General features: G+C 43.4%; 5 protein-coding genes, 1 non-coding gene and 1 pseudogene across 7 annotated transcripts; 5 read left to right on the plus strand and 2 right to left on the minus strand.

Annotated features, from left to right (window-relative positions):
* The first annotated feature begins 94,814 nt into the window (after positions 1-94,814).
* Positions 94,815-194,807, plus strand: LOC126427207 (uncharacterized). The gene is made up of 6 exons (XM_050089439.1): positions 94,815-94,971; positions 132,083-132,244; positions 146,226-146,384; positions 161,302-161,467; positions 174,792-174,818; positions 194,703-194,807. Exons 1-6 carry the CDS (start codon positions 94,894-94,896, stop codon positions 194,723-194,725), a joined length of 615 nt encoding a protein of 204 aa, XP_049945396.1. The 5' UTR covers positions 94,815-94,893; the 3' UTR covers positions 194,726-194,807.
* Positions 194,808-224,550: 29,743 nt separating this feature from the next.
* LOC126426704 (CARD- and ANK-domain containing inflammasome adapter protein-like) lies at positions 224,551-450,945 on the plus strand. Of its 2 annotated transcripts, none has more exons than XM_050088626.1 (2): positions 224,551-224,640; positions 449,969-450,945. In XM_050088626.1, the coding sequence occupies exon 2, from the start codon at positions 449,973-449,975 to the stop codon at positions 450,498-450,500; it is 528 nt and encodes a 175-aa protein (XP_049944583.1). In that variant the 5' UTR covers positions 224,551-224,640; positions 449,969-449,972; the 3' UTR covers positions 450,501-450,945. The 2 variants fall into 2 exon arrangements, with proteins under 2 accessions (XP_049944583.1, XP_049944582.1); XM_050088625.1 differs by lacking the exon at positions 224,551-224,640 and adding an exon at positions 434,627-434,763.
* On the plus strand, positions 240,441-240,628 carry LOC126427458 (U2 spliceosomal RNA). The gene has a single exon (XR_007576700.1). It is a non-coding gene; the product is annotated as a U2 spliceosomal RNA (small nuclear RNA).
* On the plus strand, positions 250,063-751,293 carry LOC126426703 (ankyrin-3-like). Its single transcript, XM_050088624.1, has 4 exons — positions 250,063-250,156; positions 737,108-737,681; positions 741,612-741,758; positions 750,882-751,293. The coding sequence occupies exons 2-4, from the start codon at positions 737,119-737,121 to the stop codon at positions 751,267-751,269; spliced, it is 1,098 nt and encodes a 365-aa protein (XP_049944581.1). The 5' UTR covers positions 250,063-250,156; positions 737,108-737,118; the 3' UTR covers positions 751,270-751,293.
* On the minus strand, positions 513,206-513,323 carry LOC126427483 (5S ribosomal RNA; annotated as a pseudogene).
* Positions 751,294-793,671: 42,378 nt separating the features above from the next.
* On the minus strand, positions 793,672-811,595 carry LOC126426549 (uncharacterized). Its single transcript, XM_050088451.1, has 2 exons — positions 811,468-811,595; positions 793,672-793,918 (listed from the first exon to the last, which is right to left on the minus strand). The coding sequence occupies exons 1-2, from the start codon at positions 811,593-811,595 to the stop codon at positions 793,672-793,674; spliced, it is 375 nt and encodes a 124-aa protein (XP_049944408.1).
* A 74,337-nt stretch (positions 811,596-885,932) lies between these two features.
* On the plus strand, positions 885,933-886,388 carry LOC126426550 (ankyrin repeat domain-containing protein 65-like). Its single transcript, XM_050088452.1, has one exon. The coding sequence runs from the start codon at positions 885,933-885,935 to the stop codon at positions 886,386-886,388; it is 456 nt and encodes a 151-aa protein (XP_049944409.1).
* The last annotated feature ends 37,966 nt before the right edge of the window (positions 886,389-924,354 follow it).

Genomic DNA, 924,354 nt, shown 5'->3' on the forward strand with positions numbered 1-924,354 from the left:
AGAACCACAGGCACATAGACACAGGCAACAGAGCATGCACAATGTCGGCACTAGTACAGTGTATATCCACCTTTCGCAGCAATGCAGGCTGCTGTTCCCCCATGGAGACGATCGTAGAGATGCTGGATGTAGTCCTGTGGAACGGCTTGCCATGCCATTTCCACCTGGCGCCTCAGTTGGACCAGCGTTCGTGCTGGACGTGCAGACCGCGTGAGACGACGCTTCATCCAGTCCCAAACATGCTCAATGGGGGACAGATCCGGAGATCTTGCTGGCCAGGGTAGTTGACTTACACCTTCTAGAGCACGTTGGGTGGCACGGGATACATGCGGACGTGCATTGTCCTGTTGGAACAGCAAGTTCCCTTGCCGGTCTAGGAATGGTAGAACGATGGGTTCGATGACGGTTTGGATGTACCGTGCACTATTCAGTGTCCCCTCGACGATCACCAGTGGTGTACGGCCAGTGTAGGAGATCGCTCCCCACACCATGATGCCGAGTGTTGGCCCTGTGTGCCTCGGTCGTATGCAGTCCTGATTGTGGCGCTCACCTGCACGGCGCCAAACACGCATACGACCATCATTGGCACCAAGGCAGAAGCGACTCTCATCGCTGAAGACGACACGTCTCCATTCGTCCCTCCATTCACGCCTGTCGCGACACCACTGGAGGCGGGCTGCACGATGTTGGGGCGTGAGCGGAAGACGGCCTAACGGTATGCGGGACCGTGGCCCAGCTTCATGGAGACGGTTGCGAATGGTCCTCGCCGATACCCCAGGAGCAACAGTGTCCCTAATTTGCTGGGAAGTGGCGGTGCGGTCCCCTACGGCACTGCGTAGGATCCTACGGTCTTGGCGTGCATCCGTGCGTCGCTGCGGTCCGGTCCCAGGTCGACGGGCACGTGCACCTTCCGCCGACCACTGGCGACAACATCGATGTACTGTGGAGACCTCACGCCCCACGTGTTGAGCAATTCGGCGGTACGTCCACCCGGCCTCCCGCATGCCCACTATACGCCCTCGCTCAAAGTCCGTCAACTGCACATACGGTTCACGTCCACGCTGTCGCGGCATGCTACCAGTGTTAAAGACTGCGATGGAGCTCCGTATGCCACGGCAAACTGGCTGACACTGACGGCGGCGGTGCACAAATGCTGCGCAGCTAGCGCCATTCGACGGCCAACACCGCGGTTCCTGGTGTGTCCGCTGTGCCGTGCGTGTGATCATTGCTTGTACAGCCCTCTCGCAGTGTCCGGAGCAAGTATGGTGGGTCTGACACACCGGTGTCAATGTGTTCTTTTTTCCATTTCCAGGAGTGTATATATATATATATATGTACACTAAACCTCCAGCATTATAACATTGTCTTCCCTTTAATCCATCGTCGTGTTTCTTCTTCCTCATAACAACTTTCTCTTTCTTCTGGTGAGATCGTGTTTCGGGGTATCTTTGGTAATGCGCGCCACCACAAATATTTTTTCGGTATTCACGAGCAGTTCTTCCGGGGTATAACCGATAGTTGTATGCTGTAGGTAATTTACGGTTGAAGTCTTGCAACAGATCAATCCACTTGGATTGCTTCGTTGAGCAGTAGGTTCTCATAAAACGATTGAACACTCTAAATACACATTCGATGGGACTTGCGCCGGGGTTGTAAATGACGTTTTGACATGTATAATATCTGCTTCCTGTAAAGCCTTCTTCCAAGTAAAACACGTGCAAATCGTTGCTTTGTCCCGTTACAATGGTTCTTGGATTCCCAACAGACAGAATAAAATCAGAACACAATTCCTTGATAACGGATTTGGTGGTGTGTGATCGAATTGGGTACAACATTACGTACTTAGAAAAGTATCCAAAAATCCCACTATGTATTTATTACCTCCTCTTGCCCGCAGAACTGGCCCAGAGACGTCCTCAGAGATTAGATCTCAGGGCTTATGTGGAATGATGGAGTGCATTTCATCTTGTGTACCGTTGTTATAAGGCTTAGTCACCTGACAAACTTCGCATTCCTTCCAAACCTGCTGAACTCTTCTCGTAATATTAGGAAAGTAATAACAGCTACCTATCTTGCTTGAACATTTAAGTACACCAAAATGACCGCAAACATAGTGAGTGTGCAGTATGAGCTTTTCCACGTAATCTTCTGGTATACATACCCACCATTTATCTGAAGTATCAGACCTCCTGTAGAACAAAACAGTATCGACTACGGAGCTGCCCTTGGTCTGGCTGGTCAGTTTATTGAAAATTATAGACCAATGACCATCTCGTTGCTGGAGGACAGATAGGTTACTACACATGTATAAATAATACCTCCTGGATTCCAAATCTTGCATCAGCAAGTTCCTATGTTGCTTCTCCTCTTCTTCCTCTGTGCTAATGTTCTCCAAATCTTCAGCTGGTCTAGATAAAGCGTCTACGACCTGGTTACGTTGCCCCTTTATGTATATATCTCTGACATTATATTCTTGTAAAGTCCAGCGTGATAGACGAGCTTGATGTATTTTGGCTTGTTGCAAGAATGTGAGAGCTTGATGATCGCAGTACACGGTAGTGAGTGCTCCAAACAAGTAACAGTGGAATTTTCGAAACACCCACACCGCCGCCAAAGCTTCCAATTCTGTGGTTGTGTAGGAGCGGTCGCAACATGACAACACGCGACTTGCGTAAGCTATGGGACAGAACGTTGGTTGGTTATTGATGTCCTTGATTTGAAACAAACAGCAACCTAAACCTACGCTCTATGAGTCAGTCATCAAACCAAACTCCAAAGTCATATCCTGGTGGTGTAACAATATTGCATCCGCAAGAGCGTCTTTGATAAGCTGGAACTTCAGAGCCATTTTTCCATCCCACGGTATGTTTTTTTCGTAGAAGCTGATGTAAGGGCTCTGCATTCATCACATGTTTATTTAAAAATCGCCTATAGAAGGTCGCCATTCCTATGCAAGGTTTTAACTGATTCTTGTTTTATGGTGTGGGAAAATCCTTGATGGCGCTCACCTTCTGAATCCGGCATTGTTTCCTTATTGTCTGTTATATGCCCGAGGAAACAGATCCGTTCGAGTGCAAAATGAGATATTCGCAGGTTAGCTGTCACGCCTGCTTTACTAAATGCATTTATGACTCTGGCCAAGACGTTAATGTGTTCTTCCCAAGTTGACTTTGCAGTTCAGGTCCTAAAGCGGCATCCAATGCCTGGATAAACACATCAGAGCTAACATTCAGGCGAAATGGAAGAACCTTAAAATGATAGCTTCTCTCTGTATAACCAAATGCTGTGTACTTCCTCGATTCAGGACTTCTCATTATCTGCCAGTAAGAACTTCTAAGATCACCAGTCGAAAATAATTTTTTGCCATGAAACTTCTGTATAAGGCCATCATTATTATCTGGATGAGTGAGGACAGGAACTATAATCTTCCAGAATGAGATTTTCACTCTGGAGCGGGTCGTGAGTCTGCTTGGGTAGGTGAGACGGTAGAGCACTTGCCCATGAAAGACAACAGGTCCCGAGTTCTAGTCTCGGTCCGTCAAACATTTTTAATCTGCCAGGAAGTTTCAACTATAATCTTATCTATGAGTCTTGCGTCCAAAACTAGTCGAACTTTGAATCCTTTGCCGTCTGGTTTAGGGACAACGAATAAATGACTACAGTATGGGCTTGTTGATGGCTCAGTCAACTTCCAATCCAACATTCGTTGCAATTCTTTATCGACGGATGGTCCAAGTCGCCAAGGTATAGGATAAAAACTTTGGCAATATGTACTGTGTGGGTACACTTCTAAATTACACGTTGCCTTTCACTATACCCCGTTTATCACTAAAGACAACGATATTCTTCTGCAATAAGTCTGCCATTTGTCTTCACTGCCGATCGTCAAAATAGATTCAGACTATAACATCCCCCCTGCTTCCCGGCATTTGCGAAATTACGAGTTAACAATGACCGTGAATTGTGAATTTTGACCAGCCTCGGGATAAGGCATCCGAATCCGAAGTAAATAATGATTATTCCGCGGGAAACAGGACACGTTATAACTTGAGCGCTATTGAATGGGTAATTTCATTCAACAACTATCGATAATGAAATAATGGAAATAATTTGGAAATAAATTTAGAAATTTTGCCAGTGGAAATTTTGCCGAAAGAAATGATTAAGTTGTAAAAGCAATTAAAAAATCGGTCGCCAGCTCAACCGATGAGCGACAGTACTGTTTATTACGTGAATAATTGAGTCAAAAGTAAAGTTTACCTGTTTGTAGAGCAGCAGGTGGAACGGGAACACATACGTAAGTGCTGTGTCAGGCTCAGCAGTCATATAAAATAATGTCATAACAATCTAACTACACTTAAACATTAATGGTTAACTTGTAATAGGTATTTTGATAGCTATTTTGTTGATAATTTGTCAGCTAAGTGTAATGCTGACAAGTCAGATAATTATCTATCGAGATTTTGAATAATGGACTGTCATTCTGTCTTTCAAATTAGGTACTTTGCACAGTTTAATCTACTGATAATGGAATATATTGCCAATAATTTATTAACTATGTTTTGAATGATAATAATTCATTAATTGGAGAACTGTCAGGTGGAATAAGCTTTATAGTTTCATGAAATATCCTTGAACAAACTTCAGCTGAATATGCATTGGTATAAATCTTAATAATGAAATTTATTACTTCAGTCTATTATTACTACGGTTGGCGTAAGCTTATTAAGTGCAACAATTAGCTACGATAACCAATCGTTCAAAACAATCTGAAATTTACTCTTCACCGTCTATGCAAATAATTTGATAATTAACATATTTTCTATTGATAATGGCGTAACACACTCGGTTCAATAAGGTAAGGATCGGATGGAAACTACTTGGTGTTATTGTCGGGTGGAATGTAACTGCAACACTTCGATTGTAAAGTGCTTATTATTAATTGTTCAACTTCAGAGAAAAGCTCAGTCACTGGCAAGCCTTCTACAATTTTATCCCACGAAAATTACGTAGATCTTACTTCCCTCGTTGTCGGTGGATCGACAGAAGTCCACGGCGGCGACACAATGTGGCAGAAGGCTTTTACTGTTGCGACTCGGGCCCACAGTGCGCTTCACATTTAAGCCCTCGTTTCTTCAGCACTGTGCCCATTAATCCATAATAACTTGCTTGGCCGTGCTTCCAGATATGCCGACCATTACTTTCCCGTCGTACTTAGACCCACACACCAGCCGTTAGATGTAACACAGCTAGGACCAGCAGCCCTCGGCTGTACTTGTTACTCCGAGCACGGCGTCACTGCTACTACTGCCCGCTGGCGCGCTCCCGCACCCAGCGGCGCGACAAAACAATCTCTCTGACTTCAACGTTAACTAAATACGCCCTGACTTGCCAGTGTTGAATATTACATTATTTAAACATAGTATTTACAATACATCTTAACACTAGACTACACATCGAATACAAACAGTTTCATGTGTTAAGTAAGCGAAAAAATTCATCGGAAGGACTGCGTTGTACCGTCAGAGTTGCACTTGTGTCACGTTGAACAATTCTCTTCAGTCGCCGTTGGTCCCTCTCTTGCAGGATCTTGCTCCAGCCGCAACGATGTTTTATCGGATTCCTGATATTCACGGTACACTCGTGATATGCTCGTACGGGAAAGTCGCCACTTCATGGTTACCTCGGAGAAGCTGCGTCCCATCGCTCGTGCGCTGACTATAAATCCACGATCAAACCCACTTAAATCTTGATAACCCGCCATTGTAGCAATAGCCACCGATCTAACAACTGTTCCACACACTTTTCTCTTATATAGGCGTTGCCGACCGCAGCGTCGTATTCTCCCTGTTTACATAGCTCTGTATTTGAATACACATGCCTGTACCTGCTTCTTTGACGCTTCAGTGTACATAACTACAGTTGCTGAAGATGGATAAAATACTTTGCAAATTTGGTCGTAAAATATTGCATGGATTCTGAGCCTAGCACTTTCGTTTGCGTCGTAAATTACAGAACAATTTTTCGTCACATTTACTTCAATAATCGTGAACTGAGCCTTCCATTTAATTATTATGACTGCGTGACGTAAATACTATAAAAACCAATGATGAAGTTAGAACAATCTCGTTACGATAAGCGTCGGTATTGCAACATGCCATCCATTAAGAGACACAGAAGGTGTTTCAGGTTCCGGTTATTTCCTCAGTGGTGACAGTTTTAGGTCTTGTGTGTCAGACCGAGGCAACAGGAACACGTACGTGGAAGCTGGACGGAGCACCACTGGAGCGTGCAGCGTGTCAGCTGTTCTCCAGGAGTAGCGCCCAGCACCACGCCCCTCCACTGCAGGGCCTCAGTGAAAGGCCTCTGAGAGTGAGCCCTTCTGGGCTGAGCCCGGAGCCCTGCAGGACTTTGTCTCCTGGGCGCGGCCTCGCCGCCTGCCTGTCTCTCACCTGACCCAACCGAATCTATGAAAATCACGCCCAGTGAGATTCGCGTCCAACCGGAAATGTGTGAGATTCGCTCCCTTTGTGTCAGGCTTACCTTCGCCTGGGCCGTCCTAATCACCCTGAACTACCTGCTCCTCGGACACAGGGCCAGCCGAAGTGGCCTAGCGGTTCTAGGCGCTACAGTCTGGAACCGCGCGACCACTACGGTCGCAGGTACGAATCCTGCCTCGGGCATGGACGTGTGTGATGTCGTTAGGTTTAAGTAGTTCTAAGTTCTAGGGGACTGATGACCTCAGAAGTTAAGTCCCATAGTGCTCAGAGCCATTTTTTGAACCTCGGACACAGGGACCTGCCCCCCTCCCCCGGTACCAGGCACAGCCGCCGACTGTCTGATACACAAACACAGCCTTTAGTGCCACGCTGGCTGTAGAAGAGTTCACATCGCGCGATTCGTGTATTTTCGACACAGGAGTTCAGATATGGAATTTTCAACCACTAATCACAGTAAGCAATGTTGCCACTACGAATGTCATTCTTACATAGTAAAGAGAACTAAAGAAGATGGAACAGTAATGTGGCGCTGTTGAAGACAGAGAGCAAACCGCTGCCGCGGAGTGGTGAAAACGGAGGATTCGACAGCGCTTTTTTCATTCGAGCATCAATGTGGACCTCCTGATATCGCTCAGTTGCAAGTAAGGAAGACTTTGAACCACGGAAAGAAGAGGGCAAGAGACGAAGAGATGTCTATTTAAAAAATGTATTCAGAGGAGCTGGGTTGCCTGCATAATCGAGGCTATGATTTTGTCACTGAAATGCCAGAGCAGCAAACAACGGAGAGACCTTTATACTACCAGCGGGCAAAATCACAGGGAAATGAGAGAGATCCACCGACAAGAGAAGAAATTGACCTAAAGGAAGATTTACTAGCTATGAACGATGGCAGCAGTTTTCTGTTAAGCGACGACAAACTAGGAGAGAGGATTGATTGGTTGGTTGGTTTGGGGAAGGAGACCAGACAGCGAGGTCATCGGTCTCATCGGATTAGGGAAGGACGGGGAAGGAAGTCGGCCGTGCCGTTTGAAAGAAACCATCCCGGCATTTGCCTGGAGCGATTTAGGGAAATCACGGAAAACCTAAATCAGGATGGCCGGACGCGAGATTGAACCGTCGTCCTCCCGAATGCGAGTCCAGTGTGTAACCACTGCGCCACCTCGCTCGGTCTAGGAGAGAGGATAATAGTTTTTAGCGGAAGGGCAGGAAGAGAGGCTCTAAGGAGTAAACAAGACTTTTTTAAGGATGGTACGTTCAAGTGCTGTGGCAAACAGTTTTCGCAAATATACACCATTCACGCCCACTTTGGGAGTAAAAATAATGAGACAAACATCTATCCAGTTGACTTTGCACAAATGCCAAACAAAAGAAAAGAGACGTACGTCCGTATTTTCCGAAATTTGACGGAAAAAATTCCAGAATGGAAACCTGCAAACGTGACCGTAGACTTCGAATCAGCTGCGATTTCCGCAATTAAAGTTGTATTTCCGATAGCTGAAGTGCATCGATGTTATTTCCATATGAAAATGTGTCTCTGGAGAAATGTTCAAGAGCTAGGACTTGTTCGTGAATACAAAGAAAGTGAAGAAGTGAGACAAAATCTTCGCATGTGTGCTGCGCTGGCGTTTCTACGGCCTGAAGATGTATGTGATGGTTGGTTGGAGATACATTCACATGCACCGGATATCCCCAAACCTTCTGAATTTTTTGACTACTTCGTAGATAGATGGTTGGAAAATGAAGAAACCGTTATCACCTTTGGAGTTGCTAAAAACGGCGCCACCGAAAAACCAACGCTGTCGAAGGTTGGCTCCACAAAGTTAATAACATGCTTGCTAAACCAAATCCGAAAATTAATGACTTTTTAGGTGTTTGAAAAGAGAAGCAGAAAATTCAGCGAGCGTCTTAATGAGGGCAGAACTGAGTATGGAAGATGAACGGACAAAAACAGTCTACATGAAAGGTGATGAAAGGTTGGGAAAAATACGAAGAGGATGGTGAGATCAAGGATTGTTTGAAAGCCATATCCTACCTACGGAAACTTGACTGAATTTATCAGAAGACGTATATAGATACAATAGTGTTCAAATGTAAATAGCAACTTATATAAAAAATAATAAAATTAAAAAAATATTGACGATGCTTATAAGCTGATTTTAAACACCCCTAAATGACTTTCGATCTTTTAGCCAGTCCAAAGCCTGGATAAAGTGTGATGGAAATCAGATTATTTTTAAAATATAGTATATGTGTTTTACAATACACCGAAACAAAGGCGAACCCTTTTCAAAGTCAACCCTTTACAATTGTACTTTTCATTCAAGAGTCACCACCCCAATTCGTTGCTAGTTTTTATAAATTAAGAGTTAAAATTAAGTGACATTACTAATCGCTAAGTACAGAGTCACTTGATATTTCTGAGTATTCAAGAAGTGTAGTTGTTATAATGAAAATGATATTGGTAATGACTGCTGAATGGTACTGCAAGTGAAGCAAAAGAATGTAATCTCTTGTATTTACTGCAGTTTAAAGTGGTGTGTGGTTGAAATTTAATTCTCTCTCTCTGTCTGTCTCTCTCTCTCTCTCTCTCTGTCTGACGGCTGAAAACTCCAGCTCGGAAACCTCCAGGCAGCGTCCCTCAGCTCTTTTGTCTGCGGGGCAAGGGGATTAGCGGACCCGTCCTGGACGCTTTCTGGGCACGAATCTCACTGGGCGCGTTATTCGCTGGGCGCGTTTTCCAGTACACCGACCCAGCCAGCCAGCTGCAGCGGGCGTTCACAGCCTAGCACGAGCTGCCAGCCATGTCCTAGAACACTGTTCCCTCTAAGAGAGTTACTCGGGAGCACTGGCTGTGGCTCTTGGTTGAAACCACCCAAGGGAGAGAGAAGGAAATAACATTACTTCTGTCATGGTCCAGAGCATTCGAAATCACATACACTGAAGTGCTAAACAAACAGCTACAGGCATGCGTATCCAAATACAGAGATATGTAAACATGCAGAATACGGCGTTGCGTCAGCAACGCCTATATAAAATGACAAGTCTCCGGCGCAGTCGTTAGATCGGTTCCTGCTGCTACAGTGGCACGTCATCACGATTTAAGTGAGTCTGAACGTTGTGTTATAGTCGGCGAACGAGCGATGAGACACAGCATTTACGAGGTAGCGATGAAGTGGGGATTTTCCCATACGAGCATTCCACGAGTGTACCGTGAATATCACGAATCCCGTAAAAAGTCGAATCTCTGACATCCCTGCGGCCGGAAAAAGATTCTGCAAGAACGGGACCAACGATGACTGAACAGAATCGTTCAAAGCGACAGAAGTACAACCCTTCCGCAAATTGCTGCAGATCTGAATGCTGGGCCATCAAAAAGTGTCAGCGTGTGAACCATTCGACGAAACATCATTGGTATGGGCTTTGGGAGTCTAGCGCCCACTCGTGTACTCTCGATGACTGCATGACACTATGCTTTACACCTTGCCACGACCTGTCAACATTGACATTGGACTGTTGATGACTGGGAACATGTTTCCTGGTCGGACCGAGGCTCGTGTCAAATTGTATCGAGCAGATGGAAATGTACAGGTATGGAGACAACCTCATGAATCCGTGGGCCCTGCATGTCAGCAAGGGGCTGTTCAAGCTCGTGGCGGCTCTGTAATGGTGTGGGGCGTGTGCAGTTGGAACGATATGGGACCCCTGACACGTCTAGATACGACTCTGACACCTGACATGTACGGTAGAATGCCATCTGGTCACCTACATCCATTCGTGTCCGCTGAGCATTCCGACGCATTTGGGCAAATACAGCAGGACAATGTGACACCCCACACGCCGAGGATTGCTGCAGAGTACTCCAGGGACACTCTTCTGAGTTTAAACACTTCCGCTGGCCACCAAACACCGGAGACATGAACATTGTTCAACATATCAGGGACGCCTCGCAACGTGCTGTTCAGAGGAGATCTCCAGCCCCTCTTACTCTTCCGGATTTATGGACAGCCGAGTAGGATTCACGGTGTCAGTTCCCCCCAGCACTACTTTAGATGTTCGTCGAGTCCATGCCACGTCGTGTTGCGGCACTTCTGCATCCTCGTGGGGGCCCTACACGATATTAGGCAGGTGAACCAATTTCCTTTGTTCTTCAGTGTAGAACAGAAGGGATTTCGTGGTTGCCTGTGAATCATGTTCCCTATCAATCGTCAGGTGACTTGTGCGATTAGCAAACAAACAAGACAACAGTCAAGAGACGTCCATAACCTTTATCACACCACGCTGCAGATATCTGAAGTACGGACAAGGCGCAATCTTTCTAGAATGTTACGCATGTGATGGATAAACAAATTTCCTGTGGAAAAACTCAAGTGCAGCTGTTGTGCTATTACGGCCTCTTCTTATGTCAAAGAGTATTTGCTCATAAGTTTTTGTATATAGCGACTGTGGCTGAGAAAGGTACACGAACCGCAATATTAAAGCAAATAAAAATTAAATGTAATAGAAGAATCCTTAATCTCAGGAAATAAGAAACATAATTTTGTGTTTGAGGAGCAAGCGTCAGATATTTGATTGTAATATATACACGGAGTTTGTTTTAACTTGAGCCAACTACACATCTCAAAAACGACGTTTTGTAGAGGAAAATGTTCTAGGTATAATTATCTGCTATGTTATAAAAAATAAATTAATTAGTTAGGAAACTTGATCTTTGACCTTGACACAGATAAGAAAGGTACCGCATTTCATCTCTTTTTCATCTTTTTTTTGCCTAGATGCATTCTTTCTAAAAAAATTTATCTGTCTAAGATTAAAATCTGTGAAAAAAATTGATTTTAGATGATTATGTTTTCTTCGTGGCTGCTGTAAGAAGATAACGGGTTAGGTACAGGACGAGTTGGCGGTCGGAGGTTTCCGTTTCTCCGGATCTCAGAGAACGCCGGACAAAGTCGGAGAAAACAGCAACAACTCGCGATGAAGACTCCGTCTCCCTTGGCAGCTAAAGTACTCACAGCCGCCGTGAGATTTTCTGGAAACACTCTCAGAATGAGAAGGTTGAACAACAGTGGCAGTGTGGTATCTTCTGACTAACAAACTGGCCCCTCAGGGAACGTCTTGAACACGCAAGCTGACGGCGAAATACTGCGCGTCGTTCGGACCGTGATAGTAGAAGATTCGCCCAGTATTGTTAAGGGGAATTGGTCAAAAAGTGACATTTTCGGATTATTATCTCTTATTAATATTTGATCTCTCCTGAATAATTTGATGCATTATTTGTCGAAAAATTCCAATTGCAAGTGTAGTTTTTATCATTTCAAAGTTAATAGTGCGTGTGTAAAAGTATCTGGTCTATCTGCACTGACTTGCCGAAGTATCTCTATCTCTTGAACTATTCAATCTAGAAGGCTGTGGTTTTCAGCTATTTATTACTTGAAATCATGTTAATGTTCGTGTTAAGAGGTTGGATGCACTGTGTAAAGAGAAATGGTGGTACAGCACATGCATTTTGTTTATTTACTTTGTGGTTGTTGTGTTTCATAAGTTTTGAACTGAAAACATAGTGGTTTGGTGTGTTGTTATATCTCTTTTCAACATGACGAAACGAAAGGGTTGTTTTAAGAAGCGAAGTTTTCATGGAAATCAGCATATCACAAGATCTGAATCCAGTGTTGATCCTGAAATAGATTTTTCACAGACCCGTGATAAGGACACTCTTACTAGTGCTTCGAAGAGGAAACTTGGAGACCATGAGGATTTATTTATTGGCAAAGATCAAAATAGTTTATGGTATGTTCTTTTAGATTTGAATGTGTTAGGACAACTTTTGGAAGATGCGGTGTCGTGTAAGGTTGGTGGTGGGCAAATTAGCATCTCTGAGGACTCGCCTGCAAGAACTGGACTGGCTAACAAACTTGATATTCAGTGCAAAGTTTGCAGGCTCTCGACATCATTCTGGCCTTCTGAAAAGTGCAAGAATGACTTATTTGAGGGCAATGTTAGATTCCTGTACGGAATGAGGTGCATTGGGAAAGGATTGACTGCAGCTGAAGTATTATGTGCTACGCTGAACTTGCCAAACCCACCAACCAGATCAAGTAAGTACGCAGAAGTAATTGGTGAGTGTGTCAAATCTGTTGCTGTTGGTTCTATGAAAGCTGCTGCTAAAGAAGCAGTAGAATTAAATAACACAACAGACTTATCTGTGGCAGTTGATGGCACATGGCAGAAGAGAGGTCAGACATCAAAAAATGCAGTTGCAACTGTCACTAGTGTTGACACAGGTAAAGTTTTGGACATTGAAGTGCTAACTAAATACTGTCGTCAGTGTAGATCAGTTGATGAAACAAGTGAAGACATAAAACAAATTGTGCTAAGAATTATGAGGGAACTAGTGGGGGTATGGAGGCTGCTGCAGTTGTATCTGTGTTCAGACGTTCACAACAGGAGAGAGGTGTGTGCTACACTGAGTACTTTGGGGATGGTGATTCAAAAGCTTACAAATCAGTAGTGGAAAGCCAACCTTACGGTAATAAGCAGATTGTTAAGATTGAATGTGTGGGCCACGTTCAAAAACGGGTGGGAACACGTCTCCGAAAACTGAAGCAGACAAAAGGAAAAGAGAAGTTATCAGATGGAAAGACTCTAAATGGTAAAAGAAGACTTACAGACAAAAACACTGATGAACTCGAGCATTGTTATGGAATGGCAATAAGAAACAATACACATGACCTACAAGGGATGCAACGAGCAGTGTGGGCTACATTCTGCCACAAATCTTCCACAGATGATACACCTGTACATGGTCTTTGTCCACCTGGTGCTGATTCATGGTGCAAGTACCGCAAAGCTCTGGCAGCGGGTAGCGAGGAACAATTTAGGCACAAAAGTACCACACCATCTGCAGTGACGGAAGCTATTAAATCAATATATAGAGAATTAGCTCATCCTGACCTTCTTTCCAAATGTCTCCATGGTCGAACATAAAACCCTAATGAGTCTTCCAATAATGCAATTTGGACCCGCATACCAAAAAAATGTAGGAAGGAAAACTCTATGCTTGGGTGTTTGTGATGCTGTGATAACGTTTAATGATGGTATAAAGCGGAGAATTGGGGTACTAGAGGAACTTGGTATCACTGCAGGTGCCAACACACTGCAAGCCTTTCAGCGAATGGATCGACTTAGGATCATGAAACCCCATCGTGCTGCAGAAGAAATGACTAAAGAAGCAAGAGGCAGGAAAAGAAGGAAGCTTCCAGGTTTGCAGGATAGTCAAGAACAGGATCCAGATAATGCTGATTATGGGCCTGGCTGTTTCTAGAAACTGGCATGCCTTCATGTATAAGTTAATATCAAATAAAATGTTTGAACTTGATTTGCCAGAAATGATATTTTTAACCCATTATCTCAGGAACTGTTACAGATAAATATCTCTAATTTTACACCATGTTACCACTTAGCACACTGCACTTACTGAACCTCCCGAAACATCTCTACCTCTAACGGTTTTTTACTTACGGAAGAAAAAGTGGACTTTTAAAAGAAAATATGGAAGAACATTTTTTAAAAATCATAACTATCTAATTATTTCTCTGTACTTTTGATTCTGGTTTAGTAATCAGAAAAGGAGTGATACTATATATCACAAAAATTTCAGATCTCTATCTGTTACAGGTTCTGAGATAATGGGTCATTAATACTGCAAATTTAACACTGTGGGTATAGGACGTACGTACTCCCCTTAATTCGCGAAGAAATCACTATGCATCGTATTGTTAAACACACTAATAGTTTTTATGAAGGTCCGGCGATCCAACACCGAATAGAAGCTCGTGTACGACATTTACCTTATTTTTCATAATACAAATTTTTTATTCTTGATAAATGCAATTACAAGTTGACCTCTGCGCACCAAAATACGACTATATGCAAATTTATCTGACATAAAAAAACGCAATGTGCAATCGGCATTCCTTATCTCCAACAATTGCAAAAAAACTACGTACTTTTTTTCACAGCAGAGAACGTTGTTGCAACAGCAAAGTGCGTTATCGTCTCAGTTACGGTAGCGCATCATCGTAATATTACATTCCGTGGAGACATTACATAGGTACACTCTTATTGTCAGTGAGCAGGCCACCTGTCTGTGCTGCAACTAGCCACCTCAAAAACACCCAATCCTGCAGGGGCAGTGTTAACTTTGCATTCCCTAATGTGACCACTTCCCCTAACCCTTCCACCAAATTTCCCCCCCTGCCTAACCCTTCCACCAATTTTCATTGTATATACGGATTCTGCGTCAGAAATACGTAAAGTTCACTCAAACCATTGTTTTCCCTCCGTCGTAGATGGCACTCTAATCAGCAAATATCTACTGAGTCTGTTTTCGCAAATAACGACAAACGCATTTGCTTCTACAGGGTTTTTTAACGATTGAAAACATACTATGGCTGCTCCACGATACATTGCTAACTATGTCCCGTGACGTGGTGTCCGAAGTAAAACCATAGATATCGTGACCTCTTGTGGTGACCTTCTGCATACTCCTTCCACATTTCAGTTATCCCTTCTTTTCTTAGCACTGGTTTTCCATCGGAGCCCTTGATATTCATACAGCTGCTTCTTTTTTCTCCACAGGCCTCTTAAATTTTCCTCCAGGCGGTATCTGTCTTTCTCTAGTGATGTATGGTCCTAAACCCTTACAAGTAGCTTAATTGTCAGAAATATCAATGGATACCCATATTATTTACATTGTATAATCCCATTTGCATCATTCAAGCAAATTTCGAAGATAGATGGCAAACATCAAAACACAAAGGTTTTTATTTACCACGTAAATACACTGAAACGAAAAAAAAAACTGGCATAGGGATGCGTATTCAAATACAGTGATATGTAAACGGGCAGAAAGCGGCGATGCGGTCGGCAACGCCTGTATAAGACAACAAGTGTCTGGCGCAGTTCCTACATCGGTTACTGCAGTCACAATGGCAGGTTATCAAGATTTAAGTCACTTTGAACGCGGTATTATAGACGGCCCACAAGCGATGGGATACAGCATCACCGAGGTAGCGGCGAAGTGGGGATTTTCCCGTACGACCGTTTCACAAGTAAACCGTGAGTATCAGGAGTCCGGTAAAACATCAAATCTCCGACATCGCTGCGGCCGGAAAAAGATCATGCATGAACGAGACCAACGACACTGAAGAGAATTGTTCAGCGTCACAAAAGTACAACTCTTCCACAAATTGTTGCAGATTTCAATGCTGGGCCATCAACAAGTGCCAGTATGCGAACCATTCAACAAAACATCATCGATATGGGCTTTCGGAGCCGAAGGCCCACTCCTGTACCATTCATGACACCACGACACAAAGCCTTATGCCTCGCCTGCGACCGTCAACACCGACAATGCATTGTTGTGACTGGAGACATGTTGGCTGGTTGCACGAGTCTCGTTTCAAATTGTATCGAGCGGATGGACGCGTGTGGGTTTGGACACAACCTCATTAATTCGTGGACCCTGCATGTCAGCTGGGGACTGTTCAAGATGGTGGATGCTGAGTAATGGTGTGGGGCGACGGCAGTTGTATCGCTCAAATGGCTCTGAGCACTATGGAACTTAACATCTGAGGTCATCAGTCCCCTAGAACTTAGAACTACTTAAACCTAACTAACCTAAGGACATCACACACATCCGTGCCCGAGGCAGGATTCGAACCTGCGACCGTAGCGGTCGCGCGGTTCTAGACTGTAGCTCCTAGAACCGCTAGGCCACTCTGGTCGGCTTAGGTGTATGGTTCCCTTAAACGTCTAGATACGACTCTGGCAAGTGACACGTACGTAAGCATCCTCTATGAGCACCTACATCCATTCGTGTCCGCTGTTCATTCCGACGGACTTGGGCAATTCCAGCGGGACAATGTGACACCCCACACGTCCAGAATTGCTGCAGAGTGACTCCAGAAACACTCTGTTCAATTTAAACACTTCCGCTGGCCACCATACTCGCGAGGTATGAACATTGTTCAGGATATTTGGGATTCCTTGCAACGTGTCGTTCAGAAAAGATTTCCAGCCACTCGAACTATTACAGATTTATGGACAGCTCTGCAGGTTTCACAGTGTGAATTCTCTCCAGCACTACTTCAGATGATATTCGAATCCATAACACATCGCGCTGCAGCACTTCTGGGTGCTTGCGGGGGCCCTACACGATATTAGGCAGGTGTACCAGTTCCTTTGGCTCTTCAGTGTAGAACAGAAAGGAATTACGTAGTTGCCTGTGAATCATGTTCCTTACCAGTCGCCAGGTAACTTGCGTGATTAGCAGAACAACAAGCCAACATTCAAGAGATGTCCATAACCTTTATCACACCACGTTGTAGATATCTGAAGTACGGGCAAGGTGCAATCGTAGTAGAATGTTGCGCATGCGTGTAACAAACAGATTTCCTGTGGAAAAACAAAAGTGCACCTTTCGTGCAATTACAGCCCCTTTTTTCCTCAAAGATTATTTGTTCGTAAGTTTTTATCTATAGTAAATGTGGTTGAAAGAGGTAGACTGTCCAGAATATTAAAGTAAATAATGATTAAATGTAACCGAACAATGGTTACTCTCAGGAAATAAAAAAAACTTTATTGTGTGTTTGAAGAGCAAGTGTCAATCATTTGATTTTATTACATACATGGAACTTGTTTCAACTTGAGACAACTATGTATCTCAGAAATGACGTGTTGTATGAGAAAAATGTTCCAGGTGAAAAGCTGGTATTAGTAGAGGGGCCATCTGTCGGTGGCACAAACTAGCCACCTCCCAACCACCCCTCCTGCATGGGGAATGTCAACTTTGCACTCCCAAATGTCACACCTCGCCCTACCACTTCCTCCAATTTTTATTTTATATGCGGATTCTACGTTAAAATATAGGTAAAGTTTACTCAAACGATTGCTTTCCGCCTAACATAGACGGCGCTCTAATCGACAAATACCAACTGAGCCTGTTTTCTCAAATAACGTCCAACGCATTTGCTTCTACAGAGTGTTTCACAATGTTCTGAAAATTTAAAATAAACCACGGTCACTCCAGGATACATTGTTAACTATGTTCCGTCACATGACGTGCCAAAGATAGTAGAACCGTGAATACCGCGAGCTCTTGTAGAGACCTCCTGCATACTCCTCCCACATTTCACCTTCACCTTCTTGTCTTAGGACAGGTTTTCCATCAGAGCTCTTGCTATGTATACAACTGCTTCTTTATTCTCCAAAGGCCTCTTTAGTTTTCCTGTAGGCGGTACCTGTCTTTCCCTAGTGATGTATGCTTCTAAATCCTTATAAGTAGCTTATTTGCTAGAAATATAAATGGTTAACCATATTATTTATACTGTACAATCATACTGGCAACATTAAAACAAATTTCGAATATAGGTATCAGCAGTCAGAACACGAAGGTTTCTATTTACCGCGTAAATAAATCGTAGAATGAAATGCGTCGGTTCTTAATTGCAGGAACAGACACACTTGATATTTTTCGACTACAGCGCCATCGACGACGAATGAGAATCAATGATTTGAGTAAACAGTACGTATATTCTGAAGTAGAATCCGAATACGCAGTTGAGAAGCGGGGTTCCCGTAGTGGGCGCCGATTAGAGTTGGCTTAGACCGGGGAGCGGCAAAGCTAACCCCCACTCTGTCCGCGGCCCGCTTTACACGTCCGTTCTGCGGGTAGCCCAAGATGCAGGCGCTCGCCTTGGACACATCAAGTAATGAGGTCGTAGTGGTCGAAGGAAGTGCGGTCACCACACGGTGTGCAGACGTGTTGCAGACGCTCCTGATCCACACGTTTCGCAGTCGTAGACTTTGATTCCAACAAGACATCGCGACATGCCACACATCTGACGAAATCTTGCGAGTTCCCCGTGAAGCGTTTGGTAACCACATTACTCCCAAACACTCTTGCCTCTAACAGCCGCCTCTTTCGCCTGATTTGACTGTGCCAGACTGTTACCTTCTTTGAAGGCGAGAGCGTACTCCGACGGGCCAAGAAACTCGCAACAGTTAATTGTTCGAATTCACGATGAGAATTCCGGAATTCCTTCAGCAATCTCGTATGAAATATGGGTTAAAAAGCTGAGTGAAATGGGTCGAGTATTGGATAGCTGCGAATGTAGCATTTCATAAGGAAAGTTGCATCATGTGTAGAATGTTAATCTATGTTTCGCGTTGCTGAAATTTGAAATTGTCAAAACATTGTGATTTACCCTGTACATTTCATTTACGGTGTAAGTGTAAACCCTTGCCCTCCAACGGCTGATATTTAGGTTAGACATTTTCGTTAGTGTTGCAGATCTGTTTGTACAGTACAATATACTTGTTGTTGTTGTGGTCTTCAGTCCTGGGACTGGTTTGATGCAGCTCTCCATGCTAATCTATCCTGTGCAAGCTCCTTCATCTCCCAGTACCTACTGCAACCTACATCCTTCTGAATCTATTTAGTGTATTCATCTCTTGGTCTCCCTCTATGATTTTTACAATCCACGCTGCTCTCCAATGCTAAATTTGTGATCCTTTGATGCCTCAGGATATGTCCTACCAACCGATCCCTTCTTCTAGTCAAGTTGTGCCACAAACTTCTCTTCTCCCTAATCCTATTCAATACCTCCTCATTTGTTACGTGATCTACCCACCTAATCTTCAACATTCTTCTGTAGAACCACATTTCGAAAGCTTCTATTCTCTTCTCGTCCAAACTATTTATTGTCCATGTTACACTTCCATACATGGCTACACACCATAAAAATACTTTCAGAAACGACTTCCTGACATTTAAGTCTATACTCGATGTTAACAAATTTCTCTTCTTCAGAAACGCTTTTCTTGCCATTGCCAGTCTACATTATATATACTCTCTACTTCGACCATCATCAGTTATTTTGTTCCCCAAATAGCAAAACTCCTTTACTACTTTAAGTGTCTCATTTCCTAATCTAATTCCCTCAGCATCACCCGACTTAATTCGACTACATTCCATTATCCTCGTTTTGCTTCTGTTGATGTTCATCTTATATCCTCCTTTCAAGACACTGTCCATTCCGTTCAACAGCTCTTCCAAGTCCTTTGCTGTCTCTGACAGAATTACAATGTCATCGGCGAACCTCAAAGTTTTTATTTCTTCTCCATGGATTTTAATACCTACTCCAAATTTTTCTTTTGTTTCCTTTACTGCTTGCTCAATATACAGATTGAATAACATCGGGGACAGGCTACAACCCTATCTCACTCCCTTCCCAACCACTGCTTCCCTTTCATGCCCCTCGACTCTTATAACTGCCATCTGGTTTCTGTACAAATTGTAAATAGCCTTTTGCTCCCTGTATTTTACCCCTGCCACCTTTAGAATTTGAAAGAGAGTATTCCAGTCAACATTGTCAAAAGCTTTCTCTAAGTCTACAAATGCTAGAAACGTAGGTTTGCCTTTCGTTAATCTTTCTTCTAAGATAAGTCGTAAGGTCAGTATTGCCTCACGTATACCAATATTTCAACGGAATCCAAACTGATCTTCCCCGAGGTCTGCTTCTACTAGTTTTTCCATTCGTCTGTAAAGAATTCGCGTTAGTATTTTGCAGCTGTGACTTATTAAACTGATAGTTCGGTAATTTTCACATCTGTCAACACCTGCTTTCTTTGGGATTGGAATTATTATATTCTTCTTGAAGTCTGAGGGTATTTCGCCTGACTCGTACATCTTGCTCACCAGATGGTAGAGTTTTGTCAGGACTGGCTCTCCCAAGGCCGTCAGTAGTTCTAATGGAACGTTGTCTACTCCCGGGGCCTTGTTTCGACTCATGTCTTTCAGTGCTCTGTCAAACTCTTCACGCAGTATCGTATCTCCCATTTCATCTTCATCTACATCCTCTTCCATTTCCATAATATTGTCCTCAAGAACATGGCCCTTGTATAGACCCTCTATATACTCCTTCCACCTTTCTGCTTTCCCCTCTTTGCTTAGAACTGGGTTTCCATCTGTGCTCTTGATATTAATACAAGTGGCTCTCTTTTCTCCAAAGGTCTCTCTAATTTTCCTGTAGGCTGTATCTATCTTATCCCTAGTGAGATAAGCCTCTACATCCTTACATTTGTCCTCTAACCATGCCTCCTTAGGCATTTTGCACTTCCTGTCGGTCTCATTTTTGAGACGTTTGTACTCCTTTTTGCCTGCTTCATTTACTGCATTTTTATATTTTCTCCTTTCATCAATTAAATTCAATATTTCTTCTGTTACCCAAGGATTTCTACTAGCCCTCGACTTTTTATCTACTTGATCCTCTGCTGCCTTCACTACTTCATCCATCAGAGCTACCCATTAGTCTTCTACTGTATTTCTTTCCCCCATTCCTGTCAATTGTTCCCTTATGCTGTTCCTGAAACTCTGTACAACCTTTGGTTTAGTCAGTTTATCCAGGTCCCATCTCCTTAAATTCCCACCTTTTTTCAGTTTCTTCAGTTTTAATCTACAGTTCACAACCAATAGATTGTGGTCAGATTCCACATCTGCCCCTCGAAATGTCCTACAATTTAAAACCTGGTTCCTAAATCTCTGTCTTACCATTATATAATCTATCTGAAAACTGTCAGTATCTCCAGGCTTCTTCCATGTATACAACCGTCTTTTATGATTCTTGAACCAAGTGGTAGCTATGATTAATTTGTGCTCTGTGCAAAATTCTACCTGGCGGCTTCCTCTTGCATTTCTTAGCCCCAATCCATATCCACCTACTATGTTTCCTTCTCTCCCTTTTCCCACTGTCGAATTCCAGTCACCCATGACTGTTAAATTTTCGTCTCCCTTCACTACCCGAATAATTTCTTTTATCTCATCATACATTTCTTCAACATCTGCTTGCACTACTTGTACTACTGTAGTAGGCATGGGCTTCGTGTCTATCTTGGCCACTATAATACGTTCACTATGCTGTTTGTAGTAGCTTACCCGCACTCCTATTTTTTTATTCATTATGAAACCTATTCCTGCATTACCTCTATTTGATTTTGTATTTATAACCCTGTATTCACCTGACCAGAAGTCTTGTTCCTCCTGCCACCGAACTTCACTAATTCCCACTATATCTAACTTTAACCTATCCATTTCCCTTTTTAAATTTTCTAACCTACCTGCCCGATTAAGGGATCTGACATTCCACGCTCCGATCCGTAGAAAGCCAGTTTTCTTTCTCCTGATAACGACGTCCTCTTGAGTAGTCCCCGCCCGGAGATCCGAATGGGGGACTATTTTACCTCCGGAATATTTTACCCAAGAGGACGCCATACAGTAAAGCTGCATGCCCTCGGGAAAAATTAGTCGTTTCAATGTTTGTTTAGAAACACGTTTAGCGTGATCCAGAAAAACGACGTGGATGTGGTAGTTCTCTGTTCCCATGTGGATGCTTGATTTCGGTGAGTCGCCTTCCCTGTGCCCCATGCGGCGCCTGACTTCTGTGAGGATCCGTGCCAGATGCGCCAGCCGCCGTCGCTTCACCCACGTTTCGCCACAACACAGCGGCTGCGGTTTGTATTCCACCAGTAGCCGCGTGGCGGTCAGCGTGCGGGTGACGCCGGTTGGGTGGAAACTCGCACCGGACTCAGTGACTCTGATGGCGGTGTTCGAGGGTGGCCACCGAAGTCGAACATTCTGGTGGTCTCAGTACAGTCAGCCCCGTAGCAACAGAAAGCTGCGTCACCACACAAGTAGCTTGTTGCTGTTGTGGTCTTCGGTGTGAAGACTGGTTTGATACAGCTCCACATGCTACTCGATACTGTGCAAGACTCTGAATAACTACTGCAGCTTACATCCAACTGCCTCTGCTTACTGTATTCACCTCTTGTTTTCCCTCTGCGATGTTTAACCCCAACCTCAAAGCATTTATTTCTTCTCTCTCGACTTTAACTCCCACCCTAAATTTATGTTTCGTATCAATTACTCCTTTCTCAGCCTAGAAATTGAATAACATCGGGGATACGCTACAACCCTGTCTCAAGCCATTCACAACTACAGCTTCCCTTTTCATGCACCTCGATTCGTAAACTACCCTCTGATTTCTGTACAAGTTGTAAACAGCCTTTCAATCGCTATATTTTACCACTGATGCCTTCATAATATCAAAGAAAATATCCCAGTCGACACTGCAATAAACTTACTCTAAGTCTACAAATACCACAAAGGTAAGCGTGCCTTTTCTTAACTTATCTTCTAAGAGAAGTTGTAGGGTCTGTATTGCCGCCAGTGTTCCCATATTTCTCCGGAATCCAGACTGATCTTCCCCAAGATCTGCTTCAGCCAGTTTTTTCCATTCTTCTCTAAAGAATAAGGTATTTGGCAGGTATGACTTTTTGTTATATTGCCTTCAATACACCTTATTTGGTAGGTATGACTTTTTGTTATATTGCCTTCAATACACCTCACTTGTAGAGGCCCTCTATATACTCCTTCAGCTTTCCGTTCGTTCCTTAGGACTGGTTCTCCATCTGAGCTCTTGATATTCATACAGCTGCTTCTTTTCGCTTCAAAGTCGTCGTTAATTTTCCTGTGGGCGGTATCGATCTTTCCGTTGGTGATGTATGCTTCTAAATCCTTACAAGTAGATTATTTGCGCGAAATATAAATGGCTAGACATATTATTTACACTGTACAATCATATTTCAATCATCAAAGCAAATTTCGAACATAAATGTCAACCTTCACAACAGAAAGCTTTTTATTTACTACATAAATAAAATGTATGATCAAATGCGTCAGTCGTTAACTGCAAGAACATGGACACTTCATATTTTGTGACTTTATCACCATCTACGACGAACGAGGAACAGTACATATATTCAGGTGTAGAATCCAAATACGCAGTTGAGAAGCAGAGTTCTCATTTGAAAATACATGCAGGAGGGATGGCTAGCATAGACAGATGTCGCCTTTACTAATATTAACCTTTCAACTACAACATTGTTTTAGTACGATACTCAACTCAGGAGGTAAAGGTGTAGTGCCGGAAATGTAAATGCATAGTAATAAAGGCTTACATGTACTCATAGGCAGTACCGTGAATCGAGGTACAGTCACGGTCATATTTGAACTGCTTCTGTCGTACAGTAAAGTACTTTTTGAATTTGCCACCTGGGAGGGAGGTATGGTACTTTTTGAATTTGCCACCGCCGCTATCTTGGAATTGGGGTGGGAACCCTATCAGTGTGTCTGTGATGTCACAGGCCTAACAGTGCTTGCGTCATCAGCTGACATCATTTCCTACATCTTGGATTACATCACGGGATGGACGACAGAGCCCTCTCGTGGTAGTACTGTGTACTAAGTCAGTTGGGCTCTGGACCTCATGGCAAACACCCACACTGGATGGCGTTAGTGGCTCAAATTGTTTAAATAAAGACTGGTGCACGATTTCAACAGCTGATGATTAACATGCATTTCTGCAGAGTCTGTTAGTGGTTTGCATGTCTGTAGGCCGTGTAGCGCGACCCCAAGCGTGTATAATCGTCCAAGCATGTCAAATCGTGTGCTCTGTATCACTGTGTTAAATATACTCCATACCTAAATAAATTGTTCCAAAATAAATAAAGTACACTCCTTCCTTATTCTCTCCAACAGCCCAGTGCAGGCTGAGTCCTTTTCTCACCAATCTCTAGGAAGAGGTGGCGGTTGGGTGACTTAGGTTAGTGGAGGTAGCCCAAATGACCTTTCTTTCCTGGCATTTTCTTAGGTGTGATGCATTAGCCTGCTGAAATTTGAACTTCCCGCCATTTTTCTGGGGGAGGGGAGGGGGTTAGCTTAGAGGAGGTAGCCCAATTGACCTTCTTCCGGGCAAAATTCAAATTTCCCACTCACGAAAATTCGCCATCTTGGATGATGTCACAGCCGCCATCTTGGATGACGTCATGCGCTGTTGAGAAGTCTACATGACGCCATCTTGGATGACGTTATCACCGACATCTTGGGTATGCCTGGCAACAATGCGAAGTCGGACTGTACAGGTTTTGCCCCAATACTCACGTCACCCACCTGTATTAACGTTAGTTCTTTGCACCAGTCCGCTACATTACGTAATTACTGGAAACAATTTGCTAGCAGCCTCTATGGTGCTGTGTTCAACCAGTGCAAAGTGCACCATACTCAAATTACTGCCACATGAGCTGTTTGTTTAGAATGTACCTTCACTTGCGACCTCAGACTGAATTCACTTCTGTGCCTGCACTGCACAAGTACTTTTCGTGCTTAATTGCAATGTCACATTGGTAGCAGTGCAAACACCACATCATGCTCACACCATCTGCAGCTGTCTTGCCAGCTCACCTTAAAATAAAGAGAATTGGAGAACCACCTAAAATCATTCCTTTCCCACACACCTGCATGCTCCTCTTACAAAACAAACTACCATCTCTCAGAGAGTTATACTCAATCGCATGAGACATGGAGCTAATAGTGGATATATACAGAAATTTTCCAAAGTGCACTTTTGCGTCTCTGTAGGCGTTTTGGAAGCAGACCACATGTAACACACATTCCCCTGTCTGCTGTGATACAGTTAGACTTGGCGTCCCCGTGCTTGCATGTGTGACCAAAGCGGCAGACTGCATTCTGAACAAGCGCTTCTGTGACCCTCATGAGGCGGCGTTACACACGGAAGCTCCTTAACATTCTCTGTGAGGAAGCAGCGACGGCAGAAGGCAGTACCGATTTGCTGAGTGACCTGCAGAGCGTTGGTGAATGCTGCAGGCTCAGTCTGTTGACGGTGAAAGTACATAAATATAATATACTGTACATACACAGGAAAAGAAATCCACTACTGCACAACTACACTGGTGACGACAAATTACTGGAAACTGTAAGTTAGGAGTAACTATCCAGAGCGACTCTATGCCCGATGACCAAATAAACCAATTACTACGAGACTGGGGGACATTTTTTCTCAGCAGTTCTATAATTATGTGTTTTGGGCCACTAAATCCAGATTTCGTGCTCGATGCCTTGTAGGAGATCGGCTTCGTAACGAAAAATCCAGAAAGCCTCAAAATTTTCAGACTATTTCTCAGATTTTCGTTTATTTCACAAAGACTATGCGTTTCTCAAAGTTGAAAACCCTACACAAAATTAAAGTGGACAAACTCTTCTACAAAATGCAGGATTCAGGCGTGATTTTCTGACGACGAGCGGCGACGGCGCTACATCCTGCTGAGAAACGGCGACTCCCCAAAATTCGGAACGCGCCTAACGCCTTTCATCTGTTCCACACTGCTGTTACGGCACTTTGCAGCGGTATGGCAGTCTTCAGCAGAGGGAAAACAGCCCAGAACCCCATCTGCGTTTTTCGCATCATCAAACACTACGGCACACAGCTGGTGTCGAAACGGACGCCATACATTTTGAAACGTATTGTATTTATTTAAACTCGTGCTTTTTGGTGTGTGGTCGGTATCTGAGAAATTGCTAAAACTTATTTCGATATCAAAGTACGTGAATCCCAGTCCAGTGTGACAGAACTGTGTAACAAATTTTGAACGCGAGTATGCGAAGCACACGCTACACGATGCGAAATCCAGGGTAGCCAGTTCATCAACCAATACGCCTGCGAGAGAGCAGGTCGTTTTCAATGTAATTTATACATGCGATGTGTCTGCAAAACAGATACCTCTGTTTAAAATATTGGTCCTGAATATTGTTAATCTTTATCTTTAGACTTGTAAACAATAACTGCACCAGAACTGCTATCGTAATTATCTATGCATGAACATAAAATCGAACGCATCTCACTTTGTGTCAAAACTGCTTGAAAATTCACAAGGTAACGCCTTTCTGAAATAATTTACTGATTTGAAAAAATTGAAATTATATGATAATTTCACAGACGCATTTATGTGTGTGTGGCAGAGGACACGTTCAGTACGACAGCTGTTTCGGGCTTTTACTGTTGCAGACGCGGAGTGAGTCACTGCCAGTAAGCCACCGTGTGACCTCCGTTCTCCATAATTATCTCTGTAGCAGAACTGACCTCCGTTCTCCTTAATTTTCACTTTCACGCTTCTTCTCGCGAGACGTGCGTAGCAGGTAGCGATATACTGGTTGAGTCAGGTGTAGAGAAACTGAAATAGAGCTGAATCTTCTTCATGTCACTGTTGTACTCTCATCAAAATGTTTGAAATCGAGTGCAAAATTTCACGTCCACAAGAATAAACACTTTTGATCTGTCTTTGCTTAATGTACCGGTTCCCGTTAAGATTAGCAGAAGGGCTTGATACGTCTTTCAAACACTGATTGTGAAATTGCATTGTCCTCCTTTTCCTAAAAGCTGCATCACAGCAGTTGCAGACAAGGTCCTTTCGGACACTAGACTTTCTGTAACTCAGACACCAATCAAGAACCGAGGTGAAATTTTGCCATTTGTGTTGACATGCTTCCCAGATATCAGTGATTTCGGAATAAAGCATTGTAGAATATTTGGTAAGTAAAAGCCCATCTCAGGTTAGTCCTCAGTGACGATGCGAGAAATATCTTTGGACTACTCGTCTATTAAGATCACTGTCTGGTTTTTCACCCTATCGCAACAGACTGCCGTGGGACCGCCATTGGTCCCAGAATCCACGAACTCGTGACGCGTCTGCTACCACCGATCCAGCGCCGTCACGCATGCACCACGCTAGAGAACTTGGCCTTCAGTTGTTTCCACTGTGTCCACGTGGTGTTAGTTAAGTGCAGGAGCGTCTACGGAAGGGTGTCAAAAGTAACGTCGACCATATTATTATCCACTTCCGTCTCCACAGCCAGTTCCCTCGTGTTGTAAAGCAGTCAGCACGTGACAGCCACTCAACAACTTGTAGTTTGTGTTTGAGCGTAAACAACAGGTTTACACATGAAATGCACAAGTTACTTTAGGCATAGGGAACAGTGAGTAGGTATACAGTTAATGAAAATTCTCGTAGTCATAAAAAACACAAAAACTAAGAATACAGACAGATAGAAATAGTTCAGTTGAATAGGCAGTTTTAAAATGCAGCCAGAGGCACAAGTTGAGTTGCTTTTCCTTATACATGAAGATAAACCTGCTTGGAGAGTAAGTGGCATCTACAGTAAAAGTCGAGCAGGATCAAAAGAGTCAAAACAAGATGCAAGTAAACTACAGGGTGGTTGCAATTAAGGTTGCTGCTGCTTGGGAGGGCCGCGACGAGAAAGGAAAGCAGCGACCGCAGGACAACGATTCTCTGCGAAAACATTTGTCAGGACAGACGGAAGAAAAATATGAGAAAGTCCAAAGGGATTCCGGTCGCACGTGGAGTACACCAGCTGCAGGACACAGTCCGTACCTCCTCTGTGCAGTGCCAACCGTGGCGTTACCAACGGCGGTGACACTAAAGCGGAGACATTAGAGACAGTTTCCCGAAACCCCTTCAGCAAAGAAGAGCAAGTAAATATTCCTGAATTCGAGTCAACAACACTTGACACCCTGACTAATTCGGAAGTAGATATCCTCGGTGTGGCGAAGCAGCTTAAATCCGTCAATAAAGGCAGGTATTCCGATCCAGACAGCACGTCAGTCTGGAGAGTGTGCTGGTACAACAGCTCCTCACGTAACAGTCACATACAAGCGCTCGCTCGACGGATGATACGCAGCAAAAAATACTTAAATACAAACACTCCGTGCCTCTACACGAGCAGAAATTCTTGTGTGGAGTGGAGGATAGTGTCAAGCAAATGTGATCTGAGTTGGTGTGTGGAGTTCATTCCAGTGTCTACATTTGTTTTTCTTCACTCAAGGTATGTTCGCCTGAGTAGCTCAACCCTTGCAGTGTCACTAGATGACGGACAGTGTAAGTCATTCCACATCCTACTATTACATTCATGAACGTTTCTGTTGCTTCCAGACTGTTGTTAATCGCTGATAACAAACTCCCTAAGGGAATAAGTCTCTGTGAAGGTGTTGACAGATTCATCAACTACGCAGAAAGTTGTCTAAAAGAACGCAAATCCATGTATGTAGCAAATACTGAATACTACTAAATTGGTAATATTTACTAAATATGCTCCTCCAAGCAGAATAACCATTAAGCGAGGTCGTTCTTACAGACGATGTGAGACTCCTGTTTGACGCACCCTTACAATCGTTCTGTTTGACTTTTAATGCTTGCAGAATAGACGCAGAATGCACGCTCCCCTTTCCTTCAAACCCACCCAGAAGAGAGCACACAACGATATAGCCTACTCCTCCGATTTAAATGAGGCATAACTTGTTACATTCGTCTCTGTACCGTGACGTATGCTATTCTGTAGCCGCGTGTGCTTCCGTTTACATTGCTGTCACGGCGTTAATATGTGTAGTACTTTACCAGAGCACTATGCCATATCAAGGCATTTTATTCATTAACTAGCGGACCCGACAGATGTTGTCCTGCATGATATTTCAAGCGATTATGATATTAAACAAAATATAAAATGCGAGACAAATAATATAATAATTTCATTATTCTTTATTTTGAAATAACATCAATTTTCTAAAAACAATTCGTTATAATCAATAATGTTTCTTTAATTTTATCTTAATGCGAGCTGATGAACAATATTTTTAGTCAATTCCTGAGCAGTACAAATGAATAAACTTGACGGTTTTCCAACGCAAGAACACGCTACATACACTCCTGGAAATGGAAAAAAGAACACATTGACACCGGTATGTCAGACCCACCATACTTGCTCCGGACACTGCGAGAGGGCTGTACTAGCAATGATCACACGCACGGCACAGCGGACACACCAGGAACCGCGGTGTTGGCCGTCGAATGGCGCTAGCTGCGCAGCATTTGTGCACCGCCGCCGTCAGTGTCAGCCAGTTTGCCGTGGCATACGGAGCTCCATCGCAGTCTTTAACACTGGTAGCATGCCGCGACAGCGTGGACGTGAACCGTATGTGCAGTTGACGGACTTTGAGCGAGGGCGTATAGTGGGCATGCGGGAGGCCGGGTGGACGTACCGCCGAATTGCTCAACACGTGGGGCGTGAGGTCTCCACAGTACATCGATGTTGTCGCCAGTGGTCGGCGGAAGGTGCACGTGCCCGTCGACCTGGGACCGGACCGCAGCGACGCACGGATGCACGCCAAGACCGTAGGATCCTACGCAGTGCCGTAGGGGACCGCACCGCCACTTCCCAGCAAATTAGGGACACTGTTGCTCCTGGGGTATCGGCGAGGACCATTCGCAACCGTCTCCATGAAGCTGGGCTACAGTCCCGCACACCGTTAGGCCGTCTTCCGCTTACGCCCCAACATCGTGCAGCCCGCCTCCAGTGGTGTCGCGACAGGCGTGAATGGAGGGACGAATGGAGACGTGTCGTCTTCAGCGATGAGAGTCGCTTCTGCCTTGGTGCCAATGATGGTCGTATGCGTGTTTGGCGCCGTGCAGGTGAGCGCCACAATCAGGACTGCATACGACCGAGGCACACAGGGCCAACACCCGGCATCATGGTGTGGGGAGCGATCTCCTACACTGGCCGTACACCACTGGTGATCGTCGAGGGGACACTGAATAGTGCACGGTACATCCAAACCGTCATCGAACCCATCGTTCTACCATTCCTAGACCGGCAAGGGAACTTGCTGTTCCAACAGGACAATGCACGTCCGCATGTATCCCGTGCCATCCAACGTGCTCTAGAAGGTGTAAGTCAACTACCCTGGCCAGCAAGATCTCCGGATCTGTCCCACATTGAGCATGTTTGGGACTGGATGAAGCGTCGTCCCACGCGGTCTGCACGTCCAGCACGAACGCTGGTCCAACTGAGGCGCCAGGTGGAAATGGCATGGCAAGCCGTTCCACAGGACTACATCCAGCATCTCTACGATCGTCTCCATGGGAGAATAGCAGCCTGCATTGCTGCGAAAGGTGGATATACACCGTACTAGTGCCGACATTGTGCATGCTCTGTTGCCTGTGTCTATGTGCCTGTGGTTCTGTCAGTGTGATCATGTGATGTATCTGACCCCACGAATGTGTCAATAAAGTTTCCCCTTCCTGGGAGAATGAATTCACGGTGTTCTTATTTCAATTTCCAGGAGTGTATAATTGGCCATGTTAAACGACCGAATTTTCTAGATCCAACCCACAAATCGACATTGTTTCACCTTGTGACTTATTAATAGTCATGGCATATGGCAAGCAAATTGGAAATTGCAGAAGTCTGAATGGAATGGGTGAGTCTGAAGGGATCATTGGGATTCGTGGCAGGAGAACAACTTCACCTTCAAATTTGCCATTCAAAATTGTAGCTTCAAGAACAATGCCCATAACTTTTTTTGATGACTAATCTTGTACTGTGGCATAGCTTAGGTGCATGTAAATTCCGAAGCAAAATGATAGGTGAGCCAATTTTTAATCGCAGATTATGTGGTGGCATTCCTGGTAAATCCAGCGAATTCAAAAATTCAACAGAATAGTTGACTGCTTCGTCAGGATCGGTAACAGTGTCGATCGATTTGAACAATATCTGTTGTATTTTGAAGTTAATGGCGTCAACATCGATATTTTATGCGGCTAAAATAGCTCGTTCACGAAGCCACGCATGATTAACATAATTAGCTTGTAAATCTGGAAATATGCTTTCAATCAAAGCATCTTTCGTATTTACCATGTTCCAGAAATCGTCTGGCAATTTGATGCATTGTGTGTCTCCATGCAGTGGTATTGTTCAATTTCCAATGTTGTGCAATTCCTGGGAGAATGATAGTGCCAATGGATTGTTTTGCAGTTGAACACGTATCTTTGTGTTAAGACGAAATACACTGACATTTCGCCATAGGTAAGATTGTTTTATACATCCGTTAATTTCATCCGCATATGTAGCGCCTGGAATTATCGGCAATGTCTGTCTAAAATCACCGGACAGCAGCCGTAAGGCACCACCGAAAAGCCTGGTGTTATTATTCAGATCTTTCGTCATTCTATTGAGAGCTTCAAGTGAATGCTTGTGGGCCATAGTGCATTCATCCCAGATAATAATTTTGCATTTTTGCAAAACTTTAGCCATACTGGAATGCTTTTTTAGGTTGCACACTGCGTCTGGATTTGTGTGAATGTTCAACGGCAACTTGAGCGCTGAATGTGCAGTCCTCCGCCATCAAGCAAAGTGGCTGCAATAGCTGATGAAGCAACTGCTAACGCAATGTGATTTTGTGATCGAATGCGCGCAAGTATTAGTGAGATGAGAAACGTTTTTCCAGTGCCACATGGTGCGTCCAAGAAAAAGAATCCACCTTGCTCTGCTGCAATTGACAAATTAATTCGATCGTATACATTCTTTTGTTCATCAGTGAGTAGTTGCTCATTATTTTCAACGAAAGTAGTTCAAGAGACCGTATCGAACTGTTGTTCGCGCTGAATCTCGCTGTTAATGATGTCTGTTGCTGGGCGGTTAGGTGAGGGCATACCAAAACGAATGAGTGGCATATTCGAAATCAGAATGCAAATATCTTCAATCTCTATTAGCGCTTCGTTGTATATTTCCGGAGAAAAATCGATAATGGGATCTCGATCAGCGATCCGAATGCGATGCAGAATGTCGTCGCTCATGGAATCTTTATATTTGTCCCAGAGGACAGGAGCTTGAGATGTAAGACATGGCGTCAATAATACGGCGAATAATTGGCGAATTGGATGAGGAGAGGAAGTCAGTACCGCATCTACAAGTGTAATATCCCAGTGGTTGTCATCTTTCAGCAAACGTAATTCGCCACAAGCATCACGATATGTGTCATACTAAATGCCATTGACTGTTCGCAAGTATTGGAAGGACGTCAGTCCAGAAACATTAACCAACAACAAACGCAAGAACAAATATTCGCATTGCTTTGGATGGACTGTGTGTAATCGGCCGATGTATTTCCCATAAATATGCCGTTGTATCCTTCAACCGGAACACCTCGCTTCCTTGGTTGACTGTTTGTTCCGTGTGAAATATCGTGGCACATCAGTATACATTAATGTCTCTACGAATTGACTGGGAATACCTGGTCGGTTGCATAGTTCGAAAAACTCAGTTAATGTGGTTTTTGGGGCGACTGCTGCACGCTGTAGACCAGTCTCTTTTGTGAAATAAACACGCTGTCCATTTTCGAGGTGCACGGCCAAATGTATAACAGCGGGGTCTCTTTCGTGTATCGGAAGACCCAAAATACGCCAAACTGCTTCATTGCTGCTGATGTATCGGCCCATTTGATACCGCGTTATTTCATCGTTTTCGTTAACATTGTGAACAGCAAATACAGCCGTATCACTGCCCTTATGGACATACTTGCATATATATTTTATGGACTTGACCGAACTGCAGAGCTCAATGTTTATGTGTGCTTTGTAGATTTTACACAGCAATGGTGAATAAGGAACCACCCAGTGATTGTCAAGGTCAACTGTTGTACCGTTTGACATGCGTAATTGATGTGATTGACCACCATGGCCAGTGTCTCTACGACAATACAATGGATAACCATCGATATTAGTGACTGTATCATTAATACAATTTTTTGGAAAACGTTTCGTACATTTTCCACAGTCCATGCACGGCGCCGTCATGTTTATAGCACCGCATGGACCATGGATCATGTCAGCGGTAACAATCTCATACAATTCTTGATCGATATTCCGGTCCTGAATTTCTGCTGAGATAATTTTATCAATTTCTTCAGACTGTATTTTGTCGACCAACCAAATCAAAACATGCGCGTGTGGCAAACCTCGTTTTTGCCATTCAACAGAATACAGCCAGCAATGTGTTTTGCCAAATACAGAGGAATGTGTAATCAAGATTTTAACTTTTGTCTGAAGACATGTGCAGTGATATCGTGCCGATCTATTGCAGTTTGACCTGGCAATAACGCAATTTTAATTTCATCCCATTTTGGATTACCGGTACACGCAAATGTAATGAACAAATCTGGTCGGCCGTACGCGCGCATAAAAGTCATGGCGTCTTGAATATATTCTTGCATATGACGTGGGCTACCAATATATGATGAGGGAAGAATATATGAAGTACCGATGTCGTTGATATTAGTTATTCCATCTACGTTACCAACAATAGCATCACGCAAATAAATGTATTCCTCAGCTCGAAGTTTCGCTTGATTATACCTGATGTATCGTAATCGCTCGCTTTCAATTTTCGCATACATATCAGCGATATATTGTTGAAACAGCTGGTGGCATCGGAGAATATTATTGTCTTCATTGGCACGGACCATCAACCGATATGCGCAGAAGTTCATAGCGCTCACTTTCTTGCTTATTTCTGCACCTCCAAAGTAAAAATGTAATTAAGACAAAAAAAATTAATCGTGCATAAAAATAAAATATTAGGTAATGGCGTGTGTAGATTGTACCTGTTACTGGATTTCTTTGTTTGACATTTAAATGATATCCATCTTCTCCTTCCCAAAATATCTATGGATATTGCAAAGCGTCGTGAGAGCGATGGCAGTCTTCAGTCGTATGCATTGTGTTATCTCTGCGTTGGATTCGTATATCTCGGCGTTCAAATGCGTCGCCAACCGTGACAACTGCAACTTCATTAATGGTCGGTGCATTATGTTGGCCCGCTTGCCGCCCAGATGGTACTTTGTCTGATTTGATGACGATAGTATAGTTGTCGTTTTGCAGTCTGTTTGAAACGCTATTGAACAACTGGACAACTGGCTGTGATTCTGTAAAAACGGTTCTAAAATACCCACAGTTTCTCGCTCCTCCATCTGCTCGATATGGTTGCACTGGCAGCGTGCGGCCCGTCTTTGTCTCAATGCATCAGCTCGAAGGCGTTCGTTGCGTTGCTCTCGACTTTCATTAGCACGTCTGATTGCAGCCTGGTTTCTTAATTTTCATTCTCCGCCAATTGATCTTCTGCCGATGTATTTAACCGACGGTTCTGGACTAATTGTGAATTCCGAGTCCGTCGACCAATATTTCCTCCTCGTCCACGAAGACGTGGCATTGTTTTATGTACGTAACCTATATGTGAATATAGTACACTTAATATTCACTGAAATGCGACTCCTGGAATAGCCAAAGACACCGTACAAAGAAATTAAAATGTCAAAACAACGGAACACACATAATATAATACACTCAAATTAAAATGTCGAAATACAAACGAAATCCTAGGCATGTAACTTATATCTGAATATAATACGCGCAATATTGCACGCAAAAATGCAACGCCACCTACCGTGCTGATTTAAGAATGTAAATTTTCCAGGCCCCCACTTGAATGCATATACAAAAATTCATTCAAGTCGATCCAGCCGTTTAGTTGCAGTATAGATAAATAACCTAGATACCGACTGCAGCGCCATCTGCCGGGCTGATTTGTGAATCTAAACCATCCAGGGCGCCACCCAAACGCATACAGAAAAATTCATTCAGATAGGTCCAGCCGTTTAGGAGGTGACATACGCACGTACAGTAGAATTATACTATATATACTTAACAGCCAGAACATTATGAGCACCAGCCTATCGATATAAACCAGCGTCACCTGGCGAGGAATGACTGCTAGTCAGACACATGCACAGATTATGTAGTGATCAGGGAGCGTGCTGTCTGTGTGAAGAATGGGGAAGACGTGCGGTCTGTCCGAGTTTGACTGGGGGCAGACTGTGGTGGACTAGATGCTCGGCACGAGCATTTCGGAAACTGCACCAACTGTTGGGTGTTTGAGGAGTGTTGTGGTGTCTTCAAGATGGGGCGAAACCGAGGTGAGACGACGTCCAGACATTGCGGAGTTGGGTGGCCACCGCTCATTACAGGTATCGGATGTTGTAGACTAGGCAGACTGGTCAAACAGGACGTACGGCGAACTGCAGTGCAACTAACATCCAGACTTTAACGCTGGACAGAGCGCAAGTGTGTCGGAACACACAGTGCCACACTCCTAATGGCGGGCCTGTGCAGCTGAGAACCCGCGCACGTGCCAGTGTCAACACCACAACATCGGCAACTACGACTGAAATGTGCGCGTGGTCATCGGCGCTGGACATGGCGCAGTGGCAGAGTGTTGCATGGACTGACGAATCCTGATAACTTCCTTATCGTGGCGACTGAAGGACGTGAATCCGCCATCTTCCAGGGGAGCAGCCCTCTGACACCTGTACTGGAGGAGACAAGCTGGCAGCAGCTCCACCGTGCTCTGGGGAACATTCACCCATGCGTCCAGTGCGCTCGTGGAAGACACCATGACGGCCAAGGAGTCTCGTATACCGGTTGTGGGCCACGTACATCCCTATATGACGATCACATTTCCTGACAGCAGTGGCGTTTTTCAGCAAGATAATGCGCTGTTTCACAAGGACTGTGATTGAGTAGTCTGAGGAGCACAATGGCGAGTTCCAGTTGATGTGCTGGCCCGCAGCAGGCCAGGTAAGCACCCGCTGGAACACGTCTGGAGTGTGACTCATGGCCCTCCTCCCTGGAATTCACGGGAAGCAGGTGACTTGTCTGTGGAGATGTGGCGCCACTCCAGCGACCTACGACGGCCTCACTGCTTCCATGCCACGACGCGTCGCCGCTTTTATCCGTGCCAAAGGTGGACATAGTGACTGCTAGGCAGGTGGCCACAATGTTTAGGGTTATGAGTGTATAAACGACTTCCACGGGTATTACTGTAAGCTAGAGGGTCGTAAAAGTAAATTTTTTGAGACATTCCAAAACCTAAGCAAAGATAAGTTTCAACATGAATTTACCTTCTCTTAAGTGGAGACTCCATATTATTTATAAGCAGTCAATAACATGAAAAATCACAAAAAGAATGAGGTTGGTTGCATCGTAACGCATCAATTACGTCCCGAGAAATTGCAAAACGAAGTTGATGCTTGAAATAAACGAAACGTGCCCTATTGCAGACCGTGAGATGCAAGCGCGATCCCTAGATATCAGTGTTTATGGCAGGAAAACTTTTTATTACTTTCAGCCCTCGTGATAACAGGAAACGTAAGATTACGTACGTCAATCACATCGCCATAATGAACAGCGTGGGCATCACGCTTGAGTCTCGGAAAGTGCAACAGCATTAACGTCGTTTGCAGTTTTTTTCGGATGTGTTGCACATATTGTGATGCAACCAACGCCATTATTTTAGTGATTTTTCATGTTATTGATTATGTAAAAAATTATACAGTACTTCCATTTGAAAGAAAAAATTGTCTTGAAACTAATATTTGGTTACGTTGTAGACTGTCTACTGGTACTTACTTTCATTCATACAAGTGAAAGTCGTTTTTCAATATCTAATTTTGTTCTCGAGATACCTCCATTGGAAATTTTAGTAGGCCACGCTGATATTCGGAGAGTAAGGTCCGATCGGTTTCGAAATGAAAAACACAGTGAAATACACGAAACACGCCACTACTGCACACCGTGAGAGGCAAGCGTGAACCCCGCGTTGCTTGCCTGTAATCGCGATGTAATTGCCGTACTGCGATCCAACAGCCGCCGCACTTACTGCTGTTTGCACAGTCATTAAGTGGATTGAAAACAATACAGGTGTCCAGTCACACACAGAGAAAATTAAAGGGTGTACTAGTTCGCGCGTTTTTGATGTTCACTACGGTACGTAAAAACCGAGTATCGCCGGCCAAGGAAACATAATTTACGGCTGACCAAGAATCTAACAGAGTGGTAGATGGCAGTCGTACGTAGTTGTGTGACTCGTCAGCAGCATTACTTGCAGTCCACTTAATAACTTTTTAAACAGCAATAAGTACAGCGACTGTTGCATCATCGTATGTCGAACCTATCACAATTACGAGCAACGTCGGGTTGACACTTGCGTCTCGGGGTATGCAATAGCGACGCGTTTTCTTTATTTCAAGCGTCAACTCTGCACTTTCTCTGGACGTAATTGACCTATTGTGATGCAACCAACGCTATTCTATGTGATTTTTCATGTTTTGATTGCGTAAGAAATAATACGATATGTCCATTCGAAAACAACATAAGTTTGTAATGAAAAAATATTTGCTTATGTTTTAGAATGTCTCATGGTATTTATTCTCATGTGTCCCAGGCTTACATTCATACCCCTGAAAGTCATTTTTCAATATCTATTTTTGTTGCAGGGATATTTGCACTGAAACGTTTAAGTGGACCACCCTGTATAATACAGGGTGAGTCACTAACTATTATAACTCCGAAAGTATGGTAGCAGCTGAACAGTTTGTGGGACAAATGTTGCATGGGACAACGGGGGTCGTAATATGACGTGGGGCTTTTGTTGCTAGGTGGTGTCGCGTCAGAGATATGAAGGTCAACTTTGTTTCTTTTTTTTTTTTTTTTTAATCGGGATGCTATAATTTGGTACTTATTTTCCGAAAACGGCTATCGAGACGAATCCAATTATGTGTAACAGAAAGATCTTTGCAGGTCAACTAAGGTCAAAAAGGTGGCATTAACGTCCATTTACAGAAGGTGTTCGAAGTGATGACCATTGGTATCAATGCAGCGCTGCCATCTTCTTATCATGGACTGAGTCGTATTCCTTATCACTTCGGCACTTTTCGAAGCAAATGCTCTGACAATTCTCTCTCGCATATATCGTGTAAATAGTAAATATTCACCGAATGCGGCGCATCCATCTAACGTGCCACTGGCAAGTAAACACCATTCGACGGTTTCGCAATACAACACTAATGGGAACGGTAAGACTAGTATCGTCGAATCAAGCGAATGTGAATGATGTTTTCCTTCGAAGATCAAGTCGATATGCTTCTCATTTACGGAGAATGCCAACGGAATTCAGCAAGAGGTAGAGACTTATACGCTGAAAGATATCCTCAACGTACTCACCCTACACGTCGTACATTTAAATATGTGTATGATAAACTGAGAACAACTGGTCCTTTAGCGCATTGGAAACATATCTGGCAAAGGAAAGTTACTAACGTGGAAACGGAAACTGGTACTCTTGCCACTGTGGTTCGACATCCTTGTCCTAGTGTCACGTCAGATCGCAAGGGAATCTGGCATGAGCCAGAGTAATATTGTTTGTGTTCTGTATCGCCAGAAATGTCATCCTTACTATATCAGTCGCCACCAAGAATTAACTGGTACGGATTGTATGCGTCGCAATGAATTCTGCCGATGGGCAGAACTTCAGATTCAGAGGGATGACACATTTATTAATTTCATTTTATTTACTGACGAGGCCACATTCGCGAACTTTGGAAATGTTAATTCGCATAACATGCATTAGTGGACAACTGAAAACCCATGTTGGCCATGGCAACTTGCGCACCAGAAACCGTGGTCGGTGAACGTATGGTGTGGGATTCTGGAGGACAGAATTACAGGCCCCTATTTCATGGAAGGAAATCTTAATGGTAGGAACTACACTACATTCCTGTAAGAAACATTAGGTCTGTTATTGGACGAATTACCTTCGGGAGGAAGGAGCGCAACGTGATATCAACACGATGGGTGTCCGGCACATTTTTCGCTGATGGCTAGAAATTAGTTGCAGAGACAAATCACAGATCGTTGCATTGAATGAGGAGGAAGTGTCATGGCCAACTCGTTCGCCAGACTTGACGCCTCTAGATTTTTCCTTGTGTGGATTTGTAAAAGACATTGTTTATAAAGACGCTCCAACTATTCCTGTAGATATGCGAGAGAGAATTGTCAGAGGGTGTGCCTCATAAGCGCCGATGTGATAAGGAATACGGCTCAATCCATGATAAGAAGATTGCAGCACTGCATTGATTCCAATGGTCATCACTTAGAAAACCTTCTGTAAAGGGACGTTCATGCCACGTTTTTGACCTCCATTGACCTTCAAAGACTGTTACACATCATTGGATTTGTCTCGATAGCCGCTATCAGAAAATAAGTACCAAACTACAGTATCGCATTCAAAAAAAGTAAGTTGACCTACATATCTCTGCAGCGACCCAACCCAGCAACAAAAAACGAACGTCACATTATGGCCACCGTTGTCCGATGCAACTTTTGTCCCGCAAACTTTTCAGCTCCTGCCATACTTTCGGAGTTATTACTGGTGGCTTTATTTAGTGACTCACCCTACATATGGGGTGTTTCCGTAAGAACGTGCAGAAATGTAACAGAACGTAAAGAATGCTCCACTGAACAAATTGAGTTAGGTAACCTGAAGTCAGAGAAAAGAGCTTAAGGATGGAAAACAACCTTGTCTACCGCTTTATCTAGCATTACTGTTTCCCGGCGTATTTACAGCTACACGTACAGGTCTACACGTACTATGCTGTGTATTTCTCTTGCGGGAAGTAGAAAAGGTTCTCTATTTCCTGCAAGAGAACAACGAGGCCGAGCCTGGTTACTGGGGTGAAGGTTTTGTTTACGTTACTTCTGCATAAGGTGGCTCTGTTGTATGATATTTAGGTTGTCCCGTGACAGATCGCGCTATGAGTCAATGACAGTCCCATCCATTACTCAGTGCTACTCAGAGACGTACAGTACAGTACTGCTGGTCGCTGGTTGGATAGGGAGGAGGTCACCTGACCTGAATCCCCTCGGTTATTTCCTGTGGGGATATTTAAGTCACTCGCATATGAGACCCCAGTGGATGGAATTAGTTGCCACAATTGTAGCTGCCTGTGATGTGATTCGAAACACACCAGGGATGTTTGTCAGGGTGAGTCATAATCTGGTTCGTCGATGTCATGCTTGTATTGAGGCTGATGGCCGTCAGTTCCAGCACATTTTTTAAGATACGGTATGTTCTTTGTGTTAGTGATGGTATTTGCACCGAACTGTAACTAAAGTGAACAAAAAAGTACACGGTAATGAGATTTCACTCCTATTATCTCCTTTAAGCTGGCTTCTCCAACCCCAGACTCCCTGCCTCAAAATGTTCAGTGGAGTATCCTCGATGTCCTATTAAACTTTTTCAAGCTCTTACGGAAACACCCTGTGTGTGACGTGTGACATATTGTATGATGTGTTGTTTTGATTTTGTAATGATCTGTGTGAAAACCCCTCGAACTCTGTGGTAATGTAATACAAATGTGACACGATAACTAACTGTGTTTTAAAATGTATTACTTTAATACGAAGATTTGATGATTATTGTGGAATGTTGAATCATCACAGCTACGAAAGTAGATTCCAAGTCATGGCCTAATTTAGCTAAGTATTGAAAAACACATGTAGGTAGTAGGCCATTTAGTGTTGTTTCTGTTAATTTCTTTATGTTGTAAATACCAGCTTAGAATTTAGATGTATCTTAGTAGTCAACAGTGAAAATATATGTTCAGCAGAAGCTTGAATATGAGAGAAAATTTGAAACTCATATGCTATCACATACGATGATCTATGTGTTACACAGAGACCTAAAGCTAAGCACTTCTTAGAATTGAAAATCTTCCGTCAGCAACAGAGTATTGTGTGTACACCGAAATGGTGGTGGGATAATGACATGCTCTGCCAGTTCTTAGTTTACGTAGCAAGCGAAAGGAAATGGTTACTTTGATTGTGGATCATTATGTTGTGTTGTCCGTTTCACATTTAAGCAATGACACGACATCTTCTTGTAATATTGTTTTATTTATTTCATTTGTTTTCTTTGTACTTGTGTTATTATCAAAAGGAAAGGTGAGCCATGGTTTGTTTCTGTAAAGACGTGAGAAGGCGAACTGATTAGGGAATTTCTTGTATAGCTAGACCATTTCTATCACTCGAGTGCTTAGTGATTTACTGTTTTATACCTCATTCTGAATGGTTAGGTACCTGAAATTACGTTATCCACAGGCCTAGGAAGCCTGGTGTCCTAACCCTCCCCACTTAGTTCTTTCTTTCGTTTAGAGTAATGGGCCAAGGATTATGAAACACAGCCAAAATGTAACATTACCCACAGTTAAAAATCAGTGTGCATACTACCACTATATTTCGTAAAAGAAAGGATGTATAATGTGAAAGCACTTTGTAAAGGATGATTATCATGATACGAAGACTGGAACAATGAAATACTAGTTTCTGTGAAGAAAACGACGAGTGCACAGATACACGAACAATATGCTTCAGAATAACGCTTTTGGTGAACGAAATGGACATGTGTGCATGAAATAGTCTTACCGATCTAAAAAGAAAACGCTAGTGAAATTGTGAATGTTCACAGTGGAAAGGTACTTACCTCTGCCCAGTTTCAAGTGTTTGAAGACAAGTAATGAATTTGGCAAAGACACAAAATCCTGCGAGTCTGTTCAAATGTGTTTGAATTCCTAAGGGACCAAACTGCTGAGGTCATCTGTCCCTATACTTACACACTGCTTAAACCAACTTATGCTAAGAACAACACACACACGGCAAGCCCGGGGGAGGACTCGAACCTCCGGCGGGAGGGGCCGCGCAGTCCGTGACATGACGCCTCAAACCACACGGCCACTCCGCGCGGCCATTATTGTTGTCGCTAAGCAAGAGTTATACGCAACCACTATGAAACAATGCTGTTGTTGTGCATGTGGAGAAGTATGTAGAGTAAATAAAAGAACACTAAGTTACGGACTCCAATAGGAGCAAAGTAAGCTGATTTACTCTTGGTATTAGTAATGCGTAAGGCCAACAAAACAGGTTCTAGTACCAACACGAAATCAGTGAATAACACAAGCCGCTATCCTTGCGGATCGTGGTCATGTTAAGTAGCTGCACGTTTTGTTTAAGGTTACTTGCTAGTGAATCAGCTTCAAAAATTCGAATTTTTTTCCGTCTTAAATCAATATTTAGAGTAAAACTTTGAACATGGCTGACGTTTTCAGCAACCGTATACACAAATTAGAAAAATATGTAAAAATCTGCCAACCGGTTGCATAGGTTTTCTATATACCTTGAACAGGTTTCGTCACCTCTAAGGGTGACTTCATCAGAAGGTAAGGTAATTACATGAAGAACATATCGTCAAAGATGTACAGTGATTTAAGAGCTGAGTTGCCCGCGAAAGGCAAAGGTCCCGAGTTCGAGTCTCGGTCCGGCACACAGTTTTAATCTGCCAGGAAGTTTTATAAGACATAATGTTCTCCAAAAGTCAAACATTAAAACATAAGTAACACCGGTGTGGTGTGAGGAGACTGATGAAGTCACCCTTAGAGGTGATGAAATCTGGTCAAGGTATATAGAAAACCTATGCAACCGGTTGGCAGATTTTTACATATTTTTCAAAAATATTTAGAGTTTTGTGAACGAAATGGTAGTTGAATAGATCGATTCAGTCATCGGCAACATCTTTAAAAATAAATTTAAATACATGTCTGTATGCACTTCACTTGTGGCAGTAACAGTTCTGAAGAACAAAACTTTCTTAAAAAAAAAAAGAACACGTACGGCAACAGCTATCAGCGACAAAGAAAAGGCGGTGAAATATTGGTTAAACAAAGGGGGCGGAAAACGCTTGAAGTTACGCAGTGTGCAGAGGAGTTTTCGTTTCGTAGAATCGGAGCGTGAACTGTGCAAATGGGAGAATGAATTACATGAAGTAAGAAATAGGAGCCAAATGGAAATAGGAAACTATCTGAATAAAAACTGATTGAAAGATTAAGAACTGCTCGTGGGAGGCTGTGCGCCGTCGCCGACGGGGACCTACGAGACTGGGCCCTCCGAATTACTTCTGACATCAACGTTGCCAATTTCCGGGCTTCGTCGACCTGGCTACGCGGGCTCAAGGAATCGTCCAGAACAGGAAGTCGCAAAATTACCGAGTTTACGTCAGGTGAACGTGTAGAGCAGCTGCCGGTGACAGACAGAGCTGCAGAGAGACTCATGGCTGACGTAGAGGCGGAACTTGCTGTCGCCCCGCAACTGCTGTCTGAAGCGCTCATCAGTTGGGTTTCGTGAAACAACGGCGTGCACACCGCAGTTTATCATTTAGGGGTGAAAAAAAGACGGAGTCGGCCGCCCAGTCAGTGAATGCAGCGACGCATTCGTGTACGATAATGCCATTGACAAGTATGATCGGTTTTACTGTTTCCACAGCTGTGTACCTGTCTTCAAGAATCGGAAGGCAAATTAGGACCAAAAATGAAAAGTAGGCTGTTTAGTTGCAAAATCCTGTAATCGACCTATCAAACTCTGGAAAAATGGGAAAGAATAATTTCCAGCATTTCGTTCGAAACGTATTCCTACCAGCTGCAGAAACTAATTCATTGCTGTTGTTGGATTCCTGGTCTGGACACAACGACGCCTCCGTTTTTGTGGAGGACCACGAGAAATCTACTGGTGCGACTCAACCTCTCGATAAAGAATTTTTTTCACTGTGGAAAGCATTTCTCAGGAGATTGTCAGACAACATAATTTCCGATGCCTCTCTCTTATTTCAGATTTATCAGCGTAAGAGTATTCTTAAGCTCCAGTCATTTGTGCATTACCAGTTTTCTTCGCCATGCTTTAGGAATTTGATCAAGTACGCCTCGTATGCAGCGCAATATGCAGAAGTCTAAATAAAACTCGTGGTAACTGCAGAGTGCCTGACTGCATCAAGTTTTCCTTTGTCCGGTGTGCCCTGCCCGGTGCAAGAAAAATATTTCTTTTCGTCATTCAATACACACTTCGCATTTTTGTGACGGCTACAGGGAATAAGCGAAGAACTGTTTCACTGACAGTCAAATATACAACATTCAAACATCATTATAAGGAATGGTCTACAGAAATTGTAATAAAATGTAGTACCGTAACACACATTTCATTCCAACAAACTGATGGAAGTCCTCTGTGACATCAAACACTGCCATGATTTTACTTCCTCCGCTAGCCACTTTTATCAGAATTACATGGGCAACAACTGAACTGTCAATACGAAGTTAATCAAAAAAATGTTTGTATAGTTTAATCCAGGTTTTGACCGGAGCAGACAAGCTAACAAGCACGAGCAAAAGAGAACTGTGTCTGGTGTAGCCGGCAGGCCTCTTCCATGTCTTTCAACTGGGCGCCACTGCATCTACTTACGTGTCCCCAACCTTCCCCAGTTACCTAATCGAAAAATGGAGACCTGCAGTTTAACGTGTCTTTAACACGTGTCTTTAACATGTCTTTCGTGGCCACTCGAACATCTGTGAGAAGTGAACGCTCCGTTAAAAATCATAGTGGAAACGTTCTGGTCTGAACGGGATTCGATCCAGCGCTCCCTGGATCACGAAGCGCGCGCTTTACCATTAAACCATTTTTGTTTCAGGAAAAAAAAAGAATAGACCATTAGACCTCACACGGGTAGTGGAAACGTCAGTTGTGTCACTTCTTGAGATGATGCTCGACGTCGGAAATTAGGGTTCTGTATATAAATTTCCCCTCAATGGTAATGAGAAGGCAGGGAAAATGGCAGCTGACATACAACTAAAATTTTGGACCAGTGGTGATGGAGATGCAATTCCGTGTAAAGTACACGATCTCCACGCATGTCACCCTCCCATACAGACTGAGACACTTGAATCTTCCTTCCCTGCCCCATTTCGCATACTCCGTCAACAACAGTGCGCTCGCCATGCAAAACACTCCTCACTGAAAAGCAAAGTTTCGTTCTGTGGCTCTAAGAAGATAGAGTTGTATGCTGAATGGCGAATATCAGCTCCAAAAACTAAAAACTAATAACAGTGTTCACAGACAATGTTTGCTACCTCATGTTCTCTCTTCTGTTCCCTCTACTATAAACGATTCTACCCACATACAAGAGAGTGGTATTGAATTTCCTGCAAATGCTCATTCGCACGTGTTCGCTTCCATTCACTCCGTTGTGAACCAGGCTTTAGGTGCTTAAATTTGCTGTCTGTGAACTCCGGATAATTCCGCTACGCGGCGCTGCGCGAGTATTTGGCCGAGTCGGGCTGAAGGAGGGCTGTACAAACCTCTGTTACAAGCTGTTCCTCGCGCGACAAAAATGTGTAACTTCAAAATTTTTTACAAAATACTTGCAGTGCCCCTTAGCAGCTAAAATTGTGAAAGTGCATTTCTTTTGTCGTCTTCTTCCTGCGTAAATAATTTGAGGGTAGGTTTCGACATGTCTTATTGGACGTTTCCCTCGTGAGATGTAAACCTCACTACACATTTCACACCCTTCATGCTTGCCGTGAACACTTCAAACATTACTACGTTCCACTCATTCGTACTACGTTTGGAAGGAATAGTCTGATCGGATCACTATTCAAATGGGAACTGCCTGATTCATCTTTTTTTTCTTCTTCTTCTTTATTGAGTTTCGATTCTCCCCCGAAGGGGGAAGGCTGGCATCAGCTCAGTACGCCGCTCTCCAGCCTACAGAATTTGCTTTAAAAAGATGAAGGTAATAGATAATGAAAGCTGGCGATAAAATCGATGACTTAAATAGTAAAAAGGCGGAAAATTGTGGAACTTAAAACATAAAACAAAGGGTTGATGATGCTAATAAAATACACAGGAAGCAGAAAAATAATAGACAGACAATTAAAAAACACGGCGACATTCTGGTTTCTGTTTGCAAGAGATATAAAATTCACACCCAGCGACAGCACGATTTCTGTTTGCAACACTTTGGAAAGACGCACAACACTGAACACTCACTTGACCACTGCACTAAAAAGTTGGCACAAATATGACATACCACAGCTGAGGGCAGACGGGGGAACCTGGACAGATGATCGGAAAGAAAAGGGGGGGGGGGGAAGGAGAGGAGAAAACGAAGTGGGGAGGAGGGGAGAAGGAACCGATGGAGGACGAAAACCCATAAGAAGAGAAAGGGGGGCGGGGAGGGGCTGGGCACACACGGCAGGGATTGGGGAAACGCAGAGGAGGGGAATCCAAAAGGGCTCAGTGGGGTCGGGGGGGGGGGGGCTGGCTGATTCATCTGCGTGGTGCTGCTTATAAATAGTTGCGGCGCCGTACTAGTAGAGATGATTTTGAACATGCGGAATTCTTGTAGGCTGGTAGACAATTATGGAAAAAATTCAAGATCATGCACAAAGATATTCCAAAAAATCGACACATGCATAGAATAAACGCCTCAGCTCAGAACCATCGCAACAATAGTACCCCAACCATGGGACAAATACAAAGTACGCAAATCAATAGTTCCAGGATAATTACGAATAAAATAATACCAAGACTATCAGCCAGGATAAAAAACTTCAAGAAATCAAGCGCCAAAACTCCTTTAGAAAATAATATATGATAAAACTAAAATTTGGACTCCAACAAGAAAGGACAAAATTACATAATAACGAAGGACCCAAAGGGAGAGCCCAGTTCCTTCTGAATGTTTATTAAATAAAGTTGTGAAAAACTTACCCTTTCCTAACTACACAAAAACAAGTAGAGACCTCCAAATGCGGGTACAGTTGGGACAACACACGACACAAAAAGACAAAAACTGGTAGGAAGTCTGGTATTTTCTCAAACGATGGCGCTAGGCCTACAATGTGCTGGCATCGTCCATACAGGACATTCAACATACAACGCCATCTGTGTGTGAGACATCCTTGTCAACACAAACTTGTTGACATAAATAAAACTGAGGCTGAATTTGCATGTTGTACAAACAGATGGCGTTATTTCAGTACTTGAGCCAAGCTCGTAACGGTATTTTGCAAAATTGGGCAAAACTGGGTCTTGTTGGGATGTCAGAACAACAAGGTCCGTAACAGTGACAGTCCCGATATGTCGGAATGGACAGCAACCCTACCCTCGCTGATGACAATGAGTCTGCTCTTCGCAGTCATAGAGTAACAGATTTCTAAATCCATCTGCCGTCGCTTGTACATCTCGAGACAACATATCTACTTTGATTAACTTCTCATGGTTGGGATTCACAGTCATATAATATTTCTTAAAAGACACCATAGTCGCCGTTGAGTGTATGAAATATTTATTATTACGATTGCAGTTTCAGCCTTAGGGCCATTTTCAAGTCACACTGCAAAAGTTACATTGTGTCAGAATATGAGACTATCTGACCTGAGTACGTGTTGACGTAAAATGGAGGCTTTTGACTGTGAGAGTCCCACAAGACCGATGAGTACGACACTTATTACATCGTGAAATGTTGTTGGATGTGTGCTGTATTGTCAATCTTTTTTTTTTCGCGCCAACAGACTTAGCTCCACATGCTGTCAGTGCACCTGAGCTTTTATTTGTGATAGATTATTAGAACGATGGTAACATTGGCAATACAGCACATATTTAACAACATTTTACGATGTAATAAGTGTCGTACTCATCAGATCTTGTGGGACTCTCGCAGTCAAAAGGGTACATTTTTACGACGACACGTACTCAAAAAGGACGCGCTCCTGCCGTCGTAGCGGAAGGAGCTCTCAGCCGGTGATGGCCGGTGCAACGGTAGCTATTGGGGTTTAGGCCTCGCTGACCGTTCTGTTCTACAGGGAGTTCCTTTCGAGGCGCCAGTAGCGCTCGGTGGATCGGCGGAAGGTTGAGCTTGCTCCCTTTCGTCGAAAAGCCGCGTAGCTCGCGGAGAAGCTCTACTGTCGTCAAGAGTCACTGACTCACAGTAACCCGTAACTTCGGTTACAAACCTAGCGAGACTCTCTCGTTCTGTGTTAGGGTTGATCAGTGCCAGGGGCCCGTTCACGTCGGACCACCCCGCGTACTGTAGGCCACTTCTCTTCCTCCGCCCCTCCTTTAGGTGCCGCGCCACTGCACCAACGGCGCACGCTAGGCGGTAGGGCATTCCCCCTCTTCTGTAGGACCTACTATTAGCCTTTTCTTTCCAGAAAAAGCATAATTGTCGTGCCCACCCATACCAAATAAAGCTCCTGCAAACACACGATGGCAGATTCCGCCGGTGTTTCCCCCGCCCTAACCCGCAGCAAGGCTGCAGCTAAAGAGGCGCGAGAGTCGGCTGTTCCCGTCGACGTCAGCGTCCCGCTTGCCGCCGTTGAGGAGGTGTTGGCCGACAAGGACCGGCAGATCGCTGCGCAAGCGCAGGAACTGCTGAGCCAGCGTCGATTGATAACCGACCTCTGCGGCCCAAGTGAGTCCCCCACGCGGACAAGTACACTGCTCATAACACTACATTCACCTGCATCTGGTGACTCATGCACCACTGTCCCACTGCGGCAGCTGACTCCAACGGCGGAACCGGCAGCCGCAGATGCGGACACAGAACAACACTACACTGGGCCCTGGCAGGTGGAGGGCCCACGACGCAAACAGAGAAACACCACGCAAACAAGCGAGCAACCACACTCGCAAGGTAGCCGAAAGGCGCTGCTACCTACACCAAAACCCGCACTTCCGGTTAGGAACACCAATACAAGAACAAACACGACCCGACCTGCGGTCAGCAACACCACACTAGTACCAACCGCAGCTACGCCCGCACAACAGAAGACTGGTTTTCCCCCAGTCGTAATCCAGAACTACGGGGACCTCAGCGTCCTCAACACAACATTCGCGGAAAGGCACTCACCTTGCACGCTACACACGAAGTACTCTGGAGATAGGGCCTCACTGTACGTATCAACTAACAGTGAATATAAAGATCTCCTTATCTTCCTCAAAGAAAAGGAAATCGAACACTATACGTACAGGACCGCCGAAGAACGGACACAGCAGTACGTGGTAAAGGGGGTGGACCCCAACACCCCAAACAACACAGTACAAGCGGCGCTTAACTTCCTTGGATTCGACTGCAAAAGTGCTTCCAGGATGACAGGCTTCCGCTCCCACCACCGTCTACCACACTACCTGGTCGAGATGGCCGACACGGCCGCCTGCCGCGGCCTTCTGCAGATAAAAAGCCTTCTGCGGATGGACGTAAGGGTAGAAATCTACGAACCGCCACAGGTCCCCCAACAATGTAACAACTGCCAGCGGTTCGGTCATTCGGGCCTCCGCTGCGGCCTGGCACCCCGTTGCCGCGGATGCGCTGGCAAACACGCATCCAACGCATGCACACTAATACACGAAAACATACGCCGTTGCGGCAACTGTGGCCAAGCCCATGCGGCCAACTACAGGGGCTGCAACGTATACAGAGAGGCGCAGAGGCGCAAAAACCAACAGTCGAAGCCACCCAACGTCATAACACGACCAAGGCCCGCACCAAACCCTGTCAGGAACGGAGTGTCGTTCGCCATGGCTACACGCCCTGGAGGAGCAGTGCAGGCCGCGGAACCTCTGCGCCCAGCACACACACCTATCACAACCGCTGCGACAGCAACACAATCGTCTCAGCCAACACACGACACTGCACCCACACCGGTACCAACACCAGCCCCCAGAAACAACACGACCCCACCCCCTGTAGCCACTGCCTGCGAACCTACACATGACACACAAGAAAACACACTAACACAGGGAACCTCAGAACCAAAAACCCAGAGAAGGCGTAGGCGAACACGTGGAAACAGGAGCGGGAACACACGCGCACCACAACAAAATACCCAGCGACAACAAAACAATGCCACACAGACACACAGTCAGCAAGCCAGCGACACCAGCACACACACTACTCCTCCCCCCACCACATCTGACATACAGGCACCTCAAAATGTTCCACATAACAACAACACAAGCGCCAGCCCATCCATAACGCCAACACCCGCACCAGCGGCCGCCAACACCACAACTGAGCCACAGGCCGACACACACAACGCCAACACAACATCTGGGGGTTTATTGGAAACACTATTCCCCCGTCACACGACCACCCAGATCCTTCACAAGATCTGGGCGGCCGTCGCCACACCCTTCACACAGCTCACGACTGCCCAACCCGGGCAGTACTGGGCTGCCATACAAACAGCGTTCGCCACACTGTTTACACCCATACATGGATAACACACCACACCCCGCCCCCATCGCAAACAACCAGACACTGACACAGATCCTGTTCTGGAATGCAGACGGGATCAATAACAAAAGGGCGGAATTCGCCGCGTTCATGGAGCGTAAGGGTATCCTTATCGCACTGCTGAGCGAAACTAAGCTCAAACCACGCAACCAACTAAACTTCACCGGCTACTGCGTCTATCGTACCGACCGACCGGACGGCTCCGGTCACGGCGGAACAGCCATCATCATACACAAAGACATAGAACACACAAACATAGTGCTCCCTGAACTCGAAAAACTAGAGGCAACCGCCGTCAGGGTCATGTTCAACGGAGCCTACACTACACTGGTGTCAGTATACAACAGCCCTAAAAACATCAAAACACGCGACATCAGCACAATACTCAACATATCACCGCGCGTAATAGCCGCTGGAGATCTTAACGCAAAACACCCGGACTGGAACTCACGAATACGAAACTCCAACGGCAAGAAACTATACGAACATGCACTAGGACGAAACTACATCACACTAGCGCCGACCGAACCGACGCACATTCCCTACCGGAGGGGACACAGGCCAGACGTATTACACATGGCCCTCATCAAGGGCATAACAACGACACTCAACGTTGCCGTTGAAAACGATCTGCCCTCAAATCACCAACACGTTATACTGTACATTGAAGAAACACTGCAGAACATGGAACAACGCAGGATGTTAGACTACAGGCGCGCGAATTGGACCCAGTTCAAGGAAACGCTTGACAGTTGCATCCCACCAACCCACGCGATTAACGAGACAGCCCAAATTGACGAGGCAGTCGAAACCCTCACCGGCGCCGTCCAGGACGCAATAGCCAACACCATACCAATCCGCACGCCACAACAACACAGTGCTGCCCTGCCCCAGGAAATCCTGGGCCTAATCTCAATGAGGAACCGCCTCAGGAGACACTGGCAGCGTACCAGGCGCCAGCACTTCAAACCGCATATTAACAGGCTCCAGGGTATAATCCGGGAAAAAATACAAACATTCAAGACACAACAGTGGGACCAGAAACTCGAAGGGCTAGACACCACGCGGCCTGGCGTGTGGCAGCTAGCCCGACACTTCACCAGGGAGAAACTGTACACCCCCACGTTACAAGGGCCCGACGGACCGGCATATTCTGCGGAAGAAAAAGCGGAACTGATGGCCCTCACACTCGCAGCGTCATTCACACCGAACCTGGATCCCTCAGACCCAGCATTCACACTTGCTACGGACCAGGAGGTCACACGCATCTTGGCCCAACCAGCGCGCAACAACATCCGACCAGCTAGTACAGCAGAAATCAAATGGGCCATCATGCATACCACCGCTAGGAAGGCCCCTGGTCACGATGGCATTCAAAACCGTGTCCTCCAGGAGTTCACGGACAAAGCTGTAGACTACCTAGCACACATTACGAATGCCATACTCAAACACCAACACTTCCCCGCCTTTTGGAAGACGGCCAAGGTCCTGATGTTCAGGAAGCCGGGGAAAGACCACTCCCTCCCACAAAATTACCGACCCATCAGTCTGCTGAACGCGCTCAGCAAGATCGTTGAGAAGGTAATATTAAAACGACTCACCAGGCACTGCATCACAAACGATACCCTGAGACCGGAGCAATTCGGTTTCAGGAATCACCACTCAACAACACAACAACTCTTCCGCGTCGTTGAATGCATAACACACGGATACAACACAAGCAAGGCAACTGGGGCGGGGTTCCTGGACATCGAAAAGGCTTTCGATCGTCTACGGCACAACGGCCTAATACGCAAACTCAGTGGCGCAGGGTTCCCCGACGGGCTCGTACGTCTCATACAGTCATATCTCACGGACAGGAGTTTCAACACTGACGTGCAGGGCAAACAATCGACACGACATGGTATCCAGGCAGGAGTACCCCAAGGAAGTATCCTAGGGCCCCTACTGTTTAACCTCTACATCAACGACCTCCCATCTACACATAACACGACGGTAGCAATCTACGCGGATGACACTGCCATCCTTGCGCAAGATTGGAAGCCGTCTAACATTAACTCACGACTACAGACCGCACTCAGAACGGCGGAGCCTTGGCTGGTGAAATGGCGTGTTAGAGTAAACGTCGACAAGTGCGAGGCCGTTCTGTTCACTAGAAGACCGAAGCAACTGCGCAAACATCAGCACTGCAACCCAATAACACTACACACACGCCCAATACGTTTCCGCGAGAAGGTGAAATACCTCGGTGTCTGGCTGGACAGGAAACTACTCTGGGGGGACCACATTCAACACGTGACCAACAAAGCTAACGCGAGGCTCAAACAACTCTACCCTATGCTTAACAGGCGTAGCACACTAAACAGGAGGGTGTCTAGGTCCATGTACATGACACTTATCCGATCCCTGATGACGTACGCAGCCCCTGTCTGGGGATACGCTGCGCCAACTCGCCTGCGCCGTCTGCAGCCCATACAGAACAAAGTACTCAAAATCATAAGCAACGCTCCGCGCTACACACGCATCGCGGACCTTCACCGGGAATACCGGCTAGATACTATCTTGCAGGTATTCCAAAAACTCTCCACACGACTGTACAATAACACGAGACACTCGCGCAACCCGTTTATCCTTTCTCTGGGTAACTACGACCACAACCATAGATGGAAGCATAACAGACCAAAGACATTACTGGCTAGGAACTGAACATCTATGGTCCATAGCACTATAACACGACAGTACTGGCGAGCCCCTGCAACACAGTTATTACTCGAAACCCAGATGTGCGACTAGCCGAAAAACAGGCAACCGCAGGGAAACCGTACTGTACACAGCACGCAAACCAGCCACACACACCCCCTACACCGTCTGTGAGCCGATCTATGACCGATCGCCCACTAATCCACAACGACCTTGAACTGTTGCAGGGACGCAGCAACTGCAGCAAGCGCCGCAACAAGCTCCAACAACGACAAAGGTAACGATGCACGATACCTCGAACTAGCACAACCACACCTTGCATGCACTGTCGCAGATAGCAAGCCGCTACTGCCCTTACTACCTGTCCTACTGTCGCAGAGGTTTTTTTCCCTTGGCTCTTGCCTTGGCACTTTTTTTCCTCTGCCCTTACAACCGCTACCCTTCAATCGTTTTCGACCACTTCTATCTCCTGATGGACCATGTTAATGAGTAGTCTTACCCAGACGCATGGACAACATCACAGCCCGCATCCTGTGACGCCTGATTCAAAAACTAACATGTTTACGGAGGTGACAGTAGAACTTTTGGTTTGGTCACCACGTTGGTGTGGGCGTGGAGGGGCCCCATCCTTTGTGACGACACGTACTCATGTCATACAGTCTCGTATTCTGACGGGATGTAACTTTTGCAGTGTGAGTTGAAAATGGCCCTAAGGCCGAAATTGCAATCGTAGTAATAAATATTTCATACAGACAACGGCGACTATGATGTTTTTTTAACAAATTTCTGCTTTTCTTTGTATTCTGTACAATTTTCTAAATTCATTTGCCGTTGCCCCACTACCTGAACACATCGAGTCTGTTTTCCATTATATTCAGTCAAATTTTTCTCAGTTCAACCACCATTCCCTACATGTCTGAAGGCATCATGGCTGCTCGGTATTACATAAGATGGTCCGCAGCTCATGGTCGTGCGGTAGCGTTCTCGCTTCCCACGCCCGAGTTCCCGGGTTCGATTCCCAGCGCAGTCAGGGATTTTCTCTGCCTCGTGATGTTCTTAGGTTAGTTAGGTTTAAGTAGTTCTAAGTTCTAGGGGCTGATGACCATAGATGTTAAGTCAGCTCAGAGCCATTTCAACCATTTTTTTTTATTATATAAGATCAAAATTTAAACTTAGCGAAAAAAATTTCAAGCTGCTTAATCCCTATAAGAAACTCAAAATAAAAAATGAAAAAAGAACTGTAAGCTAAATCACTAGCCTCATATTTCAAAAAATCACTATCGCTATTGAAAAATACTTTAATATTAACAATTTCTCATTTGTCAGATGCAGTTTATTTCAATAAATAGCTATCTTAAAAGTATGTTGAGATCATAAGCCAGGAAAAGAAGCCCTTCTTCATTAGTTATTAAGCAGTACAATTTACCTATTTGGCATTTCCTAAAAACGGAAACATATGATGTTTTTATTTGGCTACACATAATCTAGCAAGCAAACGAAGTACCTGTGTAAAGAGCATTACCTATGCATTTTCTACCGAGATTTATAGCCATCAAATTATATTCCAACAAAAGCTGATGAAGCTCTCCGAGCCGGCCGTTGTGACCGAGCGGTTCTAGCCGCTTCAGTCAGGAACCGCGCTGCTGCTGCGGTCGCAGGTTCGAATCTTGCCTCGGGCGTGGATGTGTGTGTGTGATGTCCTTAGGTTAGTTAGGTTTAAGTAGTTCTAAGTTCTAGGGGACTGATGGCCTCAGATGTTAAGTCCAAAAGTGCTCAGGGCCATTTGAAGCTCCCCGACTTGTTTTGGTCAAAGCCTTGAAACCTATACTTCTTGTAGAATAGCCTCAGGCCTTCGAAGGAGCGATGAAGTATTACTTAATGCTAAAGCCTCATTTTTCTCGTAACATTCAGTAGGAACCTGTGTCTGGCGCGTATGTGGGCTTCATTTTCTTGGAAGACTTATAAGTTTTTCGAAATGTCTGTAACTCAAGAACTAAATAATCCAAAAGAAATCGTAAAAGAAAGTCAGCGGTATAAAATCAGCCTCTGTCTGAAACAAAACACGTATTTAAAATGGTTTTCACTTGTCCTTTTCTAACAATATATCTATGTCCTCTCCCTCAGCAGACGCATATTGTAAGCGAACAAATGTTTGCTTCTTTTGTTCACTGAATTAAACAAGCCCGTGTTATAATTCTTATCATAAGTTTTCGTAGTGTACGTATTTAACTCCTTGTGTACTAATAAATTCGGTTTGAAATCGCTTTGGCTGAAATAGCCAAGTCGGCAGATGGTTGTGAAGAGACGTAATGCCGGAGAGTGCATTGCGTTCACTCACTGATTTGTTGCTCCTCTCCGCTAATCCTGGCCCTGAGACTAGATGTCGGTCACTTTAACGTGTCTTGCGCTTATTACCGGCAACAAACTATTGTGAATGACCGGGCCATTCGTCTCTGGTCAGTGATTCTGTCCGGCTTCATCTCGTCAGGTACAGATCATAAGTAATATTGACGGATGGTCGTTGATAAAAAAGTATTTCAGGTATTTGTTACTAACATACCTACACCTTTTACGTAACACAGTGGTTGGCGCGTTACTAAGTCCACTTCCCCACCATGTAAATGATGTGTTGTCACTTCTTCTCTCTCTCTCTCTCCGGTGATTATAAATTAAACTGATCGCTACGGTTAGGAACTATACTCATATTATTCACTAATGCACTGAAGAACAAAAGAAACTAGCACGCCTCCCTAATATCGTGAAGGGCCCCCACGAGCACGCAGAAGAGCCACTACACGACGTGGCGTGCACTACACTAATGTCTGAAGCAGTGCTGGGGGGACCTGACACCATGGATCCTGCAGGGCTGTCCATTAATGCGTAGGAGTAGGACGGGGTGGAGATCTCTTCTGAACAGCACGTTGCACGGTATCCCAGTTATGCTCAATAATGTTCATGTCTGGGGAGTTTGGTGGCCAGCGGAATAAACTCGGAAGAGTGTTCCTGGAGCCGCTCTGTGGCAATTCTGGACGTGCGGTGTGTCGCATTGTCCTGCTGGAACTGCCTAACTCCGCTGGGCGCCACAACGTACATGAATGGGTGCAGGTGGTCAGACAGAATGCTTACGTACGTGTGACCTGTCAGAATCGTGTCTAGACGTATCAGGGGTCCCATATCACTCCAACTACACACGCCCCACGCCATTACAGAACTTCCACCAGCTTGAAGAGTTGCCTGCTGACATCTACATTTATACTCCACAAGCCACCAAACGGTGTGTGGTGGAGGGCACTTTACGTGCAACCGTCATTACCTCCTTTTCCTGTTCCACTCGCGTACGGTTCGCGGGAAGAACGACTGCCGGAAAGCCTCCGTGCGCGCTCGAATCTCTCTAATTTTACATTCGTGATCTCCTCGGGAGGTATAAGTAGGGCGAAGCAATATATTAGATACCTCATCCAGAAACGCACCCTCTCGAAACCTGGACAGCAAGCTACACCGCGATGCAGAGCGCCTCTCTTGCAGAGTCTGCTACTCGAGTTTGCTAAACATCTCCGTAACGCTATCACGCTTACCAAATAACCCTGTGACGAAACGCGCCGCTCTTCTTTGGATCTTCTCTATCTCATCTGTCAACCCGACCTGGTACGGATCCCACACTGATGAGCAATACTCGAGTATAGGTCGAACGAGTGTTTTGTAAGCCACCTGCTTTGTTGATGGACTACATTTTTTAAGGACTCTCCCAATGAATCTCAACTTGACACCCACCCCTCCAACAATTAATTTTATATGATCATTCCACTACAAATCGTTCAGCACGCATATTCCCAGATATTTTACAGAAGTAACTGCTACCAGTGTTTGTTCCGCTATCATACAATCATACAATAAAAGATCCATGGATTGATGAGGTTGTCTCCACACCTGTCCACGTCCATCGGCTCCATACAATTTGAAACGAGACCCGTCCGACCAGGCAACACGTTTCCAGCCGTCAGCAGTCCAACGCCGGTGTTGACGGGCCCAGGCGAGGTGTAAAGCTTCGTGTCGTGCAGTCATCGCGGGGTACATGAGTGGGCCATCGGTTCCGAAAGGCCATATCTTTGATGTTTCGTTGAATGGTTCCCACGTTGACATTTGTTGATGCCCCAGCATTGAAATCTGCAGCAAGTTGCGTAAGGGTTGCACTTCTGTCGCTCTGAACGATTCTGTTCAGTCACCGTTGGTCGTGTTCTTGCACGATGTTTTCCCGGCCGCAGCGATGTCGGAGATTTGACGTTTGACCGGGATCCTGATATTCACGGTACACTGATGGAATGATCGTACAGGAAAGTCCCCACTTCGTCGCTATCTCGGAGATGCTGTGTCCCACCGACCTATCATAGTAGCAGCAGTAACTGATCTGACAACTGCGCCACAACTTGTTGCCTTATGTAGGAGCTACCGACCGCAGCGCCGTATTCTGCCTGTTTGCATACATCTGTTCTTGAATATGCACGCCTATGCCAGTTTCTGTGGCGCTTCAGTGTATAGAGAGAAACCCGAGATCATCTTTTCACGGTTTGGTGACTGGTTAGCGACGTCACGTCGCCTCGTTCTAGATCAACTGTCTCGCGAAGAAACACGCGCAGTCCAAAACCTTGTGCTTCTCGGTTAATCATGCATGGAATAAGACGCAGCATAGGATGCAGTTTCATTTCGTATACACACAGAAATTTTCACAGCAGCGCAGCAAATGATTCAGCTTTAGGCTTCTTGCTTTCCTTGAGTGAAACATGGATGTGAACGGTATTTACTGCGTGATGAAGCGAGAAATGTTATTTGTTTGGACACTTTCAAATTATATGGAAAACTGGTAAGGGATTCTCCACTGTCGAGAAAGAGATTTTGGCCTTTTAAAGATCATAGAGACATGGGCACGATCTTCTTGACTGGAATTCGGAAATTTCTTCTGAGAGGATACACAAGGTTTGGAAATACTTCCGTTGACAGTTGAGTGACGCATTTTGAAATATGACCACAATTCCGGACTGCCAGTTGCTGCTTCCCTGAGATTACCATTCCCAATTCGCCCTCTTAATTGACCGAAAATTCTTCAAACAGTGGACAGCGAGTTTCTCAACCTTTTAAGAGTGGTAATAGATCCGACCACTAACGAAAAGCTAACGACTTCATCGTGAGGTTGCGACGTGAGACTTACACTTTGAAACAATCGAATATTTTTAACCAATAGTTGCCCTGCAACCGTTTGAAAAAAAATCCCTAGCGAAAAATCATGCGTATCAGAAATACGTGGTGTTTTAATTTTTTATGCTTCGCTAAAACGTTTTCCAAAAAAGGACTGTGTCAATTTCGCTTTGTTTACAGGCAGTACGTTCTTCCAGCAACGCACCATATAACTTTCAGCTTTCTGCTTCTTTGAATGAGACCTAGATGTCGGCACTATTCTAAAGCGTGGCACGGCGAAGAAGTCTGCCGTAAAGAGTCCGCGACAAGGAATTGCGTCAATGAGTCTCAGCAACGCATCGAAGTGCGTACTGAGCCCCACAAACACCAGCCAAGCATTTACATCGTGCGTGTGTTTCCTTACTTGCCGTTCACAGACACATTCACCCATGTTTCACATACAGTATTCACACTGGCTGTAAACATGTTACTTACGTCAGAACTGGCTCCCACCACTGTCGTGAGACGCCAGTTCAGTACGCAACACACAACATTCGTGTCTCCAGACAACTTTCCTGGCGTGCACTGCTTACATCGCGTAAGTTACATGAACGTGGTCGTATTTACTTAACCAAAGTTGTTCTCTGAACTTTGTTCGTGGCCCCAGACAAAACACACTACGCCAGTTACGCTGCCTGGCCGCGGGCACTTAACGCCACCGTGCGAGGCCTCGCCGGATCGCTAGTACGATATAACGTGCCTTTTCAACGCATACTGTTTTGTGTCAGATGACGAGCATCCGATTTTTCCCAGGATTCTGATAAACTGTGCTTGAATCTTGTTTAGGGCCGGTTTAATTCTAAGGCCACACGGGAGTTTTTAACGCAACGCACATAACGCGAGAAATATGGACCCTGTATTGTGGTATATGTACGGTTGCGATATCTGGGACACTGCTGGCACACTCTGAGATGGAGGTGTACAAATGAAGTAAAAAATTTACTACATATAATTACTTTCTGTTTAGACCACAATTACACGGAACTTGTTGCGACAAAAGTAGATGGTACACCACATTTTTAGGAAGATTTCACCTTTTCCAACAATTCTTTTTTTCCCTTTTATCTGCTCATAAAACGTGTTTATGAAATAAGTCAGCTTGCAGTTACGTTGGCACTGTCAGATTGATTCCACAGTCTCTGGCAGCACTCGATTTTTTTCGTCAGTCCACGGGGCCGCCACCAGCGAAAACGCTCTTCCCACGTGGCGTTGCGTGCGGGAACAGGAAACAAATACTCGCATGACTTTAGCAGTTGGTATTTGCGTTCAGGATTTTTGGTTTCCTTAAGGAAGTAAATCCACCTTTCTTCCAGGGAGTGTTTAGATTTCTATTCTTCCGAGTCGCGCTTACGAGGGGGGATCGAAAAGCCCCTAGCCTAACAACTAAAGAATGGCAGAAATTTCATAATGCCAATTTATTTTTCAATATAATACCCGTGTACACAAAAACACTTGCGGGCACGCTCAAATTGCATCTGCAAATCATTCAAATAAAATGTCTTCGATTTCGAGTGCAACCAAGCGTTCACAGCATCAATCACTCCACCACCATTGCCAAATCGTCCTCCTTTGTGGTCTTTTTTTAGGTCTGGGAAAGGAAAAAATCTGACGGAGCCAAATCTGGAGAATATGGCGGATAATGTAACAATTGGGACCTGCAGTCATGCAGAGTTTCCAGTGTTGTGTGGGCTTTGAGCGCCGGTGGGTTGTCCTGATGCAAAAGAACTCGGCCCGTCAATTTTCCGCGCTTTTTTTTTTACCTTTTCTCTCAAACTGCGAAGGAGGGAGCAATAGTATGATGCATTGATAGTTTCGCCCGTTTTCAAGTAATCTACCATAATTATCCCTTCTGCATCCCAAAAGGCCAATGCGATCACCTTACCGGCAGATTTTTGCACCCGGGGTAGGCGATGAAGGATTTTTCCATTGTTGTGATTGTTGTTTTTTCTCAGGATCAAAGTGGTGAACCCCGTTTCGTCCATTGTCCAATACCTTGCAAGGCAGCCGTGTTGATCCGCTTTAAATTGGCGGGCACTTCCTTCACAACACTGCACACGCTCCCGTCTCTGACCTGCATTCCAGTCTTTGGGGACCCACGGACATGAAACTTCCTGCACTCCCAAACTATCCACAACACTGTCATGAGCACGCCATTGGGAGATACCAAATGCGGTTTCAACGTGCTGCAGTGTTGTTCGACGATCCTGCAAAATCGTATCGTCAACTGCAGGCGCTGTTTCATCAGTGGCAGCGGTGGCCGGCCCTCCGCTCCTTGACGCGTCTTCCACACTCGTTCTTCCACGTTTGAAGTCGGACACGCAGTTTTTCACTGTTGCATAAGACGGAGCACTGTCCTTAAATGTATTCCGCATGTCCTCCGCAATTTGCTTGGGCGTCATTCCCCTCAAATGAAGATATTAAATCACAGCACGGTTCTTGATTCTCTCGAAATTCGCCATTTTGATTACACTACGGTATACAACGCATCCCAGAGGCGAAAATAAGGAAGTTGGAGGCGCGAAGTTTGACTTGCATACCCACAATGGAGGTGGTGGTGTTTGTGCGAGACATTACGGTATCTATCTCGGGCTAAAAACTTTTCGATCGTCCTCGTAGTTCCCAAAATGCTCTTCAGATACATATATACTCAAAACAACTGTCACCTGAAACCATCACATCATTTTTAGTCAGGTATATAATAATGTTTTCAATCGGCACCCAATCTGGGGTTTCAGACAGCTTCATCCAATGAGATGCGTCATTCATATTAATTATAAGAAATAGCCATCCTCTCTAAATAATCAAATGGCATGGTATAGGAGCCCATTGTCTCTTCATCAAATTACTTTCATTCAGACGTCTTTCAGTGTCGATTAATATACTTCTCATTGTAGTTACTCAGACTATTCCCCACCCTTTTAATTTTTTTTTCAAACAGAGCCAAATTTGACTGCAGGAACAGGAAGTAAATTTCGCTGATCAGGCTGCTGAAAATATCTGAAATTACTTTAGGTGGCCTGTCTTCGACGTCAAACAATGTTTTCATGAAATCCAAAGCTTAAGAATTCTCCCAGCTGCGGATATTAACGGAATCCGTCTTGTTTCTGAATGACAGAGTCCGATGATTGACATCGATGTATAAGCAGAGCTCTTACAGCTTCCCCTGTTCTTACCGTGCATATTGAAAAATAATTAAATATTTTCATGACGATTATTTCAATGTCGACAGTTAATACTCCAGCAGCGCTGGATGTAGTGCTCTGCAGGATACGGGCGGGTCATCCAGTTTCTTCAACATTTTTCCCAGTTCTTCTTTAATTTGGCGAATCATATTCCGCTGGCAGCGTCGATGGGGCCCTACGAATTTGCGATTGGCATTGTCTCTACAAAAAGAGATCAGCTTATCTAAGAGAAGTCACAGTTGTCTTAAAGTGTCTGGAGAAAGCTTTGCAATTGTCTCCGATGTTTCATTATTCAGCGTGTCACACTTCAACAGTTGTACTAAAATTAGGACTGACACAGTGTTGAATAAACCATTTATAGAAGAGCCCCCGTGTAGGAAAATCAGCTGCCGATAGTGCCTGCACAGGCTGTAAACGGTATAATGACAGCTGGTCCTCGTGTAGCGCTCGCCAGGGTCAAGCGGTCATCATTCAGTGTTGCAGCTACACGACTTGTACTGATGCTAGCGTCGTTGTCAACCGCGTGAAGAACAGCCGCCTCGCGTTGCGGTGTCCTCGTCCTCCTAGGACGCCTCCCAGTGCCGTGAGTGTCAGGCTTAAATGCCCCATGGTCCCTAAGACGAGGATCAGTGTGGCTTCAAACGTTTATCCGTCGGGGCATCTTCGTCCTGGAAATCTCTGCTGGTATAACCTTGGGAACGAGCGCCATTGCTGTCAGCTAATCCATACATCAAACGGGTATCTGCCCTCTCTTACTCTGTGTACACTGTCATTGCACAAGCCAAGTCTGGTTAACTCAACGTAGTAACCCATCTGCTTACAATGGTCGTACTGATCCCTCGAACAATTGACGTTACCTGTAAACAAGCAATGACGTACGTCGCATGGCAACAGGGACACGCCGGCCGGGGTGGCCGAGCGGTTCTAGGCACTACAGTCTGGAACCGCGCGACCGCTACGGTCGCAGGTTCGAATCCTGCCTCGGGCATGGGTGTGTGTGATGTCCTTAGGTTAGTTAGGTTTAAGTAGTTCTAAGTTCTAGGGGACTGATGACCTCAAATGTTAAGTCCCACAGTGCTCAGAGCCATTTGAACCACTCATCGCGGAATTCTGGAAACTACAAGACTCGGACCTCACAGAACACATACTCAACAACACGAAACAAATATGGGAAACAGAAGAGATACCAAAAGCAAGGCGCACAGCACTGATACAACCTCTACACGAGAAAGGGGATAAGTCGAACCCACTGTTACCTGTCACATATAAGATACTTTGAAAAACACTGCTAAATAGATTACAGAAGCAAACGGCCCACCTGATTGGCGAATACTATGTTGGGTTTCGTAAGCACAGGTCGGCAATGAACAGATATGGAACCTTAAGATGATACTGTAACAGAAACAGAACATAACCATCACCTTCGTCGAATTCAAGAAGGTGTATGACTCAATACACAGAGAAACCCTCTTTAAAATCCTGAAAGAATACAGAGTAGATAGGAAGACACTAACCATAATTAGGCAAACACTAATAAACCCGACATCTAAAGTGAAGTTCTGTGGAGAGCTCTCAGAATAATTCGAAATCAGGTGTCAGGCAGGGCGAGGGCCCCCCGCCATTGCTGTTCAGCGTAGTACTGAACAAAATAGTGAAGGAATGGGAAAAGACACAGAAAGGAGTCCTGTTGGGAAAAGTAAGAGTCGAGTGCCTAGCATTCGCGGACCAGTTAGCCATCGTAACAGTACGACGAACAGTAACAATAAGAGCCATATAGGAACTACATGACATCGCAGCCAAGACCGGACTACAGATATCATACGAGAGAACACAGTTCATGAGCACCCAAAAACACACATCACTACACAGAAAATATGGGACAATACACAGAGCAGAACATTTCAAGTACCTGGGAGAAACAATACAGATTACAGGAAGAAATAAAGTATCTAATGAAGGGAGAAGAGCGAAACTAGAGAAATCCTACAAACTGACTTGGAATCACTACAATAAGAAAGGCATCTCAAGTAAGGCCAAGCTACGACACTATGAGATGGTGGTGCTACCAGAAGCATAAGACGTATCCGAGACGACAGTGGTACAAGGACAGACACGAATCAAACAGATAGAGAAGATGGAATAAAATATACTCAGGGAAATATTCAGGGTGATGCAAGAAGACGGAGTATGGATAAAGAGGCCAGCTGAAGATCTATACGAACAGACAGAGAGAATAACAGACCACATCAAGAAACGAAGACTACAGTTTTATGGACACCTCACCAGAATGGCACCACATAGGATAACGAGGCAGATCTTGCACTGGGTTAGCACAAGGGAAAACAACAAATGGATGAATGGAGTTCAAAAATGTCCATATGCGTATGAAATCCTATAGCACTTAACTGCTAAGATCATCAGTCCCTAAGCTTACACACTACTTAACCTAAATTATCCTGAGGACAAACACACACACCCATGCCTGATGGAGGACTCGAACCTCTGCCCGGGACCAGCCGCACAGTCCATGACCGCAGCGCCCTAGACCGCTCGGCTAATACCGCGCGGTGATGAATGGAGTAAGAAATGACATGGAACAACTCAACATCACACAGGAAACAATACAAAACAAAACAATCCTTAGGAGCCTTATCAGAAGAAACAAACTACGAGAGACACCAGACAACAAACAAATACAATGGACTGATCAGAGGCGACAAGAACACAGCCAGAGGATGAAGGAGCACTGGGCGAACATGGAAAAAGAGAAGCTGAAGAGAACACAGGACCTAAAGTGGAACGAAAAAAGCAAGCAGAAACTCAGCTCACGAAAGCGGGATGTTTGGTCAGAACGTAAAGAGAAAACAATAGGGAAATGGACATGAAGTTTAGTCTACATTCCTTCTTCAAGGGCATAACACAAATAATAATAATAACAATAATAATTATATATATACAGGGTGATTCATCTAACGTTACCGCTGGATATATTTCGTAAACCACATCAAACACTGACGAACCGCTTCCACAGACCGAACGTGAGGAGAGGGGCTAGTGTAACTGTTTAATACAAACCATACAAAAATGCACGGAAGTATGTTTTTTAACACAAACATACGTTTTTTTAAATGAAACCACGTTAGTTTTGTCAGCACATCTGAACATATAAACAAATACATAATCAGTGCCGTTTGTTGCATTGTAAAATGTTAATTACATCCGGAGATATTGTAACATAAAGTTGACGCTTGAAACCTCCGACGTTCAGTTGCGTGTTGTAACAAACACGGGCCACGGTCGCCGAGCAGCATCTGGAGGGACATGTTTACGATGACGACCGTGTTTACGAGTGTGGCTGTAGTGCACTGTTGTGGTTTGGCCTAGCTGTCGCAGTGTCCGCATGTAGCGCTTGCTGCTATTGTTATTCTGCATTCGTCTCCGCACGCAGACCAACTGTAGTACACCGTGTTACCAGACGTCTGTGATAGTGTAGTGTTGTAGGAACTGTGACCATGGTGTATTCGAACTGTGAAAAGGCGGAGATGATACTCATCTATGGCGAGTGTCGACGAAATGCAGCTGAAGCCTGCAGGGTGTATGCAGAACGGTACCCGGACAGAGAGCATCCAACGTGCCGCACATTGCAAAACATCTACCGCCAACTGTATGCAACAGGTATGGTCGTAGCACGCAAACGGGTCCGTAACAGGCCCATCACAGGAGAAGCGGGTGCAGTCGGTGTGTTAGCTGCTGTTGCCATGAGTACACGGGACATTGCGAGAGCCGGTGGACTGAGTCAAAGTAGTGTCATGCGCATACTGCATCGTCACCGCTTTCACCCGTTTCATGTGTCGCTACATCAGCAATTACATGGTGATGACTTTAATCATCGAGTGCAATTCTGTCAGTGGGCATTAACAGAGAATGCGTTGCAGCTCTACCTGTTTACCGATGAATTGGCATTCACAAACCACAGGGCAGTGAATCTACGGAACATGCATTACTGGTCCGTGGACAGTCCTCGCTGGCTCAGACAGGTAGAGCGACAGCGACCGTGGACTGTAAATGTATGATGCGGAATCATTGGCGACCATCTCATTGGTCCTCAATTCATTGCAGGGGCCCAAACAGCTGCAACATACATCGCGTTTCTACAGAATGACCTGCCAACGTTGCTCGAAAATGTACCACTGGAAACGCGTCGACGTATGTGGTGTCAGCATGATGGTGCACCTGCGCCTGCAATTAACACTAGGCTGACCCTTGACAGGATGTTCGATGGGCGTTTCATAGGACGTGGAGGACGCATAAATTGGCCAGCCCGTTCTCCTGATTTTACACCTCTGGACTTCTTTCTGTGGGGTACGTTAAAGGAGAATGTGTACCGTGATGTGCCTACAACCCCAGAGGATACGAAACAACGTATTGTGGCAGCCTGCGGTGACATTACACCAGATGTACTGCGGCGTGTACGACATTCATTACGCCAGAGATTGCAATTGTGTGCAGCAAATGATGGCCACCACATTGAACATCTATTGGCCTGACATGTCGGGACACACTCTATTCCACTCCGTAATTGAAAACGGAGACCACGTGTGTACGTGTACCTCACCCCTCATGGTAATGTACATGTGCGTCAGTGAAAAAGACCAATAAAAAGGTGTTAGCATCTGGACGTAATGTGCTGTTCCAGTCCATCACCGTTCCCTTCGGATCCCTACGTAATTCGGTGCTCTCCGATACACACGATCGAACAGCGGAGGAGTGGTACTGAAGCTTCAACTTTAGGTTACAATATCTCCGGATGTAATTAACATTTTACAATGCAACAAACGGCACTGATTACGTATTTGTTTATACGTTCAGATGTGCTAACAAAACTAACGGGGTTCCATTTAAAAAAACGTAGGTTTGTGTTAAAAAACATACTTCGGTGAATTTTTTTATGGTTTGTATTAACCAATTACACTAGCCCCTCTCCTCACGTTCGGTCCGTGGAATCGATTCCTCAGTATTTGATGTGGTTTACGAAATATATCCAGCGGTAATGTTAGGTGACTCACCCTATATATATATATATATATATATATATATATATATATATATATATATATATATATACAGGCTGTCCCAGCTATCTTGTCCACCCAAAATATATCTGGAACAATAACAGCTATTGGAAAACGACTTTCACCGGTATCAATGTAGGGCTGGGGCCCATGAATGTACATATTTGGAAACATTCTAAAACGAAAGCATATGTGTTTTTTAACACAAACTCATGTTTTTTTAAATAGACCTCCTATATTCTTTCTTCAGCAATCCATAGCATGACAAAGCACATACACAATGGCGTTGATTGCATCGCAATATGCCCATTACATCCCGAGATATTAAGACGCGAAGTTGACGCTTGAAACACCCGACATGCGCTGCTAGCGCACGTCCTGAGGCTCAGGCGTGAACCCCATGCTGCCCGTAATCGCGATGTGATTGACATGCGTAATCACACTTACATACTTATCAAGAGGTCCGAAACGAATAATACGGTCTGCTGCCATCCTGCATTAACGTCGAACATTCCAGCAGGTATTTATCCCATAGGCTAGGGGTGATGCGGTTCTGTAACATATCTGTGTACCGCAACGTTAGTCACAAAGTTAACTTCGCTTATCGTTAATCCGTTACTAAAAAGGTAATGCCGTACAAAGCTAAAACTTTACTTTACTGTAGATCTAGCGCAAGTGACAGTTAATCATTCACTCGTAATAGTAAAATTCATGTTGATGGTTTTAGTGAAACGAGCAAGTGGACTAAAAGTTTTACCGTTGTTTAGGTAAAAATGTTTTGATTTGGGAAGTTCAGGTAGGATATAATTAACCAATTAATTTTATTATCACATAATTATCAGTGTTATGTTTATCTAATGCGTTAAATGACAAATTGTTGCAAACAAATGTTTCTTAAGATCACTGGGTAAAATGGCCCTTTGTAGAAACTTCCACTGTGATACCAGCACTACATACTAAACATAGCGTTCACATCTCATGCTCAAAGTGATGCCCATTGGCTTGCATACATAAGGTCACTCTGCGGATGAAGGATGCCCTACTTCGTGCTACTGTTTCCTCTTTGATGGCTGTACAAGCATCAATAATGCGTTGCTTCATGTCCTCTGGTGTTGTTGGTTCATGTTGGTAAACAGCATCCTTCACTGCTCCCCAAAGAAAATAATCCAGCGGTGTAGGGTCCGGAGATCGAGCAGGCCACCTAACTGAGCCACATCGTCCAATCCACCTACCAGGGAACTTACGGCTCAGAAGTCGTCGTGCTCGTAAGGCGTTATGTGCAGGGCATCCGTCATGCTGATACCACATGACCATTCTCCGGTTCAGAGGTACGGTGTCCAAGAGAACAGGAAGATTGTGTCATATAAATGTGGAGTATTGTCTGCCATTTTGGACGCCATTTGTAAAGAAAGGTCCGATAATGGTATCTCCAATAATCCCACACCAAACATAACTTTCCACGGATGTTGATGCTCTACCTGATGCAGCTATTTTGGATTGTCTGCGGACCAATAATGCATATTCCTCATATTGACAATTCCTTTGTTGGAGAATGATGCCTCGTCGGTAAAGAGAACATCTGCAAAAAAAATTGGATTAGTCAGAAGTTTTTGCTGAGCCCATCGACAAAATGTTACCCTATTGCGGAAGTCATTTCCATGAAGATCCTGGTGTAAATGAACATGGTAAGGATGAAATTTATGACGTTTAAGAATACGCTGTGCACTTGATTTCTACACACCAACTTCACGTTCAATTTGACGTGTGTTGATTTGAGGATTCACAGCTATGGTAGCGAGCACAGCAACTTCAGCACGTTCATCTGTGCGTGTTCTAGGACGATGTCGAGGGCTTGGATTTAAGCTTCCCGTTTCACGTAGACGAGATGTGAGATGACCAAACATCGGGCGCAAAGGCGATGGCTTGTCAGGGAATCGTCTTCTGTACAGTCGTTCTGCCTGAACAGCATTTCGTCCACCTACAACAGGGTACAAAAAAAATGGTTCAAATGGCTCTGAGCACTGTGGTACTCAACATCTTAGGTCATAAGTCCCCTAGAACTTAGAACTACTTAAACCTAACTAACCTAAGGACATCACACACACCCATGCCCGAGGCAGGATTCGAACCTGCGACCTTAGCATTCCCGCGGTTCCGGACTGCAGCGCCAGAACCGCACGCCACCGCGGCCGGCACAACAGGGTACATCACAGGTATGTAGAGTAGGGTAGAAAACAGACATATTAACTTAATAATCATAATGTTCGCTACCAGTACTATCCACAAACAAGCAATCTCATAACGTATTTCCCGTCAACGTACATTCTCTATAGTCCAGCAGCATTTCTACCATATATTCATGTGTGTACATTATACTGTACAGTATAAGTTCCACAACACAACGTTTATTCACAATGTGTACTACCTCCGTGCCTTCACCAGATTATTCTGATGCACGACTACACTGGCAGTCGGTGTACTGCACGCCAAAGCAACAACAAATGGAATGCTCGGAGGGTGGTGGAGTACAGGAGTTTGCATGGGTCGCAAATCATAAACATGGCGAAGTGGTAACTGTGGCAGTAGTGGGAACTACGTTGGACACTTGACTAGGTAGAACCAGGCCCTGCGCGACAGGCACAATGGGTCATATAACGCATTAGATTAACCTTATTTTGGGTGTGTAGGATAAATAAGACAACCTGACGGGTGTACACCGATTGATACTGGTTCATATTGTGTACGTAGATACGTAAAACGTGCAAGAGGGAAACCATTATGTGCTTATGAGAGTTGATGGCAGCAGACCGTATATAGTATATGTACCATGTGGCAGATAACGTGAGCAGTTGAATGAGGCTTTTCTCGGATGATGCCGTGGTACACAGAGAAATCCCGACGTTGGAAAATTCTAATGCAGTGCAGTGTGAGAGTGTATGCTTGGTGCAGGGAGCGGCATGTTGTGAAGGAGCTCGCCCAGACTTACTCTCCTTTCTGGGGGATCGCTCAGGGGTCTGGACTTCTTGGCAGATTCTGAGATGGACTTGTAGAAACCATTCACCATGCTGATGAATTAGTGATTCTGATTCGCTCATCTTGGTTTATCATGCCCACGTTTGATTCCGTAACAGTGCTCAGTTGCCGAAGATAAATGGTGTTATCTCACAGTGTCAAGCAACACGACACTTTGAGTATGAATTTTCATACTGAAACATAGTACAGATGAAACACAATTCGTGACACTTATTTAAGCAAAAGCAAGCAAATTTACCCAAATATTTTATGTGTAGCCATTGATGTGAATTAACTGTTCACATGGAGACTTTCACTTTTAGTATTATTCGGAAACTTTCATGAAGCAGGAACCTAACAAAGGCAGTGATGTAGGTAAATGATGTATGGTTAACATACATTATTTAACTTCTACTGATTCGTACACTGGTACTGTTCCAACAAGTCATCACTTTGCCTGGAGGCGTTGCAGAGACGGACTGGTTTGGCGACGGCACTGGAGAATGTTACACAACCCTGGCTGTTCTTGCCATTGCTCCATAAATTCTCTTTGTGGCGACTTGAAGCATTTTAGTGCATTCCATAAGATGAGACATTGCAGCATATGTACATGATTTCAATCCGATACTGAGTTGATATAAGTAGCAAGTAATTTAACTTCTCTGCCCACTGCAGGCTGTATGCAGATACTCCAGTGCTCGGACGCAGACGAGTCGCTGTCCTGCTGTCGACGTGTTCCCTCCACGCTCATGCACCGTTCCCATCCCCCCCCCCTCCCCTTTTCCGGTGCTTTTCACGAGTTTTCACCACCCATGCGGTGGGGCACTTGCCTCCACATTCCCCACCTACTACAATCCTAAGATCCCCTATGCTTGAACCACTGAGGTAATATAAAATATTTGTGATGTTTAAGATACAAAAGGAAATAATTCCAGTACCAGCATTCAGTAAAATGTTAAGGTTGACCCATAAGCCACGGTATTTTCTTAAAGTGGAAACTGGTGCAGTAGGAGTGGTGAAGGAGTGGTGAGGTGCTGGGATAACATGAATTTAGATATCCTTTAAAACAAATTTATTAGCAACAATCCTTACTTGACAGTTATTAAAAATCTCTGTCTTTGAGTCCAAGGCAATTACAGCACCACTTAAAAGTTTCATCTCAAGCTCGATAACTATTTCTGATGAAAACTTTAAAATGTCCAAGGCTATTTTTAAATGCATGTAGTAACCTTTAAACAAATTTACAATAACAAACTGACAGCAATTCAAACCTAAAACCACTGTTCAGATAACTCCAATTTAACCAAAGCACTTGAAATAGACAACAAATTATAGCGGGACCTCTTAATAACAAATTTTATACACGACTCCACAGTTTTTTCATTTACTGTAAAGAAGTACCACACAATTTCAAACAAGTTTAGGTGCAAACTTCTTCATACACGACTCCACAGTTTTTTTCATTTACTGTAAAGAAGTACCACACAATTTCAAACAAGTTTAGGTGCAAACTTCTTCACACGACTGCCCAATTAAGATGCATCAATTATTCACTTACAAAGGTAATTAACTCAAGAAAAAATCTGCATCATTAGAATTCATCTGCTGCTACGACATTGGGTTTACAGAGCCGCAATCTTCCCATCTTATTTTATTTTACAAGCCAGTCTCGCGCACACTTCCAGCCGATATATTACACACGACGTTAAATTGGCGTGATAAGAATTAAAAGATAAATCGGTTACCACTGGTGCCACACATGCATACGAATAGAGCCACTTCAGGGCAAACTCGATGACAACCTTGCAACACGAACAGTTAAAACAAACAAAAGAGAAGACACTAAATAGTCGAACTAATGGGGCCCCACAAGAGCAGACTCAACTACAGGTTTGCAAGACGAACATCTGAAACACACAGATGGGCAACTACTCAAACACGACGTCACTCAGCTTCACGTGGAGCCTCCCAGCACTCGTGTGTCAGAGCAACCAGGCTGCAGCGACAGTACAGTGGCGGCTGTGTGGACAACACGCCGCTGCTTCAAACGCAGATCTCCTTTGAGCAACGCCACGATTGTGCATGCACAAGGGAAGCTCCTTTCCAAATTACAGTTTCCTCGACAACGGCTCTCAGCTACAACCAGGCCGCGCTATCACGCGGCCAAGCCATTTCCCAACACTTACTCGGACCCCTCCCGGCACAGCTGGCTACACGCCTCGTGCCGCTGCTACCTCGAGACTCCTCCGCTGCTCCAGCCACGCCACCTCGCCGACCACATGACCCCCACAAAGCCCTCGTGTGAAGATATTCTATACAACCAGTGATTCCACGAGAGAGGCACAAACTCGAAAAATACCAAACTTAGCAGAAGGTTTCGACGCATGGCACAAAAACTTTGCGTGGAATTATTCGAAAGAGAATTATGTGTTCTGCAAAACTGTGTGCAGTTCTTTTATGCTGGTACACTTTTTGTTCTTTTGAGGTCATCTAAACGGAGTGACAGACGTACAAGAGGATTTTCGATACAATGTGCTTCTTATGTTTAATGGAGGTGCCAAGTCCATGCAAGCATCTTTTATGAAGAGAGAGAGAGAGAGACAGAGAGAGAGTGTGTGTGTGTGTGTGTGTGTGTGTGTGTGTGTGTGTGTGTGTGTGTGTGTGTGTGGTGAGGAAGCGATACGTCTTAAGTCAGCTCGTAATTGGTTTGAGCGTTTCAGAGAAGGCAATTTCGATCTCAAAGACACGAATCGCGGTGGACATCCCATTCTATTCAATGAGAAGCAACTGAACTCATTCACGAAGATACACGTCAAACGACGACAGAACTGGCAAAAATAATGGCGTGTTCTTACAGTAACGAAAGCGCCACCTTCAGTTGACTAGAAACATTCAAATTTTGGTTCCGTATGGTTTGACTGACAACGACAAAAATCGACGGTTTGTAACACACTCGCAGTCACTTCAGGAAAATGCCGGGCGCGGTCAATTTTTCTTCCTAACCCTCCCTAATCCGAGCTTGCGCTCCGTCTGCAATGACCTCGTTGTCGACGGGACGCCCACCTGTAATCTCCCCCTCCTCAACGGCAGTTTTCATGCCCCTCATTCGTCAACTCGTGGACACAAGCAGCGATTCATCTACCTAATTGTTACCGGCGACGAAAAATGGTGCCTTTACATCAGTATGACAGAGCACAAAGAATGGTTCAGCCCTGGCAAATGGGCGAAACCGTAAGCAAACAAGGTCCTCACCTATGTAAAATGATTTTATGCATGTGGTGACGGTGGGAAGGCACGATCCACTGCAAATCTCTTGATCTGAACCAAACAGTGAATGCGGAACTTTATGTCCATGGAACGGAACTACTATCCAGCGAAAACGATTTCATCGGTGACTTGGGCTTCATCTCCAATACGACAACGCTCGTCCTCAAATCACTGACATGACCAGGGATGCATTTGAGATGCTTGTCTGGGAAGTGCAGCTACATCATATTCTCCTGACTTGACGCCTTCGTATTCCGTATGTTCCGATCCCTCTCGAATACAATGCGAGGTGTTTCGTTCAATAATGTCGTGGAGGTAAAGTTTTGGCTGGACAATTCCTTCAAGTGGAGCCCCAATGATTTCTGCCGTCAAAGGACTGAACGGCTCGTTGAAAGTATGACAACAAAGGAGAATATATATCTGATTGATGTGTAGTTATCATATTGTTATTGTAGTTATGAAATTGTTTATTTTTGTGGAAACCATTACTTTAAAAAAGCCACCCGTACTTATGGGACAACAAGATTAATACACAAATTTGCAAGAATATAAAATTCATAATACAGGGTGATTCAAAAAGAATACCACAACTTTAAAAATGTGTATTTAATGAAAGAAACATAATATAACCTTCTGGTATACATCATTACAAAGAGTATTTAAAAAGGTTTTTTTTCACTCAAAAACAAGTTCAGAGATGTTCAATATGGCCCCCTCCAGACACTCGAGCAATATCAACCCGATACTCCAACTCGTTCCACACTCTCTGTAGCATATCAGGCGTAACAGTTTGGATAGCTGCTGTTATTTCTCGTCTCAAATCATCAATGGTGGCTGGGAGAGACACTGCACACCACACAGTCACCCGTTGAGGGTGTAATGTCTCTTGCAGCGGTCTCTTCGCGATATTTTCAGAAATTTTATAAATTATATAACTCAGTACATATCTCGAAATATCTCTTCTTATCTTACCGATTCCTAAACTTTAATATACGATGATTATCAATACAAAGTAGTTTCAAGCCCTATTATTCCTTGGAGCGTCCATTTACTCCATGGAATAGCTTCTGTGCTATCTATGTTTTCTCTTATGAAAGGAGTGAAGGGGTGCTTGCCGATTAGCCGTGAAAGAACAAAGATGTATATGTATGTACTGTTGAGCGAGTCGCCATCTTGATGAGATTCTGTATGAGAAGGAATTTAATACATGAACTAAACTAAAGTAAGTGTGTTCGCGTATTACTTAACTGATTATTACTTACAGTGTCTGCTTACTACGCTGTGTTGCACGGGATCAGTGGGGAACGTCTGAGTTACACTGGACGAACCTGCCGTTTTGTACGCTCAAGATATCCAGTTTATTATTTCCAATAAATGGGCTCACACGGTCTTACCAGCAGATCTCCGGTCTTCCCCATGTGGTCGCCGAACGTTAATAATTATTACAAATGTTTTTATGAGATCGACTGACAATTTTCGTCGCACCGAGACATCGAAGTTGCTTCACTGCCTTATGGAATTTAAGTTAAGCTCAATTTAATCAGGATAGAACAGTATTGAACTGTGTGAATGTGATAAGCCTGCTTTGTGAATGAAAATTCCCTTAATATACGCATGTTTTTTACTATCCTGGTCAGTGAAGCTAAATCAGGCCGGTGTGAGAGAGGTTTTCAAATTTTAGATGCCACAAAAATATTAAAACGGTGAAGAGACTTCTCGATCGCGAAATGCGGCTTCTCAGTCCCCCAGATGCGACAGTTTCGCCTGCTGACGAAGCCATCCAAATGAGAGTAGGCTTCATAACCAAACGAAACCATACAGCATGCCCCGCGGCCATCGGTGCAGTTTGATTGTCCTGACGCAAACCGTTCAGAAGTTATAACGATTTCATTTCACATCGTTCAATAATTGTGACCCTGTATAATGAAAATTCAACATTTTTACCCCTTAGTTCTACAACTTATATTCGTACTTCAATCAAATTTTATTACTTATATTTCCACTTTACTCACATTTAGTACTGCTAAGGAGTATGTTTTTCAGGCTTTTTACAATTATTGCATGATTAAAAAGTTAAAATAATATCACTATAGCATTTAGTACTACCTGAACAAAATAAAAATTCGTCATTTGATGTAAATACACTCTTTGTCAGTTGCTATAAGCGTTTCATTTATTGCGTCGTACCGATCCAGCCTGACCGTTCTTGAAGTTAATTTTCGCCCGACCGTTCTAAGGTTAAAGGCAGATTTGAGTAACGTCAACTCACCACTTGCTATCTCAAACGTGGCTGCCGCTCACGACCGTTGCAGCCTGTATTTGAACCAAATCCGACCTGCATCCTCAGACTAGCGCCACTCTCATGCGACTGGCGCGAAATTCCAATAGACGTTATCTCCTAGATGTAGAAACACGCCTACTGTGTTTCGTTTGTGTCGCGCAACTCCTTGTTAGTAGTGTGATTTTTTTTCCATCAGTGTACGAACAGCGAACCACGAAGATAAGCGTGAAGAGGTAGTTACTTGCTGACTGATGGGAGAGTAGGACTGGAGAACCTTCAGCAGAGGGTGCTACTTCCGAGACGGAAGACGTAAGCCGCTTCAGATGTAGTGCGGGTAGAGGCAAAATGCAGCAGCAGTGATGTAATTGGCTGTTTCTGACACGACTGTGATGATTTCACTGAGCTTTTCGACAGGCACGGAGGAGCCACCGCATACGCGGTGACGCGGCCGACACAGCTCGTGTGCTCTGGAGCGCTGCAGGCACATTGTTGTCTACTGGTTTAGCGAAGCAATGAAAGCCACGCGTGCGTAGATGACGCTACCGGCTTATTGTGCACCGCGGAAGGACGCCTACCGCACTGAATCAACACGCGAACGCGATGTACGTCGCGTCAGGATGTGTTCTCGTTTACAGGAATGCGTACTACAGGATGTGAATGTGTTATGTGGCATGTAATGTAGATAACTTGCTCCTCATTAGCCTAAACGACAATAGCACGTACGTAGGTAGGGCTGCCGGCCTATTTAGCCCTACGGAAGGTCGTCGGTGGCGCTAAATTGAGGCGCGAACGCGACTCTTGTGAGGTCGAGGCGTGGGGTCAGCGACCTCTCTCTATCGCCCTCGGAATGACCGCTTCCCACCCGAGTGGTTCCTCAGCTGGCATCACGGGGCTGGATGCGTCCCATTCCAGTTCTCCGACCGAGAAAAAAAAATGTAGAACTGAACGCGAGGCCTCCGCATAGCAGTTAGAGAAGCCGACCACCTGGCTACGAAGGCAGACTTACTTCCGACATTGGCACCTGAGGACTGCAAGCGCTTCAATGCGCCATTTGTGTACCTGTGCGTAATAGCGGTGTCTGCTTGGAACACACCTTCAGTTAAAGCTGTCCCCACATGGAACACGTTTCTCATCTCGAAGTTTCCCCCTTCGGCTTACTGGTGTGAAGTTACTTTAGGTGTTCCACAGGGTTCGATCATGGGTCCCCTTCTGTTCTTGATATATGTAAATGACCTTCCCTCTTATGTGAAAAAGAAGCTAAACTGACACTTTCAATCGCTGCAGTTGTATTTTGGTCCTTTATGGCTATACCTCCACAGGTGTCGTGTCGTTAAAGCCACATCTTCAGGTGACATATGATTAAAACATTAGAGCGGAAAAGCTCGGAATCTTTTTCTTCACAACATTCATTATTCCCTCTAGTACCATGGAAGTCATTCCCTCATGTCCTAACACATGTCCTATCTACCTGTCCCTTCTCCTTATCAGTGTTTTCCACATATTCCCTTCCTCTCCGATTCTGAGCAGAACCTCCTCATTACTTACCTTGTCAGCACACCAAATTTTCAACATTCGGCTACAGCGCCACATCTCAAATGCTTCGATTCTCTTCTGTTCCGGTTTTCCCACAGTCCATGTTTCACGACCATACAATGCAGACGTACATCCTCAGAAATTTCTTCCTCAAATTAAGGTCGGTATTTGATATTAGTAGACTTCTCTTGGCCATAAATGCCTTTTTTGCCATAGCTAGGCTGCTTTTGATGTCCTCCTTGCTCCGTCCGTCATTGGTTAGTTTACTGTCTTGGTAGCAGAAGTCCTTAACTTCATCCACTTCGTGACCATCAATCGCGATGTTAAGTTTCTCGCTGTTCTCATTTCTACTACTTCTCATTGCCTTCGTCTTCCTTCGATTTACTCTCAGTCCATACTCTGTATTCATTAGACTGTTCATTCCGTTCAGCAGATCATTTAATTCTTCTTCACATTCACTCAACGAATCGTATCATTGATATCCCTTCAGCTTGAATTTTAATTCCACTCCTGAAGCTTTCATTTATTTCCATAATTGCTTCCACTATGTATAGATTGAACAGTATACTACATCCTTGTCTTACACCCTCTTTAATTCGAGCACTACGTTCTTGGTCGTCCATTCTTATAATTCCTTCTTGGCTGTTGTACACATTGTGTATGACCCGTCTCTCTCAATAGCCTGCCCCTACTTTTTTCAGAATTTCCAACACCTTACACCATTTTACATTGTCAAACGCTTTTCCCAGGTCGACAAATCCTATGAAAGTGTCTTGATTTTTCTTTAGCCTGCTTCCATTATTAACCACATCGTCAGAATTGCTTCTCCCGTGCCTTTAACTTTCCTAAAGCCAAACTGATCGTCATCTAGCGCATCCTCAATTTTCTTTTCCATTCTTCTGTTTATTATTCTTGGATGCATGCGCTCTTAAGCTGATTGTGCGATAATTCTCGCAGTTATCAGCTCTCGCCGTCTTCGGAATTGTGTAGATGATGCTTTTCCGAAAGTCAGATGGTATGTTGCCAGACTCATACATTCTACACACCAGCGTCAATAGTCGTTTTGTGGCCACTTCCCCAATGATTTTACAAATTCTGATGGAATGTTATCTTTCCCTTTTGCCTCATTTGATCTTAAGTCCTCCAAAGCTCTTTTAAATTCTGATTCTACACTGGATCCCCTATCTCTTCTAAATGGACTCCTGTTTCTTCTTCTATCACATCAGACAAATCTTCCTCCTCGTAGAGGCTTTCAATGTCTTCTTTCCACCTATTCACTCTCTCGTCTGCATTTAACGGTGAAATTCCCGTTCCACTCCTAATGTTATCGCCCTTGCCTTTAATGTCACCGAAGGCTGTTTTGACTTTCCTGTATGCTGAGTCTGTCCCTCTGACAATCATTTCTATTTCGATGTCTTCACATTTTTCCTGCAGCCATTCCGTCTTAGCTTCCCAGCACTTCCTATTCATTTCATTCCTCAGCGACTTGTATTTCTATATTCCTGAGTTTCTCGGAACATTTTTGCACTTCCTCGTTTCATCGATCAGTTGAAGTATTTCTTCTGTTACCCATGGTTTCTTCGCAGTTACCTTCTTCGTACCTATGTTTTCCTTCCCAGCTTCCGTGATGGCCCTTTTAGAGATGTCCATTGCTCTTCACTGTGCTGACTACTGAGCTGTTCGCATATTGTGATCTGAGTCTATGTCTGCTCCTGAGTACGCCTTACAATCCAGTATCTGATTTCGGAATCTCTGTCTGACAATGAACTAATCTAACTGAAATCTTCCAGTATCAGCCGGCCTTTTCCAAGTATACTTCTTCCTCTTGCGATTCTTGAACAGAGTATTCGCCATTCCTTGCCCCAAGCCCATATTTCCTGTAACCTTTCCTTCTATTCCTTCCCCTACAGCTGCATTCCAGTCCACCATGACTATTAGATGTTCATCCCCATTTACATACTGTATTATCCTTTCAATATCTTCATACACTTTCTCTATCTCTTCATCTTCAGCCTGCGACGTCGGCATGTACACCTGGACTATCGTTGTCGGTGTTTGTTTGCAGTCGATTCCGATAAGAACAACACTGTCACTGAACTGTTCACAGTAATAGTCTCCCTGCTCTGCCTTCCTATTCATGACGAATTCTACTCCCGTTATACCATTTTCTGCTGCTGTTGATATTATCCTATATTCATCTGACCAGAAATCCTAGTGTTCTTTTCACTTCACTGACGCCTACTACAGCTAGATTGAGCCTTTGCATTTCCCTTTTCAGATGTTATAGTTTCCCTACAACGTTCAAGCTTCTGACATTCCACGCCCCGACTCGTAGAACGTTACCCTTTCGATGATTATTCAATATTTTTCTCACGGTAACCTCCCTATTCGCAGTCTGCTGGAAATGCGACTGGGGGAATATTCCGGAATCTTTTGCTGAAGGAGAGATCACCACGACACTTTTTCAATTACAGGTCACATGTCCTGTGGATACACGTTCCGTTTGTTTAATGCAGTGTTTTCCATTGCCTTCTGCATCCTTATGCCGTTGATCTTTGTTGACTCTTCCGCCTTTAGGGACAGTTTCCCACTCCTAGGACGACAGAGAGCCCTGAACCTTTGTCCCCTCCTCCGCCCTCTTGGTCGCTGGCGGAATGAGGGTGGTGACTTATACCGGAAGTCTTCGGCCGCTAATGCTGATTATTAATCCAAGTTTAAGCAGCGGCGGGATTCGAACCCGGAACCGAAGGCGTTTTAACCATCAATCAAAGACGCTAACCGTAGACCACAGCTCCTGTATCTCTTTCTCATACGCAGTGGTTAAAATTTTCATTTGGGTTTTGGGAATAGCCATGAAGACATTTCGTCAAAGAAAGTATCAATATCAATAATCATTTGTTTCACGTATAGCAGTCTCTGGCACGAATATAAACATTCGAAGTTTACAGAGCGAAATACACTTACGTATGAAGGACGAATGCTGGCGCTGCATCTTGGTACACTTAAGACCAAATAATGTGCCTTATAATGTCTCAAATATATATGTTTCATACATCAAACTATTTAGGAAGATGTTCGCTACAAAAGAAGCATATCTGTGAAAAATCGAATTTTATTTAAATTTTTGACGTCCTACCCCCCTTAAAGCGCCTATGCCTGGGTTTCAAACAGAAATTCCATTTTGTCCAGTACTGAGGTGCTACGCCAATTCAGTTGGAGAGCCGCTACAATGCTGCTGGTAGATGTGAGCCGCTGAGAACCAAACTGGTCTAAGCCAAAAAAAATTTAGTCTCTGAGCTATAACACTCAGTTTACCCACAATGCACGGAAATTTGTTGTGGGGAAAACCGCAACGATAACTCCCAACGGAGCCACTTGAGAGCTCTAAATACACTATGTGATCAAAAGTATCCGGACACCCCCAAAAAACATACGTCTTTCGTATTAGGTGCATTGTGCTGCCACCTACTGCCACGTACTCCATATAGCGACCTCAGTAGTCATCAGACATCGCGAGAGAGCAGGATCGAGTGCTCCGCGGAACTCACGGGCTTTGAACGTCGTCAGGTGATCGGATGTCACTTGTGTCATACGTCTGTACGCGAGATTTCCACACTCCTAAACATCCCTAGGTCCACTGTTTCCGATATGATAGTGAAGTGGGAACGTGAAGGGACACGTACAGCACAAAAGCGTACAGGCCGACCTTGTCTGTTGACTGACAGAGACCGCCGACAGTTGAAGAGGGTCATAATGTGCAATAGGGAGACATCTATCCAGACCATCACACAGGAATTCCAAACTGCATCAGGATCCACTGCAAGTACTATGACAGTTAGGCGGGAGGTGAGAAAACTTGGATTTCATGGTCGACCAGCTGCTCATAAGCCACACATCACGCCGGTAAATGCCAAATGACTCCTCGCTTGGTCTAAGGAGCGTAAACATCGTACGATTGAACACTGGAGAAACGCTCTTTAGAGTGACGAATCACGGTACACAATGTGGCGGTCCGATGGCCGGGTGTTGGTATGGCGAATGCCCAGTGAACATCATCTGCCGGCGTGTGTAGTGCCAACAGTAACATTCGGATGCAGTGGTTTTATGGTGAGGTAGTGTTTTTAATGGAGGGGCTTGCACCCCTTGTTGTTTTGCGTGGCACTATCACAGCACAGGCCTACGCTCTTAATTCCCACTGTTGAAGGGCAATTCGGTGATGGCGATTCGATCTTTCAACTCGATCGAGCACCTGTTCTTAATGTACGGCCTGTGGGGGAGTGGTTACATGGCGATAACATCCCTGTAATGGACTGGCCTGTACAGAGTTCTGACCTGAATCCGACAGAACACCTTTGGGAAGTTGTGGAACGCCGACTTCGTCCAGGCCTCACCGTCTGACATCGATAGCTCCCCTCAGCGCAGCACTCCGTGAAGAATGGGCTGCCATTCCCCAAGAAACCTTCCGGCACCTGATTGAACGTATGCCTGCGAGAGTGGAAGGTGCCATCGAGGCTAAGGGTGGGCCAACACCATGTTGAATTCCAGCATTACCGATGGAGCCGCCACGAACTTAGAAGTCGTGTTCAGCCAGGTGTCCGGATACTTTTGATCACATATTGTACATTCTTCCCCTCACGCCGAATGAAGTGCGTTCGCGGGAATAGTGGTATAAGTCAAGTGGCAAGGCCACATGGTCCTCTTGTTCTGTGTTGTTTTGCGTGTTTATTTCCGCTCTAAAGTAAGGCAGAAATTGTCTTTATAAGGTAAGCTTGCAGTCCGTGTCGAAGGAGAGATGTGACGACACTTCTCCCGTACAACGCGTCGGTGCACCAAGCTTTCGTCAACCAACTGACAAGTGCTAGTTCGGCTCAGGAATCTGCACCTGAACACGGTGAGCCTTTGGCAGAGGAAGGTGATGCGGACGGTGAAACTGAGCAAACAGACATGCTGTACTGTGAAGTCTCCTCAAGTATCTGCATGAGAAGAATCACATTTTTAGAAATTTCGACATTTCGAATCAACAATTTGTTTATAACCCATAGATCAACGCACTAATGAACTATTAGACACACTCTGTAGGTAGCATTCTAATAATTAACAACAATAATGCAATTATTTTAAATCAATTTGTGAGAGAAAAGTGCATAATGTGAGCAACAAGTGCAGACTCGCATTAACTGTATCACTTTGTGTTTACGTTTAATAAATAAATTGAAATTATGGAGATTAAAAGACAGCGTATTCCTTGTCAGGTATTCAACTTCACCAAAACTTTGAAACAAGTGTGCTAAGATTCTTGTCTTATACCGCTTTATCTTGCGCTATGAGTGAATTTCTGGCAGGGAAAGTGGTTCTCCAACTCTTAGGGACTACAAAATTTAAGGACAATAAATAAATAAAACGTCTGTTGCGAACGTAATTATAACACTTCATTTATACATATCATCAGATGTATTACTATAAAGAGTGAATTTACATTAAACGAAACGCTAAACCTTTCATTTCTCAGAAGTGCGAAAATTGAGTTGTACAACTTTGACTCCCAGCGCCTCGTATACACTGAAGTGCCAAAAGAACCGGTATAGGCATGGGCATTCAAGCATACAAGAGTGCAGCGCTTCGGTCGGCAACGCCTATATAAACGACAAGTGCCTGGCACAGATGTTAAATCGGTTACTGCTGCTACAATGGTAGGTTATCAAGATTTGGATCAAATGGCTCTGAGCACTATGGGACTTAACTTCTGAGGCCATCAGTCCCCTAGAACTTAGAACTACTTAAACCGAAGGACATCACACACATCCATGGCCGAGGCAGGATTCGAACCTGCGACCGTAGCGGTCCCGCGGTTCCAGACTGTAGCGCCTAGAACCACTCGGCCACACCTGCCGGCCTATCAAGATTTAAGTGAGTCTGAAGGTGGTGTTATAGTGGCTCACGAGCGATTTGACACAGCACTTCCGAGGTAGCGATGAAGTGGGGCCGGCCGAAGTGGCCGTGCGGTTAAAGGCGCTGCAGTCTGGAACCGCAAGACCGCTACGGTCGCAGGTTCGAATCCTGCCTCGGGCATGGATGTTTGTGATGTCCTTAGGTTAGTTAGGTTTAACTAGTTCTAAGTTCTAGGGGACTAATGACCTCAGCAGTTGAGTCCCATAGTGCTCAGAGCCATTTTGATGAAGTGGGAATTTCCCATACGACTATTTCACGAGTCCACCGTGAATATTAGGAATCGGGTAAAACATTAAATATCCGACAACGCTGCTGCCGGAAAAAGATCGTGCAAGAACGAGACCAACGACAAATGAAGAGAATCGTTCAGCGTGACAGAAGTGCAACCCTACCACAATCTGCTGCAGATTTCAGTGCTGGGTCATCAACAAGCGTGAGCGCGGGAATCATTCAACGAAACATCATCGATATGGGCTTTCGCAGCCGAAGACCAACTCGTGTACCCTTGATGACTTGCACGACACAAAGCTTTACACCTCAGCACCGACATTGGACCGTTGATGACTTGAAACATATTGCTGGTCGGACGAGTCTTGTTTCAAATTGTATTGAGCAGATGGACGTGAGTGGGTATGGAGACAACCTCATGAATCCATGGACCCAGTGGACTGCACGAGCTGGGGGTAGCTCTCTAATGGTGTGGGTAGTGTGCAGTTTGAGTGATACGGGACCCCTCGAAACGTCTAGATACGACTCTGACTGGTGACACGTACGTAAGCATCTTGTCTGATCACGTGTATCCATTCATGTTCATTGTGCATTCCGACAGACTTGGGCAATTCCAACAGGATAATGCGACACCCTACATCTCCAGAATTGCGACACAGTGGCTCCAGGAGCACTCTTCTGAGTTTAAACACTTCTGCTGGCCACCAGACTCCCCAGACGTGAACATTATTGAGCATATCTGGGATGCCTTGCAACGTGCTGTTCAGAAGAGATCTCCATCCCCTCGTACTCTTACGGATTTATGGACAGCCCTGCAGGTTTCATGGAGTCAATTCCCAACCCTACTTGAGACATTAGTCGAGTCCCTGCCTCGTCGTGTTGTGGCACTTCTGCGTGCTCGCGGGGGCCTTACAAGATATTTGGCAGGTGTACCAGTCTCTTTGGCGCTTCAGTGTATTACTCGCTGCTTCACAGAAGTATGTGAGAGAAACGCTGAACTAAACGTAGATGCTATGATGGTGACGCGTCTTTCTCGGCGCTGTGAGATCCGAATCTAAAATCGGAATAGTAATCTGTACGAGCAAGTTGTTGGTGGAGGTGTTTCGTACTCGGCACTGGATCGGCCACTGGAGATCGCACGATTACCTTTAGCCGCTGGCGCAATCCTCCCACTGCAGGCTTCGTCGAGAGTGCCCTGCACTTGACCGCAGACTCTCGGTGTTCTGAAGGATCCGAGCGACGCGCAGTGTTTACCGAGCAACCTGCCGGCGGTCTCGGCCTAACCAAACAAACCCGAGACGATTCACAAACTTCTTCTTCGAACCGTTTCTACTTGTTCCGCTAACCGACTCGGCAAGCGCCGCAGAGGGAAGAGCAGTTTACAGTAACGGATCCAACGAGTGTTCTGTATAAGCAACCTGCTTCGTGGGAGAATGGCACTACCTTAAGTTTCTTTCGTCAAATCTCGGCTCGAAATTTTGGTTCCAACAGTCGGATTTACGTAAGATGGAGCTTAACAGCATCGCCTCTGATCAGCGGCAACTTAGGCACCCCGGACAGTTTACAGCTTCACTGTATATAGTGCAAGCGTTATCCTTTCATACTTCATACAGGGTATAAAATTACAAAGAACTGCCGCAGACTGGCTTTGACCGCGGTTTCTGGGAGGTTTCCCCTGCCGAAAGGCAAATGGTGCTGCTGGAGCTTTCCTGCCGACGCTGTCCCCGCTGGGGTCCCCCCTCGGCGCCATCACCTCAGCTCGCCTGGTGTTCGGCTGAGAGCTCCCTCAACTACGAGTCATTTATTGATTTGTTTGTTTACCGCAATCCGCTTTCGTAATAACAACGACGGACCGTTACATACAAACCTAAATTTATGTGGATTTCCGTGATAATTAATTTATTTTACTTTCTTTCTTCTATCTATTCTGAGTACTGAAATAAGTTTACAATGTCTCTCACAGGTTTTTTTGTTATCTTTAGTTCTCTCCGCTATTGACACTAACGCGTAAGTGACTACCTATATGAACCCCTACACTTAGTTTACCCATTGCATCTTTTTAGAGCGTGCGGCGCTTAAATCCGGACAAATGTCTATTTGGATTTCCCGCCGTATCGCAGTTCCGCCGGAGGTCAGGATTGGCATTCGTGAAAGCCGTGGCTATCTAATAAACGGTCAGGACCTCAAAATGGCAGAGACGTTACGCACAGGTACAGAGTACGCCCTGGGAACTTCATTTAAAAAAATCAGAAAGTAATAGAGACACCAATTTAATTCTTTTTTCTTTACAAAGAGTAACATCTAAAGTTTGGTTCCATTAAGTTTTGAAAATGGTTTCTTGGAGGTGGCCTCCGTTCTGCCCAATGCATTTGGAGAGTAAAACTAGGAGGTTGCGGTCCACTTTTTCCAACATGTCTCTGTCGATGTCGGTGACAGCAACACGAATAATGTTCCGTAGCTCATCCAGCATTTGCGGACGATTGGATTTGAGACAACCCCATAAGAAAGAGTCGCAATGGCGATAAATCTGGCGAACGTGCTGGCTGGCCCCCGAAAGAGATGAGGAGAAGGGGCAAGTGTTCCCTCAACACGGCCATCTAGGTTCGCGCCGTGTCAGCTGTGGCGCCACCTTGTTGGAACCAGACATCACCCACATCCGTTTCTTCAAGTTCTGTAAGAATAAAGTGTTCCAGTATCTGAACACATAGCTCAGAAGTGACCTTCATTGGCTTATCGTTCTCTTCGAAAAACCGTGGGCCAGTAATGCCAGCTTTAGATAGTGCACACCAAACAGTCACACGTTCTGTACGCAGGGGCCGCTCGTGAAGTTCTCGAGGCTCGTGCCTCACCAATACCGCATATTTTGTTTATCCACGCAGCCAGACAAATTAAAATGTGCCTCGTCGCTGAAGAATACTAAGGCGTCATGAGGCAGCTCGTCGATCGAGACTTCAGACTCATCACGTGGATGAAGTGTGTGCACCACTGACAGTTTATACGGGTGAAATTTCAACTCTTCGTGAAGAATTCGTCTGTGCGTTCAGAAATTGCGAGGGCGGCAGCGTCTCTGCGTGCAGATCGCTTGGTGGAATTCAAAATCGATATCCTCGCCCTCTCGATGTTTTCAGGCGTTCTGGTGGTTCTTGAGGTCCTGGGTTCTTTATCTGCACACTTCCAGTATCCGTGAAGGTGTCTACCAACATAACAACTGATTTACCATGGAACTGATGTGGAACTGTTTCCCGCATGCACGCTGAGTCCTGATGACCGAACGTCCATTCGACAAGTAGGCCGCAACGGCCTGCATGATCGCCGCTGCGTTGCCCACTGCGTGATCGCTTCTAAACTAACCTCTAAAAAACCCAAAGTCCCGCACTTTTGACTGCACAGAGTCCCACGCAACAGTGAGTGACAGGCGCTGTGTGCCGCGCCTTTCAAACAAGGGAGTTCCCGCGCCGCAACCGCGCCCTGTACAACCAAACAGCCGCCATTATGGAAACTCTTCGCACTCGGCGTTCGCCCTCCGAAATAGCTCGATTCTTCGGCTACGCGAGACCAACTGCCGTGGCCGAGAATAATGCTTCGGAGAAGTCTGGGGGGAGGTTCCGCTAAACCGGCGAGGAAGCCCCTTCCGAGCAAACGCGTGTCACGAATAGCGGCAGTCATCGAAAAGGCGTAGGCGCCGATTTAGGAGGAAAGTGGATGTCGCTGGGGAAACTGGCGTCAGTACTGAATGTAAACGAGCGAACAGAGCGTCGGATGGCAGAGGAGAACGTCATACGAGCCATTTAGTCCAGAAGCGGCTCTCGGATACTGTCTACGTGTTCCGGTCAAAGGAGTTCGAATTGGAAACCCCTCGGCTAACACGTCTGGAGCGTATTCGAAAGAGTTGCCAGTAAGAAGAGGCATCCGAATGTCGCACCTTTTCGCACCACTATCCAAGCAGCATTCGCTCGTATGTCGCTGTTTCAAGATTGCGTGCGATCACTTCAGGACAAGATTGGAGGCTGTCACTGCGGCTGAAGGGGTAACGTCGAGCAACGTTACTCTTGAAACATACGACTACTTATACGTAAAGGACCTTCATTTTCATTTGTAATTTGTTTTCATCAATTTGCTTTTTTAAGAAAAAAGTTTGATTTGTTCGGATCTAAGCACCTAACCTCCACACTCTCAGTCGGGTCTTCCTTGATTGTGACAGAATTAGAGCAACAGGTTTTCGCTTTTCAACTTACATTCACTAATTTGACTGCTATCGGTACTGTTACCACAGAAAACTACAGTTACAATGAGCACAAGTATCACAAATATAAAAATTCCCTGTTACATCTACCACTACAGCCACATTTCTTCTTCTTACTCCTCGTTTCACACAGTGGACCTGTCGGCCTGTTCTGTCCTCATTTTCATCTTTTAACTGGCCTTCCTACGTCCGCCTTTCCCCTGGCTTAGCACTGTAAGGCCATATTTTCATCCCTTCTTTCTCTCATTCGTTCAGTTATTCCTCCCAGTTTTGAGCGTACTTTTATGCTTTGCTTTTTATTGTAAAATATTTGGGCAACGGCCTCGCCACTGTGGATACACAGGTTGCAGTGAGATCATCGAAGTTAAGCGCTGTTGGACGTGGACGGCATTTGGATGGGTGACCATCCATCCGCCATGCACTGTTGGCATTTTTCGGGGCGTACTCAGCCTCGTGATGTCAATTGAGGAGCTACTCGACCGAATAGTAGCTGCTTCGGTCAAGAATGCCATCGTAACGACCGGGAGAGCGGTCTGCTCACCCCATGCCCCTTGTATCCGCATCCTCCTCTGAGGATGACACGGCGGTCGGATGGTCCCGGTAGGCCACTTGTGGCCTGAAGACGGAGTGCTTTTTTTATTATAAAATATTTAGGAACCATGGCCAACTTAATGCATTCTTTGACTGCTCGTAAGAAATTCACTTCGGCCACTTGAACGTGGTTAGAATCTTTTCTCTGCAGAGCCCAGGATCCGCTGCCATACCGTGGAAGAGATGCACCTGTCCCATTATAGAATTTCATTTTCGAGCTTCCACGCGTGGATTCCAACTTTCTGCTTACAACCTGATACCTCTGAACTTTGCTGCACACATCCTTATCTTCGTTGCAGGTATAGATCCCTAGAAAACTAAACTGCTGAACTTCCTAAGATTTTCTCAGTATTTAACATTCACTATCTTAAAATTATAATTCATTAAAACTAAATTTAAAGGATAGATTGCTTCTTCTACGCATTTTATTAAGGTTAGAAGCTCCTCTTGAAAGTGAGCAGCGGCAATAACATAACACCTCTCATTAAGAATGGAGTCAGAAATTTCTGCTCAGAACACATTTCGCCAATTTTTCTGTAAGTGCAGGTGGAGTGAATTAGTGAACGAAAATTGTTTGAAAAACAGTGCACTGAGTAGCTGCTGATCGAGACACCAACCAGACACGCAACACGACGAACATTACCTCTACCCACGAAATACGCCTTAAATTTCCTTCGTGCCTAGATTGCAGATGACATGCTGTCCAAAAATGATGGAAAAGATCACGAAAACCGGTGTATAACAACGCAGTTGATTTACCGATGTAATTTTAAGGTGTGCGTGTCAACAAAGCAAAGCAAATTGCACATACCGCAATTCTTAGGTCTACAACAGTTAAATTATTATAAATTTCACTTTGTACTTTACAGAAATAAAAAATTTGAACCACAGAAGATGACACATAGGTGTCGAAACATGTCTGGTTAAATACGAAAATAAACTAATTGTGTTTGCATAAGGCTGATTTTCAAAACAACCGAATTTGCTTCTAGCAGTTTGTCTTCAGAATTTAACATTAGTGCCCTGCCGACAGCACGTGCACTGATAACGCAAAACATTATGACCACCGACCACCGTGACGTTGCATCCAGACAAATTCGGACGGGGGATCACCCTAGCGAAGGTGCCGGCTTCGAATGGGGAAATCCATTACCATAACAGATTACGAGTACCTTGAAAATGGCGAAGCTGGTCGAATGTTCACGTGCTACTGCCGTGAGCACGTACGGAAAGAGGCAGAACGACAGTCAAACTGCTACTAGGCGCTAAGTGGTTGGACGTCCACGACTCTTAACAGAATGTGAGGTTCGGAGGCGTGTCTGCTGTGTGAAGTGGGACAAATGATGATCAGTGGCACCTCTGCCGAAACAACACAATGCTGGTGTTTCGGAGCACACCGTTCATCGTCCGCTGTGGAACATGGAGGTCTGCAGCAGACCACCGCTACGTGCGCGCGTGTCGAGACAACGACATCGTCATTTACGACTGCAGTGGGTACCAGACCATCGCTATTCGACCGTCGGTCAATGGGGAAGTGCCGGCTCCTGGGGTGGGTGAGATTTCTGCTACACTAGGTCGACGGCCGTCTCCACAAACGCCGCCAGAGAGGCGAACGGCGCCTCGAGACGTGCAGCGCCCCACAGACGCAGGCTGGTGGCAGCAGTGTTATGCTGTGGCAGGCGTTGTCCTGCGCTCGCATGGGACCTGTGGTAGCAATGGAAGACACGCTGGCAGCTGCTAACCACCTGCATCCCTCCAAGCTCGGCGTCTCCCCTGACGGCGATGTCATCTTTCAGCAGTACAACTGTCAATGCCTCGGAGTCAGACCCGTCCTACAGTGGTTTGATGAGCATTTCAGTGAACTCACGTTGACGTCTCGGCGTCCAGACTAGCCTGACGTAAAAGCTGTGGAACCCATCTGGATAGTTGCCGGGCGCATTCACCGCGTACTCAATTCAGCGACCCCATATTTACGCGAATTACGCAGCCTGCGCGTAGACATCTAATGCCGTACCTCCAAAAACTTACCAACAAACTATCTGATACGCAGAATCAGTGACGTATCTCGTTCCAAAGACGGACAAACAATCTGTTAAGCAGGCAGTCACAATGTTTTAGCTCATCAGTGTACAATACGACAACATTAAATCCTGTTTATTTGGATACCTTTCGGTGCTCTTTCTTTCCATTTTCGAATGACATCGTCTGTATAAACATTAAAAAGAGTAGGCGACGAAATGAATTCTTGTCTTGACCCTTGTTTTATTAAAATCTTTTACCCTCTTTAATTCGCGGCGTCAAGAACAATGTAAGTTCCACTACGCAGACACTTGATGCAGTTTATTAAATGATTTGGGTATCCACGTTCTGCAATAATTTTCCACTTACTCTACACATCAATCTATCAAATGATTTTTCAATATCTATGAAATCTGCGTAAGTTGGTAAATTAAATTACCTTCTTCGTATTATTTCTTGCACTGTAAATAAATTATTGCTACATTACCTTACACTTATGAAGGCTCTATAAACAACAGATCTCTCATATTCTTTAAGCAGTTATTTAATACAGCTAAATATATTTTGTAGGCAGTGTTTAACAATATGAAACTTTCGTAATTTGAAGTTTTCCTGAGATTCCCCCCCCCCCCCCTCTTTTAACACTGGAGACATTTCCTGCTGTATAACTATGTTCTGGAATTCTAGCTTTCAGTTAGCGGGTATCGATCGGATGTATAAATAAAACAAAATCAGTAATCAAACACGTATGATTTGTCCTATCAAGCCCTGGACATTTTTTGCATTTTTGTCTTCTTCTTATTGTGGATTATCTTCGGCTGGCGCCGCATCTTCGCCCTTCTGTCTTCAGCTTCCTCAACGTTCATATTCCGTGTTTCCATTGCCTCCTCCACATCATTTTGCCATTTGCGTTGTGAGCGACCTCTTTCCTTGCACTGGGATTATTTCCACCGCGGTATGCTATTCGGTACAACTACCAAGTTCCACTAAGTTCATCCTATCCTTACGGCCAAACAACATAAGCTGTTTCTGTTCGACATCGTCACAGATATCCCCATCCATTTTCACCATTTGTCGGATAGCGTCATTTCTTATTCTATACATCCTTGTACAGCTTGAGCTTTGCCTTAAGCAATCCATCTCACGGCTGCTACATTCTGCACTGCAGGTTTATACATTCTCTTCTGATCTTTTGCTTTCTCAGAACAAAGGTAATTGCTCTTCTTACAGCTCCTTCATTATTAAACCTATTTGTGATTTCATCATTACTTGCGCTCTGTTCATTAAATAATACCACATTTTGCCTTTTCCATACCGCCAATCACTTTTTCATCTACCTCCAAATTATTTACTTTTCCGTTCCAACGGGCAACTACTCACACTTCTTCATGTTCACCTTCAGGCACTGCGCGAGGTGGTGCAGTGTTTAGCACCCTGGACTCGCATTCGGGAGGATGACGGTTCAATCCCGTGTCCAGCCATCCCGATTTAGGTTTTACTTGATCTCCCTAAATCACTTCAGGTAAATGCTGGGATGGTTCCTGTGAAAGGCCACGGCCGACTTCCTTGACTTTGCTCTATGGTCCCCTCCACTGAATCAACCAACTAACCGTAATCTTCAGGCCAACCCTATTGTATTCCTCTTCAAGCTTGCATATCATATAGCTCATACCATATTCTGCTAGTACAATCCTACTTTATTTCTTTTAGTTTTCCCAACAATTTTCTTTTCCAGTAAAATATTCTGTATCTTCTAGGGTTATTAAATCAGTGTTAACATAATCAGATATATTTTCATAATGATTACTTGCCCATGGATTATACTACAGATTCTTGTAATTTTCTATCCATTATTCCTGACATATTATATTTATTTGTTCTACATCGTATCTGTTTTAGGTTCTTAACATTGTTAAAGCAAAGTGCTATCTGTCATAAACATCACATTCTGTCTCTCCTACAAATGTAACAACCATGATGAGCCTTTCTTGTTAGTGATCCTGCTTTCTTCTCATCGGTCAATATCTTTCGCTTGCTTGATCACTGCAGGAAACACTCATATAGTCTTTTTTCTGTTAAACTATTTCATTAATTTTTTCATTCCAAATTACAATTCTTTTCTCCTTTCGCAATTTAGTTTGCTTACTTATTGCTTCAACTGCTGTCTTATTTATGCAGTATTTGATGTTCCCGATTCCATCATTTTGTGTAGGTGAATTTACTAAATAATAATGCAATCTTTGGTGGTAGAGATCTGAAGCTGAAGGATCTTTTAAAAACTGTAATGTAAAATTGATTGATTTTTCTTTATCTGTAGGGGATGAGCCCACGAGTCTCCTTCACTATATTAGAAATGCTGTTTTGGCCATAACAAAAAATGGTCTCTGAAAATATCACACTGCATGAAAATTTTAATCTGTTACACTAAGGACAGAAACAACTCACGTACTAAAATATATGACTCATTTTTCTCATGTGTTGGGCCAAGTGTTTTTATGAATGGTTTTCTTTCGGAAGAACGTTTTAGTTACTATGAAGTTAGTGTATGTAAAAAAAACTTCTTCTCTCATTACCATTTGAATTTACACGATATCCTCCGTATCTGCCCACCACGCCTTTAATCCTGTTATTACCCACTCAGACATTCCAACCCTCACATTCATAAATCAAGTATGGTTCGTTTATTTCCGCACACACAAGCAGGAGCTTTTCGTAAACAATATCTGAGTCCTATACTCATCTCTTCTCAGACCAATAATCTCCAGTCACAGGTAGGTGACCTCGCTCTGTTTTCGACCTTAAAAGCATTATTCACTCATTATGAAAAGTGCAGGGTGTAGTTCTCTCCTTCCACTCTGAATCTGTTACCATGGCTATGTCCGTCTGCCCATTAATCTGTTTCTCAACGCCTCTGTATAATGATGTAAATCTGTTGTTTCGCTTAATTTACTGGTTATAAACTGCAGATTGAAACTAAAGAAATTGAAAAAGGTAGGAAATTAAGGAGATGTGAGTTTGATAAGTTGAAAGAACCAGAAGTTATTGAGAATTTTAGTGAGAGCAACAGGCATCGATTGACTGAAACAAGGGAAAGGAGTACAGTAGACGACGATTGGGTAGCTCTGAGAGATGAAATAGTGAAGGCAGCAGAGGATCATATAGATAAACAGAAAAGGGTTAGGAGAAATCCATAGATATTACGGGATATAATGAATTTAATTGACGAAAGGAGAAAATATAACAATGGAGCAAATGAGGCATGTGGAAAGGACTACAAACATCTAAAAAATGAGACTGACTGTAAGTGCAAAATGGCTAACCATGGATGGCTAAAGGACAAATGTAAGTACATAGGCCCATATATAACTGGGGGAAAGGTAGACACCGCCTACAGGAAAACTAGAGAGATATTTGGAGAAAAGAAGAGGGGCTGTATGGATATCAAGAGCTCAGATGGAAAACCAGTAACAAGCAAAGAAGAGAAGGCTGAAATTTGGAAGGAGGGTCTTTGCAGGGAAATTAGCTTGAAAGATGTAAATGAAGGTCAGATAGAGGATACGATACCGCGAGAAGAATTTGACGTAGCACTGCAAAACGTGAGGTGAAACTAGGACAATGCTCCGTACGGCATTTCCTCAGAGCTTCTGATACTTCTGGGAAAGCCAGCCATGACAAAAACAAAACTCTTCCATCTGGTGTGCAAGATGCATGAGATAGGCGAAATACCCCCAGACTTCAAGAAGACCACAAACAACATTAATGGCTGCAAATGATCTCCAGGCAGAAGAACATAACTATTTCAAGTCAGTGATCGGTTCAGCTGGACTAAAAGGCCCGGTCTACTCTATGTAAACACAGACCGCACCATTGTGGAGCCGCCGCCAGCTTGTACAGTGTCTTATTGACAAGTTTGCCTATGGCTTTATGGGATCTGCGCCACACTCAGGACTTACCATCAGCTCTTGCCAATTGAAATCCGTACTCATCTGACCAGGATATGGTTTCCCAGTCGTCTAGGCTTCAGCCTGTCTGGTCAGGAAGCCAGGAGAGGCGCTGCAGGCGACGTCGTGCTGTTGGCGAAAGCAGCCTGGCCGGCCGTCTGCTGCCACAGCCCATCAACACCGAATGTCGCCTCGCCGCCCTAACAGATGCGTTCGCCGTACGTGACACACTGATTTCTGTGGTTATTTCACGCACTGCTGCTTGTCTGTCAGCACTGACAACTCTACAAAAACGCGGCTGCTCTCGGTCGTTAAGTGGAGCCCTTCGGCCACTGCGTCCTCCGTGCTGAGAGGTAGTGCCCGAAATTTGGTATTCTCGGGACACTTTTGACGCTGTGGGTGTTGGGATATTGAATTCCCTAATGATTTCGGATGTGGATTGTCACATGCGTCTAGCTGCAACTACCATCTGTGGTCAGGGTCCGGTAATTTCCCGCGTGCGGTTGTAATCACGTCGGAATCCTTTTCACACGAATGAGTACAAATGACAGCTATGGCAGCTGTACCTCGTGTATGCGATCCTATCGACATCTGTTTATGTGCATGCCGCTATACCATCACTTCTGTCACCTCTTAATCAGTAGATTATGACAAAATTTTAAATTTCTATATACGGCGAATAATTGTGCGAAATATTGAAAATGAAATTTTTGTTGCCACTGGAGTCCGCTATGTAGAGAACCTGGAAGTGGTACAGTGTTCTGGGATAGCGGTATAATAATGAATGCAATTGTAATCGTAATGAGAAAAATAAAAATTTTTCCTAAAGTAAATGTCTGATACCACAGTACCAGTTTTACAGGCTTGTGTGTCGATAGTAATGCTTGTGGAGTCAAAGCATTCATCTGACCTGACAAGGAAGAGTAGTAGACAATTCAAACTTCCGAAATTAGAAAAAAAAAGAGAGAAGTTCGTTGGGAAATGAAATGAGGAATTCCATTTCGCTAGCAAACCACGCTAACCTGGCAGCGGCGAATTATACTCCAACAGCTGACACAAGCTGCAAAACAGGAAGAGCAGAAGGACAGGGTCGCACAGATACGATGGACGAGGAGTGGGGGAGAGATGGTATCGGCGGTGGACAAGCACGCAGTTCACAGGGACCGCTTTGTGGCATCTGGCGGCGCAATTAAAAAAGAGCAGGACAGCCGGGGGCGACAGACAGTGCAGGGTCGCAGCACTGCGACCGGGACAGCGCAGAACGGAGGTGGAGGCGGAGCCAGAGGCAGGCGTAGAGAGGTAGAGAGGCGGGCCGGCTCCAAGCATGGGGCCCGGAGCGCTGCTGATGTTGGCGGCGGCGGCGGCGGTGGCGGGCATCACGAGCGCCAACATCGCCCTCGCCGTGAGTACCCGCCCTGCTTCTTCTCTGCGTCAACCGCTCAAACGATGGCATTTTTGACCGTGGAATTTCAGACGACCTCCCCCTCTTACGGCTCATCATTGCAGTTCTACGTGACTACCACTACTGGAGCTTTTCCAAACTGTGATCAGTCCCACATGCAGGTGGGAGGAGGTTGGGGACGCACCCTCCCCCTCCATCCCCCACCCCGAAAAAGTTTGGGCTTAAACTGAGTACAATGGAAAGCCGAAGAAACTGAGACACCTGCCTAATATCGTGCACGGATCCTACCAGCACGCAGCAGTGTTGCAACACGACGTGGCATGGACTGTATTAGCGTCTGAAGTAGTGCTGGAGGGAATTGACACCACGAATCCTGCAGGGCTGTCCATAAATCCGTAACAGTACGAGGGGGTGGAGATCTCTTCCGAACAGCACATTGCAAGATATCCCAGATACGCTCGATAATGATCAAGTCTGGCGAGGAGTTTGGTGGCCAGCGGAAGTGTTTAAATTCAGAAGCGTGTTCCTGGAGATACTCTGTAGCAATTCTGAACGTATTGAGTGTCGCATTGTCCTGCTGGAATTGCTCACGTCGGTCGGAATGCACAATGGACATGAATGGATGCAGGTAATAGGATACTTACGTAATTGTCACGTGTCAGAGTCACATCTAGAAGTATCAGGAGTCCAATATCACTCCAACTGCATACAGCCCACACAATTACAGAGCCTCCACCAGCTTGAACAGTCCCCTGCCGACATGCAAGGCCCACAGATTCTTGAGGTTGTCTGCACTCCTGTGCACGTCCATCCACTCGATACAATTTGAAACGAGACACTTCTAATCTCTCAGCATGTTTCCACTCATCAAAAGTCCAGTCTCGGTGATGATGGGCCCAGGCAAGGTGTAAAGCTTTCTATCGTGCAGCCATCGAGGGTACACGATGTTTTGTTGAATGGTTCGCACGATGATACTCGTTGATGGCCCAGCACTGAAATCTGCAGCATTTTGCGGAAGGGTTATACTTCTGTAACGTTGAACGATTCTCTTCAGTCATCTTTGGTCCCATTCCTGCAGCATCTTTTCCTGGCCACAACAATGGCGGAGTTTAGATGTTTTACTGCAATTCCGATGTTCACTGTACACTCGTCAAATGGTCATACGGGAAAATCCCTACTTCATCGTTATCTCTGAGGCGCTGTGTCCCATCGCTCGTGCGCCGACTACAACGTCACGTTCAAATTCACTTAAATCTTCATAGCCTGCCACTGTAGCAGCAGTAACCCAGCTAACAACCGCGCCAGACACTTGTTTTCGCAGCGACCGCAGCGCCGTATTCTGCCTGTTTACAAATCTCTGTATTCGAATACGCATGCCTACACCAGTTTCTTTGGTGCTCCAGTGTACTTTCTTAATATTATTCAATCTTGATTATGACTGAAAGTGAAAAGAGTTTCAAGGGTAAAGAAGTTGATGAACAACAGCAGAGTCAGATTCACCAACCTATATGAGGCTAAAACTCTTGTGAAGCAGAGTAGATGGTGGACAGTTGCATCACTAAATCTGTATTCACGCAAGGTTTTCCGTGTAGTTGGAAATGAATAAATCATCTGAGGATACGTTTCAGGTAACTATCTTCCTGTCTCGAGACTCAGTGCCATACTTAGACATGCAAGTCTGCATCTGGGCCATTTCCGAACAGGAAATAATAGACTCAAGGTCTTTCGAACTTTTGTTCCAAAACTTGTATAAATTAATTAGATGCCTTTCGTGTAGAAGACAAAATAGTGACTAAATTCAGCAGGAACTGTCAGGTGGAGTGTACCTATACAAGCGAGCATGATCTCAATACTAACCAGCCAGTCCAGGAAAAATTGTATAAAAAGGCACAGCGAAGAGAGTACTATGTGAGATTGATACTTCAGTAACACTGCTGTAAATTAAATATTCATCTAGTTTGTGCTATTAACACGTTCACGGATCATTTAATGCGAATGAAAACAGAGAGTCGATTCTTGTCGACCTGACAGATCTATTGAAAGATTTAATCGAGACTGTATTTATATTATAACGTAAAAAGTCACCGTAGGTAAAATTAGCTTTCCAATTTGGGCCCCTCCCAGGAAGATAGTTTTGCGTGGAGATTGCATGATTTCCAGTCATGTCAAAGTAAGCATCTCCAACCACATAAAAAGTTAAGACATTCTCTCGGAGTCACTTAACTAGCTATTATTCATCGACCAACTTGTAAGACAACTTTCGATCCAATTTGTTTGTTATAGTGTGGGTGTGTTATCAGTGAAGAAGGAAGTGCGGTAAACCAGCGCTTCACTATCTTGTATCCTTACTTCAACTGTACTGCAGATACAAAGAAGGTCACCGTAGCATCTCCAATCACTGGAATTAATGCGAGTGATGCGAATCATTTAGTTCGTAATTTCAATTTTTAAAAACTGAAATGTTATTAAGCATCTCATTCACGCCATAATAATTTCTAAGCAAGACAAATTTATTTAACCAGTTGTAAAGATGCCTCTCTTCCATAGCCGGCAAAAAAGTCGTTTTCAAGTAAATATATCTGAAATTCTAAGTCACAGCGATCGGCGTTTGATCACTCGTTATTCCTAAGCACAACATTGGACAGAATTCGTGTCCATCAATTCGATATAAAAACAAATAAACAAGACTACCCCCCCCCCCCCCCCCTCATGATCTTATTTCGTGTTTCTGCTGTCTAGATAGGCTACATCAAATAATTAAATGACAGTCTTACTAGGGAAAGGTAAGACCTAAATAAGGGATAAGGTTAGATAAATTAATAATAAACGTCGAAGGTGCCGACTCATGTAAGTGGTAACGCGCACTAACCAGCCAGTCCCGGAAAAATTGTATAAAAAGGCACAGCGAAGAGAGTACTATGTGAGATTGATACTTCAGTAACACTGCTGTAAATTAAATATTCATCTAATTTGTGCTATTAACACGTTCATGGATCATTTAATGCGAATGAAAACAGAGAGTCGATTCTTGTCGACCTGACCGATCTATTGAAAGATTTAATCGAGACTGTATTTATATTATAACGTAAAAAGTCACCGTAGGTAAAATTAGCTTTCCAATTTGGGCCCCTCCCCGGAAAAATAGTTTTGCATGGAGACCTCCCTGTGGCCTGCAAAAATGGCGCTAAGCACTATGGGACTTAACATCTGAGGTTATCAGTCCCCTAGACTTAGAACTACGTACACCTATCCAACCTAAGGACATCACACACATCGATGTCCGAGTCAGGATTCGAACCTGTGACCGTAGCAGCCGCGTGGTTCTGTGTTTTGCACTTCAAAAAATGATTGAGGTATGATACAGCTCATGGAATCACTTGTTCACGCGTGTAGGCTGGTCAAAAACAGGTAACTCATAATTGCTGGAATCGGAAGTGTAACCTGTACCCGACACGGCATTAAATAAGAAAGGAGGGGTGGGATCGATTGATAACTGTACTATGGACGCGAGTCGGCGTCGGTCTGAGGGTGTCCCACATCGTGTCTGGCTCCTTAGGGAAGCACCTCTTCTCGTTATAAAGATTTTCATCAGCATTTCGTAACTCCCGAATGTTCCACTGCCATAATGCACGCAACATTTCCAAATCCGAAAGGGAGTCGTTTCGTCAGTGCCTCTCATCGTAGCAGCAACGGAATTCCGTAGAGAAGCTAGAATGAGATATCCGTAAAGACGGCAAATGGTATTCAAGTGTAGTCGAACTGAGCACAGCCATTTCGATTGCACGTGAGCAAATGTTAAGCTGACTGCTACAGAAACGTGGACGGAGTATAATGGGTCGTATGTTTCCGTCGTTCCTCAGATAGGTTCGTTTATTAAAAATTAAGGAGACCGAACCATATTACTCGTAGTTGAAGCTGAACATTTGTCTTTCTTTCAGTTGCTCGAACCTATGTCAAAGAGTCACACAGTAAACAATTACTAAGAAAACTAAACTCCGTCCAAACAGGCCGTGGAACGCCCAACGATACCGACCGGCCGCCGTGTCATCCTCAGCCCACAGGCGTCACTGGATGCGGATATGGAGGGGCATGTGGTCAGCACACCGCTCTCCCGGCCGTTCGTCAGTTTACGAGACCAGAGCCGCTACTTCTCAATCAAGTAGCTCCTCAGTTTGCCGCACAAGGGCTGAATGCACTGCGCTTGCCAATAACGTTAGGCAGATCGGATGGTCACCCATCCTAGTGCTATCCTAGCTCGACAGTGCTTAAATTCGATGATCTGACGGGAACCGGTGTTACCACTGCGGCAATGCGGTTGGCTACAAAATTTCTAGGGCGTAATGAAAAGTATTTCTTCCGAATTTTGTGTTCTGTTCTGAATACCGGTTGTGGTATTACACGTCACGCATTTTACTTGGTCGACTTCGCCTATTCGCTGGCGTAAGTTGCAATCCTCTCTCTGGTGCGAGAGGGCTCCAGACTGCAGCGTACAAGATGGCGGTGCGTAACATAACTATGTCAGTGCGTGAGGAACAGCATTGTCCAGATTGTTCTTCACGTGAATCGCAAATAACTGTTGCCTGGTGACATGGGGTATTGCCATCCATAAAAGTCCCCTTATTGTCAGAGAATAGGAAGTCAAGGAATGCCTGAAAATGGTCTCCAAGTAGCAGAACGCAGCCATTCCCAGTTAATGATCGATTCACTTGGATCATAGGACCAAGTCCATTCCATGTAAAGCCATCCCACACCATTATGGAGCCACTATCAGCCCTGTATGTGTTCCAACAGGTGCAGATCACGCACATTTACTGGCAAAGACGTCAATATGAGTTCACTGTAATGCCCTTCAAACTACTGTACCACAACTCTGACTCTTGAAACACGGACAGTTGTCCTGCTGAAAGATGGCATCGCCGTAGGGGGAGACTTCAAGCATGAAGCGATGCAGGTGGTCCGCAACAGTGTTCACGTAGTTGGCTGCCACCATGACGCCTTCGGTTACCACCACGGAGCCGGCCGGAGCGGCCATGCCGTTCTAGGCGCTGCAGTCTGGAACCGAGCGACCGCTACGGTCGCAGGTTCGAATCCTGCCTCGGGCATGGATGTGTGTGATGTCCTTAGGTTAGTTGGGTTTAAGTAGTTCTAAGTTCTAGGCGACTGATGACCACAGATGTTAAGTCCCATAGTGCTCAGAGCCATTTGAACCATTTGACAACTGTTCATCTACCAGGAACTATTGGTATAACAGTTGTAAACAGTAGTGGATGTGTTGAGAAAGTATCAGAGCTCGAGGTGTTAACAGAAAGCACTGATGCTCAAACGGTAATAGGCACTGAAGTCGGAGATAAGTTCAGCCGAAATCATTGAGCAGGACCTAATCCTGTTCCGAAAGGACAGGATAAATATATTTGGCGACAGCGTATTTTTTGCTGTTAAGAGAGCACTGAAGAGCCAAATAAATTGGTTTACTTGCCGAATGTCGTGTAGGGCCCCCGCAAGCACGCAGAAGTGCTGCAGCAGCTCGATGCAATTTGAAACGAGACTCGTCCAACCAGGCAACACGTTTCCTGTCATCAACAGTCCAATGTCGGTGTTAATGGGCCGAGGCAAGTCGTAAAGCTTGGTGTTGTGCAGTAATCAAGGGTACACAAGGGGGGACTTCTGCTCCGAAAGCCCATATCGATGATGTTTCGTTGAATGGTTCACACGCAGACACTTTTAGATTGCCCAGCATTGAAATCTGCAGCAATCTGCGAAAGAGCTACACATCTGGCACGTTCAACACCTCTTCAGTAGTGTTCGGTCCCGTTCTTGCAGGATCTTTTTCCGGCCGCATCCATGTCGGAGATTTGATATTGTACCGGATTCCTGATATTCACGGTACACTCGTGAAATGGTCGCACGGGGAAATTCCCACTTCGTCGCTATCTCGAGATGCTGTGTCCCATCGCTCGCGCGACGACTAACACCACGTTCAGACTCACTTAAACCTTGATAACCTACCGCGGAAACCGACCTAACAACTGCGCCAGACACTTGTCCAACATAGGAGTTGCCGACCGCAGTGCATATTCTGCTTGTTTACATATCTCTACATTCGAATACACATATCTATACCAGTTTCTTTGACGCGTAAGTGTAGTATGCGTATCAATAAATGTTTCATGCAGAATAACTGCGTCTTGCTGATACCTGGATATCTACCAGGAACCATCGCTATAACAGTTGTAAATTGACGTGGATGTGTTGGGAAAGTACCAGAGATGAAGGCGCTAATAGAAAACACTGATGCTCAAATCGTTATAGGCACTGACAGTTGACTAAAGTCGGAGACAAGTTCATCCGAAATTTTTGAGCAGGACCTAACGGTGTTCAGAAACGATGGGATAAATACCTTTGGTGACGGCGTGTTCGTTACTGTTAGAAGTAGTTTATCTTGTGTAGAAACTGAAATAGATACTTCATGTGAGTTAGTATGGGTAGAGGTCAATTCTGACAAGCGCAATAAAATAACAGTTGGATCCTTTTACCGACCTCCCAGTTCAGATGATTCGATTGCTGAAAGGTTCAAAGAAAACTTGAGTTTAATTCCTAACACGTACCCGGCTCGTACAATTATAGTTGGTGGTGGCTGCAATTTACCCTCGATATGTCGGCGAAAATACATATTTAAATACGGAGGTATGCATAAAACATTATCCGAAATTGTGCTAAACGCATTCTCTGAAAATTATTTCGTGTAATTAGTTCACGTGCCCACTCGAATAGTAAGCTGTTGTAAAGACGCACTTGACCTCTTGGCAACAAATAATCCTGAGTTAATGACGAGCAGCAGAACGGATACAGGGATCAGCGAACGCAGGGTGGTCGTAGTGAAACTGAATACTGTAACGCTCGAATCCTCAAAAATAAAGGAAATATATATTTATTCAAAAAAGCAGATAAAAATTCACTTACGCTTTGCTGAGAGACAATCTCCTCTCCTTCCAAATTAACAACGTAAGTGTAGACCAGATGTGGCTTGCACTCAAAGCAATAATATCGAATGCAATTGAGAGATTTATACCAAATTAATTAACAAACGACTTTATACGCAAGACAGTGCACAATATTGTGGCAGAAACAACGAGAAAAGCGTGTCAAATTTAAAAGAAAGCAAAATCCACAAGGTTGACAATCTATTACAGACACTCGAAATTTAGCGCGCACTTCAATGCGAGATGCGTACAGTAGTTTCCACAATAAAACTTTGTCTCGAAACAAGGCAGAAAATCCAAAGAGATTCTGTTAGTACGTAAAGTATGCAAGCGGAAAAACGCAATAAATGCCTTCTCTGCGCGATACCAACAGAAATACTTCCGATGACAGTGCTGCTAAAGTAGAGTTACTACACACAGCGAGGTAAATATGTCATAATTAGAAACAACAACAGCTGCCAACATGAGCAACTTAGAAGTAGATATCCTCGGAGGTAGTGCAGCAACGTAAATTACTTAATGAAAGCAAGTCCCCCGGTCCAGACTCAACACAAACTACATTCGTTTCAGAGTATGCTGATGCAATAGCTCCATACTGTACAGTCATACACAAGCGCTCACTCGACGAAAGATCCCTACTCAAAGACTGGAAAGTTGCACAGATAACACCAACATTCAAGAAAGAAAATAGGAATAATCCATTAAGTTACTGACCCGTATCACTTACATCGATATGCAGTAGGATTTTCGAACATATTTGTATTCGAACATTATGAATTACTTCGCAGAAAACTGTCCATTGACACACAATGAACATGGATTTAGAAAACATCGCTTTTGTGAAACACAACTAGCTGTTTACTCACTTGAAGTGTTGAGTGCTGTTGACAAGGGATTTGGAATTCATTCCGTATTTCTAAGATTTCCATAAGGCTTTGACACCGTACCTCACAGGCGGCTTGTAATCACATTGCATGCTTATGGAATACCAGGCTATGTGATTTTTTTTTTTTAACTCGACACTTGCAACTTCTCCTTTCCTTTTATTGTCTTTGACGAGTGACTGACTGCAGGCCTGCGACCCATTTGGTGTACATAGGTCGAGAATTTTCTCGAATTCTCGGCAAGATCTTTCGCTAACGTACGACAGCGGAAGAGTTTTACGCTTCACGGTTCGATCTTTTTCAAGATCCATAAATTTCTTTCTAACTTTTGCCGGTCGACATTTGCACCTCCTTTTCTGAACCGAGAGTTCAACAATCTCTGCTTCTTCAGTATTTTCCGAATTTTCTCATAAAACCAGGATTGAGCTGTGTTTCCCGCCCTTGATACATTTACTAGGCACATAATACTCCAGAATGTTATCTACAGTGAGTTTAAAACTTGCAATAATTCGTATGCTTCAATAATATTTGAACTAAATTTGTCTATTCACTATTTAAGTATGGAGCTAATAGCCGCTTACCTGCTCTTTCCAGCATAATTTGTACCCCAGTCTTTCTGTTGAGTTTACGAACTTCGATAACAATCAAAGCTATGTTGACATCATTATCACTAATCTCTGTTTCTAAACTTACACTGTCGTTAAGCTCAGGCCTGTCTGTAACTGCAAGGTCTAAAATAATTTCATTGCGTGTGGGTTGTAGATATGTGTGAATTCCTAAGGGACCAAACTGCTGAGGTCATAGGTCCCTAGACTTACACACTACTTAAACTAACTTATTCTACGAACTAAGAACAAGGGAGAGGACTCGAACCTCCGGCAGGAGGGGCTGCGCAATCCGTGACATGGCGCCTCAAACCGCGCGGCCACTCCACGCGGCTGGATTGTAAAACTAGCTGTTGAAGACCGTCTTCACAAAACGTTCAAAATGGTTCAAATGGCTCTGAGCACTATGGGACTTAACATCTGAGGTCATCAGTCCCCTAGAACTTAGAACTACTTAAACGTAACTAGCCTAAGGACGACACACACATCCACGCCCGAGGCAGGATTCGAACCAGCGACCGTAGCAGTCGCACTGTTCCGGACTGTAGAGGCTAGAACCGTTCGGCCACTCCAGCCGGCTCACAAAACGTATTCAGTCACTATACTGCGCAACAGAATTAAAGGACCGCTTTTACGGAACCCCGTAACGTCTCCGACTGCAACGCAGAAGTTTCAAATGTGGCCCAGAGGTGCCTACAGCCTTCCTCAGTAATGGTGGAGAAGCGTCGACCCCTGCGATATTGCCCTCGACCTGCACGACGCTTTCAACAGCAGGCTGTCAACACAGGCGAAGAAAAAGACAGACCTCATCTACGTCTACAACTACACGGATACTCTGCAAATAACATTTAAGTGCATGGCAGAGGGTTCATCGAACCACCTTCACAATTCTCTATTTTTCCAATCTCGTATAGCGCGCGGAAACAGTGAACACCTTGTAAGTAGGCTGTTTATGTTTTCTTTATGTAAGTAGGCTGTTTGTGTTTTCTTATTGGCAACGTTACGTAGCGCTCTATATGAAAATCACTGGCTGTGCTGTGTGCAGTCTGTGGATAGTTTGAATTGTTGTCTGCCATTGTAGTGTTGGGCAGCGGCAGCTGGATGTGAACAGCACGTAGCTTTGCGCAGTTGGAGGTGAGCCGCCAGCAGTGGTGGATGTGAAAAGAGAGATGGCGGAGTTTTGTAATTTGTCATGAACTGCTATATATATATTATGACTATTAAGGTAAATACATTGTTTGTTCTCTATTAATATCTTTCATTTGCTAACTATCCCTATCAGTGCCTTCCGTGGTTTGAATCTTTTATTTAGCTGGCAGTAGTGGCGCTCGCTGTATTGCAGTAGTTTGAGTAATGAAGATTGTTGTGAGGAAAGTGATTTGTGAAAGGTATAGTTAAATGTTTGTGTGGGCCATTCCTTTGTAGGGATTTTTGATAGATTGCGTTGCGCTAAAAATATTGTGTGTCAGTTTAAACACAGTCTTGTACAATTGTTCAAAGGGGACGTTTCATATGTCGACCGTTAGCCAAGGATACTTCACTGGAATCTTATGATTTTTTCTTGTAGTTTGTGTAATCAGTGCAGCCTTTGTTTATTGCTAGCGCTTAATTGTAGAGAGAATTTCCTTTGTAGTTTTTCATTGTTGTACAGTAAAACAGTTGTGGCATGCACGTAGATTTGCACCAAGTATTTCGCAGCTGCGCTTGCAATTAACTAGATATTATTTTCAGTTCTATGTTAATGTGTTCTCTTATTTTTGCTCTTCAAATTGTGCTTTTCTGTGTTATCGTGTGAAATATTGTCACAATAATGGCGTGTGAAAAACGTAACACTAGGCTCCAAAGTTAACTGAGAAATAATAGTGACAACGAGAGTAGCTTATCAGCACCACTGTGTAATGAATTAACAGACATTCCAAGTAGTAATTTGGTAATTGTGCGTAGGGAAATGGAGCGGGCGGCAAATAATGGTGCAGACAGTGAAACAGGTTGTGAACAGGGAAGCATTATCGATCGATCGGTCGGCAACAGCTCGCCTCAGGAATCCGAAATGACAGGACACAATTTTACAAATACTGTAGATTCAGGTTTTGCGTCCTCACCGTTTTCTCAAATAAGTCAAGACACAATTTCAGCTTGTCATAATGTGAATGTTGCCGGTGCAAATGCACTGCCGAAAAGCGCAGAGGAACAGATTCCAGACACTAATGCATTGTTATTACAACTAATGCAACAAATGGAACAAACTCAGAGACAAACACAGCAAAAGCTTCAAAATTTAGACACAATGGAACAAAATCTTCAAAAGTTAGACACAATGGAACAACACCAGAGACAAACACAGCAACAGTTAGACACAGTGGAACAAAATCTTAAAAAGTTAGACACAGTGGGACAAAATCTTAAAAAGTTAGACACAATGGAACAAAATCTTCAAAAGTTAGACACCACACTTGAACAAACACGTGAAAATTTAACTACTGAATTACATAACATTGAATCGAAATGTCAAAAAGTCTGTAATGACGTAAAACACAAATTTGTGAGCATTTCCAACCTATTTTTTCGCGTCATGAAAATGCATTACAGAATCACGAAGCAGCCATAAAAGAACTGCAAACTATTGTTCATGAAAATCATGAGACCTTGCAAGCTAAAATGGACTCAGTTGCATCTACCGATTCGGTTACGCAACTTCCAAAAACTCAGGAAAACTTAAAGGACACAGTAGATACTCTGAAAATTGGTTCAGAAAGACACATGGAGGAAATTAGTCCATTATCAGAGAAAGTAGTTGAACTTTCGGATCAGCTAAATAATTTATCTGTGAAGGTAGATGATAATCTGAATGACACAAAACCGGTAGTCTTTAATGACACAGAAGAGTATGAACAAATAAGAAAATTCAAACAAAATCAAAATCAAATCAATACACAGTACAAAAGAGAAATCCGGGAAGTACAAGATCAGCTGACGCAGGTAATACAAGAATTACGTATTTCAGAGGACACTCGCGCTCCATTACGGGAAGAGGGACATAGAAATACGGAACAGCCACAAAATAATAACACAGGGCATTTCGGAAGTTATGAAAGAAATTGGCAATGTGCACCGAATTTTGAGATCGAACCGCCGACACGACGTAACAGTGACCGACATGCTACTAGCCGACACGATGATTTTGACTATAAGCTGTTCATTACTACACGTAAATTCAAAACATTTAAGAATTCTGGCAACGACATTCATCCACAAGCGTGGCTCCATCAATTCTCTCATTGTTTTCCTCCCAACTGGCCATTGGAGCACTGGTTAGAATTTATGTGTGGCTACTTAGAGAATGAACCAGCTGTAAGAATGTGATCGGTCATTCACGATTGCCACAGTGAAGGAGAATTTTACCATGCGTTCCTCTCAGCATATTGGTCACAAGCTACACAAAACCGAGTAAAACATAGTATCATGATGATGAAACACTTTGAACAATCTGAATTTTCCAGTCTTGTCAAATATTTTGAAGACATGTTGCACAAGAATCAGTACCTGTCAAACCCATACAGCCCCTCAGAACTCATCCGCATTTGCTTAATCAAACTGCCTGAACATTTACGACATATTATTTTGGCAGGACGTTGCAAAGACGACATTGAAGCTTTTCAGGGACTCTTACAAGAATTAGAAATTGACACAGACAGTCGCGGGATGCGAAAACAGGAAAAACAATCACTACAGGTCACATCCGTCACAATTCCGTGACGACAGAAACAATAAATGGCCACGACAAACCTGTTCTTACAACGTAAATCGTGACCAAAACAGACACCACCCATATGACAACCACTGGCAGAGTAATAGTTACAGGGAAAGATCACCTTTCCGCGTTAATGACTATCACAGAGATAATCAGAGAAACAGAGAATATGGGAACCAAAACAATTATTATCAAGGGAGACAGAATAACTTTAGACGCAACGGTCCAGCGCGCAGTTACGGTTCAGGGAGAAATTCTCCACCACGTGACCGACAAGGAAGAAACTATGGAATCTACCGACATGACGACAGACGATATGATCGTAACGACAGACCTGAACTGCATCGTCACGGTGAATTTGTAGAAGTTAGGTCTCCTAATCCCAATAACGACGCGCGCCAACAAAGAAACAGACAATGACTCGCACCGCAGGCAGCCACTTGCGCCCGCTGGCTCAGGGAAAAATAACATTGACGCTAACCTTGAGCAAAATTCCAGGATTCTAAACGGACGATACCGCATGATAATTTCATTCAAGTTGAAACTCTGTGTACTGAGAAGAGCAAAGGGTTACACCACATCTCACATGTAAAACCATTTATTGACAGATAATCTCTTTTTAACTTTGTCTTTGCCATAAAACGTTTCACCACGTTACTAGTATGCTTAAGAAACTGTTAACATGCAACACTGTTTGAAGTTAAATATCCAGTCAAGAACCAAGAGAACTTATTTAAACAGAAATTACGAATGCATTGTTATTGTGAACAGACGACACAGTGTTATTGTGTGTGTGCATTCTTGCTTGTTAGTTGCACGATTATGTAACGACTATAAGGCTCACATACTTGGAACATATACCGGCACTGCTAATGAAATTTTCATGCAACATTTTGGTTTGCTTGAGAGTGGATTCTGGATTTAAGGTACTTTCAGTGAGATACCAGATGAGACAGTGGTTAGTTTATGTGACAGCTACACGATTTTATCACGACGCTACTAATGAGCATCAATTTACAATGTTGCTTTTGTGGTGTTTCTGTTTTATATTTGCACAGTTTTTCTGTATTATTCTGGAAAGTAAAACATGTTTTAGTAGTAACTTTTGTGGTATAGCTACAAGGAGACAGCCTTTTCTGTAGCACAACAATGCGTTACAGCACAGTACTTTCTTCATCACGGCAATAAGCGTAATAAGTATGATATCTATACGCAAAGCATTTCACTTTTGTTTATCATGAGGTAAGCACATTGACTTCTGCAGAACTTAGCTTTTGGAGGACGATAACTACGACACTTCCACAGAGATTTTCTTACAGCAAGACGCACATTTAGCGCTATGGGACATGTATTTGAGTGATTGATTTTGTACTTAAAACATTTATTTTTAAAGATTTTTGAATTACAAAGAAAGTTTTCCGTGATACATTTCATTCCATTCTCGTAATCTGTAACACCTGAGGGTATAATTACATTAATCCTCAGGGGTGGTACACGCTTACTTTGTGTACCATGTGTGTGGCAACCACAAGGAACCCTAGCTAATATGGTATTTGCTTATACAACTTTACACATCGGTACCATATTTCTCTAATACATAAATTACACAGCTATCTGATCATTTAACTGAGAGAGATAAACTTTTTTTTACATCAGTGACACATGTTTACGCAATTACACCGTTGGATAACTTCACACTTAAGAATTTGTATTTTGTCTGTACTTTGTGAACTTTTCATATTTTTTCGGACCCATTGTGATACTATGAGAGCTTTGAATGATGTATTTGGTATGAGATCATGATTTTTAAAGTATGTTTGAGGGAGATGACACTATTTAAATGAGAAGAGAATTCTTTTTAGGTTTTGAAATTATTGGAGGAAGCTACGACGATTTTGAGATTTGACTGAGGTGTTATGATGTTATTATTACGATGACTATATGTATTATGCTGCTGAGGTAAGTTTATGATCCATAAGCTGATGCTATATGAGTTATTTGATTATGCTATGTATCTGTTATGATGAAATATTGAAGAAGTGTCGACGAATAAGGTAAGGAGTAATGAATAGTGGGTAGGGACTCTTGACTTGTGAAAAAGGATGTTGGAAACCAAGAAACATTCTTTAAGAGTTATGAAATGTATGTAAATGCGTGAATGTAGCACAATGCCGACGAAAATTTTTTGGACACTGTTATATCAATAGCATTTGGTTTCTACAGATTTGTAACGCAAATTCTTGACCTGTGAAATATTTTTATATGAGACTGTCACTGTAGCGGAAACTGCTGTCGTAAATATTTCCGTAAGAAAGTTAAGTGACCACCTGCACGTAATGCGTCGTGGGCACGCAGCTGTGTCAGACGCCTGGAGAACAAGCCTTTTCAGATGCTCAGGTAGAAAAGAAAAAAAAAGGGAGGCCATTATCCTCACCATTGACATTCCTTTAGAGAAAACATTGCAAATTCGACACCCTCATTACTTGGAAGGATACTTACATCTGCCCACCTGATTATGACAAGCGTCTTTCTACGAGAGTTGAGAGAATTTCTACTAACTTATGAAATGTCACATGACTACTGAATGATATTTTTATGCTTTGGTTTGCGTAATTGCTTATTTCATTTGATACCTGTTTTCCAGCTGTGTTGCAGCATTAATTTTATAAAATAAACTTAGATGCATTTGCTAATGTGAACACTTTCTGTCAACAGATCTATTAAATAATTATTCTATGATCCACATTCTTCGAAAAACGAGCTTTTGGAATGGAAAGAACAATAAGAAGGGACTAATAACAGTAACTGCATCTATAATTTTCTTTTCAAGTACTTGGTAATTATTTGTAGAATAATTTGTGGTGCACCACTTTAATTACATAGACATTAAGATGTGAATATACATTTCCCTTATCTGCATTGTTGTTTTTACTGTAATATTTTTTCTGCTTGAGCTATGTCATGTTTAGGTATAAGTTGCTGCTGCTTGCCAGGTATAGTGTTACTGAATTTGACTTTGTATTATTCTGTTAAGCCAGTTTTACTACTTATTTATTTTTATTGTTTGCTGCACATTGCCTTATATTAGTTGTAATATTACAATTACTTTGCTAATTTCTTAATGCTGCTTGCTTCGCAAATCTGTGTTTTTTTTCATTGCTGTTTATATTAATTGTTTTATGTGATGCTGCATTGCCTCGTCCCTTGGTATATATATCTGAGCTCAGCAGATTTAAGTTAGCTTAAGAGGGGGTAGACTATATAAGAAACTAACTATGATGACTTGGAAGAAATGTATTGAGAAGCTATATGAAAATGGTTTGGGCAAAAAAAAAAAAAAAAAGGATACTGTACAGTGGAGAAAAACTATTTTTGACAGAGGATGTGAACAGAATACAGAAAGCAGGCTTACATAGGGCTTTTGGGAATAATGATGAACGAAGGGAGATCTCCATGCAAAATACTGCAGTAAAACAAACCCTGTCCTTTCCTTTTGTGTTATCCCACTATGTTTTTGTGTACACTTGTGTATTCGTTTTCTTCCTGTCTCTGTGTAGTTTCATAGAATTTTTTTCTTTTAATATTAAGCTACATTCACTATGATGAGGAATACTGTTCTCCTCAAATATAATTGACATTAATAATATGTTATTTACCTTGTAAAGATGCTTAGACATTATTTATTCTGTTTTGTTTTAATGCTCATGTGTAAAGTTGATGTTTCAAAAGTTATTCTGATCGTTTATGTATTTACTTATGTCATAATTCCTGTAACACTGATGTATTTGTTTATTTCTATTCTGTTGTAAAGCCTGTACTACAAATGTTATCTGTATTGTTATGTTCTTTAATGATGTATTTAGTACCTTTGTAATTGTATTCTCATGTTATAACATTGTAATTGACACCAGTTCATCAAATTAAGTAACTTGTAAGCATTCATTTCACTGCACACATTTCTGTTGGTCATAGTATATGGACAATATGTGAGAAGTAGGGAGTGATAGTGTTCGCACGTGTGTTAATAATTCATCAAGGGATTGGATAACAGCATTGCTGGTTCTAAGAACAATTCCAAAAACTTTGTGCGTGCACAAGTGGTGGTTTATGGACTTGCTATATTCTCCGCAAGACTCTTCGATGGTGATTGTGCACCTGCACAGTCGCAGCAGATGGCTGCTGGCCATCTCTACAAGGACTACAGTGGGTCTGCATCTCTGATGACCCACCAATACCATACTCTCTACCAGGACTACAGTGGGTCTGCTCTGTGATGACCTACCTACCAATCTTCGTCAAAACGTCGAATGACTCTGCTGTGGGTTTGCTCTGTTGTAGCCCATTACCTGTCAGCATGTCAAGAGTCAGCACTGTCTTTCCGTTGGAAGGACAACACTACTTCTTCAAGACTGCATGAAAATCCACTACTTCCGTGTGCATTGTCTTTTACTGCTCAGACTTTGAGAAAAGAAACGGCAGTTTCACTGTGATGAATGATCAGGACTGTCTTTATGGACTGTGAGAAAATTTTAGCTTTTGACCAACATTGTATCAATAAGTGTGTGCATTTGATTTCTTTGTTATTGTAATTACGATGGTGAAAAATTTTAACAAATATGTATTGGCCACTGCCCAAAAATATTTTGTAAAATTTTTTGTGGGGAGCATGGGGGCTATGTAAGTAGGCTGTTTATGTTTTCTTTATGTAAGTAGGCTGTTTATGTTTTCTTTATGTAAGTAGGCTGTTTATGTTTTCTTATTGGCAACGTTACATAGCACTCTATATGAAAATCACTGGCTGTGCTGTGTGCAGTCTGTGGCTAGTTTGCATTGTTGCCTGCCATTGTAGTGTTGGGCAGCGGCAGCTGGATGTGAACAGCGCGTAGCGTTGCGCAGTTGGAGGTGAGCCGCCAGCAGTGGTGGATGTGGGGAGAGAGATGGCGGAGTTTTGTAATTTGTCATGAACTGCTATATATATATTATGACTATTAAGGTAAATACATTGTTTGTTCTCTATTAATATCTTTCATTTGCTAACTATCCCTATCAGTAGTTAGTGCCTTCGATAGTTTGAATCTTTTATTTAGCTGGTATTAGTGGCGCTCGCTGTATTGCAGTAGTTGGAGTAACGAAGATTGTTGTGAGGTAAGTGATTTGTGAAAGGTATAGTTAAATGTTTGTCTGGGCCATTCCTTCGTAGGGATTTTTGATAGTCAGATTGCGTTGCGCTAAAAATATTGTGTGTCAGTTTAAGCACAGTCGTGTACAAATTGCTCAAAGGGGACGTTTCAACCTATATGCTTGCGTACGAGCTCATTTTCCATGGGGATCGTTCCTCTTTATGTAGGTCGGCGTCAACAAAATATTTTCGCATTCGGAGGAGAAAGTTTGTGATTTAAATTTCGTGACAAGATAGCGCCACAACGTAAAACGCCTGTGCTTTAATTATGTCCAGCCTAAATCCAGTATCATTTCAGTGACACTCTCATATTTCGCGATACTACAGAATTTGCTGCCCTTCTCTGAACTTTTTCAATGTACTCTGTCAAACCTATTTGATAAGGATCCCACACTGCGCAGCAGTATTTTAAAAGAAGACGGACAAGCGTAGTGTAGCCAGTCTCCTTAGTAGATCTGTTACATTTCGTAAGTGTCCTGCCAATAAAACGCAGTCTTTGGTCAGCCTTCCCAACAACATATTCTATGTGTACCTTTCAATTTAAGCTGTACGTAGTTGCAATACCTAGGTATTTACTTGAATTTACGGCCTTTAGATTAGACTGATTTATTGTGTAACCGAAGTTCAAAGGATTTCTTTTAGCTCTCATGTGGATGACCTCACACTTTTCGTCATTTAGGGCAACTGCCAATTCTCGCACCATACATATTTCTTTTCCGAACCGTTTCGCAATTTGTATTGATCTTCTGATGCGTTTACTAGTCGATAAACGACAGCGTCATCTGCAAACAACCTAAGACGGCTGCTGATATTAGCTCCCAAGTGGTTTATATAGATAAGGAACAGCAAATGGCCTGTAACACTACCTTGGGGAACGCAAGAAATCACTTCCGTTTTTCTCGATGACTTTCCGTGAGTCACTACGAACTAGGACATCTCTGACAGGAAATCACGAATCCAGTCACATAACTGAGACAATATTCCATAAGCACGCAATTTCACAACAAACCGCGTGTGCGGTACAGTGTCAAAAGCAGGTTCGAAACCTGCCTCGGGTATGGATGTGTGTGATGTCCTTAGGTTAGTTAGGTTTAATTAGTTCTACGTTCTAGGGGACTGATGACCTCAGCAGTTAAGTCCCATAGTGCTCAGAGCCATTTGAACCATTTTTTTTTAAATCCAGAAGTACGGAATCAGTTTGAAATCCCTTGTCAAAAGCACTCAACACTTCGTGCGACGAAAGAGCTAGTTGTGTTTCAAAAGAACGATGTTTTCTAAATCCGTGTCGACTGTGTGTCAATACACTGTTTACTTCGCGGTAATTCATTGTTCGAACACAATATACATTTCAAAATCCTGCTGCATATCGACGTTAATGATACGGGCCTGTAATTAACTGCATTGCTCCTACCACCTTTCTTGAATATTCGTGTGACCTGTGACGCGTAAAGGGGGCTAATGACGACACACTGGGACACAATTTCGCCACAATTCTGTCCAACGCCACCGCCGAAGCGTCACGCGATAGGAAGGTCGTAACGGCTGGTCTTACCCCGAATTAACCCCTTCTTTTGGTGCGCCTGAGATGGAGGTCAGAGCCGCGGCGTCCAATGTTGAAATCACGCGATTTTCTAAAGAGTGGCCGAGCAAAACGATTCAGACACACCGCCATTCAGAATCGAAAATAAAAGACCTCAAGGAGTGGCACAAAGGAGATCAATGAACCCACCCTTTTCCTCGGGACGTTAATTCCCACACATTTTTCGGTCGAAAACTACAGCTAGATATTCTCGACAAACTTCGACGCTACTGACACACTAGGACGTTTCAGTCCTTCTGTATGGACATTGTGGAGCTGCATCCCCTAAGGCGTGATCGCACCCCTTCGGACTGCAGTAGCACCGTCATTTTCGCTCTTGTGTCCAGGATGGAGCCAATAGGGACTGTTGGAAACGATTCAACCAAACTCGAACGTCATACGAAGAAGCAAAGGGTTGTTATACTTTTTCAACTCTACCCTTTTTTCAGTTCACGCCTTCCTGTGGCGTGATGACGAGGGGTATGAAATTGACACATGTGAGAATAAAATGACGGAGGGTCCCTCCAAGAGCCACCATTTCGGTAAAACACTCAAAGCTGCCCGCCTACATATATTGAATAATCAGAAATAAGCCTTTGGAGAGAAACTCTGTCCAAACAGACCTTGGAGGGCCCAACGGAACCGACCGGCCGCCGTGTCATTCTCAGCCCACAGGCCTCACTGAATGCAGATGCGGAGGGGCATGTGGTCAGCACACCGCTCTCCCGGCCGCATGTCAGTTTACCAGACCGGAGCCGCTACTTGTCATTCAAACAGCTCCTCAGTTTGCCTCAGAAGGGCTGAGTGCACCCTGCTTGCCAAAAGCGCTCGGCAGACCGGATGGTCACCCATCCAAGTGCTAGCCCAGCCCGACAGCGCTTAACTTCGGGGATCGGTGTTACCGCTGAACTCAGAGATGTCTCAAACGGTTGCCTACCTGTAGGCGCCTCACGCTGCTTCACAAGTTTCCTCGATGAAGATGCATTTTTAAAATTTTTGCTAAATGTGCGCAGGTGCCACAACGGTTTTGGAAAACTGCGGGGTCTTGGAGGGATGCTTTACCGTTTTATCTTCAGCTGTATTAATGTCGCACCTCTGTGTGAGCACACCAGAGGAGCATGTCAAACATTAGTATAAAAAGCCCTTGGCTGCTTCGGATCACGTTCGCATATCGTCGAATGTGGGTCCACCCTGTACACAAGAGAGAAAATAGCGGTAGCACTGCACTAAAAAGGGGGTGCGATTGCGTTTAATGGAGCTGCAGCGTTACAGAGTCCATGCAGAAGGCTTGAAACGTCCGAGTGCGTCAGCACTGGTAGTCAAGAATATCTAGCTGTCGTTTTCGACTGCGAAATGTGTAGAAAATAGCGGCCCAGGGAAAGAGGTGGATTCATTGACGCCCTTTGTGCTACCCCCTGAGGCTTTCCCCTTTCCACTCTAAGTGGTAGCGTGTCTGAAATGTTTCCCTGGGTCGGTCGTAAGAAAACCGCGTGATTTCAATGCCGGCCATCGCGTTTCTGACCTACATCGCAGGGGCCCAAAAAGAGGGAGCGAAATGTTTTGCTTTGTGGTTTTATTTTGCTTTAGGGAGTAAAAAACAACTGGAGTCATACGCGCTCAGGTCAGAACTTTAGAATACGAAGAGGAGTTAAAAAACGACTATATGTCAGTCACAATTGACATAAGAGAAGACAGCTAGAAACATCGACGTGGAGAAAGGGCTAAAAAAGGCACCATACAGAAACGGACGTCGAAAAACTAAAAATTAAGTGGCCTTCGCCATATTACTTTGGCAGACAAAAAGTAAAAGGCGGTCGCCAGCCAGCGCGTCATTGGCTAAAACGGCCGATCACTCAGACGGCAAACCCAAGCGGGAACGTAAACGCTTAATAAATGGGCATTCCGTCAGGAAATAGCGTTCAAAACTTGGGCACAATCTGTACAAAGTGGAGGGGTAGCGCCACTTATCAAATGACGATGGCTAAAAAGTCAGTGCTCGATACGCAGCCTAGTTAAAATGACCTCCTCCCAGCGGGAGGGTCGAGAGAAGGCCGTGGAAGCTGCTGGGAGAGGCTTAATAAGCCGGAGCTTATTCCCGTGAAGGGAGGACCATTGGAGATGTCAAGGGGACACCACCTGCTGACAGAGGGCAACACAGCCATCATCGGAGGGAATACAGGAACTAGCTGGCTGAGGTACAGTACGAGGACTGCAGCTTTGGCAGCAGCGTCAGCAGCCTCGTTTGCTGGCAGACCGACGTGACCAGGGACCCACATAGACATCACACTGGTTCCACTAAGAGTGAGCGAGTGACATTATTCCTGGACCTGCTGCGCTAAGGCATGGCCAGTGTACAGTGCACGTAGACTTTGAAGGGCGCTGAGAGAGTCTGAGCAGAGGACACAACTGAAAAGTCTGTGTCGCCGGATGTACTCCGTGGCCCGATACAGGCCGAAGAGCTCTGCTGTAAATACCGAGCAGAGTGCCGGAAGCCGATATCGAAAGGCACGCGTGTCGATGACGAAGGTACACCCGACCCCAGCGTCAGTCCGAGAGCCGTAAGTGTTTAAGGGCTGTGACTTCTCATCTTGTGACACGCCCATGGCTGCGTTGGAAAGCGTTGTGGTGGAGTTTGGCGCCGGTGTGACACCTTTAAACGACTTTACAAGTCACGTGAACTTCTGCTGAGATCTGGCCCTTCTTTCGCCCGTGTCGATACCTCGCTGTTGGAAGCGTCGTCGAGCCAGAAGGAGACTTCGGAGGGCGGCCCACTTCTGCACCACTAAAGAGGATGATTGTAGGCACCTTTGAGCAACATTTCAAGCATATACATTGCAGTCAGAGACCTTTACGGGGTTCCGAAAAAGTTATCTTTTAATCGTGTTGCGCAGTGTACTTCCTAGGACTCTCTGCCCATACCACCTACAATGAATGTGTACATTGTAGAGTAAATACGGTTCCGAATAATATTCTGCGCTACCGTGCATACACTTTGTTTGATGACTCTACTGCAGTTACGGCGGAATCGGATGGCTGGTAAAAAACATCCAATGACTAACTAGAGTGCATTTCAGCCAATTAATTCCGTCCAAATGACTTCGCAGAAAGACTCATCTTCGACCACTATTGAAAAAAAGTTTTTATGCATTGGATCGTACAGGGTGTAACAAAAATGCATAGCACCAATCACAGGACACATTCTGTGTTGTCCTGCCCACTCGTCTCTTATAGGGTGCCGAAAGGATGCTGCTTTCTCGGACTGCTACACAACAATTCGGCAACGGCCTTGCTGCAGTGGATACGCCGGTTCCCGTCAGGTCACCGAAGTTAAGCGCTCTTGGCCGGGCCGCCGTGCGCTGTTGCCATTTTTTTGAGGTGCACTCAGCCTCGTGATGCCAACTGAGGAGCTACTCGACCGAATAGCAGCGGCTCCGGTCTCAGAAAGCCATCGTAACGGCCGGGAGAGCGGTGTGCTGACCACACGCCCTTCCTGTATGCATCCTCAGCTGAGGATGACACGGCGGTCGGATGGTCCCGACGGGCCACTTGTGGCCTGGAGACGGGGTGCTGCTGTGGTTTGTACAACAATTCAAGCAAATCACATTAATAGTTTTTATTACAATAAAGAAGACTGACAATACTTAACTCTGTATTACAATTGCGTGTCGCAGGCGATGGGCTACATGCTTTATACAATGTGCGTGTAAGCTATTGATACGAGGCACTTGTCTCAGTACAACAGTTGGGGTGGCGACTCTGCTGCTGTGCTGGTACTGCGTGGCCAAGGCTGGCAGGAGCGGCGCTTGTATTCTCCTCTTGTAGAGGCCGCTCCTGTCGTGGTGCGGTCCTAGTCAGCGAGCTCGACGTCCTCTCACTGGCTTCTCTGCTCCTGCGTTCTTCATCCTGATGCCGGCGCTTGTGGTTATGCCAGAACACATTCCTCACATGTAGGTGATGAAAATGTTTTTGTCTGAACATGAGTCTGGAAACACTTTGTTTCCATATTACTACTCATTAAGACGGGAAACACAAATGGACAGAACGAACGACCATACTACATGCAATTCACAGGAGGTGTTCAATATGCCCCTGATGCATTGTCATAGTGAATCTCGGACCCGCTGATATACCGATGGAATATTGCATACGGTCCTTCTGCCTTCCATAACATGGGCACGGAGGCTCTTGAACGTCTTCTACTGCGGTTCCATATACAAGAGCTTTCAAATGCGGAATATAAATGTAGATGTAGATGTTCCTCGTGTCAGACTCACCTGGCCATCGTACAGTGCTAGATCTACACGTCCTGTTCTGACGCTAGGGTCGCCGCCGACAGCCGCCTCCCGCTGCGGTGCCCTCGTCTTCCCAGGCCTCCCACGGTCGCGAGTACCAGGCCCAAACGCCCCACGCCCCCTGAGTCGACGATCAGGGGCTTAAAACGTTTACCTGTCGGGGCACATTCGTCCTGGAAATCTCTTCCCGTACAAAAACTGTACGTAGGCTGTTTGTTTTCTTATTGGCAACGTTACGTAGCGCTCTGTATGAAAATCACTGGCTGTGCTGCGTGCAGTCTGTGGCTAGTTTGCATTGTTGTCTGCCATTGTAGTGTTGGGCAGCGGCAGCTGGATGTGAACAGCACATAGCGTTGCGCAGTTGGAGGTGAGCCGCCAGCAGTGGTGGATGTGGGGAGAGAGATGGCGGAGTTCTGAAATTTGTAACACTGGATGTCATGAACTGCTATATATGTTATGACTATTAAGGTAAATACATTGTTTGTTCTCTATTTAAATCTTTCATTTGCTAACTATGCCTATCAGTAGTTATTGCCTTCCGTAGTTTGAATCTTTTATTTAGCTGGCAGTAGTGGCGCTCGCTGTATTGCAGTAGTTCGAGTAACGAAGATTTTTGTGAGGTAAGTGATTTGTGAAAGGTATAGGTTAATGTTAGTCAGGACCATTCTTTTGTAGGGATTACTGAAAGTCAGATTGCGTTGCGCTAAAAAATATTGTGTGTCAGTTTAGGCACAGTCATGTATAATTGTTCATAGGGGACGTTTCATTTGTCGACCCTGCCAGGATACCTCACTGGAATCTTCTGATTTTTTCTTGTAGTTTGTGTAATTAGTGTAGCTTTAGTTTATTGCTAGTGCGTAATTGTAGAGAGAATCTCCTTTGTAGTTGCAGTCTTTCATTGTTGTACAGTAAAACAGTTGTGGCATGCATGTAAATTTGCACCAACTATTTCGCAGCTGCGCTTGCAATTAACGAGATATCATTTTCAATGCTATGTTAATGTGTTTTCTTATTGTGCTCTTCAAATTGTGCTTTTCTGTGTTGTCGTGTGAAATTTTGTGACAATCATGGGGTGTGAAAAACCTAATACTAGGCTCCAAAGTAAACTGAGAAATGACAGTGAAGTTGAAAGCAGTGTGTTAGCGCCACTGTGTAATGAATTAACTAATGTTCAAAGTAGTAATTTGGTAAGTATGCATATGGAAATGGAGCGGGCGGCAAACAATGGTGCAGAGAGTGAAACAATTAGTGAACAGGGAAGTATTATCGATCGATCAGTCGGCAACAGCTCACCTCAGGAATCGGGAATGACAGGACACAATTTTGCAACTACTGCAGATTTAGGTTTTGGGTCCTCACCGTTTTCTCAAATAAGTCAAGACACATTTTCTGCTTGTCAAAATGTGAATGTTGCCGGTGCAACTTCACTGCCGAAAAGCACTGAGGAACATGTTTCAGACACCAGTGCATTGTTATTACAGTTAATGCAACAAATGGGACAAAGTTACAAAAGTTAGACACAATGGAACAAAATCTTCAAAAGTTAGACACAATGGAACAAAATCTTCAAAAGTTAGACTCAACGCTTGAACAAAATCAGAAACAAATGGGACAAAATCTTCAAAAGTTAGACACAATGGAACAAAATCTTCAAAAGTTAGACTCAACGCTTGAACAAATCTTCATCACTCAAACTACTGCAATACAGCGAGCGCCACTACTGCCAGCTAAATAAAAGATTCAAACTATGGAAGGCACTAACTACTGATAGGGATAGTTAGCAAATGAAAGATATTAATAGAGAACAAACAATGTATTTACCTTAATAGTCATAATATATATATAGCAGTTCATGACAAATTACAAAACTCCGCCATCTCTCTTTTCACATCCACCACTGCTGGCGGCTCACCTCCAACTGCGCAAAGCTACGTGCTGTTCACATCCAGCTGCCGCTGCCCAACACTACAATGGCAGACAACAATGCAAACTAACCACAGACTGCACACAGCACAGGCAGTGATTTTCATACAGAGCGCTACGTAACGTTGCCAATAAGAAAACAAACAGCCTACTTACAAAACTGAGCACGGTCGCCATTGCCGTCAGCTGATCCATACATCAAACGGGCATCTGCCATCTCTGAACTTGTGTACACTGCCATTGCACCAGCCACGTCTGTCCTTAACTTTAAAAAATGGTTGAAATGGCTCTAATCACTATGGGACTTAACATCTGACATCATCAGTCCCCTAAACTTAGAACTACTTAAAACTAACTAACCTAAGGACATCCATGCCCGAGGCAGCATTCGAACTTCCGACTGTAGCGGCAGCGCGGTTCCAGACTGAAGCGCCTAGAGCCACTCGTCCACAGCGGCCGACTGTGATTACGTAGTAACCTGTGTGCCGGCAACGGTCGTACTGAACGCAGGAAAAGTTGATGTTAACTGAAAACAAGCAATGACGTACGTCGCGTGGCAACAGGGACGTGTAAACCAAAACACTGGCGGTGCACTACGTAATCAGACGCCGCCAAGAGTGCACGTCCCCCATGATTCTAATGTTCTGCTCTTGTGTGTTTCCCGTCATTAACGAGTTGGTGAAAATCAGATGTAACAAGCAAAGAAAGCGATCCAAGACCCATTTTCATATAACATGATTTCTTCGTCTACATATGAGGAATGTGTGCTGCAATTTTTACTGTAGATTTTTGTTACTGCCCGAATAACTCGTTAAATATTTCGATGTTCTACTTAATTTCCTATCTCAGAATTTTTTCGTTGAATTTTGGTACATCCTCTATTAGGGAAACATTTTGGTGAAATACTGTTACATTAATGACTAGCTAACTCGGCAGTGCTTCGCAGTCGCTAAATATACGTTGGAACTGGATATGCATCCTACTCCGGAAATTTTGTCCAGAGCCAAATTTGCTACTTCGATCTCTGTGGAGGTATGGCGCTCTAAAGTGTAATAACTCATAATACGAAAGTAAGAGACTCATTTGTTTTCTGTTTTGGATTTTGTTTTCAAGTTTGTTGTAAATTCTTCTACGGAAAACAATTACAAAACTGCAGAATACACCAAATTTTTCGTTTGTTTGCACACTGTGTGGTAAGATAACAGTATGAAGTAGTTCTCTTAACTACTAATTCATGAAAGGGCAATATACAACTGATCATGTTAAATACTTGTCTGATTATTTAAAAATGCCTTGCTCTCTTACCCTAAAACCGACCACAATGAGGAGATCAAAAGAGACCATCAATGCAGCACATCTATTCTATTATACAGGGCGAAGTGAAATTCGTGCACCTGGGTTTCGCAGCGTGACTCCTCACATACCAGGGATAAAAAGAGTCTCTCACAAAATTTCGTCCGGCGAGTACATCCGGCGGAAAAAGGTCGTCAAAGAGTGGCAATCTGGCAACACTATAGCCACATATCTAGTAACTACCTCTAACAGCACATGTTACTTGTGCTGAGCACTTCGTGTGGCGGCACAGTAGTTCAGCGTGTTCGGTCAGAGAGCTGGTTTGCCTCTGTAATGAAAAAAACTGAATGAAGGGCCCAACAACGAATTTGAACAACAACGAACAAAATGAAAAAAAGAAAAAAGGTGCAGTGCGTAGAGTGTTGGGTTAGCGTGCAGGAGGTTGGGGATTCAACCCTGGGTTGGGGCGCATTTTTTTTATTTGATAATTTCATTCTGACATTTCGTACTGTAATATATACCGTTTCTTATGTCGCATGTATCTTAAATTTACAACATTTTCTACTGCTGAACTCAACATATACGTGGTTAGACAAATAAGAAATAAACAGTTGAAACAATTAATGAGACCATGGTGATAACACATAGAAACAGTAACCGAGTTTGGACATTATCTGCAAAGCATGTTGCTAGTCCTACTGGTAACGTAAGGCCCTAACGAAATTTTATAGGTTTTCCTTTGTATATATGTTTCGTTTTTCGTGTTTCTCTTATTGTTGTTCCTTGAACCATTTTACATGGCCATTTGTCGTCTTTTTTGTTTGGGTAAAACATTGCAGGACAGGCATAGTAATTTATACGTAGCATCGACACATTGATTTTGAGTTCAAATTTCTGTATGTCATGCACTTGTGATGCCACATTCAGACTGTGTATTCTGGTGTGATCTCTTCCGCTAGTTTGCACTGTTATGTGGGACAGTATGAAGGAAAACATCAGCATGATACATGGAGCAGAAGTAGAAGGAAATTTTTATACATGTGCTACAGACTATATATAAATTGAAGAAGAAAGAAAAAAATTATGTCACGTTATATAAGAGAAGCAGAGAGTAAAGTGTGAGTAAACAATATAAATTTTATAGGGCTCATAGTACAGGAAATCATTCAAAAAAATTATGAGTAGTTGGCACGTTCCACTAAGTAATGCTTGTATCCTAGACAATATAGTGCAAATAATGAGGAAAAGAATCACTGTTAGTACTACTGGGCATACGTTTGACACTCATTTGACTGCGAGCATGACAGATGATTGGTGAGAAGCACTTTTTATCACTGATTTCACTAAGAAGAAAAATTTTATACTACTACACTATTTGAGACGAGAGGAGAAAGCACTATCTTTTCTGTTGCACTCAATCACTCTCAGTGCACGCGTTCTTCTCGTGGTGAGTGTGGTGAGGTGAGGTGGCTGGCTGGTGGTGGTGCTGAGGGCCACAGGCCGGGGAGGACTCTGGCGGTCGCTGTCTGCTGTGGAATCTGCAGCAAGTTTGTAAAGTTCTCGCGGTAGCGCGTGTGCTCCTGGGCCGTCTCGTTCTCCTCCCAGAGGTCCACCAGGGAGGCCAGCTACGACGGCGTGTGCTGTCATGGCGAGGATCCAGAGAGTCGCCAGTCGTTTGGGTCGTGGAAGTGGGTTGCAGCCTGGGGCGGTGGTTCCCTCCACTGTGGTGCTTCCCGGCGCCGTTCTGCCGACGTGGGCCACCGTCTGCTGGCACGCTTCCCGCACGTGAATCGGTGCTCGAGGCTGTCGGTCGTGGTACATTCGTCGCACTTGTCACTTGCGACGAGTTTTATCTCCGTCGTCTTTGGCTGGTTGGTACCGTTCCGTTGACTATTTTGTACCATGTCTCCTTCGCATGTTTAGGCAACACGTTTTCCGAGACGTTTCCCCATATTTGTTTCCAATTGTATTGCGGCAGTTTGTGTTCAATTTTGTTTTTTGCCGGCTTCCCCCTGAGGGCCCAGCGTGTTCTCTTGGCTGTTCTGTGGCTGGGGTTCGCCACTGGGTCCAGAACGTAACTTTTGTTGGCGTAGTGCAGCCTGACGTGTCGCATTCTGCCTCGTGTCGACCGGCGCTTCTCCTGATGCGGTCTTGTATCCTGCAATGATGTTGGCTGTGACGCTGTCAGGGTTATTGTCCTGGATGGCGAGCGTTCGTTTTAGTAGAATGGCTGCACATTTGGTCTTTATATCAACTAGACCTAGCCCCGTTCTTTCGTTGGCAGCGAGCACGTTGCTTGCGCCACTTTGAATATATTTCGACGCCACAACAGGCAGTACACTGCGCTCCTAAGTGCTCGCGCAATTTCGGCCGGGATGCTCAAGATTTGCGCCAGGTACCATGCTATTTTGTACCACTGCCTGTCTGGTTTGAGTCGTTGATTCCCTATCGGCAGTAGCACTGTTTGTTGGTTTGGACGCCTGACGCTTTTTGGAATGTGTTCATGATGGTTTCTACTCTGCCAATATCTTCCTGATCTTCAATAAAGATGCCTAGGTCGTCAACGTAGGCTATACATGCTATTGCTTTGTCTTCTACGGAGAATCCTCTGATGTCATTTGTGAGTTTCCGCAGCAGCGGGTCCAGTGCTGTAGCGAATAGAGCCATTGACAGTGGACAGTCTTGCCTCACGGATCTGTCCAGTTTTATCTGTTTTGTTTTCCAACTATTGATTATTACTGTCGATCTCCCAGTACTTAGTACCTTTGGATGATTGTGATGAATTTTTGCCCAAACCCGAGTCTCTTTAGTGAGTCTACGAGGTATTTGTGATCGATCCTGTCGAAGGCATTGTTGAAGCCCACCGGAATTATGGCACCTGCGCTTCTGGTGGTGGCTGCCTGTGCTATTATGTCCCTGTAGGTGCATGTGGCGTCAAATATATATTTTCCCTGTTACCGCACATGTTTGCCACGGACTCATGACTTTCCTCATCGCCGATTTCAGGTTGTTTGCGATGCATTTCGCTATTACTTTATAGTCGGCGTTGAGGAGCGTAATCGGGCGAAACTCTTCAATTCGGCGGGCGGCTCTCCTCTTAGGGATGGGGGTTACGGTCCCTTCGGCCAGCCCAGGTGGAATTTGCGCCCCATCGAGTATCTCGTTCACCATCTCCGTGAACTGCACTCCCCGTACGTCCCAGTACGAGGGGCAGAACTGGAGCGGGATGCCGTCGGCGGCCGGTGCTGTTGCTCTGGCGCTGGTCTCCATCGTCTCTGTGACGTCGTCCTCGTCGACATTCTCTGTCAGCAGCGGCCTGTCCGCGTCTGTCAGCACGCTCCTCGTCTGCTGCAGAATTCCAGCAGTCGCCGCGTCGTCTGTCGCTTCTCGACGGAACATCTCGGAAATAGCCTTCGATGTGTTTTGTTAATTCCGTTTCCGTCGTGAGCGTCTGCCTCTGCTTGTCCTGCAGCTCACTTGCGCACTTTCCTGCGGCTCTCTCCCTTTCCCTATTTACAGGGTGTCCAGAAAAGGACTCCCTGATTTCAAAATTAAATATCTCGAAAAGAAAGATCGATAGAAAATGGTTTAAATGGCTCTGAGAACTATGGGACTCAACTGCTGAGGTCATTAGTCCCCTAGAACTCAGAACTAGTTAAACCTAACTAACCTACGGACATCACACACATCCATGCCCGAGGCAGGAGTCGAACCTGCGACCGTAGCGGTCTCGCGGTTCCAGCCTGCAGCGCCAGAACCGCGCGGCCACTTCGGCCAGCAGAAAGATCGATAGAGGAATGCAGTAAACGGTATGTTTATTGTGAAAGCTGTAAGAAAGTTTATACAGCAGTTTGATATATTAGTTACAAAAGCTGCTAGCAGATGGCGCTATAATTCGCCATACGTAATACTTAGTATAAATAGTGATCCGAAGCCCAGAGCGATGTTCCACTATTGAAACGTGAAAGGAGGTTAGCGTACCGAAGGAAGAGATTAAAACCATGTACTCCATTGAACAACGCGTTTTTGTGGTGCTAGAGTACCACAGGTTAGAAGAGAGTCCTACGGCAACAAGGCGAAGTTCTCAAGCACGATTTAATGTTCCAAAAGGATCCGATGCGAAAACCATTCGTACACTCTTCGCAAAATTTCAACGAACAGGCAGCGTGACTGATGATCTAGTGGGGCATGTTGGCCGCAAGCAAACCGCAGTTACGCCTGAAAATATCGCCAAAGTTTCTGGAATTATTCAGCGAAATCCAATGTCATCTGTCCGTAGAATTGCATCTGAGACTGGTTTGAAGCGTTCCAGCACACAGAAAATACTGAGAAAGAGCCTACACATGTTTCCATTCAAAATTCAAACGCACCAGGCCATACCCGTACGAGCTGTGCAACAAAGGGTTGCCTTTGCTAATCAGATGATCACAATGATTTTTGGGAACAATGTTAAAGAATGTTTCTCCTTTATATAGGGTGATTTTTACCACCATGTGCAAACTCTAGCGATTGATCGATGAGAGGATACGGAACAAAAGTAGTCTAACGGACTTGTGTATGGAAAGGCATGGTTTCGATGCTAGAGGCCACTTACTGAATCGTTACAGAGAATGCATGGTTTCCTCCTAGAGGGTGGTACTGTTCCTCGTATGTCATGCCCTAGCGCCCTCTCAAGCCACAGTAATTGGTAACGTTGTGTCCGATTCACTTCTCTTGCTGATTCACCCTGTAGTGGACGTGATGGAGCGTCATTCACAATGCTCCTACATTCGAATCGAGAGCTTGCCGACATGGTGTCTACTTACGGAAAGGCAAATAGCAACGGGCTGCTGGAAGTAACGTTGTATCAGATCTGTTCCCGCCAACAACCACAGCTCTCAATGAAACTGGCAGAAGTAAAGCTGTGAGGACGGGGCGTGAGTCGTGCTTGGGTAGCTCCGTTGGTAGAGCACTTGCCCGCGAAAGGCAAAGGTCCCGAGTTCGAGTCTCGGTCCGGCACACAGTTTTAATCTGCCAGGAAGTTTCATATCAGCGCACACTCCGCTGCAGAGTTAAAATCTCATTCTTGCACAGTTCTCAATGTTTGCAACAGTGTTTCGCCGTTTGTCTGAGACGGGGTCGTTTCAGGAAGCTAGAAATCATGAAGGACGTACCCCAAATGTTTGGACACCAGACTTGGAGGAAAATGTGACTAACACTGTGGAAGGCGACTGCCGTGTCAGTACCATAAAGTTGCCCCCACCCCCACCCCCCCACCCCCAGTACAGGGTGCGTCAGACGACCGTGTGGGACATTCTCGATGACAACTGTTGCTACCCTATGACAGCGTGTGCAGGGCTTACTAGCGGCAGCCTTTCCACATCGGGATCAGCTTTTGTCACTGGTTTCTCCGACTGGCAACCACGATTCCGGGATCTGTGTCATCCATCCTATCCACAGATGAGGCTACCGTTACGCGGAGTGGCATCATCAGTTTTCGGGACAGTCATCTGTGCCATATTATGCAGAACCCGCAGCGTATGGTGACAGCGAATGACCAGCGTCGGTGCAGCCGGAATGTGTGGGCCGGAATAACTGGCGACCGTATTTTGGGATCGATCTTCCTTCCAAGACACATAACAGGCCGGAACTTCCTGTGGCTGACTTTATCCCCCCTGCTGGAAGAAGTGCCGTCGATGATTCGGAGAATTGTACGGCTACTACATGCAGATGCTCCAGCTCACATCGCCGCCAACGCCCGGACGCGTCTGAGTCTTGTCCTCCCTTATTGGTGGGTCACATCGAGGCGGGGTGGTTCCAGTCGCATGGCCTGCTCGTTCACCGGACCTCAACCCGTGCGGTTTCTGGTTAGGGGGTCATCTCAGTAGCATCACGCAGGCAGAGCCCACTCCAGATGTGGAGACGCTGGAGCAGTGTATCCGTGCTGCCTGTGACACTGTCCGGGTGCAGCCTGGCCAGTGCGGACGTGTCACACAGAGCACGCTGCAGCGCGTACACGGATGAGATGAGGCACACGGGAAACGTTTCCAACACATATTGTAACTGCGGCTACATGCGACAGCGCGTATTATACCGCAGTCTCTGCAACTATGTACGAGTGTAGTTCAGTAACTAACGTCCCACATTTTTTTAAAATTTTTAAAATACACAGACAAACGTCCTAGTGGGTGCTTCACATTTGATGTTTGTTCCCTGGGCCGGGAGGTTTAGAACCGTTGTGGCAAGTGGCAGAGCCGTAGTACAGCGTCAAAATGGCTTCTACATACAACCCACGTTACAAGCAGCGTGCGTTATTGAATTCTTGTGTGCAGAAACAGAAACCGTGGTGAACATCCATAAACATTTGTTTGCAGTGTTTGGCGATGCTGCAGTTCATAGGAGTACAGTTGGGTGATGAGTTAGAGCCTCAGGAAATGCTGAAACACAGCTCCACGATCAGCCCCGCTCAGGACGTCCTGTAGCAGCCACTGTTCAAGACATGCTGAATCGTGTGGATGCCATTATTCGTGCCGACCGACGCATCACAACTCGACAACTGGCTCTACTGTTGTCGGTCAGCATTGGAAGAGCGTCTGCAATGATGGAGACTCTCAGATAGTCAAAGAGGTGCTCACGAAGGGTTCCACGAATGCTCACAGCGGGCCACAAGATTCAAATAAAGACCATTTCATCTGAATTGTAGGAGCGTTTAGAAGACGACGGAGACACACTTCTGTCATGGATCGTTACAGGGGACGAAAGCTGGATGCACCACTTTGCGCCGGAAACAAAAAGGCAGTCCATGGAGTGCCATCATCCTCATTCGCCACAAAAGAGAAAAATCAAGACAACCATCATTGCTGGAAGAGTCATGGTGACAGTCTTCTTAGATTTTGATGATGTTATTCTCGTGGATGTGATTCCAAGACGGTTAACCATCAATTCAGAGGCGTACGTGAAGACTTCGAATAAATTCCAGAACCGTTTCGGATGTGTTCGATCGGACAAGAATCCAGTATAAAACTTGCTCCAACACGATAATGCACGCCCACACACAAGTGTGAGAACCCGGGAAGACATCGCCCCATTGGGTTGGAAATCATTGCGTCATCCACCCTACAGTACAGACCTTGCATCCTCGGACTTGCATCTCTTTGGGCCGCCTAAAGACTCTGTGTGGGGAACAGACTTGGAAGATGAAGAGAGTGTCAGTCATGCAGTGAAAACATGGCTTCGCCTACAGGACAAGGGCTTTTAATAGCAGGGAATAGATGCTCTTCCACAACGATGGCGTGCAGCCATAGAACGTGATGGAGACTATGTAGAAAAGTAGGACTTGGACAAGACAAGTTCATGTACAGGGTTGTTGTTGTTGTGGTCTTCAGTCCTGAGACTGGTTTGATGCAGCTCTCCATGCTACTCTATCCTGTGCAAGCTTTTTCATCTCCCAGTACCTACTGCAACCTACATCCTTCTGAATCTGCTTAGTGTATTCATCTCTTGGTCTCCCTCTACGATTTTTACCCTCCACGCTGCCCTCCAATACTAAATTGGTGATCCCTTGATGCCTCAGAACATGTCCTACCAACCGATCCCTTCTTCTGGTCAAGTTGTGCCACAAACTTCTCTTCTCCCCAATCCTATTCAATACTTCCTCATTAGTTATGTGATCTACCCATCTAATCTTCAGCATTCTTCTGTAGCACCACATTTCAAAAGCTTCTATTCTCTTCTTGTCCAAACTATTTATTGTCCATGTTTCACTTCCATACATGGCGACACTCCATACAAATACTTTCAGAAATGACTTCCTGACAGTTAAATCAATACTGGATGTTAACAAATTTCTCTTCTTCAGAAACGCTTTCCTTGCCATTGCCAGCCTACATTTTATATCCTCTCTACTTCGACCATCATCAGTTATTTTGCTTCCCAAATAGCAAAACTCCTTTACTACTTTAAGTGCCTCATTTCCTAATCTAATTCCCTCAGCATCACCCGACTTAATTCGACTACATTCCATTATCCTTGTTTTGCTTTTGTTGATGTTCATCTTATATCCTCCTTTCAAGACACTGTCCATTCCATTCAACTGCTCTTCCAAGTCCTTTGCTGTCTCTGACAGAATTACAATGTCATCAGCGAACCTCAAAGTTTTTATTTCTTCTCCATGAATTTTAATACCTACTCCGAATTTTTCTTTTGTTTCCTTTACTGCTTGCTCAATATACAGATTGAACAACATCGGGGAGAGGCTACAACCCTGTCTTACTCCCTTCCCAACCACTGCTTCCCTTTCATGTCCCTCGACTCTTATAACTGCCATCTGGTTTCTGTACAAATTGTAAATAGCCTTTCGCTCCCTGTATTTTACCCCTGCCACCTTTAGAATTTGAAAGAGAGTATTCCAGTCAACATTGTCAAAAGCTTTCTCTAAGTCTACAAATGCTAGAAACGTAGGTTTGCCTTTCCTTAATCTTTCTTCTAATATAAGTCGTAAGGTCAGTATTGCCTCACGTGTTCCAGTGTTTCTACGGAATCCAAACTGATCTTCCCCGAGGTTGGCTTCTACTAGTTTTTCCATTCGTCTGTAAAGAATTCGTGTTAGTATTTTGCAGCTGTGACTTATTAAGCTGATAGTTCGGTAATTTTCACATCTGTCAACACCTGCTTTCTTTGGGATTGGAATTATTATATTATTCTTGAGGGTGACTATAATTAAAGTTAAACTTTCAAACCGCTGCAGAAATAACGCCACTGGTCAGAATAAAATCAAATTGCAACGGAATATTAGCGGAGAAGGGGGAAAATCTATTGTAGAAGAAAAATAAATAGTTACAGAACGTAGCAATAGATGGCGCTGTAAGCGTCCTAGTTTAATAGAGGTCGACTACAAATGAATCATACAACAAAGCCTAAGGTGTACGTTTGACGTCAAACAATCTGTACTGCTCAATGTGCATTGGTGTATAGGTGTCATACTGTTAATTACGTAAGCCCATCCACCATGACAAGGTCATATCACATGGATTGAGAAAAATCAGTTTTCAATCGTCCTGAGGACAATAACCGCATAATCAGCATCAATAATAATGAAATCGGATTATTAATTTCCTTGTGACTGGAGGAAAACGTGTTCAATATGCTGTCCACCGTTTCAGTTGAAATGGAGAAACAGCATGTTCCACACCTCTTCAAAGTGTTTCCGGGATCACGTTCAGAATGTGTTGCGCAGTGCGTGCCTTCAGTGCAGCTAAGTTCGCAGTCTCAACACGGGACGCAACATCTTTCAGACAGCCGCACAGCCAGAAGTCACACGGATCAAGATCAGGTGATAGAGACGGCCAGGCTGTAAAGAAATGGCGGCTGATAATTCTAGCATTTCCGAAATGGCGCTTCAGCAGCTGCTTAATTGGATTTTCACTGTGCGGAGGTGCGCCATCTTGCATAAAAATGATTTCATCCACACATCCACGCTGTTGGAGAGCTGGAATTTAAAGACACTGATAGCACTTAGCAGTGACGGTACAACAGGAGCAGAAGCAGCTGTCTCTTACAAAAATTATGGCCATATGAAAAACGATACCGTAAACCCGCAACACACAGATACCTTTTCAGCATGAAGTGGTACTGGTTGATTTGCCTGTGGATTTTCCGTTGCCGTTATTCGACAATTCTGTGTACTGACATATCCTGTCTGATGAAAGTGGGCTTCATCTGTCCACAAAATCTTGCACGGTCAATCATTGACCACTTCCGTGCGAGCAAGAAATTCTAAAGCAAAGGTCTCTCTTGCTGGCAGGTCAATAGGAAGCAACTCGTCCGCATCCGAAATTCTGAATGGATAGCAAGGAAGAATGTTTCGTAGGATTTTACGCACCGTGCTCACGGGTGTGTCCAACGTTCTGGCAGTTCTCCGTGCACCACACGTTTGCACTCCACCACTCGTCTCCACCCGCATTACTGTGGCTTCTGCAGAGCGACGTGTACACAGCCATCATTCTTGTAATGCAGCTTTACGACTAGAGCGCGATCCTGCACTGACACAGTCACGGCGAACGTTGCAGATGCGGAAGGAGTAAAAGCCGTACACCCGGCGTGTTTATACCAACTTGACTGGGTCGTGCCCATGACAGGTGTTTCCATTTACGTATTCTGACACATACAGCGCCATCTACTGGTCAATCTTCACACAATTTTTCTTCTTCTGCCGTACGTTTTCCTCCTTTTCCGATAATATTCCGTTGCAAATTGACGTAATTGTGACCAGAGGTGTTATTTCTACAGCGTTTTGAAAGTTTAATTATAATCACTCTGTTAGTGTCAACAAATTCTGACTCTTAACAACAAATATGTCGTGAGAAAAGAAATGTACGGCATTACTTACTGAACGACCCTCGTACGGTTGAATAAATGGCCTCTAGCATAGAAACCGTACACTTCCGGGCATAATTAGACCTTTTCTGGTCTGTATCCTCTCTTCGGTCAACCCCTAGAGCTTGTACATGGTGCAGAAATCATCCTATATATTAGTGTAGATGAAGCACCAACGTATTGTTTTGTCAGCTCTTGGTTTCAGAACAACATTCGTTGTGTCGACACGAGTGCTTGAAGACCACTTGCAATGTATTGTTTGCGCCCGGCAGGGCCCGTACGCTATGAAGGCCGTGGACTTTGGAGCCTGCGACGACGGGGAATACCCGGGGATGCTGGTGAACGTGTCGCTGATCTTGGACGAGGCTGCCAACGAGACGGCCTACACGGGGGAGTTCACCACCAGCTACGACTACCTGGCGGACGACTGCGAGGTGAGCGCTCGCCGGCAGCGTCGCTCAGCTCTGGAGCACACGCGTGTTGTCCGATGTAAGGGGCGATTAGGCTAAGCTCTGCACCTCACCTGCTTCCGAAGCCGTTCATGTCGTAATATCGTTTCCACTGGGTGAATTGTGAGGAAGCACTCACTAAGCGGCGCTTAGCGTATTTTCATTGCTAATTACTTACAGAGAAGGCAGTGGCAGCACCGCTTCCCCTCACATCATCGAAGTTAAGCGCTGTCGAGCTGGGCTATCACTTGGATGGGTGACCATCCGGTCTACCGAACGCTGTTGGCAAGCGGAGTCCACTCAGCCCTTTCGAGGCCAATTGAGGGGGTACTTGAATGAGAAGTAGCGGTTCGGGTCTCTTTAATCTGGAGAGCTGCGTGCTGACCACATGGTCCTACATATCCGCATACAGTGAGTCCTGTTGGCCAAGAATGACACGGCGACCGGTCTGTACCGTTGGGGCTTTATGACCAGTTCGGGCAGAGTTTAGTTTAATTACAGAGAAATAGATATCGACATTTTTTTTCCTTTTCTTTTTAATGTAACAGTAGCAATTTATCGAGGTAGAATCACAGTTGCACGACGGTGTTGCACTATTTTCGGAGTAGTTACAACACCTGTCTGGTTTGATCTTGAAGTGGTTTGCCGTCGTAACGCGGAACTCGAATTTCTTAGCCAAATAAGAAATACGTCACGTCTGATAAAGAGGAAACAAAGTTTATAGAAAGACGTACACCATGAGCTGCATTAGAACTATTTTATTTGCCAAAATCGATTTTTCGGGTTAATAACACATCACCAGTGGCATTTGATACACAGGAACAAACGATTGTATGTACATCTATTTCTACAAAATGACAGCTGTACATATATAGCAGTAATATAAGTCTACTTACATTATGCTCTTACATAGCAATGACACATTTGTCATTTAATATGACAGGATCTGAAATATTTCCCATGTCATACACTGAAGCGCCAAAGAAACTGATATAGGCTTCCGTATTCAAATGCAGAGATATGTAAGAAGGCAGAATAGGCGCTGCGGTCGGCAACGCCTGTATAAGACAACAAGTGTCTGGCGCAGTTACCAGGTCGGTTACTGTTGCTTTGGCAGGATATCAAGATTTAAGTGAGTTTGAAGGTCGCGTTATGGTTGGGGCATGGGCGATGGTACACAGCATCTCCGAGGTAGCGATGAAGTGGGGATTTTCCCGGATGACCATTTCACGAGTGTACCGTGTATATCAGGAATCCGGTAAAACATGAAATCTCCGAGATCGGTGAAGCCGGAAAAAGACCCTGCAAGAACAGTACCAACGCCGACTGAAGAGAATCGTTCAACGTGACAGGAGTGCTACCCTTCCGTATCTTGCTGCAGATTTTAATGCTGGCCCATCAACAAGTGTCAGCATGCGAACCATTCAACGAAACGTCATCGATATGGGCTTACGGAGCCGAAGACCCACTCGTGTACCCTTGATCACCACACGACACAAACCTTTACGCCTCGCCTCGCCCGTCAACACCGACAGTGGATCTTCCCTGGCAGCACGATGACAATGATACGGTCACCAAAAGAAGAGCCATGGAACTTTATAAGATAATCCCGAACCGCTACTCAAGTTTAACTCGGCGAGAACACGGACAGCGTCTGACGCAAGAATGCCGTCGCGAGCAACTCCGTTCCCAGCTGTAACGGAATTTTCGGCCCACAGCAGGTTTCGTGGCAATTTATAAACAACGCGTCATTTTAGTTGACCGTTTATCTCATAGCGAAGAGCTATAGAGCGGTGAACGAGAAAGAAATGCGATTACGATGATGAAGTTTAATCGGAAGACCGTAATATTTCTTATCATGTTTTCTATGGGTTAAGGGAGACAACACTATGGTCTTTCAGTGAATTCCCCTAGGCAATGAAAGTAAAAAGATTTACCCAGAGTTGGGAAATCGCTTCATCGCCTCACTAGTAAAGGTGACCTCATTTCATGGCAGATGTGGTTTGGAAACTGAGTTTCAGCTGTGGGCAGCCCGCATCTCGTGGTCGTGCGGTAGCGTTCTCGCTTCCCACGCCCGGGTTCCCGGGTTCGATTCCCGGCGGAGTCAGGCATTTTCTCTGCCTCGTGATGGCTGGGTGTTGTGTGCTGTCCTTAGGTTAGTTAGGTTTAAGTAGTTCTAAGTTCTAGGGGACTGATGACCATAGATGTTAAGTCCCATAGTGCTCAGAGCCATTTGAACCATTTCTCAGCTGTGGGCAATAGTTTGCTACCGAAACCAACTAGAGACGCTCCTTACTTCCCAAATAAAGCATCGCATACGGCGAGAACTGAATAACAGGCACAGAAGTGAAAGAGAGGAACTCATATATAATGATTTCATCCTTATTTCCTTTCTGGTCTCAATATACACCTGCGGCACAACCTGAGCAAAACGCGTGTGACGTTGTGGTCCACGTGTAGGAACGGTCAAGCATAGTCTGTCGGAACAAAGAGGTGCTATCAGTTTCTGAACACCAGAAGACAAAACAGCTTCATTTGTCACCAGTCCTGATTAGACTGAAAGCTGCTACATGTAGCCTCTGGAACCGTACGTGGGTAAACTCCAAAGCAGTTTCGATATTTACGTCGAAGCGTCGGTCGGAACGAAAGAAAAGTAGTATGCGTCATTCACAGAAATATTCAGAGTACGTTACAGTGCTACAACGATGAAAAATAATATTACGACAATGTCAAACCTTATTTTCATAAAATAAAGAATAACTGACTATATTAAAAATGTAATTATAATTTTATTATTTTAATTTTTGTGCTCAGTGAATCAAAGAGTTTCTAATGCACGGAATAAACTAGCATTGTTTGTACTACGAAACTATATATGATTCTTAAGTGAGAACTAATTCCATGTAAGACATTTTGTCTGGGCGGAGTTTGTTCTCGTACTCGTCGGTAGAGAAAGAAAAGTTTCTTAATCGAAGTATGTAATGTGAATGTATAAAGGCTATAAAAAGGAGAGAGAGAGAGAGAGAGATAATCCTTACGGACAGTGGCCGTATTGTATAAGAAAAGGTAAATACAAGTTATTCAAAACAAATATCTCTAAAGCGTATCGTAGTGTGATTTAAAAAGACTGAAAATTGCGGTGTTTAATCTAAACCTGTCCTGAATAACAGCGAAGAACATTTATGTCATCATATATTTTCTTCGTTTGACCACGGTTGTCATTCGCATGTTACTTTTTGTTACGCGACGTGTTAGGAATATTTTCATTATACGCGCAAAAGCGCACACAGCTTTGATCGAACCTGCATCTTTCGGAAACGATAACTCTTAATCAGTACAATTACGCGAATACCGTCTGAATCGCAACCGTGATCACAAAAGTGTTTCCTGGACCTGATTTTTATAAATGTGTAGACTTGAAAGCGAACAATATTGCACCATCGCTGGCTCGCAACTATTGACAGAAAACAAAACAGGGACTGAACAACTTTAAAGTCCGTCAGCGTTACGAAATTTGAACGACGTAATTTAATTAATTAAATATTAACAGGAAGAGAATTATTAAATTTTAAAGATTAAATGGTAGCAAGAATTTAAAGCATTTTATCATCAGTACGTTTCTTTGCATTAGTAGTTGAGTATCAGATACCATCATATCTATGTAAAAGATAGTGCGTAAATAACATTGCCACCTCTTATAATTATTGTTCTAGCAATTCAACGTGAGACGCTTTCCTATGTAAAGTCAGTGTATTGGAGACATATTAAACATTTTATTAGTACACACTAGTTTTAGCTTAGCAACTGTGCTTGCCGTAATTGGGACACGGTTTTTAAAGATTATCAACATACACAATGCGTGCCATTTTGTAGTGCGGTTTCCTGGTATGGACTTTCCGGACACGTCGGAGAGCGGACACCACACTTCGTACGAGCACCTAGTAATGTTAAATTTCTTCTCTATTCTCATTAGGGCAACTTTCATGCTGATTTGATACGTGGATGGAATGTGTAAGAAATCACAGCACTACTTCGCAGAGGAGGAAGCAAACCACAGCGAAAACTCTTTGGCAACAAAGGCTGTGCGATTCGATTGTCGACGCAGAAAATAAAGCGATGGAAATTTGTGCGTTTGGAACATGTAATCCCCGTTTTCCTAAAGATCGATTGGATGTACGCCATTTATATGTTTAGATAACATATTAAAGCAGTAGCAGAACAAACAGTACACCATTTAAACGCTAAAACTTAATAATAGGACAAATCTTTCGCAATACTAAACGCATCGTCTTAGTGAGAAGACTGTAAGGCCGAGCTCTGTCGAAGGCAGGGGCTGCACGTGTGACGCTGCAGAGTCGGCCGAGATAAACAGGGCTAGTGTGTCCGTGTTGTGACGTCACGGTTGTGTACCACGTAACGAGGCCTGCCGCGATGGGTACAGAATGTGCGTACACTTTCCAAAGTAGGTGTCTACATCTGCGTATTGTGCGTTTCCCGGGCTGCGTGGGCGGCAGTGAATTACCAGCACTGCTTACTATGCAAGTGTTTGCAGACCGGCACAAACGCACGTGAAACAAAAGTCGTTACAGTCTGCCCAGTGACGGCGCACTGAGTAATGGTTGGACACTCTTCTTTCAAAAGGGCGAATTTTAACCCAACTGGCTCCACAAGCTACGCACCAAACCTGCTTCAGAATCCTTCCATGGGTTGAAAGCAGGGACGCATGTCGGTCGTCAGGTGTAAAACTCTACGAATGGCGAAGATTTTGAGACGACGGGATGTTGATCTCTAACTCACAAGGGGAGGCCGCCAATTGTGAAATTCAGATTCGATTCATACTGCGCATAATAAAAGCTCATGGCCAGAGGTGTAATGTGGCAAAGCACCAAGATGCACTTCTCAGCCGTTGTCAAGAAAATCGACAGTTAAAAGAAACCGTTGCTGTGAAATACTCTCTACGATTAATAGTTTTCTGCAGCGTCGTGGCGCAGCGGTAGGCGCTCGGGTTCGTAATCCGAAGATCGCCGGTTCGAATCTCGCGCCATGCAATTTTTTTTATTATTAGTTTTTTGTAATTTTCTCTGAGCACTATGGGACTCAACTGCTGAGGTCATTAGTCCCCTAGAACTTAGAACTAGTTAAACCTAACTAACCTAAGGGCATCACAAACATCCATGCCCGAGGCAGGATTAGAACCTGCGACCGTAGCGGTCTTGCGGTTCCAGACTGCAGCGCCTTTAACCGCACGGCCACTTCGGCCGGCTAGTTTTTTGTAATTCAAATATATATATATATATATATATATATATATATATATATATATATATATATATATATATATATATACATACTCACTTATCTCGAATGGACCCAGAAAGGTTTCTGACGTCGTTTCTTCCATACTTCTTTCATTCGTTCTCCATGTTTTCTTTTTCTTTCTTCTGTCCATTTTGTTCCTGGTCTCTTTAGTGCTTCCTTCTCCGACAATACAATCCACTTTTCCACCTTATTTCTAAAAGTTTTTCTATCTTTGACATCTTTAAGTTCAATATTTGCTTTTTGTAAATCTAATTTTACTTGGCTAATCCATGGTGTTGTTGATTTGACTTTTTCTATGTAAGTGAGAATTCTGTTGGTGAGTCGTGTGGGGGGAAGTCTAGTGACATGTCCATAAGATTTTAATCTTCGCCTTCTTATGTCTGCTGCCAGGTTTGATATAGTTTCTGTGGTTCTTCTTGATTGTATCCGGTATCCTTCTTCTGTTAATTTTGGACCTAAAATCTTTCTCATAATTTTGCGTTCTTCTTTTAGTATTTATTCTAAATCACATTTTGTGTGGAGTGTGAGCGTTTCACTAGCATATAGTGCTGCTGGCTTAATTACTGCGCAGTAGTGTCTGATTTTTGTGTTCGAGGAGATGCATTTTTTATTGTATATTTCATGTGTCATACCATATGCTCTCTTCATTTTCTGTTGTCTGATCTTCTGTGCAACTTTCTCTCCTCCGGTTGGCTCCAAAATTTCACCTAGGTATTTAAAATGTTTTACTCTATTTATTTTTCCATATTTTGTGTTCAAACTGTGTATATGGAATTTCGTACAGAAAAATTCTGTCTTTTGACGTACTCCAGTTTTTATGAGAAAAGGTTCAGAGATTTCTCCCCTGAATTTAACTTTAGATACAGTGTCTGTCTGTGATTCTTTGATAAGCCTTAGTGTTTTGGAGTCAAGTCCAAGTTCCTCTAAAATGTTAAACAAAGATTGCCGGTCAATTGAGTCATAGGCTTTCTTAAAATCTACAAATGTACAAATTATGGGGGCATTTCTAATTGCTTTGTGTTTTAATATTGTCTTTAAATTAAATATTTGTTCTATGCATGAGCGACCGGGGCGGAAGCCTGCTTGATAATCACCAATTTGGCGTTCCAGCTGCTCTTGTGTTCTTTTCAGCAGGCATGTTGAGAGAATTTTGTAGGTGACTTGTAAAAGTGAGATTCCCCTCTAGTTATTGACATTTGTTCTGTCTCCTTTTCTATGTAACGGGTGAATAAGAGCACATTTCCAATCCTCTGGTAATTTTTCTGTTTCCCATATTTTTGTTATTATTTTTGTGAGCTCTTGCAACGTCTTTGGTCCTAGGTTTTTTAATAGCTCCGCAACAATGCCATCTTCGCCAGATGTTCTATTATTTTTTAAGTTTTTAATATGACATTTGATTTCTTCCTGTGTTGGTGGTAATGAATCCGGTTGAGCGTTGGCACTGATTTCTTTGGGAAACCTTAAACTAGGTTCTGGGCAATTTAGTAGGTTAGAAAAATATTGAGCCAATACTTGACAGTTTTCCTGGTTTGTTAGGGCTAATTTACCATCTGGTTTTCTGAAACATAAATTTTGAGGGATATATCCTCGTATTTTATCTGCGAAAGTTCTGTAGAAGTCTCTTGTATTATAGTTTTGGAAATTTTCTTCTATGGCATCCAGTTGTGCCTTTGCGTACTTCCTTTTTGCTTGCCTAATAGATTTTGAAACCTGTTTTCTAACCTCGTTAAATAAATGTAGACTTTCTTGTGATTTTTTACTGTTATATTCTTGAAATGCCTTTTTTCTCCTTTCCAGTGCATTTTCCCAGTCTGAATCCCACCAAGGGTGTTTGAATATCTTTTTCAAGGGAATAGTTTCCTTAGCTATTCGCGTGATTTTAGAATGAAATTCTTCCCATGTGTTTGCCTTTTCCTTCTCCCATTCTTCTTTTACTTTAGATTCTTTAATCTTCTTGGTGTCATATTTCTGTATTTCTGTTTTCTTCTGATGACTTCTTCGTGCTGTAAACTTGATTTTAATTCTAGTTAGGTAATGGTCTGAATCAATGTTTGCTCCTCTGCGTACTTGGACGTCGTAAATTTCTTTTTGTACTGGGTATGAAATCGCCACATGATCTATTTGAAACTCGCCAATTTGTTGTATAGGAGATCTCCATGTCTTTTGTTTTCTTGGACATTTTCTTAGAGATGTTGACATTATCTTCAGGTTATTCTGCTTACATAGTTCGACGAGCCTTGTACCATTTTTATTGGTAAATTTATGTGCAGGATATTTGCCTACGGTTTTTTGGTGGATTTTCTCTCTACCAATTTGGGCATTAAAATCGCCGAGTAGAACTTTTGTATCATCTTTTGGAATCTTGGCCATTATATTCTCCAAATTTTCCCAGAACTTTTCTGTTTCTATGGGGTTTTTCTTGTTGTCTCCATTTGTGGGAGCATGAACATTAACCATTGTGTATGTTTTGTTGGCACATTGTAAGCGCATCGTCATTATCCTATTATTTACGGGAGTAACTTCCTTGATGGAGCTGAGCACGCTCTTGTGTATGATAAACGCCATCCCGAGATGGGGGGCTCCTCTTCCGATTCGTTTATCCGTCTTGCTCTTAAAGATGCGATAGTTGCCATAATGTGATGTTTCTTCATCTGTAAAACGTGTCTCCTGTAAAGCTAGTATTACTATCTTTTGCTTTTCAAGTTCTGTTGTAAGGTTTAGAAGTTTTCCTGGTTGGATTAATGTATTTATGTTAAAGGTTCCAATGTATGTAGGTGTTTTAAGTGGAAGTTTGCCACAGAGCTCCGACTTTCTCTGATGTAATCGTGTAAGTCCAAGTTCCCCAGAATCCGAATTCCTGGTTGCCATCTGTTGATGGGTGGATTGGTTACCACCTGGGGTAATGTTGTTATTACTTGCACGAGTCATACTTGCTTGTAATCAAGTTGGTCCAGTGTTTCCACTGGGTGTTTAGAACCAGGGATTGTTAGTTCCTGGCGCATTGTGACCAGCCGCACATTGTGTGAACAGACGCTGACCAGGATGCCGATGGTTCCCACTTCAGACGCGTCCTGGATTTGGGTGTTGACAGTGCTTATTGTACTGGCGGCACTTACTCGCCATGACACAGCAACGTCTTCGGGTTCTGTGGTTTTTGAATGAGTGTGACCCTTGCCAAAAGTCACCCTCCCACACCCTCGTGATGCTATTAATGAATTGCTTATGCATGTTGGTGAAGGCGGATCGCTCTCCAATTGTACCGCCTCCATTTTTCCGTTTTTTTAACAGGGTGTACCAAAGCTCCCCCGTCCGCACTGATTTTCGACGATGTTATAAGTTGCGCTAGGGACCGCATCTACCTTCTTTCGAAGTTAGCAGGCAACTACGCTGTTATGCGGCGGCTCGTTTCGGCCCAATCAACATCTGTCCCTCAAGTGTAACGAGCGAGTAACGGAGTTTATATTTCATACCTGCCACAGTGAATTTGTGTTCGTGGGGTCTCTATTCTAATTCGAACGTTTGACTTACGCTATACGTATTCGTTTCGGAATATCGTATCTACGACTTCCGTTATCTATACGTGGTTAACATTATGAAGACAATGAATAAAATTTTTGAAATACAACTTTGTTTGCGGAAAACATAATGATGTTCGAAGTCGCCAGTTTTTCCACGACAAACGACTTTCAATGTTTAAATATATATAGATATATATATATTTGAATTACAAAAACCAAATACTAAAAAAAAAAAAAAGTGCATGGTGTGAGATTCAATCCGGCGACTTTCGGATTACAAATCCGAGCGATTACCGCTGCGCCACGACGCTGTAGAAAACTAGTAATCGTAGAGAGTACTTCAAGGTAACGGTTTCTATTAACTGTCGATTTTCTCGACAACGGCTGAGAAGTGCATCTTGGTGCTTTGCCACATTACACCTCTGGCCATGAGCTTTTATTATGCGCAGTATGAATCGAATCTGAATTTCACAATTGGCGGCCTCCCCTTGTCAGTATACGGGCGTCCTCCATCAGTAACGTATTCGGTTCTTCACCGTTCATATCTCGATACTCTGTCGGTATCTGTACTGGAGTATGCAGGGACCATAGCCTCTTATTCTGTGTAAATTCGGACATCACAGATGTCAGTTCTTAAAGCATAACAACACACATCACACGTACTCCCGATGAAACGGCCAGAAAACTGTATGCTTCCCGCCAGGCCGATATTTGCTCTTCTGTAGAAGCGGCCAGCTAAATGAGCCACAGTCTAACAAGAACAGGAATTCTGTCGTTCGTGAAAATAAAGACTTGTCAGGACGGTGTGTGAAACGTTTGCTGTCGTCCCACCTGGCCAAACGCAACAAGGATAGATACCGGATTAGCACTGCGAGTCTTGGGGAAATTAGCTTATCTGAATTGCTACGCGTGTGACGCTAATACGACACGGAGATCCGTCGTTGAAATGAGTGCTTAATACTGCAACTGTCTTATCCACCTGGTTTCGAACCTCGACACGGCAAGGATAGAAGCATTTGCCGTCTACATGTGTGTGTCCATGGTCTAAGGTATGAAACGCTGTGTGTGTCCAAAGTTTCACGTGCGCCGTACAACGCAAACAGGCGCCGTAAAATAAAATAAAGCTTTGGTGGCGTTCGTTCTCGCGTTCGGCGCTGCCCAGACACGACAGAATAATATCGCTGACGCAAGACTTTTTTTTTATTTTTATCAACTTTCCAGTAAATTACTTTCTCCTCTTCACATGTGCAGTGTGTTAGTGCCGATGATAGATCTTTTTCCTTATCCGTTACCAGATACGAATGCAGTCTGTAGAAACAGCTGGACACATTGCCACGAAGTAAGACAGGTTCTCACACTGCGATTATATTCCGCCTCGATGCGAAACAGACGACGCTGTCAACTTGTTTATTAAACCTTCACAATCGATGGGTGGTGACAACATATCTGCTAATCCTATGTGCTTGTTTAAGGTTTCGCCTCGACTCGACAGGAATTTTTCTAGCCATCATACGTCTTCAAAGCCGTGGGGTGTAAATAAGTTCCATCCCTTACCGCTACGCATATTCTGCACCACGTGTGTCATTAAAGTGAGCATAATATAAGTAGCACAAGCGTTAACTGGCTTGGATGGAAAGGTTCTGAAGGTATTTTTTGACAACTTCTATAGGTGTTTTCAAGAAGATTTTCTCACAGAATGGTCTCCCTCTTAGGAGTGTAGGATACCATCAGCTGGACGCAGCTGAGACACAAGTCCGTCCATGTAGGTGCGGAGTGCGAAAGAGCACACTTTGAATGCATTACAATGTTACAACTGCCAGCGACTAGGGATGCGATTCACGTGTCGGAATGGACACGCATCTCGCAACTGGACGACTACGCCAGGCTCTGCTGCTCGTAAATATTAAAAATTAAGTCGCTGTGCCAATTATGGATTCACTCTCGATCAGATGATGCATATACATTTTTCTCCCGTTTTCGTATGTTTCAGAAAACCGCCATTACTCAATTTTGAAATCGTTCCGCGTGGTAGCAGCAACAATCAGTCGCTGAGGCAGCGACAAAGCTCTGTCGGTTGCAGGACGCGGAAGACTAACGGAAAAAGAAATTCATCTTACACATTACTGCTATCTACATTTGTGATTAACGTTGAAATATGCACATAATCGGTACAGTGTAATTACGCGGATCTGATACTGGTTTCGTGATTTTATGTGTCGCGTGCTAGCGTTCCAGTGACGTGGCAGAATATGGGTGGCAGCCACCCAGCGTTCGTAAAAATAGAAATATTTAAGCTGTTCTGATTCAGTGAAGTTTGCCATCCGGCGTCGTAATACAGGGTGCATAGAAACAATCTGACCAAAAGTGTATCGCGGAAACGCAGCATGAAACACAAAAATTTGAGTATAGCAACTAGGCTTCGCGACTGAACATTTTCGGCGGCACCGGAACGTAATTAAAATCCCACACACAACCGTCTTGGCTCCAAATGACTGGTAGTTTACAGAAAATGTATACGTAAACACAGGCTATGTGAACTAACCAACCGCCACCATGAGAACAAGATAAATTTAAAGCGCCACTTACACGTGTATCGCACTTAGCTGACTTAGGACACTGCACGTTTTTAGAGATGAAGAGAATCAGATGTCCATGTCTCATGTTTCAATATGTCTTAAAAAGGTGAAAATGAGTAAAAAACGATCCGCCACTTATTGCTATAAGTATGTCATAGCAAATGTTTAGACTGACCACAGTTGCCATGTTGCCATAGCGCCCGAAATATTCAACTGACACTTGCAATACCGAAATTCCTTCATTTGATGCCGCCTTTTTGCTCTGCACTTTCGGTCAAATTGTTTTTCCCCACCCTGTTTCTTCTAGACGTGACGCGACAGTAATGGTCGAATTCTCAGCCATCCAATACACTTCGTATATGGTACGGCAAAATGACGGAATGCGTTACGAGCGATTTATAACTTTGATGTTCAGTACACAGTAACTACGTAAAAGCACATGTGATTCATTTAACCAAACCGTTACGAAGCAAGATTTAAATACGTTTCCTGATTAGAATGGGCAATGATTTCTGAGGAGTATGTAGAGACACAAATCGTGCCAATCTGTGGTACAACTGTGCAATGTCGGTCATTTAAACGCGACGAATAGCACACTTCACAAGAAGAAATACAAATGATAATCTCGTTTTTCGTAGTAAAAAAAAAATGCGGTATTTTTTTTTAACGTATAGCAGAAATGTGAAACAGACTACTGTAGAATTTCGAGGTGGAAGACGTGACGGGAACAATGTCAGCATGTTGTCAACAGAGAACAGGTCATTCGTTGGTCGAGGCGATGACAATGCCTTAAAAAAGTATTTTTGCGCTTATCGCCCAAAGAGTAAAACACAGTCGAACAGATATCCGCCATTTCCACGTTTTCAAACTGTTTTACACTTACAGTGGAACAAAATTGAGACGCTTTGAAATAGCGAAGAATTTACTTTTTTCCAAAAACCATAATGTGTCAGAGCACTTACTGTATTATTTTAGTGAGGAGAATGTGAGGCCAGCCCCACTCCATTACAGAGCTAGCATATGTGGCAGTGCAGAGCCATTCGCAATGAATGAGTCGCGAGTGTGGATCTTATGACGTCACCATAGTGCATCAGCAAGAGACGCCTGCCCTGATCTTTAGATAATAAAGTACTGTCGCAAAGAAACTGCATAGATACTCACTAAGCTCTTGATAGTACGAGACACAATAACAACGACTTTCTCTTTTCCATCATCATTGTCATCAGGACAATCATAACACTCTCTTAATATGTGGCCGGAATATGTATAGGGCCACAGCCCCACTTCGCAATGGAAAATGCTGTGATAAGGAAAGCATGTCACCAGTCAGCTAGTAGAAACACGGGTAAGGCGAGAAAAATAATATTTAAGGTGCAGAGTTGCAAACGGTTACATATACACGACTAAATGTTTTTATGGCGTTTTAAAACTAGAGCCAAACAAAAAGTGCGCCCTTGACATTCTCTGTCTTCCTAAACAGAGGGAATTTTTCGAATGCTAATTTCATTTTCTTAGTGTGGCCAATAACAGAGTAAGCTGTGTAGGTTCCAGAATACATGTAAACTCTCGTAAGTAGCTACCTTTCTAGGTACGCAAATTCGTCTCCGATGCCGGTTTGACGACGATGAGTTTTCTGCGCTGGTAATGACGCATTTGCTTGCCGACGACCACAAGCACATGCGAAAACAGTTAAGGTATTACGAAACCTGAATACATTTAAGATGAGTAATGCGAAAAAGCAGTTACTAGTAACTGTAAATAATGGCTGTGGTGTTGTACGCAAAAATAGTTACGTTACTTGTATTCACGTAAAACCGAGCCCCATTACTTGTGTGAAAAGACAGGCCACAGAGAGGAGAATGTACAGCAGCAACGTGTAGCCGCACGGCGGCTGTTGCCGTAGCATCGACAGATGACAGAGGAGTCTCAAGACTCGTTTACGTTTTAAGCATGGGGGAAGCAGCGTCGCAGACGTCGACACCTTGTTTGGCAGAACGGCTGGTGTCAGCTGGTCCAGGAAGAGACGGTGGAGACATTCATCCGAACCTCGATTTGTTACTCACGTTGAAGCCGGCCAAGAACGCCGGAAGTGTGTGTCAGAAGAATGTCGTTGCGACACACTCCGTCCACAGTCGTAACGGAATTTTCGGCGCAGTGCTGTTTTAGTGGCATTTCATAAATATCTCGTCTTTGAAACTGTAGCTTTATGTATTACTGAAGAACTGAAAACCCTTGAACTAAGAAGAATGCAGTTAACAGTTGACGAAAAATTTAGCTATGGAAAGAGAACGGTTACGGAAATTACTGTCGCTTTTATCAATAAGTACAGTTTTCTAGAGACGAATACGATAGTTAACTCATGTTCGGATGAACGACGGTTTTGGTGATTCGGTTTCCACATGTGCTGTTTGATGACAATAAATCATCATCTCTCTGTGTGAAAATGTTTGCACTTGATCCCATTTAATCTCCTCTAAAATTGTCTGCAAGTGATCTGCACTGAGAAAGTTTTCGTGAACAGTTCTCTGATGATTTTCTGTGGTGTCGTTGCAGATGGAGATCACCGTTTACAAGTGGGGCAGTACTGGTGGATGGCTTAAATTTTACGACCTGACCTTCACCAAGCCATTCGACTACTTGCTGACTAACTTCCCGGCCGTCTTTGAGTACATCTGGTACCCCATGGGCATCAACAAGAAGCCTGTGCCTCCGGCAAGTACCAATCACTACTCTGGACGGAGAGTATCTTCAGAAGCGTGGATGACAAACTGCATGCAAAATATCCATTAAAGTGATACTTAGAAGGCTGCTATTCACACTGGAACATCTAGAACAGCTCCGTATAGTTTTATTTAATGTCATGCTTTGTGAAACTCGTTTACGATGACTTTGAGGAACGGCAATAAGAAAAGGAATATGTTCGAAATTAATCAGTTTGACGCCTTTCTGGTGTTAAGCACCTCTCCTGCAAATTATCAGATCCTAAAACTGAAACTGGAGCAGACGCTAATGTGTAAGGAAAACGTTGTCAGTTTCAACTAGAGAAGAGATATGAACAGAGAAAAACACATTACTCGCACCAGCTGAAGTTTACGGATACTTTCTTGCATGGAATGTAACATAACTCCTTTCGTGAGAGTTTAGTTTAATTACTTTCATGGTCTGTGCACTGTAATTTCGACCTCTCGCTACGATGTGGAGAGAGTCACTTTTGCAGCTGTAATGCATGTTCTCGCCGAGAAACAAGACAACTTGCTGACCTTTTGTGCGGTTGTCTTCTTAACTGTCTCAATACACTTTTTTTGTATTGTCCATCTCCCACCCATCTCTCTAAAACAACACACACGTGCCCACGCACACACACACACACACACACACACACACACACACACACACACACACACAAACACACTCACACACTCAAGGATTATTAACAACTCAAGCAGATACGATTTCAGACAGCGTTTGATGTTAATTTTATTTAGTATAAAATTCTTTACATTACTGGCTATGACGTCAAAGACCTCATTCCTTTCTGTAGTACAGTATGGATTAGTGGTGGGTGGTGTAAGTCATTTCTCCTTCTATAACTGAATTTATGAAGGGTGCTGTTGTTTCTGAACGTGATTTATTACGGAAAAAACTTGATAAAGTAATAAATGTGCTCTGAGTCTTGTGCTGGTGTGCCGAAATCAACCGTAGAAAGACCTGCCTCCGAGATGGCCGCTTTTCCTGAGAATACGTATCACGTATGTCTGGGAAACGCCTTTCTACAATACCACTGGTCGTCTTTTTCTTGACAATTGTGCAAAATCTTGTTCAGCGAGTCTGAAGACTTCTTTTCTTTATCCATACGAATATTTTAGAGACTTTTTTTTACTAGAATGTCAACAGTTTGTTACCTGAAGACAGCACTGTAATGTCATGAAACCAGTCGCGATTAGTAAACCATTTTGACGCATCTGCTGCCGTTTTCATCGTTCGAAATGCATCGTTACAGCTGTTGCTACCCCTCGTACCAAGTGATTTGTAACGTGTTACACTACCTACAGAAAACTGCCCTCCTTAATTTGTCCACTTACAACCAAAAAAGATTTAATTTAACGTTACCTGACGTCATGTCAAGAAGACGCTAATACAGGTCAGACTTACCTTCAGCCCCGGATCTACGATATTTTGGGACCAGAGCCAAGACGTGATAGTGGCGACTTCCCGCTCCCCACCCTCCCCCTCGAGAGTTTGAGATAGACCGCCAGAAATTTAAAAAAAAATCGAATTTTCAAAAATAGCGCACATATTTCTGAAGAGTATGATATACAAGACATATATATTCGGCGAAATGTAAAACACCTTATTTGGTCTAAGGTGTGCCGCAGTGCAGTGCCACAACTTCGTCGCAATAAAGACAAGAGAGAAGCAAGACACCGCACATTTCATCAATCCTTAGGTCCAAGCATTTTTCTCTCTTATCTTGCTACAGCTTTCACGGCGTGCTTTCCTTTCTGCGAAAGAATCTACACATATGTATAAAAAAAATTGCATCACCTCGGTTAGAAGAGTTCCGGAACCTGTACAGAAAATTGGAGCAACGTAAACATCATTTCCGTCGTTTTTATTGCTCATGAAAACCATACATTGCATCACCATACAGCGAGACCTTCAGAGGTGGTGGTCCCGACTGCTGTACACAACGGTACCTCTAATACCCAGTAGCACGTCCTCTTGCATTGATGCATGCCTGTATTCGTCGTGGCATACTATCGACAAGTTTATGAAGGCAATCTTGGTCCAGATTGTCCCACTCCTCAACGGTGATTCGGCGTAAATCCCTCAGAGTGGTTAGTGTGTGACGTCGTTCATAAACAGCACTTTTCAATCCATCCCAGGCATGTTCGATGGGGTTCATGTCGTTATCCTGAAGGAAGTCATTCAGAAGACGTGCACGATGGGGGCGCGAATTGACGTTCATGAAGACGAATGCCTCGCCAATATGCAACGGATCTGGTTGCGCTATCGGTCGGAGAAGGGCATTCAAGTATTGTACAGCCGTTAGGGCGCATTCCATGACCACCAGCGGCGTACGTCGGCCCCACATAATGCCACGCCAAAACAGCAGGGAACATCCACCTTGCTGCACTCGCTCGACAGTGTGTCTAAAGCATTCAGCCTGACCAGGCTGCCTCCAAACACGTCTCTGGCGATTGTCTGGTTGAAGGCATATGCGACACTCATCGGTGAAGAGAACGTGACGCCAGTACTGAGCTGTCCATTCGGCATGTTGTTGGGCCCATCTGTGCCGCACTGCATGGTGTTGTGGTTGCAAAGATGGACCTCGCCATGGACGTCAGGAGTGAAGTTGCGCATCATGCAGCCTGTTGCGCACAGTTTGAGTCGTAACACGACGTCCTGTGGCTGCAGGAAAAGCATTATTCAACATGGTGGCGTTGCCTTCCTCCGAGCCATAATCCGTAGGTAGAAGTCATCCACTGCAGTAGTAGCCCTTGGGCGTCCTGAGCGAGGCATGTCATCGACAGGTCGTCTGTACATCCTCCATGTCCGAACAGGATCGCTTTAGTTCACTCCGAGACGCCTGGACACTTGCCTTCCTGGCACAAAGTAACAATGTGGACGCGATCTAACCGCGGTATTGGCCGTCTAGGCATGGTTGAACTACAGACAACACGAGCCGTTTACCTCCTTCCTGGTGGAATGGCTGTAACTTATCGGCTATCGGACCCCTTCCTTATAATAGGCGTTGCTCATGCATGGTTGTTTACATCTTTGGGAGGGTTTAGTAACATTTGTGAACAGCCAGAGGGACTGTGTCTGTGATACAATAGCCACAGTCAACGTCTATCTTCAGGAGTTCTGGGACCCGGGCTGATGCAAAATGTTTTTTGATATATGTATTACGTCATCAAAGTTCGTGAAAAGTTTTGCTACATGAAAAATTAAAATGGTGTTGCCTAACACTGAAAAAGCTGTTAATACGAGTAGTACCCAAGACTGGCGGGGTTTCTCCATTTGATTACGTCTATTTTGTCACTGTCTGCTAGGTAAAACGAAACACGTCTTTTTAAAATTGCAGCAGTTGTAACACTCGCCAAATAGTCGAGACTGTTTTGTCACAAATGGTTATGTTTATCTACCTTATTTATATAAATAACACGACAGAATATAACTCACAAAGTGCGCATATCAAATGCCTATTAGCCTTACTACAAGCAAAAATTTTATGTTAGGAGTTTCACTTTCCAATTTCTCAAGCGTAATTGGTGTACTGGAATTTTGCCAAAAGCAATGTGCTTTCAGAAAAAAAAGTCTTGCATTACGTACCGAATGACCCTCGTACTTCTGGATGTGGCGCAGGTACTTCCTTACCTTAAAAAAATCATGAAGCAGAAAGTATTGAAGATGTCAGTTTAATTCTCTTTTCTTTACATTTCTTTTTTTATCCTGAAGGTCGCCTCCGCCCTCCTCAGTGCATCTGGAGAGTCGAAATCGAAGTTTCGTTTCAGCATCCAGCAATTCTATATGTTGGCATTAGCAGCACGAATATGGTTCTGCAGTTTACACAGGGTCTGTGGCCGATTGGTGTACACCAAGGGTTTCAGGTAGCCCCATAAGACAGCCCCAAGTCGCAGCGGGCTAATCGTGGCCAGCGTTCTGGCGACTGCAGATCGCACTTCAAAGTCGTGAAATGGTCGGGGAAATGTTCGCGAACGATTGTCACTGACGTCCGTTCTGTGTGACCTGTGGCGCCTTCTTGTTGGAATCAGACATCCCCAACACACATTTCTTTAAGCCCTGCAAGAGTAGCTGTCTGAATCATCTGGTCATAACGCTCAAAAGAGACCGTAACTGCCCTACCATTCTCTTCGAAAAACCATGGGCCAATAATGTCAGTTTTTGATAATGCCCACCAGGCAGTCACACGTTCTGTAGGCATGGGCTCCTCATGAAGTTCTTGGGTTTTCGTGCCACTCCAGCATCGCATGTGTTGTTTATTCACGCATCCAGGGAAATGAAAATGTGCCTCGACGCTGGAGAAGACGAGGCTGTCACGAGGCAAGTTTTAGATCAAGGCTTCACAAGTGGTTTTCTGTGAAGCGAGAATGTGTGTCGTAAGTGTCTACACTAGTCTCAGTGTGTATGCAAGAGTTTTTAAGCCCTCATGGAGATTTCGCCTCGCTGTGCGATCAGGAACAGCAGCAGCAGCTGCACGTTTCCGTGCGCGTAGCCCGGGGGAGTTTAAAATCGCCAGTTCTTGAAGATCCTGGTTTCTTTCCCTGTAACCACAAACACGTACACCCACACAACAATCGATTTTCGATCAGGAACGCAACCTGCAGGCGAGATATTAAACCATTCCCTGAACCCTCACTAGGCTGTGATGACAGAACAGCCATTGGAAAAGAATGATATTGCAGTGCCCGTATAGTTCAGAAGTAGGACGCGATGTTCTTAGGGACGAGCACTCTTTGCGTGACTAAGGAATGTTGCATCGTACTTCTGAACGACACAGGCTTTTCCTTTTTTTCCTTTATTGTTATTTTGAAACCTTACACAAAAGTAGGCCGGCAGCGGCAATACTAGGCCGCTCTTGGGCCATAGATAATACATTTATTACAAGTGGAGACATTGAAAAACGAAACAACACGGTGCATAGACACCAGTAGACACACAAATTTAAAAATACATGAAGTCGGTCACAAGTGCAGCGCTCTGGCACTAACAGAGACGACAGAAACGGCGCACGTGAATGAAGGAGCACAAATGACGAAACACTGAACCACTAACACGATGGTACACACAAAACACTGGCGACGATCTCCGGCGCGCGAATGTTCACTTGACGTGTACGAGTCCAGGGACCTGCCAAAAGGGGAAAAGGTGGGGGAGGAGGGAGAGGCGAGGGTGGAGATGCCAGTGGCAGAGGAGATGGGAGGGGAAGGAAACAAGGTAGGGGGTAGAGGAAGCCCAGGGAGAGGAGGGGGGGCAGGAAGGGAGGAAGGAGAGAAGGGAGATAGGGTGCCCTCAGGAAAATAACACAGGGTGTGGAAGGGGAGGATCCAAGTTGGTTGGAGGGTTAGATGCAGGGGTTGAGGGCATCACCAGGGAGCGGGAGTTGGTGGAAACCACCTTGGGCGAAGGTATGGAGAGTGGAGAGATAGCAGGTGGGATGTGGGCACAGCAGTGGATGGGGGTGGGGAAGGATGGGAGAGACAAGCAGGTGAGGGGGATCAAGTTTACGGGAGGTGTAGAGGATCCGTATCGGTTAGAGGAAAAGGAGGAGGTGCATGAACGGAATAAGCTCATGCAGGATCCACATGGGGGAGGGGAGATGGATGCGATCGGCGAGGCAGAGCGCATGGCGTTCTAGGATTTGAAGCGATTTCTAAAAGGTTGAAGGGGCGTAACAGAGGATAGGGCAGATGAGGGATTTCTAGGTGTGGAAGATGGTGCAGGGGGCCAGACCCCATGTGCGGCCAGAAAGGAGCTCGAGGAGACGGAGGCGGTAGCGTGCCTCGGATTGTCCAGAGATGGGGGATCCATGGGAGGTGACTGTCAAGGGTGATGACAAGGTACTTGAGGGTGGGGGTGAGGGTGATAGGACAGCCAGAAATGGTGATATAGAAGTCGGGGAGACGGAAGGAAGGGGTGGCTTTGCCTACAATGATCTCCTGCGTCTTCGAAGGATTCACCTTGAGCAACCACTGGTTGCACCAAATGGTGAACCAGTCAAGATGGGATTGGAGAAGGTGTTGGGAGCAGTGCAGGGTGGGGGCGTGGGCAAGGAAGGCGGTGTCATTGGCATACTTGAGAAGGTGGACAAGGGGTGGAGGCAGTGGCATGTCTGCCGTATACAGATGGTAGAGAAGAGGGGAGAGGACGGAACCTTGGGGCACACCAGCAGAAGGGTGGAAGGTGCAGGTATCTGTGTTATGGATGCTGACATAGGAAGGACGTTGGGAAGGAAAGGACCCTATCAGACGGACATAGTTGACAGGAAGAGTGGATGTTTGGAACTTGAAGAGGAGACCAGAATGCCATACACGGTCGTAAGCACGCTCAAAGTCGAGGGAGAGGAAGATGGTGGACTGGCGGGAGTTGAGCTGTTCGGAGAGGAGATGAGTGAGGTGAAGGAGAAGGTCATCGGCAGAGAAGGACGGTCGAAAGCCACAATGGGTAGTGGGAAGGAGGCGGTGCTGGCGGAGATGCTGGTGGATGTGTCGGGTAAGGATGGATTCCAGGACCTTGCTGAAGACCGAGGTAACGCTGACGGGACGGTAGGAGACAGCAGATGGCAGTTTGTTGGGTTTCAGGAACATGCTGCTGATATGGTTGCACTAACGGTCGGAGGATGGCATTCACATATCGTACAGCCATTACGGCGCATTCCATGATCACCAGCGGCGTACGTTGGCCCCACATAATGCCGCCCAAAAACAGCAGGGAACCTCCACCCTGCTTCACTCGCTGGCGTGTCTAAGGCATTCAGCCTGACTGGGCTGCCTCCAAACACGTCTCTGGCTATTGTCTGGTTGAAGGCATATGCGACACTCATCAGTGAAGAGAACGTGACGCAGTCCTGAGCGATCCATTCGGCATGTTGTTGGGCCCATCTGTACCACGCTTCATCTACATCTATATCTACATGGATACTCTGCAAATCACATTTAAGTGCATGGCAGAGGTTTCATGGAACCACCTTCACAATTCTCTATTATTACAAGTTGGTGATTGGAATTTTGTGAGAAGATTCCGTCGCAACGAAAAACGCCTTATTTTAATGATGTGCAGCCCGAATCCTGTATCATTTCTGTGACACTCTCTCCCATAATTCGCGACAATACAAAACGTGCTACCCTACTTTGAGCTTTTTCGATGTACTGCGTCAGTCCTATCTGGTACGGGTCCCACACCATGCAGCAGTATTTTATGAGAGGACGGACAAGTGTAGTGTAGGCAGTCTCCTTACTAGGTCTGTTACATTTTCTAAGTGTCCTGCCAATAATATGTAGTCTTTGGTTAGCCTTCCCCACAATATTTTCTATGTGTTCCGTCCAATTTAAGTTGTTCGTAATTGAAATTCCTAGGTACTTAGTTGAATTTACAAATATTAGATTAGTCTGATTTATCGTGTACCAAAGTTTAACGAATTCCTTTTAGCACTCATGTGGATGACCTCACACTTTTCGCTATTTAGGGTCAACTGCCACTTTTCGCACCATTCAGATATCTCTTCTAAGCCGGCCGGTGTGGCCGTGCGGTTCTCGGCACTTCAGTCTGGAACCGCGTGACCGCTACGGTCGCAGGTTCGAATCCTGCCTCGGGCATGGATGTGTGTGATGTCTTTAGGTTAGTTAGGTTTAAGTAGTTCTAAGATGACCACATATGTTAAGTCCCATAGTGCTCAGAGCCATTTGAACCAAATATCTCTTCTAAATCGTTTTGCAGTTTGTTTTGATCTTATTCGATAAACGACAGCGTCATCTGCAAACAACTAAGACGGGTACTTCGATTGTCTCCCAAATCGTTTACATAGATAAGGAACAGCAAAGGGCCTATAACACTACCTTGGGGAACGTCAGAAACCACTTCTGTTTTACTCGATGACTCTCCGTCAGTTACTACGAACTGTGACCTCTCTGACAGGAAATCACAAATCCAATCACATAACTGAGACGATATTCCATAAGCACGCAATTTCACTACAAGCCGCTTGTGTGGTACAGGGTCAAAAGCCTTCCGAAAATCCAAAAATACGGAATCGATCTGAAATCACTTGTCAATAGCACTCAACACTTCATGTGAATAAAGAGCTAGTTGTGTTTGACAGGAACGATGATTTCTAAGCCGGCCGCCCTAGCCGAGCGGTTCTAGGCGCTTCAGTCCGGAACCACGCTGCTGCTGGGGTTGCAGGCTCGAATTCTGCCTCAGGCAAGGATGCGTGTGATGTCCTTAGGTTGGTCAAGTTTAAGCAGTTCTAAGTATAGGGGACTGATGACCTCAGATGTTAAGTCCCACAGTGCTTGGAGCCATTTTTTATGTTTTCTAAACCCATGTTGACTGTGTGTCAATAGATAGTTTTCTTCGATGTAATTCATAATGTTCAAACACAATATATGTTCCAGAAATCCTGCTGCATATAGACGTTAACGATATGGGCCTGAAGTTTAGTGGATTACTTCTACTACCTTCCTTGAATATTGGTGTGACTTGTGCAAGTTTCCAGTCTTTTAGTACGGATCTTTCGTCGAGCGGACAGTTGTATGTGATTGATAAGTATGGAGCTAATCCATCAGCATACTCAGAAACGAACCTAATTGGTTTCCAGTCTGGTGCAGAAGACCTGCTTTCATTTAGTGATTTCAGTTGCTTCACTATTCTGAGGATATTTACTTCTACATTACACATGCTGATAGTTGTTCTTGATTCGAATTCTGGAATATTTACTTCGTCTTCTTTTGTGAAGGGGTTTCTGAAGGCTGTGCTTTGGCAGCACTGTCTTCGATAGTATCTCCATTGTTATCGCGCAGAGAAGGCATTGATTGTTTCTTGCCACTAACATACTTCACATACGACCAGAATCTCTTTGGGTTTTCTCCCAGTTTTCGAGACAAAGTTTCGTTGTGGAAACTGTGAACTGTGGATTTAATTTCAAGGAATATTCTTAAAAATTGACTTTATTTACTAGCGATTCATCAAGAACATTGACACATTTAGTCACACTATGTGAGCGTGGAAGTAGTTGCCAGGGAGTAACTTATGAAATCAAAATCAAATTGCTTTCAACAAATGGGAATTTTATTCCTAAACAGATTTAAAATTATAAGCAGAAAGCACCCTCTAAACACCAAGTTACAATTTATTCAGAGGCAGAAAGAAACAAATTTTTGAGTGTATGAGCTTTCGGGCTGAGAACCTTGCCGCTCCCTTTTGACGTGGCCGTAGTTACGACCGCTCACAACAGCCTCTGAAAGACTACACTGGTGCAAATCTGCAACACACTAGATTACCGTAAAGTAAAAGTTTTAACAATTCACACAAGCACACAAACTATGCACCCCATAGGAGGGGTGAAAGTGGTACAAAAGACTAAAATTGAAAGATAAACGTGCCACTGAAGGTGCAACTTGATTTTAACTTCTGAGAAAGTCTTACGGTTTAAGGGTGGCATACTAAAATGACCATTTAAATAAAAACCCATGAAATGCAATCTAACATAAAATTATACAAGGTTGGCCAAACATGCTCTGTAGTACACATATACCGCCTCTCCAGATGATAGACAAGATAAAAACATATTTCAGGAATTTGGCCGTTACTCTTCAAGCAATAAATTCGTTCACACACCGAATCCGAGAAACATGACAGAGGCAGCTCCGAACGACAGACCGACACTAACTGCCTAACAAATGCGGACGAGAGACAGAGGAGCAAGCAGTGGACGAGAGACTGACCCAGACTGACCCACTGGCGAGTTTTTTTTTTTTTTTTTTTTCCTTTATTGAATTTCAATTCCCCCCGAAGGGGGCGGGCTGGCAGCAGCTTAGGACGCCGCTCTGCAGCCTACAGGTTTTCTGACAAAGAGCAGGAGAATAAATAATAATAAAAAACAGGCGATAAAATCGGGGACTCAGTGAGTAACAAGGTGAAAAGAAAATGGGGAAATGAAAACAAACAACAGAGGGATGATGAAGCGAATAAAAATACATACGGAGCAGACAGGGGAAACAATAGACAATTAAAAAAACACGGCGACAGTCTGGATTCTGTTCGCAAAGTATATAAAACGCACACCCAGCGACAGCATGGTTTCTGTTCGCAACACAACACTGAATAGTCACTAGAACACAGCACGAAAAAGTCGGCAAAGGTGACACCACAGTCGAGAGCAGGTGGGGGGAAACTGAACAGGAGATGGGAAAACAAAAAGGGGGGGAAAGGAGAGTAAAAGCGAAGGGGGGGGGGGGGAACCGGGAAAGGAGCTGATGGAGGATGAGGACCCATAAGAGGGGTGGGGGGCAGACGCGACAGGGAGGGGGGTAGGCAGAGGAGGGGAATACAAAAGGACTGGGGGGGAGAAGGGAGGTAGGGAGAGGTGTAGTGGGGAGGAAACAGGACGGAAGGGGCCACTGGCGAGCTCATAGCGCCCCTTAAATGCACGTGAACAGGCAACCTTTCCCCTTTCCCACCAGAGGGAGACACCAAAGCTGCGACTGCCACAGCGGCGACACCGCCAGAAACGGAGGGCGACTGCTTCACACCACGCGCTGCGGCTCGCTCTTCAAAACAGCAACTTTTACCACGCCTCAAACTGTTATAAGCATCTCGCATTGAAGTCCGCGCAAAATTTCGAGCTTCTGTAAAAGATCGCCAATCTTGGGAATTTTGCGTGTGTTTAAGTTTGGCATGTTTGTTTCGTTGGTTCTGCAAAAGTGTTCTAACTCGTTTTGTGTACCAAGGAGGATCAGCTGCGTCGTTTGTTAATTTATTTGGAATAAATCTCTCAACTGCTGCCAATACTATTTCTTTGATTTCAAGCCACATCTGATCTACTCTTATTTTATTAATTAGGAATGAGTGGAGATTGTCTATCAGGAAGACGTCAAGTGAATTTTTATCTGCCTTTTTGAACAGGTAAATTTTTCGTTTATTTTTTGAGGATTTGGGGATTACAATATTCAGTCTCGTTACGACAACCCTGTGTTCACTAATCCTTGTATCGGTTTTGATGCTCGTTATTAACTCAGGATTATTTGTTGCTGAGAGGTCAAGTGTGTCTTCACAACCGTTTGCTATTCGCATGGGCTCATGAACTAATTGCTCGAAATAATTTTCATAGAATGCGTTTAGAACGATTTCGGATGATATTTTATGCATACCTCCGAAATTAAACATGTATTTTCGCCAACATATCGAGTGTAAATTAAAGTCACCACCAACTATAATCGTGTCGTGGTTGCAAAGATGGACCTCGCCATGGACGTCGGGAGTGAAGTTGCGCACAGTTTGAGTTGTAACACGACGTCCTGTGGCTGCACGAAGAGCATTACTCAACATGGTGGCGTTGCCGTCAGGGTTCCTCCGAGCCATAATCCGTAGGTAGCGGTCATCCACTGCAGTAGTTCAGTTCATAACTAAAAGTGCCATTGTGATTTCTCAGAATTTTTGCAAAATAAATAATAATTTTCGTTAGTTTCATGTTTTTCTTACACTAACTAGCACTACTCCAGTATCCAAGTATCCGACTAGCTACGTAAGAAATTTTCTAAATTTTTGTGTCATTTCCTTACAGCGGAGGACTCCAGAAGATATTTATTGCTAAAAGTTTTTCAGGCATTTCTCTTTAGGAGCGTCTGCTGACTTCTGTAGTGGTGTGGGGGTGTAAATTGCATCTTGCAGTAGCCACAGGGTAAAAGGTACATCTCAGATTAATCCGTTGCGCAGAATAACAGACTAGCGACCCCACGCACACAAGAGCCACAGTGACAAAAAGTCAGATGCCCCTTCCACAACAGATACCACACTGCTACGGCGTCACAAGGCACGCAGTCTTGATGTTGTCCTTGATTTGCAGAGAATGAGAATCCATATTTCATTGGAAATTACGTACAAGTTCTCATTCAAATGAACAAAAAATATGCAAAGTTTCGAAATTTTTTTGAGACAATGAAAAGACATACGTTCAACTATATTTTATATTTTCGATACAAAAAAGAAGAAAATGGAGCCCATAATCGAGGTCTGATCGAGAACCTACGAGTTTGAAGTAGAGTGTAGCCTCTAGAAGTTATCTCAAATCAAAAATGGATAACATCAGTAGATATTACACTAAATTTATGGGAGCTTGTGCCTAACTACAATGAAACAACGTTAAATTTAGCGATATAATGCTAAATCGAACTCTGTGTTGGATTTTTTTTTTACTCTTTATGGCTTTACAAAAAGTAGTTATTGCTTTTCGGGAGTCAAAGTTAGAAGCTAATAGGATGAACCGTTTTTATTTTATGCTGCGTGCAGTTTTGAAAAGTCGTTTCTCGAGGAAAACCATGACTAAAGTTTAGGGCGAACTTTTATATTAATTATTAGCAGAATTTGCGTAAAAACTATATGTCATCATACACTTTTGATGTCGCTGAACACAAATCTGAAGTTAGATTTTCAAAATTCAAAATGGATAATCCATTATGGCTGACCGAATATTATCTTTTGGCCAATTTTAATCAATATTTGATAAAAATAGTGTTTTCGTTACTTATGTTTAGTCTGCAATTCCAAGACCGTATATCAACATTCCTGACGCAAATATCTTTCAAAAATGCAACAAAAATCGATTTTTCGACCATTTTGAATGAGAACCTGGTCTTAAGACTGAATGATTTAACGGACGATGCGCAGTAGTGTTTGTAAGCCTTCGTCACACCAGGAACGAATGCATGCAGTCCTGTGGACACGGATACGTCTTCACGGAAGACTGAAGTATAGCCAGGACCTCCTCGAGAAACAGCCACCTGCTCTTTCTGATAGAACTGTTGATATTTTTTAAGGTATCGAGTACCCGATATATCGATATTTAAATGGCATCAACATATAGATATTCGATAAACAGACTGATAAAATATCAACCCGTCAGCTCATAAAAGTATCTGCTTCACATTGTAAATATACTGCCGGTTTTAGAGCTCCATATTTAAGTATCAATTTACACACACCAAAGAAAAGTTTTGTATCACCCCGGTTCCCAGAACTCCTGAAGACAGTCACTGATTATGGATACTGTACCACAGACACAGTCCCTTTGACTGTTCAGAGATGTCACAAAACCTGCCCAAAAATGTAAACAATCATGCACGAGCAGCGCCTATTAGACGGATGGGGTCCGACAGCCGATCAGTTCCGGTCATTCCACCAGGAAGGAGGTACACGGCTCGTGTTGTCTGTAGTTCAACCGTGCCTACATACCGCAGTTCGATCGCATCCACATTGTCTCTTTGTGCCAGGAAGGGCTCTCAACAAGGGAAGTGTCCAGGAGTCTCTGAGTGAACCAAAGAGATGTTGTTCGGACATGGAGGAGATACTCAACTTGAATAATTATCCTTTAGAATGTTGCTAGGTACGGTCTGGAATGTCGTGTGCGAAATGCAGTGAAGTGTACTGTTGTGGAGGAAATATGGGACTCGCAAGAACTGTAGCACACAATACTGTAAGCTGCGATGACTGCTGTCTGCGGTGCTCGCTGCTGACAAATAAGATAACTCTCGTTCTATCTGGATTGACCTTCGCCAATCAAACTCTCCCTACGCCTTGATGAAGGACTTCTATTCGCCCCTAGTCTAACTATTGGCGTGGTACACCGATCAAATAACCAGTCCACCGCGATGCCACTCAAAATTCGCTCGCAGGCGTTTAACTATAACTCTGTCCATTCACACCGCACAATAAGGGTGTCGGCCAATACAGTGGACAACGCTTAATTGCAAGGACTCAATATAGAGTAGCACTTCGATTCGCTCTCAACAGAGGTGCTCTCCCAGTGAAGTACTGAGGAGAGACTTGTTCCTCACTCTTTGAGTACATGTACGAGCACGCACGCTCTCGTTACGTGTTCTCGCTCCAAGAGCGACAACGGAACGGCGCCTCTCCACGGCAGACATGAAGGGGTATATCTTTCGGTCTCTTCCATTACTCCTTCAGCTCAAGGCGTCAGAAATATCGTCTGCCAATCAGCATTGCTCATCTAAAACGGGAGAATGACGTTTCGTTTACGGCGACCAATCCGGAAATCTGTAGTATCGGTGTTTGGCGTTTGCTGTCTCACTGCGAAAATCTCTGAAACTGCGTGCTATGTGTAAAGAATGCGTAGGCTGGGCGCTCCCATACAGTGTAGCGGAATTTGCTTTTAAGCCGAACACGGGGTCGTCCTTTCACTCGGGCAAACGCTGTCTGCTCTGCAGGCGGTCACCGGCCGACGTAGATGGGTTGGGACCGGCCTCCTGGCGTGCGGTTTCGCCTCTCTCGAACTAAAAGCTCCTGTGGCGTCGTGTCTGGAATCTAAGTGTGTACGCCAGCCTCGAGTATTTCAACCACGGTGAGCACTTGCGACTTATTAGTTATTTGCATATAATTTACATGAATTCATACAAGACTGACTTTATCTTATCGAGTTTGGGTTCGAATGAAGCGTCTTCATGTGCAGAATATGATTGTGAGGGCGGAATATGTGAGCAATGAAGGTCAGGAGACCATGACATCTTGACCTCTGTTTCTTAATTTCACTCGTGTTAGGCGAATGCCTTGAGATTTCGACTTTCCTGTTCCCATCTTTGTCATTCGCCACTGATTCCTGAGAAGTATCAGGATGTTCACTCATTGCTGTGTTAACTATTAGAGTGTGAATTTCAACTTCCTTTGTTATTTCCTTAACTTACATGTGCCAATATATGATGACCAAACTGCAATAAGCGTGTCTAAGTTATGAAAGGAGCAGAAAAAAAACAGGAAGAGACTGCTACATCTGATACTCAGTAAAGACCCTGACAAAGAATAATCCTACAAGTTGAAGTTTTGATTTAGTCACAAAACCTGTATTGTGTAATTACATCGCTACCTCTGTTGGCAGGGCACCTACTACATGCATCGGTACTGGACACGACCGATCACGCTAAAAAAGTTCGTCGCCTTACCTTACGGGAAGTATAAATTGTACATGAAGGGTCTGAAGGATGGAAAAAGACAAGTTTGTGTGCAGATGGTCATCGATATCTACGAAGTCGGATTTTTCCAAGGTAAGGATTTGATCTTTGAGTAACACATGATCACGAGTAATTGTTTCAGTAGAGTTATGAAATTCCACAACCGAGGGCTTCGCGGTCATTGAAGAGGTGGACGTAGCAGATAAAAGTCCTGTGGGTAGAAAAAGTTTCAGTCGTAATCATTTAGCCGAGAAGCGAAAAAGAGCTGGCTGCACACAGTGCCCTCCCGTCACTGCTACCGGCTAAAGCCAAGCCTGCCTCGCCGTTGTCTCCTGGGGAGAGAGAGTTTCCTCCTTGAAGTTCGATGTAATACACAGCAGTCAGCTGCACTTATGTGACTGGTGTACCTGATGATGTAAACAAATTTATGTTCGTACATTCCAAGCACATACAACATAGCGAAAAACTTCACGTAATGGCAATGGGAAACAAGTACAATTCTTCTGGATTGTTATAGAAAAAAGCGTAAAGAGCACGTGCAAATACACTAATTTGTTCTGAAGCGATATTGCAATTTTCTGTTGGTTAAACCATAGTTTCCAATGAAACTGTGAGCCGGACCGAGACTCGAACTCGGACCTTTGCCTCTGGTGGGCAAGAGCTCTACCAACTGAGCTACCCGAGCACAACTCATGCACCGTCCTCACAGCTTCAATTGTGCCAACATCTCGTCTCCTACCATCCAAATTTCACACACGTTCTCCTGCGAGCCGGCCGCTGTGGTCGAGCGGTTCTAGGCCCTTCAGTCCGAAACCACGCGGCTGCTACGGTCGCAGGTTCGAATCCTACCTCGGGCATGGATGTGTATGACGTCCTTAAGTTATTTAGGTTTATGTAGTTCTAAGTCTAGAGGACTGATGACCTCAGATGTTAAGTCCCATAGTGATTAAAGCCATTTGAACCATTTTCCTCCTGCGAACCTCGCAAAACTAGCACTCCTTAAGAAATTATATTGCGGAGACATGGCTTAGTCACAGCCTGGGGGATGTTTTCAGAAGGAAATTTTCACCCTGCAGAGGAGTCTTCTCTGATTAGAAACTTCCTGGCAGGTTATAAATGTGTATCAGGCCGAGACTCGAACTCTGGACTTTGGCCTTTCGTGCGCAAGTGCTCTACTGGCTAAGCTACCCAAGCACAGCTCACACCCCGTCGTCACAGCTTCAGTTTGGCCAGTATCTCGTCTCATACCTTCGAAAGTTCTATTGGAAACCATGCAGGAATAGCACTCCTGGAAGGAAGGTTAGCTGGCAGAGCACTTGCCCACTAAAGGCAAAGATCCCGAGTCTCGGTCTGGCATACAGTTTTAGTCTGCCAGGAAGACTCAGAGGAGCGCATATTCCACTGTAGAGTCAATACTTCATTCTGGAACCATCCACCTGTCTGTGACTAAGCCCTGTCTCTGCAATATCCTTTCTCCCAGGAGTGCTAACTCTGCAAGGTTTGCAGGAGAGCTCCTGTGAAGTTTGGAACCTAGGAGACGAGGTACTGGCAGAATTGAAGCTGTGAGGGCTGGTCGTAAATCGTGCTTGCTAGCTCGGATGGTAGAGGAATTGCCCGCGATAGGCAAAGGTCCCGAGCTCTAATCTCAGTCTGGCAACATAGTTTTAATCTGCCAGAAAGTTTCATACCAAGCGCAGAGCACTTGTTCGCATAAGGCAAAGGTCCTTTGTTCGAATCTCCGTTTGGTACACAGTTTTAATCTGTCAGGAAATTTCCTATCAGCACACACTCCGCTGCAGAGCGAAAATTTCGTTCATAGTTTCCGATGTTTCCCATGAACCACGGACTTGCCGTCGGTTTGGGTGGCTTGTCTGCCTTAGCGATACATAGCTGTACTGTGTGTACAACAACAATGGAGTGATGCCTGTCGAGAAGCCAGACAAACATATGGCTCCTGAAAAGGGGCGGCACCCTTTTCAGTCGTTGCAGGGGCATCAGTCTGGATGATTGACTCATCTGGCTAACCAAGACGGCATTGCTGTCCTGGTACTGCGAGCAGCCTAAAGCAAGTGGAAACTGCAGCTGTAATTTGCCATTTGGCATGTAGCTCTACTCTATGGTTAAATGGTGATAGCTTCTTGTTGGGTAAAAATTTCTGGGGATGAAAGAATCTCCCATTCGGATCTCCATGCAGGAACTACTCAGAAGGACGTCATCACCAAGGAAAACAAATCTGGCGTTCTACGGATAGGATTCTGGAATGTTAAATGCCTTAATTGGGCAGGTAGGTTAGTGGTTTTAAAAACGGATAGGTTGAAGTTCGATATATCGGGACTTAGCGAAGCTCGGTGTCAAGAGAAACAGGACTTCTGTCAGATGAATACAGGGTTATAAATACAAAGTCACAAAGGGATAATGCAGGAGTGGGTGTAATAATGAATAAGAAAATAGGAATGCAGATAACCCACGTGAAACAGCATAGTGAACGCATTAACGTAGCCAAGATATGCTCTAAATCCACACCTACAATAGTTGTACAAGTTTATATGCTAACTAGCTCTGTAGCTAATGGAGAGACGGAAGAAATGTATGATGAGATAAAAGAAATTATTCAGATAGTTAAAGGAAACGATAATTTAACTGTGATGGGAGACTGCAGTTTGTTAGTAGGAAAAGGAAGAAAAGCAAAAATTGAATATCGACTCACGGAAATAAATGAAAGAGCAAGCCGTCCGGTGGAATTTTGCACAGAGGATATCATTGCTAACAATGGAAATTTGTAGTAAGGTCTTATGGGACCATACTGCTGAGTACATCGGTCCCTAGGCCTACACACTTCTTAATCTAACTACAACTAACTTACGCTAAGGACAACACACACCCATGCCCGAGGGAGGACTCGAACCTCCGACGGGGGGAGCCGCGCGGACCGTGACAGGGCGCCCCAGACCGCTCGGCTACCGCGCGCGGCCATCGCTAACACCTTGTTTGAGAATCATAAAAGTAGCGCGTATACATGGAAGACTCCTGGAGACACTGGAAGGTTTCAGATTCATTACATAATGGCAAGAAAGGGATTTCAGAACCAGATTTTGAACTGTAAGACGTTTACAGGGTTAGATTGGACTCTGACCACAATTTATTGGTAGTCAACTGTAAATTAAACCTGAAGAAACTGCAAAAAGGTAGGAATTTAAGGAGACGGAACATGGATAAGTTAAAAAAACTAGAGGTTGCTGATAGTTTTAGAGGAAGCATTACGCAGCGATTGAGTAGAGCAAGGAAAAGGAATATACGAGGTGCATTCAAGTTCTAAGGCCTTCGATTTTTTTTCTAATTAACTACTCACCTGAAATCGATGAAACTGGCGTTACTTCTCGACGTAATCGCCCTGCAGACGTACACATTTTTCACAACGCTGACGCCATGATTCCATGGCAGCGACGAAGGCTTCTTTAGGAGTCTGTTTTGACCACTGGAAAATCGCTGAGGCAATAGCAGCACGGCTGGTGAATGTGCGGCCACGGAGAGTGTCTTTCATTGTTGGAAAAAGCCAAAAGTCACTAGGAGCCAGGTCAGGTGAGTAGGGAGCATGAGGAATCACTTCAAAGTTGTTATCACGAAGAAACTGTTGCGTAACGTTAGCTCGATGTGCGGGTGCGTTGTCTTGGTGAAATAGCACACGTGCAGCCCTTCCCGGACGTTTTTGTTGCAGTGCAGGAAGGAATTTGTTCTTCAAAACATTTTCGTAGGATGCACCTGTTACCATAGGGCCCTTTGGAACGCAATGGGTAAGGATTACGCCCTCGCTGTCCCAGAACATGGACACCATCATTTTTTCAGCACTGGCAGTTACGCGAAATTTTTTTGCTGGCGGTGAATCTGTGTGCTTCCATTGAGCTGACTGGCGCTTTGTTTCTGGATTGAAAAATGGCATCCACGTCTCATCCATTGTCACAACCGACGAAAAGAAAGTCCCATTCGTGCTGTCGTTGCGTGTCAACATTGCTTGGCAACAAGCCACACGGGCAGCCGTGTGGTCGTCCGTCAGCATTCGTGGCACCCACCTGGATGACACTTTTCGCATTGTCAGGTCATCATGCAGGATTGTGTGCACAGAACCCACAGAAATGCCAACTCTGGAGGCGATCTGTTCAACAGTAATTCAGCGATTCCCCAAAACAATTCTCTCCACTTTCTCGATCATGTCGTCAGACCAGCTTGTGCGAGCCCGAGGTTGTTTCGGTTTGTTGTCACACGATGTTCTGCCTTCATTAAACTGTCGCACCCACGAACACACTTTCGACACATCCATAACTCCATCACCACATGTCTCCTTCAACTGTCGATGAATTTCAATTGGTTTCACACCACGCAAATTCAGAAAACGAATGATTGCACGCTGTTCAAGTAAGGAAAACGTCGCCATTTTAAGTATTTAAAACAGTTCTCATTCTCGCCGCTGGCGGTAAAATTCCATCTGCCGTATGGTGCTGCCATCTCTGGGACATATTGACAATGAACACGGCCTCATTTTAAAACAATGCGCATGTTTCTATCTCTTTCCAGTCCGGAGAAAAAAAATCGTAGGCCTTAAGCTATAAGAGATGAAATAGCGAAGGCAGCAGAGTATCAAATAGGTCGAAAGACAAGGCATAGTAGAGATATTGAATTCAATTGATGAAAGAAGAAAATATAAAAATGCAGTAAATAAAGCAAGCGAATGGGAATAAAAACGTCTCTCAAAATGAGTTTGACAGGAATGGCTAGAGGACAAATGTAGGATTGTGTCACTAGGGGAAAAATTGATTCCACCTACAGTAAATTTAAAAATACTTCTTGAGAAAAGGGAAGCAACTGTATGAATATGAAGAGCTCAGATTTAAAACCAGTCCTAAGCAAGGAAGGGAAAGCTGAAAGGTAAATGAAGTATATAGAGGGTCTGTAAAGGGAGATGAACGGAGATATTATAGCCATGAAATTCACAACCCAGGATATAGCAAGGAAAATCGTCGTGTCAGTGTTTTGGGACAGGAAAAGAGTTCTGTGCATTGATTTTTTGCTAATAGGTGGGACAATAAATGCTGGAAGATGTTGTGGGATCTTGAAGAAACTTAGCAGAGCCATACAAAACAGACGTGCTGAGAACGAGAGTTTGTTCCCTCCATGAGAACCCGCGTCCGCACACCGCTCAAAAATGGCTCTGAGCACTATGGGACTTAACATCTGAGGTCATCAGTCCCCTACAACTTAGAACTACTTAAAGCTAACTAACCTAAGGACATCACACACATCCATGCCCGAGGCAGGATTCGAACCTGCGACCGTAGCGGTCGCGCGGTTCCGGACTGAAGTGCCTAGAACCGCTCGGCCACAGTGGACGGCCAATAAATTGAAGAAACACCTTATTGGAAAACACTTTTCCGACAACGACGATGTGAAAATCGAAGTGAAGAACTGACTGAAAAAGGCGTTGGGAGACGTCTATGACACAGGAATCAAAAAACTCGTCCTACGAATGACAAAATGTATAGAGATAAATGGTGATCGCGTGAAAAAATTATGCAACACCTGTACTACAATGCATCTAAATTTTGTTATGACAAATTAAATTTTTTGCACCTCAAAAAATTTTTGTAACATTAGTTTGCGAATTAGCCTCGTACAGATGCTTCACTAACGTAATACTGCCCATAAACTTCTTTCAGTAGGAAATAAAATGATGGATACTACGGAATCATTTCATGACACGCTGTAACATGCCCATGTACGCAAGATAGTACGATTTGTTTGATCTTACAGCAAGTCACGTAAGGGATACTTTTGCTTCCAGGGTCTGTAGTAGGAACACTGAAATTCTTCTGTGATGTGGCCTTTCCACACAGCGTGTGGATTTCGACAACGATCGCCCATTAGCGAGCGACGGAGGTGGTTTGTTGCTGAGGTAGCAGACTGCTTCGGCAGTGCAGAGAGTACGGGGAAGGCACTTATTGTACATGTGATGACGTTACACAATACCAAAGAAATAATTTATTAATGTTTCCAGTGAAAGACCTGTCAGGTAATTATTAAGAGTTTTTCGTGCCAAAGTGGCTTCAGGTCACAGTTATGCTGGTGGTAAAAGGAGGATTCTACATTGACGAGGGGTCCTCACAGATTCGGAATTTGTGCACACATGTAGCAGATGGAGTTCAGTGCACGCACACAAATTTTCTAAGACAGTACGACAAAGAACCCTGAAATATGACCTTTCACAATTAGCAGATCTCCAAGTGCAGTTAAAAACAATTTTCATTATTTCGACGAATTCGTCGGTTTCTCAGCACGTTAGTACGTTCGATGGTCCGAATCTCGCTAGTAATATAAATACAGGGTGACACAGAATAACGGGAAAGTTTGAAATGTGTAGTGGCAGCCATGCGCACGTGGCAGCACTGCGGGTTCGTGACAGACAGCAAGTAAACAGTTCGCCATTTCCCTAATCATGCGTCAGTGGAACGGACAATAGCATGCGGTAGCCATAAAAATGTTTCATAAAAACAATGATTGTTTGCTAGCGGCACAGAGGGAGTTTCGAAGTTTTTGTAATTTAGGATGTCATGATGTCGTTCCGTCGAAAGACGCGATAAAATGTTGGATTAATAACTTTGAAGACACTGGATCTGCCCTCAAAAAGAAACCAACAGGACGACCAAGAAGTGTGCGTTCTCCAGCGAACACTGATGTTGAACGCGAGTCTGTCTTACGGAGACCACGGCGTCAATTCGTAAGCAAGAAGCAGCGATTGGAGTGTCCCGGGAGAGTGTTCGCAGAATCCTTCATCTTGATTTAAAATTTCATCCGTGCAAACTACAGATGGTGCAACAATTTAAGGACCACGATTTCCGATTACACCTAGGATGTCAACAAATGATAACAAAAATAAACAATGACGATGAATTTGTAAAAAAGGTTGTGGACGTCAGATGAGGCACAAGTAATGTGAACAAACGGAACTACCGCTACTGGGAAAACACAAATCCTAATGACGTTCATGAGCGCCCTTCACACGCTACTAAAGTGACAGCATGGCGTGGTGTTTCATCACGTGGGATTATCGGACCGTATTGTCTCGCAAATGAGCAACGAAACACAATAACTGCCAACGCCGATCGGTTCGCGGAGATGTTACGAACTTTCGTTACACCTGCATTAAACAACTTTGCAAACGTTCAAGAAGCCTGGTTTCAACGTGACGGAGCGACATCACACACTACACGGCAATCAGTGGCATACGTGCGAGAATTGTTTGGCTACCGTGTGATCTCACGATTCGTTAACATACCCGGGCCTCCTAGATCGCCAGATCTATCCGTTTGTGACTTTTCTCGTGCAGCAAAGTCTACACGACTCGACCAAGAACCCTGGACGAGATAAAACAGAGAATTTGGGATGCAATCCACAATATGCCAGCTGAGATTTTGCAGGTTTCACGAATGTATTCGAACAGGAGGACGCCATCTAAAGGTCGTAATTTTAGAAAAATGATAAATGCCATCAATGTTTCCTAAATGGCAAAGTTGGGAGGTTTCAGTTACGATGAATGCAATTTATTTCCTTCTCCACTTCTAGTTTTATTGGATTGTGGAAATGTTCCCGTTTTCCTGCGTCACCCTGTATCTTTCAATTTTTAAAATAACTTATATATTTATTAACAAAGTGTAATCTCAATTGACAGATATGGAACTATAGTGTTTAGTAAGAATAACATCTTGGTTATTCGTTGCTGCTGACAGTAAATTGAAATATGGCATACGAAGCCGATACATCAGATAGATAATGAGAAAGTATCATTTTCACAGACTCACTAGTGTTATTGAAATACGTAATTTTTTCATTGAATAAAATACGTTTTGGCATATTCCTAAGAAGTTTAAATTCATTTTCAGACATCTAGTAACCGTCAATAAAAGGATGCTACTTTTATTTTAAAAATATTATTCAAAACTTCTTGCTTAACGTTCGCATTTGTTGATAAATATTACATTTAAAAAAGTATGCTACTAGCTAGATTCCACTCTCGTGTTCATGATTGAAAATCCGACTATGCTACAAGCTGAGTTAGTCAAATGCTGTTTGGGTAACAACACTCGGAAGTCTTGTCACCTTCAAAGCCAATTTTGTGTTGTTTGTTTGACAACTGCGTGGTGGCACCTGAGCAAATTTACGTCCAGACACTGAACTTGAAGCCCTGTGAGTACGAAAGGAGTCGCAGAGGGCAGAGCGCTGTGTAGTGTCGCGTTGTGAGCGTCTCCGTGCAGAGTGAGTGAGTGCTGCAGGCAGCTCGAGGGCTTCAGTGGGAAGAGAGGTGGGCACATGTCGTGCAAACTGCTTATGTCTCTGCGTCAGAATTGGTAACGTGAACATCCAAACGAATAAACCATAGTGCCCTTAGTTGTATTTTTTTCCCGTGTGGCTACACGGAGTATTCAGTGTACATAACTGAAGCAGAGTCGGGGCAGCAACTTTCATGCCTCATAAGGCGTGCACTGAGAAGAGTGGCTGTCATTTTGAACTGTCAATATTAGCCTGGCCTGCTAAAGTAAATAAGACAAAACTAAGTATTCGTTGCTGAGCGTTAGTTCTAGATCGCACAGTGCTAATTTTGGCACTCTCTACCATCTGATGTTTTTGAGCATAAAGGCCTTCAACAACATCTTCAACCTATATGAGTGGTGTCTTTTCTTCCCGACATGTCCGAAAGAAGAGGCACCACTTACACAGATATACAGCGATAAGCCGAAACATTACGACCACTGTCCACCGCGTCGCTGGACGCCGCCTGCTGGCGCTGCGGGCCCGTCACGCAGTGACGAAAGTGCGTGAGTGGAGCAGCCACGGATGGCGGAGATACGGGCTGCACATGGCGAAATCCACCGAGATAAGCGACTTCGACAAATGGCAGATTATTATTACGCAGAACCTGTGAACGAGTATCTCTAAAACGGCGGAGACGGTCGAATGTTCACGTGCTACTGTCGTCAGCATCTGCGGGAAGGGGTTCGACTGTGAAACTACTATTAGGCGCTGAATGGCTAGACGTCCACTATTCTTCACAGGACTTTGGTCTCGGAGGCTTCTCTGCTATGTGAACTGGCACGGATGGTGATCTGTGGCACCTCTGCCGAAAGAGCACAGTGCTGGTGCAGCACGAGTGTTCCGGAGCACACCTCTCATCGTGCATTGCTCAACACGGAGCTCCGCAGCACACCACCCCCACGTGTTCACATGTTGAGGCAACGACATCGTTAGTTACGATTGCAGTGGGCACAGGACCATCGGGATACGACCGTCGATCAATGGAAAAGTGTCGGCTCTTCGGGTGAACCACATTTTTGCTGCACTAGGTCGATGGTCGACATCGAGGTGAACGGCGGTTTCAAACGTGCAGCGACCCACTGACACTGGCTGGTGGGAGCAGTGTTATGGTGTGGGAGACATTCTCCTGCACTTGCGTGGCACCTGTGGTAGTAATCGGAGACACATTGACAGTTGCATACTGCCTGCATCCCTTCATGGTTCAAATGGCTCTGAGCACTATGGGACTTCCGAGGTCATCAGTCCCCTAGAACTTAGAACCACTTAAACCTAACTAACCTAAGGACATCACACACATCCATGCCCGAGGCAGGATTCGAACCTGCGACCGTAGCGGTCAGGCGGTTCACGACTGTAGCGCCTAGAACTGCTCGGCCACACCGGGCGGCCATCCCTTCATGCTCGACGTCTTCTCCGACGGCGATGTCATCTTTCAGCAGTATAATGGTCCGTGTATCGGAGCGAGAACCGTGCTACAGTGGTTTGAGGAGCAATATAGTGAACTCACGGTGATGTCTCGGCGACCAAATGCGTCTGATGTAAATCCTACGGTAGCCATCTGAGTCGCTATCTGGTGCCATCACTGCGTAAGCAAATCAGCGGCCCGTTATTTACGCGAATTACATGAGCTGTGCCGACAAACCGTCGGGGCCACGCGGGGTAGCCGTGCGGTCTCAGGCGCCTTGCCACGGTTCGCATGGCTGCCCGAATCGGAGGTTCGAGTCCTCCCTTGGGCATGGGTGTGTGTGTGTTGTCTTTAGCATAAATTAGTTTTAGATAGATTAAGTAGTGTGTAAGCCTACGGACCGATGACCTCAGCAGTTTGGTCCCATAGCAACTTACCACAAATTTCCAAATTTCCAAAACGTCGGAACCCTGTTACTCGAAATCAGTGCGGTATTTCGTTCAAAAGACGGACAAACAGGCTATGAAGCACGAGGTCATAACCTTTTGGATCAGCAGTGTATATCCGCCGTCAGGGCTAACATCATCATTCAGTGCAGAGCACTCTTCACCCGCCCTTGCAAGGGACTGTGTGCGATGCGGTGAGCGAAAAGAGGGAAGAGGGCTAGGGGACGCAACTTTGGCTGTGTGCGGCGAATGATGGTTCAAATGGCTCTGAGCACCATGGGACTTAACATCTGAGGTCATCAGTCCCCTAGACTTAGAACTACTTAAACCTAACTAACCTAAGGCCATCACACACATCCCTGCCCGAGGCAGGATTCGAAGCTGCGTCCGTAGCAGCAGCGCGGTTCCGGACTGAAGCCCCTAGAACCGCTCGGTCAACATGGCCGGCTGTGCGGCGAACAGGAATATGGATGTAGCACGGGTAGCACACTTGTGTAGCCTGCGCAGTTGAGTCTAACTGCTATATCAAGGTAGCGTACTTAGTTTATGCATCTTCCTGCTTAAACGGAAGACCCGGTTTAGAACCCCAGCGTTGATAGAAATTTTCATTTGTCACCTATGAATTTTTTCGTTGCTCGAATGCGGCAGAGGTCAGGATTTCTTCTTCCTCAACATTTCCTCTGTAACGAATATATAATATGTGTATTGAGTGCCACTGTTTGTATGGGTGCTCAGAAAGTAACTGTGTGGTTACTATGTACACTATGTTGGGAATGACATCCACGAGTGACTATACAAGGCTCAACCCGCCTAATTTTATTGGGAATCCCTTTCTGTCCATCTGATTATGGTATGCTTCTCGTGTATGAAGTTGTTTCAATATTTAAATCTCGAATGAAGCAGTGCCGTTTGCGGTACACTACATGCTATTCCCCAAAGAAAAAAGTCTGTTGGCGAAAACTCCGAGGAGCGAGGCTGCCATAGGTTCTTTGAGATGAAAATTTCGCCAAAAAACTCTTCCATAAGACGCATAGTGTAAGCTGTGTTAGCAGTAGCATCATCTTGTTGAAACACTGAGTAGTTGGTTTCGTCTTCCCTCAGATGGGCGATACAATCCTGGATCATTAAACAAAAACGTTTACTGTTCACGGTTTCGTGAAACAATAAACATCAGACGATAAGCCGTATAATATCGCTAACCAGGTCCTATTATAAAACTGCATCTTCCACAAGAGTAGTGAAACCTTACTTAGCTTCCGAGAGCTAGTATTCAGTATGACAACAGCACTCTATTATCTGATGGCAACTGACAGTAGAAAGGATTCTAAGTCTCGTAGGTTTTAGTCTTCGACACCTGTAGCAGGTGCCTACGAATATCTGCCCCTAAATTTCAACCTCTATATTTTTAAAAGTTATTATTTTTGCTCCTTCTCACAATGGAATTTACAGAACGCAGATTTCTCCAGGCTGCCCATCCAGTGACCACGCAAGGCGTCCCACATCTGTCCCGCGCTGCAGCTGCTTCCCAGTGTGTACCTGGCTGCATTCTGTCCCTTTCAGCGAAAAAAAGTTTTGTGAACCACTTGCTATTCTCGCCGTGCAGTTCTCGACTTCCCACAGCCAGCCAGCAGACCCAGCTTACACAGAAACGTTACACACATCAGTCACAGCATAGACTTGCAATAATGAAGAACTTATTAGATTCCCAATCGCTGACATTTGTTTCAGTTACATGTACACTTTCATTTATCGCTCGAAAATTGAATCGAATTTGTAGTCTAATTTGATGAATGGGTTATTAATTAGATTACAGAGCAGTTATGGGAGACACTGTTCCATAACACTGCCCCTAAATGTATTGGCAATATACATGCCATTTGGGTATACTGAGCGCATCCAAAATAGGGCAGCACACGCTAGTCTGGGCTTTTTGAATTTCTCGCTGTCATAAGTAGGCTTCTTAAATTTCGCATCATTTTAAAATTTGGAGAAGTGAGGTAGTTCCATCATCTTGGATATTTCAGTAGTTGCCCTGTCTTGGATTTTTTAATTTCCTGCCTTGCCATCTTCGATTCCACTATCTTGGAATGCTATGTCATATACAAATAAGGGCAGCAAACACTGTGACAGGTTTTGTCCCAGAGTGCTCGTTGCATCTCTGCTCAAGAATCTATCTTATTCTGAATGCAAAACTTTACTTTATTCGCAGTTAGTGTAAAGTGTACCTTATTTATCTTTACATCATTAAATAGTTAATATCTTTAGTAATTAGCCTTGGCATAATTTCATTTTTTTAATTGTATCTAGGGAAAATTTTCCTAACGTACTTCAAAATATTATTTGTTGAATAAGTAACAACCTTTTGCCTTCCTAAGCCACTGACAGATGACAACTATGCCTCACAAACACAGATAAAATTATTTGTGACTTATGGCTAAATATCATTATAAATGAAACATAAACTTGTTTCTGTGTGTGTTGCTGCAGTCCGAACAGATGAAAATAGAACAGAATTTACAATTTTAGCCTATTATATAAATGAAACTTAATTTAAGAGAGGGGTAAAAGGAAATTAAGTTTGATCGTTTAAAACTAAGGTATCATCTTGTCTCACATATTTTTCTAAATCTCACAGATTTTTTAAATGATATCTTCCAATATTTAGGGTTACTTTGGATGAGTCTGAAGATCTTATATGAATGAAATTCAAGATATGCCTTGTGACAGCTGAACTCAAAAGAAATAAAACTAAGACAGATTTCACTGTAATCTCCTATAAACTTCAAAGGCATTGAAAGTCAATAACTAGTTCCGACTGGGCAAAACAGGCAAAGGAACACGCCAGAGTGCTATAGAAAGCTGTTTTGATTGTTCGCATAGGCACTGCGCTGAGTGTGTTTTATTGATATAATTTTGTTTTCATTTTATTTGTTGCCATGCAGATTCCTAGGACTGATAAATATTACGCAATGAGAACATCGTTAATTGAAATTTGTCTGAAATTAAGTTTTTAAACCATCAGTAGAAAGTTTTCTTCTTTGCTTCATGATTTAGATATGTGTCTATTGTATACAAGCGACTGCCATTGCTGAAGAAACTTAGAACTATACTATTCTCCTGCACTTATCTCATTTACTTTTGTACATTTATATTTATGAAAAACAGACTCTGTTGACTTTATATATTTACTCTACTTTTCTTTCTGCAGCTCTGGGATTCAAGCCACCTGTAGGAGGTATGTATCGTCCACATAACCAAACTTTTTGTTATTGTTGCGAATATGTTCTCAGTTGTGCAACAGTGTCTTTACAGCATTATTTATTATGTGAGATGTTATATCAAAATCCAGTTTCAATGAGCATGCCATGTAATCAACTGGCATCAAATGGTTCAAATGGCTCTGAGCACTATGGGACTTAACGTCTGAGGTCATGAGTCCCCTAGGACTTAGAACTACTTAAACCTAACTAACCTAAGGATATCACACACATCCATGCCTGAGGCAGGATTCGAATCTGCGGCTGTAGCAGTCGCTCGGTTCCGGACTGAAGCGCCTAGAACCGCTCAGCCACCGCGGCCGGCTCAACTGACTTCAAAAGTTTTTATGTATGTCTACTGAATCATTATTTCAGAATGTCTTGGTCCATCGTTTTGTCCTTCTACCTGAGATCTCATTCCAGAACAGTACTCACCCAGTACGCTGGACATGATGATTGTACAAGAATTATGCTGTAATAAATAATACAAAAGAACTGTTAACATCATGACAATTGCTATTCTTATAAAATTCTCGTTACAAAATGGACAGAATTACCATAGACTCTGAAAAGAAGCAAGAGGTTGGCAATTATTAAATTAAATCTTTAATGCTTGTTCTAATTTTTTATTAGAAAATAGTCACAGATGCGACTGTTGGGGTGAATGTTAGTTTGATACTCTTTGAAAGGAGATGAAAAGAGACATTTCTCCCTTCTATGGAAGAGTTGTTGGATTCCTTGATAGAGTAATCCCCCACCCCACTGTGTCCCAGCATTGCCAGCTATTGAACCCAGCAAGGTGGTGCTGTGGTTAGCACACTGGACTCGCATTCGGGAGGACGACGATTCAATCCCGCGCCCGGCCATCCTGATTTAGGTTTGCCGTGATTTCCCTAAATCACTCCAGGCAAATCCCTGGATGGTTTCTTTGAAAGGGTACAGCCGACTTCCTTCCCTAATCCGATGAGACCGATGACTTCGCTGTCTGGTCTCTTCCACCAAACAATCCAACCCAGCTATTGATATTACTTTCTACATAAGACGCAGTTGGGAATTCGCAGGCAACATTTTACGTAAGGCTTTTCTGTGACAGTTGCTAGTCTCTATTGAAACTCCAAGTTTCCAGTACACAGTCACAATATGTTTTACAATATTTCCACTCTGTGTGGGCCGCCCACTTAGAGGTGCCGTGTGCCGAATTATGCAGCCCCTCCCACTGGAGTTTCGAGTCCTCCCTCAGCCATGGGTATGTGTGTTGTTATTAACATAGTTTAAGTAGTGTGTAAGTCTAGGGACCTCACCAGTTTGGTCCCATAGGAATTCACACACATACAGACAGACGCGCACACACACACACACACACACACACACACACACACACACACACACACACACACATAGCGAAAGAGAGAGAGAGAGAGAGGAGAGAGAGAGAGAGAGGAGAGAGAGAGAGAGAGAGCGAGAGAGAGGGAGAAAGAGACACTATGATGTATTAAATCATGATTTGTAAAGCAGTCAACTAAAAGAGGAATGGTACAATGAAAGATTTTAAATGGAGCAGCAGGAACTGCAGCTGACTAAAGGTTGGACTGGTAAGGGATGTGACACCGCTCTGAAACCCCTTCAACCTAACAGCTTAGAGTGTAATCTGGTCAGTTCAACGAATTTCAGAAATGGCTGGAACTTTCTACGGAGAAAACGCCACCCACAAAGAGCAACGTCCAGTACGGTGACAAGTGATAAGCCACTCACCTTCCCATTCACGCCTGACCTTCTGGCTCAACGGTGAGTTCACAGGTTCCAAGGGAATGATGCTTTCCTCAACTGCCACTCCCTACAGGCCTCCTTCACCTCTATATCTACCTGTTGGTTTCCAGCCCAGGTACCTGGCAGAACACCACCACCTATCCACAATGTGGCCGCAAGAGAAATGCAGTTCGTATATTTTACGAAACATTTTCACCTACATGCCTGTAGAGCACTAAGGGTATTGGATCAGTTTAGAAACATGTTTCCTTTGTATCATCTCATACGACACAGAGCCTTCCAAATATCCTATAGCTCAGCATGACGGATTGTGAAAGCATCTGGTAGGCAGACTCTGAGGACACAATCAGAGAAAACCATTGAGCACCCAAGGGATCCTCTCTGTCTAGATACATTTCAATAAACAAACTTAAAATTCATGTGCTCATGTAAGACGTTAGCAAATATACCTAAATAATTACGATCTTTAAAATCAGTCAAATTTAAAATAAGTAATGGCTTCTAAACATAATATGGTGGTGAATTACTCCACCTGTGTTGTAAGGCTTAGTATTCGCCACAACCACTTTTAAAATACAGCTCTTTGTTCGGTTCCCAAATGGTCCCACTGCTCACAGACGATTATCGAAAAGCCACTCTGTGAGTGGGAGAGAATCAGTATGGTATGCTGGCAATTAGATTTTACAAGACATTTTGTAAGCTTGTTGCACAGTGAGTAGCTTCTTTGTTTTATTTTTATTTACAACGTGATCCATTACAATATTTGTAATATTCCATGTATGTATTGTGTGTGTGTGTGTGTGTGTGTGTGTGTGTGTAGTGTGATCTTTGTTTTGTATGATGATGACAGGGGAAAGGAGAGGGTGAAAGCCAGTGCTGGCACATGGCCTGCTCCTCATGAATGACACAAAGGGGGCCACCAGGCTAAACATCCCCATCCAGCAGACAAACCACCATCAACAGTGTTGCATGCCCCCACTTCGTGAGACACTGCAGACAGCTTTGGTATTCAAACGAGAACACTGGCGTAGAGCGTGGTGACCAGGAGCTTTACACCACCACCTCTCCTCCCCTCGCCACCCAAATACTGGCAGTAAAAACTTTTTCCGCCACCAGAATCCAAACTGCCTTACCACCAGGTCAAGCGCCACTGCACAGGATTGCATTAGCGGCCTCAGCCGTGGAGATGGGTTACGGCGAGCAGCTGTCGTCAGATTAGAAGTGGTGGCTGGCGAGCTTCGGTGAAGAGGCTCTAAATGCACCTGTTGCCAGTGTAATGCCCACCCACTGGACTTCCAAATATGATGGTCTAGAAGGTCTGATCATCAATCCACCATGAAGCTGGGACCAGACAAACGCTCTTTAAAACCGGATCAGGCCTGCTCGATCTTCTTCCCAAACTCTGTGTGCTGCACGCTTTAAAATTTCCAGGGCTTTGATGGATCGAGAGCAACAGTTCCTCAGATGTGGCAGGCACTTGAACGCCTGATGAAAATGGATGCCCATATACCTCACCGACGCCTTCAAATTTAAAAAGATGTCCCTCAGTTTCAGTTCTGGAAGACGGAAAGGATGTTAACAAGCAACACATGCAGTTTATTTTCTGACAATTACTTGAATCCAGGTCTGTGTGCCCATCTTAGCAATCATCTGCAGTTGGTGCGTACTTGCTGCAATTGTGAAAGATGTATTGAAAACTGAAAAACTCTCCGCAACTAAAGCGCCCGAACAGTCCGTTGACGTATTGTTAGTTATAGCCATCAGAAACCACGTCACAGTTGAAACATCTCCTTGAGGGATATAGTTTTCTTCCATAAAAGTATTCGATAAATACTAACTAGATACCTAAACTAATGTGGAGAGAAGAAACATGTAAGAACATGAAGACGTTCCTGTACGTGTTTTCTGTATAAACATGGGACAACCTGTAGCACTGTCCGATAGCAGAAGACAACGAAACACAACTTCAGTACAGGTTTTATGATGGACTTTGACTGCAAATGTCAATGGAAATTCAAATATATTCAGTAGTCAACGCTCTCTTTCCTGTCATTTGAATATCAGACACACTTTCTATTGGCAGAAGTAAGCAAGAATGCCAGTTAAAAAGGCCAATTATCTTCTAAATCGCCATTTTTTTCCGTTGATCAATGTCCCTACAGGTTTTACAGTGGCCACAACGGTGTTCCCCCTCCTGTGCCAACTTTTCGCCCCAGAGCAGCAGTTGCGCCCTCCGTCCACAATTGCTCTTTCCGTATATTCCAATCTCTGTCTTGCCCTACGATTTTCATACTCTGTAACTCCTTCAAGCATCATAAAAGTTATTCCTTGATTCTTAACACATGAGCCATCATCACGCCTCTTCTTTTTGTAAATGTTTTCCATATAATCTTCTCCGCTCCCCATTCCGTATCTTATCAGTCCTCCTAATTTTCAACATCCTTCCATAGCACCACGCCCAAAACGCTTTGACTCTCTTCTTTCTGGGATTTCCTCGTCTGACATTGGGTTCCACACAAAGCTGCAGTCCATACACACATTTTCAGAAACATCTTTCCCAAAACAAGGAAAATTTTTTTGATAACAATAGACTTTCTCACAAACCACGTTTCTTCCGCACCTCGCTATTTTCGCCTTTCTTCGATTTACTCTCAGTCGATTTTCTGTGCTCTGTAGACTGTTCATTCTATTCAGTATGTTCTGCAAATACTCATTGCTCTCACTGACATGAACAATGTCATCTGCGAATCTTATCCCTGATAATCTTTCACTCTGTGGTTTAACCCCACTCCTGGACCGACCTGTCACTGCTTCTGCGATGTACACGTTGAACAAAATGTTCAAATGTTTGTGAATTCCCAAGGGACCAAACTGCTGAGGTCTGGGGTCCCTAGACTTACACACTACTTAGACTAACTTATGCTGAGGACAACACACACACCCATGCCCTAGGGAGGACTCGAACCTCCGGCAGGAGGAGCCGCGCAATCCGTGACACAGCGCCTCAAACCACGCGGCCACTCCGCGCGGCCACATTGAACAGTAAGAACGAAAGAGTTGATCTCTGTCTTATACCTTTCTTAATACGAGCACTTCGTCATTTGTCTTCAGTACTAATTGTTACTTCTCGATACTTATACATATGTATATTTCACGTCTTTCCGTAATGCTCACTGTTATTTTCTCAGAATTTCGATAATCCTTCACCATTCCCTAACGTTTCTGCTAGGTCTGCAAATCCCATAAAGGAGCCTTAATTTTTCTTAAGTGTTGCTTCTTCAGAACTGCCTTTACCTTTTCTAAAGCAAAACCATCGGTCACGTCCACAACTATTTTTGCATCCTATACTATTTGTTTCTGAAACTTGCATTCTTGAGCTACTGTACTGATTGTGCAATAAGTCTCGCATTTATTTCCCTTTACTACCTTTGGAATTGTACCGATGATATTTTCAAAAGTCTCCACCACAACATGAAAAGTCGTTTTGTTGCGTTTAATCCCAGCGCATTTAGGAATTGCAAAACTTGAGTATGTATGTCTTTTACCTTATTCAAGCGCAAGTCCTCCATAGCTGTGTCAGACTCTGGCTGTAATAATGAACCCCTTATTGACGTCTGTTTCTTCTTCCAGCTCGTCACTGACAGCTCCTTTCCCTCCTAAAGCCATTAAACACCGTCTTTCCACATATCCTGTCTCTCCTCTGCGTTTAACATCGTAACTCTTTCTGCACTATTAATGTTGACACTTCTGCATTTAATTCAACGCATGTGGTTTTGATTTTTTTGTATGCTGAATTTATCTTTTCCGACGCTCATTTCTTTTTCGATTTATTCACAATTTTGGTGCAGCTTTCTTGTCATGGTTTCCCTGTGCTTAGTTCCTAAGTACATATTGCTTTATTCCTGTCTTTTCCCGAGTATTTTCCTACTTCTTTGATTCGAATATCAGTTTAAATATTTCTTCAGATGGTTCAAATGGCTCTGAGCACTACGGGACTTAACTTCTGAGCTCATCAGTCCCCTAGAACTTAGAACTACTTAAACCTAACTAACCTAAGGACATCACACGCATCAATGCTCGTGGCAGGATTCGAACCTGCGACCGTAGCGGTCGCGCGGTTCCAGACTGTAGCGCCTAGAACCGCTCGGCCACTTCGGCCGACAATATTTGTTCCATTACAGAAAGTTTTTTCTCAGTTATTCTACTCGTACCTACACTGATCAGCCAGAACATAATGGCCTACTATCGATATAAATCCATCCAGGCGATAGCGGCATCAGCCGGCGAGATATGCCTGCTGAACAGACACACGTACGGTGCATGTGGTATCAATGAGTGTGCTGTCTGTGTGTAGAATTGTGAAGGCTCGCGTTCTGTCTGAGTTTGACCGAGGGCAGACTGCGATGGTGCGGAGGTTAGGTACGAGCATTTCAAAAACTGCAAGGAGAGCTGTGGTGAATGTCTTCAACGCCAAGGACAAACCACGTCCAGACGTCGTAGGGTTGGGCGGCCACCTCCCATTACAGATGTCGGATGTAGTAGGCTGGGCGGACTGGCAAAACAGGACAGGCTGCCAACTGTGGTGGAACTAACACGGGACTTTAATGCTGGACAGGGCACAAGTCTGTGTGAACTCACAGTGCACTGAACACTCCTAACGATGGGCCTCCGCAGCCGGCGACCCATGCTTGTGCTAATATGAACAGCACGACACTGACGACTTCGCCTGGAATGTTCAGCACTGGGCAGTGCAACAGTGGCAGAGTCTTGCATGGCTGTATGAATCCCGATACCTTCTTCATCCCAATAGCAGGGCGCGAATCTGTCGCCTTCCAGCGGAACAGCCCCTTGACACCTGTACGGCGGTACGGAGACAAGTTGGCGGCGGCTCCATTATGCTCTGGAAACCATTCACACAGGCATTCGTGGGTTCAATGGAGCTCGTGCAAGGCACCGTGACGGCCAAGGTGTATCGTACACTGGATGGCACAACACATACACTCCTTTAGAACGAACATGTTTCCCGACGGCAGTGGCATTTTTCAATAAGGTAATGCCCCATCTCACAAGGCCAGGACTGTGACGGAGTGGTTCGAGGAACACACTTCCAGCTTCTTTGTGACCCCTTCCCCTTTAACTGAACTACCTACTGTGATATTCATTACAGCACGTCCACCCATTTTCAGATTCTCCTCTTTATTGCCACCTTTAATTTTCTTGACAGTTCTCTTTATATTCATCCTATTGTTTAGCCTCATTTCATTGTGGTCTTAGTCTATATCTGCCCCTGATTAAATCTTACAATCCATTATCTCATTTCGGAATCTCAGCTTATCAGTAACGTCATCGAGCTGACTCCACTCCAGGCCGCGCCTAAGCATACTTCCTGCTTTTATGATTTGTGAGCGGTGTATTCGCTACCACTATCCGATGTTTATCACAAAACTCTAGTATTGTCTCTCCTCTCCCCTTCATACCACCGAGCCCAAATTTTGCGATAACACCGTCTTATGTTCCTTCCCCTACCGCAGCATTCGATCTTCCCCTGTTTACTAGTTTAACATCTCCCTTAGATACTGAGTTGCCTATCCGGTGCCGTCATACATTTTCTCTACCTCTTCATCTTTTGCTTGTGAAATCCACATGTGTAAATGAAATACTGTTGACGGCACTGGTTTGATATTCTTTCATCATCTTCTTTAACTCAGGCAGTAACTTTATAGCCTGTTCTACCTTCGCAGATGCCAGCTTCCCCTTGGTATTCCTGTATCTCTGTCCTACAGCATAAAGTATATTACATGTCGAACTATTCTTTCTGCTTTATTCTTTCAATGTGCTTTTTCATTTTATCGTCGCATTTTCCATTCTTTCATTGGTGCAAAATGTATTTAATTCTGTCCCCATTTGAGAACTGTTTATTTGTTCTCTCAGAGTACATCTGCATCTACGTGATTACTGTGCTATTCACAATTAAGTGCCTGGCAGAGGGTTCAATGAGTACATCCTTTCACTATCTGAAAAATTTCGTTTCAGCTGATTGTATCCTCCTTTGGCGTTTCTTAGTTACTTTCCAAGTCTCACGTCCACATGTGAGGATAGATGTTGCCATTACTTCGTAGAATTTGGTTTTATATCTTTCTTGCTATCATTGGGTAATGTTACCTGTATAGTGCCAAGTATCATTTCAAACTTACTTAGCTTATTGGATATAACGTTACGATAATTGCATCATATCCTAACAGCATAAAGTGAGATTCCCTTTGAAAATGATTTTCCATTTAGCACTATTTTAGTACACTTTGGGTATTTTCCTTAGAAAGTCATAACTTACGTTGTATTTTGTGACATGTTGAAGCTGTGGAGTCCTAGAGATGTAGAGTAAATCGTAAATAATCGTCCATTTTTTGTAAATTACTTGGTTCAAATTGCTCTAAGTACTATGGGACTTAACAAATGGCTCTGAGCACTATGGGACAACATCTGAGGTCATTAGTCCCCAGGATTTAGAACTACTTAAACCTAACTAACCTAAGGACACACATCCATGCCTGAAACAGGATTCGAACCTGCGACCGTAGCAGAAGCGCGGTTCCGGACTGAAGGGCCTAGAACCGCTCAGCCACAACGACCGGCAAATTATTTGGCCATCAGCAAAGATTACAGTATGTAAATGTGTATTTCTAGAAATTAATTTTATTCCTTGACTAATTTATCATTCGACTGTCTAACAGTATTGTCAGAACGACATATATGTTAAATAAAGTGGGTGAGAGACGGCACTCTTGTCGTACATCTCTGTTAATTTCTATCGGTGCTGTTCTCTCTCTGCATGCATAAATTAAAATTCTGTTATTCAGTTAATAAATTTTTGGCACGTGTAATGTTGTCCCCTTGGTATATTTACTGTCTCCATAAGTGGTCCACTGTCCTCGAATCCTAGTGCTAAACCCCTATTACTTCTGTTATATGGGGCAGATGCTATTGACGACATTGTCACATACACAAATGACATCCTAGTAGTAGTTCTTGCAGACTTCAGGGCGAGACTTGAGGAAAAAGTGAATGATGTGCTTGTCCAGATGCAGCATTGGTGCAAGAGCAAGAAACTAACTATAGCCATTCATAAAACCACATACATACTTCCTTAGAGAAGACTTTCTCTTGCCAGAAATCCTTCCCTGGTGCTTGACGTAATATCTGTCATAGATATTTAGCCACTCTTCTAGACGAGAAAAGAAACTTCCCACAACACGTAAGATCTGTTCCTCAGAAAGCAGTCAAAATCATGCATAAGGTTGCCCATGCTGGTACTGCTGACCAAAAATTACCGTTGCACGTAGTGTGGCCATATTACGAAGCTACTGTGGGCTTTGCTGCCAGCGTCTGGGCGCATCGCCTTAGACTAGGCAGCTACAAAACAATACTGTGGCGAATTCAGCGGAGCGTACTTCTGAGGCTCGCCGCTGCCTTTTGCACTACACCTGTAGAGGGTTTAGTTGTGATCTTCGGGCTTCATGACGTGTATATCGTGGTACGTTACAGGGCACCGCTGTAACGGTCGGGACGCTAGCAATATGATCGCGTGTACGAGATCACAAGGACGTATCTTCCTGATAAAAGACATTTAGGACCCTGGAATTGAATGGCAGTCTGACTGGGACCCTAGGAGCACTACGAGACGTGTTTACAGCGTATTCCCAAGCACCTGGAACAGGCTCAAACTGCGCGACGTTACCCCTACTTGAGGTGTGGTGCACCTATTAACAGGTCACGGTCCATATCCCACACATCTGCGTCGAATAGGATGTGGTAACGCACCAATGTGAGGTGAAGGTTCGGCTAAGCATGTCGTTCTGAGATGCCCCTTTTTCAGGTAGAGAGAGAGACAGCAAACAATTAGACTGCGATCTGCAAACAATCGTAGGTGACCAACACTTGTGGACTAAAGTAAAATATGATGGCACATCAGATATTTAAAAGGTAACTGCTTAATTTTCGGTCTATAAGATCAAGTGGACCCTCTGAGTATCAAAATAATGTCAACAGGTCAAAGAAGCGTTACCTTAATTATAGGTAATGATAGGCACATATACATTTAATTAACATATATATATATGAACAAATAAGAAAATATAAAAATAAAATAAAAACGAAACGAAAGAATTCTACGGTCTCTCACATCGGTATGCACAGATTCGAGGATTGCCGAGCCAAATAAGTGCCAGTGTGGGTGATGTAGAATAGTGTAGCAACAATATGTTTGGAAGTACGTGTAGTAGTTACTCGGTAAACCTCGAGTTGTTCTGAGTCTGCCAGTAACATATCTAGTAATGTAAGATGAAAGTTATTCACTTCAGTTAATTCTCTTTATTTTATGTTATTTTTTAAATTGATTCTTATTTTTCAACTGTTCTGTTTTAGTTCTACATTAATACTATCAGTCGTTGCTGTCAACATACATAATATAAAACGTTGTACGTCACCATGATTAATGAATATGTACGACCTGTTTAGAGTTTCCAGATAACAGGTCTGAAATTCGTAGTAAAATATTGAACCGAATAGAACTGAATTTTTCCAGTCTTCTATTAGTCCATCTCCTCCTTGTTCCTCTTTTGTCCATCTCCTCTACCCCTCTCCCCCCTCTGTCTCTCCTTCACCCTCAACCCTCTGTCCGCTCCTGCTACCCCTGTCCCAGTTTATCTGCTCTCCCCCCTCTCTGTTCATTTGCTATTCCTTCCTGTCCATCTGCTCCTTCATGTCCACCTCCCTCCACTTAATTCCATCTCCTCCTTCACTTCTCTTTGTCCATCTCCTCCTGCCCTATTTCTCTGCCAACCATCCCTCACTCTGTCTATCTTCTCCTCCCTTCTCCATGTCGATCTCTTCCAACTCTTCTTTCACTGTTCATCTCCTCTTCCCTCTGTTCTCTCTCCATTTCCTCCTCTTTCCTTATCCTGTCCATCTCCTCATCCCCCCTTTCGCTGTTCTGTTCATTTTCTCCTCCATATACTCTTTCTCCTCCTCTTTCCTTTCTCTATTTCCTCCTCTCCTCTCCTTCTATCCCTCTTCTCTTCTCCATTTCCCCGACCATTGTCTCCCCCCCCCTCTCTCTGTGTGTCTCTTCCTCTCCCCTGTCTAGGTACATCTCTTCCTCTTTTCTTTCTCCATCTTCTCGTCCCCTCCTCTTTGTCCATTCCCTTCTCTTATTATTGTGTGTCGTTTCCCTCGTTTTTGTCCATCTCCTCACACACTCAGTCTACCTGTCTTCTCCTGCCCTTTCTCTCTCCCCACTATCACAGCCACCTCAGCAGGATGCTGCTGGCTCACACCGCCACAGTTTTTATTATGGAGAGAGTAACTAATAAGTGTATCACATTTGATAGCAATAGTTGCAGGGTTTTAAGATAAACTTTCCACCAATGTCTTTGCTCACGTACATGCAAGTCAAATATGTTTCACGTATATTTAAAATTTTCCACATGTATTTGCAGACGTATTTCACCTGTATCTCTAGTGAAATTCGCTCTGCTGTTTCATTTTCCCACAGCTCAATGTTTGTGACGTCGTGTCTTCTGAACTGACGGGAAAAAGTCGCAGCAGCACAAAATAATTAATGTAGAGATATGAAATATTGGGAATAAATTTCTTTAGATGAAATATTTAAATCATTAACTTTGCAGTATCACAGTTTGATGTAGGTGCGAGGAAAGCGATTGGAAATGTGAAATGCTGAAACGCTGGCATACAAATTAACTGGTGTAAGCCCCTAGGATGTCGAACGTAAGCATGCAGACGTGCATGTATTGTATTGCACAGGTTCTGGATGTCAGTTTGTGGGATGGAATTCCATGTCTGTAGCACTTGGTCAGTCAATGCAGGGAGGGTCAATGCTGTTTGTGGATGACGCTGGTGTACTTGCCCAATGATGTCCCATATATGTTCGATTGGAGACAGATCTGGCGATCAAGAAGGCCAAGGAAACATGCTGACACTCTATAGAACATGTACATGGGTGAGCGTTATCTTGTTGGAAAACACCCCCTGGAGAGCTGTTTATGAATGGCCACACAACAGTTCGAATCTCGAGACTGACACGCAGTTTTGCAGTCAACGTACTCGGCATAACCATGCGAGTTCTCCTGCAGTCATAAGAAATCGCACCGCAGACCGTAGCTCCAGGTGTAGATCCAGAATGTCTAGCACACACACAAGTTAGGGTGTTGGTCCTCAACTGGGCTTTTTTTTTTCTGTCAAAGGCATTCTTGACTAACACTACTCACCACGTCCAATATCAAAGGTAACTAACACTCACGACCGTCACGGCGTGTATTTAAAGGAAACTTGATTCGAAGCCTCATAGTGACGCTATTAGTGCCACTCTAATGCGACTGGCTCGAGATCCGATTGGTTGGTTAATTTTGGAGACGGGACGAAACAGCGAGGTCATCGGTCCCATCGGATTAAGGAAGGATGGGAAGGAAGTTGGCCATGCTCTTTCAAGGGAACCATCTCAGCATCTGCCTGACGCGATTGAGGGAAATCATGGGAAACCTGAATCAGGATGGCTGGACGCGGGTTTGAACCGTCGTCCTCCCGAATGCGAGTCCAGTGTGCTAACCAATATGCCATCTCGTTCGGTCCGAAATCCGAATAGACGTCATTGTTCAGATGTCTAAGCACGGCTACCAACTTCCGTTTAGCCGGCCGTTGTGGACGAGCGGTTCTAGGCGCTTCAGTCTGGAACCACGCGACCGCTACGCTCGCAGGTTCGAATCCTGCCTCGGGCATGTATGTGTGTGGTGTCCTTAGGTTAGTTAGCTTTAAGTAGTTCTAAGTCTAGGGGACTCATGATCTGAGATGTTAGGTCCCATAGTGCTCAGAGCCATTTGAACCAACTTTCGTTTATGTCGCACAACTGTTTCTTGGTGGAGCGATTTCTTTTTTTCTTTCGGCGGTGTATTTCTGTACTTATATTCGGTGACATATGTACATACTGTCTGCGAAATGTGTTGCGAGTAGAGTTAATAGGATAAAAATAATAAATTAAAATGTCGTGCATGATGCGACAGTTTGTAACTCATCTTTGTATTTGACGTCATATCTCCTCAACGGCGTGTCCTAAATTATACATTTTTGTAGGTACTTTCAACAGCATGCGTGTTTATTATTTGGGACGTGTGTTGCGAATAGCGGTAGTAGTAAGCAATTACTTAGGTTGAAACGTCATGATTCAGGTGGCACTTTTTCAGCGTGAATAGGAAAAATGTAGTAAGCTACCAACGTTTTACTTTCATCATTACAGCGAGAAAATGTTTGAGAAAGGTTTGAAATTATGTGTCATGTTTCTTCGAAGTCTCATTCTGAAATACTGGTGAATAAAGAATGGATATTCGCGCATAACGAGCTACACTTCTTTTTCACTCGTATCTCTTTGACAGGTAGGTGTTTCTTAGCCCTACAGAGATTATCTCAAGGCAATACCTTGCATGTGTGCAAAGTTTGGTTGGCATCGGTCCACTATTTTTGGTGGGTATGTGGAACATACATATATATGTACGTCCATTTTTGAAGTATGTATGGATTCCTGTCTTTCCATGAACAGCTTTGTACTTCCTCGTTTCGTTTGTCAATCGAATTATTTCTTCTGTTACCCAAGGTTTCACCGTAGTTACCTTCCTTGTACCTTTCTCTGACTGTGCAACATGTGAGATTGCCGTTTTTAAAGATGTCCGCTCCTCTTCAACTGAACTGCGTGCTGTAATGTTCCTTATCGCAGTACCCGCCTCCTTAGCGAACTTCAGACGAGTGTCATCACTCCTGAGTATATCATATCCCGCTCAGACTCTTCTTTACGAGTCTCCTAAACCTCTGTCGACTCTTCACTGTTACTAAATTATGATATAAGTCCATATCTGCTCCTGGGTATGACTCACAATTCAGTTTGATTTTGGAATCTCTGTCCGACCATGATGTAATACAGCTGGAATCTTTTCATGTATCTGGATCTTTTCCAAGTGCACCTCCTCCTCTTGTGAACGTTGAAAAGAGTATTCGCTGTCACCGTCTGAAATTTATTGCAGATCTCAATTAGTCTTTCCCCTCTCTCATTCTTACTGTCTATCCTATATTCGCTAGTAAACCTTTCCTGTACTCCTTCCCCTACAAACATATTCCAATCCCCTATGTTTCTTATACTTTCATCTCCCTTTACATACTGAATTACTCCTTCAATATCCTTATAATTATACAGCCACTGTATACTCATTTTTCGATTGCGACGTAGGTATTTATACATAAACTATCGCTGTCGATATTGATTTGCTGTCAAAACGGATGAGAACAACCCTATCACCGAACAGTTCACAGTAGCTCACTTCCTGCCCTACTTTCTTATTTACGCATAATCCTTCTCCCTTTACACAGTATTCTGCTGTTGTTCTATTATCATGTATTCACCTGACCAGAAATCCTTACCTCATTTCCGTTTCACCCCTGTGACCCATTCAGAGTTCTTACTCGTTCGTTGATTTTATCTTTTTTTTCCCTTGTGGTGACCTACCCCTTGGCAGTCCCCTCCTAGAGGTCCGATCGGTGGACTAGTTCAGAATCATGGCGCCAATGGAGAGGTCATGATGAGACTTTTGCAGTTAAAAGTCACATGTCCTGCAGATATACATCATGCGTCTTTTGCCCAATGGTTTCCATTGCTTTCTGAATCCTCATGCTGTTGATCATCGCCAATGGTTCCGCCTTTTTGGGGGGCATTTTCCCACCCAATGGGCAAGCGAGTGCCCTGAATCTCTGTCCGCTACTCCGTCAGTTTTGACAAGGCCATTGGCTGAGTCAGGGTGACTTGTTATGCCAGAAGTCTTCGGCCAACTTTGCTGATGATTTCTAAGCGAAATTTATATAGCGGCTGGATTTGAACAAGCAATCGAAGACGACTACTAGTCAAAGTTGCTACCCCTAGACGACAGGTTCTAGAGAAGATGGGTTCACGTGTTCCACATCGACTTCCATTTTTTTCTATCACATCATGAGACATGTCCACTTCTGCACAGGAGCCTTTACGTAGTATTTCTACCTGTCCGCTAACTCCTCGGCATTTCACCGTGGAATTCTTCCTGCCGTGTTAGTGTTGACGCCTTTCCTTTTGATTCCATCTGCGTTTGTATTTGTCTTTCAAAATGATGAATCAGTCTTTTCGACGACAAGTTCTTTTTCGACTTCTTTCCATTTCTCATGCATCCACTTCGTCTTGGTATCCATGCATTTCCTGCTTATTTCATTACCAAGTGACTTTCACTGCTGTATTCCTGTCATTTCCTGAGTGTTTATATTCTTTCTTTCATTCCTCGATCTGATGTAGTATTTCTTCTGTCACTCGAGATTTCTTAGTATTACCTTCCTTGTACCTTTATCAGTCTCTAGAAGAACCAATCACTTCTTTGATTGCCCCTTCTAGAGAGGCCAGTTCCTCTTCAACTGAGCGGCTTATTCTGGTATTCATTATCGAAATATTTGCAACCTTAGAGTCCTTCAGTCGTATCTAATCATTAGTCATTGGTTCAGTATTCCACCTTTTTCCTCGTTGGATCTTCTGGACGATTCTCGTAAAGTCAGACTACTCTTCATCCTTACGGATTTGTGTTCTAAGTCTACATCTTCTCCTCGGTACATCTTGCAATCCAGTATCTGATTTCGAAATGCTGTCTCATCTGTGCGTCTGGATATTTTCCAAGAATATCCGCTCGTTATTTTTGAACAGTGTTCCAGGTATTATTATCTGAAATCTATTGCAGAATTCAATTAGTCTTTCTAGTCTTTCATTCCTACTACTGAACCAACATTTTCCCGTCAATCTCTCGTATATTTCTGCGGTTCCTCTTGCTTCTCAGTCGCCCTTAATTATTATATTTTGAGCGCGTTTACACACTGCATTACCTATTCAATATTTTCATTTACTCTTTCTATATCTTCATCTTCTGCATGTGATGTTAGCATGTATACCCTAATAACTGTCGCTGATGTTCTATTAGTATCGAGCCTGTTGTGAAACTCCTACCACTGATAAAGACAGAAGCTGAAGTAATGAATTAAAATTTTTGCTAAAGCCGGGACTTGAATCCAGATCTCCAGCTTACTATGCAGATGTGTTACTCACGTCGATGGTGGCTACTCCAGGTGCACAGTTAACCATAGTTCAATGCCCTCCCTAACACAAACTTCAGTCCATTTTAATTTTCCCTTCCTTAAGTCGTCGGTATTGCTGAGGCTCTCCGATATTGAAATAGCACCCCAGCTTTGTATATAACGGAGAAATACTGCCCGTACCTCATGTGGGAAACCGCGGTTCAAGTCCCAGCCGTGGCATAAATTTTAATTCATTGTCTCGGCTTCTATCCTCGAGACTCAATGTATCTCCACGAAAACGTAATTCCGACAGATCCCAGCATTCAACTGCGTGCAGTAGCTCACTTTCTGCCTACACAATTTTATGCTAGTGTTAATATTAGCCTTCATTCGTCTGACCAGGAGACATCTTCTCTCCATCTCGCTTCATTGACCTCCACTACGTCTAGACTGAGCCTTTGCATTTGTAGTTTTAGACTTTCCAACATCCCTACCACATTCAGACTTTTGACATTCTATACTCAAACTCCTACACTGTTAACATTTCGTCGGTTATTTAATCACATTCTCAAGCTCAACTGCCCCTCTCCAGTTTGGAAAAATATCACTCATTTAATTCAGCAAAATGCAAGAGCTAGCAAATATGAGAATTGTAGCACAATCATTTTGACAGCTCATGCATCCTATGTTGCTGACAAGAATAACATGCAGGAGAATGGAAAAGAAAATTGAGAATGTGTTAGATGACAATCAGTTTGGCTTTAGGAAAGGTAAAGGCACCAGAGAGGCAATTTTGACGTTGCGGTTGATAATGGAAGCAATACTAAAGAAAAATCAACATATTTTCGTAGGATTTGTCGATACGGATGTAAGATGCTCGAAATTCTGAGGAAAATGAGAGAAGTTTCTAACTGCTCTAAGCATTACGGGACTTAACATCGGATGTCATCAGTCGCCTAGACTTAGAACCACTTAAACCTAGCTAACCTAAGGACATCAGACACATCCATGCCCGAGGCAGGATTCTAACCTGCGACCGTAGCAACAGTGCGGTTCCGGACTGAAGCACCTAGAACCGGCGGGAGAGAAGGGTAATATACAACAGTGACAAGTGGCAAGAGGGAATAATAAGAGCCGACGAGCAAGAACGAAGTGCTTGGATTAAAAAGGGTGTAAGGCATGGATGTAGTCTTTCATCCCAACTGTATATCAAAGAAGACATGATGGAAATAAAAGAAAGGTTCAGGATTAGGATTACGGTGAAAAGGTATCAATGATGCGATTCGCTAATGACGTTGCTATCCTGAGTGAAAGTGAAGAAAAATTACAGGATCTGTTGAATGGAATGAGCAGTGTAATGAGTACAGAATATGGAGTGAAAGTAAGTCGAAGAAAGACAAATGTAGCGAAAGTAGCAGAAATGAGAACAGCGAGAAACTTAACACCAGGATTGATGGTCACAAAGTAAATGAAATTAAGGAATTCTGCTACCTAGGCAGAAAACCAACCAATGACGTACGGAGCAAGGAGGACATCAAAAGCAGATTAACACTGGCAGAAAGGGCATTCCTGACCAAGAGAAGTCTACTAGAACCAAACATCGGCCTTAATTCGAGGAAGAAATTTCTGAGAGCACAGCGTTGTATGGTGGTGAATCATGGGCTGTGGGAAAACCGGAACAGAACAGAATCGAAGCATTTGGGACGTGGTGCTACAGGCGAGTGTTGAAAATTAGGTGCAGTGATAAGATAAGGAACGAGAAGGTTGTGCACAGAATCGGAGAGGAAAGGAATATGTGGAAAACACTGAGAAGAAAAAGGGACAGGAGGGCATCTGTTAAGAGATAAGGGAATGACTTCCACGGTCCTAGAGGACAAAAACTGTAGAGGAGAACTGAAATTGAAATACATCCAGGAAATTATTGAGGATGTAGGTTGCAAGCGCTACTCTGAGATGAAGAGGTTAGCACAGGAGAGCAATTCGTGGCGGGCCGCATTAAACCAGTAAGAAGACTGATGAATAAAAAAAAAAGTAGTAAATCGGCTCTGTCCAGTTTCAGGGAAACATGCCCACAGTATGAAATGAAATGATGTTGGTGGCCCTCAACTACGCGCCCTCCGACTCAGAGTTGAAATATTAAAAGTTTTGGCCGGTTTCGTTGTGTAGGGGCTGGGATACGTAGTTGCCGCATTGCTTGCCACATACTGCTGAGTCTACAGTACACTACAAGAATACACACATGAATCGAATGGTCGAAGGTTTCTATCACTCGGCAATTGCGAATTATGAAAGTAACATATAAATTTATAAAAGAATGATTGCAATTAAATAAAAACTGCAGGTACTATCTTAACGACTTTAAATGAGGAGTACGATAGTAGAAGTACTTTTGAGAATGCGATATATTTCTGCAAAAGACTTATTGGTGTCGTTGGTGCAGCAATTAAATAAAATATAAGTTGAATAACAGGGAAACAATAGATTCCTACTGCACGTAATTAGTTACGAACAACGGCATAGCTCGCGAGATATTCACTTCTTAACGCACGCTACGTCTCCACTGTAGAAGCCACGGAAATCTCACAAGTGCACAAGTGGGCACTACGGAGTATTTCCACCCGCCGCGACCACGCGCAGACCGCTCCACGCTCTCCCAGTCTTTGCCACGACTGCGCGCCCGTCGCCGTCCTGTTCCGAACTGCCGTGTCCCGTGCGACCGTCCCTCGCGCCGCACCCTTCACCAGCTGCCCCGTGTCCTCTCCGGAGACGACGCCCCCATCCAGTCTCTCCATCCACGAGCGCAAGCGCCATGTCTGCAAACCAACGCACACACACACACACACATATTAAAGCACATGCGAAATACTGGATTTACATTTAAGAACTTGAAATTAAATAAATATTCCTACGGCTGGACCATAAACACGCTCTAACACACATTATTAGATACATAAACAAATTAAATAAACATATATCAAAGTAATAGCAACAAAAGGTAGGCCAGTAGCCTAATGTCTCTGTGCTTTCTAAACCACAGTAAATATTTAAGCAATTTCTTCATGAATAGTACATATCGGATATAAACAAAGACATAGGTGAATAAATATATTTATAAGCATGCTGATACCGTTTATTTGTGTAACTGTGGAGTACTTATGGCCTGACGCGATCGATAGTAATCGGCCACTTTGACCTCCAATAACTCATGTACTATTCAAGTTACATGCCTGTAAATCAAGCCAATTTAGGTCTACACTCATACCATTCTAAAGACACGGCGATCGACAAATTCGGAAGAAGCATTTGTATTTTGGAAATTCGTTACTGGGTGTTACGTGTATAATTTACGGTCAGTACTAAACTTCAAACTAATAAAGATATTGAAAATCCGATCACACCGTCAGAATCGACGTGCAAATAATAGTAATGTACACGTTTCTTTTTGACGTATCATGATTCATCTGGCTACTATTAATTTCTATACGAACTGTGAGATGTCTGCCATTAAGGTTTCACGAAGTCCGCCATGTTTGGCCCTCCCGTCGCAGAGCGTCACCAAGAAATTCCCAGCCACGCGGCTGGACCGGCCGCTGTGAACCATACGCGGTAGCTAAGCTAACGTTTGGGACCACGTGGCTGCTGCCGGGCCGCGGCTTTGACGAGCATCCTGTGCGGCCGCCCCAACTCCGACCATAGAATATTTCCAGGGCGCCACAACTCGCCCGTTACTTCACAAGTTGAGTCTGGATGCCATGGCGGAGACTCAAATGGATGTGATCGTGGATGCGACCTCAATGTCGCTTAATTCTCTGGTACAGAATTTTTTTGGTAATAACAGCATATGTGCCCGAACTTTACAGTTTTGACTTTTAAAATCCATACCAATATCCGTTGTTTTATTAAGGGAAAAGTTGCTACATATTCGTCATTGTAAATTCTGATGCTTACGTTGTTTACAGGTTCTGCATGGGGCCGAGGGTGATCAGCAGGTACTTCAGCAAAGGTTGTACACGGATAGTGGCCTAGCGTAGCATCTTATGTACAGCTGAAGTAAGGAACTACAGTGTATTCGCTTTATAATAAATAAAAGTTGATAGTCTCGATTGTTTTCAGTGCTGCTCCAATCCCACAAGCCACGATGTTTAAATTCACAGTCCATAAAATGTCCTACGGATTCCAAACACCAGAAAGATTTGTAAAATTTAATATAATTTATATCCCCATCATGCAGTTTACAGTGTGTTTATGAAGGTGTATATACACATTGAAAGAGATTCTGACAGGTTTATAAGATCTCTTTCTTTCCAAACATTGGACGATACACTATGTCATCAAAAGGATCCGGACACCCACAAAAACATACATTTTCCATATTGCATTGTTTTTCACATCTGCATTGTGCTGCAACCTACTGCCAGGTACTCCATATCAGCGATCTCAGTAGTCATTAGACATCGTGAGAGAGCAGAATAGGGCGCTCTGCAGAACTCACGGACTTTGAATGTGGTCTGGTTATTGGGTGCCACTTGTGTCATACGTCTGTACGCGAGATTTCCACACCCCTAAACATCCGTATGTCCACTGTTTCCGATGTTATAGTGAAGTGGAAACGTGAAGGGACACGTACAGCACAAAAGCGTACAGGCTGATCTCGTCTGCTGACTGACAGAGGATCGTGCTGTGTAATAGGCAGACATCCATCCAGACCACCACACAGGACTTCCAAACTGCATCAGGCTGCACTGCAAGTACTATGACAGGCGGGAACTGAGTAAACTTGGATTTCATGGTGGAGCGCCTGCTCATAAGCCACACATTACGCCGGTAAATGCCAAACGACGCCTGACTTGGTGTAAGGAGCGTAAACATTGCACGATTGAACAGTGGAAAAACGTTGTGTGGAGTGACGAATCACGGTACACAATGTGGCGATCCGATGGCAGGGTGAGGGTATGGCGAATGCCGGCTGAACGTCATCTGCCAGCGTGAGTAGTGCCAACAGTAAAATTCAGAGGCTGTGGTGTTATGGTGTGGTCGTGTTTTTCATGGAGGCGGCTTGCATCCCTTGTTGTTTCCTGTGGTACTACCACAGCACAGGCCTACACTGATGTTTTAAGCACCTTCTTGCTTCCCGCTGTTGAAGATAAATTCGGGAATGGTGATTGCATCTTTCGACACGATCGAGCACCTGTTCATAATGTACTGCCTGTGGCGCAGTGGTTCCACGACAATAACATCCCTGTAATGGACTGGCCTGCACAGAGTTCTGACCTGAATCCTACAGAACACCGTTCGTATGTTTTGGAACGCCGACTTCGTACCAGGCCTCACCTACCGACATCGATACCTCTCCTCAGTGCAGCACTCCGCGAAGAATGGGCTGCCATTCGCCAAGAAAAATTCCAGCACCTGATAGAACGTATGCCTGCGAGAGTGGAAGCTGTCATCACGGCTAAGAGTGGGCCAACATCATACTGAATTCCAGCATATTGGCTCTTGTAATTGAGACATTATCTACAACTTGTGTTAGTTCATTGAAGAAAGGGCCCACACTAACACTGGGTGATTAAGACATACGTAAAATAACTGATTTCTTGTTGATGTCAAGTGTTGTTAATTCAGTACCAGATTTTTGAAAGTGTTTCTGTTCACTTACGGTATCAAGTTCGTTCCTTGATATAACTGTGTTCCTTTTCTGATAGAAATGAACCATCCTCCAGCTCTTGAAGCAGATCGACAGGAAGACTGTCATTTCATACAGTGATAATGTTATACAGGGCAGTACACCAACACTAACACATTCTTCACTTGCAGCGTTATAGGACAAAGTAAAATATGAATGAAACAAAACCGTCTGGCAGGCAGGGAAATGCTTCTAACAGCCAACTGATGCTTCCCTTCAGCAACTGCTAAACGATAGATGATCCATAACAACAATAAATGTCTGGAAGTAAAAGAACTACACACAATTCATTCAATAAGTACTTCGTAACAGCTCAGGAAATAATTTTTTATCTTATTCATTTCTTTGTGAATGAGGTCAATGGAACATATGAATAACTGACTGGCTGTCCGTAATACACTGAGCCATAGAAACTGGTATAGGCATGCGTATTCAAATACAGGGATATGTAAACAGGCGCTGCGGTCGGCATAGCCTGTATAAGACAACAAGTGTCTGGCGCTGTCGTTAAATCGGTTACTGCTGCTACAGTGACAGGTTATCAAGATGTGAGTTTGAACGTGGTGCTATAGTCAGCGCACGAGCGGTGGGACACAGCATCTCCGAGGTAGCGATGAAGTGGGGATTTACCCATACGACCATTTCACGAGTGTACCATGAATATCAGGAATCTGGTGAAACATCAAATCTCAGACATCGCTGCAGCCAGAGAAAGATCCTGCAAGTAAGGGATCAACGACGACTGAAGAAAATTGTTCAACGTGTCAGAAGTGCAACACTACCGCCGATTGCTGCATATTTTAAAGCTGGGCCATCACCAAGTGTCAGCGTAGCGTAATCAACATGGCCTTTCGGAGCCAAAGGCTCACTGTGATCCCTTTATGACTGCACGACACAAAGCTTTACGCCTCGCCTGGGCCCGTCAACATCGACATTGGTCGGCTGATGACTGGAAACGTGCTGGCTGGTCGGACGAGTCTCGTTTCAAATTGTATCGAGTTGATGGACGTGTAGTGGAATGGAGACAACCTCACGAACCCATGGACCCTGCATGTCGGCAGGGGACCAGGTTGGTGGAGATTCTGCAGTGGTGTGGGGCGTGTGCATTTGAGGTGATACGGCACCGCTGACACGTGCAAATACGACTCTGACATGTGACACGTATGTCATCATCCTCTCTGATCACCTGCATCCACTCATGTCCATGGTGCATTCCGACGGACTTGGGCAACTCCAGCAGGACAATGCGACACCCTATATGTCCAGAATTGCTATGGAGCGGTTCCAGGAACACTTGCGCTGGCTACCAAACTCCCCACACATGAACTTTACTGAACATATCTGGGATGTCTTGCAACGTGCTGTTCAGAAGAGATCTCCACCTCCTCGTACTCTTACGGATTTGTGGACAGCCTTGCGGGACTCGTGGTGTCGGTTCCCTTCAGACATTAGTCGAGTCCATGCCACGTCGTGTTGCGGCACTTGGGGTTGCTCGAGGGGTCCCTACACCATATTAGGCAGGTGTACTATGTCGATCTTCCAGAGACGTTCGTTCACTCTAATAACACCAGTAATGACTGCTCAGTAAAAAAATGTTGAAGCTGGTAGGCTTTCAAGGGCACTGGACAAAATGTTAGTGACCCCCGTAGACTCGTAGCCAATACTGTGTGGCACCACCTCATTTCGTCAAGGGAGAGATTCCAAGAGTTTCTTCGGGTGTACTAGACCAAGCTAGAGACATTCACTGATGTTTGGGAGCCAAAAGCTGTGAGACTGCGAGAATGATGATTGCACAAACAGCTACAGACGTGTGTTATGGGACAGTTATCGTGTAACGTAGCGGACAATTCGAGGTACGACATACTGCCGAACTTCAAGTAACCAGAAAACCATGAGCCTGCCCTGGGAAAACAGGTTTTGCCGTATTGGAATATGCAAAGGTGAACCATGTGCTCATCATAAGGTGTAGGAAAAAGTGCAAAACTTGGTATCGATAATGTTGAAATAGAGATCAGCGTTCGTGTTCGAGGTAATGTGACTGAATGGCCGCAAAAACATTGGCTCTGAGCACTATGGGACTCAACATCTGTGGTCATAAGTCCCCTAGAACTTAGAACTACTTAAAGCTAACCAGCCTAAGGACATCACACACATCCATGCCCGAGGCAGGATTCGAACCCGCGACCGTAGCGGTCGCGCGGTTCCTGACTGAGCGCCTAGAACCGCTAGACCACAATGGCCGCAATCTATGGTTCGAGAAACACCCATAAAACATCACAAAACCACCTCCGGCCTCAACTATGCTATCCACACGCTGCAGGCTACACGCCTCATAGAGCCGTCGGTCCAATCAACGGCCTGCATTGTTTGAAAAGGGGCAAAGTCGAAACTGGTCGGAACGTGCTACTCCCTACAGTCATGTAACGTCCAGTTGCGCCGTTGTGTGGCAAATCGAAGACGTGCAGCTTTACATGCCGTTGCGAGGGATGGACTTTATGGACTTTAGCGAGGTTTCCTACTCAAGTTTGCCACTGCGTGGAGTTCCCTTCACAATCATGGCTCAGAAACTGACTGGGAAGGACAAGCATTGACTAACAGCTGACATTTCTGTCGGGTTTGTAGCAATTTTGTGCCGTATTACATGTTTGCGAGATGGAAATCATTCGTTGCAGACATGTTGTAAAATACGCCTTGATACGCCAACAAATCAGGCAACTTCATTCACCGTGTAGCTAATGGCAGCTCCAAACACGGCAGCAGCTTTCTGTCACATCTCCACGCAAACAGATCTTTCGGTGTTCATTCAACACAATAGACTGGCACATATCATCGACAGTCGCGTCTGCACACTTTGTATCGCTTCTGTTGTGTGCGCAAATCGGTAGGAGTTGTCGCTATGATACAACGTGACGTCACAGCACTGAAGAATCTCTGACTAGAAGATGTCTCCAAGAGTGGGCTCGAATTTTTGTAACCATTATACAGTGATGGTCCAAGGCGTCACACCCTGCAGTCGTTCACACTGGTGGGCCCTCGTCTGTGAGTGATCGATGAAAAGAATTTCTGAATTTCGTGAGTAGCTCTACTAGAGCTTTGAGTAGATTCGTATCTCGTTACAGACTTAGAATTCTTTTATTTTTTTAATCTTTATTCAAATCACTTTGATCGTTATTTTTACTCAAATAACAGTTTTAAATGTAACATTTTTATGCCTTTGTAACGTCAATTTATTTACACTGTTCATTCTTTCAATTGCTCTCATTTTTTCTTCCTAAAATTTTCTGCCACTTGGGATACTTGTGCATGTGAATTTAATTATTGTGATTTATTGGTTACGATTTAATTTCTTTCCTTTTATCAACTTATATTCTCGTCCATGTTATCGCCTTCATTATTTTTATTCCTGACTTTGCTACATACGGTTTTACTTATAACCCTTCTTTCGTCATCTGCGTTGTTTTGTGCATAGTGCAATAAGAATTTTTTTGTAAATGTCAATGTGGCACTTGCCATCCAAAAAAGCTATGCACCTTGTAACAAAAAATATGTTTTTGACACCATACCACAGTCAATAGGAGTAGGTTTTTTTCGTCTTTTGTTTTTTTGAATGATAAAATGGCATTTTAAAGCGTTTAAATATTATGATAGATAAATTGAAAATAATGAAATTCACATGCACAAAGATTCGAAGTGGAAAAATAATGATGAGAACAAGTAATTACAACTTAAACAATTAATACACTGACTAAAGTAACGTGATACTGGAATAAAAATTTAAAAAATCACTTTCCTTCCAGTTAATTGAATAAAAATAACACTTAAATCAATACTCGATGTTAACAAATTTCTCTTCTTCAGAAATGCTTTCCTTGCCATTGCCAGTCTACATTTTATATCCTCTCTACTTCGACCATCATCAGTTATTTTGTTCCCCAAATAGCAAAACTCATTTACTACTTTAAGTGTCTCATTTCCTAATCTTATTCCCTCAGCATCACCCGACATAATTGGACTACATTCCATTATCCTCGTTTTGCTTTAGTTGATGTTCATCTTATATCGTCCCTTCAAGACACTGTCCCTTCCGTTCAACTGCTCTTCCAAGTCCTTTGCTGTCTCTGATAGAATTACAATGTCATCGGCGAACCTTAAAGTTGTTAATTCTTCTCCATGGATTTTAATACCTACTCCGAATTTTCCTTGTTTCCTTTAATGCTTGCTCAATATACAGATTGAATAACATCGGGGAGGGGCTACAACCCTGTCTCACTCCCTTCCCAACCACTGCTTCCCTTTCATGTCCCTCGACTCTTATAACTGGCTTCTGGTTTCTGTACAAATTGTAAATAGCCTTTCGCTCCCTGTATTTTACCCCTGCCACCTTCAGAACTTGAAAGAGAGTATTCCAGTCAACATTGTCAAAAGCTTTCTCCAAGTCTACAAATGCTAGAAACGTAGGTTTACCTTTTCTTAATCTACCTTCTAAGATAAGTCGTAGGGTCAGTATTGCCTCAGGTGTTCCCATATTTCTACGGAATCCAAACTGATCTTCCGCGAGCTCGGCATCTACCAGCTTTTCCATTCGTCTGCAAAGAATTCGCGTTAGTATTTTGCAGATGTGACTTATTAAGCTGATAGTTCGGTAATTTTCGCATCTGTCAACGCCTGCTTTCTTTTGGATTGGAATTATTATATTATACTTGAAGTTTTAGGGTATCTCGCCTGTCTCATACATTTTGCTCATCATATGGCAAAGTTTTGTGAGGACTGGCTCTCCCAAGGCCGTGAGTAGTTCTAATGGAATGTTGTCTACTCCCAGGGCTTTGTTTCGACTTAGGTCTTTCAGTGCTCTATCAAACTCTTCCTGCAGTATCATATCTCCCATTTCATCTTCATCTACATCGTCTTCCCTTTCTATAAGATTGCCCTCAAGTACATCGCCCTTGTATAGTCCCTCTATATACGCCTTCCACCTTTCTGTTTTCCCTTCTTTGCTTAGAACTGGGTTTCCATCTGAGCTCTTTTCTCCAAAGGTCTCTTTAATTTTCCTGTAGGCAGTATCTATCTTACCCCTAGTGAGATAAGCCTCTAAATCCTTACATTTGTCCTCTAGCCATCCCTGCTTAGCCATTTTGCACTTCCTGTTTATCCAGGTCCCATCTCCTTAAATTCCCACCTTTTTGCAGTTTCTTCAGTTTTAATCTACAGTTCATAACCAATAGATTGTGGTCAGAGTCCACATCTCCCCTGCAAATGTGTTACAATTTAAAACCTGGTTCCTAAATATCTGTCTTACCATTATATAATCTATCTGAAACCTGTCAGTATCTCCAGGCTTCTTCCATGTATACAACCCTCTTTTATGATTCTTGAACCAAGTGTTAGCTATAATTAAGTTGTGCTCTGTGCAAAATTCTACCAGGCAGGTTCCTCTTTCATTTCTTACCCCCAATCCATATTCACCTACTATGTTTCCTTCTCTTCCTTTTCCTACTATCGAATTCCAGTCCCCCATGACTATTAAATTTTCGTCTCCCTTCACTATCTGAATAATTTCTTTTATCTCATCATACATTTCTTCAATTTCTTCGTCATCTGCAGAGCTAGTTGGCATATAGACTTGTACTACTGTCATAGGCATGGGCTTCGTGTCTATCTTGGACACAATAATGCGTTCACTATGTTGTTTGTTGTAGCTTCAAATGGTTCAAATGGCTCTGAGCACTATGGGACTTAACTACTGTGGTCATCAGTCCCCTAGAACTTAGAACTACTTAAACCTAACTAACCTAAGGACATCACACACATCCATGCCCGAGGCAGGATTCGAACCGGCGACCGTAGCAGTCGCGCGGTTCCGGACTCGGCGCCTAGAACCGCTAGACCACCGGGGCCGGCTATGTTGTAGCTTACACGAACTCCTATTTTTTATTCATTATTAAACCTACTCCTGCATTACCCCTATTTGATTTTGTATTTATTCCTCATAGCACTCATGTAAATAATGAAACATGGCAGTTCACCATTGGCAAGTGACAACTTCACTACAGTGTCCCAACAAGACAATATGTTCATTCTGATACTGTTCCGAAAACTCTGTGTTACATCTACATCTATGTACATAAGTCAGCAAGCCACTGTATGTTGTATTGTGGAGGATACCATGTACCACTACCAACGATTTCCTTTTCTATTCCACTCTAAGCGAGGGAAAAAAATATTGCTTACATGCCTCCGCAAGAGCTCTAATTTATCTGGTGTTTGTGATAGTTATGCAAAATATATGTTGGTCGCTGTAGATTTTTCTACAGGCGGCTGTAGCTATTTCATGGGAAGTGTGTCGTCTTCCCTTTAGGGATTCCCATTTGAGTTTATGTAGCGTCTCAGTAGCAGTCTCACGATGGTCAAATCTACTGGTAACAGATCTAGCAGAGTGCTTCTGTATTGCTTCAATGTCTTTCTTTAATATTACTTTCTGAGGATGCCAAATACTCTAAGGGTACTCAAGAATAGGGTTGCCTTAGTGTTGTGTATGTGGTCTCCTTTTGTAGGTGAGCTACACATTCCTAAAACTTTTCCAGTAAACTGTAGCTGAAAATCCACCTTCCTTACTGCTGTTTTAATGTGCTCATTAGATTTCATATCACTTTGCAATGTTATGAGTAGATATTTAACCGATGTGAATTTGTCAAGTAGCACAGCACTGTCACTGTGCTCAAACATTACAGGATTTTTCTTCCTACTTATCTGCATTAATTTACATTTTCCTACGTTTAGATTGGCCGGCCGAAGTGGCCGTGCGGTTAAAGACGCTGCAGTCTGGAACCACAGGACCGCTACGGTCGCAGGTTCGAATCCTGCCTCGGGCATGGATGTTTGTGATGTCCTTATGTTAGTTAGGTTTAACTAGTTCTAAGTTCTAGGGGACTAATGACCTCAGCAGTTGAGTCCCATAGTGCTCAGTGCCATTTGAACCATTTTGAACCTACGTTTAGAGAAACGGCCATTCATCCAGACATAACAGAAACTCTGTCTAAGTCACACTGTATAACTCTACAGTCACACAAGGAGAACATTTCCGCATATACTACGGCTTCATCATACGGTGAGGAGTAAACATTCTGCAAATTCTTTACTAAACAAAGGGAATTAATAACAAACTCCTTTTCTTATTATGGAAAGAAAGATGTTCCAGCTAATAAACCCAATATCCACCAGCCAAACAGTTTCTTTTTCTCTAAATATTATATGCACCTGCAGATATTAATGGCACTGTATCACTTGGAAGCGAGTCTGTACAGCCAAACTAACTTACCGTGTTTCCATACAGCTCGCATACTCAAAGTGTAACTATGTTCTGACAATTACGTCAAATGCATTTTCATCTTTAGTATGGAATGGAGATGTAGACGAAGAGAGTTTTTAACGACTGTGCAGTGGCCAATAGCCAAGTAATGCTTTTCGCAACCACACTTCTTTCATAGGTTTGGCCCTGGTGGAGTCGGTGCAGCTTTGCCCTTATCTGTGGTGTGCACAGGATCACACGGACCCACTGTCCTACCCGGACTTCTAACACTGGTCTTCTTTTCTTTCAGTGTTCAACCCTGAGGTTGGTTTGCAGCGGAGCGCCATTACTCTCTTCTGTCTGCCTTTGTCTTCATTTCCACGTATGTGTTACATCCAACGTCATTCATGATGTGTTGCATGTGTGATATCCTTGGTCACCCCCCGCCGATTGCTTCCCTCGGTAGCTCCTTCTGCTATTGTTCCAATCATTTGTTGTGTCGTAGGACGTGCCCTAAAAGTTTGTCTCTTCTTGTTTAGATGTGCCTCCACAGACATCTGGTTTCCTGTACTCTTCTAAGCACCTCTTCATTTGTTACTTTTTGTCTCTCCAGCTGATCTTCATCGTCCTTCTATAGCACCACGTCTCCAGGGCCTCTAGCCGTCTTCTCTTCCAATTGTCTAAGTTTCTCATCCTTATAGGGACACACTCCAAACGAAAGCTTTCATGATACGTTTCCTCATTTTCAGACTGATGTTGTTGCTGGTGAGTAAGTTCCTTCTCCGATTAAATGCAATTTTGGCCTTTTGTGTTCTGGTCGCAATTTCTTTCCAGCTTCTACCATTCCCTGTGATTTTGCTTCCCAGGTAAGTAAATTCCTCTATCACTTCCAGCTCCTCTCTTCCAATTCTCATTCTCAGACGTTCATATTCTACTCCTGTACTGCGTACCATCACTTTAGTCTTTTCTTGTTTGTTCTCATTCCACACTGATTGCGTAGAATTTTTTCCATTGTTCTGAGGACTTCCCATAGATCTTCTTTTGTCTCCGTGACTATAGCAATACCATTTGCATAACGTACCATGTCTATCTTCAGCCCACTAATTTTGATACCCACCTTAGTAGTTTCTCGAACATGGTCTATAGTTTCCTGGATCCAACCATTGAATATAAGAGAAGCGAGAGCACATCCTTGTCTTACCCCTTTTCTAATATTTGCTTCTTGTTCCTGGTGACAGTCTCTAATCTCTGCCACCTCATTCTTATAGAAACTGAGTATCACACGGATGTCTTTGTACTTTATTCCACTTTTCCTCATTACTCTGAACATCTCTTCCCAGATAACGTTAACAAATGCCTTTTCCAGGTCTACAGAGGCAATACAAGTTGGTTTATTTTTCTGTCATCGCCTTTCGATAACGAGTCTTAGTGCCAGAATCGCCTCTCTTGTTCCCAATCCCCTTCTGAAACCAAACTGATCTTCACTCAGCATATCCTCCACCTTCTCTTCAATTCTCTTCAGAGCTAATTTTATGAGAATTTTTGATGCATGTGATATTAGACTTACAGTTCGGTACTGCTCACATTTTGTAGCTACTGTCTGCTTTGGTATAGTGCAACGTAACCATCCAGTACTGGTGGTGGTAAAAGTCTACCTAAGTAGGTAGGTTAGCGTCGCTTTGACCCGTCCAACCGCTCCTGCAAGCTACCGTCTGTAGTAAACGGTTTCTTAAATTCATGTGGACCACGAAATTACTGGCCCCTGCAAGTTATTGCTGGGTATTAATAATTTCTAGCGGAAGGTTTTAATGAACCGGTAAAAACTGGAAAGCAACGGATGAAGCATTTCTTTAAACAACTACAGAAGGCACCTATACAGGGCTTAATAGGCAGTATACAGCTTTTATTTGCTTTCATGACCTTGAATTCGCCTGGGGTACCCACTGCCACCTATTTTTTATGATGGACGGAGTAAAATCAGTGGGCATTAAAATCCGACACCTTTCCTAGTGGCACGAGTATTTTACTTAACCCACAACATCGCCAACAAATCAGATCGTTATGGGGGTGACAAGAAACATCACTGCAATGCTGTTCAACCCACATGGCGAAGATTCAGCAGCCAACAGAACCCAGAAAAATATGGACACACACGATTATGCCTTCCCTATTTTACACTCGCTCACTATCGTTTGATTATTCATCGTGTACAATATATTTTCAGACCGAAACTACGATTTATCAATGCGGCGGTTGCTCCAACAAACCAAGTGGCGCGATAGCAAATTCACAAAGAAAACATATGGAAAATAAATAAAAATTCCAAAAACATTACTGTAAATGGAAGAGCAGATTAAAATACATTGAATGAGTGAATTTCCGTTAAGCATAGCGCAGTAACGTGACCGTGAGCTTATGGCACATGGTGCGATGCCTGAACAGGGCACTGACGCAAGGTCTACTGAAATTCGAGTAAATTAAGAAAATCAATTCCCTTATGGGGTTCAGTGGTAATCTCGCACCTGGTTTCAACATCTGGACTTCATTACAGAGCAGATTTGAGACAATCTAATGCCTATGTTAACATTACCAAGACGTGAGCTGCGTCTCCATGTCTGTCCAGCACCACGACCCAGGAACAAGTGCTCTTCCAACCGAATTCGCCTAATCGTTCCGCTTACAAACGTGGTGTGGATGGCGTGTCAACCTGACAGAGCCAGTACGCGCGCCTACGTGTCATCTTTGCCCTGCAAACTTGGTCTCTGCTAAACTTGTTCGCACTTGGGGGGTTGGTACTACCCTACCCCAGAACAACCATTCATGCAGTGTTACAATCTGTGCCTAAAGCTTTCTGCTAGTTCACACATTCACTCATTTATACCGTCCAGGCCGCATAAATCAAAGGAAAATGGGAAACGTGGGACACAACATAAAATAATTCAATAAGTAACATTGTTTAGTCCATTCTCTCCCTTTGGACACCAGCTGAGGTATTATCTGCAAGAGAAAAAAAGTCTTGCTGATAATTTCTGCGTGCTAGCAATTTAATAAAACATTGGAACGGTACAACAAGTGTAATGTTGTTATGTGTAATGTTGTTGCTTTAATTTGTTCTGAAAGCGGTGCTGATATTCAAGACCATAAAAGTGGGTTAAAAGTTGTGAGCTATCTGAGGAAGTTAACCTTGCATTACTGCGCAACTGTTTCACCAGGTATCCAGTCTAGCTTACCAAATTCCCAACCAGACTAACATTAATTATAATATTTTAGTACTCATCTTACGATAACAGGTGATATATATATAAAAAGACAATAAAATAAAAAGAAATGAATCAGTTTATATTTGGACATTTATTTTAAATTTTATCATTGTTCCGTTAGAATTTCAACATATCAAACTTGATTCGTAACTAAACTGGTGCCTTATTTAGGATTGTGAAAATGTGAGTTTGTTATCTTACGGAACACATCAAACAGGAAGCCAGGATTGGGAGACTGCATACAACACTGCATTCATAAAATAACACACGAAGAACGTTGAGACATACCCAAGAGGAAATTAACCACAACCAACCGATTCAATTTTCACCCAAAGAAGTTACGTTCGTAGCGCAATCCTGTCTGTCATGTAATTACCACACACTGGTGTACCAAATTCATACTAACTCTCTGCGAAATCTTCCCGAAAAGAATAGCTGAGGGCTACTTTGATGCTTACACCACATGATTCACGTGGTCTACTTGGTTTACACAAAGAATGTAACTCCACAATAATTTTGATAATTAAAATAAATTACATCGAAAAGCAATTTACAAAAGAAAAACCTCAAACTGGTTACCATCGTCTTACTATTAACCTGATGGGTCAAACAATTGTATAAGGACGTGGTGCTGGTCTCACAAAGTACACCCCACGTGGGTTGAACGTAAAGAAAAGTTGCTGTATTGAAAAATATTGTCAAGACGAGACGTTATAACCTCACGCACATTCGCATTTAAGATTGATGATCTTAGAGTTACTGATCAACACGTGGTTCCTCTTTACTCACAAAGTAGTGACAAAGCAACTACCGGAAGATATTCTGAACTTCACACTCGAATTACACTCCGTTGCAATTTAAGATAACATTAGATATTTTAGAGCTAAACCTGAAATAAAGGTGATTAAATTTTCAGCTAGGCTGAACTTAAGAAATCTATTGTCCTACAGACTTAGCAGACACGCGCTTAGCCGGAGATCTTACCACTTCAGACACTCGCCGCGGACAGACTGAGCTGAGCTCCTACCAAGGGGTGCTTCACAGATACAAACGGAAGTGACTAGAGAGGCAGCTTCCTATACCAACATGACAAGGGACGGGCAGGACCATACTAAGAATAGAAACCTCTGTGCTTTTAGAAAGCGTAACTACCTGTTCCGACGTTGGTCCTACTGTTCTCTAGCAGACAAGCTTGTCTGCTATTATCAAGCATGCAACTAGAAATACATTTGCTCACTCATCCTCTCACACAGAAGGGAAGGGGGATGACAGTATCTTATCATATACATTATATAGAAGAAAGCGGATGTAGGTTCCGTATGAGACTGTGTGACATGAATTACATACAAACTGTGTTTTAAAGTGTAGTAGTGTGACAAATCGTTCTTGTTTATGTGTAAAAGTAACACGTTTCACTCCTCAGTCTCCTCCCAGATAGTCAGAAACACCACAGTCAATTTAGAAGAGGAATTTATGCCGTAAATAACAACAGATTTAAGAAATTAACATGAAAGGAATCCAACAGAGACCTTTCACAAGTTCCATTTCATCACACTCTGGTATCTTCGAAGAAAATGGACTTCTGGCTGGCTTTCCGATGGAACGACAGTCCAGAACATTTTTCAATTGACGCCACGGGGAGGAGACCCTAATCTCCACACTGCACCAATCCGTTTTATACATATAAATATATTTTTAACATGCTATGCTAGGCACTGTTCAAAGTACAACATTGGACAGTTAGTCTGCCAAGAGCGCACAAAATACACTCCTGGAAATGGAAAAAAGAACACATTGACACCGGTGTGTCAGACCCACCATACTTGCTCCGGACACTGCGAGAGGGCTGTACAAGCAATGATCACACGCACGGCACAGCGGACACACCAGGAACCGCGGTGTTGGCCGTCGAATGGCGCTAGCTGCGCAGCATTTATGCACCGCCGCCGTCAGTGTCAGCCAGTTTGCCGTGGCATACGGAGCTCCATCGCAGTCTTTAACACTGGTAGCATGCCGCGACAGCGTGGACGTAAACCGTATGTGCAGTTGACGGACTTTGAGCGAGGGCGTATAGTGGGCATGCGGGAGGCCGGGTGGACGTACCGCCGAATTGCTCAACACGTGGGGCGTGAGGTCTCCACAGTACATCGATGTTGTCGCCAGTGGTCGGCGGAAGGTGCACGTGCCCGTCGACCTGGGACCGGACCGCAGCGACGCACGGATGCACGCCAAGACCGTAGGATCCTACGCAGTGCCGTAGGGGACCGCACCGCCACTTCCCAGCAAATTAGGGACACTGTTGCTCTTGGGGTATCGGCGAGGACCATTCACAACCGTCTCCATGAAGCTGGGCTACGGTCCCGCACACCGTTAGGCCGTCTTCCGCTCACGCCCCAACATCGTGCAGCCCGCCTCCAGTGGTGTCGCGACAGGCGTGAATGGAGGGACGAATGGAGACGTGTCGTCTTCAGCGATGAGAGTCGCTTCTGCCTTGGTGCCAATGATGGTCGTATGCGTGTTTGGCGCCGTGCAGGTGAGCGCCACAATCAGGACTGCATACGACCGAGGCACACAGGGCCAACACCCGGCATCATGGTGTGGGGAGCGATCTCCTACACTGGCCGTACACCACTGGTGATCGTCGAGGGGACACTGAATAGTGCACGGTACATCCAAACCGTCATCGAACCCATCGTTCTACCATTCCTAGACCGGCAAGGGAACTTGCTGTTCCAACAGGACAATGCACGTCCGCATGTATCCCGTGCCACCCAACGTGCTCTAGAAGGTGTAAGTCAACTACCCTGGCCAGCAAGATCTCCGGATCTGTCCCCCATTGAGCATGTTTGGGACTGGATGAAGCGTCGTCTCACGCGGTCTGCACGTCCAGCACGAACGCTGGTCCAACTGAGGCTCCAGGTGGAAATGGCATGGCAAGCCGTTCCACAGGACTACATCCAGCATCTCTACGATCGTCTCCATGGGAGAATAGCAGCCTGCATTGCTGCGAAAGGTGGATGTACACTGTACTAGTGCCGACATTGTGCATGCTCTGTTGCCTGTGTCTATGTGCCTGTGGTTCTGTCAGTGTGATCATGTGATGTATCAGACCCCAGGAATGTGTCAATAAAGTTTCCCCTTCCTGGGACAATGAATTCACGATGTTCTTATTTCAATTTCCAGGAGTGTAATATCATTGATACAGTGACAATTGCAACAAATAATCTCAGCATTGTGAATGTTCTATAAGTGACATCATCTCAGGTAATTAATCTCAATTATAAAATACAGATGGGTACACATTATGCAAACACAATGAATTATTGCAACAAATATTCAGAGCATCCTTGAAGATTCTAGAAACGATATCACCTTAAGTAATTAATCACAATTGTACAATAGAGATGGGTACACATTATGGAAACACAATTGTTTTAGCACACTGTGAATTGGAACACTCATAACAAGGGGGGGGGGCAGTTAGTGGTTCTCAGTAGGCATAACAGAAGTACTGTTCGAAATATTGAAATGAGTAAATATTCACGTAATCACGTAGACAAATAAATACACATAATGGAAACACTCTTAGTTATGGCAAAACACTGTGAGATGAAACATTTATAGCAAGGGTGGCAGTTACTGTTTAACAACAGATCAAAAATGAGTAAACAATCACTTAATAAAAATATATCGCCTTCAGGGGCTACAAAACATTTTCTATTATTCGTCTTATCAGAAACTCTAATAAAAACTCTAATTTAAGTTTCATTAGTTATTGAGTCTGCTAGCCTATCACTAAACCCTTAATAAAGCATTCTCATTATTGATTGCAATAAAGCTACGTGGGCCATGAAAGCAATGTTATGAACAATTATATAGGCACAAATAGCTCACAAAACAATTTCCCTTTACACATGTCTTAGGTCCAGTTAAAATCAAGTATCTTATCTCTGCTACACCGAGGCTTATGGCCGCCTTGTCGTGACACACACTTAATTCTGGCCAGACAGGACTGAGAGAAACATTGTCGGCCTAGGTTCTGATTAACTCATTAGGCGTACATCTTGCTTTGGGTCAGAAAATTTACCCCATATTACATCCCCAGTTTCAGGCTGGTAGATGACAGACTAACGACATGCACCTTACTATACTTCTAACTTTAGAGATAATACTTTATGTTAAAGCCAATGGTCCTCTCCTTTTCCTCTCTGCTCAGAATCTGCTACGAAATCATCAAAGAAGGATACACTAATGACACGACTAACCTAGGACAAGTTAACACTTTATACATCTTACTCAACATATTCACATGAATAAGATACAAGATTCTCTCTTGAGTGGCATGATACAGAAACACTTGAAAGAAGGGGCTAGCTCCCTGGTTAGGTCGGTTATCACTGGCACTTCCTACAGTTCAGTAGCCACGCGGCACTGTTAAGTCACACGCACACAATCTAGGGTTATTGTCGGGGAGGGCTTTCTTCCAAAGTAACTTTTGGGGGGTAGCCTATTACACTCTGCCGACTCTCGTTCCTCACATGCTGTCTCCTTAAGTTTTATTGCGCCCAGCGCAATTGTCTTCTGCGAAATTCTGATGGCAAGGTAGTCATCCGTTGGCAGTGAACACACTGTTAAAGTGGTTGCCTTTGTTGTCCTGCAAGCACCATGACTAGTGGAATGGGCTGGACTAAAGGTACAGCAGTTCCCGTAAGCCCACTTAGATCACCTGTCATACAATCGTTCTGAACGTTTGTTTCCCTTTATGGCTTGAAGTTTTCCTACTGTCTTCAACCGGTAAATTATTGCGTGGCAGGTTTACTAGCGTTTATTGTCTTAACTTTCGGTGGCGAACAGTTCGTAGCTCTCTCAAAAAATGGCTCTGAGCACTATGGGACTCAACTGCTGTGGTCATTAGTCCCCTAGAACTTAGAACTAGTTGAACCTAACTAACCTAAGGACATCACAAACATCCATGCCCGAGGCAGGATTCGAACCTGCGACCGTAGCGGTCTTGCGGTTCCAGACTGCAGCGCCTTTAACCGCACGGCCACTTCGGCCGGCGTAGCTCTCTCACCAGGCACTGCTGGCGGTGTCTACACCTCAACGTCGTGGACCACTGAAAATGCAAGCGAAGTTCATCACGACACACTTTTCTTAACTAAATATCGGTGGGTCCATGTCCTCTTTACGTCAAAACCTATCAGGGATCACGAAAAGTGCTAGTGAAGTTCATCGTGATACCATCTACTTAGTCAAATATCGGCGACGTTATGTCCTCTTTGAGTCCGAAACCTATCATGGATCAGGAAAACTGCTAGTGTAGTTCATCATGATCTAATTAAATATCGGCGAGTTTATGCCCTATCTCTAAGTCCGAAATATGCTGTCATTATATTGCCAGTCTTTAACGGGTTCTCCCTCATTTCCGTGTCCATAGTCACTACAGGGGTTACCTATGAGACTAGGAGCCTTCAGTCTGTACCCCATCATCTCTTAGCTCTGGAAACAAACCGAACAGCAACCTACTTCACCTGACAAGTTCGGTCACGCTAATGGCTTGTGCTAAAGTCATTACGACCGCCGCCTCTTGCATCCAGTCGTAACGGCATGCGAGTCGCCCCCTGACAAGATGCGCCGGAGCGATAACATCAGGGCCTTTTTAGTGGTTAAAGGCTTAGCCGCTCCGCCTGCCCGTGAATACCTGCAGGTAGCCGCCCGAGGCCGTCGGCGCGTGCCAGCAGCTGAGAGTGGTGCGTCAGCACAGGGCCGCCGTGGACGGCTAGCCACGCCCCAGCTCTGCCGCGGTGGGTGGGGCGGGGGGGAGGGGTGTGCAAGGCTCCGTTCATACCGCCTGGCCTGTGCGTGCGCGACCTTCCGCGCTCGGCTGCAGCACCGGGGCAGGTTCTCCCGTGTCCTTGCCACCTGGACTCGGTAAGCCGCCCTTTTCTCGCCATCGCCTTGCAACATTCAGACAGAGCAATCGTCATTCTGTTAAATTTTAGTGGTCATCATCTCCTTACTTGAGTACACCAAGTACATTTCTCAATTAACCTACAGTACACAAATCTTAATTATTTACAGGTTTCACCAGGGCTTTACAATGGATGACAAATAGTTACTAATACAAAATAATTCTTAACCTCTACATATTACATTTTGTTTATACACAGGCATCAGAAATCTTACGCTAATCTGTTTGGCAATTTACAGTAACTGAGTTCAAATATAAGTTTCGCGATTCCTGAATAATAATTACAAGAGAGGAAAAAAATGCGTCTCCAAAAGGCGTTACTGTGCGGAAGACGTTTTATAAAAATTGCTAGCCTATTTTTTTGGCTACAGGTCATTTACTTCTCTCTGACAACTGTTAAATTCTTATGGCTGCTTCCTTAGATACCAATCATATTTGAGTGTCCATAAAGGAGCAACCCTTCTGTCTCGATTGTGGAGTAGGGCAGGTATCTTGGGTTTTGGGGATTGTTATGTAAACCACTACACCACCACCACGATCTACCTCTCTATCTTCCTTCCTTCTTGCATGCTCGCATTTCCAAACTACTCGAGTATTACTCCAGACATTTATATGTCACACCACAACGTTTTAGATATTGCTTTCACCATCAAAATTTTCTAATCTACTATTATGAGAGATCGTTAGCAGTACTGACAGATAGCTAGAAGCATTATCCCAACGTTTTTTTTTTTTTTTTTTTGTTTGTTCCTTTAACACACAGGCAAAGCCAACACTGGCGACGTAACTGCTCATCCATTAGGTATGACCAGTTTAGCACACCATGAAACACTGAGTAGCTAGTTACACATCACAAGAAAAAACATAGAATAAAGGTTCATTGGAATGATACCGTCTGGAGTTATTACCTCTCATTACAGTTTCATGCTTTACCCGACTCAGATGTTTCCTCTCTGTTTTGTCAAGTTCAGTCCGCCAAGAACAACTTACGGCTGTTTTTTACTTGGAAAAGACTCACAGAACATTACACCAACAACTTTGGGTCATCACATCAGTCCTCTTTACTCGCAATTTCATCTGAGGCCATTCTAATCAGCATCACGTCCCTTTTAGTGCTGTTTATTCCCTGGGAACAAACATTCAAGCACAGAAACCGCATACCACATGCTAATAGTTATAAATCTAAGGACACACTTTACATCTTGTATCTAGAGTATCATCCTCTTACGTCAAGATGTCATTCGTGACTGCAGTCGGTACTCCCCCTGTTACCTCTCTGGGGCTTCCTCTTCATTCAGTCGTGCCTTCATTCCTCTGGATGGTTTGCCTCCAGGAACCTTAACTTGCCTCCGTCTGATTATCCTTGCTACGGTGTGTCACATACTCCTTACCAAGTTCAGCTCGCTCTCGGGGTCTCTCAAAGTCACCACCGCGTAAGTCAGTAACACTTTATAGCGCTGCGTCTCTGCACAACACTAAAACACAAATACCACAACCACACAAAAAATTCGGTGCCTTTTGCAACCGACAACTGGTCCCGTCGCTACCTTGGCGCGATCCTTTACTACCACATAAGCGCATCTATGGCGCGTTTCCCCATCAATATACTTTGCAAAGGTCTACCTTTGCCAGCGTAACTACTTCTCGTTTCCCTTACGAGTGATCCTCGCTTCTCCAGAGCAAATCACCACCATAACGTACGAATATCTTCCTTCGACACTCGTTTTTTCCACATAGCTTCTAGCTTATGACCAGGCAAAAACAGCAAGAAGAGTACCAAATCCATTGCTTAAGATGTTGTGGAGTACTATGATTACACTACACTAAATGGTTGCCTGTAAACGATGACCCTCCTGTCCCTTGTTCTTACTCTATCCATTTTTTGACGTTGGATATGTGGTGCAAGCCTCTTGGCTTACGAGACCAGACAGTTTCGATTTCACTGGCGTTCTGATGTGCGACACGTCTCACCCTAAAGGGTCCTGAATACACGTTGAAAAACTTACTGCTAATATACCGGTGTCTTTTGGATAATCTATGAGTCCTCACGAGAACCTTATCGCCAATTTCCAGTACTAATTATCTAATGCGTCCCTTTTGTTGCCTTTTTCTACTTAACGCCTCCTTCCTGATATTTGCAATTGCTAACTCTACCACTACCCTGTGTTGTTGCCGCCTTTCTGGTGGCCAATCTACCAGTTCCCTAATTCTGTTGGGAGGTGCCTGATTCTTCAGGACCAGTGCAGGACTGAGCTTCATCGTCCCGTATGGAATTTCGTTCAGGATTCCTTGGAAGTCTGCCAGATATTGATCCCCTGTTTTCGCGTTCCGTATCACCGCGGGAATTACGTGGCTCCTCTGACCTCCCGCCTGCTGCGTGCCACGAATTCTGCTCGTTACGACGGAACCGCTCTTCCCTAGGGCGTCCCCAGCCTCTGCTGCGTTGTCGCGGGCTCCAAGAGGCACGCCCACGCCTGTCATGTCCACGACCGTGATTATTATTACCGGAAAACTGAGGTCTCCAACTCTGGTTGCGCCTTCGCCCGACATTCTCGTCGCGGTTTCCTTCAAACCTAACGGCGTTTTGCTGCTCACTTATATTTCTTTCAGTACCCAACTCTTGCAGCAGGTTCTGAAAGCCACTAACTTCGTCCATGCCTCTTCCCGCAATTGTAATTTCTTTACGCAGTTTGCTCGGGAGTTTAGTAAGACAGATTCTGTTGAGTTCCTTAGGATCATACGGTGCGTCAAGGAAGTGATTGCTCTCGACCGTGTCTTTGTAGTACTCTACCGGGCGTCTGAACGTACTGTAAACGTAGTTCTCTCGCATTAAGTTGCCCAATTGCAGCCGCTATTGCATGCTCCGAGACCAGAACTCGCTGAGGAAATCCGCCTTAAAGTCCTCGTACGTTCGACAGTCCTTAAGCATTATTTGTAATCGGGGTAGCCGCTTCACCTCTCAGGTGGCTGCACGCGAATTTTATTCTTAGCACATCTCCGCAGGAGCGAGGCAGCGAGTTTTCAAACTGATTGAGCCACATCGAGGGCGCTACGTCGTGGATCGGGTCGGGGAAAAGAAAATAAGATTGCACTGAGACAAAGTGTCTCCTGCATTCTTCCTCGTCAGTATCAAAATTCATACCATGATCAGCCGTCCGAGTAGGCGGCTCCGGATTACGCCTTAAATTACCGAGTCTCCCTTCAAAATCACGGTATTCCTCTTCTTCTCTGCGCCTACGTTCACTGCTGGAACGTTCTGCTCCCCTAGCCGCATTACTGACAGAATTACTGCCGTTGGCGCTTTGATTTTCCTGCAGCTTATTATGCAGGTCAGCTATCATGTCCCGATTGCATTTGCTAATATCCGCCTGCACCCTTTTAAACTGCAGAAGTGACTGAATTTCTGCAGATTCCGCGACAGGTACTGGCCGTGTCCTATCCGAGTCCGTTCCATTATTCAGCGCGATTTCCTCTACCGCACTCGTCAGGACGCCTACCTGACTGATGACCCTATCAGTCTCGTCTGCTTGCGCCGTTAGCTGCTCACCCTGAGCGGCCACCTGCTCGCTCACACGAGCAACCACTTCTCTCTGTTCCGTGCAGACGCTCTCCTATACTTCTCTAACTCGCGACTCGGAAGGAAGCACTATTTCTCGCAGGGACAGGTCACTTTCAAGCACTGTGACCCGGTTTTCGAGTCTGTTTGTGGCCTCGCTGACTTCGGTTTGCACAGACTGTATCTCCTTTAACATGGAGTCAGCCAGTGCCTGGTTTCCAGCAGTGGCTGTTTCGACTCGGGTTTCTAACGCTTCTAGGCGTTCCTGTTGGTGCCCTAGCTTGCGTTCTTGTTCGTCGAAACGGCTATTAATTGCACCTATCTGTTCGTCTAATTTTCTTGTTAGTTCCTCGCGTAATGACTTATTTGAGTTATTAAGTTGTAAGGTCAAATTATGTTATAACGCCAACGCCTTGTTTGAGTCCAGTAATGTCTTATTTGAGTCTTCTAACGCCTTATTTACCCTCTTCTGATGATCGGCTTGCTGCTTCATGAATTGCAAAACACTTGCTAGCAGTGGGTTCTCGTGGCCCGTATTTCCCGCGCTAGCCTGTGCTGTGAAAGTTGGCTCGGATGCACATTGCTGAGTCGCACCCTCACTCGTGCTGGTGGCTTCCGAGGCCTCCTCCGCACTGCCTGCCTGGGGCCCGAGTCCCGTTACGAACGCACGAGGCTCCACTGTTTTGTTTGTCCGTGGCCCGTTGTCAGCTCACCCCGGTTTGGTACTCCGCACCAGCCGGCAATCCCTGCGTGCTGCACACACCACCGTTTTCGTCGTGCAACATATCCATCTCTGCTATGCTTTTCGCGCGCACTCTAGTAATAATCTGACTCATTACCTATGTTTACGGTTTTAATCACTGTCCTCTACACACTATACAACGTACAACAAAATAACCCAGAAATATCTAATTAACCGATCTCATGTACCAAAACACCCGTAAATTCAACTATAGGCCAAGACACAACAAAATCAGCAGAACACAACATAGATAGAAGCAACGCTCTATTCAGCACAAGCAGAATTGTGCTCCACTATACAAGAAAAAATTACTATTTCATTCAATTTTGTTAATTTAATGCAACCTAATTACTGATCAAAAGGACCTGTGACTCGATATCCAGGCGGGGTCGCCACGTGCAACGTAACCATCCAGTACTGGTGGTGGTAAAAGTCTACCTACGTAGGTAGATTACCGTCGCTTCGACATGTCCTACCGCTCCTGCAAGCTACCATCTGTAGTAAATGGTTTCTTAAGTTCGTGTGGTCCACGAAATTACTGGCCCCTGCGAGTTATTGCTGGGTATTAATAATTTCTAGCGGAAGGTTTTAATGAACCGGTAAAAATTGGAATGCAACAGATAAAGCATTTTTTATAACCATTACAGAAGGCACCTATACAGGGCTTAATAGGCAGTATATAGCTTTTATTTGCTTTCATGACCCATAATTCGCCTGGGGTACCCACTGCCACCTATTTTTTATGATGGACGTAGTAAAATCAGTGGGCATTAAAATCCGATACTTTTCCTAGTGGCACGTGTATTTTACTTAACGCACAACATCGCCAACAAATCAGATCGTTATGGGGGTGCACAAGAAACATCACTGCAACGCAGTTCAACCCACATGGCCAAGTTTCAGTAGCCAACAGAAACCCAGAAAAATATGGACACACACGATTATCCCTTCCCTATTTTACCCTCGCTCACTATCGTATGATTATTCATCGTGTACAATATATTTTCAGACCGAAACTACAATATATCAATGCGGCGGTTGCTCCAACCGACCAAGTGGCGCGAAACCAATTCACAAAGAAAACATACGGAAAATAAATAAAAATCCCCAAAAATATTACTGTAAATGGAAGAGCAGATTAAAATACATTGAATGAGTGAATTTCCGTTAAGCACAGAGCAGTAACGTGACCGTGAGCTTAAGGCACATGGTGCGTTGCCTGAACAGGGCACTGACGCAAGGTCTACTGAAATTCGAGTAAATTAAGAAAATCAATTCTCTTATGGTGTTCAGTGGTAATCTCGCACTAATCTCGCACCTGATTTCAACATCTGGACTTCATTACACAGCAGATTTGAGACAATCTAATACCTATGTTAACATTACCAAGACGGGAGCTGCGTCTCCATGTCTGTCCCGCACCACGACCCAGGAACAAGTGCTCTTCCAAGCGAATTCGCCTAACAGTTCCGCTTACAAACGTGGTGTGGATGGCGTGTCAACCTGACAGAGCCAGTACGCGCGCCCACGTGTCATCTTTGCCCTGACCTGCAAACTTGGTCTCTGCTAAACTTGTTCGCGCTTGGGGGGTTTGTACTACCCTAAGCCAGGACGACCATTCGTGCAGTGTTACAATCTGTGCCTAAAGCTTTCTGCTAGTTCACACATTCACTCATTTATACCGTCCAGGTCGCACAAATGAAAGCAAACTGGGAAACATGGGACACAACATGAAAAAATTCAATAAATAACACTGTTTAGTCCATTCTCTCGTTTTGGACACCAGCTGAGGTATTACCTGCAAGAGAAGAAACTCTTGCAAATAATTTCTGCGTGCTAGCAATTTAATAAAACATTGGAACGGTACAACAAGTTCCGTTTCAATAGGAACAATGATACATTTGTGGAAGTCTGTCGGTATCTCTCCTGTGTTGTAGATGGACCTAATACGTTTAAGCAGCATCACTTTCGTGCTGTCACCAACGTTCTTTATTAGTTCTGCAGGGATGTCATCAATACCCGTTGCTTTGTTGTCTCGTAGTCCTTTTAGAGCTCTATAAAATTCTTCTTGCAGAATGGCTTCTCCCTTGTCACCTTCATCTTCTTGCTCTTCTCTTCCTATTACTTCCTCGGAAAGAGGTGTTCCGGCGTACAACACCTCTATGTATTCTTTCCATCTCTTCACTAAGTCTTCACCAAACAGCAATTTCCCCTCTTTATTTTCTATTGTGCCTAAGAGTGTTGTTTTACGTTTGTTAAAAAACTGATTTGCCTTTCTGTAGGCTAAATCAGTTTCTTCCGTTTTGCATATTTTCTTCCACTTCCCTGCACATTTCTGCAGAGTGAAAATTTCATTCCAGAAACATCCCCCAGGCTGCGGCTAAGCCATGTCTCCGTAATATCCTTTCTTTCAGGAGTGCTAGTTCTGCAAGGTTCGCAGAAGAGCTTCTGTAACGTTTGGAAGGTAGGAGACGAGGTACTGGCAGAAGTAAAGCTGTGAGGACGGGGCGTGAGTCGTGCTTGGGTAGCTGACTTGGTAGAGCACTTGCCCGCGAAAGGCAAAGGTCCCGAGTTCTAGTCTCGGTCCGGCACACAGTTTTAATCTGCCATGAAGTTTCAAATTTTCTTTTGCTTTCCTAGATTCTCTATTAACTAAATTCCTTAGTCTTCTGTATTCAGCTTTTCTTTGTTCATCAGTTGCATTTTTGTATAATCTCCTGTTTTCTATAAGCTCAATAATAATAGTGGTAATGCTTCATTAAAAAAAAGAAACAGAAAAACAGGGGATACTGGTAGTGGTCAAAATCACATGTACTTGTCTGCAATTGCAAGTCAAACCCTGATACATGAAATCAGCCCCTTGAGTATGGAGCATCCAAACTGACAACGCACAGACATCTGTTTGGATGTCTACCACCAGTGCTGGTGTTATGGTAATGAACTGCTAACTGGTTTTCATCAGTCATTTTTAGCCTACCATGCAGTCTCATTATCATTCTACATTTTGTTTGACCAGTACTTAATTAACAGCTAGTTGTCTCATCGTTTCCAGTGCAAGAAACCGCCTGCTCTAATCAAATAGTTTCTGAGTCGCTGAGTTACTTTTCTGTGATGGACATTTCTATTGGTAATTCGCACCTCTGTGTGATTGGCTGTTAAGAGGCGGTTAACTAGATTATGTGATCAAAAGTATCAAGATACCTGGCTGAAAATGACTTACAAGTTCTTGGCACTAGCCATCGCTAATACTGGAATTCAAAATGGTGTTGGCCCACCCTTAGCCTTGATGACAGCTTCCAGTCTCGCAGGCATACGTTCAATCAGGTGCTGGAAGGTTTCTTGCGGAATGCAGCCCATTCTTCACGGAGTTATGCGTTGAGGAAAGGTAGTGACGTCGATCGGTGAGGCCTGGAACGACGTCAGCGATCCACAACATCCCAGAGGTGTTGTATAGGATTCAGGTCAGGACTCCGTGTAGGCTAGACCATTGCACGAATGTTACCGTCGTGAACCACTCCGCCACAGACCGCGCATTATGAACAGGTGCTCGATGGTGGTGAAAGGTGCAATCGCCATCCCCGAATTGCTCTTCAACAGTGAGAAGCAAAGAGGTGCTTAAATCACCAGTGCAGGCCTTTGCTGTGAGAGTACCACGCAAAACAACAAGGGGTGCAAGCCTCCCCTCCCGCCATGAAAAGCCCGATCACACCATAACACCACCGCCTCCGAATTTTACTGTTGGCACTGCACACTCTGACAGATGACGTTCACCGGGCATTCGCCATACCCACTCCCTGCCATCAGATTGCCAGATTGTGTACTGTGATCCGTTACTCCACACAACGTTTTTCCACTGATCAATCGTCATATGTTTACGCTCCTCACACCAAGCGAGGCGTCGTTTGGCATTTACCGGCGTGATGTGTGGCTTGTGAGTAGCCGCTCGACCATGAACTCCAAGTTTTCCCACCTCTGACCTAACTGTCATAGTACTTGCAGAGGATCCTGGTGCAGTTTGGAATTCCTGTGTGACTGTCTGGACGACCCTCTTCAACTGTCCATGGTCTCTGTCAGTCAACAGACGAGGTCGACCTGTACGCTTTTGTGCTGGACGCGTCCCTTTGCGTTCGAAAACATTGGACTTAGGGATGTTTAGGAGAGTGGAAATCTCGCGTGCAGACGTATGGCACAAAATGTCTTTTTCCAAAGTTGTTTCACAGAGGAAGACTGCACTGTAGTTCCTTCTCTAGATTGTCGCACAGATTACAAAATGGTAGATATCGAAATAGACGACAGAGGGATAGAGAAACACAATTAAAATCACCCAAAAGAGGAAAGGCCGCTGGACCTGATGGGATACCAGTTCGATTTTACACAGAGTACGAGAAGGAACTTGCCCCCCTTCTTGCAGCGGTGTACCGTAGGTCTCCAGAAGAGCGTAGCGTTCCAAAGGACTGGAAAAGGGCACAGGTTATCCCCGTTTCAAGAAGGGACGTCGAACAGATGTGCAGAACTATAGACCTATATCTCTAGAATTTTGGAACACGTATTATGTTCGAGTATAATGACTTTTCTGGAGACTAGAAATCTACTCTGTAGGAATCAGCACGGGTTTCGAAAAAGACGGTCGTGTGAAACCCAGCTCGCGCTATTCGTCCACGAGATTCAGAGGGCCATAGACACGGGTTCCCAGGTAGATGCCGTGTTTCTTGACTTCCGAAAGGCGTTCTATACAGTTCCCCACAGTCGTTTAATGAACAAAGTAAGAGCATATGGACTATCAGACCAATTGTGTGATTGGATTGAGGAGCTCCTAGATAACAGAACGCAGCATGTCATTCTCAATGAAGAGAAGTCTTCCGAAGTAAGAGTGATTTCAGGTGTGCCGCAGGGGAGTGTCATAGGACCGTTGCTATTTGCAATATACATAAATGACCTGGTGGATGACATCGGAAGTTCACTGAGGATTTTTGCGGATGATGCTGTGGTGTATCGAGAGGTTGTAACAATGGAAAATTGTGCTGAAATGCAGGAGGATGTGCAGCGAATTGACGCATGGTGCAGGGAATGGCAATTGAATCTCAATGTAGACAAGTGTAATGTGCTGCGAATACATAGAAAGAAAGATCCCTTATCATTTAGCTATAAAATAGCAGGTCAGCAACTGGAAGCAGTTAATTCCATAAATTATCTGGGAGTACGCATTAGGAGTGATTTAAAATGGAATGAACATATAAAGTTGATCGTCGGTAAAGCAGATGCCAGACTGAGATTCATTGGAAGAATCCTAAGGAAATGCAATCCGAAAACAAAGGAAGTAGGTTACAGTACGCTTGTTCGCCCACTGCTTGAAAACTGCTTAGCAGTGTGGGATCCGTACCAGATAGGGTTGATAGAAGAGATAGAGAAGATCCAACGGAGAGCAGCGCGCTTCGTTACAGGAACATTTAGTAATCGCGGAAGCGTTATGGAGATGATAGATAAACTCAAGTGGAAGACTCTGCAGGAGAGACGCTCAGTAGCTCGGAACGGGCTTTTGTTAAAATTTCGAGAACATACCTTCACCGAAGAGTCAAGCAGTATATTGCTCCCTCCTACGTATATCTCGCGAAGAGACCATGAGGATAAAATCAGAGAGATTAGAGCCCACACAGAAGCATACCGACAATCCTTCTTTCCACGAACAATACGAGACTGGAATAGAAGGGAGAACCGATAGAGATACTCAGGGTACCCTCCGCCACACACCGTCAGGTGGCTTGCGGAGTATGGATGTAGATGTAGATGTAGATGTGACATCTATCACCTGACCATATTCGAAGTTCGTGAGTTCCGCTGATATGGAGTAGCTGGCAGTAGGTAGCAGCACACTGCACCTAATATGAGAAACGTATGTTTTTGGGGGTGTCCGGATACTTTTGGTCACATAGTGTAGCAGCGCTGGCCCGCCGCTGGACCGAGTGACGTCAGCTGGAACGAGGGGCCGGCGCCACGTTTGAAGCTGCCGCTCCCGTCTCTCTAAAAACGTCGAGCGTCCACCGTTGTTTCCTTTCAACATACAATGGCCGCGCCCACGCTCTAATAACTGTGTTCCCCTCGTCTCTTTCAAAACTGTTGCTGATCACTCTAATCTCATTCAAAAAATGGTTCAAATGGCTCTGAGCACTATGGGACTTAACTTCTGAGGTCATCAGTCCCCTATAGCTTAGAACTACTTAAACCCAACTAACCTAAGGACATCACACACATCCATGCCGGAGGCAGTATTCGAACCTGCGACCGTAGCGGTCGCGGGGCTCCAGACTGAAGCGCCTAGAACCGCTCCACCACTCCGGCCAGCTAATCTCATTCATCTCTTTTATAAAGGAATCCCAGTATGTTTGACACGTGAGCTAGGGCTCTCGTGTTTTCGAACTGTAGTTCACGTCCGTTTTCCAAGTAAAGGTCAGTTATGGTCAACTTGACAAGCTCCCCTTGTTTAATATCTTATGCTCAGTACAACGCTCTGCAACTGTGAATTGTCTGACGCATGTAAATGCTGCCACATTTACAAGGAACGCCGCACATACTGGGGGCATGAACAGCTGTGCTGTCTTTAAGGGGGTAGGACGTCAAACGGCCCAACTTGTAGCAGGACAGGCACCACAGGACATTTTATTCAGAAATCACACTCATAGCAGTGGAAGTTCAAAAACATAACAAAATAATTTTCTTTTTACATGTGGAATTTCAACATTTTTCACCCACTATTGGCTGCATTTGTTGCTATAGGTATACTTTTCTTGATAAGTAAGAGAGATTCTATTATGAATTTGGCACAGCATATAAACCATACTTACAGCCGTATGAAGCTCTAGAGTTTACTTAATTTATGAAAAAATGAGTAAGCTGTTACATTTTAAAATTTACGTTTAGATAAAAAATCTAATTTTATTGTCAATTATCTCAGTTTTTACCAGAGTTTTTATAGATTTGGAAAATTCTAGATTTTCATACACCTGTAAGCATGGTTTGTACGCTGCGCCAAATTAACCGAAGAGTCTGTCTTACCTATGAAGAAAAACCAATAGCAAGTGAAAAAATGATGAAATTTAATTACTTTATTTTTCTGAATTTATCAGCAATAACAAAATTAGGACGACGGTCTTCGTATTACATTCGCATGTTCTGCGCGGGTCCCTGGAAGCGCTGCCCCCTGTGTGAGGCCCCGTAGCAGACTGCAGTTGGTACCTGCCGGCCTCGCAGCCGTTGGCAGCACTGACTGCGTGCCACAGCCCTGCCGCTTCAGGCGTCTGTCGCATTTGTAGCGAGTCGTGCACAGTGTGACGTTCTGCGTTGGGATTTCGTGCTGCTGTTTCTGCGCCGAAAATTTCTTCTGCTACACCCACACCCTTAATAAGGTAAGGACGACTGTTTTCATGCGTTCCCACAGTATTGAATTATTTTCTTTGTTTTCTTTTGGTTTGTTTCTGCAAAGTCATGGCAGCTGTAAGGTTTCATTTAGGTTCACTATGGAGACTATCGCGTATAAAACAAACCGCGTTCGTTTATTACGCTCTCAAAATACTAACGAATTTCGTATTACAAATCTTGATATTTTAAAGTCCTACCGACGTTCCTATTAATTCTGCTGTTCTACGGACTTCAGGCATGAGTGAAAAGCATAGGCTCGGACGAGATTTCTACTCGTATTCGCGCCATTTTGTTGAATTTTTTTTCCCGAAATGTAGGTTCGTGTTTGTACACATGTGATCCATAAAAGGATTATTCTGCTTCTTAGGAATAACAGAACAGAATGATGGAACACTGCTCGTGCAAGTAGATAAGGTGCTATGGCAACTTCGACTATAGAGGAATTAAACAATTACTTTCCGTCAGGATAGTGCGTAGACCTTGGGACAGTCTGATCCTACTCCTAATGGCTTGAAATCAAACCAAGCTAGACGCATTTTGACAGTTCCATAGTGGAGCATTGAATCAGATATTTCCCGAAGCCGTCGGCTCCACGAAAACTGCCGAATTTAGTACAACTAATCTGTTCGAGTCTTTCCCCCAGTCCTGCATTAGCAATCGTCAGCACGTTAAGTCACGCAAATGTACTTTAGTACACAACGCTGTTCCATTTAATTTCGATATCTTCACTTTTCTAGAGAAATGTTTTTGGTGACAAGGTAGTCTGTTGGGTAGTCAGTAAGACCAAATGTGTAAGTGCAGAAATGAATGAATTCTTACGTTGACCTAAAATTGATCCTCTTGCTAGAAAAGTTGTCAAAATTCCCGGCGTTAGGGGCTTAGTCTTCACTTCTGTTAATAATCGTGCATCTCCAGGCAGTGACTGTGCCGTACACTTACCAGAAAAGTAGTCGGCTTTCTGCTAAGGGGGTATCTGGACGAGTGAAGCAGTATCCCACGTAAAGGCCCAGTACTGAAACAGTGTGGCAGTAAAACCAGCCAACCTCAGAATCCTTTCTGACAAGCGTTTGTCAGTGCTCAGAACGATATCAAAATACAGAGTATCAGTTACAAATCTCGCTGCAGAACTCAACTGTTACATATATTCTTGATGGAACAGTCCATAGCTGTACTTTCGGTTCATAGCGTGCACGCTGGACACTACGAACAGGCAGTTCACCTGTGGACTGTTCCATCAAAACTAAGCTGGGAGAAACTGAAGATTCACATACATGTTCTTGTCAAACCAAACGGGTGCTGCTGAGTAATACTTTATTACGAGAAATAAGGAATTATTAAACTGTTGCGGCTTTAAGAAGAACGCATTGTTACATCTGTAGTTGCCTACAGTATAAAGTGTGTTGCTGTTGCGTAGAGAAAAATACACAGTTTATATCATAGCAAGCGGATCTCTTGACATTAATACGTTAAGAGTAATTTCATCGTCTTTTGTGGAAGTAAATGAAATATAGCAATGCAGGTGGTTGTAGACAAACTTCCACAAAGAAGGGCTGATACGATAGCCACCTCCTCACCTCCCTGAAATATGGGTTGTGTTGACAAATTGGTCTGCATACATACATACGTACATACATACATACATTGATCCTTGTTGCATAGAGCATTAATACATTTCGTAATGATGTGGGATGTCACTTTAACATAAGTTTTCTTTACACAAAATAGTAAATATTTTTATAGTTAATACTTCATGTCTAAAGATTCATCTATTCAGTAGGCGCTGTCATTCAGGAATACTTTCATTTTCTTTTAAATGTTGCTTGGATATCTGCCGGATTTTAATTCTATTTGGCAAATGACCAAATATTTTTGTGGCAGCATAATTCACACCTTCTTGTGACAAAGTGAGATTTAATCCAGAGTAGTGAAGATCTTCGTTACTTCTAGTGTTGTAGCTATGCACTTTGCTGTTATTTTTGAATTGGGGTGAGTCATTGACAAATGTCATAAATGAATATACGTACTGCGAGGGTACTGTGAATATCTCAAGTTCATTAAATAAATGTCCGCAAGGTCATCTTCGGTGGGCTCCAGCTGTTAGCCTGATGCTATGAATACTTTTCCTCTTAGTGACGAACTGCCCCCAAATACGATACCATGTGAATGAAAATAGGCATAGTAGGCTAATTTAATGATGTTCATCACCAAAATTTTGCAATAACCCCAGTAGCATAAGTAGCTCAACCTAATCATTTCAGCAGATCATTGATGTTTCTTCAAATTCAATGTCTCGTTAGTGTACACATCCAGAAATTTTGAATACTCTGCCTTAGCAATAGACTTGCTTTCATAGCCTATATTTATCAATGGTGTTACGCCATTTACTGCACAGAATTGCATACACTTTTTTCTCAAAATTTAATGAGTCCATTTGCAGAGAACCACTTAATAATTTTGTGAAAGACATTATTTACAATTTCCTTGAGTGTGATTACTGTACTTGTATCATTAGCAAAAAGAACTAGCTTTGCATGCATTAATATATATTGAGAACAGTAAGGGACCCAAGACTGAACTCTGTGGGACACCATTCTTGATACCTCCTCAGTTAAAGGACTCTGCTGATTTTTGCAGACAATCTGTAGTGCTAATTTCAGACTTCTGCATTCTTCCAGTTAAATATGAATTAAACCATTTGTGCACTGTCCCACTCATGCCACAGTACTTAAGCTTGTGTAGAAGAAGTTCATGATTCACACCATCAAAAGCTTTGAGAGGTGACAAAATATCCTAATGGGTGATGTTTGGTTATTCAGTGCATTTAATATTTGATCAGTGAAAGCACATATATAGCATTTTCTCTTGAAAAGCCTTTCTGAAAACCAAATTGACATTTTGTTAGTACTTCATTTTTACAGGTACGTGATGCTACTCCTGAATACATAACTTTTTCAAGACTTTTGAATAAAGCTATCAGAAGTGAGACTGGCTGGTAGTTGTTAGCATCAGACCTATCCCCATTTTGGAAATACGGAAGCGTCCGATCCCGCCCGTCTGCTTTGACGTCACAAATATGGCGGAAACGACCATAAACCACGATTCCAATATAAAGTCGTTACGTACACATTATGAGGACGAAAATACATCGAAAAACACACACACTTTCCACAAAAAGCCTAATGACACTAACGGGACAAGCGCGGGAAATGGGGTGTTTTTGGGTGGGGGCAAACTAAATATAAACTAATTTAGACACCCACCCCAATACAAAACACAAAACTCTCCAAATACCACTAAACACAATATCATCTGGAATCGGACACTTCCCTTGACCTATATAGCTCAACAGCAGCTCCCGATCCCATAAATTAGGATCAAACACTTTCCTTGGCCTATATAGCTCGAAAAAACATCTCCCGATACCAATACCAACATACGCAGCCACACATTGGGATCGAACACTTCCCTTGACCTGTGCACTGTTAATTTTATCCGTCATATCCATTGCTGAACAAAAACAACAACCGATTAATTTTACTAAAATTACCACACGATGTACAGCGAACACTAAATTAACTTTCACACAAAATCAGTTTACTCACTGAAACGAATTCCACCACAAACACAGCCAACACTCGAACAATTCTGGATAATGATCAAAAGCAAACTGAGCCCATTACACCACACAAACGAAAACCCTGAACGTACCACCAGAGCACAACAAACCACAACACGACGACATCTACAAACACGCCACACTCACAAACCAAACTCCGCGACGTCGTGACGTCACACACAACACCCTTACGTCACGGGTCAAAGCCGACGCGTGGGATCGGACGCTTCTGTCGACCCCTCATTTTTACGCAGTTTTTGAACAACAACGTATTTCAGTCTATCAGGAAAAATACATATCTGGCTGAGACTCCTACTTATTCGTTGGGAACAAGCTTTCAGTACTCCGTAGCACAGCGAGAGGTAGGTTGGTGTGGAGTAAGGTGGTATGGCTGTGAGACGGGTAGGACAATGAACGTGAATGCGAAATAAAGGGTGGAGCTACGGGGTTCGTATGTAGCATGTACTTCATCATAAGAGCAAACCAGATGTAAACAAACGCAAGCGCGATGACAGGTCTGCAGCCGTAGCTCTCCTAAACTGGTGGTGCTCCGCTCTCGGAAGTAGGTCCAACTTAAGTGTTCGGTAGGTTACTAGTATGTCAGTGCGGAAGAACCTTTCAGACATTCTGACGTATTAACAGCCATCAACGTCTATCTTAATCGTACTTTACCTACATAACTTTTATCTTAAATTGTGTACAGTCACAGTCTCTGTAACCAGTACTTGTGCTCTGATTGTCTCGCTGTTCATACGTACCGCGAAAATGGACGACACTGCTTCCTGCTTCGTAGTGAAACACGCGCGTGGAACACCGTTAATGGCGAGAAACAAGTAGTTAATGTTCTTCACAAGATTACAGACAAAAATCAGCTTTTGACTTTTTCGAGTAGGACTATGTATCAGAAATAAGGGAGGTGTTAACTACATGCGTGGCGTCATGGACAGGGTCGTAGACTGACCATCGTGTGTGCCGGCGGGCGGTGGTTCTACACTCCACGTGGTGCGCAATTTTCTTTGTTAGGTTTGGATACCTAAAGCATATAAATATGAAACTCATCACATCTACATATACATCTATATGGTTACTCTGCAATTCACACTCAAGTGCTGGGCAGAGGGTTCATTGAACCATTTTCATACTACTTCTCTGCCATTCCACTCTCGAATGGCGCGTGGGAAAAAGGAACACCTATATCTTTCCGTTGGAGCTCTGATTTCTCTTATTTTAATATCATGATCATTTCTTCCTACGTAGTTGGGTGTCGACAAAATATTTACACATTCGGGAGAGAAAGTTGGAGATTGAAATTTCGTAAATAGATCTCTCTTCAATCAAGACTGCCTTTGATTCAGTGACTCTCACCCCAACTCGCGTATCCTGTCAGTTACACTCTCACCCCTATTTCGCGATAACACGAAATGAGCTGCCCTTCCTTGAACTTTTTCGATGTCCTCCGTCAATCCTACCTGGTAAGGATCCCATACCGCGCAGCAATATTCCATCAGAGGATGGACAAGTGTGATGTAGGCTGTCTCTTTAGTGTCCTGCCAACAAAGCGCAGTCTGTCTCGCCTTCCCCACAATATTATCTATGTGGTCTTCCCAATTTAAGTTGCTCGTAATTGGAATTCCTAGGTATTTAGTCGAATTGACAGCCCTAAGATTTGTGCGATTTATCGTATACCCAAAATTACTCGGATTTCTTTTAGTACCCATGTGGATGACCTCGCACTTTTCTTTGCTTAGTGCCAATTGCCACTTTTCTTACCATACAGAAATTCTCTCTAGGTCATTTTGTAGTTGGCATTGATCGTCTGATGACTTTACTAGACTGTAAATTACAGCGTCATTTGCAAACAATCTAAGGGGACTGCTCAGATACCTCCTAGATCATGTATGTAAATCAGGAACAGCAGAGGGCCTATGACACTACCTTGCGAACGCCTTATATCACTTCTGTTCTAGTCGATGATTTACCGTCTATCGCCACGAACTGTGACCTCTCTCGGAGAGGAAATCACGAATCCAATCACACAACTGAGACGATACTCCATATGCACGCAATTTGATTAATAGTCGCTTGTGAGGAACGGTATCGAAAACCTTATGGAAATCTAGGAATATCGAATCGATATGAGATCCCTTGTCGACAGCACTCATTACTTCATGGGAATAAAGAACGATATTTCCTGAATCAGTGTTGGTTATGTATCAATAAGTCATTTTCTTCAAAGTGATTCATAATGTTAAAGTATAGTATGTGCTCCAAAATCCTACTGCAAATTGAGGTCATTGATTTGGGTCTGTAATTAAATGGGTTACTCCTATTTCCTTTCTTGAATATTGATGTGACCTTTGCTACTTTCCAGTCTTCAGGAACAGACCCTTCGTCAAGTGAGCGGTTGTATATGATTCATAAGAAAGGCGGTGTTGTCTGCATACTCTGAAAGGAACCTGATTGCTATATCATCTGGACCTGAAGACTTGCCTTAGTAAAGTGATTTGAGTTGTTTCGCAACACAAATCTACTTTTGTCACTCACGCTAACAACTGTTCTGGTTTCGAATTCTGGAATATGTACGTCGTCTTCTTTCGTGAAGGAATTTCGGAAAACTGTATTTAGTAACTCCGCTTCAGTGGCACCACCATTGGTAACTTCTCCATCGCTATCGCCCAGTGGCGGTGTTGACTGCTTTCTGCCACTGCTGTACTTTACATACGACCAGAATCTCTTCGGGTTTTCTACCATATTTTGAGACAATGTTTCATTGTGGAAACTATTAAAAGCATCTAGCATTGACGTGCACACTATTTCGAGCTTCCGTGAATCTTAGCCAGTCCTCGAGATTTTGCGTTCCTCTGAATTTGGCATGCGTTTTTCGTTGCTTATGCAACAATGATCTAACGTGTTTTGTGTACCATGGTGGATCAGTCCCGTCTCTTAACTTAGGCGGTATGAATCTATTGCTGTCGATACTGTATCTGTGAATTTGAGCCATATCTTCTCTACACTTACTTAGCTTGGAAGGAATGGAGACACTCTTAGGAAAGCATCAAGCAGGATTTTTATCTGCTGTTGTAAATAGTTATATTTTGCGTTTGTTTTTAGTGGTTTTGGTTGATATGGTTTTGCGCCATATATGGCAATTAACTCATGAGTCACCAATTTTAAGAAAAATGCAGATCTTGTAGTTCACAATTACGTATCAACGAAAATTTCTGGTTTTCATTGCAAGTATAAATTCTCAATTACCGATATTTTATAAAAGATTGCAAAAGATGGTTGAAGATAAAACGTTATGTAAATAAGTTTCTTGGAGAAAAATTGTAAAGTCAAGTACGCTCTTCGCATATGCCCATTGTTTTGTAGGACAGATGTGATCTAACATGAGCCAGAGTGATAAATGGCGCAGAAAGATGGAAGACAATTTTGATGGCGTCGAGCACGCTGCACAAATGGACTATTTTTAGAGTTGTGGTCGTAACACTGCAGTCTGAACCCGGCAGAATTGATATGGAGCCAAGTTAAGGGATTTGTCGCGAGGAATAACAAGACACTACGCTGTCAAACGTACTGCAACTAATGCGCGAAGCTTTGTGACACGTCGCTGCCTAAAGGTACGTTGTCCAAGACGCGACGCACACTAGCGACTGCGACGGGTCGCTACGTGACGTCAGAAGTTGTCCGCTGGCGCATGCGCAGTTCGAGTTTGGGATGCGACGCGCGACTGTTGCGGCAGCTGTCGCAGCACTGCACCAGTGAGCAGTGTTGCGACGGAAGTCGCACGACACAAAGACGTACGGCTGCGAGAAAGATGTCGAGCCAGTCAAGGAAAACTGAAATGAGCCACTCACAGGATGTGATGCTCTGTGAGCTGGTCTCGCAACAGCCTTGCCTTTACGATTTGAAGAACCCTAAATATAGAGACACTATGTTCAGAGACAGAATTTGGGAAGAAATTGGTGCACAGTTGAAACTGGCAGGTGAATGAAATATATAATATTTTCCCATTAATGCAAATTTTTCAGGCCTGTTATGAAAATCAGTGTAATCCATGCAGATGTAGAATTAGAATGATGAAAATGAACTTGAAGGTCAATTTTCGCATTACTCTTTTTTGTGACGATAAAAATTGAAAACGGCAAATACATTATAAAATGAACAATCTAAAGTACAACGAGAAAGTTACATTTTACAATACCTTCACTTTGAAAGTAAACGGTAGATTGGTGTCTTGATGATACCTTCTAGTTGTGAAAAACCACCACCAGATTGTTGTACAGCTTTCTGTAATCAATAGATGTTCGTTTTTGAGGAAGGCGTTTCTCAACAGATTGCGCAAACAGTATGCTGCAATAAGTAATTTGCCACATTCACTTCAATTCATTGGTAGAAGATGGTGCTCAAAAAACTTGTGCCAAAAGTGCACTACTGTTTTACAAGGCCCTTCTGGTGTGACACAGTTCACTATTGAAATTCGTCTTTTGTAAATCCTGGAGTCATCTTTTGAGTGCAGCTTGGCAAGATTAAATTTTCATGTCATCCATAACGATGTATGCTGTCAGAATATAAGAATACGGAAGTTTATTTGGATGGGAATAAAGAGTCAGTCGGCTATGAAAGTTGCCTTAGCTTGTTCCAAAAGTTTCTGCATGGGAGAAACTGACAAGTATAATTTGGGGAAATTTTGTGAACAAGCATGGACATTATTTCTTCCACATTTCTGCCAGTGTATACTGTAGACGTTCAGAATCAAAATTCTAGAGATGATTAAGGTGTAACCCTATCTTGTTGTCAAGAACTTGAAACAATGCAATGAAGCTAGCGTGCGCTTATTGTTAATAAACTTATCTTTCATTGGAATTTTAGGTGAAATGTGCAAAAACAGATGGAGGAATATTCGGGACTCGTATCAGAGAAATAAACGAGAAAGAAAGCTTGGAACAGGTTCAGATGCCTCAGCAAAACCAAGAAAATGGGTTCTGCTTGATCACTTGGCTTTAAGAAACCTACGTTTCGTGGCATTTTAAATGAAATTGTCAAGAGCATATGGAGAAATATTAGTAACTCATACCGGAGGAATATGACATAAAATGGTTTCATTAGGTCCAAATGTGTCAGCGAAACAAAACAAATGCATTCTCTATCGTGTGATGACCACACGATTCTCGTCGCGCGTCGACAGAACTGGCGGCTAGTCGCGACGCTCACTGAGATATATGAGCCCAAATCTCGGAAACGGAGATCGATATCAATCTGATCTCAACTTAAAAAATAATTTCGATATGTTAGCTTCTTTTCATCGGCAACGATGTATGACCTAACGCGAACCATACGTAAAGTAGCCAGCGACCACATTTTTCACTGTACACAATTCAAATTTTATGCAGTAGGTTACTTGTAAATTAAGTATCGGGATAACTGTGGCGAATATCGGAAAAATAGACACCTCATTATCAAGCTGTGATGTGAAACTGTAAGATACGCAAACATCAATTTTTTGTGCCTTTTACTTTCCTCACAATTGATTGAGAAGTAATATACAGCGAAAAAAACACGCAAAACCGGAAGAGATACTTTTCAATTTTTTAAAGTAAAAGGAGAATCTGTATCGAAAAACTAACTCTGGGAGCCGATGTAACTTTGTTGCATTAACATACAGTATTTTTTACAGCAAGAAAATCGGAATTCTTATTTTTCTTATGTATTTGAATCCGCCGCCGCCGACCGGAGCTTGGGAAACGGCGACGACTCCAGTCGTGTTGCGGCCGTGTCGCCGTCTGCCGGGGTGGGGAAAGAGGAGGGGGCAGCGTCGCAGTCGCAGCCAACTGTCGCGTCTTGCACAACGTAACTTAACGATGGCGAACTGCAGAACAGCACGTCACGAAAGAGGAGGAGGAAAGGTGGACATTTTTCTGGCTTGGGGTTCTGTCTCTGATAGACTCGTTGTCAACGTAGCTGTACTGAAGTGTGTTCAGCGGTGTCCGATGTGGAAGGAGTTCAGAGATGACCAGACAAGTGACTCCGATACCTTCAGTGGCTTAGTATTTTACTACATTGCGCTTTTACGCCACGCACAGCTCATGTAGAAAAATTACCCTCGTTAGTCACGAATTTTCATCACTCCTGCTTTTAATTAAAATACTATGTTCGCTAATATAGATGGCATGTTATATTTTCCGTCCGGTCACCTGAGTAGAAAATCACCCGAGTTTTGCCATATATTATTTCCTTCTGTTTAAGAATTCACATCCAAAGCTGTATTGTCCTCTGCTCGTCTCTGTTTACGTCTGAACTGCCACTGCTCACACCAGTGCACGTTAGCTGGACCACTTGCCCGGCCAGCGCTGTCAAAGCTAAACGCGCCGGTAAAGCTGTTGCCCCGTATTACAGCACAAGTCGATAGGCACAGCATAAAACGAACCCTCATCATCGTACTTGATTGCACTTGTGACCGCTTGGCATCTGCTCCTCCTGAAACTAAATCCAAAGAGGTTCCAGCAAACGCGGAAGAGTACATAGCGTAATGTTTACATGAAGTTTAATGTGATGAACAGAGTATATTGCGATGTCCAGATTTGCAATACATTCAACGCACTTTTCCGCATATATCATGCCTTCCAAATTAAAATCTTAAACTGCTAGGGCACAACCACGTACCGTAAAACAAGACTCCCCACCGAGTGTCCTAGCGACGCCACACACTGGCTTTGACCTGTGTCGTAGTTTCACTGGACTCTCTACTCTCAGTACAGAGGCAGAACACAACACTGACCTTTGTTTCCCTCCCACATTGTTGCTTGGAAGGCAGGGTGTGCTGACACGTTTCTGCAGCTGAGACTGAAAGGGCAGTTTGTGATTTGGTGAAGTGTATGAATGTGCTGTGATGGGAACAAATTAAATAGTCTTTGTTACTACACGTATTTTACGCATACTGCATTTTCGTGAGTGGTTTATCCGGCGTTTTCTTCGTCGGTCAAAGATGATGGGCAGCGGTAGCAACAGGTGCGGTGTTTTCTTATTCCTAGTGTGGACACATCTCGTAGAGTACTGGTCCGTATTTCCTTTCACCAAATTCGTGCAGCAAGAATCGTCATGTGCTGTTAAATGTGCATTCAGTCTGCGTCGGTAAACAATATCTTTACTATTCACTCTTTAGGTATTTCTGATCACGTGATCTTCTGATGCAAACCTGTAAAGTGTTATACGGAACTCAGAATTCAAATGATGGTTCACTCATCAGTATGCAAATGAATAGACAGTAATAAATTTGTCATCGGGATGGAAATTTCATTTTTAGCTACGTAATGCATACGAAGTTGTACGGAGAATTTTCCCGTCATTTAGAAGTCAGTAACTTTTCTCATGACTTCAGTTGTATCGTTTTATTTGGTGGGAAACAGCAGTCGCAGTTGACGCCAGGTTATATTCAGTTTCCGCGAAGCGTAAGTGGTGCATTTCGGAGTCATTATTTATTAAATTGCACACCACGAAACTCTGTGATCCATTTTAGGGTACATAGGTATTGGAAAACTGAAACGCCCTTCGCAAGTGTGCAGTCCAGGCATGCAGTACGAGCATTGGACAGCGTCTCCAGTACTAGGAGCTGGAACAACGGTTCTGCTCAATTGGTCGGCTGTGTTCCTGTGAAGACAAAAAAAGGAAATGGCGGAAGACAAGACTTTATGTGGGCCGTCAAGAATGGTTAAAAAAAGAAACTTATCACACTGTTACCCCGTGAGTTGAAGACATTTGCACGTGACTGTTATAATTATTTATCCATAAAAAAACGTAATCATTTGTCATGGCTGCTACTGGATAGGAGGTCCTAAATTCCGTATTATGAAACAGCACCGTTTCAGGGCAGCTCTACATGGAAGATTTTTTAAAACACGACACTTTCTTTCTGATGTGTTATCAGACGTCATATAAGGACGTATCGGCTGCTAAAGCCTTCATTACAGTCAGTTTACGGTGCGGGGGCTGATCTTCCAGCGGTTGATTGTGAGGCAGCGGTTGTAAGCGTTGAGTTACAGAGCAGAGGGTAGCTACGGAGGTGACTCGCGTCCTACCATCTCACCTTCACGTTTGTAAAGGTTCTGGGACTTCTTTATTAAGTTAATTGCAGTTAGTTCTTAGATATTAGACATTGTGTACATACAGTAGTTCCCTTTCTCTGGAGGCGTGCGTCTCAGGTCTGGGTTGTCATTGTCAATAATTTACAAATCTACATATTAAGTGTGAAACTCGCAAATGTGAATAAATATTCACACGTTGATCATCTGGAAAAGCAAATTGCCATTCAAAATAAAAAGCATAGAACTGAACGACACATTTGCCACAGAATAAAAAGGTAGCGTAGTCTCAGCTATACATAAAATTTAGCCATATGTGAAGTGTACAAAAGACAATTTACGGGCTAGTTTTTCTAGGCCACTTCTTTCCCAGACAAAAATCTCCCATTAAAGGCTCTCTTCAACCACCTATATTACGCTTTTCTTGATTTTATTACACAAAATGCTACAGATAGTGGCGTGTTTTCGAGAGATGCTAGCTATGTTGAGGTTTCGAAAAGGCTTTACTTACTGGACACAAGGTAAGTGAGCTGATCGTTTACCTCACTTGTTAGAATGACTGCCCCTCCCCTTTTTTTCTGACTACGGACCAACTCCACACATCAGTTTTCAGATGTTTGAAAAATAAGTTTATTTTCTTGAGAAGCTTGAATGAGCAGGTTATTGCAATATGTGCTGGCTGGCTTAAGATTCTTTTTGCTTGTAAATCAGCAAGTGGTCTCACTTTTGGTGTTGATGAAGGTGTATTAGCAAGAGCAGTTGGCACAACTTTTTCAGTAAGTTTCGGAGCTAATTCTTGCCAACATCTCTCCCTTATCCACAGCCCGGTCCACGTGAATGCAATACTTATGGCGTCAAAATAACGTCACGTTTGCAGAAACTCCTGTGAACTGTAGGTTGCCCTTAACACAGCTCCGAGATCACACCACAGCGCTACGGAAGACGAAATACTCTACTGGCCATTAAAATTGCTACACCAAGAAGAAATGCAGATGATAAACGGTTATTCATTGGACACATATATTATACTAGAACTGATATGTGGTTATATTTTCACGCAATTGGGGTGCATAGATTCTGAGAAATCAGTACCCAGAACAACCACCTCTGGCCGTAATAACGGCCTTGATACGCCTGGGCATTGCGTCAAACAGTGTTTGGATGGCGTGTACAGGTACAGCTGCCCATGCAGCTTCAACACGATACCACAGTTCATCAAGAGTAGTGACTGGCGTATTGTGACGAGCCAATTGCTCGGCCACCACTGACCAGACGTTTTGAATTGGTGAGAGATCCGGAGAATGTGTTGACCAGTGCAGCAGTCGAGCATTTTCTGTAAGCAGAAAGGCCCGTACAGGACCTGGAACATGCGGTAGTGCAGTATCATGCTGAAATGTAGGGTTTCACAGGGATCGAATGAAAGGTAGAGCCACGGGTCATAACACATCTGAAATTTAACGTCTACTGTTCAAAGTGCCGTCAATGCGAACACGTGGTGACCGAAACGTGTAACCGATGGCGCACCATACCATCACGCGGTGTGATACGCCAGTATGGTGATGACGAATACACGCTTCCAATGTGCGTTCACCGCGATGTCGCCAAACACGGATGCGACCATCATGATGCTTTAAACAGAACCTGGATTCATCCGAAAAAATGTTTTGCCATTCGTGCACCCAGGTTCGTCGTCGAGTACACCATCGCAAGCGCTCCTGTCTGTGATGCAGCATCAAGGGTATCCGCAGCCATTGTCTTAGAGCTCATAGTCCATGCTGCTGCAAACGTCGTTGAACTGTTCGTGCAGATGGTTGTTGTCTTGCAGACGTCCCCATCTGTTGACTAAGGGATCGAGACGTGGCTACACGATCCGTTACAGCCATGCGGATAAGATGCCTGTCATCTCGACTGCCAGTGATAAGAGGCCGTTGGGATCCAGCACGGCGTTCCGTATTACCCTCCTGAACCCACCGAATCCATATTCTGCTAACAGTCATTGGATCTCGACCAACGCGAGCAGCAATATCGCGATACGATAAACCGCAATCGCGATAGACTACAATCCGACCTTTATCATAGTCGGAAACGTGATGGTACGCATTTCTCTTCCGAACACGAGGCATCAGAACAACATTTCACCAGGCAACGTCGGTCAACTGCTGTTTGTGTATGAGAAATCGGTTGGAAACTTTCCTCATGTCAGCACGTTGTAGGTGTCGCCACCGGCGCCAACCTTGTGTGAATGCTCTGAAAAGCTAATCGTTTGCATATTACAGCATCTTCCTGTCGGTTAAATTTCGCGTCTGTAGCACGTCATCTTCGTGGTGTAGCATTTTTAATGGCCAGTAGTGTATTAATAATAATAGTAACCTCAGAGTTTTTCAGATGATCCAGTTATCTGTAATGTATTGTCTGCAAGAAGCTGCATAAATATTCAGTCAGATCTTGATAGGAATTCAGAGCGGTGAAAAAACGGCAACTTGATTTATATGTTCATAAATGTAAAACTGTGCCTCCAGAAAACTAAAAAGTAATATTCTAAGACTATATCATGGAGTCACTGTTGGAGTTGGCCGACACATAAAAAGTACCTGGTATGAGAAGGAATGAAGACATACGCTTAGTTGTAGGTAAAGCAGGTGAAAGACTTCAGTTTACTGGTGGAGAGCGGTCAGCCTACAAAGGACTTTGCTTACAAACCACTCGTACCACCGGTTCTAGAATATTGCTCAAGTATGTGGGACCCGCACCAGATACGACTAACTAGGGATACTGAACGTATACAGAGAAGGGTAGCACGAATTGTCATGGATTTGTTTGACCCGTAGGAGTGTAACGGAAGTACGCAAGTAACTGAACTTCCAGACTGACAGGCCCAAACTATCCCGAGAAAGTCTATTAAGAAAGTTTCAAGAACTGCCTTTAGATGGTAATGCTAGAAATATACTTACAACCCTCTACGTACCGCTCACATAGGGATCGTGAGGATAAGATTACAGTAAGTACTAAGCGTACAGAGGCATTCAGTCATTCTTCCCGCGCTCCATACGTGAATGTAACAGGAACAAACCCTGACAACTGGTACTGTGGGACCTACTCTCTGCCGCGGTCGTTTGCAGAGGATGTAGATGTAGATGCAAATGTAGAAGATGCTGTTTAGCATCGTATTATCACAGCGTCTTCCGTAGTTTCGGGCAGTTCTCGTTCTCATTTTCTTTTCTTTTTTCATCGCAGTGCATCTTAGTTTTCGTTACATCACAGACGCAGGATTTCTGCTGCAGATTTCTTCTGCACTTTTTCGAGCCGGCCTATTCATCCACAGTTGTGCCTACTTGTACTTCGGTCGATTCCAAGTTGAGCTCCCATTTTCTCTTTCAAAATTACCGAATGCTGTTTCTAATTTCAGCTCGCAAGTACTGTGGATTCCTACAAAATTTTAATGATTCCAGTGTAAGTGGATTGCCTGTAGCTATTTGTTATGATTTGCCTAAGGCTTCTGTGCATGTACTGTATTTGCAACATCGAGCGTTTCCTTAACTGTACTTTCCAGTTCCAAAACTCCTGCTGTTTATTCCCTCCAAAGTGTCTCGATAATGTCCGTACTTGGCTTACATACAGGGTGGCGCACGAAATGTGTTACCATTTTGTTTTTAAATATAAACTTTATTGTCAATACAATCTGAAAGGAACATATACTACAATGAGGAGCCGTCCATGGAGATTTGTTCTAACTGAGCACATGCTCAATATGTCCGCCATTGGGGAGCCAATTTTGTCCGTCATTGAAGCGAGCTGGAAGCCTGAGTGAAATGATCTGTACGTCGAAATGCTCGTGTAAAAACTCATAGTCCAGACCTCAATCCATGTGACTTTCTTCTTTTTGGGGTACCTAAAGGAAAAAATTTCCCCGAAACGACCACTTGATTTAATGAAGCTCAGAAAACTTATTTTTCAAGCTTGCACTGAAATTGCGGAAGACATGTGCCGTAGGTAATCACTAACTTCAGTATTCGTTTGAAGGAAGGTCGGAAACGAACTGGCGGACATATTCAGTATGCGCTGAGTTAGAACAAATCTCCATGGGCGGCTCTTCATCGCTTCTCGGCCTTTTGGCTAAGATCAAAGTGTAGTATCTGTTCTTATCAGCTTAATGTGAGCTCATATGGACTGATTACTGCACCGGGAAGCGGTCGCGCTTATTCTCCTGTTTCAGGTCCGCGACCTGAACAATGGAGCTTGTGGTGACGCTGCCGGCGGAGGTCTTCCGCTGCCGGATCTGCTTCGTCACCAAGGCTGCCGGGAGACCAACTTTTGGGGAGTACAAGGACCATTCGGCCCTTCTCCGCCACCACAGGAGGCTGCACGACCCGGAAACGGTTCCCGTTTTCGAGTGTCAGTTTTGCGGCCGACGCGACCCGCGGCTGAAGACGCTGCGGCTACACCAGCGGCTCTGCAATGCAGACTCCGCAACCCCCGGCGCTGCCAGTCGGGGGAGAGTGAGTATGGGACACGATGCCGTGTCTGGCTCTCTGGGGCACTCAGAGAGGTCGGCCGGCGGGAGGTCACAGGCGAGGGCCCCCGAAGCTAGTAGGACAGGCCCTTCGTCCTTAGTTAGTGCGGGGCGAAAGCCACAGGCGAAAGCGGCCCGGGAAGATAGTACCACAGGCCGCCTAGCCTTAGATAATAGAGAGGGGCTATGGCCACAGCCCAGTCCGGTCCCCGAAGCTAGTAGGACAGACCGGCTGGACTTAGGATTAACATACGCGGCGGTCCTGACCCGCAGCAGCGTGGTGGGCTCGCAGGCTGCCTTGCCCTCACCCTGTGTGAGTGTGCAGGCGTCTGCGACGCCCAGGACGGCGGTGGTTGCTACCCCCGCGTCGTGTGTACTCTGTGTGCGCACGCCGAGGAGGTCTGGCATCCCCCTGCCGACACGCTCCGCGACGTCAACCGCGTCGCCACGAGTGCCGAGCGCAAGTTCGGGAGGTGAAGGCAGCACGCTGCCGACGCCTGCCGCCGAACGCGTCGCTCCGGCCAGAGGCGCAGTGTCCGACAAAGGCCGCGGCTCGCCGCTGCCCGCGCCGGCCATTGCACCCAGTGGCGTACGCTGGCCACGTCGTGCGGCTACCGCAGGCGCCTCCCGCCCGCCATCTGTCGGGAGCGTGGGTACCGGCCTGGGACTGCCGCCCGCATTCGCTACGCCGCCAACAGGTGGCTCTGCGGTGCGGGTAGGCAGTGGCAGGCAGGCTGCCTCGCTCGCCGCGACCGTTGGTGTTGTCATTCACGGCGCAGCCGCGCCGCCGGTTGACGCACCAAAGGCCGCGCGCCCGGCGGATGCACCGGATGGTGTGGTGCTTGTACGGTCGCAGACGTACACGCGCCGCGTTTCCTCTGCCCTGCCGACGGTTACGTCGAGTGACGCCCGTCACTCCGTCTCCGCCCAGGCAGGGAGTGCTATTAACTCAAAAGCTCCTGTTGCAGATCATGAGTGGCACGTAGTCACCCCACGGAGGGACAGACGCCGTGCTGCAGGACGCAGACCACCGCTCCCGGACCGACGGCGCATCATACCGCCCAGTCCGCGTAACAGCGGCCCGGCGCGAGCCAACGCGCCTGGGCGGCCGGCGCGAGCTACACCTCGTGTATCTCGCGCCGGCGGCAGGGCGCGGGCGACCGCTGGGCCATCTGTTGGCGGCGCGGCGAACAACAGCCGCGGTGCGCTGGGCCCGAGCGCCAGGCCGGCGCGAGCTACACCTCGAGACGCCCGGCCGGCGCGGGCTACACCGGCCACCCCTACGTCCACTGCGCCATCTGGTAGCGATCGTCGGGCACCCAGTCCGCGTAACAGCGGTCCGGCGCGAGCCGGCGCGTCCGGTCAGCCGGCGCGAGCTACACCCCGTGTTTCTCGCGCCGGCGGCGGGCCGCCGGCGACCGCCGGGCCATCTGTTGGCGGCGCGGCGAACACCAGCCGCGGTGCGCCCGACCCGAGCGCCAGGCCGGCGCAAGCTACACCGGCCCCTGCTGCTACCGCTGCGCCACCTGTCACCAGCGCGGCGATCGAGAGCAGCACTGAGCGGCCCACGCCAGATGGCAGCACGGCACCACCACCGACGCAGACGACGGAGCGGCGCGACGTGAACGGAGGGACTGCAGCTGCGTCTCCGAGAACTGGCAGCAAGAAGAGGAGACGCCGACGCCGTAACAACCGGCCCAGTCCCAACCTCCCGCCGCAAGGCTCCCGTCCTTCACCAGACCTGACAGGCCCCCCTGTACCCTCCGAACAGGGCGCTACTGAGGCAGCTCCGCCCCCCCCTCCCCCGGCCGACGCTCGGCTAACGGAGAGGCAGCGGCGCTGGCTGGTGGCCCTGGAGAGCGTCCACAACCAACCGTGGGACGCATTCGTCGCGGTCGTCGAGGACTTCATCTCCGAGATAGCCGAGACGAAGCCACAACGCCAGGCAGCCGGAGGTCGACAGGATGGGCCACCAGCAGCAGCGCACCGCGGCCAGGGCCGCGCCGACGCTGCTGCCAATCCCCCTCCCCCTGCCCCTACACGCGGCCGCGGTGGGCGGCGCGGTGGACGTGGCGCACGGCGCGCGGCGGCCGCCGAGCGTCGGTACGACGCGAATGCAGCGTCTGAGACTCAGAAGCTGTACCGCGCGGACCGGCGCAAGGCGATGCAGCGCGTCCTTGGCGAGACGTCGCCGTACTGCCAAATCGATGGCAACGTGCTCACGGAGCACTTTAAGGTAATATATTCTAAATCCGACTTTTCCGTTACAGATGCACCAGCTGCTGTCCCGGACTTTGCCGCCACCACACCTCCTGATGTCAGCGAGGACGTCCTGCTGCCGATCACACCTTCAGAGGTGCAACAGCGGCTCCAGAAGGCGAGCAATACTGCTCCTGGGGCAGACGGAGTCACGTACTCGGACTTGCGACGTGAGGATCCTGGCTGCCACGTGCTAGCTAAGATCTTCTCGCGCTGCTGGAATGAGCGGAAGACTCCGGTGCAGTGGAAAATATCCACTACCGTCCTCATCCACAAGAAAGGGGACGTCTCGGACGTGACAAACTGGCGGCCTTTAGCATTGAGCTCTACCATCTCTAAGCTCTTTGCTGCAATCGTTGCGGACCGCACTTCCCTCTGGGCGGAGCGGTTGAACCTGCTCTCCCCAGAACAGAAGGGCTTCCGCACGTTTGAAGGCTGCTACGAGCACAACTTCATTGTGCAGACGGCAATTGATGATGCAAGGCGCAGGGGAGGCCAAGCATGCTTTGCTTGGCTTGATCTAGCGAATGCTTTCGGTTCAGTGCCTCACGCTCACCTCCTTGGAGTACTGAGCAGGATGGGACTACCAGAGCAATTGCACCAGCTAATTGCCGATATGTACGATGGTTGCTCCACCCGCGTCCGTACATCTGACGGACTAACGGAGGAGATAGAGATCCAGGCGGGCGTCAAGCAGGGCTGTCCACTGTCGCCCATCGTCTTTAACCTCGCGCTCGAGCCGGTACTTCGCGCCGCAACCTCGCTCAGAAATGAGTGTGGTATCCCGCTTAGCGGCGTCAGTGTGAGTGCACTGGCGTATGCGGACGATATCGTGCTTCTGGCGCGGGATTCAGAGGCGATGCAGACGCTCCTCAATGTTGTGGGTGAGGCGGCGACGTGGGCCGGGCTTACCTTCAAGCCGTCGAAGTGTGCCACGCTTCACATCCGCCGTCGGCAGACACTAGGCTCGGTATTCGCCCTGCAAGGGGGAGAACCAGCCGTGCTCGGTGCGGGTGACGCCTACCTCCATCTTGGCGTCCCCACCGGGTACAAAGTCACGCAGACGCCAACGGATGCGATCGCGGCAATTCGACGCGACTTGCAGCACCTGGACGCTTCCCTGCTGGCTCCCTGGCAGAAGATTGACGCTGTGCGTGTCTTCCTCCTCCCCAGGCTTGACTTTGTCATGCGGGGCGGAGCGGTACGCAAGGGGCCGCTATCTGCACTCGACAAGGCAGTGAAAGCGGCTGTCAAATCTTGGCTGTTCCTCCCACAGCGTGCGTCCACTGAACAGCTGTACCTCGCGCTGGGAGAGGGAGGATGCGGCCTGACGCCGCTCGCGGACGCTGCGGACATCTCGACGATCGTCCACGGCTTCCGCATGCTGCACTGCGACGACGCCACCGTCCGAGACATCGCCTGGGCCACACTATCTACGGCCGCGCGCCGCCGACTGGGGAGGGAGCCGAGTCGTTCCGACTTGGCCACCTACCTTAGCGGCAGCACTGAGGGTGACCTCGCACGCGACGGTGGTGACATCCAGTCACTGTGGACGCGCGTCAGGAACGCCACAAGGCGCCTAGCGCCGCGTGGCGTCACCTGGCGCTGGAGTGAGCTGCTCTCTGAGTTGCAGGTGGAGGTCGGCGGCCGGGACGCCATCGCTGGCGACGCGGAACACGGCGGCATCGGAGGGGTGACGCAGCCGGCCACGGAGGGGACGGCGCCTGCGACTACACGACACCTCGATGATGGCGGCGATGGACCGCAACACGATGATGACAGCGTGGGACGCAACGTCAACACTGGCGTCGAGCATGTCCGGGTGGGAGGGGGCGCCAAACGTCTCCTCTCGCGGACGCTCCGCGAGTGTCTGAGGCAGCGCCTGCGCAACCTCCTACTCAGGAAACCTGACCAGGGGAAGGTGTTCGAGTGTACCAGGGAGTCCACAGCGTCCAACCACTTCATAGCGGGAGGCAAATACACCCGCTTCGCAGACTGGCGCTTTATCCATCGCGCCAGGCTCGGAGTCGTGCCTCTGAACGGTTGTCGCCGCTTTGATGGGCGGGCAAACAACAACAAAGCCTGCCGACGCTGTGGCCACAACAACGAGACGCTCCCACACGTGATCAACGCGTGTATGGTGCACTCAGCAGCCCTGCAGTATCGCCACAACGCGGTCCTCAACCGCCTCGCGACAGCAGTCGCTGGGCGGCCAAGAAGAGGAAACGCTGCTGTTCCTGACATCAGGATCAACCAAACCGTCATAGGGGACAGCAGTGGGCTGCGTCCGGACCTCGTAATAACTGACGAGGCCGCGAAGACTGTGACCATCGTCGATGTGACGATCCCCTTCGAGAATAGGCGGATCGCGCTCGACAACGCTCGGCAACTGAAGCAGATAAAGTACGCCGACGTTGCGCGCGGATTAGCCGCTCGCGGCTATTCCGTCACTGTCGACGCCCTGGTTGTTGGCAGTCTGGGGGCGTGGGACCGCCAGAACGATGCAGTGCTTCGGCACCTAGGCATCGCTAGCCGCTACTGCCAACTGATGCGGCGGCTGATGGTGTCTGACACCATCAAGTGGTCCCGCGACATTTACGTGGAACACATTACTGGCCACCGCCAGTATGTGTCCCCCTAGACTGTGGCATGCTCTGACGTCAGGCTGCGAGACCCTCGAGACTGCAGTCGTCGGAGAACTTCGAGTTCGGTGCCTTCGTGACGTCGGCGTCGAGATTCTCCTCCACGACGCGGGACCTGCGGCGCTACACCATCTTCGCGCCGCACTGCAGCAGCGCCGAGTCAGTAGCAGTGCGTGCGGTGCTGCCTGGTGCCCCTCCCTCCGTGGTGTCCGCCGAATATGGCCCCCACCTCGGTTGGCGCGGTGCTAGGCGGCGCCAAACGTGTGCCTACTGCCCGGCAGTCTCCAGCCAGCGTGGGAAGCAACGCCCTCCTGCCACGACACCCTGGTGACGTCTGCCGCAAGGCGGACAGAGGGGAGAAGTCCGGCTGTGTGTGACCCGCCTGCGTGCGTGGCACACCAGCCGCTGGCAGCCGTGCATGTGCAGTGTGCTGTCAGGGCATGGAGATGAATGAAATAAAACAAAATAGTTCCTAAACTAGATCCAAACCTCCCCCGGTCTGAAATATCTAAGGCCGCGCCTACCGCGGGATTAATCTTAAGGTAATATACTTAAGCACCCGCGCCTAACGCGGTCTTCCAATATTTAAGTAGTGGGCTTAACCCACGAATTAGAATTAAATTCAACTATTTAAGTGCGGTTAGAACCGTCTACTATATATTTCAATTTAATTTTCATTAAATTTGTAAAACTCGATTTGTATAGAGTCATGAATATTCTTTCTTAAAATTATACTTCTTAAAACTGTAACTAAGAATTATCTCGGAAAATAAAAATATGTTCCTTTCAGATCGTATTGACAAAGTTCATATTCAAAAACAAAATGGTAACACATTTCGTGCGCCACCCTGTATGTTGCCAGTGAACATGGGCATTCGTTTTAGTAGATTAAAGAATTCCCTATGATCACCATCAGTCACATTCCCCATGCTCCTGTTCTAGCCACCTGACAACCAGCCTTTCCCGCTCACTCTTTTCTGTTCTCCTTCTATCCCACTTAACCTGTTTCCTGCCTCTCCAAGTGCCGCGAGGTTTGAGGCGCCGTGTCACGGATTGCGCGGTCCCTCCCGCCGGAGGTTCGAATCCTCCCACGGGCATGTGTGTGTGTGTGTGTGTTGTTCTTAGCATAAGTTAGTTTACATTAGTTTAAGTAGTGTGTAAGTCTAGAGACCGATGGCCTTAGATTCTTCAAATTGCGCAGTGTCGTCCTTGATTTTAAGTTCTGAACGTTTCTTCCATATCATCATCAATTTCTGAGCTCAGTGATTCTACTGTAGTCGTTAAGGTGCCATATTCGGCAACTAAATCCCAGTTCAGCTCCTCCTTTGACGCCAGCAAGTCTGCAGTCTGCCTTTAACTCTTCGCTGTGTGCTTATTCTTTTTATCAGCGTGGCCAAATTGGCCAATCATGTTCTGCTCAGAGCTACATGCTCTGCTGCCCTCTGTTCACTTATCGTTCCTTCAGCCTCGCCCGCACTCACACTTAGTAAATTGTGCACTCGACCCGAAACACTGCTAGCTGTGAGTGGAACAGGCTGTGCGCATCCTAAATCTAAACATCTCCGCTGCACCACTGAAGTCTGGCTCACTCATTTGCCTCGCATCGGAGGAACCTGCTGTTTCATTTTGCTCATTTTCGTCGCTAAAAGTGGGGAGAATATGTCCCTACACTTCTCTGTACCTTCGAAGTCTCTTTTCTAGGCATTTCGTCTAATCACCACCTTTTTTCTTTTCTCCTCGTACTGCTTTTGGAGCGACTACACGTAATTATTTTCGAATAACGCAAATGAAAATCTTATACAGAAAAAACACTATCTAAAACAGATTCACTTAAATAACATGCTAAATTTTTACCAAGTTCATCACACTGGCTAAACAGGAGCATTCATCACAAGCAACCTAATAGAATGAAAATGAGCTTCACACGCAATTCCCAGCGCAAAATTATCGTCACACGAGCATTAATTACATTTAAAAAACTCCACAATGAAAAGGATTACGACGAAAAGCTCCCGGAGTACCATAAACACACTTCACACAAAATTCAAAACAGACAACAAAGACGACACTTTCATAAAGCAAGCAACAACGCTGATCAACCACAATGAAGTATTTGTGTGAGATCTGTAGAAAATAAAATTTACGTGTTAGTGCACCCTAACAATGTCACAGCATCAACGTAAGATCCCTGGGGTGACCGAAATCCTGTGCAAAAGGGTCTCGCCATTATGAAGGCTACCTGTTCTCCGCAAAATTCAGATTTAATGGCAAAGTCGGTGTTCCGAATGAAACCTGTTCCTGACTTCAAATACCAACAACCACCAGGCAAACAGAGGTTATTTTCGTTTTCGTTTCATTGAGCACGCACCAGACACACAAACTTAGATTGTGGCTGAAATTCGTTCAAGTACTGGAAAAATAGCCGAGAAAACCACCACCTGTCAGGCTGTTGTATGAGCTAAGGAATGAAATATCCTCGTACTGGATACACAAGACAACATATTACAATTTTATTGATAGATCGCTATTAAGGGAAGATAAGAACTGAATGATTTGAGGGAGATTGACTAGGAAGCAGAGTGGCTCTATGAGGTGGTGTGTAAAGAGCCACTAGACATTTATGTCTGAATTAAAACACACGAAAATATTACATGGTGCTTAAACTTCGACATATGGTACGTCTCTGTCGAATGCAGCCTCCAAATGCGGAACCCAATCTGCTAAATATGGGGTAGGATTTACTTGATGCAGACACTGACCATCCATACATTATATAGTTTTGAAGAATGCTTGCTTGTTCTGCTTTTAAGTACACTGGGACAGAGAGCAACTACTTTCGGCAGTCAACTTCTGAGGACAAAGGCCCATTGCAAGAATTCACTATAAATCCAATAATTAGACAGTACAATTACTGAATAAGAGCACCTCTACTCTGTACTTGACAAAGAATTTTATGTTCGTTTTTGGCCTCTAATATGAGACACACAACTCGTGTGGGGGAAATGAAGTGGTTCTAGCACTACACATTCCACCCTCCAAAGGGACTTCACAGTTGAAAATATTCTTTCCACAACAATATTTGTGTATAGTACAGCAGGAGCAAAATTCACAAGCGTGTCTATATTTTTACATGAAGTACCTGTACTTTTAAGTGTGTGGAATATATCACACAGTCTCTTAACTGTTTCCAAATTAGCTTTTTCCAATTCCTCAAATTTCTGGGATACAATGTTCACGCATCGTATCTCGTCTGAAATGTTGCACATTAGTCTACTGCCTTAAGAATTATCAGAAAATTTAAAAGTTCAGCCCAAGAAACAGTATTTTTTTAGTGTTATCCAATGATTTCAGAGGTTGAGGTGGAGAACTCTACTTTTCCGAACAAGTCACAAAAGTGTCATAGAATTGGTAAAAGGCTCGTATTTTGACTGAGTGAAAGTACCTTCTTTTCCAAGTTAATTAAAATGGTATTATTTCTTGAAGCAAGCTGAAACTGTGGTTATTTCCAACTTTTGGATTGAATTTAAAAAAACATTTTCAATGGGCATTGTGTGAAATGAAGCCAAAGAAGTGACTGTCGGTTCTCGAAAATTTGTTTCAGCAACGTGGGACATGTATTCTGAGATAGAAAACAAGATTTCAAAGGTTCATACATGTCAATAACTTTTGTAACTCCTGGCAACAATGACAACCATCTAGTTTTAATACTACCAAGAACTTTCCCGTATCCAGTATCAACGAAATCACAGAAAGATTTCAGTTGGTCCACACGTTGAGGGTAAATGTGTCGTCCTCAGTGTAACTTGAAGTTAAAGTAGTACGTGAGCCCAGGCACCGATGACCTCAGCATTGATATCCCTGTAACGTTCTTTAACGACAACTTGTCACACTCGTCCGTCATTTCTGGAGTAGGAAATGATCGATACGAATCGCGAAGCTCGCGCGTAAGTCACTGGCACTCAGCACGATGACGGAAGATGTTGTGTTCACACCTCTCCTCATCCCGTGACCAAAATGCAGCGTCTTTATTCCATCTTTGCGTTCACCAAAAGCGGTACTGGGAAATCGGTTTACGAAATCCGGTTTTTGGGGCGCCAGGCGAAGGGGGTGTGTGTTGCCAGCTGTATAGCGCGGTTCGAGATAACTGAGTGTGGCGTGGATGGAACGCAGGCGGTCCGGCAGTGCCGACACAGACGTAGACGCCCTGCTGCAGCCGTTCCCTCGCCTGCCGCGCGAGCTGGCAACGCCGCCCCGTGACGTCAGCGCTGGGTGGGGCAGCCGGCTGTCTGTGCGGTCCAGTTGTGACGCAGCAGCCTGGAGGAAGCAGCGTGCCACGTTGTCCAGCCTGCCCAGACAGAGCTCGTGTATCTTGTGTCTCCACGGGAATACCTCAGAAAGGTAAGGCAGGAATTTATGGGAGCGGCGGATGTTCTGCACGCTTTTGTGTGGTTTTTGTCGCGTAACTCACTTACTGCTCTTGTCTAATACTTTGTCTTAATTTGAAAAATTACGACCGCTACGAACAAAGGGGGTGGCTAATAGTGTGTTAAATTACCGTTTTGAGTGTTCAGTACTTTATAGGTCGTTACTTGTGGTATTGCTCCAGTCTATGAAAACTTGAGCGAGAATAACGTGGAACGAATGGAAAATAACGCCACATTCAGTCGGCTAGTGTTTCGGTGTGCCAGTGTAGATTTTCACGGAATTCACGTACAACAGGCATTTAAAATGAAAACCTCGCGTTTTTGATTATGTTCGTAGGACGCAAGTTTACGAAAACCATCAAACGGAGAACTTTGTAGTAAGCGTGTTTTAGTGCGACAAGGCGTGTAGGGCCTTGCAGGCGTGGCAGAAATTTATTTTTTAATGTTTCGCGTAATGTGGCCGAATTCAGGCATCTAAAATGTTGTCAAGATGTACTCATTCAGAGGTATAATCTCAAATTGCAGTTGTCACGCAGTAAGAGAAGTACCGAAGTTGGAAACATTTCGCGTCGCGAGGTAACGTGACTAAGGGCGCCGAAATACGCGGACGTTAGTCAGACAGTATTTCAGAATGAGGGCCGTTACCGACTTCTAAGAAACTGCACGCAAGACTACAAAAACTGGAGAGATTTTTCCGCTACCCCCCTACTCCGGCCACGTTGTCGCTGTTCATGGAGTCAACTTAGGCATCAGACGTATCGTTGTAGTTTATCAGTACCTACCTATTCGCGACGCAGTTTACAGACAGTATCGCCACACCCAGTAGGGTATCTGCAAAAATTACATCGTCGTACGGCCCACACATCAGTAGACATGACGTGTCAAAAATTTAGACGCGCGATAAAAGGGCTTTTCTTTAAAAAGGAGCGCAAATTAGCCAGATTGTATTCACCCAGTATTTCAGAATGAGCACTTGCTTTCGAACACACGTTAAGAAGAATTTAAAACGGTTTGTAAACTTTCTCGCTTAGATGCTTAACGTCACATGTTACTCGTCTGCAAAGTAATCAGACGTAGGAAGCTGTTTCGTGCGTGGGCGTTGCGGATCCTGAAGTCCGTTCGCGAACCACAACTCGTGGCGTGACGCCGACACGCTTGTGGCGATGAGACGCAGCACTCGCCTTCATTTGCGTATTTTCACAATTTTCTGGAATTAAGGTTATGGTCAACGAGCAATCTGTAGCTTTCCCCAACACCCTCATTACAAACAGGCGACCATCTGCGTAGTAGTTGGCGAATTCTTGAGAATTTATCGTAATGTTTGTACTTCACGAAATAAACATTTCGTATTTTTTATCGCTCTGTCACGTCTCCTCGTTTGTGATTTGCAAATGAAATTTTTTAGCGCTCTGCAACGCTGCATCGCTTTGTTGGGCTGTTCTCGTGTTACTATTTGCCTGATGAGAGAGCCCGGTGTGTCGACAAAGCAACGCGTCAGCGATCTGTGAGGCGCACCGTGTTCTGTGCGGCCTGCGCTTCAGTCGTGTATTATGTGAGGGAGGAATGGATGTCGGTGATTCTGACGCCGTCACTTACCAGCTTCTTCATTTCACGTTCAAATTACACGATTAAAGTGCAGTGTAGATTTCTATGTGCAGCCTGTAACGGCGGCAGAACCTAGATTTAATTTGTGCCATTTCCAGTGCGACAGTTGCGAGAATAGAAGTAGATTTGTTCTTAGTTTCCGTCAGAGGGCTGAATCACGTCAAAATTATTTGTGGGGGCATTTGCTAATTATGTTTGACAGAAACCTACAGTAAACATTATTTCGTTTAGCCAGATACTGTTACAGAAGCCTTACCCGTTATTGATGGAAGTCCCAGTTTCGGAATCGTGGGTGGCCACTGAATTCGCATTTACAGACACTTCGGCATGACAAAGTACTGAACACGACCCGTCTTGAACAGTTCAGAAATGCCATGTGTCAGTTAGACTGCACATCGTCGTAAAACGCAAATTTGAATACCAAAACCATAAAATTGACAATTTTATCTTCGGAAACAGGTAGATCAACACGACGACTGTTCAGTGTGCTCCCCTCATCCACTGCCAGCAAAGAACGCGTGACGTCACGGAAAAGTGACTGTCGTCACACGTGAGGGGACAGGATGATTTGATAAAAGTTGCGCGAATTTTATGTATAATAAGTAACCCGGAATCGGTGCTGTAAATGCCCTTCACTTTCGTGACGTGGAACTATGTGTGGTGGTTTTCGTATTTATACTCGCCTATCACAAAATATACAACGCAATTGATGCACGCCGTATTAGAGACCTGTTCAAAACGCGTCGTGTGTAGCGAGATAAGATTTGCTGAATTGTAGAAAACTGTGGCGTTCACGGATGAACAGTAACGGCAGCCAAAACAGTTTCCTAAAAACGCCTCCATTTAATCGCGAGTGTGTGGAATCAGCTCTTTAGGTCACACATAGATATCCAATAATAAGGGAGTAAGGTCACTCGTGACTTGGGAATGTGTACAGTGTTTCCGGGTGCTTTCAATTCATTGGGTGTTCTGTCCACCAGTAAAATGTGATAGCTGCATAAAATTTCTCACTGTGGTGTCTCACATGATACTTGGGCCGGCAGTAAACGTGACTCAGCGTGGAGGCGGTGGCGAGGTGTCGCCCTGACTTGTGGCTGAGGGTAGCCTGCGTGCAGGAGGAACCGTGCTGTACCGGTGTGCGGACATTCGCCACGATTTTAGCTGCTCCGAAGGGTTGGGTCCCTTGTCTCCCCCCCCCCCCCCTCCCCCTCCCCCTCCTCACCCGCGGCGTAGTAAAGCTACTTACTGAGCCTTTCCGCTGGTTTACTTAACACAGGACCAGAATCTCTTTGGATTTTCCGCCACATTTCTAGAGATACTTTCGTTATGGAAACTATTAAATGTATCTCGCATTGAAATTCGCACCAAATTTCGAGCCTCAGTAAATCTTCGCCAATCTCGGAGATTTTGCGTTCTTGCCTTTTTCGGTGCTCCGGCGGCAGCTTTCTGTCGTGTTTTGTGTACCATGGGATATCAGTTCCGTCTCTTATTAATGTATTTGGTACGAATCTCTCGAGTGCTGTTGATAACATTTCTTTGAACTCTAAGCCTCATATGGTCTTAACTTACATAGTTTGCAAGGATTGGGGAGTGTCTCTTAGAAAGAAGTCTACCGAATTTTTAGCAGCTTTTATAAATAGATATATTTCGCCTTTAGTTTTGGTGAATTTTTTTTACGGAATTGATCCTCGCTATGACTGTGTGTTCACTATCCCTCTATCCGTCGTGATGCTCGTGATTATTTGTGGCGAAGAGGTCAAGTGTGTTTTCGTAACCATTTACAATTTGAACGGCCTCGTGGACTAATTGTTAAAAATAATTTTTAAAAAAGCATTAAGAACAATTACGCAAGTTGTTTTCTATCTACAATAGGGTGTGAAAATGTATTTTTCTCAACATACGGAAGGTAGATTGAAGTGATTGCCAACTATAACTGTATGAGTAGGGTACCTATTTGTGATGAGGCTCAAGTTTTCTTTCAACCGTTCAGCAACTGTTTCGTCTGATACCGGGGGTTGGCAAAAGGCGCCAGTTATTAATTTATTCGGGTTGTCGAATATAACCTTTGCCCACACTGACAGGAACTATCTGCTTCAGTGTCACTTGTGAGTTGGAAAAGGCATTACATTATTTTTCCTTACGTTGTGCTTCTTGTTTCTGTTCTAGTGTAGATCATTACAATTACGGTTTTTCCCTCCAAAACCTAGGATGTTTTCTCTGTGACTCTGTAAATACCAGAGGTAAACAATGCAGAACAACGTACGTTACAAGCATAGCATTCTGTATTACTACAGTTCCTTATCTCTAACATTTTAAAAATGTACGTAGACTTTAGATGACATGTCAATCATAGAAGTTCTTTTAGTAGCGTATTTTCAGTCATGTTTTGAACATTGTCCCGCTACACTTTATTAACTAATGTTTCGCCGCAAGAGATATCGGATTTTAGAGAGTAAATTAATATGGAGTATGTCGTTCTTTTCAAACTTTCACATACCTATTTCTTCTTTCCTTATTGTCTTTTGGGCATGCAGTTTTAGTAATTAAAGTAGGCACAAATGCAGCGATCAAAAAGAAATGATTAGCGTACATTCGCACTCTTTTACATCTTTCCGTCCTTGTTGTTCCCTTGGCGATGGACTGTTTCTATCTCACTATCTGACTTAATCGTCGGTATTGCTTTCGTTTGCCAAAAGTTATAAATGTTGCGATTTCGGAGAAGAAGCTCTGTATTTCCCCAAGATGTCGATGAAGGAGGTCCCTTATGTACTGGTTGTAGTAAGATGTGGAGACGGCGGTTCGAAAGCGGACAGAAGTAGTACGAGGAAGGGCGTCCCTAACCTGAGGGATCGCTAGTCAGGCTACCTGGCGAAGGGGCAAGTGTGGCAAATGTCCGGCGTGGCAAATGTCCGTCATTCGCTGTACCACTGTGTGCTTGTAATCTGAAGCTGAGCCACTCACAGAGGTCCATCGTGGGCTGTGACTGCTGTATGGCAGCGAAACTTCGTGTGCTGATGCGCCCTTGCGGAACCGATTTACACTGGAAAGAAATGTTCGCATATCTAATGCATTGGGAACGGAATGTGGACAGGAAGGGACAAACAAGTGAGAAAGGCAGAATGTCGATATTATTATCCGCCACTTGCAGAACTTGTTCAGTATGAGCACCGGAGACTTCCGCGAGGTGTTGCACAGTGACAGATTCGCACCTGGTATTGGAATTGATTTCCTCCGGCGCCAACTGGTTTCGCGTTAACGCTTTAGCATGTCTACAGTGTTTCGCTGCCTTACCATACTCAGACCACAGTGGACTTGGGTCAGTAGCTGCATTTTACTTACAAGCACCCGGTACTTGAATGTCTCAGACGGAGAAAAAAAAAGGTTCGTGAAAATTTCGCTGTCGCCTTGGTGCCCATGTGGTCATAAACCATTTAGTAGTTAATCAGTTTAAAAAATCTGCAGTTTTCTCAGACTTCCGTCGTGTGTTTCACTTTTCTCAAAGCATCAAGGCTCTGCAAGTACCCGTATTTCCAGTACAGGCGGCTGCCTAAACTGGAGCAGCTCGCAGCTGCTGATAGCGGCCGTCGACATTGACCCGTGGCGTAATGTAGTGCTGCGTGACGTCACACACACTCACGGATACAACAGAACGCGTGGCTGTTATATTATTTTCTGTAAAGTGTGTTGTGGAGAAGTGATCTGTTGCTTGGCCAGAGTTCTGGTACAGGTTGTCAGGTTACAGTACGGTTGTCACTCAGCGGAGCCAAAGAAATGAAATGTTACAGTAACAATTTTTGTGTGGCACGTATTTCACGCATGTTAGCTTTCGAAGAGTGTCGTATGTCCGTTTTGGTGATGCACAGTTGGAATCGGCAGGTTCAGTGCTGGGCACCGCTTGTCCCTAGTGTGGGGGCAGGTCAGGTCCACACCTGTGCAGCCTGTCGCCCCGCGGCAGCCCCCACTCTCCGGACGAGTACAGACCGCGTTCTCCCGTCCACGGTGTTTTTTGTCTGTTTTTTGTACTGCGTCTCACTGTTACGTTGCTGTGTTTCGCGCCCTTTCAAATTTTCGCAAGCCCATTGGCCGAGTGGTCTAAAAAGAAACAAAATGGCTCTGAAGATCATCGTGCATACATACCTGTGACGCGAGTTCTCGGTAACATCCATTATGGCCTCTACTTTGTGTAGTCAGTGATCGAGTGGCCTTCTGCTAATATTTCAAGTTCATTTGAGTCAACCACAGTGCAATGAAACCCTATTTTAATCGCTAGATTTTCGAAAATAAACATTAAGAGAAACAGGGCTGTACTAGAATTATAAACATTATGACTTAAATATAGGAGACAACCGCAATTACGACACACACAGTTTAACTACACAAACCCGTGACCAGTTTCAGATTTTCAAACATCCATTGTTAAGTGCTTTTGCAAGCTGGTCAGTACTTGCGTTAACCGCCTACGGCCAATCCAGCGATGCCAAATTTCGTCGTTTAGGTAGCAACAAACATCGATGCTCCCTGAAGGAATGAGTAGTCGAAACAACCACAAGTGCAACATATCGAGGTAAGATGTACCCGCCACAGTTGTCTCACAGTATTAAAACGGCCCATTCAGCTTCGCCAGTCACACTGCACAGGATACATTAACCCTCGGCGAATCTCCTACATGCACCGAAATTTGGTGAGGCTTTTCAGTACGGCACACTCTCACATTGCGGATCTAAACTTTTTCAGAAAAGTGTTAGTTGCTTTGTCGCTGAATATCAGCGTGGGGGCGAAATGTCCATCCTCAATTGATCCCTGCAATGTGGCGCAAATCTGAAGGCGCCGGCCGTAACAGTCCGCTTTTAATTGTTGTAAGGGATCCAGACGGTACGGTTTGAAGTGTAACCGCCGACGCACTGTCTTCCACACACTTTGCTGCGGTGTTCAGAGTTCGTGGCTTTTGCGTGCTGTTGACTTGTGTGGACTGCGTACAGAAATCTTGTTTAGCCCCCCACCCCCTTACACAGTTTTTTGCAGCTGCCACATTTGGTCAAATACCTCGCACGTTCCAACACATGAAAAGTCTTGCCTTGTCGGCATTTTGGCAAGGCGCTGAATTCGTAATGGCATACAATCATATTCGTACACTTAATACTTCGGAAAAATGTGAATTCTGGAAACGAGTGAATCGTTGATGGTAGCCCTCTGTCTCGCCTTTTACCCGTCGTCCTTAGTTTCTGCACCAATACGGTACTGAGCAGCTCAACTCATGATCTCGATCCCCTTGCTCATTTTACACAAGGCCAAGAAGTCTTTAAATTCTTAGTCAGTCTGGTTGACAAGATTGCATTTACGGATTATTTCAATAACGTACATAATATCTGTACACGTAATGTGCCTCCAGGAACACCCGCGAAATGTTAATCATCAAAGTACTTCTGTGCTCCTACAATTAACCACTGCAGCGCCTAATATTTAATTCACAGAATCTGGTACTTTCTGAACACCCGTGGTTACACTTCACGTGCTGACTTTAATCCCAGTACATACACTGTGTACCTTAGTATCGGGAATCTTTCCGTAAGCAGCGAAAGATAATGTACGTAAATTATAAGTATATGCCTACTTCTACTGAACCCATATTACTCCTCTCTGGTACACAAGTTAATTATGTACGTACATGTAACCGATGCAGTTCCACGTGTAACGGACTTATACAAAGACGCGGGTATCGTTGATACGTCGAGTGTAAGTGTTTGAATTCTAAAATTGGATGTAGAAGTTCGTTATGTGGAGAGCCAAGTACGGAAAACCACTGCACCAATGGCTTTATTCTTCTTTCAAAATAATGCTGAGAAATTTATACACAAGTGCTTTCTAACGCGTAAATACCTAGTGTATGGTGAGCTGTCAGTGTTGCTGTTCATTAACTTGTAATTCACGCCCTACCTACCCTTAGTTCACTTACAGTGTCACTGAAGCGTCGTTCCTTTCCGTACGTAAAACTGCGATTACAAGTTACGAAATGCCACAGTAGGTGAAGTAACGTCCTCTATAAAGCACTGCAGGACCTTTGCTTGTCTCTGAGTTACACAGCTGATACAATGAATTTTCGTTACCACTCACGAATAATTCCGTCTCTCGTTTATTTACGATTAAAATGCTTAATACTTGGGAAAATCTGCTGATAGCAAATATCGTTCTCCTTACTGTTTCTCAAAATATGTCCCCGACCTTCATGCCTTCTTTCTTCTGTCGTGTAAATTTTGCCAACTCCAAGGAAACAAGACGACCGGCAAGTCAGGGATTTTTGTCTCCTTATCTAGGAGTTTCAAACAGCTGTTTCTCTTTCTTTTTCTCCTACAGAAATTAGTATTGCGTATTTACTTATACTTACTGCGTGTACAAATTATTCCCTCTTTTTACTTATTTACATAAAAATATGCAAATAATCATTACCACCTAGACGGACGTAAAACATGAAAATTATATCTATGGACGGTTAGTCTCTAATTTGGCTAAAAGATAATTACTACCATCTTGGTAGCCTCTTTATTGTAGGTGCTTCAAAAATATATTAATTACATCATGGACGGTGCAGTTTTTATAAACTCACGCAAAGCTTTATTAACGTGGCTTTTCTCGACCGAAATATTTCAGACAGGACTAAAGAAAACGATGGCGTCAACGCTTACCAGTTTTTGTGTGGTGATCCACAGTGCGGACCTTACTGTAGTTAGTTTCTTACTGTGCTTAGTTTGAAGCGTCAGAAATTAAATTAATTTGAATCTAAAGTAAGTGCAGTTTGCGGGGATGACGTCATATAGCGATATTTTGCGCGATTATATTGTAAGAATTCGTACCTGTAGCTACGAGATTTCGAGGGATTTTTTCCTTGCTCTTTGTTCAATACAAAGCCACTAAATGTGGCACCAGTGCTCCGGTAGTATCAAACCGAATACGGCGACCGGTCAGTCTCCTCTGCATCAACGAATCAGAGCGCAGACAACAGCCACTTACTGGGAACTGTTGAAAGTGACCAGCGCAAATATATAAGGGTTACTGCAAAAAAAACAGCCGCCACAGAATAAGTTCCGGCCAGCGTACTCGGCGCAGCACAAGGGAACACACAGGAAAAATTTAGGTTCCTCTTCCGCCCACGAATGGCGCGTGGGTAGGGTGATCCTCGGTAAGGCGTCTGTATTGGCTGCAGTTTCTCGATTGTTCTCGTCGTCATTTCGCTGCAAGCCTGGAAGCTTCGAGGAGACGCGCTGGCCCGGCGGAACAGCGGTTTGTGGGCAGGAAGCGGGCGCCCGCGCAGTGCAGATAACTGCGGGTCGCCAGTCCAGGGTCAGCGCGTGACGTCACGCGGCGAGGCTGGTGGTGACCGGCTGCTGCGAGCACACTGGCGTGTGGGGCGGGGGGGGGGGGGGGGGCGGCGGCGGCGGCGGCGGCAGCAGCAACAATGACGTCACGGCGCAGCGAAGAACGGCTTCGGTGAACAAAGTACCCACCACCACATTCCGCAGAGTCGTCTCAAGTTTGGATCCGTAGGTGGTTACTTAGTTTTACTGCATGCCCCATCACGATATTAATTTTGTGGTGCTTTAGGTTTAGATTTGATTGATACACGAGAAGTGTGTTGGAAAAGAGCACCGTAACGTATTACGATAATGCCCATGACGGTATAAAGGTACATTCATGACGGTGCATTTTGTGTGCTTCATATCGTTTGAAAGCGATGTTTCACGCTGAGCCGGAAAACATTGGCGCGCAAGAAATGTGTACGCCACAGGAAGTTTTCAGGCAGAAGAACGTTTCCTTCAGCTTGGCCGATCTGCTCGGCGGTGGAGATGACCCGACGTTACGGGGCCGGCGCAAACACCCAGACCCCGAGAGAAGGTAATTAGCGACTCGGCCGGGAATCGAACCTGGGACGCTAAACACAGACTGCGGACACTGCTGCACCGACCGTGAACACGAGTCTGTCTAGGATACACTGTGTGGGGCTCACCACCTCTCTTTCCTGCTAGAAGTAGTCAGTGTTTCGAAATTCTTCCGTTCGTTACCGCCTCAACAACGTCGCGTTTTGTCTGTGTGGGGGGGGGGGGGGGCGAGGGGCTGATGTGAATATGTTCTACAAAACAAAAATCTACTCGCATTTTGACCTAGAACATGCGAATTTCTTCTCAGATGGGTCTCTGATAAGAGCCGTGCTGTCCCTTCAACGGAAACAACCATTGTGTTTTGCGGCATGGAATATCCGCTGACAAACTTTGGGGTCACGTTATTCTGTTTACACTTGTTAATAAATGAAATGACCATGCTAGTACTTACAATTATGTAGGAAAATTATATTACAAATCGCCTACTTTCAAAAAGAAATTCATAGCTCAGATCCTCAATAACAGAATTGTGGTTGTGGAATTGCATACAAAGAAAGATTAATTAAACCAGAAAGCTTATTTGTTGTATCTTGAAATATTGATGCACTATTCGAAGTCTTCCAATTATCAAATAGATGATTTTTGGGCACAGGCCACTGATGTCATTGCCAAACAGAAAGAAGAAACACGCTGCAAGGCATGCGAAAAAACTGTCAAATTTGTCCAAGGGTGTTACCAGAGGTAACCAACAAGGATGTTCCAATAATACAGGTTTCACACCCACGTTCTGTTGAACGTGTTATTAATAAAACTTCTATAATGTTTTCAACAGCTAAGACCCACTTACTGTCCAAAGCGCTGAAATTCAATATCGCACCTGCGATTAAAGAACCACACGTGGTAGACAATTTCATAGCAGGCCTTAAATTAGGTTTGGAGTGTACCAAAACGCCAAAGAATGTTCAAACGCGGTTTGGCTAATCCTGTAAAATCTTAGAAAATGAATGATCTGTCGCTCAATCAAAGCATTACATTATAGACCGGTGAAAAGTATTAATCGTAAACTGGAGAATAATGGCGCCCTCGTTACGAAAGCCGATAAGGGGAACTCGTTAATTATAGCTTCCAAAGCGGAATACATAGAAAAACAGCCATTTTTCGATCAAAATGGCATTACTTCCATCGAATCAGATCCTACTCATGCGTTACAGAAAGAGATAAGAACAAGTTCGCAGAAAACCAATAAATTAATAGGAGTGTTTCTAAAGAAATGACTCCTGAATATGAACCCGAAGCCTCCCATACTAACGAGACAATTCAAAGTTCACAAAAACTTCCATCCGATACGTCCGATCATGGACAGTACAAATAGTACGTACCACAAGCTGGCTGTCTGTTTACATTACAAAATTAAGGACAACTTCGCTTTCCAGAAAAATTACTTTCAGAAACTCTGTCGAATGGTAAATGAACTGAATAACGTAATCTGCCATGCCACATCCGAGCTGGCCCCCTTTGAGGTTTCCAGCCTCCGCACCAACGTACCTGTAGATCGGACTTACACGTCCATAAGAAATTGTCAGATATTGAAATTGATGTGCTCATGAATCTCCCGCGCCTTGTTTTGAAATACAATTACTTTTCTTTTAAAGACAAAATATACTCACAACCGTACGGGTTAGCATTGGGTAGCCCTCTAGCAGGGATTCTTTCCAATATATTCATGGATACGATAGAATCTCAATTTTTTGTTAGTAATATATAGATGGCGGAGAAAATAAAGTTGTATGCCGAGATACATGGATGATATTCTCTTGGTAATTGACTCATCCCAAGAAGACATAGATGAGATACTTGTACTGTTCAACGATCTCCACGAGAAAATTTTTACTCTTGAAAGCGAGTCACCCAGTATGACGCTGTTGATCTTAAGTTATCTGTAGTCCATGATCACATAGAATGTGACGTCTTCATCTCCAGGAAGCATAAGTTTTCTGAGAATGTCATACCTGCCGATTCTGCACACCCGCTGGCGCATAAAATGGCACTTTCTCGTTCTAGTATACATAGAGCGATATCCATTCCCCCATCCGCAGAAGCCTTGGAACACGAACTGGCAACCCTGGAAACAACAGCCCGAAATAACGGTTACGAGCTTGAAATAAAGAGACGGCTCTAAGACAGGAAAGTAGATGATAATAATAAAAGTTCCACGTTAGGTTATCGTGCTGGAAGTCAGTCCCTTCATAGGTAAAGTTTCATATTAAATAGGGCGTCTTCTAAAGAACCAGGGGTTCCAGACAATTTTGCCTACTAATAGTAGGCTGCAGAAGAACCTGATTCACACTTTAAAAAAGCCTAAATTGTCATTATCCGGAGTTTACAAGATTGCATGTGACAATTGTCCGAAATTTTACATCGGCCAAACAGGAAGAGCCTTACTAACGAGATACAAGGAGCCTATCCCTCCTAAAGTTGCGGATGGCAAGCGTGGTTCGACATACGCTTGAACTCTAGGTGCAAACGGCTCACGCACCCAACCCTCCGAATAATACTCAGCTCTTGCATTGCGAAGTTCACGTACTACATGACAAAAAATAACCTTCTTAACGACCAGCTGCAGCTGCGAAGCAAAAACTTTTTTGAAGGTGTTCAACCGTTATTCCATCCGCCATAATCGTAGGGAGTAATCAACATGTTTTAGCACTCCCGTTTTGCCGAATAGCTGGGATTATCCGGTATTTCAAACCCGTAGTTATCCCCATGCGGTCAAGTTCGATGTTTAGCCCAAATATGCTAGGCTGGCTTAAAACAGTAAACGCATTGGTCCCTTCACTTTTGACGTCCAACAAATTATTACAAATGTTAAAGACAGTCGCTTTGTCTGTGCTCCTTACTGGACAACGTGTACGTCAACTTCGTTAGCCGCACCTGGTTGTTCATAAAATTTTAAGTTTAGCAGTACACGTTGGTACGAGTGTTAACACAGTGTGTCGCGCATGCGCTCTCGAGGCTGTGGACAGTACCAGTACAACGTCCGTTGCTGCCGTACAGCGGTCGCGGAGTGGGGCCGTGGCTGTTTCCCGGGTAAGTTATTACAACGTGGCGACGTATTTCTCTATTATAGTTTTTAGTTTCTGACGTTGACCAGTATGGACAAATCGTAGTTCCTTTTATTCTGAAGATGGTTGGGTTGTCCCAACTGAAACCTAGGTAAATTTAGGTAAACATTGCAACTGAGGCTGTTGTCAATTTCAAATTAATATTTATGCAGTTGCTGACAGGGCCGCGAAATGTTGAAAATGTTATAATAACCTCATCTCCTCTTCGTTACTGCTCACACATAAGCAGCTTATTTTCTGGAGTTGGGCTTTAAGAGCGTCGTTGGTGGCTGCTCCACACGCCGGGCAGGGCGGCGTGAGGCGCACACAGATTGTCCCTGCAGCTGAAAGCAGCGTCGTGCCGTATTCGCGGTGCGCACTAAAGGCTGCCGAAGCTGCCGACACCGACTGCCGCATATCGGCGGCCATATTTGTCTGCACGACATGCAGCCCGTCTTGTTCTCTGGAGTGCGTTAGCTTTTTTCACAAAAACGTGATACCTGGTTTTGGTAGTTATATGCTGACATCAGTTTGAAGAGGTACGGACACAGACAAATTTCGAAATTACCGATACCGGCTGTGTTTTACACATAAGGACGACGTCGTTTTGAGATCTCGCGATAACAGAAGACAGGAATGTGCTGCAGGAAACTCTCGTGCCGACGTCACTCGCTATTGCAGTTCGCTGATGAGCTCGGAATAGAAATGAAAGGAAACTACAGGTTCCCTTAGAAACGTCCTTCCGTGCAAGAAATAAAACTGCGTCTTTGCAAAACAAAACGGAAGCTAATCCTACCGCTGATGAAGAAGAGAGCATACTTTTAAAGTGGGCCAAGCCATAGCTCCAGTCTCCTACTTACGCCGTGACAACAGTATTGTGGGAAATCGTAACCCATTAGTCTCCGTCAATGCACGATAATTCCAATTGCATATTCCAGTGTACTCAACGAGATTCTAAATCGAAATACAGTGATACGTAGTTCTGAAATAAATTCAACTCCATGTTTGCAATGTACGTGTTAATTTCATCTCCGGATCACACTTCAGTGCCCTTGACACATGCAGACACACTCTTCTCACGATTACAGCTGTGGTAAACATTACCAAATGGTTTCGCGTTTTACGAACCCGGATTGACGTGAGCTGTAGAAGTTTGTGCGGCATTCGGGTTAGAGTTCAGATCCGGCCCAAATTTTCGTGTTTCGCAAACAGCGGCGGTCAGTCCGGAATCGCGAAATTCGAATACAGTACCCAATAAATGTAAAACTTGTTTCCCATCTACACGAACCTACCTTTATATATAGGGATATGTTTGTCAAGCCCTAACAACTTGTGTATCGGGAAAAAAGCAGAATAAATGGCGATTTCGTAAGTTTTTCATTATTGTGTCAGATGTTACGCTTGCACATGTTCTGTATAAAGGAGATAACGTCAAATGAATCGTTGCCACTGCCGGGTTGCTTATACTATTGTAAAACTTGCTGACACTTTAGTTTTGTGAAGCACGATGGATGAAGCTTGCGTATCTAGACATGTTGAAATTTCTGCCGTAAGGCGTGGGCGGATACCTTAGCTGGCAAGAGTGAAGCTTCCACGTTAGCATCCTCATGTGGGGCGTAAACGTCTCGACAGCCTGAATACGCGGGTGTGGTTGATGCTTTGCTGATAAGCGCGGAGGCAAATACTCCGGCTGCGAGGCTGAAACACTGAGGAGGCGCACAGCCACTGCGAGAGAGAGAGAGAGAGAGAGAGAGAGAGAGAGAGAGAGAGAGCGGTCTGCCACCGGGGAGCGGCCGCCCGCCGCGGCCAGCCCAGGCTCCACAGAGGCCGGGACTTCCCCGGGCAGCTGGCGCAGTGCGGCCACACCCGCGGAAAAAAAGTACCTGTTGCTGTGGGGGAGAGGAGTGTGCGGCAGCAAGGCTGACGTGGCGACGGAGCGCAGAATGGCCTTCCTGCCCCAAGTACCCTCCGCCACACACCGTAAAGTGTCATTGCTTAAAAGAGCTATTTTTGTTTCAATTAAATCTTAAGGTAGCTTTAGTAGCTTGCTAACTGTTGACTCTGCTTTAAAGTGACTTCACATTTTTTCACAAATTACAGAATGGTTCAAATGGCTCTGAGCACTATGAGACTTAACTTCTGAGGTCATCAGTCCCCTAGAACTTAGAACTATTTAAACCTAACAAACTTAAGGACATCACACACATCCATGCCCGAGGCAGGATTCGAACCTGCGACTGTAGCGCTGACGCGGTTCCAGGCTGTAGTGCCTACAACCGCTCGGCTACCACGGCCGGCTATTTCCTATTGTACTTGGATGAAACGTGAATAATTCATAGTCATACCAACAGTGTTTGACGGTATTTTGCGTGATACTTTAAAGTCCTCCAGGAATTATGTTGAATGACGAGCTGCGTTAGCGTAATGGTGAAGGTGCTTGGCTGCTAAGCAAAAGGTTCTGAGTTCAAACATTGTGCGGTGTTTAATATTTCCTTTATTTAAAAACAATATCGAAGTGTCTTCATGAATTTCATTCGTTTGAATGTAATTATTTGAAATTTCTAGTGGCAACTAAAATCGACTATACGGAAAGTATACGGTGTGGACTTTTGCCTCTGCAAACACTTCAAAATTTCGTGCAATGGTTTACTACACTTAATCTGCGCAATAACTGCGTTGAACATCGAAACATAATCGTCAGTTACGGGGGGAAGTTATCAGTGAAGATGATGTGTTAAAATCAAATTTTTGGGCCAGATAGATTATGTGAAATCGAATAAGTGTGTCAAAGCAGTGGGAACACCATGTGTCTGCACAGGCGAGCAGTGCAGTGATGACAAAATGGCGCACATCGCGGAATGCGGGGAGCACGTGTCTGCAGCAGCGAAAGGGTTAATGCGGTCGTGGCGGCTTTACTTCATAAACTGCGCGCTCCCCCCTAAACGTAAGTTTGCGAACTATACTATACTATGGCGCTGCTTCTCTTGGCGCGTACAACTGGCAACGCAGCAATCTCCCGCGTCTGGGCGGGCATGCGCGAACTGCCGAGATAAAAGAATTGAACTATACCACAAGTAGACACAATGAGGTTCTTCGTAAGCTATTGAGCTCTCTGGTCGCCAAATACTTGTTTAATGAGACACTTTCAGAATTCTTTCACAGTAGCTGTTCCAAAAATGAATGTTAAAATTATAGTGTGTTTTGGCAAGAAGTACAATTAAACCGGTCAACAAGACGAATGTGACCGTTACTCACAAAATAGTGATGCTTCTTCGAATTAGGAAAGGTTAGCAATTGACACAAAAATAACCCGCCAATGCTGTTGGAATTGTGATTGAATCCCATAACCCATCGTATTTTTAACACTGAGCGACTGGAATGGAAAGTTTACAAAGTATTTTATTCCTTTTCTTCATCTGACGAGTATTAAAACTAATGACGAGCGTAGCCGTCGGGCAATACGAGACGGACATGCTATATACTGCTTACTGACTTAACGGCTTGCAAACTGACAATGCGATTCGCGAATAAAACGGTTGTTGCTGAGAAAAGTAAACAGTTGATAAGGTGACAACACATTGCTCAGTGAGCTGAGAATAATGCGCGCGACAGGAATACGGCAGCTGGCCGTTTGTGCTTTGTGAGAGGAAGAGATCACGTCGTTCGAAAGACATCGCCATGTAATTAGATCTGCCTTCATTGGCAATACAGTTCAACAAGTTAAATACATCAAATCACCACAGACTTTCACGATACTCGTACTTTCGAAATAATACCGACCACTACTTCATTTGTGAAGACTGTTGTATAATTAGTTTATTAATGCTGTGTGTGTGTGTATGTGTGTGTGTGTGTGTGTGTGTGTGTGAGAGAGAGAGAGAGAGAGAGAGAGAGAGAGAGAGAGAGAGAGAGAGCAGAAGCATAAATGGTCGTGAGTAAGCTATCGTTAAAAGAAATATGTCGTATGTCATAGTCCCGCTTTCCTGTTTGACGATGACAATTACCTTTTATTTGTTTTTCCTAGTTCTTACGCTTGGAATTGTCGTAATGCATGCGATCTAATCCGTAGGATTTGGGTCTAAGAATGTAGTCGCTGTCATGTTGACGCCAGGTACACTCAGCTGTGTAATGTCCCTGAGCTGTGGAAGTCATTTCTAAAGCTGAAGACAGCGTCGTGTTTTATTTCGAGGCTCGTCTAAATCCGCTAGGACCTGCAGCCACAGAACATCGCGTATCCAGTGACATACGTACTGTTCTATGAAGTGAGTAAGCTTTACTTTGCAGTTGTTGCCGGTAGTAATACCTTGAATTCAGTATAAAGAGCGGCAAAGTAGAGACTACTATTACAATTAAATAGCCGCCCAGAACAAGGTTGTAACAGACAAAACTAAATTCCTTTTTCAGGAAGAAGGAAACATTCTGTTGCACACAGGTTTATACAACGAATGACAAAGTTACAATGAAACAAGTGTACTGACCTCGTTATTTGACTAACAAGCACTTGTAAGGGTCACATGTAGATTAAAAAACATGTACTTGAAAAATAATCTTGCTCTACATACCTCATCTGGTGATTTTGCCACTATTAACACCCCTTCTTTGATACCTCTGTACACTACTGGCCATTAAAATTGCTACACCACGAAGATGACGTGCTGCAGACGCGAAATTTAACAGACAGGAAGAAGATGCTGTAATATGCAAACGATTAGCTTTCCAGAGCATTCACACAAGGTTGGCGCCGGTGGAGACACCTACAACGTGCTGACATGAGGGAAGTTTCCAACCGATTTCTCATACACAAACAGCAGTTGACCGGCGTTGCCTGGTGAAACGTTGTGATGCCTCGTGTAAGGAGGAGAAATGCGTACCATCACGTTTCCGACTTTGATAAAGGTCGGATTGTAGCCTGTTACGATTGCGGTTTATCGTATCGCGACATTGCTGCTCGCTTTCGTCGAGATCCAATGACTTTTATCAGAATATGGAATCGGTGGGTTCAGGAGGGTAATACGGAACGCCGTGCCGGATCCCAACGGCCTCGTATCACTAGCAGTCGAGATGACAGTCATCTTATCCGCATGGCTGTAACGGATCGTGTAGCCACGTCTCGATCCCTGAGTCAACAGATGGGGACGTTTGCAAGACAACAACCATCTGCACGAACACTTCGACGACGTTTGCAGCAGCACGGATTATCAGCTCGGAGACCGTGGCTGCGGTTACCCTTGACGCTGCATCCGCAGACAGGAGCGCCTGCGATGGTGTACTCAACGACGAACCTGGGTGCACGAATGGCAAAACGTCATTTGTCGGATGAATCCAGGTTCTGTTTCAGCATCACGATGGTCGCATCCGTGTTTGGCGACATCGCGGTGAACGCACATTGGAAGCGTGTATTGGTCATCGCCGTACTGTCGTATCACCCGGCGTGATGGTATGGGGTGGCATTTGTTACACGTCTCTGTCACCTCTTGTTCGCATTGACGGCACTTTGAACAGTGGACGTCACATTTCATATATGTTACGACCCGTGGCTCTTCCCTTCATTCGATCCATGTGAAACCCTACATTTCAGCAGGATACTGCACGACCCCATGTTCCAGGTCCTGTACGGGCCTTTCTGGATACAGAAAATGTTCGACTGCTGCCCTGGCCAGCACATTCTCCAGATCTGTCACCGATTGAAAATGTCTGGTCAATGGTGTCCGAGCAACTGGCCTGTTACAGTACGCCAGTCACTACTCTTGATGAACTGTGGTATCATGTTGAAGCTGCATGGGCAGCTGTACCTGTACACACCTTCCAAGCTTTGTTTGACTCAATGCGCAAGCGTATCAAGGCCGTTATTACGGCCACAGGCGGTTGTTCTGGGTACTGAATCCTCACGATCTATGCACTCAAATTGCGTGAAAACATAAGCACATGTCAGTTCTAGTATAATATATTTGTCCAATGAATACCCGTTTATCATCTGCATTTCTTCTTTGTGTAGCAATTTTAATGGCCAGTAGTGTATTGTTTTCCAGCAGCCGTGAGTCGTTTACGCTTCACGTAACGCCACCGACTCACACGTTGTTTACACTGTTTGCCTCTGTTCGTGTGTTCCTCACGGTCATCTCTGTACTTCCTCCATGTTGAACTTCAGCTGTCAGGTCGTGCCAGCCGTAGGTGCTCGTATTTCGTTTCTTGCCAAACTGCAACATGGCTGCTAGGAAATGTCAGTAGAACACGAAAAGAAAATACTTCCGGAGTCTGCTTCCACATCAGGCTATTACATCACATGTTGACATCAAGTTCAAAACAAGAAATGGGTCTGCAATTCTTTATCACGTAGGGACCGATGGAAATATGTTTGCCGAACTACAACATGGCGGACGATGCAAAGCACATGAATCGGCAGACACGCTACAGTTCCATACTCAAGAGACCAGACCTCTACAGTCATGTTGTATAGAGGTGACCGGTTTTTGAGTACTGACCGTAATAAGTGTACCGGTACTTGCTGTGTCCGCCATCTTGCGTATGGATACACCCTCGTTCTGTGCAACGCAAACTTGGCAATCTGACGCCAACACAAGAGTTGGTAGACAGTTCCGGTATCCCTACCTTGCGCCAATTACTGTTAACAACCTTTTTCCATGCAAAACCCAACTTCTGTAAAAATGAGGGTTGCAACCTTCTTCTGGGCGACTATTCTATGTGCTCAGTTTAATCTCAGAACGAACGAGTTTTCTCGTTGTTTCGGTGATACCACGAGGCAGCGACATGCAGCTTTGACCTTTATACAGGTCATGTAGGTAGGATAGATTCAGCTTGCTATTAAGTGGCAGAACAGAAACGAGAGAGAAATACGGGTTCCCCCAGGAATGCTTTTTTACGAAACAGATGTTATTGTACGTTAAGAAGTCGAACTATGACAGTGTTGACGATGAAATAGGTAACATAGTTTGGAGTACGTGCTGACTAAAATACCCTCGAATTTCTGGTCCTGCCCTAGAATGCAGCCGATGTAATACTGTAACAATTACCAACGGTGGGGGGACCCTGTCGGTTTCTGATAGTATCACAGCGGACATTAGTGGCAACTAAGATACTGATCTCGACAACATTTCTCTTGATATTATCTTTTCACTCCAGTTACGCTAGCGAATGGCGCGTGGGTAGGGTGATCCTCGGTAAGGCGTCTGTATTGGCCGCAGTTTCTCGATTTTTCTCGTCGTCCTCATTTCGCTGCAAGCCTGTAAGCTTCGAGGATACGCGCTGGCGCTGCGGAACAGCGGTTTGTGGGCGGGAAGCGGGCGTCCGCGCAGTGCGGACAACTGCGGGTCGCCAGTCCAGGGTCAGCGGGTGACGTCACGCGGCGAGGCTGGTGGAAAGCGGCTGCTGCGTGCACAGTGAAGAGGTGTCCGCATCTCGCGGTCTTGCGGTAGCGTTCTCGTTTCCCGCGCACGGGGTCCCGGGTTCGATTCCCAGCGGGAATGTGTTTGTAAGGTGCAGTAGCTGCTGTTAATTTTTTCCAGAGGAAATCTGTTTCTACCATGTAGAACACTCCAGAATGATTGCAGCTTGCCGTACTTCAGACATTTGGTGGGTGATGTGATAAATATAATCGATACCTCTTGACTAGCTTTTTCCACTCAACTGATGTCATTCGACGGCTCTTCGCTGATAAGGGATCTGACTTTGAGCCACGAATAGGTTTTAAGCAGTCCTTTAAGGACTGCATGGTTTTCGGAGGTTGGTGGTTTGAGTGGGGAAGCAGAGCCACTTTGCCGGAGGACAGGAGAATCTTGCGTGTCTCTTTTTCGGCAGGAAGGGCGTCCTGGTTTTTAGCCGGGCGAAGTGTCTCATATGTTACCGACAATGCAATAGTGTTGCACAATCGCAGTTCCCCGACTAAGTGCATAATGAAACTCATCGTATGTGTCAGTATGGGCACTGACTCTGTTGTGAGTAATTCTGCCCATTGATCACTTCACGATGTCTGCATACAGGGAAAAAAAAACAAATGATGAAAACTGACGTTTGGTAGACACACAGCCGTCAATTTATGAAGCCTCACAGTTGCATTTGTGTGCGCTGGTGACGTGATGACGTTCAGAGGGAGCACATGGTCGTAATAAGGACTGAAAAAGCCACACACTATGGGTTTCTTCCAGTATTTAACGACCGTTAAGTTGTAAATGTTCCTTTCAGCTCTGCAGGAAGTTTCAGTACAGTAATGCAAAGTCTATAGTTACCGCGGATGGATGATGTATTGCTCATAATTACGGACTCGTTATGTATCACCCGAGTTGTTTACGTGTGAGAGCAGCAAGGCTCTTATATTTACTGGAGAAACCAATCAGTTACGGTCTTTTAATAGGTAGTGTGATTCTTCCTCCTCCCAAACTGAGTCTCATTTATTTACACCATTGAAACGACTGTGAAGTGCATGGCAGTGGGTACATCCATCGTATCACTTACTAAGAGTTTCTCATGGTCCATTCACGTTCAGGGGTGTGTGAAGAATCATTAAAGTGCCTCTGTGTGTGCAGTAATCAGTCTAAACTTGTCTTCGTGATCTGTGCGAGAGCCATACGAATGGAGTTGTGATGTATTCGCAGAGTCAGGATTTGACGTTGGTTCTACATACTTTCTAAATGTGGTTTTATGGAATATTGTCTCCTCCAGAAATAACCTGTACTCAGTGCAGTCCTTAGCTCCTCGATGAGCATGCAGAATGGCAATGTTCTGGGCTGATTTAAGAATTGCGGCAATCACTCACCCAGACGCAGTATAGAAACATTCCTATAATGCATATAATGTCACGTAATCGGCACGAAACACGCCGCGCAGTGTTTGTGTACGAAATAAAATGTTCACATGCGAATATCTCCTAAAATAAATCACTCACAAATCTCAGGCTTTCACAAAATATTCAGTACTGTAGTCGCTCTTTGTCAACGGCAGCAGAAGCAATAAAACGCGCAAATTTCTTTATTTCGGAATAAATTTGATCAGCGCGATTTAACACAGGCGTTTACCAGAAGATGGTTCCCGAACAACTTAATCGGCTCCTAGATCGGAGGCACAAAGCCATACTCGTACGCACGGGATATGCTTAATTCCTATTGGCTAATATGTTAAACAGCCAATCAGATCATTTCGAGCACTTGTATACTTCAGGTATTTTTAATAACAGCCAGTCAGATTACTGCAGGTAATTTAGACGAGAAATCGCGTAATTCTGAAACAAAATAAAATTTAATGAAGACAAAATTAGATTGCATTCCGCAACATAAATTACTTAAAAGTTTAATACTCAACTCCCCTTCTGGATGCCTTTTACAAAACCAAACTAAGTCGGGCATACGCCACAAATTCCACTATTGTACAAGAAACGTTCTCACACATACATTTACTTAATTTCCATAAAATTTCAACGTATCTCTTCAGACCCTGCGAAACACGTGCGTAGCCGAAACACGTTCAGATAATAATTTTCCAAAGTACTTTTTATTTAGTCAGAAATCTGTGGTAATGAAAGGAAAGAAAATTCCGGACAATTAGATTTTATGGACCTGTACTTCTGGTTGTAGTTTCAATTGATACTATAGATGAATCCATCACAGTCGTCCCTTAGGTAAAAATTTATATCTCCGAAAGTACTGAAGTTATTCACTTGAAATCAGCTGTGCCAGCGTGAGAACCAAAATTCTGCTCTCCTCCCAGCTCCGCTTTCGATGTAAGATGACAATTCGTAATAATTAGCTACATTGAAAACCGAGAGTGTGGTTGAAAAAGTGTTCATATAGCTGACATGGCCAGTTTCATCTGGTTGTTTCATTCAACTGACAAAACTGACCGAGTGAGTAAACAGTTGATTAGCCACTCACGTCTTGCTGCATCAGTGACCTGCCCATCATCCGTGTACTGCTTGCCGTGGAGTGCATCCTTCGTTGGACCAAACAGACGGAAGTCGGAAGGTGCGAGATGCGGGTTGTTCAGCTCTGAGTGATCCACCGGTCACCCTGAATGAGAGCACGTCCCCACATCGCAGGAGTCACAGCCGTCTGCAGCTGACCGACACGCGGAGGTCGGCCAGATGTGCACAACCTTGCTGCGACGATGGCGCTGCTAGGCCAGGCGTGGATCACCAGTAAGCTCTTCTGACGCTGACAGACACCTCCCACTGTGATTCGCGGTGCTTCTGTTCACTGCCAAATCTCCTCAGACATTCTGCAAGCGGGTATGAAGATCTCCGATGCTGTGGTTTTCATCCGAAAGAAACTCAGTGACAGCTCTCTGCTTGGGTCGCACCTCCTTTACGGACGCCATTTTGGAGGCTACATATGGTGCTGTCAGCTGATGGAATTCCATGAAGCTGTAGGGGCTGAAGCAGAAATGTTCCACGATGTCTCACAAAATTTCGCATTTTTCCAACTGAAATTGGCCGAGAAAAAAGTGTAGCGTTGCAGATCGAACGCCCCCGTAATTTTATAAGTAGCTCAGTTGGACGATGATTGTGCTTACGTATTTTAATCTGGGTCCTTGATCTTGATGTGGCTAGATTCTTCACAATGCCTGTCTTCTTCTCAGCATCTGGTAGCAAGAAATCCGTGTGTTTGAGAATAGCTCCACCTTAGATTTCTCCCTGAGGTCACTGGAAATCTAATATCGTTCTCGGCCGAAAACACTAACATCTTACTGCTATCTGAGCAGCACAGTGAAGTCGCTACCACAGCCAGGACAGACACACAGCCAAACCAGTTACAGAAGTACTGGCTTGCACGTCAACTAGTTCCGAAAATGACGAAGAGATTAAGGAAATGCTTTTTGAGAGAGGAGAAATTGCTCAGATCTTTAAGCGAGATGAAAACTTGTGATGCGGCACTCGAAATCGATAGTCGGAATACGAAGTGGAAGGAAAGTTGGAGGAAAATGAATTGAATTAAGGGAATGAAAGGGGAAGCTGCCTGGCAGAATTTTGCACAGAGCACAATTTAACCACTCCTAACAGTTGGTTTGAATCATGAAAGATAATTGTGTACATGTTAGGAGTCATAATGCACCTCACTATTTGAGACATACTATATAGTCCTAATATTTACTATTATTTGGCAAATAAAAATGTGCTCGAATCGAACCTTGTTCTCTCATACTGACTCTGGAAGTTGCTAATGTCCATTCCCATCAGCTGGAAAATTATTTCCTGAACCAGAGATTACGAGTTGCAATTTTCATTTTAATCAACGTGGAAAGAAGTCCCCTCTTAAGAAAAACTAAGAAAGACATTGTTACCTAACAATCTATCCGGACTACGATATATTGTCTTAGAAATATTGGACCATGGTTGGCTGTCTATTCAGAAAATACTGTCTGAAAAACTAGTTTCGTCGATTATTTGACTATTTCTAGACCAGTTGGTTGATAAAGACCAGATGCCATCAGACATGTGGAATTACAGTGGAAGGCCCCATCACATCAAAAACGCCTCTCTGGGGTGGAAGAAAGTGATAATATATCAAAAGCTCAGCCAAATGTTTAGTGAAGTCTGCAATTCATACTGATGAGGCGACTGTAATGATTCCAAATTGATGGCACCGTGAAATCGTTTCTGACTTGTGAGACCCACACACGGAAATTACTCTGTAGAAGAAAACATGACCACCATTGGAAATTATATAATATTGAAAAGTAGTTTAATGCAAGTCGTACTCATTGGAAAGCTTGTAAACAACTTTAATGATTGACGAAATGAGACCACTTCCTCACGGTTTTCCTGGGAAACGACACACCGACAAGTAAATACCTGTTGCAATTTGTGGAACATTCGGTAATGAAGACCGGTAGGGCTGCCTTAAAGGTCATGCCTCTCCCAGGGCACCATCACGGCACTCCTATTGAGAGAGACTCTATGAAGAAAAACCTGTGTGGGTGGACAGCAAACAGAAAGCCCGTGCAGAAGACACAAATGACAAGCAGCCACATCCACTCATTCGCCCTTGGTCTGCAGACCTGCTGCAGACCACTGCACGGTGTGTGGTCGAACCACTGTCCTCCCGAATGTGAGTCCAGAGTGTCTCACCGCCACGGCCTGCATATCCAGTCCACTACTTGCATTTCACGCACGTTTCTCTGCCGGTTACATGGCGCAGACACGCACGAAGATGGTGTCTCCAAAATATGCTGAAGGTGATCGGGACCATGGCTCTCTGTCTACTAATAATTCAGACGCGATCCCGCTCAGTATCTCGACAAAGTTGTGATGACCTAGAAAACCGTTTAAGTGAAAAACTCTGCGGAAGCTCAGTGTAAACTACTGTCGCATTGCGAGTGTCACAATAAAGTAGAATACTACACCACTGATCTCAGGATACATTAAACATTTATAAGACAATGACGTCTGATTCTTAGAAGAGGAACATGTCGATGCTCGAAGACTGTATGGAAATGTAAATGGCTTTACAGCTTTTACCGCTTCGTTTATTTACATGCAGCACCACTTGGATGTAGGAAAATACGGTCACAGTACCTGTAAACAACAGTAAAAAGTCGTTCATTATGCGATTACAACGCCAGTGTCAAGAGTCTTGAGCCTATAACATTGAGTGCATACTTTGTATGGGGAGGCGAAAAAAACCACAAAGCGATATAAAACGCAAGCAAATGTACAACTAACGAGGGATGGGGAAGGAAGACTCGGGTTGGTCGGGTGGCTTCCAGAAGCCTGCAGTGTACGTGTCGGCCTGCGACCCTGTGTTGACGTCCGGCGCTACGCTGTACAGCACTGCCTCGGCGTCTCGATCCACGTCGGGTGGGCGCGACAGAAGCCTTCGGACGAATTCTTAGGCGCTCTCCCGGAACCGTAACGATCCGGTAGACGTCTTACGCTGGTGGAATGGAGATTCGGCACGTTTCGAAAAAAGTGGACGCCGTTCTCGCAAAACCCACTTGTCTGAATTTCGGAAACCAGTTTACACTGTAGGGTGTGGAACTATTTCACTGACACCGTCGTTTGCCCCCTCATACGACCAGGACAGTCAAGAGTGATGTCAGAGCTGTGATGGAGCTTACTTTGGTTTAGCCATGACGTATGTGTCATCTAATAAGTACCCGAACGTTCTGTGGGGCAAAGATGCTATACAAACACGTCCACGCCAAAAGGAGATGCAAATTTATATTTGTGCGAAAGTTCCACAACACATGCTCTGGAAATGGAGGCAACGAGTTTCATTCCTTAACTGCTCAACCTGGAAATGCCTGGGTACACCATAGCTCGCAACAATCGGATAAAATGGCGACATGATTTATGATTGTATTATGCAGCATTCTTTACCACGGAGGTGGGCGCTGCATCATTTTCTGAAGAAAGAAGACGCAGGTATCAATCTGTTCAAGGGAGAGTTAAACATACCAATGAATTTAGACTAGTGGTTCAAAACCGCTCAAATGGCTCTGACCTCTATGGGACTTAACCTAGAACTACTTAAACCTAACTAACCTAACATCACACACACCCATGCCCGAGGCAGGATTTGAACCTGTGACCGTAGCAGGCGCGTGGTTCCGGATTGAAGCGCCTAGAACCACTCGGCCACGGTGGCCGGTCAAGTTTAATCGTGCCTACCCTGAGACATTCACCGAGGAAACTGATTTCTGCATTAGATGTACATTGCTTCTGATCAGGTGTCACGGATCTGAGGAACTTGAGATAAGGAGGAAGAAAATTTTTCCTAGTTAGAGGTGCCACCAACTTGGATTTAAATATAAGTCGTGTAACTTTATGGCTGAAACAAGTTTGTTGCTTTGCCAATTTTTTTGCTATGACATCAATAAACCATCTTTTGACTGAGAACGATAACATTTTTAGAAGGTGGAAGCAGTCTATCGTAGCACCGCGCTGGTAGTCACAAACCTTAGGTGATCACGAAGCAGTACGGACCCTTGTCATTTGAAGGAAACTGGTGACGCTGCAATTGATTTAGGGTGGACAACACTTTCACAGCTGCTGTTTCATACAGGTATGCATGCGCCTCGTACAAGTGTTGAGGGTGCAGTGTGAGGGCTGCTCAGTGGTACTGTGTTTCAGGACCACCCACCATGTCGGCAGTTACGGAGGTTCAGAACAACACAACCGAGGCCCTGGCCGCCCTGCTAGACGGGGGTGACGGCGCCCTGGTGACGCTGGTGGCGGGCGAGACGAGGGTGGCGGCTCACAGGGCCGTGTTGGCGGCCGCGAGCCCCGTGTTCGCAGCGATGTTCGCGCACGACATGCTGGAGGCCAGCTGCGGCCAGGTGAGCATCGACGACGTGGAGGGCCCGGTGCTGAGGCTCCTGGTGGCCTACACGTATACCCTGCAGGCCCCCCAGCTGCCCGACACGGCCCCCCAGCTGCTGGCGGCGGCCGACAAGTACGGCTTGTCGGCCCTGAAGGCTGCCTGCGAGCGGCAGCTGATCTCGCAGTTGGCCGTCAAGACCGCAGCGGCGACGGCCGTCAGGGCAGTGAGGCACTCGTGCCCGGACGCCACCAGGGCTGCCGTCGCCTTCATAAAGGACCACCTGCAGGTGATGGCCACGCGGGGCTGGGCGGACGCTGTGCTCGAGTACCCGCAAGAAGTCATTGAAGTCAGCAGTATGGTCGGAGGGCCACCAGCACAAGACAGGTAAGCACAATTCCCATTTTGGCAGTGCTAGTGTGAATTTGACGTCGTCCCTGCTTTGTTCGTCCCTGCTTTGTTCGTCCCTGCTTTGTTCGTCCCTGCTTTGTTCGTCCCTGCTTTGTTCGTCCCTGCTTTGTTCGTCCCTGCTTTGTTCGTCGTGGGTTTCTTTGCTGCCTACATAGCATAAGACCTTAATGTCATCTACTTACTGATCGTCGGTCACGATGCTAAGTCTCTCGCTGTTTTCTCTTCTTCTGCTTCTTATCAATTTCGCCTTTCTTTGATTTACTCTGATTCCATATTCTGTACTCATTAGCAAACCCTGTAATTCTTCTTCACTGTCACTGAGGGAATCAGTCATCAGCAAATCTTATATCATTTCACCCTGAATTTTAATTCCACTCTTCAATCTTTCCATTATTTCCGTAATCGCTTCTTCGATGTATAGACTGAACAGTAGGGGCGAAGGATTACATCCCTGTCCGACACCCTTTTTAATCCGAGTACTTCATTCTTGGTCTTTCACTCTTATTTTACCTTCTTGCCTCTTGTACATATTGCAAATTACTTGACATCTCCTATAGCGTACATGTATTTTTGTCTGAATTTCTAACATCTTGCACCACTTGATATTGCCGAACGCTTTCTCCAGGACCACAAATCCTATGACTGTCACGGAACTTCAATTTTCTTTTCCATTCTCCTGTGTATTGTCCTTCTTGGCAACTGGGATGCTTGAGCTGTTAAGCTGATTGTGCGATAATTCTCACACTTCTCTGCTCTTGCAGGTTTCCAATTCGTGCAGATGATATTTCTGTCAGATTGTATATTGCCAGACTTATACATTCTACACACCAGTGAGAATAGACCTTTTGCACCTCCCCCAATGATTTTAGAACTTCTGATTGAATGTTGTCTATACCTTATGCCTTCTTCGATTCTAAATTTTCCAAACCGCTTTTAAAATCTGATCCTAATCACCAATGTTTTCCATACCGACTCCTGCTTCTTCTTCTGTCACGCCATCGGACAAGTTGTTCCAATCAGGGAGGCCTTCAGTGTACTCTTTCCAACTATCCGATCTCGCCTCGGTATTTAACACTGGAATTCCCATTGTGCTCTTAATGTTACCACGCTTGCTTCTAATTCTGTGGAAGATTGCTTTGACTTTTCTATATGCTGCGTCAGTCGTCCCAAGAATCATTTCTTCTTTGATTTCTTCACATTTTTCGTGCCATTTCGCCTTAGCTTCTCTGCACTTCCTATTCATTTCATTCCTAAGTGACATATTTCTCTATTACTGAATTTTCCTGAATATTTTTGAACTTATATCTTCGATTGATCAGCGGAAGGATTTCTTATGTTTTCCATGGTTTCTTCGCAGTTAGCTTCTTTGTACCTACGTTTTTCTTTCCAACTTCTGTTACTGTCGTTGTTAAAGATATCCATTCCTCTTCAACTGAACTACCTGTTGAGCTGCTTATTATTGCAGTAACTGTAGCCTCAGAGAACATAAATCTCATCTCTTCTTTCCTTAGTACTACTGTATTCGACTTCTTTGTACATCGATTGCTCCTGACGAGTCTCGTAAAATTGAGCCTACTCTTAATCACTGCTAAATTGTTATGACTCTATATCTACTCCTGGGTATGCTTTACAGTCCAGTATCTGATTTCAAAATGTTTGCCTGACAATAATATGGTGTGACTTTAAACCTCCCATATTTCGGTTCTTTTCCAAGTATACCTCCTCGTCTAGTGATTTTTGAACAGACTATACCAGCTATTACTACGATAAATTTACTGTAGAACTTAACTAGCCTTTGTTCTCTCCTATTCCTATTATCAAGTACGTATTCTCGTGTAACCCTTTCTTCTACTCCTTCCCCTATGATCGCGTTTCAGTCCCTCCATGACTATTACATAGTACTGAATTACCTGTTCAATATCCTCACTTTTTCTCTCTCTCCACCTTCAACTTGCAACGTCATCATGTATACCTGAACTATGCATGTTGTTGTTTTGCTTTTGATTCTTATGAGAACATATCTATACTCACTTTCTGCCCTGCCTTTCTATTGATACTGAATCCTACTGCTGTTGCTACTACCCTATTCTCATGTGACCAGAAATCCGTTTCTTATTTTCTGGCTCCCAACCACATTCGAACTCCTAACTTTCCAGCTCCAGAATCATAGAACGTTATCCTTTCGTTGGTTACTCAACCTTTGATCATTGCCAATTCTTCCTCATTTAGGAGCAGTTTCAGACCTCAAGGGAAAGAGAGTGCCTGAACCTCTGTCGGCCCCTCCGCCCTCTTTGGAAAGGCTTGCATGGGGGCTTAATTAAATATATATGATTGAAAATGATTTTTTTGTTTTTAGTAGCTGTATGTCCGATTACGTAAGTCTCGTAAACGGTTGGCCCTGACTAGTATTATTACGCTATCTGACTGCTAAGAACAATGTAAGAAAATTTTTATAAACACAGTTAATTAATTAAGTCCCCAGCAACTATAAAACCTACAAAATCCAAGCACAAATGTAACTGTTCTGTATGTGGGAGTGTGACTCAACGCCCACATCTGGCACGGTTCTTTTCCAACAAGACAAGAATTTTGATACCAATTATACTGACGTGACAAAAGAAATTTAGAAAAACTATAATTACGCAAGAAAACCAAAATTCACTCTAATACAAGAACACGAGCCAGATGCTTTGTTGACTGAACCTGTAGTGACACATTATTTCAGATACACAACTAATAAAGGAACATTATAAATTTTACCTTCATATATATTGACGAAATGCACTCATTACAATAACATCTGCTATCTCTCCCATCAAATAACTGCATAGGACATGGAACTACACTCTTTACTACAACATCTTGCTCCAACTTCACAACAACCACGAGCTCTGCCCACGCACACACTGTCTCTATGAGTTCTTAACACACACTGTCCTCTCCGATGTCACAACAAGCACTGACTTCTACGATCTCGTAACACGCACTGTGGAGGCGGCTTAATAGTACTCTTTGGCGCACTCTCTGGCGCAGTGGCACAGTGTAGCCACCTTTCATATGCCCCTCCTCCACAGGCCAGAATTTGATGGTATTTTTGCCAGCATTGGTGGTGAAAATACCACCAAATTCGTCCAGAAAAATACAGACAAAAATAAAAGATAATATTAATACCTAACTATCACATAATTAGTTAAAAATTTTGGCTTTGCACTGACTTTTCACTAACCTAATATATGAAATACAGTAAGCAATACAACTTCTTTTCATACATGTGACTTTACATAATAGTTTACACAATATACAAAAAAATCAGTTTATACAAATGTTCACATAAAATGCTTTCAATGATTAGTTTATACAAAAAAGAACACCAACAGGTAACATCTTTTCAGTAAAAACAGTCTATCAGGTGCACCCAGTAAAGTTTAGCAGGTACACCCAGCAACAAGTCACATTATTTCAGTAGAGGCAATCCATCAGAGGCACCCAGCAATGTTGAGTAGGTGCAGACAGCAACAAGTGACTTCATTTCAGTAAAAACAGTTCATCAGTTGCACCCAGCAATGTTGAGCAGGTGCAAACAGCAACAAGTGACTTCATTTCAGTAGAAACAGTTCATCAATTGCACCCAGCAATGTTGAGTGCATGTGCAGACAGCAAAAAGTAACATCATTTCAGTAGGAGTAGTCCATCAGTTGCACCCAGCAATGTTGAGCGCAGGTGCAGACACCAACAAGTGATACCATTTCAGTAGAAGCAGTCCATTAGTGGCATCAGCAATGTTGATCAGGTGCACACAGCAACTAGTGACTTCATTTCAGTAAAAACAGTTCATCAGTTGCACCCAGCAATGTTGCGTGCAGGTGCAGACAGCAAAAAGTAACATCATTTCAGTAGGAGTAGTCCATCAGTTGCACCCAGCAATGTTGAGCAGGTGCAGACAGCAACAAGTGACTTCATCTCAGTAGGAGCAGTCCATCAGTTGCACCCAGCAATGTTGAGCAGGTGCAGACAGCAACAAGTGACATAATTTCAGCAGAAGCAGTTCATCAGTTGCACCCAGCAATGTTGAGCGCAGGTGCAGACACCAACAAGTGATACCATTTCAGTAGAAGCAGTCCATTAGTGGCATCAGCAATGTTGATCAGGTGCACACAGCAACTAGTGACTTCATTTCAGTAAAAACAGTTCATCAGTTGCACCCAGCAATGTTGCGTGCAGGTGCAGACAGCAAAAAGTAACATCATTTCAGTAGGAGTAGTCCATCAGTTGCACCCAGCAATGTTGAGCAGGTGCAGACAGCAACAAGTGACACCATTTCAGTAAAAACAGTCCATTAGTGGCATCAGCAATGTTGATCAGGTGCACACAGCAACAGGGGACATCTTTTCAGTAGAAGCAGTTCATCAGTTGCACCCAGCAATGTTGAGTAGGTGCAGACACCAACAAGTGACACCATTCAGTAGAAGCAGTCCATCAGAGGCACCCAGTAAAGTTGCAGAGGTACACACAGCAACAGGGGACATCCTTTCAGTAGAAGCAGTCCATCAGTGGCACCCAGCAATATTGAGTAGGTGCAGACAGCAAAAAGTCACATCTCTCAGCAGAAGCTGTTCCAAAAAAATCACTAGCACTGATCACACTGTTTATCAGCAGAAATTAAACATGACCAAATGTCACACATCATGTTGAAAAAGTGCAGGTAACAGTTCAGAATATTTGTCTTCACTAATCAGACAGTCCAGGCATGAACAATAGTTTGAATGCACATACAAATGCTTTTACAGTAACATACAAATTATAACAAACACACAAATGATATCAGATAATTGTCCTATTAACTATTACAATACACAAATACCAGTAAACCTATAATATTTATGGGTGTCAGTGCAAGCCACTACCAACAAATAAAATAATACTTAGGAGATAGGTGGGTAGGATTAGGAAAGGAAAACACACAGAACACACTCACTCATCTTTCATTCACATTAAGTACTACTGTGTAATTGAATAGTGTTAACTGTGTAAATGTAATTCTGTTAAAATCTGATGTTCATCATGTGTATCAAGTAGTACTGGCAGCAATGTATAACAGTCAATAATAGTTAAGTCAACGTCATAGTCATCATGTCAAGACCAATGTTTGCCAAACCAGATCAAAATGTACTGTTGTTGAACAACTGTCAGTGAGCCAAGATATGCAATTACTTCCTCTCTCCAAAAAAAGTATATACTGCTTAGTTATTTAACAAAGTGTGTGTATAGACTATCTTCCTTCTATTTTAGTGTTATAGTCTGCTATCTTCATCCTCCTTGTTCCATAAGACCAACAAAAAAATATGCTCCTCACTTACTTTACCTCTTATACACCAAAACTCCAATAATCATCAGCTTCACACAATCTCAATAATACCTCTTCAATACGTCTTATCATCAATATCATTTACCTTACCTCTTGTCCACAAAAACTCCAATAATCAACAACTTAATATACTCTCAATACCTCAATAATACGTCGCTACATATAAACCTCAGCACCAATATCATTTCACTTCCATAACAACTCTTTCCTCTAGTCAGTCTCCTTTAACAAGTACAGATAAAATCCTAATGCAAACCTCATCATCTCATACAATCCGAAGACACATTGTCAACACACAACCTCTGTGTAATCCATCTGACCCAAATTTTCTACTCATTATAAATTATAAGATACATTTTGGTTCCTTGTCCATCATTAAATAAAAGAAATGCATACCTGACCTCTAACAGACTTAGTTCGAATAACTCTCAGTAATTAAGTACGATTACGGAGTGTGAATGATCATAATATTTCACAGTGTGTACACCACTTCAAGAATCATAGCAGAAGCAAACATGTGGAGTATTTTTTGTGTCAAGTGTCACTTCCTATTTCAATTGCTCACAAAAAAATGCAGTGTAATAATTGTCAATGGTCTAAACCTAGTAATGGTATGTCATGTCGTTAGCTTCCTTCCTATTAGCATAAATTTATACAGCTTTCATAAAACCTCAGCTCATGTGACTTCTATGACTCTCTTGTACTAATGTCGTTCGTCGAATTATAGCAGTTAATTTTCTTATCTTAAAAATATAAGGCACTGAGCGTAAGCAAAACTTGCAATAGCGAGTAAATATACCAGTAGAGAACAAAAAGTCAACAAGTGGATGCAGCACAATTCCTACAACGAGGCTCTGCCAAGCGAACAATCTATAATTAATACCACAGTGTAACCTAAACTCTATGTTTATACACAGTATATCAGCATTTCTATACACCAAATTAAAGAGCAGTTATGGCAACAAAACAGAAATGTGTAAATATGTAATCCATACGCATAGCAGTAAACATATATCTTACGTAATAAACAGGTCATTAGCATCATATCAGCATAAGCAAATAAATATTCATATGTCATCTTAATAAGCAAACGTGAAGGCACAAGCAGATAAATCACAAAGTATAACTTACATAACTAAACTCATCAGCACAATAAATCAGGTTACAATTATAATTCAAATAAATAAGCACAGCAGGCACATAATAAAAAAATATGACATCAGTGAAAAAGCATAGCACCCAAGCGATGCATAATCTATACAAGTCACAACCCAGTTCATTAATCAATAATTGTCAAAATCAGTCAGTGAAAAAGCATAGCAGCCAAGCGATGCATAATATATACAAGTCACAACCCAGTTCATTAATAATCATTGTCAAAATCAGTTAACGTACGCAAGCACGTCGCTTCACACGTAAATTCATAGAACATAAAATTAGCACAAAGTATGAATCACGTAATCGCGAGCAGCAAATTACGTCTAAAGTACGTACCTATGTGGAAATATGTTACCTGAAAAATAAACTCAATTAATAGTTACCCTTTTTTAGTTAATTAGTTTCTTCTTCGAAATTACATTCTTCCTGAAAATTTCTCGATAGCAGGTCGTCTTAACGTCGGACACGCACAGAATTTACCTGAAGGTCTTAAATATTTTATACAACCGTATCCTGCAAAATACTGAATGTTAATATCACAATTCAACAAGTCCTTATAGCTTTATACAGAATTTAGTCGGAGAAATTAGACTGAGTATTTGTTTACGGCTGTCAGTGCATTCGCACTGAGCGCTCGATCAGCTGTGGGCGCGTGACGTAGGAAGCTATTGTTCGCGGTCAACGACTGCCTTGTGCGGCGCGCAGACTTGACTGTTGCTTTGAGTATGTGCCGCCGCCAAAACACAGCGCGGTATCTTTGTACTCTCCGCATGTTTACATGTAGCTGTTAGTTTCTCACAAGTATGTCATTCCACAAAAATTTTTACGTTTGATATATGATGTATTCCTTTAGAGCGTCGAGATTTAAGAGTTTCTACTTCGACAGTGTTATCATGTATAATTTTACGAATTCTATATGGACCGTTATAAAGCAGAAAAAATTTGCGACACAAGCCTTTTCTTTTATGAGACAAACGGTGGGACTTAATTAATACCTTTTGACCAACTGACAAGAATTTTGAACGACCAGGACGCTTAGCTGATTTCTCTCTTCTAGCAGCCGCAGATGCAATATTTCGTAGAGCCATGTTCACAACTTCAGAATGCCGTAGTTTCCGTGAAGGCGGAAAAGGAACGATTTCAGAAATGCGATTTGTTGGTACTTTATTTTTTAATGTCAGTATAGGCGGTAAAGAAGTTGAGTCATTAGGGAGATCATTCAGAATGTTTTGAAAAATATGAAGATACTGATCCCAAGTTCTGTGATTCTGATGACAATAAAGACGGCACAATTTATTGATTTCCTTCATCCATCTCTCTGAAGTGTTAGATTGAGGGTGAAAAAGTGAAATGAAAATTGGTTTAATTTTACGACGGTGTAGAGTATGAAGCCAAATTTTAGAACGAAACTGTGATCCATTATCTGATATAACCTTGTCAACATGACCGACTTCTTTAAGAAAATGTTTGATGAAAGCGTTAGATACTGAACGAGCTGTTGCTTTGCGTAAAGGTGTAAAACACACATATTTTGACGTCAACTCCACTGCTGCGAAAATGTACGCAAAACCATTAGTAGATCGAACCACTGGACCGAACAAATCGACTGCAGCCATCTCCTTTAATTTCGCTGGAATGACGGGAAACAACGGTGCTCTGTGAGAAATCGTTGGAGGCTTAGCCATTTGACATAATTTGCATTTGGCCAGAACAGATCGAATACGTTTTTCTATATTACTGAAGTAACAATTTTCTCGTAATTTGTGAAAGCATTTTCGGGGACCAAAGTGTGCATAGCTGAGATGCGTATACCAAATCAATTTATTGACCCACTCATCAGGAATACAAACTAACTAAATGGAGTTGTCGACCGATTTTCGTTTAAAAAGAATGTCATTGCGAACTAAATAATGCTGCCTAATCGCCACGCTCTCCTTTCTCCTCCACTTCTCCTTAATGTCCTTCCAGATTGGATCCTTATTTTGCTCCTTAGCGATATCCTGGAGCGAAGACGAAATAAAGTTCTCAAAAGCAACACCTTGAATATACATCAAACAAAAATTGTTTTCTTTGCAGTCCTCTTCAGCACTTTGTTTCAAACCCATAGGTGCACGTGATAAAGCATCAGCAACAGTATTTGAAGAACCCTGTATGTAAACAATACTAAAGTCAAATTCCTGTAGGTACAACGCCCATCGTGACAATCTGCCGTGAGTTAATTTTGTTGACATAAGAAATTCCAGAGCTCGATGATCGGTGTAAACCTTAGTATGTCTGCCAAACAAAAATGTGCGAAATTTTGTGAAAGCCCAAACAACAGCCAAAGCTTCAAGTTCTGTAATCGAATAATTCTTTTCTGATTTAGAAAGAACACGACTTCCAAATGCAATAGTTTTCTGGACTACAACGCCGTTTTCTTCTATTTCTTGAAATAAATGTGCACCTAGGCCTTTGTATGATGAGTCCGTTGCCAAACAAAATTCTTTAGATAAATCCGGATGTGAAAGAAGTGGAGCAGCAACTAAAGCATCACGAAGCTGTTCAAATTCTGACTGAGCTTCCTCATCCCAACACCAATTAGATTTCTTTCCAGATAGTTCACATAAACGAGGTGTGGCCAAATCGTCCAATTTAACAAAGCGTCTAAGAAAATTACAGACACCAAGGAAACTACGAACATCACGTTTTGTGGTAGGAACAGCATAATTACGAATAGCGTCTAATTTCTCTGGATCAGGAAGAATACCTTCTGTAGAAATAATGTGACCGAGAAATTTCACCTGAGAACGACCAAATTCAGATTTTTCCAAGTTTACTGTAATGCCAACTTTTGCAAAGATACGTAATAATGAATCCAAAATTTTGTTGTGCTCACTCCAAGAACGTTTAACAATAAGAATGTCGTCAACATAAGAAGTAATGTTGTCACGAAGATAAACAGGTAACATTTCGTTTAAGCTAAGAATGAATGCTGCTGAAGGTACAGTAAGTCCAATCGGTAATTTACGAAATCACTTTTAGGTACATTAGTCAAATCCGGTTATTGTCTACTTACTCATTAGATAGCTTGATAGTCGAAGAGCTGTTTTGACAGATGCAAAGAATAGTAAAAGAGTAGGTAGCGGTACAGAAAACTAAAAGAGAAATAGCACCACTACAGCTCGGGGCCCTATGCTCGCTACGGCACATATTCACTTAGAGTAGTGAATCCCCTGAGGACATTAATAAGTTCAAACAGTAATTTTCGAAATCTCATTTGGGTAAAATCGTCATATCAGGTTATTATTTACTTACTCTCTAGATAGATTGATAGTCGAAGAGTTGGTTTGACAGATGCAAAGAATAGTAAAAGAGTAGGCAGCGGTACAGAAAACTAAAAGAGAAATAGCACCACTACAGCTCGGGGCCCTATGCTCGCTACGGCACATATTCACCTAGAGTAGTGAATCCCCTGAGGACATTAATAAGTTCAAACAGTAATTTTCGAAATCTCATTTGGGTAAAATCGTCATATCAGGTTATTATTTACTTACTCTCTAGATAGATTGATAGTCGAAGAGTTGGTTTGACAGATGCAAAGAATAGTAAAAGAGTAGGCAGCGGTACAGAAAACTAAAAGAGAAATAGCACCACTACAGCTCGGGGCCCTATGCTCGCTACGGCACATATTCACTTAGAGTAGTGAATCCCCTGAGGACTTTAATAGCTGCACATAATTTCCAGTTTGTGACTTTGTGGCACATCTGGCGGAAGTGCGTACGTAAATTGATCTAGCCATGAACATGGATGTATGTCATTCTTAGAATTGCGGAAGATCTTAAATTTCCGGACAGTCAAAAAGTGTTTATAATCAAAGTTTTCGCCTCGTGGCGACAAAGACCTACCGCGTCTGTCCCAGTCACAATGACGATTATTGTAAAGTTCGCGCGCCTGGCGCTCTCTTGTTGCATCCCGTAAATGAAACAAATTATTTTCTTCAAACCCCTCTGCTACCTGTGATTCCAAATTTCTTCTGCTATCTTTTCCTACAATTTCCCCTTCGATCTGCTTGACTTGCTTTCGTAATGTCTCAAATTCCCTTTTCACGCGTTCATTAAATTTTCCCGGATTTTCAACATGCTTATTTATGTTCTGGTATTCTTCGGTTTCTGCAAATGGTAATGGAGCTGTATCATCCGAATCTCTGTCCCCATGTAAACTAAGATTTGTCAGTTTATCTGAAATTTCCTCCACTCTTTCCGATAGGTCACCAAATTGTTCTTTCTGTTTATTTACGTCTTCCGTAAGTGTCGCGACTCGGGTTTCAGTATTGTCACATTTGGTAGCTAGCTGTTCATATTGTTGTGTTAGGTTATTTAATCTGTCATTTGGTACGGATCCTTCGATTCTCTCAAATATTTCTTCCTTATCCTTTGCACGTTGTAAATTTAACTCTGAAAAATTCTGTACTATCACGCGATCTCTTTCTTCCTGTTCTCTATCCTGTTCCCTTTGTCTGATTTCTACTGCAATTAATCTATTATTGTGAGAATTCAGAATCGGTTGTACTTCTTCCCTGATTTCTTTCTTTAATTCATCTTTCATATTTTTGAAACATGTCCCTATTCTTGAATCTAACCGTGTTTCCAAAGTTCCCATCTCTGTTTTAATTGTTCCTATCTCTGTTTTTAATTCAGATCCTAACCGAGTTTCCATTGTTCCCATCCGTGTTTCCATTGTTCCCATTTGTGTTTTAATCGTTCCCATCTCAGTTTTAATAGTTCCTATATCAGTTTTAATTGTTCCTATTTGTGTTTCCATATCTGTTTTTAATTCAGATCGTAACTGTGATCCCACATTTAATATAGCACTCATCAACTGTTCCATAGTAACTGTTTCAAAATTCTTTTCACCCCTCACATTTCCCACAAAACCAGCTTCCTTCTGCATGGCTATAAAGCTATCTGTGTTCGATACTATTCCAGAATCTTCTATCGTTGATCTCGTATTCTGTGAATTTTCTGATTGAGAAAAATTTTGAAATGGTTCCGGACTATTTTCCCGACTTATCACATTGTTTTCCACCTCATTATCCACCATACTGTTTTCCTCTGTTGGCGAGTTCGCCATGTGAACAATTTCGTCATTCTCACTATTCATCATTTTTGCCTTTTTCATTGATCGCGTAATCATTTACAAAATATACGAAAGATTCGTCACTGTACGAAAATCACACACAATGACTCCTTATCTCCAACAGTACTATTCACACGAGATGTTTCCCTCAAACACGATTAACGAACAATTGAAATAATTGCACAAAATTGTCAAACGCGTATACAAGGCAATAAAAATTAAATTTTGAAAAATACCATTAGAAGAATGCTAATTACCAAATCTACACACTCAATACAGACTACAATCACTAAACTCAAAATTACTACAACAATACTACAGTCTACAATTTTCACAATCAGAAAAATTCCAAGGGACGATCCGAAGCAGCGGTCGCCACGTGCATGGGGGCTTAATTAAATATATAATTGAAAATATTTTTTAGTTGCTGTATGTCCGATTACGTAAGTCTCGTAAACGGTTGGCCCTGACTAGTATTATTACGCTATCTGACTGCTAAGAACAATGTAAGAAAATTTTTATAAACACAGTTAATTAATTAAGTCCCCAGCAACTATAAAACCTACAAAATCCAAGCACAAATGTAACTGTTCTGTATGTGGGAGTGTGACTCAACGCCCACATCTGGCACGGTTCTTTTCCAACAAGACAAGAATTTTGATACCAATTATACTGACGTGACAAAAGAAATTTAGAAAAACTATAATTACGCAAGAAGACCAAAATTCACTCTAATACAAGAACACGAGCCAGATGCTTTGTTGACTGAACCTGTAGTGACACATTATTTCAGATACACAACTAATAAAGGAACATTATAAATTTTACCTTCATATATATTGACAAAATGCACTCATTACAATAACATCTGCTATCTCTCCCATCAAATAACTGCATAGGACATGGAACTACACTCTTTACTACAACATCTTGCTCCAACTTCACAACAACCACGAGCTCTGCCCACGCACACACTGTCTCTATGAGTTCTTAACACACACTGTCCTCTCCGATGTCACAACAAGCACTGACTTCTACGATCTCGTAACACGCACTGTGGAGGCGGCTTAATAGTACTCTTTGGCGCACTCTCTGGCGCAGTGGCACAGTGTAGCCACCTTTCAGGCTGTTGGCTGAAAGAGGGCGACACCTGATGCTGGAAGTCTTCAGACACCAATGCTGATGATTCGTATTCAAAATTAAAGTGATGGTGAGGTTCAAACCTGGGACTGAAGACTTTCCTGATTACTAAAAAAGACGCTACCCCTGGGTGACTGGCCCCAAAGAGCAGGGTGTGACTCCCTGAGATATCCAGTCAAGCAGGAGCTATGAGCACTGGGGCTACTCGTGCACACTGGGGGCAAACAAGAAGAGAATACTCCAGCCAGTACAGTAACATTGTCACACTCAAGGCTGTGCCTTACAATCACATTTCCTTCTCGTCTCTGTTCAGCTATCGCCCTGAATATTTTCCGTGCATTCCCTTTAACAAAGCAGACAGGAAATCTCTGCCCCCCTGTCTTTTTTGAAGTTCCTTGTGGCGTTACCAGAGGTCGTCCAGGGAATCCTATCAGGTTTCCTGCTACGGACATACAGCAGATTATATTCGCTGTTCATCTACAGGTGTACGACATATCTCCCACAATGTCAGTATTGATGTGACGTTTTCATCCAGCTATCATTTGTTGCCTCTCTCTCTCGGATACATATGCTCCAGACAAGTCTATTTTGTTTCTTTTTAAATTTAAAAAAAAATCCATATTCAGTAGACTACAGGTTACTTCGCAAGTTGTAAACGTTGTCCATCAGATAAAATTGCATACACTGTGTAATCCATCTTTTTCTTTTAATGGTGGCCTCTACTGCAAACTGCTCAACACGAAAATTGTTGTTTATGAAACACATCACCACTGCTGTCTTTTCAAGGAATCGAATTGTGGAGACATTACATGCGTATATACAGTTCTATTTGCTTTACTGAAATGCAAATTTTGAATATACTCTCGATAACTTTTATAGCATAGCTCTTGTAATTCTTGTCCATCTTCTTCATTCCCTCGGGCTTCACATCAGAGTGCCTGCATATCCATGACCATATAGTTTAAACAGTAAGTTGATACCCCAACTTATCAGTTTCTCTCTCTCTCTCTCTCTCTCTCTCTCTCTCTCTCTCTATCTCTCTTTCCTCCAGTGATATAATTCAGCATCCATATATCAGTTTTCAAATCACCTCACAACCAAAAGTAGCAGCCAGATGACTTTAACTGCTTCTAAATTGTGTCTGATAGTTGTTCTGTCAGGGCAGCAAAATTGTTGGCCCTGATGTTTGGGATTTGGTCTGTGCTTCATTGTGAACAATTTGTTGTTTTGCATCTCAAGCTATGCCATTGGGGTATATAGCAGAAGTAGTGCAGAAAAAGACCAGTTAATTGGTGGTACAGTCACCTTAAGTGACAGGCTGGTGTTGTTGGCACTGTGTGTCCTGTTGCCCCGGTGGACAGTCCCTCAGCTGTACCGCCTGCAGTGAGCCCCTGTGTGAACACGCCCACCCACACAGTGTTTCTCTGTGCAGCTCGCCGGCCGCCACAGGGGGCGGGTCCACCCCCAACTCTGACCGTCAACCCCACAGCGGCCACAGCCGGACTCCTGCTGCAGCTGCGCCTCCCACGTCTGCCCGACACATCCCTCCACCTGATGACGCAGCCGTCTCTCGCTTCCGGTGAGTTGTGTTGCCACATGTCCCCAAGTCTTACCCTCAGAGTATTGCTTATTTTGGCATTAATCAGCTGATATAGTAAATAAAATAAAATACAGATTCCTTCAGTTTTTGGATAGAGGTTACAGTTGCCATTAAACATTACTTATTTCTCACTTTTTTGGCTATGATATTTTGAAGATTGAGCACATGTGCAGAAGATTTCTCGCTCTCTGTATTTGCCGTGAGAATTAAGTTCAGTTCAGAGTCGCTCAACTTTAGCTACGTAGGAAGTGTCACATACAAATCATACCCATTTCCAAAGATTCTTTATATATTGATGTGTTGAATCTAGATTTTGTTTTTAGTGATGATTGTGTGTCTTACAAATTGATTCTGAATTAAATGGGTATGCAAACGGGATGTTTCACACAATTCCACTCAACAAAACTTACGTGAATGGTTGTAGATATAAGTTATTGAAGACACTCGGGAAGAAATGACGAAAGAAAGGTAAACAGAAATAAAAGTAATAATTACAAAGTTATTATTTAGTACCGGTATGAGGATGCAGCTTGTTTCGGGTTTGTCTTAAAATGTAATTCGAATATTCCTTAAATGGTTCCCTAGTGAGTTACATCTGTAGTGACTATTGGAAATCTGTGCCGCACTGGAACAGGAACTCAGATTTGCTGCTTATTGCAGGCAGTCTCCGTGACCAGTCGGCTGCCTGAGCACACCTCCACTTCTGACTCAGTGTCTCATCGACACTTGCACTAGAGTTTATCCCGAGGGACTTGTGGGAAGAGTAGCAAAAGGGAAATCGAATCGGTGGATGTTACCCTACTGCAGAGGATGTACATGAGAACCTCTGGCGGTAGTGTTTGCAAACCATGGGTAAAAAACATGATCCACAATGGTAATTCCATCTACGCCAGCAAACGCATCAGCTGGTCTAATGGTTGAGGTATCTGCTCTCGAGAAGTGAGAAATGCAGTGGGTGTGGCTGAGTGGAGATGCGTACAGCACTGTATGGCTCGTCACTCGTAAACAAACTCCTGTATTCGATGGATGATGGAGGTCACCAGGTGTGATGAGTAGTGGATTTGATTCACAGAGGAGAAGTTTTGCATAATTGCATGGTATAGTAAACTTCTAGTTTCAGAAATGAGCAACTGACGTGGGCAAAGATAGTTGGTCGTACTGAAAAATATATTGACATCTCACAGTGAACTGATACATTTGCAAGATGACTTCATAGCCTGTGGATTTCAGTATCAAGTATGGACCATTTTATACTTCAGTTTTATATATACCCAACAGCAGTTTCCTCAGTGATGGTGCCACTAAACCGGAGTTACTAAATACAGTTTTCCTTAATTCCTTCACGAAAAATTATGTATATTAGGTGTTGTGAAACAATTCAAATCACTTAAGAAAGGCAAGTCTTCTCGTCCAGATGGAATACGAATCAGGTTCCTTTCAGAGTATGCAGACACAATAGTGCCTTTCTTAGCAATCATATACAACCGTTCACTTGGCGAAAGGTCTGTTCCTAAAGACTGGAAAGTAGCACAGGTCACACCAATAGTCAAGAAAGGAAATAAGAGTAACCTATTGAATTACAGAGACATATTACTGACCTCAATTTGCTGTAGGATTTTGGAGCATATACTGTATTCGAACATTATGACTCACCTCGAAGAAAATGACTTACTGATAGATAACCAACACGGATTCAGAAAATATCGTTCGTGTGAAACACAGCTAGCTCTTTATTCCCGTGAAGTAATGAGTGCTGTCGACAAGGGATCTCAGATGGATTCCATATTCCTAGATTTCCAGAAGGGTTTTGATACCATTCCTAACAAGAGACTATTACATGGTGTATACGGCCCGGAAGATCCCGGAAAGACCCAGGAATTTTTTCATCCGCAAGAAAACTGGGAAAAACGGGAATTTTCTAGAATCCCGGGAGTTTTTCATTGATGTAGTTTTCAGTTAATTTTTTGTCATTGTGACTGTTAATAACCGATACTCTAACTAAGGACATTACTGTATCCCGCTGCTGGAGAATAATACTGCAGCAACAAAATATGAACGAGGGGATGCTTTATATATAAACGAAACAGTGCTCATACAAGTGTCTGCCAACAGCAAAATGTGTGAAAGGCTGTAGGAAGACAATGCAGTGCTTCGTAACAACAAATTACCTCTGATGAGCGTTAAGTCACAACTGTTTACATTAGATTCATTTAAGCAGTTACGAGCGGAATCACGCGCATGCGCAGTAGAGTCGCTTCTGAGTAGTACCTTCTCCCGCTTCTGGAAACAAATGTCGCTGTTGGTTCTGCACGCAGCAAACCAGAGTATCTGAACCGGGCTCCAATTTCTGTGGCGGGGGGGGGGGGGGGGGGGGGGAATTCATATTGTTTAGGAAAAATAACCTTGTTTCACAAAGCACCTAGATTAGTGAGAAAAGAACGCAAGGATTGAAGAAATATGTACTGTCTTGCTTGTTTCTTGTCTTACCTGGTTTTGTGTATCCTATATTTCATTTTGTCACCCAGAACAGAAAGTTACTAGCTATTAGGCAGTAAAGAATCCAAATTTTCTGAAGAGTTCTTCTTCCGGTTACAAATAATTCCATTCAGTATTAATTGCAAGGTTATTTTGTTTAAAATCAAAGGACATTTTAATTTCCGCTGTCCTGAATGTAGTTCGATGGCATCCGTTACAAAATACACATTTGAGTCCCACAGTGCGAAGTGCAGTGATGTGCAGTGCAGTAAGAGAGTGCTGTGTGAAGAGGCGTGGCACTGCACTTCGGCACACTTAAGACCAAATAACATGTCGTATATTTTCTCGAACACGTATGTTTTTGTTTCAAATTTTTCAGAATGATGTGTTTTACAAGATGCCCTAGGGTACTTTTGAAAATTCGATTTTTTTAGTGTTGACCGGTTTGCAAATATAGTAGATCCGAGGCCGATGCGCAGAGAAGTCTGATTTATAGTGGGCAGTCTCCACATGGCCCGTGTTAACGTTCAGTGACTTTGCTTTTTCTCCTTCCGTTTACTCTCGCGTCAAATGAAAGCAAAACGGATATCTTTGGCCGGGAGGTATCAAGTGAATTAAATTACATTCACATAATTACCGAAGGCTGATATACGTTATTAGTTTCAGACTTTACTTTATTTCCAAGTTTCTGACAGTCAAGCACTAATCGCCTTGCAGAACAATAAGTTATTTTTGTCTGTTTGCTAAAGAAATTTGGCTTTTATTAACCTTTTCTGCAGAGGCATCCAATGTACACTCCTGGAAATGGAAAAAAGAACACATTGACACCGGTGTGTCAGACCCACCATACTTGCTCCGGACACTGCGAGAGGGCTGTACAAGCAATGATCACACGCACGGCACAGCGGACACACCAGGAACCGCGGTGTTGGCCGTCGAATGGCGCTAGCTGCGCAGCATTTGTGCACCGCCGCCGTCAGTGTCGGCCAGTTTGCCGTGGCATACGGAGCTCCATCGCAGTCTTTAACACTGGTAGCATGCCGCGACAGCGTGGACGTGAACCGTATGTGCAGTTGACGGACTTTGAGCGAAGGCGTATAGTGGGCATGCGGGAGGCCGGGTGGACGTACCGCCGAATTGCTCAACACGTGGGGCGTGAGGTCTCCACAGTACATCGATGTTGTCGCCAGTGGTCGGCGGAAGGTGCACGTGCCCGTCGACCTGGGACCGGACCGCAGCGACGCACGGATGCACGCCAAGACCGTAGGATCCTACGCAGTGCCGTAGGGGACCGAACCGCCACTTCCCAGCAAATTAGGGACACTGTTGCTCCTGGGGTATCGGCGAGGACCATTCGCAACCGTCTCCATGAAGCTGGGCTACGGTCCCGCACACCGTTAGGCCGTCTTCCGCTCACGCCCCAACATCGTGCAGCCCGCCTCCAGTGGTGTCACGACAGGCGTGAATGGAGGGACGAATGGAGACGTGTCGTCTTCAGCGATGAAGTCGCTTCTGCATTGGTGCCAATGATGGTCGTATGCGTGTTTGGCGCCGTGCAGGTGAGCGCCACAATCAGGACTGCATACGACCGAGGCACACAGGGCCAACACCCGGCATCATGGTGTGGGGAGCGATCTCCTACACTGGCCGTCCACCACTGGTGATCGTCGAGGGGACACTGAATAGTGCACGGTACATCCAAACCGTCATCGAACCCATCGTTCTACCATTCCTAGACCGGCAAGGGACCTTGCTGTTCCAACAGGACAATGCACGTCCGCATGTATCCCGTGCCACCCAACGTGCTCTAGAAGGTGTAAGTCAACTACCCTGGCCAGCAAGATCTCCGGATCTGTCCCCCATTGAGCATGTTTGGGACTGGATGAAGCGTCGTCTCACGCGGTCTGCACGTCCAGCACGAACGCTGGTCCAACTGAGGCGCCAGGTGGAAATGGCACGGCAAGCCGTTCCACAGGACTACATCCAGCATCTCTACGATCGTCTCCATGGGAGAATAGCAGCCTGCATTACTGCGAAAGGTGGATATACACTGTACTAGTGCCGACATTGTGCATGCTCTGTTGGCTGTGTCTATGTGCCTGTGGTTCTGTCAGTGTGATCATGTGATGTATCTGACGCCAGGAATGTGTCAATAAAGTTTCCCCTTCCTGCGACAATGAATTCACGGTGTTCTTATTTCAATTTCCAGGAGTGTATTTGAAACGAAATTTTTAATTCCACAGTACTGGCTAGTTTCAACTAGTCGCTGTATTTCAAGTGCAAGTTTTCATCTTCTAGCACGTATGGCATTATGCCATAATAAAGAACCAAACATTAGATAATGCAGTACTGGTACTCCAAGAAAATTTACATGTGAATCTGGACATACGAATGTGCGCTTTAAGTACCAGTTTAAATGTGCACATTTTAGTATGGTTCACGAAGTTCTGATCTCTTGGAGTACCCTGGGACGTCTTACTGCTTTTACAACGTAATGTAAGATCTTTCAATGTTTTACACGTACGTACATACGGGCTTCCTACGTCATGTTAGCTGCGCAAGCGCGGGGCGCCTCTTACCTGGCGCTCTCCGGCAGCTGCTGGAACCAACCTGTTTCCAGCAGGTCGTGGAAAAATATTGCTAATGCTGGTTTGAAAAGCGTTACTTTCAAAGTAAATATCCTTTAACGTAAGTTGGACTACGCGCGAGGATGTACCATGGAATTCTTAAATCGCGGAGTGTTTGACTCCATTTAAAAATCAACTCTTTGATGACAAGCCATGTAGAAGAATTTCGAACCCTGGAGATCAGACATTATTGAAAATTTTACTGCCACATTTGTGTGATATATCTTAAAGTGTAACACGCGCAAAATATCAACATTATATCGAAAGATTAGCTTCTCTTGCAGCTTATTAACCTTTGTGACCAATATTATATGTGGAAGCTTTGCTTTTCTTGTAGCAACACTATGTATATTAATGTAAGCCATTAACTCGTGTGTTACCGCTGCTTAGCAGGGATGTTGCTATTGGCTGACTATGTCACGCGCCCTATGCCCTGAATACTCGCTGTCATGAGCTGGCGAGATCACGTGACATGAGCTGTGACTGGCTTACAAAAGCGCATCACAATCTCGATTTCAGTGATTCGGAAAGTAACATGCGGTGTTTGGTGGAATTCCAGTGTGTGCTGTCGTAATACGAAAATACGCAACGTACATGTTGCTGCACATCAAAGATATTTCCAAAATGTATCTTTATCCCTGAGTTTCGTTTTCTAAAGTGCCAGGAAATTCTACGCCCATGTCCAAAACCATAACCATTCAAAGGATTGATAATTTCTTGCACTTCCAAGGGAAAATATACTGTCACTGAAGACGGAAAAAGTGTTTTCACGCGGGAGAAAGTGTATTTTTAAGCGGGAAATCCGGGAAAAATCCGGGAATTTTTTCCTTGTCCACGTATACATCCAGTATTAATCAAATTTGATACGTATGAAGTATCGTCTCTGTTGTGTGACTGGATTCTTGATTTTCTCGCAGAGATGTCATAGTTCATTCTGATAGACGGCAAATCATCGAGTAGAATAGAAGTCATATACGGCGTTCCGCAAGGTAGTGTCGTAAGCCCTCTGCTGTTCCTTATTTACATAAATGATCTAGGTGATAATCTGAGCTGTCCCCTTAGATTGTTTGCAGATGATGCTGTAATTTACCGTCTAGTAAAATCATCAGACGATCAATTGCAATTACAAAATGATCTAGAGAGAATTTCTTTATGATGCGGGAAGTGTCAGTTGGCACCAAACAAAGAAAAGTGCGAGGTCATCGACATGGGTACTAAGAGGAATCCGCTAAATTTTGGGTATACGATAAATCGCACAAATTTAAGGCCTGTCAATTCGACTAAATACCTAGGAATTACAATTACGAGCAACTTAAATTGGAATGACCACATAGATAATATTGTGGGAAAGGCGAAACAAAGACTGCACTTTGTTGGCAGAAACTTGGAAGGTGCGACAAACCTACCAAAGAGAGCCTACATTACACTTGTACGTCCTCTGCTGGAATATTGCTGCACGGTGTGGGATCCTTACCAGGTACGATTGGCGGAGGACAGCTAAAAAGTGCAAAGAAGGGCAGTTCGTTTCGCGTTATCGCGCAATATGGGTGAGTGTGTCACTGATATGATGCGCGAGTTGGTGTGGCAGTCGCTGTAACAAAGGCTGTCTTCTTTCCGGCGAAATCTGTTTACGACATTACAGTTGCCAGCTTTCTCTTCCGATGGAAAATATTTTGTTGACATCCACCTATGTAGGGCGAAATGATCAACATAATAAAATAAGAGAAATCAGAGCTCCAATGGAAAGATTGAGGTGTTCCTTTTTCCTACGCGCCATTTGAGAGTGGAATGGTAGAGAAATGGTATGAAACAGGTTCATCGAACCCTCTGCCAGGCACTTCAGTGTGAATTGCAGAGTAAACATGTAGATGTAGATGTTGATTCCCTCCTGTATAGAGATTCAAGTACTTTCTGCTTTGATTGACCAAGATAATCAGCTGCAGATTTGATCGACTTTGGAATCCAGTGAACATTTAAAACCTTCCTGCACCTCAGGCAGGCAACAGAAGCACACCCATTTCCACTCGCAGTCATGGAAGACACAGAGAATTAGTGTTGAAATTATATCAGGGGCAGGCAACAAACAGAAATTTTTCAATTTTCGTGCATACAAATCATGCGGGTAATAACGCGTAATTTAGTACAGGAAGTACATACCTACAAGTAAAAAATTTTAAAAACGCTCAATATAAGATGACAAACACCTATATGTATTACATGCACACTGAAAACATCATTGATAGTGTCGAATTGTATACTTAGTGTCCAGGATAATAGTATTAATAATGCAGCACATGCTGATATCAAAATCAGTATGCTCCGTAGAGAATGTGAAACAAAGCAGAAAAAAATAGAACGCCAGGATGAGATGCAAGTCTTGGAAAGGTAAGAAGTGGGGAAATGTTTGGGATGCAAACACGCCGGCCGCGGTGGCCGTGCGGTTCTAGGCGCTACAGTCTGGAGCCGAGCGACTGCTACGGTCGCCTCGGGCATGGATGTGTGTGATGTCCTTAGGTTAGTTAGGTATACTTAGTTGGAAGTTCTAGGCGACTGATGACCTCAGAAGTTAAGTCCCATAGTGCTCAGAGCCATTTTGTGATGCAGCGTCAAGGGTAACAGCAGCCATGTCTGCGAGCTGATAGTCCGTGCTGCTGGAAACGTCGTCGAACTGTTCGTGCAGATGGTCGTTGTCTTGCAAACGTCCCCATCTGTTGACGCAGGGATCGAGACGTGGCTGCACGATCCCTTACAGCCATGCGGATAAGATGGCTGTCACCTCGACTGCTAGTGATAAGAGGCCGTTGGGATCCAGCACGGCGTTCCGTATTACCCTCCTGAACCCACCGATTCCATATTCTGTTAACAGTCAATGGATCTCGACCAACGCGAGCAGCAATGTCGCGATACGATAAACCGCAATCGCGATAGGCTGCAATCCGACCTTTATCAAAGTCGGAAACGTGATGGTACGCATTTCTCCTCCTTAGACGAGGCATCACAACAACGTTTCACCAGGCAACGCCAGTCTACTGCTGTTTGTGTATGAGGAATCGGTTGGAAACTTTCCTCATGTCAGCACGTTGTAGGTGTCGCCACCGGCGCCAACCTTGTGTCAATGCTCTGAAAAGCTAATCATTTGCATGTCACAGCATCTTCTTCCTGTCGGTTAAATGTCGCGTCTGTAGCACTTCATCTTTGTGGTTTAGCAATTTTAATGGCCAGTGGTGTATTATTCAGACAACATTCTGCATCACTAGAAATACGTCTTCTCGCCACGGCAACTAAAGACAGCCCTCCTAATTTAGATTTTTTTCACAGTTTTCGGAAAATATTGAAGTTGCTTTTTTGAATTTGTACTGAGGCATAATTTTACTTTCACTGTGTAAAGGAGTGTTGTCGCTTTTTGAACTTTCATCAGGTCCAGTGTTTAATTTTGACTATGTGAGGCAAGTATATGTGACACCCATTGCCCCGGGGGGAGGGGTGGTTTGAATGGAATATCAAATGCGAAGAAACAGGACACCAGTTGCGTTACACAATTTTTATCGAAACTAGTGTGCTCTTTCTTCACATCGACATTCTTCAAAAACAGACGTTGAAAATGAACAAAAATCTAAACGACAAAACTGGTCGCTGCAGTGGACTGAGGGAACTGCTGGCGTAATCGGCGCCCAGCGCTACCAACAGAAACGGCAAACTTTCAGATTCACGACCCAGTTCTGGCGCTACAGCTGCAGGGTCGATGGCGTTTGCAGAAATGAAAAAGCAGGGAAGTCGACGTGAAGTGTTGCGGACAAATCCGATACGTGACGAAACCGAACGATGGACCCACGAGACACCTTTCAGTGTGCCACTTACATGCAGTTATCGCAGCTTGCACGGTGGTTGTCGGGAGGCGTGGACATCCGTCGTTTTCCTTTCAGTTCTTGCTCTGAGGGGGATAGCTTGTTGATGTACAGAGTATCCAATAATAAATCAATACTCCAACGAACAGCTCTAAAACCGGCAGTGTACTTACAACGTGCAGCCCATATTTTTATAGGCAGGCACGTTGATGATTTGGCGCTGATATATCCATACTTTCCTCGATACATGGGGAGCAGATAACGGTATTTTACTAAATATCGATACATTGGATACTGTACATTTTAAACATATCAAGTCATAGGCAAGCTCTATCATTCCGCAATCGACGTCTGTTAAAACCCGTCGTGCGGCCATCAAGACGTCGGTAAGCCTTTGCCAGGAGCCACCTAAGTACAGGTGACAGCGGCGCCAACCCGCCGCCCTTTTATACCTTGTATACGCGATACTGCTGCCATCTGTATGCGTAGATATCGCTATCCCATGACCTTCTGTCAGCTCAGCCTGTCTCTACCTGGAAGCACCCGGGTGGTTCTACAGCGCAAAAGACCTGCTGTCAATTAGAAATCAGAAACTACTCGAAATTGTACGTAGACGGAATAGATTTTAAATAAGCTAAACATTTATTCAAAATAACTGATGCCTTGTCATCCACAAACTAAACTTTCCTTAGTGAAGTGTGTTCTTACATTTTAATTAAGAATATAGTCAAATTGCACACCATCGACTGCTAGGCACATTTGGAATGGCTGTTTGAGAGAGGGAGATGAACTGGACAAGCTACATTGGATGATACGTCGTTGTGTGGTCTGGCGCGCATCATCTGACATACCTGGGGTTCATGACAGACTCTATCTTTCAGTGCTCCCCGTAGAAAGAAATCCATTTGAGTCAGATGAGAGTACCTGGCTGGCCTTTGTACTACAGCATTCCGTCCCATACAACGGCCGGGAAACTTTCCATTCATTGGTCACTTTCGAGCAGGGGAGGGTCTGGGCAGCGGCCGTGTTCAATCCAAATACACTGTCGCTTGTCCACGGAACTACCTCTAGAAGGACAGGCTGGATGTTAGTAAGAATATGTGCATACGTATTTCCATTTAATCACCCTGTAGATGAAGTGAGGTCCCACAATGTAATTTAGTATTATGCCAAATCATACATTGGTTTATTCAAGACCGTTAGTATTCTACCTGATGAGGCGATTTTCAGAATCGTCTGCCATGCACTGCAGCGCAGAAAGACAAAATTTTAAGCCACGTCCAAAATCACGTCGTCAGGAGTTCCCTTTGGAGTGTCGGATGGTAAGGGTGGCATCAATGTAAATGCGAGGTGGGAGTGACTCTAGTCTGCTGACCCCTCATTCCTTGGCTGTACGTCTGGTGCCACTGTGCCAATGGATAGGCGTCGCAGCCAGAGCGGCTTCCTCCAGTGCCCTGTCGGCTGCAGCCTTCGCCCTCGTCCCCTGTGAGACGTCGAAGCTGCCTCTTTGCACTGCTGACCTAATAATGCGTGCAAGGGTCCGGCGGGATGAACGACGACGGAAAGGACAGACATTCCTGTTTCGACAGAATTTCTTTGACACTCGCCATATAAAAGTAGCAGTGTAAATTCGCCTCATTAGTGTACACGTCTGCATGCAACGTAAATTGTACCAGAAATAACACAGTTGCTTGGTAGTTCTGCAGTGCAGACAAGTAAACAGTGGAGGGGTCTGGTACAGTGGCGTAGCCTAGCCTGGCCGTGTTTTGCTTACAGCGGAGTACCGTGTGTCTGAAACCTTGTGAGTGAGCGAGCTAGTGAGTGCCCGCCCATCCTACCCGGCCACGTCACGAGGTTCTTCTACGCAATGTTCCGAAACATGGGGGGGGGGGGGGGGGGGGGCGCACTCAGGCGAAAACGCTTGCTATTGGGTGGAGCGCCGTGACGTCACGAGGACCCTGGCGCGGCGCAGCCGTATGCTTACACGGCAAATGCGCCGCACCACAGACTCGGTGCCATGTTATGTTACTCGTTCATTTTACTTTCGCTTTCGTTCGATACGCATCTGTACAAGCCAAAACAAGGGGCATGACAGGTTTTGTACACATTAACAGTAAATAAATGATAATTAAGTTGGAAAATAACTCGCTCATTTGATGAAGAAGCAAATACGAATGCAGTCTGTTTCTACTGCCGTTTACCAGACGACGATGCAATCCATAACTACTTCCTCTTTGCGGCACGTTTCTTCATCGCTTCCAACTTTGCTTCTTGATTGAGATGCATAATCCTTACAAATGTTCTCGTTTTTACATAAAGAGTAATAACTGGTTCATGAACCTCAGGAAACTTTTGTTTCGTAATAGAGCACAGAGACTTTAAGACATTTTTTTTTTACACACTCCATTCCCATGAAAAGCAGCAAATTCTTCTTCAAACAGCAACACTGTTGTTATCCCATGCTGGCGTTGGAGTGTAAAGACCACCACGAGACGTAATTGATATCCAGTCTGCAGCATGATCTTCACTTTTTGCTGCTGGAAAGCCTAGTGTTCTGGCACTTGAATGCAATATAGCCTGTACTGTATTGTACCACATCTGGAAGAACATCTCACATTACAGAGTCATCCCCCATTGTTACCACATGTCACCAAATTTTCTTCCACATTCACAGTTTCTGGGATTTCTCATAGTGGCGCTTCTTCAACAACATACACACAGAGCTCACTGGTAATGAAACTTAGGGATGCAGGATCCGGGTCGACGTCACACTGGGAAGACTCCGTGTTTAATTCTTTAGTAACTGGCGTGTTCCCAGAGAGAGAGATATCACTTGCATTACCCGTCAGTATAAGGAGACTTGCCCTGTTCCTTCCTTCAAAAGGTCTAGGATTGTTATGAAATATACCTAATCCTCATACCCTAGGAAAAAAACTTTCCACGCAATCTTGATTCAGTCTGTAAGTTAATATACAGCTAACTTACACACTTCTCATACTTTCGAAAAGACCAAAGAGAGAGATTTTATTGTAGTTATAAAACCGTTTTGGAAAGGCAACATTCTTTCTTTGTCACCAACGCGCATTGCTGGATAGATATCTAAGAATCTGTTCAAAGCATTTTCTCAAATTGAGAGATTAATTCCAAACCCACTGCACAAGGATGGGCATTCATATTTTGGAACTCTAGAGTTCAAGGCATCAAAGATGTCGTTAACGAGTTCAATAAAATTACTTTCAACGTCTTTATGAAGAACACACTTCAAAGCCTGAGCTGTTTGTCGTGAAAATAGTCGCGCTGCCATCTGTACATTGTGCCTTGCTGGATGAGTTAAGTTTCAGTAATGTGGTGTGTTATCGTTAAGTCACTCTTCTGATGCTTCAAAAGTTCCTGTGTAGCTGCCTTGGATATTTTGGATTCATCAGGTAGCGTTATGCCTGTATTCAAGAAACGGTTCCGTAATAACTTTAAAAGATGTGGTACATCGAAGAAAACCCATACATTCGTGGTGTCGTCTGCTTGATTTACGAAATAAGTTCTCTCTGTATCGACAGACAGTTCCTTCCAAACTTTTATATTTTTTCCGTCCATATCACACGTCACAGCAACAACACCGATTCCTGATTATTCAACAGCCTTAATGATGCTCTGAAGCAAATTACTGGTAATCACAGTGTCAAAATCATAGTAAACTGGTTGTTTCCACTGCTTACACAAGCCACGTATCGTGCAAACGTGTACATTGGAATGTGGTCCGATTACTACGTCTTCAGACGAATCGTAACATATGCGGCCATCAAAATTGATTTCGTCAAATGTCAGAACAGCTTGTCTCTCTCTCGAGTTGTAAAAGTATGTGACTTGGCTTTCAATAAACACAGGATATCTTCAAGAATACCAAGTCTGCATTTAAATTCCTTTGTCCATTTCTGAAGGGTTGCCCTGCACGGCAAAGGAATTTTTCGCTTTCGCAAATTAGTGTATGCTTTAGGTGACAGAGCTCTTAAAGTTAATGCATGGGATGTGTCCTCTGAATTCCACTTTACCCTTTTATTTTCGTTTAATAGGCATCTTATTTGCGCCAGTGTAAAACAATTTCACAATACACTATTTACACTTTTGTGCAATGTTGCTTTTTCTTTCACGTCAGATGACTTTTCTGCCAGCTTCAGTGAAAGAACACGTTGCAGATCTTTCGTTTTACTTCGTAAGGCTGCATCACATTTTTTTTTGGTGCCGCTTCTTTCTGTGCATTCAGTCTCGGCCCTCAGTTCCTTAATTTCCAAATTCTTATTCGCTAGTTCAGTGGGTGCATGAACGCAATCTGTACATGTGCTTCGGTCGACTTTCTTTTTTTTTCGGTGACACAGTTTCTAAAGCCGTCAAAGCTCGCTTTTGCAAACTTGTTGCTCCACAGCGTTGTGCACGACTTCCGAATCCCTAAGGAATGAATTTAATTTTAATTTTATTATTCCTAAAATTATTTACCGAGTAGGCCTACTATTCCTAAAATTTTTGCCCAAGTACTATGCAATTGCATTAATTTTTCACTAAAAATCTCATCAATTGATAAAAGCGATTAAATATCACCGGCATGAGCGGCTACAATAGCCTATTTTGATAAAATGTAAAAATACAATGTAAGAGGAAATACAGGTATACGAACCCATAACCTCCAACATGGGAGTCAGAAACCACACCACTACGCTGCAAAGTCAACTGGTGAGCATCAGCTATTGTTACAGAAGTAAATGTAAACAAATTACGCGAAATATGCTGATTTTGTCATTTGAACTATATACTAGCTTTAAAATAGTCAACATATCGAGAATACTTAAAAAAACGGCTATTTCTAAGACAAATGTAGCTATTATATCCAGGAGGAAAAGCAAATACACTTGAGCAACATTATTTATTGCCTGTACAATATAGCGAGTCATTCACTCCCGTAAAGCAATATACTAATGCGTCAAAAAGCATTGCATTTATGTGAATTCGTTTGTATTACGGTAATTCTTCAGTTTCAATTATTGAAAGTGTTATGTATGTGCAGACGTCTTACCCTTTCGTTTGCATCACCGCTTTCCACAATTTCTTGTCCACGCCAGTTCGGAATGTTTATGCAGGGGATTGCTGCTGGTAATAACTTCTTTCTTGAAGGTAACCCTAGAAGCTCATTTCTCAGATCCCGTTCACAATCTTCTGGCCGATAGTGTCCTGACTACACACGAGCAGTTTCCGCATTCACTTTGTCCTTGCGTTTGCACCGAACCATCCATTGACGTCGCAAGTGCTCATCCTTGGGAAACACGTGATACGTAACGTCCGTCGTAGTTCGAGCACTGTTAAAGCAATGTTGCCACGGCACACTTACAGCGAGCCTTGCTCGTGGCTGTCTCAAAACTGAATGCTCGGCGCTGCAGCCTCCTCTCCTCTCTGTGACGTCAAGGCGCGCGAGGGCGTCTGCGAGTTTTTTACTCGCTTGGGGCCGGAATGGCCTGCCTGCTTTTCCTATATGCCTCGGTTCCGAAATGCCGTGTCGGCGTTTCCGCGGCGCGCGCCTTAAATCGGTGGCGACGCACTGTGCAGGCCCATCCGGGCAGTGTTCATTTTTAGGTAAATAAGTTGGCACCACTGCGAGACAATAGTCGATAGACCTCACCCGAAACGCAACATTGTGGAGTGAATTACATCCACACAGGAACAGAAATAAAAAACCAGGGTTGCTACATCTATTACAAATATACGTCAGAATGGCTGTTCATCTGAATGCATTTTCGTCTACAATTCCCTCCTAAATGGGTGGATATATTCCGAAGCGATTATAAACGAAATGTGGTGTAATTATACCGGACAACTGAAGACTTGCTCTTCCATTGTGTTTGCTCTAAGAGGTAAAAGTTCGCCTTGATTGGGTGGATTGAAGCGCAACCATTCTTGTGATACGAGTAGTGCTCAGAAGTAACGGGAAACTCTCCATTTCACGCGTTTTATTACTCAGATTCATACGTCCTTTTTGTCGTTGTGTGTACAACGTTATGCGTATCGGTTATTTAGTGTGTTGTGAGGTGTCAGAAAGGTTACTGGTATTTTATGAGTATTACTGTAAAAACGGATTACCGCATTTGTACTAAAATTTGCTATGAGAACGGATTAAAATGCATCGTGGTTTTATAAATATTATATACTGCTTTTGGTGAGTATACTGCGAGTGAAATAGGTGTTTACGACTGGTATAAACCTTTCGAAGAAGATGAAGATGAGGATGACGAGAAGGTCATAATAGAAGACGAACTGAGAGTTAAACCAAACGATGCGTAAACCAACACTCAATCGTTTCGGTGACAGATGGCCAACACCACTGAAATGTGAATGTTACGTGTCTGACGGTAATCTTCGGTTTTAACAGTACAGTGCACCACAACTCCTCGTCCCAAGATGAAACGGCCAGTAGGCAGATCTTCTCACCAGCTCAACCCCGATGGCTTGAAGCAATACGGAAAGGTGTCCGGCTTTGTGGCGGAACAGTTCACCGTCTCTGCACTGCGGTAACGCACCTGCTCACAGTTCGTTGCGTGCTTGTGCATGTTTGGCTAGAAACAGTACTGTAGTGATGTCCTTGGCCCCACGTTCGCTCCATGTGACATTTTGTTCCCAAAAATAAAGACAAACCTTAAAGAGCTGTCTTTTACATAAAAGATGACATTCAAACTGCACATCTGAGAGAACTAAACGCTACCATAAGGATCGTTCCAGAACAGTTTTAAGCATTGGAAGAACCACACGAATAAATGTATAATATGTAATGGGAAATATCTTGGTGAAGACGACATTGATGTAGACTAATAAATAAACCAAGTATTGGTTTCAACATTCACCGCTGTTGCTTGGACTGTCATATTGTCCATTTTGGTGCCAATGTCACGACCCTGTCAACATCTTCTAAGAGGAATGTCGTTGGTTCACCACCCAAGTTTCGTCGATAGAAAAGAGTTCTGTTAATTTCCTGACTTGTATCAAGTATTTGCATCGCCAGTCAGTCATCACTTCTCTCTAGAGGGATGTTCCCTTTACTTAGCAGTCTGTTGCAAGTAAATCGCATTTCATGCAGTGTCTTACGCTAAACAGCTTTCTTCGAAGGAAAATAATTTTTCTTGTTTTTATGGCAACTAACTTGTGTAATGTCAGCACTACTTTTTAGCCATTCAAAAGTCCCTATGATTAATCAAATTACCGATTTTGAGAAGCTGCTTGCAATGATGGATTTATACTCCAAATTTCGTAGTGCACTTTCTTGGCGGCTCTGGCAAACTGTGTGGTTTATTTTCGGTCGCCTTTCTGATGCGTCCAATAGCGGCAAGGCTGACTTGTGTGTAAACTACAATCCTTTCTTTTTGAGACGGGCAACATTAGCCCCCAGTTCTTTCTGTGCCGACTCTTTAATACAATCCGTGATTGCAATAGAGGTGGCTGAGCCATTTTTACCCCAAAGATCGCAATTCTTTGCATTGTGCAGATTTTCCTGTGATGTGGTGCGCTTATCGATCATCTCTGAATAACATATTCGTACATGTCCACAGAGTATTTCACACGGTGGTTTACTGTCGACTGTTGAAGAAGATAGAAACGTGTGGAATAGGTTCCCATGTATGTGAGTGGACCTCAGCTCTTACGTGACAGAACCCAGTATGTTGTCCTCAGTGGCGAGTGTTCGCCAGAGGCAGGAGTTCTCCAGAAAAGGGTGGTGGGGCCGCTGTTGCTGTCTGTATACATAAATGATCTGGTGGACAGGTATCTGCAGCTGTTTGCTGACTGTCCCCTAGTGTACAGTAAGATGTCGTCGTTGAGTGAGTGTAGGACAACACAAGGCGAGTTGGACAAAATTTCCAGTTGGTGTGACGAGTGGCAGCCATCTGTAAATGTAGAGAAACGTAAGTTGATGCAGGTGAGTAGGAAAAACAAAACAACAGTAGAGGTGTTCCGCTAGACACAGAGGCGTCGCTTAAATGTCTGAGCGAGAGTTCTCAAAGTGATACGAAATGGAACGAGGTTGAGAGGACTGCGGTAGGGAAGGCGGGAGGTCGACTTTAGTTTGTTGGGAGAATTTTAGGAAAGTGTGGTTGGCCTGTAGATGAGGCTGCATGTAGGCCGCTGGTGCGACCTATTCTCGAGTACTGCTAGAGTGTTTGGTATTGGCAACAGGTAGAATTAAAGGAAGACAGCTAAAGGATTGACAACTGAGCTGCCAGATTTGCTACTGGTGGTTTAGAGTGACGCAGAGGTATTGCGCAGAAGCTTCAGGAACTCGAATCGGAATCACTGGAGGGGAGGCGAAATTCTTTTCGAGGAACTCTGTTGAGAAAATTTAGAGAACTGTTTTTTGACGCTGACTGCAGAACAATTCTAGTTCTGGCAATGTACACTTGAGACAAGGCGTGTGAAGATAGGGTGAGAGGCATTGTCGCTCGTACAGAGGCACACAGGCAGTCGTTTCTCTGTCGCTCTACTTGGGAGTGGAACGGAAAAAGCAGATGACTGCAGTCAGTTGAGAACTTTTTATATGTACCAGTTACTACTATTGTTTCATATGGTTGCTGCTCCACCTACATTGATTATTTTGTACTGAATGCAGCGGTTTTATTACGTCTGTAGTTTCTAGTTGGTATTTCACTTGTCTTTGGAGCTTCTTACTGGCTCTCTCGCTTGGGATTAGCCTTTAACTTGCATCAGCTGTGGGGAGAGGTTCCCGCGACATTGGTTAAAGTTCAGCAATGCCAGATCTATACAAGTATTTTGATATTTGTAAGTGAACATGCGATAATGAATCAACACTCTGTTTGTATTTCTTACAGGCACCTGATTTCTTTCTGGCATGATCTAATTTATGCATTGCATTAGATACAGGAAATACAGTACTTTTTTGAGACTGGTCTAAAGTTACGGTTTAAGTGTTTGTACTACTACTGAAAGAGAAATTTTACTCGGAAGCAGCGTAGCTGGTGTACACTTGAAGTTTACTTAGACCTTTTTAAGTATAAATGTAAAGTTTTACGCCTTCTGTAGTGGTGTGTAACTTATTTTGTGTCCCGAATTTTCAGAAAATGCAAAAAGTTGCACAAAGTTAACATGACTGAGTATAGTAGTTGTGCAGGATATCGCCTGCCACAGACCATATGGTGGGTTGCAAAGTTTGTAAGTAGATGGAAATGAATGTTCCAGTGGATGTATCTCTTGTTGCATGCATGATTATATGAGCACATGTGACGATTATTATGCAGCGGGTAGTGTGTGTGTGTGTGTGTGTGTGTGTGTGTGTGTGTGTGTGTGTGTGTGTGTGTCAGGGAGAGCCGACCCGGTGCCCTTGTTGTATTTGAAATATGTCGACCATCTTATTGTGTACGAAGCAGTGACTTTTATATTTTTTATCGGTATGTCAGGAAATTTCCATGTTACTGGTCTGAATCACTTAGCTGTCTGGTGAGGAAATTGTATTTCAGTACTTACAGATACGTTTAGTTCCTAGTGTTTTCTTCCTAAGTGACAGAAGGAATTGGTACCCAGAGAAGGTAGTTTTAGGGGTGTGTTTGAATGTAGATGAAGGGTTGGGTGGCAACTGCATGCCGAGGTGAAAGGAGGCGGATCTGTGGAGTGAATTATGAGGAAAACCAAATGAATTTGTTAAGAGATGGAGTGCACCTATTTTTAATGGGAGATGGCTGAAGTTTTTGATTATGGGCTAGTGGTGTGGATCTGTCTGAAATACGCTGGTTAACCCGGATCGCAGAAGCGAGATTTCTAGATTTGTGACTTGTCGCTCGGAAGAAGTGTATTCCGAATTGTTGGCAGTTTTGTGGCCGTTACAGTTTCTTTCATTTGGTGTGTGTGTCTCGATAGTAGAGAGTAAGTGTGTCGATGTTTTGTGCAGGAGCCTTTCTGATGCAGAGCGAGGCAGGAGGCTGAGAGAGGCGGCTGAGGAGGGGGCGGTGGAGGAGGTGCGGGCGTTGCTCGCGGCTGGGGCGGACGTGGGGGCAAGGGGCGGGGTCGGGGAGACCGCCCTGCACTGGGCTGCATGGAGAGGCGACGCGGCTGTGGTGCGGCTGCTGCTCTCTGCAGCGTCCGACCCCAACGCCAGGAGTCATGGGGGGGAGACGCCGCTGCACGTGGCGGCACGGAGTGGCCACGCAGAAGCGGCGGCTGCGTTGCTGCAGGCCGGAGCCGACAGGGGGGTGAGGACTAATAGTGGGAACACCCCCCTGGACTACGCCAGGCTGTGCAACCATCACCAGCTCGTCGAGACGCTAACAGGGCGTTAGTACGCGCCACTAGAGGAAATGACATCCTGTACTTCATTGTACAGGATATTAAAATAAAAAATTGAAAAAAAAAGATCGCTTTCTCTATTCATTTCTATCTTTTGCAGTCTACACAATTACTCCAGTAACACCACAACTACTGCAACAACAGGAGATATCTGTAAACCAACGTGACAAACCTTCCTTTTCAGAATTCACTCTGTAAAACATTTCACAAGCAATTTCTGCAAAAGCTCAGCAACAATTGACAAATACTCCATCATTCATAAACTCCACTTCTCTCTCCCTCTCTGTCTTGTGTTTCTCGTCCCACATACAATATTCTAACAGCTTACAAGAATACAGCCGACCTCTCTCACAACCGCCTGTATTTCGAAATGTAAACACCCAATCTCTTCCAAGACACAAATGCCAGAATACCGGTTGTTGTGCGTTAATGTTAGTTCTTTGCACCAGTCTCCTACATTACGTAATTACTGCAAACCATTTGCTAGCAGTGTCTATGTTGCTACATCACATCACTGCGAACTGCACCATTCTCATATTACTGCCATATAAGCTGTTCACTTAGAATGTATCTTCAGATTTCACACTGAATTCACTTCTGTGCATGTACCGCACAAGTACTTTTCATGTTTAATTGTAATGTCACATTGGTAGCAGTGCTCACACAACATCATGCTCACACCATCTGCAGCCTTCTTGCCAGCTCACCTTCAAATAAAGAGAATTGAAGAACCACCGAAAATCATTAGACTCCTAAACACCTCCCTTGCTGCTCTTACAGAACAAACTACCATCTCTCAAGGAATTATACACAATCACGTGGGACATGCAGCCATCACTGGAAGTATACGGCAGTTTCCCAAAGTACACTTTTGCGTCTCTGTACATGCTTTGGAAGCAGACCACATTTGGAACATTCATTCCCCTCTCTGCTGTGATACAATTAGACTTGGCGTCCCCGTGCGTGCATGTGTGACCAAAGCGGCAGACTGCATTCTGAACAAGAGCTTCTGTGGCCCTCATGTGGCGGCGTTACACACGGAAGCTCCTCAACATTCTCTGTGAGGAAGCAGCGGCGCCAGGAGACAGTATTGACTTGGCGAGTGACCTCCACGGCACTGATGAATACTTCAGGCTCTGCCACGTGATCCTCAACATAAATAAATGTAATATACTGTACATACACAGGAATAGAAATTCACTACTGTACAATTACACTGCTGATCACAAATTGCTGGAAACAGTAAGTCACCTACCGTAAAATATCTAGCAGTAACTATCCAGAGCCACCTTGCGTGCAATGACCAAAATTACCAATTGGTAAGAAACTGCGGCAGATCTTTCCTCACCGATTCCATAATCATATGTTTTGGGCTCCTAAATCCAAATTTCGTGCTTCCTGCCCAGTAGTATGTAGGCTTCACAACGAAAGCCTCAAAATTTTCCGACTTTTCTCAGATTTTCATTTATTTCACAAAGGCTACGTGTTTCTCAAAGTTGACAACCCAACACAAAATTAAATTGGACAAACTCTTCTACAACATGCAGCAATCAGCAGTGATTTTCTGACGGCGAGTGGTGACCGCGCTAGAGCGTCCTAAAAAAACGGTGACTCCCCAAAATTCGGATCGCGCCTAACGCCATTCACCTGTTGCACTCTGCTATTACGGTACTTTGGAACGGTATGGCACGCTTCAGTAGACGGAGAACAGCCCAGAACTCCATCTGTGTTCTTCGCATCGTCAAACACAATAGCACTCACGGCAGACATCCGCTGTCGAAACGGACGTCATATATTTTGAAATGTGTTCGCATTTATTTAAACTAGTGCTTCTAAGTGTGTGGTTGGTATCTGAGAAATGGCTAAAATTTATTTTGATATCGAAATACGTAAATCTCAGTCCAGTGCGACAGAAAAGTCTAAAAATTAAATTTTGTTCCGAAGCACATGCTACACGATGCGAAATCCAGGCTCGCCGGTACATCAAACAATTCGCCTGCGAGAGAGGTCGTTTTCAATGTAATTTATACATACCATTTATCTGCAAAACAGATAACTCAATTTAAAATATTGGTCCTGAATATTGTAAATCTTTATCTTCAGACTTGTAAACAGTAACTGCACCAGATCTGCTACCGTATTTATAGTGCAAATGAAGATAAAATGTAACGCATCCCGCTTTGTGTCAAAACTGCTCCAAAATTCACAAGATAACGCCTCTCTGAAATAATTTAGGGATTCGGAAAGTCTGAAATGATAATTTCACAGATACATTCTGGTGTCTGGCGGAGGGTAGTTTGAGTACAACAGCTGTTTCGGTCTTTTCCTGTTCCAGTCGCGGTGTAAACACTGCTGGTAAGCCACCGTGTGACCTCGGTTCTCCTTAAGTTTTACTTTCACGTTCCCTCCTTAATTTTTACTTTCACGCTCCTTCTACCGAGACGCGCGTAGCAGGTAGCAATATATCGGTTGAGTCAGGTGTAGAGATACTGAAATAGAGCTTCATGTCCCTGTTGTACTCTCATAAAAATGTTTGCAATCGACTGAAAAATTTCACGTCGACAAGAATAAACAGTTTTGATGTGTCTTTGCTCAACTTATCGGTTCCCGTTAAGACTAGCAGAAGGGCCGAGTACGTCTTTCAAACACTGGTTGTGAAATTGCATTGTCCTGCTTTTCCTAAAAGCTGCCTCAGAACAGTAGCAGACAGGGTCCTTTCGCAAACCAGGCTTACTCTAAGTCAGCCACCAATCAAGAACCGAGCTGAAATTTTGCCATTCTTATTGACATGCTTCCCAGATATCAGTGATTTCGGAATGGAGGATTGTTGAATATTAACTAAAAGACCGTCTCAGGTTAGTCCTCACTGACGATGCGAGAATTATCGTCTATGAAGAGCTCTGAATGGAAAGTAAGAAACCCGGAGAACATCTGGCGTGCATTTCCTCGCCATGTTACAGTTTTAGGTGGAACCTTTAACCTTCCATCTCTGCAGTGGGCGACATAGGTGGCTGAGACTGTTGGCAGGGCCAGGGAATCGTGAGAAACTGATCCAAGTGCTTTACTCAAAAACTACCTCGGGCCATTAATCTGAGAAATGAGTCGTGAAGACAGCATCTTAGACTTGCAAGTGACAAATAGACCTGAACTTTTCGAATCTGTTAGGGTAGAACGGGGAATCAGCTATGACAAGAGCGTTACAGGGTTACTGAATACGACCGTAACCATAAATAGAAAATAAATAGGGAATATTATTGTGCTTAGCAAGAGCGACGAGAAACAGGCTTCAGGTTACCTTTCCTTTCCTCTGCAGCACCAACAGCGCGGGTATCAGTGGAAGCAGCTGAAGAGCATTGTGAAATACGCTTCAGACAGGTGTGTACCGACCAAATGCGTTTCAAGCCCGGTTTCACAGCGATGAGTTTACAGCACTTGTTTTCGTTTAAGCGCGCGTCTGCGCACGCCAGATCACGAGATGACAAAGGAATTTCCGAGATCCGAATTTCATCGATGAAAATGACGCCAAAGAAACAGGTGTTTCTGGAAAGAGCACCATATCTGTAACATGTTGCATTACTCTCTACGTAACGAAAGCTGTGTAAACATTCGGTCTTGTCTGTAAGGCAGAAACGCTTACGACACTGTTATTCACGTGCAAACAGCAACAGGTGGCGTCAGACTGCCCGCGCAGACGGCCGGCGCAGTCGCCGATGGGAAACTCGCAGGTGGGGGAGCGACGCAGAATGCGGGCAGCGAATCCGGCAGAGGGTCGCGCATGCGCAGAAGCAGCGGCGGGGCGGGAGCAGGCGGTAGGGGCGGTCCGACCACGACGGCGGAGAAAAGACCGGCCACACGACAGGGGGGCCGAAACTAAATCGGAACGATCACTTTTCGCATAAAATGTGTAATACTGATTAGCGATTACTGCTCCAGTTGTACTCAACAGTTTCAAAGTTGGTGGTGATCGCAGACACCGGTGTCCGGCTGCCATTTACTGCTCCAATATTACTAAGATATCTTCTTCCGCTCTACCAGCAGTTTCGTAGTTATGTCACAGCACGATACATCTGTCTAATGGTAGTCCACTATATACCAACACTAAACATTATTCCGATAACAACCTCTGTTACAATTAGTGCTCTGGATGATTTAATACATGTAATGTATTATTTTTGCAGCAAGTCTCAATGACAGGTGTAGGAACATCCGCTGACTTTCAACCTGTCATTACTATCGATCCAGAAATAAACAGCGCAACGGCAGTTCTTTTAGGGGATGGGTTTACAGCTGAAAACGTGTAACTTTATCCCAGCAGACGTGCAATTGCATGTTCTGTCGCTGAGACATTCCGCTTAAATATTTACGCGCCATGCGGGACTGACGTTACACATGCACGATCGGTTTATTTTTTAATCAGGATGTCCCACGTCTTTTGGCAAATACGTGCATGTGAAGCACACGCTACACGATGCGAATTAGAGGCTAGTCAGTACGTCAAACAATTCGCCTGCGAGAGAGCAGGCCGATTTCAATCTAATTTGTATATGTCATTTGTCTCCAAAACAAATGACTCTGATTAAAATGTTGGCCCTGAAGATTGTTAATCTTTGTGTTTAGAGTTCATTTACCCGTTTGAAACATCTAAAATGATATATTTTCACAGATAGATTGGGACAATCATTGTACCTTACAGTGATGGTAATTAAATTTGTTGGCCTAGCTGTGCGAAGGGAACGCTCCTCTGTTCTGGAACCAGTTACTATTAAAAGAGTGACGGAACCGTCAAAAACGTACGGTACAGGTCCAGCGCGACAGCCGTCTGGAGGCAGAAAGGGTGCCAGCATCACAGAACCAGCAGAGGGATTCGATACGCCCGCGCATGCGCAGAAGTACGCCTTCTGCTTCTCGCTCGGGTTGCCACCGGCCAAGTGCTGAGTTTCGTAATGCAGATTTTGGGCCTTTTGCGGTGAGTGACTCTTCACGAACGCAGTAACTAAAGGATGCAGAAAAAGAGCCGGGAGGACGCATTGTGACAGGCGTTGCGAATGTGGTCACCTCTCTAAACCTCTGCACTCCCTCCGCATCAAACAAGAGAGCTCCAAGGGAAAGATTTTTCAGCCATCGACTCAGAAGGTGCGACACCCTTCTGTGGCGCCCTGCAAAATCTGGCTGCAGGTCTGGACACGGAAGCCGCAGCTGAGCGGCGCGCCGCCACACGTACTCACTGCACGCGCGCCTCGCCAGTGTCGGCTTCGAGGCCTGACAGACTCCACACCACAGCGGGCTGTGAGTAACTGTGCAGGATTACGACGCAGCCCCTGTCAGGTTCTCCGACCGTGACACTGTAATTGAGAAAGTAAAAGGTCTACCTCGTCCCAAAATAATTCGCGGAGGATAATGGAAATTAAATTGTAACCTCCTCCACATAACATCGGTGAACATACATTTCATTGCTCGGTGCAAATCGTGGGTTAATCGCAGACGTTTCTTCCGTAACGCGAGTGAGTGGCGGCTGAATCTTGCAAAATCCGGTGTTCGAAAATTAATTTACAAATGTCACCTACAGGATTGAAATAAAGCGTGAATTTCATTTTGAATTATTTGAAACTTGTAAGAATAATTAGTAATTCTCACTACATCATTCAAAAAAATAATTCGTTCACGTGACATATCAGACTGTAAATAATACAAAACATGTTGGCAAGTCCTACATACGACTTACTTATCTACAGAATTTTCATTTGGGGAATAGTAAACAGTTATGTATAAAATGCTACACAGGCAACCATGTCCTCCAGATAAACTCATGTGGAGAAACACTGGCCACGGTTGCTGGAAAGGAACAAGTAGTGGCGAAGCCTTCGACTGCAGGCGGCAGACTAACTGGGCGACATTTTGGAAGAAAATTTCCTCCAACTGACAGCAAAGCGAGGCCGTGGAGATGGTGTAAAGCGTGTGGTAGCAAAGCTAAGAAAGAAACTGGAGAGTGGAAAAGGGAAGAATCAACACACTGTTGTCCAGTGTGTGATGTTGCGCTGTGCATGTCAGAATGCTTTGAATCGTTTCACAATACCACCACTTGCAAAGTAAGTTAGAAATCAGATTAATAATGTTGCTCACGCAACATATGTTTCCTTTATCGGGCAACATCAAAGTTATTGACTGTGGATGGTATTGTCAGAATGGAAATAATGAGGTCACTGCAAAAAGAGTCATTAATTTGGCACTTACCTTGAATGGATTCCCACGTAGATTTCGTCCAATTCGTTATGGTTCATCTTGTTGATTCTAGGGTGATTCCACTTTGACTGCTAGAAGGTCCAGATCTGTATTTTAGCAATATTTGAAGACCTAACAAATGCGTTTTTGGGGAAGTTCTTAATGATCAAACAATACCAGATCACAATAATGGTATGGCAGAAATAATTTTTAACTTGATGTTCACGATGCACGTTTTTATTAAACTTCTTGTAAATTCACATATACTTCTTCTTAATTGTCAAATCAACAGTTTTGTATCAATCTTCGTATACTTGATTTCCACTTTAACGAAATACAAGACTTGACTGTTCTTTTATAAAGCGAAATAACAACTTCTGCCAAAGCGAAACAAAGACTGCTCTGTGCGCATTCGCGCCAAAATGGTTACAATTAAGTCAAAGATTATGACAGTCTCACAGAAAAGAATACACACAAGAACCATATCACTGTAATATATCGATACATCAGAGTAGCTATACATTAATAAAAAAAATGTGAATATTGTCACAAAAATATGTCTGTTACTTCGCAGAAAAGCAGTACGATATTACTGGTATCGACAACTGGAGTTGGAGTGCCGTAATGGTCAGTTAAATAAAGAACCATTACAACACGAAAGCCATTTACGTATACAAATTATTTATAAAAAATTGTAATTCGTTGTGTATTGCGATATTTTTTAATAAACGCGTTTCAGTTTGTTTTTATAAAACATAAACAAGTCCAATATTTATCAGTAAACTCTTCCGGGCTAAATTGCCGTGGTCGATCTGTAGAACTTCTTCTCCCTGACGTTTCGTTCTCAACTACGGAGAACATCTTTATAAAAGTCGTCGACTCACCTCGGAAGATGTTCTCCGTAGTTGAGAACGAAACGTCAGGGAGAAGAAGTTCTACAGATCGACCACGGCAACTTAGCCCGGAAGAGTTTACTGATAAAGACGCCGGCCGTGAAAGCCTACATGGAATGAAGTCCAATATTCATTCTACCTATAATAAACCCTACTGTAAAAACTTTATTTTCTTTGTTTCAGCTATAAACTTGCGATAACAGTGTAAATTTAAGCGGAGTTTTTTACTATAACGTGTTACTTCATTTTAAAGTTTAATGTACAAGGGTGAAACGGACAAAGTGCAACGATTTATCTGTAACCGTTCGTAAATTGTGATTTTTTTTTAAAAACGACAGAAGACCCCAGTCTGGCGTGCTAGTGTGTCATACTGAGTCCCAGACTTCAAAGTGTTCACTTGTTGTTCCGGTGAGAGGCAACAAGGCCAGGCTCACTCGATTGCGGGGCCAGCGTGTGTGGGCGGTGGTGTTGTGACGTCACCACAGTGTGTCGGCAAGAGGCGCCTGCCGCGGCCTCCACTTGATGACAGACTGAGGCAAAGAAACTGCAGGGACACTCACTGAGGTCTTGGTGACGCGACACAAAATAACAACGTTTTTCTCTTCCATTATCGTCAAGAGAACTGTAACATTTTCAATATGTGGAACGTTATATTGAAAGTCTAAACCGGATGTAATCACTTACCAAATGAAAGAAGAGGCTTCTGTACGTTTCAAAGCGTGCTTTTGGGCAGGGCATCTCCACTTTGCAAATAAAACACAGTTGTTGACAGAGAAAACGGTGGCAGCCAGAACACATTCATAACCTGCTGGAAAAGAACAGTGCTATTACTACAATTCATGTGGGGCTCTGTAGAAAACACCTGAGGCAGCAGAATGTGATGTTTAAAACGTTAACCAGATGTAATTTGTTATAAAAAAGATGTTCTCAAAAAGAGTGTTCGAGTAGGGCATCTTCCATTTGCAGATAAAATGCAGTCATCGGCAGAGTAGACTAAATGCTGATAAAGAACAGCAGAATACCCCCCGTTACCACATTCCAAATAGGAAGGTGTAGACAATAGCCTTTGACGTTGCAGAGAGTAATATCAAAACATGTTAACCACATGTAATTACTTACCCAGTGCTGGAAGGAAGTACTTATTTCTCTTCATTTAAAAGCATCCTTTCGAGCAGGGCAGGGCATCTTTCCTTGGCAAAAAAAAAAAAAAAAAAAAAATAATAAAATGCAGTCGATATCAGAATAAATGGCGGCAGCGACGTGGCGCTCATTAACCTGCTGGTAAGGAACAGGAGACAGCATTTGAGGCAGCAGGGTCCCATATGAACAGTGTCTGACCAGGTCTGTTTACCTACCAAGCGGAAGAAGGGAGGAGCAGCTGCGTCGCTGGAGGGTGTCCACGTGTTTGTCGTCGCTGCCGGGGAGAGAGAGGGGCGCTGGAGTTCCAGCGTCTGGGGGGTAGTTGTGAGTTGAGACGCCGAGCAGGGGACTCTGGGCAGTGCAGGCGTAAAGTTAAGAGCACCTGCGTTTAAGTAAAGTGCTCTGTGTTTGAATGCTGTGAAACAGAGGAGAGAGATACGATTAACGGTTCAGAATGAAATGAGGTGTAAGGATATTAGAAAAGAGTAATTAAGGTAACATTTTTTTATTTAGTGGCACTGCAGTCGCGCTAGTTACATTAGTTTCATTGTTGAATTAGACAGTAATATCAAGCAAATTGAGATTTTTCATTAAAGATTGTTTAATTTTCACTGTGAGGGTTTTTTCATGTCTGTCAATTATTTCACTGACGTTTGTGAGAGGAAGACTTTGGTATCGGTGTCTTCCTTTGACAATGTTAATAAATGTTGTAATATGAAGTGCATACATGTGTTAATATATCTGATAATGTAAAAACATTTTGCTAAAGGCGTATTTCACCACATCCTCGGTCCAAGCCATTTTTATTCAAAGCAGTGTCTCTCTCAGTGGTGTGTGTAAAACAGTTTGCTCGCTGGCTGGAGCATTCCATTAGGCCCTCAGCAACTGGAGTCAGAAATTTGCAACTGGAAGCAGTGTGTTTCCAAGCAATTACATTACGAGGTGAGATATTTTCATTTCAGGATCTGTTTGCTACGAAAATTATCAACTGACAGGCACCATTTCACGAACAGCATTACTTGCAGACCATTAACACACGGGGACCACTTTGTTTTTATTAAAGAGATTAATAGTAAAGTTCAGGATTTAATCAGTTTACAGTTTTTACGGTATCAGTACAGTAAGACAACACATCATCACGTCGGAAGACATAAGAGACACGTTATTTCAGGGAAAAGAACAGCCACAAAAGAATGTGCATCATGCGATTAGAAGCATACCAACTGACTTACATAATTTCACCACACTGACTGTCTATGGATCTCCAGTTACATCGATTAGTGATGCAGCGGGCAATAAACACAATGCGAATAATTCTTGCTCTACAATCCCATTACAAAGGACTAAAGTTAGAGGAGCAGTTTCAGGAAAAAGAGTAGATGTAAAAACCACTCACACACACTTAAAATTTGCTGTTCACAGCCACACAATTTATGCAGATTTTTGGATCGTCCAACTTTTTAAAAACTGAAGCTAAGCTGCGTATGGGTTTTTTAACAGAACATGATGCCATTTCGGACTATGAAGGTGCATTACACTTTCAGCAGAGCATTTCAATACACGAATGGGAAATTAACAGATTAGAGCTTTCTTCATACACAAAAAATAACCAATGGTACACATCATTTTTAACTGACACGTATTTTGCCACAGTCAATGCGGATGAAGGATTAAATTTCGACGTTTCGCAGACAATCAAAGCCAAGGAAGACAGTCGTGAAGCAGCAACAGATCAACCAAACAACACACTCCATTGGACAGATTTTTCAGATCACCACTAATTCTGTCCCTACTGATGCAACTTTGCTCTCGCCACATTTAATTTTGAAGGATAAAAATCAGCCAGACAAAACAAAAGAACTTGTGTCTCTCCCCAAGTCACAGCGTCTACGTCATCGTAAACTGACAGACACTGGAACAGTTAATACAAAAGAGGCAGCTGAGAAGAGGAAAACCTTACAACAGAAGGTAAGTCACACTAAAAAATTTCAAGTTGGACAGTAATTTTTTGGTTAAACACGCCCATTGTCTTAGTAAAGCAAAGAACAGGTGTCACAAATTTGCATTGCCTTATAACGGACCATTTCGGAATCGACGAATCCCACTTCGGAACGTAGGACATCTTGACACACTCAGAACGAAAGCTTCGACAGGTCTTCATCATATCACCAATACAAAACCGTTCACTGTGTAATTGTTTAACTTTGTACTCCTCATGAAGACAACACCATACCGATATACTACACTTCGTTTCCCTATGACGCCAACCGTTTGTACGTAGTTTCATTGACATGTATGTGTGCATGACAATAACATTTTTATCTCATACAGCACAAGCCATTTCGGATGTTTATTTTCTCTATTTCATGATTGTTACAGAGTATATACATCATTCCGTGTTCTAACATCTGACCCCGATCGTTACAGTACATCATTTTAAAAACAAAGGTTACGTAAAAGAAGACAAACATTCTTTCGCCAAAGACAAAGGCATCACAAAAGATAAAAGCAACGTGAGAAACAATAACATCGAATTTTGCGCGTCATATTGCATTTTCTCTTACAGGCTAACGTACAGAAGTATGCGATAACGGATTCCAGATAGTACTGATAAAACAGGTAGAGTATGAATATTTGCACAGGTTCGACACGTACTGTCAACTATCGGAGAAGATATTTAATTTCTTCGTCTTCCACTGGGATACTCTAATCCTGAGCTATAACCAGGGTTTCTTCATTGACTGTAAGAATTTTACTCTGCGTCGTATGTGAAGACTTAAGGATTAATTATAGATGGAGCATGTGCAGCAATGACTTATGGATTTTTACAACAAAGATATGGTGAGACAACAGGAAGTGAGGATAGCGAACTTTTCATGATTATTATGCAGATGTTTATGATTTATAATATGAAGTGTGGCACACTGATGTTTGAGAGTATTAGGTATTGCGTGATGATTTAACCTTTGGAGCATGCTTTGTTGATTGTGTTTTGGTGTGTTTCTCTGATGAATAGAATTTCTAATGAAACTCCCCAGCAGATAACAACTGCGTGCCTGACCGAGACTCGAACTCGGTACCTTTGCCTTTCGCAGGAGAGCTTCTGTGAAGTTTGGAAAGTAGGAGACGAGGTACTGGCAGAAGTAAAGCTGTGAGGACGGGGCGTGAGTCGTGCTTGGGCAGCTCAGATGGTAGAGCACTTGCACGCGAAAGGCAAAGGTCCCGAGTTGGAGTCTCGGTCCGGCACACAGTTTTACTCTGCCAGGAAGTTTGATATCGGCGCACACTCCGCTGCAGAGTGAAACTCTCATTCTGGAATGTCTAATGGTTTGAGATAAGGTGTTACAAAGCGGCAAGACAAAACTGTGAATTTACAGGAAGATAAAAATTTTCTTTCAAACATTTACATGTTTTTCTTTGGGAATAACAACCTGAAGGATTGAAGACGCTTATTACGATTTATTTGCTTTGATGAAATTTGTGACTTTGCTTCCACTAATCGATTTTCTTCTCATTCACAGAATAATATCATTTATCATTACTTTTCACCCACATTTAATCGACTTCATCGGAAAAAGAATTTCTTAATTATTTTCATTCTGCACGTTGACTTTAGTTGTTCATAGATATTAAGTACTCTCCTTGATAACACTTAAATTTTGCATTTGGGGTAATTATAAGTAACTGGCACGTGCATAGGTTAAGGTTTTGTGGACACATCTTCATTTGCTTTATCTTTTTTTTTTTGTGACTGACAGACAACAGAGAATGCAGCAACACATTGTTCCTTTCCTTTAGCCTGTATACTTCGGCGCATTTACTTGAGTACATAGAAACACGCACTCTGCAGAAATCACTATTGTACTCTTGCATAACAACACAATGTTTACCTATTGATATTTTCGTAATGCATTATACATGTAATGATTACTGTATTTTAATGTTTCTTTTCTAGCACAGTAAAACAAATTTCGATTATGATTTTTCTGTTTGACATGTTACTACGGACACATCTGTCTAAATTGCAATGTCGATATTCGTGACAAATGTTTGTTAGTCTTTGTCATTTAATCCGAGAATCTACCATACGTAGTTTTAGATAAACGTCTTGGCTTTATTTTCTTTCACTGTATTGTGACAGAATATACGTACTTTGTCAAAGCAGCACATTGATAGACTTGAGTAGAGTTATTCTCTGCACTGTGAGAAAGTTGAACGTATTATGAAAGTTTTCTTTTTATCACGACATGCCAAATCGATTACCGTGATTTTAGATGACTTAACAGACATTTTGTTAAAGTAACATGGAGGTACCTTCTGTGAGCGGTCTGGCTCTGAGTTGTCACTGGGTTTGTTGCTGACACGTACGGAGTGCACCAAGTCTGCTCTCAGCCGCCTCCCACACAGTCACGATACGACGCTTTCACTTGGAGAGGTGTTACAACGTCACGAGTGCTGGAAGACACTCCAACATGTGCTACATAGCGTGCATCAAAGCAATGAATGTAATTATTTCCCTCAATTGATGACTTTATAGCTAGTTGACAATAATGGAGTAGACCATTTTCTCAACTTGCGCACACTTCTTTCAAACGAAATGTAACGTATTCTGAGTACACCTGAGCACCAATGTAAACAACATTTGTAACTTGACTTGGCGTTCACCTGAGCACGAAATGGACGAAGCTTTCTGCAAAATAATTTATGAGCGAGTAGTCGCCACTACTTGCAAAACAAGTGAGATATTTTCATTTCAGGATCAGTTTGCTACGAAAATCGTCAACGGACAGGGATCATTTCATCAACAGGATTACTTCCAGAGCATTAACACATGAGGACCACTTTGTTTTTGTTAAGTAGATCAGTAGTTAAGTTCAGGATTTAATCAGTTTGCACATTTTTACAATATGAACACAGTAACAGAACGTTTATCAAGTTGGAAGATGTAAGAGACACGTTATTGCAGGGAACAGAACAGCCACAAAAGAATGTGTATCTTGCGATTATAAAGATACCAACTGACACATAATTTCACTGCGGGAATTGACTAAGGATTTCCAGTTACATTGATTACTTATGCAGCATGTAATAAATGCAGTCCGAATAATTCTTGCCCTACAGTCCCATTAGAAAAGAATAAAGATAGAGGAGCAGTTTCAGGAAAAGGAGTAGATGTAACCCTAAAGACACACTTAATATTTGCTGTTCAACTCGACATATTTTATGCACAAGTGCCGCAACACGACGAGGTATGGACTCGCCTAATATCTGAAGTAGTGCTGGAGGGAACTGACACCATGAATCCTGCAGGGCTGTCCACAAATCCGGAAGAATAAGAGGGGCTGGAGATCTCCTCTGAACAGTATGCTGCAAGTTTGACAGCCGGCGGAAGTGTTTAAAATCAGAAGAGTGTTCCTGGAGCCACTCTGTAGCATCTCTGGGCGAGCGGGATGTCGCATTGTCCTGCTGGAATTCCCAAAATCCGTCGTTGTGCACAACGGACGTGAATGGACGCAGGTGATCAGACAGGATGGTTACGTACTTGTCACCTGTCAGGGTCGTATCTAGACGTGTCACGGGTCCCACATCACTCCAGCTACACCATTACAGCGCCTCCACCACCTTGAACAGTCCCCTGCTGAAATTCAGGGTACATAGATTCATGAGGTTGTATCCACACCCGTACACGTCCATCCACTCGATACAATGTGGAAGGAGATTCGTCCGACCAGGCAACGTGTTTCCAATCATCAACAGTCCAGTGATGGTGTTGACGGGCGTAAAGCTTTGTGTCGTGCAGTCATCAAGGGTACACGAGTGGGCCTTCGGATCCGAAACACCTTTTCGATGAGTGGTTGCCACGCCGACACTTGTCGATGGCCCAGCACTGCAATCTGCAGAAATTTGCGGAAGGGTTGCACTTCTGTCACGTCGAACGATTCTCTTCAGTCGTTGATGCTCCTGTTCTTGCAGGATGTTTTTTAGACCGCAGCGACGTTGGAGATTTGATGTTTTCCTGTATCCTGATATTGTAGGTACACCACTGAAATGGTCGTCCAGTAAAATGCCCACTTCATCGCTACCTCGAAGTTGCTGTGTCCCATCGCTGGTGCGCCGACTATAACACCACGTTCAGACTCACTTAAATGTTGATAAGCTGCCATCGTAGCAGCAGTAACCCATCTGTGTAGATGCACTACATTTCGTATAGGAATTTGTATATATCATTTTTATCAAATTAAAGAAAGAAAGACACATCCCTACATCTCAAAGCCAGCTTTCGAGCAGGGCATGTTCTGTTTTCAGATGAAAGGCAGTCGACTGTAGAGTTAATGGTGGCAGGCAGGCGGTACTTGTTATGCTGCTGATGAAGAACAGGAGAATAAGCGTATTACTACATGACGTGTATGAATCTGTAAAAAGTTAATCAGATATAATTACTTACCAAGTAACAGAAAGTGGTTTTCAGTTATCCACATGTTAAAGACAACGTAGGTGTAGTTTATCTTCTCTTCGCAGAATAGTAGTAGCGAGGTCTCTAGAGTTGTGGTACCCGTTGTGGATGTCCTGCAATGTAAGTCGGTGGGTGAACACACGGCATGGGTTATCGACCATCTGAGTGCAGACCTAAGTGAACGAGACACGATGAGTGTGGAATTACTTGTAGAAGCACAGGCTGCTCCTGCAGGGGGACCGGAGGTAGAAATTAAATTTTGACTTTTGGCTCGTAAGTAAAAATTCGAAAGAAAAAATTTGACATAAATTGAGACGAAGTGCTGATGACGTTCGGTCGTATTACCGTATATCGAATCACTCCCGTCTGCGTTAAGTATTCAGTTTCCCCTGAAAGTGTTCCAGCGCTTGCTCTGAACAAGCTACATCCCCTGAATATGTGCAAAAGTAGCGCACTGAACTTCCATAAAAACACCGAGTTGTTTTAAAAGCTTCACGGTTTTAAGGCCAGTGCCATTCAGCTGCACCCGCAGTACAACTGATCGAGGAGAAAGTGTGTGTCTGACTCTAAATTAAGTGGTTTATAGGTCGCTGCTCTGTTTCACTAGGGCAAGAACCTTTTCTCTAGCATTATAGAAGCACAAAATATTTTGAGTACTATTCCACGGGAACGGTGGCTATGGAACGATGCTTCAATACCCTACGACCAGCAAAGACTTGGCTTAGAACCGAATCGAGACAGACCAGGGAGACTGGCTGCGTTGTTCCTGCTGAGCGATCACCGAAACTACGTGAAAGAATACGGCGAGATTTAAAAAAAGAAAGTATCAGAAACATCTGAGTCCAATCCAAGAACTTAAATTATTGTATTCTTTCGGGAGTGCATTCTTATGTTTAAAATGTTTATTGAAAGCAGTTTGTCGCCAGTTTTCTGTTTTCTCTATCGAGAAATGATGCCTGGTTTGCCTACTCCCAGTTCTTTGCGAATAGTATGACCTGCCCCCTCCCGCCACAATTGCTCTAGTTTATGTCGTGGGTACGCCCTTCGATTTCGCATTCGTGGGGAGAAATCGTGAGGATAAAGAGTCGTACACATAAAAAGACATCTTTCTCCGGAGAAGATTATCAGAGCAAAAGAATATTCTCTCAGAAAGTTTTCAGTTTCGCATGAATGAAAAATCGCAAGCGTATTCTGTGGCGAGAGTGTTTCCTTCCCACTGCCTCCCCACCTCCCTGAGAAGGTTCTCTTGTGTGTGTCGTCTGCCGTGTCACGCGTAACGTCAGACTTCATTCAGCTCGCTCAAACAGGCAAACCGTTCAGTGTACGAAGATGGAACTGGCGTCAGTGTGTTGTGGAAGAGTTGCACTACGTTTAGATTTCACTTTCATGTGCGGCAGCAAATAGTTAAGACGATTAAAGACAATTTGGAAAAACGCATTTTCTGCGATCGTATTGAGTATACGACTCGTACGAACCTTTTCTGTTACTGAAGTTAGGTGAACACATTATGTGAATGAAATCTTAAAATTACATCATTTTTCATCAACTCCAAACCGGAACTATGGCCGAGTTTTCTAAGAAGAGATAATTTTGTTCAAATACGACGCAGAATGGTGTGCTCGCCTGTCAAGGACGCAAGCGATCGCCCGTGGGGTTCGTTACGAGAAACCGATCGCTAGGTTTGTAATCAGCCAGCTGTTAATTTTTCTGATTCGTCTATATTCCGAACTTAACGAAGTGTAAGATTTACGGTGTGAGAAGACACGAATATCCGGAAACGTCAGCGGCACAGGTGTTGCGTGTATACCAAAGTCTTCTCGTACATCAGTGTGAAAACTTGAGTCTACTAAATAGCAACAAAAACATTTTAATTTTCACTTCTTTTGAAAGGTTGCTCATCTCTTCTTTCATGATTTTTTGGAAGGAAATTCGCCATGCAAATAATGTTTTTATTGTAACGCTCGTAGAAGTTTCTACTGTTTCTCTCTTCTGTATTTCTTCGGGTACCTATACCTTCTTGCCTTACAGGCAATATAAACTTTGCCTTTACTACCAAAAAGTCTGTAAAAGCTAACGTCAACAGAACTTACTCAGCTCGATGTTATGCTACAGAGCACACTTCACGAAACGGAGAATGTTCTCGGCTCGTGATTCGCCCCTCTAGTTTTATTCATACGAAATCGGAGGATGATGTTTGCTTTTACCGACTCCCCCCACTCATTTACTCAAGCTGAGAAATTTCTCGGGTGAAGCATATTCTCCGACTCGCTTTATTCGTGCGAACCTGGGAATGTTCTATACAATTTCGAGTAAAAAGTACATTCTCCGTTTTATTCATACGACCGAAGGTCGCGATTATGTAAGTTGCACGAAACCATGATGACGCACACTTAGAGAGGTAATTCGGCTCAGAAAGTTTTCACTCTGGTAGGCGGCAAGTACTGGGCGTCCAGCAGGCTGTTTCAGAAACTGTTACATTATTCAATCTGAAGCTGCAAATCGAAATGTACAATTCTGTCCCAAACACAGCAATACTAGTTGTGACGAACGTTTGCCGCACAGGAGGCAATGTACTGTTTTTCTCCGACGTTAATACCACATACCTGTCAATTTCAGCGGGTTTTCGGCAGAATCGGGTCGGGCCAAGAGTTATTTAGGTCCTTTCCAATTAATGGCGTCCAACACTGGGTTGCCAATCGCCAGAAACGTTGTATTAGATAGTGTTTCCGTGTTTATTTCTGTTTCCTTTCTCTTTAATCTTCACTCCTTCCACTTTGGGATTCCGAGATGAACCCCTTTTCCTCTTCCATTTTCCTCATTAGCGACGTCCCTGCAACAGTGCCGCTCTCACTCCAGCCTAGCGACTGGAGAACTGAAGTCGGTGTCTGAACGAGATCTCTGTCACGGCTGGAGTTTAGCGTGGAATACGACTGAGTCAGTGCTGCCAAGCTTAGCCCGAATTATGCACAACTTTTCTCCTGTTTTTTTTTTTAATTTACTATTTCCCAAGACCATTTGAAATTTAATTTTCAAGGTTACTGCGACCCCATGTGGTGATTAAAGTACTTTAAAGAGAAAGCGTGTAATCCATTTGGAGTTGTGGATGATAACAAATCGAACACCACATTGCATTCCAGCATTGCTGATGGGGGGCGCCACGAACTTGTAAGTCATTTTCAGCCAGGTGTCCCGATACTTTTGACCACATAGTGTGTGTGAAAGCATCGTCAAGATCTAAAATGGATGTTTGCGCATCAAGAAAGTGCTTAATGGTCTAAGTCAACGACAGACAGGTAGCAAATATTGTTTCCAGTCATTAAACAATCGAGCCACAGAATGAACATCAGTACAGTAGTTACATGTGTAATGAATCTGATCTGAAATTATACTATGGAAGATACTGGTTGACATGGCCAAAGATGAATAACATGTCTATGTTGGACAATCCAAGTCCACAGGAAGATCATAGGTACATAAAATCAAACAACTTTGGAAGAACTATGTTTTCTGTGAATACATTTATAAATACATCTGTGGAAGGGCAGTGTTATCTGTGAGCACAAGGTGTAAAAAGTATGTTTGTAGCACAAAAATATGACATCATGCCGAAAGAAATACCCACATCTTTACTGGTTTAAATGAGAAAAATGTCCATGTTTCATAGATACCATGGTACAGAAAATTGCGAAAGTTTGCCATAAAAATAGTTTGCGTTGTAATCAATATCTGGCAGATCACTACAGTGTAAAGCCTATGGCCTGAATGCCAAAGTTGACAGCGACATGAGTCAACATACCGGCAGCTCAAATTCGCGCAGTGTGTATAATTCAGTTCTAGGGAGATGAGGAGCCAAGATAACATGGGAGTACTGCACTGGTGTTAAGGATGCGAATTACATTGGCACAAGGATGATAAGGACGCCTCATTTAATGATACATAAACGGAAAAAAACAATGAACATATTCTAGTGCCCGATTCCACCCTCCGCTTTGACCATAGCGTGAGGATTCACATGCACAGAATTTATTTTCTGTTGTCGACACACATTGCCACAGTGGTTGTGTATCCTTGGGTTGGCATAGGTTTGTGCGTAAGATAGATTCCAATCGTATGTGCTGTGTATTAGGGACAGGCGTTTTGCAGACACCATAACAACTTGCATTTTATACTTGGAATAAATTGTTCTCTCAGCACTGACGAGCAAAATGAGCAGACATCACGTCGCAGCACCGCCACGTCAGCGTGTACTCACACCGTCTGTCACGTCATGTAACGTCAATTCGCTTAGTCTGTGTCAGAGTACAGTATTTCAATTGAGGAACTAAGGTTACTAATGGCCAAAGCAGACCTCATAACTTGTGTTCTTGATCAGTCTTGTTTGCTGAAGTGCTGAGGCGTGAAACAACACCTCAAAACATCGACATTTCTATGTTATGGGTGAGTGGGCGTCTCTTCTGTTATTGCCAAACCTAAATAATTTTTCGCTTTCAGATATCTCACATTGCTTGTGTGAGAACATCCAGTGCAAAAAACCTCGAAGTCGGCATCGAACATTTACAATTTGCCACGAAATCAAAGCACAACAAGAAAATGGATATTAAAAAGTTACAAAAGCACAATATCCACTACTATACAACGAGTTAACTTACGCTGATAGCAGATGATGATACCGTCGACACTTCATTCCCTGGGAACCGTGACCTGCCGTGACGTGAGGTGACGTGACGGTCTGTTGACGACTTTGTCTGAATGCCGCCATTTGAAATGCATCGTGGAATGTTTTCACATGACGAGACTTGACGGCATCCCGAGATCATGCGACAATTTCAGCTTAATGTTGACAACATGCACACCACGCAATGCTCACACCAGAGATTTTTCTACTCTATGGCTTTGATCGACGTCATATCTGACTCACAGATGCTACTTAGAGGCGACATCTAAAGGCAATGAGGTTCAATCCTAAACCAAAGAATGTATCACGGAAAAGACAGATAATATACATACATACAATAAAATTTGATTGCAGCTCATGCGATTAATTACATAATTATAAGCTATATTGCAAATAAATTGAGCTAACAAAAAAGAAAGTAACAACATAAAAAATCATACATGCATGAAACAAATTATCACAGTTCACGTGTGCAAGTGAAAGAACCATGCATGTCCTTTAAAGTCCACTACAATATCACTCGTAGTAAACTCGTAATTTACATCTACATGGACAGTTTGCAAATCGCACTTACGTGCTTGGCAAAGTGTTCATCGAACCATTTTTCACAATAATCCTCTATTATTCCAGTCTGAAACAGAATGCGGAAGAAACGAACAGATGTACCTTTCCGAGCGAGACCTGATTTCCTTATTTTATGATGATGATCGTTTCTCCCTGTGGACGTCGGCGAAAAAAAAAATGTTTTCGCATTCAGAGGAGAAAGTTAGTAATTGAAACTTCGTGGTAAGGTTCTGCCGCATCGAAACATGCCTTTATTTTAAATATGGCCGCCCCAAATTCTGTATCATCTCAGTGACACTCCCTCCCCTATTTCTCGACAATACAAAATGTGCTGCTTTTCCCTGAACATTCTCGATGAAGTCCGTTAATTCTACCTGGTAATGATCCCACACTGCACAGCAGTATTCTAGAAGAGGACGGACAACCGTAGTGTAGGCAGTCTCTCTAGTAGATCTCTTGCATCTTCAGCCAATAAAACGCAGTCTTTGGTTCTCCTCCCCCACAATATTTCCTATGTGTTCTTTCCAATTTATGTTGTTCGTAACGGTGATTCCTAGGTATTTAGTTCGATTTCCGGCCTTTAGATTCGACTGATTTATCGTCTAACCGAAGTCTAACCGATTCCGTTTAGCACTCATGTGGATGACCTCACACTTTTCATTATTTAGGATCAATTGCCAATTAATACGAATTGTGAACTCTGTGACAGGAAATCACGAATCAAGTCACTGGCCAGCTTGTGACGATATTCCATAACCACGCAATTTGACTACAAGCCGCTTGTGACATACAGTGTCAGCTGTCTTCTGGAACTCCACAAAGACGAAATCAATCGGAAATCCCTTGTCAATACCACTCAATACTTCGTGTGAATAAAAGCTAGTTGTGTTGACTGTGTGTTAATAGACCGTTCTCTTCGAGATAATTCATAATGTTCGAACACAATATATGTTCCAAAATCCTGGTGCAAATAGACGTTGGTAATATGGCCCTGTAAACTGATGGATTACTCCTACTGCGTTTCTTAAGTATTGGTGTGACCTGTGCAAGTTTCCAGTCTTTGGGTTACGAATCTTTCGTCAGGGAGTTTCAACACTCAGTTTCGCTACGACAATCCTGTGTTCACTGATCTCAGTATATGTTTTGGTGCTCGTTATGGGAAAGTGGGTGTTTCTGGCAGGGACAATTTAAAATCAAACACAACAATGGCAAAATGACATAATTAGGAACATATGGGAAACGTATACATACAGACTCCAGACAGAACAACACAAGGCATTCTAAAAAGTTTTAAAAGCAGTAATAACAGGGTACAAGCAGTTGTACTTCAAAGATTCAAAAGGCAAAATGACTACCAACAACAAACACAACTCTGTATTACTAGCAAAATGCTTCAACAACCTTCTAAACTGCGAGGAACCAACACAAAGACAATCTTTGAGACAGTCTCAAAAGGAAATCCTGCCTTGAGAGCCATAGAACTGCATTACTCTAACAATACAGTGGCCAGCCGAAAAACAACAGGGCGCCAGGAGAAGACGGAGTATTGGCTGAGATGTGAAAACTAGGAGGGAGCGGGCAGCTGAAACCTTTTACGAGGTTACGAAATACTGCTGGGAGAAAGGAGGAGTACCGGACGACTGGAAGCAAGCCACAATCCATCCGCCACGTAAGAAGGGAGACAGGACAGGCACACACATATGTTGTTCAAATGTGTGTGAAATCTTATGGGACTTAACTGCTAAGGTCATCAGTCCCTAAGTTTACATACTACTTAACCTAAATTATCCTAAGGACAAACACACACAGACACTTGTGCCCGAGGGAGGACTCGAACCTCCGCCGCGACCAGCCGCACAGTCCATGACTGTAGCGCCTGAGACCGCTCGGCTAATCCCGCGCGGCACCCACATCTACCGAGCTCCCTACTGAGTAAGACAGAAAACCAAGGAGAACGCACAACTGGCGAGTACCAAGCGGGGTTGAGGAAAAATAGTTTTTCCCCAGTGCAAATTCTTAACTTGAAAACAATTATCAGGATCAGAACAATGAAGAACCTCAATACAGTCGTTAGATTCACTGATTTCAAAAAATCTTACAGTTCTGTAAGCAGAGCAGAGTGTCCTTAACACTGCAAGAAGCAGGTGCTGACAAAATCAGCAGACAGTCAGTCAGACAGACAGACACTTACAGACACAACTTCATAAGTTAAATTCCTAAGGAAATTTCTGAAGCCTTCAGAAGTAGCACAGGAGTTCGGCAGGGCGACGGCGTCTCACAGATCCTCTTCAGTATGATCTCAGACAAGGTCACGAGAGAGAGGAATAAAGAACTACAAGAGAAAAACATCGACCGAATCCATCTAGTAGAAAGGGCAAGAACTGACGTGGAATGTCTTGTTTTTTTCTGACTATATTGCTATGATTTCTAAGGATAAAACAGATGCAAACGTAATGATAGGAACACTGTACAAAATTGCATCTCCAACCCGACTACAAATACCGAAAACGAAAACAGAATGCATTGAACATAAACACAATAGAGAAAAATATATACAAACACAAGATGGAAACGTCCAAATAGTTGATAAGTTTAAGTATCGAAGAGAATGGATACAATCGAATGGGTTAGATAACACTACAAGCAAAGAAAGATCAAGGAAAACGGAATTAACAAACAAAATGACCGAAAACTGATATAATAAGAAATCAATATCATTCCAGGCAAAAATTTAACGCTACGCAACAGTAATTAAACCGGATGCAATATGCACATTTGAATGCCCAACACCGAGTACAAGAGGTGAAGAAGAAGAACTGGAAAAGCAGAAAAACTTCAGAGCCACAAAAGAACAAAGGTAACAGCTTGACGGAGAGGAGAAATGAGAAGCTAGAGAGAAACATAGGAACAATCGCAGACATAATAAGAAAGAGGAGATGAAAGTTTTACGGTCATATTTATAGAATGAATGACAACAGGCTAACGGAGAAAATCTTTAATTTCATTTCGAAATTAAGAAACACCACGAGATGGCTGGAAGAGACAAGAAAGAGCCTGAGAAAACTAAACCTCACAGAAGACACCAGACAGGACAGGGAAAATTTCAGGCTAGTGATCAATACTGTGAAATTTCTTATCCGACAACAAAACTCACAACCTAGGACAGTGATGCCAAATGAACAGAGCCGGCCGGTGTGGCCGAGCGGTTTTTAAGTGCTTGAGTCCGGAATTGCGCGACCGCTACGGTCGCAGGTTCGAATCCTGCCTCGGGCATGGATGTGTGTGATGTCGTTAGGTTAGTTAGGCTGAAGTAGTTCAAAGTTCTAGGGGACCGATGACCTCAGATGTTAAGTCCCAATGTGCACAGAGCCATTTGAACCATTTTTGAACCAAATGGACAGAGGCAGGCCGTCAGCCAATGCATATAGAGATTCTGGGAAGGATACAAATAATGTACCACTGTCTTAGGTTCCAAGCTGTCTATAGTTGACCGAATTCAGTAATAAAAAACTTAGCAAACTTAAGCTGGACACAAGCAGGAAATAAGGAGTAATCAACACAGAATACCTAAAAGAAGCGCTGAAGAGGTAAGGAAAATTCACGAGAAAATGCCAAATGTTGGAACCGATCACGAGAATTGAGCTACATATTTCAGTTCAAGATATCGAGTCCAAGTTTCACTATTTTCAGCGTTTCTGCACTAAGGGAGTGCAGTTCTTTGTTACAGGATTTCTATTCTTGATGTCGCACTCTGTACTACTGCGACAAATAAGAAATTCTGGAATCAACAACTAAACTTGACGTAGATATCTCATGTGCAGAGACAAGAAATAAAAAATCCTAAAAAGTAATAACAATACACACTTAATGAAATGTCAGGGAAAATAACGCACCGTGCAGTAGAGACCTTTAATTTACCTATATGGGCCTAGCTGTCCTCTTAGTCTCCTGCCTAACCTCGCCCTCATAAATCGTGCAGTTTGCGGAAAAATATAGCCGAATATTCGTGGGAATCAAGATTATAAATATGCGAGCTAACCGTTCCATTCGCACCAATTATGCTGTTCTTTCGATTCCTGCCCGACCTCACATTCGGAAATCATATCTTATTGGGAAATAAGTAGCTAAATATTTTATGAAAACCAAGTATGAAAAATACGATTGCTGCTTGATTCACTGGCATCAGTTTAAACTGCGCGCTGAGGTTGCGGTGCTGCCTAACCATACTCTCGGAAACCGCGACATATTTACAACAATCGGCACAGTTTACTTCAGGCACTGAGACAACCACAGATAACATTTAATGGCGGGACGCTTTCATCTTTCGCATCGAAGACCGGTGATGTCACACACGACATCGCTGGTCAACGCTGACGGGTGGGATAGGACACTAGAATTGAACCAAAGTAGTACTTAATGCCTGAAATTCATATCTAGGCTGGTGGAAAATCTTGTAAAAATAAATTATGCCTTACGATAGGTCCATGGAGGACGCGTGTTTCAAGAAACCATGGCGATGTGCTAACGTTGTCGAGCATTATCCAAAAGATGGAATGAAGAAAGCACTTGGCATGGTAGCTTTGTAGGAATATTTATAATCTGCAGACGCCCGATCTTCCTGTAATTAAAAGATACATAAAATTAATCTTTCTCCTACACAGACTGCCTTAGACAGATTCGTATGAATTATCCGCTCGACTGATTTGTAAAATTATAATATTCTTAATATAAGTGCTGTGTCTAAGATCTCCATATTTATTAAACATGCACGAATCGAGAATTAATGTTACGCATGCGCAGGAAGGTGCAGTCCTTTCGGTGGCCGTGCTTTGGCAGCGACCACACTCTGCTCGGTGACTCGGCACAGGCCGCTGCCGCTGCTCCGTGCTGTTGCCGCATTTCTCTGTCTCTGCAGACTCTGCTGGCCACGGGGACAGCAACAGCCGCCTTGCTCGCCTTTAGACTCAAGCCGTTGCTGGGATACGGCGTGGGCCGACGACGAGAGCCGTGTATTGTTGACAACTGCGTCACGTCTTCATTTGTCTTGCTTACTCTAAGAGGGTACAGTTGATTGAACAATCATTTTTGAAAGGGCCTTAGTCCAAATTTTGACAAAATGAGTTAAGAGCGGTAACGGATCCTACACACAAAGATACATTTTTTTTTTTTTTTGTATGAGAAGAGCTTTATTCCAGATATTGTAAATGTGTTACTGTGACTCGTTATAGCGGCATCATTTATGAAAGGGCTTTACTCCTGGAACAGCGCCCTTTCAATGGTGATCATACTAGCATGCCATCTACCGAATACTTAATGCACTATATCTTTACGTTTCTCTTTCCGTAGTTGAACCGTTGCTATTTCTGAAGAAGCGTTGTGAAATGTAAAAATGACTCCAAGTATGGTGTTGGAGAGTAGTGACAGTACCAAGAAAGAAATAAAGAAAGAAACAAAAACGTTGAGAGGCACCCACTTGCCTTTCTCATACTGTGGCATCAAGCAGTCAGGCCTGCAAGATGAGTGGTTTGCCAAGCGAGTGGATTCTTCCTTAATTTATCGAGCAACATGAATTCTCGTATCTTACCATTTAGTTACAAATTATCCTCCTGTATGAATAATACGCAACGGAAACACGCATCTGACTATCAGTGATTTATAGAACTCTGACTGTACACTACGCACTGGCAATACCACATTTACCTTTTGTCTTTGATTTAACGGCTTTTATATAAATTCGGGACATTACGATAACATACAATTTAGTGAAAAAGGCCACCAATCTCTTTCTTTTCACTATTTGATTTATTCCTCAACACACAAATTCTACAACCTACAACAAAATCACATGAGAAATTCCGCCCAGTGGGCATGGCTTTACGTTAGTGAATCTCTATACTATGGTCTCGTAATCTATTTACCGCAACAGTGCACTCCCTGGATCGGATGGTGGATCTTTTATTATACCTCACACTTCGCCTCTCACAATAATCCTCACGAAACTTTCCTCCAGATCGAGCGATACAGAAGGAACAGGCATACCCACAAATCTTTCGAAACTACCTTGCTACTCCCATGCAAAACACACATACCCAAATTACAAGACATACACAACACAACAATATGAAATATTACACAAAGAACGGTTACAACTTCATCACTTTTCCGCTTTCCCACTTCAATCAATATTTATCCCAGTTTCACACGACACTGCCCCACTTTGTAATTCTACTTTCCTACTGTGAACTCTGGAGATAAACGCACGTCTTCCTGTGCAATGCAAGCCATGTGGCGTTGCTGGAAAAACGGCCGACTCACCTTGATTCTCTCTCAGAGTTTAAATTCAGCGTCACACGGAATGATATTTCTTAAATACTTCAACTTATGATACACACGCTATTTCTTAAATATTTCAGCTTATTGTACACACGCTATTAATTCTTAAATATTTCAGCTTAAGCTCACGGAAGTATCTCAACTTATAACTACACGTGGGCTCTTTGTGACCGTTGGTTTACTACAATCCCCTTAAAATTACCTGCCTCACTTTGTAATTTTCCCCACAAAAGGTCCTGTGAAAGAGAAATTATTAATTCTAACTACTCTTAAATATTCCACATCCATACCATGCCTCCACTCTTTCATTCCGGAGCACAACAAAAAAACAGGTCTTTACAGCAGAAGGTTCAGCGGCAGAGTACCTGAAACATGGCCGTATTCCGATTCTCTCGCACCTCTCTCGAAGTGGGAGAAGCACCCTGCTACCTTATTGGTCAGCCACATTTCAGACGCTCAAAGCTCTGGTAACTTCCATCTCTTTGGTCTCACCAAAGGTAGCCAAAGGATCGACTCAAAGATGATCATATATTCCGATTCACTATCTGTGGTTAGCAGACGACCATACATTCATTCCTTTCACAGATCTCACCAAACTGGATGTAGGGATTTATTTTGAGGGAGTGCACATGTGATCAATTAAATAAATAAATTGTTATTCTTTCCCACACTGGTATCCGGCTTCGCTGTATTAGTTGAAATTGAGTTACTTTTACACAAAAAATGTGTTGTTCTGACAAGAATTTCGTACCTATTTTCAATGTTGGGCGGTACTGTACCCTTTCACCACCGGCTACCCATGCAGAAAAAAATGGCACGGTACTATCCTTGCAATGCGAGGGTAGTTCCGAACATTTTTTTTTTAAGAAAATCGTATTAAAACAAACGTAGCAATTCATCAAAATAACCAGGAGGAGACCTTAGCCCCTGGTGACCTCAAATTGACGACCAAATGTTGTTACTTTACCCAATTGGCAGTTGTTGCATTATTGTACTCTCCACAATCCGGAGTAACGTACACTTACAAATTTACAACAATCTACATGACAAATAAAACATCACATCATAGAAATGAAAAAATAATCTTGAGATAGAATTTTGCTTTAGTTACTGGGATCTTCGTTATTTTTATGAGTAATCCAAATTTCAATAATTCTAAAACAAATAAAAAATACTTTCTCTGTTGTCACACATATAGACGACAAGAACTTGCATTTCGACTAGCCTTCGTTACACTTTAATGTGAAATGTCACCATTGTGATAATAAAAATAAGTGGCTTCAGTCAAAACACCAACAAGATTATTACTATGGACGACATCAAAATACATCAGTTAATTCCGATATTTGTTGTGCAATGCAAACTCTTGTCCCCTGTGACAATCTTACTGATCAATGCTACATGAACCGCTACGTTAGTATTACGCCACTGGCTTATAATTAGAGCATCATTGTACCAAATATTCTAATAAACATGCTACGTGAACTTGATAACCCAGAACAGACAAAAAACAAACACTAACTATTCTAAACACAAATGTTGATGAAATACAATTACACTTGCTGTCCCTTCAGGAATGAAACACATAAAAAAACATTTACACAATTACAAATACATTATTCCCTATCTTGCGAGTCACACGGAAACCTTTCATTCTGTGATTTTCTTGTGGTCAAAAAGTTGCTGATAGTTTTCCTAGAACCACTGTCTCGGTGTCAAAGCTCTCCCATGGTTACCCGGACGAAAGTCTTTGAGTCACTCAAATCGGCATTTTGAACACGCACTGGACAGTAAACTGTATCTCACATTAAACACAAATGTCATAGTCACTGTCAGAGTACCATCCACACGAATCTGTTCGTCCAAAAAAATGGCCCTACAACTACTATTACCCACGGTTCTGTCCTTTCAGTTCATGGTGTAATTAAAAGTCGTAAGTTTCAACAAACAGCACTCATTCCCGCACCAGTTCAAGAAATGTCTCCCACTACAGACGCAAATGTCAATGTCCCACTCTAGTTTCTTGCCTTCATACAATAATTGTTCACCAAACGACAACTGTCCTCTTTAAGTATACCAAGTGTCCCACATGCAATTCACAAAGCACACTTAACAAGTCACTGCCAAAAGTTTATGGATCCCACCATTCAGTGGTCAAGACAAAACAAAACGATCGTCCTGTCTGCTAAAGACAAAATCTTTTCCACCACTCACAACGTGGAAACACCAGTCCTTCACTTTCCACATTATGGAAAGTCGCAGTCATCTTGTTTCACGGCTCCACAGTCCAGTACTAGTTATTAGCTGCTGGTAAAAAAAATGCTCGCCGGGCTCTGCCGCGCCTCGTCCATTCTGCAGTAGCGCCGCTGCGCGCGCCGTTGAGCAGAAGAAACCACCCGCTGTTGCCTCCGCGGGATACCTCCCCCAGTCGTAAGGGTGGCGGAACTTATGAATGGCCAGTGGTACGTGCGTGTCGCCCCAGGCCGTTGACCTGCTGTAGCGGGCGCGTGGAGTGTACCCCGTCCGACAGTGGAGTGGGGAGTGCCGCGGCTCTGTCGCCCGTCGCCATGGCATCGTCAGCTAGGCCCGCTAGCGGTATGGGCGTTACGACACCCAATCAGTTAGCCTTCCGTGCATCTCGCAACATTACAGACAAAAGGAAATTCTTACATTAAAATTATACACCCTAGTTTTCTACACATACAACATCAACATTTATCTCTTTTCTATAGACAGCCCATACTCGTGCTATTCATTGTACCTGTCGTCCCTCATACAAAACATGAAAGTGTAAAAAAAAAAAACAAAAGGAATAATAAACAATCTATACAGCTCATAATTACAATATCAAATAGTAGGCTACTCTAACATCCTATCACAGTGAAAGTATTAGAAACTTTATCCTAAAACTACAATATACAATGTACTTTTGTGCTCGTGACACACTGAAATTAGTATCTCTTTATACATTTTACATTTTATTATATATAACAACATTTCTAGGACATGTATGAACCATCCACATGATGTCAGATCCTGACCCGCCATCGAGGTTCATCCAAATCAAACAATACACAATAATGTTTTAGTTACAGATCGGTAGGATCCCCTTTACAGGAGTGGGCGCATTGATCACACTACTCTACGACTCTCACTCACCAAACATCACATTTTCCTTCTCATTCAATCCATTAATACACTAACAGAATAGGTCTAGAAGTCAGTTAACCTTAACACCACCACACTCACGACAACATACCATACCTTTGCTCCCTTATACTTATAACACCACCACACTCACGACAACATACCATACCTTTGCTCCCTTATACTCAACCACATAACACATGAAGCTGTTCCGGAGATAGCTTTCCAGTCTCCGAATTCGTCCTTTCACTCTGGCACCTCTCTCCATCGGCTTACCTCCGCATTCACTTCATGCTAAATATCAACTTAGAATTGCGACATTTCATCTAAGAAACAAAAATACACAAATTATTCAACCTGCAAAATAACTGTACACATTCTTGGTACCGTTTTGATTAGTTATCCTGGTACCAGGCTTCAACAACAACAACAATAAATATTATTTTTGCCAAATCGCAAATGTTATGCTAAGAATTAGATCTTACACTTATATTACATCTTACGTCAGTGTTCCACAACGTTCACCATCTGGATCTCATATTCCCTTTATGTCCTTTCACATTGTGCAGTTGTCCTCATCTCTTCATTCGTATTTCGGCTCTCCGTCCGTCCATTACTCCATCATTTCCTGGTCTTCCTTCGCCATTCGCATCAATCTCTATTGCAGCATACACAGGTCTCTCTGTAACATACATCTAAGACATCTCCACATTATTCAATTCTACTCACCTTTATTTACCACTGTTTCATCACGTCGAATCTCTATTTATTAATCACACTGCTTCACGTCGCTTCTTCCCTTACCTATCACCTTTATCCACTACTATTTATCACGTCGCTTCTCTATCTACCATCTTTATTCCCTCATAAATCATCACGTCGTTTCTGCTTGATCCTTATTCATACGACAAAAAATACGTACATACACCACTCTGTCGACTCCTGTTCATGACTCATTTGACCAGTCTATTCCGTCATACTTCCTGACATCCCGCCTGAAAATTCTTATGTTCGATTTGACCCTGCACAACGTTACACACCACAAATAAATACACTGACTATCTACCATAAATTGCCTACTTTAGATCTATCCTTAACTTTTCCATAATTTGATGTTAGAAATGTGATGAAGCCCACGAGACTGTTTTCCCTTGATCGTCTCAATCAGTACAGCATTTTCATGGACAATCCGCCTCACTCTGAATGGTCCACTATACACAGTAAAGAATTTGCTAGTTAGGAATCTGTGCTTCTTTGATAATCGATGAGTTTTGATTAGAACCTTGTCTCCTACTGCCAATTCGATCTTACGGATCTTTCCTTTCTGCTTCTCCTGCCTATCCTTAGCTGCTTTCTTAATACGCTCTATCGCAACCTTGACAATTTCTGTGTGCCTCTGCTTTCCTGATCGCGGAAAATCTACCAGCTCCCTGACTCGATCTGGTGGTGGTTCATTCTTTAGTACCGTAATTGGTGATAATCCAGTTGCTCCATGTGGTAGCTCATTGAGGATGTCCTGAAAATCTTTGAGAAAAATACTCCAACTTCTGTGTTGCCTATGGCAATAGATCTTACACAATTTTCCCAGTTCTTTTACCACTCTTTCACTGGGGTTACTTGCAGCATGGTATCGGGATATGAACACCGGTTTTATCCTTCTTCTCTTCAGTGTGGTTAGCCATTGTCTGGATCTATATTGCGGTCCATTGTCAGCTATGAACTTTTCTACAGTTCCTACTTCTCGCAAAAAGTTTTTAACGATTGCTGCTGCTACTGTCCTTCCCGTCGCACGTTTCAAGGCGGTAAAAGTCACATACTTTGACACCAATTCCACTGCTACTAAAACATATCTATATCCCTGCACTGACTTAGGTAGCGGGCCAAACAAATCTGTTGCTCCGAATTCCCTCAATCTACCTGGCACTATCGGAAAAAGCGGTGCTTTGCATGAGATAGTTAACGATTTTGCCTTCTGGCACAATTTGCAACTACCAAGCACGTTCTTGATCCTCCTCTCCATACTAATGAAATAAACTGATTCCCTTAACTTCTTACAGCATTTCCTTGCCCCGTAATGCCCGTAACTTAGGTGCGTGTACCAGATCAACTTGTTGACTATTTCATTTTGTATACACAACACCCAGTCCTGTGTGTTCGGATTTCTACGGTAGAAAAGGACTCCGTTCTGAATTGTATAAAAGCGCGCTATATTGGCATCTAAGTTCGCTCTAATCCCTTGTTGTAGCATGCTTTCGATCTCAGCTTCCACTCTTTCTTTGTACACAACAGGTATCGGGTACACTTGGGCCCTAAACTGTTTATGTGGCTTGACCTTGAATCTATACACAAAATTTCTTATTGTACCCGCAGCATGTTTAAATACCTTTCTATTCTCGTATAAAATTTTCTGCAATTCCTCGTAGACCGTGGTCCCTCGTAAATGCCAGATTTTCTCCCTGATCTCCTCCTCCAAACATTTATGAATTTCCTTCTTCTCTTGTTCGAACCCCGTATTCTGTGCCTGTTTACCGGACTTTACCGCCAGACATAATGCTAAGTGTGCGTTATCTTTACCATGTAAGCAATCGTCGAATCTTAATGTAATTTCCTCCGAATCTCGTTTCAACTCCATCGAACCATTTCTCATGTTAACGACTGCTTTATATTGGTTCAAAAAATTAACCCCTAATATCCCTTCAACAGTTAGAGATGACACAATCATGAACACTGTACTAAACCTCTTCGCCTGGCACACGAAGTCTACCTGCGCTTGTAACTTCACCTCAATTCCCTTTCCTGTAATTGCCCCTCTCACTGTTGTCCTTTGCAATGGCAACGTTGGCCATGGTTTTGTAAGACTACAACACTTGAACACATCTTCCCTCAAAACACTCATTACACTGCCTGTGTCGATGACACAAGGTACGATTATATTATTTATTTCTACGCTAATTATTGGGTGGACTTCACTCCCCACATCTCCTACCTCCTCTAACAGATTCTCCCTTAGTTTTCCGTAATCGATATACCTAATATTTACATCATTAATAGTCCTGGTTTGTACCCGTCTATCAAGTAGTCACCTTCTTGTCCCTCCGTCATTGTGACAATGATTGTCCTGTCGTGAACCCAATAATTGCCTATCCTCTCTTCGCCCATCATTTTCATTTTCCCTTCTTCTTCCATCTCTGTCCCATCTTCTATCTTCCCGGTTTGCTGGTCGATATCCCCATGAATTCTGCCCCCTATTTCCTCGCCATCTTCCATTTCCGTCATTCCTCTGATTCCATGCTCTCCTGTCATTCTGATAGTTTCTACCGTTCCTATCCTCAACTCTGTCTGACCTAAGAGTCATGTCGCCGTTCACAATGTTGCTCTCGTTACCCAGTTCCTGTAATAAGTGCTGAAATGACGCAGAATCGTTCAAGCCTCTGCCTGCTATCACTATATCTCTGCGCAATCTCACTGGCAACTTCGTTATACAGATCCTAATGAGCTCCCCAGTTTCGTATGGCACATCCAAATACCTGTTTCGTCTCAGCATTTCCTGATAACACGACACTGGATCTCTTATACCACCTTCGTTACAATTTGGCATCATCAATATGCTTTGCTTAACCTGGTCCTGCTTACTTTTCGACCAGAATTCATTTAAAAATTTGTCACAAAACATCTTGTAGCTACTACAGTCTTTAATAACTTCCTGCATTTTCGCTCTAGCCTCGTCCCTCAAATGGTTACACACAAACTTCATTTTTAGGAGCGGTCCCCACGATGAAGGTAATGAATCTTGAAATTGAGACAGCCACAGGCATGGATGTTGGTAATTATCAGGATCCGGAAAACAAGTGTACGTTTGTACCGACACGAAGTGTCTCCTACATTCTTCTTCCGCATTTATGTTTTCCGACCTTGGGCTATACCCAGTTGGGTTTGCCACCTGTTTTATCCGACACAACCGTTCTTCTAACTCTCTGAGTTCGTCATCCTCTTTCTGCCTATTTTCGATTTTTGAATTTATCTCACTCTCCCTACGCAGTCTACCTGGTGGTGTTTCACCTTCGCTTCTGCACGCTAATTGCAACTGTGCTAGTTCTTCCCTATGTTTCCTATTTGTTTCCAATTGTGCCTCTTTAAACTGTAATAGTGATTGTATCTCCTCCTGGTCGGCATAAACCTTTCGCTGCGTACTGTCAGAGCCTGTTTCGCCTCTTATACTGATCTTTTCTACATCTGCGCTAATCGTATTCATTCTGACCACTACCTCCGCAACTTCATCCCTGTGTTTATTTAGCGCCATTTCCTGCCGTGTGACTTGAGCTTCCACGCTGTCTAATGCCCCTTGTTTATCTGCAAGTAAGTCCTCCACTATCTCTTTGATTCGCTCATCCGGCCACACGCCCCTATGTTCTGTAATATCGCTTTCTATTGCACTTATTCGTACCTCCAAATTATTGGCTTTTTCTTTCACTGCATCACATTCTTGCTGCACCGCATCCAGATTCTTCTCCCCCTCATCTAACCGATTATTAACTGCGGACAGACGCTCATCGATAACTGTGTGTAGCTTCCTCATTGCCTCTTTATTTCCCTTATCAATTGCCTCCAATCTTTCCTTATTTGCTTCCAATCTCTCCTTAGTCTCCCTATCTCTCTCCTTAGCCTCCCTATCTCTCTCCTTATTCTCCCTATCTCTCTCCTTATTATCTCTATTGATTGCTTCTAATCTTTCGTTAGTTGCTTCGAATCTTTCCTTACTCTCCCTATTCATCGCTTTATTATCTCTACTCATCGCTTCTAATCTTTCGTTAGTCTCCCTACTCATCGCTTGTAAAAACTGCAGTATCACATCGTTATTTCCTACTTTCGACGCGCTCACCTCGTTCGCCTGAGAAACCGTAGCTTCACTAAGGGTAGCTGCACTTTCACCGCACACCTGGCCTAGTCTCGGCTCGCCCGCGTCTTCGGGAAAAGCCCGCGTTTGTGGACAAAGCCCGCCGCATAAAGGATCCCCTTGCAGCGGTCCACTGAACAATACAGCCTCTTCGGAGTGTCTGCCGTCCCCGCTCATTAACCCATGGTCAACAGCTACTTCCTGCTGCACTGCTACGTTCACGCCAGAATCGCTATTCTCCATTGCGGCTACGTTTTTCGACTGCGACCTAGTTACTACGGACATTACGCAAAAAAAATTATGAAACGATCTTCCAGCCTTGTGCGATATAGCAATTAATTACATAAAATAAAATAAAAGATCCTCACCAATCCAGAAAGAATTTGCAAACAGAAAAAATTTTACTTCTTAGCGCTATCACAATACATTCCATAAAAAAAATCTTAACAGCAAACCCTAACAACAAAATATCCTAACAAAAACGATCCTGGCAAAGGAATCCTGACAACAAATTAAATATCCTGGTAACAAAATTATCGTGGCAAAAAACGGAATCCTGGCACAATATCCTGGAATAAAACGGAATCCTGGCAGGGTCGAAATTATGAGAGGCACCCACTTGCCTTTCTCATACTGTGGCATCAAGCAGTCAGGCCTGCAAGATGAGTGGTTTGCCAAGCGAGTGGATTCTTCCTTAATTTATCGAGCAACATGAATTCTCGTATCTTACTATTTAGTTACAAATTATCCTCCTGTATGAATAATACGCAACGGAAACACGCATCTGACTATCAGTGATTTATAGAACTCTGACTGTACACTACGCACTGGCAATACCACATTTACCTTTTGTCTTTGATTTAACGGCTTTTATATAAATTCGGGACATTACGATAACATACAATTTAATGAAAAAGGCCACCAATCTCTTTCTTTTCACTATTTGATTTATTCCTAAACACACAAATTCTACAACCTACAACAAAATCACATGAGAAATTCCGCCCAGTGGGCATGGCTTTACGTTAGTGAATCTCTATACTATAGTCTCGTAATCTATTTACCGCAACAGTGCACTCCCTGGATCGGATGGTGGATCTTTTATTGTACCTCACACTTCGCCTCTCACAATAATCCTCACGAAACTTTCCTCCAGATCGAGCGATACAGAAGGAACAGGCATACCCACAAATCTTTCGAAACTACCTTGTTACTCCCATGCAAAACACACATACCCAAATTACAAGACATACACAACACAACAATATGAAATATTACACAAAGAACGGTTACAACTTCATCACTTTCCGCTTTCCCACTTCAATCAATATTTATCCCAGTTTCACACGACACTGCCCCACTTTGTAATTCTACTTTCCTACTGTGAACTCTGGAGATAAACGCACGTCTTCCTGTGCAATGCAAGCCAAGTGGCGTTGCTGGAAAAACGGCCGACTCACCTTCATTCTCTCTCAGAGTTTAAATTCAGCGTCACACGGAATGATATTTCTTAAATACTTCAACTTATGATACACACGCTATTTCTTAAATATTTCAGCTTATTGTACACACGCTATTAATTCTTAAATATTTCAGCTTATTGTACACACGCTATTAATTCTTAAATATTTCAGCTTAAGCTCACGGAAGTATCTCAACTTATAACTACACGTGGGCTCTTTGTGACCGTTGGTTTACTACAATCCCCTTAAAATTACCTGCCTCACTTTGTAATTTTCGCCACAAAAGGTCCTGTGAAAGAGAAATTATTAATTCTAACTACTCTTAAATATTCCACATCCATACCATGCCTCCACTCTTTCATTACGGAGCACAACAAAAAAACAGGTCTTTACAGCAGAAGGTTCAGCGGCAGAGTCCCTGAAACATGGCCGTATTCCGATTCTCTCGCACCTCTCTCGAAGTGGGAGAAGCACCCTGCTACCTTATTGATCAGCCACATTTCAGACGCTCAAAGCTCTGGTAACTTCCATCTCTTTGGTCTCACCAAAGGTAGCCAAAGGATCGACTCAAAGATGATCATATATTCCGATTCACTATCTGTGGTTAGCAGACGACCATACATTCATTCCTTTCACAGATCTCACCAAACTGGATGTAGGGATTTATTTTGAGGGAGTGCACATGTGATCAATTAAATAAATAAATTGTCATTCTTTCCCACACTGGTATCCGGCTTCGCTGTATTAATTGAAACTGAGTTACTTTTACACAAAAAATGTGTTGTTCTGACAAGAATTTCGTACCTATTTTCAATGTTGGGCGGTACTGTACCCTTTCAAAGAAATTGATTAAAAATTAAGGTACATCTTATAGTCCGTTATACAGGGTGAGTCACCTAACATTACCGCTGGATATATTTCGTAAACAACATCAAATACTGACGAACCGATTCCACAGACCGAACGTGAGGAGAGGGGACAGTGTAATTGTTTAATACAAACCATAAAAAAATGCACGGAAGTATGTTTTTTAACACAAACCTACGTTTTTTGTAATGGAACCCCGTTAGTTGTGTTAGCACATCTGAACATATAAACAAATACGTAATCAGTGCCGTTTGTTGCATTGTAAAATGTTAATTACATCCGGATATATTGTAACCTAAAGTTGATGCTTGAAACCTGCCGGCCGCGGTGAGCTAGTGGTTCTAGGCGCTCAGTCCGGAACCGCACGACTGCTAAGGTCGCAGGTTCGAATCCAGCCTCGGGCATGGATGTGTGTGATGTCCTTAGGTTAGTTAGGTTTAAGTAGTTCTAAGTTCTAGGGGACTGATGACCACAGATGTTAAGTCCCATAGTGCTCAGAGCCATTTGAACCATTTTGCTTGAAACCTCCGACGTTCAGTTGCGTGTTGTAACAAACACGGGCCACGGTCGACGAGCAGCATCTGCAGGGACATGTTTACGATGACGACCGTGTTTACGAGTGTGGCTGTAGTGCACTGTTGTGGTTTGGTCTAGCTGTCGCAGTGTCCGCATGTAGCGCTTGCTGCTATTGTTATTCTGCATTCGTCTCCGCACGCAGACCAACTGTAGTACAACGTGTTACCAGACGTCTGTGATAGCGTAGTGTTGTAGGAACTGTGACCATGATGTATTCGAACTCTGGAAAGGCGGAGATGATACTCATATATGGCGAGTGTCGACGAAATGCAGCTGAAGCCTGCAGGGTGTATGCAGAACGGTACCCGGACAGAGAGCATCCAACGTGCCGCACATTGCAAAACATCTACCGCCAACTGTATGCAACAGGTATGGTCGTAGCACGCAAACGGGTCCGTAACAGGCCCGTCACAGGAGAAGCGGGTACAGTTGGTGTGTTAGCTGCTGTTGCCATGAACCCACACATGAGTACACGGGACATTGCGAGAGCCGTTGGACTGAGTCAAAGTAGTGTCATGCGCATACTGCATCGTCACCGCTTTCACCCGTTTCATGTGTCGCTACATCAGCAATTACATAGTGATGACTTTACTCATCGAGTGTAATTCCGTCAGTGGGCATTAACAGAGATTGCGTTGCAGTTCTACCTGTTTACCGATGAAGCGGGTTTCACAAACCACGGGGCAGTGAATCTACGGAACATGCATTACTGGTCCGTGGACAATGCTCGCTGGCTCAGACAGGTAGAGCGACAGCGACCGTGGACTGTAAATGTATGGTGCGGAATCATTGGCGACCACCTCATTGGTCCTCACCTCACTGCAGGGGACCAAACAGCTGCAACATACATCGCGTTTCTACAAAATGATCTGCCAACGTTGCTCGAAAATGTGCCACTGGAAACGCGTCGACGTATGTGGTATCAGCATGATGGTGCACCTGCACATTCCGCAATTAACACTAGGCTGACCCTTGACAGGATGTTCGACGGGCGTTTCATAGGACGTGGAGGACGCATAAATTGGCCAGCCCGTTCTCCTGATCTTACACCTCTGGACTTCTTTCTGTGGGTACGTTAAAGGAGAATGTGTACCATGATGTGCCTACAACCCCAGAGCATATGAAACAACGTATTGTGGCAGCCTGCGGCGACATTACACCAGATGTACTGCGGCGTGGACGACATTCATTACGCCAGAGATTGCAATTGTGTGCAGCAAATGATGGCCACCACATTGAACATCTATTGGCCTGAACACACTCTATTCCACTCCGTAATTGAAAACGGAAACCACGTGTGTACGTGTACCTCACCCCTCATACATGTGCGTCAGTGAAAAAGACCAATAAAAAGGTGTTAGCATGTGGACGTAATGTGCTGTTCCAGTCTCTTCTGTAGCTAAGGTCCATCACCGTTCCCTTTGGATCCCTACGTAATTCGGTGCTCTTCGATACACACGATCGAACAGCGGAGGAGTGGTGCTCAAGCGTCAACTTTAGGTTACGATATCTTCGGATGTAATTAACATTTTACAATGCAACAAACGGCACTGATTACGTATTTGTTTATATGTTCAGATGTGCTAACAAAACTAACGGGGTTCCATTTTAAAAAAACGTAGGTTTTTGTTAAAAAACATTCTTGCGTGCATTTTTTTATGGTTTGTATTACCCATTACACTATCCCCTCTCCTCACGTTCGATCTGTGGAATCGATCCGTCAGTATTTGATGTGGTTTACGAAATATATCCAGCTTTAATGTTAGGTGACTCACCCTGTATAACGGACTATAAGATGTACCTTAATTTATAGTCAATTTCTTAAATGAATAATTTTTTTACCATTTTTATTATTGTATTGCAAAGCAGTGCTGAGAAAGATTCTTAGTGTATAAAACCGAACCGACTTTTAATATACCGGAAAATCGTCATCTGATCTTTCTTCTTCTTCCTCTTCATCGTCATCGTTCTCCTCTTCATATATAAGACGGTCTTCACTGCCAGAGACTGTTTCTTATGTCGCACTTCTTGGAAGATTTAACAATAATGTCTTCTCTCACTCTAGACCATGCCTGTTTTATCCACTGGCACACTTGTTTGATTGTAGGTCGCTTTAAACCTCCCTTGGGCGTGAATTCATGTTGGATTTCATCCAATATCCATTTGTTCCACTCCTCTCTCATATACAGTTTAAATGAATTTGTCGTTCTAGAGGACTGATGAGCTCAGATGTTAAGTCCCATAGTGCTTAGAGCCATTTGAGCCATCTGAACCCTGCCACAGAATCTTTCAAATGACTAGTAAACTGTCCTAGCACAAGAAAAGAACACTTCTTCAAAAAAGCATATTTCCTAGTCTCCCACACTCTGTTAATCCATAAATTCCAGTGATTCCCATATTGGTTCCCGAAGCATGTCCGCAACACTTGCGTGTTGTGCGAACCTAGCAGTAACAAATATAGCTGCCCACGTCTGAAGTGCTTCGATGTCTTCCTTCAGTCCGACCTGGTATCGATCCCAAACACTCGAGCAGTACTCGAGAATAGGTCATACCAGTGTTCTACAAGCGGTCTCCTTCACAGGTGAACCACTCTTTCCGGAAATTCCGCCAGTAAACCGAAGCCGACCATTCGCCTTCCCTACCACAGTTCTCACATGCTCGTTCTACCTCACACGGCTTTGCAACGCTACGCCCAGACATTTAAACGACTTGACTGTGCCAAGCAGGACACTAGTAATGCTGTATCCCAACATTACGGGTTTTCTTCTTCCCACTCATCCGCATTAACTTACATTTAGGGCTAGCTGCCATTGATCACACCAACTGGAAATTTTGTCCAAGTCGTCTTCTACCTTCCTACAGTAACTCAACTTCGACACCTTACCGTACACCACAGCATCATCACTAAACGACCGAGGACTGCTGCCCACCCCGTCCGCCAAGTCATTTACGTATCCAGGGAACGGCAGCGCTCCCGTCACACTCCCCTGGGGCACTCCTGACGATAGCCTCGTCTCTGGCGAACACTCGCCGTCGAGGACGATGCAGAGGACTGTGCTATGTGAGAAGCGCTCAAGCCCCTCACATATCTGTGAACCTGTTCTGTGTGTCTATACCTTTCTTAACCCTGCAATAGGCCACCGTGCCAAACGCATTCCGGAAATCTAGAAACATGGAATCTGCCCAGTGCAGGTCATCCGCAGTTCGCAGCATATCGTGTGAGAAAAGGGCAAGCTCAGTTTCACACGAGCGATGCTACCCAAAACTGTGCTGATTCGTGAACATAAGCTTCTCAGTCGCAAGAAAATTTGTTATATTCGAACTGACAATATGTTCAAGGATTCATTATGTAGCAAACCGATGTTAGGGATATAGGTCTGTAATTTTGCGGATCCGTTCTTTTACCCTTCTTACATACAGCAGTCACCTTGTGACACCATAACTCTACTGCTCTACTGATTTATTTTGCTTTTGTTTCATTTAATGTTACATCATTGAGTATCTGTAAATGTGTTTGAAACGATAACATAAAATTGTATACTCCTTTCTTTCTTAAAACTTTGATGTCGTGATTTGATTCTACGTAATGTAGTATATCTGTCATTTAAATTCTTTGTCCCATTTGCAGGGAATAAAACTTACTCTATATAATTGTACCCCCCCATGAACCATGGACCTTGCCATTGGTGGGGAGGCTTGCGTGCCTCAGCGATACAGATGACCGTACCGTAGGTACAACCACAACGGAGGGGTATCTGTTGAGAGGCCAGACAAATGTGTGGTTCCTGAAGAGGGGCAGCAGCCTTTTCAGTAGTTGCAAGGGCAACAGTCTGGATGATTGACTGATCTGGCCTTGTAACAATAACCAAAACGGCCTTGCTGTGCTGGTACTGCGAACGGCTGAAAGCAAGGGGAAACTACGCCCGTAATTTTTCCCGAGGGCATGCAGCTTTACTGTATGATTAAATGATGATGGCGTCATCTTGGGTAAAATATTCCGGAGGTAAAATAGTCCCCCATTCGGATCTCCGGGCGGGGACTACTCAAGAGGATGTCGTTATCACAAGAAAGAAAACTGGCGTCCTACAGATTGGAGCGTGGAAAGTCAGATCCCTTAATCGGGCCGGTAGGTTAGAAAATTTAAAAAGGGAAATGGATAGGTTAAAGTTAGATATAGTGGGAATTAGTGAAGTTCGGTGGCAGGAGGAACAAGACTTCTGGTCAGGTGACTACAGGGTTATAAACACAAAGTCAAATAGGGGTAATGCAGGAGTAGGTTTAATAATGAATAGGAAAATAGGAATGCTGGTAAGCTACTACAAACAGCATAGTGAACGCATTATTGTGGCCAAGATAGACACGAAGTCCACGCCTACTACAGTAGTACAAGTTTATATGCCAACTAGCTCTGTAGATGACGAAGAAATTGAAGAAATGTATGATTATGTAAAAGAAATTATTCAGATAGTGTGAAACGTCCCCTTAGAACAATTATACACGACTGTGCTTAAACTGACACACAATATTTTTAGCACAACGCAATCTGACTATCAAAGATCCCTGCAAAAGAATGGCCCTGAGTAACATTAAACTATACCTTTCAGAAATCACTTACCTCACAAAAATCTTCATTACTCGAACTACTGCAATGCAGCGAGCGCCACTACTGCCAGCTAAATAAAAGATTCAAACTACTGAAGGCATTAACTACTGATAGGGATAGTTAGCCAATGAAAGATTTTAATAGAGAACAAACAATGTATTTACCTTAATAGTCATAATATATACAGCAGTTCATGACTAATTACAAAACTCCGCCATCTCTCTCCCCACATCCACCACTGCTGGCGGCTCACCTCCCACTGCCCAACGCTATGCGCTGTTAACATCCAGCTGCCCAACAATACAATGGCAGACAACAATGCAAACTAGCCACAGACTGCACACAGCACAGCCAGTGATTTTCATACAGAGCGCTACGTAACGTTGCCAATAAGAAAACATAAACAGCCTACTTACATAAAGAAAACATAAACAGCCTACTTACAAGTGAAGGGAGACAAAAATTTAATAGTCATGGGTGACTGGAATTCGAGTGTAGGCAAAGGGAGAGAAGGAAACGTAGTAGGTGAATATGGATTGGGGCTAAGAAATGAAAGAGGAAGCCGCCTGGTAGAGTTTTGCACGGAGCACAACTTAATTATAGCGAACACTTGGTTTAAGAATCATGATAGAAGGTTGTATACATGGAAGAACCCTGGAGATACTAAAAGGTATCAGATAGATTATATAATGGTAAGACAGAGATTTAGGAACCAGGTTTTAAATTGTAAGACATTTCCAGGGGCAGATGTGGACACTGACCACAATCTATTGGTTATGACCTGTAGATTAAAGCTGAAGAAACTGCAGAAAGCTGGGAATTTAAGGAGATGGGACCTGGATAAACTGAAAGAACCAGAGGTTGTACAGAGTTTTAGGGAGAGCATAAGGGAACAATTGACAGGAATGGGGGAAAGAAATACAGTAGAAGAAGAATGGGTAGCTTTGAGGGATGAAGTAGTGAAGGCAGCAGAGGATCAAGTTGGTAAAAAGACCAGGGCGCTTAGAAATCCTTGGGTAACAGAAGAAATATTGAATTTAATTGATGAAAGGAGAAAATATAAAAATGCAGTTAATGAAGCAGGCAAAAAGGAATACAAACGTCTCAGAAATTAGATCGACAGGAAGTGCAAAATGGCTAAGCAGGGATGGCTAGAGGACGAATGTAAGGATGTAGAGGCTTATCTCACTAGGGGTAAGATAGATACTGCCTACAGGAAAATTAAAGAGACCTTTGGAGATAAGAGAACCACTTGTATGAACATCAAGAGCTCAGATGGAAACCCAGTTCTAAGCAAAGAAGGGAAAGCAGAAAGGTGGAAGGAGTATATAGAGGGTCTATACAAGGGCGATGTACTTGAGGACAATATTATGGAAATGGAAGAGGATGTAGATGAAGATGAAATGGAAGATACGATACTGCGTGAAGAGTTTGACAGAGCACTGAAAGACCTGAGTCGAAACAAGGCCCCCGGAGTAGACAACATTCCAGTAGAACTACTGACGGCCTTGGGAGAGCCAGTACTGACAAAACTCTACCATCTGGTGAGCAAGATGTATGAAACAGGCGAAATACCCTCAGACTTCAAGAAGAATATAATAATTCCAATCCCAAAGAAAGCAGGTGTTGACACATGTGAAAATTACCGAACAATCAGTTTAATAAGCCACAGCTGCAAAATACTAACACGAATTCTTTACAGACGAATGGAAAAACTAGTAGAAGCCGACCTCGGGGAAGATCAGTTTGGATTCCGTAGAAATACTGGAACACGTGAGGCAATGCTGACCTTACGACTTATCTTAGAAGAAAGATTAAGGAAAGGCAAACTTACGTTTCTAGCATTTGTAGACTTAGAGAAAGCTTTTGACAATGTTGACTGGAATACTCTCTTTCAAATTCTAAAGGTGGCAGGGGTAAAACACAGGGAGCGAAAGGCTATTTACAATTTGTACAGAAACCAGATGGCGGTTATAAGAGTCGAGGGGCATGAGAGGGAAGCAGCGGTTGGGAAGGGAGTGAGACAGGGTTGCAACCTCTCCCCAATGTTATTCAATCTGTATATTGAGCAAGCAGTAAAGGAAACAAAAGAAAAATTCGGAGTAGGTATTAAAATCCATGGAGAAGAAATAAAAACTTTGAGGTTCGCCGATGACATTGTAATTCTGTCAGAGACAGCAAAGGACTTGGAAGAGCAGTTAAACGGAATGGATGGTGTCTTGAAGGGAGGGTATAAGATGAACATCAACAAAAGCAAAACGAGGATTGTGGAATGTAGTCGAATTAAGTCGGGTGATATTGAGGGCATTAGATTAGGAAATGAGACACTTAAAGTAGTAAAGGAGTTTTGCTATTTGGGGAGCAAAATCACTGATGATGGTCGAAGTAGAGCGGATATAAAATGTAGACTGCCAATGGCAAGGAAAGTGTTTCTGAAGAAGAGAAATTTGTTAACATCGAGTATAGATTTAAGTGTCAGGAAGTCATTTCTGAAGGTATTTGTATGGAGTGTAGCCATGTATGGAAGTGAAACATGGGCGATAAATAGTTTGGACAAGAAGAGAATAGAAGCTTTCGAAATGTGGTGCTACAGAAGAATGCTGAAGATTAGATGGGTAGATCACATAACTAATGAGGAAGTATTGAATAGAATTGGGGAGAAGAATAGTTTGTGGCACTACTTCAACAGAAGAAGGGATCGGTTGGTAGGACATGTTCTGAGGCATCAAGGGATCACCAGTTTAGTATTGGAGGGCAGCGTGGAGTGTAAAAATCGTAGAGGGAGACCAAGAGATGAGTACACTAAGCAGATTCAGAAGGATGTAGGTTGCAGTAGGTACTGGGAGATGAAGAAGCTTGCACAGGATAAAGTAGCATGGAGAGCTGCATCAAACCAGTCTCGGGACTGAAGACCACAACAACAACAACCTATTGGCGGTTGGCCGCAGCTGTCTACGGCGCGCCACTCTCGAGGCTATTCTCGCTTACAATGCAGAGTTGTCGTCCATGAAGGCATTTACGGTCACACTTTATGTGAACGTTGCATCTTTAAGAGGTTCATCATTTTAAAAGTAGAAAAAGACATTTGCAGATTCAGGTGCAGAGTTAGCTATTTGCTGTATGTGTCATTTTTTCTTGTCTACACTGTTTCATTCATGAAATATTAAATAACTGTTATCAACACAATTTTTAAGAAAGTAAGTAAAGTTGATCTGGTAACTGTTTACCTTGCGATTAAATGACAATAGAGGTGAGAAAAAAATACACTTTTCATTCTAGTACAGCGCGAAATGTTCTTACAATGAAGATAGTTCGCTTCGTAGCCGCGAGGAGGCCAAGTAAATAGACTGAGTTGTTCTCTCCTTTTTTTTAAGCTGGTAGCCGCGATGGATGCTCGACACTGTGCAGTAGTAGCATACGTAGGGTTAAAATACTGAAAAAGAGAAAAATACACCGAAAGTACTGGGTGCATCCAGAGGTGAGTAGTCGTTTGTTGCAAAAAATGGTTCAAATGGCTCTGAGCACTATAGGACTTAACATCTATGGTCATCAGTCCCCTAGAACTTAGAACTACTTAAACCTAACTAACCTAAGGACATCACACAACACTCAGTCATCACGAGGCTGAGAAAATCCCTGACCCCGCCGGGAATCGAACCCGGGCGCGGGAAGTGAGAACGCTACCGTACGACCACGAGATGCGGACGGTTGTTGCAAGGAGCGTTTTACGTTATATTTAACGAGCTACGAGAGGATGAAATGAAAATTTTCAACTATTTCCGAATGTCTTTCTCAAGCTTCGATGAATTACATCACACGCTTTACAGAAGCAAGACACGAACATGAGACTCGCTATACCTTTAATGGAAATGCTGGCTATAACTTTAAGGTAAGTGAATCCTAATGTGTAAGTATCCTGTCTCAGCCAAAAATTATCTCAGCTAAAATTAAAGAAACCCAGTAGTGTGTATCACTAGTTTTAACACTTTCATTTCAATTAACAAAAAAGATAATGATTAGGTCAATAAACGAACAAGTTCAATTCTCTTTTCTTTATTGATATTGAATGAAATGTTACATGTAAATCTGTCTTTTGAGGATAAGAAACATCAATTAACAGTAAATGAAATTAACAGAATGGACATGCAAAAAAGGAAAGTAACTCCTTTTAATTCACTTTTCTGCAAAAACCCTCTACTTAAGAGTCAAAATCAATAAACTCTGGTGAAATAGAAGGCGATTGTTCTCTAGACATCAGAATTCTTTCAGCTCGATACTGTTGGGACTGCATCTGCACTAATTGAGGAGCTGCACGCTGGTTGTACATGTATGTATGTAATGTTTGGAAATGTCCTGGGCTTACTGCCATCGTTGGTTCATGTTGCATAGGTTGCTGACACGCTGCATAACAGCCATGAAATGGTTGCGATTTTGCGTTTCGGACGCGCTGAAGTAGGCGTAACACTTCCATACGGAATTCTAGTTTTTGATCTAAATCAAACTTACGCAGTGTGAGCAACAAGGAATCAAAAAAGATTTGTCTTCGTCCTCAGCGGACGGAGAACGAATTTGAGGACTATCCAGAAATTTGCATAATTTAGCTTCCAGATCTGTTGTCACTCTTCTCACTTTCGTTTTCTTTTATGGAACTGATGAGCCTACTGAAATCTGCTCAGGTGTTGAGGCGTCAGCTGATGTTACCGGATTGCCGGTGTCGTCTTCTGCCATGGAAAATTCCAAAGGATGTTCCAAATGCTGAATTTCATCTTCCTGTAGACTTGAAACTGAATCCCTTGTTTCTAAAGCAGGTGCCAAGAACCCCAGCTGGTCAGCGTACACGTATTTTAATATTCTTACTGCTTCTGAACCAGATTTCTTCACTTTCCTTACATATTTCCGATGTTGTTGTTGTTGTCTTCAGTCCTGAGACTGGTTTGATGCAGCTCTCCATGCTACTCTATCCTGTGCAAGCTTCATCTCCCAGTACCTACTGCAACCTACATCCTTCTGAATCTGCTTAGTGTATTCATCTCTTGGTCTCCCCCTACAATTTTTACCCTCCACACTGCCTTCCAATACTAAATTGGTGATCCCTTGATGCCTCAGAACATGTCCTGCCAACCGATCCCTTCTTCTGGTCAAGTTGTGCCACAAACTCCTCTTCTCCCCAATCCTATTCAATACTTCCTCATTAGTTATGTGATCTACCCATCTAATCTTCAGCATTCTTCTGTAGCACCACATTTCAAAAGCTTCTATTCTCTTCTTGTCCAAACTATTTACCGTCCATGTTTCACTTCCATACATGGCTACACTCCATACAAATACTTTCAGAAATGACTTCCTGACACTTAAATCTATACTCGATGTTAACAAATTTCTCTTCTTCAGAAACACTTTCCTTGCCATTGGCAGTCTACATTTTATATCCGCTCTACTTCGACCATCATCAGTGATTTTGCTCCCCAAATAGCAAAACTCCTTTACTACTTTAAGTGTCTCATTTCCTAATCTAATGCCCTCAATATCACCCGACTTAATTCGACTACATTCCACAATCCTCGTTTTGCTTTTGTTGATGTTCATCTTATACCCTCCCTTCAAGACACCATCCATTCCGTTTAACTGCTCTTCCAAGTCCTTTGCTGTCTCTGACAGAATTACAATGTCATCGGCGAACCTCAAAGTTTTTATTTCTTCTCCATGGATTTTAATACCTACTCCGAATTTTTCTTTTGTTTCCTTTACTGCTTGCTCAATATACAGATTGAATAACATTGGGGAGAGGTTGCAACCCTGTCTCACTCCCTTCCCAACCGCTGCTTCCCTCTCATGCCCCTCGACTCTTATAACCGCCATCTGGTTTCTGTACAAATTGTAAATAGCCTTTCGCTCCCAGTGTTTTACCCCTGCCACCTTTAGAATTTGAAAGAGAGTATTCCAGTCAACATTGTCAAAAGCTTTCTCTAAGTCTACAAATGCTAGAAACGTAAGTTTGCCTTTCCTTAATCTTTCTTCTAAGATAAGTCGTAAGGTCAGTATTGCCTCACGTGTTCCAGTATTTCTACGGAATCCAAACTGATCTTCCCCGAGGTCGGCTTCTACTAGTTTTTCCATTCGTCTGTAAAGAATTCGTGTTAGTATTTTGCAGCTGTGGCTTATTAAACTGATTGTTCGGTAATTTTCACATGTGTCAACACCTGCTTTCTTTGGGATTGGAATTATTATATTCTTCTTGAAGTCAGAGGGTATTTCGCCTGTTTCATACATCTTGCTCACCAGATGGTAGAGTTTTGTCAGTACTGGCTCTCCCAAGGCCGTCAGTAGTTCTACTGGAATGTTGTCTACTCCGGGGGCCTTGTTTCGACTCAGGTCTTTCAGTGCTCTGTCAAACTGTTCACGCAGTATCGTATCTCCCATTTCATCTTCATCTACATCCTCTTCCATTTCCATAATATTGTCCTCAAGTACATCACCGTTATATAGACCCTCTATATACTCGTTCCACCTTTCTGCTTTCCCTTCTTTGCTTAGAACTGGGTTTCCATCTGAGCTCTTGATGTTCATACAAGTGGGTCTCTTATCTCCAAAGGTCTCTTTAATTTTCCTGTAGGCAGTATCTATCTTACCCCTAGTGAGATAAGCCTCTACATCCTTACATTTGTCCTTTAGCCATCCCTGTTTAGCCATTCTGCACTTCCTGTCGATCTCATTTTTGAGACGTTTGTATTCCTTTTTGCCTGCTTCATTTACTGCATTTTTATATTTTCTCCTTTCATCAATTAAATTCAATATTTCTTCTGTTACCCAAGGATTTCTACTAGCCCTCGTCTTTTTACCAACTTGATCCTCTGCTGCCTTCACTACTTCACCCCTCAAAGCTACCCATTCTTCTTCTACTGTATTACTTTCCCCCATTCCTGTCAATTGTTCCCTTATGCTGTCCCTGAAACTCTGTACAACCCCTGGTTCTTTCAGTTTATCCAGGTCCCATCTCCTTAAATTCCCACCTTTTTGCAGTTTCTTCAGTTTTAATCTACAGGTCATAACCAATAGATTGTGGTCAGAGTCCACATCTGCCCCTGGAAATGTCTTACAATTTAAACCTGGTTCCTAAATCTCTGTCTTACCATTATATAATCTATCTGATACCTTTTAGTATCTCCAGGGTTCTTCCATGTATACAACCTTCTACCATGATTCTTAAACCAAGTGTTAGTTATGATTAAGTTGTGCTCTGTGCAAAATTCTACCAGGCGGCTTCCTCTTTCATTTCTTAGCCCCAATCCATATTCACCTACTACGTTTCCTTCTCTCCCTTTTCCTACACTCGAATTCCAGTCACCCATGACTATTAAATTTTCGTCTCCATTCACATATTTTCGATAATAGTCCCTAATGTTACGCCACTTTTGTTGTGCCTTCTGGCCTACAAAGGAGAAAAAAAGAAACGGAAATTTAACGTAACTTTAAAATCTTTAACATAATTAATTAATGACTAAATATTGAACGTAATTTTTGTACATTTATATCTTTGGTTTTAGATATTTGGCTACTGGTTGTCACTTAGTTGATCTGCACTATACATACAGAATAGGCAAGTCAACAGCCAGTGACATAGTGAGGAAAGTGTGCTGTGCGATTTGGGGCTGCCTGCGTGACAAGTGTCTGCCTCAGCCGACAGAGGAGGAGTAGAAGAATATTGCCAATGGATTCCAAATCCGTGCAAATTTCCCAAATTGCATAGGGGCAATCGATGGTAAACACATTCGGTTGGTCAAACCAAAGACGAGTGGTTCACTGTTTTATAAGGACTTCTTTTCCATTGTTCTTTTAGCAGTGGCAGACTCAGATTATAGATTCGTTTTTGTTGACATTGGTTCGTTTGGAAAAGATTCAGACGGCATAATTTAAAAAACAAAAAATCTACCCTGTCGAAACGTCTGAACGGAAATACATTGTGTATACCAGAGCCCCCTGGCTTACCAAATGCCACTGGGATAGTATGTGTTTGTTGGTAACGAAGCATTTGGACTCTCAGAACACGTACTACGACCATATGATGGTAAAATGTTGACATGTGAGAAGAGAATTTTCAACTACCGTTTGTCACGGGCTCGTAGGTACGTTGAATGTTCCTTCGGCATATTGTCGAACAAATGGCGCGTCTTCCAGCGAGCCATGAATGTGAAACTGGATTATGCTCTTGACATAACAAAAGCATGTTGTGTTCTGCATAATTGTGTGTGCGAGAGAGATGGGCACCGAATTGAAGACACATTTATTGTGAATGGATTTGAGACTGCAATGAACTTCGATGAAAGAAGAAGAAGTGTGTCAGCAATAAGAAACAGAGACGTAATGGCAAATTATTTTGTAAGTGAGGCTGGTAAAGTGCCTTGGCAGGACAGCAAAATCTGAGGTGTTACATAGAGCAGAAAATGAACTTTTTCATGCATTTTCCTTAATACCTACAGTTTTATTAATTTTATTGTTCTAGCTTGTTATTATCAGTAATTTCACCTGTAAATTGACCTGAGACTTAATAAAACTAAGTAATCAGCTATTGTTGACTCTTTCATACACTATCCAGAAACTCGTTTGAGAGCAGTGCTTACTGAACCTGGTTTGTTTAATGTTCTGTTTTTAGTGATTTATCACTCTATCCAATATTGTAATTGTCCAAGGCGATCATGTGGGTTAATTCGTGAGATGCAAAACAATCGATACCATTATTCCCAATTCTTACATATTATTGTCCAAATATGCTGTTCTTTTTTATTGTTATATTTGTGCATTTTTGTTACATTATCAATGTGTAACATGTCAACAATAATAGAAATGCAGGACTTTCTCAACACTTATCATTGTTCAGCAATCTCTAAACAAAAATACTTAACGAGTTCCAGAAATCTAATTCGCTAACTATGCCGCAATTCAGATTGATCTTTAAACCAATTGTATTATTCTAATAGTGGACGAAACACTTACCAACGGATTTTTTCTCTGTGCTCGAATGATCTGCGAAATCATCGAATAATGCACAGCAGATTTCATGCCATGCTGCATCCTTCTTATTTCTGTCATTGTATTCCTCGGTCCTTACATCCCAAATACAAGGCCTTTTTCCCACTTCCATTATCAGAATGTCCATATCTATTTTCTCAATGTCTAGTGGGCACATCGTGGAAGTCACTTTGTAGTCACACGGAACGGAGCACGCAACCGCCTGCTGCAGATGGCCCTCTACTCCGCTCCCAGCACTGACTGCTGTCAGCTGGGCCTTCTCCGCACACCTGTCGCACCGCCCGTGTGAAACGCCCAATTGATTCTCGTGACCCACAGCGCTGCGTGTGCCGCAGCGGGTTTTCCGCCTCGCTATGGGCGATGCGGCTGGCAAGCGGCAGAATTCCGCAGCCGCAGACGTTCCGCCCCGTGTGGACTGCTGCGTCTGCGTCTGCCCCATGCGCCATAGCGGTGCGGTCATTTACCGCGCGTCCGACGTTCCGCAGCTATTCCGCTCGTGTGGCCCCGGTCTTAGCTGTTACCCGGGAAACGGCGTCTCGTCCCCACCGCTGAGCCAAACGTCAAAAGTCGCAACTAATTTTAAACGCACTATCGTCTCACCTGTTATTATGATTACTTCCATTTACGTGGGCAGTAAAACGTTGCGCACACGTGGACGGCGCAGTTGTCCCATCGATTATTAATCTCCACCCGTCCAAACCACGCCCGAGCAAAGCCCAGTACTGCACCATAATCTATAAAAACATAAAAGTCAACAAACATCGTTGCAATCGCCCCATCAATCGTTTAAAGAGTGGTTCATAAAACCAATGATGATAGCAAACATAGTTTATTTTACGAGGCTTACATTCACTTTTGAAACATCAGAAAAAGCACGCCGAAATGTGTTCTTTATTTTAAAGAATCCCAGCAGAAGAACGCAAGTTGTGTGTGGTCAGAGATAAACACGAACAACCGGAAATAGATACCTATTTCTTCACAAATCTACCCACATTTCTAACGTTAAGTTACTCTTCGCGCAATGATACCTACCGATGTGACTGATGATCAACTACCTTTACATAAATCAAACAACGAAACTAAATGAAATAAATCTTCCTAAGAAAATGAATTTTTTGTCGTCTAACCTATTTCTTTGTATTTAACCATTTTAGTACGGAATTTAGGAAAAGAAGCTTGAATAATCTAGTCCCTAGCAGTCTGTGTCTTCCCTAATCTCCGACAACAAACAGTACATCTGTGAAGGAGACCACGTATAATACGCTGCTGCGACCTATTCTTCAGTAACGCTGGAGTGTTCGGGATACACAATAGGTCCGTTTAAACGAAGACATCGAAACAATTCAGAGCACGGCTATTAGGTTTGTTGGGGGTAGATTTGAACAACACGTAAGTTTTATGGAGCTGCTTCAGGAACTCAAATGGCAATACCTGGAGGAAGGTGTCGTTCTTTTCGAGAAATACTATTGAAAAATTTAGAGAACTGGGATTTGAAGCTGGCTGCCGAACGGTTTTACTGCCGCCGACATACATTGCAGTGGGAGGGGGGAAGGAGGGGGGGGACGAGATGGAGGCAGGAAGGTGATCCAGGAGAAATTAGGGCTCATACGGGGGCATGTAGACAGTTTTTTTCCCACTCTGTGTTTGCGAGTGGAGCAGGAAAGGAAATGACTAGCAGTGCTACTGGGTACCCTTCGCTAATCGCCCTAAGTGGCTTGCGAAGGATCTATTTCTACGTGATTACTCTGCTGTTCACAAAAAAGTGCTTGGCAGAGGGTTCAATTAACAACCTTCAAGTTGTCTCTCAACCGTTCCACTCTCCAACGGCTCGCGGCAAAAACGAGCACTTACATTTTCTCTGCGAGCATGATTCCTCTTATCTTACCGTGATGATCACTTCTCCCTATGTAGGTAGGTGACAACAACTTGTTTTCGCGATCGGAGTAGAAAACTGGTGACTGAAATTTCACAAGAAGGTCCCGTCGCAACGGAAAACGCCTTTGTTTTAATTATTGCCACTTCAACTCACGTATCGTGTCTGTGGCTCTATCTCCCCTACTTCGCGACAATACAAAACGGGCTGCCCTTCTTTGAACTTTTTCGATGTCATCCGTCAGTCCCACCTGATGCGGATCCCACACCGCACAGCAGTACTCCAGAATAGGGCGGACAAGCGTGGTGTAAGCAGTCTCTTTAGTAGACCTGTTGATGCTTCTAAGTGTTCTGCCAACGAATCACAGTCTTTGGTATGCTCTACACACAAAATTATCTATGTGATCGTCCAGTTTAGGTTATTTGTACTTGTAATCCCTAAGCATTTAGTTGAATTTACTGGCTTCAGATTTGTATGACTTATCGCCTAGTCGAAATTTAGCGGATATCTTTTAGTACTCATGTCAATAACATCGCACTTTTCTTTATTCAGGGTCAATTGCTGCTTTTCCCACTATACAGATATCTAAATCATTTTGCAAGTCGTTTTGATCATCTGATGACTTTACAAGACAGGTAAATTACAGCATCATCTGCAAACAATCTAAGACGGCTACTCAGATTGTCTCCTATGTCGTTAATATAGATCAGGAACAATAGAGGGCCTATTACACTTCCTTGGGGAGCGCCGGATAATTACTTCTGTTTTACTCGATGACTTTCCGTCTGTTACTACGAACTGTGACCTCTCTGACAGAAAATCACGAATCCAGTCGTACAACTGAGGCGATATTCCGTAGGCAGGCAGTTTGGTTAGAAGGCGCTTGTGAGGAACGGTCTATAAAGCCCGCTAGAAATCCACAAATATGGAACCAGTTTGACATCCCCTGTCTATAACACTCATTACTTCGTGAGTACAAGGAGTTAATTGTGTTTCACAAGACCGATATTTTCTGAATTCGTGCTGACTATGTGTCAATAAATCGTTTCCTTCGAGGTAGTCTCGCGTGACTTATAATCATATGAAATATTTTTCTCTTTCTTTTTACCTGAATGTCGTTATTACGCGGTGGGCTTTTCTCAAAATTAATTGCTAATTTGGTTATTAGTTTAATGTTGATTTTTTCTTTGATTTGAATTAAATTGCTTTTTGTAAGACGGTTTGTTCAATGAAAGTTAATCCTTAGCAAAATCATTAATCACGTTAATAATTGTAAGACACACTGATGTTGTAAAACGTTAAATATAAGTTAAAAAATAATATAAACCTTTTTAGGTTCTTGCCTCGGCTTAACGTTTCTACTCAAACATGAGACCTCTAATTATTATTTGCATTTGCCCACACACACGAGAGAGAATAATTTCTTACCATTTTGATTCGTAATGCATTGTAGTCTGAGCCGTGGCTCTGGATCTCGGCTGTTATACTGAAAATAAAAATCTTAAAGCTATGTCGTCCGTTGCAGTGGCTGTCGGCTGTGGAAAAAATTTGTATTGTAATTGAAGCGTGCGAATAATTCGCTTCCGCTGATTTCATTAATTAAAAGTGCCACGTAATGACGGCTGTGGCTGCAATTGTTGCGCTGAAAATAACTTGAATTACTGATATTCAAAGGAAGCGGACATGAGATAGGCCTCACCTCTTACAATTAAAACTGAGTAACAGCGTGAAACCGATATATTATGTGCTTACAAGTACAATAATGCTTACACGCGACAGCACTCGCCACGATGTCCGACTACTCGCATCGAAGACAAAAGAGAGAGTGATAACGGACAAAATATGACAAAACATGGTTCCTTTTCCATCTACGTGGTCCATTATTGTCAGAGTGTATCTTTTTTATTCTTTGCACTCGAAAATGACGCACGGAATTTTATATCGTTATAATAATAATAATACACATGAGGGAACATTACATACTGCTTGAGCGGTTAACGTTCACGTATAATTCAATATTAAACGTTTTTTTGAAATTCCTCTTTCACTTTTTTGTAATATTTCTACTAGGGACAGTACAATGCCCCCCCCCCCCCAAAAGTTTACGACACAAAATGTACGTATTAGTTCTTTTTTCTCATTAACATTTCCTACTTTACGTCCACAGTGTCACACACACAGTTTTTACAGGTTTCATTTCACGTGGGTCGCATTTTATCATAATGGCCACCATGTTGTTTCACATTAGATTGATACAACAAATAACACAAATTGAGTTATTTACACCAAAGGATTTCGTATACAATTGTTTACAATGTAGTCATGAACTAAATGAAAATAATATACAATCAAGTTGCCATTCATCATATAATATTTTAAACATTTTCTAGATTGGGTTTTCATCCCAAGGTCGTACTGTCGTTGTGGCTGCTTGTTTTGGCTGTTGCAGCTTATGCAGCGTTCGTTGGCACACGAGTTAGTCTGATATTTATACAGTCCCAGGAGTGTTAACTGTTCGCTCCCCATTCGGCGCGGCTTGAGGAAAACCCTAGGGAAAACGTCGGCGGAGCGACAGACTAACCTGCTTTGGCTGTTGTCAATTAATTATTTATACGATGTCAGTTCAGAATTTTGAATGAGCATATGTTAATGAGTACCTATTTGTGACAGTATGCAAAAGAAATGACATTATGACGACAATAGATACACCGTAAGAGAATTTTTGTACGAGGTTTGTCCGGAAAATACGTATAAAAGATGAATACTGTCTTTATGTTACAGGTTGCAGTCACGGCCAGGTGGGACGACTGCTGTAATCAATCCCATCAACGCTCAATTCGAGTCAGAGCACTCTGCGTGGAGGTGGGAGTGTGCGGCAGCTTGTTGACAGTTACCCTTTTTCACCTGCCGTCGGCACGGATCTCTCTCTCTGATTGAGGAACAGCGCGTCAACTTCAAGTATCTTGCAAAGCTAGGCTAGAATGGCCGTGAGATTTTTGAAATAGGCTTAGGGAGACAATTCTCTGAAGGAACCGACCGTGAACAAGTGGTTAAAAAGGTTCCGGGATCGCCGAGAAGAAGTGAACGGTGACCCTCGCCCAGGACGCCCGTCGACATCGAGTTCCGATGCAAATGTTGAACGAATTCGGGTTCGTGTTCTTAAAGACCTTAGATTGACAGTCAGAATGATTGCTGACGAGCTGTCAATCTCCAAAACAATCGTTCACGAAATCCCGACACAAAAACTTGAAATGAAGAAATTGTGTGCGAAAATCGTACCGAAGCTCTCGACGCCAGAATAGAAGGCAAAGAGGGTCGAGTGCTGTGAGGATTGGTTGGAAGCAGAGGAACGAGGGGACTTTCTCAACCGAGTCATCACTGGAGACGAGTCCTGGTTTTACCAATTCGATGTGGAGCTCAAATCTCAAAGCAAGGAATGGAAACTAGCAGGAGAACCGAGAACAAAAAAGTCAAGGTCCAATGTGAGGCCAATGTTGTTTGTTTTCTTTGATTCTAGGGGCATTGTTTACAAGTAATTTGTCCCTCCCAGCCAGAGAGTGAACGGAAATTTTTACGTTGAAGTTCTGATACGTCTCAGACTTCGTGTGACCCGAGTTCGACCGGAGTTGGCAAAAGGGGGCAGGTGCATCCTTCATCACGACAATGCGCCCGCTCAGACGTCGCTCGTTGTGCGTGAATTTTTGGCCCGAAGCTCAATCACCGTGACAGACCACCCGCCTTATTCACTAGATTTAGCCCCGTGTGACTTCTTCATGTTCCCGAAATGCAGAATGGTGCTTCGGGGGCGGCACTTGGGAGATGTGGAAGCCATCAAGGCGGAAACGACACGGCAACTGAACAACATCACAACTGAAGACTTTCAGCAATGTTATCAACAGTTGAAACGCCGTTGGCAGAAGTGTATCGCGTCTCAGGGCGAGTATTTTGAAGGAGACCGTGTTGTAATACCTGAATAATTGTAAAGTAAAGTTATTATTTAACTTTTATACGTATTTTCCGGACAAACCTCGTATATGAGACAGTATCACAGTGTCTGCAGCTATTTGTCACGGTGTTGCTGGTGTTCTACTTCACGGCGTTCAGCTCGTGGCAGCGCCGGTAGGTGTGGTCTGCACTGTGGGTCCCTGCGGCGACGGAGAGGTCAGCGCCCGCTGGGCATAGGCGTGGCTCCCGCCGGCGTGCAACGTCACAGTCAGAGTCAGCTGATCGACCGCACAGCTGGCGATGCGCGTCTGTCTGCGGCCGGGCGTGACGGGGTGGGACGAGGACCGCCTCCCCCTCCCACCTCAGCCCCCCCCCCCATTCTTCGTGCTCAGCGACAGGATTCAGCTCAGCTACCCATCACCGGCGTTGTAAATGAAACACACACGCATACAACGTAATATTTCCTTCCCGCTGATGATGTTGGGGCTAGCGGGAGAGGAACGTTTATTAGTGCGGCAGTTGTTGTGAAGCTTTCACGTTTCCGAGCGTCAAGCTAGTAGCATTGTCTTGCAGAACAATATGACATTGATCTTTTTCCTAGAATGCCATTTAGATACGACACAGTTTTCGTTATAGAGGTAAAGGTGGAAAATGGCCCCCACTTTGTTTTTTTTTTCATACAACACCTTTTATTTTTAGTATAATCACCTGAAATTAACATAAAGCATTTCTCTAGTATGTCCTGCAAATACTTACGACATGTTTTGGTTTAACTTTTTAATAGTTAAAACAAAATTTTATTTTTCCTGATAGTCTGCATTTTGTTGCGTCAAGAATTTGTGCTGGTAATATGGGCCCCAAGGTAGTTTGAAATAAAAAGAAACAAAAATTTGAAAAAATAATTTTATTTAATTTTTGTGTATAATGAAAGAAAGATTCACTCTGAACATTGTTAATTAGTCTACTGGTGCGATGATTTTCACAGCCTATGCCTAGTCTACTCACAATAGTCACACATATAAGCATCTTTTTACACGTTACAAGTGATCCTCTTTCAGCTGCAGACAATGCGCTGTTGTGGCGTAGCAAGACAGCCACGCCACGGAAGTAGCCGAAAGGCACGCGCTAAGCTCACGCAGATGGGCGTGAGGTCTGAAACAGGATACGTAATGAATGCTATAAAGAAAAGTACGTAGCTTCTGGAATACTTAACTTTAATCCATACTTGTGGTACATCGCTCTTGACGATACAAGTGAGACTCTGTAGATACATGCAATGTTACTAATGGCGACTTGCTAGGTCGTAGCCATGGATTTAGCTGAAGGCTATTCTAACTATCTGCTCTGCAAATGAGCGAGGCTTCGACAGTGTGCATCGCTAGCTACGTCGTCCGTACAACTGGGGCGAGTGCTCGTCCGTATCTCGAGACCTGCCTTGTGGTGGCGCTCGGTCTGCGATCACAGTGGCGACACGCGGGTCCGACATGTACTAATGGACCGCGGCCGATTTAAAACTACCACCTAGCAAGCGTGGTGTCTGGCGGTGACACCACATTCCTCCCCCGCAAATCGGCGAACGGTCGTGTTATAAGGCTTCCGCCCGCTTTGGGGAGGACCCCATGTTGACGTATGCGATGAGGTGGGGAGCCTAACAACAGGCGAGGCTGTGCCACCCGCACCCGGCCATTCGGTAGCTAGGAAACGCCTGAAAACCTAGTCCAGGGTGCACGTCAACATGCGGTGTATGCGCCAGTAAAGAGACAGGAGGGGCTGAAGGGTCGACCTCCATTGCGTCGGAGCGGGCAAGAGTTCCATGGCGGAGGGCAGCTGGTCACGGGAAGCGATCGGCGGCGCGTGACCCAGGGAGGCGCTTGGCGGTTGCAGGGAAGCGTCCACTGCGGGCGGCGCCGGCGGGAGACCAAGCGGCGGCGGCGGCGGCGGCGGCGGCGGCGGCGGCGGCGACGCGTCGCCATGGGGCAAAATGGAAGGCAGCGTCGGTAACACCTGGGGATGAGGCGAGCCAGTAGATGGGTCCCCAGGGCGCTGACCGGACGGCACCGTCGCTGAAAGCAGACGGGGAGCGGCAGAACCCGTGCGACGACAGAGGCGCAGCTAATTGAGATGCCGACGCACCTCACCAGAGGCCCCCAAAACCAAATACATCGCGCGGCCGAGGCAGCGAAGAATGCGCCCTGCGAGCCAACGCCGTGAACCCCTATAGTTGCGATAGAATACCACGTCGCCTGGAGCAAAAGCAGGAGTCTGCCGCTGCACAGGAACCTGATGCGGCGGATGCAGCAAAGACATCAAGGTTCGATGAGGACGACCGTGGAGCAACTCAGCCGGCGAGCGACCATCTCGGGGCTGCGAGCGATACGATGACAAAAAGAGCACATATTCGTAATCGCAGCATCGATTCCGAACCAAGTACAGTGCTGACGAGCAAGTTGTTTCGTTCGCACCATACCCCAATGTCCTTGGTGGAGAAGCCGTAAAACAGAGGACTGTAACGAACGTGGTACCACGACTCTGGACTGACCATTATCAGAACGCAACAACAAAACACCACGTCGTAGAAAAAGACTCTCCTTGTGAGCAAAAAAATGATTCCTGAGCAAAGTCAAGCGTGTCTTGTCTATCCAAAATGTCTATCACTTGTTGAAGGGAGGGATTGACGAGTTTCAAAATCTGTGCCCGTATGCGAACATCAGAAACGTTCTGTGCTATTGCATCACGTACCATAGTATCTGAATAAGGGAGTCCACATTCACACTCAAAAGCACAATCCCTTGTAAGGCCTTGCAATGTTGCAACCCACTCCCGATTAGGTTGACCGGCCGTACGTTTTGTACGAAAGAACATATACCTTTTAGCCACTACATTAACTGTTTCCTTGAAATAGGCATCTAAAGCAGACAAAATCTCGTCGTAGGACAGAGTTGCTACGTCGCGTCGGGGAAATAATTTCACTGTCACACGGTACGTTTGCACCCCTACACACGACAATAAATGAGGCTGCCGCTCGTTACCTTGAATTCTGTAGGCGGCGAGATGAAATCCAAACTGGCGTGACCACTCCGTCCATGTTTCCTTAGCTGGTTCATAGGGACGAAATGGGGGTGCAACTGCATGCTGTGGCTGCGGTAGCGATGAAGTGGCGGCGGCCGCATCGTTTTGCAGTGCACGTTGACCCTGGACGAGCTGTCCAAGGGCATCCCATAACGCCTGCGTCTGCTGATTCTGCAAGCGATAAAATTCGGACAGTACATCTGGCGAAGCCATGACACAAGTAAATATAAGCAGTTAGAAAGAACAAGACCCTTTTTGGACTCGTCGCCAACTGTTGTGGCGTAGCAAGACAGCCACGCCACGGAAGTAGCCGAAAGGCACGCGCTAAGCTCACGCAGATGGGCGTGACGTCTGAAACAGGATACGTAATGAATGTTATAAAGAAAAGTACGTAGCTTCTGGAATAATTAACTTTAATCCATACTTGTGGTACATCGCTCTTGACGATACAAGTGAGACTCTGTAGATACATGCAATGTTACTAATGGCGCCTTGCTAGGTCGTAGCCATTGACTTAGCTGAAGGCTATTCTAACTATCTGCTCGGCTAATGAGCGAGGCTTCGTCAGTGTGCATCGCTAGCTACGTCGTCCGTACAACTGAGGCGAGTGCTAGTCCGTATCTCGAGACCTGCCTTGTGGTGGTGCTCGGTCTGCGATCACAGTGGCGACGCGCGGGTCTGACATGTACTAAATGGACCGCGGCCGATTTAAAACTACCACCTAGCAAGTGTGGTGTCTGGCGGTGACACCACATGCGCCAACATGCCTTTTTCCCCTCAGACCGATGACACGAGAAATTTTTCTTTGAACGACGCTAAGATCTGACTCGTCTGCCGGCTGGGGTGGTCGAGCGGTTCTAGGCGCTACAGTCTGGAACCGCGCGACAGCTACTGTCGCAGGTTCGAATCCTGCCTCGGGCATGGATGTGTGTTATGTCCTTAGGTTAGTGAGGTTTAAGTAGTTCTAAGTTCTAGGGGACTGATGACCTCAGCAGTTAAGTCCAATACTGCTCAGAGCCATTTTTTGACTCGTCTACATTAAAAACTCTGTCTGCAGGATATTTGTAGTTACTGAACGCAGCTTCAAGTAAACTGAAGAAATTGTCGACAGCTTGTTTATTAGACTCATTAGCACGTGAAATCGAAGTTGAGGATGGCTTCAAAATAGACAGAATATTTTTGTGCCGTGACATAAAATGGTCAAACCAACTTCGACCAGAAACTTCGCCCTTTACAAATGTATTTCTTGGGCAAAGCTGGTAGGCCATGCGCCTGACGTCATTTTTGGTAAGGCTGTAGAATTTGGATTCCATAATGAGAAGATATTTAACCAGTTCGTCCTCAAGTCCCTGTGGTAAAACCGGTGGACGGACCAGTTTAATGTTAACTATTTCTTCGACCGGTTTATCGATTCGTGAAAGCCTTTGGAGCGTAGAACGAGGGACAGAGTACACTTTAACCGCTTTTTTCAGCCCCATTTTTTTCTCTTTAACAGCTACAATAGCATTTGACATATTTGCTTTGTCCCACGATTGCCGTATCGATTTTTTTGGTGGTACAAGATGTCTTCGAGGCATCTGAAACATAAAGAGTAGCAATATTTGTAAATCCATAAAATCTGATTGATTTTACGGGGCCCATATTACCAGCAGCAAAAGGGGCCCATATATCCACCCTCGACATCTTGGGAAAAACGATTTTGCCTACGGTTAGTTTGGTTCGCAACCGACGTCAATTAATGTGAAACGGCATCCCAACAACTAGCCAGATACGTACCTTACCTTAGTTTTAGTAATAACATGTTGGAAATTTGAGTTTTATTCAAATAAACACTAACCTTTCAAAGTTTTGATGACAGCGAAAAAATTTACAGCACGACTACTCACAAACCATGACAGCTACTACGTCTGCGCACTCTACAGTGAAGTTTGGAAACTAATTTTAGTAGTTCACGTGCTCTCCACTAGAATTCGTGGCCTGTACTTCCAAATATGTAGGGGGCCCATAATACCAGCAGGGGCCCTTTTTTCCACCTTTGCCTCTACCTCACTTTTGGTTTTGTTAAGATCATTTAATGTTTCCACTGCACTAGCAGGCACTTTTAGGCGCCCACATACGAGTTCAGCACAAAACATTCGTTACTTCTGCAGTTGTTTTTATATGGATGTTATATGGCAAGCTGGATAGAGGGATTGCAGAGGATCAGTTCGGATTTAGAAGAAGAAAAGGAACAAGAGATGCTATTGGCCTGTTGAGAACTATAGGGGAAAGATATATGGAAAAGGGTAGAGAAATCTTTACTGTTTTTATAGATTTAGAAAAGGCTTGTGACAGAGTTCAGTGGAAGAAGCTGATGGATATTTTGAAGAGGAGAGGAGTAGATTGGAAAGAGAGACGACTGATACAGCTTGCCGATGACCACAAACATATGTGAAAACAGTGAAGGGACGTCAGTTCTGACGAAAGACAGGCCGCAGAGGCGAGACTGTGCAACAGTAACTGGTAGCAGCAAGGCGGTTATTGTCTTAGCGTTAACAATCTACAGAGGATGTCCAGGACTTGTTTACGTTTCAAGCGTGGGGGAAGCAGCGTCGCAGTTCAGCGACGACACCTTCTTCGGTAGCACGTCTGCAGTCGGCCGGTCCAGAAAGAGGCGATGGACAGTTCGCTCCGAATCTTCATTTGTTACTCAAATCTAACGCGGCAAAAACGGTGAAAGCCTTTGTCACAACAATATCGCCAGCTGTAACGGAATGTTTGGCACAGTGCTGTTTTCGTGGTGTTTTATAAATTCACGTTTTTATAATTGTACGTTTATATAATTGAAAACCCTTAAACTAAGGATAAATGTAGTTACGATGAAGAGTTGACCAAATATTTAGCTTTTGGGAGTGAACGATTATGGAAATTATTGTCACTCATATCAGACACTACCATTTTGTAGTGACGAATGCGATTTGGTTTCCATGTCCATATAGTGCATACGAGTTTTAGCCTCTGTTTCACAACAATAAACCATTATCATGGCATGTGAACAAACCGGTTGTCAACGCTCACATAATGCTGACGTGATAATTAAGAAGCCAGAAGATGACAAGTTTTTGTATCTCGTCCATGACAACTGCGAAAATAATGAACTGTTTTTGTTTGCGGACAGACGGTTTAATAGAGCACACAACTGTTTGCTGTAGGAAGGTGGAAGTGTTATACAAACACGACGCCACAAGTGGCTAGTGGAAGTCAGTATCGTTTTTCAATAAAGAAATCGGTGCGTAATGTCAGTTGGGAAGAAGATAACTTTTGCGAGTTAGTCTGTGATGCCGTAACTCTAAATGAGGCTTTATGTAGCCTAATCACAGATACGTGTGCCTCACGGACGTAATTTATCGTTTGCTAAATGAGATTTCACTCTGCAGCGGAGTGTGCGCTGATATGAAACTTCCTGTCATATTAAAACTGTGGGCCGGACCGAGACTCGAAATCGGGATCTTTGCCATTTGCGGGCAAGTGCTCCACCATCTGAGCTACCCAAGCATGACTCACGCCACGTCCTCACAGCTTTACTTCTGTCAGTACCTCGTCTCCTACCTTCCAAAATTCACAGAAGCTCTCCTGCGAACCCTGCAGAAGTAGCACTCCTGAAAGAAAGGATACTGCGGAGACATGGCTTAGCCACAGCCTGGGGGATGTTTCCAGAATGAGATTTTCACTCTGCAGCGGAGTGCGCGCTGATGTGAAACTTCCTGGCGGGATAAAACTGTGTGCCGGACCGAGACTCGAACTCGGGACCTTTGTCTTTCGCGGGAAAGTGCTCTACCAACTGAGCTAAGCCATGTGTCCGCAATAGTTTTTCTTTCAGGAGTGCTAGTTCTGTAAGGTACGCAGGAGAGCTTCTTTGAAGTTTGGAAGGTAGGAGACGAGGTACTAGCAGAATTGAAGCCATGAGGCGAGGTTGTGAATTGTGCTTGGGTAGCTCAGTTGGTAGAGCACTTGCCAACGAAAGGCAAAGGTCCCGAGTTCGAGTCTCAGTCCGGCACATAGTTTTAATCTGCCTGGAAGTTTCATATAGTTTGCAAGTTTACTTGCTTATTATGATGTTAAATGTAAACTCTGAATGCTGTTTGCACATTTATTTTTTCCCGTTTTCATGTACTTTGCTCCCTAGGAATTTAAACTGCCGACATTACGGAGAGCTAGCAGCAACAGTCAGTCGCTGAGACAGCGACAAAGCTCTGTAGGGTCAAGGAGAATGAAGGAAAAAATAACTTCGGTTTCTTCATTATTACGATCTGTTAGTGCAATTAAAGGTGCTGAACGTCAATACAGTGTCATTACGTTTGAAAGTCATTCAGTGACGTGTGTGCAACTTCAGCAGTGTATCCGGCATCGGTAATCGCATTTCGAGAATCGATAAGATAGTGTTTACAGCACGAACCAGAAGCGGTACTGGCAGATCGGTTTATGAAGAGCATGTGTATTAGCCGTATGTAGGACTGTTAAAAGTACTTTGCATATTTTCTTTGGTGCAGTTTCCAGAACGAGAAGACAGACGTAAAATATTTTTACGCTTCACATTTCTTCGGTGTTCAATATTTATAATTTTATACAAAGAGCTATAAGGAGTACTATCGCCATTGTTATGTACCATGTACTTAATCGTTGTGTGTCACAGTGGTGCCCAGCAGACGTATTACGCTTTTTTGCGCTGTTTACTTTTTGAACGACTTATTGTTAAAGAAATTCCAGAGCCAGTACTGCGTGAGCAGACCACGGTCCCCATGTGTAAAGCCCACATGGCGACTGCCGAAACAGACTGCTATTGGTACTTGTCGCCCTCTCAGCTGTTGGCAGCACTGGCAGCGTGGAAGTGCCCTGTGACTTGAGTGGTCTGTCACATTTGTAGTGAGCTGTTTGCAGTGTGAGCGTCTGCGAGGGTATCTAGCGCTACAGTTTCCGAGTCTAAAAGTTCTTGTGCAACACGGATATCGTGAATAAGGTAAGGACGACGATTTTCATTCATTCCTCGTGTGTTCAATTATTTTCTTTTTTGTTTTTGCAAACCCATTGCAGTTGTACAGTATCATTTTGTTCACCACCGAGGCTATTGCGTATAAAGCAAACCCTGAAGGTTACTATGCTCTCAGAATGCTAGCGAATTTCGTATTAAAATTTTTGGTGTTTTAAAACTCTACCGAGATTCCGGTTAAATCTGTTTTACTGACTTAAGGCATAAATGAGAAGACTGTCTCGGACGATATTTTTTCCTCGTCTTCGTGCCATTTTGCTGAATTGTTTTTCTCGAAATATTGGATTGTATTCGTACACATCTGATGCATAAAAGAACTATCCTGCTTGTAGGTAAGGAATAACAGAAGGGAATGGTGGAACACAAATATTGTAATGGAATAAAAAGTATTTCTTCTATTATCAGCAGATGCGAAGCTAAGATAGAATGTAACCCACTCAGGAATAAAAACAACTAGGTTCTGTCTGGTCACAGCGTAGACCTTGGGACTGTCAGATCCTACAATTGAAAGAAAATCAGCCCTCAGTCACTGTTTTTAACAAATTAACCTGGTTTCGACTCTGCTATCATATGACTAAAAACGTATGATAGAGTATAAGCACGGAACTGTCGTGAAAGACTGGCAGTACTTATATTTCATATTATAAAATAATAAAGTAAAATATTAAATATGCCAAAATAGCATTGGCATAAAGGTATTTAAGATAAAGAAAACTGTGATGGCGAGCCACTAAGGGCTGCTCGATACTTGCGTGGTGCAGGTTGCGAAACGGTCCGTTTTGCTCTTTTGGCATATTTATTATTTTATAATATGAAATATAAGTACTGCCAGTCTTTCACGACGATTCCGCACTTATACTCTATCATACGTTTTTAGTCGTAATTCTGTGACCATGTTATAGAATATAGACCATTCTTTGTTTTTAATTCTGAGGAAGAAACTCCTAGCGGTGTCGAAACCAGGTTAATTTGTTAAAAACAGTGACTGAGGGCTGATTTTCTTTCAATTGTAACTATTCACGGTCTCTGAACGTGCAGCCATGTACAACATTTTGTCTGATCCTATATTATTCGCTCGGCATCAAACTGTGTGAGACGATTTTTGACAATTCCGGACTGCGGCATTGAATATTTCGCGAGCACTCGGCTTTACGAAAACTGCAGAATACGGCACTTTATCCTCACAAATATTTAGTCTAACTAATCTATTAGTTTGTTTCTCCCAGTCCTGTATTAGCAAACAGCCCGTTACGTCACGCAAATGTGTTGTAGTACAGAGCGCTTTTCCATGTAACTTCGGTATTACTGCTTTCCTAGAGTAATGTTTGTGATAACAAGTACGACTGTTGGCTAGTCTTACGTTACATAAGGCTGTGCTCCATTTCGTCTTTATTGTTTTTGTGTAAGTGCAGAAATCAATGAATCCTTACATTGACCTAAAATTGATCCTCTTTCTGGAGACTTCTACAAATGTCAAAATGCTCGCCGTTTGTTTGTTTGTGGGTTTGTCTTCACTTCGATCAATAATAGTGTATTTTCAGACTGTGGTTGTGTCTTATACGTATCAAAGAGCACTCGGTTTTCTTACTAAGGAAATATTTGAATGGGGAAACAGTACCGCACATTAAGAATCAATATTGAAATTTTTTTTCATAAAACCGGTCGTCCTCGATGTCCTTAACTCTTCATTATTGGTCAGAAAGATATCGAAATGCAACATGTGACAGTTGCAGATCGTAGTGCAGTAAACTGACTCTCGCAACTGAGCAGTAAAATCATCAAACGTAATGGACTGATTTACTTCCAAGAATATTACTTGAAAATGAAAATATAGTATTAGCCTCGGCGTATTTGTACTGTAAGAGCATGGACTCAAATATTCAAATTACTGTGGAACCACGTAATTACCATCATATTCAGGCTGTCGTAGTCTAATCATAAAAGTAATGTTGCTCTCCTCTGCAGCTCATTGCTGTGAAAAAATGTTTGTTAATTGTTAAAGCGGGCAATCTCTACGCTTCCGCCCTGATTTCGCATTATAGGACGACGCGTAATGGCGTCCGTTGAAGCAGAGGCCGCTAGAATTGTGGAGCTGTAAACGTCGTAAGAAAAATTCAGTGCAGCTAACCCGAGGGCGCACAGTACATCGAAATAACTCACATATAAACTTTAACGTACTATATTAGCAACCTGTAACTTTCGTGGTACAATATGCCTCTCTCTCTTCCGGTTACTAGCAACAAACGAAGAGGGAGGAACAACACTAAAATGTAGGAGCGTTCTTCTCCCGTATTAATTGCATAGAAGTTATTACATTTAACGAGTTTGCTCCTTGATACTAAGATTAAATTTGCTTACAATAAAACAGGAAAATTTTACGGCGCCTTTGCGGTCGGTGAAACACATAAGATTCGTGTAAATTTACTTCATCGTGAGATACACTTCTCGTTCCAAGTTCTTTTTAATGTCTTTACGACTTAGTTGTGGCTTGATAGAAGCTGAGGATTCACATATATATTCTTGTTAAATAAAACCACAGGAGCTGTTGAATAACACTTCGTTAGGATAAATAAAAAATTAATCAACTGCTGCTGCGGTTTTGTTCATCAGGAAAGCGATTCTTACAGCTATATTTACCTACAATATAAACTGTATTGCTACTACGTAGTGCAAGCAATACAGTTTACATCACAGCAAGCGTATCTCTTGATATTAATTCGCTAAGAGTAATTTGAACGTCTTTTGTTGAAGTAAACAAAAAATAGGAATGCGAATGATGGTAGACAAACGTTCAGGATCAAGGGCTGATATAACCACCTTCCTGCGTCCCTGAAACCTTGGTTGTGCAGACTGACTGGTCCGTTGCAGATCACGAGGTGTAGGTTAGGTTGAAGTAAGGCGGTATGATCGAGAGACGGGTAATCCAATGGGTGTGGGTGCGAAATAGAGGGATGGGCAACTGATTGCTATTGTAACATAGTCTGTCGACATTGACACTGCACTTACGTCATACAGGGTGATTCAGGAGGATAGGTACACGCTTTGAGATGCGATAGTGTTAGTGATTCTGAACAAAAAACTTCATGTGGACACATGCCCTATTGCCAATGGTTTCCGAGATAGAATGTTAAATATCACTTTTGTACGGTCTTCCGTAATACATCGAGAACCGCACACTCTAGCGAAAAGGTCACAGTACGCATTTCAACTGAATTAAATTTGCTACAAGGAAAGGTCCTATTTATTTTTTGTTCAGGACTAGCAGTTCGCGCGGAGAGATGGCGAGAATATTGAATATCTCACGCGACGCGAGTGCGCTATAGCTTATGTGCTTTTTCTAGGCGAGTTTGAGGTAGTTTTCCGACTTGACAGACCACAAGCATCCTGTATGAAAATGTTCGTCTCAACTTTCACTATATTACCGTGGTACGTTGTAAACAATGACAATGACAATGAATAATACACAAAATAAATAGAAGTGTACATTGTGTTCTATCTCGGAAACCATTCTGAATTGGGCATATATTCACATAGTCTTTTTAGTTCATAATGACTAATGCTGTCACCCGTCAAAACACATACTTTTCCTCCTGACTCACCCTGTATATCGTACCTCCCAAATTAAAACCTAAAGGTAGCTTCAGCAAACGTTTGTACGATAAGTCTCCCATGAATGCCCTGCCGATGCCACACATTGGTTTTGACCTGTGTCGTAATTTCAGGGGACGCCCTCTATGCAGAGACAACACACATTTGTTTTCCTTCTACATTGTTGCTTGGAAGTGTGTGCTGATATTTTTATGTACCTTAGACTGAGAGGGGAGTGTTACTCGGCGAAGCATATGAATGTCTTCTAAGGGGAATAAATTAAATAGCTCTTTTTGCTTCAGGTATTTCACGCATACTGCATTTTGGTGACTGGTTTACCCGGCTTTTTCGTCATCGGTCAGAGGAGATGTGTAGTACTATTAACAGGTACCATATTTTCGAATCTTAGAAGAAAGATTAAGGAAAGGCAAACCTACGTTTCTAGCATTTGTAGACTTAGAGAAAGCTTTTGACAATGTTGACTGGAATACTCTTTCAAATTCTAAAGGTGGCAGGGGTAAAATACAGGGAGCGAAAAGCTATTTACAATTTGTACAGAAACCAGATGGCAGTTACAAAAGTCGAGGGACATGAAAGGTAAGCAGTGGTTGGGAAGGGAGTAAGACAGGGTTGTAGCCTCTCCCCAATGTTATTCAATCTGTATATTGAGCAAGCAGTAAAGGAAACAAAAGAAAAATTCGGAGTAGGTATTAAAATCCATGGAGAAGAAATAAAAACTTTGAGGTTCGCCGATGACATTGTAATTCTGTCAGAGACAGCAAAGGACTTGGAAGAGCATTTGAACGGAATGGATGGTGTCTTGAAGGGAGGATATAAGATGAACATCAACAAAAGCAAAACGAGGCTAATGGAATGTAGTCGAATTAAGTCGGGTGATGTTGAGGGTATTAGATTAGGAAATGAGACACTTAAAGCAGTAAAGGAGTTTTGCTATTTGGGGAGCAAAATAACTGATGGTCGAAGTAGGGAGGATATAAAATGTAGACTGGCAATGGCAAGGAAAGCGTTTCTGAAGAAGAGAAATTTGTTAACATCGAGTATAGATTTAACTGTCAGGAAGTAATTTCTGAAAGTATTTATATGGAGTGTAGCCATGTATGGAAGTGAAACATGGACGGTAAATAGTTTGGACAAGAAGAGAATAGAAGCTTTCGAAATGTGGTGCTACAGAAGAATGCTGAAGATTAGATGGGTAGATCACATAACTAATGAGGTACTGAATAGGATTGGGGAGAAGAGTTTGTGGCACAACTTGACCAGAAGAAGGCACCGGTTGGTAGGACATGTTCTGAGGCATCAAGGGATCACCAATTTAGTATTGGAGGACAGCGTGGAGGGTAAAAATCGTAGGGGGAGACCAAGAGATGAATACACTAAGCAGATTCAGAAGGATGTAGGTTGCAGTAAGTACTGGGAGATGAAGAAGCTTGCACAGGATAGAGTAGCATGGAGAGCTGCATCAAACCAGTCTCAGGACTGAAGACCACAACAACAACATTTTCGAATTGATAGTGTGACACATCTTGTCGAGTACTAGTCCATTTCCTCTTACGAAATTCGTGCGGCAAGAATCGTCATGTGCAGTAAAATGTACTTTCCGTCTAGATCGGAGAACAAGGTCTCTTTACTGGTCACGCCTTAGATGTTTACGATCGTGTGATAGTTTGATCTTCTGCTGCAAATTTGTAGTGTTGTATGGAGCCCAGATTTCAAATTAGTGTTCACTGATCGGTATGCAAATGAGTGGACATCAGTAAATTTATCGTCGGGATGGAAATTTCACTGTTACCTACATAACGTACACGTACGGAGAATTTTTCGTCATTACGAGTGTGACGTCAGTGCCTTCTCTCATGGCAAGAGTTACCTTGTGTTGTGATTGCCTGAAAACAGCAGTCGGAGCACAGGCCAGATTATATTAAATTTTCGCGAAGTGGCATGTTTCGGAGTCATTGCGCATTAAATTGCTCTCTACGAAACTTCAGTTGCTGGTACATTTTAAACGACATAGATACTGGAAAACGGAAACTACCTTCGCTTCCATGCACTCCAGGCACGCGGTACGAGCATAAGCTAGGGTTTCCAGTACGTGGAGCTGGAACAATGGTTCTGCTTACGTGGTCCGCTGTGTTGTTGTGAAGACAAAGAAATAAAGGAAATCGCGGAAGAGAAGACTCGATGTGACGTCAACACTGGTTAATAGAAAGACTCACTCCGTGGCGTACAAGGGCGAGCAAAGTTTTGAAAATAATTACAAGGGGCAAGCAAACCCATTTGCTGATTTCGCCTTTCAGCAAAACCGTTCTGAATACATACATACCAATAGTGTGGGAAGGTGTGTTAGGTACGCAGCGCTGTTCTACAAAGAGAAACAACTCAATAATATGGACACAATTTTATAGGTGGTCCTCTGTAAAACTGTTTCGTTGCTCCAATTTTTAAACAGATGTTTATCTGGAAATACATTGGTCGTACTTTGTTTTGAGACCATTTACAAAAAGGAATTCCTATTTAATGGTGACTGTGATAACAATCGGCCCGAGAAACCTTTTGTTATTGTTACTGTTTTATATACACTGCGCATCACATCATAATGAAAAAAAGGAAAACGTAATTTGAAATGAGACATTTCTTTTGCTTTTATTGAGACTAAAAAACTCTAGGCCTACAATTTCCAAATGTAGTTTTCGACAGTATGGGAAACAAATTCTTTCATGAGAGCCACTAGATTTAATTTTTCCTGCCCTGTCCTGATGAACATGGAGGAGTAGAAGGGTGAGTTTCGACGGGATCATCGTTGATCTGAGGCAAGTTTTAAGTCGTCTCAAGGCGCTGAATGACCTCTCAGAGGATGCTGACAGTATTAGAACTGCCAGAACCAGAATGATGAGGCGAATAACTTGCTGAATGAACCCTACCAGGATCAGCAGTAAGTTTTCTTCCAGTAGAGGGTACGTTACATTGTTGTATACCGGTCGTAATGGTTCGCAAAATTTCGAGTTGTGCATAAGGGTTAGTCTGTTGGATTTACTCCAAGCAATTCTTCCAAACGCTGTGTAGATGGAATGTAGATGGGATAATCTCTTTAAATCCTCTTGGTTGACCCTTCGATCAATCTCGTTCAGAAGGGGATCAGGAATTTCAAACAAATCCTTTCTGAATTTCAGTGCTTCCAACAATTCTTTGGGAACAGTTGGTGTTTCTGTGTCTTTCAATTTCACTGGAATTTTTCTCGGACGTGGGGTATTTCGGTCTTTAATATTTAGGATTTTAGAATAATCTTTGGATACCTGCAATAGCATATCAAATGGTTCTGTAGTCGTAGGATTTGCAAGAGCTACTTTCAGAACCTCTGTAGAATGTTCCCCTGGGATCTGGGCAGTTTCTCACACAGTCCAAACACTTAAGTTGCTACTGTTGTATAAAAACAGTTTCAAACTTTTCAGGCAGCTTCTCATCGCTCCGCAGGACTGATCTTTTGTATCTAAGTGAGCTCGGTACATTCAGTTCAAAAATGATCAAATGGCTCTGAGCACTATGTGACTTAACTGCTGACGTCATCAGTCCCCTAGAACTTAGAACTAATTAAACCTAACCTAAGGACATCACGCACATCCATGCCCGAGGCAGGATTCGAACCTGCGACCGTAGCGGTCACGCGGCTCCAGACCCCCCAGGGGGTCCACAACTCTTTTGTGGACACGTGCGTAGCGAGCACGGGACCCCGAGCTAATGTGGCCCTCCTTCCTTTCCGGGCTGCATACCTTCCCTTCCCTTTCCGCATCCCTCCCCGTCCCCCATCTTCGCCCCCCCCCTCACCTCTGGCTCTTTCCTTCCCTTTCTCCCCCTCTGGGAGTATGGTTTGTGCCTACGTCCGGAGACGGACGCTCGAAACTGTTCCAAATTCCTTGCTTTTACACTTGCAAGTCCTCGTCCTTCCTCTGTCCTTCTCTTTTCCTTCCCTCTTCTCCTTGCCCTTTTCTCCGCTGCGGCGTTTGAGACCCCCTTTTCTTTCCTTTCCCTTTCTCTTTTTTCCTCCCTGTGCGTGTCTGAAGGCCGACCCACGCACTTCCATGCGTAGCCGGTGACGGGGTAACGCGTAATTCCCCGCCCCGGGTAGACAGGTAGGACACGTACGTACCCCCTGGTAACGGCCAGGCCCAGGGAGGGGTGATTACCCGAGCTGATACCTTCCGAAAGTGCCGATTGGTCCCTCCGTCCGTTTGTCGGGAGGTGTGACCTGGGGTGTGAACAATCCTACGGCGGGTGTGCCCTCGGTGAGGGCCCCCACAAGGGAGGAGCGCGCCATCGGAGACGCCGGTAATCATGGGGATTCTTCCGCAATGGTTTCCTCACCTTCCACTATGTCTGCTCACAAACGTAAGTTCACTGAGTCTCAGCCACAGACGGTTCTTCCACCGTTGCCACAGTTCCTTGTTGTTTCTCGGTCTGACGAAGGTCACGACTTTTCCACGGTCAACCCTTTCATTATTCAGAAAGGTGTCGACGCAATTGCGGGTCCTGTAAAGTCTTGTTCCAGATTACGGAATGGCACCCTGTTGTTAGAAACACACAGTGCCCTCCAGGCTCAAAAATTGCTGCGTACTTCTCTGCTCCACACCTTCCCTGTCCGAGTGGAACCGCACTGTACCTTAAATTCCTCGCGTGGAGTCGTTTATACACGCTCCCTCGATGGATTGTCTGACGAAGAAATTCAGCACTATCTGTCTGACCAAGGGGTCACGGCTGTTCATCGGGTTATGAAAAGGGTTGACTCGAACATCATTCCAACCTGCACTGTCTTCTTGACATTTGACAAAGTTCAACTCCCATCAAAAATCAAAGCAGGCTATGAGATAATTTCCGTTCGCCCTTATGTCCCAAACCCTACGCGTTGCTATCGATGTCAGCGGTTCAATCACACCAGCCAGTCCTGTTCCAATCCGGCCAAATGTGTTACGTGTGGCAGGGATGCCCATGAGGGTGCTTGTCCACCTCCATCCCCTCGCTGCATCAACTGTATGGGTTACCACGCTGCTTCCTCTCGAGATTGCCCTGTTTTTAAGGACGAAAAGCTGATCCAGGAAATAAGAGTGAAGGAAAAGGTGTCGACCTTTGCTGCTCGAAAGTTACTCGCCAGTCGACAGCCCACCGTGCCTCAGAAAGGAAAATACAGCACTGTCCTTGCTTCTCCTCGGCCAACAAAGGAGGCGGCCACGCAGACTTGCGACCTCACATTTAGTACCATGGTCGTCAGATCGGCCAGCGCAAAGATCGCCCGTTCAACCTCACCTCTTTCGCCTGCCCACTCTATGGCTCACCCTTCGTCGGGTTCTGCTAAATCTCGAGCCCAAAAGTCAGACGCCAAGTCTTCAAAAAAAGAGCATTCTCGTGAAGAGTTTTTACGTACTGCAACTTCACAACCATCGGTTCCTCCTTTATCTAAACATACCTCCAAGAAGGCTACGAAGAAACACAGTTCCTCTCCTTCTCCGCCAAGGCGTGTCCCATCTACAGCACCACCTGGCGGAAATCGCCCTCGGCCATCTTCTGTGTCGCCGAGGCGCACTGTTGGTGGCCGGTCAACTGGCCGATCGTTGGTGGCAGGAGCTGCTCCTGACCAACCTATGGATCAGGATCTTCTGCCTTCGACTGAATGCCATTCCATGCTGTCGGTCGCAAGCTCTGAGCAGTCGTTGAGTTGACAGCATCCTTGGTCATGTTCCTCCATTTTCTGTTCACCCTATGTCCATTATCCACTGGAATATCCGCGGAATTCGCGCCAATCGGGAGGAATTGTCGATCCTCTTACGATCCTACTCGCCGGTCATCTTCTGTCTTCAGGAAACAAAGCTGCGTCCCCATGACCGCTTTGTTCTCCCTCATTTTCAGTCCGTCCGATATGACCTCCCCTCTGTTGAAGGCACTCCAGCCCATGGAGGACTCATGATTCTGCTCCATGATACTCTCCATTATCACCCAATCCCCTTCAACACTTCCTTCCAAGCTGTAGCCGTCCGTCTTTCCCTTTCTGGATACACGTTCTCTCTTTGTACGGTATACATTCCATCGTCTACACCAATGGCAGGAGCTGATCTCCTTCATCTTCTTGATCAGCTTCCACCCCCCTATTTGCTGGTTGGGGACTTCAATGCCCACCACCCGCTTTGGGGATCTCCACATCCTTGTCCACGTGGCTCACTATTGCTAGACGTCTTCCACCAAGCGGATCTAGTCTGCCTCAACACTGGGGTCCCCACATTTTTGTCTGCCTCCACGGCAAATTTATCCCATTTGGACCTTGCGGTCGGTACTGTTCCGCTAGCTCGGCGCTTCGAATGGTTCGCCCTTGATGATACACACTCGAGTGACCACTTTCCATGTGTTCTTCGACTGCAGCCTCAACTGCCATATATGCGCTCGCGACGCTGGAAGTTTGCCCAAGCCGATTGGACACTTTTTTCGTCTCTAGCGACATTCGATGACCGTCGCTTTCCCAGCGTCGACGATGAGGTCACACATTTTACCGACGTTATTCTCACAGCTGCGGAACGTTCAATACCACGCACCTCCAAATTGCCCCGGCGCCCTCCAGTTCCTTGGTGGAACGAGGCATGCCGTGACGCAATACGTGAGCGGCGACGTGCTCTTCGCATTTTCCGTCACCATCCAACTTTGTCCAACTGTATCCGATATAAGCAGCTCCGTGCGCGATGCCGTCGCGTCATCCGCGATAACAAGAAGGCAAGCTGGAAATTCTTTACTAGCTCATTTAACAACTTCACTCCCTCCTCGGAAGTTTGGAGTCGGCTTCGACGGTTCTCAGGCGCGCCTAGTTTCTCCCCGGTCTCTGGGCTCACTGTCGCGCATGATACCTTAGTGGACCCCGTCGCAATTTCTAACTCATTGGGTCAGCACTTTGCTGAGATTTCGAGCTCTTCAAATTACCCGCCAGCGTTTCTCCCGAAGAAACGTGCAGCGGAAGTGCGACATCTTGCTTTCTCCTCTCAAAATCGCGAAAGCTACAATACTGTTTTCTCCATGCGCGAACTCCAACATGCACTCTCTTCTTCTCGCTCCTCCGCCCCAGGACCGGATGGTATCCATGTCCAAATGTTGCTGCATTTATCAACCCATAGCCTGCGTTACCTCCTTCGCCTTTATAATCGAATTTGGACCGACAGTACCTTTCCCAGGCGATGGCGGGAAGCTATTGTCGTTCCCGTTCCGAAACCTGGAAAGGACAAACATCTCCCCTCTAGCTATCGCCCCATTTCTCTCACGAGTAGTGTCTGTAAGGTTTTGGAGCGTATGGTGAATTACCGTTTAGCTTGGTGGCTGGAGTCCCGCAGTCTTTTAACACCAGCCCAATGCGGATTCCGAAAGCATCGTTCTGCTGTTGACCATCTTGTTGCTCTCTCCACTTATATCATGAACAATTTTCTCCGGAAACGCCAAACGGTAGCAATATTTTTTGATCTGGAGAGAGCGTACGATACCTGTTGGAGGACAGGCATCCTCCGCACACTGTTCTCTTGGGGCTTTAGAGGCCGGCTGCCCCTTTTTCTTCGCGAATTTATGGCAGAGCGCACATTTAGGGTGCGGGTGAACACTACTCTCTCCCGTACTTTCTCCCAAGAAAACGGGGTACCCCAGGGCTCCGTGCTGAGTGTTGTACTGTTTGCCATCGCCATTAATCCAATTATGGATTGTCTCCTTCCTGATGTCTCGGGCTCCCTCTTTGTGGACGATTTTGCGATCTACTACAGCTCTCAACGGACCAGCCTTCTTGAAAGACGTCTTCAAGGATGTCTCAATCGCCTCCACTCGTGGAGCATCGAAACCGGCTTCCGTTTCTCACCCAGTAAGACCGTTTGTGTTAATTTTTGGCGACGTCAGGAGTTTCTTCCGCCCTCCTTACATCTAGGTCCTGTCAACCTTCCGTTTTCCGACGTCGCTAAATTCTTGGGTCTTATGTTTGACAGAAAACTGTGCTGGTCCTCCCACGTTTCCTACCTTTCGGCTCGCTGTCTGCGTTCCCTTAACACCCTCCGTGTCCTGAATGGTACCTCTTGGGGAGCGGACCGAGTGGTCCTTCTCCGCCTCTATCGCGCCTTAGTGCGCTCGAAATTGGATTATGGAAGCATAGTCTACTCCTCTGCTCGGCCGACTATTCTTCGGCGTCTCGACTGTATCCACCACCGTGGATTACGTTTAGTGTCTGGAACTTTTTACACCAGCCCTGTGGAAAGCCTTTATACTGAGACTGCTGAACCTCCGCTGTCCAATCGGCGGGCAGTCCTTCTGACTCGTTATGCTAGCCATATGTCTTCCATGCCTGCTAATCCAGCCCATAACCTTTTTTTCGACGCCTCCTTTGATGTCGGGTATGCAGGCCGCTCCTCCTCCCTACTACCCCCGGGAGTCCGCTTCCGTCAACTGCTCCATTCTCTTTCCTTCCGCTTTCCTAAAACCTTCTTGACAACTTGGGGTACAGCACCGCCTTGGCTCCGTCCCCGGATCGACTTGCTCAGAGACCTATGTCAATTTCCCAAGGATGGTACCCCTACACTTGTTTACCGTCAGGCATTTGCTGCTCTATGTGCACAAATGACGGAAGCCACATTTATTTACACCGATGGCTCGAAAACATCGTTAGGTGTAGGGAGTGCCTATATTGTTGGCGACACCCCAAATCACTTTCGGCTTCCCGACCAGTGTTCGGTTTATACTGCGGAGCTTTACGCTGTTCTCCAGGCTGTCCACTACATCCGCCGCCATCAGCGGATACAGTACGTAATCTGCTCAGATTCTCTCAGCTCTCTCCTAAGTCTCCAAGCTCTTTACCCTGTGCACCCTCTGGTCCACCGGATTCAGGACTGTCTGCGCTTGCTCCACCTGGGGGGCGTCTCAGTGGCGTTCCTCTGGCTCCCGGGACACGCTGGTATCTGTGGGAATGAGGCGGCCGATATAGCGGCCAAGGCTGCAGTCTCTCTTCCTCGGCCTGCTCTTCAGTCTCTTCCGTTTACCGATCTACGGAGCGGTTTATGTCGCCAAGTTACTCATTTATGGCATGCGCATTGGTCAACACTTCCCCACAATAAATTGCGGGAAGTGAAAGCCCTTCCTTGCGCTTGGACCTCTTCCTCCCGAACGCGTCGTCGGGAGGAGGTAATTTTAGCTCGACTCCGGATAGGGCACTGTCTTTTTAGTCATCGACATCTTTTAAGCGGTGATCCTCCCCCACACTGTCCCCACTGCTCTCAGCTGTGGACGGTCAGACACCTTTTAATTGAATGCCCCTATTTTAATCCGTTACGCTCCCGTCTACAGCTATCGCCTGATCTATCGTCGATTTTAGCAGATGACACGCGCTCAGCTGACCGCGTTCTACAGTTTATTAGTGACAGTGAAATGACGTCAGTCATTTGAAGCTTTTTTTTTTGGGGGACAACCAACCCCTTTCTATAGTGGACTTTTAAGCATTCCTTCTGCCTTTAGTTTCTCAAATTTTCTGACTTTGTTTCCATTGCTGCTGATTTTAAATTTGGTTTTTTTCCTGTTTTCTACGTCACGGGCTGGGCGCTAATGACCATAGAAGTTTTGCGCCCTAAAACCACAAAAAAAAAAAAATAAAAATAAAAAACGCGGCTCCAGACTGTAGCGCCTAGAACCGCTCGGCCAACCCGGCCGGCGGTACGTTCAGTATTTCGGTGACTGTCGTCTGGATTCCGTCATAGTTTTCCTTGAAATGTCAAAAATATCGCTCTTATAGCACATCGGGTGGGAAACTTTGGAATCAGTCGTTGAGCATTTTGGTCTGGATTTGTTTCATTGGCACCAGATTGTAGCACATCATCTGCATACACGTCTTTCCTTTTTGCGGATTCTAGAATTATATTTGAGGCGTCTTTCACTGTTACCAGTACATCGCACGATGGATCACAACTTCCTGAAACTTTTTCGTGCCGCCGGCTGGAGTGGCCGGGCGGTTCTAGGCGCTACAGTCTGGAACCGAGCGACCGCTACGGTCGCCGGTTCGAATCCTGCCTCGGGCATGTACGTGTGTGCTGTCCTTAGGTTAATTAGCTTTAAGTAGTTCTAAGTTGTAGGGGACTGATGACCTCAGCAGTTAAGTCGCATGATGCTCAGAGCCATTTGAACCTTTCTCGTGCCAGTTCCAAACAATAATTGCTGCAGTGGGTGTAAGAACTCTTTGGCCGGTCTTGAAGGGTTTTCTTCACCCCTTGTTCCGCCCAGACATATTAGCCACACAACCGAAATAGTGGGTGCGTAAAAACTCAGTTTTAGTGACAGTCATAGAAGGCAGCGGACTGTATAAACGCAGACTTAATTTTTATTTCGAGCGCCTCGTGGTCAACACTATGTACACAGAGTGCGAGTCACGTTCGTCGTTTAATCTGTTCTAATTCTGTAAGAAGGCGAATTTTTATACGCTGCACAATTTCTCGCTGGATAATGTGAGCCATAATTTCCAGTACTTCGTTTTGCATCGCTGGCGCCAACCAAGGGTCACGCTGTTTGAGACGTGTCTTCAGTTCTGGCACATCATTCTTCCTCATCGGAAAGCGTCGTGAAGTTCCCAGAGACCGTTTCATGACCTCTGTGTGTCTCCTGTTCGACCCAGGAACCTTAGAATTACTAGCAAAGCGGTTCTGGCTTTATCTTAATAAGTCGGGAGATGCGTGACTCGACCAGTCACAGGTGTGCTATTTTCGCTTTGGTGGAATAACTGTGAGAGACCCTCGATGGAAAAGACTCTTCTCGTTTATCTTGAATTTTTCCGTTGCTTTTTTTCCAGTTATAGGAAACTTCTTTAAGGGGGTAGGACTTCAAACGGGCCGACTTGGAGCACGAGAGGCACCACAGGACACTTCCACTGTCTATACTTTTACAAGTAAATTCATAAAACTTTGTCAGCCTGACCAGGAAGGATTCAGGATTCACACTCGTAGCAGCGAAAGTTCAAAAACATAACAAAATAATTTTTTACATCTGAAATTTCATCATTTTTTCACTTAATATTGGCTGCATTTGTTGCTATAGGTACACTTTTCTTCATAAGTAAGACAAACTGCTCGATAAATTTTGCACAGCGTACAAACCATGCTTACAGTGTCCGATACTCTAGAATCTATTTAATTTATGAAAAATGAATGAGCTGTTACGTTTTAAACTTTATGTTTAGAAAAATCTAATTTTTTAGGTAATTATCTAAATTTTTTCCAGTTTTTAATAGATTTGGAAAAATCTACAGTTCCATACATCTGTAAGTATGTTCTGTATGCTGTGCAAAATTCAAAAATGTACCTAAAGCAACAAATGCAGCCAACAGTAAGTGAAAAATGATGAAATTTCATATCTAAAAAAAATTATTTTATTTTTTGCGTTTACACTGTCATGAGTCTGAATCCTGGATCCTTCCTGGTCATGCTGACAAAGTTTTATGAGTTTATTTGTAAAAGTATAGACAGTAGAAAATAAAATGTCCTGCGGTGCCTCTCCTGCTCGAAGTCGGCCCTTAAGGAAAGCCGTCTCTTTCCGAGGTCTTCTATTGTTCACTACGAGGATGAACCGAACGCAGTCATATCAGAAACCACTGCCACTCTCTTCTTTGTATTGTAGCCACGGATAAGCCACAAGCCATTCCGATGTATGAGGTCTTTCAGTCCTTCGTGGAAATTTGCGCTTCTGTGATGAGTGAAATTTTGTTTCAAGAACAGGTAAACTTGAAGTAAGGCCCATTGTGTTTTCATGCGAGGATGGGTGGGTCTGCGTGTTTGACAGTCCTGTGTCACAACTTTTATGTCCATCGCCTCTACCTCATTGTATGTGCCGCAAGTAAGAGGAATCATCGTAAATATTATTAAACATCTTCACTGGTGTCCAAAGTCAAAGCAAGAAACGGAAATTTTTCAAGGTTACCTAACAGGACTAGAATAAAAAATATTGTTGATACTGTTCAGATTATAATGTCTGAAGTTTTGAAAATAATTACAATTGGTAGAATTAATGCAATTTCTACATCAAAGATTAGAAAAAGTACTGCGATTAAGAAGAAATATGATCTTAAAAGGAATCACCATAAAGCCGTTCTAGGTATTAATTATACCCTTGTTAATTAATAATCTTCGCCTACCTAAACGTTCATAAATAATTAGATGATCAAAATAATCCAGAAGAACATAAACCATGACCAACCATTAAAGAAAGTGAACCCATACGTTATTTTGCCAAAAAACAGTAAAAAGAGATAATAAAGTAGAAACAATGCAAAGACTACAGAACGTAATCAATTGCCACATGCATAACAGTAGACAAAAATGTTCGTTTTTCCCGACTTAACGGGAGTGTGACCACCTCTGGCACCAATGTAAGCCTAACGACGACGGGGAATGCTGCGAATGATGTCACCAATGTCATATTGAGGGAATAACGCCCTTACTTCCTGCACAGCTGCTCACGGCTCATAACAGAGAGGGGATGCTAACGTGATGCAACCCGTTTCCCCGTTTCCCCGTTTCCCCGTTTCCCCGTTTCCCCGTTTCCCCGTTTCCCCGTTTCCCCGTTTCCCCGTTTCCCCGTTTCCCCGTTTCCCCGTTTCCCCGTTTCCCCGTTTCCCCGTTTCCCCGTTTCCCCGTTTCCCCGTTTCCCCGTTTCCCCGTTTCCCCGTTTCCCCGTTTCCCCGTTTCCCCGTTTCCCCGTTTCCCCGTTTCCCCGTTTCCCCGTTTCCCCGTTTCCCCGTTTCCCCGTTTCCCCGTTTCCCCGTTTCCCCGTTTCCCCGTTTCCCCGTTTCCCCGTTTCCCCGTTTCCCCGTTTCCCCGTTTCCCCGTTTCCCCGTTTCCCCGTTTCCCCGTTTCCCCGTTTCCCCGTTTCCCCGTTTCCCCGTTTCCCCGTTTCCCCGTTTCCCCGTTTCCCCGTTTCCCCGTTTCCCCGTTTCCCCGTTTCCCCGTTTCCCCGTTTCCCCGTTTCCCCGTTTCCCCGTTTCCCCGTTTCCCCGTTTCCCCGTTTCCCCGTTTCCCCGTTTCCCCGTTTCCCCGTTTCCCCGTTTCCCCGTTTCCCCGTTTCCCCGTTTCCCCGTTTCCCCGTTTCCCCGTTTCCCCGTTTCCCCGTTTCCCCGTTTCCCCGTTTCCCCGTTTCCCCGTTTCCCCGTTTCCCCGTTTCCCCGTTTCCCCGTTTCCCCGTTTCCCCGTTTCCCCGTTTCCCCGTTTCCCCGTTTCCCCGTTTCCCCGTTTCCCCGTTTCCCCGTTTCCCCGTTTCCCCGTTTCCCCGTTTCCCCGTTTCCCCGTTTCCCCGTTTCCCCGTTTCCCCGTTTCCCCGTTTCCCCGTTTCCCCGTTTCCCCGTTTCCCCGTTTCCCCGTTTCCCCGTTTCCCCGTTTCCCCGTTTCCCCGTTTCCCCGTTTCCCCGTTTCCCCGTTTCCCCGCTTCAACCCAGACATGGTCTACAGGATTCAAATCAGGAGAGCGAGCTGGCCACGCCAAGCGTGCAATATCTTTCGTTTCCAAAAGAAACACCAGCCTCCTGTGTTCACTGAGGTCGAGCGTTATCGTTCATCAAAACAGTCCGAGCTCGCAGCAGCCGCGCGTGAGATTCCGTGCTTTCCTCCCGATACCTGACAGCAGTTAAATCGTGCTGATTCACCCGCACAATTTCGTGAAGAGGTGTTCGAATGGTCAGCAAAATGGTTCAAATAGCTCTGAGCACTATGGGACTTAACTTCTGAAGTCATCAGTCCCAAAGAACTCAGAACTACTTGAACCTAACTAACCTAAGGACATCGCACACATCCATGCCCGAGGCAGGATTCGAACCTGCGACCGTAGCGGTTGCGCGATTCCAGACTGTAGCGCCTAGAACCGCTCGGCCACAACGGTCAACACAATCCCAGCCCACACCATTAGGGATCCTGCTCGATGTCGATCTTTTTTCCACAATGTTTGCGTCCCAAAATCGTGTTTAATTTCGTGATTCAATCAGACAATTGAATAAGACAAGCGTTCTAGCACGAACGTCCCATTATCATGCGCGCATGTATGGAGAATCAATAAAAATTCACAATCAACATAACAATGTTAATAGAAAAGAGGAAGTTCTAAAGTTGGACAAAGTATGGATGTGGACGTTGCGGCAACAGAATGACAATCGATTACTCTTAATCGAGAATGATGATGCCTTCCAAAGATAGGCATACCGTCGGCATCACGTGACGAATGGTGGTGTCCTCTATGCGCTCTACAAATGCGAGAGTACCTGGAGCCTCAGTGGCAGTAGCCGGACGACCTCAGAAGATCCACCCCACAGGTAGAGACGAAACGTGAGGTGGACATTTTATACATCGACCATGGCCTCTCAGCCCGGAAGTTGCAACAGAAGACAACCCCGCTTGATAGCTGCTTTGATATCATTGCTGGCGTGGTTTTCCGTTGATCAGAATACAATCTTCCATGCAGAACACAATCGTAACGATATGTTCACGTTTTGTATGATTATATCATATTGAAGTATACACACGACGGGGAAATACCAGTTTGTTGCTTCAATTTTGGACACCAGTGTATACAGTGAATTACAAAAGCGGTGGAAAACCAGATCTTAAAGCAATACTGCAGTGTAAATGGAAGAACATTAACATCCGACATAAAAAACAAGCTTGCACATTTCGTACCAAGTCTATTACGACTGATTATTCATCAGAAGGAAACTCAAGCGGAAAAATAAAATATTTTCAGTTGTGAAGGTAATGTGTACTACGATATTTGTTCAATGATGAACTGCCGTGTAAAGCACTGTTTTTGTATTTGACGTTCAGCGCCGCCCGGGGTGGCCGAGCGGTTCTAGGCGCTACAGTCTGTAACCGCGTGACCGCTACGGACGCAGGTTCGAATCCTGCCTCGGGTATGGATGTGTGTGTGATGTCCTTAGGTTAGTTAGGTTTAAGTAGTTCTGAGTTCTAGGGGACTGATGACCTCAGAAGTCCCATAGTGCTCACAAGGGAACCTCCCCATCGCATCCCCCTCAGATTTAGTCATAAGTTGGCCCAGTGGGTAAGCCTTGAAAAACTGAATACAGATCAATCGAGAAAACAGGAAGAAGTTGGGTGGAACTATGAAAAAAATTAGTAAAATATACAAACTGAGTAGTCCATGAGTAAGATAGGTAACATCAAGGACAGTGTGAACTCAGGAGCGCCGTGGTCCCGTGGTTAGCGTGAGCAGCTGCAGAACGAGAGGTCCCTGGATCAAGTCTTCCATTGATTTAAAAATTAATTTTTTTATTTTCGCAAAGTTATGATCTGTCCGTTCGTTCATTGACGCCTCTGTTCACTGTATTGAGTTTAGTGTCTGTGTTTTGCGACCGCACCGCAAAACCGTGCGATTAGTAGACGAAAGGACGTGCCTCTCCAATGGGAACCGAAAACATTTGATCGCAAAGTCATAGGTCAACAGATTCCTCCACAGGAAAACACATCTGATATATTCTATACGACACTGGTGACGGTATGTGCGTCACATGACAGGAATATGTTGTCGACCCACCTAACTTGTACACTTGGCGAATGGGTAAAATGATTCTTCTACCTTGCCCGATTTAGGTTTTCTTGTGGATATGATAATCACTCCCTAAAGTGATGGAAAACATAAGAATTTGTCACATAAACTGCAACAAATGAATGAATGAAACAGTTTGAGTCACACAGTTTTCCCTGTGCTCTGTCAAAACATATGTTTTTAACGTTTTCAAATTTTTCCGTGTGTAGACCGTCAAATCCTGCATATGTCGAAGCAAATCTGACCATGCCCTGGAATTTTGGAGAGCGAAGTTTATTATGTGTGAGTGCTTGAATTTTGATAATTGTCTGAAAATAAAAAATTAAAATTTTTACTCGAGGGAAGACTTGAACCAAGGAGCTCTCGTTCTGCAGCTGCTCACACTAACCCCGGGACCACGACGCTCCTGGGCTCAGACTGTCCTTGATGTTGCCTATGTTGCGCATGGACTACTCAGTTTGTATATTCTGCTTATTTTTTTCATAGTTTCACACAACTTCTTCCTATTTTCTCGATTGATCTGTGTTCAGTTTTTCAAGGCCTATCCACTGTGCCAACTTATAACTAAATCTGAGGGGGGTGCGATGGGGAGGTTCCCTTGTCAGAGCCATTTGACATTCGACTTTCAATTGTTAAATCAATTTTAGTAAACTGAACAATGTTTGCAGCGTTACATGTAACATTTGTGATGAAACTAGTATGAAGTACACACAACTCAAATCCCGTTTTCTGTGTGTGAATGCTTATCACAGTGGCAGTACAACATGCAGGGACGAAGCCACACTTGCAGTGTATTAAATTCCTGCCAGAAGCGACTGTATATTATTACTGGCTTCTATTTTTGTGACAAGTATACAAGTGAACATTGACTTGCAGTATACCACTGAACAATTACTTTCGTAAGTACTGAATGGCATTAATATACAGGCTGTATCAAATAGAATAATCAGACTTCAAAAAATCATAACTATTATGTTGTTTGAGATGTGTGTGTGGACACCATACTGTTGGAAAGAGAAAAGTCTCAGAGTTTTGGATGGTTCCCGTTATCAGGGTGTATACAAGGACAAGAAATAAAAATTCCCGAATTTTTCCCGGATTTCCCGGTTAAAAACACTCTCCATGGTGAAGTGACAGTATACTATTCCTCGGAACCGTAAAACTTATCAATCCTTTGAATGGTTATGGTTTTATACACTGGCGTAGAATTTCTGAGCCCTTTTGAAAACGAAACTCAGAAAAAGACCATTTACGCTGTATATTTTTGTATTACGAAAGTATAAATTCGAATTCCACGAAACACCTCATGTTACTTTCCGAAGCATTGAAATCGAGATTGCGATACGCTTTTGTAAGCCAGTCACAGCTCATGTCACGTGATTTCGCCAGCCAATACAGAGGATATTCAGAGCTTAGGACACGTGATGTAGTCAGCCAATAGCATTACCACTGTTAAGTAGTGCGTGCACCAAGTAGGAAAAGTTAATGGTGTATATTAATATGCATAGTGTTGCTACAAGAAAAGCAGAGCTTTCACATATAATATTGGTCTGTACGATTAATAAGCTGCAAGAGAAGCTAAACTTTCACATACAATGTTGATCATTCTTCGCGAGTGTTACACTATAAGATACATCACACAAATGTGCCAGTAAAAGTTTTAATACCGATATAAATGTCTGATCTTCTGGGCTCGAAACTTTTTCCATTTGGTCGTCTTCAAATATGTGATTTTTAAATGAGTCAAACGCTCTGTGAGTCAAGAAATTCATCGCACATTGTCGCACTTTGTTCATCATGCGTAAAAGGAAATTTACTTTGAAAGTAACGCTTTTCAATCAATCATTGACAATTATTTTCCTGGGACCTGTTAGAAAGAGGTTAGTTTCAGCAGTTGCCAGCTTGCGCGCGCCAGTAAAAATTTTACGGGTAGCATCTTGCTCCTTGCTTATACAGCTAACGGCCATACTTTTGTAGCCAGAAGCGGGAGAAGGTACATGTGCGACTCAACTGCGCATGCCCATGGGTCCGCTCGCAACTGCTCACACGAATGTAATGTAAACAGTTTTGACGTCATGCTCATCGGAGACAATTCGTTGTTATGAAGCACTGCATAGTCTTTCTAAAGCCTTTGACACATTTTTCTACTGGTAGACGCTTGTATCAGCACTGTGTTATGTAATGTTCATGGCACATATCCTTTGCAACTTAAGTTTTATTTTATTTTTTCCCTCGTTCATGTTTTATTGTTGCAGTATTATTCTTCAGTAGCGGGATGCAGCAATATCCTTTGTTAGAGTATTTATTTCTTACAGTCAAAATTACAAAAAAATTAACTGAAAACTAAAACAAAAGAAAACGATCCCGGAATTCTACAAAATTCCCGGGTTTTTCCTGGTTTTCTCCCGGATGAAAAAATCGCCAGGTTTTTCCCGGATCTCCTGGTTGTCTCGGGTCGTATACGCCCTTGTTATGTAGCGACAGTGTGCGCCCACTTCATTTCTACTAAAAATTGCATTCGGTGTTTTACGTTTTGCGCAGTGCGGGTCAGTAATAAGTGTTCAGCGTGACTTTCGTACTAGCCACGTTGTGGATCCTCCTGCAGCTCAGAGCTTTACACGATGGCGTGAACAATTCCGAGAAACAGGGTCTTTGTGTAAAAGCAAATTTGCTGGCCGTCCCCGAGTGTCTGACACGGACGTCTAACGCATCCGCCACAGTTTCACGAGGAGTCCGCAGAAATCCGTTCGCCGTGCAGCACGACAGCTCAACATGACCCAGATGTCCGTCTGGCGTGTGTTGGCGTCGACGTTTACACGTGAAACCGTAAAAAATTCAGCCACTGCAAGCTCACCGTGATGATAATTTTTGAATGAAAGTATTACTGGACGATGAATTGATGGCGTAGACCAAATGATACAGCCTTACATTACTGGCCTCCGAAGTCACCGGACCTGGTTATTTCTTGTGGGATGGCTTATAAGACTTGTTCGCGTGCCTCCGTTACCAACAACAACGAGTGAACTGAGACGTTGCAGAACAGCAGCTGTGTGAAAGCTGTAACTCGAGAAACGCTCGCTGCACACTCGGAACAATTTGAATATTGCATTGACATATGATGTGCATGTCAAGAAGGCATTTTAAACACCTATGAAAAGGTATGAAAACTTAGTTTCCTGGTTATATAAAAAAAATTATTGCACATGTGCACTAGTTTAAGAAACATGGACGTGGCAAAAGTGATATACTCTATACACTTCGAACCTGTGTACTTCCAAATTATGATAGATAACATCTCAGTATTTATTGTACAGACAAACTACTCACCTCTTTGCATGCATTTGCTGAACTGTTTGTGTAGTAATTTGTCACGCTGAACCCTGCTTGGCGTGCAGAAACTTACGTGCAGTGTATCATCAACCATACAATCGATTTACTCGTCACTGGAAAGGTATCTCTCTCCTCCACGGTAAAAAAATTCCTTCGGTACGTTAGCTTCAGTTGTTCCGTTGCAAGATATGACCTAAAGTCACAAAGCATGAAATACAGTGAGGTCATTCATCACTGTAGATTCCTCAAACTACGTCAAGGAGTTAGGGTACTTCGTTTATAAACGTTCTAAAAACTGACTAATAGCGAAAAGGTAGCCACTTCACTGCCAAGCACGAATGTTCGGCTATAATATACCAATTTTTTTTATGAAATCACATGAGAAACGTCACGTAGTGAAAACCCCATGCAAATCCAAAAGCAGTATTTCCTTGATTTTTGTGTGCAAATAGTGCCGGCCAGAGTGGCCGAGCGGTTATAGGCGCTACAGTCTGGAACCGCGCGACCGCTGCGGCCGCACGTTCCAAACCTGCCTCGGGCATGGCTGTGTGTGATGTCCTTAGGTTTAAGTAGTTCTAAGCTCTAGGGGACTGACGACCTCAGAAGTTAAGCCCCACAGTGCTCTGGGCCATTTGAACCATTTGTGCAAATAGTGAAACGTTTCTCGAACAAATGAATATCGGAAAAGGATGTAGATATACCTCATTTATATACAACAGTGATCCATATGACTGAAAATTCTGTTCCCACTTGGGTTCTTTTGTGTTGAAGGGCGAGAAAGCATTTTCCACGAACAGCCCGGAACAAAATACCGCGACTATGAGCCAGGGATAACCAATTGCGATACGGACTCTGGATAACAAATTAACGCTTACTAAACTTCAGGATAGTTCTCTATAGTGGTTTAATAAATTGAAGGCTGTGTTTTAGCACAAAAAATTGTGTATGCAATAATTGCCACGACTGAGTGAGCGCATCGCTTGACTACTATCGCAGGGTTTACAGAGAGAAATTTGTCCCCTACTGAAAGCAGCCAGTGTCAGATCATCAATGTATTATGTATTCCTATGAGACATAAATGGAGGATATTTCGAACTAGTCAAATTAATAAAATTTTAGTACTGAAATGTGACTGTAGTGCGTGTCGTGAACTATGAACTACATAACAACCTGCAATATAGTAATGTTTCGGAATATACATCTCACTTTCATGATCCTGCAACAGCTGTGGACTTTCTCTTGCTGTGGAATAAAAGGATGATCTGAGTAAGCTGTCAATTTCAGGACAAGCTGCAGTGAGTTATGGAGGGATTTTCATGCAATAATACACCTAGCTCAAACGCGTGTGTCCAGATGCTAATTTTTTTGCAGCTTACAAGAATTATTCTATTCTAGCTTTCGATACAATGTTATATGTATGTAGTCTGCGTGTTTCTGAACGATTTTCTTATATTGTTACATTGTGATTGTCGATATCTTTGTTGATTGAACTTCTATGTGCTTTGTTGTAGTGAAAGGGAATACTTATTCACTGACCTTAAATTATTTCTGGAACATTTATTCGCTTTTTCCTGCTTGAATCCTTGGGGCTGACGTGTTGTCCGCTGATACGGCTAGTCAAGCGCTTACGCGCCCAAAAGTCAGAGTCGCAATTATGTCAATGATCATAGTGACAAAAGAAGGAATGTTGTTGTGGTCTTCAGTCCTGAGACTGGTTTGATGCAGTTCTCCATGCTACCCTGCCCTGTGCAAGCTTCATCTCCCAGTACTTCCTACAACCCACATCCTTCTGAATCTGCTTAGTGTATTCATCTCTTGCTCTCCCTCTACGATTTTTACCCTCCACGCTGCCGTACAATACTAAATTGGTGATCCCTTGATGCCTCAGAATATGCCCTCCCAACCGATCCCTTCTTCTAGTCAAGTTGTGGCACAAACTCCTTCTCCCCAATTCTATGCAATACCTCCTCATTAGCTATGTGTTCTACCCATCTAATCTTCAGCATTCTTCTGTAGCACCACATTTCGAAAGCTTCTATTCTCTTCTTGTCCAAACTATTTATCGTCCATGTTTCACTTCCATACAAATTCTTTCAGAAACGACTTCCTGACACTTAAACCTATACTCGATGTTGACAAATTACTCTTCTTCAAAAATGCTTTCCTTGCCATTGCCAGTCTACATTTTATATCTTCTCTACTTCGACCATCATCAGTTATTTTGCTCCCCAAATAGCAAAATTACTTTACTACTTTAAGTGCCTCATTTCCTAATCTAATTCCCTCAGCATCACCCGACTTAATTCGACTACATTCCATTATCCTCGTTTTGATTTTGTTGATGTTCGTCTTATATCCTCGTTTCAAGACACTGTCCATTCCGTTCAACTGCTCTTCCAAGTCCTTTGCTGTCTCTGACAGAATTACAATGTCATCGGCGAACCTCAAAGTTTTTATTTCTTCTCCATGGATTTTAATACCTACTCCGAATTTTTCTTTTGTTTCCTTTACTGCTTCCTCAATATACAGATTGAATAACATCGGGGAGAGGCTGCAACCCTGTCTCACTCCCTTCCCAACTACTGCTTCCCTTAAAAGAAGGAATAGACATAAGAATAATATCATTGTAATGTATACATATCGATGTATCAAAGTACCCCTACATTAATGAAATCAAATCTGAATGTTGTCACAGAAATATGTTAACTATGTTACAGAAACACAGTAGAGTATTGCTGGTATCGAGAGGTTGATGTGAGGTGCCGTAATGGTTACGTAATTCAAGTACCTTTACAATGTGAGACTATGTCTGTAGTATAAAACAGTGGACATAGTCCAAATAATTTGGTTTTTAATTTTTGTTCTAAAAATAAAATGCTTTCTTAATTTTGCAACCTTTATTAACTATCTTTCATAATATTGACTGTGAAGAACTCATATTTGGAATGAACACAAGAATTTAGTGTGCAGAGTCTACTTAGAAACAAGAAGAGGTGCATTATTCATGAAAATGATGATTAATTTTACATTTACGAGATAGGTATTTCAAATTGAATGTAGGACAACCAAAGCTAGATTTTAACCAGCGAACCATGAGCTGCGCCAAATTAAGTCCTACTACGCTACCGTTTGCACTATAGACTCAATGTGCGTTTGTATCTTAACTGCATCAAAAACTTCGAAGCTAATTTTTTCTGGAAATTTACGTTAAACATTAAGAACAACCTGTTTCTATGAACTTTTTATCCGTGTTTCACTACGGAGCAGGAAGCAACGTCACCCATTTTCGTACTGCTTAGGCCGTGTCCTGCGTGAGCGACAGAAGCGAACGACAGCGAGCGACTTGTGGATCATAGAGTAAATATCTCTGGAGCGAGCATTGCGTTCTGCGCATGTTGTTAACATTAGACTAGAGTTGTCACACTTTTTGTCGGGACTTCGCTGTGCGTGTGTGCTTTCCGCAGCGTTTGTAGTTTATAATATCAAGAGTTTTTGTTGTTTTCACCGTTTGTTGATAGTGTAATAGCGATGGAGCATTACTGTTGTTGCTACGGATGCAAAGAAAAATACGTGAATGGAGGGGTAGTAACTTTTCATGGGTACATACCATGTAGCTCTAATTATAGTTATCATATTAGTAAGAGACACGGTATACGTTAAAAATTTCGAGATCCATTATAATAAAGGCTTGATTCTGTAGACCTATCTTTCAACGATTTTATGACTATATGATAGATATTACGGCTCGTACAAAAGCTTACAAACAATCGCTTCCTCTCGTAAATTTGCTAGTGGAACAGGAAAGGGAGTTGTTAGTTGTTTCAGCAAATAACTATCCTCCATGCATTTATCAGTGACTTGTCGATTATGTATATAGCTTACTCAGCCTACTGTTTATTTAATAAACTGGGAGCAAGTACGTAAGATGCGTTAAATAAGTACTTCAAAGTGTCATAAGTAAGAAAAATTGTGCTTTAGGTCGCAAAAACGAGAAAATAAGCAAAAACAGCAGAAAAAAGGACGAATTAGCAGGGATATAATCGCTAATGTGTGGCAAATTCGGTGTTTTTCGGACACTTGCAAAAGTTCGGGCGTACTGTCAAGTCGTTTTGCAAGACTATCACTGCAAAAATGAACGTCAGGCTCTGTAATACCATAAAGTGCCGTATCAGACCGAAAACTGCCAAAAATCGAGTGCATCTGGGCACTTATCGCAAAGATGCAGGATGTAATATCACTTGCCCTTAAAAGTTACGTAGCTGGTTTATTCCCGGTATCAAATGGATACTGTTAAAATGTCTGCGCAACATATATAAATAATCCACGAAACGTACGAAAAGAATCCGTCTGTACTAGGGATGTCGTGACATTCTCAATATCCAGGACGCTATACGGACAAACACACGTCGCCCCGAGAACGCGTGACCAGGCCGGCAATGTATGTTGACAACACACAATCTGTTCTGCGCATATGAATGCTGACTCCAGAGATATTTACTCTGTTCTGGATACGCGACAAGCAGCAGCATCGGGCGATTAGCTCGGGTGTTCTGCGTGCGAGAGACCCATGTCGCGCTAAAAGATGGCTGCCTAGAGCCAACCAGCTGTTTCTATAATACTGTAGCTGGAGGATAAGGCTAAGGAATTACGTTTACGTAAGACTCAGTTACAATTCTGTACACTAAGTCTTATATATACTGTTTACACTGCATTGCTAAGTGTATTTTAGGACCTTGCCAAAGAACTTGATCTCCGCATCTATTCCAGTATATCACACACATTTACTTCCTAATAAATTACAAAGAACCATTAAATTTTACAGAAATTTAATGTTGCGAACGTTATTCATCAGCAGTCAATATTAAGGCCAAGCATTTCAATTACTCTAAATAGTCTGTAAAAGTATGTTGTTGTTGTGGTCTTCAGTCCTGAGACTGGTTTGATGCAGCTCTCCATGCTACTCTATCCTGTGCAAGCTTCTTCATCTCCCAGTACCTACTGCAACCTACATCCCTCTGAATCTGCTTAGTGTATTCATCTCTTGGTCTCCCTCAACGATTTTTACCCTCCACGCTGCCCTCCAATACTAAATTTGTGATCCCTTGATGCCTCAGAACATGTCCTACCAACCGATTCCGTCTTCTGGTCAAGTTGTGCCACAAACTTCTGTTCTCCCCAATCTTATTCAATACTTCCTCATTAGTTATATGATCTACCCATCTAATCTTCAGCATTCTTCTGTAGAACCACATTCGAAAGCTTCTATTCTCTTCTTGTCCAAACTATTTATCGTCCATGTTTCACTTCCATACATGACTACACTCCATACAAATACTTTCAGAAATGACTTCCTGACACTTAAATCTATACTCGATGTTAACAAAGTTCTCTTCTTCAGAAACGCTTTCCTTGCCATTGCCAGTCTACATTTTATATCCTCTCTACTTCGACCATCATCAGTTATTTTGCTCCCCAAATAGCAAAACTCCTTTACTACTTTGTGTCTCATTTCCTAATCTAATCCCCTCAGCATCACCCAATTTAATTTGACTACGTTCCATTATCCTCGTTTTGCTTTTGTTGATGTTCATCTTATATCCTCCTTTCAAGACACTGTCCATTCCGTTCAACTGCTCTTCCAAATCCTTTGCTGTCTCTGACAGAATTACAATGTCATCGGCGAACCTCAAAGTTTTTATTTCTTCTCCATGGATTTTAATACCTACTCCGAATTTTTCTTTTGTTTCCTTTACTGCTTGCTCAATATACAGATTGAAAAACATCGGGGAGAGGCTACAACCCTGTCTCACTCCCTTCCCAACCATTGCTTCCCTTTCGTGCCCCTCGACTCTTATAACTGCCATCTGCTTTCTATACAAATTGTAAATAGCCTTTCGCTCCCTGTATTTTACCCCTGCCACCTTTAGAATTTGAAAGAGAGTATTCCAGTCAACATTGTCAAAAGCTTTCTCTAAGTCTACAAATGCTAGAAACGTAGGTTTGCCTTTCCTTAATCTTTCTTCTAAGATAAGTCGTAAGGTCAGTATTGCCTCACGAGTTCCAGTGTTTCTACGGAATCCAAACTGATCTTCCCCGAGGTTGGCTTCTACTAGTTTTTCCATTCGTCTGTAAAGAATTCGTGTTAGTATTTTGCAGCTGTGACTTATTAAACTGATAGTTCGGTAATTTTCACATGTGTCAACACCTGCTTTCTTTGGGATTGGGATTATTATATTCTTCTTGAAGTCTGAGGGTATTTCGCCTGTTTCATACATCTTGCTCACCAGATGGTAGAGTTTTGTCAGGACTGGCTCTCTCAAGGCCGTCAATAGTTCCAATGGAATGTTGTCTACTCCGGGGGCCTTGTTTCGACTCAGGTCTTTCAGTGCTCTGTCAAACTCTGCACACAGTATCGTATCTCCCATTTCATCTTCATCTTCATCCTCTTCCTTTTCCATAATTGTGTCCTCAAGTACATCGCCCTTGTATAAACCCTCTATATACTCTTTCCACCTTACTGCTTTCCCTTCTTTGCTTAGAACTGGGTTTCCATCTGAGCTCATGATATTCATACAAGTCGTTCTCTTATCTCCAAAGGTCTCTTTAATTTTCCTGTAGGCAGTATCTATCTTACCCCTAGTGAGATAAGCCTCTACATCCTTACATTTGTCCTCTAGCCATCCCTGCTTAGCCATTTTGCACTTCCTGTGGATCTCATTTTTGAGACGTTTGTATTCCTTTTTGCCTGCTTCATTTACTGCATTTTTATATTTTCTCCTTTCATCAATTAAATTCAATATTTCTTCTGTTACCGAAGGATTTCTACTAGCCCTCGTCTTTTTACCTACTTGATCCTCTGCTGCCTTCACTACTTCATCCCTCAAAGCTACCCATTCTTCTTCTACTGTATTTCTTTCCCCCATTCCTGTCAATTGTTCCCTTATGCTCTCCCGGAAACTCTTTACAACCTCTGGTTCTTTCAGTTTATACAGGTCCCATCTCCTTAAATTCCCACCTTTTTGCAGTTTCTTCATTTTTATTCTACAGGTCATAACCAATAGATTGTGGTCAGTCCACATCTGCCCCTGGAAATGTCTTACAATTTAAAACCTGGTTCCTAAATCTCTGTCTTACCATTATATAATCTATCTGATACCTTTTAGTATCTCCAGGGTTCTTCCATGTATACAATCTTCTTTCATGATTCTTAAACCAAGTGTTAGCTATGATGATGTTGTGCTCTGTGCAAAATTCCACGAGGCGGCCTCCTATTTCATTTCTTAGCCCTAATCCATATTCACCTACTATGTTTCCTTCTCTCCCTTTTCCTACACTCGAATTCCAGTCACCCATTACTATTAAATTTTCATCTCCCTTCACTATCTGAATAATTTATTTCATCATACATTTCTTCAATTTCTTCGTTGCCTGCACAGCTAGTTGGCATACAAACTTGTACTACTGTAGTAGGTGTGGGCTTCGTATCTATCTTGGCCACAATAATGCGTTCACTATGCTGTTTGTAGCAGCTTACCCGCGTTCCTATTTTCCTATTCATTATTAAACCTACTCCTGCATTACCCCTATTTGATTTTGTGTTTATAACCCTGTAGTCACCTGACCAGAAGTCTTGTTCCTCCTGCCACCGAACTTCACTAATTCCCACTATATCTAACTTCAACCTATCCATTTCCCTTCTTAAATTTTCTAATCTACCTTCCCGATTAAGGGATCTGACATTCCATGCTCCGATCCGTAGAACGCCAGTTTTCTTTCTCCTGATAACGACATCCTCTTGAGTAGTCCCCGCCCGGAGATCCGAATGGGGGACTATTTTACCTCCGGAATATTATACCCAAGAGGACGTCATCATCATTTAATCATACAGTAAAGCTGCATGCCCTCGGGAAAAATTATGGCTGTAGTTTCCCCTTGCTTTCAGCCATTCGCAATACCAGCACAGCAAGGCCGTTTTGGTTATTGTTACAAGGCCAGATCAGTCAATCATCCACGCTGTTGCCCTTGCAACTACTGAAAAGGCTGCTGCCCCTCTTCAGGAACCACACGTTTGTCTGGCCTCTCAACAGACGCCCCTCCGTTGTGGTTGCACCTACGGTACGGCTATCTGTATCGCTGAGGCACGCAAGCCTCCCCACCAACGGCAAGGTCCATGGTTCATGGGGGGGAAAAGTAGAGATTCCAAAATTTTTTAAAAAGTCAAATGTTTTGTGTAATGATTTGTCTAAAAGTATGAAATAAAAAATACTTCATTTGAAGGAGTCTTTCTGACATTTAAAAACCGCGCAAATGTATCATTTTATGTGCAAAATAGCTAGGTCTTGAACAGATGATATTTTTGGCACTTCATTTACATAGCTTGGCAGCAGCTTTCCGTTAAATATTTCGATTTTCCCTCAGCTTATTAAGTTTTCGTTAATTACACTGATTAGTTTCAAGCAGTTAAACATTTTCATGCCGAATTAGACCTCATGCTGGTCACTTTGATACCACGTTGACCTGTTCCTCTCCATTTGTTTGGCTTTGAAAATTTAGACAAAACCTCGTTGTGCAAGTTATAGGGAGACTTCTTTTCGGTCTGCCCACGCGTTTACAAAAACGTATCGAGTGTTGATCATATGATAAAATAGTCCTTTCTGCGTGCTGTCATTTCCAAAATTCGTGGTTTCGATATCTTGAACCTTTTATGAGATACGATTTTTACGACCACTTGATTCCCGAAGCGCAGGAAAGGTTCGGACGCGCCGCGAGCGACCCGTCTGCGGATATAACAACCAATATCTCAAGAATGAAAACAGACATCATTCCGGTCTCAACTTTAAATACAGTTTTGATATGTTGGTTACATTTCATACGCAATAATGTATGGCCTTAAATTAACTATACGGAAAGTCTACACACTGTGATTTTACTTCTGCAAATTGTTAAAAATTTCGTTCGTCCATGTACTTAATTTCGTGCAGCACAGTAACTATGACGAATAACGAAAATAAATTCAGATCTTTATCGTTCAAAGATACAGGGTGTATACGCCCCGGGGCAACCGGGAAAAACCTGGCAATTTTTTAGAATTCTGGGAATTTTGCATTGTTGTAGTTTTCAGTTAAATTTTTCTAATTTTGACTGGTAAGAATCGATACTCTAACAAAGGATATTACTGTATCCCGGTATTGCAGAATAATACTTCAACAAAAAACATAAACGAGAGAAAAAAAAACGAAAATAACTTAAACTGCAAAGGACATGCTCCTTGTACGACGACGACTCACAGTGCTCATGCAAGCGTCTGCCGACATCAAAATCTGCCAAAGGCTTTAGGAAGACTATGCAATGCTTCATAACAACAAACTGAACTGCCTCCGATGAGCGTGAAGTCACAACTGTTCACACTAGATCCGTTTTAGAGTTACGAGCGGGCTCGTGCGCATGCGCAGTTGAGTCGTGTTTGAGAAGCAGATTCTCCCGCTTCTGGCTACAGGAATGTGGCTGTTGGCTGTGCAAGCAGTCGCAGCAAGCTACCGGGAAAAGGGGCGCCAAATTCATATTCTGGAGTGGAAAAAAACTTGTTTCACAAAGCGCCTAGCATCCAGCGCACGTTTGTCTTTCGATTATTCATATCATTTTAGAAAGCTTCCCTGTTGGTTTTTGAACATTTGTGAACACATTTTAAGTCGATTTCTGAGTGAATCATAAGTTGATTTTTGATTGCGTGATGTCTCTGTAAGGTGAATCCTCGTCGCATCTAGAAATAAACTGTCCGCAGACAAAAGGGGACGGAGCTATACGAGCTGAGTGGAGTAAAGCCGAACCGATCAATGCCAATCGCTGTCTTATTATGTGGTTGATTGGATTTGCGAATGATCAGCGTTGTTATAATTACTAGCGAAATATATAGATTCAGACTACCAAAATGGAAGTAAACCACTGACAGGAATAACAGGTGAGAAAATGTACGTATTATCGTCTCGGTGTATCAAAGAAAATGAAATTTTGACAGGAAATATTTGCCCAGATCGCTATACTAGTAAGGATCAGTTGTAGCCCCGGCTAGCAGCCGCTTAAGTTCTATTTTGGAAGTAACGCGATAAACGTGTTGTACGACAACGTAATAGCGCCTAACCGGAATATAATCGCGGGATAACTAAACCTGTGATTCTGGCAGGGTTAGTGAAGTTAATTGGCGAACAAATTTTGACAATGGCAGCAATAGCTACAGTATTGGCGATGACAAGCTTGTTTGTTAGAACGAGGAAGGAGAAGAAACGGGAACATCACACAAATTATGGAAGAATAAGATGATTCCAAATTTATATAAAAATTTCGTAATACTACTTTTCGATCTCATGTTTGAGAGACTGGTGCGTATGAATGAAACGTGAAACTATTTCCTAACATAAAGCTTTTTGCTCGTAGTAGGCCTAATAGGCATTTGATATTCGTAATTCGTGAATTATATTCTGTCTTGTTAAAAACATTTCCATTTGTGCCAAAACAATCTCGTTTATTTGGTGTGTGTTACAAAATTGTTGTAATATTAGAGAGGCCTATTTTGTTTTATCTAGCAGACAGTGATAAAATAGACGTAATCAGATCAGAAACCACACCAGTCTTGGGTATTACTTGTGTTGACAGCTTATTCTAACAGATTTTTCTGTATTAGATAACATTTCGATTTTTCATGTAGCAAAACGTTTGACGATTGTTTCGCAGAAAGGAAAGCACGCCATGTAAAGCTGTAGCAAGATTAGAGAGAGAAAATGCTGGGAGCTAAGGACTGAAGAAATGTGTAATGTCTCGCTTATCTCTTGCCTTCATTGGTTTCATGTATCTTATATTTAATTTTATATCACACAAAACAGCAAGTTATTAGCTAATAGGCAATAAAGAGTGCAAATTTTCTGAAAAGTTCTTGTTCTCTCGATTACAAATAATCCCGTCCGCTATTAATGAGTATTCTTTTAAGAGGGGCGGGCTGTCAAACCGACCGACTAGGAGCAGGAGAGGCACCACAGGACATTCCAATTTCCTCTCTCCTGAATATAGTTTGATGGCACGCATTACAAATTATACACGTTTCAATTCCACAGAGCGTATAATACGTCTTAACATTTCCTCGAACACATGTTTTATGTTTCAGACTTTTCAGAAAGATATGCGCTACAAGATGAACATATTTTTGAAAGTTCGATTTTTTTTAGTAGTGACCAGGTTCGCAAATATCGTAGATCCAGGGCTGATGCGCTGAGCAGTCTGAGTTACAGTGGGTAGTCTCCACGTGACCCGTGTTTACATTTAGTGATTCTGCTGTTTCCCCCTCGTTTACTCTCACGTCAAATGAAAACAAAACGGATATCTGTGGCCGGGAGCTATCAAGTGAATTATGATATAATACAGTACTGATGCTCCAAGAAAATTTTAATCCCGAAAACCACACTGAAATGCTTAATATCAAGTCGAGGTCTACTTCATTGGGGATCTGGACATTAAGTATGCACTTTAAATGTGCACAATTTAGTATGGTTCACGAATTCCGATGCTCTTGCAGTATCCTCTCATGTCTTGTTCCTTTTATGACATAATGTGTGATTTTTTAATGTTTTACACGTACGCACATACGGGCTTCCTACGTCATGGTAGCTGAGCAAGCGCGGTGTCGCCTGTTACCTGCGCTCTCTGGCAACTGCAGGAACGAACCTCTTTCTAACAGGTCGCGGGAAAATATTGAGAATGGTGGTTTGAAAAGCGTTACTTTCAAAGTAAATATCCTTTTACGTAACGTGAATTATGTGGAAGAATGTACCATGAATTTATTAAATCACAGAGCGTTTGAGTCACATTTAAAAATAAACCCTTTGATGATGAGCCATTTAGAAGAATTTCGAACCCTGAAGATCAGACTTTTATGTCATTATTAAAAATTTTACTGGCACATTTGTGTGACATCTTAAAGTGTAACACGCGCAAAAAAGATCATTACATGCGAAAGCTTAGCTTCTCTTGCAGCTTATTAACCTTAGAGACAAATATTGTATGTGAAAGCTTTGCTTTTATTAGAGCAACACCATGTATATTAATTTAAACTATTAAATTTCGCTGTTTATGTGTTCGTGCTACTTAACAGTGACTTTGTTGTTGGCTGACTACATCACGTGTCCTATGCTCTGAATATCCGCTGTCGTCTGGAGGCGAGATCACGTGACATGAGCCGTGACTGGCCTACAAAAGCACATCGCAATCTAGATTTCAATGATTCGGAAAGTAGCATGCGGTGTTTGGTGGAATTCCAATGTATACTTCCGTAATACGAAAATACGCTGCGTACATGTTGCTGCACATCAAAGATATTTCCCAAAACGTGTGTTTTACCCCGAGTTTCGTTTTCTAAAGTGCCGGGAAATTCTACGCCCGTGTATAAAACCATAACCATAAAAGGATTGATTAGGGAAAATATACTCACTTAACACGGAAAACGCGTGTTTTCACCAGGGAGAATGGTTCAAATGGCTCTGAGCACTATGGGACTCAACTGCTAAGGTCATTAGTCCCCTAGAACTTAGAACTAGTTAAACCTAACTAACCTAAGGACATCACAAACATCCATGCCCGAGGCAGGATTCGAACCTGCGACCGTAGCGGTCTTCCGGTTCCAGACTGCAGCGCCTTTAACTGCACGGCCACTTCAGCCGGCTCACCAGGGAGAAAGTGTATTTTTAACCGGGAAATCCGGGAAAATTCGGGAATTTTTTTCCTTTATATCAGATTAGTACTTGTTCCATAGATCATGAATACGACACTTCGTAATGGTGTGGATCGTGTTAGGTTAATAAAAGGTGTCTATACAAGATATTACGTTTGACAAAATATTACATGACTGCATACGTTAAGGCAGAGTCGCCTTTCTCTGGGCCCCAACTCATGCGGGCATCCCATGGCATGAGCTGGCTGACCATTTGCCTGGAGAAGCAGATACTCAACACCCTCCCCCCCCCCACCCCACCCCATTTCCTTTCACGATTCCAGCTGCGGATATGGGCATCTACGTCCAATCTCTCTTTGCCCAAAAGTGGAATGCCATTTGGAACACTACTACTCATGGTAATGAACTCCGCACAATCATGGGGTCTACTGCAGTTTGACGCTCTTCTTTCGATTCGTCTTGGACAGAGTCTACTATTTTACGCCGTTAACGCATTGGTCATACCCGGCTCACCCCCCCCAGGGGGTCCACAACTCTTTTGTGGACACGTGCGTAGCGAGCACGGGACCCCGAGCTAATGTGGCCCTCCTTCCTTTCCAGGCTGCATACCTTCCCTTCCCTTTCCGCATCCCTCCCCGTCCCCCATCTTCGCCCCCCCTCTCACCTCTGGCTCTATCCTTCCCTTTCTCCCCCTCTGGGAGTATGGTTTGTGCCTACGTCCGGAGACGGACGCTCGAAACTGTTCCAAATTCCTTGCTTTTACACTTGCAAGTCCTCGTCCTTCCTCTGTCCTTCTCTTTTCCTTCCCTCTTCTCCTTGCCCTTTTCTCCGCTGCGGCGTTTGAGACCCCCTTTTCTTTCCTTTCCTTTCCCTTTCTCTTTCTTCCTCCCTGTGCGTGTCTGAAGGCCGACCCACGCACTTCCATGCGTAGCCGGTGACGGGGTAACGCGTAATTCCCCGCCCCGGGTAGACAGGTAGGACACGTACGTACCCCTGGTAACGGCCAGGCCCAGGGAGGGGTGATTACCCGAGCTGATACCTTCCGAAAGTGCCGATTGGTCCCTCCGTCCGTTTGTCGGGAGGTGTGACCTGAGGTGTGAACAATCACCTAAGGCGGGTGTGCCCTCGGTGAGGGCCCCCACAAGGGAGGAGCGCGCCATCGGAGACGCCGGTAATCATGGGGGATTCTTCCGCAATGGTTTCCTCACCTTCCACTATGTCTGCTCACAAACGTAAGTTCACTGAGTCTCAGCCACAGACGGTTCTTCCATCGTTGCCACAGTTCCTTGTTGTTTCTCGGTCTGACGAAGGTCACGACTTTTCCACGGTCAACCCTTTCATTATTCAGAAAGGTGACGACGCAATTGCGGGTCCTGTAAAGTCTTGTTCCAGATTACGGAATGGCACCCTGTTGTTAGAAACACACAGTGCCCTCCAGGCTCAAAAATTGCTGCGTACTTCTCTGCTCCACACCTTCCCTGTCCGGGTGGAACCGCACCGTACCTTAAATTCCTCGCGTGGAGTCGTTTATACACGCTCCCTCGATGGATTGTCTGACGAAGAAATTCAGCACTATCTGTCTGACCAGGGCGTCACGGCTGTTCATCAGGTTATGAAAAGGGTTGACTCGAACATCATTCCAACCCGCACTGTTTTCTTGACATTTGACAAAGTTCAACTCCCATCAAAAATCAAAGCAGGCTATGAGATAATTTCCGTTCGCCCTTATGTCCCAAACCCTACGCGTTGCTATCGATGTCAGCGGTTCAATCACACCAGCCAGTCCTGTTCAAATCCGTCCAAATGTGTTACGTGTGGCAAGGATGCCCATGAGGGTGCTTGTCCACCTCCATCCCCTCGCTGCATCAACTGTATGGGTGACCACGCTGCTTCCTCTCGAGATTGCCCCGTTTTTAAGGACGAAAAGCTGATCCAGGAAATAAGAGTGAAGGAAAAGGTGTCGACCTTTGCTGCTCGAAAGTTACTCGCCAGTCGACAGCCCACCGTGCCTCAGAAAGGAAAATACAGCACTGTCCTTGCTTCTCCTCGGCCAACAAAGGAGGCGGCCACGCAGACTTGCGACCTCACATTTAGTACCACGGTCGTCAGATCGGCCAGCGCAAAGATCGCCCGTTCAACCTCACCTCTTTCGCCTGCCCACTCTATGGCTCACCCTTCGTCGGGTTCTGCTAAATCTCGAGCCCAAAAGTCAGACGCCAAGTCTTCGAAAAAAGAGCATTCTCGTGAAGAGTTTTTACGTACTGCAACTTCACAACCATCGGTTCCTCCTTCATCTAAACATACCTCCAAGAAGGCTACGAAGAAACACAGTTCCTCTCCTTCTCCGCCAAGGCGTGTCCCATCTACAGCACCACCTGGCGGAAATCGCCCTCAGCCATCTTCTGTGTCGCCGAGGCGCACTGCTGGTGGCCGGTCAACTGGCCGATCGTTGGTGGCAGGAGCTGCTCCTGACCAACCTATGGATCAGGATCTTCTGCCTTCGACTGAATGCCATTCCATGCTGTCGGTCGCAAGCTCTGAGCAGTCGTTGAGTTGACAGCACCCTTGGTCACGTCCCTCCATTTTCTGTTCACCCTATGTCCATTATCCACTGGAATATCCGCGGCATTCGCGCCAATCGGGAGGAATTGTCGATCCTCTTACGATCTTACTCGCCGGTCATCTTCTGTCTTCAGGAAACAAAGCTGCGTCCCCATGACCGCTTTGTTCTCCCTCATTTTCAGTGCATCCGATATGACCTCCCCTCTGTTGAAGGCACTCCAGCCCATGGAGGACTCGTGATTCTGCTCCATGATACTCTCCATTATCACCCAATCCCCTTAAACACTTCCTTCCAAGCTGTCGCCGTCCGTCTTTCCCTTTCTGGATACACGTTCTCTCTTTGTACGGTATACATTCCATCGTCTACACCAATGGCAGGAGCTGATCTCCTTCATCTTCTTGATCAGCTTCCACCCCCCTATTTGCTGGTTGGGGACTTCAATGCCCACCACCCGCTTTGGGGATCTCCACATCCTTGTCCACGTGGCTCACTATTGCTAGACGTCTTCCACCAAGCGGATCTAGTCTGCCTCAACACTGGGGTCCCCACATTTTTGTCTGCCTCCACGGCAAATTTATCCCATTTGGACCTTGCGGTCGGTACTGTTCCGCTAGCTCGGCGCTTCGAATGGTTCGCCCTTGATGATACACACTCGAGTGACCACTTTCCATGTGTTCTTCGACTGCAGCCTCAACTGCCATATATGCGCTCGCGACGCTGGAAGTTTGCCCAAGCCGATTGGACACTTTTTTCGTCTCTAGCGACATTCGATGACCGTCGCTTTCCCAGCGTCGACGATGAGGTCACACATTTTACCGACGTTATTCTCACAGCTGCGGAACGTTCAATACCACGCACCTCCGAATTGCCCTGGCGCCCTCCAGTTCCTTGGTGGAACGAGGCATGCCGTGACGCAATACGTGAGCGGCGACGTGCTCTTCGCATTTTCCGTCACCATCCAACTTTGGCCAACTGTATCCTATATAAGCAGCTCCGTGCGCGATGCCGTCGCGTCATCCGCGATAGCAAGAAGGCAAGCTGGAAATACTTCATTAGCTCATTTAACACCTTCACTCCCTCCTCGGAAGTTTGAAGTCGGCTTCGACGGTTCTCAGGCGCGCCTAGTTTCTCCCCGGTCTCTGGGCTCACTGTCGCGCATGATACCTTAGTGGACCCCGTCGCAATTTCTAACTCATTGGGTCAGCACTTTGCTGAGATTTCGAGCTCTTCAAATTACCCGCCAGCGTTTCTCCCGAAGAAACGTGCAGCGGAAGTGCGACATCTTGCTTTCTCCTCTCAAAATCGCGAAAGCTACAATACTGTTTTCTCCATGCGCGAACTCCAACATGCACTCTCTTCTTCTCGCTCCTCCGCCCCAGGACCGGATGGTATCCATGTCCAAATGTTGCTGCATTTATCAACCCATAGCCTGCGTTACCTCCTTCGCCTTTATAATCGAATTTGGACCGACAGTACCTTTCCCAGGCGATGGCGGGAAGCTATTGTTTTCCTGTTCCGAAACCTGGAAAGGACAAACATCTCCCCTCTAGCTATCGCCCCATTTCTCTCACGAGTAGTGTCTGTAAGGTTTTGGAGCGTATGGTGAATTACCGTTTAGCTTGGTGGCTGGAGTCCCGCAGTCTTTTAACACCAGCCCAATGCGGATTCCGAAAGCATCGTTCTGCCGTTGACCATCTTGTTGCTCTCTCCACTTATATCACGAACAATTTTCTCCGGAAACGCCAAACGGTAGCAATATATTTTGATCTGGAGAGATCATACGATACCTGTTGGAGGACAGGCATCCTTCGCACACTGTTCTCTTGGGGCTTTAGAGGCCGGCTGCCCCTTTTTCTTCGCGAATTTATGGCAGAGCGCACATTTAGGGTGCGGGTGAACACTACTCTCTCCCGTACTTTCTCCCAAGAAAACGGGGTACCCCAGGGCTCTGTGCTGAGTGTTGTACTGTTTGCCATCGCCATTAATCCAATTATGGATTGTCTCCTTCCTGATGTCTCGGGCTCCCTCTTTGTGGACGATTTTGCGATCTACTACAGCTCTCAACGGACCAGCCTTCTTGAAAGACGTCTTCAAGGTTGTCTCGATCGCCTCCACTCGTGGAGCATCGCAACCGGCTTCCGTTTCTCACCCAGTAAGACCGTTTGTGTTAATTTTTGGCGACGTAAGGAGTTTCTTCCGCCCTCCTTACATCTAGGTCCTGTCAACCTTCCGTTTTCCGACGTCGCTAAATTCTTGGGTCTTATGTTTGACAGAAAACTGTGCTGGTCCTCCCACGTTTCCTATCTTTCGGCTCGCTGTCTGCGTTCCCTTAACACCCTCCGTGTCCTGAATGGTACCTCTTGGGGAGCGGACCGAGTGGTCCTTCTCCGCCTCTATCGCGCCTTAGTGCGCTCGAAATTGGATTATGGAAGCATAGTCTACTCCTCTGCTCGGCCGTCTATTCTTCGGCGTCTCGACTCTATCCACCACCGTGGATTACGTTTAGTGTCTGGAGCTTTTTACACCAGCCCTGTGGAAAGCCTTTATGCTGAGACTGCTGAACCTCCGCTGTCCATTCGGCGGGCAGTCCTTCTGAGTCGTTATGCTAGCCATCTGTCTTCCATGCCTGCTAATCCAGCCCATAACCTTTTTTTCGACGCCTCCTTTGATGTCGGGTATGCAGGCCGCTCCTCCTCCCTACTACCCCCAGGAGTCCGCTTCCGTCAACTGCTCCATTCTCTTTCCTTCCGCTTTCCTAAAACCTTCTTGACAACTTGGGGTACAGCACCGCCTTGGCTCCATCCCCGGATCGACTTGCTCAGAGACCTATGTCAATTTCCCAAGGATGGTACCCCTACACTTGTTTACCGTCGGGCATTTGCTGCTCTATGTGCACAAATGACGGAAGCCACATTTATTTACACCGATGGCTCGAAAACATCGTTAGGTGTAGGGAGTGCCTATATTGTTGGCGACACCCCAAATCACTTTCGGCTTCCCGACCAGTGTTCGGTTTATACTGCGGAGCTTTACGCTGTTCTCCAGGCTGTCCACTACATCCGCCGCCATCAGCGGATACAGTACGTAATCTGCTCAGATTCTCTCAGCTCTCTCCTAAGTCTCCAAGCTATTTACCCTGTGCACCCTCTGGTCCACCGGATTCAGGACTGTCTGCGCTTGCTCCACCTGGGGGGCGTCTCAGTGGCGTTCCTCTGGCTCCCGGGACACGCTGGTATCTGTGGAAATGAGGCGGCCGATATAGCGGCCAAGGCTGCAGTCTCTCTTCCTCGGCCAGCTATTCAGTCTCTTCCGTTTACCGATCTACGGAGCGGTTTATGTCGCCAAGTTGCTCATTTATGGCATGCGCATTGGTCAACACTTCCCCACAATAAATTGCGGGAAGTGAAAGCCCTTCCTTGCGCTTGGACCTCTTCCTCCCGAACGCGTCGTCGGGAGGAGGTAATTTTAGCTCGACTCCGGATAGGGCACTGTCTTTTTAGTCATCGACATCTTTTAAGCGGTGATCCTCCCCCACTCTGTCCCCACTGCTCTCAGCTGTGGACGGTCAGACACCTTTTAATTGAATGCCCCTATTTTAATCCGTTACGCTCCCGTCTACAGCTATCGCCTGATCTATCGTCGATTTTAGCAGATGACACGCGCTCAGCTGACAGCGTTCTACAGTTTATTAGTGACAGTGAAATGACGTCAGTCATTTGAAGCTTTTTTTGGGGGACAACCAACCCCTTTCTATAGTGGATTTTTAAGCATTCCTTCTGCCTTTAGTTTCTCAAATTTTATGACTTTGTTCCCATTGCTGCTGATTTTAAATTTCGTTTTTTTCCTGTTTTCTACGTCACGGGCTGGGCGCTAATGACCATAGAAGTTTTGCGCCCTAAAACCACAAACAAAAAAAAAATACCCGGCTCACCCATTGTTCCCTCCATCGCGACCCACCCACGCAATGTGGTTGAGGAGCCAGACTGACGATATCCCACATACTGGTGGAGTGTCCCCTTCTTTCGGCCCTTCGTCTCAAGTAGAGTCTTCCCGATTCCTTAAATTTAATAGTAGCAGTCCTTCCCCTGATGGGTGAACTGGTCCTCAGTTTCCTCCGTGAAAATTGTTTTCATTTCCAGATACAAGGTTCTCTTTTAGTCTTGGAGCAGGGGCAGGTTGGTTGTGGTTGGGGCTTCTTTTCGGTCTGTGACCCCGTGACCGCCCCTTTTTTTCCCAGTTTTTGGGTTTGGGACATGAACCCGTGGTCTAGGGGTAGCGTCTTTGATTCATAATCAAAACGTTTTCGGCCCCGGGTTCGATCCCCGCCACTGCCTAAATTTTGATAAATAATCAGCATTGGCGGCCGAAGACTTCCGGCATAAGAAGTCAGCCTCATTCTGCCAACGGCCTTGTCAAAGAGGGCGGACCCCCCTGTGGGTTCGGGGGTAAGAATAGGCCCGCGGTATTCCTGCCTGTCGTAAGAGGCGACTAAAAGGAGTCTCAAATGTTTTGGCCTTAATGTGATGGTCCCCCTTGGGGTTTGACCTCCATTTTTCAAAATTCTACAGAAGTACGAGCCTTTTGGGGAAGGACACCTTACATGGTGTACCACTGGTCCTAAGTGCACTAAGACCTTGGCACTCAGCATTGCACCGGCGTTGTCACCATACCCATTATTCCTCAAATTGGGCCTAAACGCCTGATGGGTTGTCCAAGTTACGCCCATAGTGCATCTCCATCTGCACCAGCGATCATGATGGACTTTCCATGGCACCAGAAATCCAGCACGGTAGCCAGCCCGTTGTGGTGGGGTCGTCATGTACCCTCTAGGTTGTAGCCCCCTGACAACACAGGGATCGTACTGCCGATACCTGAGCTGCACCCTCCCCGCGTTGGCCAAGGAGTAGATGCCCGTCTCCTTGGGGCATCAGGACTCCCGGCAATGGTCATCCTGCCAGGTGGCCCTTGCTGCGGCTGGGTGGCGCCCGTGGGGAGAGCCCCTGGTCGGAGTGGGTGGTATCGGGGCGGACGTTTCGCACATGAAACGTCAACACGTATCAGGTCGCTCTGCGGCCGAGTCTTCCAAAAGAAAAGGTACCATTTCTAGTTCTGGTTCTCCTGCCCTTTCCCCCTTGGCCACTCCATGGGAGGAGGGACAGGCCCGCCGGCTTGGGGCGAAGTACTTCCCCCACTATTTGGTCTGTTCTCGAACAGATGGGGGGACGTTCGCCACCTCCAAGCCCATGTTCTTTGTTCAGCACATTGAGGACGTCTTCGGGGAAATCGAGGCTCTCAGCAAGATGCGATCAGGGTCCGTTCTTATCAAGACCACCTCTGCCACACAATCGGCGGCACTCCAGGCGTGCGACCGCCTAGGGGACATCCCAGTCTCCATTGTCCCACATCTGGCACTAAATAGGACGCAGGGGGTTATTTTTCATCGTGACCTCGTGCTACAATCTGATGAGGAGCTCAGGGCCAACCTGGAGCGCCGCGGCGTGCATTTCGTCCGGCGAGTCCAGCGCGGCCCCAAAGACCGTCGCATCGACATCGTGGCCTTTATCCTCGCCTTCGAGGGGGACGTTCTCCCGGAGAAGGTCAAGGTGATGTGCTACCGGTGCGACGTGCGACCTTATGTCCCGCCTCCTATGCGCTGTTTTAGGTGTTTGCGCTTTGGGCACATGTCGTCACGGTGTGAGGCTGAGCCCCTTTGTGGCGACTGTGGACGTCCTCTTCGTGAGGAACATACTTGCACCCCACCACCTCGGTGCCCTAATTGTGCTGGCGTCCACTCGCCTAGGTCCCCAGACTGCCCCGCCTATCAGAAGGAGAAAAAGATACAAGAACTCAAAACTTTGGATCGGCTCTCTTATTCTGAGGCCAGGAAGAAGTATGACCGCCTTCATCCCATGTCACTGGCCACTTCGTTTGCCTCAGTTGTGTCCACTCCTTCCGCTGTATCCTCACCTCTATCCTGTCCCCCCTCCGCCTCCTCTGCCCATCAGGGGGCTCTGCCTCCGCCTCCCAAATCCCTCCCTTCCAACTCCTCCTCCCCCGCGGCCCCCACCCCCCCTGCCCCAGGGGCCACCCTTCCTCCTCCTCCTCCCCCCACGCCACCTGAGAAGCGATCCTCTTCTCAGGCGTCCATCGGGGAAACGTTCCGGACCCCAGCTTCCGAGGTCCGGCGTTCCAAAACGGACCCCGCGCGTGAGGACCTTCTTCGGGTCCAGTCCACCATCCCTGTGCCTCCTTGGCCTTCCAAGAAGGCCTCCAAGAAGAAATCTCTATCCCCCTCTCCACCCCGGCGCGTTTCATCTGACGCTTCATCCGTGAGTCGCTGCTCCCGGCCGTCCTCAGTTTTGCCGGGACGCTCTGCTGCCAGGCGTTCCGCCGGCCTTTTGTCGGCAAATGATGCGGCCCCTCCTACACCATCAGGGACAGCGGTCGCAGCTGGCGACGAGTCGATGGAACCGGATCCGCCTGCCGTCAGTTGTAGCGTTGTTGCCTCGCAACCTGGCCCTCCGCGGCCATTGAGGTGACCAGCTCTTCCCCGTCTCGTTCCCCCAACTTTTTGACTAGCAATGGCGTTGTTTCATTGGAACATAAGAGGTATTCGATCTAATCGGGAGGAATTACAACTGCTCCTCCGCCTGCACTGTCCGCTCGTCCTTGGTCTCCAGGAAACCAAGTTGCGCCCGACTGACCGTATTGCCTTTTCCCACTATACCTCGGAGCGGTATGACCTCGCCCCTGTGGACGGTACCCCAGCTCATGGTGGGGTCATGTTGCTCGTTCGGGACGATGTCTATTACCATCCCATCCCATTGACCACCCCACTCCAAGCAATAGCTATCCGCATTACTCTTTCTGCTTTTACTTTTTCAGTTTGTACCGTCTACACTCCGTCATCTGCTGTTAGTCGGGCTGACATGATGCACCTGATCGATCAGCTTCCCCCGCCGTTCTTATTGTTTGGCGACTTCAATGCCCATCATCCCCTTTGGGGCTCTCCTGCATCCTGTCAAAGAGGCTCACTCTTGGCGGATGTCTTCAACCATCTCAATCTTGTCTGCCTCAATACCGGCGCCCCGACTTTCGTCTCGGACTCTACTCATACCTACTCCCACTTGGACCTCTCGATCTGTTCTACCACTCTTGCCCGTCGGTTCGAGTGGTATGTCCTTTCTGACACCTATTCGAGCGACCACTTCCCCTGTGTCGTTCGTCTCCTGCACCACACCCCATCCCCACGTCCTTCGCGCTGGAACATACTGAAAGCTGACTGGGGACTTTACTCCTCCCTGGCGACCTTTCCGGACCACGATTTTCCCAGTTGTGACAGTCAGGTCGAATGCCTCACGGCTGTTATTATCCATGCTGCCGAACGTTCCATACCTCGTACTCCTTCTTCTTCACGTCGCGTTTCCGTCCCCTGGTGGAACGAGGCTTGTAGGGACGCTATCCGTGCTCGACGACGTGCTTTACGCACCTTTCGCCGCCATCCTACGTTGGCGAATTGTATTGAATACAAACGACTCCGAGCGCAATGCCGTAGAGTCATCAAAGACAGCAAAAAAGCTTGCTGGGCCTCTTTCACGAGCTCCTTTACCAGTTTTACTCCCTCTTCCGTTGTTTGGGGTAGCCTGCGCCGGCTGTCGGGCATTAAGGCCCACTCCTCAGTACCTGGCCTGACCTCAGGTAATGAGGTCCTTGTTGATCCTGTGGCTGTCTCCAACGCCTTTGGCCGCTTTTTCGCGGAGGTTTCAAGCTCCGCCCATTACCATCCTGCCTTCCTTCCCAGGAAAGAGGCAGACGAGGCTCGGCGACCTTCCTTCCACTCGCTGAATCTGGAAACTTACAATGCCCCCTTTACTATGCGGGAACTCGAACGTGCGCTTGCACTGTCCCGGTCCTCTGCTCCGGGGCCAGATGCCATTCACGTTCAGATGCTGGCACACCTTTCTCCGGCGGGCAAAAGCTTCCTTCTTCGTACCTACAATCGCGTCTGGCCCGAAGGTCAGGTCCCCATGCGTTGGCGTGACGCCGTTGTTGTTCCTATACCCAAACCCGGGAAGGATAGACACCTTCCTTCTAGTTACCGCCCCATTTCTCTTACAAGCTGTGTCTGTAAGGTGATGGAGCGCATGGTCAATGCTCGGTTAGTTTGGATTCTTGAATCTCGACGACTACTTACTAATGTCCAATGCGGCTTTCGTCGCCGCCGCTCCGCTGTTGACCACCTTGTGACCTTGTCGACATTCATCATGAACAACTTTTTGCGAAGGCGCCAAACGGTAGCCGTGTTCTTCGACTTGGAGAAGGCTTATGATACCTGTTGGAGAGGAGGTATCCTCCGCACTATGCACAAGTGGGGCCTACGCGGTCGTCTGCCCCTTTTTATTGATTCCTTTTTAACGGATCGAAAGTTTAGGGTATGTGTGGGTTCCGTATTGTCCGACGTCTTCCTCCAGGAGAACGGAGTGCCTCAGGGCTCCGTCTTGAGCGTAGCCCTTTTTGCCATCGCGATCAATCCAATTATGGATTGCATTCCACCTAATGTCTCAGGCTCTCTCTTTGTCGATGACTTCGCGATCTACTGCAGTGCCCAGAGAACATGCCTCCTGGAGCGCTGCCTCCAGCGTTGTCTAGACAGCCTCTACTCATGGAGCGTGGCAAATGGCTTCCGGTTCTCTGAAGAGAAGACGGTTTGTATCAACTTTTGGCGATATAAAGCGTTCCTTCCGCCATCCTTACATCTCGGTCCCGTTGTTCTCCCATTCGTGAACACAACTAAGTTTCTAGGGCTCACATTGGACCGGAAACTGTGTTGGTCTCCACATGTCTCTTATTTGGCGGCCCGTTGTACGCGTTCCCTTAATGTCCTCAGAGTTCTTAGCGGTTCATCTTGGGGAGAGGATCGCACTGTCCTGCTTCGCTTGTATCGGTCCATAGTCCGATCGAAGCTGGATTATGGGAGCTTCGTCTACTCGTCCGCTCGGCCATCCCTCTTACGCCGGCTCAACTCCATCCACCATCGGGGGATAAGTCTTGCGACCGGAGCCTTCTACACTAGTCCTGTCGAGAGTCTTTACGCTGACGCTGCCGAGTTACCATTGACCTACCGGCGCGACATACTGCTGTGTCGGTATGCCTGCCGGCTGTTGTCTATGCCTGAACACCCCTCTTACAAGTCCTTCTTCGCCGATTCTCTCGACCGTCAGTACGGGTTGTATGTGTCTGCCCTGCTGCCCCCCGGAGTCCGCTTCCGTCGCCTGCTTCGACAATTGGATTTTGCCCTCCCTACCACCTTCAGAGAGGGTGAGAGCCCGACACCACCTTGGCTCCAGGCTCCGGTTCGTATTTATCTCGACCTCAGCTCACTCCCGAAGGAGGGTACTCCGGCTGCAGTGTATTGCTCACGGTTTGTCGAACTTCGTGCTCGACTTGCTGGTCACACCTTTATTTACACCGATGGCTCCAAAACTGACGATGGTGTCGGCTGTGCCTTTGTCGTCGGGATCGCCACCTTTAAATACCGGCTCCTTGACCAATGTTCCAGCTTTACGGCCGAGCTTTTTGCTCTCCATCAGGCCATTCAGTATGCCCGCCGCCACCGCCATTCATCGTATGTACTCTGCACTGACTCCCTCAGTGCTCTTCAGAGCCTTGGGGCTCCCTATCCGGTCCATCCCTTGATTCAACGAATACAGCAGTCCCTCCATTCTTTCGCTGATAATGGCGGTTCTGTCAGCTTTCTGTGGGTCCCCGGACATGTAGGAGTGCCTGGGAATGAGGCTGCGGATGCTGCAGCCAAGGCTGCAGTCCTCCAGCCTCGGCCAGCCTCCCATTGTGTCCCGTCATCTGACGTTTGTGGGGATGTATGTAAGACGCTTGTGTCCTTGTGGTGGGATGCTTGGTCATCCCTCCAAGGAAACAAGCTCCAGGCAGTAAAACCGCTCCCAACTGCTTGGACAACTTCCTCCCGACCATCTCGGCGCGAGGAGGTCCTTCTGACCAGGTTGCGGATTGGGCATTGCCGGTTTAGCCACCGCTACCTGCTCTCTGGTGACCCAGCCCCGCAGTGCCCTTGTGGTCAGGCATTAACGGTGCGCCATGTTTTATTGTCGTGTCCCCGTTTTAGTCAATTTCGTGTTGTCCTGTCCCTGCCATCTACCTTACCGGATGTTTTAGCTGACGACGCTCGAGTAGCTGCTCGTCTTCTGCGTTTTATAACTTTAACTGGCTTGACCAAAGACATTTAACCTTTTTACTTATTTCATCTGCATCTTTGTCAGGTCCTTTTGATGTCCCCCATCCCCTTGAGTTTTAGCAGGTTCCTTGTGCTCTAACACCAGTGACTGGGCGCTAATGACCTCAGCAGTTGAGCGCCCTTAAACCCTACCAAAAAAAAAAAAGGAGGGCGGAGGAGCGGATAGAGGCTCAGGGCACTCTCTTGTCCTAGGGGTGGGAAATTGCCCCTAAATGCGGAAGAATCAGCAATCATCAACGACATGAGGATGCAGAAGGCAATGGAAACCACTGCATTAAAGACACGTAACGTGTATCCACAGGACATGTGGCCTGTAATTGAAGTGTCATGATGATCTCTCCATTGGCAAAAGACTCCGGAATAGTCCCCCATTCGGATCTCTGGGAGGGGACTGCCAAGGGGGAGGTTACCGTGAGAAAAAGATTGAATAATCAACGAAAGGATAACGTTCTACGAGTCGGGACGTGGAATGTCAGAAGCTTGAACGTGGTAGGGAAACTAGAAAATCTGAAAAGGGAAATGCAAAGGCTCAATCTAGATATAGTAGGCGTCAGTGAAGTGAAGTGGAAGGAAGACAAGGATTTCTGGTCAGATGAGTATCGGGTAATATCAACAGCAGCAGTAAATGGTGTAACAGGTGTAGGATTCGTTATGAATAGGAAGGTAGGGCAGAGGGTGTGTTACTGTGAACAGTTCAGTGACCGGGTTGTTCTAATCAGAATCGACAGCAGACCAACACCGACAACGATAGTTCAGGTATACATGCTGACGTCGCCAGCTGAAGATGAACAGATAGAGAAAGTGTATGAGGATATTGAAAGGGTAATGCAGTATGTAAAAGAGGACGAAAATCTAATAGCCATGGGCGACTGGAATGCTGTTGTAGGTGAAGGAGTAGAAAAAAGGTTACAGGAGAATATGGGCTTCGGACGAGGAATGAAAGAGGAGAAACACTAATTGAGTTCTGTAACAACTTTCAGCTAGTAATAGCGAATACCCTGTTCAAGAATCACAAGAGGAGGTGGTATACGTGGAAAAGGCTGGGAGATACGGGAGGATTTCAATTACATTACATCATGGTCAGACAGAGATTCCGAAATCAGATACTGGATTGTAAGGCGTACCCAGGAGCAGATATAGACTCAGATCACAATATAGTAGTGATGAAGAGTAGGCTGAAATTCAAGACATTAGTCAGGAAGAATCAATACGCAAAGAAGTGGGATACAGAAGTACTAAGGAATGACGAGATACGTTTGAAGTTCTCTAACGCCATAGATACAGCAATAAGGAATAGCGCAGTAGGCAGTACAGTTGAAGAGGAATGGACGTCTCTAAAAAGGGCCATCACAAAAGTTGGGAAGGAAAACATAGGTACAAAGAAGGTAGCTGCGAAGAAACCATGGATAACAGAAGAAATACTTCAGTTGATTGATGAAAGGAGGCAGTACAAACATGTTCCGGGAAAATCAGGAATACAGAAATACAAGTCGCTGAGGAATGAAATAGGAAGTGCAGGGAAGCTAAGACGAAATGGCTGCAGGAAAAATGTGAAGACATCGAAAAAGATAAGATTGTCGGAAGGACAGACTCAGCATACAGGAAAGTCAAAACAACCGTTGGTGACATTAAAAGCAACGGTGGTAACATTAAGAGTGCAACGGCAATTCCACTGTTAAATGCAGAGGAGAGAGCAGATAGGTGGAAAGAATACATTGAAAGCCTCTATGAGGGTGAAGATTTGTCTGATGTGATAGAAGAACAAACAAGAGTCGATTTAGAAGAGATAGGGGATCCAGTATTAGAATCGGAATTCAAAAGAGCTCTGGAGGACTGACGGTCAAATAAGGCTGAAGGGATAGATAACATTCCATCAGAATTTCTAAAATCATTGGGGGAAGAGGCAACAAAACGACTATTCACGTTGGTGTGTAGAATATGAGTCTGGCGACATACCATCTGACTTTCGGAAAAGCATCATCCACACAATTCCGAAGACGGCAAGAGCTGACAAGTGCGAGAATTATCGCACAATCAGCTTAACAGCTCATGCATCGAAGCTGCTTACAAGAATAATATACAGAAGAATGGAAAGTAAAATTGAGAATGCGCTAGGTGACGATAAGTTTGGCTTTAGGAAAAGTAAAGGGACGAGAGAGGCAATTCTGACGTTACGGCTAATAATGGAAGCAAGGCTAAAGAAAAATAAAGACACTTCCATAGGATTTGTCGACCTGGAAAAAGCGTTCGACAATATAAAATGGTGCAAGCTGTTCGAGATTCTGAAAAAAGTAGGAGTAAGCTATAGGGAGAGACGGGTCATATACAATATGTACAACAACCAAGAGGGAATAATAAGAGTGGACGATCAAGAACGAAGTGCTTGTATTAAGAAGGGTGTAAGACAAGGCTGTAGCCTTTCGCCCCTACTCTTCAATCTGTACATCGAGGAAGCAATGATGGAAATAAAAGAAAGGTTCAGGAGTGGAATTAAGATACAAGGTGAAAGGATATCAATGATACGATTCGCTGATGACATTGCTATCCTGAGTGAAAGTGAAGAAGAATTAAATGATCTGCTGAACGGAATGAACAGTCTAATGAGTACACAGTGTGGTTTGAGAGTAAATCGGAGAAAGACGAAGGTAATGAGTAGTAGTAGAAATGAGAACAGCGAGAAACTTAACATCAGGATTGATGGTCACGAAGTCAATGAAGTTAAGGAATTCTGCTACCTAGGCAGTAAAACAACCAATGACGGACGGTGCAAGGAGGACATCAAAAGCAGACTCGCTATGGCAAAAAAGGCATTTCTGGCCAAGAGAAGTCTACTAATATCAAATACCGGCCTTAATTTGAGGAAGAAATTTGAGGATGTACGTCTGGAGTACAGCATTGTATGGTAGTGAAACATGGACTGTGGGAAAAGCGGAACAGAAGATAATTGAAGCATTTGAGATGTGGTGCTATAGACGAATGTTGAGAATTAGGTGGACTGATTAGGTAAGGAATGAGATATTACGCAGAATCGGAGAGGAAAGGAATATGTGGAAAACACTGATAAGGAGAAGGGACAGGATGATAGGACATCTGCTAAGACATGAGGGAATGACTTCCATGGTACTAGAGGGAGCTGTAGAGGGCAAAAACTGTAGAGGAAGACAGAGATTGGAATACGTCAAGCAAATAATTGAGGACGTAGGCTGCAAGTGCTACTCTGAGATGAAGGAAAGGAATTCGTGGCGGGCGGCATCAAACCAGTCAGTAGACTCTTGACCAAAAAAAAGATTTGGTCTCATATTTTATGCAACTACTTTGTGTGCTTAATGTTGATTATTTTATAATTTGACTGTCTGACACGATCCCTCCACTTTTAGCAGACACTGTTTCTTCTGTTACTGACTGTGGAATCGTGGGACTGATGACCTCACAGTATGGTCCCATAACCCCTCTCAATCAATCAGTCAATCAATCAGTGCTACTGTCCGTTAGTACGTGCTTTAATCTTCAACCACAAAATAAACAACTTTCTGTGAACACGTCCTTTCACATACACCATTCGACGTAAAACCTCACAAAAACATTGAAACATGGTTCGCCCTACATCTCGGGGCTATTAAGCAGCAGAAAGCACCATTAACCACAACTAGCATAAAATAATCTCACACTTCAGTAAATCTGAGTTTTTCATGTACCTGGCGAGTCTACGCTCTACCAAAAGCGACGAAATAATAAATTTCTACACCAGCTGATAATGTTCTTCAAAAATCTTTTCAAACAACCAATAACTGCTTGGAACACATTTGAGTCCTGACCACATTGCAGACTAATTAACGTTTCCTACGTGGGAGCCGCCCTCATCACATCTCTCCCGAGGTTTACAACTCGAGTGATGTTCGGATACAACTACTGCTGAAATTCCCGAAGGACAAGCCAAGAACCACTCTCTGCGAACAGATATATCACGCAAATTCTCTCTTTAACAATAAGTGTTTCTTCTATGTAGTCACCAGCAAGCGTTCGTTGCGGCCAGCTGCTTCGTAGTTACCTTTGACGCACGCCGTAGTTCAGCCATCGGCTGGGCGTTGCAAGCTCGCCGACTTGACAGGACACAACTTTCCTCGATCATAAGGTGTCAGACAACTGAAACATTTTAACACAAATATAAGAAACCTATATAAACAACTTAACTCATTTTCCTAGCACATAAACATACACTACTGGCCATTAAAATTGCTACACCACGAAGATGACGTGCTACAGACGCGAAATTTAACCGACAGGCAGAAGATGTTGTGATATGCAAATGATCAGCTTTCCAGAGCATTCACACAATGTTGGCGCCGGTGGCGACACCTACAACGCCCTGACGTGAGGAAAGTTTCCAACCGATTTCTCATACACAAACAGCAATTGACCGGCGTTGCCTGGTGAAATGTTTTTGTAATGCCTCGTGTAAGGGGGAGAAATGCGTACCATCACGTTTCCCACTTTGATAATAGTCGGATTGTAGCCTATCGCTATTGCGGTTTATCGTATCGCGACATTGCTGCTCGCGTTGGTCGAGATCCAATGACTGTTAGCAGAACATGGAATCGGTGGGTTCAGGAGGGTAATACGGAACGCCGTGCTGGATCCCAACGGCCTCGTATCACTAGCAGTCGAGATGACAGACATCTTATCCGCATGGCTGTAACGGATCGTGCAGCCACGTCTCGATCCCTGAGTCAACAGATGAGGACGTTTGCAAGACAACCATCTGCACGAACAGGTCGACGGCGTTTGCAGCAGCATGGACTATCAGCTCGGAGACCGTGGCTGTGGTTGCCCTTGACGCTGGATCACAGACAGGAGCGCCTGCGATGGTGTACTCGACGACGATCCTGGGTGCACGAATGTCAACACGTCATTTTTTCGGATGAATCCAGGTTCTGTTTACAGCATCATGATGGTCGCATCCGTGTTTGGCGACATCACGGTGAACGCACATTGGAAGCGTGTATTCGTCATCGCAATCCTGGCGTATCACCCGGCGTGATGGTGAGGGGTGCCATTGGTTACACGCCTCGGTCACCTCTTGTTCGCATTGACGTTACATTTAAGATGTGTTACGACCCGTGGCTCTACCCTTCATTCAATCCCTGCAAAAGCGTACATTTCTGCAGGATAATGCACGACCGCATGTTGCAGGTCCTGTACGGGCCTTTCTGGATACAGAAAATGTTCGACTGCTGCCCTGGCCAGCACATTCTCCAGATCTCTCACCAACTGAAAACGTCTGGTCAATGGTGGCCGAGCAACTGGCTCGTCACAATACGTCAGTCACTACTTTTTATGAACTGTGGTATCGTGTTGAAGCTGCATGGGCAGCTGTACCTGTACACGCCAACCCAGCTCTGTTTGACTCAATGCCCAGGCGTATGGAGACCGTTATTACGGCCAGAGGTGGTTGTTCTGGGTGCTCATTCCTCAGGATCTATGCACCCAAATTGCGTGAAAATGTAATCACGTGTCAGTTCTAGTATAATATATTTGTCCAATTTATCATCTGCATTTCTTCTTGGTGTAGCAATTTTAATGGCCAGTAGTGTAGATATCAAGTTGAGGTGGTACAATCAAGTGATGCGTTTTTTCCGGCATTAAGACGGTTTGGCGCATTACAACAAGCTGCTCTTTCCCGAAATCAGCACTGATCGGAGCAAAAAACATCTGTTTTCTAAGGCTGAGTGATCGTTTCCAATTACTTTAGATGACAAAACGGGCGGTAACTATGTTGAGATGTGTCTGTTAAGTGCTTTATGAAAACACTGTGCCTGCTGACAGCTGTTACAACAACACACGAAACCAGATCAAGTTTGGCTTGAGGTACAAATACATACTGCGGAACCTGGGTAAGTAAGAGTCAAAGTGACTGGGCAACGTTTTCCTCATTTGTAGATGTTCTGCATCCAATTTGTCACACGGGTTAAGATGGGACTTTCTTCGCTCTAGGGATCTGTTAATGGAAGTCTGCTACCTTCTCTCCATATTTACTTACATTGACTTAAATGTCGGCATACTTTTTCAGCATCGATACTTTGAAAGTTTTTCAAGCCCGTATTGTTTACAAAACCATTGACACAAGTGTCCAAATGTGTGTGAAATCTTACGGGACTTACCTGCTACGGTCATCAGTCCCTAAACTTACACACTATTTAACCTAAATTATCCTGAGGACAAACACACATACTCATGCGCGAGGGAGGACTCCAGTCTCCGCCGAGACCAGCCGCACAGTCCATGACTGCAGCGCCTCAGACCGCTCGGCTGATCCCACGCAGCACATTGACACATCTGAATCTTTCGAAAATATGAAAAAAAAATTTTTTGTGCGTGTATTGACATTCAGCTAATGTGTTTTTATCCTGTTCTATCCTGATATTCAAAAATCAGTTATTTTCGAAGATATGTTTGAATGAACATTGGACCTACCAAAAAATTAAAATAGATATTCAAGATTAAATATAAAATTACACTCCGGTTACTCTTGAGTGCTGTTGGGCATTGTGTGGATGTCACTCGAACCTGCAGGGAATGAGGAACTGGTGCGTTACCTGATACGTATCTGGACATCGAAAAGGGAATCCCTTGGTAGATCTCAACATGCTTACGAATGGAAGTTTTAGGGGCTGAAAATGAGTCTAGTGATTATTCAGAGGTTTGTCATTCATTGTATGAACTATACAGGGTAGTCACATAAGACGTAACACCCCTTTTATTTCGTGAACTGATTACTCACATCGAAACGCAGTTTTCGGCAAATGTTTGAGCGTCGAGGGGCGCACATATTTTTGTTTGGTTAATGTTTTTAGCGCTCGTATCAACGGAGATATTGAAGTGATACGTTTCTTTCAATGGAACTGTATACTTTTTGTTGTGGCCTTCAGTCCTGAGACTGGTTTGATGCAGCTCTCCACGCTACTCTGTCCTGTGCAAGCTGCTTCATCTCCCAGTACCTACTGCAGCCTACATCCTTTTGAATCTGCTTGGTGTATTCATCTCTTGGTCTCCCTCTACGATTTTTACCCTCGACGCTGCCCTCCAGTACTAAATTGGTGATCCCTTGATGCCTGAGAATATGTCCTACCAATCGATCCCTTCTTCTAGTCAAGTTGTGCCACAAACTCCTATTCTCCCCAGTTATGTTCAATACCTCCTCATTTGTTACGTGATCTACCAATCTAATCAACATTCTTCCGTAGCACCACATTTCGAAAGCTCCTATTCTCTTCTTGTCCAAATTATTTATCGTCCACGTTTCACTTCCATACATGGCTATACTCCATACAAATACTTTCAGAAACGACTTCCTGACAAATCTATACTCGATGTTAACAAATTTTTCTTCTTCAGAAACGCTTTCCTTGCCATTGGCAGTCTACATTTTGTATCGTCTCTACTTAGAACATCAGTTCTTTTGCTCGCCAAATAGCAAAACTCCTTTACTACTTTGTGTCTCATTTCCTAATCTAATTCCCTAAGCATCACCCAGCTTAATTCGCCTACATTCCATTATCCTCGTTTTGCTTTTGTTGTTCATCTTATACCCTCCTTTCAAGACACTGTCCATTCCGTTCAACTGCTCTTCCAAGTCCTTTGCTGTCTCTGATAGAATTACAATGTCATCGGCGAATCTCTAAGTTTGTATTTCTTCTCCATGGATTTTAATACCTACTCCGAATTTTTCTTTTGTTTCCTTTATTGCTTGCTCAATATACAGATTGAATAACATTGGGGAGAGGCTACAACCATGTCTCCCTTCCCAACCATTGCTTCCCTTTCATATCCCCCGACTCTTATAACTGCCATCTGGTTTCGGTACAAATTGTAAATAGCCTTTCGCTCCCTGTATTTTACCCCTGCCACCTTTAGAATTTGAATGAGAGTATTCCAGTCAACATTGTCAAAAGCTTTCTCTAAGCCTACTAATGCTATAAACGTAGGTTTGCCTTTCCTTAATCTAGCTTCTAAGATAAGTCGTAGGGTATTGCCTCGCGTGTTCCAATATTTCTACGAAATCGAAACTGATCTTCCCCGAGGTCGGCTTCTACCAGTTTTTCCATTCGTCTGTACAGATTTAGCGTTAGTATTTTGCAGCCGTAACTTATTAAACTGATAGTTCGGTAATTTACACATCTGTCGACACCTGCTTTCTTTGGGATTGGAATTATTATATTCTTCTTGAAGTCTGAGGGTATTTCACCTGTTTCATACATCTTGCTCACCAGGTGGTAGAGTTTTGTCATGACTGGCTCTCCCAAGGCAATCAGTAGTTCTAATGGATTGTTGTCTGCTCCTGGGGCATTGTTTCGACTCAGGTCTTTCAGTGCTCTGTCAAACTCTTCACGCAGTATCTTTCATCTTCATCTACATTCTCTTCCATTTCCATAATATTGACCTCAAGTACATCGCCCTTCTATAAACCCTCTATATACTCCTTCCACCTTTCTGCCTTCCCTTCTTTGCTTAGAACTGGGTTGCCATCTGAGCTCTTGATATTCATACAAGTGCTTCTCTTCTCTCCAAAGGTCTCTTCAATTTTCCTGTAGGCAGTATCTATCTTACCCCTAGTGAGACAAGCCTCTACATCCTTACATTTGTCCTCTAGCCATCCCTGCTTAGCCATTTTGCGCTTCCTGTCGATCTCATTTTTGAGACGTTTGTATTCCTTTTTGCCTGCTTCATTTACTGCATTTTTATATTTTCTCCTTTCATCAATTGAATTCAATATTTCTTCTGTTACCCTAGGATTTCTACTAGCCCTCGTCTTTTTACCTACTTGATCGTCTGCTGCCTTCACTACTTCATCCCTCAGAGCTACCCATTCTTCTTCTACTGTATTTCTTTCCCCCATTCCTGTCAATTGTTCCCTTATGCTCTCCCTGAAACTCTCTACAACCTCTGGTTCTTTCAGTTTATCCAGGTCCCATCTCCTTAAATTCCCACCTTTTTGCAGTTTCTTCAATCTGCAGTTCATAACCAATAGATTGTGGTCAGAATCCACATCTGCCCCTGGAAATGTCTTACAATTTAAAACCTGGTTCCTAAATCTCTGTCTTACCATTATGTAATCTATCTGATACCTTTTAGTATCTCCAGGATTCTTCCAGGTATACAACCTTCTTTTATGATTCTTGAGCTATATGTGTAGGGAAAATGATCACTGATTCTAAGTAATGTCATTAAAAACACTTCTAGTTCTTTTCCTATCAGAATTGCTCAGAAAGTTTACATTGACATCGCCACAGATTAATAAATTATTTTTGTCTGACAGACAGCATAATGAGTCGAAAATTTTTATGAATAGCTCCCAGACTCGTAGTGGGGACCTACACAGATTTGCTATCAACACTACATTATCTAGCTATAGTTCACATGCACAAACGTCAAAGTGCTGACAGACATAAAATTTGATTACTTCTATAATTTTGTATGTATTCGCTTGTTTTGTTTAAATGGCAACTACTCCTTTATCTATGTTAGATCTGCTAGCTTAAGATGCTAAATTATACCCACTTATAGTGACTCTTTCCTTCCTCAAAGTTATATGGTGTTGAGACAAATTATGTCACTCTCTCTTATTTCCGAAATCATTTAAACACACTAACAGCTCATCTACTTTATTTTTGATTCCCCTGACATTTTGGTGAAATAAATTGATACAACCGTTAGCTTTATCCCTATTTTCTGTACATGAAACTTTTTATTTTTTATTGATTATTGTCTGTCTGGACTTTGGCTTTAACCTATAAAACTTGTCTGCCTGATACCATTAACCACAGGGATCATACGTTGTGAGACTGTGGCCTCCTTACGGTATCTGCTAATAGAGAAGCTAACTTACCTTTCCCCTTCCTATTTAGGTGCAGGCCATTGTAGTGTAACCCCACCTACCGATAGCATCAACTGGAACAGCACTCACGTGAGGTTCTGTCCAGTGTCTGGAGCATCCTGTTCAGCTCAGTGTAAACATGCCTTACATCAGTGTTTATCCAGGGCCGATCACAAACCCCTAGATTTGTGTGCCCAGTATCTGCTCCTATTGTAGGCAGGTCACTCGTAATACTGTACCTTGGATTCATAGCCAGGATATTTCCTGCTATTTACCTGATCTTAGCTGCATAGCTGACCTAAGTTTTCTGTGTGTTAGTAGAAGCAAAACAAAATTTATTTCCTCTGCAGTGCGACTGGAAATTCCATAGATGTTCCGTGTGTGTTTCAGGCGTGGTAGTAATGGCAGAATCAAAGTCTGAGAAAGGCAGTTTTGGAAGCGACCTGTGCACACTGCTGGAATCTGGCAAAGGTGCAGATGTGACTCTTGTGGTGGGCGACTCTCACTTGCCGGCCCACAGTGTCATTCTGGCAGCGAGGAGTCCCGTCTTTGATGCCATGTTGCGGAACAACATGCTAGAAGCTACTAGTCGCCTTATCAAAATCACTGACGTGCAGAAGGCTGTGTTGCAGCAGATGCTATTGTTCGTCTATACAGACACAGTTCCAGAACTGGAAAGATTTGCAGCGCAACTGTTGGCAGCCGCTGACAAGTACGACTTGCCCCTACTTAAACGGCGGTGCGAGTCGCGAATGGCGCTGGACTTGAGCGTAAAAAATGCTGCAGCTACTGCATTGGTGGCCACCCTGCACCATTGTCCAAAGTTGAGTACGGCCGCTGTGGAGTTCATAGCGCGACACCCCGAGGTGATGGCCGGCAGCGACTGGGCGCAACTGTTGCGGGAGAATGCAGAGGCTGCAGCAGACATCTCCAGTCTGGTGGCGGCAGCATTGCCACGCCCACCATCCACAGAGACATCGGGATACAGGTGAGTGCGTGTGCGTGTGCGTCCGTGCCCGTGTTTTAAAAAGTTTACCATTTTGAAGGATAGTAGTATGGATCAAAACAACGAACATATGTTCAGGAAGCATGAGCTGAGAAATTGATACCTTAAGAACTGTGGGGATTTGTTCCCCTTCGCTATTGTGGGAAACATCCCTAGTGCAAGCTATTCGCTATTTCGAATGACTTATTGGAACAGAATGCAGTCGACAAATAAGAACACGTTCTCCTACTGTGGAACAGCGGAGTTGCTAATGTAATGTGCTTGTTATTGCATACGACTTGCAACTGTGAGCCATCGCTAAAGCAGGTGCTCACTAAGGCGTCCATTCACATTAGGGTGCTGTTCTTCGTGCCAGACGTCTTCGGGAATTATGCGCTCTCTGAAAAACTCCAGAGTTGGTCTAGCAGTACAGGAAAGTTATTCAATAGGAACTATACATCGCACCTGTTAACTTGTTCTGTAGATCGTATTAGTCCAACTCCGGTCTGTACATTAATGGAAAATCTGCTCTGATATCTTGCCTCCATTATAATTGTAACTGGAAAGATAATGCTACAGTGCAAAAACATTTGGCAAACTTAAGAGATCCATGGATAATAAGAGGAATGTTTCTACTCTTTGTGAAATGCATTTTGTAGGTCGTTTGTAATAACAAAGAACGTGCTGCAGAATAGCTCCTATTTGTAGAATTTGTAGAATAGCTACTATTTTCATAGTAATGATGAAAAAGTGCTCTCAGCTTTTAAAGTACGCATTTCAGAGCTTATGTTTATGGAGAAGGGTATACGTATCAATTTCAGTTAAGAGACTCTACTCCAGAAATAACGAAGTTGAAATATACAAGCCAAAATGTACCTGTGTTCTTCCATGGCCTCGTGTAGCGCTCCGACTAAGAGCCCCCGCTTTCGAACCGTGATGACGACGTAAAAAATTACCACTGACTTCTCACCAGTACCCTGCGATAATTGCCTGTATTGGTGGACATGCAATGGTGCAATTAAATTTGATTCCAGACACCAGAAATCCTTTGGATGGTACAGTAATGAAGAATTCCATTTACCTACATGTTTTACAAGCTGCTACATTTACACCAAGTGTTCAAAATAGTGACCCCCACCATCACTGCAGGCATGGCATTGTTGCACAAAGCTCATGTCATACCACTTCTAATATCCTGTGTGTCGTTTCAACAGCGCTCTAGGCGTAAAGAATTGTCTCCATGACGATAGTCTTCAGGCTCGATAGGTGTCTACTATGAAAGACACTTCACATGGCCCCGCAGGGATAATTAAAGTGGAGTGAGGTCAGGTCAACATGCTTGCTGTGAAACAGTATCTTGTCTGCCTATCTCCTTTTTCCGGGAATGTCTGATCCAGATGTTCGCGGAAATGAGTGTTTGAAGGGCGGTGGGGCTCCGTCGTATTGTAACCACATCCATTGAAGAATAACAGGTGGGATATGTTCTGGGAACTGTGGTAATATGTCTCACAATACTGTGCACACTGGCCCATTAGGTGGGGAAGAAGAAGAAGAAGAAGAAATGGCCCTAGTATGTAATCATAGACTCTACTTGGACACACATAGATACATAACCTGTGTTGATGGCTTTTTACAAATGTAGTGTGGGATTCTCACCGGCACAAACATGATATTGCAACTTCTTCCATGAAAATCACACATACATGAAGTGAGGATTGACTGTGATGAGCTAAAAGAACCATCGGCTGAATACATTAGGTCTGAAGTCGGAAGGAGTTAAAGCGTGCTCATTTTTCTTTAATACTGGAAATATAAAACTTTGAAACATTCGTTTCCCATGCAACTGGTGGTGCTGACTGCAGGCGCCTCATCCACTCAAGAACTGCTTCCTCTAAGTCCGTGTAGCTCATCCTCCTTGGTCGTTTTGTATTGTGGTACCAACTGCCCCGTTTCACTTTCATGTTGAAACAATCTAGGAAACCTGATGCTAGCCTGAAATCGGCTTTTCTAATATTTGGTCCTGTACAACCTTTATTCTTCTTCTTACATTATCGTGAACTCTAGATTTTATCCTGTGGCCATGTTTGACATATTTGTTATATCTCCTAAACCCTTACCTTAGTCTCTCCATGTCCTCGTACTCTCTATTCATCTCCTCCTCACCCACACTTTCTCTACCCACTCCCCATATTCTCCCTTCTGTCTCCCTGTCTGCATCACGTCCTACTTCCTCTTATCTGTATTTATCTTCCTGCACCATCTCCCTATTGATATCCTCCTCCCATGTCTCTCCCCCTTGTCCATTCCCCATTCCTTCCTACCCTCTCTCAGCCCATTATTCAACCTGCCTCCTTTCCTCTGTGCATACCCTCTGTCACACAGCCTTTCAGCAGGTGTGGCCATCTGTACATGGAGCCCCTGCTGAACATAGTTAAAAGGCAGATAACTTTTCAAAACATGCGTATGGTGTCGTGCAGCACACACATCAGGAGCTTGAAAACAGATTTTTTTTTACCCCTCTGACGTGTAAGTTGCCCTACAAAAAATGTCAAGAAGATATGCCGCATTTCCACACAATGAACCTGGCATCCAGAACAGCCTATATACGATGGGCTAAAAAAACATTTTTGCCAATAGCTTCACTCTATAAAGAAGTTATAAGCCCCCCAGTGCTGATATTCATGAGGCCAACTGTTGTTGCGCTACAGTTGGTTGGAATCGATCCAGGCGTTTGGGATTAGATTCCAGACATAAATAAATACACTTCGCAGTAGAATATCCTGCTTCGCCGATGCTAGGTGTAACCTTCTGTCACTATAGGGCTGCAAATTGCAGTGCGTAACATGTAGTGTTTAACATAACTATGACGGTGCATGAGAAACAGCTTGTTGTAGTAGAGTTTCTAACCACAGTAGACATGCCTGTAATGGAAATCCACAGAAGAATGAAGGCTGTGTACAGTGATGATCGTATAGACATCAGCAATTTGACATTGAGTCAAACTGGTAAACCCAGCTTTCATCACTGGTCAGCGTTGTTAAGGAACTCATCGCCTTCCCACTTCAAAGCCAAAGGAAGTTGTTGACAGATTTCATGTCAGGAGTGAGCATTCAAGGGACTCACCATACAATTAGGTTTCTGTGATATACCACGCTTATCTAAGAGCTGTGCCTGTATTATCCAGTAGTTCATCAAGCCAATTCTAAATAGTCTCAGCAGTTACCGTATGCGGTCGTCCACTCTCAGCTCTGCCACACATGCAAAACGCTTTACAGTGTGGGCAACTGCAAGCACAGTCTGTCATGTCAAGAAATAAAACCACTTCAGCTGTAGGATTCTTTTAGTATTATGCACTATCAGTTTCACGGCACTTACAGATGCATCTTCAGGTGCAGCTGCGTCTTCAGGTGCAAACTAGTAAGTTCACGATACATAATAAAAAAAAATTGAGACCCAGCGTTTGTAGCGAGTCCGTAATGCATTAGTGATGTTGATAACCATCAATGTCCACAGCTTCCATTTTTCTATGGATTTCAATTGTAGGTAGGTTTTCTGTGGTTATAAACTAGATTGCAGCATGCTGTTTGTCACGAACAAACATAATTACGTTACACCCAGCAATGTTTAAAGAAATACAATTTCGAACCCTGTAGTGGCAGAGGGTTGCAGCTTGCGTCAGCGAAGCTGGGAATTAGACGAGTAATATGCGTAACATGTAATACCTGAGAACAGCATAAAAGTTCGGAGGCATTTCTGTTCACCACGTACAGTGATAATGTGAACCTTTAGATTCTGAACCTGCTTTGTTCTCAGCTGCATCATAACACTTCTGAATTAGGTAGTCGTAAAAACTTGTTTTAAGTGCTGAAATGTCTATCATTTCCAAGTGAAGGTGTAGTCTGTTGCACAGCTCGATTCCAGTTTGCAGTGGCCCATTTGTTTTAATATTGTATTTGAATTTTGGACATTTATTTCCTAGTTTCTTGTGTTAGGTGAGTGAATGCCCTCTTCTCTAACTACAGGCTGCATATCACCAGAGTTACCAAAAATACATTACTTGGCAAATTTATAAGCAGAGGGATGGAAGGCCATGGTTTTTTATAAATAGAGCTTTCAATGCACTTATACGAACTGCATTCACCACAGCTCCTATAGTTCTCCTTTCGGCTCTGAAACGACACTTGCTAGCATTAGTTTCCCCCAAAAGATTGCAGCATGTTGCAATACAGATTCTGCTGCCACAGTACACAATTATTATTTTCTTTGATGTACAGCTTGAGAGAACTATTATACAGTAACAAATGGTATTAAGTTTATTGCTTACATATTTACAACTGCCAAGATGAGAAACATAGAAGTAGATACTCTCGGTGTAACAAAGCAGCTTAAATCACTTAATAAAGGCAAGGTCTCCAGTCCAGATTGTAAACCAGTCAGGTTCCTCTCACAGTATGCTGATAAAATAACTCCATATTTAGCAGTTATATACAACCACTCGCTCACAGAAAGATCCGTACCTACAGACTAGAAAACTGCTCTGGTCACACCAATACCCAAAAAGGGACGTTGGAGTAAGCCGCTGAATTACAGGCCTATATCACTAACGTCGATTTGCAGTAGGGTTTTAAAACATATACTGTATTCGAACATCATGAAGTACCTCGAAGAAAACGATTTATTGACACATAGTCAGCACGGTTTCGGAAAATATCGTTCTTGTGAAACACAACTAGTTCTTTACACTCATGAAGTAATAAGTGCTATCGACAGGGTATGTCAAATTATCATATTTTTAGATTTGCAGAAGGCTTTCGACACCTTTCCTCACTCTGTGTGCCTACAGAGTGTTGAGGATTTGTGATTTCCTGTCAGAAAGGTCACATGTCGTAGTAATAGACGTAAAATTATCGAGTAAAACAGAAGTAATACCCGGCGTTCCGCGAGGAAGTGTTATAGGCCCTCTATTGTTCCAGATCTATATTAACGACATAGGAGACAATCTGAGTAGCCGTCTCAGACTGTTTCCAAATGATGCTGTCTTTTACCGTCTTGTAAAGTCATCACATGATCAAAAGTCCTGCAAAATGATTTAGATAAGATATCTATATGGTGCGAAAAATGACAATTGACCCTGAATAAGGAAAAGTGTGAATTTATTCACATGAGTACTAAAAGAAATCAGCTAAACTTAGATTACACGAGAAATCACACAAATCTGAAGGCTCTAAATTCAATTAAATACTTCGAGATTACAATTACAAATAACCTAAACTGGAACGATCACATAAATAATATTGTGGGCAGAGCAATCCAAAGACTGCGATTCTTTGGCAGGACACTTAGAAGGTGCAACTGGTCTACTAAAGAGAATGCTTACACTACGCTTGCCCGCCGTATTCTGGAGTATCGCTGTGTGGTGTGGGATCCGCATTGGGTGGGACTGACGGATGACATCGAAAAAGTACAAAGAAGTACAGCTCGTTTTATATTATCGCGAAATAGGGGAGATAGTGTCACAGACGTGATAAGTTAGTGGCAATCATTAAAACAAAGGTATTTCTCGTTGCGACGGGATCTTCTCATGAAATTTCCATCACCACTTTTCTCCTCCGATTGCGAAATATTCTGTTGGCACCCACCTACATAGGGAGAAATGATCATCACGATAAAATGAGAGATCAGGGCTCGCAGAGAATAATTTTAAGTGCTCGTTTTCCCCCGTGCCGCTCGAGAGTGGAATGGTAGAGAGACAGCATGAAGGAGGTTCATTGAACCCTCTGCCAGGCACTTTATTGTGAATAGCAGAGTAATCATGTAGATGTAGATCTCTGTTGGACTCACCTCAATCTATCCTCCTCAATCTATTTCCAAGAAACTTCATTGTACTTCAATTTTCTAGATTTCTGCTGAATAAATCCATAGGTTGGTCAACGGATACTTGCTCCAAATGTGTGCTAATTCGTAGTAACTGTGTCCAGATCCATAGTGACTGTTTTTTGTGTACCTGTTGTCGGATTATTTGTACAGAATTAATCTGTAATGTGTGAAGTGCATATCTTCTTTCTGTAATGCTTCTTTGGTCGCTACTTTTAAGAGCATGTTTGAATAGTCTGCAAAGATGTTGTATTTTTGAGCTGGCTGGTTGCAAGTCATTTACAAAATCCCAAAACAGGACTAGTCCCAGAATGGAGCCTTGTGGTACACCATACTTAATAGATTTTAATATAATTCGATAGATAAGACTACTCACCAAGTGGTGGCAGGAGGAAAAATGTATAAAATTTAAGGAAATTTGCGAACTTCCAGAGCCAGTGGCTACTCCTTCTGGCAGAAGGCTTGAAGAGAAAGGAAGATGAATGACAGATAAGGACTGGCAAAGTTTAGGAAATGGGGAAACTTGAGCAAAGTCGCCCAGAACCTTGTCAGGGGAGACTCACAGGGATGAGAAGGAAAGACTGTTTGGGACAGCACCATCCAAGGTTTGAAAACCTGAGAGCTTAAAGATGGAAGACTGGGTAATGAGGAACAAACTACTGATAAAGCACTGTGCAAGAGTTAATAAGAGTGGAAACCTAAGCACATTACAGGTGGCAGACAGATGGAGGAGGAGGAGGGGAGACAGCCAGGTCAGAAATTAAGTCATTAAGAAAACTAAAAATAAAGAAAAGAAATAGCTGTTGAAAATAAATGCTGAGACCAAAGAAATTTACTTAAATAAAGGACAGATGGATGGCGAGAACCAAGCACATATTCTAACAACAGATCCTACCTACGCAGTTCTGAGAATCTGGTGTCATGAGGGGAAAGGGGGAAAATTCAGATGGCACATGTGGTGAAACAGGCATAGAGGTCACAAGAGTTATATTGAAGAGGACGCTCTGCAGTAGGATATTGTATGCTGCCAGTATACACTCTTTGTTTATGCCCATTCATCGTAGCTGATAATCCTCTACCTTTTTCCGAACCTCCACAAACCCAATCACCCTGGCTGTCTCATCGTTGATGGCTTGAAAGCAACAACTGAACATATCTCTCTTGGTTGATAAGCGACAGCAGCCTCCCTCCTGTGTTAGAGAGACCAACCATTTCCTAGATAATCTGAAATCTGGGTGTCCCATTCTCTCTAACCACCTTGTTTGTCACCACTGGTGCTATGACCCTCGTTACCAGTGTCCCCACTGTATGTGATATGTCTGCTGCCGAATATTACCTCAACTACCTCTCATTTGATTCTGATCCTATGACGTCCTTCCTACTCACATTAATCAACTTTGTACTTACGAAGAACTAATTTATCTTTCAAGGGCAGATGTTCAAGCAGATCATGAGCATGACTGTAGGGTCCGGGATAGCTTCTTTCTAGGATAACTTTTTCATGGTTGATAACAAAACGAGAGAAGGAAAGTTGCTACCCACCATGCAGCAGAGACGCAGTCGCGGCTCAGCACCTCCGCTGTGTGGTGGGTAGAACTTTCCTTCTCTCGTTTTGTTACATTCCATCCTGGATTTTCCATTGTTTGATTTTTCATGGTTTACTTAGAGGAGGCTTTCCTGCAATCAATAACCCTTGAGCCCCTCGTTTGGCTTACATTTGTTGACGACATCTTTGCCATATGGAATCATGGTGAAGCTGGCCTCTTAAAATTTTTTGGAGTCTCCCAGTTAAATTTCATATGATCCTGTTCCGAGTCCTAAGCAACTTTCCTCCATGTTGACCTCATCCTCAGCAAGGGTCAGTACACACTTCTGTTCACAGTAAACCTACAGACAAGTATTTACAATTAGATAGTTGGCATACTTTCTATTTCAAACGTTCGCTTAGAACCAGCCATCAGATTTTTTCAGATGCAGACTCTTAGAGCAACACACCACCATTGTCTCCTCAGCCTTTACTGAACATTAGTACCCCACCAGCCCAGTTGAAAAACAGATTTCCCAGGCTACCACATCCAATGCTGGTCTTGCTGAGACCTCTGTAAAATAACTTATGAGCACACAATTTGCCCACCACTCGTAGAATAACCTTTTGTTGCCCACCCTCTCAATATACACAATATTCTGTGGCCACACCTGAGTGTTGTCGCAGTTTTTTAAATAAATCTATTTGGCACACACATGCTACACCTTCCTCTATTATTGCTTTTGTTCCTTGTGATTAAGGCTATAGATGGCTACCAATACTGCATATATAGGTGCATTTATGTTGAGTCACACAATAAGGCCAAATTATTTCGAGTAAAATATTTTTCTTATTTCAGTATTTGAAAAAAACATTATTTTTTGTTAAACATAAGTCTACAATTTGGAACACCATATGACAGTTTCATTTGCTGTAAAGCAGTGTAAAAAATTAAGTTAAAACTTTTTAACTTGTAGGAGGCCAAATGAAGAAAGTAGCCGCCATGGAAATTCCCTTTGACTTTCATTTGAATCTTTTCAGGAATACCCGTCAGACTGGTGAAAATCCAGTCTGCACATACGTGTGCTCTAGTGTGTCCAGAGATTCGTGTTCACTTCATTTCATTTCTCATAAAGCTCGATTAGAAACACTAGGTGATAAATGTAATGATTTATTTCATTTTTGTTCCAGCTTAAAATGAATGGCTAAATCTCTCGGGATTGATCATATATGGAATACAAGAGCCTGTCCAACTCCTGGGTGAAACAGTGTTAACTTCAAATTCATTACTTCGCATAGTTCTAACCCGTGAACAGGTCGTTACAATGTTAAGGACAATCAGAGCACACAGCAGTAGTCCAATAACCAGCTGATAAACCATAAATTAACTCTTCCTTATGTCCCGTTTTTCTGTTAACTCAGTGCAAGAAAACGAAACCGTAAATTTTTGTTGCATAGCGCAACACTCTTCTTCGCCGTCGGTTTTAACAGGGAACCTGTATATTTCTGCTAAGAGAAATATGTTGCGCATGTCTGTCTGAATGTTTCTTAAAAATAGTGTAAAATTTTGAAGTAAATCTGGCATGAACTTGTAGAGATTTTTGGAGGAAACGTTTCCTCAATATTTGATACAATAGAAGTATGCACATCAAGAAAATAATTATTAGAATGTAACACTTTAGTTAAAACATTAAGTGGTAAGCTCTTCACTGCACTTGCCTGCGTATTTTTAAAGTGTACCTACAGTACACCTGGGTACATAGCGTATGTGTCAAAAAAGGTTCATGTAGAATAATTGTGTAGCAGACAGCTGGTTATCATTCTACAGTATCGTGGTTTCATTTAGTGTTTTGCAAAAATTCTATATATTCTGAATTGACAGCTGCATTGCCTGATACTAATTAAGTCGGTATTTTTCATGTGTATGGGACCTCGGACACCAACCTGCGTTTTATTTACTGATGGTATGTTGGCCTTGTTTTGGATTTGAGTAAAAATGGTGTGACATGAGGTGGGCCACTCCCCTCTGCTGCCACCCAGCTCCCAGCTCCATTAGTCCGTCATCTGCCACAGCATCTATTCTATGCCATTTCTTGAAAATCAGAATGGCCAGTGCTTTTTTTTTCTGCAGTCACCAGAAGTGCTTCGTTGCTTCATGGATCAACGATTAACTGCTGCTAGAAGGGAAGAAAGTGGTTTAACGTTATCTGTGTAGACTCTTGTGGGTATCTCATCTGGTCCAAAAGCCTTTGGAATGCTTGGTGATTATTGCTTTTCTATACCATGATCGCTTACCACAAAGTTGTTAGGATTTTTTATAGTCGGATTGTCTGGCAATTCGAATCACTTGCAAGCAGAGATTGAGAGTGTGGTGGGTTACCAACAAAAGTAAAAGGATAGCCTACCAATAGGGACAAGAAAGGAGGCATGAAGGGCGCCAAAAACAGAAATAACAATCATCCATTTATTGCTCCATTACACACGCACATCATTGTATATGAGACATTATAATTCCCACCCTCAAATCTATTATGACAAACAATATGTATCACGAAGGGCACAGAATGGAGTATAAGAAATTACAATGGCACATGAACTCTGCTATGACACAGTGTGCATAATCAGGGGCACACAATTTTACCAATGTAAGAAATTAAAATAATACTTGCATAAAGTTAACTAAAATGCCTTGAAGGAAATGTTTATGGGAAGAACACGATGGGGCCGCAAGGGAGGAGGCAACACAATACTTAAGTCAGGTGCACCAAAGCAAACAACGGACACATAAGGCACGCAACTGCTCTCTTCGTTGGGGTTCCACCGAAGTAATAGCAACCTGAAACATTTTAATACTTGGAACAGTACACCAATGATCAACAAATTAAAAAAAAATGACATAGAATAATTTAAGAAAATCACATCATATCACTATGAGCTTAAGGTCTTTCGGTAATAAACAGATTACGAAACAGGTAAAGAGGCATGTGCCACTAGTAAATCTTCCCTAATTACACTACTAAATTTCTCAGTACCCAAGTTGCAATTAATGCAACAAGAATTAAATTATTTAAGTGATAATAATAATAATAATAATAATAATAATAATAATAATAATAATAATAATAATAATAATAATAATAATAATAATAATAATAATAAAAAAAACCGTGGAGGCCCGGGAAAAGAATCGGCCTCCGGTATGTTCTGCCAGTCGTAAAAGGCGACGAAAAGAACAAACCACTAATAGGGCTAACCTCCCTTTTAGTGTGATTAGTTGGTTCAGGACAGAACTAAAGAAGCCTCGGACAAGCGCCGTCATGGTCGGGGTCGACGCTTGAACCCTATGCCTGCCCACAATGGTAACGACACTGCTAGCCAACTGGAAAATGATTTAAATCCAAATAGAGCTGTTTTGCAGGATATGCTTCCTGGAACCACCCTAGAAGGAAAACAAAGACAGAGGATGAGATGGTCAGATGAAGTTAATCGACACCTCATGTTCTGTTATTACCAAGCAACAAACCTAGGAACCAACACAACTGGATACAGATCACAAGTATACACAACATTTATTACCAGATACCCAGAATTAAAATTTTTAACAGAACAACGATTAGCTGATCAGATCCGTGTAATAATAAAAAATAACAGGATACCCCAGTCAGAATTAGAAAACATCAAACAACAAGTACAACAAATACTGGAACAAAATAATGTGCAAGAAGAAGAAGAAGAAGAAGAAGAGCGTAGACCACCAAATAACCCACAAGTCGAAACAACAATAAAAACAATCAACACAATCATACACAACAAAATAAATGAAAACACAACTATGGAAGAGTTACAACTACTGGTTTATATAGGAGCACTCACTACACTAAATATACACACTAGGCAGAGATCAGAACCAACCAACACACAGAAGAAACCCACAAAACCAGCATGGCAACACAGGCTACAGATCAAAATAGAAAAACTGAGAAAAGACATCGGACAGCTAACACAATTTATAAGAAATGAAATCTCGGAAAAAAACGAAAAAAGTTAGGTAAAATCTCACAACAAGAAGCGACAGAGCAATTAGACGAAAAGAAGCAGAAATTACAAGCATTAGCCAAACGACTCAGAAGATACAAAAAAAGTGAAAATAGAAGGAAACAAAACCAAACATTCAACACAAACCAAAAGAAATTTTACCAGACAATAGATAACACACACATTAAAATAAACAATCCACCAAACATAACAGACATGGAACACTTCTGGAGCAACATATGGTCAAACCCGGTACAACATAACAGGCATGCACGGTGGATACAAGCAGAAACAGACACATACAAGATGATACCACAAATGCCTGAAGTGATAATTTTGCAACATGAAGTCACCCAAGCAATTAATTCTACTCACAATTGGAAAGCCCCTGGAAATGATAAAATAGCAAATTTCTGGTTAAAGAAGTTCACCTCAACACATTCACATCTAACTAAATTATTTAACAGTTCCATTGCAGACCCATACACATTCCCTGATACACTTACACACGGAATAACATATCTGAAACCTAAAGATCAAGCAGACACAGCGAAACTAGGTAAATATCGCCCCATAACATGCCTACCAACAATATTCAAAATATTAACTTGAGTCATTAAACAGAAATTAATGACACATACAACACAGAACAAAATTATAAATGAAGAACAAAAAGGCTGTTGCAAAGGAGCACGAGGATGTAAAGAGCAACTGATAATAGATGCAGAGGTGACATATCAAGCTAAAACTAAACAAAGGTCGCTGCACTACGCATACATAGATTACCAAAAAGCTTTTGATAGTGTACCCCACTCATGGTTACTACAGATATTGGAAATATACAAAGTAGATCCTAAATTGATACAGTTTCTAAACATAGCAATGAAAAACTGGAAAACCACAATATCCAAACAAATTCAGATAATATCACATCACAGCCAATACAGATTAAGTGTGGAATATACCAAGGAGACTCATTAAGTCCTTTCTGGTTCTGTCTTGCTCTGAACCCACTATCCAACATGCTAAATAATACAAATTATGGATATAATATTACTGGAACATACCCACACAAAATCACACATTTGCTATACATGGATGATCTAAAACTACTGGCAGCAACCAATCAACAACTCAACCAATTACTAAAGATAACAGAAGTATTCAGCAATGATATAAATATGGCTTTTGGAACAGACAAATGTAAGAAAAATAGCATAGTCAAGGGAAAACACTAAACAAGAAGATTACATATTGAATAACCACAGTGACTCCATAGAAGCGATGGAAAAAACAGATGCCTATAAATATCTAGGATACAGACAAAAAATAGGAATAGATAATACAAATATTAAAGAAGAACTAAAAGAAAAATATAGACAAAGACTAACAAAAATACTGAACACAGAATTGACAGCAAGAAACAAGACAAAAGCTATAAATGCTTATGCTATACCAATATTGACCTACTCATTTGTAGTGAAATGGAGTAACACAGACCTAGAAGCACTCAATACTCTTACACGCTCACAATGCCACAAATATAGAATACATCACATACATTCAGCAACAGAAAGATTCACATTAAGCAGAAAGGAAGGAGGAAGGGGATTTATCGACATAAAAAACCTACATTATGGACAGGTAGACAATTTAAGAAAATTCTTTCTAGAACGAGCAGAAACTAGCAAAATACACAAAGCAATCACTCATATAAATACATCGGCTACACCACTGCAATTTCATAACTACTTCTACAACCCTTTAGATCACATAACATCAACAGATACGAAGAAAGTAAATTGGAAGGGGAAGGCACTACATGGCAAGCACCCGTATCATCTAACACAGCCACACATCGATCAAGACGCATCCAACACATGGCTAAGAAAAGGCAATATATACAGTGAGACGGAAGGATTCATGATTGCAATACAGGATCAAACAATAAACACCAGATATTACAGCAAGCATATTATTAAAGATCCCAATACCACAACAGATAAATGTAGACTTTGTAAACAGCAAATAGAAACAGTAGATCACATCACAAGCGGAAGTACAATACTAGCAAATACAGAATACCCCAGAAGACATGACAATGTAGCAAAAATAATACACCAACAGCTTGCCTTACAACATAAACTTATAAAACAACACGTTCCCACATACAACTATGTACCACAAAATGTACCGGAGAATGATGAATACAAATTATACTGGAACAGAACCATTATAACAGATAAAACAACACCACATAGCAAACCTGACATCATACTCACCAATAAAAAGAAGAAATTAACACAACTAATCGAAATATCCATACCCAATACAACAAATATACAAAAGAAAACAGGAGAAAAAATTGAAAAATACATCCAACTGGCTGAGGAAGTCAAGGACATGTGGCATCAGGATAAAGTTGATATTATACCGATTATACTATCAACTACAGGAGTCATACCACACAATATCCACCAGTACATCAATGCAATACAGCTACATCCAAACATATATATACAACTACAAAAATCCGTAATTATTGATATATGTTCAATTACCTGAAAGTTCCTAAATGCAAAATAACACATACCGTACAGTTAAAAGGAAGTGACGCTTGATCAAGGTCCACGTCACTTTCCATTTTGAACCAGACTTAACGTCTATGAAAGTAAAGAAATAATAATAATAATAATAAAATCATTTTATACATCGGAGGACCAAGAGTGGACCGATCAGTACTCCCCAGTGAAGCGGTTCACACAAATGGTACTCCACGGCTCCGAGCACACAGCCCCATACAAAATGCAACACAACCACAGCGACCCGGCGAACTACCAGAACCACCAGGCAGTCGTACTAAGCCAAAACAAGGACCGACTTTTAAAATAACGAGACCTAGCCCGGGCCGGACAACAGACCAAATGCCGGGAAATCCATGAGAAACCTCAGCCAACTTAATACCAAAACAACAGTTTATGAACAACATGCAAAACACAAGACGTCTCAGTCCAAAGGCTTCCGTTTAGTCGCAAAGGTGGCTCCGACCCACATGCTGAGGTGCCAAGCGTCGTACGGAGTGCCGAATCGAGCTTACGCTTCGTTAACTGAAAGCGGAAGCACCACAAGACTAAATCTAACTGCGCAAGGCAACGTCTAAGGAGTGCCTCTCGAAGACTACGCACTTGAAGATCAGACATAAAGCATCCTGACTGACGTGCCGCTGAACGACGCACTTCCGTCACCAGCGTCTAGTAGAGTAGGGAGAACAGCGTAGCCCATCGGTATACTTCCACGGGACGGTAAACGAGGATAGCGATCCCAGCGACGGAGAGACAGGACGACGAAATGACATCCCGCCGCACATGGAAGGTATTTCAAACTCAGGCTCGGCAAACTACAACAGGCGAGATTTTTCTCCCCTTGCGAATCAAGTTAAACGGCACACCACGCCGCTGTCCACACTATTAACCGTAAAATCACGGTCCGGTCTTCCCATCGGGCCCCACTCGGCGTCCAGACGCAAACAACCCCCGCCGAGCCGAACTGTCTCCACGCCAAGGCAGCCACCTCTTTCCTCTCCGGCCAGCGATAACACACGGAAAAAGACCGCCTAACGCCAAAGCGCCGTCTGAGTGAAAACTCAGCACTAAGATCCTCAAGTGACACTGTACAGTGGCTTATGGTGTGTGTGTGTGTGTGTGTGTGTGTGTGTGTGTGTGTGTGTGTGTGTACAGATGTAAGTATTCCCATGTCATTTCATGTGTTTTGCAGCAATATGCCAGACAGGATCAAGCAGAAGATGATGGCCAGACTTATGGAGGCCGCTCGCAGTGGGAGCGCACGAGAAGTGTGGGCGCTGCTGCTAGCCGGAGTGGCAAAGGACGCCCGAGACGGCAGAGGAAATACGGCGCTGCACCTGGCGGCCGACGGAGGGCACGCCATCACTGTGAAGCACCTGCTCGATGCGGGACTGGATGCCAACAGTGTCAACTCGAATAGGAGGACGCCCCTACACCTGGCAGCTCAGAGAGGGAACACGGATGTAATATGGATGCTGGTGAGAGCGTCAGCACGAGTAGACGCTCAGGATGCCACGGGGCAGACTGCGCTCCACGTGGCTGCGAGTGTGAACACTGCTGTAAAAGATGATAGAGTACATGTAGTGAATACACTGCTCCTGGCGGGTGCGACAAAAGATATAACTGACTTAAAGAAGCAGAAACCTGAGCATTTGGCAACCGTATCAACAAAAACAGCTTTCAGCACTTTCAACACTGTTTCCAGTCCTTACATTGACTTGTAATAAAGTTTTACTTTATTGTTGTTGCTGTATACACTACATATTTAGCTAAAACAGTTAAGATTCCAACTAACTTTGATCAGGTACAGTGATCTAGATGTCATCGTGCAGGCAGTGAATTTCGTTTTAGTGTCTAATCCTCTCAAGAATAAACCAACTCTCAGCACACTACTTCTACTTAAACATCTACTTAAACAACATATATCTCCAGATCCAGATGTAAAAGGAATGAGATCCTCAAAAAGTTCGCACTTATATGAAGTTTCAGCTGAAAATCACACAAAACTTCATCCACAGACATTCGTAGCTTTATTTTGGAACCCTTAATCCATGCACACATTGCCTCAGTCATAGAACTGTGTAGTATTTTTGTTAGAAGTTATGATACACATGTGCACCAGTGAATCCAAATGTATAGTGATAAAGGCTATTGCATTTGAATAAAGTTTAAGCCCACAGTCTTTTAATTTTTTGTTTTATTCTGATTTCCGTGCTGTACACAAAACTTTCCTCTGTCCACAAACGACAAACGCTACTTACGTTGACAGTGTTTATTCTGGTAGCAGTGTTTAAATAATGTGGTTGGGCTCATACTGCAGGGTGTATACGACCTGGGACAACCGGAAGAACCTGGAAAAACCTGGGAATTTTTTAGAATTCTGGGATGTTTTAGTTTTCAGGTAATTTTTTGTAATTTTGACTGGTAAGAGATAATACTCTAACAAAAGATATTACTGCATCCCACTACTGCAGAATAATACTGCAGCAATAAAACATGAACGAGGGAAAAAAAATAAAACTTAAGTTGCAAAGAAATGTGCCATGTATACAACAAAACACAGTGCTCATACAATCGTCTGCCAGTAGAAAAATGTCAGTCCTTAGGAAGCCTATGCAATGCTTCATAACAACGAATTGCATCCGATGAGCATGAACATGTCAAAACTGTTTACTCGGAGCAGTTACAAGCGGATCCATGCGCATGCGCAGTTGAGTTGCGCATGTACCTTCTCCCGCTTCTGGCTACAAAAGTGTTGCTGTCAGCTGTATAACAGGGTGTATACGACCCGGGAGATCCGGAAAGAAACCCGGAATTTTTCCATCTGGGAGAAAACCGGGAAAATCCCTGGAATTGTTTAGAATTACGGGAATTTTTCATTGTTTTAGTTTTCAGTTAATTTTTTGTGATTTTGACTGGTAAGAACCAATACTCTAACAAAGGATATCACTGTATCCCGCTACTGCAGAGTAATACTGCAGCAACAAAACGTGAACGAGAGAAAAAAACTGAAAGTAAAACTTACATTGCAAAGGAAATGTGCCTTATACAACAAAAAGACAGTGCTCATACAAGCGTCTGCCAACAGCAAAGTGTGTCAAAAGCTTTAAGAAGACTGGAATTCTTTATAACAACAAATTGCCCCAATGAGCGTGACGTGACAACTGCTTAAATTAGATTCGTTTGAGCAGTTGCGGGCGGGCTGTTTAGCATGCGCAGTTGAGTCGCGTATGAGTAAAATCTTCTCCCGCTTCTGGTTACAGAAGTGTGGCTGGGCGCCACTACTTAATATTGTCACGGTTCGTAAATACAGTAAATCTGGGGCTGATGCACACAGCAGTCTGAGTTGGGGTGGGGAGTCACCATGTGACCTGTGTTTACCTTCAATGGTTTTGTTGTTTCTTGTTCGTTTATTGCTCTCGCGTTAAATGATATCAAACGGATTTCTTTGGCCGGGAGCTATCACATGAATTAAAATACGTTCGCGTAATTACAGAAGCCTAAAATATGTTATTAGTTTCAGATTTTATTTTCACCTTTCTGTGACAGTCAAGCATTAATCGCCTTACAGAACAATGAAGTTATTTTTGCCAGTTTGCTAAAGAGATTTGGCACACTATTTGAAAAGAAGTGTTTAATTTCACACTATTGGCTAGTTTCAACTGTTCGCTGCATTTCAAGTGCACGTATGGCATTATGCCATAATAAAGAACCAAACATGAGATAATAAAGTACTGGTACTCCAAGAAAATTTACATACGAATGTGCATTTTAAGCCGAATTCTTCGTTTTAGTATGGTTCACGAAATTCCGACGCTCTTGAAGTAAGATCTTTTAATGTTTTACACGTACGAACATACGGGCTTCCTGAGTCACCATAGCTGCGCAAGCGCGCTGACGCCTGTTATCTGGCGCTCACTTGCAACTGCTGAAATAGGTCGCGGGAAAATATTGCGAATGGTGGTTTGAAAAGCGTGACATTCAAAGCAGGTTTCCTTTTACACAAGATGAACTACGTGCGAGAATGTACAATGAATTTCTTAAATCACAAAGCGTCTGACTCTGATTTAAAAATCAACTCTTTGAGGACGACCATTTAGAAGAATTTAGAGCCCAGAAGATCAGACATTTACGTCGTTATTAAAAATTTTACTGGCACATTTGTGTGATGTTTTTCAGGTGTAACATGCGCAAAAACGGTCAACATTCTATAGTAGTGGAAGCTTAGCTTCTCTTCCAGCTTGTTAATCTTGGAGACCAATATTATATGTGAATGCTATGTATATTAATTTAAACCATTAACTTTTCTTATTTGTGTGTTCGCGCTACTGAAGAGTGATCTTGCTATTGGCTGACTACATCACGTGTCCTATGCTGCCATCAGCTGACGAGATCATGTGACATGAACTATGACTGTCTTACAAAAGCGCATCGCAATCTCGATTTCAAAGTTTCGGAAAGTAACATGCGGTGTTTGGTGGAATTCAAATTTGTTGTTGTTGTTGTTGTGGTCTTCAGTCCTGAGACTGGTTTGATGCAGCTCTCCATGCTACTCTATCCTGTGCAAGCTTTTTCACCTCCCAGTACCTACTGCAACCTACATCCTTCTGAATCTGCTTAGTGTATTCATCTCTTGGTCTCCCTCTACGATTTTTACCCTCCACGCTGCCCTCCAATACTAAATTGGTGATCCCTTTATGCCTCAGAACATGTCCTACCAACCGGTCCCTTCTTCTGGTCAAGTTGTGCCACAAACTTCTCTTCTCCCCAATCCTATTCAATACTTCCTCATTAGTTATGTGATCTACCCATCTAATCTTCAGCATTCTTCTGTAGCACCACATTTCGAAAGCTTCTATTCTCTTCTTGTCCAAACTATTTATCGTCCATGTTTCACTTCCATACATGGCTACACTCCATACAAATACTTTCAGAAAGGACTTCCTGACACTTAAATCAATACTGGATGTTAACAAATTTCTCTTCTTCAGAAACGCTTTCCTTGCCATTGCCAGCCTACATTTTATATCCTCTCTACTTCGACCATCATCAGTTATTTTGCTCCCCAAATAGCAAAACTTCTTTACTACTTTAAGTGCCTCATTTCCTAATCTAATTCCCTCAGCATCACCCGACTTAATTCGACTACATTCCATTATCCTTGTTTTGCTTTTGTTGATGTTCATCTTATATCCTCCTTTCAAGACACTGTCCATTCCATTCAACTGCTCTTCCAAGTCCTTTGCTGTCTCTGACAGAATTACAATGTCATCGGCGAACCCCAAAGTTTTTATTTCTTCTCCATGAATTTTAATACCTACTCCGAATTTTTCTTTTGTTTCCTTTACTGCTTGCTCAATATACAGATTGAACAAGATCGGGGAGAGGCTACAACCCTGTCTTACTCCCTTCCCAACCACTGCTTCCCTTTCATGTCCCTCAACTCTTATAACTGCCATCTGGTTTCTGTACAAATTGTAAATAGCCTTTCGCTCCCTGTATTTTACCCCTGCCACCTTTAGAATTTGAAAGAGAGTATTCCAGTCAACATTGTCAAAAGCTTTCTCTAAGTCTACAAATGCTAGAAACGTAGGTTTGCCTTTCCTTAATCTTTCCTCTAAGATAAGTCGTAAGGTCAGTATTGCCTCACGTGTTCCGGTGTTTCTACGGAATCCAAACTGATCTTCCCCGAGGTTGGCTTCTACTAGTTTTTCCATTCGTCTGTAAAGAATTCGTGTTAGTATTTTGCAGCTGTGACTTATTAAGCTGATAGTTCGGTAATTTTCACATCTGTCAACACCTGCTTTCTTTGGGATTGGAATTATTATATTCTTCTTGAAGTCTGAGGGTATTTCACCTGTTTCATACATCTTGCTCACCAGATGGTAGAGTTTTGTCAGGACTGGCTCTCCCACGGCCGTCAGTAGTTCCAATGGAATATTGTCTACTCCGGGGGCCTTGTTTCGACTCAGGTCTTTCAGTGCTCCGTCAAACTCTTCACGCAGTATCGTATCTCCCATTTCATCTTCATCTACATCCTCTTCCATTTCCATAATATTGTCCTCAAGTACATCGCCCTTGTATAGACCCTCTATATACTCCTTCCACCTTTCTGCTTTCCCTTCTTTGCTTAGAACTGGGTTTCCATCTGAGCTCTTGATATTCATACAAGTCGTTCTCTTATCTCCAAAGGTCTCTTTAATTTTCCTGTAGGCGGTATCTATCTTACCCCTAGTGAGATAGGCCTCTACATCCTTACATTTGTCCTCTAGCCATCCCTGCTTAGCCATTTTGCACTTCCTGTCGATATCATTTTTGAGACGTTTGTATTCCTTTTTGCCTGTTTCACTTACTGCATTTTTATATTTTCTCCTTTCATCAATTAAATTCAATATTTCTTCTGTTACCCAAGGATTTCTACTAGCCCTCGTCTTTTTACCTACTTGATCCTCTGCTGCCTTCACTACTTCATCCCTCAAAGCTACCCATTCTTCTTCTACTGTATTTATTTCCCCCATTCCTGTCAATTGCTCCCTTATGCTCTCCCTGAATCTCTGTACAACCTCTGGTTCTTTTAGTTTATCCAGGTCCCATCTCCTTAAATTCCCACCTTTTTGCAGTTTCTTCAGTTTTAATCTACAGGTCATAACCAATAGATTGTGGTCAGAGTCCACATCTGCCCCTGGAAATGTCTTACAATTTAAAACCTGGTTCCTAAATCTCTGTCTTACCATTATATAATCTATCTGATACCTTTTAGTATCTCCAGGGTTCTTCCATGTATACAACCTTCTTTCATGATTCTTAAACCAAGTGTTAGTTATGATTATGTTGTGCTCTGTGCAAAATTCTACCAGGCGGCTTCCTCTTTCATTTCTGTCCCCCAATCCATATTCACCTACTATGTTTCCTTCTCTCCCTTTTCCTACACTCGAATTCCAGTCACCCATGACTATTAAATTTTCGTCTCCCTTCACAATCTGAATAATTTCTTTTATTTCATCATACATTTCTTCAATTTCTTCGTCATCTGCAGAGCTAGTTGGCATATAAACTTGTACTACTGTAGTAGGTGTGGGCTTCGTATCTATCTTGGCCACAATAATGCGTTCACTATGCTGTTTGTAGTAGCTTACCCGCATTCCTATTTTCCTATTCATTATTAAACCTACTCCTGCATTACCCCTATTTGATTTTGTGTTTTCAAATTTATACCTTCATAATACGAAAATATGCAGCGTACATATTGCTGCACATCAAAGGTCTTCCAAAACGTGGTTCCCGACCACCCCCCCTTCCCCCCCCTCCGTGAAATTCGTTTTCTAAAGTGCCTGGAAATTCTACTCCGGTATATAAAACCATACACATTCAAAGGATTGATGAGTTTTACTGTGCCGAAGAAGAGTAGACTGTCACTTAACACGGAAAAAGTGTTTTTCACCTGGGAGAAAGTGTATTTTTAACCGGGAAATATCCGGGAATTTTTTTTCCTTGTCCACGTATACACCCTGTCAGAGGCATTTGAACCATTTTGGCCTATATCGATGTTTCGTTGAATGGTTTGCACACTGTCTCTTGTTGATGACCCAGCATTTAAATCTGCAGCAATTTGCAGAAGGGTTGCACTTCTGTCATGTTGAACGATTCTCTTCAGTTGCAGTTGGGCCAGTTCTTTCAGGATTTTTTACTGGCCACGGCAATGTAGGAGATTTGATGTTTTACCGGATCCTGATATTCACGGTACACTCGTGAAATCGTTGTACGGGAAAATCCCGACTTCATCACTGTCTCAGAGACGCTCTGTTCCATTGCTCTTGCGCCGACTGCAACACCACATTCATCTTGACAGCCTGCCACTGTAGCAGCAGTAACTGATCTAACACCTGAGCCGGACACTTCTCGTCTTATATAGGTGCTGCCAACCACAGTGCCATATTCTGCATGTTTACATCTCTCTGTATTTGAATAAGCATGCCTCTACCAGTTTCTTCGGCACTTCAGTGTAATTGCATTGGGTGTCAATTATCAACTCAATTTTGGATTCAAACACTGTCGAAAGTTAACAAAACCAAACTGTACAACAGAATAAATAAACTTTTTATGTAACTTTATTATAGAACAGGAACAAAAATTTTGTGATTTTTCAGCTAACTGTTCACTGTATAGCCAGATTATATCGTTTGAACTTGGCTGTGAAGATTTTAGTTGTGCATGTCTTCTGACTGTGTAGAATAATTTCATTTTTCTAGAGGAATAACTGTCTAATTCAAAATTTTCATATTTTTCTCTGAAACACAGTGCTGTATTACGTTCTGCTCCTTAAAGAATAGACTTATAAATGAAACCACTATTTTGGTAAAACACAGTTTATATAGAGCAGGAAAAAATGCTAATAACTCACGAATTTTAACATAATTGACTCCTAAATGTGTAGTTACGTGCGCCAATCAGCAGTTAGTGTTTGTGTGTAGAACTGGAAAAAAACTAGTCACCTGGCTGTTTTTCGTATGTCACAATTTTTTGGGTGTAATACGTTGACTCTTCCCTTAGAGTGTTTATTGTTATCACTGTATACAGGAAAGATTTAGTGTGCATGTCTGGTGAATCAGAAATTTCTGGTGCTGATAAATTGTAATTAGCACTATACTCAGTCCCCAGCTTTTTGTATTCCAGAATTTTGTGGTCCCAGTTAGAATGCCTTCGTCTTCTGAATGTGAATTCCACTTCAATTTCCAATTGGAAGATTGTGTCACAGATGTAGTACAGGATATATTACTTAGAGGACTTTGACAAACTGACAACTGCAAACTGTGTAGAGTGTGCGACGTTTTTCAGTTACACCGATAATTTACTTTCAAACTTTATTAGTATTCTCCCAACTGTCGGCCACTCATATTCGTTGGCCGACTTACGTTCTGCAGTTATCTTAGGTCGATGGCACGATTGTTGATGTGACTCACCTGTAAACTGTTCACATGAGGAATAACAATTACTGTAAAAACTAAGTAAATCAATCCTTAACACACAACCCCGAGTTATCTCGTTTATTATTATTTTGGTAGAAACTTTAGATGCCGAGTATACTCGGGAAACTTAACAGAGCTTCGAAAAAGTAACAGCCCACTTATAATTTGTCTGAGCACCAGTTCGACCACTAGAGGGCACCTGGACCTGCATTTGTAGGCTGGATGTCGTGTTTTGGTTGATGTGGTTGTCATTAGATATTGTTTCTACTGTGTGCAGCTTTGCATGTCTGACAACTAAATGCACGCTTTCCTGGGTTTGACATAGAATTTAGTGGCTCAGAAAGTGTAGAACAATGTGACGTTACCCCACTGGAGACAGTGACGACGGATGGTCAGTTGAGTGACAAGTCCTGCCAGTAGTACGAGATACACATCCATTGCGCACCAGCCACCTGCTCCGAGATTTATGTTCACATCAAATCATTGTGAAATACATGTGTAGACTTTATTGTTACAAGAAAATAACAAATGACTTCAAGTTTTAGGATATTTTAGTCAAAGTCCTGTGCACTAGTATACTCAGAAGTTTATTATTGGTGATTTTCGAAGTTTTGTAAGTCATTTTGAGCTTTAAAAGATACAGGGTGGCGCACGAAATGTGTTACCAATTGTTTTTTCCACAATTTACGACGCATTTCAGATATCCCACTGGGATCTCTACAGCAGTACCAGCGGAGCTTGGAAAAACAAATGAGTTACGAAATGACGTATAATTCACGATACTGCCGCTAGGAGACTAGTAAGCAGCAATGGCTGACAATGGAAGACTGACGACACAGCAACGATCGGCAATTGTTACTTTTTCACGAAACGAAAAGCTTTGTTGTGACTCAGAGACGTTTTCGACAACAGTTTAACACAATGGGTCCCTTGCAAGAAGACAATCCACAGTTTGTACGATGAATTTGTACAGGAAGGAACAGTATTGGAAGCGAAGCGACCTCGGCCTAAGCCTGTTTGTTCGCTGGACAATATTGAAGCGGTACGAGTTGCTGTACAGAGAAGTCCCAGGAAATCGTGTAGAAAGGCAGCAGTGCAACTGGGAATATCCAGACGCTCCGTTCAACGCGTTCTTAAAAGTGACCTCCATATGTACCCATACAAGATGACCTGTGCACAGAAGCTCACTGAAGAACACAAGCAGCAGAGACTACTGTTTGCTCAGTGGGTGGAGGATAGGGAAGAATCAACAACGTATGGTTTTCAGGAGAGACACATTTTCATTTAGATGGTGTGTTTAACAAACAAAATGTAAGCTTTCGGGCCACTGAAAACCCACAAGTGCTTCATGAATAACATTATGCTCAGAGGGTGACAGCGTGGGCAGTAATTTCCAGTCACGGACTCATTGGACCCTTTTTCTTTGAAGAAACTGTGAACAGCGAGCGTCATTTGAGCATGCTTCGCAATAGCTTCATTCCACAGCTACTTGCTACTGCCTTGCCCTTCAACACGCAGTGGTTCATGCAAGATGGAGCAAGGCCACATACTGCAAACACTGTGTTGGAGATTTTACACGAGCGTTTCGACATGCGGATCATTTCACTCAGGTTTCCAGGTCGCTTCAATCCTGGACAAAATTGCCCCCCCCCCCCTCCCCCCCCCAATAGTCCAGACCTCAATCCGTGTGACTCTTTTCTTTGAGGGTACCTAAAGGAAAAAATTTTCCCGAAACGTCCACGTGATTTAATGGAACTCAGAAGACTTATTCTTCAAGCTTGCAGTGAAATTACGGAAGACATGTGCCGTAGGGTAATCACTAACTTCAGTGTTCGTTTGAAGGAAGTTAGGAAACGAAATGGACATATTGAGCATGTGCTGAGTTGGAACAAATCTGCGTGGACGGCTCTTCATTGTAGTATATGTGCGTTTCAGATTGTGTTGACAAAGTTTACATTCAAAAACAAAATGGTAACACATTTCGTGCGCCACCCTGTATCTTTAGATGTCTGTATGTAATGTTGTAATATTGCTACAAGAATTTGCTATGCTGAAATCGGGTGCTAATAGTAGAATAAAAGCGGGTTAAAAGCTGCGAGCTGTCTGGGGAGAAGTTAACCGTGCATTACTGTGCAACTGTTTCACCAGGTAACTAGTCTAGGCTTACCACATTACCAATCACACTAACATTGATTATAATCTTTTAGTCATACAACAACCGGTAATATATCTATATATAAAAAGGAGAATTTAAATAAAAAGAAAGAAATCAGTTTATATTTGGAAATTTATTTTAAGATTGTTCATTGAAATTTCAGCATATTATACGTGAGTTATAACTGAGCTGGTGCCTTGTTTGATTGTAAAAATGTGAGATTTTAATCTTACGGAACACATCAAATATGGAGCCAAGATTGGGAGACTGCATACAACCCTGCATTCACAAAACAACACCCAAAGAACGTTGAAACATAAGCAAGAAGAAATTAACCACAACCAACAGATTCAGTTTTCACCCAAAGAAATTACGTTCGTAACACAATCCTGTCCGTCATGTAATTACCACACACTGGTATACTAAATTCATATTAACTCTTTGTGAAATCTTCCCAAAAAGAATAGCTGAAGGCTACTTTGATGATTACACCACATGCTCCACGTGGTCAACTTGGTTTACAGAACGCGTATAACTCCACAGTAATTTTGATAATTAAAATAAATTCGATCGAAAAGCAATTGACAAAAGAAAAACCTTGAACTGGTTACTAACGTCTTACTCTTAACCTGATGGGTCAAACAGTTATATAAGCACGTGGTACTGGTCTCGCAAAGTACACTCCACGTGGGTTGAACATAAAGAAAAGCATAAAGAAAAGTTGCTATATTGTAAAATATTGTCAAGACGAGACGTTATAATCACACAAGCATTCACATTTAAGATTGATGATCTTAGTTAGAGTTACTGATCAACACGTGGTTCCACTTTACTCACAAAGTAATGACAAAGCAACTACCGCAAAATAATCTGAACTTCACACGAGAATTACACTCCGCTGCAATTTAAGATAGCATTAGATATTTTAGAGCTAAATCTGAATTCAAGGTATTAAGTTTTCAGTTAGGCTGAACTTAAGAAATCCATTGTCCTACGGACTTAGCAGACACGCGCTTAGCCGGAGATCTTACCACTTCAGACGCTCGCCACGGTCCCACAGCAACTGCCTACTGCCGAGCGTGCTTCCTGAGGGTGGCTCACAAAGACAAACGGAAGTGGCCAGAGGGGCAGCTTCCTATACGAACATGACAACGGACGGACAGAACCATACTACGGATAGAAACCTCTTTGCTTTTAGGAAGCGTAGCTACCTGTTCCGACGTTGGTCCTACTGTTCTCTAGCAGACAGGCTTGTCTGCTACCCTCAAGCATGCAACTACAAATACATTTGCTCATTCATACTCTCACAAAGAAGGGAAGGGGGATGACAGTATCTTATCATATACAGTATATAAAAGAAAGCGGATGTAGGTTCCGTATGAGACTGTGTGACATGAATTACATATAAACTGTGTTTTAAAGTGTAGTAGTGTGACAGATCGTTCTTGTTTATGTGTAAAAGCAACACGTTCCACTACTGTCTCCTCCCAGATAGTCAGAAACGCCACAGTAAATTTAGGAGAGGAATTTACTCCATAAATGACAACAGATTTAAGAAATTAAACATGAAAGGAATCCAACAGACCTTTCAATGTCATTCACTATAGGATGCTTTTCATTGATAAAATAATATTCTTTCGAACATCGAGGCATGTTGCTACTGTAACAGCTACTGAAAAGGTGCAGTTAGTCATGACTTGTCCGTGATTCATTAACAAGTCTGTAATCGTGTATAGTGGTAAAGTTCAACTGATGGTGAGAATGCTTCTTTTGTAGATCCCAGTTTCGCTTCTTCGATAAACATTGGACAGAGAAATATGGGGTACTTCAAAAAGACATTCAGTTCGACAAGACTTTCATCATCAGTGAAGACAGAAATTTGGAGTGAATTTTAGCTTGCACATTGACTCTAATAGTTTACCTCAGTTCCAATTGCAAGTTCCCAGTAGGTGTCTCCCTTGCGCAGTTAGCCTGTTCATTGCCCACTCTGCCTCAAGTTGAGATGGCAGTAACGAAGTTTTGTATTTTCCATTTCAACTGTTGCTGTATTCGTTTTTGTGCTGTTACATTTCTATTAATTTATCTGCATTGGCATATTTAATAATAGTTTGGTGGAACTACACAAGTATGAATTTATTTATCTCTTGTTGTGATATCACCTTTCTCATCTCTGAAGTATTATTCTTGGTAATTCACAGGTTAATGTCACATATCTAAGTAGAGAACAGGATATTGTTGCAAGATTGTTTCCAATTCCAGAAAAAAAAAATTATACTTTATGTACTTTTTGTGAAATTTCTTATAAAGTTTTGCATCCAATGTTGAGCCATTCTACCGTATCTTCCTTCGTCGTCGTCGTCTTTGTTGTTGTTGCTGTGAGGCACCGTTATATCAAGTGGAAAGGCGCGTCGATCTTAGAGCATGAGATGTGGTAACCTTAAGTCATTGACAACACACAACGGTCACGGTAGCACCTGATTCCAGAATGGCTGCAATAGTTAGGAACTACGAACTACCCCCTCTTGACCGGGGCCCCAAAACTTAACTCGTAACGAGATCCCTTCGAAGCAAATTGTCATAACGGTCGTCTATAAAGGCTTCGTACAACGAGAAGAAATGTTAGTTTATGGAATAATAACAGATACGACCAAACTGTCTTGTTTCTTCTGTTTTATTTAACGTAACTTTGTTCAGTTTTATTTCGCATTCACACTCTGATGTGGAGTATATGCGAGTGCCTGAACCCTAACTCCCAAGTTCCATCGAAACCCTTTGATGAACGGTTTTGGTTGCTCGACACCAACAGTCAATGATAATGATGCGGTATTTTGTTATTGACTCTTGTAGTTTAGCCACCGGCCTCCACGAAAGTTTGTTAGGCGTAAGACACCTTTCTCTCCGATCCGCTATTATTAAGAGTTCGCGTATAAGCTAACGTTTTTCTCCTTTTCATAAATTGGAGCCCGCTCTCCGCGATATAATTAAAAAAAAACTGTCTCAATACCGCGTCCCTCGTGAGATGCGTATAGATTTAACCCGGAATTGACCGCCCTGTAGGTGTACTCAATTTAATGACCACACTTCGCTATTCGCGATTTCGTGTAACTAAATGTCCTTTTGTTATACCGTAGTTATTTAAAACTCGCCTCTATGTTTTTTTTCACAATGCATAATTAGCACTTCTTTATATCTAAGTGTAAACGAAAAAATTACTCCGTATCATCGGCTTCGTCGGTATAAAGCAAAACATCTCAATATGCCCAATTTTACCTCTTTTTATAGGATCGGCTACCTTACTTACTAGTTTACTACATATTATTTCCAATAACACTAAACAGGTATCGCCGTTATATTTTAATTGTAGTCAAAAGCATATTATTATTATTATTATTATTATTATTATGACCGACCAAATCATAACAAATCGGGCGGCGTGCGTTTTTAACTATAGCTTTACACTCGCCCAGCCTTTATTCATGCAATATTATATATGAAAATACAGACAGGACCGAAAGATCGATCTCTCTACCGTAACCAATAGAGGCAAATACGCTATTCAAGTTCCGTTACATCTATCTTGACTCGTATTGTTACACCATGCCCAGAGCATCTTTCATCTTAAGCCATAAGTTATCAAGAATACACGTTGTGGGGCAGTTGCGACACTGCAGTTGATCTTCAATGTCCTGGACTTCACCACAATCACATTTGTTGTTTGCTTCATCTTTAATAAGATTTGTTTTGACTGATACTACAACTCTTACGATGTTTTCTCCAAAACTTCCAGCTTGATGTATTGTTGCTGTTCATCTGTTGTGAGACAGGACAGTCGTGTGGGGGCACATTTAGCTAACAAGTAGAGGTCCCCAGCAGAGCGATCGACTTTCTGAAACCAAATATACGGTGATGTAGGTTAAGATCCCAGGTATCAAACCTGCAGCCATTCATTCTGGTTGGCTCTCATTCACGAGTAACTGATAAAAAAAATTGGAATTTCACACTGTGGTCAATAACGTAAAAAAAGTCGTATTACTGCAACCTCCCAACAGAAAATTCTCATTTGTAACCTCCCTACAAAATTCTTTCTCATTTGAAACCTCCCTCCAGAAAATTTAATAAATAATATGAATAATTTTATCATTTAACCTCCCCACAAAAATTCATTCTGATCTAATCTAAGCTCAAAATTCATTCACATTTAGCGTAACCTCAAAACAGAAAATATTAACATAAATGTTATTCACGTTTAGTGTAAGCTCAAAACAAATTCCTAAACCTCTCAACAGTAAAAATTATAATTCTGTCGTTCACATTCAGTGTAATGTCCCAATATAAAATGAATTCAGTAACCTGGTAATAAAACGATGTAACTAACCTCTCAATTAAATTGTCGTTCACTTATGACTTTTCAATAATTCACTGTGAATTTAACCTGGTAAATTTTGGACGACAGCAGTGCTGCGTCATGGCCTTGAAAGATCATTTTGAATAAAAAAAAAGGAAAAATTCTTACCTCAATGAAGGCGCCGGATATATCTGCTCTTACAATAAATTTTTCTGGCACAGCTCTGTGCAATACTGGCTGACCTATTTGTCATTTATGAAAGGAAGCAACTGATTTTTCTATTGCAATAATCGGGATGATCATGGATCGGAGGAATTAGTAAATTTTTTAAATTGAAATGAATGGTTGTTAAAAGTTACTTTTTATGAGGAAGATTATTATTACGAGAGTTCTAAAAACATTTACATGCGACTTGAGATAACATTATTACATACGGGCAAGGCTGCTTTTTACCTTATACAATAATACTCAGGCTCAGACATCGCTGCACCGCGACTGGGCCAGCCAACACGATACACCAGACCAGACCAGACCAGACCAGACTCCAGACTAGCAACAACTTACTGCTACAGCTACACAGTTCCTACTGCAGTCAACACTACTCTCTGGTCAGAGATTTTCTTATACCTTGCATATCGCAGGAGCAATACACCTCTTACATAACCCTCCACTGGGGGGGGGGGGGGCAAAAATTTGGCAGCAATGGTGAGTCAATTGGACTTGCCATGAGCAACAAATTTTTCTAAAATCTACTTAATTAAGTTGACAGTCCCAGAGTATATATATATATATATATATATATATATAAAGTGCAGAACATGAAATGAAATAGAGTGCACATGCACTGAATACAGAACATATCAAGCAATGACAAAATGTATACATAATGAGTACAAAACATTTTAACAAATGACATAAAGTGCACACACACTGTATATATCTCTACCATTTTACAAGAACTAGGAAAGGAAAGGGAATGATTGCATCATGGTTGTAGCACAGTAGGTTGCACGTAGCTGCACTGAAAGTCCATATATTTCTACAGAAGCACAACACCAAATGAGACAATCTGAAGTTCTCTTCCCTGAAGTATTAATCAGTGTAGCCAAGACACTGAAACGTCGTATTAATATTCAATGTTATCATTTTGGTAGTACATTAGGTACACCAAACAAGTGGGACCATAATATCTCCATCGTTTAAGGTGGTGGACAGCATGATGTGTCAACACCACATGCCTGCAGAATTGATACTTTTCACCAACGTAGAATTAGTGCAAAATCCAAATGTAGTGCTCCATGATCATGAGGATGGACAGGACAAACGGATATTGCGTTAAGGTCAGAAGGTGAAGGACATTAAGTCTTATACTAGTTATCATAGAAAATTACACTAGTCTATCAACCGATTTGAGTAATTGTTGGCACTCATTGCCTAGTTACTAAACATTTCTGTACTATGTATGGAGTATTACAGAACAGTATACGTAAGTCATCTGATTACACTAAATATTGGCAGTCATTGGCCAGTTACAAAGTATTCATATAGTTTTATAAAACATTCAGTATTATTCAGAACTCATCATTCAAAATGAGAGTTAATTACTGGCATAGCATTTATAAAGTATAACAAAAGTATTATTTACAGAAATTATTGGCATAGCATTTATGCATTACTACAAAACATCATTCAGTATTATTCAGAACTCATCATTCAAGTGACATAGGACATATTTAAAATGTAACACACTATAACTATTACTCAAGGTCTATTTTTTGTGCTAGCAATGCATTGCATTGGGATCGATAATTAATTACTGGGGGATGAAAATATTTGCTTTTGACTTATTGCTGCAAATAAGGATTAGTAACGTCATTCGTCGTGAGTCAGCTGTAGCAAGGTTATGAAATAAGTAGAGTATATGTGATCACAATCATGAATGACACACACAAATGGGTAAAAAAATGCAAGTACTAGAACAGGTTTAATAACTAACTGCTTATAGCACATTAATTTCATGAATAGCTTCTCCTGGAAAAAATACAAAATTGATTATTCAGCTGAAAGAAGAATCGCATATATGCTGAAAAGTAGTGAACTTCGAATTAACAGGTAATGAAACGTGTACTCAATATTTATGTTTTCTAGCTGTCCTTTCCAAAACATTCAGTCATTATACCATGCGACATAAGACCTAATGTCAAAATGAACTGCAACAAATACTTAAATAACTACATAGCATCTGTTAACTAATATATCAACTTCTTCATTATTCTCATCTGCAAAGAAAAACTTAAGTGGTGCGTTAAGTGGCCATATAAAATTCATCACTATCATCACCTGTAAACAAAAACTTCAATATTCATATCACCATAACTTCATTATTATCATCACCTGCAAAGAAAAACTTCATTAGTCATATTACCATATTCTTCATCACTATTCATCATCATTCATTATCATCTGCAAAAAGACACTTCATTATGCATATTACCATTTACTTCACATAACTACTCATAGTATAGAGTTTCTTATTTCTAGCATATTTCATCACTAAAACTAAGATCTGTAGTTCTGTCTGACAGCCTGCATCAATCGCCTCGTATTCTGAAAAAAAAAAAAAAAAAAATTAAGACTGCTATCACATGATGTGTATAGTATATTCTTGTTAATGCTTGTTAATGCTGATCCATTTACTCTTCATCACAAGGTATTCCATTTTCTTTCGTTCATTCTGAAGGTCAAATTCCCATTTCATAGTAATCCACTGTGGTTTGTTTAATTTATTTCTTTCACACGTTATTGCTTTGAAAATGATGAATAAGGATTAATATCTTGCATTTACATCTTATACCCATTAAATAAAAACTTGTTTCTAGTGATATAATTAAGCATACAGCATAGCATGACAGAAAACATATTATGTCAAAAACATAGTGTTCAGGTGTAAAAAATGTACACAGTCTCATAATGCAGTAGCCAAAAGTGTAGAATAGTCAAGATATTGAGATACCATAAGGAAACATGTTAAAGTCAACTGGTGTTTGTTATATGTTAAAGATTTCGTAGTGCTTACAAACAAAACAGGAAAACAATCATACATACACGAAAAATGGAAAATGTGCACGGTCTGATATATAACAAGAAATAACTTTCTTTGTGTTCAGCTTGTATGTTGTGTAGTTGATAGAGGCGAGAATTGAAGACTTTAATGGAGAAAGAAAGTGACAAAATTAATATGTCACTACATAGAATTGCATAATTGGTCATAAAATCTGTAAGTTTATCTGGAAAAATGTGCACGGTCTGATGTGTAACGACAAGAAGAGCGACCTGCTAACCTTACCTTGCCAGGCACTTGCCGAGAAAAAATACGATAGTCATCAGTAAGTAGTCACCTAAATATAATTGCATCATTGGTCATATAAAAATCAGAAAATGACATTACAGTGTGATAAATCATAAAGTATGTTCATTCAATAAAGGGTTTAATATTGGAGACATGGTGATTGCCTTTACTTCTTCTGGTTCGCAAAGTTTCGACGTGTACTACATTGGGGTGAGGAATGCTGCGAATTCTGTATGGACCTGCATATAGAAGCTCAAATTTACTGCATCTACTCTTTCCTCTGTTGGATAAATAATGTGTGCGTACTAATATCTTCTGTCCAATGTGAAAGTCACGGCATGTACAAACCTGTTCTTGCTGTCTTCTCCGGCGCTCTGCGGCACGTTTGATGTTGTTCAGCGCAATGTCAATTATTTCATGGTGTCGTAGTCGACGAGATGTAGGAAAGTTTACTAATTCTTTAATTTTGTTAGGTGGTTCAACATTTTTCAGTATAACAGATGGAGATAGCATAGTGGATTCATTTGCTATGGAGTTAATTACATCTTGGAATGACAGTATGTGTGTATCCCAATCAATGTTTTTTATAGCAGTATATTCTACATAGTTTACCAATTTCTTTCATTAGTCGTTCACAAGGGTTCGAAGAAGTTTCTTGTTCGTAACATACGTGTCCATATAGCAGATCGAAACTGTGGTCCATTGTCGGAAATTACTTTCAATACATACCCTACATGAAATAGAAAATGTTCTACAAATGCTTTCGAAACAGATTTAGCAGTAGCTTTGCGCAACGGAGTGAAGGTAACAAATTTTGAAGTGAGTTCAACAGCGACTGAGATGTAGCAAAAACCTCTATTAGTTCTGGGAATCGGACCAAAAATGTCTACAGTGGCCGTGTGTCTCAATTAAACAGGTACAACGGGATGTAACGGAGGAATATGTGAAGTCGTATCTGACTTAGCTTTCTGGCAGATTTTACATGACGCTAAAACTCGTCGAATACGTTTCTCCATGTTGGCAAAATAACAGTTCTGTCTCAGTATAAGGAAACATTTCCTGGCTCCATAATGTGCGTAACTTAAATGAGTATACCAAATTAATTTATTAACAAGCTCGTCAGGAATGCATAATAACCAGTTGTTGCTTTCAGGGTAAGAGCGGCGACACAGAATATTATTGCGTACAGTGTAATGGTTTCTAATGGTAACGTTATTCCTATCTTGCCAAAGGTGTATAATTTCTTTCCACACGTTGTCTTTACTCTGCTCTTGTGCTATGTCTCGTAATGACGCCGAAATGAAATTTTCAAATGCAACTTGTTGAATATACATGACGCTAAAATTTGCTTTGCAGAAGTTGGTTGCGATGTCTTGCTGATTGTTGCTGAGAGACGGGATAGTGCGTCTGCTACAACATTTTGCGTACCGGGAATATGAACAATTGTAAAATTAAATCCCTGTAAATAGAGTTTCCATCTGCTTAACCTGTCATGTGTAAATTTTCCTGAAAGTAAAAACTGTATAGCTCTATGATCTGTGTAAACGGTAGTGCGTCTTCCATAAAGAAAATGCCTAAATCTCGCAAATGCCCATACAACACATAATGTTTCAAGTTCTGTAACAGAATAATTGCGTTCAGCAGGTGACAGAATGCGACTTGCAAAGGCGATGTTTTTAATTACTGTAGAACCATCTTCTTCAATTTCCTGAAAAATGTGTACGCCTAAAGCGGTGTTAGAACTGTCAGTGGCAATGGAAAAATTTCTAGTAAGATCTGGATGTGATAAAAGTGGTGCATTCAATAAAGTTTGTCTCAGATTGACAGATTCAGAATGTGCTTGGCTATCCCAGGACCAAATAATGTTTTTACCTGTCAATTGACATAATCTAGGGGTGTCTAAAGCAGAGTAATGAATAAATTTACGAAAAAAGTTAATTGAACCCAAAAAGCTGCGTAGTTGTTTCTTCGTCGTAGGAACAGTAATGTCACGTAAAGCTTGAAGTTTTTCCGGGTCAGGCGTAATGCCCTCTGCTGAAATTACATGTCCAAGTAATTTTATAGAAGTTTTACCAGACTGCGAGTTACTGAGATTAACTGTGAGTCCTTGTGCGTGAAAAGTTTGTAACAGTTGTTCAAGAATCAAATTGTGTTCAGACCAGTTAGCTTCTGCAATAAGAATGTCGTCTACATACGTTGTGATTCTGTCTTTTAATTCCGTCGGAAGTATAGTATTCAAACCGCGAATAAATGCTGCTGAAGAAATAGTTAAACCGAACGGTAATTTACAAAACTGATAACAGTCACCAAAACAGAGAAAAGCTGTGTACTTTCTGCAGTTCGGATGGAGGTGAATTTGCCAAAATCCCGATTTCAAATCTAATGTGGAATAAATAGCAGTACCATGAAATTTCTATAGAAGTTCTTCTAGTGTCTGTGGGCGATCTGTTTCATTAATAATAATGTCATTGATGTGACGCGAATCAAGTACGAGCCGAAGTGAACCATCCTTTTTCTTAACAATATGGAGCGGGTTTATGTACGGACTAACTGCCGGTTCAATAATTCCTTGGTCAAGCATAGCTTGCAATTCTTTCTTAACTCGTTCCGTGTGAATGTATGGAATAGGATAATGTTTGGCTTTAGATGTATCGTGCTGCTTAACTTGAAATTCATACATAAAACCGGACATAGTACCAGGGACGTTGTCAAAAACTGGTGCTTGCTGTAAAAGAATTTTGCGTAGTTGAGTACGTTCGTCGTCTGTATTTGCATTGCTCTGTTTAACTTTATCAGAAATCATCTGCATAACGTCATAATCGCCTTCGTCTGGAGAATTATAGTTGTGTACGTACGTATCTGTGAACAATGTCAAATGACAGTCTATGTAACGCGATATAGAAATGACCTCTGTACGATTGTTTGTTCTTCTGCAGATAAAGAGTGCTGAAATTCTAAAGCCAGTTGTACATTTTCATCCTTTAACATTAAATAGGAATTTTGAAAGTCAATAATTGCGTCGTGTTGTACCAAAAAATTCGTACCTAAAATAACGTATGTTGTCAATAAGGGAACAATCCAAAAATTTGAGTGGAACACATGAACTGCAATACAAAACGATAAGTGTGTCTGTAACTTTACATCTACTCATTTACCAGATACTGCTCCTTTTACTTTAGTTTTGCCTAATGGTAATGTAGGATAGGTATTCTATTTGTTACATTCGTTGAAAGTTTCCTCATTTATAACTGACATAGGTGATTCAGAATCGATTACTGCTGAAAATTTGGATGAGCCAATCTTTACTTCAATGACAGGGTGTGAAATGGTTTTTTGAATAACTGGTTTTTCCTGCAAAAGAGTGTCTCGGATGTCGTCCAAAGTAATAACATATTCGTGAGCAAGATGCTGTGTGTCAAAAGTATAGCTTACGTTGCTCGAAGATGCAACCTGTGCTGTATCTGGTCAAATTCTTTCTGGCGTGCTATTATTTGCGGGAGGATGCTGTGGCATTTCAAATATTTGTACTGTTCTGTTATTTCTTCCTGACGTATTACGTTCGGGATGATACCGACTGTCTGGTTCATTCATGATAATCTGTTGTTGCGGATGATTTCGCTGCTGGTAAGACCGACTGTTATTAAACGTACGCTGAAAATTGTGTTCATTACTTTTACGTCTGTCATAATAGTCATTTCTATACGGTGCATTGCGATATGAGTTGAAATGGTGTGTTTTCTGTACGTACTGATTTCCTTGTTACTGTGCGTTACTATTTGGCGGAGCCGACGCTATACGTGTAGGCGGCGAAACATTAAAGCTTGGTTGACCTTGCACATTACATTGTTGGTTAGGTATTCTAACCGGCTGGTTTTGTTGCTGTTGTGGGGAAAAACCTCTATTGTTACCAAAATGCGGTTGCTGATAATTTTGACGATTGCTCAAAATGTTGTACATACTGATGATTACAATTTTGTCTGTTATTAAAATTACGCTGTTATTTCTTTTCATTCCTGGAGTGTCTAATGAAAATTGTCACTTTCGGTAAAACTTGTCATATCGGGTTTTCTTTACACGTTTCTTAATTCTAGATAGATCGATAGTTGAAGAGCTGTTTTGATAGATATAAAGGATAGTAGAAGAGAAGGCAGCAGTGCAGAAAACTAAAGATGAAATAGCACTACTACGGCTCAGGGCCCTGGGCACGCTACGGCACATATTCATCGAAGTGTAATGAATCCCCTGAGGTCAATTACGGGCTGCAACTAAATTTTAGTTTCTGCGTTACAGGCAATGGCGGTGAAAATTCAAAAGCAAATTGTCGTATCCAGGCCAATTCTAGTTTCTGCATTACAGGCCAAGCTGGAGAAAATACAAAAGCAAATTGTCGTATCCAGTCCAAAGCGTGTACCTGTGTTCTGTCATTATTAAGTACTTTAAATTTTTTTACGGATAAAAATTGCTTATAATCAACGTTATCGTCTCTGTATGTCTGAACAGTTTCAGGATTGTATGATAATCTGTTTGTCTGTGACTGTTCGGAATCTAACTCACGTACTCTCTGTAGATTACCTAAATTATACTGGCTGTGTGAGTCTGACAAATGTTCGGAAAGTGGCGTATGCTGTGATGTGTTAAAGGCTGAAATATTTTTCATCTCTGTCACCTCTTGCTGTAAAGTCGACAATTTTCTACGTAATGTATTATTAGACGAACCTATCTCACTGATCGTCTGCTGTAAATTTTGGAATTCGGGTGTTTGATTAAACGAAGTCGGTGAAGTATCGTCTGATTTGGTGTCATTATTATTTTCGATAACGTCAACACGACTGGCCAATTCATCATATTTTTCAGTCAGTATTTTTACCTGATCATCGTTTTTAGTATCGCAAGCATTAATTCGGTCTTGTATTTTACGTGTGGTTCTGTTTAATTTCTTAACGTCTTCTTTGATGGCATCAGGATCCTGTATTAGTTCTAATTGTTCAAGTCTGTCGGTCACTGTCTGAAGGTCTAATGTGTGTGTGTCTGTTTTTGTTTTAAGATCGGAGATTTCATCATGCAATTCGGTGTTCAACTGTTTGATTTCGTCTGATACTGTAGCAATATTGTTGTCTACGTATGTTTTTGCTTTCGTAAACAATTTACGCTTATCTTCCTGTCTCTGTGCAGTAATTGTTTCCATGACTTGTTGCTTTACTTTATTCTGTTCCTGTATAAATTCACGGTAACGCGTTTCACTGTTTTGTAGGTGGTGATTAAAGCGTTCGTCAATTTGGCTGTTCTGTTGGTCAAATTTCACGTCTACCTTCGCATCCAGTGTGTGTGAAGGTTCTGCTGACATTAATTTAAACTCGTCGCGTAACTGTGTTGCGTTTTCAGAGCATTGTTTAGCGACTGCACTAATATCATCTCTAAGTAATTTAGTAGTGGCTGCATGTGTATTACTTAATTCTTGAGCCACAGATCTAATTTCTTCACTACTGCTCCTAGCACAAGCCTTAATTTCCTCACGTAATTGTTCTTTAGTATCATGACATTGCGCGGCAACGGCTGTAATCTGTTCACTAAGCTGTTTGGAATTGTTATCTAGTTTTTCATTAAGTTGTTTGTAATTGTGGTCTTGCTTATCATTCGACTGTTTAAGACTTTCATTAATTTGTTTATATTTGTTGTTTTGTTTTTCATTGAATTGTAGCAATAATGCTACAACTTGATCCAAGTCAAAATTACCTACTCTATAATCTGTGCTGTGTGATGGTGTATCTACATGTGTCACATTTTGTGTAACAATTTGGTCATCCTCTGATTCTTGAAAAGGTTTGCCAATTGGATGTGCACTGTTGGTCACTACACCGGAATCAAATAAATCTGACGTATTCTGACTACACTGTTCATTTTTGTTAGAAACATTTATCTGTTCGTTACGTAAATTTTGCAAATCGGGTGTGTCAAGCTGGACAGCGTTCATTGTAACGGAACGTGCCTCGCCATCAATTGTTACATTTACTCTGGACATAAGTGAATTTGTTTGCTCATCATTACGATCAAAATCATTACTAGTGATCGGTAGGCACTGATTATCTGTAATTAGGGGATTATCACTATTACTCTGAGTGTCGCTAGTATTATCTGTCAAACTATTCGAGTCGGCTATTTCACTCATTGCACATCGCGATGTACTGTTAACAGTTTTTCGCGGCATTTTTTTGCAAATCAAAATTGAGTACAAAAATGAAACAAAGGCAAAGCAAAAATGGAACAAACACAATTACAACAAAGAGCAATAAATTGCCGATGATCTGTGAAAGAAAGAGTGACAAATTAGTAAATGCGTTGCGCCAGATGCAAACTACATTTGAGTAAATAAGAGCAGATATATGACTACTTCTCAGAAATTCACAAAGAATACGATCCTGGCCGGTTGTCGCCAAGTGTAACCTCCCCACAAAAAGAATTAAAATAAATAAATATTATTTGGTTAATGAGTCTAATTTTTTGTGTAACCTCAGAACAAAATTGGTTCCATTTTATAATCTCCCTACAGAAATTCATTCACATTTAACCTCCACACAATATTTGTTTCCCATTTAATGTAAGCTCGAAACAGAAAAATTCCTAAACCTCGCAATAAAAAATAAATTCAGTAACCTGGTAAATTTTGGACGACAGCAGTGCTGCGTCATGGCCCTGTAAGATCATTCTGAATAAAAAGCAAAAATTCTTACCTCAATAAAGTCGCCAACTATCTGCTCTTACAATACCATTTTCCGGCACAGCTCTGTGCAATGCTGGCCTATAGATTTCTCATTTATGAAAGGAAGCAACTGATTTTTCTTTTGCAACAATCGGAATGATCATGGATTGGAGAAATTAGTAAATTCTTTAAATTGAAATGAATGCTTGTTAGAAATTACTTTATATGACAAAGATTATTATTAGGACATTTTTAAAGATTTACATGGGAGTTCACATAACATTACTAGATATACGCGAGGCTGCTTTTACCTTATACTACAACGCTCAGGCTCCGCCATCGCTGCACCACGACCGGCCCAGCCAACACGACACACCAGACTGCTCGCTAGCAACTACTTACTCCTACTGCTACACAGTTCCTACTGCATACAACACTGCTCTTTGTTCTCAGATTCTCTTATAGCTTACATATTGCAGGCAGCGCGTGAGCAATCCATCTGCTCGAGTGCGTTAGCAACAATTTGCTTAATCATGGACCTCTTACACAGTGATTGACATTAATCACTCTTAACGACCAATTTAAAACACATAGTTTTTCTTTTGACGTACACGGAAAACGACCGTCATTTAGGGTTTGTTTTTTTTGTTGAAATAGGGGTCTTAAAACTAATTGAGGGTTGAATACTCATTTTAAAAATTTGATCATAAAATCTGCAATAAGAGCAGGGGGTACAAAGTTTGTGTTTTTACTTTACAATGGTTATCCTTTGGTGTCACTCGAGTCGTCAATAATTGAAAGTTTCTGTTAATACAGCGTTTTTTTTTTCTCTGCAGCAGCCGGTAGTCGAACGTGTACGTGGAGCCAAACATGATCAAATATCCGTCGAATTTCAGAATGAGCTTTTCACTCTGCAGCGGAGTGAGCGCTGATATGAAACTTCCTGGCAGATTAAAACTGTGTGCCGGACCGAGACTCGAACTCGGGACCTTTGCCTTCCGCGGGCAAGTGCTGTACCAACTGAGCTACCCGTCCTCGCAGCTTTACTTCTGCCAGTATCTCGTCTCCTACCTTCCAAACCTTACAGAAGCACTCCTGCGAGGTTCGCAGGTCCTCAGTGTAAGCAGGAGATCCCATGTTCGAGTCCCGGTCGGGCACACATTTTCAGCTGTCCCCATGAAGGTATGTCAACAGCACTTTTCGGCAGCTGAGGGTTTCATTTAATTAACACTGTCGTTATATTTTCAAGATGGTGGACGACAACTTGTTATTACGCTCCGCAATCGCTAGTAGCACAATTGCATCGTTTGCGTGTATTTGGAAGAAAAGCGGCTGAGAATAAGGAAACATACTTGGATGAAACCCTAGGTATTACGTCGAGATGATAAAATCATTCAGCAAAATTTGTTACAAGAGCTGCTTTTGGAGGAAGTCAAGTCTTGCAAACTAATTGACGGAGTTGTCTCATTTTTGGTGAAAGTGTAGCTTAAAGTCCATCTTAAAGATATCACTGTAGGTGTTCGAAATGGCCACCATTAACATCCACACGCAAATGGTGCCGCCGAACTGCAGCACGAACTACTGACTGCAACGTGTTCAGTTGGATATTTGCACATGAATGTCCGATGGATTCTCCAAGTTCATCCAATGTGCGTGGCTTTTGTCGATAAACGACGTCCTTCAGTGTTCGCCACAGGTAAAAGTCCAGAGGAGTTAGGTCTGGGGAACGTGGTGGATACTCCACAGCACCTCTACGGCCTATCCACCTTCCTGGTAGATTTTCGTCGAGATACGCCCCAACACGATTTTGGTTGTGGGCTGGGGCACCATCTTGTTGAAAGTAAACTCTTCCGTCTCCATACGTCTCGGATGGCAGATAAAATGGATGTCTGAAGCTTCTGAAGGTACACCTCACCGGTAACTGTGCCGTCAAAGAAGAATGGCCCAATCAAGCCCCAGTAAGACAACCCACACCACACATTTACTCCTGGCAAATTCACGGCTATGTGTGCATGGACGGTCGGATTTTCGGCGGCCAAGTAGATGCACTTGCGGCGATTTACTGTACCACTGAGTTTGAACTGTGACTCATCAGACTACACAATCATCTCTGTAAACTCTTCATCGTTGTCCACCATGTTAGTAAACCACTCGCAGTACTCCATTCTACGATCTGGTTCGTCCTCGTTCATTGCGAGTAGCAGTCGTGGGATGTAGCACTTCCACTTTGCTGTCTTCAAAATTCGACGAACACTTGAGCGACTGACTCCACTTTCACCTGCACACTGCCTCACAGACTTCTGTGGTGAGCGAGTGAATTGTTGTAAGACACAGCGGGAGTTAGCTGGACTTGTTACTGCTACAGGTCGTCCAGATCGTTGTTTCTGTACATCTTTAACACAGCCTTCGGCTTCAGATTTGTCTCGAATGCGACGAATCGTTAAACGTGTCGGTGGCTCTGTTTGATACTCATTTCGCCATTGCCGTTGAACCTCATTAATGTTTTCGTACTTAAAATACCACTTTGAAACTGACTTCCTTTCATCGAATGTAAGCCTTGCGCCACCCATGTTTACTCGAGTAACTAGGTGCAACTAAGAACAAAACACTGACTATCTGGCGACTGTCATCTGATTAAATAAAACAACACGACACAATGCTTGTGTGACGATTGCCGGAACTACAAGCTACAAACTATTACACTACCAAAGATGAGACAACTCCGTCAATTAGTTTGCCAGTTATGGACTTTTAAATATTGGACACATTTTTTTGAACCCCTCTGTTTATACACTACTGGCCATTAAAATTGCTGCACCACGAAGATGTCGTGCTGCAGACGCGAAATTTAAGCGACAGGAAGAAGATGCTGTGATATGCAAATGTGCCTGGTGAAACGTTGCTGTGATGCCTCGTGTAAGGAGGAGAAATGCGTACCATCACGTTTCCGACTTTGATAAAGGTCGGATTGTAGCCTACCGCGATTGCGGTTTATCGTATCGCGACATTGCTGCTGGCGTTGGTCGAGATCCAATGACTGTTAGCAGAATATGGAATCGGTGGGTTCATGAGGGTAATACGGAATTCCGTGCTGGATCCCAACGGTCTCGAATCACCAGCAGTCGAGATGACAGGCATCTTATCCGCGTGGCTGTAACAAATCGTGCAGCCACATCTCGATCCCTGAGGCGACAAATGGGCACGTTTGAAGGACAACAACCATCTGCACGAATAGTTCGACGTCGTTTGCAGCAGCCTGGACTATCAGCTCGGAGACCACGGCTGCGGTTACCCTTGACGCTGCATCACAGACAGGAGCGCCTGCGATGGTGTATTCGACAACGAAACTGGGTGCACGAGTGACAAAACGTCATTTTTTCGGATGAATCCAGGTTCTGTTTACAGCATCATGATGGTCGCATCCGTGTTTGATGACATCGCGGTGAACTCACATGGGAAGCGTGTATTCGTCATCGCCATACTGGCGTATCACCCGGCGTGACGGTATGGGTTGCCATTGGTTACACGTCTCGGTAACCTCTTGTTCGCATTGACGGCACTTTGAACAGTGGACGTTACATTTCAGATGTGTTACGACCCGTGGCTCTACCCTTCATTCGACCCCTGCGAAACCCTACATTTCTGCAGCATAATGCACGACTGTATGTTGCAGGTTCTGTACGGGCCTTTCTGGATACAGAAAATGTTCGACTGCTGGCCTGGCCAGCACATTCTCCAGACCTCTCACCAATTGAAAACGTTGGCTCAATGGTGGCCGAGCAACTGGCTCGTCACAAAACACCAGTCACTACTCTTGATGAACTGTGGTATGGTGTTGAAGCTGCATGGGCAGCTGTACCTGTACAAGCCATCCAAGCTCTTTTTGACTCAATGCCCAGCCGTATCAAGGCCGTTATTACGGCCAGAGGTGGTTGTTCTGGGTACTGACTTCTCAGGATCTGTGCACCCAAATGGCGTGAAAATGTAATCAGATGTCAGTTCTAGTAAAATAAATTTGTCCAATGAATACCCGTTTATCATCTGCATTTCTTCTTGGTGTAGCAATTTTAATGGCCAGTAGTGTAAATTACTTACGAACAGATGAAAGTGTATGTCAGTACTTGATCAGTAAAGTGGCTTCTCATTTAAAAAATCAGGATACTCTCTTGAGAAATGCTATACATGCAGAAGACAGGCAAACTGTGACACTGCGCTATCTTGATACAGGAGAGAGCTACTCCTCGTAGTTTACGGTACAGCAATCAAATATCACATTGCACATTAACTCAAATAATTCCAGAAGTCTGTGAAGCGATTTATAAAGCATTGAAGGGGGAATATGTGAAGGCCGATTAATGTTTGGTACGCTATATGGGCGATAGCATGCAGTGTGTCCCTTGCTCACCCCCTATCCTAGTAGAAGCGTAGAAGGAACAAACCAACTTTGAAGTCAGAGACGTGAAACAGCTGTAGCGACGCCAGCGCTCAAAGCGGCTACATTTGACATTGCAGTGAACAGAAGACGAATGACTTTTATGGTCAAATCTACAGCCAGGCCCTACATTTGATCATATTTATATTCCGACTGGCGAGATTTAACAAAGTTCCCTATTACACCATCAAATTTATTTGACGTAAATATTTTACATATCAACTTTAACAAATAAATATGATAGTGTAGTACCGGCCTTAGAGGAACGGCTGGCCCAATGAGAGTGTGTCGAGTGCCGACGGCTGCAACACTCGCAGGCGGGAATCGCGTCAATGGGGGCGCAAGTGACTCTCAATTAGCAGGGAGTAAATTAACAATAAGCGATACATACGAACACAGACTGAGCCTTAATATGTATAACTGGCAATGAAAGAAACCAACTTTCAGACATTTTCATTATAAATAGTTATTTTGTTATTACTCATGGTCCTAATCATTAGAAATTTTGGTCTTACGTCAAAGCGTTAGGTGGATCAAAACAAAATGTCCAGATACACTGTGACCAAAATGGTACTGAAACAGAGGATGACAGACTAAAGACCGAAATACTCAATGTCTTTTTCCAAAGCTGTTTCACAGAGGAAGACTGCACTGTAGCTCAAAAAAATGGTTCAAATGGCTCTAAGCACTATGGGACTTCAATTCTGAGGTCATCAGTCCCCTAGAACTTAGAACTACTTAAAGCTAAGTAAACTAAGGACATCACACACATCCATGCCCGAGGCAGGATTCGAACCTGAATCCAGACTGAAGCGCCTAGAACCGCTCGGCCACTCCGACCGGCTGCACTGTAGTTCCTTCTCTAGATTGTCGCACAGATGACAAAATGGTAGATATAGAAATAGATGACCGAGGGATAGAAAAACAATTAAAATCGCTCAAAAGAGGAAAGGCCGCTAGACCTGATGGGATACCAGTTCGATTTTACACAGATTACGCGAAGGAACTTGGCCGGCCGCGGTGGTCTAGCGGTTCTAGGCGCGCAGTCCGGAACCGCGCGACTGCTACGGTCGCAGGTTCCAATCCTGCCTCAGGCATGGATGTGTGTGATGTCCTTAGGTTAGTTAGGTTTAAGTAGTTCTAAGTTCTAGGGCACTGATGACCACAGATGTTAAGTCCCATAGTGCTCAGAGCCATTTGAAGGAACTTGCCCCGCCTTCTTGCAGCGGTGTACCGTAGGTCTCCAGAAGAGCGCAGCGTTCCAAAGGATTGGAAAAGGGCTCAGGTCATCCCCGTTTTCAAGAATGGACGTCGAACAGATGTGCAGAACTATAGACCTATATCTCTAACGTCAATCAGTTGTAGAGTTTTGGAACACGTATTATATTCGAGTATAATAACTTTTCTGGAGACTAGAAATCTACTCTGTAGGAATCAGTATGGGTATCGAAAAAGACGGTCATGTGAAACCCAGCTTGCGCTATTCGTCCGCGAGACTCCGAGGGCCATAGACACGGGTTCCCAGGTAGACGCCGTGTTTCTTGACTTCCGCAAGGCGTTTCATACAGTTCCCCACACTCGTTTAATGAACAAATTAAGAGCATATGGACTATCAGACCAATTATGTGATTGGATTGAAGAGTTCCTAGACAATAGAACGCAGCATGTCATTCTCAATGGAGAGAAGTCTTCCGAAGTAAGAGTGATTTCAGGTGTGCCGCAGTGGAGTGTCGTAGGACCGTTGCTATTCACAATATACATAAATGGCCTTGTGGATGACATCGGAAGATCACTGAGGCTTTTTGCGGATGATGCTGAAGTATATCGAGAGGTTGTAAAAATGGAAAATTGTACTGAAATGCAGGAGGAGCTGCAATGAATTGCCGCATGGTGCAGGGAATGGCAATTGAATCTCAATGTAGACAAGTGTAATGTGCTGCGAATACAGAGAAAGAAAGAGCCTTTATCATTTAGCTACAATATAGCAGGTCAGCAACTGGGAGCTGTTAATTCCATAAATTATCTGGGAGTAGGCATTAGGAGTGATTTAAAATGGAATGATCAGATAAAGTTGATCGTCGGTAAAGCAGATGCCAGACTGAGATTCATTGGAAGAATCCTAAGTAAATGCAGTCCGAAAACAAACGAAGTAGGTTGCAGTACACTTGTTCGCCCACTGCTCTAATACTGCTCACCGGTGTGGGATCCGTACCAGATAGGGTTGATAGAAGAGATAGAGAAGACCCAACAGAGAGCAACGCGCTTCGTTACAGGATCATTTAGTAATCGCGAAAGCGTTACGGAGATGACAGATAAACTCCAGTGGAAGACTCTGCAGGAGAGACACTCAGTAGCTAGGCACGGGCCTTCGTTTAAGTTTCGAGAACATACCTTCACCGAAGAGTCAAGCAGTATATTGCTCCCTCCTGCGTATATCTCGCGAAGAGACCGTGAGGATAAAATCAGAGAGATTAGAGCCCACACAGAGGCATACCGACAATCCTTCTTTCCACGAACAATACGAGACTGGAATAGAAGGGATAACCGATAGAGGTACTCGAAGTACCCTCCGCCACACACCGTCAGGTGGCTTGCGGAGTATGGATGTAGATGTAGGTGCAGATGTATGTTAAAACTACTTCCCCATAAACTGTTTTTAACAAATTTGCTTAAAACTTGAGTGGATAATTGTAAAAAACTTTGTAGCTTAACCTGCTGGGAGGCCCATGGGTGTCCAGTGATGTGACTCATCATATGTTACCCACGGTATTCACCCTTTGGCTGGGGGTCTGGTACAAATTGTGGTGATGGCTCGCGGGATTTACAGTAGCCACACCCATGCAATAATGGCAATGACCAGCAGAACTACAGGCACAGGCGTAACGCTTGAAATGACCACTCGGCTTGAATAATTCTGAGTGTGCCATTCAGAAATGTGTGCGGTCGCAAATGGAGTGAGGAAGGAACGCAGTTTGGTGACAACCAACAAGGATATAAGTTGTACTTCTGTCACTGAAGGTTAGGCATACGTTACCGAAGTGCGAGGCGTTCGATATCTTTGTAGGGCTTTTCTTTTATTACGACACTGTTGACGCCTTACTGCAAAACCGGAGTAAGCGAGATGGATCACTGGAAAAATACAGGCTTAGAATCTGACAATCTTGGTACTGTCGTAGAGCTTAGTTCCGGTTAGGGGGGAAACCACATTAGGAGGTTCAAAAAATTCTGATTTTTTTTTTTTTTTAATTGCGTGAATCGTTAGCTTAACTAGCCAAGAATACGCTGTCAAAACTTCAACGCTAAATACGAATTCGTTTAGATTTTATGAGCATAGAACCGAGCAAGACGTGAGAAAATCAATTATGACGACATAGTATGATTACCATGGATGAAAAACTTCTACACGAGTATTGCCCAGGGGGAGAAGACAGCTGGTGCGCGTGACAGAGGCGAACAGCCTTTGGAATGGAACACGAACCGCACCCTACTCCGTTGCACCCTGACGTACAGAAGGAAATTCTTCCAATGTATGAAGATTTATCAAGGGGGTGAATTACTGGAGAGTTGTATAGGTGGTCACACACAAAATGCGAACGAAAGTTTTAATTCCACTATTTGGCGATTAGCTCCCAAACACTTGCACTCCTGACTAAAAGACGTTGAATTGGCATCGTATTTAGCAGCGGGCTTATTCGATGCCGGAAATTCATCCCTTCTGATGGTCGTGAACGAGGCAGGAATTGTAGTGGGCACGCAAAGCTTCAACTGTGCCGAACAAATGGATAACAAGCGCGTGAGCCGGCAGAATCGACGTAATGCGTTGGAAACGAAGGAAAGTGGGACAACTCAGAAAGCACTGCTGCAAGCGCAAAACAAAGCCCACGAGGAAGAAGCAGAATTGCTATACGGTGAAAGAATCGCAGATTAATCGGTAAGCATTGTACATTATTGTTAACGTGCTTGAATTTCTAGTTTCCGAGAATTTATTTTACAAACGCATTTATCTCAAAATGACTTTTTTCACATTTGCGTGCAGTCTAACTCAAAAAATGTAGAACCGATCATTATGAAAATTGATAGACTGATTCTTTATAAAATTACGAATTATATGAAACAACTTGTGAGATAATATATTGATTTTAAGGGCATTTTTCTTTGCATAATTAGAGAACAAATCGTGAGAATCTAAGTAAATTGTTTCAGCGCCTGCAAATTTTTTAATTTTCACCTGCACGTGTTCCTATTCTTAGAAATTACGTTATTAAGGTAAAATTTTATGTACTGACTTGACAGAAAATCCTAAGAAGTAGATGTAGATTAATGAAAAATCAAAACCTTTTCGATTTCAGATGAAATCGGAATGGCTACACTGCACGCAATTGTAGATCTATATACACAATTTTCAGCGGTCATCACAGCGTAACTTTGTTATTTTTTGCTGAAATTATTCAAAAAAATTCACAAAAGCTGCTCGAAACATGAATGAAATGATATCAAAATTTTATTAAATTCTAATTCTTCCCAGCCAAAAGAATTCCCAAAAAAATAGTCTCAAACAGCCTCCTAGCCTCCTAACGTGGTGTAGCTTCTAATGCGGCTACCTCTTTATCGACAGAAGAAAGAAACAGAGAATCTACATCTACATGGATACTCTGCAAACACATTATTATTCCAATCTCGTATAGCGCGCGGAAAGAATGAACATCTATATCTTTCCGTACGAGCTCTGATTAACCTTATTTTATGGTGGTGATTGCTCCTCCCTACGTTGGTCGGTGTCAACAAAATATTTCCGCATTCGGAGGAGAAAGTTGGTGATAGGAATTTTTGTGAGAAGATTCCATCGCAACGAAAAACGCCTTTCTTTTAACTATTTCCAGCCCAAAACCTGTGTCATTTCTGTGACACTCTCCCCCATATTTCGCGATAATACAAAACTTGTTACACTTCTTTGAAGTTTTTCGATGTACTCCGTCAGTTCTGTCTGGTAAGGATCCCACACCGCGCAGCAGTATTCTAAAAGAGGACAGACAAGCGAAGTGTAGGCAGTCTCCTTAGCAGGTCTGTTACATTTTCTAAGTGTCCTGCCAATAAAACGCAGTCTTTGGTTAGCCTTCCCCACAGCATTTTCCACGTGTTCCTACCAATTTAAGTTGTTCGTAATTGTAATACCTAGGTATTTAGTTGAATTTCCAGTCTTTAGATTAGACTTCTTTATCGTGTAACCGAAGTTTAACGAGTTCCTTTCAGCACTCATGTGGATGACCTCACACTTTTTGTTATTTAGGGTCAACTGATACTTTTCGCGCCATTCAGATATTTTTTCTAAACCGTTTTGCAGTTTGTTTTGATCTTCTGATGACTTTATTAGTCGATAAACGACAGCGTCATCTGCAAACAACCGAAGACGGCTGCTCAGATTGTGTCCCAAATCGTTTATATAGATAAGGAACAGCGAAGGGCCTATAACACTACCTTGGGGAACGCCTGAAATCACTTCTAGCTGACAACACGGCAATAGACTAAGTAATGAAAGTGGGAGGGTCAAAAAATCAAGTGCAGCAGTATGCGGTCACGGGCAACCACCGGCTATTCCAGCAGAGCGGATCCACATTCACCGTGGCCCGTCAGTAGCGTAAATAACAGAGTCGTCTGAATCGATCCACGCCTACTTTTTTTTTTATTCCACAAAATCAGTAACAAAAATGCCTACAATGAAATGACATAAATAAGGTGACAGGCAATTGCAGTGACGAAAATTCAGCATTCAAAGAATGAGTCTTTAGCAGTAGCACAATTTATTTAGCTACTTCACTGTCACCTTCAACTGGTGGCAGTTCAGCATGCACATTTTCTTCTTCTGCAGCCTGAGGTTCATCATCATCATTTCCCACACCCAAATTAATCATTCAGTAAATCCTGTCTACCGTAGAAATCAGCAGGTGCGCTGTCTCGCGTCAGTCGATAGATTACGCGTTTCGGCGTTTGTGTTTGCCTAAGGGTGTACTGGCCACTAAATGAGTTTTTCGCAAGTTGGTGTGCCTTATTTTGGCACACGCGGTAGGGATTTTGGCATCGCCGATACAGTGATTCTGAATATATGCTGGTGTAGCTAACTAGTACCAGTTCTCATGGGCTAATCATTTTACGAGGGCCGTTCAGTAAGTAATGCCTCACATTAAAAAAAAAACGACGACGTTTGGAACAGCATGGACTATCAGCTCCGCGACCGTGGCTGCGGTTACCCTTGACGCTGCATCACAGACAGGAGCGCCTGCGATGGTGTACTCGACAACGAAACTGGGTGCACGAGTGGCAAAACGTCATTTTTTCGGATGAATCCAGGTTCTCTTTACAGCATCATGATGGTCGCATCGGTATTTGGCGACATCGCAGAGAACGCACATTGGAAGCGTTTATTCGTCATCGCCATACTGACGTATCACTTGGTGTGATGGTATGGGTTGTCACTGGTTACACGTCTCGGTCACCTATTGTTCACATTGATGTCACTTTGAACAGTGGACGTTACATTTCAGATGTGTTAAGACCCGTAGCTCTACCCTTCATTCGATCCCTGCGAAACCCTACATTTCAGTTGGATAATGCACGATCGCATGTTGCAGGTCCTGTACGGGCCTTTCTGCATACAGAAAATGTTCGACTGCTGCCCTGGCACAGCACATTCTCCATATCTCTTACCAATTGGAAACGTCTGGTCAATGACGGCCGAGCAACTGGCTCGTCACAATACGTCAGTCACTACTTTCTATGAACTGTGGTATCGTGTTGAAGCTTCATGGGCTGCTGTACCTGTACACGCCATCCAAGCTCTGTTTGACTCAATGCCCAGGCGTACGAAGGCCGTTATTACGGCCAGAGGTGGTTGTTCTGGGTACTGATTTCTCCGGATCTATGCACCCAAATTTCGTGAAAGTGTAATCACATGTCACTTCTAGTATAATATATTTGTCCAATGAATCCCCATTTATCATCTGCATTTCTTCCTGGTGTGGCAATTTAACGGCGTGTAGTGTATTATTGAATTCTTGTGTTCAGAAAAAGAAACCGTGGTGAACGTCGATAAACGTTTGTGTGCAGTGTATTTCGACGCTGTAGTTAATAGGAGTACAGTTGGGCCATGGCTAAGAAAAGTTACAGCCTCAGGAAGTGCAGAAACAGAGCTCCACGATCAGCCACGCTCGGGACGTCCTGTAGCAGACACTGCTCCAGACGTGCTGAATCGCACGGATGCCGTTATTCATGCCGCCCAGCTCATCACAACTCGACAATTGGCGGTACAGTTGTCGGTCAGCATCGGAAGTCTGCAATGATGGAGACTCTCGGATATTCAAAGAGGTACTCACGATGAGGTCCACGAATGCTCACAGCGGACCACAAGATTCAAAGAAAGGCCTGGCACCCTTTGACTTCCATCTCTTTGGGCCGCTTAAAGATTCTCTGCTTTGAAGATTACGAGAGTGTCAGTCACGCAGTGAAAACATGGCTACGCCTACAGCTTTTACCAGCAGAGAATACAATCTCTCCAGGACGTTGGCCTACGGCTGTAGAACGTGATGGAGACTACGTAGAAAAATAGGACGTGGATGAGACAGGTTGATGTATGTTGTCACCAAATTCTGACTTTTAACAATGAATATTTTGTGAGAAAAGAATGTGGGGCATTACTTATTGAACGACCCCGTACGTCTCCCCATTCACTAAGGATTGCTACTATAGCTAAACTGTTAAAGTAACATGCGTCATCCCGTGGACTGTGAGCTTGGATTCAGCACGAAAAGCGTATGTTGCACTGCGTGCATTTCTCTCAGTGGGAGAAAATAAGTATTTACATTATTTAGATTAGGGTTTGGAATGTTTTCCACAAGTGCTGTTTTCAAATAAGCAAAGTTACAATAATATGAATTGTATATATTTGCTACATCGCAATACCTCTGTTTGAGCGTACTCTAATTGCATTGATCATTTTCATACATGACATTGTTGTTGTTGTGGTCTTCAGTCCTGAGATTGGTTTGATGCAGCTCACCATGCTACTCTATCCTGTGCAAGCTTCTTCATCTCCCAGTACTTACTGCAGCCTACATCCTTCTGAACCTGCTTCGTGTATTTATCTCTCGGTCTCCCTCTACGATTTTTACCCTCCACACTGCCCTCCAATACTAAATTGGTGATCCCTTGATGCCTCAGAACATGTCCTACCAATCGATCCCTTCTTCTAGCCAAGTTGTGCCACAAATTCCACATCTCCCCAATCCTATTCAATACCTCCTCGTTAGTTCTGTGAACTACCCATCTAATCTTCAGCATTCTTCTGTAGCACCACATTTCGAAAGATTCTATTCTCTTCTCCAAACTATTTATCGTCCATGTTTCACTTCCATACATGGCTACACTCCATACAAATACTTTCAGAAACGACTTTCTGACACTTAAATCTATACTCGATGTTAACAAATTTCTCTTCTTCAGAAACGCTTTCCTTGTTATTGCCAGTCTACATTTTATATCCTCTCTACTTTGACCGTCAACAGTTATTTTGCTCCCCAAATAGCAAAACTTCTTTACTACTTTGTGTCTCATTTCCTAATCTAATTCCGTCAGCATCACCTGACTTAATTCGACTACATTCCATTATCCTCGTTTTGCTTTTGTTGGTGTTCACCTTATATCCTCCTTTCAAGACACTGTCCATTCCGTTCAACTGCTCTTCCAAGTTCTTTGCTGTCACTGACAGAATTACAATGTCGTCGGCGAACCTCAAAGTTTTTATTTCTTCTCCATGGATTTTAATACGTACTCCGAATTTTTCTTTTGTTTCCTCTACTCCTTGCTCAATATACAGATTGAATAACATTGGGGAGAGGCTACAACCATGTCTCCCTTCCCAACCATTGCTTCCCTTTCATGTCCCCCGACTCTTATAACTGCCATCTGGTTTCTGTACACATTGTAAATAGCCTTTCGCTCCCTGTATTTTACCCCTGCCGCCTTCGGAATTTTAAAGAGATTATTCCAGTCAACATTGTCAAAAGCTTTCTCTAAGTCTACAAATGCTAGAAACGCAGGTTTACCTTTTCTTAATCTAGCTTCTAAAATAAGTCGTAGGGTCAGTACTGCCTCCCGTTTTCCATATTTCTGCGGAATCCAAACTGATCTTCCCCGAGGGTGGCTTCTACCAGTTTTTCCATTCGTCTGTAAAGAATTCGCGTTAGTATTTTGCAACTGTGACTTTTTAAACTGATAGTTCGGTAATTTTCACATCTGTCGACACCTGCTTTCTTTGGGATTGTAATTATTATATTCTTCTTGAAGTCTGAGGGTATTTCGCTTCTCATACATTTTGCTCACCAGATGGCAGAGTTTTGTCAGGACTGGCTCTCCGAGGGTTTTCAGTAGTTCTAATGGAATGTTGTCTACTCCTGGAGCCTTGTTTCGACTTAGGTCTTTCAGTGTTCTATTAAACTCTTCACGCAGTATCATATCTCCCATTTCATCTTCATCTACATTCTCTTCCATTTCTATAACATTGCCCTCATGACATAATAAAATAAAAATACATTTCAAAGTTGTAACATCCACCAGATAAATTTTAGCTACAGTGCGACGAGAGGAAATTATGTCTCTAACAGTTATAAACATTATCTATCCGACATATAGAAAAACAATGAAATAAAACAAAGCGATGATAAATATTAATTATTTATACAACATTTTATGATGTAATTGGACATATCGATGTGTATCATACAAAGGCAATGATAATTGTAAATTCCTTTAATGATGTGCGTTTGTCTTCCTTTGTTATGACCTTTGTTTGGTTGGCTTTTGTAGGTTGCGGACGCAAGTCGCATATCAAACTGAGGTCTGTTAAGAAATTGTAATTATTTGTTAATTATTACTTGAGAATAGAGTTCATTATTGTCATAAATATGAGTGAATTATTATTTGTAACTTTAATTAATATTAAGCACTATCTGTATTAATTATTTCTTGCCGCTGCAAGGAGCGCAGCTATTGATGATAGCGATTTGTATCGCATTTTTATCTGTTTTTCTTACGAAAGTATTAAAGGTTTGCTTGATGAAAATTAGTCTAAATAGTCCACAATATGAAAGTAAAGTTTAATAAGCATTAATTCAAATACTTATTCCGTTAAAAGGAAATATACTGTAACAATAGAAAGTCTCTATCAATTGTCTGCCGCCATCTTAACAATTATCTCAGCTGCAATTTCAAATTACGCAACTCTGCAGTCATAAATGCGGAAGATAATAAACATGTGTAAAGATAAATGTGCACCGGTGGTCCTGAACTCATTTTAACGAAAATAACGCGAATCAGATTGGTTCTTTAAAAACAATGCTCATACCACGATCCGTATAACAAACTTTTATTGCTGATGTATGGAGCCGAAATTAATTACGCACGAGTTGCGAATAATATTGTTTCAGGTAACATACGTCAGTGTTGTGCGCGGCTAATACTCGGTGGTTTTGAAGATCATTTTGCTGAAGACAACTGTTCCCATCATAATCAATAGTTGTATAGAATTTGTTGTATGAACTGTGATTTAGTGACTCGTACACAGCTTACAGACAACACTTTAACACAACGTTAACTTGGATTTCTTTAGCAACTTGACCAAATCTTTAGCAGGGAGAAAAAATTATTTTGTAATTACTCACTGTAATGAAATAACATTATCATTTTCATTTACAAATTAGTTAAATACCAAACCACTGAATAACACAGCGAACGCCACGGCTGCTTAAAGTGCACTGCGTGCATGTCTCTCAGTGGGAGCAAATAACTATTCACAATATTTAGATGATGAAGTAAGCCCTCGGATTTGGAATGTTTTCCACAAGTGCTGTTTTCAAATGAGCAAAGTTACAATAATATGAATTACATATATCTGCTATTTTTTCAGTACCTCAGTTTGAGCGTACTCTAATTGCACCGAGAATTTTCATACATGACATAATAAAATAAAAATACGTTTCAAAGTTGGGAGGCAAGCTCAGAGAGAAGGGGTAGACTGCCAGATGAAATACATAAAAACATAATGAAACACAAATACATGCAGGTGGAGGTCCAGAATCCTGCATTAAATACAATAAACATTTTCACATATATTTCTCAGTAGTAGCTAGAGCAGGAGCTGTCGTGATACATTCTCTCTCGTTATCTTAGTTCTGCTTATAGGTTCACGTGAAACTAATGAGCAATGCGCGCCTCACTATCCTCCTTATACCTTAAGGCGCGTCATGAATTCCGATATTACTTCTGCTTATGCTATGACACGATCTTCTTGACAACCTTTGCCTCTCTCCAGTGCTTTAATACTGGGCAACATATTCATTGGTGATCTTGTATCATTACATGTTTTGTTTCCTTGAGCCAGTACTTTTTGTTACCGTAAGTCCTCATTGACGAGCTCTGCGGTGATTTATTCAACCTACTGTAACACCTACAATGCCTCTCGGTGTTAATACACCAAAATAGCTCCCAAATTAGCTCCCATGCCCTCGAAATATAAATTCAAAAAATGTCCCAAGCCCCTCCACAAATAGTAATTTACGAAATAGAAATAAGAGACAAATAGAGGGAAATCTACAGTAGAAAAGTAATAGAAAAAAAAGAATTTTAATTATAAATTTTGGAAGCATGAGAGGGGGAAAAAACGATAGAAATGGTTAAAATAGTAGTTATTCTTATATATGAGAAAATCAATGTTATAGTCACAGAACGTAGGTCTTGAACACCAAAGATAGCGTTTACTAAAGTATAAATACACATACAATGCAATTATGATGGTTCAAATGGTTCAAATGGCTCTGAGCACTATGGGACTTAACATCTATGGTCATCAGTCCCCTAGAACTTAGAACTACTTAAACCTAACTAACCTAAGGACATTACACAACACCCAGTCATCACGAAGCAGAGAAAATCCCTGACCCCGCCGGTATCAGTGATCATAAGTCAGTGGTTGCATCAACGACTACAAGTGTAATAAGAAATGCCAAGAAAGGAAGGAAAATATATTTGCTTAACAAGAGTGATAGGGCACAAATCGCAGAATATCTGAGTGACCACCATCAAACGTTCATTTCTGAGGAAGAGGATGTGGAACAAAAATGGAAAAAATTCAGAAACATCGTCCAGTACGCCTTAGATAAGTTCGTACCGACTAAGGTCCAAAGCGAGGGGAAAGATCCACCGTGGTATAACAATCATGTACGAAAGGTACTACGGAAACAAAGAAAGCTTCATCATAGGTTTAAGAGTAGTCGAATCATAGCTGATAAGGAAAAGCTGAACGAAGCGAAAAAGAGCGTAAAGAGAGCAATGAGAGAAGCATTCAACGAATTCGAACATAAAACGTTGCCAACAATCTAAACAAGAACCCTAAAAAGTTTTGGTCATATGTAAAATCGGTAAGCGGATCTAAATCCCCTATTCAGTCACTCGTTGACCACGATGGCACCGAAACAGAGGACGACCGAAGAAAGGCAGAAATACTGAATTCAGTGTTCCGAAACTGTTTCACTGCGGAAAATCGTAACACGGTCCCTGACTTCAGCCGTCGCACGGACGCCAAAATGGAACATATTGAAATAAACGATATCGGAATTGAAAAACAACTGCTATCACTTAGTAGCGGAAAAGCATCCGGACCAGACGAGATACCCTTAAGATTCTACAGTGATTATGCTAAAGAACTTGCCCCCTTTCTATCAGCAATTTATCGTAGATCGCTGGAAGAACGTAAAGTACCTAGCGACTGGAAGAAAGCGCAGGTCGTTCCCATTTTCAAGAAGGGTCATAAATCAGATGCGAATAATTATAGGCCTATTTCGCTTACGTCAATCTGTTTTAGAATAATGGAACATGTTTTGTGTTCTCGTATTATGACGTTCTTAGATAATACAAATCTCCTTCATCATAACCAACATGGATTCCGCAAACAGAGATCATGTGAAACTCAGCTCGCCCTATTTGCCCAAGAAATTCACAGTGCCGTAGACACTGGCGAGCAGATTGATGCCGTATTCCTGGACTTCAGGAAGGCATTTGATACGGTTCCGCACTTACGTTTAGTGAAAAAAATACGAGCTTACGGAATATCGGACCAGGTTTGTGATTGGATTCAGGATTTCCTAGAAGAAAGAACACAACATGTCATTCTTAACGGTTCAAAATCTGCAGATGTAGAGGTAATTTCGGGAGTACCGCAGGGAAGCGTGATAGGACCTTTATTGTTTACAATATACATAAATGACTTAGTTGACAACATCGGTAGCTCCGTGAGGCTATTTGCAGATGACACGGTTGTCTACAAGAAAGTAGCAACATCAGAAGACTCGTACGTACTCCAGGAGGACCTGCAGAGGATTAATGCATGGTGCGACAGCTGGCAGCTTTCCCTAAACGTAGATAAATGTAATATAATGCGCATACATAGGGGCAGAAATCCATTCCAGTACGATTATGCCATAGGTGGTAAATCATTGGAAGCGGTAACGACCGTAAAATACTTAGGAGTTACTATCCGGAGCGATCTGAAGTGGAATGATCACATAAAACAAATAGTGGGAAAAGCAGGCGCCAGGTTGAGATTCATAGGAAGAATTCTAGGAAAATGTGACTCATCGACGAAAGAAGTAGCTTACAAAACGCTTGTTCGTCCGATTCTTGAGTATTGCTCATCAGCATGGGACCCTTACCAGGTTGGATTAATAGAAGAGATAGACATGATCCAGCGAAAAGCAGCGCGATTCGTCATGGGGACATTTAGTCAGCGCGAGAGCGTTACGGAGATGCTGAACAAGCTCCAGTGGCGGACACTTCAAGAAAGGCGTTACGCAATACGGAGAGGTTTATTATCGAAATTACGAGAGAGCACATTCCGGGAAGAGATGGGCAACATATTACTACCGCCCACATATATCTCGCGTAATGATCACAACGAAAAGATCCGAGAAATTAGAGCAAATACGGAGACTTACAAGCAGTCGTTCTTCCCACGCACAATTCGTGAATGGAACAGGGAAGGGGGGATCAGATAGTGGTACAATAAGTACCCTCCGGCACACACCGTAAGGTGGCTCGCGGAGTATAGATGTAGATGTAGATGTAGATGTAGAATCGAACCCGGGAATCCGGGCGCGGGAAGCGAGAACGCTACCGCACCACCACGAGCTGCGGACGCAATTATGATACTCCAGTCTCTATCCTCTAGTCTGTTCGAAGTCAATTAGGACGTTCAGCTTTAGGAAGCAACAATAGGAGCTTTATTAAACCAGGGCGAAAGAATAAATCGCGACGAGATTGTTTTTTGGGAACCATTAATTTCAGATCAGAATTAGAACTTTTGTCATATTAGAGGAACGGGGAGGTGATCAATAATCTCTCTGACTTTAACGTCACTTCGTGTGAAGATTTAAATATTTTACGGAATTAACGACTTTCGAACAGATTCGGACATCGTATTGTGATAGTGGAAAAGCTTTACTTCACGCGACTAGTAATCTTAGTTCGTGACAGTTTATGGATATTAAACGGGAACAATCCTTTTATCGAAAGTGGCAGAACATTGTTTAGTATCTCTGATATTAACGGGATTCCAGATTAGATACTTATTCAAAGAACCCCTTTGAATGCGATCGTGTGAATGAACTGATTTATTAATAATTATTGTTAAATAAAATAACGGGTCAATTTGAAACTGACTATTCGTCTCGAACTTTACTTCGATTTAGGTTCATAAATAATCAGGTTACGTGATTTTCACCAAGAATAAACTACAGACTAGTAACTGAAACAAGTGAACGAGAATCTATTGAAAACACTTATCACGTCTGAGAACATATGCTGTTACAGCGTGATTACCTGTATATACCACATTAATGCAATAAATGCTCAAAATGATGTCTGTCAACCTCAATGCATTTGGCAATACGTGTAACTACATTCCTCTCAACAGCGAGTAGTTCGCCTTCCGTAATGTTCGCACATGCATTGACAATACGCTGACGCAGGTTGTCAGGCGTTGTCGCTGGATCACGATAGCAAATGTCCTTCAACTTTCCCCACAGAAAGAAATCCGGGGACGTCAGATCCGGTGAACGTGCGGGCCACGGTACGGTGCTTCGGCGACCAGTCCACCTGTCATGAAATATGCTATTCAATACCGCTTCAACCGCACGCGAGCTACGTGCGGGACATCCATCATGTTGGAAACATCTTGTAGCAACATCCGTAGAGCATCGGTAGGAAATCGGCATACATTGCGCCATTTAGATTGCCATCGATAAAATGGGGGCAATTTTCCTTTCTCCCATAATGCCGCACCGTACATTAACCCACCAAGTTCGCAGCCATCGTGGATTTTCCATTGCCCAATAGTGCATATTATGGCGGTTTACGTTACCGTTGTTGGTGAATCACGCTTCGTCGCTAAATAGAACGCGTGCAAAAAATCTCTCATCGTCCCGTAATTTCTCTTGCGCTCAGTGGCAGAACTGTACACGACGTTCGAAGTCGTCGCCATGCAATTCCTGGTGCATAGAAATATTGTACGGATTCAATCGACGTTGATGTAGCATTCTCAACACCGACGATTTTGAGATTCCCGATTCTCGCGCAATTTGTGTGCTACTGATGTGCCGATTAGCCGCGACAGCAGCTAAAACACGTACTTGGGCATCGTCATTTGTTGCAGGTCCTGGTTGATACGGCGGAACACTTCCTGTTTCCTTAAATAACGTAACTATCCGGCGAACGGTCCGGACACTTAGGTGATGTCGTCCAGGATACCGAGCAGCATGCCCGTTGGGCATTTTGATCACAATAGATATACATCAACACGATATCGACCTTTTCCGCAATTGGTAAACGATCCATTTTAACACGGGTAATATATCACGAAGCAAATACCGTCCGCACTGGCGGAATGTTACTTATACGTTTGTGACTATTGCAGCGCCATCTATCACAAAGCGAAAAAAATTGGTCCAACTAAAACATTCATATTTCTTTACGCACTACACGAATATGTAATAACAAATGGAGGTCCCTATTTAAAAAAAAAGAAAAAAGCGCCGTTGATATCCGTTTGACATACGGCAGCTCCATCTAGTGGGCCAACCATAGAGCCATCTGGTTACCCCCTTCAAGCTAGACGAGTTTCGTTCTTTGTGGTTTTTTTCGTTTGACGCTTATTTCGTGAGATATTTGACCCGGTCGCTATCAATGGACCACGCTGTATAACGATAACAAAAAACCAGCGAGTACAACAAGTCGATATTGATTCTACCTCTGTGCCGGAGTAGCCGTGCGGTTCTAGGCGCTAAAGTCTGGAACCGCGCGACCGCTACGGTCGCAGGTTCGAATCCTGCCTCGGGCATGGATGGGTGTGATATCCTTAGGTTAGTTAGGTTTAATTAGTTCTAAGTTCTAGGCGACTGATGACCTCAGAAGTTAAGTCGCATAGTGCTCAGAGCCGTTTGAACCAGCCATTCTCTAACGTTTCTCAGTCGAGTGACTATTGTTTCGCCGTAGCGAGCCCGGGGCGAGCAGCTGGTGCTCCGGAGGTATGCCCGCTAGGGACGCGATATCGGAGCCTGCTGACTGTAGCACATGCCACAGGTATCATGCGGTGCCACATCGACTCTGCCGAGCCTCGCTTCGCTGCAGCGTCCAGCACCTCTATACAACGCAGTTAGAAAACTTTGGAATGCCGGCACAATATTCCTTTTCCACACCAAAATAGCGTAGTGATTTTACCACCACAGTTATGTGTGTCCTCGGGAAAAAAACCGCTTCAAGCTACTTTTCATGATTTGCCACGCTGACTTGCGGTTTTCGGATTTCAAGGTAAGTTCGTCGCTGGAAAAACAACTGCAGCCCTCTGGGAGAATTTTCGACGCAGCGTAACAGCTCGTAGGTTATTGCTGGTAGTGTAGCGACCCTTTTTTCTCTCCCGACTTCCGTATCTTTGCATGAAAGTAGGTATGTTAATTTATCAATACATTGACTGGTATTGGGGGGTTTTGTTTTATCCCGGCTAGTTTTTAAGTTAACCCCAGTGAGTCACTACACGTATTGTCTTCCCAGTTCTGAAGGAAAAAACCATAAGTTGATTATATGATAGCGGAACAAACACTGGTAGCAGTTATTTCTGTAAAATATCTGGGAGTATGTGTATGGAACGATTTGAAGTGGAATGATCATATAAAATTAATTGTTGGTAAGGCGGGTACCAGGTTGAGATTCGTTGGGAGAGTCCTTAGAAAATGTAGTCCATCAACAAAGGAGGTGGCTTACAAAACACTCGTTCGACCTAAACTCGAGTATTGCTCATCAGTGTGGGATCCGTACCAGGTCGGGTTGACAGGAGAGATAGAGAAGATCCAAAGAAGAGCGGCGCGTTTCGTCACAGGGTTATATGGTGAGCGTGATAGCGTTACGGAGATGTTTACCAAACTCGAGTGACAGACTCAGCAAGAAAGGCGCTCTGCATCGCGGTGTAGCTCGCTGTCCAGGTTTCGAGAGGGTGCGTTTCTGGATGAGGTATCGAATATATTGCTTCCCCCTACTTATACCTGCCGAGATCACGAATGTAAAATTAGAGGGATTCGAGCACGCACGGAGGCTTTCCGGCAGTCGTTCTTCCCGCCAACCATACGCGACTGGAACAGGAAAGGGAGGTAATGACAGTGGCACGTAAAGTGCCCTCTGCCACACACCGTTGGGTGGCTTGCGGAGTATAAATGTAGATGTAGATATAGATTCACTTCAACTATGTTTTGTGACGTAAGGATACGGCTGGGAATACTGCAGCCTGCTGAGCTTGTTACGCATAGTCACTTTTAGATGCTGGAGTCCTCTTACCGTGATTGCAGCTACAAAATGAATGGCAGTTACCGCCCTACTTTGAGGGAAGCATTACTGAACACTATCGATAATTGGTATTACTTACATGGTACTGACCGAGGTGGTGCAGCGGTAGCAAACTGGACTCGTGTTCTGGAGGACGACGGTTCAAATCTGCGTCCGACCTTCCTGATTTAGGTTTCCCGTGATTTCCCTTTATCGCTTCAGGTAAATTCCGGGATGGTTCCATTGAAGGGCACGGCCGACTTCCTTCCCCATCCGTCCCTAAACGCCGGCCGCGGTGGCAGAGCGGCTCTAGGCGCTCAGTCCGGAACCGCGCGATTGCTACGGTCGCAGGTTCGAATCCTGCCTCGGGCACGGATGTGTGTGCTGTCCTTAGGTTAGTTAGGTTCAAGTAGTTCTAAGTTCTAGGGGACTGATGACCACAGATATTAAGTCCCATAGTGCTCAGAGCCATTTTTTTTTCGTCCCTAAACGGATGGGCCGATGACATCGCTCTTTGGCCCCCTCCCCCGAATCAACCAACCAGTCAACTTGCATAGTATCCTGAGTAGAACTTCGCGGTATTTGTATCTCAATATGCGATTATCTCAATATGCGATATCTGCTTACTTTGAAATCTGTATTAGGAGTATGTATACTCGGACAGGATTTGACTATACTGATGTATTATATTGTCTCTCACTCTGTCTTTCTCATGTAGTTAGGATTTCCACGAAAATGAATATCATAGCGGGCGATCTTGCTAAAACATGGATCTCCGTTAACTACTCCTACTAAAGTGACAGATTAGAGGGAAAACCTGCCGGGAAATGTTAACTGAAATTTCTAGTGCGGCTGGTAGATCTGTGTTTACTCAAAACTACGTCCTTTACGGTTCGGCTTGTTCGGTCACAGAACGGAGTCAGATTGCGAAAGAAACTAGAAATACTTTCCTTTATCCAATGAAAGCTATCAGCATTAGCTTGCATGCTAGGATTCAGGTGGTTGATTGTGCAGAGTTGTTTCAGCTGAGCTCTGAGCAGTGTAATTTTGTACTTACACTATGTCATCAAAAGTATCCGGACACCTGACTCAAAATGACTTACAAGTTCATGGCGCCGTCCATCGGTAATGCAGGAATTCCATGTGGTGTTGGCCCACTCTTAGCCTTGCTGACAGCTTCCACTCTCGCAGACATACATTCAATCAGATACTGGAAGGTTTCTTGGGGGATGGCAGCCCATTCTTCACGGAGTGCTGCACTGAGGAGAGGTATCGATGTCGGTCGATGAGGCCAGAACGAAGTCAGCGTTCCAAAACATTCCAATCTTCTATAGGATTCAGGTCAGGACTCTGTGCAGCCAGCCGGTCTGTGTGACCGAGCGGTTGTAGGCGCTTCAGTCTGGAACCGCGCGACCGCTTCGGTCGCAAGTTCGAATCCTCCTGCGGGCATGAATATGTTTGATGTCCTTAGCTTAGTTAGGTTTACGTAGTTCTAAGTGGCTCAAAGCCATTTCAACCATTTTGAACTTTGTTCAAATGGTTCAAATGGCTCTGAGCGCTATGGGTCTCAACTGCTGTGGTCATCAGTCCCTTAGAACTTAGAACTAATTGAACCTAACTAACCTAAGGACATCACACACATCCATGCCCGAGGCAGGATTCGAACCTGCGACCGTAGCAGCAGCGCGGCTCCGGACTGGAGCGCCTAGAACCGCACGACCACCGCGGCCGGCGAACTTTGTGCAGGCCAGTTCATTACAGTGATGTTATTGTCGTGTACCCACTCTTCCACAGGCCGTGCATTATGAACAGGTGCATGAACATTGTGTTGAAAGATGCAATCGCCATCCCCGAATTGCTTTTCAACAGTAGGAGGCAAGAAGGTGCTTAAAACATCAATGTAGGCCTGTGCTGTGATAGTTCCACGCAAAAGATGCTCGGCCGGCCGGAGTGGCCGAGCGGTTCTAGGCGCTCAGTCCGAAACCGCGCGATCGCTACGGTTGTTGTTGTTGTTGTGGTCTTCAGTCCTGAGACTGGTTTGATGCAGCTCTCCATGCTACTCTATCCTGTGCAAGCTTTTTCATCTCCCAGTACCTACTGCAACCTACATCCTTCTGAATCTGCTTAGTGTATTCATCTCTTGGTCTCCCTCTACGATTCTTACCCTCCACGATGCCCTCCAATACCAAATTGGTGATCCCTTGATGCCTCAGAACATGTCCTACCAACCGATCCCTTCTTCTGGTCAAGTTGTGCCACAAACTTCTCTTCTCCCCAATCCTATTCAATACTTCCTCATTAGTTATGTGACTGCCTCGGGCATGGATGTGTGTGATGTCATTAGGTTAGTTAGATTTAAGTAGTCCTAAGTTCAAGGGGACTGATGACCTCAGAAGTTGTCCCATAGTGATCAGAACCATTTTTTGAAAAGAAGCTCCCTCCATGAAAAACACGACCACACCATAACACCACCGCCTGCGAATTTTACTGTTGGCACTACACACGTTGCCGAATGACTTGCACCGGACATTCGCCATACCCATACCCTACCATCGGATCGCCACACTGTGTACCGTGATACGGCACTCCACACAACGTCTTCTCACGGTTCAATCGTCCAATGTTTACGCTCCTTACACGAAGCGATTCGTCGTTTGGCATTTACCGCCGTGATGTGTTGCTTATGAGCAGCCACTCGACCATGATATCCAAGTTTTCTCACCTCCTGCCTATTTGTCATGGTACTTGCAGTGGACCCCGATGCAGTTTGGAATTCCTGTGTGATGGTCTGGATAGATGTCTGCCTATTACGCATTACGACCCTCTTCAAATGTGGGTGGTATCTCTCAGTCAACAGACGAGTCGGCCTGTACGCTTTTATGCTGTACGTGTCTCCTCACGTTTCCGCTTCATCTCACATCGGAAACAGTGGACCTAGGGATGTTTAGGAGTGTGGAAATCTCTCGTACAGACGTGTGACACAAGTGACACCCAATGACCTGACCACGTTCGAAGTCCGTCAGTTCCACAGAGCGCCCCATTCTGCTCTCTCAAGACGTCTAATGACTAGTGAGGTCGCTGATATGGAGTACCTGGCAGTAGGTGGCAGCACAGTGCACCTAATATGAAAAAAGTATATTTTTCTGAGTGTCCTGACGCTCTTGATCACATAGTGTAATATAGCGGGCGCTCTTCCTAATATACTCCTGCTACATTGACAGATTAGACGACCAAACTGCCGGTAACTCAAAAATGGCTCTGAGCACTATGGGACTCAACATCTTAGGTCATAAGTCCCGTAGAACTTAGAACTACTTAAACCTAACTAACCTAAGGACATCACACACACCCATGCCCGAGGCAGGATTCGAACCTGCGACCGTAGCAGTCCCGCGGTTCCGGACTGCAGCGCCAGAACCGCTAGACCACCGCGGCCGGCGCCGGTAACTGGTAACTGAAATTTCTAATGGGGATGGTAGATTTGTGTTTACTCAAAACTACGTCCATTTCCGTTCTGCTTCTTCAGTCACACAATGGAGTCAGGTTGCGTGAGAAACTACACTACTGGCCATAGAAATTGCTACACCACGATGACGTGCTGCAGACGCGAAATTTAACCGACAGGATGAAGATGCTGTGATATGCAAGTGATTAGCCTCTCAGAACATTCACACAAGGTTGGCGCCGGTGGTGGCACCTATAACGTGCTGACATGAGGAAAGTTTCCAACCGATTTCTCATACACAAACAGCAATTGACCGGCGTTGCCTGGTCGAACGTTGTTGTGATGCCTCGTGTAAGGAGGAGAAATGCGTACCATCACGTTTCCGACTTTGATTAAGGTCGGATTATAGCCTATCACGGTTGCGGTTTATCGTATCGCGACATTGCTGCTCGCGTTGGTCGAGATCCAATGACTGTGTGCATAATATGGAATCGGTGGGTTCAGGAGGGTAATATGGAACACCGTGCTGGATCCCAAGGGCCTCGTATCACTAGCAGTCGAGATGACAGGCGTCTTATCCGCACGGCTGTATCGGATCGTGCAGCCACCTCTCGATCCCTGAGTCAACAGATGAGGACGTTTGAAGTACAACAACCATCAGCACGAACAGTTCGACGGCATTTGCAGCAGCACGGACTATCAGCTCGGAGACCGTGGCTGCTGTTACCCTTGTCGCTGCATCACAGACAGGAGCGCCTGTGATGGTGTACTCAACGACGAACCTGAGTGCACGAATGGCAAAACGTCATTTTTTCGGAAGAATCCAGGTTCTGTTTACAGCATCCGTGTTTGGCGACATAGCGGTGAAGGCACATTGAAAGCGTGTATTCGTCATCGCCATACTGTCGTATCACCCGGCGTGATGGTATGGGGTGCCACTGGTTACACGTCTCGGTCACCTCTTGTTCGCACTGATGGCACTTTGAACAGTGGACGTTACATTTCAGATGTGTTACGACCCGTGGCTCTACTCTTCAATCGATCTCTGCAAAACCCTACATTTCAGCAGGATAATGCACGACCGCATGTTAGAGGTCCTGTACGGGCCTTTCTGGATACAGAAATTGTTCGACTGCTGCCCTGGCCAGCACATTGTCCAGATCTCTCACCAATTGGAAACGTCTGGTCAATGGTGGCCGAGCAACTGGCTCGTCACAATACGCCAGTCAGTACTCTTTATGAACTGTGGTATCGTGTTGAAGCTGCATGGGCTACTGTACCTGTACACGCCATCCAAGCTCTGTTTGACTCAATGTCCAGGCGTATCAAGGCCGTTGTTACGGCCAGAGGTGGTTGTTTTGGGTACTGATTTCTCAGGATCTATGCACCGAAATTGCGTGAAAATATAATCACATGTCAGTTGTAGTACAATACCCCTTTATCATCTGTATTTCTTCTTGGTGTAGGAATTTTAATGTTCAGTAGTGTAGAAATATTTTCCTTTATCCAATGAAAGCTATTAGCTTATGTGGTGGGACTGATATGGCGGATTGTGCAGAGTGGTTTTAGGTGGGTAGTCTAACATTGGACTTAGTTTAACCATTACGCAATTTCGTAACCGTTTATTTGATAATATATTTTATGTTTTAACTGTACCTTTCAATAATTTTGCGTCAAGTTGGGATAAAGGGTGTGTTTTAAGAAGGGGGCTAATCTTCCGGTGGACTCCGGTTATTACAGAAATGCACACGTGTGCAGGTGGTAAACAACAGGCGGACACGTGCGTGGTCGGACAGCTGAGCGCCGAGTGACGCCAGAGCGGTGGCCGCCGCTTGGGGCTGGAAGTGGTGGGGGAGGCGGCGCGCGTTCGAAGCTCGACGCGCGGGCGGCAGTGTGGCGTGGCTCGCCGTTTCTGGCTGAGTTTCTCCTGCTACGAGGATGGAAAGATGTTTACCAGGCAGTCGGTAAATGATACTCTGGTGTAGAAATCTTTAGTGACAATCTTATGACCTTGTCGCCTGTAAGCTGACGAGACTTAGCTTGTCCTTATTAGTTTCTTGTTGTACAGAGTGAGTCACTAACTATTGCACTTCTATTTTTACGGCGGAGACAGTGGCAGTTTTGGAAGCACTTAAGTTTGTCTCTAGCACTTCCTTCCCCAAGATATTGATAGTATCTGACTCGCAAAGCGTTCTTAAAAACATTCAGTACAGTCGATGGAACAAAACAACCAACAGTTACATCTTGGATGTGATATCTGAATATATTCGCAGCACACGCACGGGCCGGACGATCCATTTGTTGTGGGTACCTTCCCACTCTGGTATCCTCTGTAATGATGAAGTCGATGCATTAGCCAAACAAGCGGCAACCTTAGGCACCGTCCTGGATCTGCAGCTTCCTTATACAGACTACTTACGTGAAGTCAAGGATCACGCAAGACAACAAGGGCAAGAAATGTGGAACGTTTCTCAACAGACAAAAGGCGGTTATTACGCAGCGCTACAACCTCGGATTCCTTCACAGCCGTTGTTCATGAGGACCAATCCACGATTTCTACCATCATAAGACTCAGCTTCAATCGTGTCTCTTTCCCACAACATCTACATCGGATCAACGTTTACAGTTCACCAGCATGTGAGTGTGATCCTGAGTCGGAAGCTGATGTCAACCACATCTTATTTATGTGCTCCAAATTTGACCGTGAACGGTTGGTCTTTCAGAAGACATTACTGAGTATGGGCTACCATCTTCCTCAATCAGCTTCTTCTCTTTTGTGTACTAAAGACGTTCGTCTACATAAAGTGATAGTTAACTTCATCAAGAGTACTGGTCACAATCTGTAGGTTTTAATGGTGTACGTGCAGAGACAGTGACTGTAGACGATTTTTAAAATAAAAACTACACAGCCAAAGGGTGATTAAGAAAAACGTTGAAGGCTGTTAATACATTTGAATATCTTAAAGTTTAGATAAAGCGTTTGACAATGTTGACTGGAATACCCTTTTCTAAATTCTGAAGGTGGTAGGGGTAAAATACAAGGAGCGAAAGGCTATTTACAATTCGTACAGAAATCAGATGGCAGTTATAAGAATCGAGGGACAAGAAAGGGAATCAGTGGTTGGGAAGGGAGTGAGACAGGGTTATAGCCTTTCCCCGATGTTATTCAATCTTTATATTGAGCAAGCAGTGAAGGAAACAAAAGGAAAATTAGGAGTAGGTATTAAAATCCATGGTGAAGTAATAAAAACTTTGATGTTTGCTGATGACATTGTAATTCTGTCAGAGACAGCAAAGGACTTGGAAGAGCAGTTGAACGGAATGGATAGTATCTTGAAAGGAGGATATAAGATGAACATCAACAAAAGCAAAACGAGGATAATGGAATGTAGTCGAATTAAGTCGGGTGATGATGAGGGAATTAGATTAGGAAATGAGACACTTAAAGTAGTAAAGGAGTTTTGCCATTTGGGGAGCAAAATAACTGATGAAGGTCGAAGTAGAGAGGATATAAAATGTAGACTGGCAATGGCAAGGAAAGCGTTTGTGAAGAAGAGAAATTTCTTAACATCGGCTATAGATTTAAGTGTCAGGAAGTCGTTTCTGAGTTTTTGTATGGAGTGTAGCCATGTATGGAAGTGAAACATGGATGATAAACAATGTGGACAAGAAGAGAATAGAAGCTTTCGAAATGTGGTGCTACAGAAGAATGCTGAAGATTAGGTGGGTAGATCACATAACTAATGAGGAGGTATTGAATAGAACTGGGGAGAAGAGAAGTTTGTGGCACAACTTGACTAGAAGAAGGGATCGGTTGGTAGGACATGTTCTGAGGCATCAAGGGATCACCAATTTAGTATTGGAGGGCAGCGTGGAGGGTAAAATTCGCAGAGGGAGACCAAGAGATGAATACACTAAGCAGATTCAGAAGGATGTAGGTTGCAGTAGGTACTGGGAGGTGAAGCAGCTTGCACAGGACAGAGTAACATGGAGAGCTGCATCAAACCAGCCTCAGGACTGAAGACCACAACAACAACAACAACAACAAAGTTTTAACTAACGTAAGTTGGTAATAAGGAATCTAATACATAAGTAGGACCTAGTTTCAAGAGAGTAACAACACCATTGTACGTGTGCTACGGCTTCTGACCAACCATCGCGTTTGTGTTTGTTTGGATCAGATTTATTCTTATGATGAACGGATTATAGTGCAGTACGATACGGTAACTGGATTACGGCGTTCACCGGGGAGGTGATGCGTAGTAGAGGGAAGGGAAGTGAACTTTCTTTTAGCACGGGATTTCGGAAGAATACCAGAGCACCGGGTTTATATCGAGGCAGTGTAGTGCCTTTGTTGCGGTATTCTAGCTGTTTTTGCGTGGTTTTAAAATTGCTGCGTTTACCTTGGTTCCATATGGCTTTGAGACGACGAGCTAGCCTTTTCACTTCGCCTGTGTTGAGGTCAGGGGGAATTTCTCAATCTCAGATGGTGAGTTCATGGCTCTCAAATAGACTGCTCCGTATGGGGAGTATCCCTTTGCCTCATGGACACGACTATTGTGCGTTGAGGCAACAAATCCCACATATCTGTCCCAGTCTAACTGCGTCTTCCCTACACGATACGACAGCATTCACACAATAGTTTTTTGCACTTGTTCCAGGCGCCCGTTGGCTTTAGGGTGCAAGGGTGTAGTTCGCCACTTTTTGATTCGTAATGTTTCGCAAACTTGTGCAAACAGTGTCGACATAAAATTTGAGCCTTGGTTTGTGATTATTGCGTGGGGACTTCCGAAAGGCAGAACCAAGTGACTGACAAACGCGCAAGCAACATTTACAGCAGTCATATCTGCAAGTGGTACCAAAATTAAGTATCTTGAAAACTGATCAATAATAGACAATATACAAGGTGTTTCAAAAAGTACATACGTGTTACAAAGTATTATGAGGGTCACTCGAAAAGAAATGCACACTATTTTTGTAAAAGTACAGTTTTTATTCTGCACGTGTAAAAGTTTTACAGTGCGTAGATACATCCTTCCCGCTTGTTTTCAAACTTAGTTCAACCTGTTCCCGTGAGTGGCGCCGTCACAGCATGTCTTCAAAATGGCTCCTACACATGATGTTCGTCAGAAGCAACCTGCTGTCATAGAATTCCTGTGCTGTGAAACGAGACAAAGGGAAACATCCACAAGAGGTTGAAAAAGGTGTACGGAGATGCTGCACTACAGTTAGTCGGTGGGCAAGCAGGTTACGTGATTAAAGCGGGCACGGCAATATTGAGGATTGTCCTCCCAGCGGCAGGCCTCGTACTGCACACACTCCAGACAATGTGCGGAGAGTTAACGAAATGGTGAGTGCTGATAGACGCATCACAGTGAATTGTCACGCTATGTTGGGATAGGGGAAGAGGGTGTTTGCAGAATACTGAAAGTGTTGCTGTTAAAAAAGGTTTGTGCCAGGTGGGTTCCCAGGATGTTGACAATGGCTCACAAAGAAACAAGAAAAACGGTTTGCAGCGAACTTTTTCAACAGTACTTGAATGGTGGAGATGGATTTCTTGGAGGAATTGTGACAGGTGATGAAACATGGCTCCATCATTTTTCACCAAACAAAGAGGCAATCAATGGAGTGGTATCATGCAAATTCACCCAAAAAAAAAAATATTCAAAACCACGCCTTCTACTGGAAAAGTTATGGCTACGGTGTTTTTCAATTCCGAAGGACTCTTGCTCGTGGACATCGTGCCAAGTGGAACCACCGTAAATTCTGACGCATATGTGACGACACTGAAGAAACTTCAAGCTCGACAGAGTCGTGTTCGACCACATCGGCAAAAGCAGGATGTTTTGCTGTTGCACGACAATGCACGGATGCACGGCCACATGTCAGTCAAAAAACCGTGGAAGCGATCACAAAACTTGGATGGACAACACTGAAACAGCTACCTTACAGTCCTGATCTGGCTCTGTGACTATCATCTCTTTGGGGAACTGAAAGACTCTCTTCGTGGAAGAAGGTTTGAAGATGAAGACTCCCTTGTGCACGCTACCAAACAGTGGCTCCAACAGGTTGGTCCAGAATTTTACCGTGCTGGTATACAGCCGCTGGTTCAAAGATGGCGTAAGGCAGTTGAGAGGGAGGGAAATTATGTGGAGAAATGAAAATATTGTTCCTAAAGGATGTATCTACACACTGTAAAACCTTCAAACATGTAGAATAAAGGATGGATTTTATAAAAAATAGTGTGCATTTCTTTTGGAGTGACCCTCGTATTTTGTCCAAACTATCCATCACTGCGCCTCGTTTGGCAATTGGAGAAACGAATACATAGTCTACTTTATGTTAATAGCCTCTAGATGTCAGTTGTCTTCTGGTTTGCTTGGTAACCGCCATATGTTTAAAATGGCTACTCGGCAGCAGAAATCATTTTGTATTCTCGAGTTTGCGAAGTGCAATTTCGTGATTACAGTGCAAAGACGTTTCAGGTTGAGGTACCAAATTAATCCTCCGAATGGGTGGAACATTCGCAGATGATACAGGATGTGTATGTAAAGGAAAGAGTCGTGGCCGCCCGTGTGTTCCTGAAGAAAATGTTGCACGAATTCAAACTGCTTTCCAACGTAGTTCTTCATAATCGTCGTGCCAGTCGGGAGTTACAACTGCCTTATTTTTTTTTTTGGTCATCAGTCTACTGACTGGTTTGATGCGGCCCGCCACGAATTCCTTTCCTGTGCTAACCTCTTCATCTCAGAATAGCACTTGCAACCTACGCCCTCAATTATTCGCTTGACGTATTCCAATCTCTGTCTTCCTCTACAGTTTTTGCCCTCTACAGCTCCCTCTAGTACCATGGAAGTCAGTCCCTCATGTCTTAGCAGATGTCCTATCATCCTGTCCCTTCTCCTTATCAGTGTTTTCCACATATTACTTTCCTCTCCGATTCTGCGTAGAACCTCCTCATTCCTTACCTTATCAGTCCACCTAATTTTCAACATTCGTCTATAGCACCACATCTCAAATGCTTCGATTCTCTTCTGTTCCGGTTTTCCCACAGTCCATGTTTCACTACTGTACTCCAGACGTACATCCTCAGAAATTTCTTCCTCAAATTAAGGCCGGTATTTGATATTAGTAGACTTCTCTTGGCCAGAAATGCCTTTTTTGCCATAGCGAGTCTGCTTTTGATGTCCTCCTTACTCCGTCCGTCATTGGTTATTTTACTGCCTAGGTAGCAGAATTCCTTAACTTCATTGACTTCGTGACCATCAATCCTGATGTTAAGTTTCTCGCTGTTCTCATTTCTACTACTTCTCATTACCTTCGTCTTTCTAAGATTTACTCTCAAACCATACTGTGTACTCATTAGACTGTTCATTCCGTTCAGCAGATCATTTAATTCTTCTTCACTTTCACTCAGGATAGCAATGTCATCAGCGAATCGTATCATTGATATCCTTTCACCTCGTATTTTAATTCCACTCCTGAACCTTTCTTTTATTTCCATCATTGCCTCCTCGATGTACAGATTGAAGAGTAGGGGCGAAAGGCTACAGCCTTGTCTTACACCCTTCTTAATACGAGCACTTCGTTCTTGATCGTCCACTCTTATTATTCCCTCTTGGTTGTTGTACATATTGTATATGACCCGTCTCTCCCTATAGCTTACCCCAACTTTTTTTCAGAATCTCGAACAGCTTGCACCATTTTATATTGTCGAACGCTTTTTCCAGGTCGACAAATCCTACGAAAGTGTCTTGATTTTTCTTTAGCCTTGCTTCCATTACTAGCCGTAACCGCCTACAACAACCATTTGGCGTGTTTTGAGAGGTCAGCTGGTTATGAAGCAGTACAAGTTACAGCTGTTACAAGCTCTGCGTCCTGCTGACAAACGCGAACGTGTTGCATTTTATAACGAGATTCTTGATGCTAAAGACAATGGTAACAGTTCAACTCGTCATGTTCAGTGATGAAGCGACATTCCGTGTTATATGTCAGGTAAACAATGTTGGAATTTGGGGCCTACAGAAGCCACATGCAGCCATTGGGCATGTACGAGATTCGCCCAGTCAATGTGTTTTGTGCGATATCCCGATTATCTGTTTGCGGTTCATTCTTCTTCGATGGAAAAACGGTTAACGGTGAGCAGTATGTCGCTATGTTACAGAACTGATTGTTTCCGAGGCTGCACAAAGACAGTTTCATTTTTCAACAACAGGGGTACCCCCTCACTGGAGTCGTCAAATGCGTATGTGAATGAAATTACAATGAGATGAACACCCTTAGCTGCTTACAGGCGTTGACATACGTCAACGGGGACAGATGAAAATGTGTGCCCCGACCGGGACTCGAACCCGGGATCTCCTGCTTACATAGCAGACGCTCTATCCATCTGAGCCAAAAAATGGCTCTGAGCACTATGGGACTCAACTGCTGAGGTCATTAGTCCCCTAGAACTTAGAAGTAGTTAAACCTAACTAACCTAAGGACATCACACACATCCATGCCCGAGGCAGGATTCGAACCTGCGACCGTAGCGGTCTCGCGGTTCCAGACTGCAGCGCCTAGAACCGCACGGCCACTTCGGCCGGCTCCATCTGAGCCACCGAGGACACAGAAGATAGAGCGACTGCAGGGATTTATCTCTGGCACGCCTCCCGCGAAACTCACATTCTCAACGTATTGTCCCGCACTGCATTCGTAGTGCCCCTACCCATTGTACTCATTTTCATCTGTCCCCGTTGACGTATGTCAACGCCTGTAAGCAGCTAAGGGTGTTCATTTCATTGTAATTTCATTCTGTCGAGCTGCGTGGTCACCGATGGTATCTGTTCTTTCGGACATACAGATACCATCTTAGTATATATATATATATATATATATATATATATATATATATATATATATATAGAGAGAGAGAGAGAGAGAGAGAGAGTAGGAGGAGTCGGGGCAGACCAAGGAGAAGGTACCTGGATTCGGTTAAGAATGATTTTGAAGTAATAGGCTTAACATCAGAAGAGGCACCAATGTTAGCACTGAGTAGGGGATCATGGAGGAATTTTATAAGGGGGCTATGCTCCAGACTGAACGCTGAAAGGCATAATCAGTCTTAAATGATGATGATGATAATGATATATATGTGTGTGTGTGAATGAAAGTCTACCAGCCGGCCGTCGTGGCCGTGCGGTTCTAGGCGCTACAGTCTGAAGCCGAGCGCCCGCTACTGTCGTAGGTTCGAATCCTGCCTCGGGCATCGACGTGTGTGATGTCCTTCAGTTAGTTAGGTTTAATTAGTTCTAAATTCTAGGCTACTGATGACCTCAGATGTTAAGTCGCAAAGTGCTCAGAGCCATTTGAACCATTTTTGAACACTTGCCCGGGTATGGGAGGAATTCTAATGTCGATGTGATATTGTTCCGTTCGCTGATGGAGGACATAGTGAACATCTGTAATCTGAACTTGAGATATTCGTAAATATGTCTGGAAAGTTTCATATTCGTATGTCTTAAAGTTTAATAATTATTTGCGTTCGAAATACGTATATTCTTTTCGAAACACCCGGTATATTTATTATTCTTCGTGCTTTGTGGAAATGGTCTGCAGATATCAAGAGCCACGATTTGGAAGTGTTTCGATGCTTCTGGTAACGTTTACAAAGGAACTTTAGCCCTTGGTGGAGACGCTATTTGCGCACGAGGCAGACAACTTTGTGCGTACTTACTGACGCCGGTTTATGGACCCCTCCACCGGTAATTTGGGGCTATTCCTGCACTCGTGGATCCTCGCCTATTATGGCGGGCCTGTAAACTCTCATGACTCATCATGTTATCTGCTATATTAGCAGGTCCTTTGCCTCTCCATTTTCTGCGATCCATTGCTTCCTTCTTAAGGCTGTTGTATGTTGTACCGTCCATCATGTCATCCAGTATCTGGAATCTCTTCCTTCATCGCTTCCTTTTCCCTTCTACATAACCTTCTAAAACTGTTTTTATCAGTCCGTCATTCTTTCTTAATATATGCCCAATCCAATTTCTTTTTCTTCTCTTTATTACATCTAGTAACTTTCTTTTCTCTCCCACTCTTCTCAGTACCTCTTCATTTTTTACTCTGTCCATCCAACTTATTCTTTCCATCTTCCACCATGTCCAGATCTCAATAGCCTCCAGCCTTTCTCTGTCATTTTTCCTCATAGTCCATGTTTCAGCGCCATATAGAAGAACACTCCGTACAAGACATTTTATGTGTCTCTTTCTGAGTTCTCTGTCCAGATTGCTGCAGAAAATTCTCCTTTTCTTATAAAACGCCTCTTTTGCCACTGCTATCCTTGTTTTAATTTCTGTGGTGCACTTTCAGTCGGTGTCTCTCCTGCTTCCAAGATACTTAAAATTTTCCACCTGTTCTAGTATTTCTCCATTCAGCATAATTTTCATTTCCTTATTTCCTCCTAGTGCCAATACTTTTGTTTTATTTGTGTTAATTTTCATTCCATATTTTTTCCATTAGTTGCAATGGTGTCCACCAAATCCTGTAACTCTTTTTCCCCTGTGGCTAGAAGGACCATGTCATCAGCAAACCTCAAACACCCTACTCTTCTTCCTCCAATTTCTACTCCTTTGTCATCTAATGAGCATTGGTCAATCATATTTTCCAAGTAGAGGTTGAAAAGAGTAGGTGATAAACAGCATCCTTGTCTTACTCCTTTTCCTAGTCTGATCCAGTTTGTACTTTCTCCTCTCACTTTAACTGAAACTTTTTGATTAAGATAATTCTCTCATGACTAGAGACCGGATTATATGTATCATAAAAGCGTTACAGTATGCATGAAAAATGTTTAAAAATGACCGAAAAGTGTCCACATATGCAAGACCAAATAATAAAACAAAAACATTGCAGTTGCTGCCTGCATTATATCTCAAAGTCGACTCTGTGCATATCAGTTACGAGGAAGAGCGCCGGTCACGCGGAAAATCGGTACAATTAGAACGCTGATATTTTCTGAATACTTTCTGGTAGGGGCGCCTTTCTGGTTTCACTTTCCAATAATTCGCAAAATGGGGAAGCATACCGTGTTTCAAGCACTGTTCTTTCTTTGATACTGTTGTCGGTAACAAGCGGATGCGATATGTACAGGACCAACTTCGAGACTTATCGCACGCAGAGGGGCACTATCAAAAACTGCGTAATATTCTATTTAAAACAACAACATACAACCACGAATTTTTTTGAACAGCATTAACTTTCAATTAATACTATTAGACCAAAGCATCATTTACAATTTATTTTACATTTTTCAACAATTGTAAACACAAACGACCAAGTTCCAAATGTTCGGTAGTAAGATTGTGTCTTTGGTCACTCAAAACATTTTTATAAGCAGAAAAGGACCGTTCTACGTCAACTGAGGTAACTGGGCTATGGGGGCACTTTTGTTTCTGGTAGAAGTTCACCCATCCCATTAATGAAACCATCATTTTGGCACGAGGGCTCAAAGTCTTTGTCATTGTTTAAAATGTTTTGAGACTTTCCTTTAAGTTTCCTTAGGAATACTTCCGGCAATGAGGAGTTCAAATGGTTCAAATAGCTGTGAGCACTAAGGGGACTTAACATCTGAGGACATCAGTCCCGTACAATGTAGAACTACAGTGTGTTAACTGTAAGACGGCTGAGTTGTGCAGGGAGAGGAGGAAGCAAGCATTGGTTGGCGAGGGGAGAGGAGGGGGGGGGACAAGGCACGCCTACCAGTTGCAGTGCTGCCACTACAAATTGCGCGTCATGCTTACACGAAAGCAGACGAAAGGCTTGGAAGTAAAACTCGCTTCAAATGTTGTTCGTAAACGAAACTGAAATCGTCATGTACATTATATATATACATATATTATGTCTACTACGCGCTCACAAACCATTGTAATATGAATGTGTTTCGAAATAATACAGTAACCAGTGGCGTTTCCATACAAAGCAATACGGTAGCAAGGAAAAATGAAATATAAGGTAATTCGGACTAGATAGGGGGCTCCTTCAAAGTGATCGCGAACAAAATATCTGAAACGGAAACTCACCTTTTCTTGCCAGGCGTTTGTGGTGATACGCCAGGATGATTCTTGGAAAACTGTTTGAATCTTCCAATGCTACGCATGCTTTGTCCTGTGTATGGAGCAGCTCTCACTGAAGATTTGTAAATGGGGTGAAGCAATTTTTTCTGCTCCCTTTCCCTTTCGCAGCATTCAGTCACACGCAATATAATTTTGCGAGCATCGCTACGTAATACTGGTTTCCTTCTAACAGTAGGCATACCGGTAGGGGCTGTTGGCGACTCTCGAGATGGGCCAGCAACTGCCTCTTCACTCATTTTGATAATGTTTAGCACAACTGCACAATAAAAACGCGCAGAACAGTACAGAGCAAAACAATAACGAAGCGGACGACAATGGCTACCTTGTACAACACAGTCGGCTACGTAATGTTGGCAGCAGTCGAAACTGCGTGCGTACCGAAGCCTTCCGACGTTTACCGACTTCTACCGATTCAGGACTAGGGAGAGGTCTGCCATCTAAAAGTTTACACACTGTACTTAAACCTAACTAACCTAAGGACATCACCCACATCCATGCCTGAGGCAGGATTCGAACCTGCGACCGCACTGGTCACGCGGTTCCAGACTGAAGCGCCTAGAACCGCTCGGCCACACTGGCCGGCTTGAGGAGTTCACTGGAATAATTTTATTCATTAACTGAACAGATTCATTCAACGCCAAAATTTGAGTTTCAAGTTTTTAATACTTGCAGGTATATGAGAAAAATGAGTGCTGATCAGAGCAATGTTTTGTGCAATACCGGAATCATTAAAAGCTTCCTTGCACTGGCAAACTGCTAAAGTCTCTGAACTATCGAAGTCGTTTACTACCCCTCTAAACTAAACTAAACTAAACTCCTCCCGCACAGGCCATGAAGTCCCAAAGGTACCGACTGGCCGCCGTCTCATCCTCAGCCCACAGGCGTCACTGGATGCGAATATGGAGGGGCATGTGGTCTGCACACCGCTCTCCCGGCCGTATGTCAGTTTCCGAGACCGGAGCCGCTACTTCTGTCAAGTAGCTCCTCAGTTTATCTCACAAAGGCTGAGTGCACCCCGCTTGCCAACAGCACTAGGCAGACTGGATGGTCACCCACCCAAGTGCTAGCCCAGCACGAAAGCGCTTAACTTCGGTGATCTGACGGGAACCGGTGTTACCACTGCGCCAAGGCCGTTGGCCTACTACCCCTTTAATGGCCTCTAAACAATACAGCTTCGACCCACGTACCCCAACAAGTTACCATTGGTTGGGGAAAATGGTTCAAATGGCTCTGAGCACTATGGGACTTAACTTCCAAGGTCATCAGTCCCCTAGAACTTAGAACTACTTAAACCTAACTAACCTAAGGACATCACACACATCCAAGCCCGAGGCAGGATTCGAACCTGAGACCGTAGCGGTCGCGCGGTTCCAGACTGAAGCGCCTAGAAATGCTCGCCCACTCCGACCGGCAAGTCGACAGTATAAAACAATTCCGTCATATGTAAATGTTCCAGGATGGTCAGCTATCCACGAAACTACATTTATTTTTTCGGGGGCCATAGCGCACAACACGTTACACACTACACGTCGTAAACACGTTCAACTGTGTACGAGTAAATAGAAAGCTAAAGTGAAACAATGGACGTGCGACTAAAGGCTTGCGTAATTTCATTTAACTGTTGCCGACGCGTGCGGTACGACAGCGGAGGGGATTAACCGGGGCCGCGGGAGCAGGAGCATTGACTCTGTCTGCCGGCTCCTGTTCCTCTTCTGTAAGAATTTCGCTAGGCAGTGTCCTCTCGCTTAGTGATTGCACGTAGTTCTAGGTCGCGGTCAACCTGTGAGACACAAAACTAGATCTAGCTAGAGACCGCCCATTTAAATTTTTTAAATATTGTAAACACAGAACGAAAATATACGTCCTCACCAGTTTATAGTTAAAATATGCAATAAACGGTGAAAAGGAGTCCAATACCTAAATGCATATGCCACTCGTTGTTGCAGTTCCTTGGCTACTACCACTTTGTTACCCATCGGAATCTCGCGATATACACACGAACCATGGACCTTGCCGTTGGTGGGGAGGCTTGCGTGCCTCAACGATACAGATAGCTGTACCGTAGGTGCAACCACAATGGAGGGGCTCTGTTGAGAGGCCAGACAAACGTGTGGTTCCTGAAGAGGGGCAGCAGCCTTTTCAGTAGTTGTAGGGGCAACAGTCTGGATGATTCACTGATCTGGCCTTGTAACACTAACGAAAGAGGACGTTGTTATCAGGAGAAAGAAAACTGGCGTTCTACGGATCGGAGCGTGGAATGTCAGGTCCCTTAATCGGGCAGGTAGGTTAGAAAATTTAAAAAGGGAAATGGATAGGTTAAAGTTAGATATAGAGGGAATTAGTGAAGTTCGGTGGCAGGAGGAACAAGACTTTTGGTCAGGTGAATACAGGGTCATAAATACAACATCAAATAGGGGTAATGCAGGAGTAGGTTTAATAATGAATAGAAAAAATAGGAGTACGGGTAAGCTACAACAAACAGCATAGTGAACGCATTAGTGTGGCCAAGACTGACACGAAGCCCACGCCTACTACAGTAGTACAAGTTTATATGCCAACTAGCTCTGCAGATGACGAAGAAATTGATGAAATGTATGATGAGATAAAAGAAATTATTCAGGTAGTGAAGGGAGACGAAAATTTAATAGTCATGGGTGACTGGAATTCTAGAGTAGGAAAAGGGAGAGAAGGGAACATAGTAGGTGAATATGGATTGGGGCTAAGAAATGAAAGAGGAAGCCGCCTGGTAAAATTTTGTGCAGAGCATAACTTAATCATAGCTAACACTTGGTTTAAGAATCATGAAAGAAGGTTGTATACATGGAAGAATCCCAGAGATACTAAAAGGTATCAGATAGATTATATAATGGTAAGACGGAGATTTAGGAACCAGGTTTTAAATTCTAAGACATTTCCAGGGGCAGATGTAGACTCTGACCACAATCTATTGGTTATGATGGTCGAAGTAGAGAGGATATAAAATGTAGACTGGCAGGGGCAAGGAAAGCGTTTCTGGAGAAGAAAAATTTTTTAACATTGAGTATAGATTTAAATGTCAGGAAGTCGTTTCTGAAAGTATTTGTATGGAGCTTAGCCATGTATGGAAGTGAAACATGGACGATAAATAGCTTAGACAAGAAGAGAATAGAAGCTTTCGAAATCTGGTGCTACAGAAGAATGCTGAAGATTAGATGGGTAGATCACATAACTAATAAGGAGGTATTGAATAGAATTGGGGAGTAGAGGAGCTTGTGGCACAACCTGAGTAGAAGAAGGGATCGGTTGGTAGGACATGATTGAGACATCGCGGGATCACCAATTTAGTATTGGAGGCCAGCGTGGAGGGTAAAAATCATAGAGGAAGACCAAGAGATGAATACACTAAGCAGATTCAGAAGGATGTAGGCTGCAGGAGGTACTGGGAGATGAAGAAGCTTGCACAGGATAGAGTAGCATGGAGAGCTACATCAAACCAGTCTCAGGACCGAACACAACAACAACAACAACAACAACAACAACACACATCAACCCAGATTCGCAAAACTCCTGAAGATAGACGTTGACGGTGGATATTGTATCAGAGACACAGTCCGTTTGACTGTTCAGAGATGTCACTAAACCCGCCCAAAGATGTAAACAACTATACACGAGCAGCGCCTGTTAGACGGAGGGGGTCCGACAGCCGATCAGTTCCAGTCATTCCACCAGGAAGGAGGTACACGGCTCGTGTTGTGTGTAGTTCAACCGTGCCTAGACGGTCAATGGCGTGGTTCCATCGCGCCCCCATTTTTGCTTTGTGCCAGGAAGGGCTCTCAACAAGGGAAGTGTCCAGGCCTCTCGGAGTGAACCAAAGCGATGTCAATGGGCATGGGGGAGATGGGGAGATACAGAGAGACAGGAACTGTCGTGACATGCCTCGCTCAGGCCGCCCAAGGGCTACTACTGCAGTGGACGACAGCTACCTATGGATTATGGCTCGGAGGAACCCTGACAGCAACACCACCATGTTAAATAATACTTTTCGTGTAGCCACAGGACATCATGTTACGACTCAAACTGGGCGCAATAGGCTGCATGATGCGCAACTTCACTCCCGACGTCCATGGCGAGGACCATCTATCCAACCACGATACCGTGCCGAATGTACCGCTCAGGATTGGCATCACGTTCTCTTCACCGATGAGTGTCGCATATGCCTTCAACCAGACAATCGCCGGAGACGTGTTTGGAGGAAACCCAGTCTGAACGCCTTAGACACACTGTTCAGCGAGTGCAGCGAGGCGGTGGTTCCCTGCTGTTTTGGTGTGGCGTTATGTGGGGCCGACGTACGCCACTGGTGGTCATGGAAGGCGCCGTAACGGCTGTACGATACGTGAATGCCGTCCTCCGACCGATAGTGCAACCGTATCGCCAGCATATTGGCGAGGCATTCGTCTAATGGACAACAATTCGGGTCTCCATCGTGCACAACTTGTGAATGACTTCCTTCAGGATAACAACATCGCTCGACTAGAGTGGCCGGCATGTTCTCCAGACATGAATCATATGAAACATGCCTGGGATAGATTGAAATGGGCTGTTTAATGACGACGTGACCCACCAACCTCTCTGAGGGATCTACGCCGAATCGCCGTTGAGGAGTGGGACAATCTGGACCCACAGTGCCTTGATGAACTTGTGGGTCGTATGCCACAACGTATACAGGCGTGCATCAGCGCCAGAGGACGTGCTACTGGTTATTATGGACCACTACCTCTGAAGGTCTCCCTGTATGGTGGTACAACATGCAATGTGTGGTTCTCATGAGCAATGAAAAGGGTGGAAATGATGTTTATGTTGATCTCTATTCCAATTTTCTGCACAGGTTCCGGAACTCTCGGAACCGAGGTGATGCAAAACTTTTTTTACGTGTGTAATATACCATCTTCTGTAAAAAAAAAAAAAAATCGGATAGTGACGCATACCAGTGGCATTCTATATCTCTCTCTTGTGATTCTTTCAGTTCTTCTGTGGAAACATGACCTGCTTGCGCAACTCTGACTTTCCTGCTTAGGATTTCGACATTGCTGTACAGGCGGCCAGGCTAATGCCGGACTGTGTAATCGTATTCTGACAATTTTAATGCCCATCTAGTCAAGCGACTACTGGGGTCTTTTACGCTTAACACCCATACTAAAGCAGCTTGGTCTGTAACCACAGTACACTGACGTCCTTACAAAGTAACACTTAAAGTAATTTACTCCGAACATGTGAGCTAGAAACTCCTTCTCGGAGGTACTGAAATTAATTTCTGCTATTTTCGTTTGTGTGGAGACGTAACCAATTCGCCTTTCCCCACCGTTATATTCCTAAAACAGCCCTGACAGCATAATATGATGCGTCCGTCGAAAGAATGAAAGGTTTTCCAAAATCTGGATGTATATTAGTAAAGATGGAATAGTCAAAATTGCTTTAATTTTCCTCATTGCTGCTTCCCACTCATCTGTCCATTGAAATACCTCACCTTTCTTTAGTAATTTTGTTAAAGGCTTTGCTATTGTAGCATAGACTGGAATAGAAGGAAGAACCCCGCCACACATCGTCAGGTGGCTTGCTGAGTACGGATGTAGATGTAGATGTAGATATTCGTGCACAAAACGCCTTTAATAGTCGGCTAAACCTAAGAAAGTTTGTAGTTCTTTGACATTTCTTGGGGTTGGGAAATTATCCACGGCTTCACTTAGCATAGGTTGTGACTTAACTCCATCTGAACTAATGGTGTGCCGCAGCTTCTGAAGCTGTGACTGTGCAAAAGAACATGTTTCCAATTTTAAAGTCTAAACAGTACATTTCTTATCCTTCCATCGCGCTCTTCCACTGTTTTTGCAAAAATTATGATGCCTCGAGATACGCAAGACACGGAGTACGCTTTGAACCTCTCGATAACAAGTCGGCAAATCTTTGAAAACTGTCAGGCGCGTTAGTTACAAGGGAATGGCCCAGTAAGACATGTCCACACCTACCCTGATATTTCTTACACAGGAAAGAGACAACAAAAGAAATGCACTGTCAAAATTTTAGTTGCTAAGAGCCACTGGCTCTGAGCACTATGGGACTTAACTGCTGAGGTCTTCAGTCCCCTAGAACTTAGAACTACTTAACCCTAACGAACCCAAGGAGATCACACAAATCCATGCCCGAGGCAGGATTCGAACCTGCGACCGTAGCGGTCGCGCGGTTCCAGACTGAAGCGCCTAGAACCGCTCGGCCACACCGGTCGGCCTAAGAGGCACAACAAGTATTAAAAAGAATATCTGAAAATTGCCAAATTCGTATAAATGTACACCCCTACGGGCGCTATAGCAACTGCGCATGCTCAACTAGGCACACACACACACACACACACACACACACACACACACACGCAGCCGAGGTCAGCGGGTCATTTATAAACAGGAAACACGACACAAACCGATCGTAATTTCTAAAGGACGTTTCAGGTTACCGTTCGTTGACAGTTTCACTAACACTACAGTACACAGTTGCTATTCCCTTGAATTAGCCATCCAAGTAGCATCTATTACAAATAATCAGTTGCTTTTTCCAGTATTGGTAAGTATTGACAATAGAGATAAAGCTGAATTAATATTTATTGTGCTTCCGTAAGGCATGCCTGCTAATAGTATCTTTTGATCCTTCGAGTTTCACAGTAATGTGGAATCTCAATTGATCAGTGATGAAATACGAACAACGTGGTTTCCAGCCGAAATCACTTACTTCTCCTGAGGACGTAGATATGTCATTTGCTAGTTGGTTTACTTGACATTCATTCGAATGTTATCGACATTTCGTTTGAAATTGTGGATCGTTAGAAGAATGTGATGATTCTGCAGTGAACTGTGGTTCGGATGACGTCAGTTCTGCCAGTAACCTAAAAAAAAAAAAAAAAAAAAAGAACACGACAAAGAAAAGGCAGTGAAATATTGGTTAAACGAAAGAGGGGCTGTACAAATGAAAGAATGAATTACATGAAGTAAGAAATATGCGCTAAACGGAAACCCGAAACCATATGAATGAAATACTATTCGAAAGATTTAGAACGGCTCGTGAGGGGCTATGCTCAGTTACGGATGTAGATCAACGGGACTGGGCCCTCGGAATCGCGTATGACATGAACATTGCTAATTTCCAGGATTCGTCGACCTGGATGCGCAGGTTCAGGAAGTCGTATAGAACAGGAAGTCGAAAAATTAACAAGTTTACGAGATGTAAACGTGTAGAGCAGCTGCCAGTGATACACAATGCCATAGAGAAATTCATAGCTGACGTAAAGACGAAACTTGCCGTTATCCCCGCAACTGCTGTTTATAACGCTGATCAGTCAGGTTTCGTGAAAGAGCTGCGGGCACACCGCACTTTATCATTTCGGGGTGAAAAGAAGACGGAGTCGGTTGCCCATTCAATGAATGCAACGACATATTCATGTACGATAAATAATCATAATAATAATGTCGTGTGACGAGGGCCTCCCGTCGGGTAGACTGTTCACTTGGTGCAAGTCTTTCGATTTGACGCCACTTTGGCAACCTGCGCATCGATGGGGATGAAATGATGATGATTAGGACAACACAACACGCAGTCCTTGAGCGGAGAAAATCTCCAACCCAGCCGGGAATCGAACCCGGGCCCTCAGGATTGCGCTGACCACTTTTTTTTTTTAATTCACCAAAAACAGTAACAAAAATGGCTACAATGAAATGACATAGATGAGGTGGCAGATAATTGCAGTCATAAATTACAGTGTTCAAAGAATGAGTCTTTAGCAGTAGCACAAATCGGCACCTTCACTGTCTCCTTCAGCTGGTGGCAGTTCAGCACGCACATTTTCTTCTTCTGCAGCCTGAGGTTCCTCATCATTATTTCCCAGACCCAAATTAACCAATCAGTAAATCCTTGACGGGTGTTCCTTCCAGGGTAAATTACGTGGACAGAGGAGCAGTCCCGAACAGCGACATCGCAAAATATTTCACTGCCTTGTTATTTTTGTCAGTTCCAGCCATCTAAATGCATCCTTGGGGAGTTCAAGATCTTCCTTTATATCAGACACCAGATGTTTGTCGCCATATTCTTGTATCTGATTTATTTTGCATGTGCGACTTGCAGGTGAGGTTAGGGTCGGGAACGTGACCCAATCCATTCCCTCTCTACTAGGAATCCAGTTCCTAACCTATACCCATTCGGTTGAAGACAATTCGGAGCATGTTACCATATTTCTTATTGTGATTCTGATATTTAAGTATTTTCTCGAATTCATTTTCCATATACATCTTGTATTCAATATGTTCATCGCTCCCAATATTGTTAAAAACGTAACTTGTATATTTGCCCATTAACCAAATCACTGCGTTATTTTTTGCCTGAGGGTAGTAACTTTCCTCTGGCCTGAAGAAAATGTTAGTCGGTACATTGTTTACTGACGTTCTTGTTATTTGAGCAATTTTCTAGCTGGTCCACCTCCAGTTGATAATCCGATCTCTACAAGTGTAACGATGAGGCATACTATCAACTAGGTTGCATTTGCTGCAGAGGTTAGTGTCACTTAAACCGATGGCAAAGAGACGCTCATTAGTGCTGATGATGTTATTGACTACCTTGTACCACGCTGTTCTCACGTCAGACGAAAGAACATCACTACTGATGTTTTTCCAGACCACATTCCATGCTATTCCAGAATATTTGATTTCTATGTTATTTTTCCTTTCGTGTTTCCGTCTTTCAGCTAAAATCGCCTTTGCTGTAACGTTTTTGGAGTTTAGAAGCTTTTTGCTGAGATAACTTAGTTCAAGATAATACTCCCTAATGTGTTTCAGCTTAAAACTTATGTTTTGTATATTTATCGGCGGCTCTACACTTCCTGGCCTGACAATATCGTATAGTTTTGCTGTAATGCAACCTGGATCATTACACATTATGCTCCATGTTCGTATACATACAATGCCGTCGCTTTAGACTTGATGTCAGTTAGACCCATTCCTCCATTGCTTGGATCCAAAACTGCTGTCTTCACCGGCACTCGAAACAGTTCCCCTTTCCACAAGAACTTTGTTGAGGTGGACATGATCGTCTTCTCCTCCATTGATGGAATGGGGAGAACCTGTGCTATGTAGTAGGCCTTGGATAAAATATACGTGTTGATAAACAGTATTCTCTGGAACTGGTCTACGCTATGTTGACAGTTTTCAATCAAAGCTCCCTTGATTTTTCTTGCCACCTCCTGCCAATTTATTGCTATCATTTTTAAAAGGGACATTGTCAATGCCATTTCAAGAGCTTTGTGTTCATTAACATGGTTCGCTCACTCAATGCGCAAGTTAGCAAGCCGCTTTATATTCAGAAATTTACTTTTATTTTCATTTACCCTCGCACCTGATGCGGAACAGTATTTTGTAAGTATCATCTCTAGTTGTGTCCCATCTGTTTGGTCTCTGATGATTACGCCTACATCGTCCACGTAAGCACCTACCACGGTCTTTGTACCTTGAATGGTAATGCCTGTCAGCCTGTGCTGTAGCTGTCTCAGGGGAGGTTCCAGCGACATAACGGAGCATGGATAAGAGGCTTCCTTGGGTAACACCCAAGATGTGGTGTGCTGAACCCACTCTCCTCCTATTCGCCTCCTCCACTGAGGATGACACGGCGGTCGGATGGTCCTGGTAGGCCACTCGTGGCCTGACGGAGTGCTTACTGTGTAAAAACATTTCAGGGTAGGTTTCGTCATGTCTGATTGGAAAATTCCCTTGTAAGTGCTAGGTTAGCAGGCAACTGACAGACCGGAAAAAATAACGCCTGCGTGTAGAGCTCTGCGCGACGTAACTTGTCCACACGCGCGAGTCTTTCATTCGCATCCACGGATATTAAAATTTTGTGAACCACTGTAGCCCTTTCTGCATGCAGTAGTTCCGGTGCTGTGGTAGTGTCTGGCCCAAACGCTCGTCTGCCTGACATCTTAATTCAGGTTCCACTCACTGAGGTTGTGGACCGCTTTTGGAAATCGGTTGCAGAGACGTGGTGGAGTCTTAGCTCTAAGGACGGCGGCAACGATTCTGATGTGTAAAGAGCGTAGGGATTTCAGAAAGTACTGTACACTTGTCGTCCCGTGCTAAGACCATTCCATTACAAGAGTTGCTGATTGTTGGAAGAGAGTACATGTTCAGAGGCTCCTGCAGACAGAATTCTGCCTTGGTACGGATAACAGGTGCATAACAGTGAGCGAAGTGGCGCATTAACGGAATAATAATACTTGACACCAAAATGTAATAGCACACACATCAAGAAAAGTTTTGCATTACCCCGGTTCCCAGAACTCCTAAAGACAGACGTTGACTGTGGATATTTTATCACAGACACAGTCCGTTTGACTGTTCAGAGATGCCACTAACCCCGCCGAAAGATGTAAACAACCATGCATGAGCAGTGCCTGTTAGACGGAGGCGGTTCGACAGACGATCAGTTCCAGTCATTCCACCAGGATGGAGGTACACGGCTCGTGTTGTTTGTAGTTGAACCATACCTAGACGGTCAATACCGTGGTTCGATCGCGTCTGCATTGTTACTTTGTGCCAGGAAGGGGTCTCAACAAGTGTCCAGGCGTCTCTGAGTGAACCAAAGCGATGTCAATGGGACATGGGGGAGATACAGAGAGACAGGAACTGTTGATGACATGCCTCGCTTACGCCGCCCAAGGGCTACTCCTGCAGTGGATGACTGCTACCTACGGATTATGGCTCGAAGGAACCCTGACAGCAACGCCACCATGTTAAATAATGCTTTTCGTGTAGCCACAGGACGTCATGTTACGACTCAAACTGAGCGCAATAGGCTGCACGATGCGCAACTTCACTCCCGACGTCCATGGCGATGTCCATCTTTCCAACCACGATACCGTGCAGCGCGGCACAGATGGGTCCAATAACGTGCCGAATGGACCGCTCAGTATTCGCATCACGTTCTCTTCAGCGATGAGTGTCGCATATGCCTTCAACCAGACAATCGCCGGAGACGTGTTTGGAGGAAACCCAGTCTGAACGCCTTAGACACACTGTCCAGCGAGTGCAGCGAGGCGGTGGTTCCCTGCTGTTTTGGGGTGGCGTTATGTGGGGCCGACGTACGCCACTGGTGGTCATGGAAGGCGCCGTAACGGCTGTACGATACGTGAATGCCGTCCTCCGACCGATAGTGCAACCGTATCGCCAGCATATTGGCGAGGCATTCGTCTAATGGACAACAATTCGCGTCCCCATCGTGCACATCTTGTGAATGACTTCCTTCAGGATAATGACATCGCTCGACTAGAGTGGCCGGCATGTTCTCCAGACATGAATCATATGAAACATGCCTGGGATAGATTGAAAAGGGCTGTTTATGGACAACATGACCCATCAACCACTCTGAGAGATCTACTCCAAATCGCCGTTGAAGAGTGGGACTGTCTGGGCCCACAGTCCATTGATGAACTTGTGGATAGTATGCCACGAAAAATACAGGCATGCATCAGCGCCAGAGGACGTGCTATTGGCTATTAAGGTACCGGTGTGTACAGCAATCTGGACCAGAACGTCTGTATGGTGGTACAACATGCAACGTGTGGTTTTCACGGATAATAAAACGGGCGATAATGATGTTTATATTGATCTTTATTCCAATTTTCTGTACAGGTTCCGGAAGTCTCTAAACAGAGGTGATGCAAAACTTTTTTTGATATGTCTATTATTTTTTTTTCGTAAATGTTTTCGATATGTTGTTATCTACCGATAAAATTAGATATGTCCAAGTAAGTAAATGGAAAACAGGTATCACTGTAGGTTATGAAAGTACGTAATGAGTTTCTGAATATGTATTAGTAAATGAGGAGAAAATAGTTGTCATAATTATTTTCGTAAATGTAATTCATTGCACTGCTCCAGGGGTTTGTGCGCAGTAGCAAGAGGGAAGGAACACAGAGAGAACTATGTGTGACTGATGACGTAAAAAATTATTTTGTCGTAAAAAAGTGCGGTTTAACAACTATAAAGTGGTGTGGTGTTACTTAGCATCCTATTAATTCGTCTCTGAAATTTGTAATGCGTGGATGCCAAAATTTCCACGCTGATGACGCTGCAGGGCTTTAGAGCGATGGATGCGGTAGTAACAATGGCTCCAAAAGGCGCCAAATTGGTCGATTAATGTTATCAGAGACGTGAAGAAACAGTGCGATCGTGGTTTGACCACCGCTCATCTAAACGACGCTCGTGACAACGAACTTCACAACACGACGATGCAAGACCCTCCAATTATTCTTAAAATTTAGAACTCTGTGGAAGCTCGTTGCAGTTTTCTGTTACTTGATATTTTTGTTTATTACTGTGTGATCAAAAAGTCTCTGCAGCTCCGTATGATTGATCGCCTGCCTGGGTTACTTCCCTTCAAGTGGACTCTCCCAACATTCCACTGTTTCGTTTACCTCAGCCAGCGTCAGTAGTGTCGTTGGTGTGTGTCGTTACGCGTTGACGTGAGCGTTTGAGTTTAGTTTCTTTGTTCGTTTGTTTCGTTTTTGCCACTGTTAAAATTCTGCTCATTGAAGAACGTGTGTTTTTAGTCTAACAAGTGTTCAAAGCTAGCGGTAAATACACAGTTTCAGTTCGCCAGACATTTCAAAAATGGTTCAAATGGCTCTGAGCACTATGGGACTTAACATCGGAGGTCATCAGTCCCCTAGAACTTAGAACTACTTAAACCTAACTAACCTAAGGACATCATACACATCCATGACCGAGGCAGGATTCGAACCTGCGACCGTAGCAGCAGCGCGTTTCCAGACTGAAGCGCCTAGAACCGCTCGGCCACAACGGCCGGCGTCAAACATTAAATTCAGTTTTTCCGGAGACAACATTCCCACATCGTGATACTGAACGAGAATTCATTAACAAAGTTCGAAGTACGGGTTCAGTGACAGATGCATCGAGAAGTGGTCGTCCTAGCGTTTTGTCTGAGGATAAACTACTCGATATTTCCGATAAAATGTCCATGAGTCCGAACAAGTCAGTAAGAAAACTCGACCAGGAAGTAGATGTTAGTATCGCAACGGCCCACGCAGCTGTGGGGAAAATATTGGAAGAAAGTGACAGTCGTGCAAGATCTGAAAAATACTGATCATGGCTATGGTTCAAAAATTTCGTTCAACAATATGGAAGGCTTATCCTTAAGGAAACGTTTTTCACTGATGAGGCGTGGTTTCATTTATTCGGGTACATGAACTCGCAAAATTCTCGTATGTGGAGTACTGCAAATCCATTGCGTATTCACGAGGAACCAATTTATTCTGTGAAAATACACTCCTGGAAATGGAAAAAAGAACACATTGACACCGGTGTGTCAGACCCACCATACTTGTTCCGGACACTGCGAGAGGGCTGTACAAGCAATGATCACACGCACGGCACAGCGGACACACCAGGAACCGTGGTGTTGGCCGTCGAATGGCGCTAGCTGCGCAGCATTTGTGCACCGCCGCCGTCAGTGTCAGCCAGTTTGCCGTGGCATACGGAGCTCCATCGCAGTCTTTAACACTGGTAGCATGCCGCGACAGCGTGGACGTGAACCGTATGTGCAGTTGACGGACTTTGAGCGATGGCGTATAGTGGGCATGCGGGAGGCCGGGTGGACGTACCGCCGAATTGCTCAACACGTGGGGCGTGAGGTCTCCACAGTACATCGATGTTGTCGCCAGTGGTCGGCGGAAGGTGCACGTGCCCGTCGATCTGGGACCGGACCGCAGCGACGCACGGATGCACGCCAAGACCGTAGGATCCTACGCAGTGCCGTAGGGGACCGCACCGCCACTTCCCAGCAAATTAGGGGCACTGTTGCTCCTGGGGTATCGGCGAGGACCATTCGCAACCGTCTCCATGAAGCTGGGCTACGGTCCCGCACACCGTTAGGCCGTCTTCCGCTCACGCCCCAACATCGTGCAGCCCGCCTCCAGTGGTGTCGCGACAGGCGTGAATGGAGGGACGAATGGAGACGTGTCGTCTTCAGCGATGAGAGTCGCTTCTGCCTTGGTGCCAATGATGGTCGTATGCGTGTTTGGCGCCGTGCAGGTGAGCGCCACAATCAGGACTGCATACGACCGAGGCACACAGGGCCAACACCCGCCATCATGGTGTGGGGAGCGATCTCCTACACTGGCCGTACACCACTGGTGATCGTCGAGGGGACACTGAATAGTGCACGGTACATCCAAACCGCCATCGAACCCATCGTTCTACCATTCCTAGACCGGCAAGGGAACTTGCTGTTCCAACAGGACAATGCCAGTCCGCATGTATCCCGTGCCACCCAACGTGCTCTAGAAGGTGTAAGTCAACTACCCCGGCCAGCAAGATCTCCGGATCTGTCCCCCATTGAGCATGTTTGGGACTGGATGAAGCGTCGTCTCACGCGGTCTGCACGTCCAGCACGAACGCTGGTCCAACTGAGGCGCCAGGTGGAAATGGCATGGCAAGCCGTTCCACAGGACTACATCCAGCATCTCTACGATCGTCTCCATGGGAGAATAGCAGCCTGCATTGCTGCGAAAGGTGGATATACACTGTACTAGTGCCGACATTGTGCATGCTCTGTTGCCTGTGTCTATGTGCCTGTGGTTCTGTCAGTGTGATCATGTGATGTATCTGACCCCAGGAATGTGTCAATAAAGTTTCCCCTTCCTGGGACAATGAATTCACGGTGTTCTTATTTCAATTTCCAGGAGTGTATATGAGTTTGGATTGCAATTTCAAGACGTCGGATTGTGGGTCCCATTTGTTTCAACGAAACAGTAAATGCAGAAAGATACTGCAATGATGTTCTGTACCCATTCATAGGAGAACTCGTGTTAAGTGAAATACTGAACGGTTATTTTCAACAAGATGGTGCAACCGCGCATACAGATCGCGTTCCAACGTCATTGCTTGCTGATGTCCTTGGTGATCGCATAATTTCAGAGGGACTTCAGCCTCCAATATCGCCTGACCTAACATCACCTGACTTTTTGTTCTGGGGTGCAGCGAAACCAACTGCCTATAAAAACCGTCCAAAATCCATCGATGAATTGAAAACTGCAGTATCCACTTTCACTGCTTCCGTTACAGAAGAAATGTTACAGCTTGTGTTTACAAACATGATTAGACGAATTGAATTGTGTATTCAACATCAAAGGGGGCACTTTCAACATTTAATGTGAAAATTTGTAAATAAAAATGAATATTCAAGAAAGTAATAACTTGTATTTCGCTGAGTTTCATATCGGTATATTCACTGCGACATACGGCACGCGCGGCTAACTATCATACGACACTGCGGAGAGACTTTTTGAACATCCCGTATATGTAAACAATTCTAAACGACAGTGTTTAAATTCGAGTCTCTGTATTTTATCTTTTCACAGACGGTTGCGTGACACGGCTATTCAGTACTGAAATCTAACACCTTTCAGTCGTCTAATTTCCTAAATGTGATTTTATTGCTCTACCAGTTTCGGCGATATATTACGCCATCCACAGATACGAATCGTTGAATACTGGCCCCTATTTTGATCAGAACCGAGGTTGGAATCTTCCTACACGTCGGTCAAGGGACATGAAGATGGCGTTATATACCACCGAAATTGGTACCCCAATAAAATAAGTCTGGAAATTAGACAGCAGAAAGGTCTTTGATTTGACATCCTGTGTTACATTCAATAGAAAGCATTTCGCGCTCCCATACCCAAGGTACTTTGACAGTTGCTTGAAACGTTTCCTTGAAACCGCAGTATTTCGTAATCTATAAGACTTCAAAACGACGACATTAAAATTTCTGAAGTGATTTTGATAATTCACGCAGAGAGAACCGACGTTTTATTTGAGAGCATTGGTCGATTTGTGATTCACTTCCTTTTGACTGATGTATGCGGAAGCGCCAGAGATGTGAACAGGCAGAATACGGCGCTGCGGTGGGCAACGCATATACAGGGTGTTACAAAAAGGTACGGCCAAACTTTCAGGAAACATTCCTCACACACAAAGAAAGAAAATATGTTGTGTTACTTCCCATGTTAGAGCTCATTTTATTACTTCTCTTCAAAGCACATTAATCATGGAATGGAAACACACAGCAACAGAACGTACCAGCGTGACCTCAAACACTTTGTTACAGGAAATGTTCAAAATGTCCTCCGTTAGCGAGGATACATGCATCCACCCTCCGTCGCATGGAATCCCTGATGCGCTGATGCAGCCCTGGAGAATGGCGTATTGTATCACAGCCGTCCACAATACGAGCACGAAGAGTCTCTACATTTGGTACCGGGGTTGCGTAGACAAGAGCTTTCAAATGAAAGTCAAGAGGGTTGAGGTCAGGAGAGCGTGTAGGCCACTGAATTGGTCCGCCTCTACCAATCCGTCCGTCACCGAATCTGTTGTTGAGAAGCGTACGAACACTTCGACTGAAATGTGCAGGAGCTCCATCGTGCATGAACCACATGTTGTGTCGTACTTGTAAAGGCACATGTTCTAGCAGCACAGGTAGAGTATCCCGTATGAAATCGTGATAACGTGCTCCATTGAGTGTAGGTGGAAGAACATGGGGCCCAATCGAGACATCACCAACAATGCCTGCCCAAATGTTCACAGAAAATCTGTATCGATGACGTGATTGCACAATTGCGTGCGGATTCTCGTCTGCCCACACATGTTGATTGTGAAAATTTACAATTTGATCACGTCGGAATGAAGCCTCATCCGTAAAGAGAACATTTGCACTGAAATGAGGATTGACACATTGTCGGATGAACCATTCACAGAAGTGTACCCGTGGAGGCCAATCAGCTGCCGATAGTGCCTGCACACGCAGTACATGGTACGGAAACAACTGGTTCTCCCGTAGCACTCTCCATACAGTGACGTGGTCAACGTTACCTTGTACAGCAGCAACTTCTCTGACGCTGACATTAGGGTTGTCGTCAACTGCACGAAGAATTGCCTCGTCCATTGCAGGTGTTCTCGTCGTCCTAGGTCTTCCCCAGTCGCGAGTCGTAGGCTGGAATGTTCCGTGCTCCCTAAGACGCCGATCAATTGCTTCGAACATCTTCCTGTCGGGACACCTCCGTTCTGGAAATCTGTCTCGATACAAACGTACCGCGCCACGGCTATTGCCAGGTGCTAATCCATACATCAAATGGCCATCTGCCAACTCCGCATTTGTAAACATTGCACTGACTGCAAAACCACGTTCGTGATGAACACTAACCTGTTGATGCTACGTACTGATGTGCTTGATGCTAGTACTGTAGAGCAATGAGTCGCATGTCGACACAGGCACCAAAGTGAACATTACCTTCCTTCAATTGGGCCAACTGGCGGTGAATCGAGGAAGTACAGTACATACTGACGAAACTAAAATGAGCTCTAACACGGAAATTAAGCGTTTCCGGACACATATCCACATAACATCTTTTCTTTCTTTGTGTGTGAGGAATGTTTCCTGAAAGTTTGGCCGTACCGTTTTGTAACACCCCGTATAAGACAAGTGTATGACGCAGTTATTAGATCGGCTACTGGTGCAACAACGAAAGGTTATCAAAATTGAAGTGGTGTTACAGTCGACGCACGAGCGATGGCGAGGCAGAAATGAAGTGGGGATTTTCCCGTACGAGCATTTCACGAGTGTACCGTATCACTTGACTTAATTCCTTTGGCCCCTGTGGGGGCGTAGGGCATCCAGAAGAGCTCGCCATCCGTGTCTGTCTTTGGCCATTTGCCTGAATTCTGTCCAGGTCTTGCCAACTGTGGTGTCACCGCCAGACACCACACTTGCTAGGTCACGCCCGGCCAGAAATTCCGCACGCGTGCGGTGCTCCTGCACATGTGCAACTTCCGGATCACAGCGTGTACGCCGCAGCCGTCAGCGTTCATGTAGTGCATGTTTCTATGCACAGATGTCGCTTTATCCACTTGCTGAGGTACTCTGTACCGGCGAATTCTAGTGCCCTTTCCACAGCTTCCAAGCCAACCATGGGAAGGTATTTCGCGTATTAAACACGATTTCAAATAACATTAAACCAATGCAAGGTTTCCTAGAACTAATTCTCGGTGCCCTCAGTTACATCACATAATTTCTGTCTCACTGACCTCTGAACAGAATGACAACCGCAGACCTCTCGATGATGACCTGTACCATTATTGCTATATCTTTCATCAGTTCCGTCTGAAATCTGCATAACAACCGACAATTAGATGAATGTCATGTTTTATCGACTTCAGCTGAGCGTAGCCCTTCACACATTAAAAAAAAAGGACCCTAAATGTAAGTATACAACAATCGGTTTAATGGGCAATTTTCCTGATAATAATGTAACATTAAGCAGAATGATGCAATAATGCACAGTTAGTAAACAATAATTTTTAATTATGAAAGGAATAAATCCAAATACGTTTATCACTGGTCATGAGAAATGATACAGTTAATATCGGGCACAAAAGCACGGCTCATTGACAAACGCAACCAGTTGCGGGAGATTTTCATCACTTATGCTTGATCGAAACGACTGAGAACATAGATCTTCCGGCATTTCTCAGTACTTCTCTGTTAAGATTACGGTCACCAGGGGTAAACGAGACTGGGTATGTTGCGCCCTTGCTTGCACCACATAAACAGGGAACAGGAGCCGCCGCCGTTCATTTAGGTCACATGTCTAATAACAGATGTCGCTGTCGCACACGTGCGCACATGTGCAGCACTTCCGCACGTCTGCACACTGTGCAGCGTTTGGCCGGCCCTGTGCTGGGTGGTAGCCTTTAAATAGGCCGCGGTCCGTTAGTATACGTCGGACCCGCGTGTCGCCACTATCGGTGATTGCAGACCGAGCGCCGCCACACGGCAGGTCTAGAGAGACTTACTAGCACTCGCCCCAGTTGTACAGCCGACTTTGCTAGCGAGGGTTTACCGTCTACATACGTTCTCATTTGCAGAGACAACAGTTTAGCATAGGCTTCAGCTACGTCATTTGCTACGACCTAGCAAGGCGCCATTATCAGTCACCATTGATATTGTGAATCATGTACCGTCAAGACCGACGTTCTTCATTAACGGATTAAAGTTAAGTATTCAACCAGCTACGTCCGTTTTTCTAAATTCTAATTTCCTTGTCCTGTTCCAGACCTCACGCCAGCCTGCGTGAGCTAAAACGCGTGCCTTTCGGCCTCCTTCTAGTAACACGGCATTGGCTCTCCTGCCAGCCAAAATACCAACTCTTTTTGCTTCCCCTTCCACTGTCCTCTTCCATGTGCCCATAGGTCTTCCTCTACATCTACATCTACACGACTACTTCGCAATTCACATTTAAGTGCTTGGCAGAGGGTTCATCGAACCACAATCATACTATCTCTCTACCATTCCTCTCCCGAACAGCGCGCGGGAAAAACGAACACCTAAACCTTTCTGTTCGAGTTCTGATTTCTCTTATTTTATTTTGATGATCATTCCTACCTATGTAGGTTGGGCTCAACAAAATATTTTCGCATTCGGAAGAGAAAGTTGGTGACTGAAATTTCGTAAATAGATCTCGCCGCGACGAAAACGTCTTCGCTTTAATGACTTACATCCCAACTCGCGTATCATATCTGCCACACTCTCTCCCCTATTACGTGATAATACAAAAGGAGCTTCCCTTTTTTGCACCTTTTCGATGTCCTCCGTCAATCCTATCTGGTAAGGATCCCACACCGAGCAGCAATATTCTAACAGAGGACGAACGAGTGTAGTGTAAGCTGTCTCTTTAGTGGACTTGTTGCATCTTCTAAGTGTCCTGCCAATGAAACGCAACCTTTGGCTCGCCTTCCCCACAATATTATCTATGTGGTTTTTCCAACTGAAGTTATTCGTAATTTTAACACCCAGGTACTTAGTTGAATTGACGGCCTTGAGAATTGTACTATTTATCGAGTAATCGAATTCCAACGGATTTCTTTTGGAAGTCATGTGGATCACCTCACATTTTTCGTTATTTAGCGTCAACTGCCACCTGCCTTGTTCCCTGGGGATTCCATTCCAATGCGTTTTTCTCGATGGCTCTATCTGGTCTTCTCAAGGTGTGCCCCAACCAACCTCACTTTCTCTCTCTTATCTGGTCTTTTATAGGTATCTAGTTTGTTATTTGCCAGAACTCCTCATTACATATTTATCCTGGCCACCAGATAATCATGATGCGTCGAAGACATCTATTTATGAAGCTTTGTAGCCGGCCGTTATGGCCGTGCGGTTCTAGGCGCTTCAGTCTGGAGCCGCGTAATCGCTACGGTCGCAGGTTCGAATCCTGCCTCGGGCATGGTCGTGTGTGATGCCCTTAGGTCAGTTAGGTTTAAGTAGTTCTAAGTTCTAGGGGACTGATGACATCAGGTGTTAAGTCCCATAGAGCCATTGGAGCCATTTTTTGTGAAGCTTTGTATCTGGGATGTTATCTTTTTATCCATTTTCCAGCTTTCACTGGCGTACAGAAGGACAGCCTTCACATTTGTATTAAAAATACGGATTTTTGTTTTGTACGTGATATTTCTATTTTTCCATATTGGATACAATTGTATGAAGGCAGCATTTGCCTTTTTAATGCGGTTTTTCACATAATCTCTAGCTCCATCATCTTCCGTCACTATACTACCTAGATACAGGAATGAGTTGACAGTCTCCACCCGCTGCTCCTCTAATAACAGTGGCACCTCCATGTTCCCTGAATTTACTCTCATTCCCTTTGTTTTGCCTGTATTTATCTTGAGGCCAGCAGTCTCTGCTTCTTCTTTCAGCAAGTTTAGTTTAGGTTGCATATCAGTCAGCCTTTGACCTAATAAAACTATGTCGTCTGCAAAATCCAAATCCTCCAGAGATTTATGGATCCCCCACCTGGATTCCTCGTCTCCTACCTGCTGTGGCTCTTCTCACAACTGAGTCTACAACAAGTAGAAAAAGTGTTGGTGATAAAATGCAACCCTGTCGGACACCAGTTGTTACTTTTATAGGCTCTGTCATATTTCCCTTCTGGAGTACGCAACATTTGTAGCCATCATATAGGTCTTTTATGATTCTAAGATCTTCTGTGGTATGTCATACTTCCGCAACACCTGCCAGAGCACTTTATGTTTCGCGGAATCGAAGTCCTTTTGAAAATTAATGAAAGATACATGGTTGCTTGGAATTCTTTGCTTTGCTCTAAAATGATCCTAAGGGAGTTAATAAGATAAACAGAATTGAGGTGTGCCCTAAAACCGGCCTGTTCTTTACGCAGTCGCTTATCCAGGAGTCCGGTAAAACATCAGATGTCGGAAATCGCTGATGCCGGAAAAGGATCCTGCAAGAATGGGACCAACGACGACTGAAGAGAATCGTTCAACGTGACAGAAGTGTAACCCTTCTCCAAATTGCTGTAGATTTCAATGCTCGTCCATCAGCGTGCAGACGATTCAAAGAAACATCATTGATATGGGCTTTCGGAGCAGAAGGGCCACTCGTGTACCCTTGATGACAGCACGACACAAACCTTGTAAGACGTATGCGTTGCCGGCGATGGGCGAGGCATGGCAGAGTCTCTGACCAGAGAGTAGTATGTAGTTAGTTGTTGCTTGTCGCGAGTCAGTCAGTCGGCTTTAGTCTTCTGTCCGCGCTAGTAAGCAGTAGTCCGTGTTAGTCGGGAGTAGTCGGCGCGTGTCGGCTGTCTGCTCTGCTCGGGACTCTGGTCAGAACTCTGGAAGATGAGTATTGTTGTAGAAGGTAAAGAAGCAGCCTTGCGCATATCTAGTAATGTATATTAATTGTCATTTAATTTCTTTCAAAAAATGCCCCAATAATAATTTTTATAATATAAAGTAACTTTTTTAAAGAAAAGCATTCATTTCAATTTAAAGAATATTTCCAATGCATGATCATTCCTTCCAAGAATCCAAAAAAAAATATACGCCAGCATTGCACGAAGCTGTGTAGAAAATTATTATGTAAGAGCAGATATATTTGCAGTTTTTATTGAGGTAAGAATTTTTGCTTTTTTATTCAGAATACAGGGCCGAAGGGCAGCGCTGCTGTCCTCATAAAATTTACCAGGTTATTGATTTTTTTTTATTATTTTGGTGTTTAGGAATTTTCCTGTTTCGAACTTAACATTAAATGAGAAAAGAATTTTGTGGGAACATTAAATGTGAATGCATTTCTGCAGACAGATTATAAATGGGAGCCAATTTTGTTCAGAGGTTACAATACTTCAAAAATTCATTTAATTATTATTTTTGTGGGGACGTTACACCAGGTTCGTGGTTTCCTAATTAAATATTTTTGTGGGGATTTTACGCTTGGTCCATTTTCATTATTATATTTTTCGTGTGGGGGAGGTTACACTTGGCGACATCCGGCCAGGATCGTATTTCTTTGTGAATCTTCTGATAAGTAGTCATATATTTGCTCTTATTTACTTAAACGTAGTTTGCATCTGACGCAACGCATTTACTAATTTGTCACTCTTTCTTTCACAGATCATCGACAATTTGTTGCTCTTTGTTGTAATTGTGTTTGTTGCATTTTGCATTGTCTTTGTTTCATTTGCGAATAATTTTGATTTGTGTAAAAATTCCGCGAAAAACTGTTAACAGTAAATCGCGATGTGTAATGAGTGAAATAGCCGACTCGAATAATTTGTCCGATAGTACTTGCGACACTCAGTGTAATGATGACAATTCTCCATTTACAGACAATCAGTGCGTACTGACCACTAGTAATGATTTTTATCCTAATGATGAGCAAACAAATTCGATTGTGTCGTCTGTTAATTTAAAGACAATTAATGACGCGGCACGTTCTGTTACAATGAACGCTGCCCGGCTTAACACAACCGGTTTGCAAAATTTGAATTGTGAACAGATAAATTTCTCTAACGAAAATGAACAGTGTACTCAAAGTACGTCAGATTTATATGATTCCGAGGTAGTGACCAACAGTGCGCATCCGATTAGCAAACATTTTCAAGAATCACAAAATGACCGAATGGTTACACAAAACGTGACAATTGCAGGTATGCCATCAAACAGCACAGAGAATAGAGTAGGTAATATTGGCTTGGATCAAATTATGGCACTATCGCTACAACATAGTGCAAATTTCAAACAACTTAATGAAAATAATGAAAATCTCAAACAACAACTTAATGAAAAACTAGACAACAATTACAAACAGTCGAAAAAAAAACAAGACTACAATAACAAACAGCTTAATGAAAATTTCAAACAACTTAATGAAAAACAAGACAACCTTAATGAAAATTTCAAACAACTTAATGAAAAACATGACAACCTTAATAAAAAATTAGACAACAATTTCAGACAGCTTAGTGAACAGATTATAGCCGTTGCCGCGCAGTGTCATGATACTAAGGAACAATTACGTGAGGAAATTAAGGCTTGTGCTAGAAACAGTAGTGAAGAAATTGGATCTGTGGCACAAGAATTAAATAATAGACATGCAGATACAACTAAATTACTTAGAGACGAAATTAGTGCAGTCGGTAAACAATGCTCTGAAAAAACAACACAGTTACGCGACGAGTTTAAATTAATGTCAACAGAACTTTCGCGCACACTGGATGCAAAGGTAGGCGCGAAATTCGACCAACAGAACAGTCAAATTGACGAACTTTTTAATCACCACCTACAAAACAGTGAAACGCTTCACCGTAAATTCATACAGGAACAAAATAAAGTAAAACGACAAGCTATGGAAACAATTACTGCACAGAGACAGCAAGATAAACGTAAATTGTTTACGAAAGCAAAAACATATACGTAGACAACAATATTGCTACAGTATCAGACGAAATAAATACTATCAAACAGTTGAACACCGAATTGCGTGATGAGATTTCCGATCTGAAATCAAAAACAGACACACACACAGTAGACTTACAGACAATGACCGACAGACTCGAACAATTAGAACTAATACAGGATCCCGATGTTATCAAAGCAGACGTTAAAAAATTGAACGAAACCACACGTAAAATACAAAAACAGATTAATGCTTGTGACACTAAAAACGATGATCAGGTAAAAATACTGACTGAAAAATATGATGAATTGGCCAGTCGTATTGACGTTATTGAAAGTAATAATGACACCAAATCAGACGATACTTCACCAATTTCGTTTAATCAAACACCTGAATTCCAAACTTTACAGCAGACGATCAGTGAGATAGATTCGTCCAATAATACATTACGTAGAAAATTGTCGACTTTACAGCAGGAGGTGACAGAGATGAAAAATATTTCAGTCAATAACACGTCACAGCATACGGCACATTCCGAACATTTGTCACACCCACACAGCCATTATAATTTATGTAATTTACAGAGAGTACGTGACTTAGATTCCGAACAATCACAGACAAATAGATTCTCATACAATCCTGAACCTGTTCAGACATACAGAGACGATAATTTTGACTGCAAGCAATTTTTATCCGTAAGAAAATCTAAGGTATTTAAAAATGACAGAGCACAGGTACACGCTTTGAACTGGATACGTCGATTTATTTTTGTTTTTTCACCAGCTTGGCCTGTAATGCAAAAACTTGAATTAGCATGGATACAACAATTTGTTTTTGAATTTTCACCGCCATTGCCTGTAACGCAAAAGCTAATATTTATTTGTAGCGCGTAATTAACCTCAGGGGATTCATTACACTTCGATGAATATGTGCCGTAGCGTGCACAGGGCCCCGACCCGTAGTAGTGCTGTTTCATCTTTAGTTTTCTGCACTGCTGCCTTCTCTTCTACTATCCTTTATATCTATTAAAACAGCTTTTGAACTATCGATCTATTTAGAATTAAGAAACGTGTAAAGAAAACCCGATATGACAAGTTTTACCGAAAGTGATAATTTTTCAGTAGACGCTTCAGAAATGACAACCACGAGAACTTTAATACCTGACAAAAAATTTAATCATCAGTATGTGTAAGATTATCAGTAACAGCAAACACATTTTGGTAACAATAGAGGTTTTTCACCGCAACAGCATCAAAGCCAGCCGGTTAGCATACCTAACCAACAATGTAATGTACAAGGTCAACCAAGCTTTAATGTTTCGCCGCCTGCACGTATAGCGTCAGCTCCAACAAATAGTAACGCACAGCAACAAGGAAACCAGTACGTACAGAAAACACACTATTTCAATTGCTATCGCAGTGCACCGTATAGAAATGACTATCATGAGAGATGTAAAAGTAATGAGCACAATTTTCAGCGTACATTTAATAACAGTCGGTCTTATCAGCAGCAAAATCATCCGCAACAACATATTATCATGAATGAACCAGAAAGTAGATATCATCCAGAACGTAAGACGTCACCGAGCGGGGTGGCGCAGTGGTAAGACACTGGACTCGCATTCGGGAGGACGACGGTTCAATCCCGCGTCCGGCCATCCTGATTTAGGTTTTCCGTGATTTCCCTAAATCACTCCAGGCAAATGCTGGGATGGTTCCTCTGAAAGGGCACGGCCGACTTCCTTCCCCATCCTTCCCTAATCCGATGAGACCGATGACCACGCTGTCTGGTCTTCTTCCCCAAAAACCAACCAACCAACCAACCAACGTAAGACGTCAGGAAGAAATAACAGAACCGTACAAATAGTAGAAATGCCACAGCATCCTCCCGAAAATAATAGCACGTCAGATAGAATTTGACTAGATACAGTACAGGTTGCATCTTCCAGCAACGTAAGCAATACTTCAGATACACAGAATCTTGTTCACGATAATGTTATTTAAAACATGCCTTGTTGAATGCACCACTTTTATCGCATCCAGATCTTACTAGAAATTTTTCCATTGCCACCGACCGTTCTAACACCGCTTTAGGCGTACACATTTTTCAGGATATTGAAGAAGATGTTTGTACAGTAATTAAAAACATAGCCTTTGCGAGTCGCATTCTGTCACCTGCTGAACGCAATTATTCTGTTACAGAACTTGAAACATTATGTGTTGTATAGGCTTTTCTTTATGGAAGACATACCACCGTTTACACAGACCATAGAGCGATACGGTTTTTACTTTCTACAGATTAAGTAGATGGAAACTTTATTTGCAGGAATTTAATTTTACAACTGTTCACATTCCCGGTACACAAAATATTGTAGCAGACGCACTATCCCGTTCTCTCAGCAATCAGCAAGACATCGCAACCAACTTCTGCAAAGCAAATTTCAGCGTCCTGTACATTCAACAAGCTATATTTGAAAATTTCAATTCGTCGTCATTACAAGACATAGCACAAGAGCAGAGCAAAGACAACGTATGGAAAGAAATTAAACACCTTTGGCAAGATGAGAATAATGCTACCATCAGAAACCATTACACTGTACGCAATAATATTCTGTTTCGCCGCTCTCATCCTGACAGCAACAATTGGTTATTATGCATTCCTGGCGAACTTGTTAACAAATTAATCTGGTATACTCATTTAAGTTGCGCACATTACGGAGCCAGAAAATGTTTTCTTATACTGAGACAGAACTGTTATTTTACCAACATGGAGAAACGTATTCGATGAGTTTTAGCGTCATGTAAAATCTGCCAGAAAGCTAAATCAGACACAACTTCACATATTCCTCCATTACATCCCATTGTACCAGTTAAATTGAGACATATGGCCGCTGTAGACATTTTTGGTCCGATTCCCAGAACTAATAGAGGTTTTTGCTACATCTTTGTCGCTGTTGAACTCACTTCAAAATTTGTTACCTTCACTCCGTTACGCAAAGCTACTGCTAAAACTGTTTCGAAAGCATTTGTAAAACATTTTCTGTTTCATGTAGGGCATGTGTTGAAAGTAATTTCCGACAATGGATCACAGTTTCGATCTGCTATATGGACACGTTTGTTGTGAACTAGAAACATTTATCCGATCTATATATCCGGGTACCATGCTTCTTCGAACCTTTGTGAACGATTAATGAAAGAAATTGGTAAACTGTATAGAATATACTGCCATAAAAAACATATTGATTGGGACACGTACATACTCTCATTCCAGGATGTAATTAACTCCATACCAAATGAATCTACTATGCTATCTCCGTCTGTTATTTTGAAAAATGTTGAACCACCTAACAAAATTAAAGAATTAGTAACCTTTCCTACATCTCGTCGACTACGACACCATGAAATAATTGACATTGCGCTGAACAACATCAAACGTGCCGCAGAGCGCCGGAGAAGACAGCAAAAACAGGTTTGTACACGCTGTGACTTTCACATTGGACAGAAGATATTTGTATGTACACACTATTTATCAAACAGAGGAAAGAGTAGATGCAGTAAATTTGAGCTTCTATACGCAGGTCCATATCGAATTCGCAGCATTCCTCACCCCAATGTAGTACACATCGAAACTTTGAGAACCAGAAAAACCAGAGGGAACCACCATGTCTCCAACGTCAAACCTTTTATTGAATGAACATACTTTATGATTTATCACACTGTAATGCCATTTCCTAATTTTTTTATGACCACTTATGCAATTATATTCATATGAACACTTACTGAAGATTATCGTATTTTTTCTTGGCAAGTGCCCGGTAAGGTAAGGTTAGCAGGTCGCTCTTCTTGTCGTTACACATCAGACCATGCATATTTTTCCAGATGAACTTACACATTTTATGGCCACTTATGCAATTATATTCACATGAACACTTACTGATGATTTTTTCTTGGCAAGTGCCCGGAAAGGTAAGGTTAGCAGGTCGCTGTTCTTGTCGTTACACATCAGACTGTGCATATTTTTCCAGATGAACTTACACATTTTATGACCACTTATGCAATTATATTTATGTGACTACTTACTGATGATTATCGTATTTTTTCTTGGAAAGTACCTGGCAAGGTAAGGTTAGCAGGTCGCTCTTCTTGTCGTTACACATCAGACTGTGCACATTTTTCCAGTTAAACTTACGTATCTTGTGAATAATTATGCAATTCTATCTACTGACATATTAATTTTATCAAATTTTCTCTCCATTAAAGTCTTCAATTTTCGCCTCTATTAACTACACAACATACAAGCTGAACACAAAGAAAGTCATTTCTTGTCGTTATATATCAGACCATGCATATTTTCCATTTTTCATGTATGTATGATTGTTTTCCTGTTTTGTTTGTATGCACTATCAAATATTTAAGATATAACAAATACCAGTTGACTTTGACGTTTTCCCTTATGAAAGCTCAACATCGTGACTATTTTACATTTTTTTTTTTTTTTTTTTTTTTTTTTTTTTTTTTTTTTTTTTTTTTTTGCTGCTGCATTGTGATACTCTGTGTACATTTTTTGCACCTGCACACTGTCTATGTTTTTGACATACTACGTTTTCTGTCATGCTATGCTGTATGCTCAATTATGTTACTATAAACCAGTTTTTATTTAGTGGGTAACTGATTTAAATGCAAGACATTAATCTTTGTTCATCATTTTCAGAAAGAAATAACGTGTAAAAGAAATAAATTAAACCGAAATGGGAATTTCACCTTCGGAATGAACAAAAGAAGATACACATCATAGAATAGCAGTCTTAACTATTTTTTTCTTTCAGAATACAAGGCGATTGATGCAGGCTGTCAGACAGAACTACACATCTTAGTTTTAGTGATGAAATATGCTAGAAATAAGGAATAGTTGTATAATGAATAATGAAGTAACTTTTTTGCAGATGATAATGAATGGTGATGAATAATGATGAAGAATATGCTAATATGGATAATGAAGTTTTTCTTTACAGGTGATGATAATAATGTAGTTATAATGATATGGATAATGAAGTTTTTCTTTGCAGGTGAAGTTTTTTCTTTGCAGATGAGGATAATGTTGAAGTTTATGTATTTATGCTATGTAGTTATTTAAGTATTTGTTGCAGTTCGTTTTGACAGTATGTCTTATGTCGCATGGTATGATGGCTGAAGGTTTTGGAAAGGACAACTAGAGAACATATATTTTATACACATTTCACTACCTGTTAATTCGTAGTTCACTACTTTTCAGCATAATATGCGTTTCTTCTTTCAGTTTAATAATCCATTTCGTATTTTTTGCAGGAGAAATTATTCATGAAATTAATGTGCTATAAGCAGTTGGTCATTAAACCTGTGTCATTAATGAATGTGATCACATATACTCTATTTGTTTCATAACCTTGCTACAGCTGACTCATGACGAATGACATTACACATCTTCATTTGCAGCAATAAGTCAAATGCAAATATTGTTATCCCCCAGTAATTAATTATCGATCCCAACGCAATGCATTGCTAGCACAAAAAAAATGTATTACCAGTCCCAAATAATGCTACCAGTTTAAGAGAGTTCTGAGTAATACTGAATGATGTTTTCTAGTCACAGACGTTGAATAATAGTTACAGTATGTTACATTTTCAGTATGTCCTATGTCACTGGAATGATCAGTTCTGAGTAATACTGAATGATGCTTTGTAATAATGCATAAATACTGTGCCAATAATTTCTGTAAATAATATTTTGTTATACTCTATAAATGCAATGCCAATAATTGACTCTCATTTTGAAATAACTTCTGAATAATACTGAATAAGGTTTTATAAAAATATAAGAATACTTTGTAACTGGCCAATGAGTGCCAATAATTATTTTAAATATGTCGTATGTCACTTGAATGATGAAAAATGTTTTGTACTATTCAATACTTGCTATATGTTTTGTAACTGGCCAATGAGTGCCAATGATTACTATAACTAAGTGAATTACGTTAATACTATGCCATTCATTAGCTCCTGTTTTCAATGATGATTTCTGATGGTTTGTAACTGGCCAATGAGTGCCAATGTTCACTGTAATCAGATGATTTATGAACATTATTCTGTAATACTACATACATGGTACAGAAATGTTCAGTAACTGGGCGATGAGTGCCACCAGTTACTTAAATCAGTTGTTAGACTAGTGTAATTCTCAATGAAGACTAGTATGTGACTCAATGTCCTTCACCTTCTGACCTAATTACCAGAAATTACTGCAATATCCGTTTCTCCTGTCTATCCTCATGATCAGGGAGCACTATATTTGGTTTTCGCACTAATTCTACGTTGGTGTACCTTACAAGAACGTGGTGTTGACACGACATGCTGTCCACCACCTTGAGCGATGGAGATGTTATTATGGTCCCACTGTTTGATATACCTAATGTACTACCAAAATGATAACATGGAATATTACTACGACATTTCAGTGTCTTGACTACACTGATTAATACTTCAAGGAAAAGAACTTCAGATTGTCTCACTTGGTGTTGTGCTTCTGTAGAAAGATATGGACTTTCAGTGCAGCTGCGTGCAACCTAAAGTGCTACAACCATGATGCAATCCTTCCATTTCCTATCCTAGTTCTAGTAAAAAAAAAAGTATATACAGTGTGTGTGCACTTTTGTCGTTTTGTTAACATGATTTGTATTCATTGCATATACATTTTGTGAGTTGCTGATATGTTCTGAACTAACAGTGCGTGTGCACTTTTGTCATTTGTTAATATGATTTGTACTCATTGCCTATACATTTGTGATTTCCTGATATGTTCAGTACTACAGTGCATGTGCACTTTATGTCATTTTGTTAACATGATTTGTATTCATTGCATATACATTTTGTGTTTTGCTGATATATTCTGAACTACAGTGTGTGTGCACTTTATGTCATTTGTTAATATGATTTGTACTCATTGCCTATACATTTTGTGATTTCCTGATATTTTGAACTACAGTGCGAGTGCACTTTATGTCATTTGTTAATATGATTTGTACTCATTGTGTATACATTTTGTCTTTGCTTGATATGTTCTGTACTCAGTGCATGTGCACTATATTTTATTTCATGTTCTGCACTTATATATATATATATATATATATATATATATATATATATATATATATATATATGTATATATTCTGTGATTGTAAACTTAGTTAATTAAGAAAAATTTGTTGCTCATGGCAAGTCCAATTGACTCACCATCGCTGCCAAACTTTTGCCCCCCCAGTGGAGGGTTATGTAAGACGTATGCGTTGCCGGGGATGGGCGAGACATGGCAGAGTCTCTGACCAGAGAGTAGCATGTAGTTAGTTGTTGCTTGTCGCTAGTCGGCATTAGTCTTCAGTAGTCTGCGTGAGTCGGCAGTAGTGGACAGTAGTCGGCGCGTGCCTGCGCGTGTCGGCAGTCTGCTCTGGTTCGGACTCTGGAGGATGAGTATTATTGTAGAATGTAAAGAAGCAGCCTTGCGCATATCTAGTAATGTATATTAACTGTCATTAATTTCTTTTTAAAAAAATGCCCCAATAATAATGTTTATAATATAAAGTAATTTTTTTAAGAAAAGCGTTCATTTCAATTTAAAAAATATTTCCAATGCATGATCATTCCTTCCTAGAATAAAAAAAGAAATATATAGCCCAGCATTGCACAAAGCTGTGCCGAAAAGCTTTTACGCAAGAGCAGATATATTCGCAGTTTTTATTGAGGTAAGAATTTTTCCTTTTTTATTCAGAATGCAGGGCCGAGGCGTAGCGCTGCTGTTGTCATACAGTTTACCAGGTTACTAAATTTTTTTTTATTATTTCCGGGTTTAGGAATTGAATTTTGTGGTTACATTAAATGTGAATGCATTTCTGCACAGAGATTATAAATGGGAGCCAATTTTGTTCAGAGGTTACAATATATAAAATTCATTTAATTATTATTTTTGTGCGGAGGTTACACTAGGTTCATGGCTTCATATAAAATATTTCTGTGGGGAGGTTACAACGTCTATCACACTTACGGACCCTTAGTTAATTTCGAGAAGACGACCCAGTCTTACACCAACGTCTGGAGAACGAGTCGATAGATGGCTCTCTTGCTCTATCGAACGTCGGGTCGAGAGCAGGTGTCGCCCCCGACAGGAATTTCATTTCATTGCTACAGGAGCATGTTTCTTTTGTATTTGTACTATTCGCAATGTCTTCATGTCTTTCATTTGGGCATTTTCAGTTTTATTCATTTCCTTAATTAATTAATTTTCTAATTAGCCACTATTTGCCAACATATGGACATTGTAGACACTATTTATGCAGTACAACAAAATGTATGTCAGCAAAGGTTGTAAGCCTGACTTTGGAAAAAAAAGGCGCTGGTTCTAGGCACACAAAAAAAAAAAAGTCGGTAGAGCACTAGCCCGCGAAAGGCCAAGGTCCCGAGTTCGAGTCTCAGTTGAAAAAAAAAAAGAAAGAAAAAAGGGTGTAGCGTCTTTGATTCATAATCAAAACGTCTTCGGTCCCGGGTTCGATCCCCGCCACTGCCTAAATTTTGATAAATAATCGGCATTGGCGGCCGAAGACTTCCGGCATAAGAAGTCAGCCTCATTCTGCCAACGGCCTTGTCAAAGAGAGCAGAGGAGCGGATAGAGGTTCAGGGCACTCTCTTGTCCTAGGGGTGGGAAATTGCCCCTAAAGGCGGAAGAATCAGCAATGATCAACGACATGAGGATGCAGAATGCAATGGAAACCACTGCATTAAAGACACGTAACGTGTATCCACAGGACATGTGGCCTGTAAATGAAGAAGTGTCATGATGATCTCACCATTGGGAAAAGATTCCGGAATAGTCCCCCATTCGCATCTCCGGGAGGGGACTGCCAAGGGGGAGGTTACCGTGAGAAAAAGATTGAATAATCTACGAAAGGATAACGTTCTACGAGTCGGGGCGTGGAATGTCAGAAGCTTGAACGTGGTAGGGAAACTAGAAAATCTGAAAAGGGAAATGCAAAGGCTCAATCTAGATATAGTAGGGGTCAGTGAAGTGAAGTGGAAGGAAGACAAGGATTTCTGGTCAGATGAGTATCGGCTAATATCAACAGCAGCAGAAAATGGTATAACAGGTGTAGGATTCGTTATGAATAGGAAGGTAGGGCAGATGGTGTGTTACTGTGAACAGTTCAGTGACCGAGTTGTTGCAATCAGAATCGACAGCAGACCAACACCGACAACGATAGTTCAGGTATACATGCCGATGTTGCAAGCTGAAGATGAACAGATAGAGAAAGTGTATGAGGATATTGAAAGGGTAATGCAGTATGTAAAGGGGGACGAAAATCTAATAGTCATGGGCGACTGGAATGCAGTTGTAGGGGAAAGAGTACAAGAAGAGGTTAAAGGAGAATATGGGCTTGGGACAAGGAATGAAAGAGGAGAAAGACTAATTGAGTTCTGTAACAAGTTTCAGCTAGTAATAGCGAATACCCTGTTCAAGAATCACAAGAGGAGGAGGTATACTTGGAAAAGGCCGGGAGATACGGGAAGATTTCAATTAGATTACATCATGGTCAGACACAGATTCCGAAATCAGATACCGGATTGTAAGGCGTACCCAAGAGCAGATATAGACTCAGATCACAATATAGTAGTGATGAAGGGTAGGCTGATTTTAAAGACATTAGTCAGGAAGAATCAATACGCAAAGAAGTGGGATACGGAAGTACTAACGAATGACGAAATACGTTTGAAGTTCTCTAACGCTATAGATACAGCAGTAAGGAATAACGCAGTAGGCAGTATAGTTGAAGAGGAATGAAGATCTCTAAAAAGGGCCATCACAAAAGTTGGGAAGGAAAACATAGGTACAAAGAAGGTAGCTGCGAAGAAACCATGGGTAACAGAAGAAATACTTCAGTTGATTGATGAAAGGAGGAAGTACAAACATGTTCCGGGAAAATCAGGAATACAGAAATACAAGTCGCTGAGGAATGAAATAAATAGAAAGTGCAGGGAAGCTAAGACGAAATGGCTGCAGGAAAAATGTGAAGACATCGAAAAAGATATGATTGTCGCAAGGACAGACTCAGCATACAGGAAAGTCAAAACAACCTTTGGTGACATTAAAAGCAACGGTGGTAACATTAAGAGTGCAACGGGAATTCCACTGTTAAATGCTGAGGAGAGAGCAGATAGGTGGAAAGACTACGTCGAAAGCCTCTATGATGTTGAAGATTTGTCTGATGTGATAGAAGAAGAAACAGGAGTCGATTTAGAAGAGATAGGGGATCCAGTATTAGAATCGGAATTGAAAAGAGCTTTGGAGAACTTACGGTCAAATAAGGCAGAAGGGATGGGTAACATTCCATCAGAATTTCTAAAATGATTGGGGGAAGTGGCAACAAAACGACTATTCACGTTGGTGTGTAGAATATATGAGTCTGGCGATATACTATCTAACTTTCGGAAAAGCATCATCCACACAATACCAAAGACGGCAAGATCTGACAAGTGCGAGAATTATCGCACAATCAGCTTAACAGCTTATGCATCGAAGCTGCTTACAAGAATAATATACAGAAGAATGGGAAAGAAAATTGAGAATGCGCTAGGTGACGATCAGTTTGGCTTTAGGAAAAGTAAAGGGACGAGAGAGACAATTCTGACGTTACGACTAATAATGGAAGCAAGGCTAAAGAAAACTCAAGACACTTTCATAGGATTTGTCGACCTGGAAAAAGCGTTCGACAATATAAAATGCTGCAAGCTGTTCGAGATTCTGAAGAAAGTTGGGGTAAGCTTTAGGGAGAGACGGGTCATATACAATATGTACAACAACCAAGAGGGAATAATAAGAGTGGACGATCAAGAACGAAGTGCTCGTATTAAGAAGGGTGTAAGACAAGGCTGTAGCCTTTCACCCCTACTCTTCAATCTGTACATCGAGGAAGCAATGATGGAAATAAAAGAAAGGTTCAGGAGTGGAATTAAAATACAAGGCGAAAGGATATCAATGATACGATTCGATGATGACATTGCTATCCTGAGTGAAAGTAAAGAAGAATTAAATGATCTGCTGAACGGAATGAACCGTCTAATGAGTACACAGTATGGTTTGAGAGTAAATCGGAGAAAGACGAAGGTAATGAGAAGTAGTAGAAATGAGAACAGCGAAAAACTTAACATCAGGATTGATGGTCACGAAGTCAATGAAGTTAAGGAATTCTGCTACCTAGGCAGTAAAATAACCAATGATGGACGGAGCAAGGAGGACATCAAAAGCAGACTCGCTATGGCAAAAAAGGCATTTCTGGCCAAGAGAAGTCTACTAATATCAAATACCGGCCTTAATTTGAGGAAGAAATTTCTGAGGATGTACGTCTGGAGTACAGCATTGTATGGTAGTGAAACATGGACTGTGGGAAAACCGGAACAGAAGAGAATCAAAGCATTTGAGATGTGGTGCTATAGACGTTGAAAATTAGATGGACTGATAAGGTAAGGAATGAGGAGGTTCTACGCAGAATGGGAGAGGAAAGGATAATGTGGAAAACACTGATAAGGAGAAGGGACAGGATGATAGGACATCTGCTAAGACATGAGGGAATGACTTCCATGGTACTAGAGCAGGGCTTAACAGCTGGCCAGTTTTGAGCGCGGGTACTCGCGTCTGCTCAGGCCCGTGCTCGCGAGCAGGTGCAAGGTCGCGGAGTAGGGTTGGGAGGGGAGGGAGGGGAAATGCGCGCTCACGTATGAATAGGGCCGCAGCGTGCCTATTGAATTCGCACCGACTGTGTAACGTTTGAAGTACTACGATCAGCTCTAACAGTCACTTCGCTGGTTAAGAATCATGTCAAGTCGCCGTTGTGTAACCCCAACCATGCTTTCGCAGTTGAACCCCCACTGCGAGGAATTGTATCTGTTTACAGAAAAAGATGGTGTTGCAAAATGTTTAGTATGTCACAAAACGCTAAATTCTTTTAGGAAATTTAATTTGCAGCGACATTATATGTCGTACCACGCGAAAGACTACGGAAGTGGAAAATGTGATGGACGAGATCGTGCACAGGAAGTTATTAAACTTAAAAGGAAGCTATCCGAAGAAGATCTGGACGACGAAGAAAGATCAACTGAGGCAGCTGTCACAGTGAGCTACAAAATTGCTTTGCTTTTAGCAAAATCCCTGCGCCTCTTCACTGATGGCGATTTAATAAAGGAATGTTTGGTAGTTGCAGCGGAACATTTGTGTCCATCTCAAGTTGAACAGTTTCGGATTGTGCCATTATCTAACATGACCATTATGCGTCGCATACAGGACATGGCAGACAACGTCCAGAGCCAGCTTGCAAATATCTGTAAAGATTTTATGGCGTATTGTCCAGCTCTGGATGAAAGTAAGTAGTGTTGAAGAAAGTGTTGAAAATATAGGATTGTCGTGGAATTCTTTAGTTTCAGTGTCTGCAGACGGTGCACCAGCGATGACAGGGAACAAATCAGGTTTCGTTGCGCTGTTGAGGGAGAAAATACAAAAACTGACCGTGCCGAATGAAATAAGGGGCGTTCAGTGTGTGATCTACCAGGAAAACTTGTGTGCAAAGAGTATCACTCTAAAAAATCTGATGAGTGTTGTTGTTCGTGCAACCAATTATATAACGAAGCATGGGCTACAACACAGGCAATTTAAAAGCTTTCTTGAGGATGTAGAAAGCCAGTATGGTAGCCTGCCTTATTACAGCGAGGTTCGCTGACTTAGTCGTGGCAAATTATTAAATCGATTTTTTTCCCTAGTAGATGAGATAAATATGTTCATGGAAATAAATAACATGTGTGTTGCTGAATTGAAACAGCCTTCATGGAACTGTGATCTCGCGTCCATAGCAGATTTAACTAGCCATCTGAATGCTTTGAACGTTTCACTACAAGGTGAAGATCTGCTACTTACTCATTTCATAGATAGAATACGAGCTTTTAAAATGAAATTGACACTTTGGGTGAGTCAGCTGGAAACAGGAAATCTAGCTCATTTTCCTAAATTATCATCCATGCAAGACGTTCACAAAGACTGTGAACATTATTCACATAGTTTAGTTGCCCTTAAGGAAGAATTTGATCAGCGCTTTCAAGATCTGACAGCACTAGACAGTGATTCTGATCTGTTCTCCTCTCCATATTCAGCGAATATTGAAGAGATTCGTCCTGAGCTGCAACTAGAAATTATTGACCTGCAGTGTGACAGAGAATACAGAGACAAATTTCAGAACAAGAAAAACATTTTGGAATTCTACAGACACTTCCCTCAGGATAGGTTTCCTCGTTTGCACAAACTGGCGGCTACAATAATATCAATGTTCGGTTCCACGTATGTTTGTGAATAACTGTTCTCTGCAATGAAATGTAACAAGACGCGCCTGAGAAACGCATTGTCTGATCAAAATTTAAACTGCACGCTGCGCCTACAATGCGCAAGAACATTACTTCGAACATAGACGCAATTGTAAAGGTCAAAAAGTACAAGATAACCGAGAATCCCACACTTCAGTGACACCTTTTATTGTGTAACAGTTCACAAATTAATACGAATGTAGAGGGATACACTAAGCTAATAAAATTATGTGGCATGTGTACAATCTCCTTTATTTGTTTCATTTGTCGCAGTAATAATTCGTGAGTGATATCCCTGCAGGTGGCCGTGGATTTACATTGACTGGCGGCAGCCGTTGTGTGCCCCACGTGACTCTCCCCACTCTCCACTCTGGTCCGGTAGTGGGGGTAGCGTGTGCTCGCGCTGCTCCGTGCTCGCGCCTTGTTGCTCACAGCTTGCTCCGCGAGCACGTATGTTGTGAAGTCCTGTACTAGAGGGAGCTGTAGGGGGCAAAAACTGTAGAGGAAGACAGAGATTGGAATACATCAAGCAAATAATTGAGGACGTAGGCTGCAAGTGCTACTCTGAGATGAAGAGGTTAGCACAGGAAAGGAATTCGTGCCGGGCAGCATCAAACCAGTCAGTAGACTGATGACCAAAAAAAAAAAAAAAGTAGTGTGAGTAGTGTGTCTGTCTAGGAACCGATGATCTCAGCAGTTTGGTCCCTTAGGAACTTACCACAGTATTCCATCATAGACAAAATAGGTTTAGTTTATTTCACTATGGATTAGCATCTAACGGAAAAAACAGTAACAAATGCCGGTCACCTAATTTCAAAGCCAACTTCCATACACCCAGCAATTTAGCAAAAAACGTGTTTGCAATGTGCTTAGGTGAAAAAAAAAAACACGATATTCACTGAATTGTATTCGGAATTTTACTTTTTTGTTTAACCAGGAGATTGGCGTAGCATTTATTATAACATTTCCTGCAACTTTCGGAATTAGGTATTCATACACTATTTGAGTTAGTTTCAAATTCAGTCACTGTAATATTCTTTTCATAAAATTAAATGGATATATATTAGGAAGTATATCCACATCTAGAAATTTATTTTTGTAGTGAAGAACAGGTAGTGGTGACATTATCCAAGTCTGTCTGATTATTTGGAGAATAGCATTTTTAGTCACTGAAATTGAGGAGAATACGAAAACACCAAATATTCTTTCACAGCAAGGGCAAGAAAGTTGCACAGCCGTAATACAGACTAAGTGTGTGTGAAATCTTATGGGACTTAACTGCTAAGCTCATCACTCCCTAAGCTTGCACACTACTTAACCTAAATTATCCTAAAGACAAACACACACAGCCATGCCTGAGGGAGGACTCGAACCTCCGCCAGGACCAGCTGCACAGTTCTTGACTGCAGCTCTTTAGACCGCTCGGCTAAGTCAGCGCGGCCACAGACTAAGTACTGTGGTCTTAGCTCCAGCAAAATTACTCGATAATAAGAAATTTTTATATTCACTTGGCTTCCCAAATTTTTTGAAACTTCTTCCGAAGCTAAGTCGCGCAAGTTAGCATCTCTGTATTGTCCGCCCCGATAGCTGAGTGATCAGTGTGACGGATTGCCGCCCTACGGGCCCGGGTTCGATTCCCAGCTGGGTCGGGTATTTCCTCCGCTCAGGGACTGGGTGTTGTGTTGTCTTCATGATAATTTCATCCCCATCTGGCCCACAGGTCGCCCAACGTGGCGTCGAATGTGATAAGACCTACACGAAGGCGGCCGGACCTGCTCCGCAAGGGGCCTCCCGGCCAACGACGCCAAACGCTCATTTCCATTTCCATCTCTGTATTCCAGCCTTGCGTAGTCGCAGAGCACTAGATACTTTAGCTCTTGATCAATTAATGGAGACATATTGCACAGTGAAGCACGCAGTAGCAGAGCCCTTCAAACACGGAGCACGTGGCTTGTGGGGGAGCAGTGTGGTGCGCATGCGCGAGCCGAGATACGCACCGGCGCAGGCGTGACTGGAGACTGGCGTGTCACGTGTCACGTTTGGACGCGGCGCCAGTCTGAAGTGTCCCGTCTGATTACTCTGCGAGGTACGCCTGCGACGTCTTCCGAGGACGTAGCTCGAGGTACGCTACGCCGCACAGTGCGTGGCCAAAAAGGAAAAAAAAAAGTTTATAGATGGGGGTTTTGGACTATCAGGTTGGCAGCAGCAATGCTGGGACAACTGAATGCCGGCTGTGCGGACGACCAGATGTTCATTTGTTCGGTTATATCTCAGGTCAAATGCGGCAGTTCATTGTTAGCGTGCGCGCAGCTGGCCAGGCTACAAAAACAGTCGTGTTGTTGAAGGAAGTTATTTATGTTTTGTGCAAGTGAAACCAATACTTTCAATATGGAATGTATTCCAGGAGGTATGTAGTAGTGAAAAAACACTTATATCACTATTAAATCATCAATTATGCACGTTTACATTTCAATTAACGTACTACAGGGAAATGAATGACAAAATCGTGAAATGTGCTTAAAAAATAGAGATAAGTTACGAGTTCCACGACATTCCGCTTTCTTTTGCGCTGTGTACGCAAGTATATATTATTACCTTTGTAAATTAAGCTTCAAATCCTGCGACTAGTTGCGACTCTGGCTTTGAGCCACGTTTTAAGCGACACTTGCAAAATGTCACTGTTCAGACATCTTCAAAAATGACAGAAGAATCAATTAATTATGAGTTTTATTTGTACAATTTAAATTACAATCGACACGTAGAAGCATTGTAAAGAATAAAATAATTAGAAAAATGACGAAAAGTGTAACACAGATTTTTTTTAAATTTCAGTTTCATCTGATCCAGCGTATTCCAGAATCGGATTTTAGAGGAAAGATATTTTTCTAATAACAAAAGAGTATTTGCCAAATGATTTGTAAGGGGTCATAGAACTGATGCTGCGAAGATTGTGAAAGACGTCACACTCTCAAGTCCATCCAAGGTGAAAAAATACAAGGCAGGCTTGCGATTTTCAACATCATCGTCATCCTCATATGATACAAATTAAGGTCTAGCACTCCTTTTCGACTTGCAATTGTCAAAAGAATCTTACCAGCATTTGAGAAATGGGGCTAAAGAAAAAGGCTTAAACACACTATATCCACCGTATTCAGCTGTTTTGGTAGCAAAAAAAGCTTGCTGCCCTCCAGACGTAACCCTCACTTTTACCGAATCAAAAGCTGAGGTACGGTTGCAAGCTTTGTTAGACCACACTGTTCAACGTGTTCTACTGCTGAAACGAGACGATATTTTACATATGAGTGATTCGGAAATGTCTAATGTGGCCCTTATTTGTAAGTGGGGCTTTGACGGAACCTCCAGGCAAAGCATGTATAAAATGAAGTTTGGGCAGATTCAAGTATTTCAGATGCAACTTTATTTTTCACTTCGCTTGTATCCTGGCTGTTTCCGTGCGTATTTCCTCTGCCCTTTCACAAGGAAGGGTCCGAATGGCTGCTTCGGTGTTGGCAATGATGTCCTCCATAGGTATGGTTCTCGGGACGATAGCGAAATTCCCTCCTTTTTGAAGAACAGACACTTCCTCTTCGGACAATTGTCGTTCAGTGAGGTTGACCACTGTGTGTGACATGTCGGGAATCGCCTTGTCGGTCTGCTTCCGGCATCTTTCAAACGTTTTCTTCTGCCGCTCGGTGCAGCGCTCGAGTTCGTTCTGCATGCTCCTGTGAGTGATGCTGTCGATCTTGTCCCAGTCGTCTCGATGCATTCTGCTACTTAGTTGATAGAAAATGTCCAGAAGTTCCTGATCCGTTCTTGCCAAGTCTCTCCGTGTTGTATGTTTTCGTTGACGAAGAAAAGCTCGTTCCATTCTGTCGTAGATACGATGTGCTTGGGCGGTGGTGAATAGGCGCTTACATCTCAAGAACTTCGGTGTAGCACATTCATCTCGGCATCGTGACAGAAAGGCGAGAGAGGACATCAGTCGCACTTTCTTCTTCCGTCGTTGGTTAAGGCGTCGGTACAATCTGCAAATCTCCTCCCCGTAGAGGCGTAATACAAAATTGTTAAGGCTTTCGTGGTCACTTGTTGACAAACCGCCTATTGGCTTCTGTCTCGGGTTCTTCGGCCGACGTTCATCTAATGATTTTTCTGGCCTTAACAATTTTGTAAAATGAAATAATTTTTTGTAATATTTTACACCATCTTGTAACCTATATTTGGTCCTTTCCTGGAGTTTTCCACTTTTTTGGTTTATTTTTTAAGCATTAACTAAAATATCCCCTAAATACTAACTTTTATATGAATAAAAATATATAAATATAAATAAATAAAGAGACATAGATTTTGACCGCCATCTTGGATCCACCATTTTTAAATTTTTTGAACTCTGTCATCATCAGTAACCTCGATAATTCCCTAAAAATTACTTTTATACATAATAAATGATAGTAGTGTACATAGAGCCTGCCATCTTGGGTCCGCCATTTTGTTTTTTTCACTTTTTGATATCATATTCTTAATCAGAAACTCCGTAAACCCTTACATACTACGTTTGGTACAAATTGAACAACTACTTATATTTTGACCAGCTTTTTGGGATTCTGGCCCACTGTGCGCCGCTGTGAAATCATCTTCACAGTGCATGCCCGACACGCGAAATTTTGGTTAAAATAGTGCACGAATATTAAAACCCCCTTGTTCTTGCACTCACAAAATATAAAACTGACGTTGGTGAAATTTTCACCTGAAAGCATTTGTGAATTGTAATATCATAAATTCAGGAATTGCATAGTTTTGTTTGTCTGGCGACTTTTTACTAAGCAACTATTGTCCTTGTAAGGGTTAAGTTCACATCGTTGTTGTACACGTAATTTGTTTTTGCATAGTATTTACAAAAGTATTCTTTCATTTATATTCCTGTCACGACAAAGTTTAAACTGACCATGTTAACGAATCAGCCGATTAAGCCGGTGGCGCAAGAGAGCGATAGGGCTGTGAAACTGCAGCGCAGTGCGCATGCGCTGTAGCTCGGGCGGCTCCTCTTGCGTGCTAATCTGAGGCTGTTTGCCGGCTTTGCAGACCGCAGGTGCCCCTATCAGGCTGCCCGCCCCGAATTTCGCTGCAACACTGAGGTACGTTGCGAACGGCTGTGCTTTGCACCCTGTACATGTGTCGTGTTAGGCGAGAGAGTGGCTAGTAAAAGAAAGGATGCAGTAGTCACTGAGTGTATAAACACACGACTCCAAACCAAGTAACTATTTCCTACAATGATATTGTACAAGACAGTGACACTTTTAACTACATATATTCTGCTCTTATTGCTTGTGTAACTGAAGATGGGTACGTGGTCCGAAACTGCTTCTGGGCATGAATCTGTAGATACACCTGCCTGTGTAGAGTCCCATCAGTGAAACACGTACCAGTGATGCGGTTTTTGTAGAATCTGCACAGCGGGCTGGCACTTGAAAGCAGTCGTCTACCGACTTTTGTTTCTGCGAGGGTTTTCGTCTGACGTGTCGTGTAAATTGCGAAGAGTAATTACCCTGCGGTCTGCAAACGATGTTTCACCCTCAAGCAAAAACTTGTATAAAAACCTCGCACCACTCCTGTACAGCATTGGAAGTGTAACCGATTCTGAAAGTCATTGCCACAAGCTGTTGACGGAGCTAAATGTGCGAAAGGCGGTGATCGCAAAACACTCCTTCACCTGCCGCCTCGCTCATTCAGCCTGGGAGTGGGTTTGTGTGTTCCCACTGCTAAGTTGTCGGCAGAGTTTGTTCGGAGCTTCTTTGTTAGTGTTTTTTGTTCTTCACGCTTAAGGGTTCTCGAATATTATAACCACCCGAATACGCAGTGTTGTCCAAGTGTGTATTTATTCCAGTCTTCTATTATTCCCCCCCTCCCCTGCCCTCTGACTGTGCATTTTCTCCTGTCCTCTGTCTGTCCTCCTCCTCTTCTCTCTCTCTCTGTCTCTCTCTGCCCATCTCTTGCTTCTCCCTCGCTCTCTGTACATCTCACGCTCCCCCCTTCTCCCTCCACGTCATCACACGCGCGCTGGTGGTTCTGAACCCCACAGCATTTCTTTCCAGATTGCAACTGTTTGTACCAAATTTGGTTGAAATCGGTCCAGGGGTTTCGGATGAATATTTACCTGTGGCTTGCCCACATATGCACCTGTCGAATATATTTCACACATATTTCGCACGTATTGGTACACGCATTTCATCTGAATCTCTAGCGAATTTAATCCTGTATTTTGATTTACACGCAGCTCAGTGTTTATGATGAATCCAGCACCAGCGGTATTTCCGAACCGGGGCAAAATCTTGATAGTGGCACCCCCGCCCCCACTCCATCCCCGCCTTTCCAGCGTTGTTGTATCTCACATATTTTTGTAGAGTTTGATATATAAAACATATAAGTTCGAGGAAATACAAGACATGTTATTTGGTCTTCAGTGTGCCAAACTGCAGTGCCACGTCTCTTCTCACAACATTTTTCTATCGCACGTCGCTGTATTTCGCTCAGTGGAATTTACACGTGTATATTTTGTAGTGGAAGCTATCAAACATACACACATCACAAAAAGTTTTGCATCACCCCAGTTCCCAGAACTCCTGGAGATAGACGTTGATTGTAGATATTGTATCACAGACACAGTCCCTTTGACTAATCAGAGATGTCGCTAATCCCGCCCAGAGATGTAAAGAACCATGCATGAGCAGCGCCTATTAGACGGAGGGGGTCCGACAGCCCATCAGTTCCAGTCATTCCACCAGGAAGGAGAAACACGGCTCGTGTTGCCAGAAGTTCAAGCATGCCCTAGACGGCCAATACCGCTATTCGATCGCGTCCGCATTGTTACTTTGTGCCAGGAAGGGCTCTCAACAAAGGAAGTGTCCAGGCGTCTCGGAGTGAACCAAAGCGATGTTGTTCGGACATAGAGGACATACAGACAGGAACTGTCGATGACATGCCTCCCTCAGCCCGCACAAGGATGTCCGCTACCTACGGATTATGGCTTGGAGGAACCCTGACAGCAACGCTACCATGTTGAATGGTGTTTTTCGTGCAGCCACAGGATGTCGTGTTAGGACTCAAACTGTGCGCAATGGGCTGCATGATGCGCAACTTCACTCCCGGCGTCTACGGCGAGGTCCATCTTTGCAACAACGACACCATGCAGTGCGGTACAGATGCGCCCAACAACATACCGAGTGGACAGCTCTTCGCCGATGTGTCGCATATGCCTTCAACCAGACAATCGTCGGAGACGTGTTTGGAGGCAATGCGGTCAGACCGAGCGCCTTAGACGCGCTTTCCAGCGAGTGTAGCAAGGTGGAGGAAGATTCCCTACTGTTTTGAGATGGCATTTGTCGGGTCGACGTACGACGCTGGTGGTCATGAAAGGCGCCGTAACGGCTATACAATGACGTGAATGCCAGCCTCCGATCGATAGTGCAGCGATATTGGCAGCGTATTGGCGAGGCGTTCGTCCTCATGGCCGACAACTGGCGCCCCCATCGGGCACATCTTGCGAATCCTTCAGGAGAACGACATCGCTCGACTAGAGTGGCCAACACGTTCTACACACATGAACCCTGGGATAGATTAAAAAGGGCTGTTTATGGACTGCGTGACCCACCAACCACTCTGACGGATCTACGCCGAATCACCGTTGAGGAGTGGGATAATCTGGACCGACAGTGCCTTGATGAACTTGTGGATAGTATGCCGCGATGAATACAGGCATGCATCATTGCAAGAGGACGTCCTAGTGGGTATTAGAGGTACCGGTGTGTACAGCAATCAGGACCACCAGTTCTGAACATTTCGCTGTATGGTGGTACAACATGCAATGAGTGGTTTTCATGAGCAATAAAAAGGGTGGAAACGATGTTTATGTTAATGTCTATTCCAATTTTCTGTACAGGTTCCGGAACTCTCGGAACAGAGGTGATGCAAAACTTTTTTTGATGTGTGTACATTCAGGTCAGTGGAAATTAAAATGTGCTGTGGTGCCTTTCCTGCTCCCAGTCGGCCTCTTTGACATCCAAGCCCCCTTCAAATAAACACTCACAATTAATACTGGGTGGGATTATTTGTGACGGGAGGAATAAGAACTCTTCAGAAAATTTGCACTCTTCATTGCCTGTTAGCTAATAACTTTCTCTTATGTGTGACATAAAATTGAATACGGGTAACACAAAACCAGTAAAGACTAGAGACAAGCAATACAGTACACATTTCTTCAATCCTTAGGTTCCAGCATTTTCTTCTTCTGTGCTTTCCTTAATGCAAAAGAACCTATTACCTCATGAAAGTCCGCCTCATAGGCAATTTTATTGTCAGTGGCTAGGACTGGGAGGCCAGACAGACGTTCCTCAATCACTGCCGAACGCAGACGGCTTTTAATTGTTTTCAGTTCGCTGCAGCTTCGTTCACAGCTTGCTGATGTCAGCAGTGACGTGCAGTGCAGTGCATGCGTAAAGCTGCACTGATGTAAGGAAAAAACTACTTCCAGGAAAAACTTCTCGCAAGTCATGCTTGCACAGATCTTGTAACAGTCGAACGCAATTGATTTTTCATTAATTTTACTCACTAACGTCTTGAATAGGATCGGTTCCTGCCAAACATCAGCTGCAATCAAGTCTTTCGAATATTTTCGTATTGGATCGACTCACATTTTTGCAGACCCTCAGTCTGCCACTGTGTGACCACTGAGGAAGGCGAAATTTTCATGTAGGCCCTTTGCGCTGACTACCCTTGTTTCAGTTTACGTTCAAATTTTGTCAACTGTTACTTTGATGTCTCTGAAAAACAGGTTAGTTGGGTCTAGAGTTCATGATTCGTACTCGCGGATTTCGTCGTGTTGCCTCCTCTTTCTGGAAGCTCGTTTGCTTTCTGCATCTACGTATACATGGATAATCTACAGATCACAGTTAAGTGCCTGGCAGAGGGTGCATCGAACCACGTTCACAATAATTCTCTATTATTCCAGTATCGAACAGAGTACTGAGAAAAACGAACACCTATATCTTTCTGTGCGAGCTCTGATTTCCCTTATCTCTGGAAGAATAACAGCCCAAATTGTGAAGTTGAGGATAAATATAAAATCCATGTTGTAGATGACCAGTTTCATACTTTAATTCTGCGGCAGGAGAAGAGTCTTCAGTTTATTCCAGAGCGTTGACAACATATGAATTATTTATTAGAGCTGTTACAGCTAGGCGTCAGCCTATCATCTTGTCTGACTACTTCCTTTTGGTTTGTGGGCACTCAACTGCATGGTCATCAGCGCCCATACAAAGTCCCAATGTTTACACAGTCCAATTCAGCTACTTGCACGAATGATGATGATGATGATGATGATGAAGAAGAAATGATGAGGGTAGCACAAACACCCAATCCCCGGGCAGAGAACATCCCCAACGCGGCCGGGAATCGAACCTGGGACCCTGTGATCCTGAGGCAGCAACGCTAGCCACAAGACCACAAGCTGCCGACACAACCCCAAATAGGCTAACCGTTTGTGGACACGATGGCGGAGAATGCAACCCCCAGAAATTTTAAGGAGTGTGACACACGTGGTACAAACTCTGCAAGTTCGTTCATTCCCATGATTCTGGATTGGACTTCTTTACATATGCCGACCATATTAGACGCATTATCGTAAGACTGATCACGACATTTTTGCACATCCGAACTATCGGCTTACAGTATTTCTAGTATTCACTTTTTGATGTATTATCCAGTCTCCCCGTCAACTTCCTTTATTTCACATCCAGCTTCTGTAATTTTTGTATAACGTTTCACTTTACTCATTTGTTGTGCGTGGAGTGCAGTCAAATATGGTGGTGAAATAGTTGGTCTCCTTGATCTCATTGATAATGGCATTTCGAACTTTGTTTGTCATTATATGGATGATTTCATTTTGCATTGACTTCGACAAATAGGATACCTGTTGCCTTTTTATGTGATCTAACTGATACTTAATAGTAGGATTGAATTTGCCGACCAGGATTATAAAATTAAGAAAAGTTGCTTTACTAGTTTGAGGAAAATTTTCAGCGAGATGACTGCGTGTTTCTTCAGAACCTCTAAAGGCAAGACAGTTTGTGGCAAGATACACGACAGCGTTCGTTATTACGCGCAGAATATGTCTCCGTTTTCCTTTCTCAGAGTGAATTATTTTCGCGATCTCGTGGTCGATGCCCTGACACGATTTCATTTACTGCAAACGAGTCTTCCATTTTATAAAATATTCTTTATTTGTTTGTGATGCTTCGTGCTCAGACAATTTCTCTGAAGCTTTTTTCCAATTCACGAGACCCTCCCTACACAGGGCTGATGTAGAAGAGCTGCCGTACGGCTTGCGATCAGTACAGTAAGCTCTGCATTTTCTGCTTTCGAACAAACAAGTCAGGATCTTCCAATATTTTCCTGATTTGCCATTGTTCCCAGCAACATGTGATATGTCAAGTGACTAACGTTGCATACAGTGGACGTAAACTTTGTTTTCTGGTTGTTTATCATTCAGTAATACAGCTCGTTTGCTGAAGAATGACCTCTGTTGATTTGCAATTTTTTTGTGGTCCGGCCATGTGCGTGGGTCCATTAGATCTATAGTTTTGTCTTTGCTACCCGTCTGCAATAAGTCGACAAATGCTAGCTCAGCGGCATGTTGCTCCTGAGATAGTACTGACGATGAAGTCTGTTTACCGTCATCTGAGACCTGAACCTTCGACTGTTCAGTCGAATTATCTTACTCTCCAAATTACAAGAATTGTTCGAAGTACCTGAAATCATAATATCAGAAGTATCAGAGGGGCTTGATTATACGTGTGCTTTGTGAAGCCATCTTCTCATCTTAGAAGCCGATTTATTTCTTTCTTCAATTTTATTCTTATTTCTTTTTCTGTTTTAAGCCCAGAAAGCTTGCTTCTTGGTGCATTCATCGTTTGCTCTTTACTACCTAAAAATATAAATTTATTTTAACTCTGACACGTCGTTCTTACATACAAAATCATGATCATGTTTGTGAGTTTTAATTAATTACAACACCAGTTTGTAAACCAGCATTTAGAAACACTCCACAGAAATACAATACTGTGCGCCATTACGCCTATACTCCGGCCTCGCTACCGAGCAACCGTCTCTAGCCGCTCGCAGACGCGACTTCAACTCAAGGACTGACACTCCACTCCCGCTCACCCACTCCCACACTGTTAACTGCATTGCAGTCTTTTCTTCAGTTTATGATCGCTGCACAGAGCGTTTGATAGATACTGTGTAAGGTTACACCTATGTACCACTATAACATGTTCATAAGCATCTAGTCTTATCACCTGCATCCACTCAGCCCATTGTGCACTCCGACGGACTTGGGCAATTCCAGCAGGACAATGTAACAGCTCACACGTCTAGAATTGCTAAATAGTGGCTTCAGGAACACTGTTCTGAGTTTACACACTTCCGCTGGCCACCATACTCTCCCGAGACGAAAAATTGTTAAGCATATCTGGGATGCTTTGCAACGCACTATTCAGAAGAGGTCTCCACCCGTTTATACTCTTAGGGACTTACGGAGAGCCTGGAAGTTCCCTCCAGGACAGCTTCAGGCAGTAGTGGAGTCCACGCCACGTCGTGCAGCGACACTTCTGCGTGCTGGCGGGGGCCCTACAAGAAATTCGGCAGGTTGTAAGGGAACAACTGTGTGAGGGGAAATGACAAGTTTAATGTCGCAATATTTCTCACCAAAATTACAGCTCTTCACACAGTTTTTAACTCGCCAACATAAAAACAGCGTAATGCATAACACATCTTGCAAACATCAAAAAGTGATATAAGATTATACACAACAATGTTAAATGTTAACTCCCTGAAAGCACATTAATCCTAAGTACAGTATTATGGAAGTTTAATTCGAAGTTTCTTTACCTTAAGCCTAAGCACTATAATATGAAAGTTTAATTTGACGTTTCTTTACAAAACTACTCCTACACATACGTTATGATGTTGGTCAGTAGCACGAAAATCGTCCGATTCCAGTACAAAGTTCGGTACTATTTAGGATGACACTCAAGTCTATGGTGGATGGTTAGTCAAGTGACAAATTTGAGCGCAAGGTTACCCAAGGCCGCTGGATGTGTGGATGGGATCATTTCTATGCAACATGGCGCACCTACGCCCATTGGAAATCCAGTTAAGCAGCTGCTAAAATGCCATTTCGGAAACGCTACAATTATCAGCCACCATTTCCCTAGAGCCTGGCCGTCCCGACCATCTGATCATAATCCGTGTGAGTTCTGGCTGTGGGGCTATCTGAAAGATGTTGTGTTCTGTGTTTCGATTGCAAACTTAGCTGCATTGAAGGCACGTATTGCGCAACACAATCTGAACGAGACCCAGGAAACACTTCGATCGGTTGTGGAACATGCAGTTTCTCGATTTCAACTAGTTGCAGACAACGATGGACAGCGTATTGAACATGTTTTGCGCCAGTCACACGGAAGTTAATAATCCGATTTGAATTTGACTGATGCTTTTCATGCGGTTTTTGACCTCAGTACAATTAGAAACGGATGTGATTGATGCTTTTTGTGCTGTTTTTGGCCTCAGGACAATTAAAAACCGATTTTTCCCATCCGATGTGATACGACCTTGCTGTGGCGCATGGCCTTATGTAAATAACAGTGTCGTACCTGTACACCCATGCACACTGAGTCGCACAGTTTGTTCAAGATCAAACGTACACCTCAGGCATTGTTGTATGATTCATTTGTCATTTGTAGTCGACCACTATTAAATTACGATGCTTACAACGCCATCTGTTGCTACATTTTGTAACTATTTCTTCTTCGGCCATACGTTTTCCCCATTCTTCGATAATATTCCACTGCAGTTTGACGTCATTCTGACCAGCGGTGTAACTTCTGTAACGGTTTGAAAGTTTCTTTAATTATAATCACCCTGTATGCTAGAGGATTTCCTAACCACAGACTGACAGATTCAAGATGGTTCACTCCTGTTTTCAGTGAACTGTGTGAGACTGGTGGAGTAACCAGCAGTCACACCTCACCTGAGAAGGGCGTTTGTGAAGGAGAAGGCCTTACGTGGTTAATCCTTCAATTACCACACGCGAATGTTATGCAAGTATTTGTGTTCCGCATACAAGAGTACAGTGGACTTCATGTATATTCGGACTGTGTCCTTACGATTTAGAGCAGATCAGGCATTTTCGAGAAGGAAGTGATGATGACAGATTGGACTTGTGTCGCTGGTTAATTGCAAATCAGAGAGAAATCCCATTAATAACGTCCTTTGGTGAAGCCAACTCGACTCGTGACGGTATCAGTGTTGCCCGTAGCTCACATCGGTGGTCCGACGAAAACCCTCATGGCTTTGTGGAGAAATATTTTCAAGTGTGGTTTTCTGAAAATGCATGGTGTGCTGTGACAGACAACCAGCTGACTGGGCCTGTCGTGTCAGCACACAGGTGCCCCATTATCTGGACTACTAGGAAAACCGGCTTCCAGCGGTACTGGAAGAGGTTGCTTTGGCTGTGAGGACGGGTGTGTTCTGCCAGCACGTCGGCGGTCCTGCACACCCTAGTCGTCTGGCGAGACACCATCTAAGCATGGCATTTCCTGCAGAATGGATCGGCAGAAATTGCCACTTTCCTCGGTCACCAAGGTTCCCAGATTGCACCCATTTACGTTTTTTGCCTATAGGGCTGTTGAAAGGCGAAGTCTAGAGATAAAGAGTGGAGACGCAACACGAGCTGATCGTCTGCTGTATGAAAGCACTGGCAAGAGCTTCTCAAAAGGTTCTCAAAAGAGCTCTACACATCCTCTAATTGGGAGAATTCTAAATCGCATTGAAATCAGAGATGGAATTTACGAATATCAACAATGACTTTAATCACCTGGCTTTTTCTTAAGACCTTCAGCGAGTATTGGGTTGGGTTTCATTCTGACAGCTGCGTCTCTGTCATCTTAAAATTTGGGTAAACATTACATGAAAGTTTTATTCGAAACAGTAGACAGTACCACCTCCTAAATTACTTACCGTCCCCACTGAACATCCAGTGCATATCGCACGTAAATTTTGTGCAGCTCTCCCTGACAGAGACTGAGAAACAAGCGAGTAATAGCGACACCACACACTGTATTCTCCCAAGTACCCTTAGCTGACCCAGGGCTGTGAGAAGTGGGCAGCTGTGAGCGGCGGGTCGTCGCCAGCACCGCAGGCTGTGGCGGGGGGCTCTGCTCCATACGAGTGAGAGGTGGAAGGGCGGAGACTGGGCAGAGGGGATTACTGTCCGACGTCCCGTCCACAACTGGGCCATTAGAGACTGAGCACAATCTCGGATTAGGGAGAGGTGGGGAACGAAACCGTCCAGGGAGCTCTTCAAACGAACCATCCTGGAATTTGCCTGAAGTGATTTAGGGAAATCACGGAAAATCTATGTCATGATGACCCAACGCGGGTTCGAACAGTCGTCCTCCCGAAAGCAAGTCCAGTGTGCTAACCACTGCTCAAATGTAAAAAGCAGTTTGTAAAGTACATGTTTCACATATACCGTAACACACAAACGAAAGTATTTGAAGGCACATCAAACTATTTCAGCATACAATGTTTTACAATTAAGTGATCTCGTCAGTAGTTGTTTAGACAGGACATACAGCGAAGTGCCACTATCTTGTCACACTACAAGGGCTCTTCAGACAGCGGCTTAACTTATCGCTGGAGGCTCCAGATAGAGAGAATGCATTGGAGTCAAGTAGCTGTTGACACAACGCTGGCTTGCAGAGTCGCGGTGGAATTCCAGCCTAGCCTATAGGACTGCCGGCCGTCGTCTTGAGTTTCGGTGAGAGACGGGAGGCCCTCCCTGCCTTGCCGCCTTCTGGCCACGCCCCACTCATGTCCGTTCACTTGTTACCACTATATGGGCGACCGCAAGGGCGTACCGGAAGCCGTGAGCGACCAGTTCTTGAGATTCCAATGCCAGTAGTGTAACAAAATCGACTGAAAGACCGTAGTCCGCGTATCTAACAACACACGTTGCCTTATTGTCACCTCATTACCGTCTACAAACACACAATATTTTTCTGTCTTGGCTCCTCTTATTATTGCTTATTTTTTCACGTCACTGATGTCGTGAAAGCTATCATGAAGCAAAAAGTAAAAATGTGAGATATAGAATTCTTTGTACATATTAAGAAATAATTTTCGCAACAAGATAATTGTCCTTGGGACTCGCGTTATTTCAGTAAATTACAAAGTGCACACAGTAACTAGGGTAAATATACAATAGGGTGTACTTTAGGAAACGATTTAATTTCCGAGAAACGCAATCTCCACCTTATTGCAAGAAGGCTTTAAATCATACATAAAGTGCCTAAAGGCCATGAGGCCATGCACTTAACTTTTTGGAAGAACTTGGCGTATGTTCTCATAGAAAAAGGTATTCACAATGAGAGATGAACTGTAAGGTGTCAGGCAAATCCAACACCTTCCATGAAAACCCTGACATAATAAGCAAATCCAGTAGTATGTCACATAGCTCCGAATAAATCGTGACATTAAGTTAACCAAAGTAATACGAGTACTGAGTGAGCAAATGGAATACCACAGACTAACACAAGAATGCCTAAATGCATGTCATACCTTCCCACCGTCAGACAGACGCAGTTCTGAGGGGAGAAACGAGAACAGAAGCCGAGAGCAGAACCGTGTTAAGCTGGAAGGCCATACGTTAAGGGACGGACGGACACCCACGTCGCCAGCTAACCGCTAGGACCACACCACCCGCAAGTTTTAGAGTGAGACTTTTTCGCGTCTCTGTTACGTCAGGACCACCCCCCAGCCAATGTTAAAAGCTAGAGCCCTCCAGAAGAACAGTATAGACCTTACGATAACACAAAAAGGGCTACACCACCCGCAAATTTTAGCGTGAGGCTTTTTCGCGTCTCTGTTACGTCAGGACCACCCCCCAGCCCATGTTAAAAGATAGAGCCCTCCAGAAGAACAGTAGAGATCTTACGATAACGCTTAAAGGACCACACCAGCTGCAAGTTTTAGCGTGAGACTTTTTCGCGTCTCTGTTACGTTGCAAACTTTATAAAACATTGCCTCACCACGAAAAGTATAACGTTTCTCATTGGATAGACAGAATTCTTGTAGGCGGAGCTTAAGGTTAACATTGAGACCCTGACTGGTCAGATGAAAACACAGCCAGATACTTTTTTTTTAAGCCAACTTCGGTAAATTGTGGTAAGGAGAAGTTAGGAGAGAGTTGCTTCCGAGGCGGTGAGGTGAGCTGCCCGCTGCCCCCTGGCGAACACCGACAAGGTAATGAACACACGCGATGCCGCATAACAGTGCATAAAGCTTCACTCAGAACTGCAGAAGTCTCATCTGTTACACCCCCTTGTTGCGTAATACTAGTGTCGATCGTCAATTGAAGCTCATGGTGTTCACATTTGCCACTTGAATTAAAAATCTGAAACGCGATGATTTTTCTGTTATATAGTTATTGAGAAGCCACATCAGCCACTGTAATTTACGACAAGTTAGATAAGTAATTAAAGATAATTGAGGGTCACTGTAGACCATTTTGATAGTTTTCTCTTTTGTGAAACTTAATTTAAACCTAGATTATAGATGTGATATGACGTAGGTCATCCTTCGATCCATTGTAGAACTTGGAAATCCATTCAGGGAATATTCGTTCACATATTTTGTTGAATGCAGTTGGTTTTTACCATCCTGTATTAAAACATTTCCTTTTAACAATAGTGCAATTTATAAACAATGTTTTGTGAGTAGAATAAAATCTCCAATGGTAAACTTAACTATTTTTTCGAAGTTATTTTACCATCTAACTAAAAATAGGAAAGCGTTGAACCCCTTCCACTAAATTTAGTTAGTATTAAGATTCTTTTACAGGGAGTGCAGTGGAGCTGACGCTGAAATAATTAAGTATTTGGTTATATCATCGCTAGTCTCACTGAACTCTTCTGAACTCTACATGTCATGTGTGGTCTGGCGTCTCCTTACCAGCAACAGGTCCCAGGTTCAAACTAGTCAATTCCCTAAAAAACACACTCAGAGCGTCGTTGGGCGAAAGTGGTAGGGAGGCACAACATAGAACAAACAGACACCATGCAGAATGTTAGAAAATGGCGACCCTACCAGGACGGTAAAATACCATGATTGAAGGTCGACCACATGCCTAACTAGGTCAGAAAAATATGCTGTTAAAAATTTTTTCGTATAAAAAAAAGTTTTTTGAAACGTATAAATAGTTGAAAACAGTAGCTGCAGCGATAGATAGTGAGACATTCTAGCAGAGACAATAGCATAATTAAGTTACGAATTTTAAAAATTGTTAGAATTAAGTTTTCTCCTCAATGCAAGTGCACAGGCGGCGGATGCATCGTTGACAAGTTGGTTCTGACCCAACGAGTAAGTGAATGGTTTCTCAAGTCGTGTGTGCAAAAAGTTTATGAAATGCGTGAGATCACATGAGCGCATGTTGACGCGAAGTAGGGCGCGTGAATTGCTTTTAAAACAGAAAATAAGGGATTCGGAAAGATTAGCAGTGGCAGATCGAGACCTTGACCGATCTGAGGTAGAGACCCAATATGAAGGCGGACAGAGAATAGAGGACAGTACAACAGACGATGCAGTAACGCGTGAAATAGGACATATAACACACCATAACGAGGATAATGTACGTCAAGGCATAGAAAACGTAAGTCAGCATACGACAGAGGAGCACGAAAGTAGAGAGACAGTCGACGAGGATTCTAACTTGAATACGTAGAACCCATAGTACAAGTAATCAGAGCTCCCTCACCACAGAGTACAAGGAATGCGAGCACAAACGTGTCACAACACAGTTCAATGCAATCGGTTGCAAACCAACACTTGGGCGAAAACACAGAGCGTAGGACGTCGGAAGAAAACGCAATAGGACCCACCAATCTGGCAGAATTATTACAATTAATGACGGAAACCATGACAAGACAAAATAAAGATATTGCGAACCAAATTAAAATTCAGAATGCAAAAAACGACGAACTAATTTGCGGAAATCACGAGACAAATGCGTGAGATTAAAGAACAAAACAATAAATTCAGTTACACCTAAGTCATATTGAAGACGAGGCAAAAGAATCTCGAGAGGTGATAGGAAACTTAATAACAGGTCACAATCAATTGAGAACAGACATTGACAAGGAACAAGCGGACGTACAAACATTGTGTAATGACACTCAGGACGAGATCAAAACATTACGTAACAACACCCAGGGAGAAGTCAAGAAACTGGAGAAACAGATAAACGTAATTACTAGACAAGCAGCAGGTACAGCGCGTGAAATTGTTGAAAACAGTGTGTTACGCAAACGTATCACAAAAGCAGCGCTGAAAAGATGTGATAACCGCATAGCCAAAATAGAAACGCAAACGAAGCAACAATTTCAGAAATTGCGAACAGAGTTGTTGCAAATCATTGAAGAGCGTAGTGAACAGGATCGAACAAGCACAGAGTCTGCAACCACATCCGTATCTGTAACAGCACCGGAAAAACAACCAATTAACGAAGATATTACGCATTTGCGATTCCAATCACAGGCGGAAAGTAACATACGTGAAATCAGACAGCCTGCACAGCAACAAACACGTTTCGAAATTCTTGATGAATAAACGTCATCACAAACACATGCGGAACCACAAATGTATGATTCAAGACAGTTTGGATCGTGCAATGAAGTAGCAAGGTTAGCCAGACAAGAAACCGAACCAATACCTGACAATGGAAAGCCAGGTCGCGAAGAGTGTACTGCATTCAGCTACACGTTCACAACCGATGAAAGAAAATTATTGCGTACCACTCCAACGATACTACGCAAGGGTAGGCAAAAGTTACAGTGGACAATATCCAATGGATCTACCACAACCGGAAAGTACGGCGGGAGAAATGATCAGAAACAAAAGTGGCGAAGAATCGCGAATTTCATATGGAACTATGACGAAGTACGACAATGATCATTTCCTCACAGTCAGAAAATTTCAACACTTTCGAGAAGGAAACTCATTACATCCATGAACTTTTATTGATCAATTCCGAGTAGGATTACCAGAACACTGGACGCTAGCACACAAATTAGACTTTATATGTGCACAAATGTCAGGAACAGTCGCAGAAACCATGCAGAATGTTGCAGCGACATGCCGATCATACGAAGATTTCAGAGAGAAGTTTCTCTCACGATATTGGTCCAGCAAAGCACAGAACAGAGTGAAGTACGAATTATTACAGAACCCATATTTTGAAAATTCAGGAGAGAAGAGTGCCGTGAAGCTTTTCGAATTAATGGCAAAGAAAAATCAATGCTTAGATGTACCATACAGTGACGAAGAGTTGATTAAATTATGCGCGATGAAGCTACCATTGAAATACCAGCAATCATTAGTAGGTCGCGGAGGCAATGACGTCGAAGCATTTAAAGATATTCTAAGGGAACTAGAGTTCATATTTTCGGAAGATGACGCAAGAAAAAGACGAAGCGCACGTGAAAACGAAAGCAAAAAGCAGTGGAATCCACAAGACACAATAATTACGAACCATGTGATAACTTCGCTCCAAGAAACGACAATAGATTTCAACAAAGAACCGGTTATGGATTTAGAAGAGAATATAACAATAACTATAATTCACCCAGGAACGGCAACAACTATTACATAGGGAATAACGATATCTGGAACGGCTACTGGAGAACCAATAGACCGACAAATTATCAACAAAGAAACCACTATCAACAAGCTGAACAAGAAAAGAGAATACAGATAGAAGAGGTGGAGGTAAGACCACCAAACCCCGATAAACGTTCGAATTGACAGCTAAGCGCCCATGTCAAAGAGAATGACGCACCGACCCAGGACAATTGCAGCACCTTGAACAGAGAAGTATAAATATTATCACGAGAAGAGAAGAAGGAAGAAACAAATCCACTGGAACCAGATGAAAATGAAGACAAGAAAATAACAATATCGTGTTGGGACAAAATTAATTGGGAGAATACTGATGAGGAAGTGAATTACCAGAGGCATGCACAACGAATGCAGGAGGAGAGGACGAAGTAATGATTATTGGAGAGCTATTTGAGATGGAAACCAGGGAAAGTGAATTCAATGAGGATAATGCACAGTCGACAGAAGCTGAAAATAAGTTACGAGTGGGCACACCACCCAACATATATAATGAAGGAAGTTATGAAGCGATAATTAGAGCATTTAGATGCGATTATGTGGAAGTAGCGGTGAAGAAGGAGAAGATAGACGAGGATGAGGAAAAAGTAGAGGATGTTGAAGAAAGCGTAAATGAAGGAAGAAATAGAGAAGAAGAAATAAAAGAGAGAGAAGTAGCAGTCAAAGCTTATCGTACAGAAAGTTCGAATTCACAAGGGAAATTCCTAAAAAGACTGATGTATGATTCAGTGGAGGATTCGTTGATGCAAGAAGAAGAAGAAGAAGAACAGAACCAATCCTTTCAAATTCAACCAATTGTGAAGGCCATGGTAAAGCATATCCCAGTCATTATTGTAATTGATAGCGGAAGTGAACTGACTGAGATCTCAGAAAATTTATTCATGCAGTGTAATGCCAATGAGGAATTGCCACTTCTGAAAACACGTGAGATTAAAGTAAGAGGTCCTATTAGAAACAATGCTGCGGAAGTTATGAGACAAACAAGATTAACTCTTTCGTGCCAAGGTCAAAAGATTGAAGCCAACTTCGTGATTATACCTAAACTAACTGTAAATTTGATTATAGGTGCAGATTTTTTAAATGAGAGACAAACGATAATAAATATGGGGAAAGGTAGCATTACATTCGGGAATGTCACGCTTCTCTTTGAGCAAAAGCTAAATTTAGAAGAAATGCTAGTTATAAACAAACAATTAAGAATGACGCGAGATAAAGAGGATGAAGAATTAGAATGGTATGCACAAAAGGGGGAATCGCCTCAACTCATTTTAGAAGTTCAAGGTATTTTGGAACACAGTAAAAGAGAATTAGAGGGTATTTTACAAGATAAAGCAAAGGTATTTTTACCTAAGACTGGCAGTATTAAACACTTTCAGTACAAGTTTGAAGATTAATTTTATTACTGGTAAATAATCAGCACAATATTTCAAGATTATGTTGCAGATAAGATCGTCAGGAGAAAGAAGAATGAAGAGAGAGGAAGGTGGGAAAAAAGAAAGTAGTTTCAATAAAAACAAAAACAAAAATAACACCAATAGTACCATAGATTAAGGGGAAGGGATAAAGCGTAGATAGTCTAACAGCATGAAATACTAAAATGCTATACACCACGACACTACACAAAAAAACGAATTTGAGGATTTTTGTAGAAGTTAAGACTCAAAATATCTTAGAGTTGTAACATGGAAAGGGCGCCGAAATTTGTAAAGCTTTTTAAGAAGGCGTAAAACAATGTAGGTACTAGACATACGTTGGATGATTATAAGTAAAACTTTTTGTAAGAACCATTGTAAAAGCTCCAACAAGGACAAGATGCAATGACCCACTAGTTGCAACGAGAGAAGTATCAGGAAAGAAAAGGATGTAATTAGCAAGACACGATTCCTACAAGGCAGAAGCATCGAGAGAAAGGAAAGGACTGTGAGACCAGCAGAAGGCCCTTGTATTGAAAGTGAGCAATAAATCTGCCCGCTAGATAGAACCCTGCTGGGACGGAACATGGAGCCGCACAGTGGCAGAGCCCTGCAGAGACACAATGGGACACCAAACGCTGGATGGGTCTCCGAGCGCCCCAAATGAACGGAGTGAGCAAAAAATGGCCCGACAAGCACTTGGGCAAGCCACCACTGGTAAAAAAAAAAAAGTGTAAAAGTTACACTTCCGCTATTAAACAGCACGCTGATGCACGAAACTGAAGAAAACGTCCACAAAATAGAAATGACATGTCCAAACCATTTATCAAACTGTTATTAGGACGAGAACTTCAAAGCGACTAGTTATCAATAAATATTTCCATATCCTGCCCAGAGAAGAACCAAGAAGCAAGTAAGAAGCAGAGAAAAAGCAGGAAGAACAGAAGTTGAAGATTCGCAAGATTGAGACCAAGAAAGAAGATGGGTGAAGAATAGACGACATACCTTCCCAAATCCCTATCCTATTGTAAACTAGTCGTCTGCGAAGTATTACAACGAAAAACGACCGCTTTCAGCGACACATAACGATGACTTTCACGCATACAAAGCCAGTAAACCACGAGATTCTGCACTCACAGCTCCATTTCATTATGGGACCTCCACAACAGCCACTTGCAAAGCCAACAAGGAACGACGAACGAAGCTGTACATCAAATACTTGCCCACATCCATCTCGCTGAAGTCCATCACCTTTGGGCGAAAAACATTCGCCAACCTCATGCTTAAACATTCATAGGATTGTGTGAATGTGTGAAATCAAATTATGTGATGTAGGAATTGTGCAAAAGAAACGTGTGAAAAACAAAATAAGTTAAGCACACCAGACAGCTAATAAACTACAAAATAACAGCCATTGACTATGGACTTAAGGAAAAAATAGACTATCGATAAAAATAAGTCATTAGTTCTGAAAAGGACAGTATATAATGAACAAAAGTAAGGCATAATAAACACTAAAACTGTATGCCACTAATTTTCTCCTCATAAAAACAAAGAATAAAAAATTATCTTGTTGGATGTTTTCCCTTTTGTTCAACATTTGTACCATTTGTTAGGATAATATCTCAATACTTGTGTATGTATATTTCTTTGTCAAAGCAATTCTTGGAAATAATTTTTATTTGTTAGTGTAACAATGTTGAAATTAGTGTCTAGGAACAAAAACATTTTACTTGTACATGATATTTAGGAAATGTGTTAGGAATAGATTTTACTTAATTACTACATTTATAAAAAAATATGTTTCTAAGAAAATCGATGTGAAAGACTCCTCACTTTCGATAACAAACTTCTTAAAAAACAAACTTCACACTTAAATAAAGAAAGAAAATAATTAAAAATTAATAATAGCATAAAAATATTCTTCTCTTGTCATTTTTGAGAATAATTTGGAAGAATATAAAAATATAAATTAGTAATACAAACTAGCATAGAACCAGAATAATGTGGCTGAACACTAGGCATCAAAATTTAGATAAAGGAATAATTTTTGACTGACTTAGACAACGATTCAATCATTGCCTAAATTCAGTGTAAAAATTAAGTTCGAAGGGTGGTGGTATATAAGGTGTCAGGCAAATCCTACACCTTCCATGAAAACCCTGACATGATAAGCATATCCAGTAGTATGTCACATAGCTCCGAATAAATCGTGACATTAAATTAACCAAAGTAATACGAGTAATGAATGAGCAAATGGAATACCACAGACTAACACAAGAATGCCTAAATGCATGTCATACCTTCCCACCGTAAGACAGACGCAGTTCCGAGGGGAGAAACGAGAACAGAAGCTGAGAGCAAAACCGAGTTAAGTTAGAAGGGCCTACGATAAAGGACGGACACCCACGCCGCCACCTAGCCGTTAGGACCACCCCCAGCCCATGTTAAAAGCTAGAGCCTTAGCGTGAGACTTTTTCGCGTCTCTGTTACGTCAGGACCACCCCCCAGCCCATGTTAAAAGCTGGAGCCCTTCCGAAGAACAGTATAGACCTTACGATAACACAAAAAGGGCTACACCACCCGCAAGTTTTAGCATGAGACTTTTTCGCGTCTCTGTTATGTTGCAAACTTTAATTACATTGGCCCACCACGAAAAGTATAACGTTTCTCATTGGATAGCCAGAATTTTTGTAGGCGGAGCTTAACGTTAACGTTGAGACCCTGATAGGTCAGTTGAAAACACAGCCAGATAGTTTTTTTAAACCAACTTTGGTAAATTGTAGTAAGGAAAAGTTATGAGAGAGTTGCTTCCGAGACGGCGAGGTGGACAGAGCTGTGCCGCCCGCCGCCCCCTGACGAACACCGACAAGGTAATGAACGTATGCGATGCCACATAACAGTGCATGAAGCTTCACTCAGGACTGGAGAAGTCTCATCTGTTACACCCCCTTGTTGCGTAATACTAGTGTCGATCGTCAATTAAAGCTCATGGTGTTCACATTTGCCACTTTAAGTAAAAATCTGAAACGCAATGATTTTTCTGTTATATAGTTATTGAGAAGCCACATCAGCCACTGTAATTTACGATAAGTTAGATAAGTAATTAAAGATAATTGAGGATCACTGTAGACCATTTTGATAGTTTTCTCTTTTGTGAAACTTAATTTAAACCTAGATTATAGATGTGATATGGCATAGGCCATCCTTCGATCCATTCAGGGAATATTCGTTCACATATTTTGTTGAACGCAGTTGGTTTTTACCATCCTGTATTAAAACATTTCCTTTTATCAATAGTGCAATTTATAAACAATGTTTTGTGAGTAGAATAAAATTTCCAATGGTAAACTTAACTATTTTTTCGAAGTTATTTTACCAGCTAACTAAAAATAGGAAAGCGTTGATCCCTTCCACTAACTATAATTAGTATTAAGATTCTTTTACAGGGAGTGCAGTGGAGCTGACGCTGAAATCATTAAGTATTTGGTTATATCATCGGTAGTCTCACTGAACTCTTCTGAATTCTACATGTCATGTGTGGTCTGGCGTCTCCTTACCAGCAACAGGTCCCAGGTTCAAACTAGTCAATTCCCTAAAAAAAAATCTCAGAGCATCGTTGCGCGAAAGTGGTAAGGAGACACGATGTAGAACAAACAGACACCATGCAGAATGTTAGAAAACGAACAGATGGATTTTAGTAAAAATTGATTTTTGATATCTTTTTTAATTGCTTTGCAAAGTAGCTCCGCACACATCCACCCTACCTTTAATGGCTCCACATGGATCAGCCACTGATTGCCTCCGAGTCCTTTACCTGTATGTTTTGCCTTGTTTTCATTACATTCCGTTGTACACTGTTTTCTGCTGTTTTTCGTCTCCACAATTCCTCTCATTTTAGTCTGCAGATTTGAATTTGGTGCTGCAATAGTTTACTATAAATTGTGATATGTAGTGCATATCTGACGTTATATAAATTTTGTTAAAATCTCTTGAGAGCCATACACATTGCACATGCATCGATACAGATGGATGTGTAGTTTTAACGATTACCTAATACATAGAAATAATGAAAAATATTCACCCACCCTACCAATAACCAGTCATACAGTGTGTGCCACAACTTTGCCTTGAGTGCCACCTGATGGCAGTCGATCAGTTTGGCGTCTCACCAGTGATCGAGCCGCCGCCGGTACACACCCACACCTGCAACAGTCACGCACTATTTGAGAATCTGCACTGTGCTCCTATTGATGTTTTAAGGTATTTTGCAGTTCTATATTTCTAGCCTATTTATTGTGGGCACTTTTCATTTTGTAGTTTACTGAAATAACTTGCATTCATGTGAAAAATATTTAATAATATGTGCAAAGATGTCTGTATCCCACATATTTAATTCTTACCTCACTTAGCCGAAACGTGTAATAAAAATTAGATATAATAAAGGATGGCGAACACAGAAAAATGTTACGTGTTTTTGTATGAATTTTGCAAAGACGTCATGTCTGCTGTTTGCATTAGCGCCTGTCATGTGACCACAGTCAGGACTTCCAACACGGCAGACATCGACATTTCATTCCCTCAGCATGCTCTCATTTGCAGACTCCAGGAGATTCCACAGTAAACGTGCTCAGGATTTCAGGAAAGGAATTCTAATATGGAATCGATGGGTTCAGGAGGACCATTCTCAACGACACGCAGAATGTCAGTGGCCACATACGTCTAGTGCCTGAGACGAGTTTGTTCGATCCTGCAAAATGGTACAGAAAAGTCACAAACGATGCTTGAACTAGGAAACAGGCTAATTATCAGCAAAACAAGTATCCACATATACGACTATGCGTCAGGTGTGCAGGGTTCTATGGCCTAACCCCAACGTCACTTTCTCTTATCTAATTACAAAAGATTTTAACTCGACTAGGACAATGACTATGCTACAGATTTTCATTATTCACAGTATTCACCATTAAAAACTACCTCGGAATAAATTTATTTCATTACTTGTCCGTTGACTTCAGCATATCCCTTGATTTCGCTAGGTGAGGAAGACTTCCACCTCCACCATTTCTTCCCCCTGTAACCTTCCTAGTCACAGACGCTATTAATCCCAGACCTAAGGATGACCGACTCGAGCCAGAGGCTGGCCAGATCGCCCGTGGGGTAATAAGTGGGACAATGGCGCTTCTTCCTCATAACACACACCTGGCTTTTCTCTCCCGTCTTTCGCCATGCCGCAGCGCTTCTCTCTGGTATATCTGCTGGGCTTGGGCTGAACTAATCTCCGTTAAATCACTTAACCTCTTAAATTCTCCTACATCACGCAAGCCTTCGTATATGTCTTGCATTGTTATGATTCACCTCTCCTCGCAGATGTGTACTGGGCATGCGAAGTGCGCATGATATGAGATGCCTATTTCTGCTCACAGGCTGGACTTGACCTCTGCCCTGCTCGGTACAAATGCATCAGACAAGTACCGTGACCTGTCAATATCTGCAGAGTTCCAGTGGAGGTAGGAAACGCAGTACCCTACTTGCTGTTTCAGATGCAGCCCTCTCGCAGTGCCAAATCTGCCTTGCGTTACGATTGACATTATTGTCTCGACTCTTTTCAACCAATATATGACCCCACTATGGTGACCACTCAAATCTACTGGGCATATTATGGACAACAATAAAAACACTCAACTCTAAAAATAACACACAAAGTACTGTAATTATAACAACTAAAAAGTCAAGAATGCTGAATTTTTTCAAAACCATTATATCTGTATGAAGGTGTTTTATTCACAAGTACCGGTTTAACGTTGGAATGGATGCATCATCAGTGTCATACGCATACTTCCGACATACTGCTAACAGGACGATGTGGTGTATCTCTGAACTGCGGCTGCCCTTCCCAGAAACTTGTTTGTTAAGCCCATTATTACCGCGACCTGATCTGCAGATGAAGCACCGAACTCCCCGCCCCCCCTGATGGCAATATTCCTGTGAGCTCAGCAAAGACCCGCTGACAGCTTGACCAGCCAGTTATCTCGTTTATTGATGGCGAATGAAATCGTATTTTCTAATACACCTGGTAGAGTAAAAGGTTATGAACATCATTAAAACGTAATTGCACATAAACATTTTGTCAAACCACCTTATGCCATTACAGTACCCAAAAAATCGGAAGGTCAGAAGGATATCGTTAGAATACTTGAGTCGGTAATAATAGCTCGTAGCACTAGCCCATATAATAACCCGTGGGTTCAGGTAGGTAAAAACGATGGTAGTGTGCATGTAGTTCTTGATGTTGGGCATTAAATAAGAGTGTAAAAACAGAGTCAAGTCGTGCTGAAGATCTGGTCGAACTTCTCCAAAAATTTCACAAGGTTAGTATATGACCATTGTTGATTTACAGCGTTGGACGAGATGGCCACTGTGCCTCCAGCAATACGACGTACAGGATAGATACGTAAGACGCGCTGAAAAGTATATGCCTGATGCAACATCTCAGTTACCCAGAAATGCAGAGGTACCAAATAAGCTGAAGAGAATGTTGCTACATTCAAGATTTGCAACTTCAATGATGTATAATGTAAAAATGTAATAAGAGATATTCGCAAAAATATGAAGTACTATCAAAGGGTCGATGACGCATTGAAATCAGTAAAGGTAAAATTTGACGATACCGATGCCACTAATATTAGGGCTTGACACGGAATATATAAGGGAGTACTGTATTTGCAGAAGGTAGCCATCCCAAGAGTATGGCGTGTATGTTGGTTCAAATGGCTCTGAGCACTATGGGACTTAACTTCTAAGGTCATCAGTCCCGTAGAACTTAGAACTACTTAAACCTAACTAACCTAAAGACATCACACACATCCATGCCCGAGGCAGGATTCGAACCTGCGACCGTAGCGTGTATGTTGGTCTGAGCAGCTTGTAGAAGAAGCGATAGATTACTTTCATTTGGCTCATGGTCATTGCGGAGCCGAAAAGTATGTAGAAAAATTGTTAGAATGCATCACTTTCAGTAATCTCGTAAGGAGAGTGTCACAATAAAATCGTGTGATATATACCAAAGAGCAAAAGGGAGAAATGTCGCAAGCAGAGATCTTATGCAGACTATTGAACCCAATGAAGTGTTGAATATAGTCACAATGAATATTTTCGGACCGTTACCGAAAACCACTGGTAATTTTTCGTATATTTTGGTGATGGTGGAAATTTATCAAACTGTATCCATTGACGAAGGCAACAGCAAGAGTTGTATACAAGAGACTGTTATCTACTATTTTCCGAATCTAGGTAAACCACAGAGCAATGAAGTAAAGCTTTTGCATGTAACCACATTCAATCTGTGAAGTAATCCGGCAGAGGCAGATATGCGAGAAATTGGGTGATTATGTGAAACATACTGCCACAAAAACCGCCGAGCATAGGGAAAGTACGTAACTGAATCTGAGCAGATAATGAATTCATTAAACTGTGAAAGTATAAGATTCACTGCTCAGGAAATTTTGAAACAGGAGGAAAAAAAGGTTTTGTGGGAAAATTATTAGTTTACCTCTTGTAAAGAGTTGACAAGAAGAAATAATTACTTAGAAACAAGACGGAAAAGCAATCTCAGAGAGGACTTGTTGCCATGACGAAAACTTAAAGCTTGAAAATATAAAGTAGGCGATTTGGTTCTCATGAAAGCTTACGAGAAATCTAGGGAGATTAACCATGAGATAAAAGAATTTAAATTTGTGTGTAATGAACCATACAGGATAGTAAAAATACCATACATCAATGGTTATTACTTAGAATATCTTATATCAAAAAAGAGTTATGCTATTTTGGTTCAAAACGACAATGGTCAGATGTAAAATATAGTCTTGAAAGAAAGAAGAAGAAAAAGTACAAAATCAATATGTAATTAATTAAAGTATTGCAGAATTATGTACAAGTGCATATGTGTTAAGAGCAGTGAACAATGTATAAAGTAATTTCCCAAGTTTCAGGGGAACCAAATGTTATATGAAGATATTGTAGAAAGGACTAAACTTCTATGATGGAACCTTGGAAAGGAAGTAAAATACTAAGTTGTAAGTTGTGAAAAAGAACTCGCGATGGATTGCTAAAGTGGAAGCCATGGGGATTAAGGAAAAACTCACTTAGTTCTCCATAAACATAATGAAAGAAATGAAAATGAAGTCAACAAGAGATGCTCTATGGCGCACTGCCCTCTATGACGCACTACCCTGTTTACTGTTCTATTTCAATAAATTTTACACGTGTATGATGTAGTTTGTAGACTTATTAGTGTTCAGTAGTAGGTACAGGAGAGTAAACTACTAACAAGTGTTCAGTCAGTGGCCAATTTGGCAATAGACGTTTCTGAAAGTAAATAATAAACTGTTTATATTGTGATAAACGTATACTATACGGGTAACGAATTTCAAACTGAAACTGAAAAAGTGTTGTAGAACAGGTGTTTTCTTTACATGTTAATGTAAGGTAATCTTTGTTTTTCAATATGTGGTAACCAAATGAAAAAGGCATAATCTTTTTGAAGTATGTAACGAGTTCATCCTTTTAGGGTGATTCAACAAAATGTGGGACATATGAGACGCTACAGTCACATTTTTATGCAAACAGTATAGAATGAAAATCGACTCAGTAAAATCATGAATGTTATATTAAAGGTCACTGTTGAGGAAACATCTATAATTTTGTCTAGATGTAGAAGTGTTATTTCTGTAATAAATGTTCGTTGGAAGGAGAGTGTACTTTGTGAAAACATTAACAACTAATGGAAATTAATGTAACTTATAAACGCTCTGACTGTAAGATTCTAAGGGTATTATAACATGTAATTGATTTAAACAAAGTGAAATCATGAAGGCAGGGGATCCACTACGTTTTCTCGACAGCCAGTCTTTTGACTGAAGTTGGAGCGAGCAGCGCGAGGGAGGGAAGAGAACGGAGAACCAGAGGCAGCTGCAGGCGCGCCCCCGCAGTGCACGTGCCGTGGCGAGCCGCGTCCGGCGACGTGAGCCTCGGACAGCAGCCATTCGGTGCGGCAGAGCTCAATATTTGGTGTGGCACTGGCCCGCAGGTCCTGCAGTCGTCTCCAGTTTATTTGGTGCTGGACAGCAACTGGTATTATATAATGGAATATGGAGCCAATGATGCAGCAAGTTAACGTGCCTACCGCATGTGCATGGTAGTTATAAATTAATTCCTTCACTGGAGACGTGAAGAGCCTGTCAAAATTTCCATTCAGCAAGCAACGACTTCAACACCGATACGACTGCAGCCACCAAGGCAAGACATTTTTGTATTAACCGTATTTAGCAGTGTATCACGATGTTACAGTCAACGTCATACATTGCCAAAGTTTTAATATAGTTTCATGAAAAGTATTTGTTAGAATCATTGTCACAAAGTCATAAATCGAGCACTAGTTCACTGCCTATCTTTGTTGAATGTAAGTCTTGTCTAATTCTGTACGGTCGAATGATCGGAAATAATTAATTTTGGTATTTCAACAATCTTTCTGTGTCATATATGGTATGGCATTGTAAAATTCAATTTTGTGAGATTACTTCCCTTTAAATATGCTTCAGCAGAATATTAACTTTATGGCACAAAAGTCATTAACGTTAATTAACTTTTGGCACATTCGAGAACGTAAACTGAGAGAAGGTATCTAAATTGCTCCTTCAGAGCTCGCGACCAAAGCGACGTTCGTACACACAGTCTTTCCTTCAGTGGGTCTGTCGTATGGTAAGGCTGCACAGGGGCAAGCTGTTTGCTACAGGGGTGCGGATAAGACCGAATCCAGGTGGGCCACATACAGTGTTGTGTGTGTGTGTGTAGTGGCTTGTGCGGCGTACCAATCCCGAAAACCGAGCCCCATTATCGATAGCTCGGTTTGGAACGTAGTTTATATCATAGGTACGTGCGTTGCTGGTAATAGTGTTGTGTTGGGTAACAGTGGCAAAATTTTTGTTACAGATTCTGGTTAGTGTTAGTAATAACAGTGCAACGTTGTGCAGTCTCAATGGAAACGTTCCACCGGGAGACCTCAGAGCCGTACCTCTCGGTACAGGCCGTGCGGCGCAGTACGTTGGGGCTCCAGCGGGCTTCACTCGCCGTAGCGTGGCCAACGCCTTATTGTCATTTCTGGACAGCTGCAAATGTTATTCTGCGCATTATTAATTTTAGTTTAAACAATGTTAGCGGGCCACACGCCTAAGTATTGTCAAGTTCATAGTTACAAACTTTTCCTTTCCCTGCGGCGTAATGTTAAAAAACGGTTCTATTACACCCGATCCGGACATTTAAAATAGAGGTGAAATTGTCATACGTGGAATTGCTGGGTTCGGTTACAAAGTTATTAGCAGACAAAAAACCAATTACAAATCAATTTAGATTAGATATTGTATGGAGCGAAAACTGGCAATTCATCCTAAATAATGGAAAGTGTGAGACTATCCACACGAGTGCTAAAAGTAATCCGTTAAACTTTAGTTGCACGATAAATCAAGAAAAATCTAAAGGGCGCAATTCAACTAAATACCTAGGAATTAAAATTATGTACAACTGCAATTGGGCAAAAAAAACGTAGAAAATGTTGTCGAGAAAAGGCGAACCAAACACAGCGTATTATTGCCAGAATAATTAGAAGATGCAACAGATCTACTAAAGAGACTGCTTATACACTTCTCTTGCCTTTCCTATTTAGGAGTACTACTGCGTGGTGTGGAAACATTTCCAGATAGGATTAACGGAGCACATCGAGAAAATTCAAGCAAGGGGAGCACGTTTGTATTATCGAGAAGTAGGGCAGAAGGTGTCACAGACATGAATCAGGATTTGGGGCGGACACTGCTAAAACAAAAGATTTTCTCGTCGCGGCGGGTTCTTCTCACGGAATTTCAATCAGCAACTTTTTTCTGAAAATCCAAAATTGTTTTGTTGACGCTACGTAAATAGGGAGAACTGATCATCACAATAAACTGAGGGAAATCGGAGCTCGCACAGAAAGATTTAACTGCTGGTTTTTTTCCACGCAGTGAGAGTGGATTAACAGAGAATTATTCCGAAAGTTGTTTGCTGAGTGGCCATGTAGATGTAGATACTTCGTGGTGAAGAGCTTATTAGCCTAAGAGCATAAAACTTTTACGTTGCTAACAAGTGAACTAATATCTAATTTACTCCATGAGACACTGCAGATACCAGATGAATTCTATGTTGCTGAATAATAGCTTGTCAGACCACGCATATATCTTTTTATGTGTTTTCTTGAGCATCGCAACAAAGTTTGTTACATTTGTCACTGTTACACATTCACCTTTTCTGTGTTTCGTTGTCTTTTGTTGTGCATGAGCCCCACATACTAGTGTGTAAATATGTTAGTGATTCGAAAAACAAATCCAGGAAAACCTGCCCTCAAGTAGTTTAGTACAAAAAAGAGGTGTTGCAGCCAGAGTGACATATCGACCATAAATTGTACGGGAATAGGAGATGGTATCAGAGTGTACTGGCTACGACTAATTTCAATTAAAAGTATCCAACCACGAAAACTAAAATCGCTTTCCTCTCTCTGAAATGAAAGAAAAGATGTTTTCGTTGTTTCCGAGACATCGGACTGTCTGACTTATCTTTCATTTATACTGCTGATAATTGGGAACGTACACTGCTTTGTGCGAAATGTTTGTTACGACATGATATAGGAATGGCGTTTGCTATACACTATTAAAATGCAAGTGTTCCTTTAGTGGGACTGGGACATCTATTTCTTGTTAGAATCTATATGCGATACCATTCCACTTCGGAATGTCGCCTGATTGTCTGTCCCACGCGAAGTCTGGTAAAATATGGTGACCGATTTTCTAGTTGTGGCCGTCATTAACGGCAGCTGTAGAGAAGTTGTAGCACAAGGGGTGATCAAGAAGTTCCCATTAGAAGCACACAAGAGTTCAGAATCGGTACGCCACTCAGGCAAAATCGCCGTCAGCCCTGAGGCATTTATCGCACCGACGCACCCGTCTGCTGAAACACTGGGCCCTGCTGTGTGAAGAGGTCCGAAACTGCCTGCTGCATATCCTCTTCCGACGGGAATAGTCGACCGTTCAAGGCCCTTTCTAAGGGAGTGGCGGCGTGTAAACAGCGCGGGGAGAGACCAGGACTACAGTGCGGCTGCCCAACTGTCTCCCACAAGTCGTAACGAAAAGAGTTGGCCTCCCAGATCGACCGGAGTCTTGTGTGGAATCGCAACCACCACGGAACTTGGCGCACTATTCTTCAGCGGTGGTTTCCGACACACATGCTGCCCCGTACACATTATTCATTCTCCAATGGATGTCTACAGGCGTTTCTCCTTGAGCACCCAAGAAGAGAATAACGGTACGTTGAATCTGTTTGGACGCATTTCTGGATTCTCCAGAATTCCCGTTTCTGAATTTACAGGACGCTCGTCGGAAAGACACGAATGCCTCATTAATCCCTTGGCTATATTTCGGTGCTTGTGTACCTGCATCGGAGTGTTGCGCTACGTTGCATGTATGCTGCAGCAGTGCACTGAGTCAGAAACTCTTCGACCGTCCCTTACAGTTTAGACGATTGTTTCCGTGGTAACATATTCTTACAGACTGAAGACAGTTCATGGCTATTTCCTACCGATCGATTGTTTTGTAAACCACTTCTTTCGTGGATGGACAAAGATCTTTCATATTGTTTCTACTGAACCTCACCCTGCCATCTGCTTTTCCTACAGAGCACTTTACGTCAGAATCACATTTCTGGGTGGTTATTCCCGGCTGTTGCTCGTATTTACTCCCTCTGCCAATGTATAGCCAATAGTGTATTTGAACAGTAATTGACTTAATCACCTAATAAACAGACAACACTTGCGACAGCGTGCTCGACAGCAACCAGTCGACTAGGATGAGGGACGCCTTCTATGGCAGTGTCATTACTGTCGGTAGTCAACAAATCGACTTTGCTGCCACCGTAAATTAATGACAGCTGTATGATTGCACTCGAGATCTCTCCTAATTACTTTGTGCAAGCATACAGGTATATTAGCTGTTTCAAATAAATTGTGTCTGCGATTTTCAAACCTATTCTCTATTCGTAATTCATGTCCTTTGTGCCAATTGTTGATTTCCTTCATTTATGCTTGTATGACTTTGACAAGAAAACTCAAGAGAAAGGGGAAGAGTGCAAATAGTTTGGGTGTCAGTAAGTAGTGCAGTACTGTTCCACTAGAACATCGTATTTCGATAGAGATCCGAGAAAGAATCTGAATGGGCTTTATTCTTGCAGTGACTTCAAAATTTCCGCAAACTGCCCAAAAGTGAGAAAAAATGGCCAGCTGAAAGACCAGTTCCCATTAATGCTCTGGTAACGGAAACTGAACGGACATTATTCACACAGTTCACTTCAGTGTTCCCTCAACACGAGCAGAGCTTTTTGTATGATACGTTCCTTAGAACGTAACATCAGATGGTGTCTAAGAATGAAACAGCAGAGAAGATGACAAGGAGAAGGAATGGCTCACCTGAATAATTTCCTAAGTAAGGATTGGGCCTTCGTCCAGCTTGAAGTTCATGACCTAAAAATATTGTACGTTGTTTGAACAGGTTGTAAACAATCGCTAACAGTCCCTCAAAGCCCCCATAGCAGTAGGTCACCAGGCATTCTGGGCAGTAAAGTGCCGTGACCAGCATCAGCCCTTTCTTTATGTGTTAAGTCATATAACAGCAGACACAATTTTGCTTGTTATATTTCAGTGACGTCAGCGCCAGCGCTTCCTTGTCTCTAGGCTAGTTTCAGGAATAGCACCTGTCCACATCCCAATGCTGTGGAGGGGGAAGGGGAGAACCTCCCACCCCACAACCCTGCTCGGCAGCCAGTGCTGTGCAGTTTTTAACTTGCACGCGTGTTGTCGTATGCTGTCCGGCATGAAGCACTGCCAGCACCCACTATTCGACTGAAGGTTATACGTATAGAAGACACCTGCACATACTGCTACGTTCACGTTCTTATGGGAGCGAGAGTCGACTGTAGTTCACAAGTCCGTGCAACCCACTGCTCGTTCGCGCTACTGCTTAGTGTTAGGATTTGAGGCTCCGCCCCCCTCCCCTCCACCCTCAACATCCAGCTGCCCGATCCGAGCGCACCCTTTCTCAGCAGCCAATGGCACACAACGCAGCAGAGAAGCTGTGACCTGGTGACGTCATGTATAGTTTTGCACACAAGCTTGACATCGTCTAGAGTCTCTTTGCAGGATGTTATCACTAATGAGTAGAAAAAAAATTTCTGAACGATCTGACGACATCACACACACGTGTGACGTCAGAGTCCTTAACTGCTCATGTAAAACATCTAATGCCGTCATTTCGTCCCTGTCTGTATGGCTGTATCCCATGTGTTTAATTGAGGAGACGCCTTTATTGAGTGAAGAAGAATTTGACAAGTCTCTTTGTTATAAACATCTTTCAGCATCAAGACTGGATTAGGCACGATGGCGAAGGTGCATAGGACAGTAGACAGGAGGGATGTTGTTTATCCAATAATGGCTATACAGCAGGATGGCTAGAAGATGCATTACGTGATTGGGTCCACCAGTGGAACATGCCGCACATATTGGAATTGTTTACCGTCTTAAAAATGCCTATCTGTTCTCCCACCACACAAGATGGGTAAGTAATTGCAATTAGTAGTCATCTACCTATAATATTAATAATAATATTAATAATAATAATAATAATAGTCTCCATGTTATAACTGATACATACTAATTCTGAATGTGCAGTTAAAATTATTTTGTAGACTCATTTTAAATTACGAACTATTGGTACACTTATAATTTCTATTATTAATTACGCAATACTGGACTAGTTACTATTTTTATGACTGGATTGATTTATGAAATAATAATCCAAAGTAATAATGTAACAGAAACTAGTAGATATTCATTTGTTAAGAAAAACTGTAAACCCTTTAGAGCAGAGCATTGTTATTTCCACACAGTGTGGGAGTCGTAAGCGTGCCTTTGATGTGAGCGGACTTTTTTTTATTTTATGCGAAAAATGTAATTTTAGGTTTGTTAACCTGAAAAATCAAAAGAAGACTGTATGATATACTAAAATTAAAGAAACTATATTACGTAAAAATAAAAATTCTGCAACAAGAGTCATTTAATTTATTTAGATCAATGCATCTATGAGGACCTTCAAATGTGACATTTTCAGCTTCAAGAATGAGACCCCTAGACAAGAGGAACTGGAGCCAACTCTACATGAAAAGCTAAGTGAACTAGAAAGCTTAATGTAACTTTCACTGCTCTCAAATCTTCATAAAAGACTAATGTGGGCAATAGACGGAATTAGGATGGAGGGAGATTACAAGTGGCGCATACGGCTGCCCGCCCCTGGCTCTGAGGCACGTATCAGTCACACAGCGTGACGTTCATGACGCCATCGCTACAGACGAGACTTCAGCATGCTGCCAGGAATACCATCCTCAATGTTTCAACCACTGGTCCACAGACATAGGTAACTGTTAATTTAGTTCTGAAGATAATATTAATGAGAGTAAAGGTTGCGAATGCTGTATATATTTACAGCGATCAGTAAACAATTCACCTACTTGTGGGAGAAATGTCAGAGTGTGAGGACATCAAGACGCATATCAACACTCCCTGCTTCAAAAAAAATGGTTCAAATGGCTCTGAGCACTATACGACTTAACTTCTGAGGTCATCAGTCGTCCCTGCTTCATGGCGGTGTAAGTTTTGACAGTGGGATCGCAGACGAAACAAAAAGCAAGCTCTGCTAATAGTAAGTGCTTGCAACCACCTGACGTGGACATAACGTTGTAAAATCAAACCTCCTGTCCTAAGACCAATAGCTGTAAGCACGTCAGTGTCGGTATGAGATCGCACTGGGAGTTCTGCCCAGTGACAGTGTTTGAAAACTGACTCTCTGGTAACATCAAAGTAATATCACACACGGATGAGCCGGCCGGAGTGGCCGAGCGGTTAAAGGCGCTACAGCCTGGAACCGCACAACCCCTACGGTTGCAGGTTCGAATCCTGCCTCGGGCATGGATGTGTGTGATGTCCTTAGGTTAGCTAGGTTTAAGTAGTTCTAAGTTCTAGGGGACTGATGACCTCAGACGTTAAGTCCCATAGTGCTCAAAGCCATTTGAACCAACCATCACACACGGATGAATGGCGTCGACTATGCGATGTGGCCATGCACATTTCAGCCTTGTTCCTGAGTTATGATCACTCTCTGTCGGTGACACTGAATGACCATGTAGTCCCTTTCGGACAGTTCCCTGAAGTAGTCAAACCACAGAACGACAGGTTGCGCACATCTCCACAGGAGGAGGCTTTTTAGAGTTTAATGTATACAAGATATGGAGTACAGAATAAGTTGGAGTGACAACTAAGGTGACAGTCACACATTCTCAAGTTCTGTGAGACATTGTGGAGCAATCTGCCAGAGTCATCTCGCCAAACTGTCTGCCTTTCTGAAGAAACCATAGCTCAACTCTACGACGTATGCTGTGCGTCGACGGAGGTCTAGAATGTGATTCAACTTTACCTAATGTGGGCAGAGAACTACGATCTCATTTACACATGTTTATATATCCAGTTATATGTAACAGCTTAAAAAGTTTAGGGGCCATACATTTGTTATATTATTGCACTGTAAAACGCACTGCATTGTAATGTAAGCGAATATTTACCGTCATGACTGAGAGGACTAAACAACCTTAAGACAAGGGTCTTCTATTAAGCGACTGGTACTCCAGAGGTGGTGCTGGAAACCGTAAGGACAACACAAAACGACTCTTTCCTTCCCAATAACATACATACTTTAATTATCGGGTCTTCAGATGTGGGAAAGCTAATCTACTGCTGTTAACACATCCTGAGGATGTCTGCTTCGAGCATGTATATATTTAATCGAAAACCGAAATATCAGCTATTGCAGGAAATTTTGTATAGCATCGAAGGAGTAACATACCAGACATTCAGCAAAAGACGTGATATTACACCACCTGGAAAAGTGAAACCAAACAGGCATTCAGATTTGACGACATTGCAGAAGTTAATCAGGACGATATCCAAGGATATTTCTGCTCTGGCAACCATATACAAGTCAATACATCCTATTTCAGCCAAGCATACTCAAGGACACAGACGCAGGTGGTCTAGGATAATGCAAAACTTATTATCGCTTTCAAACAGAACAATCTGAATTCAAACTGTATTTACCAAGCACCTGTAGGTACCGAAATGTCATACGGTTTAATTCATTACCACATCTGGAGACTGATGGGGTAACTCGCAGTATGGCTTTCTGGCTATACATAAAAACGGAAAATTCAATGAGGGCCGATATGGACGAAACCTCATGAGAATCTGCATAAAAGGCAGTGTATCAAAACGTAACTGTATCAGTATTCTGTAGACCACAGACAAATATGCGTGTGTTGTACGCTGGTTTTGGAGGATGCAAAACAGAAAATCGAGGCAATCAGAGCTACATAAATGGAACTAGAAAGTTTCATTGAGGCAGTGGCTAGAAATGGTGAGGTCGTGAATGCTAGAATACAGAAATGTGAACTACTCGTCAATGAGAAAACTGAAAAAGTCAACACAAAACTAATTGATATGCGTGTATGTGACAACGCAATAGCAAAGACACCTGACTCCCATCATCAGCCGAAGTCTTAAAGTATATATATATTGTTGTGATGTCGTCGATGGTGGTCGAACCCGGAACTCCAGATGGGCGAGCTGAAGCCGGGACCCACCGCGCCGTCTTTCGTCAGGAGGCCGAGCAAGTTCAATACCGTCAAGGGTCAGTGCACAGTGATGCAGCGGTATTTGGTGGCATTACTTCACTCTCATAATTTACAGTGCTTCTAAGAGTGCAGCGCAGTGTCGGCGGCCGCCCGCGCGCTGTGCCGCGAGTCCAGCCGGCTCAGCAACTCCTGCTATGCCGGCGCCGCTGCTGGTGTCAGCAAGGCCGCCCGCCGCTGTAAGTCGGCCGCGCTCTTTCCGGTCGCCGCCCACCGGACGTTGCGCTGCCCGCTATTCCGGAGGCTGCTAGAGTCCCCGGTCCTCGCTGCCCACCTCCCAGTCTGGCCTGCTCTGTCCGACCATGGGACGAACGTGGTTGTACTGGTCACCCGTGGCCCTCACCCGCTGCTGCTCCCAGGATAGGACCGGACTCGAATCCGCGCCCTCCTGGACGCTGTGCCGCAACTTGCCACCAGTGGTACTTGCCGGATGGCAACACCTGCCGCCGACTCCGGCGCTGCTCCAGTGCTGCGGCGCCTCAAGCAGCGTATGCCTCGCCCGGATCCCGGTACGCCAGGTAGGAAGCGAACGTGGCCCGTCCTGGACCCGCTGCAGACCGCTGTTACTGCACTCCTTTAGGCAGACCGTGCAATCTCCAAGTACCCGGCTGCCGTTCCAACCTGCACCGGTGTTGTGTCCCCAGAGGTGGAATACAGCCCGAACAAGTACATAGAAATAAAGTACAGATATACACAGAATATTTACGAAATCGCTGCCAAACTGGCCCCTACAAGCGTAGACCAGTACAGGTCCATCCCAACGCTCGACTGGCCTAGCACACTCCCTCCCAAGGACTATTTAAATCGCTTTTCCCCTCGCTTCTGACATAGTGTCAGAGAGACAGAAACCATGGCAAGGATAAATTCCCACACGTCAGCCATCTACAAATCGCCACTTGGCTCTGGCGTAGTACCTCGCCCCATATCGCAATAAGTTCAAGCAATGCTGCGGTTTCCGGCCTCGCTGTTACTTCACACAAAGCAAATCGAGAGCGCAAACCGCCATCGCAGCACTGCGCTTGCGAGTGCCATGTTTGCATTGCCTGGCCTACTAGCAACACAGCCGCGCGGGATTAGCCGAGCGGTCTGTGGCGCTGCAGTCATGCACTGTGCGGCTGGTCCCGGCGGAGGTTCGAGTCCTCCCCAGGCATGGGTGTGGGTGTGTGTGTTTGTCCTTAGTATAATTTAGGTTAAGTAATGTGTAAGCTTAGGGACTGATGACCTTAGAAGTTAACTCCCATAAGACACACATTTGAACATTTTTGAACCAGCAACACTCCGGGAGCGACCCCAGATTCCATCGTCCAACCGCGCGTTCATTGATTTAATAAAATTTCCTCTTTCATACGGTTAAGATTAATACTAGCGCAACACACATCTGTAGCGGAAACGTTTAACTGACAATCCGAAAAGGCTGTAACACACTATGGAAGGAAGTTAAGAAGAAGAAGAAAAGAGAGTACTTGCTATTACTAAGTTCATTAATCATAACAGTAATGCTAAGTTAGAACACATTGTGTCAATAGGATGAAACCATATGTTACGTAAGTGCAGAATACATTGAACTGGGAAGGCAAGACGAGTTCGAGATACGGAATCTGAAAGAAAGTGCAGCTTATCAAAGCAAATATTTTTGAAAACTTCAAACATCAAAAACTATATTCTGAAAGAGTTAAAAGGGTGTGGTGAATCATTACACGTGAATATAGTGCATTATTATTATTATTATTAAACCGCCTTCAAATATCAGTACAAGTGTGGCGACGTAACTGTGTAGTCAGTTTGGAAACAATCGTCTTACACACTGGTATTTTATCCTAGGGGTAATACAGCCTTCTATCGATAACGAGAACAACATTTTCGTCTTAGCTGTACTTTAAAATCCCCATAAATAATTGCATTTTCGTACATATCCTATCACAACTCGTATTGCATATTTGTTCAAATCCAACCGGAGTTAGTACAGCTATAGTATTTGATGCTGCTTTCTTCTGCGTTTCACGTAATCATCCAAATTTAAAGCGGAGCGTTATCTTGTCGTTGTATTCATGTAATTTACATAGTTCAGAGTTTTCCTTCAAATGGTTCAAATGGCTCTGAGCACTATGGGACTTAACTTCTAATATCATCAGTCCCCTAGAACTTAGAATTATTTCAACCTAACAAACCTAAGGACATTTCACCCATCCAAGCCCGAGACAGGACTCGAAACTGCGACCATAGCGGTCCCGCGGTTCCAGACAGTAGCGCCTAGAACCGCTCGGCTACCCCGGCCGGCTCAGGGTTTCTTCCATATTATCTTTACACTTGCAGTCAAATGCCACATGGCTGTTGGGAAAGCACTCGATACCATGTCGATCTCTGTGGAGTATCGAGGAATCACAAGTTTCGTTTGCCTAACCTTACTGTTCATTCTCCAACTCCCTCCTAACAGACGTCAGTCATCTGCCACCAATAACAGCAAAGTATCTATGGTACATGAGTACACCTGTGCAGGAATCTATGGCCACCATTCTCCATTTGTCTATTCAGAATGTCATCAGACTCCAGCTGTGTTTGGTAACTCATATGTCAGGCGAAAGGTGGCACAGGCAAAATACCAAAGTAAAAAGTTAATACGAATTTTATTATAACACAAATAAACAAGTTTGTCAAACAGGAGTCAGTGTGGAATGAAATCATTGGAAACAAGTCACTTCTTCAATACTGAAAGAACAATAGTAGTACCTGTAGACAGAAGGCCTGACGATATCACAGTAAACTGAAGGTTCGAGAATGCAATGTCCCTACACAAATAAAGCCACAATCAAAGCCCGGAAGCGATGTGCAAAAGTTAAAGTTCTGAATGGGTGAGTGTAAGTAATGTCTCGAAGGGCCCCACAAAAGTTTGTCTGGTATGTTACCGATGAAAAACAAACACGAATACTACCAACATGTCTCTCCGGTGTGGAGGGCACGACGGTGCAGCTCCACAGCTGGCAGCTCCTGGAGGAGAAGGACGACGCGGGCGGCGTCGACGTAGCAGTGGCTCCAGAGTGAGATCCCGATTGTGGGAATGCATTCGCGGCCGGCGCCTGGCCCAGGAACCTCACTCGGAGTTAACTGGTCGAGCTTAGCCTGGGCAATGGCCTAAATACCGCTCATTAACCAGGATACAGCAGGCGCTGCTTGGGGTCACGTGCCGCCCGGAGGAGGGAAGGCGTGCGGGGCCAGCGAGCACTGGCAGAGCCCGGCCCGCCGCCTGCTGACCTGGCGCAACCCGGCCGTCCCTCGTCTGCTGTCTGCAGAGCCGAGCTGTCCCCTGCGGGATGCACGCCGCACAACACAGCTGTGTGGCCGGTTGCCGGTTCAGTAGGCGCACCGCTTGAGACGGCGAATGGGCAGATGTGGGCTGTTTGCACAATTTAATGTTTGCGAACAAACTGTTTTAGCGAGTTATTAATTTTTCCGTGCTGTTGCAAACCATATTATAAAAAAAATAAAAGCTTTGGGGTGCTGTTGCAATTAAGTTTTCTTTCCATGCACTGCAATTGTGATCCTGTTCTATTTATTGTGCGGCTTGCATTTTGTTTTCCGAACTTTATACTGAACTACTTCCTCTATCCATTTTTTACCTCTACTCAAAACTGACCACACAGCATATTTTCTGGTTCAACACGGTGTTGTTCAAGGGAGCGAAGCTGTAAATGCTAGCATTGCGTAAGGAGGTACAACATTCAGCTGTTTTACGGTACACAGTTGGTTAAAACTGTTGCATGTTTATGTAATACAGGTGTGAGCCGGCCGCAGTGGCCGAGCGGTTCTAGGCGCTACAGTGTGGAACCGCGCGACTGCTACGATCGCAGGTTCGAATCCTGCCTGGGGCATGGATGTGTGTGATGTCCTTAGGTTAGTTAGGTTTAAGTAGTTCTAGGTTCTAGGGGACTGATGACCTCAGCAGTTAAGTCCCATAGTGCTCAGAGCCATTTGAACAGGTGTGAGATGTCATGTTCGTTGTGGAGTAACGCTATTTACGACGTCCTGTAACAGTGGTAACAGTTAACGTGGTACCCGTCCAGGGACAGTGCTGTGACGCCATATACCACAAACATCGCTGACAGCAGATCTGAGTAAACAACTTACGATGGAGGAAAATTAACATCGACCTACACAGAAGCATAAAGAGTGAAAAAATTAATGGACTTCACATCGAGGGAGGAGAACCTGGTTTCGGTAAAACAACTTCCAACAAAAGTGGGCAGGACAACACCTTCTACGAGCTGCTCCCTGTCTGAGCAGTGTCAGTGATGAGAGAGATTGGTGCGGTGTGGCGTGTGAAGGATACAGGATGTTCCTGCAGACGGACATGTAGGCTACTAAAGAGAACGTAGCACCGATGGATTTAGGTAAAAAAAACTGGCAACAATGCAGCGAATGTCTTATCATTGAGAACTACCCAAAAATACATGAGCACGTCATGATACTGAATGAAATCAAACCTCAATAATTATGTACCTTATTCCATTTCAGTTTGCCAGATTGCGTTTGTGATCGTAGTATCTGCTTAATATTATGCTGCCAGTGCAATAAAAGAAACCCGTAGCGTGGAAGACCGCAGTATATCTAAGGCTATTCGACTATATCCCGCCAAAATAAGAATAACTCACCACAAAGATACCCTTAGAAACCGCTATTAGTTCTACTTAGGCCACACTATACAAAGAATATGTACAAAAATTAGAACCAGATAGCTAGGCAATTGCTTTCTTATTATTTTTCCGAACCAAACGTACTTGCCTGTTTTTGTAAATTTTCAGAAATATGCAGTATAGCGTTGCTCACGTGCAAGGACAGACTTCTGTGGTTGAGTGCTTTACATAAAGTGTATACAGATGTGTGAACAACCTCTACATACGGTAAGACGGATGACACTCAGAGGTTCCGAGGATGTCGTGCACTATGGGCACTCACCGTCACAGCTGGAGTCCAGAGAACTTCCAGCACGCCGTGGGGCAGCCAGAGAGCGTAATGCTGCTTTCGTTACGACCGCGCCAATAAAAATACCTTCCTCCAGAATGTAGGCCACAATAGATTGTCTGGTGTAATACAGAACAAACACAGTATATTGCCTATAATTTTGCAGTCATGCTAAGTCATTAGCAGAATAAACAAGATGCATTGTAATATAATGTGTATGTAGCGTTAATGGTTATCTTAACTATTTGAGAACTCCTGTTTTTCAATACAGCACAGATTTACTATGACCCTTTTATAATCTCGCATATATGGATAGGTCTGTTAGTAAACTTCCATCCAGCACAAAAAATTTAAAATATTACTTTACCTGTTTATTTCCAGTCTTAGCTCTTCCTAAAATTTGTAAATGTGTTCTGCAAGTCTGAACACATAAACTAAACTGAGTTTCGGTCTAACAGTTCTTGAAGCTTTAACAGCACCGTCCGACCGCCATGTCATCCTCGGCCCACAGGCGTCACTGCATGCATCTAACGTGAGTCACGTGGTCAGCTCACCGCTCCCCAGGCCGTTGTCGGTTTACGAGACCAGAGCCGCTACTCCTTAGCCAAGTGGCTGCTCGACTTTGTCTCACCGTCGACAGGTGCTACTCACTTGCCGACAGCACTTGGCAGACCCGAATATTTAGGCACCCGAGTGCCAGCCAAGGCCGACAGCGCATACCATTTATGATGTGGGGACCGCCCCTACGACAGCGGCATGGCCGTTGACAAGTTTGTAATACCACTACTCCTAAATATTCTCCATAGAACATTGTTTATTATTGAGTGTAAAAATAATTCGAACAAAATATTTCATATAACATGTGTCCAATTTTCATTCGGTACAGAAACACGGATGTTTATAAAATTAGATTTTTATTTCGTGTGCTAGTATGACAATTTGCTATGGGATTTTTTCCAGTGCCGTCACGATATTTTAGCCTCTTAGAGGCTGTAAAGTTGTCAGTACTTGAAGAATGGTTGTAAATGTAATAATGTTCTGTAACTAGAGTCTTTGTGTCTCAAATTGTTGTAGAAAATGGAGCATACGTCCGCGCTTGAGAGTTGGGGCAAGTTGGCGGCAAAGAGTCTCCACGCGCCGGCAGCCGAAGCCGACAGCTCTCCGCGCCAGAGGTGCCGTACCAGCCAGCTGGCCACTGTCCGACGCAACGGAGTCAGCGGGAGAATAAACAGGTAATTGGAAGTAGCAGAGGAATCCTGAGTTTGTCAAATATTGGTTTCCCTATGGTTACTGTGTGTTAGAAGTTCAGTTGTACACAAGAACCCTGCGCCAGAGTTGCTCTGTGAAAGTTGTAGCTAGACATAGCATATAACAGTCACCCAGGGAAAGACAACTGATTGTGTAGCTAGTCGGGATCGCAAATATCTTCGATCAGTTATTGATTTAGAGTTTTTGGTCCACTAAGTTAGTGTGATCGATTTTAGTAGAGGAGGAGGAGATTAGTGTTTAACGTCCCGTCGCGATTTTAGTAGACTAGTTGTGCAGTCTGTCTGCTTTGGGTTTACACTGCTCCGTAAGGGAAATTTAAGGTACGCTGAGGTCAAGGAAAGGCTTAGCTACGGCATCGCACTTGGTGAGTGTGTTAGTTGTTGCGGGCAGGACGTAGATACAGTGGTGAGTATCCACGTGGAAAAACTAAAATCACTCTCATCTCTCAGAAATGAAACAAAAGACACTTTTCTCCTGGACCGCTTTCGTTGCTTCCGAGAAACTGAAGTATGCCAATTAGCTCTCATTAGTTCTGCCGATAATTTTAGGTAGACACGACTTTGCGGGGGACTATTTCTTATTGCGTGATTTAAATATACAGGCACATATGTATCCCGTTCGCTTTACGCTAGTAGAACAGAATGCAAGCGTTCCTTTAGCGGGACTTGTGAAATACGTTTCTTGTTACAGCTGATAGGCGCTGCATCCCATCTCGCAAAGTCACGTCATTGTACGTCCTGCGCACAGACTGCCAAAATATTGCAGCCGATTTCCTTGTTGCGGTGTAGTAGTTTATATGATGTTTCTTGTTACTACATACTGCTTATAGACTTAAAACAGTTCACGGAAATTTTCCGCCTAACGAGTGTTTTGTTAGCCACTTCTTTCGTGCGTGAATTAAGTTTCCTACACATTTTTTCCTCTCAGCGTGGTAACTGTTTCTGCTGTATGTCGTCATTGCATCTCTGGTTTTTCCAGATGGTTACTCCGGCCTACAGATGAAACTTGCGACAGCGAGCAGGACAACGGTCAGTCGGCGAGCACAACTGACGCTGGGTGCGTCAGTGTCGTTATTGCCAGCAGGCAACACGTCAGGTTTGCCGCCAACACATCTCGCTCAGAGTCACATGAGACTAACTGCTCTCGCCACTGCACTTAATAACTGTACGAAAGAATACACGTATATCGACAATTTCAAATTATTCCGCATTCGTAATTCACGTCCTGTGTGCCAGATGTTAGTTTCGTTCATTTATGATCGTACGACATTGAGAAGAAGTCTCAGGAGAAAGAGGGAGGGTGGGACTCGTTTGGACGCCAGCAAGTAGCTCAGCGTTGTCCCAGTGGAACGTCGTGTCTCGATGACGATGCAGGAACAGAATCTCAATGAGCAGTACCCTGGTACTCCCTTCAAAATTTCCGCAGCTTGCCCAAAACTAAGGAGAAAGGGCCAGCTGGAAGACGTTCTGGGAGAACAAGCTGAATTTACATTATTAATGCAGTCCACTTCAGTTTCTCCTCAGCGTAGGCAGAGCTGTTTCTAGGAGACATTCCTTACAACATGTCAGAGGGTGGTCATGGATCAAACTGCAGGGACGCTGGATGATACCATAAGTAAGGAACAGGTATTTGTCCAGTTCGAAGATAATGAACTGATGATTTCGTGTCAACGGAGTGTAAAGCCTCATCCATTCTGCTCACTTTAATATTTTATCAAGAAGGCCAAAAATTATTCTAGAACACTACTCCTCACATCTGAATGCCTAAAGACAGCTGGGAGACCAATTCATACTAATGTTTTGGGAACGGAATTTGAGTGGGAAGTACTCGTGACAGCTGCTTCAGTATTCCCACAACACACCCAGGGATCATCTCAGGCCATTTTCTTTGCGACATGATACCAAAAGGTGGCCTTGCATGTCACTATAGGGAACCTGCGGAAGATAAGGAATGGCCGAGCTGAATAACTGCGTAAGTAGGGAAAGGGCATTTGTCCAGCTAGAAGATCATGACCTGAAAATATTGTATGAACGAAATATAAACGAGATTCAATCATGCTACTCAGTAATCCCGTATGTTATTTTTCACCACTTCCCTCTCAAAATAATATCAGAAAATGGTTTGTATGTGACTCTAGAGAACCTTTGAAAGATAAGCATGGCCCGGCTGAATGATTCCGTAAGTTAGGAATGTGGTATTCTCAACTCACATACTGTGTTCTGATAACGCGTAGGGACGGATTCTGAATGAGCGTTATTCTACCTGCTCATTTCAGTATTACCACGCAGTACCCGAGTAAACATTTTACACTACTGTTACTTACAACGTGATTCAAAAAGCAGATCCAGTATGTCACCCCTAGAGAACTGAGGAACACAGGGTAATGATCAGGTGGGTAACGTAGTACGGAAGGCAGGGAATATTCTCCAGCTGGAAAACCGATTCTCACTGATGTCGTGGGACCGACATGGCACATGGTGTCCACATCAGTATTCCCTCACCACAACAAGGTTATTCTCGGCCACTTTCCTTACAACATGATACCAGGGAGCGAACTGTTGTTTCATTGCAGATAAGCTGAAAATGAGGTGGGATGGTTGAACTGAATGTACATTTTTCTAGACTTTAGTGTTGCCATTGTTCCGCATCTACGCGGGGTCGGTACGGCTATTTGTCGGAAGCGGCGTGGTTGATCTGACAGGTAGCCGGGTGCCTGTGCTGTCGCCACCTAGTTACCACCCAAAAGGGCATCAGAGTACCCAGCTGCCGGCACGAGGTGTTATCAACGTGAGAAAGTAAACGAATGTTCCCTGCATAGCATGTAACTGATGTTCGGTTCAGGTTTTTTTTTTTTTTTTTCTCATCAGTCTACTGACTGGTTTGATGCGGCCCGCCACGAATTCCTTTCCTGTGCTAATCTCTTCATCTCAGAGTAGCACTTGCAACCTACGTCCTCAATTATTTGCTTGACGTATTCCAATCTCTGTCTTCCTCTACAGTTTTTGCCCTCTACAGCTCCGTCTAGTACCATGGAAGCCATTCCCTCATGTCTTAGCAGATGTCCTATCATCCTGTCCCTTCTCCTTATCAGTGTTTTCCACATATTCCTTTCCTCTCCGATTCTGCATAGAACCTCCCCATTCCTTACCTTACCAGTCCACCAAATTTTCAACATTCGTCTATAGCACCACATCTCAAATTCTTCGATTCTCTTCTGTTCCGGTTTTCCCACAGTCCATGTTTCACTACCATACAATGCTGTACTCCAGACGTACATCCTCAGAAATTTCTTCCTCAAATTAAGGCCGGTATTTGATATTAGTAGACTTCTCTTGGCCAGAAATGCCTTTTTTGCCATAGTGAGTCTGCTTTTGATGTCCTCCTTGCTCCGTCCTCATTGGTTATTTTACTGCCTAGGTAGCAGAATTCTTTAACTTCATTGACTTCGTGACCATCAATCCTGATGTTAAGTTTCTCGCTTTTCTCATTTCTACTACTTCTCATTACCTTCGTCTTTCTCCGATTTACTCTCAAACCATACTGTGTACCCATTAGACTGTTCATTCCGTTCAGCAGATCATTTAATTCTTCTTCACTTTCACTCAGCATAGCAATGTCATCAGCGAATCGTATCATTGATATCCTTTCACCTTGTATTTTAATTCCACTCCTGAACCTTTCTTTTATTTCCATCATTGCTTCCTCGATGTACAGATGGAAGAGTAGGGGCAAAAGGCTACAGCCTTGTCTTACACCCTTATTAATACGAGCACTTCGTTCTTGATCGTCCACTCTTATTATTCCCTCTTGGTTGTTGTACATATTGTATATGACCCGTCTCTCCCTATAGCTTACCCCAACTTTTTTCAGAATCTCGAACAGCTTGCACCATTTTATATTGTCGAACGCTTTTTCCAGGTCGACAAATCCTATGAAAGTGTCTTGATTTTTCGTTAGCCTTGCTTCCATTGTTAGCCGTAACGTCAGAATTGCCTTTCTCGTCCCTTTACTTTTCCTAAAGCCAAACTGATCGTCACCTAAGCGCATTCTCAATTTTCTTTTCCATTCTTCTGTATATTATTCTTGTAAGCAGCTTCGATGCATGAGCTGTTAAGCTGATTGTGCGATAATTCTCGCACTTATCAGCTCTTGCCGTCTGCGGAATTGTGTGGATGATGCTTTTCCGAAAGTCAGATGGTATATCGCCAGACTCATATATTCTACACACCAACGTGAATAGTCGTTTTGTTGCCACTTCCCCCAATCATTTTAGAAATTCTGATGGAATGTTATCTATCCCTTCTGCCTTATTTGACCGTAAGTCCTCCAAAGCTCTTTTAAATTCCGATTCTAATACTGGATCCCCTATCTCTTCTAAATCGACTCCTGTTTCTTCTTCTATCACATCAGACAAATCTTCACCCTCATAGAGGCTTTGAATGTATTCATTCCACCTATCTGCTCTCTCCTCTGCATTTAACAGTGGAATTACCGTTGCACTTTTAATGTTACCACCGTTGCTTTTAATGTCACCAAAGGTTGTTTTGACTTTCCTGTATGCTGAGTCTGTTCGTTCCGACAATCATATCTTTTTCGATGTCTTCACATTTTTCCTGCAACCATTTCGTTTTAGCTTCCCTGCACTTTCTATTTATTTCATTCCTCAGCGACTTGTATTTCTGTATTTCTGATTTTCCCGGAACATGTTTGTACTTCCTCCTTTCATCAATCAACTGAAGTATTTCTTCTGTTACCCATGGTTTCTTCGCAGCTACCTTCTTTGTACCTATGTTTTCCTTCCCAACTTTTGTGATGGCCATTTTTAGAGATTTCCATTCCTCTTCAACTGTACTGCCTACTGCGCTATTCCTTATTGCTGTATCTATAGCGTTAGAGAACTTCAAACTTATCTCGTCATTCCTTAGTACTTCCGTATCCCACTTCTTTGCGTATTGATTCTTCCTGACTAATGTCTTGAACTTCAGCCTACTCTTCATCACTACTATATTGTGATCTGAGTCTTTATCTGCTCCTGGGTATGCCTTACAATCCAGTATCTGATTTCGGAATCTCTGTCTGACCATGATGTAAACTAATTGAAATCTTCCCGTATCTCCCAGCCTTTTCCAAGTATACCTCCTCCTCTTGTGATTCTTGAACAGGGTATTCGCTATTACTAGCTGAAACTTGTTACAGAACTCAATTAGTCTTTCTCCTCTTTCGTTCCTTGTCCCAAGCCCATATTCTCCTGTAACCTTTTCTTCTACTCCTTCCCCTACAGCTGCATTCCAGTCGCCCATGACTATTAGATTTTTGTCCACCTTTACAAACTGCATTACCCTTTCAATATCCTCATACACTTTCCCTATCTGTTCATCTTCAGCTTGCGATGTCGGCATGTATACCTGAACTATCGTTGTCGGTGTTGGTCTGCTGTCGATTCTGATTAGAACAACCCGGTCACTGAACTGTTCACAGTAACACACCCTCTTCCCTACCTTCCTATTCATAACGAATCCTACACCTGTTACACCATTTACTGCTGCTGTTGATATTACCCGATACTCATCTGACCAGAAATCCTTGTCTTCCTTTCACTTCACTTCACTGGCCCCTACTATATCTAGATTGAGCCTTTGCATTTCCCTTTTCAGATTTTCTAGTTTCCCTACCACGTTCAAGCTTCTGACATTCCACGTCCCGACTCGTAGAACGTTATCCTTTCGTTGATTATTCAATCTTTTTCTCACGGTAACCTCCCCCTTGGCAGTCTCCTCCCAGAGATCCGAATGGGGGACTATTCCGGAGTCTTTTGCCAATGGAGAGATCATCATGGCACTTCTTCAATTACAGGCCACATGTCCTGTGGATACACGTTACGTGTCTTTAATGCAGTGGTTTCCATTGCCTTCTGCATCCTCATGTCGTTGATGATTGCTGATTCTTCCGCATTTAGGGGCAATTTCCCACCCCTAGGACAAGAGAGTGCCCTGAGCCTCTATCCGCTCCTCCGCCCTCTTTGACAAGGCTGTTGGCAGAATGAGGCTGACTTCTTATGCTGGAAGTCTTCGGCAGCCAATGCTGATTATTTATCAAAATTTAGGCAGTGACAGGCATCGAACCCAGGACCGAAGACGTTTTGATCATGAATCAAAGATGCTACCCCTAGACCACAGGTACCAGCCCAGAATTTACCCAGTCATATGTGGAAAACCGCCTAAAAACCATATCCAGACTGGCCAGAATGCCGACCCCCATCGTTAATCCTCCAGGAGGATTCGACTCCGGGGCCAACGTGACCCGCCCCCCCCCCCCCCTCCACCCCTCATCTCCATCCCGAAAGTGGGTATGGCTATCTGGGCAGGCAACGGTTGAGGTGAATAAACTTACAAAACGGCTTGGATGAAATCCTGCTGCAGGATCATGTGTCGATAATTTCGTAAGAATGGAATCTCAATGGACCATTCTCCGCGCTGCTGTTTTCAACACTCTCTCTACAAGGCCAGAAGTTACTAGCTTGGTGCATAAGTTCGCAATGATTTGGTTTTGAATGTTTGTATTCCGGTTGATATGGGTTTATTTCTTGATTTACAGTTTTCATTTACAGTTCACTGTTGGTATTTGAGCTTACACACTGTCACTTTGTCATTTGGAGTCAGTGAGTGGAGCTGTGGACGCTACAAAATAGATAGCCAAGTGGAGAAATCGGAATATACCCAACATATTCCTCTGAGACCAATGGAGGGGCGACAGCAGTGTACGCAGCCAGAAACATTTGAGCTGTCTGGGGATAATGATACTGGACAGACCACGGCAAGAAAATGGTTACCTCGCGTCAAGGAGGATCTTTTCGACAATAGTGACTCTCCACGTTAAGGACGACTTTCGGGGTTTGATGAAGATCAACAATGATCCACGCCAGTTTACTCGAGAACCGGTTGTTTTGCCTTTTCTGTGTGCTAAACCGGTCTTTCCGACGATTGTATCGTTTCCGATTTCTTTGCACATTTATCCCAGTAATTTCGTCTTGGCTTCTTTGCGCTTCCCATGTATTGCATTCCAAAAAGCTTCTATTGCCGTATTCCTGTCCTTTCCTGAAGAGTTTTGTACTGTCTTCTTTCTTCGCTCATTTGAAATATTTCTTATGTTACATTAAGTTTCTTTGCTGTTGAGTTCCTTGCACCTATGTTTGTAAATCTAGCTTCTGTGGCTGCCTTTTTTTACAGGTCCCTTGCTCTTCAACAGTACTGCCTATTGTGATATTCACTGTCGCACAATCTCTAGCCTTAGGGAATTTGAAAGGCATTCCATCGACCCTCAGTAGTTTAGCACCTCACTCCCTCCCACACTAACTCTTCCAGACTAGGGAAGTTAGAGAGCTTCAAAAGTTTGGAACGAGCGACAGGAACTCTAGCTTATACTTCGCCTCTGACTCTCCTGGTTGCGAGACGGAGGACTTTTTTTCTTTTTTTACTAAAATCTACTTCTACACCAGCATATTTATTCTACAATTCACAATTAAGTGCCTAGCAGGGGGTTAATCGAACCACCTTCAAGCTATTTCTCTACTGTTACGCTCTCGAAAGCCACGTGGTGAAAACGAACACTTAAAAATTTCCGTACGACCTGGATTTTTCTTATTTTATCATGATGATCACGTATTTCTATGTAGGTAGGTGCCACCAGAATATTTTCGCAATCGGAGGAGGAAGATGGTGATTGAAATCTGACTGGACGATCTTGCCGCAACGTAAAACGCCTTTGTTTGAATGACTGCCACCCCTGTTCACGTATCATGTCAGTGACACCCTCTTTCCTATTTCGAGGTAACACAGAACGAACTGTCCTTCTCTGAACTTTCTCGATGTCCTCCGTCAGTCGCACCACACCGTGCAACAATGCTCCAGGTGGACAAGCGTATTGTAAGCAGTCTCTTTAGCAGAACTGTTGCACCTTCCTAGTGTTCTGACAATCGGTCGCAGTCCCTGGGTTGCTCTGCCTACAACATTATCCATGCTATCTTTCCAATTTGAGTCATTCGTAGTTGTAATCTCGAAGTATTTAATAGAATTTATAGCCTTTAGCACTGTGTGTTTCATCCTGTAACCGAAAGTTAGCGCATTTATTTTAGTACTCATGTTGATGACTTCTCACTTTTCGTTATTTACAGTCAATTGCCACTTTTCACGCCACACAGGTATCTTGTCTAAATCGTTTTGTAATTCGTTTTGGTCATCTGATGACTTTACAAGACGGCAAATGACAGCATCATCTTCGTCTCACTAGAGACATAGCGAATCTTTACACATTGCTGGATACGTAGAATTCAGAAAGCTTCAACGTGAAAGTAGTGGCATGTCTCCACCATAACACTTCAGCAGCTTTACAAGAAGGTTAAAAAAAAACAGAACACTGAAATAATTTCTGACGAGAAATAAAAGATGATACATGTCCAACATGAAATCGAAAGAAACGGACAAGAAAGTTTGAGCATCACCGTTCTTGAACCAATTTAGTTTCGGGGTAGATCTGACCTTCCAACCTCTAACACAGTTTGCTATGCCATTCTGTCACTTCACAGGACGGCAATATCTTTTATTTTTCCATTATATCACTTGATCGTTCTGTAATATTGAATGTAGTTCTTGAGATAGTCGACGCATTTCTCTACAATCGTTGGGGTTTCTCTGCTGCTCCCACAATATTCTGGAGATGTTTCATTTATGTTTCTACTGCAGACATGATCAGGACGTGAGAAGCTATGTATATAAATTTGTAGAACTGTTAGAGGAGATAAATCCAAATGGTCCAAATGGTTCTGAGCACTATGGGACTTAACATCTGAGGTCATAAGTCCCGTAGAACGTAGAACTACTAAAACCTGACTAACCTAAGGACATCACGCACATCTATGCCCGAGGCAGGATTCGAACCTGCGACCGTATCATCAGCGTGGTTCCCGGCTGATTCGCTTAGAACCGCTCAGCCACAGCGGCCGGCTCCGCAGGACTAATTTCAATAAAATTACACATAATAAGCATGCATACAAATAAAACGTTCAAAAACTTCTACCCATACACGCACTGGCTACCAGCTTTTCACCAGCGAATGAATCTTTCAAACGAATGCGCTTCTGATTTGCGCCAGGGTTCAGATCAATCAACGTGCTCCCATAACTAACGTTACCAGTGTATTTGAATAGAGAACCTGTACCCAACTAAATATCTGTAAACTGATTTGGCACTAAAATAATGTGAACGCGTATGTCACTCCGCCCACATTCACATCAGAGGTCACTTCACTTTCGATCGGCCCAGTGTAGGTTCCAGTAGCCGTCTTAACATTTATACAGCCAGCCAAATATACCCATCAACGTTGTCATTATTTACGTGATTAAGAAACAGCTCCGAAACACATCTCGCCTTCTGTATCGACCAGACAGTCTACTACCGCTACATTACTAACAACAACAGTTATAATAGGCTGCACTTTCCTTACATAATCTTTCCTTAGTTCTGTTTCCACCAACAGACCACTCTAAATTTCCTCAAAACTACGAATGTACTTCGCGTTGGCAACTACTGTGCTTGGATGTTCAACATCGTAATCGTTACTGAATGTCTCGTCGAAAGCAGCACGAAATTCTAGCTAATTTTTAAGTGAGGTCTGCAAAACTTAACCAGTCGGCTGGAAATTGCACTCCGCTTTCCTGAACCGATCAAAACACAAATTTTTAGACAGTAAATTGCTCTTTATCATATTCCGTGATGATCTTTTCGATCCCATTCTGGCCGTCAGCAATGGCTAACTTCCCACGAAAATTACAAAAGGCAGAGATCCTTTCAGCCTGTCTTCCTTCCACTCGATTTATTCAGTCGAGCTGAGAATTACAGGCTGTGTGGTAAGTGGGGCTGCCAGACAGGGTGGGCGGCGGCTGTAGTGCTGAACTTAATGGTGGGCAGAGGCGCGAAGTTTACCAGAGGTGGCCGCGTCTGTCGGACAGCCACGGCTGCGCCAGGTGGGGGCGTACCGGCGCCAGCCCGGCAGGGGGCCCCAGGCAGCCACGGCCTGTCCGTTCCTTCATTGCCAGCGTGGCGCACTGCGCACACTTTCTTCGTCATTGGTAGTCTGGGGCCTAAGGGTATGTAGCCTACTGGAGACATAAAATGAGTTTAGTTTGTAAAAAAGGATTCAGTAAAAAAATGGTTCCGCAATGAAACATAAGAAATAGCGGTAAATTTAAATCGAAACGTTTATTTTCAACTCAGAACACAACTCCCGCGTGCGTTTGAAGAGTATATGAATGTTGGCTGTTGTCCTTTTGGACTTCAAAACACGTGTTGCATTGAACTGGTCTCTGCTCTCTGCAAGTAAGTTTATTTCACGAAATACGTGTAACGGTCGTTTCCTTTATCTTCGTCCTTGTACGTAGGTAACAGCGGCCCTTGAATTTTCGTGGTGTTTCTTCAACGGACATATTTCCTGTATCCAATGGCTGGAAAAATATGAGGGCCATCTTCCTGTTCTTCTGGAAACGGAATAATTTCTGGATAACTGGACAACTGTGTCCACGACACCTTTGGTTGAATTATGAAAGGTTATTATGTTAGGCTTCTGTATGTTTCTGGATTCAAAATTCATCACTATACATGGTTGACTGCAGAAAACTCTATTTCCCTTTCTTTGGTAAATGGGATACGAGAATAATAACATTTCGAAATGCAAAAGCAGAGAACCCGCTTATTCAGAGTTCCTTCGTATGTCGGTTTGTAGTTCAGCAAACAATCAGCGCTGCAATAACAGTTTTCACAACTGACATATAAGTTTTTTTTGTTTTACATCTTCCAACAATGGATGTACAGTTTGTGTGGGTGAATCTGGATTAATGGACTGTACTGACTCCATGCACAATAACTTCCCATGTTACCTGCGTACAAGGATTTAGCATTACACGAAGCAAACACCTTGAGACCACACTTAGCTCTATAGGTACTGAATGAACCCGCAGTTTTCTCTGAACCTCACTTAGACGGTATGATTCTTTGCTATTCTTCACAAATTCGGCAAAACGTTTTGTACCATTTCTCGTTTTCTTGTCATGAAATCTGGTGCACGTCACAATAAACAGAAAAATCGTGTAACTCATACGAGCTCGAAATACTTCTGTTGCAATGTCATGAGTGACCAACAGCTCAAGAAAGTGTGTATGATTGCGTTTATGCTTGCGATCAGCGCTTAGCTCGTTTAAAGTACAAAAAATACGATGCTCTTACCAGGACTTCCCACGCATTTATCTAGTACACGGCACATCTGTAGAGTGTTCGTACGTGACTTGTGTCAGCTGTGTGTGGCAATCAAAACAAGTGCTCGCTAACTTTATCGGGCCATCCATCAAGTATCTCGAATACCAGAAAGGTGGAATTTTATCTTAAGGGACCTTTGCTCGCGCCACGAGGACAGCAGTACGTGGAAAAGTTTGCCGCGGCTTCTGTACGCTATAAACTCTTCACTTGTGTAAGCGTGTTTGATATTAAGTATTTTTTGTGTAGCAAGCGACGTTGGATGACCTGGATGGGACACGATCTTAAACAAATCAAAAATCAAACGAAAAAGAATAAATTTTAAAGTCATGAAATGAGAAAATGAATCAAGTTCAAATGGTTCTAAGCACTATGGGACTTACCATCTGAGGTCATCAGTCCTCCAGAACTACTTAAACCTAGGTAACCTAAGGACATCACACACATTCATGCCCAAGGCAGAATGTGTGTTACAGATTTTACATGGCATGTGAAAGTAGAAGTTGTACATCCTGTAGCTGACTATATTTTTTTGGAGAACTTTACGTTGAATGTCTGGGGAAGGTATCGTTATTGGTACGATTTATTGTAATAAAACTTTCGAAAACGTCATATTGGTGGTTAAAGAATAATTTAGCTATTTTCGTGTGACGTCATCCACATGGGTGCTGAAAGGAACTCGTTCAACTTCGGTTACACGATAAATCAGTCTAATCTAAAAGCCGTAAATTCAACTAAGTGGTTGAAATGGTTCAAATGGCTCTGAGCACTATGGGACTTAACAGGTATGGTCATCAGTCCCCTAGAACTTAGAACTACTTAAACCTAACTAACCTAAGGACAGCACACAACACCCAGTCATCACGTCAACTAAGTGCCTAGCTATTACAATTACGTACAACTTAAATAGGAAAGAACACATAGAAAATGTTGTGGGAAAGGCTAACCAAAGGCTGGGTTTTATTGGAAGGACACTTAGAAAATGTAGGAGACCTACTAAGAAGACTGCCTACACTACGCTTGTCCGTCCTCTTTTAGAATACTGCTGCGCGGTGTGGGATTCTTACCAGATAGGAATGACGGAGTACATCGAAAAAGTTCAAAGAAAGGCAGCATGTTTTGTATTTTCGCGAAATATGCGAGAGAGTGTCACGGAACTGATACAGGATTTGGGCTGGAAATCATTAAAAGAAAGGCGTTTTTCGTTGCGACAGAATCTTCTCACGAAATTCTAATAACCAACTTTCTCGTTCGAATGCGAAAATATTTTGTTGACACGACCTACATAGGAAGAACGATGACCACGATAAAATAAGGGAAATCAGAGCTCGCACGGAAAGATGTAGGTGTTCATTCTTTCCGCGTGCTATACGAGATTGGAATTATTGAGAATTGTGAACGTGGTTCTATGAACCCTCTGCCAGGCACTTAAATGTGATTTGCAGAGTATCCATGTAGATGTAGATAAGAAGACAAAGCGCTGTCTCGGTTCGCGAGTGGATTTTGAGACGTGAAAATTTCAGCGCCCACAGTCAATGTCGCAAATAGGACGCTGGTGCGACCTATACTTGAGTACTGCTCGAGTGTTTGGGATCTGTACCAGGTCGGATTGAAGGAAGACACCGAAGTAGTTCAGAGGCGGACTGCTAGATTTGTTACCGCTAGGTTCGAAAAACACTTGAGAATTACTGGGATGCTTCGGGAACACAAATGGGAATCCCTCCAGGGAAAGCGGCGTTCTTTTCGAGAAACAGTATTGAGAGAATGTAGAGAACCAGCATTTGATGCTGACTGCCGATCGATTCCGCCGCCACCAATATACACTGCACGTAGGGACCACGAAGATGAGATACGGGAAATTGAGGTTCCTACAGAGGCATACAGACAGTCGTTTTTCTCTCGCTCTCTTTTCTAGTGGAACAGTAAAGAAAAGGCCAGTAGTGTTACATGGTAACTTCCGCCACGCACCGTACGTTGGCTTGCGGAGTATCAATGTAGATGTAGATGTATGCTGTGAGCTACATATTTGAGTCTGTTACGAAACCGATAGACGCGGCAAACCATAGCACTTTCAAGTATTTTGTCATTCCGAATTTTGCCTCTCGATCACTTCAAGGAGCGACTTGAAAGTCATTAGAAGTACAACCAGAAGGGTCGTGTTTTTTCGCAAAATTCTTGCACCGTAGCGATGCGATAAAATACCTGTACATTTTGAAACCTTCGCATTGAATGTCAGAAAACTGTATATTATTTGTAGGAAAGGTTCGCCCTGTTGTGTCAGTTTGGTGCGAGAGTGTTTTGAGACGCCAAGGGGACTTGGTGCCACGTCAGAGTTGCCAGCACGGCAGTCGTGCAGTGGAGGCTGCGGCTGGGCGGCTGACGTCCAGAGGCACCCCCAAGTTTGGAACGGCCAGTGAAAGCCTGCCGACATATCGCATTCCTAAAAAGGAGGGCAGTTCCAGCGTTGCGATAGGTGGGTGGGATGATGTGCAACAATAAATTGGTAAATATTTAAGAAGTCGAAATTAATGTGAAAATATTCTACAATATTTACACATAAAGAGAGTCACATTCTTTACAGGTCAGAGAGACCTTGACCTCAAGCCTTGCGGCCGACACTTATCTACAAACGTAAGTGGGCGCCTAGCAGTCAACACTCCAAAACTGTGATAAGCTGATAAGCGAGTGGCCGTTATCGGATATCGACACTTGCGCAGTTGGGCAAGTAATTTGTGATTCTGCGTCGTTCGGAAATAGCGAGGGCCGAACTGGAGAGAAACAGCTCCATTTTTGGCAGGTATTCCAGGGTATTCCAGACATTACCTTTACATCTATGTATTCTGTTCCACTGAGAATGACGTGTTCAGCTCTATCTATAAGGAGCTCTAGAATTCACTCGCAAATCTGGTCCGATACTCGGGTAACCCGTATTTTTTTCACTAGACGGCAGTGTGGGATGGTGTCAAATGCCTTCCTAAAGCCAAAGAACGCGGCGTCAACCTGAGCGCCGTTGCCTGCAGTGCTATGGAGCTGACAGAGGAACAGCATGAGCGTGGGAGTAATACCGTGCATAGCTGTGAAATGAAAGGAGATGTAAACTAAAAGCTGAGGAGCAAGTGGTAGAACTGTATTTAATTATCTCCATTTTTCACCCACAAGGCACTTGTATTTGTTTCAAGTTTAATTCAAGACTGCAACACATTTCACCTGTTTTAAATTAAACATAAAATATATATATACATGTGACTGGTGGCAAATTATTAAACATAGTCACTATTTGTAAACTCTGACTGGGGCCGACCAATGCGGCGCTGTTGTGGAGCGCTGCCCCTCTGTCTGGGGCCCAGGGCCACCTGGCCTGGCGTCAGCCGCTGTCGGAAGGCCCGGCTGGAGGTGGCGGGGGGGGGGGGGGGGAGGGGGCGGTTCAGGGAGGCGGCAGCTGCAGCCGACACCAAAGTTTATAGAACAGGCGCACGAAGCTACAGGGCCGTGCCTCCCATGTTGGTCACTTGTAAGGTTTTATTCACCCTTATCGATGACATTTCTGGAGACAAAATCTCCTCTGCAGCAACCAGCACGGGTTCTAGAGACAACGGTCTCTTGAAACGCAGCTTGCTCTCTTCGTCCACGTGGCCCAGAAGGCGGTTGATGCACACGACAGGTAGACGCCGTGCTGCTTGATTTCTGGACGGTGTTTGGCACAGTTCCACACTGTTGCTCTTACAAAGAAAATACAGGCGTACAGAATAGCAGACCGCCTGTGTGTTTGGACTGAACTGTTTCTGGTAAACAGAATACAGAAAGTGATTTTCAATGGGCTGAAGTTTGCAGACATAAAAGTAACTTCAGATGTACCACAATGAATGGGGTATTATAGGCCCACTTTTATCACTGTTTGCATGGAGTGGCAACTGATCTTCAAGATAAGTAGATGTAACGTATTATGTAATAGGCAGGAAGACACACTGCTACATGACTACAGCATTGCAGAGCAATCAGTGGAGGCAATTACATCCATAAAATATTTTTTTGTATGTGTACAGAGCAATCTAAAAGCAACAGCAGGTAACCTAAAAGCCAGGCTAAAGTTCACTGGAGCCGGCCGGGGTGGCCGAGCGGTTCTAGGCACTACAGTCTGGAACCGCGCGACCGCTACGGTCGCAGGTTCGAATCCTGCCTCGGGCATTGATGTGTGTGCTGTCCTTAGGTTAGTTAGGTTTAAGTAGTTCTAGGGGACTGATGACCTTAGAAGTTAAGTCCCATAGTGCTCAGAGCCAGAGCCAAAGTTCACTGGGATCCTTAGGAAGTGTAGTCTACCCACAGAGGAGGCAGCTCACAAAACACTCGTTCAACCAATACCCGACTATTGCTAATCAGTCTGGGATCTGGAGCAGGCAGGACTGATAGAGGAATTAACGAAGATCGACAGAAGAGTAGCTTGTTCCGTTACACAAGCATCACGGAGACGCTGCATGAGACACATTCTGCAGCACTGCGTGGTTTAATGTTAAAGTTCATAGAATGTACTTGCAGTCATCTCGCAAAAGACCGTGAAGGTAGAATTGGAGAGAGTCGAACACACACAGATGCTTACTGACAACCGTTCCTCCCTTGAAGCATTCTCGACTGGAACAAGAAAAAGGGGAAGTGTCAGTGACTTACAATGTATCCTGCACCATGTACTGTAAGGTGAACTGCAGGGCACAGATGTGCATGTAGGTGTAGAGGTTGGCAGCAAGGCAAGTGTCTTCTTATACAGCACAACGACTTTTGGTGTGCAGCACAGGCCGCCAGCACGGCGGGCACTGCCGAGACTTCCCTCGACGCCAACAGCAGAGACGGGCGCAGTGACAGTGGTGTGTGCAGCAACAGTGCAGCAACAGCGCAGTACACGGGACTGGCGCCGTATTATCGTTAGAGATCAGTTCCTTTTCTGTGTACCGTATGACGGTGGACATATCTGCGTGTGGTCGCTAAATAGGAAATAAACGTATCCAGGCTGCATTTGTCATCAGCATGAAGGCCTACCACCAGAGGTGGTGGTATGGGGTGCCATTTGGTACGTGAAACAATCTAGTTCACTTAACCTATAACATAGATGCTGCTGGGTACATTTCTGATGTGCTAAGGCTGACTGATGTGCCCAACTTTTGAGGTCTACGTAATACTGTTTTCCGACGAGATAACGCAAGACCACATGCTGACAGTGTCTCCCTGACATGCCGCCATACAGAGGGCGCTGGACTGTCTCCCTGGTCAGTCCATTCTCCAGATCCCTCAGCCAGTGGAGACCTCTGGTGGCTTGTTGCTGGGAGGCAGGGACGCCACCACTTGGCAGCCAGTATGGTGGCCTCTGGCAGACACCTGAAGCAGCATGGAGGCACATACGTGTATTTGTCGTCTGAGCCCGGTTCAGCTTGATGGGCAGCCATATTAGAGCGACTGTTGATGCCAGAGATGGCAGCTTTGAGTACTGAATGTCGCACCCTGTATACCCCGAATCACCTACAAAACTTAATCGTGCATCCTCGGTATTACGCTGTAGTATCCACAGCAAGTATTGTTAATTGATATTCCTGCTTCTGTTGCAATTTCATTAGCAGGCAGTGCCAGAGTAATTAATTTTATGTCAAAAACTGCTACATAGTTGCAAAATACATGTGACCTGTTTAGTCCGTCTGACTGGAATCAAAGACAACTGACCGACTATCGTTTGTGGTACAATCGCGGCCATTCTTCATCCAGTGCCAAAAGTTACCGTTTGACGTCGTTCAAACCGAAAATGCGACAAAATTTTCAATTACGGATTATCGAATTTAAACGAGTTACCGAGTGCATTGCGACATATCAGATCCCAGGGGAATAAAACATTTGTCTGCGAACGGACGGGCGGATTGCGCAAGCGCGCTCACGCGGCAGGTGACACGTGTGACATCGGATGCGGCAGATAAGCCGGCAGGCGCCGCCCGCGGGAGACGTCACGCGCCGGCCGCAGCAGGTGTATAAGAGCGGCTGCCGCCACCTGCGCTGCCCACGGCGCTCCCTCGTCTGACGTCACTCTGCTCCGGTCCGCCTACACTCTACAGGGTGAGTAGCGGCGCTACTAAATGGGGGCTGCAGAACGCCAAGCGTTTAGCAAACGTTAGGTTTTTTGGCGCGGGTCGGGCGAGGAATGAGTCATCTATGTCAGCAAAACTCCCAGCTAGCGGCTGGCGCACCAGAAAGAGTTCAGAGCGATTATCCACAGGTCTTGGGTCGAGGCTCTACGTCCAATCATTTTACTTTTGTTCATTTTATATGTCACGCAGCGAAAAAACCGGAATAATACTCCAGACAACGTATTTATTAATATTTTAATAAAACGCATGAACACTAATGTGAAAGTAAAATTTGAGATTGCAAATATTTGTGCTAGCTGTAAAGTAATGCCTCCGAATTTTTCTTATCTGAAAACTCTTAAAGCACTTTAAGTAAATCAAGTTCATTCACATTCTACATATCTATTAATCGACACGAGCCGGCCGCGGTGGTCTAGCGGTTCTAGGCGCTCAGTCCGGAGCCGCGCGACAGCTACGGTCGCAGGTTCGAATCCTGCCTCGGGCATGGATGTGTGTGATGTCCTTAGGTTAGTTAGGTTTAAGTAGTTCTAAGTTCTAGGGGACTGATGACCACAGTGTTAAGTCCCATAGTGCTCAGAGCCATTTGAATCGACACGACCACGCTTGCGACCAACTCGTTTGTCCCGACAAGACACCAGTTTCTCGGTGCTGTCACTGTAGAATGTTTGACTTTGTTGACGAGCCCACAACCTCACCTCCCCACGCACCGCTTCCCCACTACCAGAGTCTGCAGCTCGTGGTCTAGTGGCTAGCATTGCTGCCTCTGGATCATGGGGTTCCGTGTTCGATTCCCGACCAGGTTGAGGATTTTCACTGCCTGGGGAGTGTGTTTGTGTTGTCCTCATAATTTCGTCATCATCATTATCATTCGTGACAGTGGCTAAGTAAAGAAATTGGACTGTGTGAAATACTGGGACTTTGTATGTGCGATGACGACCGCGCAGTTGTGCGCCCAACACAACAAAACTTCATCACCAAACATAACTATCAGAGTGAAGTGCTCGACGGCGTTTCTTTAAATTTCACGAACAGGTGAAAATCGAATGGAACAAAGTGGGGGCTGTACGGAGTGAAACAAAGGCGTCGGATGGTCGCCGATGTCGCAGCGCCTGTGTGAGGTCTGGCAGCATCGCACTGGAGGATACGGTTCTCCGCGTGCGGACGGACTCTTCTGCGGTCCGAAACTGAATTACTGGCGCCACACTGTTTCTCACGCACTAACGTAGCTAGGTTGCACAGCGTCGTGTCACACGCCACGAATCAGAGCCCTCTAGCGGCAGACGGTTGTTACATGCGTCAGCGAAGCGGGGAAGTCGACCGAGTGACACGTATGATGTGTGATACCTCAGCCGATGTTGAGAACAGATGGAAATATACGGAGATGTTGCTTTTCAGCACTGTCTCATAAATTTTCTGGAATTGATTGTAAGGCATGCACGAGAAATTTGTATGTAAAACTAGATACTTTTATCGTTTTACAGTTGATGATTCGCACGGGCTGGGGTGATATAAATGGGAAAAGCAGTAACACATGCCACAAATGCTGACTTTTTTCAATTACATGCTTGTTTTCAGGATTCCCAAGAAAAACAAATTTGAGTTACATAGATTGTCGGAATACGTCTGGACTGTAGAATGACACACACTACAGAACATTAGAAATGTAACACCAAAACTATAAGAAAACTGACAATCAGTCTATAAGTTTAACCACTTGCAAACCTTCCCATGTTTCAGACGTATTGAAAGGGTACAGTACCGCCTGACATTGAAAATAGGTACAACATACTTCATTATTTTTGTCAGAACAACACATTTTTTTTGTAAAATAACTCAATTTCAATTAATACAGCGAAGCCGGATACCAGTGTGGGAAAGAATGACAATTTATTTATTTAATTGATCACATGTGCACTCACACAAAGTGAATCCCTACATCCAGTTTGGTGAGATCTGTGAAATGAATGGATGTATGGTCGTCTGCTAACCGCAGATAGTGAATGTGAATATATGATCATCTTTGAGACGATCCTTTGGTCACCTTTGGTGGGACCAAAGAGATGAAACTTACCTGAGCTTTGAGCGCCTGAAATATGGCAGACCAATACGGTAGCATGGTCTTCCCCCACCTCGACAGAGGTGCGAGATGACCTGAAGAACGGTCATGTTTCAGCACTCTGCCGCTGGATCTTGTGCTGTCAAGACCTGTCTTAGTTGTGCTCCGTAAAGACAAAAGAGTGGAGACATGGTATGCATGTGGAATATTTAAGAGTAGTTTGAAATAATAATTTCTCTATTTCAGGAACTTTTGTGGGGATAATTAAATGTCAGGCAGGTAATATTAATGGGATCGTAGTAATCTTCGGAAGTGACCAACGGTCACAATGAAACCATGTGTAGCAATAAGTTGAAATACTTCCGTGTGCTTAAGTTAAGCTGAATTACTAGCGTGTGTACTATAAGTTGAAATATTTAAGAAATAGCGTGTGTAGGACTTGAAATTAGAGGCGAGTACTTCCACGTGGTCAGTACTGTGTGAGTCTCAATCTGTGTATGAGACAAAGGATAAAGAGAAGTACTCGTCCATGGTATCAGTTGAGGGCTCGTGTGTGTGATGAATGTGTTCTTAATATTACTTTGCGAGATATGTTTCCGTGTGACGCTTAATTCAAACTACAACACTCTGAGAGAGAAACAAGGTGAGTCAGCCGTCTATCCAGCAACGCCACTTGGCTTGCATTGCACAGGAAGACGTGCATATATCTCCAGAGTTCATAGTGGGAAAGTAGAATTACGAAGTGGGGCAGTGTCGTGTGAAACTGGGATAAATATTAATTGAAGTGGGAAAGCTGAAAGTGATAATGTTGTGACTATTCCCTATGTAGTATTTCATGTTGTAGTGTGGAGTATGTCATGTAATTTAAGTATGTGTAGTTTGCATGGGAGAGTAGCAAGGTAGTTTCAGAGGTAGTGGGTTATGCGTGTTCCTTTCGTACTGCTCGGTCTGGAGGGAAGTTTCGTGATTATGATTGTGAGAGTCGAAGTGTGAGAAACAATAAAAGATCCACCATCCCATCCAGAAAGTGCACTGTAGCGTTGAATAATTACGAGACCATAAGATAGAGAATCACCAATGTAAAGCCATGCCCACTGGGCGGAATTTCTCATGTGTTATTGTTGTAGGTTATAGAATTTGTGTGTTTAGGTTATAGAATTTATCGGAATAAATAAGATAGTGAAAAGAAAAAGATTGGTGGACTTTTCCTTCGAATTGCATGTTGTCATGATATCCAGAATTTTAATGTGTGCACCACTCATATTATTCCGATGACCACATGTTGATAAAAGCCGTTAAATAAAAAAAAAAAAAGAAAATGTGGTATCGCCAGTCCGTAGTGAACAGTCAGAGTTCTGTAAATTGCTGATAGTCAGATGAGCGTTTCCGTTGCGCATTATTCATACAGGAGGATAATTTGTATCTTTATTGTGAGTACTAGAGTTCATGTTACTCGACAGATAAGAATGAATCCACTCGCTTGGCAGACCACTCATCTTGCAGGCCTGACTGCTTGATGCCACAGTATGAGCAAGGCATGTGGGTGCCTCTCAATATATGTGGTTTCTGTTAGTATAACCACAGTCCCAGATCAAAGCATTAGTTGTACAAGTGTAGAAAAAAGAAAATGTCAAACATAAACAAACCTGTCATGTGGTATGACTTTGGCTCTGTGAAGGGTGTCACACAAGATGGACAACAAAGTTAGAATCTTGTATAATACCTACTAATCATGTCTCAGAAGTATTTTCGTCTGTGTGTAATGTATGTGTGTTACAACTATCTGATATGGAAATTAGTCCAACATCACATTAAATGCCAACGTCCCATGCTAATAGAGCTAATATTACCTCCAGTGCACTATACCACACGTTCTGACGTTCAGTCAGTGAACTGGGACCTGCATTACAGGACTATTGTTCCTGAGCAGGCGTACCACATTACTGGAAACTGTGAGATGCTGAGTCAGAAAATTTTCACCAGTCGCAAGTTTGCTAGATCCTTATGGCTGTCTTGAAGAACGAGTGATCTGACACAGACAGAAACAATTTGCTATATTTTATAATGTGCTGTCCAGAGATTGTTTGACAGTGAATCTCCAATCACCATGACTCTCTCATTCCAGCCGATGTGTTCCTCTGGTTCTTTTCCCATTCACAGATTCACCTGTTATTGTTTCCAGGACCCCTTTATGTCTCAACAGATAAGGGAACTAACATTCCTCCTGGGTTTATGTTTTGTCTGCAGCTGTAGGTGGCGGTTAAGGGGTCGACGTTTTAAACTAAAAGCACAAAGTCATGTGGTTGTGTGGGTAAAATTCACACACTTTTGTTTCGAATGTTGGTGTAGTCAAGTAGGCAAAACTACGGACATAAGGTATTTATCATTCTCTGTCAAGATGACATTTGTTCATCCACCTGAACAGCTACCTCGCTCACAGCTACATAGCTTCTTGCACCCTGATGATGTGGTGCAGGTATGACCCTGCTGCATCTGTGAGGCTTCGGCGGCAGTGTTTCAGTATTGATTGCTCCTCCGCCCCCCCCTCCCCCCACCCTCCAGATCTCCACGTCTATCGACATTTAAACAGTCACGGATGAACACTTTCGGTTGTGTTGAGGGCGTGGCCGCTTTTGGCGGCCGCTGTCCTCCAGTCTGGAGGTACCCAGCTGTCGCTGGAGCAGTGTGATGGCAGCGTGGCGTGTCTCTGGTCAGTGTAAATACCACCAACCCCGCACTTTTTTTTATCCGAAGTGAGTTTCTTGAAATGTGGCTTCACCTTTTTAAGGAAATAAAGTTACTATTTCCGCTGGCTGGACAACTAGCTTACACGTTCAGTAACTTTTCCCTTTTCAATTCATTCTTCTTTCTATGGATGGAAATCCAAATGTCTCTTTCAAGATTCGTGGACAGTGTTCCTCGTTCACTGATTTAACACATAAGAATGTAGAGCCAACCTTTCACTTTCATTGCTCGCACCCTGAGAAGATCAGTAGAAACATTGTCGATGCCTGGTCCATGTTAATTCTCTACTTCTACAGAACTATTTCGAATGGCTGGTCCATGTTAATTCTCGACTTCTACATAACTATTTCGAATGCCTGTTTTAAAATGGATTCTTCGGCGACTTTTACTAATAAAATAATGTAAATCCAATAAACAGATAGTGATTTCCCATCTAATTCAAAGGCCCAGTCTCGGCATCTAATGCACACAGTCTACACAGTCAGTATAAGCGCGAACTCTGAACTTCTTCAGCGAAAATCAGATCTCGTAGTTGAGAAACTGTATCATCGGGTGTTATCTACTGTTACCATTACCATCTGCAATGCCGAGTTATCGTGGTTTCAGCTACAAAATGATTGTGTACGTGTTAGTTGAAGGGAAAGCACATTCTCTGTGGCTGGCTCCGACATATTGTGCTCTGTGTTGTTGTCGGATGTTGTTGTGTTCGACTATTTGAGAGGCGTTGAGAATGAGTTGCAGGCTGAGTAGGCCAGCTTCCCATAGATAATGTTTCCCAGAAAAACCCTTCAGGTTTTAGTAGATGGTTGATCCCCTGTGTGAAACAACTCCTGCAAGGATACACGCACAACTATTGGTTAAATGACGAATAATACAGATTCCAGCCATAAAATAATGTTTTCTTGAATAACAGGAGAAGTGTAGGGAATATCTCTTTCAATAAAGTACTGCTACAGTTCTCGACAACCTTCTTAGTATTTTGGTAGATGTCCACTTCGAACGATTTCCTGATCAAGTAAAATCGCCTTGTAGAGAAAATAATGGAAATGATGCCTCCGCCCCTTCTGAGGCTTGTTGTGCAAATAAAATGTGCTGAACGAAAAAAGTAACTATTTAAAATGGCATTATTAAAGATTTGTGGCTATTCAGCAATGGCATGAGTCTCACACAGCAAGGATATGACGGTACTGCAACTGGTTGGTGACTGACCACTTCAATGCACTGTCTCTCAAGACCAGTCTGCCTATCGCTCGCAGAAGTATCGATAGTTGCCTGTAAGGTGAAAGGGCTTCTCCGTGATGCCGTGTTTCAGAATCGGCCACAATGGAAGCAATTAAGGACATCACGGAGACGGCGGCCGTGGACCTGGGGGACCTGCTGGACGCCAGGGACGGCGCTGTGGTGACGCTGACGGCGGGCGACACGCGGCTGTTGGCGCACAGGGCCGTCCTGGCAGACAGGAGCCCTGTGTTCGCCGCCATGTTCGCCCACGACACCCTCGAGGCCAGCAGCGGCGCGGTGAGGATCCCAGACGTGGGGGGCCCGGTGCTGAGGCAGCTGGTCTCGTACCTGTACACCCTGCAGGCCCCCCAGCTGCCCGACACGGCCCCCCAGCTGCTGGCCGCAGCGGATAAGTACGGGGTGTCGGGGCTGAAGGCGGAGTGTGAGAGGCAGGTGGCCGCTCAGCTGACTGTTGAGACCGCGGCAGCCGCAGCCGTCCTCGCAGTCCGCCACTCCTGCAGTGACCTCAGGCGCACCGCCATCGAATTTATTAAGACTCGTACCCACGAGGTGATGGCCACTCAGGGGTGGACAGATGCGATGCTTCATCAACCAAAAGACTTGATCAAAGTGAGCCGGTTGCTGTATGATCCACCACCACGAACCAGGTAAATATGAGATAACCCACTCATTTGTGTCTTTCAATTCTGGATATATATATATATATATATATATATATATATATATATGTGTGTGTGTGTGTGTGTGTGTGTGTGTGTGTGTGTGTGTGTATGTGTGTGTGTGTGTGTGTATTTACAAGTCTATAATTTTTGCAACTGAGTTTCCTTTGATGTGTAAGGAAAATACACAATCATAGACAACATTCTGAGCCATCAGGAAATGACTGCCATTGTCCCCCTTTAGCAGGTTTATTGAGTCCCTAAACTGAGTCCAGTTCATTGACAGGTACGTTATCTAAGAAAAATCATCAAACAACCAATTTGTAGACATTATTCTGTCTAACCATGTGTAAAAAAGTGGTTCTTTAGATTTTGGCGTCAAGTGTCGGAACAAAGGCTACATTCACTGTGTGAATACAGCATGAGCCATTCTGTTGCTGACACAAAGCTGTATTTGCCAGCACAGGCTCTAGCACAGTGATTTGTGCATCCTGTATAAGTCTCTGTAAGCCTGTTCTCATGAAGTAGCGTTTAAAGTAGTTCAGTGCCTCTGTGGCTGATGACAATGAGGCACCATTGAATAGTGTGTAGTTGAATAAACATGGCGACCAACTATGTCACTTCTGACCGACACCTCGAGTAAGGTAGCGAACTACAGAACAGTTCGACTGCTTGAGTAATCGCTAGTCACACCTCACTACTACTGCTTTGTCTCTCCCAGGTCAGCGCCAACATTTTCAACATCTCAAGCTCAAATACATGCGCTGTAACTGTACATGACGATTGCTCCAATAGTGAAATGAGTACTTTCGACTTGATTTTGTAGTCGCTGAAATAAAATCACATAACAATCAGCTGCACTATTGGCATTATGGTATGATGCAGAAATCTCTGCAGGAAGTGTTGTCTCCCAGCTGAGAAGATGTAATCTTGTACGAGTTAATGGTTACACTAACACTGGATCATACAAAATAAACTTGGTGACCAAAATCAGTCAAAATTCCAGAAAGTTCTCAAGATAGTTTTGTCACATTTACAGCTGCAATAGTGTGTCATCGTGTCAAGAGTAGTTAATTATTTTACAGTGCTTTATTTTTGTGTGAGAGGTTTATATTTTTACAAATAGAATAGGTGTATTTGGTTTATAAGGACATCATTCATACACAATCATTATTGTGTTCAGGCACTGGGTCCATTGTTATTCTGGAAGTGTCGTACTTTAATTACAATTTCAAAAAGGAATTTATTTCTTACAATGCGGCGGTATTAAGCTGCAACGCAGCTTTGTTTATCGAATATAATAGTTTTTTGAAGAGGTCGTTCATTATTATTCTGTTATTATTTACACCATTCATCTTGGCAAAGACGAGGCATATCTTCAGTAAATGTAGCTTATGTAGCATAGGTGATCCCTCTGGATAAATTCGATGTGGAAAAATTTACCAAAGGCTGTAGGGGAGTGGAAAGAGACCTAAAGAAAGTATCATGCAACTGCTCAGGAAAGTGCTTAATTTTTTCTCACATAGCACTCAACACTGATGCATGTGGCCTAAAGAGCATAATTAACCGAAACAAGTAGATTTATTCATAAGACCATAGAGAATTTGTTTGATGTGTTGTCATACAGGGATCTACAAGTACGTTCATCGATCGTCATTTTTTTATTTGGAGTTATTAACTGTTTTTGCAGTGATGTATTGAAAGTTGTACATTTGAAGGTTATAGGGATTAATATTTAACCATTCAAAAACGCTGCACGAAACATTTTGTGCGTGTATGTGGTAAGTGCAGCGAAGAATTCACATCAGAAAACAGTTTTGTCATTTCGAGTAGGATTGTTTTGATTAGGCAGTTTACGAGTGCGGTCCAATCAATTACTGGCAAATATGGTGAAATGCGACCGTCTAATCTTCGTGCAACACTTGAATTCAATAGGGAACGCTTAGGAAGAAAGAAAGGAGTAACTTGGGGGTTTAAAGTCCTATTGACTGCAAGACCATTATGGTCAAAGCAGAATTTACAGCTCCCAAACTCGAGGAAGGAAACTGATAGTTCCCTTTCAAAGGAAAGGTCTCGGTATTTGCGTCCATCGATTTAAGGAAATATAGGAAAACGTAAATCAGGATGTGCTGGAGGGTAACTGAACCACTGGGCCTTAACTTCATAAAAGGAAATTGTTTGGCCCTGTCAAAAAAATGTACAATCAAATGTTAATGTGAGTTCTCAGAATGTAGCATCACGCATCTGGTGTGACGACAGTGTTTTGCGTTAAGAAATCCTTCCAAGCGGTATGCCCATAGTAATTAGCATGTTTCGTAATCGTGGCTGGATGCAAAGGTTTTCATCTTGTCATTTGAACTAGTAGTATATGCAAATGGTTCAAATCTGAACACTATGCGACTTAACTTCTGAGGTCATCAGTCGTCTAGAACGTAGAACTAATTAAACCTAACTAACCTAAGGACAGCACACACATCCATGCCCGAGGCAGGATTCGAACTTGCGACCGTAGCGGTTGCTCGGTTCCAGACTGCAGCGCCTAGAACCGCATGGCCACTCCGGCTGGCTAGTATGTGCACATCAAACGAAAAGAGAAAAGTAATTATGATTCTTATTGTTTGTGCATGTCTTGTCAACAACGACGGTTGGTGTTGGTTTCGACTTCGCCACATACCCGACATTTGAAGGCATTATTTCAGGTTAAAACATGTCACTCCTAGCGACTGGCGAAACAGAAATCGACAATCAATGTCTCCTTGTGTGCAGTGATTAAAGATGCTGTGTGCAGGCTTAGATTCCCCCAGTCACACAGAACTTTTCGGTATCTTATATCCAGTTCAGACATGTGCACATATCGCTACAGGTGAACTAAGCAGATGTTCAACGTGTATTTGTGGCTAGAAAACAATGATAGGTGCTGGATTCAATTCCAGTAAAGGAACAAAATTATTTGTCTCGCCGTTTCAGGTTGTCATCTCGCTAACAACGTAATATTTGGATATATAACGTATTATTGTTCTTAGTTAACAATCCCATTAGGTGCTGGGTTCAAATTTCCATACACCCAAAACTTTATGGAACGTCAATGGAAGATTTCAATGTTGCAGCATGTGCACACCGGCTTACCTGTGGCTGAAACGATATTTAATATCTTTGGTATTTAGTTAACAGAGACAATGGTTGTTCGATCTGAGTCCAGGATGTCAGTATATACAAACGTCTTCGTCACGTAATTTCAAGCTGTAAGTTAGTTTCTGAAATGTTATTTATTGCAATAAACTTGAGTTTACTGTAATCTAATAATAATATTTTTTCTGGCATTGACGTTATTGTGATATGGGTCTGATTGTGGACTGACAGCCTTACAGATCAGTTTCCCCAAGTGGCCTCTTGCAGTAACCAATTTGAACCATGAAACGCCCATACCAGAAAAGAGAGCAGAGGGACTGCAAGACAGTAACACTATATGTGTAAGTAGGCTGTTTAGGTTTTCTTATTGGTAACGCCAACTCTGTATGAAAATCACTGGCTGTGCTGTGTGCAGTCTGTGGCTGCTTTGCATTGTTGTAATACTCGCCATTGTAGTGTTAGGCAGCTGGCTGTGAACAGCGCGTAGCGTTGCACAGTTGGAGGTGAGCCGCCAGCAGTGGTGGATGTGGGGAGAGAGATGGGGGAGTTTTGTAATTTGTCATGAACTGCTATATATATTATGACTATTAAGGTAAATACATTGTTTGTTCTCTATTAATGTCTTTCATTTGCTAACTATCCCTACAGTAGTTAGTGCCTTCCGTAGTTTGAATCTTTTATTTAGCTGGCAGTAGTGGCGCTCGCTGTATTGCAGTAGTTCGAGTAATGAAGATTTTTGTGAGGTAAGTGATTTCTGAAAGGTATAGTTTAATGTTAGTCAGGGCCATTCTTTTGTAGGGATTTTTGAAAGTCAGATTGCGTTGCGCTAAAAATATTGTGTGTCAGTTTAAGCACAGTCCTGTATAATTTTTCTAAGGGGACGTTTCATATGGGTGTATACTAAACAGGTGGAGTGGAATTCAGGTCGTTTGGATAATTTCAAGGGTGCCTGAGCTGACCTGTCCAGTAATTCTGTATGTACCTTATGCCTGTGCGTGGAACTACCTGTTGTATGGTGGTGTGTTCAGCTGCTGTAGGGAGTTCAGGTGGCGCATCTGAATGTCATTAGCTCACCGACAATTCATTTGTATTAACTGGACTGCTATCACAGTGTTCGGCACATGTCGTCTGTTGGTGGCCTGTGTGTGGATGGTCCCTCATCTGGGCTGGCTGCAGTAAGCCATGTCACATCCCCATGTGGACACGCCAGCCAGCTCTCACTCTGCCTCTCTCTGTATGTGCAGCGCACCAGCCGCCACCATCACCACTGCCGCCACCACCACGTCCAGCACACCCAGCCAGCCACCTGCTGCTGCTGCACCACCCACGCCTCCTCCACCTGGACAAGTCACTGTCTCTCGCACGCGGTGAGTTCCCTCACTACACACACACACACACACACAAACACATTAGCACTACATTGTTCAGAAGGTAGAAAGACTAAAAAAGGAAATGTAAAGCTTCAGTCTAGATTAGTGAGGGTTAGCAACATGAAATGGAAAGGAAATCATAACATATGGTCAGATGTATAATGGGGTGGTATCCACGGAATGAGAAAGTTGTATTATGAGAGAATGGGCAATCTAAAATCTATTGTGAACATTTCAGTGATATATTCCCGTCAGAATCAGTAAACCAATCCTGCAATATCTCTGGCATTTAAGGCGACGTCACACACAGAAAATCCAGTCACAGAGAGGGATTATGAGAGCACTTTAAGCATAACAATGTATTTAAAAAGATATAAACATCTAAAAATCATGGAGTATAGGAATGCTGTAGCAAGGGGCGAGTAAAGACAGATTTATGAGACAATTTTAGGTTGTTGGTAGAAATAAAAAAGGAGAAAGGATCCTAGACCTCTGGATTAAGTTTGTGCTAGTAACAAGAATCATTCTGTTCAAGAATGAAAACAAAAGCAACAGTCTGCTGAGGTGGCCTGTTCTGCCTACGCTCCTCAGGGCTACAACCAACATGTTTGCAACACTTTATTTTGGTGAAACAGGTAGTCAAAGTAACAACAGACATGCAAAGCATAAACTTTGCCTACTGTAGATCATATTTCTGTCTGTCAACACATTTAGAGGGCTGAGATACACTCATTTATTTCTGGGAAGAGAGGGTGCAGGGTCGCCCTCTTCACCACAGAGCAGCATCTGCATCCAAAGTCTTAAGTTATTTGTTGGATGTAGTCCAAACTTTGTCTTCCTCTACAGTTTTTGCTCTCTGCTGCTCCCACCAGTACCATGGCGTTTATTCCCTGATGTCTTCAGATATATCCTACTTTCCACAGTTCCTTTCTTATCAGTTCACCTAATTCTCAACATCCTTCTCTTCCACCCATTTTGAATGTTCCAGTTCTCTTCTCTTCCTGTATCTCCCATCATCAATGATTCATTTCCGTACATTACTGTGCTCCTAATGCACATTCTCAGATACTGCGCCCCAAATTGAAGCAATAGCCGTGTTTTTCCTGTAACGATCTGTTTTCGTGTGCGACATTACTTCTTATAACAATCTTGCTTTGCCCTTCTGTGTAAATCTGCTTCCTTGGTGGCAGAATCACTTAAATTCCTTCACTTTGTGGCCACTATATTTTGATTGTAAGTTTGTCATTGATGTTATTTCTGCTACTCCCAAATACTTCTGTCTTTCTTTTGTTTAAATCGTAACTATGTGCTCAACCTACTGTTTACTGCATTCAACAGCTCTGGTAATTCTTCCTCACTTTCGAGAACATGGTAATATCACCAGTGAATTTTATCAGTGAAATCCTTCACCCTGAAATTACTTAAATTCAATTCCACAAACGATTCCTTAATGTACAGTTTGAACAGCTGAGGATACTACCTTAATCCCTATATTGCACCTTTTTAATCATAATACTTCTTTCTTCAATTTTTACTGTTCCTTGTGCATTAGTGTACATACAGTAATTTATATAATCTGCTTGCCCTCTATATCTCACACGTATTTTTGAGAATTTCACGTATGTCACATTACTTTACATTGTCACTCTTTTGAAAGCTAGGCTAATCCAGTGAAGGTTCCATGATTTTCCTTAGACCTTTGCTTCCCTTATAAAGTGCAAGGTCAAATCTGCCTCTCTGGAGCCAATATCTTTGATAAATGTAAACTTATCGTCCTGTGACAGGTCCTCAGTTTCCTCCTTCCATTCTTCTGTATATTAATCTTATCAGCAATTTGGATTCATGAGTTGTTAACTCATTGTGCAAAAGCTATCGCATTTATCAGCCCTTTGTCGCATCTGGAGTGTGCAGATGATATTGTTCTTGAAGTTTGGTGGTATGTCTCTAGTCGTATAGATTCTACAGATCAAGTTGAATAGTCGTTTGACTGCAGCCTTCCACAAGCACCATATAAATTCTGAAGGAATGTTCTCTAACCATTCTGCTTTATTTTTGTGCAAGACTTCTAGAGCTTTGTTAAACTTTGAGTCAAATGGCCAATCCTCTATGTTTTCCAATGCTTGACCTTCATTTATGCTAATATCGTGTCATCCGATAGTTCATTCCCTCATGGAGGAGCACAGTGTACTGTTTTCAGCCATCTGCTCTCTCTCTCTCTCTCTCTCTCTTTCTCTCCTCTGCATTTAACAGTGGAATTCTTTTCCAACTCTTAGTGTTTTTATCGTTGTATACAATTTCACTGAAGGATCTTTAGGCTTTTACAAATGCCGAATCTGTCCATCCTATGATCACTTTTTACTTACTTAATCTAATCCTTTCTACAGACATTCTACTTTATCGCACCTCAGACTTACAGTGACATTATTTAGCGAACTGCAATACTGTATTCTTGGCTTTCCCTGTCTATTGTTGTACTGCTTTCTATCATCAGTCATCATATATATATATATATATATATATATATATATATATATATATATATATATATATATATGCTAAGATTTCTTCAGAGTCGCTTTCGCTTTCCTTGCACCAACATTAGTCTGTTCAACATTAATGTTTGGCGTTTTGAGAGACATCATTTGCTGTTCACCAGAAATTCAAAATTTGGCATTCATTGTCGATTTATGTACAGCCTCATGGAATTAAAAATAACCATTGTTTTCCTCAGTACTTCAGTATACAATTTATTTACACAGATTCTTCCTGACAATTCTCTTAAGCTTCAGTTTACTCAACAGCATGACTAAATTGTGCTCTGAATCAGCATCTACTCCTGGATCAAACAATTCATCAGGTTCTCTGTCTGGACATGATATAATACAGCTGGAATTTTCCAGTACCTTCAGGTCATTACCAAGTATGCCACTGCCTTCTTCCTTAACCTTCTGAAAGGCCAGACCCACATACGAATATCACAGAATACATAGTGTAGACATGCAGTAACGCCGCCATTAACAACAGGAGTTGGAACGGAGCAGGGGGCTTCTTACAGAGGGTGCGGTGTGGAGAGAACCTGCTGCTAACTGATGAGCAAATCCCACTGAGGACACTTCAGTAATGGTAGTACATGATAAGCCAAACATCTTGTAATTTTTTCTGGAGGTGCTGTCCTATAGGTGATACATATTTCAAAATTGGTTGTTGAATAAAGATATTTATTAGCAACTTGAAGTGTTAATCATGGTACTTTCCAGAGTTTTGAAATGTCGCTTGTCCTTACTATTTGACTGATTGTTACCATTATAACAGCTATAAAGAAAGACACACATGAATGCCTGTACCTGATGAACATTGTTTGATCTGTATTGGTCTCAGATGCAACACATCAGGGATTGGTACCCACTTAGTACTAGAGCGTTTATTATGAATAGCAAATCAACAATATCAGAAAGGGAGCAGATGAACCGGAAGTCAGCTAAGTTACGTGGGTTTCATACAAATGGGCAGAACACAACTCAGGTCGTTTGGATACTTTTGAGGACGATAGTATCTGAGCTGACCTGCCCAGTAACTCTGTAATTAAGTTATGTGTAAGTGTAGGGCACTGTATGTACATTTCGTTCAAGCTCGCTTTTGAACTACCTGTTGTGCGGCATTGTGATAAACTGCTGTGGGGAACTCAGGTGGTGAATGTGATTATGTCACTAGCAAGTCGTCTGCACTGTCTAGTCCGCTAGTCCCACTGTCGGCGTGAGTTCTGTGTTTGTGTGTGTGTGTGTGTGTGTGTGTGTGTGTGTGTGTGTGTGTGTGTGTGTGCGTGTGTGTGTGGACGATCCCTCAGCAGCGCTGGCTGCAGTGAGCCGCCCTGAGGAGCCTGTTCACACTGTGCCCCTCTCTGTGTGTGCAGCCCACCAGCTGCTACACAGCTGGGGTCCACCACCACCACCGCCACTGCCGCCGCCACCACCACCACCACCAGCACCACCACCACAGCTGCCATCAGCACCACCACCACCACCACCACCGCCACCAGTAGCACTGTGAGCACAACCCGCCAGAGGTCTTCTGCTACTGTGCTGCCCACAACTCCACCACCTAATGAAGCCACTGTCTCTCTCATGCGGTGAGTTCCCTCATCACACACACACACACACACACACACACGATCATTATCTGATAGATAACATATAAATACTGAAAGACGAAGTATAAATGCTGAGCCTGGATTTAAGGAGGATCAGCAAAGTTTTGAACTGGGAATAAAATCAGAACATACAGTCAGGTAACAGGGCGGTATCCACAGGATTAGGAGTTTCTATCATGAGAAAGACGTTAATTAAGAGGAGGTTTGGTAGGGAAAATAGTGAGTCGTTGTCAACAGTTCAGTGATTTCCTGTCATCAAAATCAACAAACCAATGCCAATATGAATTTAAGCATGTAAGCCAACTTCATAGACTGAAAAACTAGTGACAGGGAGAGAGTATGACTGCACTGAATGTGTAACTCTCTACATCAAAACAGATAAACGTCTAGTACTCTTGGTGCATTGGAATGGTCTAGCAGGGGTCAGATAAACACATGTTTGTCAGACCATTTGGGGCGGTTGGCAGGAATGAGACATTTCTGCTAGTAACAACCAAAGAGAAGCAAATGTCGGCAGAGCCTCAGCTTGTCAGGGTGTGGACCACTTTTGGTCACTCTGCCGCAGTATGGAGTAACAACCAGTAACAGTAACAATACATATGCAAATCAGGAACTCTGCCCGCTGAAGATGATGTTTCCATCTGCTCAAGCAACAGCTTTAGAGTGCTGTGAGCACCCAGATTACACAATCGTTTGTGGTGTGCATTACCATCTCTGTCTTCCTATAAAGTTTTTACCCTCCAGTACCAAGGCACTTATTCCCTAATGCCTTTACATATAATCTATTACGCTGACCCATCTTCTTGTCACGGTTTTCCACGTATCGCTATCCTCACCTATTCATGAGAGACGTTTCAGGGTTCTTCTGTTATGAGTTCACCTAATTTCGACATGCTCCTATTGCACCGCATTTAGGATGCTTCGATCTCATTCTTGTTTTTTTCCTTTATTCCACAATTCATTTTCATACATTACTGTGCTACAAACATTCAGATGTTTAAAACATCCTGGTAGATCAAAACAGTGTGCCAGACCGAGACTCGAACTCGGGACCTTTGCCTTTCGCGGGGAAGTGCTCTACCATCTGAGCTACCCAAGCACGACTCACGCCCCGTCCTCACAGCTTTACTTCTGCCAGTACCTGTGAGGACGGGGCGTGAGTCGTGCTTGGGTAGCTCAGTTGGTAGAGCACTTCCCCGCGAAAGGCAAAGGTCCCGAGTTCGGGTCTCGGTCCGGCACACAGTTTAGATCTGCCAGTAAGTTTCATATCAGCACACACTCCGCTGCAGAGTGAAAATCTCATTCTGGATTCAGATGTTTATTCCCCAATTATGCCCTATCTTTGGTACCAGTAGCCTTGTTTTACGAGGAATGTCCTGTTTTCGTGTGCTACATAACTTTTTATAAAAACCTCGCTTTGTCCCTCGGCGTAAATCGGCTTCTCAGGTAGCAGAATCGCTGCAATTCATCTATTTTGTGGTCCTTAATTCTGACGTAAACTTTGCCACCAGTGTTATTTCTGCCACTCCCCAATACATTCCTCTTTCTTCCATTCATATTTATTACAGTCACCAACTCTGGTGATTCTTTCTCACATTCAGTGAACACAGTAATATCACCAGTGAATTTTATCAACGAAATCGTTTTCACCCTCAATTATAATTAAATTCCAGGAAGTTTCTCCAGTTGCACCAACGATTCTTTAGTGTTCAGTCTGAAAATTTGTGGAGACTACCTGCATCCCTGTATTCAATCATCTTTAATCAGAGTACCAATCCTTGTTGATTATTGTACATATTCTACGTTACCTACTGTTCCCTATGTCTTATACCTATTTTTTAAACGTTTCGTACATTTCTCACCATTTCACGTTGTCAAACGTCATTTAAAGATCAAGAAATCCAATAAAGATCTCAATTTTCCTTACCTTTTCCTTCCACTATCAAGTCGAAGGTCCGATCGGCCTCTCTCGATCCTATACTCCAAATTTAGCGTCCTCAGTTTTGTCTTCCATTCTTCTGTATGTTATAAGTATTCTTGTTAGTAATTTGGATCCATGAGCTCTTTAGCTCACTGTGCCAAAGCTATCGCACTTATCGACCCTCGCTTCTGAAGTGTCTGGATGGTCTTTTTCTGGCAGTCTGCTGTTACGACTCCTGTGTCATGGATTCTAAAGACAAACGTGAATTGTCCTTTGATTTACACCTTCCCTAACGATCACGTAAGTTCCGAAGGAACGTTAACTATCCATTCCACCTTGTTTGTGTGCAAGTTTTCCAGAGCTTTGAGAAATTTGGAGTGTAATGGCCAGTCCCCCACGTTTTCCAATTCGGCTTCCATCTCTTCTTCTGTCACGTCCACTGATAGTTCCTCCCACTCACAGAGGTCTTTAACGTACTGTGTTCTGACATCTGCTCTCTCCTGATCGTTTAAGACTGGAATTCTTTTCGAACACTTACTGTAGTCGTGACAAAAAATAAAAACACTTACAGCTGTCCTTATGATTTTATTTTATTTTAAGGATGCTGTAGATGTTTTCCTTTTTTTATCACGATAGTAAACTGCCGTCGTCCCAGAGACGTCCTGCTAAAAGGATGGACATACAAAAGCTTAGTATAGTCATCTCTGCATTTCATTTTTCTGAAGGTTGTTCTGACTTTTGTATGTGCTGAATGCGTCCTTCCTAAGTCCCTTTCCTTTTCGATCTCTTCTAATTCTTCCTGTAGTCATCCTACTTTTACTTCCCTCAAATTTCCGATTGATTTCATTTCAACACTGTGACCTCCGACTTAGATCCTGGAGTAGCCGAGAATCGTCGTGACACATTCACTTGATATTTCACTGTCATTTTCGTTAAACACTCTGAATGGTTGTTAAGTATAGATGGTATAGATTAGATAAATTATGTTTCTGAGTCCAGAAAGCTCGTTCCAAGCTGAGGCTACAACCACTTTAACCTTTTACACCGAACATTATCCAATTTGGCCATCATGGGGTAAAGGAGAGAGCTACATGTCACCGTTGTCCGATAGCTCAGGAGTGAAGCGTTGACCCACGAAAGGGGTGACTGTGTTAGATGTAGGCTGAAATCTCGCTGGAAAGAATTTTTTATTTCTTCTGTGACAAAAGTACCCTCAGGCAGACCCACAACCAGTTAAGAAGTCCTTAGAAAACTTATTCCACATAAGTATTTTCCTATCTTGATTCAGTGCACTGTAGGCCTAAAAGTGAAAAACTTACGGATTTGAAAACGTAGTCGCTGCTGTTTCTTCTCCAGACATAATTTCTAGTTTTTTTATGCAGAAACAAGTGTAGTGACTTAATTGGGCCACTGACAAACTTGTTAACTTGATTTCGTTATATGTCTGTACACATTGCTACTATTCCATACATACTTTCGTGGTGGTCCTGTAACGCAACTTCATTATTACTGTGGGCTGCACATAGTGAAAGCCTGTTTTTGCGCTGGAAGGGTAAGATATCTCTCCAACTCATGAGGATATATGGGCGTTTGTGTTATGGGAACTTTGTTTTCCTGTAGAATATTTTTTTTTGTAAGGTTAATATGGTAAGTTGCAATTCATTTGTTTTAGTACCACGTATACCTCATTGGTTTTTTGTTGGTTTACTGAACACGACAGCTACACGTAAGAAATACCATTAGGAATGTAGTCTCCCACATTATCTTACGTTATCGAACTTGCATAGTATTCATTCGACTGTTTCATTTTCTTAACATCTTTTTGAATGCTTTTTCTTTGGTCATTGATAAGATTTTCTTGGTCTATTTGTTTCTCTGATTTGAAACAGTGTGTTATTCGTGCGTTATGATAAATCTTTGTGGGTGTTCGTCTTTTCTAATCGGTGTTACGCTGTCTTTTTATTTGGGTTATTGCATGTTAGAGGTGATGCCAATGAATGTATCTGTAAGGAAAAGTGCTTTAAGTGAATAATATTAAAAAGAGCTAAGCCATAATGTAGATAGTGTCAGGTGGTGTTAAAAAAAACGAATCATTTCTGGTGAATGACCTGCATCTCTACAGCACATGTAAGACACAAAAAACAGAAATAGACAGAATAGCTACTGAAGAGTAGGACTATCCAAATAATTCCCTCTGCTCTTTACTTACGACGTAGGATTCACAGTCGGTAAGTCTGGATATTATTCGTAACAGTGCTTCGGATCAAAATAGAAGTTACAGAAACGCGAATGAAACTCTGGGACGCCATTCGCATATTTCGGCTGCCAGTCAGTGCTGCAGCAGACAGCTTTTCCGCATCTTCACAGCGTATCAGCTGTGCAAACGTATTCTCCCTGTCACTAATGCAGAATTGACAACATCGCATAACACATTTGCCAACCACGTGATCGTCGATTTACGTCCTAGTGTGTTTCAGATTTGTCCTGCTAAATTCACTTGATACTTCGTTGTTATTTCCGGTATATAATCCGACTGATTCTCACTTCAGGTCGAATTCTTGGGTGTCAATTTTATTACTTTATTCTAGAAATATCATTCCACTTACAATATATAGCTAATATCGCATCTAACATTACGTCTCTCTATTGACGAAATATACCACAGTGGGAGCACATCGCCAGCTAAATGGCAACCAGGCTGCTCTGTGTGGTGATCGCTGCATTAGCCGTTGGTTCTAGTCGCGATAGGAGCCCAGTAGTCATTTTGTTTGGCTTCCAGATCGAAAACCATCGAGGAGATCGTACCGTCACCATCGTAAGTCTCAATCACAATTTTAGTTTATCACGCAGTTGATCCGAAGCTGAATAATTAAAGAAACTGTGAATGTGCATCCTTTTTAGAAATTATATTTTCCTCCTTATACCACACACGTCTCAATTTTTTTTTGAATATGCAATTCCATTGATTACGTGTGGCATTGAATAATTCCTTACCTGTGTTTCTTTTTTCAATTATGCTCCGAGTTATTGCCCACGGAGTAAAACTGATAATGACTGAGTTAACTGGCTCTTATCAAACTAGTGTGGGTAAAGAGAGATCAGTTACCCAAACTGTTTGTGACTATACACACTTCATAGATACGGCACATGTTCCCAGGTTTCATTGCGCTGTAATGCGTCTCGATTTCGAGAAGGCTTTCTACAAGGTGAGCCACCAGCGTCTTCTGAAAAGAACGGATTTTCCCCAGGGCTTTGTCAACATCATTTCTAGAATGTTGAAGAACTGCCCTTCGAAAATCATGATTAATGGTCAGCTAACCAGACAATTTGAGTTCACGAATTTGGTGCAGCAGGGTTGTCCTGTGTGAATGGCCCTGTTGGCCATTGCCACTGAGCCCCTACCAGCCACTCTCCATAAACATCTACGAGGGGTGCATGCGCACACAACCACACAGGCAACCACACACACACACACGGCCAGAATATCGTCTGTAGGGCATACGCAGGTGATGTAGTCTTGTGATCACCGGTGAAGGCGACTCGGAGAAGGCATTGCAGATCATCAGCAAATACGAATTTGCATCAGGTGCGAAGCTGAGCAACACTAAATCAAGCACCATGAATGTGAGGTGTGGAATATCTTTGCAAAACATGCGAGACCTCAATCCAAGTTCTCGGTCTGGACTAATATAAATCGTACTGTAGCTGTGAACTCTAAGAAAATGCTTGCTAGCATGCCAGCTAGCTTCAAAGAACATAGCACGAGAAGACTTGACGGTATCCAAAGGGCAGACTTTGCCAATATGTACATGATCTCTAAAATCAACTGTGTGGCTCAAGTTTTACCCATACCACATGTAATAGTAGCAAGATTTCTCTCAGCTTTGGGTCATTTTGTAACTCGTGTTCAAATTTTTAAGATAAAGTTCGACACGTTGGCCCTCTCAGCCGGAAGCTGGGGGGGGGGGGGGGGGATTAAATCTCACCTACGTTGGGAGAAAGTCACAATCTCTATTCGTGTGTTTTATACACATGAGCTGTGGAAGAAGACACCCACGACCCTCAAGTCCCATTTACCAGACGAAATTACTCGCACTGTCCTGAACCCACCCATAGATGTACAGCACGCCCCAGTGGCTTTTACCATTTTGAACAATTTTGATTCTTGTTCAGTTATACTCAAACCAGAGTTCGTCCGCCAAATATGGTAAAAGTTAGGAACATGTACGTGGATTTAACGGAAAACGAAAGCAGAAATGTGACTGTAGAAAAGTATCCACACTACAGCTGTAAGGTCATTTGGAAAAACATCGGCACCCTTCACCTACCAACAAATATGAAAACAACTTGGTAGAGAGCAGTAAACAGGAAAGTAGGAACCAAACCGAAACTTAATGCAATCCATCTGGGAGACTTGTGAACGAGCGGCCCGCATCTCGTGGTCGTGCGGTAGCGTTCTCGCTTCCCACGCACGGGTTCCCGGGTTCGATTCCCGGCGGGGTCAGGGATTTTCTCTGCCTCGTGATGGCTGGGTGTTGTGTGCTGTCCTTAGGTTAGTTAGGTTTAGGTAGTTCTAAGTTCTAGGGGACTGATGACCATAGATGTTAAGTCCCATAGTGCTCAGAGCCATTTGAACTTGTGAACGAGCGAGAATTACTGTCTGATTGACGCTGAAGAACACAGGTTTGAGCCGAAGTGAACGACATCTGGCGACTTATCAGACAGCTGTGAGTTAGGCACAGTAACTGGAACTCTACTCCCAATAACTTGACTGCCGATTTTTTGAATCCTAGCGACGTGCCATGTCCATTTGCAATGAAGAAATGCTGTAAAGGTTCATCCCGCTTCTAGCTCCTGGTGGAAAAGAATTTGATAGTGACCGTGTCTCTGTATGTAGTCAACAGCGATGTGTGTAACGTCCGATTCCTAGTCAGCACAGAAATTTTTGTCATGTTATTCAGAATTCAGACATGTGCATATTCCGCTGCTATTGAAGTAAACCAAAACGTAACGTATACACGTGACTAGACGTCAATGTCGATAGGTGCAGGGATCGAATCCTGCTAAGGGGAAATTTTTCGTCTCGTCATTTCAGTTTATCATCTCACAACCGGTGAAAAATGACGATTTCTAATGTTTTATTGTGCTTACTTAACTGTCAGTTTAAGGCCTGGGTTAGAATCTCCAATCAGCACGAGACTGTCATGTCATTTCAAGTTTAGACATGGGCACTCTTTCTCACTTGTGACTGAAACCATATTTATCATATTTTATGTTATTGTTAGCAGGAATAATAGCTGCTGCATTGTATCTGGAGATCGTAGTACAGAAAAAAAATGTACGCCATACAATTTCAAGGTGAAAGTTGCTTTTTGAAACTTCGTTTATCGTAATAAACTTGCGTTTACAAGTGTAATGGCCTTGTAATATCTAATAGCATGCCTTCTGGTATTTGTGTTATCATAGTGTTAATTTGTATTCTAAACTGGTAGTCACACAGAGCAGTTGAATTTTGTGATCTCTTGCAGTAACCATTTTGTATAGTGAAACGAGTGTACACAAAAGAGAGCAGAGCATCTGTGTTATTTCGATTGCGTACAAAGCAGGTGAAACAATTCTGGTCGTTCAGATAGTTTTGAGAATTATAGTACATGTTAAATACATGTGCATATGCCATCAGGGACACTAAACCTGCCCGCATCTCGTGGTCGTGCGGTAGCGTTCTCGCTTCCCCCGCCCGGGTTCCCGGGTTCGATTCCCGGCGGGGTCAGGGATTTTCTCTGCCTCGTGATGGCTGGGTGTTGTGTGATGTCCTTAGGTTAGTTAGGTTTAAGTAGTTCTAAGTTCTAGGGGACTGATGACCTAAGATGTTAAGTCCCATAGTGCTCAGAGCCATTTGAACCATTTTTGAACACTAAACCTGAAACACACACACACAAACACGGACAATTTTTTATGTGGGTGGAGTTGCCAATCTGATGTTTTTAATACCTGAAATATATTGAACAATGGTGTGTGTGTGTGTGTGTGTGTGTGTGTGTGTGTGTGTGTGTGTCAGAAACTTTAAGTATTTGATGAGGTTGCATCAAGAGATCAGCTGATAGGACGATTGAAATTTTTTCACTGCCTATGAGGAAAGTCCCTGTTTGAAAACTAGGAGATGGGATTCTTCTAGTGTGTCATCTCTGGTAGTTAAGCTCCAGACAGAGAGGTAGTATTAGCTGCAGCAAGCCTGTGTTGTAGTGGAGCAGAGCGACTGATTAGCTGTAGCATCCCGAGATCAGAGGAGGTGACTTCCAGGAATGAGTGTGACAAAATGTGACAGTGTAATTTATTCAGAGGTCGTATAGCGCTATTTGTAATGGACGATGAGTGAACGTTTTTTTGAAGGTGCGGTAGAACAGATCTGCTGTAGCTTAATGCACGCAGGGTTGTGCACTGTTTTGTATTGTAGGAGTGGCAATACGAGATGCGGCAGTAAAGTAATGAGACTGATGTGAAAAATAATTTTGCTTACTGTTTCAGTCAAGTTTAGTGTTGTCTCTTTCAAAGTAGTTCTCTTCTGATAAACACACTTTTTCCAGCGCTTCTGCCATTGATGGTAACATTTCTGGAACTCATCTTCTGTAATATCATGTAAGACCCTCGTCACAGCTTTTTGGTTATCTTGTGTTGTTTGAAAATGGTGTACCTTGACCACCGTTTTAATTCTTAGAAATAGAAAAAAGTCGCACTGAGCGATATCTGGTGAATAAGGTGGCTGTGGTAGTACTGAAATTTGTTTTGAGGTTAAAAATTGCTGCACTGAGAGAGCAGTATGAGATGGCGCATTATCGTGTAGAATTCAAATCTTTCTCATACAAAGATCTTCAGTTATTATTAGATGAACCGTTTCTCGATTGATGTTCAGTTCTTCTGCGATAATTTTCACGGATAATCTCCGATTAGATCGTACTAGTTCATGCACCCTGGCCAAGTTGGCATCTGTCCGGGAGGTCGATGGTCGTCGACTGCGGTATTCATCTTCAACATTCGTTTTGCCTTCACTAAACATTTTATGCCAAACTTGAGCTCATGACATAACCTCCTCTCCAAAAGCCTGAAGCTTACTGTAAGTTGTCGTCGCGTTTTCGTCCAATTTAAAGCAAAAAGAAATGGCATGCTGTTGCACAATATTATGCTGTTCCATTTCCATGATGAGAGACACAAACACGTGCAAACTTATTACAGCACAACTCATGACTGAGCAGTTGCATTGATGTGCCGCTTGGACTACAAGCAGCTTATTGACGAAGGTCAAAGATATTGTGCCTACACAAGCCTGCAGGGTTGACACATGTTGCAAAGAAAAATCAGTCATTACTTTATTGTCAAACCCCATATAGTAGGTTTGTTTCAGGACAGACTTGTATTCACAGCAGTTGTGTTGCCTTGTGTGTCAGTTTTCCTTATCGCGTGTGTGTGTTGTGTTTTTTGTGCAGAAGACTTCCTGCAGAGGAGAGAGGCAGGAGGCTGATCCAGGCGGCTGTGCAGGGGTTAGTGGGGGAGCTGAGGGCGCTGCTTGCCGCAGGGACCGACGTGGGGGCTAGAGGCGGGTGGGGCTGGACTGCCCTGCACTGGGCGGCAGTTAGGGGTGACGTCGAGGTGGCGAGGCTGCTGGTGGAGGCGGGGGCGGATGTGAACGCTAGGGAGAGCAGCAGGGAGCAGATGATGCCTCTGCACCTGGCTGCAGAGCGGGGCGGCGCCGCTGTGGCGCGGCTGCTCTTGCAGGCGAACGCCGACCCCAATGTAAGGGATAGCGATGGGTGGACGCCGCTGCACTGGGCGGCATACAGTGGCCAAGCGGAAGTGGCGGCCGCGCTGCTCGAGGCAGGGGCCGACACGGGGGCCGCAGCTGGTAATGGGCGGACAGTGTTGGACATCGCCAGGCAGAACGACGACAGGCGGCTGATGGAGATGCTGTCATGAGGCAGCCAGCCCAACAAACTTACCACAAGAGAAAGAACTGAAACTGCTTCTCTACTAATAATATGCATCCTTAAATAAACAATATTCCAAAACTCAATCCTACTGTCACTCATTAATTTTGCCCCTCCTCAAGTAGCATACTGCAGGCAGATACTGTAAGCAATGCTGCGGCAAAACTGAGACAATGCCAGATAACAATAAAGTAATTCAGGTAAAAACAGGCAACCTTTCTCTCAAGGAAAACGTCTAGAGTACACTTCTAGACTGAACTTGCCTAAAGCCAACAGTTCATTATGGATGAACAGAACCATTCTATAATATCTCATTGCTGAAAAGTATTTCGCACCAGCCTACAAGGCATGAGACTATTGCAATTTGCAACATACCAACATCACTGTTACGAGTTCTGTCACCAGAATTTTCACTTCCATCATCACACTCAATTTTCTTCTGATTATTCAACTAACATATTACACTACCGTACTTCCTGTATTTAAGTACAATGTAATAATAGTTGCAAATTCAGATGACATAATGTGCCTATAGTCTAGAACTATACAATCAATCCACATTTAAGTAAACACAATGAGAGCACAACCCCGTATCTCACAATTCCCATACGGCTGTTACGCAGCTCTTGCAAAACGCGCCACCACCTAACGGATGATGTGCAGCTTTACTGTGACGTAACATAATAACACAGTAAACTTCCCCACTCTCTCTCCACATTCTCCTCCTGTCAGTTTGCACTGCACTTCCCTCAGCCAGGCACCACTGCAGGCAACACCCTCACTGCCCCAGTCGTCAGTCTGCAGAACTACAGCTCTCACCAGCTCTGTGACCGACACTGGAATGTTCCACTACCAAAGCTCCAAAACCAATGGCGCCTATAATATCCTGTGGAAAGACTATGTGTGTACAAAGAACTTCGAAATATGCGAAAACGAATAAGACAACAGTACCATCAGCTGTGCCAATGGTTAAACACTGAATTACAGTTCAGAACCAAATGGCAACTACAGATATCTTCAATGCTCTCATACAGCGGCAATGTAATACAAACCTGGCAGAAACCTGGGGAATTTAGCTGCAAAATTTACGGCTCCTTCACTGTAGACCATTTGGTTTATCAAGAGAAAAAAGATCCATTTTGATTGTAATAAAAAAGTCACCAGAAGCAGTAAAGTAGTTGCAAATTAACGATGCCTATACAAAATGTGAAGGAAATTCTATCCTCATAGTACCATTGTGTGTACTTGACATAAAAGATTGAAAGAACCAAAGTAATTCTAGTTGTATTTGAGACAGAACACTGAGGCCCAAATTTCAGCACATGAAGGCAATCTCACACTGACGCACACGAATCTCGTCACAGGTTTGAGCCGAAGTGAACGACATCTGGCGACTTATCAGACAGCTGTGAGTTAGGCACAGTAACTGGAACTCTACTCCCAATAACTTGACTGCCGATTTTTTGAATCCTAGCGACGTGCCATGTCCATTTGCAATGAAGAAATGCTGTAAAGGTTCATCCCGCTTCTAGCTCCTGGTGGAAAAGAATTTGATAGTGACCGTGTCTCTGTATGTAGTCAACAGCGATGTGTGTAACGTCCGATTCCTAGTCAGCACAGAAATTTTTGTCATGTTATTCAGAATTCAGACATGTGCATATTCCGCTGCTATTGAAGTAAACCAAAACGTAACGTATACACGTGACTAGACGTCAATGTCGATAGGTGCAGGGATCGAATCCTGCTAAGGGGAAATTTTTCGTCTCGTCATTTCAGTTTATCATCTCACAACCGGTGAAAAATGACGATTTCTAATGTTTTATTGTGCTTACTTAACTGTCAGTTTAAGGCCTGGGTTAGAATCTCCAATCAGCACGAGACTGTCATGTCATTTCAAGTTTAGACATGGGCACTCTTTCTCACTTGTGACTGAAACCATATTTATCATATTTTATGTTATTGTTAGCAGGAATAATAGCTGCTGCATTGTATCTGGAGATCGTAGTACAGAAAAAAAATGTACGCCATACAATTTCAAGGTGAAAGTTGCTTTTTGAAACTTCGTTTATCGTAATAAACTTGCGTTTACAAGTGTAATGGCCTTGTAATATCTAATAGCATGCCTTCTGGTATTTGTGTTATCATAGTGTTAATTTGTATTCTAAACTGGTAGTCACACAGAGCAGTTGAATTTTGTGATCTCTTGCAGTAACCATTTTGTATAGTGAAACGAGTGTACACAAAAGAGAGCAGAGCATCTGTGTTATTTCGATTGCGTACAAAGCAGGTGAAACAATTCTGGTCGTTCAGATAGTTTTGAGAATTATAGTACATGTTAAATACATGTGCATATGCCATCAGGGACACTAAACCTGCCCGCATCTCGTGGTCGTGCGGTAGCGTTCTCGCTTCCCCCGCCCGGGTTCCCGGGTTCGATTCCCGGCGGGGTCAGGGATTTTCTCTGCCTCGTGATGGCTGGGTGTTGTGTGATGTCCTTAGGTTAGTTAGGTTTAAGTAGTTCTAAGTTCTAGGGGACTGATGACCTAAGATGTTAAGTCCCATAGTGCTCAGAGCCATTTGAACCATTTTTGAACACTAAACCTGAAACACACACACACAAACACGGACAATTTTTTATGTGGGTGGAGTTGCCAATCTGATGTTTTTAATACCTGAAATATATTGAACAATGGTGTGTGTGTGTGTGTGTGTGTGTGTGTGTGTGTGTGTGTGTGTGTCAGAAACTTTAAGTATTTGATGAGGTTGCATCAAGAGATCAGCTGATAGGACGATTGAAATTTTTTCACTGCCTATGAGGAAAGTCCCTGTTTGAAAACTAGGAGATGGGATTCTTCTAGTGTGTCATCTCTGGTAGTTAAGCTCCAGACAGAGAGGTAGTATTAGCTGCAGCAAGCCTGTGTTGTAGTGGAGCAGAGCGACTGATTAGCTGTAGCATCCCGAGATCAGAGGAGGTGACTTCCAGGAATGAGTGTGACAAAATGTGACAGTGTAATTTATTCAGAGGTCGTATAGCGCTATTTGTAATGGACGATGAGTGAACGTTTTTTTGAAGGTGCGGTAGAACAGATCTGCTGTAGCTTAATGCACGCAGGGTTGTGCACTGTTTTGTATTGTAGGAGTGGCAATACGAGATGCGGCAGTAAAGTAATGAGACTGATGTGAAAAATAATTTTGCTTACTGTTTCAGTCAAGTTTAGTGTTGTCTCTTTCAAAGTAGTTCTCTTCTGATAAACACACTTTTTCCAGCGCTTCTGCCATTGATGGTAACATTTCTGGAACTCATCTTCTGTAATATCATGTAAGACCCTCGTCACAGCTTTTTGGTTATCTTGTGTTGTTTGAAAATGGTGTACCTTGACCACCGTTTTAATTCTTAGAAATAGAAAAAAGTCGCACTGAGCGATATCTGGTGAATAAGGTGGCTGTGGTAGTACTGAAATTTGTTTTGAGGTTAAAAATTGCTGCACTGAGAGAGCAGTATGAGATGGCGCATTATCGTGTAGAATTCAAATCTTTCTCATACAAAGATCTTCAGTTATTATTAGATGAACCGTTTCTCGATTGATGTTCAGTTCTTCTGCGATAATTTTCACGGATAATCTCCGATTAGATCGTACTAGTTCATGCACCCTGGCCAAGTTGGCATCTGTCCGGGAGGTCGATGGTCGTCGACTGCGGTATTCATCTTCAACATTCGTTTTGCCTTCACTAAACATTTTATGCCAAACTTGAGCTCATGACATAACCTCCTCTCCAAAAGCCTGAAGCTTACTGTAAGTTGTCGTCGCGTTTTCGTCCAATTTAAAGCAAAAAGAAATGGCATGCTGTTGCACAATATTATGCTGTTCCATTTCCATGATGAGAGACACAAACACGTGCAAACTTATTACAGCACAACTCATGACTGAGCAGTTGCATTGATGTGCCGCTTGGACTACAAGCAGCTTATTGACGAAGGTCAAAGATATTGTGCCTACACAAGCCTGCAGGGTTGACACATGTTGCAAAGAAAAATCAGTCATTACTTTATTGTCAAACCCCATATAGTAGGTTTGTTTCAGGACAGACTTGTATTCACAGCAGTTGTGTTGCCTTGTGTGTCAGTTTTCCTTATCGCGTGTGTGTGTTGTGTTTTTTGTGCAGAAGACTTCCTGCAGAGGAGAGAGGCAGGAGGCTGATCCAGGCGGCTGTGCAGGGGTTAGTGGGGGAGCTGAGGGCGCTGCTTGCCGCAGGGACCGACGTGGGGGCTAGAGGCGGGTGGGGCTGGACTGCCCTGCACTGGGCGGCAGTTAGGGGTGACGTCGAGGTGGCGAGGCTGCTGGTGGAGGCGGGGGCGGATGTGAACGCTAGGGAGAGCAGCAGGGAGCAGATGATGCCTCTGCACCTGGCTGCAGAGCGGGGCGGCGCCGCTGTGGCGCGGCTGCTCTTGCAGGCGAACGCCGACCCCAATGTAAGGGATAGCGATGGGTGGACGCCGCTGCACTGGGCGGCATACAGTGGCCAAGCGGAAGTGGCGGCCGCGCTGCTCGAGGCAGGGGCCGACACGGGGGCCGCAGCTGGTAATGGGCGGACAGTGTTGGACATCGCCAGGCAGAACGACGACAGGCGGCTGATGGAGATGCTGTCATGAGGCAGCCAGCCCAACAAACTTACCACAAGAGAAAGAACTGAAACTGCTTCTCTACTAATAATATGCATCCTTAAATAAACAATATTCCAAAACTCAATCCTACTGTCACTCATTAATTTTGCCCCTCCTCAAGTAGCATACTGCAGGCAGATACTGTAAGCAATGCTGCGGCAAAACTGAGACAATGCCAGATAACAATAAAGTAATTCAGGTAAAAACAGGCAACCTTTCTCTCAAGGAAAACGTCTAGAGTACACTTCTAGACTGAACTTGCCTAAAGCCAACAGTTCATTATGGATGAACAGAACCATTCTATAATATCTCATTGCTGAAAAGTATTTCGCACCAGCCTACAAGGCATGAGACTATTGCAATTTGCAACATACCAACATCACTGTTACGAGTTCTGTCACCAGAATTTTCACTTCCATCATCACACTCAATTTTCTTCTGATTATTCAACTAACATATTACACTACCGTACTTCCTGTATTTAAGTACAATGTAATAATAGTTGCAAATTCAGATGACATAATGTGCCTATAGTCTAGAACTATACAATCAATCCACATTTAAGTAAACACAATGAGAGCACAACCCCGTATCTCACAATTCCCATACGGCTGTTACGCAGCTCTTGCAAAACGCGCCACCACCTAACGGATGATGTGCAGCTTTACTGTGACGTAACATAATAACACAGTAAACTTCCCCACTCTCTCTCCACATTCTCCTCCTGTCAGTTTGCACTGCACTTCCCTCAGCCAGGCACCACTGCAGGCAACACCCTCACTGCCCCAGTCGTCAGTCTGCAGAACTACAGCTCTCACCAGCTCTGTGACCGACACTGGAATGTTCCACTACCAAAGCTCCAAAACCAATGGCGCCTATAATATCCTGTGGAAAGACTATGTGTGTACAAAGAACTTCGAAATATGCGAAAACGAATAAGACAACAGTACCATCAGCTGTGCCAATGGTTAAACACTGAATTACAGTTCAGAACCAAATGGCAACTACAGATATCTTCAATGCTCTCATACAGCGGCAATGTAATACAAACCTGGCAGAAACCTGGGGAATTTAGCTGCAAAATTTACGGCTCCTTCACTGTAGACCATTTGGTTTATCAAGAGAAAAAAGATCCATTTTGATTGTAATAAAAAAGTCACCAGAAGCAGTAAAGTAGTTGCAAATTAACGATGCCTATACAAAATGTGAAGGAAATTCTATCCTCATAGTACCATTGTGTGTACTTGACATAAAAGATTGAAAGAACCAAAGTAATTCTAGTTGTATTTGAGACAGAACACTGAGGCCCAAATTTCAGCACATGAAGGCAATCTCACACTGACGCACACGAATCTCGTCACAGGTTTGAGCCGAAGTGAACGACATCTGGCGACTTATCAGACAGCTGTGAGTTAGGCACAGTAACTGGAACTCTACTCCCAATAACTTGACTGCCGATTTTTTGAATCCTAGCGACGTGCCATGTCCATTTGCAATGAAGAAATGCTGTAAAGGTTCATCCCGCTTCTAGCTCCTGGTGGAAAAGAATTTGATAGTGACCGTGTCTCTGTATGTAGTCAACAGCGATGTGTGTAACGTCCGATTCCTAGTCAGCACAGAAATTTTTGTCATGTTATTCAGAATTCAGACATGTGCATATTCCGCTGCTATTGAAGTAAACCAAAACGTAACGTATACACGTGACTAGACGTCAATGTCGATAGGTGCAGGGATCGAATCCTGCTAAGGGGAAATTTTTCGTCTCGTCATTTCAGTTTATCATCTCACAACCGGTGAAAAATGACGATTTCTAATGTTTTATTGTGCTTACTTAACTGTCAGTTTAAGGCCTGGGTTAGAATCTCCAATCAGCACGAGACTGTCATGTCATTTCAAGTTTAGACATGGGCACTCTTTCTCACTTGTGACTGAAACCATATTTATCATATTTTATGTTATTGTTAGCAGGAATAATAGCTGCTGCATTGTATCTGGAGATCGTAGTACAGAAAAAAAATGTACGCCATACAATTTCAAGGTGAAAGTTGCTTTTTGAAACTTCGTTTATCGTAATAAACTTGCGTTTACAAGTGTAATGGCCTTGTAATATCTAATAGCATGCCTTCTGGTATTTGTGTTATCATAGTGTTAATTTGTATTCTAAACTGGTAGTCACACAGAGCAGTTGAATTTTGTGATCTCTTGCAGTAACCATTTTGTATAGTGAAACGAGTGTACACAAAAGAGAGCAGAGCATCTGTGTTATTTCGATTGCGTACAAAGCAGGTGAAACAATTCTGGTCGTTCAGATAGTTTTGAGAATTATAGTACATGTTAAATACATGTGCATATGCCATCAGGGACACTAAACCTGCCCGCATCTCGTGGTCGTGCGGTAGCGTTCTCGCTTCCCCCGCCCGGGTTCCCGGGTTCGATTCCCGGCGGGGTCAGGGATTTTCTCTGCCTCGTGATGGCTGGGTGTTGTGTGATGTCCTTAGGTTAGTTAGGTTTAAGTAGTTCTAAGTTCTAGGGGACTGATGACCTAAGATGTTAAGTCCCATAGTGCTCAGAGCCATTTGAACCATTTTTGAACACTAAACCTGAAACACACACACACAAACACGGACAATTTTTTATGTGGGTGGAGTTGCCAATCTGATGTTTTTAATACCTGAAATATATTGAACAATGGTGTGTGTGTGTGTGTGTGTGTGTGTGTGTGTGTGTGTGTGTGTCAGAAACTTTAAGTATTTGATGAGGTTGCATCAAGAGATCAGCTGATAGGACGATTGAAATTTTTTCACTGCCTATGAGGAAAGTCCCTGTTTGAAAACTAGGAGATGGGATTCTTCTAGTGTGTCATCTCTGGTAGTTAAGCTCCAGACAGAGAGGTAGTATTAGCTGCAGCAAGCCTGTGTTGTAGTGGAGCAGAGCGACTGATTAGCTGTAGCATCCCGAGATCAGAGGAGGTGACTTCCAGGAATGAGTGTGACAAAATGTGACAGTGTAGTTTATTCAGAGGTCGTATAGCGCTATTTGTAATGGACGATGAGTGAACGTTTTTTTGAAGGTGCGGTAGAACAGATCTGCTGTAGCTTAATGCACGCAGGGTTGTGCACTGTTTTGTATTGTAGGAGTGGCAATACGAGATGCGGCAGTAAAGTAATGAGACTGATGTGAAAAATAATTTTGCTTACTGTTTCAGTCAAGTTTAGTGTTGTCTCTTTCAAAGTAGTTCTCTTCTGATAAACACACTTTTTCCAGCGCTTCTGCCATTGATGGTAACATTTCTGGAACTCATCTTCTGTAATATCATGTAAGACCCTCGTCACAGCTTTTTGGTTATCTTGTGTTGTTTGAAAATGGTGTACCTTGACCACCGTTTTAATTCTTAGAAATAGAAAAAAGTCGCACTGAGCGATATCTGGTGAATAAGGTGGCTGTGGTAGTACTGAAATTTGTTTTGAGGTTAAAAATTGCTGCACTGAGAGAGCAGTATGAGATGGCGCATTATCGTGTAGAATTCAAATCTTTCTCATACAAAGATCTTCAGTTATTATTAGATGAACCGTTTCTCGATTGATGTTCAGTTCTTCTGCGATAATTTTCACGGATAATCTCCGATTAGATCGTACTAGTTCATGCACCCTGGCCAAGTTGGCATCTGTCCGGGAGGTCGATGGTCGTCGACTGCGGTATTCATCTTCAACATTCGTTTTGCCTTCACTAAACATTTTATGCCAAACTTGAGCTCATGACATAACCTCCTCTCCAAAAGCCTGAAGCTTACTGTAAGTTGTCGTCGCGTTTTCGTCCAATTTAAAGCAAAAAGAAATGGCATGCTGTTGCACAATATTATGCTGTTCCATTTCCATGATGAGAGACACAAACACGTGCAAACTTATTACAGCACAACTCATGACTGAGCAGTTGCATTGATGTGCCGCTTGGACTACAAGCAGCTTATTGACGAAGGTCAAAGATATTGTGCCTACACAAGCCTGCAGGGTTGACACATGTTGCAAAGAAAAATCAGTCATTACTTTATTGTCAAACCCCATATAGTAGGTTTGTTTCAGGACAGACTTGTATTCACAGCAGTTGTGTTGCCTTGTGTGTCAGTTTTCCTTATCGCGTGTGTGTGTTGTGTTTTTTGTGCAGAAGACTTCCTGCAGAGGAGAGAGGCAGGAGGCTGATCCAGGCGGCTGTGCAGGGGTTAGTGGGGGAGCTGAGGGCGCTGCTTGCCGCAGGGACCGACGTGGGGGCTAGAGGCGGGTGGGGCTGGACTGCCCTGCACTGGGCGGCAGTTAGGGGTGACGTCGAGGTGGCGAGGCTGCTGGTGGAGGCGGGGGCGGATGTGAACGCTAGGGAGAGCAGCAGGGAGCAGATGATGCCTCTGCACCTGGCTGCAGAGCGGGGCGGCGCCGCTGTGGCGCGGCTGCTCTTGCAGGCGAACGCCGACCCCAATGTAAGGGATAGCGATGGGTGGACGCCGCTGCACTGGGCGGCATACAGTGGCCAAGCGGAAGTGGCGGCCGCGCTGCTCGAGGCAGGGGCCGACACGGGGGCCGCAGCTGGTAATGGGCGGACAGTGTTGGACATCGCCAGGCAGAACGACGACAGGCGGCTGATGGAGATGCTGTCATGAGGCAGCCAGCCCAACAAACTTACCACAAGAGAAAGAACTGAAACTGCTTCTCTACTAATAATATGCATCCTTAAATAAACAATATTCCAAAACTCAATCCTACTGTCACTCATTAATTTTGCCCCTCCTCAAGTAGCATACTGCAGGCAGATACTGTAAGCAATGCTGCGGCAAAACTGAGACAATGCCAGATAACAATAAAGTAATTCAGGTAAAAACAGGCAACCTTTCTCTCAAGGAAAACGTCTAGAGTACACTTCTAGACTGAACTTGCCTAAAGCCAACAGTTCATTATGGATGAACAGAACCATTCTATAATATCTCATTGCTGAAAAGTATTTCGCACCAGCCTACAAGGCATGAGACTATTGCAATTTGCAACATACCAACATCACTGTTACGAGTTCTGTCACCAGAATTTTCACTTCCATCATCACACTCAATTTTCTTCTGATTATTCAACTAACATATTACACTACCGTACTTCCTGTATTTAAGTACAATGTAATAATAGTTGCAAATTCAGATGACATAATGTGCCTATAGTCTAGAACTATACAATCAATCCACATTTAAGTAAACACAATGAGAGCACAACCCCGTATCTCACAATTCCCATACGGCTGTTACGCAGCTCTTGCAAAACGCGCCACCACCTAACGGATGATGTGCAGCTTTACTGTGACGTAACATAATAACACAGTAAACTTCCCCACTCTCTCTCCACATTCTCCTCCTGTCAGTTTGCACTGCACTTCCCTCAGCCAGGCACCACTGCAGGCAACACCCTCACTGCCCCAGTCGTCAGTCTGCAGAACTACAGCTCTCACCAGCTCTGTGACCGACACTGGAATGTTCCACTACCAAAGCTCCAAAACCAATGGCGCCTATAATATCCTGTGGAAAGACTATGTGTGTACAAAGAACTTCGAAATATGCGAAAACGAATAAGACAACAGTACCATCAGCTGTGCCAATGGTTAAACACTGAATTACAGTTCAGAACCAAATGGCAACTACAGATATCTTCAATGCTCTCATACAGCGGCAATGTAATACAAACCTGGCAGAAACCTGGGGAATTTAGCTGCAAAATTTACGGCTCCTTCACTGTAGACCATTTGGTTTATCAAGAGAAAAAAGATCCATTTTGATTGTAATAAAAAAGTCACCAGAAGCAGTAAAGTAGTTGCAAATTAACGATGCCTATACAAAATGTGAAGGAAATTCTATCCTCATAGTACCACTGTGTGTACTTGACATAAAAGATTGAAAGAACCAAAGTAATTCTAGTTGTATTTGAGACAGAACACTGAGGCCCAAATTTCAGCACATGAAGGCAATCTCACACTGACGCACACGAATCTCGTCACTCATCAGTCACAATGGCACAGCTGAGGCGGTAACGCAAGTCGTGGAACTGCAGGTAATAAAATTACATTTAGTTTGACTTATACATCGAGTAAATAAGTGTAATGAAGAGTGTATGTCTATCAAGTCAGTCACTAATACCTTAATTAATTCTCTTCTTGGTGACTGCACTTGAAGCAGATATTAAGTCAGAATAATTTAACTGTATTTTTTTAAAAAAAGAGCAGCTATTCCATGTCGTACAGGTACCGAGAACCAGGGCCGGCACTAGACTTTCTGGGCCCCAGCTGACTGTTGTTAGACCCCTCCGAATTTTCCTATTTTAAACTAAGTTAATTTGGGTAATACCAGAAAGGGTTAACCAAAAAAAAGTCAATAATGGCTTTGTTAAGAAACTGTAACTCCCACAGTTTGCATAAATTCGATACTTTACTAAACAATCTTTCATGGAAGCTCAGTCTTCTATAATCGCAATATAATGTAACAAGTGGATGAACTGTTACCCTATTGCGACCGTAGCTGATCCAGGATCCCACTCCTGCCCCACTGTCATTCTGTACAAGGTGTATACACACCGGAAAATCCGGGAAAAACACGGGAATTCTTTTATCCAGAAAAAAACAGGAAAAACCCGGGAATTTTTAACGATTCCGGGAATTTTTAATAATTCTGGTAATCTTTAATTGTTTCAGTTTTCAGTGAAATTTTTGTAATTTTACCGGTAAGAACTGACGCTCTAGCAAAGACTATTTCTGTATACCAGACATAGGGTGTAGACTAAACAGCAAACTGCTTCCGATGAGTGTGACGTCACAACTGTTTACCTTAGTTTCGTGTGAGCAGCTGCAAGCAGGCTTACGCGCAGATGCAGTTGAGTACCATATGAGCAGTACCTTCTCCCACTTTTGATTACTTAAAGTGTGGCCGTAAGCTATATCGGCAGTAGCAACAAGCAGTCACATGCTACCAGGAAACATTTTTCTGGTGCCCCTTAGCTGCCAGATCCGCGCTTGGGCAGAGTAGTCTGAGTTGTACGGGGAGGGGGTGTCTCCACGTGACGTGTGTTAACGTTTAGTGATTTGGCTGTTTCCTCTTCGTTTACAGCTCTCTCGCAAATAAACACAAAACGGTTGTCTGTGGGTGGGAGTTATAAAGTGAATTAAAATACATTCACATAATTATGGAAGGTTAAAATATGCATTAGTTTTTCTTATTTCCATGTTTCTGCCAGTGAAGCATTAATCGCTTTACAGAACAATGAAGTTACTCGTATTTTTGTTGGCTTGGTAAAGAAATTTGGCTATTATTAATCTTCTCCGCCGAGCAGTCAACTTATTTGAAGCGAAGTGTTCTGTTCTGCGCTATTGGCTAGTTTAAACTTGTAAGGTGGCTATAATTTCACGTCTTACAACCACCCGCCCACATACTTTGCTGTGATCTACAAACACAATTAGGTATCATGGGATAGGTTGTACATTGTATTTATGAATATATAAAGGAGACTGACATGGTAATGTATGCCTTGAAAATAATTGTTAATGCATATTACATGAAAGGTGACGGAGTGTCTTTATTATCAGAATGGCATAATGAATGATTGCCTATACTAGTAGAGGTTGGAACGACAGTGGAAAAGAAACCGCAGGTGAAACTCAAGCCCTGGGTGGAAGGGCCACACAGGTGTGGTGGTCCAGGTCCACAGGAAGTGCCAAGACGGACAGTCTGGACACCTGAGCGAGAAGACACAATACACGGGCGGCGGGCCGCATCGGTCGCTATTGCAGTAGGGCTGGAAAGATAAGTGGACAATATTTCCAAACTCTGTAAATCTTGGATGCAGGTGAGAAGAACGGAGAAGCGGCACGTCTAAAAGCATGTAGGCTGGGTCATTTCTGCAGATTTTTACTCAGAAGCGTACCATTGTTGCAGTATAGTTATTTCCTCGCAAACTTTCCGCGCTGGTCGAAAAAAGACTGTAATATGGTTGGTCGGCGTTCAGAAGAATCTGTAGAGAGGGAGAATATTTCGTGGTTTCAGGAATATGATTCGTTTTCGGAATTACGGTGGTGAGGAGCTAAGCCTCGCTGGGAAGCCAGTGGTGGAGAGACATGGTCTTCCATTGTGAGCGCCCATGTGTGACGGTCGCTCGGTATCAGCTTTGTTGGTGCACACAGACTTGCTGACTTTGCTCTCAGGAGAGTTTATAGTTAGAACAGTTAGGCACTGTTGCGAACCTGTACGATTCTGGACTTCACCACTGGGTTGGAAGTCACTGTTGAGTACGCAGCGGTCTGTAATTTAGAGCACTTGCTCTGCCTATACTTTTGTTGAGATGTTATCTGAACTCTGTCCTTGTGGCTGGAAGTTTGCGTTTGTCGTATGTAGAACACAGAGAAGAGAAAACAGTATTAGAGGATATTAGTCAGAGGACTGCCTTCTACCGTCCTAGTGTTTGAAAGAGGTTATTTGTGGCTGGAGTTCTTCCATCATCACAGACAAGTATGAGAACCGTCACTTCGATGCAGTGATATCACAAATTGCTTCGGTTTATTAGGGCTATAAAAGCTAAACAGCTGTGGTCACGTTAATTTATTTCCACTGAGGTTTCACACCACAATAGAGCATCTTTGAAAGAAGTGTCTTCTAGTGTTTGGTACATAGATGATGTCAGTCACTTTGCGTTATTGATATTAGATGGTGCGGTCATAAAAAAGGGCAGAGTTGGGCAATTTTACTTAGGAAATATAAACTTTGTAATATAATTCTTTTTAATCTGCAATAAATATATAAGCAGGAACAACGTTTATCATTCAGTAGTATTAGTAGCCTTAATGTTTCATTTATGTTTAGGTTGTAATGTATATGTTAAAGTCTATTAAGAGATCCTAAGATCTTCTTCAGGGTGGTAGTCAGACAGGGCCGAATCGCAACTGCTAATAACTGTATATTACTGTCAACTATGTTTGGTTTTCTTCTGTGGTCCTTTGCCAGGTAGAGGCTGATAACATTGTAATTTGTGTCAGTCAGTCACCTAGCACTGACTTTTGACGAATCTGAGTCCCACACAATGACTCAAGTTCCATGTGTAGTATCACCAAACAGATAACCTACCTGTCCACAATTGCTGATGTCCTTATCCAAAATATAACAGTTATGTCAAGAGAAAGAAACGACATGAACAGAAGAGTACGATCACAAACATAGTGAAAGAAGAAACACGAAGAACTGAAGACTACGTACAATTACACTTCTCTTAGCCGATGCAGAAGACTTATAGATGGCCCATAAAGGTCCTACCTGACTGTACCTTCCCCATGCTGTGCACAAATTCGACAAAAATCTTGGCTGTTTCGAAACATACACCCACTTACCTGGCTGTATATTCCGAGGACCCTTCCACATCATCAACTCTGCGAGAGGTTGGTAACCTGATGGCATCAACAACGGGCTGAGTGTCCAAAGACCAACTTGTAAAGGCAACATGTCCCATCTCGAACAATCTTCACATGCTAAACTTCGCAAAAAAACTATAGCTTCCATTCCCATACTCAAATGAAGACAAAAGTGTGTTGTGAAATCCGAATCAGTATGTGACTCTTCATAAAAAAGGTACATAATGTAGTGAACGCTGAACACTTTTCCAGTACCTGTCATTTTGTACTTTTTTCAGTGTAGTCTTAAGAAAATATTTACGTATTCACGTAAAAGTATTGTTTGACATTCTCTTTGATAATGATATGATGTCCACCACTGTTTTTATATATTTGTGTACTCCCAGATTTTTTTGTATATGTATTTATGTAAAATTATTGTTTACAATTTTCTTTGTTAATGATTCTATGGATTTTAATGTTTTTTATGTATTACATTTTACACACTGAACGAACACATTAGATAAAATTGGTGGTCGATCCGAATTCTTATTACAAATATTAGTTGTCACAGTAAATGTAAATGCATTTTGTCAAAGTACGCTTTAGAACATAAGATTTAGGAAATGTTTAAAGATTATACACATTAGAGAAACACTAGTCTTCTTCAATCAGTTTGTGAAATGAAGTTTTTTTTTTAAATGTAAACCAAGAGCATAAATATGACCAAGTGAAATTACGTAGACCAACAGATAACCTCTTGAATAATTGACATAACTGCTTGTTTTTCATATTAATGGCTAAATAAGTACATGTAATTTATTGAACGACCACTTTGAAAAGATTAGGACACTTAACATTAATATTTCTAGCTTCAGCATATGTCTTACGGATGGATGGATGACAGAGAGCGTAGGCCTGAAGTCTAAAGGTAGCTGGGAACTGCGATTTGTGAAAGAGAATAAAAATTTACTAATGTTAGTTAAATTTCTTTTGATATTGTATATTCCAATAGTCACATATCGGAACAGTGTTACAAACAAAAGAGGTAGACAGATTATAATAAATGTGTAATAAGTAAATTTATGCAGTAAACCCATGAATGAATGCAGAATGATTGTAGAAGAACATATGATTCAAGTGTTCTTCTGCCCCTGTATTCTTATTAGTTCGCTTGTACAGACATTCTATGGTTATATGACTTTGAACTGGATGAGATAATACTATAAGAATTACCCCAGCCTAGCACAAAATAGTTCGTTAGGTGGAGGTATTGTAAGGTGGCTATAATTTCGCACCTTAAAAGCACCCATCCACATAATTTTCTGTGACCTTCAAACACAATTAGGTATTATGTGACAGGTTGTACATGGTATATATGAATATATAAACGAGACTGACATTGTCACGTACACCTTGTAAATAACTGCTAACGCTTATTGCATGAAAGGTGACATAATTTCTTTAATAACAGAAACGCATAATGAATGGTTGCCTATACTAGCAGAGGTTGGAACGACAGTGGAAAATAAACCACAGGTGGAATTCAAGCCCTGGGTGGAAGGCCCACACGGGTGTGGTGCTCCAGCTCCATAGGAAGTGCCACGTCGGAGAGTCTAGACACCTAAGCGTGAAGACACAACACAGGGGCGGCCGGCCGCTAAGGCCGCTATTGTAGTAGGGCCAGGAGGATCACCGGATAATACTTCCAAACTCTGCAAATCTTGGATGCAGGTGAGAGGAACGAAGAAGCGGCACCTCGGAAAGCACGCAGGCTGGGTTATTTCCGCAGATCTTTACTCAGAAGCGTACCATTGTATGAGTATAGGAATTTTCTCGAAAACTTTCCGCGCTGGACGAAAAAAGACTGAAATACGGTTGGCTAGCGTTCGGAAGATTCTGTAGAGGGGGAGAATATTCCGTGGTCTCGGGAATATGATTCGTTTTCGGAATTACGATGGTGGGGAGCCGAACCTTGCTGGGAAGCCAGCGGTGGAGAGACGAGGTCTTCCGTAATGAACGCCCGTGCTTGACAGTCGCTCGGTATCTGCTTTGTTGGTACAGAGAGACTTGGTGTCTTTGCTCTCAGGTGAGTTTATAGTTAGAACAGTTAGGCACTGTACTGTTGCGAACCTATATGATTCTGGACTTCACCGCTGGGTTAGGTCGTCGTTGAGAATGCAGCGTTCAGTAATTGAGAGCACTTCCTCTGCATATACTTATGTTGAGACATTATCTGAACTCTGTCCTTGTGGCTGGGAGTTCGCGTTTCTCGTATGTAAAACACAGAGATGAGAAGACAGTATTAGAGTATATTAGTCAGAGAACCGCCTTCTACCGTCCTAGTATTTGAAAGAGTTTACCTGTCGCTGGGGTTCTTCCATCGTCGGAGACGAGTACGAGAACCATTACTTCGACACACCGGATGCAATACATACAATGATTTCGCAAATTGCTTCGGTTTATGTGCCGTCGGCCTGCCCCTTAGTGGGCAACTAAAGTATGAGTAAAGAAATCTACTTTCTTGCATACAGGTGTTAGTGCTACGTACTGCAGGGAGCAAGAGATTTCGCACCACGCTATCATCTTTTAGCGACGCCTGGAAATGGCTGTGTGGCCTGCCGTCCTCCGACCAGTAACAACAAACAGCTGGCAATCGCGTTTATTCGCGTTTTGACGTCTTCTCAAATAGTGTCTGAAGTAGAGGTAATCTCGAAAGTACATATACTTTGTTGTTTAATGACTTAGATTAACGAACGAAGGCTTACAATACTTCTTCCGAAGATGTTTAATACTCCTTCCTGTGCTTCGTAGTAAATGCTGTAAGGATTATAACTACCCAAAACATGCATCATCTAGAGGGTTAGATCTCCTCGTTCAAAGACGGCAGATTACAGAGCCTGGGCTAAACTCAGGGTAAAATCTCCGTTTTCGAAGCGCTGTTGCTGTTGCTATTTCTGTCTGTCTGTCTGTCCGTCCGTCTGTCTGCCTGCCGGCCCCAGTCGCCAGTCCGCCAGAGCCGCCGCCATGTGCTCGCTGCTGCTGCTGCTGCTGCTGCAGTAGCCGTCGGTCCGTCCGCCTGCCTGTTCGCCGCCGCCGCCTTCTTGCCGACGACGTCCAACCGCTGCCTGGAAGGCTTCGCCGGACCGCTTTTCGCCTGCCGGAGGAGCTGCCGCCCCTCGAGCTGCCGGCTCCTCCACCGCCGCCCCAGTCCTTCGCCGCTGCCACCGTTTCTTGTTTCCTGCAGCCGCCGCCGCCGACGATGTTGCCGCCGCCGCCGACGATGTTGCCACCGCCGCCACCGCCGCCATCACTGTCACCATCACATCCGTCGCCTTCTTCACCCTCCTCTCTCAAGCCTCTACCATGTCCCACCCCATCACATCATTTTCACCTCCTGCTCAGCTGCTCCAACCATCATCACATGGAGCTCATCTGCCACTCATATTCCCGTCCTTCCTTCCCTCCCTGTCCACCCCACTCTTGCGCTGTTTTCAGCTGTAACAACCCCCAACTCTCCCTCTCCCTGTTGCTATCGCCCCATCGCCATCGGCAGACTTCCCACTGCTCCCTGCACCACCTCCAACAGGGTTCCAGCCAGCACGGATTTCGGCTCGCCGGTACATGGTCTCTGTGGCCCCCACACCCCCTGCCTCTGCTCCATCTGCCCCTCAGGGGGAATTGTCCACGCCATCTCCTACAGCAAACCATCCTCCAGCCCCCTCTCCACCCTGTCCTGTCCATAAAACCTTCCGAACACCCTAATATTGACCCCTCTCCCGCAAAGAAAACCCCTGATCCCCATGACCCACGCAGCCCCCATGGACTCGAACCCGACCCCCATCCCTGCCACACCTGCCACCCACAGCTTTGTATCTCCAATCCTGACCCTCAATTCCTCAATGCCCATATCCTCACCCTGGCCATCTGTAAATACTACCCCAATGCCTCCATCTCCCTTCTAATTCCTCCCGAGAACTCAGTGCTCATTAAATCCCCCAATGCTTCCTTCCATACCGATCTCCTCTCCCAAATCCCACACATGCAATTTGGCCAATGAGCCACCCTACCACATCCCAGCCTCTCCTGACGTCCACCAATCTTCACCTCCGTGACCACGAAGCTTAGCCCTGTAGTCACAGAGGTTGAGGTGTTGCCAGAACTCAACTCCCAGCCCAACATCGAAATCTGCTCTGCCCATTGCATCTTTAATGATGCTAGGCCGACTTATCTAATATGGTTATTCACCAAACCCTCCCCTTCCATTGACTGCCTCCATACAGAGGGAGCCCTCATATACACTTGCCATTACATAGTCGATTCCTCCTGTTCCCGAGTCCAATCCTATTGCGGCCAATGCTGCCTGAAGTACAATGACCATGTTACCTCCACCTGCAAGAACTCCCCTACCTGTCCCCACTGCAAAGCTTCACACTTCTTAAAGAACTGCCCAACCTCACCTCTCCCCCCCTCCTGCAACACCTGTAACAAACCACATCCTACCTACTCCTCGAAGTGTAAAGAGAAGCATCCTCCAGTCACCCCTGAGCTCATTTCCCAAGTCCATTCCGTTGATGACCCCATCCACCACAACAACTTGCTCCACCCTCCCCCTACTGCAGAGGACATCATCTGTTTCGTCACCATTGCACTCCAAAACATCTGCCCCTTTCAACACTCCCACACACTTTTCCAAATCGCCCTCACTGCCCATTCCATCCTCCATCTTAACTCCTATGCCATCTACTCCCACAACCAGGCCCACTTCACCATCACCCCGCTCACCACCCTCTAACTCTCCTCTCCCATGGTGCTACAGTATCCCTGCCCACCCACATACTCCACACTCTGCATCAGCACTGCATGGATGCCTTCATCCTAAATGAAACCTTCCTTCAACTCTGTATCTCCACCTCCACAGCCCCTTACAACTTTCACTGCACCAAAAACCTGTACCCTCTGGCATGTGGCGGGGTTGCTATAGGCCAACTCCATCTCTGTTTGCCCCCAACCTCTCCTCAACAATCCTGCTGTGCATCTCACAATCAGCCTCTTCTTCCCCATTTTTAACGTCACTTGTGCCACCATTTATGTCTGCCCTCGAACCCCCATCCCATATGATTTCCTAGCCTACATTGACTGCACCTTCTGCACCTAGGTGATTGCTGCCAACCTCAATATCCACAGCCATGCTCATGCCAACCTCCAACGGTGGCATCAGTTCATCACCACCCTCCAGCCAGACCTGGTTCCGCTCTCCCAGCACAGCTGACCCGACTCCAACACCAATCTCGGTGTGATCATCACTTTTGTGGCGGCGTTCGTAGCGACAAACAATTCGCTGTAGAAACGGCTTACGAAGTCACCGCCACACTTTTAATAGCGGGCCGACCGGTCCGCTGGAACAGTGAACAGAAAGATGAAAACCCAAACACTCTGATGGAATAAAAGTCGGTACTTATCTTTATTAACGAAGATACAGAAAGACAGTAGCGAACTCCGTGTCTACAGAAATCTGTCTAGTTCGAGTCGGAGCGGCTAGGTCAGCGTCGGCTGACGACAAACAACAACTCTGCTGCGATGAACACACAACTGACTAGCAAGTACACAGTTCGGTGGCGAGTATACAACTGAGTGGCGAATACAGAACTGTCCTAGCGCTCGCGACTCCAGCGCTTAAGAACCCAGAAGCCAGCGGTGGCGCGCGCAGACTTGCGGCGATTTCCTGTCTCGCTGGCGCTGCTTATGCGGACGGCGTCCGGACTTTGATGCTGCCAACCTTTTGGCAGCGGGCTCGGGTGGCATTACTGGCTAGGATATAACACTCCTCCCCCCCAAATCACCGTACCGTCGCTGAATAATGACGTGGCGAGCGTCGACGCCGGGGGAGGGGTCCGGCCGCAGGCGTAGCGGACGAGACCGAGGCGGAGACTGTTGTCGGTGGCAGTCCCCGGTCCGCACCCCAGCATTGGCTGCGCGGGGCCTCGGGAAACACCGACTGAAAACCGAGGTCAGGGTGCACGCCTGTGACCACGGGCGCAGCTTCTGGTACTGGACGCGACGGGGCGTCGGGACCCACGAAGAGAGGCAGCGTCTCCTGACGCTGCGTCGACGGCTGCTGAGAGGGCGCCGGACAAGGCGCTGCGGTGTCAGACTCCTTGGGGGTGCCCAAGGAAAGCGGCTGCAGGACAGGCTGCACAGCCACCGCTTGGGAAGGCGGCCCGGCTGAGGGGTCGACGTCCATCAGCTCCGAAGGCGGTGGCGACTGAAGAGGGACCGCAGGCGCCGGAGCGACCACCTGGGGCGCTCCCGGATGAAGCTGCGCGGGAGGCATCAACGGGACGGGCTGTCGGCGTGGTAGCGGCGACGGCTGCTGCTGCTGCCCTGGGAGCGGCAGCGAAGTCGGAAGGCGCGGCTGGAACCCGCCGCGGACCAAATCTGTGGACAAAGAACGAGCGGCAGAATCCGGGCGGCCAGCGCGGCGCAACTGGTTCTGATGCCTCCTGTGCACCCCAGTAGCACCTTGAACAGTATAAAAACCGCGACCCTGGACACTTATCACAGTACCACGGTCCCAACGACGGCGACCGTGATAAACTCTGAAAAAAACGGCGTCGTTGCGCTGAAAACGCGTGCGATGCTCAGAAGCGGCGGGTCGATCCGGGGGGTGCAACAACCGTAGTAGGGTGCGATGACGACGGCCGTGGAGAAGCTCCGCAGGCGAAGGGCCGTCGCGTGGCGTGGTCCGGTACGACGACAGGAACGTGATGAGGGCCTGCTGACGAGAGTGCGTAGCACGAAGGCGGTCCATATGATCCTTGAATGTGCGTACAAAACGTTCCGCTGCACCATTCGGTTGAGGGTGGAACGGCGGAGTAAGAACATGGCGAATGCCATTGGCAGAACAAAAACTTTCAAATTCAGCAGAGGTAAATTGTGGACCATTGTCAGACACTAAAACTTCTGGAAGACCCTCAATACAAAAAATTGAAGTCAACGCCTGTATAGTTTGTGCAGACGTTGTAGACTGCATGGGCACAACAAACGGAGAATTACTAAATGCATCTATCACGATGAGCCAACGAGAATTCCAATATGGACCAGCGAAATCAATATGTACTCGCTGCCAGGGACCGGCAGGGCGTGCCCACTCAAAATAGCGTTGAGGCGGAGCAGCTTGGTGTTCGGCACACGTCGAACAATCTGTAGACATCTGCGTAATCTGCTTATCAATGCCGATCCATGTACAATGACGGCGGGCAAGCTGCTTGGTGCGGACCACTCCCCAATGACCTTGATGCAACAAGTCGAGGACCTTGGATTGGAGCACTTGGGGAACCACTACACGAAGCTGGTCATTCTCGGTGCGTAACAGCAAAACTCCGTGCGAAACAGACAACAGATGACATTGCGGATAATAGCGACGAACCACAGGATCCGATATGTCCTTTGCCTTGGACGGCCAACCACGTTGAACAAAACGTAATAGTAAACTCAGATGAGGATCCGTAGCTGTCTCACGTACCACCTGACGATAATCAATCGGAAAATCCCGAAGGGATTGATGCTCATCGGCGTCAATCTGATGGCAAGAGTCGTCAGAGGAATCGAAGACATCATCCGCAGCAATCGGCAATCTAGAAAGCGCGTCAGCGTTTGCATGCTGAGCTGTAGGGCGATACAGTATCTCATACTGGTATTGTGATAACAAAAGAGCCCAACGTTGTAGTCTCTGAGCTGTCCGCTGAGGAACTGGTTTAGACGGATGAAACAGTGACGTCAGGGGCTTGTGATCTGTTACTAAATAGAATGGTCTACCATAGAGGTAGTGATGGAATTTTGTGACACCGAACACAAGAGCCAACGCTTCCTTGTCCAATTGGCTATAATTACACTGAGCTTTGTTTAGCAATTTAGATGCGGACGCAATAGGACGTTCGGTGTTACCGACTCGGTGAGACAACACAGCACCGAGGCCGAAAGAAGAGGCAGCACAAGCTAACACCAGAGGCTTGTTAGGGTCGTAATGGACCAGACAACGATCATTCAATAAGGCCTCTTTAAGCTGCTGAAAGGCTGATTGGCAATCAGCTGACCACACAAACGGAACATTCTTACGGCGGAGACGATGCAACGGTGCAGCAATCTGTGACGCATTAGGTATAAACCTAATATAATATGTCAATTTGCCAAGAACTGCTTGCAATTCATGCAGATTGCGAGGGGCGGGCAAATCACGAATAGCTGCTAAATGTGACTGGGAGGGATGAATGCCTTGAGCATTAATAACATGTCCCAGATACTCCATCTCCGTAAGGAAAAATGAACATTTATCGATGTTGCAACGTAGGCCTGCCTGAGACAACACTGTAAACAAACACTCCAAATTACGGAAATGTTCAGCAGGCGTCCGACCGGACACAACAATATCGTCTAAATAGTTGCAACACGATGGCACATTAGCCAGAAGTTGTGACAAAAAACGCTGAAAAACAGCTGGAGCTGACGCACAACCAAAAGGCAAACGCAGAAAACGGAACAACCCCAACGACGTGTTTATGACAAAATACTGTTGTGATTGCTCGTCGAGGGGCAATTGCAAATATGCTTCACGGAGATCAATTTTGGAAAAGAAACGAGCTTCCCCTAACTTATCCATCAGCTCGTCCGGTCTAGGCAAAGGAAAAGAATCAATGACAGTCTGAGGATTAACTGTCGACTTAAAATCAGCACACAAACGTAACTTGCCAGACGGTTTCTTTATAATAACTAAGGGAGAAGCCCACTGGCTCGCTGAAACGGGTTGAATAACACCGTTGTTTTGCCAACGACGAAGTTCAGCTGCTACAGGTGCCCGGAGGGCGTGAGGCACTGGACGAGCACGAAAAAATCGAGGCTGAGCATTATCTTTTAACGTAATATGAGCGTCAAAGTTCGCAGCACAACCTAGTTCGTCTTTAAATATGTCACTGTATCGTTTACACAAATCGGTTATGCTGTCTTGAGGAACAACAACAGAATTAATTTGCAACACATTGTCTTGGATAGACAGGCCAAACAAGTCAAAACAGTCTAATCCGAAAATGTTTACACAGTCTGTAGCGCGGAGCACTGTGAATGAAACTGTTTTTGTATTGCCACGGAATGTGGCTGGCACGCTACATACACCTAACACAGGAATTTGTTCTCCACTATAAGTAGCCAAAGAATGTTTTGCCGCTGAAAGTTTAGGGCGGCCGATAGCCGCATACGTAGCACTATTTATGAGAGTCACAGACGCACCAGTGTCTAATTGAAAATTGAAGGTCTTATCCTGGATGCGTAGCTTCACAAATAGTTTATTACACTGTCTCTGGATCGGTGCAGTGGAGGCGGAAGACACAAAATCAGCGCGTTTAGCGCGTGTTCGCTGCTTACGACAACTCGTGGGTTGGGCGGGTGGAACAACAACTCCCGCTTCACTTGCAGTCTGTACATTACTTTTTACAGCGTTGGAATTACGCTTGGGTCGCATAGCAGAGGGCTGGGTGGGTGGCTTATTGCGAACAAGTTTATTACCCACACGAACCGTGGAAGAGGCTTTAAACGCGACCTTCTGGGCGGGCTGGCTTTGAAGAACATGAATATCCATGGGCTGGGCAGCACTAGAATTGTTCTTGCGTTTACGCAAACAAACAGTCTGGATGTGTCCTTTCCTTTGACAAAAGTGACAAACCGCGTTTCTTAACGGGCAACGTTCACGAGGATGAGCAAGAACACACTTAGGGCAAGACTTAACTCTATCATTTTGCACACGCGACTGACGAATGTGTTTAACATGACGCGGCCGGCTAGTGTTTACAGTCTGACTCTGCCGGTGGGGCCGCGAGCGTGACATAACTTGCTTAGCACAGGCAATTTGAGAAATACATGGCTGATCTAACTCACACTCAGCATAGTCAAAAGTATCTTGGGCTTCAATGATGTTCATCACAGTCTCTAATGACGGGTCAGGCAACTTTAAGATAGCAGCACGAATACGAGAATCTGCAATGTTTTGAGTAATAGCGTCTCGTAACATGACATCACTGTAGGAAGCTCCACACACACAATTAAATCGGCACTGACGGGTGAGGCCCCGTAAATCTGTTCACCACTGTTTATTAGATTGATGTGGCAGTTTCTTTAATCTGAAGAACTTGAATCGGGCTGCTGCCACATGAACTCGCGACTCGAAATACTCAGCAAGCTTGTTAACAACAACGTCATAGTCTAAAGCTTCTGGCTTGGATTCCGGGAACAACTTACAAAGTAGTCGATAGACTTCCACGCCTGCAGTGGAAATTAAATAAAGCTGCCGCTCAGTACCCGTGAGTTTGTAGACTGTCATGTGCGCCTGCAACTGCGCGAAATAAAAATGGTTCAACTGGCTCTGAGCACTATGCGACTCAACTTCTGAGGTCATCAGTCGCCTATAACTTAGAACTAATTAAACCGAACTAACCTAAGGACATCACACACATCCATGCTCGAGGCAGGATTCGAACCTGCGACCGTAGCGGCCACGCGGTTCCAGACTGAAGCGCCTTTAACCGCACGGCCACACCGGCCGGCCTGCGCGAAATATTCTCGCCATTCTTCTCTGGATGCATCAAAAGCACGGAAAGGTGGTGCTGCCTATGCTTGTTCCTTTTGTGTTGGAGGATTAGCCGCTTGTTTGGCGATCGCTTCCACCAGACTTTGTATTTGCTGACTCTGTAACAAGATCAACTGTTGTAATTCGGCAGACATAGTGAACACAAATTAAACCAGCCCCCAAAATTTTATCGCTATAATTAGTATAACCAGAAACAAGTTGAACCAGCCCTGCACACGAGTTCGGAAGTCCTCGTCGCCAGTTTTGTGGCGGTGTTCGTAGCGACAAACAATTCGCTGTAGAAACGGCTTACGAAGTCACCGCCACACTTTTAATAGCGGGCCGACCGGTCCGCTGGAACAGTGAACAGAAAGATGAAAACCCAAACACTCTGATTAAATAAAAGTCGGTACTTATCTTTATTAACGAAGATACAGCAACACAATAGTGAACTCCGTGTCTACAGAAATCTGTCTAGTTCGAGTCGGAGCGGCTAGGTCAGCGTCGGCTGACGACAAACAACAACTCTGCTGCGATGAACACACAACTGACTAGCAAGTACACAATTCGGTGGCGAGTATACAACTGAGCGGCGAATACAGAACTGTCCTAGCGCTCGCGACTCCAGCGCTTAAGAACCCAGAAGCCAGCGGTGGCGCGCGCAGACTTGCGGCGATTTCCTGTCTCGCTGGCGCTGCTTATGCGGACGGCGTCCGGACTTTGATGCTGCCAACCTTTTGGCAGCGGGCTCGGGTGGCATTACTGGCTAGGATATAACATATTTATCATTGCTTTTAAATTCACAAGACGACAATATTTACCCCAGTCTGACCTAGATGGTTCAAATGGCTCTGAGCACTGTGGGACTTAACAGCTTAGTTCATCAGTCCCCTGGAACTTAAAACTACTTAAATCTAACTAACCTTAGGACATCACACATATCCATGCCCGAGGCAGGATTCGAACCTGCGACTGTAGCGGTCGCACGGTTCCAGACTGAAGTGCCTATAAGCACTCGGCCACACCGGCCGGCCCTGACCTAGACCTTGGGCTATGCTATAGGTTTGTCTTTCATGAGAACCTGAACTTCTGAGCAGGATGGACAGACAGACGAATAAAGCATTCGGGCAAATTTTTATCAGTAAGTACAGGACAGACAATTTTGGGGTACGAGCCAGCTAAAAGAAGATGAGTACAGAAGTTTCAATATCTACCCACAGTGTATTTCACATTTATTTATCATCACTTTTAAACTCACATAATGACAATTTGTTCCAGGAAGATCAGTAAATTCTAGTGCTTTCTTTTCCACAACATTAACGTCAAAACACATCACCTACCAACCTCACCCTGACCTTGGGCTTTGCTACGGATTTGTCTTTCATCACAACCAACATTTCGTTACAGGATGGACAAACAGACCAATAAAACACTCGGACAAGTATTTGTCAGTAACATCACGACAAAAAATTTTGCATATCAGACAGCTAAAACAAGAGGAGAAAAGAATTTTCATTATTTACTCATAGTGTATTTCACAATTATTTATCATGCCTTTTAAATTCACAAGACGAAAATATATACTTGGGGAATCTGTAATTTCTTCTGTTGGCAATTGCACATCATCAACGTTAAAACACACAACCTTCCATACTGACCTATACCTTGGGCTGTGCTACAGGTTAGTCTTTCATCACAACCAAAATTTCAGGGCAGGATGGACAGACAGACTAACAATACACTCTGACAATTTTTTATCAAAAACTACACGTTCTAATATTCATGCTCCTGTCCTCGGTGCGATAGCAGTGTGAATGAGTAAGAGTCTTTCTGTATTTGATGGTATGTGTGGTAGTTTGTAAGATTTAATTGCCAGCGCAATATGGCGAACTGTGTAAAATAATGGCTGGAAGTATCCACTGCAGAAGGAAAAAGGGCGGACAGTGCTTTGATACCAGCGGCGTCATTAATTCGATGAGTAAATTCGATTAGATGCGATCATAATGCTCGATTCATTCACATCCTTTGTGCAGGGATATAGGAGCCTGTGCATAGCGAAGGGGACGTTTGTGTGTGCTGAAAGCAGGAAGAGAAACCTCATTAGGTCCGCAAGGGAGACTGCATTCGATGTTATTCTGCGCTATATTCCTAAACAGGTTCTATTAGGGCAAGAATTTCCGTGCACACAAGCTGAGACATCAAGAAAGAGAGCGTTAACTATTTATGGGACACTATACAATTTCCGTGAGGTCGTCTCGGTTCTTATTTTTACATGGTCATGTGACATGAGTATAAGGTTGAGAATGTCGTTAGATGCGCTTGCGACGATCGCCCCGTCTGTGCTTAGACAGTGATCTATTTCCAAACAAGGAGAACGCTCTTACTATTGAGGGTGTTTTCAGAAGCCTGCCACCTTGTGGCGCCTGTGCTTTGAAAATAGGTCTTCGCTCCCGTACGATCGCAGCATCAGCGGCGCCTAGGCGACCACGCATTTGGAGAGAAATTTCTCAGGTGTGCCAAGTATGATGGGGATGCTGCCACGTCATGCGTGCGGGACCCGAACCCCAGACCACGTAAGATTCTTACGTGATATGGGCCCAAACGGACACCTGTGTGTGGTTTGACAGCTGACGGCGGGGTGGCCCATGGACGCCACAGAGATGCTGTGGCGGTCGCGGCCGAGGAGGTGTCGGGGCCGCGGGCAGCAGTGCCCGGGTGTTCCATTTGAATTGCGTTCAGATTTCTATTGCACGATCTCTCACGTCGATATGCGCGTCACACACACACGTCACGAGCAGTGGAACAGCACTATCTGTGACATCGGTGTCCACGCGTCAGAGGTGTCCCATTAGAATGGCGATAGAGAGAAAGCTGTTGAACAGATGGGAGGGATGATAGCGCCATCTGATGCCGGTACTGTGTACTAGCTCAGTTGGGCTCTGGACCTCGTGGCAAACACACCAGATGGCGGTAGTGCCTCAAATTGATTAAGTAAAGACTGGTCTTTTAGTGGTTCGCGTGTCTGTAGGCTCTGTGACATGACCCCAAGCATGTCAGAGTGTGTTTTTTTGTACCAGTGTAATAAATATACTCCATCCCTAAATAAATCATTTTCTTAGCCAAAATTCAAACTTAGCACCAGTTCCTAGGAAGAGGTGGCGGTCGGGTGGCTTAGGTTACTGGAGGTAGCCCAGGTGACCTATCTTCCCGCGATTTTCTTAGCTTAGTAGATTTAACTGTGGTCTGATGAGTTATCCTGTTTTAATTTGAACTTTCCGCCATGTTGGTGATGGAGAGGTGTGTGGCACTTTCCCGCCAGGGGCTGTGACAGGACTTCTGACACTTGCGTCATCAGTGACGTCACGGACGTCATTTGGGGTGAACTACTTTGGGGCGACGTCCTGTTCTGGGGTGACCTACTTTGGCGCGACACCAGCCTTGGGGTGATGTCCCCCTTGTCCGCCTACTGGCAGGATGTTAGAAACGGAATTACGAGAAAAATCTGAGTCCGATACAAGATTTTAAATTATTGTATTATTATGCGAGTGCATTCTTATGTATAAAATGTTTGTTGAAAGCCGTGTGTCACCAGTTTTCCGTTTTATTTATCAAGAAATGTTGCCTGGTTTGCCTACTCGCTATTCTTCGATAATACATGACTTGCCCCCCTCCCCCACCCAATTCCACTAGTTTATATCGTGGGTACGCCCATTGAAAACACATTCATGGGGACAATGAATGTGAGGTTATTCACCAAAGCAGATTCTCAGAGCAAAAGAATACTCTCTGAGAACGTTTTCAGTTTCGCATGAATCAAAAACTGGAAGCGTATTTTCTGACGAGAGAGTTTCCTCCCCACGTCCTCCCCACCTCCCTGAGAAGGTTCTCTGTGTGTATCGTCTGCCGTGTCACGCACAGAACCCACGCGTAACGTCAGACTTCATTCGGCTCGCTAAAACAGGCAAACCGTTCAGTGTACGAAGATGGGACTGGCCTCAATGTGTTCTGTAAAGAGTTGCACTATGTTTCGATTTTACTTTTACTTGCGACAACGAACTGTTCAGGCGATTAATGACAATTTAAGAAAATGGGTTTTCTGCTATCTTATCGAATTAACGACATGCGGGAACCTCTTCTGTTACTGAAGTTAGGTGAACACATTATGTGAATAAAATTTTAAAATTACACGATTTTTCATCAACTCCAAACCAGAACTGTGGCAGAGTTTTCTAACACGAGATAATTTTGGTTGAATACGATGCGGAATGATCTGCTCGCGTGTCAAGGACGCAAGCGATCGACCGTGGGGTTCGTTCCGAGAAACAGATCGCTAGGTTTGTAATCAACCAGCTATCAATTTGTCTGATCCGACTATATTTTTAATGTAACAAGACATAAGATTTATGCTGTGAGAAGACATGATGATGAATATCCGGAAATGTCAGCGGCACATTTGTTCTGCTGACAGACCGCAGTAATAGTTTCAAAAACAAACTGAAATAATACCTCCTTCACAACTCCTTCTATACCATAGATGAATTCTTGAATATGAGTAAATAAATCTGGAGATACAATATATGCATTTTGTGCCAATTAAGGGAATGGGATAGATAATAGAAATATTTAAGTATAACACTACAATGTAAACAAAAAAAGACTTGTTTCCTGTGCACATTTCTTATGCATTTTACATGTTCCACATAATAACGGTTTTCCGTGCTATTGATCAATGGAATACGTAACTAACTAACTGTGTACACCAAAGTCTTCTCGTGCATCACTTTCAAAAAATGTTGTAATATTCACTTCGTTTGGAAGGTCTCCCCTCTTTTTTTTCACGATTTTCTCGAAGGAAATTCGCCAGGCAAGTGACGTTTTTTGTTGCAAAACCCGTATAAGCTTCTACAGTTTCTTTTTTCTGTACTTCTTCGGGTTACTTATACCTTCTTGCCTTCCAGGCAATGTAAACTCTGGCTTTACTGCCAAAAAGTCGGTAAAAATTAACCTCAACAGAACTTACTCAGATCGATGTATGATACAGAGATCACTTCAAAAAACGGAGAATGTTCTCGGCTTGTGATACGTTCTTCTAGATTCACTGATACGAAATCCGAGTGTTTTCTTTGTTTTGAGCGACTTTCCCCACCCCTTTCCTCAAGATGAGGACGTTCTTGGATCGAGTGTATCCTCCGACACGCTTTATTTGTGCGAACCGGGGAGTGTTCTCCAAAATTTGGAATATAAAGTAGACTCTCCGTTTTATTCATACGACCGAAGGTCTCGATTTTGTATGTTGCACCAAACCATGATGACGCACACTCAGTGAGGTAATTCGGCTCAGAAATTTTCCCACTGGTTGGCGGCAAATATTGGGCTTGCAACAGTCTGTTTCAGAAATTGTTACGTTATTCACTCTGAAGCTGCAAATCGAAATGTATAATTCTATCCCAAATACAGCAACACTGCTTGTAACCAACGTTTACCCCACATGATGCAGTGTACTTTTTTCCGAGGTTTATACCTTATACCTGTGAATTTCTTAGGGCTTTTGGCAGAATCGCGTGGTGCCAAGACTTACTTAGGGCCTTTTCAATTAATGGGGCCCAACACTGTATTGTTAATCGGCAGAAACGTTGTATTACATAGTGCTTGCGTGCTTATTTCTGTTTCATTTCTCTTTAATCTTCTCTCCTCCCACTTTCGGTGGAATATGACTGAGTAAGTTCTACCAAGCTTAGCCCGAATTATGCACAAATTATCTCCTGTTTTTTAATTTACGATTTCCCAAGACTATTTACAATTAATTTTCAAAGTTAATAAGGCCCCATATCGTGATTAAAGTACTTTAAAGAGAAAGCGCGTAATCCATTTGGAGTTGTGAATAATAACAAATCCAACACCACATTGCATTCCAGCATTGCCGATGGGGGCGCCACCAACTTGTAAGTCAGTTTCAGCCAGGTATCCAGATACTTTTGACCACATAGTGTATGTGAAGGCATCGTCAAGATTTATTGAAATTGATGTCCCATCGTGCAGATAGTGCAAAATCGTCTAAATCTATGACAGCAGGTAGGAAATGTGTTGTCCAGTCATTAAACAATCGAGCCACAGAATGAACATCAGTACAGTAGTTACATGTGTAGTGAATTTGATCAGAAAATATGCTATGGAGGATACTGGTAGACATGGCCAAAAAGGAATAACATGTCTACGTTGGACAATCCATGTTCACAGGAAGAACATAGGTACATAAAATAAAACATCTTTGGAAGAACTATGTTATCAGTGAATACATTTATAAATACACTCCTGGAAATTGAAATAAGAACACCGTGAATTCATTGTCCCAGGAAGGGGAAACTTTATTGACACATTCCTGGGGTCAGATACATCACATGATCACACTGACAGAACCACAGGCACATAGACACAGGCAACAGAGCGTGCACAATGTCGGCACTAGTAGAGTGTATATCCACCTTTCGCAGCAATGCAGGCTGCTATTCTCCCATGGAGACGATCGTAGAGATGCTGGATGTAGTCCTGTGGAACGGCTTGCCATGCCATTTCCACCTGGCGCCTCAGTTGGACCAGCGTTCGTGCTGGACGTGCAGACCGCGTGAGACGACGCTTCATCCAGTCCCAAACATGCTCAATGGGGGACAGATCCGGAGATCTTGCTGGCCAGGGTAGTTGACTTACACCTTCTAGAGCACGTTGGGTGGCACGGGATACATGCGGACGTGCATTGTCCTGTTGGAACAGCACGTTCCCTTGCCGGTCTAGGAATGGTAGAACGATGGGTTCGATGACGGTTTGGATGTACCGTGCACTATTCAGTGTCCCCTCGACGATCACCAGTGGCGTACGGCCAGTGTAGGAGATCGCTCCCCACACCATGATGCCGGGTGTTGGCCCTGTGTGCCTCGGTCGTATGCAGTCCTGATTGTGGCGCTCACCTGCACGGCGCCAAACACGCATACGACCATCATTGGCACCAAGGCAGAAGCGACTCTCATCGCTGAAGACGACACGTCTCCATTCGTCCCTCCATTCACGCCTGTCGCGACACCACTGGAGGCGGGCTGCACGATGTTGGGGCGTGAGCGGAAGACGGCCTAACGGTGTGCGGGACCGTAGCCCAGCTTCATGGAGACGGTTGCGAATGGTCCTCGCCGATACCCCAGGAGCAACAGTGTCCCTAATTTGCTGGGAAGTGGCGGTGCGGTCCCCTACGACACTGCGTAGGATCCTACGGTCTTGGCGTGCATCCGTGCGTCGCTGCAGTCCGGTCCCAGATCGACGGGCACGTGCACCTTCCGCCGACCACTGGCGACAACATCGATGTACTGTGGAGACCTCACGCCCCACGCGTTGAGCAATTCGGCGGTACGTCCACCCGGCCTCCCGCATGCCCACTATACGCCCTCGCTCAAAGTCCGTCAACTACACATACGGTTCACGTCCACGCTGTCGCGGCATGCTACCAGTGTTAAAGACTGCGATGGAGCTCCGTATGCCACGGCAAACTGGCTGACACTGACGGCGGCGGTGCACAAATGCTGCGCAGCTAGCGCCATTCGACGGCCAACACCGCGGTTCCTGGTGTGTCCGCTGTGCCGTGCGTGTGATCATTGCTTGTACAGCCCTCTCGCAGTGTCCAAAGCAAGTATGGTGGGTCTGACACACCGGTGTCAATGTGTTCTTTTTTCCATTTCCAGGAGTGCAAATACATCTTTGGAAGAACAGTGTTATCTGTGACCACAAGGTGTAAACAGTATGTTTGTAGAAGAAGAATATGATATCATTCGTAAAGGAATACCCACGTCGCATGCAGGTTTAAATGAGAAACACGTCCATATATCATACATACCATGCTACAGAGAATTGCGAAAGTTTGCCATTAAAATATTTTTCGTTGTAACCAATATGTTGCAGAACACTATAGTGTGAGGCCTATGGCCTGAATGTCAAAGTTGATAGTGTAATGAATGAACATATTAGCAGCTCGAATTCGTGCAGTCTCTGCTAATTCAGTTCTAGCGAGATGAGAAGCCAAGATAACGTGCAGTACTGCACTGATGTTAAGGATACGAATTACATTGGCACAAGGACGATAAAGATGCCCCATTTAATGATATATTAACAGAAAAAACAATGAATAAATTCTAGTGTCCGATTTCACCCTCGGCTTTGACCACAGAATGAGGATTCAGATGCACAGAATTTATTTTCTGTTGTCGATATACATTGCCACCGCGGACATATGATGTTGGGGCGGCGTAGGTTTCTCCATAAAACGTCCTATAAATTTTGAATGCGGCCATATCGTTAGTACAGATAGATTCCCTTCGTATGTGTTGTGTATTTGGGACAGGTGTTTTGTAGGCACCTTATCAATTTGCATTTGATACCTAGAATAAATTATTCTCAGAGCTTTGATGAGCAAGATGAGCTGGCATCACGTCACAGCACCGTCACATCTGCTTGTATTCACACTGTCTCTCACGCCATGTAACATCAAATCGCTTAGTCCGTGTCAGAGTGTAGTATTGCAACTGAGAAACTACGGTTATTAATGGCCGAACCAAACCTCATAATGTATGTTCTTGATCAGTTACGTTTGTTGAAATGCTGAGACGTGGAGCAATATTTCAAAACATCGACATTTCTGTGTTATGAAAAAGAGGGCGTCTGTTCTGTTATTGTCATACCTGAATAATTTGCTTCCAGATATCTCACATTCCTTGTGTTAAAACATCTAGTGGAAATAACTCTAAACATTTACAATTTGCCACGAAAACGAAGTACAATAATTCAATGAAGATTAAGAAGATGCAGAACCACAAGATCCACTACTATAAGACGAGCGAGCGCCGCAAAATAGGTTAACTTACGATGATAGCAGACGATGATACCGTCGACACTTCCTTCCCGGGAAACCTTGGCCTGCCGTGACGTGACGTGACGTGACGGTCTGTTGATGACTTGTCTGAAAGCTGCCATTTCAAATGCATTGTGGAATGTTATGACTTGACATTACACGACTTGACGGCCAAGGTGAACTGGTCTTAAAAAGAATCATCCCGAGATCATGTGACAATTTCAGTTTAATGTTGACAACATGCGTAGCACGCGATGCACACTCCAGAGATTTTTCTACTCTGTGGCTTTGACCGACGTCATATCTGAGTCACAGACGCTACTTAGAGGCGTCATCTGAAGGCAATGAGGTTTATTCCTAAACCAGAGAAGGTATCTCAGAAAAGAAAGGTAATACACATACATACAATAACATCCCATTGCAGCTCACGCGGTTAATTACATTGTTGAAACTGGGGTGACAGAAAAGAAAGTAACAACATAAAACACATACATGCATTAAATAAATTATTATCACAGTTTACACGAGCAAGTGAAAGAACCATAGACGGCCTTCAAAGTCCACTGCAATATCACTCGTAGTAAACTCGTAACCTACATCTACATGCCGGCCGCTGTGGCCGAGTGGTTCTAGGCGCTTCAGTCCGGAGCCGCGCTGCTTCTACAGTCGCAGGTTTGAATCCTGCCTCGGGCATGCATGTGTGTGATGTCCTTAGGTCAGTTAGGTTTAAGTAGTTCCTAAGTCTAGGGGACTGATGACCTCAGATGCCAAGTCCCATAGTGCTTAGAGCCCTCTACATCTACATGGACACTTTACAAATCACACTTACGTGCTTAGCAAAGGGTTCATCGAACCACCTTCACAATAATCCTCTATTATTCCAATCACGAACAGCGCGCGAAGAAACGAACACCTATATTTTTCCGAGCGAGTTCTGATTTCCTTATTTTATGATGATGATCGTTTCTCCAGATGGAGGTCGGCGTCAAAAAAATATTTTCGCATTTGGAGAAAAAACTTGGTGATCGAAATTTCGTGAGAAGTTTCTAGAACAACGAAAAACGCCTTATTTTTAATGATGTCCGCCCGAAATTCTGCATCACGTCTCTCCCCTATTTCTCGATAGTACAAAATGTACTGCTCTTCTTTGAACATTCCCGATGTAGTCCGTTAATTTTATCTGGTAGGGATCCCACCCCGCACAGCAGCGCTCCAAAAGCGGACAGACAAGCGTAGTGTAGGCAGTATCTGTAGTCGATCTGTTGCATCTTCAGCCAGTAAAGCGCAATCTTTGGTTCGCTTTCCCCCACAACATTTCCTGTGTGTTCTCTCCATTTTATGTTGTTCATAATTGTGATTCCTAGGTCTATCTATACCTGGATCCCGCTCCAGCTACTGCCAGTTCTGGGTGCTAACGAGTCCTCTCCATTTGTTTCGGTCCTCCCACCACTTTTCTTCCTCCACATGCTGCCAGATCACACCTCTCCTTTCCACAGATATTCTCACTCCCGTTTTCCACCGTGTTCTTGGGCGCCCTCTAGGTCTTTTTCCATCCATCTTTAGTTCTTCCATAATTTTGGGGAGTCTCTGCCCACACACCCTCTTAACATGTTCGTACCATCTTAATCTCTTTTTTCTGTTTCTTCTCTCATGCATACTTGTTTAAGGTCCTTTTTGATATCTACGTTCCTTACTCTGTCCATTCTTGTTTTTCCCTAAATTCCTCTGAGAAATTTCATTTTCCCTGCTTGCAGTTTGCTCCAGTCCCTTCCTGTCATTGTCCATGTTTCTCCTCCATAGGTAACAATAGGGAAGCAATAACTCCCATACATAAGGAGTTTTGCTTTTTCCGAAACTTCATTATTCCAAATCAGGTGTTTTATTGTTTAGTAGAAATTACTTCCCTTCTGTAACCTCCTATCAATTTCGTTTGTTATTCTTCCATCACTAGACATTTCACTCCCTAAATAAGTGAAACTGTCTACCATGTTGAGGGGTTCTCCATTCAAAGTAATATATCTATTAATCCCTCTGTTTCTTCCAAATACCATTACTTCACTCTTATCTTTATTTATTTTTAATCCATACCTTTTCATTATTCCCTTCCACACATCAAGTTGTAACTGTACATGTGCCTCTTTATCGCCCCATATTACCATATCATCTGCAAAAATAATCTTTCTGTCTTTTTCTTTTACCATATCTTTAACTGCCCTATTCATTTCTCCATCACAGCATTAAAAAGTGCAGTAGGTAGAATACTTCCTTGTTGAAGTCCTTGTCTTATTTCGAAGTATTCAGAGTTCCCTAATGATGTTCTAATTCTATAATTGTGTCCTTTGTACATTGTCTTCATTACATTAATTTATTCATCTTCTATATCTATTTTCTTCATTTCTTACCAGAGTCTTTCCAGTTAACTGAGTCATATGCCTTTTCTATGTCGATAAAAACAATTATCACCCTTTTGTTACATTCCCAACTTTTTCCTATCAGTTGACAGATTGAATATATTAGGTCGATTGTGCTTCTTCCTCTCCTAAACCCATGCTGTTCTGCACTCAGCTCCTTTTCTATCTTTCACTTATTCGATTTAGTAAAATTCTTTCAAAAATCTTGGCTATATGACTCATACATGTTATTCCTCTGTAGTTTTTACAAAGTCTTTTATTGCCATTTTTTAAGATGGGAACAACGCCTCCTCTTCTCCAATCATCAGGTACTTACTATTTTACACTTTGAAGGGTGCGTATCGTGCCACCACCTATCGGGTCTTCATGAAACTATGAGGGCTCAAGCGGAAGTATTCCACGATTCCCCACAACATATTCCTCATTTCTTTCAAGCAAAACTGGTGGAGGAAAACAAATGTGCTGCATTACTTACTTAATGCCTCTGGTTAACCCTAAATTACAAATACTGTAATTACTCCGAAAGTACTAACTAGATTTTGAAGAGCGAAATGCTGTAGACTTGGTCTCTTTCAGAACTACGATACTAACAGCAGAAACTACAACAGTCCTATTGCAAAAAGCTAAATTGATACCGATATCCCTGCGATTGATGTAACTATGAAAACAGACTATACGTCGTTCACTGAAGCCTTTCTCACAGTATTTAATATGGGGCAAATCGTATTACAGTATCTTAAACGAGTCCAGAAGTGTGACTTGTGGTGCTCAGCTGTATCACTGTGCATCTTGGGATGAATGATCAGTGTGCTAGAGGTGGCTTCACTCTCTTTATGGGCGACTGTCGACAGCTCCACATGTGAGCGATCCTTCGTTGATTGGAGGCAAAGTGACTCTGGCGTCGGAAGGCTACGGCCTCTGTCATTTCATCACTAACACGTATTATGCACTTTGCTTTCAAATCCTCACGATACAAAAGACAACCAAAAAACCCAAGATCTGCGGAGTACATGACATTCCTTCAGAGTCACTAAGATGCTTGGCTACGCCAGCCAGGATAAAACATTCCCCCCTGGTGTGCAAGACATATGAGGCAAGCTACGTATCCTCAGGGTTCAAGAAGAATGTAACGATTCCTGTCCCAAGGGAGGCAGGTGGTTACAGGTGCGGAGACAGCGGAACTTCACTTACCCGACCCTCCTTGATTCAGATGTGTCGCTCATCTGAATAACTATATAGTATTGGATACTGCAGAGGCAACAATCGATGGTGACAAACATTAAATTTAAATACAGCCACTGGCATACAGAGATCCAAGCGCAGTGGCAGTTAACAAGTCAACATCGAGTTGTGTAGTTTCCTCTATTGGCCCATCTGTTGCGAATATAGAGGGAGATCAAAGAGAAGGAACGTGCTTATGTCCAAGGTCAGCAAGATAGTTGTCTTGCAGAGGATGGGTAAAGTAGAACTGTTGAACAAAATTGTTGTTTAATTTGTTGTTGGAGCTTCAACGATGTCAGATAGGAAGAGGAAACGGAAAGAAATTGAACACCATTGTTTCGAAATGGTGAGTCCTTATGGTGATATTACTTCCTTTTGTTCGTCTTCGGCCAATGTAAACAATTCAGCAGGGACACCTGTGTGGTCCTGATGAGCACAAACAATGTACGAATACGTCTAAAATTAAATCCACCGGTTATTTCACTGTATAAAAGCTATTGTACTTCTTCCGTATCTTGGCAAAATTTAAGTGAAAATATCTTACAATTTGTGTGTTGCCATGAAAATAAATTTAACATGTTTTAATGGCATTTAACCAATGTCTTCTAACTGTTTTTTTTCATTTCCTGGTTACCCCTGTCCCACCTACATACACACCTCCGTCCACACGACTGCTCTGCTATTCGCACTTAAGTGCCTGGCAGAGGACTCGCCGGACCGCCTCCGCACTCTGTCTGCACCGTGCCTTTCTCGAACACCACGTGGATAAAACGGCCACTTAAATGTGGTGTGTTGTCTCTTAGTTTACCACGGTGATCATTTCTCCCTGTGTAGGTGGGCGTCACCAAAATATTTTCGCCTATCATATCCGTGTCACTCTGGCCCTATATCGCGATAACACGAAATGAGCTGCCCTTCTCTCAAACTTTTCGGTGTCTTCCGTCAGTCCTATCTGGTAAGGGGCCTATACTGTACAGCAACACTCCAGAAGAGAATGGACGAGATTCGTGTAGGCATTCTCTTCACAAGACCTGCTGCATCTTGTAAGTGTTCTGCCAATAAACGCCGACTTCAGTTAGCCTTCCCCGCAACATTATCTATGTGTCTTCCAGAATCCTATAGCAAATCGACGTCAGTGATGTGGGTCCGTAATTCAGTGGATTATTGCTGTTCCCCTTCTTGTGTACCGGTGTGACGTGTGCCACTTTTCGGCCTTCAGTTACGGGTCTCTCGTCGAGCAAGCGATTGTATACGATTGCTAAGTACGGGACTGTTACATCTGAAAACTAACTGGTGTACAATCTGGACCTGAGGACCTGCCCTCATTAAGTGATTTAAACTGCTTAACTCCTCTGAGGATCTGGACTTAAAAGTTTCTCATTGACTCTAATTCTGGAATATTTACTTCATCATCTTCGCTGAATTTGGGAAACCGCTTTTAGTGACTGTCATAGAAAACATCAGAATTCCTATCGCAGAGTGCGGGTGGTGGCTGTGTCTTTGCACTGGTGTACTTTTACTACGACCTGATTTTCTGCCAGTTTTCGAGACACACTTTCTTTGTGGGAACTATTAGATTGATCTCGCGTAGAATTCCACGCTAAATTTCCAGCTCCAGTAAAGACATCGCCAGTCACGATTTTGCGTTTTTTCTGTGTTGCGACGTCGGTACCACACCTGTCAAGTGAAGATGTCCATGACCCTAGGTATTAGAAACGGCAGTTAGTTCTGAGTACACATTACATTTTTACTGTTTGATCAATGTAAACCGTACCTGAATCTGATAAAGAATAGTGCCATCAAAAGGAAGTGAAGAAAGGCGGGAGAGAGGTCGGACAATTTACACCAAATAGCTAAAAGGGTTGTGGCTAAGACGATACCTGAAAGTAACTCGTACAAAAACTTTACGATGCAGCCCTGTTAAAATCTCAAACACTTTGGAACTGCTATAAAGGTCCCCTAAAGCTTGGGAAACCTGTATGGAATCGACTGGAAAATCCCCTACTTATCCATGTCAAAGACGATGGAATACACAATATAACCGCGGGACCTGTGCGAAACATGCTCGATGTTACAGTTTTAAATAATGTCAGTTTTTCGAATAAGTTTAGTCATTGGTGTAAGGGTAGTTGTGGGAACAAGAGGAAATATTTTTAAAAACTAATCGAACTACGTGAAATAATAATCGTGGATTATGTATGATACGTTCATGTTTCCTAAAATGTGTTTTGCATTCGGACTGTTTGTCCCGGTTTGTACGAGTGGCAGAGACCAGGGACTGTCAGTGCATCCACGTTTCCTGTAACTTCCTCTCGAGAGACATTTTCAGTTACGGTGAGCACGTTAGATCATGGTGGCTGCAGGTAAATCAGAATTGAAGGTGGCAATGGCAGATATGTCTGTCGTTTCAGAAGATATACTCGATTAGGAAAGTCAACTTGTACAATGGCAGATATAGCGGATAACTGCAGTGGCCACAGACATCATCTGTTACTGTGCTGTATACAAACTGTCCAGTTAATAAGTGCTTTACAACAAATAAAATTATTTTTGTAGCAAGGTGGTATGAAGAGGGAGACTGTTATTCCTGTTTAATAACTTAGCTTCGTAGACTATAGGTATGATGCTCGCCATCCGCGATACGCTTTTGCGTGTGACAGTTGAAAGTCTCCTTTAAGCTAAATTTTCCGCAAGTAGCAAAATTTTAGTGCAATACTAATATGCAATGACAGAAGCCGGTTAAAAAACTTTCTAACGATACCTCATTTACCCCCGTACGATTAGTACGTGTTGAGAAAAAGAGATGTTGGCTTGTCTACTAGTATGAAAAACTTGGCCTTAATTTGAGGAAGAAATTTCTTAGGGTTTACGTTTGGAGCACAGTTTTATATGACCGTGAGACACGGACTGTCTGAAACCCAGAACAGAAGAGAATAGAAGTATGTAAGACGTGGTGCTACAGATCAATGTTGATAATTAGGTGGACTGATAAGGTAAGGAATGAGGAGGTTCTCAGCAGAGTTGGCGAGGAAAGGAATATATGGAGAAAACAATGACAACAAGAAGGGACAGGATGGTAGAACAGCTGTAAAGACATGACGGAATAACTCGCACAGTACTAGAGGGAGCTGCAGAGGGCAAGAACTGCAGAGGAAAACAGAGACTGGAGTACAGCCAGCAAACAGTTGAGGACCTGGGTTGCCTGCGCTACTCTGAGATGGAGAGGTTGGCACAGGAGACGAATTCGTGGCGGACCGCATCAAACACAGCAGTCAGAAGAGTGATGAGTGAAAAAATAAATAAATAAACAGTACGGAGTGTCGAATAGTGGTGAAGAGAGCGATGATGATACCCAATGACAATGACTCAGAAACGTCAAGATGTGAAGGGGACGTCAGACAAGAAGTGATAACTGATTACAATGGTTCCGGTTCGGCAATTTCGTGATTCGCTAATTGCAGTGTAGGTAGGAGTAAATTCCGTTCGACACGAAATCTAGATGTAAGAATTTCTTTGGAGATCCTCCACAATCACTTCTTTATGGGAGCTTGCTAACAAAGATGGCGAGCGAGACGAACAAATGTGCTGAACAGTTCATAAACGCACACGCAGGACACATTGAAACAGCGATCGTGTGTTCGCAAATGGGTAGAAAAAAGTATTGGGGAATTGTAATCTTTATTCGATATCTTATTCCTCTCAGGGATTATTTAAAGACTGAATTTTGAAATGTACTATTTGAGGTTCCTTCATTTTAATGACAAGAGTGTTTATTCAAAATGACTCTGGTATTCCCGCTGAATTGTGTGGATACAGATCTGTCATTGATCATCTATAGAAAACACTTGAGGAGGCTTTTTACTCCCGGACATGAGTTATGCCATCATAAATCGCTGTTAATTGTGGAAAGGGCGGGACGTCTATCAATCTCGCTTTGATATTAAATAGTTTCGCTTGTGTAAAGAAGGTAGCGATTCTTTGTTACACTTTGTAACTTGCAGTGGAAAAGACATTGTGTTTAAGCCACAATATAGTGAATATCCTCTAGTGTCTAAAGTCTTTGCTTCACCGATGTTTTAACAATGGATATACTTTGTCTACCGACAGGTTCTATATTATTAATCAGCGGTTCCATTTTCTCGTTTCTAAAAGCAGTGGCTGCATTGGAACTGTTAGTATTAACGGCAAGGAACCGACTTGGTGGTAAAATGCGGAAGACTTGAGTTTCAAATGAACCTCACAGAAAGAGGCAGTATCGATGTCAGCTGATCCTCTCAGCATGGAACCTTGACAGGCGTCGGTGCCGACACGTCTGGTGGGACGACATCTTCCAGAATAACACACACAGTCTTTCGCGTAAAAGCAGGCGCCGACGCGAAAATGCCGTGGGTGTTGCCAATTGGAAAAAAGCGAGAAGAAAAGCACGTGTGTTTTGTGTAGAGTGCGAAGTTGGGGTTTGTGGAACACGATGCTTTGAACAGTATCATTCAAAATCTAATTTGTAATAAATTTGTTCGACAAAGCTGCACATACACTGATTCCACCAATATTATACTCCAGAATATCGAAACAAACACAAATTATATTAATTTTTATAAAAAGATCGTTATTGTGGAAAGCTGGAAACTATTTTCTAATAACAGTCGCCCAGCTTGAAAAACTCGCGCCAAAGCGCCGACCGAGGTGATCCTGTGACGTAACCTACAATTTACTCGTGAAGCAATAATTTGTATAACTGCAGCTGGCTCCTCTTAAAGGAAGAGAACGTAAACACATATTTGAAGCATGAGAAAATATATCTCGTTTGCTCTCTGTTCCTGTCATGATGGACAGTCTCTTTGACACGTAACAATTTTGTATGCAGCGTAATGATTCACAGATTCTCACACTTCTATCGATGTTCTAATAGACGAATATTTCTTTCAATGTAATTGTTTTTGCTTCAAGCCCGAATCTGTTGTAAGATTCTTCCCGTTTTTGGCAGAGATGTAGCAACAATTGTGGAATTGGTGTGATCGGTGTGGGAAAAAGTTTCATTGTTTTTGATGTCTTATTACCACATTTGTGTGTTTTTCATTTCATCAACAGTTGTGTTGGCGTATTTGGTACCTTATGTAACGCAGATACTGCATTCCATAGAAGTTTCCCATGTCTCGCGTTCATTGATCCGACTGGAGGTGTTGTGAACAAAACTTCACGTCGTCGAATAAATATACGACGTCTTTCTGCTGAAGGTCACGTCTTCCGTTGTTTACTAGCGTTTTTGATTCCCTTGTAAGAAAACGACATCCTTCATTAAATACATGTTACTTACAAGAGAATCGTAAGTAAAACGTCCCGAAATGTACCACTTCATACCTCCCACGGCCCTTAGGAAATGCAACAAAAAAAATGAGGTGTAATGTTTTAGTTACTGCAGATTTTTACACATTACAGACGTTCTCTGTTGAAAAACTGTGTTACAAATGAATATAAATGATGCTATTCGCATTCCTCGTATATCGCATTCAGAACTATAGCTTAGTGTCCGCTTTGAGCGCTGCTGTCAGGGGTGTATAGAGAGCGGGAAGGAGTGTCGGCAGTGTGTGTGTCGGACTGCGGCAACATTCATCACGAGGGGCGGAGAGGGGGGCCGCCCCCTGCACGCGAATGAGGCGCTTCTGTCTCCAGCTCTGCCTCTCTCCCTCCCTCCCCCCGCTTTCCCCGTCTCTGTCCATCTGCCTGTCTATCTGTCTAGGTATCTGGAGGACGCAGCATGTTATCTCGGAAGGAGACTTACCAACAGGTGTGGGAGTAGCTTGAGACACGCCTCAGGGATGTGTGTTGCATGCACTGCTGTCCACGTCGTATGCTAATGACCTTGGAGGCAATGTTAACAGTAAGGTTACAGTTTGTGCAGATGATACATTCTCTATAATGAAGGAGTGTCTGAAAGAAGCTGTACAAATATTTATTCATATGTTCACATGATTTCAAAGTAAAAGAGGCTTGGACAAATTACTGTAAGTGGGAAGAAATGTAAGGCAAATCGTGTGATGGTGGCTAGACGAACACCCTGCCATTCACTTCAGTCTGTTTGGCAGAGAAATTACGTAAAAAATTGTGCACTTAAAAACTCGCTGAAACGTCGTATTCTAAGGTTGTTGTAATATTAGTGAGTCACTTTTGGAATCAGTCAACTCATACAAAGACCTGAGTGTGGCACACTGAGGTGATATAAAATGGAAGTATCACATAGTCTCAGTTGTAGGTAAACTAGATGGCAGAGTGGACGAGATCACTGGATGAATGCGGTGAGTCTACAAGGGAGACAGCTTACGAAACACTCGTGTGGTCCATCCTAGACTATCGCGCGAGTGTGTGGGACCCATTACAAAAAGAAATAACAGGGAATATTGAACGCGTACAGAGAAGGGTAGTGCAAATAGACAAAGTAGTGTTTGCGTGAAAGCCTACTTACAGGAAATTCCAGAGCCAGCAGTGGGTGAGCAGGGCTCAGCTGGCGTGGGGACGTGTGCGGTGACGTGTGCGGGGCTCTACCCCCCCCCTCCCCCCCCCCCCTCCCCAACCACCCAGTCCCTCCACCAACACAGCTCACATATCTCCGTGACGTTCAAAAGAATTCTAACTTCCGTCATTAACGTAGTACCAGTGCTTCAGTAGACTGTTACCGCAGGGGATCTACTGTCGTTGTAGGAAAATAGTTAATTGGAGAAGAAATCTTAATAGTTACGGTTATTACAAAAATGTTAATAATAAGACTGCTATGGGAATCCTTCCAATTCAATTAAATTCAAAATCAGGTAAGCTTCACAAATTTTGCTTCAATGTTTTCATCACTCGACTGTGCTCTGTGTTCACAAGAAATTAACTGAGTTGTAGGTTATAAACACAAAGGGTATACACAAAACATCTTTTCCTCCCTATTTGAAGAGCAAATACATGAATAGTATCTTCAGAACTCAGTTTTCGAACCGCGCCGTGTTCTATTGAGAACATGGCCGACATGCTGCTTCGGAAATAATTCTTGACGAGCTCTGAACGTGGAAAGCTTGTTTCAGCGGAGGCGACAGTTCCTGGCACGGCTGGCAAAATACTGTGGGCGATGTAAATCCCGTGAATCAGGTTTGCAGCGTCATTCGAGTATTTCAGTATTAACGTAGGAGTTTTCACGTCATAGGGCGCCATTTCTCTAAGCAACAATGTCTTTCGAACTTTCACAATTTATGTTTACACTTAGCTCTTCCTCAAGGTTTGTAGACAGCATTTTCAATTCTTCGTCCTGTATGTATTTTAAACTGTGTAGAGAAAACAAACAGTCGAGTACTCCGGAATACTTAGCATTTGACTAAATCTCTCTTTCAAACACTGTCTCAACGACAGGGTAGAAAAAATCGCTCCTATATGTCTCCTCTGACGGTTGAGCTCTGCAAACCATGTCGTCACCTTCAAAATCAAATTGCTTCGCCTTCTTGCCAGTTCTCCTTTCTCCAAATTTTGGTCAAGTCTGCGAAGTTTCAGTTATCTCTTTCGCTGTTAACTGCATATTAACGAAAACTCCTTCGCGGAAATTCCCAATAAACGTAATTAGACTTTCGAGAGATTTAGTTGCTACTTTCACGTCAACGTCTGCTGCTTGAACTGCCTTAATTGCTGCGCTAATGGCAAAGAGAAGACCGTACTATACGACAACGCCTACAATAAACTCGAAGCTTTTCAAATCGTCCACAGCAAGCGAGTGAGCTCCGCTCTTTGTTTTCGATTCAACAGCGCCGTCGCTCACCTCAGGAAGGGCGTCTCTGACTTCTCTCGTCTGGCACTTTAACAGCTTTGACACTCTACACCCTACTTTGACATCAACTATCTGAAAGATTCTTCACTGTTAAAGTTGGCGCCCTGCGCAGTACGATTTCCCATCTCTGAGTGGATGCACTGAAAATAATGTATATTCTTTAAATTACACCAGAAAATGTGACTGCTTTTGCAGTAGATTTCGCCGCATCTGATAACACAAGACTGTGGCTGTCACATGGCATATAAAATGCTCTTGGTTTGCACCTTAATATTCTGGCTTGAACATCACTTCGATAACCTTTTATAATCGATAACGTTGGCTTCTGCAATCATGAATATCGAGTCCTAGTTTATCTAGTTCCGACAAAACGGTTTCAGTCAAACATTCTCCTGTTGTTGAAGTGACGTTCAGGAAGTCGAGCAAGTGTTCTTCTACAGTCGCTGCGTCTTCTGATAAACTTACAGCCCTAACAATCAATGTCATTTGTTCCTTGTGGCATGTATCAGGAGTACAATCAAGCACGTCAGAAAAATATTTACTTTCGATTACAGAATTAACAATGCTGTTTTTTACTTTGTTGGGAAGCAAATTTATGAGTTCATTTTGAATGTTTTTTTCCAAGAAAATGGTCATGACTTACTTGAGCCTTTACCCACTTCTAATGTTCCTGCAAAACAGGGTGAAATTCTGCTGTCATTTCGATCAAACCAAGAAAACTAACATTATTTTCTTGATAGAGCTTGACACTGCCTCCCTTTAAGGCTAGGTATCTGATGGTGAGTATAATTCAGTTTAGAATCTGACGCTAATGTTCCTTCTCTCTTTCCAGTAGTTCAAAGTAAGTATGATCAATACCACTTTGTTGTTTCAAATTACCTCGCATTCTGTCCACTTTCTTGTACTGTTTATGTTGTTAAATTATTGTTCATGCTCTTGAATCCGATTTTCTAAATGAACCCAGCCACGGAGTCCATCGCCTGATATCTTGTTTGAAGTAGAGATGGGCAAACTGAAACACATAACTGTTTCGAAAGAAATGAAACAGTACAATGTAATGTTTCGATACGCTGTTTCGAAACAGTGAAACAGTTTGTGTTTTGTAATCTAATAAACCTACACATTTTATCATCTTGAATGTCTACTGTATAAGTATGTACATATAAACACAAATGAGGTGCGAGAGCGCTAATCATATCGCAGGAAGTATGTAACTATGACTTGGGCGTCTCGGCAGTTTCGTATTTCCTGCAGCAAATGCGCTGCTTTCGTGTCATGTGACTTTCATGCTTTTCAAATGGCTGAGGACAGCTATGGCTGAAGATACAAGAACCACCACGAACGGAACTGGAGGTGGGAGCAAACTGCAGAAACAACGGATATGCTACTGGGATTCCCACATTCCTTTAGTATGGGTAATATACCCATCCTGCTAATTTCCATGGACACAAAGGGAATCATTGTGGGTAATAGGCACAGTGACTATAGACTCACAAATAACGCCAAATAATTAGAATAAATAACAAGATATAACAGAAAAAAATTTTGTCTTTCAAGGTGATTCGAACCGTTACTATAAATACACTATGCTCCCCAGCCCTTCCCGTTCACCATTAAACTGTAAGTGATATGTCAAACAGATTGCTTGCAATTATACCTACATCAAATTTATGTATATGTCTAATAACTGTCACTCGACGCCTTTTTTTTATTCAAAATGTTGTAGTCTTACTTGCGTTTCTTAATATGATTACTGTACATGAACAGAGAAGCGTTTGTTATAAAAAAAAGTGTATTTTAACTGAATGATTTTCACATATTTATTATTTTGAATGTGAATAGTATGCGTTGTTTTATTGTTTTGTTAGTGTTTATAAAGCAGATGTTACGCCATTTCGGAATAGGAGAGTCTGCTAGAAACGAAGCTTTATTTTCGGATGTCTTAAGCTTCATGCTGTTTGCTGTCAAAAAGATTTCGACACTCTTGAAAGTGTTTCATGAAGTGGTGTGTTGTGTTTCAGTACCTGTGCCGAGCCGGAATCTCGTCCGACACAGAGGGGAATGAAACACCACTGTTTCGATACAATTAGTCCGTTCCAAGCACAGGTGAACTGAAACAGCCTTATTTTGAAACAACGATACAGTTTCTGTGTCTGGCTCGAGATCGAATCTGGTCCGGTTATCCGAGACAGTGGCGGAATGAAACACCACTGTTTCGAAACAGTGAACCACAGCCGTTCGGAAACACTGAAACAGTTCCACGTATCGATACACTGTATCGAAGCATAGAAACATTGACCAAGTCTAGTTTGAAGGAGATCGAATATGTTTACAATAAAAACAAAGAAAGTTGTCGGTAGGTTTCGAATACATAAGCCATTTACGATCATTGTTTTTCTCAATTTGGTAAACTTCTTATATTAAAAATGAGTTGAAAATTTTCTTTCATTCTCGTTTAAAGGATACTCAAAACTTACAATGTTATTAGGGCCTTTATGTAAAATTTCACTTATCATTGTGGATGTAAACCTATTAGGCCAAGTGCCTGGGTCCAAACTCGTGGCTGCCTCACAACTGCTAGCAGTAGGCCTACCCGCATGTGGGACAGCGGGAGGTCCGTGTTCCAGTGCTTGTGTTCACTTGCATCTGAAGCACCACACGATGAGAGGCTGCTGTTAAGGACATGGCTTTTTAAGCACGCTTAAGTCTCACTGTCTGACGTTGCTGGTCGGAGAAATTTTCCGGAAGCGCCTTTTTGTGAGTTAAAAAACTGTTCAGTTGTAGCTTTTTCTTGATCTTTTGAATACATGAATCGTATCTTTTAAATCTGTCCCTTTCAGGAAAGGTTTCCCTGTTGGCACTTTGAACTCCACAGGACAGGGAAAAACACTGTATCTTCACACACAGTGCACACACGACACGTGAAGTGGGAAAGTGCGGCAGGCATATGTTTCAACTGACGACAATAAAACAATCATTCTGTAGGAAAGAACCTGCTGACGAGTGGAATGTAATGCTTCATTGTTATCCACAGCAATGAGTAGAAATGGCGCGGACAGGGGCTGAGAAGCAATGAACCGAATATATGCATGGGCAACAGCCATGTGTTGACAATAAACAGTACTGTAGCGCGTCGGTATCACAATAACCCTGGTTCCCTGGACTCCGGTGTGGGCATAATTTTCTGAGAGGTATTCAAGTGGCCACAGCAGTGTCACAGTCAGCGTAGAATTGGATTACATAGCTCTAAAAGTACTTTCACAAACATGTTACTTTATTTTTTTCAGCTTGTCCGCAATAACAAAATTAGGACGACAGTCTTCGTATTACATTCGCATGTTCTGCGCGGGGTCCCAGGAAGCGCTGCCCGCTGTGTGAGGCCCCCGTAGCAGACTGCAGTTGGTACCTGCCGGCCTCGCAGCCGTTGGCAGCACTGACTGCGTGCCACAGCCCTGCCGCTTCAGGCGTCTGTCGCATTTGTAGCGAGTCGTGTCCAGTGTGACGTTCTGCGTTGGGATTTCGTGCTGCTGTTTCTGCGCCGAGAATTTCTTCTGCTACACCCACACCCTTAATACGGTAAGGACGACTGTTTTCATGCGTTCCTGTAGTGTTGAATTATTTTCTTTGTTTTCTTTTGGTTTATTTTTGCAAAGTCACGGTAGCTGTAAGGTTTCATTTAGGTTAACTATGGAGACTATCGTGTATAAAGCAAACCGCGTTCGGTTATTACACTCTCAAAATACTAACGAATTTCGCATTACAAATCTTGATATTTTAGTCCTACCGACATTCCTATTAATTCTGCTGTTCTACGGACTTTAGGCGAGTGAAAAGCATCGGCTCGGCCGAGATTTCTACTCGTATTCGCGCCATTTTGTTGAATTTTTTTCCCCGAAATATAGGTTCGTATTTGTACACATGTGATCCATAAAAGGATTATTCTGCGTGCTAGGAATAACAGAACAGAATGACGGAACACTGCTTCTGCAAGTAGATCAGATGCTATGGCAACTTCGACTATTGAGGAACTAAACAATTACTTTACGTCAGGATAGTGCGTAGACCTTGGGATAATCTGATCCTATTGGTAATGGTTTGAAATCAAACCAAGCTAGACGCATTTTGACAGATAGTGGAGCACTGAATCCGGTATTTCCCCAAGCAGTCAGCTCCAGGAAAACTGCCGAATTTAGTGCAACTAATCTGTTAGCTTCTTCCTCCCAGTCCTGCCTTAGCAATCGTCAGCACGTTAGGTCACGCAAATGTTTTTAAATACAGAACCCTGTTCCATTGAATTTCGATATCTTCACTTTTCGAGAGTAATGTTTTTGGTGACAAGGTAGTCTGTTGGGTAGTCAGTAAGACTATATGTGTAAGTGCAGAAATTAATGAATTATTACGTTGACCTAAAATTGATCCTCTTGCTGGAAATGTTGTCAAAATTCCCGGCGTTAGGGACTTAGTCTTCACTTCTATTAATAATCGTGCATCTCCAGGCAGTGACTGTGCCGTACACTTACCAAAAAAGTGGTCGGTTTTCTGCTAAGGGGATATCTGGACGAGTGAAGCAGTATCCCACGTAAAGGACCAGTACTGAAACACTTTGGCAGTAAAACCAGGCATCCTCAGAATCTTTTCTGATAAGTGTTTGTCATTGCTCAGAACGATATCAAGATACAGAGTATCAGCTACAAATCTCGCTGCAGAACTCGACTATTATACATATTCTTGATGGAACAGTCCATAGCTGTACTTTCGGTTCATAGCGTGCACGTTGGACACTACGAACAGGCGTTTCACCTGTGGACTGTTCCATCAAAAAGTAAGCTGGGAGAAACTGAAGATTCACACAAATGTTCTTGTCAAACCAAACGGGTGCTGCTGAGTAATACTTTATTAGGACAAATAAAGAATTATTAAACTGTTGTGGCTTTAAGAAGAACGCATTGTTACACCTGTAGTTGCCTACAGTATAAAGTGTGTTGCTGTTGCGTAGAGAAAGGAATACACAGTTTATATCACAGCAAGCGGATCTCTTGTCATTAATATGTTGGGAGTCATTTCATCGTCTTTTGTGTAAGTAAATGAAAAATAGCAATGCAGGTGGTTGTAGACAAACTTCCACAAAGAAGGGCTGATACGATAGCCACCTCCCTGAAATATGGGTTGTTGACAAATTGGTCTGCATCCATAGATACATACATACATAGATCCTTGTTGCATAGCGCATTAATACATTTCGTAATGATGTGGGATGTATCACTTTAACATAAGTTTTCTTTACACAAAATAGTAAATATTTTTATAGTTAATACTTCATGTCTAAAGGTTCATCTATTCAGTAGGAGCTGTCATTCAGGAGGGTCGACAGAAGCGTCCGATCCCACGCGTCGGCTTTGACCCGTGGTGTAAGGGTGTTGTCGTGTGTGTGTGTCATGACGGCGCGGAGCTTGGTTTGAGTGTGGCGTGTTTGTAGATGTCGTCGTGTTGTGGTGCTCTCTGGTGGTATGTTCAGGGTTTTCGTTTGTGTGGTGTAATGGGCTCAGTTTGCTTTTGCTCATTATCCAGAATTGTTAGTGTCAGCTGTGTTTGTAGTGGAGTTCGTTTCAGTGAGTTAACGATTTTGTGTGAAGGTTAATTTAGTGTTCGCTGTACGTCGTATGGTAATTTTAGTAAAATTAATCGGTTCTTTTTGTTCAGGAATGGTTTTGTATGGGGTGGGCGTCTAAATTGGTTTGTTTATTTTGCCCCCACCCAAAACACCCCATTTCCCGCGCTTGTCCCGTTAATGTCATTAGGCTTCTTATGGAAAGTGTGTGTGTGTGTGTGTGTGTGTGTGTGTGTGTGTGTGTGTGTTTGTTTTTCGATGTATTTCCGTCCTCGCAATGTGTACATAAAGACTTTATATGCGCCATATTGGAATCGTGGTTTATGGTAGTTTCCGCCATATTTGTGACGTCATGGGTCAAATCAGACGGGCGGGATCGGACGCTTCCTTATTTCCATAATTTTCTTTTGTTTTAAATGTTGGTTAGATATCTGCCGGATTTTTAATGCTATTTGGCAAGTGACCAAATATTTTTGTGGCAACATAATTCACACCTTTTTGTGACAAAGTGAGATTTAATCCAGAGTAGTGAAGATCTTCGTTTCTTCTAGTGTTGTAGCTATGCACTTTGCTGTTATTTTTGAACTGGGGTGGGTCATTGACAAATGTCATAAATGAATATATGTACTGCGAAGGTACTGTGAATATCGCGAGTTCATTGGATAAATGTTCACAAGGTCATCTTCGGTGGGCTCCAGCTGTTAGCCTGATGCTATGAATACTTTTCCTCTTACTGACGAATTGCCCCCAAATACGATACCATGTGTAAGCAGTGAATGAAAATAGGCATAGTAGGCTAATTTAATGATGTTCATCTCCAATATTTTGCAATAACCGCAGTAGCGTAAGTAGCTCAACCTAACTATTTCAGCAGATCATCGATGTTTTTTCAAATTCAATTTCTCATCAGTGTACACATCCAGAAATTTTGAATACCCTGCCTTAGCAACAGACTTGCGGTCATAGCCTATATTTATCAGTGTTGTTATGCCATTCACTGCACATAATTATATTCACTGTTTTTTCTCAAAATTTATTAAGTGTCCTCTTGTAGAGGACCACTTAGTAATTTTGTGATACATTATTTACAATTTCCTTGGGTGTGATTACTGTACTTGTATCATTAGCAAAAAGAACTAGCTTTGCATCTTCGTGAATATAGAGTGGCGAGTCATTAATGTATATTAAGACCAATAAGGAAACAGACTGAACTCTGTGGGACACCGTTCTTGATACCTCCCCAGTTAAAGGACTCTGCTGGTTGTTGCAGACTATTTGTACTGTTAATTAGACTATTTGTACTGTTAATTTCAGCCTTCTGCTTTCTTCCAGTTAAATATGAATTAAACCATTTGTGCACTGTCCCACTCATGCCACAATACTTAAGCTTGTCTAGAAGAAATTCATGATTCACACCATCAAAAGCCTTTGAGAGGTCACAAAATATTCCAATGGATGAAGTTCGGTTATTCAGTGCATTTAATATTTGATCAGTGAAAGCACATATATAGCATTTTCTGTTGAAAAGTCTTTCTGAAAACCAAATTGACATTTAATTAGTACGTCATTTTTACAGATGAGATTCTGCTCCTGAATAGATGACTTTTTCAAGAATTTTGGATAAAGATGTCAGAACTAAGACTGGGTGGTAGTTGTTAGCATCAGACCTATCCCCTTGTTTATGCCGTTGTTGAACAACAGCGTATTTCAGTTTATCTGGAAAAATTCATATGTGGCTGAGAATCCTACTTACTTGTTGGGAACAAGCTTTCAGTACTCCGTAGCACAGCAAGAGGTGTAGGTTGGTGTGGAATAAGAAGATACGGTTGAGAGACGGATAAGAGAATAAATGTGAATGCGAAATAAAGGGTGGGGCTACGGGGTTCGTATGTAGCATGTACTTCATCATAAGAGCAAACCAGATGTAAACAAACGCAAGCGCGGTGACTGGTCAGCAGCCGCAGCTCGCTTACCACTGGTGGTGCTCCGCTCTTGGAAGTAGGTCCAACGTAAGTGTTCGATACCTTATTACTATGTCAGTGTGGAAGAACCTTTCAGACATTCTGACGTATTAACAGCCATCAACGTCTATCTTAATCGTACTTTACCTACGTAACTTTTATCTTAAATTGTGTACAGTCAGTCTCTGTAACCAGTACGTGTGCTCTGATTGTCTCGCTGTTCATACGTACCGCGAAAATGGACGACACTGCTTCCTGCTTCGTAGTGAAACACGAGCGTGGAACACCGTTAATGGCGAGAAACAAGTAGTTAATGTTCTTCACAAGACTACAGACAAAAATCAGCTTTTGACTTTTTTCGAGTAGGACTATGTATCAGAAGTAAGGGAGGTGTTAACTACATGCGTGGCGTGATAGACAGGGTCGTAGACTGACCATCGTGTGTGCCGGCGGGCGGTGGTTCTACGCTCCACGTGGTGCGTAATTTTCTTTGTTCGGTTTGAATACCTAAAGCATTTAAATATGAAACTCATCACATTTACATATACATCTATATGGTTACTCTGCAATTCACACTTAAGTGCCTGGCAGAGGGTTCATCGAACCATTTTCATACTACTTCTCTACCATTACACTCTCGAATGGCGCGTGGGAAAAAGGAACACCTATATCTTTCCGTTCGAGCTCTGATTTCTCATATTTTATTATCATGATCATTTCTCCCTACGTAGTTGGGTGTCGACAAAATATTTACACATTCGGGAGAGAAAGTTGGAGACTGAAATTTCGTAAACAGATCTCTCCTCAGTCAAGACTGCCTTTGATTCAGTGACTCTCAGGCCAACTCGGGTATCATATCAGTTACACTCTCAGCCCTGTTTCGCGATAACACGAAATGAGCTGCCCTCCCTTGAACTTTTTCGATGTCCTCCGTCAATCCTACCTGGTAAGGATCCCATACCGCGCAGCAATCTTCCAGCAGAGGATGGACAAGTGTGATGTAGGCTGTCTCTTTAGTGTTCTGCCAACAAAGCGCAGTCTTTGTTTCGCCTTCCCCACAAGATTATCTATGTGGTCATTCCAATTTAAGTTGCTCATAATTGTAATTCCTAGGTATTCAGTCGAATTGACAGCCCTAAGATTTGTGCGATTTATCGTATACCCAAAATTACTCGGATTTCTTTTAGTACCCATGTGGAAGACCTCGCACTTTTCTTTGCATAGTGCCAATTGCCACTTTTCGCACCATACAGAAATTCTCTCTAGGTCATTTTGTAGTTGGAATTGATCGTCTAATGACTTCGCTAGACTGTAAATTACAGCGTCATCTGCAAACAGTCTAAGGGGGCTGCTCAGATATCTCCTAGATAAAGTATGTAAATCAGGAACAGCAGAGGCCCTATGACACTACCTTGCGGAACGCCTGATATCACTTCTGTTCTACTCGATGATTTACCGTCTATCGCCACGAACTGTGACCTCTCTCGGAGAGGAAATCACGAACCCAATCACACAACTGAGACGATACTCCATATGCACGCAATTTGATTAATAGTCGCTTGTGAGGAACGGTATCGAAAACCTTCTGGAAATCTAGGAATATGGAATCGATCTGAGATCCCTTGTCGACAGCACTCATTACTTCATCGGAATGGAAAGCTAGCTGTGTTGCACAAGAACGGTATTTTCTGAATCCGTGTTGGTTATGTATCAATAAGTCATTTTCTTCAAGGTGATTTATAATGTTAAAGTACAGTATGTGCTGCAGAATCATCCTGCAAATTGAGGTCAGTGATATGGGTCTGTAATTAAATGGATTACTCCTATTTCCTGTCTTGAGTATAGGTGTGACCTGTGCTACTTTCCAGTCTTCAGGAACAGACCTTTCGTCAAGTGAGCAGTTGTATGTGATTGCCACGAAAGGCGGTATTGTATCTGCATACTCTGAAAGGAACCTGATTGGTATACCATCTGGACCGGAAGAATTGCCTTTCTTAAGTGATTCGAGTTGTATCGCAACACCTAAGGTACCTACTTTTATGCCACTCATGCTAACAGCTGCTGTGGTTTCGAATTCTGGAATATGTACGTCGTCTTCTCTCGTGAGGGAATTACGGAAAACTGTATTTAGTAACTCCGCTTCAGCGGCACCACCGTCGGTAACTTCTCCATCGCTATCGCGCAGTACGGTGTTGACTGTTTTTTGCCACTGGTGTACTTTACATACGAGCAGAATCTCTTTGGGTTTTCTACCATACTTTGAGACAATGTTTCATTGTGGAAACTATTAAAAGCATCTCGCATAGACGTCCGCACTAAATTTCGAGCTTCCGTCAAACGTAGCCAGTGTTGGGGATTTTGCGTTCTTCTGAATTTGGCAAGCTTTTTTCGTTGCTTCTGCAGCAGTGTTCTGATGTGTTTTATGTACCGTGATGTATCAGTCCCGTCTCTTATTAACTTAGACGGTATGAATCTATTGCTGCTTTGAATTTGAGCCATATCTGGTCTACACTTACATAATTAGCTTGGGAGGAATGGAGACTCTCTTAGGAAGGCATCAAGCGAATTTTTATCTGCTGTTTTAAATATATTTTGCGTTTATTTTTAGTGGTTTTGGTTGATACGGTTTTGAGCCATATATGGCAATTAACTTGTGCATCACCAATTTTAAGAAAAATGCACATCTTGTAGTTTACAATTACATATCACACGAATATTTCTGGTTTTCATTGCAAGTATACATTCTTAATTACAGATATATTATAAAAGATTGTGAAAGATGGTTGAAGATAAAACATTACGTGATTAAATGTTTTGGAGAAAAATTAAAAAGTACTCTGTTCGAATATGCCCATTGTTTTGTAAGACAGATGTGATCTAACATGAGCCAGAGTGATAAATGGCGCAGGAACATGGAAGACAATTTTGACGCCGTCGAGCACGCTGTACAAATGGATTATTTTAAGAGTTGTGGTCGTAACACTGCAGTCTGAACCCGGCAGAATTGATATGGAGCCAAGTTACGGGATTTGTCGCGAGAAATAACAAGACATTACGCTGTCAAACGTACTGCAACTAATGCGCGAAGCTTTGTGACACGCCACTGCCAAACGATGGCGAACAGCAGAACAGCACGTCACGAAAAAGGAGGAGGAGGAAATGTGGACATTTTTGTGGCTTCGGCTTCTGTCTCTGATAGACTCGTTATCAACCTAGCTGTACTGAAGTGTGTTCAGCGGTGGCCGATGGGGAAGGAGTTCAGAGATTACCAGATGACTGACTCTAATGCCTTCGGTGGCTTAAGTATTTTACTACAGTGCTCTACTACAGTGCGCTTTTACGCCACACACAGCTCAAGTAGAAAAATTACCCTCGTTAGTCACGAATTTTCATCACTCCCCCTTTTAGTTACAATAGTATGTTCTCTAATATCGATGGCATGTTATACTTTCCGTCCGGTCACCTGAGGAGAAAATCACCCAAGTTTTACCATATATTATTTTCTTCTGTTTAAAAATTCACATCCAAAGCTGTATTGTCCTCTGCTCGTCTCTTTCTACGTCTGAACTGCCACTGCTCACACCAGTGCACGTTAGCTGGACCACTTGCCCGGCCAGCGCTGTCAAAGCTAAACGCGCCGGTAAAGCTGTTGCCCCGTATTACAGCACAAGTCGATACGCACAGCATGAAACGAAAGCTCATTATCGTACTTGATTGCACTGGTGACCGCTTGGCATCTGCTCCTCCTGAAACTAAATCCAAACAGGTTCCAGCAAACGCCGAAGAGTACATAGTGTAATGTTTACATGAAGTTTATTGTGATGAACGGACTATAGGCCGATGTCCACATTTGCAATATATTCAACGCACTTTGCCGTATGTATCATGCCTTCCAAATTAAAATCTTAAACTGCTAGGGCACAACCACGTACCGTAAAACAAGACTCCCCACCGAGTGTCTTAGCGACGCCACACACTGGCTTTGACCTGTGTCGTGATTTCACGGGACTCTACTCTCAGTGCAGAGGCAGAACACAACACTGACGTTTGTTTCCCTCCCACATTGTTGCTTGGAAGGCGGGGTGTGCTGACACTTTCCTGCAGCTGAGACTGAAAGGGCAGTTTGTGATTTAGTGAAGTGTGTGAATGTGCTGTGATGGAAACAAACTAAATAGTCCTTGTCACTACACGTATTTTACGCATACTGCGTTTTCGTGAGTGGTTTATCCTGCGTTTTCGTCGTCGGTCAAAGAAGATCGGCAGCGGTAGCAACAGGTGCGGTATTTCCTTATTCCTAGTCTGGACACATCTCGTACAGTACTGGTCCGTATTTCCTTTCACCAAATTCGTGCAGCAAGAATCGTCATGTGCTGTTAAATGTGCATTCAGTCTGCGTCGGTAAACAATATCTTTCCTATTCACTCTTTAGGTGTTTCTTCTGATCATGCGATCTTCTGATGCAAACCTGTAAAGTGTTATATGGAACCCAGAATTCAAATGGTCAACTCATCAGTATGCAAATGAACAGACAGTAATAAATTTGTCATCCGGATGGAAATTTCATTTTTAGCTACGTAATGCATACGAAGTTGTACGGAGAATTTTCCCGTCATTTACAATTAGCGGTAAGTCGGTGAATTCTCCCAAGACGTCAGTTGTGTCGTGTTGTGGTTGGTTGGAAACAGCAGTCGCGGTAGACGCCAGGTTACATTCAGCTTCCGCGAAGTGTAAATGGTGCATTTCGTAGTCCTTACTTACTAAATTGCACGCCACGAAACTCTTAGTGACACGTTTTAGGGTACATAGATATTGGAAAACTGAAACGTCCTTCGCAATTGTGCAGTCCAGGCATGCAGTACGGAGCATTGGACAGCGTCTCCAGTACTTGGAGCTGGAACATTGGTTCTGCTCGCTTGGTCGGCTGTGTTCCTGTGGAGACAAACAAAGGAAATGGCCGAAGATGAGGATTGATGCGGGCGGCCAAGACTGGTTAAAAAAAAGAAACTTATCACACTTTTACTCCGTGAGTTGACGACATTTGCACGTGACTGTTATAATTATTTATGCATCAAAAAGTAGTCATTTGTCATGGCTGATAATGCATATGAGGTCCTAAATTCCGTATTATGAAACAGCACCGTTTCAGGGCAACAGTACATGGAAGATATGTAAAAACACGTCACTTTCTTTCGGATGTGTTATAATCAGACGTCATATAAGGACGTATCGGCTGCTAAAGCCTTCATTACATTCAGTTTACGGTGCGGCGGCTGATCTTCCAGCGGTTGTAAGCATTGAGTTACAGAGCAGAGGGTGGCTACGGAGGTGACTCGCGTCCTACCATCTCACCTTCACGTTTGCAAAGGTTCTGAGACTTCTTTATTAAGTTAATTGCAGTTAGTTCTTAAATATTCGATAATGTGTACATATAGTAGTTCCCTCTCTCTGCCGGCCGGAGTGGCCGTGCGGTTCTAGGCGCTTCAGCCTGGAACCGCGTGACCGCTGTGGTCGCAGGTTCGAATCCTGCCTCGGGCATGGGTATCTGTGATGTCCTTAGGTTAGTTAGGTTTAACTAGTTCTAAGTTCTAGGGAACTGATGACCTCAGAAGTTAAGTCCCGTAGTGCTCAGAGCCATTTGAATCATTCCCCTCTCTCTCCGGGCGTGTGCGTATCATGTCTGCGTTGTCATTGTCAATGATTTACAAATCTACATATTAAGTGTGAAACTCGCAAATGCGAACAAATATTCACACGTTGATCATCTGGCAAAGCTAATTACCATTCAAAATAAAAAGCATAGAACTGACTGACACATTTGCAACAGAATAAAAAGGTGGCGTAGTCTCAGCTATACAAAAAATTTAGCCATATGTGAAGTGTACAAAATACAATTTACCGGCTAGTTTTTCTAGGCCACTTCTTTCTCAGACAAAAATCTCCCATTAAAGTAACTCTTCAACCACTTACATTACGCTTTTCTTGATTTTATTACACCAAATGCTGCAGATAGTGACGTGTTTCGAGAGGTGCTAGCTATATTGTTTCGAAACGGCTTTACTTACTGGACACAAGGCAAGTGAGCTGATGGTTTACCTCACTTGTTAGAATGGCTGCCCCCCTTTTTTTTCTGACAACGGACCAACTCCACACATCAGTTTTCAGATTTAAAAATTTTATTTTCTTGAAAAACTTGAATGAGCAGAATATTGGAATCTGTGCAGGCTGGCTTAACATTCTTTTTGCTTGTAAATCCGTTATTGGTCTCACTGTTGGTGTTGATGTAGGCGTATTAGCAAAAGCAGTTGGCACAACTTTTTCAGTAAGTTTCGGAGCTAATTCTTGCCAACATTATAATCTCTCCCTTATCCACAGCCCGGTCGACATGAATGCAAAACTTACGGCGTCAAAATAACGTCACGTTTGCAGAAACTCCTGTGAACTGTAGGTTGCCCTTAACACAGCTGCAAGATCACACTCTACGGAAGACGAAATACACTACTGGCCATTAAAATTGCTACACCAAGAAGAAATGCAGATGATAAACGGTTATTCATTGGACAAATGTATTATACTAGAACTGCTATGTGCTTATATTTTCACGCAATTTGGGTGCATAGATTCTGAGAAATCAGTACCCAGAACGACCACCTCTGGCCGTAATAACGGCCTTGATACGCCTGGGCATTGCGTCAAACAGTGTTTGGATGGCGTGTACAGGTACAGCTGCCCATGCAGCTTCAACACGATACCACAGTTCATCAAGAGTAGTGACTGGCGTATTGTGACGAGCCAGTTCCTCGGCCACCATTGACCAGACGTTTTCAATTGGTGAGAGATCTAGAGAATGTGCTGGCCAGGGCAGCAGTCGAACATTTTCTGTATGGGCCCGTACAGGACCTGCAACATGCGGTCGTGCAGTATCATGCTGAAATGTAGGGTTTCACAGGGATCGAATGAAGGGTAGAGCCACGGGTCATAACACATCTGAAATGTAACGTCCACTGTTCAAAGTGCCGTCAATGCGAACACGGGGTGACAGACGTGTAACCGATCACACCCCATACCATCTCGCCGGATGATACGACAGTACGGCGATGACGAATACATGCTTTCAATGTGCGTTCACCGCTATGTCGCCAAACACGGATGCTGTAAACACAACCTGGATTCATCCGAAAAAAATGTTTTGCCATTTGTGCATCCAGGTTCGTCGTTGAGTACACCATCGCAGGCGCTCCTGTCTGTGATGCAGCATCAAGGGTAACCGCAGCCATTGCCTTCGAGCTGATAGTCCATGTTGCTGCAAACGTCGTCGAACTGTTCGTGCAGATGGTTGTTGTCTTGCAAACGTCCCCATCTGTTGACTCAGGGATCGAGACGTGGCTGCACGATCCGTTGCAGCTATGCAGATAAGATGCTTGTCATCTCGACTGCTAGTGACACGAGGCCGTTGGGATCCAGCATGGCGTTCCGTGTTAGCCTCCTGAACCCATCGATTCCATTTTCTGCTAACAGTCATTGGATCTCGACCAACGTGAGCAGCAATGTCGCGATACGATAAACCGCAATCGCGACAGGCTACAATCCGACCTTTATCAAAGTCGGAAACGTGATGGTACGCATTTCTCCTCCTTAAACGAGGCATCATAATGTTTCACCAGGCAACGCCGGTCAGCTACTGTTTGTGTATGAGAAATCGGTTGGAAACGTTCCTCATGTCAGCACGTTGTAGGTGTCGCCACCGGCGCCAACCTCGTGTGAATGCTCTGAAAAGCTAATTGTTTGCATATCACAGCATCTTTTTCCTGTCGGTTAAATTTCGCATCTGTAGCACGTCATCTTCGTGGTGTAGCAATTTTAATGGCCAGTAGTGTATTAATAATAATAGTAACCTCAGAGTTTTTCAGATGATCCAGTTATCTGTGATGTATTGTGTGCAAGAAGCTGCATAAATATTCAGTCAGATCTTGATCAGAATTCAAAGCGGTGGAAAAACGGCAACTTGATTTAAATGTTCATAAATGTAAGACTGTGCCTCCACAAAACGAAAAAAATGGTGTTCTATGACTATAATATCAACGAGTCACTGTTGGAATCGGCCAACACACAAAAACTACCTGGTATGAAATGGAATGACGACATACGCTTAGTTGTGGGTATAGCTGGTGACTGACTTCCGTTCACTGGAAGAATACTGGCGGAGATCAGTCAGCCTACAAAGGACTTTGCTCACAAACCACTCGTACCACCGATTCTACAATGTTGCTCAAGTGTGTGGGACCCGCACCAGATACGACTAACTAGGGATACTGAACGTATACAGAGAAGGGCAGCACGAATTGTCATGGATTTGTTTGAGCCGTGGGAGTGTAACCGAAGTACGCAAGGAACTGAACTTCCAGACTCTTCAAAGACACACCCAAACTATCCCGAGGAAGTCTATTAACAGAGTTCCAAGAACCGCCTTTAGATGGTAATGCTAGGAATATACTTACAACCCTCTACGTACCGCTCAGATAGGGATAGTGAGGATAAGATTACAATAAGTACTAAGCGTACAGAGGCATTCAGTCATTCTTCCCGCGCTCCATACGTGAATGTAACAGGAACAAACCCTGACAACTGGTACTGTGGGACGCACTCTCTGCCACGGTCGTTTGTAGAGCATGTAGATGTATATGTAGATGCAAATGTAGATGCTGTTTAGCATCGTATTATCACAGCGTCTTCCGTAGTTTCGGGCAATTCTCGTTTTCATTTTCTTTTCTTTTTTCATCGCAGTGCATCTTAGTTTTCGTTACATTACGGACGCAGGGTTTCTGCTGCAGATTTCTTCTGCACTTTTTCGAGCCAGCCTATTCATCCACAGTTGTGCCTACTTGTACTTCGGTCGATTCCAAGTTGAGCTCCCATTTTCTCTTTCAAAATTACCTAATGCTGTTTCTAATTTCAGCTCGCAAGTACTGTGGATTCCTATAAAATTTTAATGATTCCAGTTTAAGTGGATTGGCTGTAGCTATTTGTTATGATTTGCCTAAGGCTTCTGTGCATGTACTGTATTTGCAACATCGAGCGTTTCCTTACCTGTACTTTCCAGTTCCAAAACTCCTGCTGTTTATTCGCTCCCAAGTGTCTCGATAATGTCCGCACTTGGCGTACATACAGGATGGCGCACGAAATGTGTTACAATTTTGTTTTTGAATGTAAACTTTGTCAATACAGTCTGAAAGGAACATATACTACAATGAGGAGCCGTCCATGGAGATTTGTTCTAACTGAGCACATGCTCAATATGTCCGCCATTGGGGAGCCAATTTTGTCCGTCATTGAAGCGACGTGGAAGCCTGAGTGAAATGATCTGCACGTCGAAATGCTCATGTAAAAACTCATAGTCCAGACCTCAGTCCATGTGACTTTCTTCTTTGGGGGTACCTAAAGGAAAAAATTTCCCCGAAACGTTCACTTGATTTAATGGAGCTCAGAAAACTTATTTTTCAAGCTTCCACTGAAATTGCGGAAGACATGTGCCGTAGGTAATCACTAACTTCAGTATTCGTTTGAAGGAAGGTCGGAAACGAAATGGCGGACATATTCAGTATGCGCTGAGTTAGAGCAAATCTCCATGGGCGGCTCTTCATCGTAGTATATGTTCCTTTCAGATCGTATTGACAAAGTTCATATTCAAGAACAAAATTGCAACACATTTCGTGCGCCACCCTGTATGTTGCCAGTGAACATGGGCATTCGTTTTAATAGATTAAAGAATTCCCTATGATCACCATCAGTCACATTCCCCATGCTCCTGTTCTAGCCACCTGGCAACCAGCCTTTCCCGCTCACTCTTTTCTGTTCTACTTCTATCCCACTTAACCTGTTTCCTGCCTCTCCAAGTGCCGCGAGGTTTGAGGCGCCGTGTCACGGATTGCGCGGCCCCTCCCGCCGGAGGTTCGAATCCTCCCACGGGCATGTGTGTGTGTTGTTCTTAGCATAAGTTAGTTTACATTAGTTTAAGTAGTGTGTAAGTCTAGAGACCGATGGCCTTAGCTTCTTCAAATTGCGCAGTGTCGTCCTTGATTTTAAGTTCTGAACGTTTCTTCCATATCATCATCAATTTCTGAGCTCAGTGATTCTATTGTAGTCGTTAAGGTGCCATATTCGGCAACTAAATCTCAGTTCAGCTCCTCCTTTGACGCCAGCAAGTCTGCAGTCTGCCTTTAACTCTTCGCTGTGTGCTTATTCTCTTTATCAGCGTGGCCAAATTGGTCAATCATGTTCTGCTCAGAGCTACATGCTCTGCTGCCCTCTGTTCACTTATCGTTGCTTCAGCCTCGCCCGCACTCACACTTAGTAAATTGTGCACTCGACCCGAAACACTGCTAGCTGTGACTGGAACAGGCTGTGCGTGTCCTAAATCTAAACATCTCCACTGCACCACTGAAGTCTGGCTCACTCATTTCTCTCGCATCGGAGGAACCTACTGTTTCATTTTGCACATTTTCGTGGCTAAAATTGGGGAGAATCTATCTCCTACACGTCTCTGTACTTTCGCAGTCTCTTTTTGGGGCATTTCGCATACTGACTCCTCACCACCTTTTTTCTTTTCTCCTCGTACTGCTTTTGGAGCGACTAACGTAACTATTTTCGAATAACGCAAATGAAAATCTTATACAGAAAAAACACTACCTGAAACACACTTAAATAACATGCTGAATTTTTACTAAGTTCATCACACTGGCTAAACAAGAGCATTCATCACAAGCAACCTGATAGAATGAAAATGAGCTTCACACGCAATTCCCAGCGCAAAATCGTCACACGAGCATTAATTACATTTAAAAAACTCCCCAATGAAAAGGATTACGACGAAAAGCTCCCAAAGTACCATAAACACACTTCACACAAAATTCAAAACAGGCATCAAAGACGACACTGTTTCATAAAGCAAGCAACAACGCTGATCAACCACAATGAAGTAATTGTGAGAGATCTGTAGAAAATAAAATTTACATGTTAGCACACCCTAACAATGTCACAGCATCGACATAAGATCCCTGGGGTGACCGAAATCCTGTGCAAAAGGGTCTCGCCATTATGAAGGCTACCTGTTCTCCGCAAAATTCAGATTTAATGGCAAAGTCGGTGTTCCGAATGAAACCTGTTCCTGACCTCAAATACCAACAGCCACCAGGCAAAGAGAGGTTATTTTCGTTTTCGTTTCATTGAGCACGCACCAGACACACAAACTTAGTTTGTGGCTGAAATTCGTTCAAGTACTGGAAAAATAGCAGAGAAAACCACCTGTCAGGCTGTTGTATGAGCTAAGGAATGAAATATCCTCGTACTGGATACACAAGACAACATATTACAATTTTATTGATTGATCGCTATTAAGGGAAGATAAGAACTGAATGATTTGAGGGAGCTTGACTAGGAAGCAGAGTGGCTCTATGAGGTGGTATGTAAAGAGCCACTCGACGTTTATGTCTGAATTAAAACACACGAAAATGTTAAATGGTGCTTAAACTTCGACATATGGTACGTCTCTCTCGAATGCAGCCTCCAAATGCGGAACCCAATCTGCTAAATATGGGGTAGGATTTACTTGATGCAGACACTGACCATCCATACATTATATAGTTTTGAAGAATGCTTGCTTATTCTGCTTTTAAGTACACTGGGACAGAGAGCAACTACTTTCGGCAGTCAACTTCTGAGGACAAAGGCCCATTGCAAGAATTCACTATAAATCCAATAATTAGACAGTACAATTACTGAATAAGAGCACCTCTACTCTGTACTTGACAAAGAATTTTATGTTCGTTTTTGGCCTCTAATATGAGACACACAACTCGTGTGGGGAATGAAGTGGTTCTAGCACTACACATTCCACCCTCCAAAGGGACTTCACAGTTGAAAATATTCTTTCCACAACAATATTTGTGTATAGTACAGCAGGAGCAAAATTCACAAGCGTGTCCATATTTTTACATGAAGTACCTGTACTTTTAAGTGTGTGGAATATATCACACAGTCTCTTAACTGTTTCCAAATTAGCTTTTTCCAATTCCTCAAATTTCTGGGATACAATGTTCACGCATCGTATCTCGTCTGAAATGTTGCACATTAGTCTACTGCCTTAAAAATTATCAGAAAATTTAAAAGTTCAGCCCAAGAAACAGTATTTTTTTTGTGTGTGTTATCCAATGAGATGATTTCAGAGGTTGAGGTGGAGAACTCTACTTTTCCGAACAAGTCACAAAAGTGTCTTAGAATTGGTAAAAGGCTCGTATTTTGACTGAGTGAAAGTACCTTCTTTTCCAAGTTAATTAAAACGGTATTATTTCTTGAAGCAAGCTGAAACTGTGGTTATTTCCAACTTTTGGATTGAATTTAAAAAAACATTTTCAATGGGCATTGTGTGAAATGAAGCCAAAGAAGTGACTGTCGGTTCTCGAAAATTTGTTTCAGCAACGTGGGACATGTATTCTGAGATAGAAAACAAGATTTCAAAGGTTCATACATGTCAATAACTTTTGTAACTCCTGGCAACAATAACAACCATCTAGTTTTAATACTACCAAGAACTTTGTCGTATCCAGTATCAACGAAATCACAGAATGATTTCAGTTGGTCCACACGTTGAGGGTAAATGTGTCGTCCTCAGTGTAACTTGTTTTAAGTTAAAGTAGTACGTGAGCCCAGGCACCGATGACCTCAGCATTGATATCCCTGTAACGTTCTTTAACGAAAACTTGTCACATTCGTCCGTCATTTCTGGAGTAGCAAATGATCGATACGAATCGCGAAACTCGCACGTAAGTCACTGGCACTCAGCACGATGACGGAAGATGTTGTGTTCACACCTCTCCTCATCCCGTGACCAAAATGCAGCGTCTTTGTTTCATCTTTGCGTTGACCAAAAGCGGTACTGGGAAATCGGTTGACGAAATCGGGTTTTTTGGGGCGCCAGGCGAAGGGGGTGCGTGTTGCCAGCTGTATAGCGCGGTTCGAGATAACTGACTGTGGCGTGGATGGGACGCAGGCGGTCCGGCAGTGCCGACACCGACGTAAACGCCCCGCTGGCACTGCTGCAGCAGTTCCCTCGCCTGCCGCGCGAGCTGGCAACGCCGCCCCGTGACGTCAGTGCAAGGGGGGGGGGGGCAGCCGGCTGTCTGTGCGGCCCAGTTGTGACGCAGCAGCCTGGAGGGAAGCAGCGTGCCACGTTGTCCTGCCTACCCAGACAGAGCTTGTGTATCTTGTGTCTGCACGGGAATACCACAGAAAGGTAAGGCAGGAATTTATGGGAGCGGCGGATGTTTTGCACGCTTTTGTGTGGTTTTTGTCTCGTAACTCACTGCTCTGGTCTAATACTTTGTCTTACTTTGAAAAATTACGACCGCTACGAGCAAAGGGGGTGGCTAACAGTGTGTTAAATTACCGTTTTGAGTGTTCAGTGATTTATTGGTCGTTACTTATGGCCTTGCTCCAGTCTATGAAAGCTTGAGCGAGAATAACGTGGAACGAATGGAAAATACCGCCACATTGAGTCGGCTAGTGTAATTTCCACGGTATTCACGTACAACAGGTATTTAAAATGAAAACCTCGCGTTTTTGATTATGTTCGTAGGACGCAAGTTTACGAAAACCATCAAACGCAGAACTTTGCAGTAAGCGAGTTTTAGTGCGACAAGGCGTGTAGCGGCTTGCAGGCGTGGCAGAAATTTATTTTTTAATGTTTCGCGTAATGTGGCCGAATTCAGACATCTGAAATGTTGTCAAGATGTACTCATTCAGAGGTATAATCTTAAATTGCGGTTGTCACACAGTAAGAGAAGTACCGCAGTTGGAAACATTGCGCGTCGCGAGGTAACGTGACTAAGGGCGCTGAAATACGCGGACGTTATTCAGACAGTATTTCAGAATGAGGGCAGTTACCGACTTCCAAGAAACTGCACTCAAGACTACAAAAACTGGAGAGATTTTTCCGCTACCCCCCTACTCCGGCCACGTTGTCGCTGTTCATGGAGTCAACTTAGGCATCAGATGTTGCAGACATATCCCCACAACCCGTAGAGTATCTGCAAAAATTACATCGTCGTACGGCCCATACATCAGTAGACATGACGTGTCAAAAATTTAGACGCTCGATAAACGGGCTTTTCTTTAAAAAGCAGCGCAAATTAAGCAGACTGTGTTTACCCAGTATTTCGGAATGAGCAGTTGCTTTCGAACACACATTAAGAACAATTTCAAACAGTTTCTAAACTTTATCTCGCTTACATGCTTAACGTCACATGTTACACACGTAAACTTGTCTGCAAAGTAATGAGACGTCGGAAGCTGTTTCGTGCGTGGGCGTTGCGGATCCTGAAGTCCGTTCGCGAATCACAACTCGTGGCGTGACGCCGACACGCTTGTGGCGATGAGACGCAGCACTCGCGTTCATTTCCGTATTTTCACAATTTTCTGGAATTAAGGTTATGCTCAACGAGCAATCTGTAGCTTTCCCCAACACCCTCATTACAAACAGGCGACCATCTGCGTAGTAGTTGGCGAATTCTTGAGAATTTATCGTTATGTTTGTGCTTCACGAAATAAACATTTCGTATTTTTTATCGCTCTGTCACGTCTCCTCGTTTGTGATTTGCTGATGAAATTTTTTTTTACACTCTACAACGCTGCATCGCTTTGTTGGGCTGTTCTCGTGTTACTATTTGCCTGATGAGAGAGCCCGGTGTGTCGACAAAGCAACGCGTCAGCGATCTGTGAGGCGCGCCGTGTTGTGTGCGGCCTGCGCTTCAGTCGTGTATTATGTGAGGGAGGAATGAATGTCGGTGATTCTGACGCCATCACTTACCAGCTTCATTTGACGTTGAAATGACACGATTAAAGTGCAGTGTAGATTTCTATGTGCAGGCACTAATGGCGGCAGAACCTAGATTTAATTTGTGCCATTTCCAGTGCAACAGTTGCGAGAGTCGAGGTAGACTTGTTGTTAGTTTCCGTCAGAGGGCTGAATCACGTCAAAATTATGACATTTGTGGGGGCATTTGCTAATTATGTTTGACAGAAACCTACAGTAAACATTATTTCGTTTAGCCAGATACTGTTACAGAAGCCTTACCCGTTATTGATGGTAAGTCACAGTTTCGGAATTGTCGGTGGCCACTGATGTCGCATTTACAGACATTTCGGCATGAAGACGACCCGTCTTGAAGAGTTCAAAAATGCCATGTCAGACTGCACATCGTCGTAAAACGCAAATTTGAATACCAAAACCATAAAATTGACAATTTTATCTTCGGAAACAGGCAGATCAACATGACTGTTCAGTGTGCTCCCCTCATCCACTGCCAGCAAAGAACGCGTGACGTCACGGAAAAGTGACTGTCGTCACACGTGACGGACAGGATCATTTGATAAAAGTTGCACGAATTTTATGAATAATAAGCAAACCGGAATAGGTGCTGTAAATGCCCTTCACTTTCGTGACGTGGAACTGTGTGTGGTGGTTTTCGTATTTATACTCGCCTATCACAAATACACAACGCAATTGATGCACGCCGTATTAGAGACCTGTTCAAAACGTGTCGTGTGTAGCGAGATAAGATTTGCTGAATTGTAGAAAACTGCAGCGTTCACGGATGAACAGTAGCGGCAGCCAAAACAGTTTCCTAAGAAGGCCTCCATTTAATCGCGAGTGTGTGGAATCAGCTCTTTAGGTCACACACAGATATCCAATAATTAGGGAGTAAGGTCACTCGTGACTTGGGAATGTGTACAGTGTTTCCGGGTGCTTTCAGTTCATTAGGTGTTCCGTCCACCAGTAAAATGTGATAGTTGCATAAAATTTCACACTGTGGTGTCTCACATGATACTTTGGCTGGCAGTAAACGTGACTCAACGTGGAGACGGTGGCGAGGTGTCGCCCTGACACGTGGCTGAGGAACCGTGCTGTACCGGTGTACGGACATTCGCCACGATTTTAGCTGCTCCGAAGGGTTGGGTCCCTTATCTCCCCCTCACCCGCCGCGTAGTAAAGCTACTTACTGAGCCTTTCCGCTGATTTACTAAAAATAGGACCAGAAGCTCTTTGGAGTTTCCGCCACATTTATGGGGTATCACTTCCGTCTCTTATCAATTTATTTGGTACGAATCTCTCGAGTGCTGTTGATAACATTTCTTTGACCTTTATGCCTCATATGGTCTTCACTTACATAGTTTGGAAGGATTGGGGAGTGTCTCTTAGAAGTCTACCGAATTTTTAGCAGCTTTTATAAATAGATATATTTCGCCTTTAGTTTTGGTGAATTTCTTTTTTACGGAATTGATCCTCGCTATGACTGTGTGTTCACTAACCCTCTATCCGTCGTGATGCTCGTGATTATTTGTGGCGAAGAGGTCAAGTGTGTTTCCGTAACCATTTTACAATTTGAACGGTCTCGTGGACTAATTGTTAAAAATAATTTTTAAAAAAGCATTTAGAACAATTACGCAAGTTGTTTTCTATCTACAATAGGGTGTGAAAATGTATTTTTCTCAACATACGGAAGGTAGTTTGAAGTCAGTGCCAACTATAACTGTATGAGTAGGGTACCTGTTTGTGATGAGACTCAAGTTTTCTTTCAACCGTTCAGCAACTGTTTCGTCTGATACCGGGGGTCGGCAAAAGGCGCCAGTTATTAATTTATTCAGCTTGTCGAATATAACCTCTGCCCACACTGTCACAGGAACTATCTGCTTCAATGTCACTTGTGAGTTGGAACAGGCATTACATTATTTTTCCTTACGTTGTGCTTGTTTCTGTTCTAGTGTAGATCATTACAATTACGGTTTTTCCCTCCAAAACCTAGTATGTTTTCTGTGACTCTGTAAATACCAGAGCTAAACAATGTAGAACAACGTACGTTACAAGCATAGCATTCTGTATTACTACAGTTCCTTATTTCTAACATTTTTAAAAATGTACGTAGACTTTAGATGACATGTCAATCATAGAAGTTCTTATCTCTATTTAGTAGCGTATTTTCAGTCATGTTTTGAACATTGTCCCGCTACACTTTATTAATTAATGTTTCGCCGCAAGAGATACCCGATTTTAGAGAGTAAATTAATATGGAGTATGTCGTTCTTCTTTTCAAACGTTCACATACCTATTTCTTCTTTCCTTACTGTCTTTTGGGCATGCAGTTTTAGTAATTAAAGTAGGCACAAATGCAGCGATCAAAAAGAAATGATTAGCGTACATTCGCACTCTTTTACATCTTTCCGTCCTTGTTGTTCCCTTGGCGATGGACTGTTTCTATCTCACTATCTGACTTAATCGTCGGTATTGCATTCGTTTCCCAAAAGTTATATATGTTTCGATTTCGGAGAAGCAGCTCTGTATTTCCCCAAGACGTCGATGAAGGAGGTCCCTTATGTACTGGTTGTATTGAGTAAGATGTGAAGACGGCGGTTCGAAAGCGGACAGAAGTAGTACGAGGAAGGGCGTCCCTAACCTGAGGGATCGCTAGTCAAGTGTGGCAAATGTGCAGTGTGGCAAATATTCGTCATTCGCTGTACCACTGTGTGCTTGTAGTCTGAAGTTCAGCCACTCGCAGAGGTCCATCGTGGGCTGTGACTGCTGTTTGGCAGCGAAACTTGGTATGCTAATGCGCCCTTGCGGAATCGATTTACACTGGAAAGAAATGCTCCTATATGTAATGCATTGGGAACGGAACGTGCACAGGAAGGGACAAACAAGTGAGAAAGGCAGAATGTCGATATTATTAACCGCCAGTTGCAGAACTTGTTCAGTATGAGCACCGGAGACTTCCGCGAGGTGTTGCACAGTGACAGATTCGCACCTGGTATTGGAATTGATTTCCTCCGGCGCCAACTGGTTTCGCGTTAACGCTTTAGCATGTCTACAGTATTTCGCTGCCTTACCATACTCAGACCACAGTGGACTTGGGTCAGTAGCTGCATTTTACTTACAAGCACCCGGTACTTGAATGTCTCAGACGGAGAAAAAAAAAGGTTCGTGAAAATTTCGCTGTCGCCTTGGTGCCCATGTGGTCATAAACCATTTAGTAGTTAATCAGTTTAAAAAATCTGCAGTTTTCTCAGACTTCCGTCGTGTGTTTCACTTTTCTCAAAGCATCAAGGCTCTGCAAGTACCCGTATTTCCAGTACAGGCGGCTGCCTAAACTGGAGCAGCTCGCAGCTGCTGATAGCGGCCGTCGACATTGACCCGTGGCGTAATGTAGTGCTGCGTGACGTCACACACACTCACGGATACAACAGAACGCGTGGCTGCTATATTATTTTCTGTAAAGTGTGTTGTCGAGAAGTGATCTGTTGCTTAGCCAGAGTTCTGGTACAGGTTGTCAGGTTACAGTATGGTTGTCATTCAGCGGAGCTATAGAAATGGAATGTTACAGTAACAATTTTTGTGTGGCACGTATTTCACGCATGTTAGCTTTCGAAGAGTGTCGTATGTCCGTTTTGGTGACGCACAGTTGGAATCGGCAGGTTCAGTGCTGGGCACCGCTTGTCCCTAGTGTGGGGGCAGGTCCACACCTGTGCAACTTTGCGTGTGCGAGAGACGCAGTCTGTGCAGCCGGCCAGCCGCGCACGCCCCCGACACGTGAGCACGGCGCCCCGCGGGAGCCAACAATCTCCGGACGAGTGCAGACCGCGCGCTCTCCCGTCCACGGTGTTTTCTTGTCTGTTTTTTGTACTGCGTCTCACTGTTACGTTGCTGTGTTTCGCGCCCTTTCAAATTTTCGCAAGCCCATTGGCCGAGTGGTCTAAACAGAAACAAAATGGCTCTGAAGATCATCGTGCATACATACCTGTGACGCGAGTTCTCGGTAACATCCATTATGGCCTCTACTTTGTGTAGTCAGTGATCGAGTGGCCTTCTGCTAATATTTCAAGTTCATTTGAGTCAGCCACAGTGCAATGAAACCCTATTTTAATCGCTAGATTTTCGAAAATAAACATTAAGAGAAACAGGGCTGTAGTAGAATTATAAACATTATGACTTAAATATAGGAGACAACCGCAATTACGACACACACAGTTTAACTACAGAAACCCGTGACCAGTTTCAGATTTTCAAACATCCATTAACTGCTTTTGCAAGCTGATCAGTACTAGCGTTAACCGCCTACGGCCAATCCAGCTATGCCAAATTTCGTCGTTTAGGTAGCAACAAACATCGATGCTCCCTGAAGGAATGAGTAGTCGAAACAACCACAACCACAACTGCAACATATCGAGATAAGATGTACCCGCCACAGTTGTCTCACAGTATTAAAACGGCCCATTCAGCTTCGCCTATTAACCCTCGGCGAATCTCCTTCATGCGCCGAAATCACGTGAGGTTTTTCAGTACTCCACTCGCTCACATTGCGGAGATAAACTTTTTCAGAAAAGTGTTAGTTGCTTTGTCGCTGAATATCAGCGTGGGGGCGAAATGTCCATCCTCAATTGATCCCTGCAATGTGGCGCAAATCTAAAGACGCCGGCCGTAACAGTCCGCTTTTAATTGTTGTAAGGGATCCAGACGGTACGGTTTGAAGTCTAACCGCCGACGCACTGTCTTCCACACACTTTGCTGCGGTGTTCAGAGTTCGTGGCATTTGCGTGCTGTTGACTTGTGTGGACTGCGTACAAAAATCTTTCAGCCCCCCACCCCCTTACACAGTTTTTTTGCAGCTGCCACATTTGGTCAAATACCTCGCATGTTCCAACACATGAAAAGTCTTGCCCTGTCGGCATTTTGGCAAGGCGCTGAATTCGTAATGGCATGCAATCATATTCGTACACTTAATACTTCGGAAAAATTCGAATTCTGGAAACGAGTGAATCGTTGGTGGTAGCCCTCTGTTTGGCCTTTCATCTGTCGTCTTTAGTTTCTGCACCAATACGGTGCTGAGCAGCTCAACTCATGATCTCAATCCCCTTGCTAATTTTACACAAGGCCAAGAAGTCTTTAAATTCTTAGTCAGTCTGGTTGACAACATTGCATTTACGAATTACTTCAATAACGTACGTAGTATCTGTACACGTAAATGTGCCTCCAAGAACACGTGCGAAATGTTAACCATCAAAGTACTTCTGTGCCCTTACAATTAATCACTGCTGCGCCTAATTTTAATTCACAGAATCTGGTACTTTCTGAACACGCTTGGTTACACTTCATGTGCTGACTTCAATCCCAGTACATACACTGTGTACCTTAGTGTCGGGAATCTTTCCGTAAGCAATGAAAGATAATGTACGTAAATGAGTATATGCCTACTTCTATTGAACCCATATTACTCCTCTGTGGTACACAATTTAATTATGTACGTACATGTAACCGATGCAGTTCCGCGTGTAACGGACTTATACAAAGACGCGGGTATCGTTGATACGTCGAGTGTAAGTGTTTGAACTCTAAAATTGGATGTAGAAGTTCGTTATGTGGAGAGCCAAGTACGGAAAACCACTGCACAATGGCTTTATTCTCCTTTCAAAATAATGCTGAGAAATTTATACACAAGTGCTAACGCGTAAATACCTAGTGTATGGTGAGCTATCAGTGTTGCTGTTCATTAACTTGTAATTCACGCCCTACCTACCCTTAGTTCATTTATAGTATCACTGAAGCGTCGTTCCTTTCCCTACGTAAAACTGCGATTACAAGTTACGAAATGCCACAGTAGGTGAAGTAACGTCCTCTCTAAAGCACTGCAGGACTTTGGTTTGTCTCTGAGTTGCACAGCTGATACAATGAATTTTCGTTACCACTCACGAATAATTCCGTCTCTCGTTTATTTACGATTAAAATGCTTAATACTTGGGCAAATCTGCTGATAGCAAATATCGCTCTCCTTACTGTTTATCAAAATATGTCCCCGACCTTCCATGCCTTCTTTCTTTCGTCGTGTAAATTTTGCCAACTCCAAGGAAACAAGACGACCGGCAAGTCAGGGGTTTTTGTCTCCTTATGAGTTTCAAACAGCTGTTTCTCTTCTTTTTCTCTTACAGAAATTAGTATTGCGTATTTCTTTATACTTCCCGCGTGTACAAATTATTTCCTCTTTTTTACTTATTTACATAAAAATATGCAAATAATCGTTACCACATAGATGGACGTAAAACATGAAAATTATATCTATGGACGGTTAGTCTCTAAATTGGCTAAAAGAGAATTACTACCGTCTTTGTAGCCTCTTTTATGTAGGTGCTTTAAAAATATATTCATTACATGATGAAAGGTGCAGTTTTTTATAAACTCACGCAAAGACTTATTAACGTGACTTTACTTGACCGAAATATTTCAGACAGGACTAAAGAAAACGATGGCGTCAACTCCTGACAGTTTTTGTGTAGTGATCCACAGTGAATATCCGCTGACAAACTTTGGGGTCACGTTATTCTGTTTACACTTGTTAATAAATGAAATGGCCATGCTAGTACTCGCAATTATGTAGGAAAATTATATTACAAATCGCCTACTTCCTAAAAAAAAATTCATAGCTCAGATCCTCAATAACAGAATTGTGGTTGTGGAATTGCATACAAAGAAAGATTACTGAAACCAGAAAGCTTATTTGTTGTATCTTGAAATATTGATGCACTATTCGAAGTCTTCCAATTATCAAATAGATGATTTTTGGGCACAGACCACTGATGTCATTGCCAAACAGAAAGAAGAATCGCTGTAAGGCATGCGAAAAAACTGTCAAATTTGTCCAAGGGTGTTATCAGAGGTAACCAACAAGGATGTTCCAATAATACAGGTTTCACACCCACGTTCTGTTGAACGTGTTATTAATAAAACTTCTATAATGTTTTCAACAGCTAAGACCCAGTTACTGTCCAAAGCGCTGAAATTCAATATCGCACCTGCGATTAAAGAACCACACGTGGTAGACAATTTCATAGTAGGCCTTGAATTAGGTTTGGAGTGTACCAAAACGCCAAAGAATGTTCAAACGCGGTTTGGCTAATCCTGTAAAATCTTAGAAAATGATCTGTCGCTCAAAGCATTACGTTATAGAACCGTGAAAAGTATTAATCGTAAACTGGAGAACAATAGCGCCCTAATTACGAAAGCCGATAACGGAAACTCGTTAATTATAGCTTCCAAAGCGGAATACATAGATAAAACAGCCATTTTTTCGATCAAAATGGCATTACTTCCATCGAATCAGTCTACTCAAGCGTTACATAAAGAGATAAGAACAGGTTTGCAGAACACTAATAAATTAATAGGAGTGTTTCTAAAGAAATGGCTCCTGAATATGAAACCGAAGCCGCCCAGACTAACGAGTCAATTCAAAGTTCACAAAAACTTCCATCCGATACGTCCTATCGTGGTCAGTGCAAATAGTACGTACCACAAGCTGGCTATCTGTTTACATTACAAAATTAAGAACTTCGCTTTCCAGAAAAATTACTTTCAGAAACTCTGTCGAATGGTAAATGAACTGAATAACGTAATCTGCCATGCCACATCCGAGCTGGCCCCCTTTGAGGTTTCCAGCCTCCGCACCAACGTACCTGTAGATCGGACTTAAGCTTCCATAAGAAATTACCAGATATTGAAATTGATGAGCTCATGAATCTCCCGCGCCTTGTTTTGAAATACAATTACTTTTCTTTTAAAGACAAAATATACTCACAACCGTACGGGTTAGCATTGGGTAGCCCTCTAGCAGGGATTCTTTCCGATATATTCATGGATACGATAGAATCTCAATTTTTTGTTAGTAATATATAGATGGCGGAGAAAATAAAGTTGTATGCCGAGATACATGGATGATATTCTCTTGGTAATTGACTCATCCCAAGAAGACATAGCTCAGATACTTGTACTGTTCAACGATCTCCACGAGAAAATTTTTGCTCTTGAAAACGAGTCACCCAGTATGACGTTGTAGATCTTAAGTTATCTATAGTCCATGATCACATAGAATGTGACATCTTCATCTCCAGGAAGCATAAGTTTTCTGAGAATGTCATACCTGCCGATTCTGCACACCCGCTGGCGCATAAAATGGCACTTTTTCGTTCTAGTATACATAGAGCGATATCCATTCCCCCATCCGCAGAAGCCTTGGAACACGAACTGGCAACCCTGGAAACAACAGCCCGAAATAATGGTTACGAGCTTGAAATGAAGAGACGGCTCTAAGACAGGAAAGTAGATAATAATGGGACTAAAAGTTCCACGTTAGGTTATCGTGCTGGAAGTTGGTCCATTCATAGGTAAAGTTTCATATTAAATAGGGCGTCTTCTAAAGAACCCGGGGTTCGAGACAATTTTTTTCTACTAATAACAGCCTGCAAAAGAACCTGATTCACAATTTAAAAAAGTATAAATTGTCATTATCCGGAGTTTACAAGAGTGCATCTGGCAATTGTCCGAAATTTTCCATCGGCCAAACAGGAAGAGCCTTATTAACGAGATACAAGGAGCCTATACCTCCTAAAGTTGCGGATGGCAAGCGTGGTTCGACATTCGCTGAACACTTGGTGCAAACGGCTCACGCACCCAACCGTCCGAATAATACTAAGCTCTTGCACTGCGAAGTTCACGTACTACATGACAAAAAATAACCTTCTTAACGACCAGCTGCAGCTGCGAAGCAAAAACTTTTTTGAAGGTGTTCAACCGTTATTCCATCCGCCATAATCGTAGGGAGTAATCAACATGTTTTAGCACTCCCGTTTTGCCGAATAGCTGGGATCATCCGGTATTTCAAACCCGTAGTTATCCCCATGCGGTCAAGTTCGATGTTTAGCTCAAATATGCTAGGTTGGCTTAAAATAGTAAACGCATTGATCCCTTCACTTTTGACGTCCAACAAATTATTACAAATGTTAAGACAGTCGCTTTGTCTGTGCTCCTTACTGGACAACGTGTACGTCAATTTCGTTAGCCGCACCTGGTTGTTCATAAAATTTTAAGTTTAGGAGTACACGTTGGTACGAGTGTTAACACAGTGTGTCGCGCATGCGCTCTCGAGGCTGTGGACAGTACCAGTACAACGTCCGTTGCTGCCGTACTGCGGTCGCGGAGTGGGGCCGTGGCTGTTTCCCGGGTAAGTTATTACAATGTGGCGACGTATTTCTGTATTATAGTTTTTAGTTTCTGACGTTGACCAGTATGGACAAATCGTAGTTCCTTTTATTCTGAAGAAGGTTGGGTTGTCCCAGCTGAAACCTAGGTAAATCTAGGTAAACATTGCAACTGGGGCTGTTGTCAATTTCAAATTAATATTTATACAGTTGCTGACAGGGCCGCGAAATGTTGAAAATGTTATAATAACCTCATCTCCTCTTCGTTACTGCTCACACATAAGCAGCTTATTTTCTGGAGTTGGGCTTTAAGAGCGTCGTTGGTGGCTGCTCCACGCGCCGTGCAGGGCGGCGTGAGGCGCACACAGATTGTCCCTACAGCTGAAAGCAGCGTCGTGCCGTATTCGCGGTGCGCACTAAAGGCTGCCGACACAGACTGCCGCATATCGGCGGCCATATTTGCCTGTACGGCATGCAGCCCGTCTTGTTCTCTGGAGTGCGTTAGCTTCATTCACAAAAACGTGATACCTGGTTTTGGTAGATACATGCAGACATCAGTTTGAAGAGGTACGGGCACAGACAAATTTCGAAATTACCGATACCGGCTGTGTTTTACACATAAGGACGACGGGCTCCCCTGCGGGTCCGGGGATTAGAATAGGCCCGCGGTATTCCTGCCTGTCGTAAGAGGCGACTAAAAGGAGTCCATCCCCCTCACGGGGGTAGTTAGCGCCTGCGTCCGGAGACGGACGGTTCCACGACCTATAATCGTGGTCTTTTTGGTTTTTCACTTCTCGTTTCTTCCTTCCTTTTGTTGGTTCCTTTCCTTGCTCTTCTCGACCTCACTGTCTTCCTTACTCTTTCCCTTGACTTCTCCTTGCCTCCTCATTGCCTTTTTCTCCTTGCCTTCTCATTGCCTTTTTTTCCTTGCCTTCTCCTTGCCTTTTTCTCCTTGCCTTCTCATTACCTTCTTCTCCTTGCCTTCTCATTACCTTCTTCTCCTCATTACCTTCTTCTCCTTGCCTTCTCTGGTTTCCGTCTCGGCGTTTGAGACAGTCTGTCCTCTTTCTCCCTCTCTCTTCTTTTTCCTCTTCTTCCTTCCACCCTGTGCGTGCCTGAAGGCCGACCCACGCGTTCGCACGCGTAGCCGGTGACGGGGTAACGCGTAATTCCCCGCCCTGGGTAGACATGTGAGGCACGCGCGGACCCCCTGGTAAAGGCCAGGCCCGGGGAGGGGTGATTGCCTGAGCTGATACCTTCTGACCATGCCGATTGGTCCCTCCGTCTGTTTCTCGGGAGGTGTGACCTGAGGTGTAAACATTCACCTAAGGCGGGAGTGCCCTCTGAGAGGGTCCCCACAAGGAAGGAGCGCGCCATCGGAGACGCTGGCAATCATGGGGGATTCCTCCGCAATGGATTCTACTCCATCTCTTTCGACTTCGACTCAAAAACGGAAACGTGACCAGCCAACAGTGACAAAAGTACTACCGCCTGCCCCACAGTTCCTCGTAGTTTCTCGATCTGAGGACGGAAAGGACTTTTCCTCTGTCAACCCTTTCGTTATTCAGAAGGGCGTAGATGCCATAGCCGGATCTGTCAAATCTTGTACCAGGTTGCGAAACGGCACCTTATTACTAGAAACTGAGAGTGCCTTTCAGGCACAAAAACTGCTTCGGGCCACCCTCCTGTACACGTTCCCTGTCCGGGTGGAGGCCCACCGAACTTTGAACTCGTCTCGTGGTGTAGTCTATACTAGCTCCCTCGACGGATTGACTGATGAGGAGCTTCAATCATTCCTCGCTGAGCAGGGCGTGACGGCTGTCCATAGGGTCATGAAAAAGGTCAACAATGACCTTGTACCGACCCGGACAATTTTCTTGACCTTCGATAGTGTTAAGCTGCCATCGCGCATCAACGCGGGCTACGAGGTTATTTCTGTTCGCCCCTATGTCCCGACACCTACTGAAACGTCCCCTTTGAACAATTATACAAGACTGTGCTTAAACTGACACACAATATTTTGTTAGCGCAACGCAATCTGACTTTTAAAATTCCCTACAAAAGAATGGCCCTGACTAACATTAAACTATACCTTTCACAAAACACTAACCTCACAAAAATCTTCGCTGCTCAAGCTACTGCAATACAGCAAGCGCCACTACTGCCAGCTAAATAAAAGATTCAAACTATGGAAGGCACTAACTACTGATAGGGATAGATAGCAAATGAAAGATATTAATAGAGAACAAACAATGTATTTACCTTGATATCATCATATATAAATATAGCAGTTCATGACAAATTACAAATCTCCGCCATCTCTCTCCCCACATCCACCACTGCTGGCGGCTCACCTCCAACTGCGCAACGCTACGCGCTGTTCACAGCCAGCTGCCTAACACTACAATGGCGAGTATTACAACAATGCAAAGCAGCCACAGACTGCACACAGCCTAGCCAGTGATTTTCATACAGAGGTGGCATTACCAATAAAAAAACCTAAACAGCCTACTTACATAGAGAAAACATAAACAGCCTACTTACATAGAGAAAACATAAACAGCCTACTTACATAGAGAAAACATAAACAGCCTACTTACACTACGCGCTGCTACCAGTGTCAGCGTTTCAATCACACTCGACAGTCTTGTTCCAATGCGGCTAAATGTGTCACTTGTGGCAGGGATGCCCATGAGGGTGACTGTCCACCTCCGTCTCCTCGTTGTGTGAACTGTCAGGGTGACCATGCCGCATCCTCCCGCGACTGTCCTGTCTATAAGGAAGAACGCTGTATCCAAGAAATTCGGGTCAAAGAGAAAGTGTCCACCTCGGCTGCTCGCAAGCTATTGGCTAGTAGGAAGCCCACGCTGCTCCCAGCGGGGAAATACAGTACTGTCCTCGCCTCTCCTCGGACTACCCGGGAGGTAGCAACCCAGACATGCGATCTGACCTTCAGCACCACGGTCGTCCGTTCAGCCAGTGCTAAGATCGCGCGGTCGACGTCTCCTCTTCCTCCCATCACCCCACAGACACCAGCACCTTCCTCAGCTTCTGCTAAGACGAAGACATCGAAGTCAGATGCACGGGCCTTCAAGAAGGAACCATCCCGTGCAGACTTCCTCCGTACCTCGACCTCCCAGCCTTCGACCGGTACTTCCACTAAACGTCCTTCCAAAAAGGCGCATAGGAAGCACAGTTCTCCTTCTCCGTCACGGCGCATTTCTTCTCCTGCGCCACCCAGCGGTTGCCGCCCCAGGCCGTCATCCGTTTCGCCTGGCCGCACCGCTGGTAGCCGTACATCCGGCCGTTAACCGGCGGAGGAAGCTCCCCCTCCCGGCCATCCTCCCGAGATGGCCGATGACCCTATAGACCCAATGGACGATGACTGTCCGCCTACTGATAGCGGCGGCAGTGCTCGCTCGAAGCCAGGCCCTCAGCGGCCTTCGAGGTGACCACTTCTCTCATCTTCCTTTTCTTACGATGGCACTTATTCACTGGAATATTCGCAGCATTCGCTCCAACCGAGAGGACTTGAAGTTGCTGCTCCGCTTGCACCGTCCGCTCGTCGTAGCCCTCCAGGAAACGAAGCTACGCCCATGCGATCAAATTGCCTTGGCACACTACACCTCTGTGCGTTTTGACCTACCCCCTGTGGTAGGTACCCCAGCTCATGGAGGGGTTATGTTGCTGGTCCGGGATGATATTTACTACGATCCCATCACGTTGCACACCGGCCTGCAGGCAGTTGCCATCCGCATTACTCTCCCCACTTTTACGTTTTCCTTTTGTACCGTTTACACTCCATCGTCATCTGCCGTTACCAGGGCAGACGTGATGCAACTTATTGCTCAGCTACCTACACCATTTTTGTTAACTGGAGACTTCAATGCCCACCATCCCCTTTGGGGCTCTCCAGCATCCTGCCCGAGGGGCTCCTTGTTAGCAGACCTTTTCAACCAGCTCGATCTTGTCTGCCTCAATACTGGCGCCCCTACTTTTCTTTCGGACACATCTCACACCTATTCCAATTTAGACCTCTCTATATGTACTCCCAAACTTGCACGCCGGTTTGAGTGGTATGCACTTTCTGATACATATTCGAGCGACCACTTCCCGTGTGTTATCCATCTCCTGCAGCATACCCCCTCTCCGTGCTTCTCTAATTGGACCATCTCCAAGGCAGACTGGGGGCTCTTCTCTTCCAGGGCGACCTTTCAGGATCAAACCTTTACAAGCTGCGATCGTCAGGTCGCACACCTCACGGAAGTCATTCTCGCTGCTGCTGAATATTCCATCCCTCACCCTCCTTCTTCTCCACGTCGCGTACCGGTCCCCTGGTGGACCGCAGCATGTAGAGACGCTTTACGTGCTCGTCGACGTGCTTTACGCACTTTTAAACGCCACCCTACAGTGGCGAATTGTATCAATTATAAACGATTACGTGCTCAGTGTCGTCGTATTATCAAAGAAAGCAAGAAAGCCAGCTGGACTGCTTTCACAAGCACCTTCAACAGTTTTACTCCTTCTTCTGTTGTCTGGGGTAGCCTGCGCCGGCTATCTGGCACTAAGGTCCACTCACCAGTTTCAGGCTTGAAGGTCGCGAATGACGTCCTTGTAGCAAAAAAAAAAATGGCTCTGAGCACTATGGGATTCAACTGCTGAGGTCATTAGTCCCCTAGAACTTAGAACTAGTTAAACCTAACTAACCTAAGGACATCACAAACATCCATGCCCGAGGCAGGATTCGAACCTGCGACCGTAGCGGTCTTGCGGTTCCAGACTGCAGCGCCTTTAACCGCACGGCCACTTCGGCCGGCTAACGTCCTTGTAGCCCCTGAGGCTGTCTCCAATGCCTTCGGCCGCTTTTTCGCAGAGGTTTCGAGCTCCGCTCATTACCACCCTGCCTTCCTCCCCCGCAAACAGGCAGAGGAGGCTAGGCCACCTAACTTCCGCTCCTCGAATTGTGAAAGTTATAATGCCCCATTCACCATGCGGGAACTTGAAAACGCACTTGGCCGATCACGGTCCTCTGCTCCAGGGCCAGATTCTATTCATATTCAGATGCTGAAGAACCTTTCTCCTGCGGGTAAAGGTTTTCTTCTTCGTACATACAATCGCATCTGGATTGAGGGACATGTTCCCGCATGCTGGCGCGAGTCTATTGTTGTCCCGATTCCTAAGCCGGGGAAGGACAAGCACTTGCCTTCCAGTTATCGACCTATCTCGCTTACCAGCTGTGTCTGTAAAGTGATGGAGCGAATGGTTAACTCTCGATTGGTTTGGCTGCTCGAGTCTCGACGCCTACTTACCAATGTACAATGTGGATTTCGTAGGCGCCGCTCTGCTGTTGACCATCTGGTTACCTTGACGACCTTCATTATGAATAACTTCTTGCGGAAGCGCCCGACCGCGGCTGTGTTCTTTGATTTGGAGAAGGCTTACGACACCTGTTGGAAGGCGGGCATTCTCCGCACCATGCATACATGGGGCCTTCGCGGTCGCCTCCCTCTTTTTATTCGTTCCTTTTTAATGGATCGACAGTTCAGGGTAGGTGTGGGTTCTGTCCTGTCCGACACCTTTCGCCAGGAGAATGGGGTGCCACAGGGCTCAGTCTTGAGCGTCGCTCTCTTCGCCATAGCGATCAATCCAATAATGGATTGCCTCCCAGCTGATGTATCAGGCTCCCTTTTCGTGGACGATTTTACCATCTATTGCAGCGCGCAGTGTACACGTGTCCTGGAGCGCTGTCTTCAGCGTTCTCCTGGAGTGTCGCCAATGGCTTCCGTTTTTCTGCCGAGAAGACGGTCTGTATTAACTTCTGGCGCTACAAAGAGTTTCTCCCACCATCCTTACGACTCGGTCCCGTTGCTCTCCCAATCGTGGAGACAACCAAATTTTTAGGCCTTACATTTGACAGGAAACTTAGCTGGTCTCCACATGTGTCCTATTTGGCCGCCCGTTGTACCCGTTCTTTAAATGTCCTCCGTGTTCTCAGTGGTCTGTCGTGGGGAGCGGATCGAACCGTCCTACTTCGTCTATATCGGTCGATCGTCCGCTCCAAGCTGGATTATGGGAGCTTCGTATACTCCTCTGCACGGCCATCCATCTTACGCCGCCTCAACTCCATACAACATCGGGGTTTACGACTTGCGATCGGAGCATTTTATACCAGTCCCGTAGAGAGTCTTCATGCTGACGCTGGCGAATTGCCACTCACCTACCGGCGCGATATACTGCTTTGTCGGTATGCCTGTCGGCTACTGTCAATGCCCGACCACCCGTCTTATCGTTCCTTTTTTGACGACTCTCTTGACCGTCAATACGGGTTGTATGTCTCTGCCCTGCTACCCCCTGGAGTTTGCTTTCGTCGCCTCCTTCAACGCCTTAATTTTTCACTCCCTGCAACCTTTCGAGTGGGCGAGAGCCGCACGCCACCTTGGCTCCAGGCTCAGGTCCGCGTTCACCTTGACCTCAGCTCGCTCCCAAAAGAGGTCACCCCCGGTTCGGTCTACCACTCCCGTTTTTTGGAACTTCGTTCGAAGTTCATCGACATGACTTTCATTTATACAGATGGCTCTAAGACCAATGACGGGGTCGGGTGTTCCTTTATTGTCGAGGCACAAAGTTTCAAATACCGGCTCCATGACCATTGTTCTGTCTTCACAGCTGAGCTCTTTGCCCTCTACCAGGCTGTTCTTTACATCTGCCGCCACCGACATTCTGCTTATGTCATCTGCTCAGATTCCCTGAGCGCCATCCAGAGCCTCAGTGATCCGTACCCGGTTCACCCTTTCGTACACCGGATCCAACGCTCTCTTCAGCAGCTGGTGGACGTCGGTTCTCCAGTTAGCTTTATGTGGGTTCCTGGCCATGTCGGTATCCCTGGGAACGAAGCTGCAGATGCCGCGGCCAAGGCTGCGGTCCTCCAGCCTCGGACAGCTTTTTGTTGCGTCCCTTCGTCCGATTTTAGCAGGGTGATTTGTCGGCGCATCTTATCTCTGTGGCATGCCGATTGGGCTGCACTTACCGACAACAAGCTTCGGGCCTTAAAACCTCTTCCCGTGGCTTGGACGTCCTCCTCACGCCCTTCTCGGCGGGAGGAGGTCGTTTTAGCCCGGTTAAGAATTGGACACTGCCGGTTCAGCCATCGCCATCTGCTGACGGCTGCGCCGGCGCCGTTCTGCCCATGTGGGCACTTGCTGACGGTTAGACACATTTTAATGTCCTGTCCAGATCTTAACACACTGCGCCTCGATCTTAACCTGCCAAATACTTTCGATGCCATTTTAGCGGATGACCCACGAGCAGCTGCTCGTGTTCTTCGTTTTATCAATTTGACAAACCTCGCTAAGGACATTTGATGATGCTGTTTTTTAATCCTATGCCTGTCAGTCTGTCTTCTATCGTGTTTTCCCTTTTAGTTGTTGTGGTCAACTTGTGCCTCGCGGTGTATTCTTAGAGTAGTCAGGGCGCTAATGACCATTGAAGTTGTGCGCCCTAAAACCACAAAAAAAAAAAAAAAAAACATAAGGACGACGTCGTTTTGAGACCTCGTGATACCAGAAAACAGGAATGTGCTGCAGGAAGCTCTCATGCCGACGTCACTCGCTATTGCAGTTCGCTGCTGAGCTCGGAATAGAAGTGAAAGAAAACTACAGGTTCCCTTAGAAACGTCCTTTCGTGCAAGAAATACAACTGCGTCTTTGCAAAACAAAACGGAAGCTAACCCTACCGCTGATGAAGAGAGCATACTTTTAAAGTGGGCCAAGCCATAGCTCCAGTCTCGTATTTACGCCGTGACAACAGTATTGTGGGAAATCGTAACCCATTAGTCTCCATCAATGTACGATAATTCCAGTTGTATATTCCCGTGTACTCAACGAGATTCTAAATCGAAATACAGTGATACGTAGTTCTGAAATAAATTCAACTCCATGTTTGCAGTGTACGTGTTAATCCCATCTCCGGATCACACTTTAGTGCCCTTGAGAGATGTAGACACTCTCTTCTCACGATTGCAGCTGTGGTAAACATTACCAAATGGATTCGCATTCTACGAACCCGGATTGACGTGAGCTGTGGAAGCTTGTGCGGCATTCGGGTTAGAGTTCAGATCCGGCCCAAATTTTCGCGTTTCGCAAACAGCGGCGGTCAGTCTGGATCCGCGAAATTCGAATACATTACCCAATAAATGTAAAACTGTTTCCCGTCTACACGAACCTACCGTTATATATAGGGATATGTTTGTCAAGCCCTAACAACTTGTGTATCGGAAAAAAACCAGAATAAATGGCGGTCTCGTAAGTTTTTCCTTACTGTGTCAGATGTTAGGCTTGCATATGCTCCGTATAAAGGAGATAACTTAAAATGAATCGTTACCACTGCTGGGTTGCTTATACTATTATAAGACTTGCTGACATTTTAGTTTTGTGAAGCACGATGGATGAAGCTTGCGTGTCTAGACATGTTGAAATTTGTGCCGTAAGGCGTGGGCGGATACCTTAGCTGGCAAGAGTGAAGCTTCCACGTTGGCATCCTCATGTGGGGCGTAAACGTCTGGACAGCCTGAATACGCGGGTGTGGTTGACGCTTTGCTGATAGGCGCGGAGGCAAATACTCTGCCTGCGAGGCTGGAACACTGAGGAGACACACAGCCACTGCGAGAGAGAGAGAGAGAGAGAGAGAGAGAGAGCGAGAGCGTGGTCTGCCACCGGGGAGCGGCCGCCCGCCGCGGCCAGCCCAGGCTCCACAGAGGCCGGGACTTCCCCGGGCAGCTGGCGCAGTGCGGCCACACCCGCGGAAAAAAGTACCTGTTGCCGTGGAGGAGAGGAGTGTGCGGCAGCGAGGCTGACGCGGCGACGGAGGCCAGAATCGCCTTCCTGCCCCAAGTACCCTCCGCCACACACCGTAAAGTGGTCGGAAGTAGCTGTTCTTTTTATTTTTGGATCGCACTCCAGCTCAGGACTCATTTTGTACTGCTAGATGAAGAATGTCGTGTCAGAATCAAAGTTCATCGACGAAGCATGTTCGTCATAAACGATAGTGAAATTTAGATATAGCTGTGTCATTGCTTAAAAGAGCTATTTTTGTTTCAATTAAATCTTAAGGTAGCTTGCTAACTGTTGACTTTGCTTTAAAGTGACTTCACATTTTTTCAGTAATTACAAAAATGGTTCAAATGGCTCTGAGCTCTATGGGACTTGACATCTGTGGTCATCAGTCCCCTAGAACTTAGAACTACTTAAATCTAACTAACCTAAGGACATCACACACATCCATGCCCGGGGCAGGATTCGAATTTGCGCCGTAGCGGTCGCGCGGTTCCAGACTGTAGCGCCTAGAACCCTTCGGCCACTCCGGCCGGCTTCAGTAATTACAGTTTTTAGGTAATTACAGTTTTTAGGTAATTACAGTTTTTAGGTAATTACAGTAATTACGTAACCCAAAACCTCAAGTACGCTAGCTATTGTGCTGAACATTACTTTCTATCCATCTGGTCATTTTACACTTTGCCCATAATTCCTTCACGTGCATGATATCGAAAATAAATGACGCACCTTCATTGTCTTAAGATACTAACACCTGCCTAGCTACTCTTTCCATCGTAAATATTCTCCTACACTTCGTGAAGGATGTATTGGCTTCAGTAACCATCGCCCCTACGTTGAAATCGTCATCATTAATCCCTGTGTTTATAGTCTAATCAGTTGCCATTCTGTGTGGGTTCTCGAATTAGCGGTTCGAGACAGTTGTCGGAAAATGCGCAGTGGCGTTATCTCCTGTCTGATTCCAGTTGCTTTTCTATCACATGGTCGCATCTTTCGATATCCGCCATTCTGATATTCTTCCGATGGTTAAAGCGGAACTAGGACTAACACCGTCAGTGAAACAGTTTTCGGAGAAGACGTTGGGGTCTATCTCTGTAATCGCCGTTTTTATGCCATTGTGCTAGAATGTAATAACTCAGATTCCAAACAAAGTAGGTGCTGACAGGTGTGAATATTACCAAAATAGTATCAGTTTAATAAGTCATGGTGGCAAAATGCTGATTCGTAATACCTACAGAAGCTTGGAAAAACCCCAAGTCGTTGACCTCGGAAAAGATGAGTTTGTGCTGCAGAAAATTGTAGGGACGTGACAATAGTGACCCTATGACTCGTCTTAGAAGACAAAATTAACCAAAGACAAACCTGTTTGTATAACGTTTTTAGACTGAAGAACACTTGGCAATGACTGGAATATTCTTTGTGAAGGCAATTTCCCTATCTCACGCCCACGGGAATGAAATATTTAGAACGTGCCTCATATCTCTTAAACCGCTGCAGACATGGAAACGAAGTATTGGCGAATGATGGCACACAAGGAGGAGATTACTTTACCTTTACCGGTTTGTAAACACATCGAACTTTCTTATCTGTGGCGATTTACCTGAAGTTGTTCTTTCTATTTTAGTTTATAGATTCCAACGACTGTAAATCTGTAAGAGTTATCGCAGCTAGCGAAACAAGACTTTCCTAGTATGAAAATAAACAGGAAATTTCTTCTCTTATGCTAAAGTGCGCGTCATTTACGATGGCGGCCGAGTTTAGGTTCGTTCTGCGCTTCTGACGTCACAAAACAAGTCAGCCAATGAACAGAGAACGACGCTGCCAGAGGTAGACTGCAGTTCAGAGCACGGACGAGTGTCTTCAGTTTTAGAAACGTTCAGTCATAAATAAAGTAATTGAACAGAAGCAATGTCTTGATAGCAGACTTTCTTTTATAGAAAGTTTGGAAAAAGCATTCTTTATACCAATTGCTTCATATTCTATTAATTACACCTAGCATTAAGCCTCCTAATTCAGGCAATAGCAAGGAAATTCTCACTAACCGGACCTATTGTTCAAAATGGTTCAAATGGCTCTGAGCAGTATGGGTCTTATGAGGTTGTCAGTCCCTTGAACTTAGAACTACTTAAACCTAACTAACCTAGGGACATAACACACATCTCTGCCTGAGGCAGGATTCGAACCTGCGACCGTAGCGGTCACGCGGTTCCAGGCTGTAGCGCCTATAACCGCTCGGCCACCACGGCCGGCTATTTCCTATTGTACTTCGACGAAACGTGAATAATTCATAGTCATACCAACAGTGTTTGTCGGTATTTTGCGTGATACTTTAAAGCCCTCCAGGAATTATGTTGAATGACGAGCTGTGTTTGCGTAATGGTGAAGGTGCTTGGCTGCTAAGCAACAGGTTCTGAGTTCAAACCTTGTGCGGTGTTTGATGTTTTCTTTATTTAAAAACAATATCGAAGTGTCTTCATGAATTTCATTCGTTTGAATGTAATTATCTGAAATATATAGTGGCAACTAAAATCGACCATATGGAAAGTATACGCTATGGACTTTTACCTCTGCAAACTCTTCAAAATTTCGTGGAATCGCTTACTACACTTAATGCTGCGCAATAACTGCGTTGAACATCGAAACAAAATTAAGTCATTTACGGGGGGAATGTATCAGTGAAGATGATGTGTTAAAATCAAATTTTTGGGCCAGATAGATTATGTGAAATCGAATAAGTGTGTCAAAGCAGTCGGAACACCATGTCTGCACAGGCGAGTAGTGCAGTGACGACAAAATCGCGCACAGCACGGAATGCGGGGAGCACGTGTCTGCAGCAGCGAAAGGGTTAATGCGGCCGTGGTGGCTTTACTTCGTGAACTGCGCGCTCCCCCCTAAACGTAAGTTTGCGAACTATACTATACTATGGCGCTGCTTCTCTTGGCGCGTACAACTGGCAACGCAGCAATCTCCCGCGTCTGGGCGGGCATGCGCGAACCGCCAAGATAAAAGAAGTGAACTATACCACAAGTAGACACAATGAGGTTCTTGGTAAGCTATTGAGCTCTCTGGTCGCCAATTACTTGTTTAATGAGACACTTTCAGAATTCTGTCACAGTAGCTGTTCCAAAAATGAATGTTAAAATAATAGTGTGTTTTGGCAAGAAGTACAATTAAACCGGTCAACAAGAGAAATGTGGCCGTTACTCACAAATACTGATGCTTCTTCGAATTAGGAAAGGTTAGCAATTGACACAAAAATAAACCGCCAATGCTGTTGGAATTGTGATTGAATCCCATAACCCATCGTATTTTTAATACTGAGCGACTGGAATGGAAACTTTACAAAGTATTTTATTCCTTTTCTTCATCTGACGAGTATTAAAACTAATGACGAGAGTAGCCGTCGGGCAATACGAGACGCACATGCTATATACTGGTTACTGACTTAACGGCTTGCAAACTGACAATGCGATTCGCGAATAAAACGGTTGTTGCTGAGAAAAGTAAACAGTTGATAGGTGACAACACATTGCTCAGTGAGCTGAGTATAATGCGCGCGACAGGCATACGGCAGCTGGCCGTGTGTGCCTTGCGAGAGGAAGAGATCACGTCGTTCGAAAGACATCGCCATGTAATTAGATCTGCCTTCATTGGCAATACAGTTCAACAAGTTAAATACATCAAATCACCACAGACTTTCACGATACTCGTACTTTCGAAATAATACCGACCACTACTTCATTTGTGTAGACTGTTGTATAATTAGTTTATTAATGCTGTGTGTGTGTGTGTGTGTGTGTGTGTGTGTGTGTGTCTGAGAGAGAGAGAGCAGAAGCATAAATGGTCGTGAGTAAGCTATCGTTAAAAGAAATATGTCGTATATCATAGTCCCGCTTTCCTGTTTGACGATGACAATTACCTATTATTTGTTTTTCCTAGTTCCTACGCTTGGAATTGTCGTAATGCATGCGATCTAATGCGTAGGATTTGGGTCTAAGAATGTAGTCGCTGTCATGTTGACGCCAGGTACACTCAGCTGTGTAATGTCCCTGAGCTGTCGAAGTCATTCCTAAAGCTGAAGACAGCGTCGCGTTTTATTTCGAGGCTCGTCTAAATGCGCTCTGACCTGCAGCCACAGAACATCGCGTATCCAGTGACACACGTACTGTTCTATGAAGCGAGTAAGCTTTATTTTGCAGTTGTTGCCGGTAGTAATACCTTGAATTCAGTATAAAGAGCGGCAAAGTAGAGACTAGTATTACAATTACATAGCCGCCCAGAACAAGGTTGTAACAGACAAAATTAATTTCCTTTTTCAGGAAGAAGGAAACATTCTGTTGCACACAGGTTTATACCGCGAATGACAAAGTTACAATGAAACAAGTGTACTGACCTCGTTATTTGACTAACAAGCACTTGTAAGGGTCACATGTAGATTAAAAAACAAGTGATTGAAATATAATCTTGCTCTACATACCTAATCTGGTGATTTTGCCACTATTAACACCCCTTCTTCGATACTTCTGTACACTACAGGCCATTAAAATTGCTACACCACGAAGATGACGTGCTACAGACGCGAAATTTAAGACGGGAAGAAGATGCTGTAATATGCAAATGATAAGCTTTCCAGAGCATTCACACAAGGTTGGTGCCGGTGGCGACACCTACAACGTGCTGACATGAGGAAAGTTTCCAACCGATTTCTCATACACAAACAGCAGTTGACCGGCGTTGCATGGTGAAACGTTGTTGTGATGCCTCATGTAAGGAGGAGAAATGCGTACAATCACGTTTCCGACTTTGATAAAGGTCGGATTGTAGCCTATCGCGATTGCGGCTTATCGTATCGCGACATTGTTGCTCGCGTTGGTAGAGATCCAATGACTGTTAGCAGAATATGGAATCGGTGGTTTCAGGAGGGTAATACGGAACGCCGTGCTGGATCCCAACGGCCTCGTATCACTGGCAGTCGAGATGACAGGCATCTTATCCGCACGGCTGTAACGGGTCGTGCAGCCACGTCTCGATCCCTCAGTCAACAGATGGGGACGTTTGCAAGACAACGACCATCTGCACGAACAGTTCGACGACGTTTGCAGCAGCACGGATTATCAGCTCGGAGACCGTGGCTGCGGTTACCTTTGACGCTGCATCCACAGGCAGGAGCGCCTGCGATGGTGTACTCAACGACGAACCTGGGTGCAGGAATGGCAAAACGTCATTTTTCGGATGAACCCAGGTTCTGTTTCGGCATCACGATGGTCGTATCCATGTTTGCCGACATCGCGGTGAACGCACATTGGAAGCGTGTATTGGTCATCGCATACCACTGCACAAAAATTTGCGACTACAAAAACTTTTCCCCTATTTGGCATTATTTGGTCTTCGCTGACTGGGCTACACGGCATCACTTAGCACACTCCGCTGCACAATGAACGCCCTTAGACTTCTCACTATCACAATCAAATTGTGGGAGACCAGGTATCGCCCATTAACTGATGTTGCATAGAATGATTTGGATTTTCCTCTTTCCTCTGATATCGAAGTAGCACTCAGCACAAAGAAGGGAACTCGCACAATAAGGACGCTGCGAGGGGTCTTCATGGATAGCACGAGGTAAACAACGCAAAAGCTCTAAAGGAACATAAATTATTTGACCGAAACACTGAACTGAAAGGTACACAGAGGTACAGGTACGGATTCAGCTCATATCCTCCTTGTGTTAACTAGCTGATCTAACTAGTATAGTCAGTGGCTTCCTATTTAAAATACAAAAGTAGAAACAGGACGTGAAATGTGTTTCCAACATGACTACCGAACTCCGATAGAGTGCGAATGAATACGTAACAGCTGAGAACAGCATGATGAAATTATAAACAAACATAGTCTGAGAGAAACTGTATTAGTTAATGAATAAAAATGAATTATGCAAAGTGGAAATTCTACAAATCTAGAGGTTAGTGATCGATGAAAAAAATGTTGGGACATTTAAGAAGCAGTGAAGCTGGAAGCATTTAATGTCAGAGGCCCATACACACACAGCAAAATGGCAAAACAACGCATGCTATCAATGAAAGCTGGGCATAAACATTAAATGGATGCGAATGAAAGACAGCGACAAATCAAAACAACAGGCGCAAGAAAGTAAAACCAAGAAGGATGAAAGAAATGTGTAGGAAAATTGAAAACCAACTACTTCTAATAAAAACTGATGTTATGCGAGGGAAGATGGGAAGTAAACGTGTTGAAATAAGGTTCCGGACTGCACTAGGCTAAAATAAGATGAAGGAACAGATCGAAAGTCTTGCGACGGAGAACGACTGTCCTCGAGGGTGAAAGATGATGAATTTCGATTAAGAACCCTGTGATCAGTCGTGTTGGTAATGTGATCGTGCTGAATTACTTTCAGCCTAAAAAAAGGAAGCCAGCAAGGAAGCGATAAGATATCTTCAGATATTCTGAAATAAGTAAAGATATTGACTTTTATGTAAACAGATGTATTACGATCAACACTACCTTGCAGAATGAGTGTAGTAAACTATCTTGCAGAATCAGTAAAGTCAGTCTGATTTTACTTTGTTATATGATAACTATAATTATGTATTAAAAATTACGATATGATATACTGAAAGAAAGGTTCCTATGCAGAATAGATGTAAGTGCCCGAGTACATTTTCTGATACTGTACTTGTGGAAAGAAGATTAAAGAAAGCAGACTGTACATATTACCTGAATTTGTGAACATAGGTAAATCCTCTGATCATGAAATGAGACGTTATGAGCCAATACGAGTAATTTATATAGAAGGGGTAAGAACGGAAGTAAAAAAATTCATTTAAAACAGCCTGCCGCCGTTAATCAAGTATCAAACGAATAAGAAAGGAGTTTAAAAAAAAAAAATTCCGCAAATGAAACTTCGGTGCTGAGGAGTATAAATACACTACTTCAGGCAGAAATTCCAGGAACGTGTCTAAATCAAAACTTCCGTTTGAAAACTAAATATAATATCCTGGAGCAAAAATTGTGAAAGACTTCTTATGTGCTTTCACAGTAAAATGTTGAACATCAAATGCAGATAACTCAAACGAGGAAGCACAAGTCAAAGGATGGCCACAGGCTAACTTTACGGAAAGGTTGGTATTCAGTGTACTTGGTTTGACACTGGAAGCAGCGATCGAGGGGAAATGGTCTATAAAAGACATAATATATTGAACTTATTACAGAGGACTGGGTAGGGTGGTGATTGTAAAAAGTGACAGTCTTCAGTTGCACGCTCATAATACCTATTTAGGCTTCCATTTCCACTAATCCTAAGCTCTATTTGTACTAATTCGTTTGTGGGCAAAGAATGTGCAGGAGAGAAAGACCTCGGCACCTTCTTTCCGATCCTGCGTTCAACGGTATGTAGTCCCCAGCTCTAGAACATCTCTCATAGAAACAAACTCTGGCTGACGTCAAGAATCTTGTACAATTAACCGAAGCCATGCATATTCCGTGTTAACTACTGAATTAATTCATTTGCTCTCTTACTAGAAGTTAATATTTATGAACTCTCGTGGGCGGAGTCGACTGGAACGAAATTAACATATCTTCCAACGGTTAATTTACACGATGTCCAAAAAACATCATTCATTTAAATTCAAACCAAGAGTCTTAACCCCATATCTCTTGAAAATACCTTCGTATCAGAATCTGCCCACTTGAAATCCATATCCTACAAGAAATCCATATCCTACAAACAAAAAATTGTCACTGGTTACACAGACAAAAATCTTCTCATAATTCAACAAATCTAAAATTTAGCAAATAATACAAATGACAAATCAGTACACATTCAAAAATGGCCTTCGGAAAGTTGCTGTAGAAGGCAACGTTCGTTAATGTTATTCTTCGACGCATCTATTGTTGGTAATGCATGCAAATATCTTCGGAATCGATATTTTCAAAATATTTTGTGTAAGCAAAAATTAACTGCGAGCCATAGTTCTATTGAAATCATCTAAAAGAGTAGTTTCAAATGCTTTCGCCACAATATGATCGTGTTTCATTTTTCCTTTGCAAACTATGCTACTTCTTCCGTCTGTCCCACAACAATGGTCCTCTCCTCCTCCTCCTCCATGTTGGAGACTTTACTATTTACAAACACGGCAATGTTTATACTCTCTCTCTCTCTCTCTCTCTCTCTCTCTCTCTCTCTCTCTCTCTCTCTCTCTGCTACAACAGCTGTTAAAACTCGTTTCAGTCCAGCAAGAGAGAACAGTTTATCCTCTGCTGACTAGAATCATACGACGAATTAAATGATTAATACGTTTCATTGCCTGCTGAGCAGGCAAGCCTTAAATTCTACGTCTATTCTCAAATGAATTCAGACATTACAGGCAAAGTTTAACAGTAGGTGCTAGTAATTAAATTATAAACACGACGGTTCGCAACACAGCTGAAAGAGAACAGGCAATATTTATGTTTTCTCCCTCATTTTTAATGAGCTTTGGGGCACGATTGTGTCGAGTTGCCACATTTCTTGGCATGCAAGTACACAGAGGTAACCAGCAAGCAAATTTCCGTACATAAAATTCAGAGCTGAAATTACTTTTCACGTCATAGTGTCGGATATCTATACTTGTCGGCCGAATACCTACGAGGGATTGGGCTTATTTAACAAAGAGAGAGAGAGAGAGAGAGAGAGAGAGAGAGAGAGAGAGAGAGAGAATAATTGTCGTAGTTCACACTACTACAATGTGTTAATATCCTCGAGGCGTCATTTCTGACTTTAAGAAAAATAGTTTCCTGTAAACAACTGTTTCCCTAAACATTTTGTCAAAACGACTTTCACCCACACCGTACACATTGTGCCAGATTCATTAGCTAGCAGAATGTAAAAAGTTCGCAGTACTATAAAAATTCTAAACAAAACATTGTCTTGCCCTGTGAAAGACACTGTAGTGTCAAGTCATACACCTGCTGTTTCTGGAATAGTAGCGACGGAGAAATCGGCTGGAGGTGCACTTTTCGTCCGCTATGATCAGTCATGTGAAGCAAGCAAGAAGAGGGCGAGGAATTCCTGTCTCTAGCAGAACGTGTCCTCATGCCTTGTGGTCTACCTGCCATAGAAAGAGTGTAACGATACTTTGAACGGAAGGAAGTTGGACTTATATGAACGCTGGCCTGTTAAGGAAACAATGTGTCACAGGATGTCATCAACGTTACGAGGAAGCAGGGAGCACCCTTACTGCTATACTCTATAGCACGAAGTCACACAGATCCAGTGTTGTCAGAGAAGAAAGTAAGAATCAATTAGCAGAATCACGATGGATATTAGCGCTTTTCTTCTGTCAGAACGGATTGTGTAGGCTGTAAGGCTCATCTAAGAAACTCAACAGCATAAAATAACAGTCAGACCTTCTATATACTCCTTCCATCTTTCTGCTTTCCCTTCTTTGCTTAGAACTGGTTTTCCATCTGAGCTCTTGATATTCATACAAGTGGCTCTTTTCTCCAAAGCTCTCTTTAGTTTTCCTGTAGGCAGTATCTATCTTACCCTAGTGAGATAAGCCTCTACATCCTTACATTTGTCCTCTAGGCATCACTGCTTAACCATTTTGCGCTTCCTGTCGATCTCATTTTTGAGACGTTTGTATTCCTTTTTGCCTCCTTCATTTACTGCATTTTTATATTTTCTCCTTTCATCAATCAAATTCAGTATCTCTTCTGTTACCCACGGATTTCTACTAGACCTCGTCTTTTTACCTACTTGATCCTCCGCTGCCTTCACTACTTCATCCCTCAGAGCTACCCATTCTTCTTCTACTGTATTTATTTCCCCCATTCTTGTCAATTGTTCCCTTATACTCTCCCTGAAACTCTGTACAACCTCTGGTTCTTTCAGTTTATCCAGGTCCCATCTCCTTAAATTCCCATCTTTTTGCAGTTTCTTCAGTCTACAGTCTACAGTTCATAACCAATAGATTGAGATCAGAGTCCACATGTGCCCCTGGAAATGTCTTACAATTTGAAGCCTGGTTCCTAAATCTGTCTCACCATTATATAATCTTTCTGAAACCTTTTAGTATCTCCAGGGTTCTTCCATGTATACAGAGTTCTTTCATGATTCCTGAACAAAGTGTTAGCTATGTTTAAGTTATGCTCTGTGCAAAATTCTACCAGACGGATTCCTCTTCAATTTCTTACCCCCAATCCATATTCACCCGCTATGTTTCCTTCTCTCTCTTTTCCTACTCTCGAATTCCAGTCACCCATGACTATTAAATTTTCGTCTCCCTGCACTAGCTGAATAATTTCTTTGATCTCATCATACAATTGATCAATTTCGTCATGTGCAGAGCTAGTAGGCATGGACTTCGTGTCTATCTTGGCCACAATAATGCGTTCACTATGCTGTTTGTAGTATTCTACAAACACTCCTTTTTTTATTCATTATTAAACCTACTCCTGCATTACCCCTATTTGATTTTGTATTTATAACCCAGTATTCACCTGACCAAAAGTCTTGTTCCTCCTGCCACCAAACGTGACGGATTCCCACTATATCTATCTTTAACCTATCCATTTCCCTTTTTAAATGTTCTAACCTACCTGCCCGATTAAGGGATCTGACATTCCACGCTCCGATCCGTAGAACGCCAGTTTTCTTTCTCCTGATAATGACATCCTCTTGAGTAGTCCCCGCCCGGAGATCCGAATGGGGGACTATTTTACCTCCGGAATATTTTACCCAAGAGGACGCCATCATCATTTAATCATACAGTAAAGCTGCATGCCCTCGGGACAAATTACGGCTGTAGTTTCCTCTTGCTTTCAGCCGTTCGCAGTACCAGCACAGCAAGGCCGTTTTGGTTATTGTTACAAGGCCAGATCAGCCAATCATCCAGACTGTTGCCCTTGCAACTACTGAAAAGGCTGCTGCCCCTCTTCAGGAACCACACGTTTGTCTGGCCTCTCAACAGATACCCCTCCGTTGTGGTTGCACCTACGGTACGGCTATCTGTATCGCTGAGGCACGCAAGCCTCCCCACCAACGGCAAGGTCCATGGTTCATGGGGGGGGGGGGGATTTTGCTTAGAGCACAATTTAACCACTAACAGTTTGTTTGAATCATGAAAGACAATTGTGTACATGTTAGGAGTCAGAATGCACCTCACTATTTGATACGTACTACATAGTCCTAATATTTATTATTACTTAACAAATGAAAATGTGCTCGGATGGAACCTTCTTCTCTCATAATGACTCTGGAAGTTGCTAATGTCCATTCCAATCAGCTGGAAATTTATTTCCTGAACCAGAGATTACGAGTTGCAATCTTCATTTCAATCAACGACGTGGAAAGAAGTCCCCCTCTTAAGAAAAATGAAGAAAGACATTGTTATCTAACAATCTATACAGAGTACGATATATTGTCTTAGAAATATTGGATCATGGTTGGCCGTCTATTCAGAAAATACTGTCTGAAAAACTAGTTTCGTCGATTATTTGCCTATTTCTGGACCAGTTGGTTGATAAAGACCAGATGCCATCAGACACGTGGAATTACAGTGGAAGGCCCCATCACATCAAAAACGCCCCTGAGGGGTGGAAGAAAGTGATACACTAATATCAAAAGCTGTCAAATGTTTTCTCATTAATAAAAAACCTTCAAGAGGGCGTCGAGTACTTTCGCTGATTAATTCCTAATTTGGATGGAAAAAGGATAAAGAAGTCTGCAATTCATACTGATGAGACGACTGTAAAGATTCCAAATTGATGGCAACGTGAAATCGTTTGACTTGTGTGACCCACTCACGGAAATTACACTGTAGAAGAAAACATCGCCACCACTGGAAGTTATACAAATATTGAAAAGTAGTTTAATGCACGTTGTACTCATTGGAAAGCTAGTAAACAACTTTAATGATGGACGAAATGAAACCACTTCCTCACGGTTTTCCTGGGAAACGACACACCGACAAGTAAATACCTGTTGCAATTTGTGGAACATTCGGTAATGAAGACCGGTAGGGCTACCTTAAAGGTCATGCCTCTCCCAGGGCACCATCACGGCACTCCGATTGAGAGAGACTCTATGAAGAAAAACCTGTGTGGGTGGACAGCAAACACAAAACCGGTGCAGAAGACACAAATGACAAGCAGCCACATCCACTCATTCGCCCTTGGTCTGCAGACCTGCTGCAGACCACTGCATGGTGTGTGGTCGAACCACTGTCCTCCCGAATGTGAGTCCAGAGTGTCTCACCGCCGCGCCCTGCATATCCAGTCCACTACTTGCATTTCACACACGTTTCTCTGCCGGTTACATGGCGCAGACACGCACGAAGATTGTGTCTCCAAAATATGCTGAAGGTGATCGGGACCATGGCTCTGTCTACTAATAATTCAGACGCGATCCCGCTCAGTATCTCGGCAAATTTGTGATGACCTAGAAAACCGTTTGAGTGAAAGACTCTGTGGAAGCTCAGTGTAAACTACAGTCGGATTGCAAGTGTCACAATAAAGTAGAATACTACACCACTGATCTCAGGATACATTAAAGATTTATAAGACAATGACGTCTGATTCTTAGACGAGGAACATATCGATGCTCGAAGACTGTATGGAAATGTAAACCGCTTTACAGCTTTTACCGCTTCGTTTATTTACATGCAGCACCACTTGGATGTAGGAAAATACGGTAACAACACCTTTAAACAACAGTAAAAAGTCGTTCATTATGCGATTACAACGCCAGTGTCCAAAGTTTTGAGCCTATAACATTGAGTGCATACTTGGTATGGGGAGGCGAAAAAAACCGCAAAGCGATATAAAACGCAAGCAAATGTACAACTAACTAATGAGGGATGGGAAAGGAAGGCTCGGGTTGGTCGGGTGGCTTCCAGAAGCCTGCAGTGTACGTGTTGGCCTGCGACCCTGCGCTGACCTCCGGCGCTACGCTCTGTACAGCACTGCCTCGGCGTCGAGTCACGTCGAGCTGGCGTGAGAGAAGCCTTGGGACGAATCCTTAGGCGCTCTCCCGGCACCGTAACGGTCCGGCAGACCTCTTACGCTGGTGGAATGGAGGTGCTAATTCGGGACGATTCGAAAAAAGTGGACGCCGTGCTCGCGAAACCCATTTGTCTGAATCTAGGAAACCAGTTTACATTGTAGGGTGGGGAACTGTTTCACTGACTCCGTCGTTTGCCCCCTCATACCACCAGGAGAGTCAAGAGTGATGTCGGAGCTGTGATAGAGCTTACTTTGGTTTAACCATGACGTATCTGTCATCTAATAACCATCCGAACGTTCTGTGGGGCAAAGATGCTATACAAACACGTCCACGCCAAAAGGAGATATAAATATATATTTGTGCGAAAGTTCCATAACACACGTTCTGGAAATGGAGGCAACGAGTTTAATTCCTAAACTGCTCAACCTGGAAATACCTGGGTACACCATAGCTTGCAACATTCGGATAAAATGGCGACATGATTTATGATTGTATTATGCAGCATTGTTTACCACGGAGGTGGGCGCTGAATCTTTTTCTTAAGAAAGAAGACACAGATATCAATCTGTTAAAAGGAGAGTTAAACTTACTAATGAATTTAGACTCTTACAGTGGTTCAGAACGGTTCAAATGGCTCTGAGCACTATGGGACTTAACATCGGAGGTCCAGTCCAATAGAACCTAGAACTACTTAAACCTAAGGACGTCACACACATCCATACCCGAGGCAGGATTAGAACCTGCGACCGTAGCAGGCGCGCGGTTCCAGATTGAAGCGCCTAGAACCGCTCAGTCAAGGCGGCCTGTAAAGTTTAATCGTGCCTACCCTGAGACATTCACCGAGGAAACCGATTTCTGCATTACATGTACATTGCTTCTGATGAGGTGTCACGGATCTGAGGAACCTGAGATAAGGAGGAAGAAAATTTTTCTCAGAGGTGCCACGAGCTTGGATTTAAATAGAAGTCCTGTAACTTTAGGGCTGAAAGACGTTTGTTGCTTCGCCAATTTTTTTGCTATGACATAAATAAACCATCTTTTGACTGAGAACGATAACATTTTTAGAAGGTGAAAGCAGTCTATCGTAGCACCGCGCTGGTAGTTACAAACCTTAGGTGATCACGAAGCAGTACGGGCCCTTGTCATTTGAAGGAAACTGGTGACGTTGCAATCGATTTAGGGTGTACAACACTTTTATCAGCTGTTGTTTCACACAGGTATGCATGCGCCTCGTACAAGTGTTGAGGATGCAGTGTGAGGGCTGCTCAGTGGCACTGTGTTTCAGGACCACCCACCATGTCGGCAGTTACGGAGGTTCAGAACACCACAACCGAGGCCCTGGCCGCCCTGGTAGACGGGGGTGACGGCGCCCTGGTGACGCTGGTGGCGGGCGAGACGAGGGTGGCGGCTCACAGGGCCGTGTTGGCGGCCGCGAGCCCCGTGTTCGCAGCGATGTTCGCGCACGACATGCTGGAGGCCAGCTGCGGCCAGGTGAGCATCGACGACGTGGAGGGCCCGGTGCTGAGGCTCCTGGTGGCCTACACGTATACCCTGCAGGCCCCCCAGCTGCCCGACACGGCCGCCCAGCTGCTCTCGGCGGCCGACAAGTACGGCTTGTCGGCCCTGAAGGCTGCCTGCGAGCGGCAGCTGATCTCGCAGTTGGCCGTCGAGACCGCAGCGGCGACGGCCGTCAGGGCAGTGAGGCACTCGTGCCCGGACGCCACCAGGGCTGCCGTCGCCTTCATAAAGGACCACCTGCAGGTGATGGCCACGCGGGGCTGGGCGGACGCTGTGCTCGAGTACCCACAAGAAGTCATTGAAGTCAGCAGTATGCTCGGTGAGCCACCAGCAGAAGCCAGGTAAGCACGATTCCCTTTTTGGCAGCGCTAGTGTGAATTTGACGTCGTCCTTTGTTCGTCGTGGGTTTCTTTGCTGCCTACGTTGCGTAACACCCTAACTTGATCTAATTACTGATCATCAGTCACGATGCTAAGTCTCTCGCTGTTTTCACTTCTACTGCTTCTATCAATTTCGCCTTTCTCTGATTTACTGATTCCCTGTTCTGTACTCATTAGACTGTTCATTCCATTCAGCAAACCCTGTAATTTTTCTTCACAGTCAGTGAGGGAATCAGTCATCAACAAATCTTATATCATTTCACCCTGAATTTTAATTCCACTCTTCAATCTTTCCTTTATTTCCGTCATCGCTTCTTCGGTATATAGATTGAACAGTAGAGGCGAAAGATTACATCCCTGTCTGACACCCTTTTTAACCCGAATACTTCGCTCTTGGTCTTCCACTGTTATTTTACCTTCTTGTCTCTTGTACATATTGCAAATTACTCTTTTCCTCTGCCTTACCCGTATTTTTCTCAGAATTTCAAACATCTTGCAACATTTGAGATTGCCGAACGCTTTCGCCAGGACCACAAATCCTATGAACGTTAGGAACGTCAATTTTCTTTTCCGTTCTCCTGTGTATTGTCCTTCTTAGCAACTGGGATGCTTGAGCTGTTAAGCTGATTGTGCGATAATTCTCACACTTCTCTGCTCTTGCAGTCTTCCAAATCGTGCAGATTATATTTCTCTCAAAGTCAGATTGTATATTGCCAGACTCATACATTCTACACAACAGTGAGAATAGACCTTTTGCCACCTCCTCCAATGATTTTAGAACTTCTGATTGAATGTTGTCTATACCTTTTCTGATTGAATGTTGTCTATACCTTTTGCCTTCTTTGATCTTAAATTTTCCAAAGCGCTTTCAAAATCTGATTCTAATCACCAATATTTTCCATACCGACTCCTGCTTGTTCTTCTGTCACGCCATCAGACAAGTTGTTCCAATCAGAGAGGCCTTCAGTGTACTCTTTCCAACTATCCGATCTCGCCTCTGTATTTAACACTGGAATTCCCATTGTGCGCTTCATGTTACCACGCTTGCTTTTAATTCCGTGGAAGATTGCTTTGAATTTTCTATATGCTGCGTCAGTCTTCCCAAGAATCATTTCTTCTTTGATTTCTTCACATTTTTCGTGCAGTCATTTCACATTAGCTTCTCTGCACTTCCTATTAATTTCATCCTTAAGTGACATACTTCTCAATTACTGAATTTTCCTGAATATTTTTGAACTTCTGTCTTTGATTGATCAACTGAAGGATTTCTTATGTTTCCCATGGTTTCTTCGCAGTTACCTTCTTTGTACCTACGTTTTTCTTTCCAACTATTGAGCTGTTAATTATCGCAGTATCTGTAGCCTCAGAGAACATAAATCTCATCTCTTCTTTCCTTAGTACTACTGTATTCCACTTCTTTGTACATCGATTGCTCCTGACGAGTCTCGTAAAATTCAGCCTACTCTTCATCATAGCTAAATTGTTATGAGTCTAAATCTACTCCTGGGTATGCTTTACAGTCCAGTATCTGATTTCAAAATCTGACTTTAAACCTCCCATGTTTCGGTCCTTTCTCAAGTATACCCCCTTGTCTCAAGATTCTTGAATAGACTATACCAGCTATTACTAGGATAAATTTACTATTGAACTTAACTAGCCTTACTTCTCTCCTATTCCTATTATCAAGTACATATTCTCGTGTAACCATTTCTTCTACTCCTTCGCCTACGGTTGCGTTTCAATCCCTCCATGACTATCACATATGTACCGAATTACCTGTTCAATATCCTCATACTTTCTCTCTCTTCACCTTCAACTTGAGACGTCATCATGTATACCTGAACTATGCATGTTGTTGGTTTGCTTTCGATTCTCACGAGAACATCTATACTCATCCGTTCACAGTATCTCACTTTCTGCCCTGCCTTTCTATTGATACTGAATCCTACTCTTATCTCTTGCTGTTGCTACTACCCTATTCTCATATGACCAGAAATCCTTTCCTTTCCTTTACTTTTCTTTCCTTTACGCGTCACTGACACCCACTACAGCTAGATACGTCCTCAGCATTTCCCTTTTCTTATTTTCTAGCTTCTCAACCACATACAAATTCCTTACTTTCCACATGACGACTCGTAGAACGTTATCCTTTTGCTGATTACTCAACTTTTTTCCCATGGTCACCTCCCCCTTGTGCCTCCTCGCCTGGAGGTTTGAATGGGGGACTAGTCTTGCCAATGGAGAGTCTGTACAGCACAGACTCAATGAATCACATGCCTCATTGACGGACGTTATGTATCTTTAAGCAGTGGTTTACATTGCCTTGTGCATTCTCATGTTGTTGATCATTGCCAATTCTTCCTCATTTAGGACCAGTTTCAGGCCTCAATGGAAAGAGTGTGCCCTGAACCTCTGTCGGCCCCTCCGCCCTCTTTGGAAAGGCTGTTGGCTGAAAGAGGGTGACACCTGATGCTGGAAGTCTTCAGACACCAATGCTGATTATTCGTATTCAAATTCAAGTGATGGTGAGGTTCAAACCTGGGACTGAGGACTTTCCTGATTACTGAAAAAGACGCTACCCCTGGGTGACTGGCCCCAAAGAGCAGGGTGTGACTCCCTGAGATATCCAGTCAAGCAGGAGCTATGAGCACTGGGGCTACTCATGCACACTGGGGGCAAACAAGAAGAGAATACTCCAGCCAGCACAGTAACATTGTCACACTCAAGGCTGTGCCTTACAATCACATTTCCTTCTCGTCTCTGTTCAGCTATCGCCCCGAATTTTTTCCGTGCATTCCCTTTTACAAAGCAGACAGGAAATCTCTGCCCCCCTGTCGTGTTTGAAGTTCCCTATGGCGTTACCAGAGGTCGTCCACGGAATCCTATGAGGTTTTCCGCTACTGGGATACAGCAGATTATATTCGCTGTCCACCTACAGGTGTACGACATATCTCCCACAACGTCAGTATTGATGTGACGTTTTCATCCATCTATCATTTGTTGCCTCTGTCTCTCGGATACATATGCTCCATACAAGTCTATTTTGTTTCCTTTCGAATTTAAAAAAAAATCCATATTAAATAGACTACAGGTTACTTCACAAGTTGTAAACATTGTCCATCAGATAAAATTGCATACACTGTGTAACCCATATTTTTTCTTTTAATGGTGACCTCTACTGCAAACTGCTCAACACGAAAATTGTTGTTTAAGAAACACATCACCACTGCTGTCTTTTCAATTAATCGAATTGTGGAGACAGTACATGCATATATACAGTTCTATTTGCTTTACTCAAATGCAGATTTTGAATATACTCTTGATAACTTTTATAGCATAGCTCTTGTAATTCTTGTCCATCTTCTTCATTCCCTCGGGCTTCACATCAAACAGCGCGTGCATATCCATGACCATATAGTTTCAACAGTAAGTTGATACCCCAACTTATCAGTTTGTTTCTCTCTCTCTCTCTCTCTCTCTCTCTCTCTCTCTCTCTCTCTCTTCCTCCTGTGATATAATTTAGCAACCATATATCAGTTTTCAAATTACCTCACAACCAAAAGTAGCAGCCAGTTGACTTTAACTGCTTGTAAATTCTGTCTGATAGTTGTTCTGTCAGGGCAGCAAAATTGTTGGCCCTTATGTTTGGAATTTGGTTTGTGCTTCATTTTGAACAATTTGTTGTTTTGCATCTTAAGCTACGCCAGTGGGGAATATAGCAGAAGTAGTGCAGAAAAAGACCATTTAATTGGTGGCACAGTCACGTTAAGTGAGGGGCTGGTGTTGTTGGCACTGTGTGTTCTGTTGCCCCGGTGGACAGTCCTTCAGCTGTATCGCCTGCAGTGAGCCCCTGTGTGAACACGCCCACCCACACAGTGTTTCTCTGTGCAGCTCGCCGACCGCCACAGGGGGCGGGTCCACCCCCAACTCTGACTGTCAACCCCACAGCGGCCACAGCCGGACTCCTGCTGCAGCTGCGCCTCCCACGTCTGCCCGACACACCCCTCCACCTGATGACGCAGCCGTCTCTCGCTTCCGGTGAGTTGTGTTGCCACACGTGCCCAAGTCTTACCCTCAGAGTACTGCTTATTTTGGCATTAACCAGCCGATATAGTAAATAAAATAAAATACAGATTCCTTCAGTTTTTGGATAGAGGTTACAGTTGCCATTAAACATTACTCCTTTCTCACTTTTTTGGCTATGATATTTTGAAGATTGAGCACATATGCAGAACATTTCTCGTTCTCTGCATTTGCAGTGAGAATTACGTTCAGTTCAGAGTCACTCAACTGTAGTTACGTAGGAAGTGTCCCATTCAAATCATACCCATTCCCAAAGATTCTTTTTATATTGATGTGTTGAATCTAGATTTTGTTTTTAGTGACGATTGTGTGTCTTACAAATTGATTCTGAATTAAATGCGTGTGGAAACAGGATTTTTCACACAATTGCACTCAACAAAACGTATGTGAATGGTTGTAGATATAAGCTGTTGAAGACACTGAGTAAGAAATGGCGAAAATAAGGTAAACAGAAATACAAGTAATAATGACAAAAAGTTAATATTTAGTACAGTAATGAGGATACAGATTGTTTTGGGTATGTCTTAAAATGTAATTCGAATATTCCTTAAATGGTTCCCTGGTCAGTTACATCTGTAGTGACTATTGGAAATCTGTGCCGCACTGTAACAGGAACCCAGATTTGCTGCTTATTGCAGGCAGTCTCCTTGAGCAGTCGGCTGCCTGAGCACACCTCCACTTCTGACTCAGCTTCTCATCGACACTTGCACTAGAGTTTATCCCGGGGGACTTGTGGGAAGAGTAGCAAAAGGGAAATCGAATCGGTGGATGTTACCCTACTGCAGAGGATGTACATGAGAACCTCTGGTGGTAGTGTTTGCAAACCATGGGTAAAAAACATCATCCACAACGGTAATTCCATCTACGCCAACAAACGCACTCAGCTGGTCTAATGGTTGAGGTATCTGCTCTCGAGAAGTGAGAAATGCAGTGGGTGTGGCTGAGTGGAGATGCGTACAGCACTGTATGGCTCGTCACTCGTAAACAATTTCCTGCAACTGATGATGGAGGTCACCAGGTGTGATGAGTAGTGGTTTTCATTCACCGAGGAGACGTTTTGCATAATTCCATGGTATAGTTAACTTTTATTTTTAGAAATGAGCAACCGACGTGGGCAAAGATAGTTGGTCCTAATGAAAAAATATATATATATATATATATATATATATATATATATATAGTTTCCACAATGATGGTGGTGCCACTACAGCGGAGTTACTAAATAGAGTTTTCCTTAATTCCTTCACGAAAAAAGGCAAAGTAACTATTCAAGAATGCGAAACCAGAACAGCTGTTAGCGTGAGTGACATAAAAGTATATATTTTAGGTGTTGTGAAGCAACTCAAATCACTTAAGAAAGGCAACTCTTCTGGTCCAGATGGAATACGAATCAGGTTCCTTTCAGAGTATGCAGACACAATAGTGCCTTTCTTAGCAATCATATACAACCGTTCACTTGGCGAATGGTCTGTTCCTAAAGACTGGAAAGTAGCAAAGGTCACACCAATACTCAAGAAAGGAAATAGGAGTAACCTATTGAATTACAGACGCATACTACTGACCTCAATTTGCAGTAGGATTTTGGAGAATATACTGTACTCGAACATTATGACTCACCTTGAAGAAAATGACTTATCGATACATAACCAACACGGATTCAGAAAATATCGTTCTTGTGCAACACAGCTAGCTATTTATGCCCATGAAGTAAGGAGTGCTGTCGACAAGGGATCTAAGATCGATTCCATATTCTTAGATTTCCAGAAGGGTTTGATACCATTTCTAACAAGAGACTATTACATGGTGTATACGACCCGGAAGATCCGGGAAAGACCTAGGAATTTTTTCATCTGGAGGAAAACCAGGAAAAACGGGAATTTTCTAGAATCCCGGGAGTTTTCCATTGATTTAGTTTTCAGTTAATTTTTTGTCATTTTGACTGGTAATAACCGATACTCTAACAAAGGACATTACTGTATACCGCTACTGCAGAATAATACTGCAGCAACAAAATATGAACGAGGGAATGAAATATAAATTCCAAAGGAAATGCTTCATATATAAACAAAAAACACACAGCGCTCATACAAGTGTCTGCCAACAGCAAAATGTGTGAAAGGCTGTAGGAAGACAATGCAGTGCTTAGTAACAACAAAGTACCTCCGATGAGCGTTAAGTCTCAACTGTTCACATCAGATTCATTTAAGCAGTTACGAGCGGAACCACGCGCATGCGCAGTTGAGTCGTGTCTGAGTAGTACCTTCTCCCGCTTCTGGAAACAGGAATGTCACTGTTGGTTCTGTACGCAGCAAACCGGAGTATCTGAACCAGGCGCCAATTTCTGTGGCGAGGGGGGGAAATTCGTATTGTTGAGGAAATATCATAGATCCAGGGTTGATGCGCAGATCAGGTTGACTTGTAGTGGGGAGGGGGGGTGATCTGTGTTCACATTTAGTGACTTTGCTGTTTCCTCTTTGTTCACTGCTGTCATGTCAAATGAAAGAGAGTGGTTTCTGTGGCTGGGAGATATCAAGTGAATTAAAATACATTCACACAATTACGGAAGATTAAAATATGTCATTAGTTCCAGATTTTAATACAATTTCCACCTATCTGACAGTCAAGCATTAATTATCTTGCAGAACAATGAAGTTACTTTTGTCGCTTTGCTGAAGTAATTCGGCTTTTATTGATCTTTTCCGCTGAGGCAGCCAGTTTGTTTGAAACAAAGTGTTCAATTCCACACTATTGGCTAGTTTCAACTGTTCGCTGCATTTCAAGGGCACGTTTTCATCTTCTACAGGGTGTATACGACCCGGGACAACCGAGAGATCTGGGAAAAACCCGGGAACTTATTCATCCGGGAGAAAACCAGGAAAAACCCGGGAATTTTTTAGAATTCTGGGAATTTTTCATTGTTTTAGTTTTCAGTTAAATTTCTGTAATTTTGACTGGCAAGAACCGTTAGAACAAATGATATTACTGTATCCCGCAACTGCAGAATAATACTGCAACAATGAAACTTAACGAGAGAAAAAAAACCAAAATAACTTAAAATGCAAAGGAAATGCGCCATACACGACGACGACGACACAGAGTCCTCGTGCAAGCGTCTGCCAACAGCAAAACGTGTCAAAGGCTTTGGGAAGGCTGTGCAATACTTCATAACAACAAATTCCCCCCGATGACCGTGAAGTCACAACTGTTTACATTACATTCGTGTTAGCAGTTACGAGCGAGCTCATGCGCATGCGCAGTTGAGTCGCGTTTGAGAAGCAGATTCTCCCGCTTCTGGCTACAGGAATGTGGCTCTCCGCTGTGCAAGCAGTCGCAGCAAGCAGCTAGATGGTACCGGGAAAAGGGGGCGCCAAATTCATATTCTCAAGGAAAAAAACTTGTTTCACAAAGCGCCTAGCATCCAGCGCACGTTGATCTATCAATCATTTATATGATTTTGAAACGCATCCTTGTTGGTTTCTGAACACATTTTAAGTTCATTTCTGAATGAATCGTAAGTTGATTTTTGAATGTGTGCGTAGTGTACGTGATGTCTGTCAGGAGAATCCTAATCGCATCTAGAAAATAATCTTTCTGCAGACAAAAGGGGATGGGGCCGTACGAGCTGAGCGGAGTAAAGCCAAACGGATAAATGCCAGTCGCTGTCTGATTATGTGGTTAATTGGGTTTTCGGATGATCGGCTTTCTTATAATTCATAGGGAAATCCATAGATTCAGCCTACCAGAATGGAAATAAACGACTGCAGGAATAACAAGTGGGTAAGATTACGTATTATCTTCTCGTTGTATCCAAGAAAATGAAATTTTGACAGAAACTTTCTGCCCAGATTGCTACACTAGTAAGGACCAGTTGTACAGCCCCTGGCTAGCAGCCGCTTAAGTTCTGATTCGGAAGTAACGCAGAAAACGTTTTGTACGAATTTGTAACAACGCCTAATGGCAGAACAATCGTGGGGTAACTAAACCGGTGATTCTGGCAGTGTTACTGAAGTTAATCGGCGAACAAATTTTGACAGTAGCAGGAATGTCCACAGAATTGGTGATGACAAGATTGTTAGAACGAGGAAGCAGAATAAACGGGGACATCACACAAATTATGGAAGGACGAGACTATTCCTAATTTATATAAGAATTTCGTAATACTACTTTCCGATCTCATGCTTGAGAAACTGGTGCGTATGAATGAAATGTGAAACTATTTCCTAACATAAAGCTTTTTGCTTGTTGTAGGCCTAATAGGCATTTGATATATGTACTTACTGAATTATATTCTATCGTGTATTAAAAATGACTATCTGTGCCAATACAGTCTCGCTAATTTGGTGTGTAAGTGTGTGTGTGTGTGTGTGTGTGTGTGTGTGTGTGTGTGTGTGTGTGTGTGTTATAAAATTTGCTACAATATTAGAAAGGCCTGTTTTGTTTTATTTAGCATACATCAACAAAATAGACGTAATCAGATCCAGAAACCACACCAGTCTTGGGTATTATTTGTATTAACAGCTTTTTCAGTATTAGGTAACGAAATTTCGAATTTTCATGCAGCAAAAAGTTTGACCAACTTTGGTGAGGTAATAGATTCTTGTGCAGAAAGCAAAAGCACGCCATTTAAAGCTGTAGCAAGATTAGAGAGAAAAAATGCTAGGAGGTAAGTATTGAAATGTGTACTTTCTTGCTTGTCTCTTGTCTATATTGGTTTTATGCATCCTATATTTCACTTTTGTCACGCAAACAGGAAGTTATTAGCTATTAGGCAATAAAGAGTCCAAATTTTCTGTAGAGTTCTTGTTCTCCCAATTACAAATATTCCCATCCGCTATTAATGGCGAGTTTTTTTAAAAATAAAGAGGGACAGGCTGTCAAACTGGCTGACTGGGAGCAGGAGAGGCACCACAGGACATTTCTATTTCCACAGTCCTGAATATAGTTTGATGTCATCGCTTACAAAATATACCCGTTTCAATTCCACAGAGTGAAATACAGTGACGTGCGATAGGAGAATGCTGTACGAAGAGCCGTGGCACTGCGCTTCGGCACACTTCAGACCATATAACATGTCGTATATTTTCTCGAACACGTATGTTTTTGTTCCAAATTTTTCAGAATGATGTGTTTTACAAGATGCCCTAGGGTACGTTCGAAAATTCGATTTTTTTGGTGTTGACCGGTTCGCAAATATCGTAGATGCGAGGCTGATGCGCAGAGAAGTCTGAACTACAGTGGGCAGTCACCACGTGGCCCGTGTTGACGTTCAGTGGTTTTCCTGTTTCTCCTTCGTTTACTCTCGCGTCACATGAAAGCAAAACGGGTATCTTTGGCCGGGAGGTATCAAGTGAATTAAAATATATTCACATAATTACCGAAGGCTGATATACATTATTAGTTTCAGATTTTAATTTGTTTCCACGTTTCTGACAGTCAAGCATCAATCGCCTTGCAGAACAATGAAGTTATTTTTGTCTCTTTGCTAAAGAAATTTGGCTTTCATTAACCTTTTCCGCAGAGGCATCCAATGTATTTGAAACGAAATGTTTAATTTCACAGTACTGGCTAGTTTCAACTGTTCGCTGCATTTCAAGTGCAAGTTTTCATCTTCTAGCACGAACGGCATTATGCCATACTAATGAACCAAACGTGAGATACTGCAGTACTGGTACTCCCAGAAAATTTACATCTGAATCTGGACATACGAATGTGCGCTTTAAGTTGCAGTTTAAATGTGCACATTTTAGTATGGTTCACGAAATTCTGATCTCTTGGAGTACCCTGTGACGTCTTACTGCTTTTACAACGTAATGTAAGATCTTTTAATGTGTTCCACGTACGTACATACGGGCTTCCTACGTCATGTTAGCTGCGCAAGCTCGGGGCGCCTCTTACCTGGCGCTCTCCGGCAGCTGCTGGAACGAACCTGTTTCCAGCAGGTCGTGGAAAAATATTGCGAATGTTGGTTTGAAAAGCATTAATTTCAAAGTAAATATCTTTTAACGTAAGTTGGACTATGCGCGAGGATGTACCATGAAATTCTTAAATCAGAGTGTTTGACTCCATCTAAAAATCAACTCTTTAATGACAAGCCATGTAGAAGAATTTCGAACCCTGGAGATCAGACATTTATGTCATTATTAAAAATTTTACTGCCACATTTGTGTGATGTGTCTTAAAGTGTAACACGCGCAAAAAATCAACATTATCTCGAAAGATTAGCTTCTCTTGCAGCTTATTAACCTTAGTGACCAATATTATATGTGGAAGCTTTGCTTTTCTTGTAGCAACACTATGTATATTAATGTAAGCCATTAACTCGTGTGTTACCGCTGCTTAACAGGGATGTTGCTATTGGCTGACTACATTCTACGCCCATGTCCAAAACCATAACCATTCAAAGGATTGATAAGTTTTGCACTTCCGAGGGAAAATATACTGTCACTTAAGACGGAAAAAGTGTTTTCACGCGGGAGAAAGTGTATTTTTAAGCGGGAAATCCGGGAAAAATCCGGGAATTTTTTTCCTTGTCCACGTATACATCCAGTATTAATCAAATTTGATACGTATGAAGTATCGTCTCTGTTGTGTGACTGGATTCTTGATTTCCTTGCAGAGATGTCACAGTTCATACTGATAGACGGCAAATCATCGAGTAGAATAGAAGTCGTATACGACGTTCCGCAAGGTAGTGTCATAGGCCCTCTGCTGTTCCTGATTTACATAAATGATCTAGGTGATAATCTGAGCTGCCCCCTTAGATTGTTTGCAGATGACGCTGTAATTTACCGTCTAGTAAAATCATCAGACGATCAATTCCAATTACAAAATGATCTAGAGAGAATTTCTGTATGATGCGGGAAGTGTCAGTTTGCACCAAACAAAGAAAAGTGGGAGGTCATCGACATGGGTACTAAGAGGAATCCGCTAAATTTTGGGTATACGATAAATCGCACAAATTTAAGGGCTGTCAATTCGACTTAATACCTAGGGATTACAATTACGAGCAACTTAAATTGGAATGACCACATAGATAATGTTGTGGGAAAGGCGAAACAAAGACTGCGCTTTGTTGGCAGAAACTCGGAAGATGCAACAAACCTACCAAAGAGAGACTACATTACACTTGTACGTCCTCTGCTGGAATATTGCTGCACGGTGTGGGATCCTTACCAGGTATGATTGGCGGAGGACAGCGAAAAAGTGCAAAGAAGGGAAGTTCGTTTTGTGTTATCGCGCAATATGGGTGAGAGAGTCACTGATATGATACGCGAGTTGGTGTGGCAGTCAATGAAACAGACGGTTTTCTTTGCGACGAGATCTGTTTACGAAATTTCAGTTGCCAGCTTTCTCTTCCGATGGCAAATATGTTCTTGACATCCACCTATGTAGGACGAAATGATCAACATAATAATAAAATAAGAGAAATCGGAGCTCCAATGGAAAGATTGAGGTGTTCCTTTTTCCTACACGCCATTTGAGAGTGGAATGGTGGAGAAATAGTATGAAACAGGTTCATTCAACCCTCTGCCAGGCACTTCAGTGTGAATTGCAGAGTAACCATGTAGATGTAGATGTTGATTCCCTCCTGTATAGAGATTAAAGTACTTCCTGCTTTGATTGACCAAGATAATCAGCTGCAGATATCGACTTTGGAATCCAGTGAACATTCAAAACCCTCCTGCACCTCAGGCAGGCAACAGAAGCACACCCATTTCGACTGGCAGTCATGGAAGACACAAAGAATTAGTATTGAAATTATATCAGAAGCAGGCAACAAACAGAAATTATTCAATTTTCGTGCATACAAATCATGCGGGTAATAGCACGTAATTTGGCACAGGAAGTACATACCTACAAGTAAAAAAATTTTAAAAACGCTCAATATAAGATGATACACACCTATATGTGCTACATGCACACTCAAAACATCATGGATAGTGTCGAATTGTATACTTAGTCTCCAGGATAATAGTATTAATTATGCAGCACATGCTGATATCAAAATCAGTATGCTCCGTAGAGAATGTGAAACAAAGCAGAAAAAAATAGAACGCCAGGATGAGATGCAAAACTTGGAAAGGTAAGAAGTGGGGAAATGTTTGGGATGCAAACAGAACAGGTTATGTTACAACGAAAAAAGTGAGAAACTTAGTGTTAGAGAAGGAAGCAATGGACTTACAGCACACACAATAACAAACTAGGTCAATGAAAAACAGAGAATAAAGTTTTTGGGGATGAATCGGTAGCTTTCAGAGAAGGTAGAAAAAGATCAAATAGGTAAAAAACGGGGCCAAATAGAAATCCTTGGTCAATGCAAGAGATACTGAGTTCAACTGTTACAAGAAGAAACTACAAAAATTCAGCAAATAAAGCACGCAAAAGGAAATAGGAATGTTTAACAAATTATTGACAAGTGGAAAATGGATAAGGAGGACTGTGTAGAATGTGTGTGTGTGTGTGTGTGTGTGTGTGTGTGTGTGTGTGTGTGTGTGTGTGTGTGTGTCAGGGAGAGTCGACCTGGTGCCCTTGTTGTATTTGAAATATGTCGACAGACTTATTGTGTACGAAGCAGTGACTTTTATGTTTTTTGTCGTACGTCAGGAAATTTCCATGTTACTGGTCTGAATCACTTAGCTGTCTGGTGAGGACATTGTATTTCAGTACTTGCAGATGCGTTTAGTTTCTATTGTTTTCTTCCTAAGTGACTCAAGGAATTGGTACCCAGAGAAGGTAGTTTTGGGGTGTGTTTGAATGTAGATGAAGGATTGGGTAGCAGCTGCATGCCGAGGTGAAAGGAGGCAGATCTGTGGAGTGAACTATGAGGGAATGTGCCAAATGTATTTGTTACGGGATGGAGTGCACCTATTTTTAATGGGAGATGGCTGAAGTTTTTGATTATGGGCTAGTGCTGTGGATCTGTCTGTAATACGCTGGTTAACCCGTATCGCAGAAGCGAGATTTCTAGATTTGTGACTTGTCGCTCGGAAGAAGTGTATTCCGAATTGTTGGCAGTTTTGCGGCTGTGACAGTGTGTGTGTCGATAGTAGAGAGTAAGTGTGTCGATGTTTTGTGCAGGAGCCTTTCTGATGCAGAGCGAGGCAGGAGGCTGAGAGAGGTGGCTGAGGAGGGGGCGGTGGAGGAGATGCGGGCGTTGCATGCGGCCTTGTCGGAGATGTGGGGGAGGGACGAAGACGGGTTCACCGCCCTGCACTGCGCTGCAGAGAGAGGCGACGCGGCTGGGGTGCGGCTGCTGCTCTCTGCGGCGTCCGACCCCAACGCCAGGACTCAGTGGGGGGAGACGCCGCTGCACGTGGCGGCATGGAATGGCAACACAGAAGTGGCGGCTGCGTTGCTGCAGGCCGGAGCCGACAGGGGGGTGAGGACTGATAGTGGGAGGACCCCCCTGGACTTCGCCCGGCAGCGAAACCGGCAGCAGCTCGTCGAGATGCTAAGAGAGCATTAATACGTGCCAGTAGTACTTCATTGTATAGGATATTAAAATAAAAAATTGAAAAAAAAGATCGCTTTCTCTATTCATTTCTACCTTTTGCAGTCCACACAATTACTCCAGTAACACCACAACTACTGCAACAACAGGAGATATCTGTAAACCAACGTGACAAACCTTCCTTTTGAGAATTCACTCTGTAAAACATTTCACAAGCAATTTCTGCAAAAGCACAGCAACAATTGCAAAATACTCCATTTATAAACTCCACTTCTCTCTCCCTCTCTGTCTTGTGTTTCTCGTCCCATATACAGTATTCAAACAGCTTACAAGAGTACAGCCGACCTCTCTCACAACCGCCTGTATTTCGAAATGTAAACACCCAATCTCTTCCAAGACACAAATGCGAGAATACCAGTTGTTGTGCGTTAATGTTAGTTCTTTCCACCAGTCTCCTACATTACCTAATTACTGCAAACCATTTGCTAGCAGTGTCTATGTTGCTACCTCACATCACTGCGAACTGCACCATACTCAGATTACTGGCATATAAGTTGTTCAGTTAGAATGTATCTTCACTTGCGACCTCACACTGAATTCTGTGCGTGCACTGCACAAGTACTTTTCCTGTTTAATTGCAATGTCACATTGGTAGCAGTGCTCACACCACATCATGCTCACACCATCTGCAGCCTTCTTGCCAGCTCACCTTCAAATAAAGAGAATTGAAGAACCACCTAAAATCATTACTCCTAAACGCCTCCCTTGCTGCTCTTACAGAACAAACTACCATCTCTCAAGGAATTATACACAATCACGTGGGACATGCAGCCATCACTGGAATTATACGGCAGTTTCCCCAAATTACACTTTTGCGTCTCTGTAGATGCTTTCGAAGCAGACAACATGTGGAACATTCATTCCCCTCTCTGCTGTGATACAATTAGACTTGGCATCCCCGTGCGTGCATGTGTGACCAAAGCGGCAGACTGCATTCTGAACAAGAGCTTCTGTGGCCCTCATGTGGCGGCGTTACACACGGAAGCTCCTCAACATTCTCTGTGAGGAAGCAGCGGCGCCAGGAGACAGTATTGACTTGCTGAGTGACCTCCACGGCATTGATGAATACTTCAGGCTCTGCCAGTTGATCCTCAACATAAATAAATGTAATATACTGTGCATAGACAGGAAAAGAAATCCACAACTACACTGCTGATCACAAATTGCTCGAAACAGTAAGTCACCTACCGTAAAATATCTAGCAGTAACTATCCAGAGCCACCTTGCGTGCAATGACCAAAAATACCAATTGGTAACAAACTGCAGCACATCTTTCCTCAGCGATTTCGTGCTTCCTGCCCTGTAGTATGTCGACTTCACAACGAAAGCCTCAAAATTTTCCGACTTTTCTCAGATTTTCATTTATTTCACAAAGACTACGTGTTTCTCAAAGTTGAAACCCCAACACAAAATTAAATTGGACAAACTCTTCTACAACATGCAGCAGTCAGCAGTGATTTTCTGACGGCGAGTACTGACCGCGCTAGAGCGTCCTAAAAAAACGCTGACTCCCCAAAATTCGGATCGCGCCTAACGCCATTCACCTGTTGCACTCTGCTATTACGGCACTTTGGAACGGTATGGCACGCGTCTGCAGACCGAAAACAGCCCCAGAACTCCACCTGTGTTCTTCGCATCGTCAAACACAATAGCACTCAAGGCAGACATCCGCTGTCGAAACGGACGTCATATATTTTGAAACGTGTTCGCATTTATTTAAACTAGTGCTTGTAAGTGTGTGGCTGGTATCTGAGAAATGGCTAAAATTTATTTTGATATCGAAATACGTAAATCTGTCCAGTGCGACAGAAAAGTGTAAAAATTAAATTTTGTACCGAAGTATGCGAAGCACACGCTACACGATGCGAAATCCAGGCTAGCCGGTACATCAAAGAATTCGCCTGCGAGAGAGGAGATCGTTTTCAATGTAATTTATACATACCATTTATCTGCAAAACAGGTAACTCAATTTAAAATATTGGTCCTGAATACTGTAAATCCTTATCTTCAGACTTGTAAACAATAACTGCACCAGATCTGCTGTCGTGTCTATTGTGCAAATGAAGATAAAATGTAACGCATCCCGCATTGTGTCAAAACTGCTCCAAAATTCACAAGATAACGTTCTGAAATAATTTACCGATTTGGAAAGTCTGAAATGATAATTTCACAGATACATTCTGGTGTGTGGCGGAGGGTAGTTTGAGTACCACAGCTGTTCCGGCCTTTTCCTGTTGCAGTCGCGATGCTAGAAATATCTTTGGACTACTCGTCTATTAAGAGCTCTGAATGGAAAGTAAGAAACCCGGAGAACATCTGGCGTGCATTTCCTCGCCATGTTAGTTTTAGGTGGAACCTTTAACCTGCCACCTCTGCAGTGGGCGACATAGGTGGCTGAGACTGAAGGCAGGGCCAGGGAATCGTGAGAAACTGATCCAAGTGCTTCACTCAAAAACTACCTCGGGCCATTAATCTGAGAAACGAGTCGTGAAGACAGCATCTTAGACTTGCAAGTGACAAATAGACCCGAACTTTTCGAATCTGTTAGGGTAGAACGGGGAATCAGCTATGCCAAGACCGTTACAGTGTTACCGAATACGACCGTAACCATAAATAGAAAATAAGTTGGGAATATTATTGTGCTTAGCAAGAGCGACGAGAAACAGGCTTCAGCTTACCTTTCCTCTGCAGCACCAACAGCGCGGGTATCAGTGGAAGCAGCTGAAGAGCATTGTGAAATACGCTTCAGACAGGTGTGTACCGACCAAATGCGTTTCAAGCCCAGTTTCACAGCGATGAGTTTACAGCACTTGTTTTCGTTTAAGTGCGCGTCTGCGCACGCCAGATCACGAGACAACAAAGAAATTTCCGAGATCCGAATTTCATCGATAAAAATGATGCCAAAGAAACAGTTATTTCCGGAAAGAGCAACATAATTGTAACATGTTGCATTACTCTCTACGTAACGAAAGCCTGTGTAAACATTCGGTCTTGTCTGTAAGGCAGAAACGCTTACGACACTGTTATTCACGTGCAAACAGCAACAGGTGGCGTCAGACAGCCCGCGCAAACGGCCGGCGCAGTCGCCGAGGGGAAACTGGCAGGTGGGGGAGCGACGCAGAATGCGGGCAGCGAATCCGGCAGAGGGCCGCGCATGCGCAGAAGCAGCGGCGGGGCGGGAGCAGGCGGTAGGGGCGGTCCGACCACGGCGGCGGAGAAAAGACCGGCCACACGACAGGGGGGCCGAAACTAAATCAGGACGATCACTTCCGACATAAAATCTGTAATACTGTTTAGCGATTACTGCTCCAGTTGTACTCAACAGTTCCAAAGTCGGTGATGATCGCAGACACCGGTGTCCGGCTGCCATTTAGTGTCCCGGTATTACAAAGATATTTTCACCCGCTCTCGCAGCAATTTCGCAGTTATGTCAGAGCACGCTACATCTATCTAATGGCAGCCCACGATGTACTAACAATAAACATTACTTCGATAACAACCTCTGTTACAATTAGTGCGCTAGATGATTTAATACAAGATGTCACGTTTGATGTATTATTTTTGCAGCAAGTCTCAACGGCAGCTGTAGGGACATCAACTGGCTCTCAAGCTGTCATTACTATCGATGCAGAAATCAACAGCGCAACGGCAGTTCTTTTAAGGGATGGGTTTACACCTGCAAACGTCCAACTTTATCCCAGCAGACGTGAAATTGCATGTTCTGTCGCTGAGACATTCCGCTTAAATATTTACGCGCCATCCGGGACTGACGTTACACATGCACGGTCGGACTATTTTTTAATCAGGATGTCCCATGTCTTTTGGTAAATGTGTGTATGCGAAGCACACGCTACACGATGCGAATTAGAGGCTAGTCAGTACGTCAAACAATTCGCCTGCGAGAGAGCAGGCCGATTTCAATCTAATTTGTATATGTCATTTGTCTGCAAAACAAATTACTCTGATTAAAATGTTGGCTCTGAATATTGTTAAGCTTTGTGTTTAGACTTCATTTACCTGTTTGAAACATCTAAAATGATATATTTTCACAGATACATTGTGACAGTCGCTGTACCTTGCGGTGGACATGAACATTGATGGTAATTAAATTTGTTGGCCTAGCTGTGTGAACGGAACGCTCCTCTGTTCTGGAACCAGTTACTATTAAGAGAGTGACGGAACTGTCAAAAACGCACGGTACAGGTCCAGCGCGACAGCCGTCTGGAGGCAGAAAGGGTGCCAGCATCACAGAACCAGCAGAGGGATTCGATACGCCCGCGCATGCGCAGAAGTACGCCTTCTGCTTCTCGCTCGGGTGGCCACCGGCCAAGTGGAGAGTTTCGTAATGCAGATTTTGCGCCTTTTGCGGTGAGTAACTCTTCACGAACACAGTAACTAAAAGATGTAGAAAAAGAGGCGGGAGGACGCATTGTGACAGGCGTTGCGAATGTGGTCACCTCTCTAAACCTCTGCACTCCCTCCGCATCAAACAAGAGAGCTCCAAGGGTAAGATTTTTCAGTGATCGAGTCCCGTATTTTCTGAGACAGCAAAAGGCGACTTCGTCAGCGCAGCACATTTTAATTGTATTTTAAGGGAGACAGACTCAGAAGGCGCGACTCCCTTCTGTGGCGCCCTGCAAAATCTGACTGCAGGTCTGGACACGGAATCCGTCTGCACGCACGCGTCGCCAGTGTCGGCTTCGAGGCCTGACAGACTCCACACCACAGCGGGGAGGATTACTACGCAGCCCCTGTCAGCTTTTCCGACCGTGACACTGTGAGTGAGAAAGTAAAAGGTCTACCTCGTCCCAAAATAATTGGCAGAGGATAATGGAAATTAAATTGTAACCTCCTCCACATAACATCGGTGAATATACATTTCATTGCTCGGTACAAATTGTGGGTTAACTGGAAACGTTTTTCCGTAAAGCAGTCTCGTAAAACCCGGTGTTCGGAAATTAGCTACAAATTTCGCCTACAGGATTGAAGTAAAGCGTGAATTTCATTTTGAATTATTTGAAAGTTGTAAGAATAATTAGTAATTGCCACTACATCACTCAAAAAAATAATTCGTTCACGTGACATATCAGACTGTAAATAATACAAAACATGTTGGCAAGTCCTACATCTGACTTACTTATCTACAGAATTTTCATTTGGGGAATAGTAAACAGTTATGTATAAAATGCTACACAGGCAACCATGTCCTGCAGATAAACTCATGTGTGTTAACTGGAGAAACACTGGCCACGGTGGCTGGAAAGGAACAAGTAGGGGGGGACCCTTCGACTGCAGGCGACAGACTAACTGGGCGACATTTTGGAAAACAATTTCCTCCAACTGACAGCAAAGCGAGGCCGTGGAGATGGTGTAAAGTGTCTGGTAGCAAAGCTAAAAAAGAAACTGGAGTGTGGGAAAGGAAAGAAACAACATACTGTTGTCCAGTGTGTGATGTTGCGCTGTGCATGCCAGAATGCTTTGAACCATTTCACACGAAAGCCAATTACGTATACAAATTATTTATAAAAAATTGTAATTTAATTTAGTTGTGTATTAAGATATTTTTTAGTAAATGCCTTTCAGTTTGTTTGTTTGCAGACTTCAAAGTGTTGATTTGTTGTTCCGGTGAGAGGCAACGGGGCCAGCGTGTGTGGCGGTGGTGTTATGACGTCACCACAGTGTGAGAGCAAGAGGCGCCTGCCGTGGTCTTCAGTTAACGATGGACTATCGCAAAGAAACAGCAGAGACACTCACCAAGGTCTTGGTGATACGACATTAAATAACAACCTTTTTCTTTTCCGTTACTATCACGAAATTTTAACACTGTTAATGTAGTAAAAATTGTGGTATCGATAGCTACGCTGCCACGGCGTAGGTGCAAGTTCCCAAGGTGGCGGCACGCCGGACAGCGGCCTCTAGCCGGCGGCGCTGTGCTGCTCTGCTCTGCGAGCTCCGTTTGATCAGGGGCAGACGGCCGACAGTGCAGATGATTAATCAAAGACAAGGTTGGCAGCTTTGAAGCACCAACAGACGGTCCAAACAACACACTGAATGGGACAGATTTTCCAGCACACCTACTGATTCAACTTTGCTCTCGCCACATTTAGTTTTGAAGAATAAAAATCCGCCGGACAAAATAAAAGAACTTGTTTCTTTCCCCAAGTCACAGCGTCTACGTCATCGTGAACTGATTGACATTGCAATGGCTAATACAAAAGAGGCAGCTGAGAAGAGGAAATGCTACAAAAGAAGGTAAATCACACTCGAATATCTCAAGTTCGACAAACAGTTTTAGTTCGAGCACATCCATTATCTGGTAAAGCAAGGAACAGGTGTCAGAAATTTGTATTACTTTATAACGGACAATTTCGGACTCGACGAATCCCACTTCCAAACGCAGGACATCTTGAAACACTCACAACGAAAGCTTCGAGAGGTCTTCATCACATCACCAATATAAAACCGTTCACTAAATAATTGGTTGACTTCCTACTCCTTAATGATGACACCACCATACCGACATATAACAATTACGTTCTGACGACACGTATTTCATTTCCGTATGACATCAACCGTTTGTACACAGTAGTCAAGCTGTTTCTATGGGTTTTCTTTCATTCGCACGTAAATGACGAAAATAATATTGTTCCTGATACAGTACTATAACTACAAGCCATTTCGTACGTCTATTTTCACTGCCTTATGACTTTTGTGTAACAGATACAATGATCGTTACAGAGCATATACCACGTCATGTTCTAACATAACTCACCCAGATCTTTAGAATACATCATTTTACAAGCAAAGGTTACGTAAAAGAAGACAGCAATGAGTTTTTCGAAGAAGAAAAGGCATCACAGAAGATAAAAGCAACATGAGAAACAATAACATCGAATTTTGCTCGTCGTAATGCATTTTCTCTTACAGGCTAACGTACAGAAGTATGCAGTAACGGATTCCAGATAGTACTGAGAAAACAGGTAGAGTACATTTATTTGCACAGGCATAACACGTACTCCAAACAATCGGAGGAGATATTTAATTTCAGCATCTTCCACTGAGATACTGTAACACGGCGGTACAATCAGGGTTTCTTCACTGACTGTAAGGATTTTGCTGTAGGTGTCGTATGTGAAGTGAAGACTTAAGGATTAACTATAGGTGAAGTATGTGTAGCAATGATTTATGGATTTTTATAATGAGGATATGGTGAGATAATAGGAAGTGAGGATAGCAAACTTGTTATGATTATTATGCAGACGTTTATGATTTATGATATGAAGTGTGGCATACTGATCTTAGGGATTGTCAGGGATTACGTGATGATTTTACCCTTGTTGTGTGCTTTGTTGATTGTGTTTTGGTGTGTATCTCTGATAAGTAATATTTATAATGGCTTCTGATAAGGTGTTGCCAAACGACAACACAAGGCTATGAAGTTACAGGAATATAAAACTTTCTTTCAAAAATATGAATTTTTTTGTTTGTGATCAACAACGTGAAGGATTGGAGACTGTTATTGCCGTGTACTTGCTTTGATGAATTTGTCAGTTTGCGTATGCTAATGAGTCTTTTCTCATTCACAGGAAAATACCGTTTCTCATAACTTTTCGGCTGTAGTTAACCGATTTCATCGGAAAGACAATTATTTTCATTCTGTACATTCACTTTACTTGTTCATAGTTACTAACTACTCGTCTTGTTAATACTTAAATTTTGCATTTGGGGTAATTATAAGTAACTGGCACGTGCGTAGGTTAAGGTTTTGTGAACACATTTTTATTTTATTTTCTTTGGTGACTAACACACAACAGATACATGTAACAATTCCTATTTTTCTCTACAGCAATAAAATGTTATTCACACTCGCTCCCTGTCCTTCCCTTTAGCCTGTATTCTTATGCGCATTTACTGGAGTATATAAAAACATACTCTGCAGAAATCACTATTGTACTCTTGCATAACAACACCAGTGGTCGACTTGTGCTCGTGTAAAAAGTAAGAAGACTGATAACAGTGTTTGCCTGTTGATATTTCCCAATGCACTGTACATGTAATGCATTACTTCATTTTAATGTTTCTTTTCTTTCACTGCGTAAAACAGATTTCGATTATGATTATTCTGTTTGAGATGTCACTACCGGCATATCTGTAATTTCGATTTTGGTAAGAAATGTTTGTTATTTTTTGTCATTTAATCTGAGAATTCACCATATTTAGATAAATCTGTATGCTTTATTTTCTTTCACTGTATTGTAACAGAATATAAGTACTTTGTGAAAACAGCACATTTATGGACTTGAGTAGAGTTATTCTGTGCACTGTGAGAAAGTTCGAAATATTATAAATATTTTCTTTACCACGACATGCCAAGTCAATTATCGTGATTTTAGATGACTTCATAGACATTTTACTAAAGTGACATGGAGGTGCCTTTTGTGAGCGGTGTGGCTCTGAGTTGTCACTGGATTTATTATAGACACGTACTGCGCCCACTAAGTGTGCTCTCAGTCGCCTCCCAAACAATCGCGATACGACGCTCTCACATGATGGGATATTACAGCGTCATAAGTGCTGGAAGACACTCCAACATGTGTCACTTCGTTTACTGTGCACACTCGTGTCAACAGCTTCGTGTATGAAAACCACGAAAAGTTATTGCTTCGATACATATTTGCTACGACTAAAAGACAATGTAATCACAATCAGTTACACGAGATTTTGTGCAAAATAACTACAAAGAAAAATGCCATGAATGTCATTTTTCCCACGATCAATGACTTTGCCACTAGCGCACACTAATGTAGTGAACAATTTTTTTTAACCTGTGCACACTTATTTCAAACGGAACGTGACGTATTGTAAGTGAACCTGAACACCAATATAAACAACATTTGTAACTTTGTTTGGAGTGTACCTGAGCACGAAATGTACAAAGATTTTTGCAAATTAATTTATAAGCGACTTAGCACCACTACATTTTATCACTTGTTTACAGTGACTATGTGCACGTCACATGTATATTTTGTATATTCCATAATCTTTTTTATGTTTCTTTACAAAATACAATACTACTTCGTGGCTTACTATTATTTTCGTATAATATGACACAGGCGAATGTTTCAGTACAATCTTTGCCATATGTAAAAATCTTCCTGCAAAATTCTGGCCGGAGAGGCTGTGGAATAGTGAAAGAGATCTACTGGGAGTTTGTTATTGGCATTTCAGGAATTTATACGTACTACGTAAGTCTCAGACGCTAAACGACTATCTCGGATCTCTTACTATTCGCGCACAGCCTGTGCTCAGAGCAGCCGAGTCGCTGGGAGATGTGTTTGCCCTGCCGTGGCTGCCTGGCGGCGAGGAGCGGGGGAGTTGTGACGTCAGAGGAGTAGCGAGGCGGGCGCCGAGCAGGGGACTCGTGGCAGAGCAGCCGTGGAGGTGGCTACGTCTGTGTTCAGGGAAAAACATTTGTGTTTGAGTGTTGTGAAACAGAGGAGAAAGAATCCATCAGTGTTTAGAATGAAAAGACACGTAATGAGATTAGAAAAGAGTATGAAGAGATTTCTTATTTAGTGACACCGCAGTCGCACGTAATTAGATTCACTGTTGAATGAGACACCCATATAAGAGAACTTTAGATTTTTCATCAAAGATGGTGTAATTTTCTCTGTGAGGTGTTTTTCATGTTTATTAATTATTTGTGTAACGTTCGTGAGAGTAAGAGTTTGGTACCGGTGTCGTCCTTCGTGAATGTTAATAAATGTTGTAACATGAACTGCATACAAGTAATAATTTATCACATAATTTTGAAAAAAGGTGGTTAAAGGGATATTTCACCTATGGGCATTGTCCACAACTTCGATCCAAGTGATTTTCATTTAAGAAGTGCCTCACACAGTGATGTGTATAACACAGCTTACTTGCTGTCTGGAGCATTGCACTGGGCTCTCAGCGACTGCAGTCAGAAATTTGCGACTGACGAGTACAGAGCAGCAAGCACCGCGTTTCCAAGCAATTACATTACGAGGTGAGGTATTTTCATATCAGGAGCCGTTCGCTACGGAGACTGACCATTTCACGAACAACATTATTTACAGACCATTAACGCACGAGGACCACTTTCTTTCATAAAAGAGATTAATAATAACGTTCACATTTTTTTAGAACGTTTATACAACAGGGGCAGAATCATGTCGAGTTCTGGCAAAGAGTTATATTACGTTTCTTTCGCAGTAGAATAGATCACCCGAAGCTAAACAACACCATACTAGCATGAAATCTCAAATCAAATGAAAGGAATCATTTTAACACTACATTTCATATAGCAATCTGCAAATAGTATTTGACGTAGCACAATGTAATATTAAAAATGTTATCCGGATGTAATTACTTAACAAGCGAAAGAAGGAACTACTTTTTTTCTACATTTGAAAGCCAGATATCGAGTAGGGCATCTTATAAATAAAATAATAAGAAAAACGCTGTCGATTGCATAGTAAGTAAATATTGGCAATCAGAAGAAGCTCGTTAACCTGCTCATAAAGAACAGAACAACCCTATTACTGCGTTTCATATAGGAATCTGTTGATTGAATTCATGCAATTTTGTAAATGTTAACCAGACGTAATTACTTACCAAACGAATCAGGGAAGTAAGCATTTCCCTACGCCTCAAAGCTATCTGAGTAGGGCATGTTCACTTTCCAAATAAAACCTACTCGATGGCATACTTCTCTTCCAGAAACACTATTGGGAAAATCAAAATATCCACGGGTGTGCTGCCGGTCTATAGTGTCCAACGGGCACAATATTTCGGCGATCATGCATGTCACCATCATCAGGTGAACTGACGGACTGAGCTCCTGTGAACGTGCCGGTACGGAGATCCGTACGCTATGGCTGCTCAGAGGGAACTGGTTTCGGTCGCGGCGGCGGCCGATTTAAATACCCTCCGCCCGCGGCGCGCTCCCTCCGCCGTCCGCCGTCCGCCGTCCTCCAAATAAAACTCGTGCACTGGTGGGGAGCGCCAAAGATGGCCTCGGTCTGAGGAAGGCTGGCGTGTATCAGATTCCGTGTCAATGTGGCAAGTCGTATATTGGTCAGACGATGCGTACCGTCGAGGATCGATGCCGTGAACACCAGAGGCACACTCGACTGGTGTATCCGAGCAAGTCGGCGGTCGCTGAACATTGTTTGTCGGAAAATCACGCTATGGAGTATGAACGCACGAGGATTCTGGTACAGACGTTGAGATACTGGGCAGCGTTGTTAGAGAGGTCATCGAAATTCGCACCAATGACGACCTCATAAACCGTGACTGTGGCTATAATCTTAGCAAGGCTTGGGAACCAGCGATTGGGTTAATCAAGAGTAAGTCGAGCAAACGTATAGTTGTGACGACTACGGCGGACAGAGCCATCACACCGACGTCATCTCAGACGCCGTCGCAATCTGTTCCACCGCGCGACCGTGGCGCGGGGCGCGGACGGCGGAGGGAGCGCGCCGCGGGCGGAGGGCATTTAAATCGGCCGCCGCCGCGACCGAAGCCAGTTCCCTCTGAGCAGCCATAGCGTACGGATCTCCGTACCGGCACGTTCACAGGAGCTCAGTCCGTCAGTTCACCTGATGATGGCGACATGTATGATCGCCGAAATATTGTGCCCGTTGGACACTATAGACCAGCAGCACACCCGTGGATATTTTGATTATCAAATACACCGGGAGAAACCCAAGAATCACACTATTGGGAAAATTTAGAAAACAGGCAATTGATGCTGATAGCCGAACGATTCTACTGCCACCAACATACGTTGTGTGTAAGATCCACGAAGAGAAGATACGAGAAGTTAGGGCTCATACAGACGCATATGGAGAGTCGTTTTTGCCCCGCTCTGTTTGCGAGTGGAACAGAAAGGGAAACAAGTAGTGGTACAAAGTACCCTCGGCCACGCACCGTACTGTGGCTTGCGGATTCTCTGCGTACATGTAGATATAGATGTACTACATTTCATATAGGAATCTATAGATTGCACGTGAGCTAGCAGAATGTAATATTAATAATGTTCACCAAATGTAATTACTTATCAAACGAATGGAAGAAGTGCTTGTTTCCCCACAATTGAAAGCCAGCTTTCGACTAGGACGTCATCCGTTTGCAAATAAAATGCAGTCGACGGCAGAGTTAATGGTGGCAGACAGGTGGTACTCGTTATGCTGCTGATGAAGAACAGGAGAATAAGCGTATTACTACATGACGTGTATGAATCTGTAATGAGTGTGTGAGATAATGGCATTTAATTTCTAAAAAATTAGTCATGTAATTACTTACCAAGTAACAGAATGTGGTATTCCGTCATCCACATTTCAAAGGCAACGTTGGTGTAGTTTATCTTTTCTTTGCAGAATGGCAGTAGCGAGGTCTCTAGAGTTTGGTACCCGTTGTGGATGTCCTGCAATGTAAGTCGGTGGGGAAGCACACGCCATGGGTTCTTGAACTCCTGAGTGCACACCTAAGTGAAGGAGGCACGATGATTATGGAATTACTTGTAGAAGCACAGGCTGCTCCTGCAGGGGGACCGGAGGTGGAAATTAAATTTTGACTTTTGGTTTGTAAATAGAAATTCGCAAGAAAATGTTTAACGTAAAGTGAGAGGAAGTGCTGATGACGTTCGGTCGTATTACCATACATCGAATCACTCCCGTCTCCATTAAGAATTCAATTTTCCCTGAAAGTATTCCGGCGTTTGCTCTGAACAACGTACATTCGCTGAATATGGGCAAAAGTAGCACAGCGCACTTCCATAAAAGCGCGGAGTTGTTTTAAAAGTTTCACGGTTTTAATGTCACTGCCGTTGAACTGCACCTGCAGTACAAATGATGGAGGAGAAAATGCATCTCTGGCTCCAAATTAGGTGATTTGTAGATTGCTACTCTGTTCAACTAGCGCAAGAATCTTTTCTCTACCATTATAAAAGCACTAAATATTTTGAGTACTATTCCATGGCAACGGTGACTATGGAACGATCCTTCAATACCCTACGAACAGCAAAGACTTGGCTTAGAACCGAATCGCTACAGGGAAGGGAGACTAGTTGCGTTGAGCGAACACCAAACCTACGTGAAAGAATACGGCGAGGTGTTAAAAAAGAAAGTATCAAAAAAATCTGAGTCCGACCCAAGAATTTAAATTATTGTCTTGTTATGCGAGTGCATGTTTAAAGCGTTTATTAAAAGCAGTTTGTCAGCAGTTTTCTGTTTTATTTATCAATAAATGGTGCTTGTTTTGCCTATTCCCTATTCTTTGAGAATAGTATGACCTGAACCTAGTTTGTCGCTGACGACAGTTTTGATTTGTCGCGAGTAGTTCTTTCCCAGGGAAATTTTGAGAAAAATTATCTGACAACCATGTCATACACCATGAAATATGCCATAAAGACATACAAGCTCCAATGGCGTAATCCTGAGCCCTTGTTAGAAATGCCGAAACTGCCTTTGTCCCCCACCACTCACTCCAAAAATTAGGGGATGGTAAAAGGTTGGCAATAGGAAGGAGCATCCCGCGACCCTAAACCACTGACAGATTAACGTACTGACGCCGAGGTAAGGAAAAAAGAAAAAGAGCAGACAGTTTAAATCTCAACACCATTTTACTTGATATGTTACAGTGCCCAGTCGGTAACATCCCAAAACAACTGCAATGCATACTCTTGCGAGTATTAACCGACATACTAAATTTTTCTAATCACTGCAGATAATTTTCGATAGCAGGTGTTCCAGACGTAGTGACGTTCGAATTACTGATTAAAATTGCTGTATAAATCGCTGGTGTGTTTTGTGACCAATTTCTAGCGACATTGCTAGCGATATATCGCTCACGTGTGTGCTGCTAGATGAACTCGTCGTCGGCGAACCTGTCACATCGTGGGATACACAACTGTGCAAATGATGCTCACTGCTATAAGTTACGCATCACCGAAATGAAACACTGCATTAAACAATGACGCGCATAGCTTTTGGATGATATTTCCACCTTCTGACTGTATAAAACTTCCTTATTCTATATTAATATCATGATTTTGGTCTTAAGTCAACAATGTTAGGTAAAATTAGACATTGTCAAGTGATGTCATCGTCAAGATCTATTGTAATGGATGCCCCAGCGTGCAGAAAGTGCAGAATCGTAAAAATCTATGGCAGACTGGTAGCAAATAAGTTTTCCAGTCATTAAACAATCGAGCCACACAATGAACACCAGGGCAGCAGTTACACGTGTAGTGCGTTTGATCTGAAAATATACTACGGAAAATAATTGTTGACATGGCCAAATATGAATAGCATAGGTTGTAAGTCCATGATGGACAATCCATGTTCACAGGAATATCATAGGTACTTAAAATCATCTTTTAATAGTGACCACAAGGTGTAAATAGCATGTTCATAGCACAAAAATATGACAGCATGTCGAAAGAAATAGCCACATCATATACCGGTTTAAATGATAAAAATGTCCATGTGTCATATATAACCATGGTACAGACAATGGCGAAAGTTTGCCATTACAATATTTGTAAGCAATATGTTGCAGACCACTATAGGTGTCAGGTCTATGGCCTGAATGGTAAAGCTGACAGCGGAATGAACCAACATATCAGCAGCTCGAATTAGCGCAGTCTCTACTGATTCTATTCTAGGGAGGCGAGAGGCCAAGATCATGCGACAGTACTGCACTGGTGTTAAGGATACGAATTACACTGGCACGAGGACGATAAAGACGCCTCATTTAATGATACACAAACAGAAAGAAACAATGAACAAATTCTAGTGTACGGTTTCACCGTCGGCCTTAATCACAGAGTCAGCATTCAGATGCACAGAAGTGATTTTCTGTTGTCGACACACTTTGCCACCGCGGGCACGTGATCTCGGGGCGGCGTAGGTTTGCCAGTAAAACGCCCCATAAATTTTGAATGCCGCCATATCGTCATTACAGATAGATTCCCCTCATATGTGCTGTGTATTTGTGACAGGCGTTTTGTAGACACCATAACAATTGGCATTTGATACATAGAATAAATTGTTCTCTTAGCTTTGATGAGCAAAATTAGCGGGCACCACGGCATGGCACCGTCACGTCATTCCGCTTAGTCCGCGTCAGAGTACAGTACTGCAGCTGAGGAACTAAGGTGATTAATGGGTAAAGCAAACCTCATAACTTGCGTTCTTGATCAGTTTTGTTTGTTGAAGCACTGAGATGTGACACAGCATTTCAAAACATCGACATTTCTGTGGTTTGGGGAAGCGGACATTTGTTCCGTTATCGTAAAACCTAAATAGTTTTTCGCCTTCAGATATCTCACGTTGCTTGTGTAACTATATCCAATGCAATAAACATCCAAGTTGTCATGGTACATTCACAATTTGCCACGAAAACAAAACACAATAACGAAATATAGATTAAGAAGTTACAAAAGCACACAATCCACTACTATACAACGAGTGAGCGCGGCAAAATAGGTTAACTTACGATATTAGCAGACGATGATACCATCGATACTTCCTTCCCGAGAAACCTTGAGCTGCCGTGACGTGACGTGACGGTCTGTTGACGACTTGTCTGAATGCCGCCATTAGAAGCGCATTGTGGAATGTTTGGATTTGACGTGACGCCCAAGGAGAACTGGTCTTAAAAAGAGTCATCCCGAGATCATTTGACAATTTCAGCTTAATGTTGACAACGTGCGCAGCACGCAATTCTCACTCCAGAAATTTTTGTACTCTATGGCTTTGACCGACGTCATATCTGAGTCACAGATGCTACTTAGAGGCGACGTCTGAAGGCAGTGGGGTTTATTTCTAAACCAAAGATTGTATCACAGAAAAGAAGGATAATACACATACGTACAATAAAATTGCATTGCAGCTCACGCGGTTAATTACATAGCCACAAGTTATACCGCAAAAGAAATTGGGGTAACGAAAATGAAAGTAAGAACATAAAAAAATACAGGCATTAAGTGAATAATTACCACAGTTTATGCGAGCAAGTGAAAGAACCATAAACGTCCTTAAAAGTCCATTACAATATCACTCGTAGTAAACTCGTAATCTACATCTACGTCTACATGGATACTTTACAAATCACACTTACGTACTTGGCAAAGGCTTCATCAATCCACCTTCACAATAATCCTCTATCATTCCAATGTCAAAAAGCGCGAGAAAAAACGAACACTTATATCTTTCCGAGCGAGTTCTGATTTCCTTATTTTATTGTGATGTTCGTTTCTCCCTGTGGAGGTCGGCGTCGACAAAATATTTTCGCATTCGGAGGAGAAAGTTGGTGATCGAAATTTCGTGAGAAGTTTCTGCTGCAACGAAAACCACCTTTGTTTTAATGATGTCCACCCCAAACTCTGTATCACGTCAGTGACACTCTCTCCCCTATTTCTCGATAATACAAAATGTGTTGCTCTTCTTTGAACATTCCAGATGTAATCCTTTAATTCTATGTGTTTGGGATCCCACACCACGCAGAAATACTCGAAAACAGGACGGACAAGCGTAGTGTAGGCAGTCTCCCTAGCAGATCTGTTGCATCTTCAGCCAATAAAACGTTGTCTTTCGTTCGCCTTCCCCACAACATTTCCTATGTGTTCTTTCCATTTCATGTTGTTCGTAATTGTGATTACTAGGTATTTAGTTCAATTTGCTGCCTTGACTGATCTAACCAACGTTTAACAGATTCCTTATAGCACTCATGTGGATGAACTCATACTTTTCATTATTTAGGTTCAACTGCCAACTTTTGCACCATACAGGTATCTTTTCTAAATCGTTTTGCAATTTGTTTTGATATTCTGATTACTTTACTAGATGGTAAATGACAACATCATCTGCAGACGACCTCAGACGGTTCCTGCATTCTCTCTGAAATCGTTTATATAAATAAGGAACAGCACTACCTTGGGAAACGCTGGAAATGATTTCCGTTTCACTCGATGATTTTCCTGAATTACTACGAACTGTGAACAGTGTGACAGGAATCTTTGTAAAAGCTCTGCATTTACTGACAAACAGTCCATTGCTAAGAAACACAACTTCTCTCTCTGTCGAGCTTGTGTTTGTCATGGAATATGAAGTATTCATACTACTTACAAGAATGCAGCCGACATCTTTCACAATCTCGTGTATTTAAAAACTAAAAGCCCAATCTCTTTGAAGGCCAAACGCCGGAATATCGGTGGTTGTCTAGCACATAACCCAACTCCATTAGCGTTTGTTGTTTGAACCAGTCCCCTACATTGCCTGATTACTGGAAACTATTTTCTGGCAGCATGTGTGGTCCTATCTTAGATTAGTGTAAACTGCACCATACTCAAATTACTGCCATATCAGCTGTGCCAGGGCTAGCAGCGTATTTAGCATTAAATTCAGCTAGAATTTGCATATCGAAATGCTGTAAGACCCCCTTTCCTAACTCCGACTTTTTCTGTCGCACATGGATTAAAAAAAGAAACGCAAACTGATTGTTATCGACCCTGCAAGTGGAGTAGAGAAGAATTTGGCACCTGCAATAATTTAATTTGATAAAAAGTAATTTGACAGTGGAAAGTTTAATTAATGTCATGACAGATGAAAGGGTTGCTCTACCTAACTACAGAATGAAAGTTCTGTTCAAGATAGCAATTGGATTTATTCTGACTAAATTCAAAATGAAAAACATATGAAACATTTACAATACGTCAATTTGATACACAGATAATTGCTGTGAAGGTGAAGTTCTCCATAAACTAGCTTGTGACATTTATGGTCAAGTGGTATGCGGAGCCAATAACATGCAACTCAAATCTTAAGAAAAACACCCAGTAAGCAGAACGTTAATTGCACTACAACGGTAGTGAGAACTTAGGCAATGAAAACCCACGACAGAACCAAGATAGAAAGAACGGAAACAGGCGCGCTCCGCTCAGCTCTGATTATCACGTAGCAAAATTCCCTAATCTGCCGGTGCTGCAGAAATACATCACCGGGCTGTCTTCTTTACTGCAAGAACACGATCTGACGTACCGGAGGCGATGGCTAGTTGCTTCGATGTCCCGTCATGGTGGTGATGATGTCGCGAGTTTAGCCCGATACTAATTAGCTTGGCCTGGTTGTTCCAGGCTAAAGACTTCCTAGCAGTTTAAATGCGTCTCTCAGGGAGACAAAGAAGGCTCGCCACACAATCACTGACGGCACAGTGATTGATTTTAACAAGCAAAGTCACACAGTAACTCCGATACAGTCAACTTTAGCAAAAACTGCTCAAGACCGACCACATAGGCCACTAACGCACAATGCTCAATTGCCAACTGTACTCGGAAAGTTATGTTGAAGTCGAAACTTCAGAAACTTCGTCAAACAGGTACAATTAAGTGAAAGTATATTAGACACCCAACGGGGGAGTCAGGTTGTCCAGAGCAGCGAGAGCTCAGCCTTGTAACCTACTCAGACCAAAAGGCGAGGCTCTACCCCACCAAGAGCACCAGTACAAACCGCGCACAGAACATTACCGCCCCCATCACAGTGGCTGTGGATAAATGTGCCAATCAACAACTCGAAAACCGGTGTAAAATTCCACTCTATTGCCAAAGCACTGCTATTCCACCAATGGAGAATCTTGGCGCCAATTTCTGCGCCGATTTTGCTACGTTACGGAGCTATCCCCTGATCAAGCCAATCGCAGTTATGATTTAGCAGAAAACGCGCGAATTTGCCCGCCAAGACTGCCTGGGAACACGAGTCATTCCCGCGCCTCGCTCGTAGCCCTTCACTAAGTTTCTGCGAAGTTACGGAATCTCTGACCCCAGCCACTCCTTCGGGCCCCTGTGGGCTTGTCGCCGCCGCTCTTATGACAATGTTGGCGTCTGGACAGCATCGACTCGGCTCCCTCACACCTGTCGGCATAACCCTGTCAAGATCAGCAGAACCCATCTGTCACCGGACCACCCGGGCGACGACAGACGCTGCGTGGGAAGTCCGCGTGGGAAGGAATAGCAACTTTTCACTGCATGCAATTAGCGAGGAAGATATTCATATCCTCTGCGTTCTCAATATTAGCCTCGTAATGACCATACTCGGCTCTTCCCCAAATCGAATTACTCAGAGTAAGATATAGAGATGAGAGGGGGCAAGTCACTGTGTGCATCGTAAAGGCATGCCACCCCTCAACTCTTGAAGACACATGCCAACAGTCCCGCGAGAGCCTGCTTAGAAAATTTCACAGACGACCGTCAAGTGACAATTGCAGAGACACTATTCGGCCATTACACGCCGCAACGTAACGGCCGTCGGTACAGAATCGGGCTGAGCACAGCACTGCAGCACAGGTGGGTCTGAGCAAACACTCTGCCTGCACTCCATCCAGCACGCGCGACTGGAACGGGAAAAAATTCTGAGAGGTGTTACAGTGCAAAGGACCCTCTACCATGCACTTCTCAGTGGTTTCCAGGGTTTGTACATCGATACAGATACAGATGTGATGGTGAACACTCGGTGTTAATATCTCAAGTTTGTCGCTGTCCTGACGTCACAAATGTCTACAATGTCGAGAGGCACGCAGCGATCTGCAGAACAGCCCGCATAGGGCTTTTGTGGACCGACTTTTTGTCGTCTGCGTATCGTTTCAGTTGCTGGCATCATGTGTGATGAAACTGCTGGACGGCACACGTAAGCAAATGTGAAAATACTAACTAAAGTGTAGGGAACAGTTAATGTTCGCAAGACTTCTGACGTTTTCCTACATTTTCTACTTGACTTAACTAATAGCAACAATTAGTACTAGTGTTTAAGACAAACTCATTTACAGTACTGTTATCAATGGAATACCGAGGCATAACTAACAAAAAGGCTTTACATTTTCTGACATCTGAGATGCCACACAGAACAGATTTCGCAACAATAGTTTCACCCTAGGCATCAGCTATTGTCTTAGCGTCGACTGAGTACACAGAAATTCGCCGAATTCATTACGTCTCCATGTGTGTAAAGAATGTCGCAGACATCGACATCCTCTCTGGCAGCACGACGGCTTTAATATAGTCTCGAAAAAGAAATGCGGTGGAGTATTTCGCCCTAATATGGATTTGTTACTCAAATGTGTCCCGGCAAGAACACGGACAGCGTCTGGCGCAAGAATGTCGTCGCGAGCAACTCCGTTCCCAGTTGTAACGGAATTCTCGGCACACAGCTGTTTTCGCTGCAGTTTATAAACACAGCCTCGTTTTAAGTGTTCGTTTATCTGAAGAACTGTCATTTCCATGTTCATTTGGCGAACGCTTCTTCTTTTCTATTGTCATATCAGGAAATTGTTTTTTCTGTGGCTACGGGTAGAGAAAACAATGCGCTTTCAGTCTATTCCCGAAGCACTGAAATTTAAAAACAGAACATTTAAAAGCGCTGGTCAGCTCGCTTCATCGCCTCGTCAGTAAAGGCGACCTCATTTAATAGCGTCTCTGGTTTGGAAACGGAGATCAGCCGTTGGCAAAGTTTGCTGCCGTTACTGACTACAGATGCGTCCTTAGTTCCCAGAAATAGCAGAACACACAGCGAGAGCTGAATGACATACATAAAAAAAGAATGAGGCGTCTTTAAATAGGGTGACATCAAGCATTTATTTTCTTTCCCGTCTCAATACATGCCTACGGCACAAGAGTAACGTAATCTGTGTCGCGTTGTGGTGTTCGTGGAAAAGCAGTTACGCACAATTTGCCGAAACAAACAAGTGCTATCAGTTCCTTATGGCCAGAAGACAACGTAGCTTCATATATTGCCAGCCTTAACTACACTTAAAGCTGCTAAGTATTACCTTCAGAACGGTATGTGGATAACTTCCAGAGCTTTAATAATAACTGGGAGTTTCGATGTTTACATTGAAGCACAGGTGCGAATCAAACAAGATTTCTAGTATGCGTCATTCACAGAACTTTTCTGACTGCCAGAGATGACTTCACGGTTCTGCATCATGGAACGAGGCCTGCCGCGACGTGCATACAATCATATGTGCAAACTGTGTGAAGTAGGTCGCCAGTGATCTTTGACGGCGGTATGTTGTCGGCACTGCTTAAGATGCAAGTGCTTACCAACCATCACGAACACACGTGAAACAAAAGTCGTTACAGTTTCCCAGTGACGAAACACTAACGAATATTTGGACATTCTCTTTGAAAAGAGAGAATTTTAAGCGAAATTGCTGCACAAGTTACGCAGCAAACGTGTTTCAGTAGCCTTGCGCGGGTTGATAGTAGGGATGTACGTCGATACTCAGATCTAAAAGTCTACCAATCGCGAACATTTTCAGACGACCGAACATTAATCTCTAACTTACCATGCGAGTTTCTTCCTCCACGATTAAGGTTTTCTGCCATATCACGTTCCATACCTCGATATTGTGCCGGTATCTGTACCGGATTAAGCAGAAGTCATAGCCTCTTAATGTGTGTAAAAATCGTACATTACCGATGTTATCCCCTAAAGCATAATAAAACATATCACACGTATTGCTGAGGGGACCTCTCGAAAACTATATGCTTCCCGCCAAATCAATATTTGTTATTCTGGTCGTGTGGGAGCGTTCAACTAAATGAATCATAGTCCACCATGAACAGGAGTTCATCGAATAACTGTAATACGGTCGTTTGTGAAAATTAAGATTTGTTAGTACAGAGTTTGAAACGTTTGCTGTCGCTCAACATGGCCAAACGTAAGAAAGATATAAAGCGCGTTAAGATTGCGAGTTTTGGGGAAATTAGTGTAACTGAATTACTAGACGTGTAACGTCAATACAACAAGGAGATCAGCTGCTGAACTCTGTGCTTGGTTCCAGCTATAGATGAGATACAACTGTGTCTAATTCACTCCGTTTCAAACGTCCACACGGCAGGGAGAATGGGATGCGCCGTCTATATGTGTATCCCTGTGGTCGAGGGTATGAAGCATGGTGTGAGTCCAAAGTTTTACGCAGGCCAACGAGCGGGGTATAACGCAGTCAGGCACCGCCGACTAAAGCTTTGGTTGCCTTCGTTTTCGCGATCGGCTCTGCCCAGCAACACGGAGAAAGAATGTGGATGACACCAGTTTTTTGTTTTAATCTTCTGCCGCCATAAGAACGAATTAATGTCTGACTTGAATGTAGTCTTTGTCCTGACGTACGCAGTGTGTGAGGGTCCTGGAGAGATTTTTCTTTATCTGTGGAAAGAGAGAAACTAGAGCTGCACACATTGCTAGGAAGTAAGACAGTTTCTGACACTGCGTTTAAATTCCGCTTCAATATAAAACAGACGATGCTGACAACTTTTTTATTACATCCTCACAAACGATGGCTGGTGGCAATATATGCGCCAGTTCTCCGTATATGATTAAGATTTCGCCTTGACTGAGGAGGAATCTTTCTAGCCGTTACAGGTCTTCAAAACAGTGGAGTGTAAATACGTTACACCCCTTAACGCAAAACATGTGTGACCCAGGTTAGCATAATAAAAGTATAACACGCTTTAACTGGCTCGGGTGAAAATGTTTTGACGGTGTCCACTGTCGATCTCTGTACGTGTTTACTGGACAATCTCCTCACACAGCCTCCTTCTAGTCACGAGTTGAGGCTAACATCAGCTGATGCCGTCTGTGGCAGAAGGGCAGCCGCGAACGCGCGGAGTGTGAAGCAGCAGTGTCCGGGTGCGTTACACGGTGCAGCTGGCCGGCGACTAGGAGTGTGATTCATACGTGGGAATGGACACGCATCTCGTAAATGGCGGGCTGCGCGATACTTTCCCATTTTCATTTACGTCAAAAAACTGCTATTACTCGCGAAAGAGTTAACCCGCCAGCATATCGGAGCGCTAGCGACAACGATCAGTCGCTATGGCAAGACGTAGCTCTATCGGCTGCGGGAAACAGAGAACTGGTGGAAAAATAAATTCGGAATTCTACATTACTACGATCCGCATTTATGTCTGAATGTGCTCAAACCAGTACAGTGTCGTTACGCGCATCTGAAGCTGCTTTGGCCACTGTGCGTCGCTTGCTGTTACGTGGCGGAGCACAAGCGGACGACTCGACCGGAGTCGTCTGGGGATTTATCTGTAACGCACTTAAAAAGAAATTACCGAAGCCAGTCTGTTCACATTGCGCCGTTGGTTTTCATGGTTGGCTGTTGGGAGTATTCCCGTGAGCAACAGCGAGTGTTCGAGTTGGCGAAAGTTTGGCCACCATCCGGTGGAGTTTAACTGTATTTTGGTTATCTGAAGTCCAAGTGCACCAGCGGTATTTTCTACCTTGTGGCCGTTAGCGCTTCGGTTACCTGCCCTGGCCGCTGACGTAAAATTCAGGCAGTGTCCAACACGTGTGTGTAGTTTTGACAGCTTGTGCATACTTGGTTCTGGGCGGCTACGCCTTTTACGTTTCGGCATTGGAGTTCCTTGTGTACTGGTCGGGTGGAAAGCAAGTCGTTTTGTCGGTGGGTCCATAGATCGTCTCTTGGTCGGGTTGCTGTCGGATCAGATATGGTTGGGCCGACTACCTGTCTCCCCTATGCGGAAGTTAATATTTCAAGTGCAGACCGACCCCTGGAAACTTCTGAGCGCCACTGGCTGTATTGCCTTTTCTTATTGGTGTTTGATTGTGTATTGCAACGGCTCATAGCCAATTGATGAATTTGTATGCTTTTAGTTGGGTTTTAAATAATGCACCTTCTCCCATGAACCATGGACCTTGCCGTTGGTGGGGAGGCTTGCTTGCCTCAGCGATACAGATAGCTGTACCGTAGGTACAACCACAACGGAGGGGTATCTGTTGAGAGGCCAGACAAACGTGTGGTTCCTGAAGAGGGGCAGCAGCCTTTTCAGTAGTTGCAGGGGCAACAGTCTGGATGATTGACTGAGTTGGCCTTGTAACAATAACCAAAACGGCCTTGCTGTGCTGGTACTGCGAACGGCTGAAACCAAGGGGAAACTAAGGCCGTAATTTTTCCCGAGGGCATGCAGCTTTTACTGTATGATTAAATGATGATGGCGTTCTCTTGGGTAAAATATTCCGGAGGTAAAATAGTCCCCCATTCGGATCTCCGGGCGGGGACTACTCAAGAGGATGTCGTTATCAGGAGAAAGAAAACTGGCGTTCTACGGATCGGAGCGTGGAATGTCAGATCCCTTAATCGGGCAGATAGGTTAGAAAATTTAAAAAGGGAAATGGATAGGTTACAGTTAGATATAGTGGGAATTAGTGAAGTTCGGTGGCAGGAGGAACAAGACTTCTGGTCAGATGACTACAGGGTTATAAACACAAAGTCAAATAGGGGTAATGCAGGAGTAGGTTTAATAATGAATAGGAATATAGGAATGCGGGTAAGCTACTACAAACAGCATAGTGAACGCATTATTGTGGCCAAGATAGACACGAAGCCCATGCCTACTACAGTAGTACAAGTTTATATGCCAACTAGCTCTGCAGATGACGAAGAAATTGAAGAAATGTATGATGAAATAAAAGAAATTATTCAGATAGTGAAGGGAGACGAAAATTTAATAGTCATGGGTGACAGGAATTCGAGTGTAGGAAAAGGGAGAGAAGGAAACGTAGTAGGTGAATATGGATTGGGGCTAAAAAATGAAAGAGGAAGCCACCTGGTAGAATTTTGCACAGAGCACAACTTAATCATAGCTAACACTTCGTTTAAGAATCATGATAGAAGGTTGTATACGTGGAAGAACCCTGGAGATACTAAAAGGTATCAGATAGATTATATAATGGTAAGACAGAGATTTAGGAACCAGGTTTTAAATTGTAAGACATTTCCAGGGGCAGATGTGGACTCTGACCACAACCTATTGGTTATGACCTCTAGATTAAAACTGAAGAAACTGCAAAAAGGTGGGAATTTAAGGAGATAGGACCTGGATAAACTGAAAGAACCTGAGGTTGTACAGAGTTTCAGGGAGAGCATAAGGGAACAATTGACAGGAATGGGGGAAAGAAATATAGTAGAAGAAGAATGGGTAGCTTTGAGGGATGAAGTAGTGAAGGCAGCAGAGGATCAAGTAGGTAAAAGGACGAGGGATAGTAGAAATCCTTGGGTAACAGAAGAAATATTGAATTTAATTGATGAAAGGAGAAAATATAAAAATGCAGTAAATGAAGCAGGCAAAAAGGAATACAAACCTCAAAAATGATATCAACAGGAAGTGCAAAATGGCTAAGCAGGGATGGCTAGAGGGCAAATGTAAGGATGTAGAGGCTTATCTCACTAGGGGTAAGATAGATACTGCCTAAAGGAGAATTAAAGAGACCTTTGGAGATAAGAGAATCACTTGTATGAACATTAGGAGCTCAGATGGAAACCCAGTTCTAAGCAAAGAAGGGAAAGCAGAAAGGTGGAAGGAGTATATAGAGGGTCTATACATGGGCGATGCACTTGAGGACAATATTATGGAAATGGAAGAGGATGTAGATGAAGATGAAATGGGAGATCCGATACTGCGTGAAGAGTTTGACAGAGCACTGGAAGACCTGAGTCGAAACAAGGCCCCCGGAGTAGACAACATTCCATTGGAACTACTGACGGCCTTGGGAGAGCCAGTCCTGACAAAACTCTACCATCTGGTGAGCAAGATGTAGGAAACAGGCGAAATACCCTCAGACTTCAAGAAGAATATAATAATTCCATCCCAAAGAAAGCAGGTGTTGACAGATGTGAAAATTACCGAACTATCAGTTTACTAAGTCACAGCTGCAAAATACTAACACGAATTCTTTACAGACGAATGGAAAAACTAGTAGAAGCCAACCTCGGGGAAGATCAGTGTGGATTCCGTAGAAACACTGGAACACGTGAGGCAATACTGACCTTACGACTTATCTTACAAGAAAGATTAAGGAAAGGCAAACCTACGTTTCTAGCATTTGTAGACTTAGAGAAAGCTTTTGACAATGTTGACTGGAATACTCTCTTTCAAATTCTAAAGGTGGCAGGGGTAAAATACAGGGAGCGAAAGGCTATTTACAATTTGTACAGAAACCAGATGGCAGTTATAAGAGTCGAGGGACATGAAAGGGAAGCAGTGGTTGGGAAGGGAGTAAGACAGGGTTGTAGCCTCTCCCCGATGTTGTTCAATCTGTATATTGAGCAAGCAGTAAAGGAAACAAAAGAAAAATTCGGAGTAGGTATTAAAATTCATCGAGAAGAAATAAAAACTTTGAGGTTCGCCGATGACATTGTAATTCTGTCAGAGACAGCAAAGGACTTGGAAGAGCAGTTGAATGGAATGGACCGTGTCTTGAAAGGAGGATATAAGATGAACATCGACAAAAGCAAAACAAGGATAATGGAATGTAGTCGAATTAAGTCAGGTGATGTTGAGGGTATTAGATTAGGAAATGAGACACTTAAAGTAGTAAAGGAGTTTTGCTATTTGGGGAGCAAAGTAACTGATGATGGTCGAAGTAGAGAGGATATCAAACGTAGACTGGCAATGGCAAGGAAAGCGTTTCTGAAGAAGAGAAATTTGTTAACATAGAGTATAGATTTAAGTGTCAGGAAGTCATTTCTGAAAGTATTTGTATGGAGTATAGCCATGTATGGAAATGAAACATGGACGATAAATAGTTTGGACAAGAAGAGAATAGAAGCTTTCGAAATGTGGTGTTACAGAAGAATGCTGAAGATTAGATGGGTAGATCACATAACTAATGAGGAAGTATTGAATAGGATTGGGGAGAAGAGAAGTTTGTGGCACAACTTGACCAGAAGAAGGGATCGGTTGGTAGGACATGTTCTGAGACATCAAGGGATCACCAATTTAGTATTGGAGGGCAGCGTGGAGGGTAAAAATCGTAGGGGGAGACCAAGAGATGTATACACTAAGCAGATTCAGAAGGATGTAGGTTGCCGTAGGTACTGGGAGATGAAGAAGCTTGCACAGGATAGAGTAGCATGGAGAGCTGCATCAAACCAGTCTCAGGACTGAAGGCCACAACAACAACACCTTCAGCCATTTTAAAATTGAAAGTTCCTTACTTGTCAAGTCTGGCATTGTTTGGGCCTTCAGCTTCATTTAAATTTCTATTTTTTTTTTTTTTTGGATAAAGCTTTGGGCCTTCTGCCTTGTGAAAATTCATTATAGTTGTGTTTTTCAGTCATGGGCTTTCAGCCGTCTTAAAATTGAAATTCCTTGCTTTTTAAGTCTTAGATTGTTTGGCCCTAACCTCATGTAAAAATTTTTTCTGGATACAGCTTTGGGCCTTCTGCCTTTGAAAATTCATTGTAGTTCTCTTTTCCAGTCATGGGCCTTGAGCCGTCTTAAAATTTAAATTCCTTACTTGTTAAATCATAGATTGCTTCGACCTTCAGCATTCTTTTTTAAAATTATCTAAGGATAAAGCTTTGGACTTTCTGCCTTTGAAAATTTATTGTAGCTGTGTTTTTAAATCCTGGGCCTTCAGCCGTTTTAAAAATTAAAGAGATTGAACCCTTAAGCCATAAGATTGTGTGGCATATTCGGGCGATAGTTAAGCTCGAAAATTTGAGCTGTGATATTGTTGTTGTTGTTGTGGTCTTCAGTCCTGAGACTGGTTTGATGCAGCTCTCCATGCTACTCCATCCTGTGCAAGCTTCTTCATCTCCCAGTACCTACTGCAACCTACATCCGTCTGAATCTGCTTGGTGTATTCATCTCTTGGTCTCCCTCTACGATTTTTACCCTCCACACTGCCCTCCAATGCTAAATTGGTGATCCCTTGATGCCTCAGGACATGTCCTACCAATCGATCCCTTCTTCTAGTCAAGTTGTGCCGCAAACTCCTCCCCAATCCTATTCAATACCTCCTCATTAGTTATGTGATCTACCTATTTAATCTTCAGCATTCTTCTGTAGTACCAAATTTCGAAAGCTTCTATCCTCTTCTTGTCCAAACTATTTATCGTCCATGTTTCACTTCCATACATGGCTACACTCCATACAAATACTTTGAAAAACGACTTCCTGACACTTAAATCTATACTCAATGTTAACAAATTTCTCTTCTTCAGAAACGCAACTAAATAAGGTTATATGTGTTCGAGTGTAACTGACAGCCGCTCATTGTTGGCCCCTTTCCACACTTCCAACTACGTGTCCTGTCCTGCGGATTCAACCAGGTGTTTCAGGACACATTGGCACTAAGTAAATCAGTTTCTCTATCTGAGTTTAAATTTTGCAGCGCTACAAAAGAGACGATGCAGCCAACTTTTTTTTTTTTTTTTTTTTTGTACATCTTCACAAGCGATGGCTGGTGACAACATATCCCCTAATGATTAAGATATCGCCTCGATTCGAGAGGAATTTTTCTGTCCATTATACACTCCTGGAAATGGAAAAAAGAACACATTGACACCGGTGTGTCAGACCCACCATACTTGCTCCGGACACTGCGAGAGGGCTGTACAAGCAATGATCACACGCACGGCACAGCGGACACACCAGGAACCGCGGTGTTGGCCGTCGAATGGCGCTAGCTGCGCAGCATTTGTGCACCGCCGCCGTCAGTGTCAGCCAGTTTGCCGTGGCATACGGAGCTCCATCGCAGTCTTTAACACTGGTAGCATGCCGCGACAGCGTGGACGTGAACCGTATGTGCAGTTGACGGACTTTGAGCGAGGGCGTATAGTGGGCATGCGGGAGGCCGGGTGGACGTACCGCCGAATTGCTCAACACGTGGGGCGTGAGGTCTCCACAGTACATCGATGTTGTCGCCAGTGGTCTGCGGAAGGTGCACGTGCCCGTCGACCTGGGACCGGACCGCAGCAACGCATGGATGCACGCCAAGACCGTAGGATCCTACGCAGTGCCGTAGGGGACCGCACCGCCACTTCCCAGCAAATTAGGGACACTGTTGCTCCTGGGGTATCGGCGAGGACCATTCGCAACCGTCTCCATGAAGCTGGGCTACGGTCCCGCACACCGTTAGGCCGTCTTCCGCTCACGCCCCAACATCGTGCAGCCCGCCTCCAGTGGTGTCGCGACAGGCGTGAATGGAGGGACGAATGGAGACGTGTCGTCTTCAGCGATGAGAGTCGCTTCTGCCTTGGTGCCAATGATGGTCGTATGCGTGTTTGGCGCCGTGCAGGTGAGCGCCACAATCAGGACTGCATACGACCGAGGCACACAGGGCCAACACCCGGCATCATGGTGTGGGGAGCGATCTCCTACACTGGCCGTACACCACTGGTGATCGTCGAGGGGACACTGAATAGTGCACGGTACATCCAAACCGTCATCGAACCCATCGTTCTACCATTCCTAGACCGGCAAGGAAACTTGCTGTTCCAACAGGACAATGCACGTCCGCATGTATCCCGTGCCACCCAACGTGCTCTAGAAGGTGTAAGTCAACTACCCTGGCCAGCAAGATCTCCGGATCTGTCCCCCATTGAGCATGTTTGGGACTGGATGAAGCGTCGTCTCACGCGGTCTGCACGTCCAGCACGAACGCTGGCCCAACTGAGGCGCCAGGTGGAAATGGCATGGCAAGCCGTTCCACAGGACTACATCCAGCATCTCTACGATCGTCTCCATGAGAGAATAGCAGCCTACATTGCTGCGAAAGGTGGATATACACTGTACTAGTGCCGACATTGTGCATGCTCTGTTGCCTGTGTCTATGTGCCTGTGGTTCTGTCAGTGTGATCATGTGATGTATCTGACCCCAGGAATGTGTCAATAAAGTTTCCCCTTCCTGGGACAATGAATTCACGGTGTTCTTATTTCAATTTCCAGGAGTGTACGTCTTCAGTGTAGTGTGTAAATACGTTACACCCCACACGGCTTCGCATACCCCCCACAGGGCGTGTCATCCAGGTGAGCATAGCAAAACAGCATCCCATCCGTTAATTGGCTTTATACGAGTAGTATAAACTGATTTTAATAGGCGTTTTGAGTGTATTTTTTGACGATTTCTATAAGTGTTTTCCGAAAGATTTTCTCACCCAATCGCCTCCTTCTGAGGAGTGTAGCATAACAATAGGTGGAGGCAGCTGTGACAGAAGGCCATCCATGAATGTGCGGAGTTGGAAGCAGCACTGTCCGGGTGCGTTACTGTGGTGCAAGTGGCCGGCGACTTGCAGTGTGGGAACGGACACGGATTTCGCAATTCGATGGATACGCGAGGTTCTGCTGCGGGTACATTTTAAAAATTACACTACTGGCCATTAAAATTGCTACACCAAAAAGAAATGCAGATGATAGACAGGTATTCGTTGGACAAATATATTATACTAGAACTGACATGTGATTACATCTTCACGCAATTTGGGTGCATAGATCCTGAGAAACCAGTACCCAGAACAACCACCTCTGGCCGTAATAACGGGCTTGATACGCCTGGGCATTGTCAAACAGAGCTTGGATGGCGTGCACAGGTACAGCTGTCCGTGCAGCTTCAACACGATACCACAGTTCATCAAGAGTAGTGACTGGCATATTGTGAAGAGCCAGTTGCTCGGCCACCATTGACCTGACGTTTTCAATTGGTGAGAGATCTGGAGAATGTGCTGGCCAAGGCAGCAGTCGTACATATTCTGTATCCGGAAAGGCCCCTACAGGACCTGCAACATGCGGTCGTGCATTTTCCTGCTGAAATGTAGGGTTTCGCATGGATCGAATGAAGGGTAGAGCCACGGGTCGTAACACATCTGAAATGTAACGTCCACTGTTCAAAGTGCCGTCAATACGATAAACCGCAATCACGATAGGTTACAATCCAACCTCTATCAAAGTCGGAAACGTCATGGTACGGATTTCTCCTCCTTACACGAGGCATCACAACAATGTTTCACCGGGCAACGCCGGTCAACTGCTGTTTGTGTATGAGAAATCGGTCGGAAGCTTTCCTCATGTCAGCACGTTGTTGGTGTCGCCACGGGCGCCAACCTGGTGTGAATGCTCTGAAACCTAATCATTTGCATATCACAGCATCTTCTTCCTGTCGGTTAAATTTCGCGGCTGCAGCACGTCATCTTCGTGGTGCAGCAATTTTAAAGGCCAGTAGTGTGAGTCACTGCGTCAGGTTGGGACTCACTCTCATTTCGATGATGAACGTTTGGATGTAAATTTTTTCCCATTTTCACATACTTCAGAAAACCACCATTACTCGCGGGAGAGTTGAAACTGCCAACATTCCGCGGCGCCAGCACCAGCAATCAGTCGCTGGGGCAGCGACAGGTCTCCGTCGGCTGCAGGAGACGGAAAAATGAAAGGGAAAATAAACTCAGCTTCTACATCACTACTATCCGCATTCGTGATTAACGTCTAAATTTGCTCACAATCAGTAGAGAATAGTTATGCTGATCTGGTGCCGCTGTCGTGATTTTGTGTGCCGCGTGCTGTGCTGGCGTTGCAGGGTCGTGGCGGAATATGGGCGGGCGACCGGGCTGGGAGCCACTCAGTGACATGTGTGCGTGGCGAACGCAAAAAATGAAAAATTTAAGCTGTGCTGATTGAGTGAAGTTTGCCTTGCAGGATCGTTATACAGGCTGCGTAAAAACAATTTGAGCGAAAGTGTAGCGTGGAGAGGCAGCGCGGAACGTAGGACTTTGTCTGTGGGAACTATGGGTCGGAATTGTGTATTTTCAGCGATGCAGGAACGTAATTCAGATCTGACATGCGGACGTCTTTGCTCTAAATGATGGATAATTTACCGAAAATGTGTACGTAAACAGGCTGTTTGGACTAACCAATGGTCAGAATGAGAACAAGAACAACGCATCACTTACACGTGTACCGTACTTAACTGACGTATCAGACAGCGCGGTCAAAGTGAGTGAAAAACAAGCCTCCACGTAATTAACCTAAGTGTGTCTATCATATGTTCAAATAGACCACCGTTTTCACGTTGTTATAGCGCCGTGCATATTCAGTTGCGACCTCACCTTGCAATACTGAAATTCCTTCATCTGATGCTGTCTGTCTGCTCCACAGTTTTGGTCAAATTGTTTTTCCGCACCCTGTTTGTACCAGACGCGACACGACAGAATGGTGATCGAATTCACCGGAGTACAATACACCTAGTCTTTGGTAGAAAGTGGTAAAAACCGCAAAATGACGGAATGTGTCGGTAGCGATTTATAACTTAAAAATTCAGTTGACGGCAACCGCGTAAAAGGAAATGCGACACACTTTACATCCTACGAAGTAGGATGTAAAGTACGTTCCTTGATTACAAAAAGTCCTCTAATGACGTGGTAAGTGTGTAAATGTGTTGACAAGAGTGTCGGCCACGCTTTTGTGGGGCAACGTATCAGACCCTATAGCAGGGTAACGCAGATCGTTTTCCCTTCTACTGTTGTACTTGTCAATCTCTGTGTTACTCCCAGAGAAAGCTGCATTGTTGGCAATAAAGTTTACAAGTGAACAGATGTACTGTGAGGCAGTGGTTAACATTCCCGGCTGCTTAACGAAATGGTTGCAAAATGTACATGCATGACCATAATTCTAATTACTTTTTTATGCGACGAACACTTTTCGGTTAAATGAGAGGTTGTCGGAGGACATTATCTGATGAGGCATCAGTGAGTGAAAATATGGAAATATGCAACTCGCTGGCTTCGACCAGTTGTAAGTAGGCTGTTTATGTTTTCTCTATGTAAGTAGGCTGTTTATGTTTTCTCTATGTAAGTAGGCTGTTTATGTTTTCTCTATGTAAGTAGGCTGTTTACGTTTTCTTATTGGCAACATTACGTAGCGCTCAATATGAAAATCACTGGCTGTGCTGTGTGCAGTCTGTGGCTGCTTTGCATTGTTGTAATACTCGCCATTGTAGTGTTGGGCAGCTGGCTGTTAACAGCGCGTAGCGTTGCGCAGTTGGAGGTGAGCCGCCAGCAGTGGTGGATGTGGGGAGAGAGATGGCGGAGGTTTGCAATTTGTCATGAACTGATATATATGACTTGTGATGATATTAAGGTAAATACATTGTTTGTTCTCTATTAATATCTTTCATTTGCTAACTATCCCTATCAGTAGTTAGTGCCTTCAGTAGTTTGAATCTTTTATTTAGCTGGCAGTAGTGGCGCTCGCTGTATTGCAGTAGCTTGAGCAGCGAAGATTTTTGTGAGGTAAGTGATTTGTGAAAGGTAATAGTTCAATGTTAGTCAGGGCCATTCTTTTGTAGGGAATTTTGAAAGTCAGATTGCGTTGCGCTAACTAAATATTGTGTGTCAGTTTAAGCACAGTCGTGTAAGAATTGTTCAAAGGGGACGTTTCATATGTCGACCCTTAGCCGAGGATACCTCACTGGAATCTTCTGATTTTTCTTGTAGTTTGTGTAATTGGTGTAGCTACTGTTTATTGATAGCGCGTAATCATAGAGAGAATTTCCTTTGTAGTTGTAGTTTTTCATTGTTGTAGAGTAAAACAGTTGCGGCATGCATGTAGATTTGCACCAAGTATTTCGCAGCTGCAATTAACTAGACATTATTTCCATTGCTACGTTATTTTCTTTTGCTCTTCTTTTTTCTGTGTTGTCGTGTGAAATACTGTGACAATAATGGCGTGTGAAAAACGTAATACTAGGCTCCAAAGTAAACTGAGAAATGACAGTGAAAATGAGAGCAGTGTGTTAGCGCCACCGAGTAATGAATTAACTGATGTTCAAAGTAGTAATTTGGTAATTGTGCATAGGGAAATGGAGCGGGCGGCAAACAATGGCGTGGACAGTGAAACAATTAGTGAAGAGGGAAGCATTATCGATCGATCGGTCGGCAACAGCTCGCCTCAGGAATCCGAAATGACAGGACACAATTTCGCAAATACTGTAGATTCAGGTTTTGGGTCATCACCGTTTTCTCAAATAAGTCAAGACACATTTTCTGCTTGTCAAAATGTGAATGTTGTCGGTGCAAATGCACTGCCGAAAAGCGTAGAGAAACAGATTCCAGACACTAATACATTATTATTGCAATTAATGCAACAAATGGAACAAAATCAGAGACAAACACAGCAACAGTTAGACACAGTGGAACAAAATCTCAAAAAGTTAGACACAGTGGAACAAAATCTCAAAAAGTTAGACACAATGGAACAGAATCTTCAAAAGTTAGACACCACACTTGAACAAACACGTGAAGATTTAACTAGTGAGTTACATAACATTGAATCGAAATGTCAAAAAGTCTGTAATGACGTAAAATCACAAATTTGTGAGCATTTCCAACCTATTTTTTCGCGGCATGAAAATGCATTACAGAATCATGAAGCAGCCATAAAAGAACTGCAAACTATTTTTCATGAAAATCACAACACCTTGCAAGCTAAAATTGACTCAGTTGCATCTACCGATTCGGTTACGCAACTTGCAAAAACTCAGGAAAACTTAAAGGTCACAGTAGACACGATTGCAACACAAATGGACACTCTGAAACTTGGTTCAGAAAAACATACAGAGGAAATGATTTCACTATCGGATAAAGTAGCCGAACTTTCAGATCAGTTCACTAACTTATCTACAAAGGTAGATGATGATCTGAATGACACAACACCTGTAGCCTTCACTGACACAGAAGAGTATGAACAAATTAGAAAATTCAAACAAAATCAAAATCAAATCAATACACAGTACAAAAGAGAAATCCGGGAAGCGCAAGATCAGTTGGCACAAGTAGTACAAGAATTACGTATTTTAGAGGAAACTCGCGCCCCAATACGGGAAGAGGGACATACAAATACGGAACAGACACAAAATAACAACACAGGGCACTTCGGAAATTGTGAAAGAAATTGGCAAGGCGCATTGGATTTTGAGATGGAACCGCCGAAACGAAGTAACAATGACCGATATGCGACTCGCCGACATGATGATTTTGACTATAAGCTGTTCATTACTACACGTAAATTCAAAACATTTAAGAATTCTGGCAACGACATTCATCCACAAGCATGGCTCCATCAATTCTCTCATTGTTTTCCTCCCAACTGGTCGTTAGAACACAGATTAGAATTTATGTGTGGCTACTTAGAGAATGAACCAGCTGTAAGAATGCGATCGGTCATTCACGATTGCCAGAGTGAGGGTGAATTTTACCATGCCTTCCTCTCAGCATATTGGTCTCAAGCTACACAAGACCGTGTAAAACATAGCATCATAATGATGAAACGTTTCGAACAATCTGAATTTTCCAGTCTTATGAAATATTTTGAAGACATGCTGCATAAGAATCAGTATCTTTCAAACCCATACAGCCCCTCAGAACTCATCCGCATTTGCTTAATCAAACTGCCTGAACATTTACGACATATTATTTTAGCAGGACGTTGCAAAGACGACATTGAAGCTTTTCAGGGACTGTTACAAGAATTAGAAATTGACACTGACAATCGCGGAACGCGAAACCAGGAACACAACAATTACAGGTCACATCCGTCGCAAATCCGCGATGAAAGAAGTAATAACTGGACACGACAAGGCTATTCTCACAACACAAATCGTGACCAAAATAGACAACACCCGTATGACAACCGTTGGCAGAGTAGTAATAACTACAGGGAAAGATCACCTCTCCGTGGTAATGACTATCACAGAGACAATCAGAGAAACAGACAATATGGTAATCAGAACTATTATTATCGAGGGAGACAGAATAATTTCAGACGCAACAGTTCAGCGCGCAGTTACGATTCAGGGAGAAATTCTCCACCACGTGACCGACACGAAAGAAACTGTGTAAACTACCGACAAAACGACAGACCTGAATTCCATCAGAACTGGCGAGCTTTAAACAGGGCAGGGCCTTCTCGTCAGAGTGAATTTGTAGAAGTTAGGTCTCCTAATCCCAATAACGGCGCGCGCCAACAAAGAGACAGACAATGACTCGCACAGCAGGCAGCCGCGTGCGCCCGCTGGCTCCAAGAAAAATAACATAAGACGCTAACCTTAAGAAAACTTCCAGTATTGTTTAACGACGTATACCGCATGACAATTGCATTCAAGTTCAAACTCTGAGTACTATGAAGAGTAAAGGTTTACACCAGGTTTCACATGTAAAACCATTTATTGACAGATAATCTGCCTTTTAACTTTGTCTTTGCCATAAAACGTTTCACTTCACGTTACTAGTATGCTTTAGAAACTGTTACCATGCAACAATGTTTGAAGTTAAATATCCAATCAAGAACCAAGAGAACTTATTTAAACAGAAATGACGAATGCATTGTTATAGTAAACAGACGACACAGTGTTGTATTTGTACATTCTTGCTTGTTAGTTGCACGATTACGTAACGACTATCAGGCTTACATACTTAGGACACATACTGGTACTGCTAATGAGATTTTAATGCAACATTTTGGTTTACTTGAAAATATATTCTGGATTTAAAGTACTTTCTGTGAGATACCAGACGACACAGTGGTTAGTTTATGTGATAGCTACACGATTTTTATCACGACGCTACTAATGAGTGACAATGTACAATGTTGATTTTGCGGTGTATCTGTTTTATATCTGCACAGTTTTCTGAATTCTTCCAGGAATCAAAACATGTTTTATTAGTAACTTTTGTGGTATAGCAACAATGAGACAGCCTTTTTCGTGGCATAACAATACGTTACTGTACAGTACTTTCCTCATCACGGCAATAAGCGTAATAACTAAGATATCTATACGCAAAGCATTTCACTTTTGTGTATCATGAGGTAAGTACATTGACTTTAGCAGAACTTTGCTTACAGAGGACGATAACTACGACAGTTCCACGATGCACATTTAGCGCTACAGGACACGCATTTCAGTGATCAATTTTATACTTAAAACATTTATTTTTAAAGATTTTTGAATTACAAAGAAAGTTTTCCGTGATATATTTCATTTCATTGCTGTAATCTGTAACACCTGAGGGTATAATTACATTAATCCTCAGGGGGGTACACGCTTACTTTGTGTACCATGTGTGTGGCAACCACAAGGAACCCTAGCTAATATGGTATTTGCTTATACAACTTTACACATCGGTACCATATTTCTCTAACACACAAATTACACAGCTATCTGATTATTTAGCTGAGAGAGACAAACATTTATTTTACTACATCAGTGACACATGTTAACGCAATTATACAGTTGGATAACTTCACACTTATGAAACTGTATTTTGTCTGTACTTTGTAAACTGTTCATATTTTTTCGGAATCATTGTGATACTATGAGAGCTTTGAATGATGTATTTGGTATGAGATCATGATTTTTAAAGTACGTTTGAGGCAGCTGACACTTTTGACATGAGCAGAGAATTTTTTTAGGCTTAGAAATTATTGGAGGAAGTTACGACGATTTTGAGATTTGACTGAGGTGTTATGATGTTATTATTACGACGACGATGTGTATTATGTTGTTGAGGAATGTTTATTATGCTACGTATTTCTCATGATGAAATATTGAAGAAGTGTCGACGAATATGTATATGTATAATGAGGTAAGGAATAATGAGTAGTGTTTAGGGACTCTGATTTATGAAAAGGATGTTGGAAACCAAGAAACGTACTTTAAGAGTTATGAAATGTGTGTGTATATTCGTGAATGTATTACAATGCAGACGAAAATTTTTTTTGGACACTGTTATATCAATAGCATTTTGTTTCTACAGATTTGTAACGCAAATTCTTGACCTGTGAAATATTTTTATATGCGACTGTCTCTGTAGCGGAAACTGCTGTCGTAAATATTTCCGTAAGAAAGTTAACGGACCACCTACACATAATGCGTCGTGGGCACCCAGCTGTGTCAGACGCCTGGAGAAAAAGCCATTAGCGCGTGCCTTTCAGAGCACAGGAAAACACCTGGAGAACAAGCCATTAGGGTGTGCCTTTCATCGCTAATGCGACACCCTCGTTACTTGAAAACATATGATTACTCGCACTTTGTGCTAATTGCTGAAATGCTTATGAATTGATGTTAAATATTCGTACATCTGCACACCTGATTATGACAAGTGTCTTTCTATGAGAGTTGAGAGCTACTGACTTACGAAATGCCACATGACTATTGAATGATGTTTTTATGCTTTGGTTTGCGTAATTGCTTATTTCACTTGATATCTGGTTTCCAGCTGTGTTGCAGCATTGCTTTTATAAAATAAAATGCATTTGCTAATGTGAACACTTTCTGTCAACAGATCTATTAAATAATTATTTTATGATCCACATTCTTTAAAAAAGGAGCACTTGGAAAGGAAAGAACAATAAGAAGGAACTAGTAACTGCATTCATAATTTTCTTTTCAAGTAATTGGTAACTTTTTGGTAGAATAACTTCTTGTGGTGCACCACTTTAATTACATAGACATTAAGATGTGAATATACATTTCCCTTATCTGCATTGTTGTTTTTACTGTAATATTTTTTCTTCTTGAGGTATGTCATGTTTAGATATAAGCTGCTGTTTGCCAGGCATAGTGCTACTGAACTTTAATTTGTGTTACTGTGCTAAGCCAATTTTACTACTCATTGATTTTTCATGTTGCTGCACATTGGCTCATATTAGTTGTAATTTTGCATTTTATCTGTTAATTTAGATTTACGGTAGCTTGCTTTGCAATTTTCCAATTTTTTGGTATTTGCTGTTTATATTAATTGTTATGTGATGCTGCATTGCCTCGTCCCTTAGTTTAGCATCTGAGCTCAGTAGATTTAAGTTAGCTTAAGAGGGGGTAGCCTCTAAGAGAATGAGTTGCGATGAATTGGAAGAAATGCATTGAGAAAACAGGTTTAGGTAGGATTTTCTTGGAAATAAATGTTGAGGTAAGAAATGTGTGAACATATAAATACAGAAAGCATGCTTAGATAGAATTTTTTTTGGTGGAAACAAAGGATGAAATAAGAGGAAAGATATATGAAGTTTTGGGTTGGACTGAGTACCAAATGTTACACTGAAAACGAACCCTGTCCTTTCCTATTGGTGTTATCCCACTATGTGTTTGTGTACCCTTGAGTATTTGTTTTCTTCCTGTCTCTGTGTACTGTTTCATAGAATTTTTTTCTCTTCTAATACTAAGCTATATTCACTATGAGGAGGAATACTGTTATCCTCAAATATAAGTTGCATTAATAATATGTTATTTTCTTTGTAAAGTTGTTTACAATTCTGTTCTGTTTCAATGTTCATGTGTGAAATTAATGTTTCGAAAACTATTCTCATTATTTTATGTATGTACTTATGTCACTATTTTTGTAACACTCATGTATATGTTTATTTCTATTCTTTTGTAAAGCCTGTACTACAAATGTTATCTGTATTATTATGTTTTTAATGATGTATTTTGTACCTTTGTAATTGTATTCTTATGTTATAAAATTGTAATTGTCACCAGTTCATGACATTATTAACTTGTTAGTTACATTTCACTGCACACGTTTCTGTTGGTCATAGTGTGTGGACAATATATGAGAAGTAGGGACTGTTAGTGTTTGCACGTGTGTTAATAACTCAGCAAGGGACTGGATAACAGCATTGCTGGTTCTAAGGACAATTTCAAAAACTTTGTGAGTACACAAGTGGTGGTTTATGGACTTGCTATATTCTCCGCAAGACTCTTCGATGGTGATTGTGCACCAGCACAGTCACAACAGTTGGCTGCTGGCCATCTCTTCAAGGACTACAGTAGGTCTACATCTTTGATGATCCATCAATACCATTATTTCTACAAGGACTACAGTGGGTCTACATCTTTGATGGCCCACCAATACCGTAATCTCTACAAGGACTACAGTGGGTCTGCATCTTTGATGACCCACCAATACCATTATCTCTACAAGGACTACAGTGGGTCTGCATCTTTGATGACCCACCAGTACCATTATCTCTACAAGGACTACAGTGGGTCTGCATCTATGATGACCCACCATGCCATTATTTCTACAAGGACTGCAGTGGGTCTGCACCTCTGGTGGCCCACCAATACCGTAATCTCTACCAGGACTACAGTGGGTCTGCTCTGTGATGACCTACCTACCAATACTCTTCAAAATTTCGACTGACTCTGCTGTGGGTTTGCTCTGTTGTGGCCCATTACCTGTCTGCATGTCGAGAGTCAGCACTGTCTTTCCATTGGAAGGACAACACTACTTCTTCAAGACTGCATGGAAATCCACTACTTCTGTGTGCATTTTCTTTTACTGCTCAGACTTTGAGAAAAACTCTGCATTTTTACTGTGATGAACAATCTGGACTGTCTTTATGGACTGTGAGAAAATTTTAGCTTTTGACCAACATTGTATCAATAAGTGTGTGCATTTTATATCTTTGTTACTGTAATTGTGAAAAATTTTTGTCAAATCTGTATTGGCCAGTGCCCAACACCATTTGTAAAAATTTGTTGTGGGGAGCATGGGGGCTATGTAAGTAGGCTGTTTATGTTTTCTCTATGTAAGTAGGCTGTTTTTGTTTTCTCTATGTAAGTAGGCTGTTTATGTTTTCTCTATGTAAGTAGGCTGTTTACGTTTTCTTATTGGCAACATTACGTAGCGCTCAATATGAAAATCACTGGCTGTGCTGTGTGCAGTCTGTGGCTGCTTTGCATTGTTGTAATACTCGCCATTGTAGTGTTGGGCAGCTGGCTGTTAACAGCGCGTAGCGTTGCGCAGTTGGAGGTGAGCCGCCAGCAGTGGTGGATGTGGGGAGAGAGATGGCGGAGGTTTGCAATTTGTCATGAACTGATATATATGACTTGTGATGATATTAAGGTAAATACATTGTTTGTTCTCTATTAATATCTTTCATTTGCTAACTATCCCTATCAGTAGTTAGTGCCTTCAGTAGTTTGAATCTTTTATTTAGCTGGCAGTAGTGGCGCTCGCTGTATTGCAGTAGCTTGAGCAGCGAAGATTTTTGTGAGGTAAGTGATTTGTGAAAGGTAATAGTTCAATGTTAGTCAGGGCCATTCTTTTGTAGGGAATTTTGAAAGTCAGATTGCGTTGCGCTAACTAAATATTGTGTGTCAGTTTAAGCACAGTCGTGTAAGAATTTTCAAAGGGGACGTTTCACAGTTAGCACTCTTCTAACAGCAGCTCGGTTTATCAGTTCTTTGGCGTTCATTTCCGACCACTGGTGACCAGTTTGCCACTTGTGGATCACATCTCTAGGTCTGTAGTGTACATCTTGCCGAGAAGTTACATAACTTTTTACTCATTTTTGCTTTGGGAAGAGTACCTAACTCAATCAATTCTATATTCCAAATACTTTATGTTATACACTGGGGCCCAGAATTAAAGCAACAAAGCGCTGTTTCCCCGTGTTGTGTCTAATTCATAGTATATTCATACAAAATGTCTACAGATGTCCGTACAATAGTGTTCTGCACGGAACATGGCACTCTGGTCAGTGGACAACGATGACGTCAGGGCACCTGTCAAACAGGGTAGTGTTTGTCGGGTAGTCCTACATCCGTAATCGCCGTGTGTACAGTCACAGACGGTGCAGTATGGCACAGAGAAGGCACCTGCCAGACTCTCTGCCGTGGTGGGCCATAAGGACGGAAGTGAGATGTGACACGGAGGCTTAATGCAATCGTTCTGTTGTTTCTCGGATGTGGCGACAATTTATAGAGTCCGAAACAGATCCCGAAGGTCAAGGCAGTGTCGTCGACGTGTGATATGAAAAAGAGAGCACCGTTTTTTGGCCGTAAGGGCACGACGGTAGCGCCTCAGCACTGCACGACAGCTGGCGCCTGACTCTGCAGCGTCCACTGGGCGTGTTGTATCGACGCAAACGGCGTACAGGCGGCTGTCGGAGACCTGCTGTACATGTACCTCTGGTACGTCTCCACAGGAGGGAGTGTCTACAGTGGAGCTGTCAACATTCCACCTGGAGTGTCTAGAGTGGAGCTGTCAACATGCCACCTGGGCGGTCGAACAATTGGGCCGACGTTCTTTTCCCAGATGAGTCCCCATTTGGTCTGCAGAGTGATCCTCGACGCATTCGCATCTACAGGGAACGTGGAACACGATTTCTCAATCCAAACACTGTGCAAGGAGACTGATATCGAGGATCCCGGGCAGGGATTCTGGCGACCACTCGAACACCTCTTCATGTAATTGTACCAGTGAATTGGCGAGGTTTAACCGCTGCCAGGTATCGAGGCGAGATCTCGGGACCTGATGTGCAGTTGTAGCGAGGAGAGATGGACCCAGACTTTGTACTGATGGACGACAGTGCTCGACCTCATAGAGCAGAAGTGTTTCACGTTTTCTTGGAAATCGGAGACCGTGCGTGGCGTGGCCTGCTCATTCTGCCGATTTGAATCCCATAGAGCGTGTCTGGGACGCACTGGGGAGACGGGTTACAATGTGCTGCTCGCCACCTCTACATGCAGCCTAGTGCAGAGGCGTCATCCCATCCGAGTCCCTGACGTTGACATCTGCCCCGGCATCAATCAGGCACTTGACAGTTTCTTCGTGGCCATTCACCACTGCTTCATGCAGGGCAGTGTCGCCACTGGCGTCTGTCGCGTTGACTGGCGACCCCGCATCCAGGATCGCCCGCACTTGGCCGGTCTGACCCTGTGACGCAGCAATGATCAGCCTCCCAGCCAGCATCTGCTTCTGTTCCTCAGTCAGGATCCTGTAAATCACATTACGATTTACATCAGTTTTAGTATAGCAGCAGTGACATGAACATGACCTCCACAACATATCTAAAACACACACACACACACACACACACACACACACACACAGAGAGGGGGGGGGGGTTTGGAGATACAAAATGTTACTCTGTGAAAACCTTGTTTGAAATCAGTCACATAGGTAGTCAAGTAATTTAAAGCCCATTGGATATGTTGGTTAAAATTTTAGCGTTTAGCTTATTGTCACCAAAGAAAAAAAGTCATTCTTGTAGATGAAGAATTATGTGAGTGCATGGTAGCTATTCCCCTCCATATCTGCATCTAGTGACGCCTGTGAGCTGAGGATGACATGGCAGCTAGTTGGTACTGTTGGGCTTTTATGGCCTGTTCTGGAGGAGTTTAGTTTAGTTTTAGTTTTATAATAGATACTGGGTGTCACTGGCCCTTATCTCTAGGAGTCTGCAAAACGGTATGCCTAGAGAATGTGCACGAGATGGCTTTGAGAAGTCTTGGGTCACTGGCTTGATGGACGTGGGAGCAGCATACTGGCAGATCACACAGTGATCACAGTCTGAAGTGCAATGGATGAATGATAGGGTTGCAGGACAACAGTGTGGCAAGAAGGGTAGGCACATGGCCATCCAGAAGAACTGCACTACAAACAGATTTTAAAATGGAACGACTAGCTTTTTCATATAGGCAACAGCTGAAACCTGAGCAGAGGCGAAACTTCCTGGCAGATTATAACTGTCTACTGGACCGAGACTTGAGTTCGGTATCTTTCTGTATTGGGCGAATTGAAGCTGTGAGGACGGTTAGGGAGTCATGCTTGTGTATCTGTCAGCAGAGCACTTACCTATGAAAGGCAAAGATCCTGAATTCCAGTCTCGGTTTTAATCTGCCAGGAAGTTTCATATCAACACGCACTCCAGTGCAGAGTGAAAATTTCATTCTGGAAACATCCTCAAGGTCGTGTTTAAGCCAATTCTCCGCCATATTCTTCCTTCCAGGAGTGTTATTCCTGTAAGTTTTGCAGGAGAACTGCTAAGAAGTTTGGAAGATACAGCACGAGGTGCTGGCAAAGGAAAACTTGGGGGACAGGTCACGATATGTGCTTGGGTAGTTCAGTTAGTGGAGCACTTGCCCGCAGCAGGAAAAAGTCCTGAGTTCGAGTCTCGGTTCAGCAGACAGTTTTAATCTGCCAGCAAGTCTCATATCTGTTTGCACTCTGCTGCTGAGTGAAAATTTAATTCTGAGCTGATTTGATGGGCAGTGTGCCAGCATCAGATTACTGGAAGCTGGGTTGAGATCTCAAGTTGACGTGGGTCATCTCCTGTTGTCTCCATACCACATACAACAAAGACTTGTGTGGTGTACATCCATAGTCAACTGGAACACTGACTGTAATTCTCTGCTCTTCAACGGCGAGTCCTGGTTCTGTCTGTAGCACTCAGATTGTCATCCACATGCCTGTAGATGACCTGGTGACAGGTCGCAGGAAGCATCAGTTCTGCAGACACATACTTCAATTCCCCTGCTGTGGGGAGGTACTGGATATGACAATTGGGCTGGCTCCGTAATTGTTGAAGAAACGCTGAATAGCTGCCAATATGTGAGACATATGGTAAATCCTCTTGTCACTCCCATGCCTATGGTACCAAATGCAATATTCCAGCAGTATAATGCAAGATGCCCCACTGCAGTTCACATTACAAGCGCCTTAAGAAATGTATAGATCCTTGGCCAACTAGTACAGTCTACTTATTTCTCTCTGGGCTGCAATGGAAAGGCGTATACATCCAAACCATCACCACCCCCAATACCCCCCAAAAAATCCCTAAATACAGCAACCATCATCATCTGAAACAGCATGTGATTCTGATGTGGCAAGAAAATCTTAAAGATGAAATTTAGAGGCTGTTACAGTTTTTAGTGATGTTTATTATGGACATTAATTTCAAACAGAAGAAAATTTAACAATTCAATTTCATACATAACAGATAGCTGAACACTTTCTGTATACATTTGAGTGCTTTCTTTGTTGACTGCAGTGAGAACTTTAATCGAGACTACATTAATGTGGGGAAGAAAAGAATTAATTTTGCCTTATGTTCCTTGTATGAAGAGCATATTCCTCCCAGAAAAGCTATACTACATATCTAACATTCCTTAGATAGAGTGAGAGAGTGCAGTGTAACTGAAGGTCCGCATCTGTGGTTTGGTTTTGGGGGTGGGGAGAGGGTGTTCACAGCTTGTTATTGGCTGTCGCACTCCCTCCACCCGAACACAATCTGCCATCCTCACTTTTAACATTGTAACAGATGTCTATGATTTAAGTGATAATTTGTTAGATCTGCGCATAGTACGTCACTATGTAAGTTCTAAGGTACAGCACTTTTGAAAATTATATGGTAGGTAAAGGATTAGCCCGGTAAACCGAAATATTATGTTTCGTTTAAGAACTACAATAGCTACAAGTTTTTGACAAAGTCATAGTTTACAAGCACTTAACCAATATCAGTATTTCACTTAACACTACGATTGTGAACCCAGTTCTGCAGACTGTGGCTATGGAAATGTGTAAATGGTGGAAAGTGCTGTTTATTTCAGCAGTTTCTGCCTACAGAATAAAATGTTAAAATGTTCTCGGGGTTCCAGTTGCTTCAAGGGACTGAAGTGGCGTGAGCTTTCGACCAAGTGCTTCTCAGCCACTGTCAAGTGGAGTGACTGCTGGTGGGCTCCTCGTACACCATTACACAACCCAGCTGCCGGCTGTGACGTCACTCATGGTTACATTACCGCCATACATGAACATACTTTGATTTCATGTCCGGTACGCCCATTTTAACCTTGCAATTGCTGGATATCTCTCCGAGCGGTTCTAGGCGCTACCGTCTGGAACCACGCGACTGCTACGGTCGTGGGCTCACGTCACGTCAGTGACACTGTCCTTCCTACTTCTCGACAATACAAAATGTGCTGCTCTTCTTTGAATATTCTCGATGAAGTCCGTTAATTCTACCTGGTAATGATCCCACACTGCACAGCAGTATTCTAGAAGAGGACGGACAACCGTAGTATAGGCAGTCTCTCTAGTATATCTGTTGCATCTTCAGCCAATAAAACGCATCTTTGGTTCTGCTTCCCCACAACATTTCCTATGTGTTATTTCCAATTTATATTCTCCGCAATTGTGATTTCTGGTGTTTAGTTGAATTTACGGCCATTAGATTTGACGGATTTATCGTCTAACCGAAGTTTAACCGATTCCGTTTGGCACTCATCTGGATTATCTGACACTTTTCATTATTTAGGACAAATTGCCAATTATCGCACCATACAGATATCTTTCCTAACTAATTTTGCAATTTGTTTTGATCTTCTGATGACTTTACTAAACGGTAAATGACTGCATCATCTGCAAACAACTTCAGACGGTTCCTCAATTGTCTCCGAAATCGTTTATATAGATAAGGAACAGCATTACCTTGGGAAACGCTGAAACTTACTTCTGTTTCGCTCGATGTCTTCGCCAATTACTACGAATTGTGAAATCTGTGACAGGAAATCACGAATCCAGTCACAGTCCAGCCTGTGACGACATTCCATAAGCACGCAGTTTGACTACAGGTTGCTTGTGAGGTACAGTGTCAAATGCCTTCTGGAAATCTAGAAAGACGAAATCAACTGGAAATGCCTTGTCGACAGCATTCAATACCTCGTGTGAATAAAGAGCTAGTTGTGTTTAGCAAGAACGATGTTATCTAAATCCGTATGAAGTGTTTGTCAACAGACTTCTCTTCGAGATAATTCATAATGTTCGAACACAATATATGTTCCAAAATCCTGCTGCAAATTGACGTTAGTATTATGGCCCCGTAATTTCATGGAATGCTGCTACTGCATTTCTTGAATACTGGTGTGACCTGTGCAAGTTTCCAGTCTTTAGGTTACGGATCTTTCGTCAGAGAGTTACAACACTAAGTTTCGTTACGACAGTCCTGTGTTCGATCTCAGTATATGTTTTGGTGCTCGTTATTAGCTCAGGATTATTTGTTGCTAAGACGTGTTCCCATAACTGTTTACTATTCAATTGGGATCATGAACTTACTACTCGAAATATTTTCAGAGAATGTTCAAAAATGGTTCAAATGGCTCTGGGCACTATGGGACTTGACTTCTGAGGGCATCAGTCCCCTAGAACTGAGAACTACTTAAACCTAACTAACCTAAGGACATCACACACATCCATGCCCGTGGCAGGATTCGAACCTGCCACCGTAGAGGTCGCGCGGTTCCAGACTGTAGCGCCTAGAACCGCTCGGCCACTCCGGCCGGAACAACTGCTATACCGATGGTTCTTGGATCGACGTTCTTCCTGCGTTCGACCTGCACCCTTTGAGACTGAAGCCCTTTCTGTGTTTCTCTGAGACCCTTTAACCTGAAAACCGCCCAGTCCAAGCTACACAGCCGCTGCTACCCGCGTAACCGCCTCCTGCGTGTAGTGGCTCCTGGCATACTTAGCGGAATATTATGGAATACCGGTAATACTTAAAAATAAATCTTAATAATAATAATTATTGGTTCTAAGGGGATATCGCGGTAAAGTGGGGGTTTCGGGAGGGGAAAATTTAAAATCAAACACAACAATGGCAAAATTACGAACATATGGGAAACGTATACATACAGACTTCAGACAGAACAACGCAAGGAATTCTAAAAAGTTTTCAAAGCAGAAATAACAGGGTACAAGCAGTTGTACTTCAAAGATTCAAAAGGCAAACTGACTATCAACAACAAACACAACTGTGTATTACTAGCAAATTGCTTCAAAAACGTTTTAATCTGCGAAGAACCAACACAACGACTGTTTTTCAGACAGCCTCAAAAGGAAAACCCACTTTCAGAGCCACTGTACTGCATTAAACTCAACAATACACTGGCCAGCCAGAAAACAACAGGGCGCCAGAAGAAGACGGGATATTGGCTGAGATGTGAAAACTATCAGATAAACGAACACTTAAAATGGCGCCGTGTTTATAAACTGCAGCGAAAACAGCTATGTGCTGAGAATTCCGTTGCAACTGGGAACGGAGTTGCTCGCGACGACATTCTTGCGCCAGACGCTGTCCGTGTTCTTGCCGGGTTACGCTTGAGTAACAAATCCATATTAGGGCGAAGAAGTCCACCGCTTTTTTTTTTTCGGGACTGTATTAATGCCGTCGTTCGGAGAATTTCCATGTACTTAGTCGATGCTAAGACAATAGCTGATGCCTAGGGTGAAACTATTGTTATGAAATCTGTTCTGTGTGGCATCTAAGATGACGGAAAATGTAAAGCCTTTTTGTTAGTTATGCCTCGGTATTCCATCGATAACAGTACTGTAAATGAGTTTGTCTTAAACACTAGTACTAATTGTTGGTATGAGTTAAGTCGAGTAGAAAATGTAGGAAAACGTCAGAAGTATGACGCTCTTGTGAACATTCACTGTTCCCTACGCTTTAGTTGTTTTACACGTATTCACGTGTCGTAGTATTCCTTTGTATTTTCACATTTGCTTACGTGCGTCGTCCAACAGTTACATCGCACACGGTGCCTCTTACGAGGATAAGAAATACTGCTGGGAGAAAGGAGGAATTCCTAAGGGACCAAACTGCTAAGGTCATCTATCCCTAGACTTACACACTGCTTCAACTAACTTATGCTAAGAACAACACACACACACACACATGCCCGAGGGAGGGCTCGCAATTAGTGACACGGCGCCTCTAACCGCGCGGCCTAAGACAACCAGAGATAACATTTAATGGCGGGACACTTTCATCTTTCGCATCGTAGACCAATGATGCCACACACGACGTCGCTGGTCAAAGCTGACGGGTGGAACAGGACACTAGAACTGAACCAAAATAGTTCTTAGTGTTGGAATTCATCTATAATCTTGTAGAGATTCTTGTAGAAATAAATTACCTCTTACCATTGATCCATCGAGGACGTGTGTTTCAAGAAACCACGACGATGTACAAGCCTTGTCGACAATCATTCAAACAAGCGACTGAACATGGCACTTGGCGTGGCAGCTTTGTAGGAGCATTTATAATTTGCAGACGCCCGACCTTCCTGTAATTAAAAGATGCATAAAATTAATCTTTCTCCTACAGAGACCCAACTCGCCTCATTTGTTCATGAGACCCAGAAAATATTAGATACAGGCTCCCAGATAGATGCTATTTTTCTTGACTTCCGGAAGGCGTTCGATACAGTTCCGCACTGTCGCCTGATAAACAAAGTAAGAGCCTATGGAATATCAGACCAGCTGTGTGGCTGGATTGAAGAGTTTTTAGCAAACAGAACACAGCATGTTGTTATCAATGGAGAGACAATATATATAAATGACTTAGTAGATAGTGTCGGAAGTACCATGCGGCTTTTCGCGGATGATGCTGTAGTATACAGAGAAGTTGCAGCATTAGAAAATTGTAGCGAAATGCAGGAAGATCTGCAGCGGATAGGCACTTGGTGCAGGGAGTGGCAACTGACCCTTAACATAGACAAATGTAATGTATTGCGAATACATAGAAAGAAGTATCCTTTATTGTATGATTATATGATAGCGGAACAAACACTGGTAGCAGTTACTTCTGTAAAATATCTGGGAGTATGCGTGTGGAACGATTTGAAGTGGAATGATCATATAAAATTAATTGTTGGTAAGGCGGGTACCAGGTTGAGATTCATTGGGAGAGTGCTTAGAAAATGTAGTCCATCAACAAAGGAGGTGGCTTACAAAACACTCGTTCGACCTATACTTGAGTATTGCTCATCAGTGTGGGATCCGTACCAGATCGGTCTGACGGAGGAGATAGAGAAGATCCAAAGAAGAGCGGCGCGTTTCGTCACAGGGTTATTTGGTAACCGTGATAGCGTTACGGAGATGTTTAATAAACTCAAGTGGCAGACTCTGCAAGAGAGGTGCTCTGCATCGCGGTGTAGCTTGCTCGCCAGGTTTCTAGAGGGTGCGTTTCTGGATGAGGTATCGAATATATTGCTTCCCCCTACTTATACCTCCCGAGGAGATCACGAATGTAAAATTAGAGAGATTAGAGCGCGCACGGAGGCTTTCAGACAGTCGTTCTTCCCGCGAACCATACACGACTGGAATAGGAAAGGGAGGTAATGACAGTGGCACGCAAAGTGCCCTCCGCCACACACCGTTGGGTGGCTTGCGGAGTATCAATGTAGATGTAGATGTAGATGTAGAGAGATTCGTATGAATACTCCGTTCGACTGATTTGTAAAATTAAATTATACTAAATATGACTGCTGTGTCGAAGATCCCTGTATTTATGAAACATGCACGAGTGTAGAATTAATGTTACGCATGCGCAGAAAGGTGCAGTCATTTCGGTGGCCGTGCTTTGGCACAGATCACACGCTGGTTGACGACTCCTCATAGACTGCTGCCGCTGCTCCGCGCTGTTGCCGCATTTCTCTGTTTCTGCAGACTGCTGCGAGAGGGGACAGCAACAGCCGCCTCGCTCGCCTTTCGCCTCTACTCAAACCGTTGCTGGGATACGGCGTGGGCCTATGAGGAGAGCCGTGTATTGTTGACAACTGCGTCACGTCTTCAATTGTCTTGTTTACTGTAAGGGGGTACAGTGGATTGAACAATCATTTTTGAAAGGGCCTTAGTGCAAATTTTGACAAAATGAGTTAGGAAAGATAACAGATAATTTTGCGTGCAAAGGGCTTTATTCCAGATATTGTAAATGTGTTTTTGCGAACAAGTTACAGCGACGTCATTTATGAAAGGGCTTCACTCCTCGAATAGCGCCCTTTCAATGGTGATTATATTCGCATTCCATCTACCGAATACTTAATGCACTGTATATTACATTTGGCTTTTCGTAGTTGAACCGTTATTATTTCCGAGCATGTGTTGTGAAATGTAAAATGACTTCTAGTACTGGCTTGGAACATGGTGAAGGTACCAAGAAAAGAGAGAAAGACGTATTGTAGGATATTATGAACAGAATGCTATAAAAACAGCAACAGTGCACTGTCACGAGCGTACTAAACATTTTAACCCTGTTTGTTCATTTTGAACATTGTAACCCATAGTCACGTATTGTGGCCTCTAAACAGATAGAAGTACGACGAAAGCAAACATTCGATGTTTTATTTCCGGAAGTGTCTATTGTTTGTAATTTTGAAAATACTTACACTGGTAGCAATTAACAGGAAGAAAGATCAAGACATTCAACACGATTATATTCGCCATGAATACAGGTATTTCTACGATGATCTTATGAAATGGCCGATACGTGACAAAGCTGCTGCCACTACTTTTGCTGATAATGATGAACTTTGAGTACAGTTATAATACTGTGAAATCGAATGAGTGAAAAGAGAACCAACTTGAAATACTATTAAAACATAACTTTAGCATGTCTGTGAATTACTTCCTCAGGAAAAGGACCTTATTCCAAGATTCTGGAATTATTCTCTCCAAATGATTTGCAGACTTCAGCAACTACAGTAATGGCAAATTATCCGTTTCATTGTGTTCTTTAAACAGTGTTGCATTCCATTCCTGAAAATTTAAAACTTTGAAGTAATGCCTTTTCATGGATAAAAACACTAAGATCGATCAGTCGAGGCGAATCCTTCACTAGGTTAAAGTGATGGACGTCGTTTATCTATTTTTGTTTTGTTGCTCACGTCTAGGAAGAGGAGCAAGTCACTACGGTGATGGAACGAGTCTCTACAACAAAGTAACGTCTGGAAACTTAACAACAGTTAAAATTTGCACGAATAGTACCCAGATCACCAAGTAATATCAAGCGCAATAAACAATACAACACATGAATTTGCTTCATTTTTATACTTGTAGCCCCGTCGATATAGCAGGAGTGAGTCATGACAATTCTTCAGATCAGACTTGAAATTGCGTCGATTACTGCTAAGATTTTTTAATTCTTGTGCTAATTTATTGAAAATGGAGAATACTGCACGTCCGAGATAAGGAGGTGGGATTGATGTGCAGGGTGGATATCTGCGTAGTATTAACTGAGTGAAGGCTGGCAATTCTCGGGGAAAACCCCGAGTTGTTAACAAGAAACAATGCTGAAATACGCATTTAGAGCCACGCGTCAGAACTCCCACACTGCCGAACATAGGTCGACCATAGCTTCGTGAACTTGGACCACATTTTGCTCTAAGTGCCGTTTTCCGAGCCAAGAAGAGCCTTTGAGAATGAGAAAAGCAACAGTAGAGTATAACATCGTAAATCATAAGCTAATCAGAATAAGCAAAGTAGACTAATTCTCCTGTTGATCTATGACTGATTTCAGACACTCTTCCAGTAGTAAATACAGCGCTATTAAGTCTTTGGACAAGATACTGAACGTGGGCGGTCCATGTCAGCTTACCACCTACCCGAACACTTACGAATTTGGATTGTTCGGACTGACTAATGATATGCCTATTATGTCTGATCAAAATGTCGGTTTCGGTTCAGTTGTTGGCTAGAAACTGTAGAAACTGAGTCTTATTTTGATTTAGCATCAATTTCTTTTCTACAACCCATGAAATTACGGCTTCAACTCATTTGTTCCATACAGTGCTTACGTTGCACTCAGTATCCTCACTACAAAAAATCAGCCAAAAGACAGACACAGCTTAGAATTTGTCGTAATGTCCACATCTACATTGATACTCGGCAAGCCAGCTGATGGTGTGTGGTAGAGGATACTTCTGGCACCACTAACTGATCCCCGCTTCCCTGTTGCACTCGTAAGTGACGCGTGGGAGGGGTGATTGTCGGTAAGCCTCTGTATTGGCACTGATTTCTAGAATTTTGTCGTCGTACTGATTTCGCGAAAGAAGTAATATGCTGTCCGACGCTTCCTGGAAAGTACTCTTTCCAAACCTTCTGTGATGCTTAACGCCTCTCTTGTACCCTCTGCCACTGGAGTCTGTTGAACACCTCTGTAACGCTCTCGCGCCGACCAAACGATCCCGTGGCGAAACGCGCCGCTCTTCGTTGTACGTTCTGTATCTCTTCTGTCAGTCCTTACCCTTCTGGTAAGGGTCCCAGGTGTAAGGATCGACATAAGAAGCGTGGGTTCTTTAATCTGCGGTCACTCTTTGCCGCTTCTCGCCATGAACAGGGCGTCCCGTGGTCAGCTACTGTGGGTCTTCGTGACGAGTACACAGCAGTCTTTTTCGGAGCTGTTTTCATACAGCAAGACTTAAAAGGTTACTTCTCCAGTATTGTAACTGCGTGAGATAATTGATTCGCCTACCGTGTTACTATTCCCTATTGACTGATGTACCTTATGAACTCTCCAATACGAAGAAAGTTACGTATGCAAAAGCAACTACTGCATTATCCGTGTAGGAACCGGACACGTAATCTCCGCTCACGGATCACGTGTCTCGTTCACTCGGTCCAGCACGGCTTTCGCTGGAGCGTGTTTACCTTGATGCGTCTCAAAGCGGCAGCCGTAAAAAGCTGCTTTTCCTGATTTCTCGGAAAATACACGTTTTTGGACAGCGTATGTGATAATGAAAAATGCTCAATCTACAATCATCTGTCGATACAGTTAATTTCGAGTCGATTTAATGTTGTGAACTTCAAGGGCGATTTTCTCAAAATCTGGTAGGTAATGAAACAATATATCTTACGTTCTTTACTCTCTGTTTATTCTCTTTATCTGTATCACTTCGATGTTGTCGCGATGACTGGAAGGTGGGTTCGTACTCCAACCTTCCGCGGTGAAACAATTTCGGAAGACCGAATTCAGTGTTTCGGCCTTCTCTGTTTTCTTCCGTTTCGGTGCGAGTTTGGTCTCTGAGTGACTGAATAGATTGTTTCGAGCCGCTTACTGACTGTAAGACCAAAGGTTGTAATGAATTTTAGTCAAATCGGTTGCCAAAATTTTACTGTCAAAGTCATTAGACGCATGTCTAACTATCCTGCTTTATGCTCACTTTGGCTTCATTCAGCTTTTGTTTGTCAGCTAGATTTTGATTTCTCTTGAATCTGTGCCGAAGGTCTGTTTGCTTGCGGTTTCGGACCTCTGTCAGGATACTCGGACAGTGGAGCCAGTCTAAAACCGATATTGGTTACGAAGCACATGTGGGTCCCGTCGTAGAATGATACTCCAGTGTGTGGGACCCGTACCAGATACCACAGACAGGGGCTACGGAACGTATACAGAGAAGGGCAGCACGAATCGTCACAGGTTTATCTAACTCGCGGGAGAGTGTCACGTGAGCGTCGAGAAAGCTCAGTCGTCAGACGGCTCAAGAAAGACGCAACCCACATCCCACGGAAGGCCGCTCGCGAAGTTGCGCAGACGGCTGCTGATGCTGAGCGAGGAGTCCAGAGCCGCTCCCCGGCCGCTCACTGTGCGTGGCTGCCGTGAGGAGGGAGGAGGAGGGAGGAGCAGTGAGGAGGAGGGAGGAGCAGTGAGGAGGAGCCAGGCCGGCCGCAGCGCGGAGCCGCCTCCCCACTCGCCCTTTACCACCACCGGAAGGGGAATACGTTTCGAGACTCGTTGCCGTGACAAGTACCCACTGCCATGCACTACGCTGTGCTTTGCAGCGTACATACGGGGATGTAGATGTAGACGTGACGGTGAATATTCGGTGGTTGTATGTGGCGCTAAGTTCACGAGTTGAACTCACAACTGTGTATAACCGCGCGAGACACACAGCCATCAGTGCAAATACACGGCGCTCTTCCAAAGTACACTTTTACGACTCCGAAGGCGTCTTAGAAGCTGGCAACGGTGAGCAGCTCTCGCCAGCGTGTGTGATGTAATTGCTTGCCGATTCAAACAAACAAATGTCAATATATACTAACCAATAGCAAGAAACTGAACAGATTTAACACAAATCAAGCGAAGGGAATAGTTAATTGTGGCAAGCGCGCCATATTTCAAACATTTGGCTTCGTTTTGTGCTTAGCACAAGGACGTATAACAGTTCGCAAAACCGAGCAGTATAGCTATTTTGTTAAACAACTAAAGGTCATTACATTATCAGCCATCAGAGAGGTCGTGGAGATCAGATTGCGCAACAATAACTACAACATGGACGACCGCCATTTATCTCAGTGTTGAGAGACTACAGAGGAATTCCGGCATTTCGTTACGTACCAGCGTGGGGGAACACTAGAGTCGCAGATGTCGACGTTCACTTACTTCTGAAGTTTGTTGTCAAGAATCAGTCACAGTTTGAAAACAAGGTAATCATTACGAGCAGCGATCTAGGATGATCGACGAACCAGAGGCAGGCGTTACAAGGGAGGCGCTGGGTATCATGGAGAGTCTTTCTACTGGAATTTCGAGGGAGCGTTTTCCAGGAAGAGTCGGACGGCGTGCTACTTTCTCCCACACACGTCTCGCGAAGTGACCACGACGAGAAAATTCGAGGGGTTAGACCTAATACTACCGACATTTTCCCCAGGCGCCATTCGCGACAGAAACACGGAAGGTTGGGGTCAGTCAGCAGTAGCACAGCTACCCTCCGCTTACGGAGTATGACGTAGACGCAGATCAATTTCATTTGGTCGTTCCACTTCAAATCGCTTTCTACGCCCACTCCAACACATTTTACGGACGTAACTGCATCCAGTGACTGTCCTGTAGTTTTGTTAAAGGGTCTGCCTGCTTGTGTATTCGCAGTACGTCCCGTTTGTCTGTGCTGAGCCCCCACCGCGACTCCCTGCACGAAGCGCCTACCCCCTGCACGCCTTCCCGCGTTTCGCTACAATTTTCCCCCGCCGCGCCCTCTCTGTACACAACAGCATTAGCCGCGAAAAGCCTGACGGAGCTCCTCCTTTATGTGTACTGTCAAAAGTAACGGTCCTAAAACACTCCCCTGGGGCACACCCGAAGTTACTTGCACGTCTAAAGACTTCTCTCCTTTCAGAATGATACGCTGTGTTCTGTTTGGTAGACACTTTTCAGTCCAGTCGTACAGGTGGTCTCATATTGCGTACGCTCGTTATTTAGTTGGTTAGGCTGCCGTCCGAACATGCATCGAATGCCTTTCGTAAGTCAAGGAAAAATTTTGAGTGGAAGGGAGGTGCTTTTGTCCCACACTAAAAATGGTTCAAATGGCTCTGAGCACTATGGGACTTAACTTCTAAGGTCATCAGCAACCTAGAACTTACAACTACTTAAACCTAACTAACCTAAGGACATCACACACATCCATGCCCGAGGCAGGATTCGAACCTGCGACCGTAGCGGTCGCGCGGTTCCAGACAGTAGCGTCTTTAACCGCTTGGCCACCCCGGCCGGCTGTCCCACGCTGGGCAATGATTGTGAAACAATAGGTGGACATACGAATCGCGCCGATTTTTGGAACAACTTTGTGATCTGCAGCATTTAAACACGACGGATAGCGCAGTTTATAAGAGCAGATGATGATGACAATTATTTATCCGTTTCACATAGTCGTCAAGAAAGCTAAATGATTGATTTAATATGCGGTCGGAATATGGAGCAGACTAGAGCAGAATTTCCAGACGGAAGATGCTACAGCAATGGAGACATGTAGCCAGCACCAGGACACGTGGACCGCTTGTCGAGGCAAGAATAGAGCGGTGACAAAGTATACGTTCGGGGCTTTTAACACGGAGCGTAAGAAAGGGTCTGACAGATGGCTATCATTAACGTGTTTTCAAGGTGTGACGGAACTACATTGTAACAAAAGGTAGACACAAGAAAATCGAAAATAACCTGATTTCGCCATAAAAGGGTGTATCTTTCAGAGTACTAAATCTATTACCTTGGTCAGAAGAAAAGAAGTCCAAGCTCACTGGGTTATACGTCACGCTGCAGAATCGTTCTTGATAAACGATTCCCGGTTGCCGATGTTATGACGTCATCAAAGTCTATCACCGAGAGAGGACTTCTGCGATCTCTAGCTACTGATATACAGTCGCAGAAAAACTGGAGAAATACTCATTAAAATAGTGAAAAGATTTTGAAGTGGTACAAAGATTGTAACCTGGCTTAAAATGTACAGAAATGTCAAACTACGCACTTAGCATGTATGGTACAAGTGCTGTATCAATGATTAAGACTTGGAATGGGCCAAATCGCGCAAATAGCCGGGTGCAGCTGTTAGTAGGCACACCACAGAGGCCCAGTAGCAGGCAGGGCGCGTGCCGGTCTTGGGAACTTTCAAATCGCCCGCGCGTCTCGTCTCCGAATACGGTCCAAGCGTGTGGGACCCGTACCAAAGAGGAAAGAGACTCTGAAAGGTCACAGGGAAGGTTTCTTTCACTCGTAGGAGACCGCGCCAGAAACTGCAAGACAGCTTTATTCACAGACTTTTGAAGACGAACGCAGATTGTCCCGTGATAGCCCGCATACAAAATTTCACAGACAACCGTCGTGTGATCATTACAGACATTACTAATCCGTGACGTGTCGCTAGCGACCTCATCCATCATATGTGACTGGAACGAGGAAAAATTCTGGAAGGTGGTACGGATGCCAAGTATCCACTCCCATGCACTTCGCAGTGGTTTACAGGGTTTGTACGTCGATACAGTGAATACTCGGTGTTAATCGACGTCTAGAGTATGTCGACGTCGTGACATCACAATCAAGCGTGAGGCATGCAGCGATCGGCCGAGCAGCCTACACAGGGCTCTTGTGGAGTACATTTCTTTCGCCTGCGTGTCGTTTCAGATGCTGATTCAGGCGGTCACGAGTTCTCGGCACCGCGTATGGTGTAACTGCTGGAAGACCCACACAAACACTTTTGAAATTACGGAGCAATATTACGAGACCCGAATACGTGGAACACAACTAAAGTATAGGAAACAGTTAAATCTCGGAAGAGCGACATATTTCTAACATTTTGCGTCATTTTCTGTTTGACTTAACTCATTACAACAGTCCACACTACTGGTCTAGACAAAATCATTTACAGTACTGTTATCAAAATTGCTCTGAGCACTATGGGACTTAACATGTATGGTCATCAGTCCCCTAGAACTTAGAACTACTTAAACCTAACTAACCTAAGGACATTACACAACACCCAGCCATCACGAGGCAGAGAAAATCCCTGACCCCACCGGGAATCGAACCCGGGAACCCGGGCGTGGGAAGCGAGAACGCTACCGCACGACCACGAGATGCGGGCTACTGTGATAAAACGGATTTACATCCTCTGTCATCAGAGACGCCGCACAGAACAGATTTCGCAACAATAGTTTCAGCCTGGGCAGCGATTATTGTGTTAGAGTCAACTGAGTACAGAGAAATTCGTCGAATTTATTACGTCTCCATGTGTGGAAACCGCGTCGCAGACATCGACACCTTCCCTGGCAGCACGATGGCAGTAATACGGTTCCGAAAAAAAAGGCGGTCGAGTTTTTCGCCCTAATCTCGTAATCTCGATTTGTTACTCAAGTTTAACTCGGCAAGGACCGGGAAGAGCTTCTGACGCAAGAATGTCGTCGCGAGCAACTTCGTTCCCAGTTGAAGCGGAATTCTCGGCCCACAGCTGTTTTCGCGGCAATTTGTAACCACCGCGTCACTTCAAATGTTGGTTCATCTGATGTTGAGGAGGTACACACCAGTGTAAGGGTTTTTCTTTCTATTGTCAAATCGGACGATAGTGTTTTCTGAGGATAAAGGGAGAGAGGACAATGCACTTTCAGTCTGTCCCCGAAACACTGAAACTTAAAACCAGAAGATTTAACCCTGCAGTCGTCGCGCTCTGAAAAGAAAAGTATGTGGTCGTATGGATTACATATGTATGCCATGCTCTCAACTAAAAAAAAGAGGCCATTGAATTTACAAATATTTTTATTGGGTGCTTTATGTGTTTCTCACAGTAATATTTATTAAAAAGTATACATATGACCTCATATTTGAAAAAACAAGGAACTTTTCATAGTATGTCACAGTTTTAAGGCAGATAGCATCATTGGCTTTGATTTACTTTCAAAAGACACACATTTGTGTAAAAGCAAATCTAATTGTGATTTTCTCAACGAGAAGTACAGACGATCTTGGAATGATCAGGGCAAACAAATTTTTTACACGCGTTATTTTCTTCTTGTAGTTCTATTTCTCGATCTTCCGCAGTCTTTGCAGCACCCACAGAACTCGACCATGTCATTCCCGAAGTTGCCGGCTGACTTTCCATGACAGGAATGCCAAGAAAGTCCTTTATTTTGAAGGGCAGACTTTTTGGCAACATTTTTTTATCTAATGTCCGCTGAGCCAGCGGTTTCATCCAAGACAAAGACAGGTCAATAAGAAAAGCAGACCATAAAATACAGTAACACGCCATCTTCTTCATTTTCAGGATGCATCATAAAGCGTACACATCTTATCAACTAGATCCACACCGTTCTTTGTACGGTTGTACTGCGTTATTATCTCTGGTTTCTGTTTAGATCCTGTATCGGTGTCAATTTTTGCGTCATTGTGCATTGTTCACATCAAAATTGTTGCATTGTTGTTAGGTTTTGGCACGTAAGAAACCAATGTGGAAGGGGGGGTGCAAGCCAAATTTTGATGAATTTATTGGATTTCCTTTCGCCGCACGAAATTCCCTGGCCACTTCTGTCTTTCCGCACCGTAGCTACAGCGGTTGTTCTATTTTCAAACAGCTGCTTGGCAACACGGAGCGAAGAGAACCAATTGCCCGCCGTTATATTGATGTTTCTGCCGAACACAGGACGTACGTATTACCATATCACTTCTTTCGTTCCTCAAGCGATATGGGCCTTCCGGTTGTTTGCCTGCTTATATTTCCAAGTTGTAAGTGTAGGGGTAGTGAGCAGACACAAGCGCAAATACCTTCGCTCCACATTTTGCGGGCTTGCTGGGAATGTACTACCTAGATGGACAGCTTCCCCTGAATGCCAAAAGTTGTTCATCCAAAGCCATTTCAGCACTCGGAACAAAGTACTGTTGAAAGTTTGTAAGGAATAGATCAAATATTTCCGGTATTGGGGCCAGTTTGTCAATTTTTGCACGCACTTCACGACCATTAATATCATCAAATCGTAAAGTCATGATAAGAAATATAAATCTTTTCTCAGACACAGTCAAATAAATTGCATCAATTCCGGTATGTTTTATGTGGTAAAAAGTTTGGCTTGTGCTCGATCGGCTTATTTTGAGCAGTCAACTCATCAACTGAATCCTAGTAAGTTCCTTCATTTCGATTTGATCTGATGTTTAACATCTCTCTCTCTAGAAAAATTATTCTTGGTGTGGTCTGTTTTTATGTTAGTGTATTTGGTTATGAGATAAATGGCGTTATCGTCCAAAAAAAGGGACATGCAATCTTCGATAGCGGTTTTGTCGTGCGGTTCCTTTAGGACCAAGAGGAACATATACAATGTTATGAGCTCTAGTTCTACCTATGACGAGATTGTGTCATCTACAGTATAAAAGTCAAGCCGTCTACTTCCCTGGGATGGTTCATCACGTGAAAATTCGGGACTGTTCCCAGTTGCTTCACCTGACACGTGTCCCTCTTGCTCGCTCACACCGGTGCTCCTGCTCTCTGCTCTTCCACAACATCATCTTCACCGTTATAACTCGAGGCGGGAATCTCTTCCTCATCCTCAGTCTCCTTCAGCCAAGCCAGAATCCGAGCTTCTTGCCTCTGATCCATAATTTACCTAAAATTCAATGAAATTCTACTATTATTTCAAATATTTATAAATTGTAAGACAATGAATAGATGTAATACGTATTCCAACAAATAAGTGGGAAAAGCGGAGTAAGAAAAGAAACTGTTTTTGGAAAATACTTACGTAACAGGTCGCGAGACAACCACACGTGACCGGCGCTCGGTCCGCCAACAATCCATATTAAAGTACACAGAAGCTCGAAGCATTGTCGCTTCCGGACTTGGAAATTTATTTCAATTTGCACAGGTGGATTACATATGTAATCCACACGACCACTGCAGAGCCAAACGAGTTTGTCAAACTGCTTCATCGCCTCGTTAGTAAGGGCGACCTGACTTGATGTAGTCTCTGGTTTGGAAACGGAGACTGAGCCGTTGGCAAAAGTTTACCGCCGTTACTTACTACAGATGCGTCCTTATTTCCCAAATAAAGTAGAGCACACAGCGAGAGCTGAATGACACACACAAAAACGAATGAGACGTCGTTAAACATGGTGATGATGTCTAGGGATTTTTTTCTTTCAAGTCTCGATGTACACTCACGGCACTAGAGTAACGTAATCTGTGTGACGTTGTGGTGTTCGTGCACGAGCGGTGAAGCACAAACATCCTGCGAAACCGCTGTCTGGTCTGCTCCTCGTGTGGGAGTGAGTCACAGTCCAACAAGAACAGGAGTTCATCGAATAACTATAATTCGGTCGTTTGTGAAAACAAAGATTTGTCAGTAGAGTGTATGCTGCCGTTCAACAGGGCCAGACATCCATCGCATCAACATTAGGTTAACTGAACTACTGCACGCGCAACGTTAATACAACAAAGATATCTGCTACTCAAATCAGTGCTTGATTTCAGCTGCAGACGAGATACAACAGTAAGTGTCTAATTCACTCGGTTCCCAACCTCACCACGGCGGGAATCGAGCCATGTGCCGCCTGTATGTGTATCTCTGTGGTGGAGGGTGTGAAGCGTGGTGTGTGTCCGAAGTTCTACACAGGCCAAGGGGCGGCGTGTAACGCAGTCCGGCACCGCCGACTGAAGCTCTGGTCGCCTTCGTTCTCGCCATCGGCTCTGCCCAGCAGCACCACAAAAGAATGTGGATGACACGAGGTTTTTCTTTTAACCTCCGGCTGCCTTTTCAGTGAATTGCTGTTTGACTTGAACGTGGTCTTTGTACTCACATGTTCAGTGCGTGAAGGTCCTGCATAGTTTTTCTTTTATCTGCTGCCAGCTGCGAATGAAATCTATCTAAACAGAGGAAAACAACTGGACACACTGCCACGAAATAACACAGCTTCTCACACCGCTTTTATATTCCACATTGCTACGGATCAGATGATATTGTCGATTTTTTTAATTACATCTTCACAGTCGATGGCTGGTGACAAAATATATACGGTTAGGATTTCGCCTTGACTCAAGACGAATCTTTGTAGCCGTTACAATTCTTCATAACCTTAGGCAGTAAATACGTTACACCTCTTACCGCACAACACGCGTGATCCTGGAGAAATAAAACAGTACCACATGCGTTAATTGGCGTGTATAAAAATGTTTTGACGGTACTTATTGACCACTTCTATACGTGTTTTCTACAAGACCTTCTCACACAACCTCCTCCTTTTCAGGAGTTTAGGGTAACATCATTCGAGGCATCTATGACAGAAGGACAACTACCAATGCGCGGGCTGCGAAACAGCACTGTCCGGATGCATTAAAAAGGCGAGCGACTAGGAATGCGAATCACATGTGAGAATGGAAACGCATCTGGTAAATGGTGGGCTACGCCAAGTTCTGCTGTGGGTAGATTTTTAAAAAATTCCCGTTTTCGTTTGTGTCAGAAAGCCGCCATTTCTCGCGAGACAGTTAAACTGCCAACATTTCGGAGCGCCAGCAGCAACGGTCAGCCGCTGAGGCGGTGAAAGGCTGTGTCGGCCGCAGGAGACGGAGAACTGACGGGAAAACAAATTCGGGTTGTGCAATACTGGGAGTTGCATTTGTGACTGAATGTGCTCAAAACCACTACGGTGTCATTGTGGAAATCTGACGCCGGTTTCGTGACTGTGTATCACGCGCTGGTACTCTTGTCAAGTGCGCAACATATGCGGACGACCCGACAGGTGACATACGTGTAAGGCACGTAAAGAGAAAAGGCGTAACCTAAGCAGTGCTGGTGGAGCGAGGTCTGCCACACAGCAATGTCATATATGCCTGACGTGACGTGACGTGACAGAGTGACGTGCCGCAAACGGTATAATGCAGTGGAAGACAGTAGGAACACAAAAGGAAATGAGATACGTGTGGCCAAGGCGCTGCGAAAGAAGATATAAAATCTATTTCCTGATCACAAAAAGTCCTCCTGTAAAGTGCTAAATATATAAACGTCGTGACAAAAATGTCTCTCACGCTGTTACAGGGCACCGTGCGTGTCCCTACACAGTCGATATTAGTGAATGGAAGACTCTGCACCATTGATCAACTGGAACAAAACTTTTATCTGCGTTGGTCGCTTTGTTCCTTTCATCATGAGTAATGACGAAATACTTATATAACGTCTGTGGTTTGGAAGTAACGATTCAGAGACTGTTCAAATGGTTCAAATGGCTCTGAGCACTATGGGAGTTAACATCTGAGGTCATCAGTCCCGTAGACTTAAACCTACTGGTAACTAACCTAAGGACATCACACACATCCATGCCCGAGGCAGGACTCGAACCTGCGACCGTAGCAACAGCGCGGTTCCGGACTGAAGTGCCTAGAACCGCTCGGCCACAGCGGCCGGCTCACAGACTGTTAAATACGGTGATTTTGACTCTTGTTTGTATCTCGGTATATACCTACAATATATGGACAATGGTCTGTGGATCCATGTAGTCCTCGTTCTTACTGCCGACTAGAGGTAAACACTACTCTATTTATTAACGGTTTTGGCTATACTGGAAGGTGGTAAATTTTGCCTGAAGGCCAGCATCAAGCTGTGTTGTTACAACTGAAAACCTGCTGCGAATTTTCGCGTATTTACTGAGCTCTCTGCCAAGTGAGTGAGACGTTGGGTGTGGCTGCGGCAGTTCAGGAATTAGGCAGCGATGCACGATACAGCACTGCTACGTATCAGATCGATTTCTGTACTGCAGTGAAAACACAACCGTTTCTGCATGTTGCGGATTAATAAAAAATTAAGTGAATTTTTTTTGGTTACGTGCAATCAATAAATAACTTCCTGCCCACTGCAAGAGTCATATACGTTCACACCGATAGCTTCACACCGCCTGAAACCACGTTGTTCACATTAAGTAACATTTCTGGAAGCCTTATCGGGGCGTGGTTTTGAAATGAGTGTAGATATGGGTTGCGCACCTATTTCTGACACAACTTCTTGGTTTGCGTCATTCAAATACGATGCAGAACGGACAGTGTACTAGACACGAGGCTACAAAAATGACTTTACGTGTTTCCACAAAGTCAACAAGACGAGTACTGGCCTGTTTTTATATATGAGCGGACATGTGGAGGAGACCACAGCACCATTCCCAGAAAGAAGTCGTCACAGCGATGTAAACATGTCGTCTAAACGGCTCGCGCGATCCTTTTGCTGAATCAGCAGACAGAGCGATTAATAATTATATAATTGGCAGCTGCAGCCAGCAGAGTTGAAACCAGTCGTAAGTGTAATGTTTCGCCAACCGTTTTAGGCAAAAGTATTTAGAATATTGTTATCAGCGAAAAAATCGAGGAATACAGACATTCTTTTACATAACAAAAGGGCTTTACATCTCTCTGTCATCACAGAGGCCGCACAAATCAGATTCCGCAAAAATAATTTCAAGCTCTACAGCGGCTGTTGTACAGAGCAGTTTGTCGAATCACTTACGTCCCGACGTGGAGAAACAGCGTCGCAGATGTCGTCGGCACCTTCTCTGGCAGCACGACCATGGTGATACGGTCCCGAAAAATGCCGATGGACATTTTCAAAATAACCTTGAACTGTTACCAAATTTTAAGTCGACAACAGCACGGACAGCGTCTGACGCACGAATGCCGTTGGGAGCAACTCCTTTCCCAGTTCGGCCCACAGCTGTTTTCACGGCAATTTATAAACACTGCGTCAATTTAATTATCCGTTTATCTGATACTGACGTATTACAGGGTGCTGAACTGGAAAAGAACTGCAATTACGATGATGTGGTGACGGCTTTTTTTAGCTGTAGTTTAATCGGAAGAACGTAACATTTTTCATCGTGTTTACTGTTTGAGTCTATTTCCCTAAGCAATTAAAGAGATTCAGCCGTTCAGAAAAGTTTGCTACCATTACTTAAGTACAGACACTTCCTTAGTTCCCGTACAGGGCAGTGCACACAGCGAGAGGTGAATATCGTACAAAGAAATGAATGACTTCGTTAAATATACTGATATCAGCTGTCTTTTTTTTCTCCTTTCTGCTCTCACTATAAAGCTACGGCACAAGAGTAACACACACTGTGTGACGTGGTGGTTGTACGCGCAGGAACGGTAAAGTATAATCTGCCGGAACCAAGAGGTGCTATCAGTTTCTTCTGACCAGAAGACAAAGTAGCTTCAAATCTTACCAATACTGGCTAAACTGAAACCAGCAAAATACTTCCTCCAGAACCACATCTTCACTGGCTCCAAAACTTTAATAGCAACTGGAAGTTTCGATGTTTACGTCGAGACATCGGTCTGAAAGAAACAGAAGTGCCGTAGTATGCATTATTCGTGCAAATCTCCGGGGTACAACAGACGCTTTGTTACGCAAAAGTCAGTGTATCAATCACAAATTAAAAATTCTAGTAGTACAAAGTGGTTCTAATACAGCAACTGTGTTTCCCGTAATTGGGTCACAGTTTTCAAAGTTTACGTACATGTATGACTGGCGCCAGTTTCTACTACAGTCTTCTAGTAAGGACCATTTAAACACGACGGAGAGTGCACAACGCGTTTTGTAGAAGCAGATATTAATGAGTAATTTACTCTGACTCTTCATCAAGGCAACTCTGATATTGATTTGATACGTGGCCGGAATGTGTGAGATGTCGCGGAACTACTTTGCGGAGGAAGATGCAACTACAACGTTAACACGGAGGAATCTTTTGGAACACTGAACGTATCATGTTGGTGAACAGAGGATAAGGTAGGGGCTGCATATGTAGGTTGTGACAATCTCTCGTAATAAACAGGACGGGAGTGTAGAGGTTACAACGTCACGGTTGTGTATCATGGAACGCCATGCGCATGGAACATATGTAAATTTTCCACAGTATGACTACACATCTGCATATGCGTTTCTAGGGCTGGGCTGACCGGTGAGCTCCCGCGCTTGCCGACCATCACAAAGACACGTGAAACAAAAGTCGTTACAGTTTGCCCACTGACGCATCACTCAGGAATGTTTGGACACTCTTTCAAAAGCGAGAATTTCAACCCAAATGACAACAGCACACGCTACGCGGCAAACATTTCCCAAAATCCTTGGGTTGGATGAAAGCAGGAATGTTGGCTGTGTCGGTCGTCATTTCTGAAACTCTACGAATGGCGAAAATTGTTGACACGACAGAGCGTTAATCTCTAACCCACTATTATGAATTTACTCTACAAGCAACGTTTTCTTCTTATCTCGATATTGGTTCGTCATTTGTACTATATAAAGCACAAGTCGTAGGTTTTTATTCCGTGTAAAAATAGGACGTTACGGATGTCACTTCTTAAAGCATAATGCCACACATGAGACGTAGTCGTGAGGAAATGGCCAGAAAACTATATGATTCCCGCCAACCGATTCTGTGGAAGAGGCCAGCTGAATGAGCCACAGTCCAACAAGAAGAGAAATTCGTCGCATTCCTGTAATTCTGCCATTTGTGAAAATAAAGAGTTGGCAGGACAGTTTTTGAAACGTTTGCTGTCGTTCCACATGGCCAAAAGTAACAAGGACAGTTATCGCATTAACGTCGCGAATCTTGCAGAAAGTAGAGTAATTGAATTACCAAATGAGTGATACTAATGCAACAAGATCAGTTGTTGAAGTCAGTACTTGATTGCAGATGCAGATAGTGCAACCGTCTAATCCATTTGGTTTCGAACCACAACACGGGAAGGATAGATGCAGGCGCCGTGTACACGTGTATCTCTACGGTCGAACACATGAAGCCCGGTGTGTGTTCACAGATTCACATACGCCAGCGAGGAGCACATAACGAAGTCAGGCATCGTAGACCAAAGTTTTGGCGGACTTCATTCTCGCGATAGGCGCCACTCAGCTACACGACAGAATAATATCGCTGACGCAAGCTTTTTCCAGGTTCTTTGCCTTCTCAGTGAATTAATTGTTGACTCGAATGCAGTCGTCCTCCTATCATGAGCAGTGTGTAAAGGCATTCGAGGAATCCTTTCTTATCTGTTACCATTTAACACATCGATACAAAGCCGACGATGCCGTCAACGTTTTAATTACGTCATCGTAAGCGATGCCTGGTGACAACATATTCGCTAATTCTACGTACACGACTAAGATTTCTCCTTGGCTCTAGAGCAATTTTCCTGTCCATTATACGTCTTCAAAACCATGGACTGTAAATACGTTCCAGCCCTTACCGTTCCACATATTCCGCACGACGCGTGTGATCCACGCGAGCGTAATAAAACAGCATCAGTGAGTTATTTGGCTTCGATAAAAACGTTTTGACGGTACTTCTTTACGATTTCCTTACATGTTTACCGGGAGATTTTTTCACTCAATCGCCTCCTTCTCGGGGGTGTAGCGTAACATCAGCTGGAGGCAGCTGTGACAGAAGGCCGTCCATGAATGTGCCGAGTGCGAAACAGCACAGTCCGGATGCGTTGCAGTGATACAACTGGCCAGCGACTGGGAGTGTGATTCACATGTGGGGAAGGACACACACCTACGCGAGTTGTTGCTGTGGGTAGACATGCGTCAAGTAGGGATTCACTCTCATTTCGATGATGAACACTTGCATCTGAATTCTTCTCCCGTTTTCGCTTATTTCACAAAACCGCCATTACTCGCGGGAGAGTTAAAACTGCCAACATTCCGCGGTGCTGGCAGCAACAATCGGTCTCTGACGCAGCGACAAAGCTCTGTCGGTTGCAGGAGACGGAAAATTAACAGAAAAATAAATCCAGCTTCTACATTACTACTATATGTATTTGTGACTAACGTCTAAATGTGCTGACAATCAGTACGGAGTAATTATGCAGATCTGATGCTGGTTTCGTGATTTTGTGTGTCGCGTGCTGGCTTTCCACTGACGTGACGCAATGTGGGCGGAAGACCGGGGTGGGAGTCATTCAGTGTAGCGTACGTTAAAAGTGAACAAATTAAGAAGTGCTGGTTTCGCCATCCTGCATCGTTTTACAGGGACCGGAGAAACGATTTGACCAAAAGTTTAGGGCGCAAAGACAGTGTGAAACATAGTGAGTACAACTCGGAGTCGCAAATTTGTATTTTCGGCGCTACAGGAACGTAATTAAAATCTGACATGTGGACGTCTTTACTCAAAATGAAAGACAATTCACAGAAAATGTAAGTGTAAGCACAGTCTATGAACTAAGCAGTCTCAGGACGATAACAAGAAAAACTCAAAGCATCACATACACCTGTGTAATACTTGGCTGACGTTCCAGACAACACTTCTTTAGACAATCACATGTGCATGTTTTATATTTCAAGATGTCTTCAAAAGGGCAAAGTAAAGGAAAAATGATCCACCACTTAATTAGCGTCCTGTATGTCGCAGCAAATGTTCAAACTGCCCACCGTTTTTATGCTGGCATAGCGCTATAAATATTCAACAGCGATCTCTAGTTCCTATACTCGGATTGCTTTTTTCAATGCTGTCTTTCTGCCCTACACTTTGGGTCAGACTGTTTTTTTTTTTTTTTCCACACACTGTACATGTGAGACAAGACGAGGCAGAATGATGGTCAGCCTCTCAGGAGTCCATAGAAAGTGCTGGAAACGGCAAAATGACGGAATGCGTTGGTACTGGTAGATAACTTTAAAATTTAATAGAAAAAGTGCGATACGTTTAACCAAGGCGCTAGAATGTAAGATACGTTTCTTGATCGCAAAAAGTCCTCGACTGAAGTAGTGAATCTACAAATGTCATCACAATAGCTTCCGTCACGTTAATGTGGTGCAACATATGAGCCCCTACAGCATCGGTATTTATGAAACGAGAGACAGTGCACCGGTGGTCAGTTCCCAAAGCACTGAAAATGAAACACGATTTTTAACTGTGTTGGTCCCATTGCTCCTATCATCGTTAAGTAAAGTATTTTTACAGCTTCTGTGACGTGGAAGTGATGGCAGAGACCGACGAATACCGCCATATCAACTCCCCCCACACGTTAACCTATGGAACCAAGTAGCCCTCATTTCTTCTTCTGATCAGAGGCCAACCACATTCAATTTATTTACGTTTTTGACTGTACTCAAACGTGGTGAATTTTGCCTCTAGTCCTCCGTCAAGGTATATGACACCTGCTGCGATTTTCCATGTTTGTATTCAGCAGTTAAGACAGAGACGACGACTACACGGGAAACAGCATTCAAGTGAGGAAAATTTCGGAAACCATTTATCTCTAATCACGAAGTTGCACGTTAAACATTAATCGGCTTTGATAGGATGAACAAACGTCGATGTCCAGAGCTTCATAATTTTTACACGCATCTCTCTGCAATGGAGCTGCCCTTGACGAAGCGAACTTGTCATTTTGTGTAATACGAAGAGGAAACATTAACAAGTAGTGGAGAGTACGGAGTCCTGGAAGACGCCAGTGGAGTCGTGATATGGGGGAAGATGGGGAGCAGATTGCACGTAAAGGGATGTCCAAAAGCCTCGTGCACGGCCACTGAAGCGTACGTAGCTGATTTATTGAACAATTAGGATTACGCTCGTTGCGGAAAGAAGCGCGAGATGGGCACTGCTGCAAACACATTTCACCAAAAAGCGTTTGCCGTTTACGCACGGCGGCAAAACTACTCAAAGACTGAAGACTCATTCAGACCGCTGTGCACAGAGTTAGGGGGTGTCTTGTCTCCGGCCACTGTTTGCCGTAGCCCTCGCCACTGAGCGAGAGGCTGGCTGTGGCTATTAGCACATTTCCAGGATCCACATCGCAGTGCTTGCGTGATAAGACAGAACTGCTATTGGCAGATCGGTTTGCAAATACTGCCCTACGTACTATGTAGTAGCAGTCCTACTATTTGACGGTATATCGATAATTTTTACTTATGGACCGTCTGACAGCAACTGAATAAAACACAATTTTAGTGCCATACGCGTTTCGCCTTTATTTTCTGCAAGACATCATCAGTGGCAGGTTGCGTGGACAATTTCTTACATATTACGCTCCTGTTGCATTTTCGGTGTTCTTCTTCTTATGAATGCGAATTCGCGGTTTTTTTCCCACATTCCACAGCACTATGAACTGAACGCTTGTTTCAATACAATGTTTTGGTTTCTGTTCTCGACTGTCAGACGGTCCATAAGTAAAAATTATCAATATACCGTAATATTACACGCAACTGAGGAAGACAGGACTACAAAAGTTGAAGATGTTTACTATTTGACGTTCACAGAAACGGACTGGGTACCAGATACGCTTCCTAATGTAAGTATATCACGGAGAAATCGAAGATTCGAATACTAGAGAACGATTCTATCATCGCAAATGTCCGCAGACGTGTTTGTCCCATATTGGGCAATGACTTCGAGAGAGTATCTAGGAATACAAATCGCATCGATGTGTGGTACAGCTTTGCGACGCCGTCTCTTGAAACACGACGAATGGCACGTTTAACAAGAGGGTATAAATAATGAAAACTTTTATTTTCGTGGTTTATCAAAAAACATTGCGGAATTGTTTTAATGTATACCAAGAATGTGAAACAGACTACGTTAGAATTTTGAAACCATAAGGAGTATAAGGTTTGCGCTTGTAGCCCGGTGACTTAAAAACGATCGGCCAGATATCCGCCATTTGCACGCTTTAAAGGAGGGTTAACATCTATACTAGGAAAAAAAAAGTGCCGTACTAAACGGAAACGATCACCTCTTCAGAAAATCATGCATCAAGGAAAACATGTCAAGCAGTCAGCCCTTACAACACAAGTAAGGCCTGAATAAATACATGTAAGCGACAGAGTTGCAGACGGTTACGTACACACCACTGAGATGTTTCTAGAGTGTGCTGAAGCTAGAGACAAACAAAAAGTATGCTCTTGAAATTCCTTAACTTCCTAAAACGACGGAACTTTTCGAGTGCTAAATGTATTTTCTTGGTGTGGCCAATAACAGACCAAGCTGTGTCGGTTCCAGAATACATAATTTCGTAGGCAGCTTTCCAGGTAAGCAAATTCGTCTCTGGTTTTACAGTGGTGAGTTTCCTGCTCTGCTAATGGTGCAATTTGCTTGCCCACGGCCAACAACACGTGTGTAAACAGAGAGGGTATTACGAAACCTGAATATGCTTTGGACGATAATGCGATAAAACAGTTAGCAATAAATGTAAATATTCACTGTAGTATTTTAGGTAAAATTAGTTGCGTTATTTATAGAGGTAAAACCAAGGTACATCAGTTCCGTGGAAAGGCAGGCCGCAAGAGATGGGAACGTAGAGCAGAAGCTTGCACCGGCACCGCGGCTACCGTCTTTCCTCGAGAGGCAGCAGAGGATTTCCCCGACTTGGTTGCGATTCAAGCATGGGGGGGAAGCAGCGTCGCAGACATCGACGCCTTCTTTGGCAGCACGGCTGCAACCGGCTGGTGCAGAAAGAGACGATGGAGAGATTCGTCCGAATCTTGATTTCTTATTCAAATCTTACGCGGCAAACACGCCGAAAGCATTTGTATCCAGAATGCCGCTGGGAGACACTCCGTTCGCAGTTGTAACGAAATTTTCGGCGCAGTACTGCTTTCGCGACGTTTTAGAAATTCACCTCTTTGTAATTGTTCGTTTATGTACTGCTGAAGAAACGAAAACCTCTGAACAAATTACGATGATGAGTCTACGAAACATTTAGCTTTGGAAAGAGAACGATTATGGAAATTATTGTCGATTATATCAGTTAGTATCATTTCCTGGTGACGAATACGATAGATTGTTACTTTCCACGTCTGCATACGAGTTTTAGCCGCTGTTTCAGAGCAATAAATCATTGTCTCTCCATGTGAAGAAATCGGTGCTCGACACTCACATTATGTATGTGAATGCCAACAAGATAAGTAAGAAGGAAGAAGACGTTGAATCTTTATAGATTGTCCATTACTATTGCGAAAATATTGAAATGCTTTCAAATGCGAACGGAGTGTGTAATACAGCAGACAATCGTTTGCTATAGGAAGGTGGAAGTGTTGGTTGGTTGGTTGGTTTGGGGAAGGAGACCAGACTGCGTGGTCATCGGTCTCATCGGATTAGGGAAGGATGGGGAAGGAAGTCGGCCGTGCCCTTTCAGAGGAACCATCCCGGCATTTGCCTGGACTGATTTAGGGAAATCACGGAAAACCTAAATCAGGATGGCCGGACGCGGGATTGAACCGTCGTCCTCCCGAATGCGAGTCCAGTGTCTAACCACTGCGCCACCTCGCTCGGTGTGGAAGTGTTATGCAAGCATGACGCCACAAGTGATTACTGGAAGTCAGTAGTGTTTTTCATTGAAGAATACGATGCGTAATTTCGATTGGACAGAATGATAACTTCGGCGATTTTGTGTCTGAAAGGCCTAACTCTAAACGTGGGTTTATATAGATTAAATACAGTCATGTGCGCTCCACCGACGTTATTTATCGCTTAAGGGTTTACTCGCTTCTAACTCCGATGAATGTAAAGTTTGACTGATGGCTGTGCATTTACTATCATCTTTCCGTTTTCGTTTTCTGCATCAAACCGCCATTATTCGCGAGAAAGTTAAAACTGCCGACATTGTGGAGCGCCAGCACCAGCAATAGGTACCTGAGGCAGCGACAAAGGTCTGAGGGCTGCAGGAGACGCAGAATTAACGGAAAAATAAACTCAGTTCCTATATTTCTACGATCTGCAAGCGCGATTAAAAGTGCTCAACGTCAGTACCGTGTCATTATGCGAATCCGACGCTGCTCTTACGATTTTGTGTAATCCCTTTTGGTAGTCAGTCAGTGACGCGTGTGAGAAAACGCAAACGTGAGAAAACGCAAACCGTTACACATTATCAGACATGATACGACAAGGGTGCTGACCGCAGTCTCAATTCTTCGATAAAATGAAAGTGCTTAAAAGTGTAAAATGATGGAATGCCGTGGTAGTGTTTCTTGCTTCGAAATAGAGCAAGAAATCCGTCATCGGTGACCATGTTTCGGCAGACGATATGATAGCGTTTACATGACGAACCAGAAGCGGTAGTGGCAGATCGGTTTATGAAAAGCACATTCGTTAGCCGTTTGTACAACTGTTAAATAACGTTTCATGTTTTGTTTGACACAATGAAAGCGATTATTAACATATCGTTACTTTATCGAAGCGGAGACACAGAGAATCAAATATTTTATTTTTACGCTAAACATTTCTCCTCCGTTCGACATTTATAATTTTCTGCAAAAAGATATAAGAATTTCCGTGTCCATTACTATATACAAGGTCCTTGGTCGTTGTGTGACAGAATGGCCCCCGTATACATTTTTTTCGCCCTGTTTATTCCGTTTCAACGCCTTATTGCTTATATCATAGCTTAACACGGGAAGTCGCATGCTGCCATCTGCCGGCCATCGACTACACTGCGTCCTCCTTTCGCAGTTACCTTCTTCTGCAAGGAGGATGGTAAGTTCACCCAACCTGGATATGATGTGACGTCATTATGACGTATATACGCTTTAGTCGATTAACACACCTATCGACTTTTACGAACGTTCGAGATTCTAAACTGTCGTCAGCTAGTGGTTTGTTTTGGCACGTGCGATTCTGATAACAGCTCAGTGTGGCAGCGTATATGTATTTCGCCAAAATAAAAGAGCTGGATATTAATAGAAATATTCCTGACTGTGGCCTTGAAAACACCACAGACAGTACGTTTCGTAAAAAAGTGAAGTCTTCTTATGTCCCGACCAGATTTCATTGTGTGGTTGTTGTGTTGAACGCTTACGCCGAAAATAATATTTATTTATTATCAATATTTTAGTATGGTTTCATACAATTGGTCTTGTCAGTACATATTACATTGTAGCAGCATACTCTTGCTGACTTTTTTTTCTTAATTTATATAGCTGAAAGAGAACTTGTGCAAGTTTGTTAGCTAAGTAATTTATATGTCCATCTCAAGATACTCTTTTATCAACCATAATTCCAAGTAATTTTACACTCGGACCGCAGAGACAGGTACCTTAGTGTCCAGTAACGACTGGTGCGTAGAATGATTGAATTTCGAACTTAAAAAGAAAAATATGAGGCATTGTTGAAGAAAAGTCGTCGACCGGAGATGAAATATGAGGGGAAGTGGATTTCTCAATGTAATCTTAACCAAAGGTTAGTGTCTTGACGCATCTAAAGATTTTGGCTGCTGAGTGCTTCTTCTCACCGAGTACGAATAACCGACGCACTTCAGCTGGGTCAGAAGTACATCAATTTCAGCTTGAGATTCACAATAACCACGCATTTGCCCATCGTCATCGATGCTGAACTCTTTCAGATTTTCTCTCATTAGTCTCTCGAATGCTGAACACATAATTAGACACGAGCAAACGAAAAACAACGCACAGGACACAAACACAGTATAACACACGATTTAAACGCGAGGAACGCAAAACACATTTAAACGAGTGCCGCAGAGCACAGCGCTACCCTGTCACTACCTCTCGAAAGTTCACAAAAGTCGAATAGTGGATATACTGTTTCTATCGTTTTCGATGTAGAGTGTACACGTCATAATGACGTCACATCGTATCCAAGTCCGGTGAACTTAGAATCCTCCCTTCTGCAACACGGGGCGCCATCAGAACGTCTTTCGATAGCGCTCTTTGGGGTGCGAATCACGCACTTCCAACAAATAAAAACAGAACATTCGTACATAAAAATCTCTTGTATTGGGCAACGAGGGAGGCTGTAGCCTATTTGTATGAAAGAAGGTAAATTGAGACAACTGTGAGCCGACAAGACTGCCACATCAGAGAAACAGGCAGTTGCGATTTCAAATCCGCCTCCACACAGCACCAGAGAATATCGTATAACGCAGTCAGGAGCCGTAGAATAAATTTCAGACTGTTTTCGTTCTCGAGCGAAGCGTTGCTCAGCGCTTTCAAATAAGTAGTAGCATATTAAAACATGAAATAAGTTTATATTTTGTATTTCTTTTGAAAAGAATGGAAATAAATAAAGTTTTTTCTCGTCACGTTCCAACACTACCAGGAACATCTTTCCTTTTTCCCTCAGAGGAAAAAAATTGATTTCAATGTCTGGTGCAAGTATATTCCCTGCGAAGCGTACTTTTTAACTACTTAATATAATACGTGGCGTTAATTTCTCTTTAGTTCTTCAGTGACAGGGCACAATTCCTGGCATGGAGAACAAGAGACATAAGCAGTTAGGTGCGGCGCTGGAAGATACATCATCAGAATGGAGAAAGAGCTAAAGTAACAACCGGCGGCAGTCTTCAGAGAAAGTGGTCGCGAACCGTGTTGAGTGCGACGGACTAACTGGCAGATCTTGAAACGGAAAATCTGAACATGAACAGTAGCGGGAGGCAAAGGCCATACAAGTTCTGTTACGCAGGAGGAGTATCCAGCAATCTGTGGGCGGCGATATACCACTGTGTGGACAGATTAAAGTTGCGTAACTGGTCAGTGAGTGGGACAGGATACTGGAATGCGTCTGACAACGGGCGGCAGACGCAGCATTATGCTGTGCTCACAGTTTTGGACATTAGTTCGCTGGCTTGAGTAGGGAGAGACTCCAATGTTTCTCTTAACCAGGTACACGGATTGACATGCGTCTTTTTCGTGGAAGATCGGAATTTGCTTATGAATTATAAAGATATGTTATGCGCCGAATACTACTAAAGATGTACCCGGTAATAGTGGGGCAACTTTGAAATGTATAAGCAAAAATACTGGACGTTTACTGAGTGTAGAATGAGGAAAGTCGGCAACAAACGAATAACCAGGCAAAAATTGAATGTAAAATTGTTAATAATGAAGCCGCTCGTAAAAAAGTGTTATACAGAGCTTTTAAATTGATTATAGTGATACCGAGAATATACACTGGTGTTCAAGGGTGAGAAACTATCGAAATGCTCGATAAAGATAAATAAATGATTGGATACAGCGAGACACGTGGCGCGTGCTCTACGGAGACAGGGGTGCGATGTGGCGGCCTCAGCCGCTGTGGCCGCCATTAAGACTTGAGGAACGACTCAGCTGTCACTGCAGCCCTATGATGGCGGACATCTGTAGCCAAGTCTTAGTATTTTGTTCTTGTTTATCACGGTTGCTCAAAAAATTGAAACATTTATTCACACTATGCAGTGTGTAATTCGCCTCGCCCTGTTACTGAATGTTCAGTTTATAAAGAAAAATATAAATTACATGAAGGGCATTTCTGCTCTGGCTGGAGCAATTGTCTCCTCCACGATTGCATGATAGACGTAACACTTCTATCACGTGTGAGCATTTTGCTCATTCTTTACCTAAGAAAAATACGAGACTAGTAAAATTAATAGTCAACTTCGTCATGAATTACAGGCTCAGTTGTGCGTAGTTCGTACGAACGTGGCAGCGACGATATCTTTAGTGAGTTTGTCTGTGGTGGACGCAACATAAAACCTGGGTTTCTGTAATTGCTGGTAACTCAATCGCGTCACGAACATTATCGTTCAAAATTGTCATCGCATTAAATTAACAGAAACGTACTGTTTGACTGCCAGTTGCCGCTTTCGTTACTCCTTCCCGTTTTGATTTCTTTAGTAGAATCCCAGTTACTCCGGAGAAAGCCTGAATCTTACTGCCATCATTCCGTGGCGCCAACACCAACAATCGACCGCTGATGAACCGACAGGGCTCTGTGGTCTGCAGGAGACGCAGAATTAACGGAAAGATAAACTCGGCTTCTGCATACTACGATCTGCGTTTGCGATTAATGTCTGAGTGTGCTTGCGACCAGTACGGTGTCACCGTGCGAATCTGGTGCTGGTTTGGTGATTTTGTGGATCGCGTGCTGGCTTTCCAGTGACGTGGCGGAATGTAGGCGGTCAACCTGGCTGGGTGTCATTCAGTGAGATATGTGTAGCGTCTGTAAAAAGCGAATAATTTAAGCGGTGCTGGCTGAGCGAGGTTTGCCATCCAGGAATGTTATACAGGGTGCGGAAAAACAATTTGACCAAAAGTGAAGGGCGGAAAGACAGTGCGAATCATAGGAATTTGAGTGCCGCAAGTAAGAGCCGCAAATGCGTAATTTCGGCGCTACAGGAGTGTAATTAAAATCTGACATGGGGACCTCTTTACCCAAAATGAAAGGTAATTTATAGAAAATGTACGGGTGAACACAGTCTTTGGACTAACCAGTCTTCAGGATGAGAAGAAGAAAACTTTAAAACATCACATACACGTTCATCATACTTAGGCGACGTACCACACAATATTTCCTTAGAAATGAAGACAATCGCATGTCCATGTTTAATACTTGAAGATGTCTTAAAAAGGTCAAAGTAAATGAAAAATGAGTCACCACTTAATTAAGTAAGCGTGTCGTAGCAAGTGACATAATGATAGTCGAACTCTCACGACTCCATAGAAAGTGCTGGAAACGACAAAATGACGGAATGCGTTGGTAGCGATATACAACTATAAAATTTAGTAGACGGCAAGTACGTGAAAGAAAATGCGAAACGTTTAAGCAAGTAGTAAATGTATAAATGTGGTGAGAAAAGCGTCTGGCACATTATTATGTGGCAACATATTATGAGCCCCTACAGCGTCGGTATTAATGGAACGAGAGAGACAATGCACCATTGGTCAGTTCCCTATGGACTGAAAATGAAACGCAACTTTTAATGGCGTTGGTCGCATTGCTCCTATCATAGAGACGAATTAATTTTATAGTTTCTGTGATGTGGAAGTGATGACTCAGAGACCGATGAATAGTCTGATATCAGCTGCTCTCCGTATCTCGATATATCCCTGCGACACAGTAACCTACGAGACCGAGTTGCCCTGATTTGTTCTCCTGGCAGAGGAGAATTATATTCTGTTTACGGTTTTCACTGTACTGAAACGTCGTGAAATTTGCCTCAAGTCCTCCATGTAGGTATCTGACACCTGCAGCAAGTTTCCATGTTTGTACTGAGCAGTCAGGATGAACGATACGACAGAGACGACGACTACACGGGAAACAACATTCAGATAAGGAAAATTTCGGAAACCGTTTTAATCATGTGGTTACATGTTAAACAGTAATCGGTTTTGCTAGAGTGAGCAAACGTCCATGTCCCGAGCTTCATAATTTTTACACGCGTAGTCTCTGCAATGCAGCTGTCCTTCACGAAGCAGACTTATCAGTCTTTGCGTAATACGCGGTGGAGACATTAAGAGATGGTTTAGAGTACGGATTCCTGGCAGACGCCAGTGGAGTCGTGATGTGGTGGAGGGTGAAGAGGAGATTGGAAGTAGAGGAACGTTCAAAAGTCTCGTGCTCGGCCATTGAAGCGTTCACAGCTGATTTCTTGAGCGATCAGGATTACGCTCGTTGTGGAAAGAAGTGCGAGATGGACACTGCTGCAAACACATTTCACCAAAAAGCTTTGGGCGTTTAGGCACGGCGACAAAACTTCTCAAAGACTACAGACCGATCCACACGGCTGTGCAAAGAGTTAGCGGGTGTCTTGTCTCCGGCCACTGTTTGCCGGAGCCCTTGCCACTAAGCGAGAGGCTGGCTGTGGTTATAAGCACATTTCCAGGATCGATATCGCAGAGGTTGCGTGATAAGACGGAACTGCTATTAGCAGATCCGTTTGCAGAGACTGCTCTATGTAATAAATAGTAGCTGTTCTACTATTTGACGTTCACAGAAACGGACTGAGTACCAGATATGCTTTCCCACGCAAGCATATTACTGAGAAATCGGAGATTCGAATAGTAGAGAACAATTGTATCATCGCAAATGTCGTGGCAGTTGTGTTTGTCCCATATTGGGCAATCGCTTCGAGAGAGTGTGTAGATACACAAATCGCGCCGATCTGTGGTACAGCTTTGCGATGTCGACTGTTGAACCGCGACGAATGGTACGTTTAAGAAGAGGAAATAAAAATGACAACATTTGTTTTCGTGGTCATTCAAATAAATCGCGGGATTGTTTTAATATATACCAAGAATGTGGAACCGACTACGCTGCAAGAATAAAATCAGCATGTTGGCAACAGACGTCACGTAATCCGTTGGTCGAGGCGAACACAAAGCCGTGAGGAGTACAAGTTTTGCGCTTGTAGGCCAGTGAGTAAACACGATCGGACAGATATCCGCCGATTACACGCTTTCCAAGAGTGTTAATACCTGTAGTGAAAGAAAAGTTGTATTAAATGGAAAAAATCGTCTGTCCAGAAATGCATGGCTCTTTTTAGAGTAGTTACCGTGTTATTCTAATGAGAAGCAAAAAGGCCGGGCTCACCCGATTTCAGGGCTAGCATATGTGGCAGTGCGCAGCCGTTCATAATGAATGAGACGCGAGTGTGGATGTTATGACGTCACTGTGGTGTACGAGCAAGTAACTCCGGCCGTGGTCTCTAGTTAATGAAGTACTGTCGCAAAGAGACTGCACAGCTACGCACTAAGCTCTCGATAATACGAGATACAGTAATAACAACAACTCATTCTCTATCCGTTATCATCACGACAATTGTAACACACTTTTAGTGAGTGGCCGAATATGTAAAGGGCCACAGCACCACGTCGCAATGGAAGGTGCCAAATTAAGCAAAACATCTCAAGCAGTCAGCTCCTAAAACAAAAGTTTAGGCCAGATTAATTATACGTAAGCGACAGAGTTGCAGACGGTAACATGAACACCTCTGAGACGATTTTAGAGTGTATTGAAGCTAGAGCCAAACAAAAAGTATGCCCTTGAAATTCCTTAACTTCCTAAAACGACGGTCTTTTTCGAGTGCTACATGTCTTCTCTTAGTGTGGCCAACAACAGGCCAAGCTGTATCGGCTCTATAATAGATGCAAACCTTGACAAGTTGCTTTCTCGGTAAGCAAATTTGTCTCCGATGCTGGTTTGACGACGGTGAGTTTCCTGCACTGCTAATGGTGCATTTGATTGCCGGCGGCCACAAACACATGTGAAAATAGTGAGGGTATTAGGAAACCTGAATATGCTTAGGACGATAATGCGAGAAAACGGTTAGTAATAAATGTAAATATTCGCCGTAGTGTTTTGGCAACATTGTTTACGTTATTTATATCCAGGTAAAACCAAGGAACATCTGTTCCGTGAGAAGACAGGCCGCAGAGACGAGAGTGTACAGCAGTAACTTGTACCGTCACGGCGGCTGCTGCCTTAGCGTTGGGAAGCTGCAGAGGCTCTCCTAGACTCGATAACTTTTAACCCGTGGTGGAAGCAGCGTCGCAGACATCGACACCTTGTTTGCCAGCACGGCTGTAGTCGACTGGTCCAGAAAGAGGCGACGGAGAGATTCGTCCGAACTTCGGTTTGTTATTCACGGCCAATCCGGCGAAGAACGCCGAAAGCGAGTGTCTGAGCAATGTAGCTGCGATACACTCCGTTCCCATTTGTAACGGAAGTTTCGGCACGGTTCTAAGTCTCTGTAATTGTTCGTTTACGTATTACTGAAGAAACGAAAGCCTCTGAACTAATTACGATGGTGAGTTTACAAAACATTCAGCTTTACGAAGACAACGGCTGTGGAAATTACTCTCGCTTATACAAGTTAATATCATTTTCTAGCGACCAGTATCATGGGTAGTTTCTGTTGGAACGAACGACGACTTTTGCGATTCGGTTTCTACGTCTGCATACGAGTTTCAGCCGCTGTTTCAGAGCGATAAAACATTATCAATCCCTGTTAACAGGGAGCTCACACAACGTTTGTGAATGCCGACATGATAATTAAGCAGTAACAAGACGAAAAATCTTTTTAGCTCGTCAATTACTATTGCGAAAATATTGAAATGCTTTTATATGCGGAAAGTGTTTAATATAGCAGACAATCGTTTGCTACAGGAAGGTGGAAGTGTTACACAAGCACGACGCCACAAGTGATTAGTGGAAGTGGGTAGTATTTTTCATTGAAGAATACGTTGCGTAATTTCGATTGGACAGAATGATTACTTTTGCGAGTTTGAGTGTGGAAGGCCTAACTCTAAATGAGGGTTTAAATGGACAACATACAGTTATGTGTGCCCCACCGACGTTGTTTATCGTTTAAAGGTTTATCGTTTACATGTAAAGTTTGATTGGTGGTTGTGCATTTACTATAATATCTCCATTTTCATTTTCTCCATAAAACCGCCATTGTCAGCGAGCAAGTGATAAACTGCCGACATTGTGGAGCGCCAGCAGCAACAATAGGTCGCTGGGGCAGCGACAAAGCACTGTGGGCTGCAGCAGACGCAGAATTAACGGAAAAATAAACTCAGCTTTATCTTTCCACGATCTGCAACTGCGATTAAAAGTGCCCAACGTCAGTACCGTGTCAGTATGCGAATGCGACGCTGGTTTTACGATTTTGTGTAACCCGTGCTGGCGTTCGAGTGGCGTCACTTTTGGTAGTCAGTCACTGACGTGTGTGAAAAAACGCAAACTTAAGCAGTGGCGGTTGGGCGGGGTTTTGTCATCCTGCACTGTTACACATTATCAGACATGACCAGGTGCTGACCGCAGTCTCAGTTCTTCGATAAAATGAAAGTGCTTAAAACCGTAAAATGATGGAACGCTGTGGTAGTGTTTTTTTCCTTCAAAATACAATACGAAATCCGGCATCGGTGACCAGGTTTCGGGAGTCGATATGATAGTGTTTACCTGACGAACCAGAAGCGGTAGCGGCAGTTCGGTTTATGGAAAGCACATTCGTTAGCCGTTTGTAGAACTGTTTAATAACGTTTATATTTTGTTTGACAGAATGGAAGCGATTATTAACATACCGTTACTTGCTCGAAACGGAAACACAAGAGATTCAAATATTTTATTTTTACGCTAAACATTCTCCTCCTTTCGACATTTATAATTTACTATAAAAAGGTATCAGAATATCAGTGTCCATATTATACACAATGGAGCCCGTAGACATCTTTTTCGCGCTGTTTATTCCGTTCCACCGTCATATTCCCTATATCAAAGCTTAACACGGCAAGTCGCATGTGCCATCTGTCGGTCATCGACGACACTGCGTCCTCTGTAACTCCTTTCGCAGTTACCTTCTTCTGCAACACGGGGCGCCATCACAGCGTATACCGCTGATTCGGGTGTGAATCAGGTACTTTCAAGAAATAAAAGCAGAATATCCGTACATCGAAATCTCTTGTTGTGGACGCCGAGGGAAGGCTGTACCCTATTTGTATGACAGAAGGTAAAATGAGACAACTGTGAGTGGACAAGACTGCCACACCAGAGAAACGGGCGGCTGCGATTTCAAATCCGCCTCCACACAGCACCAGAGAATATCGTATAACGCAGTCTGGAGCCGTAGAATAAATTTCAGACTGTTTTCGTTCTCGAGCGAAGCGTTGGTCAGCACTTTCAAATAAGTAGTAGCATATTAAAACATAAGATAAGTTTATATTTCGTATTTCTTTTGAAAAGAATGGAAATAAATAAAATTTTTCGTCACATTCCAACACTCCCCGGAACATCTTTTTTTTTTTCCTGAGAGGAAAAAAATTGATTTCAATGTCAGGTGCAAGTATATTGCCTACGAAGTGTACTTTTCAACTACTCAAAATAATACGTGGCATTAATTTCTCTTTAGTTCTTCAGTAAAAGGTCACAATTCGTAGCAAGGAGTAACAAGAGGCATAAGCAGTTAGGTGCGACGCTGGAAGATAGATCATCTGAATGGAGAAAGAGCCAAATTAACAACCGGCGGCAGTCTATAGAGAAAGCGGTCGCGGACAGCGTGTTACGAGCGATCGACTGTCTGGCGGATCTTGAAACGGAAAATCTGAACTACATCGACAGCAGCGGGAGGCAAAGAGCGGAAAAGTTCTGTTACGTAGGCAGAGTATCCAGGAATCTGTGGGCGGCGATATGGCCCCGGGTGGACAGATTAAAATCGGCGTAACTGGTCAGTGAGTGGGACACGTTACTGGAATGAATCTTACAACTGGCAGCAGACGCGAAATGACGTCTGCCTTTTTCGTGGAAGATCAAGTTTTGCACGCAAATCATACAGACGTGTTAAGCACCCAATACTACTAGAGATGTACCTTGTAAAGGCGGGCCAAGTTCAGAGGTGAACGTACTTTGCTTGACGCTGGGTTTAGAATGAGGAAATACAGTAACTAACGAACAAGTACCCGACAAAATTGAATGTAAAATTGTTAATAATCGTGCCGCTCGTAAAAAAGTATTATACAGAGCGTTTAAATTGATTGTATTGATACCGAGAAAATATACTGGAGTTCAAAGGTGAGTAAATATGGAAATACTCGATAAAGGGAAATAAGTGATTAGATACAGCAAAACACGTCGTGCGTTGTCTTGGAGACAGGGGTGCCTTGTGAAGTCACCCCACACTGTGGGCTGCTGCTGCATCTGTGGACGAGCCTCGGCAGCCGTGGCCGCCATTAAGATTTCACGAATGGCTCAGCTGCCACTGCAGCTCGGTGATGGCAGATATCTGTAGCCGAGTCTCAGTATTTTGTGCCCGTTGTTCTTTGTTGGAAAATCGTAGCTTTCATTCACACTATGCAGTACTTAACTCGGTTCGCCCTTTTACTAAATATTCAGTTTATACAGTAAAGTATGAACTACATGCAAAGGTAATTGTAAAATCATTCCTGTGTCGGAAAAAGAAATGCTCTGGCTGGAGGAATTGTTTCCAGGATGATTGCGTGACAGACGCAAGACTGCTTTCTCGTGTGAGCATTGTGCTAATTCTTTACCTAAAAAAAATGCGAGAGTAGAAGTAGTAGTAATAGTCAACTTGGTCATGAATTACAGGCTCAGTTATGTGTAGTTCATTGGAAATAGTACAATTCCGTTGTGTTTAAAGTGAAACTTGGCACGGACGATAACTATAGTGAGTTTGTCTGTGGAGGGCCCAACTTAAAACCTGGGTTTCTGTAATTGCTGGTAACGCAGTCGCATCACCAAAGTTATCATTCAAAATTGTCATCGCATTAAACTACCAGAAACGTAGTGTTTGATTCCGAGTTGCCTCATTCGTTACTTCTTTCTGTTTTCATTCCTTTAACAGAGCCCCAGTTACTCCGGAGAAAGTCTAAATGTAACTGCCATCATCCCGTGGTGCCAACAGCAACAATCGACCGCTGATGCAGCGACAGAGCTCTGTGGTCTGCGGGAGACGGAGAATTAACGGAAAGATAAACTCAGCTTCTACATTACTATGATCTGCAATTGCGATTAATGTCCGAATGTGCTTACAACCAGTACAGTGTCACTATGCGAATCCGCTGCTGGTTTCGTGATTTTGTGGATGGCGCGCTGGCTTTCCAGCGACATGGCGGAATATATGCGGACAAGCTGGCTTGGTGTCATTCAGTGACATATGTGTAACGAACGTATAAAGCGAATAATTGAAACAGTGCTATTTGAGCGAGGTTTGCCATCTAGCACCGTTATACAGGGCATGGAGAAACAAAAGTGCAGGGCGGAAGGACAGCATGAAACATAGGAATGCGTGTATGGCAACTAAGAGTCGTAAATGCATATTTTCAGCGCTACGGGAACGTAATTGAAATCTGCCATACTGAGGCCCTTGTTCAAAATGATAGGTATTTTACAGAAAACGTATACATAAACAGAATGTTTGGACTAACCAGACGTCACGACGAGAACAAGATAAATTTCAAGCGTCACAAACACGTGTATCTCATTTAGCTGACGAACGAGACAGTACTTCTTCAGAAATGAGGACAATCACATGCCCATGTTTCTTGTTGGAGTATATTTAAAAAAAGTGAAAATGAGTGAAAAATGAGCCACCACTTAATTAACAGTAGTATGTATAGAGAATGTTCTAACTGACCACCGTTTCCATGCTGCCGTACCGCCTTAAATATTTAACTGCGACCTGTATTTTCTATACTCAGATTCCTTCGTTTGGCGCTCTCTTTGTGCCCTACGCTTTTGGTCAAATAGTTTTTCCGCCCTGTATATGCCAGACGATGCGTTACAGAATGTTGTTCGAATTCTCAGGAGTCCAGTACACTTAATCGTTCGTAGGATGTGCTAACAACGGCAAAATGTCAGAATGCGTCGGTAGCGATTTGTAACTATAGAGTTCAGTAGACAGTAACTATGTAAAAGGAAATGTGACACGTATAACTAGGCACTACGGAATTAGACGTGTAATATGTTTTCTGATTACAAAAAGTTCTCTAGTGGAGCGGTAACCGCATAAATGTAGTGACAAGCGTGTGTGTCACGCTATTATGGAGCAACGTATGAGACCCCACAGAATCGGTATTAGTGAAAGCATGCACCGTTGCTCAGTTGCCAAAGCGTTCGAAATTAAAACACTTAACTGGGTCTATGACATTGGAGCTATCGTCGTGAATGAAGACGAAATAAATTTATAGTGTCTATGATGTGGAAGTGATGATTCAGAGACTGATGAATACGGTGAAATTAATTTCTCTCTCTCTCTCTCTTTTTTTTTTTTTTTTTTTTTTTTTTTTTTTGATAAATACGAGCGACACTATGGGACCAAGTAGCCGCTATTCCTCCTCCTGACCAGAGGCAAACACTATTCTACTTATTAACTGTTTTGACAATACTGAAATGTGGTGAATATCGCTTCTAGGCCTCCATCAAGGTGGGCTAACAGAATCGGATACCTGCCGCGAGTTTCCATGTTTGTACTGAGCAGTCAAGATGAAAGGCGCGACAGAGACGGCGACCACGCGGGACACAACATTGGGATGCCCAAAATTTCGGAAACCACTTTTCTGTAGTCATGTTTACATGTTAAACCTTAACCGATTCTACTAGCCGGAACGAACGTCTGCGGTACGTCCCAACATTCTTATGTATCAGACCCATGGTCTCCGCTGAGCAAACTATCGACGATGAAACAAATACAAAATATAAACTTATTTTATCTTTTCATGTGCTACTACTTATTTGAAAGCTCTGAGCAACGCTTCGCTCGAGAACGAAAACAGTGTGAAATTTATTCTACGACTCCTGACTGCGTTATACGATATTCTCTGGTGCTGTGTGGAGGCGGATCGGAAATCGCAACTGCCTGTTTCTCTGATGTGGCAGTCTTGTCGGCTCACAGTTGTCTCAATTTACCTTCTTTCATACAAATAGGCTACAGCCCTCCCTCGTTGCCCACTACAAAAGATTTTTATGTACGAATGTTCTGTTTTTATTTCTTGGAAGTGCGTGATTCGCACCCCAAAGAGCGCTATCGAAAGACGTTCTGATGGCGCCCCGTGTTGCAGAAGAAGGTAACTGCGAAAGGAGTTACAGAGGACGCAGTGCAGTCGATGGCCGACAGATGGCAGCATGCGACTTCCCGTCTTAACTTTTGATATAAGGAATGAGACGTTGAACGGAATAAATAGCGCGAAAAAAATGTCTACGAGGGCCATTCTGTCACACAACGACCAAGGACCTTGTATATAGTACTGGACACGGAAATTGTTATATCTTTTTGCAGAAAATTATAAATGTCGATCGGAGGAAAAATGTTTAGCGTAAAAATAAAATATTTGATTCTCTGTTTCCGCTTCGAAAAAGTAACGATATGTTAATAATCGCTTTCATTGTGTCAAACGAAATATAAAACGTTATTTAACAGTTCTACAAACGGCTAACGAGTGTGCTTTTCATAAACCGATCTGCCACTACCGCTTCTGGTTCGTCATGTAAACGCTATCATATCGACTGCTGAAACATGGTCACCGATGCCGGATTTCTTGCTGTATTTCGAAGGAAAAAAACACTACCACGGTATTCCATCATTTTACGGTTTTAAGCACTTTCATTTTATCGAAGAATTGAGACTGAGGTCAGCACCCTTGTCGTGTCATGTCTGATAATGTGTAACGTTGCAGGATGGCGAAACCCCCCCCCCCAACCGCCACTGCTTACGTTTGCGTTTTTTCACACACGTCAGTGACTGACTACCAAAAGGGATTACACAAAATCGTAAGAGCAGCGTCGGATTCGCATAATGACACGGTACTGACGTTGAGCACTTTTAATCGCGCTAGCAGACCGTAGAAATATAGAAACTGAGTTTATTTTTCCGTTAATTCTGCGTCTCCTGCTGCCCACAGACCTTTGTCGCTGCCTCAGGTACCTATTGCTGGTGCTGGCGCTCCACAATGTCGGCAGTTTTAACTTTCTCGCGAATAATGGCGGTTTGATGCAGAAAATGAAAACGGAAAAATGATAGTAAATGCACAGCCATCAGTCAAACTTTACATTCATCGGACTTAGAAGCGAGTAAACCTTTAAGCGATAAATAACGTCGTTGGAGCGCACATGGTTGTATTTAATCTATATAAACCCACGTTTAGAGTTAGGCCTTTCAGACGCAAAATCGCCAAAGTTATCATTCTGTCCAATCGAAATTACGCATTGTATTCTTCAATGAAAAATACTACTGACTCCCAGTAATCACTTGTGGCGTCATGCTTGCATAACACTTCCACCTCCCTACAGCAAACTATTGTGTGCTATATTACACACTCTGTTCGCATTTGAAAGCATTTCAATATTTTCGCAATAGTAATGGACGAGCTATAAAGATTCAACGTCTTCTTCCTTCTTACTTATCTTGTTGGCATTCACATACATAATGTGAGTGCCGAGCACCGATTTGTTCACGTGGAGAGACAATGATTTATTGCTCTGAAACAGCGGCTAAAACTCGTATGCAGACGTGGAAAGTAACAATCTATCGTATTCGTCACCAGGAAATGATACTAACTGATATAATCGACAATAATTTCCATAATCGTTCTCTTTCCAAAGCTAAATGTTTCGTAGAGTCATCATCGTAATTTGTTCAGAGGTTTTCGTTTCTTCAGCAGTACATAAACGAACAATTACAAAGAGGTGAATTTCTAAAACGTCGCGAAAGCAGTACTGCGCCGAAAATTTCGTTACAACTGCGAACGGAGTGTCTCCCAGCGGCATTCTGGATACAAATGCTTTCGGCGTGTTTGCCGCGTAAGATTTGAATAAGAAATCAAGATTCGGACGAATCTCTCCATCGTCTCTTTCTGCACCAGCCGGTTGCAGCCGTGCTGCCAAAGAAGGCGTCGATGTCTGCGACGCTGCTTCCCCCCCATGCTCGAATCGCAACCAAGTCGGGGAAATCCTCTGCTGCCTCTCGAGGAAAGACGGTAGCCGCGGTGCCGGTGCAAGCTTCTGCTCTACGTTCCCATCTCTTGCGGCCTGCCTTTCCACGGAACTGATGTACCTTGGTTTTACCTCTATAAATAACGCAACTAATTTTACCTAAAATACTACAGTGAATATTTACATTTATTGCTAACTGTTTTATCGCATTATCGTCCAAAGCATATTCAGGTTTCGTAATACCCTCTATGTTTTCACACGTGTTCTTGGCCGCGGGCAAGCAAATTGCACCATTAGCAGAGCAGGAAACTCACCACCGTAAAAGCAGAGACGAATTTGCTTACCTGGAAAGCTGCCTATGGCATTATGTATTCTGGAACCGACACAGCTTGGTCTGTTATTCGCCACGCTAAGAAAATACATTTGGCTCTCGAAAAGTTCCGTCGTTTTAGGAAGTTAAGGAATTTCAAGAGCATACTTTTTGTTTGTCTCTAGCTTTAGTACACTCTAGAAACATCTCAGTGGTGTGTATGTAACCGTTTGCAACCCTGTTGCTTACATGTATTTATTCAGGCCTTACTTGTGTTGTAAGGGCTGACTGCTTGACATGTTTTCCTTGATGCATGATTTTCTGAAGAGGTGATTGTTTCCGTTTAGTACGACACTTTTTTTCCTAGTGTATGTGTTAACCCTCTTTGAAAGCGTGCAAATGGCGGATATCTGGCCGATCGTTTTTAAGTCACAAGCGCAAACCTTATACTCCTTATGGTTTCAAAATTCTAACGTAGTCTGTTTCACATTCTTGGTATACATTAAAACAATTCCGCAATGTTTTTTGAAAAACCAAGAAAATAAAAGTTGTCATTATTTATACCCTCTTGTTAAACGTGCCATTCGTCGTGTTTCAACAGACGGCGTCGCAATGCTGTACCACACATCGATGCGATGTGTATACCTAGATACTCTCTCGAAGTCATTGCCCAATATGGGACAAACACGTCTGCGGGACATTTGCGATGATAGAATCGTTCTCTACTATTCGAATCTTCGATTTCTCCGTAATATACTTACATTAGGAAGCGTATCTGGTACCCAGTCCGTTTCTGTGAACGTCAAAAAGTAGACATCTTCAACTTTTGTAGTCCTGTCTTCCTCAGTTGCGTGTAATATTACGGTATATTGATAATTTTTACTTATGGACCGTCTGACAGTCGGCAACAGAAAACAAAACATTGCATTGAAACAAGCGTTCAGTTCATAGTGCTGTGGAATGTGGGAAAAAAACCGCGAATTCGCATTCATAAGAAGAAGAACACCGAAAATGCAACAGGAGCGTAATATGTAAGAAATTGTCCACGCAACCTGCCACTGATGATGTCTTGCAGAAAATAAAGGCGAAACGCGTATGGCACTAAAATTGTGTTTTATTCAGTTGCTGTCAGACGGTCCATAAGTAAAAACTATCGATATACCGTCAAATAGTAGGACTGCTACTACATAGTACGTAGGGCAGTATTTGCAAACCGATCTGCCAATAGCAGTTCTGTCTTATCACGCAAACACTGCGATATGGATCCTGGAAATGTGCTAATAGCCACAACCAGCCTCTCGCTTAGTGGCGAGGGCTACGGCAAACAGTGGCCGGAGACAAAACACCCCCTGACTCTGTGCGCAGCGGTCTGAATGGGTCTTCAGTCTTTGAGCAGTTTTGCCGCCGTGCGTAAACGCCAAACGCTTTTTGGTGAAATGTGTTTGCAGCAGTGCCCATCTCGCGCTTCTTTCCGCAACGAGCGTAATCCTGATTGTTCAATAAATCAGCTACGTACGCTTCAGTGGCCGTGCACGAGGCTTTTGGACATCGTCTTCCAGGATTCCGTACTGTCCACTACTTGTTAATGTTTCCTCTTCATATTACACAAAATGACAAGTTCGCTTCGTCAAGGGCAGCTCCATTGCAGAGAGACGTGTGTAAAAATTATGAAGCTCTGGACATCGACGTTTGTTCATCCTATCAAAGCCGATTAATGTTTAACATGCAACCTCATCATTAGGGAAAAATGGTTTCCGAAATTTTCCACACCCGAATGTTGTTTCCCGTGTAGTCGTCGTCTCTGTCGTACCGTTCATCTTGACTGCCGAATACGAACATGGAAAATCGCAGCATGTGTCAGATACCTTGACGGAGGACTAGAGGCAAAATTCACCATGTAAGTGGTGGATCACGTTTCCTTTACTTTGTCCTCTTGAAGACATGTTGAAATATAAAACGTGGACATGTGATTGTCTTTATTTCAAAGAAATGTTGTCTAGAACGTCGGCTAAGTATTACACAGGTGTATGTGATGCTTTGAGTTTTTCTTGTTATCGTCCTGAGACTGGTTAGTCCATAGACTGTGATTACACTTACATTTTTTGTGAATTATCTTTCATTTTGAGTAAAGACGTCCACATGTCACATTTTAATTATGTTCCTGTAGCTCCTAAAATACGAATTTTCGACCCCGAGTTTCACACTGTCTTTCCGCCCTACACCTTTGGTCAAATCGTTTCTCCGGACCCTGTATAACGATGCTGGATGGCGAAACCCTGCTCAACCAGCACTGTTTAAATTGTTAACTTTTAACGTACGCTACACACACGTCACTGAGTGACTCCCACCCCGGTCGTCCGCCCATATTGCGTCGCGTCACTGGAAAGCCAGCACGCGACACACAAAATCACGAAACCAGCATCAGATCTGCATAATTACTCTGTACTTATTGTCAGCACATTTAGACGTTAGTCACAAATACATATAGTAGTAATGTAGAAGCTGGATTTATTTTTCTGTCAATTTTCCGTCTCCTGCAACCGACAGAGCTTTGTCGCTGCGTCAGAGACCGATTGTTGCTGCCAGCACCGCGGAATGTTGGCAGTTTTAACTCTCCCGCGAGTAATGGCGGTTTTGTGAAATAAGCGAAAACGGGAGAAGAATTCAGATGCAAGTGTTCATCATCGAAATGAGAGTGAATCCCTACTTGACGCATGTCTACCCACAGCAAGAACTCGCGTAGGTGTGTGTCGTTCCCCACATGTGAATCACAGCCCTAGTCGCTGGCCAGTTGTACCACTGTAACGCATCCGAACTGTGCTGTTTCGTACTCGGCACATTCATGGATGGCCTTCTGTCACAGCTGCCTCCAGCTGATGTTACGCTACACCCCCGAGAAGGAGGCGATTGAGTGAAAGAATCTCCCGGTAAACATGTAAGGAAATCGTAAAGAAGTACCGTCAAAACGTTTTTATCGAAGCCAAATAACTCACTGATGCTGTTTTATTACGCTCGCGTGGATCACACGGGTCGTGCGGAATATGTCAAACAGTAACAGGTGGAACGTATTTACACTCCATGGTTTTGAAGACGTATAATGGACAGAAAAATTGCTCTAGAGCCAAGGAGAAATCTTAGTCGTGCACGTAGAATTAGCGAATATGTTGTCATCAGGCATCGCTTATGATGACGTAATTAAAAAGTTTACAGCATCATTTCTTTGTATCGATGTGTTAAATGGTAACAGATAAGAAAGGATTCTTCGAATGCCTTTACACGCTGCTCATGATAGGAGGAAGACTGCATTCAAGTCAACTATTAATTCACTGAGAAGGCAAAGAAATGGAAAAAGCTTGCCTCAGCGTAATTATTCTGCCGTGTAGCTGGGTGGCGCCTATCGCGAGAATGAAGTCCGCCAAAACTTTGGTTTACGATGCCTGACTTCGTTATGTGCTCCCCGCTGGCGTACGTGAATCTGTGAACACACAGCGGGCTTCATGTGTTCGACCGTAGAGATACACATATACACGGCGCCTGCATCTATCCTTCCCGTGTTGTGGTTCGAAACCAAATGGATTACACGGTTGCACTATCTGCAACTGCAATCAAGTACTGACTTCAACAACTGATCTTGTTGCATTAGTATCACTCATTTGGTAATTCAATTACTCTACTTTCTGCAAGATTCGCGACGTTAATGCGATAACTGTCCTTGTTACGTTTGGCCATGTGGAACGACAGCAAACGTTTCAAAAACTGTCCTACCAACTCTTTATTTTCACAAATGGCAGAATTACAGGAATGCGACGAATTTCTCTTCTTGTTGGACTGTGGCTCATTCAGCTGGCCTCTTCCACAGAATCGGTTGGCGGGAATCATATAGTTTTCTGGTCATTTCCTCACGACTACGTCTCATGTGTGGCATTATGCTTTAAGAAGTGACATCCGTAACGTCCTATTTTTACACGGAATAAAAACCTACGACTTGTGCTTTATATAGTACAAATGACGAACCAATATCGAGATAAGAAGAAAACGTTGCTTGTAGAGTAAATTCATAATAGTGGGTTAGAGATTAACGCTCTGTCGTGTCAACAATTTTCGCCATTCGTAGAGTTTCAGAAATGACGACCGACACAGCCAACATTCCTGCTTTCATCCAACCCAAGGATTTTGGGAAATGTTTGCCGCGTAGCGTGTGCTGTTGTCATTTGGGTTGAAATTCTCGCTTTTGAAAGAGTGTCCAAACATTCCTGAGTGATGCGTCAGTGGGCAAACTGTAACGACTTTTGTTTCACGTGTCTTTGTGATGGTCGGCAAGCGCGGGAGCTCACCGGTCAGCCCAGCCCTAGAAACGCATATGCAGATGTGTAGTCATACTGTGGAAAATTTACATATGTTCCATGCGCATGGCGTTCCATGATACACAACCGTGACGTTGTAACCTCTACACTCCCGTCCTGTTTATTACGAGAGATTGTCACAACCTACATATGCAGCCCCTACCTTATCCTCTGTTCACCAACATGATACGTTCAGTGTTCCAAAAGATTCCTCCGTGTTAACGTTGTAGTTGCATCTTCCTCCGCAAAGTAGTTCCGCGACATCTCACACATTCCGGCCACGTATCAAATCAATATCAGAGTTGCCTTGATGAAGAGTCAGAGTAAATTACTCATTAATATCTGCTTCTACAAAACGCGTTGTGCACTCTCCGTCGTGTTTAAATGGTCCTTACTAGAAGACTGTAGTAGAAACTGGCGCCAGTCATACATGTACGTAAACTTTGAAAACTGTGACCCAATTACGGGAAACACAGTTGCTGTATTAGAACCACTTTGTACTACTAGAATTTTTAATTTGTGATTGATACACTGACTTTTGCGTAACAAAGCGTCTGTTGTACTCAGGAGATTTGCATGAATAATGCATGCTACGACACTTCTGTTTCTTTCAGACCGATGCCTCGACGTAAACATCGAAACTTCCAGTTGCTATTAAAGTTTTGGAGCCAGTGAAGATGTGGTTCTGGAGGAAGTATTTTGCTGCTTTCAGTTTAGTCAGTATTGGTACATTTGAAGCTACTTTGTCTTCTGGTCAGAAGAAACTGATAGCACCTCTTGGTTCCGGCAGATTACACTTTACCGTTCCTGCACGTACAACCACCACGTCACACAGTGTGTGTTACTCTTGTGCCGTAGCTTTATAGTGAGAGCAGAAAGGAGAAAAAAGACAGCTGATATCAGTATATTTAACGAAGTCATTCATTTCTATGTACGTTATTCACCTCTCGCTGTGTGCCCTGCTCTGTTTGGGAAAGGAGGAAGCGTCGGTAGCAAACGTTTGTCAACGGCTTAATCTGGAGGTCGTCCGTACTAGCGAGGCGATGAAGGCATTTGCGAACTAGGCATAAATCTGTTTAATTTTTTTTTTATTTCATCGCATAGGTGAATAGACTGAAACAGCATAGTGTGGTCTCCCCTAATCCACAGAAGATACGATAAGAAATGTTACGTTCTTCCGATTTATCTACAGCTAAGAAAAACCTTCAACTTCTCATCGTAATCGCAGTTCCTTCCAGTTCACCGCCCTGCAATTCGTCAGAATCAGATAAACGTACAATTCAAATGACGCAGTGTCTACAATAAACTGTTGCGAAAACAGCTGTGCGCCTAAAATTCCGTTACAACGGGGAACGGAGTGGCTCGCGACGGCATTCTTGCCTCAGACGCTGTCCGTGCTCTTGCCGAGTTAAACTTTTGTACCTGTTCAGGATTACTTTAGAAAGATTCATCTCCTTTACTTTGGCTCCGCATCACTGTCGCCGTGCTGCCAGACGAGGTGTCGACGTCTGCGACGCTGCTCCCCCACGTCCGGACGCAAATGATTCGACCAACTGCTCCGTAGAATAGCCGCTGCACAAATTGAATTTTTTGGGGGGGAAATCTGGTTTTAACGGCATCTCTGACGACAGAAAAATGTGAAGCCCTTTTCTTACACAAAAGAATGTCTCTATTCCTATATTTGTTGTTGGTAACAGTACTCTAAATATTTTTACGTAAAACGCTAGGCAAAGTATTACACTGAGATGAGGCAAGTGGCAAACGAGGGAAAATGTTAGAAATATGGCGCGCTTCCCAGAATTGACTGTTCCCTTCGCTTCAGTTGTGTTACACATATTCAGGTCTGGGGAGGGCGTCTCTTGCTGATACACTGTGGAGACGTCGCAACATCGACACTCGCGAGTCATTCATTACCGACGATCCTGCACTGACAAACACGCCACGCCTGTAACCTAGTGACCCTGGCCTCACATTCTCATTACTAAAGTACTGAAGAAACAATTTTTTTCCATTTCAATGTGTCTCATTTTTGCTCTACTATGCGCTTAATACACCTTGAAAACGTAAACGGCGGACATCTTTCCGGCTGGTTTCAACTCTGCTAGCTACAGCTGTCACCTAATATAATTATTAATCGCTCTGTCTGGTGATTGTGCAAAAGGATCGCGCGAGCCGAGTAGACGACATGTTTACATCGCTGTGACATCTTCTTCCCGGAAGGGGTGCTGTGGTCTCCTGTACATTCCGGTCGTGTATAAAAACAGGCCAGTACCCGTCTTCTTGACAATGTGGAAACACGTAAAGTTATCCTTTTTGTAACCTGTTGTCAAGTATGCTGGCCATTCTCTATCGTGTTTGAATACTTGGTACCACAAAGCCGCAACAGAAATAAGTGCGCAGCCTGTATCTACACTTAGTTCACAACCGTGCACCAGTAAACGTAACTTTTGTCGCTCAATACAGCACCTTCCAACGCTTTAACGGACGTGGATACTTTTGAACACCCGTTTATGTGCAACCTCCTCCTGCTCCCCATGTTCTCACTGGCGTCCGTAACAAGTCCGTACCCTCCACCATTTGTTAATGTCTCCTCTCGATATTAGGGAAACACCGAAAAGTTCGCTGTACCGAGGATAGTTGCATTGCAGAGGCTATGAGCGTAATTGTTATGAAGCTCGCAAAATAGAGGCTTCTTCGGACTAACGTTTCATATGCAAACATGACTAGAGAAAAGCAGTTGCCCAAAGTTTTGTCTTGTGAATGTTGTGTCCCGTGTAAACGTCATATCTGTCGTGCCATCCACCTTACCTGCTCAGTAACCAGGGTAGGTGTTAAATCATAGAAAATATTAAATTCTGGTCGAGGTCTACGTGGTTCCATAGATTGTTGTCCACATGTTTCAGATGTTTATTGAAATACAAAGAGAAGTTAATATCGCCCTATTCAACAGCCTCTGAGTCATCAATACCGAATCACAGACGATAAAAAAGAGTACCGCCATTACTCACGTTGATGGTAACAATGTGACCAACGCAGTTAAAAAGTTTGCTTCGTTTTCAATGCTTTGGTAGTTGATCGACGGTGTATAGTCTTTACTTTCATTAATATTGACTCTGTGAGGTCTCACGTGTTGCCCCATAATAGCGCGACTGATACTCTTGTCACGACACTTGTACATTTACTACTTTACCTGAGGACATTTTGTAATCAAGAAACGTATTTCACATCTCATTCCTTAGCGTCTCTGTTAAACGTATCATAGTTATCATCCACTGAATTTTAAAGTTACAAATTGCTTCCAACGCATTCCGTCATTTTGCCGTTTTCCATACTTTCCATCAAAGATTAAGTGTACTGGACTCTAGAGAATTCGACCAACCCTCTGTCACGCCTCGTCTGGCATACGCAGGGTGCGGAAACACAATTTGACCAAAAGTGTAGGGCACAAGGACGACATCAAATGAAAGAATCTCAATATAGAAGCCATAGGTCGCACGTGAATATTTTAGGCGCTATGTCAGCATGATGACGGTGGTCGGTTTGAACATTTGCTACAGATAATTATGTTAATTAAGTGGATGCTTATCCGTCATTCATTTTGGCTCTTTTATGAGATATTGAAAAACGAAACATCCTGTTCTTCAAATATTCTGTTTACGTATACACGTTCTGCAAATGCAGATCGTAGTAATATAGAAGCCGACTTTATCTCTCCGTTAATTCTCCAAATCTCGCAGACCACAGAGCTATGTCGGTGCATCAGCGGTCGATTGTTGCTGTAGGCGCCACAGAAAGATGGCAGTTAGATTCTGACTTTCTCCAGAGCAACTGGCATTCTCTTAAAGAAATGAAAACAGAAAGAAGTAACGAACGCGGCAGCTAGCAGTCAGTCAGCACTTTTCTTTTAGTTTAATGCGACGACAATTTAAAAAGATAAAGTGTTTTCTCTATTAAAAAAATCAAAGTTTAAAGTTACGCTCGCAACAGACAAACTCACTAAAAGTTATCGTCCTTGTCACATTTCATTTTACACACAACTGAATCAGACTATTTCTAATGAGCTACACATAATTAAGCCTGTAATTCATGACGAACTTGATTGTTACTATTCCTACTGTTGTATCTTCCTTACGTAACGAACGAGCAAAACGCACACATGAGATAGTAGTCTTGTGTCTAGCACGCTATCTCCCAGGAAACAATACCTCCAGCCACAGCATTTCCGGTTGCCACAAATGAATGATTTTGTCATTACCTCCACATCTAATTCATATGTGACCTTCCAAACTGAATTACATAGGCCTACTACATTGCGTGAATGAATGCGGCAGTTTTCTCGGCAACAACGATAAACAAGCAAAGAAATAGAAAGACTTGGCTATAGATGTCTGCCATCACAGGGCTGTCGTGACAGCTGAGTCTTCCGTGACGTCTTAATGGTGACGACAGCGGCTGAGGGGCGTTTAGAGACGGCAGCAGACCACACTGACGTGTGACGTCACTTGGCAACCAAGTCTTCTTGTATCCGCTGCAATTAATCATTTATTTTTATCGATCATTTCATAGGTATACATTTTCGGTAAATTAACCATCATTTGGTGCCAAGATGCCCGTGTGGGAGATTTTAATTACGTTCCGGTACCGCCGAAAATGTGCAATTGCGACGCCTAAATGCTATTCTCAAATTTCTGTGTTTCATGCAGCCTTTCCAGGCTACACTTTTCATCATATATTTTCTATGTGCTCTGTACAACGATACGGGATGGCAAACTTCGCTGAATCAGCACTGCTTACATTTTTAATTTTTTACGTACACTGCACATATGTCATTCAATGACTCCCACGCCGGTCGTCCACCTATATTTTGCTACGTCACTGGAACGCTAGCACACGACACACAAACCGTGAAACCAGCATCAGATACTCATAATTACATTCTACAGAGTGTGAGCAAATTTAAAAGTTAATCACAAATGTAGACAGTAGGAATGTAGAAGCTGAATTTCTTTCTCTGCTAGTCTTCCGTCTCCTGCAGCCAACAGAGCTTTGTCGCTGCCTCAGTGACTGATTGTTGCTGCTACCGCGCGGGTCGGTGTAAATTTTAGCTCTTCCGCGAGTAGTGGCGGTTTTCTGAGATAAACGAAAACGGGAGGAAAATATATACGCAAGTGTTCGTCATCGAAACGATAGTGAATCCCTAATTGGCACAGCGACTTAATTTTTAATATTTAGGAACAGCAGAATCTTGCGTTGCCCGCAAATTGCGAGATGCGTGTCCATTCCCACACGTGAATCACACTCCTAGTCGCTGGCAGTTGTACCATTGTAATGCATTCAGAGTGTGCTGTTTCGCACTCCGCACCTACATGGGTAGCCTTCTGTCTCAGCTGATCTTACCCTACACTCCTGAGAAGGAGGAGATTCTGTGAGTAAATCTTCCCGAAAACACGTATACTAATCGTCAAAAAGTACCGTCGAAACGTTTTTATCCAAGCCAATTACTGCATGTGATACTTTTATTATGCTCACTTGCATGGCATGCGTTGTGCGGAGTATGCGTAGCGATAAGGGATGGAGCTCCACGGTTTTGAAGACGTATGATGGCTAGAAAAATTCCTCTCGAGTCAAGGCGAAACCTTAAACACGTGCATAGGATTAGCAGATATGTAGTCACCACCCATCGATTGTCAAGACATAATAAAGAAGTTGACAGCGACGTCTGTTTCGTGTCGACGCGGATTATAAACGCGGTGTCAGAACGTGTTTTACTTCGTACAATGTGTCCAGCTGTTGTCCTTCCGTTTCTACAGATTGCGTTCGTATCTGGTAACGGATAAGAAAAAAGATCTATCGTCGGCTTTTACACGCTGCATATGTGAAGACGAGAACCGCAGTGAAGGTCACAACTAATTCACTGGAAAGGCGATAAAAACAAAAAACAAAAAATCTTCTGTCCGCGATATTGCTCTGTCATGTCGCTGGAGAGCAATGATCGCGACAACGAAAGTCACCAAGGCTTTATTTTACGGTGCCTGACTGCGTTATACGCTGCTCTTTGGCGCATGCGGACACACACCACGTTTCATACCTTAGGCCATAGAGATACACATATATAAGGCACGTGCATCTATCCTTGCTGTGTTGTGGTTCGAAACCAAGGCAGTTGCAGTATTTATAAAAACTTCATTCTGCAGCATTTATAGGTAGATTCAAGGACTGATTTCAACAACTGATCTCCTTGTTGTATTAGTATCACACACGTAGTAATGAAGTTGAGCTAATTTCCCCAAGATTCGCAGTGTTAATCCGATAACTGTCCTTATTGCAGTTGGCCACGTGAAACGACATCAAACGTTCCAAACACTGCCCTGACAATTCTTTATTTTCACAAACGACAGAATACAGTAATACGACGAATTCCTGTTCTTGTTGGAATGTGGCTCATTTAGCTGACCGCTTCCACAGAATCGGTTTGGCGGGAAGCATATAGTTTTCTGGCCGTTTCATCGGGAGTACGTGTGAGGTGTGTTGTTATGCTTTAAGAACTAACATCCCTGATGTCCAAATTTACACAGAATGCGAGGCTATGATCCCTGCAGAATCCAGTACAGGTAGCGACACAGTATCGAGATATGAAGCGTGATGTACCGAATACGTCACTGATGGAAGACATTAATATACCGAGTTAGAGATTAACATCCTGTCGTCTCAAAATTTTCGCCATTCGTAGCATTTTAGACCTGACGACCGACACGCATCCCTGCTTTCAACCCATGCAAGGATTCTGAAGCAGGTTTGGTGCGTAGCTTGTGGAGTCAGTTGGGTTAAAATTCTCCCTTTTTAAAGAGTGTATCCAAACATGGGTTGAACGCAGGGACGCGTGTCGGTCGTCAGGTCTAAAACGCTACGAATGGCGAAAAAATTTCCGACGCTTTGTTTTCTGCATCGACAATCTAATCGCACAGCCTTTGTTGCCAAAGAGTTTTCGTTGCAGTTTGCTTCTTCCTCTGCGAAGTAGTACTGTGATTTCTTACACATTCCAGCCACGTATCAGCTCAGTATGAAAGTAGCCTTGATGACAGTAGAGAAGAAATTTATCATTTCAAGGTTCTGGTACGATGTTTGGTTTCCGCTCTTCGACGTGTCCGAAAAGTTCATACTACTAGGAATCTGTATTTTTCTTTTGTTTCCTTCACTGCTTGCTCAATATACAGATTGAATAACATCGGGGACAGGCTACAACCCTGTCTCACTCCCTTATCAACCACTGCTCCCTTTCATGTCCCTCGACTCTTATAACTGCCATCTGGTTTCTGTACAAATTCTAAATAGCCTTTCGCTCCCTGTATTTTACCCCTGCCACCTTTAGAATTTGAAAGAGAGTATTCCAGCCAACAATGTCAAAAGCTTTCTCTAAGTCTACAAATGCTAGAAATGTAGGTTTGCCTTTCCTTAATCTATTTTCTAAGGTAAGTCGTAGGGTCAGTATTGCGTCACGTGCTCCAACATTTCTGCAGAATCCAAACTGATCTTCGCCGAGGTCGGCTTCTACCTGTTTTTCCATTCGTCTGTAAAGAATTCGCGTTAGTATTTTGCAGCTGTGACTTATTAAACTGATAGTTCGGTAATTTTCACATCTGTCAACACCTGCTTTCTTTGGGCTTGGAATTATCATATTCTTCTTGAAGTCTGAGGGTATTTCGCCTGTCTCATACATCTTCCTCACCAGATGGTAGAGTTTTGTCATGGCTTGCTCTCCCAATACACTCTTTTATACACAGTTAAGCCGAATACGTTTTTCCGCCAGTTCTCCGTCCCTGCGGCCGACAGAGCTTTGCCACTGCCTCAGCTGCTGACTGTCGCTGCTGGCGCTCCGAAATGGCAGGTCCACTCCCTCGCCAGTGACGGCGGTTTCCTGGCCTAAAGCAAAGCGGGAAAAGTTTTTCGAATATGCCCACAGAAGAACGTCGCGTCGCCTGCCATTTACGAGATGCTTAACCATTCCCACATGTCATAATCAACACTCCTAGTCGCTGGCTAGTTGCACTGTTTTGATGCATCCGGACACTGCTATTTCGCAGTCCGCACATTCATGGTTGGCCTTCTGTCACAGCTGCCTCCAGCTGATGGTATCCTAAATTTCTGAGGAGGAGGAGGAGGTTGTGTGAGAAAATATTCAAGAAAACACGTATGGAAATCGTCAAAATATACCGTCAAAACATATTTATCCGTGCCAGGTAACGCATTTGATTCTGCTTTATTGTGCTGACCTGGATGACACGCGATGCGTGGTAAGAGGTGTAACGTATTTTTGCGCTCCAAGATTATGGAGACTTGCAACGGCTAGAAAATTCGTCTTGAGTCAAGGCGAAATCTTAATCATATATGTATTATCAACGTGTATTTTGTCAACAGGCATCGATTGTGAAAAAGTAATAAAAACAGTCGACAATATCATCTGTTTTGTACCGATGCGGAATTTAAACGCCGTGTGAGAAACTGTTTCCTTCCTTGGGGCAATGTGTCCAGCAGTTGCTTCTCTGCTTATACACGTTCCATTAGTAAAAGGCAACTGAAAAAAAAAGAAAAGATCTATCCAGGACCTTCACACACTGCATCTATGAGAACAAAGATCACGTTCAAGACAAACGGCGGTAGAAAATTAGAATAAAAACTTTGTGTCATCCATATTCTTTTGTCCTGTTGCTGGGCAGAGCCGGTCACGTGATCGAACGCCACCAAAGCTTCATTCACAGTGCCTGAATGCGTTATTTGCCGCTCGTTGGCCAGTGTAAAACTTTGGACACACACTATTTTCCGTACCCTAGGCCGACCTCGAAATTCTGCCGTAGTGTCCTTCATATTCCTGCCATTTATTAAAACACTCTGACAATTTTTTTTATTATCACGTGAAACAAAAGTTATCATTTTCATTTCCTCTTATTGAATGAGCTGTCCATCGTGTCGCATCGCAGAGTTGTCCCACAAGTCAGTGCGATTTGTATATCTATGTACTCTTTCTAAATCATTCCCCAGTGTGGGACAAGCACATCTGCGAGAAATTTGCTATCATAGAATTATTGTCTACTGTTTGAATCTCTGATTTGTTGGTAATATACATATTTAGGGATGTGCGTGACGTCTTCAAATCGTCTCTTTGACAGTAAAATAGTAGGACTGTTAATACATTCCACATAGGGCTGTCATTGCAGATCGATCTGCCAATAGCAGTTCTGTCTTATCACGGAAACACTGCAGTTTCGATGCTGCAAATGTCCTTATAACCACAGCCAACCTCTCGCTTAGGGGCATAGGCTCCATCACACAACACTGATTGATTACTCTATCACAAGTTTTCTGGCCATCCCTAAACGCCTAATCCTTTCAGGTGCAAAACCCTTCCACCAGTGCCCGCCTCGCTTTTCTTTCGACAACCAGCGTAACCCTGGTCGGTTAACAGAGGAGCCGCTAACGATGTAGTGGGCCTGGATAAGACTTTTGAACATCCCCTTACGTCTGACCTCATCATACTCTTCCAACTTATATTTTCACTGGCGTCCGTAAGGGATTCGTACTCTACATTACTTGCTGACCTCTTCGTTTCACAATACGAAAACACCACCAAGTTCGTTTCATCGTCGATAGTTTGCTCAGCGGAGACCATGGGTCTGAAACGTATGAATCTTGGAACGTACCGCAGACGTTCGTTCCGGCTAGTAGAATCGATTAAGGTTTAACATGTAAACAGGACTACAGAGAAGTGGTTTCCGAAATTTGGTCATCCCAATGTTGTGTCCCGCGTGGACGCCGTCTGTGTCGCGCCGTTCCTCTTGACTGCTCAGTACAAACATGGAAACTCGCAGCAGGTATCCGATTCTGTTAGCCCACCTTGATGCAGGGCTAGAAGCAATATTCACCACATTTCAGTATTTTCAAGACAGTTAATAAGTAGAATAGTGTTTGCCTCTGGTCAGGAGAAGGAGTAGGGGCTACTTGGTTCCATAGAGTATCGTTCTTGTGTCGTAGATATACACTCCTGGAAATTGAAATAAGAACACCGTGAATTCATTGTCCCAGAAAGGGGAAACTTTATTGACACATTCCTGGGGTCAGATACATCACATGATCACACTGACAGAACCACAGGCACATAGACACAGGCAACAGAGCATGCACAATGTCGGCAATAGTACAGTGTATATCCACCTTTCGCGGCAATGCAGGCTGCTATTCTCCCATGGAGACGATCGTAGAGATGCTGGATGTAGTCCTGTGGAACGGCTTGCCATGCCATTTCCACCTGGCGCCTCAGTTGGACCAGCGTTCGTGCTGGACGTGCAGACCGCGTGAGACGACGCTTCATCCAGTCCCAAACATGCTCAATGGGGGACAGATCCGGAGATCTTGCTGGCCAGGGTAGTTGACTTACACCTTCTAGAGCACGTTGGGTGGCACGGGATACATGCGGACGTGCATTGTCCTGTTGGAACAGCAAGTTCCCTTGCCGGTCTAGGAATGGTAGAACGATGGGTTCGATGACGGTTTGGATGTACCGTGCACTATTCAGTGTCCCCTCGACGATCACCAGTGGTGTACGGCCAGTGTAGGAGATCGCTCCCCACACCATGATGCCGGGTGTTGGCCCTGTGTGCCTCGGCAGTATGCAGTCCTGATTGTGGCGCTCACCTGCACCGCGCCAAACATGCATACGACCATCATTGGCACCAAGGCAGAAGCGACTCTCATCGCTGAAGACGACACGTCTCCATTCGTCCCTCCATTCACGCCTGTCGCGACACCACTGGAGGCGGGCTGCACGATGTTGGGGCGTGAGCGGAAGACGGCCTAACGGTGTGCGGGACCGTAGCCCAGCTTCATGGAGACGGTTGCGAATGGTCCTCGCCGATACCCCAGGAGCAACAGTGTCCCTAATTTGCTGGGAAGTGGCGGCGCGGTCCCCTACGGCACTGCGTAGGATCCTACGGTCTTGGCGTGCATCCGTGCGTCGCTGCGGTCCGGTCCCAGGTCGACGGGCACGTGCACCTTCCGCCGACCACTGGCGACAACATCGATGTACTGTGGAGACCTCACGCCCCACGTGTTGAGCAATTCGGCGGTACGTCCACCCGGCCTCCCGTATGCTCACTATACGCCCTCGCTCAAAGTCCGTCAACTGCACATACGGTTCACGTCCACGCTGTCGCGGCATGCTACCAGTGTTAAAGACTGCGATGGAGCTCCGTATGCCACGGCAAATTGGCTGACACTGATGGCGGCGGTGCACAAATGCTGCGCAGCTAACGCCATTCGATGGCCAACACCGCGGTTCCAGGTGTGTCCGCTGTGCCGTGCGTGTAATCATTGCTTGTACAGCCCTCTCGCAGTGTCCGGAGCAAGTATGGTGGGTCTGACACACCGGTGTCAATGTGTTCTTTTTTCCATTTCCAGGAGTGTATATCGAACTAAGAAAGAGTAATCAATTTCACCGTATTCATGCTGCTCCGAAACATTACTTCAACATCATAGACGGTATAAATTTATTTCGTCTTTAATTTTAAACGCTTTGGCAACCGACCAACGGTGCTTGCTTTCACTAATACCTGTTCTGTGGGGCCTCATGCGTTGCCCTACAATAGCGTGACAGACACTCTTGTCCGACATTTCTGCGTGCACCACTCTACTAGAGGACTTTTTGTAATCAAGAAACGTATTTCACGTCTAATTCAGTAGTGCTTTGTTATAAGTGTCACATTTCCTTTTACGTAGTTACTGTCTACTGAATTTTAAAATTACTAGTCGCTACCAACGTATTCCCGCCATTTTGCCGTTCTTAGCACTTTCTACCAAAGATTAAGTGTACTGGACTCGTGAGAATTCGAACAACAGAGTGTAATGCATCGTCTGGCATACACAGGGCGCGGAAAACCAATCTGACGAAGACAGTATCAAATGAAGGAATCTGAGTATAGAAAACACAGGTCGCAATTAAATCTTTCAACCACTATGCCAGTATGAAAACGGTGGTCAGTTTGAACATTTTCTATACATACTCATGTTAACTAAGTGGTGCCTCATTTTTCACTAATTTTGACCTTTTTGAGATATATCCAAATAAGAAACATGGACATGTGGGTGTCCTCATTCCTGAAGAAGTACTAGACGTGTTAGTGATGTTTTAAATTTATCTTGTTCCCATCGTGACGACTGGTTAGTCCGAACGTTCTGTTTACGTATACATTTTCTGTAAATTACCTATCATTTTGAACAAGGACCTCCGTATGTCAGATTTCAATTACGTTCCTGCACCACTGAAAATATACATTTACGACTTTTAGTTGCCATACACAAATTCCTATGCTACATGCTGTCCTTCCGCCCTGCAATCTTGGTCAAATGGTTTCTGCACGCCCTGTATATCGGTGCTGGATGGCAAAACTCGCTCAAACAGCACTGTTTAAGTTATTCAGTTCATACGTTCGTTACACGTATGTCACTGAATGACACCCAGCCAGGTTGTCCCCCTTATGTTCCGCCACGTCTCTGGAAAGCCAGCACGCGATCCACAAAATCACGAAACCAGTTCCAGATTCGCATAGTGACACTGTACTGGTTGTAAGCACACTCAGACATTAATCGCAAATGCAGATCATAGTAATGTAGAAGCCGAGTTTATCTTTCCGTTAATTCTCCGTCTACTGCAGAGCACAGAGCTCTGTCGCTGCATCAGCGGTCGATTGTTGCTGTTGGCGCCACAGAATGAAGGCAGTTACGTCCAGAGTCACTCCGGAGTAACTGGGATTCTGTTAAAGCAATGAAAACAAAGAAGTGATGAATACGGTAGGTAGTTTCTGTTGGAACGAACGACGACTTTTGCGATTCGCTTTCCACGTCTGCAATCGAGTTTTAACGGCTATTTCACAGCAATAAAACGTTATCACCGCATGTTAACAAACCGGTGCTCGAAGCTCACATTACGTATGAGAATGCCGACATGATAATTAAGAAGCGATAAATCTTTATAGTTCGCCCATTACTACTGCGAAATATTGCAGTGCTTTTATGTGCGGACAGGGTGTGTAAAGTAGTACACAATCGTATGCTGTCGAAAGGTGGAGGTGTTATACAAGCAAGACACCACAAGTCATTAGTAGAAGTCAGTAGCATTTTCCATTGAAGACTTCGACGCGTAATTTCGATTGGACAGAACTATACCTTATCGGGTTTGTGTGTAGAAGACCTAACTCTAAATGCTGGTTTATATAGACTACATACAGTTAGCCATGCCCCACCCAGGTAATTTACAGTTTAAAAGTTTACTCGCTTACAACTTGGATAAACGTAAAGTTTCACTGGTGATTGTGCATATGTTATAATTTTTTCCCGTTTTCATTTTCTCCATAAAACCGCCATCATTCGCGAGAATGTTATGAACTGCCGATATTGTGGAGCGCCAGCAGCAACAATCAGTCGCTGAAGCAGCGACAAAGCTCTGTGGGCCGCAGGAGACGGAGAATTAACGGAAAAATAAACCCAACCGCGATTAAATGCGTTCAAAGTCAGTACCGTGTCCTTGTGAATCCGACGCTGCTTTTACGATTTTGTGGAACTCGTGCTGCCGGTCGAGTGGCGTGGAGTAACATAGGCGGACGTCTCTTCTAGAAGTCATTCAGTGACGTATGTGAAAAAAAGCAAACGTGAGCAGTGTTGTTGGAGCGATGTTTTGTCATCCGGCACCGTTACACATGACGTGCTGCCCGCAATCTCGAGAGCTCCGCACTCATTCCTCGATAAAATGAATGTGCTTAAAACGGTAGACCGAACGAGGTGATGCACCGGTTAGCACACTGGACTCGCATTCTGGAGGACCACGGTTAAAACCCGCATGCGGCCATCCTCATTTAGGTTTCCCGTATTTCCCTGCATCGCTTCAGGTCAATGCCGAGATGGTTTCTTTGAAAGGGCACTGCCGACTTCCTTCCCCGTCCTTCCCTAATGCGATGGCCTGGCTGTTTGGTTCCCTCCCCCGTCAAACTAACTAAAACGGTAAATAAGGTGACGATGTCTGCGACGCTGCTTCCACCATGCTTGAAACGTCATCAGGTCTCGGAGATCCTTTGTAGCTCCTCGACGCTAAAAGACAACAGCCGGCGTGCCGGTAGAAGTCGCTGCCGCACATTGTCATCTCTGCGGCCTGTCTGTTCACGGAACTGATGTCGCTTGGTTGTACCTGAATATAAATAACGTAATTAATTTAGCCTAAAACACTGCAGCGAATATTTGCATTTATTACTGTTTTCTCGCATTGTCGCCCTAAACATATTCAAGTTTCGTAATATCTTCACTGTTTCCCCATGTGTTTTTTTGGCCCTCGGCAAGCAAATGCACCATTAGCAGTGCAGAAAACTCACCGCCGTCAAACCACCATCAGAGACGAATTTGCTAGCCTAGAAAACTGGTTATTATAGTTTGCAAGTGTTCTGGAACCGACAGAGCTTGGTCTATTATTGGCCACCCTAAGACAATACATTCAGCACCCGAGCAGCTCCGTCGTTGTAGGAAGTTAAGGAATTTCGAGGGCTTACTTTTCGTCTGGCGCTAGCTTCGGTACACTCTAAAAACATCTCAGCCGTTTGTATGTAATCGTTTCCAACTCTGTCGCCTACATATAATTATTCTGGCCTTACTCGTTTTCTAGGAGCTGACTGCTTGATACGTTGTCCTTATTATGGCATTTTCCATTCCGACGCGAGAAGAAAAAGTTTTTATTATTTTCTCTCGTACTATCAAGAGTTTAGTGAGTATCTGTGCAGTTTATTTTTATTTTATTTATTTATTTATTTTTGGATAGTACTTCATTAACTAAAGGCAACGGCAGGCGTCTCTTGCTGATACCCTATGGTGACGTCCTAACATCCAGACTCGCGTCTCATTCATTACGAACAGTTCTGCACTGCCACATATGCTAGCCCTGGAATCAAGTGAGCAGGGCCTTTTAGCTTCTCACGAGAATATTACATTAAGTACACTAAAAAGATCACGCTTTTCTGGACAGATTATTTTTTTCCCCATTCAATACGACTCTTTCTTTTAGTATAGATATTAACACACTTTGAAAGCGTGTAAATGGTAGATACCTGTCCGATCGTGTTTAACTCACCTGGCTACAAACGCAAAACATATACTCCTCGTGGCTTTGTGTTCGCCTCGACTAACGGATCACGTGATCTCTGTTGGCCACATGCTGATATTATTCCTGTAGCGTCGTACATCTCGAAATTCTACCGTAGTCGGTTTCACATTCTTGCTATATATCAAAACAACCCCGCAATTTTTTTGATGACCACGAAAACCAAAGCTGTCATTTATATTTCCTCTTATTAGACGTGCTATGCTTCGTGTTTCAACAGTCGACATCGCAAAGCTGTACCACACATTGGCGAGATTTGTATATCTACATACTCTCCTGACGACATTGCCCAATATAAGACAAACACATCTGTGGTGCATTTGCGATGATAAAATTGTTCTCTAGTATTCGAATCTCCGATTTCCCAGTAACATACTTACGTAGGGAAGCGTATCTGGTACTCAGTCCGTTTCTGTGAACGTCAAACAGAAGGACTGCTACTACGTAGTACGTAGGGCAGTCTCTGCAAACGGATCTGCCAATAGCTGTTCCGTCTTATCACGCAAACTCTGCTATATCGATCCTGGAAATGTGCTTATAGCCACAGCCAGCCTCTCGCTTAGTGGGGAGGGCTACGGCAAACAGTGGCCGGTGACAAGACACCCCCTGACTCTGTGCACAGCCGTGTGACTGTGAATCCACTCTCTGACAAGTTTTGTCGCAATGTCTAAACGCCTGATACTGTTTGGTGAAATGTGTTTGCAGCAGCGCCCATGTCTCACTTCTTTCCACAACGATCGTAATCCTGATCGCTTAACAAATCTGCTATGAACACTTCAATGGCCGTGCACGACACTTTGATCATTCTTCTACTTCCAATCTCCCCTCCACCACATCATGATTTCACTGGCGTCTGTCAGGAATCCGTACTCTCCACTGTTTGTTAATGTTTCCTCTTATCTTACACAAAGACTGATGAGTTCTCTTCGTCAAGGACAGCTGCATTGCAGAGACCATTTTTGAAAACAGATGATAGCGCGACTGCAGGGATTTATCTGTGGCACGCCTCCCGCGAAACCCACGTTCTCACCGTAGTGTCCCGCTCTACATTCGTAGTGCCCCCACCCATTATACTCATTACTCGGGGCGCGTTGCCGATTCCCGTAAGAGTTCGGGCACTGTTTGTGCCTCCGCACGGAAGCAGAAGATGGTCCAGTGGCCGGTGAGCCTTAACTACACTCCTGGAAATGGAAAAAAGAACACATTGACACCGGTGTGTCAGACCCACCATACTTGCTCCGGACACTGCGAGAGGGCTGTACAAGCAATGATCACACGCACGGCACAGCGGACACACCAGGAACCGCGGTGTTGGCCGTCGAATGGCGCTAGCTGCGCAGCATTTGTGCACCGCCGCCGTCAGTGTCAGCCAGTTTGCCGTGGCATACGGAGCTCCATCGCAGTCTTTAACACTGGTAGCATGCCGCGACAGCGTGGACGTGAACCGTATGTGCAGTTGACGGACTTTGAGCGAGGGCGTATAGTGGGCATGCGGGAGGCCGGGTGGACGTACCGCCGAATTGCTCAACACGTGGGGCGTGAGGTCTCCACAGTACATCGATGTTGTCGCCAGTGGTCGGCGGAAGGTGCACGTGCCCGTCAACCTGGGACCGGACCGCAGCGACGCACGGATGCACGCCAAGACCGTAGGATCCCACGCAGTGCCGTAGGGGACCGCACCGCCACTTCCCAGCAAATTAGGGACACTGTTGCTCCTGGGGTATCGGCGAGGACCATTCGCAACCGTCTCCATGAAGCTGGGCTACGGTCCCGCACACCGTTAGGCCGTCTTCCGCTCACGCCCCAACATCGTGCAGCCCGCCTCCAGTGGTGTCGCGACAGGCGTGAATGGAGGGACGAATGGAGACTGTCGTCTTCAGCGATGAGAGTCGCTTCTACCTTGGTGCCAATGATGGTCGTATGCGTGTTTTGCGCCGTGCAGGTGAGCGCCACAACCAGGACTGCATACGACCGAGGCACACAGGGCCAACACCCGGCATCATGGTGTGGGGAGCAATCTCCTACACTGGCCGTACACCACTGGTGATCGTCGAGGGGACACTGAATAGTGCACGGTACATCCAAACCGTCATCGAACCCATCGTTCTACCATTCCTAGACCGGCAAGGGAACTTGCTGTTCCAACAGGACAATGCACGTCCGCATGTATCCCGTGCCACCCAACGTGCTCTAGAAGGTGTAAGTCAACTACCCTGGCCAGCAAGATCTCCGGATCTGTCCCCCATTGAGCATGTTTGGGACTGGATGAAGCGTCGTCTCACGCGGTCTGCACGTCCAGCACGAACGCTGGTCCAACTGAGGCGCCAGGTGGAAATGGCATGGCAAGCCGTTCCACAGGACTACATCCAGCATCTCTACGATCGTCTCCATGGGAGAATAGCAGCCTGCATTGCTGCGAAAGGTGGATATACACTGTACTAGTGCCGACATTGTGCATGCTCTGTTGCCTGTGTCTAAGTGCCTGTGGTTCTGTCAGTGTGATCATGTGATGTATCTGACCCCAGGAATGTGTCAATAAAGTTTCCCCTTCCTGGGACAATAAATTCACGGTGTTCTTATTTCAATTTCCAGGAGTGTATATATATATATATATATATATATATATATATATATATATACTAAGATGGTATCTGTTCTCTCGGACATCTTAGTATATATCGTATATATAAGATTCCCTTTCATACTGAAGCTTCTGTCATTTTCAGTGACTGTAATGCTTGTTTTATACAATCGTAGTTATGTTTTTCCAACAAATACGTACTTCCCCTTACAAATGTTTGCAGTGACAAAGTGTTTCATCGCCTACTAAGTGCCAACACAAGCGGCTCCCACTGCCTCCTGCATCCTCATGCCGTTGACCACTGCCGGTTCTTCGGCCTTTTTGCAGCAGTTTCTCAAGTCGAGGGCGAGAGGGCGCCCTGGACCTCTGCCCCCTCCTCCGCCCTCTTTGACGAGGCCGACAGTCGGAGCTGCCACCACCACCAAAACTAAACCAAAACGAATGCATCCCACAGTAACAAAATAAACTAAGCGAAATGGCGAGACGGAAACGGTTCTTCCCAATGCAATGCTTAGCGTTGGACAAAGCGTAGTGTGCAAAATTCAGCCACACACGTGTAGAAGAGAGGGAAGAATGGGGTAAGAAACAGAGAAAAACCATGAATATCGATAATAATTAATGCCTTTTATAGTACTGAGTTCAAGCATGAGAACTGTTCATGATTCACGCAAACACTACTGGATATTTGTTTTTCGAGATGGCCCTCTCGCTTGTTCCAGCGAATGCCTGAGCTGAGGAAAACTCTTGCTTTGTGTGTTACTACATTGTACGCTGCGTCAGGGATTTGTAACGTTGTTTTAAAATCTGTGTGATACTTAACTGAGCGCCTGTGCACGTAACAAACAAATAAAATTGCCTTACTTCTAAAACAGCAGCGATGGAATGCGATACGTTGTTGTCTCTTATGCAAAAAATAAAAATGTGCTAGCTACAGGCTCAGTGGTATGCAATGCCGGGCGCAATACTTTGAAATGTACGTGAAATTCTTTCGGCTGATAAAACATTCACGAAAAATCCAACGTCTTTGAAAAACATATGACTTGGACGCTGCTGGCACTGACTGTCGTGGATTACTAACACAGATTTTTTTGTGAAATTATATTGCAAGTTAACTTTCGCTTTTCAAAACATCTGACGCGTGAAATTACACTTCTCAGAAAAATACACCATATTTACCAATTGAGTCACAAACGACGAGATTTATACAGCAAATATCATCTAACATCACTAAAAAGGCATAAATACAAATCATCTGATTACATACACCTGTGCTAACAAATCTTCGAACCATTAGAAAGGAGAAATATCTAACTAGCCCTTTCATCAAATCAGTTTAACCACATCGTGGGGCTACTCAACAATTACAAACTATCAGTCAACTCATCTACACAAACGCGCTGGCAAAACGAGAGTCATCATAAATATTTAACAGCTTTATCTTGCTTGAGAAAAGACTTGTGCTTACATGTTCTCGTAATTCCTACGTTAATCTTACACTTGGTGGCTTCACAGAGCACACACACCACAAACACTGCCTACTCCATCCTCCTTCCCTCATACACTACTGTGAGCCAAGCGCTCCCTTACTCCCACACTGCAACCTCAGACCAGAAGCAGTAACTTTGGCTCTGCGGTCGCGCAGTCAGCGATCCGCATTATAAGGCAGTCAGAGACATACATCGTTTACAATATACTAGTTTCATTTTAGTTTACGTTAATGTTATTATCATATACAGGTGCCACACACAAATGTGCCCCAGTAGACTCCTATCAACATTATCCAGTAGAAAAATGGCTCTGAGCACTATGGGACTTAACATCTGAGGTCATCAGTTCCCTAGAACTTAAAACTACTTAAACCTAAGGACATCACACACATCCATGGCCGAGGCAGGATTCGAACCTGCGACCGTAGCGGTCGCGCGGTTCCAGACTGAAGCGCCTATAACCGCTCTGCCACAACGGCCGGCTAATCCAGTGGAAACCGGTTATAACGGTGTAGAAGGGAACGAGGGTTTACGGTAATTATAGCCGATTGTCGCACAAATCGATTTTTTCTTTGGTTTTGATAAAAATTTCACGTCTGTAAATTTTAGCTCTCATAGAGCTGACTCTTGAAAGAGCGGCAGAAATACGGTACACCTACAGTACTTACAATGCAGTATTTGTGAAGAGAGACTGAAGATGAATTTTCTTACGCTTTTGCAGTATGTAAAGCAAGAAAATGGCACCAAAATGTAAAAACTTTTAATAAGTGAAGAAAGAAGTAGAAACAATGTAAACTGTTTACTCACGTCGAAGTTGGACAGTGAACGAGATACAGTGTTGAGCACTTTTAAAACTTGCAGTGAGTGCTGTGTGGTACAGCAGTCAGGAAGGACACACTTCCGCTTCAGTTACTGTATTATAGAATTTAATCGACAGTACCAAAATGGAAAGACAGTATTGTGTACATAAAATATTGAAAATACTTAACAAACATAATCACAAAATACCAATAACTAATACACTATGACTCCACTTCTATTCTTTCAAAAAATCACAAACGTTGGGATCTAGTTTTCTATGACCACAGCAAAGTCAGTGTTGTTAACTTTTTCAACCAGTCGCTTTAACTTTAAACGCAGTACAGTAACGCATACTACAATACACTGGCCTATTTATGGTAATCAAAACTGTAGCAGAGACAGGCATTTGTTGATATTATTTTGAATGTCTTATCCGAACAATATTTCGAGCAGCTAATTAGGCAACTAAATCGTGAAGCTAACGTCTTAAACCTCCTAGTCACAAAATTCTTCGATGTGATAACGGAGCGGAAGGTGTCAGTGATCATAATGCTATGACAGCAACTATGACTACGGATATCTCAAGGAAAGTCAAGAAGGGTTGTAACCTCCCCACCGTAATTTAAAAGGAAAGACAATACTTAATAGAAATGCTAATGGGAGCCGAGTGTAACCTCCCCATAAAAATTTTATAAACAGAAATGACAATATTATTTAGAAATGCTAATGGACATTGCGCTAAGTGTAACCTCCCCACAATGAAATGTACTGACAATGACAATCAAACAAAAATTAGCAATCTGACTCAAATATAAATTCCTCACAAAATTAAAGTCCATTCAGTGATAAGAAAATTCAATTAAACCGAAATATCGGTCTTTGGCCCTGTGCAAAAAAAAATCAGAATTAGATTCTTACCTCAGTATAACTGGATGTCAAATTTCTGCTCTTATTCTTGCGCACGGCTTGGAGGAACTGCATTGCAAATAATAATATTCCTTTTTTTTGTGATTTTACTGAAATTTTTCTTTAACGGAAGTGGAATGAAAAGGGAAGTGCAATTAAATAAATTTTGTTTTGTAAAAACTGCTTTGGAATAAAAATTATTATTGGGGTACTTGTTGGAAATTAATTACAATTAATAAACTTTACATTATCTATTGATTACCTTACTTAACAATATACCTCATTTATCCTCTTGACCAGAATGCCATGTCGACGCTCGCCGACTCCTCACACACACAACTCCGCTCGACTGCTATTGCCGACATACTCCACGCAACTGAACAGAGCTACAGCTCGCAACGACTACTGACAGAGTACTGCTCTGCATAGCGACAACTAGCGAACTGCTCTACGTGACGACTACTACTGCACTGCACTGCACTGCACCACTACTACTCGCCAACTGCTCGCAGCACTCGCGCGGTCAAGCGCAGACTAACGATAAATGGCTCTCTGGTCAGAGACGCTGCAATGCCTCGCCATCGCTGCTGCGTTACATACGTGTTTCATAACCCTCCACTGGGGGGGCAAAAATTTGGCAGCGATGGTGAGTCATTTGGACTTGCCAATCGCGGCAAAATTTTTTTCTAATTAATAAACCTCTACAATTTACAGAATATTTAGATGTAGTACATAAATTAAATGTTGTGCACGCGCACTAAGTACAAAATATATAAGACAAAGACAAGATATGAGTACAAAACATAGTAGGAAATCAGAAAAATGTATATACAAATTATTTGACAGATAACAGAGTGCACAGGCACTGAAGAAATTCTTTAGCATAAACAGAATGAATAAACAGACTGGCAAAAAATCGTGTTGATAAGTGACATGAGTGTACTCGCACTGGAGTTGAGAACATATTAGCAATTGACGAAATGTATATACAATTAGTAACAAATGACATAAGTGCATACGCACTGAAGTATTGACTATACAGAATGAGTACAAATCATATTGAAAAATGAGAAAAGTGCACAGGCACTGAAGTTCAATAGAAAACATATTAACACCTAACATAAGTGCACATGCACTGTAGTTCAGAACATATCCTTAAAATAAAAAATGTATGCACAATATAAAAGACAAGAGTGCACATACTGTACTTGAGAACAAATCGAAAAAATTGTCTTTAGCATTTTCGCAATAAATAAACATAATGGTAAAACATCATGTCGACCAGTGACATAAGTGTACTCGCACTGGAGTTCAGCGAATCGAAAAAATGTATAACCCACGAACAGAAATGATGTTACCAATAAATGATTTTCATTATGTGACAAGAATTAAGATAGGAGAGGGAAGGATTGCATCATGGTTGTAGCACTTTAGATTGCACACAGCTGTTCTGAAAGTCCATATCTTTCCACAGAAGTACAACACCAAGTGACACAATTTGAAGTTCTTTTCCCATCAGAATTTATCAGTGTAGCCAAGACACTGAGCTGTCGTAGTAATATTCCATGTTTTCATTTTGGCAGTACATTAGGTACACCAAACAGTGGGACTATAATAACGTCTTCATCGCTCACGGTGGTGGACAGCATGTCGTGTCAACACCACGCTCTTACAAGGCACACCAACGTAGAATTAGTGCAAAACCAAATATAGTGCTCCATGATCACTGGGATAAACAGGACAAATGGACATTGCAGTAATTCAGGGTAGTTAGCTTATGAGGAGAAGGACATTATGTCACATAATATTGACAATTACAGTCTTCATTAGTAGTTTGTGGCATTCATAGCCCAGTTATTGAACATTTCTGTACCAAGTATGTAGTATTACAGAAAAATGTTCATTAATTGTTTTACATAGAATCAGTAGTCTTCTTTTCCTAGTTACAAAGTATAGCATGGTTAATTAATCATTTGTCATTCCAATATAGTAAGAATCATTAGCCTTCTCCTGATTACAAAGCATTATGAAACAATCACATTCTTTTCCAGTTACAAAGTATAGCATAGTTAATTAATTATGTGTCAGTTAATTAATCATTTGTCATTTCAATAGTAATAATCATTAGCTTTTTCCTAATTACAAATAATTAATCATTTGTCATTCTTATATAGTAATAATCATTAGCTTTTTCCTAATTACAGTTAATTAATCATTTGTCATTCCAATCTAGTAAGAATCATTAGCCTTCTTCTAATTACAAAGCATTATGAAACAGTCACATTCATTTCCAATTACAAAGTATGAACATTGAAAACAAGAGCTAATTAATGGCATAATTAATAACAATTCATCGACTGACATTAATTATTGGCACTCAGTGGCCAGCAAGTATTGAATGGAATAAAACATAGTTCATCATTCAGTATTACTCAGATCATTACAAAGTCATTATTAAAAATCAGTTAATTACAGTCATAGCATTAATAATCATGGGCATTATAAGTAATCTCATTACAATAAACAGTGTTCCTCATTCAGTAGTATTCAGATCATTACAAAGTCATTATTAAAATCAGTTAATTACAGTCATAGCATTAATAATCATGGGCATTATAAGTAGTCTCATTACAATAAACAGTGGCAGTTATTAGCTAGTGACAAAGCATTATTAAATATATATACTTTTTGTCTCATTAAGAGGTCATTACTCAAGCGACATACTATTCAGAGTTGATCAGTATTATTCAGAATTTTCTCAAACTGGTATCACTATTTGGGACTGGTAATACATTTTTTTTTTTTTTTTTTTGTTAGCAATGCATTGCGTTGGGATCGATAATTAATTGCTGAGGCATAACACTATTTGTTTTTGACCTATTGCTGCAAATGAGGATAGGTAACGTCATTCGTCATGAGTCAGCTGTAGCAAGGTTATGTAACAAGGCAGTATATGTGATCACATTTATAAATCATAAACACAAATGGGTAAAAAAATGAAAATGCAAGTACTAGAACAGGTATAATAACTAACAGGTTTAGTAAGTATCATGAAAAGCTTCTCCTGGAAAAAATACAAAATGGATTATTGACCTGAAAGAAGAAACGCACACTATGCTGAAAAGTAGTGAACTTCGAATTAACAGGTAGTGAAATGTGTATAAAATGTGTTCCATAGCTGTCCTTTCCAAAACTTTCCGTCATCCTACTATGCAATATAACACCTGCTGTCAAAACAAACTGCAACAAATACTTAAATAACTACGTAGCATAAATATACAACTTCAACACTATCCTCATCTGTAAAGAAAAAACTTCATTATCCATCATTTCATTATCCACATTACCATAACTTCATTATTATCATCACCTACAAAGAAAAACTTCATTATTCATAATAGCATATTCTTCATCTTATTCATCAGTATTCATTATCATCTGCAAAAAATCACTTCATTACTCATTATACAACTATCCTTATCTCTAGCATATTTCATCACTAAAACTAAGATGTGTAGTTCTCTCTGACAGCCTGCATCAATCACCTTGTAGTCTGAAAGAAAAAATTAGTTAAGACTGCTATTCTATGATGAGTATAGTATATTCTTGTTAATGCTTGTTAATCCTGGTCCATTTACTCTTCCTCATAAAGTTATTGCATCTTCTTTCGTTTATTCCGTAGGTGAAATTCCCATTTCTGTCGAATTTATTTCTTACATACATCATTTCTTTCTGAAATTCATGAACAAAGATTAATGTCCTGCATTTAAATCATATATCCACTAAATAATGACTGGTTTATGGTGACACAATTAAGCATACAGCATAACATGACAGAAAACGTAATATGTCAAAGACATTGACAGTGTTCAGATGCAAAAATGTACACAGAATAATACAATGCAGCAGCAAAAAATGTAAAACAGTCACGATGTTGAGATGTCATAAGGCAAAAAATGTCAAAGTCAACTGGTGTGTGTTATATCTTAACTATTTTACAGTGCATATAAACAAAACTGGAATACAATCATATACACAAAAAAATGGAAAATGTGCACGGTCTGATGTGTAACGACAAGAAAAGCGACCTGCTAACCTTACCTTGCCGGGCACTTGCCAAGAAAAAATACGATAATCATCAGTAATTAGTCAGGTGAAATAATTCCATTAGTAAACGACATCATAGTGTGTTGAATCATAAAGTGTCTTCATTCAATAAACGGTTTAATGTTCGAGATATGGTGGTTGCCTTACGATTTTCTGGTTCTCAAAGTTTCGACGTGTACAACATTGGGGTGAGGGATGCTGCGAATCCGATATGGACCTGCGTATAGAAGTTCAAATTTACTGCACTTACCTTTTAATTTGCTGGATAAATAGTGTGTACGTATTAATATCTTCTGTCCAACGTGAAAGTCGCGGCGTCTACAAACCTGTTTTTGCTGTCTTCTCCGGCGCTCTGCGGCACGTTTGATGTTGTTCAGCGCAATGTCAATTATTTCGTGGTGTCTTAGTCGCCGACATTTGGGGAATTTTACTAATTCTTTAATTTTGTTTGGTGGTTCAACGTTTTTCAGTATAACAGACGGAGATAGCATAGTGGATTCATTTGGAATGGAATTAATTACATCTTGGAATGAGAGTATGTGTGTATCCCAATCAATATGTCTTTTGTGGCAGTATATTCGGCACAGCTTACCAATTTCTTTCATTAATCTTTCACAGGGGTTCGAAGAAGCGTGGTACTTGGATATATAAATCGGAGAAATGTTTCTGGCTCGTAACATGCGTGTCCATATGGTACTACGAAATTGAGATCCATTGTCAGAAATTACTCTCATCACATGCCCTACATGAAATAGAAAATGTTTTACAAATGCTTTCGAAACAGTTTTGGCAGTAGCTTTGCGTAATGGAGTGAAAGTAACAAATTTTGAAGTGAGCTCAACAGCGACAAAGATGTAGCAAAAACCTCTGTTAGTTCTCGGAATCGGACCAAAAATATCTACTGCGGCCATATGTCTTAATTTAACAGGTATAATGGGATATAATGGAGGAATATGTGAAGTGGTGTCTGATTTAGCTTTCTGGCAAATTTTACAAGACGCTAAAACTCGTCGTATACGTTTCTCCATGTTAGAAAAATAACAGTTCTGTCTCAGTATAAGAAAACATTTTCGTGCTCCGTAATGTGCGTAACTTAAATGAGTGTACCAAATTAATTTGTTAACCAGTTCGTCAGGAATGCATAATAACCAAATGTTGCTGTCAGGATGAGAGCGGCGAAACAGAATGTCATTGCGCACAGTGTAATGGTTTCTAATCGTAACATTATTCTTATCTTGCCAAAGGTGTTTAATTTCTTTCCACACATTGTCTTTGTTTTGTTCTTGTGCTATGTCCTGTAATGACGATGAAATAAAATTTTCAAATGCAACTTGCTGAATGTACATGACACTGAAATTTGTTTTGCAGAAGTTGGTTGCTACGTCTTGCTGATTGTTGCCGAGAGAACGCGATAGTGCGTCTGCTATAACATTTTGTGTGCCGGGAATGTGAACTATTGCAAAATTAAATTCTTGTAAATAAAGTTTCCATCTACTTAACCTGTCGTGAGTAAATTTAGCTGAAAGCAAAAATTGTATAGCTCTATGGTCTGTGTAAACGGTGGTATGTCTGCCATAAAGAAAGTGCCTAAATCTCGTGAAAGCCCATACAACACATAATGTTTCAAGTTCTGTAACAGAATAATTTCGTTCAGCGGGTGACAAAATGCGACTTGCAAATGCGATGTTTTTAATTACTGTTGAACCATCTTCTTCTATTTCCTGGAAAATATGTACACCTAAAGCGGTGTTGGAACTGTCGGTGGCAATGGAAAAATTTCTAGTAAGATCTGGGTGCGATAAAAGTGGAGCATTCAACAGAGCACGTTTCAGGTTCATGAATTCAGAGTGTGCTTGCTTATCCCAAGACCAAATACTGTTTTTACCTGTTAATTGGCATAATCTGGGTGTGTCTAAAGCAGAGTGATGAATAAATTTACGAAAAAAGTTAATTAAGCCCAAAAAACTGCGTAATTGCTTCTTCGTCGTAGGAACAGTAATGTCACGTAGAGCTTGAAGTTTTTCTGGATCAGGCGCAATGCCTTCTGCTGAAATTACGCGTCCAAGAAATTTTATGGAAGTTTTGCCAAAATGCGATTTACTGAGATTAACTGTGAGTCCTTGTGCACGAAAAGTTCGTAACAGTTGTTCAAGAATCAGATTGTGTTCAGACCAGTTAGCTTCTGCGATAAGAATGTCGTCTACATACGTCGTGATTCTGTCCTTAAGTTCTGTCGGAAGTACAGTGTTCAAACCGCGAATAAAAGCTGCAGAAGAAATAGTTAAGCCGAACGGTAATTTGCAAAATTGATAACAATCGCCAAAACAGAGAAAAGCTGTATATTTTCTACAATTCGGATGAAGCTGAATTTGCCAAAATCCCGATTTCAAATCTAATGTGGAATAAATAGCAGTACCATGAAATTTCTGTAAAAGTTCCTCTAGTGTCTGTGGTCGATCTGTTTCATTAATAATAATGTCATTAATGTGACGTGAATCTAGTACAAGGCGAAGTGAGCCATCCTTTTTCTTGACAATATGTAGCGGGTTTATGTACGGACTAACTGCTGGTTCTATAATTCCTTGGTCGAGCATATCCTGCAATTCTTTTTTAACCTGTTCTCTGTGGATATATGGGATAGGATAATGTTTAGCTTTAAATGTATCGTGCTGTTTGACTTGAAATTCATATATAAAGCCGGACATAGTACCAGGAATGTTGTCGAAAACTGGAGCTTGCTGTAAAAGAATTTTGTGTAATTGCGTTCGTTCGTCGTCTGTAGTTGCACTGCTCTCTTTAACCTTATCAGAAATCATTTGCATTACGTCGTAGTCAGCTTCGTCTGGAGTATTATAGTTGTGTACGTACGTATCCGTGAACAATGTGGGATTACAGTCTATATTACGTGTTGCGGAAATAACCTCTGTGCGGTTAATTGTTTGTTCTTCCGCAGATAAAGAGTGCTGAAATTCTAAAGCCAATTGTATATTTTCATCCTTTAACATTAAATAAGAATTCTGAAAATCGATGACTGCGTCGTGTTGTACCAGAAAATTCGTACCTAAAATAACGTCTGTCGTCAATAAAGGAACAATCCAAAAATTTGAGTGGAAAGTATGACATCCAATACAAAATGATAAATGTGTCTGTAATTTAACGTCTACTCCTTTACTCGGTACTGCTCCTTTCACTTTTGTTTTGCCTAATGGTAATGTCGGATACGTATTCTCTTTGTTGCACTCGTTGAAAGTCTCCTCATTTATTACTGATATTGGTGATCCGGAATCAATTACTGCTGAGAATTTCGATGAACCAATTTTAATTTCGATAACAGGATGTGAAATGGTTTTCTGAATAACTGGTCTTTCCTGCAAGAGAGTGTCTCTGATATCGTCAAAAGTAATTACATTTTCGTGAACAACATTTTGCGTGTCAAACGTAGTGCTTGTGTTATTGGAAGATGTGTCCTGTGCAGTATCTAGTCAGATTCTATCTGACGTGTTATTATTATTAGGAGGGTTCTGTGGCATTTCTACTATTTGAACTGTCCTATTACTTCTTCCAGACGTATTACGCTCTGGATGATACCTACTGTCCGGTTCATTCATGAGAATAGGTTCTTGCGGATAATTTTGCTGTTGGTGAGACCGACTGTTATTATATGTAGGCTGATAATTCTGCTCATCGTTTTTACGTCTGTCGTGATAGTCATTCCTATACGGTGCATTACGATAGGAATTGAAATACTGTCTTCTTTGTACGTAGTTGTTTCCTTGCTGCCGTACGTTACTATTTCTTGTATCAGGGACTATACGTGCACGCGGCGAAACATTAAAGCCTGGTTGACCTTGTGCATTCCATTGTTGGTTAGGTATGCTAACCGGCTGGTTTTGATGTTGTTGTTGTGAAATACCTCTATTGTTACTAAAGTGCGGTTCCTGTTGCTGAAAAGTTTGACGATACTGATAATTAGAATTTTGGCTGTTATTAGAATTTTGGTAGTTGTCGTTCCTAAAGCGTCTGTTATCTTTCCTATTAAAATTACGTGTCTGATCATAATTGCTGTACTTTTGTCGACCTTGGTTATTATAAGAAAAGTTTTTGTTTACAAAAGAATAATCAGATTGCTGTACTTCCAAGAGCTGTAAAAGATCTATGAACGCTGAAATATTTTCTTTTTGCTGACCTGTTAGAAGTGACACTCGTAATGACCGTGGTAATTTGGAAATGCATAATTGTATAAGTGCAGATTCACTGTACGGTTCACTTAGGTATTGATTTTGTTGGACCATATGCTCAAAAAATTGCGTCACACTGGGAAAATTTGAGTTCTCGTAATTCGGCAAACTAATTAACTGATCTTTAATTCCGCGCTGTGTCGTCTTCGACCAGTACGCTGACAGAAAAGCATTCTGAAATTCCTCTACCGAGTAACACTGTCTCGCGATCGGTCTCATACGAGTTGCCGGTTCGCCTTCCAAAAAACTGCAAATAAATTCAAGTTTGTGTGTTACCGGCCAAGTCGGTGGGAGAGCAAAGCTAAATTGTTGAGAATCCAATCCAGTGGGTGAATCTGCGTTCTATCGTTTTTAAAAACTTTAAACTTTCTCACTGACAGAAAATGTTTGTAATCGAAATTATCATCTCTGTGTGATGGAACATGTTCAGGATCGTAAGAGAATCTATTGAACTGTGGTTGATCGGAATCTAAGTCCCGTACTCTCTGTAGATTACCCAAATTATACGCGTTGCGCGAGTCTGACACATGTTCATAAAATGGCGTCTGTTGTGGCATGTTATTAACTGAAATGTTTTTCATCTCTGTTACTTCTTGTTGTAAATTTGATAACTTCCTACGTAACGTGTTGTTAGATGAATCGATCTCATTAATTGTCTGCTGTAAATTTTGAAATTCAGGTGTTTGGATAAATGAAACCGGTGCAGTATCGTCTGATTTATTGTCATTAGTATTTTCGATAACATCAATACGACTGGCCAATTCATCATATTTTTCAGTCAATATTTTTGCCTGATCATCGGTTTTAGTGTCAGTGGCATTAATCTGTTTTTGCAATTTACGCGTAGTTTCACTCAGTTTTTTAACGTCAGTTTTGACGACATCTGAATCATGTGCTAGTTCTAATTGTTCTAGTCTGTCGGTCACTGTTTGAAAATCGGTTGTGTATGTATCTGTTTTTGATTTAAGATCAGAAATTTCATCCCGTAATTCCGCGTTTAACTGTTCTATGGTATTAATTTTGTCGGACACTGTAGTAATACTATTGTCTACATACGTCTTCGCTTTCGCGAACATTTTACGTTTGTCTTCCTGTCTCTGTGCTGTGATTGTTTCCATTACTTGTCGTTTCACTTTGTTTTGATCCTGAATAAATTTGCGGAAACGCGTATCACTGTTTTGTATGTGAAGATTAAAGCGTTCGTCAATCTGAGTGTTCTGTTGGTCGAATTTCGCGTCGATCTTTTCATCCATTGTGCGCGAAAGTTCTACCGTCATTGCTTTAAACTCGTCCCGTAATTGTGTGGCCTTTTCAGAGCATTGTTTAGCGACAGTACTAATTTCCACTCTAAGTGTTTCTGTTGCGGCTGTTTGCATTTCTTTTAATTCTTGCGCAACATACCTAATTTCTTCGCTATTTTTTTGTGAACAAGCTTCAATTTCCACGCGCAACTGTTCCTTAGTGTCGTGGCACTGCGCGGCAACGGCTCTAATTTGTTCGCCAAGCTGTCTGGAATTGTCGTCTAATTTTTCATTTTGTTGTCTGAGCTGTTCACTAAGTTGTTTGAAATTCTCTTTAAATTGTTTGTTATCTACACTCTGTTGTTTGACTTGTTCATTAAGTTTGTCTTGTTTTTCGTTCTGTTGTTTGACCTGTTCACTGAGTTGTTTGAGATTGTTGTTAGTTTTCTCACTTTGCTGTTTGTTTGATTCAAGAATTTGTAGCAACAATGCCTTAAGTGGATCCGACACAAAATTAGCATTTCTATTCACTGTGCTGTTTAATGGTGGATCTGGAATTGTTTCGCTTTCTGTAACCATTTGGTTATTTTGAGATTTACAAAAAGGTTTGTCAGTCGAATGTACACTGTCGGTCATTATTTCTGAATTAAATGGATCCGTCGTACTTTCAGAACACTGTCCATTTTCATTAGACAAATTTGTCTGTTCCTCACGTGAATTTAGTAAACCAGTTGTGTTAAGCTGGGCAGTGCTCATTACAATAGTGCGTCCCGCATGATCAATTGTCGTCAAATCAACACAAGACACAATCGAGTTCGTTTGTTCGTCATTAATATAAAAGTCATCACTAGTGGTTGTAATGCACTGATTGTTAGTGAACGCAGGATTGACATCATTACACTGCGTATCACATGTCCTATCGGTAAAGTTGTTTAAATCGGTAGTTTCGTTCATAATACCTCGCGATACACTATTCACAGTCTTTCGCGGCATTTTTACAGTAGTCACAATTATTCAAAAACAAATAAGCACAAATGCAAAAGCAACACACAAATACAATAGAGCAACGAATTGCCGTTGACCTGTAGAAAGAAAGTCACAAGTTAATAAAAGCGTTGCGCCAAATCCTAATTATATCTAAGCAAATAAGAGCAGATATCTGACTGTTTTTCAAAAGACTCTCAACGAAATACGATCCTGGACTGGGTGTCACCAAGTGTAACCTCCCCACCGTAATTTAAAAGGAAAGACAATACTTAATAGAAATGCTAATGGGAGCCGAGTGTAACCTCCCCATAAAAATTTTATAAACAGAAATGACAATATTATTTAGAAATGCTAATGGACATTGCGCTAAGTGTAACCTCCCCACAATGAAATGTACTGACAATGACAATCAAACAAAAATTAGCAATCTGACTCAAATATAAATTCCTCACAAAATTAAAGTCCATTCAGTGATAAGAAAATTCAATTAAACCGAAATATCGGTCTTTGGCCCTGTGCAAAAAAAAATCAGAATTAGATTCTTACCTCAGTATAACTGGATGTCAAATTTCTGCTCTTATTCTTGCGCACGGCTTGGAGGAACTGCATTGCAAATAATAATATTCCTTTTTTTTTGTGATTTTACTGAAATTTTTCTTTAACGAAAGTGGAATGAAAAGGGAAGTGCAATTAAATAAATTTTGTTTTGTAAAAACTGCTTTGGAATAAAAATTATTATTGGGGCACTTGTTGGAAATTAATTACAATTAATAAACTTTACATTATCTATTGATTACCTTACTTAACAATATACCTCATTTATCCTCTTGACCAGAATGCCATGTCGACGCTCGCAGACTCCTCACACACACAACTCCGCTCGACTGCTATTGCCGACATACTCCACGCAACTGAACAGAGCTACTGCTCGCAACGACTACTGACAGAGTACTGCTCTGCATAGCGACAACTAGCGAACTGCTCTACATGACGACTACTACTGCACTGCACTGCACTGCACCACTACTACTCGCGAACTGCTCGCAACACTCGCGCGGTCAAGCGCAGACTAACGATAAATGGCTCTCTGGTCAGAGACGCTGCAATGCCTCGCCATCGCTGCTGCGTTACATACGTGTTTCAAGGTCTTAGCAAGAACGAGAAGATACACACTGTAGAATGTGTGTGTAATCAAACATTAGTTCTGAGAACGAAGATGTGGAGCACAAATGGAAAAAAATCAAAACCGTCCTTCAATATGGCTTGGACAAGTATGTTCTGAGCAAGGTGTTAAGGGATGGGAAAGACCCACCGTCGTTTAATAGACGCATTAGGAAATTGCTACGTAAGCAAAGAGACTTTCATCAAGTACTCAAGAGAAGTCAAAATCTTGCTGACAAACAGAAACTGAACGAAACGAAAATGAGCATCAGCAGGGCAATTAGACAGGCTTTTAATGATCTTGACAGTAAAATTTTATCAACCGACTTGACTAAAAGCGCTTATAAGTTTTGGTCCTCCGTACAATCACTAATCGGTTCGAAATCAGTTATTCAGTCACTCAGAGACCAGAGAAAACAGAGAGAAGGCCAAAATACTGAATTAAGTCTTCCGAAATGATTTCACTGCGGAAGATCAGAACACGAGCCCACCTTTCAATCATCGCGCGAACATCGAAATGGTAGGTACAGAGGTAACTGATCGCTGAACAGAAAACAACGACAATCAGATACAAGGGAAGAACGTCAGGCACAGCCAACCGGTTCATTTTTGACAGGTCCCTTGTGTACGTACAGAAAGTAAGGACTGTAAGATATTTTGGCTCATTGCCTCCAATATTTTGAGGAAATCGCTCTTAAAGTACATGACACTAACCGACTCAAAATGAACTGCATCGGCAGATAATTGGAAACTGAGCATTTTTGATCATTATATATGTTGTCCTAAAACGTGTATTTTTCGAAAAATCAAGAAAAGAAACTTTTACGACTGCCGTTTTTACACGCATGAAGGTAAACATGCTCCAGCGAAAGCGACGCTAAGCGAGTGACCAAGACGCCTGGTTCATGAGCGATGACTCAGTGTTCGATTCCTACACGGATACTGCGGTTTTTGTTTTTGCGTATGTGGCTTTCTTCGTTTCGGAATTGATTCGAATTGGGGGGAGGGAGGGGGGGTTCATAATGTGCGTGAGTCATTAGGGAATAATAGCGGTAAGTGGATTAATTATCTAACACAGTGACAATAGTGGACAAGTGACCTTTTAAGCCGTCCGTAAGAAAACAGGTCCGAAAAGAACTTGTATGTATTCGTCACGAGCAACGACAGTAGCGGCAAAGAGTGAACGCAGATAAGGAACCCACTCTTGTTCGACCGACTCTTGCACCTTGGACCCTTACCAGGTAGGACTGACAGAAGATCCAACGAAGAGCGGCGCGTTTCGCCACGGGACAGCCAAGTCGGCGCGAGAGCGTTACAGAGATGCGCAACAGGCTCCAGTGGCAGTGGGCACAAGGGAGGCGTTATGCATCACGGGTGGCTTGCTGCCGAAATTTGGAAAGAGGATTTACCAGGAAGAGTCGGTCAACATATTACGTATTTCCACATACATATCGCGAAATGAGCACGACGGGAAAATTCTGGAAACTAGAGCCAACACAGAGGCTTAATGACAATCACTCTTTCCAGGCGCCATTCACGAGTGGAACGGCGAAGGGGACATCAGTTAGTGGTACCAGAAATCCCCTCCGCCACACACCATCAGGTGGCTTGCGGAGTATTAATGTAGGTCTGGATATTACAACAAATTCTAAGATACCCCTGCTTTCTGAGTGATTTTTTGGTGGTGAAGGATACTGAGTGCAACATAAGCACTGAACCAAAGAGGGCAGTTGATGGCGTAAGTTCATTGGCTGTAGAGAAGAAACTGATGCTAAATCAAAATAAGACTCAAATTTTACGGTTTCTGGAGAACAACTGAACTAACACTGACATATTGATCAGATGTAATATGCATATCATTACTCAGTCCGACCGAGCGAACTGGCGCAGTGGTTAGACACTGGACTCGCATTCGGGAGGACGACGGTTCAATCCCGCGTCCGGCCATCCTGATTTAGGTTTTCCGTGATTTCCCTAAATCATTCCAGGCAAATGCCGGGATGGTTCCTCTGAAAGGGCACGGCCGACTTCCTTCCCTAATCCGATGAGACCGATGACCACGCTGTCTGGTCTCCTTCCCCAAAACAACCAACCAACCAACTCAGTCCGAACAATCCAGATTCATAGGTGGCAAACTGACATAGACAGCGCACGTTCAGTATCTTGTTCTAAAACTTAACACTGGTGTATTTATCACTGGAAGAGTATCTGAAATAAGTGATAGCCCAACACGAGAATTAATCTACATTGCTTACTCTGATCAGCTTATGACTAACAACGTTATATTCTGGTGTAGTTTTTTTCCATTCTCAAAGGCTCTTCTTGGCTCAGAAAACGGCAGTTCGCGCAAAATGTGGCGTAAGTTCACGAAACTGTGGTCGACCCCTGTTCACCGGCCGGGTGGCCGAGCGGTTCTAGGCGCTACAGTCTGGAACCGCGCGACCGCTTCGGTCGCAGGTTCGAATCCTGCCTCGGGCATGGATGTGTGTGATGTCCTTAGGTTAGTTAGGTTTAAGTAGTTCTAAGTTCTAGGGGACTGATGACCTCAGCAGTTAAGTCCCATAGTGCTCAGAGCCATTTGAACCATTTGACCCCTGTTCGAGACTGTGGGAGCTCCGACGCGGCCCTCTAAATGTATATTTCCACTTCGTCTGTTGTTAACAACGCGTGGTTTTTCCCCGAGGATGAGCAGCTTTGACTCAGCTGATACAAGACAGAAATCCACCCTGCATTTCGACCGGATCTCCTTGACTCGGGCGTGCAGTATTCTCCATTTTCAGTAAACTACCGCAAGAATAAACAAATCTCAGCAGGAATTCACGCACTTTCAAGTCTAATCTGAAGAATTTTCATGACTCACTCCTTGTACACTGACGTGACTCCTTGTATAAAAATTAAGCAAATTCATGTGTTGTACTGTTAACTAATTAGCGGTTTGACATCTGGGTACTATTCGTGGGAATTTTATCTGTTCTTAAGGTTTCAGACGTTAGTTTGATGTAGAGACTCGTTCCATCACCGTACAGACTTGCTCCTCAGCCTAGACGTGTGCAACAAACCAGAAATGCATAACCGACTTCCATAACTTGAACGTAGTGAAGGATTCGCCTTGACTGAGCGATTTCAGTGTTTTTATCCATGAAAAGGCATTACTACAAAATCGTAAGTTTTCAGGAGCGAACGAAAACATTCTGCCAGTGAGTATGTTGAATGTAACAGGACGGGCTCTCCGCTTTTTAAAGAACAGGACGAAATGGATAGTTTGCCATTATTGCAGTTATTAAGATTTGCAATCCAAAATGAGTCCAAAATCTTGGAGTAACGTCCTTTTCTTGAATAAGTAACTCATATCGATAGTTAAGTTACGTTTTAGTAGTGTTTTAAATTGTTTCTTGTCTTTACCCATTCAGTTTCACAGTTGTATAACTCTAATCAAAGTTTATAAAATGGATTCATCGATCAAGCAAATGTTGAATGTCTATGTTTTTTCCTGTTAACAGCTAATTGTCCAGTGCAAATATTATGAAAATTAAAAACAACAGACCCTCCTGGAAATAAAGCTTCGAATGTATCATTGTGCAATCCTTCTACGTGCTTGGAAGCAACAACACGTGACCGTAAAGTACTATGTTCAAAATGCACAAAGAAACATGGTTCAAACGGATAGTACATTCATGACAGTTCACTATTGCTATTTTTATAACATTATGTTGATAATTTCCTACATTAGGTCTCTCTTTTTTTCTGTTCTTTGTATTTTCACTATGTTCCAAGTCAATACTTGAATTCGTTTTACATTTCACAACACATGTTCAGAAATAACAACTATTAAGCTACGAAAGGCGAACCGTAAGATATAGTACATTAAGTACTCGGTAGATGGCATGCGAATATGCTCACCATTGAAAGGGCGCTACTCCAGGAGTATGCCCTTTTGTAAGTGACGTCACTCTGACCGAGTCGCAAAGCCCATTTCACGTAAAAATATGTATCTATGTCTATATGATATGTTGCCTTTCGTAACTCATTTTATCAAAATTTGAAGTAAGGCCCCTTCGAAGATGACCTTTACTCTTTTATAGTAAACAAGACAAATCGTGACGTGTCGCAGTTGTCAACAATACATGCCTCTCCTCTTGGCCCATGCCGTAGCCTAGCAACGGTTTGAGTGGAGAGGAAAGGCGAGCAAGACGGCTGTTCCTGTCCCCATTCCCAGATAAGCCTTAAAAAACAGAGAAACGCGGCAACAGCACGGAGCAGCGGCAGCAGTAACACATCTGGTGAGACACCAACCAGCGTCTGGTTTCTGCCAAAGCACGCGCACCGATGCTGATGCATAACATTAATTGTCGATTCTTGTATGTTTAATAAATGTGGAAATCTGCGACACAGAACTTGTGTTTAGAGTAACATACTTTTGCAAACTAGTCGAGATGATTGTTGATTCTAAACTGTGTAAGGCAGTTTGTGTAGCAGAAACAGTAATTGTATGTATCTTTCAATTACATGAAGATCGGGAGTCTGCAAATTATAAACGCTCCTACAAAGCTGCCACGCCAAGTGGTTTCTTCATTCGCTCATTTGGATAACGCTCGACAAGGTATGTACATATGTACATCGTCGCTGTTTCTTGAAACACACGTCCTCCATGGATCAATCGTAAGAGATAATTTATTTTTACAAACATTTCTGCAGCATTATAGATGACTTTCAGGCAGTAAGTACTGTTTTGGTTCAATTCTAGTGTCCTGTTCCACGCGTCAGCTTTCAAAAGTGACGTCATGGGTTTACAATGCGAAAGATGGAACTGTCCTGTCATTAAGTGTTATCTGTCGTCGTCTTTGTAACGACGCAAACCATGCTGTTTATGGTAAATATGTCACGATTTTCGCGAATGTGGTTAGCCAGTAACCTAATGGCGGAGCTTAATTGTCTGCTAGCGAATCGAGCGAGCGGCAATCGCATTTGTAACATTGGTTCTCGTAAAGTATTTGGCTATGTTTTTCTCAATAAGGCATGATTTCGGGACGCGAGGTTCCGCAGCAATCTAAGAGGACAACTTAAAATTGTGCGAATGGAACTATTAGCAATCAACCATATGTATAATCTTGATTATCACGAATATTTTGCTGTATTTTTCTGAAAATGGAACGAGTTATGAGGCGAGGTTATGGAGGAACGTAAGACGACAGCTATATAGTTCAATTATAGTCCTCCAATCAACGGTTCGTAAATTTTGCTGACATTTCATTAAGTGTGTATTGTTGCTACTTTTAATATTGTTTTTTGTTTTCGTCTCTGTACTTGAGCTATTTAGGTCAAGTTTATTTTTCGATTCCAAGATTTCTTATTTGCCGCAGTAGTACAGAAGGCAACACCAACAATAGTAATCCTGTAATAGGGAACTGCACGAACCTACTGCAGAAAATAATGAACCTAGGACTCGATATCCAGAATTGAAATGTGTAGCTCAATTCTAGTCACCAATTCCAACATTTGTCACTTTTCCGTTGATTTTTCGTTGCCTTTGTAGTGCTTTTTCTTTTAGGAATTGTGTGTGGATTTTTCTTTATTTCCTGCTTATCTCGTCCTTAAGTTTCCTATTTTTTATTACCGAATTTGGCAATTTATAGACTGCTTAGAACCTAAGACAATGGGGCATTATTTTTCTGCTTCGCAGAACTTCTTTATGCATTGGTTATCTGTTCATTTGACATCACACCTCATAGGCTGTGAGTTTTGTTGACGGATGAGAAATATTCCAGTATTGATCAGTAGCCTGAAATTTTCCCTGTCCTATCTGGTGTCTTCTGTGACATTTCGTTTCCTCAAATCATTTCTTGTCTCTTCCCGCCATCTCGTGGTGTTTTCTAGTTAGGAAATGAAATTAAAAATGGTATTCTTTAGCCTGTTGTCACTCATTCTGTAAATATGAGTGTAAAACTTTAATCTCTCTTCCTTATTGTGTCTGTGATTTTTTTCTGTGGTTCTGCACAGCTCTTCATTTCTCCTCTTCGTGAGGTTGTTAGTTTTGTTCTTTTGGGGCCCTGAAGCTTTTCTGCTTTTGCAGCTCTTCTTGTTCACCTCTTGTTCTCAGTGTTAGGCACTCAAATCCCCACAGTGCATTGGGTTTAAGTACTGTAAAGTAGTGTTTAATTTTTGCCTGGAATGATACTGATGTTTTATTATATCGGTTTTGGGTGCGTTTGTTTCCTAATTCCATTTTCCTCGATCTATCTTTATTTGTGGTTTTATCTAACCCATTTCATTGTATCCTTCTCCCAGGTACTTAAACTTATCAACTTTTTTGATGTGTGTTCGTAAATATTTCTCTCTATTGTGTATACGTTCAATATATTGCATTTCAGCCTTTGATACTTGTAGTCCGGTTTTAGCTACAATTTTGTACAGTTTTTCTATCATTACCTTTGCATCTATTTTCTCATTAGAAATCATTGCAATTTCGTCAGCAGAAACAACATATGCCACGTCAGATCTTGGTCTTTCTTGTTCTACATGGATTCCTTCGATGTTTTTCTCTTGTAGTTCTTGACCTCTCTCTCATGACCTTGTCTGAGGTCACACTGTAGGCAATCGGCGAGAGCCCATAGCCCTGTCGGACTCCTATTGTAATTGTGAAGCATTCAGAAACTTCACCTAGGAATTTAACTTTAGAAGTTGTGTCTGTAAGTGCCTGTTTGAATGGTTCTGTCAACACCTGCTTGTTCCAGTGTCTGTCTACAGAATCGTTGGCTTTTTTTAAATCAGCGAATGTAACGACTTTGTTCAGGTTCTGCATTTTTGTGATCGTGAGGACTGTTTTCAAGTTAAGAATTTGGCCCGTGCAAAAACTACTTTCCCTCAATCCCGCTTGGTACTCGCCAGTTGTGTCCTCTGCTTGGTCTTCTGTCTTACTCAGCAGAGGCCTCAGTAAGGAGCTGGGTAAGTGTGTGTGCCCGTCCTGTCTCCCTTCTTACGTGGCGGATGGATTGTGGCTTGCTTCCAGTCGTCCGGTATTCCTCCTTCCTCCCAGCAGTATCTCGTGACCTCGTAAAAGGTTTCAGCTGCCCACTCCCTCCTAGTTTTCACATATCAGCCAATATCCCGTCTTCTTCTGGCACCCTGTTGTTTTTTGGCTGCCCAGCGTATTGTTCAAATGGTTCAAATGGCTCTGAGCATTATGGGACTTAACTTCTAAGGTCATCAGTCCCCTAGAACTTAGAACTACTTAAGCCTAACTAACCTAAGGGCATCACACACATCCACGCCCGAGGCAGGATTCGAACCTACGACCGTAGCGGTGGCGCGGTTGCAGACTGAAGCACCGAGAACCGCTCGGCCACCTCGGCCGGCCGTATTGTTCAGTCTACTGCGGTATAGGGGCTCTGAAGGTGGGTTTTCCTTTCGAGGCTGTCTGGAAATTAGTGGTTGTGTTGGTTCCTCGCAGTTTACAAGATTTTGAAGTATTTTGCTTATAATACAGAGTTGTGTTTGTTGTTGATAATCAGTTTGGCTATTGAATATCTGAAGTGAAGGCCCACCTGCTTGTTCGCTGTTATTACTTCTTTGAAAGCATTTTAAAATTCCCTTGTATTTTTCTGACTGAAGTCTGTATCGATACGTCTCCTGCACGCTACTATTTATCTCATTTCGCGGTTGTTGCGTTAGATTTTAGTTTGTACCCGCCAAGAACTCCCACTTTTTCGCGATATCCCCTTAGATTCAGTCCCTGTTATTAAGTATTACCGCTATTCCACAATATTACGAGTTTACTGCCAGTGATATTCTAGTGGATTTTATTAAGGCGGCATATGGTTCTTTCACTTGCTCGCGTAAACTGTGATAATTTATTTGATGCATGTATGCTTTTTTTCTGTTGTTACCTGCTTTCTTGTTATCTCAATTCCTTTGCGATGTAACTGGTGGCTATGTAATTAATTGCATGAGCTACAATGCAATTTTATAGTATTTGTGTGCATTATCTTTTTTTCTGTGGTACATTCGTTTTTTAGGAATAGGCCTCGTTGCCTTCAGATGTCACCTCTAAGTAGCGTCTGCGACTCAGACATGACGTCGGTCAAAGCCAGAGAGAAGAAAAAGCTGTGGAGTGAGCAGTGCGTGCTGCGCATGCTGTCAACATTGAGCTGAAACCGTGACACGATCTCGGGACGACGCTGTTTGCTTAAGGTCAGTTCACGTTCGCCGTCAAGTACATCACGTCACGTCAAAACATTCCACAATGCACTACAAACGGCGGAATTAACACTAGTTGTCAACAGACTGTCATGTCACGTCATGGCTAGTCTAGGTTTCTCGGGAAGAAAGTTTTGATGGCATCATCGTCTGCTAACATTGTAAATTAACCTATTTTTACCGCACTCACTGGTTTTATAACAGCGGATACTGTGATTTTGTATCTTCGTAATCTTTATTGTTATTATTATGCTTTGTTTTTGTGGCAAATTCCAAATGATGCATGTCGACTTCATTGTTTTTTCTTTCGGATGTTCTTACACGAGCAATGTCAGACATCTGAAAACGAAAAATTATTTAGTTTTTACCATAACAGAGCAGACTCCCACTTTCTCGTAGCACAGACAGGTCGACGATCTGAAATGTTTCACTGCTCAGCACTTCATCAAACAAAACTGATGTAGAACACAGGTTATGAACATTGTTTTGGCCATTAATAACCCTTGTCGTTGTTAGTTCCTCAATTGCGATACTGTGCTCTGAGATGGAACTGACGTGACATGACGTGGCGGGCAGTGTGAATACGGGCTGACGTCACCGTGTCGTGACGTGATGCCCGCCCATTCTGCTTATCACAGCTGAGACAACAATTTATTACAGGTACCAAATGCAAACGCTTTGGTGTCTAGAAAACTCCTATCTCAAATACACAGCAAATACGAAGGGAATCTATCTGTACTAACTACACAGGACGCTTTATGGGCAACCAACCCCACGTCGTCCCGACTGCTCACTCTGAGGTCAAAGCAGAGCGTGAAATCGGACACTAGAATTTATTCATTATTTTTTTCTGTTTATGTATCATTAAATAAGGTGTCTTTGACGTCTTTGTGCCAATGCAGTTTGCATCCTCAATATCAGTACACTACTGTCACATTATCTTGGCTTCTCATCTCCCTACAACTGAATTAGTAGAGACTGAACGAGTTCGACCTGCTGATAAGTGCATTCATTTCGTTGTCAGCTATGACACTCAAGCCGTTACTTGACTACCTATATGACTGATTTCAAACAAGGTTTTCACAGAGTAACATTTTGGATCTCCGAACCCCCTCTCTCTGTGTGAGTGTGAGTGTGTGTGTGTGTGAGTGTGTGTGTGTGTGTTTGTTTTAGATACGTTGTGGAGGTCATGTTCATGTCACTGCTGCTATACTAAAACTGATGTAAATCATAATGTGATTTACAGGATCCTGACTGAGAAGCAGAAACAGATGCTGGCTGGGTGGCTGATCATTGCTGCGTCTCAGGGTCAGACCGGCCAAGTGCGGGCACTCCTGGATGCGGGGTCGCCAGTCAACGCGACAGACGCCAGTGGCGACGCTGCCCTGCATGAAGCAGTGGTGAATGGCCACGAAGAAACTGTCAAGTGCCTGATAGATGCCGGAGCAGGTGTCAACGTCAGGGGCTCGGATGGGATGACGCCTCTGCACTGGGCTGCATGTAGAGGTGGCGAGCAGCACATTGTACGGATGCTACTGGCGGCATCAGCGTGTGTAGATGTCCAGGACGACGCGGGGGAGACTCCACTCCATGTGGCTGCCAGATGGGGGTGTGCATATGCAGCGAAGGCACTGCTGCTGGCCGGTGCGAGGAGGGACATAAGGGGTAACAGTGGGCAGAAGCAGACACGGTACAACTATTTAGCACTGAACAAATCTTGTGATTAAAGACTTTTATCTAAATTCTTCTTGTATTGCATAAAAATTTGCTATTCCCTTTTTTAAAGTTTGAACACAATACATCTTAAGGACCACACATCAAAGAAATTTTAAGAGGGGGTTGGCGCAAGTTTTAATCTGTATTACTATACAAGGACAATTCATTGTTTATCACATGATACTGTAATGAATAGTCAGACAGATACAGGACATACGTAACATGTAAAGAGGAAAAGTTTTTATTAAAAGTCTCTAAAAGCTCTTGTCTGATATACTTCAAATTTGCACCTGATACTCTCATCAGCATTTAGTTGCATATATACTATGTACTTCATTCACAATTATAACATATAAATGTTTCTCTAACATTTACGGGGGAAAGGAGGTTACCAAGCATCTCGAAATGTTCTCAACTGATATAGTTCAAAGTTTTACACAATACTTCCATGAACTATTGAATGGACATAGGCTATATACTTTTAATGTATATAACATACGAATATACTTTTAATCAATAAGGGGGAAATGTTGTTGCCAAAAATCTTCACTGTATTACATCAAATATTTACATGATACTCTAACAAACAACCAATTTTAACATATATGATACATAAATATATTTACCAAATAGCTGGAAAAGTTCTTGAGTGAATTACTTGAAATTTATGCACAATGCTCTAATTAACATTAAAAGGGGATACTTTGTTAACAAAACCCTCGAAAAGTGCTTGAGCGATTTATTTCGAATTTCTATACTAAACCCTAACAAACATTTTGTCAGGTTTAGGTTACATATTTTTCTAAATGGCAACATGTAGGTTTTCTGTTAAAACCGACTGTGTGAAAGAAAATCGTGTGCTGTACTGTGAAAATGTGTTGTTTCGGTATCTTTCCTACAGTTTGAACTACAATAGGGGGGCGTGTAACCCATTAGACAAATTGTTTCTCCCTTATATATTCTTTCTCTTTATGTATAATTTCAAAGACAAATTGTGTACACAGTATTGTAATGTTTTGTTTTCTTCTTCGCAATCGTTTTTACAGAAACAAGAAACTAGTATTTATGGCTTATCGGCTTATTATTAGGAAAACACTACAGAATCCTTAACTTTGTAATTCTAACCACTGACAAATTAAAACCATGACAAAGACTCTCATTACAGCTACTGTCTTCACAGATCCAGCATGTGGACAGGTGTCTCTAACACACTGTATACCAATGGTCTCAACTAGCGTACATGTTCATTTTAAGTGGCTTCAGTTCCCAATCGAGGTTTTGTTCTCAATAACAATAAACAAGGCTTGAGCTCAGAGAGAGGGGTAAGAGGACAGAGAAGTGGGAATAGACAGGGGTTGGAGGAGGACTTGGAGAGGAGGTCATGCACAGAGGGGAGGGGGGGGGGAGTGGCAGATGGACAAAGAGAGAGGGAGTAGGAGATGGACAGAGAGAAGAGGGGAAGGAATTTAGGTTATACATCAAATTCCTACTCATATTTAGCAATTAAGAAGTACTGCCATGTCTTCTGGTTAGCTATGGGAAAAAATAACTTACTTCAAAAATGGTTCAAATGGCTGTGAGCACTATGGGACGTAGCTTCTGAGGTCATCAGTCCCCTAGAACGTAGAACTACTTAAACCTAACTAACACATCCATGCCCGAGGCAGGATTCGAACCTGTGACCGTAGCGGTCGCGCGGTTCCAGACTGTAGCGCCTAGAACCGCTCGGCCACTTCGGCTGACTAACTCGCTTCACTCACCTGATATGGATTCATGGATTCATCAACCAATAAACAAACTGCATTCAGATGCATAGTCCACAGTGTATTTCTTTTTTTTTTTTTTAAAGAATACCCACTCGATTCGTAGTGTAATCTGAAAACTGTGCTCTGACTTTGCTCAATACTCTCTTCAGATCCTACTTGTAAATCGTTTAATTATGCAAGCTAAATATCGGCATTGAGTAAACAAGTGGAGGGTTTATTCATCAGTTCCGTAGACTCCCGACGAATTCACTGAGAAACTACTAATGTATTTCACAGGAAACGGTCACTGTACACATCTGACCAGTCGGTTCTGCAGCAGCGATGTGTTTGAGAATCAGCAGCTGGGAATGCGTCTGCACTAAGGCTCCCCGACTGCGTTCGTTTATGTTTGCAATCCTGAGTTCGAATTCTTTATTTATATTTGGGAGTTGGTGTGGAGAAAGGCATATATGTATTCTCTTTCCTCGTGGTTTCTCTGCATTAGTGTCTGTATCAGCCAGCTTGCATTGTTATGTGTTTTCGTACAACATACGCGAAGTTTGTATGGTGGCAGTACTCACACATCTGCAGTTAGGAGGCAGGTGATGTGCGTTGGCTACTGGAGGGAGGAGACAGGGTGCTGTGTAAAGGTATAACCGCAGGACAGCAATGCCTAAGAAGCCAGCATTCAGATACGCAGTACAGGAATCACTCGGACAGTGACACTGAGGTGCTGTGTGTCGTTTACTAGTAAGGCCTCTGCAGATTCTTAATGTCTTCACGTCGCTGGAAGAGTCGAATCCCGTTCTGAAGTTTGGCAGATTTTGTACAGGCTTCTCAATTGGAGGTTAACAACCTCCATTTGATGCACAGAAAGAATCTGGATTAATTCTGTGTAGAGATAAATGGAAGGCCACTTCGCTTGTTTACAAAAATGGTCGCAGCTCATATGTCGTCCGACTTTTCGCTACAGGAAAAATAGGTATAGCCACTGCTATTTTTAGAATTTATAATGCACCTGATAAGACTGCCGCTTCTGTGTTTGAGTAAATACTATGCTTGCAGTCGTGTTGTGACATGACTTCCCAGTGCACCACACTGAATGCGACTCCAAAAACGCCGAGTCTGGGGATGCGAAATGCAGTAAATTAGCAAACACTTCTATGGATAAAGTTTTTCTGTTGCTTCTTTCTTCTGTATAATTTTAGTGAACTACAGTGTTAATCAGATATACGATAGGTAGGGTATAGTGTAACACGGCGTACTCCACTGTCTCTCTTTCCAAGCATTAAACCCGACTGGCGGGCTCTGTTGGTGAAGCAGATGTGGCATGTTAATTTCAAGAGGTTGCCAGATGCCCTTCCTTCCGCCCCCCCCCCCCCCGGGGGAGGAATTAGCGTAGCACAACCGTCTGCGTCTAGTGTAATCCGTGGAATAGTGCCAACGTGTTGAGATGTCTGCGAACCGTGTAACTGAGGCGGAACGTGGGGACCAGCCCGGTATTCACCTAGCGGGATGTGGAAAACCGCCTAGACCACATTCAAGCCGGCCAGCACACCTGTCCTCGTTGTTAAGCCGCTGGTCGGATTCGATCCGGGGCCGGCGGGCCTACCCGAGTCTAGGAAGCAGAGCGTCAGCGCTCTCGGCTGCCCTGGCGGGTTGAACATGGCGTACTCCACTGCAGAGTGAAAATTCATTCTTTCGTCCACACTGTAGCTAAGCCATGTCTGTGCAATATCGTTTCTTCTATGAGAGCTAGTCATGCAAGTTTCACAGCAGAGCTGTTGAGTTTGGAAGGTAGGAGATGAGGCACTGGTGGAAGTAAAGCTGTGAGGACGGATCACGCGTCATGCTTGGGTAGCTCAGTCAATGGAGACCCAGCCTGAGGAAGGCAGAGCACCCACGTTCAACTCTCGGTCCAGCACACAGTTTTAATCTGCCACGCAAGCTTCATACCATTGTTTGACTTGCACTTGCGTTGGCGTGCTGTTTTCCACACAAACTACTTTTATTGTTGAAGATTTCTCGTGTGAGCTATGCAGTGGTCAGACGATAATGTAACACTACTGTATAAGGGAAACACGCTCAACAGAAAACAGTCGGAACACTAAAAAGCCCAACCAGAGACATAGCAAAGATTATAAATTCATTAGATGCATCCTGTTAGTAGAGAACAGTCTGAAGAACCGCAACATTTCGTATTTTTCTTTTTTATTAAAGAGGAACAGCACAATAAATTTTCCTGCAAGTCTACAAAAACAAAAATGTGTAGTGCTGAGTAATTCAAAATTAAAAATTTGTGAAGAAGCTTATCAGTCTCGTGGCCTATGTTCAAATCAGCTGTAGTTACGTAATGGGTGTGTCACCGGTTTTATACGCTTTTGATGTCGTAACCAAATACCTCAAAATATTTTTTCCTTCGGTCATGTTATCCCTGCTTTGAATGTTTGCTTGGTTTTTATGTCCCTAATGGTGGTGTTAGGAACAGGCCACTGAAACAGTCCACAAGTCGTAGACCCGCAGTCTCCGTACCTGACTGGGTGTCGTGCTCCTCTCGGTGTCGCCGTGTAACACCGACGCTGCAGTGGTGCTGCCGCTCAGCACCCGTGAACCGTGACACAGCTTCTCCCCTGTGAACTTCAATCCACTGTACTGAAGTCCCCAAAAGAGACTTTTCTCGTTCCGTTGGAATAACACTCTCACAGAAGTTCATCTCAATGTATTTCCTACAACGTACAACTCTAACTTCTCTTAATGAATCGACTACACGCTATATTCCAGCTGGACGCTCTCATGCGTCAGTCTCACACGAGACCCAAAACAATAGTGTAACAGAAACAGAACATGAGTGCCACGACAGTTCCTCCAGCATCACGGAGCTCATGTGCACTCCACGGCTTTTCCTCACAGCCTCACACGGCAAACGACTCCGCCCAGCAGGTAGAGGAGCCGTCCGCGGCCCGCATCGCTGGCAGCACAGTATCGCCACGTCCACGATCTGCACAAAGCGTCAGATAAGCCCCCGAAAGTGGAACGCTGCCTGCTTACCAACTACCTTAACCCACGAACGTCTTTCAATGGACAATGACTATCGAGGATGAGCAACATCTCATTCTATGGATGACGTTTCACGCCTTGTGCTCCATCGACAGTGCGGTATGTTTTGTCAAATAGCCTTATTGAGAGGTTTTATGTGCATTTCACATTTCAGTTACTGTACTTTACTGGCATTATCTTCCTTACGCGTACCTTAATGAAATGTGTGCTTTGCATATGTCACTGCAGGCGTCAGGAACTATTTGAGGCACAGAAGCTGGCATAAATTTCTCCAGTTGCAGTGTGTAAATTCTATCTGTTTTTCAGGTTATGTCGCTCATCAGAAATTAGTGTTCCACTTTCAAATTTTCTCATTAGTTGTAATGAGAAGCTGAAGTGTCAAGTGACGTAGTTGCAAGACTTTGGATTAGTGCGAAGGAAGAAGGGAGCTGCAGTTTAGTGACAAGTGCTGCACACTTGCATAAAAATTGAGACATCCAATAATACATTTTTATTTTCTTGTTACATTTAGCTTGCTTGACGTAGAACAACACACCCAGCATGCGGAATAATCCTACGTGAATACCAGAGTTTTATACCAGAGCTGTAACAATTGAGTCAAATCTGTGTGGGAGTCAGTGAAAGTGTATATATATGCTTATTTTATCGTGTTCTCTTCTATTGCCTAGAGTGTATACAAACGTTCACGGATACAAGCAAACAGTTGGGAACTGTCAGCAGATGCTTTTACGTTCGTATTTGCTTTCTTACGATCCGGTGTAAGCGGCGCATAAGAAGACCCTATTCGCAGAGTATAAATGTGTAAATGACGACGAGGAGCGATGTTGTAACTGATGACTTAACACTTTTTTAGATACAGCGAGCATCAGAATTACTCGATGGCTCCATTCTGGACCCACCTGCAACGAATGGAACGACTGATGTCAACGTGATGAGTAACACACATTGCTACAAAGTAAGCAGCACTTTGTTATTATTATGTTCCATTATTTATATTTTTAATACCATCGACAATTTTACCTTTAAAGCCACATAACTTGTCACTGCCTACATGTGTCTTCTGCCTTTCCATACGCAAGCTGATGCTATCTGTTACTCGTTCTTCGCCGGTCGTAGTGGCCGAGCGGCTCTAGGCTCTTCAGTCCGGAACCGCGCTGCTGCTACGGTCGCAGGTTCGAATCCTGCCTCGGGCATGGATGTGTCTGATGTCCTTAGGTTAGTTAGGTTTAAGTACTTCTAGGTCTAGGGGACTGATGACCTCTCATGTTAAGTCCCATAGTGCTAAGAGCCATTTCAACCATTTTGAACTGATCATTAAAAATTAGAGAAAAATGGGAAACATTGAATTAGTACCATTACTGTCTCTCTCTCTCTCTCTCTCTCTCTCTATCTCTCTCTCTCTCTCTCTCTCTCTCTCTCTCTATCTCTCTCTCTCTATCTATCTATCTATCTATCTCTCTGTCTATCTCTCTCTCTATCTCTCTCTCTCTCTCTGTCTATGTCTCCCTGTCTCATATGCACACACACACACACACACACACACACACACACACACACACACACACACACACAATATACTCACACTTAAGCAAAGAAACACATTTTCATACATTACAATAAATGAAGAAAATGGCATATCGATGTCCCACTAAAATTGATGATTAAATAACTGTATCATCCTCCTGCAAGTTTGTTACATTAAACACATACGTACAGTGTACATGAACAGGTTAGCAACGGTGGTACAACATGTAATTTGATATAAAGGTTTTTTGATGCAGGAAAAGAAAAGTTGTTGTTAAGTACTTGGAAGAATATTTTGCATTTGGCTGGATAATCAAACATTTGGCACAACCTTCATTAAGGACCTAGCGATTTTTACACTTCCATGCCAATAGATACATTCCTTAATGATACCTCTCGCTAATAACAAGATTGAATTTAGGTTTAACTGTGCTATTCACCACCTTAATGTCAGGCTACGGCAATGTTTTCACGGCACTGGAAGACACGGTTATTTCCACATATATACACATAAATTACCAGTGTTCTTGCAAATGTGAAACAAATGCTTAGTGAGACTAGCGAAGTCTTCCTTCATACGCAATCCTGTTGAGATGAGGAGGGGGGGGGGGGGGAGGCAGGGAAACACTGCATAAATTTTAAACGCTGGCATTGACAATACAGAAAATATTCCCTTATCAGTACATAAAAAAATAGTAAAAATCATGCAGGGGAGAGCGCACACTGTAACATTCCACCTGATCTTGCTGATATTTCAGTGAAGATGTGCAATCACAAGTTTAATTAAAAGCAATCGAAAAATGTTTGCATACAGGTAAACGAAGACAGTTTAAGCTCTGCGATCGTGTACCTAGCAGCAATCCCGTGTCCCATTTATACTCTAATATGGTTCGGTTGATGGTGATACCACTTAACAGATAATAGAATGTGAGCGGCTTACGTTCAGTAGTGAAGGACGACAATGATTTCATCCATATTGAGCTTCAGTGCGGACTTGCACGAACCATTATTACCTTACAATACTAATCCATAGAGGTTAGAGCTGTTCTGGAAGTTTCCCCACCGCGAAAGACTGTTGTCTTCCGTGTCAGTTTTACTTTCTGCCAGACCACTGTTCTCCACGAGAAATGTTCTCAGAAATCAGTAAAACAATGTGCCGAACTGGGACTCAAACCAGGGAGCTGTGCCGCTTACAGACAGGTGTTCTACCTACTGAGCTATCCAAGAATGGCTCACAGCCAGTCGTCACAGCCTTACTTTCACCAGTAAATCTCCTACCATTCAAACTCCACATATATCCTCATGTGAAACTTGCAGGACTAGCACTCCTGAAAGATTGCAGAGACTCGGCTCAGCCAAGGCAGGAGATCATTTCGGGAATGAATGTTTCAGTTGGCAGTGGAGTGTTTGGAAATCAGGGGGCGCGCTAGGCCCTGAACACGGGTCACAGGACGTGGCCGGGTAGCTCAGTTTGTAGAGCATTTGCCAGAGAAATGCAGACGTCCCAGTCTGCACACAGTTTTTTAATCTGCCACAAAGTTCCACATCAGCGCACACTCCACTGCAGCCTGAAAAATTCGCTCTAAGAGCTACATCCACTTCAGTCCATCACACAGCAGCTCCTCAGGGTACCACTCATCAAGCCAGGAGGCCCACTCAGTGTAAACATGTCTACTCTCTGACTGTCACAACTGAACACCACACTTCACAATGTGATAGTACAAACTGCAAATACCCTGCTGGCCAAAAGTGAAGCAACAGTTGGGTATTTTGCGAGGTTGCATCTATTTTGCCACAAAATAGTGTAAACGGGCGTTAGTAAAATGCAAAGAATGTAAAGAACACAGAATGTAAACAACTGGACCACGCATAACCGTTGTTCCTTTTCTTACAACTCAATGTATGTCCACACACGCACTGCGACGACTGGTTACTGTGCTCAGCACGGGGTGTGACCACCTCTGGCAGCAGTACAGCCCCGACAACGGCGGGGCGTGCTGTGAGTGATGTTGTCAATCTCTTGTTGAGGCGATAACGCCCACAGTTCCTGCAGAGCTGCTCGCAAGTCCTGCAGAGTGGTTCGTGGATGATGACGCGATGCAGCCCGTCTCCCCAGTGCGTCCCAGACACGCTCTATGGGATTCAAATCGGCAGAGTGAGCAGGCCACGCCACGCACGGTCTCCGATTTCCAAGAAAACGTGAAACACCTCTGCTCTATGAGGTCGAGCGCTGTCGTCCATCAGTACAAAGTCTGGGTCCATCTCTCCTCGCTACAGCCGCACATCAGGTCCCGAGATCTCGCCTCGATACCTGGCAGCGGTTAAAGCTCGCCAATTCACTGGTACAATTACATGAAGAGGTGTTCGAGTGGTCGCCAGAATCCCTGCCCGGGATCCTCGATATCAGTCTCCTTGCACAGTGTTTGGATTGAGAAATCGTGTTCCACGTTCCCTCTAGATGCGAATGCGTCGAGAATCACTCTGCAGACCAAATGGGGACTCATCTGGGAAAAGAACGTCGGCCCAACTGTTCGACCGCCCAGGTGGCATGTTGACAGCTCCACTCTAGACACTCCAGGTGGAATGTTGACAGCTCCACTGTAGACACTCCCTTCTGTGGAGAAGTACCAGAGGTACATGTACAGCAGGTCTCCCACAGTAAAGGCCACTCTACCGAAGCCTATTAAATTGACGTATTGTGATTGTTTCATGTGTTTTTCATTCTGAATTTTGTCAGAATAAATCCAATTGTTATCTTGAACAGAAATTTCATTCTGTAGTTAGGTAGAGCAATCCTTTCATCTGTCACGACATTAATTAAACTTTCGACTGTCAAATTAATTTTTATCAAATTAAATTATTGCAGACGCCAATTCTTCTCTACTCCACTTGCAGGGTCGATAACAATCAGTCTGCGTTTCTTTTTTTAATCCATATGCGACAGAAAAAGTCGGAGTTAGGAAAGGGGGTCTTAGAGCATCATTTCCATGTGCAAATTCTAGCTGAATTTAGTGCTAAACGCGCTGCTAGCCCCGGCACAGCTTATATGGCAGTAATTTGAGTATGGTGCAGTTTACACTAATCTAAGGCAGGACCATACATGCTGCCAGCAAATAGGTTCCAGTAATCAGGTAATGTAGGGGACTGGTTCAAACAACAAACGCTAATGGAGTTGGGTGATGCGCTAGACAACCACTGATATTCTGGCGTTTGGCCTTCAAAGAGATTGGGCTTTTAGTTTTGAAATACACGAGATTGTGAAAGATGTCGGCTGCATTCTTGTAAGTAGTATGAATACTTTATATTCCATGAGAAACACAAGCTCGACAGAGAGAGGGGTTGTGTTTCTTAGCAATGGACTATTTGTCAGTTGATGCAGAGCTATTACAAAGATTCCTGTCACATTGTTCACAGTTCGTAGTAATTGACGAAAATCATTGAAGGAAACATAAGTGATTTCCAGCGTTTCCCAAGTAATGCTGTTCCTTATCTATATAAACGATTTCGGAGAGAATGGAGGAAGCGTCTGAGGTGGTTTGCAGATGATGCTGTCATGTACCTTCTAGTAAAGTAATCAGAATATCAAAACAAATTGCAAAACTATTTAGAAAAGATACCTGTATAGTGCAAAAGTTGGCAGTTGAACCTAAATAATGAAAAGTGTGAGTTGATCCACATGAGTGCTATAAGGAATCTGTTAAACTTTGGTTAGATCAGTCAGGGCAGTAAATTGAACTAAATACCTAGTAATCACAATTACGAACAACACAAAATGGAAATAACACATAAGAAATGTTGTGGGGAAGGCGAACCAAAGACAGCGATTTATTGGCTGGAGATGCAACAGATCTGCTAGAGAGACTGCCTACACTATGCTTTCCGTCCTGTTTTGGAGCATTTCTGCTCGGTGTGGGATCCCTACCACATAGAATTAACAGAGTACATCCAGAATGTTCAAAGGAGGGCAGCACATTTTGCATTATCGAGAAATAGGGGAGAGAGTGTCTCTGACGTGTTACAGAATTTGGGGCGGACATCATTAAAACAAAGGCGTTTTTCGTTGCGGCAGAAACTTCTCAAGAAATTTCGATCACCAACTTTCTCCTCCGAATGCGAAAATATTTTGTTGATGCCGACCTCCATAGGGAGAAATTATCATCATAATAAAATAAGGAAATCAAAACTCGCTCGGGAAGATGTAGGTGTTCGTTTTTTTCTCGCGCTGTTTGAGATTGAAATAACAGAGGATTATTGTGAAAGTGGATCGATGAACCCTTTGCCAAGTACGTAAGTGTGATTTGTAAAGTATCCATGTAGACGTAGATATAGATTACGAGTTTACTACGAGTGATATTATAGTGGACTTGAAAGGCCGTTTATTGTTCTTTCACTTGCTCGCATAAACGTGGTAATAATTCATTTAATGCGTGTGTTTTTTTTATGTTGTTACTTTCTTTTTTGTTACCCCAATTCCTTTTGCGATAAAACTTGTGGCTATGTAATTAATCACGTGAGCTGCAATGGAATTTTATTATATGTATGTTTATTATCTTTCTTTTCTGTCATACATTCTTTGGTTTAGGAATAAACCCCTCTGCCTTCAGATATTGCCTCTAAGTAGCATCTGTGACTCAGATATGACGTCGGTGAAAGCCATAAAGTAGAAAAATTTCTGGAGTAAACATTTCGTGCTGCACTAGTTGTCAACATTAAGCTGAGATTGTCGCGTGATCTCGGGATGACTCTTTTTAAGACCAGTTCACCTTGGGCGTCAGGTCCTGTCATGTCAGATCCAAAGATTCCACAATTTACTTCAAACGGCGGCATTCAGACAAGTCGTCAACAGACCGTCACGTCACGTCACGGCAGCTCAAGGTTTCTCGGGAAGGAAGTATCGACGGCATCATCGCCTGCTAACATCGTAAGTTAACCTATTTTGCCGCGCTCACTCGTGTTGTAGTAGTGGATTGTGTGCTTTTGTAACTTCTTAATCTATATTTAGATATTGTGTTTTGTTTTCGTGGCAAATTGTAGATGTACCATGACGACTTGGATGTTTATTGCATTGGATATTGTTACACAAGCAACGTGAGATATCTGAAGGCGAGAAATTATTTACGTTTCACTATAACGGAACAAATGTCCGCTTCCCCAAACCACAGAAATGTCGATGTTTTGAAATGTTGTGTCACATCTCAGTACTTCAACAAACAAAACTGATCAAGAACGCAAGTTATGAGGTTTGCTTTACCCATTAATCACCTCAGTTCCTCAGCTGCAGTACTGTACTCTGACGCGGACTAAGCGGAATGACGTGACGGTGCCATGCCGTGGTGCCCGCTAATTTTGCACATCAAAGCTAAGAGAACAATTTATTCTAGGTATCAAATGCCAATTGTTATGGTGTCTACAAAACGCCTGTCCCAAATACACAGCACATATGAGGGCAATCTATCTGTACTGACGATACGGCGGCATTCAAAATTTATAGGACGTTTTACGGGCAAACCTATGCCGACCCCAGATCTCGTGCCCACGGTGGCAATGTGTGTCGACAACAGAAAATCAGTTCTGTGCATCTGAATGCTCACTCTGCGATTAAGGCCGACGGTGAAATCGTACACTAGAATCTGTTCATTGTTTCTTTGTGTTTGTGTATCATTAAATGAGGCGTCTTTATCGTAGTCGTGCCAGTGTAATTCGTATCCTTAACACCAGTGCAGTACTGTCGCATGATCTTGGCCTCTCACCTCCCTAGAATTGAATCAGTAGAGACTGCGCCAATTCGGGCTGCTGATATGTTGGTTCATTCCGCTGTCAGCTTTGCCATTCAGGCCATAGACCTGACACTATAGTGGTGTGCAACATATCGCTTACAACGCAAAATATTGCAATCGCAAACTTTCGCCATTGTCTGTACCATGGTTATATATGGCACATGGACATTTTTATCATTTAAACCGGTATATGATGTGGGTATTTCTTTTGGCATGCTGTCATATTTTTGTGCTATGAACATGCTATTTACACCTTGTGGTCACTATTAACAGATGCTTTTATGTACCTATGATATTCCTGTGAACATGGATTGTCCATCATGGACTTACAACCTATGCTTTTCATATTTGGCCATGTCAACCATTATTTTCCGTAGTATATTTTCAGATCAAACGCACTACACGTGTAACTGCTGCCCTGGTGTTCATTCTGTGGCTCGATTGTTTAATGACTGGAAAACTTATTTGCTACCAGTCTGCCATAGATTTTTACGATTTTGCACTTTCTGCACGCTGGGGCATCCATTACAATAGATCTTGACGATGACATCACTTGACAATGTCTAATTTTACCCAACATTGTTGACTTAAGACCAAAATCATGATATTAATATAGAATAAGGGAGTTTTATGCAGTCAGAAGGTGGAAATATCATCCAAAAGCTATGCGCGTCATTGTTTAATGCAGTGTTTCATTTCGGTGATGCGTAACTTATAGCAGTGAGCATCATTTGCACAGTTGTGTGTCCCACGATGTGACAGGTTCGCCGACGACGAGTTCATCTAGCAGCACACACGTGAGCGATATATCGCTAGCAATGTCGCTAGAAATTGGTCACAAAACACACCAGCGATTTATATAGCAATTTTAATCAGTAATTCGAACGTCACTACGTCTGGAACACCTGCTATCAAAAATTATCTGCAGTGATTAACAAGATCTCGTATGTCGGTTAATACCCGCAGAAAAACGAGAGTTGAAATGCATTACAGTTGTTTTGGGATGTTACCGACTGGGCACTGTAACATATCAAGTAAAATGGTGTTGAGATTTAAACTGTCTGCTCTTTTTCTTTTTTCCCTACCTCGACGTCAGTACGTTAATCTGTCAGTGGTTTAGGGTCGCGGGATGCTCCTTCCTGTTGCCAACCTTTTACCCTCCCCTAATTTTTGGAGTGAGTGGTGGGGGACAAAGGCAGTTTCGGCATTCCTAACAAGGGCTCAGGATTGCGCCATTGGAGCTTATATGTCTTTATAGCATATTTCATGGTGTATGACATGGTTGTCAGTTAATTTTTCTCAAAATTTCCCTGGGAAAGAACTACTCACGACAAATCAAAAGTGAGACTTACGTAGTACGTATACATTTCTGAAATGCCAATAACAAACTTCCAGTAGATCTCTTTCACTATTCCACAGCCTCTCCGGGCAGAATTTTTACATATGGCAAAGATTGTACTGAAACATTCGCCTGTGTCATATTATACGAAAATAATAGTAAGCCACGAAGTAGTATTGTATTTTGTAAAGAAACATAAAAAAGATTATGGAATATACAAAATATACATGTGACGTGCACATAGTCACTGCAAACAAGTGATAAAAAGTAGTGGTGCTAAGTCGCTTATAAATTAATTTGCAAAAATCTTCGTACAGTTCGTGCTCAGGTACACTCCAAGTAAAGTTACAAATGTTGTTTATATTGGTGTTCAGGTTTACTTACAATACGTCACGTTCCGTTTGAAATAAGTGTGCACAGGTTAAAAAAAATTCGACGTTATTCTCACGAGTTGTCTTATTTCGACAGCGTTTTGAAAGTTTAACTTTAATTATAGTCCCCCTGTATAAAGGTGTGGTGTTGTAGTCATTAAGGAGTAGAAAGTCAAGTAATTGTTCAATGAACGATGTTGAATTGGTGATGTGATGAACACCTCTCCAAGCTTTCATTCTGAGAGTTCCAAGATGTACTACGTTGGGAAGTGGAATTCGTCGAATCCGAAACGGTCGTTATAAAGTAGTGCAAGTTTCTGACACTTGTTTGCCCCACAAGATAATGGATATACTCGAACCAAAACTTTTTGTCCAACTCTGAATTTTCTAGTGCGACTTATCTTCTTTTGTAGCATTTTCCTCCTCCCAATTGCTTTTTTTATTTTAGTAACTGCAATCTCAATCAGTTCACGATGACGTAAAAAATGTGACTTTATTTTGTCTGGTCGATTTATATTCTTCAAAACTAAATGTGGCGAGAGCAAAGCTGAATCACTAGGAATTGAATTAATGCTGTCCTGAAAAATCTGAATATGTCTGTCCCATTCAGTGTGTTGTTTGTCTTCCTCTGTTACTGCTTCATAATTGTCTACCTTGGCTTCCATTATCTGCGAAACGTCTAATTAAATTCTTCATGTCCAGTGTCAGTATCAAAAGACGGGTAGTGAAAAATAGTGTGTACCACTGTGTATTCTTCGAGTATGAGAAAAGCTGTAATTTGTTTATATGCTGTTCGTCCGTTGAAATGCTCTGCTGCGACTGTAATGCAACTTGCTCGTTATTGTTGCGTAGTACAATAGAAGACTCCTAAAAGACCAAAATCTGTTCGTGTTCTGTCAAGGAGTCCATGCCTAGCATAACTTCATTTGTTAAAAGTGGGTCGATCCAAAAATTTGTATAAAATCTGTGGCCATGAAGAGCAAATTTTAGATGTTTCTGTAGGTTTACATCTACTCCTGTTCCTGAAACTGCTCCTCTAACTTTAGTCTTTTCTAATGGGATTGCAGGGCAAGAATTATTCGCATTGAGTCTATTACCTGCTTGATCAGTAATCGATGTAACCGGAGAGCCATAGTCAGTCAGTGCGCTGAAATTATGTGAGTCAGTTGGTGTCTTTACAACCGGATGGTACACATTCTATTGTGCCTGTTGTTTTTGCTGCAATAACGGGATAACACGCTCGGTTACTGTGTTCATATAGTAAAAATGTGCAAACTGATTAAATCCTGAACTTTACTATTAATCTCTTTAATAAAAACAAAGTGTCCCCGTGCGTTAATGATCTGCAAATAATCCTATTGTTGAAATGATCCCTGTCCGTTGGCGATTTTCGTAGCAAACAGGTCCTGAAATGAAAATGTCTCACCTCGTAATGTAATTTCTTGGAAACGCGCTCCTTGCTGCTCTCTGCGCTCCAGTCGCAAATTTCTGACTCCAGTCGCCGAGAGCCCAGTGCAGTGCTCCAGACAGCGAGCAAACTGTTTTATACACACCACTGAGTGCGGCACGATTTTATATAAAAATGCTCTTAGGTGAAATATGCCTTTAACAAACTGTTTTTACATTATCTGATATGTAATTAACTGTATGATATTCATGTTACAACACGCATTAACATTGACAAATGGCAATATTGTTAACAACACTCACTGTCAAAAATGTGGGACAAACAATTGACAGACATGAAGAAACCGTTACAGTGAAACTCATTCAATCTTTTTAAAAAAAACCTCAATTTCCTTGATATGGCCGTCTAATTCGACAATGAATCTAACTACGCTTGACTGCAGTGCCACCAAATAAAAAATGTTACCTTCATACTCTTTTCTAATATCCTTACATCTCATTTCTTTCTGAACCCTTATCTTTCTCTTCTGTTTCACACAAACCACTTTACTTAAACGCAGGTGCACTTAACTTTACGCCTGCACTGCCCAGAGTCCTCTGCTCGGCGTCTTAACCCACAACTACCCTCCTGACGCTGGAACTCCAGCGCCCCTCTCCCTCCCGGCAGCGACGACAAATACGTGGACACCTTCCAGCAACGCAGCTGCTCTGACCAAAGACTGCACGCGAATAATAAGCGACTAACAGTTGTCGCTTAGTGTCTGAGCCATACGCTAAGGAAGTGCGTACAAAATCCAGAAATGCATATAACAAACTCCCAGTAGACCTGTCCAGTAACAGGTTTGTTCTCCTGTTCTTTGTCAGCAGGTTGACGAGTGTATTCTAGCTGCCACCATTTACTTTGCCATCGACAGCCTTTTATTTTCAATGGGAAGATACCGTGTTTGAGAGGAGGCTTTTAAATGTAGAGAAATGAGCCTTCTATCTTTGGGTAAGTAATTATATCTGGTAGACGATTTTAATATTATATTCTGCTACGTCAAAGACTATCTCCAGATTCCTATTTGGGATGTAATAACACGGTTCTTCTCCTCTACTTCATCAGGTTAATGAGCGCGTTGAGATTTCTACCGTTCATCCTGCCATCGACTGGATTTTTTCGGCAAAGGGAAGGTGCCCTAGTCGGTAGCTGGCTTTGACATGTAAAGAAACGATTACATCTTTTTTTAATTTGCTACGTAATTGTATTGCAATTTACTCTTTGAGAAGTTTTGTCGCCATCCCTACACGCCCAGTCTTTTTTTGGTGTAATATGCTTGCAGCACTTCCCATCCCGCACTTCTTTGCACAACGAGCGTAATCCTGGCCGCTTAATAAATCATCTACGAAGCCTTCACTGGCCGTGCACGAGACTCTTGAACATCCCTCTACGTGCAATCTGCTCCTCACGATTTCACAGGCGTCCGTAAGGAATGCGTACTCTGCACTACTTGTCAAAAAGTCTGGTGAGTTCACATAGTCAAGGACAGCTGCAATCACCTTTTGTTTTCTGAAATTCTACCACCACAATGGTGAAGAATTTCGTTCAATACATTCAAACATAGGAGAAAACAAGGAATTGTCTGCCCCATGGACATGATGTTACGTACGCATTTCAATATCCTGTGGTCTCTTACTGTTTTCCCTTATTACTATAGTGCACTTTCTGGATTTTCTGGAATGGGACGGATATCCATTACTTCTCTCTCTCTCTCTCTCACACTCTCCTATACTGATTGATTAATAACCTAGAGAATTTACTAACGGTCAGGTTATTCAAGGATAATTATTGCTTTTTGGTACAGTACTTGTAACTAAGTTTCTGCATTCAAATTACACAGGTTAAACATGTAAGTAAAACAGAACAACCGACTTTAGCCTGTACGTATCAGATCTTCCCAACAACTAAATTTCTACGCAGATTAATAAGTCAGAGAGCTTCGGATTAAATTTCAGACGAAACCTTTCCTACGGACCTGCCACACACTCTGGAGGATTTATACTCATCTCCCACTGCACTGTAAGCCTCATTGTGTTGCTGGGTAAATGGTTAACTAACCTTTTTCTCTCTCAATCAAAATTTCTAGTTTGCTTTACACGAATGTAGTTAATAATGGTTATTTTGGTGCCATGAGTAGTTAATTATCTCACACACGGGTCCTCAAGTGAAGGTTTGCACACGCACATCCGTTTTCCATTGTCTCTTCGCCAGATTGAAACAGTCAGTACTCACCATGTGGAAGTGCTTGTTTCCAATTCAAATTCCGTACAAGAAAATTCTTAAATATTCTCAGCTTAAATTTATACACGCAAGTATCTCAGCTTAAAATTACCACACGTGGTGTCATTGAGACCATTGCCCACTGCAAAAAATCCCAAGTTCCCCATGAGTGTTACCTACCTTCCTTTACATGAATCTCCCACCATAACGTTTTTTTTATATATATATATTCTGAAAAGGGAAATCATTGTTTCTGGCTGCTCTTAAATGTTCCACACGCATACCATTCCCGTATTCTGTGGTTCTACGGAGCGCTCTGAAAACAGGTGTTTCAACTTGGGGACCCAGCGCCAGAGTGCCGGGACATGGCCGTTCACCAGGCCACCCCACGCTCCCTCACCAGTGGGGGAGGGTCCTGTTACCGTACTGGCCAGCCACACACTCCAGGCCCTCCAGTGGTCTGGAATGCTTCTTTGGCTCTCCCAAAGGCGACCAGAGGACTGTGTCAAAGATAATTACAGGTTCTACATCCACTATCTGTGGTCAGCAAGCAACAAACCATTCACTCATTTCTCAAACATCACAAAACTAGATATAGGGATCTATTTTTGAAGGAAGTGCGCATACGGATAAGCAAATACACAAACTGTCCTTATTTTGTACACTAGTAACCGGTTTAAATGTAGTGAATACAGCTGTGTTACCATAAAACAGCTGTTCTGACGAGAACAACGAAGTATGTTGTTATACTATGGGTATTACTGTCCCGAACGAGGCAAACCTTTTCTATGTCGGGTAGTGCTGTACTCTTTCATAGTACAGCAAATTTTCCACAATTTGAAGGCTGCTCGTTTGTTGTGTCCTGCACCAGATGACAGTGTACTTTTCCGTTCGCTCCTTTAGGAACCGAAGGCAAAGCAGCCTGAACTGTGTTATTTAGGCTACAAATCTGCGGCCTTACGGCAGAAAACCACAAACACGTAGTGTTTGGGGGCGACCTGAGGTGCGTCGCAGTGGAGAGAGACCATCTGGCGATGCCAGGCGCGTCCGCTCAGTGAGAGGACGCTGTCGGTAAAGCGCAGCTCAGGGGCGGCTGCGACAATAGCCTGGCCAGACACGTGTTTGACGGTGCTCGAGTACAGCATTCAGTATCTGGATTGTTATTAGTTTTGCTGTAACACCTAACTCGTATGTTTTTGTTGATGCAGTTGTGGTTGACATTTGATTAGACGCAGCGCATTGCGGTGATTATTTCATGTGATCGCACTTGCTGCGCCGTTTGTCCCTGAACAGCTGCAGCTGGTAGCGTGTTTAAGAATGCCCACCTGCCTCGAGTCGGGTTCCCGCCAGTGCGCAGAGCCGCACGCCCCGCCGCCGCTGACCGCTCAGCCCTGCCGGGGGAAACCCCAGCCGCTCTCCGGGGCAGCCAGGGGCTCTGCAGGCGCGCCTCAGCCGCCGCACCTTTCTGGCACTGTGTCCGGGGAGGCCCACACGTCACACATGCGAATGCGTCACGAAATAGTATCAATCCTTAATGGCTCTAATTACAGTACCTAATAAAAGCATTAATTATTAGCAACATTTTGTTTCCCATTACCATAAGGACAGTCATTACAGATGTTACGTATTTGTCAGATACAACACAACCGACTGGTAAAGGAACGGTCAGCTCTAAAATGAAAACAAGTCTCCAACAGATGACGAGCAAACAGCTTGGCCAGTCACAAGTAACGCCAAAAGAATTGTTCACCTCGTAATTGAAAATCCCTGAGTTTAAAATGGTGCAACGGAAATCTAAACCTATAAAAATACCTTAAAGTTACAGTAGAAAAGAAATTCATGTCATCGGTCTTCACCACACTGTTACCGACAAAACAGAAAAATCTACAAAGTCATAACGACAGATGCCTCTGTAAATATTCCAGACTTTTGCTTTGGTCCTCTTACGTTTGCCAGATTCATTAAATATAACGTTACGTTCGTTCCTGTTTTCACCATGGTATCTCAGTAGCTACAACTGTCTGTTTCACAATAAGCAACAATATTCCGTTAGTTCACTTAGAGGATAACTGTATGAAAGCAAGAGAAAATAAAAGCCTACCTAAATCTGTGAAGAAAGTTTTATCTGCTACGTTTTGAAATTATTGCTCAATGTTCATCACAACAAACTGCAAAGTATTGGCCGGCCGCGGTGGCCGTGCGGTTCTAGCCTTTCCATTCCGGAACCGTGCGACTGCTACGGTCGCAGGTTCGAATCCTGCCACGGGCATCGATGTGTGTCATGTCTTTAGGTTAGTTAGGTTTAAGTAGTTCTAAGTTCTAGGGGACTGATGACCACAGCAGTTCTGTCCCATAGTGCCCAGAGCCATTTGAACCTTGAGTGAAGAAAAACAAATCTAGATACGGAAATGAACTCCATACACAAACTCAAATCACATTTGCTTGACAATATGCTCCACTCCACAGAATAATTTCAGATTGTGCAAAGGCACAGACTGTATGTATTTTAATATCTTTTGGTACGGATAATTCGTAGAGAGACTCAAGTGCGGAGCTGTTATACCAGCACACTCTCGATAGGAACCTGAATGACATGCTATGTGGACCGGAAGACTTGTCCTTATTGAGTGTTTGAAGCTGCTTCGGTACATGAAGGATATCTAATTCCATGTTACTCAGGATGTCAATTGTTGTTGACTCGAAAGCTGGAATACTTAGTTGGTCTTCTTTGCTGAAGGAATTTCGGGAAACTGTGTCTAATGTCTCCGATCTCGTGTCACTGTCGTCGGTAACATTACGGTTGACGTCACGCAGAGGAGGTACGGATTGTGTCTTGCACCTGGTGTAATCCACATGCCACAAGAATCCCTCTGGACTATCTGCCAGATGTCTCCTACGAATGTTTTCGCAAAGTGTCTTTGTCCTCCGGTCGCTCCTTTCCTTTCTCGTGGCGGCCCGCCCAAGCAGCAGAAACCTTAATTTTTTTATCCTGCTCAAGTTTTACTGTAGATGCCACTAATACTCCAAGCAGCTTTATCTTCCTGTATAAGGAAAAGCAACTCAAATCATGCCTCTGCCTGCATTTTAAAACTGCCCTTTCTATTTCTGTGTATTATAGTTAATTTTTGAGGTTTTTTTATAATTATGTGGATTTTCATTACTTGTATACGTAGTCATTGTTCTCTATGCCTGTAACACCTTCTGCATTTCGTGTGTAAATGAATTCCTTACGTTCAAACAGAAACTAGAAATTGAATTCAATGCCTGTCATGTGCTGCCTCTATCGGTTCTCCCTTCTATTCCAGTCTCGTATTGTTCGTGGAAAGGATTGTCGGTATGCCTCTGTGTGGGCTCTAATCTCTCTGATTTTATCCTCATGGTCTCTTCGCGAGATATACGTAGGAAGGAGCAATATACTGCTTGACTCTTCGGTGAAGGTATGTTCTCGAAACTTCAACAAGAGCTCGTACCGAGCTACTGAGCGTCTCTCCTGCAGAGTCTTCCACTGGAGTTTATCTATCATCTCTGTAACGCTTTCGCGATTAGTAAATGATCCTGTAACGAAGCGCGCTACTCTCCGTTGGATCTTCTCTATCTCTTCTATCAACCCTATCTGGTACGGATGCCACATTGCTGAGCAGTATTCAAGCAGTGGGCGAACAAGCGTACTGTAACCTACTTCCTTTGTTTACTGACTGCATTTCGTTAGGATTCTCCCAATGAATCTCAGTCTGGCATCTGCTTTACCGACGATCAACTTTATATGATCATTCCATTTTAAATCACTCCTAATGCCTATTGCCAGATAATTTATGGAATTAACTGCTTCCAGTTGCTGGCCTGCTATATTGTAGCTAAATGATAAGGGATCTTCGCAGCACATTACACTGGTCTACACTGAGATTCAATTGCCACTCCCTGCACCATGCGTCAATTCGCTGCAGATCCTCCTGCATTTCAGTACAATTTTCCATTGTTCCAGCCTCTCGATATACCACAGCATCATCTGCAAAAAGCCTCAGTGAACTTCCGATGTCATCCACAAGGTCATTTATGTTTATTGTGAATAGCAACGGTCCTACGACACTCCCCTGCGGCACACCTGAAACCACTCTTACTTCAGAAGACTTCTCTCCACTGAGAATGACATTCCTGCGTTCTGTTATCTAGGAACTCTTCAATCCAATCACACAATTGCTCTGATAGTCCATATGCTCTTACCTTGATCATTAAACGACTGAGGGTTACTGGAATTCCACCAAAATTCCAACAGAATTGGCAATCTATTTTTGTGTTAATTGTTAACCTTTTCTCCTTCGAAGAAGCATTACCGTTCGTGAGTAACGGCCACATTTCTCTTGGTGACTGGTTTAATTGTACATCCTATGTCACAGTGTAATTTGCCAAACTCATCTCACAGCAGCTATTGAGACAGAATTCCAAAACGGAGTGCCTCATTAAACAAGTAATTGGCAATCACAGAGCAAAACAGCTTGCAAAAAACCTCATAGTGTCGGTTTGCAGTAACATACAAGAAGAAATTTCATGTTTCTTTTCATACTAGGAAGCTCTTGTTTCGCTAGCTGCCAATAACTCTTAAAAAATTACAGTCACTGGAGTGAAGTAAATAGAAAGGGAAGTATAAGTACTGATATATCGCCATAGATGAGAAAGTTCCGTGTGCTTAAGAGTTGGCAAAACACTCTCCTCCTTGTGTGCTATCATTCGCCAAACTTTCGTTTCGATGTCTCGAGACATGAGATACGAGAGATGTTGTGAGTATTTCATTCTCGCGGGCGTGAGATCGGGAGTGAGCGCACTACGTGGGATCCATTTTCTCGAGATCGGAGGCAGATAGAAATCTAAACGAAAATTCTACATGTTAGGTAAATTTCATATGCAGCAACATATGGTGTAATACTCACCAAACGCAAAATCACAGCGATCCCTAATTTTGATTGCAAACTTTTTGATTTTGCGTAGTGTCTTACTAAAATTGTGTACATCACAATAAGAATGACCATTAGCGAGGTGATGGGCACTTCGCCACGAAGCTGACATATAACGATACAAGTATGGCAAAAATCAAACATTTTCGGTGAATAGTTTCTGTAAAATCGTTTGAGGAAGATAACAGGCTGCGCGCGCTTCGGTTCTGTCAGCGCAGAGCGTCGCCAGCCGGCGCGTGCGAGGTGTGGTGTACGCGTCGCAGTGTGCTCTGGACACCCGCGTGACCCGTGCGTGTCGCGCTGTAGTGCCGTGTCACGTGACACGCGTCTCACTTTGCCTAACGCTGCCACTCACGGCGCATTTATTGCTGCGCCGTCACGTATGCGACTTGAGTAGTCGACTCCCATCGGCCCTGCATTGCTCTACTGTAACAATACATTCTATGCAACCGCTATCTATGTCTGAGGAGACTATGCAACCCTAATTCGTACCCAAGTAATGATGAATTATCGTAGAGTACAGCACAGAACACGAAAAACAAAAAGATACAGGAAACAGGGCGACAGCCGTCAAAAATTCCTCAACTTTGGAATCGGTCGTGAATGTGTGTGTTTAGAAACCACATCTGATTGTAACTACTGTGCTCAAAATGTATAAAGGAACATGGCTGAAAGGGTTACTGTACTCATGACAAATTACTGTGGCTGTTCTTACAGCGTTCTGCTCATGTTTTCCAACAATACGTTTTTGTTTCTTTCTTTATTTCTTTCTTGGTACTGTCACTACTCTCCAACACAATACTTGGAGTCATTTTTACATTTCACAACGCTTCTTCAGAAATAGCAACGGTTCAACTACGGAAAGAGAAACGTAAAGATATAGTGCATTAAGTATTCGGTAGATGGCATGCCAGTATGATCACCATTGAAAGGGCGCTGTTCCAGGAGTAAAGCCCTTTCATAAATGATGCCGCTATAACGAGTCACAGTAACACATTTACAATATCTGGAATAAAGCTCTTCTCATACGAAAAAAAAAAAAATGTATCTATGTGTGTAGGATCCGTTACCGCTCTTAACTCATTTTGTCAAAATTTGCACTAAGGTCGTTTCAAAAATGATTGTTCAATCAACAGTACCCCATTACAGTAAACGAGACAAACCGTGACGTGACGCAGTTGTCAACAATACACGGCTCTCGTCGTCGGCCCACGCCGTATCCCAGCAACGGTTTGAGTCTAAAGGCGAGCAAGGCGGCTGTTGCTGTCCCCGTGGCCAGCAGAGTCTGCAGAGACAGAGAAATGCGGCAACAGCGCGGAGCAGCGGCAGCGGCCTGTGCCGAGTCACCGAGCAGAGTGTGGTCGCTGCCAAAGCACGGCCACCGAAATGACTGCACCTTCCTGCGCATGCGTAACGTTAATTCTCGACTCCTGCATGTTTCATAAATATGGAGATCTTAGACACAGCACTAATATAATAAGAATAACATAATTTTACAATTCAGTCGAGCGGATTATTCGTACGAATCTATCTAAGACAGTCTCTGTAGGAGAAAGATTAATTTTATGTATCTTTTAATTACAGGAAGATCGGGCGTCTGCAGATTATAAATATTCCTACAAAGCTACCATGCCAAGTGCTTTCTTCATTCCATCTTTTGGATAATGCTCGACAACGTTAGCACACCGCCATGGTTTCTTGAAACACGCGTCCTCCATGGACCTATCGTAAGGCATAATTTATTTTTACAAGATTTTCCACCAGCCTAGATATGAATTTCAGGCATTAAGTACTACTTTGGTTCAATTCTAGTGTCCTAGCCCACCCGTCAACTTTGACTAGCGACGTCGTGTGTGACATCATCGGTCTTCGATGCGAAAGATGAAAGTGTCCCGCCATTAAATGTTATCTGTGGTTGTCTCAGTGCCTGAAGTAAACTGTGCCGATTGTTGTAAATATGTCGCGATTTCCGAGAGTATGGTTAGGCAGCACCGCGACCTCAGCGCGCAGTTTAAACTGATGCCAGTGAATCAAGCAGCAATCGTATTTTTCATACTTGGTTCTCAAAAAATATTTAGCTATTTATTTCCCAATAAGATATGATTTCCGAATGTGAGGTCGGGCAGGAATCGAAAGAACAGCATAACTGGTGCGAATGGAACGGTTAGCTCGCATATTTATAATCTTGATTCCCACGAATATTTGGCTGTATTTTTCCGCAAACTGCACGATTTATGAGGGTGAGGTTAGGCAGGAGACTAAGAGGACAGCTAGGCCTATATAGGTAAATTGTAGGTCTCTACTGCACGGTTCGTTATTTTTGCTGACATTTCATTATCTACTGTTATTACATTTTAGGATTTTTTTTTTGGTTTTTGTCTTTGTACTTGAGTTGTCTAGATCAAGTTTAGTTATGGATTCCAGAATTTCTTATTTGTCGGATTACTACAGAATGCGACAGTAGCAACAGAAATACAGTGACACAGAACAGCACTAACCAGTTGCAGAAACGCTGAAAATAATGAAACTTGGACTCGATATGTTGAACTGAAATATGTAACTCAATTCTCGTGACCGGTTCGAACATTTGTCACTTTTTGTGAATTTTCCTTACCTCTGCAGTGCTTCTTTTTGGAATTCTGTGTTTATTTCTCCTTATTTCCTGCTTATGACCTCTTTAAGTTTTCTATTTTTTTTATAATTGAATTTGATCAACTATAGATAGCTTAGAACCTAAGACAATGGTACGTCGTTTCTCTTCTTCCCAGAATCTCTTTATGCATTGGCTGGCGGCCTGGCTCTGCTCATTTGACATCAGCCTCCTAGGTTGATAGTTTTGTTGTCGGACAAGAAATTTTGCACTACTGACATGTAGCCTGAAATTTTCCCTGTCTTGTCTGGTGTCTTCTGTGACGTCCGGTTTTGTTGTATCCTTTCTTGGCTGTTCCAGCCACCTCGTGATGTTTTTTAATTTGGAAATACGAGATTAAAATTTTTATCCAATAGCCAGTAGTCATTCGTACAATGACCGTAAAACTTTCGTCTCCTCTCTCTTATTGAGTCTGCGATTGTTCCTATATTTCTCCATAGCTCTTCATTTCTCCTCTTCGTCAAGCTATTTATTAGTTTAGTTCTTTTGTGGCCCTGAAGTATTTCTGCATTTCCAGTTCTTCTCCTTCACCTCTTGTACTCGGTGTTAGGCATTTAGATCTGCATGGTGCATTAGGTGTAATTACTATTGCGTGGTGTTAAATTTTGGTCGCAGGTTCGAATCCTGCCTCGGGCATGGATGTGTGTGATGTCCTTAGGTTAGTTAGGTTTAACTAGTTCTAAGTTCTAGGGGACTGATGACCTGAGAAGTTGAGTCCCATAGTGCTCAGAGCAATTTTTTTGTTAAATTTTTGCCTGGAACGATACTGATTTTTTATTATATCGGTTTTGGGTGAGTTTGTTTGCTAATTCAATTTTCCTCGATCTTTCTTTGCTTGTAGTGTTATCTAACCCATTTGATTGTATCCATTCTCTTCGATACTTAAACTTATCAACTATTTGGACGTTTCCATCTTGTGTTTGTATATATTTTTCTCTATTGTGTTTATGTTCAATGCATTCTGTTTTCGTTTTCGGTATTTGTAGTCGGGTTGGAGATGCAATTTTGTACAGTGTTCCTATCATTACGTTTGCATCTGTTTTATCCTTAGAAATCATAGCAATATAGTCAGAAAAAAACAAGACATTCCACGTCAGTTCTTGCCCTTTCTACTAGATGGATTCGGTCTATGTTTTTCTCTTGTAGTTCTTTATTCCTCTCTCTCGTGACCTTGTATGAGATCATACTGAAGAGAATCTGTGAGACGCCGTCGCCCTGCCGGACTCCTGTGCTAATTCTGAAGGCTTCAGAAATTTCCTTAGAAATTTAACTTATGAAGTTGTGTCTGTAAGTGTCTGTCTGTCTGACTGACTGTCTGCTGATTTTGACAGCACCTGCTTCTTGCAGTGTTAAGGATACTGTGCTCTGTTTACAGAACTGTAAGATTTTTTGAAATCAGTGAATGTAACGACTGTATTGAGGTTCTTCATTGTTCTGTGTTTTCAAGTTAAGAATTTGCACTGGGGAAAAACTATTTTTCCTCAACCCCGCTTGGTACTCGCCAGTTGTGCGTTCTCCTTGGTTTTCTGTCTTACTCAGTAGGGAGCTCGGTAGATGTGGGTGCCGCGCGGGATTAGCCGAGCGGTCTCAGGCGCTACAGTCATGGACTGTGCGGCTGGTCGCAGCGGAGGTTCGAGTCCTCCCTCGGGCACAAGTGTCTGTGTGTGTTTGTCCTTAGGATAATTTAGGTTAAGTAGTATGTAAACTTAGGGACTGATGACCTTAGCAGTTAAGTCCCATAAGATTTCACACACATTTGAACAACATATGTGTGTGCCTGTCCTGTCTCCCTTCTTACGTGGCGGATGGATTGTGGCTTGCTTCCAGTCGTCCGGTACTCGTCCTTTCTCCCAGCAGTATTTCGTAACCTCATAAAAGGTTACAGCTGCCCGCTCCCTCCTAGTTTTCACATCTCAGCCAATACTCCGTCTTCTCCTGGCGCCCTGTTGTTTTTCGGCTGGCCACTGTATTGTTGAGTCTAATGCAGTTATATGACTCTCAAGGCGGGATTTCCTTTTGAGACTGTCTGAAAGATTGTCTTTGTGTTGGTTCCTCGCAGTTTAGAAGGTTGTTGGAGCATTTTGCTAGTAATACAGAGTTGTGTTTGTTGTTGGTAGTCAGTTTGCCTTTTGAATCTTTGAAGTACAACTGCTTGTAACCTGTTATTTCTGCTTTGAAAACTTTGTAGAATTCCTTGTGTTGTTCTGTCTGGAGTCTGTATGTATACGTTCCCCATATGTTTCTAATTATGTCATTTTGCCATTGTTGTGTTTGATTTTAAATTGTCCCTGCCAGAAACACCCACTTTCCCATAACGAGCACCAAAACATATACTGAGATCAGTGAACACAGGATTGTCGTAGCGAAACTGAGTGTTGAAACTCCCTGACGAAAGATTCGTAACCCAAAGACTGGAAACTTGCACAGGTCACACCAATACTTAAGAAACGCAGTAGGAGTAATCCATCAGTTTACAGGGCCATATTACCAACGTCTATTTGCAGCAGGATTTTGTATAATATATTATGTTCGAACATTATGAATTATCTCGGAGAGAACGGTCTATTAACACACAGTCAACACAACTAGCTTTTATTCACACGAAGCATTTGGTTGTATTGACAAGGGATTTCCGATTGATTTCGTCTTTCTAGAGTTCCAGAAGACAGCTGACACTGTACCTCACAAGCGGCTTGTAGTCAAATTGCGTGGTTATGGAATATCGTCACAGGCTGGCCAGTGACTTGATTCGTGATTTCCTGTCACAGAGTTCACAATTCGTATTAATTGGCAATTGATCCTAAATAATGAAAAGTGTGAGGTCATCCACATGAGTGCTAAACGGAATCGGTTAGACTTCGGTTAGACGATAAATCAGTCAAATCTAAAGGCCGGAAATTGAACTAAATACCTAGGAATCACCGTTACGAACAACATAAATTGGAAAGAACGCATAGGAAATATTGTGGGGGAGGAGAACCAAAGACTGCGTTTTATTGGCTGAAGATGCAACAGATCTACTAGAGAGACTGCCTACACTACGGTTGTCCGTCCTCTTCTAGAATACTGCTGTGCAGTGTGGGATCATTACCAGGTAGAATTAACGGACTTCATCGAGAATGTTCAGGGAAAAGCAGCACATTTTGTATTGTCGAGAAATAGGGGAGGGTGTGTCACTGACATGATACAGAATTTGGGGTGGACGTATTTAAAACAAAGGCATGTTTCGTTGCGGCAGAACCTTACCACGAAATTTCGATTACTAACTTTCTCCTCCGAATGCGAAAGCATTTTTTTTTTCGCCGACATCCACAGGGAGAAACGATCATCATCATAAAATAAGGAAATTAGGTCTCGCTCGGAAAGGTACATCTGTTCGTTTCTTCCGCATTCCGTTTCAGACTGGAATAATAGAGGATTATTGTGAAAAATGGTTCGATGAACACTTTGCCAAGCATGTAAGTGTGATTTGCAAACTGTCCATGTAGATGTAAATTACGAGTTTACTACGAGTGATATTGTAGTGGACTTTAAAGGACATGCATGGTGCTTTCACTTGCACACGTGAACTGTGATAATTTGTTTCATGCATGTATGGTTTTTTATGTTGTTACTTTCTTTTTTGTTAGCTCAATTTATTTGCAATATAGCTTATAACTATGTAATTAATCGCATGAGCTGCAATCGAATTTTATTGTATGTATGTATATTATCTGTCTTTTTTGTGATACTTTCTTTTGTTTAGGATTGAACCTCATTGCCTTTAGATGTCGCCTCTAAGTAGCATCTGTGAGTCAGATATGACGTCGATCAAAGCCATAGAGTAGGAAAATCTCTGGTGTGAGCATTGCGTGGTGTGCATGTTGTCAACATTAAGCTGAAATTGTCGCATGATCTCGGGATGCCGTCAAGTCTCGTCATGTGAAAACACTCCACGATGCATTTCAAATGGCGGCATTCAGACAAGTCGTCAACAGACCGTCACGTCACCTCACGTCACGGCAGGTCACGGTTCCCAGGGAATGAATTGTCGACGGTATCATCATCTGCTATCAGCGTAAGTTAACTCGTTGTATGGTAGTGGATATTGTGCTTTTGTAACTTTTTAATATCCATTTTCTTGTTGTGCTTTGATTTCGTGGCAAATTGTAAATGTTCGATGCCGACTTCGAGGTTTTTTGCACTGGATGTTCTCACACAAGCAATGTGAGATATCTGAAAGCGAAAAATTATTTAGGTTTGGCAATAACAGAAGAGACGACTACTCACCCATAACATAGAAATGTCGATGTTTTGAGGTGTTGCTTCACGCCTCAGCACTTCAGCAAACAAGACTGATCAAGAACACAAGTTATGAGGTTTGCTTTGGCCATTAGTAACCTTAGTTCCTCAATTGAAATACTGTACTCTGACACAGACTAAGCGAATTGACGTTACATGACGTGACAGACGGTGTGAATACACGCTGACGTGGCGGTGCTGCGACGTGATGTCTGCTCATTTTGTTCGTCAAAGCTGAGAGAACAATTTATTCCAGGTATCAAATGCAAGTTGTTATGGTGTCTGCATAACGCCTGTCCCTAATACACAGCACATACGTTTGGAATCTATCTGAACTAACAATTTGGCGACATTCAAAATTTATAGAACGTTTTACGCACACACCTATGCCAACCCAAGGATACACAACCACTGTGGCAATGTGTGTCGACAACAGAAAATAAATTCTGTGCGTGTGAATCCTCACTCTATGGTCAAAGCGGAAGGTGAAATCGAGCACTAGAATATGTTCACTGTTTTTTTCTGTTTATCATTAAATGAGGCGTCCTTATCATCCTTGTGCCAATGTAATTCGCATCCTTAACACCAGTGCAGTACTCCCATGTTATCTTGGCTCCTCATCTCCCTAGAACTGAATTAGTAGAGACTGCGCGAATTTGAGCTGCCGGTGTGTTGATTCATGTCGCTGTCAACTTTGGCATTCAGGCCATAGGCCTGAAACTGTAATGATCTGCCACATATTGATTACAACGCAAACTATTTTTATGGCAAACTTTTGCAATTTTCTGTACCATGGTATGTATGAAACATGGACATTTTTCTCATTTAAACCAGTAAAGACGTGGGTATTTCTTTCGGCATGATGTCATATTTTTGTGCTACAAACATACTTTTTACACCTTGTGCTCACAGATAACACTGCCCTTCCACAGATGTATTTATAAATGTATTCACAGATAACATAGTTCTTCCAAAGATGTTTGATTTTAGGTACCTATGATCTTCCTGTGGACTTGTATTGTCCAACATAGACATGTTATTCATCTTTGGCCACGTCAACCAGTATCTTCCATAGTGTAATTTCAGATCAGATTCATTACACATGTAACTACTGTACTGATGTTCATTCTGTGGCTCGACTGTTTAATGACTGGAAACCATATTTGCTACCTGTCTGTCGTTGACTTGGACCATTAAGCACTTTCTTGATGCTGGAACATCCATTTCAGATCTTGACGATGCCTTCACATACACTATGTGGTCAAAAGTATCGGGACACCTGGCTGAAAATGACTTACAAGTTCGTGGCGCCCCCCGTCAGCAATGCTGGAATGCAATGTGGTGTTCGATTTGTTATCATCCACAACTCCAAATGGATTACACGCTTTCTCTTTAAAGTACTTTAATCACCACATGGGGTCGCAGTAACCTTGAAAATTAAATTTCAAATGGTCTTGGGAAATCGTAAATTAAAAAAAAAAAAAAAACATGAGAAAAGTTGTGCATAATTCGGGCTAAGCTTGGCAGCACTTACTCAGTCGTATTCCACGCTAAACTCCAGCCGTGACAGAGATCTCGTTCAGACACCGACTTCAGTTCTCCAGTCGCTAGGCTGGAGTGAGAGCGGCACTGTTGCAGGGACGTCGCTAATGAGGAAAATGGAAGAGGAAAAGGGGTTGATTTCGGAATCCCAAAGTGGAAGGAGTGAAGATTAAAGAGAAAGGAAACAGAAATAAACACGGAAACACTATCTAATACAACGTTTCTGGCGATTGACAACCCAGTGTTGGACGCCATTAATTGGAAAGGACCGAAATAACTCTTGGCCCCACCCGATTCTGCCGAAAGCCCGCAGAAATTGACAGGTATGTGGTACTAACGTCGTAGAAAAACAGTACATTGCCTCCTGTGCGGCAAACGTTCGTCACAACTAGTATTGCTGTGTTTGGGACAGAATTGTACATTTCGATTTGCAGCTTCAGAGTGAATAATGTAACAGCTTCTGAAGCAGCCTGCTGGACACCCAGTACTTGCCGCCGTCCAGAGCGAAAACTTTCTGAGGCGAATTACCTCTCTAAGTGTGCGTCATCATGGTTTCGTGCAACTTACAGAATCGCGACCTTCGGTCATATGAATAAAACGGAGAATGTACTTTATACTCGAAATTGTGGAGAACATTCCCAGGTTCGCACGAATAAAGCGAGTCGGAAAATATACTTCACCCGAGAAATTTCTCAGCTTGAGTAAATGAGTGGAAGAAGCCGCTAAAAACAAAGAACATGCTCCTATTTCGTATGAATAAAACTAGAGGGGCGAATCACGAACCGAGAACATTCTCCGTTTTTTGAGGTGTGCTCTGTAGCATACATCGAACTGATTAAGTTTTGATGACGTTAGCTTTTGCACACTTTTTGGTATTAAAGGCAGAGTTTATATTGCCTGGACGGCAAGAAGGTATACGTAGCCGAAGAAATACAGAAGAGAGGCACTTCAGAAACTTCTACGAGTTTTCCAATGCAAACATTATTTGCATGGCGAATTTCCTTCCAAAAAATCATGAAAGAAGAGATGAGCGACCTTTCAAAAGAAGTGAAAATTAAAATGTTTTTGTTGCTATTTAGTAGACTCAAGTTTTCACACTGATGTACGAGAAGACTTTGGTATACACACAGCACCTATGCCGCTGACGTTTCCGGATATTCATGTCTTCTCACACCGTAAATCTTACACTTCGTTAAGTTCGGAATATAGACGAATCAGAAAAATTAACAGCTGGCTGATTACAAACCTAGCGATCTGTTTCTCGTAACGAACCCCACGGGCGATCGCTTGCGTCCTTGACACGCGAGCACACCATTCTGCGTCGTATTTGAACAAAATTATTTCTTCTTAGAAAACTCGGCCATAGTTCCGGTTTGGAGTCGATGAAAAATTATGTAATTTTAAGATTTCATTCACATAATGTGTTCACCTAACTTCAGTAACAGAAAAGGTTCGTACGAGTCGTATACTCAATACGATCGCAGAAAATGCGTTTTTCCAATTGTCTTTAATCGTCTTAACTATTTGCTGCCGCACATAAAAGTGAAATCTAAACGTAGTGCAGCTCTTTACAGAACACACTGACGCCAGTTCCATCTTCGTACACTGAACGGTTTGCCTGTTTGAGCGAGCTGAATGAAGTCTGACGTTACGCGTGACACGGCAGACGACACACACAGAGAACCTTCTCAGGGAGGTGGGGAGGAAACTCTCTCGCCACAGAATACGCTTCCGATTTTTCATTCATGCGAAACTGAAAACTTTCTGAGAGAATATTCTTTTGCTCTGATAATCTTCTGCGCAGAAAGATGTCTTTTTATGTATACGACTCCTAATCCTCACGATTCGTCCCCATGAATGCGAAATCGAAGGGCGTACCCACGACATAAACTAGAGCAATGGTGGCGGGAGGGGGCAGGTCATACTATTCGCAAAGAACTGGGAGTAGGCAAACCAGGCATCATTTCTTGATAGAGAAAACAGAAAACTGGCGACAAACTGCTTTCAATAAACATTTTAAACATAAGAATGCACTCCCGAAAGAATACAATAATTTAAGTTCTTGGATTGGACTCAGATGTTTCTGATACTTTCTTTTTTTTAAAATCTCGCCGTATTCTTTCACGTAGTTTCGGTGTTCGCTCAGCAGGAACAACGCAGCCAGTCTCCCTCGTCTGTCTCGATTCGGTTCTAAGGCAAGTCTTTGCTGTTCGTAGGGTATTGAAGCATCGTTCCATAGCCACCGTTCCCGTGGAATAGTACTCAAAATATTTTGTGCTTCTATAATGCTAGAGAAAAGATTCTTGCCCTAGTGAAACAGAGCAGCGACCTATAAACCACTTAATTTAGAGTCAGAGACACACTTTCTCCTCGATCAGTTGTACTGCGGGTGCAGCTGAATGGCAATGGCCTTAAAACCGTGAAGCTTTTAAAACAACTCGGTGTTTTTATGGAAGTTCAGTGCGCTACTTTTGCACATATTCAGGGGATGTAGCTTGTTCAGAGCAAGCGCTGGAACACTTTCCGGGGAAACTGAATACTTAACGCAGACGGGAGTGATTCGATATACGGTAATACGACCGAACGTCATCAGCACTTCGTCTCAATTTATGTCAAATTTTTTCTTTCGAATTTTTAGTTACGATCCAAAAGTCAAAATTTAATTTCTACCTCCGGTCCCCCTGCAGGAGCAGCCTGTGCTTCTACAAGTGATTCCACACTCATCGTGTCTCGTTCACTTAGGTCTGCACTCAGATGGTCGATAACCCATGCCGTGTGTTCACCCACCGACTTACATTGCAGGACATCCACAACAGGTACCACAACTCTAGAGACCTCGCTACTACTATTCTGCGAAGAGAAGATAAACTACACCTACGTTGTCTTTATTTAACATGTGGATAACTGAAAACCACTTTCTGTTACTTGGTAAGTAATTATATCTGATTAACTTTTTACAAATTAATTTCCGTCATCTCACTCACTCATTACAGATTCATACACGTCATGTAGTAATACGCTTATTCTCCTGTTCTTCATCAGCAGCATAACGAGTACCGCCTGTCTGCCACCATTAACTCTGCAGTCGGCTGCCTTTCATCTGCAAACAGAACATGCCCTGCTCGAAAGCTGCCTTTGAGATGTAGGGATGTGTCTTTATTTCTTTAATTTGATAAAAATGATATCTACAGATTCCTATACGAAATGTAGTTCGTCTACATAGATCGGTTACTGCTGCTACGATGGCAGCTTATCAACATTTAAGTGAGTCTGAACGCGGTGTTATAGTCGGCGCACCAGCGATGGGACACAGCAACTCCGAGGTAGCGACGAAGTGGGCATTTTACTGGACGACCATTTCAGTGGTGTACCTACAATATCAGGATACAGGAAAACATCAAATCTCCGACGTCGCTGCGGTCTGAAAAACATCCTGCAAGAACAGGAGCATCAACGACTGAAGAGAATCGTTCGACGTGACAGAAGTGCAATCCTTCCGCAAATTTCTGCAGATTGCAGTGCTGGGCCATCGACAAGTGTCGGCGTGCCAACCACTCATCGAAAAATCATCGAAAAGGGGTTTCGGATGCGAAGGCCCACTCGTCTACCCTTGATGACTGCACGACACAAATCTTTACGACCGTCAACACCATCACTGGACTGTTGATGATTGGAAACACGTTGCCTGGTCGGACGGTTGCCTGGTCGGACGAATCTCCTTCCACATTGTACCGAGTGGATGGACGCGTACGGGTGTGGATACAACCACATGAATCTATGGACCCTGAATTTCAGCAGGGGACTGTTCAAGCTGGTGGAGGCGCTGTAATGGTGTAGCTGGAGTGATATGGGACCCGTGACACGTCTAGATACGACCCTGACAGGTGACAAGTACGTAACCATCCTGTCTGATCACATGCGTCCATTCACGTCCGTTGTGCACAACGACGGATTTTGGGAATTCCAGCAGGAGAATGCGACATCCCGCTCGCCCAGAGATGCTACAGAGTGGCTCCAGGAACACTCTTCTGATTTTAAACACTTCCGCCGGCTGTCAAACTTGCAGCATACTGTTCAGAGGAGATCTCCAGCCCCTCTTATTCTTCCGGATTTGTGGACAGCCCTGCAGGATTCATGGTGTCAGTTCCCTCCAGCACTACTTCAGATATTAGGCGAGTCCATACCTCGTCGTGTTGCGGCACTTGTGCATAAAATATGTCGAGTTGAACAGCAAATATTAAGTGTGTCTTTAGGGTTACATCTACTCCTTTTCCTGAAACTGCTCCTCTATCTTTATTCTTTTCTAATGGGACTGTAGGGCAAGAATTATTCGGACTGCATTTATTACATGCTGCATAAGTAATCAATGTAACTGGAAATCCTTAGTCAATTCCCGCAGTGAAATTATGTGTCAGTTGGTATCTTTATAATCGCAAGATACACATTCTTTTGTGGCTGTTCTTTTCCCTGCAATAGCGTGTCTCTTACATCTTCCAACGTGATAAACGTTCTGTTACTGTGTTCATATTGTAAAAATGTGCAAACTGATTAAATCCTGAACTTAACTACTGATCTACTTAACAAAAACAAAGTGGTCCTCATGTGTTAATGCTCTGGAAGTAATCCTGTTGGTGAAATGATCCCTGTCCGTTGACGATTTTCGTAGCAAACTGATCCTGAAATGAAAATATCTCACTTGTTTTGCAAGTAGTGGCGACTACTCGCTCATAAATTATTTTGCAGAAAGCTTCGTCCATTTCGTGCTCAGGTGAACGCCAAGTCAAGTTACAAATGTTGTTTACATATGTGCTCAGGTGTACTCAGAATACGTTACATTTCGTTTGAAAGAAGTGTGCACAAATGAAGAAAATGGTTACATTGATGGCATTATTTTTGTCGTTATTCTGCACAAAATCTCGTGAGACTAATTGTGATTATATTGTCTTTTAGTCGTAGCAAGTATGTATCGAAGCAATGTCTTTTCGTGGTTTTCACACACGCAGCTGTTGGCCTGAGAGTACACACTACGCTATGTAGCACCTGTTGGAATGTCTTCCAGCACTCGTGACGTTGTAACAGCTCTCCAAGTGAAAGCGTCGTATCGTGACTGTGTGGGAGGCGGCTGAGAGCAGACGTGGTGCACTCAGTACGTGTCAGCAACAAACCCAGTGACAACTCAGAGCCAGACCGCTCACAAAAGGTGCCTCCATGTCACTTTTAACAAAATGTCTGAAGTCGCCTAAAATCACGATAATCGATGCGGCATGTCGTGGTAATCAAAATGTTAATAATACCCCGAAGTTTCTCACAGTCCAGAGAATAACTATACTCGAGTCCACAAATGTGCCGCTTTCACAAAGTACGTATATTCTGTTACGATACAGTGAAAGAAAATAAAGCTAAGACGTTTATACTGTGTGAGAGAAAAGGAACATTAAAATATAGTAATCATTACATGTACAATGCATTGTGAAAATATCGATAGGCAAACATTGTTACCAGTCTTCGTACATTGTACACGTGCATGAGTCGACCACTCGTGTCGTTATGCAAGAGTACAATAGTTATCTCTGCACAGTGTATGTTTTTATATACTTGAGTACACTCGTGGAAGGATACAGCCTAAAGGGAAGGACAGGAAACAAATGTGAACAATATTTTACTGCTGTAGAGGAAAAAAAGAAATTATCACATTTGTCTGTCATCTGTCAGTCATAAAACATAAAGCAAATGAAACTGTATTCCGAAAACTTTAACTTATGCACACGCCAATTACTTATAATTACCCCAAATGCAAAATTTAAGCAGTATCAAGACGAGTACTTAATGTCTGTGAACAAGTAAAGTCAACGTGCAGAATGAAAATAAATAGGAAATTATCTCTTTCCGATGAAGTCGACTAACTATAGGCGGAAAACAATGACAAATGATATTATCCTGTGAATGAGAAGAAAACTGATTAGCTCAAGCAAAGTCACAAATCGATCAAAGCAAGTACATGGCATGGCAATAAGGGTCTTCAATCCTTCACGTTGCCGTTCACAAAAAGATGCATTCTGCTGAATGAAAGTGTTTATCTTCCCGTAACTTCATAGCCTCGTATTATCGTTTTGCAACACCTTGTCACAGGCTGATAGAAATAGCACTCGTCAGAGATACGCACCAAAACACAATCAACAAATCAGGCACCAAGGCTAAAAACCATCATGTAATCCGTAACAACTTGTAGCATCAATATGCCACACTTCATATCATAAATCATAAACGCCTGGATAATAGTCATAAAAAGTTCGCTATCTTCACTTCCTATTATTTCATCACATCTTCAATATAAAATTCCATAATTCATTGCTACACATACTTCATCTATAATTAATCCTTGTCTTCACTTCACATACGACATCTATAGTAAATCTCTTACACTCAGTGAAGAAACCCTGATTGTACCTCCGTGTTACAGTATCTCAGTGGAAGATGCTGAAATTAAATATCTCCTCCGATTGTTTGGAGTACGTGTTATGCCTGTGCAAATAAATGTACTCTACCTGTTTTCTCAGTACTATCTGGAATCCGTTACTGCATACTTCTGTACGTTATCCTGTAAGAGAAAATGCATTACGACGAGCAAAATTCGATGTTATTGTTTCTCATGTTGCTTGTATCTTCTGTGATGCCTTTTTTCTTCGAAAAACTCATTGCTGTCTTCTTTTACGTAACCTTTGCTTGTAAAATGATGTATTCTAAAGAGCTGGGTCAGTTATGTTAGAACATGACGTGGTATATGCTCTGTAACGATCATTGTATCTGTTACATAAAAGTCGTAAGGCAGTGAAAATAGACGTACGAAATGGCTTGTACTTGTAGTACTGTATCAGGAAAAATATTATTTTCGTCATTTACGTGCGAATGAAAGAAAACCCATACAAACAGCTTGACTACTGTGTACAAACGGTTGATGTCATACGAAAATGAAGTACGTGTTGTCAGAACGTAATTGTTATATGTCGGTATGGTGGTGTCATCATTAAGGAATAGGAAGTCAACCAATTATTTAGTGAACGGTTTTATATTGGTG

The sequence above is a fragment of the Schistocerca serialis genome, chromosome 11 (assembly GCF_023864345.2).
Source record: "Schistocerca serialis cubense isolate TAMUIC-IGC-003099 chromosome 11, iqSchSeri2.2, whole genome shotgun sequence".
Classification (NCBI taxonomy): Eukaryota; Metazoa; Arthropoda; class Insecta; order Orthoptera; family Acrididae; genus Schistocerca; species Schistocerca serialis.

Bases quoted from the DNA above. Each gene is read 5' to 3' on its own strand.
- LOC126427207 (XM_050089439.1), top strand. From the start codon at position 94,894: ATGGGGCCCGGAGCGCTGCTGATGTTGGCGGCGGCGGCGGCGGTGGCG. The intron at 94,972-132,082 runs GTGAGTACCCGC...TGCGCCCGGCAG, and splicing joins GCGCCAACATCGCCCTCGCC to GGCCCGTACGCTATGAAGGC. The intron at 146,385-161,301 runs GCAAGTACCAAT...CTCTGTTGGCAG, and splicing joins ACAAGAAGCCTGTGCCTCCG to GGCACCTACTACATGCATCG.
- LOC126426704 (XM_050088625.1), top strand. From the start codon at position 434,645: ATGGCCGGCAGCGACTGGGCGCAACTGTTGCGGGAGAATGCAGAGGCT. The intron at 434,764-449,968 runs GTGAGTGCGTGT...TGTGTTTTGCAG, and splicing joins ACAGAGACATCGGGATACAG to CAATATGCCAGACAGGATCA.
- LOC126426703 (XM_050088624.1), top strand. From the start codon at position 737,119: ATGTCGGCAGTTACGGAGGTTCAGAACACCACAACCGAGGCCCTGGCC. The intron at 737,682-741,611 runs GTAAGCACGATT...TTCTCTGTGCAG, and splicing joins GAGCCACCAGCAGAAGCCAG to CTCGCCGACCGCCACAGGGG. The intron at 741,759-750,881 runs GTGAGTTGTGTT...TGTTTTGTGCAG, and splicing joins GCAGCCGTCTCTCGCTTCCG to GAGCCTTTCTGATGCAGAGC.
- LOC126426549 (XM_050088451.1), bottom strand. From the start codon at position 811,595: ATGGATCAGAGGCAAGAAGCTCGGATTCTGGCTTGGCTGAAGGAGACT. The intron at 793,919-811,467 runs GTGAGCGAGCAA...TGTGATTTACAG, and splicing joins CAGAGAGCAGGAGCACCGGT to GATCCTGACTGAGGAACAGA.
- LOC126426550 (XM_050088452.1), top strand. From the start codon at position 885,933: ATGCTGGCTGGGTGGCTGATCATTGCTGCGTCTCAGGGTCAGACCGGC.